General features: G+C 38.3%; 9 protein-coding genes, 1 non-coding gene and 2 pseudogenes across 33 annotated transcripts; 6 read left to right on the top strand and 6 right to left on the bottom strand.

Moving 5' to 3' along the window:
- Positions 1 to 16,312: 16,312 nt before the first annotated feature.
- On the top strand, positions 16,313 to 16,419 carry LOC132364262 (U6 spliceosomal RNA). The gene has a single exon (XR_009502801.1). It is a non-coding gene; the product is annotated as a U6 spliceosomal RNA (small nuclear RNA).
- A 30,261-nt stretch (positions 16,420 to 46,680) lies between these two features.
- Positions 46,681 to 55,879, top strand: GLRX (glutaredoxin). The gene is made up of 3 exons (XM_059916802.1): positions 46,681 to 46,985; positions 53,033 to 53,152; positions 54,756 to 55,879. The coding sequence occupies exons 1-2, from the start codon at positions 46,779 to 46,781 to the stop codon at positions 53,144 to 53,146; spliced, it is 321 nt and encodes a 106-aa protein (XP_059772785.1). The 5' UTR covers positions 46,681 to 46,778; the 3' UTR covers positions 53,147 to 53,152; positions 54,756 to 55,879.
- A 25,270-nt stretch (positions 55,880 to 81,149) lies between these two features.
- Positions 81,150 to 136,029, bottom strand: RHOBTB3 (Rho related BTB domain containing 3). The gene is made up of 12 exons (XM_059916797.1): positions 135,384 to 136,029; positions 134,978 to 135,203; positions 127,054 to 127,240; positions 117,835 to 117,989; positions 114,666 to 114,777; positions 111,805 to 112,170; positions 104,878 to 104,990; positions 101,706 to 101,826; positions 96,467 to 96,640; positions 93,400 to 93,566; positions 88,961 to 89,057; positions 81,150 to 84,091 (listed from the first exon to the last, which is right to left on the bottom strand). Coding segments are annotated over exons 1-12 (1,836 nt in total). The 5' UTR covers positions 135,386 to 136,029; the 3' UTR covers positions 81,150 to 83,975.
- On the top strand, positions 135,706 to 216,822 carry SPATA9 (spermatogenesis associated 9). 8 transcript variants are annotated; one of them, XR_009502353.1, is made up of 6 exons: positions 135,726 to 135,797; positions 136,008 to 136,136; positions 138,874 to 138,955; positions 161,774 to 161,918; positions 209,172 to 209,267; positions 214,333 to 214,412. XR_009502353.1 is itself a non-coding variant. In XM_059916800.1 (5 exons), exons 1-5 carry the CDS (start codon positions 179,691 to 179,693, stop codon positions 214,623 to 214,625), a joined length of 771 nt encoding a protein of 256 aa, XP_059772783.1. In that variant the 3' UTR covers positions 214,626 to 216,822. The 8 variants fall into 8 exon arrangements, 1 of the variants encoding a protein (XP_059772783.1); XR_009502355.1 differs by having other exon boundaries at positions 135,706 to 136,136; positions 161,783 to 161,918; XR_009502351.1 differs by having other exon boundaries at positions 135,706 to 136,136.
- On the bottom strand, positions 216,080 to 225,327 carry RFESD (Rieske Fe-S domain containing). Of its 2 annotated transcripts, XM_059916798.1 has the most exons (5): positions 225,217 to 225,327; positions 221,899 to 221,943; positions 219,399 to 219,574; positions 219,253 to 219,287; positions 216,080 to 217,166 (listed from the first exon to the last, which is right to left on the bottom strand). In XM_059916798.1, the coding sequence occupies exons 2-5, from the start codon at positions 221,913 to 221,915 to the stop codon at positions 216,903 to 216,905; spliced, it is 492 nt and encodes a 163-aa protein (XP_059772781.1). In that variant the 5' UTR covers positions 221,916 to 221,943; positions 225,217 to 225,327; the 3' UTR covers positions 216,080 to 216,902. The 2 variants fall into 2 exon arrangements, with proteins under 2 accessions (XP_059772781.1, XP_059772782.1); XM_059916799.1 differs by lacking the exon at positions 221,899 to 221,943.
- A 21,679-nt stretch (positions 225,328 to 247,006) lies between these two features.
- GPR150 (G protein-coupled receptor 150) lies at positions 247,007 to 248,305 on the bottom strand. The gene has a single exon (XM_059919392.1). The coding sequence runs from the start codon at positions 248,303 to 248,305 to the stop codon at positions 247,007 to 247,009; it is 1,299 nt and encodes a 432-aa protein (XP_059775375.1).
- A 9,645-nt stretch (positions 248,306 to 257,950) lies between these two features.
- ARSK (arylsulfatase family member K) lies at positions 257,951 to 302,111 on the bottom strand. 3 transcript variants are annotated; one of them, XM_059916794.1, is made up of 8 exons: positions 301,855 to 302,111; positions 294,728 to 294,857; positions 288,383 to 288,542; positions 274,243 to 274,525; positions 271,257 to 271,428; positions 269,592 to 269,816; positions 260,958 to 261,179; positions 257,951 to 258,545 (listed from the first exon to the last, which is right to left on the bottom strand). In XM_059916794.1, exons 1-8 carry the CDS (start codon positions 301,990 to 301,992, stop codon positions 258,256 to 258,258), a joined length of 1,620 nt encoding a protein of 539 aa, XP_059772777.1. In that variant the 5' UTR covers positions 301,993 to 302,111; the 3' UTR covers positions 257,951 to 258,255. The 3 variants fall into 3 exon arrangements, 2 of the variants coding, with proteins under 2 accessions (XP_059772777.1, XP_059772778.1); XM_059916795.1 differs by having other exon boundaries at positions 274,435 to 274,525; XR_009502350.1 differs by lacking the exon at positions 257,951 to 258,545 and adding an exon at positions 264,020 to 264,142 and having other exon boundaries at positions 261,099 to 261,179.
- A 153-nt stretch (positions 302,112 to 302,264) lies between these two features.
- Positions 302,265 to 387,335, top strand: SKIC3 (SKI3 subunit of superkiller complex). Of its 3 annotated transcripts, none has more exons than XM_059916791.1 (41): positions 302,265 to 302,316; positions 310,941 to 311,031; positions 314,978 to 315,121; positions 316,202 to 316,293; positions 316,702 to 316,777; positions 317,303 to 317,443; positions 321,250 to 321,348; positions 321,456 to 321,564; positions 327,897 to 328,037; positions 328,864 to 328,965; positions 329,818 to 329,957; positions 332,109 to 332,195; positions 332,285 to 332,388; positions 332,825 to 332,951; positions 333,584 to 333,763; positions 334,097 to 334,221; positions 335,147 to 335,400; positions 336,582 to 336,684; positions 338,873 to 339,049; positions 339,138 to 339,282; positions 339,450 to 339,528; positions 339,618 to 339,679; positions 339,793 to 339,849; positions 341,283 to 341,351; positions 343,399 to 343,473; positions 344,710 to 344,851; positions 346,978 to 347,071; positions 349,674 to 349,751; positions 351,873 to 351,997; positions 352,818 to 352,941; positions 362,981 to 363,202; positions 364,265 to 364,337; positions 365,211 to 365,264; positions 365,501 to 365,612; positions 368,669 to 368,797; positions 372,106 to 372,221; positions 374,044 to 374,202; positions 377,757 to 377,909; positions 382,779 to 382,909; positions 384,686 to 384,809; positions 386,534 to 387,335. In XM_059916791.1, the coding sequence occupies exons 1-41, from the start codon at positions 302,267 to 302,269 to the stop codon at positions 386,606 to 386,608; spliced, it is 4,740 nt and encodes a 1,579-aa protein (XP_059772774.1). In that variant the 5' UTR covers positions 302,265 to 302,266; the 3' UTR covers positions 386,609 to 387,335. The 3 variants fall into 3 exon arrangements, with proteins under 3 accessions (XP_059772774.1, XP_059772775.1, XP_059772776.1); XM_059916792.1 differs by having other exon boundaries at positions 302,304 to 302,351; XM_059916793.1 differs by lacking the exon at positions 302,265 to 302,316 and adding an exon at positions 302,550 to 302,671.
- A 12,611-nt stretch (positions 387,336 to 399,946) lies between these two features.
- On the bottom strand, positions 399,947 to 456,836 carry FAM81B (family with sequence similarity 81 member B). The gene is given in 11 exon segments (XM_059919391.1): positions 399,947 to 400,157; positions 401,864 to 402,059; positions 403,666 to 403,801; positions 411,772 to 411,878; positions 417,479 to 417,608; positions 427,190 to 427,308; positions 433,256 to 433,499; positions 445,714 to 445,778; positions 448,687 to 448,758; positions 448,760 to 448,797; positions 456,753 to 456,836. Coding segments are annotated over 11 exon segments (1,254 nt in total). The 5' UTR covers positions 456,766 to 456,836; the 3' UTR covers positions 399,947 to 400,023.
- Positions 456,837 to 507,231: 50,395 nt separating this feature from the next.
- On the bottom strand, positions 507,232 to 507,742 carry LOC132363353 (large ribosomal subunit protein uL13-like; annotated as a pseudogene).
- Positions 507,743 to 562,110: 54,368 nt separating this feature from the next.
- On the top strand, positions 562,111 to 1,119,736 carry MCTP1 (multiple C2 and transmembrane domain containing 1). Of its 12 annotated transcripts, none has more exons than XM_059916778.1 (24): positions 562,111 to 562,833; positions 812,905 to 813,019; positions 860,015 to 860,157; positions 868,160 to 868,239; positions 874,586 to 874,697; positions 879,926 to 879,973; positions 882,710 to 882,748; positions 891,465 to 891,524; positions 896,884 to 896,961; positions 901,608 to 901,778; positions 904,242 to 904,372; positions 925,446 to 925,632; positions 930,436 to 930,529; positions 954,001 to 954,103; positions 955,853 to 955,955; positions 956,287 to 956,388; positions 956,769 to 956,843; positions 959,071 to 959,190; positions 1,024,841 to 1,024,960; positions 1,044,091 to 1,044,144; positions 1,100,768 to 1,100,877; positions 1,104,845 to 1,104,954; positions 1,116,176 to 1,116,273; positions 1,117,751 to 1,119,736. In XM_059916778.1, the coding sequence occupies exons 1-24, from the start codon at positions 562,111 to 562,113 to the stop codon at positions 1,117,820 to 1,117,822; spliced, it is 3,048 nt and encodes a 1,015-aa protein (XP_059772761.1). In that variant the 3' UTR covers positions 1,117,823 to 1,119,736. The 12 variants fall into 12 exon arrangements, with proteins under 12 accessions (XP_059772761.1, XP_059772762.1, XP_059772763.1 ...); XM_059916789.1 differs by lacking the exon at positions 562,111 to 562,833 and adding an exon at positions 655,801 to 655,845; XM_059916788.1 differs by lacking the exon at positions 562,111 to 562,833 and adding an exon at positions 722,284 to 722,367.
- On the top strand, positions 624,201 to 665,370 carry LOC132362058 (E3 ubiquitin-protein ligase RNF19B-like; annotated as a pseudogene).
- Positions 1,119,737 to 1,129,517: the final 9,781 nt, after the last annotated feature.

Genomic DNA, 1,129,517 nt, shown 5'->3' with positions numbered 1-1,129,517 from the left:
TATCCGCATATCCCCTCCCTCTTGCATCTCCCACCCTCCCTATCCCACCCCTCTAGGTGGTCACAAAGCACCGAGCTGATCTCCCTGTGCTATGCAGCTGCTTCCCACTAGCTATCTATTTTACATTTGGTAGTGTATATATGTCAATGCCACTCTCTCACTTCGTCCCAGCTTACCCTTCCCCCTCCCTGTGTCCTCAAGTCCATTCTTTACGTCTGCGTCTTTATTCCTGTCCTGCCCCTAGGTTCTTCAGAACCATTTTTTTTTAGATTCCATATATATGTGCTCACATACGGTGTTTGTTTTTCTCTATCTGACTTACTTCACTCTGTATGACAGACTCTAGGTCCATCCACCTCACTACAGATAACTCAATTTCGTTTCTTTCTATGGCTGAGTAATATTCCATTGTATATATGTGCCACATCTTCTTTATCCATTCATCTGTCTATGGCCACTTAGGTTGCTTCCATGTCCTGGCTATTGTAAATAGAGCTGCAATGAACATTGCGGTCCATGACTCTTTTTGAATTATGGTTTTCTCAGGGTATATGCCCAGTAGTGGGATTGCTGGGTCCTATGGTAGTTCTATTTTTAGTTTTTTAAGGAACCTCCATACTGTTCTCCATAGAGGCTGTATTAATTTACATTCCCACCAACAGGGCAAGAGGGTTCCCTTTTCTCCACACCCTCTGCAGCATTTATTGTTTATAGATTTTTTGATGATGGCCATTCTGACCGGTGTGAAGTGATACCTCACTGTAGTTTTGATTTGCATTTCTCTAATGATTAGTGGTGTTGAGCATCCTTTCATGTGCTTGTTGGCAATCTGTATACCTTCTTTGGAGAAATGACATTTTTTATTTTAAGACCTAGGAGCTGTTATGTAACCAAGCCCTCCCTAACCTTGAAAACCAGTCTGCACACCAAGGTGGAAAAGCCCACCACCTCTGTGTCCATGAGAGTGAACTTGGATGGGCAGTGGCTGCTGTTCTTAAGTGATTTTCTGCTCGAGGCAACACCAAAGGGTGAAAAAAGTCTAGAGAAGATTCGGGGTTGATTTAGCAACTATTGGATATTGTAAAATACTGTGTGAGTGTTTGATTTTTTAAAAGCTTTGATATGTTGATGTATAAATCTGCACAAAAAGTAAACCAGGTGGAGAATGTACATCTTTCAGAGGACTCACAACAGCATTTCTTAAAAAAAACAAAAACACAAAAAAAAAACCTCAGTACATTGTCCAGAGCATTTAAAGTATAGTGTAGATTTTAAATTTTAATTTAAAAATAGTTTTGAAAAAATAAAACTATATGCAGAAGATCTAATGATTTGATTTGCAGTGAGAATTTTAAAATTACATTTTCAGAGCTCACACAACCAATCCATCCCCTGACCCCCAACACCTCACCTCTACCTATTCTTTCCCTTGTAACTTTATATTGGGCAGAAATGAAGGGACAGAAGTTGCAAGGTCTACTTGATATTATGTGCCTACTTCTTCTCCTCCTGCCCTGACAGGAAGAAATCATGAGGCTGGGATTTGGTAAACATGAGGTTCTTGCTCAGTGCCCTGGGGAAGGTAAACCCAAGCTCTGGCAGAGGGGAAAATGCCTCCCAGTTTCCAAAACTGCACAGTCAGGCCTAGTTTGATCCACGGGATCTGGCTGCACCAAAGTAAGCCTGGGTGGCCACACTGTGGCCACATCAAAGCAGAACACCAAGCAATTTGGGGACATTTACCCTGCAAGTTTTGGATGGAAAAGCGAATGGGAGGAGAGGCTGTGACGGCCCCAGCCTCTTACCCTGCAGGTCCCCGTCGTCTCAGGACCTCCAGGATAGACTGCTCCCCTCTGTGGTCTGGGATTCGCTTGTTGAGACAAAGAGTGTGTTCAGCCTCACACACGAATGAAGACCAGGTGAAGAAGTAAGCCTCCCTGACCACTGCTTCCCCAAGAGATCGCTCTCTCACGCCCCCCATGGAAAGCCTCCACAGAAAAATCAATCTTCTGGTCTTTCAATCTGCCTTCTGTCCTAGTCAGAGGTTGCCAAGCATTACGGGGGGCTCCTATCACAAAGCAAACAAGGCCTGAGCGGCTGGAAGGAGAGAGAGAGCTGCTCTTTAAAAGCTTGTAAATGCTGTTATATTTTTAAAACCACTTACTGAAGAGGTGAGTTATTTTCTCCTCCTCCTTCCCCAGAAGCACAGCCATTAAGGTTACCTGGAAACCTGTCCAGGAAGCATGTGGCAAACAGTAACCATGCAATAAAAACATCCGCATCTGTCATCTAATAGGAGATGGTATCGGCAAGGTCATATTTGGGTAGAGGAAGAAGAGGAAACCTAATTGGTTTGCAGGCCCTGGCTATTCGGAGGGACGGTTCACATGTGCATTTGGAAAGGGGGCTCTGTTCTTAGCTCGGCTGGGAGGGCACTAGATTTTGGTCTAAGTTGGAAACGAGAGAGATTTGAGATCAGATGCTCCTCATACTGAAGACTACCCTGTGGAACGAAGAAGCACAAGAAGAATAAAAAGGAGTTAGCAGACACTCTGCCTCCACTCTGGAAGAACTTGCAATCTGTTGGACATGTGATGGACACGGAGAAGGACCTGAGAACATTGGTTTTTAAGTTTCAAGAGCAAAATAATATAGTATAAAGGGGTATCTACTGGGGGGACAAGAAGATTTCATAGTGAAGGTGATTTTGAATAGTCTTGAGTGACAGTGAGGGCAGCAAAGAAGATGGGAGGAGAGACGGGGAGGGTGGCCGCCGTGGTATGTGAGCCAGGCACATGTGCTGAAGAGATGAGACAAAATCACCAGGAGATGTGTTGAGAGAATGGAAAATGTATAGTGTTGTGGATCTGGATGTTTTTGTTCCCATGATTGTAAGGGGTAAGAAGGGTTGATGACTCCTCTGTCTCTTGATAACCTTAGCTCCAGACTCTCAAAAAAAACCCTTCACGGGCTTCCCTGGTGGCGCAGTGGTTGAGAATCTGCCTGCCAATGCAGGGGACACGGGTTCGAGCCCTGGTCTGGGAAGATCCCACATGCCGCGGAGCGGCTGGGCCCGTGAGCCGCAATTACTGAGCCTGCGCGTCTGGAGCCTGTGCTCCGCAACAAGAGAGGCCGCGATAGTGAGAGGCCCGCGCACCGCGATGAAGAGAGGCCCCCGCTTGCCGCAACTAGAGAAAGCCCTCGCACAGAAACGAAGACCCAACACAGCCATAAATAAATAAATAAAATTAAAAAAAAAAAAAAAAAAAACCCTTCACGTTATGAATACCATGAAAGCTGTTTTCCTGGTTTTGTCTTTTTTTTTTTTTTTTTGCTGTTTCTAAAGAGCTTATTCCTAATGTGTATTTCATTTCCAACCAACACCCTTTCTATGTCAGATGAGGTGATAAAATTTGTAATTAGAGAGAAGCAGAAAAGTATGGCTCATTCATTTCCCCACGCGGCCTTGACCACACACGCAGGGCTTGGGGAACTACAGCTGGCATGAAAGAAGCAGCAGGGAGAGGAGACCACTGAAAAAATGGCGTGTGAATATTTGCTGCATCCATCCCCTTTGCTTTACCCCAGAATATATCCTTTTTCTGATTCAGCATGAAGAACGGTAGCTAATGAAAATCTGTAATTCTGGAAGGCAAGCTATCTGAAAACTTGTGAAAATCAGCTGAAACCAATAACGCGAGCTGTGGGACAATCCCCGGGCTTTCCAGTCAACAGTCATCAGTTCTATCAGGGGCATCTGTACGAGTCACTAAAACATGGCCACAGTTACTTGGAAATGAGAAACCATGGAGAATCAGACACTAAAAATATCACCAGGAAATCTCCACAATGCAAACAATCCTCAGGAAGAGAAGAGAGGTGCATGATAAAAGCCTGGCTGACATGCCACACTCCTCTCAAATTACAGAAAATCAATGCTGTCAACCTGAGAATATTGAGCAATAGTCCAACCAGCCTCTCGGCCTATGCGTTTCACAAATGCCAGATTCATCAGGCGCCATCGCCCAGAGAACACTCACCTGAGCGCTGGGGAACGCGGCGTGGTCTTGGCAAGCCTTCTCGAATTGTAGGGGGGCACCTGACCTCAGCTCCTCTGAAAATGGAATGAGGCACTTAGACCAGCACCTGGTTGTCCCAGCCACCTTGCAAAGGATAAGAGACAAAAGTTTAAAGGCATGAATTGGAAGACATAGTTGCACCTCTGACATACCATGGTCTCGGGAGATTCACTTAAGCCCCCTAGGAGTTTCAGTTTCTCCATTTCCAAAATGATATAGGATAGACAACGTGTGTGTGTGTGTGTGTGTGTGTGTGTGTGTGTGTGTCCTTACTGTTCTCTACTACCCTGATGCATTGGGATCAATCATAATCTATTACTTAGCCAAGTGTCAGTTTGCATTTTTCCCCTCTCAGATAAAATACATATGTACAAACACACACACACACTCATAAAGAATGAGAATTCTTTCATTTTCTTCAATCTCAATATGTTTCTCTGAGTGAAGAAGAAAAGGGTAGAATTCCTATTTCAAGCCAAGAATTGCTCATAAGGTTGCATACATTCATGAGAATATATTACCCATATAAGCATCACTCTTCCTGTGTGCCCTGAGGGTTGGGTTTGGGGGTGAGTTTATTTGGGTAAAGCTAAACTCTGCTGGACTTGGTTTTCAAAGTATTTGGGGTTATTTCTTTGTTTGCTCACTCAGCTGAGACGTCCATATCCTTGTGTCTGAAAGGTGCTCTGTGTGTGTACTCATGTCCCTCCCATCGGCTCCCACCCAATCCTACTAAAGCAAGAGGTCAGCAGGGCAGCTGGAGACACCACCGCCTCCCACCCACCCAAGAGGCCTGGAAGGAAAAGGGAGCTCAAGAAAGGCCACAGACTCTTTCCTACCTTCCCTGGTCTCCAAAGATCCTTTTTCTCAGTAAAAACATAAAAGGCCCCAAAAATAATAATAATAGTACATACCAAGAAAAGCACAAAAAATTCAACCAGGCATAGACATATCTGTAGGAGAACTTTTAGGAGACAATGAGATTTGAGGTTTCACGAGGTGAATAAGGGGATTGGATATCAATAGAAAAAATCCTGGGGGGAACGATTAGCTAAAACTAGGAACGAGGATACAGGGAACTTCTTGGGGATGTATTTCCCCCTAAATATGGCAGAGAAGAGTCAGGAGCAGCCTGTTGGAGAGGCGGGTAAGGGAACCACCTTTGCAAGGCCCAGGGACACTCCCTGATGTATGTACCTTCAAGTCCAGGCCAGCAGCTGTTCTCAACCCTCTCCTGCCGATGAAAAGCTTTCCCGTGCCCCCAGCTCCTCCCAAGTTAAACCTCTTCAGGTGCTTCACCTGATGTAAATCCAGGGTGCTTCACCTGATGTAAATTCAGGCTCCTTCTTGTTCACCTGCTCAAACCCTTTCGAACCCTCCCAGGTCTGTTGTTTCTCTCCACTTTTAACTCCATCTTGTCTCTTTCCCCCAGTATCAAAATTCGGCCATAACCCTAAGAACAGATCAACTCCAGCTGTCTACATTTTCTCCTAGGTGTTGGAAAAAAGCTCTGCGCCTGTCTCCTCACCTACGTGTCTTGCTCCCATGCCTGGGCCAGTCACCATTGTCCCCCTGAACAACCCCTCCTGGGCTTCCTGCCAGAAAATATTTTACAAGTTTCACTTGAATTTGTACATGGCATACTTCTGAACATGTAGATAATATATAAGGCCAACCTATTTTTGGAGCTAAGAGCGACAAAAATCTCAAAACTACAATCTGCCCTAAGCTGGTTTTGCCCTTAAAAAAAAAAAAAAAAAAAAAGTTCTTATGAAATACTCGAATTTCTTCAGTTAATACAAATACAGATGGTGACCTAAAAGTTCAAATAATGGCCCAAAGTGAGGGGAAGTGTAATGTTGATTCTGATTTACAGAAAGTGAATCTGACTCATGGCAAGGTCCTGCAATCTCACATGAACTCATTCTGCCTGTAAATGCGCCGGAATCAATGGTGAGCAAATGTCAACTCTGGCCAGGCAGGCAGAAGCACTTTGTTTTCCGTTGTGCGGAAACGCCAGATCCCCATGGTTTCTGACAAAGGCCCTCGTCAAGCCGGTGTGTCATCATTTGCGTTTGCCACGGCGGCAGCTCGACCTGCGCGAGGACCCACTTCCCAACTTCCCGGCATCTCTTTGGCTTCCTCGGAGCGAAGGCAGGCGGGCCAGGCCCACGCGGGAAGCAGCGCCACCTGCTGGAAGCCGAGTGACGGAGCAGCGGACTGGAGTTGATGGAGGAGACCAAAAAGTCCTGTCGGTGCCATTGGCTTTGAGGCAACAGCCACGGCCAGGCCTGACTGGAAAAAGAACAAAAACACTAGCAGAAATATGCACCCTTTATCCAAACCAACCCTTAAGGCCACACGCCATCCCTTCCTCACCATAGAATGCGGGTGGTGTGTGTGCACATGTGTGGAGCTATAGCGAGATTGCATATTCAGGGGTGTCTCTACTGACCTCCCAGAGGTAGGGAAAGTGATATCATGGTCATCCTCCTTGCTGGATTTGTAAGCAACTCCACAGCTGACAGAAACTTACATACAATATCCCAGTTAATCTCCCACTACTCTGTACAAGGAGATAAAAGTCTCAACCTAATGAGCTCCCTGGCTCTCCTAGTAGAATTACTCATAACTTAACCACGTTTGAGGATGACAGCTAACTAATGAGCTTTCCCCTTTTCAAAAGACTTTGCCCACATGGAAACAAAGGCTGTCACAATCCCCCAGCCAGACAGAACTGGCTGTCAGCGTGGAGGAGATCAAGGGCTGACTCCGAGATGAAGTAAACTGCAGCCAGCTGTGGGAAGGAGAAGTCTGCAATCAAACCTCAGCGGCTTCCAAGCGGCTGGTAGTGGGAAACTCACAGGAAACTCATGGCCTGTGCAGGTCTTTGCCAGCACCTCTTTGGCTCTTTAGAGATGTGCTCACTTATGTCACAATCTGAGGAAACTTTCCCGGCCTGAGAGTTTACTGACCTAAACCCATGAGCATCTGTGGAAGCAGGAGGCCTGAAAGACAAAGCAAAGGTGTGTTGGATGAAGGGTGCTGCTACTTCAGCAACGTGGAAGTGTTTGCTGACAGTGCTAGGGACACCAGTGACACAACACATTGATTCTTCGGGATTTTCCTGGCGACTGAATAAAAAGAACTACAGTCTCTTGAGAGCTTACTGAGGCCAGGCAGTAGGCTAAGTGCTTTACCTTTGTGGGGTTTGTTGTTGTTTGTTTTCATGTGATCCTCACAAATGCCGTATAAGAGATGCGCTATGATCAGCCCTGTTTTACAGATGAGGAAACTGAGGCCCAGAGAGGTTAAGAGGTCAGCCTAAGCTTACACAACACAGAGGAGTCAAAGCCAGACTCAAGCCCAGTTCTCTCTGGCCCAAAGACTGTGCTCCTATCGTTTACTGCCTCTCAGCTGTCAACGCCCTACTAGGCCCTGAACTAGAGTATATTTTACTGTTCGTTTCAGGGCCAAAATGATTCATCAGCCACATGACCACCCCACTCATTTTCACTGACCCCCTGAGCATGAAAGCAGGGCTTGAGGAAAGACCTTTCATCCACTTTGTTTTGAGCCAGGGCAACAGACTGGGAATGGTTGGAACAAATAGTTCTGGGTCAGAGGTCAGGGGACAGACTGGACTCTGGTGGCGAAAACAAACAAGGCCTCTCCCGGGGGCTCTTGGCGCCAGCGTGGGGCCTGCACAGGCATCTCTGGATGGGATGCACCCACCCGGGTCTGAGGGGCGGGCCTGGCCCATTCTTAAGTGTGGGGCGGGGGTGAGGGATGAGGAAAGCGCTGTCCCGGAGACAGCGTCCATTTCTGGCACATACGGGCTGTGGAACACGTGACAGACGCAAGGAACCACGGACGGCGGCGCCATCTCTGAGGACTTTAGGGATTCCGCGCTTGCCACCGCATTGTAGGAACGCGGCGCTGAGCTGTGGGCTAACGTGAGCGGTGAAGGAGGCCGTGCGGACGCGCTCCGGGGTCTGCAGATGCAGAGCGTCAGGGTTATATCACTTCCACCACCACCACAACAAAGCACTATTATGCTCCTTAATCCTGGCGCGCACTTTTACATGCCAGGGGGCAGAGGGACCTTGCCAGTCTTTTCGCCCTCCGGTGAAAACTTTCCGGACAGCGTTCCACAGTTTGAAGTTTCCGGGGAAGCAGCTTGACCCGGTCGGGTAATCCGACGGGCATGTCCCTTACAGCCGTCCCACACGGCCCGAGTTCACTTCCCCCAACGCCACTGCTCATCTCCCCACGAAGCCAACCAGTCCTAAAGGCGAAAGAAACTAGTGCCGGGTTTACATCTAAAGGCTCCGAGGGGCGCAGATGGATGGCAGTGAGCGGGGAGTGGTGCCGAGGCGCAGTCCTTCCCGCAGAAGCAAGGAAGCGGAGAGCCGGCCGAGCCCCTCCTCCCTGGCCTCCGGGGAAGGCCCACCCCCGCTGCGGGGTCCGGCAGCCACGCGGAACCTGGCGCTCAGCACGAGCCTCAGGCCCTCAGACGAAAGCCTGTTGTCTGGGAGGCGCTGGGGGACGCCACACAGCGCTGTTTCTTCCTAAACTTTGTTGTTGTTGTTTGTTCTTCCCTGAATGTTATGTAGATCGTGGAAAGCTATTTCCACGAACTGATTTTTAAAGATCCCATATGATGAGGGGAAAACCCGTGCGCAGTATTAATGCAGGGGAATGGTTACCTGTAGGCTGTTGCCTCCTATGGTGTTTTGAGTTTATCGACGTGCAGAGGCAGAGGGCAATACGGTAAAGGAAGGCTTGTTAGGCTCTGAGGTGAAAAATAGAGAACAGCTGCGTGCTGAACTGTATTCTGGTTGGATGTGACAATACAAAAGAGAAATGGGGAACCTAATCGGTGTGACTCAGTCACGGTGGATGCATGATCTTATGCATGGGTCAAAACCCATGGAACCGCACGGCACAGAGAGTGAACCCTAGTGTAAATGATGGACTTTAGTTAATGTGTTTCAAAATTGCTACATCAGTGGTAACAACTGTGCCGACTAATGCAGAATGTTAGTAATAGGACAGGAAAGGATAGATGGGAAATATTTTTACTATCTGCTCAATTTTTCTGTAAACCTAAAACTGCCCTTTAAAAAATGAAATGTTACTTTCAGTAAGTGAAAATGAATAAGTAAATAAATACCCAGAAGGAAATCAATCAAAATGTTAACAGTACTATTTTTTTTAGAACTTTTTTTTCTTAATAAATTTTATTTTATTTATTTATTTTTGGTTGCGTTGGGTCTTCGTTGCTTCGTGGGCTTTTCTCTAGCTGCGGCGAGCGGGGGCTACTCTTCCTTGAGGTGCACGGGCTTCTCATTGTGGTGGCTTCTCTTGTTGCAGAGCACGGGCTCTAGGCACGCAGGCTTCAGTAGTTGTGGCTGGCAGGCTCTAGAGCGCAGGCTCAGTAGTTGTGGCGCACGGGCTTAGTTGCTCTGCACATGTGGGATCTTCCCAGACCAGGGCTCGAACCCGTGTCCCCTGCGTTGGCAGGCGGATTCTTAACCACTGCGCCACCAGGGAAGCCCAATAGTACTATTTTGGGATGATGAGATTATGACTAACTTTTGTGTTTTTACTTTTCAAATTTCCTACGTTCTCATTTTGTCTATCTTTACATGTCACTTTATCAATCAGGTAAATGTACAGTTTTAAAATCTTGTCTGAGTGACTGTTCTCTGAGGCAGAAACTGTATTTGCACAAAGTGGTCTGTTGTCTAGTTCTCTTTACACAGTAGGAACTTAAATTTTGCACCTTTAGATATGTCTTCAACTCTTTCAACCTTGTAGCCTGAAAATTTGCTGTCTCGTGGCTCAGGAGATTAAAGCAATAATTACGAGAGGGAGGAATCCAAGCCTTCAAGGAATAACTGTGTGGGTGACTGTAAACTGAAAATCTCTTCTTAAGTAGCCTGTGTGGCTATCTTGAGAAGCATCTATTAAATAGCTTCGATGAGCAGAGACTGATGGGTGCTGATATAAAGCAAGATCCAAAGATGTTGCGTAATTAAACAAGAAGCATTGATTCTACCGTGTAGAAGTTGCAGCAGTAGAGTTGGCCTGAGAATTGGGGACAGTTATGCCAGGAAAACTCTTAGCTGAGTTCCTGATTCTTGGCAAACCGGTCAATAAATGATTTCGGATATTTGAGAGCGTTAGAAGAGTTTGTTATATCGTGGTTTTAGAGCCAATCCTTCATATTAGCATTGTTTTGCAATCTACAATGCATTTTCGCATTGATCTCATTTACTGCTTTCATTTGTTTGCTTTTCAGGTAACCTTATATGACTGAGCATCTTGAAGACAGGACCACGTCTTATTTATTTTTGTATGCCCTGCTCCTATATATGCCTGCCCCATAGTTGGTTCTTATTGTGGATTAAAGATGGGTGCAAATTCTTTGATGCTTCCTATCAAGAGACAGAGTCTATTTCTCCTCCTTTTGAATCTGGGCTAGCCTGAGACTGCTTTGACCAATTGAACACAGTGTTAAGTGACATTATGGCAGCTCCAAGTTCTTAAGGAGAACTTGGTCTCTTGGAGCCCTGAGCTTTCACATAAGAAGTCCAGCTATCTTGCTGGAGAGTCCACGCAGAGAGTCCACGTGGGGAGGGAGATGAGCCCAGCTGAGCCCAGCCTTCCAGCCATCTATCCCAAAGAGGCAGACAAATGGATGAAGCTATTTAGAATGCTCCAGGTCTGATCGGCCACCCTGTGAATGTCCCAAAGGACCCCAATTGACTCCACATGGAGCAAAGAATCTCTCGGATAATCTAAGCCCTTCCTAAATTCCCAACTCACAAAATCATAAGATACATTAAAATGGTTGTTTCAGCCAGTGAGCTTTGGGGTAGTTTGTTAGGAAACAATAGATAACTAAACAGCTCTCAAGAAACATTTGCTGACGGATGGATGGATGGATGACCTAGAAGGGCCATTGTCTTTCCTAGAGGAATGATGCTCAGAAATAAAGCAACTTGCAGAGCTACTGCAGTGGACATGTCATCCCTCTCCTCCCCCAGCATCTGAACCTCCTTCTCCTTTTGGAGAATTTCCAACCTCCTAAAATAGATCCATCTCACATTATAGAGGCTGAAAATGCCAAATACCCACTTTCTCAGTCTTCCTCAAAGCTAAAGTGCAGGCACGTGGTACAACGTCCTCCAACGGGACACTCTTGCCCCAGACTGTGACTCAGAAGCTGGAAGAGTGAAGAAGCAAGGACTTTGCAGGCTCCATCCTAGGTAGATGGGGCAGCGGCAGCAGGGACCTCAGCAAATGGACCCTCCAGAGGCCCCGTGGCCGCAGCTCCAGCAGCAGGGCCCTGTGTGCAGGCTCAGTGGTGGCAGTGGGGTGAACTGTGGTCCCTGTGCCCAGTCACAGCACTGTCTTCACGGTGTTGTTACGTGGGGCTGCTCCCTGCAAACCTGTCCTCTGTCCCTCCCAGGGGTGTGGCGACCCGCTCACTGTATTTGTAATAAACTCCTTTTCTGCTTACAGCCAGGAGCCCTGACTGATGGCCACACACTCAGGTTTCTCATTCTAGATCCTAGGCTTGATGTGAATACTGTTCAGATGGTGTCCTCAGAGCGCAGGGGGTTTGCAGGGGGAAAGCAGGAGGGCAAGAGAGCAGAGCTCAGAGCCCTCAGCGTCCCTCCCACCCCCTGCTTCAGCCAGAACAGAACTACTTTGGTGTTTTTAATACTGTGATCCTCTTTAAATTTTCTTTGGAAAAATTGTTCTGTTCCTACAAAGTAAGTCTGAAAACGACCACAGACACATATAAAATGACAATGCATGCAATGGATTGTTTGGTGAAGAAAAATTAACAAAAGGAATGGTCATTTGAATGTCCCAGTGAGCCCTTGAAACAGACCTTTGTTCCAGAGCAGATGTCTCTAGGCCTTCCTCCTGGTAAAGAAGTGTGAAACAGGACATGATGGAGGGGGTCACAAAGGCTGCCATCAGCATTCATCTAGATCTGGTTATGTGGAAGGTGTACAGATCGAGCCCCTGACCCCTTCCCTTTTGAGGTTCATTGTTATTTGAACACATCAGTGGGTCAAAGCAGCTGCCTAGGAGGCCAGCAGGCAAGCAGCAACATCAGGGAAATGCCCATGAGGGACAATGGAGTCTGGACTGGACCAGGCCCCAGGACAGGGCCTTCTCGGGGAGGGCCTGTGTGTCGGGGTTAGAACTAGTCTTCCTGAACTACGGGGATGCCTTGGGGGCAATGGCTGTGTGTGTGAATGTGTGTGTGTACGCCAAAGAGATGTTGACAAAAAGCTGTGACACCAGTAAAAGGCTGGGGAGGAGGACCTCCTCCCCCATCCGCACATCACTAACAACCACTGCTGGACTGGTCACGGGCCGCATGCAGGACAGTTTGCACCCCTGAACCTCAATCACCGCAGCACAGAGCAGGGCCTGGGTTCAACTCCTGGCACGACCCACAAGGCCCCAGATCAGCACTGATGGGGCTCAGTGGAAATCAACTGGACCAAGTGGCCTTTGGGGTTCCTTGGACTCATCGCAAGATGGAGAACTTCGAGGGGAGGAAAGGACCTTCTCTTGACAGTCATATGAGAGCTCAAGCCATTAACCTGAGGGAGAAGCACAATGCGGGAGGGTGGTTTGTTGTTAATGTTTAGAATCCATGTGTCCTTCCTGCTTCTATAGGTTCTTCAGTGTTGGTTTGGGGAAAGGAGCTGCAGCCGTGCCAGTTGGATAATTGGCAAAAGTAGAGATTCCAAGTGAATAATTCACTTCAACTAAAAGGACAGTGAGAAGGGGAGTAACTCACACGTGAAGCAGAGCCGGTTCCCAGCTTGTGATGGCCTGGACTGCTGGCTCTATCTGAGTGACCCTACTACCATCTTTGTCATGCAGTCCCCAGTGGTCTTTCACCTGACCTGCAGAGCAGGTGCTCTGACGGCAGGGCAGTGGCGTCTAGAGTCTTGACCTCAGGGTCCCTGTCCATTTCTGTGCTTAAAGTTTCTGCAGCACTTGGCAGCTGATTCAAAATTGCCCATGACCTTTTTCCTCATTGGCCAGTTCAAACATGTGCCACAACAGCCCAGGCAAGTAGGAAAGGCGGGTGGTGTTGGCTCTGGGCTGGCCTTCACCAGGAGAACCTGGACTCGCTGCTGCCACTGCAGCAGTAACTGGCCAGGTGGGCAGGGACAGGACCCGGAGCTTCCGGTTACACAGAACAGCAGGCCTAGGAAACAATAGGGCCTTATTCTGTACCACTTACTGGGAAGTGTCCTCAATATCTCTTTGCTCTGAGAAACAGAGCCATTTCCTTTGTAACAAGGGCCCACCCTTGTGTGCTGTGCTAGGAGTTTACAGGGCAAGGCCAAGGCTGTGTGCGTGTGGGCACATGTGGGCACATGCTGAGCTTTGGAAACAGGCCTTACAGATGCTCATATACCAACAAACTACCTTTTAACCCTGGTTTCTTAAAGAGTTCAGTTATAATTTTCAAAAGTCCATATGTTAGAATCACAATGAAGAGTCTTTCGAACGTCAGTGTCTGACACTGAGACCTGAATATGTCAGCCTCTTTCCCACTGAAGAGGCTTAAAATCTTCCCAGCCATCTTTCTAGATGCCAAATGAGGCATTTCTGAACACCACACGGTCACTTACAAACTTGGGTTAGAAACGTTCTATCAGCTGAAGTCAATGACTCATTCACGTATGCTTCCAGTAGAGACAGAATTAAAATATTCCAGTGACATGTTGTTCTTATAATATATACACAAGATACCAGTGAGTGAATAAGATAATAGCTATCACTTATCAGTGCTTTACATATTCTAATTTATTTATGCCTGTCAACAAATAAAACAAAGACCACCAGAGCTAATAAACAATAAGTGAAGAGATGGATGGACAATGGATGAAGGAACGGATAGATAAATAGATAAAAAGAAAAAGCTAAGTCTACTGACTTGCCAGACGAAGGAACACAAGCTAGTGAAGAAGCAGAAGTTCACTGAGAGGGAAAAAGAGTTTTTAAAGTGCTAGCCAGAAGCAGGTTTCATGTGGTTATTGCTAACTAAGGATTGAGATCCAGTACTCTGGATCTCTCTGGAGAGGACAGAATGAATCCACAGGTCTAAACACAGTTGGCTAAAGACATGGAAACAACCTAAATGTCCATTGACAGATGAATGGATAAAGATGTGGCACATATATACAATGGAATACTACTCAGCCATAAAAAAGAATGAAATAATGCCATTTGCAGCAACATGGATGCAACTAGAGATTATCATACTAAATGAAGTAAGTCAGACAGAGAAAGACAAATACCATATGATAGCACTTATATGTGGAATCTATATAAAATAGGACACAAATGAACCTATGTATGAAACAGAAACAGAATCATGGACATAGAGAACAAACCTGTGGTTGCCAAGGCAGGGGGGGTGGCTTGGGGAGGAATGGATTGGGAGTTTGGGGTTAGCAGATGCAAACTATTATACATAGAATGGATAAACAACAAGGTCCTACTGTATGGCACAGGGAACTATACTCAGTATCCTGTGATAAACCATAATATAAAAGAATATATATAAAAAAAGAATGTGTATATATATATATATGTATAACTGAATCACTTTGCCATACAGCAGTAATTAACACAATACTGTAAATCAACTATACTTCAATACAAAAAATAAAAATAAACAGTTGGCTAAAACAAACCTCACTGCTCACTGTTTAGGAAGAGTCTTCAGTTAGGACCATTGAGAGCCTGGTGTGCCAGGGTCTCTCCAAGTTCATGGTCCTTTATCAGCTTCAGCTGGTCAGAGCGAGCTATGAGAAACACATCTTCCATTGTTATCTCTCCTAGGCAAGTGCTGCTGTACCAGAAAACGTTCCTTCACATTCCTCACCATAGCCTCACCTTACCAACTCCATCACTTTAAAATTTCACACCAGGAATATTTTATAATTGGAAATTAAGTGTACCTGTTTGCCATCTAGCCCTTTCCTTGCATCTTCAGACCCTTAGAAGGCTGTCACCTTAACCCCTTCAAAAGTGAACTGTATCCTGCAGTTAGGGAGGAAGAGTGGCATACTGAAAAAGCTGTGACGATGCATAATCTCCTGGTTGCAGGTCATGGGGCATCTGATCTTCATCCAAAGATAAATTACTGTGCTAAGCTTCAGGAACAAACTTTATAATAATGTAACAGAGCAACAAGGAGCCATCTGAGCAGTGAGTCTTAGGCAATAAACACACACAGCAAAAAACCCTCAAAAACAATAACACTACTACTTAATGTCCACTGAAATATAATTTTCCCCCTCTAAAATTACCCTAATTTGTACCAAATATAGCCAAATTAAGACTGATTTATTTGCAAAATAAGTCTGGTTTCAATAAACTTGGCCTGGTCATTTACATAAATGTAATTGACCATACAGGCTCTTTTAAGTTGGCTCTGCTGGAACTTTTTATAAGAAATCTCAAACTGAACTTTTAAAAGGCCCCTCAAGTCCAGGAAAACCACACCAATCTGGCTTGCCATCAGATTCCGCTTGCGATATCTATAGATTTGGGTGGATTCCTCTCTTGAGTTCCCCAAAATATCAAGATTCCTGCACCTGCCAGGAGGCAGCCTTTCTTATTCACCTGATAACAAGCCTGCTGGGAACATAAGAGTTTCCAATTTCTGGAGGAATCAGGTAGAGAGAAAAGATAAATGTTTCAATTCTACTTACAAAGGTATAATTTACCATATTGCTGTAAGTCATAATTAGCTTGAGGAGAAAGGTTTCTTTATATCTGGAAAACACAGATTAAAACCAGTAATATTTCAGACAAAACCCAAAAATTATACCATATTCATCAGTTCACTCAGTCCTATGTGACTAATCCTTGATCTTAATCTTCTGTTAACAGTTTTATGAAGCTATCAGGTTTTCCATTAGAATTCTTTAATTTCTTACCCAGTTCAGCAGTATGATCTGAAAGTTATCAGAAACCTGTACTTGTCAAAAAGTCATTTCTCTGACTCTTCTTGAAGATGAAACATTTTTTGCAAAAGCATCAGAATAAAACAATAATGGTCCATAAATGACAAAACACTTTAAAAGGCACAGTTAAAGATCTGATTACAATGCAATTAACAAAGAAACTTGATTAATGCTGTGAATACAACATTTAAGATAATAACTAGAGTGCTCGCTTCAGCAGCACATATACTAAAATTGGAATGATACAGAGAAGATTAGCATGGTCCTTGTGCAAGGATGACACGCAAATTCATGAAGCATTCCATATTTTTGATATATGTATATGTATAGCTGATTCACTTTGTTATATAGCAGAAACTAACACAACATTGTAAAGCAATTATACTCCAGTAAAGATGTTAAAAAAAAAGATAATAACTAGAATCATAACTTATAACATTTTACCAAGACATATCAGATTTTTAGAAATTCCATATAATTTCTAGAATATCTTTTTAACAATATTTACCCATACAATATAACCTAAGAAGGTTTATCACCACTCATTTGACAATGCTTTCTATGTAATTTAACATAGCAAATAAGCCTAATTAGTTTATTATTCCTCTCTCTGAGATGCTTCAGGGGTCCTCTCTGAAGCATCCCAAAGTTAGCTAGAGGTCAAAAGAACTTCAATTAGAATTTGATATTTGGAAATTTTGTCAAAATATCAAAAAGGTTTCAAAACACCTGGTCAAATAGTATCATGGGTCACTGTAGAATAGTACTTATTCACTTAATCAAAGTGACAATAAAAGATTTCAAGAGAAAATTATAACAGATTACCAGTTAAAGAACTTATGGTTACCAGGGGGGAAGGGGGGAGGGATAAATTGGGAGATTGGGTTTAACATATACACACTACTATATATAAAACAGATAACTAATAAGGACCTACTGTATAGCCCAGGGAACTCTTCTCAATACTCTGTAATGCCCTATACGGGAAAAGAATCTAAAAAAGAGTGGATATATGTATATGTACAACAGATTCACTTTGCTGTATAGCAGAAACTAACACAACATTGTAAATCAACTATACTCCAATAAAAATTTTAATAAATAAAATCCTCCCCCCCAAAAAAAAGTCGATCGATATTTTAAGAAAACTTTGTCCTCTTAACAGAGAGAAAACCAAAGTCAGGTTTTGTACCACTTTAACATTAAAATTTACTTAATTAAATTTATTCTAACCTTAGCCCTGACTACACATAGTATTCCTTTCTAAAGATTCTTTCATTTCTCACAAACCTTCTACAACTTTCTATATCCATATTAATTTGTCCCTTATTTTCTTCCCCATTTAGAAATAACCAGCTTTAGGACAAAATTACTTTCTTTTCCCTTAACAAAAAAAATTTCCTTTCTTTACACCTTCTTTTTCCTTGGATACAAAGATATTTTACTTACTAATTTTTAGTAGTTTTAATTGCATATTTTAATTAGAATTCTTAACCTTAAAAAAACCTTAGTTTCTAGCGAAAACTAAGTAAGCAATTATGAACTGTCTGTCTTACCAGCACATTCTGGTTGGCAAACTTATAACATTTCTATAACCTAATATCTTTCCTCAGTGGGGTATAAGACATGTCCAATGAACCCAAACATCTTAGTTTTTCTCTAATAAGACAAAAGTAGGTAAACTTAGACTTGTTTAGCAATTAATTTTCCAGTATCTTATTTGGAAATGATCTGAGTATTCAATGAATTCCCATCATTTAACTTCATTTAGCAGCTTAAAGTTACCAAAAATCTAGAGAAAGTATTTTAAGTAGACAGTCCTAAAACATAATTATTCCTAAAGAGTTCACCTAAAAACTCTTATCTCAATTACATTCAATTTACTTAAAAGTTTCATCTTATCAAGTTATATTTCTTGCTGACAAATTTTAATAACAGGAATAATAAGATGTTATTTGATTTCTAGTAAACCTAGGTACAAGTATTACACTTAAATGATGATGACTCTATTGACCTTTCTCAATACTTAAAGGCCTTTTAAAATAAATAGGGGAGGTTTGGGGAGTGGTAGAAGGATTGGTAGGCTGTGGATTGTTTTTGGATTCACATTTCTAGTCCTGTAAAGACTAGATTTGTAAAACAAGGATAGCTGTTTTTAATTCCTCAAAGAATTGGGTGACCCCCTTAATGTTATCAAAGGAATGACATACCAATTCACCTGTGCTGGAATGTTTTTCTTTCCCTCATTTTAGCTCAGAGGAGAAGGTCAAAAAAAAAATTTTTTTTTTTTCTATCATCAGGCTCTGAATATCAGCTAAATTTAGGAGTTTAGTCAGACTGGTGGCCCCTTATCTTGGTAATCCATTTACAAAAACTTTTGAGGATCCTCCCTGGGTTTAAGAAATTCTTTAATTATGGCCCTCAGTTGGGCCTTTGATCTGAATAGTTTCACCTACAGCCTCTCGCCTACAGCCTCAGGTGGTCCCATTTCTAAAGTAACCATTTAATAGTCTCTTCGGAGTGGAAAGGCAATCCAGACAGAGGATTACTAGGATGAGTACTCAAATAAAGGAGGATAGAGGGAAGCAGTAGTTATGTCATCCTTAAACTTTGTTTGTTTTAGGTACCTTTTATATCATTAATCTTTCATTAGCCTTCTACAACAAATCTTTCAATGAGGCTATTTTGGAATTTTGAAGCCTTTGGGGGCTTCTGCATACCAATTAAAATAGGTAAAGTATTTTAAGATGAGCGCTCTCTAAAATTTTAACAATTTAGAAGACTCCAATTCAAATTGGAGCTAGCCCTGCAAATATTTTCTCTGGCTAATCTAATTTTAGAAAAGAGAAAAATTCTTACCATTCTTGCTTCCAGCAGACTCTGCAGGCAGGGAATCCAGGAGACTGACTGACATGATAAGAAATTGCTTTCTGCTGGCTTTCTCTGTGTGCACAAAATTTAGTTTTGGAGAGCCAAAAGAACCCCATCTTGGCCATTTCAGGGCAGGATTTCTTTCAATTCTCAATTAAGTACTTAAAAGCATACATAAAACCAGCTGGTATCCCCAGAGTTGGCTGTCTGTTCAGGAGCTGTTTGGCCTTTGAGGCACAATTTCCCATTATCAATTCAGTAGTCTAATTCGGATATGAGATTTGATCTGAACAGCTTTCTGAGGACAGTGTGGTGGAGCGGATGTGAGCTGCTTCTGAGTCTAGCTCCCCAGGGAGTTACCCTTGGGCCAATTAGACTCTTCTAATGTCTCAGTTTCTCCTTGTGACAGTTTAAAAACGCCATGGGCGCTTACAGCAATAAATGATCAGTCCTTATATTGTGTATCCCTGGAAGAGCAGTATTTACTTAATGGTTTTAGTGGGGTGCCCCTGTAGGACCACTACACATCACAAGGATTGATCCTCAGACACTAGTTAGGTTCTAAGTCACCTGAGAACACCTCGTGGCTGGAAGCAGCAAATGTCCCTTGTTCTTTGGAGCTGAATAATTCAGTCTCTCACTTTACTAACAAAAGTTTTGTTCAGACCAAATTTATATATTTTTTTCTAATGTGTTTCTCACATAAATTGTAGCATTCTCTTGATACTTTCTACATCCTACATCCTTCTTTTAATATCTCTTAGCCAGTTCTATATATAAACCTATTTCTCTTTAATGGTTACATGGTATATTATTTCTGGATGTACCAATTTTTTTTTTAATCTTAAAAAGTATTTATTGATATCTCTCTGTAAGTGAATCAAGTGGGTGTAAAGTGGCATAAACACAGCATTGGAAATCAGCTAAACCCCATTATAAAAATAAATTACAAAAAAAACAAAAAAACAAAGACAGTGAAAGAGAGAGAAATTCTTACAAAATTCGTTCAGGGGCTGAGATGAAACCTGGATTGACCACATCTAGACCCACAGCTGGATGAGACATAAGGCTGGACACTTTTGGGGCTGAGAGGATTGGTGAGGTTGGATGAGCAAATGCAGACCCTTTAAAGTAATACTGCGTGGTACCCATTCCATGGGTCCCAAATCTCCAGGTTCAGGGGAATCTTCCTACAGCGAAAACATGCATGGGAAACCCAGAGGATGTGGATGTAACAATTTTTTAAAAATAGAAACGTAAATGGGATGGAAAACTTACAGATTTTTCCCAATCTCCTACATTTAGAGAACTCTATAATAATAACTAGTATTCATTATGGTGACACAGACTTGTCTTTGGAATCATTTTTAAAAGAATAAAAATTATGTTCAGGATAATTTTGCTTTAAAGCATATTTTCAATGAAATTGTGGAGACCAAAGACCCCTGAATGCTCTTTATCTTACTATCCACCCTTTGGAAATATTCCTCATATTCATTCCTGACCAGCACTACTCTGTGCCGCCACTAGGTGACGTTCCAACCACAGTGTCTCTATGAGCCTCAGAAAACCTTCCTACACAGTCCTAGGTCAGGCCCCACGTTAGACAATGCTGTGTTGAATGAAATCACATTGCGTGAAGTATGTTTATAAGCCCAATAACGTTTACACAGAACCCCAGAGTGAGAATGACAATTGTAAAGCCCTCTATTCAGGAAAACAGTGGTAAGGAAATGACTAAGGCAGGTGGGGTACTAGTGATAGGCCCAGCCTTTTTTTCCTCCTGGGGATGCCGTCATCACTGGTTGGCCCAGTGATGCTGAAAGGCGAGGCCACGACCCAGATCACACAGGTATCTTCCAGGACCTTCCAACTACTACAGCCTGGCCAATGTGTGCACTAGGGTGAGAAGGTCTGGGAGGAGGAGGACCGATATGGGGGCCTTAGGTCTGCACTGGCTGTGCTCTGCCCTGGTGTGATGAGGCCAGACTTCCACAGTCTGTGAACAAAGCTTCTGTCCCCATTTCCTGGAGTTCTTTCCATTACATTCGGCTTCCCAAGTGAGTTTTGAGTCACTTCCCAAAAGAAAGACATGGACATGCCAGCTTCAAAGGAAGACAAATCTCCACACCTAGGTCAGTTTAAAAACATAGGCCAGAGTGTGTGATGTACTCACAAACGCGACAGTGCCGCAGAAAAAGAAGAAATCTGCGTGGGCCAGGGTACTAGAAAGGTTTCATGACAGAGGTGGCACTTCGAATGAGAGAGCTGCAATGTTTGGAGGGGGATAGGACCTTGGTGAACATGTGGGCATTTCACAAGGCCCCTCAGAGTCCTAGAGGCGTGGGGAGGCACCTCAGGAGCCACCCTGGAGGCCAAACAAGGCGGGGTCCCAGCCCAGCACTCCCACCTCAGCCCAAGCAGCTCCAGTTTGGTGGGCTTCTGTACAAGCTATGTCAAACCAAGCCCCCCACTGCTTTTTTCTTTTCTTTAAGTTGGAATCACTGATCCAGTCCAAAGTGTTTGTTTTACAGCTGAGAGCACTAAAGCACACTGGGGGCCATCCCAGAGTCACACACAGTGGGGAACATTTTGGACATGCCGAAGAGGGGAGAACAGGGTGTCCACGTAGACAAGAAAGAACCACATCTCATCTGACCCACAGCTTAGAAAAGCACGTTTGTCAAACCATGTAAAACTAAAGGCAGTTTGATTTGCCTGTCAGGTTCAATTAAGAGACATTTTCTCTTACCAGAGACAGACATGGAGCCTCAGATGCAAAACACATTTAATACCTACTAAACCCCAAACCACACCCTTAGAACCTGAAAAGTAATTGAATCATCATTTCCATTGTTCAGATGTTTTTTTTTTTCTTTCCCATCTTTTCACTTACTGTCTTAAAGCTATTAGTTACTCTTTGTCAGGATGCAGTAAGGGACTTCCCTGGTGATGCAGTGGTTGGGAGTCCGCCTGCCAATGCAGGGATCACGGGTCGGGAAGATCCCACATGCCGTGGAGCAGCTAAGCCCGTGCGCCACAACTACTGAGCCTGCGCTCTAGAGTCCGTGAGCCACAACTACTGAGCCCACAAGCCACAACTACTGAAGCCCACGTGCCTAGAGCCCATGCTCCGCAATGGGAGAAGCCACTGCAATGAGAAGCCCGCGCACCACAACGAAGAGTAGCCCCTGCTCACTGCAACTAGAGAAAGCCTGCGCACAGCAACAAAGACCCGATGCAGCCAAAAATTAATTAATTAAAGAAAAAAAAGATGCCATGAAGAAGGCAGCACTTCCTCCAGGGCTTAAATCTCTGGCTCTGAACCAGCCTTGGCAGAGGACACACTGGTAGACGTTTGACAAAAAAACAAAAAAAACCCAAAAAACTATCTTGTAAAATACTCTCTCACCAACTTCTGTTTCCCCTTATTTTAGAAAGTGTGGAATTAATTTTAGACTAGCTTCAAGAGCTTGAGTCAAGACATGAGTTGGGAAAACCAAGGGTCAGCATGAAGAGATTAACTCTTAAAAAGTTAAGAGAAGTCTATAATCCAGGTCTAAAGGAAAAGGACGATGTTGCTTCTGTACTCCACTGGTGAAAACAGAAGGTGCCCTCTCAGCTTCCTGCTGTATTTCAGTGAAAGAAACCCACCTCAAACCAACTTAAGCAAAAAAGGGAAATTACCAGCCCAGGCAATGGAAAAGTGCAGGGGCAGATCCGCACAATCAGAGGCAGGTGCTCAAATGGTGTCATCAGGCATTTATCTCTCCCTCTCTTATCTCCACTTTATTCTGATGGACTCCATCCTCACTTAGGCTCTCCTGGAGGGAAGGCAAAACTCCAAGAGTTGCAAGCAGACAAACTTAAAGCCCTCTAGGAAGAGAGCACCTGTATCCCAATGCGCCAGGTATCAGGAGTTGCATCTCATTGTCTTGGATTGTATCATGTGCCCCTCCTTGAACACACTGGCTTGGTTCTGATTGGTTAGCTCGTGTCACGTGACCACATTGGGCATTGGGATTTAAGAACTTACCAGAAGTCACATCCTGCTAGAACTGAGTCTTAAAGGATGGAACCCAAATCAAGAATAGGGGAGGGGTGATTCCCCAAAAGGAAAAGATAGATTCTTTGCTGGAAGAAGGGATGTTGCCCTGGCAGAAACCACAGCTGTGTAGTCTCTTCAACGGCCCAGCTCTGCTGCTCTCTGTGTTGATCAGATAATGCACACCTGATGCCTTTGGTGGGCTGGAGAGCAGTTAAATAACAGAAACTATTGGCTAAGCTAGCTTGCCCATTCACTTATATGTTCATTAAGTAAATGTTTATTTGTAGTAAGCCACAAACTTAGACCCAGCACAGGCAGGGAGTGTTCCTGGGTAAACTGGCTTCCAGGAGCCACTGTGTCAGGAAGCACCGCAGGCTTCCAGCTGGCCGAGCCCCCAGGGCCATATTTTGAGTCTTGTCTGCTTGTCAGCTACTTTTTCTGCCTTCCTGTGGGCCCCAGGATACCAGCCTTTTTTGTTTTTTTGTCTACTCTTTTTCCTGAGAGTTTCTCTACTCCTAACTTTGGCCTAGGACAGAGGACAGACTTGTCTTTCCAGCTACCTTTGACATTCTTGAAATCCAGGAAAAAGATTTTCTTCTTGATTAGAACTAGAGGTATACTGAGGAAGGGGAAAACTTCAAAGATTCAGAAGTCTTACAGTTTTCTTATGGTCTTTATTCCTGGTCATCACCCTTTTCAGGTTCCTAAACTTAGGGATTTCCTGAGCCTTCCTGACATTTCTGCCTTCTCTTTCTAGCATGAAATCAAACTCCCAGTATCCCTCTCCCGCCCCTGTGTATCAGCAGTACCAGCGACCACTTACCAGCAGAGCACGTGCTCTGGGCCAGGCACCGTGGGGAATACTTCAGGATAGCACCTCATGTAATCCTTGTCTCTCCTCTGAGAGAGGTTCCAACACCATCCAATCTAACACCGTCCACCAAAGAGGAAACTTGGGGCTGGAGAGATAAAGTCACTTGCCTGAATTCACATGGCCAGTCAGTGGCAGCCGAGGGAAAGTAGGTCTTCCTGACCCTGAAGCCCTGCTCTCAACTTCTACACACTGTCCCCCCGTGGACCTCTGCTTCAGGAAGTCCTTTCCCAGCACAAAGCCCAAAGGCACAGAATGACAAGAACAAACAAGGGTGTCCTGGAAGAATATGCTGGACCCCACAGAGACACAGGAAGGCCAATGGCACCTCCGATGACCACAGGGCTGAGTGATTTCAATCTTGATGTCTGACAACGCATGCTCTCCAGCCAACATACAGAGGGGAGGCTATAATAGGGGTTTTCTTCATGCATTACCCCAACTGGTACCTAGCCAGAATCACCTCTATCACCTATATTTTTAGTAGTTGAGTGTTTCTCAAATTTATTTCATCCATGTGCCCGTCAGAGAGGTGAAAAATTCTTACTACCGCTACCCCAAATTCTGGTTTGGTCCCCAGTGGTCTCTTCCCTCCCATTCTATCTTTTGCATTTTCCCATGTCACCAACCAAAGAATTTGCCAAACATCACTTCCTATAGTTTGAATTGCAAAAGAAATCCCCTTTTAAAATTTTCCATATATAAAATTATTGTGTAATATTGAATATGATTTTCAGAATATGCCCAGGCATATTTAAAATATTTAACATCTCAGATGGCATGGGCTCCAACCAATCAGAACCACTGCTGGTCCTTACAGCACACTGGCAAATTCTGGCAGAACATAATTGAAGCAGGTCCTGCTGTCTCTGCTAGTTTGCCACAGAACTCCACTAGGTGAGAAGAAAACAAAAATGGAGATTGCATAATTCTCTTTCACCTTTCTTTTATGTAAATCTTTCTTCCTAACCAATTTCTTCTTGCACAAGGGGTGGAATTATCAAAGATGAGTAACAATAGCCAGGTGTGTTACTGTGTCAGAACGAGGGCCTAAGGTCCATTAAGTTGCATCATCCATTAAGTCCATTAAGGTGGCATCGCCCTACTGCTTGTCTCAATGTTCAACAACTAGGAGACTCAGCATCTGTCTACACAACCACCCACTTATTCCTCCCAAGGGAATTTCCATTTGCTTTTTAGGTCATGAGAGAGTGAGGTACTGGGTTTCATAATCCTTGAACATTCAGCCAGTCCTGGAAGATGGAACCACACCCAAACTTGAACATTCCTACGTTTGCCTATGTTAGGAGCATGGTGGCATGTCAGGGATTTACAGGATCTGTGCAAGCAAGGCTCACAGCGCAGAGCTGTCAGGGTGATGTCGAAAGTATGGAACTTTCTGCTCAGCCCAGCAAAACAGCAGCAGGGCCCAAAAGAGATGGAGCCAGAGTCAGGAGGAAGGTAAAAAGTATCAGGGACGTCAAGCAGCCACTGAAAGGGCTTATTACTAAGTGCATGTGAAACACCCTCTGCTGCTCCCCAGAAATAAATGGAAGGTCTTTGCAAGGACTGCAGTTCTCCATTAGAAGATTCAGAGGAAGAAAACAACAGTGAAGCAGATGCTATACTTCTGTTCACAAGAAAAAAAGATTCAATTCAATCAGATTTTCTGGGGGGCCTGTAAGTGATGCAGGGACTGTAAAGGTGAGTCTTCCTTCTCAAGACCCTACTGCAGGCACATTAGGGTAGGTTAGTCAAGGGACTCCTGGGATTCAGAGGAGGGAGAAAATGAATGAACAGTCCTTGAGATCTCTTTAAGATCCCTCAAATCTCTAATTCTCAGGCTAGAAAAGCCCCAAAGTTTCCCAATATTAACATTCCCTGGCATTCTTTTTTTAATTTATTTTATTTATTTATTATTTTTGGCCACGTTGGGTCTTCGTTGCTGCACGTGGGCTTTCTCTAGTTGCGGCGAGCGGGGGCTACTTCTCGTTGCGGTGCGCGGGCTTCTCATTGCAGTGACTTCTCTTGTTGCGGAGCACGGGCTCTAGGCGCGCGGGCTTCAGTAGTTGTGGCTCGCAGGCTCTAGAGCGCAGGCTCGGTAGTTGTGGCGCACGGGCTTAGTTGCTCCGCGGCATGTGGGATCTTCCCGGACCAGGGCTCGAACCCGTGTCCCCTGCATTGGCAGGTGGATTCTTAACCACTGCGCCACCAAGGAAGCCCCATTCCCTGGCATTTAATCTCTCTTGGTCCTCTGACTTCAGGTTTCTGAGTCCCCTTTGGCTGTCTCTGCAACACCGTGGACTCTGGATTCCCCTCTGAGTGCCCTGAGTTCTCTGAAAGAATACACTCACAGGACAAGAAGAGTCATTGTAGCCGTCCTACTAGACTGAACCAACCCCAAACTCCAACCACAGGAAACTGGTTAAATGTATTAGAGTCCATTCATAAAATGGGATACTAAGTAGCATTATAAAGATGCTTTGGAGCTCCAGATACGCTAGATAAACTGTCATGTGACCAAAACAAAGGCAGAACAGTGAGCCAGTATGTTACTGCTTAAGAAAAAATACATAAACAACCATCTCCAGAAACAAGAAACAGGGAACTGTGGTTGCGTTTGGAGAGAGGAATTTGAGGCCAGGAATAAGAGGAAGTGTCTCTTTATATAATTTTTTGTAACAATGACCCAGAGTTACTTTAAAACATTTCTAAGAGGAAGGAGGGGGAAGAGAAGCCAGCCACCCAAAAGCATCGGGAACAAGTTTCAACTTCACTGTAGGTGTCCTGGAGGAGTCAGGGGAGGGCTTTGTAGCCACACCCACAGAAAACTGAAGGGATTTCTGGTCCCCACGTCCCTTTTTAACACCTGCTGCCAGGAGCTCCTCTGCAGGCCTCCCCCATCACACCTTTGGCTCTGCTGGGCCTGCTCACGCATTGTTCTTCTTTCTCCACACACCAAACTTCAATTCTACCAGCTTCTTTAAAGCATTGGATGAAACTCCCTTCCTCAATGATCTACCAACAAATCTGTGTGTGGTGGGAATCACTCCACTACCCTAGAGCATAAAAATTGCCATATTTCTTAATTCCTCTAAAGAAAACGAAATCTAGCTCAGCCCTAGCCACGCTGCCCCTGCCCCTCCTTTGGGATCGGCAAAGAACTCTAGGGTTCTAAAGTTTCCAGGATCCAGGAACACTGGACAGGGGCCTTGGGTGCATTATGGCCGCCAGCAAGCTGCCCAATGTCCAGCCCCTGGCTCCACCTGCAGGCTCCTCTGGTGGCCTCCACCCCCTCCAGGCCAGGCTCCCAAGTCCTGAGACTCAGTGCTCACTGCCAGGTGTCCACAGCCTCATTCGCTTGATTCAGCCCCGGTGTATCACAGCTTGGGGTGCTGGATGGCGAGAGGCACACAGGTGCCCGCTACTCAAGACCCACCACCCTCTTTCTACCATTGGAGCCAGGCCGTCCCCTTCCTCCCCTCAAAGCTCAGTCCCATACCCTCACTCCCTCCAGCTCCTCCTTACATTTCAAAACTAATTTTTGCATTCTAAAACACAGAAGAGCTGACACTGGCCCCTTCCCCATCCCAGACAAGGGAATCTGGGAACTCAGAACACAAAGCCCTGAGCATTTTTCCTGTTTAGGGGCAGGGGAATCTACCTGCACCAGAGAAAACTCCACATAGGAATTATCAACCCGCTACTCTATTATATTCTCCTCTCAATAAATCTTTGGGTTTTTTTTTTTAAGGACCTTGATATTATAATTATATTTTATTTGGTTTGGTTTCTCTGAAGCAAAATATGAAGGAAAAGTGGGTTACAAAATAAGCTAAAAAATATGGAACGCATATTTCCTTTCGTTTTGTTTCCTTGTATTCATTTGCAAATATTTTTCTCCCATTCTGAGGGTTGTTCTTTCATCTTGTTTATAGTTTCCTTTGCTGTGCAAAAACTTTTAAGTTTCACCAGGTCCCATTTGTTTATTTTTGTTTTTATTTCCATTACTCTAGGAGGTGGGTCAAAAAAGATCTTGCTGTGATTTATGTCAAAGAGTGTTCTGTGTATATTCTCCCCTGAGAGTTTTATAGTGTCCAGTCTTACATTTAGGTCTCTAATCCATTTTGAGTTTATTTTTGTGTTTGGTGTTAGGGAGTGTTCTAATTTCATTCTTTTACATGTAGCTGTACAGTTTTCCCAACACCACTTACTGAAGAGGCTGTCTTTTCTCCATTGTATATCCTTGCCTCCTTTGTCATAGATTAGTTGACCATAGGTGCATGGGTTTATCTCTGGGCTTTCTATCCTGTTCCATTGATCTATATTTCTGTTTTTGTGCCAGTACCATATTGTCTTGATTACTGTAGCTTTGTAGTATAGTCTGAAGTCAGGGAGTCTGATTCCTCCAGCTCTGTTTGTTGTTTCTTTTTCTCAACATTGCTTTGGCTAGTCAGGGTCTTTTGTGTCTCCATACAAATTTTAAGATTTTTTGTTCTAGTTCTGTGCAAAATGCCATTGGTAATTGATAGGGATTGCATTGAATCAGTAGATTGCTTTGGGTAGCATAGTCATTTTCACAATATTGATTCTTCCAGTCCAAGAACATGGTATATCTCTCCATCTGTTTGTGTCATCTTTGATTTCTTTCATCAGTGTCTTATAGTTTTCTGAGTACAGGTCTTTTACCTCTTTAGGTAGGTTTATTCCTAGGTATTTTATTCTTTTTGTTGCAATGGTGAATGGGATTGTTTCCTTAATTTCTCTTTCAGATTTTTCATCCTTAGTGTATAGGAATGCAAGAGATTTCTATGATTTAATTTTGTAAACTGCAACTTTACCAAATTCATTGATTACCTCTAGTAGTTTTCTGGTGGCATCTTTAGGATTTTCTATGTATAGTGTCATGTCATCTGCAAACAGTAACAGTTTTACTTCTTCTTTTCCAACTTTTTTTTCTATTCCTTTTATTTCTTTTTCTTCTCTGATTGCTGTGGCTAGGACTTACAAAACTATGTTGAATAATAGTGGCAAGAGTGGAATCCTTGTCTTGTTCCTGATCTTAGAGGAAACGCTTTCAGTTTTTCACCACTGAGAACGATGTTGGCTGTGGGTTTCTCGTATATGGCCTTTATTATGTTGAGGTAGGTTCCCTCTATGCCCATTTTCTGTAGAGTTTTTATCATACATGGGTGTTGAATTTTGTTGAAAGCTTTTTCTGCATCTATTGAGACGATCCTATGGTTTTTCTTCTTCAATTTGTTAATATGGTATATCACATTCTTTGATTTGCATATATTGAAGAATCCTTGCATCATTCCCACTTGATCAATCCCACTTGATCATGGTGTATGATCCTTTTAATGTGCTGTTGGATTCTGTTTGCTAGTATTTTGTTGAGGATTTTTGCATCTATATTCATCAGTGATATTGGTCTGTAATTTTCTTTTTTTGTAGTATCTTTGTCTGGTTTTGGTATCAGGATGATGGTGGCCTCGTAGAATGAGTTTGGGAGTGTTCCTTCCTCTGCAATATTTTGGTAGAGTTTGAGAAGGATAGGTGTTAGCTCTTCTCTAAATGTTTGATAGAATTCACCTGTGAAGCCACCTGGTCCTGGACTTTTGTTTGTTGAGAGATTTTTAATCACAGTTTCAATTTCATTACTTGTGATTGGTCTGTTCATATTTTCTATTTCTTCCTGGTTCAGTCTTGGAAGTTTATACCTTTCTAAGAATTTGTCCATTTCTTCCAGGTTGTCCATTTTATTGGCATATAGTTGCTTGTAATAGTCTCTTATGATGCTTTGTATTTCTGCAGTGTCTGTTGTAACTTCTCGTTTTTCATTTCTAATTTTAATGATTTGAGTCCTCTCCCTCTTTTTCTTGATGAATCTGGCTAAAGGTTTATAAATTTTGTTTATCTTCTCAAAGAACCAGCTTTTAGTTTTATTGATCTTTGCTACTGTTTTCATTGTTCCTATTTCATTTATTTCTGCTCTGATCTTTATGATTTCTTTCCTTCTACTAACTATGGGTTTTGTTTGTTCTTCTTTCTCTAGTTCCTGTAGGTGTAAGGTTAGATTGTTTGAGATTTTTCTTGTTTCTTGAGGTAGGCTTGTATTGCTATAAACTTCCCTCTTAGAACTTCTTTTGCTGCATCCCAAAGGTTTTTGATCAACGTGTTTTCGTTGTCATTTGTCTCTAGGTATTTTTTTATTGCCTCTTTGATTCCTTCAGTGATCTCTTGGTTATTTAGTAACTTATTGTTTAGCCTCCATGTGTTTGTGTTTTTATGGGTTTTTTTCCCTGTAATTGATTTCTAATCTCATAACGTTGTGGTTGGAAAAGATGCTTGATATGATTTCAATTTTCTTAAACTTACCAAGGCTTGATTTGTGACCCAAGATGTGATCTATCCTTGATTTGTGACCCAAGATGTGATCTATCCTGCATATTCCATGTGCACTTGAGAAGAAAGTGTAATCTACTGTTTTCAGATGGAATGTCCTATAAATGTCAATTAAATCTATCTGGTCTATTGTGTCATTTAAAGCTTGTGTTTCCTTATTTATTTTCATTTTGGATGATCTGTCCATTGGTGTGAGGTGTTAAAGTCCCCCACTATTATTGTGTTATTGTGGATTTCCTCTTTTATAGCTGTTAGCAGTTGCCTTATGTATTGATGTGCTCCTATGTTGGATGTATATATATTTATAATTGTTATATCTTCTTCTTTAATTGACCTCTTGATCATTATGGAGTGTCCTTCCTTGTCTCTTGTAACAGTCTTTATTTTAAAGTCTATTTTATCTGATATGAGTATTGCTACTCCAGCTTTCTTTTGATTTCCATTTGCATGCAATATCTTTTTGCACCCCCTCACTTGCAGTCTGTATGTGTCTCTAGGTCTGAAGTGGGTCTCTTGTAGACAGCATATATATGGGTCTTGTTTTTGTATCCATTCAGCAAGTCTGTGTCTTTTGGTTGGAGCATTTACTCCATTCACATTTAAGGTAATTATTGATATGTATGTTCCTATGACCATTTTCTTAATTGTTTTGGGTTTGTTTTTGTAGGTCCTTTTCTTCTCTTGTATTTCCCACTTAGAGAAGTTCCTTTAGCATTTGTTGTAGAGCTGGTTTGGCGGTGCTGCATTCTCATAACTTTTGCTTGTCTGTAAAGCTTTTGATTTCTCCATCAAATCTGAATGAGATCCTTGCTGGGTTGAGTAATCTTGGTTGCAGGTTCTTCCCTTTCATCACTTTAAATATATCGTGCCACTCCCTTCTGGCTTGCAGAGTTTCTGCTGAGAAATCAGCTCTTAACCTTATGGGAGTTCCCTTGTATGTTATTTGTCATTTTTCCCTTGTTGCTTTTAATAATTTTTCTTTGTCTTTAATTCTTGTCAATTTCATTACAATGTCTTGGCATGTTTCTCCTTGGGTTTATCCTTCCTGGGACTCTCTGTGATTGCTGGACTTGGGTGGCTATTTCCTTTCCCATGTTAGGGAAGTTTTTGACTATAATCTCTTCAAATATTGTCTTGGGTCCTTTCTCTCTCTCTTCTCCTTCTGGGACCCCTATAATGCGAATGTTGTTGTGTTTAATGTTGTCCCAGAGGTCTCTTAGGCTGTCTTCATTTCTTTTCATTCTTTTTTCTTTATACTGTTCCACAGCATGATTTTCACCATTCTGTCTTGCAGGTCACTTATCCATTCTTCTGACTCAGTTTTTCTGCTATTGATTCCTTCTAGTGTATTTTTTATTTCAGTTATTGTATTGTTCATCTCTGTTTGTTTGTTCTTTAATTCTTCTTGGTCTTTGTTAAATATTTCTTGCATCTCCTTGATCCTTGCCTCCATTCTTTTTCCGAGGTCCTGGATCATGTTCACTATCATTATTCTGAATTATTTTTCTGGAAGGTTGCTTATCTCCACTTCATTTAGTTATTTTTCTGGGGTTTTATCTTGTTCATTCATCTGGGACATAGTCTTCTGCTTTTTCATTTTGTCTATCTTTCTGTGATTGTGATTTTTGTTCCGCAGGCTGCAGGATTGTAGTTCTTCTTGCTTCTGCTGTCTGCCCTTTGGTGGATGAGGCTCTCTCGACAGTTTCATTATCAGAAAATACCCTCAGTTTCTGATCATCTGCTCTTTCTATCATATGCAGACTGGCCTTCACTGTCACCTGTCCCTACGTGTTGGCCCACATCACAGGGCCAGTGGGGCCGTCTCATGCCCCAGCACTCAGGCATCACCAGCCACATGGTGACAATCTGTCTTCTCCAAAAACAGTTGTGTTTTTAGTAATTCAGAGTCCAAAGGGGAAGCCCTACAATTACATCTTCTCCTGGAAAGTATAGAGAAATTACTCCTCAGCAACCTGGATAAGGCCTCTCCCCTCCCCGCTACCCCATAGCTGCTGAGGGGTCACAATGTTTTGAGATGAACTTTCAAGCTCAGTCTCCTCACAGCTCTCTGGTGGTCCCCAAATCCGTAGAAATGAGGGGCTTGGGCCTAGCATGCTACCAAACTCTGTTCCCTCTCTCTTTTATGACCCTCTGTTGGGCAGCTCCCTGCAAGGCAATGCTTAGTAAACCTGGGATGTGTCACCTCGTGTCTGTACCACCACACTCTGATTCTCTAATTTCCCAGTAAAGTATCAAGAGTTGATCACATAGTTTTAATTTTTGGTCTTTTTGCTTTTTTTTTTTTTCTTATCTGAGTAATACATGAATACATCTTTTTTTTTTTTTTTTTTTTTGGCTGTGTTGGGTCTTCGTTTCTGTGCGAGGGCTTTCTCTAGTTGCGGCAAGGGGGGGGGCCACTCTTCATCGCGGTGCGTGGGCCTCTCACTGTCGCGACCTCTCTTGTTGCGGAGCACAGGCTCCAGACGCGCAGGCTCAGTAGTTGTGGCTCACGGGTCTAGTTGCTCCGTGGCATGTGGGATCTTCCCAGACCAGGGCTCGAACCCATGTCCCCTGCATTGGCAGGCAGATTCTCAACCACTGCGCCACTAGGGAAGCCCATGAATACATCTTTATTGTACAAGTTTCAAACAATTTAGAAGTCTACGGAGCAAAGCTGAAAACTGGCACCATCCCTCCCACAGCCACTCTCCCCTCAGAGGCCACATGCCCACAGTTTGCTGTACAGCCTTCCAGCCCCCTTTCTGGACATATACATCATAAACAGTACATGGATCCATGCACATATATAATTTTTTAAGATATAGATATTATTTTGCAACTTTTAAAATTTGATATATTTTTCACTTGGAAATCTTTCATGTTAGGATATATAGATCTATCTCATTCATATACAAATATCTATAAATATAAATACACATACATATAAATAATCTCATACCCCACATTTTTATATTCATACAAAGGAGACTGTCCTATACACATGGTTCTGCACTTTGATTTTTAGACCCTAGAAACCTCAGCACATATAGATAGAGATAGAGAGATACCTTGTTATTATTAACAATTGCATCCTCTTCCATCATTTGGATGTGACCAAATTTATTAATCAGAAGCCCATTGAAGAACACTTGTCTATCTTTAATTGAACTCCATGCCTATGGAGGAATCATGAAACCTGAGAGTTGTTACATGGGGAAAGGATGCTGGGTAGAAAGAAACGAAAGGGAGGATTCCTGGGTGTGGAACAGCTAAGACACTGGTGTTTCCTCTTGATTCATCTCCTAACACTCTGGTAATGTTGTTCAATAGTTACTGGCAGCTCAGAACTTTATTTTCCAGTTTCAGCTTCATTTAAGTTTTACCTCAAGCACTTTGGACAAATCATTTCAAATGACAGCTCCATATACGTGTGCCCAGCAATTGTCTCTGGGTGGGACAAGCTGTCTTTTTCCATTAAAGATGCTCTGTTCCTAAGTGATTCATTTCCTTTAGCATCTCAGCTCACGTATAAGGAATTTTTCTCAGAACCAGTTGTGCATGAATGTAGCTTCTACTTCTGTAAGAGGCAGGTGCTGTACAGCTGGTAATCCGAAGAGATTAATTTAATGTGTTGATGAATTGGTAGCTAATTGGCCTCAGTAGTTTGCTTCCCTCTAGTGTTGCCTCCCTGGTCAAACAGACCGCGTTTAGTTGTGGGGCCATTTTAGCCAAAGGAAAGTTGTGTTTCCCAAGAAAGGCTTGAAACTGCTGTTTGAAAATCTTTCATAGTTTTGTTTCAACATTTCTGACATTGCTACTCATATTCAGTCATGCAGCCAAGCATCCACCGAGTGCTTGCTTATGAGCCTGAATTTCCTGTCACTGAGCATAACTTTTTAAAAAATTATTTTTTTAATTTCTGCCACTGAACCAGTTTTTCATCTTCATTTTGACGTCAACCCCTCCTCACTCTGTTCTTTCACCATCTTTTCCTGGCTTCACTTGCCTCCTCTCCAGCCTGGAGCCCACCGTTTGCTGTTTCAGCCATGTGTCAGTCTGGAGTCCCTTGGGCTTCTCACTGCCGCCACTTGGCTTGCCCATCCTCAGCCCCAGAACCACTCCTCCTGAGGCCCCCAATGCCAGCGTTCCCCTGAAGATGTGTCCCTCCTTCTGGCCAAGGTTAACCCCACTGCCTGGCCCTCTGTCCCCTACCCTCAGCTCTGTCTGTGACCTTGCTCTAGCAAGCATTCACTCTCTCACTATATTTTCCTCCCTCAACTGGTGGCTTCCTGTAAAAAAAAAAAAAAAAGTACACAACACTCCCTCATATTAAAGATACTTTTTTCTGTGCCCTGTTATTTTCTTAAGCTATTGCCCTATCACTTTCTCACTTCCCTTTCTCCTGCCAAAGCTCTTTAAAGGCTACACTATACTGCTTTTCTCCACTCCCTTACTGCCCAATCACTACTTTAAATAAATAAAAAATTAAACATAAAAGTGATACATGCATATGGTAAAGAGTCAATGAAGAAGGTATAACATGGAATAAAAAGCTCCTTCTTGGGAGGAAAAAATGAATAAGCAGAGCACAGAGGATTCCTAGGGCAATGAAACTACTCTGTAGGGTAGATACATGTCATTATACATTTGTCCAAACTTGTAAAATGTACAACATCAAGAGAGAACCCTAATGTAAACTATGGGCTTTGGGTGATTATGATGTGTCAATGTGGGTTCATCAGTTGTAACACATGGGGGTGGGTGTTGATAATGGGGGAGGCTATGTACGTGTAGAGGCAAGAGGAATATGGGAAACCTCTGTACCTTCCTCGCAAATTTTTTGGTAAACTTAAAACTGCTCTAAAAAAACAAAGTCTATTAAAAAAAAAAAACTAAAAAGGTCCCATAACTAAAGTAGGATTCATAGTCACCCTGGGGGCAAAGGGCACATAAAACAGGTCCCTTTTTTCCTTTATGGAAGGCTCCAGGGAACAACACTTATTCACATACCCGCATATTGTACACACACACACACGCCTCAAACTGCCTCACCCCTTCCCATATGTCAGCTCTGAAGACATTTAGGCTGCAGGCTGAACATACCCTGTGTTAGCAGAAGTCCTACTCCCACCTGCAAATGGTGCTGGAGTAGTTGACTATCAAGTCCCCTGTTGCATGTGGGGTGAGGCCCAGGGTGCCTAGGCCTTCATATCAGTTCTCCATCGCAGCACAACAAATTACCTCAAAACTTATCTGCCTAAAACAACAGGCATTTATTATTTCACACAGTGTTTGAGGGTCAACAGTCCAGGGCCAATTAGGTGGCTCAGGGTCTGTCACAAGGTTGCAGTCAAGCTGTTGGCTGAGGCTGCCGTCATCTGAAGCAGGGCTGGAGGACCCACTTCCAAGATGGCTCACTCAATGGCTCTTGACTGGAGGCCTCAGTTCTTTGCCGCATGGACCTCTACATGGGGCTGCTTGAGTGTCCTCACCCTGCGGCAGTTGTAAGACAGAGCAACGGATCCAAGAAAGAGCAAGGAAGAAGCCACAGTGTCTTTTATGTCCTAACTAACTCAAAAGTCATGCACATCATTTCACTCTATCCTGTTGGTACATACAGGTCAGCCCTATGCAGTGTGAGATGGAACTACACAGGACATGCATTCCAGGAGGCCAGGGTCACCGGGGGCCAGCTTGGATACCGCCCTTCCACAGCTTTACCACCGCACTTCTGCCCGGGGCCTAGTGTCCCACCAGTCCTTGCTGGTTCTTGGCTGGCATCCTACTTCTTCTGGCAGGGTCGGCCTCAAACTGCCACCTGCATAGCGATCATTGTGACTTCAAATACTTTTATATTGTTTGAAACTCTTACAGGGAAAATGTGTTTTATATTTTAAAATATTTTCAAAATAAAATACTACTGACTTGATCAAGTTACCCTACCCTCCTCTGATTGCTAGTCATTTTCCTAAAGATGACTGAAGAAATTAATTAATCAATTGATTGATTAATAGGGTCCTGAGTTGCTTTTCAGAAAAACAATATATATTGCTTTTATATACTGTACTGTGTGTATATATATACATATTATGCATTATATATATTATATATTTTATATACTCACATCTGCACATATATATACTTTAAAATTTTATGCAAGTGGAATTGCATGCTGTTCTGACCTTACTTTTTTAAAAAGTTCAGTAATATATCCTGGCACAAGTATTTGGGAACAGTGGCTGCTCCTGGTGAGAGGATCTAAGCAGCTGGGAGATGGGGGTGAAGGAGCAACTTTGCTTTCACTGTCTACTAATACCATCTTGTATTATTAGAATTTTGCAATATGTCCTCATATTGCCTATTTAGATCACTTAAAATTATATATCTTGAAGACCTTTCCATATTAGGACATACATATATAACTCATTTTTTAATGACTTCATAGTAGTCAGTTATATAGGTTACCATGATTTGTATAATTAATTCCTATTCATGAGTGTTTGGGTGGTTCTCAGGTTTTAGGGTTGTTGTTGTTATTACCAACAATGCCACAAGGAAAATCCTCATACATACAACTTGTAATGCTTTGTTGACATTTCCTCTCTTCCTGCTTCCAGACTTTTCCTCTTGCACAGTCTGTACATAGGTGTCGTGATGGCTCCTTTTTGATGTTGTGAGTTTTTCTACACAAGCACTTGCAGGACGGGCAGGTGGAGGGCTGTGTGCACCGCAGTCTCTCTTCCGTGCCCTGCCATTGGGACAGGCGGCTTCCAGCCCGTGGCTTGTATGTGAGCGTCCAGATTCTTGCTCATCTTCTGCTTCTCGGGAACAACCTGGGTGCAGAGTAGCCCCTACCATCCCCACACCCCGCTCCTGCTGGGGCAGAAAGGAATTTGGGTTTTACACCTCAGTGTGAGCCCATTCCCTTAAAGAGGTGAACTTGGCCAAGTTTTTCTGAGATCTAAGGGTCCTGTCTCCACTTCTTCCACCACTCCTGTTCTATCTCACTGCTTTTGGCATGCCTTCTGCCAATTTTGTGTCGTACACGTACATAGCAGCAAGCAAACAAAAAGCAACACAAAAGGTATGCAGGAAGTAGGTTTTCCTCTCATCCTTGGAATGCATTTGGTCCCCAAGTCACCCCCAAGAGTCAGTCTCTGTTCCCCATTTCTTGTGTGTCCCTCTAGAGATAGTCTATACATATTCAGATACATGAAGCTGCAAAAAACTAACCTGGAGTGTTTTTATTTTTCACTGATTGTGACTTATTACTGTGCTCTGTCCAATCTCCCTTCTCTGCCTGGTGGGCAGAAGATGAACAGATCCCATAGCTTTCTGTTTGCCTTTAGTTATTAGGAGTCTCATCTAATCTAGTTTAAAATTCCAATCTCATATCAGCTCAAACCCCACCCCCGTTGCTGGCTGGGGGACCTGCAGCAGGCATATACACTCCTTCACTCCTGACCCAGTCCAGCTCTTGGAGTGGACACGGGAGGGACATGATCGGCTCTATGAGATCTCTCCCCATCTTTTTTCAAGGCTGGGGACTGAGAGGGACAAGAGGGAAGGAAGGCAAATATCTCTAAGTGGCTTACATTGTGGTCCTCTCCCTGTGAATGGTCACAGCTCCCTGGCCAACACTAGCCCTTGGTGATGTTTTCTGAGTGGCTAGCATCCTAATGCAGGCTCTTTGGGGCTCACAGGTAAGTTCTTCATAGAGAGTTCCTCCCAGACAGCTCCCCCAGTGTGGGAGATCCAGCTGCAGGTTAACTTCTTCCAACCTCCTCAGGCTCCTGCTGCTACAACAAGATGGCTCAATGCTGTCCCCCTTCCTGGTGTCCATTCACCCCAGGGGAAACTCACACATCTTCTTCGAGCCAGACCCTGCCATCTCTCCCAAGGCTCTTCGTCCTCCTCGGTAGGCACCAAGGTACTGACAACCTGAGCAGCTGACCAACTGGCAAGTGAGGTACCAGTCTCCCTTGTTGCAGGTACATGCCAATCTTCAAGAATGCTTCTCTTGGAGCCCTTCTCACTTGGCTTGGAGGAGGAAAAGGAAAAACACCAACATCCTTTTCTAGGCCCCCAGGGTCGGGGGAGGTGGTGGGGAGAGCATGCTGATCACAGGGTCAGTTCCGTCATCCTTCAGCAAGCCCTGAAAAGGAAGTCTCACCAGCTGTTGGTGGCTTTCTATAGAAGATGCAGTATTTACCCTTCTTCATCCCCAGCTCTGGCCTCCCAATTCTAGTGCAAAAAGAAAGTCCCACTCAACATACCATTTCTTTGCACACAAGTGATGATAGCGTACTGCTGCCATCCTGCTGCATCTTAATAAGAGACTGTCCCAAACCAGTTCACATGTGTCTGCCTCTTCATGGGACACTCCCTGGCTGTCCAGTGATTGAGACTTCGCCTTCCAATGCAGGGGGTGCGGGTTCGATCCCTAGTCGGGGAGCTAAGATCCCACATGCCTCACAGCCGAAAAACCAAAACATAAAACAGAAGCAATGTTGTAACAAATTCTATAAAGACTTTAAAAATGGTCCACATCAAAAAAAAAATCGTAAAAAAAAATTTCACAGTCTTCTATCATATTCCTATAGTATGACTAAATTAGTGCCCACTGATGGGTATTCAAGTTGAGCACTCATCAATGTTTTCTTTTGTACTGACATCAAGGGAATTAGCAAGAAATAAAACTAGCTTGTAGACTGTTCAGGGGAGTGGATGTGTATCAACGAAAGGTATCCAGATAAAAGTTAGACTAGAACTTAGATGATAACAGGAATGTCTAATTTGCATTGTAGGGTGAGTTCACCATAGGTCCAGTTAAGCTTTCTGAGCTTTATCAGCTTTGTGGAATCAAGCTGAGCTTCAAGGAGCGAGTTGGCACTCAGGCCACCAGCTGCGGGAGACACATGGCTAAGAGACTTCAGTATGAAAGAAGAAATGTGCTCAGGTGTGTTTTCAGAAAAGCCCGGCAATGTGATTTCATCTTCACTCCCATTTGGAACCACTATGTCTTTTCTCACAAGCAAAGCTGTGATTGTCTCTCACATGATGGCTTTGCACACATTGTTCTGCCTTCTTCCTCGTCCTGGCCCTATAATCCGCATGAAAGTACACAATGTTCCCTTCTACTTGAAAGTTGTGTTTGGGTTGGGCGTGGGCATTTGGTTCACAGCCAGCAGCAGGCGCCACCCTCCGTGGGAGATGCCCAGCATTCCTTTCATTGATTCCAATCCCTGCCTGTTCCGCAGAGGGGCTCAAGGGCAGGCTGAACTAGCACGGCAGAAAAATGCCCTGGCGGGGACGCCAGCACGCAACAGGGCTAGTGTAGGTGGCCTTTGAGGCCCCTTCCAGACTGACGCTGGCCTCCCTCTAAGACCGGGGGCTTTGCTGGGCAGAGCAAAGCACAGAGCATCTGCTTTGGGCTCAGACACACCTGGGCTTGAATCCCAAGTCTATCGCTGGAGGGCCTTGGACAGCCTCCAAACCTGCCAGGGGCTGCTTTCCTACCTGCAAACAGCAGGCATACAGAGGGGATACTTACCAGATAAACATCATTTTGATAACCTGCCTTCGGAAAGGAGGAAGTGACAGATCTGAAACTGCTGAAAACATTTAGGCTTGGAAGGCATTGCATCAAAAAAGTGGATACAACCATCTATTCGACAGCAGAAGCTGTCATCCTTTATTTCAGTGTTTTCAGCTTCGTTTGACTAAACAAGATAAAGTCCCTGCTGGCGGCTCTCTGCTTCCAAGAAGTTTGTCCTGGGAGCTGGTGGTTGCCTCTCCCACGTCCATGTTCCCCTTCCTCCTCCCAGCTTTGCCCAGGAGTCCACTCCTCCCCAACACGGCCCCCTCCCTCAGGAGAGGCTAAACCGTCTCCGCTCCAGGCATGGGCCTACTCGCTCCAAAAGTGTGGTCATTCCATGCCTTGTGCTAATCTGTGTCAGGAATGAGCTTGTGAGGCAAAGTGGACCAACACCACCAGGTGAGCTTTGGGAAATCGTCAGAAGTGACCCTCTCTCACTTCCTCTGGACACTGTTGCTCACAGAGATGAGGGATTCCACCGCCAGGCTGAGGGTGAAGCCATCTCGTGGACAAGGGCAGGGGAATGGAGCTGAGGCCTCTCAACTGTGCCAGCCCCGAAGCTGCGCTACTTCAGACTTTTGTTTTTTTGAATATTATTATTTAGGCCAGTTTCAGTTGGGGTTTCTGTTCCTTACAGCCAGAGGCATCCTAGCACGTACAGGAGTGATGGACTAGTCCAGAAAATCCCTTCACCTCCGATGTAGCTACCTTGGGAAGGAGGCACCAGTGAAAAGCAGACCCCTGCTCTTGATGGTGAAAGGTGGGTGTTTGTCGATAAAATCAGAGTGCCACGTATGACAGAGAGTAAGGCGGGTCGATTATCCAACAGCTGTGCTGTCTCTTTGTGCTGGCCCAGAGAACTCAGGTATCAAGCACACATCAGTGGGCTTAGGGGAGAGAGCCCCTAACCTTGGGGAGGGTATGTGAACCAGTTCCAGCCCAGGAGGTATAAGGGAAGTGTGCTGAGGGGAAAGCATGGAGGAGGAATGTCCTACCTGTGTCACCCCCTGCCGGGGCTACCCTCTTCCTCCTACCTTTGAACACAGTTATGTGAGGACGGATGCTTGGACCAGCTGCAGCCAACCTGCAGCCATGAGGGGAGGACCACGAGAATCTCAGATACACCCACCCAGAGCCCTGGATCCCTGAGCCTCTGAGCCTGCCTCCTACCTCCAACTTCCTGATAGCCAAGAAAATCAACCCTCTAATGAAAACTGGTTTAAACTGGGTATTTTGTTTCTTTCTACCTAAAATATCCAAGCTGATAAACCCGGTTAGAGACTGGGGCTATAAAAGCGGGAGTTATCATATTTTGCTTGTTTATACAATGCTCTGAAGTCTAAATTTATGTGCTTTCTCTCAAAGTACCCTAGAACCCCTTAGAGGGAATCCAAGTCACAGCCCAAGGGGAATCCTTCACCTTTCATCTTTCCCCAGTCACAACCATCCCAAAGGAGACAGGCCAGATGCCCTGTGAAATATCCTACCTTGGCACCAAGAGTTGGGAAAAGAGAGAAACATAATGCCACTTCCTTCCTGCCGTCCCTAATAAAGAGATTCCTAATAAACGGCTCAGTTTGGTTTGCCTTACATGATTCGGTTAAGGAGAGGAGAGAAAGCCCTCCCATGAAGCCAATAGAAAGAGTAAGAGCTGCATGTGGTGAAACACTTGGAAAGGTAAAGGATACAGTCTTGAGCTCAAATGATAGCAAGAAACCTCAGTGGGACCCAGGGACTCTCAAGGCACCAGTATCAGTGGGTGACATGCTATCTCGAACTGAGCCTGGATCTTAGAAAAGGTGGCAACTTTTGGAGAGACTTCCCAAGTATATGGTGGAGCCTATTGGAAAGCAGCCTCTACTCCTGACCTTGGTTGAACTTCAAGTCAGGGACCCTCTCCTTATTCCTCTAGTCAGTTTGGGATCCAAAGTATCTACCTTTCAAAGTCGCTGTGAGGATTAGAGATGATGTATGTAAAGCTCCTAGCACTGAGCCTGGCACACAGTAGGCCCGTAGTAAATGGGAGCTGTAGTGTTTCTGAGTTCAGCACCAAGCAGCCCCCTTCAGAGGTAGAAGGTGAGGGACCACAGTTAGAGTCAGCGTCAGTGTCTTCTGAGGTCAAACTGGAGTTAGAGTCTACAGTGAGAGTCAGATTGGTGCTCTGTGGTCAAATCTAGAGAGAGAGCATCAAACAAGATAGACTCTGAAAACGGGCAAAGCCACACACCAGAATCTGCATGTGTCTGAGGCTGGAAAGGGTTGCTGGCCACGTGGTTCATTCACCGGAACTCCTGCAGCTGCATACAGACAGGGCCAAGGGCAGCCAGGATGAGTCTAGCAGTCTGGAGGGCAGCTCAGAACACCGGCAGCCCATCACCCACTGAGCTGCCCTTCTGCACACTCCAAGCCTTGTGGAAGCCAGGACCAGTCCCAGGGTGAGCCTCGAAGGACCCTAAATGTTTGCCTGCTTCAAAGCATCCCTACCACTCCTTCTGTGGTCAAATTGCATTTAGCCACTCATCGTGCTAAACGGAAGATGTCACAACATGCTGAATTCATCAAACATTGAACTGCAAATCTACTCATGCTTAAAATATATCTATTACTGCTCCTCACTGCCTATATGTAAAGTCCTTAGTCTTCAGCTTGGTAAAAGACACCCATGATCCGCCTGCTCTCCAGCTGTCTCTCTCCTCTCTCCGCACCTCGAACCCTTAATGCTCTATTCACACGTGACTACACTTAACACCAAGTGCCCTCTATGTCGTTCTTGCATTTCCTGTTCCCTCTGCCTGAAGTGCACTTCCCTACCTTGCAGACTCAAAAACATCTCCTCTCTCGAGGTTCAGCCTAGCTCATCTTTGTCTACCTTTCCCTAAGCACCCTCCAGGCGGGAATGACCACTCTCTTTTGGTCACCCTCATGCACATACATACTTCTATTATACCACCTAGAATACTTGATAACACTGGGTTCATTTTCCATGTCTGTATCGTCTCCCCTAGACTATAACGTCCTAAGGGCTGGGGCTGCATGTGATCTTTGTGTCTGGCCCAGAGGAGCTGATTAATGTTTGTAGGGTGGATGCATGGGTGGATGGATAAGGACCAGTGTGCATCTGGCCTCTGGTAATACAGGGATGAAAGCCCTTTCCCTGACTTCAGGGAGCTCACTGTAGATGACAGAAAAGGAGTAAAAAAGAACAATGAAATGGCATGAGTCAGAGTACAGCATGTTGTGTGAGCTCAGCTGAGGGGCACCCAACCCAGTGGGGAAAAGAGATCTGTGTTCAGGGGTACTTCCTAGAGGAGTCAAGACATGATCTGGGTCGTGTTGGACCAGCAGGAGTCCACCACACAGAAATGGGGGCCAGGGGCACCATGGACAGAGAGCGGAGCAGGTGCAATGGCTCAGACTCGATACAGCTGGGGTAAAGGAGAAATGTGGGGCAAAGGCAGCGACGTGGCTAAGGCAGGGAGGACCAATCACACAGGGCCACATTCCCACTAGGCAATCTGGAGTTTATCCTATAGAAAAATGGAAGTTTCCTAAGAAAAAGAGAGAACATGACAGGATGTACATACATAAAGATCATCCCAGCAGCCGTGTCAGGCCAGGCAATGAGGTCGAGGTGGAGGTTCTAACAAGATCTAGCAAAGAACTGATGAGGGCTGGACCAAGGCAGGGGCAGTCAGACTGGGGAGCTACTTAGGAGGCAAAATTGTTAGAGTTTGGTCACTCTGCATAAATAAAAAGCAGGGAGCTGGGGAAGAAGCAGCAGTCAAGATGCCTCCCAGATTTCTGCCCTGGCCGATGGATAGATGACAGGACTCCTGGGAGGATAAGCAGGTATGGAAGAGACAGGAGGCTGGCTTCCGTTTTGGTCACGCAGAGGCTGAGATGCCTGAGGAACCCCAAGTGGGTCTTCTCAGTAGGCAATGAACTATCAATTCCTGAGGCTTAGGAAAGAGTTCTGGATGAGAAAAATAAATGTGGAGCTCATCAACAAAAAGGTGATAGCTGGAGCCACGTGTGCAGACAAAATCTTTCAAGGAGGGTGTACACAGAGTGAGAAGAGGACCAAGCCCCAGGATATACCCCATGTGCAGGCAAAACTACTGAGGAAGAGGCTGAGACAGAATACCCAGAGATACAGGAAGGAGAAAGAGATCAAGCTGCAAATGACATGGGGAAGAAGAGAGCTGGGGGGTGGAGGGGAGATGGAGGGACAGTGGTCTACAGGGTCAAATCCTGCAAAGTGGGCAAGTAAGCAAAAGAGCCTGAAAAATGCTCATTTGTGGCCAGATTGTCCCAGCCCTCATCAGCCTGCGGTACAAATGAGATGGCATTAATAGTAATAGCCCGTATTTCATATTTCACATGGATCACTAGCTTGTTGCCAACTATCTGCAGAGCAGGACCTCCACTGCCTTGAAAAAAGTCCTTGCTCCCCAGTATTTCTGGGAGTGCCTGGGGGTGCACAAGCCCAAGAAGAGTCCTCATGTCTCTTCCACACACACCCCCTCTTGATGTGCACAACACTCCAGGACGGCAGCCCCCATGATGGCTGCCCGCCCTGAAATAGCCCCGAGACCCATGGGTTCCATCTCCTGATGTGCCAAAGCTATAAACTTTCATGATGGTAACGCAACAGAGTATTCTATGCTTTGAATTCTTCACTGAAGTCAAGCCACGGCATTTTCTGAAAAGTGGAGAAGACTCACCCTCTTTGCCATCTGTTTTTGTTCCAAGTCTCATGAAAAGGCCTTCTTCAGCTGTGTCCTGTGGCCATCTGTCCTAAGGCTTCAGACACCACTCCCTTGGCCTCAGCTGTAGGGCAGACAACAGAAGCCCTCTCCTCCTGCACCCTGATCTCTGCCCCAGGTACCCAACCCTCCAGGGACCCTATGCAAACAGATCCTTTGGGAGTTTCACTCCACCGGTTTACCAGAAACTCCACACCCACACTTCTGGGTTAGTCTCAGGCAGGACACCTGGCTGCAAGGTGATTTAGCAACGTGGCGGTCATGATTGACGTTGGCCAAAGGAGTTTCAGCAGAACGGCTGAGAAGGAGGTCAGACTGCACTGAGGTGAGGACAGGATGGGAGGTGGGTCAAGTTCAGATGGCAAACATAACAGCAAGTCCTATGAGACTTGGCTTTTAGGGAAGGGCAGGAAAGCAGGGTCAAGGAGATGGAAGGTGGTGGTGGTGGTTTGTAACAAGGCAGAGACTTGACCAGAGGCGCATGCTGAGGAAAAGGAGCCAGCGGAGCGGGAGAGGCTACGCCCAGACGCTGAGAAGAGAGCGGTTCTGAGGGACGTGCCAGGCGCGAGGCGTGCTGCGGACCCTTGCGCGGGAGGGAAGACGGCGGCCCTGAGGAGGCCCCGGGCTTCAGCGAGCGGCCCCGCCACAGGAGTCCGAGCGAAAGGACGAAACGAAGAGAGACGACAAGGACTCTGCCAGGAGCTTATTCAGGAGAGAATGAAGCTGTGGGTTGGGAAGTCCCAAGCCTGACGTGGACCAGTCACCTCAGGCCTCCCGCCCTAGCACATTCTTTCTGAGGCCAGAGATCTCATATCTTACTTAGTCCCTCTCTGTGACTCAGAATCTGGGTTTCTTGCTTTGCCGTTTAATTTTAGTAAAAATTAGAGCTGCTTCCGGGAGTCAATTTTCTTCCCTTCCCTCAGTCATGCTATGCTTGGGATTCTGACGTGACAATCAGTGAAGGTGTGCAGCTCCAGCTTGGGCCCTAGTCTCAGTGTGAAACCTCCTGGGGAAAAGGATAGTTCCCTTTTCAAGGAGGTGGTTTTCCTTTTTTCCTTGCTTTGTTTATTTAACTGACTGCACATGGAGGGGTCAGAACTGGCCCTAGAACAAAAGACTTCGCTCGCCCCACTCGGGAGGGTGGGCACCACAGGGAAGAGCATCAGGCCCTACAGCGTCTTACGACACTCAGGTGACTGTGAGAAGTGAGCTATTTCACCCCTTAGACTCACAACAGTGAAAACCACGGGTCACAAACAAAGGGTCAAACAGAGAAAAAGACCTTCATTGGACCTGCAGTTTGAAATTTGGGTTTGTGCTGGAATTCACTTCCATGCTAAAGTGCAGTTCAAGGGTCACAAACTCAAATGCTTAGGGACGAACAGCAGGGGTCTGGAAGGCGTGAGCCAGCCCGGCGAGGGGCGGGCAGTGGCCTACCTGAGCCGCTGTCTGCCCTACCCAAAGAACAACAACTCAGCCCCAGCTGCTGCCACAAATGAAGACGACCTGACCTTTCAGAGAGAGGTCGCGGGTCCAGGTTCTTTTGTGAAATCTCCAGATGTTTAAAAGTGGGGAGCTAATTCCACTAAACAGTGACAACGGCAAACAGTGCAGGCCAAGCAAGACGGGACACAAAGTCACCATCTGAATTTCACTTCTTCTAAAGAGATTTCAGCGCATTCTGTTTCTTGAATGATTCTGTCTGCCTATGTTTTTAGAAACTGTGTCTCAGAGACAACAAAGGTTTGACTGTCTGCTCCGCCCCCTCCCTGGGGCTGGTCTGCACGCTTTCTGCTTCCCCAGAGAGTGACTTGACTCTGTTCTCTTCCCAAGAGCAGGCGCTCCTGAAGGGGCTGAGGACAATGACAGCCTGGACATAGCTACTGATGATGACATACCAGCGGGCGTTCCTCCGAAGCTCTAGCTGCTGAATCACTCCAGACTGAAACGACTTCAGGACTGGCCCTTTAAAAATCGAGCGCGCTACCGGGCAAACTCCTCCTCCAGGGAGGTTCCTTTAAATGAGAGCCAGCTGGCCGGGCCCCGCTTTACTCCCAAGCAATACCTGCAATCGAGGTTTCCTCCCCAGGAGATAGCAGCCTGTGAGCATGGCTCAAGCGTTTGTGAACAGCAAAATCCAGCCTGGGAAGGTAGTTGTGTTCATCAAGCCCACCTGCCCCTACAGCAGAAGGGCCCAGGAGCTCCTCAGCCACTTGCCCTTCAAACAAGGGCTTTTGGAATTTGTCGATATCACAGCCCACGGTGACACCAACGAGATTCAAGACTATTTGCAACAGCTCACAGGAGCCAGAACGGTGAGCCTGGGGTTTCCTTCTAAAAGGCTGGGGAGAAGGCTCCCAGATTCCTTTTTCTTGTCGGGGCTGTGAACGTGGTACGCCTGTGCCTTTCTCTAGGACACCGCTAGGGCTCTGTCTGTCACTCCAGGCGGCTGGAGGGCTGTGCAGGTGGGGGAGGGCGCCTGAGAGAGGACACTGCTTCCTTGAATGGGCGGCTGGACTTCGGCCAACGGCGCTCTCACATCAGAGGAGGGAGCACAGCGGATTGTGTTGGGCGTCAGGGGCAGCGGGCCCAGCAGCTGCCCAGGAGTCACTGGGGAGCTATCTGGAGTCTTTGTTTTAAGCACTGACAGTCTGCGCTTGCAGGGCTGGGGTGGAAGGAGGGATGCAGGGGCCAAGTGTGATCGGTACATTTCTGTTGTTGTGCAAGAATCGCGTGCACTCTTTGCTCTGCGTTCACAGGGCCAAGTGGGATTTGCTGTCCTTCCATCTTTTCTCTAGGCTCTCTTTAACCTTCACCTAAATCGCTCATTCTTCCATATTTCATCCAACTCCTCCCACTGGAAAAATCTAACGGCTCCTTATTGCTCCTTAATCTAAATTATGGGATGTTTCCAGGCCTGTTAGGGAGTCCAGAGGCCAGAGTTCCGGATGGCTCTCGCAATGGTTTGCTGTGTGATCCTGGTAAGTCACCAGCTCCGTGACTCTCAGGGACCTCCTGGCTGCAGCACCAGACTGGAGGAGGTGACCTCTACATCCCTTTTTGCTATGAGTAGACAGTGGGACCCTAAGAACCGCTGTCCCCTATGTGAAAAGCCTTCCTCTTCCTCAGCACCCACGGCTTCCCGACGAGATAGCCAGCCAACCAGATCACCAGCATCAGCTCAGGTGCTGGGGCAGGGGCATGGTGGTGAGTCCCGTCCCACCAGCTCACCCAAACTCCCTTTCAGGACGCACATTCTAGGACACAGCGTTTGCAGAAGCACATATCCTAGCTCAGGTTTAGTTTGACTTACCGTGTTTTTTCCGGCTTCTCAGTGTAAAGCCTGGGAGGCTGTTCTCCCCACCTCTCCAGTCAGAAATCAGCCTTCTGGTGCAGAAAGAGGCAAAACACGCTATACCCCATTGCTTCCAGGGCCCCTGCTGTGAGCTGAGGACCCTCGTCTCTGGAAGGAGGGAAAGGGCAGTGTAAGTACGCCTGTGGCCCCCGCTGTGAGGCATTCCTCTGGGCCAGCGGTTCCCAAATGTTACTGCTCATCAGAATCACCTGAAGAGCTTTTAAAAAAAACCTTCCCAATGCCCTAGTCACACCGCATGCCAATTAAATCACAATATGGGAGGTGGCAGCCCGGCATCAGTAGTTTTAAAGACCCCTAGGACATGGATACAAACATTGGGTTATAAGATGAATAAGTTCTGGAGATGTAACGTCCAGCATGGTGACTATAGTTAGTAATACTGTATAGTTAGTAATACTGTATAATGTGCTTGCAATTTGCTACGAGATTAGATCTTAAGTGTTCTCACCACACACACATGCAAATGGTAGCTGTGAGGTTATGGGTATGTTAATTAACTTGATTGCGGTAATCATTTCTTAATGTAGTATATGTGTATCAAACCATGACATTGTACACCTTAAATACACACATATTTATTTGTCAGTTATACCTCAAAAAATCTGGAAGTGAAAACAGAGTTCATCTCCTGTCAAAAAAATAAAAAGGTAATTCTAATTTGCAACCAGGTTTGGGAGCTACATCTTTCAGCCCGGCAGCACCTATTCTCTAGCAGGAAAAACAAACCTCTTCAGGCATTCATTCAACAACTTTTTTTTCAATTCATTGTAAAGCAACACTTTTTCTTCTAGTGGTCTTTTATGTTTGTTTTTGAATTTTTCAAAATACTTTTCACAGGTTCTTGAGTCCTGAATGCCATTCCTCCAAGGAGAAGAACAAACCCTTTGAAGTTGTAAACTTCATGATCCCGAACAGTGAAGGGTTTCTATTAGAAGAGACTGGAAACCTTGAGAGCTGTCGCTATCTTGCTTATCCTGTGATGCCTGTGTGCTGTGCAAATAGTAGGAGCCCAGAGAGACTTGATTGATTACAGAAACATAGGCCTTCTATCAGGCCATGTACTTGGAGAAACTGGTTTTGGTTTCGCTATAGCCACAGCTCCTAGATCAGTGCCTTCACTTATTCCTTTCCCTAGTGTTCTTTCTTTATGTAAATCCAAGTTTCTGACCTCTATCATTTTCCTTCTCTCTGAAGAACGTCTTTTAACGTTCCTTACGAGGCAGATCTTTGGGCAACAAATTCCCTCATTTTTTGTTTGTGTGAGAAAATCTTTTTCTCCTTTGCTTTTGAAGGATAATTTTGCTAGATACAACAAATATTTTTAAGCACCTACTATACTAGGCACTTTTCTGGACATTGGAAATACTGCCATGAAGAGAACAAACAAAAATTCCTGCCTTTGTGGAACTTACATTCTAGTAAATGCAATTAATAAAATAGTATGTTGGAAGGTGGTAAGTGATGTGTGCTATGGAGAAAAAAACAGGCAGGAAAGGCAGGTAGGCTGTAGGCAGCAAGGTACAGTTTTAAATGGAGTCATCAGGGCCTCACTGATTTTAGTAGATCTCTAAAGGGAGTGAGGGATCAAGGCATGCAGAAATGTAGGGGTAGGGCATTTCATGCAGTGGGAACAGCAAGTGCTAAGGTCCTGGGGTAGAAGTATGCCTGGCAAGGAGGCCTGTATGGGTGGAACATTATGAGTTAGGAGGAGATGAGGTCCGAGAGATCACGCGGTACAGGTTGGCGAAGCCTTTCAAGCTATCACACGGAGTGTGCTTGTGACAGGAGATGAGATGCCACTGAAGGGTTTTGAGCAGAGGAATAACCCTATCTGACTTGATTTTGAAAGGGTCGCTCCAGTGGCTGTGGGGGAAGAGAAGACAGGAAGGCCAGGGTGAGGGTTGAAGCTGGGAGACCTCTGGAGGCTAGAGCAGTAATTCAGATAAGGAAAGATGGTGTCTTGTACCAGGGAGTAGCCAAGGAGGTGCTGCAGAGCGTCGGGAGCCTCTGTGTAACACCGGAGTGCAGGAGATGCCACCTGGCTGCAGCCGGGGCTGCGGAAAGCTCCAGGAGGGGAAGGGCCCCAGAATTCCCACGCTTGCTTTTATGGTGGCAGTTCTCTGCTTCTTGGCAGTAACAGACTCAAGTTCCTCCGAAGAGGCGGATGGGCCAGGAGGGGAGGGCACAGAGGACGAGTCTCCCTTCCTCAGCTGCATCAGCAGCTTCCTGTTTTGTCACCACAGCCTCCCACACTGTCCTGCTGCCAACTGATCACACTGACCACAGCCAACTGTTGCCTAGCCTAGAGGGTGGGTGTAAGGGCAACGGGGCCTTTCAGCCCTCAGGCAAGCCAGTTTGTAGCCAGATGGTCTGCACAGAACTCCGCCCTGATCATGTTTCAGGGCCTGCCTCAGGTGGCTGGGGGCTGCTGTAGAGCTGTGGGTTCCCAAAGCCTCAGTTACCGCAGGAGGAATGAACCACTATCAGTGCCAACCAGTGGTTTGCAGATGTGACCCCTGAGAGTCAGCATCACCTGGGAACTTGTCAAAATGCACATTCTTGAGCCCCAACCCGGATCTCCTGTATCAGAAATGTGCGGGGAAGGAGTAGAAACCTATGTTTTAACAAGCCCTCTGCAGTTCTGATGCAGGGTTCAAGTTTGAGAACAGCTATCTAAGGAGAAGACTCCTTACTCCTCAGGGCCTTCTCTCCAAATAACTGAACTCAAACCCCCTGGGCCAGCACCCTGGCCAAAGGTGGAGATGTGGCAAGTGGCAAGAGGAGTGACCATTGCTCAGTTCTTTCTGAAAATAACAGAAGTTCAAGAATGAATACATCTCATCCTTATTTAAAGCTCAGATGAGTTTTACTCCTTTAGGTAATGGCTTCAACAGAAGGAGCCCTGTATTAGAATTACATTAGAATTACATTAGGATTCTGTTTTATTTACCATTGCAACTGACCACAGCCAACTGTTCCTGGGGAGATAGAAGCCAAAAGGCCCCCAACAATTTGAGAGGTGCTTTATTTTCCCTAAAATAATGGCCAGATCCAGGGGGAAAGTTAGGTTTCTGACCTCATATTTCTGCATATTCTTTCAGCTAGTAAAAAAGCAATGTTGCCTTGATGGCGCTTCCATTTGCAAAGTCCCCACACAGGCGTGCAGTGCAGGTGGGACAGGCGTCACCTTCTGTGACTGAGGAGGACATTACCAGGCTTTCTTGCTGGAACACAGTCCTGTGTGCTCTTCCCCACTCTCGGGACATAGGAAATAGCCATGGCAATGGAGTGCAGGATCCTTTCAATTTGGGGCCTTAATTTTTAAAGCGTACTTCCACCCAGACCCTCTTCTTAATAAAAATAAGGTAAGGACTTACTGAAATAATCCGGCCCTTTTTCTCAACTCTCACACTTAAAAAAAAAAATTTCATCTGAACATGCACCCCAATGTTCATAGCAGCATTATTGACAGTTTCCAAGGTATGGAAGTCACCTAAGTGTCCATGAACAGATGAATGGATAAAGAAGATGGGGTATATATATATATATATATATATATATATAATGGAATATTACTCAGCCATAAAAAGAATGAAATAATGCCATTTGCAACAACATGGATGGACCTAGAGGGTATTATGCTAAGTGAAATAAGTCAGACAGAGAAGGACAAATACTGTATAATATCACTTACATGTGGAATCTAAAAAAATACAACAAACTAGTGAATATAACAAAAAAGAAGCAGACTCACAGATATAGAGAACAAATTAGAGGTTACCAGTGGAGAGAGGGAAGGGAAGAGGGGCAATACAGGGGTAGGAGATTAAGAGGTACAAACTATTATGTATAAAATAAGCTACAAGAATATGTTGTACAACACAGAGAATATAGCCAATATTTTATAATAAGTGGAATATAATTTATAAAAATTGTGAATTACTGTGTTGTACACCTGAAACTTGTACATCAACTATACCTCAATTTAAAAATGCATCTGAATTACTATGCCTTCTGAGGAAAGTCAAAAGCTTTGAAAATATTCTTGCTGCCTTCTGTCTTTCACCTGTCCTGCCCCTTCTGGTATGTTCCTAGTGTTCTGGGAGAGGACCTGCTTGCTCCTGACCACTCAGGGTACCCGCATTGTGCTTGTTTCTTCACTGCCAGTCAGCCTTTCTGTAACACCCCTGGCCTGGAATTTGCCTGAGCCACAGTGAAAAGACTTCCTCCTCTCTCCTCCTTCCAAGAGCCCTCTAGAATCCTGGAACACGCCTTACCTAGCAGCAGGGAGGGAGCCTGAGTTTGACTCAAGATGAACACGTTCAGCGGGTAGAATGACTGTGTCAGCCTGGCTGGCCCTGGGCCACCCACCCATGCCAGGTGTGAAACCAAAGCAGATGCATGTCCTTGCTCCCAGGGCTGCAGCACTTAAACATCTTATGATGGGCCAGGTATTAGAGAAGGAGATTCAGACACCACCACCCCTTCCCCAGCTGAGGACAGAGCTCACAGACGAGAGAGACGACTCTAATAAACTGTGAGTCTAAAATCAGGGACAGAGAACTGATGCAAATACTTTTCCAGCTGTACTTAGAGACAGACTCCTTCCTGGTTGCCATGACTCAGTTTAAGGGCTCAGGTGTGGTCCCAGCTGTAGAGAAACCAGAATTCAATCAGGGTGGTCCAGCTGCGGCCAACCAAAACTCTTTCCCTGAAACATAGAGTAAAATTTTTAAATCCCTTTGACAAGTTAGACAATCTCACACACACACAGAACATTCTATTTGAAAAGCATCTTGGCTTAAGAAGGTTCTTGAATGAATAATTTTATGCTTATAATAAAGTTCTGCCCTGAAAGAGTATACATGAGGAGGTTGTGAAGTGATCTGAAAAAGCTTTGGATCATGGGAAATATTTAGAGGAAGGATAAAATGTCTAATCTAATAATGATGTTCTCTAAATGTCCTGGCTTGTTTGCTTTTTTAGGTACCTCGGGTCTTCATCGGTCAAGAGTGCATAGGTGGATGCAATGAACTAGTAAATATGCATGCGAAAGGGGAGCTGTTGACACGGCTAAAGCAAATTGGAGCTCTACAATAATTATAGGTGAGTGACAGGTGGGACGCTGGGCCAGGAGCACTGGGAGATGGTGGAATTCTACTGCCACGTTTTATTACAATCTAGGAAGGCACTCTGGCTAGGGAAAGAATGATCTGGGGTGATTTGAGGAACTGTGACGTCATGTATGAGTTTCCTTTTACAAATGGATTCATTTCATCAATGGGAGGAAAGCTTTTCACTCAATCTTCATTTAACAAATATTTATTTAGCACTTACTATGTGCCAGACACTGTACGAGACACTGGGAATACAGAGATGAACAAAAAGATAACATGGAACTTATATTCTAGAGAGGTAGACGGATCAAAAACAAGTAAGTAGATAATTCCTGAAACAAATGAATAATTTGATAGAACATGGCAGGGGGATGGGGAGCAAATTAAGCTAATGTGGTAAGGGAAGGCCTTTTTCAGAGGGGCTGGTTGAGCTGAGACCTGATTGACAACAAGGAGACGGCCATGTACAGCTGAAGCAGAAGGGCTTTTCAGGCAGAAGGAATAATAGTGAGTACAAAGGCCCTGAGGTGACAAGTATGGAATATTCAAGGAACTGAAAGCAAGCAAGCGCAGACTGAGTGAAGCGCAGAAAGAAGGAAAAGTAGTAACAAATGTGGGCAGGGACCAGAGCACACAGGCCATGGTAAGCAACCTAGATTATTCTAAGTGCAATGTGAAATCAAGGTAATTTTTGCTTTACCTGTGTTCACCCTGCAAATCAATTCAATCTAATTGGCTTCCCAAATGACAAAACAGAGTTTTCTAAAATTGTAACCTAAAGGAGATCTTTGACTGAATGGAAAACCATAGGGTGATGAATTCTTCAGAAAGAAATCAAGATACCTTTGGGGTCTGATGGACTCCCCTCCCCCCAGCTCTTGTTAGTGCAAGCTAGCTTCTAAGCAGGCCAATTGCACTGACTCACAGGTGGAAAGACTCGTTTGTTTTAGCCAAAGGAGAAAGGGGTTCAAATTAAAATGTTCTTTGAGGAGTATTTATTGCCCACTAATTAATAATTAACCCTTGAGCAATGAGTACATATAATTTGTGGTGGTTACTCAGAATAGCAACATGAAGTGAAAAAACAAGGTCTGAAAAATGCAACTGAATCCCTTGAAATAAATTAGTCAATGTTATAAACTTTTCATCACAATTATACAACATCATCCCCTCAAATAAACACTGTGTCTGTTTGGGTTAGCTTTCTGGCCTCACCCCATGCAGGAGAGCACTCAAAACCCAATTAACTGCTGTGCCAAATGTTTGCTTTTCTGGAACACTCTTTAGCAATTTAGGCTTAGATGAGAATGAAAGAAAACTTACGACTTTCCTGGGAAGGTGGGAAACACCATTTCCCCAGCTGCCTCTATGCTGGCGTGGGCACTAGAGTCCGCCATATTCCCCAGGTCTCTTTATCTGCATTGCCCTTCAGCATATTATGCTCTCAGTATTCTACTGGCAACTTGCATCTCAAGGCCATCTGTAACCGATTATGCTTAAACAGCAAGAGTAAGTGTTCTGGTAATGAAAGGGAAATGAGAGGAATTGATCTTTTCCAAGAAAATCCAATTCTTTGTATTTTTTCCTAGCAGAACAGACCCCAGGCGGATATCCCCCTTGAGAGCTGGATGGCATTGCCGATAATGACAGCACTTCCTGGTGGATGGACCTGGGGCTACGTTTACCCAGCTACAGCAACTGTTTACTTAAAAGTTTGAAATATGTTAACGCAAATAAAGTGGGTGGGGGGCATTCTGGGGGCAAAAACAGCTTTTTCTTCTTTTGACTCAGTATTAAAAGGGGACCAACTTGCCCAAAACAACAGGTCTGAGAAGTTCGATGGATGTCTTGGGTTTCTTGTGGATTGGCCCTTTGGTTTCCAAAAAGACAAGATATGCTTAGGATTCACTCACTGACCCAAAAGATGTTCCTTGTCTTTGGCACGTGTTCCTTACTACGTGTTCTCCACGTGCTGGGGCTCCTCTACCTCAACACCAGTGTTTCTCAACCAAGTATATCCCAGACCTCCTGGGTCGAATCTAGAGTTGGTTTTCTGCTACTGTCCAAAGATTATTTTGTTGAGTTTGACTTTATAGAATTTGTATTATGAAATCAATAGATATTTTGAATCTGCTTTTTCAAAGGGTGTCTCCCTAGCCGCCATCCCCACCCCACCTCCTACCCCCTCCTACTGCGAGAATCACTGCCGTGAACCAGTGTTCTGAACCGTGACAACTCATAGATCTCATAGGAAATATTCAACAATTCCATGAAGGGTCTGAGCACGCAGTCTGAGAGACGCACTGAAAAGTTAAGCACGGTTGGTCTTCATTTTGGGCCACAGGGATCAGAGGTATAAATGCAGATGCTACGATCACGTGGCAACACTCTGTTACGTAAGATGGTTGTCCAGGGAATCCTGAACAAGTGTGTATTAATTTGTTTATAAACAAAAGTAAAACATAAAATTTTAAATGTTACATAGAAAACTTGTAACCCCACCTCCAAGAATATGTCTGTGAAAGTAGCCAAATTTGGGAAACTCTGTTCTAAATGATTTTCTCTCTCTCCTTTCTTTCCCCCTCACGCTATGAAAGCTTAAGAATTCCTTATTGTGAAGGTTGCTCTAGAATTGCAAGATTAAGTTAATTTCCCTCTGTAAGTCTGTAGTATGGATGGTTAATTTCTTCTCTAATAAAGAAGTACCCATGGATCACACAGTGATTTTTGTCCAATTCTTTTCTACGTTCTCAAGACCTTAAGGAATGTGATTATTGCAGAATATACCAACTTAAAGTTTTTTCAGGTTCATCCCCTGCAGGCACATGCCATTGTCCTTCATTAAGTATAAACGGTTGGTATAATTTTGTAAATTTCATAATTTGAATATGTCAACACTAGCCTACCGAATAATGTTTAGGACTCAATAATAGTCTTTTTCACATTCCATTTGCCTGTTTCTCTCCTAATACTCTCGTACTTTTGGCTTCCTCTCCCTTCCCTTATGCACCCTAACCACTCCCTTCAACCAGATGGCTGTGGATGATCGAGTAGGTTACACACTGCACAACACTATGAATGCCACCCCTGGAGGCTGTGCAGTGTGCAAACTGTACAGTCCCTGATCACCTCCAGACCACCTGCCTGCTCTTTCTTTCACATTTCTATGTCCTCGCTCATTGTGTTCCTTCCTCCTGAGATACCCTTTCTTATCCTTTGTTCTTCTTTCAAACCCTGCCTTCAAGGCCTGATTTACAGACTCTCCCCTCTGGACCTACCCTCTCCTCTCACTGCCTCTTGACTAAAAAAAGTCATTGCTCCTTCTTCTGTAATCTTAAAACATCAGGCTGTATTGCAGTTAATCATCTGTACTGGTCTCTTGCCATATTCAGAAATACTCAAAGGCAGTAGCCTCGACGTAAAAACCTTCATATGCCCAGTTTCTAGCACAGAGGTTCTATTTTATCAAAGCAATACATGCATGTGGTTTAAAATGTCAAACAACACTACTCCACCCCTCTCAAACCCCAGTCCTGGCCACACATTTATCAGTTTCATAGGTATTTAAGCTATTTAGAAATACTGTAAAATGTATTAGACATATATAAGAATATATAGAATGCATAGTTCTATTTAAATGAACACCCATGTATCTGCTTCCATAGTTAAGAAGTAAAGCACCCATATAACAGCGTGCTTCCAGAGTACTGATAAAGGACCTTAGAGGCCCAGGACTTCCCTGGTGGTCCAAGATCCCACATGCCAAAAGATAAAAAAAAAAAAAAAAAAACCGTACTGTAGAGGCCCATGTGCCCCCTCCCAATGTATCCCCTTCTTCCCTTCACAGAGATGATCTCTAGTTCATTTTGTTGTAATCATTCTGATCCTTTATAGTTTTACTTCCTACAATATCCCTCAGCAATACATTTTAGTTTTGAAAAGCAATAGCAAACACCAACCTAGCTGTGTAAGGAAAGGGCAGTATTCTCACCATCAGATGAAGGGCCTCAGGAGAAGATAAGCTGAACAGAGGCTCTGAGTCATAGATTAGCTTCTGTTTCCCTGGGAGTTTACCAAAGGGGTATTCCCAAATGAGTCTTTGGAAACACTGGGCAACCCATACTGGGGAGGTTATTGTATGAACAGGTACTGGGCATCCCCCAGAAATATGTCATGGAAATGGGCTGCTCTGCATTTTCGGCTTCCGTGGCCCCAGCCTCCAGCTTTCAGGAACAGGTCCAAGCACACCACGTCCATAGCAGTGTGGCAAGCCCGTACCCCCTCAACTAGCCAAGGTTGTGGCATGGAGAACAGAAATGTCATCAGCACAAGGCAAACTAAGTTCAGATAACGATCTGCTTCAGGCTCATTTAAGCATTCTCACCCCAAGTTAAAAAAAAAAAAAAAAAAAGACAACAGTTGAGCTCTCAACATGGGGCATTTCACTGCTCCAATCTGGACTGTTTGCTGTCCACGTCAGAGCACAGCTCTCTTCCTGGGATCTCCCTTCACTGTCATCCTGGGGATTCCATTGCTCTCCATCCTGAGTTGGATCTCCTGTTTCCCACACCCCATAAGTATTTGTTATAGCTAAAGTGCTGTAACAAAAACATAAAGACAGAAGCTTATTTCTCTTGTAAGAGTTCAGAGGCAAGCAGGTGGCTTTGCTCTCTGAAATCACAATCAACCCAGGGGTTGTGTGCACCACTTCTGCTCATATCCCATTGCCCAGAAGTTAGCTGTGGGTGACACTAGGCCGTGGTGTCCCTGCTGGGAAGCCCCTTGCCCAGCTAAAACTCAGGGAGGTGTACATTGAAAGAAAATTAGGAGTTTGGGAGTAACAGATACACCCTACTATACATAAAATACATAAACAAGGACCTACTGTATAGCAGAGGGAACTATACTCAGTATCTTATAATAACCTATAATGCAAAAGAATCTGAAAAAGAACATATATATATGTATATAAATGAATGATTTTGCTGTATACCTGAAACTAACACAACATTATAAATCAACTAAACTTCAATAAAAAGTTGTTTGGGGCTTCCCTGGTGGCGCAGTGCTTAAGAATCCGCCTGCCAATGCAGGGGACACGGTCTGGGAAGATCCCATGTGCCGTGGAGCAACTAGGCCCATGAGCCACAACTACTGAGCCTGTGCGTCTGGAGCCTGTGCTCCGCAACAAGAGAGGCCACGATAGTGAGAGGCCCGCACACCGCGATGAAGAGTGGCCTCTGCTTGCCGCAACTAGAGAAAGCCCTCGCACAGAAACTAAGACCCAACACAGCCATAAATAACTAAATTAATTAATTAAAAAAAAAACCCGAAAAAACCTTCCCAGAGCAAAGGTGCAGTCTAGGGCAGGAAAAACAACAACAACAACAAAAAAAACAGTTGTTTGTTTTGAATAAATAAATAAATGTTTTAAAAAAAGAAAGAAAGAAGGGGAGAATGGCTGTCAAAGGAAAATTAGCACATTGTATCTTTCTCTTTTTTAGTCTTGTTCATTTTGGAGGACCATATATCCTCCATAAGTTTTAAGGAAAAGAGAATGGGAAGTAAACCTTTTGAAACCTTGCTTGTCTGAAAATATTATTATTTGATTGATATTTGATTGATAGTTCACCTGGATAGAGCTTCTAGTTGGAAGTCATCTTCCTCTGGAAGTCTGAAGACACTGCTTATGGTCTTTGGCTTTCAGTGCTGCTGTTAAGAACTCTGAAGCCGTTCTGATTCTTGATGACCTGTTTGGTTTTCTTGTTTGTTTTATATTCTGGAAACTTAGAAAATCTTCCCTTTGAAATATCACAGTGATGTGCCTTGGGGAGGGTCTATTTTAGGGGCTACTTGGAGGTTTGAAAGGCCCATTGGAAATTTTATTGGATTATTTTATGGATACTTTCCTCCCCTCCATTTTCTTTGCGTCCTTTTTCTGGAGCTCCTAGCAATCCGATACTGGCTTTCCTGGACTTGTCCTCTAGTTTTTGCTATATTTTCTCTCCTGTTTTCTTTGTTTTATTCTGAGGGATTTACTCATTTTCCCCTCCTTGTTTTTCTATCAAGTTTTTAATTTCTGATAATGTTTTTAACTTTCAACAGCTCTTCAATATTATTTGAGTGTTTCTTTTTTTTCTAGAATTGTTTTTGCTTCATAAATGCAGTACCTTACCTTGCTGAGGTTATTGAGATTTTTAAAAACATTTTTACTGAGGTTTTTTTCCAACTGTGATTTTTTTCTTATTTCCAAGAATTTTTCCCTGTTCTCAGTTGTTTCCTTTTTAATATTTTTTTGTTCTTGTTTTATGGATGCAATCTTTTCTTTTCTCTCTCAAAGGATATTAATTATAGTTGGGGCTTTTTAAAAAGCTGTCTTCTGATTCCAGCATTCTCTCTGAGTTCCTATGTTCTGTTTCTGCTTAAATTTGAAGATCTTCCAATGTTCTGCATTGAACATTTGCAATCTGGCTGTGCGTAAATATTTAAGAATGAGGCACCAAAACCTGGTTGGAAGATTTGTGTGTGCATGAATTGGGCTTGTCAACTGGTGGGCTTCACCACAGAACCTTTGTTCAAATGTCACCTTCTCAGCAAGTCCTCCCACATCACCCTATTTAAAATTTCACTTGGCATTCTCTATCCCTCTTCCTTGTTTTTTCTCTATAGCATTTATCAGCTAATATGTTGTATAATTTGCTTATTTACTTTATTTACTATCTGTCTTCACTACTAACCCCTTGAGACCAGGAATTTGTGTCTGTTTATTTACTGCTGTATCTGCAGCCTCAAGAAGACTGCTTGCACATAGTAGGTACTTCATAAGTATCTGTTAGGTGTTTGAATGAATGAATGAGTGAATGAATGAATGATTAGCTGCCGACTACCCAGCTGTTAGCTCCTGGACGTTTTTCTTTTCAGCTGTTCAGTTTCTCCAGTTTCCCAGCGGGTTGGGGCGTGCCACCAGGTTCTGGCTGCCAAGTAGGGGAAAGGGATTTGGCAGCCCCCTCGTCAGTGTGCAGACTCTCATGTAATCTTCTGTTTTCTGTCTGTTCCTTGCTGAGTAATTCGGTGTGATATGCAGGGATAAAAAGGACTGTCATCCAAAGAGCACCAAGAAGTTGGCACACGGGGTTGGCAGAGGGAAGCAACAAGAATAACCAGGCAAAAACTTCATAGCCAAAGCTCTATTCCTTTGGTTTACTTTAAAAAGCAAGTGATTCAATCTCCTGCATGTATCTCATTTTAATAACTGCCTTCAGTCTGCCCCTTCCAGACTGGCCCCTGGAGTGGGACACCTGACAGCCATTCTTCCCAATTCAAGGTTGTCCAAAGATGGCCCTTAAGGGGAAACAACAGCCAGGGGTGATCAGGGTGGCCCAGATCACACTATTTATATCCCCAGTGGGTATCATTAGGCCATTACCTTGACATTTGGTTGTAAGAGAAAGCCATGCTCCCTCATTCACTGCGCCATAACAATTTTTAGTGGGTCCTGGGAAATATTTTAAAGAATTGGGCTGAGATATTTTAACTAAAATCCCTTTGCTATATTAATAGTGATCTTTTCTTATTAAGTACATTGGACATTTGAAGGGGAAGAATTTAATCTTACTAATTAGTGGAAGAGAATTCTGGCCTGGTCCCTTTAAGCATAAGTGATATTTAAACACGGGTCTATATTTACACATGATTTATGTTTCCTGTCCCCAGGTGACTTTTCTGGTGAGCTACGCAGAGCTGAAGAGGGGAGGGGGGATGGAGGGGTATCGCAGAGCCAGTGAAAGCGCAGAACTCTGCGTAACCTCTCGGGGGGCCTCGCCTAGTGCGCCTGGGATTTTACTCCTAGTGGCTCTTCCTGCTCGTTTGGGGTCCTCCGTCCCACCCAGCGGGGCTGGAGGCTCTGGAGGCCTGCAGCTGAGCTTTCTCAGGAGAGAGCAGAGCAGCTGCCTTCTTAGTTTTCTGTCGTGTGCCTTGTGAAACTTGGAATAGTCTGTACATAAAATCACAAGTTGTCTTTAAGGTGGGAAGGTGGGGATTTTGCACTGCCTTTCCTTATGATTCTTCCAAGTCATCCTGAGGGCTGAGGATGGATGACCTTTAACCTAATCTGCCCTGGGTTCTAACTCTGGTTAGACTACGGGGACCAGAGGACTCACTCTAGGAATGGAGGACTGACAGCTCCCCGGAAGACCAAATTAGCTCAGCTGGAACCTGTGGCCACCCAGGCTGCCCCCCAACAGTTAGAATGCAACCCCCCTCTGTGGCAAGAGTGGACGTGCAAAACTGACTCTGAGTGCCCTTAGCCCACTACTTGGATGATCCCAGTCACAAACACAGTCGCTGAATGTTTGGAGAGTGCCAGAGAGGGCAAGAGAGTGCAAGGGAAGGAAAGGATGGGTCTCAGGCTGCCTCCAGAAGGGAAGAATGTGGGTGGTCCCAGATAGATAAACCACAGGTTAACCAGAGAGGAGCCCTGGTTCTTCTCTCCATCCAGGAAGCCCGAGGCAGGTAGCACTAGTGAGGGTACAATGTGGCTTTAAGCCACTTTCCCTTTTTTTATAGTCTGATTCCATTTTTTTTTGACATATATTAATATTCTTTTTCATATTCTTTTCTGGTTTATCACAGGATATTGAATATAGTTCCCTTTGCTATACAGTAGGATCTTGTCATTTATCCACCCTATATATACAGTTTGCATCTGCTAATGCCAAGCTTCCAATCCTTCCCTCCCTCGCCCCTCCTCTTAGGCCACTTTTGAGGCCAATTTACCCCAAACTCTTTGCATTCAGGTGAGGTCCAATGGCTGCTGGACTGTCCTGAACCTAACTGAGAAATTCCCCCTGTCCAAATGAGGGATGGATCAATGGATGCAAAGTGTTCCCTTAAACACCCCTGAGCTGGCACAAGAAGGGACATCCCCCCTTCGTAAGATTTTGAGAAGTGAGGGATAAGTGTTTCTTACTAAAAGGATGGTCTTTAGTATGAGGACCCTTTCTCCACTGATTATTCTTTGACTACAGGAGAGTGAACCCTGTGACCTGCAGAACCTGGGGAGGGGTCTCAGGGTTACTGAGAGGGTCAGAGAATATACAGATACTCTGATTTTACACGGGTATATATAAAGAGGTGCCATCGCATGTATCTTTCACTGCATCTATAGCTTCTAATATTTTAATAAAGGTGAATAATTGATTTACCCAGTTAAAAGGTTTTCTTGGGGACTTCCCTGGCAGTCCAGTGGTTAAAACTCCACGCTTCCAAGGCAGGGGGCCCGGGTTCGATCCCTGGTCGGGGAACTAGGATCCCACATACCACATGGCACGGCCAAGAAAATAAAATAAAATAATAAAAATAAAAGGTTTTCTTGGTCTATTTCCTTACATGGCAGCAGCAGCAGGAAATAAAACATAAATTCATTTCAAGGATCACTGCGTGTACATATAATTATCTATTTAAAACATTTACTTTTTAAAAAAGCATCCTAACATTGATAATAGCTTTTGATTATTACTTTTGTTTCAGTCAATGGTTAAAGCGCAATGACTACATGTGGAGAGGCTGTGGCCTGTCCCATTTTTTAATATTGAAAAAAAGGAGGGGTGTCTACAAGTTTGGAAATATTGGAGACTAGTTCCCTGTACCAAAGAGAGGGCTAACACTGGTCCTCCTCCGTCTTCCTACTTATACAGATCAAAATCTAGAAAACAGCTGCAGTGTAAAGGTAGTATCAAATAATGGTTAACTCACACCAAAATCAAGGTATGGGTTTTACCCCATGTTTCCTAGGCATTTTAAAGAGGCTATATAGTGTCCCCCTTGGTTGAAACAGGTGAATGTGAGAGTCTGCAGGGTACACTGATGGAAGAAGCTTGGAAAGACCCAGCTGCACACACTGGGTGCCAAGCACTTTCTAAGTTTTGACCATGTTTTCACTCATGTGATCCTCACAGCAGCCCTATAAGCCAACTAACATTAGTCATTATCATTTCCATTCTACAGATGGCAAAACTAAGGCGCAGCGAGGTTAAGTTGCCCAGGAGCTCTCAGCAGAGCCAGGATTCGAGCCCAGCAGGGTTCCAGGAGCACACAGCACTGCTCTGCATTTAACCAGGGCTTTCATTGTAAAGGGGACTGTGTTTCCTGGTTTAATGGAATGACCAAAGGAGGGCCTCCCTGGGCCTCTGGGCTCTGAGCCACAACTTCAAGGAACAACTTGATACTTCTCCAGCATGCACTGTGCTCCAGCTCAGTGTTCCTCCGAGTAGGTTCTTCAGAAAACTGGTTCCATGGCATGTTGATAAATGGTACACGAGGAAAGGGGCTTCGCGGTCAAATGCGTTTGGGAAATGCCGGGCTACGTGATGTGCTGGCCTGCAGGACTTGCACTCATTTTGAGAGTCCGAGCCTTTTATCTGATAAACTTTTAAAATGTATGCTACTGAGGACTTCCAGTTTCCAATTCGGCATGTAAGAAGTTTTTGGAAGTTTCCACTCCATCCTAACAAAAAGTGAAAAGCTGAATAACTGAAAAATCAATAACTCTTCTTAAATCCATAAGAGAAGTGAGGTCATAGAGCAAACCAGTGCCCCCCAAATTGGGGAGACTGACAGGCAAATACCGAGAATCTCAACTTACATGAGAATTAGTGCTGGGGGAGGGGAACCTGAGCTGTGATCAAGGAATGGCTGGAGGCTCCATGAGGACCACGCTCAGAGCTAAAAACTCCAAGGGGACCCAGTCATCAGAGGGCCCATGCTTTTGTGAGTTTTACCATCTGGAGTTCTAATGAGGTTCTCACAGTGAATGCTGGAGGGAAAAACCCTCATGCTTTAAGCAGGGAGAGCAGAAAAGGAACCATTTGGAAATAAGCCAGAGCATTCTGTTTTTCTTAACAAGGTCTGTTCTCAAGAGTTAACTCTCTAACTACAGCCTAATGTGCTGGGGTTTTATCAGAGCCTAACTGACCTGGGGGAAGGGAAAACCCCAACTCCAGCTCCTTCTGGCCTTCCTTAAGGGAAGAGGGAAATACCCAACTCCATTCTAGCCACCCTACTCTACTTAGACAGGGCAACCCCCCCCCCCCAGGGTGTGGGCACCAAGAAGCACATGTGAAGCTCACAGGCTCCCTAAAAAGACTGAGACCTAATCAAAGGGATGTAACAGGCTCCCCTCCTTCCACACATCTTACCACCACATTACTAAATACCTACTTAACAGCAGTTACCCAGTTCATTGTCTCACGCTATCAAGAAAACATTACTAGTATATTAAAAGGCAAAAACCACAGTTGGAAGAGATAGAGAAGCATTAGGCAGGGCTGTTGGAATGATCAGACTGGGAATTTAAAACAGCTACGATGAACATGCTAAAGGCTATAGGATGCTATAGGATAAAGGATAAAGTAAACCGCATGAAAGAACAAACGGGCAATGTAAGCAAAGAGATGGAAATTCTAAGAAAGAGCCAAAAAGAACTGCTAGAGACCAAAAACACTGTGACAGAAATGAAGAATGCCTTTGATGGACTCATTAGTTCACTTGACATGTGCTATGATCTGAATGTTTGTGTCCTCCCCAAACTCATGTTAGAATCCTTATATCCAATGCAATGGTGTTAGAAGGTGGGGCCTTTGGGAGGCAATTAGGTCATGAGGGTGAATTAGTAAATTAGTGCTCTTATAAAAGAGATCCCACAACACTCCCTTCCACCATGTGAGGACACAGTGAGAAGCTGCAGGCTATGAACCGGGAAGAGGGCCAACACCTTGATCTTGGATTTTCCAGACTCCAGAACTGTGAGAAATAGAATTTCTGTTATTTATAAGCTACCCAGTCTGTGGTATTTTGTTATAGCAGCCCAAACTAAGACTGAAGAAAGAACCTCTAAGCTTGAGAATGTCTCAAAATAAACCTCCAAAACTTAAAAACAAAGAGAAAAAAATACTTGACGCAGGAAAGAGAGTGGGGCGCGAAAGGATGGTCACATCCCAGGTCATGTCTGAGTCCCTGGGACGGCTGCCAAGTGTGGGTTCTTGGCTTCGTGCAGGAAAGAATTTAAGAGCCAGCCACAGCAAAGTGAAAGAAACTTTATTCAGGGAGAAACACACTCCATAGACAGAGTGTGGGCCATCTCAGAAGGTGAGAGAGGCACCAGGGTATGGGGTTGTCAGTTTTTATAGGGGTGGGTTATTTCATAGGCTAATGAGTGGGGGTAGTATTCCGGCTATTTTGGGGAAGGCGTGGGGATTTCCAGGAATTGGGCCACCACCCACTTTTTGACCTTTATGGTCGGCCTTGTAACTGTCATGGCGCCTGTGTGTGTGTCGTTTAGCTTGCTGATGTGTTACAAAGAGCATATACTGAGGCTCAAGGTCTAGTGGAAGTCAACTTGTCCGCCATCTTGGACCTAGTTGATTCTAATCAGTTTATGTCGTGTCCTCTGGCTATGTCATTCTTGTAAATGTTGTGCCCTGCCCCCTTCCTGTCTCATACTGAAAAACCCAGAACAGGATATCGAATAACTATGGGACAACTACAAAAGGTGTAAGATATACATAATAGGAATACCAGAAGGAGAAGAAAGACAAAAAGGAACAGAAGAAATATTTAAAGTAATAATGACTGAGAATTTCCCCAGACACCAAACCACAGATCTAGAGAGCTCAGAGAACACCAAGCAGAAAAAAAATGACGAAAAAACCCACTACACCTAAACATATCATTTTCAAACTGCAGAAAATAAAAGATAAAGAAAATATCCTGACAGAAGCCAGAGGAAAAAACACCTTACTTATAGAAGAGCAAAGATAAAAATTACATCTGACTTCTCAGAAATCATGAAGGCAAGAAGAGAGTGGACTGAAATATTTAAAGTGTTGAGAGAAAAACCCCATCAAGCTAGAATTCTGTACACTGGGGAATTACTCTTCACAAGTGAAGCAGAAATAAGGACTTTCTTGGGCAAACAAAAATTGAAGGAATGTGTTGTCAGCATACCTACCTTGCAAGAAATGTTAACAGTTCTTCAGAGAGAAGAAAAATGACATAGATCAGAAATTTTGAACTACATAAAGAAAGGAAGAACACTGAAGAAGGAACAAGTGAAAAATACTTTATTTTTCTTATTCATAATTGATCTAACAGATAACAGTTTGTTCAAAATAATAATAACAACAATGTATTTGATTATGGATGCTTATGCATATATATGAGTTTATGTATGCTTATGTATGCATGAAATGAGTGACAGAAATGATACAAGGGACAGGAGGGAGGAATTACGATTATTTTGTTATTATAAGGTACTTGCACTACCTGTGGAGCAGTATATTGCTGTTTGAAAGTGGACTTGAACTAGTTGTAAATGTATATTGCAAACTCTTGGGCAACAGCTAAAATAGGGAAGAAAAAAAAAGTATAACTGATACACGCTGAAAGAGAAAAAACACAATCATATAAAATGCTCAATTAAAGCCACAAATGGCAGGGAAAAAAATGGAAGACAAAAATTGGAACAAAGAACATGGGCAACAAATAGAAGGCTTTAACAAATATGATAGATAATCCAAGTATATCAGTTATCACTTTGAATGTCAATGGTTTAAAAGCACCAATTAAAAGACAGAGGTTGTCAGAGTGGATCAAAAAACAAGACCCAGTAAGATGTTGTCTACAAGAACCCCACTTTAAATATAAAGACACATAGAGGTTAAAAGTAAATGAATGGAGAAAGACATACCATATTAACACTAATCAAAAGAAAGCAGAGCAGACTTCAAAGCAAGGAAAGTTACCAAGGATAAAGAAAGGCATTACATAAAGATAAACGGATAAACTCTCCAGAAGACATAACAATGCTTAACATGTATGTGCTTAACAAAAGAGCATCACAATACATGGGGCAAAAATTGACAGAACTGCAATGAACAACAGATGAATCCACCATTAAAGCTGAAGACTTCAACACTTCTCTGTCATAAATGGACAAATCCAGCTGGCAGAAAATTAGTAAGGACATAGTCGAACTCAACAACATGATCAATCAACTGGATATAATCAACATCTGTAGACTACATCCAACAACAGCAGAATACACATTCTTCTCAAGCTCACATGGAACATTCACTAAGGTAGACTACATTCTGGGCCATAAAACACACCTAACAAATTTAAAAGAACAGAAATCATACAATGTGTGCTCTTGACCACAATGGAATTAAACTAGAAATCAACACAGAAAGATACCTGGAAAATCCTAAAATACACAGGGGTTAAGCAACACACTTCTAAATAAGACATGGGTCCAAGAGTAAACCTCAAGAGAAATTTAAAATATTTTTGATCTCAATGAAAATGAAAAGACAACTTATCAAAATTTGTGGGGTGCAGCAAAAGCAGTCCTTAGAGGGAAAGTTACAGCATTAAATTCATATATTTTAAAAAAAGAAAGATCTAAAATCAGTCATCTAAGCTTCTACCTTAGGAAACTAAAAAAACAAAAGCAAATCAAACCCCAATTAAGTAGGAGAAAAAAATAATGAGAATGAGAGCAAAAATCGACATAATTTTTGAAAACAGGAAGTCAATAGAGAAAATCAACAAAGCCAAAAAATGATTCTTTGAAAAGATCAGTAAGATCAATAAGCTTTAGTTAGGTTACTTAAAAAAGAGAGGGCGAGAGGCAAAAAAGAGAGGGAGGGAGAAAGGGAGAGAGGGAGAGAGGGAAAGAGAGAGAGAAGAGACAAATTACAAATATAAGAAATGAAAGAAGGTACATCACTAAAGATCCTATAGACATTAAAAGGATAATAGGGACTTCCCTGGTGGCACAGTGGAAAAGACTCCACGCTCCCAATGCACGGGGCCTAGGTTCAATCCATGGTCAGGGAACTAGATCCCACATGCATGCCGCAACTAAGAGTTCGCATGCCACAACTAAGGAGCCCGCATGCCGCAACTAAGACCCAGTGCAACCAAATAAATTAATATATATATATATATATTTTTTTTTAAAAAGGATACTAAAGGAATACTATAAACAACTCTATGCCCACAAACCTAGATGAAATGGACCAATTCCTTGAAAGACACAACTTGCCAAAACTCACACAAGAAGAAATAGACAATCTGAATAGGACTCTATCTATTAAGGAAATTGAATCAATAATTAATAATCTTCCAATCACTGAATTGTAAAAAAAAAAAAAAATCTTCCAAAACAGAAAGCACCAGGTCCATATGGGTTTGCTGGTGAATTCTAATCAAGCATTTAAGGATGAAATTATACCAATTCTCTACAATATTTTTCAGAGAATAGAAGCAAAAGAATTCTTCCTAACTCATTATATGAGGCCAGCATTACCCTAATACCAAAACCAGACAAAAACACTACAAGAAAACTACAGACCTATATGTCTCATGAACATAGATGCAAAATTCTTCAACAAAATATTAGCAAATCAAATCCAACAAAGTATAAAAAAAATTATACACCTCAATCCAGCAGATTTATCCCAGGTATGCAAGACTGGCTCAATGTTTGAAAATCAATTAATGTAACCAATCACATTAACAGGCTAAACAACAGAAATTACATGATCATACCAAAAGATCTAGAAAAAGCATTCGACAAAAATCCAGCACCCATTCATGATAAAGACTCTCAGTAAACTAAGAATGGGGGGAACATCATCAATCTGATAAAGAAGATCTACAAGAAACCCACAGTTAACATCACATGTAATGGCAAGAAATTTAAAGCTTCACACTAAGATCAGGTACAAGGCAAGACTGTCCCCCTCCTTTTCAACATCATACTGGAAGTTCTTGCTGATTCAATAAGACAAGAAAAGGAAACAAAAGGTATACAGATTGTGAATAAAGAAATAAACAGTCATTATTCATAGATGACATGATTGTCTATGTAGAAAATCCAAAAGAATCGACAAAAGAACTCCTAGAACTAACAGGCAGTTACAGCAAGGTTTCAGGATACAAGGGTAATAATATGTGAAAGTCAATCACTTTCCTATTTAACATAAATGAACCTGAGGATTTTAAAAAAACTCAAAGGGAATTCCCTGATGGTCCAGTGGTTAGGACTCAGCGTTTTCACTTCCAGGGCCTGGGTTCAATCCCTGGTCAGGGAACTAAGATCCCACAAGCAGTGCAGCATGGCCAACAAAAAAAAGTCACAGAACTAAATAACTGGAGAGATATTTGACGTTCATGGATAGGAAGACTCAATATTATCAAGATGTCAGTTCTTCCCAACCTGATCTATAGATTCAATGCAATCCTAATCAAAATCCCACCAAGTTACTTTTGGATTTTACAAACTGATTCTAAAGTTTACACAGAAAGTCAAAAGACCCAGCATAGTCAACAGCAGAACAAAGTTGGAGGACTGACATTATGAGACATCAAGACTTACTATAAAGCTACAGTAATTAAGATGATGTGGTATTGACAAAAGAATAGACACATAGATCAATGAAACAGAATAGAGAGCCCAGAAATAGACCCACATACATACAGTCGACTGATCTTTGACAAAGAAGCAAATGCCATGCAACGGAGCAAAGAGAATCTTTTCAACATATGGCACTGGAACAACTGGGCATCCACATGCAAAACAATGAATCTAGACACAGATCTTACATCCCTCACAAAACTTAACTCAAAATGGATCAAAGACATAGATGTAAAACGCAAAACTATAAGACTCCTAGAAAATGACATAGTAGAAAATCTAAATGACCTTGGGTATAGTGATGTCTTGAGATATAACACCAAAGGCATGACCCATGAAAGGAAGAATTGATAAGCTAGACTTCACTGAACTTTTAAAAATTCTGCTCTGTGAAAGTGTTGGAAGGTGGAGATATTGAATAATACCCTCCAAACTGAGAAGGGACTTTGAGACCAAAAAACAAAGCAGGCAATTCCATAAAGTGTAACTATGAAGTTTATTGGGGGTAACTGACACAGACAGGATCAGGTGTTTGATGATCCAGAGGCATTAGCGGCTGTATGCCACACTGCCTAAAGGGGTACAGGGGAATTTAAAGGAGCCGAAGCTAAAAATAGAATCTGACTAATAGGGAAAATCACATCCTCACTGACAGGAACCAGGGGTCTCATTGCCATCTGGTTCAGCAAAAGGCATTCTTCCAGTTTTCATATCAGATGAAGGAAAGGGTAAAAGTTGATAGGGAACCTAGCTGGCTTGGGTGCATTCCTTGTGAGTAGACTAAAGCTCAGTCCTGCAGAGAGGAGGGCAATACAACTGTGGGCTTAAGGTGGAGCTGACAAAGTGGAGTCAGTGCAGTTCAGCCACACCCAAAACACTGTGAAGGGAATGAAAAAACAAGCCAGAGACTGAGAGAAAATATTTGCAAAAGACATATCTGATAAAAGACTGAAATGCAAATTAAAACAACAGTGAGATATCTCTACACACCTATTAGAATGGCCAAAATCCAGAACACTGACAGCAGCAAATGCTGACGAGGATATGGAACAACGGGAACGCATTCATTGCTGGTGGGAATGCAAAATGGCATACCCACTTTGGAAGACAGTTTGGTGGGTTCTTACAAAACTAAACATACTCTTACCATGTGACCCAGCAATGCACTCCTGGTAATCACGCAAAGGAGGTGAAAACTGATGTCCACACAAAAACCTGCACATGGATGTTTATTGCAGCTTCATTCATAATTACCAGAACTTAGAAGCAACCAAGATGTCCTTCAGTAGAAGGTACTGAAAATAAACTGTGGTACATCTAGACAATGGAATATTATTCAGTACTAAGAAGAAATGAGGTATTAAGCCCTGAAAAGACATGGAGGAACCTTCAAAGCATATTACTAAGTGAAAGAAGCCCATCTGAAAAGGCTACATACTGTATGATTCCAACTATATGACATTCCAGAAAAAGCAAAACACTATGGAGACAGTAAAGGTATCAGTGGTTGCCAGAGGTTGGGGGTAGGAGCGATGAACAGGCAGAGCACAGAGGATTTTTAGGGCAGTGAAACTATTCTGTATGATACATGTTGTTACACCTTTACCCAAACCCACAGAACGTACGGCACCAGGAGTGAACCCTAATGTAAACTACTGACTGTGGGTGACTATGATGCATCCATGAGGTTCATCAATCGTAACCAACGTATCACTCTGGGGGAGAGGATTTTGCTAATGGGGGAGGCTATGTACGTGTGGAGGCAGGAGGAATATGGGAAACCTCTGTACCTTCCTCTCAATTTTGCTGTGAAGCTAAAACTGCTCTAAAAAAAAAGTCTATTAAGGACTTCCCTGGTGGCGCAGTGGTTAAGAATCCGTCTGCCAGTGCAGGGGACACGGGTTCGAGCCCTGGTCCGGGAAGATCCCACATGCCACGAAGCAACTAAGCCCGCGCGCCACAACTACTGAGCCTGCGCTCTAGAGCACACGAGCCACAACTACTGAGCCCGCGCGCCTAGAGCCCGTGCTCCGCAACAAGAGAAGCCACCGCAATGAGAAGCCCGCACACAACAACGAAGAGTAGCCCCCGCTCACCGCAACTAGAGAAAGCCCACGTGCAGCAATGAAGACCCAACGCAGCCAAAAATAAATAAAATAAATAAATTTATTTTTAAAAAGTCTATTAAAACAACAACTATGCTCTTATTCTCACCAAACCCCTCACATATACACACTTTCATCTCCCTCCCTTTGCTGAGACATAGGAAGAGGACAACAAAGGATAGATGGCAGGGAAACAGCCCCCTGGAGGGGCACCTCCAGCTTGAAGGGATGATGTGGGAATGGGTCACAAAAGGTCATAAGCAGGTGAGCCTAACCAGGCCCTAAATCCAGTTGAACTCTTTAGCCCTTCCAGATGTACTAAATCAGCATCTGGGATGTGTTAGTAAACAACACAGTCCTAAGCATCAGCAACTGTATAAATGGCATCCTTAACACAAAACTCTTTCAGTCAGTCAGAGATCCTAGGACTCTGTGGATTGCAGCAAGCATGCCTTTACCAAAAGCAAACATACGCACAAAAAGGTGTTTATACTTGCTCTTCATGGAGAATTCAGTGTAGAATTCTCTTGTCCCAAGGCTGTACTGTGGGTGTGATATGCAGTGGGGAAGGGGGAAGGGAAAAGGCGGGGGAGATAAATTCGCAAGAAGTTCACAAGGGCATATGCAAAGCATTTACCCAGAAACAAAGTTTTCCAGTTTTTATCCAGTTCTGTGGGGCTTCACTGAACCCAGATCACTGGTTTACAGTAGTTATGAAACCAGTAAGAAAACATTTTTCTAGCTACTCATATTTTTCCTTCCTCCTTCCCTCCCTCCCTTCTTTTATTCCTTTTTCCCTTTCTCTTTCCTCCTTTCTTTTTAAAATAATTTTATTCAGGCATATTTTATAGCTTATGTAATTCATCCATTTCAGTTGTACTATTTAACAAGAGATTGTTCATGTTAAGCTGCACATTTCCTAGAGGAACTGGCCCCAGAACCCAAGATTGCTGCTCCAGGTATAGATCTTCCTGGTGTAGAAGCCACATGGACAGAATTCAAATCCTGGTTAGGCCATTTCCTAGCTGTGTGCCTGTGGCTAAGCAAATCTCTCCAGGCTTGGGTTCTTCCTATGAGAATTAAAAGTAACTAAGTTAACTAATGAAATTAAAATTGATTAAAAGGAAAGAGGACTAACAGAGAAACCTCATTCCCTGGCTGTTCATGCCCTGAAACCAGCTACCTTCCTCTCTGACGCTTCATACCAGGATATGCTGTTTGTTTTCCAGTCATCAGTCTCAGGTTACTTAACTTCAAATATTAACCACAGGGTGGTGTGTTAAACCATCATAACATTTGAAGAATCATGATCAGATTAGACCTTGGAATAGTGTCCTGGGAGGCGGGTGGGGATGAAGGTGGGAGAGGAGTGATGACCTGCATGACTCCTTGACCTCGGAGCCAGGACATGTCCAGACTCCATTTGTTTTCCCACATGGCACAAAGCCAGCAGTGTTACAACACCTTCAAAGGGAGCATCAATTCCCGCCTAAGCTGGATGATTTTACATTTTTCTTGGGATGCCTATGAAGGCTGTTTGCTAGTTGGTAGAGCACGTGGGCTTTGCAGTCAGGCATGAGTTCTGCCAGCTCTGCCACTTATTGACTACGTGGCCTTAGGCCGTCACTCACTGTGCTCATGCTAGAATGGAGATACTCAGAGCACCTTGCTCACATGATTGCTGGGACAATGTGATCATACTAATCCTTACAGAGCTCTAACTCTGCGCGAGACACTGGTTTCAGCCCTTTACACGTATGACCTCATTTACTCCTCCCAGTGAACCTACGCGTTTGCTACGTCCATTAGCTCCATTTTATAAATGAGCAAAGTCCAGAGAGAGCCTACCTCACCTATCTGAGGTCACACAGTAAGAGGTGGAGCCGGGATCTGAGTCAATCCGGGCAATCTGGTTTCGCCACTGGTGTTTAATCACCTCACCAGACGACTTTTCTGTGCTATATGTTATCTTTTTGAAGAGGAAATAACATATGCAAAATGCCTGGCACTTAGTAAAAGGGCAATAAATAGTAATGCTGAAATAATAAATAGTACTTCAATTTCCCCAAGCCTCCCTAGCTTATAAACAGTATAAACAGTAGTAACAGAAATTAATAATAACAGCTATAAACAGTAGTAACAGAAATTTCACTCAATTACATCTCTGCCTGTAGGACACGAGACCCAAAGTCTCCTGAAGTTATCCCTCGGGTGTCTCCTGTCCTCCCACACTCACCCCCCCTGAAGGCCCTGCCCTTGAAGTCCCTTGAGAGTGGGGCCTCACTCTGCTTCTGTTTTGAGTGACTTCTCTCCCCCTCCCTGGGGCCAAACCTCTGGTCAAGTTCCTTGGTTCCTAAGCAGAAATGGGGCCCCTGGGCCACAGCAGTCAACACTGTCAACTTGGAGGCCAGTAACTCTGTTGGGTTCTCCATCAACTGTGCCCCATTACATTCAACAGACATTTCTGAAGCAACTATTATGTTTTGGAAATGGTGATAAAAGACACATAAAAATGAAGTAAAATACAATCAGATGCCTACTAATACTAAGGTCCCATACAAGATCAGCCTTTCTTACCATATCCATGAAAAATAGTGAGGAATATAAAAGAGAAAGTGTTGTTTTTGTTGTTGTGGTGGTGGTGGGTACCTACTTTAAGTGATCATCTTTACGTTTGAATTCTTGCAAAGGAAATTATCCTAACTTCTTCTTTCTAAGTCAAGGAAAGCATGTGAACCGTACCTGGACATTGCAGCACTGTAATCTGCCTTTCTACCCTATTACCAGGGGTTTTACCCATAGCCTCTCAAGGACTTTGGTATGTAGTTACTCTAGACCAAAATGTCCTAATTTACTCTGAGGCAATTCATTCCTCAGAGAAAGTCACTATAAATTTAGAAAAACCACCCTACTGCTCTTCCAACAAAGGGGCCATAAGACCCAAGAACAGTGATGTGTCCAGTTACCCAGGTGACCCTGGGGAGAGAATTAGACAAGAGATTTCTAGGAAAAAATATAGTCTACATAAATTTTAATTTTATGAAAACTGCAACTGAGGAGTTTGTAGTTATTTTTCAATAGCCTTAAACTTACTAAAGTACAGGCAAAAGCAAGATACTTTCATTCAAGAGGAGGAAGAGAAAAGCACTCAGAAGTTGGAAGCAAGCCTGTGTGAGGGGACAGTGGTCACCTGCTGCCTATAAAAAGAATTCCCAGGGCTCACAAAACTGGTTTAACCAAACTTTGTCCTATGAGGCCCTCCAGAGTAAAAAACATTATTTATTTATGATTGTGCTCCAATATTGTTTCTAATTCTTACAGGGAAGGTGAATATATATTTTTTAAATTGGAAGATAATAAAAAGGTAGACAATTTTCAGGAAAAAAAGTAGATTCTGAGATAGTAGTAAAATCTGTCATTATAAACAGAAAAGATTGATGGACTCAGATTTCCTGTTTAAAAGTGCATATAGGGCTGTTTCTAAGTCCTTTCAGAATTTAATTTTACATTAATTCACTGAGAATTCCCAGCCCTGTATCATCTGTTGGACAACAGGGTAAAAGGCCCAGTACTCAGCATAAGCCTAAAGAAATCCCAAGCTCGACAGACGACTGGAAGGTCAACGGCAGTGCGAGGTGAGGCCTGCAGGCCTACTGTGTGATTCTGAGAGTGTCTGAGTCGAGACCCCACCTCCTGAAACCTCCCTCATCACTTCCCCAACCAGCAGAAATCATCCTGGGAAGCTCTGCTCTGCCTGACTGCTCCACAGGCCCAGGCCTCAGGGGGAAACTCTGGTCTTTTGGTCAAACTCTTATGAAGAAGAATTAGCAAAATGAAGGGAAGGTGAAAGAGCCAGAAGAACTATCAAGAAGACAGGGAGGGACATGGGTCTAGAAGTCAAGTTAAACTGATGGAGGAGGGAGCCCTGGAGTAGTTGGGTGCTTCAGACCCAAGAGACATGGAATTGTTTAGTGGGTTCTCAAGGCCCAACCAAGACTGACAAAATCAGAACTCTGGGGCTGGGGTCCAGGGTTCTGTTTTTATTTTATTTATTTAAACTTTTAAAAAAATGTGGACCGTCTTTATTGAATTTGTTACAATATTGCTTCTGTATTACGTCTTGGGTTCTTGGCCATGAGGCATGTGGGATCTTGGCTCCCCGACCAGGGATCGAACCCACACCCCCTCCACTGGAAGGCGAAGTCTTGACCACTGGACCGCCAGGGAAGTCCTAGGTTCTGTTTTTAAAAGCCCTTCAGGTGATTTGATGACGGCTACACTTTGAGAACAACCGGTTTCATGAATTACTAATGTTCAAGGTATTGAGACCCATCCAATCCTCCTTAAAGAGAACAAAGGATATAATTCATGTCATCTTTATATAAGAAAAGGGGTATATTTGTTTCCTTTTGCTGCTTTAACAAATGATCATAAACTTAATGGCTTTAAAACAATACAGATTGATTGTCTTATAGTTTTGGGGGTCAGAAGTTCAAAATCAGTCTGACTGGGCTAAAGTCAGGATGTCAGCAGGGTTCCTTCCTTCTGTAGGCTCTGAAGGGAGAATTCTGAAACCAGGCAGGACCGAATGGGGCTCCAGGGCATGAAAGTCTTTCTAGTCCCCTATTTCCTGTTTGTAGGAAATAGGCTTCATTCAGCCTCTATGACCTTTCCTGAGTTCTAAAGGGCAGCTTCAAACAGTTGCTAATCAGGGAAGTGAGAGAATGCAGAGACAAGGGAGGAGCAGTCAAGAAACAACACTGTTGCCTTGGGGCAGGGTCCTGGTTCCCCTCAAGGGATACACAGAACAGTACCTTTGAGCTCTTCTGCAGAACTAAAACCCCCACCCAACAAATGGAAGATGTTAACTACTCGATGAAGCATTCTTCATTCCAGAAAGAAGGTCACAGTTCAATATCCTGAGAACCACAGATCACGGGACCACCGGATGCCAGATGATCTCTAGATTGAAGGGATGCAGGCCCTGCACGCACCCTGATCGTTATCAGAAATCCCGCCCCTTGACTATAAGACTCCTCACAACCCTCACCCTCCCCACCCGCCCCCCCCCCCACCCCGCCCTGGGATGGGACACACTGTTTTGAGGGTATTAGCCCGCTGTGGCCCCCTTTGCCTGGCAAAGCAATAAAGCTATTCTCTTCTACTTCACCCAGAACTCTCTCTCCGAGATTCAATTTGGTGCCGGTGCACAGAGGCCAGGGTTTGGCATCAGTTCGTTGCCTTTTCCAGCTTTAGAGGCTGTCCTTCTCCCTTGACTCATGACCTCTTCCTCTATCTTCAAATGGTAGCGTCTTTAAATCTCTCATCCCCAGTTGCTTCCTCTCCTCTTGCTCTACTGCCTCCCTCTTTTAAGGGCCCTTGGGATCAAAATGGACCACTCAGGATAATCTTCCCTTATCCAGAGTCTTAACGAAATCATGCCTGCAAAATCCCTTTTGCCATGAAAGGTAACATTCACAGGTTTGGGGGATTAGGATGTGGATGTTGGAGGGAGGGCATTATTCTGTTGACCATAGGGAGAAAGATGAGACTATGCATTTTCCTTTGCCTGTACTCCCATAAATAAACACTGTAATGATGCATAAAAAACAAATGAAGGTGATCACCTATGGGAATGTGGGAAATGGGGTGATGGGGGACAGAGATTGGAGCAAGAACTCTCTTCCCAAAGTATACTTTTTATAGTATTTTGAGCCAGGTAAATATATTACCTATCACAAAATGACAACACTAAAATATAAAAAAAATGAGAAACCTTTTAAATAATGTTTGGCTGTTCTGCTTGAACATGACACATCAGAGACTAAACCACTGGGAACTCTGGAGTAACAGGAGTTATAAGTATTAAGAGAAAAGTGTTTTAGTGGTGATGCAGTTACTAGGGGAAGAAGAAACAAGATAAAAGGATGCACCATTTGGCTTGGATGTGAACAAAACAAGATAAGCACTAAGTCCTGGATGAAGGACTAAGCTCAGCCTTTAAGGAAAAGTTACTGGTTCAGTTTTGGTTAGTTTGTTTTGAGTTAAAGAGTTCTGCGGACTTACCAGTCCAAGTTGCCAACAGACCAAGAGGGGCTGAGATCCCATCTCCTTTTCACTTAATTTTTTAAAGTAAGTAATATATTGTGTCTACTAAATTGTATTTTCTTAAATAGGAGTAAATAAGAGAGCTCTTTGCTCTGAACATGTAAGAGAATCTCAGATACTCTCATAATAATCTGATCATTACTGAACATTAGGCTGTGACAGTAGAGCAGGACAATTAAGATTTTGAGAACACAGCCAGCGCATGCCAGGGAAATTATTTGTATGCAGTTAAACATTATGTGTAACTTTGGAGTTGTTTCCCCTTCGTTACGCACAACAGGAACTTTTCTGTCCCCCACAGCCCATCTCACTGCTAACTGTCGTGGTCTGAACGTGGGTTGGAAAAGAATTTCCAGACACAAGGCAGAATGTAAAGAAGATAGAATTTATTAGCGGGAAAGGTCACTGCCAGAACAGCAGGCCAACTTGCTAGTAGTCTGGGAGAGTCGAGCCCAAACATGTGCTATTGATCAGTTTTTATAGCCAGAAAACAAAAGAATGGTCTGAGGTGAAAATTTCGTTTACTGATTGGTCGAGGCACATATACCTTCCTTCTATGGGGTGGGAGTGGGACAGGCCAGATGCCTTTCCTTATTTGGGACAGGTCCCGTTGCCCAGGTGGGCTCAGGAATTTTGTAACCATCGCAACATGGTGGGGAGGGTGATTAAGAGTCCGGTATTGGGTGTAACACTGACAGTTTTTCAGGCAGGGTTGTCCTTTGTCCTTGAAGCATCATTGTCCTTGGAGCACCACACTAACCTCCAATGGAGACTCCCAGGCAGAAGTGTCCCCAAGATCATTTTGTACATGTTCTGCATCCCCTCAATGATCTACCACTCTTCCAGTCTATCTGTTCATCAACTCCCCATTCAGCCAACCATCTGGGTCACAAAGATAAATCAAGACATGATACCTGCCCTCAAGTTATTACCATGGAGAGCCCACCAATACGTAAATACCTAAAATGCAATAACTGCCATAAGAAAGGTACGAATAAAGAGCTAAGGAAAGACACATGCAGAAGCAACTAATTCTTCCTGGGAGAGTCATGGAAAGCAAAAGAGGTACAATAATATAAGTGGGACTCTACAGCATATGCTGGAGTTTGCAAAGTAGACAGGAAACGGCAACACAACCCAAGCCATGGGAAGAGCATGAAGTGTGCACATACACAGACATCTGGATGGACAGTTCTACTTGTCAAGGCAGAAAAGATGGGGCTAGGTTAGGAAAGGCCTTGCTGGCAGTGAGGACTGTGGAGGTTCCTTAATAAGCAATGGGAGTTTTCTAGAAGGGTACATTCCCAGGTCAGATTTGTGTTAGGAACGGAATTCCAATGGAACTGTGGAGGCCTTTATGGGTTTAGGAAACTTAACTGACAGTTTAGGAAACTTCTAGGGAGGAGTTGTTGTATTATATAGCACACATTCCATCCTCATGTTATGGCTGCCTGGTCTCTCTCCTCCTCCTACCTGGGCTCCTCCATCCTGGAAAGGTCTAATTTTTAAAAATTGAGATGTAATTGACATATAACATTATATTAGTTTCAGATATACAACATAATGATATTTGCATATACTGCAAAATAATCACCACAGAAAGTCTAGTTAACATCCACTGCCGGACTTGAGGACACGGGGAGGGGGAAGAGTAAGCTGGGACGAAGTGAGAGAGCAGCATGGACATATATACACTACCACATGTAAAATAGATAGCTAGTGGGAAGCAACCTCATAGCACAGGGAGATCAGCTCGGTGCTTTGTGACCACCTAGAGGGGTGGGATAGGGAGTGTGGGAGGGAGACACAAGAAGGAAGAGATATGGGGATATATGTATATCTATAGCTGATTCACTTTGTTATAAAGCAGAAACTAACACACCACTGTAAAGCAATTATACTCCAATAAAGATGTTAAAAAAAAATCCATTGCCATACATAGTTACAAATTTTTTTCCTTGTGATGAGAACTTTTAAAATCTATTCTCTTAGCTTCCAAATATACAGTATAGTAATATTAACTATAGTCACCATGCTGTACATTATATCCTCCTGACCAATTTTGTAAGTGGAAATTTGCATCTTTTGATCCCCTTCACCCATTTCACACTCCCCCCATCCCTTGCCTTAGAGAACCAATATGTTCTCTAAATCTATGAGCTTAGTTTTTTGGGGGGTTTTAGTTTGTTTAAGATTCCATATATATGTGAGATTATATGGTATGTGTCTTTCTCTGTCTTTTTCACTCAGCATAATGTCTTCAAGGTCCATCCATGTTGTCACAAATAGCAAGATTTTATACTTTATGGTCGAATAATATGCCATTGTGTGTATATATATAGCACATTTTCTTTATCCATTCATCCATTGATGGATACTTAGGTTGTTCCCATATCTTGGCTATTGTAAATAATGCTGCAATGAACACAGGAGTACAGATATCTTTTTGAGTTAGTATTTTCATCTTCTTCAGATAAACACCCAGAAGTGGAAATGCTGGATCATATGGTAGTTCTATTTTTAAGTTTTTGAGAAACCTCCAGACTGTTTTCCATAGTGGTTGCACCAATTTACCTCTCCACCTACAGTACACAATGGTTCCCTTTTCTCCACATCCTCGCTAACACCTGTTATTTCTTGTCTTTTTGATGATAGCCATTCTGACAGGTGGGAGGTGATACCTCATTGTGATTTTGATTTGCATTTCTCTGAAAATTAATGGTCTTGAGAATCTCTTCATGTACCTCTTGGCCATCTGTATGTCTTCTTTGGGAAAATGTCTATTCAGAACCTCTGCATATTTTTATTTGGATTATTTGGGTTTTTTGCTGTTGAGTTGTATGAGTTCTTTACATATTTTGGATACTAACACTTTACCAGACATATGACTTGGAAATACTTTCTCCCATTCAGTAGGTTGCGTTTTCATTTTTTTGGAAAGATCCAAATTCTCAACCCTCTATTATGTGAAGTTGCTTCTCCATTTCTCAAAAGTCTTGCCCCCAGCCAACACTAAAGCCTATAAGGGCTCATTTCTAGGCTACATAATTATCAAAGCATTTTTCTAAATAATTGCAGTTATTTTTGTTAAGAGAAATTCTGCTACCAGCTGTTAAAGGTAATATAAATTTCTTTATCTCATCACACACATCTACCATATCAACAGCATTCTAAATATTTTACGCATAGTGGTTTTCATGAAGCATAATTATGCTTGAGAAATACAAGGCAGAATTCCCAAAGTTAACTTCAGCAATTCAACAAGGTGAAAATAACTACATGACACTGTGTTGAACTTGTTTTAAAAAAAGGTTTATTTGTTACAAAAATGTTAAATACTAAAACTAAAAACATATAAATTCAGGTCAGGCTATATTAAAATACACACATATCCTTCTTTGCAAAATTATTAAAGATTGAATTAAACAGATGCCTTAAATTAAATAAAATACTTTTGAGGACGTTTTGTCTAATTAGCTATATCAGTGTACTGTAGTTTTTAAAACTACAGTTGAAAAGTTCAGCTGTCTTGGCAGTCAAATTTATCCAATTCTTCAGTTTTCTGCTTCTGCCCATATGAAGCCACCGTGCTGGCTTAGAAAGGGTGAATTTCAGCTATGTTACTGAACCTTCTATATTATAAGCCTACTCTCTACAATATGAACACAGAGTAGTCAGGAGTATACAAGGGTTATATAAGGTGAAAACCTGGCCCAGAAAGAAAAAGCCTTAGTTCTACCATACAGTATCTTCTCTAATTAAAATGATTGGTAAATATATTGAAGCAAGAGATCAGCACAAAGCATACATTCATCTAGAAATAATCTTTCAATTAGAAAAACTCAAAAAGAGCACTCATTTCTCCAAGATAGTCTGTAAGGTTTTTTCTAAAAAAAAATTCTTGTTATTTTAAATTGAGTTAATTCAAAGGTATTGAAGAGTCTAGTCTAATTTGATTACTGTTCTGACTAGCCCAGGAGAGCTGTGACATCGGGGTGTTTGAGTCACTCACAGGTGGCAAAGAACTTTCATAATAAAAACTACATGCACAGCACCAACAGAGCACCAGCTCCCAAACCCAACTTCCACTTTTGTCCAACAACCTAGAAACTATCTATGGTCTACTGAAATGCTAAATAGTATTTTCAAGAAAATATTTTGCTTTAGAACTTATATTTTTTAATTTCCTAGATTAAAAGTTAAGACTGACTTAGAATTTTAAGTGCTGTAATTAATGCAGGGGTAAGAAAATGCTTATGAAAAGCAAAAGGCTATCACTGCATTTTAAAAGGCCTTAAATGTGAATGAATTTCTAAAAATCTACTACAGTATCTATTCTTTCCAATGCTAATCTTTGTCAAGTGGAATTTGTCAACAGTTGATTAGCTCAAGTAAGTTAAATACAAAAAATAAAAAATGCATTCCAGTAATATTTATCAATACAATCCAATTAAAATCAGGTTTCTTGTAAGATATTTGTAGGGGATTTTTACTGTTTTACTCTGACAGTGTTGGTATACATCCAAGGACCAACTGTATAATACTGTGTCTATACTATGGTATAAAACTGTTTAATCAAACCTTTGAACAGTCGGAAAAACTATGTGTATTCTAAAGTCACTGGAAATTAAAAGAAAAATATATTCCAATACCGAATTACAGATGAAAATGATGCTAACAACAAAGTAATGTGGTTTTCCATCTCTCAGCTTGTGAGCTTCTGATATAATTGTTTCTGTTGACATGTGATACAAGAGAAACTAGAATTTTGTCCTCTATCTTAGTACCATTTTCTCTACATGTAACAAGTCTTGATTTATATCCTTTCTCTGAACTTACTAGATAATCTTGAAGGACAAGGTTCATGCTATTCCTCATCAAATACCCTTTCAGTCCTCAGAAAGAATTCACACACTTCAAGCCACTGATATCCTAATCTTAGTAAATACACTGAAAGAAGAAAAACTCTTGAGCCTTTGATTGCAAATTCTCTAGAAAGCGTCTTTTCCTACGAGCATTTTTATAAGTGCATATTAAAGTCACACTGATCAGTCACTTTTACCAACATCCTGGTCTTAGAGAATGATCAAGAAAGTATTCATCTGTGTAGTGCCAGAATTGTGAGTGTTACAAAGTGAAACCAACATGATGCATTTCTCACTTGCCAGCAGAGGTGGCAGAGGAGGGAGGCCATGGGTGGTACAGACCTTCCCATGGGGGAAACCCCATGTGATCTCTTCCCTCAGCAAGCTTCCTTCTCTTTCCTTGATATCAGTGCCTCTTTTCTGCTTTCAGAGATAATAACGTTTGAGCAAGAAAACATACCCTGCTAGGAGATATGCATAATCTGGGGGGCCCAGTACAGAGTGAAAATGCAGGGCCCTTCTTCAAACATTATTACAAATTTTAAGATGGCGATTGCAGGGCACTGAACCAAGCATGGGGCCCTTCTAAGCAGGGGGCCTTGTGTAAGCACACAGGTTACATGGCCACAAAGCCAGTCCTCCATAGATTTCTTGCCTAATCAGAATCCCAGGGGAGAGACAAGGTGGCTCAGCTGGATTGTTCAGATAAAAAACAGATTTTTTTTTCCATTATGGTTCAAACACTACCATTGATTTGGAATGAAATGGCATTTCGCTTTCAAAATCCTAGGCAAATTTCTATTCCTAAGATCTCAGCCTGATCAGTCTTCTAGATTTCTCACTATAGAAACAGTCATACTGGGTCTTTAAAAGGCCCTTATTTTAATAGAGCAATTATTCAGACATGATGAAATTTCTGTATTAATCCTACATGATTTTTTTAAAATTTAAACATTTCTTAAATGGAAGGGGTATTAATATCACTAAACCAATAGGGCATCTTAAAGGGAAAAATAGCTGTACACAGCCTTATATAGTCGGGTGAAGTCTTAATTTTAGCCTATGGTATATTTTGTTCCCTTTTAAGATCATAATAGTAGGTTTTTTCAATAAGAACTAATAAGCACATTAAGCTGTATAGTGATTTTTTTTTTTAACTCCCATATTGGTTGCAGTCACAGGAATTTTCCTAGAACCCAGAAGTACCCCATTCTTCATAATAACAAGAAAAAGTGTGTGTATATAAAAACTCCAGGGTTACATTACTAAGCAACGACATTTCCGGGAGTGAATATACTTCCTGTATTCCGCAAGCTGCTTCAAGTACATATTTGATGGCCATCTGTGCTTTTCAACAAAACTGCGTTCTTCCACTAAAAGTTTCAGAAAAAGAATATTAATTGAATATATTTTATTTGGGATCAAGTTTCGATATTAACTATTGGTTTCCTATGTAATAGGTGAGATCCAAGCTCTGCTGTATACTTCCTCCCCTCCCCTCAGTCATCAGTATTTATGTTATTCTGTGAGTCACAATTATATACTGTTTTAGTTTTCTTCCTTTAATTAGTTTTCTTTGTAGCTAACTCAACCTTCCAAACTCTTTGAAGTCCTCTCAATTCTGTTTTCCACGGGGCCACAGTTATCAGAGGATCTAGCCATTCCTATGGGGGTGGTGGTGGTGTTGCCCTGGAGACCCCTCTCTTCAGAGCCCTGTACCCTCTTGCCTTCTATGCCTGCTTCATGCTTTTGCATTGGATCCCTCCACTCCTGGACTCCAGATTCTTCGCTCTGTTTTCTCAAGTTTTGGTGAAGCACAACTTTTATTAGCTTCCTGAAGCGGAGTATACATAAGAAGTATTTTTGAGACCTTGCTTGTGATGAAACGTCTTTAACCTGTCCTTACACCCAATAGATCATTTGGTTTGGTATGGAATTCTAGGTTGAAAATTTTCCCTCAGTATGTTGAAGAGACAGTACTCCACTGCTTTCTAGTTTCCAAGGCTGTTAAGAACTCTACTACCATTCAGATTCATGGTCGCTGATAAGTGATCTGTGGGGTTTTTTATTCTGTAAACGTCTAGATTTTTCTATTTATAGTCGGTGTTCCTGCATGGCCCAGTGATAGACCTTGTTATTCATTAAGCTGAGCACTTAGCAGAGCCTTTTAATCTGTTGACTCAGTTCCTCAGTACTGGGATAACTTCTTGTATTATTTCTTTGACAGTTTCCTCCTCAGCATTGTTTTTCTTTTTTCTTCTTGTATTAACTTTTATTACTGAGATACTTCACCTCCTGCATTGAGCCTCCAACTTTTTTAAAAAACCTTTCTCTGTCTCTTCATCCTTTTTGTCCTACTTTCTAGATTTCCTTACCTTTATCTTTCTACTCTTTTATTTATTTAGTTGTTTGGTTTTTTTGTTATGGTTTCATTTTTGCTATCCTAATTTTCAAGAGCAACTTCTTGTTCTTTTATTGTTTTTTTAAAATTATGGTAAAATACACATAATATAAAATTTACCATCTTAACTATTTTTTTTTTGTTTTTCCATCTTAACTGTTTTTAAGTGTATAGTTCATTAGTGTTAAGTACATTCACATTGTTGTCAACCAATCTCCAGAACTCTTTTCATCCTGCAAAACTAAAACTCTATACCCATCAAACAACTCCGTTTCCCCTTCCCCCAAGTCCCAGCAACCACCATTCTATATACTCTGTCTCTATGAATATTGTTTCTTTTTTATAACATTCTATCCCTGTTCTATGAATGTATATCTCTTATTCTTTGAGGATATTAATTATAGGGTTTTTTTTAAGGTTTTCTTCTACTCTTTGTTCTTGTAAGTCCCTTCTCTTCTGTTTTTATTCATTTTGTTTTGTTTTTGGTATTCATCTTTCACATTGGACACTGCCTCAAATATCTGTTGACCCTCAGTTGGCCTCTTTATATTTAAGAGTGAGATGCTAGAAAACTGTTTGGAAATCTTTTGGGCATGGGCAGGACTTGCTGACTGGTGGAATACACTGTAGCACAACTGAACAGATATCCACTGGGTCAACTGAGAGAATTCTCAAATGACTGCACCTACAGCTTTTTATGTGAGGTCAGGGAAGGATGCTTCAATTTCATGCCCAGAGTATGAGTGTCAAAGTGGTAGTCAAGGTGGGAGTCAAATACCCGGCTGCCAGAATTCCAGAACCTGGATATGGGAAAAAGGCTGGAGGGTTACTATATAATGTGACACTTTCACATGATCTCTATGTTTTCAGTCCAGCTCCTTGCCCCAATCTCAGCTATACTCTGAGTTCATGATTCTATAACTTTTTTGGCTTAACTTATCCAGGAATAAACCTCCAAACTCCTGTGATGATGAGGGAGAAGCACTTGCCTGCCTGGGTGGGATGGAGTGTAGCAAAAGCATTCAACTAATCCTATGGCTTTCAGCCCCAAGCCTCATTCTGCTTTCTGAAATGCCAGGTACCTCAAATTTCTAAGGCTTTACAGTATTCTGCGGGGTGAATCAGTTTGTTTCTCATCAGTATTCCCTTCTGTGGGCACCTAGGTTTGCTTCTGCTAAGTCAGTTTCCACTTCTCCATCTACTGTTTGACCCCATCTATTATAATTTGTATTAACAAGGTCTTGATCCAGGCTGCAGGGCCTGGATAAGAAGAAACAACCTAGCTGCCCAGGGAAATTAGTTGTAGGTTTCATTAGGGAGCAAAGGTGACACAAGGCTGCTCCCTCAGTTAAGACTTAAAAAACAAAAGCAAAAAAACAGAGAAAACTTGTCAGAGATGAGCTCTGGTAGCCAGCAAAAATCAAAACGAGACAAAAAACTCCATAATATATAATATATAACATAATATTGAGATAAATTAAACTGTGAGAATAACGAATCCATAAATGCCAAGGGTAACATATTCCTGTGCATTGCTGTTTGTTTTCGTATAAGAGTCCAGTGTATAAAATATGCCTAGTATTTAATGAACTATTTCACTGAGTTCTGATGTATCGGTGCCAGCATTAACCTGAGATCTTTTCCAGTCCCACTTTTAAATTTCTAAACACCTCTAAAGAAGAAAAATTCCCAGTTAAGGGAAAACATTTCATAGAATTCCAATAATAATGTGATGATTTTTGAAGCTGAAAATGAGCAATTCTTTAAGGAAGCTGTAAAGAGACTGTGACAAGAACCCTTTTCAATCTCAAGTGACCATGTGAGGTAGGCCAAGAGTCAGGCAACAGGGAGGAGAGGAGACTATGGCACCATGGAGAGGACACGCGCCTTTAAATGAGTAGCCACTGCTCAGTTCCAGGTTGTTGCCATGTGGGAAGATGGGCCCAGAGAAGCCAGATCTTCCAACTTTGTCAAAAGAAGCCAGAAATTTGGATTTTCAAATGTGACATGTTACCATTTATAATATTGACACTAAAAAAATTATAATACCATGTGGTCCAAATAAAATCCCTTAGCAAGTTACATTCAACCCATAGACTGCCAGTTTATGACTGCTGATACAGATTATCAAATTCTCCCTTATCCACAGGGGCTTTCTTTTTCTCTGCCCAAAAGGACACATCACAGCAGGTCCTGGACATGAACAAGCACCGCTAAATCAGAGCACTCAGGATACTGTTTTAATTCCCATCAAAGGAACATAAGACAATCACTGACACAGCCTCATTTTCTTACCCTGCCTCTCAACTTACACCCTGGAGTCCTGCTTCTCACTGTGCCAGGTGGTCATAACATACTTCATAGGCAATTGTATAAGTATCAGTATAAAATAAAGATTAATAACTCAAAGGATTTAGAGAGCATCCTTCCCCCAAGGTTGTAATAGTACTCTATGTGTATCACATATCTACACAAAATAGTAAGTAGAAAATCATCTGACTCGTCTTTTACAAATGAAGGTGACCTCAGGTGGCATAATAAAGGCGGTCCTAAAATCAAAATGTTCATTTATTTCATTTTTAATTGCCTCCTTAAAGAATAACTGTGTAAGAATGCCCCTACTAACTAACAGCAAGGGGAAGTATGCCTTATGTTTATGAATGAACTTTGTTTCTTGCACAAAGTAAAGGGTTAATAAATATCTATTGTCCTGCTATGATTTATTATGTTACTCTTCTGCACTAATAGTTAAATTCTATGTAAACAGCCTCCCAATAGGCATACAATGTTTGTTGACTGGCTGAATCTGCCAAAAACTGACTGTCTGTTTCTTGGTTTCCTTAAATATGCAATGAACAGCTGAATGAAACCAGAGATGCTCACCTCTTCTAGCAGCAGATTCTCTTTTACAAGCAAAATTTTACATAGAATTCTAAGATCTCAGCAGAGCAAAGTGGAACCCCTCTGGATGAAGGTGGGAGGGAGGAGTCCAAGAACAGCAAGCGCTAGCCTCTCCTCCGCTCTCCCTCTTCTGCACCACCCACCCCGCTCTCTGCCCCCACCTCACAAGAACTGCGGGCATCATCGCCAAGGAGGTTTCTCCACTTAGAGTTTGAAACTACTTGACTAGGAGATCTTTAGTTTCCTTCTCCCTTTATCTTGATTATTCCTTGGGTCTATTCTAGGCAATAACATAAGCAAACCATTGTATCTAAACTGTCTACTTCGATGACTATTCTATTTTCATTTTCTTTCATCTTATGCAGCACTCAGAAGCTCACCCTTTGATTGGGTTTAATCTTTATAATTTACCTTAACAAATCACATTAAGTATACTCTCTGCTCAGTAAATTTTGCACCACTCTTTGATCAATAAAAAATTGTTATTGCCGAATGATATAATGGACTCCTGTAGAGACAGAAGATACCAGTACAACAGAACTATATACTAGAGGTAATTTTTTCTTTTTAAGAAGAAAATTTAAAAAGCTGTACTATTTAAATTTTGCTTCTGACTTAGGTGGTTAAAACCAAATCTCATTTATCACAACCAAATGTCATGTGAGGCCCCCTTCTCTCTCTACTTCAGAAAAAAATGCACTTAAAAATGGATGGGAGCTATGAAACAATCATTAGAAAACTTCTTGTGTAACACAGGTCAAGCTTCTTATGAAACACTGGTTACTATAAGTGTCCTCAATTACCACACTGCATACTTAAAAGGAATGTCTTACACTGACTTTTTATTTTTAAAAACTACTATTCCTACAAATTATGTCTCAAATCCAAGAACAAAGAACGTAAAGGTTTTTCATTCCAAAAACATTAATTAACAATCTACCTGAAAGATCCTGAAATTCAGGCTTCTGACTGAAGATGAGGTAGTTAGTGGCAATGAAATGAAGCAGCCAGGTTGAGAGGCAATCAGAGTGGTGAAACTGCAAGAAAAATGGAAAGTGAAACAATATTGTACATAATGACCATCAACATGATGATTAGATCGAGAGAATGGTCCAGGAGAACTCACGGAGGGCCCAATTCCACGTTTAATGTGTCTGTATATGATTCAGCCTTCAGTCTACTCTGACAGCAGAAAGGAAAAGGGAGCATTATTAACGAATAATAATAAAATCACATCAATGAAGAAACCAAATCAAATGAAGAACAAGCTATGGCTGCCATAGTGGCTGAATGTCTTTAAGCAGATTCATGGTTGCATCTGTGGGTAACAAAGACTACTAGAGGTTCTTGAGGACTTCCATCTAAGCTTTTCATCTAAGGTCATGGCCTTCACTAACTGCACTTATATCTGCGTAGCAGAGAGAAGATTATGGTTAGCAAAGGTATACATCTGGCAATATCTCAACAAATTCACCTGCAGAGAAAACCAAAGAATATTTTGAGGAGGAAATGTTATCAATCTAAGGGTATGGGTTTCCACATGTAATTATTTCTATGAGAAGGTTATGTCTGAATAACTGCTTTTAACTGGGATGTACTGTTACACTGAGCAGGATTTCCAGCACATTTATCATCCTGAATTCCAACAGCTAATGGAAGGGAAACTCAGAAACTTGGCCATGACATCATTACCCCGGTGCCAACCCAGTGACACTCAATAATCCATCTAACCACGCAATTCAGATTACAGTAGCATGCTGGCAGGCCACTTAGGAACATGAGTATAGTTCTTTTATTATTACTGTGGTAAAATATACATAACATAAAACTTACCATTTTAACCATCTTTACGTGTACAGTTAAACAATAACTCCCCTTTCCTCCTACTCCCAGGCTCTGGTAACCACTATTCTATTTTCTATGAATTTGGCTATTCCAGGTACCTCATATAAGTTATACAAGTTATACAAAATTATACAATGTTTGTCCTTTTTCTGACTGGTTTATTTTACTTAGCATAAGGTTCATTCATGCTGCAGCATGCATTAAAATTCCATTCCTTTTTAAGGCTGAGTAATATTCCATTGTATGTATATACCACATTTTGTTTATTCATTCATCTGTTGATGGACATTTAGGTTGTTTCCACCTTTAGGCTAAATATAGCTCTTTTAAGGACATTCAAAAATAGTATAGAAGCAATAAGTAATGCTAAATTGAAGACAGATTTGTAATCTCAAATCTTAAGAATGAAACTCAAGTATCACTCTTTTTAAAAGTTATAATGTGTGAATATTTTACATGTAAATTCACAGGTCCCTTTGATCTTAATTATACAAACTCAGAATTTTTGAATTGTAAGAGACGTCATGGTTCATCTAATACCACATCACATATTAACAATCTTTCTTCACTTTATGTTTTAGCAGATGAATATGAGTGATCTCAAGGGAACAGAGCAAGAATGTGGAGCTATTTTAACAGAAGCCACCAGCACTACTAGATGGTTAACCCAGAGGAGAAAACCTACCAACAGACGTTCAGAACACTGCCTAAGGGCTGTGACTTTGAAAGAGAGGGAGACCACAGAAATGAATAGCTGGCTATAAAAACATGGTTCAAATGCAGAATTTTATTTTTGAATAAGATTTAAGATTTCATAATTGTGGGCTCTTGGCAAGAGATGGAATGCATCCCACTGGAAAAACTACATTTTTGGAAGAATATGTGCTGACTTGAGAAGACAGTTTAAACTGAAATAAACAACAGAATTTTAAAAAGAAATTTTAAAAAATACCATAAACCAAATGCTACAGCATTTAACAGCCCTGTGAAGAATAATAATGGTGGAAAAAGTACCCCAAAACTCACAAGGAAAAGGTCAGAAACAAAACGGGTGGCCTGAAGAAGCCAAATATTAAATGCACAGATTATAAGCAAGAATTTGAGTTAAAACTTTAATATGAGAGTAAACAGGACTTCATAGGAATCACCAAAGTTTGCCAAGATAAGGTTTAAAGGGGAGGAGGAATAAGGAAATCTCTACCTCAATCCAAAGGAACTGATCTGATTAAGGGAAAAAAGCCTCTGTTGCGTGTTAAGATTTCAACGTGATGGAAACATATGAACCTGAAGGTAGAATCATGGTAAAGAACTGAGAGAGGTTAAAGGAGAGTTCCAGCTCATCAGTATCAAAACTGCTTATTTGTATCAAAAGTATGAATGATGCTTTCCTGATACACAATACAAAACTGGCAGAGATGATAGAGGGATTGGAAATTTCAATTATTCAGAGAGCTACTGGAAATCTAATTCTGCCAAAAGACAATTTCACCTCCTAGAAGTCAGAGAAGCAATGAGGGAAAGGTTAATTAAAGTTTGACCAACAGATGAACTGGCTGGCGAAGTTGAACCTCAAGCTAAGAACTTCAAACAGGAAGAAAATTATCCTGTTTCTGTGATTCATAATTGGCAAATTAGGGACCACCAGGAATAGACTAAAGGAAAACCGGTAAAGGTAGGCTTAATCTTAGCAAACAGAAAAGTCTTCAGAAACAAATAGTAAAATTCAAGAAAAGCTGGTATCTCAGACTTTTAAAATTCAAAGGGAGAAAGAAGGATAATCACATAGAAACCACGCATTCAGGGAATACAGGTCAGGAAGAATTTCTGACAATACAATCATAAATGACGCTAATGAGGAATTGTGTGCGCACGTGTGTGTTTGGGGGGGGGCACTTAAAGAAATCAGTGCAACCAAGTAGGAAGTTCTCTTATGCGGGAACTATGTAAAAGGATACTACAAGATAAGGAAAGAAAAGCTTGTGCCCATTTCTTAAAAGTATGACAGACTTGTTAGAATGTACAAAAATGACACATCAAAAATGCAGGAGGGACTTCCCTGGTGGTGCCGTGGTTAAGAATCCTCCTGCCAATGCAGGGGACACGGGTTCAATCCCTGATCCAGGAAGATCCCACATGCCATGGAGCAACTAAGCCCGTGCACCACAACTACTGAGCCTGCGCTCTAGAGCCCACGCGCCACAACTACTGAGCCCACGCGCCACAACTACTGAAGCCCGCATGCTGCAACTACTGAGCCCGTGTGCTGCAACTACTGAAGCCCACGCGCCTAGAGCCCGTGCTCCACAAGAGAAGCCTGTGTACTGCAACAAAGACCCAACACAGCCAAAAAAAAAAAAAAAAAAAAAAAAATGAATGAGGTTGTAAAAATGCGAGAAAAAATAAAAAGAATTTTTAAATCTAGAGAATAGCTATTAATCCCAAGCTCAATCTAATTATATTACAAAGAGAGATTAAGGTTACTCATTAAAAAAAATTTTTTTTTCCCTAACATTAAATACATATGATCTGAAGACTTGATTATGAGAGAAATGAACTCCAAAGTAGTTATGGAGATAATAAGAGAAGACCTAGGTGCTTTAAATGAATTCCTTTCCATTCTGAGCAATAGACATATTGATTAATAAATTCATCTCAGCGTGGAGGCAAGCTTTTAGCTGTCACAGAGTCAGTCCTTTGCCCCATTACGTGGCTCTATTTTAGCAACTAGGGTGAAGACAAATTTGTCATATTTTCCTAATTCTGGATGTCAAAGTTCATAGGGACAGTCAATGTGTTGTACACCAGATAATATTTTACAAAGTCCTGATCGTCTGTAACAATGGATCAAATATATTCCTATGAAAAAGACTTAGAAGGTTCAGCTTAATGCAAATTCAGTACCCATCACTGTGCCATGACTGCTGCAACCCTACAACTGTCTTAGGGCAGGCGATGGAATGGTAGGATAACTCCTCATACAATGAGACATTTCAACAAAAGGTGTTTGAAAGAATTGATGAAGTACACCAATACCTCCTACAAACAACCAGAACTGTAAAACATGCTCGTGAAGTGAATGAATGAACGAAGGGATGAACGAACGAACAAATAAATGAGTTCTGCGTAACCATCTCTATCAGTATGTATGGACCAATCCTGTCATTTTCCATTCAGGAACCCTAAGATGTGATCATCTGAGGGAAATTCAACGTAAATTCTGTTTTCTATAATGCCTATACAAAATAATACAGCACCACACTCAACTGACGCTAATAAGGGCCACCATTCAGTTGAAAAAAATTCTGTATTGGCAAATCCTACCTCCTTAGAAAGGGACTGCTCAAAAACACTATGCTTCAAAATTATCTAGCTGCAGAAATTGTTGTGAGGGCACATTTACTTCATTTAGCCAAATTTCCAAAGTAAGACAAGCACTAATATATCTCTTAATGAACAGAAAAAATGAGTGAAGTAATATAATTTTTGTAATATTTTTTTAAAAAATCAAACAACCAGATACATAGGGCCAATTACCTTGGCTTTTTTGAGCAGGTCGACTATATCGAGGTTCATAGATGCCAGTTCCCGGCTTGGCATGCTTTGCAGCTGTGTAATGATGAACAGCTCACAGATGTGCTGCAGCCTGGACACTTGGTACATCTCTGCACAGATCAGGAGACACATCGCCTGGAAAATGCCAGCTGATGCAAGAAGGGAAATAAGAGAAAATGGACCATAAAACCATTTCTTTTATGACCTAAAAACAAAACAACAACAAAAAAACAAAAACCAAAAAATGCTGACAATATCATCCAATGTAGAATAGAATGCCTAAAAAAGCCTTGAAGGGGTAAGTCAGCAATCTAAACTATTACTCCATTTTAAAAGGAATTTATCCAAGCCTTCACACACAGAAGTGAATCTGTTGTTGTTGTTTTTAATTCTCCAGAGAAAGAGATTCTACAATTGCCCTTAATAATCAACTCCAGGGCTACTGGGTAATTCTGTCTGCTAGCTATACTAAATCCTTGCAATTTTTCTTCTTCTGGCTTTAGTCCCCAGGTTTGTTTGTTTTGTTTTTATTGTGGTAAAATAAACATAACATAAAATTTACCATTAATCTTTTTTTTTTTTTTTAATTTATTTTTTGGCTGCATCGGGTCTTTGTTGCGGCATGCGGGATCTTTTGTTGTGGTGCGCAGGCTTCTCTCTAGTGGTAGTGTGTGGGTTCTCTCTCTCTAGTTGTGGCGCACAGGCTCCAGGCACGTGGGCCCTGTAGTTTGCAGCACGCAAGCTCTCTAGTTGAGGCGCGGGGTATAGTTGCCCCGCAGCACGTGGGATCTTAGTTCCCCGACCAGGGATCCAAGCTGCGTCCCCTGCATTGGAAGGTGGATTCTTTACCAGTGCACCACCAGGGAAGTCCCTAGCATTAATCAGTTTTAAGTGTAAAGTTTAGTAGCATTAAGTACATTCACGTTGTTGTGTAACCATCACGACTACCTTCTCCAAAACCTTTTTCTTCTTCCCCAACTGAAACTCTGCACTCATTAAGCACTAACTCCCCACTTCCCCTTTCCCTCAACCTCTGGCAGTCACCAAGGTTTTTTTGTTTGTTTTTTTAACACTTCTCTGTAATTCTTTCTTGTCCCTCTTTAAACTCCTTACATTCTTTGTAGCTAGGAACCAAGAAGAGCATGTATGATAACTATTTATCATAATGAATAGATTATTTTTCTTTCTGCAATTTTCCCAATGCAAATTTTCCAGTATCTAGCTTAATTTTTTGATTATTCATTTTGACTCATTTCCCTCCCACACACACACCTTCACCTTTTACCAATTTTTAAAGTGTTTTGTCTTATAGTTATTATTGCTTTTCTGAGCATTTTTTCTAATTAGTAAGATAAAACTTAAAATCCAAAGCTTCAATTACTCTAGTGAGAGGATGATTAAGAAACCAAATTTTCTTATTATTTCAAAACTGGTCAAATTTTTAAATTTAATATATAAATTTGCCAATACTGAAATAATAAAATACACAATAACACACGTTCTGATAAGAATCAATGATGTCTTTTTTTTTTTTTTGGCTGCGTTGGCTCTTCGTCGCTGTGTGCGGGTTTTCTCTAGTTGCGGTGAGCGGGGGCTACCCTTCATTGTGGTGCGTGGTCTTCTCATTGCGGCGGCTTCTCTTGTTGCAGAGCACAGGCTCTAGGCATGTGGGCTTCAGCAGTTGCAGCACGCGGGCTCAGTAGTTGTGGCACGTGGGTCCTAGAGCACGCAGACTTCAGTAGTTGTGGCTCGCGGGCTCTAGAGAGCAGGTTCAGTAGTTGTGGCGCACGGGCTTAGCTGCTCTGCGGCACGTGGGATCTTCCTGGACCAGGGCTCGAACCCGTGTCCCCTGCATTGGCAGGCGGATTCTTAACCACCACGCCACCAGGGAAGTCCAATGATTTCATTTTTATTAAACAGAAATGATAAGCCAGTCTTTAACACTGGTTTTGTAACTGGCTCCAAAATACTCTATAGAAAGCTGCAAGACCATAATTAATTCAATTAAAAGAATGTTCTGTTCTGGAACTTCTAAAACTTTTCACTAGAGGGCTCATGACTTGTTTAAAACTTAGGAGATTTCAATAACGAACATTGGAAGTCTTCCAAATCTAAAATTAAAGCAGTAAACCTGAAGAGAGGTATGGTCTGAAACGTGTAGTTTCTTGGCCAGGTTCTGTAACCAAGGTCTCAGGCTCCTGGACTAAGCCACCACGGGCTTATTCTAGTTGTGTTTGTGGTGGGAGCCATCTGGTGGCGAAAGGACAAAGACTAATTAAAATGGGCTTCCACGCCTGCATCCCAAGGCTCCAGGCCTGTTGAAAGGATTCTACAATTTCTCCAAAGTGCCTCCAGCTACAGGAAACCTGCAAGATCTGTTCCAACCTGAAGCTGCCATAGACAGTTCCTAGTTAATGGTGAGTAGGAAAATAAATCCTACAGTCCACTGGGCATTCTAAACCATTTAGGAAAAGTTTTTGGATAAGTCAGCTTTAGGAGTCTGACTCTAGGAGAAGTCAGGAAAAGTCAGACTTTTTAAGTTTTTTAATAAAAGTCAGAAAAAGCCCATCCTCTGGGCCAGAGAGATGACCAAAGGAGTCTCAGAATATTGAAATTCCTTAAAGTGCCTCAAACAGAAGTCAGAGCCATAACAGCAGCTGCCCAGCCCTTTTCTCCTCATGAAAGGACAGTGTTCTAAGGAGCTCTCTGATCCGGTGTGTAGAAGTGAAGCAGCCACTGGGTACCACAAGACACCTCCATTTCCAGGGTGCCTACAGCGATCAGCATGCTGTTGGTGCTGGCTGGGACATGTGAACTTATCCCAGGGTCTGAGCGCCCAGAAGAGGTACCCAGTCTCTGCTCTTCCATGAGAACTGACTGAAAGTTCACTGTTGTCCCCAAATCACCTCCACCTGCTTATTAGCACACTCCATGACATCAACTCTCATACACCTTAAACAAAAAGAGATTTCATAGAAAGCAATTTCTCAAAATGGGTATCAGGAAAGAAAGAGTTATGAGATTCTATCTAACATTCATAATGGCTCACCTGGGCAACAGGAGTCTGTGTATAGGTATTCTAAGAATGACAAGAAAGTCTCTTTGGAAACACCATAAACTGGAATCAGAACACTCTTTGCTTCCATGTAATTCCCATTAAACATGGCTGCCATCACTTCACACCGGGCCACCAGGACGGCCCTGTGGGCTGGCACCGTCGTACCTGTAAAGGTTAGACAGGGAAACAAAGCTAAGGGAGATAAACCTGCAGAGTTATTGTTCTAGCAATTTTCCTTCTAATTAGAATGGTATTGCAGTAGGCACGGCTAAGCTGATATTCAGAAACCAGATGTGGGTGTGATAACCTGTATTAAACTTTGGAGACTTTGTAGTTTTAAAATAAATTGAAAAATTAAGAGTTCAAAAGTTGACTTTGAAACCAACAATTTGCAAGTCAGGCAATTATTTGTTACTTAGTTTTTATTTCCTGAAGACAGAAACACTGAAATGCAATATTCTGCTTAATGTCTTTTTATCATGAAACATCTATTCTTTGCAATTGGCTTGAGACACCACCACCCTCCCCTGCCCATGTGTCTCAGAAGAAAACACAACCATTACTCACAGTACAGTCCTGGCTGGGCTTCCCTGAATCAGAAACAGTAAACCATCCTTAGCCTAAGTAGTCCATAGATCACAGCAGGAATGGCAAGGGAATCTCTTCTGGGGCCAAGGGGAGCATTTCAGACTTTATGGGTGACGTGGATGGGGACAACCTAGTCCCCTGCTTCCTCCCTGTCGTACGACCTCCACAGGGAAACTCTTTCCTAAACGAACAACGCCTGCCTGCTTGTGGGAGCGCCAGAGCGGCTTTCAGTTTTAAAGGCCCCTCAGTCTACACCCCTCACTGAAGCTCATTAAACTAAACTGACTCTCTCTCCAGTGAAAGCTTGCTAAGCTCTCCAGCTACTGCGCCACCGCACCAAGGCAGTGCCAGATGGGACGCATGCGGCCCAGGGCTCACAGGTGGAGAAGCAGTTCCTACCACTCCCACCACCTTAGGAAACCACGAACCCATAGTGAGCCCTCAGTTCAGTCTAGATCAGATCAACAGATCATCACCAAGCATCCACCATGTGCCAATCACCGTGTTTGGTACAAAGATGAGAAATACGGAGCTACCCTGCTTTGGAGTAGCCAAGCTTTTAGTTTGGTGGAAGACACCACCGCCAGTGTAAGTGACAAAACTGTGCCTTTCCAGAAAGTAACACTATGAGCCAGACCACTCTGCTCTGCCCAAGAGTCTTCACCTGGCAGCCCCTAAATCTCATACTTCTCAGGGACATATATTCTTCTCCAAAATATTTACAATTACTGTTCTTCATCCTCTTGAAATCCACGCAAAACATCTTCTGGCTCAGAAAAAGGAGAAAAAAGTTCCACGTAAACCCAGTGACTTTCTCCAAAACCAATAATCCCTCAGGATGCATACGCAACTCCGGACAGTGCCAGTTCTGAGCTCCCTGCTTGGTACTGTCACCCACACAGGCGCACCTCCCCCAGGAGGGCGCAGGGAGAAGCCAAAGGAGCTCTCTTCCCAGGTCCTCACCTACGAGCAGGCAGCCTCCCCTCTCAGCCCCTTCCCCTTCCTCTCTGCCTCTTTGCCTTTAGGTCACCTGCCCTCAAGGTTACAGTGCCCATCTCCGGGGGATAACCAGTTTCCATAACTAAAGCATGCTGGATATATTTGTACACGGCAATTGAAAAGGAATTCAAACAGGCGGTGTTATTTGACTTGTAACTTTAGTCTTAAAATCTTAAATAGGGAACCATGAAAAAAAGAAAAAGAAAATTCGAAGTATGGCTTAAACAAACTAGATAACCCATCATTTGGATTAAGCAGAGGGATTTAAGATTGGCAAGAAAATACCTAGTAGATAGTAGTAGATGGGAACGAAGCTTGATGGGTAACCTTGAAATTTTAACAGAAATTTTCCATTGATAATGTAGTTACAACAGAGTTACAAAACCAGCAACAAAACAGTCAGTACCTTAAAGCATTTTCAAAGCCCATTTCAAGCTTCGAATGTAGTTTGAAAAACCATCATACTTCCAAGAAAACATCCATTTCTGTTTCTCACCTTTTCAAACTACTGTTTTGGTGTTATAAATTGTTCTATTGTGAAACTGTAATACAATACCTCAGTATAGTCACATTTTTAAACATTGTACATAAACTGTATAAATGTATAAGCACTGTATAAAACATGCTGAATGAAAATAATGCAACGATTATTTATGCAACAGCAATAGGATAGAGCTGAAGAATTACTAGGGGGAAAAAGACATCAATTTTCAAGCTAAGAGATAAACATGTCCTTTCAAAATGTCAAGGCCTAAAGTAATTTTCCTTTGGAGTATTTAATTGTTATTGTTTTTGAAGAATTCTTTTTAAGGAAAAGAGTTTTAAGAGTGAAACAAAATTTAAAAGCCCAAGTTTCTAGTAACTTTGCACAGATTATCAAAGATCTTTGTTTTTTTATATACTAAAATAAAATACTACATTTGTCATACCTTCTTCACACTACTTGCCAAGTTTCAAAAATGAAATTTTTAGAATCATTTTTTGTTTTATTCTGAAAACAGGAAACCTGCCTAGCTCAAGAGAGATTTAGAATATGTACTAAGTAAACAAGACAGAATATAACTCTGTAAAAGTATTTTTCACAAGGCACAGATTCAAATGTCAAAAGGAAACATACCTTTCTACATCAGATCCAAAAGTTAACCATAACTAGTTTTAGGCTGCTTTTTTTTAAAGTATTTAATGGAAAAAGATACAAACTCAAACAACAAATTGTGGGTGGTAGTTTTATATATATATATACATACACACACACACACACACACACACATATATTTGTGTGTGTATATATATATATTTGTATATGTATATATTTGATGACTATTTACTTCAGGGATAGTAAATAGGTTTTATATCCCATGTCAACTCCAGCCAGTTGTCAGTGATGCCTGGAACATTTTTTTTTTTTTTTTTTTTTTAATTTTATTTTTGGCTGTGTTGGGTCTTCGTTTCTGTGCGAGGGCTTTCTCTAGTTGTGGCAAGCGGGGGCCACTCTTCATCGCCGGTGCGCGGGCCTCTCACTATCACCGCTTCTCTTGTTGCGGAGCACAGGCTCCAGACGCGCAGGCTCAGTAGTTGTGGCTCACGGGCCTAGTTGCTCCGCGGCATGTGGGATCTTCCCAGACCAGGGCTCGAACCCGTGTCCCCTGCATTAGCAGGCAGATTCTCAACCACTGTGCCACCAGGGAAGCCCTGGAACATTTTTTAAAAAGGATTTGCTGCAGCCCTCGGTTCAGCACACAAAAAAATCAGTGATCCACCAGTGTTGGATGCCATTGTAGGGGGAGCATAGTGGAGTCTGCCCATCAGGCCTCTAAACACACCTTTATATGCACCATCTCCATCTCCAAGACCACTCACCACTCTCCCAGGTAGAAACTAGTATCCCCATTTTATAGGTGAGGAAACAGAGGATCAGAAATGTAAAGTAACACAACAAAACCTATTATATAGTAAATATGCATCCAAGCAAGACCCTGACCTGGTCTGTTACTATCATCTCATCAAGCTTAACACTAAAAAGGACCTTTTAGAATCTACATGGTTCACTTTCTCCACTCTACAAATGAGAAGACTCAAGGCCAGACATATTAAGGACTTGCCCAAGGACACACACTGGTTGGAAGGCAAAGCCAAGGCTAGAGCTAGCACTCCAGACCCTCCTCCAGAGCAGACAACACTGCTGCTTCTACACTCTGGAAGCTGCCCTCCCCACACTCCTCAGAGCTCAGTTTGCCTCTCCTCCAGCTGATGGCAGAGAAGCTGTTGCTGGACCCTGCTTCCACCCATTCCTGCTTCTCTCTGCTCCTGACTCCCTCAGAGACCTTGGCTGTTGAGCTGAGGAGGCTACAAAGGGTACTAGAGCAGCTGCCATTCAGCATCAGCACAGGCATTACAAGGAACCCTTGCAGATCCAGCGTCTGCAAAGGTGGGGTGTGAGCAGGTGCCTGCAAAGGGTCAGTAGGTGGAATCATGGAAGAAAAGCAAAAGACTATGAGAAAGGATTCTCCACATCACTGCTGTTTCTTTTCTCTTAACACAACATATATTTTCATGCATTAAATATTCCCCATGAAAATCTTTTCAGTAGGTTACACTAACAATGTTTGGTGTCAGTGCTTCCTATGCAAATTATAAGCAAATTTAGTCCCTTGTTAGCTTTCTTTTTACCAAATCATTTTTTATATAATTTCAAGGTCACTCACTGTCCCATTCTCAGTGGCCCACGCTCACATTGCAGCTACTAACAGTAGCTTAGCCAAACGCACCTTGGAAAGTTTCCAATTCACTGTTTGTCTTGGCAAGTGAGCAGAGTTACAAGTAAAACGATCTTTCTGGGGAAAATTTTTAAAAAGTAAATTACTGTTAGCTGCCATACATTTCTACCATAAAATTAAATTATATCTTCCTTTTGGTAATAGCCCATCTGAAGTGCTACTTAAGTCATCTGAAACAACTCCTTCTAGTCTTCTTGCATAATTGAAGGTATTTCACAATTCATTTTTAATACTATGCTTTCAATCTACTAAAGTGACCAAAGTATCCAAGCGAATAATCAATAATGGGCATTAAAACAGCTCATGTTTATTAAAATTAGGTAGCATTACTTTGCTACAGAGATAAAAAGCAGCTCTCCGCTGCTCCGGTGGTAATTCTCAGTGCCATAAGGAGAAAATGTAGCAATATCTACGGATGCCTGATGTAAGCCAGGCACGACCCTCAACCAGACTAGTTCCTTTTGCTCAATTAAGAGAGCTGAAAAAATAAACTAGAGGTAATATAATGTTAAGGGGGCTGGTTTCAGATGATTCAAAAACTAGGATCTTAAAGAAACACACAAACAAAAATATACAAGGGGGCGATATTACAGATCACCCCGTCCCTTGCTGGTGCCTAAAAGTTAATGAAGCATTGGGTAAGGAAATAAAAATAAGGAAAAAAATATATACATTTCTTTTCTTATTTTAATAAAATATCTCATTTCCCTAGAAAATTTTTGTAGAAATTCAAGCCGTGTTAATCTACATCCTACAATAGAGAACAGTCATTCCTTCACCCAAAATATTCGAAGCTGAAATAGAAAGTTAGGTAAGAAAACAAGAAATAAAAATGAATAATGAACTTTGTAAAAATTGAACTATACCTTGTATTTCGAAGACAACATCAGCAAGCATTGGTTTATTAAGGAAAAACTTGAGGGAAGTGTTATAAAACCACAGAGGTTTTCTGGCTTGATAGGTTTTGCAGTTCCTCAGGCAATTAAACTATAAGGAAAAATAAAAATACAAGGGGAAATGTTATACAATATGCTTTGGTAATTTGCCTAGAGAATTTGGAAAACTGTGCTAAATGTCTAAAGAAGTAATGATTACCTCCTCTATGGCATCTCTGATCACAGCTTTCACGGAAACTTACCCTCAAGAACTACATCTGCTACCTGTCAATGAGCAACACTGCCCTATGCAGCACTCACAGCGGTGAAGGAATTGGCTAAGTGAAAACTCGACTCTACAGCTGAGAAGCTGTGGGGTCCTGAATCCCCACAGACTTTTGTTAGCTGGGAAACAGACAACAGTAGTGCAATCTCATATGAACACCTAGTACAATATGTTTGCATATACAACCTGCTTGTTTATTCACTAATTAAGAAAATATATACACAAAACTTAATTTGTAATTAAGAAAACATATTTTTCACCTATCACACCATGTCCTACTGCTCACTAGATCCAACATTAAAACACCTGAGAGTGATGGATTAATTCATCTCCGTCTTAATCTGCAAACTTATAATCCTGAATATCTTTCCTGCCCATAGCTGTCATTGCTGGAATCTTGATCATCAAAGGTTGACTGCATCTATGATCTGGAGCTCTGGAGAACCTGTCCCATGACCACACCTATCTGTCCTCTCACAACTGCTAACTGGCGGGCTCCAGTAACACCATCTCTGACCTGGGGGTTTCCAGCCTTCCTCTGCTCTCCACTCAGGATTTGGTGCTTTGTTTATCCTTTCTGTGATCCTTCAGACAATCCTTTCTGACAACCCCAGAAACTGAGGGCCAGCTCCTCTTCCCTCACCCATCACCCATTTCCCTGGCTGATGCTCAGAACCTCAGCCTGGGGTAGACTCTGACCCTCTGCTTGGCTAGGTAGGGAATTCAGAAAGCTTTATCCCTAAGAAATAATCAAGCATACAACTTTAGCAATAAGAATAAACGGCACCTACTCCCCACTCTGGGTTAATCTACTATGGTGGGAAGTTAAAATGTTTGGCGAGAAGGAAAAAATGTTATCCTTCCTCCCAAAGAACATACACTCCAGAATGACATCCATGAGCAAAACAGACAACCAAAACAGGATAATACAAATCCTGCTCCTATAGTCTCAGGTCCTACACACAATATACTTTAATACACATTGAAGGAACTCTTGGAGAGGGTTTGGGTGACTGCCACACATAAAGGAGAGGAACGGTGAAAAAGCATCACCAGAACCTGAGAGCTAGAAGGGGTTTTAGAAATCAGCCAGTTTATCCCTCATTTTATAAAAAGCCCTGAGAAGACTTACTCAAAGCCACAGGTAATTTGTGGCAGACTCACAATTTAAATGTTTATTTCCTGATTCCCAATACTCAATGAAGGAGAGAGACCCTTACCCCGGGAAAGCACAGGAAGAAAGCATAGAAGAAATCTTCTGTCCTCCTGTGCAAAGGAGGGAATTTAGTTCAATTTCATGGAATAATATAGTCCCCAGCTTTCCCTTCCCCCAGAAGAATTTGTTTTATTCTTGGTACTCAAAGGAATGACTGTGTTCAGAATCCAACCCAAGGAAAGGCTCAGGTTTAGAACAAAAGGCAACACTTCCATCCTAACCATTTATATAAAGCTTATGAATTTGTACATCATGAATATATGTAGATGTATTTCAGGTATGGATATATACAGATTATGAATCTGTTGTAACAGATTTCCTTGTCACCTATGCCTCGAATTTTTTTTTTTTTTTTTTGGCTGCACCATGAGGCTTGTTGGATCTCAGTTCCCCAACCAGGGATTGAACCCAGGCCATGGCAGTGAAAGCCCAAATCCTAACCACTGGGCCACCAGGGAACTCCCACCTACGTCTTGAATTTGAAAAAAATGGGAGGGCAGAAGTTTGCAGAGAATACAGATGTACATTTTCACTGGTCCATGAACAAGTTAATCTAGGGAACTTATGAAAAGCAGAATGCAAGTTTATGTGCACGTTTCTACAAAAGCATTATTTAGTTGAATTAGATTGTAAGAGAGCTGCCACCCTGCCATACACCTGTACAACTGGACAGCTTCTGTGTGCTTACTTCAATGTGTTATTAAAACAAGAAAAGAAAGGTCTTGCCCCTTAATTCCATGTTACTTTGTTAAAAAAAAAAAAAAAGAGAGAGAGAGATCATTTTCTCAATTAAAGAATAGTTGGGAGTCTTTATAAAAGTCGATGCAGTTTTAAAATATTAAATTGTTAATAAACTTAGGTTGTAGAATTGACAGTCGTCTGTATAAAAATCAAAGAAATAATCTTTTTTTTTACAGTTAATATAAACCTATATCCTGCTAAGCATTGCACACAACTTACCTTTTTTATCTACTGTAGCCAATTTGTTTATCACAGAATCTGAAATAAGAATACACTGGCTATACTGTATAATGTAGTCATCTTAAAATTTAACAAACTTACTTTTAAGGCCCTTATAGACTCTGCACAATCTGTTACTAGAGCTTTCATGTGTACAAGTTTATGACCATATACAAAGTCTACATTTTTATAATCTTTGAACCTAATGTATAATTTTAAATCTATACTAGGTGAGAAACAAATCCTTAACTGTCTACCTAGTAAAACAGATTTCTCGGAACTCTTGAAAAAGACACACACAGAAACTGCCTTGCGCCTGAAAGCTGTTTGGAGTGAAATCGTGAGCAGTGAGAAGGCATCCCCCCACAGCAAGCTTAACTGTAACTGGACAAATTCAACAGCCCTTCATTCTTGACATAGATTGCATATTCCCAGAGCCCTAGGGGAATGTCTCAGAGAATGGAATTCACAAACCAACATTTTAAAGACATGACTCACACATATTTGAATTCTCACATGAAATAAAATCAGAGATAGCAAGAAATCATGTGTTTATATTTAAAATATTTAAATGGAAAAAATATACTTAAGGAAAACTATATATTATTGACACTCCTCACGACTCAGTATATTCATCCATAGTATATCAGTTATAATTCAGAGAAAGTCAAAGTAAACTAACTTACAATAAACTAATTTACCTTTCCTGGTGTTTTTAAAATGCATTTAACTTTCTCAATTACATTTGAAACATCCCCAGAATCTTTCAACTTCTTCCTGATATCTTCTTCCAATTCTTCCCACTGGAAGGCGCCTGTGAACAAATTAATATACATTGGATTTTCTGTTAGAGCAGGAATAAAAATAAATCTTTTATTAGGTATCAATGTTCCTTTTTTTAGTATTTTCTTTTAATTTTTATTTATCAAATATATATCCGTGTAATTACACTAAAACATTTAAACAGCTCTCACATTAAAAAAAAAAAGTTTGCCTTCACCTAAATTATTTCTCAAAACCTGGAGTCCTTCTTCCTGAACAGCTACTATCTCTTTATAGTAGGTGATCAGCTAGTGATAACAGCAATGGCTAGTATATGAGTTCCCATCACAAGTGGTCCAAACCCAAATTATTTACTTGCCCTGAGTAAGAGGTAGTTGTGGTCCTTTCTAAGGTTGGATTAAATCATACTCATCATGGAGAGTAGTGACTACCATCAGGCAGAGGAGCAGAATGTATTCAGAAGGTCTCATGCATTGTCAGGGTCACAGTAGGATGTTCCATAGCCAAGTCTACAGAACCAACCTGAAGAAGGGAGCTCGATAATTTTCTGATGAGCTACACAACCATGACATTAGAAAAAAATCACCCCAACTGGTCCCTTCCTCCCTTGTTTTCACCCCAACCCACTTTCAAGCCATCTCTTTCTAGGCTCACTTCACTTCTGTCAGCTCCTTTTCCTCTGTGTCTTACAAAACACAGGGTCAGCAAAAGCTCCCCTTTTCCCCGAACACTCCTCTCACTTGGCCTACAGCAGCCTCCTACCCAGCCTCCCTGCTCCCGGGTGGCCTTTTCCCCATCAAATGTATCTTGTTATCAATGCTGATAAGTTTCCAAAAGTGTATTTTGAGATTACCCCTATCCATCCCATGGCTTACAGAAAGTCCTAACTCCTAAAAATATAACTCAAAAAGGTGTAGACACAACTGGGAGACCCAGTTTCTAGTTTTATCTCTGCCAGTAATGACTGGTGTTAATTTAGGCAAGTCGCTTCACCTCTCTGGGTAACTTGAGATCCTTTTCTATCTACTCTCAATCTAGCTCTTCTGATGTTTCCCTTCATGTACCCAGAACTTTGCCAGATGCCTTCTTGAATACCGGGGAGTGGAGAGGGCACAGAATAAATATTTATTGAACCAATGAGATCAGGCAATTGCAGCCAGGCTGTACCAAGGAGATCCAAAGCTCATCTGAAGAGTCACATTGACAGTCCAGTTGCTCTCAGGCCTCATTACAGCTGAGCCCCGCAGTACTTAGCATGTTTGCCTATCTTTAAACTTCTCCTTACCTGCCCTTGACAAGAATGCTGACAGAAGCGAAGTGTAGTAGTTTTCCTCTTCCTCAACTAATGATTTTCAACTTAAAGTCACGTACTCTTTTCACAATCTGATAAATTTTTGGCTCACCACTCCCGAAAATTTCCAATGCACATATAGACATTGCAGTCTGTATAGAAATGTTAGGAGTATAGCTGATTCACTTTGTTATAAAGCAGAAACTAACACACCATTGTAAAGCAATTATACTCCAATAAAGATGTTAAAAAAATTTTTTAATAATAAAAAAGGTAATTAAAAATATTTTTTAAAAATGTTAGGAGTAGAAGAACCCCTTAGAAGCCAAGGGACCCCAAATCAAGAAAATTCACTCTAAGCCAGTGATTCTCACCTCTAGCTGTGCATTACATTTACCTGGAGATCGTTTATAAAATACCATTGGAGGTTTTATCCCCAGACCAGTTAGATTAGAATTTCTGGGGCTGGGGCCTGGATATCAATTTTAAAAGCCTCCCAGGTGATTCTAATGTGTATTGAGAGCTGACAACTATTGCTCTTCCTTTAGACATTTCATCCACTATCAAAACCCAGGGTCAGTGGCATGCAACAAACAGTGTATGTATGTAGTTTTGACTGTCTACACTCATGCATGTTAAAGGACAGCACAGATATTGTTTCTTAAAAGTAAAGTTATATTAACTAAAGAACATCTACACAATACATCTCCGTTCAGAAGAGTACTTGAAAGAAAGCAAGCATCAAATCTAAATATATGAGATTAGTAGCAGGTAAATCTCTACAGTCCACCGATCTGTTTGAGAACAGACACAGAAAGATCCAATAACTGAAAAGGAAAGTAAGACTAGTTCATAAGGGCACTCTAATGATTGGGCTGTTTTCATAATTAGAAATGCTAATCAAACCATCTTTGACACTTAGGTCCTAATAAAGCAACAGTCAGACTAAGATTTTCTTTTCTTTCTTTTTTTTTGTGTGTGTGTGGTAATAACATTTAACATGCGATCTATCCTCCTAACATCATTTTAAGTACACAATACATTATGTTAACAATAGGCATAATGTTGTACATACAGCAGAGCTCTAGAACTTGTCTTGCATAACTGACTGCGATTTTCTTTAGTTAACTTCTCAGAGCACCTATTTACTTAGACCCTTAGAGATCATGGTCTACCACTGTGCATTCAGCTGTGTTTTCATTCAGTGCAGAATAATTTCAGGAGCTGGAAAATACTATGCTCATTTCCACAGATTCATTTACTTTGGCAGCATTTCATTAAGTGATGTGAAATTCTAAGGGCCATCTGTGGCAGGAAGAGCTCAAAACTAAATTCTTGAGCCTCTTACAAAGACTTCAATTCCTCACCATCTGAGATCCCTTGACTCAGGAATTTGCCAGCATAAAGACTGTGTAGTGTATTGTAAGAATGTTACAATTGTACACCATTTAAGGATTATTCCTCAAGACCAGGAAACTGCCGGCCTCACTTTTCAGATTATTCCTCCTTCAGTGTTAGCCATTGAGAACTCAGACATTACGCAGTGTTAACAGTTTCCAAGAGGAAATTAACATATGCAAAACATACACACTTTCACTGTATCTGTTTGCTCAGAAATTTGAATAGGAAAATAAACAGAAGCCTTTATTATATGGGTAAAGTTTTAACCAGAGGATTAAACAGGCCCTTCCTAAATACAGGACCCAAATGTCCATGGTGACACAATACCTACAAAATTTCAAATTCCTAAAGGTTAAAAAAAAAAGAAGCATGTTATTTAAAAAGAATTAAGACAGTCTTTGTAATTTGGTTCATTTTTTTTTTATAAAGCAGGAGATAGGTTTAATCGGGTTTTTCAGCCCATGTTTTTGCTCAGGGCAAATATTCCCAAGCACGCCCTGTCATGGAGTTCTGCCTCTGCATCCCAGCCCAACTGACGTGAGTACAACTGGCTCCTGTCCTCCGCAGTTCCCTCCAAAACCCGCGGACAGGCCTGGGCTGCTGCGAGGAAACCAGTGTGTAATTGGGTCTTAAGACTTGTGCTCTGTTCAAAAGTTTTTAAATGTTCAACAACAATAAGACAAACAAACAAACAAAACACACAAGCCTGGCCTCTTTATTGAAGTCTCTAAGAAAAAAAAATTAGGTTTAATATTTTAGTTTGCTTTGATTTAAAAAAAAAATTTTTTTTTTTAAAGTAACCGATTCAGAAAGACTAAAAGGGTAAAACAAAACATCAATAAACGTTTAGACATTTGAGAATGGGAATCTGGTTGATTTTTCTTAACAAATTTTCTGCATTTTTCAAAACTGTCTTTACTGTGCAAATATAGCTTTAATGTCTTTTAAACACAGCAAACAATATCATTTTTGCTTGAGTCTAAAGTTATACTTTGTAAATAACTGAAGAATAATTAACAGGTACCTGCTGAAGCATTTATTTTCCCATTTCCTCAACCCACATCCGGGTCTCCCTGTAGCCCCAGGTCAATGGCCTGTGGCCCTGCTCATACATGACACCACCTCTTGACCGGGTCACATACAAGCAGAGTTCAGAGCAGAAACGTAACAGCTCAGTATCAAGACTACGAAGCCTGTGCTCTGAACTGGTCACGGGCTTGTAGCTCAGCAACTCCTCCCTGCCATCATGCCCCTCTGCCCTCTAATCACTATTCCCAGGCTCACTTAGTTTCCACCCAACTGCTAAGCATTCACTTTCCCCAACTTCAGGCAGGGGCTACAAGAAGGCACAGACAGCCCCAGTTCCAGACAGCTCCGCATCAGTCAGCCTTGCAGCTGACTCCATTCTGACCCTGTGCCCTGAGACTAATAACTGGGTTCCTCTCCTGGGCCTCTGGGCTGAATTCCAGGCCCTTATCCGCTGTGGCTGGTCCCAGTTCTTCCAAGAGCAGGTGCTGCAGCTACTTGTGGGCCATGGCATCAGCACTGCCTGGAGACTGTTGGAAATGCAGAACCTCATGCCCCACCCAGGTCCCACTGAATCAAAATCTGTACATTAACAAGATCACCTGGTGACTTGTATGCACTTTAAGGTTTGAAAACCACCGGTCCAGATGATGGACAAGCCGCAAGACCAACCAACTACCTATTTTCAGAATGTTGGCCTTCCTAAGGCTGAGCTCCAGAATAACAGGGCCTTCTGACTGGACTCCTGTCTTGCCTGCTCTATTCCATCTTCCCACCATCACCAGAGATGATCTTTCTAAAGCCCAGTCTGATCATGCATAAAATTCTAGATCAGCTTCTAAGGACATTAGGAACAGTTCCCACTGGCCTTGCCAGCCTCAGCTCCTTCCAGCCATCACCTCCCACTCTATGCTCCAGCCATGGAAACTACCTGTGGTTCCCAGAAAACAGCAATCACCAAAAATTACATTTTCATTAATGTAAGTTTCTCAATATATTAATTTCTTTCAAAAAGCATTAGAGTGAACACATGAAAAAGTTATAATGGACTCCGGGGAAGGGGACTGGGGGATGAGGAGAACTTTTTCTTTTTTTTCCCCCTTTTTTCCATCTACAAGTATTAATTTTACAATTAAAAAAAAAATTACTCCCTAGGAGAAAGACAAGCAGGTTCTGTCACTGGAGGGACATCTAGCTATTTTATTGCTACCATACTAAACAGGATAAAACTGACCTCAAAGTGTTTGTGTGCCTTTGAAAGTATTTAATGGATACTGTGGGAAACTTGCTAAATAATTTATAATTTCAACAGCAAACTCATTGAAAAGAAAAGCCAAACACTTCCTTCATGGTTCTCTGACATATCATTAAAGACATTTTTTTCTTTTAACATGTAAACATTTTGGTTTTTCAAAATTAGTCTTAAATTCTGAACTGTGAGATTCTAAGTTTAAACATAAAAATCCGTAGTACTAAATGAAGTCTCTAACTTATCTGGTTTATTCATATGATGATTCACAGCTACTAGCGTCTACTCACTAGTTCAACCAACACTTACAGAGAAGCCTCCACGCTGAAGGCACTGTGCTGGCATGCTCTCTACGAGTGGTTATTTATGCCTTTTCCAAGCCAATAGTCACTGAACAATGGATTTAATACCTACCACCACATTCTACTCCAATACGTATATTTTTAATCCACTTAAATCTGCATGCTGCAACTGTGTTTCTCACAACCATTAATTTTTATTTTAACTTATAAAACTAAAAACAACCCAAATGAAAAAAAGGGAAATCTTAACATCAATCATTTCAACTGAAGGCTACCCAAATCTTTGACGCTAAATAACACTTTTTTCTTTATTTCCAAACTTTAATAAACTTGTCATCAATCTGCAATTCTGAAGTCTAAAAACAGATCATAAATGTTTCTCCAGACACATTCCAGAGAAGGATCGACCTCAACCTAATAATTCATCAGCATATGATTCCAAGTAGAAAAAGAAAACTAAAGAAGAGAGAAATCTGGGACTTCCCTGGTTGCGCCGTGGTTAAGAATCCACCTGCCAGTGCAGGGGACACGGGTTCAAGCCCTGGTCCGGGAAGATCCCACATGCCGTGGAGCAACTAAGCCCGTGCGCCACAACTACTGAGCCTGAGCTCTAGAGCCCGCGAGCCATAACTACTGAAGCCCGTGCGCCTAGAGCCCGTGCTCCGCAACAAGTGAAGCCCCCGCAATGAGAAGCCCGCGCACCGCAACGAAGAGTAGCCCCCGCTCACCACAACTAGAGAAAGCCCGCACGCAGCAACGAAGACCCAATGCAGCCATAAATAAATAAATAAATAATTTTAAAAAAAAGAGAAATCTTCAGAAAATGTATATTTAGATGCTTACTTTAAAAATCATTTTACATCCATTCTTTTCCATTCTTATATAGGACACTTAGATGTGAGACCTTCAGTTCATCTGCTAAAATAACTCATGAAGAGTCTAATCTTTAGAATATACATGCTACTCAGTTTTTAAAAGGACAAGAAGAAAAACAATTGATAAGCTGAATCTTACAAAGAGCACAGTAAATAAAAGAAGTAAAGTCTAAAATAATCATAGCCAAAGTTGATCAGATCTCAGCTTGAACTAACTTTAGACTAACATTAGCAACTGTTTCTAGTTGCTAAACTGAATGCAATGACCATGCTAACTTCTCTCCTCAATTCCCTCCAAAATCTGGGTCAAACAAACAAAAAAAAATGAATAAGTAGCTAAAGACACTTATTTTCATATATACATGAAGTATTTTATTTCTTTAAAGTTAAAATGGACAATAAATTCTTGTATTTTCACATTTTGGAGTTTTTTAAAAATAAAATACTAACATAGCTGCTCAATAGGAAAAGAGATTATTGTTTTTACAAGTAGATTTAAAACCAAGGCAAGGAAACTTGTAAAGAGACAGAAAGCTTGGACCAATTCCTATCGATAAAGCAAAATACTACTTCATGTATAATCGTCACCTCAGATGGTAGGAAGAAGAGAAATGTAAAACCAACCAGTATAGCCTGAGACCACAGGCTATACTTCATTTCAAAAGCTTATGAGAATGTGCCAGAACCATTTGACAAGATACCTGAATAAATGAAGCGCAGAATGTCCGATAAACAAGAACAGAAGAGGGCATCTTTAACAATGACTCGTAAGGGTGGGTTGCCTGGAGACTCCTGGCTAGCACCTGGAAACGCAGGATCTCTGTTTATAGCAAAGAGATCCTGGGTAGTTCGGATGATACTGGAATCCTGAATGTCAGCAGGACTCTTCACATTGAAAAGCAGCATGAAAACATGGCTGACGGCACAGAGAACGATCTTGTGGGCCTCAGCCACTTCCTTTAAATCTGGGTTGTAAAACACCACATCCACACACTGGCAGCAGAACAGCAAGTTATTCAGGTCAGCGTTATAATGTGATGCTTCAGCCTTCAAGACAGGCATTTTTTCTGTTTCAAAGAAGAAAAAAAATAAATAATAAATTATTCTTTAGGTCTATGGGCCCCCATCATTTCCGGTTTGTTTCAAACACAACAAAACAATATTTTTTAGTATTATTAGGTTGAACTATATGAAGTTGCCAATATTTGGCCATTTCTGACCTATAAAACAGCACTTTCTGTATAGCTTAATCTAATTATAAACACATATAAACTAATTACCCAGGGATTAAAACAGACACACAGAAATACTGTATTTACTTTGTGTAGTGCAAATGAAAAATGTACTAATGCCATGAAGAGCATTTCTCACTACGTGTGTCCCAAAGTAAAATTCTTCTCCAAATACTGAATTTTAGTATGTTGGTTGTCATCATCCTTTACTTTCACCAGATAAAAAAACTCAAAGAAATTACTGAATAAGTTCTGAAGAACCCAACCTCACATCTGAAGTTGTTTTCTTTCTGGGACTAGAAATGGAGGTGGAGGGATAAATTGTTAAAACTGCAGCCTTTCAAAGCTAGGGCTCAGAGTCTTAGACTCTATTGTTTGAAACCATCGTGAACATTTTATTCTGATGCTAAAATTTTTTTTTCCTCCTAGTAAAACACTATGCTTCCCGAGAACCAGCTCCTTCCCCTCAGCACACCTCAGGGAGATTGCTGTCTAGGCTCCCTGAGTTCCAAGAGGGGATGTTACCTTCCATTTCCTAGTGTGGTTGCTAACAAAATTAGATTAGCCTCCATCAAATGCAGGACCTCCACACAGAGGACCACACCCTAGGCCCTCATCATAGGTCCTAATTGTGAACTCTCTGCAACAGCTGCGCTGAGGACAGTGTGATCTGTGAAGGGTTGCTTGAAGGTTATGCAACCATCTAAACAAGTGCAATTCAAACTTCTTCAGGAATAAAAATTTTATTCTAAAGCAAAATTTTATTCTAAAGCAAAACTCCTGTCTACAAAATGGACAACAACAAGGTAGGTTGGGGGCCAGGCTCTTTCTGCACTGTACCCTACCCAGCCTCCTCTCCACTGCCAGAGGCACCTTACAGACCCTGAAAGTCTGAGAACAGTTTGAAAGCCACATGCCCCAGAGCCCAGGATCTGTCCTTAGAACAAGTCAGCACCAGAACAAACGTGTACCCAGACTGGGTTATGTTCAGTGTGAACCCAGACTGGACCCTGGGTTACAATCAGTGCAATTCCACAGCTCTCCCATTGGAAGGGGTACAAGAGACAGTCTTGTGGAAGCTGAGGCTGTACTGCTGACAGGACACTCCTGAAGGCCCTGCCCACTATCCCACCTAGCGTCCCCAGATGAAGACCCACAGGAGAAACTCCTTTTAGTGCTAAATGACATGAAATACTTTGCTTTCTCTGAGGAACTGGTATGTTTTCTCTTCTTGATTAACAAGAACTAAGAAATTATCTGTCAATATTATTTATTTGGCTATTCCCCACTCTTCTTCTCATCCAGACAGTACTTAAGGCTCCAGTGTTTGCTACATAACAGACCATGTCGCCCCTTTCACTGTGCACACCACTAAGTGCAAAGTCAATTTAATGGTCTATGTATCCACATTTTTTAAAACTTGGAATTGACTTCCTGTACAAATTTATACTTTCCTGGTTTGTTAACTTACATTCATTCATTCAACAAATATTTATCAAGTACCTTTTTAAAATAATATCCATAATTAATTGATCTGAATAGAGTACTAGTCTACCATTGCTATCACAAAATTATGCAATAAATTCTGATAACAGTTGATGTAATTTTATTTATTTTTAACTATTGTCTTCTAACCTTGTATTATGAACATTTTCAAACATTCAAAAAAGTTGAAAGAATGATACAATGAGCACACATATATCTTGCCCTTAAATTCTATAATTATTAATATTTTGTCATTTTTGGCTTTATCTCTAGATTTTCTCTCTCCCTCTCTCACTCATGAACCATTTAAAAGTAAGTTGTAATCATCAGGATAGTTCAGTTCTAAATACTTTCACATTTATCTCCTAAAAATAAGGACATTCTTCTATTAACCACAATACTATTATCGTACATAAAAAAATTAACAGTAATTCCATAATATCATCTAATTTCCTGTCCATATTGAAATTTTACCCAACTGTCCCAAGAACATCTTTTAGATGTTTTTATTGAACCAGGATCCACTCAAGTTTCATGCATTACATTTGGTTATTTCTCATTAGACTATAATCTAGAACAGCTCTCTACCACACACACTATTTTTAAGAATCCATAGGCTCAAGTTTTTAAGACAACAGTCCTCAAAATGTGGTCCAGGTACCACCTGCTTCTGAATCATCTGGGAAGCTTATTTAAAAATCAGATTCAGGCTCCATCCCAGATTTACTGAATCAAAATGCCAAATGAGTCCTGAACACACTCAAAATTGAGAACAACTGCTATGACTTGTGAAATGATCTACAATAAATATCAACTGAATGTCTAGACATTGGCTAATAATGCACCTGGTTGTTCAAGCTGAGGTGGTCTAATTCCGTGAAACGAGTTGCTCATTTTCCTTTTCTTCATTTTTTCACTTGTCTTCTGATTCAAGGCTTGAATCATAAAATACTCCAACTAAAACATGAATCAAATTTTAATTAAAGCTCCAATGAAATGATGTATCTGACATGATTATTTGTACCCCAAACCACATCTGCCAAGTGTTTTTAATGCCAGTACCAACTACATGTATGCTTTAGCAAACACTTTTAAACAATTTGTTTTATTAAAAAAAAAAAATCTTTCAAGCAGAACAGATTGTGCCTTGTCTAAACATAAATAAACTATCAATCAATCAGGAACTGTATTTTCTCTTGAATAATCAAGAAAGCCAAGCAGTACAACTGTGTGACTGCCAATAACCATCTCGTGGGCAACCACAGCAACTAATACTAGAGAAATTCAAGGCAAGAACAGATCTGGCCCTATGTCACATATACCCATATCAACTAGGAAAGTTCACACGCACTCTACTTCTTTTCCTGAATAAGTTACTTTGAAATACATCATTTATTTTATAAATTAAAAATCTTAACCACATGCACTTACATAGCTCCAGGCGTATGAGGCCTGGGGCAAAAGTACAAATGGAGGTCCACATACCACATACTTAAATATTTAAGCGTTGTAAATCAAGAAAATAAACTGTTATGTAAAATATATTCTGTCCTCCTGCTTTGACCAGTATGTCATCATTAAAGCCTGGAAGGCCAGGTTCAGATTTAAATTCTTAGAGTCCTCGGGAGTTTCATGCAGCACAGGGAGAGCTGGCCCCTAACTCCTGGGACCCAAGACCACCCCTCCTCTTCTCTCCCGCTCCTCCACCCCACACCTCCTCACCTGAGGAGGCTGGTGCATACAGGCGGACATCCACACCTATACAACCAAGCTCCATCCACTGTGCCCTCCCCCGCTCCCCATATGCAGTCACCCCTCAGCCATCACTCAGGACTAGGGGTGCAAACACCGGCTATGCAGTCCACCTTCAGGAGGACAGACGCAGGAAAGAGGCCTGTACAGACCTGGGAAACAGATTCAGAGCCAGCTGGTCAGAGAATTCTGGGGTCCTGGGTTTGGGAGCATGGTCGCAGCACTGTTCCACAGAGCTCTCTGCTCTGTTTTGATGGAAATGTCCTATAACATCTGTGCTAATCATCGGAACAGTAGCCACTAGCTACATGTAGCTATAGAGTACCTGAAATGTAGATAGTGCACCTGAGGAACCGAATTATTTTTTAATTAATTTAAATATAAACAGCCACGTGTGGCTAGTGGCTACCACATGGATGATGCAGGTCAGGAAGGGAGCTACTAGCTGTAGTGGGCACATCCCCATGGCTCCATCAACTCGTGCCCTATGGGAAGGGGTGCAACTGGAGGAGGACCAGATAAGGCTTTCTAGAGCTCCAGGGCACATGCCACCCTTGCCCAGGTCTGAGGATAACACTGCACAGCTCTTCCTCCCCGACTCTTAAACACAAGATAGTAAAATGCTCCTTTCACTCTGACATTATCACTCCATCCATATTCTTGCAAATACCATTGTTTCTTACACTCAAGATCCCAGTCGTACTTTACTATTCAAGAGTCTAAAACGAGATCTTTCTCATCTTATTTTCATATTCTCATTAAGTCTTGAGTTAGCGAAAAAAGAAACCGCCAAGTTTTTCTCCTAACTTTGACCACACCTTCAATTCTCATCATGCCTCCAACACTAGGTGTTAGGAACAAAGAGAAACAATGAGAGAAAAGAAGAGAAAGTGGGAGTTGGGAAATGGGAAGAGTGATCCTGAGAATTTCAGGGTCAGGAACCTGGAAAGGGGAACCAGGAGACCAAAGGCCCCCAAGAGCTCCATCTTCTCCAACAAATGAAACCAAACTATCTTCCCCGACACACACACAACTCCCTAGGAATTTCAGGGAAATGTAAAATTCTTAGAACAAACTAAGATTTTTTTAAGCCACTGCAATATAATCAGCTTGACAGAAAAATTACATTTCACCCCTCTTTACCTTTCTACCCACTGCTCATCACTAAACAAATAAGACAGAAGATTCTCACAGTCATTGATAACATTAATTGTGAGTGTATCTTCCTTAATGTTATATTATTGTTTCTTTACATTACTGAATGAATAATAGCCATTTATATTTGACAGAAATCAGAACTATTATATTGGGTTCTTATTTTATCTTTGGTTCTTATTTGGAGTTGAGTATCTCCAGAACAAATGAAATTTCTCAGGTCATCTGTAGACACCTCAACATTTCGACATGAATATATACAATGAAGAGTCTGGCATACTGGATAAAGTACTTGATGAAGAGCTAGGAACTGATGGAGAAGTCCAAAGTGCTCCTGCTTAATGTAGGGTTTACTTTGGTTTAAGCCTCTTGTCAATGTTTACTAGATTTGTCTGTTGAAAGGAGTCACTCCTTAGAGGGTTGAAAAGATAGTTCCAAAGTCAGTAGTACTTAAATGATACAACTCCACAGGTATTCTCCAAGGGCCACGCAGTCCTAGTGTCGTAGCGTAGGTGCTGTGGGCTAAGGTGGGCCTCAGAATGCCTGCAGGGCCCAATGGATGCCTCTGCAACAGAGCAGCAGACCCTGGCTCCCCCCCACCTGTCCAACAAGAAGCCACTTGTACGAGTAGTTCCTCTGGATATTTTGTGAGCTACAGCAAAATCAGGAGTATATGAAATCTTGCCGAAGCACACATAGTGAAGAAAAATCATCCTTCTCAAGTAGTAGACAGAAATGAAGGAGAACTTTCAGGCCCTGCTGGTTCAGGTTGCCAGGCTCATCAAGCTGTGTAAAGATTACTAAATCTTTTCACTAAAAGTGACAAAATGTCAGTTGCTGAACAGACATCACGGGTTTGTGTAAAGTGTCATCAAATGGAAAATTCAAAGTATCGTATTAGACAACAGAAAATGTTTCATTTGGAGAGAGAAGTAAAATTAGAGTTTTACTCTGACAAAACCTTTTTTGTATTTGCTCCCGTTTTATTTCACAAGGTTAAAAGTAATCCTGCTTTTAAAACTAAAGTTCTAATTGAGGCTCTGGAAAACAGCTAAAGAGCCAACCTGACAAATGACTCTAATTTATGTGACTGAAATTTCCACTTACCACTCCTCCAAAATATTTTCCTATGTAGAAGTCATCAAGGCTGTGCAGTTCCAGATAGGTGGCTCCTAGTTCTTTAGCAAGTTGGATCCCTTCCGTCGTACTGACACAGCTCCCTCTGTCTGAGGTACACAGTGGGCATGTGCAAGGTAACTCTTCTGAGAAAATGAATATGAGGAACAAAGACTTTTGAAATTAAACATGAAAAAATGTACCTAGACAACCTGGACATTAAACAGCAAATTAAGAGCTCATGCCAGAATCACAGTTCAGGGCCATTTAGTATATCCACTAGTCACTAGACTCTGAATAAGAAGTGTCAGTGATAACAGCAAGGTCCCTAAGATAAACAAGCTTTAAATGCAAGAAGAATGAATAGGATCTTAGAAAACGGAAGAATTTTTAAATAGGTGAATGAATATTACCAAGGCTATTATAGTAATTAGACCAATCAGCCCGTAATGCCAGGCCTGCTTCCTTTTATACAACCTTGACATCCTGAATATCAATACAAAATCAACAACCTGACTGCCCATAGAAACCATGGATTGGCGCTTTTTTTTTTTGTAATAAACTTTAAATATATTCACTAAGTTTGAATAGATCTTATACTTTTATTTTAATAGAATCCTCAACTTGACCTCAATCTCTAAGGCTGCAAAATTGCCAGTCTTTGTAAATTTCATATGAAGTACGTTCTTATTCATCCAAACGTTTCAATTATTGAACTCTAAAGCATTCAACTGCAGAGATCAAACCAGTCACTTTTTATCTTCTGCTTCAAAATTAAAAAATTAAAAACTGAAGGAATAAAAAGTAATTACTCAAAATGTGAACTGTCCCAAGACTCATGGCTGTACCATGTACAGACCTATGGCTGGGAAGGTTGTACATCAACCCATCTCTAAGGACACACCTTCATAACGCTAAAAGTGTATGTTCAACTCCATATTCATCAGCCAGCTTTGTTTGGTTTCATGCTACATCATCAGACATGTCATTGTTCAAAAGGCAGCCAAGTCAAAAGGGGGTAAATCCATTTCTAAAAGAGCATGTTGTTGTTGTAGGCTGGCTTCCCTGAGAAGCAGACTCTGAGATGGAGACTGGTGTGCTGGAGGTTTACTGGGGGGCGATCTTGGGAACGTCTCTTCTCAAGGGTGCAGGAAGCAGGACTGGGCAGAGGAAAAATTCGAACTGCAATGCTGTTGCAACAGAGACCTGAGCCATTCAACAGGGGCCTCTGGAGCTTAGATGGCCCTTTAGAGTGGTTCCCCATACAAAGCCGGGCCTTTGTATCCCTACATCAGCCAGTAATTAAAGGAGGGCTGCCCTGTGGAGGGAGCAAAACCTTGGGCAAGCGGCTTCTATCAGCACAGGGATAATGCCTGGAAAGGGACTCAGCTGTTCACCATCAGCGGCCTGAAGACCAGGTAACTGAGGGAGTAAGTACAGTGGTCCTGAAAGGGCATTTAGGCTACTCCCCGCCACAGCATACACAACAAATGTCCTACCAATGAACTGCACAGAGATGGAGCACATGTATGTACACATGGCGTGCACGCTAAGGATATTCAGTGCACGTGCATACTATACATGTAACATGCATATGTGCACATACACATACGACTTAGATAATTTAGCTTCACTGAAAGCATTTTGAGCTCAGAAACCATGTATTCACGTTCTCATTTTGCAGAGGAGGAAGCTGAAGCTCAGAGAGGTTAACTGACTTGTCCAAGTCTCCTTGTGTGTTAGAGATGGAGAAACAATAAAACTGTTACTTGCTCTACCTGATAAAGAGCCATCAAAAGATAAGATAAAAATTTAGTTTGAGTAAAAAAATTATTAATTCCAAAGATGTGGTGATTTAAAAATGAAGCTTGGTTTCTCCAAATTATACAACAAATCCTAATCTGAGTTCTTGCATTTACTTTTTCTAAGATCATTTTTGGTTCAGAACAAATAAAGTTACCAACACAATTTAGCCTATCTTGAAAAATAACACATTGGTATTTCACATTCTTTACAAAGCCTTCATAAACAGTGCCTTTGATTTTCTGAAGACAGAGGTCTTCTTATGACTACAAAGCTCTCCTTATGCTGATGGAATGGGGTGGGTAGGCAGATCATCTTATTAAACTTTATTTCTGGACAAAAATAAAGTCAGTAGTGTTTTGAGTGAAAAATTAAGAGAGCATAATGTAAAATAATGGCTAGGAAATAAACTTGGTTTCAGGGAAAATCCAGCTAGTGTCAGGTTTAACCCAGCTGAGCGGGATTTTCCATTGTGTGTAGCCACAAGCATCTTACCAACCTAGAAAGTGCCTCCTTATATCCAATCATTATATCTCCTCTATGTCACAGAAGACATTTTTTTTTGTTCACTTGCACCCAAAAGGAAAAATGCCTAGTCATTACATATTAGGTAAGAGAATCAATAAAACATTATGGATTAAATAAACCTACATTTAGCATTTCATCAGGAACAATGAGAAGACCCAATATAATCTTAAATTGTGGTGTCTTCTTCAGGACTCACTCTTATGAGCCTACCTCAGAGTCCTGGAACTTCAGAATCAGTGTTATTCTTCTAGTTAACACTGTAGTCTTTTATTTTTTTTTCTTATATATTATCTTTCAAGGTGTTATCACAAAATGTCTATTTTTTTTTAAAGCAAACACAATGTAACTCTGGAATTAAAATGAATGGCATCTCTTTCAAAGCAATGGATTTGAGAACTGATAGGGTGATTCTTACAATCTTGCCAGTGCTTGAGAGTCTTAGAAATCCTTTGAGGAATTCCAGCCTTGCAATGTACTAGGCTCTGTCAGAGCTCCAAAAAGAAAAGATAGGATGCCCGCTTTCAGGAACTTAAGGCTATGAATACACCTTTGTCAAGCCTGGAGAAAAATTTCTACTTTAAAGACAGATTCAGGGCTTCCCTGGTGGCGCAGTGGTTGAGAATCCGCCTGCCAATGCAGGGGACACGGGTTCGAGCCCTGGTCTGGGAAGATCCCACATGCCGCGGAGCAACTAGGCCCGTGAGCCACAACTACTGAGCCTGCGCGTCTGGAGCCTGTGCTCCACAAAAACAGAGGCCGTGATAGTGAGAGGCCCGCGCACCGCGATGAAGAGTGGCCCCCGCTCGCCGCAACTAGAGAAAGCCCTTGCACAGAAACGAAGACCCAACACAGCCAAAAAAAAAAAAAAAAAAGATACAACAAGAGGAAAAAAGCTTTAAAAAAAAAAAGATAGATTCAATATTTAGTAAAAGCCAAAAATTTATTCAGAGCCAAGTATTATGAAGACACACACACAGTCAAGCTTGTCAAAACACGTATAACAAAGGAAAGAGATGAGACTGATTGTGTTTGCCGAACTTGTTCTTAAAGGAGCTGGAGAGAGGAGTTACCAGAACACCTAGCACAGTTCCACAGACTGCAAGGGATTGGAGGAGGGAGAAGCAATACGTGTCCTTGAGTTGAAGAGACAGATTTAGCTTTGTAATTACTTTGTAATCACATCTTACAAGGTAAATTAATTTCAACCTGTTAGTGAAAATAATCTTTTCACTTCTGTATATCATTCATAAAGCCATTCATTCACTCACTGAACAAATGTTTTTTGAGCACCTACCACACCTCAAATAGCAGAGATATAAAGATACACAGATAAATGAAACTCATAGTCAACTGAGCCAAGACAGATACAACTGCAGACAATTATAAGTACTGGGGCTTGCTTGGTGGTGCAGTGGTTAAGAATCCACCTGCCAATGCAGGGGACATGGGTTCGAGCCCTGGTCCGGGAAGATCCTACAAGCCGCAGAGCAACTAAGCCCATGTGCCACAACTACTGAGCCTGTGCTCTAGAGCCCACGAGCCACAACTACTGAGCCCACATGCCACAACTACTGAAGCCCGTGCACCTAGAGCCCGAGCTCTGCAACAAGAGAAGCCACCGCAATGTGAAGTCCGAGCACCACAACGAAGTGTAGCCCCCGCTCGCCAAAATTAGAGCCCGCGTGCAGCAACGAAGACCCAACGCAGCCCAAAAAAAAAAAAAAAAAAAAAAGTACTAAAATAAAGGTGTACAAAATCACCATAGGAACAGAGGAGAAGAAATTAACTCTACCTGGGGGATTGTGGAAGGCTTCACAGAAGAGGGAACGATTTAAAGGGTAAGGATGAATTCGCTATGCAGATATGACAGGGGTTGTGCAGAGGGCCAGTCCACTCAGAGCATGACACAGTATAGCACATGCTGAGGCCTGAAGGTGAGAAAAAAGGGAAGACATCGCTTCCACTTTCAAGAGAGCAAGCTAAGCCCACACTGCAATCTCCTCTCCCTGCCAAATCACAGAAATGATGAAATAATGAGGGGGAGGGGGAAGAGGTGGGAAGGAGAAAGAAAGGAAGGAAGGAAGCAAGGGATGGGGGAGGGAGAAAGAGAGAGGAGGAAGGGAGGTGTGCACATGCAGCAGCCCTCAAACATTAGGAGAGACTCTCATCAGCCCAGAAACTAGAAAAACCTGAGGGGCTGCAGGCAGTACACACAGGACGACCAAAGAGGGATGCTGAGGCTTGGAGGACAGGTGGGACCTCATGCACTGCAGCAACATGTAAGTGCTCATTGCCTCGCAAAGGGGGTCGAGGAGGAGACCAAGGGCAACTGAGTGGAGGTTAGCTGGAGGACGCCAGCGGAAGTAGAGAGGCCCGTGGGTCCTAGAGCAGGCCAAGCCTAAGATGAGCCTGGAACATCTGTGCCAGAAAGCAAGGAAGGACTCAAATTAATTGGAGAGAGCGTGAAGAGGCTCCCCTAGGCAAATCTGGGGTAACTGGAGTATCAGAAAGAATAATGAGAAGAACAGATTATAAAATATTGAATTTAAAAAACAAACCCATGAATCATAGTGACTCTTAAAGAAAGACGTGGGAGCAGAGAAAAGGGAAAGCCTTATTTACAGAAGAATGCCAACTAATAAGTGTAGAAGGAATGATAGGAAATCACTATTTTGTAACCACAGTTATCACAACTGAAGGAATCATGCAAAATAATGGGCTTGGATTCTTTAAAAATGTCATGAAAGATACCCCACCCCCCAAAAAAAGGCTGGGTGATTGGGAACTGTTCTGAATTAAAAGAGACCAGGGAGACTTGACAACTAAATGCAATGCATAGTTCTTAATTTCATCCTGGATTAAAAAAACAAAAAATAAAACCAGCTTTGGAATACGTCGAAAAATGTGAATATGGGTTATATTTTAAATAATAGTATAATAGGTAATAGTATATTTCTTGAGTGATGATTGCATTATGGTTAATAGGAAAATGACTCTGTTCTTAGATGAGACATGTTTAATTAATCAGGATTGAAGAAATCCCATAATGTTTACAATTTACTCTTAAATGGTTCAAACAAAAAAAAGTGTGTGTGTGCTGTGTATGTGTGTGTGTTTGTATTTGTAATTTCTGGAGGTCACTGTTCTATTTTTATCAAGTTTCTTACATTTGAAATTTTGCAAATAAAAGTTAGAAAAAAAAAAAGAAGAAAGTTTCTAAAGATTTTAAAGAATTGAGTACCATGATCTGACATATTCTAGAATGATTATTCTGAGAGGATTCATTTCAGAAAGAAGCCAAGCAGGAAAAGGAGACCAGAGGCTGATTTACCAGGAAGCCTAAGTTTCAAGGCCCTTCCTTGTGGGTTGTTTCCAAAGCCTTGGGAGAAACCTAGGCATTAGATTCTTTCACATGATGTATGCTTTTGTAAAATCTGCAAAATAAGATATTCTGACTATGTCTGGTTAAGACATAAGTCTCTCTCCAGTCCAGCTCACTTCACCTTGCATCAGGCAGCTCTGGAGTAGCCACGGACATTTTTAGGATCCTGCTAAGGGGAATTTAAATTTAGGTTTAGCGAGATATTATTTGTGGTTTGTAGTCACTTCCTTGTAAGTGTTTGCGAGCTGTCTTGGTACATGAATGGCCTTCAGGAATGCTTCTTCCACCCACTGTGCAGACTAATTTGGCGTCATGACACAAAGAGGCAGAGCTGAAAGACAAACACAACAAAAACCGAAGTGCCCAGCATCACAAAGATGTGGAGAGTGAAGAAATATGCTGGAAGAAAAACTATCATTCTCTTCTCCCTATAGAAAATCTCAAAAAGTGGTTATCATGTGAAGAACTGCAAAGACTGTGAGCACAAAAAATATACAAAAAGTTAAAGAAGTGTCAGGGTTTTTTTGTTTTTTAAATTATTTTATTTACTTATTTATTTTTGGCTGCATTGGGTCTTCGTTGCTGCCCGCGGGCTTTCTCTAGTTGTGGCAAGCGGGGGCTACTCTTCATTGCGGTGCACAGGCTTCTCTTGTTGCACAGCACGGGCTCTAGGTGCGCAGGCTTCAGTAGTTGTGGTTTGTGGGCTCAGTAGCTGTGGCTCACGGGCTCTAGAGTGCAGGCTCAGTAGTTGTGGCGCACGGGCTTAGTTGCTCCGTGGTATGTGGGATTTTCCCAGACCAGGGCTCGAATCCGTGTCCCCTGCATTGGCAGGTGGATGCTTAACCACTGTGCCACCAGGGAAGCCCAGGTTTTTAAATAATAGAAACTTTTTTTAATGTCTGTCGTATTTGACAGCTTTTTCGGAGTTGTAATTTCTTGTGCTTTCTTTTCACACTCTAAATAAATATTCATTTGTATACATATATGTATCTGTAATTTTGTAGTTTTTTTTCTTACAAAGGACCTCTAAAATTGTGTAAGTTTCAGATCCTGCAAATCTGGAACTGCCTCTTTAGACCAAAATGAAGGTCATTATGAGAGATAATTAAATGACTAGGAACTAAAATCCAGTGAAGATGATGAGAAACAATGAATTTTTCTTTGAATTTTTGAATTTTATTTATTTTTTATACAGCAGGCTCTTATTAGTTATCTATTATATATATATTAGTGTTTATATGTCTAGGGTTATGATCCTTGGTTTGGGTCCAAGAAAGCAATGAATTTGAGGTTAATTTAAAATATAAAGTCAAAAGAGCTTCTTAGTCAACTGGATATGGGGAACAGGAACGAAAGTTGGGTTGGATGATTCTAGTTTGGGTGAATGGATAGGTTTGGCATCATTCACCAAGACAGGGAACTCAGTAGAAAGAGGAAGATGTCTGTGGAGACATGGGTCAGAAGAGAGACTGGAGCCAGAAAAACAGTCCGGGTAATCACCAGTGTCTATACAGGGGAAGCTAGGGCAACAGATTAGCAGGTCCATGGTCAGAGTAAACAGCAAGAAGAGGTGAAGCTAAAGGATGGGACCCTGGGCAACAACTACCGGATGTACTGATTTGGTATATGTGTGTAAGGGAGGATGAGGGCGCCAGGAAAGAAGAAAGAGAATTAGAACAAACAGGAAAGAAAGAGTAGCTTTATTAAGTGGAGGGAGAGGTGTATTTGAATAATTTCAAAGGAAGGATTGTTGTTAAAATGTAAATTAAGTTTGGCAATAGGCATATAACTGGCAGCCCTGAGTGAAAACAAACCCAGTGTAATTGTGAAAGTCAAAGTCAGACTGTAGTGGACTGAAGAATGAATGGGAAGTCAGGAAGTGCACTCAGGAAGTGTGGATGACTCGTTCAAGAATCATGACCAGCAATAAAAAGAAAGTTAGGGAAGTAGAGGGGACATACGGTCAAAGAAGGGTCAGGCCTGCTTTATTCATATCTACTAATACTAAAAACATACCTACCATATGACCCAACAATCCTACTCCTAGGAAACTACCTAAGCATCACTAAAAGGAGAATACAGAAATAAATCATGGGGGACTTCCCTGGTGGCACAGTGGTTAAGAATCCGCCTGCCAATGCAGAGGACACAGGTTCGAGCCCTGGTCCGGGAAGATCCCACATGCCGCGGAGCAACTAAGCCCGTGCACCACAACTACTGAGCCTGCGCTCTAGAGCTCACGAGCCACAAACTACTGAAACCCTCATGCCACAACTACTGAAGCCCATGCACCTAGAGCCTGTGCTCCACAACAAGAGAAGCCACCGCAATGAGAAGCCCGCGCACTGCAACCAAGAGTAGCCCCCACTCGCCACAACTAGAGAAAGCCCACGCACAGCAACAAAGACCAATGCAGCCAAAAATAAAAATAAATAAATAAATTTAAAAAAAAAAAGGAAAGAAAGAAATCATGGCGTATTCATACAATGGAATAATACACAGCAATAAAAAGAATGTATTACAGATAAGTTCAGCATGGATGAATCTCAAAAGTATCACGTTAACTGAAATTAGGCAGACACAAGACACTACATACTGTATAATTCCATCTGTATGAAGGTCAAGAATAGGTAAAACTAATCTATGTTGTTAGAAGTCAGAATAGCAATTATCTCTGGGGAGGGGTGTTATCAACTGGGAAGAGGCATGAGAGGCTTCTGGAGTGAGGCAAATGTTCTAGATCTTGAGATGTGTGATGGTTGCATAGCTGTATATATGTGCAAAAATGCATTAAACTGTGCTCTAAAATTACTGAAGTCTAATGTCCTTTATTTTGCTATACTTCAATAAAAATAAAAAATGAGTAAAAATGAAATTTTAAGACAGATTTACTGAGGAAATAACCACTAAGAACTATAAAATACCACCAATTCAAAGTGGATTCTGAGTTGACCCTGAGATATCTGCCAATAGTATGCACAGAAGCAGCTACTGGAATTGACTGAACCAAATTAATCCATCAGCTACGGAGTCAACAATCCTCTCTCTTAGGTGGTGTTGTCAGTGTACTCAGCTCACTCATTGCTACCTACCTAAAAACGCTGCTCCCAATCCCACATCCTTATGTGAACAATCTATCCTTCCCAACTGAATAGTCCCTTAGATTGTCAAAAAGAGTTTTCCAGGGCTCAGTGTCAGCCTAATACCTCTCCTATATCAAAAAGAACACAATTACTGACTTCCTTCACTTCTATAGAACAGCAGTTTAAAAGACAAACTTGTACCCATCAGAATCACAGCAGTAGTTGTGATACTTTCCTGTGATGTCCCATTATCATATCCAATGATGAAGAGATAACAGATGGCATTTAAACCCACAGTCATTTTGCTTTCAAAAAAAACACACAAAAAACTGCACTAATCATTAATAAGCTTAATGCTATTCAAAATTAATACGGTATCTGCACTCTCATATAAAAGAAAAATTAAATACTTACCATTTTGTCTTGTACCAACAGCAGCAATGATAACTGGAACTGAATTTAATGCTCTTTTTATCACTGGAATATAATTATCCTTCACTTCGTGAAATGAAAACTTGTCATTTACGTTGTACTTGATCACAATGATGTCAGCACCTCCAATTAGATTTCGAGAGGTGTACCAATCACTGTCAAAAATGTCCTAAACCAAAATGTAAAGAGCAATCTTTAGTCTGCTTATCTTCAAATCCATCATGAAATAAACTGTAACATATTAGTTTAACTTTTTTACTATATTTTAATTTTTGGAATTCATTTTTTAAATTTCTTTTTAAAAAAGTAACTATGTGAAATTTAAAACATTTGAAGTCTATCAAGTCTTTAAATTTTTTTATTTATTCATTTAGCCTGGACAACTATGTAATAGTAAAATAGAATCTAGAGAATTCCTGAGACTCTGATGGAATAAGCAACCTCTTTCAACACCTGTACTTAAAAATAAACACTTTGTTTTAAAATTATGCCACAAACCATTAGCCAGACTCATCAAGAAAAAAAGGGAGAAGACTCAAATCAATAGAATTAGAAATGAAAAAGTAACAACTGACACTGCAGAAATACAAAGGATCATGAAAGATTACTACAAGCAGCTATATGCCAATAAAATGGACAACCTGGAAGAAATGAACAAATTCTTAGAAAAGCACAACCTTCCAAGACTGAACCAGGAAGAAATAGAAAATATAAACAGGCCAATCACAAGCACTGAAATTGAAAGTGTGATTAAAAACCTTCCAACAAACAAAAGCCCAGGACCAGATGGCTTCACAGGTGAATTCTATCAAACATTTAGAGAAGAGCTAACACCTATCCTTCTCAAACTCTTCCAAAATATAGCAGAGGGAAGAACACTCCCAAACTCATTCTACGAGGCCACCATCACCCTGATGCCAAAACCAGACAAAGATGTCACAAAAAAAGAAAACTACAGGGCAATATCACTGATGAACATAGGTGCAAAAGTCCTCAACAAAATACTAGCAAACAGAATCCAACAGCACATTAAAAGGATCATACACCATGATCAAGTGGGGTTTATCCCAGGAATGCAAGGATTCTTCAATATATGCAAATCAATCAATGTGATAAACCATATTAACAAATTAAAGGATAAAAACCATATGATCATCTCAATAGATTCAGAAAAACCTTTCAACAAAATTCAACACCCATTTATGGTAAAAACCCTCCAGAAAGTAGGCATAGAGGGAACTTACCTCAACATAATACAGACCATATGTGACAAATCCACAGCCAACATCGTTCTCAGAGGTGAAAAACTGAAACCATTTCCTCTAAGATCAGGAACAAGACAAGGTTGTCCACTCTCACCACTATTATTCAACATAGTTTTGGAAGTTTTAGCCACAGCAATCAGAGAAGAAAAGAAATAAAAGGAATCCATATCAGAAAAGAAGTAAAGCTGTCACTGTTTGCAGATGACATGATACTATATGTAGAGAATCCCAAAGATGCTACCAGAAAACTACTAGAGCTAATCAATGAATTTGGTAAAGTAGCAGGATACAAAACTAATGCACAGAAATCTCTTGCATTCCTATACACTAAGGATGAAAAATCTGAAAGAGAAATTAAGGAAACACTCCCATTTACCATTGCAACAAAAAGAATAAAATACCTAGGAATAAACCTACCTAAAGAGACAAAAAACCTGTATGCAGAAAACTATAAGACACTGATGAAAGAAATTAAAGATGATACAAACAGATGGAGAGACATACCATGTTCTTGGATTGGAAGAATCAACATTGTGAAAATGACTCTACTACCCAAAGCAATCTACAGATTCAATGCAATCCCTATCAAACTACCAAAGGCATTTTTCACAGAACTAGAACAAAAAATTACACAATTGTATGGAAACACAAAAGACCCCAAATAGCCAAAGCAATCTTGAGAAAGAAAAATGGAGCTGGAGGAATCAGGCTTCTGGGCTTCAGACTACACTACAAAGCTACAGTAATCAAGACAGTGTGGTACTGGCACAAAAACAGAAATATAGATCAATGGAACAGGATAGAAAGCCCAGAGATAAGCCCATGCACATATGGTCACCTTATTTTTGATAAAGGAGGCAAGAATATACAATGGAGAAAAGACAGCCTCTTCAATAAGTGGTGCTGGGAAAACTGGACAGCTACATGTAAAAGAATGAAATTAGAACACTCCCTAACATCATACACAAAAATAAACTTAAAATGGATTAAAGACCAAAATGTAAGGCCAGATACTATAAAACTCTTAGAGGAAAACATAGGCAGAACACTCTATGACATAAATCACAGCAAGATCCTTTTTGACCCACCTCCTAGAGAAATGGAAATAAAAACAAAAATAAACAAATGGGACCTAATGAAACTTAAAAGCTTTTGCACAGCAAAGGAAAACATAAACAAGATGAAACCACAACCCTCAGAATGGGAGAAAATATTTTCAAATGAAGCAACTGACAAAGGATAAAAAAATCTCCAAAATTTACAAGCAGCTCATGCAGCTCAATATCAAAAAAACAAACAACCCAATCCAAAAATGGGAAGAAGACCTAAATAGACATTTCTCCAAAGAAGATATACAGATTGCCAACAAGCACATGAAAGAATGCTCAACATCACTAATCATTAGAGAAATGCAAATCAAAAATACAATGAGGTATCACCTCACACCAGTCAGAATGGCCATCATCAAAAAATCTACAAACAATAAATGCTGGAGAGGGTGTGGAGAAAAGGGAACCCTCTTGCACTGTTGGTGGGAATGTAAACTGATACAGCCACTATGGAGAACTGTATGGAGGTTCCTTAAAAAACTAAAAATAGAACTACCATACGACCCAGCGATCCCACTACTGGGCATATACCTGAGAAAACCATAATTCAAAAAGAGTCATGTATCACAATGTTCATTGCAGAGCTATTTACAACAGCCAGGACATGGAAGCAACCTAAGTGTCCATCGACAGATGAATGGATAAAGAAGATGTGGCACAGATATACAATGGAATATTACTCAGCCATAAAAGGAAACGAAATTGAAATATCTGTAGTGAGGTGGATGGACCTAGAGTCTGTCATACAGAGTGAAGAAAGTCAGAAAGAGAAAAACAAATACTGTATGCTAACACATACATATGGAATCTAAAAAAAAAAAAAGAAGAACCTAGGGGCAGGACAGGAATAAAGACACAGACGTAGAGAACGGACTTGACACGGGGAGGGGGAAGGGTAAGTTGGGACGAAGTGAGAGAGTGTCATGGACTTATATATACTACCAAATGTAATATAGATAGCTAATGGGAAGCAGCCGCATAGCACAGGGAGATCAGCTCGGTGCTTTGTGACCACCTAGAGGGGTGGGATAGGGAGGGTAGGAGGGAGACGCAAGAGGCAGGAGATACGGAGATATATGTATATGTATAGCTGATTCACTTTGTTATAAAGCAGAAACTAACACACCATTGTAAAGCAATTATACTCCAATAAAGACGTTAAAAAAAATAACAATCCACTAGGACTAAGTACAAAAAATCAGAATGCTAGATTTATGCACATGAAGTAAAACATAAATAAAATGCCATATACAAGAAAATAAAATAAAATTATGCCATAGCTTTATCACCTAATAGTTTCAAAAATTAACACTATTCATTAGATGCAAGAGCATCAATGTGAGTAAGGAAGCTTCAGAGGATTTTCTGTGACCCAGTTAGATAATGCAGGATTGTTCAGTGATTTAGATTGTATTGATAATACCCTGTGAATTCTGTGGAGTTCCATATATTTTATCCATATCTCAAAATTCATATATATTTTTCAACTTTACCCATTCTTTGGACAGTACTGCATATATATAGTGTGCATGTGAGGGGAACAAGGGGGGCGGAGGGGTATGCCTCCAAAAAAGATAGTGTGTCTTATAAGTTGATGTTAACATGGTAAGGAACATATGTGCAATTCATGTATTTTGTTCATATCAATTAAAAATTCAGGATAAAGCTTTTCAGTTTTGAAATGTTTACTTTTGGACTACAGTTAATAATATTTATATTTAGAATTAGGGCCAAAAGTAATTTATTATGGACCCTACTCCTTAAAACTTTGCGCCTTGATATTTTAAAAATAATTTTTCAAAGTTACTGTGTGAATAGTGGTATAAGAAAAATATCGTTATGTACCTTAATACCATTGCTAAATATGCATAAGTGGCTTCCTTCTCACATTCTGGTTAAGTATTAATCATTATTTGTCCTTTCATGTGGCCTTTGGTATGTATTCCTAGGATGTAATAAAGCTAGATTAAGAAAACAGACAGCTAGATATGGCTAACAAGTCCAAAAACTGTTGGGCTATGAAAGTCTGCACTTTGAAATATGAGTCCAAACCAGGGTTTGAATCAATCAGTTGTGACAGAGCTTTTATCCTGTTAGAAAATTCTGGAGAAGTGTCACAGCAATGCCCTTTTGCAGAGAGCTTCTTCTCACCAGTACACTGCCATGCCCCAGCAAAGCCTCTCCCAATTCCCTACACCCTCACAACCTGTGTATTTCCTACAAGTATATTCTGCGTAACAAGAATTGCAGAATTTTTAGATATGAATACTTTACTGAGAGTGGGATGGACAGAGCCTTTTTAGAGGAAGATTTAAAAACCAAAAAAAAAAAAAAAAAGGCAAACTATGGGGATATAAACAGCAAAGGCAAAATTCTTGAACTTAGTGGAGGATGTAAGAGGAGGGAGAAGTGAATTGGGACACAGATCAAGAAAATGTGAAAGCTTCCCAGCAGAGCTCTACGCTAATTTCCAAATCCCAAACCACAAAACCCATTCAGTTCCAGCTGTATCTGTTACAGTATTCAAGCTCAAAGTATATAAGTACAACAGGGTATATAAATACAATAAAGAAAGAGGACAAAGTCAGATGAATGGGATGAACAAACTAAACTTAAGTGGGACCAATATCAAGCAGCCATTTAACTCTGTGAGAACAAATCAAAAGTAACTGCTTTCTGCATTCCAAATAGTTCAAAATTCCAGAGTTACTGGAGACATGTAGAAAGAAAAAGGAGACATTTAAGGAAAAATGTCATGAGGAAATGGGTTTTGGCTTCATTAACTCTGTGGTACTGAGGATATAAATCTATAATTTTATTTTTAATACAAATCAGAGCTTCAAACCCTGCCCAAGAAAAGTGTGCATATATTATCTCATTGCTTTTTATGGAATATTTTTGGTAAACAGGAAAAGATCTAGAAATAAAATAATAATATAACAAAAAAGGGTGGGTTTGAGAGAGACATACTAAACAATAAGCTACATATAATGAAGTTGAAGCACATTTATTTAAAAAGTGCTAAGTATATATGGCAAAGATCCAGAGTGAGGCTGCGGATATACAGAAGAAAACTAGGGAGAGAAGCACAACTATCTCACTCTAACTCCAGGAAAACAATGCCACATTTCTTCTCAAACTGTCTCAAAGAGAAAATGCTCCACTGGTTTCTAGAAATATGAAGGAAATCAAATTCTCCCACCCCTTGTAAATCAGTTCCAGGATTTCCTCTAGGCCGTTATGCAACACGAGGCTTGGAGCCACATTTGGGGAATGGAACTCATCTTTTGAAAAATAATCTTAATTTTTACAGCAAAACAACAACTTTATTCTACTTGGTTGTGAGGCTGCAATATAGCATCTACTAAGTACTAACACGGCTGCCTCTATGTACTTTATTTGTGTGGAGATCTTGAATGATGTGTGGGAAAACTTTACTTTTGCTTCATTTAAGCAATACACGGCTATACTAAAGTTGTGATAAACACTTTATTATTATCGTAGCTACGGCTTATTGATTACTTACTACATGCCCGTCTGGATGCTAAGAACTTTACACATACTAACTCATTTATTCTTCAGCACAGCTCTGGGAGGCAGGGATTATTATGTTTATTTTACACACAGAGAAAATAACGCTAAGAGAGGATGAGTGACTTTACCCAGGAACACAGCCACTAACTCGCAAGGTGAGGATCTGAAATCAGATCCTTTTGATATCAAAACCTGTGCTCTATCTGCTCTGCTATGTTTAATATTCTGATTCAGTACATGTCAAATACCAGCTGATGAATACAATCAACTTTCATATCTCTGATGGGCTTTTACTTCCCACCAAGAGAAGAAAAGCACCTTATAAAGAGTAGCTCTACAAACGTATTCTACTATGTCTGAAGACCACTATAACCCAGAAAACTGTGCCTGGTTACAAACTCAATGTCTTAAAAAAGGCCAGAGTCTAACCAAACCAAAGGTGATTAGCATAATAAAACATAACAATAAACTTAAGACCAAAACAATCCAGACTGTGAAGGCTTATTTCAATCGATTTGGAAGATTTCATTTACTACAATCCATGGGATCACAAGTATTGCTTTTGCTAAGCTAACAACATAAAAAGGGAAGAGTTCACTGCTCAAAGAAAAAGCAGGAAAGGTTATCCTAACATCCTAATTCAGCTTATTTTATTTTCCCTACATTTATTTACTCTATTCACTCAACATTTGTTCAACTGAGTGTAGAACCAATTAGTTTTTAGACTGTAAGATTTTTCACAATGAAATGACCAAAGTAAAAGAAGGGTTTCATTTGCTTGCATGGACTCCAGCCAGTAAGTTCTCTACCAATGCTTCCTATGATCAGCATCATCACTGTCATAATTAGGAATTTAATAGCATCCCTGTTATTGAAAAAGCCCATTTTTCATTTATTTTAGCCTATCAAATTTACTTTAGCTGAAAATTTATTTGGGCAAGTGATCTTTTCTTTCAGTAATATGGAAATTTGCATAAGAAATGTTTTTATGTACATTCTATACATTTCTTTGGAAAGGTGTATTAGTTCCCTGTAGTTCCTAATTCGGTTTTCTTAAAGTGCAGTTTAAATGTAAACCTCACATAATGATATCTGTATTTTTTTAGACATTAAACTTTCTTCTGTTATAAAATATAATACTTAGCTGCAATATAACTTTTATACTAGTAAAGAATCAGAAACTTTCAAGTAAGATTACATGAAAACATTCAAAACATGATGCTATTGTGTACTGAAAACATTTATACATGTCAGAGAGTCGATTTCTTCTTTTATCACTCAAGAATTAGACTAGCATTTATCAACTTCATTACGATTTCTTTTAATTATAGCAAATTTTAAAGCTTTTTCAAGTCCCAAAACAGTATTAGCAATATTTCTGATTCACCGGTCACTAAAAAGAAATGGCTAAATATATCAAAAATATCTGCATTATTAAAATTAAAAACACTAATTAAATTTTTTCAAAGGTGGATCGTGCTATAAAAGAATCGTTTAAAATTAATTCTCAGTCCTTGTCTTTCCCGCCCCCTTTCCAGGGGTCCTATTTCTGAGCTGCCCCAGTGAAATGTATTTTTGCTGTGTTGAGCTTTCAGAGATCTTTATTTTTAGAACACTAATATTTTATATCACCCACAGGGTAGGCATGAAAAAACATTGCTGTCTGCTGGTGAAACTTAGTGACCTCGTCCCTTGGGGTTGGGACATTCAGTCAGCTGTCTACTAAGGGACAACCCAGAGTCGTGAAGTGTACCCGTTAAGTGCTTCACATTCCCACTGGGGCTTTTTCCCTTCTAAGAGTGTTCTCTGACTAGGCTGCCCCTGCCCAGTGAAACGAAGGACCAAAGATTTTCCCCCAAATGTTTAAAAACTCTCCCCAGGTGACCCGGACGTCCACGTTCCTGAAAGGGGAAAAGAGGGGAGGAGAAAAAAAAAAAAGAGAAAGAAAGAAAAAGAAAGCTCCATCAGCCTCTGCACAGAGCAGCTGCGGGCCCTTACCCAGACGGGACAGTCGTGGACCACTAGCTTGACATTCCCAAACGCGCTGGCCTGATACTCGGTGAACACGGGACGCGCGACCGTACTGGTCGCGTTCAGCAACAAGCTGCTTTCGTCCCCTGAGACCAGCGGGCTTCTCCCCAGGTAAGTGCGGATGAGCCCCGACGGCCGATTGTCCTGGTGAAACGCGTCCCCCTCGTTCCCCAGCGCCACGATGTGAATGGACCTACACGGCAGAGACGGGGGCGAGGGGGAGAAAAGGCGCGTGGTCAGCGCGAGGCTCCCTTTCATCCCAACAGGAAGTGCGGGGGGCAGCGCGCGGCGGGGATGGGCACGAGCCCCTCGCTCAGGGGCGCACGGCACGCGCTGGGGTAGAGACAATGGCAGGACCGCGACGCGTACATACATGATCTCAAATCCAAGGGCAGGGCGGCGACTCGGAGAAAAGCGGCTCCTCACGGCTTCTAGGAGCCCGACGGCGGCGTATCCACCCGCAATCAGCTCATGCCGGGCCGCGTCCCCCCTAGCGCGCCTCCCCCGCGGCGCGGCCGACGCAGAGCGGGCCCGCGCGAGCCAGCGAGCGAGCGAGCCACGGGGGCCGGGGGCGTGCGAGTCTGGCCGTGTGCGCGCGGCCAGCCAGTCAGGAAGTGCCAGGGAACATCCCGGCCGGCCGCGCCACTCCCGCCTCCCCGGCGGCCGCCGAGCGTTGCCGGGCGCCGTAGCCCCGCTCCGCCGCGCTCCCTCGGCCGGGCAGCAGTCGCCTCCTCCGGCTGCTGCTGCTGCTGCCGCCGCTGCTCCTCCTCCTTCTGGCCCAGAGAGGGTAGGAGAAAAGCCGGGCCTCCGCCCCCTCGGCGGGCCGGGCGTGCGGGCGGGCGGGAGCAGCACGTGCCGGCCTTGGGGGTCGGGAGGACGAGGGGGCCGCGCTCCCCGCTGAGGCCCCGGAGCCCCGGCGGCGGCGGCGGCCGGGTACAAAGGAGCGGCCCGCGCGCGGGGCGCCGCGGAATATAAATTAATAAATACGACGCCGCAGCCCGAGAGCTCCCGATCGCCAATCCGCCTGCAGCAAGTTTGTTCAACTCGACAGGCTGTAACCAGAGCCGGGGAAAGGGGAGGGTGGGTCGGTGAGGCCCCTGCTCCCTAAAGACTGGAAAAAAAAGAGGTGAGGGAAGCCAGCTTCCCTGGGAGTCCAGCTCGCTGGCCGCTCCAGCAGCCCCAATTTTTTTTTTTTTTTTTTCCCCTCTTGGCCTTGACCAAAAAGTGTTTTAGCAAGTCTGCCGCTTTGTCATTTGTCAACATGTAGTACAGCTGTTTTCTAGAATCATACTTGGGAGGAAAAAAATAAAGGCAACATTCATCCTGGTGCAGAAAGGGTTCTTTGTTCACGCAGCAATTAATTCGCTAATATCGCTTCAGAAGGATTATTTACTACTTCAAGCTATATTCGGCATCTTTTACCAAAAACTGCAGGGTTTTTTGCTTTTTTTTTTAAGTGTTGAGGTTCTTATTACGATAGTTTTAGACACCAGTTACGCGGGAGGTGTTTGTGTTTACATGCTCAATGCTAGTTTACGTGGAGATTTTTCTGTGCACATTATGACCACGTGTTTAATAATACCTCCTCAGACCAGCTGAAAAAATAACGATCATGCTAATGCAAGGATACTTTAGATTCTTTCATGATAACGCCCTGAAGTAAAGGCTATGAATGTCCCCAAAGGGCCTCAAACTGCCTCAATGCAAATGAACACTGGAATCCACTAATTCCAAGAAGGGCCAGAGTTTACTCTGGGGCTCTGCTTCTCCATAAACATGAAAATTCTTACAAGTGCTCTGTGTTGAAAGAGTTCTTGTTTATCCCTTTATTTATTTATTGCCCTACTTGAAAATGTTGCTGTTTCTTTTCTCAACCGAGCTATTTTGAGGGTATGAAACAGGAGGTGCTGAGTAGGACAGTGAAAAGCCTAGGGTAAGAGCCCTTTGGAATGTGAACAACTTTTTATTATGGGCCCTTGGTTGCTCAACTGAAAGTAGTTTCATAGTTTCTCATGCTCAAATAGGGTATAATGGGGGGCATTCTTTATGTTGTCACTGATTTTTTTTAAATCTAATTTCCTTTGCACTCAGTATAGTTTCTCTTTTAGTCTCTAGAACCTAAAACATCCTGAAATCTTTGAGAGTACAGGATCACCTTTTCTCTGGGGTCATCAATCCCCTCCAGTAACCACAAGTCAAAGACAAAGACACTAGAATGGGTGAATGAATAAAGAAAAATGTGGTATATACATACGATGAAATATTATTCGGCCTTAAAAGAGGGGGAAATCTTGTCATATGTTACAACATGAATGAATCTCCAGGGCAATAAACTAGTCATAGAAAGGCAAAGACTGCTTATTCCACTTACATGAGGTATCTAAGGCAGTCAAACTCTTAGAAACAGAAAGCAGAATGCTGGTTTTAAGGGGCTGAGGGTAGAGGAAAATGGGGAGCTCTGTGAGTATAAAGTTTCCGTTTTGTAAGATGAAAAAGTTAAAAGATCTGTTGCAAACAAGGTGCATATAGTAATGTATACTTTTAAACAGTGAAGATGGTAAATTATGTGTTTTATGTGTTTTACCACTATATATATATATATAGAGAGAGAGAGAGAGAGAGAGAGAGAGTTAGAGTTAGAGTTGCTGGGAAGTGGAAGGAAGGGAGACAGTGTTCATTTTTTCCTCAGTTATTGAGTATATAAGCCAGGTCTGTGCTGGTAGGCATGGGAGATACTAAGATATATAAGACTCTGTCCTCACCCTTGAGAAGCTAAATCTATTCAATATTATTAATGGTCACTGTGTTGTGAATATTAATGCATCCAATCCTTTTGAAAACATACTTGTTCCTTAAAAATTATAATACAGGCTTATGCATTCAGTAATAGAGGTAGGCACAAAGTACATGGATAAAGTTCAGTGAACATTAAGAAGAGATATGTGCCTTGTGTGTCATCAGAGAGACGTTCATGGAGGAAGTAACCATTGTGTTAGGTCTTAGAAGACGAAGAGAAGCTTGCTAGATTTGGAGGAATCAGTGGTTAGAAGTATTGGTGGAAAGAATGGACAGACGTCATATACAAATCACATGCAGAGGTAGAGATGTGGAAGATCGTGGCTGATTCAGGGAACAGCAAGAGCTAAAATTAGTGCTGGTGTTCTGATTCCTTTATTACAGCAGGCAGAAAAGAGAATGGTAGAGGCTTCCCAAGGGATTTCCAAAGTCAGACCTGGTGATACTCAAGTTATAGCTTTGGAATCCCTAGAGCAACCTCTGTTTATATGACAAAAGCCTGTCTAGATGCTCACCAAACCCATTTCCTCTTCCGGAACCCATAGATAAAGTACATTTCCCAAATGTTTTTGCATGTAGATAGGGCCATGTGATTAGTTCTCACTAGTGAAATATGATCCTTGCTGAGCAGTTAAGAGAAGGTGGACCTTCAACATTTTTTTTCATCCATCCATCTACCAACTGGATGAAGCCGGGTCAACCTTGAAGCCATGTGTTGATCTGCAGCTTAGAAGAAGCCTGAGTCTCTGAATGACTAGTTATAGCAGAGCCTCCTCACAGCATGCCTTGTACTGTGATATGAGTGAGAAAATAGATCTTTATTGAGTTAAGCCAGACATTTTGGGGTCAATTATTACAGCAGCTAGTATTACTTATCTTGGCTAATACAATGTCACAGATGGTCCATTTCCTGATATCTTAAAGGTTCTTTTCATAATTATCTTAAGACTACTTTTTAAGTAATTAATTCCCTTTTATGTACAATTTTTATTTGGTTTATATATTTGTAGTTTCCCTCATTAGTAGCATTAAGTGTTTGTTTGTCTGTTTGTTTGCACTTTTACCAGGGTGTAACAAATTGGATTATCATATGTCCTCCAACTTCAAGGTCACTGCAGAACACACAAGGAAGGTCCTCCAGCCCAAACGGTATGTTTTTCTATTTTCCTGGCTGGAATGCCACTGTTTCATATTCATTCTGATAGATGTTCTTATCCCCAGATAAAATGTAGCCACATAGGAGTGTAAGATACAGAAGTTGACCCCTGAAATTCCAGAAAAGATATTTGAACTTTTATCTTCAAACACATATATTTTTTCCCCCCAAAAAAAAGGGAAAGAAATTAAGCCCTACTAATATTTAATGTGAGGATTGGTAGTGGCACCCCAAACTTGATCCATTAAGTGGGCAGGCACTGAGGGTGTTCTGGGGAGAGGGTGGTAGCACAGCAGCTCACTGTGTGGGGAGGGGAGGACTCTCTCCTTTGTTCACTTTTAACATATTGCCACATGTTGCAGTTTCTGTATCTAACTAAATGGATTTATAGATCATATTTAAGTAAACTATTATAGCATGGATCAGTGGAAACAATGTTAATAATGCAAGAACAGGCAAACACAATGGGCTGAGCTGACATTTCTGTCACCCTTTTGGAGCCACACTGCAAGATGAAAAACTAATGACTAATTAGATCTGACAAGAAGTTGGCAATGATTGTTAAAATTATTTTTAAAACTGTTGTAAGTATGAATTTATATTTACTTTTACTAACATCTTCACCCAAATTATGTATTACAGATAATGATGTTCTGAACCGATCACAATTAGCTAACCACTTAAAAAGTAGACATCCAAACTCATAAAGCTCAACAATATTTCTAAAATATTTAAGGAGTGTACGATTCAAGCCAATACTTTAAAGAAAATTCACCAATTATAAATGATATGAAGCCTTTTCTGAGCTTCCTTAAAAATAAACAGTCAAAAAGCAACATACCATTGGGAAAATAGTTTTCTTCTTGTGAAGATAAAAATGTTTGAAATAACACATGGAACACAGATGGAAAAAAAACTGCATTCCTTTGACAGCAAATACCTTGAGAATATGCATATAAAACATTGCTAAAGACCTAATGACACAAGTATTGGAACATGTTACACAATGTGGGAAGTTTACTATAATGTTAAAGGGAAAGCACAGATGTTTTTAATATGTCTCACGTTATGGTATTGGATAGATTCTGTTTCAGTGCAGTATTTACTAGATTGTGTTTCAATAATGAGATACATTTTAAAGTGACAATTCTGTGAGCCGCCAAAGGAAAGCTATAGTAGAGAAGATATTTTTTCTCTAATACATCTTTCGATGGTATTTTCAACAATTGACTTAAAAAAATAAAAACTATGTTTTATGCAAAACTTGTGTAAGTGTAACCACCGATGGATGAGTTACTTAGACTAAAAAAAATTTTTTTAAAGGAAGGATTCCAAGCTAAGATTACAGGGAGAGCAACCACATGAAATTCATTTGAGGTATATCTCATAAGCAGTTATTCCAGCAAAGAAGCTGGAGCCAGAAGCTGAGGTTAATTTTGTGAAAAGAAAACTTGTATAACAGTTTTTAAAATTTTTCTTCACTGTGAAATATAATACATACAGAAAAGTGCATAATACCTATGCACATAGTTAATAAATAATTATAAAATAAACATTCCTAAGCAATCTCCTAGGCCAGAAGATAGAACATTATCACCACTAATGCAAGGGTGCACACACCCAAACACTGCCCCCCCACACACACACAGGTGCCCCTCCTCAGTTACAGTTTTCTTCTTTTTCTTAGAGATAATCATGAGCCTGACTTTTGTGATGATTATTTATTTATTTTTCCTTACAGTTTTGCTACCTATATGTGCATTCCTAAGCTAATATTTTGTTTTTTCCTCTCTTTGAACTTTATATAAGTGGCATCACACTCTACATACTCTTTTGCGTCTTGTTTCTTGTACTCATCATCATTTGTAAGATTCATTTATGTTGATGTAGCTGTGGTTTGTTCCTTTCATTCCTTTTTATTGCTGAATAGCATCCAGTGGATACATAAATTATCATTTTCTTATCCATCCCATTTTATTTTATTTATTTTAAAAAATATTTTATTTATTTATTTATTTGGTTGTGTCAGGTCTTAGCTGCGGCACGTGGACTTCTCTCTAGTTGTGGTGCATGGGCTCTCTAGTTGTGGCGCATGTGGGCTGTAGAGCACGCAGGCTTAGTTGCCCCTCGGCGTGTGGGATCTTAGTTCCCCGACAAGGGTTGGAACCCACTTCTCCTGCGTTGGAAGGTGAACTCTTAGCCAGTGGACCACCAGAGGAGTCCTTTTCCATCCCATTTTAGATGCACATGTGGATTATTTCTAGTTTTTGCCTATTACAAACAAAGCCACTAGGACCACTCTTGTTTTAAAATATAATATCTTGGTGGGTATGCTAGATCACAGGGCATGTGTATGTCCAACTTTGGTAGATAGTACCCAACTGATTTCAAAAGTGGTTTTAAGTATTACACTCCCAATAGCAGGGCATGAGAATTCTCCCTATATTTCTTAACATACTTAAATAATACTTAGTATATGCCAGATATCATATTAAGTGCTTTATAAATATTGACTTTTTAAATTCTCAAATAACCCTATTGAGTTGGTTCTATTACTATCCTAATTTACAGGAGAGAAAATTGTGGCACAGAGAGGCTAAGTAATTTGCCCACAGCTATACAAGTAGTGAGAATCCAGGAGCTGGGATTCTTAGACCATTGGCTCCAGGGTCTATGCCCTTACCCACTATGCTATGTTTGTTTGTTTGTTTTAAATTTATTTATTTATTTATTTATTTATTTATTTATGGCTGTGTTGGGTCTTCATTGCTGTGCGCGGGCTTTCTCTAGTTGTGGCGAGCGGGGGGCTACTCTTCATTGCAGTGTGCAGACTTCTCATTGTGGTGGCTTCTCTTTGTTGTGGAGCACGGGCTCTAGGCGCACGGGCTTCAGTAGTTGTGGTGCATGGGCTCAGTAGTTGTAGCTCATGGGCTTAGTTGCTCCACGGCATGTGGGATCTTCCCGGACCAGGGCTTGAACCCGTGTCCCCCATATTGGCAGGCAGATTCTTAACCACTGCGCCACCAGGGAAGTCCCCACTATGCTATGTTAATGTTTGAAAATTTTCCCTTTATATGTAATTTTTGCGATTGAAAATGCATGTAACCTATAAAAACTGTGATATCTTATAGGATTTTTTAATCCACTTGAGTAACATTAGGTAAGATGGAAATGCATCCATCAGATTTAACCAAAATCTTTGCATAATGAGTGATGAGACTGAAGAATAAGTATGATTTAGCAACCCAGCTAATGAATTAGTTCTTCCATTTAAATACCCATATCTTTGTGAATTCTTTTCAGAGAGCCTTTAAATAAACTGAACATAAAAGCAGACATCTGTGTTGCTGTATCACAAAATGTTGACCCAAGATTTGAAGAATAATGAGGCATATTCAACTATTGTTCTCCCTAAAAGGCTTTGTTAACAATAACATGCTAGAGAAAAGTGTATTTTGTATTATTAGTAATACATTTCGAAATTATTTAAAATATTATTTACTTCATCTTTATCTCATCTATTGAAAATTTTCTATTTCAGTATGTTTTATTGTATTCATAATATATTAACAGTAATACATGCATGTCATTTATAAAGATATTGGGGGTGTGCTCAAAATTCTTTCCCATAGGAGGCTCAGTCAGAAAAGTTTGGAGACTACTGGTCTGGTGTCTAAGGCTGTGTCTTAGAGAGCAGGCTTAGAAGGAAACCACAGTGGAGTCTTGGACTGCCAGGAAGCAGAACAGGGCATTGGGCTGGGGACTGCTGCAAGGGAAGCTGTGGGAGAGGAAGTAAAGGGAAGATAGGAGAAGGTAACACAGATAAACTGCACACCTACTTGCCTAGAAATCAGCCCAGTGAAAAATGTATTTGTATTGTATTAAGTAATCTAATGAGAGATAAAGTTGGCAAATTTACACAAAAATCACAAAATTCAAGATTAGCTTTTTTGTTTTTTAAACAACTATAGCTTGCAGTACTTCACATAGAGTAACCTAAGCAAAGTCATGTACCAGGCTCAGTAACCATACAGTCAGTCATAAGAAAAGTTGACGTTACTCATTTTATTACTTGGATAATTCTTCCCAGAGAAATAGCCAACAGCTTTCTTCTAAATTGTGGATTTCTTCTAAACCACAAGGCTGCAATGTCATTAATTCTGTCTGGAGAAGCTAAAGTGAGAATCCAGAATGGTATGTATGTGCAAAATCCAACTACCCTAAGCTCTTTCGGAAAAGGTCTAAAATGTTCGTTTGAACTTATATTATCCACCCACCTCTATTATTGTGCCAAATCATGTTTTTCAAACAATTGTTCTGTTTTTCAGTTAAAATGTTACTTTAAAATGCCAGAAAATATGTTCCTTGGAATCAGGATTGCCCATTTCTTACCAGCATTTTTCAAAGGTTTGAACTTCAAAGAAACCTGGTTGTTTGGCCTTTAATATGCCTGCTCTGTTATTCAGCCCTGGAAAAATATATATGCGAGTATCATAATCAAGCACTATTGATTGTGTCATTTATTTATGCATAATATTTTGTGAAATGTTCCATTTGTAGCCATACAGAAATATAGGATATTAGATTTAAATGGTATAATACTTTGCTGATAGACCTCCTTTTGGAAGAATTCGAATACATTAAAAAATAGATTGTTATCATCTGGCTCTAGTTTTAACTGTGATAAAAGTTATGCAATTTCCAATGGTAAATCCCTTTCAAGTCTTCCCCATCTCTTGTACTCCTTTTACTTGCCATGTTCAGGCACATGCATCTCTGCCATGGCCATCCATTGGGTATTACCCCAACTGGAGCATTTCACAAGCATGCTTTCAAATGTTCTCCTTTTTCATCCAACAGCTATCACTAGCTGCTTAATGTGACTTCTGCCCTCAGACAATACTGCTGATTCTATTTTTCTAGATTTGCTCTTTACTTTTCACTTCTGAGTCTTTAATCCTGTCTGCAGTTAAACTCTTTTTACAGTGAACAACAATTGACATTTTCTTAGCGATCTTTTTTTCTGAGGAAAGCCCTACTGATACCATTAAATATTAAGTTGGCAGCTTGTATCCTTGGGGAATAGTCCTTTTGGTGTTCTAACAGCTCATCTAGCTTATCTGAAGGATTTTTTTTTTTTTTTAATAAATTTATTTATTTATTTTTGGCTGTGTTGGGTCTTCGTTTCTGTGCGAGGGCTTTATCTAGTTGCGGCGAGCGGGGGCCACTCTTCATCGCGGTGCGCGGGCCTCTCACTATCGCGGCCTCTCTTGTTGCGGAGCACAGGCTCCAGACGCGCAGGCTCAGTAGTTGTGGCTCACGGGCCCAGTTGCTCCGCGGCATGTGGGATCTTCCCAGACCAGGGCTCGAACCCGTGTCCCCTGCATTGGCAGGCGGATTCGCAACCACTGCGCCACCAGGGAAGCCCCCAAGGAGGTTGTTTTGTCTTCCCTTTTTCCTGCTTCTCACTTTCTCTAGAGATCCCCTGGGGCACATTTTTACTGATATTGCCTTCTACACTCCTTTCTAGAGCCCATTCAATTTTAAAAATCTAAATCTGGGACTTGAGAACTATTTTTGGTGGGTACTGTCTCCTCTCACCTTCAAACTAAAACGTCTGGACTTGTGTGATTATTATCATCTCTCCAACGATATTACCAGTTTCTCCCTCCCCCCTGACCCCCACCCCCGCTGTAGCCAGATCCAACCCCTTTTCAACCAATAACTGCCCTACTCCTACAGGGCCAATACAGTTTCTGCTAATGAAGGGGCTTGTTCCATGTGCTTCCTCAAGATGTTCTAGTACTAGTTACAAGCTCCTTCCGGAGTTAGGACTAGGCTGAGACCAGGCAATTCAGTCTACGTTAAACGGCATTCAGACCTTCCTCCATGAAGCGATAAATAGGGAGAACTAAAAGCAAAGGCACTTCTGAACTAATCCCAGTGGCAAGCGCAGCCTCTCAAATTTTCCACTGAATATCCCCCAAATGAGAGGTACTTGAGCAAAGCCCCTAACATTCCCATCCCTAACCTGCCACCCAGGTGGCAGCATAAGTTCCCCACCGCAAGCCCAGATTTTTTTTTTTGTCTTCTCAAGTTTTGCCATTAAGTCATAGTATCATTGTTGATTTAATATAAAAATAATAGTTAAATTACTTGACACCAGGTAAAATTAAAGGATGGACCTTGTTTACATTATGACAAAGAGAATTTATGAAATCTTAAAGAGAATTTATGAAGTTCTGCAGGGCGAGAAAACTCTTTCCTTCTGGAAAGAAACGACATTTTGTTGAACTGGTTAGTTAGAAACTATCTTTTTGTGGGTGAACAGAAACAGAAGGATAATCAGTAATTGTTATTGGAATGTTTGCCATGTAGGAAAAAATCTTGTTTTTACGGGTCATTATGTCTAACTCTTCAGAATTCTGGGAAAGATCTATGATTCCATGAACAAAAAGAATGAAACTCAGAAATGTGCAACCCTGGCATAATGCAGGAAGCAGTGAAGTATAACATGATACAAAAAATACAAAACGGAGGAGAAAAGCAGAGTTTCCTTTGTTTTGTTTTGTTTTGTTTTGTTACAAGAGTTTTAGTACTCACTAGCTGTAGCCTTAAAATGGAACAGTCTGTTACTAGGTCGCTACCCATGAACAGTCACAAATTGTACACAATTAGTAACTCCCCACGCCAGGCTCTAGAATTAGGAGTCATTTTCAGCCAGTGTATTTTATTAACTCACTATGATTTCTAATAAATTAGTCAGTCCTCTTGTATTAATGATGATTACAACAGTGTTTTGCTAATGACTCCATCATGGTCTCAAAGATTTTTATTGCAGGAGGTCAAATTGATTTAAATAGAGTCACTGTTCTAAACAACCATGCTAGAAATGTCATAGGGAGAGGCCAGCTGGGCTGCTCAGGCTGGCCTCAGGATGACATTGCCTCAGTCAAGTCACATTTTCCAGGGCTCATTCCTTGGTTTTACAAGTCCAGAAGCTTTATTTTGTCAAGGTGTCCAGAGTTGATCATACTCAAGGGATGAAGCTTGTGCTAACCCAATGCACAAAGAGGCAGTGCATAAACTAGAATACCAATTTGTTCATTTATAATGACAAGGTTAACTATCAAAGGGCCTAGAAATCTAGGATACGTGACTACCTTCTTTTCCCTTTAGGAAAGTCTACATGGGAAGCCCTTTATTACCTTTTCAGTTCAACAAACATTTATTAAGTACCTAAGGTACAGGTCATTTTGATCCCAAAGATGTTTTGCATATATAAACACTTTAATTAGAGTTATGGCAGCAGTAAATTGTTATAGAGACATTATTTTCCAGAGCAAACTGCATTAAGTCAATTTATGCCTTGATCAATTTTCTCAAGTTTTCTCTTCTGATTGGCAGGTTCAGTCTTTTAGAAGAGGCTAATATCTGTCTGCATGATGGAATTAGCAACAAAGTTTACCCAATAGCCACATTCACAAATCCACCTTCTAAATAGGGTTCTTAACAAAGACTTCAAAGGAATCTGATAACCTGCTGAACAGGTATGCAAACAACTGTGTATAATGCACATGTGTGTTTTACTACTACATTCTCATAGCAAGGAGTGACCTAAAAACTTGGAGCCTTCCAGAGCCAACCTGGCATCTAGGCCACCAATACCACCCACTACTCAATATCAGGGCATTTCTAGGGCAAATTCTTCTTGAAAACTTTATAGCCAGTTTAACCTAACATGCTCCATTCCCCGATATCCTTATTACAGGCCCAACTATACCTTACCCTGATCATCTAGGTTTGCCCATGCTTTCCTTTCTGCCAAAACTTTCCAGTTTACCTTCTGGAATTCCAATCAGAGTAGAAAGGGAGAACCAGACCATTACTCCTCCATCCTCCTGAAGAACTTCTGTTCTCTGAGACCCAAGAGAAACTATACTCCCCTCTCTCTCTCCTGTTGCTGTCATTTAGCAAACTTCCAGTCAACCCCCCACCTCACCCCCTTACACGTAGACTGTTCACTGTTCGTCTCTCCACCCCAAGAAGTCCATGGTCCTCCATGATGTCAGTGTCCACATGAATTATCTTTTCAACATCTTAGCCTCTTCATCTTCAGTGACCTTCACTTCTATTCCACTTCAACCCACCTTTCCCGTGGTCAGATCCTAGGTGCTATCACTACCTGCAACTGCTTCACATCTAAACAATGCATTCCAGTATTCTACAGCCTGGACATACAACATTCTGTGATTCTTTTTCCATCACTCAGTTGTTCCCTGCCCATGCTCGCATAGAACCTCCAAACTGTTGACCCTTCCACTTTCTCCCTCCCTGCTAGCCCTCTTCTCTCTTCATTTCTTTCCCTATCCATTTGAGGTCTCGTGGTACATCTCCAGTCTTTATCCTCACATGCCTTGTTCTATTGTCCTTCAGTCCAAAACCCCAACAACCCTGGATCAATCCAGGTGTCTGATTTTTCTGTGCATATCTGGGTTGCTACATTTTACTGTAGAAAACCACAAAACTCTGCACATTAATGGTGCTACAAATTCATGGTCTCCATCTTCAATCAGGCATTCGGTACTGCCTGGCAAACCTAGTTAATGCTCTTGTTTTCCAAAGTGGTCCAAGCCTTCTCACTGGCTGCTATCTCTGACTTTGGCATCTTCTCCTTCCTTCACCTCCCTTATGTTTTCTGTCACAGAGGAAAAGGAAGCATCAGATGGGGAACTCTCCTCCACTTCCCACTGCTAAGCTGACAAATTGATATGCAGCCACATACATCCTTTTCTTTTTCCTTCAGTCACAGTGCAATAAATATCCTTCATCTTATTCAAGGCTAGTCCCTCTGGTGGTGCTATGTGTGCTTCCCCTTTTGGCATTGGAGGGACTGCGTTCCATCTATTTCCCCTTTCTTCTGTGCCTTCAACATTTACCCTCTCTACTGTTTTTTACTATCAGTGTTTAAACACATCCAAGTCTCCAGCTACTATTCTTTCTTCCCCCTCTGGCTGGAAGGAACTTTTTAAAAGTTTTGAGTTCTGAGTTATTTAGTTCTTTCACTTGTCAGGACTTGTATGCTTGCCTATGATACATTTTCTAGTGTTTTAGACAGACTTGTCTTAAGTGCTGCAAACTTGCTCACCTGGAAAATTATTATGACTTTTAGAACTCATATATTATATAAGTTCTTATTGTTGAATGTTGTTTTCTTCTTTAAACTTTTAGATTATGAAATACAGAAAAAGCACAAAACATAAATGTATAGTTTAATGAATAATTATAAGACAAACACTCATTGACCCACCATGCTGATCAAGGAAATACACCCAACCCATGGGTCCCTTCTGGATCATTACCTTCTCACCCCTCTGTAGGTGACCACCTTCCTGAATTTTATGGTAATAATTTCCAAGCTTTTCTTTATGAGTTTAACTCTTTCTTTGCCTGTCAAGGCCTGCTCTTCTCTCTTCACCCTGCTCTGTATACCAGGAAGCTAACTTGTATGAACTGTATCAACAGGCTTCTTTTCCTTTCTGGCTTTCAGTTACATTTAGTCAATGGGGAGGTCAGAGGGAGAAGAATGAGACAAGATATTTCCCTCCTCTGGCTGCTCTGCTACGGCATCTCTCCAAGGGCTAACTAGGCTGGTTTTATTCATCGGGGTTAGCCAGAGAAATAGAAAAAATAGGATATGTGTGTGTGTGTGTATATATATAAAACACTGTTTTATATATATATATATATATATATATATATATATGTATGAGAGAGAGAGATTTATTTTAAGGAATTGGATCATGTAATTGTGGATGCTTGGTAAATCCAAAATCTGCAAGTTAGGCCAGCAGGCTGGAGACCTGAGGAAGAGTACAGATCAAGTCTAAAGGCAGTCTGCCAGCAGACTTCCTTCTTAATTGGGGAAGTCAGTCTTTGTTCTATTAAGGCCTTCAACTCATTGGATGAGGCCCACCAATATTATGGAGGGTAATCTGTTTCACTTGAAACCCACTGATTTAAGTGTTAATTTCATATTTAGAAAAAAAAAAATCTTAACAGAAATCCAGAAAGAGTTTAACCAAATATCTGGGCACCGTGGCCCAACCAAGTTGACAAATAAAATTAACCATCACACCAACCAAAGGCCACAGTTCCTGTGAGGCTTACCTCTTCATGCAACTCTCTCCTTCTGGGTTCCCTCTGCTTACCCCTTCATGCCTAGGGATCGTTATGGCTCCTGCTGTTATGAGCCCTAGGACACTGCACTGTTTCCTATAGCTTCTCTTAAACCCTTCCCACACCTTTTATTAAACAATCCTCAATTACCTGGCTTGAGTATACCAAAACACTACCCAAGTGTGCAATCTTAGAGAATGTAGTTGCCTGCTTTTGAACTTAATATAAGTAGAGTCATGGTGTATGTATTCTGTTGTGTCATGCTTCCCTTGTCAGTGTTATTTACAGAAGTTTCATCCATACTGTTATATGTAACAACAGGTCATTCATTTTCATTGCTGTATATAATTCCGGTACATGAAGGTACCATGGCTCATATGTCGATTCTAGTATTGATGAATATGTGTGTTGATTCCAGTTTCTGGCTATCATAAATAATACTTATGAACATTTTTGTACATGCACCTATGTACACTATTTTTTATACAGCATATACATAGGACTGAGATTACTACATTATAAAATATGCATACATTTAATTTTATGAGATAATGCCAGACAATTTTCCAAAGTGGTAGCTCCATTTTACACTGTACTACATAAGTGAGTCTGTTACTCTATTTATTCACCAAAGTAACCATCTTGTTATTTTCAGACCTTTGAATTTTTGCCAGTTCTAGTGGGAAGTCATTGCAATTTTAACTGGCATTTCCCTGACAAATAATAAGGTTGATTTTATTGGCCATTTGGATTTATTCTTTTATGAGATATCTGTTGAAGTCTTTTGTCCATTTTTACATTGGGTGGTCTTTTTCCCCTTGATCTGAATTTCTGTATTCTAGATTATAGTCCTTTGTTGGCTATATCTGTTATAAATGTGTCTTCTCATTCTTATATCTTCTCACTTTCTTCATTTTTCTGAAGTTCTTCAACTTAATGAAGTCAATTTTATCAGTATTTCCTTTTTAGTTAGGACTTTTTCTGTCTTTTTAAAGAAACTTCTCCCTAACCTGAGATCATAGTTTTCTTTTCTGTATTATTTCAAAAGTTTTATATTTCACCTTTCACAGGTAGGTCTTTAATCTACCTTGGAAATGACTTTTGTATATGATGCAAAGTGGATGTACAATTTTCTTTTCCTCCATATGAATATCCAATTGTTCAAACATCATGTATTGAAAGAGTATCCTTTCCCTATTGCTCTGCAGTGCCACATATTTCCTATGTTGAGTCTATAAATGCATGGGTCTGTGCTTTACATTGGTCTTTTGGCTATCCTGCCAATACCATGCTGCCTTGATTACCATAGTGTTAGGACAGCTCTTCCATCCAATTCTACTTTTTCAAGTGTCCCTTGCTGTTTTGACCTTTTGCAATCCTATCTAATCTTTAGAATCAGATTGTCAAGTTCCATGAAAAAAGTCAGTTGAGATTTTAATTGGGATTGCATTAAGTCTGTAAGTCAATTTGAGATTTAGTCTTCCAATTTATGACAATAGTATATCTATCCATTTATGTAGGTCTTCTTTAACGTTTTTCAATTAGTTTTATAATTTTCTCCATGGAGGTATTACATGACTCTTTAAAGTTTATTCCTAGATACTTGATATCTTATACATTATTATAAAGGGAAACTTTTCCCAGTTTCATCTTTTACCTGTTTGTTGTTGGTATATAAAAATACAGTTGATTTTTTTATATTGATTTTTGCCTTCAGGAACTTTTGCTAAATCCCATTATTAATTCTAATAATTAAGCCAAACTTATTCAAAGAGTTGTTTACATATAAGTCTCTCTTGCTCATACGCTACTCATTTCTCAACTCACTAGTCTAGTTTTCATCCCCACCATTCCAGTCAAACTGCTGTTTCCAAGGTCGCCAATGGCCTCCATATTGTGCAATCCAGAAGACTCTCCTCAGGTTTCTCAAGACCTTGCAGATGTTTTCTGCCTTCTTGAAATGCCATCTTTTTTCCTTCTATTACAAAGCACTCTCCTTGTTTTTTCCTACCTCTCTGTGGTCACTCTCAGGGTTACCTTGTTCTGCCAATCTTTTACATACTGGCATTTCTTAGGGTTCTGTCCTAGACTTTCTTTCTTCTCATGCTCTACACTTTTCCTCCTGGAGCCCTTTCATCTGTTCTCATGGCTTCTACAATTGTCTATACATTGATGATTCTCAAGTTTCAAACTCTCAGACCCCATATTTCTCTCCTGAGCATCAGAACTGTATATACAATTGGCAAGGCATCTACACTTGGTAGTTCCTCAGGAAACTTACTCATAAAAGGAAAGCTTATAACTTTAACCACTTAAAAATAGATTTATGTAAACTCAGCTTGTATAAAACATAATTTACCTAAGACAAATAGAGAATAAAAATAAAATAGAAACATAAGAAATTGGAAAAAGGAATAAAATCATTTTCAGATGTTATGATTGTATGCCTGGAAATCCCAAGAGAATCAATAGGAAAATCATTAAAACAATAAGAAAATCAAGTTGGTTGGGAACAAATGAATGCATACAATCCATATATATGTAAACAACATCTAGTTAGAAAATATAAGAAAATATTCCACTTATAATAGCAACAAATAGGCTAAAATGTTTTGGAATGCAATTAACAAGAAATGTGTGAGATCCATATGAAGAAAACTAAACATTAGTAGGAAAAACAATAAAAGAACTGAACCAATGATAAGGCATTCCCTATTCCTCTAGTTACTATTTCTAGGATAACAAAATTATCCTGAAAATAGTGGCTTAAAACAGCCATATAATGCTCACCAATTCTGTGGATCAGAGATTCAGACAGGACACAGTAGGAATGGTTTGTCTCTGCTCCATGATGTCTGGGGCCTCAGGTGGGTAGACTGTAATGGCTTGCAGTGATGCATCTGCTTTGAGTGGTCCAATGACTTGGGGCTGGAATCATCTGGAGGCATCTTCACTTACATGTCTGGCAGTTGATGCTTGTAGTGACTGGGACTTCAGCTGGGGGACAACAGGATGGCCTACACATGCCCTTCCCTGGTGGCTTCCTCACAACCTAGAGACCTTACGATAGTTGGATTTCTTACATGGTGGTTCAGGAATACAGAAGTGAGTATCTCACTGAACAAGGAGGAAACTGCATCACCTTTCATAACCTAGTCTTAGAATCCACACAGTGTCACTTCAGCTGTATTACATTGCTTACAAATGTGTGACAAGTCTGCTCAGATTAAAGGGAAGAGGACATAGACCCCCATCTCTTGATGAGGGGAATGCTAAGGCCACATTGCAGTAGAGCATGTGGGTTGGGAGATATTGTTAGAGCATCTTTAGAAAATGTAATCTAGCACACACCACACACGTTCCTGGATAGAACAATTTAACATCATGTGAAAGTCAAGTCTTTATCAGTTAATGTGTAAACTTAATGTATAATGTCCCCACGCCACCCCAACTTAGGTGTAATTGGTGTCCAGTATTTTAGCTTGTGTTTTTTAACTGCTAAACTTAGTCCTTGTTATTATTATTTTAAAGGTTAATGTTTGTTTAGTTTTATCCATGTGTTAATAGATCTTTTATTAATATTTCTTCTCACATCCATCCTTCCTTCAGAATTTTCTTCTTTTAAAATTCTTCAGCTAAGCTATCATTCAAAAATAAAATGAACAGGCCCTCTCTGTGGTAAATCGTTCTGATTTTTGTCTGAAAAAAAGTTATTTCACTGTTATTGTTGAATGGTAATTTAGCTGACTACAAAATTCCGATACTCATTAATGTTTGTTTCTGATATTAATTATTTTTATTAAAAAACGCTTTTGTGTCAAAACACTCTCAGTTCAAAAACAGTAGGGTCAACATGGCAAGAACAAACCCTCTATTGCCCCATTATATTATACAAGTAATTTGATGAGGCTTGTTCTTATTAGCAAGGAGCTTGTTATCTCTTTAATATAAAGCAGAAGTATTAAGCAAAAAAAGAATAAAGATATACTTTACATACAAATTTTATATGATGTATAGTTTAAAATATAATATATATATCAAACAAAATAAATATTGTTTAAAGTTTGGATGATGTACTCAGAATTTCTGTTTAGATAAGATTGAGAAGGGGAGAAATTGCCCTCTTTTCTAGTTACTGAAAGAAATGTTAGAATTTAAGAATTTATGTAAATGATTAAAGGAGTGAGCAGGGAAGGAAACAATCTAATTTACCTTTCGGATGTCAAGCAGAGGATCTGCCTGAGATCTACCTGAGACTGAACTGTTGTGCAGTTCCTCTAGAAAGTAACTGAGTCCTCTCTTGATACCGATAGACTTCCTAGTCTCAAGGAATCAAATGAGTCATCAAAGGATTTGTTACTGGGACTTCCCTGGTGGTGTAGTGGCTAAGAATCCACCTGCCAATGCAGGGGACACAGATTCGAGCCCTGGTCCAGGAAGATCCCACACGCCGTGGGGCAACGAAGCCTGTGCGCCACAACTACTGAGCCTGTGCTCTAGAGCCCACGAGCCAGAACTATTGAAGCCCCCGTGCCTACAGCCCGTGCTCCGCAACAAGAGAAGCCACCGCAATGAGAAACCCATGCACCGCAAGAAAGAGTAGCCCCCGCTCGCCGCAACTAGAGAAAGTCTGCGCGCAGCAACAAAGACCCAACGCAGCCAATAAATAAATAAATAAATTTATAAAAATAAAATAAAATAAAAGAAGGTCTGGGGAATGTTTTTTTTTTTTCATTGAGGGTGGGAAGAGGTCAAATTGCTGTGCTTTGGGAATCAGTGACCCCCCCCACCCCAAACACTGTAGGAAACGTTTTGTCTTTCATCCCTTTCTCAGTCCGTGCCTCCCTTACTTTCCTTACAGAAGTACAAAAGTAAGGAGATAGATGACTCCCTCTGGAATATCAAAAAGGAAAATCTGGGAAAGTTTCTGAGTAATAGAAACCTTGGGAAACCATGGACAAACACTAGAAATATAGTACCCTTGAGATAGGTTTTGACTAACTCTTGTGTTGTTTGAGATTTCAGTTAATATTCGTGTGCTTCCTGACAGTTATTAGCTATAGAAAATCATTTAAAATGAAAAGGCTTCTAGATAAATAAAAAACAAAAAAATGAAAAGGCTTCCTACATGACATAAAAAATTGGGTAGCTATTAGAGTATAGTGAAATTCAATCTAGTCTATAGTCATTCAAATAAATGTATAGTGTTAGGTTTAAAGCAGATTCTCCACAAATACTCAGTTAATTTTCTTTTTACAAAATTGTATTAGGGCAACGTAATACTTCATAAACATTATTACCAGCTGACATTTATTGGACTTTTAAAGAAAATTTTAATCACTAGCTCTGTACATAATTGTAAAACTGAAGAAGTTGAGAATCAGAAAACTTTTCATTGTGACTAAATCATTAAGTGAAGAAATTACTATCTCCTATCAACTGTTCCATATTAATCTGTTTTGATTCCCCAAAGCCATTTGCCATTTCCTTAGACTAGCAGCTTCTATAGCCATGTATCTGTCAAATGTCCCAAGATAGTCTAATACCCAAAACAAATAGATGGAACAGACGATTTAGGCACAAAAACAAAAACCCAAAAGGGGGTCAATCAGAGAGCTATCGTTATGCATTTTATAATATGCAAGCATGAAAAATATTGCATTCAAGGGTTTCAAATGAAAAATAAAGAGAAATTTAGAGAATAATGAAAGCTATTTCCGAGATTAAAACCATCAGATCTCTGCCAACTCTTTCTCTTACACCAAAGTAAGTTTTCATGAGACTGTGTATCTCTGTGTGTGTTTCTGTGTGATGTGGTGTGGTGTGGTGTGGCGTGGTGTGGTGTGTATCTACTGTGTAGGAGACTGTCTTATATCCATGTATTTGTATCTCTGAGTGCATGTCTGTATGTCAGTGTTGGTGTATCTGTTGTGTCTTGGGGCAGGATCCAGGAAGTGGGATTTATAGCGGTATAAAAGAAAGAAAGGAGTCCATTTCTACTGGAATCCATCTTCCATTGGATAAGAAAAGAGAGGTATATATTTATTACCAAACCCCCCTCCCCCGGACATTAGGTGAAATAACTGAATAATTTTATGCCTATAAGTTTTATACTTTTTAATAAAAATTTATTACAAAAGAAATGCATGTTCATTATTTTGTTTCAAATAACACCCATTGATAACCACTATATATATGTCCTTCCAGATTTTTTATGTATATATACATTTTTGCAAGGTAGAATTATCCTAAATAAACCATTTTTTAGCAATATGGCATGAAGTCAATAAATACTCATTCTATCCCCAACACATAGCACAATGTAGGGTATATGGAAGGCATTCAGAAAATATCTGTTAAGTAAATGGAGGACTCCTTTGTGATTGTCTTTGCCAATATTTTTTCTTTTGGCACATTTATATATTTATTTATGAATTCGATATGAATTGAAGATTTTAGTCCTTTGTTATATATGTTACAAATGCTGTTTTCCCCTATTTATACTTAATTTTAATTTTCTTTTTCCAAAAAGTAGAAAATAACATTCAGTTTAATTGAATAAAAAAGTCATCTGATTTAATACAACTGGTGATTTATTGAGACTTTTAAGTAAATAAATAAATGCAATATACAGGAGCAAAATGCTGAATGCTCCCTAACAGAAATTCTGTTGCTTATGTAAGTAAAGATATGGGAATGATTTATAGATATTAGCATAGAATATGCGTGAAAGCAGTAAATGTTTGCGTCAGACAGACTTAGTCCTTATCTCATTTCTGCCCCTCAGCAGCTGTGTGGTAGGGGAAAATCACTTAAGGCCTCTGAGCATCTGTAAATTGGGAATATTCAGGCCTCCCTCCCTGAGTTAGTAGCATTCCTCCCTTGATGGGTATTTCCAAAATGGATACTTATTCTTTTTCTTTTTTCTTTTTTTAATTAATTAATTAATTTATTTATGGCTGTGTTGGGTCTTCGTTTCTGTGCGAGGGCTTTCTCTAGTTGTGGCCAGCGGGGGCCACTCTTCATCGCGGTGCGCGGGCCTCTCACTGGCGCGGCCTCTCTTGTTGCAGAGCACAGGCTCGAGACGCGCAGGCTCAGTAATTGTGGCTCACGGGCCCAGTTGCTCCGCGGCATGTGGGATCTTCCCAGACCAGAGCTCGAACCCGTGTCGCCTGCATTGGCAGGCAGACTCTCAACCACTGCGCCACCAGGGAAGCCCAAAATGGATACTTATTCTTAAATATGAGCGTAAACTAGATCTACAGCCCAAATTGGGTTCAGGTTCTCTGCCAAAAATTTATATGTGCAGTAAAAAAGTAAAACTTTACACTTATTGGAGAGAAGTTTTTTTTTTTCTCTACCAACTCTGTTGACTAAAAGCAAACACTTTGTGTTCGTAAGTTTTCCCTTGAGAGAATCTTGGTACCATGAAATTGGAACTACTAGTACAGTTTTAAATGGAACAAGCTACTGAACAAGTCTTTAAGAATTTAAATTACTCCATTAACTTTAGTTCAGTAAAAGTAACATCATGAAGTGCTTTACTTCACTGTTTTTTTCCTAGAACATTACTGAATTAGAAATCTAACTTGACTATTGCTGTGTTTTGCCATCAATACGTAAAACATAGGCAGTCTGTCATGCTTTCTAATGTGACCACTGTACAAAGTCTATATCTCACGGCAATTTTTACAAAGTGGTGTTTACCCAGCCTACAAATATTTACTTTAACCCTGAGCTTCCTTACATGGATCCTCTACTAACACTTTTGTCTAAGCACAAAATCTTTTACTATTTTTGTGAAATCAGTTACAGATGTTTTTGGGAGGGATAAAGGGGATCCAGTTTACAAATATTAATTTTCTTGTTAATACTACTGTCTTCCTAAACAGAGGAAGCTTCCCACTTGTTGGGCCCAGGTCAGAGTATCACAAATTTTGATGATGTTTTAGTTAAATTATTATTTAAAATAAGCAGGTAACAAATATTTTTATTAAAAAATATGTTTTTAGAACAATTATTAGTTTATTCTCCCATTACCTAATATATGCAAGTCCTTCTGAGGCAGCAGCCACATGTGGAAGCTATGTTAAAATCTTTCAAGCTAATAGGGTCTCATTTACAATAAGACAACGATGAACTGCCCCACTGGTCACCTGTCTGGTAAGGTATGAGACTGACCCTGACTCAAAAGAATTAATGCAGTAATCACAGGTTTCTGCTTTATGTCATGAGACCAAGTGATCTTAGAATTTTAAAACTGTAGAACTGCAGGGTTATAAAGGACTTCAGAAATCATAACTCGCATTTTACTGATAAAGAACTTGGGGAACAGTGAGTGACTGGCTAAAGGTCTCAGAAGAATCTGGCTCAATATATTCAACAGTGTAAAACATTTACAAGTTCCTTGCTAATTAAATGTTTTAAAAATCTTTATGATCTTTGCTATCCTTGGCTGTTTGAACATTAGGGAATATCAGTAAACTACCAAATAATGCTTTAAAAAAATTCCTGTGGTGTGGATTCTTCAAGTTACATAAGTAACTGGAATGAGGAAAAAGAAAAAAATTTTAACAATTGATGAAATACGACATGAATCCATACATGGTGTGATAACATGGCATAGAATTATACACATATAGACACACAAATGAGTGCATGTAAACCTGGTGAGATCTGAATAAAGTCAGTGGGTTATACTGACTCCACTTTACTGGTTTTCATATTGTACTATAGCTATGTAAGATGTAGTCATTAGGGGAAACTGGGTGAAGGGCAAATGGAACCTTTCTACTATTTTTGCAAATTCCTGTGAATCTATGATTATTCCAAGATAAAGAGTTAAAAAAATATGAACAGCTACTATAAAACTCCTTTTTTTTTGGTCATAATTAAATATTTATAAACTGTAGATGGTTAAAATTTAATATAAAAATAATTACAACATGTGATCCTGATTATTTCTCACCCATATGCCATTTCTTGTGTCTCCTTAACTGTGAATATACCCAGAAATTATCTCCTCTTGACACACTCCATTAGAAAATTTATTGCTACTCATGGTTTCAGGGAACAGCTTTATGATGAAGGCCCCCAAGTCTGTCTGTCTGGCCCAGATGTCCCATTTAAAGTCCAACTCTTTACCAGGTTTTTCTCACTAGAGCCTAGCATGGTGTCTGAATCTAAGTAGCCTCTCAAGACAGATGAATAAATAAATAAATGACTTTCCAAATATCTATAGGATATTTGCACTTGGAAGTCCCACTGTCACCTAAATTTGAAATGTAACAAAACAAATATTTTCTTCCCACCACTCTTACTCACCCAATTATGCTCATTCTGCCATGGCTCTATTTCTTCCATTTCTATTATTCTCCCATCTAACCAAGCTTTAAAAATTTAAGCTGCTTTTGACTCTTCCTTCTCCTTTATTTACCATATTATATCTAAGCAGGTACTTCTTACATTCATTTTCCTCTCAAATATTCCTTATATTTGTCTATTCACCTCTGTTTCATCCCTATGTTTACCACTCTAGCCTCATTTTATTATTCAATGTTCCTAATTTTTCTCCCGGATCCTAATCTTGACTCACTTTCAATCTATCTCACATGCTAATAGCTGGTAAATTTTTCTAAACTAATATTTTTGGTCACTACACTGACTAAGATCATGATGATCGATTCACTTTGTTATAAAGCAGAAACTAACACACCATTATAAAGCAATTATACTCTAATAAAGATGTTCAAAAAAATTTAGTGATAAAAGACTCTGGCTTCTGTGTTGCTTGCTCTAGTGGAAGCCAGCTGCCACATTGTGAGCTACCCTATGGAGAGGCCCACATGGCAAGGAACTGAGGGCCACCTTTGACCAACAGAGAGCAAAGAACTGAGGATCTCAATCCAACAGCCCATCAGGAACTGAAGTCTGCCACAAGAAGTGAGCTTGGAAGGAGATCCTTTCTCACTCAAGCTTTGAGCTGAAGCAGCCTAAGCTAACATCTTTATGTAATTGCATGAGGGACTGTGAGCCAGGGGACCCAGAGATGCCACCCCTAGATTCTTCACCCATAGACACTGTGATACTAAATGTTGTTGTTTAAAGCCACAAAGTTTGGGGGTAACTTGTTACACAGTAGTAGATCACTATACACATAGCCGAAAAGGGGGGAATTTTTTTGGCTCACTTAACTGAAAAGTCCAGGAGTAGAGTTTGTTTCAGGTCTGGCTGGATCCAAATGCTCAAAGGTCAACAGGAGATAGGGATTGACATATATACACTAATATGTATAAAATAGATAACTAATAAGAACCTGCTGTATAGCACAGGGAACTCTACTTCACTTTGCTGTACAGTAGAAACTAACACAACGTTGTAAAACAACTATACTCCAATTAAAAAAAAAAGATCATAATCGTTGCTACCATTTATTGAGCACTCACTATGTACCAGGCGCTGTGTTATGGCACCTATATTATCTCCTTCACTCTTCACCACAACCCTGTGAGGTAGGCATTACTTATTTTCATTTTAGAGATGAAGAAACTGGGAGTTCAAGAGATTAACAATGTCACATTTTTTAAGTAGCAGAGCTAGGATGTGAACTCCGGGTAGCCTGGTTCCTATCACTCTAAAAACACCATTCTCCTAAACATAAATACATCTTGGCCATTCATTGAAACATGGCCAGCAGAACCTCAGACTGCAAAAATAAGTGCTCAATAAATAGTTATTGTAACCACTTCGTTACAAGAGGTGAACTTAGTAGGGTGCAAGCTGAAAGCAACTCTCTTCTTGTCCACTGTCCTTCAGACTTGCACTGTCAATTTGTGCAGTTCACTGTGCTCCACCTCTACTCTCTTGAATTCTCAGGTAGATTTTTTTTTTTTAATTATTTATTTATTTATTTTTGGCTGTGTTGGGTCTTCGTTTCTGTGCGAGGGCTTTCTCCAGTTGCGGCGAGCGGGGGCCACTCTTCATCGCGGTGCGGCGGGCCTCTCATTATCGCTGCCTCTCTTGTTGCGGAGCACAGGCTCCAGACGTGCAGGCTCAGTGATTGTGGCTCACGGGCCCAGCTGCTCTGCAACATGTGGGATCTTCCCAGACCAGGGCTCGAACCCGTGTCCCCTGCATTGGCAGGCGGATTCTTAACCACTGCGCCACCAGGGAAGCCCTCAGGTAGATTTTTAGTTTTGTGTTTGCTCTCAGGTAATAATAGTTTCTTTTTAGTAATTAGAGTCCAGTCCAGGATAAGAATCCAAACTCTAATCTCATTCCATTTAAAACTTCTTCCCTTCCGTACCTGTTTTGTGCCAGGCTTGGAAGTCTACAGTGGAGAAAGGAGGCAGCTGTGGTAAGCTGCTCTTCCTCTTCTCAGTACCCCTTTTCTCTCATCGGTTGCTGTTTTTGGCCCTTTCAAAGATGCAAGAGGGAAGGAGAAAAGATAAGATGGGGAAAAGCTCTTATTTAACTGTATGGTTTTGACTAGCATTGGTGCCCTCAGGAGTGGGAAATAGAATAGTCAAAGGTGATCCTGTGTCTGATGGAAGCCTGCTGGGACCCTCCCGCTGCATTTCCCGGTAGATAACAATCCTGAGAAGCCCTTAGACTTCCGATAGTCCTCCTCTCACACTGCCCCTTCAGATGGGGTCTATTTTATGAGGCTCTCAGGCTGTTTCCCTTCACAGGTGCCTATATCAAGTCCACAGCTTGCTCCCCAATTAGCCTTCTTTCCCTTCGTTCTTGAACATAACATGCCCATCTCATTCCAGTCCCACTGTTTTTGTTTATTTTCCTCTCCCACCTTTCCTCCTCGCTGCCAGTCTTAAAGTAGCTCCCACCCAATGTCAATATACACCTTTTTCCTTGAAGCTTTTCTTGATTTACCTGCTCCTACAATGATTTTCCTAGTCAGAAGTTCTGAGTAGTCTAGTCTGTACCCCACCAAAAGTCAGTTTTACCTAAGATGAAGCAATAAAAATGATTAATTTCATTAAATATTTACCCTTGAGTATACATCATTTTAATATTTTGTGTGATTTAATAGGAAGTATGCATAAAGCTTTTCTGTGCATACTGAAATATATGATTACCCCAAGGAAAAGCAATAGTATACTTGCTGGAGTCGTGAGCTAAAGTTGCTCCTTTCTCACAGAAGATCATTTTCACTTGAAAGAATGACAGAAAAACGATGGTTATAGAGAGTTGAATGTTTGGCAAGGTATCTTCTCAAAGATGAAAGAAGCCTGTCATTTCGAGAAAAACAACTGACAGTGTTTGTTGCCGATGATAAGCTTGAGCTTTAAAGGAAAAATTATAATTTGGGAAGAACTTGCATCCGGCATCATGAGTTTGACAACTTGTGGTGGTTTTGTAGCTATGTCTCCACATTCTTTGATCCAGCTCCCCTCAAGAGGTGGAGCTTAGCTTCCCTCCCGTTGAGTTTGGCCTGGACCATTTCTAGTGAACAGAACATGGCTGAAGTGATGAGCTATCATATTGACATTAGTCTATGAAATGAGCGTGGCTTCTGTCTTGGGTTGGCTCTCTTATTCTCTTTCTCTCTCTCTCTCTCTGTGTGTGTGTGTGTGTGTGTGTGTGTGTGTGTCTCTCTTTTATCCCTGGGAAAGGGAAGCCAGCTGCCCTGTTATAAGGAGACTCAAGCAGCCCATGGAGAGGCCCACATGGCAAGGAACTGAAGCTTGCAAGCAACCATGTGAATGAACTTGGAAGTAGATCTTCTGAAGCCTGCCAAGCAGCATGTTGAATGAGTTTGTAAGTAGATTGTCTCTCAGTTGCGCTTTTAAATGACTGAAGCCCAGCTAACAGCTTGACTGCAACCTCTTGAAAGACTTGGAGCCAGAACTACCCAGCTATGCCACTCCTAGATTCCTGACCCACAGAAACTGTGAGATAATAAAAGTTTGTTGTTTTAAGTTGCTAACTTGGGATAATTTGCTATGCAATAGTAGATAACTAATACAACAAGTCCCCCAAACTTAAAGGCTTTTCTGGTAAGCATGGTGGTGATATTAACAAAGTGTTTTTTTTTTTTTTTAGAGGGAGGCAGGGAGGTTGTTGTATAATGAAACTAATGCAATGTATCAATGGAAGATTTGCATAACTCAGAGAACCAATATTACTCAAATGATCAATACATGATGTTACAAAGTCATGCATTAGTAAATGATTGATTCAAAGTGCAAGACAGACCAATAAATTTTAATGTAACAAGAGTATATGGTTTCTACATTGCAACTCACCTTTAAGAAATTATCACTTGCTGAATGCTGGTATAAGACTAAAGAAGAATATCCACAATTATCAGGAAAGACTATTAAAATACTCCCTCCACAAATACATGTCTGTGTAAGGCTGGGTTTTCTTCATGTATGTCAACCAAAACAATGTACTGCAACAGGTTAAATTCAGAAGCAGATATGAGAAATCAGATGTCTTCTATGAAACTAGACATTAGGGAGATTTGCAAACAATAAAAACAATACCACTCATTTCACTACATTCTTCTTTTTGGGAAATAGTTATTTTTCATAGAATATGTTATTATTGTTATTTTAAGATGAATTGTATTAGTTATATGTTGCTGTGTAACAAATTGCCCCCAAATTTAGCAGCTTAAAACAATAAATATTATCTCAGCATTTCTTGGGTCAGGAATCCAGGTGTGGTTTAGTTGGGTACCTCTGGCTCAGGGTCTCTCACAAAGCTATAATCAGGATGTCAGCAGGGCTGCAGTAATCTTAAGGCTTGACTGGGAGGGGGATCTTCTCAGCTTACCTATGTAGCTATTGACAGAACCCAGTTCCTCACTGCTGTTGGCCAGAGATATCAATTCCTTGCCACATGGATCTCTTCATAGGACAACTTACAACATGGCAGCTGGCTTCCCTCAGAGAGATTGAGAGAAAGAAAGAGAGAGAGAGAGAACAAGCAAGGCAGAAGCCACAGTCTTTTTGTAACCTAACCCTGGAAGTGACATCCCATCATTTCAGCTGTACTCTGTGTTTTGAAAGGAGTCAATAAATCCAGGCTGCAAATCGAGGGGAGGGGATTTCACAAGGGCATGACTTTTCACAAGGGCATGACTATCAGGAGGTAGGGATCATTGTGGGCCATCTTAGAGGCTGCCTACCATATGAATTAATAAATATTTTATGAATGTATCAGTATTCATTTCTAGTAAAGTATTATCGATAGGTACAACTCACATAAACAAAAGCTATTTGGGGGTCTTCAATAATTTGTAAGAGTGTAAACAGGTTTTTAATAATTTGTTAGAGTGTAAACAGGTTTGTGTTACTACTGTTCTAGTAGTACAAACATTGGCTTCCCACATGGTAAAGATTCAGGGCATTATTCAGGAGTTGATGATACATGTCTTATTTTTATTATTATGCATAGCTATAAACTCTTTTCCCCCAAACAATAGTATTTATAATAGCATTACAAGATACACAAATGCATATTGAAATATAGTAGCCTTTGTCACATGTATCTATACACTGGGTGTGATAACAAGACTAAAAAGTACTCAATATACTGTATATTAATCACATATCTGTGAATACTTCTTTGAAAATTTAATAATATTTATTCAATATATTAAGTGCTTAGATTGTCAGCATTCAATAATTGGTGATTTTATTATTATTTTGTTTGGTAGGTATTTTGAAAACTCTGAACAAAGAATAGTATCAGGGTTAGGGATTTGTGAAGTTTCTACCAAGAAATAATAATTTAAGCCAATGTTCAGATGTGATTGCCATGGAAAAGAGTTCAATGAAAAAAAGGATAAAGTAGGAGACTTTGGAGTGTGGAGAAGAAGGGAGAGGAAGAAGGGAGAGAAGACACAGAGAATATCCAGGTAAATAAAATAGGAAATTATCTTATGAAAAAAGGCTATCTTAAGAATTATGGCCGATCAATAGCATCAGCTACTATAAAGCTTGAAAAGGGTGAAGACTGAGAAAAGGCTTAGAGGTGGTGAGGAGACTTTAAAGAAAATCCCCCACAGGGCCAGAAGGCAAAAGATTAATCTAAAGAGGAAGTAAGAAAGCTGAGAAAGTAAAGGGAAGAGAAAACTTTGGCTGGTAACAAAAGAAAGTTGCAAGATCTAAGGAACAGGGAGATCGAAATATCTGTCTTCTTCCTGTTTGCTACTTTAAGCATTGAAGAATTTTAGCAACAGCCTGCTTTCTGTATACAAACCAAGAATGGCCAGTTTTGAAATGTATTCGTTTTTATATTTTTAAAACCATATGGTTTAATGAACTAAACTTTAGAGATTTCACTTTGACTGAGAATTGTTCTTTTTTTTTTTTTTTCTTGCCAATATTTTATAGGTACGTCCTGGTTTTTCCCTGCACTGTGCCCTAATTTTTGGTTTTCATTCTGGGGAAATTACAGCTGCAAAAACATGTAGTGATTATCTGTGATAACGTATCAGAGTTGCTAAGGTCAGACACTGTCAACAATTTGAAGATCTCTATTTCAGCTCCCTCACTTTACTGATTAATAAGTTTGAGCTGAGGGATTAAGTGACTGGTAGTTCCTACAGGTAGTCAGATCAAGCCTGACACTAATATCCCAGGGTCTCTTGACTTCTAATCCTGGGGTCCCTTATTCACATCACATCATACTACCTTATTTTTTTTTATGACTTTTCCAAAATTATTACTGGTGTAATTTAACAAAAACTTGATACTTTAGGTTGGGGAGTGGATTGAGGGTGAAGAAACCTCTGAACAATAAAGGTTACTGGGTTGACAAAAATTAAAGTGTTAGCTCCTGGGATTAAATTTTCTGCTGATACTATTCTTGGGCTTTCTCCCTAAAACTATCATCCATTTTCTTCAAAATGATGCATAGCAGGAGCCCTATCACTAGAGCCCGCGTTTTCATCACAAATGAATCAACCGCAGTCAGCACCATTTGCTCTTCTCCACAGGCAGTTCCAAAGCCCTGGGGCCTGAGTGTCTCTGATTTTAGGCAGAAGTGCAGTTCTCTGGGTTGGCATTTCAGTCTCCAAGGCCATGCAAAGTTGGGGGAGGGGTGAAGTGGAGGAGACGCCAAGACAACCGATCGGTGCCTGCGCCATAACCGGCCCTGGGGGTACGTTTGGACAGGCGCAGAGTACTGGAATACCAACGCCAGCGGTGCGCGAACCTCCGGGTCCCGGCGCCCGAAATCTATCCCAGGCTTCCTCACCCCACGCCCGGCTTTGCTACGCCCCGTGTGTGACGCGTTGACGTCACACGTCAGGGCACGTGCCGCGGGGCCTATGAGAACCAGCGCAAAGGTCTCCGTCACAGATAAGTGGTAGTAGTCGGGGGTTAGTGTGCCGATTTGCAGCTGGGTGAGAGAGGCTGGGGTGGAGGCGAAGGCTGAAGCCCCGAGGCCAGCGAGGGCCCCGGGGAGATGCAGCGGTAGTGGCTGAACGCCAGTGTGAGTTGGTGGCCTCCGCCTGCCGACCTGCCCACCTGCCCGTGCTTGAGGTGCATCGGTAGCGCAGCAGCCTCATCGGAACCTGCACTTACCGGAGAGCGGGCCAAGGTTAGGACAGCCCTCAGGGCAGTGAGTACCAGGCCGCTGCTGGGGCCAGCCTGGCTGAGGGCAGCCCTGTTAATTAAAAAGAAAGAGATTTTTCTTCTTTTTTATACTGGGGAAGGATGAAAATGGAATCAAGAGATTTTGAGTTATGGAGAAGTTATGCTATTAGTCTGAAGGTAAACTATGTAGAGTAAAGGTGCTGAGTTTTTACTTTATTTTATTAATTTATTTTTAAATTTTATTTATTTGTTTTTTGGCTGCGTTGGGTCTTCGTTGCTGCGCGCGGGCTTTCTCTAGTTGTGCCAGCGGGGGCTACCCTTCGTTGCAGTGAACGGGCTTGTCATTGCCGTGGCTTCTCTTGTTGCGGAGCATGGGCTCTAGGCACGCGGGCTTCAGTAGCTGTGGTGCACGGGCTCAGTAGTTGTGGCTTGCAGGTTCTAGAGTGCAGGCTAAATGGTTGTGGCGCACGGGCTTAGTCGTTCTGCAGCATGTGGGATCTTCCCGGACCCGGGCAAACTCGTGTCCCCTGAATTGCCAGGTGGATTCTTTTTTTTTTTGAATTCTCTCATTTGCTTTATTTATTTATTTATTTTTTAACATCTTATTGGAGTATAATTGCTTTACAATGGTGTGTTATTTGCTGCTGTATAACAAACTGAATCAGCTATACATATACATATATCCCCATATCTCCTCCCTCTTGCGTCTCCCTCCCACCCTCCCTAACCCACCCCTCTAGGTGGACACAAAGCACCGAGCTGATCTCCCTGTGCTATGTGGCTGCTTCCCACTAGCCATCCATTTTACATTTGGTAGTGTATGTATGTCCATGCCACTCTCTCACTTCGTCCCAGCTTACCCTTCCCCCTCCCTGTGTCCTCAAGTCCATTCTCTACGTCTGCATCTTTATTCTTGTCCTGCCCCTAGGTTCTTCAGAACCTTTTTTTTTTTTTTTAGATTCCATATAAATGTGTTAGCATATGGTATTTGTTCTTCTCTTTCTCACTTACTTCACTCTGTATGACAGTCTCTAAGTCTATCTACCTCACTTTAAAAACTCAATTTCATTTCTTTTTATGGTTGAGTAATATTCCATTGTATATATGTGCCACATCTTCTTTATCCATTCATCTGTTGATGGACACTTAGGTTGCTTCCATGTCCTGGCTATTGTAAATAGGGTTGCAGTGAACATTGTGGTACATGACTCTTTTTGAATTATGGTTTTCTTAGGGTATATGCCCAGTAATGGGATTGCTGGGTCCTATGGTAGTTCTATTTTTAGTTTTTTAAGGAACCTCCATACTGTTCTCCATAGTGGCTGTATCAATTTACATTCCCACCAACAGTGCAATAGGGTTCCCATTTCTCCACACCCTCTCCAGCATTTGTTGTTTGTAGATTTTCTGATGATGCCCATTCTAACTGGTGTGAGGTGATACCTCATTGTAGTTTTGATTTGCATTTCTCTAATAATTAGTGATGTTGAGCGGCTTTTCATGTGCTTCTTGGCCATCTGTATGTCTTCTTTGGAGAAATGTCTATTTAGGTCTTCTGCCCATTTTTGAATTGGGTTGTTTGTTTTTTTAATATTGAGCTGCATGAGCTGTTTATATATTGTGGAGATTAATCCTTTGTCTGTTGATTCGTTTGCAAATATTTTCTCCCTTTCTGAGGGTTGTCTTTTTGTCTTGTTTATGGTCTCCTTTGGTGTGCAAAAGCTTTTCATTAGGTCCCATTTGTTTATTTTTGTTTTTATTTCCATTTCTCTAGGAGGTGGATCGAAAAAGATCTTGCTGTGATTTATGTCAAAGAGTGTTCTTCCTATGTTTTCCTTTAAGAGTTTTATAGTGTCTGGTCTTACATTTAGGTCTCTAATCCATTTTGAGTTTATTTTTGTGTTTGGTGTTAGGGAGTGTTCTAATTTCATTCTTTTACATGTAGCTGTCCAGTTTTCCCAGCACCACTTATTGAAGAGACTGTCTTTTCTCCATTGTATATCCTTGGTTCCTTTGTCATAGATTAGTTGACCATAGGTGCATGGGTTTACCTCTGGGCTTTCTATCTTGTTGCATTGATCTATGTTTCTGTTTTTGTGCCAGTACCATATTGTCTTGATTACTGTAGCTTTATAGTATAGTCTGAAGTCAGGGAGTCTGATTCCTCCAGCTCCGTTTTTTTCCCTCAAGACTGCTTTGGCTATTCGGGGTCTTTTGTGTCTCCATACAAATTTTAAGATTTTTTTGTTCTCGTTGCGTAAAAAATGCCATTGGTAATTTGATAGGGATTGCATTGAATCTGTAGATTGCTTTGGGTAATACAGTCATTTTCACAATATTGATCCAATCCAAGAACATGGAATATCTCTCCATCTGTTGGTATCATCTTTAATTTCTTTCATCAGTCTTATAGTTTTCTGCATACAGGTCTTCTGTCTCCCTAGGTAGGTTAGTCCTAGGTATTTTATTCTTTTTGTTGCAGTGGTAAATGGGAGTGTTTCCATAATTTCTCTTTCAGATTTTTCATCATTATAGGAATGCAAGAGACTTCTGTGCATTAATTTTGTATCCTGCAGCTTTACCAAATTCATTGATTAGCTCTAGTAGTTTTCTGGTGGCTTCTTTAGGATTCTCTATGTATAGTATCATGTCATCTGCAAACAGTGACAGTTTTACTTCTTCTTTTCCAATTTGTATTCCTTTTATTTCTTTTTCTTCTCTGATTGCCATGGCTAGGACTTCCAAAACTATGTTGAATACTAGTGACGGAAGTGGACATCCTTGTCTTGTTCCTGATCTTAGAGGAAATGCTTTCAGTTTTTCACCATTGAGAATGATGTTTGCTATGGGTTTGTTGTATATGGCCTTTATTATGTTGAGGTAGGTTCCCTCTATGCCCATTTCTGGAGAGCTTTTGTCATAAATCAGTGTTGAATTTTCAAAAGCTTTTTCTGCATCTATTGAGATGATCATATGGTTTTTATTCTTCAGTTTGTTAATATGGTGTGTCACATCGATTGATTTGCATATATTGAAGATTCCTTGCATCCTTGGGATAAATACCACTTGATCATGGTGTATGATCCTTTTAATATGTTGTTGGATTCTGCTTGCTAGTAGTTTGCTGAGGATTTTTGCATCTATATTCACCAGTGATATTGATCTGTAATTTTCTTTTATTTGTAGTATCTTTGTCGGATTTTGGTATCAGGGTGATGGTGGCCTCATACAGTGAGTTTGGGAGTGATCCTTCCTCTGCAATTTTTTAGAAGAGTTTGAGAAGGATAGGTGTTAGCTCTTCTGTAAATGTTTGATAGAATTCATCTGTGAAGCCGTCTGGTCCTGGACTTTTGTTTGTTGAGAGATTTTTTAATCAGTTTCAATTTCATTACTTGTGATTGGTCTGTTCATATTTTCTGCTTCTTCCTGGTTCAGTATTGGAAGGTTATACCTTTCTAAGAATTTGTCCATTTCTTCAAGGTTGTCCATTTTATTGGCATACAGTTGCTTGTAGTAGTCTGTTAGGATGCTTTGTATTTCTGCGGTGTCTGTTGTAACTTCTCCTTTTTCATTTCTAATTTTATTGATTTGAGTCCTCTCCTCTTTTTCTTGATGAGTCTAGCTAATGGTTTATCAATTTTGTTTATCTTCTCAAAGAACCAGGTTTTAGTTTTATTGATCTTTGCTATTGTTTTCTTTGTTTCTATTTCATTTATTTCTGATCTGATCTTTATGATTTCTTTCCTTCTGCTAACTTTGGGGTTTGTTTGTTCTTCTTTCTCTAGTTCTTTTAGGTGTGAGGTTAGATTGTTTATTTGAGATGTTTCTTGTTTCTTGAGGTAGGCTTCTGTAGCTATAAACTTCCCTCTTAGAACTGCTTTTGCTGCATCCCATAGGTTTTGGGTCATCGTGTTTTCATTGTCATTTGTCTCTAGGTATTTTTTGATTTCCTCTTTGATTTCTTCAGTGATCCCTTGGTTATTTAGTAACGTATTGTTTAGCCTCCATGTGTTTGTGTTTTTTACGTTTTTTTCTCTGTAATTGATTTCTAATCTCATAGCGTTGTGGTCAGAAAAGATGCTTGATATGATTTCAATTTTCTTAAATTTACTGAGGCTTGATTTGTGACCCAAGATGTGATCTATCCTGGAGAATGTTCCGTGTGCACTTGAGAAGAAAGTGTAATCTGCTGTTTTTGGATGGAATGTCCTATAAATATCAATTAAATCTATGTGGTCTATTGTGGCATTTAAAGCTTGTGTCTCATTATTAATTTTCTGTTTGGATGATCTGTCCATTGGTGTAAGTGAGGTGTTAAAGTCCCCCACTATTATTGTGTTACTGTCGATTTCCTCTTTTATAGCTCTTAGCAGTTGCCTTATGTATTGAGGTGCTCCTATGTTGGGTGCATATATGTTTATAATTGGTATATCTTCTTCTCGAATTGATCCCTTGATCATTATGTAGTGTCCTTCCTTGTCTCTTGTAACATTCTTTATTTTAAAGTCTATTTTATCTGATATGAGTATTGCTACTCCAGCTTTCTTTTGATTTCCATTTGCATGGAATATCTTTTTGCATCCCCTCACTTCAGTCTGTATGTGTCCCTGGGTCTGAAGTGGGTCTCTTGTAGAGAGCATATATATGGGTCTTGTTTTTGTATCCATTCAGCAAGCCTGTGTCTTTTGGTTGGAGCATTTAATCCATTCACGTTTAAGGTAATTATCGATATGTATGTTCCTATGACCATTTTAATTGTTTTGGGTTTGTTTTTGTAGGTCCTTTTCTTCTCTTGTATTTCCCACTTAGAGAAGTTCCTTTAGCATTTGTTGTAGAGCTGGTTTGGTGGTGCTGAATTCTTTTAGCTTTTGCTTGTCTGTAAAGCTTTTGATTTCTCCATCGAGTCTGAATTAGATCCTTGCCGGGTGGAGTAATCTTGGTTTTAGGTTCTTCCCTTTCATCACTTTAAGTATATCATGCCACTCCTTTTGGCTTGTAGCATTTCTGCTGAGAAATCAGCTGTTAACCTTAAGGGAGTTCCCGTGTATGTTATTTGTCGTTTTTTCCTTGCTGCTTTCAATAATTTTTCTTTGTCTTTAATTTTTGCCAGCTTGATTACTATGTGTCTCGGCGTGTTTCTCCTTGGGTTTATCCTGTATGGGACTCTCTGCACTTCCTGAACTTGGGTGGTTAGTTCCTTTCCCGTTTTAGGAAAGTTTTTGACTATAATCTCCTCAAATATTTTCTTGGGTCCTTTCTCTCCCTCTTCTCCTTCTGGGACCCCTATGATGTGAATGTTGTTGCATTTAATGTTGTCCCAGAGGTCTCTTAGGCTGTCTTCATTTCTTTTCGTTCTTTTTTCTTTAGTCTGTTCCACAGCAGTGAATTCCACCATTCTGTCTTCCAGGTCACTTATCCGTTCTTCTGCCTCAGTTATTCTGCTATTGATTCCTTCTAGTGTAGTTTTTATTTCAGTTATTGTGTTGTTCATCTCTGTTTGTTTGTTCTTTAATTCTTCTAGGTCTTTGTTAAACATTTCTTTCATCTTCTCGATCTTTGCCTCCATTCTTTTTCCGAGGTCCTGGATCATCTTCACTATCATTATTCTGAATTCTTTTTCTAGAAGGTTGCCTATCTCCACTTCATTTAGTTGTTTTTCTGGGGTTTTATCTTGTTCCTTCATCTGGTACATAGCCCTGTGTCTTTTCATCTTGTCTATCTTTCTGTGAATGTGGTTTTTGTTCCACATGCTGCAGGACTGTAGTTCTTCTTGCTTCTGCTGTCTGCCCTCTGGTGGATGAGGCTATCTAAGCGGCTTGTGCAAGTTTCCTGATGGGAGGGACTGGTGGTGGGTAGAGCTGGCTGTTGCTCTGGTGGGCAGAGCTCAGTAAAACTCTAATCCACTTGACTGCTGATGGGTGTGGCTGGGTTCCTTCCCTGTTGGTTGTTTGGCCTGAGGCAACCCAACAATGGAGCCTACCTGAGCTCTTTGATGGGGCTAATGGCAGACTCTGGGAGGGCTCACACCAAGGAGTACTTCCCAGAACTTCTGCTACCAGTGTCCTTGTCCTCACAGTGAGACAGAGCCATTCTCCCACCTCTGCAGTAGATCCTCCTACACTAGCAGTTAGTTCTGGTTCAGTTTCCTATGGGGTCACTGCTCCTTCCCCTGGGTCCCGATGTGCACACTGCTCTGTGTGTGCCCTCCAAGAGTGGAGTCTCTGTTTCCCCCAGTCCTGTCAAAGTCCTGCAATCAAATCCCGCTAGCCTCCAAGGTCTGATTCTGTAGGAATTCCTCCTCCCGTTGCCAGATTCCCAGGTTTGGAAGCCTGACATGGGGCTCAGAACCTTCGCTCCAGTGGGTGGACTTCTGTGGTATAAGTGTTCTCCAGTTTGTGAGTCACCCACCCAGCAGTTATGGGATTTGATTTTATTGTGATTGCACCCCTCTTCCCGTCTCATAGTGGCTTCTCCTTTGTTGTTGGATGTGGGGTATCTTTTTTGGTGAGTTCCAGTGTCTTCCTGTCGATGATTGTTCAGCAGTTAGTTGTGATTCTGGTGTTCTCGCAAGAGGGAGTGAGAGCACGTCCTTCTACCAAAACCGTATGGGCAGGCAGATTCTTAACCACTGTGCCACCAGGGAAGTCCCAGTGCTGATTTTTTAAAAACTTAATGATTTTGCCCCAGAAGTTAAGTGATAACGATTAGAAGCGGCATACAACCCTGACTTCTCAGGTGTTTCTCGTTGTCTCAAGTGTTCTTCCTTGACATTCCAACTGAAAGTGGTGGCCCAGTTGTCTCTATATGTTGCTCAGTTTAATTTTCATTATGGCATTTATTACTACATGGGATGACCTCATTTATTTGCTGTCTGTTCTCCTACTGTAATGCAAACTCCATGAGAGCGGCAATACCATCTGTTTTATTTATCACTCTCCCCAGTTTCTTGCACAGTGTCTGACGTGTTTCTCAAATAAAATCTTTTCAGACTTTGGCCACCCAAAGTTGGCGCTCTTTCTCTTGCTTGTATAGAGCACTTTGTGTTACTGCTTTTATAATATTTTATTGTAATTTTCTTTGAAAGTGTTTGTTTTATATTGCCTGGTCCTTTATTTAGATCAAGGACTTTTTCTGTTCATTTTTGTGTCCCAGGTCCCTGGTATACAGTGGACACTCAGATTTTGATTGAGAAGGTGAAAGCCTTCCATAATAGAATTTTTGATCATCTGAACCTTTTTCTAAATTTCTTAGACCATTTTAGAATATTTCGCCTATTGTTATTCTCTCATTTTTCTTTCTGCTCTTGAAAGTCACTCGCTCCATCTAAGAGAGGCCATATGCTGGTGAGGAGAATTCAAAATTTTGAAAGGGAATCTAGACAAGAGTCCTTGCTCTGCCACTTCCTGGTTTGGTGATACTTTCTAAATTCCTCAGAGCCTGGTTCGTCATTTGTAGAGAGATAGTAATACTTATGTACAGTCCACAAAACCATCCTGTTTTCTTAACGTAAGTAGAATCTGAAAAAATAATCTGGCTTTACTACACCCTTTAAAAGAAAAACAAAGCTTGATTTCCCAGTCTTCTAATTGCCTAGATAACGCATATTAGACATGTTTAGTTTTGGGCTTTATCGACTTGTTCATGTGAAAATTGAATAATAACTACAAATTAGGCAGATGCAATGTGAATCATTGGCCAAGAGGACTTCATTTTAAAATAAAGGGCATTGTTATTATAATTGTATAATTTATCACCTTTTAACTTGTAAGAATATTTTTGTACAAATACCTCAGAAATACTTAAGAGGATTGGTTGGTACTGGCTGAACATAAATGTAGTCTCATGGTAAGTTTACATAAATATGCATATGGTGAATTATATCTTGTCTGGGCTCAGCTTTAAAGACGTGTCATCAACTTGCTGTCAAAGTGCTGGGTCAAAGAAAGAGTGGACTGCATCCTTCAGTGTTTTTCATTTTTAGCTCCTTTGAGTGAACATAACAATTTTCTATTTTATAATTATATAGAATTATATGGAATTCACCGGTTTTCTTTTTCATTATGTTTGAATATTATTGGTTTGACCAGGGAGAGCTGCTTAAGTATCTAGGCAATTAAGCTATACATTCTATGTCTATAAGGGAAGGGACCAAAATACAAAATCCATATTTTTAGTCATGCCTGGCAGAGGTTACAGCCTAAAGCAGATAAGTCTGAGACTCTAACCAAAGGCCATAAAAATATATGGACTATGGATACTTAAATGTGTTTAATATTGCTTTGCTTGAAAGGCTTCAATTTTAGATTGCCTGTTTCCAAAGTGGAGATGTCTATTAGAAGATACATAGCTGCTCAAAAACTCTTACTTCTGGTTATGACTACAGATTTGAAGAGGGAGATGTAAGAAAAGAAAGATTTTCATCTAAAACATAGATTTGTAACAAACTTTTCTAAGGCTAAAATAAGATCTTTTCAATCAGAAGAATATTTTATATCATATGTAGTTAGTTTTTTCACATGTTATATAGAATATAGTTGTGAAACATTCACCTCAAAATCTGAGCAAGTTACTAATGAAAGAAATGGCTTTTCTAGGTCCATAGAAAATAGCACATAGTTTGATTCTGTTCCACTGGATGTAAGTTCCAGTAGAGCAAGGGTTTTTGTCTATTTTTTAAATTAAATTAAATTTATTTATTTATTTATTTTTGGCTGTGTTGGGTCTTCGTTTCTGTGCATGGGCTTTCTCTAGTTGCGGCGAGCGGGGACCACTCTTCATTGCGGTGTGCAGGCCTCTCACCGTCGCGGCCTCCCTTGTTGCGGAGCACAAGCTCCAGATGCGCAGGCTGAGTAGTTGTGGCTCATGGGCCTAGTTGCTCCGTGGCGTGTGGGATCTTCCCAGACCAGGGCTCGAACCCGTGTCCCCTGCACTGGCAGGCAGATTCTCAACCACTACACCACCAGGGAAGCCCGGTTTTTGTCTATTTTATTCACTACCCTATTCCCAGTGCTGAACAGTGATGACACATAGTAGGTGCTCAGTAAGTATTGAATGAATGAAAAAAGTCCCTTTACCATTATTACTGGAATAGCTTTTAATGACTGTTTTTTACCAAAGTTGTTACAGCAATTTGTTCAACAGGTTATTTCCTTTCATTGTTTTTATTAAATATTGAGAAGATATATTTATATATCATTGTAAGGGATAAAGATTATAGTCCTTCGATACCCGTACACATGATTAAGTTTTAGAAAAATTACACTACCATTACCTTCAAAATCCTTATGTGGCCTTGTCCAACCCCATCTCTTCATTCTTCTCTCAGAAATAGTAACCACTATCCTGAATTTTATGTTTATGGTTCCCTTGGTTTTTTTCTCTCTTTTGCCACATATATGTGTACTCCTAATATATTGCTTAGTTTTGAGTGTTTTTGAACTTCATATAAATGAAATCATGCTCTGCTTTTTTTTCTGTATCTTGCTTTTTCTCATTCAAAATTATTATATTACTGAGATTTATTCACGATGTTGCATGTAGCTGTAATTCGTTCATGTTTACTGCTGTAGAGTAACCATTATGGGTATATTATAATAGATTTATTAATTCTGTAGTTGAAGAATGAATGTTTGGGTTGCTTATAATTTCTTGATATTACAATTAGTGCAGCAGTGAACATTCACATGGCCTGAGTCTTCCATTGTAAAGGAGGCCTTTGTAGCTCCTTCCAGCTGCCTTCTGTGTCCTCCTGATAGGACCCCATTAATCTTCAAAAAGCTTTCTTCCTTTCTGGCCTGAGATCTCCTTGCTTCATCTTGTACTTCTGCTGCTGCAGACTGATGTCAGCTATTTCTTCAAGGAGTCCTGGCTCATGGTAGGGGGGAATTATATTAAAGCCCAAAGGGACTTCCCTGGTGGTGCAGTGGTTAAGAATCCACATGCCAATGCAGGGGACATGGGTTCGAGCCCTGGTCCAGGAAGATCCCACATGCCGTGGAACAACTAAGCCCGTGTGCCACAACTACTGAGCCTGCGCTCTAGAGCCCACAACTACTGAAGCCCATGTGCCTAGAGCCCATGCTCCACAACAAGAGAAGCCACCGCAATGAGAAGCCTGCACACCACAACGAAGAGTAGCCCCTGCTCACCGCAACTAGAGAAAGCCTGCATGCAGCAATGAAGACCCAACACAGCCAAAAATAAATAAATAGATTAATTAATTAATTAATTAATTTAAAAAAAGAGGCCCAGAATCTGGGTGCTAGGGGTGCTCTTTTCTACTGTGTTGGCAGTGTTTCTAGTTATTTCATTCTGTATAGCTAGAAAAAATGTATTTTTAAAAATCATGAGTTTATGATGATATAGTCAATTCTGTTTAACATTACAGTGTTTTACTTTGTTCTTTGATTTTATAATTAGGTTTTTTTTTCTCTTATCCTGAAATTCTTGATTCCTAACATTATTAACCCCAAAATGTGTTTATACTGCATTATGAGGAAAAAAATTTCAAATAACAAAACCAATATCAATACTTCCAAGGAAATGACTGAATGAAATCTAAAATGGCTTTTCTAGTTCTTTTTGTCCTTGGAATGTTCTGAACTGTGTTCTAAAGTCACTCAAAAAACTTCTAATTCGATAAGATACATGCACCCCAATGTTCATAGCAGTACTATTTACAGTAGCCAAGACATGGAAACAACCTAAATGCCCATCGACAGATGACTAGATTAGGAAGATGTGGTATATACATACAATAGAATATTACTCAGCCATATGAACGAATGAGTATTGAGTAGAGTTCCCTGTGCCATACAGTAGGTCCTTATGAGTTATCTATTTTATATATAGTAGTGTGTATTACAGGTATATTCTTTTGATCTCTACTGCATCATATATTTTCATTTACTCATGTTTTTATCAGTACTAAATCCATGAACTTGCTACACTTTTATTTTCTATCCTCAAATATATAGAATAATAGGCTGCAATTAATCTACTCAGTATTATCTAGCTAAAAAAGTGTAAAGAAAAATCAAAGACATATGTTCCCAGTGTATCTATTTTCTAGTTCTTACTGTGCTCATCTTGAATTAATTCAGTTAATTATTTAGGTCATGTCACTGTCATGGGTAAAATAAATTAAAATGTGCTTTGTGTGTGGGGAAAAAAAGTTTTCTTCCCATAGTGTTTGATAAACATTATGTGTGTGTATGTATATGTAATGTGTCTTGTTTTGCATTTACATATCAGTTAATTGACTCCATGATGAATTTGTTAATGATAAAAATTTTCATCCTGCCTAAGACGTAAGTAACAAATATGATTATATTCTTCCAGGAAATATTTTTGTAAAATTGTAAAAGCATTATCTACTTATTGGGAATATAGCCTTGAGCCAACCAAAGACCCTGAGCTCATGAAGTTTATATTGTGATGCAGGAAACAGACAACAACAAATCTGCTTCCCAGCTTCCTACCATCTAATGAACCTCAGCAGTTCCCAAAGTTGGGTAGCAATACCAATGTTGCTAATTCTGTTCCCTGTGTGGCCTGTCATTTTACTGTAACTATTTGAGGACTTCCATTGGTCTTTCCATCCATTAATATGGTTGGGTACCATACTAATGGTACCCAACTGGAATTGTAGAATATAGTTATTAAATAATTTTTAAGGAGAAGCAAAATGTTATATCTATTTTGAAACATCTTTGAAAATCTGTATTTACAAGATACATAGCAGGTATTTATTTTTCGTGGGGAAAAGATGGTTATTTACCTTATAAAAGAATTTATCTAGGGTTAGTTACTTTTAAAGAATAAGTTCCCTTAGTACATTTCAAATGATTCAATTTTCAAACATCCTACATACAAACTGCCTCAGATTCTTATTAGAATTTATTTTATAAGTATGGAGCACTCAATTATGAGTTGTAAAGAATAACAACTAAAGATAACCATTGACATTATTTCAAATAACTTTATCTGTAATAATGTAAGATGTGTAAGGATATAGGTATAAGATATGATTAAATAAAAACCAAGACATTTTCAGATATGGTCACAAATGTTAAGCGTGGCAAGGTGGAATGTTTTTACTTACCACTCCCTGCCTTTTTCTACCACTCCCCCATCCTGAGAGAGGGTCATTAAGAAAGAAAAGACAAAAAGAATTTTGTTAGAATAATTAACAAAGAGTCAGTTAAGCTTGAAGTGTGGGAAATATTAACATGATATGTTTTTCTTGTAGATTTGTTAGTTTTATAGGCTGCCTAGGAGGGTGAGAATGGATGAAAAGAAAACTGAGTGAAACAACTGGGAGCTAGGACATTGAGGGTGGGCAGATGGAAAAAAGAATTAGGGAGTTGATGGGAGTGGAGAACATAGAAGTAGACCAGAGAGAGCAGGTCCTAACAGATGTTACTCTGGTAGACTCTGATAGCCAAGTTATCTTAATAGGACAAATAAAGTTTTCATTTTCTTATAGACTCCCAGTTTGTGTGTTCATCATTGTCTAGTAATTCTTTCTGGCAATAGATTTCACTTTCCAAATGTTAAGGGTATAATTTTCTTAAGCATTAGATTTATGATGGAGGAAAGCAGGTTCTGTTAAGGTTCAGAGAGGTGGTTGTGCTGTGATGGAGAGTATTCTCAGGCAGACAAGGACTAAGGACAAAGTGAAAGCTGGGGATCTGGCAGGCTTCACAATCTAGAGGAATCCTTTGATGAACATTTCTCTTTCCCGACATTTCCCCTAAATAGACCTCCAGCAGCCAGTTTTATGCTTGCCAAAGAAATCCATCTAGCTGCAGTTAAATATAAAGGCTTCAAATTAAAATGGGATTTTTGGGTGGCGCAGTGGTTAAGAATCTGCCTACCAATGCAGGGGACACGGGTTCGAGCCCTGGCCCGGGAAGATCCCACATGCCGCGGAGGCCCTAAGCCCATGTGCCACAACTACTGAGCCTGCGCTCTAGAGCCAGAGCAACTAAGCCCATGCGCCACAACTACTGAGCCTGCGCTCTAGAGCCCGCGAGCCACAACTACTGAGCCCGTGTGCCACAACTACTATAGCCCACGTGCCTAGAGCCTGTGCTCCCCAACAATAGAAGCCACCGTAACGAGAAGCCCGCGCACCACACTGAAGAATAGCCCCTGCTTGCCGCAACTAGAGAAAGCCGCACACAGCAACGAAGACCCAACGCAGCCAAAAATAAATAAAATAAATAAATTTATTTTTAAAAATTAATAAAAAAATAAATAAAATGGGATTTGAGTTAACCAACGCAGCTCATCCACACTAAAATATAACCAGGTAGTCAATCAAGTCTGCATAATATGCAGTTCTTCCCATGTTTGATAAGGGGAAAATAATGGTCATCTGAAGTGGGAGAGTACTAGAAGAGACAAAGATGAAGAAGAAAAAAAGGTTGAGATTTTAAAGAAGGCAAACCAAAGACTTCACGATTTTGCCTGGGTCTGATATAGTGATCCTCATTTGGGTGAAGGAAAAACAACCTGTTCAGAAGTCTTTCTGAGTTAACTGCTGGTGTTTCTCTTCCACGTGGCATCAAATGTGAAGCATTTCTTTTAAAGCGTATGCCAACTTTTTTCAAAGGGAGCTTTGTTCTCAGGTGATCCAATAATTGAAGTATCACTGCAGAAATTGGGACAAAATTCAATTCATATTGCAGAACTCCTTAGTGTGCTTCATTTTTCAATCCCATTTCTCCTCCCCTTGTGCCTCCAAACACACTCTTCCTCCTCACTGCCAGAGTGATTTCAGAGGATTCTGTAACAAGTTCTCAGAGGCCCATTGTGAAGTAACAGAGAATCCCTGCAGTGAGCTGCAGGTTCTGTCCTTGCCTGCGTTCCTGAGTGGAGGGCTGCCATCATCCCTCACTAATGGTAGAGTAGGACAAGCAGTGCCCAGGCCTGTAAGCTTGCCACGAACTAGGAACCCACGCAAGAACTCAACATGCCAGTCAAACCTGTTGGGTGGATATGTGGGCAGGTGTTGAAGAACTTTTCTGGAAGAAGTATGCACAGTCTTCTTGTAAAGGGGATATGGGTGTGGAAACTGGGAATTAAATCCCCAAGGTGGACCCAGTGTTCCATGATCTTTTAAATTATGTTTAGGGGATTTTTAGTTAAGCTTTTTTTTTTTAACCCCCTAACTTCTTTTTGTCTTAGTCGAGGGAATCCAGAAAGTAATCATGGGCCTTATAGATGAGTTTAAAGATGAATTCCCTACCATCCTAAGATTATCACAGTCTAATCAGGTAATGTGATTTTATAACTTTGAAAGGATTATAAAAAGTATATTGTATTTTTAGTACCAATTATTTAATTTGTGATTTTGAGATCAGTATTTGAAGCTTAGGAAAACATTACTTTCACCTCAGAAAAACACCATTTCAACTCTTACTCATTGCGAGGGGTCTACGGAAAGCAGAAAGACTGTGGACAAGGAAGTGAGGTAGAAAAATAAAGTTTAAGGACAGTCGCACTAAAATTAGATTGGAAATCCAGAACTTTCTCGTAGATACAATTGCAATGTAGTTTACTTAAGATTTGCTTAATATAAAATCAGAAAAATACCTAGATGTACTTTAAAATCTGTGGCAATTAAGTCAGTGAAAAAACATAACTGATATAAGTTATAACAATGGAAAGATAAATATGGCATGGATGTGTGTTTTAATGTGGAAAGAAAATAGTAATATCAATTTAAAGTACATATGCATATGTTTTAAACGTCTGTTGCAAAAAGGTTTTAGATATAATACTGGGAGTGGAAGGAGATAGGTAGAGAATCGTAAAGACATTTAGTTAGGAAAAAGTAACATCTTGTTTAGGGGACACATGTAACCTGATTTACTCAAAAGTACACAACTCGTTTTTAAAAAATATTTATTTATTTGGCTGCACCGGGTCTTAGTTGGGGCATGCGGGATCTTCATTGTGGCATGCAGGATCTTTGTTGTGGCATGTGAGATCTTTGTTGTGGCACGCGGGATCTTTAGTTGCAGCATGCGAACTCTTAGTTGTGGCATGTGGGGTCTGGTTTCCTGACCAGGGATCGAACCCCGGCCCCCTTGCCCCCTTGTGCTCTGGAAGCACAGAGTCTTAGCCACTGGACCACAATGGAAGTCCCAAAAGTACACAACTCTTAATGGAAAAGTGTTGTTTTAGTCATTTTGGCCACAGTTGGAATAGAGTATGTTGTAAAGTTATATGGTACAGTAACAACCTACTTATCCAGAAATCAGACTTTTGGCAATGTCAACATGAGGAACATAGCTAAAACCTGGAAGTAAACAAAAAAGCACTGTGAGTAACATAGTAATCACAAAGTCTGTATATTTCATTCCAAAGGAGAGGTATTAGAGCTACCTTTAACCATTCATCCAGATAACCAGGCATTAGACACTTAATAAATACTTTGCCTGGAACTGGGAAGAAGGAATACAGAGATTAAACAAGGCAGGGTTCCTTCAGTCAGTGAGCTTAATCTCACGGAGACAGAGTTATAAACAAGTAATTGCAATGGAATATGGTAAGAGGCATATACAATTTAGAGGAAGGAATGACTCTACATAGGGTAGTCAGAGAAGACTTCATGGAGGAAAGATGCTTAGACTGGGTCTCAGAGGATGAATTGGAATTCTCAAGGTGAAGAAAGGGATCAGGTAAGTGGGTAGGAACAGGGAAAAATATTCCAAAGGAAGCAGTGTCATGCCAAAAATGTATGAAACATCATAGCATGTTTCCAGAATGTTAAGTAAATTTGAATAAATGGCGTCAGTCTTGGGTCTAGACTTTAGGAAGGAGTGATACTGAAATGTCAGTATCTGGATGCACAGTGGTAAGGTGGCATCTAGGTGGTGGCTGGCTAAGTAGCAGAGGATAAGCCTTAAAAGCTCTAGAGGGCAAAATGGATTTTGTAATTCCATATCTTAATCTTGGTGTCTAGTTGCTTCCTCTTTTTGTATTCCCCTAGTCTTGGTATAAATTCTTTTGAAACATGAGAGACTTTTCTTGGCTATGCTCTGGAGTATTAAGGAAAGAGATGCTTGGTCTAGGATGTAAAATGGTTAAGGCCAGCACAGTAGTGTCAGTAATTATTGAGAAAACCTCAAGGTAAAGCCAAGGAAGCCTAGGCCTGGAAAGCCCTGTTGTCCTTCCAAGTTGTGATTCTCCCACCATTGCCAACATTAGAGAAACTGGGTTTTATTTAATCAAAGTTGCAACTTTCTTTCCAACTCCCTTCCTCTCTTCCTACCCTCTGTATAGCCTCATTATCACTAGAGCCATAAGTATGCTTTATGTGAAATAGATTGATATTCTGATCCCCAAAGAACTCTAAGTTCCTATTTCCAAATCCCTGAAGTCGTTCACTTATAAGAGCTATACCCAACCCAAGAGAAGAATATAAACATAAAGTTACTTTATTTCTCATTTTCAAAACACTTACATTGTTCTTTTTCCACCATTTACTTTGAAGAAAGTGTTGCTGAGAGTGGCAGGAAACCTGAGTAGTTAGGGGATATTATAACACATTGAAGTTATTTGCTCTTCAAAAATAAATTATCCAGAAAACAATGCTAATACTCTGTTCTTAACTAGATTATTTTTAAAGGTCAGATTATAAATGTTGCAGATTTTATTATTTCTAGTGTGGTCCATAGTTCCCAAACATACTGAAAAGAATGGTTTTAAGACTACTTAGAGGGCTTTATTAATTGGGTTGTATTTTAAATCTCTAAGTTTTGTGATTGGTATTTTTATTTATTTAGGAAAAAGCCATGTTGCTGGCCTGGAGTAAAAAAAAAAAAGATTTAGAGATTTGGTGGGAGTGATGGTGGTGGAATTTTTATAGAGAAATACACAGAGAATAATGGCTATTAAATAGTTCTTCATGGCTAAAGATTTTGAAGGACATTTTTTTTTCTGGGGCTGGGGAAAGTTAATTTTAGAATTTTGACTTGAGGTCCTGGCTTCTAAGTTCTTGTACTCTCCACTCCCTCCCTTCCAACCAGCCCAGACCCCAATACGCTCAGTATCCACATCTTTTAGTAAAAGTAACTTTTTAAGGTTTACACTTGCAAATTGCAAATGATTTCCATATGAGGACTTTAAAATATTAAACTTTTAAATTTGAACGAATGAAAAAATGCATGCTACAATTAGGGAATTAGAAATTTTTAATTCAGATAATCTTCACTTGAATGAGAGAAATCTTTTATGGGAAACAGGGTCAATTTTGTGTGTTTTAATTATGAAAGGTGGTTATGTATTTTCTGTAATTATCTTGCACTTAACTGTATACTACAAAATTGAGGATTGTAGACAGAGCATAATAGAATCCGTGCAAAATTTTGGCTTTTACATCTGTAGATACATTTTTCTGAATTCTCTATGCTTTCTTTTTTTTTTTTTTAAACATGTGGGACAAAAACTGCTGGTGTTACCAACCAAACTAGGTTTCTTTGCCCGATATGCAGAAAGCCTAATGCTGAGACGCTGAGGTTTGCAGCAGAGAAAGGGTTTATTCAAGAGGCAGCCAAGTGAGGAAACAGGAGAGCAAATCTCTGATCCACCTACCCAAAGGCAAGGGGCTTGGATTATTTGTGCATGACGAGTATAGGGTAGTCAGAGATGCTGGTGAAGGTGTTTGGAGGCAAGAAAAAGGTGAGGTAATGTCTGCTCTCTGCAGGCATATCTGAGTTACATGCTTCTTCACAGGATGTATGTTCAGAAAATGTGGGTGTTAGCATGATCTGAGGGTGGAACTTTCGGCCCTCAGATGTCAAAAGGTCACCCATTGCACACTTGAGCAGGCTCAGTTGAATGGTCAAGTGGTCTTGACCAGTTTGAACTGGGCAAGATTAGCTCCGTGTTTCTGAAGCAGCCATTACTGTAATGACCCATATGTCAGAGGTGTTATCTGTATGGGGTGGTTAAAGGAGTCTGGTGATATACAGTATTTGTCTAAGCTACGTGAAGCTTGGAAGGTACGCAATTTGCAGGAACAGTTAAGGCAAGCTTGATCAGTGAAGGCAGATTACAAGCATAGGGGTTTTTAACAAGACGCTCCCTTATCTGCTGTTCTGTAAGACAAGCTAAAGAATTGCTGTCAGTCACCAGTTTCTGTTAACCCTATGGGGCACAGTTTCAGAATGAGCTTTTTAACCTTGTGGGGCACGGTTTCACTGGGGATGCACCAGTGATGTCTGGAAATTACTTGTATTGGTATTGGGGTTTCTAAATATAATGAGAGTAGAATTGTAACTAGAGTGTTCGATAATTCAGTGGTATTTTTGTCTTTGGTGAGTTTTTTCTTGTGGGACACTATCATTGTGAAAATTTGCAGAGCACATTGTGCACTGAAATCTTTCTGGGTAGTTTCTAATTTAATATTTGTTATATTTTTCCAAATTTTTTCAATACTAACTTGTTATATTTTTCTGATATTTTTCATTTGTTCATTTAAATGAATATATTTGTAGAGCACCTACTATGTGCCAGACACTATTCTAGGCACTGGGGAAAGATCAGTGAGCCAGATGGATATAGAACACTGCTGCCATAAAACTTATGTCCTAAAAAAACCCGAAACTTATAACCTAGTCAAGTAGAAAACCAGTAAACAAGGAAAATAAACTACATATTATATTAATGGTAGGTCTTAAGGGAAAGAAAGCACATAGCAGAGAAAGGATATGAAGTAGGGGTAGGGATGGGGAGAACAATTGATGGGAAAGGTAGGGTGACCAAGAGGGTCTTAGTGAGAAAGTGATTCTTGAATTAAGACTTAAAGAAAGTATCTACCTCCTAGAGTAATGAAAATAAAAACAAAAATAAACAAATGGGATCTAATTAACAAATTATTGACCCAGGGGATTTTTGCAGAAACTAACGCCTGTGGCTGTAATACGTCTTCTGTCAAAAATGTGTTACACTTGACATTCACAGAAAGATAGACAAGATGAAAAGGCAGAGAGCTATGTACCAGATGAAGGAACAAGATAAAACCCCAGAAAAACAACTAAATGAAGTGGAGATAGGCAACCTTCCAGAAAAAGACTTCAGAATAATCATAGTGAAGATGATCCAGGACCTCGGAAAAAGAATGGAGGCAAAGATCGAGACAATGCAAGAAATGTTTAACAAAGACCTAGAAGAATTAAAAAACAAACAAACCGAGATGAACAATACAATAACTGAGATGAAAAATACACTAGAAGGAATCAATAGCAGAATAACTGAGGCAGAAGAATGGATAAGTGACCTGGAAGACAGAATGGTGGAATTCACTGCTGTGGAACAGAATAAAGAAAAAAGAACGAAAAGAAATGAAGACAGCCTAAGAGACCTCTGGGACAACATTAAACACAACAACATTCGCATTATAGGGGTCCCAGAAGGAGAAGAGAGAGAGAAAGGACCAGAGAAAATATTTGAATAGATTATAGTCGAACACTTCCCTAACATGGGACAGGAAATAGCCACCCAAGTCCAGGAAGCGCAGCGAGTCCCATACAGGATAAACCCAAGGAGAAACACGCCGAGACACATAGTAATCAAGCTGGCAAAAATTAAAGACAAAGAAAAATTATTGAAAGCAGCAAGGGAAAAGTGACAAATAACATACAAGGGAACTCCCATAAGGTTAACAGCTGATTTCTCAGCAGAAACTCTACAAGCCAGAAGGGAGTGGCATGATATACTTAAAGTGATGAAAGAGAAGAACCTACAACCAAGATTACTCTACCCAGCACGGATCTAATTCAGACTCGATGGAGAAATCAAAAGCTTTACAGACAAGCAAAAGCTAAAAGAATTCAGCACCACCAAACCAGCTCTACAACAAATGCTAAAGGAACTTCTCTACATGGGAAACACAAGAGAAGAAAAGGACCTACAAAAACAAACCCAAAACAATTAAGAAAATGGTCATAGGAACATACATATCAATAATTACCTTAAGCGTGAATGGATTAAATGCTCCAACCAAAAGACACAGGCTTGTTGAATGGATACAATAACAAGACCCATATATATGCTGTCTATAAGAGACCCACGTCAGACCTAGGGACACATACAGAGTGCAAGTGAGGGGATGCAAAAAGATATTCCATGCAAATGGAAATCAAAAGAAAGCTGGAGTAGCAATACTCATATCAGATAAAATAGACTTTAAAATAAAGAATGTTACAAGAGACAAGGAAGGACACTACATAATGATCAAGGGATCAATTCGAGAAGAAGATATACCAATTATAAACATATATGCACCCAACATAGGAGCACCTCAATACATAAGGCAACTGCTAAGAGCTATAAAAGAGGAAATCGACAGTAACACAATAATAGTGGGGGACTTTAACACCTCACTTACACCAATGGACAGATCATCCAAACAAAAAATTAATAACGAAACACAAGCTTTAAATGACACAATAGACCAGATAGATTTAATTGATATTTATAGGACATTCCATCCAAAAACAGCAGATTACACTTTCTTCTCAAGTGCGCACAGAACATTCTCCAGGATAGATCACATCTTGGGTCACAAATCAAGCCTCAGTAAATTTAAGAAAATTGAAATCATATCAAACATCTTTTCTGACCACAACGCTATGAGATTAGAAATGAATTATGGAAAAAAACGTAAAAAACACAAATACATGGAAGCTAAACAATACATTACTAATTAACCAAGAGATCACTGAAGAAATCAAAGAGGAAATCAAAAAATACCTAGAAACAAATGACAATGAAAGCACGATGATCCAAAACCTATGGGCTGTAGCAAAAGCAGTTCTAAGAGAGAGGTTTATAGCTATACAAGCCTAACTCAAGAAACAAGAAAAATCTCAAATAAACAATCTATCCTTACACCTAAAAGAACTTACACCTAAGAGAAAGAAGAACAAACAAAACCCAAAGTTAGCAGAAGAAAAGAAATCATAAAGATCAGATCAGCAATAAATGAAATAGAAACATAGAAAACAATAGCAAAGATCAATAAAACTAAAACCTGGTTCTTTGAGAAGATAAACAAAATTGATAAACCATTAGCCAGACTCATCAAGAAAAAGAGGGAGAGGACTCAAATCAATAAAATCAGAAATGAAAAAGGAGAAGTTACAACAGACACCGCAGAAATACAAAGCATCCTAAGAGACTACTACAAGCAACTCTATGCCAATAAAATAGACAACCTGGAAGAAATGGACAAATTCTTAGAAAGGTATAACCTTCCAAGACTGAACCAGGAAGAAGCAGAAAATATGAACAGACCAATCACAAGTAATGAAATCGAAACTGTGATTAAAAAATCTCTCAACAAACAAAAGTCCAGGACCAGATGGCTTCACAGGTGAATTCTATCAAACATTTACAGAAGAGCTAACACCCATCCTTCTCAAACTCTTCCAAAAAATTACAGAGGAAGGAACACTCCCAAACTCATTCTATGAGGTGACCGTCACCCTGATACCAAAACCAGACAAAGCTCCTACAAAACAAGAAAATTACAGACCAATACCACTGATGAACATAGATACAAAAATCCTCAACAAAATACTAGCAAACAGAATCCAACAACACATTAAAAAGATCATACACCAAGGAGCTGTTACAGTGGAGGATTACTGGGCTGAATTTCAATATTATGACGTAGTATGAGTGTGTTTCGTGTTTGGTAATTGCAATCATTGTTGCTTTTGTTGTGGTCATCCATTTACAATGCTTGGTGTCAGTTTGTTTATTTCTTGTAAAAATAAAATACAGTTTGTGTGTGTGAAAAAAAAAACTGTCAGAAAAAAAAAAGGATCATACACCAATATCAAGTGGGATTTATCCCAGGGATGCAAGGATTCTTCAATATATGCAAATGAATCAATGTGATACACCATATTAACAAATTGAATAATAAAAACCATATGATCATCTCAATAGATGCAGAAAAAGCTTTTCACAAAATTCAACACCCATTTATGATAAAAACTCTCCAGAAAGTGGGCATAGAGGGAACCTACCTCAACATAATAAAGGCCATATATGACAAACCCACAGGAAACATCATTCTCAATGGTGAAAATATGAAAGCATTTCCTCTAAGATCAGGAACAAGACAAGGATGTCCACTCTCATCACTATTATTCAACATAGTTTTGGAAGTCCTAGCCACGGCAATCAGAGAAGAAAAAGAAATAAAAGGAATACAAATTGGAAAAGAAGAAGTAAAACTCACTGTTTGCAGATGACATGATACCATACATAGAGAATCCTATAGATGCCACCAGAAAACTACTAGAGCTAATCAATGAATTTGGTAAAGTTGCAGGATACAAAATTAATGCACAGAAATCTCTTGCATTCCTATACACTAATGATGAAAAATCTGAAAGAGAAATTAAGGAAACACTCCCATTTACCATTGCAACAAAAAGAATAAAATACCTAGGAATAAACCTACCTAGGGAGACAAAAGACCTGTATGCAGAAAACTATAAGACACTGATGAAAGAAATTAAAGATGATACCAACAGATGGAGAGATATACCGTGTTCTTGGATTGGAAAAATCAATATTGTGAAAATGACTATACTACCCAAAGCAATCTGCAGATTCAATGCAATCCCTATCAAATTACCAACGGCATTTTTTACGCAACTAGAACAAAAAATCTTAAAATTTGGATGGAGATACAAAAGACCCCGAATAGCCAAAGCAGTCTTGAGGGAAAAAAACGGAGCTGGAGGAATCAGACTCCCTGACTTCAGACTATACTACAAAGCTACAGTAATCAAGACAATATGGTACTGGCACAGAAACAGAAACATAGATCAATGGAACAAGATAGAAAGCCCAGAGATAAACCCATGCACCTATGGTCAACTAATCTGTGACAAAGGAGGCAAGGATATACAATGGAAAAAAGACAGTCTCTTCAATGAGTGGTGCTGGGAAAACTGGACAGCTACATGTAAAAGAATAAAGTTAGAACACTCCCTAACACCAAACACAAAAATAAACTCAAAATGGATTAGAGACCTTAATGTAAGACCAGTCACTATAAAACTCTTAGAGGAAAACATAGGAAGAACACTCTTTGACCTAAATCACAGCAAGATCTTTTTTGATCCACCTCCTAGAGTAATGGAAATAAAAACAAAAGTAAACAAATGGGACCTAACGAAACTTCAAAGCTTTTGCACACCAAAGGAAACCATAAACAAGACGAAAAGACAACCCTCAGAATGGGAGAAAATATTTGCAAGCGAATCAATGGACAAAGGATTAATCTCCAAAATATATAAACAGCTCATGCAGTTCAATATTAAAGAAACAAACAACCCAATCCGAAAATGGGAAGAAGACCTAAATAGACGTCTCTCCAAAGAAGACATACAGATGGCCAAGAAGCACATGAAAAGCTGCTCAGCGTCACTAATTATTAGAGAAATGCAAATCAAAACTACTGTGAGGTACCACCTCACACCAGTTAGAATGGGCATCATCAGAAAATCTACAAACAACAAATGCTGGAGAGGGTGTGGAGAAAGGGGAACCCTCTTGCACTGTTGGTGGGAATGTAAATTGATACAGCCACTATGGAGAACAGTATGGAGGTTCCTTAAAAAACTAAAAATAGAATTACCATATGATCCAGCAATCCCACTACTGGACATATACCCAGAGAAAACTGTAATTCAGAAAGACACATGCACCCCAATGTTCATTGCAGCACTATTTACAATAGCCAGGTCATGGAAGCAACCTAAATGCCCATCGACAGACGAATGAATAAAGAAGTTGTGGTACATATATACAATGGAATATTAATCAGCCGTAAAAAGGAACGAAATTGGGTCATTTGTTAAGACGTGGATAGATCTAGAGACTGTCCTACAGAGTGAAGTAAGTCAGAAAGAGAAAAACAAATATCGTATATTAACACATGTATGTGGAACTAGAAAAATGGTACAGATGAACCGGTTTGCAGGGCAGAAGTTGAGACACAGATGTAGAGAACAAACGTATGGACACCAAGGGGGGAAAGCCGCGGTGGGGTGGGGATGGTGGTGTGGGCCTTTGGGGGCATGATCTAGATAAGAACATATGGCATAATTTATTATTTCGTCAACTCTAGTTATGTGGTAAAGCATTGTTTAACTGTCAATGAGAAAATCTCAGATTGCTCTCCTTGGAAAAGTGATTCTTTGGATAATGTTCAATTAAATTTAATAAAGGAACATTTTATTTTCTTTAAAAAAAAATGTGTTAAATCTAAAAGCTTTTGCACAGCAAAGGAAACCATTAACAAAACAAAACCCTTAGACTGGGAGAAAATATTTGCAAATGAAGCAACCGACAAGGGATTAATCTCCAAAATATACAAATAGCTCATGCAGCTCAATATCAAAAAAACAAATAACCCTATCAAAAATGGGGGGAAGATCTAAATAGACATTTCTCCAAAGATGACATACAGATGGCCAAGAAGCACATGGAAAGATGTTCAACATTGCTAATTATTAGAGAAACGCAAGTCAAAACTGCAATGAGGTATCACCTCACACCAGTCAAAAAAATCTACAAACAATAAATGCTGGAGGGGGTGTGGAGAAAAGGGAACCCTCCTGCAGTGTTGGTGGGAATGTAAATTGGTGCAGCCACTATGGAGAACAGTATGGAGGTTCCTTTAAAAACGTAAAATAGAACTACCATATGACCCAGAAATCCCACTCCTGGGCATATACCCGGAGAAAACCATAATACAAAAAGATACATGCACCCCAGTGTTCATTGCAGCACTATCTACAATAGCCAGGACATGAAAGCAACCTATGTCCATCAACAGAGGAATGGATAAAGAAGATGTGATACATACATACCACATGGAATATTACTTAGCAATAAAAAAAGAACAAAATAATGCCATCTGCGGCAACATGGATGGACCTAGAGATTGTCATACTGAGTGAAGTAAGTCAGACACAGAAAGACAAATATATGATATTGCTTATATGTGGGATCTAAAATAAAGGGGGGGTACAAATGAACTTACTTACAAAAATAGAAGTAGAGTCACGGATGTAGAAAACAAACTTGCAGTTACCAGGGGATAAGGGGGGGAGGAGGGATAAATTGTGAGATTGAGACTGACATATACACACTACTAAATATGAAATAGATAACTAATAAGAACCTACTGTATAGCACAGGGAACTCTATTCAATACTCTGTAATGACCTATATGGAAAAAGAATCTAAAAAAAAAAAAAGAGTGGATATATGTATATGTATAACTGATTCACTTTGTACACCTGAAACTAATACATTATAAATCAACTATATTCCAATAAAAATTAAAAAAAGAAAAAACTTGAAGGAAGTGAGGGAGCAAACCTTGGTGTCCTTGAGAATCAAATGGCATAGTTAGTTCAAAGTCCCTGAGATGGGAGTATACCTAACAAGTTCAATAAATAATGAAGGAGGAAAAGGGAGAGAAAAAGACTGTGAGGCCAAGGAGGTAAAGAAGAGGCAGTCTTTGTAGGACCTTGTAGACCATTGTATGTACTTTGGCTTTTACACTGAGTGCAACAGGAGGCCACTGAAGTGGTTGAGCAGAAAAGCAAGATCTGATGTGATCTAAGTTTTAATTGTGTCTCTTTGGCTGATGTGCTGAGGAACAGAATGAAAGGGAAGGGTGGAAGCAGGGAGGCCATTGAGGAGGCTAATTTTCAAGTCTGGAGACGAGATGACAGTGGTATATAAATAAAATGGACTGAGTGTTGGTACTGGGGCTAGTGAGGAGTGGTCAAATTCTGGGACTATTCAGACAAAGAACTGAATAAGATGTGCTGACAGGCTGGTTTTATAGATGTAGGGTAGTAAAAAGCTGATGTTACTAGAAATTGGAGTTCAGCATTAAAACTGCTGATGATAGAAGAATGGGCATGGCTCTGGAAAAAAGAAAAGTAATGGGGAAAGCAGGATATATATTCAAAGAATGGAGCTCAAATAGAGAAATATGGAGCAGGATTCTTGAATCAATCTGATTAAATGATGCTAAGTTTCTTTTGGTAAATGGTCTTTAAGTATCTTTGTTTATCTCTGAGGTGTTGGTGGTGGTTGGGAGTTGGACTTTCTTTTCTGACATTTGCTGATATGCTCAGATGATGAGCGTATGACAAAAAATATCATCTGAATTTGCACACTTTGCCACTGATTCCAGGATGCTTAGGCCAAGGGTCAAAAAATTAAAAAGGGAAAAGAAGGAAATGAGGACTTCTTAATTTCAGTTCAACATTTAGATTTACACATATGGTTTGGTAGGAAAATACATAGCATAGATAGTAGACAAAAAGGAAAAGCTGGTACCTCAGAGGGGAAAACCTTTTATTTAAAAATTTTCTGTTAGAGCTAATTTAAAAAATAACTCACTGAAAGTAAGAGTGAATTGGAACCATCATCATAAACTGGTGACTGTTTTTTTTAAGAAGAAGAACGTCTCCTTCTGCATCTTAAGGAATGTAAGTAGCTCTTCCATGCTGTCACCTTTGTATTCCCAGAGCCACGAAGAACCATTGACCATGCACCCCCGTGCCCAGATTTGGTTTCTAATATACTGTTCTTCTTAAAAGCAATAATGGTCTTCTTGGGAACAAATTGATTTCATGTTTTGGGGCAGGGAAAATAAAAGGGGTCAGAAGCATACTTTGTTGTTAGAAATAATTCTTTCAGTTATGTAGGAAAGTATCAAAAAAGGAAGGCATTTTAAAAGGGAAGTGCAGTCATATTGTAACCATTTAAGCATTAAAGGGAAACAAAGATGATATTAATTAGGAACAAGTTGAGTCTGTTGGAAAAAGCCATAAACTCAGGAGGAGACTAAAATGAGAAAGATAACACAAAATGCACTAAAGCATTATTATAATGCACTCGAATTTTTAAAAATATTGTCTATAATAAATGCTGTATTTTGGTGAACACAGATTATATGAACCTTACAGGAGAGTTTTGATTAATAGATTATTTATTACAAATAAGCTTATTTTTCTACAGAGATAAAAATTTAGAATTTGTAAAAGAGAGGAAAGTTGAATGGATCAATCTAGTATAATGTTTGGGGGAATGCATCAAGACTGGTTAATAGAAATACATGTGTAAAGTCAGTGAATCCAGGCCAACACGTACAGATTACTAAGATTTTGTAAAGGAACTCACAAAATAAGGAGAGGGAAACTACAGAATGTTGTTTTGCAACTGAAGAAATAAAGGGTCCCTAAAACACTGAATGAATGACCACATAGACAAGGTTTCACTAAAGGTGGAACTGCACATATCCAACTCCTGTTTGCCCTGGCAATATGGTCCTCACCTTCTGGTTACAAATTATAATGAGAGAAAACACAGTACTGTCGGCCCTTGGTATCCAGGGATTCAAGCAACCTCTGATTGAAAATATTCGGGGGGAAAAAAAAATTCCAGAAAGTTCCAAACAGCAAAACTTAAGTTTGTTGATTTACATAGCACTTACATTGTATGAGGGTTTATAAGTAATCTAGAGATGATTTAAAGTATAAAGGAGGATGTGCATAGGCTATACGCAAATACTATGCCATTTTATGTAAAGAACTTAAGCATCCACGATTTTGGTATCCTCAGGTGTTCTGGAACTAACTAATCCACATGGGATGCCTAGGGACAACTGTAAATTGTAATCAGAGGTAAAACCAAACTTATTCCAGCTGCTCCACCTTGAGGAGGAGTTGGAAGGAAGAGTCAGTGCAGCAAAGCATAACGTCACAAGAGAAATTGAATCTGTATGTGCAGGAACTTTGGTTACTGCAGACAATGTGGTTTCTCTTCAAGGTGTGCATGCAGCCAGCTTAGATAATATCAAGTGATTGCACCTGTGTGTTCTTTTCACTTGTTCTACCTACCATATAACTGCTTGTAAGAATTGCTGTGCTCTAAAGTGGCTTGGAATTATAGCAACTGTAGCAGCCCACAACTTAGCCCATCCTCTACTGTTCTACTGACGAGGAGGGTTGAGACCACAGGTGGGCTAATGGGACTTTTTTGCTAAAGTTAATAGATTAAGCCACAGTAGGACACCAGGTGTTGCAGAAATACATCTTCATTGACAGGCTAGAACAGCTTTTGGTTATCTCCAATGACAAATGCTGAAGAGTAAGAGAAGTACTGAATTTTGATGACAAAAACAGCACTAATAAAATTATGACTTCAGGATAGAAGTTGAGGCATTTAAAATAAATATACAGTATGTTAGCTCTTAAACAAATATATGATGCTTATTGTAGACCAAAAAATCTAAAAGATGTTTTGCACTTATATATTTGTACTCAATAATTAAATGAGATTCAAAGTTGCTTCTTTGTGTTATTAACCAACTCTTTCCCCCAAGTTATATACTGAAAAGCCAGAATAGCTCATAAAATTACTTAAATGAATAATGGAAATTATACTTGTCTGTTGCCTGGAATGCAGTCTAACCTGTGCTAGAACAGAGAAAGAACTACATGTCCTGTGTTTTAGAAATGCCAGAAATATTTTCTGTCAGAATGCTCATAGAAGATTTGAAGTTTTCAGAACTAAAAGTTTTGTAAGCTTGTGGATTAGTATATAAGGTTTTTGTTTCATTTTTCTTTAAACTGTACAATGTATTGTGTATGTATGCTATATTTTAACATTAAAAAATTTAAAGTAAATTGTACATTATGATTATGTATATATGCTATATTTTATATACAAGGATGTCCACTCTCACCACTTTTATTCAAAAGTAGTTTTCAAAAGTAGTTTTGGAAGTCCTAGCCACAGCTACCAGAGAAGGAAAAAAAAATCAAAGGAATCCAAATTGGAAAGGAAGAACTAAAACTGTCACTGTTTGCAGATGACATGATACTATACATAGAAAATCCTAAAGACACCACCAGAAAACTACTAGAGCTCATCAATAAATTTGGTAAAGTTTCAGGATACAAAAGTAATATTTAAAAATCTGTTGCATTTCTGTACACTAACAACAGACTATCAGAAAGAGAAGTTAAGGAAATAATCCCATTTATCATTGCATCAAAAAGAATAAAAAAAAAAAAAAAAGAATAAAATACCTAGGAATAAACCTACCTGTGGAGGTAAAAGACCTGTACTTGGAAAAGTATAAGACACTAATGAAAGAAATTGAAGACACAAAAACAGATGGAGAGATATACCATATTCTTGGATTGGAAGAATTAATATTGTTAAAATGACCATACCACCCAAGGCAATCTACAGATTCAGTGAAATCCATATCAAAATATCAATGGCATTTTTCACAGAACTAGAACAAATAATTTTAAAATTTATATGGAAACACAGAAGACCCCAAATAGCCAAAGCAATCTTGAGAAGGAAGAACAAACTGGAGAAATCAGGCTCCTGGACTTCAGATTATACTACAAAGCTATACTAATCAAAACAGTATGGTACTGGCACAAAAACAGACACATCGATCAATGGAATGGAATAGAGAGCCCAGACATAAACCCACACACTTATGGTTAATTAATCTATGACAAAGGAGGCAAGAATATACAATGGAGAAAAGACAGTCTCTTCAATAAGCTGTGCTGGGAAAACTGGACAGCTACTTGTAAAAGAATTAAATTAGAATGTTCTGTAGCACCACATACAAAAATAAACTCAGAATGGATTAAAGACCTAAATGTAAGACTGGATACTATAAAACTCCTGGAGGAAAACATAGGAAAAACACTCTTTGACATAAATAGCAGCAATATTTTTTTTTTGATCCATCTCCTAAAGCAAAGGAAACAAAAGCAAAAATAAACAAATGGGACCTAATTAAACTTAAAATCTTTTGCACAGCAAAGGAAACCATTGACTAAACAAAAAGACCACCTACTGAATGGGAGAAGATATTTGCAAATGATATGACTGGTAAGGGGTAATGTCCAACATATATAAACAGCTCATACAACTCAACATTTAAAAATCTAACAACCTGATTAAAAAATTGGCAGAAGAACTGAAAAGACATTTTTCTAAAGAGGAAATGCAGATTGCCAACAGGCACATGAAAAGATGCTCAGCGTTGCTAATCATCAGGGAAATGCAAATCAAAACCACAATGAGATATCTCCTCACACCTGTCAGAATGACTGTCATCAAAAAGAACACAAATAAATGTTGGTGAGGATGTGGAGAAAAAGGAACCCTCCTACACTGTTGCTGGGAATGTAAATTGGTGTAGCCACTATGGAAAACAGTATGGAGATTTCTCAAAAAACTAAAAATAGAACTGTCATATGACCCAGCAATTAGACTCCTGGGTATATATCCAAAAAATCAAAAACACTAATTCGAAAAGATACATGCACCCCAATGTTCATAGCAACATTATTTACAATTGCCAAGGTATGGAAGCAACCTAAGTGTCCATCAACAGATGAATGGATAAAGAAGATGTGGTGTATATATACAATGGAATATTAGCCATAAAAAAGAATGAAATTTTGCAGTTTGCAGCAAAATGGATGGACTTGGAGGGCATTAAAGTGAAATACGTCAGACAGAGAAAGACAAATACTGTATGTTATCACATATATGTGGAATCTAAAAAATACAACAAACTAGTGAATAAAACAAAAAAGAAGCAGACTCACAGATATAGAGAACGAACTAGTGGTTACCAGTGGGGAGAGGGAAGGGGGGGAACAACATAAGGTTAGGGGATTGGAAAAAAGGGGTTATTATGGGATTATATGAAATCATGTATGTTAAACTTTTGAAAATTGTAAAGCACTGTAGAATTTAAAGAACTTTTCATTCAATTAAAAAAACCCAGATATCTCAAGTTGATGAATTTAGCACTTTTCTGTATATGGAAAGATGCAAGAGTCTGGGATCATTAAAATCATTCCTTTGATATGCACCTTAACTAATAAAAAAATTTTAAAGTAAATTGTACATTATGTATTATATATATATGCTATATTTTATCATTTAAAAATTTTAAAGTAAGCTGGGAAAATATTCGTAACAGTTTTGAATAAGAATTATTATTTGAACAATTCAAACACTGAATGATATTTGAATACGAATTGTTTACTTTTGGGACTTCCCTGGTGGTGCAGTGGTTAAGACTCTGCGCTCCCAATGCAGGGGCCCGGGGTTTGATCCCTGGTCAGGGAACTAGATCCCACATTCATGCTGCAACTAAGAGTTCACATGCCACAACTAAGGAGCCCATGTGCCGCAACTAAGGAGCTGGAGAGCTGCAACTAAGGACCCTGTGAGCCACAACTAAGGAGCCTGCCTGCACAACTAAGATCCAGTGCAACCAAATAAATAAATACATATTAAAAAAAAAGATTGTTTACTTTTTTTTTTAAACATCTTTATTGGAGTATAATTGCTTTACAATGGTGTGTTAGTTTCTGCTTTATAACAAAGTGAATCAGTTATACATATACATATGTTCCCAAGATTGTTTACTTTTGAAAGAGCTCTTTTTTAAAAAATCAATGCAAAAAACAGATAAATCCAGAGAGAAAAATGAAAAAATTTATATTTTTAGGCTACTAACTTAATTCTGGATATTTATCCTAAGGAAAAAATCATATATTCATATAAAGATTTAAATACCTGGGGTGGGACCAATGAGTTGTAAGGAGGGTGGGAGATAATTATTGGACACTTAGTATCAGGCACAGTGTACAGTTATGTGGTACTTGTCTCTGCCTGAAGTAGATTTTAATAATGCACTGGAAACAAATGGGTGGTTGCTGGTAGGGTGAGGGGGGATGGAGGGAGGGAGCAGTGTGAGCAAAACAGGTGAAGGGGATTAAGAGGTACAAATCTCCAGTTCTATAATAAGTAATGGGAATACAATATACAGCATAAGGAAGATGATCAATAATATTGTAATAACTTTGTATGGGGACAGATGGTTACTAGGCTTGTGGTATTCATTTCATACTGTTTGCAAATGTCAAATTATATAGTATACCTGAGACTAACAATATTGTACATCAACTATATTTTAAATTAAAAATTTTTTAATAAATAAATACTGCACTGGAGAATCACACATCAGTCACTTTTCAAAGGCTTATTTTCCAGAAAAGAGAACCCGTGCAAAAAACATCCAAAATCAGAATGGCTGTAGCTTTAGCCAAGATCAACCGAGGAACATTAATTCAAGGATTGAACAGCATATCCAGATCCTCCAAATCAGTTGCCAAACTTCTGCAGCCTCAGCTTGCTTGCAGACTTTTAGAGTTAAGGGACATATCTCATCGTCTGCTCAAGGAAGTTAATACACCAAAGCAACCCCTATATAACCTGCAGGTAAATAAATACTGCATTTGCACAGGCTATGGATCTTTTTTTAGGAAGTATTTTGAAATTGTAAGATTTGGAAAATGAAAATGTAGCACATTTGGTTGTCCTAGATGTAAAACAAGAATAGTTGGATAAGAGAAATAAATAGATGGGCCTTTTTTCAGTATAGTATATTCTCTCGTTTAAATAAATGTGAAAAAGGAAGTAATGCAGACTTTTTTCTCCCTTGTTATTTGATTGAACTAAATGAAACTATCAATTTCAAATGGTTCAACCTAAATATAAGCATGCAAATTACCACTTATGTCAAATCTGAAAGAAATTCTACAACAAGCCTTAAAAATGATGTGCTTTGTGTCCTTTTCCCCATAACCTTGTTATGTTTCCAAGATAATCTTTGACATAACATATTGAGTATATTTAGCTATAAACTCATTTCGATAGACCTGTCAGTGTCCAGGTCTGTTTCAAATACGTGTTCTATGTTGTTTTATTGAGGCCCTATTATATTTTGTCAAAGTTTTTCAGGACCAGTTTCTTTTTTTCTGAACTTTATGGCACAAAACTCTGGGTTTTTCAATCTGGGCATTACTCAAAGCATCCCTTTGTTGAAGGGAGAGTTAAGCCAGAAAGGAGATGTATTAGTTCTTGTACTCAATCCAGAGTTGAGAAGGTTTCAGGCATAGCTGGATATAGGTACTCAAATGATACCTTCAGGATCCTGTTTCTCTCTTTTACTGATCTCTTGGCTCTGCTTTCTCTGTGTTGACTCCATTCATAGACTGACTTTCCCCTCGTGGTCACAAGATGATTTGCAACTGTTCCCAGGCTACATCCTTCCAGGTTCAACTACAGCAGAAAAGAATGAGTCCTTGACCCAGCATTCCTGGCCAAGTCCTGAGGTTCACTCTTAGAGAATGGCTTACCTCTTAACCAGGGAAATGGGGGTGCATTGATTGGCCTAGGACTTGATTACCTGCTTCATTTCTAGAGTAGGGGTTGGAGCCCCATCGAGACAACATGACTTAAGAATGGGGAAAGGATGAATCCTCAAACAAAAATCTGTGTTGTTTTAAGAAGATGAGAAAATAGATGATGGGTGGCTAAAATAAACAAAATATTCAGTATATAGGAATCTCTTTTTAATAAAAGATTTTGACATTTCCAGAAATCATCAGATATTTCAATTATGAATTGCCTGAGACAACATTTATAAAAGGCTCCTTTATAATACCTGATGTTTGAGAAAGTAAAAAATGGTTTCTGTTTGTTAACCATTGGATTTCTGAGCACTATAAGGCTTATTCCTGTATCTTTAGATCATCAAAAAGAAACATAGCTGAACTGTATTATTTTAAATTCCTAATGAAATGTCTTTCTGAATCTAATGTTTTGCCTTGCTGTTTCTTTCCTTGCATTGTTAGACCCATAGTTTTTATAGAGAGTTGATATAAGAAGTATCCTTTGAAGAATATTTCTGTATTTATTATGAAATTATGTTTAAAGACACTGTCCATTATTGTTATTTACAGTCTTTCTTTTTTCTCCTCTTTGCTAAGTTAAAACTGTGAAGGAGCTGAGATTTTACACTATTTATGAGCTAACAAGTTAGCCTGCCAGTTATAGAAATACATAGGCACACACACTGCCAGAAGAGACAAGCAAAAGCAGCAGCCAGAGCAGTATCTTGTGTCAGTTCCCACAGGGCAATGTGGTGACAGCCAGATGTTACCTATGCATGTAGTAAGTTACATTGCAGGAGAGGAACCTTGAAATCAGGAGACTCATCTTTTTATAGGAATCCTGGCACGTCTGCCCAGCATCTGAGAGAGAAGGGGGTGGGGGAGGGAGAGGGGGAGAGAGAGAGAGAGAAACAAATGTTTCTGGAGGGTAAGGAGAAGGTTTTATCTTTAGTGCCCTGTGACATATCTTGGGAAGTACATCTCTAGATCCCTCCAAAGGAATATACTTCCTCTAGCTTACAAAGCTGTTTGCTATTCAACCATATCCTTTGCTCAGAAGGCCCAATCTGCACGGCTGGGGGTCCCCAACCCAGTTAGGAACGGGGCTGCAGAGCAGGAGGGGAGCGGCGGGTGAGCAAGCGAAGCCTCATCCGTATTTGCAGCCCCTCCGCATCACTCGCATTACCGCCTGAGCTCTGCCTCCTGTCAGATCAGTGGCAGCATTAGATTCTCATAGGAGCGTGAACCCTACTGTGAACGGCGCATGCGAGGGATTTAACTTGCATGCTCCTTATGAGAATCTAATGCCTGATGATCTGAGGTGGAGCTGAGGCGGTGATGCTAGCGCTGGGGAGCGGCTGCAAATAACAGGTTATCATTAGCAGAGAGGTTTGACTGTGCAGAGACCATAATCAATTGCTTGTAGACTCATATCAAATCCTGTCAGTGGGGCTTCCCTGGTGGCGCAGTGGTTGAGAATCTGCCTGCCAATGCAGGGGCACAGGTTCGACCCCTGGTCCGGGAAGATCCCACATGCCGCGGAGCAACTAAGCCCGCGAGCCACAACTACGGAAGCCTGCGCACCGAAAGCCTGTGCTCCGCAACAAGAGAAGCCACCACAATGAGAAGCCTGCACACTGCAATGCAGAGTAGCCCCCGCTCACCACAACTAGAGAAAGCCCGAGCACAGCAATGAAGACCCAACACAGCCAAAAATAAAATAAATTAATTAAACAAACAACCCTATCAGTGAGTGGCAAGTGAAAACAAGCTCAGGGCTCCCACTGATTCTGCATTGTGGTGAGTAGTATAATTATTTCATTATATATTACAATGTAATAATAATAGAAATAAAGTACACAATAAATGTAATGTGCTTGAGTCATCCCGAAACCATCGGCCCCCACCCCTGGTCCGTGGAAAAATTGTCTTCCATGAAACTAGTTCCTGGTGCCAAAAAGGTTGGGGACTGCTGCTGTACAGGAATGAGAGATATCTATGGAGAATTGTCTCACAATACTCATGAAAATTCAGTGGCAGGAAAATAATCTCCCTTTTCAGTGGAATCTGTTTCCTTCTATCCAGTAATGAGAACTAAAAAACACAATGTGCTTGCCTTTTGCCTTGACTGACAGTGAGTTTCCACAGGTGAATTTAGAGCTCATTTGTGATAACTTATTCCAGGAAATGAGATGAAGGAACCAGGTTGAGGGACTAAGTGATTTGTCCAGGGTCCATATACTGTCTCTTTTGACATCAATACAGAATCAACACCTATGAAATATCTTCTCTTTTGCTCTTGTTCTAATTGTCTTAGGAGCTAGCTTTAATTTTTAAAATCTTATCAATAAAATATTTCAAAATATATAAAAAATAGTTTATCAGAAGTCCCACCCAAATTTAAACTGGTAGTAATATTTTGCCATATTGCCTTTAGATATCTGTTTTATAAAAAGAAATATAATTAACCATGCTCTGATCCCTTCCTTTTTTTTTTTCTACCAAAGGTAATCATTATCCTGAAGTTGATGTAAGCATTTCCATGCATATTTTATATTTTAACTACATTGGTATGCATCTATCATCCTATGCATATTTAAAATTTATATAAATGATATGATACTGTACTTACCCTTCTGAAACTTCCTTTTTCCACTCAACATTTTTGATATATATAGCTATGGTTCTATGGTTTATTACTTTAACTTCTTTGTGGTATTCCATTATAAGAAAAAATAATCCACAGTTTATCTGTTACTGAACAGATGGACAATTTAGTTTCCAAAATTTTTGTATTACAAACAGTGCTTCATTGAACACTCTTTTAAATGACTCCTCGTCCGTATGTATGAGACATTTCTCCAGGTATATATCTACAAGGGGGATTGCTGGGTCATGAGGGATACACATCTTCAATTTTATTAGCTGTTGTCAAAATGCTTTTTAGAATGGGTACATATTCTTGGGAGCCTTTGTGATTTTTGAATTTGAGGATAATTTCAATTCTGGAAAACTCTTAGCCATTATTTCTTCAAGTATTGCCTCTTTCTCATTTTATCTAATCTCATCTTCTGGAATGCCTACTAAACATACTTTGGACCTTCTCATTTTATTCTTTATGTCCACTTACCTTCTTCTTATTTTCCTTTTCTTTATCTCTTTTTGATACATCCTGAATAACTTCCTCTGACCTGTCTTCCAGTTAACCAGCTCTCTCCAGCTGTATCTAATATGCTCTTTTACTTATTAAATGTCTTTTAAATTTCAAACATTATATTATCTCTAGAAATTCTATTTGGTGTTTTCCCCCAAATTTCCACTTCTTTCAAAGTGTCCTTTTATAGGTTTATTTCTTTTTAAAAATCTATTTTAAAAATACTTATTTATGGTCTTTTGAAATATTATTCTTTGAGACTTTGGGGGGATGCTAATCTTTCTGACTATTGTGATCTATATTGTGTCTCCTCATTATTCCTTTGTTTTGTTTTAATTTAAAGTTTTTCTCCAATAAGGATTAAAAAAAAAATAAAGGGGCTTCCCTGGTCGTGCAGTGGTTGAGAATCTGCCTGCCAATGCAGGAGACACGGGTTCAAGCCCTGGTCTGGGAGGATCCCACATGCCGCGGAGCAGCTGGGCCCGTGAGCCACAGTTACTGGGCCTGCGCGTCTGGAGCCTGTGCTCTGCAACAAGAGAGGCCACAATAGTGAGAGGCCCGCGCACCGCGATGAAGAGTGGCCCCCACTTGCCGCAACTATAGAAAGCCCTTGCACAGAAACGAAGACCCAACACAGCCATAAATACATAAATAAGTAAATAAATAATTTTTAAAAAATGCTGGGTGATACCCATGCTTAAAAAAAAAAAAAGAAATCCCTTCTGGTCTTGGTGGTAGAACTGTTCCTCTAGAGGATTTTGCTTGTGCTCTGGAGGTATCAGTCCTTGGTGGAGACCAGCTTCCTCACCTTCTTTTTGGATTGGTGGGTGCAGTTTTTCTAGTCCCCCTTTCAATGAGATTGCAGCTCTGCAAAGACCTGATCCTCACCTCATACGCATCCAAGTCTCATCTCCAGGATCTTTATTAAAACTCAAGCCCCCAGCCATTATTTCAGGATCCAGTAGCAACCCCAGAGTTCCTGGGACATAATCTCACACACTTACTGCTTGGCTTTTAGTTCCCTCTTCTTTCCTGGCATAGGAGGACTTCTTCCTTCCTTCCTCTCCCCTCCCTCTCTCCCTTCCTTCTTTCTTTCCTTCCTTCCTTCCACTTTTTGTAAACTCAGTCTTGTATTAAATTTTTGGAGTTTGATTTTATATAGAATTTCTAGATTTTTTTGTGTGAGAGGTTCCCCACTAGCTAGTCTGCCACGTTACTGGAACTAGATGTCCTTCAGCTTTACTTCTTAATATCTTTTACAAGTTATAAGATGGTTAAATTTCTTTTTGGAAGTAAATGAGGTGTAATTCTACTTTTTCATTCACTTGGTAAACATTATTTTTATTGAAAACCTGACATATAAAATCAAGAGTTTAGGTACTAGGGATTCATAGATGTCCCATGGACTATAAGGATGATAGGCAAGTAAGCAATGTCAGTAGAGTGTACTGAGTGCATGATTAAAGTGTGCAAAGTGTACTATGGAAGCATCAACAAGGAGCATATAATTCCTAAGAGTGTAATCAGTGTAGGCTTTCTAGAAGATAATACTGGATCTGAGACTTGAAGGAAGGGAAATTAGCCCAGTGAAGAAGTAGGAGAATCATTCAAGGAAGCGAACAGTGTATATTAAGAAGCTGAGGCAAGAGAGAGCATGACTTATGTAGGAAATGTAAGTAGTTCCATATGGCTGAAGTGTGATAAGTGGGAACAGTCCCAAGTCAGAGCTTCTGGGGTCCTTGAGGGTTAGGAGTGAGGAAGAAGCTTTTCTTGGGTAATATGTATTAGCTAGGGTGGAGATTCAGGATTGCCACTGAATGGAACCTAAGTTGTAGCAAGGAAGAAAACAACATAGCTCAAATGTGGAAGCCTCAGTGAGGAAAGAAATAGAAGTATGAATAGTGAAGATAATGGCCTGGAGAATTAAAAGAACAACAGAGTAATATATGAGGTGTGGTGGCGGTCAGTGAATTGGTCTGTGAATGGAATGTATCCATGGTGCCAGAGTGTGCTGAGAGGTAAATGGCATAGCACAGAGTACAGCTTACCTGGAGTAGATTCCAGCACGAATTACTTCAAGAATTGTCAGGCTGGGGCTTCCCTGGTGGCGCAGTGGTTGAGAATCTGCCTGCCAATGCAGGGGACATGGGTTCAATCCCTGGTCCTGGAAGATCCCACATGCTGCGGAGCAACAAAGCCCGTGCGCCACAACTACTGAGCTTGCATGCCACAACTACTGAAGCCTGCGCATCTAGAGTCCGTGCTCTGCAACAAGAGAAGCCACCGTGATGAGAAGCCTGCGCACCGCAACGAAGAGTAGCCCCCGCTCACTGCAACTAGAGAAAGCCCGCGCACAGTAACAAAGACCCAGCACAGCCAAAAATAAATAAATAAAATTTAAAAATTAAAAAAAAAAAAATTGTCAGGCTGCCTGTATCAAGATGGAACTTTGTGGTGTGTAGAAATATAAGAAGTGAAATATGGAATTACTATGCCAGGGGATATGCTTTGTGGATGCATGGAGGGCATCACTTTAGAAAGGTAAGCGGCCTAGTTAACCTATCAGATGGTAAGTGTCAAAGATCCTCTTCATGTGCTCTGTCTCATCACTGATCTGAGGATGATGAATGATGGAAAGATGCATTTCTACCTTAAATGGTTCTACCAAAACTCTGCTGGCTATCATGTAGCTTGGAATGCCAGTCAGGCAGATTACTTCCCTCAAGAACTCGAAATAGAGGAGCGTTGTCATTAGGACACTGCCTATAACTAGGTAGTGTTTCAGCTTTTTGGTGTGGTCTGAGATGAAGCATATAGTGATGGTCTCGTCAAGATAATTAAGAGTATAGACGCTGTCACAGGAGCTCTCTTGACAATCTATCCAGGCCTTTTTGGTTGCATGTTCAGCTGTAGAGTGTGTGCTGTGTATCTTAGCATATTTAATGATATTGTGCCAAATATGAACTACCCAAAGACCCAGCCAATATAAGTGGCCTGAAGAGATTCCAGTGGCCTGTGACATGAGCACAGAGAGTTGGGGTCAGGGCTGTCCAACTGGCCATCTTGTTAAAAGAGACTTCCTTTGCACCTGGCTATATGGGTGCTGAGTCAGGTTGCTCCTCAAACCTTTCCCCATTCTGCAGGGCTGAGATTATAGTGGTATACCTGCTCCTTCTACAAGGGGCCTTAGAAACGGAAAACTGAGAAGTTCCTGGTGATTTTTAATATCCCCAGCAGCAGTACTTACAGAATGCTGCATCTGCTTAGCCTTGTAAGCTGCCTGGCTGAGTGAAGCTTGCAGCTTAGGCTTCAGTGACCTAGATAATTGGTTTGAATGCTGACTTCAGCCAAGACACGTCAGCTCCCAGACATAGTTGTTGACTTTGGCAGCCCAACGCAGGGCCACAGGACCAGGAGCTCTTTCTGTGATAGAATCTTCCTTATAGTGGCATTAGAGATGTCTATTTCTACTTTGTACAGACTCTGTGGAGTGGCATAGGCAAGAGATGGGCAAAGTAAAGAAAACTCTTAGCCTCAAAAGTGTGTGTGCCATAAGTGGATCCCAGTGAACTTGTGCTGCCTTCTTCAGGATGAAGGTCAGAGGCTTATCTAAGTAAAGTTTCTTCCTCACCCCCACCCTCCAAGGTAGACTCCAGTTTGGGGTTTAAACTGTAAACCTCACAAATATCAGGAACTTCTGTAGCTCCTTGATGGGCTTGCCATGAGGCTATCTTGGGTGGTATAATTCAAGACCTGGGAAAAAAAGACAATTCCTAGAAAGTAGAAGTCTTGGAATCTTGAAGACATACTTTTGCAGGTTGGCCAAGAGGTTGGGACATTTGAGCTTTTATAGGACCACCTGATTAAGAGCTCATTCAAGAACAATGCTCCACAGGATGTTAATACTGGGATAAATAAAGTCAGATAGCTTTCTTTTCTGTGGACTGCTAGGAGTCTTTCCTGTCTTCACAAGTATTGTGGGTTGCTAAGCAAAGACATGATCATGTAGCTTTCCCAAACCTATAGGAAACACTATTTTCTGAACCTATAAAACCAGTCAGTGCTTCTTCCAACACTTATTTGTGAATCACTGTTAGAGTTTTTTCCCCTATAACTCCCTTGATATCTCTCATCAAGATGGTTTTGGACAACATAAATTAAGTTGGACCTGGTAATTCTCCAACCTGCAGGTTATCTGTAAGTGGGTCTCTATTTTCTAAATAGCTTATAGTTTGCTTTTTTGTGATTTATCTCATTATTAGTGAAAATAAGATGAATATAGATATTTCTTTTATGAGACAAGGCAGTCAGAATTATGTGGGAGAAGTGGAGCATGAAATAATGTGGGAGAAATTTAGTTAAAGATTGAAATATCCATGTATCTTATATGTTAATATTAACAAATTCAAAAAAGAAATATATGGGTATAATATATATTTTTTTTATAATGAGAGCTTCTGGGAACTACAGTTTTGTCTTTTATTTTATTTTATTTATTTATTTATTATTTACGGCCGTGTTGGGTCTTCGTTTCTGTGCAAGGGCTTTCTCTAGTTGTGGCAAGTGGGGGCCACTCTTCATCGCGGTGCGCGGGCCTCTCATTATCGTGGCGCCTCTTGTTGCGGAGCACAGGCTCCAGACGCGCAGGCTCAGTAATTGTGGCTCACGGGCCTAGTTGCTCCGCGGCATGTGGGATCTTCCCAGACCAGGGCTCGAACCCGTGTCCCTGCATTGGCAGGCAGATTCTCAACCACTGCGCCACCAGGGAAGCCCTATGGGTATAATATTGATATCAAGATACTTCTAACTTAAAATGCAAATAAAATTCATGTAACAATGAGGTTAAGATAAAAATTTTTGAAATAGGCCAAGACAATCTATACGAAGCCTTCCATTTTCCAAATTTCTCCTGTTTATCTCAGTTTTTACCATACACTATTCCTGCTCATAGCAAACCAAAATGAAACAGTGTGGTTTATAATATGAAAAACATGTATTGCAAGTGAGTCATAAAATGGAAAAATGGCTACTTAGCCAGTAGCCACATAAATTTTGGAGGAAATGTATTTTCTACAGGGCTGATTTATTACAGGAATAGCAAGTATTTATTAAAGGCATTAAAATGGTGAAAAAGTGACCCTTAGGCAATATACAGATTCATCGTTGAGAAGCGTAACATATATAAAATACATATTTATTTTGAAACTAATCAATTTTAATTACTTTTAGGTGAAGGACAAAAATCTGAAAAAGAAAGATGCAGTGAAACGGAAACAGAGAGTAATTTTCCCTGCATGCAGACACCACTTTTATTTTTATTGTATGTGGCCTACCAATTATTGACTATGGACCTTCCACTTAAACATTCATATATTCACAAACTCATGAACCTTTTACTCTACTAGGAGGCATTCTGTTGGAGTATATCTGATTTCCTTCCTAACCTCTGCTTCCTACTTATATGTTTGTCTCCTTATAGCCCAATAGTGGGATTCAGTGTCATGCTATCATTTTGATTCTTTCAGCAAGAGGGAAAGAGCAGCAGCTGCTTCATTTCATGGAAACTCTTTCCAGAAGCCAGGAACTCTGGGAAATTTTCCAGACTGACTTATGGAGAGAGTGGGCTAAAACTGCCCCCACCTATGCCTATGTGTAGGAGTTGGTATGGCCTGAAAGGTAGAGAATAAAAGGGGAAACTCCCCTTCCCCCTCCCTCCTTACCCCACCATCTCTTAGCTACTAGACTAGATAGTATTCTTGGCTTCAGCATTCCATAAATCACTTGAGAGAAGAAGGGAAATTGTGATGGGCAGTTTTGTTGTTCATCAGTAGTGGCAGCAGTAAGCAAAAACTGAGTATAGTACAACAACAAGCACTTAGAACAGGACCTGGTACACAGTGCCATGTAAATGTCTGTTCAATAAAATATTATCACACGTTCTTCAGAAGCACCTTTTAAAAGCCTGCAATATACCGTTGGGTGGATATAGCATAATTTACTGAGCCATTCTGCTATCATTATTTCAGTTTTTCAATGTTATAAATAACTTTTTAATGAACACATACATACTCTTCTTTCTAATTGGTGTGCATTTTTACTGTGCATTTACATGATTTTAGGATACAGCCTGTACCTTTTGGGAGTTACTGAAGCCTCTGAGTGGCTTGGCTTTTACTTCAGAGGAGCATGGCTAACTGCCACTTCACTGCTGAATGGGAAGGGAATGTTTTTCCTAATGTCATCATTTCATATCCTTATAGCTCAAGGCAACAGAGGTAGCCTGTAAGAGAGTATGGGTCCCTTAATCTGAATATATTATACTGGTCCCTTAAACTGAATATATTATACTGTTATGTTGAGGCAGGGACACCTTCTAGAAGGTAGAAACATCTGAGAGACAAATTCTTTATTGGTGTAAACATCTACATTTCAAAAAGCATGCTGAATATGAGCACAGAGTATTTCCTGAAGCTTAATGATCATCTAAGGTTAATGCCTGGCCTTCAGCAGTCTCATGATTAAAATTTCCAAGCAGGTCATTAATCTCCAGGAAATGCTTGGTATTTTGATTGCTGTTTGCTTAATTGAAGAGGTGAAGAATTTAGTAAAGGATGACTACATTAATTTGGACAAAGACTGCTTTTCTAACAGGCACAGCGGCACCCCCTAGTGAGCACACTTGGTAAATGTAAGAAAGTTAAAGTAATTCAGATTTTGGAAATGCAAGAATTTTTATAGATTTGTCATAGATTTAAATTAGCAAAAGAAAGTATCTTTTTGTAAAGGAGAAAAACAATATATTTTCAGGATGTGAGAAAACTCAGATCTAAAGTAGATGACTTTATAAATATTTGAATTCTCATTTTACAATAACATTGTAAAATTTAACATTGTAACATTGAAAATTTTTTGTTTTAATAAGAAAACTCTTTCGTTTTTTCAGGTCAGAAAGGGATCTTTCTTTGAAATCATTTCTTTCCCAGCAAAGACTGCTTTAACTAGCATAATGTATGCTTCATATGCAGCACTCATTTATTTGGTAAGTTAAAAAGATTATTAGAATCTAGAAATAAATATACTTATTTTATGTAAAGATGTACTGTATAGTCCATTCATAAACCAAGGTATTTAAATTCTCTTGTTACACAGAATAATTTTACATTAAAAAATTACATTTCTAAGGAGCCAAGTCAATCCACCAAAAACTAAGTTGCTTAAATAACTAAAATTATTTTATTTTTATAAAACTTATTACTATTTGCTCAAAACATTTTGGTTTTGCTTTCATTTAGCTACAGTTGTTTTGTTTCAGCCATTGTGCCATGGTTGGTTAAAGTTCAGTATTCTGTCTTTTGAATTCCAGAAGTGTTCATTAAAAAGCATGACAAAGATAAAAAGAATTTTATAAATTATAAGGGTTATTTTCTTTTAATCCACTGCCATTTATACTTATCTTTAATTTTTTAAAAAATGTATAACATACAAAGAGAAAAGTACACACCTTGATGAATTATCAGAAAATTTATTAATCTATGTATCACACAGGTCAAGAAACACAACATTATACCATCATGTTAGAAGACTCTTTCTTGCCCCTCACAATCACTAACCTCTTTTTTTTTTTTAATTAATTAATTTTATTTATTTATTTTTGGCTGTGTTGGGTCTTTGTTGCTGCGTGCAGGCTTTCTCTAGTTGCGGTGAGCAGGGGCTACTCTTCGTTGTGGTGTGCAGGCTTCTCATTGTGGTGGCTTCTCTTGTTGTGGAGCACGGGCTCTAGGCACGCAGGCTTCAGTAGTTGCAGCACGCAGGCTCAGTAGTTGTGGCTCACGGGCTCTAGAGTGCAGGCTCAGTAGTTGTGGCGCACGGGCTTAGTTGCTCCATGGCATGTGGGATCTTCCCGGACCAGGGCTCAAACCCATGTCCCCTGCATTGGCAGGCGGATTTTCAACCACTGCACCACCAGGGAAGTCCCACTAACCTCTTCTGTAAAGGCAATCATTATTTTGACTTCTAATACCATAGTCAGTTTTGTTTGCGTTGTATATAAATGAAATCGTATACTATATGTTCTTTTGTATTTGTCTTGTTTTGCTTAACATTATCATTGTGAGATTTGTTGCCTATAACAGTAGTTTGTTGTCATTGCTGTGTAGTATTCCATTGATTGAATATATAGCTATTTATCCATTCTATTTTTGAATATTTAGGTTATTTACAACTTTGGCTATTGTGAATAAGGTTGCTATGAATATTCTTGTACATGTGTTTTGGTGAAATTGCTGGATTGTAGAATTTGCATATGTTCATCTCTAGTAGATATTGCCAAAGTTTTCCAAAATGGTTTTAACAATTCATCCTGGCAGATTATTAATCCTAGTTGCTCTGTATCATCACTGACACTTGGTATTGTCAATCTTTTCCAGTATAGCTGTACTTGCAGGTATGTAGTACTATCACCTTGTGGTTTTAATTTGCATTTTCTTGATTAATGAGATTGAATACTTTTATACATTAATTGGACATTTGGATATCCTCTTTTGTTAATTTCTGTTAGTCTCTTCTCATTTTCCTACTTGGAGTTGTCCATCGTTTTATTATCAAATTGTACTTTCAACTATATTACTAGAACAAGCCCTTTTTTGGTTGAATATGGGCAGATTTCTTTTATTTTGTGACTAGGCCTTTCACTTTCAGCAGTGTCTTTTAAAACAGAAGTTCTTAATTTTAATGTAGTCCAATTTATTAATCTTTACATTAAGTGCTTTTTATGTCTTAATTAGGGAATCTTGACGTACATCCTAGGTCCTGAAACTACTCCCTCTGATATATCCTAGGAGCTTTGTTATTTTGCCTTTCACTTTTAGATTACATCTGGAATTGGTATGAGGTAAGGGTAAAATTTTTCCTCCATTGGTATCCAGTTGATCCAACTCAATTTATTGGGTAAGAAAAAACCCTTTTCCTATTGCCCAGAACACCTCTTTTTTAATAAATCAAATGTTCTTAGGTATGTAGGTCTGTTTATATTCTCTCTGTTCTAGTCAGCTGATCTGTTTGTCTTCTTGCACCAATTCAACACTGTATTATTTACAGGAGCTTTACAATAAGTCTTGATAACTGGTAGAATTTCTCTTTCCAATCTATGAACATGGTATATTCCTCTGTTTATTTAGATCTTCTTTAATTTCTCTTAATAATTTTTATGGCTTTTTTTGTTAGAGGTCTTTTACATATTTGTTAATATTTTTTATCATATTGAAACACACAATAATAAAGGTTAAATTTTCCCCATAATCCATAGATTCAGTGCAGTCCCAATTAAAATCTGAGCAGGTGTATATGTGTACATTGACTAGTTTATTCTAAAATTTATAGGGAAATGCAAATGGTAAAGAATAGCCAAGACATCCTTGAAAAAAACGAAGTAAAAGAACTTTTTAAACATATTTACAGTTTCAAAAACTCTGAATTTATCAAATAAAAAATGTTGCAAGTCTTTTAAATTTTTGAGAAATGCTCAGTATCTTAAATGTGAATCTCATACAGAATTGATGCAAATACACTGCAGAAAATGGGTGGGATGAAACAGCTATGGTGAAACTAAAACAAACTAGATTAAAAACCAAAATTTCTCTAATTTTTCAAAGGCTTTTGAGATCATCCTACATGATTTGTCATGCTATAAACTTTCTAAGTAGGTAATAGAAACCGTTTTTTGGTGACCTCTGATAATTGGTCGTGTATGCATCCAAGACGTAGGAAAGGTCAGGGCTAGAATTACGGTTTTGAAGGCAAAAAACATATATGTTGGAAGTTAATGCCCCGTGAGTGGAACCATGCCAAGTGAAAAGAGTAGAAAGTCGACAGAAATGTGAAGAACAGCTTACATTTAAGGTGAGCTAAGAAGAAATCCATGGAGACAAAGGACCAATAATTAGAAAAGTAGGAAGTGAATCAGGAGAAACACTGGCAAGGAAATAGAGACTCAGGAAGTTGTGAGTGGTTAAGTGTCACGTACAAGCAGAAAAAGTCAGTAAAATGAAGATCTGAAAAGTGTCCATTAGATCTAGTAGTAAAGATGTTGGAATTAACCATCTTGAGAACTATTTCAGTGGTGTGATGGGATAAGGAAGACAGAAATAAGCAGGAAGAGTGAAGAGGAGATGATAAAATGGAAATCATGAATGTAGGCCCCGGTTTGATGAAGAAAAGAGTGTGTGTAGCAGTCAAGAGGGACACAGAGCCAGAGTGATTTTTAATTTTTAAATTTTAAGATAGAAGATATTTCAGCATGTTACAGGTTGCAGGGGAGGAGCTAGTCAAGAATGAGAGGTTGAAGAAGCAGGGAATAATTGATAGACAAAATGGTAGAGTATAGGTAAAAGCAAAGAGAGAGATGCTGACCTTGATCAAGACCCTTCATTTTCTGAGACTTGGACAGAATTGGTTAGAATGGGCACAGATAAAATGTTGTAAGTGAGGGAAGAAGAAATGTATCAAATAGGATAGGGCTTCCCCACCTTTTTTCACAGCATGGCATACATAGAAAATGATCATATTTGTGATAAATGGCTAAAGCTGTTTGCATCTGGAAGTGATGGACCTCAAGGTTTATAGCTCTAGATTTGGGTATACTCAGATACAAGTAACAAAAAATACCTGAGAATACCTTAATCAAGACAGACATTTAAATCTCTCTCTTAATTAGAAGTCTGGAGTTAGGCAGTTCCCGGGTTTGTACAGTGGATCTACAATGTCATCATGAACCCAGGGCCCTTCCATCTTTCTCTTTGGCTCTCCTGTTTGTTGTTTTTGGTCCTTAGGTTTGTTGCCTCATGCTCAGGCCTTACATCCATATCAGTGTCCAAAGCAAGAGGGAGGAGATAGTAGAGGCAAAAGACAGAGTCTTTTTTACATGAAAGGAGGAAAAACTCTTCCAAAAATCCTTCCTATCTTCCTCCACAGCAGACATTTTTTTTAGTTGGCCAGAACAGGGTCATATTGCCATACAGTAACACAGGGAAGTGAAGGAAAGCATCTGGTGTCTGCCCATTCTATAGTGGGAGACAGGCAAGAAAAGAGGAGGCAGGAGGTCAGGAGAAAAGAGGCTGTTCAAGCCAAGGCCCTGAATTCTTTCTCTGTTACCCTCTTCAGAAAAACCTTCTAAGCATTTATAGCCTATTATGTCACCTGGGAGGCATCTCTTTGGTAAAATAAGCTAGTTTAGGTGTTTTCATATTTTATAGATTTTATTATTCTTGTTGCTTGCCTTAAATACTTGGCATCATCATCTTCATCAGTAAACTTATAGGTTTAACAGACAGCTCTTAGTGACTCTCAATTTTTGAAGTTATTTTTCTCTATGTGCTTTGTTTTGACACACTAAGTACTGAATGGCATTTTTTGAGGGAAAGTGGATCACAAGTTTGCTTATAAATCACTGATCCATTAACTCACTAAATTCTTACCAAAATGTTTATGCCCTTCCAATTGCACACAATTGGTATAAGCAAAGTCTAGGGGAAAAAAAGTAAAAACAAAAACCTACTTTGAGATATTAACATGTTTGAGGACAAATTCCATCTCTCAGAAAATGTTTCAGAAATGTTTCATTTAATTAAATCAGAGAATAAAGATGTAAAACATCTAATGAATTGGGGAAAATATAAAGCATGTCTTTATTAAAGCATACTATGTTTTAATTTTCTTTCTAGATTATGGTATATTTATAATAAGGAATCAATCTCCTCATGTTTATCATGTGCCAGTGGTACCTGGAAGAAAGTGCTTAGTTTTTTTTTTTAATTTTTATTTATTTGGGTGTGCCAGGTTTTAGGTGCAGCATTCTGGATCTTCGTTGCATGTGGGATCTTTAGTTGCAGCATGCAGGATCTACTTCCTTGACTAGGAATGGAACCTGGGCCCCCTGCATTGGGAGCACAGAGTCTTAACCTCTGGACCACCAGGGAAGTCCCAAACGTGCTTCTTCCTTAGAATATACAGATTAATGACTTTATGTTAAATGTTTTATTAGATTTTTATCTGTAAGTTTAGTAGCTTAAAAAGAAACCTTACTTAACATTTTTTTTATTATTATACAGTCTGTGTTAATGCTGTGCTGGAGAAGGTAATGAAAATTTTCCAAGAAGAAGAATCCATAAGGCAAAACAGAGAGGAGAGTGAAAATCTTAGAAAAGCCTTAAAAGCCTTTTCTGAGCCTGTGCTTTCTGAGCCTCTGTTTCCTGAAGGTGACGTCAAAGCAAAACCTTACAGGTCATTACAGGAGAAGCTGGAGAATATTTCAGATCGCCCCAAACTTCCTGCTAATAAGTTGAGTAATAAGATCCAGGTTTTACATTCTGTGTTTGACCAGTCAACTGAAATGAATGAATGAGCAAATCTGAACTTAAATATCACTGAACAGAGCTTAAGAGTTATCTAATGACATTTCATCTGACAAAATTAGGAAACTAGTTTTCATATTCTGACTGCTCTGCTTTGAAAAAAAAAAACAGTCAGGGGACTACTGCTAAAACGTCATTCTCAAGTATTTATGTGGTAGAGAAAATAAAATGAATCGATGTAGTATATATGACTATGGATATTTTTTGATGAACCAGAAAATGTACCATTTGGTGTGTTAGACTCTATGCTATGGTTTATAATATGGGCACGTTTATAATACATTTATGTTTTTATTAAAGACTCATTTAGAGTATCTCTCCAATTACTTATCTGGGAGGGGAAAAAACCCTCCCTGTTAAAATGTTACATATCTTTTTCAGAGATAATAAAAGGATATATATATTTTCTATCTACAGGCTGTATAGTTGCAGTCTGCCTATTATCAGTTATTTTAAAACTCATCTGTAAAGTTATGAAGAACTTGTAATTCATAGATGTAAATTTATAAAACAAAATATTGTTTACAAATCTGATGAGGTCTGTATATGAGAGCAAGACATGACATGACATTTTTAATTTCCACAGCTAGAGGAACAAATTAAGAACCAGAAGCCAAGGCCATATTACTATTGTTGCCACTGGATCCTGAGAAAAAATGCTTCTGTGATTGGTCCTGCAAACCAGGGTCATGGATTTGCCTGCAGGAGGTACTTTGGTTTCCTCCATGCATTTTAAATTCTGGACACATGTTAAGTCACTGGAGGATTAGCACCTGATATAATAGGCTGGGATGTACCCATCCCAGAGATGGTACATTTCCTGTACCTGATGAGTAGCTGCTGCCAAAAATAGTATTTATAAAAAGCCCAGCCCTGGCTCATTAGTAGTCTAATGAATAGCAAGTGTTGGAATATGGGTAGCATGTAGCAATACATCAGAAAAAAAATGTAATAATATGTAGCAAAGGGCTCTGTAAGCACAGCCTTAATGATACATACTTTATTCACTTATTTTAACAATAACCAAAGGAAAGGATCCAGGTGGGCCCCTTAGAATATTAAGCCTTAATTCAGTCCTGTGTCACTAAGAAGATTACTGTGGTTTGAAACTAAGCTCCAATTTTGACAAACAGCTTTTCTCACTCTGAATTAATAATCTGTTCATCCTAGTTCTTTCTGGTCCCACCTACTCTTATATTCTACTATGTGATGCTGAGTTTTAGATGATCAGTACCCAGGGTTTTATAGTACAGTGTGGGCACGACGCAACCAGAACAGCGTTGGCCATAAATAACAGGCATAGAAAAAGCAGGGTGAACCAACTTAGTATCAACCCTGCCTATAAACTCAGAAGACTCTGAGAAACAACACCCTATATCTCTTCTCTCTATAACATTTACATGAAACACTTAGTTGTACATACATGCACACAATTCTATAAAAATAAAATTAAAAAAAACTTTATTTGAAAATTTCATATAGGCATTCAAAGTACCTTGGCTCGCTGAAACTTTCACATCTCGTATGGCTGGGGAGCAGCTGTATCTTCCTTACTTTGAAACTGCCTTGACTGGAGAGAAACGGAGCCAGAGTTTACTTGGTTTTGATGTCAGGCAAATTAAGTTTCTTGTTTTTAAATTCAGCATGTAAACTGATCCCATTTTGGGAGGTATTTTTTAAGTATAAATGGTCTGCTATATATTCGGAAAAACTGAACAGTTAAGATTTAAGCATTTCAGTGTGTTTAAATTTTACCTAAAAAAAATTATAACGATCAGTAGGGGAGGTGATGAATACATGCATCAATGAAACAAGAATGGAAGAAAGCTGGTAATTGTTGAAGGTGGGTGGTGGAGGTTTATTATTCTGTTTACTTTGTATACATTAAAATTTTTCCATGATAAAGTCTGCTATATCAAGTCGGGATTTTCCCCCTAAATTTTTCTTAGTAGATCTAATTTTTTTAACCTTTCTTCACTTTGGTTATTCTAAATTATTTTCATCCTTCTTAAAATGCATATTCTAAACCTATAACCTTCAGGTTCCAATCAATCCAGAGGATTGGCTGAAGTGTATTCTGTAGATCCTGATGATGATCCTGACATCACACTAAGTACATGTGCTTTTGAACCTTTCATTTATATGATTGTTAAAGATAATAAATGTGCCTCTTTTGGAAAAAGTTAATCATCTTTGGTATTGAAGCAAGGTTATTCTAAAAATACTTTCAAAACATACACAACATTTTTCATTGCCATAAAATTTTATCAGAAAGAACTCTGAATTACTTTGAAGACTCCAGTGGCATAAAAATCAGAGTCACACTTAAAAGGCTCATTAGAAAGAGTCACATAAATATTCCCATTGTCCACTGTCACTGTGTGAATCCTTTGCTTTATTCCTTTGGAGCACCACTTGGGTTTTGCTGATGGATCTTTAGGGTTTATAGACTGATACAGTCCTTCTCCTGTGGCCAAAGTAATTTTGTATTTATGCCAGGGGCAAACTATACATGGTCGTCCATCAAATTCCTGGGGAAAGAAATAATTGATTTTATAATATGACATTTCCAATGTTGACAATAAACCTCAGGCTCAGAACAGAATCTATTGCAGAAGAACCAGGTTAAAAAACAGGCTTCTCTTTTTTCCTGCCATTTACAAATTATTCAGCATAAGGCAGAATCTAATCTTAGCAGTCATCAAGTTCCTTTTGCAGTTGATAAGAAACCCAGTTTCTTAGAGCTCTATCAGAAGATAACTAGCTCAGGCAACTACACCATGTGACTGCAGTGTGTTGTTATCTGTTGGATATTAATGTCACTTTCTTGACAGAAATGGGGCAAGGGCTTCAAGTGCTTCTAAATGAATTTTCACTAGCTGGTGGAAGAATGGTAAGCTTCAGATATAATTTCAAGAGAGGTTACTAAAGGCATAAGTGCATATGTTAACTGAAGAGCAATTTATGACCCAAAGTAGTTAATTCCCAACTTTTAACTGTCTTAAAGCAGTGCTTCTAAAATTTTAAAAAGCATGGGAATCACCTGGATCTTGTTTAAAGGCAGCTCTTGTTTAAGTTCCGTAGTCCAAGAGCAGGGCACAATATTCTGCATTTTTAAGACACTCCCAGGTGTCACCAGTGTTGCTGGTCTATGGACCACACTTTGAGTAGCAAGGTCTTACAGCTGTCATTATGGTCTGAAACTGAGGGAAATTCTTCCACACTATCATCCAGATGCTTACATTTTATCTCTACACCAGAAGTGCAGAAATGCTGTTTTGTACCACCCTCCCCTGCCAGAACCGTCAGCAAACAACGGTTTCATAATTCATAAATTCATTCATAATTTAAATACACATGTTTTAACATAAGGACAGGTGTGGAACTAGGTAGATATGAAGTGTAGAGAGAGTGGAACACTAAATTTAAGCATGTACTTTGTACCAGTCAGAGAGATAGAGATAGTGAGGGGAGAGGGAGAAGGGGAGAGAGAGAAGTTTCATGAAGTAGAAAACAAGAAATTAGGCAGCTGGTTTGAGAATGCAAGGACGTGAAGACAATGTCCCCATTCCTTCCTCAGTTAAGCCTTCACAGTGTTACTTCTTTCTTAAAATATATATTTTTATATCTTTATTAAATTATAAAAGTAATATATACACATTGGAAAAATTCAAACTATGTAGAAGTGTATAAAGTAAAAAGTGAATGTTATTTTTTATTTTTAAAAAATGGGATCTCGGGGCTTCCCTGGTGGCGCAGTGGTTGAGAATCTGCCTGCCAATGCAGGGGACACGGGTTCGAGCCCTGGTCTGGGAAGATCCCACATGCCACAGAGCAACTGGGCCCGTGAGCCACAATTGCTGAGCCTGCGCGTCTGGAGCCTGTGCTCCACAGCAAGAGAGGCCGCGATGGTGAGAGGCCCGCGCACCGCGATGAAGAGTGGTCCCCACTTGCCGCAACTAGAGAAAGCCCTCACACAGAAACGAAGACTCGACACAGTCATAAATAAATAAATAAAAGAACGTGAATTTAAAAAAAAAAAAAAAAAAAAAAAAAAAAAAAAAAAATGGGATCTCATTAGACCTATTATTCTACGACTTGCTTTTTTCACTCAAAAATATATTGTTGACAATCCATGCCTCATTAATTTAATGGTTGTATACTATTCCATAGCATGGCTATTCATAATTTAAACTGTTTCCTATTGTTAAAACATTTAGATTTCCTTCAACTTTTCGCTACACTGAACCTCTCCTATATATGTGTGTGTGTGTGTGTATATATATATATACTTTAGTGTATATATATATATATACTTTAGTATATATATAGGTAAGTGTATATATAATTAAACATTTGTGCGATAATATGCAGGGTAGATCTCTTAGAGTATATTTGCTAGGTCAGAAGACAGGCATATTTTTCATATTTACCTGTAAAATGGTTTTCTTTACATTGTAGTGTTGTGAATTCCTAGAATATTGGTAATTGTACTCAAAGCATTAAAATATAGTTCAAACCCAAATATAAATTATTTTTGAATAGAGACTGTAAATATAGTAAGAATATAAATGGGAAACATTTGAGTTTGTTGAGAATAGATTTAATTTTACATACCTCTATTTCTCCTAAATGTAAAGGTCCTCCTGAGTCTGCAAAGGAATTGAATATTACATCTAGTCACTAAAAAAAAAAAATGAAATTTTGAAGTTTCGTGGATAGTAAACAAATACAAGGTTTACAAATGAAAAATAAAATCTTACGGTAACAGCGAATATCCATAGCATGATATTCTCCTCTGTGGTAGAAAATGACCACTTCTCTATCATGGACAACAGCTGTCATTCTTTCAGATTTTTTAATATCTTCTTCTCTGCCAACACAGACAGAAGAATATTTCTTCATTTCAGGATCTTGCTCAGAGCCGTCAGGATCCATGCTAGTTGAACAACAACAAACCACAAACAAAAAAAGAAAGAAAAAAAATGACAGGTGGTCTTCACTAGTTCCACTACACTTAACTCACAGAGATAATCATATCATAAGGGAAGACTTATTTCTCTGAGACTGATGGAGGTACTTTTTTTGTAGCTATATAAAATAAAAAAAAAATACTGGATAATAGTTAGTCATGATTGTCAGCTAGAGCTCTTAAAACTTGCCAAAATTAGGGAGGACTGCCTACTTTGAGGCTGGACTAGTACTTGATTCACTTCATTGCATTAGACAGGTATTTCAGAACTCCTAAGATACAGACACTAAAGTATCACTATCCTTTTATTCCCTCTCAAATTCAGTGGTAAACAACATCTGCCTATTATCCATGTTGTTTTCAGCTTCTGCTGAAGGTAGGGTTTTTCAATAGTCTGAATAGTCTTGGACCCCTTGGTTGACGTGGCTCACTTGGTTTTGCCTGGAGTGGGCAAGCCAGCTCTTATAGATCAACCAGATAACTGTATTCTAGTGGAAGGGGATAAGTGTGAATGGATGTCTTCCATTTTCTTAACTCACACAGAAAATGTCATTACTTTCTTCTGTCTTCTTTGGGCATTCAAAAATATGACTTTCTCCTCAATTAATTTATAGAAGTATATAAATTTTAGAGAATTTGTAGGTATTCTAAATATATTTTTTTCTTAGCACAGATATTCAGCCTATTTCTTTGAAAGCAACCCTTCAAAGAGACTTCTGTGTACTTTAAGAACACAGCCATAGTCTGTTAATTCCATAAGAAAGAAACATCAAGATATATCATTGTCAGGCATTTAAGGCCCCATGTAGAGGATTTTCCCAAGGGCCTCCCGTATGAGGGTATTTAAGGTTTTTTCCTATGATAGTTTCTAAATAAAACTATATATCATGTTTTGCCAAGAATTTCTATATTTGTTCTTTCTCCACTTCTAATTCTAAATCTGGCGTATTATTCCTATCCTCTTTTCATTAGGGTTGCTATCCCAAAGTTTCTGGAAACATTCCTGCTTTTTCTCCCTATCTCAGGAGAGAGATTGTAGTGGTCCATAACTTTCAAAAAGTGTAAAGAACCACGTATCTTAGGATTGACAAAGAGCTTTCTCCCCTAGGCAAGAGTATATTTTGAATCTTTGCATGTAATGCAATAAAAATCACAAAAATTGAGGCCACTCAAAGGGTTGTGCTTTTTCCTTTATCTCCGAATAACTGGAGCAAGGGTTAACAATGCAAACTTCAGTGTACAAATTTGACATCTCTGTTATTTCCTAAACCTGATTTGTGTAATGCTTTCCTTTATACATTGAATTCAAAGCCCCAGTAAGAAAACTGAGTGAGGCACAAGAGGCTGGGCTCATGAACTAGAGTGAAGGAGCAACAGAAAAGAAATAAAGGGTAGCTCCCAGGTTTTAGGTTTGTGCAACTACATGGTCTGTGACTGTGAATGGGAAGACTGAGAAAGGAATGATATTTTGCAGGAATGGAAAAATCAGGAACTAGTTACATACTGCACATAGTGAGTTTGAGGTACTTAAAAGACATCCAGGGAGGTATCAAGTCCAAAGTCAGATATATGAGACTAGCATTGAGAATCACTAAAGATATAAATTTGGGAGTTTTCAAATTACAGAATTCAACAGAATAACTTGGAGTGGGAGTGTCAATAGGGAATAAGATCTAATACAATTCTTGAAGTACATCCAACATTTCGATTTTCTGGGTTAGCCATGGCTGACCAGAGGCTGTATTACAACATCTCTAAATGGTTACCTGGTTTTACTTGAGTTTGGCAGGTACCCAAAGTACACAAATTACTCAGGTGGTAACATTTACTCCACACTGTTGGATGTGCAGCCTTTATCACATTTTGTGACAGAACAGACAGAGGGGCAACAATGATAAGAAAAATGGGAACAGACAGATGAAAAGAGGAGAGGGGGAAATTGGCTAAAGAAAAAGAAAAATATGGAATATGAAACACATATAACTGACAAAGGACTAAGATTCAGAATATATGAAGAACTCCTATAAACAAGAAAATAACAAATAGCCATTACAAAAATAGGCAAAAGAAAAAATATTTCACAGATGAGGAAATTTGAATGGCTAGTAATCACATGTAAAGATGCTCAACCTCATTTGTAGGAAAATGCAAAAGAAATGTAAAGCAAAGTCAAAATTGGATACTATTTTCTATCCAACAGACTGGCAAAAAAATATAACAAGTATTGGTGAGGATATGGAGCAACTGATACAGTGATGACATAAATTAGAGTTAAGACAGTCTGGCGTTACCTAGTAAAGCTGAACATATTCACGACCCAGTATATTCACGACCCACTTCAGGTATATTCCAGAGAAGTGTGCACAGGTACACCAGGAGACATGAACAAGAATGGTTATAACAGCAAAAGACAGGAAACAACTCAAAATCCATCAACAGTAGAATGGATAATTTTTATACTCATTCAATGCAATGCTGTTTAGCAGTGAAAAATATATGGCTACATTAAGTTGGATTAATTTCAAAAATGTAACTTTAAATGAAAAAAATTTTAAGAATTCAGAGTATGCTTCCATTTTTATCAAACGGAAAAAGGGGCAAAACTAAATATATTATTCATGGATAAATGTATATAGGGAAAATTTACAAAGAAAAGCAAGGGGATAATAAACACAAATTTTCTTAAATGTCTGTCAATATATTACATTTAGTCTTATATTTAAAATTACTTTTTTTCAATATTTAAGTTGTATCCTACTTTATATTTATGTAGCAAATGGTCCAAAATCCAAGAAAAGGGATAAAATGGTACTTTCTATCCTCAGAGAATGTGCCTGTACATAGATCATGAATGGACTATTTGAAAGTTTTGTACAGCTTATTTCAAGACTTGCCACTACAGGAGGAAATAAATGAATAGTTCTCTTACTTTTTTTTTTCCAGGCAAAAACTAGAAAAGAAATACTAGTATCAAGCAAGCAACAAAACACATGAGATGTGGAGTAGCCTCAGAAGTTAATTAAGTTCTACCCAACTCCCAAATACATGAGAACCAAACATTATCCTTCCTCGTTTAAGTCTCTTAGAACATAAAGTCTTTGCAGGGTTTTCCCGCAACTGAGGAAAACTGTAGGCAACTTTGCAGGGGCTGATAAGAAATGAGCAGAGAAAGCTGGGGCTAAACGATAAAGATTTCAGAGAAATATGATTAGTTTTGCATTTGCATTTTGCTTAGGAAAGTATTACCTCATCCTTCAAATAATTGTTCCCTCTAAGCATCATAAGTGGTTCTATTTATTTATGATATCTGGTGACTATTTATAATTAACACCCATATTATTCTTAATTAAATATTGTGAATATCACTGTCCATTCATACAACAACACAAGTCAGTGTGTTCACCTTAATTACTGTTAGTTTGATGCACTATTCATATGCTCCCACACATTTCCTCTGTTTTGAGTCAACTTTAAGATAGTAGAATCTTTTTTTTATTTTTATTTTTTATAAATTTATTTATTTATTTATTTATTTATGGCTGTGTTGGGTCTTTGTTGCTGCGCACAGGCATTCTCTAGTTGCGGCGAGCGGGGGCTACTCTTTGTTGTGGTGCACGGGCTTCTCATTGCGGTGGCTTCTCTTGTGTAGCACAGGCTCTAGGCGCGCGGGCTTCACTAGCTGTGGTGCGCGGGCTCAGTAGTTGCAGCTCTCAGGCTCTAGAGCGCAGGCTCAGTAGTTGTGGCACACGGGCTTAGTTGCTCCACGGCATGTGGGATGTTCCTGGACCAGGGCTCCAACCCGTGTCCCCTGCATTGGCAGGCGGATTCTTAACCACTGTGCTACCAGGGAAGTCCCCAAGATAGTAGAATCTTAACAGAATAAAAAGAAAGTGAAAAATTAAACGGCTTACCCAGTATGGGAGCCAGATGAAGAAAATTGCCTTCTGAAATGTTGAGCCATTTTATTCCACAGTTCTCTTCAAGAAATATTTTTTGGCCTGTGCCTAAAATTAGGTTTCTAAAGGTGCTAACACCACATAAAATTACAAATTAGCTAAATGGATCCTCTGTCTCTATTAGATACCATTCCAGCATAGGGAATCTATTCAGGTTGAATTTTTAAAAAGCATAACTTAAGTTTCTAGAAGGCAGTGGGTCAAAAGAAACATGAAATTAAAGGAATTTGTTATTCTTCTTGAGCACAAAAGCACAAAGTTGCTTTTACTGCTGGGGACTTGGCCTACACGTTATCAGAATGCATAGCTCCAGGGTGACACCCTTGCTTTTAGGTTCAGAGAAGAGAAATGCCTTAGTTTTATATTGCTTTGGATGGCAGAATAATAACAGATAAAACTAGCTATCCTTCAGTGAGTGCCAAGTGCTTGGACTCTTTGCATATACGAATTCATTAATTCTCAGAAAAATGCCTATCTTCCAGATGAGGAAACTAAGGGTAAAGGACCTTCTTTAACAAAAGCTTGCCCAAACTCACAAAACAGCAGTGAAGATTCAAACCGAGATATTATGAGTCTAAACTCTGTGTACACTGATATATAAATCTTAACATTTTATCTAAGTAGCATCCACAGATTTATAAAAATAGGTGGCCTGCGGGTAAACTATCTTGAAGGTACAAAACCTTTTAGTAAAGATATGTGTGTGTATACACCATATATATATCCGAAGATGATGGTCCTGAATTTTTTTAAATTTAGGATCGCCAATGTGCAAGAGTCATGTCAACAAATGTTTAAAACAGAATATTTCCCTAATAATTTAATCAAGTTGAGCAGCCGCCCTGGAGCTACCGTCGTCTGTGATATTAGAGATCTTTGAGCACCAGGTGCGCTCACCTGGGTTTAAATCCCAGCTCTGCGTGACTTGGGAGAAGTCGCCTAATTTCGCTGCGCTGCAGGTGCGCGGCTGTACGAAAGCCCTGCACATAGGGCGGTGGTGAGGGATAAATGCCTCTCCACAGTCGTGTCTAGAGTACGGCCGGAGCGTGGGAAACGCTGCGATCACGGTAGCGGCCATCTCTAAGGCCTGCCCTGTCTGACAGCTTATGAGCGAGGACTTCAAGCTGTGTTTAACGTTTGAGTAAAGACGGCCTGCAGTTTTCAGACCGACCGGCGCTCAAAAACCGCAGAGACAGCCCGAGCGTGGCTGTCCAGATGTGGCTGATCGTTCCGCCTGCAGACCTCAGGAGACGGATAACTAGGACGGCTGGTGCTGCAGGAACCCTGGAGCGGTTTTTAGGCGTGAGAGCGCACAAATGCCAGGAAAGCTTGTTGAAAAACGCCTACTGAGGCGGCAGGTCCGGGGTGCGGCCCAGACTCGACGGTGAACAAGCTCGGTGACCCTGCAGTGACCGGGAGGAAGCCTGCGCTGGGGGTTAACGGTTAAGGAACGCGGCATCGAGGCCGGCAGAGCTGCAGTGCTCAGAAGGGCCGGGAGCAAAAGCCACACAACACCCGCCCTCGCCTGCTCCCACTCGCCGCCGCCGCCGCCGGAAGCCCGAGCCCTGGCCCGCTGTCCGGCCGGAAGCAGCGAGCCTCGTGAGCCCCGCCCGGCGCCCGGCCGCCCAACCCCGCGGCAAGAACAGAATTTACCTGCCTCAAGGCCTCTGCTCGACCTCCGCGAGACCCGGCTGCAGCGCCCCCGCGTGAGGCTACTGAGCCAGCCAGGGCTCCGGCCACCGCGTGGAGCTCCGTGGGGCGGGGCGAAGCTGCCCACGTGACCCGAGTGCGCCTGACCCCGCCCCCGGGACGGCATCGGGCTCAGCTGGCTGACGACCCCACCTGACAGCGACCGCCGACCACCCGCGGTCCGCCGGGACCTCCGAACTGACAGTCTTAATCGTGTTTGACAAACGTAGGTGCCATCAGTTTATTTTTAAATGTTTGTTGAGCTCACCACGTTTATCCAGATTTTAAACTCACTCAGGGGTCTTATAGGAATTTAGCTCTATAAAAATATTTACCAAAGTTCGTCACGATGTATATAATCTCTGTATAAAGATGTTTATTGCAAGGAAAGAGTGACAGTAGCTCAAATGGGCATCAACAGGGAAGTGGTTAAATAAAATACAGTGTAGACATGTGAATTACTTTGTAGCCACATACTCAAGAGCACATTGGAATGTGCTTTCTTTGGTATAAATAAAAATTATTTCTCTAGGTACAAATATGTAGATATATACATAAGCTTTTAAAAAAATTAAGAGTGGTTACTTGGGAGAGATGGGTTTCACGTTCATTTTTTGAACTTTGCAACTTTTTTTCTGTTTATACTTCCCTGAGAAAAAAACAAAAACAAAACAAAACAAAACCCACACACCTCATACTTGTGTTCAAAGTTGGAAGCTAGATGAGTCTCGTAGGTTTTTTAAGTTTCCTTGGCTATCTCCTAATGCAGTGGTTTTTAACTTTGGTCACACTTTAGTCACCTGGGACTCGTGATGCCCAAACCAATGAAATAAATCTCCACGGGTCATGGGAGGAGGGGGAATCGACATATTTTTTCTAACCTCCCAAGTGATTCCAGTGTGACCTTAAGGTTGGAACCCACAATCTATATTTAATATGCTGACATACTGATCTCAGGTCCTTGAGAGGCCCAACGGGCCAGGGGCAGCTGAAGCCCCAGAGCCTTATTCATTTACCCCAGTATGCCATATAAATGCCATTTTTTTCTATGAGCCAAAACATGTAAAAGATTGAGAAGCTCAGAATAATGGATTTGTCTCCAGTGCTATTTCTCTTCCTTTCAGTATAGTTTCAGGGTGACAGTAATATTTTATGGGATAATTTCCTTTTTTGACCATTTGTTTCAATGAGCCAAGTACAAATTAACCATCTAGTTTTGTTGAATCACTTTACCAAAGTGATAATAAAATATGTTTGGATTTATTATAATTTACAGTATCTGTTAGCTGTCCCAAATTATTTTATTGGCACATGGAACGTGTTAGCAATCCTCGGCTTGTGTCGTTGAAGGACTAAATAAGTTTGCCATTTTTAATGAAAAGTACTCTTTTTTTCTTTGGCATAATTTGGGCATTAAAATAAGACACATCTTAGATCCACTGACCTTTAAATATGATTTTGAATCAGTTGGAGACCTCAGTAGATAAGCACTCTTAGGTACACAAGAAGAATGAGAGAGAAATGCAAAACTTTCTTTTATCTCTACCTAAAGTATTAATGTGGTTGGCCACATGAAAATATGAAATGCTTAGAAAGCTGTAGTGGGAGGCAGAATAAACTTATCTCTCTCCACTTCTGAGACTCACATACACAAAGGTATGTGCCTAGCCTAGCTGGCACAGGCATGTGAGTTAACAGCGGGAACCCATGAAGTCCATTTGAAAGTCATTACAGTTCAGAATAAAATTCATGATTCCTACTGTCATTTTCCTTTTCTTTCCTTTCCTCCCTCCCTCCTTTCCTTCCTTCCTTCCTTTCTCCCTCTCTCCCTCCCTCTCCCCTTCCCTCCCCCCCACCCCCTTCTTTCTTTTCTTGGCAGTAGAACAGTTCCAGCCAGTGTGAGCAACACTTCCACAAAGTTCTACCTGAGGACATTTGGGGGCAGTTTCTACTTCTCTCCTTGGAACCAATTTTTGTGTCAGTTCCTTCCATTAGTTCTTTGAAGCTTCCCTTTCCTACTAGTGACACCTAGTGGTAGCCCTGGCAGGAGTTCTGTTCCCAGTCACCAAAAACAGCTTTCCCTCTATGATGTTGCCCCTCAATATCTTTGTCTATAAATAGTTTCAGATGTCCCTTCCCACCTCTGTGAGCCCCCTACTCTGCTCTTAGCAGCAAGCTTTTTCTAGGCGAGCTTTTCTGAGACCAAACGTTTCCTTCAGAGAGGTTCAAAAACTGCCTTCAGTCCTAAGCCAAAGTCTGTCTTGTGAGCTAGTGAAAACCTTTGTATGTTGCTAGTTTCACTACAGGGAGTCTTGAAGAGTATCAGTTAATCTGGATTTCCTACTCCTTCAAACCAGAAAAGGGTGATAACATTGCCTGTATTCGGCCATTGGGATTATGATCATGGGAAAGTGATGGTGGCTTTATATACCACCTATCTGCTTACAACTCCAAAATGAAAGTCTGAACAACATTCATTTGTGTGGATGCCTACATAATATTCCCACCTGGATATTACAACAGAAACAGTGGTGTTCATCAAACATCCCATCTACTAGCCCACATTTCTCAGCCCCACCTATAGTCAGTTGAGGCTGTCACTCCCAGACTGAAGCAGAGAAGGACAGATATGAGACCTCATCAGTTGTGTCTTTCTCTGTCACAGTTGACTTTCTAGATGGTGGAGCCTCCATCAGCACCCCCAACTCACCAACCTCTGTCAAGCCATAAAAGACATGTAACTAATGTGAGAAATAAACTTTTGTGGTGTTAAGCCACTGAAATTTTAAGGTTGTTTACAATTGCAACCGCATAGTTTAACCTGATGTCTCATACACAGGTGTCTCCAATTTTATATGTTCAAAATTGAAATGCTAAATTTCTCCCATAAACCTGTTCTTCCTTTGTCTTCTCCACCTCCATAAGTGACAACACTGTCTATTCACATGCTTAAGGTAGAAACCTAAATGCCATATTTGAGATCTCCCTTTTCTTCACTCTCCCTATGCAGAACAGTTAACACATCTGACCCGAGACTACTGTCCTTAAAAAGCTCTGCTGGCAAGGTTGGCCCTTAGCTGGCATCTGGGAACTCGGTTGGTAAACGTTTCCTACACTGATATAAAAATTTCCCTGAGCAATAAGGGTGACTCACTGTGCCTAAACTGTACAAACAGTATGGTTTATGCTAACCACAACCTGCTTTCCTTCTGGGAGGTTGGAACTTTGGTATATGCTGGGCAGAGGTGCCTATGTGACCAGCCCCCAATAAGAACCTTGGGTGCTGAGTCTCTAATGGGCTTCCCTGGGCAGAAACATTGCATACATGTTTCTGCATTTTCATTGCTGAAGGAAGGGGGAGCTAGCTGTGTGTGACCCCTCATGAGAGGGAGCATGTATAAAGAAGCCTGCACATGGATCCTTCCATATTCCACCTGTGTTCTTTTTCCTTTGATCCAGCAGTGTATCCTTACAACATCATCGTAATTGTAATAATCTTAGCGTGAGAAGAACTATATCATGAGTCCCATGAGTCCTTTTAGTGAATCCCTGAACATGAGGTGGTTTTAGGGACACCCCTAAAACCACCTGTATCTAATCCAGCACTGAGTTCTGTCAGTTCTATTTCCTAAAATGTATTTCAAATGACTCTGCTTCTTTTATCTGCTGTCATCACTCTGGAAGGTGATTTTATTTGTGTTGGACTTTGAGAGGACCCAATAAATAGCACCTTTCTTTCCTGCCTGAGTTTGGAACCAACTGAGATACAGAAAGTGATCAAAGTGTAAGCTGTATTTATAATAAAAATCTAGATTGGAGTGGGTTAAATGTGCAAGCAAATGGACTTGCTAACAGTCTCCTGAATTAAACTGCTGCTTTCTGCCTTGGAGCTGTCCTCTTGAGAAGACAGGTGAGACTGTACTCCGCAGGCACACAGATCTGTAGAAACGAGAAGGAAGGGGCTGAGCTGAGCATACCAAAAAAGGAGTGAAGGTTGCAGATTTTAAGAAAAAATTAGAAGGCTTCTTGCTCACTCCTGATTTCTGTCTTCCAGGTGGAACTCCAAGTCTTGGGCATGAAGCAAATGAAACACAAGCTGGCCATAAGTGGGGGGTGGAGAAAGGAGTGTAGTCAGTGAACACCAGGGTAGTCTGCCCTGAGCCTCAAGCAAAACATGGGCCATTAGTACCAAGCCAGGCTTAGCAAATATGCACAGAGCTACGTGGGCCCAGCAAAGGCACAGCCCAGAGAGTCTTAGGTGATGTGGGCCTTAGGGTGCAGACTGCTGCTCCTTGACCTTGAACCATGTTCAGAACATATTTATTCTACCACACTGGGACTCAGCAGAGGTAGGGAGGCCACAAAGACCTCAGAAATCAGGCATAACTAAGGCAAGGACTATATTATAGGAAAAATGTCTTTTGCTACATTGGCCTTTCAGACAATACTGGGTAGAATAATATTTGCTGCAGTTAGAGGTAGTGAAGTTATGCCTCAGGTCCCCTCGCATTTGTGGGCCCTTTCCAAGGTCCTAAGGGACCCTAGTAATGTGTTCACATGGGCGTCCTTTATATCCTCTTAATGTAATTTGGAAACATACAAAATTACAGAAAAGTAATACAGGGAACTCTATCCCCCAAACAGCCATTTGAGAATATGTTGTCCATCTGATGCCCCATCAGCCCCTAATGCTTTAGTGTGTGTTTCCTCCAACAAAAAAAGGGTATTCTTCTACAGAACCACAATACAACCCTCAAAATCAGGAAGTTAACACTGACATATTTCCACTCTCTAATCCTCACATCTAGTTCAGAATCAAGTTGGCTTTAGTTGTCATATCTCTTTAGCGTCCTTGGCTGGGGCAGTTCCTCAGTCTCTCCTTAACATTCATGACACTGACATTTATTTTGTGGAATATCTCTCAATTGAGGTTCGTCTGACATTTCCTCATGATTAGATTCAGGTCATGCATTTTTGGCAGGAACATCACAGAGACTGGACTCTGCGCCCCTGTAGGGTTGCCACTCCACTCCCTTCTCGCTCAGCACAAGCTAGACTCACTCCACCACCATGTTGACATCTACCCCACTCGTGCTTTCACCCCACTCTGAGCCACTGTGCGTCACCCCACTCCCCCAGCCAGCCAGCATGGGTCTCTACTCTGTCCCACCTGCTGGCTTTAGGACTGAATTGTTCAGGAAGGAAAGAGAAGAGGGAAAAGAATAGTGGTCATATATTTCTGTAAAATGTACAGAAGTGAGATGATTTAAATGGATTAAGGCCTTTGTCTCTTTTCCTTCTGTCACTCAGGCATTTTAGGAATTTGGCTAAGAGGTAGTTGAGTTGGAAATACACGGGTTTAATAGGATCATTTATATGATTTGCATCCAATTCTGTGTATAGTTATGTTTTTGCTGGCTGTCCTAGTGTAGAAATGGCTTCCAAAGATACTCCCACTGTCCACTGTAATGACTCTCCTCATTTGCAGACATGGAGGTGAGGGCTAGGGTTCTATTAACATGTGAGTATGTGCTGTGATGTCTGGCTCAGAAAGTATGGGAGTGCTGGAGGAAAAACAGAGTTTGAAATGGTAGAGCCAGAAACTGCTCTATGGAAAATTCTGTCATGAGATTTTTTGTAAAATTGTAAGCGTAAGATTCTGTTCTCGTGGACATAGTACACATGGGATATGCTCAATAATACAGCATTTAAACTATAAATCCACCATACACCTTTCTTGATGGGAATCATATGAAACAGAATTTATCAGGATTCCTAAAAGCACACAAACCGGTACTAGGACTACATGCTGTTTTATCCTTCTTGTCAATTAAAAATGTTTAATGCAAATCAAACCCACAATGATATATCACCTCATACCTGTCAGAATGGTTATCATCAAAAAGTCTACAAATAGCAAATGTTGGAGAGGGTGTGGAGAAAAGGGAACCCTCTTGCACTGTTGGTGGGAATGTAAATTGGTGCAGCCACTACGGAGAACAGTATGGCGGTTCCTAAGGAAGCTAAAAATAGAATTACCATATGATCTAGCAATTCTACTCCTGGGTATATGTCTGAAGGAAACGAAAACACTAATTTGAAAAGATACATGCATCCCAATGTTCATAGCAGTGTTATTTACAATAGGCAAAATATGGAAGCAACCTAAGTGTCCATCGACAGATGAATGGATAAAGAAGATGGGATACATATATGCAATGGAATATTACTCAGCCATAAAAAAGAATGAAATTCTGCCATTTGCAACAACATGGATGGACCTAGAGAGTATTAGTGAAATAAAACAGAGGAAGACAAATACTGTTATCACTTATATGTGGAATCTAAAAAAATAAAACGAATGAATATAACAAAACAGAAACAGACTCACAAATGTAGAGAAAAAACTAGTGGTTACTAGTGGGGAGATGGAAGGGGAGAGAGCCAAGTTAGGGGTAGGGGATTAAAAAGCACAAACTACTATGTATAAAATAAATAAGCTACAAGAATATATTGTACAGCACAGGGAATACAGCCAATATTTTGTAATAACTTTAAATGGAATATAATCTATAAAAATTTTGAATCACTATGTTGTACACCTGAAACTTATATAATATTGTAAATCAAGTATACTTCAACTAAAAAAATTTTTTTAAAGATTATGCTGTAAGAAAGATTGAGTTATCTTTTTTTTTTTAATAGAAAATATTATCATAAAACGTGAAGCAGGACTTCTCTGGTGGCACAGTGGTTAAGAATCCACCTGCCAATGCAGGGGACACGGGTTCGAGCCCTGGTCCGGGAAGATCCCACATGCCGTGGAGCAACTAAACCCGTGCACCACAACTACTGAGCCTGCGCTCTAGAGCCCGCGAGCCACAACTACTGAAGCCTGTGCGCCTAGAGCCTGTGCTCTGCAACAAGAGAAGCCACCGCAGTGAGAAGCCCACGCACCGCAACGAAGGGTAGGCCCCACTGGCCGCAACTAGGGAAAGCCCCTGTGCAACGAAGACCCAACGCAGCCAAAAATAAATAATAAATAAATAAATGTATTTTAAAAAACACAAAAAAACCGTGAAACAACGGCTCAAGCGTAGGAAGACAAAAATTGTAGGAAAAAAGTATTATAGCGGTGTGTCTGAATTGATTAACAAATGTTTGCTATTATGTTCATTTTTTAATTTTATATTTTTTGTGATTATTTGCCCATTCTAAATAAATATTCACTTTCATACCTAATTTTTAATTTATTATTTTGTATTCTTTTTCTGAATGAGATCCTGCCCCACCTCCCAACCCCACCCAGTTGTGACCTGGATTTACCCTCAGCTGCATTTAATCTACAAGGCAGCTGGCCCTGCGCCTGCTGCAGAGCACCAATGAGTTTCTAACAGGAAATTGTCCATGACAGGCATGAGTAAGGTGCGCTGCTTGGGCCGCTCCAAATTCCATTTTGCATTCTGGTCCAGAGAGGGAAGCATAGAGGGATCCCTTGGATTCCTGTAGGATGTCACATGCTCAGTCACTCTGCACCATGCAGAGTCAAGATGGCTCTGGAGAAAGTATACCTAGAGGCAGATTGCTTAGCCAAAGTCACTGAAAACAGCCACTGAGGCACAGGACTGAAAACATGTGCTCCAAGAGAGCTCCATGACGTGATAGAGGCCCTGCTCGATCCAGTAGGAGGGCTCAGAGTGGAAAAGAGATTTTGAATTGGTAAGAGGAGGACTGAGGCCTCCACTTTTGTAAATTTGTAAACTTGCAAGAAGGCAGGAATGATTCAGTTGTCTCTGTCTCAGATAAATGCACAGATGGATCTTCCCCCACCCCAGATTTTTAAACATGATGCCAAATTAATCCCTTATGAAAAGATTTTTCCCAATTGAGTTTACCTTCACGGTTGGACCACCTGCATTGACCAACTGACAGCCAACCTTGGAAGCTGAGACCAAGCTCTTTCCTTCTTTCAGATCCTAAGTCTATACTAGAATCTTTGATGACACCAAGTGCAATACTTGGTTCTGGGAATACCGTTTTGTTTGGCTATTGTTCTCCAGGTGGGGAGTGAGTGGTTTGTTTCCTAACTTTGATAGGTAGGTTTAGGGCCATGCTGCAATAATATTCTGCTTCCTATTAACACTTCAAACTCTTTAAAAGAGTGGGACTCTTCATTTGTTCAAATGGGATTTGAACGAATAGAACCAAAGAGGTCCTAAAGAACTGACTTATTCCAGGGCGAGGGAGGCTGCAGCTGCCTCTGCTGAAGGACCCACAGCTCACGGGGCCTCAAGAACACCCCCAGCAGAGACTACACAGAATTGCCAGTCGAGGAGGTCTTTATTTTTTTTCAAACAAGGGCAGGAAATTTTGAAATTTGAACTTTAATTCTTTCGATTTTGTTACCTTTGGGCTTTACCTTGCAAGAGTGTTTAATCTCTGAACCTCGATTTCTCCCAAGATACTGGTTTAGAGCACAGATATGGAAAAGGTCTGTTTGTTTGTTTGTTGTTTGTTTTGTTTTTAATTGGACCCCTCTAACCCCAACAGGGGAGAGAGTCCAAGAGTGTTAGTCTAACTGAAATCCCTTCACATGAGACCCACAGGGTAGGGGCCTGGGGTTCCTGGCATGAATGGGGTCTGTATAGTTTCAAGGTCTCCACATCACTTGTGAGCAGCATTTTAAGTCTTGAACACAGTGGCTTTCACCCCCTCTTGTTAGGGAATGGATTGGGTTCAAGCCACTTGCTTACAGGATTGATACCCCAGTATTCCTCACCGTCACTCCACCTGGGGTATCACCTGTGCACATTTCTATTTTCTTTTCTCTTCTTTTTGGCCACACCACATGGCATGTGGGATCTTAGTTCCCTGACCAGGGATTGAACCTGTACCCCCTGCAGTGGAAGTGCAGAGTCTTAGTCACTGGACAGCTGGGGAAGTCCCTCACTTGTGCACATTTCTGACTCTGCTGTCAATGTTTCTGAATCTGGTTTCTTCAGGTTGTAGGGAGCGAGAATACTCCTGCCACATGCTTTTCAAGACACTGCCATTCCTCATGTCTGGAAAGTCCCAGGCTTTGCATATGGAACATACCTTCAGTGCTTCAGTCCCCTCTGCTGTGCCGTGTTCCTTCTGGGAACGCTTGGCTGAGCTTCTGACAGATTAACTTGCTTCTTATGTTGATCTCTTTCTTTCTCTGCCACATGCAGTGTGCCAAGCTGAGTGCCTTCCTTGCTTCCTTTTACTTTCTCCTGTTTTCTAGCCTAGACTATTTTTTTTTTGCTGGGTCTGCACAAATAATGCTCTGTGCAAAACCAAACTGTCCTTTAGTTGGCTGATCCCAACAGGAAATAACTTTCCATCAGATCAACATCTAAGCCAGACCTGTACTTGCTCTACTGTTGTCCAGCCTAGCTTTACTTTTGTTTGTGTTGTCTTGGCTGTGTCTTCTCTAGGGCTCTAACTCAACACATTTCTCTTACCTGTTCCCTTAAGGTGTGGGCATTACCAATATCTATAGCTACAATAACTGTATCACTGTCAAACTCACCCTTAATGCACTGAATATTTTATCCTAATTTTCCTAGTCTTCCCCTCCTTAAATCTGTCCAAATTTCTGTAACCAGTTGTCATATCTGCCTGAGTCTTCATGGAGATGGTTCTACTGGACTGGCCCTGAAGATGGGGTTACAAAGTCCATATATGACTGCTAGAGGCATGAGAGAGAGAGAGAGAGAGAGTGTGTGTGTGTGTGTGTTGGAGGTGGGGACAATTCCCAGAGAAAGGGATATTATGAAGAGGGCAGAGGCTTAGAAAAGGTGTCCACTAAGGGAGTCGTTTTACACATTAACATGCTGAAGACTCGGAGACGTACTGCTGTAAAGACACCTGGTTGAGAAGAGAAGAATAAGTTAGAAGATATTATGAGGACATACTCAGAAAAATTCAGATGTGGGATATCTTGCAAAGCAACTGGCTTGGTCTCCTCAGAAACACAGTATCTTTTAAGGTCGGTGAAGATGTTTTAGAATAAAAGAGATGAAAGAGACATAACATCAAATGTAATTAGATTTTGGTTCAAAAGAAAAGAATCTAGGACTTCCCTGGTGGTGCAGTGGTTAAGAATCCACCTGCCAATGCAGGGGACACAGGTTCGAGCCCTGGTCTGGCAAGATCCTACATGCCACGGAGCAACTAAGCCCGTGTGCCACAACTACTGAGCCTGTGCTCTAGAGCCCATGATCCACAACTACTGAGCCCACGTGCCACAACTACTGAAGCCCACGCACCTAGAGCCTGCAGTCTGCAACAAGAGAAGCCACCGCAATGAGAAGCCCGTGCACCGCTACAAAGAGTAGCCCCCACTCGCCGCAACTAGAGAAAGCCTGTGTGCAGCAACGAAGACCCAATGCAGCCAAAAATAAAATAAATAAAAATAAATAAAATTTTAAAAAATATATATAGTTATAAAAAATCTATTCAAGTATATTGAGGACAAGAGGGAATTTTTGAATCTGGGCTGGATATTAGTTGATATTAGGGAATTATTGTTAATTTTTTGATAATGCTTTTGTGGTTATGCAAGAATGTCTTAGGAGATGCACGTTCAAGTATTCAGAGGTGAGGTGTAATGATATCATGATGTCTGCAACTAATTTTCAAGTTATTCAAAATCAACAACAAAAAATATGGATGAAAGCAAAGATGGCAAAATGTTAGCAACTGTTGAATCTCAGTGGTGAATATGTGGGTGTTCTTTTGTATTATTCTTCAAGTTTTCTGTATATTTTATAATAAAAAGTAAAAAAAAAAAAAAAAAAGAGGGAAACCTATTTAACCTAGTGTTCCAAACATTTAACTATGAAACTCTTTTTTTCTTTAGAATATATTAATATGGAAGCATCTGCTGCTTCACAAAGTATACTTGGACATGCTGGCCTAGGGCAGGCTCTCAGTGGCTACCTTTTAAAAATATACTGTAATGATAAATGCTCAGTGAAGAGTAAAAATCTTAAAGAAAAATTCAAAATATACTTAAAAAATTTTATCCAGCTGGCTGAGGAAATGTTCACCATATCATTTACAATGGGACCATTCTAATGCTCTTAACAGTGGTGTGACTTTATTGGCCAGAGGAATGAAGGTCACAGCTTGCATTGTGATTCTTGAATGTCCAGTATGTGTTACCCAAATCCTTTCTCTTAGTATAACCTCATGGATGATGGTACAGGCTGAATTTTCAATCATCTATATCCTTCTGTGTTTAAAGAATTAGATGAAGTGATAGATCATTTAGAGCACTTTAAGGAAGAGAAACAAATTTGCAAGCATAATTGACGATTCTTACTAGGGACAAAGTTATGAGACCTCATAGTTTTGTGTGTGTGGGTGGGGGGGGGAATCTTCCCGGAACAGGGCTCGAACCCGTGTCCCTTGCATTGGCAGGTGGATTCTTAACCACTGAGCCACCAGGGAAGCCCCTATTATTTATTTATTTATTTTTGGCTGCGTTGGGTCTTCGTTGCTGTGTGCGGGCTTTCTCTAGTTGTGGCGAGCGGGGGCTACTCTTCGTTGCGGTGAGCGGGCTTCTCATTGCAGTGGCTTCTCTTGCAGAGCACAGGCTCTAGACATGCGGGCTTCAGTAGTTGTGGCATGTGGACTCAGTAGTTGTGGCTCACAGGCTTAGTTGCTCCACGGCATGTGGGATCTTCTTGGACCAGGGATTGAACCCATGTCCCCTGCACTGGCAGATGGATTCTTAACCACTGTGCCATGATGGAAGTCCCCTCATAGTTTCTTGTGACGGCTGATTTTATGTCAACTTGACTGGGCCATGGGCTGCCCAGATGTCTGGTTAAACATTATTCCTGCCTGTGCCTGTGTGGGTGTTTCTGGATGAGATTAGCATTTGAATTGGTAAATTGAGTAAAGCAGATTGTCTTCCCTAATGTGGGTGGGCATCATGCAATCCACTGAGGGCCTGAATAGAACAAAACAGTGGAGGAAGGGAGAATTCGGAGAATTCACTCTGTCTGCCTGAGTGCTCAGCTGGGACATCCGTCTTCTACTCTTGATCTTGAACTACACCACCAACTCTCCTGGGTCTCCAACCTGCAGACAGAAGATTGTAGGACTTCTCAGCTTCTGTAATCACTTGGGCCAGCCAGTTACTTATAATGAATCAATCTCCCTCTCTCTCTCTTTCTCTTTCTCTCTCTGTCTCTCTGTCTCTCTCTCTCTCTATATATATATGTACTGTTTCTCTGGAGAACCCGGAAGAATGCATTCCTTATATCCATTTGGATGCCTTTAGAGAAAACAGCAATTCAAACTGATAAAACAAAAAGGAAATTTATTATTTCACATAACAAGATCTGAGGTTGGATGGCTCAAACTTTGGTTAATTCAGGTGCTCAGCTACATCATCAAAGACTTGGGTTTTTTACCTTTCCACTATTCTAGGATTAAGGTATTGGCCTTCTCTTAGGGTTATCTTCCCTCTCTGGTTGCAAGATGGCTGTTAGAGCTTTAGGTCAAATCCATAAACTATGATATCCAGAGAAAGAGGAGGAATTGCCTCTACTGGTATCTACTATTTAAGGTTACAAAACCTTTTCCAGTAGCCTCCAGAAGGTCTTACCTCTAGTTTCATTGCCCCAAACCAGTCAACTAGCAGGAGGAATGGTATTACCATGGTTGTCTTAGATATATATCCCAGAGCGGGGGATAGGGTTATCTTCCTTGGTGGATGGAGTGGCAGTTTTAAAATATGACTGCAAATTCTTTGACACCTCTTCCCTTAGAGGGTAGGGTTTATGTGCTCTGCCTTTGAATCTGGACAGGTTTGGAACTGCTTCCACCAGTAGAAACAGAGGATATGCTTCTGTGAGACTTTTGAGGCAAGGCCATACAGAGCCATGTGGCTTGTTCACTAGAACACTTGCTCTTGGAAACTTGAGCTGCCTTAGGAGAAGTTTGACTACTCTATGGCCGTCATGCAGTGAGAAAGCCAAAGCCACATGGAGGGTGATATGTAGGCACTTTGGTTGATGCTCCTGTTGAGTCCAGCTTTGAATATCCCAGCCAAGGCATCAGACATATGAGTAAAGAAGAAGCTCCCAGGTGATTTCTAGCCCTCTGAACACAATCAGGATTCTTCTAGCAAGGCAAGAAAATAAGAAATGTTAATGTGGACAACCAGAGGGCCTGCCACAATTTGGATGCCTGCTTCTGTATTGATGTCCATGGACATGAGGTTTCTCTAACACACTCAACTTTTAGATTAAAATTTTTAAAAAAAGTATTTCCTGAGGTTAAGGACTTCCTTTGGGGACAATAAAAGATGTATCTCACAGGTATGATTTGGCTCAGACATCTTGGACCTCTGAGCAGTTTCATATTCTAGACTTGGCTCCACCTAAATTCACACCAAGCTCCCCTGGAAACACAGAGGGCCTTTGGAACTGATGAGCTCTTAGACCATCTCCTAGTCTAATTTAGTACAACCTCAAAATATTAGTCGAGGTAAAGACTAATCTACTGTAATAAACAGACTCCCGAAGTTCACGGCTTAAAGAAGACAGAAATTTATTTCTCTCACATAATCTTCTGAACAGTTTAGGCTGTCTGTGCTCCCACAAGATCCTGAAGGAACCTCTAGGATGTTGTCCTCATCTGCATGGCTGAACCTGATCATTGTCACATAATGTGACTGTCACATCATGTCTTCCAGCCAATAGGAAGGGGAAAGAGAGCTCGGAGGAGCCCAAGCCCTGTGTCTTAAGGCCCAAGTCTGGAAGTCACACATGTCACGTTTGCTCACATTCCATCGCTGAGAACAGGTCACATAGCTGTAATTAGCTGCAAGAGAGACTGGGAAATACAGTCTGTGGCAGGGCAGCTGCATAAGAAGGGGAGAATGAATTCTGGTGAACTGTCTCCTCCATTCCCAGCAAGTGAGTTCTTTATTTGGATCGTTTGGAGGCTGAAATGATGAAACTCTCTGACATAATTAGGTACTGTTTTTCTAAAATGCATTTCACCCTTCTGGTAGCCATTTTTATCCAACATCCCCCCTCTCCCACCCCTGTCCCCCACTTGTGTATGTCTAGGCTGTGTCTCTAACAGACACGTAAGTCTGTAAAGCAAGACCTGTATCTGAGGCTCAGCTAAACTTCTTGGCTATTACCTGTTCAGATGATGAAAAAAAACCTAAAACGAACAAACAAAAAACCCCACAGCTCTGTCACTTACGAGCTGTTTGATCCTGGGCAAGTTATCCGTAGACCCAATTTCCTTATCTATAAACTGAAGGTGGTTATGATATACTCCTTTTAGTCGTTATGAGGATTAAATGAATTAATGCTTGTAAAGTGCCAAACTTCATAGAAATTATTTAATAAATTTTAGCTGTTATTATTGTTGTGGTTCCCATTATTTATCTCATGGGTATTTTGTAAGGCAGATAATAGTACCTTGCTTAATGAAACGATACCCAGAACTGCCAGGGTTTGGCCATAGAAGGAGATTTCACTGTGTGGAAATGGGATTAGAGTTGGGGCTCTAACTCTATCCCCTGAGCTTGGGGTTCTCTCATTTCAAGTTAGCATGAGGCCTCATCACATTACATGGTAAGCAGTTAAATCTCCCAATTTGACATGTGGTTGGAGACTAGAACCCAGGTTTCTGATATCTGGGTCTTTTGACTCCCATTTTTAATGCATCCAACACCACTTCACTACTCCAGCCATGATTTAGTTATCTGTTGCTGCAAAACAAACCACCCTAACACTTAATGGCTATGGTTGTTATTCCTCACAAGTCTGTGGGTTAGCGTGGTAGTTCTTCCTTTGGTTTCCCCTGGGCTCACTCATGTGGGTGCATTTAGCTGGAGGGTCATCTGGGAACTGCGCCCAGATAGAATGGCTGAGTAGCTGGGCCTCTGCTTGGCTTTTTCATGGCATGGTCATCTCAGGGCAGCTTTTCTGAGAGGGCAGTTCCTATGCATAAATGCTTATCAAGACCCTGCTTGTGAGGGACTTCCCTGGTGGCACAGTGGTTAAGAATCCACCTGCCAATGCAGGGAAAATGGGTTCGATCCCTCGTCCAGGAAGATCCCACATGCCGCAGAGCAACTAAGCCCGTGTGCCACAACTACTGAGCCTGCGCTCTGGAGCCCACGAGCCACAAACTGATACTGATGCCCGAGCGCTCTAGGGCCCATGCTCCGCAACAAGAGAAGCCACTGCAATGAGAAGCCCGCGTACCGCAACGGAGAGTAGCCCCTGCTCGCCACAACTAGAGAAAGCCCGCGCGCAGCAACGAAGACCCAGCGCAGCCAAAAAAAAACCCCAAAAACCAAAAAACCCTGCTTGTGAAAGATCTGCTGATGTCCATTGCCAAAGCAAGTCACATGGCCAAACCCATACTCTGTGGGAAAAGATTACACAAGGGATGGATATCAAGAAGAGTGATTCACTGGGGGCCATCATATAGTAGTCTATCCCAGCACATTTTAGGGTTGTTACTTCCAGATCTGGCCATAGAAAATACAGTAATGGTTGGCCTAAGTTCCCACCCCAAAACCTAAACTTTAAATGTAATATATGTCTATGATAAGTGACATTGTACTTTGCACATGATAGATCTTTAATAAATAAATATTGAAATAAATGAATTAATAAGTCAATAATATTACCAATGGTAAGAATTTGCAAATAATGTCAAATAACAGTAATAATTACAGGTTGAAATTTCTCAACAAAGTCTTTACCACAAAAATTATAGTTCTTGATAGAGTATAAATTTTTAAAAATGAATAGTTACATCTTTGATTTTCTTCCATCTGCCCCACTAAGCCCAATACAGTCCCTCAATACCTATTGGCTGATGGACTAAATAAAATTACACTTGGATTGTTCCTATTTTTTTGATAAAGAACATGCAGTAAGCTAAAATGAGACACTTTTTCTTGCCAAACTTCTTCAATTAGAGGCTGTTTGCTGCTATAAGTAACAGAAAATCCAGTTTAACCGCCTTAAGCAGTGAGAAAATATATCAGCTTATTTAACAGGACATCCAGTAGGTCGGCCTCAGTGGTGTTTAATGTTACAGCTCAGTGAGGTCATTAAGGATCTTAGTTCTTTTCATCTCTCCAGTGTGCTGTATCCAGTGTTGGCTTCATCTTGTGGCTGGTGAGAGGTGGGCTGCCAGCAGCCAGCAGCACTACATGCTCCCTCATTTACCTTCGGTGGGAGAGAGATGGAGAGAGCATGCTGGCTCCCATGGCTCTCTCAGAAGAGTTAAGGACTTCCTTCCTAGATGCCCCAATAACCCTACCCCCAATCTCATTGGTTTTAACTGGATCACATGACCATTTCTGAGTGGGACATGGTGGTAAGGGGGGTGGAATTACTTTGATGTGCTTAGACTAATTAAAGCCCAGTCTTAGAGTGGGAGAGGGGTCAGCTTCCCTCTAAGCATTTGACTGTTCATAAGAGACATAGATAGCCTAATAATGAAACCATGTACAAGCCCCTGTGTCCTTGTCTTTTGGAGTAAAATGCTGACTCAAGAGTTAATGATTGTCGCCTGCCCATGCAGGGGACACAGGTTCGAGCCCTGGTCCAGGGAGATCCCACATGCCGTGGTACAGCTAAGCCCGTGTGCCACAACTACTGAGCCTACACTCTAGAGCCCGGGAATCACAACTACTGAGCCCAAGTGCCACAACTACTGAAGCCCATGCGCCTAGAGCCCATGCTCTGCAACAAGAGAAGCCACTGCAATGAGAAGCCCACACACTGCAACAAAGAGTAACCCCCACTCGCCACAACTAGAGAAAGCCCGCATGCAGCAACGAAGACCCAACGCAACCAAAATAAGTAAATAAATATATATATATTTTTTTAATTTAAAAAAGAGAGTTAATGATTGGGAAATGTGAAGATGTGGAAACAAAGAATAGCTGGTTGGGGAACTAGTAACAATTTAGACTATAATTCTGTCACATTGCAGAATCACCAAACTCCCAATTCCCTGAAAGATATAGCTAAAGGCCTGACACACATTCCTAAGTTGTTTTTACAGGCAGGAGATCCCCTCCAGATGAAAAGGGCTGACCACAAGAACATGGACCCTAGACTGGTTGAAACCAGAAGGTTGATGATGCTTAAAATTTCACCTTGATGCCAACCAATCCGAGAATTGTCCATGAGCTGATCATGCCCTGCTCCTTGAACACTATAAAACACCTCACTACCCTCTCCAGGGTGGGCACGGTCCTTGAGGTGCTAGCCTGCTGTGTTCCCTCTTTGCCTGGCAAAGAAATAAAGCTACTCCTTCTCTTTCCTCCAAACTCCGTCTCCATATTTCTATTCGACATCGGTGCACAGAGAGCCAAGATTTTGGCAGCAATAAGAACCTGAGAACTGCTAGAAAAGAGAAAGTGGATTCAAGGAGGGTAGTTGACAATTATTGTGAGCATTCTACCTTCTGTAAGGCCTAACTTCCCTATTACTATGTAGCACCATTGAATACATAAATCTTTCATAGATTCTCCAATATCCCTTCCTTCGTTTCATGTGATATTACTCAGCTGGATTTTATTCCTCATAGCCCAGTGTTAGAGAATAACAGTAGCTATCATATATTGAATACTAGGGTGAATCTGAAGAGACAAGCTGACAGGACCCCCCTCCCCAGCAATCAAGTATTTTACATACATGAATCCTATGAAGCCAAGGTAATAGAAACCTCATTTTATTGATGAGAAAACCAAGACTCAAAAAGATTCGGCAAACAGCGTAAAGTCACACAGCCACTAAGTTGTAGAGATGAAACAAGTCCAAGTCTTCAGGCTCCATAGACTCTGCTCTTTTCATTATATTACACTGCCTCTCAACTCAGCAAAACATGTTTAATTTAATTAGACTATTCATTTGTATTAGTATTTTATTAATGTTTTCCCTTTGATCGAGTCAGAACATTTCAGGAATGGGAGAGAAACTGCTCAAATTTTCTACTTCCTTTCGTGTTTCCTAGGAAGTGGCTTAGAAAAAAATATTTTAAATCTATCTCCTCTTCCACAAATGAGCTAGACTATTCTATTTTTAGTAAATGATTTATAGCTAGTTGTGGTTTAATTACACTCCTGGCTGTTTTCTACGTACCTTCTCCTTCAAATTATGTAATAGGTCATGTTTACTTATTTTAGCTGTATGTTACTGTGTGGCTAGTTCTTTTTTAAAAATACAGAATTATTTGAATTTAGTCTTTTAAGTTCTGGTGGTGACATTTGCATTGTTGTCTATGTGAATAGTGCTCTCTGGAGTCCTGAAGTCCAGACCTGTTTGCAGCAGCTTAGTTAAAATCTAACTCCAAGGGGAATGTACAGTGGGTGAGGGGATGTTATTTGCTTCCTCCCAAACTCCAAGTATGTGGTCTTGATGGTCCTCTAGTCATTTCCTGTTTGGGTGATACCTAGAAAAGAGATCAAGTTCAGGGTCACCCACTCATTTCCCTTTGCTGTGCAGTTTGAGTGGTATGTCCTACTCTAGGAAGAGTCTAAATTTAGAATAACCTTTGGGGGCTTCCTTGATTGGGACAGAGCTGAAATTCTGAGTTGTCTATAGCAATATAGATTCCTAGGATCAGTGGTCATGATTCTGAGGTGGTGCTTTAAGTTTCTTAACTTAGAAATGCCACCAGGGATGGGAATGAAGTCACCTAGATCTGTCTTCAAGTTTCAGATATAGTTAAAATTAGAGAAAGTTTCTTAGTTATAGAAGAGAAGCATTTTAGTATGAAGTGGGCTTAACCAAGTCTTCCACAAAATCTAGGGAAATGTAGTTTAATTGTATTTTCAATTAACTACTTGAATTGGAATTCTGTATTTTTGACCCAGGTGGAAATTTCTCATAATTTCTAGATGGCAATCAGCTGAAAATCTTTAATAGATTTAAAAAATCAATCTTTTTAACAATTTTGCAGTTGTGTAAAAGTTTAGTCTGGCCTCCCAATAAGCATTTCCCCTTCTTTCTTTCCTAAAAGAAAGAATGAGATTTTTCATCCCTTCTCTATGCAACTTATATCTTCAGTTCCAGGTCCAAGTCAGTCATGGTGGCCCCATTTCCCTTGCAATGATATGTCTGGATATGGACTGGCCAATGAACCGTGTGGGAAAGTCTATCCAGGACATCCAAGAAATGTTTCTTCATTCTTATAGAGAGTGAAAAGAAGAGAGAGTCTCCTTCTGCACATTGTCATGTTTGAATGTGATGCCTGGAACTGCAGCAGCCATTTTGTGACCTCAAGGGAAACTGGCTTTAACGTCAAGCCCACCAGCTCAGGATGGCAGAATAGAAAGACGAAAAGGATTTAGGTCCTTGGTTATGAAGTTATGAAGCTACTCAATTAACCAATCCTGGAGCAGCCCTACCACTGGACTTCTTGTTATGCGAGATAATAAATTTAAGCCAGCTGTATCTGTTTTTCTGTTAGTGTGTTCTCAACTGTGGAAAACAGAAAATCTGACTCAATTGGCTTAAATTACCTTGTTGAGAGCATTCTAAGTGATAAAACATTATAGGTCATATTTTAAGGTTCTGAGCTTCTTCCTTGATCCCTGCCTCTAGGTATTCCCCCCTTCCAATTAGTTGATCCTTCACACCATCATTGGAATGACTTTGCAGAATTCAAATCTGATCATATTGCAACTCTGGTTAAATCTTTCAAAGGCTATTTTTGGCTTTCTTGGTGTGGCAAACAGACTTTTCTTCACTGGGTCTGGGCTGGATCTCTGTGGCCGCATATCCCATCAGGTCAGACCCCACAGGCACCCTAATGCTAGATATTTCAACTACTGCCATTCCTTGACCATGCTATGTTCTCTCTCACTTATGCTTTACAAATGCTAGTCCCAACTGCATAGAATACCTTCTCCTATCTGATGGGTCACCCCCACCATCCCCCAGGCTCCCAAGGTTGTTAGATGTTCTTCTTCAGTGTCCTGACACCCCGACTGGAACCCCTGTTAAAGCACATCTGACTGTTTTTGTGCTGTACTTGTCAGATTGTCTCCTACATATGATTATAAGGTCTTTGAGGGAAAATGTGTCTTATTCATTTTAGCATCTCCAGTGCCTAGCACATTGCTTGGCACAAAATAAGCGAGTAATAAATGTTTATTAATGAATAAAAATAATGCTATAACCCAGATTTATGTTCATGAAGACAATTGTGTTCTTTTCTCTTTAGGTGGCTTATTCTTGGTATATTGCATGCTATACCTTCCTCAGCAGGGTAGGGAGGATGAAAGAGGAAGGAAAACCTCTAACTATGTAACATTTTTGGACAAGATTTTTGAGGAAGGTAAGCCAAGTTTAATGAAGATTTCTTTTTGTAAATCTTTTATCCATTCTATCTATGCCTGATGCATATGATGAATTAATCAACAAATGTGTGTTGTATGCCTACTGTGTATCAAACATTGTTTAAGAGTTTGGGATTCATCAATGAACAAAACAAGGAAGTCCTCAGAGAGCATTGGCTTCACAAGTGAACTTTACCAGTCATTTCCCCTTTCTGGATCTTAGTCCTGCGTTTGTGCATGAACAGGAAACACTGTAATGGAAAGCTTGCCGATTCTCAGATGAAACATTGGTAAACACATGGATATTTGTTCATAAGCGCCGCCACTTCTCTCTAGAACCAAGGACAGTTAGGAGGAGGAGGTCGCTGACTAAATCTGCTCCTTGACCTTGTTCTCAGCAATCCACACCAATAGGCATTGCCCTTGTTTGTAAAAAGAGAGTTTTATATATCCATGCAGCGTTGGGAGGTTGCAGCTTTCCTCCTAGCTGCGAATATCCCTAAGGCGCCACCTGGGACAGTGAGCCTCACCCCTATGCACCACCCAGGTGCTTCCCTTCTCCAGTCTGCTGGTGATTCTGTGCTTAGAGGCTCCACCTGTGCACAGCTTCGCAGCTGTAGAGGCTGCTCTGGGCACAGGAACAATTTCCTACAGAAACTGGGCATATTTGAAAGGTTGGAAGGGAAGCTTTTGTGTCTCCCTCCTACAATTCCAGCTTCTCCTTAAGTGGAAGCTAGACCAGAAATAAAGTCCACACTGATTTTCTTCTGAGAAAACACATTACCATGTTAAAAAAAAAAAAAGTCCTAATTGCTCTGGGGGAAATGTTTTTATTTTACAAATACTCTGTGGCTCTGAAGTGACAGCAAGATTACATTTCTGACAGTATCACTGGTACAATTTCCAGGCTCCTCAGGGAGAGCAATGTGAGGATATTCCTCCCGGAAAGAGAGGCACATTCTCTGGTCCCCCAGCTACAGTTAAACAACGACCCTAAATAAGTAAAAACAGATGATAACACAGCAAATAATGAAAGCTTGGCAATTTAACTAAAGCAAATGGTCTTAGCCAGAACGCTATGGGAGTGAAAAAGAACTACAAAAATAACTCTGTAACTTTGCTTTTACAAACAAATGGCTCACTCTCTGTCTCCAGATGGGGAAATGTGAGAACTGGAAAGGAGAAAAGAACCTGGAAGAGTGTAGAAAAATGTAAACATTAGAAAGAAATGTAATAGGGGAGTGGAGGACGGGGACAGCTTCAGTGTAGCGCTCTTGGAGACCGTCCTGACGGTTGTGATCTAGATAGAGCCCGGCCGGCCTCGTGTTCCGTGGAGGCGGTGCCGCAGCGACAGATGACCTGTCTCTGGCCATCGAACACCTAGAAGACGCTTTCGCAGGAACAGGGCAGCGACCGGGGACGCGGCGGGGGTGGGCGCAAGTAACCCTCCTCCGGCTGCTCCCGCCGAGCGTGGTGATAATGTGGGTGGGGCCAGCGGTGGCGGTGGAGCGCCTGGTGGCCCCGGGCGCCCTCGTCATCCTCCGCGACTCCCTCCCGCGGGCAGCACACTGCACCCAGGCGCCTCCGCCAGCGCCGCCGGAGTTGACAGTCGCCCGCCTGGAAGAACAGGTAGACGAAGGGATTGAGAGCGCTGTTGGCCACCCCCAGGAGGCGCAGCGCCACCGCTAGGTCCTCGGCCTCCCAGTCTCCCACCGTCCCAGACGACCACGTGGCCGCCAGCCGGGCAGCGAAGTAGGGCAGCTCGCACCCCACGAACAGCAGCGCCAGCACCAGGCTCATCTTCAGGCTCTGGACCTTGGCGCGGGGCAGCGCGTTGGGCGCGGGGGCTTGGCCGGGACTGGCCGACCTGGGCGCCGCGGCCGATGGGGCCTGGGGCGGGCGCTGCCGCCAGGCGCAGAGCAGGCGGCTGCCAGCGATGCCCATGACCGCGACCGGCGCCACGAAGCCCGCGACGGCCTCATAGAGCGCGTAGACCATCAGGTGCCAGCGCGGTAGCGGCGCGAAGATGTCGCGGCAGCGACGCTCCCCGGGCCAAGCGCGGGCGGCCGGAGGCGCGGCGGGCGGCTGCGAGGGGGCGCCCCCGCGCACCACGAAGGCCGGGGGCAGCGCCAGCAGCAGCGCCAGCAGCCAGCCCAGGGCGGCGAGGGCGCGCGCGGGCAGCGGCGGGCCCTGTGGACGGCGCACGGCGCGCTGGCGTTCGAGGGCAATGAGCGCCACGAGGTGGGCCGACGCGCTGTGGCCGGATGCCCGTAGCAGATGCACGAAGCGGCACGCCAGGTCGCTCGCGGCCCGGCGCGGCTCGCCCAGCAGCTCCCAGGCCAGCTGCGACAGCGCGGTGCCCCCGCACGCATACAGGTCGGCCAAGGCCAGCTGCACCAGCAGGAAGTCCATCTTGCGACGCTTGGGACCTGCCCAGGGCCCGCCGCCCCCGCACAGGCGGCACAGCACCGTAGCGTTGCCGGCCACCGTCACCACCAGGATGACCCCCAGGAAGACCAGGCGGACGCGGCGGCTGGGCGGCCCGGACGGCGGCGTTGGCGGCGGCCCCGGGACTGGGGCTCCCTGTCCGGAAGTCAGGTTGAGACCCCAGCCCAGCGAGATGGGTACGGAGAGGTTGGGCGCCGGCTCCGGAGTTGAGGGGCTGAAGGGATCCTCCATCCTTAGCCTGGAGGAAGAGGAGGTACCGAACAGGGCAGGCAGGGCGCGGGAAACCAAGGTGGAGGCGAGACTCCGCTGGGCGCGATGCCGGGTCTTACGAGTTCCCAAAGTTAGTTGAAAACGCACACGCACGGAGAGGGAGATGGATGCAGGTAGCTTTGCGCTTAGTTGTTTTTATAGGTTGGCCTCGTCATTTGTCACTCAAATGGGGGGTGTACGCTCGAGGAACACACATGATTCCTCTTCTCCACCTTCCTCTCCGCGTCTCCCCTCCCAGTCCTGGTAGATCCCCTTCCAGTCTCTGCCGCAGCCCCCATGCTGCCCTCGCGGGAGCCGCGAACCGCTGGGCTCTAGAAACCTCTCGCGTTGGGTGTTTACATACAGCACAGCCAGACAGAAGGCCGCTTTGCCTGGCCATCGTTAACCCGGGACCAGCACACTGGAGAGGAAAGTCCTGACTGAGACTATACCCCTCAAAATGGTTTCAGATTGCCAGTAGGAAAAAAAAAAAAAAAAAAAAGGGCACTAGTTTTAATTAAAAAACAAAAGAGAAAGATTTGAAATGCCATGGTTCTGCACTAGCTTGAGAAAAACAGGAACCCAAGAAACCTAACAGCGTTTTGAGCAAAGAGGAGCCCAACAGATAAATCTTCCTCTGGCCAACGAGAGTATTTTACTTGGAGAGAACTAACGTCAAAGGTGTTGCGTGGCAATTAGGAGCAGCAGTGGTTTGCAGATTGTTTCAAATACTCCTCATTACTAGAAACAGCAGATCACAGCTGCTCTCCGTCATGTAAAATTCATTTCATTAGTCTGAAGAGGGCATTAATAGGTTTTATGCAAATGGGTAGTACATTTATTGCTTTTCTCCTAATATTTTCACTCAGTGACAGATGTATCATCACGGCTCTTCCTTCTCTTGATTCTGTTTTCTAGCAGATGGGAGGTTGCTAGGAGGGACTACGCCTCCAATAAGCCTGGAGAAAAGGTGACTAAGAAGATGATAAGGCGGCCAAGTTTTAAAAAAGAAATCCAACTCACAGGAAATGGTTTCGATTAAATGCTATCTCTTTTATTTTAGCCCTATCTCCTCACAAACAAATTTTAGTTTTCCTGTTGGAAGCATCAATTTGGTTTTTTATGCACCCTCCACATTAATTATGGTGAAAGTAGAGTTCCTATGCTTCCTGGTCTGGGCGTCTGCTGGGGTTCACATTCCCAGGCTGAGGAAATATTTGGCACTTTAAGATGTGCGGGATAGGAGGGTTTGGTGGGTGCAGCGGACAGTCCTGCCAGGTGGAGTGGGAATCTCATTTCCCAAGCTGTTGCCCTTTGGCCAGAGAACTGTGTCATTTTTATTATATCCCCAGTGCCTATCACTGGACCTGACACATAGTAGGTATCAGTAAATTTGTTTTGAGTTGATGAATTAATGGATATGTGATGCATTTCAGATAATTTTGAGCAAATGTTTCTACCTTGATTATAAATCCATCAACCTAAGAGAAAAATGCCTGTTATACCTGTGCCAGTATCATCCAGAAGAGCTCAAGGAAGCTCTGGGGAGATGTAGGAATAGCCATTCTTGGTGGAACATTTAAGAGGTAGAGTGATAGCCTTGGGAAATCAAACTCCTGGTTTAATTTTTTTTTAACTTTTTTAAAAATTAATTTTATTTATTATTCTTGGCTGCATTGGGTCTTCGTTGCTGCACGCGGGCTTTCTCTAGTTGCGGCGAGCGGGGGCTACTCTTCGTCGCAGGCTTCTCGCTGCAGTGGCTTCTCTTGTTGCGGAGCACCGGCTCTAGGCGCATGGGCTTCAGTAGTTGTGGCACGTGGGCTCAGTAGTTGTGGCTCGCAGGCTCTAGAGCTCAGGCTCAGTAGTTGTGGCGCAGGGGCTTAGTTGCTCCGCAGCATGTGGGATCTTCCCGGATCAGGGCTTGAACCCGTGTCGCCTGCATTGGCAGGCAGATTCTTAACCACTGCGCTACCTGGGAAGTCCCTATGTGCGTTTTTCTTTGTATTCTGCTTGGGCTTCTCTAAACGTTTAGGTTGGTGATTTGTTGTCTTTCATTAATTTTGGAAAATTCTCAGCAATTGTCTTTTCAGATATTTCTTCTGACATTTTGCCTCTATTCTTCTAATATTTCAGTTGCATATATATTATACCTTTTCATATTGTCCCACAGTTCTTGTATGCTCTGCTCTTTTTTTCTCTACCTTTCACTTTTTCTTTTTTTCCTTCTTTTTTTCCCTATCCCATCTATCCTCAGAGGAAGTTGTTACCCTTTGAAATTCAGGATTTTATCTTGAAAAATTTCACTTGGCCTATATTCAAGTTCACTAATTCTTTTTCTCTCAAGTTCACTAATTTTTTGTGTGTGTCTAGTCTGCTGATAAGCCATTTGAAGGACTTCTTCATCCACGATAGCATGTTGTTTCTAGTGAATCAATTTTATTCCTTTTTAAAAAAATAGTTTCCATCTCTCTGCTGAAATTCCCAATCTGTTCATGCATGTTTACCACATTTCCCCCTAGATCCTTCCATAGATTAATCATGGTATTTTCAAGTCACTTTCTCATGGTTTCAACTTCTGGGCCATCTCTCAGTCTGGTTCTGTTTACTGCCTTCTTTCTTCAAAGTGGGTCTTTCTTGCTTCTTTGCCATGTAAGTTTGACCAAATGCCAGACATTATATGTAAGTGAAAAACAGTGACTGATGTAAATAGTATTTACTCCTGAAAATGGGCACGCTTCTTCATCTGTCAGGCTAGTAGGGTGGAGGGGTTGACTAAATGTAGGCAGTAGTTGAGCTAAGTTTGGGTTTTGATGTTGGTATAGTTATCATTATTCTACTACAGACTTCAGACTCCTGCATACTGCTGCTGTCTTGCTTTCGTGAGAGGCTTGGAACACTGGAGGGTTTTTCTCAGTGTTCCTGCTCCACCCCTACCTTTCGGCACACCTGGCCATGGGGAGTGCGGTGGGAGGTTTCTTTCTCCATGCTTCTTACCTTTCTCCCAGAAGTAGTGTGCTGTTGTTCATGGTGGGGGCAGGCTAATTTTTTTTTTTTTTTTTTAAAGAAACTCACTCCAGCTTCAGTCTTATGTAGGCCCTGGGGGCCTGAGCCTTAAGGGTGGCACTTTATCAACATTTGTCACTTTCCCCTATGGCAGCTGAACTTGGCCTTATAACTTGCAGAAGAGCAAGTTTCTTGTCTGTACCGCTGTTGCAAGAGATCTTTGCTTTCTCTCAGTGCAGGATTGTGAGCATGGCTGGGGTTCTGCCTCTCCTCAGCAGCAGAGAGCTTTTGCTATAATCTACCCCTTCCCAGTGATAGCTGACCTTTTGCTGAGGACTGGGGGTGAGAGGGTTTTCTGCTCCTGCCCGAGTGGCAGATGAGTTTCGCTTTGTATGAGAGAAGGTTCTGGGTTTTATGCTTCTCCTCCAGAGGCAGCCCCTCCCCATCTGTTCGTCTGTCCCACTGTAGAGGCTCTGTCAGGTCCCCTGCCCTGCTCCCCATCTTTCTCATGAGTGCTGGTTGAGGTCCATGAGAAAAAGCTCATTGCTGGAAGTGGTCTCCCTTGTGTGTGTGGCTCCTAGTTTCTGCTGCTTTTTTCACACACATTTGGCTTTTATGAATTTGTCAAAATATCAGTTGTTTTCTTATCTCCTCTTTTGGCTTCTAGTCTTTCTTCCCATGTACTGCCAAAGGTGGGACAGTTTGGGTGTCTCAGCTGTCCTCAGAAGGGGTTGCCACCCTTTTCAGTTCAGTTCACCTGTCCTATGAGAGGCTCAAAAAAGTTTTAATTTTGCAGATTATCTAGCTTTTTTTCTTTTCCTTTTGATTTCTTTTACTGTGGGAGCAATATTCCCTATCCTATGTGGAAGCAGAGCTCTCAAGACATTAAGGATACCAATCCTTTATCATCAATGTTACAACATTTATGATTATTTTGTTTTCTAACTTCTTGAACAGTTTATTTTTCATTCCCCTTAATAATAAAAAGCTTAAGGCTGAGTATAGCTTCGGTTGTGTCATATGTTCTTCTAAGTTCTCTCATTTTCATTATTTAAAAAATAGCCTATCCCTTTAATTTTTTGACCCAAGAATTTAAGATTCTGCTTTGTAACTTTAAGAGAAGAAAGGGGGCTAAAAATCTTATCTGAGAGTTTAGTATACATAATTGTAAACATCACACACACATACCCAGAATATCTGACCAGTGTAGAAGGGATCTAGATCTTTTCTGTTTTCCACATTGAGCTTCTTTCACCTAATTGGTGTTGAGATCTCTCCTTTTTGCCCATGGCCCCTCATCACCAAGTTCTAGTTTGATTCAGTGATTTACAGTATGCTTTAATAGCCAGTAAGAATTGTCCCACCTCAATATTCATTTTTCATAATTTTATTAGTTATTTCAGACATTGTTTTTTTTGAAAACTTTCAGATCATTTAGTCCAATTAAAAAAAAAAAAAACCCTTACTGGGGCTAAGATCAGGGTTGCATGAAATGTATGCATTAATTCTGGAGAAGTGGTATTTTAATATTAGAGCCTCCTATCCCAGAACATGCTGTCATTCCATGTTCATATCTTGTTTGTAAACTTAATAGAATTTTATAATTTTTTTCATCTAGGTTTGTGCTTCTTGTTAAACTTTAAACTATTTTTATAGAATGTCATACTGTGAGTGGAATATTTTTCCTAATTTCTATTTTTAATTAGTGATTATTCTTACAGATAGGTATTGATTTATGTATATGCAGCCATTTAACAAATTTCATCAATTATAATAGTTTTTACTAGGATCTCCTGGGTTTTATGAAATGGAAAACCACAAACAGTAGAAAGAATACAGAATCCACTTTTTTTTTCTTTCTACAAAGACAAATAAAAACATATAAAGCTTCCAGTTGATGTGGATGCTTCTGGTTCAAGGACCATAGTTTGAATAACAAGGTTCCAGACCCATGGTTCCCACATTTTGCTGCACATTAGAATCACCTGGGGAGTTTTAAAAAATCTTAATGCTTCGAGGTGGGAGCTAGGCATAATAGTTTTTAAACATCCTCAGGTGATTCCAGTTTGCAGCAAGTTTTGAACCATTGTTCTAGGCTAGCAGTTAGCAGTCTATGGCCCCCAGGTCAAATCCTGTGTTTTTGTAAACAAAGCTTCATTGGAACATAGCCACTCTCATTTGTTCACATAGTGTCTGTTGCTGCTTTCTTGCTACTACGGCAGGATTGAGCAGTTGTGAAAGAGACCATATGGCTCACAAAGCCTAAAATATTTAGTATCTGGCTTTTTCATAGAAAAAGAAAAAACAGAGGGATAGAGTCCCTTTATCAATTCTCCTGTGCAGGATTTTCTAGAATTCACTGTTTCTAGAAGGCTCTGTTTTATGAGAAGGCTACTCCTTTTCACCCCCTGCCCTGCCATGGACAAATGTGTTGGTTTTCCAATACAATGTGATATCTGAGAAACTCGAATTCCTTGCATATTAATTCAACAAATATTTACTGAGCTTCTACTATGTGTCAGGCCCTTGGGATACTTTAGGAAACAAAAAGGACAAAAGGCCATTCCTGTATGGGCTTCCATCCTACTGGGTAGGAGGGATGGGAGACAGTATCAACAAATTAAATATGTAAAACATACACTAAGTTGGACGGTAATGATTTATATGCAGAAAAATAAAGCAGGGAAGCCCTTGTGATTAGGTAACATTTGAGCAATGACCGGAAGGAGATAACAAAGAGAGCCATGTGGAAATCTGAGGGAAGAACCGCATTCCAGGCCAAGAGTTGATAAGCACAAAGGTCTTGAGGTGGTGCTTGCCTAGTGTGCCTGGAAAAGGATAGGGAGGCCAGTGTGGCTGGAGCAGAGTGAACCAAGTAGAATGCGGGAGATGTACAATATGCCGCCGGATCATTTAGAGCCCTGAAGGCCACTGTAATGATTTGGGCTTGTGACCAAGAATGTCACCTGCCATATCAATAAACAAAGGATCAAGCCATCAGTCACTGCAGCTACCCCTGTCTGTGCACTCTGAAGGGATTCAGGATGTAGAAAATAGGATACTGGCCCTAGATAGTTCAGGTGCACATCAAAGGAATGGTTTCATTGAGCCCAGCCTCTTGCATCTTCCCATACATAGAAAAGCGCTCAATTCATTAACTTGAGATGTCTGGTTTTCTTTAATTAACAGTAATCTTTTGATATTCCGACTACCTGGTTTTTGTTGCAAAAGCTATATATCCTGGATCCTCCCTTACCTCTTCAGAGCCGCCTCTCCCTCAGAGTTATCTGAGAGGCTGTCTGCTGGGCTTAAGTCCTCAGCAAGTTTGCAGAATAAAACACAATTCTCAACTTTTAGGTGGTGCTTTTTTTTTTTTTTCATTCGACAGGCTTTCACAGAGTAAGGTGAGAAACCAGTGGAGGGTTTGAGTATCCAGTGATGTGATCTGATCACTCTGACGGCTGTGTTGAGAAGAGACTGAGGAAAGCCAAGGGCAGACTCAGGGAGACCTCCTAGGAGGCTATTGCAAAATTCCAAACAACAGATTATGGTAGTTTGGAACAGGGTGGCAATGGTGGAGGTTGGGAAAGATGAAGCCCAAAGACTGTCCTCAATCCAGTTTATAATTAGTGTCAGTTCCTCTCCGATTCTGGCATTAGATAATTTGTCTTGTTTTCCAAGTTTTTCTTCTTTTTCTGTTTTCATGGTTGTTAGATACCATTTTGAATTAGATATTCTCCTAAAACCTCAATTTTACCTAATTATGATCCTATATTGAATATGCTTAAAACATTGCAGATGCTTGGTAAATTCTAACAATGAATGCATCTTAAAGAGTTTGAATAGAATGAGGTGGATTATATTTATCTTCACATGCTTATGTTTTCAAAACCACATTTCTATTATTACTGCTTTATTTTTCTCTATGTTTAGCATATACATCACACATTAGCTATTTTTTATTCCTTAGGTTTAATTAGGAGATGAGAGGTAGATTTGTATATTTTAATTTTAACCTCAATAGTTTAAATATTGAGATCTTTCTCTTAAGGGTTTTACTTCAGAATATATCTGAAGTGAAAATTATTTCTCAGAAATTCATACATAACTACAAAGATAAGCTCATACCAATTCACTGAAGAATAAAGAAAGTAAAGGTGATGAGGTGTCTAATGAAGAAAACTTCCAAGACAGTTTGAAAAAGGAAGTTAGGTTAAAAGGAAATTGGGTAAAATTATTATTTTCAGATAAACTTTTTACCAGAGAAATACAAGATACCAACTGGAAAACTATTAGTACCAAAAAAATTGTATTATTGGTACAAAGTAAATATATAGAAATAAAATTTGTGTATACAAATAACCAATTAGAAGATATAATGGAAGAAACATCCACTTCAAATAGCACAACACCAACAAATGATAGAACACCTGGGAATAAACTCACCTCTGGCTGCACATTAGGATCATCCACTGGAGGGCTTAACAAACAAAACAGCAATAAGAACAAAACTGCCCAGGTGCCATCCCTAGAATTCTAATTCCACTGGTGTGGGATGGGCCCTAGGTGGTATTTTTTAAAGGTCCCTACTTTCCAAAAATTTCTGAGAAGAAACTGATCTATATGAAGAAAACTTAGAATGCTACTGAGCAATATAAAGAAGGCTTGAAGAAAGGGAAAAGTGTACTATATTCTTTAGAATAACCAAATATCAGAAAGAATTCAATTTGCCCTAAATTAGGCTATAAATTTAATATATCATAAAAAGACTAACAAGATTTTTCATTTTTGGAACTACACAAACTTATTCTAAATTTGTATGGGAAAAATAAGTTAGCAAGAATAGCCAAGGACAATTCCGAAAAAGAAAACTGTTGCAAAGAAAATAGTATCACCAGATATTGCCTACCCTATTAATAAACAAAATAGAATGGTCCACTGCAAAGTAAAAAATGTTTTGAAAGGACCCAAATGTCAATATGACTTGTATATAATAAAAACGGCATTTCAGATCAATAGAGGAAAAGATAATTTGTTCAATAAAAGATGTTATAAAGTGGCATTTTCTAACTAATGGGACAAATATTAGCTTACTCAATAAAAGGTCAGTTGGGGTGGCCATCTTAAAACAAATGAAAGTTAGATCTCTAATATGTAATACATTCCCATGGGTCAAAGATCTAAGGGTAAAAAATAAAACTCTAAAAGAAGATAAGTGGGGAAGGCCATTCTAAATATGACACAAAATCCCCAAGCCACAAAAGCAAAGATTCATAAATTTGATTGCATAAAAATACCAATTTCCACATGTCAACAAACACCAGGGCAAAGTCAAAAGACAAATTATGAAAAGGAAAAAAAATTTGTAGCTTCTCTAACAGAGAGCTAATATCTAAAGTATGCCTGTAATAAAAAAGACAAACAACCAACAGAAAAATAGGCAAAGAACAGAAATAAGAAAGGTCATGTAAAGGAATTCCAGTGGCTATTAAATATATGAAAATATGATCTACCTTACTCATAGTAAGAAAAAGAAGAAAAACAATAATAAAGTATTTTTTATCTACCCAGTTGGCAACAAATGTGAGGCCATGCATTGCTGGTAAGAGTATAAATTGGTATAACTTCTTTAGGGGTAATTTGGTGGTATCTAGAGTAATTTTGCTAGATATAGTCTTGCCCCAGTAATTTCACTTCTAGGTGTCTTTTTTTTTTCATTTTTAAAGTTATTTATTTATTTATTTGTTTATTTATTTGGCTGTGCCACACGGCATGTGGGGATCTTAGTTCCTGGACCAGGGATCCGTGCCTGCCACAGTGGAAGTGCGGAGTCTTAACCACTGGGCCACCAGGGAAGTCCTAGGTGTCTTTGTTAAATGGAAAAAAAGAGAGCAAGCTGTAGAACATTTTTTATAGTATGCTACCATTTGTGTGTGTGTGTCAGGGGCGGGTGCTGGGGAAGGATATAAAGTTTGTAGAAGCCTATCTGTCTCTCAAAGGATACATAGGTGGTTACAGTAGTTGCCACGAGGAAGGGGTACTGTGTGGCTGGGGGACTGGGAAAGGAGAGAGACTTCATGCTCACTGTTAACCGTTTAGTACCTTTTTTTAAAAATAAATTTATTTATTTATTTATTTATTTATTTATTTATTTTTGGCTGTGTTGGGTCTGCGTTTCTGTGCGAGGGCTTTCTCTAGTTGCGGCAAGCGGGGGCCACTCTTCATCGTGGTGCGCGGGCCTCTCACTGTCGCGGCCTCTCCCGTTGAGGAGCACAGGCTCCAGACGCGCAGGCTCAGTAGTTGTGGCTCATGGGCCTAGTTGCTCCGCGGCATGTGGGATCTTCCCAGACCAGGGCTCGAACCCGTGTCCCCTGCATTGGCAGGCAGATTCTTAACTGCTGCGCCACCAGGGAAGCCCCGTTTAGTACCTTTTTGAAGCTTGTACCTTGTGCATGTATTACCTATTTTAAAAAATAATAATTTCTGCCATATCCATGGTCTGTGTACCATTAAATACTCCAAATACTCCCATCAAATACATCCAAATGATCTATATCCCATCAAATAAAAATAACTCATCAGACACCATCAAATACTCAAAAATAACTATTTTATGGGTCATAAGTAATAAAAATTGTTAAACTATTTTATATTCCATAATATTCAGAGGAACACAACTTTACATTATAGTATTTGATTCTACCCTTTTAATATTTCGGTTAAGTTGTCAGAAGTTTATAAGAATAAGGTCTTGATAGTAATGAGTTTGAAAATATGTAATTCTATAATGATTGGTATTTTATTTTAGAAGAGTACATTCTTTAACTGAAAATCAGTAATTATTAAAACTAATGTTTAAAATGCATAATTAATCATGATCTTTTAACATATTTCTATATAGCTCTACAACATTATTTTCTTATTTTTGTTCAAATATTTTCTGGATCAGAGTGGATTTTAAGCCACTGATCAATGGCATTTTCATACTTCCTTGGTTCTTTCAGCCAGTCCTGATGCCACCTAAGATTTGCTATGACATCTGAATAGTTTTGCCCTATACTTTGTTTCCACTTGATAAACTGCTCTTTATTGTATCGGTGGACAGAAGCAGAAACCTGAGGGTAGTTTATAATGGAACGAAGCTTCTGATCCAAAGAAGAAGTAACTTCTGGAAATTTTGTAGCAATATTTGTTAGTTCATCTGGATCTGAGGAAAGATCTGAAAAAAAAAATAAAATGGAATACCTCTCAAAATAGTTATGTAACCGAGCAGGACCCTGTGGGTACCTCTGTCAAGTTTATGATTAACCTCCTTATCTGAACCTTTAGTCCTTTTCTTGTTCAAAACTTGTTCTCCTCAAGATTGAGGAGTATCAAAGAAAAGGGTGGAGTTGTAACCGAGCAGGACCCTATGGGGCCTTCCTGGGACGCAAGTTCGTGTGCCTGACGCACAGTGGGACCAAACACACTGAAACGTCGCAGTTCGGAGCAGAGAAAGGTTTATTGGGTGGCTCGTGCCCTAAAAACCCCCTGAGCTCCCTGAAGAGTTTCCGCAAAGCATTTTTAAAAGCCAGGTTGAGGGAGGGGGCTCACAGGGTACGTGATGATGAGGGAACAGGGTGGTGTCACGGGGGTTAACTTTATCAGTCCTTAGGCCCCAGGAGGCCTGGGGCTGTGTGCTCCTGGTCATCAAGTAGTTATAACATCTTCCATTCGGTGGGGGGCTTTCACATCTGTAAAACAACTCAGGAAATGTGCATCAAATACTGTTATTTAAGTACTTCAGAGAGGAGCTAAAGCAGAGGATATGGGGGAAGGCCTGTCCCAGGAAGGCCCCATAGGGTCCTGCTCTGTTACAATTATCTGCTTAACAACCATTTTTTAGAATGTCATTACTCTGTGACGAATAACATATTAGAATTTATTTTTATTCTCAGTTCTTCTTAGTATAGTAAGCTAAAGGACAGCATAAGTGGAAAAATAATATACCGAAAGTTAAACACCTCTCTAAATGTATGTCCAAGTTATCTTCTTTCTTACCATCATCCTGCTATCCCTTTTTTTTTTCTTATCTATTCTTAGATGGCTTAGCCACAATTCTTCCTATTTGTGATGCCTTGCTTACTTTGACATGCAAAAAAAATATGTATTTATTTATATATATTTATATATATATTTTTATATATATATATATATATATATATATAGTAGTGCTTATATTGTCCCATTTCAACAGCCCCAGATGTTCCAGCTGTAAGAATTTTTTATATAGTGGAGTCAAGTTCTTGCAACTTCACTTACTCCTAGTTTTTTTTGTTTTTGTTTTTTTTTAAACATACGTTAGCATCCTACGCTTGAATTTTTGAAAATTACATTCATTGTGTCTATTTGAGCAAATAGCCATGGAAATAAAAACTCTCAATCACTATCATCAAGAAAATGATAAATATTTCAGATAACATAAACACCCCTTTTACCTACAATGTAGGAAGACAGAGGATATAACTAGGATGCCAGTCTAATTGGAAAAATGGCAAATCAAAGATCTTATGACAAGTTACTTAAGACAGTAAATGAACAATGCACAGTGAGGGAAAAACCCCTACAGGCCTATTTGAGTGCATTAGCCAGAAGATCCTGAAGACATTTATGGTTTTGCTAGGTGATTTCAGATGGCACCTCTTTGGGAAAGGGAAGTCAGTGAATAAACCCCAGAGAATACAGGAAAGGCAGGCTCCCCCACTGATTCTTTGACAGTCACACCTCCTTTTTGCAGAACGTAACCAATGAATGAACAAGAGATGCCCATTACTCAACAGAATGAAAATTTAAGGACTTTTTTTGAAGCCAAGAATCTCCTCCTTTTAGAGTTAAGGGGGGCAGTCAATCAGTTTGGCCTCTAAAGAATTATTTTGAGTTAATAATTTTGACATTTGTAACTGGGAAAAAAACTTAGGGAGAAAGGAATATTAAAAATAGCTTTAGCACATATTTTATATGCAAAAGGAGGGCAAAGGATAAGTAAAACCATAAATCTAATAATGCTGCTTAAAAACAAATTCAGAGTAGTGAATCTAGCAGGCTTTTGTAGGGTGGAAGGAGCATGGATTTTGGAGTCAAACCTGGGTTGAAATCCCAGTTCTGCCACTTCTGAGCTGTGAGACCTTGCGCAGGTGTCTGAACGCTAGTCTCTGAACTCTAGTCTTCTCTATAAAATAAAGATGATAGTACCATCTTGTAGGGATGGGGTGAACATTAAATAATAAATGTAGGATGTCAGGCTCCATAAGAGAGCAGTTAATTTTCCGGAACAACTGAATCCAAGGTACAAAAAGAGGGTGTTGACTACTGATTGGGAAATATAACCACGAGTATTAGAAGACACCTTGATCAGAGAAAACAATGGTGGCAATCTTGAGACCCAGATGAAAAGCCTTAGGGCACTTGCTTTGGAATTCACATGCTGATTTGCAAAGAAGCTGCTCCTCACAAGGGCAACCTTTTGTAAACTGGCCTAGCATGAGAAACTGCAGATATTTATTTAGATGATTACTGGCTCCCTTGAGCAAATGCTGTGTAGGTCAACTCATTACACATAATCTATACTTAAAAAATATATCAACAAATTTACCAAAGAGTTGAGGCAATACTGAAGCACCATCAGAGTAGGCTATATACTTCCATCGGTTAGTTCGAAGCATGTAGGCGGAAGCGTTTACATTGCATCCATGGAATTCACTCAGAATCCAGGGCGGATGTAGGTTATTGAATTTTTGTTCATTCTTAAACATTGATGATAATGGCAGCAGAGAGTATCCACTCAGGTTCTGAGGCAGAGGAATTCCAGCAATATCTAAATAACACAGTATTTTAAAATAACTCATTCTTTCATTAGTTGAACATTCATAAATGACATCATTAAAGGCCGCAGAGACTAGAGGCTGTATGTGAGTTTTTGTAAACAGACTGCCTAGATCCAAATGCTTATTACTCCACTAGCCTTGTGACCTTGGGCATGTTATTAACCATTCTGAACCTCAGTTTCGTCATCTGTAAAAGGGGAATAATAATAATGCCTGTATTTCATAGGTTTATTTTAGGTTTAAATATGAAAATTTATGTAAAATTCTGAGAACAGTGTCTGACACATAGGAAACCCTCAACAAATATTAGTTAATATCATAAGTACTTTATTTCCAAATGATGGAATGATCACAGGTGTTTTTCACATTGGTCCCACAGGATATTAACAAGACCTATACGAGAAAGGAGTCTAGTAGTTACATATGTTTGCAAACAGTGGTTAAAATTAAATAAATTTATTGCTGATGTGTATCATAAACCTTCAAGGGTGGTATGTAGTACGCCATCTGTCCCAAAGTTATTTGATGACAGAACATCTTTTTACCCCGAAGTAGCATCTTGAGGAACTAGTATTTTGCAGAACATATGTTGGGAAATTCTGGATTATACTGATTTAGAGAAAAATAATCTATTTTTTCCTTATGAAATATAGACATAGAAAACGATAGCATGAGAAATGTTTAACTTCAAAAAAAGGTTGTATTTTAAAAAATTGCTTTTAAGGTATTTGTTTGGAACTCAAACTATCTTTTTCCTATAGAAAAATTATCATTGGGAATTCCCTGGTGGTCCAGTGGTTAGGACTCTGTGCTTTCACTGCTATGGGCCCGGTTCAATCCCTGGTCAGGGAACTAAGATTCCGCAAGCTGCGAAAAAAAATTACCGTTAATTATGGCTGGGTCCTTGCGATAGTTCCAAAAGGAATCTGTAGTTGCCTCCCCTGCAGCTTTTCTGGTTTCAATGTTCCATGTTTTTAGAAACATTAATTTAGAAATAATTAAATATTTCCAATGAAAAATAGAATGTAATATATCTGCAATGCTAGAAATTAAAATTGAATAAGAAAATTAATTTAACTTGACTGTACATATTTGAGGGAAAACAAATGAATTAAAAGAGAATAAGGAAGTAGACAAAGACCTCTATAAATCTTCTGAAGGTACTTGTTTTGCATATAACTTAATTAAAAAATTTGTATCTTCCATTTCCTTGGAAGGGGCATATTACAAGTACTAATCTTCTGCCAACCAATCATCATCAGGGACTTTTTTGAGAAAGAGTGAAAGAACAAGTGAAGGAAGGAAAGAAAGAAAGAGAAATATTTCAGAGATAACTGGTTAAAAACAAAAGAAGAAGAAGGAGCAAAGATGTTAAAGAGGATGTGCACGAGAGAAAAAGATGGCCCAAGACGAAACTAATTGAGCTACAAGACAGTAGGCTACTTACTGTAAGGAGAGAAAGTAGCCAGGGAATAGGCTGGGTCGGGCTGATCTGTGTGTCAGCCGTCAGGGGGCACCACTGCGAGGCAGAGGAAGGGAGAGAAGAGGGCTTTGAAGATGGCTGGGAAGCAGGGACCAACTGGCAGATACCCATGACTGGGAAGTTCCTGTATTTAGCAGTTTAATCACCTTTAATACTTAGAAATACCTTATTTCAGATCTGTTCTTAGCCTAATTTTCCTAAAGAAGCTTCTTAGACTAAGAAAATTTAAATAATTCTGCTGTGTTTGTTTATATGAGAAGTCAGTATTAAACTAGGATGAGTCCATCTAAGTATTAATTTTTTTTTACTCAAAAAAAAAACAAACCCAGCATCTAACAAACTAGGTGCTGTTCCAGGTGTAGGGCAACAACAGTGAATGAAGCAGATGAGCTCTTTCAGACTCTTGGAGCTTACCTTCTAATGTGGGGAGACAGACAAATATGTCAGATGGTGATAAGTGCAGTGAAGAAAAATAAAGCAGGATCAGGGGAATAGAGAAGGATGGCAGGTATGTGTTTATGTGCTGTGTTATATAGGGTGGTCAGGGAAGGCCTCTCTGATGAGCTGACATAAACAGAGACCTGAGAAAGGGCTAGATGAGCTCAGTAGATATCTGGACATGGGGAGGAAGGGCATTCTCCCAGGAATAGCAAATGTAAACACCCTGAGGCAGGAAGCTGCTTCATTCCGTTCCCCAAACACAAAGGAGTCCAGCATGGCTGGAGCAGAGTAAGTGAGGGGTAAAATTCTACAAGATGTGTTGGATAAGGGAGGAGATCATGTTGGACTCCCAGGCCCAATTAGAGAGTCTCGATTTTACTCTTAAGTGATTTTGAGCAGAATTGTGACATGGTTTGACAGTAACTACTGTATGGTGAATTGACTAAAAGTGAGTAGGGGCAGAAGGAAAGAATTAGGAAGCTATTGCAGGAGTTCAGGCAAGTGATAATGTGACTTGTTTCCTGTCTAGGATCAGTAGAATAATGTACCTTTGTAAATTGATGTTGAAGAATAAAATCCTTGTCAAATATCCACAGTATTTAATAAATATGTATATAATATTTATTAAATTTTCTGTGCTTTGGGAAACTGTGTATTCATTTTTCATATGTTTATCAATTATTTCCTTAAAAGCACTTCAGCTTAAACTGCTTTTCAGAAAGCTCTTTGATCTTTGTTTAAAACCATTTTTCATGTTTTTTTCTTCTGGAAAATCTGTCGTTCGAATTCCATGTTAAGCAAGTTTCATCATTCTTGGCAGTAGAAGCAAATATTAGTAGTAACTGCATGATTCTTAATAAAGTGACTTAAATTTAAAACAGTAATCAAATGGGTAAAAATGCAGACCTGGATATTTGTGATGGTCTCCTGAAGAAAGATAAGCTTGTATTTCTTCCCGAGTGTATGGGTAGATAAGGGATTAGCCTGGTATGGCAATGATGCAAGCTATGTACATTTTTTAGGGCATACCTAAGAAGAATAAAAAATATTAATGATAATAATATCTAACATTTAATTGTTTACCATGTTCCAGTCATTGTTCTAAGCTATGGAATAGCCACTATTATTTCTATTTTATTGATAAGAAAACTGAAGACCAGAGATGTTAAGTTACTGGCCCAAGGGTATACAGTTGGTAAATACTGAAGGAGGGATTTGAATTTAGGCAGTCTTGACTCCAGGATATCTGTACTCTTCAATACTGCTCCACAAGTCTTGCTTTACTGTAGTTATTCAACTTCACAATATTTTTCAGCCAATAAAAACAAAATAGTCTATGTAGAATGACCCTCCCAACCCTCCACTAAGATCCTGTGATAAGGAGGGTTTTGCAATTTAAATCACTAGCAATGAAGCATTCTTTTAAACACAACTGCATTTTTATACAATTACATTTTCACAATTCAAAAAAATTCTGGATTTATCCTTTATGTGAAAAGAAGTTAGGTGTTTTACAAAAAAGGCCAACTATTAAATGAAAACAATTCACCTGAAAATAAGAAGTTTAAAAGAGAAAGTCCAAACAATTTTAATTTAAAAATGAGATTACCTTTATTTCTAACTGAGCTAAAGGATGTTGATACTAGATTATTAGAGAAGAAAATATTTTGGGGAGTAATTTCTTTAAAATTTATTTTATTGAAGTATAGTTGATTTATAGTGTTGTGCTAATTTCTGCTGTACGGCAAAGTGACTCATATATATATATATAATATATATATACACACACACATTCTTTTTATATTCTTTCCCATTATGGTTTATCACAGGTTGGGGAGCAATTTTTAAAGAATAATCTATGCAATAATGATATCAACTTTAATAGTATAAAGAATTCCTATTCATAAAATGGCACTCTTCTGCCAGTACTAGAAAATGATAATGTGATAGGACCTACAAAGATACATAGACTAAGAATACTCTTCCTACTTTATCATAAAATATCATTTTATAGAAAATAATCACTCTTCTAAAATACCTTTAAAAACTATTTGTAAATTCAGACCTTTTAATAAATGCATTGTACCATCTTAAATTTCAACAAGCTCTTTATAGTAAGGTAGGTTTATTAAAACAGGAATCCCAGTTGGTTTTTCCTATTTAATATCTTTCTATTTAAGGTTTTTTGAATCACCATCTTTTATACATTTCTAAGGTCCACAGAATGGAAGGGAAGAGGAAGTCTGGCTTGAGGCTTTGATCTGAGAAATTTAATCCCATACTCTTGTGTATAAATTGGATTCATACAAAACCATACAGCTGTGGCTAAGGTAATAAAGAAAGGACCTTTGGAATTCTAAGAATAGATTATATTTTATATCTATTTTAAGCTCCTAGTTGGTTAGAAGAATCACAAAATAAGAAGTCCTTCATAGATACTTTATCAAAATCTGTTTATTAAGCTTAGGAAAAATAGAATACACTGCCACACAGGTCAAATTTTAGAGTTATTAATCACTACTAAAAGTATTGATAGCTTTAAACCCTTCTAGCACTAAGTAATTTCATTTTACAAGGTTGAATTAAACATCAGATTTAGCATAGACCATCAGAATTATCTTTGCCTTATTGACTGGTAAGGCTGTTCAACAAGGCAACAAACTCAGTTTATGCTAATCCTGGTATAATTGTTTTTTTTTTTTTTTAAAGAAATATCTGGGAGTTTTTTGTTTAAGTTTATTTATTTATTTATTTATTTTTGGCCGCGTTGGGTCTTTGTTGCTACGCGCGGGCTACTCTTTGTTGCAGTGCGCATGCTTCTCATTGTGGTGGCTTCTCTTGCTGCGGAGCACGGGCTCTAGACGCACGGGCTTCAGTAGCTGTGGCACGCGGGCTCAGGAGTTGTGGCTCGAGGGCTTATTTGCTCCACGGCATGTGGGATCTTCCCAGACCAGGGCTCGAACCCGTGTCCCCTGCATTGGCAGGTGGATTCTTAACCCCTGAGCCACCAGGGAAGTCCCTGGTGTAATTGTTAATAGTATCCTTTTACTCTAAAAAATGTGCTGATCTGGACAATAAATTAGATAGATACCCTATCTCAATAAACAACAAACCAAACCAAGACAAAAAAATTTTATACGGTCTTAGAGCCTACATTTTCTTTTCAATAATACATGGGAGCCATTTCCATGTATCATTTGACTTTTTAAAACAAAATTGACTTTTACCCAGTTCACTACTAGATATTCATACTGTTTCTAATTCTTTAATATAACATAATAATACAATAATATCCATGGAGATAAATCTTTTTGTATATCTATAGGTTAATTTCTAAAATTGGAATTTTCTAGGTCAAAATGTATGCATATTTCTAAGTAATTTGGAATGTAATGCCACATTTGCCTCCAGGAAATCTGTGCCAGTTTATACTCCCAGCAACAGAATATGAGAAGGCCTATTTCCAATATAAGCTTTTCTGCTGTTTAAAAATCTTTGCAAACTCTATGTGTGAAAGAAAAATGGTATCTTCTTATTTTAATATTTTTCTGACTACTGAGTTTGAAGCTCTGAAAATATCTTGGCCATTTGTGTGTCTTCTGTTGTGAATTGCTTATTTATATATTTTGGTCAATTTGTTAATAGGGTATGTCTCTTTCTCTTATAGATTTGTGAGAGTTCTATTAATATTAACCCTTTATCACTTGTAAAAGGTTAATTTTAGATAAATAATGTTACAGTGCTGTTTCCTGGCTCCAGCATAAGGTTCTTGTTGAATCCCCCTTGCATCATTCTCTTTCTACCTTATCTCTGGTTAACATCTGGTTAATAGGATGTTTCAGTGTTTTATATAAAGATCCATGCATAGATATTCTCTTTACTCTCCTCCGCCAATCATATAAATGTAACTTTTCCCTTTTCATAATAAAAATGTTCGTTATGAAACACATTATGCCTTGAAATGTTAATTTCCAGTTTAGAACTGGAGAGACAATGATTTTTGGCTTTACTTACTTTAGTTGGGCAGGTCTAATCAACACATGATCAAAATGCTGTTAATAAAACACGTTCTGCTGGGAAATGTGACTCAGAAGGACTCTATTGCCAAACAGTCAAAGATAAAAACAAAACAAAAAAATCTATGTAGAACTATGAGTTTTTAAAAATTGTAATAATTGACAAATTATAGGAAAAAAATCTACAATTTCAGAGAACCTACATAATTTCCAGAAGAGTGGGGAAGGAATGCAAAGGGGTTTCTGGGAATGCTTTGTTTGGCTAAAGAAGTGCTAATTGTCAAGTAACATAAACTAGGCAGGGACAGGCAGGTGTCCCTCTATGTGGATAAATGAAAATTCCCTCATTCCAAACAACTTTATTTAGTATTTTCTTATATAATCTGTTAAGATATATACATTGTGAAATCTTCCAGTTTGCAGATGACTTTTAACTTTTATGATGTGTGAAATGGCAAGTAATGATAATGGTGTATCAAGACTGTAGAGAAGAAAATTTGCATTATAGGCAAATATAAAACAATATTCAAAGAAAAATGATTTAAACAGTGCATATTAATCAACTAACATATAAAGTGACAGAATGACTAGGAATAGACTAGAACTCACTGCAGACAGATACTGGACTATTTAGCTGCTAGAGTCAAAAAGACAAACAAAATGCCAAATATCACTATGAAATATATTGAGGGAAAACTGAGATCATCCCAACCTTTAATAATCTTTTGTAGTTCTGATCAGTGTACCTCAAGAAAGCAGAACAAGGATAAAAAGTTATGCAAATTTGGAAATGGGGTAGGGGAAGTTCTATATGAGGAAAAACTAAGGGAGGAAACTGTAAAGAAATGCCACTGTAAAAGAAGCATATACTGATAAAGCTACAAAGATGATAATAAGAGAGACACTTAAAGTATACATAATTGCACATACATTTCTTATAAAAACAGAAATGAGGTGAGGGGAGGGATAGTTAGGGAGTTTGGGATCAACACGTATACACTGCTATATTTAAAATGGATAACCAACAAGGACTTACTGTATAGCACAGGGAACTCTGCTCAATATTTATTCTATAATAACCTAAATGGGAAAAGAATTTGAAAAAGAATAGATACATGTATATCTATAACTGAATCACTTTGTTGTACACCGGAAACTAACACAACATTGTTAATCAACTATACTCCAATGTAAAATAAAAAGTTTAAAAAAAAAGAAAAAAAAAACCAGAAATGAGGAAAAGTAATAGGGATTGTCTGGAAATTGATAGAGCCAGAAAGTGGCAGAGACATGGCTGTGTGATAATTGCTTTGGGACAAAGGGGAACCAGCAAATGATGAGTAAGAAACTGAAGAGATTAAAAATATACATCAGGCAAAAGAACAACAAAGAAGTGTGCTCAAATATACAAGAGATGTGAAATAAAAGACAAATGGAGGGCATTGATTTTTTTTTTTGGCCGCGCAGCTTGTGGGATCTTAGTTCCCCAACCAGGGATTGAACCTAGGTCCTCGGCAGTGAGAGCTCGGAGTCCTAACCACTGGACTGCCGGGGAATTCCAGGCACTGATTTAAATTAACTGTAAAGAAATTTAAGACCCTGTAATAGTCTTTAGTTAAATGAAGGGAAAGACTTTGTAGCAGAAAAAAGGAGATAAAAGGACTTTCTTATTTCTTTAATTTCCAGATACATGTTTGTTTCGCATTTTGATATATACATATTAAACACATATGACTTATGCTGTGTTAGCTTTTTCTTTCACCAAAATCTATTTATAAATTGATGGTACTTTTTGCAATTTATGGTGCCTTAAAACAGAGTATTTAGATGTTATTGAATTTAAATGTTACTGAACTTAAAGTACTCTGCTAAATTAGATAGAAACAGTTCTATATAACTTCTGAATTTACGACGGCTTTATTCTTGTATCTTTAACAAAAACTGCTAACTACCCATGTCCAAATATTGCTGTTCTAGACCTATGGTTATGCTAATAGACATTAGAAGCTAGTAAAATAAATAGTATAGAACAATCTAAATATTCTGGGGAGAAATATGTTCATAGCATCAACATTAAGGGACATTTGTAACATTGTAAAAAAATTAGTAGTTTCAGAGTGGATGAAATAATCCAGAAGGGAAATGCTTACATTTTAGGTAGGTGGTGGTAGAGAATCAAATGATACAGAAATCATATCTATAAAGTTATAGACCTGAATATCATATGTGGCTTACTTTATTGTCATATCCTGGTTGTGAATCTTTTGAAGGAAAAATGACTAGAGTAAGTGAAGGCCAAAGGAACCTGAGAAATATTATCCTCATTTTTCAGATATGGATTTGACTCACAGTTAAATGAGCTGGTCAAGGTTTATGAACAAGTCAGCAGGGCCTCTGACTATTTTGCTTATTCATTTTCCAGCATTATTACAAATAAATATTTACAGAATTGCATTACTTACCAAGCATAGTAGGGTAAATATCCACAAGAGAAACCACATTTGATACTTGTAGGTTGGTCTTAATTCCCGGTCCCATGATCAAGAGTGGGACATGGGCGCTAGCTTCGTACATACTCATTTTATAAAACTGACGATGTTCCATGGCCAGCTCACCGTGGTCTGAGGTGTATATGACAATAGTTTTCTGAAGAAGATCTAACTGGTGAAGAGCCAAAATAATTTCACCTGTAATATAAATCAAGGTAAATCTTAATTAGCTTTTAGCTCATGTTTTATTCTATCACAATAAGTTCATAACAACTCTACCCTCTAAGAGTTTGTCAGGATGCTTCTTAACATCTGAATGTTATCTACTGTTCTTTTTTTTTTTTTTTTTAATAAATTTATGTATTTATTTAGGCTGTGTTGGGTCTTCGTTGCTGTGCGTGGGCTTTCTCAAGTTGCGGCGACTGGGGGCTACTCTTTGTTGCGGTGTGCGGGCTTCTTATTGTGGAGGCTTATCTTCTTGCAGAGCACTGGCTGTAGGTACGCAGGCTCAGTAGCTGTGGCTCGGGGCTCTAGAGCGCAGGCTCAGTAGGTGTGGTGCCCGAGCTTAGTTGCCCCACGGCATGTGGGATCTTCCTGGATCAGGGCTATTCTTGGGCAGTAAAATTTCTCTGACCACTTCCTCTCTCTAAGTGACCTGAAACTTCCTCCTCATTGCAATTAAGAGAACACAGTAAGGCACAGTCCAGAGAGAAGCATCTTCTCTACTTTGGCAGTTTCTGAATCTGGCCTACAGGAGTCTGTATTATTAAAAAAAAAAAACAAAAAAAACCCACAGGTGATTCTGAGGTCCAGTCAGATTTGAGACCCACAGCTCAGGAGTTATTTACGGAGTTCAGACCATCAGGGCATCAGGGTCTTTCAGCTGGACAACTGCAATTGCTTCCTAATTAGTTTTCTTGCCTCCACTCCTCTTTCCCCTTCATAATATCCCTTGTACCACTCTGGTGGCTATCTTTCTAAAATATCTGATCATGTCACACCCCAGCTTAAAACTTTCCCACAGCTTCCCATTGTCTAATTCTTGAGCAAGTTCAGCACCTTCAGCTACCCCCTAGACCTTTACCTTTCACAATCCTAACTCCCTAGTTCAATATAATTCTGGATCAATGTACACGGGGAAACTGATTTCAGCTTTAGTTAAGCCTTGCTCTAAATGGCCTACGGAGAATGGATTTGTTTTACACTTATTAAATGTCTGGTAGAAGTCACAAGGTTCTACATCTCATCTGTTTCATCTCCTAGAACCCAAGTTGCCTTATAATTAACTGTGTTTGGCTGAATACTGATTCCTGATTAAATCCAGCAAAACGTTTTGTTTCCAACAGATGATAGTTTTCTATGACCTTTTTTTATATATATATATGAACAAATCTAAGTATCTGTTAATTTATGAGTAATTAAGGTAGAAAAGACTTTTATTCTACTATTAATAATGCAAATTATCCAATTTTTATATGTGTCAGGAATCTTATAATTCTAAGTCTGAAGTATCTCAGCAACTGTTGGAAGAAATTTTCTGAGGATGTTTATACAAGTCACCAACCAGCATAATCACAGTTTGTTGGAAAAATATTATACTTTTTCCTCATGTGATTGCTTTTTAATTATACCACTTACCAAGCATAGCATCTGTCTCAGCACACATAGCGTAATAAAATGCTCTAATATCCTTAATTTCTTTTTCTGTAAACTTCCCAGTGCAGTTTTTGGTATAAGAAGAGTAATAATCTATAGGGTGCATTTCTGACAGAGGTGACCACTTTGGGATTTTGATGGCATCATAGGACACCTAAAAAGGAGAAAAACAAAGTTGTAATATTCCTCCGTTCCAACAAGAATATATGGTAAACTAGACAAAGTTTAATTACTTAGGCTAGTAGAAAAGCATGGTTGTGAATTATGTAAAGAAAATAGTAAATCAAATACATAAATTAGGAACAGATTGTTAGTATTCCCAGTAACAACAAAAGGTATATATCAATATCTGTATATATAGTAAGACAGTTGTGAAATTATTTTAAAGATTATATATGTCAATGAAAAGCATGAGCTATATTAGACAGTATTCTAATCCGTAAGTGTCTAAGCACTTTAATATAGTTGTGTGATCAATTCAAAACTTCAGAATCAATAACCTAAGAATCTAGACTCCTTTTTCCCAGTAGTTCACTAGTAAAAATGCCAATATCTAGTGAGATAGCCAAATGCTTGTTAAGAACAAATACAACTTTTTAATACATATAAATGCTTACAGTTTTGGTGAAAACCATTAAGACTAGACTTAAGTCATACATATCTTCTAGTCATGTAGCTTTAATAAACTCAAATATCTACTTAAATTATTCGACTCATTTCATTAGGCTAGTACTGACTCCTGACAAGTTTTTTAAGATAGAGTCAGTTGGAACTTTTAATTTAATTTATTTATATTTTAAAATTTTTATTGGAGTATAGTTGATTTACAATGTTGTTAGTTTCTGCTGTACAGCAAAGTGAATCAGTTATACATATACATATATACACTCTTTTTTTAGATTCTTTTTCCATATAGGCCATCACAGAGTATTGAGTAGAGTTCCCTATGCTATACAGTAGGTCCTTATTAGTTATCTATTTTATATACAGTAGTGTGTATATGTCAATCCCAATCTCCCAATTTATCCCTCCCCCACTTACCCCCGGTAACCATAAGTTTGTTTTCTATATCTGCGACTCTACTTCTGTTTTGTAAATAAGGAACTTTTTAAGAAGACATGAAGTATCTAAAACTTTGACATTGTTTCCTTTAAAATAGGGTGCACTACACAGTGTTTCTGGATAGAGGTTCTAAAGTAACTTAAATTTGATTTAAGGTGACACATTTCAAAACACAGGCAGTCCTCGCTTTGCATGGCTCAGGTATGCACGGATATCAGTTACCACAGCTTATTTAAATAGCACCAGTTCCCCAACAACAGGGTTCAAATTTTAATTACTGTTAACCAAAATTTCAGAAATGGAGACCTGATTGAAATAAAAATGTGTTTATATGGGGTTTGTTAGGACCGAAGCCCAAGAGACATGGATTCAAGAAGCACTTTGCAGTGTTCCATAGGACTACACGACGGGAGAGGCTTATAAAGGCAAAAAGCTGCAAGGCCACAGTTAGTTACATGAGTTGTTTATCAAGAATTATAATTGGAGTTGATGAGAAGTAAGGATGCTTAGGTTGTTTGGGGTCTGAAATGTTTGCATAGTTACAAGGGGAGACCTTGAGACCGTAAGGCTGCAGCTGGCAGGTGTTGTTCTGAATACAGCTGGTGGTGTCCCTGGGCCTGGTACAGTTCAACGAAAGTTCGGGTTTTCAGTGGTGCAGAGACGTGTCTGAGACCAGATCCTCAATGGCTGCTCGACTCCAGTTTGTATGCCTGACTCTGACTGCTCTATTATCATATAAATTTGTCATCATTACCCAGGTATATTAACTGTGAGTTATTGCATAAAGTACAAACTTTCACATTCATATGCTGCTAGTTCTTTAGTCTATATACATCACGATGTAGATTACATATGTGTATCACAGTGATTAATTATGTCATTTCTTTCAAAGTTTGTCTGTGTTTGATCACTGCACATCTTTTATTTAGTACATAAACAGACTGCAAAGTTTGTAGGTATGCTGCCTCCTTGTCTCCCAGTGATAAATCCATGTGATATAAAAATGGATACTCAAAAGAGGAAATTGATCAACAAAGATGAACATACAGTTAAGAAATAAAAAGCGATAACACTGGAAGTAAAATTTGAATGAAAAAATTTTTTAAGGATTTTTTTGATATGGACCATTTTAAAAATCTTTATTGAATTTGTTATTATATTGCTTCTGTTTTATGTTTTGGTTTCTTGGCCGCAAGGCATGTGGGATCTTAGCTCCCTGACAGCCAGGGATCAAACCCGCACGCCCTGCATTGGAATGCAAAGTCTTGACCATTGGACCGCCAGGGAAGTCCCTGAATCAAATGTTAACTGGAGTTATAGAAGAAATAAATAGCTGACCTGGGAATGCTGACACTGCCACCATTTGATACACTCAAGATATACAGCCAGAGGAACTTAGTGAAAACATTGATATAAGTTAAATAAACATTAGTTTTACTATTTTGTCATTTCCCTATACATTTATAACCCAAAAGAAGAGTTTTTAATGTTTTGACAAATGTTTTTAGAGTTCTAGAAAAACGGTCATTTTCCCAATTGATGATTAAGATCTCTTTATACAGTTTCAGCTTGCACAGTCATTTTTATGCTCCTGAAGCATGCAAAGTGAGGACTGCCTGGACTCCTAAGAGAGTATCTTTCAGTTTAGTTTTTTTTTTTAATAGACATATTATATGCAAATGTATTCAACTTAGAAGTAGGTTCTGAGTTTTAACACATTATATTTTTGTAAAATTGTCCCTTTAGTTTCTGTCATCAACCAGTTATTGGTCAAGTTTGATTTAATGTGACTATGCAATTTTCAAATTTTTCTTTAAAAATGATAATAAAAGAAACAGTGAGCAACCACCAATAATATACAGATAAAATGTTAGCTTTTACTTCTGAGCCCACACAGTACACCTACTTTTTTAAGCCAATAAAGAGATGTGTGAAATGTTGAAGATCCAAAATTTTCTCCTGAAGATGGTGAAGGATATGGGTGTGGCAAATTTAATCCCAAGTACAGAACAAATGGTTGAGTGTAATTAACTGCTTCCTTTCTTAACCAATTTACTGCTCTATCTGTATTCTTCCAGTCCCTTTCCATCACTCTTACTTTAGTCTTTTTAGGGACAAGGTTAACCATAGGCCGGCCTTCTTGTCTGAGTAAGAAAGCAACGTCTCTTGTCCAGGCTTCCACACGATTGCTGAGGGGGCAAAAAGACAGGTATACTGTAAGGTATTTAAAAAGTTTTAAAAACTGACTAAGCATAAATATAAGAGAGCAAAATGGAAAACAATTTTTAGACTCGGTCATGTAAATGTTCAGACTGACTATACTAGATCTCATTAAGGTACTGAGCATTGCAAATTCAAAAACCAAGAAAAAAAATAACAAGAATCAAATATTCACCTATGTGTTCTTTAAAACTAAGACAGATTATTTACAAAGATTACTTTTTTCTCATAATAAAATATTTAGTAAAATAAATATTTCAAATTCCTAGTATTTCTTTTGAATTTTTTTAGCATTTTGTCTTTTTTTCTGTCAGAATAAGAGAGACAGTATTTCTAACCAAAGCTACAATTATTTCCTCCTATCACTGTCCTTATATTTAGAAAAATCTTACCTCCTGTGTGTACCTTACGTGTTTCTGAAGTCTCAGGTTTTACATTGTTTCCAGCTATATCTTTTCTCATTATAAGAACAATTTTGACTATGATTTAAGCTAAGCTAATGGTGATGCAAATTTCTAGATATATTTTCTTTAGCTGGTAATTTAAAAGCTAAATGATTTGATCAATTAAATTTCTCTAAATATTTTATCTAACTGCTTCATAAGTATGTAGTAGTACTACTAGTTTTTCTCAATGAATGTATTTTTTTTTAACATCTTTATTGGAGTATAATTGCTTTACAATGTTGTGTTAGTTTCTGATGTATAACAAAGTGAATCAGCTATACATATACATATATCCCCATATTATGTAAGTATTTTCAGTTGGCATAATTGTTTAGGAAGAACCCTTGGACATTTCTAAGAAGCCTGTTTTTGTGTTTTGGTTGAGGCAAACACCTCTGAAGTGCCCTATCAATTAAGAAAAGAGCTTTAAAAGTTCAGATACCCACGTGAAAATAAAGACTATTTTATATTAAAACATAATACTCCATATAAGGGAAGTTTCAAACCACACAAAATGACTAATGGCTTATAGATGAACTAAGTAGAACTTTTATCTGCTTTTGAAAACAGGTAAATAAATTTAAGCAACCATAATAAAAATATAATTTTTCATAGTAGATATTCAATATATTTTGATAAAAACAATGTAAACTAGAATCTCAGCAGAATTGCATCTAACAGATTTTAATTAATTCTATCTAGCAAATAGAAAATCCTAAAATCGTAAGTTTTGTAAAATTTATCATACTACCAAACAATGTAAATTTTGCTTAAGTCACTGCTGAATGAGAGAACTACATGTGGCTATTATCGGAGCTACTGCAGAGGAGTGAGATGCTAGGGGTTTATCACACCAGCAGTACTTGCGGTAGAGCTCTAGGATTTTGTGATAAGCAGAAATAGAGATTCACACAGGATGTTTAGGAACCAAAATGCTTTCTTTTCAACAAAGAAGTGTTACGTGGGAAAATATGGCTGAGAAATTATTGCAGGAAGCAAGAAAATTACAAGAAAGCTTGCAGTACAACCTAACTAGTTGTCCGGTGTGATATTCTGATTTATAATAAAAAATATACATTTGGTCTTCTTCCCTGATTCTGGTCCTGAGTTCCTAAAATCCTCAGATTTTCTAAGTGAAAGACACAAAGGTGTCTTTTGTTATGTTAATGAGGTTACTTTTGGGCTGGTTGCCAGAACCAAAGGAGAGATTAGAGGGCTGAAACTTTTAGTCCTACCCCACTGGTCTCCGGGGAGGGAGGAGGCTGGATAGGGAATGGAAATTGAGTTCAATCACCAGTGGTCAATGATTTAATCAATTATGCCTGCGTAATGAAGCCTCTATAAAACCCAGAAAAGGAGCCGACTGGGGAGGGGTGGGAGAGTGGCACCACCTTAGGTGAGGGTGTGGAAGCATCATGCCCTTTCCCCATGCATCTCTTCCATTTGGCTGTTCCTGAGTTATAGCCTTTTATAATAAACTGGTAGTCTAGCAAGTGAAATGTTTCACTGAGTTCTATGAGCCACTCTAGCAAATTAATTGAACCCAAGGGAAGAGGTCATGGGACCCTCTGATTTTATAGCTGGTCGGTCAGAATCATAGGTGACAATCTGGACTTGTGATTTGCATCTGAAGTGGGGGAGTGAGGGCAGTCTTGTAGGACTGAGCCCTTAACCTGTGGAGTTGAGTTGAATTGTAGGACATCCAGTTGGTGTCCAGAGAGTTGGTAGTGTGTGGAAACCACCCCACACAATGGAATTGGGTGCAGAAACCCTAATTGGTGATCAGAGCCTTTACCAGGCTTTGGATTAACTCAGGTATAGACTATTGTTCTGACTGTGCTAACCAAACTACTCAGTTGACCTTACAATGCAGTCATGAATGAGTCTAGAACATCTCAAGGAAAGATCTTGCCTTGAAAGATGGCTCTGTTGAACCCAGATTACCATCTTTTGCCACAGCAATGAGTAAGTGTGATTTCATTTAATCTTTCTGGCAAGGTTATGCCCCTTTCCTTTTTTTTTTTTTTTTTTTTTTTTAATTCTTTGTTTCGGAGATTCTTTCAGCCCAGGTTGGTTCCCTTAAGGATAAAAAGGCTCAAATCAACTTAATTTTGGCCTGGTCTTACCATTATGGCTAATTTCAAACTTAGTTTCACTTTTGCCCTCTTACTAAATAACATGTGATTTACCCTTCTTTCTTAGTGGCATCTTCTTTTGTCTATTCCTGAGTGTGTGGGCTTTTGGCATGATTCCTATAACTGCTGGTAGTAAAGTAGAGTATAACAAATGCTTTCAGCATTACTAGGGCAGCAGAGACAGGATTATGGTTGAAGGTAAAGGTCCCTCTCATAATTTTCCCTTTTAACTCTTTCTGGCTATCCCAAGAATCTTGAGTTAGCTAGCTGATCAAGAGGGTAATACTTTGGTTAGCTGACCCATGTTCAAGCATTGTGCCTAAGTGTAAAATAACAATTTACTTCTTTATAACTTAAAAACATTTAGCACTTTTTAGATATTCAATACATATTAATAGTTATAATCAATGATGATTCTCTGTTCTACTCTCACTACTCCCTGGGCCAACCCAATCCTCCTGGGCTATTGTTAAGTGTACGCAGTATAAGCAGTAAGTGCTCCAGGAGCTGCAATTCTCGGCTCAAAGTCCCTTTTCCCAGCCCAAATTTCTCCTGGCCAGTAACACTAATGAGGAAAATAGGGAAAGAGAATGTGAATATGCAACCTCATAGTCAATGACAATTACTGTGACAGAAAGATAACTTAAAATTATAATTCTCTCTACTAAACAACCAATGTCTCCATCCCTTTTTAACCAGGTCAAACTGTTGCACCAGGAAACATTATCTTTTGACCATGTGCTTAGACCTACTTTGTATTACTATTCAGTGTTGTCTCCCCCTATCCCCTACCCACCATTACTTGCTATATAAACTCCTCCAAATATAAACTTTCTAATTAGTTGGTCACAGGAGTATTTTGAATAAATTTCTTTCCATTCCATTTCTACGTACTTTGCCTGAAATATTAAGAGTACGGTTTCAATCAGGACATTAAACAAGGGCTTGTATTAATGGGGAGGAACCAAAACTACCTGTGGTTTAGATACTTTGATTCATTGGCTCCTCTCATTATAAATTTACCCTGTTATTTGCAAATAGACACAAACATACACTGTATAGTTTCCTATACAGAAATGCCAGCATTTCTCAAAGTGTGGCTCAGGGATCTCTGGGAGGTCCCCTAGAGGCTTTCAGGAGGTCCACAAGGTCAAAACTATTGTCATAAAGATAGTAAGACATCATTTTTTGCCTTTTTCACTCTCATGCTCTCATGAGTGTACAGTGGCGGAGACCACTGTAACGAAGCCTCAGGTGGGAGCTTGGATGTGGAGTACACCTATCTCAAAGGAAATTGTTCTCTATAAACTTAGGATTCAATGTGTCATTTTGTGCATATATACTAAGTGCCCCTCCTAAGTGGTCCAAGGTTTACTTTACCTCTTTGTAGAAACGTAAGAGAGGCTTCTCTTCTCAAAGGGACACAGAAGTAACCACATGTTTCTGATAAAGGCATTCACAATTGGCTATACCTTGTCTTACCTCCCTCTGAGGTCCAGTTCCTTATATCTTTGCTATTTCAAGCAGCATTAGCATCACCTGAGAGCTTGTTAAATATGCATAATCTAGAGCCCCATCCCAGACCCACTGAATTGGAAAGGGCATTTAATAAGACGCCCAGGTGATCTGCATGCATATTACATTTTGAGATGCACCGCTCCACATAACAGTGTAAGAATTTTTATGCAAAAAAGCCTCAATTTTTAGAGAAGATCATTAAAATAGCTTCCACAGTAGCCCATGAAGAGGAGAATTATTCTACCTTGGATCGATTCCAGAAAACAAGGTGATGGCTAAATGCACTATCCAGCAATCAGCAATTTTATTCTTTTTAAAAGCAAAATCTCCTCCTAATATGAATGGCATATAAAACTAACATATTAGCAACTAATTATTGCATAAATTTGTATCTATGCCATTGCTGTGTGGGTTTTCGGTGCCAATGTGCCAAACTGCACTGCTGCAGTATTGGAGACAGTCAGCTTACAGGTAGCACCAGGTGAATTTACATAGGGACAATAACATTTGAAAAAGTATCATACATTAAAATTGATGAGAACATAACAGTTTTCTTTCAAAATGAATTAGGAGCCTCGACTTAAACCTTCAGCTTCCTAAGATTACTAAATAATTCAACTATCTCAGACTTTAAGAGTTATGTGCAGATGGATCCCCTTTCTCTCACACAAAGAATCATTGTTCTCAATGGGACTTTAACAGCTAATGTGTCTCAGATAAGTCTCTTGCATGGAAAAATTACAGTTCTGAATCATGCCCTTGCAAATTTCACTATCAGCCTGATAAATTCGGTAAGAGAAAATGGAATCCATATTCATTCCCATTAAATGTTCTTCTCTCAAAGCTGAGAAACACACTATTTTTTAAGGGACTCACAAGGCTGTCATCTATCTTTACATATATAATCACTCACAAAAAGTCTGTTTTAATTGAATGAATAACAATAGTTATTCATTCTGTGTCTTATATTTTATTATATATTTATTGTAAATATATTTATGCAATTATATATTATAAAATTATATAATAGTAAATAAATTTCAAACAAAAGGTTTGTTTTGCATGAGTGTGTGTGGGGGTACTCAGGGGTTTCATGGACTTCAGGTTATGAACTCCCACTTAGCCATTTCCTAGCCTGCTAGTGAATTCATCGCTGTTGGAACATCAATATTTAAAACTTTGAGTTCTAGGTGACAGTGACTGTAGCCCTTAACAGAGTATTTGCTGCAGTTTGGTTTTAAGTAAAGGCAGGCTTTTTGATTTAATTCAAGAGAGAGTTATTGAATGTCTACCATGAACAAGGCATTGTGCTAGGCTGAACTTGAGGTGACTCCCTTAGCTACCAAAATGATACTACCTCCTCATATGCACTCAGGCATAAACTCCTTCTACTACTATACTTTAAAAAATAAAGGCCCATTTGCTACCTTGCAGAAAAAGCAATTGTGATGAAATAGTTTGGTTATGATTATAACTCTAATGGTTTAGATCACATTGACTTCTTTTACATCACATAAGGGGAAGATTCTTCTTACACTTTTTTTGTTTTGTTTTGTTTTGTTTTTTTGTTTTTTTTTAAATTTATTAATTTATTAATTTATTTTTGGCTGTGTTGGGTCTTCGTTTCTGTGCAAGGGCTTTCTCTAGTTGCGGCAAGTGGGGGCCACTCTTCATCGCGGTGCGCGGGCCTCTCACTGTCGCGGCCTCTCTTGTTGCGAAGCACAGGCTCCAGACGCGCAGGCTCAGTAGTCGTGGCTCACGGGCCCAGTTGCTCTGCGGCATGTGGGATCTTCCCGGACCAGGGCTTGAACCCGTGTCCCCTGCATTGGCAGGCAGATTCTCAACCACTGCGCCACCAGGGAAGCCCCTTACACTTTTAAAGTAATTAATATATCAACTTAAGCAACTCTAACATTTAAAATTTTTTGTAAGCTTTTGCTTTTCAGTATTATACAGAAAATACAACCTGGACAACATGTCATTATATCTGAAAGATAAAGTGGGTGGATTATCCCCCAGTAAATCTTTCATTAGTAATTAACCAAATAGTCACTGCATTGAATATGTTACCATGTCCACAGCCCTTGCCGAAGAGGTGACCCAGATGACCACACTGTGTAGGATTTAACTCTTCTCCTATCCTGTCCACTGGCCAGGGGTGGGCACCCGACCTAAGGACCAGATCCTTGGGTCCTTAACCTGGTCAGTGATTATGATGGAGTCTGGGATGAAATATGTGTTGGGCCTATCATCCTTGTTTACAGAATTTGAATTTGGAAAGGAAAAACAGGTAACTGGCAATTACCTAGAATGCAGCTATGAGGTAGAGAAAGTCACTAAAAGAAGATGGAGCGTGAGTCAAAAAGCGTCATGCGGGTCAAAGTTCTAGTTGGAAATGATGTAGCTGAGAAAAGACCCAGAGAGGAGACAAACAAGTCATAAATTATGTTAATGACAGAGAACCAGGATAAAGTTCTCCTAACTCCTGCAAGTGAGGTCCTTAAAGTTGTATTAGAATCAGAATTATTGGGCTTCCCTGCTGGGGCAGTGGCTGGGAATCCACCTGCCAATGCAGGGGACATGGGTTCGAACCCTGGTCCGGGAAGATCCCACATGCCGCAGAGCAACTAGGTTCGCGAGCCACAACTACTGAGCCTGCGCTCTAGAGCCCGCGAGCCACAACTACTGAAGCCCGTGCTCCGCAACAAGAGAAGCCACTGCAGTGAGAGGCCCGTGCACCGCAACAAAGAGTAGCCCCCGCTCGCTGCAATTACAGAAAGCCCACGCACAGCAGCAAAGACCCAACACAGCCAAAAATAAATAAAATAATTAAAAAAATAAAAAAATAAAAGAATCAGAATTATTCCCAGTTCCATCTCCTGAGATTAGTATAAGTACAGCCTCTGTTCTTAGACGGATAATCCAAATTCCTTTTCACTGCATAATTAATCTTTTGATAAATCTGCAAATTGTTCCTTTACCTGCTAATAGATATTAAGTATTCAATGTATGTTCCTGAATGTATGACTTTACCAAGCCTAGGAAGATACATAGTGACTTTTGGGAAATATTTTATCTTAAACCTAATGCAGTGCCTAGTAGGTAGTAAGAGCCTAATAATGATAGATATCATTATTCTCTAGGTCACTTTGATCAAAGAAATTCATTTAAACTGGTTAACTTTCATGGTAATGGGGGTATGAATGACATGTGTGAATAATTTAAAATCTCTTAGGTAACTAAAACTTGGCAAGTTAGCTCAGTGAGTTACTGGACATGGTGCAACTAAGACAGCCAAGTTGTGGATATGACATGTTTTCCAAACCACTTACCCTTGGTGGGGGAAGCGGGGAGAGGAGGCAGAATTTCCCTTTGTGCCTTTTTTTTTTTTTTTAATCTTTATTGGAGTATAATTGCTTCACAATACTGTGTTAGTTTCTGTTGCACGACAAAGTGAAACAGCTATATGCATACACATGTCCCCATATCCCCTCCCTCTTGAGCCTCCCTCCCATCCTCCCTATCCCACCCCTCTAGGTCATCGCAAAGCACCAAGTGGATCTCCCTGTGCTATGCTGCTGCTTCCCACCAGCCAACTATTTTTACATTCGGTAGTGTATATATGTCGATGCTACTCTCACTCTGCCCCAGCTTCCCCCTCCCACCCCACATCCTCAAGTCCATTCTCTATGTCTACCTCTTTATTCCTGCTCTGCAACTAGGTTCATCAGTACTATTTTTTTTTTTTTTTTTAGATTCCATATATATGTGTTAGCATACGGTATTTGTTTTTCTCTTGCTGACTTACTTCACTCTGTATGACAGACTCTAGGTCCATCCACCTCACTACAAATAACTCAATTTCGTTTCTTTTTATGGCTGAGTAATATTCCATTGTATATATGTGCCAGATTTTCCTTATCCATTCATCTGTCGATGGACATTTAGGTTGGTTCCATGTCCTGGCTATTGTAAATAGTGCTGCAATGCTTTGTGTGGGTTTTAATGAGAGGGGAAATGCCATCGCCCACTACAGAAGCTGAAGCATGAGTGTTAAGCCCTCTCCCTATGACCTCAGGCAGCTGGGGAGTAGGCTACTGACCTAGGCTTGCCCATTTGATACTTAGGTCCTGGGATTCTGAATCTTGAGGGAATGACACAAAGACATAGGATCATCTGGAGATGAATGAGGCCGCAGTGCCACCAGCAGCAGTGTCCTGGCCAGCCTGTTTCTATAGCATAACTTTAGTGTGCTCTCAGACCTGGAGCCTTACTCCATTCCTGTTTTCTGAATGTAGGTCTCCAGCCTTGTTGACTCTATGAGTTATCTAAGGTGTTTTTGTTTTTGTGTTTTTCATTTCTTGCTCAGCACTCAGTAGAGTGTAACCCGGTAACCCAGGATCTTAGTGGGTAGTTTCTAACACTAATACTACCTTAGAAATCTTGTCATTTTGGTTAAAGGTATGGTAAAGTGTCGGCACAAAACTATCATTCAAAAAAGGCAAAAAAGTTCATAGTTTTATGCTTTTATGTGGATCAGTATCTTTATCTTTGCATCTACCAAAAAATATATCCAAAACTGCTAAAAAAAAAACCCAATTCATAGAAACAACAGTCAAGCTAAAAATAGAAATAGGTGCTAAACTTTGGGGGATCCAGCAACTTTGTGTAGATATTCTGAGACAGTTTTGCTGTCATAATCCTCCACTTCTTCTGATGCTTGATACCTACAGGTAACTTCACAACACTATCACAAAATAGGATCGACATTTTCTCTAGTGCAAAAGGTACTTTTAAGAGTCTGTAAGAGGTGTCAGGGGAAGGATTTGGACTTACAAAGGCATACTTTCAGAGCTTGAAAAGACTGGATTCTAACAGGAGCTTTCGTATACAAAAAAGAAAGTACTGGGTATAACAATGAGAATTCTGAGGAAAAAACATTTTAGTCAAATGAGGCTATAAATGATCTCAGACTAAAACATACATTACAGGAATTTCAGTTTGAAGATTGTTTTTGCAAGTAAAGAGTTTATCAAATCTAAAATGCTATTAATGTAAAATGTACTTTTTTGAAAAATATACACTATTAAGAAAAAATATTGCCAAGAAGACTATAACAGAATTTTGTGATTGTCAATTTTAAGAGGCATTACAATTACAGAGATGTTAAATTGTGAAAAAAAAATGTGCACCTTAGAATAGATAAAATATAGTACTTTACAGCCTTTTCTCCCACCCCTTGAAAAAAAAATCTGGATGTGTTTGCTTCCTCCTTTAAACAGAACTCACTATATTTTTCCCTATACTGTAATTTTTCTAGACTTTTTTTTTTTTTATTTTTGGCTGTGTTGGGTCTTCGTTTCTGTGCGAGGGCTTTCTCTAGTTGTGGCGAGCGGGGGCCACTCTTCTTCGCGGTGCGCGGGCCTCTCACTGTCGCGGCCACTCTTGTTGCGGAGCACAGGCTCCAGACGCGCAGGCTCAGCAATTGTGGCTCACGGGCCCAGTTGCTCCGCGGCATGTGGGATCCTCCCAGACCAGGGCTCGAACCCGTGTGCCCTGCATTGGCAGGCAGATTCTCAACCACTGCGCCACCAGGGAAGCCCTAGACTTTTTTTTAAACCTCCTCTTTTGAACCATAAGTCACTTTAGCTAGGTCACATCTGGCTAATGCTAATGTTAAATTAAATTAAAAAGTGAAATCTCCACATTATTAGATATCTTTAGGCTCTTCTCAAAGTATATTTGAATAAACTTCCACGAATGGCTAGCACTGGCAAGAGGAGGAGATACACTTCATTATGGGCAGCTAAACATAGTACCTTAAACTTTAGTAACTGAATGGAAAAAAAATCCAAGAATTGTAATGAGATTGTAGACTCAGAGCTATCACTGGCGTTTCAAGAAATTGATGTAGGAGTTATGGTAGACAGCATTCTGAAGATAGCCCCAGTGGCTGCTTCAGCCAAGAATTTGCTAATCATCAGAAACAAGGGTTCTGGAATAATAAAAATAAAACAAAAACAACAGCAGGCTTTTTCACTCTCAGAAGTCATTCTGAGAATGTACTCAGAATAATGCAAGCTGTTTTAGATACTGAATTTCATTAAAAATAATAAGGTATGTATGTGTGGGGTTCTAAAAAAGCTTCTAAAATGACCAAAGGAATGGATGTCTTTCTCCATTACAAGGAAAAGAATAAAATAAACTCCTCCTTAGTACGGAGAAAACTGATCCAAAGGCACGCATGGTCTTAGATTATAAAATAATAGTAGATATGGATGAGATAAACACAGACTTATTCATTAGGCTGCAGAACTGGAAGGGACCCCACGGTTGCTGTTCTAGCTCTGTTGCGCCCTCTTGGTCACTTTGGTTCTAGTTAGGAAGCCTGTGCTTCTGGTCTGGAGGCCAAGGGGACAAGAAGAGTGGTAAGAGCAGCCCATGACTTGCTGCCCTTTGCTGCTTGCCAAGAAGCTCAAGCTTAAGAGTTTGCCACAGCAATTCTCTCATTTTGGAAGCAGGCTTTTATTTTTCATTTCTTTCAGAGAATTAAATATTGCCTGTTGTGACGGGGCTTCAGAAAAACATTAAGCTACACGAATTGAGAACATTTATGACTATAATAGTAGTAAGATGAAATGACAGGGGATTTGATTTTAGGTTTTAAACTTTTATCTAGGAAAGATAAGACAGCAGCTTGCTAAAATTCGCTCCTGAGGTCATTAGAATGTAAGTTCCATGAGGCTAGAGATTTTTGTGTTTTGATCACTACTGTATTCCCATCATCTAAAAATAGTGTTTGGTACACTGTAGGTGGCTCAATAAGTATTTTCTGAATGGGTGTTCCATACATATGATTTTACCTTTGTAACTTTAGTAAGGATCATCTTGGTCTTAGTATTTTAAGGAATGTTACTTAATATTTATCTTCTTTAATGTCCTGACCTTAGAAATCTAGTTTTTAAAATGTCTATAAAAAATCAATTACCTCCTAATTCTACACACTTCCAAATTAACATTTTCTTTGATTTTGTTGATTCTAAAAACATTGACATACTAGTGTTAAGTGGATCTGATCCCTTAGAATATGGGAGAGTAAACTTAAGATTCAAAATGTCGGCAATGACTTTCAGTGTGACAGTCCTAGGACCATGCTGATGAGTATAAAGTTTTCAGCTTGAGATCATGGTGTCTCAACCTCTGCATTACTGACATTTTCAGCTTGATAATTCTTTGTTTGGGGAAGGGGGTGCTGTCCTGTGCATTGTGGATTGTTTAGCAGCAACCCTGGCCTCTACCGTCTAGATGGCAGCAGTATTCCCCCTGTGGTGTCAACCAAAAATGTCTCCAGACACTGTCAAAAGTCTTGTGGGGGTCAAAATTGCCCTTGATAGAGAACCACTGCTTGAGATATTGGAGATATGATGACAAAAGTTTTACCCCATAGGGAAAATGATCAAAACACCATATGGATTAAGTACACGTTTCCTTTCAATTGCTAAGAAGATACAGCAAATTTGAACCTAATCAGACCTATTATGAGCACAATACCTATAATGTGAGGGGGTAGATGAATATCAGGACTTTATAAACCACATAACTGTACTCCACTGAAGTCAGAGAACTGCAGAAAGGAAGAATCTTTAGAGTCATCTAGAGTAAGCTCATTTGATGAAACTGGGATCCTGAGTAGATAAATAACTTGCCCTGGTCTTATAGTTGTTAGTAAGTGGCATTTTTAAAAAAAATAAATTTATTTTTATTTATTTATTATTTTTGGCTGTGTTGGGTCTTCGTTGCTGTGCGCGGGCTTTCTCTAGTTGCAGCGAGTGGGGGCTACTCTTCGTTGTGGTGCGCAGGCTTATTGCGGTGGCTTCTCTTGTTGTGGAGCACAGGCTCTAAAGCGTGCGGGCTTCAGTAGATGTGGCACGTGGGCTCAATAGTTGTGGCTCGTGGGCTCTAGAGCACAGGCTCAGTAGTTGTGGCTCATGGGCTTAGTTGCTCCACAGCATGTGGGATCTTCCTGGATGAGGGCTTGAACCCATGTCCCCTGCATTGGCAGGCGGATTCTTAACCACTGCGCCACCAGGGAAGCCGGTAAGTGGCATCTTAATGAGTAGTACCACCAGCACTTGTTTAACAGTTGTCTGGAAGAAACAAGCATGTAGCCCTTAAAGTTCCCAGTCTGGTGTAGTATAGTATATATGGAAAGGGACACACAGCTGGACTAGTGTCCTTAAACTGGTAAAAGAAGAAAGCATCACTTGATGTTGAAAAAAATACAGATGGAGAATTGTAGTAGTAAACTAAAGGGACTTGTAATTCTGGCTGAAAATATAAACAGGTTCAAAAATGGCTAATTTCAGTGGTAAAGGTAGCTCAAAGTTATAAAAACGTGTTTTGAGAGTCAGTCTATCAAAAACATTGAATGCATCTATTTGATATTGAGAGACCTTTTTTTTTTCTGAGACCCATCTTTAAACTTGCACAGAAAAATCTGAAAGATAACGTGCTGTAATTCATATAACCTTTGCAGACATGCTATTAACAGCAGCCTTGACCTATCTGTCAGTCAAATGACTATGTGGGTACATATAGCACTAATACAAATAGTCTTGATAGCTTATTTAAGCTTCCTAAGCTCAGGTGAGACAGTAAGTAAAGTGAAAATATGCTACAGCAATTATTATACTGAAAACCATCTTTGATTTCTCAAATATCAATGTTTAAGTGGCTCTTTTCCTTTTAACCCAGGTGAGATAGAATATCAATGTTTATCAAATAATAAGTTATAACTTTTTATTCCATTCATTCATTCATTAAACAAATATTTAATTGTGTACCTACAATGTACAGGCACTACGTTGGAAGTGGGAATAAAGTAGTGAGAAAGAGAAACAGGGTCTGTGCCCTCCAAGAATTATTATCCCACTGAGGAATAAAACTCAGATCATATTTTAACCATCTCACACAGAGAGTGATAGTGATATGGAATACAAGGCATTCAACCTTAGATTCTTTTTATTATTGGACTGACTGAGAAAACAAAGAAAGAAAACAATTTCAAATAGGATAATATGAATAGTTGTATTTACTTTGGATTAGCCTTACTTTCCAAAAAAGTAGAAGGATTTTAAAGAGAAACTGGTGAAACTTTGTGAAATGAGCACATATTATTTCATTTAATGCTCACAACAAAGAAATTAAACTTCAGTTAGCTTAGATAATATTCCCAAGATTATACTTCAAGTTAGTAGTAAACAGAGAAACTAGGATTCAAAAGTAGGCAATCTGATTCTAGATCTCTACTCTTATCCCCTATGCTTAGTTGCCTAATTTTTGAGAACTGAGTAAAATGAAAGAAAAAAAAGTTACAATAGAATAAATTTGGGGAGAACTGAAAAAAGCAAGTAGCAAGAAGATTATGGTCTTCAGAACAAATTGTAAAGTGAGTAATAAAGTAGCCATTGTATAACTAAATCAAAATAAATCATGGACTAAACAATTTTATAGACCTTTAATGTTTAAGAAAAATAAAATTACTAGCATATAATTTCAATATTTTAAGAAGATTAAAGAAAGCTAAAGATTTAGCCAAATTAACACAATCTAGGGATTAAGAGATTTACATTCACCTTTGTGGAGAAATAAAAGAAGTCAAAAAGGGTACATGTATGTATTATAGCAGTGGGCTGCCTGTTAGAATCATTTTTATTTTATTTTTTACCTGATGGAGTGATGTCCTGAAGTATAGTCCAGTTTTCCAAATTTTTGTGTTCGGTAGCCATGCTTCTCCATGACATCCATCCATGTTGTATAATTTGGATCTAAGCCCTTGAAGTTATTCCAAGATTCTGTTAAGTGAGTGAAGAGGCCACTCCACATTGCTGGGGGAAAAAATGGGATCAGTGTAAATAAAGCTTAACAATTCGTTTTAATGATTAAGACAATTATACCAAGAGAAAAGAGACTGACTACTAGTTTAGAGCTTGTGCTCTGCAACAAGATATATCTGCATTAAGTGTTTTACCTAACATTTTTGATTGTTACCTCGTTTTATCAAGGGGAAAACTGAAATGAATTACTATTTCCATTTTACAGGTGAGTCTCTAAGGCTTGCAGCAGTGGTCCCCAACCTTTTTGGCACCAGGGACCAGTTTCGTGGAAGACAGTTTTTCCGCAGACTGGGGAGGGGGGATGGTTTCGGAATGATTCAAATGCATTACATTTATTGTGCACTTTATTTCTATTATTATTACATTGTAATATATAATGAAATAATTATACAACTCACCATAATGCAGAATCAGTGGGAACCCTGAGCTTGTTTTCACTTGCCATTCACTGATAGGGTTTTGATATGTCTTCAAGCAATTGATTTATTATGGTCTCTGTGCAGTCAAACCTCCCTGCTAATGATAATCTGCATTTGCAGCCGCTCCCCAGCACTAGCATCACCACCTCAGCTCCACCTCAGATCATCAGGCATTGGATTCTCATAAGGAGCACGCAACATAGATCCCTCTCATTCGCAGTTTATAGTAGGGTTTGTGCTCCTATGAGAATCTAATGCTGCCACTGATCTGACAGGAGGCGGAGCTCAGGTGGTAATGCGAGCGATGGGGAGTGGCTGTAAATACAGATGAAGCTTCGCTTGCTCGTCCGCCACTCACCTGCTGTGCAGCCCAATTCCTAACAGGCCACGGACCAGTACCGGTCCGTGGCCTGGGGGTTGCGGACCCCTGGCTTACAGATTAAGTTGTTTAAGGTAAATAAATGGAATTAAATATAAAGCTTGTCTGACTTGAGTCATAAAAATAATCAGTAAGTATTTGTTGGTTAATTTTCCAAGTTGGTCAAATGAAGTACAGATCTCATTTCCCAAAAATCCTCAAGGCTTTTCCCTATTTCTTGTCTATATACTGGCTTGCCACAAAAAACTTACGTGTACTATGTCTTCTCTCTCATTTTCTACAGCTATCATTGTTTAGTCAATAAATCTTTTTTTTTTCAAATATTAACAGACCTAAAGGTAAAAACAGATAGCAATACAATAATACTAGGGGACTTCAACAGCAGATAGATCTTCCAGACAGAAAACCAATAAGGAAACACTGGACTTAACCTACATGTTAGAACAGATGGAATTAAGATTTTTAGTACATTCCATCCAAAAGCAAAAGAAAGTACATTCTTCTCAAGTGCACATGGAACATTCTCCAGGAAGTTCATATGTTAGGACACAAAACAAGTCTTCATAAATTTAAAAAGACTGAAATCATATCAAGCATCTTTTCTGACCACAATGGTATGAAACTAGAATCAGTTATAAGAAGAAAACTGGAAAATTGACAAATATATGGAGTTTAAACAACATGCTCCTGAACAACCAATGGGCCAAAGAAGAAATCAAAAGAGAAGTCAAAAAATATCGAGACAAATGAAAATAGAAATACAACATAGCAAAACAAATGGCATGCAGAAAAAGCAGTTCTAAGAGGGAAGTTCACAACTTTAAGTGCCTACATTATAAAAAAGAAATAGCTCAAATAAACAACCTAACTTTATATCTCAAGGATCTAGGAAAAGAAGAACAAACTAAGCCCAAAGTTAGTAGAAGAAAGGAAATAACAAAGATCAGAGTGGAAATAAATAGAGACTAAAAAGACAATAGAAAAGATCAATAAAACTAAGAGTTGTTGGGGCTTCCCTTGTGGTAAAGAATCCGCCTTACGATGCAGGGGATGCGGTTTTGACCCCTGGTCAGGGAACTAAGATCCCACATGCTGCGGGGCAACTAAGCCCGTGCGCCACAACTACTGAGCTCGTGCACCTCAATGAGAGAGCCTGCATGCCGCAAACTATAGAGCCCATGCACCCTGGACCCTGCACGTCACAACCAGAGAGAGAAAATCCTGCACACCACAACTAGAGAGAAGCCCGTGTGCCACGACAAAGAGCTCGTGCCACAATGAAAGATCCCACACGCCTCCAATGAAGACACCACGTGCCACAACTAAGATGCAGCCAAACAAACAAACAAAAAAACTAAGAGTTGTTTTTTTCTTAAATAAAATGGACAAATCCTTAGCTAGACTTTCCAAGAAAAAAACAAGGGGACTCAAATAAAATTAGGAATTAAAGAGGAGACATTACAACTGATACCACAGAAAGACAAAGGATCATAAGAGACTAACTACCATGAACAATTATACCAACAAATTGGAAGAATTGGATACGTTCCTAGAAATGTAAAACCTACCAAGATTGAATCATGAAGAAATAGAAAAGCTGAACAGACCAATTATGAGTAAGGAGATTGAATCAGTAATCAAAAACCTCCCAATGAAGAAATGTCCAGGACCAGATGGCTTCACTGGTGCATTCTATCAAACATTTAAAGGAGAATTAAAACTAATCCTTCTGGGGCTTCCCTGGTGGTGCAGTGGTTAAGAATCCACCTGCCAATGCAGGGGATGCGGGTTCGATCTGGTCCGGGAAGATCCCACATGCCGCGGAGCAACTAAGCCTGTGCGCCACAACTACTGAGCCTGCGCTCTAGAGCCCACGAGCCACAACTACTGAAGTCTGCGTGCCTAGAGCCCGTGCTCTTCAACAAGAGAAGCCACCACAATGAGAAGCCTGTGCACCTCAATGAAGAGTAGCCCCCGCTGGACGCAACTAGAGAAAGCCCATGTGCAGCAATGAAGACCCAACACAGCCAAAAATAAATAAATTAAATAAATAAATTTTTTAAAAAAAGAATAAGCCAATGAGGTACATTTAAAATAAAAAACAAAAACAGAAAAACAATCCTTCTCAAACTCTTCCAGAAAAGAGAAGATGAGGAAACATTTCCAAACTCATGAGGCAATACCATGATAGCAAAACAAGACAAGGACACTACAAGAAAAGGAAATTATAGGACAAGATCTCTGATGAACATAGATGCAAAAATTCTCAACAGAATATTAACAAACCTAATTTAACAATACTTTGAAAGAATCATACATCATGATCAATTGGGATTTACTCCAGAAAGGCAAAGATGGTTCAACATCTGCAAATCAATCAATGTGATATACCACATTAGCAAAATGAGGAATAAAAAAAAAAAGATCATCTCAATAGATGCAGAAAAAGCCTTTGACAAATTTCAGCATTCATTCATGTGGGATGAATTGAGAGATTAGGATTGACATATATACACTACCATGTGTAAAATAGATACCTAGTGGGAACCTGCTGTGTAGCACAGGGAGCTCAGCTCAGTGCTCTGTGATGATGTAGATGGGTGGGATGGGGGAGGAGTGGGAGGGAGGTCCAAGAGGGAGGGGATATATGTATACATATAGCTGATTCACTTCCTTGTACAGCAGAAACTAACACAACATTGTAAAGCAACTATACTCCAATTTAGAAAAACCTCTTGACAAACTGGGTATAGAAGGAATATATAGAAGCCCACAGCTAACATCATATTCAATGGTAAAAAGCTAAAAGTTTTTCCTCTAAGATCAGGAATGAGACAAGGGTGCCCACTCTCAGCACTCTTATTCAACACAGTTCTAGAAATCCTAGCCTGAGCAGTTAAGCAAGAAAAAGAAATAAAAGGCATCCAAATCAGAAAAGAATAAGTAAAATTGTCCCTATTTGCAGAAACATGATATTATATATAGAAAACCATAAAGACTTTACCAAAAAACTGTTAGAACTAATCAATACGTTCAGTAAAGTTGCAGGATATAAAATCAATATGCAAAAATCAGTTGCATTTCTATATACTAATGATGAACTATCAGAAAAAAATTACCCAAAAAATCCATTTACAATTGTATAAAAAAGAATAAAATACTAATGAATAAATTTAACCAAGGAGATGAAAGATCTGTACACTAAAAACTTTAAGACACTGATGACAGAAACTGAAGAAGATACAAGTAAATGAAAAAATAGAAAGCAAAGATGAGGAGCTAGTCAGTAGCAAATGTGTGATTACTTATGTGTACTAACCTAGATTGCTGATTGAGACTAAATGAGATTTTTTAGTGAAGAGATGTCGCATCTTAGTGTATTTGCTGTGTCTTGTCTGATTTATCACCTTGTCTACCTGTGTGCCTTTATAATTCAGTATAAGCATCCCTTCAGTACTTTGGCCTCCTCTGCTTTGTGCAGATAGAGTGTGGAGTCTTTCTTTATGTTATCTCATTCCACTTGCTCAATAAAGAATAAAAAATTAACAGAACTTCATACCTGCTTTCATTAATTGTTATAATTATTTCCTTAAAAGTCTGTTTCAGATTCTGAAAACCTGGTGATCAGGCAGATAGCAGGTCCTTACTAATTGCGGGTTGACTATGGCATTTATCATGTGTTCAGCAGTTATGTTGCTGTTGGGGACAGAAGTGTTAATAAGGCCCCAGTGTTTGGAGCTTAGCTTTGGTAGTTACCTCATTGTTGGTTTTTTGGGAGGTAGCATTATGGCTGTATACTGGGGACAGATTGCCAGAAGTGTTATGTGGATGCACATAAGCCTAATCTGACTGGTTCAACTCATGGAAATGTTCTTATTTTCTCTAGAATATGGAGTATACCTTAAACTAATAAAGTGTTATATGTCAATTACATCTCAGTAAAACTGGAAAGAAATCCCTTTCCTTTTCCCTTTTCTGTGTACACACATGGCAGGGTTGAATCCTTTTCTCATCTAACAAAATGCTTTCTTTTTGAGTAGTGGAATGGGGCATTACCCAGCTTTGAATCTCAATGATGCTAGTTACTGAGTGACCTTTGATAAGTTATTTAACCTTTCAGTACTTTAGTTTTCATCTGCAAAATGGGGATAATAACAATATCTACTTTGTGAAAATGTGGGGAATTATATAAATTAAGGCATGTAAGGCAGTTATATTGCCAGGCACATAGTAAGAATGCAATAAATGTTAGTTTTTATCACTATTATTCCTTCTCTTTGTTCAAACTCTCCAAAATATACTTCTTCCAGGAAAAGCATCACCTAACATTTTTGTAGAGTTCATTGAGCACTTTTTAAAATCCGTTATCTCATTTGATGCTGGGAACAACCCTGTGAGGGACACAGCACATACAACGTTCTGTAGATAAAGAAACTGAGGGACTTGCTTGACGTGGTCCATTGAGGATTGGAATCCAGACATCACCCCACCCTGGTCCATTGCTCATTCCACTTGCTCAATAAAGAATAAAAAAATTAACAAACGTGTTTTTAATATACCTGGTCCTTCATCGTTGAAATATCATTTATAATAGAGTTTAGGTTTCCTTTAATCATTGGTGATTATATAGTTGATGGTGCTGAAAATGTAGGTGAAAGAACTTGTGACTCAAATCACAGAGAATATGATGTCAGGAACTTATGGACAAAAGAAAATTGTTGGGTGCTATTTATGAGTTCTAAAGCAAACAATCATAAATTAGAGGAGAAAGAAAACAACTCTATCAGACAATAGAATTTATAAAAATGTCAATTTTCCCCGATTTTTCAGTTAGTCATGGCTTAATATCACTGTTATTTTGCCATTAAAACTATGCTTATTTGTTAAATTACTATAATAAAAGTGAACAATTAGATTTGGTATACAAGTGAATTGAAACTGAAGAGAAAAAATATGTAATCTGAAATAATACAGAAAAATCCAGATATATCTGAAAAATTCTAACTACTTTGTGGTATACTTTGAAGTCTCCTCCCAACTCCCTATCTCTTACTAAAAAATTTCCTTGGAAATAGAACTTTTCAAGGAAATATGAGCATTTCCTAATTTGCCTGGATAGTCAAAAGATTTTTTGTCACCAATCCTAAGGGAAATGAAACAATAATACTTGAACTAAATACCAATTTAGGTGATAAAATTCCTATTCTTAAAAAACCCCAATACCCAATACATACCTTAAAACACACATCACATATATTAAAATTTTTTTATTAGATGCCAAATATGACTTACTATCCTATTTTGGGGTATAATTTTTTAAATTGTGAAAACATTTTCAGTGTGGGACCACTTCCAGTAATATTAAAGCATGCTCATACCTGCGCGCGATGGGCAGCAGATCGGAGAGTTTGTGTAGGCATTCAGAAAGGAAGTGCCATGTTCTTTCATGAAGTTGATAAAAGGAAGTTTCACTACCTGACTTCCTGGATAAAATGTTAGCCTTCCATCCTGGAATAAAGAAATTTAATTACCATTGATTACATCACAAAAGAAAATAATTTCCTTTAATTTTAACCATAAAATTCACAAGTAGCAAAAGACTTCAATATGATCCTAAGAATCCTCAAAAGATAAAAACAGGTAGAGAAACTGTTATCATTCTCTGGTTCATAATATTGAGAATTCAATGTGGTGTGACATTTGGATCCATTTGAATATAGTAAATAAATTAAAGGAACTTCCTGGAAAGTTTCTTTTTGGGGGATGATGGACTGAGTGAACCAATGTTTATTGAGTATTTAGTATGTGCCAGGCACTGTGAAAGATCTGCAGATAAAATGGTGAATAAAAACAGAGTCCCTGGCCTCATGAAGCTTATAGTCTAGTAGGGGAGGCAAAAAACATACTCGGAAATAAACTAAGAATAATTACAAGTTACTGTGATACATGCTTTGAGAAAAGCCTAAGATACAGAATAACAAGGGAGACCTACTTTGATACAGGGAAGGCTTCTCTGGGAAGTGAGACCTAAAGAATGAGAAGGATCAGCCATTCAAATAACTTAAGGGACATGTAAAGTTAGAGATACCTGCAGGACTTAAGTGGAGATAACAACTAAGCAGCTAGAGAAATGAGCCTGAAGATTGGAAGAGATGTTTGGGTTGGAGATACGCATTTTGGAATCGAATTGGGAATTGAAGAACTCTTCTTGATAAAGAGCAAAAAGAGAAAAAAGGATGTTCCAGTCCTGTAGTTATATCTATTGTATGTTTTCAATGTAATTGTAAATAAACAGGTTAAAAGTGAACCAAACCAGGGGCTTCCCTGGTGGTGCAGTGGTTAAGAATCCACCTGCCAATGCAGTGGACACGGGTTCGAGCCCTGGTCTGGGAATATCCCACATGCCGCGGGGCAACTGGGCCCGTGAGCCACAACTACTGAGCCTGTGCGTCTGGAGCCTGTGCTCCGCAACAAGAGAGGCCGCGACAGTGAGAGGCCCGCGCACCGCGATGAAGAGTGGCCCCCGCTTGCCGCAACTAGAGAAAGCCCTCGCACAGAAACGAAGACCCAACACAGCCAAAAATAAAAATAAAAATAAATAAATTAAAAAAAAAAAGATTACTGCCTAAAATATATAAGGCACTCCACAAATATTCAGTGAATTAAATGAAACGAGTCTTTAATTCAGAGCTGTTCAATTTACAAAAGGCAAATTTAATATGTTCAAAATTCAACAGTGTATTTTTGCAAAGCTTAATAAACCTGGATTAAGTACATCAGTGGAAAGATTTGTATTTGATTAGGTTCTTAGAAAATATTTAAATTATGCTACACACATTCTCAACGTCAAAAGCATACCAATACTCTAAACAAAGATCAAAATTACTATATTATTAGAGAAAATATTAAACATTTCTAGAAGTTTTGGTGTTTTTAACTTCATGTAGTTTTTACACACTAGCAAATACTTTAAAAAACAGACTAAAACTGGTACCACTGCTCATGGTATCAATGGGAGGTGGTCCACATAATAATTAATTCTGAACTGTAATGAATCTTAACATGGTTAGCTGATAAAAACACAGAGAAAGTTAAGTTTTCCATAGTGTGGTACTGTGGTTCACAATGGATAGTCAGTCATAGGTCAAACTATAGTTCTATCACATTTAGTTGGGAGAGAAAATCTTACAGAATGGCTTTCAGAATAACTTCCATAATTTAATAATAGCCCATTTCAATTTTCTCAAGGTCATTCCTACAGTTCAAACAAATACAGTACTCTAACAGTGGGCATTTAAAAAAGAAAAAGAGGCCCACTAATTGGCTTTCTGCATAAAAGTGACAAAAGTGATACCAATTGCCTTCATTTCTGAATTTTACTTTTATTCTGGACTCTCATGGGTCCAGGCATTTTCCCCCTTGGGATGGATGAGCTTTTTGTGTACATGTGATTTTGTGATCTGGATTGCTCCTTCTAGAACCATAACTTGGTTCTCAGTTCCTCATCATTCTGGGCCAGGGAAAACCAGTGAAGTTTAGATTTCAAAACATCATTCTAATGAAAGAATGTAACAGTAACTTTAACTGTCTAGATGTATTATCAAGCAAGACTGTTAAGAGCATTCTTTTCAGATCTGTTCACCAGACTGAATGAGATCCTCACTAGACTCTGGTATACAGTCCTGTGCCCACCTCCCACTCCTGAAACCTCACCCAAACTAAAAACAGTGCAGGTGCAGGGGTGGAAGGAGGGAGGCAGAGAGGATGCTTGTGCCCTTTAAGACCCAGGCAGAGGTGCTTATTTTCTCTTTTTAAAAAAAGGGTTTAAGATGTAATTCACACATCATAAAACCCATTTAATTTGTACAATTCAATGGTTTTTAGTCTATTCAGAGTTGTGCAACCATCACCACAATCGACTTTAGAACATTTCCATCATGTATTCCTTGTATCCCTTAGCCATCACCCGCTAATCCTCCCATTTTCCCAAACCCTAAGTAATTGCTGACCTGTCTCTACTTTCTGTCTCTGTAGATTTGCTTTCTCTGGACAAATGGAATCATACAATATGTGGCCCTTTGTGAGTAGCTTCTTTCTCTTAGTGTAACAATTTCTAGGTTCATCCACACTGCAGCATGTTATCAGTACTGCATTTATTTTTTTATTGTTGAATAATATTACTAAATTTTATTTATCCATTTACCAGCTGATGTATATTTGGGTTGTTTTCAATTTTTGGCAGTATTAACATTCATGTACAAGTTTTTGTGTGGACATATGTTTTTATTTCTCTTGGATATATACCTCAAAGTGGATTGCTGGATCATATGGTAACTCATGTTTAGCATTTTAGGAATTGCTAAACTGTTTTCCAAAGTGGCTGCACCATTTACATTCCCACTAGTAGCGTATGAGGGTTGCAATTCTCCCATATTCTCATGACTCTAGTTATTGTCTCCTTTTATTTTTCTTAATAAATTTATTTATTTTTGGCTGCGTTGGGTTTTCGTTGCTGAGCTTGGGCTTTCTCTAGTTGCAGCGAGTGGGGGCTACTCTTCGTTGTGGTGCGTGGGCTTCTCATTGTGGTGGCTTCTCTTGTTGCGGAGCATGGGCTCTAGGTGCACAGGCTTCGGTAGTTGTGGCTCATGGGCTCTAGAGCGCAGGCTCAGTAGTTGTGGCGCACAGGCTTAGTTGCTCTGGCCATGTGGGATCTTCCCAGACCAGGGCTCTAACCCATGTCCCCTGCATTGGCAGGTGGACTCTTAACCACTGCGCCACCAGGTAAGCCCTATTGTCTCTTTTTGATTATAGTCATCTTAGTGGGTGTGAATTGGTGTCTCATTGTGGTTTTGATTTGCATTTCCCTAATGACTAATGATGTTGACTATCTTTTCATGTGCTTATTGACCATTTGCATACCTTCTTTGGAGAACTGTCTTTTCAGATCCTTTGCCCATTTTTTAATTGCCTAATCCAAAGTCACAAAGATTTGCCCCTATGTTTTCTTCTAAGGGTTTTATGATTTTAGCTTTTATGTTTCATTCATCAATTCATTTTGAGTTACTTTTTGAAAATGGTGTGAAGCATTTTGCATGTGGATAGTCAGTTTTCCCAGCATTATCTGTTGAAAAGACTATTCTTTCCCCATTAAATGGTCTTTGCACCCTTACTGAAAAACCAACTGACTATAAACCTGAGAGTTTATTTCTCTACTTTCAATTCTATTCTATTGATTTATATGTCTATCTATTGTTATGCCAGTAACACACTATCTTGATTACTGTAGTTTATGGTAAGTTCTGAAAGTAGAAAGTTTAAGTCCTCCAATTTTGTTCTTGGGTATTCTGGGTCCCTTGAATATCCATATGAATTTTAAGATGGGTTTCTCTGTTTCTGCAAAAACGTCATAGGGATTTTTATAGAGATTGCATTGAGTCTGTAGATCAATTTGGTGATTATTACTATATTAACAATATTAAATCCGATTTCATAAACATAACATGTTTATATAGGTGTTCTTTTTTTTTTTTTTTTAATTTATTTATTTATTTTTGGCTGTGCTGGGTCTTCGCTTCTGTGCGAGGGCTCTCTCCAGCTGTGGCAAGCGGGGGCCACTCTTCATCGCGGTGCGCGGGCCTCTCACCATCGCGGCCTCTCTTGTTGCGGGGCACAGGCTCCAGATGCGCAGGCTCAGCAGCTGTGGCTCACGGGCCCAGTTGCTCCGCGGCATGTGGGATCCTCCCAGACCAGGGCTCGAACCCGTGTCCCCTGCATTAGCAGGCAGACTCTCAACCACTGCGCCACCAGGGAAGCCCAATATAGGTGTTCTTTAATTTCTTTCAACAATGTTTTGTAGTTTTTCAGAGTATAAGAATTGAACTTCTTTGGTTAGATTTAATCCTAAGTATTTCATTTTTTGGATGCTATTTTATTTTTACTTTTAAAAAATATTTATTTATTTATTTGGCTGCGCCAGGTCTTAGTTGCAGCATGTGGGATCCTTGTTGCCGCATGCAGGATCTTTAGTTGCAGCATGTGGGATCTAGTTCCCTGACCAGGGATTGAACCCGGGCCCCCTCCATTGGGAGCGCGGAGTCTTAGCCACTGGACCACCAGGTAAGTCCCTGGATGCTATTTTAAATAGAATTGTTTTCTTAATTTTACTTTCAGTTTGTTCATCAATCAAGTGTATAAAAATACAACTGATTTTTGTATACTGATCTTACATCCTACAGCCTTGCTAGACTATCTTATTAGTTCTAAAAGTTTTGTAGTAGATTCCCTAGGATTTTCTTTATACAAGATTATGTTAGGTGCAAATAGAGATACTTCTAATTTTTCCTTTCCAATCTAGATGACTTTTATTTCATTTTCTTGTCTAATTACCTGTCTAGAACCTCCAGCTTAATTGCAATAAACATAGTGAGAACAGATAGCCTTGTCTTGTTCCTGATCTTTGGAAGAAAACATTGTCTTTTATAGTTAAGTATAACATTAGCTGTGGATTTTTTGCAGATGTTCTTTTTTTAAAAAAATAAATTTTATTTATTTATTTATTTATGGCTGTGTTGGGTCTTTGTTGCTGCACACGGGCTTTCTCTAGTTGCGGTGAGCGGCGGCTACTCTTCATTGCAGTGTGCTGGCTTCTCACTGCAGTGGCGTCTCTTGTTGCAGAGCACAGACTCTAGGCGTATGGGCTTCAGTAGTTGCGGCACGCAGGCTCAGTAGTTGTGGCTCACGGGCTCTAGAGCGCAGGCTCAGTAGTTGTGGTGCACGGGCTTAGTTGCTCCGTGGCATGTGGGATCTTCCCGGACCAGGGCTCGAACGCATGTCTCCTGCATTGGCAGGCGGATTCTTAACCACTGCGCCACCAGGGAAGCCCTGTAGATGTTCTTAATCAGATTGAAAAAATTCTCTTCTATTTCTACTTGGTTGAGTGCTTTTATCATGAAGGGTTATTGAATTTTGTCAAATGCTGTTTCTGCATCTATTGATGTGATCACGTGTTTTTTGCCCTTCATTCAATTAACGTGGTCTACTACACTGACTGATTTTCAGATATTAAACCCATCTTACATTTCAGGGATAAATCACACTTAGTCATGGTGTATAACCCTTTCTATATATTGCTGAATTTGATTTGCTTGTTATTTTTTCAGGATCCTTTCTTTTATATTCATAAGGTATTAGTCTGCATACAATATTTATATACACAAATATATAAAAATCTATGTGCTTATACTATACTAAAAAATAAACCAAATATTTCAGTCATCTTCAGAAGTTTCTAGGATGTTTTGATGCACCACCCAGGTTCCCTTTTAGAGTGAAAGATTGCCTCTGCTGAAGAGAGTTGTCTTGCCCCAAATGGTGCCTCATTCTGGGAGCATTCCACAAGTAATGGCCATCCAACATGAGGGTACAAAGGCCTGGTCTCCTCACCACAAATGGAAACAGTTCTGAATCATCATACTAGTTTGAGAACTACCCATAAGATCAGCTGAGGCCACCAGTGAGACAGTGACAAAACTCAACTTCTCTCTGCACAATCCTGCTTTCTTCCTTTCCCTTTGATCTCATGAGTACTCCCTAATAAACCTCTTTCATGTTACTCTCCAGTATTGCCTGTTTCCTAAGTTTAGATAATCATAAAGATTACTTTAATATTCTCAGAAAACCCTATGGGTATATCCAGATTATGTAACTTTAATCATCACGGGTTAATCTATGAGGAAAGGCAATACAACATAATGATTAAAAGCACTCTTTGGTGCCAGACATGCTTAACACCAATAGTCTATGTGACCACAGTAACACCCAATCATAAAAAACTAATATTATAATTAGTAACCAAACATTTGTCCAAGCATTAGGTTTAATATCATGGATAATACTAAAAGTATCAGGTTATGTTGACAGTAGTATTCTTTTTAGTTGATGGCTTGGGAGAATTACAAAAACTGTTTAAGTTTGGGATTAAACAGCAACAACAACAACACACATACACACACATACACAATTAATCTGGAATATGGGCGAGTGTCAAATTATGTCAACTAATGAATATAAATCAGTACTAACAGGATTATCAGACACCTGAGTAATAAAAATAACGTTGACTGCTGGAAAGCTAACAGGCTTTTATGTTGAGATAGAATGTTATTTTTCCCCACAATTGAATCAAGCGGGGGTATGGATTGAAAGTTTATTAGTAGTGGTAAGATAATTTAGTGGGTCGAGGTCAGCAATTAAAAAAAATTTTGCAAAGATGCTAATTGGAGTGCATCTTACTAAAGTATGTTTTATTTGTTTTACATGCATATCTATGTGGTGCACGTATGTGTGTACGGGGCCTCAAGGTAAAATGCATTTCTTATTTTGCATCAGGGTAAAACACGTTTGAAAGTCTCAGATTCTGCTCTCCAAAGCCAGCAGCACAGGAAGGGCTGTGGGCCGGTCGCGGGTGTGTAGCGGGGCGCCCCCTCCCCTGCCTTTCCATACTTACGAAGGAGTCGCTCACGACTAGCACCACGTTAGGCGCATCTGGCCAAGCCTGAACTGCTCCCCGCCTCTGCCCACCTGCCCCAGGAGCTGGTGTTGCCAGCGCCGAGACTGCGACCACCGCCACCCACAGCAGCAGCATCACGAGGAGCTGTTCTGGGAGCCCGGCCTCTGGGCGCTGGCCCCTGCCCCTCCCCCTAGGAAGTTCCACACGAGTAGAGGAGGGCGGGGATCGCAGAGATCGCAGTTCGGTTTCCTTCACCCGTGGAACTACAACTCCCATCAGGCTCGGGGTGGGCACATGCGCAAAGGAGGAATTCCCCTTTCTCGACCCACGTTAAGACCTTTTAATCAAATACCGAGCGAACTAAAACCCAGCCATTTCCAGTCACGTGAGCGATGCCTGGGAAATGCGCATGCGCTCTGACTTCAGATTTGTCGTCTGTAGGAGAAGCATCTGTCCCAGGTTGGTCCCTGTCGCTTTTGCAGAAGTTGGAGCCGGTAGGCAGTTGAAATGTTACCTAGAGAGAGAAGGGATCAGAGGCCGAGGCTGCTTGTTTTGCGCCGAGCAAGCGTGGCTGAGTGTTAAGTGAGACCGTGAACTGGGAGATGATGAGGTGGCAGCGCGTCTGTCACTTAAGTTGGATTGGGCGGTTCTTTGTGGGGCCTCTGTCTGGACCGCCTAAGGTGCGATATGGATACCGGGTGGCCCCTCGAATACCTTCCTCCCAAGGATATTTCTAGCCTGCCTCATCCTATTCGCCGCTTTGCCGGTGCAGTCAGGATTTATTGTGCTCTGGTGGGGTGAGGAGCGGGACCTGGTAAGAAAAGTTTCATCTTCTAGGTGGGGATAAGCTTAGGTGGACTTTACCTTCAGAGTGCAAGGGAGAGAAGCTGGACGGGTTCTCAGAGGGAGAAATGTTGGGCTGTGTGACGTGTTCGATTAACTGACGTAGATTCAGAATACCATTGTTTTGTTGCAGTGGTTTTGAAAAATCACTGGTCCTCTTGACTGTTGAACTCCTTTGGAGAAATCTGGAAGAAGCAGGTTTCTGTCCCAGAGCCAGATTCCTGATTTCATTATTATAGTTTCAGGTATATAATTTGTGTATCACATTAGTCGTTTTAGTATTTTGACAGGAAAAGGAGGAGTTGTAGTATTTATTTACATAAAATCAACCTTTAATACTAATATTTGACAGTATTTTTTGCATACAGTAATTGTAAAAAGGACAGACCTTATTTATTTAACACTCATATGGTGCTTATTATGTGCTGGGTATTATACTACGCATTTATTGATCCCCTATTTTGTGCCAGGTACTTTTACATGGAGTATTTTCTGTAATCCTCACTTTCATCATTTTTCAGATAGGAAAGCTGAGACTTGGACAGGTTAAATGACTTGCCTAAGGTTACACAGGGAGCCAGTCTGAGTAGGACTTGAATTTGAGTAGTCTCTGCCCTAACTCATTGCCATGCTGTCTCTAATTAACTGCAAAATGTTATGCCATTCTAGTGAACTTAATCCCTGTTACTGAAGGAGCATTATTAATCAAGCAGCATGCTAAAGATCTATGGGAGCAGACAAATATATAAACAATAGTACCTGACCATAAGGAACTTACACTCTAGAGAAAAAAATAAAATAATAATACAGTATGAAAGGTAATACACATAGGCTCCCTCATTAACAGGATATGCTTCAAATATTTGTTTTGAGTTAATTTGGAATGTGGAACACATTTTGCCATAGAAACAATGTTGACTGACATTTAGGTTCATAAAAAATATATTCAACTTTATCTGTGGCATAGTATTGATTTTTGTAAACTATTTACTCTCTATGGCCTTGTTTTCACAGGACGTGTATTCTGAGTTCCCAGTCAGGATGACAGGAACACATCTTTTTCTTTCTCTCTCTCCCCTTGGCGGTGTCAGTGGGAGCAGGTGCTATACTGGGTTGGAGTGAGATAGATATTTTAGGGTCCCAGACATATAGCGCTGGAAAAATCTAAGAGACTTCTAGTCTTAGTCTCATCTCACATTCAATTTGTTGTACAATATTCCTCCCAAGTGGATTGTGCAGTCTGCCTTTTCATCTCCAGTGATGGGAAACACACTTCCTTCGAGGAGCCCGTGCCATATTTGTACAGGTTTAATTATTAAAAGTTCATATTTTGAGTTGCAGTCAGTCTCCCTCTACTTTTACCCATTCATTAGTCCATTTACCTTCACTTTTACATGAATAATCTCTCCCTTTCAACAGCCCTTTTCACCTTCCCCACCAATTTTTTTTCCCCAGGTCTCCCCCAGTTCCTTCGGGTAATTATCATGTAATTTCAGGTTTGTTTGTTATTTGATGACTCTTTTCTGGACATAAAGCATGTTTGCTTATCAGTAACTTACCCTGTCAGAAAAGGTACTTTTGAGTTGTTTGTGCACATCTTTCTGTGTGTACATGTGTGTATATAGTGTATTGTAGTGAGGGAGGGCTCCATTATGTGTATGTTTAGGTCATCAGTCTACGTTACAGGTTACTTGCTTTAGTGAAATACTTTGTGGTTCAGTGAAGTCTTCAGTTAAAAGTCTTGGTCTAGGTTTTGGTTCTTCATAGTTTTTTAACGTCCATAATACCAGCAGCACTGTATTCTGCTCTAAGAAAAGGAGACTAAGTGTGCAGTTAGTGACTATATGGAACAAATTCAGTATCATCTGCACCTCCTGTGATTCTATGACTATTTGTTGAATATCCACAATATACCAGACACTAGGAAATAAAAGAGAGTAATAGGAATAGTTTTTTTTCCTAATGAACCTCCAGTCTAGTTGTGGGAAACAAACACTCACAGACCTGTAAATTTAATAACAGTATAAAAGATAACAAAAAGTACAGTTAACTGCCAAACAAAAAACCCCAAACCAGAATATACCAAATGGTACTTTGAAGAATGCTAGTGTGCTTCACAATGTTAATTGCTGTTCATTGAAATAAATGTTCCGTAGTGGGGATTCCCTGGTGGTCCAGTGATTGGGACTCCACGCTTTCACTGCCAAGGTCGTGGGTTCAGTCTCTGGTTGTAGAACTAAGATCTCTCAAGTCATGCCACGCGGCCAAAAACAAAAAAAAGTTCCATAGTAATATAAGTTTCAGAGTTGCTGGGTTAAACTATATTTGGGTCTTTACTATAGGGTTTCTCAGAGCCTTTAAAATGCTAACATGCACTATGACTTTAAAAGAGTGATACATATAGTGTGTAGTATTCACAAAATTACGAGGTCATATTGTTAACACCTTTAAGCATGTTAATATTCCTTTGAATACATTTTTGGAAATGTTAGTAGAGACAGTAAGTGTTGTAAGTTCAGACTCTAGTGTAAGATTTATCTGAGATGGCTTTATGCTTGACACTTGAATTTGGCTTTGAATTACATGTAGCATTTGAGTAGACAGAAGCAAGTGTGGACAGGCTGAATGGGAGAAGTAAAGACGGAGATGTGGAAAGCATTAGGGAGTGGTGAAAAAAGTAATATGAGCTAATATTGAAAAGGGGATTCTTCCTTTCTCACTTCAGCAAATTGAGAATTACTGCTTTTTGACAGTGGGGAAACTAAATGTTTTTGAGTAGGCTTTGGAAGCTGGAGGTCATAGTGTTTGGTAGGTGTTGGATACGTAAGGAACTCCAAAAATATATCACCTTTATTTAGGGATTTTTTTGACCTGAGAGAGAATACATCTGTATAGAACATAAAGCATCTGTTAAGTTGCAGGCTTTAGTCTAGTATTTGTGTAATGACTAATTTGAAGGAGATACTTGCGTTTGATGATAGCCGTCTTTTGAAGAACATAGGCAAGAAGGTTGCTTCTTGAGAGATCAAGGAAGGAAGGATTGGGGATTTTAAATGTGTAGAGAAAGTATATAATAACCACTGTTGGTTAGGAATGGGAAAAAAGTGGTGAAGTTGATTGAGAGGGTGGTAGGAGATATGGACAACAGAACTAATAGCTATTGTGTTCAGGTACTCTGTCTATGTACATATCAGGTAATTGATCTCGTTCTCACTTTACCAATGAGGAAATAGGCTTGGAGGTGAAGTAAGGTGCCCAAGATCTGCGGAGACTTGAATCCAGATCCATCTTTCTTGACTTGGTGGGTGGATACGGCAGAATGAAGGGGCTGACAAAATCTGGGGAAGTTTGTAAGAACAGAGTTGAAACAACTGAGTAAATCAGTAAAATTAGGTTGAGTGAGGAGGGTAATCATTTGTAGCTGGATGGCGGCTTAAAGAAGTTAGTGAAATGGGGAGTCAGGCTTTAACTTTTATTTTACCTCCTCACCCCGTGTTTAACTTTTATTTTACTTTCCTAAACATTATTAGGATCACAGTACTTTCTCTTCTTGCCAGTAAGACCCTTTTCTGTGGAACTAACCCTTCTATTTAAGTACATATATCACTAGTACATGTTTTAGTAAACTCACTTTCTATTTCTTCTTCATCCTTACCAGGTTCACCTAAATTTTGTTCATTTCCTAGTTCTAAAGTAGCATTTTTTCCATTTTTACTTTATTCAGTTTTTCAGAACTACCTCCATGCTCTCCAGGAAGCATTCTAGATTAATTTTGTTTGACAGAATCCATTCCAGAGATACCATCAAAAGATACTTAGAATTTGTAGTCGTGTAAAGTTTGTGTTAGTATTTCAGATGGCTATTTAGATGGATTTTTAATATTTTTTTAAAAGTCTGCTCTATTTTATTAAATTACAAACTACTCTAGTTGCATAGACTAGTTGCCCTCATACGGACAACTTTTTTTCATGTTTATAATTCCTTATGTGGCTTAGAACAAGATTCACTTTAGTGTAGTCAGCTTGCAGATTGTGAGTAAATAGTGCCCTTAATTGTCCTAGATTCAAAGCAAAGTAGCATAGAAATAGGTGATAGTCTCTTCTGGCTCAGTTTTTTATGTTGAAGTCAGTGTATTTTGAGTTTCTGTAATTTTTTTCTGAGTCTTTCTGATTTTTTATGATGTTCCTTTTACACCTTGTGGCTATGGCAACACAGTTTAGACTGATTCAGAAATTTGGAGATTACAATTAGTGTCTCTTTGGGAAAGAAAAAAGGTGGAAAATTGTACATAATTATTTCTCATGTTTTAAATTCTGAATTATGAAAATTGAACCTGAATCCGATGTTTTAAAAAATTCAATATGTTTGAATTTTTTCTCCTCAATCTCATTGTCTTTTGGCATGGTTGTCACTTTCTTTTTTTTAGATATAGTTATTGCTCTTTATGCTTGATTTGTTGAATAAAAACCCTTTTAGGTTGGTAGTAAAAAAAAACCTTCACTGAGTGAAAATGTGCTACATGAACACTCTTATTTAAAAAAGTCATTGAGATTGAGGAGAAAAAATGGGAGGAGAGATATAAGGGAAAAATGTGTGGGGCTGTGGAAGAATATTAAAGACACTTGTAAGAGAGCCAGAGTTTTCTCTGAAGTGTTGGAAATGCTTGAAATAGAGGGAAGTATCCCAAATAGAGGAATATGAGGTTACGTAGAATCATTTTGGGTATTAGCTTTCCACTTTATGAAAGGAAGTGGGTTTGATGGTACCTAGTAGATGGTTAGTGTTCCGTAAAGCTTTGTCTAGAACATGAGTGGATGAGCCTCTTCCTTCTCCACACCACTTCCCAAAAAAGAGGAAGAAATTTGCAGGGCTAGAAAGCGGCAGATTATTTTGTCTTTAAAAAAAATAATCTGCTGAAACTAATATTTATGTATATATATGTATTTTAGGTGCAGAGAGAGGGCCTGAGTGCTAGCTTGTTATGCTAAATGCCAAATCAGATAAATAAGGAACAGGAGGAGAAGAATAGAGGATTCTACTGCAGTAAGTGTAGGTGTAATTATATGTGGAGACATACAGGGATGTAGAAGGGTACTGAACATTAGAACTGGTTACCAAGAGAAGAATGGAGTTTGTCTCATATGGTCTTTAGAAGTAACCTACTTAGAAGCATTTGACAGCTCCATGTTTGCTGCTCCATTTAAATCCAAATTTGTCTGTCTCATTTTCAAGGTCTTCTGTAATCTGGTGCTCTACTTTACCTACCCAGCCTAATTTTCCTGTTCTTCAGCAAGTCCCTTCTGTTCCATTCAGCCTGGTTTCCTTATTGTTTCCTCCACGTGCCATGCTCATTCCTGTCTCTCCAACTTTGCTCGTGCAATCAATGTCTCTGGCTGGAGTAATTTTCCTTCTTCCCTCCATTCTCAAATCCTTTCTCCATCTAGTTGCTGTTAATTACTTCACCCCACACTTTTCTTCTCTGAACTCCTATTGCACTTGCCCTCGTTATCCTTAATTTAGCATTTGATTCTTTAATGACTCATATGTCTTAGGTCTTTCTCTTGATTGAGATTGTATTCTTCAGAGCAGAGGCCTTCCTTTCTGTTTCTTTTGTGTCATATACAGCATATAGCTTGAGAGCTGCGTAGCTGCATGTTGTGTTAGTGCTAGTTGGTTCTACTTTGTTCAGATGTGCTTTTACTCGTATGTTGGGTGATAGAAAAGATGGTGATCTTTATCCTGGAAAAGTTGCATTCTTCTGTTTGTTTTTGCTTGGTCTTGTCTTAAAACTGCCTTTGTTCTTTTTTTTTTTATAACTTAAAATTTTTTTTATTTATTTATTTTTGGCTGCATTGGGTCTTTGTTGCCACGTGCGGGCTTTCTCTGGTTGTGGTGAGCGGGGGCTACTCTTCCTTGCGGTGCATGGGCTTCTCATTGCCGTGGCTTCTCTTGTTGCGGAGCACCGGCTCTAGGTGCACGGGCTTCAGTAGTTGTGGCTCATGGGCTCTAGAGCGCAGGCTCAGTAGTTGTGGTGCACAGGCTTAGTTGCTCTGCAACATGTGGGATCTTCCCGGACTAGGGCTTGAACCCGTGTCCCCTGCATTGGCAGGCAGATTCTCAACCACTGCGCCACCAGGGAAGTCCCTGTTTTTGTTCTTTTTTTTTTTTTAAATAACTTATTTTTGGCTGTGTTGGGTCTTCGTTTCTGTGCGAGGGCTTTCTCTAGTTGCAGCAAGCGGGGGCCACTCTTCATCGCGGTGCGCGGGCCTCTCACTATCGTGGCCTCTCTTGTTGCGGAGCACAGGCTCCAGACGCGCAGGCTCAGTAATTGTGGCTCATGGGCCCAGTTGCTCTGCGGCATGTGGGATCTTCCCAGACCAGGGCTCGAACCCGTGTCCCCTGCATTAGCAGGCAGATTCTCAACCACTGCGCCACCAGGGAAGCCCCTTGCTCTTTTTTAACTTAGACATCTCTTGATTTTTTTTTTTCCCTTGGATGCCTCTTTTTATCCCTTTCAGTTGGTCCAGATTAGTTGTCATCATCATTGATGTTCTCTGCTTTTTAGTCTGCAGGTTTATCTACCAAAGATAACTTTGGTGTGAGAAATTTAAAGTGAAGTCAGCATAGAAATTTGTTGCCTGCTCCAAACAGGATTTGTAGACTATAAAAAAAATCCTTCTGAAGTTTGCCTCTATAAATTTATGCGAAGATAATTTCAGGTAACAGAGCAATTTCTAAAATAAGAGCGTATGAAATATGTTGCTTTAATTATCTAATTATTGTAACTATGGAAAAAGTCACTTTTCTGCCTCTTTAGGGAATCTCGTTTTGGCAGTAGATAAATTGATATTATGATATCTTAATTTTTATATTATTTGAATCTAAAATTCCTTAAGTCAAAAGGATTGTTTTTTAAAAAAATTCCCTAGCTTCTTAAATTTCTTTGATCTTGTACTTCTGCCTCAGCCTCTTTGGACATAAAGGACTGTCTGTGTACCATGTCAGCAAGTCATCTTCTTGGTTCATTTTGCTGCCTTGAACATCAGTGGTCTATAATGACCTAATGTTTACCTAGCTTTGTTTTGCCTTCTTGAGATTAGAGTTCAGTGGAGTGGGCAAAAAAATGTTTCTTTTTTCAACATCAAGTTGTAGTTGAATTTGACTGGTTTATTGGTAAACCAGAATAAGCTGTGAAATCTTAAGATACATTAGTTTATTTAAAATTACATTAGTGTATCTTATATTTTAAGATTAAGTGAAGAAATACTTTGTCTACCAATTAAAATATCTATCTATTTATTTATTTATATTGGAGTTGAAATATCTTTTTATGGCTGAAATTAGTATATAGTCCTCTTGCATATTAATTGCCTTCATTTAAGTGTGAACATTACATTTATTTATCTTCAAAGAATACCATATTACAAAGAATACTATATTACTGTAACCCTAAAGTAGTTCTTACTGTGAAGAAAGTTAATATCCTGATTTATATTTTATAGAAACTAACATTAAAACAGAATGCTTTCTTAAACTCTTACATCATAGTTACTGAAATTTATTTGTGTTTGTGTTTTCACTCTGTGACTTGGACTGATTCTTCTTGCTTTGTGTAGAATTGGATTGAGCTTGGCATGTGTTTTCCATCCTGGCCCATAAGATCATCTGTGTTTTAACCTACTATATGGGGAGTGGTTATAATTCAAATAACAATTCAATTCAACAAATGTTTATTAATGTATACAATTTGTCAGATACTGGGTACTGAGGATGCAGCAGTTAAACAACAACACCCCAACAACAACAGATTAAAAATCCCTGCCTGCGTGGAACTTACATTTTGGTGGGGTTGGGGAACAGATAATAAATAAGATAAAGAAGTAAAATATATGCTGACGTATTAGATGGTGATAGGTGCTTTGAAGAAAAATAAATGCAGTGTTAAGGAGGAGATTAGGGACTGTTGAGTGGTTGGGAGTTGGGGGAAGGAAGTGTTGACATTTTAAATAGTGTGGCAAGGGAAGGTTTCATTGAGGAAGTGACATTTGAATAAAAATCTGAAGAGATGATCTGGTTTTATGTTTTTTAAACATAAGATATATTTATTTTAGGGGAAAGAATGTTCCATGTAGAAGGAATTACATGTGCCTTTTTCAGAGGTTAAGTCTGTTAAATTTGTTGGAACTGTTGCAGTTAGGCAGGTCTCACTGTAGATTCATTCAGGCTTTTTATTTTGACAGCATGTCCAGCAAGGAAGTAAAGACTGCTCTAAAAAGTGCTAGAGATGCAATCAGAAACAAAGACTACAAAGAAGCTTTGAAACATTGTAAGGTAACCAGTATTTTTTTCTTCCACAATAAAAATGTTACCCGATTATGAGCATCACTGATTTGTAATATGTGAATCCCTTACTGTCTAAATACAACAAAAGTAGTAAGGCTTTTTGAGTAGGACCGCCCCAGTGGCTGTGCCAGGACAAGCCGCTTCTGCCACTTAATTTCATCTCCCTCTGTTTTGGTAACTTACCAAAGCCAAGTTTTCAAAACCTGAATGTCTCTTAGGTGTCCTTTGCTGGGTTGTACTGCGGAACACTATTGTATCTTAAAGTTTTCGTTCTTTAATGGTCTGTGGACATTTCAATTCTGTTTGGTTTGTGGATGGGAGAATCAAGATTCCAAAGTTCCTTTCTAGGCTGATGGGGATGTTCCAGTCCAGAGGGAGAACTTGAAGGTGCAGGAGAGATGCAGAGTAGTGCTAGGAGTGAAGTCCCTGGGAAGGTGGGTGAAGATGGGATCCAGAGCGTGAGAGGAGGGCCTTTGATACTTCTTCCATCTTAATAGAAGGGAAGATTGATGTAGATCCATAGCTGCTGGGTTTGTAGATTTGGGAGTGGGAAGATAAATGTTCCCCCCGATGGCTTCTATTTTCTTAGTGAAGTGTAACCTGAGGATGGAGGAGGAGTTGTATAGGAGGTTTGAGACAAAAGAAGGTATGAAATAGTTGCCATTTATAGTGAGAAAAGAAACTTACTAGTAAGGATTAGAAAGCTTACCAGGCCCTAATGTCCATTTGAAATTTCATGTTATTAAAATGAAATCGGTAAATTCAGCTGTGTAGTTTCTTCCTTCGTGTTAAACTTCTCAGGCTTGGAGATGGGCACGATGGAATTCAACTGTGGGTAGTAAGAAAACTGAGGGGAAAGAGAGGCCAAGGAGCTGAGGATGTTTGCAAGGGAGTGATAACAGTGATTGGTCTTGGAGTCAAAGATGGGAAAGGAGAGGTAAGAATTGAGCAGTGGGGTGACAATGCAAAGGGGGTGAGGTAAAAAAAAATTGGACATAACAGAGGTTAAAGAATTGTTGCCGGGGGCTTCCCTGGTGGCGCAGTGGTTGAGAATCTGCCTGCCAGTGCAGGGGACACGGGTTCGAGCCCTGGTCTGGGAAGATCCCACATGCCGCGGGGCAACTGAGCCCGTGAGCCACAACTAGTGAGCCTGCGCATCTGAAACCTGTGCTCCGCAACAAGAGAGGTTGCGACAGTGAGAGGCCCGCGCACCGCGATGAAGAGTGGCCTCCGCTTGCCACAACTGGAGAAAGCCCTCGCACAGAAATGAAGACCCAACACAGCCATAAATAAATAAATAAATAAATAAAAATTAAAAAAAAAAAAGAAGAATTGTTGCCATTACAGTAATTGAACTGGGAGGATAGGAGAGGCGCATGCTGGAAACCCAGGTTTTGGATGGCTGAGTAATGCTGAGGATAAGTAACTGGGAGGCCATGGCATTCATTGGGTCGTCCGCATGAATGTTAGAATGATTACAGGAATTGAAGTGGAGAGGAAGAATACAGTATTTTCACTGAAGGAAAGGGGAGTTCCTAGGAGGCTGGTAGATGGTAGCAACAAGAAGGATATTTTTTGTAGTATAGCCAGATGGCTTGACCTTCAAAAGTACTGCGGTTTTTGAAGGAGGGAGGAGTAGAGGAAGAATGTAGGTATCAGTGTGAGCAAGGAGAACCCTTTCCTCACCTGTTGGTTGGTGGCATGTGGGATGTTCAAGAAAAGAAATCAGCTGCAGCGTGTAAGATCTGTAGGGGAATAGCCGAGTTTCGTTGAGGCAGAACTTGGTACAGTTAAAAGAGAGGTTGAAAATAGAGAGGGCCCTTGGCTGTCCAGATTGGGAGTTCCAGAGGTTACAATAAAGAGTTTAGACAGTGGGAGGGAGAGAACTGGGTAAGATTGGGGGAAATAAATACATAACAGTATAGGATGAGAGTCTTAAGGGGTGAAGGATGCCCTTGTGAGGTTAGGTTTCTAGTGGTGACTGAGCCCAGCAGGGATGGAGACCACGACAGGACTAATCCTGATATAGAAGAAGGTGGACAGTCTGTTTAAACTGGGGGAGAGAAGAAGGAGGTGTGGGAGGGGAGAGACTGTTTACTTCAGCACTAGGCTGATCTAACTAATGCACATATGAATCTGCTTCTTTTATTATATACAGCAGTGCCATAGCACTCTTCTTTCTGATTCAGATATGAATTCCTATAATTTATGCCAGAGAGACTCAAATGGAAAGCAAAGATGGGGAACTAGTCAGTGGCAAATGTATGATTACTTATGTGTAGTAACCAGAATGTTGATTGAGACTTAAGGAAATTTTTAGTGAAGAGATGTTGCACCTTAGTGTATTTGCTGTGTCTTGTCTGATTTATCACCTTGTCTGCCTGTGTGCCTCTATAACCCAGTATAAGCATCCCTTCAGGGGGCCTCCTCTGACTTGTGTGGATGGAGTTTGGAGTCAGATACTTTTTTCTTCACATTATTTCAGAACTCCATACTTGCTTTCACTACATTGTTATAATTATTTCCTTAAAAGTCTGTTTCAGATTCTGGAAACCTGGTCATCAGGCAGATAGCTGGTCCTTACTGATTGCAGGTTGACTATGGCATTTATCGTTTGCTCAGCAGTTATGTGCCAGTCATTGCTCTTGGTGTTGGGGACACAAATGTTAATAAGGCCCCAGTATTTGGAGCTTAACTTTGGTGGTTACCTCATTGTTGCTGGTTTTTTGGGAGGTAGTGTTATGGGATAGAATGGAGCTTGTGCTGCATATTGGTGACAGATTGCTAGAAGTGTTCTGTGGATGCACATAAGCCTAGTAATCTGCCTGCTTCAACTCCTGGAAATGTTCTTATTTTCTCTAGAATATGTAAAACCGTAAGAGCTAATTTCATTTTAGCTACTAGTTTTATTTTTCTTTCACTAGAACATCTTTGCTCTCTGTTTCAAACTATTTTACCTTAGCAAGTAGTTGTTACTTCTGAAAGCAGTAGCTCTGCATATAATTTTTATTCTAGTTGATAGGTGTTGTTTAAACATTCATTGCCACTATTTATTTATTTATTTATTTACTTATTTACTTTTGGCTGCTTTGGGTCTTTGTTGCTGCGCGCGGGCTTTCTCTAGTTGCGGCGAGCGGGGGCTACTCTTCGTTGCGGTGCGCGGGCTTCTCATTGCGGTGGCTTCTCTTGTTGCGGAGCACGGGCTCCAGGCGCACAAGCTTCAGTAGTTGTGGCACGTGGGCTCAGTAGTTGTGGCTCGCAGGCTCTAGAGCGCAGGCTCAGTAGTTGTGGCGCATGGGCTTAGCTGTTCTGCGGCACGTGGGATCTTCCGGGACCAGGGCTCGAAACCGTGTCCTCTGCATTGGCAGGCGGATTCTTAACCACTGTGCCACCAGGGAAGTCCCGCCACTATTTATTTTGAACATATTTGGTACAGTCACATTGGAGTCAACCTACTTTCCTAGCGTATAATTTCAATGAAAAAAATCTGTTAAATATGGGGAGATGTTATCATAGTGAAGGAAAATGTGGTAATTGGATGAGTTGAAATGATATGGAAAACAGTTTTGTGAGGGACTAGCAGCAGTGTGGCGTGGAGGCAGGCAGGATGGTTGGGTGGTAAGAATGGTCTTATTGTTCTTTTTATGCTCAGTATTCTCAAGGGACAGAGGGAGGCATTTGGTAGAGGCATCAGGAGAACTTGGGCAGCTTTTAAAAAATATACCTCATACTTCATACCCCTTACAGTCACCGATCCAGTCCAACTCCCTCTCCCTGAGGAAACTGAAAACCACAGGGGTTAAGTGATATTCTTAAGATCGTCCATTTAGTGGTAGATCCAGATTTCCTGACTCCTAAGTAGACTGTCTTTTGATTGTTGTTTGTCCATGAGCTTCCAAAATTTAATTACCTTCTCTTTTAATTTTTTAATCAGACAGTGTTAAAACAAGAGAAAAATAACTATAATGCCTGGGTTTTTATTGGTGTTGCTGCAGCCGAGCTAGAACAACCTGATCAGGCCCAGGGTGCCTATAAGAAAGCTGCTGAGCTAGAGCCAGACCAATTACTAGCTTGGCAGGTACGTAGACATTTTTATTTACTATGTTATAGGAAAGAACTTATTCCCATTTTTCAAAATACAGCTAATAGCTTTACAATTTATCATTTAAACCTCCATTTACTCAGTATAAGAAAAAAAATTAAATTTATTGAACTTCTAAACCTGAAAATTAGTTGAAAAAAGAAATGGTGCCAAGAATGCTGTTTACCACTATTTAATCTCCAATCCAATGGATTATTTCCAAATGTTAGGACAGAAATTGAAACATGATTATGTAAATCTCCAACTTAATTATATGTGCATATTAGAGACTTATGAAGAATATTCTTTATGCTTACCTGAGGGAAAAGAAATGTATATTATGTTTTTAAAATATGTTTTTAAAAATGAAATAATATAAAAAATTTGAAATTCTGTATCTCTGAGTACTAGTTAAATTCCTTTTTGTCATTTAATGGTCTTTGTGTTTTTTACTTGGCTTCTCCAGCTTTTTCATATTTAATAACTGTTTCATATCTCAGTCACATCTTGGAAACTATGATTAATAGGGGTAGTAGGCTCTGGAGAACGTGAACCTGTTTGTCTCAGGTTCACATGAACAACAACATGAGTAGGGTTATCTAGTAACATCTCCCTGATGCCAGCTTTTATTATGTACTGATTGGTTTAGGATATCTGATCTTTATTTGAAGCAAAAATGACAATTTCCAAAGACTACTTGGATTTTTCTGTTTGACCACGTGAAAGTAGTGTCACATGGTAACGTCTTAGGGGTTAAGACTGCATAATAATTATTAAAAGGTATTTTTTTTATTGTAAAACACTTCAAGTATATTTTCAAAAGTGAAGAGAATGGTAAAATAAACCCCTCTATGCCCACCATCCAGCTTCAGTAAAAACTCACTCATGGCCAGTATCTTTTCACCTACTCCCTCCTACCCCCAGTTATTTGGAGGCACATCCCAGACATTTTATTTCATCTGTAAATTATAATCTCTGTCATAAATAATCTTCATAGATTGTCAGTTTATTTAGCAAAATAAACATGAGCACACTAGATATCTTTGGAAGAATAATCTCTATTGTTTCCTCTTTTAGGGGTTAGCAAGCTTGTATGAGAAATGTAATCACATAAATGCTAAGGATGACTTACCTGGTGTTTACCAAAAGCTCCTGGATCTTTATGAAAGGTAATCAATATGTGAGGAAAGGCTAGTTTCTTTAATGGCTTGAATTAGAATAAACTGATTCAAAATTATATAGAAGTACTCCAGACATTTACTGGGAATTGTGAATCATTTTTCTTTCAAACTGTTGTTACAGAATCTCGATTGTGATTGAAACACTAATCGTAAGGGGATTGACTCATTTGAGAACTTTGATATTATTTTTAGTCAATATAATAGAAGATAATATTTCTTAAACCTTTTCTTTTTTATGAGATGCTCATTTTATAAAATTTTACTGTAGTGTGGTAGAGGATATGTTCTAATTTAAAATAGTGCCTAACATTATTTTGGGGATATTTTAATTTTTGTGTCTTAAGTCCTCAGTTGTTTTCATTAATCAGATTCAAAATCCTTTTCTTCTATTCTAAGTGTTGACAAACAGAAGTGGTGTGATGTCTGTAAGAAACTTGTGGATCTGTATTACCAAGAAAAGAAACACGTAGAGGTTGGTTAATGATTTGCTGGGGTAGTAGATTTCTTTTAATAAAACCATTATTAAAAGAAAGCTTTCCTTTAACTTAAGGAAAAATTTAGAAAATTAATTGTAGTGTGGTATCAAAACAAATCACAGTGCTTTGAAAACTGTAACTTGGAATTCAAATTTCAGGTGTCATTATTTCCAAACTTTTTTGATACTGGGCAGGGATAAATAAAATAAGTAAAAATATCATCTGTAGAATTTATTGTCCTGTTTGTGGTGTCCGACTGCTGATGCTGTAGGTTATGAAGATTGGGGCATGTAGTCATTATTCCTGTATGTACTCTGGTATCTCAGTCATACTTCTAATATAAGCACCATGTGGATTTGCCCAATCATCTTATTTTTTATGGAATTCATAATAGATGGAGTTCTGTGCTTTTGCTATTTTTATGTATTAGCAGATAAAAATATTTTTACGTATAGATTTAAAATTTTTTAATAGCATTTTAGTATTTTAGATAAAGTAACCATTTTAAATCTCCCTGATAGGTGGCCCGAACATGGCACAAATTGATAAAGACACGGCAGGAAGAAGGTGCAGACAAACAAGAACTTCATCAGCTATGGAAGAAATTGACTCAGTTGCTGGCTGAGAGTACTGAGGATCAGAATAATGAGACCCAGCAATTGGTACGACCCGTTTATTCCCCACAGTCTGTGTTGTGAAAGTTGATCATTTAGTTGAATTTAGAAAATGGGAACATAATGATATGATATAGAAAAATACTGTATGTCAGACTAGATATTTTATAAATGTTCAATTTTAAATTCATAGAGGCTCTTCCTGATAAAGTCAGAATTACAGGCCTACAGTTGCATACTAAGTCTGGACAGAGTGGAAATAATATTCAGGGTATCAGAATTTTACTTCTTTGTATTCATAAGAATTCACAATAAATAAGTTAATCACTGTAAAAAAAGATACTATGAAATTGGCTTTTGCAAAACTGCTATAATTTCTATAAAGTTCTACCTTAAAGGTGTGTTTCTTTGTATTTATAAACTAAGAGTACTAAATTACTTTCAGGTTTAACAGTTCAACTAGAGTATTTTATTTATTTATTTATTTAACTTTTTATTGGAGCATAGTTGATTTACAATGTTGTGTTAGTTTCAGGTGTACAGCAAAGTGAGTCAGTTATACATATACATATAGCCACTCTTTTTTTTTTTTTTTTTTAAATTATTTCCCTTTATTTTTTAATTAATTTATTTTAGTTTTGGCTGTGTTGGGTCTTCGTTTCTGTGCGAGGGCTTTCTCTAGTTGTGGCAAGTGGGGGCCACTCTTCATCGCGGTGCGCGGGCCTCTCACTATTGCGGCCTCTCTTCTTGCGGAGCACAGGCTCCAGACGCACGGGCTCAGCAGTTGTGGCTCACGGGCCTAGCTGCTCCGCGGCATGTGGGATCTTCCCAGACCAGGGCTCGAACCCGTGTCCCCCGCATTAGCAGGCAGACTCCCAACCACTGCGCCACCAGGGAAGCCCAGCCACTCTTTTTTAGATTCTTTTCCCATATAGTTCATTACAGAGTATTGAATAGAGTTCCCTGTGCTATACAGTAGGTCCTTATTAGTTATCTATTTTATATATAGTAGTGTGTATATGTCAATCCCAATCTCCCAATGTATCTCTCCCCTGCCCTTTCCCGCCTGGTAACCATAAATTTGTGACATACATCTGTGACTCTGTTTCTGTTTTGTAAACAAGTTCATTTGTACCATTTTTTTTAATTCCACATGTAAATGATATCATATGATATTTGTCTTTCTCTTTCTGACTTACTTCACTCAGTTTGACAGTCACTGGGTCCATCCATGTTGCTGCAAATGGCATTGTTTCATTCTTTTTTTATGGCTGAGTAATGTTCCATTGTATATATATATACCACATCTTCTTTATCCATTCCTCTGTTGATGGACATTTAGGTTGCTTCCATGTCTTGGCTATTGTAAATAGTGCTGCAATGAACATTGGGGTACATGTATCTTTTCGAGTTGTGGTTTTCTCTGAGTATATGCCCAGGAGTGGGATTGCTGGGTGATATGGTAGTTTTATTTTTAGTTTTTAAGGAACCTCCATACTGTTCTCCATAGTGGCTGCACCAATTTACATTCCCACCAACAGTGCAAGAGGGTTCCCTTTTCTCCATGCCCTCTCCAGCATTTATTGTTTGTAGATTTTTTGATGATGGCCATTCTGATCCCTGTGAGGTGATACCTCATTGTAGTTTTGATTTGCATTTCTCTAATAATTAGTGGTGTTTAGCATCTTTTCATGTGGTTTTTGGCCATCTGTATGTCTTCTTTGGAGAAATGTCTATTTAGGGCTTCTGCCCATTTTTGGATTGGGTTTTTTTTTTTTTTGATATCGAGTTGTATGAGCTGTTTGTATATTTTGGAGCTTAATCCCTTGTTGGTTGTAGAGTATTTTATTTAGAGTATTTATATTTAGTATTTAGAGTACTTATACCTAGAAATATTCCTTTTTAATGTACACATTTTCAAGTAATTGAAAGTCTTTTTAAAAGACTTAAAAAAACTATGGTTTTGAACCATAATTGGAAAATATTTTCATCATTCTATTTTTTATATTTGTAAGTTTAAAAGTAAATTTAATTTCATATTATAGTAAATAAACACTCAATGTACACTTGCTAAATTTAATAGAATTTTAAAATGTGAACAATTATAGACTCCATATAGGATTCGAAGCTCATTTCTTTATACGTTAGTTCATTTGTTCACTCATTAATTTGTTCCTTTAATTAGAAAATATTTATGGAGAACCTATTACTATATGTCAGGCAATGTCCTAAGTGGTAGGAATAAAAACGTGAGAATAAGATTTGCATTTGTTTGTGTATTGGTTTATCTGTGTATAGTATAGATTCAGTATAGATTTTTGTGGAAAAAATTAAATGTTGACAAAATTAAGTGATTTATTAACTTCTTTTAAACCATGTCTTCATATTATGACTTATTTCCTTAAAATAGTATCGGTTACCAGGATATCAAACACATGCCAAAATAAGTAAAATTATTTTGAATTATCTACACTGTACTCCTCCATGAAAGAGAACTAATTATACTTATCATTTTAAGAATTGATTTCTAATTGTTAAATAGGATAAAAGGATTTTTTTGGGGGGGAGGGTTATTTTCACCTTGAATGCTAGTGATACTCTGCCTTATTTAAGTCTGTTCAGAAAAAAATGTATGATATATTTACCGCGTGGATTAATTTCATTACTATTTTTTTAAACCTGTTGTGCTAGACTGTTTGTTAGGCTTCTTTTTTTCTTTTTTTTTTCTTTTTTTGCAAGATCATTAAACTTTATCAGCACAGTAAAATTTTACTTATTTATACAGACTTTATACCATACCTTAAAATGAAAATTTGAGGTGGTGAACTGTATTATGAATTTTTATTATAAAGTCATGGAAATTCATTTTGAAAAATGTAGAACTTATGTAACCAAATGAATGGTATTCTTTATTTTTATTATTATTATTTTTTAAATATTTATTTTTGGCTGCATTGGGTCTTCGTTGCTGTGCGCGGGCTTTCTCTAGTTGCGGTGAGCAGGGGCTACTCTTCGTTGCAGTGCACAGGCTTCTCATTGCGGTGGCTTCTCTTGTTACAGAGCACGGGCTCTAGGCATGTGGGCTTCAGTAGTTGTGGCTCACGGGCTCTAGAGCGAGGCTCAGTAGTTGTGGTGCACGGGCTTAGTTGCTCCGCGGCATGTGGGATCTTCCTGGACCAGGGCTCGAACAGCCCGTGTCCCCTGCATTGGCAGGCGGATTCTTAACCTCTGCACCACCAGGGAAGTCCCATGAATGGTATTCTTTAAAGTGCTTGCCTTGGATTCTGGTATTGCTGTCCTTGCTGAGGAAATATTTAGGAGGCTTCTTTTGGAATTTTCTTCAAAGTCAGTTAATAATACTATGTAGGAAGAATGATTTCATGATAGTTTAGTCATATCTCTGGTTTTTTACCAGAAGTATAACTTAATAAAAATTTTTTTTTGAGATTGAAGATTTGCTATCCTGAAGATGTTCCAAAGACTGTGCTGGTGATTTCAGAAGAGATGTTTTAAAAGTGATCTGAGCAGTAGCAGCTACACTGACATATGAGGCTGTACCTCTCAACTACTTAGTAGGGAGCAGCAAGCACTTACAAGAATGTTTTGTTAAATTAATGTCGCTAATTTATAGTTATTAGTTCAGTGCAGTCTGCTGGCCAGTTGGAGTTAGATGTATTCCAAACTTAATTATACATTTTTTTCCTCATTGAAATTGTAAGGCCAGACAATAAAACACATGTGCAGTTACTAGTTAAGGGTATGGTTTGTATAAGTAAGTCTTTAGTGTTCAACTATTTATTGTATTTGTCATTTAAGTATGCTACAGATAATAGCTTTTTGTCTCTTTGTTTCAGCTCTTAACTGCTTTCGAGAATGCACTGGACTTATCAGATAAGATTCCTAGTGAAGATCACCAGGTGCTTTATAGACATTTCATTCAGTGTTTATCCAAAGTAAGTTGATTTTTAAAATCTCTAACGTGACTTTCTATTCTAATTAGGAAAGTGCTCACAAGTATATTTTACTGCTACTCACTTTATTTTACTTTTATATTTTCAAGTTTCCTCATGAGACTGCTAGGTTGAAGAAGGCTTGTGAAGGAATGATAAACATCTATCCTACTGTACAGTATCCATTAGAAGTGCTTTGTTTGCATTTAATTGAAACAGGTAATTTATTCTTTGTTATATTGTGTGTCCCAGAGGTGTGAGAGTGATGTTGCTATGAATCAAAAATTGTTTTAGTGCCCGTTGTGTGTAAGGCATTGTTTCAGTATTTCTGGACATGAGAGGAAGTACAATATGTATTCTTTGTGCACATGAAAAGGCTAAGAAATACAGGAAAGTATAGTGACACAGAGGAATTATGAGCTACTGAGTTCATTGTTGATCAGTGAAGTATTTTTGAAGGTAGGAATTGAAGAAGGTCTTGAATTTTCCACAGAAATTAGATGAACAGGAGAAGGTGAAAGATATGCCACATGGCATGAGCAGAGGAATGGGACTAGGTGTGGTTTTGGGGAATAGTAAAATAGTTTTATTTGCTGTAGTAGAAAGAATAACTAAGGTATATTTTGATTAAGTAAGTTAGACTGTATTACACAGGGATATGAATGTCATGCAAAAGATTTTGTGAAAGATTAACATTCTCAGTGTTGATGTTACGTGGTATGTCAATGTCACAACAACATTGTTACAAATACTATAGTATGATAAAGTAATGAAGTTTGTGAATGATCTACTTTTTTAATTAAACAGCAGATTCAAGTCAGAGAGTGTGTCTTAGTGTATGCTTCATGCTGTTGCTTCTTTGTGTACTTTTGTTGGGGGGAGAGAGAAGTGATGGCAGCTAGCCTTCTGGGAGTTGCCAAAACTTGTAGCTGTGGATATCTTGTGCTTGTCAGTTCACAGGATGTTGACCATATTGGTTTTCACAACAGCTGCTGTCCGTTTTGCCAGTGTCTGTGCTGAATAGGTGTTTTAAAAAGAATTTGAATATCATTCCTGTCCATTCCTGTATTCACCTGATAGGAATATAGGTCATAGAAGTCAGTCATTGGAATGGAAATAACAGTACCAGCACCAGTGTGGTAGTGATTGTAAATTATTGCAGAGCTTTCCTAATCCATTTAAGTTTTTTCACTTTGTTGCTAAATGAGTATAGACGTGGGAATGCTTTGTATGTTAATGACCATCGCATGTTTCATAATTGAAAAATAGTTGAAAACTACTGCTTGAGATAAATGAGGGAAAATTCCTGTTACAAAAGTCTCATTGCACTTATCTTGGCTCTCCCCACTCTAACTTTCCCTTGTAAGTCCAACTTGTACTTTGTTTCCCCCTGGTGTCTGAATTAAAGTCCAGAACTCTTCAGTCTTGGATTTTTTTATGGTGAGAAGTAAGCAGACCCCCTTTTCCTTACTTTAACTGAGTCAAAGATAGGCGTGCAAGAGCAGTTTTCACTAACATGAGAAAAGAAAACATTAAAAGTGTTGTAGTGAGTAGATTTATGAAGTATAAAATCTTAAACTAATATGGTGTGCAGGATAGATTGTACAGAAGATAGACTAGATAGGGTAGAATAACTGATGCTAGGAATGAATGAACTATAGGAATGAATGAACTGGGAATATGATAGCAGCAATTGAAAGTAACAGGTGAAGGCAAAAATGGAAGAGATTTCTTAGAGGTGAAGGGAGGGAGAAATCAATTTTAACTTTCAACTCTCCTGAAAAGTTGCACTAATATGGAATGATGGTTTGTACGAAAGGTAAGTTGCTGAGAGGAGCTGTTAATGGGCATTCGGATGGAAATGCTCATCAGGGTTTGCCCATGAGAGATCAGCAAGGGTTAGAAGCCATTTGCGCGTAGGTGAAAGTGAATGGAGTGGATGACTTCAGAGGATGCCTGAGGGGCAGAAAGGTGAAAACTGTACCTTGGGCAGTGTTGGCTGCCTTGAAGGGAAAGGGAGGAAGAGGGGGAAGAGGGGATGGAGGACAGAGAAGCGAAGAGGGTCAGAGAGGAAGGTGGGGGACCCGATGCAAAGCAACATGGGAGGCAAGGAAAGAGCATTTCAGAAAGGAGGTCTGTCTTGAGAGATTGAGCAACTAATTTTATGATTAGGAGGCCTTTAGTAGGGCTGTCTTTTTCAATCAGTGATTGAATTGGAACTTAGAATACAGCAATGGGAAAAGAGTAGGAAGAAATGGTTAGCAGGTATAAAAAGAAGCAATCCGGGACGGACTGACTTCATTTAAGGGAGAAGAGGAGGAAGTGTGAGAAGGGGATAGTAGGCTTTTAGAGGAGAAGGAGAATTGCAGTAACTCTCCTGGCAGGAGAGTTTCAAGAAGAAAGGGCTAGTTAATGCTATGGATGTTGCCTTGAGGTCAAGGAGGAAGAGGCATGCTAAGAGACTTTCGGTACAGGAAGCGTGCTTATGATTTTTTTTGTGTGTGGTTTTTTTGTTTGTTTTCCTCCAATAGGAAGCATAGTTCTAAGTCACCCAGTTTCTTCAACTTTTGGCATGAGACCCAGTGTGTTCCCAAGATAAGTGGACTGATTTTCTTTATTGTGTGGCCTCTGGTACTCATCCCTGCACCCCTTTTTCTGCTATTGAGAAATTCATGGCTGTTCACCCTTTTCTCTCTGTTCCTGTTCAGCTATTCATGGTTTGTGCCATTCCCTCATTATTGACGTGCTTACATGTTAATTGGCACAAGAAGATACACTGACGTTTCTTTTTGAGGACTGATCAAATGCTTTCTTAATAGGCACATATAATCCTATAATGTAGATTTGTTGAGTAAATATGCCCTAGTATATCAAAAAGCCTACAAAATTATAGAAGAAATAGGATCAACAAATAGTCTGCAGAGTTTTGCCCATAAATTCAATACTTGACAAAATGTTTTAGTAAAGAGATAGCAAAGGGATTATCTGATTGATTAGAGAGAGTGTTGATTTTTGTGAAAAAAAAAATACCATTCTCAAAGAGGGTTTGGGGATGAGTATTTTGCAGAATTGAAAGAGAGATCTATATCCTGGCAAAGGGGAGTGGGTAGGTGGATATTTACGTGTATGGTACACCAAGGAAGACTTCTTTCCCTACTGAAATGTTGGTTGTAAGGATTTGTGGAATGGAGCAGTTCAGGCTTAGGTACATTCTGAGGTGAAGCATTATTTTGGGGTGGAAGTTTAATAGTTAATGTAGGAGAGTAGGAAGCTGTGCTTAATGATTTCTTTCTTTTTTTTTTTTTTTCTCTTCTTTTCATTGCTCCTTTAAGTCAGACTTTCTATGTATTAAAAACTTCTGAAAATCTGTGAGGTCTCTTAAAGGCTGATCTATCCTCCCCCAGAGTACTTTAGTGCCTGCAGAATTTGCTGCCTCACAGCAGTTAATCACTGGGTTCTTTTCCACTGGGGACAAATATATTTCATCCTCTTTTGTCCTCCTTTGCATGTTGAGGCTTGAAGACTCATTTGCAAAATGACTCAGTTTATAAAGCTTCACATAACAAGTAGTGAATAGCTTTCACAGTTGTCATCTGATGAAATGTTATTTCATGCTAAATGACCTTTTTGATTTATTTTATTTTGCTTTATTGCTGAAATGCGAGAGGATAAGAAAGCTTGTTTCTTCGAATCCAAACAGAAAAAAGTTTAAGATTTTCTGTTCCAGAAATATTACAAAATCCAGGTGGAAATAAAGAAATGAGTACATGTTGTTTTTCTCCCGCCAAGCTAGGTTAATTTAAAAGAAAAATTCTGCAGCACTGATGGATTTCTTTGGGATGTCAGAAATAAATTAGTTATTAAAAAAACCTCTTGCCTTTTTTTTTTGATAAACTTTTTAGGAAACAATTCTTATAGGTATTACTGAGCATCTACTCTGAACCTTTTCAGAACATCTTTTATCAGCTCCAAGTCTACCTTGCCTTATTGACAAATAAAAATAATATTGCCAAACTGTTTTAAAGTCGCTAAATCTGGAATCTTAGAATCTTTTAAATGTTAAAAAGAGCAGATAAGTTAAATAAACAATCTTCTATTCAAAAGCAATGAAGTCTATTTCCTTTCTGGTTTTATCCTCCACATTTATTTAGGTAGTATTTTCAACAAGAATTAGTATGGAGAAGAAGTGGATTGAGAGTTGAAGCTGGAATATTCCTGTCTCTTTACACAGGATCACTCATGTTGTTATTACTGTTGATGGTTTTTGTGAACACTGTAGAGAAATCCTCTAAGTGCCACTTGGTCATATGTAGAGAATATGTTATCCAGGGCTAGACGTGAATATAGTCTCCCCGAATCTCTTTTTGCTTTTATAATTGTGCTCCCAGATGTTAGCAAAGGGGACTATGTTAGGAAAATTTACCTTGTTTAAATGATTTTTGTGTGAATCCTAGACCTTCTGGAAACTATTTTCATCTGCCTATTCACACTTTGCTCACCTGTGTGCAGTTTTTAGTTAACCTAAATATGGATGATTTTTTAGGAAAGATGCATGATTGGCTTTTCTTCTTTTCATCCCAGGTGTGTTTTCTGTAATAAGGGCCGTTTTTATAGCCAAGATAGACTATCATGAATTGTGTTTCTGTGGAGTAAGAGAGAGTTTTGACTCAGTTGGATAGAAATCGAAGGTAAAAGTTTAGTAGCCATTTTATTTTCTTTTTTAGAGTGGTGAATGTCTTTAATTTTCCATAGTAATTCTCAGCCTTTACCTATTAATAGACTAAGCGTTTTGGGACATCAATTCATAACGGTATTTTTAAAGGGTCATTACAATATTTAATGAATGGCTACATGTACAAGATACTATACTAGTCCCTACCCTTCAGAAATTACTGTTTAGCTACAGAGGCAACAAAGGCAGGGTATATATGTTATAAAGCTAGTAATACAGTTGGTATACGGTATTGGTAAATACTGTAGACCGGTGATTCTTAAAGTATGATCTCTGGACCAGTAGCATCAGTATCGCCTGACAACTTGTTAGAAATGCAAATTCTCAGGTCTAATATCAGACCTACTGAATCAGAAACTTTGAGAGTAGGGTTCAGCATTTTTTGTTTTAACAAGTCCTCGAGGTTATTTTGATATCTAGTTTAGACAGTATTGCTGGATAAAAAAGGGGGGGGGGGAGGTAAGCCCCAGTGGTTTGCTTTTGGAGGATATAGGGTGTATGGAACTAGGCATGTCTATTTTTGGAATTCATATTTATGGAAGCGATAGTGAGAACATATTGATGGAAGGGAAATTCTTGTCTAGAAGCAGGCTTGTATCTTTTTTACTGGTTTATTAACCAAGATAGTATTTCTTCCAGTTTATTCTCATATTTCACCAAACAGTATTGAAGTTTTAATTCGTTAGCCATTATGAATTCTTTGAATTTTTGGTGCTAACTTGGACTTCTAAATTAATATATAAAATATTACTTAGGAATTATATACATTGTTGTATATCTGGTTTTGAAAATTTTGAAATATATAAGCTAAATGGTATCATGCAAAGAATTCACCTTTGACATCTGTTACTGAAACAGTGGTTCCATATGTGGTTTGGGGCTGTTTTATAGAGATATTAAAGCATCAGATCTCTTTTTCAGATAAATTATTTTTATCTGTTCCCCTTATTTATTGCTTCAAGTTGTAAATTACTGTCTCAATTACTTTTTAAGAATTTCCGTATGTGATTAAACAATTTATTAAAGTGGTGAATGGTAGTCCCAGTTTATTCTCAAAACAGAAATCATATTTTCCACCTGTTTTTGTGCTTTTCTGGGAACAGGAATTCTGAGAATGATTGAGGTTGGAGAAAATGGAAATATAATATACCAGAACCTACAATGTTTTCTAAACTAATTTTTTTTACCAAAATAAATTCAAAACGTAGGCATTGGATGATTACTACATAAGCCTAACTGTTAACTTATATAGGAAAAAAAAGTTTTGAATGTAAACTTAAGAAGAATGTGACTACGTCTTTGTACAGTTTCCTGCTGAGTGGCCTGTCTTTTGATCCTGGGCTGCTGGAAGGGTCCCCTGCATCTGGCATCTTGGCTGCCGCATCTCTAGCAGCACGTTGTTGTCCAGGGAGAGAGGCTGGCAAAGATACTGTCCTTTGACAGGGATTCCTTCATCTAACAACCAGAGTTCTTATTGCTGAATAGCAAAGGGAGACCCGGTGGCATGCAGCGGGCCGAGTCTTAGCCTCGTGGCAAGTAGCAGTAGGTTTCTTGCTTGAAACCCTTGAGTACGACAGCAAGTTCGGTTTACCCATACTGCTGTGTGTAAAGTGGTTTCTACTTCTGGCATTTAAGAAGAAGGAGCATCATTTTCTTTATGAAATGTTAATATTTTCTACATTTGTTGGTCTATTTAAGTTTCGAATTCCTGGAATCAAGATATGGAAGTGTTTGTGTAAGACAGCTCTTGGGGTTTAAGTGTACAGGTTTTGGCACATATTGGTATATGTATGCTAATATCTTTTTCTTTTAATTCCAGGAAGCCTTACTGATGAGGGAGAACAGTATTGTTGTAGATTAGTGGAAATGGATTCAAAAAGTGGTCCAGGTCTCATTGGTTTAGGCATTAAAGCATTACAAGACAAAAAGTACGAAGATGCTGTTAGGAACTTAACAGAAGGTGAGTGTTCAGTGTGCAACATACAACATGAGGTATAGTTGTTAGCAGGCATTTATCTTTGGGCCTTTCTTTAAGGAATATATATATTTAGGATAGAAGCAAAAAAATGTACTTACATACTCTGGAGTCTGCTTAAGTTTGAATTCCAACTCTGCCACTCACTAATTTCAAGACCTTACGAAAGTTAATTAAACTCTTTGTGTCTCAGTGTTTTCGTTTGTAAAATAAGGATACTATCTCCATGCTTAGGAGGCTTTAATTTAGTCTTATCAGGTATGACAATTCTGGATGAACTTTCTCTCATATTGAGGTCTGAATGACAAATACAAGCCTGGCAGTGGGAGGAGCATTTTAGGCCAAGAGTTGAAATAGCCTGAGGTGAGAGAAAAGCTAGTGTTCAGGGAACTGCTGATCGTTCAGCAAGATTTGAAAATAAAGTATGGGAGCAGGAGGGGACAAGAATTGAGGCTGGAAAGGGGCCTTGCAAACCTTGTTAAGAGGTTTGCATGTTATCCAAAGGGCAGCTGGGAACCAGCGGAAAGTCTTAAGTAGGGGAATTTCATAATCCCATTTGTATTTTTAGAAATATTCTGGCTACAGTATAGAGAATGAATTGGAGTAGATGGCAAGCACTTGCATTGATGTGGGATAGATGATGGAGGACTGAACTGAAGTGGTGGGGCATGGAATCAATGTGACTTTGTGACTGATTAGATATGGACTACAAGGGAGAGGGGAGGAGTCTGATTTGGGGAGTGGATTGTGGTGCCATTCATCTCAGTCGTAACGGAAACCTTGGATTTTGTGATTACTGTTATCCTTTTAGGGTTAAAGGAAAGCCCTCTCTGCACAGCTGGATGGTATCATCTGGCAGAAGCCCAAGTCAGAATGCATAAACCTAAGGAAGCTCTTCTTTCATGCAATCAAGGTATTCTTGACATCAGGGTGGCCACCAGGGTGGCCAACCCTGTTTCTTTTCATCTTAAAGGAGACTGATAATGGTGCTTTATTTTGTATTTTAAGTTACCAACTAATTTAAATTTCATTGAGGTGGTTAAAAAAAAAACACACCAAGTCTGTGTGCATGTCTACTACTATATTTTTAAACCAACAGTGAGTGTTTATCAAAGGTTTCCTACACTAGGAATTTTGACAAAGTCAGTTTAGGCTTGTGTGGTGATGCTCTGTCTTTGTAACAGGGAAGCTTCTTGTGTGACCTGCGACCTTCACTCTAATGTAGATTCTTGATTCCTTCAATGTAGGTAATAGACAAGGAAAGGTATCTTAGAGCCTATCTGCGTGTGCTCACGTAGGTCAGGTGTGGGGTAAGAAATCAGAGAAGTGATGCACTGCTCTTGGCCTGGCTGGTGACCTTGCCTCTGCAGTTGGGAAACAGTTTACCTTGGTTCATCCTAATTCAACATCTTTTCCCTTCCATTATCCTTAATGTGCTATTTTTGTGACAGATGCTTTGGCTAAGGGTTAACCTCTGTTATGTAGCAGATATAGACAGCCATTGTTGTGTTTCAGGATGTTCAGTTTTATTATATGTTACGTGAAGATGGAGGTTTTAAATTTAGATCTATTCTGTTTCAAATTCAGATATTTTCATAAAGAGTTCAGGGAAGAATTTATAGTTAGCTTTGAATTATTCTTCATGTACATTGTTTTGACAGTTTATTCTTACTATATCTACAATTTGTTATATGTTACCCTTAAAAAGAAAAAAAAAAGTGAAGTGATACGATTGTCTTCATTCAGATGTCCTTAATTTTGTCAGCTCTGAAGAACATAGATAATCTTGGTGTGTCTGGTGGCAGTCTTCATCAGAAGAATCTTTGTCTTCATTTGAAAGCAGAGGCTTTGATTAAACTCTCAGATTATGAATCTTCAGAGGAAGCAATTCGTACTCTTGATCAGGTAGTCTTATCATTGCATTTTTCCCTTCGCCTTATTTAGTTTTCGGTCAACCAGGCATCAACCACTCTCTCCTTACCACAAATATTTACTTAAAAAATTTTGTGTTAGAGGTATGAATTCACCACCTCTGCACTTTTTGGAAACTCCTAAAGTTATTTGTTTGCCTCTTGGTTAAGTACTTACAATGTTCTTCATATGATGCAATTTCTTTCTTTAGTTCTTGCTCTTATTCTCCTTTTCTCTTTTTGCCCTCTTGAGTTATCAATACTTGATTATTAATTTGGTATTCTAAATTTTTCCCTCTAGAAAATATTTCATAGATTATTGACAAGAATTATTAAGGACATTTGTAGCTTCATGGTAGAGAATTTTGCGTGTTTTATTCAACTTAAAAAACACTCTGAGGAAGATTGATATTTAAGAAGGAAACTGATTTCTTACTGTTTTTGATTCAAGCAGTTTGAAATTCCCTAGCAAAAACTAGTAAATTATGAATTATAACAACGTGGTGCCTTTAACAATATAAAGATATTTTTCAGATAAAGGCTATTTTTGGTATAAAATTAAAATTATATCACTCAGTATATTGCAGAGTTCTGAATTTTTATAAAAAAATCATTGTTTTTTATATCTCAAAAGGCTTTGCATTTCATAGTTTTTCTTTAAAATTAGAACAGTTGTCAGGATCCTTCAAGAACAAATATCTTATTTTCTTGTTTTCTCTCAATACTTACCTTCCACCAAATAGTGTGTTTTGGGTGAATGCTTTGGAGAGGTCTTTCCGTACTCTTTTTTTTTTTTTTTTTTAACAAAAACCAAAAACCAAATGAAAAGTTCCTTGAAGAACTGGTAGAATCCAAGTCTGAGACAGAAAATGTACAAGATGAGCCCAGGACATCTTATAATGCTAGAAACCAAAGAAACCATAAAAGGCTATTAGAATTATGTCAGAAGCGCTCAGGAACTAGCATGAATTGATTTTTACTGGCTAAAGAGGGGATGGTTTGAGCAGTAGTAACTGCAGTAGATTAAAACACATCATTTAAGTTTAAATCCATGTGTTAATGATGATACCAAAAAAAATCAACAAATCATCCTCAGTAAAGTGAATCTTTGAAGGATGCTAAGGAACCAATTGGAAAAAATCGAAGTATTTATCCTATGTTTTCTTTATGAACTGTTCCTCAGAATGATCAAATAGATAATGAGAGGAGGGGAAATTTCTCTTTGTTGAAGTATGCCATCGAATAAGGAAAGAAGGAATGATAGAATTAGAAAATCACCATTTTGCAGTCCATAATGAATTAATAGATCTAGGCATTGAGGATCAATGGCTGCTTAACATCACAAGAAAAAAAGACAACTAGACATAACCAGGTGCAAGAACACATGAGGTATTCTTGCCAGAACATCAAACCTGAATCAGATCAAAGTTCTAGACCTACTAATTTATGGAAGATACAGGGGACCAGGGAACATGTCAATACCATGACAATATGATCATCAAGAGCCAGACTCTGAGAAACTGTGAAAGTGGCCCATATTTTTCAACAGTTAAATTTTAAGGGAGAAAAAAAGAAATGGAAGGGAACCCTATAGATTAAGAGACTTAAGAGACATATCAGCCAGTTGAAATGTACGTACCTTATTTGGATTTTGATTAAAACAAATTCTTTAAATATTTTATGAGACAACTGATAAATTTGAACACTGGTTAATTATTTGATGATGTTAAGGATGTATTGTTGGTTTTGTTTATGTGTTTATAATGGTAGTATGATTATGTTATTAAAAATAAACATATTTTTTAGATACAGATACTAAACTATCAGATGAAAAGCTATGATTTCTGGGGTAATCTAAGCCAGAGTGTGGTGAACTAGGTGGAGGTATAGTTGAGAAAAGATTGGCTTTGAGCTAATAATTTTGAAACTAGATGATAAGTACATGTGGGTTCATTATGCTATTCTCTAATTTTTTAATGTATTTGAAATTTTCTTTAATAAAAAGATTGCAAAGAATGAAAGTGTTAATAGTGATAGAAATCAGGACCTCTAAGTCTTTATACCATGGTCATTCTTTAGTTAAAGCAAAACATTGCTGCATTGTGTTGTAGGAGATTTATAGCAATTCTTTGCAATTATTTTCTAGGTTTCTGATGAAAATAATATCCCAGGACTTTTGGTTCTCAAAGGCTTGGCCTATCTGAACAAAGGCTCATTAGATGAAGCTTCAAAGGTTGGTGTTTTCATTTAAACTGAGGTTTTTTTTTTAAGTTAAAAGTTATTTTTATCTGAATATGGAATTGATAGATATATACTTTATAGATTATGGAAGACCTTCTCTCTTCTTACCCTGACCTAGCTGAAGCTCATGCCCTGGAGGCTTTGATTCATTTTACCAAAAAGGACTATCTACAAGCAGAAAAATGGTAAGGATGTATTTAGGTTGCTCATAAACCTAGTCCTATCTTAATATTTCTTGAAAAATTCAAAATGAATGGGTTTGATAAAGATCTAGTGTTGCATAAATTTGATCTTTGTAAGCCTTAGTATTTTTAAGAAATGTATTTAGCATGTAGCACAGTAACTATAGAAAATTTCATGATGGGTTTGAAATCTCATTAGCTGATCATAATGTTCAGTAAGCACATATAATGTTTGGTTTTAAGTTTGGTTTCCTCTTCTAATCATTTTTTTTTTCTCATGATCTATATCCTAAAGTAATGACTTGCTTCTAATTTACCATCCTTGAATAAGTCAAACTTTGATTGTTCCAACTAGGTGTCTTCTATTTTTTTTTTAATCTATCTATCTATCTATCTGTCTATCTATCTGAATATTCCTTTCTTCCCTTTTGTGACTTAGTTTGCAGCTAGCTCTTGAGAAAGATGCTGAAGTTGCTGAATATCATTACCAACTTGGGTTAACATATTGGTCCATGGGTGAAGAAACAAGAAAAGATAAAACAAAGGCTCTTACCCATTTTCTAAAGGTAACATATGCTATTATTTAGTTCTTAGTTGAAATGGATTCATTATGAAATCAAATATAATAATCACATAAGTTAGGTACTTAAAATTACTCTTTACTGAATTTTTTTTTGTGTTTCATCTCTCACACATAAGGTTTTGTGAGAATGTTGTATGGGTTTTCAAGGAGAAAATTAAACCATAAAAATGTAAAAGTTACTAATTTAAGAAACACATATTATAGAAAATGAGACATAAGTACCTTTGGAAAACAATACTGTTTTTAGGTAATTTCCACTGTACTTTTATCGGCATGTGAGTCTTACATACTTCTACGTGTTTAGCTTCTTATATTTTAGATGTGTAACAACTAGAAGTTTTACATTCCTATCTTGACTCATAGAAGCAGATTGATGAAATAATAACTCTAATTTCGCATTTCTTTTAGCAGAGAAATAGTATTTTTATACTTGTTTGTTTTCTATAACCGGTGATGGCCAGTTTTCACGTCTGCTTTAAATCTTACGTTAAAGGATGTTTTGGCATATTTTTGTATATTTAATTTTTTTCTTTAATCTGTGTATCTTTTGTGTTTTTAAAGGGACCCCTCCAAACAAACTTTAATATTCTGTTATTATCAATTTTTATTTCACAGGCTGCCAAACTGGATACATACATGGGCAAAGTTTTCTGCTATTTAGGTCATTATTACAGGGATGTAGTAGGAGATAGAAACAGAGCCCGTGGATGTTACAGGAAAGCTTTTGAATTAGATGACACTGATGCTGAATCTGGAGCTGCAGCAGTTGACTTAAGTGTAGAGCTTGAAGAGATGGTATGTCTAATAATTTAAACACTTTTGTCTTTTTTTTTTTATCCTGAGTATAGAAATAGAAATATTTTTATATGTGTACTTGAAAGTTATTATTTTTTAATTTTAATTTGTAGAGGCTATAGAAATATTTCTGCCACTGCTTATAAATAGAGTAAATTTTCTTTTTATTGGCAGATATTAAATTACTTAATGTTGAAAGTGTGGTTCAGTATATACCAGTGTAAGTTTAAAAAATCAAAAGTGGTAAATGAAAATATATCTGTTTATTTACATAAGTGTTCAGTATTTTTATAATATTTAATATCTCTAATACTAGTCTTTTCTTTTTATTAGGAAACTGCCTTAGCTATCCTAACAACAGTCACTCAAAAGGCAAGTGCTGGAGCGGCAAAATGGGCCTGGCTTAGGCGAGGACTATACTATTTAAAATCTGGTCAACATTCTCAAGCAGTGGCTGAGTAAGGCACCTTTCTATATTTAACCTCTGATAGCCTAATGGTTCCTTAAATTAAACTCCATTTATATCCAAAATGAACTTATAAGTTGCCTCATACCAGGTTGTATTTTGAGGGAAGAAATAGCAAAATTTATTTATGGTTAATTGGTTCTTATTATCTGCAAGGCACTGGAATTACAAAATTGGATTAACTGATGTCCTTGTGTTAAGGAGAGAGCCATCCAGGGAAGTGAAGTCTTAATAGTATCATGTATATAACAGGTTCTCAATAGAAATTTAAGGAATGATAAAAAGCCAAGGTTAATATCTTTGTTGTTCTCCCACTGACAAGCATTGTTTTGGGGAAGGGGAGACACTGGCAGCTTGAAGGGCATTTGGAGCAGCTCATTTTTAGTAATTTGGTTTGAACCATGTAAAGAAAATACGTTTGAGTCAAAGTTGTTCTGATTTATGTTAATACCTAGAATACAGGCATTTAAAATTTTTTCATGGCTATGGAATCTGATCAGAAATTTAAAGCATGCCTGTTGTTCCTATTTTTCAACTCTCATATTTTTGTTTTGGTAGGAGGCTTGGTGGGGGCTTATAGACTGTGATGAGGCATATTGAGATATATACCTATTCTGGTAGGATAGGAAACTGGAGTTCTCCTACATAGTCCAGGGAAAGAAATTTTGGTGAGCATTTCTTCAAAACTTTATTTCGTTTTTATTCATTCTAAAATTACAATAAAACTTCTTAGTATTAAAAAACCCATGTCATAAAAGGAACAGGTATACTTGCTTTAAATAAATATGGTTTTCCACTTTTATCCATAGGAGGAACCATGGATATGTGTGATTCAGTTAAATTACTTTGTATTTTTCTTTCAGATATGGAAATAGTTCTATTACTTTTAGTTCTCTTACTCTTTCTTGAAATTTCAGTTTACAGGCAGCATTGAGGGCAGACCCAAAGGACTTCAATTGTTGGGAGTCATTAGGAGAGGCATATTTAAGCAGAGGTGGCTATACAACAGCCTTGAAATCCTTCACAAAAGCCAGTGAGCTGAACCCCGAATCCACGTACAGTGTGTTTAAGGTTGCAGCAATACAGCAAATCCTAGGCAAATATAAAGAGGCGGTAGCTCAATACCAGCTGATCATTAAAAAGAAAGAAGATTATGTGCCTGCTTTGAAAGGTAATTTCTCTTTAATAGCTCCTTTGTCTTTTGTGATACTGAAGTATAAAATCCTTGAATAAATTTCTAAATGTATCGAGTAACTTGAAAAGGACTTCTTTAGTCAACAGCAAGTGTCCGGTATGAACCGCTTATAGTATAGCTTGTTATATAGATTTGAATATAGAAAGATGAAATTTTGATTCATAACGGTTAATAAATAGTAATAAGATAGAGATTTAGCTTTTAGATAAATAGCATGATAGCTGTGGGATCTAAAAACGGATCTCTAAAACAAGAATTTCCCTGCTCTTATATTTTGATAATTAATTCACTATATTCTCAGAATATCTTAATACCTTTTAGTTACTTTGTAAATTATAGAATCTCATTTTTAAACTTTTTGAACTTTAGAGGCAACTTGCATTGTTTTGTAATTATCTAAATTAATTTTAGTTCCTTTATAGATACCTGTTCCTTCTTAACAAATTATTTTTGGTAATTTAAAGTAAAACACCACCATCCATATTTAATTAATTTTTTAATGATTACTTCTAACCATTAAAAAAAACCTGGAGGTCATTATATTTGCTTCCCTCCTTTTCCTTTTCCTTTTTAAAGAAGCAGTGGGGGGTTTAATTCAGAAATAGTGTATAGTTTAAGTGACATGTAACTTAGGCCTTGAAACCCTTTTTAAAAAATTTTTTAATAAAAATCCTTAACAGAAGGAGAACTCACATTTATTACATGTTTACTGGCCACTTTAGGAAATTGCTGTTTCATTTAATTTTGATAGTATAGTTTGCTACATAGTTTTGAATATAAAGAGGTCAAATCTTGTTTCACAACACCTAATAAATAGTAATATGATAGCAAGTAGCATCATATTAGATATTATTAGGTAATATCCCCATTTTCAAAGCTAAGATTTTAAGAGGTAAGTAATTTGCCCAAAATCAAGGAAATTCTTAGGTTCCATAGATAGTTTTTATCTTTTAGTACATGTTTACTCCAGCAGAACCCTGCCATTTGAATTCTTTAATAAATGCATCAAGGCCATGCTTAAAGATAACTTTTATAAAATACCATTAAGTTTTGTTTTCTGGAAAGTGGCTGTAATATAACACCAATGAATTTATTTGATGTTCATTCTCAGTGTTTCTTTTACATATTTTAACAACTACAAACTTCCCTGATTTTAGGTTTGGGTGAATGCCATCTCATGATGGCAAAAGCAGCTCTAGTCGATTATCTTGATGGGAAAGCTGTAGACTACATAGAGAAAGCACTGGAATATTTTACTCGGTTAGTATCATTATTTATGAGTTTATTTTCTTAGTATTATATAATAAAGCCAATTTTAGGAAATCATGCTTTGTTTATCCTGTTAGCTATAGCGATCGTTATTCAGAATCTCAAACATAAAAGAGTAACAGACTAGTCAGTTAATTCTGTAACATACGTATTGTATTAATTTTGCACTGGGGAACAGATACAATTTCTTGCTTTTAGCAGCTGACATGCTGGAAGCATAGAGAAGGATGGGAAGGAAGAAGCAGTCGGCTAGTGGAGCAACAGCTTGGGTACCACGTGTTATTGTTCTCTTTCAGGAGACCTAGAGATGCAAGTATCTCTAACTGGAACTGATTGGAAAATGGGGCTTCAGATGCACAATAGGCTTTACATTCAGTGATCAGGACCCGTTTTAGACTAATTGGTAGGGCTGAAGGTGAAGGGAGATGAGCAATCTGATTGCTCTCGGAGAGAATCTGTGAAGGAAAAGAAGTGATGTCTAATAACAAGAAATAAATCAGAAAAATTTCAGTAAATCTGGTTATTTTATAGAACTAAATTCGTTAGGTAGAAGTGTTATTTGTGATAGATGACTAAAAAGTACTCAAGTTAGACATAGAATTAAATTTTTTTGCTCTTAAACATCTTTCTTGTGCTTCACTTCCTTTCTTTCCCTACTTGCCCTCTCCTGTGTGTCGTGTTGATTTGCTTGCTCTAGAATTGCTTTGCTTTGAACATGAACCAAATCTGAAATGAAAACTTCATTCTTTTCTCCCACTGATTTTTATTGCTACTTTTCAAGTCTTATGTAATACATATGGCTCTTTCCAAAGAGGAAGGTATTGTGAAGAGGGGTGTAATTTGTTTGAACTAGTATTTAAGGGTAAATGTGAACCTTTGAGTGATGATACTTCAGCTACAAATACTGCCTTTCTGAGTCTGGGGAATTTTGTTCTGGATAACACTCACAACTAATTAGGAGGAGGTATACGAAACTTTTAAAGTGATATCCCCACATTTATATTTACTTCTAGACTTAAAGTTCACACTACCACAGTTCTTGTGTAAGGGTGGTAGAAGTTATTTCACTTTACAGATATTTTATTTTTTTATTGAACTTAAAAGGAGATAAGAGTTTAGGTTGCTAAAACTGCCAGTGTTTTCTTTTCTGTTTTCCCCTCTGTTTTCTTCTTTCATGCTGTCAAGTTTAGAAATTACACTAAGATATTTAGGCAAAAGAGCTACAAATAGTGTTGTCCTTCCTCCTGATCCTCACAGTGGGCTTTCAGTGATGACTGCAGTAATTAATCTTGTTTCTCAGGGAGACATTGAAAAATGATTTTTGGCTGGACTCCATGAGTAGAAAAGGCTATGAAAAATGTTCCATCTGCTTGCCCATCTGCCAGTAACATAGCTGTTTGTGATAGCTGATTATCGAGACTTGGCTTAATTGTGAAATTGCTGTGTTTTATTTGTAAGATTTTGAGAAGAGAAAAGTGAAGAGAAATGAATAACTGAGATATTCTCATTCTAAAAAGAAGTGCCCTTTATCACCATAATTAATATTTTTATTTACTTTTTGAGCTTGTCCACTGAGTCTTTCTTGCTTCAATAAATACGGTTTTTCACATTCTCTTATTTAGATTTTTTGGTATTCTTGATCTCAGAGAGTAAAAATCCTTTGGACTACCAAATATATTTTACATTTACTAGTCCTTTTTTTTTTTAATATCTGAGGGAAGATCTGCCAGCAAAACCTAAGTTTATAATAATCAACTATGAGACAGTTACCAACTTTACTGCTTTGGTTTTTGTTTAAATAGACAAACACAAAAAGCATAGTTTAAAAAATTCAGTATTAAAGGTAAATTGGTCCTGGAAAATTTATTGATTTATTTATGTGATTTCTGCTGCTTCTAAGAAAAATGATAAAGAGTACCAAAGAAATGTTTACAAAGTTTCTGTCACTTAAAACAGTCCATTCCTTCTCCTTCCCCTCTTCCTTTCTTCATAATAAGGAGGTGATAAGATATAAGATGGCTAGAAGGAATTCAGTAAAGCATTTACTGCATTTAACTAAGGAACTAAATCAAAATTGTATATATACTTTTTCTGTTTTAATTGTATGTAGTAGTGAGGGAGGTAAACGCCATACTTTTTGGGAATAATTTGTAAGAATCACACTGTTTCTTTTTTTTAGGGCTCTGCAGCATCGAGCTGATGTGTCTTGCCTTTGGAAGCTAGTTGGGGATGCTTGTACCAGTCTGTATGCTGTCTCACCATCTAAAGTGAATGTTAGTGTCTTAGGAGGCCTCCTAGGTCAGAAAGAAAGAAAACAAGTATTAAAGAAAAATGAGCTCCTCCATCTTGGAGGAAGGTAACTTACAAAGATTGCCAGTGGATGACATTCAAATCGAATTAGAACATCATAACACAATATAACATTCACTTTTATATTTCCATAGGTGTTATGGTCGTGCATTAAAACTGATGTCTACATCTAATACGTGGTGTGATCTTGGAATTAATTATTATCGCCAAGCACAACATCTAGCAGAAACAGGCAGCAACTCAAATGATCTTCAGGAGCTGTTGGAGAAATCTTTGCATGTATGGTTTTGAGAAATTTTTCATAATCTTTTTAAAAAACTAAGGGCTTTTCTGAAAGATGCTTTTGATAAAGTAAATTCTGTAGTGTTTTCACATAAAACCACATTTATCTTGATATAAATGCTGATATTCTGAGAAATAAAAATTTATCTACTTTTACTTTTCAGTGTCTGAAAAAGGCTGTGAGACTTGACAGTAATAATCATTTATACTGGAATGCTCTTGGTGTAGTTTCATGTTACAGTGGTAAGAATTGAGTAACACTTCAATATTTTTAGAAGATTGCCTGTTTTCAGGCAGTAAAGTTCAGTTTTATTGAAGTCTGTATTTTTCAGGTATTGGAAATTATGCCCTTGCTCAGCACTGTTTCATCAAATCAATCCAATCAGAACAAATTGTGAGTGTTACGTGTCTCTGTCTATGCAAAATAACTTCAAAATTTAGTGTTAATGATTTTCTGAGACTGCTATGTAGACAAGGAGCCTAATTTTGTATATGTGTGTTTTTTAGAATGCTGTTGCATGGACCAACTTGGGAGTGTTATACCTTGCAAATGAAAAGATTGAGGTACATATATTATCTGTTTTGTCCTATTAAAAGTAAAGAACATTTTCTATATATGTCCTCTTCATAATAGCTTAACTTCTTGTGGAGAAATACTTTGCACATTGTTATCTATCCAGCATGCTCTCTAATGTGCTAGACCATTGATAGCATTCACTTTATTATATTGAATAATGAATGTGTAAGATTTATTTCCCTTTCCATGTCACAAGAAATTTCTGGTTTTATAATTATGTTGTTTTTTTCATTTGGAGATTAAAATAATTCTGTTACGAATTATTTGGGTGTTTTTCTTTTTATCTTTTACACATTAGGAGGAGTCCCATGTAGGCTGTGTTGGGGGTGGGGTGATGAAGTAAGGGCGTTTATTAGTACTCTCTAGAAACTTAAATTTAACCTTTGCTTGGTAATTTAGATTTGGCTTTAGCAGGTATTAATCCCTTTACATGCCACGGTGTAAATTGTCATACTTGAAGAGTTGTACATAGAGAGTTGGAACTACAGTAATGGGGAGCATGTTTATAGGTCATGTTTAGAAGTTTCCACAAATCTATATATAATAGCACATCTGTACTGTTTTGTGTTTCAGCCAGTATATTGAATATCATCCTTTTAAAATAGCTTCAGTGGTATTCTCAGGGATACATGAAGTCACTGCAGAGATTGCTTTAGAAGATTGTAAATAGAATGAAGAAAAATATTAATTTGGATCTTAAAATATGTGAAAATATTTTTTAAAAATTTAAACAAAGCCAAGTCTTAGTTAATAAGCTACTAATGTGGTTTTATGGTAGTGTGGTGCAGTTGTTGCCCATGAGCTTACTTTCTTATGAGAAAAAAAGACTGTTTCCTGCCACACATAGATAATTGGTAGATAATTGGGAAAACAATATAAAGCAGCGTATAATAAGTTATTCTTTGTAGCAGAAAAAAAAGCATACGATTTAAAGTGTCCAAGTGGGGTAACTTGAAAGTTTCCTAATTGTTTAGCTCAGATTTATGTTGACCACTCCTTTCGCCCAGTAGCAGGTCTCAGACCTCACTGGTTGTTAGTTTTTATCTTCCCAGTTGAGCTCCAAGAGAGGGGAATAGATACAGCCTTCTCTAATTATTTCCACCGGACCTGTGGCTTAGCAAATAGATGGGTGATTGGTTCAAAGTTCTGCAGACTATGAGGTAGACACCTACAGTGCCCTTTCATTGAGGACCAGAATCCCTAAGCCTGCAGAGAAATCTGTTGAATCCGGGACTCTTTCAGGACTATATTTAAGACATAGTTTTAAGCATTGCCAATTGTGCTTAAACAGTGAAGTTTTAGGTACATTTGTATTTATGTTTACAAGTCTGACTTTTCTTATTCTCTTATGCTTTTTACATACAAGTGCTTTAATATAAAGTTAATTAAATGGCTTGTTATTTTTTGCCTTTTTTCCTAGCAAGCTCATGAAGCTTTCAAAATGGCTCAATCCCTTGATCCATCTTATTTAATGTGCTGGATTGGACAAGTAAGATATATAACATATAGTTATTAATAATCTGTTTTATAACTAACATGCTAATAGAAAGTGGTATAAATAACGTGTTAATATAAACAACACTGATAATAATGATAGCATTTGAGGGCTTACTTTGTGCCAGTTGCTGTGCTAGGCTCTTTGTGTGTGGAAATTGAAGCTAAGAGATCCTAAGTATCATGCCCAAGGTCATACAGCTTGTAATGATTAAGCTTTGATTTGAGGGGCTTTGAACACCATCATTCTGCCATTATTATTCTTAAAAAATAAACCTAGAACTCTGTTAACATACATTTATCAAAAAAATGAACATTTACAAAGATCATTTTGATTATGTTTTCTCATTTTCTGTAAAATCTTCATATTTGATTTGGTACTTGTTTATGAGTGCCCCCCCCCCACCGACAAAGTTTAGATTTTTGTACTGCCAAATAGGAATCAGGTTACTAGTCTGAGTCTGTCACTTACTAATTGTTTTACCTTAACATATCACTTCTGGATTTCATTTTTCTTACCTGAAAAAGAAGGGGATTGGCCTGAGTGGCCTCCAAGGTCTTGTCTAGTTGAGAAGTTGTAATAAGTTAGTAAGTGGTTGATTGTTTCAGTTCAGAGACTAGTGGGAGCATCATCCCTATTAGAAAATCATTAATCAGGGATTAGATATCTTCTATTGTACTTTGGCTCTTGGGTCTGATTCTAGTTAATCGGTGAAACAAGCAGAGTTAGAAAAGGCAGACTCCTGTTGCCATTAGCTGTGGTAGCATCTGGGAGCAGTGGCATTACTACACTAATCTCTATGTAAGGTTTTGGACCCAGGGAACCTGAGAATTTGCATTTCTAACTGCTCCCAACTGAGGACGATGCTGGTGGTCCAGGGCCTTCACTTTGAGTAACACTGCTGTAGGTCAATAGGTCTGAGATGCTCATCAGAGTCACTTAAGTATTTTTTTTTCTTATTTTTATTTATTTATTTTTTAAATTTTATTTATGTTTGGCTGCATTGGGTCTTCATTGCTGCACGTGGGCTTTCTCTAGTTGCGGCGAGTGGGGGCTACTCTTTGTTGCGGTGCGTGGGCTTCTTATTGCGGTGGCTTCTCTTGTTGCAGAGCGTGGGCTTCAGTAGTTGTGGCATGCGGGCTCAGTAGTTGTGGCTCGCGGGCTCTGGAGCGCAGGCTCAGTATTTGTGGTGCATGGGCTTAGTTGCTCCACGGCTTGTGGGATCTTCCCGGACCAGGGCTTGAACCCGTGTCCCCTGCATTGGCAGGCAGATTCTTAACCACTGTGCCACCAGGGAAGTCCCTTTTCTTATTTTTAAATTATTTCTGTTTTTAAAAAGAATTTATTTCAGGAGGTAATTAGTAGATTTAATTAAAATGGTAACAATAGAGTGAGGCTTAATATTAATTTCTTAATTAGTAATTATGATAACTAAAAAAAAAACCCTGCTTTCTTATAAAAGATAGATGAGCTTGAAAGTAATTTTAACTATCACATCATCTGTGAAGTCAGTGGCATAGATATAATATTTAAAATCCTGAGGCAGTTTTAAAAAATAAACATGTTGAGACTCTACCCAGATCTATGGAAGCTAGATTTCTAAGGGAGAGGATCTCCTTTTTAAAAAGCTTTCCAGTTGAATCTGAGGTGACCCTGTGATTAACAACTCTAATCCAGACAAATACCAGTATGAATAGATTGGGGGGAGGGAAGGGAGAAGGTAGCATAGCTTTATCAGTGTTCTGAGGAGTTTTATGTGGATTATTTCACTAACTCCCTGGTTGCAAATGGAGTTCTGCAAGCATCTGTCAGCTTAAGGGCTAATTTAACAAGTCATTCTGGTCCTCTGAGCCATGGGAATACGGTAGCCAAGATTGAAAAAGAAATTACCTTTGCTTTTAAGCACAGCTAGTAAACCTTTGGTTCCTCCAAAGAGTTTCATTTATTATTATTATTGTTAGTAGTAGTAGTAGTAGTAGTAGTAATAGTAGTAGTAGTAGTCCTTTTAAACACATTAAGAGCCTCCTTTTTCCTTTTATAGGCTCTAATTGCAGAGACAGTTGGAAGTTATGACACCATGGATCTCTTCAGGCACACTACGGAACTCAGTATGCATGTAAGAATTTGAGCATTCTTCAGGATTCATTAATGAATAAAGTACTGTCCTTCTTGAGAAAATGAATACATAGTTGTATCAGATGTTAATGACAGCAGTTGTCTCTACTCTTCATTCTTTCTTAAAAAACAGATTAAACTGTCATTAAAGAGCTGATGAAGAAATGACATTGGGATTCAATAGATGAAGTAGTCATGTAGAATAGAAACTGAGACTCTAAAAAGAAAACCACCATTGACAGATGAATGGATAAAGAAGTGGCACATATATACAATGGAATATTACTCAGCCATAAAAAGAAACAAAATTGAGTTATTTGTAGTGAGGTGGATGGACCTAGAGTCTGTCATACAGAGTGAAGTAAGTCAGAAAGAGAAAAACAAATACCATATGCCAATACATACATATGGAATCTAAAAAAAAAAAAAGGTTCTGAAGAACCTAGGGGCAAGACAGGAATAAAGACACAGACCACAGATGTAGAGAATGGACTTGAGGACATGGGGAGGGGGAATGGTAAGCTGAGACAAAGTGAGAAAGTAGCATTGACATATATACACTACCAAATGTAAAATAGATTGCTAGTGGGAAGCAGCCGCATAACACAGGGAGATCAGCTCTTGCTCTGTGACCACCTAGAGGGGTGGGATAGGGAGGGTGGGAGGGAGACGCAAGAAGGAGGGGATATGGGGATATATGTGTACTCATAGCTGATTCACTTTGTTATACAGCAGCAACTAACACAACAATGTAAAGCAATTATACTCCAATAAAGATGTTAAAAAGAAACCAAACTGGTACGTCCATACCTACGGAATGCTAAGCAATAAAAAGGAGTTAACTATTAATACAAAAAAAAAAATGAGATAAATACTAGACTTGGTTGACATTTCTAGATTATTTATGAAAGTGTTTTAGAATTCTTTTGATTGGTAACTATTTGTTTGACCTATGGAAATGATGCTGAGAAGAAGCAAACCAACCCATCAGGAGGGGCTCTGTTTTTTCCCCTTTATTTATCCTGCTTGATTCTTCTACTTAGGTTTGAAGCAAGTGATTTAAATATGTTCTTAGCTGTGTTGTATCATAGTGACCCTTTATTTAAAGGCACTTACCAGTTGTCTTAGAAGACTAAGATGTGATATTTACTGTATTGAAGTACATTGTTTCATTTCTTAATTTTTCTTGGCGGATTTATTACCCTGTGTCTACTTGTTAACTTTGGCTTTTTTACAGACGGAGGGAGCAATAGGTTACGCGTATTGGGTCTGTACAACATTGCAAGATAAAAGCAACAGAGACACGGAGCTGTACCAGTACAACATCCTCCAGATGAATGCAATTCCAGCAGCACAAGTGGTTTTGAGTAAATACACAGGTAAGGCACCTGTTATACAATGGCAAGATATATGAATAATTGTTGAGATAATTTAAAGAATTTAAATTAATTAAATTTAAAATTAATTCCAAATTAAATATTAGCTCCTTAAGACACGAATTTGCCCTTTCCCCCCCCCCACGGCCGAGTATTCTGCTTTTTAAACTTTACTAAAGATTTTTGAAGAGTTCTGAAAATTGTTATTACCTAATGAGTCAAGGTAGAAGTGATTTCCATGTTGTAGTAGGAAGCATCTTGGAGCCTAATGGTCCTGAGTTGCTGCTGTTCTAGCTCTGCTGTTTACTTTCTCTGCAGTCTTAGGCCAAGTATTTTACTTCCCTTAACTTCTGTTAATCTTGGGATGTAGAGATAATAATACTGAGGTTGCAGAGATGTGAGAATTCAGTGAGGTAATATGCTTTAAGTTCCAAACCCAGTGCCTTTAACCTCGCACTTTAACACCTGATCTTTCTTCAGCATACTGGAAAAATATGTTTAGGCTTAGGAAAAGGACAGAATGGTGAAATTTAATTAACCATCTATTGTAATAACTTTCTTCTTTAATAAAACTAACATTGGGTTTAGTCTCAGCTCCACCACTTAGTAGCCATGATGAAACCTTGGGCTTATTACCAAATTGAATTTTAGTTTTCCTACCTATAATACAAGAGTGAAAGTATCTATTGCTTAGGGTTTAATGAGATGATATATACAAAATGTTATGCAGAGTACCTGGCATATCCTAGATGCTCAAGAAATGTTAGTTTCACTAGCATCTTATTTATCCCTCGACAAAATTCTAATAAAGAAGCAAGGAGTTTAAGCAGTAATATTGACAGTTGAATAATATGAAGAATCAGATAAACTGAAAAGCAGAAGAGAAAATGCCTCATCATTGTAATATGCAGGATGGTAATACTCTTCCTGAATTGAGCCTGGGGCACTTGAGTAGAAGGCAGTTCATTTATAAGCATCAGCACTTCGAGACATTAAAATGTTATGCAGTGTGCCCAAATGAATGACTCTAATGAATACCTAGAGCCTCTGAGAAAGTGTATGATCAGAAATTTTATTGATAGGTTTCCTTACAGAATGGGAAACATTTGTGAAGGGTTTACATAAAGAGGTAAATTTTTAGCTTTCTGCAAAATTCAGATACCTAGAACAACAGTCTCTGACGGTTATAAATAGCTAGGCTTTTGAGTCTGCAGTGGAGCCGTATCATATATTCATTTAACAAATTCAATTATATGTGCCTGGCCAAAAAAATATTAATTTAGAAGCAGAAAAGAGAGAGGGGAGGACAAGAGAAAATGCAGATAAATCATTTGTCCTGCTGACCGTTGGCCTCAGGGTGAGAGTGGATGAAGGTTATGGGTCTCATCTTAATTTGACTCAGATTGGTGACCTTCTCCTTGTGTGATGACCTAAGAATTTTTCAAGAATCACTTTAACCGTGTGATTTTTACCTTATGCTTTGACAGTTAGAAACTAACCATCACATAAGATGTGATTATACTCTACTCTGTTAAACAGTTTAAGAGATTTGAAGGCTTGATTCCCAACACAACTTAAGTTGATCAGATGTGTTTCTTTCTCCTTTGTACATTAGTAGATATATGATGTTTTTTGACATTAGAATTCAAATTACTACACTGAAAGTGCCCAAATCATCTTCTGTTTCTAGAGTACAATACTGAATTTTTTTTAAAAATACATAGAAATTGGAACAGAACCACCAAGAGAAATTGTTGCTAAATTTAATCACAGGAAGGTTTAAGTGACTAGCCAAAGAACTGGATTTCCTTACAATTCAAATGACTAGTTTTAACATGAGCTATGATTTCAAATTGTTATACCTTTGGGAATAAAAAAGTGTTTAAACTTTAACACATAAGTAGAAGCCATATGTAACTATAGATGTTATTCAATAATTTAAAAGAGTTCTGAAATGATTACTGATATTTTATAGTCAGGATAAAATCAGACTACTATTCTTAGCAATGCCCATGACCTCAGGAAATAATCTAGTGTTTAAAATATTGAAAAAAATTGAAAATAAAACTCATATTTTACAAACACAACCATTATGCACATGCAAAGAAAAGATATTTTTGGATTTCCAGAAAGAATTCAGAATTATGCTCCAGCTTTCACAATGTTGGGTTACTTAAATGAACATCTACAACTGAAGAAGGAAGCAGCAGATGCATACCAAAGGTAAAGGCTCCCTTTAATTGAAATGTGGTCCTTATTTGTCAGTTGGCCTTTTTAAGATATAGTCTCATTTTCATGAAGAAGGTACTAATAAAATGTTCTGATTCTTTTCCTGATCTTTATTTATTATTACATTTTGTATATGAAAAGATACAGTTCTGAATTTTCAGCTATATTTTCGTTTCTATTGCTCAACCTGAGAGAAAGAGAGAAAGACAGAGACAGAGAGAGAAGAAAAAATAAAAACCAAACCAAAAAACCTCTCAGGTTTTAGAAAAATCTGTCCCTTTACAGTTTGTCTCACTTTATTATTAAAGACATGTATTTATTCAGAGAAGAAATGAGATTTAAGACATGAGAAAAAATTACATGTTATTTTGAATCACTTTAATGTCTACTATATCGTATTTATTCATTCAGTAAATATTTGTTAAACTGCTATGTGTCAAGCAGTGTCCTTGGCAGTAGAAATTTAGCAGTGAATTAAAACAAACACAGGCTCAGTTCTCATGGAGCTCATGTTCTGGTGGAGGGGAGGCGCATTGTAAGCTAATAAACATCTGTGACGTTAACAATTGCTAGGAAAGAAAATCAAAGTAGAGTAAAGGGCCGGACACTAGAGAGGCAAGCAGCAAATTTGAGATAGGTTTAAGAGGTAGGTTTCCTAAGGAGGCAATTAAGGCCTGACCTGAATGAAGCGAGGCCACAAGCCATTTGGTTATCAGGGAAAGAGCATTCCAGGCAGAAGGAACAGCAAGAACAAGTGCTCTGAAGCAGGAGTGGACTTGGTATGTTGAGGAAACAAGGACAGCGTGCTTGAGTGAAATGACCAGCTGGGAGAGTGAGAGGAAATGACATCAACTTGAAGTTTTATTCTCCACAAATTAATTGATGTGTGGGGCTTCCCTGGTGGCACAGTGGTGAAGAATCCACCTGCCAATGCAGGGAACACAGGTTCGAGCCCTGGTCCGGGAAGATCCCACATGCCGTAGAGCAGCTAAGCCCATCCGCCACAACTACTGAGCCTGCGCTCTAGAGCCCACGAGCCACAACTACTGAGCCCGCATGCCACAACTACAGAAGCCCATGCACCTAGAGCCTGTGCTCCGCAACAAGAGAAGCCACTGCAATGAGAAGCCCGTGCAACGCAACGAAGAGTAACCCCCGCTCGCCACAACTAGAGAAAGCCCGCATGCACCAACAAAGACCCAACGCAGCCAAAAAAGAAAAAAAAAAAAAAAAATTAATTGATCTGTGAATAAGAAAATCACTGTTGATCTCGTGAGTACTAGACGAAAAGTTAAAAGACCTGATTGCCTAACCTCTGAGGCACATCACTGCCCTAAATCTAAGTAAACACATGTTTAGAAGAAGCCTTGTCAGATAATAAATAATCGAGGTGTCCCAAATGCTTTGCCATCCTTGTATGGATCTCTCTGTAGTTAAAGAAGTAATCACTAGATGGTACTGGAGGCTGTATAATCAAGAAGTTATTTTGCCAGGTGTATGTGGAGAGAGGTTTATGAAAACCCACAATTCTATTTCTTTCAACGTTACAATAAAGTTACCAATAAAGAAACTGTGGAAATTTGACAGTATACAACAGTGAGCAGGATTTTTAAACAGAGAAAACTAGGCAGCTATAGAATGCTTGCTACTTTTTTTGGTATATATTATAATCACAAATATTGTGAGTCTAACACTGGTTATACCTTTGCTTAAAATGGCAACTCCATAGTCACTTGGATATACACCACTCTTTCTTGACTGATCACCACTGTTGTTTTCTCCTTAAACAAGTATTTGAGACTTGAAATTACAAATTAGGTATAAATCTAACCACAGGTACAGTCTTTAATATGATACTGTTTCTATAATACTGTCTTTTAGACTTCTCTGGCAAATTTTTGTTTTTCATGTAACATCAGGGGCATTAAAAGCTTTTCTTGGCTATTTCTCCCTGGCTAATCTTTAACAGAAAAAAAAAGAAGTCATTAAATATCCAACTCCTTTAGTTGTTGAGACATTTCCCTGCTTGCCCAAAGGGGACTGAGCATGAGAAGGTAAAAATATGGGCTGTCAGCATGTTGTTGTATTTATTCTAAGCCTCTTGGGACTCCTGATGACTCATTCCCATCTCTGAATTCATTATTGTCTAAATATCTTTCTGTATGTAGCAGGTAAAGGCACATGAAAGCACTCAATTTCCTGGCTTCCTACCTCAAACTTCTAGTATATAAATAATTTTAAGAGTGTACTATGCACTTCAAATTCTATATACTTCAAATATGTCAAAACTTTAAAACATCAACCCAGTTGTTCCCCATGTTTAGATTAAAATCTTTGGAATATTTAAAGCTCAAGTATGGTAAGTGATTTCTCTTATTAAGAGGTCACTTTTTATTATTTTCCTGACAATCTAAAATCTATTAAGTGCTTTTGCGGTACCAGTTTAATAAAATATAAATAAGCTGTTATGGAACTAGTTAAATAATTAGTAGAATTAAATGAAGAAAACAAAAATCCGTAGATTCAGTTAAGGAGGAAGAGTAAAAGAATGCTATTGCATGTAGATAATTTAAAATACCTTGTCCTTTTTTTAAAGGGCAATTTTGTTGTTACAGACTGCAGAAGACAGAGATGCTTATAATGTTACAATAAGGAATTATGGCAGATTGTTATGGTAAGCATATTTTTTCCCATTAATTCCATGAACCTAACAGGTTTTTCTGGTGAAAGCTATGGGGCTAGTGAGGTGATGACCAGTTTCCAGAGTAGTGGGTTGTGTATGAATGAGTACGATGATGACATTCCCCCAGGATACATCATTCCCACCGTACCAAGCTGTGTTAACAGTTTCCTGTCCCTGTAATGACCCCTAGCCCCAGTGTCCTTTGTGAGGACCAGGTGTAGAACTGATGGTTGTGAACTAGACAGGAGAGATAGTTACTGTTTCTAATAGTAGAAGCTTAGTTAATTGGAAGAGGATTAGATTTATTCTGATTTGACGTATATTCTTAAACTGGGGGTGGGATTAAGGGTCCAGAAACCCTTTTGAGATAGTACACAAAAATTTTTGTATGTGTGCATTTTGGGTGTGGGGAGGGAGCAATAACACTTTCTTCAGAGCCTCAAAGACTTCTGACTTCAAGAAAAAGATTGAAAAAAAAAATAGGTTGCAAACCAATTGTTTCAGAGGATAGAACTCGGTTCGGACAGGAAGAGTGTTAATGGGAGGAAGACTTTTGGCTCAAGTTAAGGAGGCATTCCTCAAATTGAGAGCTGCCCCAAAATTGAATGTTCCAGTTTGAAACACATTATTAGAACTATAGTTTGATATTTTGGGATTAGTACCTACATCTTTCAAGGAGCTACATAGTAGAAATTGGAGGTAGCCAGTTCGTTTCTTTTATAACCGTGTAACTGAATCATATAGACAGAAAATTGTCCCTGTTTTGATTGCTTCTCCTTTTAATTCTTTTAAACTGTTGTGTTTAGGAGTTGATAGAGCTCTGTTCCAAGATTTTGTTGTAAGAAACTGTATGGAGTAAAGTATCTGTTCTCTTTAGTTAGATGTTTCATATAGTGTAACTGTTTTAGAAGAAAATTTATACCTCCCATTGAAAATAGGTCATCTGATTTCTTTTTAATTTGTTTTTATTATAAAATATGTTAAACATGCAAAACACAGCAGTAGAGTATGGAGCATAATTTAATGAATAGTCACCATTCAGATATAACAGATCTTAAAATTCTGTTATAGGTTTCAGGTTTCTTTTTCAAAAAAAAAGTTAGAAATAAAGTTGAAGCCCCTTGTGCCCTTCTCTAGTTCAATTCTTTTTCTCTACAAAAGTTATCAAATGTTTGAAGATAGTGTTCATTAAAAAAATACTTTAAAAGTACATGTATGTATCCATAAACAATCTAAGGTAGTCCTCTTCCCTTCATTAAATATTTATCAAAATTTGAGTTAATGGATTTTTAAATTCTTTCACCTTCATAAAATTAATTTTAGAAGCAAATATTGCCTATATTTTTAGCTCCCACCCACACCTCCAAGATTAAAAAGATTTTATGAAAAGATTTCTAATAACACATTAAAAATAGAAGCAGTTTCTGATTATAGTGATAGATACCAGAAATCAGAGTCTCAAAGGTACAGTGAGTCTGTTCCAGGTGGTGGCAGCTTCTCTTCATTTTTAAGTAAACAAAACACGTTTTTTTATTTTGTTGTTATTAAAAAGCATTCTACTTTAGTATCATGTATAACAATTTTTACTTTTATTCCTATTAAATACAGAAAAGATAATGTGTAGTTTTGTCTGTGGGATTTTAGTGTATCTATATGCCCTCCAAAAAAAATGGATGTGCAGATAAACAGTTTACACAAAGGCTGGGTTTGGTTATGACTTGCTAAGCTTGTCAAAGATGCTCATAGGGTAATATTTAACTAACATATTAAGCTTAAAAAATTAGAGTTCTGTATCAAAGTCAACTTGAAATTATTTTTATAACAGTTTAATTCAAGTTTGTTAAAAAAAAAAAAGACTGTAATTCAGCAGAACTGTTCATTTTCACACATAATTTAAAAGAAAAGTGTGAAGTTAAATCCCCCTAGTGCATCCTGTTGGAAATAAGTGATATGCCTTCTATTTTAATAAAAGGCTTTTCTACAGCTTTAACACTGATAGATGAAGTAGGTTAAGTTGTTAAAAGAGCTTTAGTGTAATAATATTTCTGAATTTTCATGATATAAGCCAAAATGATTTTTGATATTAAAAGTAAGTTATGTTTTGCTTCTTAGCTCTATTGGTGAATATGATAAAGCTATCCAGGCTTTTAAGTCAACACCCCTTGAGGAGTTAGAAGACATCATAGGTTTTGGATTGGCTTTATTTATGAAGGGTCTGTATAAAGAGAGCAGCAAAGGTAAGTGCATTGCTTAAAGCTAAAGGATACTTTCTACTTTTCCAGAGCTGAGAAGAATTTAATCATGATGAGCTTACATACAGAAAGATGTAATATTAAGATGGGAGTAGGGGTTGTAGTGTTTATTAAAAATCTGACTAAAAGTCAGGAACGTTAAGAGGTACTTTTTATCTGTTCCTTCCTTTAGTACATTATTATGATGAATAGTCCTTTTAGCAGTGTTACGAACTGAATGTTATCTTTATTATTTAGATGAGGAAACAGACCCAAGATTACTTAGGGTACATGTATAAGGTAGCATTTGAAAGCAAGTATTTACTACTACACAGTGTTTCAGTGTATATTTCTGACAAATGAAGGCCTCAACCATTGTTAGTAATAATAAATTTTGGTTTCTCCAAAAATGCTTATTGAGTGCATTTTCACATATATGGCCCAGCCTATGTGTGTGCAGCTCATTTTAAGTACTGCTTAATGGAGTTGCTGGTCTGTACATGGGAATGTGGGTGATACCTCAATGACTGTAGACCTCCACTTCTTTTGAAGATACTGATTCAAACCTGCCTATAGATTCTAAAGAAGAAAATTGAGAAATATCACATAATAACCCGAATGATATTCCTAGAACCACCTTGGAACAGCTAAATCAAGTTAGATATTCTAAATTTTTATTCCATTCACTTGAGAGCAGGGGAACAATAAGATGTAATTTTAGTTAGACCCTTTTAAAAAATAGGGTTAGGAAAGGAAAAATCCCACCATTTGTCAGTCAGGATTGCTTTTATATTGTTTTGTTTTTGTTTCCAACTCTATGTAACAGCCTATGAGAGAGCCTTGTCTACTGTTGAATCAGAGCAAGACAAAGCTCATGTCTTGACAGCTCTGGCAATAGCAGAGTATAAACAAGGAAAAATGGACGTAGCCAAGACATTGTTATTTAAATGGTATGTATAGTTGACATCAACACTCGACATGACCAGATACTTAAATATTGGGTTAAAATTTGGAGGAACGTAAAATGAAGTTCTTAATGTTTCAGGAACATTTTTGTGAACAACAGGGATTGGACCCACCTGGTTCTGAACTGATAGTCACAGGTGGAGCTAGAGATCATGGCTTAATTCTTAATTCTGGATTCATCCAATCCTTCAAAACCATCCTGTACTCTGTGTGTATTATTTATTTTTTTAAAACAGTAATTGATCAGCTCATCTCTTAGGATCATAAAATTTTAATGAAGGCAGTCATTAACTGGCTTGTTTTTGGCCCTGTAAGTTCCCAAAGAGACTTTTTTTCCTCTTTCCTATTCAGGTTAACCTGATAAAGTTCATTTAAAGTTGAGTCTTTAAAAATGTGTATATACACCAATATAAATTGTAACTGTTTCTTTATTTTTGGGATAATTTAATAAAATAACAGTCTCTGATATCTGTGATTACTTATATGGTATTTTTTAAAACTAATTTATTTTATTTTATTTTTGGCTGTGTTGGGTCTTGGTTGTTGCGCGTGGGCTTTTCTCTGGTTGCAGTGAGCAGGGGGCTACTCTTCATTGCGGTGTGCAGGCTTCTTTTTCTTTTTTTTTTTAATTTTTGAATTTTATTGTATTTATTTTTTTATACAGCAGGTTCTTATTAGTCATCAGTTTTATACACATCAGTGTATACATGTCAATCCCAATTGCCTAATTCATCACACCACCATCCCCACACCCCCGCTGCTTTCCCCGCTTGCTGTCCATACGTTTGTTCTCTACATCTGTGTCTCAGTTTCTGCCCTGCAAACCGGTTCATCTGTACCATTTTTCTAGGTTCCACATATATGCGTTAATATACGTTATTTGGTTTTCTCTTTCTGACTGACTTCACTCTGTATGACAGTCTCTAGATCCATCCACGTCTCAACAAATGACCCAATTTCGTTCCTTTTTATGGCTGAGTACTATTCCATTGTATATATGTACCACATCTTCTTTATCCATTTGTCTGTCGCTGGACATTTAGGTTGCTTCCATGACCTGGCTATAAATAGTAAATAGTAAATAGTGCTGCAGTAAATAGTGCTGCAGTGAACATTGGGGTGCATGTGTCTTTTTGAATTATGGTTTTCTCTGGGTATATGCCCAGTAGTGGGATTGCTGGATCATATGGTAATTCTATTTTTAGTTTTTTAAGGAACCTCCATACTGCTCTCCATAGTGGTTGTATCAATTTACATTCCCACCAACAGTGCAAGAGGGTTCCCTTTTCTCCACACCGTCTCCAGCATTTGTTGTTTATAGATTTTCTGATGAAGCCCATTCTAACTGGTGTGAGGTGATACCTCATTGTAGTTTTGATTTGCATTTCTCTAATAATTAGTGGTGTTGAGCAGCTTTTCATGTGCTTCTTGGCCATCTGTATGTCCTCTTTGGGGAAATGTCTATTTAGATCTTCTGCCCATTTTTGGATTGGGTTGTTTGTTTTTTTAATATTGAGCTGCATGAGCTGTTCATATATTTTGAAGATTAATCCTTTGTCTGTTGATTCGTTTGCAAATATTTTCTCCCATTCTGAGGGTTGTCTTTTCGTCTTGTTTATGGTTTCCTTTGCTGTGCAAAAGCTTTTAAGTTTCATTAGGTCCCATTTGTTTATTTTTGTTTTTATTTCCATTACTCTAGGAGGTGGATCAAAAAAGATCTTGCTGTGATTTAGGTCAAAGAGTGTTCTTCCTCTGTTTTCCTCTAAGAGTTTTATAGTGTCCGGTCTTACATTTAGGTCTCTAATCCATTTTGAGTTTATTATTATTATTTTTTTAAATTTTATTTATTTACTTACTTATTTATTTATTTATTTTTTAAAATTTATGGCTGTGTTGGGTCTTCATTTCTGTGCGAGGGCTTTCTCTAGTTGTGGCAAGTGGGGGCCACTCTTCATCGCGGTGCGTGGGCCTCTCACTATCGCGGCCTCTCTTGTTGCGGAGCACAGGCTCCAGACGCGCAGGCTCAGTAATTGTGGCTCATGGGCCTAGTTGCTCCGTGGCATGTGGGATCTACCTATACCAGGGCTCGAACCCGTGTCCCCTGCATTGGCAGGCAGATTCTCAACCACTGCGCCACCAGGGAAGCCCGAGTTTATTTTTGTGTATGGTGTTAGGGAGTGTTCTAATTTTCATTCTTTTACATGTAGCTGTCCAGTTTTCCCAGCACGACTTATTGAAGAGACTGTCTTTTCTCCATTGTATATCCTTGGCTCCTTTGTCATAGATTATTTGACCATAGGTGCATGGGTTTATCTCTGGGCTTTCTATCTTGTTCCATTGATCTGTGTTTCTGTTTTTGTGCCAGTACCATATTGTCTTGATTACTGTAGATTTATAGTAAAGTCTGAAGTCAGGGAGTCTGATTCCTCCAGCTCCATTTTTTTCCCTCAAAACTGGCTATTCGGGGTCTTTTGTGTCTCCATACAAATTTTAAGATGATTAGTTCTAGTTCCGTAAAAAATGCCATTAGTAATTTGATAGGGATTGCGTTGAATCTGTAGATTGCTTTGGGTAGTATAGTCATTTTCACAATATTGAATCTTCCAATCCAAGAACATGGTATATCTCTCCATCTGTTGGTATCATCTTTAATTTCTTTCATCACTGTCTTATAGTTTTCTGCATACAGGTCTTCTGTCTCTCTAGGTAGGTTTATTCCTAAGTATTTTATTCTTCTTGTTGCAGTGGTAAATGGGAGTGTTTCCTTAATTTCTCTTTCAGATTTTTCATCCTTAGTGTATAGGAATGCAAGAGATTTCTGTGCATTAATTTTGTATCCTGCAATTTTACTAGATTCACTACTACTCTAGTAGTTTTCTGGTGGTATTTTTAGGATTCTCTATGTATAGTATCATGTCATCTGCAAACAGTGACAGTTTTACTTCTTCTTTTCCAATTTGTATTCCTTTTATCTCTTTTTCTTCTCTGATTTCCGTGGCTAGGACTTCCAAAACTATGTTGAATAATAGTGGCGAGAGTGGACATCCTTGTCTTGTTCCTGATCTTAGAGGAAATGCTTTCAGTTTTTCACCATTGAGAATGATGTTTGCTGTGGGTTTGTCATATATGGCCTTTATTATGTTGAGGTAGGTTCCCTCTGTGCCCACTTTCTGGAGAGTATTTATCATAAATGGGTGTTGAATTTTGTCAAAAGCTTTTTCTGCATCTATTGAGATGATCATATGGTTGTTTTTATTCTTCAGTTGTTAATATGGTGTATCACATTGATTGATTTGTGTATATTGAAGAATCCTTGCATCCCTGGAATAAATCCTACTGGATCGTGGTGTATGATCCTTTTAATGTGTTGTTGTATTCTGTTTGCTAGTATTTTGTTGAGGATTTTTGCATCTATATTCATCAGTGATATTGGTCTGTAATTTTCTTTTTTTTTAGCATCTTTGTCTGGTTTTGGTATCAGGATGATGGTGGCCTCATAGAATGAGTTTGGGAGTGTTCCTTCCTTTGCAATTTTTTGGAAGAGTTTGAGAAGGATGGATGTTAGCTCTTCTCTAAATGTTTGATAGAATTCACCTGTGAAGCCATCTGGTCCTGGACTTTTGTTTGTTGGAAGATCTTTAATCACAGTTTCAATTTCATTACTTGTGATTCGTCTGTTCATATTTTCTATTTCTTCTTGGTTCAGTCTTGGAAGGTTTTACCTTTCTAAGAATTTGTCCATTTCTTCCAGGTTGTCCATTTTATTGGCATAGAGTTGCTTGTAGTAGTCTCTTAGGATGCTTTGTATTTCTGTGGTGTCTGTTGTAACTTCTCCTTTTTCATTTCTAATTTTATTGATTTGAGCCCTCTCCCTCTTTTTCTTGATGGGCCTGGCTAATGGTTTATCAATTTTGTTTATCTTCTCAAAGAACCAGCTTTTAGTGTTATTGATCTTTGCTATTGTTTTCTTTGTTTCTATTTCATTTATTTCCGCTCTGATCTTTATGATTTCTTTCCTTCTGCTAACTTAGGGTTTTGTTTGTTCTTCTTTCTCTAGTTCCTTTAGGTGTAAGGTTAGATTGTTTATTTGAGATTTTTGTTTCTTGAGGTAGGCTTGTATAGCTATAAACTTCCCTCTTAGAACTGCTTTTGCTGCATCCCATAGGTTTTGGATCGTCGTGTTTTCATTGTCATTTGTCTCTAGGTATTTTTTGATTTCCTCTTTGATTTCTTCAGTGATCTCTTGCTTATTTAGTAACGTTTTGTTCAGCCTCCATGTGTTTGTGTTTTTTACGTTTTTTTCCCTGTAATTCATTTCTAATCTCATAGCATTGTGGTCAGAAAAGATGCTTGATATGGTTTCAATTTTCTTAAATTTACTGAGGCTTGATTTGTGACCCAAGGTGTGATCTGTCCTGGAAAATGTTCCGTGCGCACTTGAGAAGAAAGTGTAATCTGCTGTTTTTGGATAGACTATCCTATAAATATCAATTAAATCTATCTAGTCTATTGTGTCATTTAAAGCTTGTGTTTCCTTATTTATTTTCATTTTGGATGATTTGTCCATTGGTGTAAGTGCGTTGTTAAAATCCCCCACTACTATTGTGTTACTGTCGATTTCCTCTTTTATAGCTGTTAGCAGTTGCCTTATGTATTCAGGTGCTCCTATGTTGGGTGCATATATATTTATAATTGTTACTTCTTCTTCTTGGATTGATTCCTTGATCATTATGTAGTGTCCTTCCTTGTCTCTTGTAACATTTTTTATTTTAAAGTCTATTTTATCTGATATGAGTATTGCTACTCCGGCTTTCTTTCCATTTCCATTTGCATGGAATATCTTTTTCCATCCCCTCACTTTCAGTCTGAATGTGTCCCTAGGTCTGAAGTGGTTCTCTTGTAGACAGCATATATATGGGTCTTGTTTTTGTATCCATTCAGCAAGCCTGTATCTTTTGGTTGGAGCATTTAATCCATTCACATTTAAGGTAATTATCGATATGTATGTTCCTACGACCATTTTCTTAATGGTTTTGTGTTTGTTTTTGTAGGTCCTTTTCTTCTCTTGTGTTTCCCACTTAGAGAATTCCCTTTAGCATTTGTTGTAGAGTTGGTTTGGTGGTGCTGAATTCTCTTAGCTTTTGCTTGTCTGTAAAGCTTTTGATTTCTCCATCGAATCTGAATGAGATCCTTGCCAGGTAGAGTAATCTTGGTTGTGGGGTCTTCCCTTTCCTCACTTTAAGTACGTCATGCCACTCCCTTCTGGCTTGAAGAGTTTTTGCTGAGAAATCAGCTGTTAACATTATGGGAGTTCCCTTGTATGTTATTTGTCATTTTTCCCTTGCTGCTTTTAATAATTTTTCTTTGTCTTTAACTTTTGCCAATTTGATTACTATGTGTCTCGGCGTGTTTCTCCTTGGATTTATCCTGTATGGGACTCTCTGGGCTTCCTGGACTTGGGTGGCTATTTCCTTTCCCATGTTAGGGAAGTTTTTGACTATAATCTCTTCAAATATTTTCTCTGGTCCTTTTTCTGTCTCTTCTCCTTCTGGGGCCCATGTAATGCAAATGTTGTTGTGTTTAATGTTGTCCCAGAGGTCTCTTAGGCTGTCTTCATTTCTTTGCATTCTTTTTTCTTTATTTTGTTCTGCAGCAGTGAATTCCACCATTCTGTCTTCCAGGTCACTTATCCGTTCTTCTGCCTCAGTTATTCTGCTATTGATTCCTTCTAGTGTAGTTTTCATTTCAGTTATTGTATTGTTCATCTCTGTTTGTTTGTTCGTTAATTCTTCTAGGTCTTTGTTAAACATTTCTTTCATCTTCTCGATCTTTGCCTCCATTCTTTTTCCGAGGTCCTGGATCATCTTCACTATGATTATTCTGAATTCTTTTTCTGGAAGGTTGCCTATCTTCACTTCATTTAGTTGTTTTTCTGGGGTTTTATCTTGTTCCTTCATCTGGTACATAGCCCTGTGTCTTTTCATCTTGTCTATCTTTCTGTGAATGTGGTTTTTGTTCTACATGCTTCAGGATTGTAGTTCTTCTTGCTTCTGCTGTCTGCCCTCTGGTGGATGAGGCTATCTAAGCGGCTTGTGCAAGTTTCCTGATGGGAGGGACTGGTGGTGGGTAGAGCTGGCTGTTGCTCTGGTGGGCAGAGCTCAGTAAAACTCTAATCCACTTGACTGCTGATGGGTGTGGCTGGGTTCCTTCCCTGTTGGTTGTTTGGCCTGAGGCAACCCAACAATGGAGCCTACCTGAGCTCTTTGATGGGGCTAATGGCAGACTCTGGGAGGGCTCACACCAAGGAGTACTTCCCAGAACTTCTGCTACCAGTGTCCTTGTCCTCACAGTGAGACAGAGCCATTCTCCCACCTCTGCAGTAGATCCTCCTACACTAGCAGTTAGTTCTGGTTCAGTTTCCTATGGGGTCACTGCTCCTTCCCCTGGGTCCCGATGCTCACACTACTTTGTGTGTGTCCTCCGAGAGTGGAGTCTCTGTTTCCCCCAGTTCTTTCGAAGTCCTGCAATTAAAGCCTAGTAGCCTTCAAAGTCTGATTTTCTAGGAATTCTTCCTTCCGTTGCTGGACCCCCAGGTTGGGAAGCCTGACGTGGGGCTCCGAACCTTCACTCCAGTGGGTGGACTTCTGTGGTATAAGTGCTCTCCAGTCTCTGAGTCACACACCCAGCAGTTATGGGATTTGATTTTACTGTGATTGTGCCCCTCCTCCCGTCTCATTGTGGCTTCTCCTTTGTCTTTGGATGTGGGGTATCTTTTTTGGTGAGTTCCAGTGTCTTCCTGTCGATGATTGTCCAGCAGCTAGTTGTGATTCTGGTGTTCTCACAAGAGGGAGTGAGAGTACGTCCTTCTACTCCGCCATCTTTGTTCCAGTCTCTGCAGGCTTCTTATCGGAGTGGCTTCTCTAGTTGTGCAGCATGGGCTCTAGGCATGGGCTTCATAGTTGTGGCACACAGGCTCAGTAGTTGTGGCTCACGGGCTCTAGAGCACAGGCTCAGTTGTTGTGGCACACGGGCTTAGTTGCTCTGCAGCATGTGGGATCTTCCCGGACCAGGGCTCGAACCCATGACCCCTGCATTGGCAGGTAGATTCCTAACCACTGTGCCACCAGGGAGGCCATATATGGTATTTTTTGACTTTTCGAAACTTTTTGTGTGCGGGGAAAGTTGACCTTAATTCCTTAAAAAGGTGCAGATGATTAATGGATGCTATTGGACAGTGGTTATCAATGAGTGCTCTGTTGGCCTTTTCAGTGGTACTGATCTTCATAGTACAGAATTGTTTCCCCCATTGCAGGAAGATCTTATCCCTGTCCCCCGTCTGTTAGATGCTAACAGCACTCCTCAATCATTGTGAAAACCGAAGAAGTGCCTCCACATCTCCAAATTATGCTCCCGTGCCAAAGGTTAGGGGGATGGAGATGACTAGATGGTACTAGTTGAGAATGACTTCTATAGGATAAGCTTTGGTTTTGTTTATTCGTGGTGATACTTTTGTTCCATCCTGATTAAGGTAATTTTCTTGTATAATAAGCAGTTCTTTCTCCTCCTCTTACCTATTTTGAGAAAACCAATCAGAATTTTAAAAATCTTGTCACTTTACATGGATATACTCATGTAATGTGAATATATGTTCAGAAAATCCAAATTTGCAAATAGCTTGAGAATAAGAATCATAGATGCTAATATGTTGCTTCAGTAATCAAGAGCAAAAGTAACGCCAAATTAGTTATGATTAGATTAGTCGGGTTACTGTTTAAAACAGTAAATGAAACTGTTTTGAACATTAGTAGAAGTGGGGAAAAATAGTAGAATATTTTCTTATTCTTTTCTCCTCTTATGAGAGAAAACCTTTCCCTCCTTTTTTTGCATTGTTGGATCCAGGGCTAGGTATTTTATCTGATCTATGTTTTCTTCTTTGTTTTTGGTTCTCTGCATGTCATCTTTCAAACTGAACACTGCAAACTGCTCCCTTTCCTGCCCCTTTGCATTCTTTTCTTTGACTTCCTTTCTATGAATAATTCAGTTACCCGTTCTTTATTGATCTTGTTTGGCATTCTTATGTTGGGAACAAAGCAGTGTCCTCGGTGCTTAGAGGGAGTGTGAATAAGTTCAATACATAAGGGGAAAAAATCTGGTTACCAGCATCATAGAATTTATGATATAAATAGCTACATGTAAAATTCTGGCACATGGTACAGGACAACATGCAGGTACTGTGCATTCAGCATGTGTTAGCTTAATGGGATGTAGTCATTTCAGTAATAATTTAGATTTTGTATTTTATTTTTTTGGGGGGGCTGCATTGGGTCTTCGTTGCTGTGTGTGGGCTTTCTTTTCTCTAGTTGCGGTGAGCAGGGGCTATTCTTTGTTGCAGTGCGCGGGCTTCTCATTTGTGGTGACTTCTCTTATTGCAGAGCACAGGCTCTAGGTGTGTGGGCTTCAGTAGTTGCGGCATGCGGGCTCAGTAGTTGTGGCTCGTGGGCTCTAGAGCGCAGGCTCAGTAGTTGTGGTGCACGGGCTTAGTTGCTCTGTAGCATGTGGGATCTTCCTGGACCAGGGCTCGAACCCGTGTCCCCTGCATTGGCAGGCAGATTCTTAACCACTGTTCCACCAGGGAAGTCCCTAGATTTTGTATATTAATACATATTAGAGTATATAGGTTTGTTCTCTTTTGAACCAAGACACAAATTAGAATTTCTTCTTTTGTTGTTAGTATTGGAATTTATATTTTACTATTTCCTTTTTTTTTTTTTTAGTTACAACTTACGGTGTGGTTTATTTGTATTGATGGAAATGACTGTAACTAATTGATATTCTTCCATATTTGGATGCCTCCATCTATTAACCCTTATCGTAAAAAGAGTTACTATGGATGCTTTAAGTTTACTCCAGAGCTGCCCATGAAAATTCATGACTTTGTAGCTGTTTGTCAGAATCAAATTCTAAACAGCTTGTTGTCCCCTCCCCCCAAATAATAGAAAGACATAGTGGTAGGTATGTGATATTTTATAATGTTACAGCTGTTTATATTATATTTTAATGAACTTTGTTTAACAAAATTTTCAAAGTTCCTATGTTTTGTTACAGTACAACATTCATAATTATTATTAGAAGTAGTTAAGTTTATAAAGAGCTAAGGTTTTCTTCATTTTAATTAATAAGGATTCCTAAACATTATTGACTTTTACCTCCATAAGGCTAAATCAGATTTCACAGGTGAAGAAGGAAAAGAAAAAAGCTGGATGTTTACATACAAAATTTAAATTCTCCTTCAATTATAAACGTGCTCACTTGGAATATGGTGGATATAGATAGTTTTTGTAATTATTATATATTGCTCTTGTTTCAAATACCACAGAACAATAAGACAAAAGCTTTTTGGGAATGATAAAAATCAGATCTTAGGTTAAGGATTTTTCTTTATTATTCATACCTTTTAGGATTTTATTGAAACTAAAGATTTTAACAAAATTATTCTAATTATTTACCTAGAACTGTGGCCCAAAGAGACTGTGCTGTATATTTGTTTCTAAATGTAGATAAAATGACCAGAAAGGAAATTTGGCTATTGATGCTCTGCAAAGGCCATTGGTACTTTTAACTGCTTCAGAAATTCAGGGAAACGGGACTTCCCTGGTGGTCCAATGGTAAAGAATCCATCCTGCAATGCAGGTGACGTGGGTTTGATCCCTGGTTGGGGAACTAAGATCCCACGTGCCATGGGGCAACTAAGCCGCACGCCACAGCTACTGAGCCTGCGTGCCGCAAGCTACAGAGCCCGCGTGCCACAACTAAAGACCCAACACAGCCAAAAAAAAAAAAAGAAATTCCGGGAAATTACCGTTCCTAGAAACCATGGAACTTAGTTTTATAGTTATCTTAAAGCTGGACTGTAGTTTGGTGAATCTATAAGTAAATTGTTTTTTCTACCAACTGTTAAGTGTGTTTTAATAGTTACAGACTATTGTACTCATGGCTAATAGGCAATTAAAAATATATTTACAGCTCTATCTTAAAAGAACCAACCACGGAAAGCCTTCAAGCCCTTTGTGCTCTAGGATTGGCAATGAAGGATGCGACACTGTCAAAAGCTGCACTTAATGAGTTACTGAAGCACTGCAAACAGAAAGACAATGATTATCAGAGGTGCCTTCTTACTTCAGCGATCTATGTACTGCAAGGTCGCACTGTGGCAGTGCAGAGACAAGCATCTAAAGCTGTTCACAGGTAAATTCTGTACTTGTGAACTTGGGGTCTAGTTATACTTGATGAAGTTGTCTTTGATGTTTGGACCTTATTAAGACTATACAATGAGGTAAGCATATATATTTGGAAACCAAGTTGTGGTTTTATGAAACTGTACATAGGATCATGTAACTGACTACACGTTATTTCACCTCTAACAATTTAAATAAAAAATTCAGTTGGTAAAGAAAGAACAGAAAATCTTTCAGATTAAGGCCCAAATCTTGATGGGGTTTTTTTTGTAAGAACATGAAAAGTTTATTCACAAATGAAGGAATAAAAATGGTTAATATACAAGAAAATATCTGAAACTTCATTAATAATACAATAAATGCAAATTTTAAGGATAAAGATACAATTTTTGACAAATTGACAAAGATTTTTAAGCTTTTTAAAAAAATTAGACATACTGAGTAAAGGCAATTTATACAAGGACTCATACAGGACCTGTAACTGGCCACAAAACATCTTCCCCAAATTCTCCTGTACCAAACCTTGTTTTAATATGAAAGCCCTTACAAATTCTCAAGTTTGTGATGTTGTCAGTTTGTTTTCTGATACCGTCCAGTTTGATGGTTTTAGGAATTTTTTGGCCACTCAAACATTCATTAATATTCAAAATTTGGAAAATAGAAAGCTGTTATCACTAGCAACAGTGGTTATTTATTAGATTTATTTTTAGCAGTAAAGTGTTATATCTGTAGTTTATTTTCCTTCCACAGTTCTCATCTCTGTGTTTTCTTCGAACACAACGTATTAAATTTCCTTAACCTTTCTGAATTGGATCTCATGGCTCTGTAATCATCACACTGCTGATTTTTCTTTCTTATTTTAATAAAAACTGTAGGTGTATATAGGAGATATAAAGTATGTTTCTAAAAATTCAGTCACTTTTAACCACACGTAGAGAATTAATTTGAACTTGTTTTAGATGTCTAGAAGATGTTTAACTTAGATACTAAATAAAATGTTGATTTTGGGGGTACTTTTTGTGATTAAAGTAACCACCGTCTCTAAGCCCTCTGCTTTTGATGGTCACTGTAGTAACCCAGCTGATCCTGCTCTGTGGTCTTTGTTGTCCCGAGTGGTTGCTCAGTACACTCAACGAAATGCAAAGGTGAGTAATGTTCTAAATTCTGGCAAAAAGATAAAATAACTTATGATGTGGTATATAATATAATTTTAAAGTATCAATATTAACATTATCACTCTGGAAAATAATTAACTACTAGAGCAAGGGAGTTATGTTATTTAGTGAAGTTTTTCATTAGTCATTCAGCAAGTAGTACACAGAGTTTCTTCCATGTACTGTTGTACTGCTCTGGGTGTTATGGAAGATACAAAGAAGGAGGTGGACTTTTTTGAACATGTATAGATTGTTACGTTATTCTTATAATTCACTTTCTTTTCCAGGTAAAATGTCTAATTGAATTTTTAAAAATTAAGGATTTCAGATCGACTTTATGAAAACTATCGTGCTGCGTATATTTTCCTTACTTTTAGTACTGAGTTGAATATTAAGGTGGTGGTGGTGAGGTTCATGATGCTCTGAACTTTAGTTACTTATTTTACTGGGGACTGTGGACATTTTAAAAATACTAAATTTTCATGGAGTAAAAACTATGTTAGTTTATCTTAAAATAAGTTTTGTGGTCTCTCTTTTTTTTTCTTTCAGTCTTCGTTTCACAATCTTGTATATTGTTAGAAAATTGTATATTTGTTTGTTACTACTATAAAGTCATGTAACTTTTGGACCTTTAATGAATATTTTAAAAGAGCAGAGTTGAACTGATCATAGTAGAAAAGATTTTCTTTTATAAAAATATTAAACTGCTTTTTTAAAGTTGGTGCTTAAGGAGTTTAAAAGTTACAAATGTGATAAAGCTGAACCTTTCAAATGACTTAATGTAAAGATTTTATCAGTCTTAATTTTTACTTTTTTGTGAAAGTTTATGCATTTATATAAGTAATAATTTGTTTACCATTATAGGGAGGTGCGGTAGCAGGAAATGTGGCTCATATTCTGGACTCAAATCATGGAAAGGTTAGTTTGCCCCAATTCAAAGGAAATGTTAAATAATATTATTATTATTTACCACTGGAAATGTTAAATAATATTATTTACTGTTAAATAATTTTGTTAAATAATATTATTGATGAATAATTTTTCTTCTTAGGCTTAGGGATCACATCATATCCAATATAGTACTACTTTTAGTCACTTTGAAAGTCAGGGAGCTATAAAGAGAATTGGTTAACACCCTTCCTTTCTCGTTGTAGAAGGCATTACTATACACTGCAGTAAATCAGTTGGCTATGGGAAGCAGTTCAGCAGATGGTGAGAAAAATACTGCACTAAAGGCCATTCAGAAGGCAGCTCTCCTTTCTCCAGGTGAATATAATGTGATCCATTTCCTTATTTAGGATTCCGTCCATCTTGCATATGTGTTAAAGAAGCAAAGTTTGTATTTTTATGAAATAAGAAGGGAATTTTAAAATATTTTAAGATCTTGCATATTATCTGATTACTGCATTCAGCTACTGATGTTTAAGAGATAATCAGTTATTGAAGCAGGCTCAAAGGAATATCTGTTTAAAGATACTTCATTAACCATTATTGAAACTCTGAATTATATATTTTCAAAAAGTGGTTTTATTTCTGTTTTCCCTCAGTCTGGTTTAATGAGGTTTATTTATAGCTACTAAATTATTTAATAAACATGTTTAGTTATTTTTATGTGTAGTTAACTTCTTGAAGAGTGGAAATATGTCTTCTATGGTAACTGTTAGAACTGCCAAGGTGCTGGCCTCACCTGAACTAATTTCTTAGTTCTAACCAGAGTCGTATATATGCCATTGGTCACAAAAGGCACTGGGGAACTGCATATAACCTGCATCAGCATGCTTCCGTTACCACTGCTGGAGAAGTGCTGTAGAGGATTGGAATGTCTAACAAAGTAGGGTCATGGGATATATTTTTACATAATATTATTTTTAACATGAAATATAGCTTTAAACAGTATATTCCCCCAGAGCACTTCAAACATTTGCTGGATCAGAATGCTATTGCTTTTGGCCAGGGACTGTGGGGAAACATACAAAGAACAGGTTCAGTACTATCTTCACAATAAATGATAAGGATCCTAACTAAACTTCAGAGATTATTTTATAAAACAAGTAAACCAATGTCCTGTTGTTTATTCTTTCTTTCATTTTTGAAATAGAACAAAAAGAAATCCTAAACATTTGGTTTTATCTATGTTCTATGTTAGGTAAGTTTCTGATTTTTAAAGGTGTTCCCAAACAAGTATTAGATATCAAGAATTCTTACTCTGGATCTAGAATGATAGATGTTAACCTTTGATTGTGTACGTGGCATACACTTTAGAAAGGTGAGATTGCCCAGCTAAGATCTTCTTTAATCATTTTCTCTGATTTTCCCATATTATCTGGAGAAATTCATAAACAAGGAAGCAGAGTCATATAGGAAGCTTAAAACAGGGACTGACTGATGAAGCTGAGTGCTTATTTGAGACTTGTTTGGAGTCCAGTGAAAGTGAATGTAATTGTAGTTATGTGTAGTAGGTGTACATCTAACCTTTGTAGATCTTTAGTTAGACAAAGTACAGTTTTGATAGATGGTACTCCAAGGAATCTTTTCAGAAATTTAAATATTATCCCAGGAATTTAGAATTGAATGGAAAGAAATCCAATGTGTGTTAGATTAGTGCTTCTGTGATATTAAAAGGTATTTTTAGCAAACCATATTAAAAATTTTTTTAGGTTTCTAGTATATATGTATGTATAAATTATATATATGTGTACATACATATATATGTATAAATTATATATATATGTGTATATACCTATATATGTATAATATTTATATTATCACTTTGTTTCATAGGGAATTTGAGTTGCTGGTTATCTGTAGAAGGGTTCATGAAGACAGCAATTCTTTTGAATTGTGACAAAAGAAATTGCTGCCAGCTAATGTCCATCCCCCTCCCAAAATCTAAACTATAGAATACCCTAAGATCCTTAAATGAGTTGTTCACTTAATCTTAGAAACACAAAAATTGAGTCCACTTCAACTGCATTCAGTTGCATTCAGTTATAGGATTTTAGACCTGAGGGCACCTGAGCCATCATCTAATTTAGATGCCTTATTTTGTAGAAGTATGTGTTCCAAAGGAAGAGTGGCTGCACAGTTAATTAGTGGCATTGTTAGACCTAAAATCCAGATCTAAGATTCAGTCATCTGCCTTTCATTATATAGTATTCAGATCTCACCATAAGTTCTAGGAAATGGTCCCCATTTTCTTATTCTGGATTTGATTATGTCTTATGATATTTAAAATAAGGTAGGCATTATCTGGGCAGAAATTATTTTATAATATCAAGGTATGTATTTAATTTTTTACAAACATTTTGGGTCTACATAAGATTTCTAATGATTCTTGTACAATTAGCGGTAATACTGGCTGTCTATAAATGAAATACATGTATTTCAGCCATTTGATAGGAGATATATATTGGATGGGGCAGTTAGGTAAGAAAAAAATTAAAAACTAGAGCTAAGAAGTATGTTTAAATGACTGTATTATTAACTGGAACCCCTTGTAGGATTTAAAAATTATCCATTTGTGTTTTCAAGGGTAATAGGACTGAAAATATTAACCATGTAAATATTAACCTGCAAAATATGATTTGTGAAACAAAAGACTAAACAAATTAAAAAGCCTAAGTTCCAAATCCCAATCCAGCTTTCTGTTTTCACAATTAACTTTCTTGAAAAGAGGAGTCTATACTCATAATCTCTTTTATTACCTTCTCAACCCACTGCTATTGGGCTTTCCCTCTTCCCATGAAGCTACTATCAAGGCGTGAAGGAAGGAAGGAAAGATCAAATGGATGAAGGGATACATCAGTGTAATCATAATTGCTTCCTTGGAATGATAAAGTGACTTTTATGCTTGGCTGTTAAAACATAGGTAAAATGGCATTGTCTTGAGCTTTTCCTTTGTCTCAGACTTTTCTTAAGAGCTGAGAATTGTGTTATCTTGCTTTTCCTATGACTGAGCCTTTAATATAGGGACAGTGATGAACACAAGTGTCTCTGTGAGACTTGCCCTTGGTATTCAGTGAAAGTGAATATAATTGACCTTTCCACAACAGCGTAGTACTCTAGGCAACTCACGTAACCAGCCATGGAAGAAGAGTTAAATAGGATATTTCTTATCCTCTGATGTGTTTGGAAAAAATGGCAAATCTTAAAGGATGAATATAGTAATGTGCCTTATGAACTAGTTTTTCTTTAAGAAAATGGAATTTTTCTGGAGATAATATTTCATTTGTTGGTATTTGTAAACTCTTACTTTCATTTTTGGTAGTTTTTCAGCAACATGTTGATATTGACAGCCTCCTAACTGTATTTCCTGTGTTTAGGTGATCCTGCTGTCTGGGCTGGGCTAATGGCAGCTTGTCATGCTGATGATAAACTAGCCCTAGTGAAGAACACTCAGCCAAAGAGGATGGATTTACACTTGGCACTGTTATCTGCTGTTTCTGCTTCAAGTAAGTTTAAAAAAGCATTTCATACATGATATATTCCAGATAAAGTATTCAGAAGGATATTGCCAAAAGGTAGTAGGCAGAATTAGCCCTACATGAAAGGCTATTATATTCTCATCTAACAAAGCTTAAAAACAAGTCTTAACGAGTTTACCTGCATACAGAACAAAGCTCAAGAACATTACAGGAATACAGAAATATTCAGCAAGGTAAAATTCACAATGTCTGGTATCCAGTTAAAACTTAATAGGCATGCAAATAAGCAGGAAAATACCACCCATAATGAGGAGAAAAATCAATCCATAGAAACAGATCCACAAACGACACATGACAGAAATCTCTTTAACATGTAATTAACTGTTTAATGCACATATGACAATAGCACAGAGGCCAGGAGGGGAAAATGGGAGTATTTTGTTGTAAAGTTTTTATACTGTAAGTGAAGTGGTATAATATTACAGTCATCCGTAAGGATTTGTGGGGGATTTGTTTCATGACCCTCCTCAGATACCAAAATCCACCAATGCACAGCTCCTTTATATAAAATGATGTAGTAATAGTTGACTCTGCATATCCATGGGTTCCACATCCATAGATACAGAGGATCACCTGTACTTAAAGGTAGACTGTGACAGGTTAAAGATGAATACTCTAAACCTTAAAGTAGACACTAAAAAAATAGAGTTTAATTAATAAGCCACCAAAGTAGAAAAAATGGAATTATATAATACAAAAAGGAGGAAAAGGGAACATAGATAGAATAAAGAGAAAACAACACAATAGAGTTAAACCCAACCATATCAATAATCAAGTTAAGTATAGTGGTCTAAATACCCCAGTTAAAAGGCACAGATTGACAGATTGGAAAAAAAAGCAAGAGCTAACTATATACTGCTTAAAAGAAACATAAAACAAATATAAATCTACATTTGAAGACCAAAATAACCTCACAGTACTATATATAAAATAGAAGAACAGCAAGGACCTGCTTTATAGCCCAGGGAACTATATTCAATATCTTGTAATAACTTATAATGGAAAAGAATCTGAAAAAGAATATATATGTATATATTTATATATATATGTATAACTGAATCACTTTGCTGTACACCTGAAGCATTGTAAATCAGCTATACATCAATTTTAAAAAGATGCAAATAAAAAGACAAAAATGACCTAAAAAGTAAAAGAATGGAAAAAGATATACCATGCCAACACTAATCAAATGAAAGCTGGAGTGGCCACGTTAATTTCCTACAAATTAAGATTTCAGAGCAAATAATGTTTCCAGTGATAAGGAGGGTCATTTCACATTGGAGTCAGTTCATCAAGAGGGCAATTTAGGCACCCAGTAGCACAGCTTCAAAACACAAAATCTGTGCTGTATTTCCCAATAAAATAGGTAGAAAAAATGAAAAATTATGGAAAAATACATGAAACAAACTTATAGAACTGAAAGGAGAGATAGATAAATTCATAATTATAGAGATTCAACACTCTTCTTTTGATAATTGATAGAACAATTGGACAGAAAATTAGTGAGGATATAATTAAAAACTTGAAAAACACTATCAACTAACTTGACCTAGTTAGAACTTACAGTTCTCCTAACAACAACAGAATGCATATTTCTGTCAAGTGTACACAGACTATTTACCCATATATATCAAATTGTGAGCCATAAAACAGGTCTAAGTAAATTTAAAAGGATTCAAATCATACAAAGTATGTTACCTTAATACAATGGAATTAATTTAAAAATCAATAACCAAAAAATCTGGAAAATTCTCAAATATTTGAAACCTTAATAACATACTTCTGAATAATCCAGGTCAAAGAATAAGGCAGAAGGGAAATTAGAAAATATTTTGAACTGCATGAAAATGAAAAAACAACATATAAAATTCTATAATACTCCTAAAACACCTGCTTATATGAAAATATTAGCATTACATGTCCACATTAGAAAATAAGAAGGGCCTCAAATCGATGATCTCAGCTTCTGCCTTGAGAAATTAGAAAAAGGAAGGGGAAATTAAATCCAAAGTAAGCAGAAGAAAAGAAAATAGAGTAGAGATCAATGAAATAGAAAACAGAAAATCAACAAAAGCAAAATCTAGTTCTTTGAGAAGATCAATGAAATTGATAAACCTAGCCAGGCATCAGATAAGAAACAGAGAGTACCATTGTCAGGATTGAAAGAGGGTACAACACTGTAGCTATTAAAAGGCTCATAAGAGAATCTCATGAGCAACTTTATGCCATTAAATTTGGCGTTGTAGATAAAATGGATAAATTCCTTAAAAGATACAGAGCTCACTTAAGAAATAAACTGAATAGCTTTATATCTATTAAAGACACGGAATTTATAGTTAAAAATCTTCTTATAAAGAAAACTCCAGGACCAGATGGAGTCTACCAAACATTTAAGTAAGAAATAATACCAGTTCTATACAAACTCTTCCAGAAAATTGAAAAGGTGGTAACACTTCCTGACTTCTTCTATGAGATCAGCATTATGCAGATACCAAAACCAGACAAAGACATTACAAGAAAACTACAGAACTACAGATGTAGAAATTTATAACAAAACTTTAGCAATTCAAATCCAGTAACACAAAAAACATAATAATACTTAATGATCAAGTGAGGTTTATTGTAGAAATGCAAGGTTGCTTTAATATTTGAAAATGAATGTAATTTACCATGTTAACTGCTATGAAAGATGCCAAAGAGTTTATATTTTATGATTTCATTTATATGAAATTTTAGGTAATGCAAACTGATCTATTGTGAGTGAAAATGATTAGTGATTGGGGACAGAGGAAAGGAGGAGAGATGGGTTGGAGACAGAAGTGATTACAAAGTAGTAGGAGGAAACTTTTCATGATGATGGATATGTTTATTATCTTGATAGTAGTGATGGTTCACAGATGTATTTTTATGTCAAAAGTCATCAGATTTACAGCTTGAATATGTGCATATGTGCAGTTTATCATATGTCAATTATATTGCAATAAATCTTTACTTTTTTTCAATGAAGTATTTTCAGTTTTACTGAAGATAGTGATTTTTTTTAATGTAAGTCACAAGTATGTAAAGTCTTAAGTTATTCAGCTGTAAATATTCCTGCTATGAAACTTTGCAGAAACCTGTCTCATGTTGAGATAGTCTATGGTATTCCAGTGGTATGTGTAAAAGTTATATATGCATGGTAATTTAATTGTAATACTTCTTAACAACTGATTACTTCTCTGAGAACACATTATAAATTGCAGAAAAAAGTAACATTGACTTTTTTTTTAATAAAGACAAAGAATTCTTTGAAAATTACAACCAATCTCTTGAAAAGTGGTCTCTCTCCCAAGCTGTCACTGGTCTAATAGACACAAGAAGAATAGCTGAAGCTGAAGCCCTCTGCACAAAGGTATTGTTATGGAATTGAGATTCATGGATTCTTATCCTTCTTGGAAAGTAACTTCAAAAATAGAATGCACGTTATTTAAAGAGCATTTGGTGGTGGTGGTGGTGGTGATGATGATGATAATACCCAATATTAACTGAGTACTTACTGTAAGCTAGTTAATACATTTAGTACTTTGTATTTGACCTTCACAACAATCCTATGACATAGGTATTTATTATTATCCCCATTTTTACAACTGAGAAAACTAAGGCTTAAAGAGGGTAAGTAATTTGCACAGGAGTTCACAGGTAGAAATTGATGGAGTTGCTGTTTGAGCTCACATTTGTCTGACTCTTAAGACTCAAGGTTTTAATCTTTTTTTTTTTTGGTACCATTATGGAAGCAGTATTTTCCTTTGATTTCTAGTTACACTCTTCAGAATGCTATGTTTTCCAGTATCCCTACATTTTTCTGAAGTTCTGAACAATGTAGAATGACTGTGGGGATTGTTAAGTGGGTGACGGGAATTATTGAGTAGTCAGTTTTTACCTACCTGGATTGTAGGCTGTGTGAATAAATTCTTACACCTTGCCTAACCCATAGTAGGGTCTCAGTAAATATTTATTGAATGAACAAATCAGTTTCGTAAACCTACTCAAAAATAATTTAATGAATAAGGGGAGTTTTAAACATCATTTTTCCTGAAAACATCTGTTTTCATAAATGCTTACCAGGGAGAAGGTGTTGTCTTTCTAGAAATGTTTTTTGAAAGATCAATATAAATTTTACAGAGAGAGAAGAATGGATCTTTGAAGATCCCTTTGGTCCTTGAATTCTCTGAAAATCAGAATAATACATTTTCTCTTTTATTTAAGAAATTCCGTCTAGGTTCAGGACAGTTTAGTACAATACAGTGAATGTTTAGTAAGCATAAATTGACAGTTGCTTCGTGCTCTCTCTGACAGAATAAGGGATACTTTTATGAACCTTTCCTTGTCATTTTAATGTCCCAGTCTCTTACTTAGAAGAAAGCAATCTCATTTCAGAAATAAGGACATTTAGGACTATGACCTAATAATAGAAAATAAAGAATTATGTCATTGAGAGACAAGCAATAAAGAAAGAAATGTTTAAAACAATAGTGGAAGGACTTGTTTAGAGAATCTCCTTAACTTCTTCTTGTATGTGTATATTGTATGTATATATGTATATACATATATAATATATACACACACATATACACATATGCAACATACACATATTTTATATATATATACACACACACATATAATACATTTATATGTGTGTGTATGTGTTTTAAGGCATAAATAAATGGCCTGGGTAAATGGGTCATTTCTCTTACTCCCAGTGTGTAAGAAGTCTGTGCCTGGAGGAAGGACAATGAGTATCTTTGTTAAGAGGTTGAGAAAGGAAAAAATTTATAGCTCTTTCCCTCTTAAAAAGTTAAGTTTCTTCCAATAAGGATTAGTTTTAGCCTTCACTGTTAATTTTATATTTTCTTAGTTCAGCTGTTTATATGTAGTACCTAAATTTTTCAAGATATCACCTAAGAATAAACCAAGTCAAAGGGACATACTAAATCTAAGATTAACAACTTGTAAACTACAGTAATAGCATTATTGATTTTAGAGCTTATTTAAGTGTAAAGTTTGGTATTCCCAAGATGTTCAGTGTTCTGTTGACTTTTGCTGTTGTTTATTTTTTAATAAGAAAAGGTTAAAGTCAGGGGGTTTTTTTCAATATGGAGAATAGATTATTTGCCTTTTACATTTAACATTTAAGAACCTGTTTGATGTATTTCTGTTTGGGGTTTGATTTTTAGAATTTAAAAGGTAACCCTGATCAGCCAGCTGTTATCTTACTTTTGAGACAAGTTCAATGTAAACCACTCCTAGAGTCAAAAAAACCTCTCCCAGATGCTGTACTTGAAGAGCTGCAAAAAACAGTCATGTCCAACTCAACCTCTGTTCCAGCTTGGCAGGTAAATTCTCTCTTTTCTTATGTGAGTCCTGAATTAAAATGCTCTGTGATATTAAATGAGGTCAGGGGTATGCTCCATTTTTGTCTTGCCTTTAGATTCACTGTATATCTCTCATTTTCAGGGTTTAAAGGGTAGCGTGGTTAGAGAAACTAAAGAAGTTGAATATTCATTTAGGATCTGCCGCTGCACGGCTTCGAAGCTTTTAACATTGTTGATTGTAAATTTTCTCCATTTAAAATAGTGTTGAAAATACTGTCTTTTACATGAGATTGGTGTAAGAGAGCTAAGTGTTACAAACATTTTATAATAAAGTTACCATAATGGTGTTTAACTCTGTCTTTAGAGGGGATGTGTGTAGTTTTTCCTTAGCTACTTTACAGGTAACCTATATCCAAGATTTTAATGGGTTTTTAGTGCCTTTAGAAATAGTTCTTTTCAGGACTGATGCCTGAATCAATAGACTGTCTGCCCTTTTAGCTGGCTCTGCTTACCACAAGGACAAATACATAATGATCACTGTGTACTTTATTCTTATTGATAGCAAAATACAGAAAGCATATAATTACTTTACTCAATTTGTTATAGTTCTTTCTGTACCACAAGATAGTATCAAGGGACTTTTTAATATAGGTTTTACAGAAGCTTATTTTACTACAGTTTGTTCTTCATTTTGATCTTTTGTTATGTCAACAGTTTTGATGTCCTGCTTAAAAAGATTATCTAATGGTGTAAAATAGTTGGATTATGCAAGTTAAGCCACTTTGTTTACTCTAATCCTTGAAGAAATATGGTGCTTTTTTCCCTCTCAGAGTAAATTTGCCATATGAGAGTTAAGATACTTTAATTCTAAGGTCAACTGGATATTGATGATCTCATGTTCTTTATCAAGGGGAAAAACACCTTGTCAAACTAAAAGGGAAAAATTAAAGGATAAATTATACAGTAAGTAAAGTCTTAGAGATAGTATATGTGTTTTCTTTTATACTGTGATATAATTCACAAAGAATAGAGTGTAAAAATCTTGTACTCATTACATATGTATATACCTTTTTAACCACGACCTGTATCAAGATATAGAACATTTTCTGCAGCCTAGCTGCCTTCCCCATGCTCTCCCTTTGTGATCGCCCCCTACATCCAAAAGAAAAGGGGAAACACTATTCTGACTTCTATCACTTCTATCTAATTTTGCCTGTTTTTGAACTTGATATAAATGGAGTATCACTTTGTATCTGGTTTCACTCAACATCATGTCAGTGAAATTCATTTAGTTGTTTCATTTAGTTGAAATTCATGTAGCCATAGTTTTTTTTCATTTATTTTTATGAATATACTGTAAAATATCCCTTTTACTGTTTGGATTACAGTTGACCCTTGAACATAATGGGTTTGAACTGCACGACTGCACGGGTCAACTTATAAATGGATAGTTTTCAGTAGTCCATGGTTGGTTCAATCCTCGGAACCATGGATACGGAGGTTGACTATAAGTTACATCCGTGTTGTTCAAGGGTCAACTGTGTTTCCAGGTTTTGGCTATTATGATTAATGGTGCTGTGTCCATTCTGGGATATGCCTTTTGTTGGGTGATAGAGTTTGTGTATATTGACTTTAGTAGATCCTGTCAAATGGTTTTTTTAAATGGTTGTCCAGTTTATGTTCCCACCAGCAAATTATGAGCATTCCAATTGCTGATATTGCTAGATGGTGGTTATTGTTTTCCCTTTCCAAAGGATATGTAGGTAATTGTGTCTTGTGGTGGTTTTAACTTGAACTTACCTGATGACAAATGCTGTTGAGCCACTTTTCATATGCTTATCGGATCTTTGGATTTCCTCTTTTTAAAGTACCTTTTCTTTACTGTAGTTTTTCATATGCTGTTTTCTTACTGAATTGTTGGAATCATATTTTCTGGATACAGGCACATTTTTGTATATCTGTATTGCAAATATTTTCTCACATCTGCACCTTGGCTTAACATTTTCTTAATATTATTTTTTGATGAGTAGTTCTTAATGAAGTCTAATTTATCATTTTTAATGGCTAATGCATTATTGAGGTGTTCTACTCAAGAACTCTTACTCCAAGTTCATGAAGATATTTTTCTGTTTTCCTTTAGAAACTGTTGTTTTACCTTTCACATGTAGGTCTATGATCCATCCTGGATTAATTTTTGCGAGTGTTGCAGGGTCAAGGTTCATTTTTTTCCATATGGATGTGTAATTGTCCCAGTACCATCCTTTGAAAAGACCATTATGTCCCCACTAGATTGTAGTGATGCTTTTGTCATAAATCAGGTGCCTGGGTCTTTTAGGGCTCCCTATTCTTTTCCTTCTTTTTCATTGATCTATTTGTTTATTCTTGCTTATAGCTTTATAATTAGTTTTGATATGTGAAGGTAATATTAAGACCTCCAACTTTCTTGTTTTCCTTCAAGTGTGTCTCAATCACTTTAGATGTTTTGCATTTACATGTAAATTGTCAATTACCCTTACTCTCCCCGCCAAACAAAAGTCCTACAGAGATCTTAATTGGAATTACATGAATCTATAGTTTAATTTGGGGAGAATTGACAAAGTATTACTATTGAGTTTCTCTATCCATAAATGTGTTATATTCCTCCTTGTTTAAGCTCTGAATTTCTCTCAGCAGTGTTTTAAAAGTTTTGCAATAGAGGTCTTTTACATTTTTGTGTTAAATTTATTTCCGGGTAGTCGATTTTTTTTGTTGTTCCATTGCAAGTGGTATTTTTTTCTGTATGTTGGTGTCAAACATTTAGAAATACTGTTGATTTTTATATACTGACCTTCCAGAAACCTTGCTAAATTCACTTATTCTTTTGAAATGGTTTTGGGTTTTCTGTATACACAATTATATCCTTTGCAAATAATGAGTTTTACTTTTTCTTTCTAATATTTTTATGTTAAATTTTTTTCTTGCCTTATTGCACTATTTATAGAGCCTCGATTACAGTGTTAAGCAGAGTGGTGATAAGGGAACATTCTTGTCTTATTCTCTACCTCAGATAGAAAACATTTGTAATTTCATAATTATAATTTTTGCTTTAGGTTTTTGTAGGTATTTATCAGATTCTAAAATGGCTGTCCAATTTTTGTTTCAGATTAAGGAAATCCTCTTCTCTTCTGAGTTTGTCAAGAGAGATTTGTTTTTTATCATGAATGAGTGGATTTGGGGTGGGGGCCATCTATGAGAATGCTTCTTTTTCTTTATTCTGTTAATACGGTAGATTGCATTGATTTTCATATGTTAGATGTTACATCTGTAATGTATAAAAAATCATATTGCATTTTGATTTTGTTCCTGACTTGCCATCTTGGGAGACTTTTTAAGGCTTCAGACTGGATGTGGCTGTTCCTAATAGAATGGGCAAGATGGCTACCCCTTTTTTGACCTGTGATTTTTGTTTTGGAGGCACAAAATTTATCAATAATTAAATTAAAAATTTAGCTTCATCAAAGTTTATTGAATTTGTTGGAAGTAGACTGTGTACGAAACTAAAATCTTTTGGGTTCTTTTCTCTTCCTGTTCCTCAGTGGCTGGCACACATATATCAGTCCCAAGGAATGATGGGTGCTGCAGAGATGTGTTATAGGAAGAGTCTACAAGTAGCATCCCAACAGGGCAGCTGGAGTGGGAAACTCTCAAGCCTGTTGAGACTAGCACTGCTTGCATTAGAAGTCTGCATGGTAAGATCATGTTATAATTATGATGTGAAAAATTGATTCTTTTATTTTTCTTTAAGATAAAAGCTTTTTACATAGTGATATTCCATTGAGTTCCTATAGTTTCATCACCTTCTAGTGTGGTCTCCTCATAGACTTTGTATTTGGGCTTTTTGATGGACATAAGAGTAACATAACATAAACCTGTAGACTCTAGCAGGACACTGTCAGTGTTTAGGGGGAAAAAACAAAGATTGCAATTTTAAAAGTTGAATTATGGCAGAATATACATTTTTGTTTCTTGGTGATTTAGGTTAGAATTAACCCAGCTACTCATCAGTGACAAAGATACCAATAATTAACATTTTAGTCATTTCTTAGTTCAATTTGACATTCTGTAAGAGGGATTTCTAGTAATTTTTGACTTGATATGTTTTCTGATACCAAGGTAGGTATATTAATCTAGAAGTCTTATATACTAGTATGGAAAAGTTTTCAAGATAAATATTTAAGTGGATACATGGAGGAGCAAACTCCAGAACAGTGTGTATGATATGCTATTTGAGTGTATATATGTGTGGTATGTATTTTTAAGAATATTTATCTCTACATCGTGTGTGTGTGTGTGTGTGTGTGTGTACACATGTGTGCATGCTAATAGGCACATGGAAAAATACAAAAAGATACAAAGGAAATTTAATGGCAGTTATTTTGGAGGATAGTACTAGGGGTCTGTAAGGGATAGTGGAGGAGAATTTTTCATTTTATATCCTTTGATAGTGTTTGAATTTTTTATCATATGCATGTTATTTCTGTAATTAAAAGATAAAATGTCATTTTTTGTTTTGGAAGAAATTTCCTAGACAGGCCTGAATTAACTCATGCTTTTGCCATAGTAGTCCATTGCCAACGTTATTTACTTGCTTTAACTAGACATTTTGCCAAAGAAATATAAGAATTAGGAAATTTATTCCTCTTTGGTGCTATTACTGTGGAGCACGTTTCAGAGCTCCTTAGCTTGGGGCTATGTTTTGTTCATCTTTGCGTCTTTGCTTTACCACTCTGCCTTATATATAGGAGCTCCTCCACCAATGGTTTTTGAATGACTGGACTAATAGTAATGGTAGTCAAATTTGACGTGATTTGGCTGGAAAGAAATGGTGGTTAATGGTAATTCTAGATCACCAAACATTTTGTTTTGTTTGTCCCATATTTATATTTAACAAAAGTCTTTGTGACATTGGCAGTCGGTGGACTATGGAAGCCACATGTAGCACCTATAAATGCTCTTGAATATGTGAACTGGAGAAGTCAATACCCTTTTAGTCTAACTTATTATTTGTTAGTTAATAAATATTATTAGTGATGTGGTTTTTTGTTTGTTTGTTCTTCATGCTGGGAAATTAAATCTGCCCTGAAATAAAATAAAAATAGCAATAATAATAGCAAACATACAGAACACTTAGCCTGTGCTAGGTTCTGTTACAGTGCTTTATACATATTAACTTCATTAATATTCATAAGAACCCTATTTTACAGATGGGGAAATTAGCTTACAATTTAGTAATACCCACATATACCTGCCCCCATTGCCCCACCACTACTACCACCACAAGAGTGTTTTCTATAGGAGCCTTGGTTCTGGTTCTACCAGTTACAACCTGTGAAAACTTCAGCCAATTAAGCTGTCTAGAGCTCCCCCAATCTTTTTTGGTAATAGTGGAGGTAGTAATACCTACTTTGCCTAGGTATTAGGAATATCAAATGAAGTTAACATTTACAAATGCCTTTGTAAACTTTAAAGCACCATCCACATCTAATTTGCTTGCTATAAGATTTGATACCCAGCATAAGGAGATGTCATATTTCTCTGGTAAAGAGCTGGCAGTGTGCAGAGGATGGGTATATTAAAATTAGACTGTTTTAAGAGAAGCTATTGTATGTGTAATAATATATGAAAAGGCTATTAAACTGAAAGTTTCCCCTGAGATATTAAATATCAGATGCCGAAGAGAAATATCAGACCAAGATACAGATTTCTGAAGTGGGTAGAAGAGTAACCTATAAGGAAGCTATAAAAGGATTAGAAGAGCAGAGTTGGAGGATTGTGAAGAAATCTCTCTGGAGAAAGCTGTTGCCTCCCCCGTCATCCCCCTGGCACGTTTCCACACACAGGTGCCCACCAGACGAGGAAGGGAGTCTCGCTGCCAGAGAGAGCGAGGCTTTGATGTGTGACCTCTGAGGTCCTGGAGGCACACGTCTAGAAGCACATGGACAGGTATCTGACACATGCCTCGGAAGCTGTGGCTCTCCACCTGCTGGGAAGAGAGTTGCTCATGTTTTGGAAAGTGACTGCATGCTTCTGGGAGAGAGTGGTCAGCAGTGGGTGAATCCCAAAAGTGGGTAGGAATGTGTGCTTGGGTACCAGATGCCCTCCATCTTGTGAAGGAGAGTTGCTGCAGCGTGGGGTCAGCAGTGCTCCTAGAGCTTGTTAGGGCCAGGAATGAGTGATGCCAGCTGAGATAGTGGACTGCCATGGGAATTATCTTAGATCCTGACATGTAAAGCCACCTAGAGGAGTGATGGGATCTAGCAGAAAGGAAGCTAAAGGTTTCCAGATTGCCACAGCATGTGAGGGGAGTAAGTGGAATAGTTCATTCACCCAGGTTAGTGGGACTGCAGCTGAGCAGGACTGCTTCGTGGGTGTGCATCCTATCCTGTGCACCTGCATAGGCCTCCACACTGGGTTTAATGCTCTGCAGCCGCCATCTTGAAATTCTTAATCATTTTGTAACAAAGGGCCCTGCATGTTTTTGTTTTTGTTTTTGTTTTTTGGCATTGAGCCCCACAGATTTCATAGCTGGTCCTGCAGTAAGAGACTATGCATAAAGTTGAGAGTCTCTGATAAAGCTAGGAAAGTCTGGATGAGAAAAAGATCTTTAAATATCTGTCAGGCCTAAAGAGCATCATCTTATGATGGCACCAGTCAAACTTCTGATATTTCAGTTGGTTCCTGAAACTACAGTTAGTAAGAAAAGGTGGGAGTGTTGGGCGGAGAAACAAGCCATCTGCTCCTCCTGTAAGCATACCCTAGCTGGGAGCTGAGGAGATGGGAGTGGGGTGTAAATATTACCTTTGAATGAAGATTGAAGTATTGAAGAGAGAACATTCTAATTAAGGCCGTGTTTGTGAATGGATGTCAGAGTCATGGGACCTACTGTAATTTACATCCTTATTATATGAGGAAAATATAATATATTAAATTAAATAATAATTAATATATTAAATACAATAAATTTTAAAAACAATGGGAGACAAAAGTATATTTTGTATACACTTTTAAGTGTATTCTAATAAGTGTATTCTAATCACATTGTTTAGTATACCAGTTACATATAGAAACTATTATATCATAATATATGGGCTAACTTTACGGAATACTTTATATGAATTCTTGGAATTTAAAGAGTGCATTATAAAAGCAACCAGTGAGAGTTTTGTGTTATTGGTTTTTAAAAATATATTAGGAGTAATTTTATTAGTATGGGCTTTGCCTTACATTCTTTTCCAGATGTACCCAAGGTGCCATTGCTCCTGTCTTTATGGAGGATGCCTCATAATCTCTGATCTCTGTTTTCATATTCATTATCCCTATGGCTTCCTCTTCCTTGATTACACAAATTACTATTGCCTGTGCTGAACTCAGAGTTTATTGCTCTAACATTTAAAATAATAATTTAGTGTTTGAAAGGGACTGTGTATTCACTCATTATATTGACTTTATTAAAATGTGTATTCTAGATACCTGTAATTATGAATTCTTGGTTACAATTTGAGGTTTTCAATGAAAGATTTTAAATACATTTTTTTCCTTCTTATGTAATTCACTAGAGTGTTCACCATTTTATTTGCAGTTACTGTTTCTTTGGAACTACTTATCTATGTTATTTCTGAGTCAGTACATACTATAACAAACTAAAGTTTGCAACCTAAGTGATGTATAGATATCTTAACATTTTCCCCACAAAGTGAAATTCTTAAAAAGTTTTTCAGAATTGATGACTTTGATTTAATTTATCTCTGATCTGCTTTGCACCTTTTTTCCTGTATTGGGATTTTATTAACATATTTCATTTCAGTCTTTCTTCTCTCCTTAGATAATTTTTGAAATGTGGAACTTATACACTACCAGTTAAAGAATCATGTTAAATTGAGTTTTGTATATTTGGTAGACCAGAGGCTTAGTAATTGATAGATTTCATTCACCCATGTAATAGAATAGTGCATTTTCTTTTAGCAAATATTTTAGTGTTTTTAAAGTGATATCTCCTTTTTGAAACCTTCCTTAATCCCTGTCAGCCTTGTTTTGTAGTTCCATAAGGGCAGGAATCAGATTTTAATCATTTTGTAGAATTTTGCTCCCTGTAGCATTTACATGGCAACTTAGACAAGTAGGCACTCAACAAATAAGAGCTGATTACATTTTTTAAAGTAAACATGTCAGAACTTCCCTGGTGGCACAGTGGTTAAGAATCCACCTGCCAATGCAGGGGACATGGGTTCGATCCCTGCTCCGGAAAGATCCCACATGCTGAGGAGCAACTAAGCCTGTGTGCCACAACTGCTGAGCCTGCGAGCCACAACTGCTGAGTCTGTGTGCCACAACTACTGAAGCCCGTGCACCTAGAGCCTGTGCTCCGCAACAAGAGAAGCCACTGCAATGAGAAGCCCACACACTGCAACAAAGAGTAGCCCCCGCTCACTGCAACTAGAGAAAACCCGCTTGCAGCAATGAAGAACAAATGCGGCCAAAAATACATAAATAAATTTATTTAAAAAAAAATAAATGTGTCAAATGTTTAATGATTTAATATTTGTCTTTTATTTTTATAGGCTAATATTTCCAGTGATCACTGGCCATCCTTGGTTCAAGAAGCTACAACTGAGGCCTTGAAACTTTGCTTTTGTCCTCTGGCTGTCCTTATACAAGCTTTGTTACAATTCAAACGCAAAATGGGAGCAAGGTATGAAGAATCTTCGTTCATTTTTTTCTTCAAAGTGTTTCTTCACTTTTAATCCTTCTACGAAACAAAGGTTTAGAATTAGTTTAACAAACTTTGATGTTATTCATATATATGTTTCTACTTTGGAAAGGCTGGTTCTAGTAACCCAGTAAGGAAGAAAATAAAGTCTTACTTAAAAAAAGTAATTTGGTACCCAGATACAGAATATGAGAGATTTTCATGACAGCATTTTGAGTGAAGAAGGCCTTGGAATTTTTGCTCTTCGCTGTTTTAGGATGAGCCAACAATGTAAATGTGGATTCTAGAAACAAAACCCAAAAGGCTCAAGTTGAAGGCTAGATTGACATAAATTCCTGCAAGGCAATAAGCTATGAAAAAAAGTAATAAATATTAAAAAGGCAGAGATATTATAAATAATGTGGTTTTTATATCTAGAAAATCTAGACACTTCACAGATTTAAATATAAAAATTTAAAGTTATAAAATTTAAATTTAAATTTTAGCAGTCTTTTTATTGGAAGTGGAGATGAGGTCAGAAATAAATTTGAAGAAAATTACTTAAAGGTTATACGGATGAAAAAACAGGCAAGAATATTTTTAAATTCTGAGAATATTTAGCTCTAATGGATATCACATATAATACAAAGCATAAGTGAAACAATGGTTTAGGAGCATATATTACTGGAACAGAATAAGAATTGTAGACATAGAGCTTAACACATATAAATGTGTGGCAAAGGTCACATCAATACCACAAAATAGGAGTGAAGGAAGAGATAAGACCTATGACTAATTAGCAATTCCAGCATCATTTACTGATATTTATTTATTTTTGCCACTTCTTATGTGACTAATTTCACCAAGAAATGTTTTAGGCTATAATGTGAACTTCCTAATGAACTCTTTCTGCCGAAGCTCAGTATACATGACTTAGAGAGCGTTAACTCCCAATTGCCTATAATCTCTGTTAGCACCTCCCATAATTTTTATCACTACCCAAAATCAGCTCAAATAAACATGCCGCCTAAGAAAAAGCAGTGTGCTTTACTATGTGATTCCTATGTAAAAGCATCTTCAGGGCATGTTCTTCTTTAGCTCCTACTTCAAACCAGTTGCTACTTACAAAATCTTCCTATTCAGCAGTTCTGAAGTTACCACAATTTGTGTTGTTTCTACCCATACAGAAGTCTTTGGAGCCATAGATGTTAGTAAATTTGGAAAGAAAAAATTAGAACATAACTGTAAATCAGCCTATTATTACATAGGTTCATATATTGTACATGTTGTTAAAAATATATACTAAAAGCCTGATATTATACACTTAGCCTCTAGTGTAGATGTTAAATATTTCTTCTTGTTCCACTCTATATTATCTTTGCATTATTTATTTTCTGTCTACCTTCAAGAGGGATTAGAAGTAGAGCAGTCAGAAGTGCTCATGAAATAGGGGTTATTTTCCCATTCTATTTGGAAAGAGCCTTAATTTACTTATCTGCAAAATGAGAATAATAGCAGCAACCTACCTTATAAGGTTGTGAATGTTAAATGTGACCATATGAGTAAAACACTTGGCATACTACGTAGTACATAATAAATACTTAGTAAATGTTAACCATTATTACTACCTTTTTCATCACATGGATGAAAAAATTCATGAAGTAATCAGCACGTTGTCTGCAAAAGAATGAGAAAGATAATGTGTGTTTGAGACTAGTATATGAAATATCTTATATTAATTTATATGCTTTGGACTGAAAGTGAATATCTTTTTCCCAGAGAGACGCGGCGACTTTTAGAGAGAGTGGTGTATCAGCCTGGGTATCCCAAATCTATTGTTTCAACAGCACGTTGGTACCTTCTGAGACACTTACATGCCAAAAATGACTACGAGCTCATCGATGTAAGGCATTGATTTTATTAAAGATATTCATCTTGGACCTTTGTTGGATGAGGGCTGAGGGTTGCTATCCTGTGCATTGTAGGATGTCTAATAGCATCCCTAACCACTAACCACTAGATGCCAGTAGCATTGTCCTCCTCCCTCCACCCAGCTTATAACAACTGAAAATGTCTTCTAGACATTGCCAAATAATATCTGAGGTGTAATCACCCCTGGTTGAGAACCACCGATTTAACCTGTAGGAACTATATTCTCCTGATGTGCTATGTAGCTTAAGAAAAGATAGATGAAGGCTCTGGGTTCTGGTTGTAGTATTTCTTATGACCATTGCAGTGGAGGCAAATAGGTAGATAGGATAGGTTTAGAAGTAGCAGAAATTAATGGGATGTTCATATTATCTTTGGAAAATTTATTTTACTTCTTATTGTCTTTTCTGTAAAATTCATATGACAATTTCTACTCCACTTCTCATGGGATGGCTCTGGTTTCTAAATATATAAACATGTACAGTTGACTCTTGAAGAATGCAGGTTTAAATAAATGGTGTGGGTCCCCTTACACTTGGATTTTTTTTTATAGTAAATACTACAGTACTACACGATCTTTGATTAGTTGAATCCATGGATACCAAGGAACTGCCTATATGGGTGGCTGACTATAAGTTATATGTGGATTTTTGAGCATATAGAGGGTCTTCATCCCTAATCCACACGTTGTTCAAGGGTCAAATGTATGTGTGTGTGTGTGTGTATTCTTTTTAAAAAGGTAGAGTCTGTATGACATGTACTGGGTTAAAATTCTTATAACTTCAGCCAAGAGTTTTAAAAACACAATGAAAATTAATGAGAAGCCTTTTTTAAACACCCCCAGCCTTGGGAGATGGAAATAAGTGTCTCCCTCCAGAGCAAGGAATAGGCATGTTTAGTGACAATTATAAAAGATTCAAGTCTCCTAGGCGCCTAGGCTTAAATCTAAGATTCCCCTCTTGTCAACCAACTGTGTATGTGGGAAACTATATGCATCTATCCATGTCACCCCTTTGAGACTTAGATAGGAGGGGAACAGATGCAAATATGTTGATACTCATGTCGTTTGCTACACCATGAATGATAAAGACATTTGTCTCTGACCCAGGTGTCCAATCATGAAACTGTGACAGGCTAACTTGTTAGCTTGCAGATAGAGCAACATCTCAGACCCTTCACAGTGTTTGAAAATGAACAACCAAAAAATGTTTTAGTAATCAAATGATCAACTAGAATTAAAGCTTCTAGTTTGTGGAATTGATGAAAATTACAGAAAGGTTCTTAATAGAGCTTAGAACCCAAGCCTTGATCCTCAGCTCTGGTTTTAAAGGAGAACAATGTCATTTGAACAATTCTATGCATAAAGTGGTCTTTTGGGGTAAGGGTTTAGAGGTGACAGTATTGTAAACAAAGCCTCCAAACAAAACCTTTAACTTTATGCAGTGCTGGCAGTGGTAACAATCAAAATGTTGACATCCGTACTGTTGAGCATTTGAGTAAATTGTGCTTATCTCTGATGTTAGCTTTGTTTGAACAGTTTATTTCAGCAAAAATGACAGAAAGTTTGCACATAGTCACTTTTTCTTGTGTAGTTTGATATTGCCTGCTGCCCTTTGGCTTACTCGGCTTATATGACTCTAAATATAGGTATTGTTAGTAAAGAAAATACTAACATTTCCTGTATGTAATTTCCCACAGGTGCTGGTAAACAATGCCAAAACTCATGGAGATACAAGAGCACTGGAACTGAATCAGAAATTGTCCTCACAATAACAATGCTTTATTTTATAGTAAGCAAGCAAAGAAAAAGCTATTAGAATGAAACAAAGAATCAAGACTTTTCCCCAAAGCAACATTTAAAAAAACTATAGTTGTAATCATCCATTCCTTTTTTAAATCTAAAGACGTTTAAGTTCTTAAGCTAGAGGTATAATTTTCCATAAACTCTTAATATAACTTTAATTTGAAAAATGTCTTTGATTTTGAGAAGTCTATAATGAAAGGAAAAACCATGGTTCCCTTAGTTGTTCATTAGTTATTTGTAAATCATTATTTTCGCTATCTTGCATGGTTCACCATTGGACTGTTTTTTGGTAATCCCTTACAATAAAGCCTTAATAGCCATTTGCTAAATAATATGCAAAAGGAGATTAGCACAATGCAGAATTTTATTTATTAAACAACAAATTCAAAGATTTAATTCCTTCTGTGAATTCCTGAGTTCAGCAGACCAACTCATCTAAAATCCAGATAATCTTATATTCTGTTTTACTAGTGGTTCATCTTGGATTCTGTTGAAGAAGCATAATATAAATGTTAGGTGAGTCTTAGACTGCTAATGGATATGTTTATATAAATCAAAACACTCAGGTGTAAACCTGCATTTAAAACATTAATGAAAAATTTTGGAAAATAATGCTGACAATATTTAACTGATCATGCATTTCCTTCAATCATGATGAAAAGATGAACTTCCTTAAATAAAAAAAAAAGAAATGGCTGTCTTGTTTTCTTTATAGTATCGATATCAGATATAATTTCAGAATTTCAGATTTTAAGACATGAAAGCACATTTTCCTATTTTATTTTATTTTTTCAAAAAGCCCTTTATGGAGTGTTCTAATTTCATTCTTTTACATGTAGCTGTCCAGTTTTCCCAGCACCACTTATTGAAGAGGCTGTCTTTTCTCCACTGTATATTCTTGCCTTCTTTATCAAAGATAAGGTGACCATATGTGCATGGGTTTATCTCTGGGCTTTCTCTCCTGTTCCATTGATCTGTATTTCTGTTTTTGTGGCAGTACCATACTGTCTTGATTACTGTAGCTTTGTAGTATAGTCTGAAGTCAGGGAGCCTGATTCTTCCAGCTCCATTTTTCTTTCTCAAGATTGCTTTGTCTATTCGGGGTCTTTTGTGTTTCCATACAAATTGTGAAATTTTTTGTTCTAGTTCTGTGAAAAATGCCATTGGTAATTTGATAGGGATTGCACTGAATCTGTAGATTGCTTTGGGTAGTATAGTCATTTTCGCAATGTTGATTCTTCCAATCCAAGAATATGGTATATCTCTCCATCTATTTGTATCATCTTTAATTTCTTTCATCAGTGTCTTATAATTTTCTGCATACAGGTCTTTTGTCTCCCTAGGTAGGTTTATTCCTAGGTATTCTTTTTGTTGCAATGGTAAATGGGAGTGTTTTCTTAATTTTACTTTCAGATTTTTCATCATTAGTGTATAGGAATGCAAGGGATTTCTGTGCATTAATTTTGTATCCTGCTATTTTACCAAATTCACTGATTAGCTCTAGTAGTTTTCTGGTAGCATCTTTAGGATTCTCTACGTATAGTATCATGTCATCTGCAAACAGTGACAACTTTACTTCTTTTCCGATTTCGATTCCTTTTATTTCTTTTTCTTCTCTGACTGCTGTGGCTAAGACTTCCAAAACTATGTTTCATAATAGTGGTGAGAGTGGGCAACCTTGTCTTGTTCCTGATCTTAGTGGAAATGGTTTCAGTTTTTCACCATTGAGGACGATGTTGGCTGGGGGTTTGTCATATATGGCCTTTATCATGTTGAGGTAAGTTCCCTCTATGCCTACTTTCTGGAGGGTTTTTATCATAAATGGGTGTTGAATTTTGTCGAAAGCTTTCTCTGCATCTATTGAGATGATCATATGGTTTTTCTCCTTCAATTTGTTAATATGGTGTATCACATTGATTGATTTGCGTATATTGAAGAATCCTTGCATTCCTGGGATAAACCCCACTTAATCATGGTGTATGACCCTTTTAATGTGCTGTTAGATTCTGTTTGCTAGTATTTTGTTGAGGATTTTTGCATCTATGTTCATCAGTGATATTGGCCTGTAGTTTTCTTTCTTTGTGACATCTTGGTCTGGTTTTGGTATCAGGGTGATGGTGGCCTCATAGAATGAGTTTGTGCGTGTTCCTCCCTCTGCTATATTTTGGAAGAGTTTGAGAAGGATAGGTGTTAGCTTTTCTGTAAATGTTTGATAGAATTCGCCTGTGAAGCCATCTGGTCCTAGGCTTTTGTTTGTTGGAAGATTTTTAATCACAGTTTCAATTTCAGTGCTTGTGATTGGTCTGTTCATATTTTCTATTTCTTCCTGGTTCAGTCTCGGCAGGTTGTGCATTTCTAAGAATTTGTCCATTTCTTCCAGGTTGTCCATTTTATTGGCATATAGTTGCATGTAGTAATCTCTCATGATCCTTTGTATTTCTGCAGTGTCAGTTGTGTTACTTCTCCTTTTTCATTTCTAATTCTATTGATTTGAGTCTTCTCCCTTTTTTTCTGATGAGTCTGGCTAATGGTTTATCAATTTTGTTTATCTTCTCAAAGAACCAGCTTTTAGTTCTGTTGATTTTTGCTATTGTTTCCTTCATTTTTTTTTCATTTATTTCTGATCTGATCTTTATGATTTCTTTCCTTCTGCTAACTTTGGGGTTTTTTTGTTCTTCTTTCTCTAATTGCTTTAGGTGTAAGGTTAGGTTGTTTATTTGAGATGTTTCTTGTTTCTTAAGGTAGGATTGTATTACTATAAACTTCCCTCTTAGGACTGCTTTTGCTGCATCCCATAGGTTTTGGGTCGTCGTGTTTTCATTGTCATTTGTTTCTAGGTATTTTTTGATTTCCTCTTTGATTTCTTCAGTGATCTCTTGGTTATTAAGTAGTGTATTGTTTAGGCTCCATGTGTTTTTATTTTTTACAGATTTTTTCCTGTAATTGATATCTAGTCTCATAGCATTGTGGTCAGAAAAGATACTGGATACAATTTCAATTTTCTTAAATTTACCAAGGCTTTATTTGTGACCCAAGATATGATCTATCCTGGAGAATGTTCCATGAGCACTTGAGAAGAAAGTGTATTCTGTTGTTTTTGGATGCAATGTCCTATAAATATCAATTAAGTCCATCTTGTTTAATGTATCATTTAAAGCTTGTGTTTCCTTATTTATTTTCATTTTGGATGATCTGTCCAGTCCCTAACACCATACACAAAAAGAAACTCAAAATGGATTAAAGACCTAAATGTAAGGCCTGATACTATAAAACTCTTAGAGGAAAACATAGGCAGAACACTCTATGACATAAATCACAGCAAGATCCTTTTTGACCCAACTCCTAGAGAAATGGAAATAAAAACAAAAATAAATGGGACCTAATGAAACGTAAAAGCTTTTGCACAGCAAAGGAAACCATAAACAAGACGAAAAGACAACCCTCAGAATGGGAGAAAATATTTGCAAATGAAGCAACTGACAAAGGATTAATTTCCAAAATATACAAGCAGCTCATGCAGCTCAATATCAAAAAAACAAACAACCCAATCCAAAAATGGGCAGAAGACCTAAACAGTTCTCCAAAGAAGATATACAGATTGCCAACAAACACATGAAAGAATGCTCAACATCACTAATCATTAGAGAAATGCAAATCAAAACCGCAATGAGGTATCATCTCACACTGGTCAGAATGGCCATCATCAAAAAATCTACAAACAATAAATGCTGGAGATGGTGTGGAGAAAAGGGAACCCTCTTGCGCTGTTGGTGGGAATGTAAATTGATACAGCCACTATGGAGAACAGTATGGAAGTTCCTTAAAAAACTAAAAATAGAACTACCATACGACCCAGCAATCCCACTCCTGGGCATATACCTGAGAAAACCATAATTCAAAAAGAGTCATGTACCACAATGTTCACTGCAGCTCTATTTAGAATAGCCAGGACATGGAAGCAACCTAAGTGTCCATCGATAGATGAATGGATAAAGAAGATGTGGCACATATATACAATGGAATATTACTCAGCCATAAAAAGAAACAAAATTGAGTTATTTGTAGTGAGGTGGGTGGACCTAGAGTCTGTCATACAGAGTGAAGTAAGTCAGAAAGAAAAATACCGTATGCTAACACATATATATGGAATCTTAAAAAAAAGAAAATAATAGGTCATGAAGAACCTAGGGGCAGGACAGGAATAAAGAAGCAGATGTAGAGAATGGGCTTGAGGACACGGGGAGGGGGAAGGGTAAGCTGGGATGAAGTGAGAGAGTGGCATGGACTTATATATACTATCAAATGTAAAATAGCTAGTGGGAAGCAACCGCATAGCACAGGGAGATCAGCTCGGTGCTCTGTGACCACCTAGAGGGGTGGGATAGGGAGGGTGGGAGGGAGATGCAAGAGGAGGAGATATGGGGATATATGTATATGTATAACTGATTCACTGTTATAAGGCAGAAACTGACACACCATTGTAAAGCAATTATACTCCAATAAAGATGTAAAAAAAAAAAAAAAAACCCTTTATGTTAACTTGAGGAACCTATATGTCACTTACTTTGGATTTGTGTTTTTAAAATGTTTCAGACATTTGCATATTTATTGTATGAAAATGGGTGGTATAATTTATGTATGTAGTTTTTCTAAACCAGCAGCTTCACAGTGTTACTTTGTGAGATGATACAAATTGATAATATTCTGTAATTAAATTTTACTCCACAGGTTAATCTATTGAACTGTTATTGAACTAAATGTGGTGAATTGAATCCCACTTCACCACATTTGGCTGAATATTATCATTTGGCTGAATATTATCATCATTGAGACCTATTCAATCTGAATCTTTAAGGTTGGGGGCTAGGACTCTGCATTTTAAAGGCATGCCTGAGAAATTCTAATATTGGGCCATTCACGTTTGTGAACCACTGGATTAATCCAATGATGATTCTGCCCTTTACTTCTTTCTTTAATAAGATCAAGCACTTGCCATTCTCTGCCCATTTCTTGCTGTCCTCACAACTGTCAAACTGATTCAGTGCTTTTAACAGCCTAGTCCACAGACTTAGCAGAGCTGCCGTAAAAAGGCTGCCTGTGCAGTCCTGGGGCCCTTGCCCTCCTGCTTCCTCAAGAGGGCACATCAGCCTTTACCTCCAGAATGGGCTGCATCCGTCTGCTTACATGTTTAGGAGTCAGTTCTTGTTCCCCATTTGCTTTCTGGGCTGTCACCTTGCTTCACAAGGTCACTTTCACCTACAGTGTGGACTTGGCTAGCCTTTGCTCCAAGCCTATAATCAAGGAGTAACCTTTTGACTCCATTGCCTAGTTCTGGCCTCCAGGAACCTCAGATCCAGGTTTTCTAGAAAGGAAGATTGGAAAATACCTTAGTTAATACTATCTCAGGAACTTCTTTTTTGCATAGACGTACATACATCCTCTCTTTTGTTTGTTGCCTTCTCTTCAAATTGCTCCCTAATTACTGTGATCCTCAAATCATTCCTAACCATATAATTTATACAGAGCTGACTTTGTGCCTCTGACCTGTGCTAAGTGTTTTAAACATTGTCATTTAATTGCAGTTAGTAAAGAAGAGTGGTGCTAAACAGCATGCTTAAAGCAGAGAAAATTTGAGGTGAATCAGTGTTACCAGATTCTAAACTTTAAAAGAGGCTGGAATTTCTTTTCAGAGTTTATACATAAGTTTAATTAGAGAGATTACATTAAAAATTATTTCCTGACATACCAATATTTAGCATTCATATTAAGTATTTCATTATTTTCATTATTTCTTTGAGAATTATAGTGCATTTTCTGCCAATTTTTATTTACCTTTGCTATTATTATTATTAATTGATTATTTATTATTGATTAGATGTTTATAGGCTAGCTTGGCATCTGATGGTCATTTCCTATGGGAGAAATACATTTTAGCTTATGAGTAAACATTTGGAACGCAGTCTGTTTGGGATCACTTGTCATATTTCTTGAAGTGTCCCTTGCATTAATTTCTGGTCAGGATTAAAAAAATAACCTTAGTTTAAAGGCTATGCTCTTTTTTCACTTTACGAAATGAGTTGACAAACTTCTTTTAATTTGGGACTCTACACAAAGCAGGATTGGACAGAAATACTCAGCTTGTACATTAAGGGAATTAAAAGATGTGGTTATTTAAACCAGTATGAAACATTAGTTAGGTAAATGTTGAATGTTAAGTAATATATGAATATGAAAAGATACGTATTTGGTTGCTCCACAGAAAATTTGATATCTGCTTTGGGGAAATTTTATAGGAACACAAAAATGAAGCATATTTTTTGTACGAGTCAGTGTGTCTTGCAGATTCATTTCAATTTTTTGCATTAAAAAATGTGGAAACTTTGTTTTGGCCAAGTTGACCCTTGTCTCTGGACAGGTCTTCCTTTTTCCCACTTTAGTCTTCATAGATAGAAAACTTCTCAGGCTCCCATCCTGCTTGTTATAAGGCATAGCACTCATCTGCTGGTTATAAACTGACCTTCAATTTGCAGTAGAGGTTTTTTGTTTTGCCTTTGTTTTTTTTTTTACTTCAGAAAGACACATTTATGTATCAGATACAAATATAGTGATCTTTCCATGTATATGTGTATATATATTTATTTTAAGACTTTTTATACAGATAATGTAAAAAGTCAGAAATTTTACCTTGTTTAGAGTATATCATTTTTGGTTTAGAAAATATAGTCACTTAAGATCTATTGCACCTAAAGACCACTCACAGTGTCTAGCTGTCCCCGTACTATCTAATAAAGGGTTTTTCCTTTCTTTGGCTGAGTCGGAACTTTTTGAATAGCAGTATGTATTTTAAACTCTGATTTACCTAAACAAATACCTTACACAACTATAATTTTTTAAATAAATGCTAAATTATCTTTAGATCTCACAATGTTTTGAAGTAAGAAATTTAAGAATAGTATCTCTTTAACAGTGTTATGAAATATTTGAAATATTTTTTTCTTGTATTTTGAACTTAGAATTCAAATACCTATTTGTTTTAGTGAAGGGAAATGATGCCAGGAGAAGGATAATTAAAATTGGAGTATCCATTGAAAAAAGCATTGGGTTGCATATAACGTCACTGGACTGTTGAAATAATTGGTATGTCATGATCTTGCATGAGTTTGAATCAGTAAAAAAGTTCATTTGGGCTTCATGCTTTACCACATGCTTTCCCTGTATATAATACCTATGATAAAAACATATTTAAGTTATATTTATTCTGGAGAGAAGATGGGTATTGAAAAAATACTTATCTTGTTATTTCTGCTGTGGTAGGCAGAATAATTGTCCCCTAAGGTGTCCATGTTCCAACCCCTGGAATTTGTGAATACGTGGCAAAAGGGACTATGCAGATGTGATTTAGGGTTTGGACCTTGAGATGGGGAGATTATCCTGGATTATCTGGGTGAACCCAGTTTAATCACAAGAGTTCTTAAAAGTGGAGAGCCTGTCAGAGAGAGCGACATGACAGCGGGAGGTCGGAGAGATTCTACCTTGCTGGCTGTGAAGATGGAGGAAGGGGGCCACCAACCATGTTAATAAGAGCAGCCTCTAGAAATTGGAAAAAGCAAGAGACTTTCTCCTTTGGAGTTCCCAGAAAGGAATGCAGCCGGGTTGATGCTGTGATTGTAGCCTGGTGAGAATCATATTGGACCTCTGACTTACAGAACTGAGATAATAAATTTATGTTGTTTTTAAGCCACTAGGTTTGTGGTAATTTATTAGGGCAGCAGTAGAAAATTAGTACACTGCTCATTGTGTAAACTGTTAAAATGAATACACATACTTTGAATTTGAATTTCACCAGATAACTGGAATTGAGGATCATCATCTAAATTGTTGCCAAAAAAGGGGTCATCAGATAAAGATAATGAGTTATTAAAAATGGTTACTGTGACAATATAAGTGTCAAAAGTACTTGACTGTTAGGAATATGTGGCTGTTCATTCCTGTAATAGTATCTGAACTATTCTCACTCGACATTCTACTTAACAGCACAGTGTCACCAAATTAGCTGATTAAGTATTATAATTCTCTCTAATTCTCTTTAAAAGAAAATGCACTGGATTATACTCACAAAACCTAAGTGATGTATTTCAAACTGAGTTTCAATATTGAATGGGGATGTGACTGGATAAGTCTTATCTCTTGGCGTTTAGTTTTTAATGTGAATGTGTAAAATCAGGGCCTTGAGCTAGATTTCTAATGGATTTCTATTGCTCTAAGGCCACCAAAGTTTTCCAAGTCCAAAGTGAGCTAAAGCAAAACACTGAAATAAACTTGGTGCAGCACCTGCAAAACATCAACTCTGATTTTCAGTGAACAGCGGTGCACACCCCCTCCCCTCACCAGTGCTTATAAACCTGCTTAGGGTAGAAACCCTTTTCAAAGAGACATCACTGTAGAAAGGTGGGTAATCAGTTCTAGGTACTAAGACCTTGAGAAGGAAAATAGGCCTACGCTTTGAGAGTACACTTGATCTTAGCCAAAAGGCCGAGAAGCGATACGCTTTGAGAGTAATTTAATGGAATTAAATTCTGAATCATCCTATGAATGATTGAATGGAGTTACGTGTGCCTGCTACATGCGAAATAGGTTATACTTCATTCAGAAGGCCCACCCATGAAGTAGAATATGCATGCTGTTGGATTATCTGACTCCCAGATGGCTTAAATAACCTGAGTTTCTAAGACTCTGCCTTTTTAATGCCATTTCCTTCCCTTTGATAGTATAAAGTACGGTCATTGCTTAATCCCTGTGGAGAAAAAAATGCTGTAAAGTTTAGTATCAGGCGATCAGGAGTTATTTTGGAAAACCACCATATTCTGGTTTAAAAGTTCTAATCTTAATTGTTCTGTCCAATTTAATAGCTCAAGAAAGGGAAAATAGTGTACAAATAGTTTTTATGTAAAGAATATTTGCTGGCTTCAGAAGTTTGGAAATTAGCCTAGAAAGAAATCGGGTGGTGTGGAAACAAGACAACTGCAGGTTCTATCTTGGCTGACTGAGTTTTATGGGGGTCTTTTCGCCTATGTGTATTCCTGGCAGTGTTAATTTCTCTTATGTTTGAGACACAAGTGTCTTTGGGCATAAGAGAAAAGCCAAATGGAACACAAGTTTGTGTGGAAAGAAGGAGATTAGAGAGAAAAAGCACTGCTGAGAAGGCAAATTTATATTGTCATAAGCAGCTTCAGTAAGGTAGAAATAAACATATTTTGAAATTGCCTGAGGTCAGCCCTAGAGTGCCTCAGAACAAGTGCTCTGTATATTGTTGGATGGCTTTTCTGTCAAAGAACTAGGTTCAGAATAAATTATTAACTCACTAGACCCAAATTTAGACAGTGGTGAATACCTATGAACACTGGGAAATGTGTAGGCAGCAATAAGCTTTTGTGCACATCAAGTAGCATCTAAGAAAGCCCAAGTAAGATCTAGCATTGCAGGAGATCTGGTACTGTACCAACTGCTTCAGCAGAGGAGCTTCTTATGCTTATGAGGTAGTAGTCTCTACCGCCCAGGGCCTCAGCAGTCAGGGACTTACAGGCAGGAGTAGAGTGAATGCCTACTATGTGCCAAGCTCTTTACACTGTCACCTCATTTTATTCTCACATAATGTTTTACAGTAGATATTATCCTCGTTTTACAGAGAGAGAGCACAGGCGAACTCAGATTCACTCTTCTAAAATTGTCTATTTTCTTAGGCAAACAGTTTGGCCCCCAAGATAATTTTCAATATTATTGTCAAATTTTGTTAATTGCTGTCACCTCAAAGAAATGTAAATGAGTCAAGGTATGTGTCTTTGTGACTGACTCAGTTATCCTTCCAAGGTGTATTCTGATGCTACCATTTACCTGGTACCACTATCTTCCACAATTCTAGGAAGAACCTTAGGAGGAAGGGAACCTCTTCCAAAGGACTAACTGCAAATTTATTTTTTCTCCAGCTTTACATGCAAATTTAAACCTATCCAGTCATAAGGAATACTCCACTCTTGTTAGATTTTGAACTTCATAGAAATTGAGGCCCACAGTGAACTAATTGTTTCAATTAGTCTTTGATAACATCACAAGTGCCAGCTTTTGCTTTTCTTTGACTTTTCTAACCTCTCTTCCATCAACTTTCTTTTGGCCCTCCTATGTCTTAGGTACCTAGCACTTTCTTGGCTTTGAAAAACCTTGCTCTCCTTAGTTATCAACCAATCCTTGCAGAGGAGGCATCCATAAAATCTCATGGGTGTGTGTTTGTTCTTTTTAGGGTTTTTTGTTGCTGTTGTGAATATGTAAAACCCTTTAAGTGCTAAGCAATGGAATTTGAGCATAAAGACTATGTAGTTTCCTTGGTTTGGGAGTGGTTTTGGGTTGCAGGAGTAGGTTTATCCAGCATCATTCCCATGCTTCCATGTAGGCCCTGTGCACTTGAAGTCCATCCCTGAATGTTTCCCTTGTGAATGTAATACATAACTTTTTTTGGAGAAGCATCTGGTAGTTGGATACTAATGACTTTGACCTGACAGTTATAGCTCTTGGGTTTGCTTTTGATGGCCAGAACTTATGGAGGAGTTATGCTTCACTGCACATTGGCACCGGCACCTTGCCCGCCTCCAGTCAAAGTCCATAATGTTTATGTAGCTGTTAGCCTCCCTCCCCAGAGACAATAAGAAGTGCTTTTAAAGTAGAAGAACTGGCTTTTTTCTGAGGCAACCTTCAAGATGGCGGAGGAGTAAGACATGGAGACCACCTTCCTCCCCACAAATACATCAGAAATACATCTACATGTGGAACAACTCCTACAGAACACCTACTGAACGCTGGCAGAAGACCTCAGACCTCCCAAAAGGCAAGAAACTCCCCACGTACCTGGGGAGGGCAAAAGAAAAAAGAAAAAACAGAGACAAAAGAATAGGGACGGGACCTGCACCTCTGGGAGGGAGCTGTGAAGGAGGAAAGGTTTCCACACACTAGGAAGCCCCTTCGTGGGCGGAGACTGCGGGTGGCAGAGGGGGGGAGCTTCGGAGCCACGGAGGAGAGCGCAGCCACAGGGGTGCGGAGGGCAAAGCGGAGAGATTCCCGCACGGAGGCTCGGCGCCGAGCAGCACTCACCAGCCCGAGAGGCTTGTCTGCTCACCTGCCGGGGCGGGCGGGGGCTGGGAGCTGAGGCTCGGGCTTCGGTCGGATCGCAGGGAGAGGACTGGGGTTGGCGGTGTGAACACAGCCTGAAGGGGGCTAGTGCGCCACAGCTAGCCGGGAGGGAGTCCGGGAAAAAGGCTGGAGCTGCCGAAGAGGCAAGAGACTTTTTCTTGCCTCTTTGTTTCCTGGTGCGCGAGGGGAGGGGATTAAGAGCGCCGCTTAAACAAGCTCCAGAGACAGGCGCGAGCCGCGGCTATCAGCGCGGACCCCAGAGACAGGCATGAGACGCTAAGGCTGCTGCTGCCACCACCAAGAAGCCTGTGTGCGAGCACAGGTCACTGTCCGCACCTCCCCTCCCGGGAGCCTGTGCAACCCGCCACTGCCAGGGTCCCGTGATCCAGGGACAACTTCCCCGGGAGAACGCACGGCGCGCCTCAGGCTGCTGCAACGTCACGCTGACCTCTGCCACTGCCCATGACCAGATGGCTTCACAGCCGAATTCTATCAAACACTTACAGAAGAGCTAACACCTATCCTTCTCAAACTCTTACAAAATATAGCAGAGGGAGGAACACCCCCAAACTCATTCTATGAGGCCACCATCACCCTGATACCAAAACCAGACAAAGATGTCACAAAGAAAGAAAACTACAGGCCAATATCACTGATGAACATAGATGCAAAAATTCTCAGCAAAATACTAGCAAACAGAATCCAATAGCACATTAAAAGGATCATAGTATATTTGTTGTTGTGGTTGTTTTTTAAAACATATTTTTACTGGAAACATTTTATATTGTAATAATATAAAAGCATTAATAATTGCTTAATGTAGAAAACAAAATTCTTCATAATTCAGTCACTGCTAGTCTGTTGTAAAGTCTTACTTTTTTTTTTTTGCATACTGTAGTAAGTGTATTTTAACTTATTTTAAAATATTTTTGACACGGGTGGGATCACATCCATTTAGTTTTGCAGCTTGCTTTATTCACCTAACAGCATATCTTGGATATCTTTCTGTGTTCTTTTTAAGTGTTGGATAGCATTTTTTGTTGGTGATATCATTAATTTAGTCAATCAGTTCCTTTTAATTCAGCAGTTTTCAGTTTTTTTACTATAAGAAATGATGTTATAATGAGCATCCTTGTTCATATATCTTTCCACATTTTGGAATTTTCTTTCCCCCCTGCAATATATATTTCCAGCAGTAGAATTCCAGGGTCAAAGGTTATATACATTTTAAAATGTTAATAGATGTTTTCAAATTGCCCTTTAAATTATTGTACCAATTTGTAGACTCCCTAATAATGTAAAAGAGTACACATTTCTCTACAAAGTGCAAGACATGAATAGTTTGTTTTTATTTTTCGTGATTTTACCGCCCAATACCAGGCTCTCCATTTAACATTTATATCTACAAAAGTTAGAAATATTTTAATTTTATGGGAAACTAATTAGTGCTTTTGAAGTGCTTCTGAATTTAGCACCAAGATAAAATTATGTTGGATGTTTTTCATGGAAACTGTTGTATTCTTTTATTTCACATCGTTAACTCTTACTTGCTCATAATTCTGATACATATTGAGTACAATGAATTAATATTTTAAATGTGCATAAGTTAGACTTGCTATAAATATTGGGATTGTTAGAAAACTAAAACCTCTGGATCAGAAGTTGCAGTCTGACATTTCAGTTGACTGTATCTGCCCTACAGACATTCCCTCACAGTTTAAGAACTATTTTACACTAGTTGCTAATGCTTATAAATGGTTTCATATAAAATCAGATTTCTGGTTTCTTTTGAAAAATAAAATTTTTGGCAATAATGGATTTTATGCATGTAAATAATGGACTGGAACTCCATAGTTGCTATTATTTTTAGACAGGTAAGTGGTCTCCAATTTTCCACGGTTTCCGCCATTCTTTAATATATTATACTAGGCCTACTTCACTCGTTTATGTACAACATTCAGATTTGTGGGCAAATAAAAATATAAAATGCATGTATGGAAAGAAATTCCTTAATTTTTTCACTAATAAATTAATGAAGACATAATAAAGCTTCTTTGCTTTATTGGGTTTCCTGGTACATTCATCTCCTTAAAAAGGTGGTAAGAAATAGAAGCAGTAAACATCCCAGAGATATTAGCTTTCTTCTTCCCAACTTTTGCCAACAAACCACTCCACTGGCTGGTGAAAAGGAAGATGGCTGGAAAGTTTATACTTCCTGGAGTTCCACTATCTTACGCTGCAATTTCTTTAGGTCTTTCTGTACTTTATACTTCTCTAAATCCATCTTTGTTTTCTGTATTTGTTGGAGGGAGTTGAGAGAGTCATGAATCGATTTAAATCCTAGAAGAGGATATGAAAATAGGTATACTGAGACTAAACAATGCATTGGAACTTTTAAACGTTTTAACAAAAGTTGCTAATCAGCAGTCCTGCCATAACTGATCATTGTTTAATTCAAAGCATATTAAATTCCATTAAGACCAGTCTAAACATGTACAATAATTTATTTCTTGTATGTCATGAAGATGCATTAGCAACAGTGTTTCAACTTATATCTGGCTTCATTGTGAAAATTCAAGTCCTTCCCCTCCATCCCAATATATTGCATAATGAAATAATTCTATATTTCAAGAGAGAAATTTAAAATATCTTCTTTCTATACACTTTGAAAAGAAATTTGGATGATCTCTTTTTTTTATTCTTGTTACCAAATTGAAGGTAAAGGCCACAGATGAGATTTTAAACCTTCTCTGAAAGCAACCTGTTTGAAGGACCTAAGGAATGGTCCCTCACTGACTGCTCCCCTGCCCCTGGCCCCAGCACTTTCTATCTCTCTTATGCAAGTCTAGCCACTCATGACCACAGCCTACCAGACCTCAAATTTCATAGGGTACAGCCCATATCTTATTCACTGGAGGCTTTCACATAGTCATTTCTCAACACATTTTTATTAAAGGCATAAAAGAGCAAACCATTAGTTGGGAGTCCTCATTTGCTAAACTCACACTTAGTAAAACGCAGAAACATGTAGATTGCTAATTGATCTTCAGTTCATCCTGGGGTTGTACTAGAATGAGTAAATTCAACTTCTGGTAGCTAAGTAGCAAGCAGGGCCCTGAAAGAATGGCCTGTTAAGTTTGGGGCAGGATTCCTGGCCAGATAATTCATTCTTTTGATTTGGTGGTGGAAGTTGGTGGGGAAGGGTGGTGAGGGTCTGATTTCTAGGCAGGAAATGTTCCTTATATGCTTGGAACATCTGGCAGATTGAGACCATATCTTTCTAAGACACCTCCAAGGCATCTCCATACAGGACCATTTCCATGAATTTTTCTGAGATCTAGAGGACAGGGAATGAGGTGGGGCTGTGTCTCATAAAGGAACCTTCTGACTCCTGGTAATTCTCTCAGAACTGTGGCTCGGGACAGATGGTTGCTCCACAGCACCTGTCCCCCCACCCTCTCCAACCCCCGTCCTTCCCTTTGACAAATTACATGAGCCTTTCAAATTAATCCTCTTTGATGTTAGCTCAGCTTGACACTGCTGCCATTAGCCTCTTTAAGAAGAAAAGCAGTCATTATACTGGCCTTTGTTCATTCATCTCTCTTTCTTACTTCTAAAGGTCAGGTCTCCAGTTTGACAACTATCCAGGCTCATTACCTGCAGTTCAATGAGGGACATTTGATTTAGGCTCCTAATTTCATGATATACCCACAAATCAGGTCTTGATGATCTCCAAGGACTTTCCAAGTCTAACAGTTTTATGATTCTATGATCTTGGTTAAAAAAAAAAAAAAAAGAAATCTCACAGCAATAGCAAGCCTGTGACACTGCCAAGTGTGAATGAGAAAGGGAATCTACATATTTACCCACCTTCTGGTGGTATGCTGACATTCTATGGGATATTTAGGAAAGCTGGATTAAATACAAAGGATGTCACTTCGCTAATGACAAGATTGCTCTCTGGCCATTAGCTCAAAGTAGAAAACCCTGAGGGACTGGATAGGAAAGGACTGATGTTCTTTACTTAATCAAAGGTATCTGCTCACCTGATTGATATTCATTCTGCATTTTCTTTAATTCTCCCCAGACGTGCTTTTCCAGTTGGTTCATCTTTTTGGACAGTTTATTTTCTATATGCTTTACTTTGTTTAGATCTGCTTCCTGTTTCTGCATGTTAATGAAATTCTCTAATTTGCTTGAAAGCTTCAGTAATTTTTCTTCCATTATTTTTTCAGACATATCCTACAAAAGATATCATGTGATAAAGCTTCAGAACACCTTTGTGGATTTGACTTTCAGCTTAGAGAATGCTTTTTAACAAGTTTGCATTTCTGTGCTAAACGTGAGAATTCAAACCAAGTTCCCTTGTATCTAAAGCTATTCACAAGCGTAAGTTTGGCCTTCGTTTGGCCTTGTTCATTTGTAGTTTCTGGAATTCTACATGCTATGGGAGAAAAGAAAGGGCTGTGGTCTTTATGAAATGCCTGAGGATTGGGAATTTTAGCGTTTAAAGAAGTGTAGCCAAGGAAGGCGTTTTAGATACTGCTTGACCAGAGCTCCTTGGACATGCTTGTGTGTTAGACGTCCTTTTTCCCTCAAGCTGCCTATCTCTACGTGGACAGGCTTCAGGTAGAAGTGCTTCTCTTAACGCTGCTGTCTATTAGAATCACCTGGCCCATAACTCCCCTACCAGCACCTCCCCACCTCCACAATTCTGATTTAATTCGTCTGTGATGGAGCCCGGGAATTGATGGCATTTAAAAGCTCCCCAGGTGATTCTAATGGGCAGCAGGTTGGGGGCTGCAGAGGCAGCCTGAAGCTAATTAGCTTCTTTGTTCCTCCCGGCTCCTGTGCAGGCAATTTACCAGCAGGGCCCGAGACTGACTTGGCCCCTTTCATCCTCTTTGGTCCCACCTGCCTGAAGAACGGTGGATTCCAGTCTCTCTCTTCCTTGTGATGGGCGGCTTCTGCCTGCAGATGACCCCGTGGTCACCCAGGGCTGCCTAGACCTGGTGGAGGACTCTGCCCAAATCCGGAGCAGGCCCAGCAGGCCCACTTGGCCGCAGATGTGACCACACATGCTTCAACAGCCTGTCAGTGAGAAAGCTGTAACGTTTACCTCCCTCTCTTGGACTCCTGCTTCTATCAGTTTTAACAAACTCAGGTGGGGTAACTGGAGCGTCGTTTACTGGCTGCCTAAAGCCCCTCCACTGAAGTTCCAGAAACATCTTATCTGAATCATCTGCAAGACAGGCAGCCACTGGTGACACTCACGGCCCTGTGCTGCCCCCAGGGCTCAGTAGCGTGCTGGCTGGCGTGGGAGAAGGGAGCCTGCGATAGGTTTCCTATGTGTCCTGGTCACCTCACCCCAAAGCTTGGGGGTGTCTCTACAAGGTCTGACCTGGAAAAGGAGTTTTGATAAACTTCTGATCTACCAACGGATCTCCGGAGAGGTAAAACGACTTGTTTAAGGCAGTTTTCAGGCTTTATTGTATCTAAGCATCACCCAGGGAGCTTGTCTGGGGGCGCAGGTTCCCAGGGAAGGCCCTGGAGGGTCTGATGCTTCAGCTCTGGGTTGGGACCAGGAACCTGTACTTTTAAAAACTCTCTTTGGGTTATTCTGGTACAGGTAGAGCCCGTTCTGAGAAGTGTGGGTTCACAGAGCTGGGGAGTAGCAAACAGGACCAGAAGGCAGGCCTCTGCATTCTATTCCAGTGCTAAGAAATCAGCGAGTGGCACAGGGAGGGTCACTGTGAATTTGTAAGTGTGGCTTTCGAGACTGACTCGTGGCTCCCATCTAGACAGTGGCTGTGCGGCTGTTAACTTCATAAGCAACACAACCCCTTACCAGTTTCTCCTGCAGGAGCTTCAGATGCTGATTTACATGGCCGAGGTGGTCTTGTTCACATCTGATGGACCGGTTTTCTGTCCATTTTTGATGGTTCTCCATTTCCTCATATAGCCTCGTTGAAAGGGAATTAAATCTAGGGGGAAAAGTAGTTTGCTCTATTTTAATAAGTAAATTTAAACCTAAAACCAAAATTTATTGAACAGTCTGCAGTTTTTTCGGATGATGAGGGTCCATGTGCCCAGCAAGCACTTATGGGGTGATGGGGGGGGGCGGTGAGGGAGCACATACTGGGTCCCTGCCCCAAGCTGGCGTTCAGCCCACCTGCTGATGACACCCATCTGCACAGCCTGAAATGCAAGTCTACACAGTGGCAGGAGCACGCGGGTGCAGAAAGGCCCGTGTCATCCACGCAGGCTTCCTCTCGGGGCCCAGGGCGCAGTGAGTGTGTGCGGAAAAATTACTTCGACAAGTCACTTGGCGTGGTGTCACCCTATGGTAGAGGTTAGCACGCTTTTTCTGTAAGGGTTAGATAGTAAATAGCTCGGGCTTTTCAGGCCATGTGGTCTCTTTTGCAACCCCTCCACTGCCAGTGCCGCGGGAAAGCAGCCACAGGTGACACAAATTAGCCTGGCTTGTTTATAAAGAAACAATGAGCATGGCTGTGGTCTAATCAAACTTTATGTACACTGAAATTTAAATTTCATATAATGTTCACATGTGATGAGTATAATTCTCTTTTCTTTAAAAAGTGATTAGAAAGTGTAAAAACCACTCTTAGCTACGGGCAGACTGGCTAAGGGCGGTAGTTTGCCGAATCTTTGCTCTATAAGGGCCACTATGAGGCTGGGGTGGAGCTGGGCCAGAGAGGACTTGCATTGTCTACTAAAGGAGAGAACAGTCAGAGGGAGAAGCGGGGAGGGGAGAAAGAAGAGAGCCCCAAAAGGAATTTGGGGAAGCAGAGTGTCCAAGGGAGACACTTCTTGGCTGTCATCACTGCTTTAGGCAAAATCTTCAGTAAAGTCCCCATGGTCACCAATGGATCTCTGTGAGTGGATTCTTTTGGGGGTGTTGGGGGGACTTAAAGAGATGCTGAATTACTCATGTGGGGCAAAATCAGAAATAACAAGGTGTGCAGGAAGGGATCGCTGGCATCAAGTTGATGCACCCTAGGAGTGTTAAATAACAGAGAATGAAGGATTTTCAACAACAGAGGTAGATTACAGAGATTAAAATGATTGGAATCATGTACCAGCAATTTGAAAATTCACTGTGGAGTGGTTGAGAGTTTGAGAGGGGAACCCTCATCTGAAATGACTGAGAAATACGGGACTGAGAAGAGGTGGGATGGGGACTGGCAAGTAGTTTCTGTATATGTTTTCTGCTTGTGACTTGCTCTTGGTAAGAAGTTAATTTCAGACTCCCTTTTAGACTAGGCTAAATATTAGATTGGCACGAACAATGCATGTTGTTTGTTGTTGAAAATATTCAGGACTCCCTTACAATGTGGGGTGATTTGAAATAATTTACTCTAATGATCAGGAAAAGTTACATGCAGCTAATTTAGCCTGTGATATTTATCACTGGAAATTGCCTAAGGCATGCTGGACATATACTGCATGTACATGTATTCGTTTCTTTAGCTCTCCTGAAAGAGTGTTTGGACTAATAGTTGGAAAAGACAAGTTATGTGAGGCCACTTCCATTTTTATTTAGACTCTGGCTCACTCTGCAATGTCTGCAGACATTTTTGGTTGTCACAGATAGGAGGTGCTACTGACCTGTGGTGGGTAGAGGCCAGGATGCTGCTAAACATCCTACAGGGCACAGGGCAGCTCCACAGCTAAGAGTTATCCAGCCGAAATGCTAATAGTGCCAAGGTTGAGAAACTCGGATTTGGATGGTGAAATCAAGGAATGGAAAGGTAGTTACTTTTCCAATACTTATATTTGTTGTAGTATGATAGTTAAATTCCGATCTTCATTTTTCACCTAGAAAGCGTACCTGATGCAGATGAGTATCTCAACATTGAAGAAGGTGAAGTTGGTTACTCTTCCTGTTCTTAGTCTAATCATGATTTTTAGACACTTGTGCTGCTGGCTAACAACAGGTGTTGGTCCTCAGACAAATAAGTCCCCAGCTGATAGGTGGACAACCTCTTTTTAGCCAACTGTTACCTCTATCTGGAACATTCTTCTTTAGAATATATAATGGCTCCTGCCCTAATTTCATTCAGATTTATATTCAAGCACCACCTTATCACAGAAGCTTTTCTTGTTTTTGACAACATTAAAAAAAAAAAACTTTGTCCAACCTGACACTCCCTATTCCTTTACCCTTCTTTATTTTTCTCCAAAATGCTCATCATCATGTGATATATATATATATATATATATATATATATATATCTTCTCCACTAGCACATGAAAGCAAGGATTTTGCTTTGTTCATGGCTGTGACTAATGCCTGGAATATAGAAAGTGCTCAATTAAGTAGAGGTTGAATAAATGATTTATTAGTTTTCATTGAATACCTTTCATTAGGGCCGTTCACAAATAACAAATCATAGACTTGTCAAGCTATTTAGAGACCTAATCTTTGATTTTCATCTTGCCTGGTCTCTGGTGGAAGAATTAATTAATAGTGATGGTTAAGGGGGACAGTAAATCTCCAGATAACTAAGAGGTGGCTTTACAATCAAGAATCCGTCCTTCAGTGCTCACCTTCACTGTGTAAATAAATGAGAGCATTTACTCTCATCACTGATAAAATATTAAAATCCTTCTGAAAATCAAGGAAGCATTAAATGTACCCAGGTAATGTCTCTAGAAGGACATGGCAGTAATTGAAACTCTGAAATTAAAATAAACCATAAAGACTGAATTACTTCTTATGATCCTCTTATTACAAGGTTTTGCCTGCAATTGGAGACTCACCTTCCTGATAACAATCAGAAGTCAGATTCTGTCTGCTGGTAGTTTATTAAAATATGAAAGCATTATTTAAAAAGCATTCTCCTTGAAAGGTATAAAGGATAAACATAGAGGTTTATGTAAATCTTTGTCTCTCTTTAGACTTTTTCCTAACATAGTGGACATGATTTGCCATGTAAGAATTATTTTTCTGTTAATTATAACATACAGTTATTATGTCAACTGCATGTTAATTTTAACATACAGTTAAAATCTCATTAGGATGAATTTATCTAGTATGACGCTCACATTTTAGTTCCCAAATCTCCTATACCAGTGGTTATGGGAGCACTTCAGTCAGATATAGTTAGATACAGATAGGTAGCTAGGTAGATAGATGGATAGATAGATAGATTGATAGATAGCTTTTTCTTTCCTTTTTCCTCAAAACACAAGTCAGACTTTTAAATTATAACCAGCGACCTCGCTAGGATAAATGTGAGATAAAGGCTGGTTTTTAAAAAAATTTTTCATACTAATGGAATCAGGTTAAAATGTACACCAAGTTCAATTATAAGGGAGAAAGTTACAGAAAACTAATAGAAAATTTAACGGGGCTCTATAGACATAACCGGAGCCCAGGGTAGAGAGCTGTGGCGAGAGTGAATGGTGACGGCAGAGTATGGGGCTTGGAACAAATATCCCAGTGACCTCCCTGGTTCTGGATGACATACATAAGTGAGGACATAGCTCCATTCTGGGCTAGTTTTACCAGTTCACTTATGTCTCAAACCCAGTTATCTTGCATTCAACAATCTGTTGCATGAACTTTTTTAGAAGATGTGAACATTTTGAATTCTTGGAAACTGTTACTATTACCAGGCTCTCAAGAATTCAGATGGTGGCTCTAACCAAATGGGAATATAAAAAGATTTAGTGCTCTTTGATGGGCTGTAAACACAGAAGATGTTTTCATTTTTTGTAATCATATCTGAATAAGGGCTTTAGACTTGGTACTATTGCTTCTTTAGAGATTGAGTCTAAGAATCTTAGTTTCATGTCAGAAGCAAGAAATAAATTTCAAGAAACTTTTTTTTTCTACTAAGTTTATACCAATATATCTTAAATTAATTTCTTCTCAATGTTCTGTGATTTCTAATTAGTGAGACTAATTAAAAAGCAATTCCGACTCCACTCTGATACGAAGACTTTTGTTAATTGTTCATTGTAAATTGTACTTGAGTTTAAATATCAGTACCTTTATAGCCTCATACCATCATAGTTTTGAGCACATGTGATTTTTCCCTTCCCTAAATTTCTGTGGCACAGTTAGTTTACTACAGTAGGTGGAGTTATGAGATGGAGACATCACAAACTGACAAAAATAACCTGAGATTTAGAGTCAGAGACTTTCTAGCTGTGTGACTTTGGGTAAATTGTTTAATTTCCATGACTATATGTTTCCTTGTTTTTAAAGATAAGACCCAGACTGCAGAGCTGGGTGTACCTGCACATCTTGAGCACTTAGGGATTGGTAGGCATTTAAAAACGGCAATGAATATTTATTATTTCTGCCTACTGATATATCTCATTTAACACCCTCTCAACTTTTACTTTACCTGCTATGAACTTGTCACTTATTTATGTGTTTTCTCCCCCACTGTATATGGCCATGATTATGTCTTTGGATATTCCAAAACACAACTTACATATTATAGGTGCTCAAAACATACATTCATTCACTGGCTTCTATTTGTGTCTGAATGTGCTGGGTGTGGAGGATACAAAGATAAATGAGACAGGTCCTTGCTCTGGTCCACTTTCTACTGTGGTAGCATTTTCAAAGCTGTGTGGTAAGGTTTGACTCTGTGCATTTGCTTCATTGACCAAATGCTTTTTCTTATAAATCACTATCAACTGAACAGCATCAGCAGCAAGAGCTATCCAGGGAGTGGCTGCTAAGTGCTGCCCTGCCCACCCCTTGCTGAAAGACAGCCATAGTTCATGATGGCTGAGACTCTTGCTCTATAAGCACTCAGTTGTCAGCTTAGGACATTACTTAGCTGAACATCTGACTAAGGCCCTTCTGGAAAGAGAAGGCTCAGTGCAGGGGTCCAGATGCACAGCCTGTGCGTTTCCTTTGTCAGGTCTAGTGATCAGTGCCAAAGTCCCAAAGATTCACTAGAAAACCCCAAGACAGTATTGTGGCTTTTAAGTTCAATATAAAATGTGTTCAGTTGACCATTAAACTTGAATTTGTTAAAGTTTCTAAATGGGAAAATTGCTCAGTTAAACTTACACTTTAATGTTATTAAAAGCTTTCAATCCCTTTGTTCAGAAACAGTTGTTTCTTAAAAAAGTAAAGCAGGGCTTCCCTGGTGGCGCAGTGGTTGAGAATCTGCCTGCCAATGCAGGGGACGCGGGTTCGAGCCCTGGTCTGGGAAGATCCCACATGCCATGAAGCAACTCGGCCCGTGAGCCACAATTACTGAGCCTGCGCGTCTGGAGCCTGTGCTCGGCAACGAGAGGCCGCGATAGTGAGAGGCCTGCGCACCGCGATGAAGAGTGGCCCCCGCTTGCCACAACTAGAGAAAGCCCTCGCACAGAAACGAAGACCCAACACAGCCATACCATACATACATACATACATAAATAAAAAGAATGTAAGCAGACAAGAATAGCATTAAAAAATAAAAAATAATTTAAAAAAAAAAAAAGTAAAGCAAATTCTATACCCCATCCACTTTGCTTTGAGAAGTGCTCTGATTGAAAAGAAGAAAACAAACAAACAAAAAGAGCCCTACCTGCCTTACTTTCTCTTTGAGCAAAATACTTTGCAATACATAGCTCAGTCAAAGGGTTAATATCCCTAATGTGAAGGAATCCTACCAATTGATAAGAAAGTGATGAAGATAAATGGTAAGAATGGGCAATTCACAGAAAAGGAAATTCAAAGGGTGAAGGGAATGCAAATGAAAACAAGAGATGCTATTTTTTATCCTTTAATTGGCAAATATTAAGAAGAATATCCATTGTGGATGAGAATGTCCAGAAAGGTCTTCTCATGCGTTGCTGGTGTGAGTAAGTTGCTACAACATTTTTAGAAAGAAATTTATAAAAATTAATAAAAACATAAACTCTGACCTAAGAATCTTGCCTGTAGAAATAAAAGCACCTATATCTAAGGAAATTTAAGGATATGCACACAATAATTTTTGTTTGTGGTAGCTATAAACTGGAAAGAATCTATTCATCAATAAGATAAATGGGTGAATTAATTATGACGTATCTGTAAGTTAAAATATTATGCAGCTGTGAAAAATAATGCTAGAAAAATATTCACTGATCTAGAGAGAGATATCCAAGATGTCCTGGAAGAAAACAAATTATTGAGTAATGTGTATAGGATTTATTTTAAACACCCATGCTCTCTCTTTGTATATAATGTATGTTATATATATTATATATGTATATACATAAAATCTCCCTTTTCTGTTACATATTTATATTAATGAGCGGGAAAGTGAGGAAGGATACACCCCTGGTGTTAGCACTGATTACATTACGAAGCTTGAATGGTGACCTCTATTTTCATCTTTGCCTTATTTTATTTGTTACGATGAATGCATATTACTTTTTAATTTAAAAAATCGGTGGAGAACTTTTAAATAAAAAAAGAGTCAATTGTGTAATTGAATTACTGGAGCTTATAAGTATTTGCCTGGGGGAAAAAATCTCGTTTATAAATTCACTATTACCTACTGTAATACTAATGAAATTTTAAGACTTCATTATTTCAAGTGAGAGAACGATTCCAGTTTATACTGTTACAAAAGTGTCCAGATTCAGATTTAACTATTTAGATGATTCATCTATAAGCCGATTTCCCACAGGACTGCAGGTGGAAAAAGTATGCAGCACCTGCAGTGAAGCAGTCAGCCCTAGATCTCAAACATTTCCTTTTCCCCTCTTTTCTATTTGTTAATATTCTTGATCCCTTTAAGCCAGTCTTCCACTCCAGATTATAAGTCCCTTTCCTCTCCCAATAAAATCCCTTCTTAAATTGTACTTCTAGAAACAGTTTACTTTTCTATTTCTCCTTTGGACACTTTTCTCTATCTTAATTCTAAGCTAAAGGGATTAGATCAATCATGACACAGATATATACTGAGCACCCTCATTGTGCTAGAATTTAAGAACCTAGGCCTGCTTTTTTAGCGTATGAAGAAAGTAGGTATTTTCTGTTTACCCAAGACACCTACTTCTCTGAGTTTTAGTGATGACTACTGTTGTTCATCAATTTCTAAGACACACGTTTTTCCTAACTTAACATCTCTGAAATTGGGAGGTGTCATAAAATGATAGCATGCTACGGTTTAATTGTTAGCTTCATGTCTTAGAGGTACAAGAGTGTAATGGTATATCTTATAGTCAATGGCACTTAGATTTAATGAAATATGGTAGAGATGGGGAAAAATGGAGAAAGAGTGTACTCAGAATACGATTTGACCAAGGCATTAAACTCAAGTGGTGTGGGACAGAGAGGAGAAAGAACAAGAATAGAAGGGGCAGTAAAGGTGGTATCATCTAAGTGCCTAGAATTTCCCTTTGCCTGAACCATGGTGTCAGGAAACGGTGGTCATTTAAATAAGAAAGGAGGATTTGAGGATAAGGAGGCCAGTAATCTGAATGTTTGTGGCATCTTGTCTCCTTTGTTGCTCTCTCCATTGTACAGGGGAAAACTCAGTGTAATGTGGGATATAGACCAGTATTAAAATAGGGATACTGTAAAGAACCAAGGAGAGGATCTTAAAAGAAATCATAAAAGAAAAGCTTGTGAATCAAAGTTTTTAAAAAATTGTTTGATAATCTTGTGGAATCAGTGTATGTTCAATAGTGCTTTACATTGAGGCATTTTAATGTACAATTGATAAGTTAAAATTATACTCTATCAGAAAGTATCATTTTAGTTCAGATATTATACAAAAAAAGAATGACAAATTAATATATATATTTTAAAATTAAGGATATTGTATAAATTACTTTAGTGTAAAATATTCTCTGCATCAGTTTGTTTCTTTAATTCTTGGACAGGTTCAAATTCCTGGGATAGGATTTTATTTAATGCCAATGCTTTCATTAAGCAAAACCCTTTGGAATGCATTAAACAATTAAAAATCTTCCATTCACTTACTTGAACTCCAAAATGTTCATCTCTTGGTGATAATCCCCCTGGACCATCTTTAAATTTGAGATTTGCTCAGAACTGGAAGCCTCTATCTTTCCTAAGAGCTGCATTACCTAATGAAAGTACAAAAGGGAGTTTTTGTGTGTGTGAACAAAACCACTAGCACTTACGTTAATTATACTTTATTCCTAAAGGAGCCCAGAATAAAAGCCCAGCTTTGAGCCTAAAGCATGTCTGCATTTGAAAATGATTTTTTTCAAAGGAATGATTCAACAATTATAGCACTATCTTCAGGGAAAGAACAATAGGGGAGTGTTCCATTCTGCTGTCTATAATATTCTTTCTGATAATAGACTACCTGATGATGTGACAAAAACATGCTATTGACATTAGTTTATCAATTTGTTAATTTGATTATTTCTTTACTTTCTGTCTCCCCAGTTACAATGTAAGCCACTCTATCCTGTATCACCACTGTATCCTCAGTGCGCGTTAGATGACCAATGGTAGATGCTCACCAAATGCTATTGAATAAATGCTTAAATGCACAATTGGGCTCTGCAGAGAAAACACCTGAGTGGCCTAGGATCAGGCCTCAGGAATTTCCAGGTAGGATTCTGACACGAGCACAAGTAAATCCCAAGTGAAATGACTTAACGGCATTTTAAACATAGGAAAAAAACAAGCTCATGTTTGGAAGTTAGGGTAAAAGCGCCTTCCACATTGCTGGAAGCATTGAAGAAGTTCTTTAGGTAAAAGGACTGGATTGGGAAATAGATGCAGAATTGCAGCCCATAATCATGTCAAAACTAATAGCTGTCAAGGGGAATGAAACTACATGATTGCTTTTGGCCAAACTCAACTGCTGAAAGAGATGGTCATGTGGAGGTGAGTGGGTACTTAAAATCCAAGTTCTCTTAGAAAAGAATGAGGTGAATAATGGAAGGATTTGAATAGGTAAATGTTGGGTGGGCAACCAATAGCACATGATTGGTTATTTATATGAGATACATGTAAAACAGGCTACTTATAGAAAGTACACTCAAAAGCAGAATTGTGAACAATGAAGCATGGGCAAATTAAGCATGGCCAAAGCAAAGGAAAAGAAAGCAGGCAGAGCAACATCATTAGATAAAATGTTATTAAAGGCAAAATACGTAAAAGGGAACAAAGATGATCATTTTATAGGTAAAAATCATTCTTTTTAAAATACACAGTGAAAAATAGCTTTGAAACTTTACCTTATATACTGAGCAGTTGTAGAATTACAAGGATAAACTAACAGAGACAATATATTAGAGATTTTAAATGACTTCTCTTGACTTACTGGTCAAATAAGTGAAATATAAATAAGTATATAAAAAGATAGGACAAATATAGTTTATTTATAGATTTACATGCCAAACAATCAAACTTGCAAACAGAAAACACTCATTCTTTCCCAGTGCCCACTGAGCATTTACAACTAAGTACACATGTGACTACAAAGAAACTCTCAAATTATTCCAAAAAGTAGGAAAAGCAACTAACTATACTGCATTTAAACTAGAAATTAATAGGAAAAGTATAAAGAAACAAGAATCTAACCATTTGAGTAAAAAAAACTTTTAAAATTATATTGTTTAACTCCCCAGTGTTTCACATGAAAATGTGCCTCTCAGGTCACCTACAATAAAGAGCATACTATGGCCAAAGGCCTTGACTGCTGTGCTCAAAACCCATCACCATCCCTTTCCCACCAAATCATCAGGCCCTGACACTTTCAGAAGTAAAACTACCAAATCCTTAATGAATAGATAATTATAATGCTATTTAAACTGTTACAGAGCATAGAAAAAGGAGAGAAATTTCCAAATTATCTTAAATCAGTGCAACATTGATTCCAAAATCTGAAAAAGATTGCCCAAAAAATGCCCCTGGAGACTAATCTCATTTGTAAATATTGATGCAAAATTCTTAAATAATATATCAGCAAATAGTGTCCAGCAGCCCAATAGAAAAACACATCATAATCAAGTGCAACTGATTCTTTTTTTAAAGTAAGGATGGATTGATAATAGGAAATTTATTAATACAAATAATTATGCTAGTATAGGAGAAAACTGACATTATTTGCACAAATGCTAAAAAGTTATTTAACATAATTCATAATTACTTTTTAAAATTGAGATATGATTGACATTTAACATTGTGTTAGCTTTAGTTGTAGAGCATGATTTGATATATGTATATACTATAAAATGAACACCGCAATAACTCAACCTCCATCACCTTACAATTTTTTTCTTGTGATGAGAACTTTGAAGATCCACTCTCTCAGCAACTTTCAAATGCACAATACAGTATTGTTAACTATAGTCATTATGCTGTACATTATATCTACAGGACTAATTTATTTTTATAATCTTTCTTGATTTTCAAAACCTTAGTAAAATAGGAACAATTGCGTATTAAACAGACTTATTGAGAAAACTTACTTCCTCCATCATAGGAGAGACACTGGGAACGTTTCTGTTAAAGTCAGGAACAAGACCAGGATGCCCACTATCGCTGCATTACTATTTAATATTGCACCAGAGTTATTATTCAAAACAATTAGAAAAAAGAGAAATTATGTGTATAAAATGGAAAAAGATGAGGTCAAATTATTATTGTTTAAAAAATAATATGATTGTTTGCCTGGAAAAACCAAAACCAACTGAAAAATTATTATAATCAAGAGAATTCACTGAAGTATAAAATTAATACAGCCTTTATAACACACAACTAACAACTAGTTAGAAGATATAATGAAACCCCCATTACAGTAAACTAAAAAAAAAGATGACGAAATCTCAAAATACATTTAAGGTGTTGCCTAACCTACATGAGGAGAATTTGAAACAACTCCTGAAGGATATAAAGTGAACCTGAAGAAACATGAAGTATGCTGTGTTCTTGGATAAAACACTCAGCATTATGACTATATCAGTTCTAAAATTAATTAAAAATTAAGGCAGAGTTATTTGTCGATTTATTTGCTGGAACTAGACAGGCTGATTTTAAAATCATATGCAAAAACAAATAAACAATTATCACCAGGAAAAGGGAAAAAGGAAGCAGTGGAAGGGACTAGCCCTACCGGATAGTAAAAATACTACAAGGTCTCAATAATTAAAATAATAATTAAGACACATCCTATTCTAGGGAAAACTCCAAATGGATCAAGAATTTAAATATAAACAATAAGGCCATGAAAGTGCTTGAAGAAAATATGAGCAATTCTTTCAAGCCTTTGTGTGGGGAAGCTCTGTCTAAATGTGACTTAAAATTCCAGAAGCCACATACACAAAAAAAGACTGATAAATTTGGCTACAAATAGAGAACATATGCATATCAAAAGTCAAAAGACAACACACTGGAAAAAGGTATTTGCAGCTCATATCATCTCCCTAACATATAAAGAGCTCCTAGAAATTGAAAAGAAAAATAACCCAATAGAGAAATGGATAAAAGGTATGAACAGACAGCTCACTGGAAAAGAAATACAATTAGTTCTTGAATATATGAAAAGATGTAATAAGAAAGGCTAATTAAAATACAGAGATGCTATCTTTTTCCTTTAAAAAAAGGCAAAATTCAAAAGTCAAACACTCATTGGTGAGGCAATGGTGATATAGGACATTTTATACATTGTTGGTGGGTAAGCAATATGGTAAAAGCCCTGCAGAGAGCAAGATCTTTCAAAATAACAAACACAGGTACCTTTGGCCCAGCTATCCCACTTCTGGGTATTTATTCTACAAACATACCTACAGACACACTAAATAACATAAGTGCAAGATTATACATTGCAGCAATGTTTGAAAGAGCAAATTAGTGAAAAGAATCCAAATGTTTGTCTATGAGAGACTGGTTAAATGAGCCATTATACACAGAGGAAGAGTACACAGTTGTGAAAAAGAATGAGGAAACTATGTATTGATAGGGTGGATCTGTAGGGTATGTTTGTTTAGTTAAAAAAAAAACAGGTGCATAGTAATACACATATGTTTTGTGTAAAAAGGAAAAAAATATATATTTGTATTTGCTTCTATCTTTTTAAAGGCATACTGAAAGTATTCACAACAGACTGATAAAAATTGTTACCTGTGAGGGGCATGAATGGTTGTGATAACTGGTGACAGAAGTGGGAGTGAAAATTCTTGGGCTGTATTTTCTCGTATAGTTTTGATTTTGATCATATGTATGTATTATCTTAAAAAAACTAAGGAGAGAGAAACTAGAGTCTAATATCACCTTTGAAGTTAGACGCAAAATTAAATACTGAATTATTACAAAGACTGTATAGCTTTCATTATAGAAATTCCAGAATGTTTCAGCATTGGGAAATGCTTTGACATAGCACATTAGAAGGCCAAAGAAATAAATAAGCTAACAAACAGAAACCCAAATCAAAACACAACCATGCTGAGTTAGGCATTTGTTAACGTCCAAAAGGCGTTTTATGAAATTAAATGTTCAGTTCTAATAAAAGCTAAGTAAAGTAGGATTGATGGATACTTCCTTAATTGATGGATACTTACTCAGTACTTCCTTAATAAGTCTGATAAAAATATATCAAACCAATAGCCAACAGCAAACAACAAAGACATTGCCAGTGTAATCAGGAACAAGATAAGCTGCCTTCTTTGACCTCTTTTATGCAACAGTGCTCCGGAAGTTCTGGTCAAGGCCTTAAGAAAAAAGTCATGACGTTTTACCAGAAAACTAGAGATAAAACTGTTATGATTTGTTGTTGATATGATTATCTTGAAAAACTGAGAGAATCAACCCAAAAACTATTAGGACTAATGAGATGGGTTTGTAGGAAGATGGACAAGCCTGGTGGGACTGGAGTAAACTGTGTGCCCCTGGGCACCTTCCACTCTTGATAAATTGGCTCCATGAACAAATAAACAGCAAGATTTCATCTCCCCCAATTCCCAAAGGATTTCCACTTTGTTCAGCCCAAATGACTTCAGAGGAGATGTGTTTGTCTCACATAAAGTACGTGACAAAGTGGGGCATGGAAGAGTTGGCATTGGCTCCTTTCGATAAACCATTGCCTGGGAAGGTGAAAAAGGGGGAGAGACATTTCAGGCAAAAAGAGCACAGAGAACATCGATGCAGTGCAGTATCGTGGAGTGAGGGGGACCTACCTACAGGTCGCCCAATGTCACCGGGTCTAAAGGGTGAGCCAGGAAGCATGCGGGTGAGCTGTAGAGAAAAGCAGGGGCCAGTGTAGAGATGGCCTTTAAAATCCAGGCCGAAGGACTTGTGTATTATTTTGTAAGAGACACAACCCATTGCAGGGATGTAACGTGATCAACTGACATTAATGCTGAACCTTTAATACTATTATAATAGCTTCCATGGGAAATTCCTTTGCTTATTCTCTCTAGTTACACAGCCTTTGAGAAGGACCCAGAGAGTAAGGAAATAATGGCAACAGTAGAATCAAGTAGCATATGCTTACAAGGGGCGGCTGTTTTGGAACATCGGAGGCACTCATTAAATATTTGTTGATTACCCTGGCAGTACTCATGGTGTATATACATGAGCTGTTGTATTTAAACCTTTTGGAGGAAAAGAGTTCTTTTGAACAATTAACCGCTTGACTGAGCATTTTGATAAGCTATAATGATCTTACTTCCGGCAGTAACACGTAAGAGTTCCAAATATTTTCAGTTACCTTCATATCCAAGTTTTTAGAAACAGTTTCTAGGGCGGACATGAGGTCTTGAATTGTTTTTTCAAGTTGCCGGTGCTCGTGCCTGATGAAGTGAATGTCTCCAGAAAGCTTCATGATGCTGGAATCACATCTAGTGGCAAGATGAAAATTGGTTGTGAGGTTGATAGGCTTATACCATTTTTAATACTATAGTAGAATCCGTGCATTCATTTGATGGCAAAAGTTCTAAAGTTCTTTGAATAGTGAGTTGGCAGATGTAGGAGCATATACAGAAATCTCCCTCATCTTCCTCTTTTTTTCCTGAGGGAGAGTAACCAGGTTGGATAATGATACATTGGCCCAAATCAAAGCACTGAGTTGGAGTAGATGAAGACTTTGGGGGAAATTGGGTAAAATTTTAGATTTTTGGCCGGATATGTTAATTCAGTCATAGGAGTTCCAACAGATTTTGATGTTTTGGGCATACTCCCTGCTGCCTATGGTTAGGCAAAATTGAAACTTTTTCCTCTTCTACATTGTGTTCTGAATCCTCTTTCCTCCCTTTAGCCTCTTTCCTTGGCTCCCAGACTGTCAATTCTCCTTTGGCTAAAAGAAATGTCCCAACGCACCAAAGTCTTCCATCCCATCTTCAAAGGACAACGTCCTTTCTCTTAGCCCCAGTGAAAACTCCCGCTCCTTGAGTGGTGTCAATCAAGTGTCGTCTTAGGTTAGGACAAAAATAATCCACACTAACATGTGTATTGAGCTTTGGCCCATTAGGTGGCATTTGGTATTTCCAGGAAGGAACCCTAGTGAAATGGGGTTGGAGTTCAGATTAACAATCTTCCCAGCATGTCAGGGAACCCGACCCACTATCCCAACTCACGGCCTCCCTTGGGAGAGAGCAGGTTACATACTGTATTACCAGTTTCAATACACTAATATTTGCATGAAGGATAGGGCGGAGAGTGCTGTAGTCTTGTGTCTTTTGTATATGAGTCACCAGAGATCACTTTGAAGTTTGTCATTCTATAAATTAACTGTTTTGACTGTCATCGAGGAATATTTATTAGGAACTATATTTTCATATTGTCATGCTAAGTGCTATAAATATTGTTTTATGACTGTCAACATTTTTTAGGCTCTAGAAGTGAACTTCTTAAGATTTTTGGTGCCAAAGTTGAGCCAAAGGTGAGCTAAGGATGGTAATTTTCCTGAGAAACCTCTTGAAAGGGATACCAGATAACTGGTGAGGGGTGGGGAGACTGCAGGGAGGAAAAATTAGGAATTATTCTGATAAAAAATGGGAGCACCAAAGTCATGGGCAAAAGCCATTTTACACGTTTGTATATATAAACTGTTACTGTCAGAACAACCTCTACTGTTGGTCAGAATATTCTCACGTGAGTTCACATTAAGACACCCAAAGGCTACACGGGAGTAGTTGCTGTTGCCCCCCTCCCTGCCGCCTCTCACCCAGCACCACCTGCTCCCACCCTCAGGGATCGCTGGTCTGGGCGTTGTAGGCTAGTGGTTGAGGATTTAGTCAGATAGATGTGTCTTTGAGTCTGGCTTCTACTACTTCCTAGGTTTGTGATCTGGGACAATTTTCTTAACATCTGTAAGTTTCAGTTTTCCTTATCTGAGAAAAGGGGGGTAACGATGCTGAGGTCACTGCATGTAGCTGCACAATTTGTCCCCTGCACAACTCCAGGGCGTGCCAGACATATGGTGAGGGGGACAATGTGAACAATGTCCCCTGGAGTGCTGTGTGCTCAGCCTTCCAAACCATAAGCGGCTGTCTTGAAGAGTGGACCTGCCTAGGGTTATTGAAGGATGAAGGAGGTAATGAATGCAAAATGTTTAGCCAGTGCCTGGCACAGAGGAAGCACCCACACAGGATCAGCAGCTACTGTTTATTTCCTCAAATAAATAAACAGTTGAGAGTTGCCACCTTTTCATTTTCACCCCACCTCACCAGCTGAACCCCACACGCTGAAGTCAAGGATTAGTGGTTTTTCAAAGCTGCACTCCATATTTCAAAAGGAAGTTTCTCTTTCTCTCCTTTGAAGTGATTTTATTGTTTTAAAATAACGCATGCTCCTTATAAAAAAATTACACATAATACAAAAAGAAAAGAACAAAGAAGAGAGCTAACATCATCCCAAATTCCACTTTTCAGAAATAGTCATTGCTAATATTTGGTTATTATTTCATTCACCATTATACTAAATACACATATTATGTAGATATGATGTGTGGTTATATGTATATATATTACATATGGAGAGAGGAAGAAAGAAATATAATAAATTAATTTTAGAATATTAGGATTATAGGTACCAGTTTTAGTTAAAAACCTTACATTGAATTTTAATTTAACCTAAGAAAAAGAAACTGTAGTGAAAAATGAAGAAATTGCTGAACTTTGAATATATATATATATATCTCCTCACTACAAGAGATATTTCTAAAAAATGAAGTTATAAAAAGCTATCATAGGTTGGAATCATTATACTTTTTACAACTACAATTTCAACTTTAGACATTATCTATTTGGCCATATGCCAAAAAGTGAGCAACTAAATGTTTATATCCTTGCTCTTTCAACAGTTTTTGTTAATATTTTTCTATTTTAAAAATATCAGTTTTTTGGACATTTACAGTGCATTCTGCAACTAAATTTCCCACTCTTATTGAATCTTCATTCTATATTTAGATTCTATGTTCAATGACAGTCTTTTAAAACTATGATTTCTTATCTGAAATCCTTATTTTGATTTTTTTTTTTTGGCTGCGTTGGTTCTTTGTTGCTGCCTGCGGGCTTTCTCTAGTTGCAGAGAGTGGGGGCTACTCTTCCTTGAGGTGCTCAGGCTTCTCATTGCAGTGGCTTCTCTTGTTGTGGAGCATGGGCTCTAGGTGCATGGGCTTCAGTAGTTGTGGCACGTGAGCTCAGTAGTTGTGGCACACAGGCTCAGTAGTTGTAGCGCAGGGGCTTAGTTGCTCCACAGCATGTGGGATCTTCCCAGACCAGGGCTCGAACCCGTGTCCCGTGCATTGGCAGGCAGATTCTCAACCACTGCGCCACCAGGGAAGTCCCCCCTTATTTTGATTTATTCCTTGGTTGGCCAGATTTTGTCATCCAGATTTCAAAAGGAGCCAGGAAGCATTGGAATCTTTACATTCTTGAATGCTTGAGAATGTCTGTCTGTTCTCTTATACTTGAAAGGTAATTTGGTTAAGAAGACATTATTGGGTCACTTTTTCTTTTGTTCAGAACATGATAGACATTGCTCCATTCTTATCTGGCATGGTTTGAGGTGGAGAAGTCTGAGATGACTGTTTTTTCATTCTTTTATGTAATCTGTTTTGTCTACCTGGATGTCTAATGATTCTTTTTTGTTTTTCTTTTTTCTTCTATTGATTCTTTATCCTTGATATTCAGTAACTTCAACCAGGATATCTTGGTTTAATTGTTCTTATGTAAATTTTTCTGGGGTTGCAGTTTTCCTTTTGATCTACAGATTCAAATCCCTTGTTTCAAGAAAGCTTTCTCTCTTATATCCATAAATTTTTTTTCTTCTGAAGTATTTGTTCTTTTTCTTCTTTAGGAGCTCCTCTTATGTCTCTGTTGAATGAGGTCTATGTTGTCTTCCCTATACGTCATTTCTCTAACCATTTTTATATGGAAAGGCATTTTCTTTTTGTTTTGTACAGTTTGCTCATGCTTTTTTTAAAAAAATAACTTATTTTCACTTGTATGTAATCTCTTTTGGAGACTTCTAAAGTAGATTGAATCCCTGTAATATTTTAATGTTTTCTTTCACCTACCCCGGAGCAATTCCAGTTTATCTATCTCCTTTTGTTATTTGATAATCTCTTTTGGGGTGGGAAACCCTTTTATCTCTTATTTTTATCAAAGTAAAACATGTTTATAGTTTAAAAGTCAATAATAACAAGAAGGCTAATAACACACTGCAGTGGTTCTTGGCTCTGCCTCTCCCTACTTCTCTCAGTTCCTCTCCCAGGAGGCAAGAGCCCACCTTCACCCACACTCTCAGAGGTGCCTGGCCCAGCCCTCCTAAGCCTGTGAGAGTTCTGTGGTGTAAAACCAGGTCATTCTCAGCTTATTCCACAGCTTTAAAACTGGTCTCATTACATCTGCTCAGTCAGTTTCCACATGTCTATCTGTCTTCTAGGTTCCAGCGTTTCTAGGCTGATATCCCCTGTCTTTGTGGGTTTATGTTTTAAAGAGAAAACTCTTTTTACTGTAGACTTAGTGGGGCTTTTGGAAGGAGCAAAATGACATGCAACAGTTAATCAGCAATCTTCTTTTATCTCTTTCGTTTGCTCTTAATTTCTTTGAAACCAGGAGAACTTTGATTTGAACTCTTCCTCTGTTTTTCTGGGTAATTCCTGTCATGAGATATATTCATCAGTCTTACACTTTTATCTACCTACCTACCTATCTATCGATCTATCGATCAATCAACGGTGGTGGTGGTTTTCACGCACAGGCCAGATTCTTCCTAAGTCCCACTTTCACATCTTCCTGTGATTCTGGCCACCGGCCTATGAGTGAGCGTATATATATATTTTTAAAATAATTTTTATTGGAGTAGGGTTGATTTACACTGTTGTGTTAGTTTCAGGTGTACAGCAAAGTGAGTCAGTTATACATATACATATCTCCACTCTTTTATAGATTCTTTTTCCATAAAGGTCATTACAGAGTATTGATTAGAGTTCCCTGTGCTATACTGTAGGTCCTTATTAGTTATCTATTTTATATACAGTAGTGTGTATATGTCAGTCCCAATCTCCCAGTTTATCCCTCCCTGCCCCCCTTACCACCAGGTAACCATGAGTTTGTTTTCTACATCTGTAACTCTATTTCTGTTTTGTAGATAAGTTCATTTGTAACCTTTTTTTAGATTCCACATATAAGCAATATCATATGATATTTGTTTTTCTCTGTCTGACTTACTTCACTCAACATGACAATCCCTAGGTCCATCCATGTTGCTGCAGATGACCTTGTTTCATTCCTTTTTTATGGCCGAATAATATTCCATTGTATATGAGTTAGTGTGTGTTTGGTGGAGAGTAGATCACTTCCTCTACTCAGCCTTATCATTATCAAATCTGTTGTTTCTTTAGGCCCAGGGAAGAGGGCACATCTCCCCATTTTCTCCTCAAAAACCAGATTGTTGTATCTCACAGCAAATCATCATGATAGATTCTTTCATGTGATGTTATCACCTCCTCTCCTTCCTCAGCCTGTTGCACCCCAGTGGTTTCTCTCAGGCATGAAGTGGCAAGAAGGAAGGCCCCAGATGATAAATAACACGATTGCATCTTCAGCTCTACCCCCTCTGCTCTTCTGTGCTGCTGACCTGAATCTCTCAAGGGACGTTTCCTATCTCTCCTGTGACTCACCCCATCCCCTAGGTAATATTGCTATATTCAAAGTATTTGGTCTATGCCTTTCTGAATTATGCCTCTTGATTTGGAGGAAATCATTATGTTTAAGGTCTAAGGAGAACACTATCAATCCAAACATCTCAGTATTTGCTAAGTGTGCTCTGTTTGTGGTTAGTGGTTATGGCAACTTCTATGTTCTAGTAAAGATGAAGTTTTTTGTTTTCTTCCTTTTATTTTTACTGGCATTAAGATGTCTCATGTGAGAGGAGTGGAGTAAAAATATCTTTAACGAGAAGTCCCCACTCTTTTCAAAAGTTGACAGTATCCAAATAATATCATTACTGTTTCTTTAAAGGACATGACTTATGCTTTTAATCCCACATCAACACAACTTTTTTTTTCATCTGCAGATCTGCCTTGGGGTCCCAAATAGTCAAGTGTGGATAGAGGGTTGGCCTCCTCTGGCTGCTTCTACAGACTGTAAGCCGTCTGTATGGCTGCCTTTTACATACCTGCATTTTTCTTTTTTGCACATGAGACTAATCTATCAAATACAGTACAGAGTGTCAAAAGCAGGCCAGACAACTTCGAGAACCTCATCTCATTGGAAGTATTTGCTTTTAAACTGACACTATATTGGAGTGGAAAATAAGATATAAAATTCAAAGCACATTGTTGTTATCAAATATTGAGTTTGATTTGTGAAGCAGTAAAAGGTTTGCTAGGAATTATGTTAAAATAATCAACTTAGTTTCACTTATGCCAAAATGCTAACTGGAATTAAGGTCAATATATGTGGGAGAAAAGTAATTAATCTGCCTCAGCTGGTCCATGGGTTGCTTGCCTGCAAAAATATGGAAAAGAAAAAGTGGAAGTGTGAATTTAAATCTCATAGCTTTTAGCCGGAATCTGTCTCAAATCACTAGAGTTAAGAAAGTTTCATAAAAGGGAGACATTTCAAGGAAAAATAAGACCTTGTCCTAAAATCACTGCTTCATATTAAAGGGGAAGGTAAGTAAGCAGTCAGAGAGCAAGTTGGAGGAATAGGGGGCTCTTGATTTTTCCCTCCTCCCTCAGGTGCACCAAATAAGCAGCAAAATGTGGATCAAGTCCCTCTGAGAAAAATTCAGAAACTGGTTTAGAGACTTCTACACATCAGGCAACTAATACCCATATCAAACTGGGTGGAAAAAGTTGAGACACACACATGCCATAAGCCCCATCCCTGGTGCAACACCTTACTGTTGGGAGGGAACCTCCAAATCCCAGATTCTCCATGGGGAGCAAAGGCTGTGGACCATACATCTAGCTGCCACCCAAGAGACTGGTTCCCAAATCACCTAGCTCTGAGACCCGATGGGGCTCATCTGTGAGTCCCTTGGGACCACAGAAAACAAAGAGGGGGTTTTAAATGGTCACATGATTTTAAAAGATGGGCAAAAACCTGAACAGATATTTGTCCAAAGATGACGTACAAATGGCCAACAGGTACATGAAAAAGAGCTCTATATTACTAATCATCAGGGAAATGCAAATCAAAACCATATCACCTCATACCTGTTAAGACGAAAATTATCAAAAAAATAAAAGATAACAAGTATTGGTGCAGATGTGGAGAAAAGGGAATCCTTCTACACTGTTAACAGGAATGTAAATTGGTATAGCCATTATACAAAACAGTATGGAGGTTCTTTTAAAAATTAAAAATAGAACTGTCATATCATCCAGAAATCCCCCCTCTGGATACATATCCAAAGGAAATGAGATGAATACCTGGAAGAAAAATGTACTTTCATGTTCATTGCAGCAATATTCATAATAACCAGGATATGGACACAACCTAAGTGTCTTTGGATGAATAGATAAAGAAATTGTGATACACACACACACACGCACTCTGAAATTTTCAGCCTCAGGAAAGGAGACATTGCCCTTTGCAACGACATGGATGAACCTGGAGGACATTATGCTCAGTGAAAATAGCCAGACACAGCAGGAAAAAACTGCATCATCTCATTTATATGTGGAATCTAAAAAAGTCAAATACATAGAAGCAGAGAGGAGAACGGTGGTTATTAGGGGTGAGGAGGTGGGGGAAATGGGGAGACGTCAGTCAAGGGCACAAAGTGGCCGTTCTGTAGGCTGCATAAGTCTAGAGACCTAATGCACCGTGTGATGACTACAGTGAATAATGCTGTATTGGAGAATGGAAATATGCTAAGAGAGTAGATTTCAGGTGCTCTCATCACCCACACAAAAATTAACTCTGTGAGGAGAAGATATGCTAATTAGCTTGACTATAGTAATCATTTTAGTATGTATATGTATATCAAATCATCGTGTACACCTTAAATATATACAACATTTTTTAAAAAGGAAACAAAAAAACTGGAGCAGAACAAAAATAGTTGCACATCTTTTCCTTGATATTATTCCATTCATCTCTTGGCTTCATTTAAATCTGTTTGTTACTTTGTCTTGTACGTAAGAGAGGATTTACAAGAATGAAATAGTAGGGTCTTAAGTGGCTTGCAGAAAAAAAAATAAATGGTTGAAGTGTCATCAGCACCAAATTGAACCAAATTCCAAATTTCATTCAAGAGAGTTTTGGTGTTTATCTTCTTTGTAAAAATCATGGCACATCTAAGTAGGGTGATGGGTTTGCTGGGGTTTGTTTTATTATCTTGCTTCATAACTTACCCAAATATTATAAAAATTCTTTTCCATGTATCAAATATTATAGAATAAAGTATACAATTTTATATATTTTAAAATATGTATACATATAATATATAATTATATATGTATATATATATGTATGTATGTTTATGTTTGTGTATGCACACATACACACAGACATATGTACTAATCCTGTAGATTCTGTTTTCTGAATGTCTGTTACCTGCTCTGGACTTGCATGGCCAGTGCTTTAGTTTAGGGCCCTGACATTTCTCACCTTGATTGCTGCAATAGCTTCCTTTCATCTTCATGCCTTCTTTCTGTACCCCACCAATTTGGCTACTACTAGAAGGTCACTAAATGTCATCCCCTTAGTTAAAATCTTCCCATGGCTATTTATAACTTTCTACATAAAGTTTAAACTTTTTACCTTGGCCAAAGATCCTCATCACCCAACCCTGGACCATTTCTCTAGCTTCATCTCCCAATCTCCCATCTCTCCCTAAGTGCAAATCCAAAATAACATAACTAAAATACTCTTCTCACAGGTAGCCCCTGAACATGTCACAGTAATTTACCCCTCAGTTCTTTTGCACATATCTTGCCTCCTATGTGAAGTGCCTTGCCTTTCCTTCCCTGTCTAGTTAACTGCTACAAACCTTTCAAAATTCATGCCAAGTGTCACCTCCTCCAGGAAACCATCTTTATGCCCCCATCTGATTTGGATATTCCCATAGCACCCCAGGCTTTCATTATAGTGCTCACCTCATTGCTTTATGTTTTCCCAGGTAGACTGTGAATTTACAGGAAAGGGACCATGTTGATGAATCTCTGAATACTAGCACACTGCCTGGCATATAGAAGTGTTTAATACATTTTTTTGTCATTGTTGTTGAATTGAATGGATGGATACCCTAGAAGAGGTTTGTCTTAGGTGTTAATAACCTAATTATTATCGGTCAATAATAATAATTATTGGTCATTAACACTTCAGAGCAGATTAATGAGATGAAGATGGGGGTATTTCAGGAGAGAGGAGAGAGGTGCTGGCAGAAGATGTAAAGATGGAAAGGTGTCCACGCTCAGCCACTCACAAGTCATCTTTCATGTGTCAACCAGAGCGGTCCTGCCATTGTCAATGCCTACAAATTTTTGCTGAACTGTACACCATGAATTCTTCCAACTTACAAGTCTCATACAAAAGATATTATTCAAAATTTTATTCACTTGACCATTAAATCCCTTTTGCTAGGCTTCTATATGTAATTATTGTATATTTTAAATGTTTTAATCATTAGATTTGATACATCTGGGGATTTTGTGTGTGGTTTCAAGGGTATGTCTTTGTATAGATGTTGGCATTTGGGCAGCTGAGGGCTGTAAAGACAAGACTTGTCATTTGCATATGAAACCAAACTGGGCATCCTGTATGAGAGGTCCTTTATAGAACCCTTGGATCTCACAGGGAGCATGAGGTTTTCAAATTTCATGATACACTCTCTCAGTTACTGTCTCATCATTTAGCTTAAAGGCAGTATCTTGTTTTCTGCAATATGGAACTTGTTTAGGGATGAGAACTCAGTGGCCAGCAACTGACCGCGAAGCATTAGTTAACACGCTTCTTCTCACCTGGCTACTCTTCCTCGAAGATCTCCAACTCCTTGAAGGTGTTTGGTGTTTAGGTCCTGTACTGCAAAATTAGTTCCTGTGGCTGCCACGTCTCGAGCTTTTATTTGTTCTTCCAACATCTGCAATATTTGAGTTAAAATTTCCATTAATTTCCCATCAGACATGATAAGAAAATATCATTTAGAGTAGAGGTTACAAAATCGGGTGCATTTCCTAGTTAGGCTGATAGTGTAAGTGAGTGAGAGGGTTCTGTATCAGAGAAAAGCCATCTTTGCTTTATTCGAGGGAGACAGTGATGGCGTGAGTCCTGCCGATTGTTGCCAAGTGGGCATGATGGTTCAACGATGTTTCAACAGAAGCTGGAAATCCAGGTTTTATGTTAAATTTCTCTATTTTAAAATATTGACATCTTATTCAAATTCTTTTATAAACACCATATGGGCCAAACAAAACATATTTACTGTGTTATTATGGCCATGGCCATCATCGACGTAAAAGCTTTTCACAAAAACCTCTTTCAGAATTGGTGGTAAAGTTTAGAAAAAGGAACCTTTCATATGGTATCAAGCAAGGCCCTTTACAGATTGAATCAGAACCACAATGAAGTTAGTACAATTAACACAAGCAAATCTGAATCAAACTGTTTCACATACATGGAGTGAAAAACGTTTATTGTTTTAGATTTTTTAGAGAACATGAGAAATTTATGGCTTGAGAGTGTTCAGAGTTTGCCGAGTATCCTTTGTCATGCCTTCATTATGTCTTGGTGTTCTGAAATGAAGCTGACTGTCCTATACCACCAGGTTGGTGGTCCCCCAAACAGTGGGTTTTAATTTTTGGCATTCATACATAAAAACTAAAATATTTTGCTTGTCCATAGAAAAAATTTATATCTTGCTTGACATTCAAACAAATTCCAAAGTAAAGACACAAAATAATTTATGTTTACTCAGAAAAGCATTTAGAGGATAGGAAAACACAAACAACTTTGTGATTTGGGGAAACATTAAAGGTTAATTGCTATATTTTACCAAGGCCTGAACCATGTTAAATTTGTGATTATGAATTTTTGGAGGAAAAGAAGGAATTTTATAGGAAATGAATTATAGAAATTTCCAAGACTATATACAGCATCTTGCCCATTTGTAAACTGGCAGATTGAGACAATCCAAGAGCAAATATAGCTTTAACTGGAGACATAAAAGTGTCAAGAACACAGCTAGAGGTTTTTTTTGCTTTTTGTTTTGGCTTGTTTGTTTGCTTTTGCATGCCTCTAGGTGTTTTAGTTCATTCGGGCCACTGTGACAAAATACCACAGACTGAGCGGCTTATAAACAACAGAGATTTATTTCTCACTATTCTGGAGGCTGGAAGTGCAAGATCGGGGTGCCCACGTGGTTGGGTTCCGGGGAGAGCCCTCTTCTGGGGTGCAGACTGCTCACGTCTTGCTGCATCTTCACATAGTGGAAGGAGCCAGGGACCTCTGTGAGACCTCTTTTATGAAGGCACTAATCCCATTCATGAGGACTCCACTCTCATGACCCAAGTACCTCCCAGAGCCCTCCTGATACTATCACATTGGGCAGTAGGATTTCACATATGAATTTTGATGGGGACACAATCGTTCAGACCATAACAGTAGGTGTGGTTTGCTTGCCCTATTAAATAGTAAAGCATTTTGTAAAAACAAGGATAAGTAAATGAGGGTAGCTAAATAGCTGTGTGTAGCTAAATAGCTGTGTATAGCTAAATCGATCACTGTAATTTAATGAAGATCTTGGTAAATGTAAGAAAGAAATATGCTATATATGAGACTCAAAATCACTGGGGAAGGAATTTCACAAATGCTGTTGAGATTTTTGGTTACTTAATCAGAAAACAATCAGTTTAGATCCTTACCTTACACCATACATGAATATAGATTTTAGAAAAAAATAGATTTAGAATATTAAAAAAGTTAAGCCATAAAACTAACAGATAATAGAGGAGATTATTTCATCTTTGAAATTTCTAAAGGAAATTTCTATTCTTGAAAGTAATGAGGGAAGTCACAAACCAAAATACTGGAACATTTAATTTTATCTAAAACTTGTAAAAAAGAATATAAATATAATTAAGATATAAACAACCAACTGGAAAAACATTTATAACAAATGTTACTGCCAAGGGTCTCAATGGGGTGTTGCAATCAGTATACACCTGTTCTTGGGAGCCGATTGTGCATATATATCTCTTCCCATCTTTGTGTTTAGTAACATCAGTTGGTTTTCTAAATCAATCATAGTGAGAGTATTTACACCATGGAAATAGGCAAACACTATAAACCAGGTATTTTATCCCTCAGAAAAAAACTGATTGCTGATTGTTAAACATTTACCAAAGCATCACTGCTTATTATTCTTTTTTAAAAATAAATTTATTTATTTATTTGTTTATTTATTTTTGGCTGTATTGGGTCTTTGTTGCTGCCCGCGGGCTTCCTGTAGTTGTGGCGAGCGGGGGCTACTCTTCGTTGCGGTGCGTGGGCTTCTCATTGCGGTGGCTTCTCTTGTTGCAGAGCAAGGGCTCTAGAGCGCAGGCTCAGTAGTTGTGGTGCACGGGCCCAGTTGCTCTGCGGCATGTGGGATCTTCCCAGACCAGGGCTTGATCCCATGTCCCCTGCATTGGCAGGCGGATTCTTAACTGTGCCACCAGGGAAGTCCCACTGCTTATTTTTCTTAATAAAAAAACTCATAGGACTTCCCTGGTGGCGCAGTGGTTGAGAATCTGCCTGCCAATGCAGGGGACACGGGTTCGAGCCCTGGTCTAGGAAGATCCCACATGCCGGGGAGCAACTAGGCCCGTGAGCCACAACTGCTGAGCCTGCGCGTCTGGAGCCTGTGCTCCGCAACGAGAGGCCACGACGGTGAGAGGCCCGCGCACCGCGATGAAGAGTGGCCCCCGCTCGCCGCAACTAGAGAAAGCCCTCGCACAGAAAAGAAGACCCAACACAGCCAAAAATAAATAAATAAATAAATTAAAAAAAAAAACAAAACTCATAAATAAAAACCAAAAAGCACTAAAATCCAAAAAAACAAATTGGCAAAAGACATTAACAGATTATTGACAGAGAAAATGTAAGTTGTTATAGTCACTTTTAAAAAGTGAAAAAAAGGGAAAGATCTCATTTCTATCCCATCAAATTAGCAATAATTAAAACAATAAATCTCAATGCTGGGATAGGCTCAGTGAAAAAAACACTCTCATGTAAGGCTAATGGAAGTGTAAATAGACCAATTTGGCAATATGTGTAAAGAGATTTTATAGTGTTCTTACCCTGGTAATTCCATTTCCAAGAACGTATACAATATGTATACATATACAATAGGAATAATCCAAATGTGGACACAAAGATATATTTATGTACAAAGATATTTCAATATTAGGAAAATAATTAAGCAAACCATGATGTACTCACCATGCAAAGAGCTTTTAATGACATACAAAAGAATTTATGATATAACTTTGTATTAAAAATTGTGCTTACAAATGTAGTCTCAGCTTCCTAAAGGGAATGCCTGGAAAGTCCAGAGGGAGATGCATCTAGGTATTTGTAGAGATGGCCGTTTGGTGGTGAAATTGTGAGAAATTTTTCCTAGGTTTTAAAATTGTTTCCCAAACTTCCAAATAATTACAGTGAACAAGTATTGCTTTTATAAGTTGGAGGAAAAAAATGCAATAAAGCAATTTTGTACATGAAATGCTCTTTTCCTGAATTAAAAATAAATTAATTTTCAAACTTTAATTAGCTGCCAGCTTAAAAAAGAAATATTTTTATTCAAAAAGGAACAAGCAACTTAACACAACATTGTAAAGCAACTATACTCCAATAAAAATTAATTAAAAGAAATAATAATAAAAAATAAAAAGGAACAAGAAACTTAACTGCTACAATTATTGTTGAATAAACAAAAAAAAATTTTTTTCATTTCTTTAAAAACCCAAGTCAAGCTTCTGCTCATACTTGGATCTAACTTGCTGGCCAATTTGCAAATGAGCTGATCTGATTAAAGAGTTTAGGTTTTTAAAAAATACTTGGATAGCATCCATTTATCTCTAAATGCTTATTACTTTATAGTCTTAGTTATTTACTAATGGTAGTTTAATACTTCTTCATAATGTTTTAACTTCATATCTATAGTCTTTAAATACTTCCTAATTCAGTTTTCTGCACAATCAGACCAGTCCTTGTCATTTTCCCTATATATGCCAAACCCTTAACAGGATTGCAAATATTTTGAGATTTTTATGGTATTTGGAAAATGTTTTGGCTTTGTCTTTTTTCAGAGCTAATCTAAGGTAATTATTATAGGAAAAGAAGCTCTTAGCAAGATTTCAGATATCTGGAAACTATTTTCCCCTTAAAGCTAATAGTATTTTATTGGGGTATAATTAATATGTATTAAAATATATAAATCAAAATATATCTCTGGATGGATTTTGACAAATATAATCAACTATGTAACAAACACTGAAATCAAAATATAGAACATTCTAGAAGCATTTTGATATTTCTGAGAATGCTGTTCTCTTTTCAATTACCAAGAAGTTTTGACTCCTAAATTAGGATCTTATTTTAGTCCTGGTGCTGTACTTGATTTTCTCATCATCTCAGAGGTACTGAGCCATGTGTCTCTTGTTACTTTCATGACAGTTCATTATGCCTGGAAACACCTTTGACCACTTTGAGAAGTAACATTGACTCTTTCGGTCCTGCTCTCAATTCAATATGTGCTAAATACCAATAAAGTGACTTTTAAAAGCTCACCAAGATTTTTTAACTTTCCACAGTCCCTCAAATGCAGTATGGCATTATGGGGTCTACAGATAGAAAATAAATTAACAAATATCCTTAGCCTTAAATATATAGTCATGAGTAAGTCATTGCTGGGTCAATCTCATGGTTTTTGTTTGTTTTTTGTCTAATCCACTATTCTATCTGATAGGAGAAAAGGACATTATTGTGTGAGGGCATTGTTGTCAATTCTCACAATTCCACACGTTTTGGGCCAGATTTTTAAACTGTATTCTCTGGAACTTTTGCCTGAAAGTTGCTACCCCAGATTCATAATGCTCATGAGCACTTTAAAAACTCTGAAAGACCTGTAATAAGAATCTACTTGTCTTGGTTTAACCCAAGCATTTCATTTTTTCATCAGAAACTCTATTTTTTCCTTTAGCACCTTAAACATCATTCATTCATTCATTTATTTGTTCAAGAAATATTTACAGGTTGCTGACTGCCTCCCATACACTGTCATCAGTTTGATGTGGGATTTAGCAGTGAACAAAATGAAGTCCCTGTCCTCACAGAGATTATATTTTAGAAGGGAAACACAATAAACAAAGACCATGGTCGTTTGCGATAAGTGCTATAGATAAAAATAATGTAGGGTTTAAGGGAGGTTGTGACTATTGGGGTGAGGAGGGGGTATTTTATGGCATGTCAAGGAACTGCCCTCTGATATGATGATTTTTGAGCAGGGACCTGAGGGAAATGAAGAATACTTTATAGAAGTATCTAGGGGAAGATAATCCACCAAAAATACACAGCAAGTGCAAAGGCCCTGAAGCCTGAGCATGTTTGGGGTGTTCTAGGAAGAGCTGGGAGCCCAGTGTGGCCAGAGTGAAGGAGAAAGGGGTAGGAGATGGTGTCAGAGTGTGATGGGCCTATGAACTAGCATTCCCACTGCCTAATGAAGACCTCTGTTTGAAATGATTATATTAATAGAATCTTGGAGATTAAGATGAAAATAAGTACCTTAGCACAATGTCTGACATTTAATGTTAGACAGTTGTCTCTTCTGTCACAGAAACATTCAACAAACATTTTCTGAAGGTAGAATTTCCTTCTACTTTTTGGCATAAATGAGAAGTTGAAATATTGACTATTTCCCTTGGAAGCAACTAAACTGAAATCATTTAAACTTAAGTAATAGTGACTCATTTCTCTAGCTGAAAAATGACACTGGTGCTTGATAATCTGTGTCAAGCAATGATGCCAACATATGAGAAATAAAGAACTACCTCAATGTTCTGGCTGAGTTTTTTGACGATGCTGGTGATGGTCTGGATGTGGTTTTCCAGAAGCTTCCTGGCAAGTGACTCCTCCTTTTGAAAGCCATGCGTCCCCTGAAGACAGGCAGAGATATCCTCCTTGATGCGGAAAGCTTGTTCAAGGAGGAAAGCTATGGTGCGACCCTGGTTGTTCAGTCTGTCTTCTAGCTGACTTCTCTGGATGTTTGGAATGGCAGGAAGAAAAGAATGACCCCTGGTCCGGAAAAGGAAACAACACCGCGGGTGTTACAAGGATGAGCTGGACAAGCCAGAACCAGAACTTGCATCCGCACTCCTACTCCTGTATTTTCTCCCCTGTGAGAAGTCTGTTAGGACTTTAAACCCTGCGTAGTTAGAATCTCGATTTATGTCTCATCTGAGAACTGGATCTGACTTATGCCCTGATCTTGTTTCATGTATTTTTCCTGTTTCCCAAGCAGGAACTGTTCTACATTTTACCCGCTATTCTAACAAGCCAAGTTGGAGCCACATAAATTTCATGCCTGATGGTTCTGTACTGAGGAGTGAGCTGCTTTCTAATTGCTGGAAGAAATAATAGCTCAAAGGCAAAGATTAACAAAAGAGTCAGAAGGTCAACAAAAAGTAAAAAAAAATAAATTAGAAAAGGAAAATACAAAGACTAGGGCTATTTAGTATTAGGGCAAAGAAACATGTAAAATCCCGATAGCTCCTATTGGCATTAGCAAATTACTCCTTCCCTTTACAGATGAACTTCTTGGAGAACAAGTTACTTTTGTTGTGTCTTTTTCTTTATTTAATTTACTTTGCTTATTTTTGTGACCTAGTCTCGAAGTCATACCCCATAACTTTCGCTTTAGTCCTTTCCCTAGAAGCGAGTCACTGAGTTGTGCCTATATTCAAAGCGAGGGGAGTTAGGCTCCACTTCTTGAAAAATGGAGTGTCAGAGAATTCGTGGTCATTTAAAAACCACCACACTGTCACCGTCATCTAACTGGCTTCTCAGGAATATCAAAATGCTTCTAGAATGTTCTATATTTTGATTTGGGTGGTTGTTAATAATTGATTATATTTGTCAAAATCCATCCAGATACATACTTTGTATATTTTAGGACATATTAATTATACCCCAATAAAATACTCTTAGTATTAAGAGGAAAAATGTTTCTGGATCTCTAGAAATCTTGCTAAGAGCTTCTTTTCCTATAATAATTGATTATCCTAGATTGGCTCTGAAAAAAGACAAAGCCAAAACATTTTCCAAATGCTATAAAATCTCACCACATCCACATGTCCCAGGGGTGGGAAAGCAACTGCTCTTCTAGTGTTGCTTCTTACCGAGGAGCAAAAGGTGAAGACCTGACAGGAGAAGTTATTCTGTAGGATGGGGAGTGGCTGACTACGGTTTTACTGTGTCTGGGGCTTATCCACACCCCACCTCCTGAGCTCATTGGAGCTGACAAAACTTCATTGGCGACCAGGCTCTGACTGAAATCTTCAGGGAAAGATGAAATCACAGGCCAAAATATCAGGACATTTGAGGAGCACAGTCTTTTTAAAAACCAATTTGCCAACAGACAATCTATTGGATTATAGATTCCTACAAAAGAGAATTACTGAAATATATGCAATGAGAAATTTTTTAAAAAACGAATAAAGGTATTAAAAGGGAAGATATGGGAAGATATTAGCAAAATGAAAACAACTAGAAAACATAAACAAGTAGAAATATTAGGCGTGAAAAATATAATAGTTGAAATAAAGAAACATAAAAGATGGGAGAGCTATGACACAAGAAAGAGCTGAAGAATGAATTAGTGATTTAGGAGAGAAGATTGAGAAAATTTACCAGACAGAAGAAGGAGCAGTCACACAACTTGGAGATGCCAAGAGTCAGAATTCAAAACTCACGTCTGTCTGACTCCAAAATCAAATGTTAACCTTTACTCCCATATATTCCTGTCATTCTATGAGATAGTAAGCAGAAGCAGAAGACACACTTTGATTAATGCTACTGATGTGGCCTAATAGAGTGGCAGCAGAAATGACAAACAGAAGTGTCCTCAGGCTTCAAAGCTCCTCTTTCCATAGTTCCTTCTTCTTTTCTCGGTCCTGGCCACCATTATCCCCTCCACTTTCGCCTCCTAACAAAGAGTGCATCTTCCACACAACAGCTAGGGTGATCTTTCTAAAAGTGTGAGGATAGAACTTGCCTACTGAAAACCCTCTGACGGCTCATCCATTCTCTGCAAATAAAATCCTGGCTCTCCTTTCCAGCCTCGTCTCCTCCCACTCTTCCCTCCATTCACTCTCATTCAACTACACAGACCATCTTTCTGCTCCTCAAAGATGCCAAGCAGTTCCTAGCTCAGAGCCTTGGTACTTGCTGTTCCTTCTGCCTGGGGTGCTCTTCCCCACAGTCTCTTCATGGCTGCCTGCTTCCCATTCTTTAAGTATCAGCTTCAATATCCCCTCCTCGGGCAAACCTTCCACTCAGTCACTTTCTATCATAATACCCCATTTCATCTTCTCCGTAACATTTGTCATTACCTAAAATCATCATGTTTACTTGTTTGTGTTTATTTTCTGCCCTTCATCACTAGAATGAAAGTTCCCTGCAGGCAGGCACTTTATCTAACTTGTTCTCCACAGTTTCCCCAACACTGAGAAGAGCGCCTGACACATAGTAGGTGGTCAATAAATATTTGTTGACTGACTGATTGCTCTAGCTGGACTGTTTCCTTAAGTCTCAGTTGTTAGCAAATTGGAGGAAAAAATGGTTCCACAAAGCTCCAAGTTGTTAGAGCCTCAAAGTTTTCAGTTTCCTTTCTCGAGCAGTACAAAATAGCTTCAGCCTGGGTGAGATTCATCTTTCCTATCACCTGCACATGTGAGGAACAGAGATGGCTTAGCTAAGTGTTTCGGTAGTAAGATTCCATCCACCACTCGTTTGGCTCAAAAATGTTCTTCTGGAAAACTACCAAATGGAGCCTTATATATATAAAATCCATTCTTCTCAAACCCCAGCATGCTGACAGTGCTACCCTGGATGGGGTGTATGAGTCACAGGCAGAAGGCAAGAGGATGTCAGGCCCTGCTGATGGTGACACATAGCCTAGCAGTGGATCGCAGATTTACTCATTGTTTTACTTGAGCTGGTGCTTCTTTCTGGTCTCCAGACAATCTGCAGCCTGGATTTGCTGGTGAAAGAGTATTTGATCTCCATTTGTTCTGTACAGACCCTTGTGAATCATGCTGCATTCCTCTCAAAGTTTAGAATTTGTTCTCTCTTAGGTGTTCTCATTGTGGCAGACACGGTTGGTTAACTTCTTAATAGCCATCCCTGCTTCTGCCTGACTTGGTACGTCCTCCTGTCCCCCATGTCCTTCAGGGTGGGGTGGGGCGCAAGCTAACCATGGTGGTCCCATTCTTCTGGGCTGAGATGCAGTTGGTTTAGGTAGGAGCACGTGAAGCAATACTGGCCAATGAGATGCAAGGGGAAACCTACTGTGGGGCTTCTGGGTAAGGTTGCTTTGCCTTTAAGAAGACACACCCAAGAAGAAACCTCTCTCTTTTTTGCTGGTTGTAGTCATGTCTGTGTGTGATGCCTGGAACTGCTGAAGCTACCTGTGATCATGAGGGGAAAGAGGATGGCTGGGAAGAAGGATAGAAAACACCTGGGTGCTTGATGATGTTGTTAAGCCTCCAAATTAACCAAATTCTAGATTTTTAATGTGAAATAATGAACGTCCTTACATTTAAGCCATTTTGGTTGGAGTTTTTATGGGTAGCTGAAAGCACTGTATCTGTATCTAGTAACTTACCAATAAATATGTCAGTTGAAATAGAAATGTATCAGTAAATATTTACTAAATGTCTACTCTAGTCCATGTACAATATATAAAGGTCCTGTCCCTCCAGGAACTTAATCTGATTCAGTGTTTCTTGTGAAGAAACTTGCATTAGTATCATGGGGGTGGAGAAGGGAGGGAAGTTGCTAAAATGCAGATTCCGTGGCACCACTATAGACTTACTAAATCATAATTTTGGGGGTGAGGGGAAGAACAAGAATATGTATTTTAAATAAGCACTTAGATGAATCTAATATATTCTTAAGACTGAACATCACTGATTTATTTAAGACTGGTCATATGAGTCATGACCAGTCTTGAAGGCCTAAAGGTAAAGAACATATAATGAAGTGCTGAAGTGTGAAATGTGGACTATGAGATTTCAAATCATGCAGATACTCGGAGGCAGCTTGGCAAGTTGGAAGGCAAGGTAGACCGAGGGTAGAATACAGGCTCCACCACTTACCGACCAAATATTTCTGTTCATTCATTTTAGACAGAGGTAACGGGGCCACTTTGCCATATGGCTGTTAAGTTCTGAGATCACATGTAGAAGCAGGTGGTAGGGAGCAGTGAGACCAGTGATTACAACTGCACTGCCGTCCAGGCTCACAAGGGGCCTATGTGCACTCAGTCTTTGGGTGTGTTGTTGGCTGGTATCAGGATTGTATCCAGAAAGAGCATTGTATTCAGAAAGGTCTGAGGAAACAGACCTAAGCCAGTAGAGGGGCCAGTGGAACAGGGCTGCCATCTCTGCTCAGATGCCAGCCTGTGGTCCTGCCTTCAGAGCTGGCCTCAGTGTTGTTGCTCTTTGCACATGGGAGGAAGCCTTGCAGGGTAGCACCTGGTGCTGTGTGAATGTATTTGCCTGCAACCATGGGACATGAAGTGGCACATAAATGATGGACTGTAGTTACTTATTTTCTTTTAGTTCTTAACATTTATTTTTAAAAGTTATTTTATATTTAAGTGGAGAATGTTCCTTTTTGAAATGTCTTTTCATGTCTGAGATTTACTATTGGAGTATTATTATTGTTGTTTATTAATGATGCTTAATGAAGCACCAAATCATGCTCTGTTTAGTTCTATTTGCATGATTCCTACAGGATGAAGATAGAGCTTATATATATGTTTCCTATTTTTTGCTGTAAGGAAAGAGAATATTATTTTCCAATTCACTTTTCTAAATCAATGACTGGAGTAACATTCAACACACGAACATTCTCAGTCTTCTAAGAGAGATTCCTAGTAATACTGTTGTTCAAAACATCAGATCATCCACAAGTTTAAAAACTGAGGCTTTTCATTAGTAGCAAGATGTGGCTACCCTGAATTTAAAAAATTCACTGCTTTATTAGTATATCATAGCAGTGGGACTTATATATCTAAATTTAATTGTGAAAGAAAGATATAACGAATATTCCAGACTCGTGCAGGTGGAGTTACTAACCACAGGAGGAAGTATTCCTAGGGGGCCTTTTCAGAGGGATATTTGGACTTTATATAAATCATTGATTATGTAGCTGACAACTGAATCTGAACAGATTTTCCACAAACTCTGAGTTCTATTTCTCTGCAACTCAATGTGACTTACACCAGCTGTGCTGTTGCTGGCAGATGCATTGGTACATAGTAACTCTCACTTCTCTGCCCGTTCTGTTCTTGCGACTAGAGCACTAAATTTACTTAGGAGATTTTAATAACCATTTCGGCAACCTGGAATATTCAAGAGACAAAGATTTGAAAATTTAAACTCCTTTCTAGAACACAAAAGGGCATAACTGACGAGAATTTTCATTTCCGTGAGATTTATTCTATGACTAGTTACATTCTCAGTGCATAGAGTTTTGCAAAAAAAAAAAAAAAAAAAAAAGAACAAAGTGGCATTTCAGAGAATATTTTGCTGCCTCACAAAAATAATCCGTGAGTGTGTGCGTAGAGTAATGGAACTGAAAATGTCTTTTCTATGGTTTCTCCATTGCTTGTGCCTAACCATCACCCTGGCAGATGGTTTTGGTGGCTCTAGAAGCCTCCATTGCTGAGTTTTACACAGGGCTGAATGCTGTAGGTGGGTGAGGGAGGCATCTCCTGTTTTAAATAACACATAACAGGAAGAAGCAGCCCAGTGGGGCTGGGTCAGCATGGGGTCTGCGTGGAGGAGCTAGGAAAGGAAAGGACTCCAAATAGTTACCTGGCTGAGAAGAGACTGGAGAAAGAGACTGGCTGTGGATCTTTTCCAGAGGCAAGTTATGTAATATATGAGGCAAACTCCCCGTGTTCAGTAACATTTTCAATAAAATTACAGAATTAGTAATGTACCTGTTGTGATTGGCTTTCTGGTAGAGGCATTCAGGTTGGCAGGTGTTCCTGAGTCCCTGTGTGAATGGGGGCTCAGTGGACATCCGGGTGACACAGGGGCAACATGTAAATGGCAGCAGCAAGTTGTTTTGAGGGTGTTTGGAGTTCTTACAGCGTTTTCTAGGGCTCTTGAGATGCTTACCCATGTTACCTTGCTAATGTTGGGCTCTGAGAGTTATTTATGTGAGTCTCCAGGGGAAAGAACACTCTACTTGGAGTTGGAAGACTGGGAGCTCGAGTTCTGCCTCTGCCACTTAATACCCTTAAGCCCTATTAAGCTGTCCAGAAGAGAGCTCCTTATTTGTCCTGTGGAGATGACTCCTGCCCTACTTATTTGGCTGAAGTTTTTCAATTTATGTAATGTATCTGAAGTGCTTTGTAATGTCTACAAGGGTCATATACGTGTGTTCTTGTTATAATTATTAGTAATGATTAGATGGTGCTATGGGCTGAATTGTGTCCCCACAAAAAGATATGTTGAAGTCCTAACCGCCCCCCACCCCAGTACCACAGAATGTGACCTTAGAGGTCACTGCGGATGTGATTAGTCATACCTACTGAGGTCTTACGGGGTTGGTGGGCCCCTAATCCAGTATGACTGATATCCTTGTGAGAAGATGGTTGTGTGATGGCAGAGACACAAGGAGGAGACCACGTGAAGGTGGAGGCAGAGACTGGAGCGAGGCAGTTACAAGTCAAGGAACACCAGGACTGCTGGCTGTCACCAGAAACTAAGAGAGACCAATGTGACATGTTCTCCCCAGAGCCCTCAGAAGGAATCAACCAGCAGACACCTTGATTTCAGACTTCTAACCTCCAGGATTGTGAGATAATAAACGTCTACTGTTTGAAGCCACCCAGTTTGACGTACTGTATTGTGGCAGCCCTAGGAAACTAATACAAATGGTATATTATTTGAGGGGAGTTTCTAGCCCAAGAGAAATGTAAGGAATCTATTATTATTGCTGTTTTATTTCTCCATAATGCTTATAGTCAACATAGCACTTTCATAAACATGATTTCATTTCATCCCCACAACTTGTCCTTGGCATAAGTAAAATTTTTCTCAATTTAGGTGGAAACTAAAGCTTAAAGATGATCAGTAATCCAGCTGGGAAACATTTCAACCTGCCCCCTTGACTCTTTTTCCCTGCACCACAGCACATTTGTTTAGACCAGTTAGTAGTTCTGCCTGTTATATTTGAATTTTTCTCAGAGAGATAAGGTTATATTGATTCCTCTGCATATATTTATATAAATATATATATTCAAGGTATATATATTTATAGGTATAAAGTTATATGCATATAACTGGCATATATATTTACACGTGTATATTCCTCTGTGTATATAAATATGTATTCAAGATACATATGTTTATATATAATGTTATATATAACTTGTATATATAAATATACTCCTCTGCATTTATATATATATATATATATATATACATATATATAAAAAACTTGCTTCCAACATCATGCAATTTTTCACCCCAGTTACCTTTCCTTTGCTTGGCTCACATCTCTGCGTGGAGCCCTAAGGGTCCTCTTTGTGGCCCAGAGGTTGGAGGGGCTCCCTCTCTGCTCTAGTGAACTGAGACTATCCTTGGCCTGACCTCAGCACAGTTCTCACACTTGAGCAGAAACTCTCAGGTGTGGCAAGAATTCAGTCCCTCCTGGGGTGGGAGGAACTGAGCTTTGTGGGCAGCTCCTGCCTGGACTGATATGGGAGTGCTGTGGGTGATGTCCAGTTCCTGTAGCTGTGTCCACCCCCAGCACAGTGAGATGATGCCAGAGAGAGAGTAAAAGACTGCACTGTGGCTGACGGTAGTGCCTCCCAGGCTGCCTACATCCCACGGAGGGAACCCATGGAAGAAGAGCAGATATGGCTGCCTTCACATCTTCCATGCTGCAAGGGATGGATGGGCTGGAGGTGACGATGTCCCAGGCTATATGTGTGTGTGTGTTGAGAAGATAGCTGGCAGGGGGTGTGGATAGCGAGTGGTTAGGAAAATAGGCTTTGGAATAACGTAGACACAGATTTCTGTGTTAGAATCTTGGTCTAATCTTGGTCTAGAATCTTCTGTTAGAATCTTGGTCTAATCTTGGTCTAGAATCTTCTGTGTGACCTTGGGCAAGTATTTGACTTCTCTGTGAACCCCACTGACTTCATCTTTGAAATAGCGACACTCTCCACCTCTTAGGGTTATTGTGAGGATTAAATGAGATGATTAACATGGAGTAGGAGCTGGAAACGTTAACGCTGAATGCGGTCAGTGGGGCTAGAGAACTGTGCAGGGTGAGAGGGGGTCTGCCAGGTAATAAGCAACTTGCTAACAACCCAGAGTGCCCCATGTATCTTTTTTTTATAAGCTATGCAGACTATTTTGAGCTTTCTCACCTGGGAGCTAGCTGTCCTTGAAGATGGATATGATACTGCAAAATAAAACCCAAGAGATCTCCAACCTAACATGACCTATCCCATAAAAAGCTCAACCAACAGTGTTTTGTCTTCCTTTCCTGTGTACTCTAATGTGAAATATCTGTCTTCATGTAGCAACAAAAGCAATGCATCACAGTATAATAAAATGGCTGCCACGGTCCTAAGAAAAAAACCTTGAAAATGAATACTTCCCAGACCCTGAATGCCCTATTCTACTTACAAGTAGAGATCATTAATAATTTATTATTTTGCCCATTTGACTCACTGATGGTTTTATATATCCAAATTTTACATACCATTCTTTGGCTGTCAGCCAGACCCCCATCTTCCCAAAATGTACTCCTGAAGAGAATTCCTGAGATGTATATTGGCTATAGCCCAGCCTGGACAACTCTTCAGTACAAAACAATTTCATTTTCTTGGCCCAGATAGCATTACAGTTCGGGTTTATACTTCCCTCCTTTTTATTCCAGCCCTCTTTGCCCCTGTGCTGTTTCTGCCTCACCACAGGAGTGTTCCTGCCTCAGAAACTTAGCTTTCCCCTGTATGTCCCCATGGCCCAATTTCTCATCTCCTGGTTTTTGCTCCGATGCTAACTTCTCAATGAACTCTACCCTGGCCAGACCACCTAACAATGTGTATCTCTTCCTCTTACTAGCACAAAAGCTCCATGAGGACGGGGTCTTTGTTTTGTTCACTGAAAACCCTCCAAGTGCCTAGCATAGTGCCTGGCATATAGTAGATTGTCAATAAATATTTGTTAAGTGAATAAATGGTTATAACCAGTTTTTGAAGACCAAAGAATCTAAGGGAGGGAAAAGACCTTAGAAATTATTTGATTCGGTGGTGAGAAACTTTTTTTTTTCAGGAGAGTCAACTGAAGGAAAACAAAAAGTAATTTATGGGCAGTATTTGTTTTCTACACCATATGAAATCCTGTGGGGGAATAACATATGTTCTTAAATCTTAACCACTTACTTTATTACATAAAAGAGTGTTTATGAGTTTAAACTGTGGGCAGAGTTGAGAAATAGAAAGTAGTGGTGGCTCAGATCTGCATTCTGGAAATGAATTCTGGATCTTACCTCGAATAGAGACAGCCCTTGGGACTCAGGCACCTAAAACCCCACCCCATTTTATAGAGGAGGCAGAGATTGCCTGGAGAAGCAAAGACATTTTAGTTTTCTCAAGGTCACATAGCTGATTACAGGCAGGTTCAAGGGTAGACCTAGGTGCCTAGCCTCCATGCCATGCTCCTTCTACCAACAGAAGAAAAAGAAGAAAAAGAAAAAGCCTCTGGTGCTTTTCTGCTTAATTAAGCTTAAGTGAGCATTGACTACACCATCATGAACTCAGTGGACATCTGTTCATTGTGAATCTATAAACACATGTGGAAATCAGAATTATTTACTGCCTTTAATATAATATCACCATAATTGTCCTAGAAATGATTGCAAGCATTCCGCCTGCCCCTGCTGCATGGATTATTAATAAGATCTAACATTTAGCAAGTGTGGGTGTTGCTCCAGCTGCCTGAGGCTGAGAAGGGCCCTGTACATGCTCAGTCCGCCTTTCTTTTTAATGTGCTCATCTCTAGCCAAACCTTGTTCACAGACTAGGCATCATCTCTTTTGTTGCTGAATTTTTACTCTTTTCCATTGTTTTTATTATTTGTTTTTAGTATTGCCTGTAAATATGCCCACATAGATTTATGAGGCAGAACCTCTGAGAATATGTAACATATATTCAGGCTGCTTAATGAATCGATAATGACTTTTACTTGTGTGAGTACTCTGCTTGCATATCAATACATTTGTTGCCACTCAATGCATACTATGACTGTGAGGAAGAAGTTATTTTAAAAATTATTGTTTTTGATGTTTATTTTGTTGGATTCGATATGTCAGTTCAAAATATCTGCACTGATGATTGAAATGCCCAAATGCTATTTTGCTTTTCCAGTTAATCAGCTACCCAGGAGTCTGCTGCTCTAAGCAGAGCCCTAAAGATTCAATTGCTCCCCCATTATTCTCCATTAAATCTGTCAACTACAGTTCCTTAGGAATTGATATTCAATGCATCATGATAGGCTACTGTAGGGGTATCAGAAAGCACTAAGGCCAGAGAGTCCCTGCCTTTAGGGAGTTTGCAGCCTGCTCTGGGAGATTAGAGGAGTGAGACCAAAAGAAAACCAGTCATCTTAGGCAGTACATAGAAAGTTCTTAGATATATGACTTGGACAAAAAGAGAAGGGATGTGGGAGGGATCACAGCAGAAATGAATGTTGGGGTCATCATGCTTTTGCTCTGAATTATAGAACACTTCTTTCCCTTTGTCTTAATTTTAGTTTCTGGAATCCAAGAAATGGCAAAAATTTCCTTGGATTTCGTTTTAAGTTTGTTGCAATCTTCCAGGAATTTTCTCTCATTTCCTATGATGTAAGTCACCAGCCTGAGCTAAATAAATCCACTTGGGCTCATACTGGAATTTGACAGATCAGAAGAACCATTTCTATTTTGTTTGTCATGTGGAGAGTCAGGTGGGCATAGGTCTTTGTGTTCTCCTTGGATGGCAAGGTTAGCCAATATATCTTTACAATTATTATTTTTGTGCATACCACATTCATTGTCCTTAACTAAGAAAAAATGCCATCTATCCAAATGTCTCATTTCTAAACATTAAAAAAACCTTTCCCCTTGTTTGTTTCCATTCGCTAAATTACAGCCTCATAGTCACATAAGCAAATACAAATCATGGGTAGCATGAAAAGAGGGGCTGAAATACTGTGGTTGAAATTTTTGGAATGGCTTAAATTCAGCTAGCTAAGGAACAGGGAAATTCTTAGCTGTGAACATACTGTAATATTAGTGATTTTTAAAATTTTATCATCTTCATTGTTAAAAGTAAATAAAAAAATGAAAATCCAGTATTTAGATTTTTCTTTTCATGTTGAATCATTTTATTTGTTTGGTCATTTTTTTTCCCTGTGGTCATGATGTATATTTTAGAATCAGAATTATTTTAAAGATACAGTGAGTGGGTCTTAGAGAATTTCTAGTTCAGCCTCTTCATCTGGCAAATGAGAGAACAAGCCCAGAGACATATGGGACTGCGTGAAGTCATGCAGAAAATTACTGGAAAGCCTGAGACTAAATCCCAAGTGCCCTGAGAACATTAATGTGCACATCAGACCAAATCCCCCTCTGACATACTCAAATAGAAACTCAAACTAATATGCCTTGCCCTGTATCCTTTCTTTACAAATTGGAATTCTAGGATCTTTTGGACAACGTGCATGTTATCAATTGTATGCTATATTTCCAAGTCCCTGGAGTTGTCCCTCTTTTGTAGACCTTCCCTGGATGAGCTCCAGGTGTGACACTGTAAATAGTAGAAACAAAAACATTCTGATGATTAGTTTAATATATTTCAAAATTTCCTGAGTTTTTATCATGAAATGTTAACATATTTATTTGGTTTATTTTGAAAGTCACAGTTAACTATATCTGATCTTGTCATATGTCATTCATTGCCTATGTTGTGTTATTTTATTCATAAATCTATAGGAACCTATGGAGGTTATTTAAAGAGGAAACAGTAAAATTGGCTTGTTCTGTTAATCAGAGAGGAATAAGAGAGAGAGGTTCGTCTTCTTGAGATGGTTTAATGCAGTCCTTCTGAAAGCAGAGAACTAGTTTAGATGAACTCAAAGATCTCGTTCAGGCACTTTAATTTCTAACGTAATCATCAAGTATAGTAAATAGTTAAAACTGTTGTAATTCACATACTTACTTGTCAACATATTCAACTAGATCTGTAGAATTCTTGGTTGACATTTTGGCTGGAGATAATCTTACCTGAAACAAATGTCACGGGTTTAAAATGTATCATTAGCTACTTTACAGGGAAATCTTATCCATCTTATAATGTTTTAACTGAAAACAAAATATGTGCTATAGATCATAGATCACCAGCCCAGTTAATCTTGCACATGCCCCCATTTGTACTGCTCAAGACTAAAATCAAAATCAAGTTCTGGGAAGATTCTAGAGTGTTGCATTTCATAGATTTGGTATCATAGTTAAGAAAAACTTTCAGGGAAAGTCAAAGCCATAGATTATTCGTGGAAAATTTTTTAAATGAAATAACAAATGATTATTGGCTGAGTTACTAAAGATGTCCTCATAGAGTGAATTATTCCTGACATGGTGAATTCTGAGGGGAATCAGCTAATTTTCAAAAACAAAGCCAAAACCTAGAAAACTAGTCTATTCAAATAATTTTGTTTTCTGAGAAATTTGGATGTCAGATTCTTATAGTCAATGAGAAATAAAAGTACAGAGCACAGTTACATACATAACTTCTAGTGTTAAACATAGTTGGCCGTATGAACACAACTAATTCAATAAAATGGTACTAGAAAGTTCTACTTGCATGAAAATTCATAATTTTGTAGCATTTCTAGGAGGAAAGAGGTTACCAAATGTACTCACTATTTTGCTTATGCTGAAAATGTTTTAAACTCTAATGTTCTCTTATTTTTTAAGTTTAAAAAACAAGACAGATTTACCTTCATTTTAATAGCCTCTCACTGAATTCGATTCAGTAGGGAGAGTACGAGTTGTATTCCACCTCAGTTAAAAACTTAAGCAAAATATGTTTCTAGGATATTTTTTCTTGGTTTATGTTATTATATACTAGAATGATGAGCAGAATATGTTAAGACTCACTACAGAAATCATTCCTTTTGCAAATGCCTTAGGAACGACCACATTTTACTTCTTAATTTAGGGCCAAAGAAACTTAATTGGAACCCCTCGCCTCCAATAAAAGTTAAAGAAAAAAAGTAACGCAAGTTTGTTATCAAAGAAGCTAATATAGGACACCTGACAATAATCAGGCTCTCCTGACCAGCCCACTCGGTGGTGGGAATCAGAAAAAGCTTGAGGTTGCTCAGATGGAGCCAGTGGGCCGCTGTAACTGTGCTTTAGATCCTCCCTCCCCAACGCTGAGTGGGGTTTGCAATGGGTCTGATGCTCCGAAGCCAGGTCTTCCCTTAGAGAATGGATTTACTAATACACTGGGCTCCCAGGTGTCCACGTTATGGAAACCATCCTAACTCCCTAGAGAATGGGATGGGTCTTCTGCCCTGGTTCCTGTTTTCACTCTGGATTCTGGCTGGAACAGTACTGTGCCCTGGGCTCCTCACCTACTTAATGCCAGCCCTTTCCTTCTCATCTCTCCGCTGCTACAGCCTGGCCTGTGGGAGATTGTTTGTGGGCTGGTCCCTGGCCTTGTATGTTTGGCACCTAGTAGTCCTTTGTGAGTACTTGTGGAATGAAAGAGTGTGATGAATACTGTGTCCAAGGGCACTACGTTACTGGGCTATTGTCTTCCTTTCTCCTTCTGAGGTGAAGCAATTGGATATATCTGTTTTATTTATTTATTTATTTATTCATCTGTTTTATTTTTATTTTGTTCATTTTTAAGTCTTATTTGGAAGACTATAAATAGCATCCTCTTAAAAGCACACCTACAACTCACATACGTGTAAAGTAACAAATGTGAAACCTGACAATGCAGGGAAATTTGGAAAAATATAGAAAAAGGAAAAGGTACAGAAGAAAAAATTCTCTTTTAATTCTAGAGCAAAAGCTGTTAACATTATGGCATATTTATTTACTCTTTGTGCAATTTTTTGATGTATCTAAGACTAAATTTTTATATTTTTGCTGACTGAATATGTCAGCTCTTCCATCCCTATTCCTACAGACTAAGCATAATTATATCAAATTTGTTTCACAAACAACTTTGTGATTATTATGGAACATTTTACATGTATTTTCATCTGTTTCATAATAATGCTTTATGGCTTAACGGACTATAAAATACTTTCGCATATATGATGTGATTTCATTCTTGAAACAGCCCTTTAAGGTGGGAATCATTGCCTTTAACTTATGGATAACAATAGTTACCTTAAGTAACTGAAATCTTTATTACAGAAAGAATTTAAGATAATTATTTTTATAGGTGAGGAATCTGAGGATCAGAGAAGGAACTTGCTCAAGATCATATAGACGATGATAATAATCAGACTATGTCCTTCCTACCTGCTAAGTCCTTTATCTTAGTGGCTCATTCAAACTCCACATCTTTATCTGATAGGCCTAATTAGCCCATTTCACCGAAGGAAACAAGAGAGTTTAAGTAATTGTCCAAGTCACATAGCCAATATGTGGTACAGCCAATAGATACCAAAAATCAGTCCTTGACATTGTGCTAGCTTTCCAGTCCTCTTCCCATCACAAGAGGCTGCATCCGCTGGTCAGGTGTTTGAGAATTACAATGCGAAGTCTAAAAACCCTGCTTATTTGAATGTTCTTTTTCATTCATGGGGAAGATATGACTAGTCCATACCAATAAAAATTCTATTTAGCTATTCTCTGTTTTATGTTAGAGGTAATGTCTCCACTTTGAGTTTATCATCTTTCCTTTTAAATCTTCACAAAAATAATTGTCAAATTTTTGTTAATTTTTATCTCCACATATTAAAAGTCAGTGCAATGAATGTATCGACAAATTTTTCTTTGCAGCTTGTGCTGGCATCAGTCACTTTTTCAAAGCAGGACAAACAGGAGATGTGGGAGAGTGAAAAGAAAAGCAACTCTTCCAGGACTCCTTAGATCTCTCTAAGCAACATTAAGCTTTAAAGAAGCTGAGCAAAATATTCTATTTTGAATATGAATATCTAAAAGTACTTGCTTTCTTTTCTTGGTCACTGGCTGAGCCAAGAAGGGGGCCATCAGGTTCATCTGGCTCTTCCGCGGCAGGCAGTCGTGGCGGTAGGGGAGGAACTTTCGTGTACATCCGTATCTAGGCAACCAGAATGCTGAGTCAGATTAGGAACTATGGCAAGTGAATTTTTGCAGTGGTGGCAATTTTCTACTTTTTAAAATTGAGGGCAGTTTCTATACATACAGTGAAATTTAAAGGGAGGCTTCCAATTTCTTTTACACTTCTTCCCTTCCCTCCTCCCCACCCCAGTTCTCTCCCAGGTCCCCATCACACCTACAGAAAGCGCTTATCACCTCAGGTACTGCCATGAGACACTCAGGAAACTGTTAAGATGCACTCATTTAGATCAAGCTCTTCTAAAACAATAGGAAATGATTCCTCACCCTATTGTGCCAAAGCCATCTGAGGATCTTCTTTGGGATTTGCTACCTTGTTTGTATGTAAGAAGAAATACAAGTTACATAGCAAAGTACGAGAAATTAAGAGTCCTTGAGTAATCCATGAGATAAATACCTGAACTCATGATGCCTGATTTCCTGACTTTACTTTTTGTTGATTGGATTTTTTTTGAAAGGGCACAGAGATTTTTAATTTTCTCTCTCAGAAAGCCAAAGTACTAAGGAATCTTGATCGCATCCAGACTAAAGTCTTCATGTTTCTGGGGCATCTTCCTGGGGTGGCCCAGCAACATTGTGACCGCAGGAAGGATCTGTGATGTCAGCGGGGTTGGTTCTCACTCTTTAAGTCGTTGAGTCCCTGGATTTAGGAGCTTCAAGTGTTTTCCTTAACGCTCATTGTTGTAAAATTCACTGGGTCCTTCAACACCTCTTTGTCTCAATGGATGGGAAGTGGTTATTTTTAAACTGATATTTCACACCCTTCCCCTGATCTCACCTTCACAGTTTGGTAAGAGTCCAGTTTCCATCAAATTAAACAAAGAAAATGAGATGCTGCCATACTCTGGAATCTTCCTCCAAGTATACTAGTTAAGGCAGCTAACTTTTCTGGGCCACTAGGGAGAGTATCACAAAGAATGCAGCAGTGACAGGTGGGTGGGTGAACTTGGGCTTTGTAGACAAAATTTTGTTCAGTTATTTGGCTTGTTTCAAAAAGATGTGGATTGTTTTAGCTCTGAAATATTTTCGTGAGTTTTAAAATTAGAATTTGCGTACTTTGCTAATGCCACTTGGCCCTCACATACAGAAATGATGTTATTGGCTGAGTTACTTTTCAAATGATGGTGCTGAGTGTGCTTTGCTCCGAGGACATGCAGGAGATTCAGGATGCTGCATGACAAATTTTGATCCCACAGATAAAAGAACGCATGATTTTTGGCTTCAATGGTGTGTCTTCAAGTGTTAAGCTAAGTCCTTAAAACTTAGAGATATAATATTTCATGGTCTGCAAACAGTCTAAAACGCTCATGACACCACTCTAATTGTCATTTTATAGAGTGCCAAGTGAGACGGACACACCAGTGACTGAGAGCAGGTGGATATGGGTGCTAAGGGAGTTGGTTAGAACCCTGACTTCTCAGCCTACTGGCTATTTACTTTGGTCAAAATTACCTCCCTTCTTCAAGCCTCAGTTTTCTCATCTGTTAGGGGGAGCTAATAATATCGATCTCATAATGTGGTTGAGAGGATTCAATGCAATGATACACTTAAAGTACTCAGCTGAGTGCCAGGCTAGGTATCCACTAAAAGGTAGCTATTATCAGTGATTATATCACAAGGTGGCAATCATCCAAGAAATGCATAGAGCCTGTGTGAGAAAGGAAAACTGGATTTGACCTTGCTAAACAACTTCTTATGATTCTTTCTTTCCTTAACTTGAGCTTCTAATCCATAGGATTTGGCTAGAAAAATGGGCCCCAGTGAAATGAGGGTCTAACTTGTTTGTTCTCTAAATGGCTGCTTGGCTTTTTTTTTTTTTAATGTATTTATTTTTATTTATTTTATCTTTGGCTGTGTTGGGTCCTCGTTGCTGTGTGTGGGCTTTCTCTAGTTGTGGCGAGCGGGGGCTACTCTTCGTTGCGGTGCGCAGGCTTCTCATTGCAGTGGCTTCTCTTGTTGCTGAGCACGGACTCTAGGCGTGCAGGCTTCAGTAGTTGCAGCACATGGGCTCAGTAGTTGTGGTGCATGGACTTAGTTGCTTCACAGCATGTGGGATCTTCCCGGGCCAGGGCTCGAACCTGTGTCCCCTGCATTTATTGGCAGGCGGATCCTTAACCACTGCGCCACCAGGGAAACCCCGGCTGCTTGGCCTTAAATAGGACAGTGCACGTAAAATATATGTACCATTGAATTCCCACCTGCCGAATGTGTATGAAAATCCTTCCTGGAAGTCAATGGTCTTCAAAGAGCCCTCCTAATCCAGGGCTACCAAGAGTGTAGCCTAAAGCAAAGAAGCCAGTAATGTTCAATTTCCACCTTAAAAACTTAAAATGACATTATATTCTGATATTATTTTAAATACAGGCATAAAGGAATAATCTTGAGATGGTGGTCACTGAAAGGGGTTTGTTAGTGCTGAGGGTCAGCGGAGACAGAATTGCTGTGTGCTGTTGTGCACTACACAACCCTAGGGGGCGCCATGCACACAATAACAGTGCAGATTTTCATGTTTGTTAGGCCTAACAAAATTTTCAATTTGTTGCCTGAAAAATTTTCAAGTGTAGGTCAAGAAAATATTCTAATAAGGTAAGTATACTCGGCCAGTTTTCTCACAAGTGGAAGAAAAGGAAGGGTCTTGAGAAAGGGGTGCCTATTTCTAACTCACACAAGAGTGTCAATGGGACAGTGGCAGCCCTGACTCTGGGTGTCTGCTGAATGCTGTGTCCTCAGCTAAACTATCCGCACCAGCGCTGGGCCACAGTAGCCAGTACTCATTGGTAATGTCCTCCTCGACTTCCTTTTCTTTTTATGTCATCTCTCACCTGTTGTCCTAAGTGCCCTAAGGACATCCTTCCTGGAAAGACCTCATTTGAACCTGAGGACCCCTTAGCGCCCTTCACCTTTCCTTGGGCTATTCTAATTTTACCCAGTCTAGTCCTCTAGTAATCTCTGAAGTGTTTAGCACTTGACATTTTAGAAGATATCCTTCATGTTCCATCTCATGGTTCTTATGAGGAAGCCAGTGCAGGTGTGAATATCCTGATTTCACAGGCAAAAATACAAGGAGGTTCAGACAGGTTAAGTGACTTACATTAAGTGAATGATGAAACTGATTGACCAGACCCCAAGTCTTCTGACCATTCCTTGGGCACCATCCATCCTGGGACGCATTATACTAAATTATGCTAAGGTGTGAGTGTTTACTTCTAGTCTAAAGGGGAGCTCAGTGCTAAGTGGATCCTTAATGCTCCCTGGCAATTATATTTCATTTCCTTAGTCCATCACTCTCCCATTCTCCTAGATTACTCTCATATTTTTTCCTCTGACCTCAAACTGCCATAAGCTCCTGTCTCATCCTCACTCTCAGCTGATGACCTTTTTCTTCTATTTCACCATGAATATAGAAGTAAATAGGAGGGAATTTTGGTAAGCCCACCCAATGCATTTATAGACCTGTGTGCATTTGGGTCCATAAATTCTGACTCCACTCCTCGTTCAATGGATGAACAATCTGTGCCCTCATTCAGGTCCATCCCCCAATTGTCCTGAGTCCCACTTTCTCTCACCTATTCAAGGACCCTTCTTCCCTCTACTAGATCACTCCCATTGGCATTAAACATACCTTTTTTTTTTTTTTTTTTGGTCTTCCACCCACCTAAAAACACCTAACCTTCATTTGATTCTATATACTCTTCTAGCTACCATTCACTTTTTCCCTTTTCTGCACAGGAAAAGATCCTGAAACGTTGTTTTGCTCTTTCCAATTTCTTTCTTTGCTGTGGTCTGAATTGTGTCCTCCCCCACTCCCCGCCAAATTCATATGTTGAAGCCCTAACCCCAAATGTGACTGTATTTGGAGATAGTGTCTTTAGGATGTAACTAAGGTTAAATGAAGTCATGGGTTGGGGTCCTAATCTGATAGGATTGGTGGCCTTGTAAGAAGAGAAAGTGATCTCAATCTTTTTCTTTCCCTTTCTCTCTCTCTCTCTCTCTGCACACACACACACAATGATGAAAGTGTGAGGACACAGTGAGAATGCAGCTTTCTGCAAGCCAGCAAGAGGGTTCTCACCAGGAACCAAATCTCTTGGCGCCTTGATCTTGGACTTCCCAGCCTCCAGAACTGTGAGAAAGAAACTTCTGTTGTTTAAGCCACACAGCCTATGGTATTCTGTTACAGCAGCGTGAACAGACAAAGACACTCTTGAATCACTAAAATCAGGCTTTCTGTCCCTTGCACCTTCCATTAAAATTGCTCTTGTCAAGGTCCCTGGTGACCTCTCTGTGGCTAAATCCAGGAGTCAATTCTCAGTCCTCATCTCGCCCCATCAGCAGCATTCGACAGAGTTGAGAGCTATCTTCTACTTGAAGCTCACTCTTTACTTGGCTCTCAGGGCTATGAGTCTCCCATGGCTCTGCTATTCCTTTTCAGGGGTTTCCCATTCATCTCTCTGACTCTGAGCAGGTGATCAACCATCTCAGTTTGCTTAGAGCTTTCCTGAAAGTCCCGTGTCCTGGGAGCCCTCAGCCCTGGGCAAAGCAGAACAGTCGGTCACCCTACCTCTGAGGGTTGAAGTGTCCCAGAGCTCAGTCCTTGTACCTCTAGACTCACTACCTTCATGATCTCACCCAACCTCATGGCTATAAGCTGATGATTCCCCCAAATCCCTGTTTCCCCAAACGTGCCCCCTCCGCATCCACGCTTCCCCATTGCAGTAAATGGCAATAGGCTTTCTCCAGTTGCTCAGGCCCCCAAACTTGGAATTCTCCTTCACTCCTCTCTTTCTCTCTTACCCTACCTGTTCATCCCACCTTCAAAATATATCCAGAATGGGTCACTTCTCCCCACCTCCTCTGCTGCCACATTGGTCTAAACTATCACTGTTTCTTCTTGTATTATTGCAGTGGCTTCCTAAAACCAGTATCCTTTCCGCCAAACTTCCCCCACCTCCCCAACCAATTATTCTCAACAAAATAGCCAGTGACGATGTTGAATTTAAGACTGACCATGGAACTTATCTGCTCAAAATCCTTCAATAGTTTTCCATCTTATAAAGGGCAAAACCTTTCTAATAGCTACAAAACCTTTCTGAGGTCTATAAGATGGGGTCCTTCCATAGCCATCTGACCTCATCTCCTATATCTCTTTCCCTTGTTTACTCTCCTCCAGCCACAAAGGCCACCTTGGTACCCCTTGAACAAGCTCTTGCCTCAGGGCCTTTGATCTTGCTGTTGCTTCTGCTTAAATGCACTTTGCTGGAGAGACCCTCTACTCACTCCCTTGCTTTTTTCTGGTCTTAATTCAAATATCACTTTCTCGAAGAAGTCTTCCCTATCTAAAACTTATAATTTCCTCTTATGTACACACACTTCCTGTTACTCTTTCCTGCTGTACTCCCCCCCTTAGCATTTATCTATCTAATATGCATTTACTTTTCTTACTAATTGTTTCCCTTGCTAGAATCTAAGTTCCATGGGGCAGAAATATTTATCTCCTTTGTTCATTGCTCTGCCCCGGTGTCTAGAATAGAGTCTGGCACATGGTAAGTGCACAATAAGTATATGTTAAATAAATGAATAAATGAACTCCGTAAAGATGTGTAGACAAAATTCTACAGGGGAGCTCAGAAATACGGGTGACAGTGGGTGAATGTGATGTGAGTTGTGGAGGAGCTGGCATTTCACCTGAGCTTTGCAAAATGCACAGACTGGCGGTCCCTAAAGTCTGAGTGGCAACCACAGGAGTTTGACTCTTCTCTTGCCCCCCTAACAGGCCTAGAGACACTTCCAGGAGCTCTTACTGCCTAGGACTCTCCTGACACTTGGAGAGAGGAAAGGCCTCTCTCTCTATCATCGAACGTTTCTTGTCCTATTCTCTACCTGTGTTTCAGCCAGTTATCTATCAGAAAGGATCTAATAAATTCAGCATGGCCTTCACACCCAACAAGGGACAATACCTTAGTCCAGGCATTTTAAACATTAGTGTGTGTAGAACTCACCTGGAGAGCCTCTTAAACTGTAGACTTCTGGGACCCACCTGCACAAGTTTCAAACAGCTGGTTTTGATCCAGAGATCCAAGGACCACACGCTGAACAACTCAAAGAACGGAATTTCTAATGGTGACATCCCTGCAAACCTACAGGGAACATACTTTTCGTTGGGGGGGCCCCTTGGTGTTCCTAAAATTGCTACTATATTCCTGTAAGCAATCAGCTGTCTGTCTACCCTCCTGTCAGTCTGCCTATGCATCCATCAGCATCTTAGATTCTGTGTCTATGTGGATTTTCCTATACTGTAGTGGTACTGGAGGAGATTTTCCCTTGCAAAACAACTTCCTCGGGTCGTAATTACCATCTGCACCTCCCCCCAAGGCTGAACCACATCCTACCGGGAAGTCTGCCCTCAGGTGCCAATGAGCAATTTGCTGTCATCCCTACCTTGTGTTTATACCTTGCTACTCCTCCTTCCAACTGTCAGCAAGGCTCTCTTTTTCCATTCCTGGTTCCCTGTTACCACTTCTGTCTCCCCCACCTCTGAACAAACAGCTTCTCCCCAGATACCTAATCGTAGCCAAGCTGCTATAGTGAATTTCCACCTCCTTCTGCTGTGTTTCCTGCCTCCGGACTCCTACAGCCCTTTACCGGGCTTCGGCTAATATCAGCCAAATTAATTGACTCACCACATTAAGAAGGGCGACACATTAAAATATAGTAACTTTGGACCTCCCTGGTGGCACAGTGGTTAAGAATCCGCCTGCCAATGCAGGGGACACGGGTTCGAGCCTTGGTCCGGGAAGATCCCACGTGCCGCAGGCAACAAAGCCCGTGCGCTGCAACTACTGAGCCTATGCTCTGGAGCCCGCGAGCCACAACTATTGAGCTCACGTGCCTAGAGCCCGTGCTCCGCAACAAGAGAAGCCACAGCAGTGAAAAGCCGGTGCTCTGCAACGAGGAGTAGCCCTTGCTCGCTGCAGCTAGAGAAAGCCCGCACCCAGCAACGAAGACCCAGTGCAACCAAAAATAAATAAATAAAAAATAGTTAAAATATAGTAAATTTGATCATTTACAATGAAATAAAATGCCAAAGGAAAAAATACGCCCTGGAGACATGAATTCATCTTTGTATACAGTCTGCCACACATACTCACATGTGCAGAGTCCAGGACAAACAAAACACAGCAACTAAAAAAAAAAAACTGCCATGGCTGATAATGACAAAGGTAGGTAAACTAATAATTCAAAGACAATAACAATTCGAGTGGCTAGTTATTATGTTGCCATCCGTTACAGAAACCATGAGTTTTTGTGGAGGCAATAAAAGCTCGTGCTCATTGTTAAGTTAGTTTACAGAATCTCTATGAGACTGGGAACGGGAATATTTATTCTAGCTGCTCTAGCCCCATGACTTATTTCCCTCATTTCTCTGCAAAAATCTCTTCCGCTGCCAGGAAGTTTCTTGCTCTGCAAGGTGAGTGAGCCTCGTGCCTTCAGCAGCCTGCTCGAAGAGACCTCAGTTCCACATCCCTGAGGGTGTCAGCTCTCCAGGCACAGGTGCTGGTGAGCAGCCATCCCGCTTGCTGCTCTGATGATCTCCAAGAGCCTGTTTTTGCTGTGTAATAAGCCCAGTGTCCCCAGCCATCCAGCCTCACACAAGCACCAGCGCTTCAAGGTGAACGGAAATATCTTTTTGAAAAGCATGTAAATAGATTCTAATCCCCAAATCAATGAATGTATTTTTGGCCCTCGACATCCACATGTTTAGCCAAATGGCCCTAGGACAGAATTTAATATTGTATCTGTTTGTCTCATCAGTAGAAAGGGTAATGAAATCCATAAGCGGAAGTTTTTCCTTGCTCTGGGAATACCTTTATGTCCCACCATTAAAATAGACGAGATTCTGTTCTGTACAAAACTTACCTCTGGGGCTCATTCCTTCAGTATGTACTACAGACCCACATCCTCTTACGGCCAGGATGCGTAACCTTGTAAGTGTTTGGGCATCTTCCCTTTGCCCTTATTCTAGCTTGGCTAGCTTTTAAAATGAAAGTGAAAATAATTTTGTCCAGCACATTCTTTTCCCTAGAAATTTGTAATCGGCTTTTCATAGTTATAGACATAACTAGACCAAACTGTAACCTAAGAGGATGGGAAAACATTTACTGAGTGCCTACTATGTGCAGGGCACAGGGTAGGTGTATTTATATATTTATAGTTCAGTTAATTCTCACAACAACTAAATGAGTATAGTATCCCATTTTACAGGTACAAGTTGAGGAACTTTCTCAAAGTCATATTGCAGTGTGGCTGACTAAAGCCTATGCTCTCTCCACATTGCCAAGCTGCTTATCTCTGACGTCTCTATATATCTTCATCCTTTTCTGCCCCCTTCTTCTTTATGGCATCTCTTCTGCCTCTTTCTGTTGAATTCATTCAATCATCAATCACTCATTTATTCTCTCAGTCAGTCACATAAGCATTCAAACGTTTATTGGGTAATTTCTAAGTTCTCTCCTAGACATACAGCAGTGAGTGAAACAGAAAAAAGTTTTCTCTGATGTTATTCTAAAAGGCAGTGTACAATAAGTACACAGGCATTTAAGATGAAGTATGGTGAGTGTAATTATAGAGGAAAGCAGAGGTGCTGGACAGCCCAGCAGAACTCTTGTATAGTTATCCCCTCTGAAATTATTATTGAAATAATCATTACACACTTTGGTGTGTTTTTAGCCTTTCTTCTATGAACATATACATATATATGTATGTGTGTATATATACGTGTGTGTGTGTATGTGTACTAAACATGTTATATATATAATTTTATATTGTGACTTTTCCATTTAGTCTTAATGATATGCTATATTTTGACATTTTACCTGTTATTTTTGAAAATAGGATTTCAATAATTTGCTAATCATAATTCTATTTAACTGCTTTTTTATTTTTGGATCTTTAGATTGTGGCCAACTTGTTTTGGTAATAGTAATAATACTGTGATAATATTTTACACAGAATCATTTCATATACCCTCTGATCGTTCTCTAAGGAAATGATGGATCAAAGGGTAGGAATATTTGTGAGAATCTTGATACACATTGCCAAACTGCCCTGAAAAAAATTATAATTTTGCAAGGCAAATTGAAAATATGTAACAAGAGACATAAAATTTCTATACCCAAATGTAGAATTTGTACATCTTAAAATATATTCCAGGGAACTATCCCAAAATACAGAAAAAGACATACAAACACATTCACCATAGTGTTAAAATAAGTAAAAATTGGTGTTTGTCTTAATTGTCCAAGACTAGGGAAATACTAAGAGTAATATTCTGTAGGGCTTAATTATGACAACCATTAAAAAATAGTGTTTATTAATGATTACTTATATGTAAAATGTATATATTACAATGGTAAGTAGAAAACTGAGATACAAAATGTTATATACAGTTTGATTTCAACTACGTTAAGAAAAATTCCGAAAGGAATTTTATCAAAGCTTTAATGGGTTTGGGGAGGTAGGATTATGAATAATTTGTTTTCCTTCTTTCTAGTTTACTGTATTTTTATTAATATGAATTGCTTCTATATTTTAAAAACGACTAAGACAACTCTTCCTTTGTTGTGCAATTATGTTTTTTTCCCCCAGATTTCCTTACCAATGTCAGTATGGGGACAAAATTTCAGCCATATTTTCATTTTCTAATGGCGTGCACCAGTTTTAACGTTTTGTTAAGAAGTCATACTAGAAATCACAAGTTTCCTGGCTGCAGGCTGCTTTGAAGTGAGCAGGCTGAAAATGCCTGCTAATTCCAGATGCTTTCACAGATTCCACCCGACAGAGATGGGGATGGGGTGTAAGATGAGGAATTCTGGTTGCGTTCCTGACTTGCTCAATTCCCGCATCTCTTAGAAAGCAGCAGCAGCAGCAGGGAAGGTTCCTGTCTGATCTGCTATTGATCCTGACGGAAGCAGGCAGGGAAGCACTTTGAGAGCAGAATATTCAGCTTCAGGCTGAGAAAGCACTTTTCACTCCAGATCTCAGACTCGATTTCCATCAGTCAATAATTGTTTTAGACTTTAGTTTGTGTTTATTTTTTAAGATGGAAGAGAGCATTATTTGATCTGACATAAGATAAGAAATGTCTTGAAGAGGATTCACTAGGAGACATTTAACATTTTTCTAAGAATTGAGGTGTCTCTGTGGTTATTTCTTATATTTTAAATTCAATATCCATACATATACATATACACTTTTACAACATAAATGCATATACCCGACATGTTTTTCAAGTGAAGTCTTTTTTTCTTTCTATTTTTACTTCCTCCTTCCCTCAACCCTCTCACCCATGTTAACTACCTACCATGTGGCCTTTGTAGGAGATCTTTGTATCTTCAGAATATGTCAAGTAGATTAAAACATCTCTTTCTTACTCAGATTTTTGGGGGAATGTTAAACTTCAAATGTTAGCCAGGTTTGAGAGCTCTGTGACTCTCATTAGTAGCTAGTCTGTGCTAAAACTATACTTAGAGAAGTGTTATCTGATTTTATGTTAAGAATCGAAGATTTGAATGTTGTTTTTGGCAAGTGAACAGATTCTTTTTTATGCTACCTCAACTTTAAAATGTTCAAATAAATGTTCTATGACTTAAGAAATAAAAAAATACTTCCAGTGGGCATTTACAGGGAAGGGCACCAGGGAAATTTCTGGAATGATAGAAATCGTCTATGTCTTGACTGTGTTGATTACCTAGGTGTATAGCATCCATCCAACTGTACTGAATTATATGCTTAAAATGGGTGCATTTTTTATTAAGCTATACTTGACATACATTATTAGTTTCAAGTACGCAATATAGTGATTCTATATTTTTATACATTATGAAATAGTCACCAGAGTAAGTCCAGTTACCACCTGCCACCATACAAAGTTGTTACAATATTATTGACTATATTCTAAAATGGATGCACTTTATAGTAGGTGAACTATATACAAATAATGTTTATAAGACAAAAGCACTTCTGTTTATCTAAACTCTGAGTTTTTAAAATTTGCCACGAAGACATTGTTGCTTACCACTACAGGCCTCACCCCTCTCCCACCTGTGATGATATGTGGATTTCAGATGATTTATTCTATGGGGCCATTTATGGACTGGGAAGTGATGGAGAGGCAAAAGTGGCTCTGCAGGTGACAGGTGTCACTCAAGGAAATGTCACCAGAGCTGTTTGCAGAAGCTGAGATAGGCTTAGTTCTTTCATGAGCATCTCCCGGGTGGTGGTGAAAGATGTAGAAGGAGGCATCTTGACTTGATGTCATGGAGACAGAGTCCAATTCTCTGTCCATATTTATCTCTCTCTGCTCCCTTTCTCCTTACTGTATCAAGCAGAGGTCAGGCAGAACGATAGGTACCAGTTAATAAAACAAACATCATTATTTCTGAACCAGGCAACTCTCCCACTGCTTGTTATGGTCTCTCTAAAGGCAATTTTGGGCTAAACTTTATTGTGGCTTTATTCTATTGTTTAATTATGGTGGTGACTAAAATATTTTTTAAAGAAACAGCTTCATAATGCATCTAACTCTAAACTGCTCTTGGTTAGAAACAGTGAAATTGAGACTATGAAATGGCCAACGTAGATAATTTCCTTTCCTTATTCCCTAACATTTGGCCTTTTTTTGTAAACGCTTTTTAAAAAGCTCAAGTCTCAATAATAATGTTAATGGTATAAATAAAATTGAAGAAGGATATTGAAGATACTTATGAGTAAAGACTTCAACTACTCTGAAGAAAGAGGAATGGATTTATCTGTGCAGGTCTAGTATGTATTTACTTATTTATTTTAAATTTTCTTCAACAAAATCTTTGGGAATTTCACTGGATAATTCTTTGTTTGCCTAGTATGTTTTAGTAATAAATAAACTGTATGTTTAAGTAATAAAACTATCCAATAATGCAATTTTTCAATTTATCCAAATTGAGAGAGAACAAGCTATTTACCTGATAACACTGAAAATGTATAATCCTGTCACTGACCAAGTGATGAAGACTGTAGAAAGTCATCCAAACATCCAATTGGAATTTACTTTTTACCATCTCCCCGGGCAGTACGTCGCAGTGGATGGGCCAGGCATGCTGCCACACCTGGTGGAAGGGGTGGGGATGGCGTTGCCCCTCTCTAGCCTCAGTTCCTGCAGGGGTCCTTCCCCTGCCAGACTGGGTGTGGTGAGTATATCTCAAGATGGAGCCAACCGCTTATTAAAGGAAAATGCCTCCATTATCCACTGGGGAGCGTGTCCACTAGTGCCCTGGCTTCAGGGAGGAGGGGGAAAGCTGCTCTGCAGGAAGCCAGTGAGGACATTTGCTCCTGGAGGGAAGAGAATTGCTGCGATGTGTGTGGGAGAGTGAGGAGACAGCATCACTTAAAGAGTGTGGACCATTTAGGGCTTGAGGTGACCCCTCCTTAGACTGCAAATCTTCAGCTGTTTCTAGATGCATTGAACGCTTAGGAAGAATAGTATATATATTTTTTCTTTTTATTATTTTTTTTAACATCTCTATTGGAGTAAGAATAGTATTTTTGTTTGTTTGTTTTTTTTTAGAAACCAGTGAACAGGCAGAGTTTTGTGACTGGTTTACACTTGTGGAACAGAGATCCGAGCACAGATGTAGGAGCTGGACCCAAGGGAGTATCAGGAAGTAAGCCCTGAGGATTTCACACAACCCAGTTTGAGACAAAAACCAAACCCCTTTCGGGGGTAATGGTTCCAGTCTTAGGATGAAGCAAAACCATGAAAGGCAGAGCAGACGATGAAAACAATATGAGATCCTGGGTGACTTCCTTGAACACTAAGTCAAACATCTTTTGCAAACGTCCCTATTAGACTTTCAAGTTTTATGAAATAATACAATTCCTTTTTGAATAAATCAGTTGGAAGAGGATTGTATATTACTTGCAGTAGAAACAACCTAATTGATAAAAGTAATATAAAAGAGTATTATTACCATATATGTAAATCATACTCTTTAGAGTTTAGATGTACAAATAAGTAAATGATATTTTAATTTTAAAAAGCTTTGAACAAGCAAGTCAAAGATGTTAAACAGCCCACTGACTTAGCAGTATGTGAAATGGATATTAAATCACTTGATGTGGAATAGTTTTTAATGTTTTAAATATCTTTTATGGAAGGTTAGTTGAACACTAAAAAGCATAAAAAATTTACAACATCTTGGCAAGGTGTTTAGGTCTCAACTCCAAGTTTATGTTTATATTTTCATAGTTTTTTTATATACAGATAAAGGATGATAAATCTAGTCTGCGATAAACTTAAATTAACTCTCTCTCTCTACAAAAGCAAATTTATTTCATATTATTCATAGTTGCTCACGGACCTGTGGTGTTTAAGAGATGTGGAACAATTTCCCCAAAGTGTGAACTTAATCATTTTTTCCTGTACCTTTTGTAATAATTCAGGTTTTTAAAGCTTCAGGAATGAAAATGTTCCAAGTAACAAAAGAGTTCTTAAGGTGAGAACATAGATCAAATCTTATCATGTCAAGTAGAGCAATTTAATTATAGACCATTTGAACAAAGCTTGAAATATTAATATAGATGGGTGAAGGTACAGATTCCAGTCCTCATGAAAAAGTTTCAGAATACCACTTCTTTTCATGTAAACCCGTCTTTCTTGTCCCTTCGATATTTTCACCTCCAAACAGGAGGAGCAGTCCTGGGAACATGAACCCAGATCCATTTTCCCTGCAGCAACTTTCTTTAACCTTTAAGACTCTTTTTCTTCGTTGACTGAAGAACCGTGACTTGTCCTATTGGAATCGTGCTCTTGCAGCGCGTCTCTGTTACTGTTCCTAGTCCGAGAGACTTGCTGTAAGGGACAAAGAAATGGAGAGGGAGAAGTTGACATATATGCGCATTCAGTTTTCTCTATCCCGTATGCACTCTTTGAAAGAACATGGATATGTATTTCTCTGTGTAAACGGGGAAGGGTGGATTCAGCAAGCTGTGAGTCACCCAGACAATTCTAGAAGGACTGTACCAGACCAGGAAGGTTTATTAACCCAACTGGTCACAACTAACAACCAGGTAGAAAAAGCACTGGTGTTCCTGCCCGGAGATGGATGTGCCAGCCGTCCCCAGGGGGCATCTGACTCTGCCGGTTCTGTTCAGACTCAAGGGAGATAAAGTATCTAGGTGACTCTCCTAATTAGAATGAGCTGCCAATAAGGCATGATAAAGGAAATAATAAACTAAAGTGGGGCATTCTGTGACCAAGACTTGAAGGACATAGGGATAGAAAGAGGAGGCTTGGGGGGTGGGGGAGCTGGAGGTGTTGAAGGGGAGGAGAGAGGGAGAGAGGAGCGAGATTCTGCACTGGGTCATTATCCTGGCCTGGCTGCAGCTGGTTGCTAGCTGCCCAAAGGCGAGAGCGTTCAAGTGAGAATCTCATGAAAGGCGGTTCTGTAACCCTGAGCCTGTGCTCCTCCTACTAGGAAAGACTGCTGTCCAGGTGGTTTCTTTGAGAACGGTGTGACCAGTGTCAGTCTGCCCAGAACTTTGCTGCCTTTTGCACTGAAAGTCCTGCGCTGGTTGGTCACCCTGGGGTCCTGGGAAATTCGATGCAGGCTGGTGGGTAGGACCTTGCAGGCAGTGGTGCCCTCTTGGACACAGTATTACTATCCAGGGCAGGTCAAAGGAGCGATGGAAGCAAACCTGAAAAGCATGGTTCACGTAGGAAATTTACTTTTCCCTCATTTTAATTTGGATTCCAGGATCCCTTGATTCAGAGAAAGAAGCACAAAGCTGTTACTACTGAGGTTCTAGATAACGCTCGGGTATCAGGAGGCCAACAAACCTGGTTCAGGGGACAGAAATAAAGAGATTAGAACTATGAGGTACAGGGGGTGGTAGTAGAGGTCTGGCTATGGAGTAGGTTTCTTTTACCCTCCACCTCTACCATGGCAAGAAGCTGGCTGTTCATTTAACTTTACCATAGTTCCTATTGGAAGAAGCCCTCACTATATGAAAATAACCATGGGAGAGGCAATTAAATTACATAGAAAAAAAATTCCACTGATTTCAATTCAAAATATGTGTACACCATAGCAAAAACCCCTGGAGGAAATGTATAAGGAGGTTAAAATAGTGCCATGGAACGTGTTAGCTACCTGTCCTTTTGCAGGAATTAGAAAACAAAACAATTATATTACGTTCTATTGAAAAGGCTTTCCAACACGTGGGCTGAGTACCCGTTGATGTTAATCCATGAAGGACACAGAGCTGAAGAGGTAAAAGAATCTGGAGAATTGTCAGCAAGAAGCTGTGCAGGTCTGTGGTGACCTAAATGGGAAGGAAATCCAAAAAAGAGGGGATATATGTGTACGTATAGCTGATTCACTTTGCTGTACAGCAGAAACTAACACAACATTGTAAAGCAACTATACTCCAATAAAAATTAATAATAATAAAAAAAATTAGCTGTGCAGGTAACAATGGGGCAGGACATAGAGAAAGAGATGATTTACCTTTGAAGCTACCTCAGTGGCTTCAAATTCTTCACTGAGACATTTCATCATTTTTCCTTGAAAGGAGAGTTCATGGTCAAGTAACTTTGGGAAACTGTTTCCCTTTGCTCCCTCTTCAGCATGTACTTCAGCAGGTCGAACTGCTTAACTTTGTTTAGGTATAGTATTTCCCAAAGTTATAGAACCAGGTAATCTTATTTTATTTTCAATTGAGAAACAATTACTATCATCCTAGGGAAATAGTGAACCACAGGACATACTTCAGAAAAACTGCTTCAGAAAGTCTGTTCCTGAGAATAATCCCAGTGACATTCTTTTCAAGGTCAATGGCATCTTCAGTTGGAATACGTGGCCTTTCTGAAAAGAAGCATTGTCTTAATTAATTGGAGCTCTGCATGATTGTATCTTTGTGAATCTTCTCTTTGAAACATCTAAAATCCCAAATCTAAAACGAGACCAGTCTTTTAGAAATGCTGTAAACAAGAAAAGAGTTAAAAAGGCAAATATGAAAATTAAAGTGGCCATTTGAAGATCAGAATGATATTTCAATTAGAATCATTCAAAACAGGTGTTGAAATTCTTGCTAAAATTTGGATGGAATTAAACGTAAAAATTAACGAGTAAGGGCCCATTGGGAAAAGATTCCTGTTTACTTGAAAATGGCTGAACTAGAAAAAATACAAATGTAGTTCCTACCCAAACACTACCCTTTCAATTGCAAACCTGTTGAAAGTGCAAAACACAGGAAAATTACTTTATAAATATTTTATAACTAGAGGACATTTTAGCTGAGCAGCCTAAACATAGCCTTTTAGGTTAGAAGCAATATACTTTCGTTTTAATATGATATAAATAGGTCATCCATCTTTATCGGAGAACATTGTTTTGCACTGAGTCAAAAAAAAAGGTAGGCTTTATTTAGATGTGAGGAAACAACAGGCATTCATTAAGAATATTTAGAAAAAGAGGGTGGGAGGAGGGATAAATTAGGAGTATGGGATTACCAGATACACCCTATTATATATAAAATAGATAAGCAACAAGGATTTACTGTAGAGCACAGGGAACTATATTCAGTACCTTGTAATAACCTATAATGGAAAATAATCTGAAAAAAATATAACTGAATCACTTTGCTGTATACCTGAAACTAAAACAATATTGTAAAACAACTATATTTCAATTCAAGAAAAGAAAAAGGGTGTATTATCTTTCAAGAAGTCTCTGAAGATTTGTCTTGATTGAATTGTCCTTTCCAAAATAAATGAAGCACTAAAGAGGTTTGTTATCACTTGACTGAAGTCGTCTAGAAAAGTAGTTTCTCTCTATGAGTTATGCGACACAGGGAGGTGAGTAGATGTCTTGGCCTTGGATGAAACTATGTACTCTTTCTGGAGTTGCCACATCCATACACAGGACCATGCCCAGGAAGATTTGTGAGCAGTCAGTTTTCCTTGGGGATTTCCACATGCCCAAGAATATTCCTCCACCCCATCTCAGTATCTCCATCAGCGTCCAGCGTTCCAGGTCTCCAGCTGCCAAGAGTCCCTTCTTTGGTACTCCATGCTGGCCTGCTTACGCAATGCATCTTTCCTGTATCTTATTGAAACTTCAAATCTTTTCCTCCTTCCTATTTGCAAGAGCAAAACACTGGAAACAACTTATATGTGAAACAGTAAAAAAAATTTAAGAAATGGATTCTGATGAAATACAAATCAATCACTAAAATGATGATTTTGTTCACCAGAGAAATGTTAAGTGAAAAAAAACCAAGATATAAATTCTATGTATTATATAATCCATATATATAAATTCTATCTATGCATTCTTTCTCTATACATGCATGTATACATATTCTATGTAAGTACTCTCTATACACACATACTTACACATACATGCAGCACTAAAATGTTAATAGCACTTATGGTATAATTACAGTTGATTTTTGTCTTCTTTACCCATTTTATTCATTCCAAATTCCTCACAATAGTTGTGTATTACTTTTCCATTAAGAAAAAACATTGTTTAGAAATAATAGAACTATTTTCACTATGATCCATTCCAGTCTTTGAATCCCTGGTTTTTGCTACAGGAACTGGACTTATTCGTGCAATTATGTTAATATATGTGGCACAGACCTTGAATTTTGTGTCAAGAGGTCTGGAGACTAGACTTGTCCTCTGCTGATCGGCTCTGTGACCATCCTTGGACAAGTGACCTGGCCTCTCGGTCCGGGCATCGCAGCGCGGCGGAGTCAAGAGAGAGGAGTAGGCGTGCGAGCCCCGCCCCTGGCGCCTTGTGGATGACTGTGGTGGGGCCTTTGCCATGCGCACCGTAGGTGGTGGTATCTTTCAAGCCCTTGAAGGTTTTCGCAGTTCTCCAGTGGGAGGAAACCACAAACTAGGAGGGAGTTTGACAGATCTTAAAACCAGGGCTCCGCAGTTGGGAGGTAGATTTGCAGTCTGGGGAGGTCTGTTTTCCATGACTGACCGCAGTATGGTTCAAGTCAAAGGGAAAGAAGATCCCTGGAATTCCATCACAAGTGGTGCCTGAAAAGGAGCCATTCTGACAGCAAGAAAGAGGCCAGTGGTTATGGTTGGGTCAGCCGTGATGGCTGGCATTTTTCGAGCTCTAACTGAAGGAGCTGGTATCTTGTTGGCAAGATTTGCCCCTGCACAATTCCCCAACAGTCCTCCGTTTGCTGAAGACCTCTCCCAGTTGCCTTCAACCCACTTACCATACTCACCTTTCAGAGACTATGGACAAAACCAATAAGACTTCTTTCCCAGGATTTCTTTAATGGAATGAGCTGTAGTTCAAGGAAGGATTTCAGAAAATCAAGTTACAGCCTGTTTTTAAAGCCATAGGTGGGACAACTATGGCCAGATAGGCTATGAAGAGACATTTGGCACCTTTTTCTATTTAAAGGAAGATGGTGGGAGGGGGGTTCTTAAAATATAATACATTTATTTATTCATACTTGGCTTGCATTTGTGATCCAAATAAATGTCTAAAATCTTTAAAAGGAAATACAGTAAGTCCTTAGAAGATGCAGGACCAAACGCCAAACAGCAATGAAGCACAAGCATCATTTCCTTGGGGACTTCTCTGCCTGGTTTTGTTGTTAGTCAAACAATAAAAAACACCTGGAGATTGCTCTTTATTTAAAAAGAAAAAGGAAGAGGTGTGGATGAGACAGATGACCCTTGAGGCACCTCTCTGGTGAGTCTATGGCCCTGACCCCCGCAAGTAAGGTATGGTCACTTTAACGGGCTTGTGCATCCATCCCAAGAAGTACATTTAAATGATAAACATTTTTGTTTGTAACAAACTGGCAGTCCTGTATGAGAATATTTGTGGGTTTGTGGGCTTTTCCAGGCCTTACTTATGTCTCTAGGACAATGGTTCTCAAACTTGAGCCGGCATCAGAATCACCTGGAACCTTGTTAGAACAGAGACAGCTGGGCCCCAGCCCAGGATTCCTGATTCAGCGGGTCAGGGTGGGGCTGGAGAAATTAACGTTTGGAACAAGTTCCGGGTGATGCTGGTGATCTGGAAGAACCCGCCTGAAGAAAATAACCTGGTTGGGGGAAGGCATTTCTCATGTCTGTAAGTATCTTGGATTTCTGTTTTTTCCCCTTTCCAAAATTCTTAGAGAAGTGTTCTGAAGATTATGCAAGGATATCTTCAAGACAATTTTATTTTAAAATTTCCTACAAAAGCAATGAAAACATTATTCCTCTGGATGCTCTAAGTAGGAGCAAATGAAGAGATTAATGAGAGGCTTGGGTCTGAGGGTGGTCTGAGGAAGAGATGGTGTGTTGTTTAGGTTGACTAGAGTCTCCTGCACCTAGAAGGCACACAGTTTCTTTGATGAATTCGACAAGAAAGTGAGATGGTTTTCTCTGTGGAGCATGTTTAACCTAAATACCAAGATGGGCTCAGGATGTCACAGTTACTTGATTGGTACCTGGATAAGCCCTCACAGACATTTCCCCTGTCTTGTTACTCAACTTACAGAATCAGTAACAACTATGGGCGTAAATATCAGAGTCGGCAAACCCAGGCAAGGACGCTGACAAGGCAGCCTCTTCTGCCTGTGGAACTAGTTCCCATTCCAGGAATAAATCATGTATTGTCACTTCCCATATCTTTTGCACACACACCACCCCATCTACCTATAGTGCCTCAGACTAAGCTACTTGTTTGCTGTTGTTGTCCTACTAGCCCTCTGTGAGTGACTTGTCACAGCTTACTGTCATTGTTCAATGATGTGCTGCTTCTTCCATGGAACTGGAAGTATCTTGAGTACACAGCTGGTCTTGGATTCATCTCTGTATCTCCAGAACCTAGTAGGGCATTGGACAAATGTTTTCTGTTGAAAATAGGGCCATGAGTATTCACAGGCAAAATTTTATCTTTAATATGAGTAAAATGATCAATAAAACAAGACCACAACTCAAAAGTAGGCAAACGGAGTGTGAAAGATCAAATCTCTTTGTACTTTCTCCATGTTCAAACTAACAAACCAACAAACTTCCCCTAGTTTCCAACCACTCTCGGCTCTCAGCCTCTCCTGGTCTCTGTCTGCTCCAGGATCTGCCAGGGCTCTTCTGGAAATTTCAGAAATCCACCTTGGATTTCTCATCTGACTTCTCCCCTGCACTCTCTGAAGGAGGTCACTGCTTGTTTTTTTTCCTTAAAGACAAATCAGAGCCCTGATATTTCCACAAATAAATAAAATGGAGGCTAAAGTACTTGGTGCTTAGAAAGAAGCTTGGAGGTATTTGATGCTACATTAGATTTTATTCTTGCTTTTAAAAGAAAGAAGTTGATATTTCTCTCTATTTTTCTATCTAGCTATTCAGTATTTAAACCAGCTATATTTATACTTGTTTGTATGTATAGAAAAGTGTTTGAAATTATGTTTACCTACTGGTAATTATGGATAATATATACAGTGGAATTCAAGTGGCTTTTAAAACACTGTTCTTTATCCTGGTCAGTATTGATTCTTAAAAAAAAAAAGCATGATTTTTATAATTGCTATTCCAAAATAATTGCTTCCATAAATATTTAGAAGATCCCATGCCTCATATAATGTCAAACCATAGATTCATCTGTTCTGTTTCTTAAAAGACACAAATGTCAAGATGCATAGACTCAAGTTACCAAAGCCAAGAGCAGAAAGGCGAGTTGTTTTTGTGTATAAATAATTCTGCAGAACTGACCTTTTGTGACTTTTCAACCTGCAGTACATGGAGAATTCTTTGGGGGAAGGAATCTGACACTATTACAGGTAGATCAAGGAGGGAGTTATTTCAGGCAGCCAAGGTTGTTCTGTCTTTAGAGTGAGTCAAGGTAATGCTGTTTGGCAAGTTTTCCCCAAAAAGACATGTAACCTCAGAGATGCGAAATAGAGCACAAGGTGATCATGACCTGACTGTTCTCCTGGTAAGACATGATGAAGGGTTGTTCTAAATGTGCTTGGTAAAGAATCTTCTAATTTTTTGTCTGGATGACTTTATGGGGTTTTGGTGTTGCTACAGGCTAGCTATATGTCCTTGCTGGGACAGGAAATTAAAATGGAAGTTTTGGCTGAATTCTCTGGTGATAGATTGCAGATAACAATGTGAGCTGTGAGACAGAGCATCCTATAGGAATTTCCAAGTTAATATCCCAAAATCAGTTACATGATTTTAACACATCTCAGCCACCTCAAGGATAAAAAAGGGTCCAGTTGTTGGGGATCAAAGAGAATTTGTGAGAAGGATTTCCTTGGAGATCAAAGCTTCAAGGGGACAAGGTTTATACGTGTGTGTGAGGGCACTTCTCTTGCAGGAAGTGGGGAGATCCCTGGTGGCCTAGTGGTGAGGATTCTGGGCTTTCATTGTCATGGCCCGGGTTCAATCTCTGGTCGGGGAACTGAGATCCCACAAGCTGTGTGGCACAGCCAACACAAACAAACAAACAGACAAACAAACAAAGAGAAAGGGGCTTCAGGGCTTCCATGGGATCACGTGGAGAACTTGATATGTGACACAGTCCGACCGCTACCTAGGAAATGTTCAGGGTGAGAGATGGGCTGACTGCTGGCTGTGGTCTGATTGAGTCTATGGGGTGGGATAAAAGCACTGGTCAGGATGGGAGGGAATAAAGACGTCCTGGAGGTAGGGCTCCCATTGGGTTAGTGGCAGAACATCCTCCCTCAGGAAGTGGAATCCCACAAGGACAATAGCCACTCCAGTACTAGGATCCAATGCAAGCAATGGCCTGCTCCAAACCAGGGATGACAGGCCAAAGGCAGGATATGAAAGCAGGTCAATCAAGTCATGAGTTTTTAAGGTATGTTAAGATATAGTTAGCGTAAGTCAGAATTATGGCACCAGTTACTTCAAGTGTCCACGTGTGACCTCTTGCATAATGACTGAAGCATGAATTGGTCCCACTCCTGCTGAAGAAAGCACCGCCCTCAAGTGGAAATTAAAACAACCTCAACAGTGAACCAAGCAACCAAAAAACAAAAACTGCTTGCTGGCAGTTCACACAGTCATTTTGAATTGAATTTTCTATAAATTACAACAAAGAGACTAGATACATGTATGTGTATAACTGAATCACTTTGCTGTACACCTGAAACTAACACAACACTGTTAATCAACTGTACCCAAATGTAAGATAAAAATTAAAATATAAAAAATTTTCTTATAAAAAAATTACGACAAAGAGAATTCTGAATAATAGACAAGTGGTGAGGCCCATATGAGTCAAGGAAATCCTCTGGGTCTCAATCAAATGTTGAACAATTAGAAGTGGGGGGAAGGCAGATGATTAGCCTGACCTGGGACACCGGCATGTCACAGTTTAGCCCTGTGCCTGGGACTCTTGACTCATATGGTTTGGTCCTAAGGTCACCGTTCCACTCTGTGGAGTCGTCCCTAAAACCTATCCCACATCCTGCTTGCCTCACAGAGAAAACACAAGATTAACGCATTTTAAGTACAGACTTGTAAGATTGGAAAATTATAAGCCCTATTTTATTTAAATCAATGTTGGTTAGAAAGTATAACTGAATTTGATGGATTTCCAGTTCCCACTAGAAATTGTTTATGAAGAACCAGGGAAGAATGAGAGTCTGTTGACACATCAGATTTGAAAAGACAAGACTCAAATCAGCCTTTACACCTTGAATAAAGTGAAAGTGACCAATATTTTCAGAACAGTTACTATAAAATTTAAGTTAAATATAAACTTATTCTATATCTTATCATAAAAATGAATATTTCTATCTGTTTATTATGAAGGACCTTCAGTTTTCCTAGTATATTGAGATGCTGACTTGAGTAGTTTCAAGGATTGTTATAAGTTCCAGAATAGACTATGATACACACAGAAATCCAATTTATTTGAATGTTTGTTGCAGAAAACTGTGTTCTTTTCTAAAGTTGAAAGCTGTTTTTCCTGGGAGGTTCATTTACCATGGGAGGTTAAGTGTTAGATAACAGACAGTATTGTTGATCTAGCGCAAATTAACTCAATTAGAAAAAAAGGATTGTAGATTGTCTTAAAATTAGGAACATAATTAAAGGCATACTTCTTCTTTGAGATATTTGTTTACAACTAAAATAGTCTAACACATTTACTTTGAAACACTATGAGAATCTCAAATTCTTTTCCATAGCTTATAGTAACCTTTACCCCTATTGATTCAACAAGTCTACCCCAAGTGTAGGGGCAGAATCAGATCTGACCCTGAGACCCAGAGGATTTCCTTAACTCATATGGGCCTCACCACTTGTCTATTACTCAGAATTCTCTTTGTTGTCATTTTTTTTATAAGAAATCTTTTTTTATATTTTAATTTTTATTTTATATTGGGGTATAGTTGATTAACAATGCTGTATTAGTTTCAGGTGTACAGCAAAGTGATTCAGTTATGCATATACATGTATCTATTCTTTTTGTTGTAACTTATAGAAAATTCAACTCAAAATGACTCAAGCAAAAAAAATGATTCGCTCCCACAACTGTAAATTCTAGGTAATATGTGAGGCAAGATCCAGCGGTCATAGGATGCCATTAGGACGGGCTCACTCAATCCTGGTTCTGCTTCCTCTGTGTTGACAGCTTCTGCCCTCATATGGTCAGATGACTACCAGCAGGTTTGGGTTTTCATTTGATCAGTTTAGCAATCGCAGTGAAAAGAGAGCTTATCTGACGAATATTGGTTCTGATTGGCCCAGTTTGGTCCACCCCAAACCAATCACTATTTTAGAGGGACGCAGGCTCCAACTGGCAAGGCCTGGGGTACATCTCCCCTCCCTGCCAACAAGAGGGGAGTCAGATAGACCTAGAGTGTGTGCATGCAGGGTTGGGGTCAGTGGGAATGTTTCGAGTAAGGAGAAAATTTCCCTCATCTATGTCCAGCCCTCTTTCATTCTTTTCCTCCTGGGTGGAGTTTTTCAGGGTGCCCACTTCACATTCTATGGCTGGCCCTCTACCTTCTCCGTCTCTTCCTCATACCGAAGCCCGCTAGCCTCATAATCATAGCCCCACTTTAGAAGCTACACAGGGCACTTTAACTTTGAAAAGTACTGGTGTCCAGGCCCCATCCCTTGAGATTCTAGCTCAGTTGGTCTAAGGTAGAGCCCTTTCGGTTGTGTCTTGTAAAAGCTTTGTAGGTGATTTCAGTGTGCAGGCAGGGTTGAGAACTGCTGCTGCCAGTTGAACTTGATGCTGGGATGCACCTGCCCATCCTCCACACAGAACAAGATGAAGTTTGAGTGCTTATCCTCCCCGGGTGTTGCATTTAACCATATCCAGCCCTGCCACTAAGGGAATGAAGCAATAATGATGACGTGTCAATCAGTTACTAAGACAGAGAAAGCAGTTGGAGAAGCATCAGGGCCTTTTCATCACTCCTGCAATAATATGAGAAGGATCCCTCAGTTTGCCCTCACATATGGTTTACCCAGTTTATAACTAATCTGACTGAGATGAGCTACCAAAGGGATGTTGTTTATTGATTTTTAGAATAAGAGATGCTTTAAAGTGCAGGGGTGTGTGTGTATGTTTCCTTCATAAAAAAAAAAAAAAGATTCTCGTAAAGAGAAATTAATTTTCTGTCTGTACCACTGGGTTTTTCTACAGATCCTTTTTGCATTTTCTCTGCCACAGGATTGAATTGTCATTGCTTGGCTCTCAAGAAACAAGTTGTATATTTTCTGCTGCATGAATCATTATAAACAACAGCTTTGGGAAGGCATTCTAGGGCCAGTAATTATACTGATGAAACAGAAAGACTGTATTCCAAGTGAGGTTAATTTTAGCAGAAGTCAGATAAAAATGTTGTTGACTAACAGCAAACATGCTGGCAATAGAGCCCAAATCACTGGTGCCAGTGACTTCTGGGCAGGCTTAAGTTGCTTAAAAGTTTGAAGTAGACATATTGAGCTGATTACATAATAACTGAGAAATCACAAGTAAAAAGTAATCCTAAATTAGAAATGTGATTGAGAATATAGAATGCTAACAATTTAAAGTCTCTGTGTGTGTGGTGTGTGTGTGTGTGTGTGTGCGCATGCACGCGTGCGTGCGAGAGTGAGTGTCGGGGTGGAGAGAGGCTCATAACCTATGTAGCTGATAACTGACACAAACATGTTTATTTCTCCACAGAGTAAGCTATTCGGTGAAGGAAATTTCCAAATGGAGAAAAAAATATATTGCATCTTATTATGAAAGCAATTTAGATGTCTTTAACAAAATCTATGTTTAAATTTTGTTCAGAATTCTGTTTTCTACAAAGAACACAGTTCTTTTAGGAAATCAGTTAGGCTCCTTGTAGCCAGCATCTCAACTCATGCTTAACAAAATCCATGTTTAACAAAACAAAATCCATGTTTAAATTTTGTTCAGAATTCTGTTTTCTACAAAGAACACAGTTCTTTTAGGAAATCAGTTAGGCTCCTTGTAGCCAGCATCTCAACTCAGTTTGCAGAAATGAGTGTTACCAGATGATTCAACAAATGAGTCCTTCTAGAAAAAAAAAATTAAGGCTGAAAACACAAAGGTAATTGGTAGAGAAGTCTGCAACTAAAGAGAACTTTGGCGTAAGGCGGAAAAATGCAGTTATATTCTCATTGGAAACATGCCACATGTAGCTTTTCTCTTCCTTTTTTCTCATGTGGAGGAAAGAAGCAGAAACTCTGACCACAAAAAGCTTGAGTACAAAAGAATGTTTTCCCTACGGTTAGTTTGAATCAGTTAGGCCAGGGTGGTATACTGACTTGGCAGCTGGTCTAGAGATTAGAGATCAGTCGACAGAAAAACAATTTATTAGTAAGAAAAAAATTGCAAATTAATCAAAAAGAGAAGGAATGAACCATGGTACTGAGCTGTTTGTGGGTGGAAACGCTATTTCAGAATCTACTGGATAAGGAACCTTTAAGGATATCACTAGGGGTCTGGCCCTCCCCATCCTCTCCCACACACCCATTCATTCCTTGCTTCTGATTTTTCCAGACTGACTTGAATCTGCTTCAGTCTCTTTCCATGTGTCAGGCAAGATGGCCATGTCTTAGATAAACAACACTGGTAGAAAGAGATTAAATTTCTCAACATCCACATATCAACCTTAGACAATTCTTTAATTGTCTCTTATTGGGCTATATGCTCATTCTTGAAAAAGCTTTGTGGCCAGGGCTATTGGTACTTGGACTGGCCCAGTGTAGTAGGCTGAACCGCTGGGCTCTGTGAATATGTTGCCATAAAATGCAAAAGGGACTATGCAGATGTGATTAAGTTAAGGATTTTGAGATGGGGAGAGTATCCTGGGTTATTTTGATGGCCCAATTTAGTCACAAGATTCCTTATAAGGAGGAAGGCAGAAGGATCAGAGTGAGAGAGAAGGCGATGTAACAATGGAAATCAAGGTCAGAGAGAAAGAGAGTCTGGAAGAGACTATGCTTCTGGCTTTGAAGATGGAGGATGTGGCCATGGGCCAGTGAGTTCAAGGCAGACTCTAGAAGCTAGAACAAGCAAGGAAATGAATTCTCCCTGCAACCTCCAGAAGGGTCGCAGTCTTGTGACAACTTGATTTGAATATTTCTGACCTCCAGCACTGTACGAGAATAATTTGTATTGTTTGGGCCACTAAATTTGTGGTAATTTGTTGCAGCAGCAATGGGAAACTAACGCACCCAGTCTGTGCCCGAACTACTAGGGGAACCAGGGCACAGTGAATGGTAGCCCAACTAGGAACCCATGAAGGATGCGGGAGAGGTGATTTTTCCAGAGGGACACTGGAAAACAAAAACAACATATGTATCATATTAATCAAGAAAATTTGATGCTGAGCAATCCGAAAGTTGGGGAGAAAACTTTAGAAGTGCAATTGGAAGAAAGGAACCAGGACTCTTACAAATGGAATTAATGGAATCCATTTGTAAAGCCCTTCAGAGCTCGTTTTCTCCGGACTTTGCCCATCTTTTGCTCGTGTCTTCCCCTGGGAGGGAGGATCTTTTGGAATGGTTTGCATTATTTTGGTGAACATATTAGGAGGAATCAGTGATACTTATCCTTGCAAGGAAGAATCAGTCACACTTGTCCTTGTAAGGCATATCACTATGAACTAACATGTTTAAATTAATAGCTGTTCCTAAAGTGTTCATTTCTTATGTTTGGCTATATGGCTTGGAGAAATGAATCATGATAGGCAGATATGTTTATTCAATGTAGTTTGAAGATGCTAGCTGGCTTAAAGCTAGGGCTCAAGATGAAAAATTAATTTATATTTTGAATAAAGCCAAAAAAAGGAGTATCTCTCCCACTTATCTATATTCCCTACCATCATTTTAAAAAAATTCAGTTTCTTCAAACTACAGTTATTTGTGAAAGCTATCAATGATTTTTGCCACATTTAAACACTACCTTTTCTCTTGTTAATGCCTATTTATTTATTTTTATTGAGGTATAGTTGATTTTCAATATTATATTAGTTTCAGGTGTACAACATAGTGATTCAAAATTTTTATAGATTATACTCCATTTAAAGTTATTATAAAATATTGGCTATATTCCCTGTCCTGTACATTATATCCTTGTAGCTTATTTATTTTATCCATAGTAGTGTGTACCTTTTAATCCCATACCCCTGTCTTGCCCCTCCCCACTGGTAACCACTAGTTTATTCTCTATATCTGTGAACCTGTTTCTGTTTTCCTATATTCATTTGTTTGTTTTATTTTTCAGATTCTGCATATCAGTGATAACATACATTATTTGTCTTCCTCTGCCTGACTTATTTCACTAAGATTAATACCCTCCAGGTCCATCCATGTTGTTGCAAACAGCAAAATTTCCTTCTTTTTTATGGCTGACTAGTATTCCACTGAAAAAAAAAATATATCTCACTTCTTTGTCTATTCATCTGTTGATGGACACTTAGGTTGCTTCCATATCTTGGCTATTGTAAATAGTGCTGCTATTAACATTGAGTTGCATGTATCTTTTCAAATTAGTATTTTCATTTTCTTCAAATATATACCCAGGAGTGGAATTGCTGGATCATGTAGTATTGGGTTGGCCAAAAGGTTTGTTCAGGTTTTTCCGTAACATCTTGAAAAACCCGAATGAACTTTTTGGCCAACCCAATAGTTCTATTTTTAATTTTTCGAGAAACCTCCATACTATTTTCCACAGTGGCTGTACCAATTTACATTCCCACTAACAGTGTACAAGGGTTCCGTTTTCTCCACATGCTCACTAACATTTGCTATTTGTGGTCTTTTTGATGATAGCTATTTTGACAGGTGTTAGGTGATATCTCACTATGGTTTTGATTTGCATTTCTCTTATGATTAGCATCTTTTCATGTTCCTATTGGACATCTGTATGTTTTCTTTGGAAAAATGTCTATTCAGGCGTACTGCCTATTATTTAATTGGGTTGTTTGCTTTTTTGATATTGAGTTGTATGAGCTGTTTATGTATTTTGGATATTAATCCCTTATTGGTCATATCATTTACAAATATTTTCTTCCTATTTAGAAGGTTGTCTTTTCATTTTGTTGATGATTTCCTTTGCTGTGCAAAATTTTTAAGTTTAAGTAGGTTCAATTTGTTTATTTTTGCTTTTGTTTCCTTTGCCTTAGGAGACAGGTTAAAAAAAATATTGCTACATCAAAAAGTGTTCTGCTTATATTTTCTTCTAGGAGTTTTATGGTTTCTGGTTTCTGGTTATGGTTTCTGGTCTTACATTTAGGTCTTTAAGCCACTTTGAGAAAATGTTCTAATTTCATTCTTTTACATGTAACTGTCAGTTTTCCCAGCATCACTTATTGAAGAGACCGTGTTTTCTCCATTGTATATTCTTACCTTCTTTGTCACAGATTAATTGACCACAAGCACATAGGTTTATTTCTGGGCTCTCTATTGTATTCCATTGATCTATGTGTCTGTTTTTTTGCCAGTACCATACAGTTTTGATTACTGTGGCTTTATACTATAGCCTGAAGTCTGAGAGCATGATACTTCCAGCTCTGTTTTGCTTTCTCAAGATTGTCTTGGCTATTTGGGGTCTTTTGTGTCTCTATACAAAATTGAAAATGATTTGTTCTAGTTCTGTGAAAAATGCCCTTGGCATTTTGTAAAGGATTGCAAAAATTGAATCTGTAGATTGCCTTGGGTAGTATGGTTATTTTGACAATAGTAATTCTTTCAGTCCATGAACATGGTATATCTTTCCATCTGTTTGTGTTGTCTTCAATTTCTTTCATCAGTGTCTTACGGTTTTATGAGTAGAGGTCTTTTACCTCCTTAGTTGGATTTATTCCTAGGTTTTTTTTTTAATGTGATTGTAAATGGGATTGTTTCTTTAATTTCTCTTTTTGATAGCTCGTTTCATTAATATTTTTCTTTAAATAACTCATTTTTAACTTTCCACAAAGAAAAGGAAATTTAAAAAATTAATATATAACTGTTAAAATTAAAAAGTTAATTTGTCACCTAAAATCATTTCATATACCACTAGTTTTTCAGATTTAAAACTTTTGAATACTCTTTTTGTTCACAGAGAGAATAGCGTTAGTTAACTTTCACCCTAACTATGCTAGTAATCTAAAAGCATAGACATCAGCCTTTGGCTTCTAATAAAGGCAGAGTAACATTCCCATGAGGAATGGGACTAACATTCCCATTAAGAACAACGAAAACTTTGGGAGAAAATGTGAAAATAATCTTTTTGAAGGCATCATAGAGCTACCAAGTCTGCAAAGAATTGTAGGACTAAGATTCAGGACAGGTAAACCCAGAAAGATAAGCTCAGAATTTGGGGCTGCTTTTCCCACCGTGATACTTGCCAAATCCAGAAATGTTGGTTGAGAACCTGTAAAGCTGAGCAGATGTTTCAAAAGACTCATGTGGCCAGGGGGAAGACTGGAAGGAAGGAGGTCTCTGATAAACTTCTAGGTGTTGGGTTGGTATCTCATAGATCCATCCACTACCCAAGTAAGGGTATATAGAAATTAGGCCAGTGCTCTCAGGTGCTGAAGCCCAGCTTCAGAAAATTTTAATCCCTTGTTTTATTAAGCAAATCCAGAATTGCAGTGTTCATGGTCCCTACCAGAAGTAAAGGTAAATTCTCTTCGGAGAAAGATAACATCATCGTGGGGCTCAAGTTACATCTGTTATTTTCAATTGACAGTATCTGGCACTCAGTAAGAAAAGGCATATGAGGAAACTAGACAGTATAACTAAAAACTATAAACAGAAATAGATTCACAGGGGAGCTACATAATAGAATTCAAAACTATATGCATAATTTGATTGAGGAAGTAAAAGAGAGGATCTAGATCTTTTGCAAAGAACTGGAAATAAAATGAAAAGAAATGAGAAATATAATATCTAAAACTAATGGCTCAAAGTTTGCACTTAACAGAAGATCAGATACCACTGAATGGAGAATTAATAAGCAGAGCAATAGATCAGAAGAAGATATCTAGAATGAAGCACAAAGGAACAAAACATTGGAAATACTGAAAAAAATGAAAGACACAAAGGAGATATAGAAAAAAGTAATATATATATTGTTAAAGTTACAGAAGCAGGAGAAAAAGGACAGAAGAAATATTTGAAGAGATAATGGCTAAAGATTTTTCCAAAGCTGATGAAAGACATGAAGCATTTGTTTGAGAAGCATTACAAACAAACCTCAAACAAGGTAAATACAAAGAAAATCACACCTAGAGGCATCATGGTAAAACTGCTGAAAAGAAATGATCAAGATTAAAAAAATTTTTATAAGTAGTCAAAGTAAAAAGGTAAAAATTAGAAAACAATGGACTTCAGAAGACAGTGAATAGTATTTTCCAAATCACTGAAAGAAAATAATTTCCAACCTAGAGAAAATGAAGATAAGATAAAGGCTTTTCCAGACAAATAGAAACTGACAGAATTCATCACCAGAAGATCTGCACTAAAGGAAATAGTAGAATTCTTCAGGTAGAAAAAGATCTCAGATGAAAGCTCAGAGATGCAGGAAGAAATAATGAGCACTGAAAGGGGTAAATCTCAATGAATACTGACAGTATGAAAAAATAATACTATATAAACATATAAATAAAATGCATATACTTTTAAATTATATAAGATGATTTAAGTTGAGAGAAGGGCTGAATGAAATCAAATTGTTGTAAGGTCCTTGCATTATCTGGAAGGCGATGAAATACTTTTTTATATTAGGCTTTGCTAAGTCAAAAACAATTGTTATGACCTCTAGTAACCACTGAAAGGACATTAAAATACTGTTAAAACTATGAAATTCATAAAGGTGGGAGTTAAAATTTTAAAAAATCAGTCCAAAATAAGAATGGAAATACTAAAAAAGGAACATAAAATTGTTCTACAACCAACCCAACAGCAATGAATACTTTTAGTTCTCAGATTGTGATGTCTAAGTACCATTTCCCTTTGAAGGAACAAGAGCATCGTGCAGAAATATCTGGTTCAAGGAAACATTCAAGACTAGCCTTGTTACAGCAAACAACAAGAAAGCTATCAAAGGCTACTGAGGTTGTGTCAAATGAACTCAAGAGCCAACCTGAACTGATCTTCACCGGTTTAAGTTGGAAAAATTGATAATAAATAAGAATAGTAAAATCAAATATATTAAAATCCATCAGTTCAAAACAGTATTTTTAAAAAGTCTCTGATAAACTAAGAGATTACCTTTCCAGGACACAAGGGCACCAACTCATTCTAAATAATGATAAATACAGGGAAAGAATCAAGCATTTATTGTATTTTTCCTACAAGGACCATACCTCAGTGTAACCAAGTGTTTGATAAAGAGAAATTACTCCTTATAAAAATATATTAACTAATCAAGAAGGAATGATAAACAGAATTAGCAAACCATATTTTACAACCCTTAATGAATTAATGGACCTGTGAACCAACTATCAATGGTTCCTAGCATTACATGAAAAAAGGCAACCAGATATCATGTTCCTTCTAATGGAAGCACACAGCAACTCTGATGAAGTTGTCTTGCAAAACCAAACAAACAAACAACCCCCCCCCCCAAAAAAACCCAACCTGAATGAGATTAGGCTTCTAGATATTACTATCAATTTGTAGGAAAAAAAGAGACAAGAACATGTTAAAAAGACACCTTGAGGATACAAATGGCTGAAGGCAGACTGGGAAACTCCATAAGACAAACAACCTGGTTTCTTCAGCAATAAAATTTCAAGGAAAAAGTAATTAGATATAGTCGGAAGCTGTAAATTATTACAGATGTAAAAGTCATATTAACTAATTGTAATTATGTTCTTTGGATCCAAATACTGACAAAAGAAACTTAAAAAAATAATATTTATATGCCAATTGTGGAAATATGAACACAGAATGAATATTTGATGATATTACGGAATTACTGTTAATTTTTTAGGTCTTATGAAGGAATTGCAGCTATATTTTAAAAGGAAGGTGTGTTTTGGAGCTATGTAGTAAACTATTTACAAACAAAATGGTCTGATGCTTAGGGTTTACCTCAAAATAATCTGAAAGTAGGGAAGTAGGAAGAAGTTTAGAAGAAACAAAAAATTACATGATAATTTTTGAAGCTCTTGATGATGTGTACCTGGGAGATCATGGCACAGTCTGTCTATTTTATATGTGTAAGGAGGCATCTGATTCCATATTTTGATGTTTGACCATTGACAGCTTTTAAGCCTCGCCCTTCCCTCTTCCCATTGTACTCCAGTTCGGGACAAGCTGGTAAGAAAGACTGGCATTCCCTCCTTTGGCACTCAAGGAAGATTCAAACCACACAAGCCCTTTCCCAAGCATACGCGCCATCACCACGCCCCCAACCCCCAACCACGATAAGAACCTAGGTCAGTCTACCTTTTTTTCTGCTCTCAAGCCACTTCCAACCTGTTGGAGGCCTGTCCTCTTTTCCCCAGAGAACCCAAATCTGTAGCCAGTTGGTCAGAAAGGCGGGGGGTGGCCTGGGAACTCCACTTGCCTCTGGCGTCTCAGGTGCAGGTAGTCTTGTTGGGGACGATACCCTTGCATCTGTGCTGACTCTGTGTGGTTAGTGTCAGCGTTGTGTTGTAGTGCACAGCACACCAGTTGGTGTCAGGATAACTCCTCCTTCATTCTCCCATAGAGACATCACGACACCCATCTTCTTCTTTTCTAAATATACTTCACAGACTGACTAGGAGGTTTCCTCTATACAAAAAAAAAAAAAAAAAAAAAAAAAAAAGGAAAAGAAAGTTTGGGTAGATCAGAAATCATAAACATAATTAAATGAGTCTAGAAAGCAAGTCCTATCTGGGGAAAGAAGAGGAAATATGGAGAGAACAGCACTGCAGTGACTCAGCTCCAGCCTAGATTATTCTCCTAGGTTCCTGCTTTCTCTCTGACACAGCTAAAGTTATTTTTTATGCACTGACGATTTCAGTGTTAAAAGTAACTTCAGGCCGAAAACAGAGTATAAAGTAAACCATCCAGGTAGCATGTTTTATTGGGTGTCTACATAAGCCAGACACAGTTCTAGGCACTGAGCATCCAACTGTGGCCAAGGCTAGACTTTGTCTCTGCCCTTATGGGGCTTACAGTTTAAAAAGCCGCTTGTTGTCGGGTGGGGTGGGACAGATCCAAAAATGTTAGCTAACTAATGAATTAACATCTGCAATTGTGATATGCGCTACAAAGAAAATAAGCAAGGAACTGGAAGAGAGTAACTAGGAATGAGGACCTCGATGGTGGTGATGAGGCGTGGAAGAAGAAGCAGGGCCAGCCTTTGTGGGTGTGCTCAGCACCCCGTGCTTAGCAGGGTCCCAAGCTTGGTGGAAAGCACTGCTGTCTCCATCTTCAAAGTCTCAGTAAGTTTTGAACAAGAGCCCCTGCCTGCATTTAAATTTTGCCCTGGGCCCTGCAAAGTATGGAACTGGTTCTGGGGAAAAGCATTCCAATTAGAAAGAACAGCCTGTGCTCAGACTTGAGGCGGGGAAGAGCAGGTTGCATGAGAAGAAAAGACAGGAAGGCTGAGGGGAAGGAGGAAGGAGCAGGGTAGCGGGAGGTGAGGTTAGAGGCAGGCAGAAGCTCTGGCAGCTGTGGGAGTGGACTCTCTGCCATTGCCATAAACTCAAGTGTTTCCAGTGGCTCAGGGACACTCCCTTGAGAAGTTCTCCTGGGGACGCCTTTGCAGAGAACCCATCACTAAACTGGGGCTGAAGTCCTGGGATGCGGGCCAACAGTAGATAGCGGTTGGAAGACAGCCAGTGACTGGAGACTTCCTGTTGATGTTCTCATCTCCAGGCAGAGGCAGCTAGGTCCCGAGGCAGAGCCCACTGTGGCCAGTGCCGGGATCCAGCCTTTGGAGGCCCATCATCAGGGGTCCAGGAAGCTGTGAGCACCAAGTAGAAGGATCTTCAAAATGCTTAGGAATTATTTTTCTCCATGTTCTTGCTTTAAAGTAACGTTTCAAGTCCTGGGTTCGTTCTTGGTAAGAAATCTGACATTTTAATTGAGTCTGTTTTGATTTGAAGAAACTTTTTTTTATAAAGCTGGTTGGCTGTTACTGTTACCTTTTGAATAGCAAATAGCGCCATCAAGTGATGAGTATCTGAAATCATTTGCAAGTTTCAAGTGTTTTTCACTGTACCCAGGACAGGACATTCTAGACCTTTTTATCATGTGAAAAGCAGCTACTGTATTTTTTATCTCTTTCAAGCTGTGAGATTGCCAGATACCCAGGAGACAGGGTTTTAACAGAGCTATCTTAGAATTGGTGGGGGAAGGGAAGTTGCTATCAACTGCTTTTTCTTCCCCTTGGGAATCCAGGAGACCGTTGGAGAGAAGGCACAGGGCAGTAAGAAGGTCGTGCTGCAATCATCCTGCAAGGTATTTCTCTAACATGTCTAAATCTGAGACCCCTCAGCATTGGGAGCCCCAGTCCCATGGTTCTACTGAGGTCCCTCGCCTTAGATAAAGGGGACAGGGTAGCAACTGAGCTGGTACAAGATGGCCTTGGTAGGTTGGTGGACTTATATACCCTCAACCCCTGCCATATCTCTATGGAAATGGGGAATTGCTTGGGGGGGGAGCTCCTCTACTCACCTGAAAAATGAAGTTTATTATTAAGACTAATGAAAATGATACCTGCTATTGTTGAACAACTAGTATGTGCCACACACTTTAAACACAGTCTTGTACTTAATTCTCACAACAAGTCAAATAAGTAGTTATTACCATTTTCTACAGTTGCTAAAAGCAAAGCTTGGAGAGGTTAGGTAAGTTACGTAGGGACTGAGGTCTTAATGCCAGGCAGTGGCAGCCTAGAATTTGTACTCAAGTCTTCCTCATGTCAAAGTCCATCCTCTCTTTAGTTACCCCATTCCTTGCCAAGGAAGCCTCTTTTCCCAGTTGCCACAGAGCTGGAGCAGAGCTGGGGCAGCACTCAGCATTTTGTCCTCTTTAGATCTGCTGAGTCCTAATTGGCTCAGTGCTTACAGGAAACAGATGGAAGAGACAGTAGGATCCTGCTGAGCTCAAAAGAGACAATCAAGCCCTGCTCCTTCCGTCCTTTTCACATGACATTTTGTTAGGCAGTTTGAAATGTTATTAAAACCTGGTCACTAAAAGGCAAAGATTAGGACAGCCTAGTTCAATGGATGTATGCATTTAAAACCTAGATTGGTTGCATTATGTTTAAAAATACTGACCAGTTCTGCACAATAGGTTTTGTTTTAAATACCAGATGGCTACCAATACCCAGCCAGATTCTCTCAGAGTATACAGGATTTCTTGGCAGTAAACTGGACGTTTTGGGAGGTGTGTTAACTCTTTCTGACCACTGGAGTGGTAGCTGATGCTTTCAATACATTCACTCTCAAAAGGCTTCTCCAGTGTTGAAGACAGACTCATTCAGAAAATCCAAAACTACTTAACTGTATAAGAAAAACAAGTCATTACTAAAGTTAAGGAAGAAGTTATGTTCCAGGAAATTAAAATGATGCATTAGACACAAGAAATAATGTCTCTAAATTGGGTTTAATGGGGATCAATAAGGTGAGTGAAAATAACGATCCAGCTAGACTGGCCTCCTTCCTATGCCCTGGCCTTGGTGAACCCTTACCAGCCTCTAGACTTGTGCATATGTGTTCCCTCTGCCTGGAGGGTTGTCCCCCTACACCTCCACGGTGTGGTTGTCTTTTACTCTTCCCCTTGGCCTCACTGCACTTGCTATGTCCTCAGAGAGGACTTCGGTGAGTGTTCTGGTCACTGGCTACTCCTTTACCTGGTTTGTTTCTCACAACATGACTTTCTGTTGTTGCCCATGTGTTTATTTCCTGCCTCCTCCTCTGGAACAGGACGTCCGTGAGGGCAGGATCTAGCGTTTGGTTTAGTGCTGTGTCCTCATCTCCTAGACAGTAACGACTGGCACATTCAGGGGATCAATAAATATTTGTTAAAAGAATGAATGGTTGACTATGTCTCGATAGTTGATGGTACTTTAAAATCATGATGTCTCTTTAGAAAAAACTCAATTTTATCTTTACATTTGATCTTCATCTTAATAATTGTGAATGCTTTATTTCCAAAACAGAAGTTGACCCACGCATTATGATACATTAGAGATAGCAAGCGGATGTGTGGGACTATAGATTTTTTTCTCTTTTTGAGGAAAAAAAATGAAAGTACAGTGTAACATGGTGATTCAGGGCAGAAATAGCCTTGAAGCAATAAAGACAGGAATCAGCCTTCACATTTGCCTGAGAGAGAAAAGTGAGGACAGAAAGAACAGAAACCAATCTATTACTATGTTGAGAATTCATATTGAAGGGCTCTTGACTGAATTAATGATAGCAGAGATGAAATGTAGTCTGAAAAACACTGGGGAATGGAGAATAATATTGTGATTTTTACGTGAACTAGGTTTGAAAATTCTTCAGGGTCCAGTTATTTCTGGAAGATATATGCTGGGTTGCATTTTATGAGACTAGGCTAGATTATTGGAAATAGAAAAATAAGTTCAGCATCCTGGTGTAATTAGAATAAGAGAAACCAAAATGATGACACAGGTCTTTCAAAAGATTTGGAGAGACACAGAATTCTGTAGGACTTGGATTGAAAGCCTGAAACTTTGTACTAATCTAGGTAAAGTAAAAGCATATTGAATTATACTAAGAATCACCAAGTTAAAAAAGGAGGGCAATACATTTCAGAAGAAAAAATTATGTGACCTTGATAATACTAAGTGCTGGATGTCTTTATTTTGAATCTTCTGTCACGGATGGATTGACACCAATAGCATATAAAAAAATTATGATAGATGGGGAAACTGAGTTGTTTTTTTTTTAAATTTTTATTTATTATTTATTTTTGGCTGTGTTGGGTCCTCGTTTCTGTGCGAGGGCTCTCTCCAGTTGCGGCAAGCGGGGGCCACTCTTCATCGCGGTGCGCGGGCCTCTCACTATCGCGGCCTCTCTTGTTGCGGAGCACAGGCTCCAGACGCGCAGGCTCAGTAGTTGTGGCTCACGGGCCCAGCTGCTCCGTGGCATGTGGGATCTTCCCAGACCAGGGCTCGAACCCGTGTCCCCTGCATTGGCAGGCAGATTCTCAACCACTGCGCCACCAGGGAAGCCCCTGAGTTTTTAATTATCCCAAATTTATCTCATTTTTAAATAATTAATTAATTAATTAATTATTGGCTGCATTGGGTCTTTGTTGCTCCACAGAGGTTTTTCTCTAGTTGCCACGAGCGTGGGCTACTCTTTGTTGCTGTGCACAGGCTTCTCATTGCTGTGGCTTCTCTTGTTGCGGAGCACGGGCTCTAGGCGCTCGGGTTTCAGTAGTTGTGGCATGAGGGCTCACTAGTTGTGGCTTGCGGGCTCCAGAGTGCAAGCTCAGTAGTTGTGGTGCACAGACTAAGTTGCTCTGCGGTATGTGGGATCTTCCTGGACCAGGGCTCGAACCCATGTCCCCTGCATTGGCAGGCGGATTCTTAACCACTGTGCCACCAGGGAAGTCCCTCTCATTTGTTCTTATATTCTTATTAAAAAACAGTTTACATTTTAAATTAATAAGCTTGCCTTAGCCCAAGAATTTGGCATCTGGATCTATCTTGGTATGGATAAGAACACATTTTATTTGAAATATGTTGCCTGCTTGATTATTTTTTATTTTCCCTTGATCTTCAAAGTGCTTCATTGAAAACCAATTCCTCTCCCATGTTTTGTTTTAAATCCCACTGAAAATCTGGGCAGAGTTCTTGCTTAAGGTCTTCTGCAGCATTTTGGCACCCAAGTGTGAGGAATACCATAGGCTATGATGATATTCTCTAAGCTTCTTCATGGCAGATTGCCCCAGTCACAAATAGGATTTCAGAGCTGGAGAGGCATTGGAAGTTGAAGTAGGTATCTGTCGTTTTGACCACATGAAGCTCATCCTCCTATCTTTGGGTAACAGAACATGCACATTTTCCTTGAGGAACCGGCCCTTGATGTGACCCATGCCTGGCCACACCCACACATCCTGTCTTCCTGGCTGCAGTGTTTGGTTCGGGTGGGCACATGACCCAAGCTGATCCAATCAGGACTGATCCTGAGACTTTTCAAGCTGCAACAGGCTTTTATTCTTACTGGACCTGGAGCTATGCTCATGACAGCCTGGAGAAATGAAGCCCACATGAGAACTGAGCCTGCTGGAAATGAAGCAACACAGAGATGGAGACAGGCTGCTTCCTGACAACTTTATTTGAGCAAGTGAATTCAGCCTGCTACTTGAGTTCTCTTTGAATGGAGAGTCATCTGTCCTAGAGCTTCAGGGTTGGTTCATGGATCAATGCCTATCAATAATGAAGTTTTCACTCATTCATGGTGAAATGAGAAAAATCAGGTTTAAGGCAATGAGTTTTTCAGAGAGCTACCTTTCCAATCTGAAGGACTGATCCTGTTTCTAAGGTTGTATGCTTCCTACAATTTTGATGTTAAAATGTCCTTTCTTTGTGATAGTAGATGATTTTTTAAAATATCCTTACCTGGTATATGAGCTGCTGTAATTCCCGAATATCAATGGATTAACCCAATACATTTCATGTCTTCCTCAAGTAAAATCTGAATATAGGAAGAATTACTCATGTTCACTCAGGGATCCAGGCTGCTTCCTTCTGTGGCTCTGCTCTCACCTAGATCCCCAAAGTGTTCTCCATCCAGCTGGAAATGTAGAAAGAGAAGGAAGACTTCAGGAGGGAGGTTTTTATTGGCCATGCCTGGAACTGCAGCACATCACTTCTATTCCATTTCATTGGCCAGAACTCACCATGTGGCCAAACTTAACAGCAAATGTTGCTGAGAAATATAGGTTAGCTATGTGCTCAGGAGGAAGAAGAAGCAGGATTAGTGACAAATTAGCCAATCCCTGCCCCATTTGGCAAAATTAGGTTTCAAGCCTTGTCATGTCTCCTTTTGTTCTTTGAAAATTTAGTACTGCATAAAGTCTAGAAAACTTGGTAGCCACGGATCTAGTTCAATTTCTTCGTGTTATAAATAAGAAAACAAGTTATAGAAGGTTAAATGACTTGCCAAGATAACACAGCTAAAGAATAGCACATCTGTACTTAAATGAACCGAAGCCAGGATGGATAGTTCTCATTGAGCCAGTGCTACCCAAACTTCAGTCATTTAAGTCATTCCTTTGTTATTGCATGAATTGTGCCTCCCCCTTCAAAAGATGTGTTTAAGTCTCCCAATACCTCAGAATGTGACCTTATGTGGAAATAAGGTCTTTACAAGGGTGATCCAGTTAAAATGAGGTTATTAAGGTGGGCCCTAATCCAATATGACTGGTGTCCTTATAAAAAGGGGATATTTGCACACAGAGACAGACATGAGTAGGGGGTAAAGACACAGGGAGAATGCCATCTACAAGCCAAGGCATGCCTGAGGCTATCAGAAGCTAGGAGAGAGGCATGGAACAGATCTCCTTCACAATCCTCAGAAGAAATCAACCTTGCTGTCAACCTGATTTTTGAAATTCTAGCTTCCAGAACTGAGAGGCAATAAATTTCTGTTGTTAAGCCACTCAGTTTGTGGTACTTTGTTATGGCTGCTCTAGACAACTAATATAACCGTCGTGATTTTTGCCACGTGAACTTCTTGCAATTATAAATTAATACTTATAGTTTTTTCCCAAGATGACTCACTTTTAAAATTGAAATAAATTTAGTACCCTTAGTCCCTTGGCATATAGCTGGGGCCTGTCTGCATCTTCATGGGCCCATGTCTTCAGCGTGGGTGACAGCCCACAACTGACCTCCTTCCCTCACAGAGCGGGGTAGGGGGAAGAAGGGGGTTGCCTCAGTAATGGGGGGAAATTAAGTACAATGGCTGACTGCAGAAGGCAGGCACGGTGCAGGGGATGCCTTACCCCTGCTTGTTTCAGCTAAGTCTGGCATCTCCTTACATGTGTGGTTTTTAACTGTTAAAATGTAAAATTAGTTTCCTTGTATCAACTAAAATCATATAGTGCCTCTGCTGTTACATGGTCCACACTTTGGAAATATTGCTTCAAGCCAACAGCTCCTGGCCAAATGTGGTTTAGATTTTCTATTCTCTATACGTTTGCTCACACTGTTGCTTCCACCTGCAATGTCCTCACCTCTTCACTACATTATCCAAATCCTTGAGTGCTCAACGGTGCCTCTTCCTTCAGGAAGCCTTCCCAGACCTGGAGGACCACAGTAGCGTCCTCCTGTTCTGGGCCACAGCACCTACTGTTCTCCCCATTCATTGACTCTTATGGTGGGACTGTACTGCTTCACCTTGAGCACCCTGCTCTTGGGTTATTATTTACTTTTTCATTGCCCCATGTCATACACATCTCTATATCTTTATGCCCATTTTTATGATTAAACATTTATTGAACTGCAAGGGCATGAGAGATGTGGTAAATGAAAGCAAGAGAAAAAAAGCAGTGACATCTCTATCTTTTTTTTTTTTTTTTTTTTTTTTAAAAGAACCAGCACTCATAAAGATGGAAAGATACTTAGGAGGCAGGTCATCTGAGAATTGAAGTAGAAAATACCAGATGGGTTCAAACCTATTCCAGTATCTTAAGACTCCAAAAGGATTCTAAAAATGGTCCGGGAGATGGAGAGGTGAAGGACGGTAAGTCGTATGTAAAGGGAGATGGCTTTACTCATAAAGAAAAATTGGAATAATAATTGGAAATATAATAAAATCAAATGACTCTGTCCATCCTCCCAACCTCTTGGATTATTGGATTTGTAGCTTTGTTGGCCTCATCTCTTTGCTGGAATGTTTCCTTGCTTGTTGGCACTTCAATCAGGGAATTTCTTTTTGCAGCTTAAAAATGGCTATAAAGGTCAGGTGAGAGAGGAGGCTGCATTCATACAATGGTGTGACTTGGGCTCTGCAGGAAGAGAGTTCACCTTGTTCCCTTTTGGGAGGTACAGAGGTTTCTCGAGCCCGTTTTCTCATTTCTAGTGTCCTTGAGTTCACTTCAAGTTTGAAATGGGTCTTTTTTTTTTTTTTTAAAGAATCAGAATCTGCTGAGAGATACAGTATTGTATTTCATTTCCTGCAACTGATGCCACAGGGAAATATATATATAATTTTTAACTGGCAGATTTACTGTTTATTTTAACTAGGAATTTGAATATTTGAAATTATTGAGGAAATTAGTAAAGGGTTAAAATTTATACATTTAGTTTTAAAATGATTTAGGTGGGGGGGGGCTTGGATAAAGAGTGAAGAATGAAAGCTAAGAGTTTTTCAACACTTAGTTTATGCCAGATATTGTGATTCATCCATCCATCCATGTATCCATCTATCCATCCATTCTTTATCAAATAGGCAATACGTTTGATGGTTTAAAATGTGAAAAGTACGGAAGGGTACACAGGGAGTTTCCCTCCCACCTCTGTCCTCCAGACTCCCAATTTCCCTGCTCAGAGGTAACTAAAGTGATATGATCCTTGTGTGTCCTTACAGAAATATTTTCTGCATATTAAAACTAATATTTTTCTTAAAAAAAACACACAGATGGTGGTATGTTACATACTTTCTGTACGTTGGTTTTTCACTGAACAAGTTATTGTGGAGATCATTCTATATAAGTACTCAAAAACTTCCTCATTTTTCTTTTTCAAAAAAAATTTTTTTATTATTGATTGATTTATTTTTGGGTGTGTTGGGTCTTCGTTTCTGTGCGAGGGCTTTCTCCAGTTGCGGCGAGCGGGGGCCACTCTTCATCACGGTGCGCGGCCTCTCACTATCGTGGCCTCTCTTGTTGAGGAGCACAGGCTCCAGACGCGCAGGCTCAGTAGTTGTGGCTCACGGGCCTAGTCGCTCCGCGGCACGAGGGATCTTCCCAGACCAGAGCTCGAACCCGTGTCCCCTGCATTGGCAGGCAGATTCTCAACCACTGCGCCACCAGGGAAGCCTCCTCATTTTTCTTATAGCTCTGTAATTTTCTTTTGTATGGATGTGAATTTTTGAGCCAGTGCCTGATTTTTGTGTGATTTGGTTATTTCTAAACCTCTGTACTATCCTGTAATGAACAACCATGCGTGTGATGTCATTTCCTAATTTTGTGAAGCTGTGTGATACATTTCTTGAAGTGGAATTGCTTGTTCAAAGGCTATGTCCACTTTATGAGATAGATGTTGCCACGTGTCTCTCCTCAGATGCTGTACCAGTTTCTATTCCCACCAGCAGAGTAGTAGGATTTATTATCATAGTTTATTTATTTATTTAATTTTATTTTGGGCTGCATCAGGTCTTAGTTGCAGCATGTGGGATCTTTTGTTGCAGCGCACGGGCTTGTCTCTAGTTGTGGTGTGTGGGTTTTTCTCTCTCTATTTGTGGCACACAGGCTCCAGGGCCCAAGCGCTCTGTAGTTGTGGCGCACGGGTTCCAGAGCTAGTGGGCTCTGTAGTTTGTGCCACGTGGGCTCCAGTTGAGGTGCTCGAGCTCGGTAGTTGTGGCGCGAGGGCTTAGTTGCCCCACGGCATGTGGGATCTTAGTTCCCTGACCAGGGATGGAACCCGAGTCCCCTGCCTTGTAAGGCGGATTCTTTACCACTGGACCACCAGGGAAGTCCCTACTATCATATTTTACTTATTTATTTATTTTTTTTAATCAGTCGTATCTTCATAAACTTTATTAGCATTTTAAATAAGACTCTGTGAGAGTGCTTATTTATATTGAAAAGAACTTGAGAAACAATGGATATAATTTATCTGGAAACAATATTACCTCTTCATAGATGTTCACGTAGAATAATCTGCCATTAGTTATATGTCATCATGACCACATAACTTTAGTTTGAATATGGAAGGGTTAAGTGATGGTGGTGGGATTTACATTTAGTGAATTTACATTTAAATTTGAATAATTTACCTCTTAAAGATGTTTTCACTCTTATTTTCAACACCTTAGGAATTTGGGGTTTTCTAAAGACACCTGTGATAGGGTTCTTGGAACAATTACTCACCTCCCAGCTTGTCTCTAGATGCAAATATGTGTACGCTGAAAATAGCATCGGGTGAGAGCTCTGACACAGGTCATGTCTGATTTGTCCCCGCCCTCACTCCAACTGCAGGAGCGGCTCATCTCGCAAATTAAGGTGGTTACAAGAGTGATGTTTCTGTGTATTCCTCTCCCCCTGTTCTGGGCCTTGTTTGATCAGCAGGTAATATGAAACTTTGTTTCTGTACATCTTCATTAACCAAACATTCTTTGGGCGTTACTGCATAGCAAGCTGTACTTACTTAGTATTTAGTTCCTGAAAATGTTCTCTTCCAGTTCCTTTTTTATATTTTATTTATTTGGTAACTGTTAGATCACCTTGGGTTTCTTTCTTTCTTTTCTTTTTTTAAAATTATCTAGATGGTTCTATCCACATTTCTGTGACAAAACAATGAAGAAAATTAGGTGGGGTCAAGGAAAGGAGCCTTGGGAAAGACAAGTATCCAGGACTCCTGCCAGTCAAAGTGAGAATACAGAGCTTTTCTACTGATACTGATACTGATACAGCATGTAAAAGATGTATTGTCTTTTATGGGATCCACAGAATATTTAGACTGAGAGGGACTTGATATCTTCCACACTGAAATGGGATTCTTGGGCTAGAAGCACCATCCAAAAATGTGAAATGCCTGCCAAAGTCATTCTTATCAGAGCAGGAACTAGAACACATCATTGACTTGTCACCCTGCTCTTTCTCCCACAGTTGGAAGATGCGTGCCTAGGAATTTTCTAAATAGGGCTAGAAAACCCAATGCATGATGCTCAGTAGCCAAAGTAATAAGCTATCCTTTCTTTTAGAAACTGGGGTTTAAGAAGAAATTTACACACATGTATGGTTTTATTGTGCAGGAAGGATTATTAAAAGGGTAAACCATCTCTTGGAAGAAACTGAGTATAGACATTAATCTCCTTATTTGTAAGTATGGAATTTAGACCAACATCTTAAGAACAAGTTTTGCATGTTGGGCGGGAACTGGTTATTAGAATCAGGCTTGCACTGGAAATGCACTGAACACCTTTTATCTGTGTGACTTGGTGTAATCCTTTAACCCTTCTGAAAGGGTAATAACCCAGGACAAGGCTGTGAGGATCAAAAGAGAGAATGTATAGTAAGTAATCAGTGACTGGCTTATATTAAGAACTCAGCCGGTGGCATATTTCCTGACTTTCTATGATGTTCTCCTAGTAGAGATGATAGATGATGTTGAAAAATTCACATATCCAGTTCTCCATGGAATATATAACATATACTTGTACAGTCCTGCATCATCTTTTACTACAAAATAGGTTGAATATAACTAGGCTGCCCAGGTTTAAATCCATCATTCTCTTGATGGAATTACATTTTAGGACAACCTAGGCTGTCAACAATAGGCTCTTTTTTTTTTTTTTATATAGTCATCATAATTTTTATTCTAGAATAAAATAACAGAAATATTTTTGGAAAATGATATAAATTAGTTTCATCAAAAAGTAAGTTAGGTTGAGTTATTTTTCCTGTTTTCATAGAAGTAGAATGTAAGAGACTAAGAAACCATATTGTCTTAGAGGAAGGAAGAAAAAAATGCTCTTCATCAACTACTATGAAGCAAAGACTTACATTTGTCCTGTAATTTTTCCAACAGCTTTATGAATAGGCATTATCTCCAATGTACATGTAAGGTAACAAGCTCACAGAGGTTAAGTAATGGTTCCAAGGTAATGGTTCCAAGTGAGGAACTGGTATTCCACTGAAGAGAAATTTGTGAAAGAAAGGAAAATATTAGTGACCTCACAGTTTCGTGCAGGTCTGGCTGTTCTACATGACTTTTTTGTTTTTTTCACACACACACACACTGTATTTTATTTTTACAAGAGATAAACTGACACCAAGGATTGTAAATGGATGGCCACAACAAAAACAACAATGATTGCAATTACCAAACATGAAACACACTCATACTATGTCATAATATTGACATTCAGTCCAGTATTCCTCCACTGTAACAGCTCCTTTACTTTGCAGTGAAAATTAATTTGTATATTTTTTGCCTCTGAGTCCTTGTGGGATTTTTTTTTTTATTCAAACAGAAAGTCACAAAAATTATAATCATCCTCATCAGTTCACTCAGTCCCATGTAATTAATTTTTTTTTATCTTGATCTTTTGTTAGCACTTTTATGAATTCATCAGTTTTCCATTAGAGTTCTGAAAATGCTTATTCATTCAGTTCAGCAGTATAGTCAGTTACCAGAAACCTGTACTTGTCAGAGCCTTTTCCTTGAATTCCTTGAAGATGAAACCCTGTTATAGGAACATACTTGCAAAAGCATCAGAGTACACCCAGAACTGTCTGTAAATGACAAAAGACTTTAAAATGACCACAGTTAAAGATTTGATGAAAGTTCATAATAATGCAATTGACAAGGAAATTTAGTTATTTCTGAGATGTATATTTTAAAGTAATAACTAGAATTATGACTTATAACATTATACCAGAACATATAAGATTTTTAGAAATTTCATGTAATGTCTGAAACATTTATATTAACATATTTCCATACAAATAACCCAAAGAATGTTTAGTATTAGTTGTTTTGTTTGTTTGTTTGTTTATACTGCAGGTTCTTATTAGTCATCAATTTTATACACATCAGTGTATACATGTCAATCCCAATCACCCAATTCAGCACACCACCATCCCCACCCCACCGCAGTTTTCCCCCCTTGGTGTCCATACGTTTGTTCTCTATATCTGTGTCTCAACTTCTGCCCTGCAAACCGGTTCATCTGTACCATTTTTCTAGGTTCCACATACGTGCGTTAATATACAATATTTGTTTTTATCTTTCTGACTTACTTCACTCTGTATGACAGTCTCTAGATCCATCCACGTTTCAACAAATGATTCAATTTCGTTCCTTTTTATGGCTGAGTAATAGTCCATTGTATATATATACCACAACTTCTTTATCCATTCGTCTGTCGAGGGGCATTTAGGTTGCTTCCATGACCTGGCTATTGAAAATAGTGCTGCAATGAACATTGGGGTGCATGTGTCTTTTTTTTTTTTTTTTTTAATTTTTATTTATTTTATTTTATTTATTTATTTATGGCTGTGTTGGGTCTTCGTTGCTGTGCGAGGGCTTTCTCTAGTTGCGGCAAGGGGGGCCACTCTTCATCGCGGTGCGCGGGCCTCTCACCATCGCGGCCTCTCTTCTTACGGAGCACAGGCTCCAGACACGCAGGCTCAGCAATTGTGGCTCACGGGCCCAGCTGCTCCGCGGCATGTGGGATCCTCCCAGACCAGGGCTCGAACTCGTGTGCCCTGCATTGGCAGGCAGATTCTCAACCACTGCGCCACCAGGGAAGCCCGCATGTGTCTTTTTGAATGATGGTTTTCTCTGGGTATATGCCCAGTAGTGGGATTGCTGGATCATATGGTAATTCTATTTTTAGTTTTTAAGGAACCTCCATACTGTTCTCCATAGTGGCTGTATCAATTTATATTCCCACCAACAGTGCAAGAGGGTTCCCTTTTCTCCACACCCTCTCCAGTATTTGATGTTTGTAGATTTTCTGATGATGTCCATTCTAACTGGTGTGAGGTGATACCTCATTGTAGTTTTGATTTGCATTTCTCTAATAATTAGTGATGGTGAGCAGCTTTTCATGTGCTTCTTCGCCATCTGTATGTCTCCTTTGGAGAAATGTCTATTTAGGTCTTCTGCCCATTTTTGGATTGGGTTGTTTGTTTGTTTAATATTGAGCTGCATGAGCTGTTTATATATTTTGGAGATTAATCCTTTGTCCACTGATTCGTTTGAAAATATTTTCTCCCATTCTGAGGGTTGTCTTTTCGTCTTGTTTATGGTTTCCTTTGCTGTGCAAAAGCTTTGAAGTTTCATTAGGTCCCATTTGTTTATTTTTGTTTTTATTTCCATTACTCTAGGAGGTGGGTCAAAAAAGCTCTTGCTGTGATTTATGTCAATGAGTGTTCTTCCTATGTTTTCCTCTAAGAGTTTTATAGTGTCCGGTCTTATATTTAGGTCTCTAATCCATTTTGAGTTTATTTTTGTGTATGGTGTTAGGGAGTGTTCTAATTTCATTCTTTTACATGTAGCTGTCCAGTTTTCCCAGCACCACTTATTGAAGAGACTGTCTTTTCTCCAGTGTATATCTTTGCCTCCTTTGTCATAGATTAGTTGACCATAGGTCCGTGGGTTTATCTCTGGGCTTCCTATCTTGTTCCATTGATCTATGCTTCTGTTTTTGTGCCAGTACCATATTGTCTTGATTACTGTAGCTTTGTAGTATAGTCTGAAGTCAGGGAGTCTGATTCCTCCAGCTCCGTTTTTTTCCCTCAAGACTGCTTTGGCTATTCAGGGTCTTTTGTGTCTCCATACAAATTTTAAGATGATTAGTTCTAGTTCCATAAGAAATGCCATTGGTAATTTGATAGGGATTGCATTGAATCTGAAACCCAAAGATTGCTTTGGGTAGTATAGTCATTTTCACAATATTGATTCTTCCAATCCAAGAACATGGTATGTCTCTCCATGTGTTGGTATCATCTTTAATTTCTTTCATCAGTGTCTTATAGTTTTCTGCATACAGGTCTTTTGTCTCCCTAGGTAGGTTAATTCCTAGGTATTTTATTCTTTATGTTGCAGTGGTAAATGGGAGTGTTTCCTTAATTTCTCTTTCAGATTTTTCATCATTAGTGTATAGGAATGGAAGAGATTTCTGTGCATTAATTTTGTGTCCTGCAACATTACCAAATTCATTGATTAGCTCTAGTAGTTTTCTGGTGGCATTTTTAGGATTCTCCATGTATAGTATCATGTCATCTGCAAACAGTGACAGTTTTACTTCTTCTTTTCCAATTTGTGTTCCTTTTATTTCTTTTTCTTCTCTGATTGCCGTGGCTAGGACTTCCAAAACTATGTTGAATAATAGTGGTGAGAGTGGACATCCTTGTCTCGTTTCTTATCTTAAAGGAAATGCTTTCAGTTTTTCACCATTGAGAATGATGTTTGCTGTGGGTTTGTCATATATGGCCTTTATTATGTTGAGGTAGGTTCCCTCTATGCCCACTTCCTGGAGAGTTTTTATCATAAATGGGTGTTGAATTTTGTCAAAAGCTTTTTCTGCATCTACTGAGATGATCATGTGGTTTTTATTCTTCAATTTGTTAATATGGTGTATCACATGGATTGATTTGCATATATTGAAGAATCCTTGCATCCCTGGGATAAATCCCACTTGATCGTGGTGTATGATCCTTTTAATGTGTTGTTGGATTCTGTTTGCTAGTATTTTGTTGAGGACTTTTGTATCTATATTCATCAGTGATATTGGTCTGTAATTTTCTTTTTTTGTAGTATCTTTGTCTGGTTTTGGTATCAGGATGATGATGGCCTCATAGAATGAGTTTGGGAGTGTTCCTGCCTCTGCAATTTTTTGGAAGGGTTTGAGAAGGATGGGTGTTAGCTCTTCTCTAAATGTTTGATAGAATTCACCTGTGAAGCCACCTGGTCCTGGACTTTTGTTTGTTGGAAGATTTTTAATCACAGTTTCAATTTCATTACTTGTGATTGGTGTGTTCATATTTTCTGTTTCTTCCTGGTTCAGTCTTGGAAGGTTATACCTTTCTAAGAATTTGTCCATTTCTTCCAGGTTGTCCATTTTATTGGCATAGAGTTGCTTGTAGTAGTCTCTTAGGATGCTTTGTATTTCTGTGGTGTCTGTTGTAACTTCTCCTTTTTCATTTCTAATTTTATTGGTTTGAGTCCTCTCCCTCTTTTTCTTAATGAGTCTGGCTAATGATTTATCAATTTTGTTTATCTTCTCAAAGAACCAGCTTTTAGTTTTATTGATCTTTGCTATTGTTTTCTTTGTTTCTATTTCAATTATTTCTGCTCTGATCTTTATGATTTCTTTCCTTCTGCTAACTTTGGGTTTTGTTTGTTCTTCTTTCTCTAGTTCCTTTAGGTGTAAGGTTAGATTGTTTACTTGAGATTTTTCTTGTTTCTTTAGGTAGGCTTGTATAGCTATAAACTTCCCTCTTAGAAATGCTTTTGCTGCATCCCATAGGTTTTGGATCATTGTGTTTTCATTGTCATTTGTCTCTAGGTATTTTGTGATTTCCTCTTTGATTTCTTCAGTGATCTCTTGGTTATTTAGTAATGTATTGTTTAGCCTCTATGTGTTTGTGTTTTTTACGTTTTTTTCCCTGTAATTGATTTCTAATCTCATAGTGTTGTGGTCAGATAAGATGCTTGATATGATTTCAATTTTCTTAAATTTACTGAGGCTTGATTTGTGACCCAAGATGTGATCTATCCTGCAGAATGTTCCGTGCGCACTTGAGAAGAAAGTGTAATCTGCTGTTTTTGGATGGAATGTCCTATAAATATCAATGAAATCTATCTGGTCTATTGTGTCATTTAAAGCTTGTTTTTTTTTTTTAATATTTATTTATTTATTTGGTTGTGCTGGGTCTTAGTTGCTGCATGTGGGCTCCTTAGTTGGGGCATGTGAACTCTTAGTTGCAGCATGCATGTGGGATCTAGTTCCCTGGCCAGAGATTGAACCCCAGCTCCCTGCATTGGGAGCACAGAGTCTTAGCCACTATGCCACCAGGGAAGTCCCTAAAGCTTGTGTTTCCTTATTTATTTTCATTTTGGATGATCTGTCCATTGGTGTAAGTGAGGTGTTAAAGTCTCCCACTATTATTGTGTTACCATCGATTTCCTCTTTCATAGCTGTTAGCAGTTGCCTTATGTATTGGGGTGCTTCTGTGTTGGGTGCATATATATTTATAATTGATATATCTTCTTCTTGGATTGATCCCTTGATCATTATGTAGTGTCCTTCCTTGTCTCTTGTAACATTCTTTATTTTGATGTCTATTTTATCTGATATGAGTATTGCTACTCCAGCCTTCTTTTGATTTCCATTTGCATGGAATATCTTTTTTGCATCCCCTCACTTGCAGTCTGTATGTGTCCCTAGGTCTGAAGTGGGTCTCTTGTAGACAGCATATATATGGGTCTTGTTTTTGTATCCATTCAGCAAGCCTGTGTCTTTTGGTTGGAGCATTTAATCCATTCACGTTTAAGGTAATTATTGATATGTATGTTCCTATGACCATTGTCTTAATTGTTTTGGGTTTGTTTTTGTAGGTCCTTTTCTTCTCTTGTGTTTCCCACTTAGAGAAGTTCCTTTAGCATTTGTTGTAGAGCTGGTTTGGTGGTGCTGAATTCTCTTAGCTTTTGCTTGTCTGTAAAGCTTTTGATTTCTCCATCAAATCTGAATGAGATCCTTGCCGGGTAGAGTAATCTTGGTTGTAGGTTCTTCCCTTTCATCACTTTAAGTATATCATGCCATCCTCTTCTGGCTTGTAGAGTTTCTGCTGAGAAATCAGCTGTTAACCTTATGGGAGTTCCCTTGTATGTCATTTGTCATTTTTCCCTTGCTGCTTTCAATAATTTTTCTTTGTCTTTAATTTTTGCCAATTTGATTTCTCTGTCTTGGCGTGTTTCTCCTTGGGTTATCCTGTATGGGACTCTCCGCACTTCTTGAACCTGGGTGGCTATTTCCTTTCCCATGTTAGGGAAGTTTTCGACTATAATCTCTTCAAATATTTTCTCTGGTCCTTCCTCTCTCTCTTCTCCTTCTGGGACCCCTATAATGCGAATGTTGTTGCGTTTAATGTTGTCCCAGAGGTCTCTTAGGCTGTGTTCATTTCTTTTCATTCTTTTTTCTTTAGTCTGTTCCACAGCAGTGAATTCAACCATTCTGTCTTCCAGGTCACTTATCCGTTCTTCTGCCTCAGTTATTCTGCTATTGATTCCTTCTAGTGTAGTTTTCATTTCAGTTATTGTATTGTTCATCTCTGTTTGTTTGTTCTTTAATTCTTCTAGGTCTTTGTTAAACATTTCTTGCATCTTCTCAATCTTTGCCTCCATTCTTTTTCTGAGGTCCTGGATCATCTTCACTATCATTGTTCTGAATTCTTTTTCTGGAAGGTTGCCTATCTCCACTTCATTTAGTTGTTTTTCTGGGGTTTTATCTTGTTCTTTCATCTGGTATATAGCCCTCTGCCTTTTCATCTTGTCTATCTTTCTTTGAATGTGCTTTTTGTTCCACAGGTGCAGGATTGTAGTTCTTCTTGCTTTTGCTGTCTGCCTTCTGGTGGATGAGGCTATCTAAGAGGCTTGATGGGAGGGACTGGTGGTGGGTAGAGCTGACTGTCGCTCTGGTGGACAGAGCTCAGTAAAACTTTAATCCACTTGACTGTTGATGGGTGGGGCTGGGTTCCCTCCCTGTTGGTTGTTTGGCCTGAGGCAACCCTACACTGGAGCCTACCTGGGCTCTTTGGTGGTGCTAATGGTGGACTCTGGGAGGGCTCATGCCAAGGAGTACTTCCCAGAACTTCTGCTGCCAGTGTCCTTGTCCCCATGGTGAAACAGAGCCACCCCCTGCCTCTGCAGGAGACCCTCCAACACTAGCAGGTAAGTCTAGTTCAGTCTCCCCTGGGGCCACTGCTCCTTCCCCCGGGTCCTGATGCACACACTACTTTGTGTATGCCCTCTAAGAGTGGAGTCTCTGTTTCCCCCAGTCATGTCAAAGTCCTGCAATCAATTCCCACTAGGCTTCAAAATCTGATTCTCTAGGAATTCCTCCTCCCATTGCCGGACCCCCAGGTTGGGAAGCCTGACATGGGGCTCAGAACCTTCACTCCAGTGGGTGGACGTCTGTGGTATAAGTGTTCGCCAGTCTGTGAGTCACCCACCCACCAGTTATGAGATTTGATTTTACTGTGATTGCACCCCTCCTACCATCTCACTGTGGCTTCTTCTTTGTCTTTGGATGTGGGTATCTTTTTTGGTGAGTGCCAGTGTCTTCCTGTCGATGATTGTCCAGCAGCTAGTTGTGATTCTGGTGCTCTTGCAAGAGGGAGTGAGAGCATGTCCTTCTACTCAGCCATCTTGGTCCCTCCAAAAACCCTTCTATCATATTTTAATTAACCTTTCCAACAGTCCTATGAGGCTAGTATTATTATCCCATTTTACAGGTGAAGAAACAGAGGTTCGAAAGAATGACGTTACTTGACAGAGATGACACAGACAATAACAAACAGAGCCAAAGTTTGAACCCAAGCTTGTCTGGCTACAAATCTACCTTTTTTCTGCCACACTATGCTCTTGCATCTTATTATTTGTATTGAATTATAAGCACAAACTCCTTTAGAAATGTTTATTAAATTCACATGCTTGTAATAAGAATACTCATCATAGTAGTTTTTTTTATTGGAGTATAATTGCTTTACAATGTTGTGTTAGTTTCTGTACAGTGAAGTACAGTGAAGTGAATCTGCTGTATGTATACCTATATCCCCTCCCTCTTGGACCTCCCTCCCACCCCCACCCCTCCTTCCACCCATCTAGGTCATCACAGAGCACAAAGCTGAGCTTCCTGTGCTTTATAGCAGGTTCCCACTAGCTATCTGTTTTACGCATGGTAGTGTGTATATGTCAATTCTAATCTCCCAGTTCATCCCACCCTCCCCTTCCCCCACTGTGTCCACATGTCCGTTCTCTATGTCTACATCTCTGTTCCTGCCCTGCAAATAGGTTCGTCTGTACCAATTTTCTAGATTCCACATATATATTAAAAAACCCCACAGAATATTTGGTTACTTGCATAAGATCACACAACGAGCTAGTGCTAGAAATGGGTCTAGAAACGCTTTTCGACTATTCAGCCCTGTGTTAGACATGAGGTGTGCCAGGGGCTGACCCTGCCTTGAGCTCCAGCAGCAGGGAACAAGCAGGCAAAAACCAAGTGCAGCCATTGCTCTTCTCATTAGGTGGCAATGATCCTTGAACCTCTGAATTCAGGATAGACAATCACTTGTGAGTTCATAATGCTCTTTAATTAAGAATTTTAAAAAAATTTAAGTGCATACAGTTTGATTTTTTCCATAAAAAGGGGTGACAGACTTCTAAGCATGGAGGAGTGAGAGGCTGTGGTTACAGTGCAAGATATAAGAAATAGTTAAGTGACCACACAAGGCTACAAGCTCCTTAAAGCAGACATTAGTTGTTTCTTTTTAAAATAAATATTTGATACACCAAAAGAACGTAAGTAGAGTATATGCATGTCATAAACATAATAATAGAACAAACACCTGAGGACCTACCATCCATACCTTTGGGATTACCTGCATAGTCCTTGCGCATCCCATCTCTGCCTCTCCCAGAGGTGACACTATTCTAAATTTTGTGTGTTTTAAAAATCAATTTAGGGCTTCCCTGGTGGCACAGTGGTTGAGAATCTGCCTGCCAATGCAGGGGACATGGGTTCGAGCCCTGGTCTGGGAAAATCCCACATGCCACGGAGCAACTAGGCCCGTGAGCCACAACTACTGAGCCTGGGCGTCTGAAGCTTGTGCTCCGCTACAAGAGAGGGCGCGACAGTGAGGCCCGCGCACCGCGATGAAGAGTGGCCCCCGCTTGCCGCAACTAGAGAAAGCCCTCGCACAGAAACGAAGACCCAACACAGCCAAAAATAATTTTAAAAAAATAAAAAAATAAAAGACTTAAAAAAAAATCAATTTAATCACATGTATATATGTTCCTAAACAATATGTGATTTAACTTTTGAGGGAGATTCATAATTCCTGGAACATTGCATGAGCTTAACAAACATTTGTTGAAAGAATGAATAAATGAATGGCTGAATGGCAAGCCAGAAAGCTCAATCCATTCTCTTTCACCTACCATTGAAATTAACAAAGATGTAGTGCATGACTAAAACCTCTTTTCTAAACAATGCTCTGTGGTATTTTTTTTATGTATATTGCTGTCAATCATAATAAAAGAGCTTCCTGTTATTAATCACCATTAAGAGTATAAGGGTGGGACTCTTCAGACTAATGCAAAACCAGCTCTTTTTTATGCTTTGTATGCATGAAGATGGATTTTGTTTAGGGTTGTGATCTCTTAGGGGATTTCAGAACTTATTAAAAATAAAAGGATTTTATGTTTTATGTACCTAACAAAATTTTTCTCTTTTGAAAATGTAAATTAAGTTAATCAAATACTGAAAACACGTTACATTTCTCAAATAAAAGGGCTAGATGTACTGTAAACACACCAAATATATCAAACACAGTATACTTCATAAAGAATTAAAAGTTCAGAAACTGCCAAAATCTGTAATGAGAATCAGGTCATTGGCAAGTGTGGTTAATTTTATCCCATTGTCATGGTGCACCCTTAGGCTGACAAGCTAATCAGAGAATGCACTTTCACTCAGTTGTATCAAGAACTGAAATGATTGTGTTTATTTCAGGGTCTTGGCTTAAAATGCAAGCTCATCAACCAGCAGCATTATAATTAAGTCCTCAAGAAGTAAGAAAGTACTTTTAAAATATGGTGTTAGCACAGCTTGTTCTAGCACGTTAGAAACGAGCAAGATGAGTTAGATGTTCACAGCTGAAAACAACATCCTAAGAAGGTACTCCAGTCAATTCAGGATCTTAAAGCTGTTAAACATTTAGTAGGCATTTTTCCTGTGCTATTTAAATGGATGTAGGAAAACATTATTTGAAGTATGGTTCTCAGGTGAAATCTCATGATAAAAATCAAAGAGGAAGGTAAATACAAAACAACAATAGCAATATTTAACATTTCTTGAGCATTTACTACGTATCTGGCATTATTCTAAATGGTATATGTATTATCTCATTTAATCCTCAAGTAAATAGTATCGTTAGTCTCATTTTACAGATAAATAAACAGGAATAGAAAAATTAGTTAACATTCTGTAAGTCCCACCAGTGATAAATGATAGTCAGGATTTGAACAGTGTAGTCAGTATTAGTTTTCTCCAGCTGCCATAACAAACTGCCACAAATTTAGCAGGTTGAACAATACATATTCATTATATTCCTATAGGTCACGAGTCTGACAAAGGTCTCACTGGACTAGAATCAAGGTGTCAGCAGGGCTGCATTCCTTTTTGGAGGCTCCAGGGGAGAATTCGTTTCCTTGCCTTTTCCAGCTTCTAGATGCTGCCTGCATTCCTTGGCTCCTGGCCCCTTTCCTCCAACTTCAAAGCCAGCAAAGGCAAGTTGAGTCCTTCTCACATTGCATCACTCTCACCTCCTCCCTTTCTTTCCTCGTATGCTTTTAAGGGCCCTTATGATAACATTGCCTACCTGTATAATCCAGGATAATACCCCTATTTTAAGGTCAGCTGATTAGCAATCTTAATTCTATCTGCAACTTTAATTTCCCTTTGCCACATAAGATAACACCTTTAGTTTCCAGCATTAAGATGTGGAGTTTTGTTTCTGGGTTGAGGAACTTGACTGCATACCACACAGTCTTATTCCAAAGAACATGCTCTTACCAATTTCACCCTACTAGTGGAAGGCACAAATGTTAGCATTTATTATTTTGGGAAACCTGATTTGCAGATTTTGGGTTATGTATTGCACAAAGTGAATATGCCTTAAGAGAAAAAGCATAGTAATTAACTTGGTAATGTTACCTCAATGTTATTTTTTTAAAAAAATTATTTATTTATGGCTGTGCTGGGTCTTTGTTTCTGTGCGAGGGCTTTCTCTAGTTGCGGCAAGCGGGGGCCACTCTTCATCGCGGTGCACGGGCCTCTCACCACCGCGGCCTCTCTTGCGGCGGAGCACAGGCTCCAGACGCGCAGGCTCAGCAATTGTGGGTCATGGGCCTAGCTGGTCCACGGCATGTGGGATCTTCTGGGACCAGAGCTCGAACCCGTGTCCCCTGCATTGGCAGGCAGACTCTCAACCACTGCGCCACCAGGGAAGCCCACCTCAATGTTATTTTATTAAGAAATGTTGATTTGTTGTAGGCATGCAAGCCTTAACTGTTTTCTGAGTGTAGTCCATTAAGTAGAGGGATGGGGCTCTCACTACTGATTAGAAAGCCTGGGGAAGCCAAGTTCTGCTGTGAGAGAGTAGCCTGTCTGTCTACTGAACAAGAGCAATCATGCACAACCGAGTTATAGAGGATTCAACTCTGCACCTCCTTGCTGGGTTAGTTGGACTGAATCCCCTCTCTATGGCTTCCCTGGGACTTTGACTCAACCTGTACAGTACATTTATCCCTACAGATTTGTCCTCTCCCTGATGCTTCTCCAACTTCTTGGCATGTACCCATTTCACTGATTGGTGTTGGCAACTGGATCCTGTTTAAATAATGGACCTCCCTCCCCAATACTCCCTGCCCCACTCCCACATGCCTCTGGTCCACCCTTATCATGTCCTTTAGGTGGTTTAACCCACTACCTGGCTGAGCATTAAATGTGGACATGACATGTGTAGAGTATTCTCAAAAGGTGTGAACTAAAAAAGGAAAGAAATAGGGCAATAACTTGAAGAGTTATTTTAAGAAAAGGGTTTGGGGGCTTCCCTGGTGGTGCAGTGGTTGAGGGTCTGCCTGCCAATGCGGGGGACACGGGTTCGAGCAGTGGTCTGGGAGGGTCCCACATGCCGCAGAGCAACTGGGCCCTTGAGCCACAACTACTGAGCCTGCGCATCTGGAGCCTGTGCTCTGCAACAGGAGAGGCCACGATAGTGAGGGGCCCACGCACTGCGATGAAGAGTGGCCCCCGCTTGCCGCAACTGGAGAAAGCCCTCGTACAGAAACTGAGACCCAATGCAGCCAAAAATAAATAAATAAATAAATAAATTTATTAAAAAAAGAAAAGGGTTTGGGTTCAACCTGGGGGTGTCTGTAGACTAAAGAAAGGAGCCCGTGAAGAATAACAGTAACTGAGCATACAGAAAGATTAAATTTTGAAAGAGGCAGAAAGGGATTAGATCGCTAAGGGTAAATCTGAGAAATTCTAAGAAAAGTCACTGTAGCTATGCATATGGTAGGGGAATTTAGGGTTGAAGCCAATGGAAGATACGTGGGAGGAGCCAGAACATCTCTGAAGTCGGGGCAAAGATCAGCTGCAGAGAGAGCTAGGTAAAGGAATGGGAGAAGTTACTAGTGGCACGTAGAAAGTATTATTGTTTCAGTTACTTATTGGCTGGTGACAAACCACCCACAACGGTGGCTTAAAAGAACAGCCACCACAATTTCTGAGAGCTTGGAGACTCATCTGAAGTTAGAAACTATTAGTTTCCTACTGCCACTGTAACAAATTACTACAAACTTGATGGGCTTAAAACAAAACTGATTTATTTATTTATTTACTTACTTCCTTTTACTTTATTCACCTCTGGTCGCAAAATACCGGGAAGCAACAAGGGCCATGCCTCGAAGCTCTTGGTTGCACGTCTTTCCCGTCTCCATCTGTAAGTAGCTCTGTGCGACACTGGGCTCATGCTGTCCCATGGCGTCTCTCACACTCTAACAGCTGCAGAGGATAACATATGACCATGTAAGAAGTTGAAAGAGATGCCTCATTCACAATTCAGTGTTCTCCTCCAATTAGTTTTCCAGCTCACTTGTGCAAATATTGGAGCTAAAGTTGTTCCTACTGTTGGTTTTTAAAAACTCTGTCATGAACTAGTGGATTGTAGGCAAATTTTGTCTGCACAACCGTTAGCGCTGTGTAAAGTAAATTTTTAAAAGAAAGGCCTTTCTTAAACGGTAACAGTGACTAAGGTCCCTTCTGTGCCCCCAGCTTCCTAAGTCCCAGACTGTCTTGTCCCCTGGATGACTGCCCCTGGATCCCCGCATCCAGGGCAGTGATGAAGGAAAGGCAGGCCAGGCCAAGCAAGAGGAATAACCAGTCTTTACTGGGCTCAGCCCAGGAGTCCATGGTTCTTGATCACCTCTGTGTATTCATTGATTTTCTTTACATGTTCTTTTCATCCTGTTTCCATAGCCTCATGAGCTGTTTTCTCTTTCAGTAATGGACCTTGGCCTTTTCCTTTCTCTTCTCCTTCAGAGTGGCTGTCACTGCCTGGTACTTCCAGCCAATCACATGGCACCCCAGGTAGGCAAATATTCATATAGACTTCAGATGCATAACCTAGAGGGCAGCAGGAACCATCATCCACTTTTTCTTATCATAGGGCAGCAGGATCCCATCAAACACCTTGTGGTGGTCCAGGGACCCTAGTCTCGCTTGGTCTTGTGGGGCAGCATGCCTCGAATGGTCTGCCCTTTTTTCTGTAGAAATTGCTGGAAATGCTGATGCACTCACAGCATACAAACACCACCTTCTGGCCCAGCAGTACCTCCTTGGTCATGATGCCCCTGGTTGGCCAGGAGATGGCATCAGCCATCGAGCTCCATCTGCCCCTCTGCCATCTTCGGCAGCCACCTGGGAAAGACACATACTTATTATCTTACAGTTCTGGGCCTCAGAAGTCTGAAATGAGTCTTATGGGACTAGAATTAAGGTGTCTGCAGGGTTCTGCTGCTTCTGGAAGATCGAGGGGAGAATTTGTATCCTTGCCTTTTCCAGCTTCTAGAGGACACCTGCATCGTTTGGCTCATGGCCCTTTCCTCCACCTTCAAAGCACATAGCTCCCTCTCTGCTTCTATTGTCCCACCTTTTCTGTTGATTGACCCTTGGGCCTACTTGGATAATCCAGGATAATCTCCTAATTTCAAGACCCTTAACTTAATCACACCTGCAAAGTTCCTTTTGCCATATAAGGTCACCTATTCCTAGATTCTGGGGGTTGGCACGTGACATCCTTGTGGGGGGCGTTATTCCGTCTACAGAAGCTTGTCATATGTAATACTGCCAGCAGATGAAGTTGTGAGATTTCTCCAGTAGTACTCAGCTTTGTAGCAGTAATGGTAGAGAAAGTAAACTGTTGGATTGATCCAAGTTTAGAGATCGATAGGGTAGGATTAAGGTATAAGGACCTTGAGGTAAGAGAATTAGGGAAGCTGGTACAGGTGATTGAGTTGACTGATCAAGGGGCCTGCTAGGGAGGGAAGGAAACCCAGGGGGAGTTCGATAGATTGGGAGAAGAGTGAGCTTCTTCCTTCAACTTCTTAACTCTGTTTCCTCTTTGATACGGCTTTTGCACATCATTAGCCTCCCCCTTGAGGGGGTTTCTCAGTGGCTGCAGTGAAAGGCCTTTATCTGATTCCCATTACCGAATCTTTCCCCTGTGTTAGTAACACCCAACATTACTGTATTCACGTAGTGGCAACCAGTGTTTGAATTCATGGGTAATTTCTGTGGGAGATCACATAGGATGAGAGATTACATACTCTACTCAGGGTGGATTTCACCGTGTCCCAAGAAGACCAACGGACATCAGACAGGGGAACATAAATTCTATTGCGGAACATGAGGTTAACTCTCCTTACAGATTTTTCCTGAATAAATAAAACTAAGGGTTTTTATTCCTCTTAGGAGGAAATCTAGTGAAACGACAACACTTTGACAGAGGTTTTGTGAATTGTAAAAAATGGCAGTTTGCTTGATCAGGGTCTTGATCGAGGTGGCCTTAAAGTTCCCTTTAGCTTTAGGCAGGCTTCCGATTGATTTGGGGCCCCTGACCTACCTTTTCCTAGAGCATTTACTTCAGAAAACTTGTCATTATGAGTCCTTTCTCGGCCCCTTGAGAAATAAATCTTTTCAAAAGCCTCTTGCCTGTTTTACAGCCCAGGAATGTCTTTCTCAAGGACCTGGGAGCCTTCACTTTGAAATGTAATCATTGAAGGAGATAGAGCCCCTCTCTCGTGGTCTCAGTGGGAGGGTAGGAGCCTACCCTCAGGCTCCTTGATCCAAGTTATAAAAACTATTTCTTGTCATGAAGATCAGAGGAAGTTTACTTTTCCTTTGGGTAAGGCCAATTAGCAAACACAGGTGGCCTATGATCCTCCCATCCCAACTCTCCAGCCCTTTGTTTCTACAGAGCCAGGCATCTAGACATGGTCTGTGCTCTCTCTCCTGTTGCTGGCAATAGTACCAGAAAAAAATAAACTCTCTGTAAGATTTTTTCTTTAACAATCTTCCAACAGTGTCAATTCAACAACCACAAGGGAAGAAGGTATGAAGAGAATGAGGGATTGGATTTTTTAAAAAAAATTTACCTGTTATTACTATTACTTTATTTTATTATTTTATTTTTTTATTGGAGTATGGTTGCTTTACAATGTGGTGTGACTGGTCGGATTGAGTTGTAAGTAACAAGCAGGTAACAAAGAGCTATGATTTCTAATTCAAGTCACAAGACGACTGCACTTTGATTTACTTCACCTATTACAAGGGCAGGTGGAATATTATACAACTTAATGAGTATGGGCTTTGCTAGGGAAGGAGTAGCTAAGGAATACATGTATATATATATATATATATTTTTTTTTTTTTTTCTTTTTTTTGGTTCGGATTTTTGGGAAGAGTAGATTTGTATAGAAGAGTGATATCTTAGATATATCACAACCTTAGTTGCAAATGACAGAAACCTGACTCCAAATGGCTTACCCATAAAAGGAAATTTATTGGTCCATATACTTGAAAAGCCGGGGGATAATGCTGTATCTGGGGCTCAGACGATATGTTCTACGAATATTTACCAAGTGCCTCCTACGTGTGAGATATAGTTACAGGCACATGCGATACAAATTGTTGTCAATAAAGCGGGTAACATTCTGTGCCGTCATGGAGCTTAGAGTCTAGTGTTCACGTCATTGGGACTTTGTCCCTCTCCCTGTCATCAGGGCCTCTTCATTCTCCATTTGCTGGGTGGGTTCTGTGTTGCCTTCTGCTGGTTCGTGAGAGGACCAGGAGCCCTAGCTTCTTAAGCAGACTTTCAGGCTGCATTTCTGTTGCTGGTCCCCTTCGTCCATTCCAGAGGTGCCTCGTGCTGTTAATTCCTGAATCTTTGGGAGAATCTGTGATGTAAATCCAGTTCCTTTTTGGCTTTCCCTGGTACCTATTTAGAATTCAGCTTTCTCAAGTCTGTGAAGTCTGTTATCAATGATCCATGTGCTTTCCAGCTTCCAAAAGTTTGTGGCTATTGCTGCTTCCCCTTTTGCCCTTTGTTCTTGTAGTTTTATGCCTTAAAACATTCCCTTTACTGTCATTTTAGTGGGGTTTCAGGAGGGAATGAAATACATGCATTTGTTAAATTTGTTATAGTAATCAAAATGACCAATTTGTTTTCATAAAATAAAATTTATTTTGTATTTTATTATGATGAGATCAATAGATGCTTATTGTAGGTAATGCAGAACTGGATGAAGAAAAGGAAATCTTTTTAAATTCCAGAAATACCATAGTTATATGACTACTCAGTGACTGAACATTTAGGTTATTTCCAATTTTCTGATATTGCAAATAGCATGTGTTGAAAATCTTTACAGCTAAATCTTGATGAACATCTACAAATATTCCTTTGGAATCGATTTCTATAAAAGAACTTCAGGGGCAAAGAGACTGCATAATTTTATTGCTTTCGAGAAAGACTCTACCATGCATTAATGTCTAATGGTAGAAGTTTCAAACCAATAGTGGATGGAGAGCAACAGCAAATAACACATGAGATCAATGAGTTTTTATTTTTGAACTTTACTTTTTGTAAATTTTTTTATGCGGTGGTATATTTAAAAATTATTCTGAATAAGAAGAAATTTCAAATGATTATTATTAACTGAAAGAAAGGAAGCTATATTTTTTAGTAGAAGCAGTTAGAATAAAATAGAAACATAGATGAATATTTCAACTTTTGTGTTTTAATTCCTCATTAATTACTAGCCACAAGGTAAACTTCACCCCACTTTTCCTCTAGTAAGTTACCTTTGTTTATTTGAGGAGCAGAACTTCTCAGCCAGGAGTGAGGACAGGATGAGTGACTTCGGTGCCCTTAGTGGAATGTGAATGTCTTAATAGATTGTCCTTTCTGTTAGTCAGGGGCTGTGTGGCTGCCGTGTTCATCAGTACCGTTATCATTATCATCACCGCTATTTTCAACATGACCCCTTACAATTTACTTTCACAATCACTATCTCATTTTATTTTATTTTATTCTATTTATATCTTTATTAGAGTATAATTGCTTTACAATGTTGTGTTAGTTTCTGCTGTATAACAAAGTGAATCAGCTATACACCTATATATATCCCCATATCCCCTCCCTCTTGCATCTCCCTCCCACCCTCCCTATCCTACCCCTCTAGGTCTTCACAAAGCACTGAGCTGATCTCCCTGTGCTATACAGAAGCTTCCCACTAGCCATCCATTTTACATTTGGTAGTGTATATATGTCAGTGCTACTCTCTCACTTCATCCCAGCTTCCCCATCCCCCTCTGTGTCCTCAAGTCCGTTCTCTACGTCTGCGTCTTTTCCCCTCCCCTACCACTAGGTTCATCAGTACCGTTTTTTTAGATTCCATATACATGCGTTAGCATACGGTATTTGTTTTTCTCTTTCTGACTTACTTCACTCTGTATGACAGACTCTAGGTCCATCCACCTCATTACAAATAGTTTCGTTCCTTTCTGTCACCATCTCATTTTAATCTTCAGAGCAATCTCGTGAAGTATGTAGGACAGATTCTTTTATCCTTCCTGTTTTACAAATGGGGATCATGAAGCACTAGGTTTAAGGGACTTGTTTCCCCAGCTAGTAAGAAGCAGAGGAAGGATTTTTTTTTAATTTTAAAATTTTATTTAATTTATTTTTTTATATAGCAGGTTCTTATTAGTTATCCATTTATACATATTAGTGTATATATATCAATCCCAATCTCCCAATTCATCCCACCACCAACACCAACCCCCCCCGCTACTTTCCCCCCTTGGTGTCCATACATTTGTTCTCTACATCTGTGTCTCTATGTCTCTATTTCTGCCCTGCAGACCGGTTCATCTGTACCATTTTTCTAGGTTCCACAGATATGCGTTAATATACGATATTTGTTTTTCTCTTTCTGACTTACTTCACTCTGTAGGACAGTCTCTAGCTCCATCCATGTCTCTACAAATGACCCAATTTCGTTCCTTTTTATGGCTGAGTAATATTCCATTGCATATATGTACCACATCTTCTTTATCCATTTGTCTGTTGATGGGCATTTAGGTTGCTTCCATGACCTGGCTATTGTAAATAGTGCTGCAATGAACATTGGGGTGCATGTGTCTTTTTGAATTATGGTTTTCTCTGGGTATATGCCCAGTAGTGGGATTGCTGGGTCATATGGTAATTCTATTTTTAGTTTTTTAAGGAACCTCCATACTGTTCTCCATAGTGGCTGTATCAATTTATATTCCCACCAACAGTGCAAGAGGGTTCCCTTTTCTCCACACCCTCTCCAGCATTTGTTGTTTGTAGATTTTCTGATGATGGCCATTCTGACTGGTGTGAGGTGATATCTCGTAGTTTTGATTTGCATTTCTCTAATGATTAATGATGTTGCGCATACTTTCATGTGTTTGTTGACCATCTGTATGTCTTCTTTGGAGAAATGTCTATTTAGGTCTTCTGCCCATTTTTGGATTGGGTTGTTTGTTTTTTTAATATTGAGCTGCATGAGCTGTTTAATATATTTTGGATATTACTCCTTTGTCCATTGATTCATTTGCATTTCTCCCGTTCTGAGGGTTGGTTTTTTGTCTTGTTTGTAGTTTCCTTTGCTTTGCAAAAGCTTTTAAGTTTCATTAGGTCCCATTTGTTTATTTTTGTTTTTATTTCCATTACTCTAGGAGGTGGATCAAAAAAGATCTTGCCGTGATTTATGTCAAACAGTGTTCTTCCTTTTCCTCTAAGAGTTTTATAGTGTCAGGTCTTACATTTAGGTCTCTAATCCATTTTGAGTTTATTTTTGTGTATGGTGTTAGGGAGTGTTCTAATTTCATTCTTTTACATGTAGTTGTCCAGTTTTCCCAGCACCACTTATTGAAGAGGCTGTCTTTTCTCCATTGTATATCCTTGCCTCCTTTGTCATAGATTAGTTGATCATAGGTGCATTGGTTTATCTCTGGGCTTTCTATCCTGTTCCATTGATCTGTAGCTCTGTTTTTTGTAGCTCAGTACCATATTGTGGTGATTACTGTAGCTTTGTAGTATAGTCTGAAGTCAGGGATTCTGATTCCTCCAGCTCTGTTTTTTTCCCTCAAGACTGCTGTGGCTATTTGGGGTCTTTTGTGTCTTCATACAATTTTTAAGATTCTTTTGTTCTAGTTCTGTAAAAAATACCATTGGTAATTTGATAAGGATTGCATTGAATCTGTAGATTGCTTTGGGTAGTATAGTCATTTTCACAATATTGAATCTTCCAATCCAAGAACATGGTATATCTCTCCATCTGTTGGTATCATCTTTAATTTCTTTCATCAGTGTCTTATAGTTTTCTGCATACAGGTCTTTTGTCCCCTTAGGTAGGTTTATTTCTAGGTATTTTATTCTTTTTGTTGCAGTGGTAAATGGGAGTGTTTCCTTAATTTCTCTTTCAGATATTTCATCATTAGTGTATAGGAATGCAAGAGATTTCTGTGCATTAATTTTGTATCCGGCAGCTTTACCAAATTCATTGATTAGCTCTAGTAGTTTTCTGGTGGCATCTTTAGGATTCTCTATGTATAGTATCATGTCATCTGCAAACAGTGACAGTTTTACTTCTTCTTTTCCAATTTGTATTTTTTTTCTTCTCCGATTGCTGTGGCTAGGCCTTCCAAAACTATGTTAAATATTAGTGGCTAGAGTGGACATCCTTGTCTTGTTCCTGATCTTAGAGGAAATGCTTTCAGTTGTTCACCATTGAGAATGATGTTTGCTGTGGGTTTGTCGTATATGACCTTTATTATGTTGAGGTAGGTTCCCTCTATGCCCACTTCCTGGAGAGTTTTTATCATAAATGGGTGTTGAATTTTGTCAAAAGCTTTTTCTGCATCTATTGAGATGATAATATGGTTTTTCTTCTTCAATTTGTTAATATGGTGTATCACATTGATTGATTTGCGTATATTGAAGAATCCTTGCACCCTAGGATAAATCCCACTTGATCATGGTGTAGGATCCTTTTAGTGTGTTGTTGGATTCTGTTTGCTGGTATTTTGTTGAGAATTTTTGCATCTATATTCATCAGTGATATTGGTCTGTAATTTTCTTTTTTTGTAGTATCTTTGTCTGGTTTTGGTATCAGGGTGATGATGGCCTCATAGAATGAGTTTGGGAGTGTTCCTTCCTCTGCAATTTTTTGGAAGAGTTTGAGAAGGATGGGTGTTAGCTCTTCTCTAAATGTTTGATAGAATTCACCTGTGAAGCCACCTGGTCCTGGACTTTTGTTTGTTGGAAGATTTTTAATCACAGTTTCAATTTCATTACTTGTGATTGGTCTGTTCATATTTTCTATTTCTTCCTGGTTCAGTCTTAGAAGGTTATACCTTTCTAAGAATTTGTCCATTTCTTCCAGGTTGTCCATTTTATTGGCATAGAGTTGCTTGTAGTAGTCTCTTTGGATGCTTTGTATTTCTGCGGTGTCTGTTGTAACTTCTCCTTTTTCATTTCTAATTTTATTGATTTGAGTCCTCTCCCTCTTTTTCTTGATGAGTCTGGTTAATGGCTTATCAATTTTGTTTATCTTCTCAAAGAACCAGCTTTTAGTTTTATTGATCTTTGCTATTGTTTTCTTGTTTCTATTTCATTTATTTCTGCTCTGATCTTTATGATTTCTTTCCTTCTGCTAACTTTGGGTTTTGTTTGTTCTTCTTTCTCTAGTTGCTTTAGGTGTAAAGTTAGATTGTTTACTTGAGATTTTTCTTGTTTCTTGAGGTAGGCTTGTATAGCTATAAACTTCCCTCTTAGAACTGCTTTTGCTGCATCCCATAGGTTTTGGATCCTCGTGTTTTCATTGTCATTTGTCTCTAGGTATTTTGTGATTTCCTCTTTGATTTCTTCAGTGATCTCTTGGTTATTTAGTAATGTATTGTTTGGCCTCCATGTGTTTGTGTTTTTTACGTTTTTTTCCCTGTAATTGATTTCTAATCTCATAGCGTTGTGGTCAGAAAAGATGCCTGACATGATTTCAATTTTCTTAAATTTACTGAGATTTGATTTGTGACCCAAGATGTGATCTATCCTGGAGAATGTTCCATGTGCACTTGAGAAGAAAGTGTAACCTGCTGGTTTTGGATGGAATGTCCTATAAATATCAATTAAATCTATCTAGTCTACTGTGTCATTTAAAGATTGTGTTTCCTTATTGATTTTCTGTTTGGATTATCTGTCCATTGGTGTAAGTGAGGTGTTAATATCCCCCACCATTACTGTGTTACTGTTGATTTCCTCTTTGATAGCTGTTAGCGGTTGCCTTGTGTATTGAGGTGCTCCTATGTTGGGTGCATATATATTTATAATTGTTATATCTTCTTCCTAGATTGATCTGTTGATCATTATGTAGTGTCCTTCCTTCTCTCTTGTAACATTCTGTATTTTAAAGTCTATTTTATCTGGTATGAGTATTGCTATTCCAGCTTTCTTTTGATTTCCATTTGCCTGGAATATCTTTTTCCATCCCCTCACTTTCAGTCTGTATGTGTCCCTAGGTCTGAAGTGGGTCTCTTGTAGACAGCATATATATGATGTTGTATCCATTGTTTTTGTATCCATTCAGCGAGCCTGTGTCTTTTGGTTGGAGCATTTAATCCATTCACATTTAAGGTAATTATTTATATGTATGTTCCTATTACCATTTTCTTAATTGTTATGGGTTCGTTTTTGTAGGTCCTTTTTTCAGAGGAAGGATTTTAATCTGAATCTTCTGGCTTCAAAAGCCACTGCTATTTTTTCCATGCAATGTATGCTCTGTCCTGTCCAGCACCAGAGCTTCAGATAATAATATTTGAGTGAATAATTTTGAAAGGTCCTGGAGTCAGAACTGGTGTTCAAAAAGCAATAACCATCAGAAAAAAAAGTGAAACAGTGCCACACATTAAATTGTACAGTGTTTTTTCTGGCATCTCTGTTCCAACTGACTGTAATGACTCCAGGAATAATATCATATTTCCTAGCAAATGGCTGAAACCAAAATTACTGCAAATTTTATGCAGAGCATTGCCCTGAATGGTAGGAGAAATGCATATTTTCTCATTTGATTTTGTTTGTTCATTTAAGTTGTCTGGAAGGAGAATCCATTTTTACAGAAACTTACTGTTGTACTGAATTTGCTGTGCTGAACAATTTTTCTGGCTGGTTACCAGTTCCTAAAAAGTGAGAATTTACCAAGGCTGTCCTTCTCTTTGGATTTGCCTAGACTGCAAAGTGTTTTTCATTCTTTACCACTGATTAATAGGTAATTGGTAGCAGTGGATGAATGTCTGAAATGTAACTATTATTGGGGGGATTGGGCCCCAGATTCATAGTCAGAGAGCTTCTCAGGAATATAGATATAAAACTTAAAAAACCCTTTGAATATTTCTCATGGATGATTGATTATTTATTGATTTGACTTGAATCTAGTTCACCTTGACTGATTTGATAAATTTCTCAAAATATTAATACTACCAATCACAGCTGCATACCACGTCAGTCATTATGCCTGGAGTTTTAATAACAAAAACAAAGGGACCCAGTTCCTTCACGTTGACACTGATTTTTGTTTTTGTCAATTCCAAATAAATAATCATTACATTAAGCTTGGGATCCATTCCTCCTCAAGGCAAGCATCCTTGGATAAATGAGTTAGTGAATAAATAGAGCAGTTTTTATCAGTCATTTCTATAAACTTTTAAATGTTTTATTGTGATAAAAATTATAAAATTTATCATTTAAACCATTTTAAAGTGTAAAATTCAGTGCCACTTAGTACATTTACAGTGTTGTGCGAGCATCAACACTGTCTAGTTCCCATCACCCCAAACGGAAACTCTGTCCTCAGTAAGCAATCACACTCCATACCCCTCATCCTAGTCCTTGGCAACCACTAAACTGCTCTCTAGGTCTACTGATCTGCCTATTCTGGATATTTCATATAAGTGAAATCATAAAATATGTGGCTTTTTGTGTCTGGCTTAGTTCAATAAGCATAATCTTTTCAAAGTCCATGCACGGTGTAGCATATATCAAAGTTTCATTCCTTCTTATGGCTGAACAATATTCCATTGTATGTCTATACCATGTTTTGTTTAGCTGTTCTTCTACTGATGGACATTTGGTTTGTCTCCACCTTTTGGCTATTGTGAATAGTGCTGCTATGAACATTGGCATACAGATATCTGTTCCAGTCCTTCCTTTCAATTCTTTTGTATATATGCTTAGGAGTGGAATTGCTGAGTCATATGGTAGTTGTATGTTTAACTCTTTGAGAAACTACAGTGGCTCTACCATTTTACGTTCCCACTAGCAATGCATGAAGGTTCTGATTTCTCTATATCTTGCCATCACTTGTTATTTTCCACTTTTTTGATTATAGCAATCCTAGTAGGTGTGAAGTGGTATCTCACTACGGTAAATTTCTGTTGCTTTTTTTTGTTTGTCTGGCCACACCATGTGGCATGTGGGATCTTAGTTCTCTGACTAGGGATCGAACCCATGACCCTGCATTGGGAGCATAGAGTCTTAACCACTGGGCCACCAGAGAAGTCCCTGTTGCTTTTTATTGCAGAGAAATTTACTCTCACTTCAATCCCGAACTAGGACATTTTATTTTATTTTTATTTTTAAAATAAATTTATTATTTATTTATTTTTGGTTGCGTTGGGTCTTTGCTGCTGAGCGTGGGCTTTCTCTAGTTGCAGTGAGCCAGGGCTACTCTTCGTTGCGGCGCTCAGGCTTCTCATTGCGGTGGCTTCTCTTGTTGCAGAGCAAAGACTCTAGGCGTGTGGGCTTCAGGAGTTGTGGCACGTGAGCTCAGTAGTTGTGGCATGTGGGCTCTAGAGTGTAGGCTCAGTAGTTGTGGTGCATGGGCTTAGTTGCTCCGTGGCATGTGGGATCTTCCTGGACCAGGGATCGAACCCGTGTCCCCTGCATTGGCAGGCAGATTCTTAACCACTGGGCCACCAGGGAAGTCCCTAGGACATTTTAAATTGTAGAATAAAGGCTCAGGGCATGTGAGGTTCGTCTTGAGTGGTTTTGCTTGACTGGGAGTCCATCTAGGTGTGAGGACCGGTGGAAGATGAAACTGAAACATTACACTGGGGCCAAATTGTACAGGAACTTGAAAGCTAAGCAGAGGCACTTCAGAGGGTAAAAGATCTGTTTTAAGAAAACAAATGCCATAATGAGAGTTGGCCATTAGAACAATAAAGGGCACCATGATGTAAGCTGAACTGGAAAGAACAAGGGTTGGGAATGATTACTCCATTGTTGAGGTGGTGCCTAGGGCTCAAAATATATGAATTGCTCATGTTTTACTGGATAACACCTTATAATTTATCGAATTAGCCAAAAATTGTGGACTATTCCTGCATTCCACAGGAATGCCACACTATCCCCAGTTTGGTAGAGATAAATATATTTGGAAGTATTTTAGACAGTGAGCAGTTCCACACTAAGAATTCTAGAGTTCTTTGAGTCTAGGTAGAAATCTTTTTTGAGCTAATGGTTGATGGTCTCATACATGGTGAATTTTGTGGTGAAAAACATGAGACTTGACATCTGACAGACCCGGATTTGAATCCTGTTTATTCACTTACTGATTGTGTGGCCATGTTCAAGTACCTTTCCTTCTCTGAGTATCAGCCTTCTGTTTTAAAGCAGGTATAATATCTATCTCATTGTGTTGCTGAGAAAATAATTGAGATTATGCATGTGAAGCATGTAGCAGAGAGCCTGGCACATAGCTGGTGCACAGTACATGTACCACCAAGCCAGAAGTACTGAGGCCACCTCCTTTGTAAGTGGGCACTTGGGTTATGGTTCAGGGGAAGGTCTGTGAGAGTAGGAATCATCTTGGAACTTGTAAAAAGTGTATGAGAGAGAGATTTTTGCCCAGAAAAAGCCTTGAGTCACTTTGATGTGAGGATAACCTGGGAACAACGATTAGGCTAATAGGACCTAATTCAAGCCTACCCCCTGATATTTGCCTTAAATTTGACTTTTTCATTGACATTAATTCAGTTCATTGACATTAACTGACATTAACTCATCTGTTGACCAAAATGATTTGCAGATTATCTACAGACCAACTTTTGTTTCACTGGGAAATTAAAATCCTTGTAAAACTGTACTGCAGTCTGTTCTCAGAGCAGATACATGGTGGCAGGCAATGGATCGCACAAGTGTGTAGCACATAGCTGGGCCTCTGTCCAGCTCTGTGCTCCTCTCTGAGAGAAAGACATAAACAACATAAGCAAGCTAGAATACCATCCCTTGCTATTGGGAGATGGTAGTGATATTTTTAGCTCTTGGATGAGATGATTTGCCTAATATTTCTAACTATGTATTTTCTTGAAAACATGGTGCCCAGGGGATCAGGATACCAGAGTGTGGTATCTCAGCTTCAGTCTGGCACGTCAGCTACTGGCCGTGAGTGTTGGCAAATACTACTCAAGTGGTACTGTTATTAATTACCCTTTCCGATGGAAATTTATGATGCTTAATAATATCAGTAGCTACCATTTGGCAAGTGTTATGCTGGGCTTTTACATTTCATCTTCATAACAACCAAATGAGTAGGTGACTAAACTGAGGCTCAGCTGAATTAATTGGCTTGTACACATTCGTGTGGCTACTGTCATGTAAAGGAAAAATATGCTATTTAAAAGGATGACTATGGTTGTTGCATTAAAATTCCAGGATAGCAATATAATTAATTTCAGGGGTGGAAAGCTTGTTTTTGGATATTTAAAGGACCCAACAACCAGTCTAAGATGGAGTTTGAGAAACCAAATGGCTCTGCATAATCAAGTAACTGAAATGCCTAGATTGCACACTAGTGACTTGAGAGGAGGACAGGATTTCTGGAAGACATAGGAATGAAGAGAATGGAGAGAGTGCTTGGAGACCGAGTATGGCCAGGCACCCAGTAGCAAGTCAGCACCTGAAGAAGAAAGACCATCTGAATGAAAATGGTCAAAGCATTTTTAGGGACAGTGAGATATGCATTGAATTCAAAGCTCTTAAAAAAAAAAAAAAAAAAAAAAGCGCTCTTTTTTGCACCATGTTGGATTATTCTTGGTTGCAGTCAAAACTTAGTAAAAGCTTGTTACACTTAAGAGTCTTGCATTGAAAGTGTTTTGGTTGTGTGGCCCATGTTTAGGGTGAAGTGAGGAAGAGGGAGGAGAGTGGTTACAGGAGAGAAGATATGAGTGGGGATGGAGAATTGAATTTGGAGTAAGAATTTAGAGCAAGAAAGAGTGGGATCGTGAATGTCTCTCCTCCTAAAATCCTCAGAAATATTGGGAAGGTGCTGAACTGTGAGTCATTTTGTTTAGATCGTAAAAGAAAGGATAATTCTAGGAAGTGAGAGTCTTGGGGCTTTTTATCACATAAGTGGGTGACAGAGAAGAATCTTGAGGCCAGGTTTGCCTGACCCTACAGCCCAGTTCCTTCCTAGTTGCTCACTGCCCTGCACTGCGCTGACAGCATTCACACTGGATGAAGGGCAGGAGATTCAACTGGATAGTCTCATAATCTGTCTTGATGTCCTAGACCGGAAAGGACCTAACACTGAGGAGTCTCTTTTCCTCAGAGCTTGTGAGAGTTCTTGTTCTTTTACACATCACTCCCACATCAGTTTTCATTAGAGCAACTTCCTGGTGTCAAGGAATTTCTATTGCGGGGCAGTGAAAAACTAAAGAAATAATTATAGCTCAACAGCCACAAAGTTCTCAGATTAGCTAAAAGTAGATTTATTGGCTAAAAGTGGATTTGCTGTCTCTGAGACTACTTTAAAGCTGAGTTTGTTCTATTCTATTTCTAGCAGAATCCCTATGTCTCAGTTAAATATGAACTGACACTATGTAATATGCAGTGGATGGACTAAGAAGCATGGTGGTGACTTGATGACAGTATTGTGTGAATAACAATAATTTCACAAGAGTGGGGTTGATGACAAATATGGGTTGGACATTATGAGTTATTGTCATATCTTTGTAAAGACTTTACCAAGAAAATCTTTGTAAAAAATGAATGTCGTTCTCTCTGTAAACTGAGGTTACATAGCAATATCTCTGTAGCAATATCATCTAACCATTGTTAAAATTTAATAGATAGCTTTTAAGTTACATGCCCTCTAAATGACTATTACAGTTATCCCTCACTTATTCCACATTTATGCGGAAAAAAAATACTTCTTTGAAGCTCAGCTAGGAGTCAGAAAATAAAGCAAGCAAGGTATGTGAGTAGCCAAAATAGATGCAGCTCAGGCCTTTTCTCTGAGTGATAGCCTGGAGAAAACTCGAATACATGTTGGTTGAATGAAGAAATGAATAAATAAGCCTATTTATGCACTTATTTTAAAGAGGGTTCTAATAAACTTGCATGTTTATCTTCTGAATCAATAGGAAATTAGAAGAAACACCTTAGAAAGAATAAAAGGAATTAGAAGACTAAGCTTGTTAGGGACAGGTATACTGATAGCTGACAGCTGAGACCAGATGCTGACGGACTACAAAATGCAGGCATAAGAACGAAGAAAGAAAGGGACAGCTGTCTGAGATCACTGAGTACAGTGTGTGCTTCTCAAAGTGTGATGCCTGGACCAGCAGCATCAAGATCACTTGTAAATTTAGAAATACGAATGCTCAGGCCCAACCCCAGACTGACTGAATCAGAAACTCTGAGGGTGGAGCTCAGCAATCAAACAAGCCCTCTGGTGATTCTGTTGCCGACTAGGGTGTGAGGTCCAGTGGTATAGAAGTACAGAATACGCTAAATCCAGAGGACATCATTGCATTTCAACAGAGTGAAATGAGTGTTCATGACTTGGATCATAGTGGAAAAGTTACTTTATATAGAATACCCCATCCAAGAACATAGGAGAGTTACTGTGGGTAACCATACATCTGGTTTTCCTGGGATAGTCCTGGTTTACACAAGCCCTGGCACTGTTAAAAATAGCATTCCCTTTCATTCTTGAAAGTGTCCCCATTGGTTTGGTAAATTATATGCTCACCCCACTAATAGGCTTAGAAAGATTATAGTCAAAATAGTTAAAATCAAGAGATGTTTTGGAGTTTAGATGAGGGTTGAGTTATTTGGTAAATTTCCACCCCTCACCCTGTGATAATGATAGATAATAAGATTTTAGCTTCTCAGTACTTTTCTTGCCCAGACTTATTACCAACTTTATTTGGTTACAGGTGGATTCTCACCATTCTCTAAGCCAGGTTTTAGGCTGTTCTTATCCTTTGCAGAACAGTACTTAGATCTCTTGCGAACCATGGCACCTATGCAGATCTGTTGTGAACTAAAAATCTGGGTTTAGGGCCAGTTTCTTTTGCCTTCTACCCTCTTGGTTACCCACTTTTTAACCCCTGATGGTGAAGTAATCTCTTCTCTTTTCTCATCAAAATGTTATCTGAGGAAAGGGTCTATAAACTCATGTACACTGAGGAAAAACTGAATACACTCTCACCTTGGGATGTTTGCACTTGCACAGCAGAGACTGTATTGAGTTACTGAAATAAACTGTAGGTATTGCTCACTGAGTGGAATAGTTGTGAGTCTCAGGAAGCGATGCAGTAGCAGGGGGCATAAGACTGAAGCTTTGTGCCTAATCTCCTAACTTTACTTAAGGTATCATGGGGCCAGCGATGGGATCTGACCTCAGAGAGTGTCCCAGCACTCAAACCTACTGTCAGTGTAGAGAAGGACCAACAATCACTGCATCTTGCCCATCTCAATTTGTTCCAAATCCCAAATATAAATTTACTTTCTTGCAAGTAAATGCAGTCACTGAATTCTTCTTTTCTCTTAAGTCTCCAATCTCCTACTTCCTCCCCACAGCCTGATCAGACAAAGTCTTCCTAATGTCAAGGCAGGGACTGACTTGACTGAGTCTGTAAATGAAGTTGTTTCAGTGAATTTGCTGTTAAAAATTATTTATTTTAGTGTCGTGGATTTTTATAGCTAGAGGGATGGCGTTCAAAATGAGGGAAGTCCAGTTCCCTCATTTTGCAGATATGGAAACTGAGGCCCAGAGAGGTTAATGACCACACAGGTGGTTGTTTCAAGAGTTGAGGTAAAGACCCAGGTTTCTTGACACAATTTCCTTACTTCTTGTTCTTTTTTGGATACCCAAGGTTGAGGGTGGGGGAAATTTCATGGTTACCTCAATTCTGGTTTAGATCTTGAAATGAGGAATAAAATGTTGAAAGTGGAGACTTTGGGATTGATTTTGTGGGTGATGATATGAGAATACTTTTCTGAAGCCTCTTTTGGAGATGATAAAAGTGGAAACATCATTAAGTAGAGTCTCATTTAAAAAAATCCCCGCTGCTGTTTAAACACAGCACACTGTGTAGTCCAGGTGACTTTCATGTTCAAGTGAAACAATAAAAAAGTTTATTCATGCACATTTTTACATCTTGCTTTATAATAACAGGAATCCTATTTTAGTCAAATGCTTTTTTCAAACTTATGAGCAACTTCCTCCCATTTCCAGTAGAAAAGGGGACTGCCAATTTCACAGTCAATGCTGAGAGAATGGGGTGGTTTGGTACCCCATTTGTACTTTCAGTTCCCCCCACCTCCTTCTGGGTCTAGGAGGAAGGACAACTGTTCCTGGAGAGAGCTGTCACTCTGGGCACTTTTCTTCCTCATAGGTAGTAAGAGACAGTGCAAGGACATCACACTGCATGATAGAGAAGAAAGACTCAGGAGCAGGGATGATGACAAAAACATGTTCAAGGTGCAGAGCTTTGAATAACAAAATTTTCTTTTTTTTTTTTTTTTAAAGTTGAGATAACTGGTATTTTTTTTTTTTAAGGTTTGCATTTTTAAAAAAATTTATTTATTTATGGTTGTGTTGGGTCTTCATTTCTGTGCGAGGGCTTTCTCTAGTTGCGGCAAGCGGGGGCCTCTCTTCATCGCGGTGCGCGGTCCTTCTCACTATCGCGCCCTCTCCCGTTGTGGAGCACAGCAGGCTCAGCAATTGTGGCTCACGGGCTAGTCGCTCCGCGGCATGTGGGATCTTCCCAGACCAGGGCTCGAACCCGTGTCCCCTGCATTGGCAGGCAGACTCTCAACCACTGCGCCACCAGGGAAGCCCCAAAATTTTCTATTTTGCTTTATGAGAAAATACAGATATTGGATTGCAATTTATTATAAAATTTGAACACTTATTAATGGATAAAAAGTGTTATTATTGAAGTGCTCATTCTTCATTAAGTTTTAAAACATCATCAATCTAACAAAGTATATTGAAATAATCAACTAATATAGAGGGAGAGAAATGGTTTTTTCAAAGAAGTACATTTCTCAAGTTGACTTTCATTTCAACAGAAATATCACTGGTTAAAGTATATTTTGTTGTATTACTCTATGCCATTTCTTATAACTTCTTATAAGAGACACAGCAATATAAATTGTTGTATTTTTTAGCATATGTTCAACTGAAGACAAGTTTCATCCTTTCAGGGAAACTTAGAGTTTATTTCTTCAACACTTTATTACAAAGAAAAAAAAACACCCAGAAGCAAAAAACCAAGGCCAGGGAGGTTGAGTGCCCAACACTGGAGAACAAAAGAGAACTGGGATCCATCCTGGGACTGTGGTGCCCAAACAAGACTCAACTAGACTTTACTGTAGGGTGAATTGTTAGAGTTCCTTTTGTTCTTATCATTTTTATTTCCAAAAGGTTAAACATGGTAATTGATTTAATTTTAATTTCTGTATTTAAAATACGATATAGAGGAGAATATAAAAACAAAAGAGTAATAACAGGAAAGATAGTGAAAGGAAAGGAGAACCAAGAATGCCTCAGCATCTAGTTTATTGGCAATGATATAAACAAATGTGTTATTCCCCTCATGAATATCCTTTGATTTTATCAAATGTAGAGAAACATAGTAAAGATTCATTCTTGTTGCTACAAATATTGAAGCAACTCAGAAAATATTTTTAAAATATCCGTAAATAGTCAAAAAGAGACAAGGATGATGTGAGCACTAGGACAAGGAAACCAGCCACTATGACCAACTCTAGTGAGGAAAGAGTCAGGGCATGAGGAACTGCCTCTCCAAGACATCCGCTTACAACCTACAGGATAGTTCCTCATAGAAGTGAACTGACAAATTTTTTAAAAAGTAAAAGACGGAGACCTTCAAGATGGCGGAGGAGTAAGATGTGGAGATCACCTTCTTCCCCACAAATACATCAAAAATACATCTACATGTGGAACAACTCCTACAGAGCACCTATTGAATGCTGGCAGAAGACTTCAGACTTCCCAAAAGGCGAGAAAATAACCACGTACCTGGGTAGGGCGAAAGAAAAAAGAAAAAGCAGAGACAAAAGTATAGGGATGGGACCTGCACCTCTGGGAGGGAGCTGTGAAGGAGGAAAAGTTTCCACACACTAGGAAGCCCTTTCACTGGCGGGGACAGGGGTGGGCCAGAGGGAAGCTTCAGACCCATGGAGGAGAGTGCAGCAACAGGGGTGCAGAGAGCAAAACGGAGAGATTCCCACACAGAGGATTGGTGCTGACCGGCACTCACCAACTTGAGACGCTTGTCTGCTCACCCACCGAGGCGGGTGGGGGCTGGAAGCTGAGGCTCAGGCTTTGGAGGTCAGACCCCAGGGAGAGGGCTGCAGTTGGCTGCATGAAGACAGCCTGAAAAGGGCTAGTGTGCCACAGCTAGCCAGGAGGGAGTCTGGGAAAAAGCCTGGACCTGCCGAAGAGTCAAGAGACCATTGTTTTGGGGTGCGCGAGGAGAGGGGATTCCTGCTCCATGTACCCACAGAAGGCGGAACACTGCCTAAACGAGCTCCAGAGACGGGCATGAGCCATGGCTATCAGCTTGGACCCCAGAGACAGGCATGAAACACTAATGCTGCTGCCACTTCTACCAAGAATCTGTGTGCAAGCACAGGTCACTACCCACAACCCCCTCAGAAGCCTGTGCAGCCCACCACTGCCAGAGTCCCGAGAATCAGGGACAACTTCCCCAGGAGAACATGTGGCACACCTCAGGTTGTTGCAATGTGACACCAGCCTCTGATGCCACAGGCTTGCCCCACATTCCAGTTATGACTACTGTACCCCTCCCTCTCCCTGGCCTGAGTGAGCAAGAGAGCCCTAATCAGCTGCTGTTTTAACCCCCTCCTGTCTGGGCAGGGAACATGGCTGAGGCAGCCTACATGCAGAGGCAGGGCCAAAACCAAAGCTGAACCCTAGGAGCTGTACGAACAAAGAAGAGAAAGGGAAATTTCTCTGTGCAGCCTCAGGAGCAGCAGATTAAATTCCCACAATCAACTTGATGAACCTTACATCTGTGGAATACCTGAATAGACAACAAATGTTCCCAAAATTGAGGCGGTGGACTTTGGGAGCAACTGTAGACTTGGGATTTGCTTTCTGTGTCTGATTTGTTTCTGGTTTTTATGTTTATCTTAGTTTAGTTTTTAGTGCTTATTATCATTGGTGGATTTTTTTTATTGGTTTGGTTGCTCTCTTTTTAAAATTTTTTTATTTTATTTTTTTAAAATTTTATCTTTTAAATTCAAAAATTCTTTTGCTTTTTTTCCTCTTTGTGTGAGTGTATATGTGTGTGTTTCTTTGTGTGATTTTGTCTGTTTAGGTTTGCTTTTACCATTTTTCCTAGGGTTTTGACTGCTCGTTTTTGTTTTATTTTGTTTTGTTTGTTTTCTTTTTATGAGTGTGTGTTTGTATGTTTCTTTGTGTGACTTTGTCTGTTTAGTTTTGCTTTTACCATTTGGTTTGGGGTTCTATCTGCTTCTTTTTTCCTTCCTTTTCTTCTGAGCCATGTGGCTGTCAGTGTCTCGGTGCTCTGGCCGGGTGTCAGACCTGAGCCTCCGAGGTGGGAGAGCTGAGTCCAGGATGTTGGACGACCAGAGACCTCCCGGCCCCACGTAATATCAATCGGCAAGAGCTCTCCCAGAGATCTCTGTTTCAACAAAAAGACCAGCTCCACCCAATGGCCAGCAAGCTCCAGTGCTGGATACCCCATGCCAAACAACTAGCAAGATGGGAACACACCCCCACCCATTAGCAGAGAGGCTACCTAAAGTCACACTAAGTTAACAGACACCCCAAAATGCACCACTGGACGTGGCCCTGCCCACCAGAAGGACAAGATCCAGCCCCACCCACCAGAACACAGGCACCAGTCCCCTCCACCTGGAAGCCTACACAAGCCACTGAACCAACCTCACCCACTGGGGACAGACACCAAAGACAATGGGAACTACGAACCTGCAGCCTGTGAAAAGGAGACCCCAAACACTGTAAGTTAAACAAAATGAGAAGACAGAGAAATATGCAGCAGATGAAAGAGCAAGGTAAAAACCCACCAGAACAAACAAATGAAGAGGAAATATGCAGTCTACCTGAAAAAGAATTCACAGTAATGATAGTAAAGATGGTCGAAACTCTTGGAAATAGAATGAAGAAAATACAAGAAACATTTAACAAGGACCTAGAAGAACTAAAGAGCAAACAAACAATGATGAACAACACAATAAATGAAATTAAAAATTCTCTAGAAGGAATCAATAGCAGAATAACTGAGGCAGAAGAATGGATAAGTGACCTGGAAGATAAAGTAGTGGAAATAACTACCACAGAGCAGAATAAAGAAGAAAGAATGAAAAGAATTGAGGACAGTCTCAGAGACCTCTGGGACAACATTAAACACCCCAACATTCAAATAATAGGGGTCCCAGAAGAAGAAGAGAAAAAGAAAGGGTCTGAGAAAATATTTGAAGAGATTATAGTTGAAAACTTCCCTAACATGGGAAAGGAAATTGTCAGTCAAGTCCAGGAAGCACAGAGAGTCCCATACAGGATAAATGCAAGGAGAAACACGCCAAGACACATATTAATCAAACTATCAAAAATTAAATACGAAGAAAAAATATTAAAAGCAGCAAGGGAAAAGCAACAAATAACATAGAAGGGAATCCGCATAAGGTTAACAGCTGATCTTTCAGCAGAAACTCTGCAAGCCAGAAGGGAGTGGCAGGAAATATATAAAGTGATGAAAGGGAAAAACCTACAACCAAGATTACTCTACCCAGCAAGGATCTCATTCAGATTCGATGGAGAAATTAAAACCTTTACAGACAAGGAAAAGTTAAGAGAATTCAGCACCACCAAACCAGCTATACAACAAATGCTAAAGGACCTTCTCTAGGCAGGAAACACAAGAGAAGGAAAAGACCTACAAACACTAACCCAAAACAATTAAGAAAATGGTAATAGGAATATACATATCGATAATTACCTTAAATGTAAATGGATTAAATGCCCCAACCAAAAAAGACACAGACTGGCTGAAGGGATATAAAAACAAGACCTGTATATATGCTGTCTACAGGAGACCCACTTCAGACCTAGGGACACATACAGACTGAAAGTGAGGGGATGGAAAAAGATATTCCATGCAAATGAAAATCAAAAGAAAGCTGGAGTAGCAATACTCATATCAGACAAGATAGACTTTAAAATAAAGACTATCACAAGAGACAGAGAAGCACAGTACATAATGATCAATGGATCAATCCGAGAGGAAGATAAAACAATTATAAATATTTATGCACCCAACACAGGAGCACCTCAATACATAAGGCAAATGGTAACAGCCATAAAAGGGGAAATTGACAGTAACACAATCATAGTAGGGGACTTTAACACCCCACTTTCACCAATGGACAGTTCATCCAAAATGAAAATAAACAAGAAAACACAAGCTTTAAATGATACATTAAACAAGATGGAATTAATTGATATTTATAGGACATTCCCTCCAAAAACAACAGAATACACATTTTTCTCAAGTGTTCATGGAGCATTCTTCAGGGTAGATCATATCTTGGCTCACAAATCAAGCCTTGGTAAATTTAAGAAAATTGAAGTCATATCAAGTATTTTTTCTGACCACAGTGCTATGAGCTAGATATCAATTACAGGAAAAAAACTGTAAAAAATACAAACACATGGAGGCTAAACAATATGCTACTAAATAACCAAGAGATCACTGAAGAAATCAAAGAGGAAATCAAAAAATACCTAGAGACAAATGACAATGAAAACACAACGACCCAAATGCAGCAAAAGCTGTTCTAAGAGGGAAGTTTATAGCAATACAATCCTACCTCAAGAAACAAGAAAAATCTCAAACAACCTAACCTTACACCTAAAGCAATCAGAGGAAGAAGAAAAAAAACCCTCAAGTTTAGCAGAATGAAAGGAATCATAAAGATCAGATAAGAAATAAATGAAAAAGAAATGAAGGAAACAGTAGCAAAGATCAATAAAACTAAAAGCTGGTTCTTTGAGAAGATAAACAAAATTGATAAACCATTAGCCAGACTCATCAAGAAAAAAAGGGAGAAGACTCAAATCAATAGAATTAGAAATGAAAAAGGAGAAGTAACAACTGACACTGCAGAAATACAAAGGATCATGAGAGATTACTATAAGCAACTATATGCCAATAAAATGGACAACTGGGAAGAAATGGACAAATTCTTAGAAAAGTACAACCTTCTAAGACTGAACCAGGAAGAAATGGGAAATATGAACAGACCAATCACAAGCACTGAAATTGAAACTGTGATTAAAAATCTTCCAACAAACAAAACCCCAGGACCAGATGGCTTCACAGGCAAGTTCTATCAAACATTTAGAGAACAGCTAACACCTATCCTCCTCAAGCTCTTGCAAAATATAGCAGAGGAAGGAACACTTCCAAACTCATGCTACGAGGCCACCATCACCCTGATACCAAAATCAGACAAAGATGTCACAAAAAAGAAAACTACAGGCCAGTATCACTGATGAAAATAGATGCAAAATCCTCAACAAAATACTAGCAAACAGAATCCAACAGCACATTAAAAGGATCATACACCATGATCAAGTGGAGTTTATCCCAGGAATGCAAGGATTCTTCAGTATATGCAAATCAGTCAATGTGATACACCATATTAACAAATTGAAGGACAAAAACCATATGGTAATCTCAAAAGATGCAGAAAAAGCTTTCGACAAAATTCAACACCCATTTATGATAAAAACCTTCCAGAAAGTAGGCACAGAGGGAATCTACCTCAACATAATAAAGGCCATATATGACAAACCCACAGCCAACATTGTTCTCAATGGTGAAAAACTGAAACCCTTTCCTCTAAGATCAGGAACAAGACAAGGTTGCCCACTCTTACCACTATCATTCAACATAGTTTTGGAAGTTTTAGCCACAGTAATCAGAGAAGAAAAAGAAATAAAAGAAATCCAAATCGGAAAAGATGAAGTAAAACTGTCACTGTTTGCAGATGACATGATACTATACATAGAGAATCCTAAAGATGCTACCAGAAAACTAGAGCTAATCAATGAATTCGGTGAAGTATCAGGATACAAAATTAATGCACAGAAATCTCTTGCATTCCTGTACACTAATGACAAAAAATCTGAAAGAGAAATTAAGGAAACACTCCCATTTACCATTGCAACAAAAAGAATAAAATACCTAGGAATAAACCTACCTAAGGAGACAAGAGACCTGTATGCAGAAAACTATAAGACTGATGAAAGAAATTAAAGATGATACAAATAGATGGAGAGTTACACCGTGTTCTTGGATTGGAAGAATCAACATTGTGAAAATGACTATGCTACCCAAAGCAATCTACAGATTCAATGCAATCCCTATCAAATTACCAATGGCATTTTTTACACAACTAGAACAAAAAATCTTAAAATTTGTATGGGAACACTAAAGACCCTGAATAGCCAAAGCAATCTTGAGAAAGAAAAACGGAGCAGGGGAATCAGGCTCTCTGACTTCAGACTATACTACAAAAGTACAGTAATCAAGACAGTATGGTTGTGGCACAAAAACAGAAATATAGGTCAATGGAAAAGATAGAAAGCCCAGAGATAAACCCATGCACAAATGGTCACCTTATCTTTGATAAAGGAGGCAAGAGTATACAATGGAGAAAAGACATCCTCTTCAATAAGTGGTGCTGGGAAAACTGGACAGTTACATGTAAAAGAATGAAATTAGAAAACTTCCTAAAACCGTACACAAAAATAAAATGGATTAAAGACCTAAATGTAAGGCCAGACACTATAAAACTCTTAGAGAAAAACATAGGCAGAACACTCCATGACATAAATCCCAGCAAGATCCTTTTTGACCCACCTCCTAGAGAAATGTAAATAAAAACTAAACAAACGGGACCTAATGAAACTTAAAAGCTTTTACACAGCAAAGGAAACCATAAACAAGACAAAAAGACAACCCTCAGAATGGGAGAAAATATTTGCAAATGAAGCAACGGACAAAGGATTAATCTCCAAAATATATAAGCAGCTCATGCAGCTCAATATCAAAAAAACAAACAACCCAATCCAAAAATGGGTGGGAGACCTAAATAGACATTTCTCCAAAAAGACATGCAGGTTTGCAACAAACACATGAAAGGATGCTCAACATCACTAATCATTAGAGAAATGCAAATCACAACCACAATGAAGCAATTATACTCCAATAAAGATGTTAAGAAAAACAAACAAACCACAATGAGGTACCACCTCACACCAGTCAGAATGGCCATCATCAAAAAATCTACAAACAACAAATGCTGGAGACGGTGTGGAGAAAAGGGAACCCACTTGCACTGTTGGTGGGAATGTAAATTGATACAGCCACTATGGAGAACAGTATGCATGTTCCTTAAGAAACTAAAAATAGAATTACCATATGACCCAGCAATCCCACTAATGGGCATATACCCTAAGAAAACCATAATTCAAAAAGAGTCATGTACCACAATGTTCATTGCAGCTCTACTTACAATAGCCAGGACATGGAAGCAACCTAAGTGTCCATCAACAGATGAATGGATAAAGAAGATGTGGCACATATATACAACGGAATATTAGTCATAAAAGGAAACGAAATTGAGTTATTTGTAGTGAGGTAGATGGACCTAGAGTCTGTCATACAGAGTGACCTAAGTCAGAAAGAGGAAACCAAATACCGTATGCTAACGCACATATATGGAATCTAAAAAAATGGTTCTGATGAACCTAGGGGCAGGACAGGAATAAAGACGCAGATGTAGAGAATGGACTTGAGGACACGGGGAGGGGGAAGGGTGAGCTGGGACATAGTGAGAGGGTGGCATTGACATATATACACTACCAAATGTAAAATAGATAGCTCGTTGGAAGCAGCTGCATAGCACAGGGAGATCAGCTCGGTGCTTTGTGACCACCTAGAGGGGTGGGATAGGGAGGGTGGGAGGGAGACTCAAGAGGGAGGGGATATGGGGATATATGTATACATATAGCTGATTCACTTTGTTACACAGCAGAAACTAATACAACATTGTAAAGCAAGTATACTCCAATAAAGATGTTAAAAAAAAAGTAAAATAAAAGAAACCCCTAAGATATAATATTTATGGCTTAAAAATATACCAAAATGTGAATTCAATTTTATTCAAAAGGAGAAAGACAGTTTTCTTAGATGCAATACTTAAAATAGTCCCAAAGAAATAGAAAATTACTCTAAGAACTCATGAATCAGCACCATGAGTGTAAACTTTATCTTCCTGACACATCATGCTTTATGAAGCCATAAAAGATGGTAAAACAGTAACCAGAAAAGAGTAGCTCATGGCAGTGTTTCATATTCTTCACTTTAATGAAGATAAATGAAAAGACGATTGTACTATATGTACCAAACCCCAATACGATCGGTCTTAGAAATGTAATACATCAATTAGCATGCTTTGAGGTATATTTGCAATATCCACCTAGTTTATTTGCAACAAAGAAGATCAAATAGCCTGATTCAAACCCTTTTAAATACTTGGTTAATAGCCAACATATAATGAGTTTTATTATATTTATTGAACATTCATTATATATTTGTCACAAGCATTATGATAAATGCTTTGCATGGATTATCTCATTCAGTCCTTCCAAAAGTTCTTTGAGATAGACACTAATATCATCATTATCCCAATTTTGTTAGGAAACTGATCCCCAGAGAGCTTCCAAAGATCACACAGCTCATAGTGGGAAACACAGAATTAGAACCAGCTAGCCTGTCTCCATAATCTATACGTTGAGCCATTATTCTATCAACACACTGCTAAGTGATGCCTATGATACGGTGAACAACATGGACATGGTCCTGGCCTTCCTGGAGCTTAAAGTCTAACAGATTTTTTTTTTAACTGTAAAGTTTAGAGCAATAATAGTGAATTAGACCTGCCCTTTAAGACAGGCTAGAAATGAAACCATGGATCTCTTACAAGCATTTTTCATATTAAGTATAGTAAAGATCATATATTTCAAATTTCATGGAAAGGATTGGTGTTAATCCTGATGTTCGAGGAAAAACCAAAACACCCAAAAGACAAGGAAATAAAGAAAAAGAAACAAGGGATATTCTACTTTTTCCCTGAAAAAGTCCAGGGAACTCAAGTAGATATAAATGGTCAACATGCTGGTGTTCAGGGAGATACCTGAGACTGGTATCAATGGATTAATTCTCCTATGGTGTTTGTATGATCCAAAGATGAACTACAGTGGACACTTGCTGGAGATTATGTCATCAGGCAGATTGGGCTGCCTTATGTGAGGCCAGATGACCTCTGGCTGAACTGGGCCATACCTGTTCTTTCTCTCTCTGAAGTCCTTGTTTTGACTCCCCACCCCTGCTGCTCTCCTTTCTTTGTTGCTTGCCTGGCATCAGAAAGACTTATTTGGAAGATGCTGAACTTACTTACAGGCCTTCAATCTCTCCTCAGGCCTCCCAGAGGCCAAACTGGTTTTTTTAAAGGAAAATGATGTTAATTTATTAAAGGCAAGAAACAAACCTAAGGCGACTTTGACAGTTAAATATATTAGAAGCTTTGAGTCATTTTCTTCTCATACTTAATTTGACTAAAAGGCAATTAGTATGGAATAAATGCTAAGACTGTGATGATATATATCTTAGTCTCACTTCTCTGGAACCTTTTCATTGGGTTAAAATAGTTTGCTGAGGTATTGAGAAGCTTAGTTCTTAAGACTTAGAAACATTTATTTCCTGTTAGTTGTTTTAGATTATTCAGATAAATTTCGCCCTTAATGTGATTTGCTCAGGCAATTATAATTTACCTCTAAATGTTCTGTACTTTGTTGGAATTAGGAAAAACTTGTTTTAGCAAAGGGGGAATAAATATCCCCAAAGTGTGAAGCAGACACTAATCATTACTAGGGCATTTTTTTTCTTTTTTCTTTTTCTTTCTTTCTTTCTTTCTTTTTTTTTGTAGAAGGGAGATGGGAACAGTATCTTATATATAATAGGTTGTCATATTTGTTAATTTAGATTAATGGAATTTACACTCAAAAAGAAGATACCACTATCCAAAGAATTACACTTACACCAATGCCCTTAGTCTTCTGATGTTCAAATAATATACTCCAGAAGCTAGTCTTATGAGCTCAGAACACATCTTCTCTTTCAGAGAGACAGCTTCCTTCATGAAGTTATTTTGGGCATTTTCCATGAACTATAGCTGAAAATATTTATTATACACTTGACTTCACAGAAAAAACAACTCATGGAACATAAAACGTTATACTTCTCTAAATTAACTTCTGAACTTCACCAGCTTAGATATATGTGTTTTACACAGTTGTACTTTATTTTATTTTACTTTTAAAATTTCTTCTAATTTATACTTCTTCCAGTTTTATTGAAGTATAATTGACATATATCACTGTATAGGTTTAAGATGTACAGCATAATGTTTTGACTTACATATATTGTGAAATGATTTCCACAGTAAGTTTAATTAGCATCTATTATCTCATATAGATAAAATAGAAAGAAAAAGCAAAAAAAGAGAAAACAATATTTCCTTGTGATGAGAACTCTTAGGATTTATTTCATATATATTATATAGCAGTGTTAACTATAGTCATTGTTATACATTACATCCCTAGTACTTATTTATCTTATAACTGCAAGTTAATTTATATTATCTCTTATGCGTTATATATTCTTCAAAGTGACCAATTTTTTTTCTGGCAAAAGCAGAGTTTAAGTAAATAAACTGTAATAATTTTAAATAGCATGTACATTATATTTTGCAGTTACTTTAAAAATGAGCACCATTTTGTATACATATTTCCATTTAAACTATTAGTATATTTTACATACTTGTAATTTGAATGAAAATGCTGTATTTCACTGGTTGATATATCATTATTTGTTTAACTGTCTTCCTCCATCCCATGGTAAAGCGTCCCATGGTGTTACACAGATTTGGTGAAAAGAATGATCAACACTATTAAAAATATCTTGTCATATTTAATCTTGAATTATGTACTTGAACATTTTTTCATGATGACCTAAAAAATAGAGCCACTATGTATAGATCTTCAGCAAGGGAAAATCAAATGCTTGTATGTGCTCCTTTAGATAGAAAATGTCCTGTTTCAAATTATAAAATATGGACACGAACTGAACTGGTATAATAGTATTGCAGGAAAAAAAAAACTTGAAGGATAAAAGTACAATTTCATTTTCTGGGCCTATTTGTCAAGGAGAAACTATCACACACTTATAAAATTGAACTGGGGGACTTGAAAGTCTTGGAGTGAAGATTTGTGGAATGTATGTGCTCATGACAGAAAGGCTATTTATCCTCCCTGTAATGCATTTTAAATTTCTTGGTGATTTATGGTAAGTAAATGCAGGAAAGATTTCAAAGGAGATGAAAATTATTTGACAAATTTTACCATTGAGAAATAGAATACTTCAGTGCAAGGGAGTATGGACATAATTTTTAACTCCACATGGGTTTGTTTCATTAATTGTTTTTATTTTGGCAACCATCAACACTGTCTTTCTGTTGCTATGTACAACTATAACATGGTTCCAGACTAATTACGGAAAAGGTACTGTCCATAAAAGCATGTTATAGCCTAATGGCAGAAAGGAGATTTTTGCAGGTGAAAACAGCAATTACTGCCAGGTCAAATCTCAGCTGTGTGAAATCAGTCACTGAAGGACAAGGATAGTTAGCTCCTTTTGAGCTGAGGTGTTGGTCGTCCTGTGAAGCAAAAGACTGAGATGTAGCCAGAAAGGTTACCCTTGTACCCCGCAGGGAAGAATTATGTGCTTGTTTCCATACTGATCATCTGTTTTCATACCTAGTAATTTTGTCATCAAGGACTGGGAGAGGCTAACATTTTGGTATAAAACTGTTCCATGTCCCGTTATACTAATTTGTTCATCAATGTTCAAGTATCAGTTATAAAATGATTATTGGTATTAGTTTTCCATGTTCTGACCGAATTCTTACAGTTAGAAAAAGAGCTGCCAGAGCTTTCTTGGCTGTTTGGAGGAAAGACCATTCCTCCCCAGGAGGGGTCAAGACTGACCCAGGGATTCAGAATATGCCCACCCCTTCCCATACCTCCAGACCTCCATCAGCAGGAATGACCAAGGGGCCCCACTTTCTTTCTACCTCTCTTTCTTATGCCTCCTCAGCACTCCCAGTCTTACCTTGCTCTGCCTTATGACATGTAGACTGTGGGCAACAAAATCACGTCGGGGGCTTGTTCCAAATGTAGAGTCCTAGGCCCCTCTCAGCATCACTGACAGGGAATTTCTGGAGAGAGGTCCCTGGAATCTGCAATTTCACCAAGTGTCCCAGATGATTTTTATGCACATAGAAGTCTGAAGCACTGCTAGAGTCTTAAACACAGAGAATCTCCATATATATATATTTTACAAATGTAAAGTACTTTAAAGTGTGCAAAGCACTTTTATACACCATCTCATTAGATCCCTAGAAGAATCAAATGAGATAAACAAGGCAGGTATTGACATTTTATTTTATAACTGAGACAATGGGTATCTGTAATATCCAATGTCATGGCCAAGCCGTAGCTGAGCTGAAGAACTAGCTTCTCTTAGCACAGCATGCTGCCTGCAGATTATATTGGCCCTGGAACGGACAGATGTATAGTTTACTCCTCCTCTTATGCTGTCTCCTCTACTCTCCCCAATAATCCTGTGAGGTAGATTAGGCAACGATTATTAAATCTATTTGACAGACGAGAAAACTAAGACTAGAGAGTCGAAGTGCCCAAAGTCATAAACAACGAAGTGGCAGGATCTGGACTCAAACTCAGGTTTTTCAAGTCTAAGTGCTACCTCCTGTCTACCTTTCACTATGAAGAAGTTGCAATGAAGTGTAAATATTTTAATATTTTAGATTGCTTAGTATTTAATAAATACTGCTTATGTCATAAAATGTTTCTTATGTATGTTTGGCTTTCTCACTAGTGTGGCAAATAAAATCTTTTCTTGATTCCACTGCACTGTTTTGATAACTTAGCATCATAAAACTTTTTTATGAGATAATTGCTTTAATAACTGTTCTTTTTAAGGTCATAGTAACTTTCAAAATGTAGTCAACATATCCCATTACCATTTCTTGGTTTTTATCCACCTGTATCTTCACAGCACTTGACCCTGTTGATCATCCCCTTTCTTCCTGAAAAATTCTGTCTGTGAAGTGGCATACTCATGATTCTGAGCTCTCCATCGGTCCTTTTCTGGCTTCTTTTTTTCCTACTCCACCCAAGATGTGTCTGTAGCTGCCTTCCTTTTGCTTTCATCGATTTCCCCTGGTAATACATACATTTCCGCAATTTCAGCTATTAGAATCATTCTGATGACTCTCAAATATATCTCTTTTTTCCTGAGCTCCAGATCTACTCAGAATATTGAACAGACTAAATACTCAATATATCTCATTTAAATTTCTATCTGTTTGCTAAACATCTCATTTATTTGATGGATATTTATTGAGTACCTACTAGGTGGCAGGCAATGTTCTACGTGCTTGGGATACATCAGTGAAGAAAACAAAGTTACCTGCCCTCACGGATCTTAGTTTTTAGTGGCAGAAGACAGACAAGAAACCATAAACATGAAAAATACAAAAATTAGATTTTATGTGAGAGGCAGTATGAAAAAGGAGAGAGAAGGGTAGAACATGATAGAGGGAATCCAGAGTGCAGCTAGAGGATGAGAGTGCTGGTTGCACTTTTCTGTAAGGTGGTCAGGGTTGGCCTTGCTGAGAAGAAACATTTGAGAAGATCTTAAAGGATGTGAGGGAGTTAGCTCTGGGGGAAATGCATTTTGGGCAGAGGGATAGCCATTGCAAAGACCTTAAGGCACAAGTGAGACTGGCATATTCAAGAAATAGTTTTAGGCGAGAAGGTCAGAGAGGAAATAACAAGTCAGATTGTGTAGGGTCTTGCCAGCCCTTATAAAGGCTTTGGCTTTTATCCTTTGTGAAATGCGGAGCTACTGGAGAGTTTTAAGCAGAGAATGACAAGATGTATTTTATGTGTTTAAAGGATCATTCTGGCTACTGTGCTGAGAATAGGCTATATGGTAGTAAGGGTAGCATTGACAAGCCAATCGTGAAGCTACTGTAGTACTCTGGGCAAAGCTTGGACCAGAATGATAGGAGTGGAGTGGAGTGGAGTGGGCAGGTTGTGGATATATTTTGAAGATGGAGCCCTTAGAATTTCCTGATGTAGTAGATATGTTTAGCATGAACAACTAGAAGGCTGGAGCTGTCATCAGTTGGGATTGGGAAGGCTGCAGCTAAAGGAGGAAGGTCAGGAGATCAGTTTTACACATGTTATATTTGAGGCATCTATTTGATGTTCAGGTGAAGATGTTGGGTAGGATGTTAGATTACATCTAACATGAACTCTGAGTGAGAAATAGGGTGACAGAAATTAGATACAATGAATATTCACAAAACTTTTGAATTGATTCAAACTCAAAGTGTCTAAAGCTTTGACCATCATTTCCCACCTAAATTAATTCTTTCTCTAGGACATTTTATTTTTATTGGTGGCACCTCCATCCTCTCAGTAACTCATGGCCAAAGCCACAGAGTCATCTTTCACTCCTTTCTCTTTCTTGTTCCCCCACATTAATCCACTAGTAAGTCTTGTCCATTTTACTCAAGAAGGCAGAAAGGTACATTAGAAAGAATATGCACTTTCAAATCAGACACATCTAGTTAGCAAGTTATTTAATCTATCTTAGCCTCAGTTAAGGAGGATAATATTCCTTACCTCCTAGGATTCTTGTGAGGATTACAAATGCTCAAATATAAAGCATTGAGAACAAAATAAGATCTCAATATGTGTTAGTTTCCCTCCTATGTGCCACTTGTCCCAGGTTTCAAGATCTCTTTTTAACCCAAGGCTCCAAGGCCCTTGTGACTTACCCTTTTGCCAGTGTAATCCAAAACTGTCTTCCCAGCTTCCAGTTTTGCCCTTGTCCAGTACACTCTCAGAGGAACCTCTCTAAATCACAGCTCTAACCATTTCATTTCTATGCTAAAAATTTTTTTTAGTGACTCTCCATTACTAGAATAAAGTCCAACATACTATATAAATAAAGTACAGTAATATCCTGCTCCTACTTAATACAGAGCACCACCTCCCCAATACTATTCAATATTATAATACTATTCAATATTATCTATGAAGAAATTCAGCCTCAGAGAAACAAAGTGTTTTCCCATTATTTATTTTTAATAAATTTATTTATTTATTCATTTATTTATTTATTTTTGGCTGTGTTGCGTCTCTGTTGCTGCACGCGGGCTTTCTCTAGCTGTGGCGAGTGGGGGCTACTCTTCGCTGAGGTGCGCGGGCTTCTCATTGCAGTGGCTTCTCTTGTTGCGGAGCATGGGCTCTAGGCGTGCGGACTTCACTAGTTGTGGCACGCGGGCTCAGTAGTTGTGGCTCAAGGGCTCTAGAGTGCAGGTTCAGTAGTTGTGGCCGCATGGGCTTAGTTGCTCCATGGCATGTGGGATCTTCCCGGACCAGGGCTCAAACCCGTGTCCCTGAACTGGCAGGTGGATTCTTAACCAATGCGCCACCAGGGAAGTCCTATTTTCCCATTATTGCATAGATTCTTTTTTTTTTTTTAACATCTTTATTGGAGTATAATTGCTTTACAATGGTGTGTTTGTTTCTGCTTTATAACAAAGTGAATCAGTTATACATATACATATGTCCCCATATCTCTTCCCTCTTGCGTCTCCCTCCCTCCCACCCTCCCTATCCCACCCCTCTAGGTGGTCACAAAGCACCGAGATGATCTCCCTGTGCTATGCGGCTGCTTCCCACTAGCTGTCTATTTTATATTTGGTAGTGTATATATGTCCATGCCACTCTCTCACTTTGTCCCAGTTTACCCTTCTCCCTCCCGGTATCCTCAGGTCCATTCTCTAGTAGGTCTGTGTCTTTATTCCCGTCTTGCCCCTAGGTTCTTCATGACCATTTTTTTTTTTTTTTAAGATTCCATATATATGTGTTAGCATATGGTATTTGTTTTTCTCTTTCTGACTTACTTCACTCTGTATGACAGACTCTAGGTCCATCCACCTCACTACAAATAACTCAATTTCGTTTCTTTTTATGGCTGAGTAATATTCCATTGTCTATATGTGCAACATCTTCTTTATCCATTCATCTGTTGATGGCCACTTAGGTTGCTTCCATGTCCTGGCTATTGTAGATAGAGCTTATTGCATAGATTCTTAAGCAGATTGTTACATAGATACGTAAAATAATGCCTACATGAGCTATTGCCAATTCAAATTTAGGGAGAACATTTTAGAGAAAAAGAAATGATTATATATATCATTATATATGTATAATCATTATACATATCGAGCTTCCCTGGTGCCACAACTAGTGAAGCTCACGTGCCGAAACTACTGAAGCCCGCACACCTGAAGCCCATGCTCCACAACAAGAGCGGCCACCGCAATGAGAAGCCTGTGCACCACAATGAAGAGTAGCCCCGCTCACCACAACTAGAGAAAGCCCACACACAGCAACAATGACCCAATGCAGCCAAAAATAAATAAATAGAAAAAATATATATCATACACTGTGGCTAGATATTTACTGTTTACTTATGGAGTGTGTTATGAAATGACTTTCAACATCAGAGACTTAACCAGCTCAATGCCAGCATCCCTTTTTTTTTTTTTTTTTTTTTAAGGGTGGGTGACATTTCAGATGCAGGGAGTGTACATTTTTTTTTTTTTTTAAGGAACTCCTTTTATTTATTTATTTATTTATTTATTTATTTATGGCTGTGTTGGGTCTTCGTTTCTGTGCAAGGGCTTTCTCTAGTTGTGGCAAGCGGGGGCCACTCTTCATCGCGGTGCGCGGGCCTCTCACTGTCGCGGCCTCTCTTGTTGCAGAGCACAGGCTCCAGACGCGCAGGCTCAGTAGCTGTGGCTCATGGGCCTAGTTGCTCCGCGGCACGTGGGATCTTCCCAGACCAGGGCTCGAACCTGTGTCCCCTGCATTGGCAGGCAGATTCTCAACCATTGTGCCACCAGGGAAGCCCCCAGCATCCCTTTGGAATGGAAGAGTCTATCATCTCTGATGTTTGCATAAGGATTTTGATTTTGGAATCTATCTTGACTGAGTAGAAGAAATTATCATATGAAAAGCTTGTCTTCCAGACATTTTTGCCCCATATAGAAGTAGTAAAGGGAGGCACCAGGGTGACAGCATTCTGTAAGAGGGAAGACAAGATAGTCAACTATATATGGCATGACTAGAAAACTCCTTCTTGAGGAATTTGGTGTGTCGATAGTGATTTGGGACTCTTTAAGGGCTTATCACTTGGAATATTGGCAAGAGTTCAAGTCAGAGGAGAGTCAACAGTCCTAAGATTATACCTATGAGGTCCTAGAAACAGACCAGTATTCTAATACTGTTTGCTTTTTCTTTTTTCTTACATCTTTATTGGAGTATAATTGCTTTACAATGTTGTGTTAGTTTCTGCTCTATAGTAAAGTGAATCAGCTATATGTATACATATATCCCCATATCCCCTCCCTCTTGCGCCTCCCTCCCACCTTCCCTATCCCACCCCTATGGGTGGTCACAAAGCACCGAGCTGATCTCCCTGTGCTATGCAGCTGCTTCCCACTATCTATTTTATATTTGGTAGTGTATATATGTGAATGCCACTCTCTCACTTCATCCCAGCTTAACTTTCCCCTCCCTGTGTCCTCAAGTCCATTCTCTACATCTGCGTCTTTATTCCTGTCCTGCCCCTAGGTTCATCAGAACCTTTTTTTTTTAGATTCCATATATATGTGTTAGCATACAGTATTTGTTTTTCTCTTTCTGACTTAGGTCACTCTGTATGACAGACTCTAGGTCCATCTACCTCCCTACAGATAACTCAATTTCATTTCTTTTTATGGCTGGGTAATATTCCATTGTATATACGTGCCACATCTTCTTTATCCATTCATCTGTCATGCCATCTGTCGATGGACACATCTGTCCTGGCTATTGTAAACAGTGCTGCAATGAACATTGTGGTACATGTCTCTTTTTGAATTATGGTTTTCTTAGGGTATATGCCCAGTAACGGGATTACTGGGTAGTTCTATTTTTAGAACTGGTAGTTCTATTTAGTTCTATTTTTAGTTTTTTAAGGAACCTCCATACTGTTCTCCATAGTGGCTGTATCAATTTACATTCCCACCAACAGTGCAAGAGGGTTCCCTTTTCTCCACACCCTCTCCAGCATTTATTGTTTGTAGATTTTTTGATGATGGCCATTCTGACCAGTGTGAGGTGATACCTCATTGTAGTTTTGATTTGCATTCCTCTAATGATTAGTGATGTTGAGCAGCTTTTCATGTGCTTCTTGGCCATCTGTATATCTTCTTTGGAGAAATGTCTATTTAGGTCTTCTGCCCATTTTTGGATTGCGTTGTTTGTTTTTGTGATATTGAGCTGCATGAGCTGCTTGTATATTTTGGAGATTAATCCTTTGTCCATTGCTTCATTTACAAATATTTTCTCCCATTCTGAGGGTTGTCTTTTCGTGTTGTTTATGGTTTCCTTTGCTGTGCAAAAGCTTTTAAGTTTCATTAGATCCCATTTGTTTAGTTTTGTTTTTATTTCCATTACTCTAGGAGGTGGGTCCAAATGGATCTTGCTGTGACTTATGTCATGGAGTGTTCTGCCTATGTTTTCCTCGAAGAGTTTTATAGTGTCTGGCCTTATATTTAAGTCTTTAATCCATTTTGAGTTTATTTTTGTGTATTGCATTAGGAGTGTTTCCTTAATTTCTCTTTCAGATTTTTCGTTGTTAGTGTATAGGAATGCAAGAGATTTCTGTGCATTAATTTTGTATCCTGCTACTTTACCAAATTCATTCTTTTACATGTAGCTGTCCAGTTTTCCCAGCACCACTTATTGAAGAGGCTGTCTTTTCTCCATTTTATATTCTTGCCTACTTTGTCAAAGATAAGGTGACCATTTGTGTGTGGGTTTACCTCTGGGCTTTCTATCCTGTTCCATTGATCTATATTTCTGTTTTTGTGCCAGTACCATCCTGTCTTGATTACTGTAGCTTTGTAGTATTGTCTGAAGTCAGGGAGCCTGATTCTTCCAGCTCCGTTTTTCTTTCTCAAGATTGCTTTGGCTATTCGGGGTCTTTTGTGTTTCCATAAAAATGGTAAATTTTTTTGTTCTAGTTCTGTGAAAAATGCCCTTGGTAGTTTGATAGGGATTGCATTGAATCTGTAGATTGCTTTGGGTAGCATAGTCATTTTCACAATATTGATTCTTCCAATCCAAGAACATGGTATATCTCTCCATCTGTTGGTATCATCTTTAATTTCTTTCATCAGTGTCTTATAGTTTTCTGCATACAGGTCTTTTGTCTCCTTAGGTAGGTTTATTCCTAGGTATTTTATTCTTTTTGTTGCAGTGGTAAATGGGAGTGTTTCCTTAATTTCTCTTTCAGATTTTTTGTCATTAGTGTATAGGAATGCAAGAGATTTCTGTGCATTAATTTTGTATCCTGCTATTTTACCAAATTCATTGATTAGCTCTAGTAGTTTTTCTCTATGTATAGTATCAGGTCATCTGCACACAGTGACAATTTTACTTCTTCTTTTCCAATTTGGATTCCTTTTATTTCTTTTTCTTCTCTGATTGCCATGGCTAAAAATTCCAAACCTATGTTGAATAATAGTGGTGAGAGTGGGCACCCTTGTCTTGTTCCTAATCTTAGAGGAAATGGTTTCAGTTTTTCCCCTCTGAGAATGATGTTTGCTGTAGGTTTGTCATATATGGCCTTTATTATGTTGAGGTAGGTTCCTCTATGCCCACTTTCTGGAGAGTTTTTATCATAAATGGGTGTTGAATTTTGTCAAAAGCTTTTTCTGCATCTGCAGAGATGATCGTGTGGTTTTTTTTCTTTTTCTTTTTTGGCTGCATTGGGTCTTTGTTGCTGTGTGCAGGCTTTCTCTAGTTGCAGTGAACAGGGGCTACTCTTTGTTGCAGTGCTCAGGCTTCTCATTGTGGTGGGTTCTCTTGTTGTGGAGCATAGGCTCTAAGCGCGTGAGCTTTGGTAGTTGTGGCACATGGGCTCAGTAGTTGTGGCTCACGGGCTCTAGAGCGCAGGCTCAGAAGTTGTGGCACATGGGCTTAGTTGCTCCGTGGCATGTGGGATCTTCCTGGACCAGGGATCAAACCCGTGTCCCCTGCATTGGCAGGCGGATTCTTAACCACTGCGCCACAGGGAGGTCCTGATCATAGGGTTTTTATCCTTCAGTTTGTTAATATGGTTTATCACATTGATTGATTTGCGTATATTGAAGAATTCTTGCATTCTTGGGATAAACCCCACTTGATCATGGTGTATGATCCTTTTAATGTGCTGTTGGATTCTGTTTGCTAGTATTTTGTTGAGGATTTTTGCATCTATGTTCATTAGTGATATTGGCCTGTAGTTTTCTTTTTTGTGTGTGACATCTTTGTCTCGTTTTGGTATCAGGGTGATGGTGGCCTCGTAGAACGAGTTTGGGAGTGTTCCTCCCTCTGCTATAATTTGGAAGAGTTTGAGAAGGATGGGTGTTAGCTCTTCTCTAAATGTTTGATAGAATTCACCTGTGAAGCCATCTGGTCCTGGGCTTTTGTTTGTTGGAAGATTTTTAATCACAGTTTCAATTTCAGTGCTTGTGATTGGTCTGTTCATATTTTCTATTTCTTTCTGGTTCAGTCTTGGAAGGTTGTACTTTTCTAAGGATTTGTCCATTTCTTCCAGGTTGTCCATTTTATTGGCATCGATCTTACTTTCTACCATTGTGTTTTTACTTATGCTCTTCCCTCCCTTTGGTGTTCCTTCTCCTTATCTCCTCCTGTCAGACAAAATCTTATTCATTTTTCAAGGCTTAGCTCAAATGTCACATTGGTCACAGAAACTTCCTGACCCATATCACCTCCCCCATCTGCCAGCCACAAAGTTTCTCTCTCCTCTACTCCTAAAACATCTTTTATTTCTTTTAAAGGACATAAATCATTCTTTATTATTTAATCATTATTTGTGCATGTGTCATGGCTCCCTCTCTAGAATATATGCTCTGCCAAGGCAAAGATCAGGCACGATTCATCTTTGTGTCCACTTAGCACCTAGGACAGTTCTCTTTGCTTTGGGAGTGCTCGTAATGTGTTTGCTGAATTGATTATTGGGTTCTTTTATTACATTTTTGACTTTAAAATTGAAGTTATTGTTTTAAAAGTTACTCTTGTCCCTCGATTTTCTTAGTTTTTCCATTTACTATCAGAGAGAATAAATCACAGAATAATCCAAAAACACCAAAAAAAAAAAAAAAATGCCTAGCCTGAGATAAGCGTGATCACTCTTCACCATGTCTACTATAGTAAAATAGCAGAGTCACTTCTAATTCAAGTTGACCAAGTGATTTCCAAACTGAAATGCCTTTCAACCTTTATATATGAGTAATATGGGTAGAAAAGTAATTATCTTTAATGTTATCAATGGGTTTAACACAAGTATGATCTATTCTTCTCTTTTACCTCCTTCTTATTGATTTTATCCTTTTTTCACTTCAGCTTAATTTAGTTGAGTAAACCAATGAAAAATAGTTGCTTGCACAGTATCATAATAACAATCTTTAAGAAAGATTGTTAAAATACTTTTAAAATAAATATTTTAAAAGCAAAGTAGGTTAGTCAATATTTGAATGAAATTATGCAATACCAATTCTGTCATCTTTCATTTACAGATTCAAGCTGGGAATCCTAGGATGTGAGCCTAGCAATAATTAGCAAACCTAAACACATACCAAGAGCTTTTTTTGTGATGACATATGCCAGTTTGACATATCAAAACTGTCATTTGTTCACAGGATTGCTGACAATTTCACTCAAATAAGATAATATTTCTATCTTGGTTGATGCTTAGGAGGGAGTAATATCCTCTCATGCAATGAATGAATGTATTGGTATCTGTTATGGACTGAATGTGTCCTTCCCCAATTTACATGTTGAAACCCTTACCCACCCTGTGATGGTGTTTGGGGGTGGGCCTTTGGGAGGTAATTAGGTTCAGGTGAGGTCTTGAGGGTGAGGTCATCATGATCAGATTAGTGTCTTTATAAGAAGAGGAAGAGAGACCAGAACTCTCTCTCTGCCATGTGAAGACACAGCAAGAAGGTGGCCACTTGCAAACCAGGAAGAGAGCTCTTTTCAGGTACACAGTCTACCAGCACCTTGATTCTGGACTTCCCAGCCTCCAGAACTATGAGGAAAAAATGTCTGTTTAACTCATCCAGTCTATGGTGTTTTTTTATAGCAGTCTGGGGTGAGTAAGACACTGTCTATCATTTATTTTCCAAACAAAGGTACTTTCTATTTCCACTAAAACCCCAGGCTAGTGAAGTCAGATGTGAATGCATGCACTTTATATTCAGCAAATATTTCCTGAGTGCTTATTATGTTCCAGGCACTAGCTAAATACTTTCACATGCGTTAACCCTTTTAATTTTTACAATAATTTAGGAGGTGGGCACTGTTATTCCCATTTTACAGATGGGGATACTAAAGACCAGATAGGTTAAATGATATAACTAGAAAATGGGATTGTTGACTCCATAAGGGAAAGGTCTGTTCTGTCTCATTAATCACTAGAATTCTGGTAGTTAGCACAGAAGCTCTAGTATCTCAGTGAATATGGGTTTGATAAATTATTGAGAGTAAGTAACAGATAAAGCTGAATTCAAACACAGGTTTTCTAATGCCAAGCCTTCTAATGCCCATTATATTATGTCCCATGTTAATATATAGTTAGTATTAAGTTGATATTAACTGACTAATATTAATATATTATGTGTTGTATATTAAATTCATTCTTTATTGTTAGAAATATTAAGCCTCCTCCATATTGTTTTAAAATTTTAACCAGTTTTTTTAAAGGTTGTTATTATAAAGCTAACAAATGACTGTAAAGATCTGACAGCTCAAAATTGGGTGATGTGAGAAATCCTCTGTGCTTCATACCAGAAGTAACCACTATTAAGAGTTAGGTGTGTTTCCTTCCAGATGCCCTAAGTGCACACATGGGCTGTATATACACCTGCATACACACTTTTCTTTAAATGCCAAAAATGGCATTCTCATGTTATTTCGTGATTTTCTTTGAAATTTAAATATGTATTATAGTTATTTTTCATATTTTGCAGATTTACTTTATTTTAATGGCTGTGTGGAATTCTCTTGTTTTCATACATTTCTATTTAACTAGACCCCTACCGATAAATATTTAGATTGTTTCCAGATTTTACTATTATAAACATGCTGAAATAAATATACATCTTTGAACATTTGTGACAGTATATCTGTGGACAAGTTCTCAGAAAGACTTACTGTTGGAGGAAGTCATGGAGAGAACATGAAGGCTCCTTGACCCGAGGGGGGCAGGTCCCTGTCCTTAGAACGTATGTCATGCCTACTACCCACTTACTAGCAGCCCTTTCAAGGATGCAGCCTTGAGAGAGTAAGGTGTTGTTTAGACCAGCTGGACTGAATCCATGACTGAAGCTACTTAAAGCCTCTATATAAACTTTTAAGATTCTGGTGGGGGTGGTGTACAGAGATCTATTCGCCTGTAGCTGCTCAAGAAAAGCCTCCTTTGTAAGTTCCCTTGTTTATTAAACCTCTTTAAGGGGCCAGTTGCAAATTTCACCCAGGGAACTCCTGAAGTTGCAAACCAACAATTACTCGATCGAATGGTAAGCATTCTTAGCATTTTGATCTATATTGCCAAATTACCTTACAAAGGTGTTCCAGTTTATATTTCTACTAATAGTGCACGAGAGTTCCTCTTTTAAAAAAAGTGACACATGTGAACACTGGGTATGGCCCACTTATCTTTTCCAATATTATAGGTTAGAAAATGCGGCATTAAAATTTTTGGATTTACTTAATTATTGATGAAGTTACTATTGATCATCTGTACTCATTTATCTCTGAGTAGTGTATTCTCTATTCATGAATTTCTGCTCATTTTTTCTGTTGAGTTGTTGGTGCTTTAGTATTGATTAGGAAATTCTTTTTGAAAGTTAAAAAGGTTTGTCTTCTGTCTCTCAAAGACAAATGTTTCTAGATGAGAATTTTTATTGAGCGAACAAGTTTAATTTTCATCTGACCAGGCTTATCACCCTTTTTCACCCCCCAGTGGTTTCTGGATTTCCTATTATAATGAGAAAGATCTTCCTAATTCAAAGATTTAAAAAGAATCATTCCTGTTTTCTTCTTTAGTTTTATATCTATTAATTTTTTTGGTTCCTGCATTTATCAAACAAATGCTCACTGTAACACCTACTCTGTGTCAGGCATCGTATGTTAGTGAACAAAACAGACAAAAATGTGTGTGTCCATGGAATGATTGATCCACTGGGGTTATTCTTGTAATATGTTCAACTTGATTTGCTATGATATTGTCAATTATTTTAGCATTAGATTAACAGTTGAGTTATATGAAATTTACTTTGGTAAAAGGAATGAGGTAGGAATCCATTTTTGTTTTTCCTCCATAAGATTAGCTATTTATCTCAATAAATATTTAATCTTTCACTATTGAATTTGGAGTAGCTCCCTTATGAAAAACTAAATACCTGTAGGTACTTGGGTTTATTTCTAGACTCCATTCTGAACATTGATCCGTTGTGGCTGTTCCTTAACCAGTGTTGTAATTTTAAAATTACTGTAGCTTTATAATAATTTTGATTTCCAAAGTGACCCATTTCCCCTTAAAACTCTTCTTTTACAGATTTATTTTTCTTGACTCTTATATCGTGTTTAGTCTTCCAAATGAACTTTATAACTGTTTAGTCATGTTTTAAAAATTCTCAGTATTGTGATTGAGATCACATTGGTTTTTATGGATTCACTTAAGTAGGAATAATTGCTAATCAATAGTGAATCTCCACACCCAGGTGTTTTTCACTTATTCAAGTCTTCTTTTTCATCCCACAGTAAAGTTTTCTTCTTATAGCTCTTGGGTTTATCTTATTTTGTTCACTTGGTTTTTATTTTGTGGCTATTATATATATTTATTTCGTTTTGCTTTGCATTGTTAAGTTCATTGCATGCCTTTCACAGTTTGCAGTGTTTTCAGGCTATTATTTTTAACAAGATTAATTTTGTCACTTACTCCTTCACTGGCTTTTCTTATTTTTTTTTTTTTTTTTAATGTTGAGTTTCTTTAGGAGTTTTTGTTTAAATTCCTCTACTTTTTTTTTTTTTTTAAATTTATGGCTGTGTTAGGTCTTCGTTTCTGTGAGAGGGCTTTCTCTAGTTGCGGCAAGTGGGGGCTACTCTTCATCGCGGTGCGCGGGCCTCTCATTATCGCGGCCTCTCTTGTTGCGGAGCACAGGCTCCAGACGCACAGGCTCAGTAATTGTGGCTCACGGGCCTAGTTGCTCCGTGGCATATGGGATCTTCCCAGACCAGGGCTCGAACCCGTGTCCCCTGCATTGGCAGGCAGATTCTTAACCACTGCGCCACCAGGGAAGCCCTCTTATTGTTTTTATGGGTTTTTTTTTGAGTTTTTCAAATACACAATGATATCATCTATAAGTAATGAAAAATTTGCCTCATACTTTCCAATATTTACACATCTTATTTCATTTTTTAATTTAAATGCACTGGCTCACTCTTGCAAAACACTTTTAAGTAGCCATGCCCTTGTTTGGAATCCTTGCCTTATTCTTGACTTACACAGGATTGCCTCTGTTATTGCTTTGCTATGGAATATATTGCTGGCTTTGGGGTTTATGTACTGATATATATTATTATATCACATTAAAAATTATCCATCTCTTTTTCTTTTACTAAGATTTTTATATTAAGAAAGAATGTTGAATTTTGTTACATAATTTCTAAGTATTATTTGATCTCATTTGACCAATTAATAGGGCATACTATTTTAATAAGTTATTATCAAACTGTTTCCTATTATCAAACTATTTTTCCACTGTGAAGATGAATCTAAACATGTTGTGGTATATTATTTTTTAAATACTACTGATTTCTACTTGTGAATTTATTTATTAATGTAAATATGCTATCATAACATAAATATCAATTTACAACTTGCTTTTTTTGACTCAGCAGTGCTTTGGTGATCTTTCGTATGTAAACATATTGATCTACCCCTTTCTTTTTGTCTTTTGTCTGTTACATAGAATTTCACAGTGTGGATGAATCACAATTTATATAATCATTACTGTGTTGAAGGGCATTCAAATTTTTCCTTTTTAATTTTATTTTTGCAAATACTAACCATTATTGATTGCTATTTCTAACAATGCTGCAATACGATTCTTATACATACCTCCCAGTCTATGTGCAGAGTTTGGGGGGTGGGGAAGATGCCTAGAAATGGAATTTGGGAGTCATCAATTATGTGCGTTTAAATAATGCACACGAATTGACCTCTGAAGTGGCTGTAACATTTCACACTGCCGTTAGTAATGACTGTGATATTCATTTCCCACACACATACCAAAGCTGACACACTCAAGCAATTTTATATTTTACTCATCTCTGTAATAAATAAAAAAAACTGTATCTTAGTGGGAAGATAAGTTTGCACTTTTTCTTTTTGCTATTAATATTTTTCTTTTGTGAATTTCCTGTTCATGTCTTTTGCCTATTTTTCTATTGAGTTGTTTGTCTTTTTCTTACCAGCTTAAGGAATTCTTTATAATTTCTGCATTTTGATCTCTTGCCTGTTAGATATTTTACAAATGTTTCCCCCTATTTGTTTTTTTACCTTTTACTTTGTTTATTATGTCCTTTGTTTGTAAATATTACATGTTATGTAGCCTCTGGGAAACCCCACTGGACACTTGTGAGAGACTGAGAGTGAAAAAGGCACAAGACATCTTAGAATTATTGGGAAATAGCTTTGGCCTGAAAGGATCTCAGGTCTCCTGACCACATTCTGAGAGCTACTGCTCTAAACCTTGCCACGCATTTGAAAATAATTAAATTTATTAAGTTTATATTAAAATTTCCTTATTTGAGGGTGCCATCTATTTCCTACTGTAACCCTGACGGATAAGCCTATCCTGTCTGGGTACCAAAGGCCAGTCCAAGGGGATGGAGGAAGGCAGGGGAGATAGAGAGACAGAGAGAGAGAGAGAGGGAGGGAGAGACAAGAGCAAGAGTTCCAACTATTTACTCCCAGAGGACAGAGCTGTTGCAAACCAATTTAGGGTGCAGCAACATTAACAAAAACTAGACGGCGCTCTGTAGCTGGCAGGAGGAGGCCCTGACATTCAGCTTTTCTGAGACTGCCTTATTTTTTAATGTTGTGGGTACTGAGTTGAGAGCCAGTGGGCCTAGATGTACTCCCAGCAAAGGCTTAGTATGGATAGTTGGGTCCAGGCTGGATAAGGGATGTACAGATAGATGTCAGGGGCCCCAGCCAGTGAGAGCCAAGGGCAGGTTGCGTCATCTGGGAGCTTCTCTGGGCTCTGATTCTGGTGGGAGAGACCAGATCGTGTAAGCACAGACTTGCTTAGGATTGTTAGCAGGCAAACCCGGTGGACAAGAGGTATCACCCCCAGAGCAGAAAAGGCAGATGACACCGCCTTCAAACGCTGACTCTTTCCTGCTTTCACGAAGATGTGGAAAATCACAGCCTTTCTGCATCTACCAAAGATACCTTCTTAGGAAGAGTTGGCAGAGAAGGCTCCCTTGAGAGACAAACATTTTGTCCCAAGAAGACTGTGGGCATTTTCTAAAGGGATTATCAAAAGGATTCAATCTTGATGATTGTTAAAATTGGGTTGAATATTTTGTTATTTTTTTCTCCATTAACCTCTGGTTGAGTGGCATTACTCTAAAGGAAAACCAGACTCATTACAGAAAACATAAAGGAGACTATATTTTTCTTCTTATCTGCACAAAAGTTAGCAGGACTGATTTTTGATCCCAGTGCACTGCTGTTTGCAATGAGAAACTGTCCCTATAGGTCCCTAGCCCTCTTGCCATATATCAAACCTCATCACTGCTCAGAGGTCCTATTTATAGATGACAGCCCCAGTAAATGGTGAATACCATTTTGTTTATTTTTGGCAGCAATAGTTCCACCTCAAATTAGTTTCTTAACCCGATGCTCGGGGAAAAGCACAAAGTTCCCAGGCACTGCTGTCCAGCCTGAGCCAAGTCTGTGCAAGGCCAGACCTGATGTCTTTGGAGTTCAGGCTATTGTCTGATATATCCTGACAGAGACAAGCAATTCTCGATCTTGGAGTGGTTACATTGCGGTGAGATCCAATCTGCTAAATTGTAGAATTGAATGAGAAATAGATCCACAAATACTGGGGGTGGTGGGGAGTAAGGATGGATTATACCTAAGGTCCCCTAAAAGATGTTGCTACCTGTAATGACCTCACTGGTTCCACCACTGACTTTACATGAGGCCTGGGCTAAGTCCCCTCATATCTTGATTTCACAGGTGTTCAATTGAAGGGGGAAAACATACCTGTACTTTCTATGTAACTACATGACCAGAATTTAGAGGTTTAACTGTGGATGATGGCAGAAGTCAAGATTAAGAACAAACACAGGGGATGGATTTACAGGCTACAAATCAGGGTCTGAGAAACATATTTTAGCCAATTGAGTTTCATTTAAGGTAATTTTCTTCATAAAAGACATTGTACTTGATTTAATTTTTCCAAGGATATTTATAGACATTTAGTAACTCCATTTTTCCTTCCATTTTCCTACTTACCCTATGTGATTCAGAGGGAAGGTCAGCTCAGAATACAACCATACAAAAGGGCTTCTCTGGTGGCGCAGTGATTAAGAATCCTCCTGCCAATGCAGGGGACACGGGTTCGATCCCTGATCCGGGAAGATCCCACATGCCTCAGAGCAACCAAGCCCATGTGCCACAACTACTGAACCTGCGCTCTAGAGCCCGCAAGCCAAGCCACAACTACTGAGCCCACGTGCTGCAACTACTGAAGCGTGCGCTCCTAGAGCCCGTACTCTGCAACAAGAGAAGCCACTGCGATGAGAAGCCCACGCACACCGCAATGAAGAGTAGCCCCCGCTCGCCACAACTAGAGAAAGCTCGTGCGCAGCAACGAAGACCCAACACAGCCAAAGATAGATAGATAGATAAATAAATAAAAAGAAAACCCTACTTTATTAAAAAAAATACAAAAATTTCATCTACTTAGTTCTTGCCTGTGCATTTTCTAGGCAGACATTTTTAAATAGGGCTTGCCAGAAAGGCAGTTAAATTTTCAGGCACCGGTTTGAAATCAATAATGTATATTTCTTAAATAACCATTTTATCTCACTTAGGGGAAAATGTGTGAGTTAGGGGATTGGATTCGAAATAAACTAAAAACTGGTTGCAACCTGGAAAGCATTATGTTAGAAGAAAATAGGGGAGAAGTATGAGTCTAATTAGCAAAAGGGCCAGATTCAAAATAACACAGCAAAGAGGAAAGGTCTGCCCTGTTTAGCCAGTCTCTTAGTGTTCTTATCATTGATGAATGTCAGTCTTCATTCTACTACTTTGTAAATCTGAGCCAGTTCCTCTGGGTTCAATACCCCACTGTGAATGAGGCAATCTGGGGAGAGGTAACCTTTTTTCTGGTCTACAATGAGGATGTGTCAATCAGGATGCTTTGGGCTCTAGGAAACTGGTGGTAAGCAGGATTTTAAAGACATCCCCTCAAGATTCCTGTCCCTAGTTACTCAGTCAAATGCTAGTATAGGTACAGGTGGGGAAGGACTTTGTAGATGAAATTAAGTTTTCTAATCAACTGACCTTAATATAGGGACATTATCCTGGGTTACCCAGGTGGGCCTAATGTGATCACATGAGCCTTTAAAACTAGAAGACAGCAGAGGAGTCAGTAAGAGAGATGAAGCAGAGGGTGGGGTCTGAGAGATTGGAAGTGTGAGAAGGACTCAATTTGTCCTTGTTGGCTTTGAAGACAGGGAAGAGGGCCAGGAGTCAAGGATGCGGGCAGTCTCTAGAAGCTTAGTATGACCCCCGCCCCTCGTTCCTGTGGAAAACCAGCAAGGAAACAGTGACCTCAGATCTGCAAGTCTGTAGAACTTAATTCAGCCAACAATCTGAATGAGCTTAGAAGCAGATTCTTCTCCGGAGCCTCCAGAAAGTAGTGCATTCCTGCCAACACCTTGATTTCGGCCTTGGGAGATCTGAAGCTGAGGGACCAGCTGAGCCATCCCATGCCCAGACTTCTGACCCACAGACACTGTGAGGTAACAAGTGGGTGTTGTTTTAAGCAGCTAAATTTATGGTAATTCGTTGTGACAACAATAAGAAACTAATATAAAATTCAGCTAAAACTGGCTAAAAACCTAGATAAATTAACTTTCTAATTAATAATAAATAGATAACTACATAATAATAGTATCAGGGTTAAGGAAGGCCTTAGGTTGACTGATTCTGTAGCTCAATGACATCCTCAAGCGTCGAGGTTGTTTTCCATCTCTCTTCTCTGTAACTTGGGTGTTCGCTTCACCCTCAGTTTCATAACAAAATGGCTGTGGCAGTTCCAGCCATCGCACCAAACACCAAAACGTGTAGATAAGGAGATCATTTCTTGTGTGCTTCTTCCTTGTGAGTGAAGAAGCCCCTCAAATGACTGCTCCTCTGTGTCAGAGTCTGCTTGTTGTCCCCCCATATTCACCTTCCCCTTTTTCCCCAGTAACAAAATCCAGATTTTTAGCTGGGCACACAACTGCCCAGAATAAAGATTTTATGGCTAGGCATGGCCATGTGCTGAAGTTCTAACCCTTGGGATATTAGAAGAGTTGGGACGTAACTTTAAAGCAAGAGGCATATTCTTCTTCACCCTTTCCTCCTGTTTGCTGGCTGGAAGGTGACTATCGTGGCAGAAGCTCCATTGACAATCTTGGAATTTGCAGTGACTTGGGGAATGGTAGGCATGTGTGGTGGAGCAACAAGATAGAAGGAATGCCATACTAGGTCTGGATGATGACCTTCAGGCTTATTGAACATACTTAAGGTTTATGTGTTACTCACAGTTGAATCCAGTCCCAAGTAATACACTCTTATAGTTTCCAGGAATGGTTACAGGTCTGAGAAAAGGGATAGAATGATCATGATCAGTTGAGAATAATTTTCCAGTGCATAATAGATACTTAGGAGTCTACTCTATTGTCTACTCTAGGAGGTCAGTGGACCATATCAAGGAGGTAAATCATAGATGAATACTCTGGTCTCACTTTCAGAGGATAGACTATAGGCTCTGGGATAACTTATGTCTTTATAGTCTTTATAAGAGAATTGTATGATCCAAAGGAATCTTGCTGGAGGACATTACTTTTATTCTCATAGAGTGCTCAAATTGGGAACCTTATTAGCTAGAGTTTCAAATGTCTCTATAATGTGCCTTACTTTGGGTCCCCCCAGAAGCTGATTTAGCAAGAAGGATTCAAATGCAAGCAGTTTATTGATGAGGCATAGGGACCAGCGGTAGGGTAGGGGGCATGTGAGACAGGAACAAAAGGAAGCTGAGAAGGGGCATGTTATCAAGCCAACCAGTACAGAGGGCACTGGAACTGGGAGCAGTATAGAGTCCCTGCCTCTGAGTTATTGAAACACCTGCACATCAATGCCAGCACTCATTGGTTGAGGGCTGTTCCAGGCACTTGGAGGGAGAAGGGATGTGATTTGGAAAACAGCCTTCAGGTGGAGAGATCAGATACCTTCACTGAAGTGCTGAGGCCTTGAGGGATAGGAGTAGGGCCCTAACAGCTTCTGCAGCAGGGTATATATTCAAAGGTATTTTTTTTTTTAATTGAAGTATAGTTGATTTACAATGTTGTGTTAGTTTCTGGTTTACAGCAAAGTGATTCAGATATACATATACATATATATGTATATTCAGATATATATATAATTTTTCATATTCTCTTCCATTATGGTTTATTACAGGATATTGAATATAGTTCCCTGTGCTATACAATAGGACCTTGATGTTTATTCATTCTATATATAATAGTTTGCATCTGTCAAAGGGGGTTATTTACATGCCCATCCAGTAGTACCTGTCTTTGTATCACCACTGAAAGTAGGAAATCAGACCAGGCATGAGTAGATAGATTGTGTTCTACACTGGAGATTTGTTTCAGAAGCTTACATCATCTTTAAGCTGAAAGGGACCTTAGAGGGAAACTAGTCCTATTTTTTTTTTTTTTTTTACTAGTGAAAAACTGAGGCTCCAAGGGCTGCCTGTGGTGACAGAGCCCTCAGATGCAGCACCAGGCCAATGTCCATGTCTTCTGACATTGTGCAGCACAGAACCGGCATTGAGAGGTGGGCAGGGGCTTTGGCTCCCTCCAAATCTCCAATAACCCCTTCTTCTCTTCTTTTATATGGACAAGTGAGTTTTTAAAAATTATGCAAACATAGCTTCAATTCCCCCCTCTCTAATTTAAGCTGCATAGACAACCCTATGTCCTTCCCACACAGAAATTCCAGAGCATCTCTTGGTCTAGGACTCTAGAATCGTTTACCACCCTGGTTAAGACGAAAATAGGAAGCGGCTGACGTTAAACAGAGTAAACAGAAACAGCACCTCTGAAGTTACCTAACATTGAACTGCTTTTGAGAACTTTGAGAAAACTTTCAAGGAAGAAATGGAAACTTGTTTACGCCCGCACAGGAATTTATTCTGTTGACTGTATAGTCCGCAGCCATCTCAACATGTGGAATTGTGACAACGGGGTTCTTGGTTTTGAAGGGTTCAAAGTGCTTCTTTCCACACAGGCAAGGATTTTCCATGTGAGGGGGAACAAGTCCGTCTGGTAGCTTTTCTTGGCTTTGGTTACAAGGTGGTGATAACTTGTCTCTCGTGGACAGGCTTTCCTCTTCAGAAATGCTGCCTCCATTTGGCTTTTAATTGGGTCCTTGTGAGGTGGGTCAGCCCAATAGATATTATTGTCCCCATTTCAGAGACTGAGAGAGAAAATGAGGGCCTGAAGGCATCTGGCCCAGTGCCAGGAGCTGGGACTGCAGCCAAGGCTCCGCTGATGAGAGGGCTCCGTAAGTGCCGTTTACTCGGCCTTTAACTCAATTAGTCCCAGAAACGTTGTTTTTTGGGCCTGCACTTATGTCCTTGATCTCATCAAGTGGAAGTTGTGGTTCTGCCCAAGATGGTCTTGTTGCTCACCCAAGGTAAGGACATGGATCAGTGCCTCTTTTGAGGTCTCTTTCAATTATTTTATTCTATTTATTTATGCATACGTTTAAAATTAAATAAGTTCTGTGGCTTTGGAACCTTGTAGACTTGGGATCTGCTGATTACTCAGTGAGTGACTTTGTAAGATCACTAAACATGCCTCATACTTGGTTCCTTCATCTATAAAATGGGGTTGCAGTGAAGATTACATATGGTAAAGGACGCAAACCATTTAGCATTATGCTTGAGCACCCCACATCCAAACTATGGCTCGTTGTCTCACTTCTATCTTCAAAACATTGTGTATCTAGAATTTCACCACTTTAACCCCTTCTCACCTACCACCTCTGTCAAAGCCACCATTGTCCCTTACGTATATATTTATAGTGATGGCCCTACCTAAGGTCTGTTCCCACCCATTCCCTTCCTGCACTTTATTGTCAACCTAGGGGCCAGAGTGAGTCTTTTAAAATGAAAGTTGATCACAGAGAATCTCTACTCAAGCTCCCCAGTGACTTCCCCTCCCAACCAAGCCCAAAGTCCTCACTGTTGACCACAGAGTCCTCTGTGATCTGGCCCTTAACCGTCTCTGCAACAGCTTCTCCTCCCACTCCCCTCTTGCTCTCTGTTCCAGCTATTTTGTCTTTCTTGCTCTTCCTCAAGCTGAGCATGTCCCTGTCTCAGCCTCTTTGCATTTAATGCTCCCTTTTCCTGGAAAAATTTGCCCTTAGATTCACTACTTGGTACCCTCCCTCACTTCGTTGAGCTCCTACTCAAATATGACCTTATCTATCACCTTCCCAGCCTCTTGTATATCAATGTGTGATGCATATATTAATTTCATATTCATTCAAGCAATAGATGCTCTATAAATATTTAAGATGCTTAGTAAATTGTAATGAAGGAATAGCTAACATTTACTGAAGTCTTGCTACGTGCCCTGAATTTTGCTTTCCTTTGCAGGTGGCAATCTATCTTCTTGGTGTACTCTGTCACCTGTTAGAGATCTTAGCTCAGATGATGTCTCCAACAAATCTTCCTTGATCAGTCAAGCCAGAAGTGATTCTTCACTCTTCTGTATTCCCTTAGTGATCACTTAGTACCAGTCACTGTCCCCTGGTGTTGTAGAGTTTTTTTATAAGTATCTTATTTTAAATATAACAAGACATTTGATGGCAAGGAGCATATCTAGTGCAATTTTATGTAATGCACAATTTGTAGGGCAGCCTCTCAATTTATAATCCACTTCAGATATTTAGGAAAAGTTACATATGCTCTTACCAGTTCTATAAATGAATTCACATTGATGGATAAGTGTTATTTGGGATTGTAGATTTCAGAATCCGAAATCTCAGAGTTAGTATGTCCAAGGCAAAATTAGGTAGAAGAGAAAAATGAAAACATAAACCTACAAAAGTCCATTAAATGTATCATTAAAGACTATATGAACATAAGGTTGAATTGTGTAGAGTTATCTCCATGGGTCCATGGCTCCTTGTCAATAAATTTGACAAATGACATATTTATAAAGAGCTTTGGTAAGAAGCAATGATCATTTCTTCTCAATTTGCTATAGTAATCATTTATTTTTTTACTTATCTTCTCTATGCTTTCATTTATGACATCCTAGAAAAACTAGTAACAAAATATTTTTCCTATGCTTCAGAGAAGACTTCTGGATGTAACAGTTTCTTTTCTGGGCTATCAGAGTAGCTCTATATTGAGGTAATTTTTAATGGTTGTGGTATTTTCAGTGTGACTCTCTAGTGTGGAAAAGCCTCGGGCACTGAGTGAAGTCCTTTTTCACTTAATCCTTAAAACAGCCCTGTGAGGTAGGTATTAGTGAGTCATATCACATGACCCTCATGCTTAAAAACCCTCCAAATGGCTCCCCATTTCACTTACAGGAGAACCAAGCTCTTACTATGGCTATAGGAGCCACCCCAGCAGGACCCTGCTCACTTCTTCCCTTCCATCTCTTTCCAACTCTACCCACCTTTCTCCACATTATTTGGAGTGGTTCCGTCTGTCCTTGAACATGCCCAGCCAAGCTGCTTCCTGCCTTGGGGTCTTTGTACCTGCTGTTCCTTCTGCCTGGAATGCTGTAATCAGATCCTTCAATGGCTATTTTGTCCTCATTGTCTCAACTTAAATTTTAGCTTCTCAGAGAGACTCTCCCATACACATAACGTGAAAAAAAAAAAAAAACCCAAAAAACCTTCTGTATGGGGTTGTCAGATTTAGCAAATAAAAATACAAAACACTCAGTAAAATTTGAATTTCAGATAAACAACAAAGAGTATTTTGGTACGTCTTGTGCAATGTTTGGGACATACATATACTCAAACATTATTCATTCCTTGTTTAATTGAAACTCAAATTTAATTGGCTGTCCTGCAATCTATCTGGCAACCCCACCTCCACAGCCACTCTGTGTGATCTCCTGTTTTATTTTCTCCGTGGGACATTTCACCATTAGAAATTCTGTTTGATTCTTCCACTGGAACATGGGCTCCATGAGGGTGGGGCCCTCTCCGCCTTGCTCACAGCTGCATCCTCAGAGCCTATCATATGGCCTGACACATAGTAGGTGCTCAATAAATATTTGTTAAGTATTTGTTATAAAGGAAAAATAGAAAAATAAAAAGCTTAAAGAGGTTGGTAACACATCCAGGGCATACCGCCAGCTGGATGAGATTGGAATTAGACAATACGGTGCCAAAGCTCTTCTGAGTTTTCCACATTTTGGGGTGTGGAAGGCAGTGGAGTTGAGAAGGGGCATTGTGTCACCTGCCATTCAAGAGGCTCTCAGTAGAATCAGAAGACCCTGGGAGCAGTAGATTTCGGGAGAAACAAAGTCTGAATGAGCCTTTCCCATTTGCTTTGCACGTAACCAAAGGAAAATGCACTTGAGTGAAAAGAACAAGGTACTCTGCGTTTGGAACGGGTTCAGAGGCAGTGCGCACCCTCCACGTCTTCGGACACGGTCAACTCCCTGCAACTCGAGGGCTGGCTTTATTGTCAGACTCCGGAAACCTCTAGACCCGCATCACAAGAGAAACTAACGGCACAAGGAAAGAGCGGGGAGGGGCGGATCGGGATGAAGTCAAGACAGAAGAAATCGAACTCTGGTCTTGGGCCCAGGCCGGGGAGCGGGGCGGGGGCAGCGGCGTTCAGCCTCAGAACTCGGTCAGCTTCACCTCTTGGTGTGGACACCGGGCGCTTCACAGGACCCACTGAAGGCGCATAATCTTCACTCGAGCTCACTTCGTCGGACCTAGGATGACTGCCGGAGGGCGAGTCTAGCGGCCGGCCCGGAGCTAGCTGCGTGGGTAACTGTGGCCGGATCCTGGGGAGCAGCCTGGCTCTGGTCCCTAACCAGCTCCACCCGGCTCTCGCCTGCGCGTCCTCCCACCCAGGAGCTGGAGGACGGTCCCGGGGCGCGCCGAGGGTCTTCAGCCCGATCCTCCCTGTTGTGTGAGTCGCACGCGCGTCCAGTTCGGAGGCAGCCGCCCCCGCCGCCGCTGACAGGTGCTGCCCGGAGGGCGTCGGGTGCGGTCCCAGGCGCAGCTGGAAACGCACGCCCGGTGCGTGTAGCGTCCCGAGCCCGGAGCCAGAGAGGAGAGGGGGCCGGGGCGCGGCCTGGGGGACTCCAGTGGACTGGAGCCGCGGAGCGCGGAGCTAGAAACTTTGCGGCGGCCGAGATTTGGCTACAGCGCCAGCCCACCCCCGCAGGTGCGGGAGGAAGAGGCCGCGCCGGAGTTCCGCGGCCGGAGAGCCTCGGCGGCGGCGGCGGCGGCGTCTTTCCCCCGCGCTGGCCTGAAGCCGCCGGTCACTCCCGGCTTCTGCTGCTGCGTCTGCCGTCGTCGCCGCCAGCGCGGGGCTCCAGCAGGAGGCGCGGCCGGAGCGGGCGGAGAAGAAGGAGGAGGAGGAGGGGAGCGGAGGAGCAGGGGGTGGAGGATGGAGCCCCGGGCTGCCGCGGCGGGCTCGCCCGAGCCTGCGGCGGCGTCCTCTTCCTTCCAGGCCCGGCTCTGGAAGAACCTGCAGCTGGGGGTGGGCAAGAACAAGGGCGGCGGGGGCGGGCGCGCGGGGGTCCCCGAGCGCCGCACTGCGGCCACCCCGTCGCCCTCCCCGCCACCCCCGGGGGGTAGGCGGGACGCACTGGCCGGCTCGGGTGGCGCGGGCAGCAGGTGGAGCGGCTTCAAGAAACGGAAGCAAGTGCTGGACCGCGTCTTCTCCTCCTCCCAGCCCAACCTGTGCTGCTCCTCGCCGGAGCCTGTCGAGCCCGGGGGTGCCGGCAGAGCGGAGCAGGGGTCCACGCTGCGCCGCCGGATCCGCGAGCATTTGCTTCCCGCGGGAAGGGGGCCGCTGGCAGCCGCCGGAGCAGCCGGAGTGACGCCTCCTGGCGGACGCTCCCCGGACTCAGCTCGCTCTTCGTCCTCTGCCTCATCCTCCCTGTCCTCCTCACCCCAGCCGCCCCCGAGGGGGGACCGCGCCCGAGATGAGGGTGCACGGCGTCGGGGCACCGCGGCGCACTTGTGCCATCAGAAGAGTTCCTCCCTGCCGGGCACCGCCTGCTTGGAGCAGCTGCTGGAGCCGCCGCCGCCGCCTCGAGCTGAGCCAGCACGGAGCCCAGCAGAGCCGCGAACCGCGGAGAAGGGCGAGGAGCGCGGCAGCAGCCGGGTGAGTGACAGGTGGGCGCGGCCGGAGCCTGGGTGCGCGGGGCCACGCCTCCAGCTGTGGGCGATCGAGACCCCGGGAGTTGCTGGCGGGGTAGGGGTGCTACCAAGTTCAAGCAGTGGAAAGAAAACGTCCCGCTCCTGCTTAGTAGAGTTCTGACTTGCGCTCTGACTTGACTTTTGACAGAAATCATACCTACTGCTAGAAGCTGTTTGAGTAGCTTTCTCAGTTGCCGATGAAAGTGGAAGTATTAATTGTAGCCAAATAGGAGAGGAATAAAGTTAGACATAAAATGGGTACTTTTTGGAGATCTCCTAAAGGGACTGTCTAGCTAAGTCTCATCTTGTCAAAAGAAAAACAAGCAAACCCAACAACTTGCAGGGAAAATTAGAAATGCGAGGAGGTGAATTAATGGCAAACGTGAGGTCATGTCTTGGGGAAACCCTTTAAGCAGAAGTCTGTTCATCTTCCCGCCCTCCCTTCTCAAAACTTTCTGCTGCGAGTGGATCGCTGCCTAACAAGTAGACAGCGTGAGTGTCGCTTCCGAGTTAAACAGATGTTCCTATGGCCTTTTTAGTTTTGATAGTCATCTGAAGTAGTTGCGTTTAAATTATTCTGCTGTAGACGTGATGTTGACTCTCTGGTCAGGCAAGAATCAAGTAAAAATGTATCCGTAAGATCTGTAAAGCGTTCCACTGAGTGGCAGCTTTTACTCCCTCGGTTTTGCAGAGGCGATGTTCTCCTTTTGTAAATTTTTATCAAATCGTGTCAATGCTAGCAAATATTTTGAAAGTTCCATTCTGCCAGGGACCTAAAGAACTCTTTTCTGCCAATACATCTTACTTTGTTTAAATTCTAATTATTTTGACTCTGATTAATTGTTAGGTTAATGACATATACATTAAAACTTTAATTAGATTAAAAGTTGGGTCACAAAAACCATGAGGCCATGCGTTGAAGGGTAAGATATGGGAATAGATGGGATTTCAGTTGAAAATGTTTATAGTTTATTGGCTAATTTATTAGTGTAATTTCAGAAAGTAAACCAGAATACTAGTATGTTTTGTTGCCTAATAAACACAATTGCTTGCAGTAACCTGATGTTACTAATGCTCTAGAAAACACCTGATGGTTTAGAAAAAGGTTACAGTTATTCTCAGAAGAGTAGGCAGAAATAATACTGACAAAAAGTCTAAATAAACCTATTTTTCCTTTTATCTTGAAAGAGAATTGACTAGAACTCCTGTTTCTGGTTCCAAAATGAGGTAAACAGTGGTTTTAAAAAGATTCTTTAAATTCAGTGTAGATGAATACTATATATTTTAAAAATATTTATATTTGAGTGTGTACATAATCCTAATGTATAAGAATTTTAGAGCTGAGGTACTTGTTTACATTTGTTTTTATTAACTTTTATGATCAAGAATGATAAAAAATAAGAATTGAATTATTTTGGAAGGCAGAGATCATATTGCTGCAAATGTTAACTTACTAAATAACTTTGCAGTTCACTGAACCAAGATATTTTCACAGTAAAAGCAAGAGAATTCAGAATTAATCTTTATATTCATTTTTACCCAAACGTTTTCAGACACTATCAATCTTTATTTTAAAAACTGCTATGTAAATATAAATTTTGTATACAAAAGACCGAAAAACCTTTTTTGAGAGGATACTAAACAAACATTATTGTGTGTGCCTTCACTATATGTTGGGCACTTCCATGATTTAATCGTCATAGCTGCCCTACATGATAGAAGTTCTTGTTGCTATTTTATGCATTAGGAAATGAATGCTCAGAGAAATTAATTAATCCTTCCAAGGTCACATGGTTAATATATGACAGAGTTTTTGTCATTCTCCACAGTGTTTTTCCATCGCTACAGCTACGTTTGACAACTTTTAGAACTTTTTATGTCTCTGAGATAACTTCAGTCCTATTGATTAATACTTGCAAGTTTACATACATTCTGGATCCCTAGAATCAGTTCTGTGATGGATTAGCTGAATTAATTTGTTCTTTGTTCTCTGTAATGCATTGTTGCATATCTTTTATATCACATTTACAAATGACATTGTTGATCATACCATCTGTAGTTCTAAAGAAGCTTTTCATTATAAAGAACCAAATTTCAGTGAAGTCATAGGAGGAATACAAAAGCTAAAATATCTTTCCCAGAGTAGGTGAAAAGTGGAGTGTAGGCAGGAAAATAAGCCCTGAGGCTTTATTGTTGATTCCCTGCATCTGCTGCTCAGGAAGCCTTGTGCCCTGAGAAGTGGACAGTTTTCTCCGTTACGAGTCACAAATCCAGTTTTCAGCAGCACTCTGTCACTAATGCACAACAGAGGATTCCTCAGTCCTCTAAATGCCTCTTTGCCCAACTCAAGGAGTCTGGCTCACGTCTCTGAATGGAGAGAAGAAAGAAATGGAGTTGGAAGCTGGAACTGGAAGAGGACACTCTAAGGTGTCCAGGAGTAGGTGTAACTCGGCAGCACCCTTCCGAGCTTCCGGCACGTCTCAGAGATCTTTCCTTGCTCTCCTAACACCTCATTGCTGAAGATACTTGGGCATGGGGAGGAAGCTCGTAGCACATGCAGATTTCAGTTTTATTCACAGTTCATAAGCACAGATGGGAACGCATAAAAAGAAAAGATGCTAAAAACATTAAATCCATCTTCAGATTGCCTAGATAAAAAACACTTTCTCTCAAGGAAGAAAGAAAATTCGTTGCAAAATAAGGCAAATTGCTCACATTTTCTCTTGTTCTCTGCTTGATCCTGGCATCAGCCATGTTCTCCAACACACTCCCCGCCTCTCCACTGCCCAGCCGAGCACGAGGACACAACAACATATGTACATATGTGCACGTACACTGACACTGAGTGGAGATATTAAGCAAAAACAAAAAAATCATTTTGGACTGCTAGGGAAAGAGATTTGGAAGCCACTGATGTATAATAATTACAACTAAACAAACCATTCTACCTCCTATGCCCTTGTCAGCCCTCTTGCTATTATGTTTTCTTTAGCCAAATATACCTTTGAACGACAGTTTAACAGACTTAATAATGCCTTGCTGTTGGGGCATGTGCATTATTTAAAATGTTCTGCTTTGAAAAAAAAAAGAAACCCCTTTCTTCCCACTGATTCTAGTTCACGTGCTGGGCCATACTGTCATACCAGATGCATTTCATTTTCTGCAACGCAGTTGGGAGAGATGCGTTCTCAATTTGTGTGCATATCAAAAATGTGCCAATTTTATGTATTCTGTCTTGATGAGTTACTAAAATTATACTTTGCTAGAATCAGAAATTCCGTTAAGATAAAGAGTTAGGAATGAATATGTTGCGTTTTTTAAGTGTTTTAACAAAAGTGTGTAGTGTTTATGAATGTTAAACTTTTGTTGTTTTTTTTTTCAAATTCATTTTGTTAAAATTGCTGTCATCGAGGAGCAAAAATTATTTTGAAAAAAAGTGGATAAAATATTCAGGGTGTGATAGGAATATCCATTCACTGGGATAAAATTCCTAAAACACATATGAAAGCCCCAACAAAAAGTGGAAGATATTTTCTAAGATTAAGTCTAGACATGAAGTAAATATTGCTTTATTAATTATCTGATCTTTTAAAGAAAGCCTGTATTTTCAAAAACTATTAAAAATGTGATTTGGGTAATTTTTGCTATTTATTTTTCAGGTGTCTTTAATCTTACTTCAAAGAACCTAACTTAGTCTTGGGGAAAGCACAAGTTTTAAAAAAATTCCTAATGTAAATAATTAAAACCACTAAAAATCCCCCAGTAATCTCAAAAATAAGCTCCTAAAAGGAGTGTTAGTAGCTTTTCCAAAGCTTTTGCAAGTGAGAGAGTGAGGGTGAGATCTTAGAACATTTTGGAGCAGCATGTCAAGTTTGATGTGTGATTGCATTCTTGAGAAATTTTGGGACATCTGGTTGTTCCAGAGAAAGGGCATAAACAAGAGTGATAGGTTTACTTTGGAGTGGAATTGTTTCCTGTAACCTTTAATTACTGTCAGGTGTATCTGGTGGATCTGAGTAGAGCTATGGATCTTGTATAAATGCAACTGTTATGAGGTAGATGTTTGAAATTGGCTTGAAACCTGTCTCAGTAGGCACTAGCAATTGTGTGCTGTTATTATTTTTGAAAGGTATATTAAAGTTTTGCCAATGCCACCATTACAAGTAAGTGGGTGTTGAAAACAATTAACAGGGGCTTTGCTGGTCCTTTTCATTGAAGATGTAAATTATTTTCCTTGCAGTGGTGGCAAAAGTAGCCTAAAATTAACCCAGGCAGTACTGGTGACATCACAGCTTCACACAGTAATGAAAAAATCTTACATAACTTTTGGAAAATATGTGCACATTATCATGAAAATGTGAATACATACTTGGAGGAATAAAATAAAATTAACAGATTCATAAAGAAAATAGGACAAATATTCCCCCTTTTTTTCCGTTGCCCCATTGTTCGGAAATATGGGATGATTTCATAAAATTAAAGGTTAATAATATGTCTTTGGCACCACAAGGAAACATGTAGTATGATTTCTTTGCTCATAAGGATTATCAAAACGTTTGCCAACTCTAGATTGATGAAGAGTAAAAAGTATGCGTAGATAACATTATAAGCATTGACAAAATCTGCAGATTCAGAAGTTAGGGTAATGCATTTTTTAAATTAAATCATAGTTACTTACAGTATCATAGCAGACATCTATTTTAGATAAGCAGAAATTAATTTTTTGAAATCTGAAACTTTTTTGCTTTGAATTTTTTATTTTGCTGGAAAACTTACTAAAAACTATATATTTCCCTGCCTCAACAAACCAAGCATCCTAAATAAAACCTTTTCTTGATATCTGAGGGCCATTTTTGTGAATAGTGGCTTTTTGGGGGGGTTGTTTTATGTGAATGAAACAGATATTGTCTTAACTTTCTTTAGGTAAGCTTGCTTGTTTTCATAAAATTACAGTATAACATACCTATTTATGATAAGCTTATCTTCCTATAAAGTTAATTATTCAAAGGTGTGAGGCACTCTTCCTCAAGTCCTTTTTTTCCACTTGCCAGATAATCTTTACTGTCTTTATTTGTGAATTTTGATTTGTCGCTACCATTGAAAATATCATTTTTTTTCCCTGCATGGTGAACTTTATGTGCTATCTTGATTTCTTTGTCATTGTCAACCTTTTCTTCTAATTTACATTGCTTTTTATAAATCACGTGTGGACAGTGATTACTATACCTCAACAATTCAAGACTGTATGCAAATATATTTCCCCCTCCAATGTATACCGGTTTCTTATCATTAGAAAGTTTTTTCAGCAGAATAGTAGGCCACAATTTCCCCAGTGTCCCAAGTACTCCTATTTAATATTAGTCTGAGTGCAAGCAACATGAAAACTGCATTTTAAATATAATGAGATTTTAAAGTCCTGCATACTACCTTCTTGAGAGAACAATTTTCCTATGAAATCTATTTGAGATATTTTATATCAGCCTTATTTCCCATTCTCTTGGGCCCTAGCCAATCTGGAAAATTATGACACATGATAGGCAAATGGGACTCTGGACGTTTTAGGATGAATGCATCCTCTTAATCCCATGGGTTTTATTTAGAGAGGCTCCTTCAGTGTTAGCAATCTCACTGTATTTTGCACTGCTAGAGTAGAATTTGGCAAGCCTTAGTACAATGGACCTATTTAATCAGCATTGTAAAATGGATCGGGGAAGACTACTCAATAAATGGTTGCTGAATGAACGAAGGGATGAATGGATGGGCTGGAGTTGTTCAGAGATAAGTTCTCTTGGAAAAGTTTCAAACTCACTTTATGGTTGTGTAATGATGTTCTTGCCTTCTTGTTTCCAAGTCCTTTTACGCCTGGCAAATGTATTTGACATTCCGCTCTTCTCCCAGTTGCTGGCATGGCTCTCCTGTAATTCTGGTTCATGTCTGAGGGCATAAAGGGAGGATATGACCACCATATTGTGCTCACGTGGGGGATGGAGGAGTGATTTCTGCTTCCGAGGTCTCTGGCTCAAGGATGCATTTCTTGTTGCTGGTCTCCGATTCCAGGTATCTGTTTTGCACCCACGTTTCCTTGTCTGGCCTATGAGATCACACCCCGACACCTGAATCACCAACACCTGTTGACATATCCTCTCTCATGATCTCTGAGTCTTGAACTCTCCTTGGATCTTAGCTCAAGATACTTTCCTGCCTGCTTCCTTGCACTTCTCCTCAAACCCATTTACTTTAACTAGATTAAAATCCCAATCTCGATCAAGAATCCTGCCCTTACTAGCCTGACTCATTCTGTTGCCAAGTGTGTGAACTGGGGTTCAGACCGTTGGTCAGTTGCTTCTCATAATGACTACCTGTCTAATGCTGAGCCTATTTTTAGAACACCAAAGACTCCTCCAGAGAATCTGCATTGCCTGTCAACTGCATTTGCCTATACAGGGCGTTTCTTCCCTTGGAGGACTGGCCCAGAGCTGTTCATTGTCTCTGTGTCCCTACTTCCTCTTCTCCTGTTTTCAAACTCTCACCATGCCTCCTCTTGGACATCATCACCCTTTTCCTTAGTCCTGCTTGCTTTCTCTTTCTCCTTAATATTTTCTCTCTTTCTGATTGCAAGACGATTTTTGTAACTAACCATTAAGCATCTGGAGCTGTGCTGTCCCATATGGCAGAGCCACTCGGCTACTGAGCACTGGAAGAGTGGCTAGTTCAAGTTGAGACGGGTGGAAAGCATAAAGCGCACACCACATTTTGAAGCCTTAGCTCAAAGAAAAGGAAGTATAATATCTTATTACTAATTTTTTATGTTGCTTGTGTGTTGAAATAGTATTGTGGATATATCGGATTAAGTAAAATATATTATTAAAGTTAATTTCACCCACTCCTTTTCATTTAAAAATGTGGCTGCTAGAAAATTTTAAATTATGTATGTGACACATTTTTATTTCTATTGGCCAGCACTGATCTAGAGCAGGTGTTCGAACTCTGTTACCCACAGAGGCCATCAAAATAAAGAAAATGAGCAAAGGTTTGATGGGGCCTGTGGTGAGTGAGGAAGCCGGTGCCCCATTCGAGGGGCAGCTGCTTCTCACCTCCAGTTGATTATTATCATGCAGTGAAAGCAGTGCTGCCAGAGTTTCTAGATTCTTTAATAGAAGCCAAAAAAATCCAGATTTTTGCGTGACGTCTCCAGAATCTTGAATTTTCAACAAATAATTGATTTTTAGAAAAACACAACACAGACCAAATAAAATATATCTGTGGGCTGACTTTAGTTGTCAGCTTGAACTTCTGACTCAGAGAGCTCATGTTTGATTTCTCCTCTCCCCTCCCAGTGCTAGATGAATGTTATCTGGACGTAGTAGGTGTCAATACATTTCACAAAATAACAGCACCAGGAGTGGTGGGATGGAAGATAGAATGCAGCTGGTTGGAGGGTGCGTGGAAAGATGAGGTGGGGACAGAGAGAGTGGCCAAGCGGTTTGGCTCTCCACAAGGGATAAAAGAAAGTGGTGATGAGAACACGAGAACCATGCTGGGATGGGATCATGGGCAGGTTTTTGGTTTTTTGGGGTTTTTTTAACATCTTTATTGGAGTATAATTGCTTTACAATGGCGTGTTAGTTTCTGCTGTATCATACCATATGCTGACACATATATATGGAATTTGGTTTTGTTTTTAATGGATATCACCTGAGTGGGTTGATGAGTCAGCGCCTGTGGAGAGGGCGAGGTTGAAGTTAAAGGAGAACGGGGGTTAATTGATGGCTGAAGGCCTTAAGGACTCAGGTGGGGGTGGGTCCCAGAGAGCAGGGGAATGGTAGCGTCAGTGGAAGAAGGACCCTCTCCCTTGCAGATGGAGGAGACGGCGCGGGTGTGGGTGCAGGTAAGGAGTAGGCTGGGGGGCAGCAGTTTGAGGGTGTTGCCACCTGATGGCCTCTGCCTTGTTTTGAAGGTGTGCTTAGGATTCGGACACAGGGAGATGGAGGAAAGAATATTGCCATTGGCGCAGAGACGAACAAGTGCCCTGTGTATTCAGAAATGGGGCGTCAGTAGTGGGACTGAAGCCTAGGGTGTGGGATGGGGTAGAGGGAAATGAAGGTGCAGATGAAGGTCTGGGGACTCTGGGGGCTGAGGAGCATATCTAGGGAGGCAGAGGGACCCCTGGAGGCATTTGAGCAGGGGAGACAGGGAAAGTGAGCCTTGGAAGGGTGAAGTTGGCAGCAGGGGCAGGCGACCACTTGGAGGTCAAGGCAGTCCCCTGAGAGCCTGATGTTGGGCAGGTGACTGACCCTGGGGATGGGGAGATGGAAAGATTTATAAGACCAGGCATGTGGCTGAACCTTCAGGAAAAGGGAGAGTGACAGGAATAAATCAGAGCACATGTCCCCCTTTACTTATGTTTTTGATTTTTCCTGGTTCTGTTCACAAATGCTTGTATTGAAAAGTATTTTCCTTTGGGAGGGAGAGGGAAGGTTAAGTTTTGAATTTGCATTTGTGTAAAGTGGTTGAGGGTGCCAGGCTCTTGAGTGCCAGATTGTCACCTATTTACTGTAATAGCTCAGATTATTTTTAAAAAACTTATTTTATTGAAGTAGAGTTGATTTACAATGTTGTGTTAATTTCTGCTGTATAGCAAACTGATGCAGTTATACATATATATCCTTTTTCATATTCTTTTCCATTATGGTTTATCACAGGATACTGAGTATAGTTCCCTGTGCCATACAGTAGAACCTTGTTGTTTATCCATTCTATGTATAATAGTTTGCATCTGCTAATCCCAAACTCCCAATCCATTCCTCCCCAAGCCACGCCCCCTGCCTTGGCAACCACAGATCTGTTCTCTGTGTCTATGAGTCTGTTTCTGTTTCGTAGATAAGTTCATTTGTGTCATATTTTAGATTCCACATATAAGTGATACCATATGGTATTTGTCTTTCTCTTTCTGACTTACTTCACTTAGTATTGTAATCTCTGGGTCCATCCATGTTACTGCAAATGGCATTATTTCATTCTTTTTTATGTAAGAGCTCATATTCTTTATATTATAGTTATTTTGGATTCTTCCATGAGTAAAATAGTTCTTTTCCCTGCAGTATTAGGCACTGAAAGTAGTGAGTGTTAACGGAGCAAAAGAAAGGGCAAAACATATGTTTGTCAGTTAAAAAAAAAACAGGTAAAACAAGAAAACCTCCTACACATTTCTGTTACATAGATTTTTATGGTGTCTGATGTCAGAGACTAAATATTTGGGGAAATAGTTACAATGAAAAGGTTTGGAATTGAAGGACTCTGTTGGCAATTTTCGATCTTAAGGCATTGCGGCTCAAATGTGTTGAAATATGCATTCTCTCTCAGATTCAGGGTTGACCCATGCATGACACATGATCAATTTCTGAAAATTACAAATAGATATTCTCTCAAAATAGAAACAATATTCTATCTGGACCCTTAAGCCATATTTGACCCCTGTTCTTTTATTGAAATGTAAAATAGCTTTTGATAAGAGAGAAATTCAGCATTTCTAGAGTTGCCTTTGAATAATATTTTCACCACACCAGACTAGAAGTCTGAGTGTTTTCCAAAATCTCTTTTGCGATTGGAATAGGTTTTGGAGACAAGTTCTGTGTCACTACAGAGCTGTTGCCAAACCGCAAGCTCCCTGGCGGTTGGAACACTCTCCTTCAGCGTGGCCGCTGTCTCCTGGCTGAGAGCAGTCACAGACTGCGCCTCCCTTTTCTTTCTTTGCCTCCCTGGACTTTCAAAAGGAAGCTGGAGTAGGGGGCAGGGGCGGGGTCCAGCTGAGATTGGGATCTCACCTGGTTCTCTGTGGCCTTGCACACGTGCCCTTTCAACTCAGCGGTTTTAAGCAAAAAAACCACATTGACTTAACCAGTTTGGTTATCGTCCCAGTCCCACTCTGCTCCCTTCGGCCTGCTAGGTGGCATTCGTTTACTCCAGACTCAGGTTGCTGCTTCTGTGACTTCCTGACCTGCTGTTCGGGAGGGAGTCGGGTAAGTGAGATTTCGGGGAACCGGCAGAGATGGGAGGGAGAACGACCTTTCGCAGTTAGTTTCTCAGGCCCCAAGCCCTCTGCCTCTTTTCAAGGAAGATGGAGCTTTGTAAAGTGTTCTTAATCTGTTCCTCTCTACCTGACATTTTCACTGTCCCCAGTGCCAACGTTTTTCTTCCTGGGTATATGCCAGGGTATGAGGAAGAACTTTACGGACCTTGCCACGAGAGGGTCTTTGTGTATTTTGAATGACCAACCATGGTTAGTCTGTGTACCTCTGTCACAGGACTATCCAGGTGGTATATTCTTTGGGTCTTGGCTCTTCATTCTCTGCCCTCCTGCTATTTGCCTTTCAGCTATGTCATTTCTCTTTCTTTCTGGAAACAAGAGCAGAGAAAATAAAAAAGAAAAGTCAGGAATTTTTTTTTTTTTTATTAGGGGCTTTCATAATTTTTTCCCACAGTGAAGTTTAAATAATTGGCTCCTATAACATTTTGACATTTTGTGTTGCTCTGACATAGGCTGTACACACACACACACACACAATTATGCCTTCACCTAGTATGGTTTATACACATACATACCTGTTTTTTCACATACATCGTATTTCCCACTGGAGTCAAAGATAACCAGAAGAACTCCAGAATTCTTCCACCTGAATTTAATCTGATAATACTAAATTTCAGCAATAACATAGTCCTTACAAATGGTCTAGGTTCATTTAGTATGAGAAGGTGTACAATAACCAGCTCAACCAAAGAGAAAAAAAAAATTAGAAGACAGTTTTTATCGTTTACTGTGGGGTGTGTTCTACAAAGGGAATGAGTAATCTTCCTTTGAATTTAAACTAATGTATAAGGAATACCTTTTCTTCAGTAACAATAATCATTCTTCTGTAACTGTTCATCTTATTTACAGCCACCATGGAAGACAGGTCACTGAATTATTTCCTTAATCTTTTGAAACCCAGATGTCACAGTAACTAAGATCTTCATTAGTATTTACGGCTTGGCCTGGCTTTAGTCTCACAAAGTGATCCTCACATAAAAAATGGGGAAACATTTTGGAGAGTTTCTTTGTTGATACAGTTCACCTTTTAATTAGAGAAAAAGTCATCCCTTTATTTTTATTTTTTTTAAATTGGGGTATAGTTGTTTTACAATGTTGTGTTAGTTTCTGCTGTATAGCAAAGTGGAGTTCCCTGTGCTATACAGCAGGTTCTTATTACTTATCTATTTTATACATATTAGTGTATACATGTCAATCCCAGTCTCCCAGTTCCTCCCACCACTGCCACCTCCCCGCCGCTTTACCCCCTTGGTGTCCATACGTTTGTTCTCTACATCTGTGTCTCTATTTCTGCCTTGCAAACTGGTTCATCAGTACCATTTTTCTAGATTCCACGTATATGCGTTAATATACGATATTTGTTTTTCTCTTTCTTCACTTACTTCACTCTGTATGACAGTCTCAACCCTAAAAAGTGATACCTTTAGGGTTGTAAAGATGTATTCTCACAATCACAGAAAGCTCATTTTTTGAAATCACCTGAAAAAGAGAGTTGGAGAATAACTGAATTAGGACCAAATGGATCTGGGACAGCAGAGCTTTTGTTTGTGTTGGCTGCTTAAAGGATGTTCTATTTTCTGTTAGTGTTGCTAATGATTCTCAATGGCTCTTTTTATAACATAATCCTCTTAATTATATATGGATGGCATTTTGAATGGTGTATTTGTAAGTACCCATTTCCTGTTTCAAAATCTATTTTTTTCTTTCTAGGAGTGTAAGTCAAATGTGAGCTTCAAGCAGCTACACAAATTTTGTTTGTATTTGGAGCTAGAGCTTCGTACTAGGTTTGTGTTGACTTGTTTTGCATAAGTGTCCATGACCATCTTTGTAGTGTTATCTGCTGTGGTAGGGCTTGGCCTTCACTCCCCTGCCTTTGAACTAATATTTGTTAAATCACAGTGCACATTCCGTCTTCTGAAGTTTCATTATGTGAGGTAGGATGTGCTGATGATGGTCCTCCTCTGGCCACCCCGGGCTGTGCTCTCTTTGCTCAATTGTATCATGTTACCTTTGACATGAGGCCAACTAACTATGGGTCCTCTCACCCCCATTTTATTTTATTTATTTTTCTTCTAGTTTAATTGAGATATAATTGACGTTAACACTGTATAAGTTTAAGGTGTACAGCGTAATTATTTAGATACATCATGAAGTGATCATCATAGTAAGTTTAATGGACATCCATCATCTCATATAGATATAACATTAAAGAAATTAAAAAAATTTTTTTTCTTATGAGGGGAACTCTTTTTTTTTAAATCAATTTAATCATTGTTCTCCCTGTAGTTTTTATTAATTAATTAATTTATTTATTTTTGGCTGTGTTGGGTCTTCGTTTCTGTGCGAGGGCTTTCTCCAGTTGCGGCGAGCGGGGGCCCCTCTTCATCGTGGTGCGCGGGCCTCTCACTATTGCGGCCTCTCTTGTTGCGGAGCACAGGCTCCAGACGCGCAGGCTCAGTAGTTGTGGCTCACGGGCCCAGTTGCTCTGCGGCATGTGGGATCTTCCCAGACCAGGGCTTGAACCCGTGTCCCCTGCATTAGCAGGCAGATTCTCAACCACTGCACCACCAGGGAAGCCCATGAGGAGAACTCTTAAGGTTTAATGTTACAACAACTTTCATGTGTAACATACTGCAGTGTTAATTATATTTGTCATGTTGTACATTACATCCCTAGTACTTATTTATCTTAAACTAGAAGTTTGTACCTTTTGACTGTCTTCATCCAATTCCCGCTCCTACCCATCCTCTCTGGTAACCACAAATCTGATCTCTTTTTCCTTGAGTTTGTTTGTTTGACACTTTATAACTAGTATTAATAACAACTAAACATACAGAGCATTTATTATGTATTGGCACTATTCTAAGTGCTTTTTATGTATTAACTTATTTATTTACTACAGTACTTTTTGAAGTAGGTTTATTATCATTTCCATTTTCCAGATGAATAAAGTGAGCTACAGGAGACTAAGTGACTTGTCTGAAGTCACACATCATATAATTTGGATCCAGTTCACTTGGCCCTTAAGCTCTACAAAGGAAGGCTGTTTGTAGTAGGTTGTGCCTGAGAAGCCCAGCTTAGGAAAACAACTCCAAGTGGAGTTGTTTTTTCTCCTCATCTCAGTATTGACATTATAGCTCTTCTTTGCCCCTGACATTTCCTTCCTATCTTTCTGATCTCTGAAGTTTGTCTCATAACAAGTAAATTTAATGAAAACAGATTTAGTATAACAGAAGATTTTGGTGTCAGGCATAAACCTGGCTCTACCACTTCCTTCTTACTGGTGGGAAGCCCTCTGAGATCTCTTTGACTGCTAGATAAAAGTATAGCTAGCAACTTAAATGTCAGTCCTGCTTAAAAAAACTCTTCCTCACCAAGTGCCCCACTATACATCATTGTTATTTCTGTTATTGATATTATCCTGAGGAACATGTTATAATTTACAAGACCCTTATAATTATGTATTTTCTATATTCTATAGCCTCATCTCATCTCTGTCATTAATCCTCTCTTGTTCCATGAACAGCATGGTAGTAGTGGAAGGAAACAAAGTAGATCTATCTGCTAGGCATTTTTTACACAGTATCTCAAATAGATGTTATAAAATATGTACATTATTTCACTTTAAGTCTCACAGCAATTTTGACGAAGAGATATTGTTATATATGCATTTATTTATAACACATAGGTATATGCTATAGTTGTATTTTATATATGGGAAATTCTTAGAGGCCATGTAAGTAATTTGTCTGCAGTCCTGATTCTGTCTACAGTTAGTAAGTGGCAGAGTTTGGGTAACAGACAGCTGATTTCTGCCAGGGCTATAGATTCCAGGGTACCCACTGCTCCACCAGTAGTGAGGGCACATCAGTGCACCAGTGCCAGGTACATGACATGCCCAAACCAGTGATTCGTGGTTGAGTCTGGTATTCCTTCAACACCAGCCCTGTCAATGAGTTTGAGTCTTACCATTGTTTTGGAGGGATAGCTGGAGGAATGTGCCATTATTAGTTGGAGAAAAGTATCTAAAAAAATATAGTGAGGGGCTTCCCTGGTGGCGCAGTGGTTAAGAATCCGCCTGCCAATGCAGGGGACACGGGTTCGAGCCCTGGTCCGGGAAGATCCCACATGCCACGGAGCAACTAAGCCCGTGTGCCACAACTACTGAGCCTGCGCTCTAGAGCCCGCGAGCCACAACTACTGAGCCTGCATGCCACAACTATAGAAGCCCATGCGCCTAGAGCCCATGCTCCGCAACAAGAAAAGCCACCACAATGAGAAGCCTGCGTACTGCAACGAAGGGTAGCCCCCGCTCGCAGCAACTAGAGAAAGCCCACGTGCACCAACGAAGACCCAACACAGCCAAAAAAAAAAATATCTATATCTATATCTATATATCTATATAGTGAGTGGGAGTGTGTTAGTTTATTTATTTGTGGGCTCAATTCCAAGAGCTTATAAGTGAATATTTCTCACATCATTCTTCTCATGCATTCTGTACATGTGTTTTGACTTCCAGTGATGTTGTTAAACTCCTGTAAAAGTAAAGCTGTACATTCTGCAGTTAGTCTAGGTGTTAGGATCTCTGGACAGGAAAACAAATTGTTCTCAGAGCATCTAGTTGTTTGTGAATATGCCCAAGTGGGGTATATTCCTTAAATAAGGAAAAGGCAAGATAGTTCTTGCCTTATGGTACAACCAGTGGAATTGGTACAACTTCTAATGTTTCTTGGTAATAACAATAATAGCACTAAAATCTTAGTCTTGTGCCAGTGTTTCACAGGCATTACTTCATAATCTTTGTGACAATAAGGAGCAGGAATTCGTAGTCTTCATTTTGTAGATGGATCACTGGAGGCTCAGAAGGTGTGAGGACTTGCTCGAGGTGATGCAGCTGTAAGTGGTAGAGCTGGGATTTCGTACCTAAGTGACTGGCTCCAAACCTCATGACTCTAGTTGCGATGTTCCATGGCTTTCCTCAACACTGAAGAGCTGCTACATCTCCTGAGTATTGTCATATAGCTCTTTTCCAGGTGTCTTGGAATAGGGGAAAAATTTGGTTAGAATGTTCTCTGTTGTGAACCAGCCCCAAGTATATATATGTTGCTGGAAGATCCCATTCCAATCCAACACCAATGATTTCGGTAACTCATCTCTCCTCTTTTCTCTCTCCGGTCCTCACATGTTTATTAAATATTTACCCTGTGGTAGACTTGGTATCTTTTTAATACCATGATAAAGAAGACAGACCAATTCCTGTTCCCATAGACCTTATGATGTAGTAGAAGAAGCTTTCATTAAATTAAAAAAATACACAAATAATTATCAATTACAGTTGTGATAACTCATTCAGAGGTATATAGAGATAAATTGAACTACAGGAATGAATTGCAAGAGGTCCCAACCTAATCATGCAGGAAGGGGAGGGACAGGGAAGATTTTCCTGAAGAAGTGACATGTAGGATGAACTGCAAAGAATGAATAAAAGTTGGCCAGATTTCCTGAGGAGAGGAAATGAGGGATGTGGCGGATGGTTATGGGCAGAGAAAACCACAGCAGAAGGTACTTAGAGAAAGATTGTGTGGGCAGCTGGAATTTGGTTAATAAGAGGGAAAGTGAGGGGGGATGGGTCTGGAATGGTTGGCAGGGGCCAGATTATACAGGGTCTTTTGGGCCATGGGGAGATTTTGGACTCTAAGTACTGAAGCAGTCTTGAGAGCCTAGATGCTTCTGAAGAGCAGAACCACCTTCAGGAAAGTTCTTGACTTTCCTGGGAATAGCTTTCCTTCACTGCTATGTATGGAATCACATTGCACTCATAGGGTTGTTTTGTAAAGAGGTAGAGAAGTATGTTGGGGCCACCTTTCTCTGCTAAGATAATGGTATTTTTAAAATGTCTATAATAAATAGAAATACCAAGTGGATGAAAATATTATTCCCCCTGGAAAAACATGTCATTTCACTTTTCCTCTTGCTTTTTTATTGAGCACTGCTGGAAGGTAAATGAAGGTAGGAAATGCAGTCTAATCTCCTCCTGTCAATACTCAGGGGAGAGATTCTCTTTGACAGCACTTTTCAGAGCCTAGGTAGGGATGAAAATGAGATAAAGCCTGGTGATCCAGGTGTTACAGCTGTAAATTATGGAGAACATATTTTTTATGAGCTTCCAATTTCTTCCCTGAAGTCAGAGTGGGGAAAAAAATGAAGAACTCTGGAAAGGAGTTGTGTAAGAAGGTGTACATTTAAAAGTCTGTATTTGTTAACATAATCGTGGGTTGATTAGGAAGACTGCTTATTGAACATGGTGGAGCAGATTTGATTTAAATTTTATATTTTCCTATATATATATATTTTTTATAATAAATTTATTTATTTATTTATTTATTTATGGCTGTGTTGGGTCTTCGTTTCTGTGCGAGGGCTTTCTCTAGTTGTGGCAAGCGGGGGCCACTCTTCATCGCGGTGCACGGGCCTCTCACTGTCGCGGCCTAACTCTTGTTGAGGAGCACAGGCTCCAGACGCGCAGGCTCAGTAGTTGTGGCTCACGGGCCCAGTTGCTCCGCGGCATGTGTGATCTTCCCAGACCAGGGCTCGAACCCATGTCCCCTGCATTGGCAAGCAGATTCTAAACCACTGTGCCACCAGGGAAGCCGCTCCTATATATTTTTTAAGGTATAAAAATCTAAGTTTTATATTTTCACGTATAGCCAATATTCACATTTGCGAAACAGATAATGCAGTAGTGCCTAAGCAGGAAGGAAAGCTTAAAGTATGTAAAAGTTCCCCATTACACTTATTGTACAATGTTATAGTAGGAAAAGAAAAGAAACGTAAAAATTCCTCATCAAGACTGTAGTCTGTCAAAGTTGAATCAAACCTGACATGGGAGCATAAGGCAGCCTACCTGCCACTCTGAAAGAAGCTTAGGGTATGGATTCTAGCATGTCCAGCAAGTGTGAGTGCTCAGAAATTGTACCAAGCCCCGCCCAAGTCAGGCCTGCCAATCTGTGCTTTGACCTCCCCAGCCAACTACTGTCAACGACCAACACCCAGGCAACATGGGCTGCCCTGAGCATCCAAGCATCACTGCCATCTGGTATAAGAAATAGCATCTAGTAAGAACTTTCAATGATATAAGCCATGCCCAACTCAAAAGAGTATCAAGAACCTACGTATTCTTTATCTGCGTAACGTGGTTTCTTTTTTTGTTGTTGTTCTTTATGTAACATTTTACTGGAGTCATAACCAAGTAAACACTATGCTATTAAAAGAGCAAAGGAATTGAGCATTAATTCTCATTCCATTTGGGGATCATAAAACCTTTCCAGAAACTAATGAAAGTTGTGGCATTCTCTTCATAAAGAAATACAGTTGTACACAAAACTAATATTGTGCATTCACCTTCAAGCAAGGAAGTCCATGATTTCCAATCCGTGGTCTCCAAAACCCGCAGTTACTCCCCTTGGGATAAAAGGAAGACTCAGTGATAATTCTCATGAAATAAGATGGCCTTAATAGCACTACAAAAAAATAGAAACTTGAGTCTCTGAATTTTCAGCCATGACCTTGTTTATTTATTTATTTCAGAACCTTGCAGGGTACGTGGATTTATTCTTAAAAGGAAAGAGCTATAGACAGCCTTCTAGGGAGAAGTGCAGACATGCCCAGAAATAAGAAGTCAGTCGTGCCCTGCAGCATTTGCTGAAGAGACCAGCATACAGTTAGAGCCCTAATTTGGTCATGATTGGCATTTTTTGTTAATATTGGGTTCTGTTTTCTGGAAGTTGATTTCTATTCCCTTGTATGGAGACTCTCCTTTGGGACCGAACCACTGAGAAGCAAGATTCTATTACGAGAGAATGTGATATCGAATAAAAGCTTCCTCTGATTATCCTCCTTAGTGGACAACATTTGCTGACTATTGGCTACCCTCACAGGGCTTTGTTCTAGATTCTGGGGACTCAAGGCTCCTGCCCTCTGGAGATTTTTCCTCATAGTTGGGGAGATAGTAAATATACGTAAAAGATAAATGTCACTACCAGGTAGCATAAATATCCGTCTTTAGGAGGATAAAACCATGGGAATTCACTTTCTCAGGAGATAAATACAGCGGCTTAATTATCGCATTGTAACAGCTATTGGGACAATTGGTCTGGTTTGCACCAGCAGTAGTGTACATAGACTTTTGTCCTGTCAGCTCTCTCTACTCATTTTCTCTCAATGATTCCACAGCTATCTAATGGGCTAAAAAATGTAGAGGCCTGCAGCCTGGAGGCCTCTTCCTTTTTTTGAAGAAAGAGCTTTGTTCAAGTTAGAGGGCAGTTCTCAACCCTAAGATGTGGATGATTCAGAGGGATGTGGATCTCTGCTGTGTGTGCTGGGCCTTGACAAATTGAAGCACAGTTATTCCCTTTAAAATCAACCAACCAACCACGGGTCCAACTCAGAGCTCCTTATCTGGAAGCCTAATTGTCCACTTGGGGCGGTGACCTTTGAGAGGGAAGGTGGGTGGAGCTGGGGGTGGAATGTGAGTGCCTGTTGGAGAACTGTTGCTTGGTGCTTGGTGGACCAGGAACCAGGAAACTGAGCTGCTGCTCGCTGGCTCCTTGGGTCCTGCCAGGTGGACCAGGCTCGGGCACTGAACCACACCATGGTTCCTGTCATCATAATTTGAGGAGAGATGGGTAGGAATGGAGATGTCTAATGAGACAGTTGGAGCGCGGGCATCAGGGATGTCTTATTAAGGACTCCTGCCTTGTGACAGGAGCTCAACTCTTCTTGGATATGGCTTCAAAGGAGAGTGTATCTGCTCACACCTGGCAAAGCCCCAGGGCAGCCTGGATCTAGAGCCTCAAACAGTGCCATCAAGTCTCTGTCTCTGCCCCTCCATCCTTGTTTCTTCTCTTCCCTCAGAATTGCTTGGCCTTGGGCATCTTCTCTCTCAGGTAGGTGGCCTCCAGCAGCTCTTGGCATCCATCCTCCCCACGGTTCTTGGGAGTGAGTCCCATTGGGATGATTTGGAGCGTCACTGTGCCTCCTGTGGCCAGGTCACGTGTGTACCCTTGGAGCCCAGGAGTGAGGGGCATCCAGCTTAAATAATGTGGACTGAGAGGGGGAGGGAGGTGGGTCCTTAAAGGCAAATCAGATTGCTTGGAGCAGGCAGAAATTTTCAGTGTCCGCATGGGTTCAGTCAGTAATCAGCAGTAGGAAAGGTGAGTGATCAGCCATCCAGAAAATCTGTCTGTGGGCTGCTGGACCCAGCTCCTGGCTTGGAACACAGGGTCCACTCCAGTTCTGCAGAGGGAGACTGTTTTTTTTCTGTGTTTTTAATGTAAAATGAGCATAGAGTATGGCAAGTAGGTTCTTTTTTTTATGCCTTTCTTCTTGAATGGGTTATACTATGTAAAGCCATAGTAATGAGATGATTAATTTTAAAGTCAGCTGTTCTACAAGCGATAGCACCTGAATTAACCTAAAGGGTAGCTGATTTATTGAGTCCTAGAATGTTGGAAAATGACCTGTAAAACAGACTTTACATAGGTAGATACTGATACTTGGGAGATGAATATACTGAAGAAGTTAAGATAATGTCCTCTTCTCCCTTTCTCAGAGCCTAGAATATAAGCAGTTCCTGATCCACACCCCACTGAAGAAGTTTCATTTATACAAACATGCTTGAGTAGGATTCAGCCAGTGCTGCCTCAGTTTCTCCTACCATCCCTGCCATCACACAGTGGAAAAAAAACTTTGCTTTTAGGGGATCTGTGGTTTCAGTACAAAGGAAGAGAGAAAATAGTGCAAAAGAAGAATGGCTTAGGTGAACTGCCTGCCCCTGGGTTGGGGACCAGACTGGTTGACTTTGCCAAGGCAGAGAGAAGACCAGGTGACTGTCTTCCAGAGCTCAGTAAGACACAGAACCTCTCCAGACCCCCCATTTCTCTTCTGTAAAACTGGGGGAATAACATATCTCCCCACTGGTGTTGTTAAGAGGATCCAGTGAAGCCGTGTTAGTTCCTGGCATCATAAGTGCTCAATATATACTCATTATTCTCCCATGACCCTCCCCCCCCATCACTGCTATTAGCCTGTTATTCTCCACATTTGGCTTAACAAGTCTTTTCTTTAAAAGCTACACCAGTGTCTTTGGAGCCTTAAGGAATGAGTATTTACATGTTAGCATGAATTAATTCAGTTAGATTCTTCCCTCCTGGATAGAAACCTGTAAAATTTGAATAAGGGGTGGAGTTGGTGGGGTGGGAGTGAATTAGCTTGATCTGTAGAATTTGTGGCAGTAACCTGGGTCTGGGTGAGTGCTACAGGACTTAAGTCTTGGGAACTAAGAGGCTAGAAAATAGTGCAGTGTTGAGTGGAGGTGCATGGGAAGGGAGAATGCTAACTAAAGAGTTTCTTTGATCCAGGACTTGGCTACAGAATGGCTCTGGATCTGGCAAGGGCATGGGAAACTACGGTGTTCTCCTCCCGTCCCTCATGGCTTCTTGCTCCCAGAACTTGGGGTGGACCTGCTAGTGCTGCATTAGGAGGGCTCATTTGGAAACCAGCCCCCATTTATGACATTGCTTCTCTGGGCAAATAAAGGCAGTAAACAGCTTTCTAATGACCTTCGGGAACCTCACCAGTTCAGGAAGCCAGAGGGTGCTTGCACTTTACAGATAATATTTTCAAAATGATTAGCCTTCCTACACTTGTGAATTTCCCTTCACCACATCTTAAGTGGAGTGTCTCAGATAAGGTCACTTTTAGTTACTTCCTTTGCTTAATATTTGCCTTACACGTAGTAGATACTCCACAAATGTGAACTCAAATTGGATAATTAATATATGATTTTTCTATTAAGTGAAGAAAAACCTTTAATTTTTAGAGTACTAGGAGAATGATCAGGGACAGATTACATGGTATGACATAAATGAACTTTACTTCTAAATTTTCTGACATTTATTGAGAGTTTTGGTCATTCATTTTATTAAAAGACTATCTCAAGGAGCTGATTAGCCATAAGTTTTTAAAAAAATTCAACATATCTCTATTTATTTCCTAATATCTGTATGATAGTGAACTTTTTCAAATAAAACATTTCATAAATCTAAAATTCTGTTCGGAAAGAAAGGATTTAGTCAACATGTTTGAAATTTTCAGACTCACATAAAATCTGAAACAATCCAAATAAACCCAACCTAGGAAAGTTGAATGCAAACTTTCGTTTGTAAAATCATAAGCTTTTCTGTTAAGCTACTTTTTATTCTCTTGGGAATATCCCACAACATGTTTACAGGGATTTTTTTTTAAGGTTAAATAGACTGAGATAATCAGTTTCTCAAATATAGATGTTCTAATGGGATTCCCAATCTTTCTAAGCACATAGCTATTCACATAGATGTCTCTGAGATTTTTGTGCTGAGAACTGATACAGGCATCTTTATCTCATTTTTGGTCTTTTTATATGATTTGTATTTTTATTTTTAAGTGTAATTTCCTTTCACTTCCTAAAAATTAGTGTAATGTGTAAAAATAGTGATGCTTTTGGTATCTTTTAAAGGTGTTTACAGAGTGCCTCCCTAGGAGTGCCTAAGTTCCTCAGCCCTTTCACATCTGAAATGAACTGTGCGTGCTCAGAAGTCTCCTTGATTAAAAAATGTGTCTAAGGATTATAGATTCCATTTTTAAGAGCTTAATCCTTTGAAGATTAACTGGTGAGAGTAAATGAGCAGGCAGAGACTTAATGAGGACAGATCCATGGTGGAAACTTTGATGCTCCTCTCTCATCCCTTCCTTTGGTGATGTGTCCATCCCTGGGCAGCTAAGGCAATAGACCATGATGGCCTCGCGGCTGTGTCCCTCACCGGGCCTTGCCCTCGACCACAGGAAATTACCTCTTCCAAGGTTGTCCCCCTCCAACCGGGCACTTGGAACCAGTGACTGCTTGATGAGGGGATTTAAAGGCCCAACCCTCTTGCCCCAATTTGGGACATCTCTGCAGTCCCAGCTCCAGGACTCCCTGTAGTCTTGTGGCAGCCTCCACTGAAACCACATCGTGGGTCACCTTCACTCTCTGCTCGATCCTGCCCCCTCACTTCCTTACACGTGTATCTCCCCGGGCATCCCCATCTTCTAATAAACCATTTGCAGGCATCTCTCCGTTGCAGAGAACATTTCCAGGGAACTCAGTCTGATAGACACCATTGTTGAATTTCCTAGTGATCTCTAAGTTTTAGGAAGAAACAATTAGATGACATGGAAGCAATGGCAAATTTTGGAGGCAATCAAGGGAAGTTTTGTTGGTGGGCTTACACCGAGGCTTAAAATAACATTTATGGGAGGATGAGGAAGCACAGAAGTGCCAGAGGAGATGGCACTATAGGGCAGTAAAGTTAAACGGAGACTGAAAATACTACAAGAAATCATTTATTATAGATTAAACATTTTAAGTTTTTTTTTAAACGTCTTTATTGGAGTATAATTGCTTTACAATGCTGCGTTAGTTTTTGTTTTATAACAAAGTGAATCAGCTATACACATACACATATCCCCATATCTCCTCCCTCTTGCGTCTCCCTCCCACCCTCCCTATCCCACCCCTCTAGGTGGTCACAAAGCACCGAGCTGATCTCCCTGTGCTATGCAGCCGCTTCCCACTAGCTATCTGTTTTACATTTGGTAGTGTATATATGTCAGTGCCACTCTCTCACTTCTTCCCAGCTTACCTTTCCCCCTCCCTGTGTCCTCAAGTCCATTCTCTACATCTGCATCTTTATTCCTGTCCTGCCCCTAGGTTCCGCAGAACCATTTTTTTTTTAAGATTCCATATATATGTGTTCGAATGTGGTATTTATTTTTCTCTTTCTGACTTACTTCACTCGGTATGACAGACTCTAGGTCCATCCACCTCACTACAAATAACTCAATTTTGTTTCTTTTTATGGCTGGGTAATATTCCATTGTATATATGTGCCACATCTTCTTTATCCATTCATCTGTCGATGGACACTTAGGTTGCTTCCATGTCCTGCCTATTGTAAATAGAGTTTCAATGAACATTGTGGTACATGTCTCTTTTTGAATTATGGTTTTCTCAGGGTATATGCCCAAGAGTGGGATTGCTGGGTCATATGGTAGTTCTATTTTTAGTTTTTTAAGGAACCTCCATACTGTTCTCCATAGTGGCTGTATCAATTTACATTCCCACCAACAGTGCAAGAGGGTTGCCTTTTCTCCACACCCTCTCCAGCACTTATTGTTTGTAGATATTTTGATGATGGCCATTCTGACTGGTGTGAGGTGGTACCTCATTGTAGTTTTGATTTGCGTTTCTCAAATGATTAGTGATGTTGAGCACCCTTTCATGTGTTTGTTAGCAATCTGTATATATTCTTTGGAGAAATGTCGATTTAGGTCTTCCACCCATTTTTGGATTGAGTTGTTTATTGTTTTGATATTGAGCTGCATGAGCTGCTTGTAAATTTTTGAGATTAATCCTTTGTCAATTGCTTCATTTGCAAACATTTTCTCCCATTCTGAGGGTTGTCTTTTTGTCTTGTTTATGGTTTCCTTTGCTGTGCAAAAGCTTTTAAGTTTCGTTAGGTCCCATTTGTTTATTTTTGTTTATATTTCCATTTTTCTAGGAGGTGGGTCAAAAAGGATCTTGCTGTGATTTATGTCATAGAGTGTTCTGCCTATGTTTTCCTCTAAGAGTTTTATAGTGTCTGGCCTTACATTTCAGTCTCTAATCCATTTTGAGTTTATTTTTGTGTATGGTGTTAGGGAGTGTTCTAATTTCATTCTTTTATATGTAGCTGTCCAGTTTTCCCAGCACCACTTATTGAAGAGGCGGTCTTTTCTCCATTGAATATTCTTGCCTCCTTTGTCAAAGATAAGGTGACCATTTGTGCATGGGTTTATCTCTGGGCTTTCTATCTTGTTCCATTGATCTATATTTCTGTTTTTGTGCCAGTACCATCCTGTCTTGATTACTGTAGCTTTGTAGTATCGTCTGAAGTCCGGGAGCCTGATTCCTTCAGCTCTGTTTTTCTTTCTCAAGATTGCTTTGGCTATTCGGGTTCTTTTGTGTTTCCATACAAATTGTGAAATGTTTTGTTCTAGTTCTGTGAAAAATGCCAGTGGTAGTTTGATAGGGATTGCATTGAATCTGTAGATTGCTTTGGGTAGTAGAGTCATTTTCACAATGTTGATTCTTCCAATCCAAGAACATGGTATATCTTTCCATCTGTTTGTATCATCTTTAATTTCTTTCATCAGTGTCTTATAGTTTTCTGCATACAGGTCTCTTGTCTCCTTAGGTAGGTTTATTCCTAGGTATTTTATTCTTTTTGTTGCAATGGTAAATGGGAGTATTTCCTTAATTTCTCTTTCAGATGTTTGTCATTACTGTATAGGAATGCAAGAGATTTCTCTCTCAGGAAATAGCATAAAATTTTGTATCCTGCTACTTTACCAAATTCTTTGATTAGCTCTAGAAGTTTTCTGGTAGCATCTTTAGGATTCTCTATGTATGCTATCATGTCATCTGCAAAGTGACAGCTTTACTTCTTCTTTTCCGCTTTGGATTCCTTTTATTTATTTTTCTTCTCTGATAGCTGTGGCTAAAACTTCCAAAACTATGTTGAATAATAGTGATGAGAGTGGACAACCTTGTCTTGTTCCTGATCTTAGAGGAAATGCTTTCAGTTTTTCACCATTGAGAACAGTGTTGGCTGTGGGTTTGTCATATATGGCTTTTATTATGTTGAGGTAAGTGTCCTCTATGCCTACGTTCTGGAGGGTTTTTTATCATAAATAGGTGTTGAATTTTGTCAGAAGCTTTTTCTGCATCTATTGAGATGATCATATGGTTTTTCTCCTTCAGTTTGTTAATATGGTTTATCACATTGATTGATTTGCATAAAGTGAAGAAACCTTGCCTTCCTTGGATAGACCCCACTTGATCATGGTGTATGATCCTTTTAATGTGCTGTTGGATTCTGTTTGCTAGTATTTTGTTGAGGATTTTTGCATCTATGTTCATCAGTGATATTAGCCTGTAGTTTTCTTTCTTTGTGACATCTTTGTCTGGTTTTGGTATCAGGGTGATGGTGGCCTCATAGAATGAGTTTGGGAGTGTTCCCCCCTCTGCTATATTTTGGAAGAGTTTGAGAAGGATAGGTGTTAGCTCATCTCTAAATGTTTGATAGAATTCACCTGTGAAGCCATCTGGTCCTGGGCTTTGGTTTGTTGGAAGGTTTTTAATCACAGTTTCAATTTCAGTGCTAGTGATTGGTCTGTTTATATTTTCTGTTTCTTCCTAGTTCAGTCTCGGAAGGTTGTGGTTTTCTAAGAATTTGTCCATTTCTTCCAGGTTGTCCAGTTTATTGACATATAGTTGCTTGTTGTAATCTCTCATGATCCTTTGTATATCTGCAGTGTCAGTTGTTACTTCTCAGTTTTCATTTCGAATTCTGTTGATTTGAGTCTTCTCCCTTTTTTTCTTGATGAGTCTCGCTAATGGTTTATCAGTTTTGTTTATATTCTCAAATAACCAGCTTTTAGTTTTATTTATCTTTGCTATTGTTTCCTTCATTTCTTTTTCATTTATTTCTGATCTGATCTTTGATTTCTTACCTCCTGCTAACTTTGGGGTTTTTTGTTCTTCATTCTCTAATTGCTTTAGGTGTAAGGTTAGGTTGCTTATTTGAGTTGTTTCTTGTTTCTTGAGGTAGGATTGTATTACTATAAATTTCCCTCTTAGAACTGCTATTGCTGCATCCCTTAGGTTTTGGGTCGTTATGTTTTCATTGTCATTTGTCTCTAGGTATTTTTTTAAGTTCCCCTTTGATTTCTTCAGTGATCTCTTGGTTATTAGGTAGTGTATTGTTTAGCCTCCATGTGTTCGTAGTTTTTACACATTTTTTCCTGTAATTGATATCTAGTCTCATAGCATTGTGGTCGGAAAAGATACTTGATACGATTTCAATTTTCTTAAATTTACCAAGGCGTGATTTGTGACAAAAGATATCTATCCTGGAGAATGTTCCATGAGCACTTGAGAAGAAAGTGTATTCTGTTGTTTTTGGATGGAATGTCCTATAAATATCAATTAAGTCCATCTTCTTCTTCTTTTTTTTTTTTTTTAAGTCCATCTTCTTTAATGTATCATTTAAACCTTGTGTTTTCTTATTTATTTTCATTTTGGATGATCTGTCCATTGGTGAAAGTGGGGTGTTAAAGTCCCCTACTATGATAGTGTTACTGTCAGTTTCCCCTTTTATGGCTGTTAGCATTTGTCTTATGTATTGAGGTGATTCTATGTTGGGTGCATAAATATTTACAATTGTTATATCTTCTTCTTGGATTGATCCCTTGATCATTATGTAGTGTCCGTCTTTGTCTTTTGTAATAGTCTTTATTTTAAAGTCCATTTTGTCTGATATGAGAATTGCTACTCCAGCTTTCTTTTGATTTCCATTTGCATGGAATATCTTTTTCCATCCCCTCACTTTCAGTCTGTATGTGTCCCTAGGTCTGAAATGGGTCTCTTGTAGACAGCATATATACAGGTCTCGTTTTTGTATCCATTCAGCCAGTCTATTTCCTTTGGTTGGAGCATTTAATCCATTTACGTTTACGGTAGTTATCAATATGTGTGTTCCTATTACCATTTTCTTAATTGTTTTGGGTTTGTTATCGTAGGTCTTTTCCTTCTCTCGTGTTTCCTGCCTAGAGAAGTTCCTTTAGCATTTGTTGTAAAGCTGGTTTGGTGGTGCTGAATTCTCTTAGCTTTTGCTTGTCTGTAAAGGTTTTAATTTCTCCATTGAATCTGAATGAGATCCTTGCTGGGTAGAGTAATCTTGGTTGTAGGTTTTTCCCTTTCATCACTTTAAATATGTCCTGCCACTCCCTTCTGGCTTGCAGAGTTTCTGCTGAAAGATCAGCTGTTAACCTTATTGGGATTCCCTTGTGTGTTATTTGTTGTTTTTCCCTTGCTGCTTTTAATATTTTTTCTTTGTATTTAATTTTTGATAGTTTGATTAATATGTGTCTTGGCATGTTTCTCCTTGGATGTATCCTGTATGGGACTCTCTGTGCTTCCTGGACTTGATTCTCTATTTCCTTTACCAAATTAGGGAAGTTTTCAAATATAATCTCTTCAAATATTTTCTCAGTCACTTTCTTTTTCTCTTCTTCTTCTGGGACCCCTATAATTCGAATATTGGTGCGTTTAATGTTGTCCCAGAGATCTCTGAGACTGTCCTCAATTCTTTTCATTCTTTTTTCTTTATTCTGCTCTGCAGTATTTATTTCCACTATTTTATCTTCTAGGTCACTTATCCTTTCTTCTGCCTCAGTTATTCTGCTATTGATTCCTTGTATAGAATTTTTAATTTCATTTATTGTGTTGTTCCACATTGGTTTTTTGCTCTTTAGTTCTTCTAGGTCTTTGTTAAACATTTCTTGTATTTTCCCCATTCTATTTCCAAGATTTTGGATCATCTTTACTATCATTACCCTGAATTGTTTTTCAGGTAGACTGCCTATTTCCTCTTCATTTGTTTGGTCTGGTGGGTTTTTACCTTGCTCCTTCATCTGCTGTGTGTTTCTCTGTCTTCTCATTTTGCTTAACTTACTGTGTTTGGGTCTCCTTTTCGCAGGCTTCTGGTTTGTAGTTCCTGTTGTTTTTGGTGTCTTCCCCGAATGGCTAAGGTTGGTTCAGTGGGTTGTGTAAGCTTCCTGGTGGAGGGGACTAGTGCCTGTGTTCTGGTGGATGAGGCTGGATCTTGTCTTTCTGGTGGGCAGGACCGCATCCGGTGGTGTGTTTTGGCATGTCTGTGACCTTATTATGATCTTAGGGAGCCTCTCTGATAATGGGTGGGGTTGTGTTCCTGTCTTGCTATTTGTTTGGCATAGGGTGTCCAGCACTGTAGCTTGCTGGTTGTTGAGTGGAGCTGGGTCTTAGCATTGAGATAGAGATCTCTGGGAGAGATTTTGCTGTTTGATATTACATGGAGCTGGGAGGTCTCTGGTGGACCAATGTCCTGAACTTGGCTCTCCCACCTCAGAGGTAAAGGCCTGACACCCGGCTGGAGCACAAAGATACAGCCACATGGCTCAGAAGAAAAGGGAGAAATAAAGAAAGAAAGAATAAAATAAAATAAAAAGAAAGTTATTAAAATAAAACATTAAAAAATTATTAAAAATGAAAAAATTAAAAAGTAATTAAAAAAAAGAAGAAAGAAAGAAAGGAGAAAGTAACCAAACCAAAAAACAAATCCACCAATGATAACAAGTGCTAAAAACTATACTAAAAAAACCCCCAAAATACAGACAGACAGAACCGTAGGAGAAATGGTAAAAGCAAAGCTATACAGACAAAATCACACATAGAAGCATACACATACACACTCAGAAAAAGAGAAAAAGGAAAAAAAAAAAATCTATATATAAAAAAATAAATGGAAGAGAGCAACCAAATCAATAAACAAATCTACCAATGATAATGAACTCTAAATACTAAACTAAGATAAACATAAAACCAGAAACCAGTCAGTTGCATACAGCAAACCCAAGTCTACAGTTGCTCCCAAAGTCCACCATCTCAATTTTGGGATGTTTTGTTGTCTATTCAGGTATTCCACAGATTCAGGGTTGCTCCCAAAGTCCACCACCTCAATTTTGGGATGATTTGTTGTCTATTCAGGTATTCCACAGATTCAGGGTGCATCAAGTTGATTGTGGAGATTTAATCCTCTGCTCCTGAGGCTGCTGGGAGAAATTTCCCTTTCTCTTCTTTGTTCGCACAGCTCCTGGGGTTCAGCTTTGTATTTGGACCCGCCTCTGCGTGTAGGTCGACTGAGGGCATCTGTTCTTCACTTAGACAGGATGGGGTTAAAGGAGCAGCTGATTACAGGGCTCTGGCTCACTAAGGCCGGCCGTGGGGAGGGAGGGGTATGGAATGTGGAGCGAGCCTGCGGTGGCAGAGGCCGGTGTGACATTGCAACAGCCTGATGCGCGCCGTGCATTCTCCCGGGGAAGTTGTCCCTGGGTCACGGGACCCTGGCAGTGGCAGGCTGCACAGGCTCCTGGGAGGGGAGGTGTGGATAGTGACCTGTGCTTGCATGCAGGCTTCTTGGTGGCTGCAGCAGCAGACTTAGCATCTCATGCCCATCTGTGGTGTCCGCGCTGGTAGCCGTGGCTCGCATCCATCTCTGGAGCTCGTTTAGGCAGTGCTCTGAATCCCCTCTCCTTGCGTACCCCAAAACAATGGTCTCTTTCCTCTTAGGCAGGTCCAGACTTTTTCCGAGACTCCCTCCCGGCTAGCTGTGGCGCACTAGCCCCCTTCAGGCTGTGTTCATGCCGCCAACCCCAGTCCTCTCCCTGGGATCCGACCGAAGCCTAAGCCTCAGCTCCCAGCCCCCGCCCACCCCGGCGGGTGAGCAGACAAGCCTCTCGGGCTGGTGAGTGCTGGTCGGCACCGATCCTCTGTGCGGGAATCTCTCCGCTTTGCCCTGTGCACCCCTGTTGCTGCACTCTCATCCATGGCTCCAAAGCTTCCAGCACTTCCACCCGTGTCTCCACCAGTGAAGGGGCTTCCTAATGTGTGGAAACTTTTCCTCCTTCACAGCTCCCTCCCAGAGGTGCAGGTCCCGCCCCTATTCTTTTGTCTCTGTTTTTTCTTTTTTCTTTTGCCCTACCCAGGTACTTGGGGAGTTTCTTGCCTTTTGGGAAATCTGAGGTCTTCTTCCAACGTTCAATAAGTGTTCTGTAGGAGTTGTTCCACATGTAGATGTATTTCTGATGTATTTGTGGGGAGGAAGGTGATCTCCGCGTCTTACTCCTCCGCCATCTTGAAGGTCTCTAAAAAGTTTACGTTTTTAAATAAGTATTTTAAAAAAATCACCAAATGCTAACGTGGGAGGAGTCTTTTGTAGCTGCAGAATCACATTATGTCCTGGGGGTTCAAGTGCTGCAAAAAATTAGTATAAAAGCACTTACTACTTGCTATTCATGTAGTATCTAATTGTAAAGATTAGGAAACGGTCTTTAGCTGTCAAATGTAAGAATTTGGTGAATTAGGTTTTCCTTTATTATGGGTCAGAATATAAGGTCTTAAGGTGGTTGAATGTCTTCCCTAATAGTACATTTGCCTGGTGCATGAATCAGTGAATAAGGCTGGGTGTTGAATGAAAATTCTGGATGTTTTCCTTACTCTTTAGAGGAATGGAACTAACTTCAGAGAAGTTGCACAGTCTAATGAAACTTCTGAGGCTTTTGATTATTATTGTGGTTAAAGCCACTGTAGGTAAATGTGTTATTTTGACTTAAAAAAAAAAAAGTAGAATGAACTTCTAGGAATCTACTGTTAGGACGTAATAAAAAGTATGAACCAAATATATATGTAGAATTGTTCATCACTCTTTTACTTTTAACAGGGACAACTAGCAATGGTTCAAATTTTCAACAATAGGGAAATGCTTAAATAATAATAAACTCTCTGGGACATTATGTAGTTATTTAAAGTATTTTCAAAACATTTTTTGGTATGCATTAAAAATCAACTTTATTTTTAGAACAGTTGTAGATTTATAGAAAAGTTGCAAATGTAGTACAGACAGTTCCCATATACTCAGCACCCTGCTTCCCCTATTATTAACAGCTTACATTACTGTGGTACATTTGTTACAATTAATGAACTGACACAAATATATTATTACTAACTTAAAGTCCATACTTAATTCAGATCTCCTTAGTTTTTACCTAAAGTCATTTTTTTGTTTCAGGATCCCATCCAGGACACCATCTTGCACTTAGTCTTGTCTCCTTAAACTCCTATTGGCTGTGACAGTTTCTCAGATTTTCCTTAGTTTTGATGACCTTGATAAACTTGAGGAGTACTGGTCAATGTTTTGTAAAATGTTTCTCAGTTGGAGTTTGTCTGACGTTTTCCTGAGTAGTGGGTTTGTTATAGGCATTGGGGAGAAGGACCACTGAGGTAAAGTGCCATTTTCCACATCTTGGTAAGTGTACATTTTATCAGCATGACTGACCACAGTTAATATGAACCTTGGTCACTAGGCTGAGGTGGTGTTTGGTAGGCTTCTCCTGTTTCAAGTTATCCGTGCTCCCCCACCCCCCCTTCCCATGCTGTACTCTTTAGAAGGAAGTCACTATGCACAGCTTATGCTGAAGGAGTGGGATGTTATGTTCCACTTCTTTGAGGGTGGAGCATTTACGTAAATTATTTGAAATTCAGTGCAGGAGATTTGTCTAGTCTCCCCCATTATTTATTTATTCAATCATTTATTTCTATCAATACAGATTCATGTATATTCCTATTATACTTTGTATTATAACTCAATACTGCTTTCTTTACATTTTTACTCATTGTTTCTGCTTTGGCAATTGGGAGCTTTTTCAGTTGGCCCCTGTGTCCCTTTGACGTGCTCCAGTCATTTTGTGTTGTTTGTTTTCTTGAGTACTTCTTTACTTCCTTTCTATAAGATGCTCCAGGCTCATCTTGTATGTTTCCTGCCCTAGTCCTAGGAATTGCCATTTCTCCAAGAATTCCTTGTTCCTTTTATTGGAGAATAGTATTAGAAACCAAGATCCGGGCACTAGGTGTGCTCATTGCTATTGGGAAGCATTTTTTAATGGCATAGAACAGTGTTTATTGTAATCTGAAATTTTAAAAACATATAAAATTGGATATGTGAGATGAATTGTGTGTGTATACAAGCTATAAATATAAGTCCATAGAAAAATAAAGGGAAAATACCAAATGTCAGCAGTTCATTTATCAAAGTATTGTAAGGTTTTTGTTTTTTTATACCTTTCTTTTTTCTCCCTAAGTTCTGGATCATGAATCATATACCTTGCAATTCGAAAAAAAAAAAAAGGTAGCTAGTGTTTTCTTAACATTAAATTATTTAAAAAAGATAAAATGAGGCAGATCTTGTTAATGTTACCTGTCTCGCCAGACTTTACTTGTAGTAATCATTAAGCTGTTATGTCCTACAAGTTCTCATTATATACACCAGGAATTGAACCAGAAGCTGTTATCAACATCTGTTTTGAGGAGAATTTGAGGACGATTAATATAATGATGGAAATTTCACAGCGAACAACAAGATTGTGAAATGTCCTTACCAGTATTGAAATGATTCAAGAAGGTTATTAACTTCTGATGTCAGGGTTTCTTAAACTTCAGGAATTCATAGTTACTGTCATATCTACCTACCACCTGTACAATATTTATTTAATAGTTGTCTCTAAATTGATTTTTTTAAACTTTAGATACATTTAAGAAAAACTTTTTCACAACCCTAAGTAAAAATCTCATGTCATGAATGGAATGTAAACATAAAACAGAATACAATGGAACAGTAGAACAAAACAATGTTATTAAAGTTAAAAAATAAAGTGAAGGTTGCCCTGATGTAAAATCAACACGTACATATGGCTAAAATGTCCTGCATGATCTTGGACCCTATTTTACCTCCTCATCTTGGGTCTTCTTGCTCCCTCCCATTGAGCCATGCTATTCTTACTTTAGAGCTTTTTAGTCATAACCTTCCCTGCCTTGTTGTTTTTCTTGTGTGGGTAATGTTTAGATAATGCCTGCTCACTTGTCAGCTATGAGCTCATCCTCAGAGAAGCCAATCCTGGTCTTCCTGACTCACTCAAATCCCCAGGGATAGTTCTCTCCTTTACGTACTCTGCTTTGTTGCACTGTTCCCAACTGCAGTGTTGTAGTAGTGAGGTTATTTAATTGCCCATCTCTCTATTTTTCCTCAGTGAGGGTGTGGATCTGTACCCACTGTTGTTTTCCCAGAATGTTGGCTAGTGCCTGGCCTGCAACAGGAACTTACTAAATAGTGAAATAAATGAATAAGTGAATCCAACAGTCCCAGGGTTTTGACATTTAAATTAGTGAATTCCAAACATTCCCTGTGAGTATGATTTTTTTCTCTGCACCCAACTTGTTTCTCTCCCAGGTAATGTTAAATTTGACTAAGCAATAATGAAGGGTAGGGAATAACAGCCAATGAGTTTTTGTACCCCTCAGAAGGATTTTGAGGTTCAGACCTTTGACTCCTCCTTAGCTAATGCCATTCCAGCTATTTCCCAAATCGGTGGCCTACCTTTCACATAAAGTACCTGTAATATGACAAAGCTGTAGCTTCAGCACATTAAAATATATGCATAACTATTAAATTAGGGAAAAGGAGATTATCTATGTATTGGGTTGGCCAAAAAGTGCCTTCGGTATTTAACTAAAAATAAAAGATACATTTTTCATTTTCACCAAGAATTTTATTGAACAACATATTCAACCTTTTGTTCCACTACTGTCTGCCATTTTTCAGGCAACTTCATAATTCCACCTTTCGAAAACTTTTTATCTGTTTGAGCAAAGAATTGTTCCAGGTGCCATTTATAGTCTTCTAGGGAATTGAAATTTTTTCCATTAAGAGAATTTTGTAAAGACCGAAATAAATGGAAATCCAAAGGTGCAATGTCTGGTGAATATGGTGGATGAATCAAAACTTCCCAGCCAAGCTGTAATAGTTTTTGCCTGGTCATCAAAGAAACATATGGTCTTGCGTTATCCTGATGGAAGATTATGTGTTTTCTGTTGACTGATTCTGGATGCTTTTCGTCAAGTGCTGCTTTCATTTGGTCTAACTGGATGCAATACTTGTTGGAATTAATCATTTGGTTTTCCGTAAGGAGCTCATAATAGAGGACTCCCTTCCAATCCCACCATATACACAACATCTCCTTCTTTGGATGAAAACTGGCCTTTGGTGTGGTTGGTGGTGGTTCACTTCGCTTGCCCCACGATCTCTTCCATTCCACATTGCTGTATAGTATCCACTTTTCATTGCCCATCATAATTTGTTTTAAAAATGGAGCATTTTCTTTACGTTTCAGTAGAGAATAGCGTGCGGAAATATGGTCAAGGGTGTCTTTTTCGCTTATCTTACATGGAACCCAAACATCAAAGCGATTAACATAACCAAGCTGGTGCAATGATTTTCATCGCTTGATTTGCATATTTTGAGTATGTCGGCTATCTCCCGCGTGGTATAACATTGATTGTTCTCAATGTCTCGATTTGATCGCTATCAACTTCAACTGGTCTACCCGACCGTGGAGCATAGTCCAGCGTGAAATCTCCAGCATGAAACTTCTCAAATCACTTTTGACATGTTCAATCAGTCACAGCACCTTCTCCATACACTGCACAAATCGTTTTTTGCGTTTCAGTTGTGTTTTTACCTTTCTTGAAATAATAAAGCATAATATGCCAAAAATGTTGCTTTTTTCTTCCATCTTCAATATTAAAATGGCTATGCAAAAATTCACCAATTTTGGTAAGTCTTTTTTAAAATGCACGCCAATATGACAGCTGTCACATACAGTCCAACAAAATTGTTTTGAATGAAGTTAAAGACAACTAAGTGCTGCTAGAGCCATCTTATGGAAAAAAACTGAACGAACCTTTTGGCCAACCCAGTATCTCCTAAAATCATTTTGCATATCCACAATGGTATGCATATCAGGCTGTGATCCACACTGACTTTAGTGATTTGCATAGTAAAAGAAGGGTGAAGTTATTAAATTATGCATTTTTAAAGAAGTTATTTAGTTATGCATTGTATTTTATTAAGAAATCACATTATTTTTTTTAATTGAAGCATAGTTGATTTACAGTATTGTGTTAGTTTCAGGTGTACAGCAAAGTGATTCAGTTATACATATATATGTATATTTCTATATTCTTTTTTTGATTCTTTTCCATTATAGTTTATTAGAAGATATTGAAAAGAGTCCCCTGTGCCTGTGCTATACAGTAAATCCTTGTTGTTTATTTTATATATGGTAGTGTACATCTGATAATCCCATACTCCCAGTTTATCCTTCTCTCTCTTCTCCTTTGGTAACTATAAGTTTGTTTTCTTTTTAAAAAAAATAAATTTATTTGTTTATTTATTTTTAGCTGCGTTGGGTCTTCATTGCTGTGCATGGGCTTCCTCTAGTTGAGGTGAGCAGGGGTTACTCTTCGTTGCGGTGTGCAAGCTTCTCCTTGCCATGGCTTCTCTTGTTGTGGAGCATGGGCTGTAGGCGCGCGGGCTTCAGTAGTTGTGGCTCACGGGCTCTAAAGCGCAGGCTCAGTAGTTGTGGCACATGGGCTTGGTTGTTCCACGGCATGTGGGATCTTCCTGGACCAGGGCCCGAACCCGTGTCCCCTGCATTGGCAGGCGGATTCTTAACCACTGCATCAGCAGGGAAGTCCCTATAAGTTTGTTTTCTATGTCTGTGACTCTGTTTCTGTTTTGTAAATAAGTTCATTTGTACTATTTTTTACATCCCACATATAAGTGATATCATATAATATTTGTCTTTCTCTGTCTGACTTACTTCACTTAGTATGATAATCTCTAGGTCCTGAAATCACGTTATTACAATCATAGTTATAGAGGGGTTTTTTTTCTCCTTCTCTTTTTAGTCCTATTTCTGAAGAGTTATATTAGTCAAGGTCTGATAAGGAAAGCACAAACCACTCTTGAGTATTTGAAGCAGAGGGAATATAATGTGGGGAATTGGCTTCACAGGTGGTAGAAAAGCTGAGAAGTTAAACAGGAGACCACTGGGCCAGCCGGAATTTGGCAAGAGTAAGCAGTCAGGACAAAGGGAGGAGGTGATTGGAGCCTTGTGGTTGGGGTCAACCAGTGAAGCAGGTGCCACACTGCAGCCATGGGAGACACATAAGTCTGCCTAGTGCCTCCTCCAGAGGCACAGAAGTAGGAGGAGAGATACTCAAGTTTCTCCCTCCAGTTCCCCCCCTATTGGCTGAACCCAGTAGGACATCAGCTGTCATACAGCCCGCAAGAGTCTGAAGTGAGTAAGAGGAGGGCAAGGAATGGACCTGCTGGCACATGGGCCCTGGACCAGCACGATATTGTGCCATGCCCTTCTGCTAGATGGAGGGGATAAAATTTTTTATTTTCTCCCAACACCTGGGAGAAATACATATTATATCCCTGTGACTCATTTATTTTATAACTGGTAGTTTGTAACCTCTTAATCTTCTCCTATTTTGCCCATTCCCCATCCCCTCCTGTCTGGTAACCACTAGCTTGTTCTCTGTATCTGTGAGTCTATTTCTGTTTTGTTATATTTGTTTGTTTTGTTTTGTAGATTCTATATATAAGTGAAAACCTACAGTAGTTGTCTTCTCTGTCTGACTTATTTTACTTAGAGTAATACCTTCCAGGTTCATCCATGTTGTCACAAATGGCAAGACTTCATTCTCTTTTATGGCTGAATAATATTCCATTGTGTGTGTGTGGACACACACACACAACACCTTTACCTTTTCATCTGTTGATGGACGCTTAGGTTGCTTCCATTTCTTGGCTATTGTAAATAATGCTGAAATAAACATTTGGGTGCATATATCTTTTTGAATTAGTGTTTCATTTTCTTTGGATAAATACCCAAGAATGGAATTGCTGGATTGTATGGGAGTTTTCTTTTCTCCACATCCTCACCAACACTTGTAATTTCTTGTCTTTTTGGTGATAGCCATTCTGACAGATGTGAGGTTATATCTCATTGTGATTTAGATTTGTATTTCCTTTGTGATTAGTGATGTTGAGTATCTTTTTGTGTGACTGTTGGCCATCTGTATGCCTTCCTTGGGAAAGTGCCTATTCAGGTCTTTTGCCCATTTTAAAAATCAGATTGTTTGTTTTTGGGTGTTGAGTTTAATAAATTCTTTATATAGTTTGTATATTAACCCTTTATCAGATGTTTCATTTGCAAATATCTTCTCCCGTTCAGTAGGTTGCCTTTTTGTTTTGTTGTTGGTTTCCTTTGCTGTGCAAAACCTTTTTAGTTTGATGTGGTCCCATTTATTTATTTTTGCTTTTGTTGACTTTGAGGAGACAGATCTAAAAAAAATATTGCTAAGACTGATTTCAAAGTGTGTACTGCTTATGTTTTCTTCTAGGAGTTTTATGGTTTTAGGTCTTACATTTAAATCTTTAATCCATTTTGAGTTTTTTAAATATGGTGAGAAAAATGGTCGTTTCATTATTTTACATGTAGCTATCCAGTTCTCCCAACACCACTTACTGAAGAAACTGTCATTCCCCATTATATTTTCTTGCCTCCTTTGTCATAGATTAATTGACCATTAACGTGCATGGGTTTATTTCTGAGCTGTCTATTCTGTTCCATTGATCTTTGTCTTTTTTTTTGGTGTGCCAGTACCATACTGTTTTGATTACTATAGCTTTGTAGTATAGTCTGAATTTGGGGCGCATGGTACTTCCAGCTTTGTTCTTTTTTTCTCAAGATTGCTTTGGCTATTTGGGGTCTTTGGTGTTTCCATAAAATTTGGGGATTATTCTAGTTCTGTGAAAAATGTCTTTAGAATTTTGATAGAGATTGCATTGAATCTATAATTGCTTTGGGTAGTATGGACATTTTAATAATATTAATTCTTCCAATCTAGGTACACAGAATGTCTTTCCATTTATTTGTGTTATCTTTAATGTCTTTTATCAGGGTCTTATAGTTTTTAGAGTACAGGTCTTTCACCTTTTTGGTCAAATTTCTTCCTAGATATTTTATTCTTTCTGATACAGTTGTAAATGGGATTTTTTTCTCTCTCTGATAGTTCATTATTAGGGTATAGATATGCAACAGATTTCTGTATATTGATTTTGTATCCTGCAGCTTTCCTGAATTCATTTGTTTGTTCTAATAGTTTTTTGTTGGAGTCTTTAAGATTTTCTCTATATAGTATCATGTCATTTGCAAACAGTGACAGTTTTATTACTTCCTTCCCAATTTGGATACCTTTTATCTCTTTCTCTTGTCTGATTGCTATAGTGAGGACTTCCAATACTAGTTTGAATAAAAGTGGTGAGAGCAGGCATTCTTGTCTTGTTGCTGATTTTAGAGGAAAAGCTTTCAGCTTTTCACTGTTGAGTATGATGTTAGCTCTGGGTTTGTCATAAATGGCCCTTATTATATTGAGGTTTGTTCCCTCTGCACCCACTTTGTTGAGAATTTTTATCATGAATGAATGTTGAATTTTGTCAAAAGCTTTTTTTGCATCTATTGAGATGGTCACATAATTTTTATCCTTCATTTTGTTAATGTGGAGTATCACATTGACTTATTTGTGGATATCTAACCATCCTTGCATCCCTGGAATAAATCCCACATGATCTTGATGTGTGATCCTTTTAATATGCTGTTGAATTCAGTTTGGTAATATTTTGTTGAGGATTTTTGCATCTATGTTCATTGGAGAGATTGGCCTGTAATTGTCTTTTATTTTGATGCCTTTGCCTGGTTTCGGACCAGGGTAATGCTGGCCTCATAGAATGAGTTTAGAAGGGTTTCATCCTCTTCAATTTTTTGGAAGCATTTGAGAAGAATAGGTATTAACTCTTCTTTAAATGTTTGGTAGAATTCTCCTGTGATGCCATCAGGTCCTGGACTCCTTTTTTGTTGGGAGTTTTTGATTAATGATTCAGTTTCATTCCTAGTAATGGGTTTGTTCAGATTTTCTATATCTTCATGATTCAGTCTTGGGAGATTGTATGTTTATAAGAATTTATCTATTTCTTGTAAGTTGTCCAATTCATTAGCATATAATTGTTGATAATATTCTTTTATGATTATATTTCTGTGGTATTGGTTGGAACTTCATTTTTATTTCTAATTTTATTTATTTGGTCCCTTTCTCTGTTTTTCTTGATGAGCCTGGCTAAAGTTTTGTCATTTTTCCTTTTTTTTTTTTAAGTAAATTTATTTATTTACTTATTGGCTGCATTGGGTTTCTGTTGCTGAGTGGTCTTTCTCTAGTTGCAGCGAGTGGGGGCTACTCTTTATTGTGGTGCATGGGCTTCTCATTGTGGTGGCTTCTCTTGTTTTGGAGCACAGGCTCTAGGTGCACGGGCTTCAGTAGTTGTGGCACGTTGGCTCAGTAGTTGTGGCGCATGGGCTTAGCTGCTCTGTGGCATGTGGGATCTCCCCAGACCAGAGCTCGAACCCGTGACCCCTGCATTGGCATGGAGATTCTTAACCACTGTACCACCAGGGAAGTCCCCATTTTTCTTTATCTTTTCAAAACATCAAGTCTTAGTTTCATTGATCTTTTCCTTTTTTTTCTATTTCATTTATTTCTGGTCTGATCTTTATTATTCCTTCCTTCTATTAACTTTGGACTTTGTTCTTCTCTTTCTAGATCCTTTAGGTATAAAGTTAGGTTGTTAATTTGAAATTTTTCTTGTTTCTTGAGGTAGGCCTGTGTTGGTATAAAATTCCCTCTTACAACTGTTTCTTCTGTATCCCATAAATTTTGGAAAGTTATGTTTCTATTTTCATTTCATTCAGGATATTTTCTGATCTCCTCTTTGATTTCTTTATTGACCCATTGGTTTTTTAGTAGTGTGTTTTTTAGTCTCCATGTGTTTGTGTTTTTCCAGTTTTCTTTCCATAATTGGTTTCTAATTTCATACTGTTGTGGTTGTAAAAGATGATTGATATGATTTCAGTCTTCTTAAATTTATTGAGACTTGTTTTGAGGCCTAGCACCTGATCTATCCTGGTGAATGTTCCATGTGCAATTGAAAAGAACACATATTCTGATGAAATGCTTTGTAGCTATCTTAAGTCCATCTGGTGTAATGTGTTATTTAAGTCCAATGTTTCCTTACTGTTTTTCAGTATGGATGATCTATTGAGGTTAGTGGGATATTAAAGTCCCCTACTATTATTGTATTACTGTCAACTTCTTCCTTTATATCTGTTAATATTTGCTTTTTTATGTTTAGATTCTCCTTTGTTAGATGCCTATAGTGTACAAATGTTATATCCTCTTACTGGATTGACCCCTTTATCATTATAACAAAAGACAAAGAAGGACATTACATAGTCTTTGTCTTAAAGTCTGTCTCACTTAAGTATTGCTATCCCAGCTCTATGTTTCAATTTGCATGAAATATCTTTTTTCCATCCCTTCACTTTCAGTCTGTGTGTGTTTTTAGCTGAAGTGAGTCTCTTGTAGGCAGCATATAAATGGGTCTTTGTTTTTTTTATCCATTCAGCCACCCTGTGCCTTCTGATTGAGGCTTTTAGTCCATTTACATTTTTAAAAAATTTTATTTATTTTATTTATTTATTTTTGGCTGTGTTGGGTCTTTGTTGCTGTGTGTGGGCTTTCTCTAGTTGTGGTGAGCGGGGGCTACTCTTCATTGCTCTCATTGCGGTGGCTTCCCTTGTTGCAGAGCACGGGCTCTAGGCGAGTGGGTTTTAGTAGTTGTGGTGCATGGGCTCAGTAGTTGTGGCTTGTGGGCTCTAGAGTGCAGGCTCAGCAGTTGTGGTACATGGGCTTAGTTGCTCCGTGGCATGTGGGATCTTCCTGGACCAGGGTTTGAACCTGTGTCCCCTGCATTGGCAGGCGGATTCCACCAGGGAAGTCCCTAGTCCTTTTACATTTAAAGTGATTATTGATAGGTATGTACTCATTGCCATTTTGTTACTTGTTTCCTGGTTGTTTTTGTAGTTTTCTTTTCTTTTTCTTTTAGTCCCTTCCTTTGTGGTTTGATGATTTCCGTTAGTGTTATGTTTGGGTTTCTTTCTCTTTGTTTTTTGTGTTTCTATTGTAGGTTTTTGGTTTCTAGTTACCGTGAGATAGATATATCTATATGTATCTACCTCTCTATATAGATATATCTATATATATCTATTTTTCACTGATAGTTAAATTCAAATACATTCTAAACGCTGTACATTTTTAAATTCCCCGCTACATTTTATGTTTTTATGTTGTGTTTTACATCTTTTTGTGTATCCCTTAACTACTTATTGTAGTTTTTGTTGATTTTACAACTTCTGTCTTTTAACCTTTTTTACTAGCTTTTTAAGTGGTTGATCCACTGCCTTAACTGTATGTTTGCCTTTACCAGTGAGATTTTTTCCATCATGTATTTTCTTACTTCTTGTTATGACTTTTTATTTTCTCTTGAAGAAGACCCTTTAACATTTCTTGTACAGCCAGTTTAATGGTAATGAACTCTTTTAGTTTTTGCTTACAGGGAAACTATCTCTCCTTCAATTCTGAATGATAACTTTGCTAGGTAGAGTATCCTTGGTTGTAGGTTTTTCCCTTTCAGCATTTTAAGTATATCATACCACTCCCTTCTGGCCTGCAATGTTTTTGCTGAAAATTCAGTTTATAGCCTTATGGGGTTTCCCTTGTATGTGACTTTGTTTTTCTTTTGTTGCCTTTAACATTCTCTCTCTTTAACTTTTGCCATTTTAATTATGGTATATCTTGTGTGGATCTGTTTGCATTCATCTTGTTTGGGACTCTGTGTTTCCTGGACCTGAATATTTCTTTCCTTCCCCAGGTTAGGGAAGTTTTCATCCATTATTTTATCAAAAATATTTTCTCCCCTTGTCTATTTATCTTCTCTTTCTGGGACCCCTATAATGTGAATGTTAGTATGCTTGATGTTGTTCCAAAAGTCCCTTGGAATATCCTCATTTTAAAAAAATTCTTCTTTCTTTTTGCAGTTCTGATTGGCTCATTTCCACTATTCTGTCTTCCAAGTTGCTTATACAGTCTTCTGCATTGCTAAATTTGCTATTGGTTCCCTCTAGTGTATTTTTCATTTCAGTTATTATTTTCTTCAGCTCTGATTCATTCTTTTTATGTTTTCTATATTTTTGTTGAAGTTCGCACTGTATTCCTCTATTCTTTGCCTGAGTTAGTATTTTTATGACTCTTGCTTTGAACTCTTTATGAGGTAAAATCCTTATCTTCATTTGATTAGGGTTTTTTTCTGGGGTTTTATCTTGTTCTTTCATTTAGAGCATATTCCTGTCTTCTAATCTTGTTTAATCTTCTGTGTTTGTCTTTATGAATTAGGCAAAACAGTTACCTCTCCTGGTCTTGAAGGTGTATCCTTGTGTAGGAGTGTCCCTGTGCAGACTGTGTGTGCCCAGTGGCTTTAGAGGGAGGGCTGGAGCAGAAGTGAACATGGCTTGGGGCTTCTTCTGGGGTCAAAAGCTGCCACCTTGGCACGGTTGCAAGGCCTGGAGCCAGAGCCCAGCATAGGCTGGAGCTTCTCCCAAGGTGCATCAGAAGCTGCTGCCTTGCGGGGGTTGGGTGGAGAGTTGCCCAATGTGAGGCTTATACCTCTCTTCTTTGAGGGAGGACCTCTGAGTTTGTGATATCCCTTTCCTCTTTTGGATCACCCACTGGGAGTGTGGGTCATGACTAGATTGCTTCTCTTTTCCTCCTACGTGTCTTTGTGTGGTTTTTTCTTTATATCCTTAATTGTAGAAGAGCTGTTCTGCTAATCTTCAGGTTGTTTTCAGAGAGAGTTGTTCTATACGGAGTTGTAGTTTTGGTTTTGCTGTGGGAGGAGATGAGTTCAGGGTCTTCCTACTCTGCCATCTTGATCCTGCCTTCACACCCAGTGCTTCTGATTAGGCATCAGTGCCCTGAGCTACAGATAAATCACCTTCCCTTGTACTGGTTTATGGCTGAAGTTCTTCCTGGTTCAGTACTGGGATGCACAGACTGCTTAGGGAATGCGGTGACTCACTGATTTCTTTGGAAGAATCATTGTATAGTCTGGCACCCAGTCCTTAAAGGCAGGTTGCATTAAGATGCTAAGGGAATTAACCTGAGTTTTTAATTCCTGGTTCTCTGACCTTCTGCTTTTTAGGTAATGTCTAACCTTTGTTCTCTCTACTCCTGTTTAAAATAGGAAACATGAATCACAACTCTCTGATTTTATCTTTTCTAAGAAAAGGGTTAACATTGGTTCTTTTCAGTGTCTTCAGTGCATTTTTCTAGCCTCAAGCTCCAGGACCTATAATCTTCCCATTATTCACAAGGCTGGGGGTGGAATCAGTGAACTGGGGGGACCATCATGGCTTAGCAGTGTCATTCACTTTATTCCCTCCCTCCTCTGAATTGAAGGCTTTTGTTCTGTGTCCTTCCCATTCCTAGCATGTGGTCAGGAAATGAAAGAATGAATTCTAAGACTGCCCATACTCTTTAAAAAAAATTATCCAAATACTATCAATTCTTTAAAATCGAGGTAAATTCTAAGTTCCTAAAATTTCCCTGGCTGTGTCCATCTATCCATTGAGCTCTCCATCATTGAAAACTGGCTCTGTGTCAGGCACTGTGCTAGCGCTGAGAGTACAAATATTATTTAGTAAGACAAGGTTGCCATTCTTGGAGTTCACAGTGTAGAGAAAGCTATTTCTTCACCTTTCAAAAGATCTTTATAGGAACAAGAACTTCTAACGTATATAATCTCCTGCAAACCCTATCAATTTAGATTATAACTATGGCTTTCAAACTTTCATGACCATGCCCATATTATGAAATACGTTTTACATCTGTAAAATTCCACATACACACCCAAATACATACATATGCTTTAAAATCCAAGAAACTTACTAGAACAACTTCTGATATTTTTCATTATGTCCCATTTCATTTTTTATGAAGTTGCTGGTTTTGACCCATTTTATTGATTTCATGATCCACTAATGGATTGTAATGCATGATTTGAAAGAATCTCATATCAATATAATTTGGAATTGTTATACAAATTGATATAACGTTGCTCCCAGAAACTAATTTACTTGGCTAAATCACAGGGCTGGTGAGTGAGGTGTCAGAACTAGAGCCTGTATCCTGGAGTTCTCTCTCCTGCCTCTAAATTTCTAGAGCATATATATAGATAATTAACTAGACAATTAATATATGCAGTGGTTTTTGAAATGTATTTTTTTACTGTCTTAAACTCTAATTATTTTACTATTTCTTCATCTTTTCTCACTTTATTTTAAGCATCCTGGCATAGTATCCATGTCTACATTTCATTAGAGCCCCAAATGACCCAGCATAATAACTTATATAGAAGAGTCAGTGTTAATTTTATTTGAGATTAAATACTGAAAGGTATCACTTGTAGATAATCAGAATGGACAAAATGCTTTATTAGCAGTTAAACTTGTAGTTAAGATGTGGCCTCTGGAGCCTGTCTTCATGGGTATGAATTCTGGCTCCATCACTTACTAGCTGTGTGAACTTAGATAAGTAATTTAATCACTCTGTTCTTCATTTTCTCATCTAGAAATTGGGATAATTTCACTAATTATCTCATAGGGTTGCACTGAGGATTAAATTCATGTAAAGCACTTAGGACAGTGCTTGGCACAGAGTAAGCCCTCAACAAACATTAGCTGCTATAATTATCATTGTCAGTGTTATCATTTCTGGTTGACTTTATAGGTGATCATAGAGCAATATGATGAGTGGGAAATTTAGGATCTTGAATATAAAGTTGATTTTTAAGAATTCAACAGGGAAGGGAATTATTTAAAGCTGTGTTGGTCTATTATGAATGAAATGCTTCAGTAGTTTGTGTTTTGAAAGACTAAGTTACTGACATTTTTACTGACTGGTTTTGTAGCAAGAGTAGTAAAATTGTATTACTTGAGTTAATAAAAACTAGGAATTTATTGCTGGTTCAATAAAAGTTAATATTATAATAGGTTTTTTGTGGCTTAGACTACAAGTATATTTATCAATCATGAAAGTTATAAACTGAACAATAGACTGACTGCTATTAAGATGCTGGATTATGCTTTCAAAATAGCAAATTTACAATTCCTGGTGTCCCCAGCACAATGTTTCATATGCAAAGAAATGAGATGTTTTCTTTTCAGAACATTTAATTGTCTTGTCTTTGTATTTTAGTTTGGATTTAGATGTTTATTATTTTCATATTACTTATACCTTTATTTTATTCTAATGATGCGTTCTGTAGTTATAATAGGATATATGTCAATTTGGTTCTTTGATTAGTAAGTCTTTTCATGCATTTTTCATTCAGAAAGAGCAAAGACAAAGATTCTCTGTGGAAGGTTAATATAAGGAGATACTTAATACAACTGTGTTTGCAGTACATTGTTCAGTTGTTCTCTTGGTTACTTTTCTATTATATTTAAACTAGTGCATGTCATACATTATCCCTTTTTCTTCTTTTGTAAGAGTTATTAAACTTATTGTGGTTAGAAGGAACTCTTCAAATTACACCAGGCAAGAGGTTATCCTCTCTCATGACAATATTCTGGTACAGTATGCAGATAAAAGTTTTAGGAGAGTATATGTATGAAAATAAATATTTTACAAATAAAAATTTTATTTCTAAGAAAGGCAGTAATTTTCAGCAGAGACAGGGCCCAATTTTCAGACTCTTCCCTACATTCTCTGCACTCCAGTTGCATCTTTCTTTGGGGACCTCTAACATGCAGTTCCCCCTTTCACTTTAAGTAGTGTTAGAGGTCTTGTGTTCTCTCTACAACGTCTCCCTTCACTGTCCACCTCCCTGGTGATTGTAAGCCACATTTCCTGTAGCCTTTATGTGTGCAAGTGTGTAAAATAAAACATGTATGTGGAGAAACATACAAAATTTAAAAAAACACTTCATGTTTCCCTTCTTTCCAGGACCAGAGATGTATGCCATCTATTTTTCTGGGTTTGAAAACGGTGGCCTCTTAAATTTTTCCTGTTTTATAGTTGTTCCTTCCTTTTTCTGTTTTAAGCCATTCTCATCTTTTCTTATCATTGGGGATTTTCTGTGAATTTGATTTATCCATTACTTTTACAGTCCCTCATTGCTACATCATCAAGAGGTAAATGTCTAATAAAGCCAAATTTCCCTTGTTCTCATAATTTATGGCCACACTGTGTCCCATTTTCTCCTACCCATTTTGATGTGGGCCTTCTTTCATTCATCTGATGTATAGGAGATGCTCAGCCAGTTTTTAGTTTTTTGTTTTTTTTTTTTTCCAGAGGAAGTTGTTCCATACATAGCTATAGATTCAGTGCATTTGTGGGAGGTGAGTTCAGGATCCTCTTCTGTCTCCATCTTGAACCAGAGCCCCTGGAAGTTCTAATTTTGACAGGAACTTCAGTGACTTTTTTGTGGGAGTGGCATTTTATGAGCAGATAGTATTTTAAAAAATAGCTTTATTGCAGCATTGTCATATAATAAATTTCACTCATCAAAAGTGTACAATTTGAGTTTCGAATATGTAAAATCTTCCTTATAATCAAATAAAAAACATTTTTGTGGATCCAGAAAGTTTCCTTGCGCCACTTTTTAATCCCTCTTCGCCTCCCTCCATCCCCTTCGCTAGGTTACCACTGATCTGATTTATGTCATGGTAGATTTAGTTTGCATTTTTCAGGAGTGTTATATATGAGATCATATAGGAGATATTTTTTTTTGGCGGGGGGAGCTATATTTTTTCACTCAGTATAATTATTTTGAGATTTATTCATGTTATTTCAGGTATTAATAGTTCACTCCTTGAGTAGCATTGACGTATATACACTACCAAATGTAAATGGGTGGCTAGTGGGAAGCAGCTGCATAGCACAGGGAGCTCAGCTCAGTGCTTTATGACCATCTAGAGGGGTGGGATAGGGAGGGTGAGAGGGAGACACAAAAGGGAGGGGATATGGGGATATACGTATACATATAGCTGATTCACTTTGTTATACAGCAGAAACTAACACAGCATTGTAAAGCAATTATACTCCAAAAAAAATGTTAAAAAAAAATAGTTCACTCCTTTTTATTGCTGAGTAGTGTTCCATTGTATGGTTGTATTTCAATTTGTTCATGCATTTATCTGTTGGTGGACATTTGGGTTATTTCCACTCTTGTGCTATTACTTATAAGGCCAGAATTGGAAAATTTATTATTGCTTCAGTAGAATATTCTCTTACTGCTTCTCATGACTCAGTAATTTAAGGACGCTTGTTAAAAAAACTGGCTTTTAAAAGATTCCAGCCATTAGGAAATTTTCAGAATCCCAATTAAATCTCCAAATGACTGAGTTTGCATAGTACTTCTCTTGTTTGCTTTTCTTTTCTTTTTCTTTTTTTTTCATTAATGCCTCACCAGAAATAAGTGGAAAACAAAAAAGGGAGAAAAAGTGAAGAATGATGTTACAAATTAGAAAAATCTAGTTTTCATTCGTTAGAGATGAATCTCTTCATTTCTTAGTTGAAAATTGCCACAGAGTTGTGTTTTAAATGATTAAGGGCTGCTTCATTTAGTGTACTATTATAGGCATTTTTCTGAGGACTTTTTTTTCACACTAAGCTTTTTTGCCTAGGCGTTTTGATTCATAAAGGTGCTGATGTTCATTAAACCTTGCACTCAATTTATACTTTTATTTTCTCTGCCTATTTTCACTCAGTGAGAGACTATGGTTCAGTGTTTCCTTTTTGGGTAAGTATGTAACTTTCTAGCTCTTCAGACTATTTTGCCTTGCAGAGCTGTGTTTTAAATCTCCCCCAGAAGAGGAAATGACTCATTTCTATACAGTAGCATGTAGGTGTTGGATGAATGTTGCTGCCAGGGAGAAATAGACTGTAATGCCAGTGTAAATGAAGTTTTACAGCTGCTAAAATCTGAAGGATTTAAATTTTCCTAGGAATTTAAGTTGGGGAAAAAAATAACTTCAGAAGTTGGTAAGTCTCTGTGTTCTGAGGGAGAACTTTGGGCATATTAAAGTGGTATGAATGTTACGAAATTGTTGATGGCCTAATGCAAGAATGGTGTGTTCTTGGAGATGCTTTTATTTCTCCGTAAACTCTTGGCTTGGGACTGTGCAAGCTGGAGCAGGATGACGCCCAGGTGTAGCGTAGGCCTGATGTGTCACATCACCCAGGTCACTTTTTTTTTTTTTTAATAGTTATTTTTTCTTTTCTCTATTTTCTATTCTGCTCTCCCACTTTTTAAAAAAATTTTTTAAAAATGTATTTATTTATTTATTTATGGCTGCGTTGGGTCTTCGTTTCTGTGCAAGAGCTTTCTCTAGTTGTGGCAAGTGGGGGCCACTGTTCATCGCGGTGCGTGGGCCTCTCACTATCGTGGCCTCTCTTGTTGTGGAGCACAGGCTCCAGACACACAGGCTCAGTAGTTGTGGCTCACGGGCCCAGCTGCTCCACGGCATGTGGGATCTTCCCAGACCAGGACTCGAACCCGTGTCCCCTGCACTGGCAGGCAGATTCTCAACCACTGCGCCACCAGGGAAGCCCCTGGGTCACTTTCTAAGACTTCTGACTATTGTGAATTCACAGAAATCTCCAAATTTATCTGTTCTTCAGACTGCTGTGCAATAGGAGACATGAGGAAGTGGGTTCTACAGTTATCTTCCTCTGCAGACCTCTAAATGTTCTAAAAATAATGGCATTGTCCTTATTTTGGAGACCAAGAGAAACTGAGTTGTACATAGCACATTGTCCTGCAACGCAGGTGTCATCCTGAGACATGAGAACGATCTTTACCTGCATAAAGAAAGGCTGATGTCAGTGTTTTGGGCACAGCTCTCATGTGGACAGGGTGTATTAAATATGAAGGAGGGTAATATGTAGTAGATATCTGGCTAATTCATTTTTTTCTTAATTTATGGCAGTGTCCAGAGCAGCACCTTATATATGATATGTACTTAATAAAGTTTCATAAAAAATGGTTAATTAAAGCTCAAAGATGGTGCAGTAAAATTTAAAATTCTTTCTTGAGGTGGATTGTGAAACTGTGTTTTAAACTTTGCAGTTCATGGAAATGTAACCATTTTGATCTTTCAAACTGCTACACTTTTATCATTTATTTTGATCATTTAAAAAATGTACAATATTATATTATAGCACCTCCTTGGATTTGTGAAACCTGATCAAGAATCTGTAAATAAGAACAAAATGCCAAAAAAAAAAAAAAGAAAAGAAAGAAATATCTGGTTGGTTTCAAGTAAAATACAGTAAATAATATTTATAGAATAAAATATCCTACTAAGGTGTTTTCTAATATGTGCTCCTTAACATGAAGAAAGGAGTGTGTGTGTGTGTGTGCGTGTGCATGTGTGTTTGAGTGTGTGTTAGTAGACAACAAGGAAATATTAGGATTTAACTGGTCAGAATATAAGCTCTAAGTATGAAAAGAAATGTGGATAATAAAAGAATGATGAGAGAGTCTAAAGGTAGAGCGTTGTTTTGATTAAATGTAAAATGGTGTGCTGCTAAGAATTCAGTGTGTACGACCAGGTTTGAATCTGCCTAGGTACATGCAGCTAACAAAGATCTTACAAAAATAAGCCTGCACTGATTTGATGGGTCAGTTTATTGAATATTCAAAAACTTTTCTGAATATTCACTATTTGTCAGACACTATCCTAGGTGGCTAATGTAGAGCATCCGCCCTCAAAGGGTCCATGGTGTGGTGGGGGAAACAGAGAAGGAGACCAAAAATTACAGTCTAGAGTGTAGGGATGCATCGAAATTCAGCCTTGGTCTTGATACTCAGCCTGAACCTGTTGTCAGGTGTGAGCCTTTGGAGAGCTCAGGAGGAAGTGCTCACTTTAACATTGTTTTTGTCATCCCTGAGCTTGTGTGTGAGCACCAGGTTAGCATCATGTCTACTCTATGCAGCATTTCTTACGTACACAAGGTATGACATTAACTTAAGGCTAATTAACTTAAGGTTAATGTCTGAATGTTGACTTTTAATTACAGTGATTGTTGCTCGTGAGGTTGGGGAGGAACTGGGTCATGGAGGATTTCTCTGCCAGGCTTAATAGTTTAGACTTTTTCTTCTGAAGATTTTTGAGGAGAGGAGTGAGTAGCTCAAAACTGTATCATTCTGTGGTGGCCTGAATGGCAATAATATAGATATTGGGCTTGACAGAGTCTTGGATGCTCCTGGGCTAATGAAGGGACAAGAGGAGAAGAACCAGACTGAGACATTGGTAGAGTTGAGAAATGTTTCAGAAGTAGAATCAGTAAATCTGATGCTGATTGGATTTGAGATGCCAGGGGGTTGTTCTAAGAAGCCGCAAAGCTTAGTAGTGGAGTAAGCACCTGAGCTCTGCTGTGGTTAGAGATGTGAATGCAGGAGGAGCTGAAGCGTGTGGTAAAGGAAGGTGTGACGTTGAGCTTTGGTGCCAGTGACTTATCGAGTGGCTGGGCTAGCAGGGATCTGGGTATGTGTGCCTAAGGCTCTCTGGAGTGGTCAGGCACACCCTGAGGGAGCTCTAGTTTTGAGATCCACCCACATGTGGGTGGTGGATGAAATGATGGGAGTAGATGGGATCACTTGAGGAGAGCAGCAGAATGTTGGGAGGTGATAAGTGCCGTGGTGAAAAGAAAAATAGAACATGGTAAGGGCATGAAGAGAGCTGGAGTTTAGGGAAAGGGTTTTAATTTTTAAATTGGGTGGACAGGGTAGGCTTCATTGAAAAGGCAAATTGGAACAAAGATGTGAAGGGTGTGAGGGAGTCAGCCATGCGGATATCCAGAGGAAGAGTATTGCAGGCCAGAGGGAACAGCGGGAGCAAAGGCCCTGACGTGGGAGAGTGTCTGGGGTGTGCTGGGGACATGGAGGAGCCAGGGTGGCTGGATGGGTGAGTGTGTGTGGGGTGGCAGGAGGGGAGGTCATGGGGACTAGATCATGGAGGGCTTTGTAGCTCTTTGTGAGCACTTTTGGCTTTTCCACTGTATGAAATGTGAAGCATTAGAGGGACTTAGGCAAAGCAATGACATGACCTGACTTAGATTTTAAAGGAATCATTATGTCTGCTGGGTTGAGAAGAGGCTAGGGATACAGACAGTAGTGTAAACAAAGACCTAGGGAGGCTGATGATGCAGCAATCCAGGGAGTTTCCAGCTTTGTCTTCTGCTGAACCCTGGACTCATGGCATTTGTGCCCCTCTCCCACCTCAGGGCCTTTGCACATGCTCATCTTTTATGAAATACCCTTCTCCTTGTTATTCATCTTTGCCTAATAACTCCTCCTGCTCTTTCCTATCTCGTTTAAATACTACTTTCTCAAAAAGAGGTCCGCCCTGACTGTCTCTCAGACTATATTAGGTTCTCACTGTTATATATTTTTGTCTCTTAGTGATTTTCCTTCTTGTAGCTTGTTTGTAAATATATGATTAAATAGGTCTACATTCCTTGGAGTCTTCACTCCATGAAGAGTCTATACTTCATGAAGACAGAAACTTATGGCACCCAATAAATTTGCTGGATGAGTTGTGAATGGGTAAGTGTGTAATTGAATGGATGAAATAATAAGATGGAGACAAGACTCTAAGCCTGTGATCAAAATATTGAATTCCTTGGGCTCCCGGCTTGGTGACTGCAGTGAGGAGGGAGATAGGGTGGTACGGTCAAATGTCAGGAGCCTCACAGGAGAAGAGGTTCATCTGTCTTGACCAGCCATCAAAAGCATGTGGCCTTTGCCTCTTTCTATCCCTTTAGTTTTTTTAGAAATTAGAAAAGCAAAGAAGAGAGTTGTAAACATGTACCCAAGAATCTATGTAACTCAGTGCAGAGAAATGCCAATGGCAAGGGATAATAATTAGCAAATTCATTGAACATCTTTAGCCCAAGCCAGATAGTCTCCGAATTGAAATATTTGTCTTTGATTACAGACCTCTAGGAATGACTACTGTTTGCATTTTTTTTTGAACATCTTTATTAGAGTATAATTGCTTTACAATGGTGTGTCAGTTTCTGCTTTATAACAAAGTGAATCAGTTATACATATACATATGTCCCCATATCTCTTCCCTCTTGCATCTCCCTCCCTCCCACCCTCCCTATCCCACCCCTCTAGGTGGTCACAAAGCACCGAGCTGACCTCCCTGTGCTATACTGTTTGCATTTTATGTTTGATTTTCCCAAGTCTTATAATTCAAACCGGGACCTAGACTCACCAGATACGTCTGTGAAAACACCTTTAGTTAAACCCTTCGTTAAAACCTACAGCTGTGAAAATAAATAAACCTTAAAGCACAGTAAATAAATTTGTGAGGACTTTTCTATTATGGGCATGTCCTGGAAGAGATTTTTCCTGAAAGTGGAATGCTTGGACGACGGTCACCATCATTCACTGGACTGACTGTGCTTACAGAAAGTCCGCGAACTTGAAAACCCCAGGCTCCTGAACTGACTTAACTTTGTCTATTCTATTTCCACCTGTCTTCAGGAGGTTCCTCCAGGGTGCTTAGATATGCATCATAACATTTTCATAATTTTGCCACTGGAGGGCTCAGTGGGCTTTTTAATGTTCCTTTTAGGAGATCAAATCTTATGTTTGTATAACAGTGACACTTTGAGACAAAATTTTTTCCCTTTTTTTGAGAAAGCCTGTTTTTTCTGGGCAGGTAGGGGAGGTACGTTTAGGTGCCCAAGTGCATGTGTCTTTATAGCCAAAAAGCTTTCATTATGCACTCAGAGATAGAAGGTCTTGTCATTGTTGCATGTAAACTGAAATCAAATAGGGTTACACTAATTTCTCTCCCAGAGAAAAGGGAATTGAGGTTATACTGAGCAAGACTTCGAGCATGTGCACGTGCGTCCGCAGTGTACTTGCCTGTATGTGCTGGCGGCAGCGTGGAGGGCAGGTGGAGTTGGGAGGGCTGAGAGCTCTGCAATAGTCCAGGAATTAAATGACTAAGGTAGTTGGGTGGGAGTGGGAATATTTTTCAGGACTAACTGAAAGGACATAGGGGTGAGTGTCAGGGGAACGGTGGTCATGGACGGTTCCAGGGTTCCTTGTTGCGTGTTCTATTGTAAAGATTGTGATTGGAGTTGTTCTCCTGTGTGTGTTATATGCATGTGTGGTCCAACTTCTCTGAGGCTGATGCTGGAGCATGGATTAAGCAAAGGCATTCCGCTGTAAGTGCCCCATCAATTTGGCATGTGCATGTTTTTTTATGTGATATTTAAGAGGCATCCAGGGGATAACAATGAGGTGTTAGGCAAAGAACTTGGAGACAGGCTTGGCCCCCAAGTGAAAGTATAAAATCAATATAAAGCAGAGAGATGGAAATATCAGAATGGCTCTTCCAGATTTGGTAAGACTTAACTATAAACGAATTGAAGAATTAACGTATTTAAAGTTTAATAATTTGCAATCAGAAGGGAGACGATTGCTCAAACTGAAACTTACATAGCGGGTAGGGGAGAATCTGAGAAAGAAACTTTGGAGGCACTGCCTAAGAACTGCTCAAGAAGGCTGGCATGGATACTTCAATTCTTGTGACTTTCCCATCCATGTGATAGATGCTTGTGCCTCTAAAATTTTGAATCATCAATGAACTCTCTTTGTTCGGATTTCATGCCTATGCAATTATGTTTGGTTTATTATTTGGCCTTTCGTAGATGTGCCTATCACAGGGAACGTACTGGTTGTATGAAGGTGTATATTCAGATCTGTGTGTCAGTTGTGCTGTTCACATCAGCTCACCATCTGTAGGTGTGGTGTGTGGAAAGAATCCAGTTCTGAGCAGGCAGAGTCGAGAACAAGGCTCTGGATCACGGCAAGTTCACCAAGGTAAATGCCGCTTTCTTAGGCTATTTGCAGTTTGCCATTGGGCCTGTCATAGTGATGCCCGTCAGGTCCACCTTCCTTCCAGTCTCTACAAATCCCACTAAATGTTTCATAGAGTAAATCAGAAAGAGAGGCTGAGACCAGGAAAACAGTAATTTTTTTTTAACATCTTTATTACAGTATAATTGCTTTACAATGGTGTGTTAGTTTCTGCTTTATAACAAAGTGAATCAGTTATACGTATACATATATCCCCATATTTCTTCCCTCTTGCGTCTCTCTCCCTCCCACCCTCCCTATCCCACCCCTCTAGGTGGTCACAAAGCACCCAGCTGATCTCCCTGTGCTATGCGGCTGCTTCCCACTAGCTATCTATTTTACATTTGATAGTGTATATATGTCCATGCCACTCTCACTTTGTCCCAGTTTACCCTTCCCCCTCCCCGTATCCTCAAGTCCATTCCCTAGTAGGTCTGCGTCTTTATTCCCGTCTTGCCCCTAGGTTCTTCATGACCATTTTTTTTGTTTGTTTTTTAGATTCCATATATATGTGTTAGCATACGGTATTTGTTATTCTCTTTCTGACTTACTTCACTCTGTATGACAGACTCGAGGTCCATCCACCTCACTACAAATGACTCAATTTCGTTTCTTTTTATGGCTGAGTAATATTCCATTGTATATATGTGCCCCATCTTCTTTATCCGTTCATCTCTTGATGGACACTTAGGTTGCTTCCATGTCCTGGCTATTGTAAATAGAGCTGCAGTGAACATTTTGGTACATGACTCTTTTTGAATTATGGTTTTCTCAGGGTATATGCCCAGTAGTGGGATTGCTGGGTCATATGGTAGTTCTATTTTTAGTTTTTTAAGGAACCTCCATACTGTTCTCCATAGTGGCTGCATCAATTTACATTCCCACCAACAGTGCAAGAGGGTTCCCTTTTCTCCACACCCTCTCCAGCATTGATTGTTTGTAGATTTTTTGATGATGGCCATTCTGACCAGTGTGAGATGATATCTCATTGTAGTTTTGATTTGCATTTCTCTAATGATTAGTGATGTTGAGCATTCTTTCATGTGTTTGTTGGCAATCTGTATATCTTCTTTGGAGGAATGTCTATTTAGGTCTTCTGCCCATTTTTGGATTGGGTTGTTTGTTTTTTGATATTGAGCTGCATGAGCTGCTTGTATATTTTGGAGATTAATCCTTTGTCAGTTGCTTCATTTGCAAATATTTTCTCCCATTCTGAGGGTTGTCTTTTCATCTTGTTTATGGTTTCTGTTGCTGTGCAAAAGCTTTTAAGTTTCATTAGGTGCCATTTGTTTATTTTTGTTTTTATTTCCATTTCTCTAAGAGGTGGGTCAAAATGGATCTTGCTGTGATTTATGTCATAGAGTATTCTGCCTATGTTTTCCTCTAAGAGTTTGAAATTGTCTGGCCTTACATTTAAGTCTTTAATCCATTTTGGGTTTATTTTTGTGTATGGTGTTAGGGAGTGTTCTAATTTCATTCTTTTACATGTAGCTGTCCAGTTTTCCCAGCACCACTTATTGAAGAGGCTGTCTTTGCTCCACTGTATATGCTTGCCTCCTTTATCAAAGATAAGGTGATATGTGCGTGGGTTTATCTCTGGGCTTTCTATCTTGTTCCATTGATCTATATTTCTGTTTTTGTGCCAGTACCACACTGTCTTGATTACTGTAGCTTTGTAGTATAGTCTGAAGTCCGGGAGCCTGATTCCTCCAGCTCCATTTTTCTTTCTCAAGATTGCTTTGGCTATTTGGGGTCTTCTGTGTTTCCACACAAGTTGTGAAATTTTTTGTTCTAGTTCTGTGAAAAATGCCAGTGGTAGTTTGATAGGGATTGCCTTGAATCTGTAGATTGCTTTGGGTAGTATAGTCATTTTCACAATGTTGATTCTTCCAATCCAAGAACATGGTATATCTCTCTATCTGTTTGTATCATCTTTAATTTGTTTCATCAGTGTCATAATTTTCTGCATACAGGTCTTTTGTCTACTTAGGTAGGTTTATCCTAGATATTTTATTCTTTTTGTTTCAATGATAAAATGGAGTGTTTTCTTAATTTCACTTTCAGATTTTTCATCATTAGTGTATAGGAATACAAGAGATTTCTGTGCATTAATTTTGTATCCTGCTACTTTACCAAATTCATTGATTAGCTCTAGGAGTTTTCTGGTAGCATGTTTAGGATTCTCTGTGTATAGTATCATGTCATCTGCGAACAGTGACAGCTTTACTTCTTCTTTTCCGATCTGGATTCCTTTTATTTCTTTTTCTTCTCTGATAGCTGTGGCTAAAACTTCCAAAACTATGTTGAATAATGGTGAGAGTGGGCAACCTTGTCTTGTTCCTGATCTTAGTGGAAATGGTTTCAGTTTTTCACCATTGAGAATGATGTTGGCTGTGGGTTTGTCATATATGGCCTTTATTATGTTGAGGTGAGTTCCCTCTATGCCTACTTTCTGGAGGGTTTTTATCATAAATCGGTGTTGAATTTTGTCAAAAGCTTTCTCTGCATCTATTGAGATGATCGTATGGTTTTTCTCCTTCAACTTGTTAGTATGGTGTATCACATTGATTGCTTTGCGTATATTGAAGAATCCTAGCATTCCTGGGATAAACCCCACTTGATCATGGTGTATGATCCTTTCAAAGTGCTGTTGGATTCTGTTTGCGAGTATTTTGTTGAGGATTTTTGCATCTATGTTCATCAGTGATATTGGCCTGTAGTTTTCTTTCTTTGTGACATCTTTGTCTGGTTTTGGTATCAGGGTGATGGTGGCCTCGTAGAATGAGTTTGGGAGTGTTCCTCCCTCTGCTATCTTTTGGAAGAGATTGAGAAGGATTGGTGTTTGCTCTTCTCTAAATGTTTGATAGAATTCACCTGTGAAGCCATCTGGTCCTGGGCTTTGGTTTGTTGGAAGATTTTTAATCACAGTTTCAATTTCAGTGCTTGTGAGTGGTCTGTTCATATTTTCTATTTCTTCCTGGTTCAGTCTCGGAAGGTTGTGCATTTCTAAGAATTTGTCCATTTCTTCCATGTTGTCGATTTTGTTGGCATATAGTTGCTTGTATAATCTCTCATGATCCTTTGTATTTCTGCAGGGTCAGTTGTTACTTCTTCTTTTTCATTTCTAATTCTATTGATTTGAGTCTTCTCCCTTTTTTTCTTAATGAGTCTGGCTAATGGTTTATCAATTTTGTTTATCTTCTCAAAGAACCAGCTTTTAGTTTTATTGATCTTTGCTATCGTTTTCTTCATTTCTTTTTCATTTATTTCTGACCTGATCTTTATGGTTTCTTTCCTTCTGCTAACTTTGGGGTTTTTTTGTTCTTCTTTCTCTAATTGCTTTAGGTGTAAGGTTAGGTTGTTTATATGAGTTGTTTCTTGTTTCTTAAGGTAGGATTGTATTGCTATAAATGTCCCTCTTAGAACTGCTTTTGCTGCATCCTATCGGTTTTGGGTCATTGTGTTTTCATTGTCATTTGTTTCTAGGTATTTTTTGATTTCCTCCTTGATTTCTTCAGTTATGGTGATTAAGTAGTGTATTGTTTAGCCTCCATGTATTTGTAGTTTTTCCAGATTTTTTTTCCAGTAATTGATGTCTAGTCTCAGAGCACTGAGGTCGGAAAAGATACCTGATGCGATTTTAATTTTCTTAAATTTACTGTGGCTTGATTTGTGATACAAGATATGATCTATCCTGGAGAATGTTCCATGAGCACTTGAGAAGAAAGTGTATTCTGTTGTTTTTGGATGGAACATCCTATAAATATCAATTAAGTTCATCTTCTTTAATGTATCATATAAAGCTTGTGTTTCCTTATTTATTTTCATTTTGGATGATCTGTCCATTGGTGAAAGTGGGGTGTTAAAGTCCCTTACTATGATTGTGTACTGTCGATTTCCCCTTTTATGTCTGTTAGTATTTGCCTTATGTATTGAGGTGCTCCTATGTTGGGTGCATAAATATTTACAATTGTTTTATCTTCTTCTTGGATTGATCCCTTGATCATTATGTAGTTTCCTTCTTTGTGTCTTTTAATAGTCTTTGTTTTAAAGTCTATTTTGTCTGATATGAGAATTGCTACTCCAGCTTTCTTTTGATTTCCATTTGCATGGAATATCTTTTTCCATCCCCTCACTTTCTGCCTGTATGTGTCCCTAGGTCTGAGGTGGATCTCTTGTAGACAACATATATACGCGTATTATTTTTGTATCCATTCAGCCAGTCTGTGTTTTCTGGTTGGAGCATTTAATCCATTTACATTTAAGGTAATTATCGATATGTATGTTCCTATTCCCATTTTCTTAATTGTTTTGGGTTTGTTATTGCAGGTCTTTTCCTTCTCTTGTGTTTCTTGCCTAGAGAAGTTCCTTTAGCATTTGTTGTAAAGCTGGTTTGGTGGTGCTGAATTCTCTTAGCTTTTGCTTGTCTGTAAAGGTTTTAATTTCTCCGTGAAATCTGAATGAGATCCTTGCTGGGTAGAGTAATCTTGGTTGTAGGTTTTTCTCCTTCATCACTTTAAGTATATCCTGCCACTCCCTTCTGGCTTGCAGAGTTTCTGCTGAAAGATCAGCTGTTAACCTTATGGGGATTCCCTTGTGTGTTATTTGTTGTTTTTCCGTTGCTGCTTTTAATATTTTCTTTGTATTTAATTTTTGATAGTTTGTTTAATATGTGTCTTGGCTTGTTTCTCCTTGGGTTTATCCTGTATGGGACTCTCTGTGCTTCCTAGACTTGATTAACTGTTTCCATTCCCATATTAGGGAATTTTTCAACTATAATCTCTTCAAATATTTTCTCAGTCCCTTTCTTTCTCTCTTCTTCTTCTGAGACCCCTATAATTCAAATGTTGTTGTGTTTAATGTTGTCCCAGAGGTCTCTGAGACTGTCCTCAATTCTTTTCATTCTTTTTTGTTTATTCTGCTCTACGGTAGTTATTTCCACTATTTTGTTTTCCAGGTCACTTATCCGTTCTTCTGCCTCAGTTATTCTGCTATTGATCCCTTCTAGAGAATTTTTAATTTCATTTATTGTGTTGTCCATCACTGTTTGTTTGCTCTTTAGTTTTTCTAGGTCCTTGTTAAGCGTTTCTTGTATTTTCTCCATTCTATTTCCAAGATTTTGGATCATCTTTACTATCATTATTCTGAATTCTTTTTCTGGTAGACTGCCTATTTCCTCTTCATTTGTTAGGTCTGGTGGGTTTTTACCTTGCTCCTTCATCTGCTGTGTGTTTCTCTGTCTTCTCATTTTGCTTAACTTACTGTGTTCGGGGGTCTCCTTTTTGCAGGCTGCAGGTTCGTAGTTCCCTTTGTTTTTGGTGTCTTCCCCCAGTGGCTAAGGTTGGTTCTGTGGGTTGTGTAGGCTTCCTGGTGGAGGGGACTAGTGCCTGTGTTCTGGTGGATGAGGCTGGATTTTGTGTTTCTGGTGGGCAGGTCCACGTCTGGTGGTGTGTTTTGGGGCGTCTGTGGCCTTATGATTTTAGGCAGCCTCTCTGCTAATGGATGGGGTTGTGTTCCTGTCTTGCTAGTTGTTTGGTATATGGTGTCCTGCACTGTAGCTTGCTGGTCGTTGACTGGAGCTGGGTCTTGGCATTGAGATGGAGATCTCTGGGAGATTTTCGCCGTTTGATATTATGTGGAGCTGGGAGGTCTCTTGTGGACCAATGTCCTGAACTTGGCTCTCCCACTTCTGAGGCACAGCCCTGATGCCTGGCTGGAGCACCAAGAGCCTGTCATCCACACGGCTCAGAATAAAAGGGAGAAAAAAAAGAAAGAAAAAGGAAGATAAAATAAAATAAAATAAAGTTATTAAAATAAAAAAAATTATTAAAAAAATTTTTTAAAAAGTGAAAAAAAAAAGTAAAGAAAGAAGGAAGAGAGCAACCAAACCAAAAAACAAATCCACCAATGATAACAAGCATAAAAACTATACTAAAAAAAAAAAAAAACAGACAGAACCCTAGGACAAATGGTAAAAGCAAAGCTATACAGACAAAATCACACACAGAAGCATACACATACACACTCACACAAAGAGAAAAAGGGGGAAAGTATATATATATCGTTCCTCCCAAAGTCCACCTCTTCAATTTGGGATGATTTGTTGTCTGTTCAGGTATTCCACAGATGCAGGGTACATCAAGTTGATTGTGGAGATTTAATCCGCTGCTCCTGAGGCTGCTGGGAGAGATTTCCCTTTTCTTTGTTCGCACAGCTCCTGTGTTTCAGCTTTGGATTTGGCCCCACCTCTGCGTGTAGGTCGCCTGAGGGCGTGTGTTTTTCGCTCAGACAGGACGGGGTTAAAGGAGCAGCTGATTCGGGGGCTCTGGCTCACTCGGGCGGGGGGAGGGAGGGGTATGGATGCGGGACGAGCCTGCGGCGGCAGAAGCCGGCGTGACGTTGCACCAGCCTGAGGAGCGCCATGCATTCTTCCGGGTAAGTTGTCCCTGGATCACGGGAGCCTGGCCGTGGCGGGCTGCACAGTCTCCCGGGAGGGAGGGGAGGTGTGGAGAGTGACCTATGTTGGCTCACAGGCTTCTTGGTGGCTGCAGCAGCAGCCTTAGCGTCTCATGCCTGTCCCTGGGGTCTGCGCTGATAGCCGCGGCTTGCGCCCGTCTCTGGGGCTCCTTTAAGCGGCGCTCTTAATCCCCTCTCCTCGCGCACCAGGAAACAAAGAGGCAAGAAAAAGTCTCTTGCCTCTTCGGCAGTTCCAGACCTTTTCCCGGACTCCCTCCCGTCTAGCTGTGGTGCGCTAACCCCCTTCAGGCTGTGTTCACGCAGCCAACCCCAGTCCTCTCCCTGCGATCCGACCAAAGCCCGAGCCTCAGCTCGCAGCCCCGCCCGCCCCGGCGGGTGAGCAGACAAGCCTCTCGGGCTGGTGAGTGCTGCTTGGCGCCGAGCCTCTGTGCGGGTGTCTCTCCGCTTTGCCCTCCGCACCCCTGTGGCTGTGCTCTCCTCCGTGGCTCCGAAGCTCCCCCCTCCACCACCCGCAGTCTCCGCCCACGAAGAGGCTTCCTAGTGTGTGGAAACCTTTCCTCCTTCACAGCTCCCTCCCAGAGGTGCAGGTCCCGTCCCTATTCTTTTGTCTGTTTGTTCTTTTGCCCTCCCCAGGTACGTGGGGAGTTTCTTGCCTTTTGGGAGGTCTGAGGTCTTCTGCCAGCGTTCAGTAGGTGTTCTGTAGGAGTTGTTCCACATGTAGGTGTATTTTTGATGTATTTGTGGGGAGGAAGGTGATCCCCACGTCTTACTGTTCCGCCATCTTGAAGCCATCTGGAAAACAGTAATTTTTGAAAGGAAATACCAAGTACTTTATTTACAAAGTTTTCTTGTCACATTTTATTCATGAATCAAAGCAAGAGTTAGTATTTACTACATGCTTAACATGTTGTGTTTTCCACTCTTGTGTTCACTGAAGTTTGTTTGCCAAAAAATAAAGTGGAATATTTCTCTTCCTTGGAAGCCTGGTTTTCCTGCTGTGAAACATCTTCTGGCAACATCTCCTGGGGTCGGCAGGGAACAGTCAACAGGGGGCTTGGCTGTCAGGCTCCCTACCTTGGTCACGCCTAGAGGAACTCAAGCAGTTCCTTTACTCACTGGGCTGGAGTCCATCCTACCAGAATTATTCTCTTCTGGGTGGAGTCCAAGTTTGTTCCAATTTGCCGTGTCCCTGATGGCCTATTTTGGAGCAACCTTCAGAAAGTGTTTCTGGGGAATTCGAGTCTGAGCTCAGCAATGGTGCCTGCTGGTTCTGGGAAAATTTTAAGAGGCAGTAAGGTGGCAGCCACTGCCTCCTCTACTGCCGAATTCTGGCATCTTAGCTGGCAGTGTGCCATCGTGCTGACCCTTAGAGGATATTTGGGATTTCTGGTTCAAGGAACAGGCCAGAAAGAGGGACCAGAGGTAACTACTACACATCAAGCATTCCTATCAGCTTTCTGGGGATATTAATTGATACGAAAGTGGCTTAGACTACACTGATTATAAGGAAGCGTCAAAATACCCAACTAAAAGTGGCTTCAATAAGAAGGCAATGTTAAGTCTCATTTAATGGGGGTATTTTGAGGTTCCAGGGTCAGTTTGGCAGTTCAACAGAGTCTTCAAGGACTAAGGTGCTCGTCATATTTCCCATCTGGACTATAAGGACATCAGGGAAGTCTATTCTCATAGTTACAGCATGGCTCCAGCAGTACCAATTATCTTGTGTTTCTGGATGTGTTATATGCAGAATTATATGCAGTTATACTACATATGGTCCAGCCTCTCTGAGGCACATGCGGAGCAAAGATTGGGGAAAGGAATTCTGACATGAGTGCCACATGGATTTGGCATCTGCGTAAATTTTTTGTGATTTTTAGTAGGGAATAAGTTGTGAATGTTTTCGTGCCTTTTCTACTAAGGAGGAAAATCCTTCCCACGATCATTCAGGAGGCCTCATTCTGGGTCTTTTTGGTCAGAACTGGATTGCATGCCCACCTTTTATGCAATTATCACAGAGACTCTATGTAGCCTCAATCTAGACCAGTCACAATTGACCTGCTAGGAATGGACACATTGCTACTCAACAGTCCTTTTAGGAAATAAAGGATTTAATATAAAAGGACCAGGACCAGCTGTTAACTATCTTTTCCAATATCTGGAAAGAGAAAATTGACTTTAATGACATTAAAGAGAATTTAGAGTGCCTCTAAAGGAAGAATGTGCAGACAGGAAAGTGATATTATGCACTGGATCATATTATTGAGAGTGAGTCTATTTATTTACTAAAGATCTTCTGAAAATAGAATGAATGGATTTTGACTAGAATATAATTTAACCTTGCTTGGAGGCTGGAAGCTGGATTAAATGACCTTAAGAGTTTTCTTCATCATGTCGATAAGGAGAAAGGTCATAAACAAGGAATTAACTAAGAACTGTATTCAAATTTTAAATGGGTTTGCCCTGTCAAGCTTTGAGAGGCAAGTTCAGAAGCATAATCTGTTTCATTTCTGTGATCATGTTTTTCTAGTTCAATTGGTCTTATACTTTACTGTGCATAAAAACGAATTGGGAGCTTGTTAAATATTATAAATTCTTATGCACCACTTTCCAGAGATGTTGATTCAGAAGGTGTATTCGTTTTCTCTTGCTGCATAACAAATTATCAAACTTAGCAGCGTAAAACAATACCTTTTTATTATTTCACAGTTCTGTAGTCAGAAGTAGTTTCGGTGGCTTCAACTGGGTTCTCAAGTTAGGGTCTTGCAAAGTTGAAATCGAGGTGTCAGCTCGGCTGGGCTCTTAGCTGAAGGCTCCAGGGAACAATCTGCTTCCAAGCTCCCTCCAGTTGTTGGTAGAATTGACTCCTTCATGGTTGCTGGACTGAAGTCCCTTTGTCTTGTTGTTGACCAATGACTGTTCTCAGCTCCTAAAGCCTGCTCTTAGGCCATTGCCACATGGCCCCCTTCATCTCAGTGGCAGAGAACCTCTCTTATACCCATATCTCCATGATTTCCCTTCTGCAACTAGCCAGAGGAACTCTGTTTTTAAATGGCTCATGTGTTTAGGTTAAGCTCTCCTGGATAATCTCTCTGTCTTAAAGTTAACTGAGTAGTAACGATTACGTGGGCAATATTCCTTTTGTCAAGTAATATAACATAATTATGGGAGTAACACCAGATGGATATCAGGGGGGACATCTTAAAATTCTGCGTACTACAGAATGTCTGCACAGGACCCATGCAACTCAACATTTAACAAACTCCACGTAAAATTCTGATGCAGCTCACAAATTGAGTAAAGAGGTCTTGCTGACATGACCACAGCTGTTCTGTGGATTAAATCAAACCTCTTGAAATTAGAAGTCTTAGAAAGGGAGGCAAAAAGTGTATATAAACAAAAAGTTAGTGTTGATCCAAATCTGAGTCAAATTGCTATTGCAGTATAAGTGATAAATGATCATTTGCATTTCCAGGGTCTGGAGAATGTACAAGTGTGTCAGTCAAGTAGTAAGAACTATCAGTACCTCTTTAACTCTGGGTTAGACCCCGAACTGCTTTACAGTTATGAGGAATCATGTTCTGCTTTTACTTTCTTTTTCCCCAAGGATGGAAGGTGTTGTTAGAAAACTGACCAGCTTATTTGGCATATTTATATAAAATAAGGGTGTGTGGTAGAAGTGTTTGAATTTATAGTAAATGATCTAGAATGTTACCTAGTAGTTGTTTTCCCCCTTCTTGGTTTTTTTTTAAATTAATTTTTATTGCAGTATAGTTGATTTACAATGTTGTGTTAGTTTCTGCTGTACAGCAAAGCGAATCAGTTATACATACACATATAACCATTCTTTTTAGATTCTATTTCCATATAGGTCATTACAGAGTATTGAGTAGAGTTCCCTGTGTTAAACAGTAAGTTCTTATTAGTTATCTATTTTATTTTATTTTATTTTTTAACATCTTTATTGGAGTATAATTGCTTTACAATGGTGTGTTTTTTTCTGCTTTATAAAAAAGTGAATCAGCTATACATATACATGTATCCCCCTTCTTGGTTTTTAAGAAGATACTTTTTCTTTTTTTCTTTTTCTTTTTGGCTTTTCTTGTTCTGGCTTCTTTTCACCCAGCATGATTATTTGAGATTCTTCCATGTTGTAGGTATCATTCATTTATTTCTTTTTTATTGCAAATAGTATTCTATTGTATAGATATACAATAACTTGTTAATTCACTTGTTGATAGACATTTGGGTTGTGTCCAGATTTTGGCTATTATAAATGAAGCTCCTGTGGACATTCAGATACACATGTTTGAATAGACATAAACTTTTACTTCTCTTGGCTAAATACCTGGGAGTGAAATGGCTGGGTCATACGTTAAGTGTGTGTTTAACTTTTAAGAAATTGTCAAACTTTTCCAAAGTGACTTTAACATTTTACACTCCCACCAGCAATGCATGAGAGTTCCAGCTCTTCCACATCCTCATCTACAGTTGTTATGGTCAGTCATAAATTTTAGCAACTCTAATAGGTGTGTAGTGGTATCTTGTGGTTTTAATTTGCATTTCTCTGAAGACTAATGATGTTGAGCATCTTGACCTATGCTTATGTACCATCCATATATCTTTTTTGGTGAAGTGTCTGTTCAAATCTTTTGCCCACTTAAAAAAAATCAGATTAAAAAATTATCACTGAGTTTTGAGGATTCTTTATTTGTTCTGGATTTAAGTCCTCTATCAGATATATGAATTGCAAATATTTTCCTCCAGTATGTAGTTTTTTTTCATTCTTTTAACATTGTTTTTTAAAGAGTGGAGGTTTTAATTTTGATAAAGTCCAATTTATCAATTTAAAAACATTTTACATATCATGTCTTTGTTGTTGTATCTAAGAAGTCTTTGCCCAACTCAAGTTCACAACGATGTTATCCTATATTTTCTTCTGGAAGTTTTATAGTTTTAGGTTCTACATTTAGGCCTATGACTCATTTATAGTTAATTTTTGGATATTGTACAAGGCATGAATTGAAGTTCGTTGTTTTACATAAGGATATCCAGTTGTTGCAGCACCGCTTATTGAAAGATTATGCTTTCTTCACTGAATTACCTTTCCTCTTTGCATATTAGTTTTCCTTGTGTGGGTTTATTTCTGGACTTTCTGTTTTATTCCACTGATCTATCACTCTATTTTTACACCAATGCTATGGTGTCTTGAATATTGTAAATTTATGGTAAGTCTTGAAATCAGACAGTGTTAGTCCTTTAACTTTTTTCTTCTTTTCCCAAGTTATTTTGACTATTCTAGGTCCTTTGCATTTCAATGTGAATTTTCGATTTATTTTGTCAATTTCTACCAAAAATTTCTGCTGGGATTTTGATTGGGTTGTGTTGAATTTCTAGACCAATTTAGGGAGAATTGACTTCTTAACAACAGTGAGTCTTCCAACACATGAATTCAGTATATCTCTCTATTAGTTCAGAGTTTTAATTTCTCTCAGCATTGCTTTACAACTTTAAGTATTGAGATTTTGCTCATCTTTTATCAGATTTATATCAAATATTTCATATTTTTTGAGGCTATTATAGTATTTTTCCCTTTAAATTTCAGTTTCCTTTGTTTGTTGCAAATATATGAAGATCACAATAGATTTTTGTATATTGATGTTGCCTCCTAAAACCTTGCTAAATTTATATGTTACATCTGGTAGCTTTTTTGTAGATTCATTGGATTTTCTATGTGGTCAATTATGTCATCTGTGAATAAAGACAGTTTTACTTACTCCTTTCTACTCTAGATGCCTTTTCTTTCCTTATAACACTGACTTTAATTTCCAGCAAAATACTACATAAAAGTGATGAGTGAACATCTTTGTCTTATTCCTAATCTTAGGGGGAAAGCATTTAGTCTTTCATCATTATGATGTTAGCTATAATTTCCTCCCTCCCTCCCTCCCTCCCTTCCGACCTTCCTTCCTTCCTTCCTTCAATGCTCTTTATTAAGTTGAGGGAATTTCTTTTTATCTTTTTTATTGGGAATGAATGTTGGATTTTTGTCAAATGGTTTTTTGGGCAGCCATTGAAATTATCGTATGGGTTTTCCTTTTGAGTTTGCTAATATAATGAATTACATTGTTTGCTTTTTAAAAATGTTAAACCAACTTTGCATTCCTGGGAAAACCACACTTGATATATTGATTTTTTTATGTTGTTGGATTTGATATGCTAAAATTTTGTTTTAAACTTTTGCATTCATGCTCATGAGACATATTGATCTGTAGTTTTATTTTCTTGTAATGTCTTTGTCTGGTTTGATATCAGGAAAATGCTGGCCTTTAGAATTAGTTGGGAAGTATTTCCTCCTCCTCAATTTTTTGTGTAGAATTCATATTATTTCTCCTTTAATGTTTGCTTGAATTTGCCAGTGAAGTCATCTGGGCTGTGAGTTTTCTTTGTGGGAAGGTTTTTGGCAAATTCAGTTTACTTACTAGCTATAGAGCTATTCTGGTTATCTATTTCTTCTTGAAAGCTTTAGGAGTTTGTGTCTCATTTTCTCCATTTTGCTTTTTTGTTTCTGAATTCTGGAAGCTGTTAAAGTTCTGAGCTTTGTTCTGGTTTCCATCTAGAAAGAGGTGGTGAGTGAATCTCTCAATGCTCATAGAAAAATGCTTTAAGCCTTCTGTATATACCTAAGTAGAACATCTATACACATAACACACTTTTCTTTTACTAATATTAACCGTTATTCAGAGCATAATTTTAAGAGGTAATTATGTAAAAAGAAAGCCATTGTCTCTACTCTGTTTTACCTATTAGAGCTTGGGAGTGAGGAGGAAAGAAAAGAGCTGAGGAGAAAGGAAAATTTAGTGGTGCCACAATAAAATAGTAGGCTAGCCATATGAAACATGGGCAGACTCAATAGCTGAGCTTGAATTTACCAGTTTCACCAGAATTTGAGCAATCAGTTTCTTTGTTTTCTTCTAAAACTGAAGAAATTCATCAAGTCCTGTCCTGTGGCCTCTGATGCTTAGTGGACCTGACTGAGTCTATTTGTTCAAGAGGCAGAAAAAGACTAGACGGGATCTTGGAGACCTTTAATCCAGAACCTCTTTCTTTACAGTAATCTAATCTCTGATTTTTTGAATAGCCTAAAGTTCCATTGTATTTTGTAGTCCAGCTTCTGTCCAGACTTGCCTAGTCATTTTGTCAAGTGACTCAGAGAATGAAGTGTTCTTTCTTGATGACCTCATGGAAAATTACCTCAAATTAATTTCTTTCTTTGCTTCAAATCATCTTTAAATCAGCATAGTTTAAAATGCAATTGCTGGGCTTCCCTGGTGGTGCAGTGGTTAAGAATCCGCCTGCCAATGAAGGGGACATGGGTTTGAGCCCTGATCCGGGAAGATCCCACATGCTGTGGAGCAACTAAGCCCGTGTGCCACAACTACTGAGCTTGCGCTCTAGAGCCTGCGAGCCACAACTACTGAGCCCGTGTGCCACAACTACTGAAGCTCACACGCCCTAGAGCCCATGCTCTGCAGCAAGAGAAGCCACTGCAATGAGAAGCCCTCACACCACAATGAAGAGTAGCCCCTGCTCACCACAACTAGAGAAAGCCCGCGTGCAGCAATGAAGACCCAATGCAGCCAAAAATAAATAAATAAATTTATTTAAAAAAAAATGCCATTGCTATCTAAAAGCAAGTTATTAGATTTTGGATATTTGGAATTTGGGGGGGGAGTTACATTTTTCTTCACAATAATTATTTACACAATTCACAAATTAAAAAAAAAATCCCAAATCTATAAAACTTAACAAAATCCTCATGGAAAAATAGAGTAAGGAGCGCTCAATAGTTGTTGGGTTGAAAGAAGTGTTTTTGAGGGTGTGGTACGTGGTGAGGGAGAGATTAATTAATAGGAAGAGTAACTACAGAAAACATTTACTGTGGACATACAGACCACTGGCTGAAATTCACTCCAAGAAAGAAAAATCCTGCAGGTGTTATGCAGAGATTCTCCATGCTGTTTGTGCTAATGTGACAGCCTACAGAATATTCTTTGGTGTTGCTTTGGTGGAAGGGAATATTTGCTCAAAAGAGGAGGAGAGATTTTCTTTCAGTTAAATAACTTTAAAAAAAATGACACAGCTGTGATATTCCACTCGAATATACATTACACACTTTCCTAAAGACAAAAATAAGAGCAAACGCATTAACAGTAAGTATGCCTCAGGTCCAGATTATGGCTACGGAGAAGGGGTGGAGAAGAGAGGGAGGGCAGAAAGCAGAGGGAGAGTGGAGGAGCGGGTGCTGGACTGAGGAGAAGAGGATGGAGAGGGAAGTACCCACAGACACCAAGAAAAATGAAACAAAACCCCAGGAACAGAGCAAGGCACAGATTTAGAGAAGAGAAGAGAACAGAAGGCAGTAGCAAGCACTGTGGACTCTCACTGGACTCGAAAGTGGATGAAGTGTTGTTCTCACTTGAACTTGGACCTAATTAACAGTATTGGACAATTGTGTATATGTATGAGTGTGTGTGTGTATGTTTATGTGCCTGTATCAGGTAGAGAATATATTATCTTTTAACTGCCATGTTTTTATAAGGATCTTTTAAACTAGTAGCAAATAAATAGGCTGTCAGTTTTTATTAATAGTAGGCTCAATCTATAGAGAATGCAGAGGAAACATTATCATATGAGGGATGCATGAGTCCACTGATAAGAGATGCATAAGTCCACTTGTATGAGATGCCTCCAATCTATGAACCTAGGGGCAGCACAGGAATAAAGATGCAGACGTAGAGAATGGACTTGAGGACACGGGGAGGGGGAAGGGTAAGCTGAGACGAAGTGAGAGAGTGGCATGGACATATATACACTACCAAATATGAAATAGATAGCTAGTTGGAAGCAGCTGCATAGCACAGGGAGATCAGCTTGGTGCTTTGTGACCACCTAGAGGGGTGGGATAGGGAGGGTGGGCGGGAGACACAAGAGGGAGGAGATATGGGGATATATGTATATGTATAGCTGATTCACTTTGTTATAAAGCAGAAACTAACACACCATTGTAAAGCAATTATACTCCAATAAAGATGTTAAAAAAAAAAGAAAATGCCTTTTTTTCACAACAAACAATTTGTAATGACATTGAATATGTTAAATTTTATAGCTTCAAAATTAATATTATGTTCGCACTTTATTACAAAGGAGAAAGAAGAGAAAAGCAATCTACAGCAAAATTACACATGCGTGCACCCACACACACACCCCTATGTGCTTTATCACAACTATCCTATGTGACCTCCAAATGCACCCTAGGGGTTGTGCTACCCTCCTTGGATTTGGAACCATTGTAATAAAGTAGCATTTCACACAACTCTGCCTTGCTAGTTTGCCTTTGGTATTTTTCTTCTCATTTTTATCAATGTATTTCCTTGTGATCCCTGACAAATGAGTACTGTATAGGAATAGGAAGGACTGGATTTATGCCACCTACTTCTTTAGGGTGATTTTAGCCAGGGGATTTTGGACATAGATGACTTACCTGACATATGCACACGTGGGTATGCCGTTTATACCTAAGTCCTGCACTTCTGTATCATAACATTGTCAGTTTCTTCTGAGGCGACATAAAATGATATCAGTCCAAAGGTTTATAATGATGACATAGGATATTTGTGGTGTATCTAGATTCTTTACTTCATGGTATTTTATTACCAATACATTTTCAGAAAAAAAAGTTATATTCTTTCTGCTAAGATGTCACTGATTAACAGAATAAAAAAATCTCCTCTAAGATACCTTTGAGACAAGGCAATATCAGTATGACATTTATTGAAGTGAAATCTTCTGACCCTTAATGTCAGGTATTGCCTATAGTATATATGATGTTACAAAATTTTATTGGGAAATTAAATTGTGTATTTAATTTTAATAAATTAAAAATCAAGATTAAGTAGCTTTAGTCATTTGATCTAGAAGGAAATTAAGGAGCAGATATGTGCCTCGAAAACGAAAATTAAAAGTCAGTTTGGAAAATTGGGGGCATACAGTTAAAAGAAGTCATACTCATGGGCATGTAATTAATTTTAGGATGCAAGGTTGTAAAGATGTCATATTAAAATAAATTAAAATTATAGTTTAAATATTCCTGTTCATAAATTGTTCTCATCTGTGAAATACTACCAGTCCTGTGGAAAATTGTTAAATAGTATCTGTTTTTCATCCTATGGCCAAGTTGGTGTAACTTCTCTACCTAAGAGGCTGTATGGCATGGAGATTAAAAGTGTGCACTCTGAAGGTTTGAATTTCAGCTCTGCCACTCATTAGCTGTGTAAACTTGGGCAAGTCACCTAACCTCTTTGGTCTAATAATAGATATAATAACAATATCCACTTCTAATGAAGTCGTTGTGGGATTAAATGGGTTAATGTGTATAAAACACTGATAGCTGTGCCTGGCACAGAGTAAATGCAGGTATGGGTCAGTTATGGGTCTTACCACATGTGAGTGAGGACAGCCGATCTCTCAGTTCTCTCTCCCTGGATTGTTCATATCTGTCCCTAGATAGTTATCATCATGCCCTTGAGTGAATGGGCACAGCCCCCCTGTTTTAGCCCAGAGGTGTCCCAGGATGGGTGCCTATTTTAGCTTGGGTTCCCGAGAAGCTGATCTTGAGAGGATTCATTCCTATGAATGTGACTTATTAGGAAGTTTGCTCAGGAAAGCTCGTAGGAGATTGGGAAAGCAGGACCAGAAAGGAAGCAAGCCCAGCAAGGACATGATATTAAACAAAATCTCAGGAGGGCAGCTGACTCAGTCTTGCAGGCGGGCCCTGGAGACACCACAGGCCACACCCTGGAGGTGTCCAGACCAGGGCAGGGGAGCTGGTATGACCATAATCCCTCATCCCTTGGGCACTGGGTTAAGGGCTGCTCCTGGGGAGACAGAAATTTCCAGGCACTTTTATCTCTGCTATGGGGCTTGAACAGGAACAATATTTGTCCGGATTGTTAAAGATACTGCTGTTCAGGGCTGTACAAAGTATTAGGTTTCTTTATCCATAGTGAGTGAGTTGACAACTTTGATTTTGCTTCGTAAGTGTTGGTCACTTCTGAAATGCCTGTGTGGTTTGCTTTTCAAATAGATTTCGGAAAAAAAAGAGCAGATGATATGATTTAGTAGTTTAACTTCAACACTCTGTTTAATTCGGTTGCTTGGTTTCTCCCTAAGTGTTCAAAGAAATGCTCACCCCAGAGTTTACAATGGTGCCGAGAATCTTGCTTCACACATGAACAGTGGAAAGAAACTTGTATCATTGAAGTCATATTATGTGCTAGATACTGTGTGATAGGCTCCTGAAGATACTGCATTTAGTCCTTAACTCACATGCATGTGAGTTAGGCGTTATCCTAATTTTAAGGCTAGGGGAATGGAAGTTCAGAGAGGTTAAGCTTTATGCCCAAAGTTGCACAGAACTAGAATTAAAACTGAAGTCAAAGACTGCACTCTTTGCTAGTTCCTATTACGTAGGAAGTAGGGAAAAGCTTTATATCCTGATTTTAGGTTGGCATCTGGAGACACAGAATTTTCTGTCTTTGAACAATTACAGCTTTTCAGTGTCACTGAACTGTGCAGGAGGAGGGAGTTTTGGGTGTGTGTGTGTGTGTGTGCACACACGTGCACATACATCTGTGAGAGAAAGAGAAAGAGAATTAGCATAAGTGACGTAAGTTGTTAATAAATTTTATTCCTGTGAGCACTGAAAAGCACAATGAAAAGTTGTGGAGCACTGTTTGGAAGTTGCCCACCTTTTAAACAGTCATTGCTTTTCAATGTAAAGGGGCACACTCTTTGGACACTAGAAACAGTAACTCTGGGTAAAGGATTAAGAAAAAAATGCATTTAACTCATTCTTCTGCTTTCTCAGAAGCAGAGTAAGGCTCATGCCTTCATTTAGGTCAATCTGCGTGCACCTAAAATTGTGTTGATTCAGGGTCCTTGACTCCTTGGTTGGAATTGGTTTTAGACAGTTGTTCAAATGCAGAGAAATTGGACTGTAGACTGATTCTTTGGATGCCTCAGAGTACTATGCATTATTTGCTTAATAGCTGGATCTAAATAGTCCCATAGAGCTTGACAAGTCGAGAAAGAATCTTGAAAGTTCTTTTGGTTTTATCAGGAAGATGTCTGCAAGACTAATTCCCATCTCTCAGGGGTGTGAGTAGCTGCTGCGTAACATAGAAACCTCACCCCAGGCAGGAGTGGCTCACCTCCCTACAGCCCAGAAGTTACATGGTTTTTCTGGGGTCCTCTGTGATTGGAGGGAAGTTCCATAACGTGCTTTCTGGTAGCTGATGCTTACTTACTTCACCAGCGCCATTACATTTCTCATGTTGTTAAAGACCAGATGTTCCTCTATTTGTATTGTATTTCTTGAAGTTTACACATGATTTCCTTCAATTTAGATATATTTTTAAGAAATATTTTCAATTAGCCTCATTGTTTACTATGAAAAAAACCTAGAAAAACAAAAATGTTTCTATTCAAGTGGATCATAAATGTTTGATAGGATCTTTAAAAATTCACAACTACATTGTTTTTAGGAAAAGTAAAGGGAATGGCTTAGAGACTTTAGAAGTGAACCTTACAGTTAGGATCAACTTAATTTTTAGGAGGAACTGCAATTTTCTGCTGTTAAACCTGAAGAAAATTCCTTCTGAGTATCGCAGTGTTTGACATTCCTTTCACTTAAGTCTGCTAGTTATTTTTTTCTGAGTTTAGACTTTCTATTATTGCAATATTTTTTCAGCTTCTAGAAATACGAAAGAGAGACTTGTGTAATCATCAACAATTAAATAGTAACTAATACAATTGTTATTGTCCCTGGTTAACAATTATAACTAACAATGAGCCACTTGCTAGTTAAAAAGTAGCTGGTTCACTTCCTCTTAAAGAAGGGTTAAATGAATAGTTGGTCATATGATGTGATGGGATGTATTAAAAAAACACACCGAATGTTTATTAATTACATACTTTTAAAATATGAAGAGGGGTACATAAAACTGTTTGCTGTGACAAAAATATTTAAAATGGGCTTTACTAAAGTGATTATTTTTGCTAGTCCTAAAATTCTACCTTTAAGAAAAAGTAAAGGCCTTAGTAGAAAAAGGGAAAGCTTCAAGTTTACCTTTTATCATCTCATAAACACTTTTCATTTCCCCTTGCATCTTATAATAATAGAAACAAAGAAATCCCTGCGATACAACACTCTGTAAAACTGAATTCTTTAAAAGTTGAGAAAAAATAGGAAATTTTATTCAGGTACCAAGCTCAAAGAAACTGTGTTGAATAGAGTCAAGAATTAATATTTATTTTGTTAACCAAAGACTAATATTAAAAGAATCTTTAAAATGACGAAGTTTTGAATGTTACAATACGATTCTTTTTTTTCCATTTTGTTATTTTATTTTGAAAATGGAGTCCACAGTTCTATAAAGTGACCTTCATATTGTAATGCTTTCCATCTCTCATCTCACGGGTGTGTTTCAGAGTAAATTAAAGTAGGATCCAAAGGAACCTTGAGCCACCTAGAGGGGCCTAGTGGCCTCTATGGGCTAGGGGTCCAGAGACAAGCTGAAAGTCTTCTGCACTGATGTTTTTCTAGTTTTCTATCTATCATAGTCATTATCACTGCTGGCATTATTTGTTGTATCATCATCATTAAACAGCAGGCTCTGGTTATTCAAAAAGGGCCCTTTGGTTCTATAGCACCTCTAATCTTCCTGAATATTATTGAAGGCTTTTTTTTTTTAAACTTTCTTCCTTTGTTCATTGATCTATGAAAAGGGAAACTGTTGCTTTAAGATGACAACACCTGCACATTTAAAGAAATGATGTCACTCTATCAGCCAGTTGTATAAAAACACACCTTCAGCCAAAGACATTTCTTACAAGTTAGATTATAAAATACGATTCTTAATTTAAACTAGTCATCCTTCAGAATCTATTCTCTCTTTCTTATTCAGTAATAGACATACTAGAACTTCTAATTTTTACCTGGCATGGGCATGTCTGGAGTAAAGACCTTATTTTCCAGTCAGCTTTCAAGAAGACATGGCCATACGACTAACTCTTGGTCCGTGGGCTGCAGGTTGGACAGTTAGAATCAAGCAACCATCTTGACCTGTGAGGTAGAAACTGCCTGCTGAAGATGGCAAAGCAACAAAGTGGATGGAAGCTGGGTGCCTGACATCGTGGGATGCCATACTAGACCTGGCTTGATGACCTCTCGTCTTTTTCTTTTTTTTGATGGAGAGAAATAAACTATTGTGTTTAATCACCGTATTTTCAGTGACTGGATTTAGATCCCCTTTTAGGGTCCAGGGATACTGAAGTTAACCTTGACAGAGACCTCAAATTATTTTTCTTTTTGATCACTTGTAAGATGATTTTCTGTGTAAATAAATTCCTCAGGATAATAAAGTTCAATGTAACGTACTCAGATCAACAACAGCATTGAAAGCCGGTCTTACAATAAGACCTCATGTGTCAGACTCAGTGATCAGAGAACTCAGTTGGGTAGAAAAGGTGGATGGACCTGACTCCTGAAAAAGAAAAAAAAAAAAAAAGAGAGCCTATACTGAGTTCATCAAGACTTTATATTCAGCAACTGTTGTCTAACACCTGAGCAAATCAAACAACCAACAGGTGTATTGGGAGCCAAGGGGAGATAAATATATTTTGATATTAAAGTGTTTTTGATATTAAAAGTGGGTCTAAATTTTCCAAAAGGCACAGTTTGGAGCATAGAAGATGGAAGCGTGGTGTTGGTGTCTACTTTATTCTGTCACCACGATTGCAGATGGTATTTCTAACCACATGTTTCAGATGTACCCCATTAGTCACCATGGGAAGTAGAGGACAAACTCGAAGCCACCTGCAACCCCGAGCACAGCCCTCCTAAGACCCATTATTTCTGTTTTGGTCCGTATCCAAAAATCTTCCCAGACAGATGGCTCTGCCTAAATGGGAGACAAATTTAGGCTTATAAAAATGCTGAGGATGAAACACATTTACTTGGGATAAGCTTCCTAAATGGAACTTTGTATTCTTTCAAAGTTATAAACATAAAAACCTGAACTTCTCATTGGCAGTTTCTAATGAAATCATAGGTATTCACCCCTGTCTATTGTAAGCTTTATGTTTATGTGACTGCCAGCCCCCCTTCAAAGCAGGTTGTCATGTTAGTTGATTTCGAAGAATTGAGAATGATTCTGGCTTGCATGTTTTTAAGTGCTGGTTGTAACATCTATGCTGGACAGCGTATCTTGAGCACACTAAAAGATGTTATTTTCTTTTCCCCATAAAGTTAAAAATGTTTTGCTTGTATTTAAATGTTAGGTCTTTTTTGCATAATTTTTCCTGCATTTACTGATGTTTGCAACACTTCTCAATTTAGTACCATCTGCGAATCCATCAGCTTGCTATTTACTGCCTCTTCTAGATCATTAAGGGAGATGTTATGGCAATAATGCTTTATTTACACGTCACTTTTCCAGGAAACTCAAAGTATATTTATAAAGTTATTGTATTAAACAATGGCACCCCTGTGAGGTAAAGAATTTTACAGTTAGAAAGCATTTCAACATTAGTATCACATTTTAGGTAAAAGGGAATATTTCAGTGGTTCTAGAGTTTACGCATGTCTGTTATTAGATGTTCTTGTTGTTCTGAGCCATTAAGGAAGTTGTTGCAGTAGTGCCTCATGGTTGTATAATGACCTGAGAGGTGGGAGTGATTGGGTTAGACTGATGAATGCATTTTACTTTTCTTCCAGTTCCCTCTTGGTCCCAATGTCTAAGTCTTAATTACTGCGAAGTGGCAAAAAGCCAATAAAATTAGAGGAAGACAGAGACACAAAAGAATCAGGTAAAATGAATTATTAAGGATGATAAAGAATTATTAAGGATGATAAATTCTCCATATTGTCTCTCTTCCTTTTAAATTATGGTAGTGTCAATGTTTATGCATGCTTCTAGAGGCCTGCAGACCAAGGAATCCTTTGTAAAAATGGGGAGAATGAGAATCCATCTTGTTTACTGAATGTGTGGATTTTATTTTATTATTTCACTTTTTAATAGTGTTGTTCTGTGGCAGTCTGGTTGTGCTTGGTTAAACACAGAAAACAATGAATCTCTTCTGTAGTTAATCAGTATTTTTATTGACTATCCAGTGGTATAACTATTAGCAAATGCATAAGGAACCTCAGCTCTGGTTTAGCCCCTTTTTATCCATAGTTTTGAATGGCAGAAGTTAAATGTCGTCGGTTAGCAACTCATACCATCTTTGCAAGTTAGTTTGAGAACTTTGGTCTCCCAGTTTAGATAATGCAGGCTGTTGCTGAATTTAGTTTGAGATCTATCAGTTATTTATTATGGAAGTAAAGTTATAATCATCCAAAAGAGTTTCTGGTGTTTAACAGGATTTCTAGCTGACATTTGACTTCTAAATTTGTATTTTCTCTCATTTCTTAAACTCATTAATTGATTAACTTAGGATTTATTTATAAATTAGCTTAATGGTAGAGAGTCCAATAAATATGAAGGGACAGTTACAGGCATCTCTCTCAATAAGAATATAACCTTTATGGCATGTTTTGGGTAGTGGAGTTTTGTAATATTTGCATTTAAGTTGCTCACCAGGAGACTGAAGAATACATGTGGATTTGTTTGATGGGCTTTTGTCTCAGGTCTGCTGGGCAAGGCAGTGGCTTCTAGACCTATATAGCTCATCCAGTGCATTGAGAGAATGGCTTCTAGACCCGTGGCTCAGCTGGGAGGGCCATCCAAAGTTGACATTAAGTCTCCGTTGTTAGAACAGCAATGAGATCTAAGGCCCACATGAAACCCAAGGCGATTAGAACAGAGCCTCCCAAATTTAACTCATTTGAGTATCATCCTCTCATTTTTGCCTTATATACCCACAACCTTCATTATTTATCTAATGTTTTGCTTTTAAATCAATGCAATTTAGGGACTTAAATAAATTATTTTAAAACAGAATATTATATTACTACCACAAATCAGAAAAAATCCTCTTCTAAAATAGATGGTAACTATAAAATTTAATAGGATGAAAAATCAAAAAAGTATACAGTTCTAGTTAGATGATGTTACCTGGAGGCTCAGTGCCTGAGAACATCTTTGTTCTGTTAAAACAACAATAGAGAGATGTTAAAGACCTACTAGCACTAAACTGAGATTTTTCTCCTTGTTATTAGAAAATCAAAAAGGGAAAACTTCATCAATCTCTGAGTTAGGGTTTGTAATGTACTGTTACCACCTACAATGATATCCTGGACCATGCTTTGGGAAATAATGGATTAAAAAATCAAATAAAGAAAATGGATCCAATAGCCTAACCAACTCTTTCACTTATTCATTCATTTGACTTACTATGTGCCCCCAAACTGGGTATGCAATATTGAACAAAACACGCAAATCCCTGCCCCTGTGGACTTACCATCAAGTATGGATCTTTCCTTCCAGCCTCTCCTACCATGCATGCAGTCCTACTTCCTCTTTTTTTCCTCTCAATTCTTCTCTCATTGCCACCCCAGTCCAGTGTAACTTATTGTGGGGAATAGAAACTCCAAAGGGTCCTTGTTCTCTTCTGACACCATTTGGGTCTCCTTGTCTAAGGTTCAGCCTTGGAATGCACCATGATCTTGCCCACAGGCAGAACTTCTCCAGACCTCTAGCAAATTTAAATAGTATTTCAAGTGTCTTACGCAGTTTCCACAGTTCCTGCACAATCAGAGGAGTAAGAACGCCAGGAGGCACATCTAATATTAGGAGGCCCAGGGTCCTGGATATTCTTTGCATTTGTGTTCCTGTTTGGTAGTAAGCTTGGTTTTAATCCCAAAATGTGCTCTGAGGCCTTGAATATACAAGCAGGTCACATCAATTATCTAAATACTGCCTGGTAAAACCACTTCACTAAATGTGGTTAATACAAAAGATATTTATTTTACTCATATTATTTAGTATACTAGTAAGTGCTTTTCTAGGTTTCCATGTAAAACCTCGCCTCTGGTGTTATTACCAAGCCTCAGAACTTCTTCAGGGTCAATACCTATGAACTCCTCAGTTAACTCTTCCTTATCCCCATAGAAATTAATCACAGTGCAGATTATCTGACATCATGAGAGTTTAATAACAAAGATTATGGTCTCATGTTCCATTTGCCAGAGGAAAGCAGTTGTGGCCAAGACCAGCTGTGCTAATAAGGCCCCCCTTTATCTTATCGGAAGAAATATAAGGAGTTGTCTATTGTTAGAGTGTGGAACCTCCAAATTCCATCTGTTGTTCTGACCTAACCTCAATGTGATTATATAAAATGCTTTGAGGAGGGGGTATACCTGTTCCACTATCCTTCTAAATTTAGCTGTGATAAATTTTGACATCCTCTAGGGGAAGAAAAATCTTGAAAACTCTGATGAAAGCAAATTTACAAACAAATTAAAAAAGTAATGCCAATGGCAAATTCCAGGAATAAAAAGCTATTTACAGAATATGCTAGGAATATTTGGAAACAATACCGGGAAATATGAATGTGCTAGAATGGATGAGTAATAAGTGTTTTTTAAAGTTTGCGATGGCATCAGTGAGCCTATGTCTGTGGTCTTATTTGAAAGTGAATTTATCTTGTTGCTTCTTGAAATCTTTACTGTGCGTACCTTCAGTTGTGGGTTCCACTAAGGCTGTCTAATAACCTGTGCATCTGCTAGTCATGTACCCCTCGGGTAGTCAGTAAAAATGCTAACTGAAAAGAGTTGAATTGCTCCCTTTTTTTGCTGACTTTTTTTTTTTTTTTATATTTATTTTTGGCTGTGTTGGGTCTTCATCTCTGTTCAAGGGCTCTCTCCAGTTGCGGCGAGTGGGGGCCACTCTTCATCGCGGTGCGCGGGCCTCTCACTATTGCGGCCTCTCTTGTTGCGGAGCACAGGCTCCAGACGCGGAGGCTCAGCGGTTGTGGCTCCCGGGCCCAGTTGCTCCGCGGCATGTGGGATCCTCCCAGACCAGGGCTCGAACCCGTGTCCCCTGCATTGGCAGGCGGACTCTCAACCACTGCGCCACCAGGGAAGCCCTTGCTGACTTTTTTTTTTCCAGAGAAAGCTTCAGGAGAGGTGATACTGGCTGCCCTCTTGTACTTTACTAATGATACTAATTTGGAAATGAAGTCTTTGAAAAGCTTGGCATGCAAGACAGGAGAGAACAGTTATACAGCTTAGATTGAAAAGACAATAAGTATATGTTTGTTTGCTGCTAGATTATCCATCAGCTTAATACAACTCTGCAATTCCTCACTTTGGTATGACAGTGTATTTATAATAAGAAATTATAATTTGCCATCTCACTCCCCAGTGTGTGTAACCTGTGTCTTTTGTAAGTGGCTACTTTTGAGGGTGCTGTGATGTTGGTGGGATTTTGACATCTGGTGGATTTTCCTCTAAATGCTTTAGGAGAAACTCTTGTAGACATTTCTGTGGGGTCGTACCAGCAAGTACTTGTCAGGATTGGGAGCCTTACTCTCCTCTGAGCTGGAGAAGTGCCAGTAGAACACAGTATATCAGGAATAATGCCAAGAAAATATTATCATTATGGATAGCTGTGGAAAAAGCACGGCCGACAGGATGGGGTAGTTTCTTAGGAATTTTCTGGAAAGGGAGGGAATGACTTTCCCAACTCTAGTTTCTTGGACCAAAGCCCAGACTTCCTATAGACATATCATAGCAAGAATTCCTGGCAACCTAGCAGTATCTCCAGTTGTGCTGGCACAACCTTACGGAGACATCTATGAATAGGAAGGACATTGACACAAGGGTATTGACAAAGTCACAGCTCTTTTATTTAGATAACATTTAGTATATATAATTTTAATTGGAAAAGGAATCTCTGTCATAGGCTCCCTTAGAGTAACGTGAAAAAAAATGTTTACAACAAATGCCAGAGATCAGAGAGTTAATTTATTGGTGATTTGTTTCCATTTAAATCAAAGAAGGTAAACTCTTGTTTTGTCAAATTGAGAAATGTATTAATTACATTAAATTAATATAATATTAATCTATTAAATTAAATACATTAATTTAAAATTTATTTGAAATAGTAAATTTCAAAGACATCAAGAAAGTATTGAATTGTTTCACAAATTTTATCCCTTCAGGTTGTATAAAGGTTTTTGTTTGTGGTTTTTTTTGTTTTGATTTTTGATTCTTTAGATTTTAAAAATGCAAACAGGCTAATAGTAGTCAAGGTGTTGAGGAATTCTCAGTGTATGACCTCCTTTATTTACAAATAAATGTTGTGAGCATATAAAAGTTAAAATTTGGGGTGTTAGAGATGGTCGTTGTTGATTGGATGCAGTTGGGACTAAAGTGCCCTGAAGGTGCTGCCGGGTTGGACTCCAGGAGAGGCCTTGGCTGCAAACGAACAGGGGATTATCCCTGTCACTTGCCTCAAACATTTTTCAAAGAATCCTTCAGTTGTCCTTGAAAAATCACCAGTGAGGGAACTGGTTGAAGAATAAGAGAAATAAGTGAAATCTGAGGCAATTTTAATTTTTATTATGAGCCAAAGACTCTGTTCCATTGCCTTGGACTTGAAGCCTTGCTTTCCATTTTTCTTTATGATATCTGATATCCCTGGAAGGGTATATAAGACCACTCCTGAGCTTTGACTTTGAATTCTGAGGTAGAAACCCTATTTAAGCGCAAGTCTGATGGTGGAGAAATTAACTAGCATCCGAGTTGCCCTTTCTCAACTCTCTAATAAAATAACTCTGAAAATAAATAATAGAAAGAACATTCAAATAGCTCCACTAACTTAGGGAAAGATCCAGGTAGTTTGTGCTTACTTAGGCCTACTCTATTCCATCAGGGATATAAATAAGAAGGGCTTTCTCCATATAACAGAAACTGTCCCCTCTTCCCCCACCCCCCAAATATAACAGTGGCTTAAACATTTAAAAAATTTAATGTGGAGGTAGGTGGTTTTGCCAGCTCAAGGATTTCAGAGTCTATGTCCTGAATCTTTTGCCTTTTTCTTTGTGGTCTTCTTGTGGTTACAAGATAGCTGCTCCATCTTCAACATCACATCCATATTCTAGGCAGAAAAAAAGGGAGGGCAAAAACTAAGGCAACATGAGTTTACTCCATTTTTGATGAACTGCTCAATCAACTTATATCTCATTGCCCAGAACTGTATTTCATAGTATCTTGTCTCTACCAGAGAAGCTGGTTATTGTTTTCTATATGAGAACATTACTGTCCTGCACTCCCCAAATTGCTATTCTCTTAGGAAGGAAGATGGAAAGGGTAGGAAGTTAGTCTGTTACAAATATTCATCATTAATGTTACCTCATGTAATTCTCAGATCTATTCATTTTTCTGTATTTCCATTTACACGATATTTAACAAATGAGAACTAAGATATCAGTTAATTGGATTGATCAGGGAGGGTCTCGTGGAGGAGGTGAGACTTAAAGATGAGTCTTGCAGTTTAACTATAATTTGGAGAAGAGCATGGAAATTCTAAGCAGAAGGAAAGAAGGGATAAAAGCCCCAAGATGGAAATGATTATAATACATATGAGTGTGATTATGGTTATGGGCAAAGAAACTATTAGGAAATTAGACATGCTTGAGCTGAGGTATTTGGAAAATCTTATAGCTATTTCTTTAAAAAGTAGAATGGATGGGGAGAACTAAGTCAGATACTCAGATCTGATTGTTGTATAGCATTATGGAGAAGCATGAAGCAATCCAAATTATAGTCCAAGGGAAGCTCTAATCCTTAAGATCTGAAAAAGAAACTCCTATCTAAGTGTAGTCTCTGTCAATAGCTATTTAATATGCATTCTTCATTTCTATAGACCACCTTCTTTGCGGCTACTTTGAATTTTCTAAGTTTTTAGGGTTATTTACATTTCATCGCCTTCCTAGAACATAGGAAGTACTCATATGTTTGCAGAATCAAATTACATTGAATTATGCCCTACTCACCAACACTCCTGGGAATGGCCCATAGCTCCTGCTGGTGGGTCAGGCCTAAGCTGCCATGTTGGTTCCTCCAGACATGTCTTTTTTCATAGAGTCAGAGGAAGCTCATTCACAGCAGATGATTTGAGCCAAATATATTTGCTCTTGTGGAAATGGGGTCACTGACAACCAGATCTAAGTGATGAAGGGGAGGGGAGGCCATAATCCCAGAATAATCAGAGGAAGCTATTTTGCATGGTGAAAAGTACAGGGTAAGGCATCATCATTCCAAAGACATCAAATTTTCCATTTCTCAGGTTTGGCTTGACTTCACCTTTCCTTCCATAATACCTACAGTGTCCCTTCAGTAAATTTTCTTAGACTGGTATGTATAGATTTCTCTTTCTTGTTATCAGTTATGTCTAACAAGGACAAGGACAGAAATATATTTGAATAATATTCCTATATATCCCTATTGGAGGGATGAGATTACATTAAAAAGGGAGGCACTCTTAATACATTATATCTTTTTAAATGACAGCGTAAGAATTGGTGCAACCACATTCCAACCATCTTATTCTTGCATGGTGAGCATCATTACTCATTTCTGAAAATTGTAGGGTTGATAGTGAAGTCTTTTTAAAAATGAAAGTCCGTGTCATCTCTGAAGTTAATGCAGATTGTCTTAATCTACTATTATTTATGTATTAGTCCAGTTAATTATCACAATTCATTCAGTGATGGAACTTCTAATAACATAGGATAGGAAGGATATAAGTGGATTTTCCACATTTTTATTGGGAAAATCAGAAGGTTCTACAGGGGCCATTCAGCAGTGTGATTAGTAAAAAGACCACAAATCCATGGTCCCTATTGTGACACTTCCGGTCTTACCACAGACATTACATTCACCTCCTTGATCTGTTGGATGAGAATTACCTAATGGGCCAAACTTGACCTTAAGTGGTTCATCAAAGTGAATCCAGGGATGCTGCAAAGCAAGCACTGATTACAGGCAAAGGTATAGCTACCACCGCTCAGTTTAAGCAGCTGCCTGAGACGAAGAATGAAGGTTGGCAGACCATAGCAAGTGTCAGAAGCATCAGTCATATAATTTTATTTGGTGTGTTTTCATCTTATGGAAGTCCTCTCTAATAGGAATAAAGATGTTTAGAAGGAAAGGACTTGTTTTGAATTCTGATTAATTTAGAAGATATTCCTTTGGAGGGCTTGTATATTGTCTATGCTAACCTGTACCTGTGTCTGACTCAGAGGCCTTGGAAAGGTGAGGTTATAAAGAGTAGGGTGAATGGATGCAAGCCTCCAGTGTTTTACCCCTTAACATATTAGTGGAGCTTTATTTTGGGGGGAGAAAAAAAGAAATGAGGCAGGATAAGGAAAGGACTCAGGGCTACCCAGGTCCTTTGGACTGGGCAAAGAGCATCTGGAGGCCACAGCTCAGGGAGATGGGGAATGTGTGAGGGCATGAGAAGTATTGAGTAGATGGGAATTCAAGAAACAGGAAGAAATCCTCTTTACTCACAAAACCCTTTTATTTCCCCTCCCCCAACTGTCCTCTGCTTGTTTTGCTAATGAGGGATGATGAATCATTGAGCAGCTGCTACAAACCAGGCTTTGCTTCAGGCACTTCATGTCCAACCTCTGCCCAATCCACCAATTATCCTGGGAAAACTCTGCATAGTGAAGTGGTCCATGGTAGTGTGATTAGTGTAAACTGTCAACTTCTCAGTGAAAATTCACTCAGGTGACTGTGGAATCAGAAAAGGAATATCCATTAGAAGGACTTAGAAATAGCATGTAGAGAAGTTATTTCCCGTGTCTGGGTACATTTATTTTTGATTGTTTATACTGAATTTATTTTTTGTTTTCCAAGTATTTTTTTTCAAAAGAGAGGCAGAGAGAGGATGAATGTCTGGAAAGCTGACTACTTGAAAATTATTTTGCTAGCGAACACTAGCAAGCATCAGATTTGGTGGCTTTACAAGAATCATCAATTTTATATTACAAGTGGTTCTCAGGTTGTAGTTCCAGTGTTTTATACATGAATCCAGTCTGTTTTCTGCAACCTAGAGGGATGAACTGTTGATAATTAGTTTTATGCCATAGGGGTTCTAACTTTGTATTAAAAGATATGTGTGATGTCCCTTTGCATGTAATGTGAATGAGTTATTTGATTATAGGAATTAGTTGTTTAGTCTGTTTGCTTTGAGAACAGGGGACAGTTATCTCATCTGGGGAGAGATCAGCTTTCATCTTTAATCTATATTATTATAAGTCTTTTTTCTTAGAGATAACAGATAAATCGCATTACTCATTTGTATTAAGTTATGCTTTTAAAACTTGAAAGAACTTTATTGGAGAGTTTCAGGTATTTTATTAAAATTTATTGTAATTTACTAGACATAAATTATTGTGTGATAATTATCTCCCTTAGGAGTAATATATGAAATAAAATTTTACCAATGTTAGCTCATTATTTTCACTCTATTTTATCATTTTTATTTTCTTTAGTTTTAAGTGTTCTGAAATAACCCTAAAAAAAAATTAATGTGTTTTGTTGAGAGAATTAATTATGCACCCAAGAAAATCTATTTTTTTATTAGAGAGCAGATATTCTAGCTATTTGCTTTGCATTGAGAGAAATTTATAAAAGATAAAGATGGGTATTTAGATTTATTTTTAATAGGAAAGTGATGTTGGTTTTCCATGTGAAGATTAAAAATTATTACACATGAGAAAATTACTATATAGCAATGCAGTTTGTTATATGTTTATGTTATACGTTATTTGGAAAGTGGACAAATAGATGAATAATATATTATTTCTCTGACAAAAGCTCTAAAGGTAATCCCAAGCCAATGAACTCCATGTAATTCAAAGAAAACTCTGCTGTGAAATGTACAATAGATAATCTAGTGTAAATTACTTCCTTGGAGAGTTAATTTTTCTCTGGTGGCGAGTTATTAGTAGAGATAATTGAGGTGGTCATTGATTCAAAGGAAATTTGTGGAATTAATGCCAGTGATATCTCAGAAATCCATAAATTTGATTACTTAATGAGAAGAGTAACACAAAGAGTTTTTTCACTTTTTATATGGTAATACTTTGTAATATCATTTGATATAACAGAGGGTTTTGATTCTCCAAGTGGCCTCAAACTGATGGCAGTTAGTCCTTCCTCTCTCCAAACTGGTATAAACTGAATTTATTTACATTGGAGAGTCAAGCATTTACAGGACAGGATGTTCCTGTTTGATATTTTATGCTCTCTCATTTTCATCCACTGTGAATATATTTTCTTGAGCTCTTTTGGCAAAGGGAGAAATTAGCTTAGCACAACTATTTTTTTCTGACCTCATTTTATTCTTTGGAAAAATCCTTAGTATTTTGCAGCATCAAAGTGGCAAAAATAGAAGAATTTAAACTCACGTATATAGGGTCTGTGGCAGGACTAGAAAGTAGCCCTCAGTACACAGAAGTTGCAAGTCACTGAGGGAAACTGAGCAGCCGGAGTCAAGCTTCTAAGTCATACTGCTGATCAGAGCTGAGGGTCATGGTTAGGAACTTTAAATAGAAACATCATACTGGTTTTCTTTTACCCCCTCAAGCTACTCCCTCACCCTTGTGTACTCCTTATAGACTTCATTCTGATTATATGAGGATCTAAATATAGAACAAAGATGGCTACATCTTTTTGTGTATGTGTGTGCTGTAATAAAAAAAGAAAGAGATAAAACTATTTTATTGTTTGTTTTATTAACTGTAATATAACCTTAAGAATTTCTATTAAATATGTTTACTTCCTTATAACTTGTACTACACTAGGCATTGTATCTGGCAAGAAAGGTAAAAAGTACACTTTTTTTTTTTTTTTCCAGAGTCAATTTTATGTTGTATAATATTATATACTACCTATCAGTATAATATTTTTTATTTTTTAAGTTAAATGTGGTGATGCGACAATTCAATAAACACTTGTGCAGCATTTATATGCTAAGAGCTGTGTGTAATAAAAAAAAATGGGAGATTGTAATTTAGCAGGGTAAATGCCTATATTTGTTGACTATCAATAATATGAGTAAGTATGTATAAAATGGATAAGAGAGGTAAAATGAAATAGAACTATTAAGAAAGATAGCATTAATTTTGACTGAGGCTTTGGAGTAGAGATGATATTAAAAAGAGGTTCCTAGAGGGAATAATGTTTAAACAAGGCCTTGAAAGATAATTAGGACGGGGGTGGGAACATTCCAGGGTTGGCAGTGAGGTGGCCTAGCATGAGTTAAAGCGTAGCCATTGATCAGTCTTAGGTATGTTTGGAAATATCAAATAATCCATTTTTTAGGTGGAGCCTTAAAGAGTAAATTTAGACCAGACAATGGAAGGGGTTGAAGGCTGTGCTGAGGAATCTGGACTTCATTCTGTGAATTATGGGGATTCTCTGAAGGCTTTTGTGTAGAAGAGTTATCTTTAAGGACAGTAACTGATGACAGTAGGAAGGATGTAGGTGAGAAGGAGACAGAGGGAGGGAAGGAGGGGCCTGGCACATGGAGATATTTCTTGGCAGGCTACCGGTAGTTCAGAGACAATGGGCAACAATGAGAAGATCACAGTGAGAATGGATTTCTGAATAATATGGCTGGGGTTTGATGGCTGATTGACCTGGGAAGGGGAAAAGGGAGAAAGAAAGGAGTCAAAAATTTTCCCCTCAATATTTTGACTTAGTAACTTGGAAAATGGTGACGCTATTAGCTAAAGTTGGGAATATTGGAAGACAATGGGGAAAATAAAAAATTCCACTTTGGTCATATTATACATGAGAATTAGTGGGATGTCCTTGTGGGGCAATCAAGCTCATGAGCTATGGTAAAAGTAATATTGATAAACCGATTTCTGAAATCACATATATATCAACATTTAATACATGAAATAATTAAATTTTAAGTGTAGATACTCTTCAAGTTCTGTGATCTAATACAAAACTCTCCAGTTGTCTTTTTAAAAAAATCTATAAAACAAAAGCTGTAAATGTCCTTTTATCTCTGAAATTCCATGATTCTGAGTGGTTAGGGATTCTTTAAAATTGTTTTTTTCTTAAAACAGCTTCATTGAGATATAATTCACATACGATAAAATTCACTCATTTTCAATGTATAATTCAATGGTTTTAGTATACGCATAGAGTTGTCCAGCTGTCATCACAATTTGGGAACATTTTCATCACCCCCCCCCCCACAAATAAATTCCATATCCCTTACCACTAAGTCTCCATTTCCTTCCAATCTCCTGAGTCCTAGGCAACCACTAATCCACATTCTGTCAGTATAGATTTTCCTGTTCTGAACATTTCGTACAAATGGAATGATACAATATGTAGTGTTTTGTTTCTAGCTTCTTTCACTTAGCATAACACTTTCAAGGTTCATCCATGTTTCAGCATGTATCAGTACCTTATTTTTATTGCAAAATAATATTCCCATATATGGATATAACACATTTTATTTATTGATTTATTAATTAATGGAGTTTTCACTTTTTGGCTCTTATGAATAATGATTCTGTCAACATTTGTGTTTATTTGTACTTATGTTTTCATTTCTCTTGGGTGTATAACTAGAAGTGGAATTGCTGGGTCATATGGTAACTCTGTGTTTAAACTTTCAAGGAGTTCCCAGACTGTTATCCAAAGTTGATGCACTATTTTGCATTCCCACCGGTAATGTATGGATTCCAATTTCTCACATCATTGCCAACACTTGGTATCATCTGTCTTCTTGATTATAGCCATCTTGGTGGTGTGAAATGGTATTTACTTGTGGCTTTGATTTGCATTTCCCTGTTGGATATGATGTTGAGCATCTTTTCATGTGCTTATTGGCCATTTGTATATCTTCTTTAGAGAAATGTCTGTTCAGATCCTTTACCTATTTTTAATTGGCACACTTGTCTTTTTATTATTTAGTTTTTATTATTGAATTGTAAGAGTTTTTTTAATGTATTCTAGACACAAGTTCCATATCAAACATATGATTTGTGAATGTTTTTCCTGTTCTGTGGGTTATCTTTTCACTTTCTCGATGGTATCTTTTGAAACACAAATGATTTAAAATTTGATGAAGTACAATTATTTTTTCTTTTGTTGCTTATGCTTTTGATGTTCTATCTAAGAAACTATTCCTAATATGAGATCATGAAGATTTACACCTATGTTTTCTTCTAAGAGTTTTATGGTTTACCTCTTGCATTTAGGAATTTGATCCACTTCAACTTAATTTTTGTATCATTTTGTGAGATAAGGGTAAAATTTCATTCTTCTGTATGTGGATATCTAGTTGTCCCAGCACCACTTACTGAACAGACTATTTTTTCTCCTTTAAATTTTCTTGGCACCCTTGTCAAAAATTAACTGACCATAATTGTGAGGGTTTATTTCTAGACTCTCAACTCTATTCCATTCATCTTTATTTCTACCCTCATAATAGTATCACACTGTCTTGATTACTGTGTCTTTGTAGAAAAGTTTTGAAATTAGGAAGTGTGAGTGCTACAAGTTTCCTCTTTTTTCAAAATTGTTTTGGATATTCTGATTTCTTTGGATTTCCATATTAATTTTAGGATTAGCTTACCAAATGTTGCAAAGATGCTAACTGGGACTCTGATAGAAATGGTATTGAATCTATAGATAAATTTGGGGAGTATTGCCATTTTAACAATATTAAGCCTTCTGATCCATGAATAATATCTTTTCATTTATTTAGGTCTTTTTAATTTCTTTTGAGAATGTTGTATAGTTTTCAGAATATAATTTTGCACTTATTTTGTAATTTTATTCCTAAGTTTTAAAATTCTTTTTGATGCTATTGTAAATGGAATTGTTTTATTAATTTCATTTTCAGTTTGTTCATTGCTACTCTATACACAATTGATTTTTTTATGTATTAATTTTGTATCCTGGAACCTTGCTAAACTTATTTTTCCTAATAGTTTTGTAGTGAGTTCCTTAGGATTTTGTATGTTTAAGATCATGTCATCTGCAAATTGAGATTGTTTTACTTCTTCCTTTCCAATCTGGATGCTTTTTATTTTCTTGTTAATTGTTCTGGAAAGAATCTCCAGTGCAATGTTGAATAGAAGTGAAGAAGACATTCTTGCTTGTTCCTAATCTTAGGGGAAAGTATTCAAACTTTCACCATTAAGTATGATGCTGGCTGTGGGTTTTTCATAGATGCCCTTTATCATGGTGAAGATGTTTTAATCCTAGTTAGCTGAGGGTTTCTTTGCTTCCTCTGCCTGGAGTGCCCTTTCTTTTCTCTCGTATCTGGTGAATACCCTCATATCCTCTAAGACCAGCTTAAATGTCTCCAGTCAACAAAGCTGATCCTTTCCCTCTTTCCACTTCTGTCTTTAGGGTTATAAGTCATAAAGGAATGGAAGAAATTGACTTACTGAGTCACTTTTAAAAAGGTTTTTTCAATTTGGAAAATATCCAATTATTAATTCAAGGCACTAAGATCAGAGCCCTCACAGATCATTCCATTTAACCTGCTGTGGGACTGATTTTAAGGCACAAAACTTGCACAGTGAATTTGCATAATACATTTTCAAAGTACATTTTCAAAGTACAAACTGATGCACATCTGTCTGCATAGTTAGTAATCATTTTCAAAGTACAAACTGATGCACATCTGTCTGCATAGTTAGTAATCCATGCGTTTGCAAAAATCTAATAAAAATGTGTCCTGAACATACAAGATCTAAAATGATAAATATTGAATATTCTGCAATAGAAAAGACATTGTGAGCTATCTGATCCAGTGAAATGAATTTTTCATTAAAATGGCATATTAATTGAAAACTGAAGATTAATGATTTTTACTTACCTGTATATTAAGTCACAATTCACTTCTTCCACTTTTCAAATAGTGAAAGCATTGAGTTTTGCCTTCACTTGAGCAGGTTAGCTTTTAACTTATTTTGCTGGCTTTCTTTCACTCACTCATTTACTTACTAACTCACCAATTACTTTATACAATTAATTTTAAAATGCTCATTTATAATTTCTATAGGAAAAGTAAATAAAAACAGAAATCCCTATTCTGCAGGAATTTATTTAATTAGAGAAATTAAAAGAATATAATGTGAAGTAGTTGATACAGACTTCTAGTTCAAGATAGCAGCCTCAGTACATGTGTCCGCTTCCCTTTGCCCTAACATATATGCACATGTCAGACATGCATGCACACAAAGGGTAGGCAAGCTGGGAAAACAGACTTATAAAACCATAGAAGAAATGTAAGCCTATTATTTATACCAACAAGTATAGTCTGTGATTCATAAACATAAATGGATGCAAAATATTACCAGATACTTGAGAAAACCCAGCAAAATGAAAGATGAACCAGGAGAGAGAATTCTAGACCAAAAAAAGAACAAAATAGAAATTAAAGTTTTTAAATTAATATCTTCAGGAAGATTCTAAATTTTTTGCATCCATAAATTAATATAAAAATGATATGAGAAAATGAGCAATCAAAATTAAGAAAATAATCTGCGAAGTTAAATATATAATAATAAATTGCAATAAAGTTTGAGTTGACTAAATCATGAGATGCTTGTAGTTGAAAATAAAGTAAGAATCTGGAAGATAAAGTGAAGGAAACTGTGTTAATTTCTTAGGACTGCCTTAACAAATTACCACAAACTTGGTGCTAAAATAACAGGATTTATATTCTCACAGTTCTGGAGGCCGGAAGTACGAAATCAAGGTATCAGCAGGGCTGGTTTCTTCTGGAGGCTCTGAGGGAGAATCTGTTCCATGTTTCTCTCTTAGCTTCTGGTGACTGCTGGCAGTCCTTGGTGTTCCCTGACTTGTAGATCCATCATTCCAATCTCTGTCTCCATCTTCACATGGCCTTCTCTTGTGTGCCAGTGTATCTATTTCTCTCCTCTTCTAAGGATTTGCCATTGAATTTAGGGCTCACCCTAATCCAGGTTGGTCCCATCTAGAGATCCTTACTTTAATTACATCTTCAAAGACCCTTTTGCCAAATAAGGTTATATTCTGAGGTTTGAGATGGACATATCTTTTGGGGTCCACAATTCAATCCATTACAGGAACATACCACAGAACTGGAAAATATGAGAGTGAAAGTCTTTAAGGTCCCCAGGAATAAATCTAGTTGGAGGTACCATTCAAGATATTTAACCACTGATACGGCATAGGCATAGACTGATCAAATGGAGGCTATCCAGTCAGAATTGATGCTAACTGAATATTAGCTCTGGATTCCAAAGCAGAGAAAGGGGGCAGTGAAACACAGGAAATAATCAAAGACATAGTAGAAGAAAATTTCTTCAGGCTTAAGAAAGGTTATTTCTTAATATTGAAAAAGTCTGGTAAGTATGTCAAGTAAGATAAATGAAAAAAAAAATCCTAGGAGAAAATAATTTGAATACTTTCTAGGGGAAATCCCATCCCTCCATAAGAGAAAATCTGAAAAGTTTCCAGTGAAAACAAATGGGTTACCTACAAAGCAATGTTAGAAATATGAATCAGATTTTTCATCCTAATTCCAGGTGCTAGAACACAAAATAGCAATATCTTCAACTAACTATTAGAAAAATTAGGAAAAAACAGTAATAAAGAAACTTTGTGTTCACAGTTTCTGGGCATTGAAACTGGAGTAGGTGGTGGGGAGAAACACTCTTCATTTTCATTTTATGCCCTTTTGTACTTTTGTTTTTAAGAACAGTTTTAGGTTCACAGCAAATTTGAGTGGAAGGTACAGAGATTTTCCATCAGGTTTCCCCCACTATCTGGAAGTAGAGTGTTCCCATAAAACCCTTTCTAAACTGAAATGTCCTAAAGCCAAGAAGCAGTTACCTTAAGACACATCTTTTTGGATGGATGCACAAAATAAATCAAAATAAAACACAGATGCTCACAGACACAGTTCAAAGCTATGGTGGCTTGACGTTGAGATGCTGAGTAGTTCCCAGGGAAGGAGCTTGGAGGTACCACTTTCGCTGCTCAGGGTGCAAGCTGCCTTTGTAACACCTCACTGCAGAACAAAGGCTGAGTGCTAATTTTGCTTTTTGCCTTTTTTGGTAAAAGCAAAAATCCTCTTTGGGTTTCTTTCAGTTAATGAAAACGGGTACTAATGTAGGTCTCTCATAAAAGCCATAAAGTGGACTTCGGAAAAGCGGGGCATACCTGTATTCCCTACCCCACCTATGGAAAGCCTCCTCCATCATCAACATCCCCCACCAGCGTGGTTACATTTGTTAAGCTTGACAAACCTATACTGACACATCATAATCTCTCAAAGTCCATAGTTTATGGTAGGATTCATGCTTGGTGGTGTACGTTCTATGGATTTGGACATATGCATAATGACATACATCCACCATTATAATATACAGAGTATTTTCATGGCCCTAAAAATCCTCTGTGCTCCACGTATTCATCCCTCCCAACCCCTGGCAACCACTTTCTATCTCCATAGTTTTGCCTCTTCTGGAATATCGGATAGTTGGAATCATACAATATGTAGCCTTTTCAGATTGACTTCTTTCAGTTAGTAACATGCATTTAAAGTTCTTCCATGTCTTTTCATGGCTTGATAGCTCATATAATTTTATCACTAAATAATATTTTAATGAAATAACATTCCATTGTCTTCCAGCCTCTACCCATCCATTGTCTGGATGTGCCACAGTTTATTTATCAGTTCATCTACTGAAGGGCATCTTGGTTGCTTCAATGTTCTGGCTGTTATGAATAAAGCTGCTGTAAACATCTGTGTACAAGTTTTTGTGTGGACTTAAGTTGTCACCTCTTTGGGTAAGTATCAAGGATCATGATTGCTGGATCGTATGGTAGGAGTGTTTGGTTTTGTAAGAAACTGCCAAACTGTCTTCCAAAGTGGCTGTATTGTTTTTGCATTCCTACCAGCAATGTATGAAAATTTCTGTTACTCTATATCCTTGCCAGAACTTGGTATTGTCAGTGTTCCAGATTTTGGTCATTCTAATAGATGTATCTGGTATCTGATTGTTGTTTTAATTTGCATTTCCTTTATTTGCTTATTTTCCATCTGTATATCTTCTTTGGTGAGGAGTCTGTTAAGGTCTTTGGCCCATTTAAAAATATTGTGTGCTTTATTGTTGAGTTTTAAGAGTTCTTTATATATTTTGGATAATAGTCTTTATCAGATGTCTTTTTTGCAAATATTTTCTCCCAGTCTGTGGCTTGTCTTCTTATTGTCTTGACATTGTTTTTTAAAGAGCAGAATTTTAAAATTTTAATGAAAGCCAGCTTATCAATTATTTCTTTCATGAATTGTATCTTTGATGTTTTACCTAAAAAGTCATCACCATACCCAAGGTTATCCAGGTTTTTTCCTTTGTTATCTTCCAGGAGTTTTAGAGTTTTGCATTTTACATTTAGGTCTATAACCCATTTTGAGTTAATTTTTATGAAGGATGTAAAGTCTATGTCTAGATTAATTTTTTTTTGCATGTGGATGTCCAGTTGTTCCAGCATCATTTGTTGAAAAGACTATCTTTGTCCATGTTTTGCTGAAAGACTTACTTTCAGATTCAGGTTCAGAGATTCACCAGCAAAATAACCACTCCACACTTTAATGAGCAAGAAATAAGGAAATTTATTATATAAGTAGTAAGTTACAATATAAGGACAAGTAATATGTATATATACAGAGAGAGAGAAATAAATGTACATACATCACCAATTTTGGGAGAACTAACAACGTCACCAAATTGGGAAAACAAGCAACATCACCAACCTGGGAGAATTTGCATCACCAAGTTGGGAGAACAAGCAATATAAATATATAGATAGATAGGTAGATAGATATAGATAAAAGCGCATACATCACCAATTGGGGAAACACCTACATCCAGATACAAGCAATGCTGGGAAGTCCCTGGAACAGCAATCTGGAATCCCAATTGGAAGGTCCCGGACAGTGTGTCCACCCCACGGGTGAGACTTCAGAGTGTCGCCCAAAGGAGTCCTGTTTTTAACGCCAAGCTGCGAGCTCATAATCATCAGCTTACGTGCAAATATGCAGCTCTGGCTATTATCATAAATGCTTTGATACTTTAGTCATAAGTCTCAAGGTGTTCACTGATCCCGGGAACTGGCCAGATTCCCAAGGCCCAGGAAGTTCCGTGACTTACTCCCTTCCTTATCTGTTGGTTCCCAAGACTTGCTAGCACCATTTTGGCTGACCTGCACGTAGTCCAGCAGTTCAGTATGTAGCTTCTTTCAGGGTCTTTGTTTAGTCAAAGGCCTATTGTTGCCTCTGAAGCCTGAACAAGACTATTAATTTTCCCAACAGTCCATTATATTGCCTTTGCTCCTTTGTCAAAGATCAGTTGACTGTATATGTGGTTCTATTTCTGCGTTCTCTATTCTGTTCCATTGATCTATTTGTCTATTCTTTCACCAACATCACACTATACTGATTACTGTAGCTTTATAGTAAGTCTTGAAGTTGAGTAGCATCAGTCTTCCAACTTTGTTCTTTTCCTTCAATATTGTGTTGGCTATTCCCAGGTCTCTTGCCTCTCCATATAAACTTCAGAATCAGTTTGTTAATATCCACAAAATAACTTGCTGGGACTGTGATTGGGACTGCATTGAATTTATAGCTGAAGTTGGGAAGAACTGACATTTTGATACTATTGAGTCTTCCTATCCATGAACATGGAATATTTCTCCATTTATTTAGTTCTTCTTTGATTTTATTCATCAGAGTTTTGTAGTTTTCCTCATATAGATCTTACACCTACTTTGCGAGATTTATACCTTAGTATTTTATTTTGGAGGGTGTTAATATAAATGGTACTGTTTTTAATTGCAAATTACACTTATTCATCGTTAGTAAATAGGAAAGCAGTTGACATTTGTATATTAATCTTGTATCCTGCAACCTTGCTGTAATTGCTTATTAGTTCCAGGAATTTTTAAAAAATTGATTCTTTTGGCTTTTTCTGCATAGATAATCATGTCATTTGCAAAACAGATAGTTTTATTTCTTCCTTCCCAATCTGCATACCTTTTATCTCCTTGTCTCACTGCATTAGTAAGGACTTCCAGCACGCTGTTGAAAAGGAGTGGTAAGAGGGCGCATCCTTGCCTTGTACCTGATCTTAGTGGGAAAGCTTTGAGTTTCTCACCATTAAGTAGGATATTAGCTGTAAGTTTTTATAGGCTTTTTATAATCAAGTTGGGAAACTTCCCCTCTATTTCTGGTTTACTGAGGATTTTTATCATGATTATTGTTGGATTTTGTCAAATGCTTTTTCTGTGTCTATTGATATGATCATGTGATTTTAAAAAATTCTGTTGATATGAAGGATTATATTAATCGATTTTTGAATGCTGAACCAAATTTGTATACCTTGGCTGTTGTCTTAGTTTGTTCAGGCTGCCATATGAAATATCACACACTGGGAAGCTTATAAACAGTAGAAATTTATTTCTCACAGTTCTGGAGGCTGGAAGTTTGACATTGGGGTGCCATGGTCAGGTGAGGGCCCTCTTTTGGGTTGCAGACTTCACATTGTATCTTAACATGGTGAAGGAGCTAGGGAGCTCTGTGGGATCTCTTTTACGAGAACAATAATCCCATTCACGAGGGCTCCACCCTCATGACCTAAGCACCCAAAGGTCCCACCTCCTACCAGCATCACATTGGGCATTAGGATTCCAACATGTGAATTTTGAGGCGGTGTAAACATTTAGACCATAGCAGTCATGGTGTATAATTCTTTTTTAAAATATGTTGTTTAATTCTATTTCTAATATTTTTGTTGAGGACTTTTGTGGCTATGTTCATGAGAGATATTGGTCTGTAGTTTTCTTGTATTGTCTTTGTCTGCTTTTGGTTGTAGGGTCCTTTAATACTTTTAAAAACATATACATGTGTTATCTCTATAATTTAAAAAGTTAATTTCAATAATAACAAAACAGTAGTATATGGCAGTGCTTCTCCAACTTTAATGTGTATATGAACCACTGAAGAATCTTATTAAAAACAGATTTTGATTCAGTAGGTCTTGGGTGATATCTGAGATTGTCTGTTGCTAAAGAACTTTCATGATAAGCTGATGTTGCTAGTCCTAGAACCATACTTTGAGTAGCAAAAGGTATACAGTAAGTCCAATGAAGGGCGTAATAGTTTTTTTAAACCAAAATAATTAAATTGAAACAGTGGTTGAATTAAAAAATTTATTTATACTTAATGGCTAATGAGGGTTTAGAAGCTATCCCTAAAAAGTCATTTTATGATAATTAAGTACTACTTGGATTAAAAAAAAAACCTGACAGGAAAATTAACGACTTAATGTCCAGGGCTGGAGAGGTATGAAAGTCTGTGACATGAGTCGTAATTTGCTTCTGGAGATCAATACTTAGCATCATTAACAAGATCAATATAGCAGTGTAGCTTAGAATAAAAGAGATTTTAGTTTTTTCTTGAATATTCTGTAATTCCTCTCTGAAAATTGCCGGATTTTCAATCCTGACCAATGCTGGGAAACCATGAGTATAATATTTACTGATGTTGTCATTTATCCATTGGTTGGTTCATTCCTTTGTTCTTTTATATTTATTAGACACCCATTTTGTGGTGCTGAGTAAAGGAAGAGAGCATGGAGCATGTGCTGCTCCCTGAGTTCCCAACCATGCCTGGACACCCATAAAACTGAATTTCTGTCAGGACATGAGCCTGGGACATACAAGTCTGCAAAATGCAAAAGTTTGATCTGTTTTTTTTTTAAGAGAGGGAAAATCTCTAAGAATTACAGGCTATTTAACTTTAATAAGTTGGTTAAAAATGGAATGCAGTAGATTAATTTATGATAAATTGAAAGTATATTTTGTTTTTAATTTATTAAAAAAATTTTTAAACTTTCTATTTTATTTTTAACTCTACAAGTAACATAGATATTGTTTTTATAGCAATTAAGTAAGTAAATGGGGACAGATAAAGTCTCTTGAATACGTCCCTCAACCCCAGTCACTATGCATTAAATATATATGTATATATGTATGCATGTGTATGTATAAATGTACATTACAGATAGATTGAGAAAGAGATAGGTCGCTACATAAATACATACATGAGTGGGTGTGAGTGTGTGATGTGTCTACATAATTAGTGTCTTACTGTACATATTCCACAACTTGATTTTTTTCATTAACATGTCTTAGAGATCTTACTGTGTTAGTCCATAAAGATTTACCTCGTTGTTTCTAACTGCTACCCAGAATCCCTATTTAACTGTTGCCTGGTGGATGATCATTTATGTTGCATCCGGCTTTTGCTCTTACCACTATGTACACTGCATTGAACCTCCCTGTGTGTGCCTCATTGTGCCCACCTGTGTGGGCATTTCTATCAGGTAAACACTGAGTAGTTAGACTGCTCTGTTTTAGGTTATACACCTTTTATGTTTTGTTAGATACTTCTAAATTGCTAAGTTAATTTGTGTAGATCTAATCTTATTGATATTACAAAGTATTAAATATTAAAAGTGGTCTTTGAAAAACAACTTGTTCCTGCTCACTTTAATTTCCTCAGTAACAAACCATAGCCCTGGAGATAAGGAGCGGGAGAAAGAAAAGCAATATATTTGAAGTGAAGCTTTGGATTTGAATTAATAATTTTCTTACTAGTGAAATTTAGAAAACTGCTTTGAAATATACAGTGGTCAGACACCCAGTTAGCTGGACTGCCCAAACCTAAAGCCAGTAATCAATAAAGTAGCATCAATCTGAGGGTCGTTATTGAAGTTCCTCTGGTTTTACTCTTAATTAAAAAAATTGAACAGAATAAAAAGCAAGCTTAATAAAACTGAACATAGCTTAAGAATAATGGGGGTGTTGGGCTGTTTTGAAAAAGTGACCATTAAAAGTAGAATCTTCCTCATTGGTGATTCCATCCAGTGATTCATTTCATTTATGTTTAGACTGAATTCAATCAGCAGGTAACTGGCTCTCCTTCTGGCTGGATACTTTCCACCCTCAGCTCTTCCCAACCCTTCTCCACCTGGCTCCCCATTCTGTGGTCCAGTGCAGACATACCTGCCTTCACTGTTCATACTCAGGCTATTAGTGCTAAGTCTGTGTTTCTTACAGAACTCCTTCATACTCTTATGGATTGTATCTGTTCTTTTCCCCCTCTCTCTTCACTAGTCATTGGACTCCTTGAGGACTGAACCATGAATTATCCATCACTGTAGTCCCAGCTGGCAGCACTGAGCTTAGGAGCCTAGTGGTTAAGGATGTGAACTTCAGACAGATCTGTGTGCAAACTTCAGCTCTGCCACTTTCCAGCTCTGTGTATTATTGGGGAAATTGCTTGAGACAGTGATGCTTCAGTTTGCTTATCTGTAAATTGGGGCTGTCTACCTTAAGAGATTGTTTGACCAGGATTAATTTTAATATCTGAGTGCTTGGCGCAGTATAAACAATGAAGTGATAACTGCTGTTATTATTATTGTCATTGTTGAAATATAGTTTAAGAAGAACTAAGTAAGAAAAACTTAGTTCTGTAAAAGAGGGCTAATGTATTATAAAAATGTAAAAGAGGGCTAATGTATTATAAAAATGTAACCCCAATTTCCCAGTCTCTTTTATTTTCTAATATAAGGAATAGATATGAGTTACCTTCGTTTTCATCTAGAATAAGCTGTATCTCTCTGCATTTATTTAACACAGACTTAGGGATCTCAATGCAAAATATATTTAGGTTTCCACGATGTATGTTTTATCAGGCACTTCAAAATTTGACACTTACTCTTAATAATGATGAAAATATTCAGGAATGAACAAGCACCCTGAGTACCTCAGTGGTCTCCTATTTGGCCCAAGGTAGCAATTTCAAAAAGGTGAGGGATCACATCTAAAGAAGACAAATGAACATTTTTAGAATGCGATCTCCTAGCTGGCATACTCATCTTCCCAGATCTTTAATTATCCTTTGGGGGTTAACTCACATATCTCTCTAGTTTCTGTAGGTATAAAGTAGTCTTTGCACCAAGAGCTATACTGCTACCATTGAAATCTGGGTCTAGGAATTATGATTTACCTCTTAGCTTAGTCATTTTTTGCCTACTCTTCCCAATGTTTATTTCAGACAGCCCCTGTGCTCTTTTAACAGGGCATCTGGATTCAAACCTATACCTTTTATAGTGTCTGCCTGTCAAATTGGTACTGCTTCTGAAACCCTTTCTCCTCCCTCCTTTCCTTCTCTGATTTTATGTGCATGCTTTAATTCTCTCTTTCCTTCTAGAAAAATGCAGGTCACCAGCAGAACCCCTTTCTAAAAGCAGGGGAGCTGCTTTTAGAAAGCAGGGAGCTCCCAGGGAGCTGCCCAGGGAGCTCCATTTCCTGTGCTCCCCACCATTGCCGAATATCTCCTGCTTTCTATTTTCTCTTGTCTTCTGTCACAATAGTCTCTCTCTCTCTTTTTATTCTTTTAGAAATAGATATGAAATATTATCTCTTTTAGAAGAGTGAATTTTTATTTTCACATCCCCTCTGAGCTCCTGTGGGTAGTGGTAACAGGAAAGCAGATATTGTATATCGAAATTGTCATCTCCAGTCAAGTTGTCTCTGTGATAAAACTTGAGATTCTGTGAGGCTGCTATGTCCTGGAAATGTCATAAGCAAGAACTTCTCTGCCGTTGATCATTCCGAATCCCTGGACTGTATTATTCTAGGGTGTGCTGTGAATAAGGACACTCTTGGTGCCACTCCCTGCACTTTGATTGCCTGCCGTCTCAGTCTTGAGATTCAAGGTCTCGAAGGCCTGGCCAGACTCCACCTTATACTTCTGCTGCTGACAAATTAACCAACCTGCCTTTCTATTTTGAACCGTCTCTGAAAGCTTTCCAACAGTTTCTTATTGCCAAGGTCTCTGCCCCCAATTTGAAAGCCTTAGAAGTCTTGCCTTTTCCCTTCCATCCATCTGGCCTCATTTGATCAATGGCCACCCTCATGGCTAGGTCTCAGTTTCTTTGAGTGCTATTTTGTGTGTTCAGAAAGTTCCTTTCCATGCCATTCACCTCCTGCCCTGATCCGAGGCCCAAATGTGGAGCGGGCTATTTTGGTTGCTTTTTCCTCTTGGAGGGTTCCGGTTTAGGCATGACCCTGAACGTGGAATTTTATTTTCTTTCATGTAGGTGCCATAAGAGTCATTGTTATCTCCAAGATATTGGTTAAAAACTAAGGTGTTGGATAGTGATTGTACATATTCCTGAATACCTACATAAAATAGGAGATTTTTGAAAACAGATCCTAAGAAGGAAGCTCCTAATGATGGAAAGCCAGTGAAGTGAGTATTTTAAAGGGTGTCTTGTTTTTCCCTCAAATCATGCCTATGGCTACCACCTAGTCATAATATAAGCCCCTGCCCTCCCCTTTCCTTCATACAGCTTCAAGTTCCCGTTCACAGTAACAGATAACTTCTCAAGGCAGTGGAGTGGGTGAGGCAAGTTGTAGGGAGTCAGACTGCCTGGGTTTGAATCTCACCTTGGCTACTTATTAGGTGTGTGATTTCAAGTGACATTTTTTAATCTGTTTTGTAATTTCTCCATGAATAAAATGGGCATGATAATATTACCTACCTCAGAGGGTTCTTAGGTAGATTTTATATAAGTTAAAATCTACCTTATTATTGTCTTGAACTAAAATAAGAAAATGCACTCCTAAGTATCTGGGCTGTAGCTGATAAAAGACTAAAATTTTTTCTTAAGTTATGTACATTTATCACATCTTTTATTCTCTGCCTGTATGCTCCTTGTATGTTTGTCCATGTTAACAGCTCATAGTTTATCTTAGAGAACATTGGATGGCGAACATGTTCCATATAAATATTACTTCATAAAGGCTTTTCAGTGATCTTGGTGATAAAGTGCACGTTGTCTTGGGTTTGCAAGGCTCTCAAAATATTTAAATCCTATAGTCTTAATCAGGCTGATTTAACTCTGTATATTTGGTCTATTTGTTAACTTCATCCAATGCTTTTAATGTAAATATAATCTGTTCTCCCAGAATGGTGAGGCTTGAGCGAGGTCATCTATGAGTGAAAATCCTTTGTAAACAGAAACATGCTATGCAAATATAAAATATATTAATAATAGCCTTATGAACTCACAAAATAGTTATCTTCAGGTGAAAATAAGGCAGGTGTGGTTAGATTCATATAGTCATGAAAGCCTTGAAGATGATAAAAAGCGCATGAAGTTTGCCTCTAATTTGTTGATCAATGACTATGATTACTTATTTGCTTGTAAATATCTTCAGCTATTTAACTTTAACCATGCTTGACGTGATTTTTAAAATATATCAAGTTTAGGAGAGCATAATTTTGTTGCCCTCTAACATTTATTAGGGTAGAGCTCATTTTAAAGTTTTGAGGAGAGTGACTACTCTCCTTCGAAAACTCAAGGTAAATCCACTTAAATGACAGGTGAAATGTTACCTGCTTTACATTTGATAATACTTTATTCTCAAGATTCTAGTTTCTCAAGAAACTAGAGCCCTCAAGAATCCCAACATTGGGGAAAGTAGCCTTGAAGGTCTAACTCGCATGTTGAGCACCAGTGGAAGCCCTACAGATGGACTCAGTGTTACGCAGGGTCCATACAGCAAAACAACCAGCTTTGCAGCCCTCTCAGGGGGCACACTGAGTGGTGGCATTCTTTCCAGTGGCAAGGGAAAATACAGCGGGTTAGAAGTCCAAGCCGATGTCCTAAAGGAAATTTTCCCCATAGACACAGCCAGTCTTGGTGCAATTAGTGACAACGCAAGCACTCGTGCTCTGGCCGGTTCCATAATCAGTTCCCACAGCCCACAGGACAGAGAATGCAACAATATGGAAATCCAAGTGGACAGTGAAGCCAAACCAAGCCCCTGTCAGCTGGTGAGTGGAAGCAGCACGGAGGACGCACTCCATGTTCATGCGCACATGGCGGAGAATGAAGAAGAAGGCGGTGGTGGCGGTGATGGTGGCGGCGGTGGCAGCAATGAAGAGGAGCCCCTTCTGCAAACACCAAAGCTGTGCACAGAAAGACTGCCAGGCCAGCAGACCTTGGGGCACCAGCCTGGCCCAGCCCAGAGCATCCGCAGTGACCTGGAGAGCTCCGATACGCAGTCCGATGATGCGCCCGACATCACCTCCGATGAGCGTGTCTCCCCCGGCTGCCAAGCCGCAGCCCCTCAACACCCAGAGCCCCAGGTGCGCCGAGCCCAAGTGCGCCTGTGAACCTCTCTGCCCCAGCTCGGGGGGCAACTGTCTTGAAGCCGGAAGATGCAGAAGCCAGGGTGTGAAGTGGAATGAATGCTTCTGTTCTGAGAAGCACACTTGTAACTGCATCTTTTGGAATCTTTTTGGGGGGGGGCAGGGATTTCCGCATTTTATTTCAGAGATTCTCTGGTCACAGGCTTTCCCCAGGGGAATTCTGAGAAATTTGCAATTTCTTACCAGATGAAACATGGAAGCTTTGCCCTTAGTTCCACCCCGCATCCCCTTTGCTCCCCCACCCTTATTTAGTTTTAATTTATTGGTTAAACTGATGGTGGCAATCCGTGAGCTGTGTCGAAAAGTGTACAGATGTATGTGTGTATATTGTATGTATGCTAAGATATTACTGAAGGACACATTTTAATAAAGATTTCTGTCGTAAAAAAAAAACCACAAAAAAACCTTACCTGCCCATGTTCTCCGCTTCCATTCCCTGCTGCCCCTTGCGCGCGCAGGTACTCCCGCCCGGCAAGCGAGCGACTTTTTTTTTTTTTTTGAATAAATTTATTTATTTATTTATTTTTGGCTGCCTTGTGTCTTAGTTGCTGCTTCTGGCCTTCTCATTGCAGTAGCTTCTCTTGTTGTGGAGCCCGGGCTATAGGCACACGGGCTTCAGTAGTTGTGGCTCGTGGCACTCGGGCTTAGCTATTCGGCAGAATGTGGGATCTTACCAGACCAGGGATCGAACCTGTGTCCCCTGCATTGGGGGGCGGATTCTTAACCACTGAGCCACCAGTGAAGTCCTAACTTATTCACTAGCCTGTTCACTATCAGAAGATCTCACCAGCAAATAGCAGTGCATTCCCTCAAGATGTCTCTGCTGATATGGAAAAATAGGAAGGAGATATCACTGGAACCATAATAGGCCTTTATAAACTTTGGCTTCACTGTTGACACAAACAGCCATTGTGTTCTTAAATCCTCCAACACCCTTTAAGTATCCTAAGAAGCCTGATAATGGCAAACATGTAAGCTAAAATAAAATCTGCTTTATTTTATGGTATATGGTTTTAAATGCTTTTTCAAGATGTATAAAAGCATTTGTCAACTTCTGTTAATTTTTATTAAAAGCAAAACTTACCCCCTTGGTTGTAACATCTTTACATACACATATACAGATATATGTATACATATTTACACTTTCATTGTACTGTATACATATTTACACTTTCGTTGTATCCTACCAGTTCCCTAAAAGAGATTTGAAGAAGGTTAAGATAAATAACATATGCATAATAAAACTCATGAATTTGTACTAGACAATACTCTAGAACTTGGAAAAGAAAAGGAAATAGATTTGCTCAAAAAGAGACTAATATAGTTATGTCATGACCAGCTGATTTATTTGACCCTTAGCTTCTTGGAAGCCAGGAAAAAAATGGAAGTAGTCTGAATTATATATTCTCAGTATCATAAAGGAAAAAAAATGTCAGATTCTTAGTGTATTATATTTAAATGTGGTTTTATATACATGATTTATCAAACATTGGAAAAGACTAACACAAAACGTGTCTGTTTTACTAAACTTATATTTGTAATTACTTTGCTTAGGGTAATGTGAAAAGTTTTTTCATTCCCTGGGCATACTCTCTCTGTGCACACAATTTTGGGTAGCAGAAGGGTATGGGTGATAGGGAAAATTTTGCCATAGAGAAAAGAGTGAAAATTTTGAGTGTATCTAATTTTTAGAATATTGGCCGTATAGATAGGATTCTGACTTTCATAGTAACTAGCTGTCGCAACAATTGGGAAGTAAGGTTGAATGAAAAGAAATTGATTTTAAAGTTTGGAATTTGTCTAGAGAATGAAGACCTGTATCTTTAACATAGCTATTTGGAATTTGATTCCCAAAGGCTCTGGTCTCTCTAAAATCTTAGCCTAGGAAATTCTTCTTTATTCAATAGGTGGGGAAGACAAATGGATTACTCACTATACTAATGCACTTGTAACATATTTGAAAAAATTAAAGGAAAGCAACTCATAGAGACTCATAACTGAGAGGCATGGGATGAATAAGAAGGTGTAGTGGTAGAAAAGAAAAACGGATTTCTTCTTTGGGTGAAACGATGAAGACTCTGGCAGATGGCTTTCTAGATTAATAGCCTCCTTTACAGATTCATATGTCATAGAAGGTAATGTAAATATAGATTGGCTTATACTCTTGTATTTTCATTAGCGTTATTAAACCTTCTGTTTGAAACCTAAGGGCACATAAAAGTTTCTTTAAAAAAAGCTTTATTCTGTGTAAATTAACTTTTAGTCTAAAGACAAGTATTTTTAATGTGAACCCTGGCATATTTTAATATATCATGATGAATAGATTTTATGTTTTCATTATGACGAGTAAAATGAAAAGAATAGAGAACATGAACTTAACAATTTGTATTTATTTCTATTAGGTACTTTGTTCTTCAGAATCAAATAACTTGTAATAAAGTTGTAAGAATTCATAACTAGCTGTACGTTGTTTAACTGTACAAGACTTTCTCTTATATTTGACTCATGCTGGTTCACACCATTATCATCCTCCATAAAACCAAATATATAAGTTAATTTTCAATTTCTCTTGGAGTTTTGCAGGTTTCAGAATTGTAGTCTCACAGAGGAGTTTTATTTATTTTTGGTTGCTTATGTTGTCAAAACAAGAGTTAATTCTCAAACTTTATCAATTATCCATGTAGTAAATCAATCTCTTCTGTCAAATTTCTTCTCAAATATACATCAAATAGCATTTGTATAGTACTTAAGACATGAAACATGCTTTGTGTCTTAGGTGTGTTCATTCGTTTATTGATTCTCCAAATGGTCTTGATAGGGAAGGAATTATTTTTATCCCTGTTTTTCCAGTAAGGAAACTGAGAAGCAGGCAGCTAGTAAGTGACATGTATTTCAGGTTTCAACAGCTCAACTCTTTTCTGGGTTTCATATCAAAAGTTAACACTTAAGTCGATTTGCTCCCAATTTTGCACAGGAGGAGATTAAAAAATCAACGTCTATGGAATATGTGTCTAAAAAGAAGAGGTTTAGCAGGAAAAAAAATACATAAATATATAATCAATACATAGTTGATTAACCATGTTGTGTTAGTTTCAAGTGTACAACAAAGTGATCAGTTATACATATACGTGTATCTATTCTTTTTCAAATTCTTTCCCCATTTAGGATGTTACATAATATTGAGCAGAATTCCCTGTGTTATACAGTAGGTCCTTGTTGGTTATCCATTGTAAATATAGCAGTGTGTACATGTCAATCCCAAACTCCCTAACGATTCCTCCCCCCCACCCTTCCCCCCTGGTAACCATTAGTTCGTTCTCTAAGTCTGTGAGTCTGTTTCTGTTTGTAAATAAGTTCATTTGTATCATTTTTTTTTAGACCCCACATATAAGCCATATCATATGATATTTGTTTTTCTCTGTCTGACTTACTTCACTTAGTATGATAATCTCCATGTCCATCCATGTTGCTGCAAATGGCATTATTTTGTTCTTTTTAATGGCTGAGTAATATTCCATTGTATAGATGTACCACATCTTTATCCATTTATCTGTCAATGGACATTTAGGTTGCTTCCATGTATTGGCTATTGTAAACAGTGATGCAATGAACATTGGGGTACGTGTCTCCTTTCGAACCATGTTTTTCTCCGGATATATGCACAGGAGTGGGATTGCTGGATCATATGGTAGCTCTAGTTTTAGTTTCTTAAGGAACCTCCAGACTGTTCTCCATAGTGGTTGTACCAGTTTTGGTGTATTGTTTTTGATAGTGCAGAACTGGTTCTCTCAATTAGATAACTGACTCCAGAATAATTGAGTTCTGTCATTATATTCAGCACCTCAGACATCTTTTCTCATGTCTTAATTTTTTTTTTAATTAAGATAATGACGTGATTTCTTAGGAGTGACTTCTCTGTAGGCTAATTGGAGATTCTAAATGTCTGGGCATCAAAATTCAGTGGCAATTCCAGAAGACATAAATGGTGGAGAGCTGATTGTATCCTTTCCAGATATCCCTTCCAGGCTGTAGTGTGCCACTGGCATGCTTGTGTTAGAATCACACTCTGCTTTAAAACACAGCAAAATTGAGGCAGTTGAAGGCCATTAATAAAAGGCTGATAGCTTCATCTTCTAAGCTTACTTTTCTCTGGAATATACTTCAGTCTCTTTGTGTATTATGTCTCTCCTGCCAAGCATGGATATTAAAGCCACTAATCAATATTTTCCATATCATTTAATCTCCCAGTCTATTTGTTGATTCTCTGGAAGTGCACAGTCAGGAGGACATGATAAGTTAGGTATTTTCTGAACCAACAAGTTTAGTTTATTTAAACCTTAAACACTGATTACACATATGTGGAAAAATGCAAATTATAGCCTGTGCAAATTACATCATCATCAACAGTATTTCACCGAAGTGTAAGCTTTAGGGTTCCTATTCCCCACACACCCTATGGTGTGGAGAGATGTTGTAACAGAAAAGGGGTTTTATCTCTCAGTGATTTCAAGCCTTTCTTGTTTTTCCCCAGCTTTATTGAGATATGATTGACATGTAACATTGTGTAATTTTAAGGTTTACAGTGTGCTGATTTGATACACACATTTATATTGCAAAATGGGTACCACAATAAGGTTAGTTAACATAGCCTTACCTCACATAATTACCATTTTGTTGTTGTTGTTATGGTGATAACATTAAAGCTCTACTCTTACAGAATTTTTCAAGCATACCAGTATTGTTAACTATAGTCACCACGCTGTAATTGGATCCCCAGAACAAATCTTATAACTGAAAGTTTGTACCCTTTGACCTACATCTCCCCATTTGAGAGATTTGAGGGGTTGCCTCAGCCCCTGGCAACCACCATTCTATTTTCTGTTTCTATGAGTTTGAAGTTTTTAGAGTCCACATATAAGTTAGATCATACAGTATTTGTCTTTCTCTGTCTGACTTATTTCACTTAGCATAATGCCTCCAGGATCCATCCATGTTGTTACAAAAGGCAGGGTTTCTTTTATTTTTCATGCCTGAATAATATTCCTTTGTGTGTGTGTGTGTATGTGTGTGTGTGTGTGTGTGCATGCAACATTTTCTTTATCTGTTCATCCATTGATGGACACCTACGTTGTTTCCATGTCTTGGCTTATTGTAAATAATGCACATTCTGTATTTCCTTGGCTGGTGTACCCTGCCCTTCAAGGCCATCAGACCAGCATATAAGATGCCTGCACAGTATCTCCACAGACATTTCCTTGCCTCCATTCTCAATATCATGGCTTCCTTTTCTTTCTGCCCTACAACCATGCAGACATTAAAAAAATAACTTACTGAGGTATACTTTACATACAATAAAAAGCACAGATTTCAAGAGTACAGTTTGATGGGGTATTTTTTTTTAAATTAATTAATTTATTTATGGCTGTGTTGGGTCTTTGTTTCTGTGCGAGGGCTTTCTCCAGTTATGGCAAGTGGGGGCCACTCTTCATCTTCATCGCGGTGCTCAGGCCTCTCACTATCGCGGCCTCTCCTGCTGCGGAGCACAAGCTCCAGACGCGCAGGCTCAGTAATTGTGGCTCACGGGCCCAGTTGCTCCGCGGCATGTGGGATCTTCCCAGACCAGGGCTCGAACCCGTGTCCCCTGCATTGGCAGGCAGACTCTCAACCACTGCGCCACCTGGGAAGCCCAGTTTGATGGGTTTTGACAAATGTGTACACCGTGTATTTCCGGCATCCTAGAAAGTCCCATCATGTCCCTTTGCAATCACTCCACTCCTATCACTCAGGGAGCCACTGATCTAATTTTTGTCACCATAGATTAGTTTTGTTTGTTATAGAATTTCCTATAAATGAAATATTGACTTCTTTCATTCAAAATGTCTGTGAGATTATCTGTGGTGTTGCATGTATAGGCAGTTCATCCATTCTTATTTCTGAGTAGGATTTCATTGTGTCACTATACTACAAGTTGTTTCTTCATTCACCTGCTGATGGACATTTGGGTTATTTCTAGTCTGAGACTCATATAAACAATGCTATATGAGACTGTATGTATGAGACTGTGTTTTAGTAAAACTTTTTATTTTGAGATAATTATAGATTTCACATGCAGTTTTAAGAAGTAATATGGAGAGATTCCATGTACCTTGTATTCAGTTTTCTCCAGTGGTAACATCTTGTAAAATTATAGTACATTATCGCTACTAGGAAATCGATACTGATACAGTCCACTGATCTTATTCAGATTTTTCAGTTTTACTCATTTCTGTGTGTGTGTGTGTGTGTGTGTATTTAATTTTAGGCATTTTTATCCCATGTGTAGCTTTGTATATCCACCACCATAGTCAGATTCAGAACAGTTCTATTACCACAGAGATCTCTCATGTTGTCCTTATATAACCACAAGCATCTCTCCCATTCCTTACCCCTGGAAACCATTAGTGTGTTCTCCATCTCTATAATTTTAGCATTTCAAGAATGTTATAAAAATGGAATCATGCAGTGTGTAACTATTGAGATTGGAATTTTTTTACTCAAAATAATTCCCTTGAAATTTACCTAAATTTTACATCTACCAATGGTTCCTTCCCATTGAATGTTGTTTCAGTTTTTGGATATGATATATAAAGCTGTCACAAATATCAGCTTACAAGTTTTTGTGTGAACATACATTTTCATTTCTCTGGTATAAATTGCCCAAGAGCACAGTTGCTGGGTCATATGGTAACAGTATGTTTAAAGAAACTGCCCAACTGTTTTCCAGAGTGTCTGTACCATTTACATTTTCAGCATCAGTGTATGAGTGACCCAACTTCTCTACATCCTCATCAGCCTTTGATGTTGTCACTATTTTTTACTTTAGCTGTTCTTAAAGGTTTGTAGTGGTATCTCATTGTGGTTTTAATTTGTTTCCTTAATGGCTAAAGATGCTGAACATCTTTTCATGTGCTTATTTGCCATCTGCTTATCTTTTTTGATAAAATATCTCTTCATGTACTTTGTCCATTTTCTGTTTGGATTGTCTGTTTCTTTCCTGTTCAGTTTTGAGAATTCTTCATATTTTCTAGATACTAGAACTTTATTAGATAGGAAGTTTGCAAATATGTTCTCCTGTCTACAGCTTGTCTTTTCATCCTCTTATACAGGTCTTTCACAGAGCAAAAGTTTTTAATTTTGCATAAGTCCATTTTATCAATTTTTCCTTTTACTCATCTTGGTTTTGGTGTCATCTGAGAACTGTTTGCTTAGCCTTAGATTTCAAAGATTTTTTCCAGTGTTTGTTTCTAAAATATGTTTTTTCTAAAGGCTTTATGTTTTTACATTTTATATTTAATCTGTGATCCGTTTTGAATAAATTTTTGTATTAGGTGTTTAAGCCTTAGATCGAGGTTCATTTTTTTTCTTTTTTGACTAAAAATGGCCTATTGATCTAGCACTGTTTTTGATTTTGAAGTGGCTATCCTATTGAATTTCATTTGCATCTTTGTTAAAAATCAGTTAGTGTATTTTGTGGGTCTATTTCTGGGTTCTCTGTTCTCTGACATTGATCTGTTTTCTATTCCTCCACCAATAGTACGCTGACTTGATTATTGTATCTACATAGTAAACCTTATTATCAGTTAGAGTGATTTTTCTCTCCACTTTATTCTTATTACCGTTGTTTTAGCTATCCTAGGGCCTGTGCCTTTCCATATAAATTTTAGAGTAAGCTTGTCTATGTCTACAGAGATGGGATTTTGATGGGAATTTTGATAGGAATAAACCTATATATCAATTTGGGGAGAATAACATTTTACTATGTTTAGTTTTCCAATCCATGAGCAAGGTGTGTCTCTCCATTTATTTGTCTTTGTTTTGGTTCATCAGCATTTCGCAATTTTTAACATAAGATCCCATACATGATTTGTTATTTTTATACTTAAATATTTAATTTTTTGAAGTGATTCCAATTAGTATTATGGTTTAACTTCAGTTTCTGCAGATTCATTGTTAGAAATGTGATGGATTTCTGTGAGTGATCTTGTATCCTTGCAACCTTGCAAGCATTAGAAACGTTCAGAATTAAAGTGTTTTATTTCCTGAAAAAATGTGTCAGGAGTATTTTGAACAGTGCTTGCCACTTTCTTCTCATTGTATAACCTGTGATACAGAGTGAGCAGCTTCTTTATCTTGACAAATTGTCATACTCTTTTCTAAGTTTGGATCAGCTTCCAATGTTTTATCCTTTGTGCCTTCAGTGTCATAAGATACATCTGAGAGTGACTTCAAGGGGAAGTTTGTGGCAAGTGTGACTTCTGTAATATCTTCACCTTTCCATCACAACCACTTTTCTCATTTATGTCAATAGCTGTACTTCACTAAGTTCCTTTAGCTGCCTGTCTAGAGTTTCTCCAATGGTGGCAGTGTCAACATTTCCACAGTCAGCTATTTCTTCTATAATCTCATTTATATTTGATTCAAATTTCACTTCCAGTGATGCTGTTGTTTGTTTCTTTAATACCTTTTCATCTTTGTTGGCCAATTCTCTCTTCCACTTACTCATTTTTGTAAGATGTCACATGAGTTTACCAGTGGGACACAAGGAGGCATCAAAAGTACATTCTTTGCTATCTGTGAATGAACTGAAGAGCAGATACACAGTGACCAGTTGCTAACAGACATAAAAAGAAGTGATATGATTAGTTACTGATCATGATGCACATGTTTTTTTACACTGATTTGTGAACTGAGGGCCTGGCAGCAAAATTTGTGCTTTATACAATTACTTACACTTAATCTATCATGGTAACTGAAGTGTGAACTATGTTATTGAGGAACTGCTGTTTTTAACTAAACCATGATCACTGAACCCCATGAATGTTGGAACTGTGCAAAGTGAGGACTGCCTCTGTGTGTGTGTGTGTGTCTATAATACAATGTCAAGATGTGTGATAATTGCTGTGAAGTAAAACGAAGAGGGAATGGGGATATTAAATGTGAGTGGGGAGTGCTGTTTTATATCATTACGGAAGTCCTCTTCATGAGCTAACTTTTGAGCAAAGAGACCTGAGTGAAGTGATTAAATAAACTAACACATCATTGTAAAGCAGTTATACTCCAATAAAGATGTTAAAAATAAATAAATAAATAAAACATTGCTAAGGTCAGGGAGAGGAAAATATGTGGAAGGAATAGCAAATGCACAGTCCCAGAGGTAGGAATGAAGTCGGAGTTTTAAAAGAACAGAATGTAGGCCAGAGGAGAGATCATATAAGGCCTTACAGTCTATGATAGGGAGTTTGGAGTTTACACTTTGTATAATGGAGAGCCACCAGAAGGTTTTAAGCAGAGGTGTTATATAATTTTATCTGCATTCTTAGGTCATTCTGGCAGCTGAAGTAAAAACTGATTGCAGGGCAGCTATAGTGGAAGCAAGGAGACCCATTGAGAGGCTTTTGCGAGAGAAACTTATGGTTTGGATCAGGGTCTTGGCAATGGATATGGGAGAAGAGGCCAGCTCCAGGATATATCCTGAAGACAGACTGAGCAGACTTGTTACTGGATTGGGTGTCAGCTATGAGGAAAGATCATTCCTAAGTTTTTGGCTAGGACAAGTGAGGGTATGATAGCATCACATGCACAGATGGGGAAGGTGAGGAGGCAATAGATAGGAATAGAGGATATAAAGTTCTCTTTCAGATATAAGTTGAAATGCCTATTACCACCTATTTAGAACTCAAGGAGGAGATGGGGGCTAGAGATACAAACTTGGGATTCATCGATATATAGATGTTATCTAAAAGCCCAAACTGGATGAGATCATATAAGTAGTGACTGGAGAACAAGAGATGGTTATGGACTGTACCTTGTGAAATAGAGGGGAGAAATCCAGCAAGAGGTTACAGAAAGGCAGCCAGTGAGGCAGTGGGGAAACCAAAAAGGCATAGTGCTCAGAAACCAAATTTTGATAGTGTTTCAAGAAAGAGGAAGTTGCCAGTTTTGTCAAAATGCTCCTAAATGGTCAGGGAATGTGGACTAGTTAACCGCTGAATTTGTAGTATTAACCGGGGTTGTCTTGTGGTATTAATAGAGCCTAGAGGCCACCCGGAATGTCTGAGGACAGACAGGGTGGTGGGGAAATGGAGGCAACAGTATAAACCACCTCTTCAATGAGATTTGTTCTAAAAGGGAGAAAAGAAAAATGGAGTGCTATTTGTTAGGTCTACGGAGAGGTTATATATGTATATATATTTTTTCCATTTCAGAATATTATATTTGTATGCATGAGTTTAGTTACCACACGTTAGTGAAATAACACCAGACCCTCAACAACATGGTTCACATTTCCGTTGCCACAGTATATGACCTGAGATGAAAGTACAGACTTCGCAGCTACCCTTCCGGTCCACAGTTCATGACAGCTTTTGCAACTCTTCCCTTAAGTCTTCAGTGTGCTAGTCTACCTCATCAGATTTTGGACTTGCTAAGCCTTCACAATCACATGAGCCAATTCCTTGAAGTGAATGAATCTCTCTCTCTCTCTCTTTATAATACACACACACACACACACACACACACACTACACACACACACAGACATCTTATTGGCTCTATTTCTCTGGCTAATACGGGTACTATATATGTATTATGTACAAGTATTATATGTGTATGTTTTGTTTTTTTTTTTTTTTTAATGAAAGCTCAGTGGAGACAAGGGCTTTTCATTACTCATTGTTATGTGCCCCAAACCTAGAACAGTGCTGGGCATGCTCAACAAATATTTGTGAAAAATACAAATTTTATTAATTGACATAAAAAAGTTTCTGAGTCCTTTCACATCAACTAGCTCACTTGATTTTTCAAGGGTACAATAAAGTGTGTAAATAAGAGTCACCACTACTTTACAGAGAAGAAATGTAGACCAGCACCATCCCATCAGGTAGGAGTGGGTGGGGCCTCTGAGGCTGTCCTGAGGACACTGTGTTTATGTAGAGGAAATGTGGCCTCAAAAAGGCATTTCCCCTTACCCTTAAAATGCAATTGTACTGAAAGTCTGGACTTAGCCAGAATCTATTTCAAGTAGTCTTTACCAAAAGTCGTCCTTGAGAATTCTTTGGAATTTGATTTGAAAGTAGATTTTTCTACGATATGGGAGTCAGGGGATTTTTGGTATGGTAGAAAGAGGATATTGCTTTGGAGATTCTTCTAGTTTCTTCCATGGGCCACCAATTTGAAATCTTCTATTTTCTCCTCAACTAAAACTATAGCTTCATGAAAGAATAAAATTGAGAGGGACCAGTATTTGTTAAACACAGGTACTAAACAGCCACACTAAATGAAAAACTGAGTCTAAGAACAGGAGGTTGGTTTAAAGCTTCTTGTGCCATTTCCTTCATGTTTTCTCTGCTGAAAGGCAGTGAGTGTTCAAAGCTATCCCTCTTAGTTTAAAACTCACCTGGCAATAATGAATCGTGTCAGCTGAGGAAGGTGTTAAGAGCTGGAGAGGTACCAAGTGCTTGTCTTCAACATTGAGGAATGAATTACAATCTCACGGGAAAATTTTTCACTCAGAATTTTAATTTAAAAAAATAGTTTAAAAGCACAACATGAGTTTAATTCTATATTTTTCCCACTATGTCTGAAGAGCAAATGTTTTCTTGCATTATTTTCTGCAGTGGTATGAAAATTCTTCACTAAAGCATGGATCTTATGCCCTTTTCTCCTCACTTACCAAAACTTAACAGTTATCCCAATATGATAATAAATGTTGAAGTAAGGAAGACAGGGAGACAACATAGGAAAAAATAAAGGAGAATGCAAAGTATGGCTAATGCTATGGGAGTAGAAAAATCCAGATGGCTTTCTAATAACTGAATAAAATGTGTACGTGAACTTAGTCAATATCCTGTTGGTTTGTAGAAGCTTTTTCTTTTTTTTGTATTTTAGAATAATTAAAAAATGGTAACTGCCAATTTATTGAGTGCTTACTTTATGCTGACTCTATTCTCAGTACTTTCCATGAAATAACTCACAGAATCTACACAACAACCTTGTGAAGCAGGAACCAAAACTGTCCACATTTTTGTATGAACTGAATATGAACTGAATGAGGTGAGGTCACTTATCCTCGGGCCACATCCACTTGCTGGTTAAGTGGTGAGACCAAGATTCAAAGGCAGGCAGCAGGGCTCCAAACGGAACATTGTTAAGCACGGTACTAGGCCCAACTTTGACATGGTTTGTGCTGTTGTTGCTTATCACACTGGTACTTTTTCGGATGGCTATATGTGGGAACAAACAGCTATTTTGAAATTGTTCTGCTAAGCCATTTCTGACTAAATTTAGTAAACTTTCTAATTTCTAAATCCAATGGATACCAAATTCAACAGTTAAATATGATTTTAAAAAATGAGTTGCCAGTCTGTTAATTGCATTATAGCACTTAAAGAAAAGTATGTTAGCTTTAAACATTATGATAAAAGTAATCCATTTTTGTAGATTAAAAGGTCAAGCAATGATAGATAGCTTAGAATAAAAAATTGTAGATCTCTCTCTCTTTCCTAGCTTACTCCACAGTGTCCTTCCTTTCTCTAGCCCTAAAATGAGGATTTTAGCTCTCTTGTTTCTTCTGTATATCCCCCCAATATACTTTGGTTAAATTTTCATTAAATGCATTGTCAATGTTTTTAGTTTTATGACTGTGTAAATACATTTCACAGCTGAGCCATGATGAATTTCCTTTCATGTATAACTTGTTCTCCTGTGATTAAAAAAAAAAAATTATTGGTTTTCTTTGAATCTATGCTAGGTATTTCCACATTCTCCAATAACTCTATAATTTTCCACATGGTCAAACTTGTCAGATCTACTGCTCCTGTTTTTTTTTTTTTTTTCCTGGAGACATTCCTGCTGGAACTCTCCATCCCCTGGCTTCCATCTGGTCTAATTGCTCTTTAGGTTTGCTGATCCCTTGTCATTTAGGGACTTCTTTTGCTGTCATCCTGGAATTCCTATTGCATCTCTCTTGTATTGAATCCCATTTCATAGAGTCCATGTGAATCTCTTGCTTGGTTTACTCGTTTCTTTGGTGGAACATATCCTCCAGTAGTTTCCTGAGAAAAAAATATTTGAGACAGAAATTTTCTGTTACTTTTAAATACAAAAATGTCTTCACCCTACCATTTAATTGATAGTTCTGGGCTAAGAAATGATTTTCTCTTCATATTTGAAGGCATTATACTTTTGACTTCTGGCTTCTAATATTTCTTTGAGAAGTTCAAGCCATTTTGATTTCTAATTCTTTGTAATTGACCTGATTTTGCTATTGGATTTAGGATCTTTACTTTATCCCTGATTCTGAAATTTCGTGATACTGAACATTGGTGTGAGATTTTTTTAATAGTTGTGCTGGACACTTGGTGACCATTTCATATGCATGTTCTTCATTTTCGGGAATATTCTGTTTTCTTTTGTTTCCATCACTAGCTCTCTGTTCTTTTGGGGACATTCATTTACTCATTCAACAAATATAATTATTAAGTACCCTCTCTATGCCATGTATTGTGATTTTGTGCTAGAGATTATAGCAGTGAAACACTGCCCTCATTGAGCTGATTAGTCCGATACTGGGCCTTCTTGATTCAGCCTTTAATTTGCTTAATTTATTTTTCCTGTAGTCCATCTAGTCATCTACTTTGTTCTACTTATTGAAAAATTTCCATGGCTTTATCCTTCAAATCTTTTACTACTTTATTTTTAATTTCGGTTGTTTTGTTTTTCATTTCCAGTTGCTCCTTCTTATTCTCTGATTATTCCTTTATAATAGTATCCTGCTTTTGTTTCTTATCTTTCTCTGAGGAAATTAACTAAATGGGTGTTTTCTTTTTTTTTCTTTTTTCTTTTTTTTTAGTATTCTGTTCTCTGCATGATCTCTATTTACTCTGAACTCCTTTCATGGTCTTGCTGTTTGGGTCTGTTCATGTTGGTGGCTTTCTTTAAATATGTGATGAGCCTTGTGGATGTGTTAGTATTTAAGAGTTAAGCACTAAGATGCCGATTCGATGTTCTGCCTGCGCCTGTGAGTTTACACTCTGTTAAACTTGCTCTGTGGGTCAGTTATGTGGCCAGAAGGCAAAAGAGGAGAAAGTGAAACTGAGACTGGACATAATTGCTGGGGTCAGAGTGTAGTCTGTGTTGAGTACCTAGATAAACAATTTAAGTTTTATCCTGTGAACAATGAGAATCTAGGTGATGGTCATACTTGAGGCAGGTCTTTTGCAGTGACTCCCTTTAGTCCTAGGATGCAAATTTCCTGTCTTTGTTCCATTTTCTCATAAACATTTTCCTCTGGCTACAATATTTTAATCTTAGAGATTAAACATTAATTTATTGCTTCCAATGGACATATCCATAGCAATGTAATTTAATTCTTGCATTTTGAATACAAGTATCAGGTAACAACTCTACTCAGTTATTCTCTTGCTGTCCAGGGAATAGCTGAGATCTAATTGATTGAAATCACTCATAACCTCATTGATCCCAACATCAGTCATTCAAAAATGTATATTTTAAGGGTACATGATATAGGAACTACTTAAAGTAACATTGTGAGTCTTTGTTTTCCATAGTACATAATAACTTTTATCTGTTGTAGGCAATTCCAAGTAAATAAACTACAATGTTCAGTTCAACAAATTATACAAACAAAACACCTCAAAAACCAATTTCCTTTCATAAAGAAATGGCTGAAGTCTTTTTTATTATTTGGTTTATAATTTGTACAAATTACCGTGTGTGAATGAAGTGGGAACATGTTCAATGAATATATATACTTTTTTATTGTTAGGCTCTGAGAGTGTTTACTGTGGTCTGTCAGTCCTTTGTACCCATGAGCTCTTGGAGATTTGCCCTGTGGTAATTAATACTGCCCCTACCCATGAACAAAAGGTCATTGGCCTTAAAGCATGAAAATGGCACACAACAGCACAAGAGATCCCATACTTCGATTTACTCATTCAGCAAATATGTCCATATGCAAATATTGTCCATCTATTATGAATGTGGCACCACTAACAAAAAGCAAATTTTACGTCTTGGTAACTGTGCAGCACCTCATGTAGTAGCAGATATCATACAGGCACCAAATAAATGTTTGATGATGAAGGATGTGGTAATTCATCTATGCCTGTGAAGAAGATCAGGGAAGGCTTTCTACCACTCTGGCGGTTAAGTAGAGCGGAATCCTCAATGAAGCTTCCCATATAGGAAGAGTCTTACAAGTGACATGAATTATGAGCTGCTTTTTACAAGAGAGGTAAGAATCTAGCTAAGGGACATTGGAATGTTTAAGAATCTAGCTCCTAAGGGTTTTCATGAAAAATGCACTTACCTGCATTTTGATTACATTGCCATCGGGGAGGAACGTTTTGACGTGAAGAGCTAATAAATGCTTATAGATCAGGCTCATCTGTTTGGAGCATTTAAAGCTTTTAGGAAAGAAGAAAAATGAGAGAGAAATTCCTTTGAGTGGCATAGAAAAAAATAAACACACTGATTCCACTTTCTCCTTGCGGGGGAAAAGGTGTGGAAAGCCAGGTCTCAAGCAGTCTGAGCAATTTTCACTTCCATATAGGACTGGAGCTCATTGTTAGTGTATGAAAAGCAAGAAGTAGCCTTGTGTCATTTCAGATATGTCAGGAGAATTCTTTCATAAAGACTTAATTCAGGGGATACCGCTTACCAATAGTGACCACAGATTTAATATCAGTACGCACAGGAACTGAAGCCAGCAAGTAAAATGGTAGCAGTGGGGTTACAGAAACTTTGGCCAGGAGCCCAGTTACAAGAAAAGGGGTGTTACTGTGGTCATTACAAGTTCTGAAAACGAGGTAGACCTAACAGCAGGTCAAATGCAGAATTCTGGACCAATTGGGGAGGTCAGAGAGAATGGATAGAGATTCAAGATGGACAAAGTCACAGGAAGCAGCCGGACAGAATCAGAAAGTACAAAACTATAAGTCTTCGTTTCCTTTCAGACCAGGCATGAACAAGCAAGTAAGGAACTGAGGGCCTTTCAGTGTTGGAGAAATGGAGACTCACAGATCAGGACACATAAGTCTTGGTTAATTTTTGTGGTTGAGTGTCAAGCAGTTTTCAGGGCTAATGGTTAAGTGTAACATGCGAGAGTTAAGGAGAATTTGCTTGTGATCTTTGCAGCAGACAGCTAGATCCTCTGAGAGGTCCCCAGCAACATGTGTTTTGATTTGATCTGTGAATGGCATTTGAATTCCTCTAAGCAATTCATATCTGTTATCTTGTTGATCCTTACGATAGATCCTTGACATACATTGATATAGATACATATCACAATTTTTCAGTATCAGGACAAACAATTCCACACAAAACCACCAACTAGGTCAACTTCATGTCTACTGTTCACTAAATATCACAGGTTGTGTACCACTAATACAAAAAGGGAGGGCCCCAAGTGTCTTCAGTGTTTTTTCTTTCCAAAGTACAAAGTAAAATGACATAAGGTCATTTGTTCTAAGCTAAGGCACAAATGACTAACTTTTCACCAAAATGTCATCTCTCTTTTTCGTTCTGTAGAATTGACTGGCAAGGCACTACCCACAAGGGGTTAAATATCTCAGCCTGTGATTAATCTAGATGGGGCCATATGACTACTTCTCACCAATAATTTGTGAGTGGAAACTATGTCACTTCTGGGTCAAGGCAGTTAAGTGAGTGTGCCTTAGCTATCCTTCTTGCTCCTTCTGTTAGTGGATGCAGGGACTCCCTCTAAGTCCTTGGAATGGCAGAACCACAATATGAGAGGAGCTTGGGTCCCTAAATGACCATTTAGAGAAAAGCCACCTGCCAACTAGGAACATTCACATTAGAAAGTAAGAAACAGACTTCTGTTGGGTTAGGCCACTTGGAGTTTATGTTCAGCAGCTATGATCACCCTAATTCCTTTTACAAATAAGAATTAAGAAGGGTTGCCAGTAAAGCAATTATACTCCAATAAAGATGTTAAAAAAAAAAAGAAGGGTTGCCAGATTTAGCAGATAAAAAGATAAGATATCCAGTTAAATTTGGATTTTAGATAAATAGCAAATAATTTTTAATATATTAATCATTTAGTATAAGAATGAATTTCAGCATAAGTATGTTCCAAATATTGCATGCATAGTTATACTAAAACTTATTCACTGTTCATCTGAAATCCAAATTTAACTAGGCATCTTGTATTTTATCTGATAACCCTAGAATTATGAGTAAGCAAATTAGAGTAGGTGACATAATTATGTTTAATAATTAATTTGTTGTATGAAGCATTTTATTTTGGAAGAGATTTGTTTCTGAGCAAATGTTTTATTTAATTTCTCCTTCTATGATGAATTGCAGAGTTTGAAATCCCAAGACATATACTGTTACAGACAGTCTAAGGTGAGAATTTGCTAAGATGCTGCTTGTAAACCTGTCCTAAAAATGAGTAAGACTGGAAAGTGGTTAAAAGAAGAAAAGAAGGAAGGAAGGAAGGGTTAAATGTTTTACATAAAGGGATAATATTTTGAATGGAGACAAATAATTCTAACACTTTAATTTCATACTCTTTTGATGGAGAGAAAGGAAAAAAGCTCAGTGTATTTTCAAAGAAAATTATGCAGAGCTCAGGAATACCATCACTGTATACAAGGGCTGGTTCCTTTTCTGCCTGCCTGTGAAGTCATAGAATATATGAACTCAGATGCAGAAGTAATAAATCATAGGTACAAAGAATTTCAAACAGTTCCCAATTAGAGAATATATAGTTGATTGACATTACAGTGTTTTAATTTAAAACCCCTTCACATAAACTAGAAAAGCTGTAAGAAAAATGCCTTTCCAAAATAAAAGCATGACATAATTAATGTGACATTTAAATTAAGAGAATCAGTGATTCTGTACTACCTTTTTTTTTTTTTAAACATCTTTATTGGAGTATAATTGCTTTACAATGGTGTGTTAGTTTCTGCTGTATAACAAAGTGAATCAGTTATACATATACATATGTTCCCATATCTCTTCCCTCTTGTGTCTCCCTCCCTCCCCCCTCTTTTTTAACAGAGAACTGAGGCCCAGAAAAGTTACGAATATGCCCCCAAGACAGCACAGCTAATTAGGTCTACAAATCCCAGACATACGTACTTTCTATGTTATCTCTTTCTCCTACAGAGAATTTCCTATAATGGAAGCAAATTTGGAGAATAAAAAGACCAAATTCTGTTTCATCATTAAGAGGACAATACTTCATTTAACTGCTTGAAGAACAAAAGTAGAACTTCTGTGATATGACTCATCTCTCAAGAGTAGCAAATCAAAAAAATTTTAAGACATTTATGTGGTTTATACACTAATGAATATACAGCATTTTTCAACACTTGTACTATAGAGAGCAGTACTGCTACTCTCTATATAATGATAATGTCTTATCACTCAATGTTTTATTTTTTCCTTTCGTTTGAAACAGTGCAGGGATTTTCTCAGCGGAAATGAACCAGAAGAACATTTAGAATACCTTCATAATAAAGGATGAATTTTTAATATTAAGTTAATGCCAACCAGGAAACATCAATACAGGGCATATATATATATATATATGGGCTACAGCACAGTTAACAAACATTATCTATCTAACCCAAAGGTCACAGTTTATCTAACACCTTGGCAACTGAGGCCGTCTTCATTCAGTAGTTATTGATCCTAGACCTGGTGACAGGAACGGGGCCAGGCCCTGGCACAAACTTGGGCTTTTCTGATTCTTTCTACTTCACTATAGTAAATCTTTAACTCTTTAAAAATAAATACAAAGTTAAGATATTTTGGGTAAAAGTAATTATAAGAATGTACTTTAGATAGTTCATATATAAAGAAAACAAATTTTGATGTATAAATTTTAAAAATTCTTAAATATATTTTAATGGTCAATAAAATTAAACTTCTGAAGGTCTGGATCACATGGACTTGTTCAAGAGTAAGAATGATATTCCTAATACTGCTTTCCAGTTTAGACCATCTTTAAGGTGTGACTTAGTATTTAATCCTCATTCCTGCCAATATTGTGCCTTTGCTGAGTAGAGCCAGAAAATGGTGCCAAATGATGCTGTCAGGCTTATATGTAAATCCTCAGGGAAAAGCACGAGGTTAAGTAATGTTCATACTTGACAGATTAATGGTGATCGTGACATGGAATCTCATTGTTACAGAATGAAGTAGGCTGTTATCGAAGCTGGGAGAAATGAAAGTAATCCAGAATTTTCCTTACCACTAAAATGATGTGTGTGCAGCTTTCACAGTTTCACATTAGATCACGGCATTCCATTAATATTTTAGCTGAAATGTCTCAGAGCAGTATCATGAGTCTTATTGGAATAACCCTTTAAAAAATCGTTTGATAAAATTTTACTGATATAAGATAGCTATAGATTTAGCCACATGTGTGGTAGCTTGACTGTTTCCCTCACAGCCCATAAATAATCTGAAAGAGGAAGTCATATTGCTTTGTTTTCATTTAACAGTGTTCCCTGCCCCCATAACTTTCCTCTCCTGTAATTTTAAGCCAAAAGAGAAGTGTTGAAAAATGCTGTCAAGTAATTGTTTCATTTCTTTTTCAAAAATATAATTTTTAGTATCTTCTGATAAATGAAGAAGAAGCCTTCTCTCAAAGAAATGAAGTTCTGTTTGTAATGGAATACATAAATAGATAAGTAGATTGAAATCTACAGATATCTAGATATAACATTACATTGTAAATGTTATGTTTGTCTCCCTCTAAAATATTATTAATGCTTTTCGTAGGCTACTTCTCTTCTCACTTCACATGTTTTTCCTGGGTATCTCCTTTACACCAGTAGTGTCAAACTGTCTACATACTTAATGACTTCCAGTTCTAAATGCCTGGAGACTACTGCTCTACTGACTTCCAGATCCACACTCTCAACTGCCCACATGACATCTCAAGTCTCCCACATGGACCACAGTGTCTTTCCTACAAACCCAACTCTAATTCCTGAATTCCCCTATGCTTCTTCATATTATTTATATTTAGGAGTATAGCAGAGCAATCAAGAGCATAGGCCGTGAGACCAGCCTGCCTGGGTTCAAATCCTGACTTTGTCACTTTCTAGTTGGTGATCTTGGGCAAGGAAGTCATCCTTTCTGTGCCTCAGTTTCCTGATCTTTAAAACTGGCATAACATCTGTCTCTTGGTGGTAAATGAGAATTGAATGGACAAAGGTCTCAGGACAGTCCTAGAACATGGCACATGTTCTATAAATCTTAACTGTTATTACTGTTTCCAGTATGTGCACAATCTAGTCAGTCTCTCAAATTAGAAACTGCTAATTTTCCTCCTTCTCACAACTTCATTTTATCTCCTAGACATAGCATTACTACTTTCTAAAAGTCTATTTTATTTTTCCTTTCTTTTTCCCCCTGACACCACTATTTTAGTTCAGGTCCTCATCATTTCTCACCCAGGATAGTGTTTCTCCCTGCTTCCATCTAATTCTCCCTTACTAGTTGCAATTTGTCTAATAATATCACTTACTTGATTATAAAGCTTGAGTAACTCCTTATGGCCCACAAGATAGAATCAAAATTTTTGTTAGTACATACACAGTCCTTCATGGCCTGACCTCTCCTGCTTACCTTTCCAAATTCTTCTCCTGGGGTTTTCCCATGCATGCCCTCCCTCCATACCTAGCTATTTGCAATTCCCCAAACATACTGTGCTGTTCTCATGACTTCGTTTCTTTCCGCATGGATTACCTCTTGCACATGAGTTATGTTTATCTGTTTATCTGCTTGGTGAATTTCTCATTTGTTATGACTCAACTTGAAGGCTGTCTCTTCAGAGAGCTCTTTCTGATCTCTTCAGGTAGAACTTGATGCTTCTTTCCTGGCATAGCCATTTTATGCATGGCACTTTCCTTATCTATGTGCTATACAGTGCATCTTCCAGACAAATGACTCTCAAACTTCAATGTGCCTAATAAGCAAGAGTTGAACTTACAAAAATTCAAAGTTATGGGTCCTACCATCAGAAATCCTGATCCACTGGATCAAGATGGAGCCTAGCTTCTGCATATTTTGAAATCCCCAGGTATATCTGCTGCACGTCCATATTTTACACCATTGTCCTGTTTAGTTATCTCTTGATTCTTAGAACCTAGCACAGTGCATAAAGTATATATTATGTGCCCTTAGCAAACTCTTGTTGGAAGTAAAATATGGCATTCTGTTTCTGTTGAGCTATCATACATGGTGATAGAACAGCTAATGTACCTGGCATGTAGTAGGTCATCAGAAAGTTTGTGATGTTTGGACATATAAATGAGTGATTAAATGAATGAATGAATAAACAAATGAAAAGAGCTCAAAGAAGCTAGAGGAAACTATTAACATGGTCCCTTGAACCTCTCAAATACTGCAGAGTTCAGATATGTTATCTGAACTTTGGGTATTTGAATTTTAAAGTCAGTGGATGAGCTCTCTGAAGGCATATTTGGAGACAAGATATTATGGTTTGGATTTTTTTATACTAGATGAACAGATACGTCCTTTTATAAAGTTGACAGCCTTTCATAAAAATCAGGTACCCTGACTTGAATTTTTCTCTAGACATGATGTCATTCTACTTCCACATTGTCATAGACTGGGATGGTTGCTTACATAAAACATGTTTTCAAAAAATAATCTTCTCAAGAATATGGTTAAATACTAATTAGAAACTCAAAAATTCTGTACCATAAAGAAAGAAGATATATTTGAGTTTTAACCATTTGCTTTTGAGTTTACTTATCTAAAATTACATATGCCATTTAAATTACATGCCTTTTGGAAAATTCTAGGAACAGGCTTGCTTTAACTTGGCTATTTTTTTTTCTGGATCTCTTAAAATAGTGTCCTTAAAATATACTAGATTTAATATTTATTGCAAAAACATATCCTATAATTTCAAAAGCTATGGTGGCCTTTTTCTTTTCATTTACACTCTATTTTCCATCTCAGCCAGGTTCTAGAATTAGTTTGTACACAGAGGGTTATAAAATTTTTCTGCAGCATTGTATTACACAAGGGTCTACAAGAGAAGTGAAATGCATCAAAAAATGTTTTCTGACTAAAAAAATGAGATTTTGCAATAAATGAATGATCTGTAATGACCAAAAATACCAAGGGAACTTGTTTGCCATTTTACGAATGCTCACAAAAAAGAGCAAGATGTCATCACAATTCATGTTGTACGGATCTGTTCATCAACAGCCAGGCTCAATATATATAGTATTTTGGTCATGTACGTTTATTGCCAATTCCACTTATTTACTTAACCAAGGACTTTCTTTAAATAGGGTCATATATAATTTCTTCTAGGTGTTGTAGATATACTAATATAAACTTAGACTAAATACTGAGTTTTGATGAACTAGAAACGGGTTGGCAAATGTTTTCTCTAAAGAATCAAATAGCAAATTTTTTAGGCTTTGCAGGCCATGCAGTTTCTGTCATGACTGTTCAATGTTGTCATTGTAGCAGGGAAGCAGCCTTAAACAATACATAAAGGAAAGGGTGTGGCTATGTTTCAATAAAATTTTATTCACACAACCCATAGCTGGCTGAATTGGTCATGAGCAGTAGTTGGCTGATCCCTGATCTACATAATCATATTTTTGATTCCAAAAACGAGAAGCTAGAATAGGCCATAATTGCACGTGACTTTGTGCACTGTCTTCTTGTTTATAACTAGACATCTTAAATCTTTTTCCTAGTATTTTCAGTGATATGTTTAGTTGTTATTCCTTGATTTGAAAAATAAATTAAATGCAAATCTCTTGCCTGCTGTAGCCCCATCTATACAGCTGACCATGGGCAAGTTGCTAAAGTTTTCTATTCTCCAGTTTTCTATATGGGCAGTTGAATTTCTCTGCTAGAATAATATAAACTAGAAAATTAACTTTCAATATCATGTCTATATCTAGAGTCGGTGCAAGTAAATTCATGAAGTATTCAGCTTCTCTGTAGGGCACCCTAGGGTCCAGTGCCTTTATCCTGTCTCTTAGCTCTCCAGGGCCTTTTATGGCAGCATCTTCTATCAAAAGAGAAAAGCTAGCCAATTAGTTAGTATATGCTAATACGTAATGCTTTTTAATGTATTTGGATTTCCATAGGCTTTCTTAAGATAATTTTAACCCTCCAAGGTGAAACTCTCATTTATATATGTGTGTGTGTTTATATATATATATATTCTTACTTTTTAAAAAAAAAAATTTTATTTTTGGCCGTGTTGGGTCTTCGTTGCTGCGCACAGGCTTTCTCTAGTTGCAGCGAGCAGGAGCTACTCTTCCTTGCGGTGCACAGGCTTCTCATTGCGGTGGCTTCTCTTGTCGCGGAGCATGGGCTCTAGGTGCGTGGGCTTCAGTAGTTGTGGCACATGGGCTCAGGAGTTGTGGCTCACGGGCTCTAGAGCACAGGCTCAGTAGTTGTGGCACACGGGCTTTGTTGCTCCGTGGCATGTGGGATCTTCCCGGACCAGGGCTCGAACCCGTGTCCCCTGCATTGGCAGGCGGATTCTTAACCACTGTGCCACCAGGGAAGTCCCTATTTCTTCTTAGTTATTTAGAATTTTCTCATACATCCCGTGAAAAAAGTATTTGGGGCACAGAGTAAATCTTAATGATAACAATATTGGGTACCTTATTAAGGTGATGTGAGAGCTTTGGGGTGAAGCTTTTAGTTACTCCTCAAATCATACTTCACAGTGACCTTGGCTGCTCTGTCTACTCAAAGGGCCAGCCATGTATGCAGGATAAAATATGAATTAGTAAAGTTTCACCTGTATATCAGATACTGGAGAAATTATGTTTTATTGCCAAATCAGTGTGCTGAAATATTTAGTTTTAAAATTGGTTTGTCGCTTTAGTTGACCAGTGACTTGGATATGAAAACCTCCATATTTTTGTACAAATATTTCCAGTTAATTACAGAAAGAGGCAAAGACATTTTACAGTAAATATACAGATATTGATATAAGCCCAGATTGCTCGTGTTGGAATCTCAATCGGTATGTGTTCTTTAGTGAGTCATTTAGTCTACTTTTCTTTGTTCATTATGTTTAGAATCATTATCAGTGTATCTGTGAAGAAAGCAGATGAGAGTTTTTAAAAAACCATAGAATATCACATGCTGGGGAAGTAGTGTTTGTGAACAAGACTGGTTTGAGATAAGGTAGATAGAGAAAGGGATTACTGCATAAATTAAAACTTATCCACACTACTGTGTAACGTATATATAGTATAAGTAAAAACCACAAAAGAGGTTTCCAAAGTGGTTTGGGCATTTGATTCAGAATAACTCTAATTCACCCTGCAGTTCAGATCATCACTTATGAGGTGTGTTTGTTGACCCTGAAATGTATCATGGACAGCCAAGTTGGTCATTAGTTTTCTCTTGCTGTGTAGTAAATTATCATCAATTTAGTAACTTAAAACAACACAAATTTATTATCTCACAGTTTCCATGGGACTGGAATCAGGCTGCCTTTTCTCTGGGTCCTCTGCTCAGAATCTCACCAACTGTATCAAGATGTGGGCCGCACTGTGGTTCTCCTCTGAAGCTCGGGCTGCTCTGCCAGGTCCAGTGAGGTTACTGGCAGAATTCACTTCCGTGTGGCTGTAGAACTGGGGGCCCTTTTGTCTTTCTGGCTGTCAGCCAGGGGTTGCCCTCAGCTCCCAAAGGACAATTCAGGGCCTAGCCATATGGCAGTCTCACGATATAGCAGTTTAGGTCTTCAAAGTTAGCTGGAGAAAGCTCTCTCCAGTCTGCTGCTGGGAGGTCTCTGTAATGTGAACAAGGGAGTGGCGATTCCATTAGGTTTGTCAGAGGGTGGAACCTAAGCGAGGGAAAGCCTATCCTATCATATTCACAGGTCTCCCCACACTGAAGGGAAAGGGATTTTACAGGCTGTGAACACCAGGGGGCAGGAATTTGGGGGCCATCTTAGAATTCTGACTTCTACAGTTAATGTGCAGTTTAGGTCTCCTTACATGGCTTTGAGGGCTGTGCAGTTTAATGGGTTCCGGCCATCTTGTTTGTAGGTTGCTCTCTTGGAATATGATTAAAATCCTAAACTTGAGTGCCAGTCTTTACTTTTTGTCTTTGTTACAGGCTCCATTTGGGGGTCTTAGGTTTAAACATTTCTAAAGATTAGGGTGTCAGGATGCAAAAAAACTTACTTATTTCCACCTTCGTTTCCCTCTTTTATTAGCTATTAGAAAGCAAAACAATTATACACATGCTGATTAGTTTTGAAAGTTTATGTATACTTGAAGGAATTTTATACTCAAAGGGATTAAGTAAACAAGAGTTCAACAATCTTGCCAAAACCTTTCTTAGAATATAAGAATGTGCCAAAGCCCCATTTTCCACTAATTATATGTTCACGATTTCCTGCTTTTCCCTTCTTATAACATGTCCCTCTACAATATGCCTTTAATGTCAGCTCAACATCTCCTCACCTGTGTCTTTATATTCTAATAAGGCAATTCTTTCTTACTTTTCTAATCATTCTTCTTTCTATGTACACTGCATGATATGAGTAGAATGCTAATTAGCTAATATTTTTCTTTACAGCAAAGGACTAGAAGGAAATTTTTATTTCGCCAATAATTATTGCTGTGTTTATATTCCTAATGCCATCTGTTTTGTTTCTGTTCATATTCATTGGGTATGTTAACTATAAAATTATGCAAACTTGTACTTTCTATTTATAAAACATAGATACCCAGCATAATACCTAAATTTTGATAATCCCCGTCTTCTCTATAAGTCATAAAACTCATCGTATTCTCCCTGTAATCAACTCTAATAAACCATGGAAAGAACAAAGTTATCACAAAATTTATTTACTGTGGTCACACTTTTCACTCTTATAAAAACAATTCTGATATTTACTATTATGAAAGGTACATCATACTAAAAGTTAATATTTCCAGTATTCTAGGTGATCTAGTTTTCATTAGCTTTCTTTATTGTTTCACTCATTTAAAAACTTCCTCTATGCAGGAATTTGGGGAAGTATTACAAAATTTTAGTTACAGGATTGAATAAGTTGTTTGCCATAATTATGTAGAGCCCCGGTCCTGGTTTTTCAGTTAGGATCCTGCATCATTTCATTTTGAGGAAGTTAATTTATGTAAGCTAAAAAATTCTTGATTAGTATGTAAATGTGGTGGCACCTGTCTTGTTCATTATGTTGGATGTTAGAATTTTATAGCTGCAATGGGACTTACAGTTCATCTAATTCTATTCCTTTATTTCACAAATGAGGAAGCAAATACCAAGGGCTGCTCAGCCAGGGGTTGCCCTCAGCTCCTAAAGGACAATTCAGGGCCTAGCCATATGGCAATCTCACGATATAGCGGTTTAGGTCTTCAAAGTTAGCTGGAGAAAGCTCTCTCCAGTCTACTAGTGTCTACTAGTTAACACCTAGTAGAAATGTGTTCAGAAGCTGGGAGTGGTTCCCTGGCCTCCAGCAGGTTTTATGCCCACAGGTTTCCGTTGGCATAAAAGCTTCATTTTGCTGCATGAGTGTGCTGTACTCTTTGATTGCATTACCCTAAACCCGGCAAGCTTCTTTCTATTATGAAAGGGATACATCATAGTTAAAATTAATTTTTTCCAGTATTCTAGGTGTTCTAATTTTCTGTAGCTCTAATTTTTATTAGCTGCTCTAATTCTTTCATTTCATAGAAAGAAGCTCGCTTAATAGCTGTTAGTATGAAACAACTGGGCCCTGGGCATGCACCTAATTCACCTTTGAGGGAGGACACCGTGTGTCAGATATCTGTTGGTGGCTGAGTGACCCAGTGTGACCAGATGAGCACAAACACATGACCAGTACAGCAAGACAACAGCTCCACGGTCACCAACAACCCAAAGGTCTGTTGGCAGCATCATTGTTATATCAGATTCTAAGAGCGTTAAAATGTATTTTATCAGAAAGGAATATTTCTTTCAGCATTAAAAATTATTTAGCAGTTTTTTCAAGCATGATTTTCAGGTTCGAGAGATAAAAATATAGTTCCTTAACTTTTTAGAAGTACAATAAAAAAGTCTTTGATTTTAGAAAGACGAGCACGGGTAATTCAAAGGCCTCTAATTACTCATTCTCTTTGGAGAGAAAAAAAAACCAAAACACCTAATAAACAAGGACTGTTCCCAATGAGGCTTCAGAATCCTGCAGCCCTTCCTGGTAACTGAGAGCGCTCCGTATCCTCTTTATGGGAAAGCATCTTGCCTCACTACCTCTTGATCACTCCTCAGAGACAGAACCACAGAGCAGATTCAGGGACATATTTTTTATTACTTTAAAACTTTGTCTATCTGTGGTCATTACACTGAGCTTTCAAACTTCAGTGGAGACTTTAATGCTTACAAGCATTTTCTCTGATTTCATTCTGTACCTTTGTCACTGCACACAGATCTCTGAGGGTCAGAGGGAGAAATGTAGGTACCACAGAGCCTGAGCCTGCTGTCCTGGGCATAGTTGATTGTGTGTGTGGACTGCTGAGCTGGTTAGTCAAACTGGCCAGGATTCAGTTTAGGTTCATCGATCTTTTTGTATGTATACAATGATTACCATAATGTTTGTTGTTGGTTAAGGGGTGCGGTTATGTTTTCTTTTGTTTTCCCTCAATGGACATGGTGGATTTAGAAGACCACATGCCTGTATCCCCAGGGATGTGTGTCTGTCTTCCCTTTATCAGATGACTGGTTGGGACTAGGGAGGTGTGTATTCTGCTGGAAATGAAAGGTTATTTGGGATCAAGTTCATATCTTTGGTATCCTGAACAGGTATTATTAGGCAGCTGAGCCAACTACCACAAAGCCTATGTGGACACGTGTTCCTGTATCTAATCTATCGAATCAGTTAACGTGAGATTTTTTTCCCTTTGGCAAACTTCACACAAACATAGGAATATAAATAAAGCATGAAGCCAAAAGTTATCTCTCCCCTGGTACCCTGCCCTGCAGGAATATTTGCCAAAAGAACAAAACAAAGGAATAGAATTTAACTACAATCCTCGTTAGAGAAGCTAAATTGACATAGATTCACTTCCTGGATCCAACCATATCCATTTTCTTTTTTTTTTTTTTTTCAACCATATCCATTTTCTAGAGCTAGTATTTTTCTCCATATCTGGTAACATTCCCTAGTTTTTAAATAGAGAATTATTATAGATATTATTCATATATTTTCTGATGAAATTCCAAAAAGAAGAGCTGAGAGTTAATGCTCAGCATATAAGAGGAGTCTTGTGCCCTACACATAGAATGCATTTCTCTGGCTTTTGGTTTTCAGTCTGCTGTGCCTGAGGCTTCCTGCCTAAGCTCAATTTCATTGCACGCCTAATTTGAAGATGCAAAAATAGTGGAATAGAATTTGGAATGATCCTGGTGTTTTGATTGGATTTAAGTTAGGAATAAATCCAAATTATCTCTCATTTTTGAATTCCCATTTGCCTCTTATTTGAGTGGTGGAGAACAAGTGACATTATTTTTAGGCTTTAGTTCAGTTTTTCTTTAGTTACTGTTTTGACTATATTAAATGACTTTTAGATTTTAAAAACTTGTGTTAATTGCATTCATAATCTAAAGCTCTCTTTTCCATACTGTTTAACTAGTTTAAAGGAAAGATAAATGGCAAAGTATTATCTTTGGCTATAGCCTAGAATATTCATCAGTAAAGACCTAGAATATTCATCAGGAAAGACCTAAACAAGTGTTGGTATTTGCAGCTGCTGGTTGTCTAGGGAGGAAGCCCTAGGATGCTCTGTGTGTGTGTGTGTGTGTGTGTGTGTAAAAGACAGTAGTCAGGGGCTATTCCAGGAGTGCTGGCCTCCCTGGTCAGAGGCATTGAGTCAAAGGATGGAGCAGAGAGGAAATGCCAGGTAAGAGACTACTGTTGGCCTGTGAAAAGAAGGATTTTGCCTGAAAGTTAAAATAAGTGGCAAATGGTAGGATCTCCTAATCCTAATAGCCAAGTCAGAGAGGAAGGTAGGCAAGTGGGGAGATGGGATGACATGGTGATATAGCATTACTGAGAGTCCAAGATGGTGTCAGTAATGGGCTGTATTTATCTATTAGGTCCTTCTCTTTTGTAGAACTGTAAAATAATGGCCCTTGCAGATGTTATCACCTGATAATAATAAGCTTAATGCAATAATATTATATTTAAAAATATGTATTCTTCCCATGGTATCATTTTTAGATGTTATAGCCTTTAGACACATGAAACAGAAAGTCAGTTGAACTTGAGTATTCTTTTTACTTCCTGAGAATAAATGCTAAATAAGTCTAATCCTTATATTTTTGTGGTATTAGAAAATGATATAATAACCGTATTTCCTAGTAGCAAGAGATTCAATTTATTCATAAATTAGATTTTGTTGTTGTTGTTAACTTTGCCTTTATTTTGATCCAAAAATAGTTGGATAAGACTGCTAATGAGGGAACCTCTCTGCTAAAGTCTAAGTTTTTACTGTTAGACCTCACATATAATTCATTGATTCTTACTTAGGATTCCATAGTACAAAATTTAATTAGCTGATCAGAAACAGCAGTTAAGAAGGACAGTTGTTCTGCTAGAGGGTAGCTCCATGACAGCATGAGTTTCAGTCCAATGTCAAGAGCAAAGGGAAAGAAGTTAGAAAGCAGAGACATAATTGCTGCATTAACTCATAAAATAAAAATGCTTATAACATTCCAGCCATCAACAAAAGCTTGAATTATCATTATTAGGTTATATACTTAAATCAAATGTGGAGAATGGATACTATCTTTCATCAAAAATTGTTAAAATATAAAACCATTACTTTCATTATCTGGGGAGTTGAGCTTCTGTTTTCTAGAAATTTATTTGTATAGAAGAGTTCACTCTACAACTTCGTAGCAAAATGTGTTGTTTGTAGAGAAGTGGGCCAATTTGGGACATATAAAGTGGGGGAAACTTTTTGTTAAAACCTATGAGCCCATTGGTGAGGATGGAGCCTGTGAGATTTCCCATGAATAATTTGATAAAGAGCCCAGAGCTGCATCCTGTTCCTCTGTGTCCTTCTGCCAGGCATGAGACAGCATCATGGTGGGTGGGTATCCTGTGGAAGCAGAGACTGCCTGTGAGACAGAGTGAAGAGGATGCTTCTTAGTAACCCATAGTTTTTGTTATTTTTTGGCATTTCTGTCTTTCCTTTTAGAGTTTTAATTTTCTTGTCATTAGGAAATGTAATACCTTTTATTTCCACAGTAGTGTTTATATTTCTCTTTCATGTCTATCATCACTTATAGCCCTTCACTTATAGCCTTTTCTTCACTGGCTTGAGTCACTCCATGACTTTAAGCAGGATAGTTGCTATTTCTTACCATGCCACTGGCTCTTCTCCCTTTTAAATGTTATTTTATGTTAATAGGTAATCAAGGTGTACACACTGGGCCCAAGGTGAAAGGTCCAGAGCAATCACTGGTTAGAGCCCAATGAGCTCTTTTCATTCCTATTGGTTCTATGCAAATAGACTCTGAATTTTGACTTGGAAACAGGCTTTTGTTAAGTTTTTTCATTAAACAGAAGTTAAATTTACAACTTTTCATGACTGTGTCCTTGGTTCACAACCCCTGCTTATATTATATTTATGTTTTTCTTTACCCACAATGACTGTAATAATGGAAAAAACAATTATAATTTTCGGTTTTCTGGGAACTGAAGACTTTGATTACATATGTCTGCAAGGAAATGTGACACAGGGCCTAAACTGGAATGAAATTTCCAAGCATACTGAGGAATTGCTCCTTGTGTAGAAATATCATGTTAGATTCCTAATTATAATAAGCACACGTTCTATCTTTAAAAGTTATTATTTTTCCTGTTCGCTTTATTTCTTGGCAGGCAGTTCAAATTAGTACTAACAATAGAGATAAGCCATGATTCTTGTTAACTGGAGACTTGGCAATAAGAAGAATCACATGGTGTCTTTCTGTAGACAATGACCAAGCTAAAGTGTGTGTGTTAAACTTCCTAATAACTGAAGTTAACTATGTGTATGGACTTCATGAGACCTACATTAGAAATTTTAGACACTTATAAAAGAAATGATAGGAAAGATTCTAATGTCAAATCAATCTGAGTCAATAATGAAAAAAGAAATTTTGAATATATTTCAAAAGGAATCAAGTTTTACTTCCTTTAATTCATAGTAGCTCATCTACTGAGACATTTTATAAGCATGTGATAAATGACTATGATGTTTTGTTAAAAAAGGAAACTAGCATTAAGTAAAGTCTTATTGTGCTGTTCAGGTAGTTTTTCTTAATGTCTTCACCAATAATTTTTCTAAAGAAAAACATTTTGGCAGGCATGTTACTGCCTAATATAGATGTATGACTTGCTCTAATCAACATTCTTATTTAAATAAAGGTAAAAGTTATATTTTTATATGAAAACTAGCACTAGTACACCAAAAAAAAAAAAAAAAAAAAAGAGAAGGAAGGAAGGGAGGGAGGGAAGATGAGAGAGAGTTTGAGAGAGGAAAAAGAAAAGAAGAGAAATCAAGAAGACAATGCGGATGACCAGAAGCAAGGACTACCTGATACTGGTATGTGATGCCACTCTCTTTTGACAATTTGGTATCAGATGGCAAAAAGGAGTAAAACCCAATCAAGACATATGGGCCTTTGCTTTCCAAAAAATGGCCAAACTCTCAGGTCCTTGCGTATTAACAGCAGCGTTCTCAGCTGAGCCAGGATCTGAGCGCCCCCCAACCACGTGAATAAGTGCTAGACTGTGAGGGTGTTAAGACTAAGACAGATACCCTTGATGTAGTTCCCACAGTGACTGTAGGTAAGTAGTGGGTTTCTAAACTTTCTTTAAAAAGATTGTTTTCTTGAGTAACCAGCATATTCCCGTTGCAATCTTTATACACTTTTTGTTTAGTCAAATCCTCTTAAATGTCCATAACAAAGGCAAAGGTTAACTTTCTGATAATAAATTCTACATTTATAGGAAAGAAACAGATTTTATTAAAACATTGGAATGTATGTATCATAGTTAGCAAGCCTGAGTAAATTGCAACAAAAAAAGTTTCAACTCGGTACAATCCCATTTTTAAGGTCTTTAGGAAAGAGAAAGCATGGGTAAACCACTCTGCCCTGTGTGAAGGGCAGTGGATATTGTTCTTGATGAGGAAAGACACACCAAGTCTCTTGGGTTTATTTTGTGCCTCCTCTGTTGGAAAACACCTCCATTCTGAAACTGCTGATCATGGAAGGGATCCATAGTCTTTTCTAGTACATTCTCGTTAAATTGTTCTTAAAGCAAAATAATAGTCCAAACATTTATTGTGACAACTGGTTTTCAGAGTAATGAAAAAAAGAAAGTGTTTTTACCCTTTGAAGATTTCAAATCTTTAAAATACTAGTCTGTTTTGAAAGTTTCTACATAGAATAATTTTGTGTATGATGAAAGATTCCTTTTGTCCTCTCAAGGTTTCTTTTGGAGTATAGAGAAGGAATAGAAGAATCAATTGTGTTCATTTATTCTTTTCATGTTACTGATGGGCCCAGAACACCTTCCATATCGTGTGACAAAGTTCGAGGTTGCAGATGGACATGAATGATAGCTGGCACTTTGGGACTGAAGTCAGTGGAACAGGTTGGGACTTCCCTGGTGGTCCAGTGGTTAAGAATCCACCTTCCAATGCAGGGGACATGGGTTCCATCCCTGGTCGGGGAACTAAGATCCCACATGCCACGGGGCAACTAAGCCCGCATGCCACGACTACTGAGCCCGAGGGCCTCAAATAGAGAGCCCGCGTGCTGCAAACTACAGAGCCCACATGCTCTGCAGCCCTCGCGCCACAACTAGAGAGCCCACTTGGCACAGGTAGAGAGAATCCTCTACGCCGCAATGAAGAGCAAGCCTGTGTGCCGCAACTAAGAACCGACACAGTACCGCCCCACCAAAAAAAAAAAAGGAACAGGTTACCCAAAACACAATTTTTGCAAATATCAGTTTTTTTGAAGGAGTGTATGATTACTCTCCTGAAGGCAAAAGCCTATCTATCCTCTCTAGAAATGAGACATTTTCTCCAAATCCAAGTCATAGCTGCATCTGCGAGCATGAGGGTCAGAGGAAGACAGGAGGTCAGGCTGAAGTGAAAGCTGATTTAGCTCTTGATGAAGAGATTGCATTGAAGAGGAGCCGGGACAGGATGACAGTTAAGTTCCCTTTAAACATTAAATTGTCATTTAAAAAATTTGCCCATCCTTCTCTGGATCATCTTATTTTTAAGTGGAGCTTAAACTTTGGAAGTTGACTACTATTCCCTTATGCATTTATTATTCAACCATTTTTTTACATTATATTAGTATCAGGTGTACAACATAATAATTTATTAAGCCCTACTAGGTGTCAGGTTACATGCTCGATATTAAAACAGAAATTAATGACGATTTTCACTTTTAAGAAGCTCAGAGTTTAGTGGGGAGCAGGGTTAATAGCACTTAATGTTGCCCATAGGGAGACAGCTTCTGCAGATCAGTAGTTATTTAGCTTTAGGCCCTTGTTCCTGCATAAGTAGCTACAAGTAGAAACATTTGGTCTAGAAACTGATCTTTCTGTGAGTAGCAAGATTTTTTCTTATCTAGTATCAGGCTCAAAATACTATTTTAAATTAACTTTTTAATATTTTAATAAGGTTGATTTTAAGACTCCTTTTAAAATTCCTTTGACTAAAATAGTTTTGGGAAAAAAGAGATAAATGTAAAAAGAAGCTCTCTTGTTCCAAGAGTGAGAGGCAAAGATATTGCAATAGGCAAATCTTGCTCTCACCTGTACTCATTTTCATTTGACATGCTGCAATTTTTGGATCTTTTAATTTCCTTAAGAAATTTTCATTTGCCGAAAGTATATCATGCAAATATCTATAAATCTCTAATCCTGTTTCCTCTTGTTGGGTGTATTCTCATAAAGCTTCCTAGATTACAAAGACATTTGGAATGGTATAATTTAGTTCTATTTTCTTTGTTTTGAGTAGCAAATGTTTCTGGCTATTAGCATGCATGCATTAATTCTTCTATTCTTGGCATTTATATTTCAGGCTTTGACATGAAGATCTAACTTTTTTGGTGGGTGTATTAAATCATTTATATTTCTTAATTGATGTTAAACTAATGTGAGTATTGAAAGAAAAAATTCTAAAGGTTCTGAACAAATTCTGGTTTTCTTGAAAATTTAAACTAATTTCAATATCACACTATAAACAACTCTTAAAATACATATATATATAAACATGTAAGAGTAGATATAAATGAAAACTCTGACCAATTCAACAATTCAGAAAAGAATCCAATGAAAATAACTGATAATGGGATTGTCTAGATACATTATATTATTTTGTATATAAAACATAATGTAATATACATTACTTTGTCCAGATACATGACAGATACTAGTTAAAAATTACCAGTCCAGCTAATGGGCAAGGTCTACTTTTTATATTCTAGAGGCAGTACCAGTCCAAAAAAAGAAGTGAACATAAAGATAATTGTACATTGTGATAAGGACTCCAAAGGGTGATAGGATAAGGAACAGCTGGTAGGGGGTGGGCAGCAGGAGGGACAGTTGCTTGTATGGATTGTCAGAGAAGGTCTCTATGAAGAGGTGACACTTGTTTCGTGAGCTGAGAGGTGAGAAGTCTGACTATTCCTTTTGTTAGCAGACCTTTTCCTAAACTTTTCAGAGGCTCTGCCAGACCAATACATGAGTTCCTGGAATTTCAATTTAAATAGTTTGTTGTTTATATAATAAGACATATTAGAAAGCAAACGAAATGAAAGAACAGATGATTCTTTCTGTGTATATGTAACTAATATAGTGTTCTGTCATTATGATTCTTGCTCTTCTAGGAAGTTACAGGTGAGTATAGTAAGATCCTGGATGAGGCTTGAGAAATCTGTGTTCTTGTTCAACTCTGCTGTCACTGTCTTCATAGCATATAATCCCTCTGGACCTTATTTTCTCTCCTGAAAAATGACTGGCTTTAATGCTCTCTGCATTCCTAACCAGATCCAAAAACATTATCATTCTAATAGGGCTATAACAGGAAAGTCTGTGAATGCATTTTGGTATACTATAATCACGGCCTGTTCACTCGCAGACATAACACAACTCTTCTCCTGGGAGAATGAGAAAGGGATATTAATTGAAATTATTATGAAAGATGACCAAAAATGGGGAAAAACACTTCTAGTTAAAAAATGAACTTGAGGTAATATTTAAACTAGCATGATTGTTATCTCGAACTAGAATTTTAATGGTTTTGGTAGGACTTTCATTAAGTATCATATTCCCTATAATTCAGTATTCATGTATTAATTCAGTGAGCATTTTTAAAAAAACGTGTTGCATACCAATCATCAAATTGAATTTGGGGGGAACCAACACTTTCCTGACTTGAAGGGAGTAGTCTTTCCTGGGGGTTAGCAGACATAAACAGAATTATTTATTCATTTGTTGTTTTTGCTTTATTCCACAAATATTTGAAGCAGCTTACAATAATGAATATGCCAGTACAAACAAACAATCAGGAAGAAGGAAAATATAGATGGAATGGAAAGCAGTGTTACACAGGAGATCAGCAAACAACAGAATTCCACAAAGCTGCTAAAGTTGAGGTGAAATTTTGGCTATGATCTTAGTAACGGCCAAAAAAAAGTTCAGTGTTCGTAAAAACAAAAGTGTGTCAACTCTTCTGGAGAGGTAAAGCCTTTCCTAGAATGAACGTCTTAAAGAAATTGCATGAAACTTTTGTATTGGGGGATACTGTTTGATGATGACATTTATTGAGCACGTTCTATGTACTAGATGTGTTCCTAAGTGTTTTGCAAGCATTTTCTCATATAATCTTCACAACAGCTCTAGGAGCTAGGGAATATCATGTTTTTTTTTAATTGAAGCGTATTTGATTTATAATATTAGCTTCAAGTGTGTAGCATAGTGATTCAGTATTTTTTACAGATTATGCTCCATTAAAAGTTATTTCAAGATAATGCTGTAATTCCCTGTGTTATACAGTATATCCTTATTGCTTATCTATTTTGAGTAGTTTGTATTGCTAATCCCATATGCCTAATTTGCCCTCTTCTCTTCCTTTTCCCCACTGCAACCACTGGTTTGTTTTCTGTATCTGTGAGTCTGTTTCTGTTTTGCTCTATACATTCGTTTGTATTACTTTTTAGATTACACATATAAGTGATACCATATAGTACTGGTTGGCCAAAAAGTTCCTTTGGGTTTTCCTGTAAGATGTTATAGAAACACCCGAATGAACTTTTTGGCCAGCCCACTTGTCTTTCTGTGATTTATTTCACTAAGCATAATATTCTCTGGGTCCATCCACATTGTTGCAAATGGCAGAATTTCATTGTTTTTTAATGGCTGAGTAACATTCCATTGTATATATATATACCACAATTTCTTCATCCATTTGTCTGTTGATGGACACTTGGGCTGCTTCCATATCTTGGCTATTGTAAAAAGTGCTATACCCACTTTGCTGAGAGTTTTTGTCATGAATGGATGTTGAATTTTGTTAAATGCTTTTTCTGTGTCTATTGAGATGATCATGGGATTTTTGTCCTTCCTTTTGTTAATGTAGTGTATCACATTGATTGATTTGTGAACATTGAACCATCCTTGTGTCCCTGGAATCAATCCAATTTGATCATGGTGTACGATTCTTTTTGAATATTGTTGGATTCAATTTGCTTATATTTTGTTGAAGATTTTTGCATCTATTTTCCTCAAAGATATTGGCATGTAACTTACTTTTTTTTGTAGTGTCTTTGTCTGGTTTTGGTATAGGGTAATGGTAGCCTCATAGAATGAGTTTGTTCTATTCAACTTTTTGGAATAGTTTGAGAAAGACCAGGTATTAGTTCTTTATATGTTTGGTAGAATTCCCCTGTGACACCATCCAATTCTGGACTTTTGTTTGCTGGAAGTTTTTTTGTTTTTTTGTTTTAATTACAAAATCAATTTCAGTACTAGTGATTAGTCCGTTCAAATTGTTTCCTCTTGATTCAATCTTGGCAGGATGTATGTTTCTAGAAATTTTTCCATTTCTTTTAGGTTGTCCAGTTTGTTGACACATAACTGTTCATAGTATTCTTTTATGATTTATTGATTTTCTGTGATATTGGTTGTTATTTTTCATTTCTTATTTTGTTTATTTGAGTCCTCTCTTTTCTTCTTGGTGAGCCTGGCTAAAGGTTTATTGATTTTGTTTATCTTTTCAGAAAACAAGCTCTTGGTTTCATTGATCCTACTGTTTTGGTTTTTTACCTCTGTTTTATTTATTTCCTCTATCATCTTTATTATTTCCTTCCTTCTCCTGACTTTGGGTTTTATTCTTTTTTTTTTTGTTTTCCTAATTCTTTTAGGTTAGGTTGTTTATTTGAGATTTTTCATTTCTTAGGAAGGCCCGTATCACTATAAACTTCCCTCTTAGAACTGCTTTTGCTGCATCCCATAGATTTTGGAGTGCTGTGTTTTCATTTTCCTTTGTCTCAAGGTATTTTCTGATTTCCTCTTCAATTTCTTCATTGACCCATTTTTAATTTTTTTTGAGCAAGTTGTTTATTCTCTACATGTTTGTTCTTTTCCCATTTTTCTTTCTGTAATTGATTTCTAGTTTCATACTGTTGTGGTTGGAAAAAATGCTTGATATAATTTCTATCCTCTTAAATTTGTTGAGACTTGTTTTGTGGCCTAGCATGTGTGTATCCTGGATAATGTTCCATTATCACTTGAAAAGAATGTGTATTCTGCAGTTTTTGGATGTAATGTCTTGTACATATCTAATAAGACACTGGTCTGTTGTGTCATTTGAGACCACTGTTGCTTATTGATTTTCTCTCTGGATGATCTTTCCATTGCTATAAATGGGGGTTAAACTTCCCTACTATTATTGTATCATTGTCAATTTCTCCTTTTATATCTGTTGTATTGGCTTTGTATATTTAGGTACTCCTGTATTGGGTGCATATATGTTAATGAGTGTAATCTCCTCTTCTTGTATTGATCCCTTTGTCATTAAAAATGCCCTTCTTTGTCTTTTGTTATTAGTTTTGTTTTAAAGTCTGTTTTGTCTGATATGAGTATTGCTAATCTCGCTTTCTTGTCATTTCTGTTTTCATGAAATATCTCTGTCTTCTCACTTACAGTCTGTGTGCCTTTAGTTCTGGTCAGTCTTTCGTAGGCAGCATATAGAAGGGTCTTATTTTTTTAATCTAATCGGCTACCCTTTATTTTTTATTGGAGCATTTAGTCCTTTGACATTTAAAGTAATTCTTGATAGATATGTACTTATTGCCATTTTATTACTTCTTTTCTGGTTGTTTTTATAGTTCTTCTGTGTTCATTTCTTCTTTCTGTTTCTTCCCTTGTAGTTTGATGTTTTCTTTAGTAGTATCCTTGTGATCCTTTCTTGTTATTTTTTGTGTAGCTATTTTAGGTTTTTGATTTGTGGTTACCATTGGGTTCCTGTATTTTGACCTATAACTGTATCTACTTGGCTTTAACCTGGTAGTCATTTTGTTCAAACACATTCTAAAAGATCTACATTTTTGACTCCCCTCCCCTGCATTTTGTGTTTTTGATGTCATATGTTACATCTTCATGTTTATCCTATAATTGTTTATTGTGGTTATAGTTGCTTTTATAATTCTTTGTCTTTTAATCTTCATACTGGCTTATTTAAGTGGTTGATGCTCAGTCCTTCCTATATATTTGTCTTTCCTATAGACTTTTATTCTTTTTCACTTGGAGAAGGCCCTTCAACATTTCTTTTAGGGTAAGTTTAGTATTGATGAACTCTTTTAGTTCTTGCTTGTCTGGGAAGTTCTTTATCTCTCCTTCTATTCGAAATGATAATCTTGCTGGGTAGAGTATCCCAGGTTGCAGGTTTTTCCCTTTCATTACTTTGAATATAGCATGCCGCTCCCTCTGGCCTACAGAGTTTCCTCAGAGAAATCAGCTGATAGCCTTATGGGGATTCCCTTGTATACAACTCTGTTTTTTACTTGCTGCCTTTAGAGTTCTGTCTTTATCTTTAACTATTGCCATTTTAATTATACGTCTTGGTGTAGGTCTGTTTGGGTTCATCTTGTTTGGAACCCTCTGTGCTTCCTGTACCTAGAAATCTGTTTCCTTCTTCAGATTTGGGAAGTTTTCAGCCATAATTACCTCAAATACATTATTGATCTCCTTTTCTCTTTCTTCTCCTTCTGTGACCCCTATAATGTGAATGTTGGTATGCTTAATGTTACTCCAGAGATATCTTAAATTGCTTTCAGTTTTTTAATTTTGTTTTTCCTTTTGCTGTTCTGATTGGGTGATTTCCATTATTCTATCTTCCAGATCACTTTATGCTTTCTTCTATACCACTTAGTCTGCTATTCATTCCTCTAGTATATTTTTTACTTCAGCTATTGAATTAATCATTTTGGATTGGGTCTTTTTTATATTTTCCAGTTCCTCATTAAAGTGTTTACATCAGTTCTTTTCCCTAATTCAGTTAACATTTTTATTACCAATGTTTTGAACTAGTCAGTTCTTTTATTTCTGTTTTGTTATTTTTTCAGAGGTTTTCTCTTGCTCTAGCAATCAAGAGTAGTTCCTCTGCCTTTTCATTTTGTTTAACTTTTTCTGCCTATTTGAATTTAGGTGAAACAGTTACCTATTGCGGTCTTGAAGGGGTGTTCTTATGTTTGAACATCCCTATACAGGCTGCATGTTCCCAGTGCCTTTGGTGGGAGAGCTGGATTTAACATAGGCTCAAATCACATCTTTCTTCAGGATATGCTGGTGGCTATCACCTCAGAAGGGGGTGGGGCTGGAGGTGGAGAGGCTAGAGCTGGCACCGGGTGTGAGGCAGGTCTTCCTTTCTGCTCTCTGGCTGTCACCACCCTTTTGGGGGCAGAGTCTGATCCCAAGTTGCTGGAGAAGAAGCCTTGAGGATCAGGACAAGCTGGCTCTGTTTTAAGTGTGTTTTTCTCCCTCTCCCCACACTGGGACCCTTGCAGCAGAGCTGGGGGAGTGCTGAAGCAGGGGAGGCCCATGCACAGACAGAGGTCTGATGCGCTGCCTGTGCAGGTTCCTGCTGCTCCACTCTCATGTAGCCTCAGTTGCAAGTCCCCTTTGTCCCTCACAGCCAATCACTGCTCCAACTTCTGCCATCTCTACCCTGTTTTAGAAATGCTCCACAGGGTGGTAGGCCCCATGTGGACTCTTGGTGTGTATCGGGAGGTGAGCCGTGGTAGAGTGGCTGAGGTCAGAGATCTGGGCTACTTCTGGATTGCTGCTTGAACAAGCGTCCACAATGGCCACTGCTGCCCCACCCAGGCTTCACTCCAGGAATGGATTGCTTCTCTCTCCCAAGGTCGAGTCTTTTCCCCAGTAGTGGTTGCCCCAGATCCAGTGCTGCACTGTGGAGTGAGTGTATGAGAGCATTTGGTTGGCTTGTGCTAGGGTATCTGGCAAGGCAGTTGCAGGAAACCTGGCAACTGCTAAAGCAGACCTCTCTCTGCCCTGCCTCGGGGGCAAGCCAGTGAGCTTGTGCTCCTTGTGAACAGAGTTTAGGCTTCACACAGCCCTTCTGTTTGTTCCAGTAGCCTTCCAGTCAGCTAAGGGGGCTTGTCTCTCCCATGTAGGACCCTAGGACTTAGATGTCCAGTCTGTGGCTAAAGCTGCTCACTCCCCAGGGCAGGTGTCCACCTGTGCAATCTCCCTTTTCCTCTGAGTCCCTTCCTAGGGGGACAGGTCCCAACCCAATTGCTTTTCTTCCCTTCCTACCCAGTTATTTATGTATCTTTCTTACAGCTATGGTTGTACAGGAGTCCTTCTACCAGTTTCCAGTTAATTTTCAGTGAGGAATGTTCCACATGTAGATGTATTTTTGATGTGTTTGTGGGGGAAGTGAGCACTATGTCCTCGCATTCCACCATCTTGATCCCTCCTCTCATTCAGGATTATCATGTTGTTGATGACAAAACTAGGCTTAAAGAGTCTAATAAACTTTACATGTCACATAGTGACAGTTGAGGCAGGGCTTGCACAACTGCAGTCTGTCCTTTTCATAACTAGTTATACCTCCTCTCTGCAGTGCTCCCTGCCTTCTCTTGCAGGGAGCAAGTTCTTAAACAACTTGCCAGCAACAAATACAGCATTAGATTTCATAGGGCTGTTGCTTATAACGTCTCTGAAGGTAAGCTGGGGCATTGTACTGAAGGAATTCAGGAGAAGAATATCTGCTACAAACTGAGAATAAGTAAGTTAAATACTTAGCTTAGTAATTGCTTTTGTTGACTGAGTTTTAGAATCTAGACTATTTGGGTGAATAGAAGGAAATAATCTTTGCAAAATATAATTTTTTCACAAATAATCTTTGCAAAATATAATTTTTCCACCTGTGGTTTTGATGAAATTGATCAGGGGACAGTTCCAGGCACGAGGCTAGATTTAAGGGCACATCAACATGAATCAGGAAGGCTTAGTGGCTATTGCTCTGGCTTGAGGTTGTCTAGACCTTTATTAATTCTCTTGCCCTGCCTTTTCCTAATTGTGAGGTTCTGGATGAGGTACTGAACATCTGTATGCCTCAGTTCCTTCATCCGTAAAAATAGGGGTAATAATAGTATTTACCTTATAAGACTACTGTAAACATTAAAAAAGATAATGTATGTAAAACCTCGAGCAGGGCGCATCGTAAGCTCTCCAGGAGCTGGTACTGCTACTTACCCTCACTTCTCCCTCTTCTCCTCCCTGACTTCTTCTTCCCAGTCTTCCTTCCCCACTTCACCCCTCCTTGATTTTCTTCCTCCCTAACTTCCTTCTCTCTCATCAACTTCTCATTTTCCATCTTCTATCTGTTCTCTCCACCATCCCAATTCATCCTCCTGTCTTCAGTTGAACAGATAGCTTGAGCTGGTACCTTGTCATGAATCTGAGTTATGTAACCCAGGCTCTTCCTGAGTGGACAGGGCAAACCCCCAGGAAACAGCTCACAGGGTAACAAAAACTGTCCAGGAAGACAAAGTACCTCCAGCACTGTGGGAGCACAGAAGTGAGTGGGCAGTTATCTCTGCTTGGGGACATTCCCACAGAAGGTGCCATTTCTCTGGATCATCAGAAAGGAAAAGAATAGATGGAATTGAAAAGAGAGGGAATGAATGTCAAGGCATAGAATCATCATTATTAGGACCTGTACATGTGAAAGGATCAAGTGTTTTAATGTTCCTGGAGGGTAGGAGGTTTGTGCAATGTAGAAGAGGAGGGTAATAAAGTAGTTCAGGGACAGATTTTTGAAACCTACTCCAGTGACATTGAAGTCTATTCCAATTGCAAAATTAGAGTCTGACTCTTAATAAGTTTGTTATTTTCTGAAATAGAAAATGTTTAATGACCTGGTTTGAACCAGTAAACCAGGCTATAATTTTTCTCAGTGTATTGATCCAGAATACTTTAATATTCACTGAACCCAATAAGATTTCATTTGACTTAGGACCTTGTTTATTTCACAGGACTTTTAAAATTCAGTCGTAATTGTCATCAGTATCCTCAGTTTACCATCATTATATGTATATTTTTCCTTTCTTTCTTTCTTCTTTTGTGATCTTTTGGTACTTCTGCTCCCTGACTGAAAAGTTGAGAATATGTATTATTATTCACTATATTTTTCCAAAGTTATAAAAACTGCTTCCATATTTGTTCTGAAAACATAAAGTTTTTCTTCAGTTTTATGTCTCTGCCCTGGTACTGGAGCTGTGGTGATCTAATGAAATATTGATTTTCACATGCCTCAGTGTCTGAGTCTGACCTTTTTTCTAATTTGGAAAAAAGAGGATATTTCTTTTGCCATCAGACAAAAGTGAATCAAGCCTCTAGGAAAGCAATGTAACATAGAGGTTATAATAAACCACAATTGCTATCCAGAGATTGCATATTATTTAGTCAAAGATAGTAACTGCACTGGTATTTTGAAAACTGAGAAGAAAGATAATTTTAATTAATCTATTATATTCTATAGCAAGTTGTTACTATGATAGCCTCCAATTAATCACTCCTCCCTATATCTGTGTTCCCTCTGACGTTGAGCTCGACCATGTGATTTGCTTTGACCATTAGGATATTAGCAAAGTGTTGCAAACAGAGGCTGGAAAAGCAGTTGAGCTCTTGCTGTTTTTGGAATCCACATGCTATGTGCAGAAGCCCTGGCTAGCCAGCTGGAGAATTGTGGCCCTGCCAACAGCAAGCACCAGCATATGTGGGTGAGGCCATCTTGGACTATCCAGTCCCAGCTGCAGAGCTATCTGATTGCAGCTGCATGAGTGAGTGCAGCAAAAGAACTGCCTAGCTGAACCCAGCCCCAATTGCCAACCCACTGAATTTTGAGCTAGTAAGGTGATTGTTGTTTTAAACTACTAAGTTGGAGAGGCTTGTTACACAATAATACTGATGTATACTGTATGCCATTCTTTTATATGTAATCTCACCTGTAACATACGAGAGTATACAGATATGAGAATTGAGGCTAGGTTAAATATTCAAAGGCTTTTAGTGGAATAATATTTAATAACTCAAGAGACAAATAGTTTAAAAAGCATAAACTTAAAATACTTAAAAAACTTGACTTTGGAAAAATAGTTTTCTAATATTTAGTTATTATTTATAATTTCACTTATTTACAGAATAGCCTTGAAGCATTTTATAGTATGAAAACATGCAGACTCAAGGTAATTAAGAAAGGTAGAATAATCAATCAGAAAGATAAGATGAAAAGTAAATGCAGAGTGCACTAATCCCTGTTATCAGGAGCTCAGCCTCAGTCTGACTTTCTTGTTAGCCAAGAAAAAGTGAAACATTTTGGCTTTAAACAGTTCTTATTCTAGTAGGGAGCACACAAGTTCAGCCAAAGAACAAACCTTTTTTTCTTTTTCCCATAGGAGAAATTTACTACATGGACCTTAGTTGCAGACAATAAATTTTTGACTCTTGTTTTGCAAAAGTTACCAAAATATTATTCTAATGGACATTTCTTATATTGTCTCTTATTAAAAGCTTAGTACATATGATCAATTCTTACGTCAGCTCAGGACTTCCCGAGAGGGACCAGGTAATTAGATGTGATGGTTTTCATATGAGTCCGAGGGCTTGGTCAGTATTCATAAACAGTCATCTCCAGTTTTCCCAGTACCTCCTCTGGTTTCTGTCAGGTGTTCATCACCCAAGCGATGTGTGCAGGATTGATGAATGCATTTCTTGAGCACCTGTTTGTGCTGGGCTCAGCAGGAAGCACTGGAGGGACTGTGGGGGGTGAAATAGCCGTGGCCCCTGCCCTCGTGTTTGTTAGGTAACTGTGTATACAGATAGGAATCAGTCACCGTATGTATAACCTTCTGTTGCAGTCAGTGCTACAGAGCCACAGTGCAAGGGACAAGAGCCTCCCCTGAGGAAGCAGTGTTAGAGCTGGGGTCTGTTGGGTGAGATGGTGCCACCAGATAAAGGGAGGGGCCGTGGGAGACAGCAAACCTGGCAGAGGAGGAGCCATTGGCAGCAGGACCCTGGCGTGAGTGGCCGGGGATCTGCAGGAAGGCTGGCGTGCCTGGAGCACAGAGAGCAAGAGAGTGGGGCCTGAGATAAAGCCGTGGCCATCAGGCCACCCTCACGCTCATTTCCTGCACACTTTTCTGTTTTGTTATGCGTCTTTCAAGTTTTCTCCATCGAGCACAGGATACTTTTGTATTGGGGGGAAAAAAAGTTGTTTGCAAAAAAAGGTAGTCCCTTGGAAAATCTTATAAAGAAGTATCAGTTTGCTAATCTTTTATGGCTTTCTTCTTGTGGTACTTAATGTCCTACCCAGCTCAGAGTATTTAATTTTCACAATTTAATTAAATGAGCGAGGGATGGTGAAACACACAGGTATAAAAGAACAAACACATTGTCAAAGGCGATTATCTAAATGCCTCTGAGAAGGAGAGTTATGCATTCAGCCCAAATTGTAATATGCAGTCTGTACTGATATTAACAACATTATAGGATGTTACTAGGGTGCTCTTTGTTCAATTCTGGTGATTGTGTAGTGAGAGATGTTTGTTGTTAATTCTCTATGAGATTGTCACAAGTCTTTGTTCTTTCAGATTGAATTTGACTTGGGGTAAGAACTAAATTCATTTGGAACAAAGTTTGATAAAGAAAATAGATGATCACAATGAAAAATGATAGTTATATTGAAAAATAAATACAACTCTAAGGCAACAGACTAATATTTTATGTGGCTCATAACCAAAGCTTAAGAAACTCTCAAAAATTTTTTGAGTAATGGCATAACTGGAATAAGGCTAGAGCCCCTTAGGGTGGCTATTTCAAGAGACAACACACTGATGTAACTATGCATTCTGGAATGCACATTTATAAATATCATTTTACTTCATTTATTAAAACTCATATACTCATTCATTTCTTTACTCAGTCAGTGTTTATTGAACATCTGCTATAGGACCAGCTTTATTCTAGGTGCTTGGAATACATCAATGAATAAAATAGGCAGAGACCTCTGCCCTCAAAGATTTTACATTTTAGTGTAGTGTAGCAGATAATAAAAAGTAAATGAAATTAAGTAAGTAAATTATCGTATGTTGCAAGTGATAACTACTCTGACAAAAAAAAAAAAAAAAAGTAGAGCAGAGTAAGGGGATTGGGAATGTACCCAGACCAATGTGCCTAACATTGTAAAACCAAAAATGAGACCTAAACCATAGTAAATAATGAGGTTTACTCTTTAAATTTCTCTTTATTATTAAAAAGCTTGATCCTGTTTGAAGTCCTTACCCTAAGTTCCACTTCATAATCACAACCTTGGCCACTAATTAGTCTAACTCTGGGGTTATACTAGCAGCTCTCAAAATTTCATGATCCAGTGAGTAAGGGAAAAGTTCTTGGCATCAAAACCTAGCCTCGTGAATAGAAACAGGTCTGTTGACTCAAATCCAGTCCCTTAAGTCCTGTTTCCTGGAGCTCAGCCTGGCTGCGTTAATGATCCTGTCTCTCACGTGCTCGGCCTTGCCCTTTCTCTCTTGCTCCTGTTTACAGCATCTTAGGTCTGAGAGTTATGCAGAAGTAGTGTGAGAAAGGTGGGGTTTCCTTCCTTGTTTCCAGAGGCAACTCTTTGACAACATCAGGATCTGGAAAAGCAGCTCTAGTTGTTCCTCTCCTATCCCTGAAGAGCATGAGAGCATTTCAGTAGGGCAAAGGGAAATAATTGATACAAATTTTGGCCACCAGCCATTTGCCAGACTGCGTTGAATATAGAATGTGAAGACTCCGGTTTCTGAGCATTGGAAGAATAGTTTCAATTAAAACAAAACATAACAACAAAATGAACCTGGGATTTTCCTCAAACAAATTTAAAGAGAATATTATAATTCATTGAGTGACTGATTTGTACCCTCTAATTCTACTTCCTTGTACTTGGCCAAAAAGTCTCTTCCCAGTGGAAACGAAGCACCTGTTCTCTGCTTATGGCCTTACTATCAGCAGCCCATCGCTCCTCAGTTACCTCCTAGTTTCTGGAGGGAAAAAAAAGACTCTTTCCTCACGGAAAGATTGAAGACCCCTGTATGCTTTGTGCCCTTATTTTATAGATGAGGCTGCTGTTCCCGGTGGAGGTTAGGTGAAGACCAGTTGTGGTGCGTCTTCCAGGACAACACATTTCAGTCAGATAGTTTGTTGAGTTACATTGATCTGATGCACTTGGTGAAAGCTCTGAAACTTGCATCAGATAAAGAAGATGCTGCAAGTTATGAGCTGAAAAATACCAGGCAAATAACTTGCTCTTTTCTTTTCCTGTGCTGTACCTCTCTTGTAAAAGGTTCCTGAGCTAGTGTTTATTTTAATTCTGCATGGCTTAGTAAAGAGTCCTTGATGTTTTGAGGAAACTGGACACTTTGTTTTCCTGATAGTGCTTCATAAGTATGGTTATAATCTCATATTCCCAACAAAATAAACTTGAGTCATCATTTTTTTTTAGGTCTCTTTCACTCCTTTAACTTTCAATTCTGAAATGTTTCTGATCTTTTTTTCTGTCTCTTTGGGGGGTTTTCCTTATTACTCCACCTGGTACTTACATGTTGGTGTTCCCCTGGTGGCCACTATAGGACCACTTTACAGTGTTTTTGCTGCTGTTGGAGGGACTCGTACTCTCTTCCTTTTCAAATAGCTTTATTGAGATATAATTCCCATACTGTACAATTCACCCAATTTAAAGTATACAATTCAGTGGCTTTAAATATATTCACAGAGTTGTACATCCATCACATGATCAATTTTAGAACATTTTCATTAACCCAAAAAGAAATCCTGTGCCCCTTAATTATCACCCCCCGAATCTCTCCATCCTTTCTCTTCTACCCCACCCTGCCCAGTCCTAGGCAACCACTAATCTACTTTCTGTCTCTGTAGATTTTCCTACTCTGGATATTTCATATAAATGGAATTCTATAATATGTGGTCCTTTATGACTGGCTTATTTTCACTTAGCATAATGTTTTCAAGGTTCAGCCGTGTTGTAACATCTATTAGTACCTTATTTCTTTTGTTTGCTCAGTGATATTTCATTGTGTTGATATACCACATTTTATCCATTCACCAGTTGAATAATGCTGCTGTGGACCTTTATGTATCAGTTTTTGGGTGGACACCTATTTCCCTTTCTCTTGAGGGGAATTCCTAAGAAGGCCATTGCTGGTCATATAGTAACTCTACATATAACCATTGAGAAATGGTTTGAGGAACTGCCAGAATATTTTCCAAAGTTCTCATCTACTCTTCTAGTTTGAACAGCCATAACTAGCTGTGGTGATGGTCCTGGAGCTTCAGACAAGTGCAAGGTACTCACTGCCGACCACACTTCTTATCTGGCCTCCCAGCCTTCAGCCTTTTCCTCTTCAAACCAAACCGTGCATAGAGACCAGAGTGAACTGTCTCAAAGGCATATCTAATCGCATCATTTTCCTGCTTAAAACCGTCCCATGTTTGTCCATCATCACCTGGATGAGTGCAAGTGCTCGGTGACAAGGTGTCTGAGTCCCCAGCATCTGCCCGCCACCCTTCTCTGTAGCCTCATCTTGCTCCACTCCCTGCCTCCCACTTTAGGTCCCAGCAGCACCTTGTAGCTCTGGTTCCCCTCAAACATCATGCTCAATCTTTGAACTTCAATCATATACATCTACTGCTTCGAGGCCCAGTCTGGGTTATTTCTATCCTGGGGTTTGGGATGTTAAGTGTGACTTCAAAGGTAAAGAATTGAAGGAGACATGGTTTGGAGTAATCTGGAGTTGGGTGCAGGAGATTTTGTTGAATAATTAGACATTTGGTATGCATAGATTAGATCAATGCAAAATGGGGGAATTGAAACAGATTTTCCAGACCTGATAAGTTGTGAACATTAATTTCAGGGCAAGTATAGCTTATGTATATTGTTTTGTTTACTTATTTATTCACTGAGTATTTATTGAGCACCTACTATGCGTCAAGCGCTATTCTAACCCTAGGGATACACCAGTCAGTAGCACAGAATCCCTGTCCTCATGGGGTTTATATTTTATTAAGAAAAACACAATAAAGAAACAAGTGAAAAGCATTCAGGTAGTAATGAGTGTTAGGAGTAACACAGGACAGTCTGATTTTATGGTGTCCTTGCATGGTGTTGCGGAAAACTTAGATGGCCAGAGAAAGCCTCGCTGAGTTGGCAATGTTTGAGCTGATATCTAAAAGACAAGGAGCCAACCAGTTGAAGATCCAGGGCTATAAATTCCAAATGAAGGGGTCATCAGGGGCAAAGGTGCTGAGACTCAGGTGGCAGCTGAGGTTAATTATCTAATAGTAGAGAGAGAGCTTGTGATCATATTATTGCTCTATCCTCTATGTAACAGTATATATTTAAAACTGTTCCATCAAAACTCAAACTAGGCAATTGACATACCTGGAAGTAAACAAATATATACTTGTATTAGTCTTCTTGGACTGCCATAACATAATACCACAGACTGGGTGGCTTAAACAACAGAAATTTATTTTCTCATCATTATGGAGGCTAGAAGTTCAAGGTCAGGGTGCCAGCACATTTGGTTTCTGGTGCAAGCTTTCTTCCTGGGTTGCAGATAGTCACCTTCTCGCTGTGTATTCACATGGTTTTTCTTCTGTGCACGCGCAGAGAAAGAGAGAGCTCTCTGGTGTCTCTTCCTCCTCTTATAAGGATACCAATCCCCTCAAATTAGGGCACCACCCTTATTATTACATTTGACTCTAATTACCTACCTGAAGACCCCATTTTCAAATGCCATCAAGTTGGAGGTTAGGGCTTGAACATGTGATTTTGGGAGGACACAATTCTGTCCAAAACAATACTACAAGACCCGTTTTGCAAATAAGGACACTAGAAGGTTAAATAACTTGACAAAAGTTGGTAGGTGGTAGAGCCAGTATTTGAACCTGGGCGGTCTGGTTCAGAATTTCTTCTCTAAACACTACACTGTTCTTTATCAGTACCCTGTTTCCAATCTCACCAGCACTTGACACGGTTGACAGTATCCCCCTACATGAGCCACTTCATCTCTAGGCCTCTGTGAACTATAAAGAGTTTTAAATTTTATTTTATTTAATTAATTTTAATTTCTTGCTTTCTTGGCTATTCTTTTTCTGTCTTACTTGCTGGTTTTCTTCCTCCATCAGCAAGGGTACAGATCCCTAGAGCTCTGTCCTCAGCCCCCTTTTCACACACGCCCTGGGCTCATGGCTTAAAATATCATCTCTGCACTGCTGACTCTCAAATGTACATCTCTGTGCTGGTCTTCTCCCATGAGCTCCAGACTTACAGAGTCAGTGGCCTACCTTGCATCTCCATTTTGATTTCTGATAGGATCTCAAACTTAACATTGGCCAAGACAAAACTATTGATTCCTCCCTCTACCCAACCCTGCAAAAAATCCCCTTCCTAAAAGCTTTTCATGCTTCAATTAATGACAGGAAGGCCATGGAAGGTGCATAACTATACTCAGTGCAAATTGAACCAGATTCTCTTTGGAGTGCTATTTTGGATTCCTGTGGTCAGTTTTTGGATAGGTGGTGAAAGTCTATGGAAGTGTTCTAGTAAGAGAGCTGGTGCCCATAACACAGGACCTGACTTTCTGTTGTACATGTTCCAGCCAGTTACACGCTGCAGATACTATGAAAAATAGGTTCTTGGCCACAGCATCACAGCAAAATGTTAGAAGAGGATTGGGAATCAAAAGCTGAGAGTAGCTTTTAAGATGATAAGAGTGTTTTATTTTTTCATTTATTTTGTAATTGGGGTATAGTTGTTTTACTGTGTTGTGTTAGTTTCTACTGTACAGTGAAGTGGAGTTCCCTGTGCTATACAGCAGGTTCTCATTAGCTCTCTATTTTATACATATTAGTGTATATATGTCAGTCCCAATCTCCCAATTCATCCCACCCCCCCCTTCCCCCTCCTTGGTGTCCATACGTTTGTTCTCTACGTCTGTGTCTCTATTTCTGCCTTGCAAACAAGTTCATCTGTACCATTTTTCTAGATTGGAATCTAGATAAGAATGTTTTAAAGCATCATTTTGAGTCCTTTGTTTAATCCATACATCGTTGAATCAGACTTTCCCATTTTGTAAAGTGCCTTTTCCCATTTTATAAAGATAGTCTGACAGGTAGTATGTGCTTTCCCACACAGATCTGTCAGTTCACTCATTTTTATCCACCACCTCCACCTATGGTTCAAATTTGAAAACTTTCTGAAGCAGCGAATGCCAGTCAGCTAGAGGCAGTTCGATGAAAAGTCAAAAGTAAAAATTTGTCTTAAACCGTTATTTAAGTGGGATCCTAAGCTCCACCACAGTAGGTAACTGTTGGATGGATAAAGGCTGGGGCTTTTGTGGCATCCCTGAGGCCCCAGGTTGGGTACACAAACAGGATAGTGCTATTAAATTCATATATATGACCCTTAGAAACCTTTTCTTCTTTATGCATTTAGACATCCAAGAATGTCTCAGAAACTCTTATTTGTAAATTGCTCCATGACTTTATCCGAAAAAATCAGATCTTGTTACAATCCAAATGCTTTCTTGGAAACCAAAAGTATAATCTCCTTCTGAATGGTAAATTCTGCTTCTACTGAAGAAGCCCAATGATGTCTTCAATGAAAGGGGGCGACAAATATTTCTCATGAAAGGAGGTGGGTGTTTTTTCTTGCAAACCTCAGGATGGATGTCATCTCTTAAAGGAAAAGTATTTTCCCTTCTGAAATATACATTATGGATCCTCAGTGGCATGTAACTTTGGTGAAGCCTGCAGTGAGTCTAAGCTTGTGAATCTTGTTTACAGTTTTTTCCCTAAACCAGTGGATTAGAAAAATCAAACTCTTTACATATTATGTTCTATTCTCCCAATTTTTTAAAAAAGGCTTTATTTCACCTTCATGTTTTTTAAAAAAATTTATTTATTTATTTATTTATTTTGGCTGCGTTGGGTCTTCGTTGCTGCGCGCAGGCTTTCTCTAGTTGCGGCGAGCGGGGGCTACTCTTCGTTGCGGTGCGCGGGCTTCTCATTGCAGTGGCTTCTCTTGTTGCGGAGCACAGGCTCTAGGCACGCGGGCTTCGGTAGTTGCAGCACATGGGCTCAGTAGTTGCGGTGCTTGGGCTCAGTAGTTGTGGCTCACGGGCTCTAGAGCACAGGCTCAGCAGTTCTGGTGCACGGGCTTAGTTGCTCCGCAGCATGTGGGATCTTCCCAGACCAGGGATTGAACCCATGTCCCCTGCATTGGCAGGCAATGTGCCACCAGAGAAATCCCTATTCTCCCAATTTTTTAAAGAGAGTATTTTAATAATTTTGTTTTTTAATTTGTATAGTTGATACATGCACGGGGCCCTTTGTTCAAAAGGTACTAAATGACCCAGTGAAAATTCTCTTTCTCATACTGTGTTCTGTTACTTAGTTCTTCCAGGGGGGAACCAGGGTTACTAATTTCTGGACACATACAATACTGTACTCTTTTGACCACTGAGTTTATATTAACTTGAAAGTCAGTGTAAATCACTTAAATTTTGAATATAGTTTTAAAATTTTATACTATAATTATGTAAGTAAATGATATTAGCTGAGGACAACAAATAGACTCACAAGAAAAGTTTCAGTTCTAATAAGTATTTCTTTCATTCTTGTATTATATTTCCATAATATTTTTATTACATCTTACATGTTCTTTGCTAAGTATCTCATTTCATTGATTCTGAGGTGAACTTTTATTTCACATTTTAACATTTCGGAAACGAAATTGTTTCTTGTAATTGTTGGCATCTGACATTTAGTTGGCAATTTTTTATTAATTGCTCAATAAATAATGGTACGACACAAAATAATTGTGTCTTAGATTAGATTAGATGATTCTTCTCTGATTTTTTTTCTTGAAACAGATGACAAATTGGAATTATAGTGGATAAAAAAAATGAGAAGGTTGCTAGATTTCTTTTTAGACCTCCAAATAAAAATTTAAAACATTTTAAAGTTTATTCCCAATCATAATTGCTTTTAGACTTTTAGGCTATGGCGGGATGAATATAACTAGCATTTAAAAAATACAATATGCTGACTTTCATATGTCACTTGATATTGTAGATGAAGAAGTACTGTGGGAGATTTTAAGCACAATGTTTAATAAGGTGATTAAATCTATATGTTTTTAAAATGCTAGTGTTAAGGCATTTATTCTAGGTGCAACCCCACTGAAATTAACTAGAGAACTGTCCTCTGGCATTATTCAGAGAAGAGTTTAGTTATTGGGAAAATGTCCAGCAGCACCTTCACTATAGCTGCTTTGTATGCAAGGTACAGAAAAGGTATCCTCATCCGTATTGACATGTGGATATGAGCTTTTTTCTCATAAGACATTACAGACAGCGGTCCAGTGGATAGAGTGCTATAGTGTGTGTGCTGCTTTTAAAATATTTGTTGTGTTCTTTCTACCCGCCTGGCGCTGTATTAGGTACTGAAGTGCAGGAAAGACCAAGATAAATCAGAAGTGGATGATTCCTCAGAGCTTGGGTCTATTAGAATATGTAAGTAGTGTGCAAATAGCTAGAAAGACAAATTAGAGAGTAATCAGTGCCATAAAAGGTACATAGATAGAGAAACATTTCATCTACCAGAGGACGATAAGGAGAGCTTCATAGAGAAAGTACTCCTACAAAATTGACTGAAAATTAACAACCCAGGAAGTTCATTAGTTATTTGGGTTAGTTATTGGAAAAAATAATTCCACTGACTTCTTATGTTCAACTCAATTGAAATAGACCCTTTTCCAAGATAAAAGCAGTATTTTTTTATATGTATGGTTTTCAGTAAAAAGTTTGTATACATCAAAATTCTTTCTGGATAGTCTCCCCTTGTTATTTGATGAGTGTAGCACAAAGTTAAAACAGGTGAAATTGCTTAAAGGATTGAGAGTGTGAGCTATGTGAGCAAAACACCTCAGATTAACCAACCGTAAAGGCAGCTGGCTTGGTGTGAAGGAGAAGATCGCAGACTTGGTCATGCTGTCTGCCCCAAGCTGTGATAGAAACTTTGTGGGACTCAGCACTTCCCATTTATTTCAAGCCTTTGTTCTTCAGGATGCCACAAAAGGGAACAAATCTTCCTGGGTCCATTTCCCTAATCTAGATCAGTATCAAGTAACTCATCTACTTTTTTTTAAGGAGGCACCATTGTCACTAGTTACTATAAAAACAGATGCAAAATAGACGACAGACATTTCCAATAGAATTTAAGTCATCATTTGAACAAAAATGGATTGGCAGTTGGAGATTTATACCTTGTGTATTTTTTTGATTAAAAAGGAGGCGCAACTTTAATTTTAGTCAGAACCTTGGACATCTGAGCATGTTTTAGGACCTTATTTATTGTAGATTGTAAAGTATCTCCAAAGGAATCTTTTACATTAGCACCAGGAGTTGATGCTTTCTTTTTCCTCTTAAAAATAATAAGCCCCCTCATATGGCACCTACTCCTGAGGAAGAGGGGTTGTTTTGTTGAGCTCTTAAGATAAAGAGTCCCAAGGAAGTATCCTTGGACTTCAGAAACTTACAGAGAGATGTAATTGACAGCAGAAATCTGTAGTCAGGTACTACTGCAATAAATTTTTTCACCTACTGTTTTAGTATAATGAAGAGTCCTTTTAAATGCTCAGATCGACCATAGAAATTCTGATTTTGGCTGAACTTAAGCCTCACCAGTGACTGTGATCTTGGGAGCAGGCCAGTCAGAGGAGAAGTTTAATAATAAAATTACTAATATTCTATGCCACATATTTATGGCATACAATATATGTAGCTACTACCATCTGAATATCTACTTTGCCTATGGATGTATCTAGTAAGGTCAATGTGTCACTTAGGGCTTTGCTAGTGACTACAAAAAATAAAGTCAAGCATTTCGGTGGCTTAACACAGTAGATTTTTTCTCACATAACTTTCAGTATGTGTGTTTTTGAAGTTTTTCTGGAATCCAGGGTCCTTCCATATGGGGCTGTGCTATTTACTAGGGGTCTTAAAGTCCTCTGTGTTCAGGCAGAAAGATAACATAAAGAAGAGAGAAGAGCAAACACAGCCTTCTCTCATCCACCTTGGCTAGTAAGTGACACACTTCTCTTGCATTTATGACATTCCTCTGATGTGAACCAGTCTTATGGACCCATCTAGATGCAACAGTAGCTGGGAAATGTCACTAGCTGGGCAGCTGCTTTCTAGGAAAACACACCAAAAAAGAGTGGGTAAGTTTGCTGGATCCACAGGATCTGTCTTACAGCAGGGAGTATACAAATTTTGTTAGAGAGTAAGCTGTCTCTGCACAGTTAGAGTTGATCACACCAGATTAGAGAAGATGCTGTGAAACGTCCAGTTGTAATTTGTTTTGAAAAGCTGTGTTGCTTTGAGGAAAATATTTCATGCTCACCAGTTGAGTGTAAGAATTTCTTGAAACAGATAACCAGGATATGATGATAATAAACACTCACAAGTCAACCAGACACAGATTAGTGGTTTACTTATTATAAGCATAGTCTATTAATGTTTTGTTGTACGATTCTGAGAATCTAGTAAACCCACTTACTCTTTTTTTTTTTTAATTTTGCATATCCCTTTTAAAAGGAAATGGGAATTTATGCAAAAGTACTTTTGGCTTGGTTTGCTTGTCTGCAAACATTTGAGCTGGTGAAGTATGGATATAAAGAAATTGTCTTCTGACAAAGGTATTAACCTACAGCAGAATGTCATGACTAGGAACTGTTGTACTCAGAGACATAAGGTAGGTGTGTAAGAAATAGCACCCTTATTAAAGTCAGTATGTTTTTCTTCTGATCTTATTTTCTGCTTCTGTGTGACCCTAGGCAAGTCCTCACTATTTTCAACTGTAAAATTAGACTTGAACCTGATTTAGTGCCTGACTCTTTCTGGCACTAAAAATTTTTATCAATCTAGAGTTAGAAGACTCTGGAATTTAAAGGAATAGAAGTCATATTCTAAAGAGTTCATTAAATATTGAATAGCCTGAAGAGTTCAGAGTAAAGAGAATATTGCTAGCATATCAAGCACTTCATTGGTGAGCAACAAAGTAGCCATCTTTTGAGTATTTATATTCAGAGAAAAACATATTTAAAATCTAAATAAATCTAATAATGATTTTGTAGAATTTTGTTGTTCCTCTCAGCATTGTAAATTCACTCTGGTTTGTTTCATTCTTATTTTTCCATTGGTACTCTGCCTTGCTTTTGCTTTAAGAGTGCATCCTCCTATATTGGAAAATGTAGGTCTTTTTTTGGTATTAGGGGAAAACCTAAGTGGTCAAGACTGAGTGTGTTGAACGTGAACATCCCTGAATCCTGGATGGTCTGTGAGAGCAGCCACACTTTCTGAAGAAAAATGTCACTGACCTCAGGCTGTGTGTTGACTAGTTCAGACTATTGGTAAACTTGTATATACACTGAAGCTGCCCTTATTAGATAACCTTCAAGTGCCAGGCATTGACTAGTTTTTCAATGAAAACAATTTTACCTCGATTTAATACCACTTTTCTTTTGTGATTTATTTGAATGACATAGTATTATTTTCACTTAAAAAAAAAAAGGAGCATCCATCATATACTAGATACTTGAGCAATAGATAGCTACCTATTAATTCTACCTCTTAATATTTTCCCTGGATTTTCATCCTTTCAAGACTGTGCTGATTCTTCTAGATTTCTTTTAACCAGTGCTAAGAAACCTTGACAAATATTTATTAGCATCCTCTAGGCGTGAGGGACCTTATTACATGTGTTGGTGGACATTATGGTACATAAGAAACAGTATCAGAAGGTGCAAAATGGAAAGGTTTCTGGATATGAGTGATTTATCAATTGTTAGCAAAGCCAATTTTCCTTTATGATAGGGGGATCAATGTTATGAAATTGATTTGATTTGAGGGCTGCTGGGATGCCTTAATGGTCTAAAAACTTTGTAAGCTGCCTAGGTCTTTGAGATTCCATTGTTGTATTCCATCCCCTCTGCTTTGCTCTTTTAAAATGTATTACTGGCTTGTGTTTGAGCCATAACACATTAAGCTTGTTATTAATCATTAACACCTTGCTGTGAATAATTTTGTGAGGTTGCTCTATGCCAGTTAATAAGGTGTGTCAAGGCCTGGGACTTGGCAGGAGGCAGCTGCTCTGACTTTTAGCAAAGGTTCTTAGTTTCCATCTGGTTCTCCTCGTGGGATCCAGAGTCGGGCTGGCTGCTCTCATAACTGTACCTGGAATGAAGAGCACTTGAAGGGAGTATGGAAAAATCCCTTTCCTCTAGGACAGCTCAGGTGAGGCTCAGTCTTTAAAGAAACTGTTACTGGAGACTGTGAGGAAAAAAAGATAAAACCTGTTGTATGGAAATAAAGAGGAATGCAGAGCACAGATATGTTATCTTTCCTAACTATAGTACACACCCAGATTGGTTTGGCAGATACCTTTACCTTGACTTAACCATGTTATTGGAAAGTGATCCCCCAAATTCCCTTTTGGTATAATCGTGTCATATGGCCTCTGAATGGTGAAACTAAATAGACTGAATATTGACTGATATTTCCCTGGCTCTGTTGCACCTGAAGAAAATTGCTTTTCATGCTGTATATTAGCATATCATTCTTCCCTGCTTGAGAATTGTGAATGATCAGTACTGGGACAAAAGAAGAGAAATACCTTTAGAATTTGAGGAACTTTCTAGATACATGGAGGTGAGGGGCACATGGCCCCTGAAGAATGGAGTAACTAAACTAAGAGCTCAGAAAAGTGAGAGCTAAAGCCAAACTTCATAGTTACTTCTTAGTTTTACTTAAGGTTTGCTGTATATGACAACCTTTGTATTCCTACCAGATTTATTTCTGTAAAAGTTATATGCTAATTCTATTTTATCTTTTTATTATGACCTACTAAAAATACTTTCGTAATAAAATGTTACTGTTATTTATAAATAGTGAATGATACTAATATGAGAACTTTGGGAAAGGTCTTTTTCTTGACTCAGCTTAAAGTTCTCATCTAGTTTTATATTCTTATGGGAAGTGCTACTCTTCACTTATTAAAAGAAAATGCCCTGAAGCATTTCAATGCCGTGTCCTCCAGAGTACCTGATTCATAGGATGAACTAAGTAGATGTTGACTTGGAAACATAATCTCCCTCTTCATGTATTTTTAGATTGAAAATGAGTATTGATTAATGGTATCAAAGTAAACTACTTTAAATACAGAACTCTCTAAATGAACTCCTAGCTTATAACGTACCCATGTTTCATGCTCTCTCTGGGTTCATTTGTTTTATCTCTATCATAATTAACACTCAACTAAAGTTAGTATGAGTTTTTTCTGCATTGTTATTTTTGGTACAGTAAACTTTGAATAAAGTATTTACTCTTGTGTTGTAGAATACTGTTTTTACATGATAAATATTCTGCTGCTCATAGAATAGCTTCTCAAGTATAATTTTATTCTTTGATTATTAGTCTGTAAAAATGTACTGCCAATTTTGTTTTTTAAAGCATGCTTACCACTTGGGTGGTATTCCCTTTCCTTGCCCTTCAAAATGACTGTTCTGGTCCAGTGAGATAGGGTCAATACAGATATTCGTGGTCTGTGCTTTCAAAACAGCATGTGGCCTGATAAGCTATATGGAACCTTTAAATCTTAGGTTTACTGCCAAGCACAGAATTCCCAGGAGTTCGGCAACTATGTTTAATTCATTTTTGTGGCCCCAGCACCTAGAACAGGGCCTGGCCATCAGAAGGTCCTCAATCAATGTTTGTTGAAGTGAATAGAAATACAGGCAAGTAAGTCAGGATTCTCTAGTTTTCAAGTGATTAAAAAAAAAAAAAAAAGCCAGCTCAAACCAGCAAGAACAAAATAGGAATTTATTGGCTCAGGTATCTGAGATGTCCAGGGCTTCAGACTTGCCAGGATCCAAGGTCTCCCCAGTGTTAACAGAACACTGTGCTTCTCCCTTTCTCTCTCTGTGCAGGACTCTGCTGTCCTCTATGTTGGCAGGTTCCCTGCGTTTGGAAGCAAAGGGGACGTCCAGCAGCTTCAGACTTACATTGCCTTGACAGCTGGCCTTCTCAGGAAGAGAAGTGTCTCTGTAGATAGCTTCAGCCCAAGTCCCAGGTCTGACCTCTGAGTCTCAGTGGTCTGACTTCGGTGGCCTCACCGTCCCTGAAACCATCCGTTTGCATAGGGGGAACAGTGTATTCTGGCCAGACCTGGGTCAAGGACAGCCCCCCTGCGGTCAGCTCCCTGCAGATGATCACCACCTCAGGGAAATGTTATTAAAAAAAAAAGAATGGTAGCAGTTGACAACAGATCGCGAATGCAAAATACACTGTAAATTTGACTAGGTTAATCTCCTTCCAATGAGCTATATGCTTCTGGTAGTCTTGGTGATTTTAGGGACTCAGTAAAAGATTTAAACCTCCACGTAGAGTCTTTGGGCCTCTAATCTTGTAAGATGTGGTGGGAAAAAATGTATTCCCTCTCCTAAGTGTGAGAATGTTAAAAGCTTAACCATCGTTTTTGCCCTGGGTGTTATGCCCATTGAGGACTGAATTATTTTTCTCTTAAAGATGCATCATGCTGGAATGGGCCTCCTAGGCCAAGTTCTGTTTAGCCTAACATTCGTTCCTGCTGCTGCTCGTGGTGACTCTGTTAAGGGACAATTCCTGGACTTTCCTCTAAGCCATGCTCCCAGGGCTCCATCCTGGTGGCAGAAGCTCTCCAAGACAAGATAGACAAACGAGGCCCTAATAATGACCCCAAGTTCCCTGAGAAAGTCCATTTCTGAGTTAACACAGTACCTTGACCCTGAGTTAAAGTACTGTCTTATGTTCATGAGGTCAGGAGAAGTTAAGAGTCATATCAAAAACTCTAAACCCTAACAGTAAACTGTCTTCTTTCTCCCCTTGGTTTGCAAATACAAGATGTACTTGCCCGTTGTCTGGGGCCCTCTATTACTCCTGAGATAGTAATTCCTGCAGACTTTGACTTGTATTGTCATTTCGTGACTGTCTGGAGAAATTGTAGTAATTAAAAGTATTGGAAAGTAAGGTTTTAGCAGAATATAATAAAATTTCAATGAATATTCAAATAAACTTGTTTTCATTATACTGAGATGTTGAGTAAATTCATATATCAGTATGCTACTCTTATTTCATGTTATGGATATTTTTAAATTTATGGGAAAAGATTAATCTTTAAAGAATTTCCTATCAATTATTACTTGAATATAAATAAGCTTTCACTAACTGTGGTGGAATACACAGTTATAACCAAATAATACTGTTTTATTTATACTGTTATCTAAAGATTAATTTTCTAAATATTCAAGTCCAAATTAAAGTTGTTAAACTTTGGAAAAATTTTCTTTTAGCAAATTAATTCCAATGCTAGGCAAGCAGCTTCTATTTTGTACAGAACCTTTCCTATAAAATATAAATGGTGAGTCTTCGTATTATTTAAATTCATACATGGGTGCATCAAGACCCACCTGAGGATATGATTGCTAAATGTGTAGTGCTGTGTTTGCTTTCTAAGAAATAAGGGATTCTCACCATTCCTTAATAGTCAGCTTTATTATTTTTGTTGTTGTTTTGTTGTTATTTCCTGGAAGATATCTTAGAAGGTTACTTGAGCCTCCACAAACTTTCATCTTAATATTTAGCATGATATTCTTCTTTTATTTCTTTGTGGAAGATCTGATTCAGTACTATCACTTCTGTACAATTTTTACACTCATCATGGGTCAGATCTGTTCATCAAAACAAAATAAATGGTTATAGTAGACCAAAGAAAACACATAGCAGAAATACAGCCATATATCAATATCTTTTACTTTCTTTTAATTTCTTAATTTAGTTGTAATATTGTAATTCTCTTTCTCCTTTGATTAGTTTTTTCATTCATAGCATTGATTTTTAAAAATTATTACAGATGTATATGTATTATATACCACAGATGTATAAATCTATCACAGATATATGCACATTTAAGTATATATTTCACGTGTGTGTGTGTGTGTGTGTGTGTGTATATACATATGTATATAATCAAGTGAAACAATAAAAATAATAACTAACACATACTAAGTACTTCCTATGTTGTTAGGAATATCAACCTCAACTTCAGTGGTAGTGAGACATATAACATGGTGGTTAAGAGCATAGTCTTGGACACAGAAAGTCAAATACCATATGATATCGCTTATATGTGGAATCTAAAAAAAGGGTATAAATGAACTTAGTTACAAAACAGAAGTAGAGTCACAGATGTAGAAAACAAACTTATGGTTACCAGGGGATAAGGGGCAGGGGGAAGGGATAAATTGGGAGATTGGGATTGACATCACACCACTATGTATAAAATAGATAGCTAATAAGGACCTACAGTATAGCACAGGGAGCTCTACTCAATACTCTGTAATGGCCTATATGGGAAAAGAATCTAAGAAAAAAGAGTGGATATATATATACGTATAACTGATTTACTTTGCTGTACACCTGAAACTAACACAACATTGTAAATCAACTATATTCCAATAAAAATTAAATTTAAAAAAAAAGAGCTTAGTCTTGGAGCTGGAGTGGCTGAGTTCGAATCCTAGTTCTATAATTTATTGCTGGCCAAGGGCTGCTAAAGCAGCTTTCATTCATGGAGAGTACCTTAAGTATGAGAATTACACAGAATATATACAGCATACTGGAATAGATTGTTACAGTTCTGTTTTAAAGAAATGTTTTTGCTACCACTTGAAATATCTTTCAATGGCACACATGAATATGTACAAATAAATTTTTTCATAATAGATAATGGTAAAGGAGGAGCTTAGAGGATTTCAGTCATCCAAAAGAACATATTTTATATTAATCTCATTGACGATCCTGCCTATTTAAGTGTGCATTTGATGACAGAAGTTTTACAAAAGCAAAGAAGGGTCACTAGATGTTGAAGATGATGGTTTAACTTTCCCAACCTAGTCAGATATTTGAAAACTACTTAGAAGTTTTCCTTGTGTTTATAAGAAAAACCATAGTATCTATTCTTTAGTACACACTTATTCTTGTAGTAGATTTTGGTATAGTAACTAAATTAAAATAGTCAACGTAATAAAAGTACACATTGTGGTGTAGATGAACAGAAACTGAACACAATATAAAACTTGAAAATATGGATCCGTAGGTGAGGGTCCCTGGTAAGAAGGGTCCCTGTGTGCCACCATCTATGGCAGATGCTTATATCTCGGGATTGGAGACGTGGCCAGTAAGGTTGCTCTTACTAAACTGACTATAGTAACCCACATAATAACAAAAGCTATTCAAAGTTTTTCATGTTGACTTCTGCTTTTTAAAAGTTTTTACTGTGGCTTTCTGTTTTACCAAACATTCACATTTTATGGGATAAATCATAATATGGCTTTTAATGTATGATCTGACATTGAACGAAATTGAGAGCCATGGGGTTCGAAGTTGGATTTTTGCTGAATTGTGTGGTTGGTTAACTGAGTTTAGAGAACTATTATGAGTTTGAGTCTCATTAAAAAAGGGAAAAAGTTGCAAAATTTTACTTCTGGGACTTGGGAATTAGGTAAATCTAAATATACAGTGTTTATGATTTAATTCTGTTGGGCCCAGGTTATATAATGTAAATAATTGTATTATTCCTTTTATAATTGGTGCCTAAGGCAGTCACTTTGGCAATCATAGGCAGTAGATGGAGAAACAGAAATAGTACTCTGATATGATGGAGAGGATTATAGGAAGGAGTGGTCTGTAGAGAAGTTGGAGATCACAGAAATGGACAGGGCTGAGGTCAGATTTCATTCAATGCACCATTCAAATCTTTGTCCTTAACATCCCTGCCCATCCCCATCCCCCAGAATTAGTACTTCCAACCTATTATACTCATAGAAATTGATCCATTTTCGTATTACAACATAACATATTGAATTGTAGCAATTTGCTCCCAAGGCTGTCTGACCTACTAGTCTGGAAGTCCTCTGAGAGCAGGACCTGGATCTTATTACTTGTCATCACCTATGTTGGAGAAGTACTGATCTATGGAAGACACTCAGAAATTGTTGTTGAATAAAGCTCAATGAATGAAATGCTGTCATCTCACCCCTACTTAAACAGAAAGTGTATCTTTTGATTGTTTTCTCAGAAGTCTGCCCCCCATGTTAATTCCTAATAAGAAGTAGAAATGGCTCCCCATTGCCTTTGGAGTAAACTCTAAACTCTGCTTTATATATGAGGTCCATCATGACCTGGCTCTTGCTATTTTCTCTGCCTCATCTATCAGAACCCTGTCCCTGGCACATTATATTTTGGTTACATTTGGCTTTTGCCATCCCACATACGTGCCAAATAGTTTTCACACTGCTCTATTTTATACTTGCTGTTCCTTCTGCCTGGAAAACCTTTTCTCCACTTTTATTAATTTGGACTTATTACAGAAACACAGAATATAAAAATTCAGGTAAAAAATTTGCTTCTTTCCAAGATTTACATATAATTTGTAGTGTTCAGTGATGTCTTTAGTTAGGATATTTTTTATACTTTGTTGAAATACTTTTAAATTCAAAGAAATATGTGCTTATGGTAACAAGAAAATAAAAACAATAATAATAGACGGCCTTTAAGTATTGATATATATTACATGCTGGTACTATGCTAGCACTTTACATAGTTTATTATTTTTTTAATTGAAGTATAGTTGATTTGCAATGTTGTTAGTTTCAGGTGTACAGCAAAGTGATACAGTTTTATATATATAAATATATATATATATATTTTTTATTTCAGATTCTTTTCCATTATAGGTTATTACCAGATATTGAATGTAGTTCCCTGTGCTACACAATAGGTCCTTGTTGTTTATCTTTTTTATATATAGTAGTGTGTACCTAGATATTATACTAAGGGAAGTAAGAGAAACAGATATCATATGATGTCATGCATATGTGGAATCTGAAAAAATGATACAAATGTACTTTTTCACAAAACAGAAACAGACTCACAGAGGTAGATAACTAATTTATGGTTACCAAAGGAGGAAGGAGGGGAGGAGTGATAAATTAGAAATTTGGGATTAACAGATACGTAGATTATTTTATGTATTGCTCAGAACAACTCTGTGTGCCAAGTACAATTCATGTCCTAATTTGCTGATGAGAAAATACTTAGCTGTGGTGATTTTCTGAGATCCCCATAGCTGGTAACAGAGCAACACTAAAAATTAATCATCTTTACCTCTCATACTCCAGTCCCATTTTCCTGAGCAGTTTAGTTTGTAGCTTTCCACACTTTTCTCTCCCTTTGTATAGTATACACATACCTGCACAACCTCCACTACTTCATCTAGCCACTTGTGCTCATTTTCTTATCACTCAGCTAATGAATCACCTCCTCAAGGAGCTTCCTCTGACCCCTACTCCTAATCTGGGTCCTGGGCATCTCCCACATTTTCCTGAATGTACTACTATCATGGATTGTGACAATACCTTGTATAAATACCATTGAATTGTCTCTTCTACTTGCCTGAAAGCTCCTTGATGACGGAGACCATGTGTGTTCTCTCTGTATCCTCATACTTAGCACAGCACTGGCCCACCATGGGCATTACGTTAGGTGAATTAATTTATTCAACAGCATATTTATCCATCTTGTGATGTGTGCTTTCTAAATGCCTGATACTATGGTTGTGACTAAGTATAATATTAGCTTTTGCTGCATGAATAACCACCTGTAAACTTTGTGGCTTAATACAGCAGCCATTTATTTTGTATATAGTTCTGTAAGGTGTCGTTTTGGCTGCACTGAGCTGGGCTGAGCTGGGCTTTCATTCTGGTGTTGACTTGGCTTACTTATGCATGTGCAGGTAGCTTTTGGGTCAGCTGAGGCTGGCTAGGCTAGAATGGCCTCAGCTGCCTGTCTCTGGTTCAGGTGGTCTCATCCCTCAGCCAGCCAGCCTGGGCTTGTTCACACATGCAAGTTTGCAAGAGTGTGAAAGGCCTCTTGAGGCCTATGCTTGGAACTAACACAGCATTACTTCTGATGCGTCCTGTCGTTCAAAGCAAGTCACAAGGCTAGTCTCCATTAAAAAGTAGAGAAAGTAAATTCTACCTCTTAACAGGAGGAGCTGCAAAGTTACATTGCCTCCTATGTGAATACAAAGAGAAGTAAAAAATTGTGACCATGTTAGCAGTTGACTACATGTGGTGAGAAAAGGAAAAAAAAACACAACACTGTCCCTGTCCTAAAAACCATGATCTAGTGGATGAAATACTGTACTATTTGTGAGGTCACAAAGAACAGCTATCTACCAGTCACCTGAAATTAGAAACTATTGAAGGCGTTTACTTAGTCTTTGATGGGGGTTCCTTAGTTTAATTAACTCTTTAGCCCGTTCATGTAAACTCACGTTCTCCATTTTCATCCTCTCCATTGATACCCATGCAGCAGAAGGCATTTCCCGTAGGAAACCTGGGAACTGCAGGAAGAATGGGATCACCTCCTGCTGCAGCTTCAATCTGACTCTACAGATTGAATCTGATTTTCTCTCTGCGGGGGGGGGGGACTTCTGCCTCTACTGCACCCTGCCCTGGGCACACACACTGCCTGCCACCCATAGTCAGGATCAACCTGATAGATGGACTGCACTCTTCATAGGGGCAGCAGTGAATCACTCACATCCCTGGTTCTGGCTCAGAACCCCTATTGCTTTGTTGTACTGACCACAAAACATAAATACAGGAAAATTGTTACTTTGATTAAGAGTGGACTTTGTATGTGTCACGTATATTGCTCTTTCCCTGATTGAACCAAAAAGAAGTAAGATGTTTTTTTCCCTTGTATATGCTATTTTGCACCTTGACAGGAAAAGCTATCCATTTTGAAATAAGAGGGTTTTGTTTCAGGATATAGAACTTTTTAAAACAAATATATCAGATATGGACTTTTTATTATTCTTTTAAAGAATTCTAATTCTCTCATTCCTTCTGTTTTTTCACCATTTATCTTGTTAGGTGCTGTCTGAGCTTCCTGGATCTGTGGTTTGGTGTCTGACATTAATTTGGGGGAAATTCTCAGTCATTATTGCTTCAAATATTTCTTCTGTTCCTTTTTCTCTTCTCCTTCTGGTATTCCAATTACATTACAGGTAGGTATACTTTGTAGTTGTCCCACAGTTCTTGGATATTCTGTTCTACTTTTTTTCAATCTTTTTCTCTCTTTGCTTTTCAGTTTTGGAGTTTCTGTTGACATAGCCTCAAGCTCAGAGATTCTTTCTTCAGCCTTGTCCAGTCTACTAATGAGCACATCAAAGGCTTTCATTTCTGTCACAGTGTTTTTGATCTCTGGCATTTCTGTTTTTTTCTTTTTTAGAATTTCTATCTCTTTGCTTACATTACCCATCTGTTCTTCATGTTGTCTACTTTTCCCATTAGATCCCATAGCATATCAATCATATTGTTTTAAATTCTTTGTCTGGTAGTTCCAACATCCCTGCCATATCTGAGTCCCCTCCCCACCCCCTACATTTAAAAACAGGCAAAAATAGGATTTTGCTTGTATCGGTCTATGTTCTGCAGTCTTCTCCTGGGTCTTGCCACATCTGCTTCCTTCTCATCAGTTAGCTTTCTGCTCAAGGGTTACCTTTTCGAAGTGACCAACCCTTCTCGGCCACCTCAAGCTCTGCCCTCTCCTACCTGTCAGTCACTCACTATCACATTAGCCTGTATTATTTTCTTCATACTTTTTAGTATTTAATATTATTTATTTGTTTATAGGTTCATTTTCTGTCTCTTCTCACAAGTATGGAAATTCTGCTGTATTCTAAGACAGGACTGGCACAAAGGAGGTGCTCAATAAATATTTGTTAAGGACATAAATATGTTAACATTAGTTATTCGTGAGAGTTGGTATTATAGGCAATTTTTAATCTATATTTTTCAGAATTTTCCTAATATGTAAAAATAAACATTGATTACCACTGTAATCAGGGAAAAATATTGAAAAGAATAAGCCCTTAAGTCCTGTTACATATATGTGTTTGATCAATTATAATGCATAGTGCATTAAAACACTATGAAAAAGCCAAAACATGATGGAATCACACAAAATTGTTAGCAGGGGCTCCCAGTAGAGCCACTTAGAACAATATCGTATATAATATATATTTTTGACTGATATATTCATTGATGGGTTGAGAGCTATTTTGAAAATTCAGCTGATTCTTTCTCTCTTTCTCCCCATTTAATATTCATGAAAAGACTTTACAATTAAAATCTTGCCCTTTATAAGAAAAGGTATTTCAGGCCTTTTATGGTATTTAGCTTTTGTTCCTGAAGTTCTGCTCCCATTTATTTCATGTAGCTCCGAAAGATGCTAAAAGCTTTTGTGCTTTAGCATGCTGCAAGAATGAGAGCTTCTTCCTTTTATGGAAACTCTTAAAGCAGACACATTTTCTCAAGGAAATTTTGAAACAACTCTTTGCTTTTCCCCTTCTCACTTTTCTTTCTTGCTTCACATGCACTCTGTGTCTTTCCTCCTTTTCATTCTCTACTTCTAAGGCTCTCAGCAAGGCAGAAGCTGAGTAGCCTGTAATGACTCCTCTTGGAAGTTTCTCTGTTGTTACCAACTGAAGCTATGCTGGTTGTAAGAGGTTTATTCCTTTTGTAAATGTATAACTGTATCCAGCTGAATAAGCATTTAAGAGTCTCCATTTAGCCTGCTTGAGAATGAAAAAGTTCTTTGGTGTTTTGTCCACCAGCTGTAATGGGGTCATCAGTTCCCTCTTAAAGAAGCTGTTGAAATACTTTGCTTTTTTTCATCCTATCAAAAATTTCTCTCAAGAAGTCACAATATCCACAATGGAAATATTGAATACTCTTGTGTGGCACAGATGGAACACTGGCATGTGCTCTTCTAGTTTTGTTTAGCTGAAGATGTGGCATTTTTAAACGTGTCCTTGTCCGTATGTCTTCACTGTCCTTAAGTCAGCTTAGTTCTAACTCTTAGTCCCCGTTCAGAGTGTCTGAGGCCCTCACTTCTGTAAGTGTCACAGTCTTCCCCTTGGAGGTCTTGTCAACCTTCAGGGCAGGAAACCCATAGCACTCTGTGCCTCCCCTTATTTCAAACCCAGTCACCACTCCCCCACCACCCCACTAACGTGGTATATCAATTCATTTCTTCAATGAGTTTAAATATAGGGAAAGTCAAGTAGAGTCGCTGACTTCAGGCTGCCCAAATCCTTGCCCAAATCCAGCATAAGGTACAAAGAGCAGGGATGACACCTCAATTTCTAATCAGTTATCTTGACACAAATATGAGACTGGCAGAAGCAAAGTAAAGATGTGAGATCAGGACACCTTCTTTTCCCAGGGGTAGCACTATAAAGTTGAAAGTGGGTTGGACGCAGTTATTTTCACAATTCCCTGAGTTCTCACTGCTCTGCAAATAAACCACCTCTGCTTCACTTCTGACCTTGTTACTCTGTCCCTTGTTCTGTGATCTTTTCCTCCTAATTTTGTTGTTCTTTGCTATTGCAATGCCTGGAAGATGTTCATTAAAACAAACAAACAAAAACAAAAACACCTCTGTATGCCAAACATCTTAAACTTCTTGGAGGAAATGTATAAAAATCTAACATAGATAATAAAAGGAAAGTAGTCTGCCTTGGGAAGAACTAATCAGTAAGAGGCAAAGAAAAAAAGAAGCTCACATACCAAGAATTTTTTTACAGAGGTAATTTGGGAGTGGTTGTATATTACAGAAAGAATAAAGGAATATTTAGAAAAAATATATACAGTATATAGTGTTAACAGAAAATTTAGAAATTCTCAGAAATGGTAATAGCAAATGTTATGCTTAAGACTTTGAGAATTGCTTGTAATTCCATACATTATGTGATAAAGCAGAACTATGTTTGTATTTATAGTTCAGAACTTACCAAAATCAGATTATTAAGGTTTAGGCAAAACAGTGTATGATCTGCTTATGAAGAAATGTTAGTGATTTTCATAAAATTTCATATTTTCTTAGTCACAAGTTATTTTCATCAGGGATGTCTCTCAGTTTATATGTACAAACTATTTTAACATTTGAAAGTGGATTAATTCTTTAAATTTTTTCATTCGATTCATTAAAGGGATATCAGTATTATTAATTTGGTAATTCAATTTTGCGTAATTTGCATGTTATCAGTCAGGACTCCATTATAGATCCTATTAAAGATCCAGGAACAAAATATTTTGATAATTGATTTATTCAGTAAATGTTTAATGTTTCTATAAAGTTAAGAAATCATTCATGATCTTGAGGTGATTACAGTTTAGTGGCAGAGATCCAAATGGGAAAAAAGAGAAAGGTCTGGGACATAACTTGATCAGCTTTATCTTCTAGAAAATTTATGTGGAATGAGGAGAAATAGAAGACAGCAAGCAGGGAAAACAGAGGGTACTCCAGTTGTACTTTGCTGCATAACACACTACCCCAAAACTTAGTGGTTTAAGACAGCATCAACCATTTATTTTGTTCATCGACATGTAATTTGAGCAGGGCTTGGTAAGAGCAGATTGTCTCTGCTCCATGCAGTATCACTCAGCTGGGGGCTAGAGGATCCACTTTCAAGATGGTTTATGCAAACACCTGGAAAGTTGGTGCTGGCCATTGGCAGGGAGCTCAGCTGAGGCTATAGGCCTAGCATTTCTCCATATGGGCCTCTGCATAGGGTACTTGACCTTCCTGTGGTATGGTGACTGGGTTCTGAGAGCAAGCCCACGAGAGAACCAGATGGACTGTGTACCAGCTTTTATGACCTACCCTCAGAAGTCATATAGCATCACTTCTGCTGTAGTCACAATCCTGCTCAAGGTCAAGAAATCTCTTATCATCTCTTGATGGGAGGAGTGTCAGTTCCATTGCGAGAAGAGCATGTGCAACGGGAGAGATTTTTTTGTGCCTCTTTAGAAAATACAGTCTTCCATAATCTACCATGCAGCTACAGCTCACATCCTCTTCACATGCCAAATGTACTCATCTTCTCCCCCACGACCCTCAACTCTAAACATCCACTAGTTTTTTTATCATTTAAGGTCCCGGTGAAGATTAGACTCCTTCAGTGTAGTTCTTTAAGCACAGCTCTTAAATCTGAGGAACTGTGAACATAAGAGACAAGTTATCTGCCCCACCATGCCCAACTTTTTTCTTTTCTTTTTTAGCTTTAGTGATGTATAATTGACAAGTAGAAATTATATGTATTTAATGGTGTACAATATGATGTTTTATATATGTATACATTGTAAAGTGATATCACAATCAAACTAATTAACGTATCAATTGCCTCACATAGTTATTTCTTTCATGTGTGGTGAAAACATTTAAGATGTACTCTTTTAGCAAATTTCAAGTATACAATATAGTATTATTAACTATAGTCACCATGCTGTACACTAGATTCCCAGAGCTTATTCATTGTGTATAAATGAAACTTAGTACACTTTGACCAACATTTCCCCATTTCCCCCATTCCTCACAACACCCAACTTTCAGTGGCAGGACAGGCATAGGTAAAGTGCTGTAGACACACCCAAAGAGGGGAAAGCAAGAGGCACATAGCAATCACTGGCACATAGCAATTAAGAAATTTAGCCAGGCTCATGCTGCCAGTTTCTTCATTAATGCATAGTCCTTCTGCTGGGAATTGTATTTTCCAGCTCTTTTTTTGTGTGTGTGTGTGTGTGGTATGTTTGTCTGGTTTTGGTATCTGAGTAATGCTGGCCTTGTAGAATGAGGTAATGCTGGCCTTATAGAAGTAGTCTTTCCTCTTCAATTTTTTGCAATAGTTTGAGAAGGCTAGGTGTTAACTTTTAAAAAATGTTTGGTAGAACTCACCTGTGAATCCATCTGGTCCTGGATTCTTTTTGTTGGGAGTTCTTTTTTTTACTGATTCAGTTTCATTACTGGCAGTTAATCTCTTCGTATTTCCTCTTTCTTTCTGATTCAGTACACTCTTGGGAGAGTGTACGTTTCTAGGAATTTATTCATTTCTTCTATATTGTCCACTGTGTTGGTGGGTAATTGTTCATAGTAATCTCTTATGATCCCTCTGTTTCTGTGGTTGGTTGTAACTTTTCTTCTTCATTTCTGATTTTATTTATTGGGGTCCTCTCTCTTTTTTTCTGGATGAATCTGGCTTAAGATATACCAATTTTGCTTATCTTTTCAAAGAATGAACTCTTAGTTTCATTGATCTTTTTTTTTTAAAATCTCTATTTTATTTAGTTCTTTATGATTTCTTTCCTTCTACTAGCTTTGGCTTTTGTTCTTCTTTTTTCTAGTTTCTTTAGGTGTAAGTTTAGATTGTTTATTTAACATTTTTCTTTTTTCCTGAGGTAGGGTTGTATCACTGTAAACTTCCCTCTTAGAACTGCTCTTGCTACATCCCATAGATTTTGGACCATTGCGTTTTTATTTTCATTTGTCTCCAGATATTTTTTTATTTCCTCTTTGATTTGTTCCCTGACCCATTGGTCATTTAATAGCATATTGGTTAGCCTTCAGCTGTTTGTGTTATTTGTAGTTGGTTTCTAGCCTCATACCTCTGCTTGTAAAAGATGCTTGATATGATTTCAGTCTTCTTAAATTATTGAGACTTGTTTCATGTCCTAGCATGTGATCTATCCTAGAGAATTTTCCATGTGCATTTGAAAAGAGTGTGTATTCTGCTGCCTTTGCATGAAATATAAATATATATTTATTAAATCCATCTGATCTAATGTGTTGTTTAAGGTCAGTGTTTCCTGGTTGATTTTCTGTCTGGATGGTCTGTCCATTGATACAAGTGAGGTGTTAAAATCCCCTACTATTATTGTGTTACTGTCAATTTCTTCCTTTATGTCTGTTAATATTTACTTTATGTATTTAGGTGCTCCTATGTTGGGTGCATATATATTTACAGTTGTTATATCTTCTTCTTGGATTGGTCCCTTGATCATTATGTAATGTCCTTCTTTGCCTCTTGTTACAGTGTTTTTTTTTTGTTGTTTTGTTTTAATATTTACTCATTTTTATTTATGGCTGTGTTGGGTCTTTGTTTCTGTGTGAGGGCTTTCTCTAATTGTGGCAAGTGGGGACCACTCTTCATCACAGTGCACGGGCCTCTCACTTTCGCGGCCTCTCTTGTTGCGGAGCACAGGCTCCAGACACGCAGGCTCAGTAATTGTGGCTCACGGGCCCAGCTGCTCTGCGGCATGTGGGATCTTCCCAGACCAGGGCTTGAACCCGTGTCCCCTGCACTGGCAGGCAGATTCTCAACCACTGCGCCACCAGGGAAGCCCACAGTGTTTGTTTTAAAGTCTGTTTTGTCTGATATTGGTATTAATACCCCAGATTTCCTTTCATTTCCATTTACATGGAAGACACTTTTCCATCTCCTCACTGTCAGTCTGTGTGTCTTTAGATTGGAAGTGAGTCTCTTGTAAGCAGCATATATATGGGTCTTGGATTTTTACCCATTCAGCCACTTTATGTCTTTTGAATGGAGCATTTAGTCTACTTACATTTAAAGTAATTATTGATAGGTATGTACTTGTTGCCATTTTATTAATTGTATTCTGGGTGTTCTGTAGTTCTTTTTTGTTCCTTTGTTCTTCTTTTGCTCTCTTCACTTGTGATTTAATAACCATCTTTAGTGTTATGTTTGGATTCCTTTCTCTTTTTTGTGTGTATCTATTCTAGATTTTTAGGTTGTGGTTACCATTAAGTTCATATATAACACCTCTATATATAAGTGATTATTTTAAGTTGATGATCTCTTAAGTTCAAACACATTCTAACAATCTGTATTTTTACCTCATCACCCCCATATTTAATGTTTTTGACATCATGTTTTACATCTCTTTGTTTTGTGTATTCCTTAACAACTTATTGTGGATATGGATGACTTTACTATTTTTGTCTTTTAACCAGTTGATCAACTACCTTTACTGCATGTTTGCCTTTACCAATGAGATTTTTCCTTTTGTAATTTTTATATTTCTAGTTGTGATGTTTTCTTTTCTCCATAGAGAAGTCCCCTTAACATTTCTTGTATACCTGATTTAGTGGTGCTGAACTCTTTTAACTTTTGCTTATCTATAAAACTCTTTATCTCTCCTTCAAATCTGAATGATAACCTTGCCAGGTGGTGTATTCTTAGTTGTAGATTTTTTTCCTTTCATCACTTTGATATATTGTGCCACTTGCTTCTGGCCTGCAAAGTTTCTGCTGAAAAGTCAGTTGATTGTCTTATGGAAATTCTCTTGTACATAACTAGTTGCTTTCCTTTTCCTGTTTTTAAGATTCTCTCTTTATCTTTAATTTTTGCCATTTAAATTATAATGTGTTTTGGCGTGAACTTCCTTGGGTTCATCTTGTTTGGGACTCTGTGTGCTTCCTAGATGTCTGTTTTCCTTTCCCCGGTTAGGGAGGTTTTCAGCTATTATTCAATAAGTTCTCTGTATGTATAGCTGATTCACTTTGTTATAAAGCAGAAACTAACACACCATTGTAAAGCAATTATACTCCAATAAAGACGTTTAAAAAAAACGTTCTCTGCTCCTTTCTCTCTCTCTACTCCTTCTGGGAGTATAATGCAAATCTTGTATGTATGTATCTTGTATGTATGCAACACTTTATGTTGTCCCAGTGGTCTTGCAAACTATCCTCATTAAAAAAAAATTTTTTTTTTCTGTTCAGCTTGGATGATTTTCACTACTCAGTCTTCCAGTTCACTGATCCATTCCTTTCTATCATCTAATCTACTGTTGATTCTTTCTAGTGTATTTTTTATTTAAGTTATTGTACTCTTCAGCTCTGTTTGGATCTTCTTTATATTTTCTAACTTTTTGTTAAACTTCTCACTGTGTTCATCTCTTCTCTTGAAATATTCTCTTTGTTGAGAATATTTTTGATCATTACCTGGAACTCTTTATAAAACAGGTGGCTTACCTCCACCTCATTTTGGTTTTTTTTTTTTTTTTTTCTGAGGTTTTGTCTTGGTACTTCATTTGGAACATATTGCTCTGTCTCCATTTTGCCTGATTCTCTGCTTTATCCTCTGCCTTGTCTCTATGTATTAGGTAGGTCATTTACATTTCCTCATCTTGGAGAAGTGGCCTTATGTAGGAGATGTCCTGTGGGGTCCAGTTGCACATTCCCCTCTGGTCACCAGATCTGTATGCTTTAGGGGTACCACCCATGTGGGCTGTGTGGGCCTTTCTGTTGTGTCAGGGCCGACTGCTGTAGTGTGCTGGTAGGCAGGGCTGGCCCCCAGCCTGGTTGGCTGCTAGGACTGCCTTATGCAGTGGCTGCTGACCTGCTGGTGGGCAGGGCCAAATCCCAGTGCATCTGTCTCCACAGCCCTGGGGGTGGTCTTGGGGCTGTTGCTGACCTGCTGGTGGGAAGGGCTGAGTTGCCAGGTGGCTGGCTGTGGAGGCCGGGGAGTTCCAAGACTGGTGCTGCCCTGATAAAGTAGTCAGATTTTTAAAACCTACTCTTTTAACAACCATGGAATATTGCCTCAAAAATGACTTTAAAATTCCTAAAATGGTTTTATAAAATGGAGACAATGCAAGGAAGAATGGAAGTAGCAAGAGAATGAGAAGAAAAATATGAAGGGGCCCCAGGAGAGGGGCCTGAGTGTGGGCTGTGTTGAGAATTCTCAGGTATAAAACTAGGGAAGCAGTACTGCTAGGGGAGTAAGCTATGTTTTGATGACCAGACTACATGAATTGTGTAAGCAAAGATGGTTGGACTGTTTCAGAGAAGAGAGAACTGAAAGAAAGAAAGCATTATAGGTATTGTCTCTTTTTGTTGAGTGCCACTTTATGAGCTGGTTCAGAAGCATGCTGTATCTCCCAAGATGACAGTTTCTGGAAAGAGTTTATAAACTTAAACACCAGAGACGGTAGGGGAATGCAACATATCCCACACTTAAACAGATCTTCTGAATTCAGGATTGAGTTAACTTTGTAGACCCTGTCTGAGAGGGTCTAATTTGGATTGTTTAAGTGGTATAGCAACCAATGAAAGTCTTTTCTCACTATTTAAATAGAAAACTTTCCTTCACATTTACTACATGAGTCAGAAGGTGTTATTTTTTACCAAATCTATTCCAAAGTATTATTTTTAATAAAAGTTGGCAATTTATGGATCTGAAAGTTCCATTTTCAGTTTAAGAGAAAGTGTGATTTAAAGTTGGATGTATCCATATCAATTTCTTTATGTTCAATGCACTTTTATTCTGAAATTAAGCTTCCTCAATTTCTAAGAGAAAATGACCTTTAAATTAAATTCTGGAATATTTGATTCATCTTAGATCTCTCAAAAGTATTCCAATCTTTACTTCCCAGAACTTATAAATGCAGAAATAAAAAGTATTCCTTTAATTTCCTCTGCAATAGTGAGGGAAAAAAGGTATAGAATTAAATTTGTCACCCTCCTTGGATATATCTCCTAAGAATAATTGTATCTAGGCCTGTAGTATTTTATGGTGGTTACTTGCTTCATAATTCTCAAATATAGAAGAATTGCAGTTTTTCTAATTGGTGTATAATAAAGAGAAATGATATGGCATAAATTTTTCCCCTTGTGTTTCTATCTATCCTCCTGAAAAATTGCACTTACAATAGTATAGAAATTAACATTTGAAATTTGAATCTTCATCATTTCTTCCAAGGAAACATTGTAAGAGTAGCACAAGACTGAAAGCGTAGACTTTGGAGACAGACTGCCTATGTTTGAATCCTGGTTATGCCACTTACGGGCTGTATAATCTTGGGCAAGTTACTTAACTTCTCTTTGCCTCAGTTTCCTTATCAGAATAAGGATATTTTAGTGCCCACTTCATAAGGTTATCATGAGGAAGAAATTAGTTAATATTGGTAAAGTACTTAGAACGGTGCCTGGCATATAATAAGTACACAGTGCATGTTTGGTGTGAAAAACAGTGAAGTGAAATAAAGTATACAGACAACAAGAGCGCAGTGTTTAAAGGTGTGGATTCTAATCCCAACTCCGCTACTTGTTAGCTGTGTATATGTGGTCAGGTTACTTAACCTCCTTAAGCCTCCATTTCCTCCTTTGTAAAATAATTGCCAAAAGTACTACTAGCTTCACAGAGTTTCTGAGGATTACATGGGATGGTCTTTAGCAAGCACATAGCACGATATCTGCTTCCTAGCGCTGATGATTGCAGATATGTATTTTCATTTCTGTGGGCATTCTGTCCATGTTCATTGGGTTTTCTCTTTGATTCTTCACTTCACACTTCTAGGTCACTTCTGGATCTTCATAGAATCAGATAGGAATCCTTTGAAAGGTATGGCCATGGGGGCAGAGTGAGGGTAAATGAGGTTGTAAGATAAATTACTTAAGCTCCCAGGAGGGCTTGCAGGGTGGACTTGTGTTAGGGCATTTGCCACTGTCCATGGTCTGGCACAAAGCCTTGTGGGCCCAGAAACCACGCTCATCAGCAGTTCCAGAGCCCATTTGTCCCCCAGAGCTGGGCTCATATTAACAAAGCTCATATGACTAATGTACAGAATCAGAATGCCAATGTTTCCATTTACAATGAGAAGTGAAACTGCTGGGGTCTGGTGGCTCATGTTCCCACCCAGCCCTTTTTGTGCCTGTAGGCAGGCCACTACTAACCAGGTTGCCAACTTATTAATTTATAATGGGAGACATAGCTGCTGAGTTGCTCCTTTTTTTTAGAGGTTTTCTGGCTTTATTTATTTATTTATTTATTTTTGGCTGTGTTGGGTCTTCGTTTCTATGCGAGGGCTTTCTCTAGTTGCGGCAAGTGGGGGCCACTCTTCATCACGGTGTGCGGGCCTCTCACTATCGCGGCCTCTCTTGTTGCGGAACATGGGCTCCAGACGCACAGGCTCAGTAGTTGTGGCTCATGGGCCTAGTTGCTCCGCGGCATGTGGGATCTTCCCAGACCAGGGCTCGAACCCGTGTCCCCTGCATTGGCAGGCAGATTCTCAACCACTGCGCCACCAGAGAAACCTGCTCCTTAAGTTCCTCAAATTTCCAGCAAGTTCTCCCTAAAGTCATGTAAACAGGGTACCAAATTCTGATCAAAAAGTAGTTTGGTGAGCATGGAGTCAGAAGACAGTTCGTTCTCAGACTGATGGGTTTGATGGAATTAGACGCAGATTTATAATAATAAGGGACATGCCACCAGCCCAGAGCACCCTCGCCCAGCATTTGAATGGCCATGGCCTATGCTTGCTTCTGAGATTGCTTTGCACCTATTCCCTTGTCTGGACCATGTCTTTCTACTGGCAGAATCAGTATGTTTAATAGATTATTGTCATGTCTGAGGGTCCAACACTGGCTGCTCCATGGGCACATCTGACCTTCAGAAGCTTTAGTTTGTCTCATACTATATAGAGGCTAAGATTTAAAAAGCAGGAGTATTCACATAACCAGAAAAATTGGAAAAAATATTTGAAAAATCCAGAGATCTAGCCTTCCTGGGCCCTTCCCACATGGAGTCAACTCTCTGGAGCTGAGTACAGACTGTCCCCTGTAGATGAGGCTGGAGTACTGCCCTTCAGTGCATTCACACAGGTCCCCACCAGGTCCACGACATTGATGCATTACCTACTGGTAATGCACACGCCTTCAGGCGTTTGATTTTATATCATTCTGACAATTAAACTTGCCTTTATTTATCTATGTGCTCTGACCTACTGTAGTTTTATTTCAAAGGTTAATTCTCAAATGGCAGTCTTATTTTCTCTTTTCCAGATTCATTTTACTGTCACCCCCAAGTGACAAATTGCAAACACATTTGAGTTTGTAAGTCCTAGAGGGTTCCAGTGATAGAAGACTGAAATGTAAAGCTGATAGCTTCAAGGAAGTGGGATACCCTTAATCTTTGCAGAGGAAATATGTGATGCTGCTGGCCACCTTTCTCTATTTCTAGCTCGAGTCCTTTCTTCCTCCTGAGTGAAGAATATTAAGCACTCTCATATTCTATACTTTTTAAAATGCTCTAGATACTACCTACACTGAAAGAAACATAATATGAACATTGTATTTACAAAAGTGGTAAATATGGATGTTTTGTTTATAGAGGTATTTACCATGGAATTTCTTTAAGGAATAAGAGCTTATTTTTAACTTCAGTATTACAAATTATAAATAATCAGATACAGGAAGATTTGCCATTTGTTATGATTCCTAAGAACTGCTGGCTTTTTTTTTTTTTTAACATTGATGAATGGAGAAAATGTCATTATGTAATTGGATTACTGATCGTAAAAAGGAATTAGCTTCCCAAGGAAGCATTTTTTTCCAGGGAATAACCTGCCCCTTAATTCCTATTAATCTTCTAAATAAATTAGGATTAATTTATGAGTGACCTATTTGGGAAAATGGATTTGCTTGAGAAAAGAGAAATGTCAGTTGTAGATCTTCCTATATCTCACAGGTCTCTTTTACCTAAAATTTGACTACTTGATATAATCTTTGGGGTGCAAGGTAATAACATATTCTCTTCTCTCTGCCTCATAGCATCTTGTATATATCTCTTACAATAACATTTACTCCATCTTACTTAAACCAGTCCTAAATTAAATAATGAATTAGCACAATCTCTGGCACATAGTTATTTCTCCATTCCACCATCTTCATCATCTGCTCCTAAGTTTTCTTTCCTCAATTAGACTGCATATTTCTTGATGATACGGATTGCTTCATGTGTGTGCACAGTGTGGGGCACATAGCAGGTACTCAGTAATTGATGAACTGAACTCATTGGAAATAGGAGTTCTTCTCAGATCCTCTTTAGATATGCAGTCTGCCATTATTTTTGGAAATACTTCAGGAATCATGACTGAGGAACACTTAATTTTCACCATAATTTTTTTTTAAACATCTTTATTGAAGTATAATTGCCTTACAATGGTGTGTTAGCTTCTGCTTTATAACAAAGTGAATCAGTTATACATATACAATATGTTCCCATTTCTCTTCCCTCTTGCATCTCCCTCCCTCCCACCCTCCCCATCCCACCCCTCTAGGTGGTCACAAAGCACCGAGCTGATCTCCCTGTGCTATGCGGCTGCTTCCCACTAGCTATCTATTTTACATTTGGTAGTGTATATATGTCCATGACACTCTCTTACCCTGTCACATCTCACCCCACCCCCTCCCCATATCCTTAAGTCCATTCTCTAGTAGGTCTGTGTCTTTATTCCCGTCTTGCCACTAGGTTCTTCATGGCCTTTTTTTTTTTTTTTCCTTAGATTCCGTATATATGTGTTAGCATACTGTATTTGTTTTTCTCTTTCTGACTTACTTCACTCTGTATGACAAACTCTAATTCCATCCACCTCATTACAGATACCTCCATTTCATTTCTTTTTATGGCTGAGTAATATTCCATTGTATATATGTGCCACATCTTCTTTATCCATTCATCTGTCGATGGACATTTAGGTTGCTTCCATGTCCTGGCTATTGTAAATAGAGCTGCAATGAACATTCTGGTACATGACTCTTTTTGACCTATGGTTTTCTCAGGGTATATGCCCAGTAGTGGGATTGCTGGGTCGTATGGTAGTTCTATTTGTAGTTTTTTAAGGAACCTCCATACCGTTCTCCATAGTGGCTGTATCAATTTATATTCCCACCAACAGTGCAAGAGTGTTCCCTTTCCTCCACACCCTCTCCAGCATTTATTGTTTCTAGATTTTTTGATGATGGCCATTCTGACCGGTGCGAGATGACATCTCATTGTAGTTTTGATTTGCATTTCTCTAATGATTAATGATGTTGAGCATTCTTTCATGTGTCTGTAGGCCATCTGTATATCTTCTTTGGAGAAATGTCTATTTAGGTCTTCTGCCCATTTTTGGATTGGGTTGTTCGTTTTTTTGTTATTGAGCTGCATGAGCTGCTTGTAAATCTTAGAGATTAATCCTTTGTCAGTTGCTTCATTTGCAAATATTTTCTCCCATTCTGATGGTTGTCTTTTGGTCTTGTTTATGGTTTCCTTTGCTGTGCAAAAGCTTTTAAGTTTCATTAGGTCCCATTTGTTTATTTGTGTTCTTATTTCCATTTCTCTGGGAGCTGGGTCAAAAAGAATCTTGCTGTGATGTATGTCATAGAGTGTTCTGCCTATGTTTTCCTCTAAGAGTTTGATAGTGTCTGGCCTTACACTTAGGTCTTTAATCCATTTTGAGTTTATTTTTGTGCATGGTGTCAGGGAGTGTTCTAATTTCATACTTTTACATGTACCTGTCCAATTTTCCCAGCACCACTTATTGAAGAGGCTGTCTTTTCTCCACTGTATATGCTTGCCTCCTTTATCAAAGATAAGGTGACCATATATGTGTGGGTTTATCTCTGGGCTTTCTATCCTGTTCCATTGATCTATATTTCTGTTTTTGTGCCAGTACCAAACTGTCTTGATTACTGAAGCTTTGTAATATAGTCTGAAGTCAGGGAGCCTGATTCCCCCAGCTCCATTTTTCGTTCTCAAGATTGCTTTGGCTATTCGGGGTCTTTTGTGTTTCCATACAAATTGTGAAATTTTTTGTTCTAGTTCTGTGAAAAATGCCAGTGGTAGTTTGATAGGGATTGCATTGAATCTGTAGTTTGCTTTGGGTAGTAGAGTCATTTTCACCATGTTGATTCTTCCAATCCAAGAACATGGTATATCTCTCCATCTATTTGTATCATCTTTAATTTCTTTCATCAGTGTCTTATAATTTTCTGCATACAGGTCTTTTGTCTCCTTAGGTAGGTTTATTCCTAGATATTTTATTCTTTTTGTTGCAATGGTAAACGGGAGTGTTTTCTTAATTTCACTTTCAGATTTTTCATCATTACTGTATAGAAATGCAAGAGATTTCTGTGCATTAATTTTGTATCCTGCTACTTTACCAAATTCATTGATTAGCTCTAGGAGTTTTCTGGTAGCATCTTTAGGATTCTCTATGTATAGTATCATGTCATCTGCAAATAGTGACATCTTTACTTCTTCTTTTCCGATTTGGATTCCTTTTATTTCTTTGTCTTCTCTGATTGCTGTGGCTAACACTTCCAAAACTATGTTGAATAATAGTGGTGAGAGTGGGCAACCTTGTCTTGTTCCTGATCTTAGTGGAAATGGTTTCAGTTTTTCACCATTGAGGACAATGTTGGCTGTGGGTTTGTCATATATGGCCTTTATTATGTTGAGGGAAGTTCCCTCTATGCCTACTTTCTGCAGGGCTTTTATCATAAATGGGTGTTGAATTTTGTCGAAAGCTTTCTCTGCATCTATTGAGATGATCATATGGTTTTTCTCCTTCAATTTGTTAATATGGTGTATCACGTTGATTGATTTGCGTATATTGAAGAATCCTTGCATTCCTGGGATAAACCCCACTTGATCATGGTGTATGATCCTTTTAATGTGCTGTTGGATTCTGTTTGCTAGTATTTTGTTGAGGATTTTTGCATCTATGTTCATCAGTGATATTGGCCTGTAGTTTTCTTTCTTTGTGACATCTTTGTCTGGTTTTGGTATCAGGGTGATGGTGGCCTCGTAGAATGAGTTTGGGAGTGTTCCTGCCTCTGCAATATTTTGGAAGAGTTTGAGAAGGATAGGTGTTAGCTCTTCTCTAAATGTTTGATAGAATTCACCTGTGAAGCCATCTGGTCCTGGGCTTTTGTTTGTTGGAAGGTTTTTAATCACAGTTTCAATTTCAGTGCTTGTGATTGGTCTGTTCATATTTTCTATTTCTTCCTGGTTCAGTCTCGGCAATTTGTGCATTTCTAAGAATCTGTCCATTTCTTCCAGGTTGTCCATTTTATTGGCATAGAGTTGCTTGTAGTAATCTCTCATTATCTTTTGTATTTCTGCAGTGTCAGTGGTTACTTCTCCTTTTTCATTTCTAATTCTATTGATTTGAGTCTTCTCCCTTTTTCTCTTGATGAGTCTGGCTAATGGTTTATCAATTTTGTTTATCTTCTCAAAGAACCAGCTTTTAGTTTCACTGATTTTTGCTATTGTTTCCTTCATTTCTTTTTCATTTATTTCTGACCTGATCTTTATAATTTCTTTCCTTCTGCTAGCTTTGGGGTTTTTTTGTTCTTCTTTCTCTAATTGCTTTAGGTGCAAGGTTAGGTTGTTTATTCGAGATGTTTCCTGTTTCTTGAGGTAGGCTTGTATTGCTATAAACTTCCCTCTTAGCACTGCTTTTGCTGCGTCCCATAGGTTTTGGGTCGTCGTATCTCCATTGTCATTTGTTTCTAGGTATTTTTTGATTTCCCCTTTGATTTCTTCAGTGATCACTTCGTTATTAAGTAGTGTATTGTGTAGCCTCCATGTGTTTGTATTTTTTACAGATCTTTTCCTGTAATTGATATCTAGTCTCATAGCGTTGTGGTCGGAAAAGATACTTGATACTATTTCAATTTTCTTAAATTTACCAAGGCTTGATTTGTGACCCAAGATATGATCTATCCTGGAGAATGTTCCATGAGCACTTGAGAAAAATGTGTATTCTGTTGTTTTTGGGTGGAATGTCCTATCAATATCAATTAAGTCCATCTTGTTTAATGTATCATTTAAAGCTTGTGTTTCCTTATTTATTTTCATTTTGGATGATCTGTCCATTGGTGAAAGTGGGGTGTTAAAGTCCCCTACTATGATTGTGTTGCTGTCGATTTCCCCTTTTATGGCTGTTAGTATTTGCCTTATGTATTGAGGTGCTCCTATGTTGGGTGCATAAATATTTACAATTGTTATACCTTCCTCTTGGATCGATCCCTTGATCATTATATAGTGTCCTTCTTTGTCTCTTGTAATAGTCTTTATTTTAAAGTCTATTTTGTCTGATATGAGAATTGCTACTCCAGCTTTCTTTTGATTTCCATTTGCATGGACTATCTTTTTCCATCCCCTCACTTTCAGTCTGTATGTGTCTCTAGGTCTGAAGTGGGTCTCTTGTAGACAGCATATATATGGGTCTTGTTTTTGTATCCATTCAGCCAGTCTGTGTCTTTTGGTGGGAGCATTTAATCCATTTACATTCAAGGTAATTATCAATATGTATGTTCCTATTCCCATTTTCTTAAATGTTTTGGGTTTGTTATTGTAGGTGTTTTCCTTCTCTTGTGATTCCTGCCTAGAGAAGTTCCTTTAGCATTTGTTGTAAAGCTGGTTTGGTGGTGCTGAACTCTCTCAGCTTTTGCTTGTCTGTAAAGGTTTTAATTTCTCCATCACATCTGAATGAGATCCTTGCTGGGTAGAGTAATCTTGGTTGTAGGTTTTTCTCCTTCATCACTTTAAGTATATCCTGCCACTCCCTTCTGGCTTGCAGAGTTTCTGCTGAAAGATCAGCTGTTAACCTTATGGGGATTCCCTTGTGTGTTATCTGTTGTTTTTCCCTTGCTGCTTTTAATATGTTTTCCTTATATTTAATTTTTGACAGTTTGATTAATATGTGTCTTGGCGTGTTTCTCCTTGGGTTTATCCTGTATGGGATCTCTGTGCTTCCAGGACTTGATTAACTATTTCCTTTCCCATATTAGGGAAGTTTTCAGCTATAATCTCTTCAAATATTTTCTCAGTCCCTTTCTTTTTCTCTTCTTCTTCTGGGACCCCTATAATTCGAATGTTGGTGCGTTTAATGTTGTCCCAGAGGTCTCTGAGACTGTCCTCAGTTCTTTTCATTCTTTTTTCTTTATCCTGCTCTGCAGTAGTTATTTCCACCATTTTATCTTCCAGGTCACTTATCCTTTCTTCTGCCTCAGTTATTCTGCTATTGATCCCATCTAGAGTATTTTTAATTTCATTTATTGTGTTTTTCATCATTGCTTGGTTCCTCTTTAGTTCTTCTACGTCCTTGTTAAATGTTTCTTGCATTTTGTCTATTCTATTTCCAAGATTTTGGATCATCCTTACTATCATTATTCTGAATTCTTTTTCAGGTAGACTACCTATTTCCTCTTCATTTGTTAAGTCTAGTGTGTTTTGACCCTGCTCCTTCATCTGCTGTGTGTTTTTCTGTCGTCTCATTTTGCTTATCTTACTGTGTTTGGGGTCTCCTTATCACAGGTTGCAGGTTCGTAGTTCCCGTTTTTTTTGGTATCTGTCCCCAGTGGGTAAGGTTGGTTCAGTGGGTTGTGTAGGCTTCCTGGTGGAGGGAACTAGTGCCTGAGCTCTGGTGGATGAGGCTGGATCTTGTCTTTCTGGTGGGCACGTCCACGTCTGGTGGTGTATTTTGGGGTATCTGTGGCCTTATTATGATTTTAGGCAGCCTCTCTGCTAATGGATGCGGCTGTGTTCCTGTCTTGCTAGTTGTTTGGCATAGGGTGTTCAGCACTGTAGCTTGCTGGTCACTGAGTGATGCTGGGTCTTGATGTTGAGATGGAGATCTCTGAGAGATGTTTGCCGTTTGGTATTACGTGGAGCTGGGAGGTTTCTTGTGGACCAGTGTCCTGAAGTTGGCTCTCCCACCTCCGAGGTACGGCCCTGATGCCTGGCTGAAGCACCAGGAGCCTTTCGTCCACACAGCTCAGAGTAAAAGGGAGAAAAAATAGAAAGAAAGAAAGAAAGAAAGAGGCTATAATATAGTGAAGTAAAATAAAGCTATTATAAAGCAAAGCTATACAGACAAAATCTCCCCCAGAAGCATATACATATACACTCACAAAAAAAAAGGAAAAGGGGAAAAATTAATATATCCTGCTCCCAAAGTCCACCTCCTGAATTTGGGATGATTCGTTGTCTATTCAGGTATTCAACAGATGCAGGCACATCAAGTTGTTTGTGGAGTTTCAATCCGCTGCTTCTGAGGCTGCTGGGAGAGATTTCCCCTCCTCGTCTCTGTTCGCACAGCTCCTGGGGATCAGCTTTGGATTTGGACCCGCCTCTGCGTGTAGGTCGCCTGAGGGTGTCTGTTCCCCGCCCAGACAGGACGGGGTGAAAGGAGCAGCTGCTTCGGGGACTCTGGCTCACCCAGGCCGCGGGGAGGGAGGGGTACGGAGGAGGCGGGGCGAGCCTGCGGCGTCAGAGGCCGGAGTGACGTTGCACCAGCCTGAGGTGCGCAGTGCGTTCTCCCGGGGAAGTTGTCCCTGGATCCCGGGACCCTGGCAGTGGCGGGCTGCACAGGCTCCCGGGAGGGGCGGTGTGGAGAGTGACCTGTGCTCGCACACAGGCTTTTTGGAGGCGGCAGCACCAGCCCCAGCGTCTCACGCCCGTCTCTGGGGTCTGTGCTGATAGCCGCGGCTCGCGCCGGTCTCTGGAGTTCGTTTAGGCGGTGCTCTGAATCCCCTCTCCTTGCGTGCCGCGAAACAAAGAGGCAAGAAAAAGTCTCTTGCCTCTTCGGCAGCTGCAGACTTTTTCCCGGTCTCCCTCCCAGCCAGCTGTGGTGCGCTAACCCCTTCAGGCTGTGTTCAGGCCGCCAACCCCAGTCCTCTCCCTGCGATCCGACCGAAGCCGAGCCTCAGCTCCCAGCCCCGCCCGCCCCGGCGGGGGAGCAGACAAGCCTCTCGGGCTGGTGAGTGCCGGTCGGCACCGATCCTCTGTGCGGGAATCTCTCCGCTTTGCCCTCCGCACCCCTGTGGCTGCGCTCTCCTCCGCGGCTCCGAAGCTCCCCGCCTCTGCCACCCACAGTCTCTGCCCGCGAAGGGGCTCCTAGTGCGTGGAAATCTTTCCTCCTTCACAGCTCCCTCCCACTGGTGCAGGTGCCGTCCCTATTCTTTTGTCTCTGTTATTTCTTTTTTCTTTTGCCCTACCCAAGTACGGGGGGAGTTTCTTGCCTTTTGGGAGGTCTGACGTTTTCTGCCAGCGTTCAGTGGGTGTTCTGTAGGAGCAGTTCCACGTGTAGATGTATTTCTACTGTATCTGTGGGAAGGAAGGTGATCTCCGCGTCTTACTCTTCCGCCATCTTCTCTCCTCTCCTTCACCATAATTTTGACTCAAGAAATATAGACAAATAACTGGAAAAAATAAAGTTTTAAATTAAAAAACCATAACATTTAAAAACAATAAACCACAAAAGATATTGTAAACAATGATAAAACAAACCACACACTGAAGGGTGATATCTATAGCTCATATAATTGACAAAGGAGCTGAACTGTAATATAGAAAGACCTTCCCAAAAATAAGTAAAAGAAAGACAAACAACCCAATAGGGAAAAGGCCAATAATAATTAGATAAGATGCTCAACTTCAGTAGTAATCAGGGAAACCATAATTAAAACACTGAGATACTATACCAGTCACAAACAAATGTCAAAAATGTCAGAGTCTGGAATATCAGTACTGTGGATATTGTTTCTAGGAATCTAGTGCAAGGAAGACTCTCATACACTGCTGGTTGAATTGTAAATTAGTCTAATTATGTTGGGATGCAGTTTGGCAATTTCCAGTAAAGGTGCAGCTGTGTATATCCTTTAATCCTACAATTCTATCCCGTTATTCAACTTTAGAGAAATTCTTGCACATGTACAAGAATTACAGTAGTTTAATAATAACAATAAATTAAAGACAACCTAAGTTTACCAACAGGGGAATGGATGCTTGGATTGGGATGCTATATAGCAGTTAAAAAGAATAAACTATGTAGAACTACATGAAACCTCAAGGTAATGCTATGCAAAAAAAAAAAAAAAAAAAAAAAAAAAAAAAACCCAAAGCATCTATATACCATGATACCATTTTATGAAGCTTAAAACATGCAAATCAGTATCTTGTTTATGGATAAACACATATTTAATAAAATATAAAAAGATGTATGTGGATGATGAAAGATAATCCTATAGAGTGTTTACCTTAGGAGGGAATGGAAGGAGATAGAATAGGCAGGGGCATATGGTGGCTTCCATTGTATCTGTAATGTTTTATTTCTTCCAGGAAATCTGAAGCAAATTTGGCATAATGTTAAGATTTTCATTGGAGGCAAGGATAATGGAAGGAGAAAGTCAACAGACTCTGTAGGAGGTTTAAGTTACCAGGATAAGTGGGCTTTGAGAATAAAATAGAGCAGTACTCACTGTTAACAAACACATCAGTGTGTCAGCACTGTGTAAATTCCAATTCTGCTTGGCTTTACTGAGCATCAAAAGGGCCCTGACTCCTGTCTCACACTCTGAGCATCTTTAGCTGTGTGATTTTTAAGGAGGGAATACTGTGGAAATCTAGGGAATACAAAAGCAGGAGGTGGTACCTAAGATAATGTGAAGATTTCTGAGGACTAGATCAAGCCAAAAAAACAAGAAAGGTTTAGATTTTATGTTAATTAGGAAAGCAGTTGTGCCCAATTCAGAGACCAGAAGCCTTTCAGGGAGCTGATAATAGGCCAGTTTATTTACTGTGATCCAAGACTATCTAAATTAATATAAAGATTATTATTATAAATATTTGGCTGTTGGTATGTTGACAGTTGAATAAATCCAAGCTGTATTTTTATGAAGTCAATAAAAGTGCTTTCAGGAGGCCAAGAGAAAAAAAAATCAAAGACCTTAGCCAATCTTAGAAGGTGCACTGGAGATTCTCTTGTAGCTTGCTGTCTGTTCCTATCTCTCTCTGTCCTGTCTTTGTCTCTCTCAACATATCTTTTAGACAGACTGAAAAAGTAGACAATACATAAATTTGGGCTGGTAAAGAATGGAAAGAGTGGGGTAGAGAAGAGCACTTTCATTTCTGTTACATTGTTTTAAAGAAATAACAAGAGTAGTCCACTCAGAGTGAGAATGATGTAGTACAATGAGAAATATAAAATATCAAGTTGTTATTTTATTTTAAAGAGTAACATGTTCTTTTCAGATTACCTAAGGAATACACGAATTCGTTTTCATTTTGTGAGATTTATGCTATAGGTAATAAACGAAGCAAAATGATTGACTCTCTCCTTGTCCCCCATCACCCTCTTATTTCGAATCTCTTTCCCAGACATAACCACTTGTCCACAATTGGTGTGCACTAATCCAGGTCCTGTTCTATGACTTTGTATATAAAAATTCATGTACCCAGAACTGGGATAATGTATTTTTCTGCAACATGTTATTTCCATGTAATGTCTTTTAGGGAGCTTTGCTGTCAGTGCATCTAGATAACCTGTTTTTTTATTAGCTACATAATATTCCTTAGTATAGATAGCTCATTATTTATTTAACCCTTCCATTGTGCATGGCCCATTGCAAAGTTCCAGTTTTTTACTATTATAAAAAATTCTGCAGTGAATATTCTAGTACATCCATCATTACAGCAGAGGGCAGATGTGACTTAATGAATGGCCAGATCTAGGAACTACAGTAGTGTTATCCAGAATCTGCCTTTCTCATCTTCAACTTTGGTTTTTTCTTGGTTGGCCTCATTTTCAGACAACCTCACTTCATGTGGTAGCAAATATGTCAAACAGCAGTTCCAGACTTACATTCTACAAACGTTACAACCTCTCTCCCAATGTCAGCAAAAGTGTAAGGGTTGCCTCTCACTGGACCAGCTTGGGTCATGTGCCCATCCTTGACCCTATCACTGCAGCTCTGTGGATAGTTTACACTGGTCGGTCAGGCCTGGGTCACATGCCCACTTCTCGGGCTATGTCAGCATGATATAAACCACATGGATTGAGAGGGAGGGAGGAATAGGTGATTTGCTAGATAAAAATCAGGATTATGATACTAGTAGAAGGAGGAGGCACGTTGCTGCTCAGGCAAATATATAATTGTCTCTACAAACGTCTTATAGATAATATTTTATGTTTTTGTGAGTAGCAGATAAATAGATTTACTAATGGTATCTAGATTTATGTCATAAGGACCAAAGGATTCTTATAAGTATCTTTTAGAATCTTTGCTAGAGTAATGAAACAAGTATATTGTTTCTATATAATATTGTGTGTGAAAAGAAAGCATGTTATAGATTGAGGATCATTAACATTATGAAAAAGAGATAGTTTTTCAATTTAGAAAAGTGTTACCCAATATATTTGCTAAATATTCAGTGACAATGATAGATTGTATCAACGACATGATAGATACTTGGTCTTAAATCACATTTCTTAATATTCTACTATTCGCCAATCCATAATACAAATTCTGTATTTTATTTATTCATTTATTAAACAATGTTTATTAAATTTTGCTATGGACTGATCACCATGCCAGGGGCTGGGGATGAAATACTGACTACAACAAGATCCCTGCCCTCGGGTTTCTTACATTCTTGTTAGGGCCCACAGACTATAAATAAGTAAACAAACAAATAAAGAAGAAAATTCCAGGCTGTGAAGGAAATATAAAGGATCATGAGATGCAAAGTAATTGGGGAAGGTTGTTTCAGGTAAGGTGGTAAGGGAAGCTTTCTCTGAAGAGAGAGCATTTGCACTGCAACTGAGGACTAAGAATGAACCCAAAACTCTAGACCTATGCTGAAGCAATATGGTAGCCACTAGCCATGTATTGGCCATTGAGTACTCAAATGTAGCTAGTTCAAATTAAAATGTACTCTAAATGTAAAATACACATTAGCTTTCCAAGGCTAGTACAAAAATTATAAAATATTTAATTAATTTTATATTGATTATAGGTTGAAATGATAATATTTTAGATATATTAGGATAAACATTATTAAAATTAAGTTTACATGTTTCTCTTCCCTTTTTTAATATGACGACTAAAATGTTTAAAATTACATATGTGGCTTACCTTATATTTCTACTGAACAGTCTTGGTCTAGATGGTTTCAGTGTATTTGCTATTATTAACATGTGTGTTTTCATTTTTTTGTCCTTGCTTTTGGTGATGGCAACTGAATTTATGTGGTAGATTTTTCTCCAAGGATCTATGTCTATAATGTTTATTGACTGAGTTGTCCAAACATAATAATTCAATGTGTGATTAAGCTTAGTACAGCTCAGAGTTAAGAGGTATTGGGAGGTGGGTAAAGCACAGAAAATTGCCGCACTTACTAGAGGAGTTGTGTCATTAGTCATGTTCCTTTAGAAATGTTCACGAAACAGATAAAGGAAGGCTCTGAGTTGGAGAGGTAGGTAGAGCTGGCATCACACGGTAATGACAGCGTAGGACTGGATTTCTGTGGGAATCAGCGACAGCAAACCACAAAGATCTATTTCCATTCTCTACTTAGTGAAGAAGATTCTATTGTGTTTTGTGGAATTGCTACTTCTTGCATGTTAAAATAAAGTTTTATCCTACACTGTGTTTGCACTGATGGAACATTAGTGACTTTATTGTGCCTCTTTTTGTATCTCTGTCAGAGGGATGTTGGCAAGTTCACACACATTTAATAACATTATACTAATTCACTGTGGAGAGCAAGCAGGGTAGTTTTTCTTTGTGCCATGCTATTATTCTAATTTCCATTTGCGGTTTGTGCCACGGGGAAGAAGTTGACTAAAAATGCACGTCGGATTTAGCAAGTTGACAAAAAATGCACGTCTGATTCAGTTTTAGTTTGTAAACATTTGAGGCCCCCAAATGTGATGTTTGTTACGCAATCTAAGTTTTATGAGGGGAAACTGTGTCCCTACTGGTTTGAGAGAGAGTTGAGTCATATCCTGTGAATGTGAAGCAACGGTGTTTAAACATCACGGGTTCCTCTTACTTTCATTCTAATTCGCTGCCATTCAGAGCAGCAAGTGCTATCTGCGAAGCGGCTGCTACTAGCCCTTGGAGGAGAGCAGCCTCTCTTGCTGGGATTCAGTAAAGAAAGCCAAGTCTGAAGATGCAGTTCTGTCACTGGAGTGAAAGATGTTTTGTTTGTTTCTAATCAACTATGCTATATAGCTGCAAGCTGAAAAGTGCCTGTAATTTGCCAGTTATTTATAATAAGGTAAGTGTTATATTTTGGTTCACTCATTGTATTGTGGCAGCCTTGAATTAATGTGGCAGTTGTAGTATGTGATCATGCCTCAGAAAATGCCTTCTCACAGGGTCTTGACGGTGGCTTTGAGATTCTCATGCAAATAATTTTAAATTTATGGTACAATCCATTTGTGAGATACTTATTAGATTGATATTGCTTGTATGATAGTTTTTAATGAAAAATATAGTGCCTGAGATGTGGAAAGATTATAGTAGCTTTGTGTTGTTTTAGTTGGTTTTTTCTTAAGGATTAAGTTGTACCAGAATTATTTTTTTCTTTTTGCTACTCTATTGTCTTGGTTAAAGGTGAAACATGAATGCATAAAATTCATACGATTATACTTGGATTTTTATTCTAAATAATCATAGCTCAACAACTATGTTTCTCCATTACAAAAAAAGTCTTAGTAATTTTTAGAAAAAGTTGAAAGTTGAAAAGTAACACCTCTTGCTTAGGCTTTTTATTTTAAGTGAAAAGCCATCATATTTTTAAACTTTGGCTCTGTTTGTTTCAAAATGTGTATGAGTTTGTCACAAGTCCATTTCCTCAGTTGTTGTTGGAGACACATATACGTTGTATGGATGGAGAAATCTGTGGATAGAGAAGTGAACAAGAGGTTTGCTTTTCAAATTCTTGAAGCTTGCTGCGGAAAGGTTGGGGTGGAAGACAGGAATGTTGTCTTGGTTTTTTATTGATTAAAGAAATGACATCAAATCAGAGCTAAAGGTGTGTCTGGTGTCACATCACTTTGGACAATCTTATTTAAGTCCTTTGAATTCTTTTGAGGTAGAAAAGGTTAATTTGATTGTGAGAGCTATAGCTGTGAATGTGTGAGACGTTGCTGAATTGACGGGGTTTTGTATGTTTAAGGACAGTTGGCATTAGAATACTTTTTTTTAATTGACCCACTATCATGTTTAGAGATCGTTTCATTTCTATTCAAAATTATGCCCACTACAAAATTGCTAGATTCTAACTACAGCTTGGAGATTATTTTCCATTAGATACATACTCAATAACTCAAGTTTTACAAAGGTTGAAGGGAAGGCATGTAGTTTTCCTCTTCTGTGAAGGGGAAATTAAAATTAGTTCAACTTCCAAACATATTTGAAGGCAGTATTCTGAATTAGAAGAGAAAAACTTTAAAGAAAATGACTTAGCACTTTGAGAGCCTTTGGGACCTTGCATAGTGAAAAGGCACATATCCCAAAAGATGAGAATCAAGATGTTATGAATAGAATATCCTGATGCTTGATATGTATAAAACTCTGCTTTTTTGCCAGGGCAGGGACGGGGCGATTCTGGTGAGTTAAGTATTCTGCCTGAGACTTTTTTCTTATGCTATATGCGAATTATTAAATGTCAATAAAAAGATGGAATGTAATACATCTACATCAAGACAAAAGCATATCTTATTGCAATTTGCACCGTTTCAGATTCTTAAATATGGATTATAATGGCCATCCAAACTGTTGTTATATATGAAAACTCAGACCGATAAAATGTTGTAAAATCAAGATTTGATAATATGCTCTGTTTCAATTGTAGACTTAATTTTTTATGACATTGTACAGCCAACTGGTAGCTACCTGATTAGATTATTGTTTATTCTCCTTTCTTTCTGTTTTCCCCCATCCTTTGGCTGTTTTCCTGCTTCTTTGCACTTCCAGGAGGAGTGTGGGTAATGGGCAGGGAGAGAGAAGGAAAGTGAGCAGACCAAATAGTGTACTGCTTTTATTTCTCACCTCTCATGATGGTTTTGATGAGAAATGAGGTCAGGAAGAGGTTAGATATAATGACAAAAATGAGTCTTTTAGATGACCTTTTAGATTTCAGTTATTCAAGAAATTCCTTGACCTCTGAGATGAAGAATAATTGGGAGCTTGGTTGGGACAAGCTTATCTACCTTACAGAATTGTTGCAAAGATGAAATATCACATCTGTTGTAGTATTTTATTAACTGTAAAGTTTTATACATATTTTTGAGGAATTGTTTTTTGTGTCTTCTTGAAGTAAAGGTACTGACAAGACATCAGAGATACTCAGAATTCCACTCTGGATTCAGAATACTTATTTTTAGTAGTAAGGGTCTCCTTTTTCTCTCTTTTTGTAAACTATTTTACCTGTTAATTTCCAACCTATATAAAAATAGTAGGCAAAGGTAAGCTGCAAAAAGAAAAATAAAAACCCAATTTTACCTAAGCCTCAAGTGCTGTTTAAAAATTTCAGATAGCTGGAGGAAGCTCATCCTCACTCAAAAGATATTTATCAAGTGGCGATTACATTTTATCTTCAACCTAAAATCAACACGCAATTAGGGGCAGCATCAGCAGAAGCACGTAACAAGACTTTTTTTTCCTTTTTAAATATTTTTCTTTTAAGTAAGGCTTTATTTGAAGGGTTCACGATGAGGAACTACAGAGTAGGAAGAAATTATTTTATAAAGTACTCTTTCTGACTCCTGGAAACTAAATCTTTCTGGATTATGCTTTAGATCTAGGGTCCCTAGTGAATCCTACTGAATATCAAAAGCAGCACACTCACTGGGTAAAATACACAGTGATCACTCCCCTACCTACTTCTGAAAATCAGTTATGAGGATCACACAAGACTGTTGTGTGACAGTGCTTGTGAACTCCACAGAGCTTATAAATATCACTATCACCAAGTAAGATATACAGAATTATATATTTGGAAGGGAACTTAGATGTCATCTCATATCTTCTTATTTCACAAGGAAGAGAATTAAGGTCCAGAACGCTTAAGGAAGGTGCTTAACTTCACTCAGCTAGTATCTAAACCTGGATTTTTTTTTTTCCTCCCAGGTTAGCTAGAAATTGATCAGAAGATTAGCTGTTTCTTACTGTAAAGAGTTTTTTAAAAGATAAATACTATTTTTAGTATTGATTAACATCCTTATAGGAAACTATATCCCCAGAGAATGTTTCAAAACCTGTCTACAGGTTTTGTGGGCTGAGAATTCTCATTGAATCTAGTTTAATGGAGCATGGATTTGTGGAGCGATTATCAAATTATAGCATATGACTCTTGCAGTCTCTTAGCTATTGCCACAGTAGAAGTGTCCAAGCCCTTACTCTGCAGAGTTGTATCATAAGAGTAAACGTGCATAATGAATGGGGGTAGATTTTGTAGCTTTTAAAATTATAGTTAGCGTGGTAGATTGTTTTGATGCTTGTTGAAAGTAGTTAGAAAAAAGAGATTCCCCAAAAGCTTACCCTTAAAAAGAGATTAGGAAAATTTACAAAAACAAATGAACTTACAGCCATTTCTGTTAGAATTGATCTGGCTATTTTATTTTTATGGAACACTATTTTTCAGAGAGATGAGATGGGAGAGCCATGACCTTTAATAATTATAAAAGTTAATGACATATATCCTACTATACTAATGAACAAATTAGATTCATAAAGAAAATTTTTCTTTAAAGCCTCTTAACACTAAAATTAGAAGGCAGGTTAATTAAAAGTTTTTCTTGTGTGTTGGTGGTATTAATAAGGGTTATATCTTACTCCTAAGAATTCAAAATATGGTTACCATTTCCTTTAATAAAAAATGTAACTCTTGTGAAAGGTATATACCGTTATCTTCATTTGCCGTGCTCCAATTTATAGCTTCAATAAATAAGTGGAATTTAACATCATCCTATCTCATGAATAAAGTCTAGCCCTGCTTTGTAATAAAATTCATGTTAACTTTGATTCCAAGGACTACATGAATCTGCTTTATAACTATTAGGAGATAAAGGAAAACAGATGAGATAAATAGTTTAAAAACTTTGCTAAATGTAAGTGTGGTGAGATTGTGTGTGGTCTGAGGGACAGAGATCTGGGCTATAGGATGGGTGGTGGGAGAAGCAGTATTTCTTTGTACTCTTGACCCCTCCTGTGGTTTTGGAGCTGACAGGGAAGCCCATGTCTTCTTTTGATTTTGTTTTCCAATCTACAAAGTTGAGAAGACAACTTTCATGCTAGACGACCATCCCACACATCCTGCAGGTACTTCGTAAATATTGGTTAATAACCCTATGAACATCAAGGTGGGTGAAGCACTTTCAACTCAGTTGCAGAGTCCATAGATGTGCCATTGGTATAAGTGCCAAGGCTGGTAATGAATACCCCCTTGAGAGAAACCCAAGTAGGAAAGTTTTGGAAATGGTTTGTTGGGTTTTAATTCCATCTTAATTTAGTAGAGGTACTCAAATTAGTCACTTGGTCTCCCTTTACTTGAGTCATTTCACTAATGGGATGGATTAGTAATAGTTATTCATGGCAATTTACAGCATACCCAAATATAACAAATCAGGTTCCAAATCGCTCACTCCATGAGTGTTTCTCTCCAAGATGAAAATAATAATAATGGCTAACATGTAAATCAGGCTGTATAATACTGTATCTTTTAATGAACTGTCTAATTTATTTCTTAAAACTACCTTATGAAATTTGGGCACTATTATTATTATTCCCTTTTCACAGATGAGGAAACTGAAGTGTAAATTAAGTGACTTGTCCCAACATCACACAAATGGTAGTAGAATGATCAGAGTTGACCCTAGGTAGTCAGGCTTCAGAGCCAAGATTCTGAACTACATTCTGTGCTGCCCCCAGTTTGAATCCCTTGATCCCAGTAATATGAAGTGACTCCTGTAAAGTGCTACAGAGAGGAAGAGAAATATTTTAAATGTTACTACATTTAATCATTTTCAGGACTCGAACATTCTCATTTGTAGTGAAACCCATTATGAGCCAGAAATAAACTAAAGTTATTTGAGAATTCATGTAGAATGAGGCTAGTAATAATGCAAAATGCATCTGGAATGAGCAGACATAACTGAGTTCTCCTAGGTGATCGTAGTCTTTGGTGATGTGAAAAGATTTCCTTTTTTTGAGAGAGAGAGAAACAGCTCTTGATGTACACATAGTCAACAGTCCTAGGAAAACTTGTGGGAATTTGTATGTTTTGAGGGAGGATTAATGTCATGTCTCCTTTTCTTTGTACACTCCCTAAACATTTCCTGATGAAAGTCATTTGGGGGAAGGAGCACACTGAATGAATGGTAGAAGGATTTTAGGTCTGTTGTGCGACTAGATCCATTTTGATCTGCCTTCTCCAGAGTCCACAAATTATGCTTGAAGTTCTTGGGTAATTTTCAAACTTTCTTGTTTCCTTAGGTCTCACAAACAAGAACTTGCTTCACGATGTTTTATACCCTCAGTGCTAGCACAGTGCCTAACATATAGTAGAGCCTCAGTAAGGCTTTCTGGCAAGATGGCTGGATGGACGCATGGATGGATGATAGGGATAAACTGGGGCATATCCAGATCTGCTTCAAGTCATGACTCATGTACCTGAGACTGGATTGGGACCAGACTGTTACTCAGCTTGTGGGCACAAGGGAATGAAGTATGAGATGTAAAAGGATTTACCTCAGTTCATCTCATACTTCATCATCTGATGGTTTTCAGTGTGAAACTGACATGCCTATAAGTCATTTTTTGCCACAAACCTTTCCCACTGTATCATGTTAGAGATTCTTTAATCACACTTAGGAACCATAATTGCTTTACTCCCTTGATTCAAAAGCTAAATTAAAGCAGATATATACATATATAATTAATATACATTATACATATGCAGAGAGAGAAATTAAGTAATAAAATTAAAAGGTCAAAATAAATGTGAATACCTAAATTAATGGGAATTGTCAAAGTTTGACTATTTTAAAATTTATTGTGGGAAACAATAAAAATTCAGAAGAACAATTGAAGCAGCATATCAAAGAAAAGAAAGGTATTTTAAAAAATCATTTAAAAATGCTTATTTACAAAAGTATAGACTTCTTTCCATCTTGGAACAGAAGCTTTGTTTTTCCACAAAATTTCGTTAGAGAGCTCAGATAAGAGGTCTGAGAACCAAAGTTTATTTGGCATAATCAGTCAGTTGTAAAGGATGGTTTCCGAAATGAGGATGGTGACTAAGGGCTTGGGTTAGGAAATGCTGCAGATTTTGAGAGAGGGTATTAAGGTGGTTATTGTTTCAAGTTTTCCAGTGGGGGAAAACACAGAGAAAACTGCTGTACAAACATTTGATCAAAAATAAAATATATACAAGTTTTAGACAGTGGGAGCAATCTATTGTGAAATTTACGCATTTGTCCTTGACCCAAAGCAGGCATTAAAAACAAAACAAAAGAAGAAAAGAAAAAAATTCCAATCATCAAAAAATTTTTGGATGGATTTTCTTTTCCCTGGTCCTAAACACAGTAGCATATGTTCACTGTTCAAGGGTGTTCTATTTTTTGGTGTACAGGTGCCTTGTGTTATTTGAAATGCATTTGATTCTTGTGGCTGTTTTCTGGAGGTGATTTTCCTACCTTAGAAATAGCATGTTCCAAGTCAGCAATCAGTGGAAAGTGTTAACCTGGCCAACAGTAGACCTGCATTCTACATCATAGAGTCTGGCCCTCAGTTTCAACATCCCTCAAATGAAGGATTCATCCTGTAGCGCCTCTCACATTTTCCAAAGACTAGGAATTATTATAGGATAGGATTCTTGTATTATTTTAATTTTTCTTTCCATTTTCAATTCAGTGGTTGCTGTGAATATTAAAATCAATTTTGAAACTTCCAAGGTTATCTAGCCAAAGTGGCTAGAGAGCTTTTGCTAAGCCCATGCCTGGAGTTTGATAAATGCTTATGCTATAGAGAGAGACAGAGAGACAGACAGACACACACCACCCCCCCCCACACACACACAGTGAGGTTAGTCAGATAGATAATTAGTTAAATGGATGATGGATGGATGAATGAATATCCCATGGCAAATGTGTATTCTAAATGTGTAAATAGCTACAAAGAATCATGCATACACCAGACATAAGAAGACTATGTAGCATTATTACCTGTTTTAAATCATTGATAAATTACATGGTATATTAATGTTCAAGAGTTTTTGAAAACTATATTGCAGTTCCAAAGATGTCTAGATTACTACCAGGAAGCCACTGATATCAACAGGAATACGACTTCTTAGGTTGCTTTCAAGAGACAGTATTAAGGTGGTTATTGTTTCAAGTTTTCCAAGGGAGTAAAAACCAGAAAATTTTCCGGTAAAAATATTTGATCAAACACAACTAAATAGGGTCAAAAATATATGCAAGTTTGAGACAACAGAAACAAATCTATTGGAAAAATAGTTTTGTTCTTGGGTCCTACATGGCAGGTGCAAAGAGCAGAGGTCCCATTTGGGTGATATTTATATAACAGGCACTAATATAATATTTTTAGAAATCAGCTAAGGTCTGAAAACTATATTTGCTGCATTGAAATACTTTTTTCATTGTACCCGGACCTCTTCCTCATTTTCTATTATTTTTTGTAAGGTTTCATGAAAGATTGCTATTACATTTTCTATTTTAATTGAAGCTTTTAAACAAAAATTCAGGAAAAAGTTAACTAAAAACTAAACATCAGTTTTATCTAAAAAGTACGGTGTTATTTTATCTAATAAGTCAAATTAGTTCAACATGCTGTACCACCTGTAAAGTTTCCGTGATTCCTTCCCTTACCTGAGCAGCATGTAATTCATATTCACAGACTTTTGGAATTAGGAGGTACCTTGAAATAAACTAGCTCAATTCCTTTAATTTGCAAATGAAAAATATTCTGGCACAAGCAAATTAAATGATTTTTCCAAGGTTATATGCACCTAGCTCCCAACAGAGCCAAGCTGGACCTGGAGTTCGAACATGCAACGCTGTAGTCTTTTTACTGCATCAGTGAGAGCATCACTGTCTGAATTTAGTATTCAAGTGGTGCATTGGATTTTCACTTCGTATTAAAATTTTAATTGTGCACAGCATAAATCAACTTAAGTTTGTCCTAATTTCCTTCTGGCCACTAAACAGTTTTTATCATATTTTTTTGGAAGGGCATTTTTTTACCCACAGATTCTCCATAGACACTTTTCCTAACACCTGATAGTTTACCTTGATTCTATTCACTTGGCAATGCAAATGCATTTGTAATTACAGAGACAGGTCCACATTTAACCACTCGTGCACATCTAAAACTGGTTATATTTTCCACGCCCTCCAACTTTCCAGATCCTCAAAATAAATGCATTACATCAAACTGACAAAAAACTCCATAAATGCAAATTATTGTATTGGGAACGACATACACATCAATTCAAATCATTTAACCAAACAAATGGAAACAATTACTGAACAATGCTCTGTACTAATAACTGTACTTTTGTCATCAAAGTAGTGATGTGCTGCAAGTTCCCTGCCCCATTGCCTTGCTCCATGGCTCCTTCAGAAGCTGGGTGGCCACACCCAGGCAGCAGCACTCAAGGTGCAGGGTTCTCTACCTCTCCAGGTGGAAGGTCCCCTTAGGAGATGGCCCAGGTACAGATGGCACCAGGTAATCTGGTCCACTCTCTTTCTTTTAGATAAGAACCAGCAAAGATTGTGCCTGATTTGGCTTCTTATTTGCAACTGCAGTGGCAAGTGAGGAAGGGAGATTTTTTCCAGTGTGTTCTTTAGAATACTAGTTCTATGAAATCAGCATCCTATAATCAAATAACTTTGGGAAACATGGCATATTGTATTCTGTTTTGAATATTCACACTGGAGGCAAAAGGCAAACACTTCACAAGCTTGAAGTGGGAATAGTTTAATATTCTTTAACCCGGTATTTCCCAAATAAATCCGTTTTCAAAATATGACCTATTCAGATTGTGGAGCACACTTGGAAACACAAATTAGACATTTTCCTCACTGACTGTATGTCCTGGAAAGAGGGTGGTTTGGGAAATGTGAATTTGATGTTCCCTTGGGGTCTCTGTCCCTACAAGCCTCTCATAAAATGAGCTCAGTACTGAGTGTAAGGATAATTTTGACTTTGAGATTTTTCACCTCATTCAATAATACTGTTCAGTAGCACCCAAGATGCTGTTTTTCTGAGCTGGTTGGATCACAAAAGAAGAGCAGCTCAGGGCAGGGAGTGATAAACCTCTGAAGTGGGAGATGGGGAAAATTTCACAGAAATGCTCCTTAAGCTGCATCTGGAGGGACGTATTGGCATTTTCCCGGTGGATAAGAGCACATGCACAGAGGCTTCCCTCAATGTAAGAGTTCAGGAAACTGGTTAAAAAAAAAAGTGTCTTTGGAGTCTGAGGTGGAAACGGGCATGGCTGATGAAGCAAGTCAACCCGGGTCAGCTCGTGCATGAAGTTCTTTCACTGCTATGCTGAGAAGCTTGGCCTTCACCTTGTAGGGCAGTGATTCTTCAACCGGATGGTGCATCAGATTCACCAGGAATCTTTTCCAAACTCTGTACCCTATGCCCAAGAGATTCTGGTTCATCAGGTTATGGGTAGAGCTCAAGAACGTAAATTTTGGGAAAAGTACCCAGGTGATTCTAATGTACACTCTAAGTTGAAGAAATTTGGGGCATCAAGAAATGGCGTTAAGGAGAGGGATGTTGTAATTGGAATTTTGAAGACTTTGAGGAGGAAGGGTTGAGAGGAATGTCCCCAAAGGCAGGGAAACCATTTGGAGGCTGTTACACCAATTTGAGCAAAAAACAACTAGGAAAACAAAAAGGCAGTGATGTGGGAAGCGGATAGGGGACCACAGGTCTGGTCCAGATCTGATCCATAGTATTTGGTGGCTGACCAAATGACAGGTGTAAAAAGGAGTGTCTGGGTCCTTGGCTTGATGATGCTGACAGCCAGGGCAGGAAACACTGAAGGGGATGCACCTGAGCTCCTGTTCATTCCTCGCTCTTCTTCTTCCACCTACAGCTTTGCTACCGTGTGGCACGTCTAGCTTGCCTCCACCTCATAGGGCTGTCATCTTCTTCCATAACTTTTCAACCATTAGACCTTCTGTGCAACTGAGCACCTCCTTGTTGAAAAGATACCAGAGAAGCCCTGATCTGTTGGGAGAGCTGTCCTAGGACCAAGAGGGCACTGGAGGAAACATTTTGAGCATGGGAGTAACCATGTGGGAAGACGTGCGTGAATGGCGGATCTTTGTAGGAGAACTCACAGAGCACCCTGTACTGTGAACCTAGTTGGGGCTGTGACCAGCCACTTCCCCACTCCATACTCAGTGAGGCTGAGGAAGCAGGGTTGGGTAAATGTGTAGAATAGTCACAAAATGCTTAATAAATAGGTACCCTCCGTCCTAAGTCAAAGGCTCCCAACCAAGCCTCAGCAGCAGAGAGGAGTTAAGCCATGAGTCTGGATGAAGAGAAAACTAATGAAGTGAGGAAGCTGAGATTCTGTTGAACAATCAAAGAATAGCTTTGGCAAGTGCCACGATGTGGGCTTTGACCCCACCTCTGCCCAAGGCTAAAAAGAATTAAGGGGCTCCTGGCGTGGGGCTTGGTGAACTTCCTGAGAAGCTCAGCTGTACAGTATAGCTGGGCCAGTGAAAAAGGTCCTGTGAGCTGTGATGTGAATGCAGGGTATTATGATGAGCTATAACAAGGAGCAGAAAAGGCCAGGTGGCACCAGGCTTGAGAGAGGCTCTCAATACATCCCATGAAAACAGGTGGTAAGTGGAGTCCAGACTTGGAGCTAGAAGACCTGGGTTCAAATCCAGACCCCACTATATACAGAGTATGTGATTTTGAGAACATTATTTGACATCTCTGGGCTTCAGTTTCCAACTTCAAAAATGAGAATAAAAATACCTTCTTTGGAACTAGCTAGTGGAGGTTAGATATAGAGTGTAATGTGGGCCCCCCCGCGCTGTCAGTATTCCCGCCTGATCAATGCCCAAGCCTTTTCGCAGTATCATAATTCAAGCATACACTGGTCTAGTGGTCTGTGGAGCAATCAATTCATGTGAGACAGTCTTGGGCAAAAATTGAAAAAGCCTGTACTCTGCAAGGTGAATTTGACAGGCGAGTGATTGATTAGAATCTTGTTTACAAGCTCTTGTTTATATTTCCTCAGCCTTATGTAATTTGTTTTGTTCAGGATTTAACGGAACTAGGGTTAGAAGGATAGGACTTAATGTACTGCAGAACTGACAGGATGCTTCTTAATACTGATTTTACTGGAACATAAGAGCAACTAGTCAAACTATGTTTCTAGATGAGGTGAGGGGAATGGGGTCCATTGGTGCCTCCAGAACCAAAGTCAAAATATGCTTAGCATCAGTATGCCAACCGATCCCCAAACACAACACAACACACACATGGCTGGGAGAGGTGGGAGAGACAGAGAGAGACAGAAAGAGAGAGAAGGAAAATTGTAATGAATAGTCTCATATTAGAGTCTCTGAGAAATCCAGTTGTTAAGAAACCTGTATATCAGTTAAACTTGTTTACGCTAAAGGAAGACTTGTTTTTCTCATGGACCTATTAAAATTTCTCTAGCAGTTTTTCTGTATAAATATACTGGAAAAGAGTACAAATAGATGAACTTTCAGAAGTGTGTATTTCTACCCATCCTGATTTCTCAGAAGTTCAGCAGAGAAGCAAAATATAAAATTCACCTTTCATATGATTGCCAGATTTTAATAAAAATCTAGTAAATATTTTATTTAAGACAGTCTCATTTATGTGATCATGGATGTCTTTCTGATTTTTAGATGCATTGGTCTGTGCAGTGGCCAGAATCCCATGGGGTGAAACTTCAAACCTAAAAGGGCCTGTGTAGTCACATGCGATTCACTGGTTGTTTCAGTGCATTCCTCTCCATGCATTCAAGGGTGCAAAAATATTTTTTGAGAGCCTTTGTGTCAGATGCTGTGGGGACACATTTAACAGATAAAATGAACACAATGTATGCCAACAAGAGGCTTTAATCACTCTCACGCGTATCAAATTATAAGCTGTCCTGAGTGACATTAGATAAAATAGATGATGATAGAGTATAATAGGGGAAGTTAATTTAGATTATGGGCTCAGGGAAGTTGACTCTGAGAAAATGACTTTTAAGCTGAGACTAGAGATGTGTAGAATTAATTTTGGTTTCCCATGAGCTTTAAAATTTTTTATTTTATACTGGAGTATAGTTGATTAACAATGTTGTGTTAATTTCAGGTGTACAGCAAAGAGATTCAGTTAGACATATACATGTATCTATTCTTTTTCAAATTCTTTTCCCTTTTAGGTTATTACAGAATATCTAGCAGAGTTCCCTGGGCTATACAGTAGGTCTTTGTTGGTTATCTATTTTGTATAAAGTAGTGTGTATATGTCAATCCCAAACTCCCAATTTATCCCTTCCCGCCACCTTTCCCCTTTGGTAACCATAAGTTTTTTTCCCAAGTCTGTGAGTCTGTTTCTGGTTTGTAAATAAGTTCATTTTTGTCATTTTTTAAAGATTCCGCATATAAGTGATAGCATGTGATATTTGTCTTTCTCTGTCTGCCTTACTTCACTTAGTATGATCATCTCCAGGTCCAACCATGTTACTGTAAATGGCATTATTTCATTCTTTTTAATGGTTAATATTCCATTGTATATATGTACCACATCTCCTTTATCCATTCATCTGTCGATGGACGGTTAGGTTGCTTCCATGTCTTGACTATTGTAAACAGCGCTGCAATGAACATTGGGGTGCAGGTATCCTTTTGAACCATGATTTTCTCCGGGTATGTGCCCGGGAATGGGATTGCAGGATCATATGATAGCTCTAGTTTTAGTTTTTTAAGGAACCTCCATACTGTTCTCCATAGTGGCTGTATCAATTTACATTCCCAGCAACAGTGCAAGAGGGTTCCCTTTTCTCCACACCCTCTCCAGCATTTATTATTTGTAGACTTTTTGATGATGGCCATTCTGACTGGTGTGAGTTTTTAAGTGTGTGAGGATAAGAGAAAACTATGTTAGGTACCCAGCCCAGTATTTGGTACAAAAGATTTCTGGGAGATTCAGATCCACTCTGTCTCCTAATCAATGAATATCAAGCCAGACTCTAGAGACCAGCTGGTGGGCTGCACGTGCTGCCATCAGTTCTGGATTTGGGGAGTAAGTCCCAGGTTATCTGTGGACCCACTTGGCTCCACAGCCTTTCTGATTAGCCTTCACTGAGCATATCCTCTGCGCGAATTTCTGCACAAATCTTCTTTACTCCACATTTCTCTGCAAAGATGAGCACCCTGTTTCTCCCTTCCCCTGCATTCCAGTTCATCCAGTTTGGCTGTGGTTCTCTGTCTCCTCTCCTTGAGAATACGTTCATCTCCTGGAACCCCAGCCCCACGGAACTTCCCTTGAGCCAAGACATTGCCATGTTCCCAATGAGGATTGTCAGCCTGTTGCCCCTCCACCCCCCAGACCACCTTAACCAGGTCATACCCTTCCAATGCAGTCCATAGTTGCATAGTTAAAATCAGAATGAGCTTTATCTGCCCCCTAGGCTTTGTGGTTCCTGCTACTGCATTGACCCCTGGGGGGATGGGACTAATGCTGCATGAGTTCACCAAGCCACAGCCCAGGCCTGCCTTTCCTCTCACCCACAGCCAGCCTTCCCTTGATGATCCTGCCTCGAACACAGCCCAAACCCTGTGCGTAACTGGTGAGATCTCAGAGTTGCTCTGCTCCCTGGGCGCAGCAGTACAGGACAACTCCCAAGGCAGAGGGGATGGTAGCAGTGCTTCTATTGGGATCAGACCACAGTGGGCTTGCCTGAGGAGCATGATACCATCCTCTGGAGTGGGCTTGAAGTGGTCTGGGTTTGAATTCATTGTCAGAGGGTCCAAGAGTAATTATGAAGTAACCAGAGTTACTGTGGAGGCTGGGAGGTTTGGAGCTCCCTGAAGGTATTCCCCAATCTGCACTGCAGGACTGGAGTCCGCCTAACAGAGGAGAGAGGAACTAGAGGCTGGAGCAGGCCTTGCTGCCCAGAGTCATCAAAGGGCCGGGCACTGCAGCAGCAGAGAGAGCAGGCGCGCTTCCAGAAGCATTGCTCCAGCACCTGTTCTCTCCTCGGGCGAGATGCACAGCTGGGTTTCAGAATATCGCCAGAGCAGCTGGCTTGTGACCATAGACCCTAGTGGGCCTTTCATGGATGAGGTGTTGGCAGATGTGTAAGAAGACAACTTAGATGCTGATCGGAGAGTGCTCTGATGTGGGTGTGAAAATGACAGGCTCCACCACAGAGAACAGGAAGACAGTTCTGCCTCTCTTTGTGGTTTCTGAGGTTTGCGGTTTTAAGGCTACTGGGACCACTTACAGGAAACGTTGTTCTTTTGTTTTTCTGTCTGAAACACCTGCAACAGTGAGGAGCCAAAAGGCAGGGGGTTCCAGGAAGAGCACACTTTCAGAAAGGATGCCTTTGCTGCTCTTACACGTGTTTCCTATTTCCAGATACAGCCATAGACACGCATATCAGATTCTACCCTTGCAGGTAAGGCACCTGGCTGTGTCATCAAAATGTAGCGTATTTCCATATATTTTATTCTGTTAAAAAAAAAAAAGCCTATGCTTTCAAGCCTGGATTGACTAAAGGAAGGTCCTTATTAACAGTTCCTTTATTGTTTAATGTGATCAGCTTGATTTCTGCATGGAAGACCCCACAAAGCCAGTGAAAACTGTGATCTGCAAAGTTAGGAATGCATAACAATGCTTATGCTATGTGGACTTTTAAATGATTTTATGCTCAGTTTCTGCTATATCTGTTTCTATTCAGTGACCTACCAAAAATATGGCAGAGCTCTTGCTATTGCATTAATACATTCTCTGTCACACCACCCCTTTCTTTCTGAGCAATCATAGTGGGCGATGAGAAAAATAGGACACGTTTGAGAGAAAATGGGTGGCTATACAAAAGACAAGTACATTTCTTTGGCTGTCAAAATTAGCTATGAAAATTAAGATTGAGAACATCTGTCTTAATTATGTATGTAGCACAGACTGTTCTGTTGTTTCACAGTCTCTCTCAGAAAAAAAAAAGAAAAGTTACCTGCTAGTCTCTCATGATCTTCTGCTAAGTCTAATTTTCTTTTGGCTATAAAATGCTACTATTGATATTAAATAATGTTCTTATGTGCAAATATGTAAAATTTTTGCAATTCCTTTTGCAGACCCTGTATTGTAAGATTGGAAAGGACAGACTAAATACAGTAATCATAAATTTTCAAAATAGATATGACTACCAAAGTGTGTTAGCTCGGTGTTTCATTAGGCATAGAAGCTTTATTTTTTGAGCCAGTTGTGAAAACCATACTAATGCAAACTGATATCAAGAAGGCTGCTGGGAATAGCAAAGGAAATGGAAGTGAACTAAGTAGAAAACAGATCCTGACCCACCAGGCAGTTGAAGACTTGATATATTTACCATTCACTAAATGTCCTTAAGAGTACTAGACACCACAGAAAACTAACCCATAAACTGCTAGGGCCTGTGCACCTGCCACCTGCCACTGAGGCTGTTGACATATTAAACTACAACCCTCCTGTTTTTGCGTTTCCTTTATTTTCCTTTTTAAGAATGATTGTGGCCAAATTCCTATATTTACTGTCCCTTAGAATTAGATGTTTATTTTCCTCTTCTGTCAACATTCCTTCTCTCTCTCTCTCTCCCCTCTCCCTTGCCTTTCCCTGTCCGCTTGCTGTGAATTAAATCTATTTTCTCTGGTTGGGTATTTCTCAGGGGAAAACCTACCCAAGACATTATCTCTGTCTTTGAGAAACTTACAGTCAAATGTGGCTCAGTTCACTTTCTAGTCTTGCTGAATGTATTTTTCATTTTAACTTGATTTGAATATAATAATAATAAATTTAATAGAATAGAATAATTACCTCTTTTTTCCATATCAAAAAAGAAAGATCTTATTGAAAGAGCGAATTAATTTAATGATTTATGTTTTAAATTGAGGTTAAGAAATAGATTGTTTAGTTTATTATAACAATATCTATTTAAAATACTTAAAAATATATGTAAATATATTTCATAGGTTAATAATAAATATCCCTTAGCTTATATTTGCATAACAATTTTATTTTTCAGCAAGTTATTAATTTATATATTATTTGTAGATCCTTTTGAATTTTCTATAGAGGAAATCTATGAATAATGTCACTTTTATTTCTTCCTTTCCAAATCGTATATTTTGTATTTTGTTTTCATCTTCACTGCTGTGGTCAGGACTTTGGTAAAACATTGAGCTGAAGTGATGGTAGTGGGTATCCTGCCTTTCTTGCAATCTGAAAGGGAAAGATTTAATTTTTACCGTAAATAACAATGATATGTGTTAATTACTTTTATCAGATTAAGAGATTTGCTGGCTTGCTAGGATTTTTTAAATTATTAGACATTAAATTTTATCAAATGTTTTTCCTATATCTTTTGAGATGATCATATGAATTTTGCCTTTAATTTCCTAATTGGTGAATTATATTAATTGATTCTGTGATAGTAACCCACTTTGGAATTCATAGAATAAGCCCATCTTGGTCATAATGTTTTATCCTTAATATACATTTCTGGATTTAGTTTACTAATATTTTGTTTGGAATTTTTGCATATACATTTGTGAGTGAAATTGGCCGTATTTTTTTCTTTCTTGCAATTGCCTTGTCAAATTTTGGCATTAAGTTATTGGCCTCAAAGAGTAGATAATTTTTTTTATACTCTGGTATAATCTGTATAACACTGAAATGATTTTTTAGATATAGGAAGATTTTAATTATGGATAACATTTGTTAAATAGTTTTAGTTATGTTCAAGTTTTCTAGCTCTTGAATTAGTTTTAATAGATGATATTTTTAGACATAAGTCCATTTCATGTAAACTTCAATATAATTGACAAAATGTACGTATTGTCTTATTTTGTGGGAAATGCAGAAGCAGTAAAGATTTTTAAGCAGAAAAATGGCACAGTATTCAGAGATGTTATGCAAGATGAGCTGGATCAGGATTGAAAAACTGTAGCTGTTTACTGGCAAGAAATTTAAATGGCAGCTGTTAAAGTCATGTTTGAAATAGTCATACTCAGCTTCATCAACATCTCAACCATTAACAAAATGATTGAATCTGTTGCTCATTTGTTAAATAATTAATTAATTAATTAATTTTTATTTTTGGCCGTGTTGGGTCTTCGTTTCTGTGCGAGGGCTTTCTCTAGTTGCGGCAAGCAGGGGCCCCTCTTCATCGCGGTGCGCGGGCCTCTCACTATCGCGGCCTCTCTTGTTGCGGAGCACAGGCTCCAGATGCTTAGGCTCAGTAGTTGTGGCTCACGGGCCCAGTTGCTTTGCGGCATGTGGGATCTTCCCAGACCAGGGCTTGAACCCATGTCCCCTGCATTGGCAGGAGGATTCTTAACCACTGCACCACCAGGGAAGCCCCTGTTGTTCACTTTTAACTCTGTAAGATTTCCTATAAGATGGTTGTCTGTTGGTTTATTAAATGTCCAGTCATACTTTAAAGGAAAGTTCTGTGGGTAGTTCTATATTCCATTCTTATATGTCATACCAGTGTACCTATGGGCCTTTGTATATGGCTCTAACTCAAAGTTTCTCTGAGTTCATTGAACCCCTGGTGGGCCTCAAACATTCTCCACATGGACTGAGAACTCATCCAAAATGCCAAATTATTGTATTTGTTCTTAGGGTCAAATGACATTCATTCTTATGTACACATATAGGGTATTTACTAGTACCCCACTGAGTGATTTATTGATTACTAAAATTTGGTATTTGTTAATAAATGTAACATTATACAGATTCTAGGGATACAAAATCGGTAGAATCCGAGGAAGTCCAGTTGTCACACCACAACTGGCAGCATTGTGTAGCTCCTATTGCGTACACACATAAAGAGTCAGAATCTTCACAGATTTCTGGATTAAGGGTTGTTAACAGTGTATCATTAGTGCCATTTTTAGGTGATTGTGTCTCTCAGTTGCAGCGATTTTTATGTAAACTATCATCAGTTTTGCTTCACTATAAATTCCATTTGCTGTGGATTATCTGGTTAACCTTATAGTATGTAGATTATACATATATATGTGTGTATATATATATATAAACAGTTGTTTGGGAGCCACTAATTCCAATGGTCAGACCTTAAGGCACGTGTTGTAGTTTGAATATGAACAATTCGTACATTTAGTACTAAAGCAGATATTTACACAGTTGGATTAGTTGTGATGTTTCATTGTTATCACAGTCTTTCTTACACCTCCGTCTCCCTGTCTCCCACTGGAAAATGGAAATTGGTGGGGTAGGGTGGCTGTGGGGTTATTTACTTGTTGTAATTGGGCTGAGATAACAACCTTTTGTGGATTACTCATTAGAGGAGTAATCATTCTATGATAAAACATGAAGAAGTCATGAGTGAACATCCTGCATCGAAAATTCTTTTCTATTGTCTCTTAAGAAATACAGACTAAATGAACATTTCCTTGTTTCCTATTTCCAGAAGTGAGGCTTCTTCTGGAATTAACTTCTCTGCTAATGTATAATCTTTTGCTTTTGGCAGAGAAGGTGAGACTCTTGCAGCTTAGTATTTCTTTAAAAGAATGAATAGCCACATCAACACCACTGATGAGTTTGCTGTGATAGAAACAGTTCACAGAAGGGAGAGCACAGTGAAAGGGAAATAGAAACAAAAATGAAAATCGGAAGATCCCTGAGCTCTGGTGTTTGAAGGTCGGAAGTCAGCCTTCCCGCAGTGCTCTTCTACAGGGTCACCCACACGCATGTCCTCTTTATTCATCTGTGAATGTTGAATCCATCATTTCTCTATGGACATTGGGGAAACTTGTTTTGAAAATTATGCAAGGAAAGTTCCTTTTCAAAGATCAATTCCTAGACTCAGAAATAATAAGAAAACATTGTCCTGATAATCACCATCATTGCAGTGCATATTAGGATATATTTCTGCATACCTATTTGAATGTGCTTGGATTTTTCTGGTTTAGAGAGAATTTGTAATTACTGAAATTAAATAATGCAGTTGCCAGAAGGATCTGTGGGGACTGTTCAGTTTTTTTTGACCTGTCTTATGCTGAAGGGACTCTCAGATGTGTTCAAAATACCAGCCTCTCATTCATTTTCTTGCTGCTTATCTGATTTCCACATCTATAAAGTAAGCTGGATCTTAGCATGGGGAGGGAACTTTGAAGCTCTTTTCTTGTATCTTAAACTGGAGTGCATGCTACTCTGAACCTAGAGGTAGAGATACCACCAACCAAGAGTTGAAAGTCAGAATAAGTTTTGGACCCAAATAAACTACAGTACATCAAGGCATTAACTGTGATGGGTTTTCCCAGCATCTTTTTTTTTTTTTAATCAAAATATATACTCTTCAATAAAAAAACATAAAGGTCACTCATGGATTCTCTAAAATCTTGCTTGAGTAAAATTTTTAATACTATAAACACATCAGAGGCTGAAAAAAATCAGTTATTGTAAAAAATAAATAGTACTTAGTAAATGCTGTGACCAAACCCCATTCATTGATCACATTGGTGGAAACGGTCATTCTTGAATCCAGATCTCATGTCTGTTGATTGCTTTGCTTCCCATTTTAACTATGAACTTGCTAACTACTAGCTGGGGCAAGTAACATAAACTCTCTTAACCTCAGGTTCCTTATTAGAAAACAGGATGAGTATAGTGAGGAAGACCACAGGCTCTGGAGTTCACCTGCAATTGTAGCCCAGTCTCCTGCCCCTCAATTGCAGCTGCTTAATCCGAGGAACATTGGCCTCTGTATGACTCAGTGTCCTCGTGTGTCAAACGTTGATCGCCATAAAACAGCCTCCTGTGAGTTTCAAATGGGACAGTGAATGCCAAGCACTTAACACAGTGCCTTCCACAAAGAAAGCATTCAATAAATATTCGTTATTAAAAACAACCTTGAAGAGGATTTGTGGAAATACATTGGGCATGCATTGGAAGCAAAAAGGCCATGTATAAAGACAGACCAAGGGAATCTTTTACCATTATGACTTTGAAAACCTACTTCCATTTGTAAGAATTCTCTAATTTTTTCCCCTGATTTATCTGTTTCATCAATAGTTGTTCCGCCTTTGATTCATCAGCCCACACTTTTTTAGTCTTTTCTTTTTCTGTATTTGGCATAAAAGGGGAAAAGAAAGATGTCAGAGAGTCATTGTGGCTGTATTTATATCAGCCCAACTTCCATGACTGGCATGTTCCCATCATTTCCCAATGGAGCTGCCAGATGATCAAAGACTTTACTGACCTTTCGCTGGGAATTAAGAGTACAGAAACAAGCATAGGTTAAGGATAGAGTCTTCTTTAAACTCTGTTGTAATATATCATCTGGAATTCTGCAGAACAAAGTCATTCTGGATAGACCCAGAAACTGCCAACAGAGGACAATGACTTTGATATACCTGCAGATGTGGCAGTGTTTTTTTTTTACTTTTTTCATCCGTCTGAGTTTAGCAGTTAATTATGCTCTGCAAGGCTCTTTATTAGAAGGTAGGGTGCATTTTCCAACAAATAATTTTACGACTAATGAAAAACTTGCTAGAAGTTGGAAGCTCACAAGTCTGCTTAACCCATCGCTTGTTAAAAGTATGCTGGTGAGGGTCTCACAGCTCTGCAGAAGCTGGTCACCCAGAATGCCAGAGGCGCCCTGCTGCATGGGATGGGTTCTTCCCTCCTTCGCTTCCATTTGGTAGCAGGCAGATTAGGTGCCCCTCCGGCTTCAGGAACCTGGAATAGATGTTCCAAAGAGACAGAGATGAGAGAGGGGAGAGGAGTGTGCCTGATGGCTCTAGAAACCAAGGAGCGAGAGAACGGGTCAAGCATAAGCAGAGAAGAGCCAGGGGCTGAGGACCCGTGGCCTGCAAAGCATACTTCTTGTTTCCAAACTAGCCCCTTGAAGGTCTCTTTTCTGTTCCAACAAAGATCCTAGGGTTGAGCTACATACTTCCTATTCCACTGCCCTCAATTTGTTGCTCTTGACTATGATTTCTGTACATCTTGGGTTCGCACAATAGAATAGTCTGTCTCTCAATTTCCCTTCTCCTTTGCCTTTTGAGGAAGTGTGAGGAATTTTAGTCCAAGTGATAAAAGAAAGCTGACTAGAAATAAAGTGTTCTTATTATGCTTAGCCTTCCCGCACCCCATGCCATGACTACTATCACCACCCTCCACATCTACTCTTTCTCACCTCTCCTCTCCTTTTCACTTCGACCTGCTGGAGACAAGTTTCCAATAATAAAACTTAGGGCAGACAATGGACTCAACTGAGATTTCTGCAACTTTTCATAGGATAATCTTAACGCAGCTCTTTCATGCATATGGTGACAAGCATGTTTCTGAGCCCCTGGATCCCAGTGAAGATGGTGGCCCTAGACCCGAGGGCCTAAGATAGGAGCTGGAGATGTTGTTGAGTGGACCAGACTCAGGTCAAAGAACTATGCATTTTTTAAGAAAAGAGCATCAAAGAGACTAGAGCGTATTGCTCTCCTGATTCCCTGAAAACTTTGTTTGGAGTCATCCCTGGGGTGAAGTAAAAGGAGGAATAAATTGTCCCTGGTGGCAGGAAGCTTTGCCACAACAAGAGGCATGAGGAGAGAAGGGAACATTCCCACAATCTTCTCTACATGGAAGTCTTTTATCCCCACCCTTGCATTTATTTATATTTACATCTACGTTGCAGTAGTGTATTTTAAGTTTGCATAAGGCTTAATAGTTTCCAAAGTACTTTCCCAAGCAGTATTTCATTTGAACCTCATAATAGTTGTAAGGTGGGCAAAGGAGGTCTCAAGAGCCCTATTTTATTGAAGAAAAAAAAGGTCCAGAAAGATTGAGTTACAAAAGGTCATGTACAGAGTGTGCAGTACAGATCTGGGCCTGAAATTCAATTATTCATTCACTGTTTTCCCTTCACATTAGAATTCTTCCTCATAGTACTGATCTTGACTCATGGGATTAGCAAAAATACAGTAATATGAAAATACAGTAAATTTAAATGTTTTGCATTTCATGAAAATCTTTAAAAGTAAAATCTGAACAATGCAACAGATTATACTAAAGCAGGAATGTGTTTCCTTCAGTAATTCTTCTTTAACATTGTAATATTATATTAAATTCTATTGTTTTCTAAGAATCAACCATAAATAATTTATGTATTTGAATTATTCAGAAGAGATTTAACAGAATAAGAGGAAAAAGCTGAAGCTAATTCATTCTATTAGAATACAAACGGCAAACGAAAGGCTGTAAAAATTGCTGGGTTGAAAATGATTTCACTCTGAGCGCTGATTTATCTCGAGAAGCCTGGTTTTACTCTGTAATTTAAACAAACACAGTTAGTAGAAATCAAGTTACTCTTTTATTATAAACAAGCCTGTAGTCATTGGAATAAATCCCATGAAATAGAGTGGACAATAAATGTTGTTCAGGGATGATTATCTAGTTTATTATAGTTGATTTACAATGTTGCATTAGTTTCAGGTATACAGCAGAGTGATTCAGAGATAGACAGATATCTATATATATCTATACCTATCTATATATCTATATCTTTTTTGGATTATTTTCCCCTATAGGTTATTATATAATATTGAGTATAGTTCCCTGTGCTATACAGTAGGTCCTTGTTGGTTATCTCTTTTATATATAGATATATATACTTTTATATATAGAAGTATGTGTATATGTTAATCCTAAACTCCTGATTTATCCCTCCTTGCTTTCCCCTTTGGTAACCATAAGTTTGTTTTCTATGTCTGTGGTTCTGTTTCTGTTTCGTAAATAAGTTCATTTGTATCTTTTTTTTTTTTAGATTCCACATATAAGTGATATCATATCATACTCGTCTTTCTCTGTCTGCCTTACTTCACTTAGTATGATAATCCCTAGGTCCATTCATGTTGCTGCAAATGGCATTATTTCACTCCTTTTTTATGGCTGAGTAATATTCCGTTGTCTGTATGTATCACATATTCTTTATCCATTCACCTGTTGATGGACACTTAGGTTACTTCCATGTCTTGCCTATTGTAAATAGTGCTGCTATGAATGTTGGGGTGCATGTATCTTTTCAAATTAGAGTTTTCTCCGTATAAATGCCCCGGAGTGGGATTGTAGGGTCTATGATAGCTCTATTTTTAGTTTTTTAAGGAACCTCCATACTGTTGTCCATAGTGGCTGTACCAATTTACATTCCCACCAACAGTGTAGGAGAGTTCCTTTTTCTCCACACCCTCTCCAGCATTTATTATTTATAGACTTGTGGATGATGGCCATTCTGACTGGAGTGATCACCCCACTCACCATTAAGGAATAAATAGACTAAATGCTATGAAAAAATTATACCCACAGTATGAATAAATCCTTGATAATTCACTTAAGTAGGAAAATTACATCCATTTTTGATATTTTAAAATGTTATTTTGATAACACACATTTTACCTAGATTATATACTTCAGAACCTTAGGTAAGAAACCCTGAAATATAGCTACAAAATCACTGGTGGTTTACCTACCATGATCTGATTTTCCCAAGCACCTTTTTCTTAAATATGTTTCTATCTGCACTTCTGTAAAATTTCATGTTAAAAAGACATGACTGCAATGAGAGAATTTGAAAATGCATTAAGGAGATTTTAAGTATAAGCATTCTTCAAGTGTATGTATTAAGAACTAATAATTCCCTTCAGCTGGAACATTGAATATGTGAAAACTCAAGTTAACAAAGAAATTAATATATTCACAATTTCATGTAATATTCCAAGTCATGTCTTCTGCACATTTTTTGATTGGTTTTTTTTTTGATATTGAGCTGTATGAGCTCTTTGAATATTTTAGATACTAATCCTTGTTGGTTCCATCGTTTGCAGATTATTTTCTTGCATTCTGTAGGCTGTCTTTTTGTTTTGTTTATGGTTTCCTTTGCTGCGCAAAAGCTTTTAAGTTTAATTAGATCCCGTTTGTTTGTTTTTTCTTTTATTTCCATTACTCTAGAAGATGGATCCAAAAGAATATTGCTGCGATTTATGTCAGAGAGTGTTCTGCCTATGTTTTCCTTTAAGAATTTTATACTATCCAGCCTTACACTTAGGTCTTTAATCCATTTTGAGTTTATTTTTGTATATCATGTTAGAGAATGTTCTAATTTCATTCTTTTATATGTAGCTGTCCAGTTTTCTCAGCACCACTTATTGAAGAGACTGTCTTTTCTCCACCACATTCTTGCCTCCTTTGTCATAGATAATTGACCGTAGGTGTGTGGGTTTATTACTGGACTCTCTATCCTGTTCCATTGATCTCTATTTCTGTTTTTGTGCCAGTACCATAGTGTCTTGATTACTGTAGCTTTGTAGTATAGTCTGAAGTCCAGGAGTCTGATTCCTCCAGCTCCATTCTTCACAAGGATCTCTTGTGTTTTCATACAAATTTTAAAGTTTTTTGTTCTAGTTCTGTGGAAAATGCCATTGGTACTTTGATAGGGATTGTAGATTGTGTTGGGTAATATGGTCATTTTAACAATATTGATACTTCTAATCCAAGTACAGGGTAGGGTATATCTTTCCATCTGCTTGTGTTGACTTCAGTTTCTTTCATCAGCATCTTACAGTCTTCAGAGTACAGGTCTTCTACCTCCTTAGGTAGGCTTATTCCTAGGTATTTTATTCTTTTTGTTGTGATTGTAAACGGGATTGTTTCCTTAATTTCTCTATCTTATATTTTCTTGTTAATGTATAGAAATGCAACAGGTTTCTATACATTAATTTTGCACCCTGCAACTTTACTGAATTCATTCATGAGCTCTAGTTTTCTGGTAGTGTCTTTAGGGTTTCAATGTATAGTATCATGTCATCTGAAAACAGTGACAGTTTTACTTCTTCCTTTCTGATTTAAATTCCTTTTATTTATTTTCTTCTCTGATTGCTATGGCTCGGACTTCCCAAACTGGGTTGAATAAAAGTGATGAGAGTGGTCATCATTGTCTTGTTCCTGATCTGAGAGGGAATGCTTTCAGCTTTTCACCATTGAGTATGATGTTAGCTGTGGGTTTGTCATATATGGCTTTTATTATGTTGAGATATGTTCCCTCTGTGCCCACTTTCTGATGATTAAAGGAACGCTGGCCGAGAAATCCTGAGCTAGGCAATGGGTGGTCATCTCAGCAGGTGGGTAGACTCACTGTCACAGAATTGGGTGACTGCTGGGGATCTACCCTGCATATTTGGACTCATGTGCTAGGCTATAGTTGCTAAGTAACTGGGGATTCTACAGCATCTCAGTCTTTGAGAATCTGGGGTACTGAGAAGGTACTGGGATCCTCACGCCTGGGATGGGATTGGATAAGATGAGGGTACAAGGCATGCTTTGTCTGAAGCAATTAGCCCAGAGTCCAGTTCCTGTTACCATAGTTTAAAAAAAAGACAATGGAATGCTGATTTGATGTATGTTTATGTTTCTTAGAGCCGCTGTAGCACAAAATAAATGGTTTAAGCAATAGAAATTTATCATCTCACAGGTCAGAGACTTGGAAGTCTGAGATCAAGGTGTCAGCAGAGGCATACTCCTTCTCAAATCACTAGGGAAGGCTCTGTTTAGGCCTCTCTCCTAGATTCTGATAGTTCCTTGGTTTGTGTCAGCATAACTCCAACCTTCACATGGTGTTCTTGTGTGTGTCTCTGTGTCTGAATTCCCCCCCTTTTATAAGGACACTCCAGGAAATGTGGTTGCCAGATAAAATACAAGAATCCCAGCTAAATTAGAATTTCAGATAAACAACAAATATCCCTTTTTAGTATAAGTATTTCCCAAATATTGCACAGGAAATGCTTATACCAGAATATTATTTATTTATCTGAATTATTTATTTGAAATTCCAGTTTAGCTGGGCATCCCATTTTTTTCCCTAAATCTGGCACCTGCCTAAATATCATATCGCTTGTGTCTTTTTCAGCTGTAAATGAGAATTTAACCCTAATGCTATGGGACAGCACGTCTCTCAGATGTTTCTTTGGTGGCATAAGGACTGCCACATCATCTAGGTGGCTGCCAAAGAGTTCTTGGGGGACAGGGTCACCTGGAGCTGTGCTTACTCTCCATCTCCCTGAGGGCCTAAAGAGGAAACACTGAAGATGTTTTTCAAATGTTTATTTTGAACTTGAATATTCTTTCTTTATACTGTATTTAATCAGATTTTTGATCCATGTGACTTAGGGGAGAAGATAGGGTGACAAGGGAGCTTCTTTAACATGCCAGCCATGGCTAAGCTACTTTGTCCATTTTCAGGTGGGATTAGGTGAAGGGAGGTTTATTCTTTTTGGTTCTTTTGTTCTGCTTCGTCCTAGAGCTGGTGTTGATTTGATGATTTTGAAAATAGCATCTTTGTGCATTATGATAAAGGACATCATCATTAGATAATGATTAATGAATTGTTGAAAATCAGATAGAAGATTGATAAGTGAGGTAATAAATTTCTTTTTACCAGGAGAATTATTTAAATAAAGAAGAGATTACCACCCTCCTCGGAGTCCAGTCTTTTCATAACCACTATTCTGCATTTTAGCCTTTTTAGTTTTTGTGCCCCTGGGTGCAATTTTATCCTTCTTTCTCTTTCTCATGTGGTATTATTTCATTTATTTAAATGACTTTAGTGTAAGTTTTTAGCCTTTATGATATTCCAAATTTTTATTTGTTCATCTGAGGTCTCTGCTTCAACAAACTTTGCTCTTATTAGTGGGTAGTGATACAAACCTCAAAAGCGTTTTGGCACCAACTCTGAGGTTGTTTTCCTTGAATGAGAGGCAAATGTTATGAAACTTAATGGGAAGTGCTAACTCCAGAAGTGTCTTGCTGACATTTATTTATTTTGCCCAGAAATGAGCTAATGTTGAGACTCAGCGTTATGAGCTCCTCACGCTTGAGCTTGGTGAAGAAGGTAAGACTCTGAGGATTCAGTTGCATCATTCTTTAATTAAAGATGATGCTATTAAAGAAATTAGAGGTGTGAGAGCAAAACAGCTAATGCCCAAACTTGGGAAGCTTTGCCACCATTGCCTTTTAGAATTCAGTATGTCCAGATACACACAAAGATTTTCCATTAGTGCCGCTTCCTGGCTATACACATTTCTCTTCCAATGCCTAGGATAAAGTTCGTTGGAAGTAGATGCAAGCAACCACCCATTAAGCGCTCTTTGCTCTAAAATTTGACTTCCTCTTTTCTGCAAGGAGGAAGATGATAGCATTGATCCTTTATCACTCTTCCTCCCTCCAAATCTCCTGCCCTTTGCTGATGGTGAAACAAATTGCAGAACTCTCTTAGCGGTTGTAACTTGTTATAACAAATACTCTCCTCAACTGAGGAAACTCTGAATTGGGCCCTTCAGGCATTCAGCAAGCAGCCATGCAAACCCATGAGCTTTGCCTTCAGACCAGCAAATCTAGTACGTGGTCATCTTCTTCCCAACTATTTCTTTGGCGTTACCTTAGCTGCTTAGTAAGTGGGGAATTAATATGTTGTTGGGCAGTGGTGAACTCTTACTTCTGACGATGATTTATCGAAGCTTCTTATCTTCCCTCAAGGGAGGTAAGTGACATTTTGACTAGATTCCGTAACAATATTTATCATGATTATTTGGTAGTCTCTGCACGACAACAGTGGGCATAAATTCTTTATGAAATTAACCCTAGTGACAAAGGATTTATTTTATAATGATCTGTGTCTTTTCTTCCATGGGATGTAAATTCTAGTAAATATTAAAGCCGTCAAAATAATATTTTTCTTCTAAAAATTTTCCTATAAACCATATGTTACACTTTTTCTTTGCCATCTTTAATTTACGGCAACAATTACAACTAATGGCTGACAAAGGTTAAGAGCACATCAGTAAATTACTCACATTCTGGCTCCTAAATAATCTATTTTTCTCAAAGCACCAAATTCTCTTCCTTTGTCTGATGTTCTGGAAAGAGAGGAGAGGCGATTATGCTGCAGTTATGTTCGTTGGTTTGTGTTATTCAAGCACAAAGATGATAAGCTCCCTGTACTTAACATATTTTAAATGCAGTCATTATCAAAAAACTTCTTTTGAATATATTATTGATTTAATAACTTTTCTGCTTAATATCTCTTTATGTTACATGCAATACCAAATTTATGAGTTTCCTAATGGTTTGGGAGCCATGTCTTAATCCATATTTGTGTATCTATTCCCTAATGGATGGGTGGATGGATGGAAGAGAGAGGTAGGGGACGGGATAAAGAAGAATAGAAGATGAGCAGGATTTTTGGTAATCAGAATTCGTATTCCTCAGAAATAATGACATGAATTTCTTGACTCGGTGTCAGACGACAAAAATGCCACCATTGTTCATTTTGTAGGAGGTACAGTGTTTTCATGGGAGGAAGGGAGAACGCAATGATGATGGCCTTTTATTTTCTTTATTCTTTAAAACCTACGTTAAATTATTATTGAGTCAAAAAGAACTATACTAGTTTTTATTAAAAGGGCAATATTACTAAAGTTTCTCAGTTTATTAATGCATTTGACATAATGTTTTAGTAGTGGTCACGCAGTCATGACACACCACATGCTACCAGTTAAGAGCTTATGGAACCAAAACCTCCTCCCAGACCTTGACTTTCAAAGGATAAATTGGCCATGCCAAGGAGAAGCATTCACTGCTCCCGGGGAGCCATTTGAGTCTGTCCCATGGTGTCTGTGTGGTACCCCACGGATCATTTAACAAGGCTTGTGTGAAGCACTAGGAAGAACAGATGTCACAGCGGCCATGGTGGCACAGGCTCAGGGGTCACTTTGCAGCCATACTAGGTATCTTTTATGAAGAATGAAATTATCTCTCTAGTTGGTGCCAATTGATTTTGATTTTTAATGTTCTCTTTACTTCAGTAAATTTAAAAGTAAAAATGTTGACGAGATCGCCAACAAAAGGGACATGGTGCACAAATTGGTTTACTTTCAGCAAGCAGATCCTGAGTTTTCAGCGAGGAGAACTTCATGCCCCCTGTGCCACCTATACAACTGCAAAGAGTGTCACGGAGACCTGGTTCCAGGCTGGTACTTAAGGATTTTTAAGGCCTAGGAATCCAATCCAATCTTTGGAGCTGTAAATAAACCAAACACTGTTTCAGTTAAGCCTCAACAAGAGTATTAAATGAAACATTTGGTAAATTTGAATTCTCATAGCCTTTGCACATCTCAGGGTTTGTGTTCACAGGTGATGTACAAAGTGAAATGGAGGCTAGTACATGGGAAAGACAAATGGTCTCATCATCTACTTCCGTATAGTTGTTGCAACCTCTGGTTAATTCTCAGGCCTGTTCTGATACAGGAACCATAAGTAGCATTTAGGCTATAGGTATCTCCTCTTTTCACTCTTTTAATATTTATTGAGTGCCCCCACGTCAGACACTGTTCTAGATACATACTGGAGTGGATCACATAGATCCAAATCACTGCTCTCAAAGAGCTTATCTTCCAGCAGGAATACTATTTGAAAGACTGCATTAGTGTCGAATATTAAACATGAATGTTGTCTTTCAAGAACTTCAGATCAATTTGATAAACCCTCATCAGGGTACCTGCAAAGATGAGTCAGTCCTGCGTCTGGTATCTAGGAATTCACAGTCCAATAGGGTAAATAGGAATGTGTAGTCAAGGGTTAAATACAGTGAGACAGTAACCGAGGTGTGACATAGCACAGGTGGGTATTGACATAGCACAGAGTAGAGGGTAACTGGTTGCAGGGAGAGGAGGTAGTGGGAGAGAGATGCTAATGGTGGGGATGGTGGGGATGGCTTCTCCTAGGATGTGACCCTGTCTGGTGAACTCCTAATTATCCCTTAGAACACTCATAATTGACATTTTAAGTTGAAAGTGGTGAGATAGTATTTATACTGCTGCTCATATTCATTTATTCTTTAGTCCTTGAATATTTTAACATTTCTTCCTGAGGCTTGAGAAAAATGAAGAATAGAGTTGATCAATAGGGAGCCTATTAGCATAATGAAGTAACAACCAAGATAAAAGTTAATAGGAACATTTATTTCTAAGAGCTCTATCTCTAGAGGTATGGAAGGGCGGTCAAATCATGAAATTAGCTGTCAGAGCTGATAGAGATTTCACATTCGTTTAGTTGACCACAGCTTTGTTCAAGGTGTCTGTGCATCTTCGAAAGAATTGCATGCATGGCTAATTAGCCTTTCAAACAAATTCTTTTCAAAGTAATAACAGCATATAAAATTACAGCACCTCTATGTGTACACATTTTCATGAATTGCCTCGTGTGGTTGGATCCATGGAATACTGTATTGCTGGGAGACATGTTTTCAGAGTCCATCCTCTCCAAATACAACCTTTGCTGCTATTTCTAGAAATAGAACACTAAAAGCTAACATTTGCATAGTGCTTACTATGTCCCTGACACAACTATAAGCACTGTACAATTTTTAGCTCATCAAAATCTCACACCTGATGAGGCATGACCTCCATTTCACAGAAAGGAAAACTGAGGTACAAAGAGGTTAAGCCACTTGCTCAGGGTTCCACAGCTAGAAAATGTCAGAGCCAGGATTCATCCTCAAGCAGTCAGGTCACAGAGTTGTATTCTTAACCACTATAGTATACTGTTTCTAAAATACAGAATGAGCACTCTTATCATGGGATTATTTTGAAAACTTTAAGTACCAAAAATTACCATGTAACCATATTTTAGATGTTAGGTATATGTTTGCATATTAGATACAAATTCCATATTCAATGATGAGGTCACCTTTGAATCTCTTTGGCTCACAAACAACCACTGTCCACAAACCCCTTTCACTGATGATGCTGGTTGACACATGACTCTAGCCTCACTTCACTAACTCCTGAGATACTTCACCAAATGCCAAGGCCTCGGTTGCCTCCTAAAACTGTATTCTGCTCTTCCTGAGGGCTAGCCCTGTAACTTTCACTGAGTGTACGAACTATTCTTCATGCATTCAAACAGCAACTGTTTATTGAGTGCCTTTGTGCCAAGTGCTATGCTAAAAGCAGGAGTTACGAGGGTATACCACACAGACAGAAAATCCACCAAAATCAGGTCACCTCACAAAATATTTCCAAGTTATGGTGTTATATTTAAAAAACAAAAACAAAACAGGTTACTGTGTTAAAGAATAACAGATGGAGAACTTCTTCAATGAGTGGTCAAGGAAGGCTTCTCTGAGGAGGTGACATGAGCTAACACCTCCAGGACGAGAAGGAGCATTTCATGCAAATAATTAGCCTGGGGAAGAAGGTTCCAAGCAAAAGTGACAGCTTGTGTATCACCCTTAGTGGCCGAGAGCTTAGCACACTCAAGAAAGGCACACAGGGCCAGCGTGGCTAACATGTGGTGAAGGGGGGAATAGTAGTGGCTGGAGATGAAATTAGAGAGGTTGGTGGTGAAGATCACAGGCCTTGTAAGCCACGATGAGTCAGTCCTCAGTGCGTGGGAGTCCACTGAAAAGTTTAAGGCAGAAGAGTGACATGATCATGTTTATGTTTGATGATCACTTTGATGATGAGAGGCATGAGTGGAAAGAGGAACATCAGTAGAAGGCCGCTGGGCTACTTGCGGTTAGAGATGGTGGGGAGTGCACTAGGGGAGTGGTGATGGGTTTGGAAAAAAGAGGACAGAATTCAGGCAGGTCTTGGAAGTGTACTTAACAGACGGGTCTGATGAGAAGGTTGAAGAGAAAAGAGAGCAAAGGATGATTCCGAGCAACCAAATGGATGGTGAACGCATTGCCTGAGTTGACGGATGGGGCCAAAGTGGGACAGTCAAGAGATGAGATTTGGAGATGTTAAGTTGAACTGCCTGTGAGGCATACAAGTGGAGATGTCAAGTAAGTGGTTGGCTGCGTGGGCCTGAAACTCAGGAGAGTCTGAGCCCCAGGGCATGGGTGTTACCTAAAGCTTTGGAAATTGGTGTATTCACCCAGGGACAGAGTGTGACATAAACGTGAAGAAGGCTGAATACGCCCAGGATGGGGCACACCAGCATTTAAAGAGTGCTCTCTGTTCTCCCAAGCAGAGCTGTTCTTCCTCTCCTACCAGCTGGAAAGGCAGCACTAGCCAGGCCATGTATCCTGACTTTTTCCTGTGGCGGCACAGAGGAGAAGGTCAGCGGGATTCTACAAGTGGAAAGAAATTCATGTCATTGCTTTTATTCTTCTCACCCTAGAGTCCCTTTCTCTCTCCCCTGGACTTAGTTCTGAGCCTCCCTCTGGGCAGAACCTCTCTCTGTGATATGGCCCCCCACCATTGATAAAAGAGTCCTCGGACAGGTACTGGCCTCCCTCTGGGACACAGACACATCCCACACACATGCAGAGAAGGATAGGAAATCCATGCTCCTCCATTACATTTTTCTCCCTAGGAATGCTAAATTCCATTGTATTGCCCAGGGAGAATCTAGCAAATAGCTTCTGGCAAAAAGACATTCTGTTGGAAGCCCTTGAGTGTCCAGTGTTTAGCAGGCAGAGCTAGAATGGGTGAGAGTTACCCTGAAGGTGTGCTCCCTGCTTCCTGGCTCCATCCACCCAAGCCATGTCCTTTAAAAGGCAGCTCTTACTAATCTCCTTAATTTACAAAGAGTACATACTAACCAATTGAAAAGAGCTCAATGTGAAATAAAAATGAGTCTAGGATATTCACAGGCAGGTCATAAAAAATACAAATGGCTAATAGACATGAAAGGCAGTCTCCCTAGTAATTAAAGGTGTGAAAACAAAACAAGGAGGTGCCTGTTTTAATCTGAGTGGTAAATGTTTTAAAATTTGTATGACAGTCAGACAATGTGGAAGGTATGAGCATTCATGATTCCCCACCAAGAATCTGCAACAATTTTGTGCTTAACTTGTCCCTCTTCTCCACAACTGCAGAAGAAAAATGAAGGAAAAGGACTTGGTGGGAATGGTTTAATCATGGAATTGGGAGTCAGGGTAGAGATGGGAAAGGGGACACATGGGCCTCAAGAACGCGGGGACCTTGCTGGCTGGGCTGGAGGAGAGCAGTGTGATTAGTGAGAAGTACTGCTTAGTAGGGGCTGACTTGTGAGTGGATCTAGGGGGGCAGATCCGTGCACAGGATTTTTGGAGGAGGGAAGAAGGCAATATTGAGAAGTGCATCCTTTGTATGGGGCATACCTGACACAGTGAGTTAATGCATTTATTGGCTCAGTAAACAGGCTTAATACCTCTTTGATTTGGTTGTATAAACAAACTCTTCCTGAATGGCATTGGAACAACAGGCCACCGCCTGTGAAAATATGTGTGGCTATTGTAATTATTGATAACTAGGAACTTCTCAAAGTATTGCACTGAACCAACAAATAGCTGGTCTAATATCTTAGTTGATGAGGCAGTGAGATTCAGAACCCAAGGTAAGCGCTTCAGTCTTCAGACTTTGGCAACTGGAACGAGAACTTCTGTAGAAAGTGAGACACTGAGCTCACAGGTGGAGAGTTCTGTCTTTTCAACTAACAGCTAGAAACAGGGGACACATTTAGCCAAAGGTGTGAAGATGTAAAAGAGCTTAAAAAAACGAACAGCATTTTTCTGTAAAATGAAGGGGTGCATTTTAATCATTAAAATCAAAAAATAATTTTATAATTTAAATTATATATTCTACTTCCTTAGGAAAGATTTTTTTCTGTACTTCTGGATGGAGAAAGTTATATATTATTTCTTTACTACATGAACTAATATAAAGGCAGTATGTATGATTGTGTTCCATTTCCTAGTTATAAACTTATGATTTTTATATACATTGAATAAGGCTTTTATCCCCAAATAGTATCCAACTACTTAGTTTAGTTAATGACACCAAAGAGACTTAGAAACCAAAAAAAAAAAAAAAAGCCCTACAAATTACTTAAAGTAAACATTGATAATAGAAGGGAGAGAAAAATATCTTTTCCATGAGAAGGATTCTGAATCTGTGATTTAGAAATCCTTGCTATTAGAAATTTAAATTACTTCTTCCTTAACCATGACCAACCCTTTCCTTTTGGTGTGAACTTTTAGCTAAGGAAAATTATGTAATTAGGGGTCCGAGAAGTTAAAACTGACTTGGAGTTTCAGATGTCTAGTTCACTTTCTGATTTTTTTTTTTTTTTTTTAAATCTGGGAGTAAAGCGTTAGTGTTGTGGTTAAGAGTGTGGACTCTTGGCACTGGACAGAACAGTTTGAATCTACTTCTACTTTTTCCTAGCTGAAGCAAGTCATTCAGCCTCTCTAATCCTTAGTTTCTACATTTGTGTTACTAGGATTAAAAGAGTAATTATTTCTTAGGTTTTTGTGCAAAATAAATGAGACAATGTTTGTACTCCATCATTGTTAGCTGTTTCATCAGTTGTGATGCTCTTTGGTGCACTTAAAAAACACAGCTCAAAATCTGGAAAATCTAGAGGTTAACTTCGTGGTTCAATCAAGAATCTAGTGTATTTCTGTCTCTCCATCCAGCCTTCCCCATTATTAGCTTTATCCCAGTTTAATTCCCCTCATGAACCCAAGATGGCTGCCAGTGCTCCCACAGCTGGCTATATGTTTCCTCATTCTCATCCAGGAGGAATAATTGAGCCTATTTGTTCCAGCGTTCTTACCCAAGACCAAAGATTTACCCTGATTGGAAGAGCTAGGTCACATTCCCAACCCTGAGCCAGTCACTGTAGTCACGGGGTTGGACTGGCCTAACCTTTGAGATGTCTCCACCCCTGAGCTGAGGAGCAAGTCAGCTTCCCACAACCACACTGATTATTAAGAGGAAATTGAGGGCCATTAGGAAGGAGAGAGGTAGAAATACCTACCTGAAAGGTGATCAATACCTGTCACCACTGTGATCACTGTTATCCAGGCACCACGGAAAGGGCTGTCACTGCCCAGGCAAGAAGTTATCTGTGTCCCTGGGTGGGCACAGGGAACACTTAAACCCCCCAAACTTGCTAAAATTGCTATTAGAAGCAGTGTAATTTCAGGAAAACAAAACAAAGCAAAAAACACATAACTCTCTTGCCAAGATAAATAGTATACGGTTCTATAATAAGTCAAAGCTTCCCAACATTGAATGCCCATTACTTAGAAGCATTTGGCCATTTTAGATTATTGGTTTAATGCTAAGCTATGAGGAAGTTTTTAAAAATTAGAAATGACACCTAATGACTATTATTATCTACTCATATGATAGAGCTCAAATTTTGGCAGTTTATTGCTTTTTTGCAAGTAGTACTGAGAAAACTTAAGCTGTTGCATGCTTTGCTCTAGCAATTGGAACACTTGAAGAATATCAGTTAATTGAATAATTTAAGCTAATAATTTAAGTTAATTGAATAATAATTTATTAATAATTTAATAAATACAATGAATTTATTTTCATTGTATTTACTTAGCTATTCTAGTCACCTCGTGATGATTTCTAGGATCTACAATTTATCCATAGCAGATCCTGCTCTAACATTTATTAATCCAATAGATTTTATTTATCTATGGAAAACTCTTCTTTATGACAGACTTGTGTACTGAGTAAATTAACACTCCTTCTGTGGTGCGACACTTTAGAATTTTAAACCTCATGAACAAGTTTAAAAGCATACTACAAAAGGAAAGAGAAGTGTGTTTTTGATTTCTTGTCTTTTTTTATTATCCATGCCTCAGCCCACAGCCCTCTCACCAACTGTAGGTAAGAATAATTGAGAATGACATACTGTCCTCAAAAAATCATACTCAAGCAAGAACATTCCAATTCATGGGCAAAGGGTTCTGAAGATCTGTGAAAATAGAGAAACCTCAATATTTATCCTTGACACACGACTTCCTACAACTGCTCAGACTTTTCTCCTTTAAAGCCCTTCCTTTGTGAGTGTGTTTTAAAGCCTCAACTAGATACGAATCTATCTTTCATACCACCTAGTTTATGTTCTTATCTGTAATTAGACTGTCATTTTAAGCCTACAAAGGCAGGATTCAAATATTACGTGTTCACCATAGGATCCTAAGTTTATTTAAATAATCTTGACAACAACTCTATCAGGTAGGAACCATTTTTATCCCTATTTTTTTTTAATGTTTCTTTAATTAATTAATTTATTTATATTTATTTTTGGCTGTGTTGGGTCTTCGTTTCTGTGCGAGGGCTCTCTCTAGTTGCGGCAAGCGGGGACCACTCTTCATCGCGGTGCGCGGGCCTCTCACTATCGCGGCTTCTCTTGTTGCGGAGCACAGGCTCCAGACGCGCAGGCTCAGTAGTCGTGGCGCATGGGCTTAGTTGCTTCGCGGCATGTGGGATCTTCCCAGACCAGGGCTCGAACCCGTGTCCCCTGCATTGGCAGGCAGATTCTTAACCACTGCGCCACCAGGGAAGCCCCCTATTTTTTAAGGTGAGAATCTAAGCTATTGAGTGATGGAGCCAAAATTTAAAAAAAAAAAAAAAAATCTGACTGGAATCTGCTCTGTTTTATTTTGAAAGCAAGAAGGAAATTTGGAAGTAATATAGATCAGCCTCCTCTTTCTACAGATGAGGAATTGAGGGTCAAAGAGAATAAGTTATTTGCCAGAGATAATGAAGTTACTTTTATGGATGAGTAGGATATAAAACCAAAGTCTTATGACTTAGAGCCTAATGTGTGGTCACTGGGCTCATCCTTCTCAGTTACCTGCAGTTAAAATGTTTACAGTAGCTGTACTAGAAAATTATTTTTATTAAGCATAATTATTGTGTAACTGTATCCCTTAAATACGTCACCCTCATTTTTCTCATCTGTGAAATGAGAGAAGGGTAAGGGGATGGTGAGATGGGTTAGGTTAATCAATCACTAACATGCCTTCTATGAAGTGTATCATTATACTTATTGAGCAAAGACCAAATTAGAACGGTTGCCCCTACCAAACACTAGGGTATCTACACAAAAGAATTAGCCCTACAGAACTTTTAAAAATTAAGCTCATTATTTTAGAGTATTTTTAGGTTTACAAAAAAGTTATAAAGATAGAAAGAATTTTCATATACCTCACGCTCAATTTCCCCTATTGTTAACATCTTACATTCCTATGGTACATTTGTCACAACTAATGAACCAATATCGATACATTAATATTAACTAAAGTCCATCCTTTATTCAAATCTTTAGTTCTCACTCAAGACCCTTTTTTTGTTCCAGGCTCGCATCCGGGATACCACATTTTATTTAGCTTTCATGTCTCCTAAGGCTCCTCAAGGCTGTGACAGTTTTTCAGTCTTTCCTCGTTGTTGATGACCTTCACAGTTTTGAGTAGTATGGGTCAGATATTTTATAGAGGTCCTTCAATTTGAGTTTTTCTGATGTTTTTCTCATGGCTAGACAGAGGTTATGTGTTTTGGAAGGAAGGCCACAGAGGTAAAGTACCTTTCTCATCACAAACCATCAAGGGAGCATACTATCAATATGACTTATCAGCACTGATTTTAACCTTGATCACCTGGTTGATGTAGTGTTGGCCAGGTTTCGCCACACTGTACTCTTTGGAAGGAGGTCACTATGTGTGGCCCACACTTAAGAGTTGGTGACCGACATCCTTGAGCAGCAGTATCTATGTGAATTATTTTGAATTCTTCTGCACTGTAGACTTAGCTCTTCCTTCCCATTTATTTATCTATTTATTTATTCAAATCATTTACTTATATCAGTATGGAATCATGGTTATTTATTTTATACTTTGAGTATAATCCAATACTATGTTATTTATTTTGTTGCTTGAAAACTCTTCTTCTGCCAGGGTTTTCAAATACAGTAAATAATTAAATAAAAGCACAACTTTCACTGAAGGCTACTTTGTGCCAGGCTCCGTGGAAGTTCCATGTTTGTGCTTCGGTTATACCTGTGAGGAATCACTTGATATTTGCACAACTGAGTGTATGAGATCCTGCTTCAACCACAGCTGTGCACCTGTGGCCATGAGATTGTTTAAAGGGATAAAATATGCATGAGTTTCACATTAAGCTCATATGTCAATGAGAGTGGTACATTGATATGCTTTGCCCAGTGTGAAGGCGTTTATTAAATCAAAACAAATTTATAAAACTCCATTCCATAGAATCCTTAACACTGTTATCAAAGAGTAGAAGCAGCAGAGAATAGTATTTTTTTATTTTCAAGTCTTGAAATTATTAGAACAATATATACTATACATGTGTAGAAAATTTGAAAACTTCTGAAAAATAAGAGGAAAAAAAATTACCTTTAATCTCATTGTCCATAGAATAACCCCTGTTTACGTGTTGTTATATTTCCTTCCTTTTTTTTCCAATGCATAGATATATTTAACCTAGTTAATTTCATTCTGTATGCAGTTTTGCATTATACTTTTCACCTCACTGTTTTTTCCTAAGCATTTGCCCATGTGATTAAAAATGATCCTCCATTTTAAGTGACTCAGTGAACAGAAGAGGTCAGAGCCTGAGAGCAGGCAGGAGGTTATGGCAGTTGACATGCAGAAGATAATTATGGTGTAGACTGGAGTGGTAGAAAAAGCTGACCAAAGAAACATGTTCAAAATTTAATTGCTAGAACTTCACCATTGCACACTTGGGTTCAGGTATAGTTGGTGCTAAGTTTCTAGCTTAGGTGGATGGGCATTCCATAATGATGCCTCAAACCCACATCCAGAGCAAAGAGGAGAAGCAGCAGGTTGGAGAAAGAGAGAACCTCTCATTTACTGCCATGAAACACCTCTTGTCTAGTTTTTCCATGTTGGCGTTTAAACTTTACGTGCAAAACTGTCTCCATGATAGTCTTTGAAGGAAAAGAATGTGTTCAAACATCTTTCTTTTTTCTCCATAACATTGATTCTGTGCTGGGCATCCAGTAGGGGACTGAAAAATAGTAACTGAGTGAGTGAATGAGTGACATGCTGAATGAAGATGAGGTGAACTTTGGGTGTTTGGGGTACTGTGTTGGGGGTGGAGATTAATTAGTAAAATTTGCTAATTGCTTTTTCAGAAAAACTACTATCACCATGGTTTCCTCCCAAGAAAACCAAGTGTTAGAATAAAAGTAGTAGTAGAGGTCATGTTATCTAGAGCTGTTTCATGTTCTTTTTAAAGATACCTGTATAATTTTACTGGAAGGAGTGATAGGACATTCACACAAACTTGATATCTGATAGAAACACTAAAATCTTACTTTGATTCTTTGGTTTTTTCCTGGCTTTCCTTTGAAATAAATAATAGAGTTGTGAAAAAGAAACCCAAATGAAAAGTACTTGTATTCACAGAAAAAAGAAAAATTATAGAATTATTCCAAAAAAAGTAGATATATGCATTTAAGTCTAATAAGAAGGTTTCTTTGTTCATCACAAAAGCTGGTGAGGCTTTGGATCTGTGTGAATGCATAAAAACACTAGAAGTATTTTTCAGCAAAATCCCAAATGTTTAGCATCAATCTAACATCTGTTACACAAGATTCTCTCTGAGATTGTTAGAATCTCAAAAATTCAAATCCTCGGAAAGGAAATGTTTTCCTCTGCACAGGATCCCCAGTTTTGGAAGTAATAGAACTAGCTTAATCTGTTTAAACATTCATTGGTAGAAGTATTCATGGCAAGGAGGATAACATCAATAAACAAGTTAGTATATTACGCCTTTTTCTGACAAGTCTTTTTTTCTCGAGGTTGGGTTTTTTGCGGGTAGCTCTGCACTTTTTAATGCAGTTTGGTTTTCTTTGGGCAAGAAAGCATGCTGGGGAACTCACCAAAAGACAAAAGGTCAGAAGAGTTAATACAAATAAAATCTATCATGCTCTCAGGTCTCACAAATATTATTCTGGTGAAATGGTAAAGATAATAATCACTAAGTAATATAATAGTACTGAAAGCAGAAGAGTCAACCCAAGCATGATCTACTTTCTAATCTCTAATTAACCATTAATAAACACTAGCAGTAGTAATACATACATAATATATATTATTATTTGAAAAAATCAGGAAGAAGCTACTTTGCATTTGTAAATCACTGAACTCTTTACAAAGCACTTTAAATTACATGATTTCTTTTAATTTTCACAAGTCTTTTTTTTTTTTTTTAAGAAGAAGAAAATTAGGCTCATAGAGCTCAGAGCAACTTAATAATATAACTAGGTCTTGTATACAGGTCTTTGTGTTTTGACTCCTGTAATCTTTCCTCTATTTTATAATAGCTCTTCTCATCACCCACCCCCAAATAACTACTTATATTTAAATAATTTCTTACATTTACAAAACATTTTTACATATTTCATCTCATAATCAAAACAGTCCTTTGTAAGGTATTTTATCGCATTTTAAAAATGAGAAAAGAAAGGTGCAGAGGGGATAAGTATTTTTGGCTGAAATTAAATAGTTGATATCAAGCCTGCCCTTTCATCATCAGAATTTGCTTTTTGTAACACAAGGCTTGGTTATAGCGTCTAATTACAAAAGGGAGTGGTCCATGTACAAAAGGGTTGGGAAAAGAGAATTTTTAATTTGCTTTCCTTTGGCTCAGGTTATTTTATATACCGTATGTGTAGGTGGCAAGGCTCTCAGTGATAATGAAGTGATGCTGCAGAGAAACAATTTAGCGGACAAGCCCAGGGTGAGTAATCAGTGTTGTGGGAATCCCAGAAAAGATATTTGGGGAGTGCTGAATTTCATACTTTTTCAGCAGCAGTTAAACATTGCCATTTAGTGGGCCCTGAGAATTTATAGATCCATTTCGTTTGGGCTATTGCAAAATCAAAGTCCCAGAATTAAACCCAGGGTTGCAGTTCAGTTCAAAAACAAACTGTAGTAAAGCTTTGATATGACCAGAGGATCAGCCTTTTCTGCTTAGTTTATCTTTCTGGTTGCCTGAACGCTAACATATTAAGTACATGTATAACACTCACATATAACCACGTATAGCAGTTTACCTGGGACAGTTTTGTTTATGCCTCTTTACACCGTATAATTGTCAATAGCACTCCCTTTCAGTCTCTAAAGTCTCCCAGTTGGAATGATAAATTATATGGTTACCTTAACCTAAGCCTTTTCCCCAGTTCTTGTTGAAAATATTCATAAAAGCACAAAGTTTTCCTCACTTAGTAACTGAGGAGCAATGGCCTGCAGTTGGCCCTCTGTCTGGGTGGTGAGCTGGCACTGCAGGGGCATCTGTGTGTGAACATCATGACCACTGCACAGTACTGGGGAGGAAGAAGTTGAAGGCATGGGACCATTTCTGCCTGTCTGCATCCTTTCTCCGCGGCTCACTTTCTCCAGTAGCGCTGTTCTCTGGCAGTTCATGGCCATCCACTGTCATCCGGCTGCTTTCTTGTTTCTGTGCTTCTTTTGCTCATTCTTGTTGCTCTTTTTTCTCACTCGATTCTGTAGTCAGAGCCAAAGACTCACTTCACCTGTCTTTCACCAAAGGAGGTGAGAAGGTGATGGGGGGTCAGATAGAGCTCCAAGAGCACAGAGCCCGGAGCAGCCTGCCCTCTGTTCCCAGCTGCTCCGGGCCTTCAGCAGTGGGAGTTCACAGATCTTTACTCTCCTGCCCAGCTGTTTATCAGACTCTGCTTTGGTCAGTTGATCTGTCTATATGTCCTACTACAAAGTTATACTCTACCCTCTACTATATGTATATATATACCCCCCCATACTTAATTATAATTGTAGCAGCTGTTTTCCGATTTGGGGTTATCTGTGGGCCATTATGGCCTCTCCAGTCTGTCTATTATTACCCTTTGGCTTTAAAAGGCACTTTCAACTTCTTCTCTCTGAACTTGGTCCAAACAACCTTTGCCTAATAACAGTTTTGCTGACTAACAACTTATCACTGACCAGCCTATTCATCATCTGCCTCTAGTTCAGGTACCCAGCTGTGGAATAATCAGCTGTGAACAAGGGGCAAGGAAGTTAAGTTTACGTAGACTCAAGCATAAGCTGTCCTTTCCGATGGGGCTGTGGATTAGACAGGCACTATGGCCAGCATATTTAGTGGGGGATGCCCATTGGTCACCATAGATTTTCCTCATTTTGTGTGGTTTCAGTTTTTGAAGTCATTTACTCGGTTGACCTCTAACTAATTATAATGTTCCCTTGACAGGTGAATCCTTGAGCTTCATTGAACTTTGAATATCCCAGTGACTTTTGAGTTCTGTTTTTTGAAAATTGAGTTTTAAAAACCTTTTATTTCTACTTGATGGCAGTTTCACTGTGCAAATATTTCTAATGTCATGGAAACTAGGAGAGATGACTAAGTACCGTTGAACAAAGTTCATCACATCAGAGATGCAAAGAAATAAAGGCCTTACTTGGGGTCTTAGAATTGTAATTTGGGAGACACAGATTCGAGTAGGAGTCAAAAATGTGTTCCAAGGAGGAGAGAAAAGGCAGGGTTTTATAAAGGCAAACTTCAGGTTTGCGAAAATTGCAAAGGTTGCAAAAGTTGTTTCAAAAGAATTATGATTGGTTGCTGGCAAACTGAAGCTATTCTTATGTATACATATTTGGTTGCTAAAGGCTATCACTAGAGAAAGGTGGAAGTCTGGTACTGTGACAAGTTGCAGGTTTTCTTGCAGTGTCCTTAGAATATTTGTGGTTTGGCCCAGTTCAAAAGTTTATGGTTCTAACCAGTGAGGACGTGCACAATCTTGCTTCCTTGATGGTCTCGAGGCTCCATTTTAAATAGCTCTCTTAGCAATACCAACTCCATTTTCAAGTCCCTTTTTCCACAGTAGAAAGTGGTAATAACTAAGTAGGAATCCTTAAGGATACCTCTTGATATCCCTGACGAGGTTGTTAAATTTTAAAAGTTAGAAACTTCAAACCTTTCATGAAGCTTTCCACTTTCATGAAGTGGATTTTGTTGATAGACTTAGAGCTGCACTGAGCGTGGCCTGAGCATGTGAAACAACTTAACCAGTCTACCATCCACTGGGCGCGGCAATACTAGGAACACCCAAGAAAACCTCCTCGAATGCAGACTTAGTTCTCCTTTTCTGTACACTGCTACAATAGCTACTTCCTATTGATAACCACCCCAGCTAACCCAGTAACCCCTTTTTTCCTGTAATGAAAATCTTAAAGAGGCCAGGCCAACCTTGAATTCATCATCACCGTTATATCTTCTGGTGGAAGCTTTCTTCACTTAGGTAAAAAAGCCTCTTAAGCAGCAGAACTCAAAGTCACAGGGACCATCATATTGATTCCCATAGATATTCCCCAGGTGTTTCATGATATAAATTTTTAAAGTCTGGAAATTCTTTGTGTATAAACTTTCTCAAAGATGTGCTTTTATAATTGGCACAATGGGTCAAGCTAGTGTGCATATTGAAATCATCTGAGGATTTGTTAGAAAAAAATACTAATACCTAGGTCTGACCGCCAAAGTTCCTGGGTGCCTAGCCAAAGACCTCAAGGTTGAGGACCACTAGGCTATATAAAATGAGGGAAAGAAGGGTTTAGTATGAGGAAATTTGACATCACATGCATGGTAACTGTCCTAGTTCAAGCAAGCCAGGAACATTAGAAGAAGGGTTTCTGTAAAAATGGTGGCTTATTGGAGTAGAAGATGTGGGTGCTCTGGTCATTATAATCCTTCTGAATGCTTCCTTTCACATTCTCATGGTCCCTCTCTTCCACAGTCTTGTTCTGACTTTCCTACAAGTGACCTGATAAGGCTGCAAATTTCACTTATGTTATAATTTTCAGTTTCAAATATTGCATCTGCTTTTTGGCTTCGGCAGTCCCAAAACTTAATTGAGCGTTGTCATAGAAACCTCTAACTGTGCCTAGAACTCCGAATTTAAAAATTTGAGCTTCTTTCTTTTACATTCCCACCAAAAGTATACAGGGATTCCCTGGTCTCTCTGTCCTCACCAGCATTTGTTATTTTTTATTATTTTCATAGTAGCCATTCTAACAGGCACGGTTTTGGTTTTCAGTTCCCTGTTGATTAGTGATGTTGAACACCTTTTCATGTTCCTATTGGCCATTCATATTTCTTCTTTGGAGAAATGTCTATTCAGGTCCTTTGCCCATTTTTTAATCAGTTTGTTTTTTTTGCTATTGAATTGTATGAGTTCCTTATATTTTACGTATTAACCCCTTACCAGGTACATGGTTTACAAATATTTTCTCTCATTCCATAGGTTGTCTTTTCATTTTGTTGATTGTTTTCTTTGCTAGGCAGAATCTTTTTAATTTGATGTAGTCCCACTTGTCTATTCCTGCTTTTATTGCCTGTGCTTTTGGTGTCATATCCAAAAATTTATTACCAAGACCACTGTCAAGGAGCATTTTTCCTATGTTTTCTTCTTGAAGATTTACAACTTCAGGTCTTGCATTTAAATCCTTAATCCATTTTGAGTTGATTTTTGTATATGATGTAAAATAGGGTTTAATTTCATTCTTCTGTATGTGGATATATATATTTACCAATACCATTTATTAAAGATGCTGTCTTTTCCCTACTTTATATTCTTGATGCCCTTATAGAAGATTAGTTGACTGTATATGTGTGGGTTTATTTCTGGGCTTTTTATTCTGTTCCATTGATCTATTTGTCTGTTTTTATGCCAGTATCATACTGCTTCAATCACTATAGCTTTGTAGTATAGTATGAAATCAGAAAGTGTGATGTCTCCAGCTCTGTTTTTCTTAAGATTGCTTTGGCTATTCAGGGTCTTTTATGGTTCTATGTGATTCGACAATCCCTCTCCTAGGTACTTATACAAAGGAATTTAAATCAGGATCTCAAAGAGATACCTGCACTCCCATGTTTATTGCAGTATTATTCACAATATCCAAGATATGAAAACAACGTAAATGTCCATTGGCAGATGAATGGATAAAGAAAATTTGGTATATACATACAATGGAATATTATTCAACCTTAAGAGAGAAGGAAAATCTGCCATTTGCAACAACATGAATGGACCTGGAGACCATTATGCCAAGTGAAATAAGCCAGTCACAGAAAGACAAATGCTGTATGATTTCACTTACATATAGAATCTAAAATAGTAAAACTCATAGAAGCAGAGAGTAGAATGGTGGTTTCCAGGGGCTGTGAGGAGAGGAGAAAATGGGGAGGTAATGGTCAAAGTGTACAAAATTTCAGTTACACAGGATGAATAAGTTCTGAGATCCACTATATAGCATAGTGCCTATAGCTAACAATACTGTATTGCATACTTAAAATTTACTAAGAGGGTAGATCTCATGTTAAGTGTTCTCACCACATGCGCGTGTGTGCGTGCAGACACACACACACACACACACACACAAATGATAATAATATAAAGGGCGTGGGAAGAAACTTTGGAAGGGGTTGGATGCATTTGTGGCCTTGATGGTGGTGATGGTTTCACAGGTGTATACTTATTCCCAAACTCATGGAGTTGTATAAATTACGTACATACAGCTTTTTACATATCAATCACACCTCAATAAAGTGGTTAAAAAAATAGCACCCATCTAAATGTGGGACATGGCAGTTTAGCAAGGGGAAGAGTATTTGAATTTCCTATAATAGTCACTAAATAAATGTTAAATCTGAGAAAACATAAAAAATATTTTAAATGACAAAGTTTGTTTTAGAGCTGTGTGAGTGCCTGGTACTTCAGACACATCTTTCCTAATACATCCTTACATTTGAGAACTTAATAAACATTTGAAAAAGATACTTTATACCCATAAAAATTATATTTCTAGTATCCCTCCATAATCCAATTTTCTTCTTGGAACCATTTCACTGAGCCTGAGGGGAGATGTATCTCTAGATCTGTTTAAGTTCTTGACTTTCTTTTTTGCTAGAGTTGGGGGTATCCTTGGATGTTGACACAGGGGTGGCCTGGAACTTGCTCTTCCTCTCTTTTCTGCTCTCTGCTGCTGACGTTACCAATCTCCCAGGAGCTCAGCTCAAACTTCTGTGTGACTCATCCATCCCTTTCCCGTATCCCCTACATCTTGTCAGTTGACAATTCAGTTGATTGACTCTCCTCAATGTCTCAAATTCATCTTTTATTTCCATTTCCGCTGACCAGATCAGGCCCTTGTGACTTAAACTGGACTGTCGTAAAACCTTTTAAATAATTCCTGTATCCACAGGATTTCTCTACTCTCATCCATCCTACAGAGAGAAAAGGCCGAGTTTCCTCCTCTCTGAAATCTAATCACTTAGTCCAGAACAGGAAACATGAAAGGTAGGCGATAAATGAGTCCTGTGGGATATCTGCACTCCCACATTTATTACAGCATTATTCACAATAGCCAAGATATGGAAATAACCTAAATGCCTGTCATAGAGGAATGGATAAAGAAAATGTGATCTATAAATACACACACACACACACACACATACACACACACACACACATACATATACACAAAATGGAATATTATTCAGGCTTTAAAAAGCCAATAAATGTAAGTCCAATTGTTAAATGAGTCCTGGCTATACTGCTTCTCTCTTCAAGAGCCCGTGATGGTTTCCTGTTGCCCACAGGTTGAAACTCTTCTCAGGCTGGCATGACTGAACATCAGTCTTCCTTTCCACCTTATTTCTCACACAATCCAATGACACAGCCTCTTGTGACTACTCACCGTAGGGCTTGTGTTGATTTTCTCATCCTCCCTTCTTCCAAATCTTTACTTGTCAAAGTCCTACTCCTGTTTTCAGACTGCTCTATTGTCATCTCTGTGAAGCTACCTCAGATTCTTTTCCCACAATAATTGGTCTTCTTTCATGAATGACTTAATAACTCCATTATATCACAGTCTGTCTTTAAGGATAGCTCTTGAGTGGACAGGGTATCATTTTAAGTGCAATTTTGATCAATTGTTAATGTTGGCCTAAAGCACTGTATTGAGAAGGTTTCTTTTGATAGAAGGTGCCAAAACAGATTAGATGCCATACACGGGCACAGGAGAGGAGAGAGAAAAAAGTGCCCATGGAGTAGCCAACTTTGTTATAGATCCCCGTGTGTGTGTCTACTCAGCTAGATCACATGCCCGTAAAGACATTTTCTATCCTCATAGTCTCCATCACATTTTGTGTTCAATTGGATGCTTAAACACCCTATTCCCTGTTGTTAAAAGTTTACAATCTAAACTGGAAAATATGACATTTTGAGATATAATGTGATAATGGACAAGAAATATAAAGTGCTAATGAAATGGTCCTTGAAGCCTGGATAGGAATACATAGCGAACAAGATGGGGAAGGTGCTGTACATCCAAAAGAAATGAAATCAGTTTCTTGGAGAGATATCTGCACTCCCACATTTATTACAGCATTATTCACAATAGCCAAGATATGGAAATAACCTAAATGCCTGTCATAGAGGAATGGATAAAGAAAATGTGATCTATAAATAAACACACACACACACACACACACACACACACATACATAAAATGGAATATTATTCAGGCTTTAAAAAGCCAATAAATGTAAGTCCAGTGAAGTCATCTCTTAACTAGGTGTTGAATTCTCAAACAGCAAAAGTGGAAAATCTGGTATAATTAAAATTACCTTTGGAAATTCCTTAATTTGCTCATGTAGTATACATTTTAAAATGTTAAACCAGATACTCTGTAAATTATTTGCTCTAAACTTCAAGAAGCACTGAATAGAGCAGTGAAAGCTACAAAAAAATAAAGATATCTGAGCATTCAAACTTTTCTGACTTTAAGGTACCTGTCAAAACACTAGAAGAGGATGCAAGGTCAGTAGAAAATTTCTACTTTCCTATAGATTTTATTCCATTTTTTAGAAAGTAATAAATCTGCATTTAATATTTGTTAGTGGATTTGTTTATTTTGAAACAATGTATATATATATAATAGAGCCTCAAGAAAGGCTTAGAACATACTAGGAGCTTAACAAATGTTTGCTGGATTTTAATTTAAATCTTGCTTATTTGTTAAACCCAAATACAAACTGTTCTTTGAAAAGGCATTCAGAAGACGTTGGTTGGCTTCCTCTTTCCAAGTGGGAATCATCTGTGTGGTCCAGTGAAGAGCTATCACTCTCTTACCATTTATGCTAGTTTGAAGACACCTTACCATAGTGCTGGAAATGTGTTTTGAAGAAAGATAATATTTTTGCCCATGAAACTTGAAAATTAGTAACATCCTGTGCTGACTAGGATATGGGAAATAGACACTTGCACACTTTCAATAGGAGTGTGAACTACTTAAAACTTTTTGGAAAAATTCATCCTATAAGAGAAATAAAAACACAAGTTCTTTCAGTGGCAAATACTGAAGCCAACTCATATGTTCATTATTAGGAAAATAATTGAAGAAATTATGACAGTCCCAACACTGTGGAATATCATGTACCTCAAAAAAAAAAATAGATCTATGTGTATTGATTAGAAAAGTGCCCATGATATTTTTCTTAAGTTAAATAAATTGTGAAATAATAAGCAAAATGTAATACTTTGCTCAAACAAAAACTGGAAACTCAACCAGAGAAAAATTAACCTGTATGTATGTGTATTTGTATAAGACGTTCAAAATGTAGAAGGATATACCCTAAATTGTCAAAATTGGTAACCCCAAGGAGGTGGGGCAATTGGATGTTTGAGGAAAGTGAAAGAAAATCATTTTACCTTTTACTTCTCTCTTGTTTGAAGGCCTGATCCAAATTCTTGGTTAAAGGAATTAAAAGAAAAGAAAGAAAAAAAGGAATTAAAAGAAAAAGACAACGAGAGATGTAACATGGAAATGAAGTGGATGGGATTTGGCAACTATTTGGATGTGGGAAGAGGGAAATGCTTGTAGATTTCTAGCCTGAGTGGCTGGGGGAATGGTGCTATCATTCATAGAAACAGGGATATCATGAAAAAAAGTGAATTCTTTTTTATTGCTACCAGAGGAGAGATGATAAGTTTAGGTTATCAGTCAAAGTTGTGCTGCTTCTTATTTTAAATGACAACTGCTCTCATAGGAAATCTCCTCATCTTGGTCTTGAAACATTAAAAAAAAAACTGCTTTCTAGCTGTATTTCATGTAAACTATAGAATTAAAGAGCTGGAATGGTATCTACTATTTTACCTTATCCATGCATATTATTCCAAAACAAAAGTATATTTCTTTTTGAATTGGAAAAAAACTATAAGGATTTAAAATCACCTCAAACATGTGAAGAAAAGTAAGTTTTCCTGCTGTATTCAATGTGGCAGAAAGTATAAAATGTGACCTGTAAAATTTTTACTCTATGTTTCTCTTATGTTTTTTTTTTAAACATCTTTATTGAAGTATAATTGCTTTACAATGGTGTGTTAGTTTCTGCTTTATAACAAAGTGAATCAGTTATACATATTCATATGTTCCCATATCTCTTCCCTCTTGCATCTCCCTCCTTCCCACCCTCCCCATCCCACCCCTCTAGGTGGTCACAAAGCACCGAGCTGATCTTCTTGTGCTATGTGGCTGCTTCACACAAGCTATTGGTTTTACATTTGGTAGTGTATATATGTCCATGACACTCTCTCACCCTGTCACATCTCACCCCTCCCCCTCCCCATATCCTCAAGTCCATTCTCTAGTAGGTCTGTGTCTTTATTCCCATCTTGCCACTAGGTTCTTCATGGCTTTTTTTTTTTTTCCTTAGATTCCATATATATGTGTTAGCATACTGTATTTGTTTTTCTCTTTCTGACGTACTTCACTCTGTATGACAGACTCTAACTCCATCCACCTCATTACAAATACCTCCATTTCATTTCTTTTTATGGCTGAGTAATATTCCATTGTATATATGTGCCACATCTTCTTTATCCATTCATTCGATGATGGACACTTAGGTTGATTCCATGTCCTGGATATTGTAAATAGACCTGCAATGAACATTTTGGTACATGACTCTTTTTGAACTATGGTTTTCTCAGGGTGTTGCCCAGTAGTGGGATTGCTGGGTCGTATGGTAGTTCTATTTGTAGTTTTTTAAGGAACCTCCATACTGTTCTCCATAGGGGCTGTATCAATTTACATTCCCACCAACAGTGCAAGAGTGTTCCCTTTCCTCCACACCCTCTCCAGCATTTATTGTTTCTAGATTTTTTGATGATGGCCATTCTGACCGGTGTGAGATGATATCTCATTGTAGTTTTGATTTGCATTTCTCTAATGATTAATGATATTGGGCATTCTTTCATGTGTCTGTTGGCCATCTGTATATCTTCTTTGGAGAAATGTCTATTTAGGTCTTCTGCCCATTTTTGGATTGGGTTGTTCGTTTTTTTGTTATTGAGCTGCATGAGCTGCTTGTAAATCTTGGAGATTAATCCTTTGTCAGTTGCTTCATTTGCAAATATTTTCTCCCATTCTGATGGTTGTCTTTTGGTCCTGTTTATGGTTTCCTTTGCTGTGCAAAAGCTTTTAAGTTTCATTAGGTCCCATTTGTTTATTTGTGTTCTTCTTTCCGTTTCTCTAGGAGCTGGGTCAAAAAGAATCTTGCTGTGATGTATGTCATAGAGTGTTCTGCCTATGTTTTCCTCTAAGAGTTTGATAGTGTCTGGCCTTACACTTAGGTCTTTAATCCATTTTGAGTTTATTTTTGTGCATGGTGTCAGGGAGTGTTCTAATTTCATACTTTTACATGTAGCTGTCCAATTTTCCCAGCACCACTTATTGAAGAGGCTGTCTTTTCTCCACTGTATATGCTTGCCTCCTTTATCAAAGATAAGGTGACCATATGTGCGTGGGTTTATCTCTGGGCTTTCTATCCTGTTCCATTGATCTATATTTCTGTTTTTGTGCCAGTACCAAACTGTCTTGATTACTGTAGCTTTGTAATATAGTCTGAAGTCAGGGAGCCTGATTCCCCCAGCTCCATTTTTCGTTCTCAAGACTGCTTTGGCTATTCGGGGTCTTTTGTGTTTCCATACAAATTGTGAAATTTTTTGTTCTAGTTCTGTGAAAAATGCCAGTGGTAGTTTGATAGGGATTGCATTGAATCTGTAGGTTGCTTTGGGTAGTAGAGTCATTTTCACAATGTTGATTCTTCCAATCCAGGAACATGTTATATCTCTCCATCTATTTGTATCATCTTTAATTTCTTTCATCAGTGTCTTATAATTTTCTGCATACAGGTCTTTTGTCTCCTTAGGTAGGTTTATTCCTAGATATTTTATTCTTTTTGTTGCAATGGTAAACGGGAGTGTTTTCTTAATTTCACTTTCAGATTTTTCGTCATTAGTGTATAGAAATGCAAGAGATTTCTGTGCATTAATTTTGTATCCTGCTACTTTACCAAATTCATTGATTAGCTCTAGGAGTTTTCTGGTAGCATCTTTAGGATTCTCTATGTATAGTATCATGTCATCTGCAAATAGTGACAGCTTTACTTCTTCTTTTCCGATTTGGATTCCTTTTATTTCTTTGTCTTCTCTGATTGCTGTGGCTAACACTTCCAAAACTATGTTGAATAATAGTGGTGAGAGTGGGCAACCTTGTCTTGTTCCTGATCTTAGAGGAAATGGTTTCAGTTTTTCACAATTGAGGACAATGTTGGCTGTGGGTTTGTCATATATGGCCTTTATTATGTTGAGGAAAGTTCCCTCTATGCCTACTTTCTGCAGGGCTTTTATCATAAATGGGTGTTGAATTTTGTCGAAAGCTTTCTCTGCATCTATTGAGATGATCATATGGTTTTTCTCCTTCAATTTGTTAATATGGTGTATCACGTTGATTGATTTGCGTATATTGAAGAATCCTTGCATTCCTGGGATAAACCCCACTTGATCATGGTGTATGATCCTTTTAATGTGCTGTTGGATTCTGTTTGCTAGTATTTTGTTGAGGATTTTTGCATCTATGTTCATCAGTGATATTGGCCTGTAGTTTTCTTTCTTTGTGACATCTGTCTGGTTTTGGTATCAGGGTGATGGTGGCCTCGTAGAATGAGTTTGGGAGTGTTCCTGCCTCTGCAATATTTTGGAAGAGTTTGAGAAGGATAGGTGTTAGCTCTTCTCTAAATGTTTGATAGAATTCACCTGTGAAGCCATCTGGTCCTGGGCTTTTGTTTGTTGGAAGGTTTTTAATCACAGTTTCAATTTCAGTGCTTGTGATTGGTCTGTTCATATTTTCTATTTCTTCCTGGTTCAGTCTCGGCAGTTTGTGCATTTCTAAGAAGTTGTCCATTTCTTCCAGGTTGTCCATTTTATTGGCATAGGCTTGCTTGTAGTAATCTCTCATGATCTTTTGTATTTCTGCAGTGTCAGTGGTTACTTCTCCTTTTTCATTTCTAATTCTATTGACTTGAGTCTTCTCCCTTTTTCTCTTGATGAGTCTGGCTAATGGTTTATCAATTTTGTTTATCTTCTCAAAGAACCAGCTTTTAGTTTCACTGATTTTTGCTATTGTTTCCTTCATTTCTTTTTCATTTATTTCTGATCTGATCTTTATGATTTCTTTCCTTCTGTTAGCTTTGGGGTTTTTTTGTTCTTCTTTCTCTAATTGCTTCAGGTGCAAGGTTAGGTTGTTTATTCGAGATGTTTCCTGTTTCTTGAGGTAGGCTTGTATTGCTATAAACTTCCCTCTTAGCACTGCTTTTGCTGCGTCCCATAGGTTTTGGGTCGTCGTGTCTCCATTGTCATTTGTTTCTAGGTATTTTTTGATTTCCCCTTTGATTTCTTCAGTGATCACTTCGTTATTAAGTAGTGTATTGTGTAGCCTCCATGTGTTTGTATTTTTTACAGATCTTTTCCTGTAATTGATATCTAGTCTCATAGCGTTGTGGTCAGAAAAGATACTTGATACGATTTCAATTTTCTTAAATATACCAAGGCTTGATTTGTGACCCAAGATATGATCTATCCTGGAGAATGTTCCATGAGCACTTGAGAAAAATGTGTATTCTGTTGTTTTTGGGTGGAATGTTCTATAAATATCAATTAAATCCATCTTGTTTAATGTATCATTTAAAGCTTGTGTTCCCTTATTTATTTTCATTTTGGATGATCTGTCCATTGGTGAAAGTGGGGTGTTAAACTCCCCTACTATGATTGTGTTGCTGTTGATTTCCCCTTTTATGGCTGTTAGCATTTGCCTTATGTATCGCGGTGCTCCTATGTTGGGTGCATAAATATTTACAATTGTTATACCTTCCTCTTGGATCGATCCCTTGATCATTATATAGTGTCCTTCTTTGTCTCTTGTAATAGTCTTTATTTTAAAGTCTATTTTGTCTGATATGAGAATTGCTACTCCAGCTTTCTTTTGATTTCCATTTGCATGGACTATCTTTTTCCATCCCCTCACTTTCAGTCTGTATGTGTCTCTAGGTCTGAAGTGGGTCTCTTGTAGACAGCATATATATGGGTCTTGTTTTTGTATCCATTCAGCCAGCCTGTGTCTTTTGGTGGGAGCATTTAATCCATTTACATTCAAGGTAATTATCGATATGTATGTTCCTATTCCCATTTTCTTAAATGTTTTGGGTTTGTTATTGTAGGTGTTTTCCTTCTCTTGTGATTCCTGCCTAGAGAAGTTCCTTTAGCATTTGTTGTAAAGCTGGTTTGGTGGTGCTGAACTCTCTCAGCTTTTGCTTGTCTGTAAAGGTTTTAATTTCTCCATCACATCTGAATGAGATCCTTGCTGGGTAGAGTAATCTTGGTTGTAGGTTTTTCTCCTTCATCACTTTAAGTATATCCTGCCACTCCCTTCTGGCTTGCAGAGTTTCTGCTGAAAGATCAGCTGTTAACCTTATGGGGATTCCCTTGTGTGTTATCTGTTGTTTTTCCCTTGCTGCTTTTAATATGTTTTCCTTATATTTAATTTTTGACAGTTTGATTAATATGTGTCTTGGCGTGTTTCTCCTTGGGTTTATCCTGTATGGGATCTCTGTGCTTCCAGGACTTGATTAACTATTTCCTTTCCCATATTAGGGAAGTTTTCAGCTATAATCTCTTCAAATATTTTCTCAGTCCCTTTCTTTTTCTCTTCTTCTTCTGGGACCCCTATAATTCGAATGTTGGTGCGTTTAATGTTGTCCCAGAGGTCTCTGAGACTGTCCTCAGTTCTTTTCATTCTTTTTTCTTTATCCTGCTCTGCAGTAGTTATTTCCACCATTTTATCTTCCAGGTCACTTATCCTTTCTTCTGCCTCAGTTATTCTGCTATTGATCCCATCTAGAGTATTTTTAATTTCATTTATTGTGTTTTTCATCATTGCTTGGTTCCTCTTTAGTTCTTCTACGTCCTTGTTAAATGTTTCTTGCATTTTGTCTATTCTATTTCCAAGATTTTGGATCATCCTTACTATCATTATTCTGAATTCTTTTTCAGGTAGACTACCTATTTCCTCTTCATTAGTTAGGTCTGGTGTGTTTTGACCCTGCTCCTTCGTCTGCTGTGCGTTTTTCTGTCGTCTCATTTTTCTTATCTTACTGTGTTTGGGGTCTCCTTTTCACAGGCTGCAGGTTCGTAGTTCCCGTTGTTTTTGGTATCTGTCCCCAGTGGCTAAGGTTGGTTCAGTGGATTGTGTAGGCTTCCTGGTGGAGGGAACTAGTGCCTGAGTTCTGGTGGGTGAGGCTGGAACTTGTCTTTCTGGTGGGCACGTCCACGTCTGGTGGTGTATTTTGGGGTATCTGTGGCCTTATTATGATCTTAGGCAGCCTCTCTGCTAATGGATGGGGCTGTGTTCCTGTCTTGCTAGTTGTTTGGCATAGGGTTTCCAGCACTGTAGCTTGCTGGTCGTTGAGTGAAGCTGGGTCTTGATGTTGAGATGGAGATCTCTGAGAGATGTTTGCCGTTTGGTATTACGTGGAGCTGGGAGGCCTCTTGTGGACCAGTGTCCTGAAGTTGGCTTTCCCACCTCAGAGGCACGGCCCTGATGCCTGGCTGGAGCACCAAGAGCCTTTCATCCACACGGCTCAGAGTAAAAGGGAGAAAAAATAGAAAGAAAGAAAGAAAGAGGATATAATATAGTGAAGTAAAATAAAGCTATTATAAAGCAAAGCTATACATACAAAATCTCACCCAGAAGCATATACATATACACTCACAAAAAAAGGAAAAGGGGAAAAATTAATATATCCTGCTCCCAAAGTCCACCTCCTGAATTTGGGATGATTCGTTGTCTATTCAGGTATTCAACAGATGCAGGCACATCAAGTTGATTGTGGAGTTTTAATCCGCTGCTCCTGAGGCTGCTAGGGGAGATTTCCCTTTGTCTTCTTTGTTCGCACAGCTCCCGGGGTTCAGCTTTGGATTTGGACCCGCCTCTGCGTGTAGGTCACCTGAGGGCGTCTGTTCCCCGCCCAGACAGAATGGGGTTAAAAGAGCAGCTGCTTCGGGGGCTCTGGGTCACTCAGGCCGGGGGGAGGGAGGGGTACGGATGCGGGTCGAGCCTGCGGCGTCAGAGGCCGGCGTGACGTTGCACCAGCCTGAGGTGCGCAGTGCGTTCTCCTGGGGAAGTTGTCCCCGGATCACTGGAGCCTGGCCGTGGCGGGCTGCACAGGCTCCCGGGAGGGGTGGTGTGGAGAGTGACCTGTGCCCGCACACAGGCTTTTTGGTGGCGGCAGCAGCAGCCCCAGCGTCTCACACCCATCTCTGGGGTCCGCGCTGATCGCCGCAGCTCGCGCCCGTCTCTGGAGTTCGTTTAGGCGGTGCTCTAAATCCCCTCTCCTTGCGCGCCGTGAAACAAAGAGGGAAGAAAAAGTCTCTTGCCTCTTCGGCAGCTGCAGACTTTTTCCCGGACTCCCTCCCGGTTAGCTGTGGCGCACTAGCCCCTTCAGGCTGTGTTCACGCCGCCAACCCCAGTCCTCTCCCTGGGATCCGACCGAAGCCCGAGCCTCAGCTCCCAGCCCCGCCTGCCCTGGCGGGTGAGCAGACAAGCCTCTCGGGCTGGTGAGTGCTCGGCGCCGAGCCTCTGTGCGGGAATCTCTCTGCTTTGCCCTCCGCACCCCTGTGGCTGTGCTCTCCTCCGTGGCTCCGAAGCTTCCCCCCTCTGCCACCCGCAGTCTCCTCCCGCGAAGGGGCTTCCTAGTGTGTGGAAACCTTTCCTCCTTCACAGCTCCCTCCCACTGGTGCAGGTGCCGTCTCTATTCTTTTGTCTCTGTTATTTCTTTTTTCTTTTGCCCTACCCAGGTACGTGGGGAGTTTCTTGCCTTTTGGGAGGTCTGACGTCTTCTGCCAGCGTTCAGTGGGCGTTCTGTAGGAGCAGTTCCACGTGTAGATGTATTTCTACTGTATCTGTGGGAAGGAAGGTGATCTCCGCATCTTACTCTTCCGCCATCTTCTCCAAGAATCTGATGTTGTTTTAATAATAGTTATTCCTTTTGCTCGTGCATTTATAACTCAATGCCTAGTATATTGTCGCTAAAGATATTCTATAGAGGTAGGCTTGCAAAGATTTTTAGTTCTAGAGATAGCTTGTGCACCTTTAGTCCATAGAAAGCAACATTAGGAATTTAGCCCTACTGAGAATTTATTTCTTGCAAGTACTGTCAAAATGCTGGTTGAATTTATTTCTGTATAATTGCATCATATTTTATGTTGGGGCTAAAATAGACATGGGTAATCCATCAGTATGAGCCCCTTTTCATGGATAAATTAATCAACAAAATCATCTTAATAAATCATTTTACTTTTCAACTCAGTTACCCATACCTTTATTCTCCATTCATCACTGATTGTGTTTTTACTTCAGACACTATTTCTTTGTTAGTCTTTCTTAGTTGAATTATGTGGGACTTTCCATGGGAAATGTTTTTGATATTTTATGTGTTATTCTAATCTGAGTTAAAACATGAATTCCTATAACTACTGTGTCTTTATTTTGAGTCTAAAGAATTTCATGAATTTCAAAACCTTCAGAGAACTGGGTGATTATGATGCTGTGTGAATTCATAAGATGATTTATTATATTGACTAATTCTTGGAGTTTGCATTTAGCTACACATGGTCCCCCATTGGAGGAAATAAAATAGAGATAATAAATTTAATATTTTGTATATTTTTCTTGGTTTTCAGAAAATAAATACTGCTGGAACCAGTAATGCAGATGTCCCCTTGGCTGATCCCGGAATGTACCAATTGGACATTACATTAAGAAGGGGTCAGAGTTTAGCTGCCCGAGATCGAGGAGGTAAGAACATAAGAAAAATGTCACCTGGAAGCTTATTCTCTGTGTTTTTGACAAACTTTGTTTTCCTTGTGGTTGCTTAAGTTAAAAAAAAATCAACTATAATATCAGTTTTAGAAGTTTCGGTTCAATGATGTGGCTTGAAATATCGTCTGACTCCTGTGACCGTAGAGGAAGAGATTATGATGCAAGTTCGAAAACTCTGAATTGTTCCAACCCAGACAGCAAGGTCCCTACCAAACTGCTGACAAATTAGACTCTACATTATATATAAGTAGTGACATAATCAGTTAACTAGATGAAGCACATTTTTGAAGCCATACCAGAATTCACCTTTTCACAGACCTGAAATTCTTTCTGCTGCATAGATTTGCTCCATTGAATCCCCTGAAACTGCAGAATCTTGGACTAACATCTCACCAAAACTTTGGAGATTCCCAGCAAGTGATTTTCTGAGGCTTGGTTGGACCTGGCAATAATCTCATGGTGGATTAAACAGGTGTCTGTAGTCCATGATGAAGGAAAAGACAAGGCAAATACTCTTTAGTTCCTGGATTCCATATCACAAGGCAATCTCCTGATGAACTTACCTGGGGTACGTTAATTATTCCTTGAACCCTGGTTAGGGGCAGGACAAAAGATAGACCCTAACCAGACTGTATAGCATCTTTTGCACGTTTTGAAATAACACCGCTTCGGGATGTGGAGATCTGAGGGCCTACATTCCTAAAGGAAGCTGAATTTGGGTGTAATTCCTCCCACTAAGAAGGAGGAGAGCCCCTGAGCTTCTAACTCATTGTCAGACGACCTGCAGAGTGCTCCTGGCATCACAGGATCTTGTTTTTCTCCTCCCACTCTTTTTGACATCCATACTTAGTCAGTGAAAGGAACCAAATAAGGCCATAATTTGTAATTTTTATCTCCTGTCTCTACAAAAATAAACTAGAGAAAATGAGTAACATAACAGTGGGTTTTGTAAGATTAGAGATGATACAAATAATAGATTTAATGTTTAAGTACAAACTAGTAAATATCAGAATATTCTTAATGAATGAAGGTATGATTAGAAATGTTAGAATTTAAACACAGGGGGAATTTGCAAAATTAACCATCGGGTTTAGTAGCTGAGGACAAATGTTTATGGAATTGAACTGCTGGTCTCAAAAGAAGTTACAATTAGCTTGGAGGACAAAAATAATGCTATTAACATAGTATTATTTCACTGTATTTATAAAACATTTTTTAGTCTTCAGAGCAATCTTAATTACATTACATTACAACATTTGATCTAAAACGGAATTGAACCAGGCATCAGGAGATCAAAATTTTAGTCCTAGATACGTCCTCCCAACAATATTAAATACATATACACACAATTATTTATTGCAGAATTTTTTGTAATTATAAAATGCCCATAAATAGAAGAGGTGGTGAAATAAGCCATGGTACACCCACATGATGAAGTAATATGCAACTGTAAAATAAATAAGGAAAATCTTTAGGAATTGATATGGAAAGTGTTACAGGATATATTATTAAGTGAAAAAACAAAGTGCAAAGGGTATCAACATTATGAAATGTTTTAGGTAAGAAAGAAGGGAGTATAAGGGATTATGCATTATCTGTTCATTTCTCCAAAAAGAAATATCAGAAGTAAAATCCAGAAATGAATGAGATCGATAACATAACATAATATCGGTAAGAACAGGTGTCCAGAATGTGGGATAGGAATGGAGTAAAAGGGGTAAGGAGGAAGTTCTATATGCGTTGTTGACAAGAATGTCAACAATATACTTGTTACTATACAAGTAAACTTTCTTGTATAGTTCTAACTCTTTAACCATGGCAATATTACAGAAAGAAATGAATGAGTGGATGGATGGATGGATGGATAGATAGATAGATAGGTTCCTGCATCCTGTTGATATCTATAACCACACCTCAGGGGAATGAGAATAAAACAACTAATCTAAGTGATTAAGTAAAACATATTTGGGTTATACACTATAAAACTGAAGACCAAAAGATCGATATATAAATAATGTACTTCAGAGAATGATTTTCAATTCTGAAACTACTTACTGCATATGCTAGGAATGAGCAACTAAGTAAGTACATTGTAGATAAGAAGAGTCAGATTTCTTACTGCTGGAGAAAGAGGTCAAAGACATGGAATGGGGGGAAGCTAGAATGCACCTTGTTGTGTTAGAAAGGTATCAGTATGAACTGATGGTTTCTAATATATTTATAGATAGATAGCAATTAAGATGGATAGAGATGTGTGTGTGATCTCTCTGCTGAGAGGGCCGAGAAGCCATCACAAAGGTGTAATGACAAAGTAGAAATCCACATACTTTTGGCTCAGATCTTGGTTTCTAAATACAATTTCTCCAATAAAAGTAAGCAGGGCTCCCGGAGAAATGGTTGATTGCAGATCTGGGGCAGGGACAGTACAAGATGAGCCTGGAACATTTCGCAATGCCAGAAAATAAGGAAGTACTGCAAAATTGATGTCAGAATGTCAAAATGAAATAGGAGCCAACTTAAAGGAGCTCCTAATGATCAAAACTGGGACGATTTCAGCAACAAAATAAATAGTGGTAATAATGGATTATAACCCATAGAATAATATAAATATCTATGATTTCATACTGGTAAATACATAATTAAATAAATAAATAGGTGTGAGATAAGGTAAAGCTTTTCCTTATGGTAGAATTCTAATGAACAAATGTAGACAGGAAAATAGAAATCACCTTTTAACAAACACCACCATAATAATTATTACAGGCAAAAATCATCAATTGAGGCTAAAACTATATGTGCAAAATTATGATGAGAAACAGGATATTTGCATCACTTCAAAGTATTTCCCCACACGATACATATAAATTACAAAGGGGAAAAAAGGTAACTTTACAGTAGAGAAACTTGGAAGACATCCTTTTAACCAAGTGCGAAGTTAACATCAGCAGTAATGAGACAGACAGATGTAATGACCCTGCTGATATGATGCGCTGAGAAAGGGACATCCTGGGTGACATTCTTGTCAACAATGCATAAAGTCAATGTCATCATGAGAAAACATCAGGCAAACTCTGGCAACATATGATGCCAGTTATCTGAGCTAAGGAGCATCTGCCCTCTGGGCAGATGCATGCACAGTCTTGTTCCACTGTTCCGTGTCTCCACAATTGTGAGTCTGGATGGCATTGCGTATGCACCACTGTCTTTCTTGTAGTAGCACATTATTCTCTCCAGATGCCTCTGCCCAAAATAGGAATTTTTTAAAGATAAAATGAGAGGGCCGTGTTCCTAAGAAAAATGGGAGAGAAAATATTACTTTGTAGAAGTGAAGAATATCCCAAAGTGTTTAAAATGCAAACTCTAATCCAGCTTCCCTATCTGACTCACTTGCCTGGCATTTATGAAGTTTTTAGTTGGTAGTTATGAGAGGAGATATATAAACAGAGGAAACAACCTGAGTTAAGTTTGGGATTGATTAAAATTTATCATAGACCCACCTGTAAATAACAGATGGTGTTAAGCATATGATTGGATAGATAGCACTGGGTCCCTTCAGATTTGTGAATTTTATATATCTACAGATATAGATATATAGATATATAATTTTGAGGGCCTGAATGGGGATTATGGTTGTGGAACTGGAGAAGGAAAGGAAAACGGGAGAGATGGTTTGGAGAATGTCCAGTAGCATCTGAGATCAATTGGGTGAGGGGGGTTCAAAAACCTATTGAGATTTTAAGGCTGCTGATGACTAGGAGCCGTGTGGACTTTGGAAAAAGGTGCATGTAAGCAAAAATTTTGTATGACTATTAGAATTAGCAGAAATTACAGTCTCTTGTCATTTATTACATTGATACCCTCACCTACTGTCCAGCAAAACCAAAATGCCTATGCCTTCCATGTCCCATCTCACCCTTGCAGAAAATAATGGAAGGGAAAACTCATTTCCACCATCGCCAGAAGGGAAAACTCATTTCCACCATCCCCACCATCACCAGAAGGTTGTTTGAACTTTGCATCTTCAGAATCTTTATATGTAATAGGCACTGAGGTGGGCTCAACAGGCAAAACTGGCCATCATTCTTCCACTTTTATAACCTGTTTTACAGAACAACCAAGTAGCTTTTTGGAATGCTACTGCCTTTTTCTAAGTTTTATTATACCTGCTTTAAGCAGCCTGATATACTAGAAAGTACATGACTTTCTAGGGAGTCTGACCACATAATTTCAAAGCCAATCTCAACATTTTATTAGCTGTGTGACTTTGAGTGAGCTGTGCAGTCTCTCTGCTGCAATTGTAGGGTTCCAGATTTAGCAAATAAAAAATGCACAATGCCTAGTTAAATTTGAATTTCAGATAACCCATTATCTTTTAATATAAGTACATCTCATGAATCTAATCCACAGTATAATGAATATAGATGATAATATTATACTGTAATTATGTAATGTGGTAAATATCACTACATTGGCAAACATATTACAGTATATAAATCCATCAAAGTAACATGCTGTACACCTTAAACTTACACAATGTTACATGTCAAATTTATTCAATAAAAAATAAATAATATAAATACATACATACCTCTCATGGGCTATTTGGAGTACTCCTATACTAAAAAATTATTTGTTGTTTATCTGAAGTTCCAGTTTAACTGAGTTCCTTGTTTTATCTAGCAGCCCTTTGACAACTGTCATATGTAGTTCTCTTTTAAACTGCCATTTTTATTTTAATTGGGTTGGGCTTTTCAGGACTATATTATCATCTGTCACGTTTCGAAAGTCATGTTTTGACAAGATTATTTGTATTGTTAGAAAAAAAAGAGCAATCCGTGTAGGTATGTCTGGTGATAGCAATTCCCTACAACTTAATTCCTTGAAATTTGTATCGTGGAGGATGTATGAATTTCCTAGGGTTGCCTTAACATATTACCACAAACCTGGAGGCTTAAAACAACAGAAACTTAGTATCTCAGTTCTGGAGTCCAGGAGTCAGAAAAGTCAAGTTGTGGTAGGCAACCCTCCTTCCAAAAGCTCTTGGGAAGAATCCTTCCTCGCCTCTTCCAGCTTCTGGTGACTCCGGGCATTCCTTGGCTTGCGGCAGCATGACCCCAGTCTTTGCTTCCATCTTCCCGCTCTGTGTCTCCAAGCCTCAAACCTCCTTCTTCTTTCTCTCATAAGGACAGTAGTCATTGGATTTAGGGCCTGCCTTAAGTCCAGTATGATCTCATCTCAAGATTCTTAAATTAATTTTATCTGCAAAAAGACTATTTCTAAATAAGGTTACATTCACAGGTACCGGGGGTTAGGACTTATAATGTATATATACATTATATATAATGTATATATGTACATTATATATATTAGATAATGTATATCTACTATATATCATATATACTTATATTATATGCTTCTACAGAACATATACGTTCTGTTGTGTTTTTCCTGTCCTATTTTCATAGATGAAAAAAAAAAAAATCACTCATTGACACACAAAGATTTCCTTGTTTCATGTTAATATAACTAGAGCCAGACAATTACTAAATCTTGAGAATGAACTTCTATCTTGAGATTTTGTAATTGACTCCAAGACTACACATTTTTCCTAGAAAGCTTTTTATACTAGTCTTAACACTTCCTTTATTTTGAGGCAGAAGCAAAGGGTCTGGTGGCTCTTCTCCAAAGAGGTGCCATCCTTTACCAAATGTAAATCTGGAACTCCTTAAGACATAGAGCAAGTACTATACAAATTTTCTGAAGAAACTCTGAAGATGATGTTTCCACATATGAAATGCAGTCATATCACACATAACAAAGTTAGGTTCACTTTTTTTTTTTTTTTAAACATCTTTATTGAAGTATAATTGCCTTACAATGGTGTGTTACCTTCTGCTTTATAACAAAGTGAATCAGTTATACACATACAATATGTTCCCATTTCTCTTCCCTCTTGCATCTCCCTCCCTCCCACCCTCCCCATCCCACCCCTCTAGGTGGTCACAAAGCACCGAGCTGATCTCCCTGTGCTATGCGGCTGCTTCCCACTAGCTATCTATTTTACATTTGGTAGTGTATATATGTCCATGACACTCTCTCACCCTGTCACATCTCACCCCTCCCCCTCCCCGTATCCTCAAGTCCATTCTCTAGTAGGTCTGTGTCTTTATTCCCGTCTTGCCACTAGGTTCTTCATGGCCTTTTTTTTTTTTTTTTTTCCTTAGATTCCGTATATATGTGTTAGCATACTGTATTTGTTTTTCTCTTTCTGACGTACTTCACTCTGTATGACAGACTCTAACTCCATCCACCTCATTACAAATACCTCCATTTCATTTCTTTTTATGGCTGAGTAATATTCCATTGTATATATGTGCCACATCTTCTTTATCCATTCATCTGTCGATGGACATTTAGGTTGCTTCCATGTCCTGGCTATTGTAAATAGAGCTGCAATGAACATTTTGCTACATGACTCTTTTTGAACTATGGTTTTCTCAGGGTGTATGCCCAGTAGTGGGATTGCTGGGTCGTATGGTAGTTCTATTTGTACTTTTTTAAGGAACCTCCATACCGTTCTCCATAGTGGCTGTATCAATTTACATTCCCACCAACAGTGCAAGAGTGTTCCCTTTCCTCCACACCCTCTCCAGCATTTATTGTTTCTAGATTTTTTGATGATGGCCATTCTGATCGGTGTGAGATGATATCTCATTGTAGTTTTGATTTGCATTTCTCTAGTGATTAATGATGTTGAGCATTCTTTCATGTGTCTGTTGGCCATCTGTATATCTTCTTTGGAGAAATGTCTATTTAGGTCTTCTGCCCATTTTTGGATTGGGTTGTTCGTTTTTTTGTTATTGAGCTGCATGAGCTGCTTGTAGATCTTGGAGATTAATCCTTTGTCAGTTGCTTCATTTGCAAATATTTTCTCCCATTCTGAGGGTTGTCTTTTGGTCTTGTTTATGGTTTCCTTTGCTGTGCAAAAGCTTTTAAGTTTCATTAGGTCCCATTTGTTTATTTGTGTTCTTATTTCCATTTCTCTGGGAGCTGGGTCAAAAAGAATCTTGCTGTGATGTATGTCATAGAGTGTTCTGCCTATGTTTTCCTCTAAGAGTTTGATAGTGTCTGGCCTTACACTTAGGTCTTTAATCCATTTTGAGTTTACTTTTGTGCATGGTGTCAGGGAGTGTTCTAATTTCATACTTTTACATATATCTGTCCAATTTTCCCAGCACCACTTATTGAAGAGGCTGTCTTTTCTCCACTGTATATGCTTGCCTCCTTTATCAAAGATAAGGTGACCCTATGTGCGTGGGTTTATCTCTGGGCTTTCTATCCTGTTCCATTGATCTATATTTCTGTTTTTGTGCCAGTACCAAACTGTCTTGATTACTGTAGCTTTGTAATATAGTCTGAAGTCAGGGAGCCTGATTCCCCCAGCTCCATTTTTCGTTCTCAAGATTGCTTTGGCTATTCGGGGTCTTTTGTGTTTCCATACAAATTGTGAAATTTTTTGTTCTAGTTCTGTGAAAAATGCCAGTGGTAGTTTGATAGGGATTGCATTGAATCTGTAGGTTGCTTTGGGTAGTAGAGTCATTTTCACAATGTTGATTCTTCCAATCCAGGAACATGTTATATCTCTCCATCTATTTGTATCATCTTTAATTTCTTTCATCAGTGTCTTATAATTTTCTGCATACAGGTCTTTTGTCTCCTTAGGTAGGTTTATTCCTAGATATTTTATTCTTTTTGTTGCAATGGTAAACGGGAGTGTTTTCTTAATTTCACTTTCAGATTTTTCGTCATTAGTGTATAGAAATGCAAGAGATTTCTGTGCATTAATTTTGTATCCTGCTACTTTACCAAATTCATTGATTAGCTCTAGGAGTTTTCTGGTAGCATCTTTAGGATTCTCTATGTATAGTATCATGTCATCTGCAAATAGTGACAGCTTTACTTCTTCTTTTCCGATTTGGATTCCTTTTATTTCTTTGTCTTCTCTGATTGCTGTGGCTAACACTTCCAAAACTATGTTGAATAATAGTGGTGAGAGTGGGCAACCTTGTCTTGTTCCTGATCTTAGAGGAAATGGTTTCAGTTTTTCACAATTGAGGACAATGTTGGCTGTGGGTTTGTCATATATGGCCTTTATTATGTTGAGGAAAGTTCCCTCTATGCCTACTTTCTGCAGGGCTTTTATCATAAATGGGTGTTGAATTTTGTCGAAAGCTTTCTCTGCATCTATTGAGATGATCATATGGTTTTTCTCCTTCAATTTGTTAATATGGTGTATCACGTTGATTGATTTGCGTATATTGAAGAATCCTTGCATTCCTGGGATAAACCCCACTTGATCATGGTGTATGATCCTTTTAATGTGCTGTTGGATTCTGTTTGCTAGTATTTTGTTGAGGATTTTTGCATCTATGTTCATCAGTGATATTGGCCTGTAGTTTTCTTTCTTTGTGACATCTGTCTGGTTTTGGTATCAGGGTGATGGTGGCCTCGTAGAATGAGTTTGGGAGTGTTCCTGCCTCTGCAATATTTTGGAAGAGTTTGAGAAGGATAGGTGTTAGCTCTTCTCTAAATGTTTGATAGAATTCACCTGTGAAGCCATCTGGTCCTGGGCTTTTGTTTGTTGGAAGGTTTTTAATCACAGTTTCAATTTCAGTGCTTGTGATTGGTCTGTTCATATTTTCTATTTCTTCCTGGTTCAGTCTCGGCAGTTTGTGCATTTCTAAGAAGTTGTCCATTTCTTCCAGGTTGTCCATTTTATTGGCATAGGCTTGCTTGTAGTAATCTCTCATGATCTTTTGTATTTCTGCAGTGTCAGTGGTTACTTCTCCTTTTTCATTTCTAATTCTATTGACTTGAGTCTTCTCCCTTTTTTTCTTGATGAGTCTGGCTAATGGTTTATCAATTTTGTTTATCTTCTCAAAGAACCAGCTTTTAGTTTCATTGATTTTTGCTATTGTTTCCTTCATTTCTTTTTCATTTATTTCTGACCTGATCTTTATAATTTCTTTCCTTCTGCTGGCTTTGCGGTTTTTTTGTTCTTCTTTCTCTAATTGCTTTAGGTGCAAGGTTAGGTTGTTTATTCGAGATGTTTCCTGTTTCTTGAGGTAGGCTTGTATTGCTATAAACTTCCCTCTTAGCACTGCTTTTGCTGCGTCCCATAGGTTTTGGGTCGTCGTATCTCCATTGTCATTTGTTTCTAGGTATTTTTTGATTTCCCCTTTGATTTCTTCAGTAATCACTTCGTTATTAAGTAGTGTATTGTGTAGCCTCCATGTGTTTGTATTTTTTACAGAGTTTTTCCTGTAATTGATATCTAGTCTCATAGCGTTGTGGTCGGAAAAGATACTTGATACTATTTCAATTTTCTTAAATTTACCAAGGCTTGATTTGTGACCCAAGATATGATCTATCCTGGAGAATGTTCCATGAGCACTTGAGAAAAATGTGTATTCTGTTGTTTTTGGGTGGAATGTCCTATAAATATCAATTAAATCCATCTTGTTTAATGTATCATTTAAAGCTTGTGTTTCCTTACTTATTTTCATTTTGGATGATCTGTCCATTGGTGAAAGTGGGGTGTTAAAGTCCCCTACTATGATTGTGTTGCTGTCGATTTCCCCTTTTATGGCTGTTAGTATTTGCCTTATGTATTGAGGTGCTCCTATGTTGGGTGCATAAATATTTACAATTGTTATACCTTCCTCTTGGATCGATCCCTTGATCATTATATAGTGTCCTTCTTTGTCTCTTGTAATAGTCTTTATTTTAAAGTCTATTTTGTCTGATATGAGAATTGCTACTCCAGCTTTCTTTTGATTTCCATTTGCATGGAATATCTTTTTCCATCCCCTCACTTTCAGTCTGTATGTGTCTCTAGGTCTGAAGTGGGTCTCTTGCAGACAGCATATATATGGGTCTTGTTTTTGTATCCATTCAGCCAGCCTGTGTCTTTTGGTGGGAGCATTTAATCCATTTACATTCAAGGTAATTATCGATATGTATGTTCCTATTCCCATTTTCTTAAATGTTTTGGGTTTGTTATTGTAGGTGTTTTCCTTCTCTTGTGTTTCTTGCCTAGAGAAGTTCCTTTAGCATTTGTTGTAAAGCTGGTTTGGTGGTGCTGAACTCTCTCAGCTTTTGCTTGTCTGTAAAGGTTTTAATTTCTCCATCGAATCTGAATGAGATCCTTGCTGGGTAGAGTAATCTTGGTTGTAGGTTTTTCTCCTTCATCACTTTTTTCTTTTCTTTTTTTTTTTTTAAACATCTTTATTGAAGTATAATTGCCTTACAATAGTGTGTTAGCTTCTGCTTTATAACAAATCTCCTTCATCACTTTAAGTATATCCTGCCACTCCCTTCTGGCTTGCAGAGTTTCTGCTGAAAGATCAGATGTTAACCTTATGGGGATTCCCTTGTGTGTTATTTGTTGTTTTTCCCTTGCTGCCTTTAATATGTTTTCCTTATATTTAATTTTTGACAGTTTGATTAATATGTGTCTTGGCGTGTTTCTCCTTGGGTTTATCCTGTATGGGACTCTCTGTGCTTCCAGGACTTGATTAAGTATTTCCTTTCCCATATTAGGGAAGTTTTCAACTATAATCTCTTCAAATATTTTCTCAGTCCCTTTCTTTTTCTCTTCTTCTTCTGGGACCCCTATAATTCGAATGTTGGTGCGTTTAATGTTGTCCCAGAGGTCTCTGAGACTGTCCTCAGTTCTTTTCATTCTTTTTTCTTTATCCTGCTCTGCAGTAGTTATTTCCACCATTTTATCTTCCAGGTCACTTATCCTTTCTTCTGCCTCAGTTATTCTGCTATTGATCCCATCTAGAGTATTTTTAATTTCATTTATTGTGTTTTTCATCATTGCTTGGTTCCTCTTTAGTTCTTCTACGTCCTTGTTAAATGTTTCTTGCATTTTGTCTATTCTATTTCCAAGATTTTGGATCATCCTTACTATCATTATTCTGAATTCTTTTTCAGGTAGACTACCTATTTCCTCTTCATTTGTTAAGTCTGGTGTGTTTTGACCCTGCTCCTTCATCTGCTGTGTGTTTTTCTGTCATCTCATTTTGCTTATCTTACTGTGTTTGGGGTCTCCTTTTCACATGCTGCAGGTTCGTAGTTCCCGTTGTTTTTGGTATCTGTCCCCAGTGGCTAAGGTTGGTTCAGTGGATTGTGTAGGCTTCCTGGTGGAGGGGACTAGTGCCTGAGTTCTGGTGGATGAGACTGGATCTTGTCTTTCTGGTGGGCACGTCCACGTCTGGTGGTGTATTTTGGGGTGTCTGTGGCCTTATTATGATTTTAGGCAGCCTCTCTGCTAATGGATGGGGCTGTGTTCCTGTCTTGCTAGTTGTTTGGCATAGGGTGTCCAGCACTGTAGCTTGCTGGTCGTTGAGTGAAGCTGGGTCTTGATGTTGAGATGGAGATCTCTGAGAGATTTTTGCTGTTTGGTATTACGTGGAGCTGGGAGGTCTCTTGTGGACCAGTGTCCTGAAGTTGGCTCTCCCACCTCAGAGGCACGGCCCTGATGCCTGGCTGGAGCACCAAGAGCCTTTCATCCACACGGCTCAGAGTAAAAGGGAGAAAAAATAGAAAGAAAGAAAGAAAGAAAGAGGCTATAATATAGTGAAGTAAAATAAAGCTATTATAAAGCAAAGCTATACAGACAAAATCTCACCCAGAAGCATATACATATACACTCACAAAAAAAAGGAAAAGGGGAAAAATTAATATATCCTGCTCCCAAAGTCCACCTCCTGAATTTGGGATGATTCGTTGTCTATTCAGGTATTCAACAGATGCAGGCACATCAAGTTGTTTGTGGAGTTTTAATCCGCTGCTTCTGAGGCTGCTGGGAGAGATTTCCCCTTCTCTTCCCTGTTCGCACAGCTCCTGGGGTTCAGCTTTGGATTTGGACCCGCCTCTGCGTGTAGGTCGCCTGAGGGCATCTATTCCCCCCCCAGACAGGACGGGGTTAAAGGAGCAGCTGCTTCGGGGGCTCTGGCTCACCCAGGCCGGGGGGAGGGAGGGGTACAGAGGAGGCGGGGCGAGCCTGCGGCGGCAGAGGCCAGCGTAACGTTGCAGCAGCCTGAGGCGCGCCGTGCGTTCTCCCGGGGAAGTTGTCCCCCGATCACGGGACCCTGGCAGTGGCGGGCTGCACAGGCTCCCGGGAGGGGCGGTGTGGAGAGTGACCTGTGCTCGCACACAGGCTTTTTGGAGGCGGCAGCAGCAGCCCCAGCGTCTCACGCACGTCTCTGGGGTCCGCGCTGATGGCCGCGGCTCGCGCCCTTCTCTGGAGTTCGTTTAGGTGGCGCTCTGAATCCCCTCTCCTCGCGCACCAGGAAACAAAGAGGGAAGAAAAAGTCTCTTGCCTCTTCGGCAGCTGCAGACCTTTTCCCGGACTCCCTCCCGGCTAGCTGTGGTGCACTAACCCCTTCAGGCTGTGTTCACGCTGCCAACCCCAGTCCTCTCCCTGCGATCCGACCGAAGCCTCAGCTCCCAGCCCTGCCTGCCCTGGCGGGTGAGCAGACAAGCCTCTCGGGCTGGTGAGTGCTCGGCGCCGAGCCTCTGTGCGGGAATCTCTCTGCTTTGCCCTCCGCACCCCTGTGGCTGTGCTCTCCTCCGTGGCTCCGAAGCTTCCCCCCTCTGCCACCCGCAGTCTCCTCCCGCGAAGGGGCTTCCTAGTGTGTGGAAACCTTTCCTCCTTCACAGCTCCCTCCCACTGGTGCAGGTCCCGTCTCTATTCTTTTGTCTCTGTTATTTCTTTTTTCTTTTGCCCTACCCAAGTACGGGGGGAGTTTCTTGCCTTTTTGGAGGTCGGACGTTTTCTGCCAGCGTTCAGTGGGTGTTCTGTAGGAGCAGTTCCACGTGTAGATGTATTTCTACTGTATCTGTGGGAAGGAAGGTGATCTCCGCGTCTTACTCTTCCGCCATCTTCTCTCCTCCCCCCTAGGTTCACTTTTAAACATGCTATCTCTTCTGCTATTATGGTTACAAATTTGCTTTGCTTAATTATATTTAGGTTGGAAGAGGGACCAATTTTTATTTAACCTTTACAAAAAAAATACACTGCCATGAAAAGTAAAAAGGCCCAGGAAAGGCACTGTGTATAATACCTGACACTGTTCTCAGGAGTTGATAGACAAGGCCAATCAATATGTATCATATTTTCTTCAGAATCTGCATCGACTTTGGCAATGGTGGGGTTTTTTTTAAAATATGATTTGATTATTTATAGATGAGTTTGATTTAAAATAAGTATAATTTAATTCAGCCTCTGTTAATAAAGGATGATTTTAAGCTTAACTCATTTTAAAAGTGCATCTCTGAGTTCCATTTATTAGAGACATCGTCCTTAAATTCACTTGAGGTTAATTAGCTTGCTTTCCATAGTTTTCCATATTTAGATTTCTCAAAGGATATGCTCCTTCTTGGTGTAAGGATAAAGGAAATTTTATGTGTTCATGGGTTTTAGTGCATTGTGCCTATAGGGAGAAATATTCTCAGGAATTTAGTTACACATTCTCTGAAATTAGATCATATAAAGTATACAAAATTACCCTTTCCATAAATTTTGAAAGGTCAGTTGGCACAGTTGTACCAAAAATGTAAACCCATTCCTAATTGGTAAACTGTTTAATATAGTCAAACCTATATAAGGTTATGTATGGCCCATTAATTAAGATTATTTTAAGAGAGAGCCTTCATTCTAATTAGCACTAAATTAGTCTTCTAAATTTGGGATTAGAGAGAAAGTGAAAAGGTCTATGGGACTTTATTAGTGCTTATCATAAAATAAACCATTAAAAATAATAGCAACAATATTCTAAAGCAAATAACTACAATTAGATATGTCTCTTTGCTTTTACAAGGTGCTATTTCTTTATCTGCTGATCTTGGGTTCGCAGTCTACTTTCACAAAGTCATCTGTCTTTGGGTCAAAATAGTCCTGGAAATCCTGACTTTCAAGTCCACTGGCTCAGTTGGTCAGGTATTTACTCTTGGTGGCAATCTCAGCTTACATTTGGAAACCTCAGCCATGGGTTTATTCTTAGCAGTCTCAACAATCTTCTCCACCAACTTCTGAGACTTACTTTCTAATTTTAACGAAAGACACAATGTCTGATCTTTAGCTTACAGTGGGAACCTTTAGGCAAGCAGGAGGGGAAAAAAAGAGGCCACGCATTGGTGGTAGACGGAATGCTTCTGGTTAATTTATTACAGAAACCAATCATACCAGAATGAAAGAGAGTAGAATCTCCTATTGGAAGTGATCACATAAGCATCGGGCAATAGGGTCATCAGGTGATGATTACCCTGAGGGGAAAAATATGTTAGGGACAATGAAGACATTGGCAAATCTTCAAAACCTTGCAATCAATACTATAGAGCATGCACCAAAAGCATCTCCAATTGATAAAAAGTGTTTTAAAACTACAAATAAAATTCTTCCCAGAAGTAAATTTATTGACAGCCATTGTGTCATCCCTTGTGCATAAGTATGAACATGCTTCCACTCCCAGACCCCAATGGGGCCTGTAATTGCATATCAAAAAGTAATACTTTATTGATATAAAACTGACCTTGGGTAGACTGAGCTTTTCTTTTTGTTTTGAAAACTTTTCCCTATTCCCAAAAAGAATATTCCATGCCCATTTTGACCCCCTAGATTCAAGTAAACATCAGACCCACAAGACTATCCACAAGACTATCCAAGGCCACACTTGACACCTCTTCAGGAGGATATAGGGCGGGAACCACAGTTCAGCAGCAAGACAGCCTCAGCTGTCCCTTGCTGCAGCCCATGCAGCAGCCCCTGTAGCCATCCAGGAGATATCTTCCTTAGCTACCAGGTAACCCAGTGCAGATGGAAAAAGACAAGATCGCACTGAGCAGGTGTGGGAGCCTCTATGGTGTAAAAGCCTCCTTTCTCACAGGAGCTAGTATCTCTTGTAACTACTTCATAGTTTCCAGGAACATGCCCAGTTACAAGAATCATTACATTCAGGAAGTCCAAAGATACGGCTTCCTAACAGGTGTTTCTACGTCTCCCAGTCTAGATGAAATTTACCAACCAGGGCATCATTTTTACCTTGTGTTGCTTAACAACATAGTTAACATACTATCTGTTGAGGGTTATAAGGGAAATACAGAGTTAACCAAAGGTCGTATTCTCATGAAGAGGAAGCAAATGGTTTCCTCATACTGGGGCAAGCATTGAGAACAGTAAGAAAATATAGGGCATTCCAGTTGTGCCGAATTGTATCAGTCGGCCCCTCCTTGCTCAAGTGCCACAGGAAGGGTTTCAAGGTGAGGTGATTTCAAGCCTTTGGTGCTACCTAGCAGCTGTTGAAGAAACATCAGAGTTGGTTTGGATGTAGAATACCCTGTCAGATGTGTTAGTCCAAATTGAGGGGCTGACCTTGGAGAAGAGCAAAATCAAAGAGAATTTTCAGACAAACACACAAATGCTCAAGGATGAGAAATAGCTACAACCTTGTCTGTGTTATTAGTCAAAGTAACAACACTTTATAGCACCCATAACAAGGGAAAAACAACAAACAGTTTAGTGATTTTAGGTTTTGTAGACATAACAGACCCTTATTATTCTTTCTGTTTGCTTTTTTTTTTTAAATAAATGACCATGGGCATAAAATACACAACATCACAGTAAAAGCAGACTCTTTTGAAAGTATGTATTCAGTTGGGGCAAGGCAAAACCTTTCTTCTATGCAGAAAGCAATAAATTTTTTACTACCTTGTATTGAGAACAGTCTCGGTACTCAATGACCATTTTTCTTTCTAAGCTACCAGTTCTCTGTTATACATAAACTTCTTCTAAAAAATGATTTTATTTAAAATATTTTCATCTTAAATTTATTGGGGTATAATTTACATAGAGGAAAACTTACAGTTTGATGAGTTTGACAGAAAAATACAGTCATAACTACCATCAAAATCAAAATATAGAACATTTCTCATCACCTTACAAAGTTCCCTCATGATCCTTTATGGTTAATTCTCTCCTTACACTCCTAGCCCCTGGCAACAACTGATTTGATATCTGTAAAAATCATTTTAAATTACCTCAATATGTATATATTTTAAATATGGGCAGATGTATATGAAATAATGATAGATAATAAATTTTAGAGATTGAATATAATTAATTTTATAAAGCATGATACTTTTTTACAGCAGTAATTTTATCCTTGTAATTTGATGCTATTTACATTGCAAATATACTTACATATTGAAAGAATACGTAAATAAAATCTATTCAGGGAGCCCCAATGTAAACTATGGATTTTGAGTGATGATGATGTGTCAATGTAGGTTCATTGGAGCAAAGTACCACTCTGGTTGGGGATGGTGGTAGTCGGGGAGGCTGTGCTCGTGTAGGGGGAGGGGTACGTGGAACTCTCTACTTTCCACTCAGTTTTGCTATGAGCCTAATACTGCTCTAAAATATAAAGTCTATTAAAAAAAAAAAAAAAAACCGCTGCTCTGTGGTGATCAGGTACCTTTGCTCTGTCTCTATTTTAATTTAGTTTAAGTACCCAAAATAATAGAACTACAGTTGACGTTAAAAACTTATCACAATCCTAAAATTTTACTCAAGGAATCCGAATGAAATAGCATGCAGCACTGTCTGAAGTTTCAAACAACCATGTTTTTAAAAATAAAGTTACTACTTATTTTAATTCAGTTTAGTTACATGCATACTTCTATCCATGCAATCTTAAATTTAGTGTAATTAATGATCACTCATCTGTTCTGTAAGACAAGTATGCAAATTTTCCAGTTCTCTGTTACAAAATCAATCTGATTGACATGAACTAAATGTTATGTTATATATCTCTTTCTGATTTAGGCAAAGAGAACACATTTAGTTGTCTTTTTAGCCAAATTTAATAAAACAATTTAAGTTATTCAAGTATTTTCTGTGATCAGGAATATTGAGTACTTAATTAACTTGATTCAACTTGAAGAATTTTTTTATAATTACCTAATATTTCTTTACCAAGTAATACTAACTGTCTTTAACTCTTGCTTTAAAGTCTGAAGATAAAAAGTTTTTTGAAGGGTGGGCTATTAGCATTTCTTTTGTTCTTCACCTTATTTTAGCAACAAGACACCCAATAACTAAACCTACCATTCCCTTTGAGCACTTTTTTCGTCCATTTATGTGGGGACAGGCCATTTGCGACTCCTTGTTCTAAATTTATGTGCATCTATTAATCTCTAAACCAATCAAAATTTGTGCTCTATTAAATTTGAGAGACTGTCCAGTTTTGATTTCCCTCTGGAGGCAGGTAAAGGCACATTGTCAAAAGGAAAATTTCTGCATTAACATTGTTTAGGAAATAGCTCTTTTACCCCTGGGAAGAAAGTTAACTTGCTCAATTGTTTGTTTTAAAAGTCGAGCTATTTATTTAGTTCATATTCTGCAAGAAAGTATCCCTTTCTTTTTCAAGTTCTTGTGAAATTAGCGATCAGATTTTTTTTTTGTTATTTTTATAGTAGACTTACTCATTTAACTTGATGTTCTTATAATGTACACAGTCATCCTTAATTTTTTAGAAATACTCTTTAAAAACTGGGCAGATGTAGATATAGAGCAGTGATTGTCAAAGTTGAGTCCCTAGACCAGCAGCACCAGAATCACTTTGGAACTTTGGAATCTTTGGGCACCACCCCAGGTCTACTGAATCGTAAACTCTAGGTGTGCGGCCCATCCATCTGTGTTTTAAGAAAACTTCTAGGTGATAGTGATGCATGCTTAAGTTTGAAAACCAATGATGTAAATGTCCTAAGAATCTACCCACATGGAACTCTTCAAATACAACTCAGAGACCACAGAATTTCTCGTATCTAACCATTCTCTAGAAACCCGTGAAACCATTTTGGGCTCCCCTTCCCGGATCCCCTGATGTCCGCTAGATACTTAACTCTCTCTCCAGTCTCACTCAGGCCTTCAGGCCCATCTCACTTCTCTCAGGTCTAATGTTAGATGGCAAGATGCCATAAAACCACAGCACAGGAGCCTTTTCAAATGGCCCTTAGACTGTACAGCAAGGAGCTCTGAATGTGAGCTGGAATGGCCACACTTTTGAAAAGCCTAGTAGTTTGTTGGTCATAGCTGCTCTTAAAGAGGAAGGTCAGGGAAACACAAGGAATCTAGAGTGTTCTTGTGTTGTTCCTTGATTTAGAAGCTGATGTCTGCTTGACTTTGATGTTCCTATGAAGCAGGCTCTGTGGGTCCTCCAAGAATTGTGGCTAGAACTGACTGACAATTTCAGTCAGTTGAGTTATGAGAGTGTATCAGAAACTTATTACAAACTTTTCTGCAAGTAAAAACGCCCCTGGTAGGCCAATTTAAAGATTCACTCCTAAGAACATTTTATTGATAAGTCTTTAATAGCTATATTTATTTTATTGATGAAAAATTAGTCGATCTAAGAAAGAAATAGAAAATGTTATTCGAGCCAAATTGAGGATTATAACCCAGGAACAGCCTCTCAAAAAGCTCCAAGAACTGTTCTGCCCGTTAGAGGTCAAAGCACAGTTATATAAGTTTTTGAGACTTAGGGCTGTACGTTAAGTGACGTATCATTGACAGTCTATACAATCTAATGGAGAGTGGATTATGGGTCATCATGGCCCCTCACAAGATCTTTTTAAGGAGTTGTCTTGGTACTAAGAGAATGCTGTTCTTTGTGGTTGAGCACCTATTTCTGCCGATGGGGAGGTCTGGTCAATGTATAATGCAGATGCACAATGCATAGTAGAGGGGAGAGGAGAGGCCAAAGGGCAGAGAAAATTTTTTAATGTTTAAATTTTTCTTGCCTTGCCATAAAATATCGATTTTATTTCACATTTTTTTCGTAAAAGGAAACAAGCTTTCTAGATCAAAGATCAGACGTTATAATTTATAGGATTTGTTCCCCATGCTCCACTCTCTCCCTTTGGGGAGACGCAATGAGAGCAAATGTCAGCTGCAAACACAAGGGGTCTGTACTGTGGGAGAAAAACCCCCAAATTATGCGATTTGGAGTTTCTATAAGAACTGCTGCACAGCAACCCCTCTTGAGAGAGAAAAAAAACACATCTTCCTAACGTAAACATATCCTCTCTTAGGAACAGAGAAGATTTCTTAGATCTTTACAACCATTTAAAATGTAAACTCATAGCTCTAAGCCTATCATATGGTCAGGCCACTCAAGATGACTATTCTCTTGCTCTCTGTGCATCCCCTGCTCGACCAGTCTCTGCTTCACCTACCCCTACTCACCTGACTGACCTTCCTTCTTAATCATAGAGCTTAATGAGTAACTGCCTACCTGCTTGCCCACCACCCGCCACCCGCCTCCCCCAGCCGCAGCTTGTGATTGTGCTAATCTCTGAATCAGAAGGGCTCCATTATGATCATTTATCAAAGGGCCAGTGAGGGGTGTGCCCCTCTGCTAGTTTCCCTGGTAACCGATGAGTCAACTTAACATCACACCCCCCCTTTAACTGGTAGCCTCCCTCTTCCTCCTACCCCACCAGCAAAGACTGTACACGGTGTGGTACTGCTCCAGGACCTTGCTTCAGGCATGTGAGATGCCCTATCCACTAAACCACTGATGTCTCACTCTCTGACTCCTGGCTCTTTCTTCGTTCTCAAGGCTGGGCAGCTACAGGGCTTGTAGGCCTTCGGGCTGCAGCCCAACACCTATCAACCGTAGAATATAAAAAGAAAATGGTTCTGGGGAAATGGAAACACTCTATCTTTATAGCATATAGTTCATCATTTATTATGCCCTAGTTATTTGTTTTACCTTTCTGTTAAGCATGGATGTTGTCCACCATGAATATGTGTAGATGTTTTACAATTATGGTCTAAAGTGAAATTTTCTTCATTGTTAAAGAATGACCGATTTGTCATTCACAAACATCTTTCAAATGTAGACTAATGGGTTCTTTCAAATTTTGAAAGATTACAGTTTTATAACAAAAGGTACTGAGAGACAATGACTACAAAATTGTTATAATTATGCTTTTCTAAATTTTCTAGAGTTTTGAGAATACATTATCTCTTGAAAAAATTATTGAAGAACAATTCCTCATTAAATTTAGAAAAGAGTGAACAAAGCTTTGTTCTTTATTAAAGAAAAATCTGAGTGTAAATTATAAGAATAAATAAAATAAATTGCTTTTCCAAAAAGTACGTTCAAGTTTAAAAATTCTCAGACTTCAGTCAATTTACTTTAATATCTTATTAGCGGTCTGTAATAGAAGAAAAGACCTCGTGTTGTATGTTGTGTACTTCAGAAGCAGAGCCTGAGACAGGGATTTGTGCTTCTCTGTGGAATAATCCCAGAAAGCAGCAGTAAGGGCAAGGATGAGACAGGGAAGGAAGGAGGCCAGTACAGGATTAAGAAGAAGCAGGTTATCTTGAGGACCTCTGGGATGTGGTGTGAAATGCCCCCAGCAGGTTCCAGTGAGGAACCAAGAAGATGGGCTATTTATTTAACAATTCCCACTTGCCATTTGCTAAGGCCTGCTCCCAAGGGTGTGGCACCTGTGGCCTGGTGCATGCACAGGCCAAACACTCTTCTATAACACCATAAGTGCTTGAGGAAGGGGTGGAGGTAGAATGCTTTTGGTGTTTAGGAAAACTAGGAGTGCAGACCGGAGATGGCTGGACAAAAGTAGCATCTGCTAGAGCATAGGTTGGGCGTCAGAGAGGCCAGAAGTAAGTTGCTGAAAAACTAACCTTCATACATAAAACGGGGATAACAAGAGCATCTGCCTCCTAGGCTTGTTCTCAAAGTTAACTGCTATTCTACACATTTTAGAGAGGGCACAAGTAAGCCCTCTAATCATCGCCTTTCAATCTCATCAACATCAACAGTATTATTAGCATGATATTAACTAAGATGATGTTGATGAAATATGTGAATATTTCTAAATGAGAGCTGCAAGGACTTTTCTCTTTTCCATTATTTTTATTGAATATTATATATTCTAATGTGTTCTGGCATTCAGCTTTAGAGTTTTTGTCTTTTAAGAATTTCTCTGGTTGCATGCTACAGTAACACACCATAGTTTTTGCCCTAACAGTTAACTGATGTTGTTGGCAGCCAACTCACTGTATGTCTTTGTACTACTTGTTCCAGTGCCACAGCGCATCTGCCTCACAGGGAAAGATAAGTAGGATTCCTATTGAGAATTGAAAAAAGCAATTGTTTTTGTGCTGTTGAGGATATTTCTCATCCTTTTGTTTCTAAACCTTAAAAACACAAAGCTTGTATTTTCTCCTAAAATATCATATTCATAGTTCCTTAATCATTTCAGAATTGCACTCTGAGATCATCAAAATACAATTATGGAAAGGAATCATTGTCAGTTTTCAAGATGGCAAGAAAAATAAAGCTAGAAAAAAGCAATTAATATCTCAGAGTATTTAAAATTGCTTGAAGTTTATTTTTATTGATTTCAGTTTCACTATTCTGATTCAGTAAGGTTGAGAAACCAAACTGTTCTTTACTGTTTTGAATAATAGGTGTCATAGAGGAAGTCAATAGTTTTTCTTTTTACTCCATCACATATACCAAGCCACTGATAGAGCGAAAGGACAGCACACCTCAAATGGCTGATTATCACTTTTGAAATACATTAATGTAGAGTATCAGTAATGGAGAAGACTGAACAAGATTACATTTTAACTTTTCCCAAGAAAATAAATTGTCCTTAAAATTTTATTAGCAAAGACAAGAACATTTTAGGTTTACTATTGCTTAATGGTACACATACTATCACTTTACAGATCTCAAATTTATAGGATAATTATGAGGCTGTTTCTTCCTATGCTTTGATCTATTATTAGGTATTGTGCTTCTGGGTGGATAGGAGGATCTAGTTTATAGCCTTGTGAAGACAAAGCATTGCATATACTACTTTGTAGGAGAAATGGTAGGAAAAGGAATATGGGAAGTCTGTGGGGAGACAGACCTAGCCATGCCAAGGAGGGCCTCAGAGTTGATAATTCTGTGATTTATCTGTGTCTTGGCCTCTAGCTGGAGAGCTTGTGGTGAGGTCTGAAAAAGAAGAGATAAGAAACTGGTTTAATAAAATTGGATTTAGGACCTATGGAATAGACAGAATTCTAAATCAACCCTTAGTGATACATGTCTTTGTATTAGTCCCTTCCCCTTTAGTATGGGTGGAATCTGTGAATATGGTGCAATATCACTTCTGTGATTATGCTATATTATGTTATATAGCAAAAGTAAAAAGATGTTTGCAAATGTAGTAAATGTCCCTAATCCACTGACTTTGAATTAATCAAAAGGGAAATGATCTTTGATGGGCCTTACATAATTAGATGAGTTTTAAAGAAGGAACCAGAGCCCTGCTTGAGATAGAGAGATCCTCTTGCTGGCCTTGAAGAAGCAAACAGCCATCAGGTCTTACAGCCAGGCTGGGGGCCAGTCCTGCCCACCATGCACTATTGATACAATAGCCATAGCCAGGTCCTGCAGCTGGGCCCTGGGCCAGTCCTACCCAAACATGTGCTGCAGAAGCAGCCTTGGCCCTGCCAGTACAATAGGGCATAAGCGTCCACATAGGGGGCTCCCTTGAGCTTCTGGCTCTGGTGTTCAGGTGGGATTGTGCTTCTGAACCCTACATGATATCTCCTACATGAGGCCATTCCTTCAAGACTGGGAGAGGTAGATGATTTACCTAATACACAGAAACAAATACAGAGAATCAGGCAAAATGGGGAGACAGAGTAACATGTTTCAATCAAAAGAACAATACAAAATCTCAGAAAAAGAACTACCTGATAAAGAGTTCAAAGTAATTGTCATTAAGATGCTCACTGAACTTGGGAGAAGAATGGATGAACCCAGTCAGAACTTCAACAAAGAGATAGAAAATATAAGAAAATACCAAACAGAAGTTATAATGGAACTGGAAGATACGCTAGAGGGGTACAACAACAGACTGGAATCAGTGAGCTGGAAGGCAAAGCAATGAAACACTCAGAGTAGCAAAATTTTTAAAGTATTTAAAAAAATAATGATACCTTTGGATTATAGTGGTCCCAGAAGGAGAAGAGAGAAAGAAAGGGCCAGAAAATATATTTGAAGAAATAGTTGCTGAAAACTTCCCTAATCTAAGGAAGAAAAGAGGCATCCAGTCCAGGAATCCCAGAGAGTTTCAAATAAGATGAACCCAAAGACACACATAGACACCAAGACTCATTATATTTAAGATGGTAAAAGTTAAGGATAAAGAGATAATCCTAAAAGCAGCAAGAGAAAAACAGCTTGCTACATGCAGGGGAAACCCTAAAAGCTATCAGTACATTTTTCAGCAGAAACTTTTCAGGCCAGAAGGAAGTATCATGACATATTCAACATGCTGAAAGGAAAAAACTTTCAACCATGAATTCTCTACTTAACAAGGTTATCATTCAGAATTCAAGGCAAGATTAAGAGCTTCCCAGATAAGCAAAAGCTAAAGGAGTTCATGATCACCAAACCAGCCCTATAAGAAATGTTGAAGGAACTTCTTTAAGCTGAAAAGAAATGGCAAAATTAATATTAAAAATCTCATTGGAAAAGGTAAATGTATAATAAAGGTAGTGGATCAGGCACTTATAAAGCAAGCATAAAGGTTAAAACTCAAAAATAGTAACATTAAATAAATTACAATGATTAGTTAAGGGATAAAATAAAAGACGTGAAATGTGCCATCCAAAGTATAAAGCTGAGGGGGCAGTAAGAAGATAAACGTTTAGAATGTGTTTAAATTTAAGTTGCTACCAACCTAAAACAGACTACTATTTCTAGGATGTTATATATGAACGTTATGGTAACCACAAGAAAAAAACTTATATAAATACACAAAAGAAAATGAGACAGAAATCTAAACATAACACTGAAGAAAACCACCAAAACACAAGGGAAGAGAGAAAGAGAAGAGGAAAGGAACAGAGAGGAACTACAAAAACAGCCAGAAAACAATTAACAAAATGTCAATAAGTACATACCTATCAATAATAACTTTAAATGTAAATGGACTAAATTTGCCTATCAAATACACAGAGTGGCTGAATGAATCAAAAAACAAGACCCACCTATAGGCTGCCTGCAAGTGACCTGCTTTAGAAGTAAGGACACACACAGAAAGAAAGTGAAGGAATGGACAAAGATATGCTATGCAAATGGAAATGAAGAGAGCTAGAGCAGCCATACTCATATCAGACAAAATAGACTTTAAAACAAAGACTGCACTAAAAGATAAAGAAGGGCATTACATAATGGTAAAGTGGCCATCGATAGATGTATGGAGAAAGATGTGGTATATATATATTTACACACATACACATGCACACACACACAGGAGTACTACTCAGCCATGAAAAAGAATGAAATTCTGCCATTTGCAACAACATGAATGGACCTTGAGGGTATTATGCTAAGTTAAATAAATCAGATGGAGAAAGACAAATATAAAATGATTTCACTCATATGTGGAATCTAAAAAAACAAAACAAACAGAACAAACTTGTAGATATAGAGAAAAGATTAGTGTTTACCAGAGAGGAAGGGAGTGGGGAGAAATGGATGAAATGGGTGAAGGGGATCAACTGTATGGTGATGGATGGTAACTAGACTTGTGGTGGTGATCACTTTGTAGTGTATACAGGTGTCAAATTATAAGGCTGTACACCTGAAACTTACATAATAAAAAAAGCAGCAGCAGCAAAAGTCCATGTTGTGAACTGAGTATGGAGAGGAATGACCTCTGGGAGCTAAGAGCTTCAGTCTTATAGCTGCAAGGGACTAAATTCTGCCAACGACCTGAATGAGCTTGGAAGAAGATCCCGTGGGCCAGATGGGAACTCAGCCAAACTGACACTTGATTGCAGCCTAGTGAGACCCTTACCCCGAGCTCCCTGTTACGTCAAGCCTGACCTACAGAAACCTGGAGATGGTAAATGTGTGTTGTTTTAAGCCACTATGTTTACGGTAATTTGTTACACTGTAATAGAAGACTAATACAGAGTCTAAGCTAAGGAGAGAGACAGAAGGTACCTTCTTTGTCTTTGCTTCCGTATTGTCCAGCCTGTTTCAATCCTTCTGGAAAATACTCTTTAAAAAAAAGTCTTTGAGCCATTGGACTTAACCAAATCTTAAAAAGTTTCCCTTAATGAGGGTAGAGGTAGAGAACCAAATAAATTAACGTATGGAATTATCAGATGCCAAGTTTTTTCAAAAACCCACTTCCAAAAAATTATTTCTGCGGCATCCAATGAACAGAATTGCTAAAGAGCACTTTCATTTCACTAAAACATTAACATTTAGAAAATATATTCATTAATTCTTGAGGTAGCAACCACTTGAATACAATAGAACTCAGTTGTCACATTCTAAATGGAAATGGGGATGTTAGGGAAGATTGAAATGACTCAGAAAAAATGCACTGCTATTCTGTGAAGACTTACAAATCAGCCCAGAAAAAAAAAAGGCCTCAATATCCATTAACATAGAGGTATTTTTAAAAGATATATCTCTGTCTCAAGAATAAATATTAATATAAACCTTCAGTGTTTTTAGTATCCATGAAAAGTAGATTTGCCTTAGCTTGGAAGAAACTAGTTTAATAAATTTATAGTGAAACAACTTGAAAGAAAATTAGTAAATGGAAATATAAAAATAAACATCACTAGCCTAGGAGAACAGTTTTGTCACACTGTACAGGATTAATGTGTCTGACAGTAGCAAAAAGGAAATTAGTTATTTGGACTTTATAATTTTTACAGACTTGTGTAGTGAGAATATAATTAAATGTGAAAGGCTAAAGCAAACAGAGTAAGCCCATAAAACTCCCTGTGTAAAACCGCCCTAAGCATGAGGAAGCTCTCCAAGTGATCTTCCATGTAACACTGAAAGCTCTGGGGCTTTCCTGGAATCATACATTTGACTTATCAAAAATACTGTGTTACCTCCTAAACACCAGTGACAGAGTGTACTACTGTTTTCTAGTCATACTCATTGTGTGTTCAGGTTATGCAGATGCTGGTGGTGATTATCTCGAGGAGGCCCAAGGTGTAGCCCACACTACTCCATCATTAAAAGACCTCTATTGTGTTGTTTTTGCCCCTGAAAGTTATTCCCCGTGCCAATCTAAGGCAGATTCTACTTTCAGTTTGTACTCCCTTTGAAAACTCTATAAATATTGCCTTTTTGAGAGTTGATCTTCAACATAGGTCAGAGGAACTTCTTAGAACACCAGAGATATGAAAAGGAACACAGAAAAGCACAAAGTGTAAAAATGTTAGAAAATCAAATCCCATGAACATTTGCTGAGCACCTAGTCTGTGCAATGACTGGCACGCTGCCAGTTCAAGGAAGCACCCTTCACACCTGGAGTTCTGTAACACAGCAGCCCTGCAAAGTCCTGTGTTGGGAGTGACACAAGTGACAATGGTGTTAATAATAATTGTAACTATCAATTAGAGAAGATATAGTATAAAATAATAAAACAATATAGTGAGAAATCATTTTGAAGTTTCGGTAGGTTGAAATATGTAAAGTGACAAGAGTCATGCCTGGCATATAGTAAGCAGGGTAATAGGTGTTAACTATATTAATAAAAATAACAACTACATATGGACCTAAGCACAGTGCTAAGGTGTTTTGAAGTTTGAACTACTGGTTGTCAGGGAAGAAAAAACAACCACCCTGTATTACATCCTTAGTAAAACAGATGATGATCAAAGAACCGAAGTTTGGCAGAGGCCCATGATAACACACGCCAAAGTGGATGCTTTGCTACAAAACATGGAAAACAAGAGAGAAGTAGGGAGGTAAAGGTTGAGGAAGTAAATAAGAGCAGACTATTTATCTACATGTGCAGGGAAAAAATAATAAAAACAATGATAGTCACATTCTGCATTTCTAAAATTTTTATTTTTCATACTTTTAAAATTTCATTCTGGCTACAGAGCCAGAAAAAGCCGGACCACTCAGCACATGATTTGAGAGTTCAGTAAACAGAATTTATGAAATAACTATCACAAATCAATGAAAAATTAGAGAGTAGGACATGGGTTTGGAATTCATTTTTTTAGATAAAAAGCTCCAGAACTGGGAGAATTTGTAAAAATCTGTGATACATTGATGATGGTAGCATTGTTGCCAGTCCTTAGGGCAAGACCATTGATCTCTATACTGCACTTCCAATTAGGGATGGTAGATGTGAAAATTTTAAGAGCAGAAAAAATAAAAAATAGATCTTATTTATAACAAAATGAAATTTGAAAATGTTAATGACTGGGGCTTCAAATCATTTGTCCCATTTAAGGTGGTGTTGAGATTCAACTATCAACATATTTGCTTATCAATTATTATATTCAATTATCAATTATCAATTTAATGTCAATATTCTATATTAACAATGTATGTCAATCATATATTGACATTAAATAGTCTGTTTAACTGGCCTGTGTTATTAAGGAAAGAGGAGCTATTGTTCATTCACTAAAGAAGGTACTTGGTTACATTTGCCACTCATGCACTTTTTTTCCCCCAATTTTTGGTTGTTTGATCAAATTAGTTTATTGGATTTGCCTTTTAAGATCACTAAGATTTGCTCGTTTTCCATAAAATATTATTTTTTCCCAGCTTCATTGAAGTATAATTGATGAAAATTTTATATAATGTATATAATATGATTTGTTTTTTAAATTTAATTTAAGTTTTTAAAATTTTGTTGAAGTATAGTTGAAACAATGTGATCTTTTGACATATGTATATATTGTGAAATGGTTACCCCAGTCAAGCTAATTAGCATATCCATCACCTCATATAGTTACCCTTTTATTTTGTGGTGAGAACATTTGAGACCTACTCTCTTAGCAAATTTCAAGTGTATAATACATAATTTTTAATGTATTACTATATTATGTATATATCATACATAGTATAATGTATTAACTTATTATCATTAATGTGTCGTAATCATCATGCTGTACATTAGGTCTCTAGAACTTATTCATCTTATAACTGAAAGTTTATATCCTTTAACTAACATCTCTCCATTTGCCCCACCCCCAATGCCTGTTAACAAACATTCTACTCTCTGTTACTGAGTTTGACATTTTTAGATTCCACATATGAGTGAGATCATGCAGGATTTGTAGTTCTGTGTCTAGCTTAGTTCACTTAGCTTAATGACTTCCAGATTCATCCATTGGTTCACAAATGGCATGATATCCTTCTCTTTTAAGGCTGAATAATATTCCATCGTATGTATATGTATATATACATACTTGTCCTCTTGGCCAACTCAAGTTTCTAGCCAAGAGCCTTTCCCTGAGGACTGTGTTCTTTGCTGAAGGCCATATTTTAATGGATTTCTTGACAAGCAAAAATGAGTCCAGAGCATTTAAGATAGTGAGGGATGGTAACTAAGGAAGAATAGGAGAGGGATCAGAGGGTAGTAAGTCTGGAAACGTATGGAGGATGCTGACAACCTGATTCCAATATTTGGAAGACTGTTACTTAAAAGAGGGATTATTTATTTTTTGCTTTAAATCTGGAATCTAGAAAATAGATTTAGGTCTAATTGGGGAGAGTCTTGATGAAGTAGATATCTGACTCATTTCCACGGAAGAAATTCCTAACAATTTGAGTAACTCTCTATTTATAATGCAGCACCGAGCTCATCAGTTGCATTGTGGCAGAGACTGCTTATTGTCCACCAGTATTCTTTTCCTCCAACTTGCGTCACAGAGCTCCCATGTTTTAGGTAGGCATAAGTTTTATCAGCTAAAGCTGGCATTTACCAACCTCCCTTGCAGCTAAGTTCTAAGGTCTGGCCAATGAGATGTAAGCAGAAGCCGTATGTGCTACTTTGGGTAGTGCAACTTCTGGATCATACCCCTAAGACAAATACACAAGTGTTTCTCTAGCCTTCTTCTATCTTCCTTCCAGTTGGGAGATGAAGAGAACAAGAGTTGTCTTGAATGCTGTATGATCTCACTTATACGTGGAACCTAAAAAACAGAACTTAGAAAATAAAGACTAGATTGGTAGTTGCCAGGGGCTGAGGGATTGAAGAAACGGGCGATGGTGATCAAAGGATACAAACTTCCAGTTATAAGATTAGTAAGTACTGGGGGTCTAATGTACAGCATGGTGACTGTAGTTAACAATATTGTATCGTATACTTGAAAGTTTCTAAGAGAACAGATCTTAAATGTCCTCACCACACACATACACACACACAAAAGGTAACTATGTGAAGTGATAGATGTGTTAACTAACCTTATTGTGAATGTGGCTGGCAAATCTCCTCTGATGTTATTATACTAATATCAAGATAAGATAATATTGATATCAACAGGAGTCATAACAGATTCTAAAAATAATTTCTATTTGATCATATTGTTATGTGTAGTTTATAAATCTAAATTTTAAAGGATGTACTGTAGATATAAAGATGAATGTAAGAATTCACATTCATTGTACATGCATTATTAACCTGTAGGTTGACATTGTCAACATATTTCAGACCAGTTAGTCTTTAGAAATTGTTTTGAGTAGTTTTTGAAAACAATATACTTGCCCTTTTATAATTGGCCCTTTGAGTACATCCTGTTTTATTTTGGTATATTCGCTAATAAAAGACTGATCACTTGACATTACATGAGGCAATCTTAAAATATTTTTATCCATTGATTTATTTGCTCTTCTCTTTTAACTCACTTGAAGAAAAATCCCACGTCCTTACCAAGGATCTGTAGAGTCTCACATAATCTGTTGTCCCTCCAAGCTCTGATTTCATCTCCCACCACTCTCTTTCCAGGTCACTCACTTTATCCACACTAGAATTCTTCAGGGCCACTGCACTTGCTGCTTCCTCTGCCTGAAATAGTCCCTTATTGGTTCAGGTCCCTTTTCAAATGTGTGCTCATAGGTGAACCTTCTCCTCCACATCCTATCTAAAATAGCAGGCCCCTCTTACTACCATCCCTTCACCTGTGGCTTCATGTTCCTTCCCACATCTATCATTACATGACATGTTACCTCTTCATTGGCTGTTTGCCTGATTCCCTCCACTGCAACCAAAGATCCGTGGGAGTGGGGACGTTATGATCTGCTGGATCCCCGGGACCTAGCAGGACCTATTTACATAATAGACATCCAGTAAATATTGTTAAATGCATCAACGTATTTCAGAAAAGGAAAAGTATACCAGCTGGAGAATTCCTTTACTCTGCAAACTAGCACAAGTCTTGTATTAAGAAAGAGCCCTGTCTTCTTTTAAAAACTAACAGAACATTAATGGAAATGGGAAGAGTAGCAAGTCTGGCAGAAAGGCAGAAGGCAAGAAAGAGCGGGTCATTGAGAAATGCAGTGCCTAGGTTGGTTCTCCAGTTTTTATTAAACTTACCAACTCAGACCATGGACTTTTTCCACACCCTGTCAGAGAGTTGAAGGGAATGCTGTGTTGAAGACAGAAACAAGGATTCACAACACCTACTACTCTCCTGTATCTGCTGTCTTTGCTTCTATCGGTGACGACATGCTTTAGCAGGATAATTGCAAGTTTTGAAGTCACTTGTCACATTAAAAACTTATTAACCGTTTTTAGCATAAGGGATGAAGATTTTATTCATTGTTTCTCAAGTATTTTAGTTACATTGTAGGTGTTAACATTTTGCTTTGCTTATCTTTTTTACTTGCTTATAAAACTTATATAACCATTGACTACATCAAATAATAAGATAATTGAAGAAAAGGCTTTAATTAATAATCTGGAGACATGGATTTTAAACTTGTATTTTGAAAAGAAAAACATCTTTTACTTGTGGAAGCATATCCTTTAAAATTTCTCTCATTGACAAACAGTTGACAAGAAATCAGCTATTGCATCTTTGTTTTGATGACCTCAGATATATCATTGTGCCAATGACTGTATATATTAAGGACTCTACATGCTTGAAAGGAGTGTCTGTGAAACAGGGACTAGCTATGTTCTTATAGCTCTAGAGATCTGGAGGAGGCATCTTAGCTCTATAACATATGCTTTATAACAGACCTGTCCAAAATAAAATACTATATCACATAATGTATGTGTTCAATAAATACTGAATTTAATTTTAAAGTGCTGAGTTGAAAGTATTCAAACTGTCTACATTCTGTCCACATGGGCATCTGTCATCTGTTACTTTTATAGTTGTGAACCTTGTATTCAGTGAAGGACTAGAGGTCTCTTCCAATTCTAAGACCTTATGTTTCTATAAGACTATTCAGTCATCACTGAGTCTTGAAGGGAAAACATTGCTGAATGAGAAGATGAACATCCATAATATGACTTTTTAAATTTTATCACTGTTATTAATTAAAATAGGTAAAACAACTAAAACAATAGAAATGATCTATCTAAAATATATCTGTGAATACTGTTTTAAATGTGACTAAATTCTATGAAAATGATAAGGTAGGATATAACTATTATAACTCCTTAGAATTTTATTTTTTAATATTAACTCTGTAAAGAATCATTATTTGAATAAACTATTGATCCCTTGCGGAGATATTTTACAAATTGGATTTTAAAAGGATTTTCAAAAACTAAGTATCAGTGAAGTTCTTTTTTTAAGGGCCTTAAATCATGCATTTAAAAAGATTATTTGTACCAAACAGTGTAATCATAGTGTGATTTGGCTTAATTTTTGTTTTTGTTAAGGTAAATAATTCTAAACAGATAAGCCCCATATATCAGTCATTTAACGTAATACAGTCTTGTATCTTGATCTGATCACAGTCTAGTAGGGGTCAGTGATGGAGGGTGGGTCCTGACTCTGCTCCACACAGTCATTACGGGAACCAGCTTTTTTCCCATCTAGGGTTACTACCTCCCTTCGGTCCTCAAAGTCTTTTCTCTTCAGGCTGTGGATGGGAAAATAGAATAAGACTCACACATGGGAGGTTTTTCATGGGCCAGGCTTAGAATTGGTGCATATCATCTTCTGAGCTTACTTTCAGTTGACCGGAATGCAGCCACTTGGCTGCTCCTAATTTTATAGGAGGCTGGGAGCTACTGGCCAGCCGTGTGCCCAGGAAGAAGAAAACATGGATATTGCCAAGCAATCTCAGGCTTGGCTACAATCCACCTTTCTGGTCACCAAATATCTGGTTCACTCTTGTTCCTGAACGTAGAAGATGTTCACCCTTCTTCAAGGCAAACAGCCCAGGGTCCCATATGGTCCCTGTATCCAGCTCCAAATCAAGGATATCTGAATAGAGGGAAATCCTTTATCACGTCCAAATGTGGTTCCTTGTAGCCCCGTGGACTGTGAATCTGCCTAACACTTCCCCATACACGCCCAGTATATAACAACCAAAAGGAAAGCATGGGAGACTCATAGCAGTTACCTGTCCATAGCATTTCTGAAATCCCCATCGACAGGCTTTATGAAGGTCACTTACCTGGAGAATAGGGAGATTCCTTGACTAGAACGCTACAATTTGCGGAGAATCCCCTTGTCTATTGTTCTCTGTAGCAACTAGCTCCACCATCTGGGAAGTTCTTTACCCTCTATTATCCTCTGTAGCATATCTGAAATGGGCATGGAGGAGCCTGCCCCCTTGGGAACTGCACTGCATCCAAATCCTGCTTCCTGCTGGTGCAAGATCAGGGATCTCAACCAGGTGAGTTCTTTCTCTCAAAAACTGAGTAGGCTTCGTGCACCAGCAGCCACACCCAGTATTCTTTCTCCTCAAACATGACTTATTCCTTCGCTCCTCCCTTTCAGTGTAATGGCAGCTACCTTAAGGCCACTGTGCTTGGGTGGGAGGGCCAATCTGACCTTGGCCTCTAGACATTTTTAATGAGCTTTTGTTGTTCAAAGTCGTTTTTAAATTCTTTACTCCCTTTCATTTCTACTTGTGGATCAGCCTATTTTCTCCTGAATTCATCTCTTATGATTACTTACTGAAAGCAACCAATTTCAGAAAATACACACCTTCATTCTGGCTCTTCCCAACCATGTCCCCTCAAGCTCAAGTTCAATGGCAGGCAGCCTGCCTTTCGGGTTACCATAGGAACAGTTTTACCACATGTCTACCATGGCCTAATGAGACTCTACAGCCTTCCTTGCTACCCACCACCCATCCACTAAGTCAATGTCACATATTTTAGGGATTCTTTTTTTTAATGTCAGCACTCATTCTTAGAATCAATTTTTGTATCAGTTGAGATAAGTAGTGTTAGGACCTGCAAAAGATAAACACCCAAATCTCAGTGGTTTAACAAAATCAAAATTTATTTATTTTTATCACTTCGTTGTTCGCTGTAAGTGATAGTAGGGCTTCTGTTTCATTTGGAAACACCAGGCTCTTTCTGTTGTGTGGCCCTGCCCTCATCTAGGTTCTCAATGTTGGGGGAAAAGAGAGAGAATTGCATATAGGAATATGTCATGGGCTGGTTGGGCCTAGGAGTGGCATTCAACTTCTGCTCATAGGCCATTGGCCAGAACCCACTCCTCAATAACAATAGCCACACCTAAATAAAAGGACTCGAAATGAAGTTTAGCTTCTTGCCTGTGAAGGAGAGGAAAACACAGATGTCAGTGAAGGGTAGCAGTTTCAGCCATAATTTCTCTGTACACATAAAAATAACCTTCCTTCTAAACATTTTGCATAAAAATATGACAGCTTTTACTATATGTTTATTATATCTATTTATTGGACATATGACATAAAATGTTAGGAGAGATATGTCATAAGCATATTCATTGACCTTTATTCTGGTATGGTTTCTAGTTGATTGTTCTGAATAAATATAAATCAATCAATCAATCATATAAATAAACACTATAAGCAAATTGCTACTACAATGAGACTGTCTAAAAGCACTTTGTAAAACTAGAACAGATTGACCATTTTGAGGAATCACAATGAATGTCAATTACCGTAGTTTGGGAAAGTGGCAATGGCAAAATGTGTACTGTTGCAGAAATGATGGCACAGTGCTTTTGTGATATTAAGCTTTACATATTTCAGATTCAGTATTTGAGAATAAAATTCAATGAGATTCCTAGAATCACAGTGAATAAGAGTGGGAAGAAAAACCCTAAGAAATAAAGGGTGTGCAATGTAAGTACTGGTTACCTCATTAGTTTCTGTTATTTTTTTGAGATAGTACAGATATTCGTTCATTCAGTTATACAGGAGTGTTTTCAGTCAACCAACATTTCTTGATCACACACGATAACCCAGGGGTTGTATCAAACATCAGGGATCAGAAATTAAACCAGGCCTCAATGTGACAAGTATTATTTGCGGAGGATGTTAGGGAGCACGTGGGAATGGCCTAATAATGTCCATGGGATGGCTCAGAGAAGATGTCCAAGCAGCGGTGAGGCTTGAACTTAGTACTGAAAGAGAACTAGGGATGATGGAAAAGGTCATTCAGGGCAAGGGAAAGAGATGAAGAGGGGCACGGACACTGGAGAGAAGCTGTGGGTTTGAGGTGCTGCAAGATGTTCTGTAGATTAGAGGTCTGGTGAAAGATGAGTCTGGAGAAATTAGCAAAGAAATACTTGTATGTCATGCTAGAGAGTTTGAACTTTATTCTGAAATCAATGAGAACAATGAAGAGTTTTAAAGCAAGGGAGTAACATCAGATTTTTGTTTCAGAAAAATTTCTAGCTGTAAGATTTTGGAGAAAGAGTTGAAGTGGGGAAGACTAGAGCAAGGAGATAAAGAGGAGACCATTGACTTTTCTTTTTTCTCACATTGCATTTGTGAATATGCTAAGGAATGGGTTATTCAAGTACCATGCATTTGTGATGCATTTTAGTCATACTGTAATATAACTGTCTTGAAATTGGTTCAGGTAATGACAGTAATCAATCAAGGAGTCATAAAACTGTTTTGATTGTTATTACTTACAGTTTTGATTGATGAAGAGGATTTCGTTTTCTTTATAGAGTAGTAGTGACTTTTATTTAGTGGATATGTTCTATGGGCTCCAGTCATTTTAATGTCGTATTTTATGGTACTTCCTTATACATAGGCTTATTTATATAATCTTTATTATTATTTATAGGCTACTTTTTCTTGATTTAACAAATCCAGTAGAATTGCTATCTCTACATAACTAGGAGGAAGAAGTACCTTGAAAATAAGCATTACTTTTCTGCTATATATTCATGTATTCTTAAATGGTTAAGCAAAGTAGCTAAATAATAATTGTTACCTCAATTTCAGTTGAGGTAACAGAGAACCCCAGTTTTAGGCGTCTGAATAAGTGCCCAGCTTAGCAAATATGTTAATAGTAATGTATGTATGTAATATTAATGTTTGTATTCATACAGTCAACGAATATTTATTGATAAGTTGAGTACCTGCTCTGTGGTAGGTTCTGGGATGCACAAGAGGTCTCTGCCCTCATGAGATTTCTGTCTCATGGAGATAAAAGGCCCTAAATAAATCATCTCCCCAATCAGATTCAGTCATGCTTGTCTAACTGCTACTCTGATGTGATAACGGTTCAGAATTAATGTTTGCCAAGTTTAGTGAGATCCATAGCTTCCTAGTATGGAATCCAGTTTCTGATGGGGGCACCTTACGGGACGGCTAAGCTCAGAAATGATCGTTTTTAGATACGTGGGACAGGTGGGTTGATTGGTTAGACTTAATGGTGTAGTAAACTTGGAATCTAGAATCAAATAGATCTTGCACTGAATTCTGGAGCTGTCACTTACTAGCCTTATGACTAGGGCAAGCAGCCTCATCTTTCTGAACCAGTTTACTCATCTATAAATTACTAAGAATATTAATTTATTCATCGATTGAACAAACATTTATTGGATGCCTCTGCTGTACTGGTTTAACCTACCTCACAGGACTACAGTTGTAACTAAATGAAATATTATATGAAAAGCCCCAGGCACATGCTAAGTCAAGAAAATTAGTTTCCTCCCACCTCAACCCATTTTTTTTCTTTACTGGATATTATCTTCCATTTTGTGAGAAACCCCTGTGCCCAGGAATGGCCACTTTGTAAGAAGAGGTGGTTCATACCACCTAGTCTTATGAAACTGAATTGAATAGAATTCAACCAAGACTGATTGTACAAAATCAAATAAATCATTCCAATAAGAAAAACACTTTTCTAGAAGGAAGGTCTATTTGGAAAGTCCAGGACCAGATGGCTTCACAGGTGAATTCTACCAAACATTCAGAGAAGAGTTAACATGTATCCTCCTCAAACTATTCCAAAAAATTGCAGAGGAAGGAACACTTCCGAACTCATTCTGTGAGGCCACACCCTGATACCAAAACCAGACAAAGATATAACAAAAAAAGAAAATTACAGGCCAATATCACTGATAAACATAGATGCAAAAATCCTAAACAAAATACTAGCAAACAGAATCCAAGAGTACATTAAAAGGATCATACACCGTGATCACGTGGGATTTACCCCAGGGATGCAAAGATTTTTCAATATCTGCAAATCAATCAGTGATACACCACATTGACAGATTGAAGAATAAAAACCATATGATTATCTCAATAGATGGAGAAAAAGCTTTTGATAAAATTCAACATCCATTTGTGATAAAAAAAACTCTTCAGAAAGTGAACATGGAGGGAACATACATCACCATAATAAAGGCCGTATATGACAAACCCACAGCTAACATCGTACTCAACAGTGGAAAGCTGAAAGCTTTTTCATTCAACTTAATATCAAACAAACAAACAAACAACCCAATCGAAATATGGGCAGAAGACCTAAATAGGCACTTCTCCAAAGAAGACATACAGATGGCCATCAGGCACATGAAAAGATGCTCAACATCCCTAATTATTAGAGAAATGCAAATGAAAACTACAATGAGGTATCACCTCACACATGTCAGAATGGCCATCATCAAAAAAAAAAAGACCACAAATAATAAATGCTGGAGAAGGTGTGGAGAAAAGGGAACCCTCCTACACTGTTGGTGGGAATGTAAATTGGTGCAGCCACTATGGAGAACAGTATGGAGGTTCCTTAAAAAACTGAAAATAGAGTTATCATATAATCCTGCAATCCCACTCCTTGGCATTTGTCTGGAGAAAACTCTAATTTGAAAAGATACATGCAACCCAGCGTTCATAGCAGCATTATTTACAAAAGCCAAGACACGGAAGCAAACTAAAAGTCCGTCTACAGATGAATGGATGAAGAAGATGTTAGAGATATATATATATATATATATATATATATATATACACATACATATATATATGTATGTATATATATATATATATTTGAATATTACTCAGCCATAAAAAGAATGAACTAATGCCATTTGCAGCAACATAGATGGACCTAGAGATGATCATACTAAGTGAAGTAAGGCAGACAGAGAAAGAAAAATGTCATGTGATGTGACTTATATGTGGAATCTTAAAAAATGATAAAAATGAACTCATTTACAAAACAGAAATAGACTCACAGACATAGATAACAAACTTATTGTTACCAAAGGGGATAGCAGGGTGTGAGTTCACGATTAACATGTACACACTACTATATATAAAATAGGTAAACAACAAGGACCTACCGTATAGCACAGGGAGCTATACTCAATATCTTGTAATAACCTATAATGGAAAAGAATCTGAAAAAGAATGTATATATATGTGTGTATGTGTATATATATATATATATATATATATATATATATATATATATATATGTATAACTGAATCACTTTGCTGTATACCTGAAACTAATACATTATAAATTAACTATACTTCAATTTTTAAAAATGGTTAAAAAACTAAAAACAAAAAAAAAAACCACTACAGGAAGCATATACTCTATCAGCCAACTTACCAAAAAAAACCCACAAAAACAAACAAAAAAGGATCTGGAAGTTGCATATGTCACTTTATACATCTTGCGACTCGGCCACATGGCCATACCCGTTGCTTGGAAAATAAGGAATTCTCTAATGGAATAATCACATGTCTTGCTAAACTCACAGAGACTCTATTACTAAAATGAAAAAGAGGAGAAATGGATGTAGGGGTTCAGTCTGCCACAGAAGCCAAATTAGGATCAGAAGGCTCCGCGGTAAGAGTACGAGATAATAAAAATACACAAACACATGTGCAAAATCTCCTGGACAAGGAGAGGCTTTGAATCCTGACCCTGAACCAGAGTTCTGGAGCCTGGGTTACCCACAGCATTGCTTGTGGGTGCAGAAGATGGAGTGAAATGTAGTCCAAGAAGAATCAAGTGCCTGATTTGTACTTGACAGAGAGAACTCTGGCAGTGTTCAGAGGATAGATTAGAAGGGAGAAGGGAAACCAAGCAGAAGTCTCTTAGAATCATCTAGATAAGGAATGATGAGACAGTGGTGGCAGAGATGATTTCAAGAGATATTTTAAGAATTAGAGGGCTTCGGAACATTTATCGGGTGAAATAGGCTAAACTGTGGTTGCAAGTGGAATTTTAATTAGAATTCCCAAGGCTTAGGAATCTTTATCCGTTAGGATAGGCTGAACTGCTATTATAAATACACCCCCAAATTATTTAATGGCTCAAACGTAATAGGAGTTTATTTCTCACCCATGTGATAGTCCAAGGCACGTGCTTCCCGTTGGCAGATAGCTCTCCTCCACACGGTGTTTCGGGAAATTAGGCTTCTTACACCTCAAATCACTTTTAATTTGTTATATTTTAAGAAACACATTTTGTTCACTGGCATATATAGCAATAGAAATAATACTGTTGTTGAGTTTATAACTCTAAATTGAAAGAAATGAAACAAAATAAGAATAAACAGATTATAGAAGTATCCATGGGGGAGACTCTCTGTGATAAAAGGAGTATCTCCTGGTTTTTAGCAGCATTCCATTGGGAGTTTCAGAAAATGAAATATTGCTACTTGAGTTTCACTGGTTTTCCACAGAAGATTTAACTTTGCTTTCCTAGAACCTTGATGATAATTTCCCAGATACATATAATCAGCAAATGATGCTCTGCCCCATTTTTAAAAATTGTATTCATTATTTACCCAAAAAGAAAAATATAATTTAGAAATATTTCCTTCAAACTTATTAATAAAAATGGTCTTGGTGTTTGACACAGTAATTTTTAGTTTCCTGAAAAATACACTTATGTGGAATGGCTCATTCTCTGTCAAGGGCATGGAAGTGAAATCTTATCATAGATCCTTGACTTTCCTCAGAGAAAGTTGAGAAATCCCCTCACTTTAAAGGTTGAAAAACTATAGACAAGAGCAGTTAAATGACTTTTCTAAGACCACACTGCTTATAAGAAGCAAAAGTGACTTTGGTCAGTATTCTTTCCAGCACAGGACTTACTGAGAGCAGTGTCACAGAATCCACAAAGAAGAAAATTTCAGGGTCAGTGGAGTTAATAACACTCACTGTGACCCACAGTTGGAAGGGGCTACAGTCTAAGAAAAAGCCATTGAAAGCGGTGATTAAAAGTTACTAGTGACTAATACATTCTTGTTGTATAAAATGATACAGTACAACATATATGGAAGCCAAAAAAAGTTACTAGTGACACTCAAGGCAACAGTTGCAGAAAAGTATTGAGATAGCCAGAAGAAAAAGGATTGAGGAGAGTATAGATATTTAGGGTATAAAATTTTAATATTCTGATATTTTTTACATAGGAAAGTTCAATGCTTAACATTTTTTTTAAAAAATTATATTTGATCTTGTTTGGTTAGGATGGCTGCAAAAACATGGTAACATATTCTAGAAGAATTCCAGAGAAAATTGTTTCTCCTTAGGTAAAAATCATGCTTAAAGGATGAGGAGTATATTTATACCTCCAAAGTCTGTGCACTGATCACTGGTCACAGAGGGAGCTCCCAGGGGTGGGAGAAGCAGAGCCCTTTGGAAAGAATGACTCTGACATCCAGAGCACTCTTCTCTATTGCAGTTGCTCTTATGCCATAGATTAATATACAATTAATTAATATTCACAATGAAAGCAGTATTTGTCTAAATCTGTGTGAAAAAAAATGTAAGTAACCACCCCCCTTCCATGTTTTAGTTTACCAAAACTTCCAGAAGTTACCAGGAAATTGCTTGTAGATACCACCTATATAATTTATGCCGTGTGTGAAGGGGAACTTGAGTGAGCTGTATTTGCCCCAAATACATGTATTATTTTTTCTTACATATTCAGAACTCTGCATTTACAAGAGAAAAATAAGCCAAAAAAATTATTCATAAAAATCAACAGTATGTTCCTGTCATTTACACCTTCTCTATACGGTGTGTCTGGAAGTGTCTTCTACTCCTCAAAGAAAGAAATTTATTTAGTTCAGTCCTATACTACATTTTATCACAGTATTAGTTTTTATTCATCTCTGTGCTGTATCATGGTAACTTCATTAACCAGCAATTTAAAAATCACTGGAATATTCATATTCCTCATTATGGAAAAAGGTTTTAGTTTCCTTTTATTTTATAACATTAAACCATATGTGATAATAAGCTTTTTGCATTTTAATTTTAATATAGTTATTTAGCCCTATGTAATGTTTCCACTGTAGGGCATTACAAATCTCAAAAAAAAAACAAAAAATGAAGAAGGAATGAGACAGTTTAAGGAATAATTTTAATGTATAAATAAGGTACCTGTTTTGAAGATTTTTAAATCATTAATAAAAATAAATGTATATAAAGATATAATCTATTGCTCTGAGTATGCTTTGAACTTCTCTATTTTTACAGGCCTCTTTCAAGTGTGAAGGACCTTGTTATAGAACAGATATTTTCTCTGTTGTATTTGGTCAACAAAAGTAGCTAGCTTTAAATGTTTGTAGAAGGATTGAATACCTTCAGGAAGATCCACCCTAAATTTGAATTCTTTTTAACTGTTCACACTTAATATTTATATTCACTTATCTTTTTCTCTGTTGTCTTTTTTCTTCTTTCTTTTCATCTTCCTCCTTCTCCTTCTCTTTCTCTGTAAGACTGAGTTTCGATTTCGCATTGTTTTTGATTAGGAGTTAGCGTTATTGAATAAGTATAAGCCCCTGAAACAGGAATAGCTGTTTCTGTTTCATTATATACTAGGTTTGGGATAAGACTGATTTAAACTTGTTAACCAGGAGGTTCATTTATTCTGAAAATGAAAAACAGGACACTCATTACTATACGGCTATTTACATTTTAAAGAGCTTTCATACTATTTTAAGGAAAGGAAGACTGCCATCTTGTGTGTGCTGTGTTTATTGCTGCACAAAAGGGGACCCATTCAGACAAAGTTTAGTTCTATGTTGGACTTAAATTACATTAAAGGCTAAACAGTCACACAAAGTGTTGAAATGCTCAGATGTCCTGACTCAAATAAACAAACACAAACCATAGCTTGGGGACATGTTTTTCTTTACTACATGAAGAAACGTTATACAAACCATCTAATTCCTCTTTTTCAAACAATTTGATCCTAGGGTTCAGATATATACAATGAAAATTCCCTAGATCTAAAATACTCTAGAATTTTTAAAGCACAGAATTTATAAGATAAAATAATAATGTTTTAAAATAAATTCTGAAGTTAATGCTATCTGATAAAATGAATGTGTGAAAGGTTGCTCTCGAATATGATATTAATAAAATCTGAATTTTATTTTAGGGCTAACACTTCCTAGTTTCTTCTTCTGTATTTATTTGCCCTGTTTACATTTTATTATCACCATAAAAAAGATTGCAATGAGGGTCACAGTCCAGCCAATAACAACAAAGCACAGGTTGCTAGAAAATGCCTGAGAACTGCCAAGGGTGCAGTAGAGATGCCTTAACTTTGAAGAGCCGAACCACAGGCCTCAAAATAGTAATTTGATAAGTGTTTGTGCCATCTTGTGGTTGAATGCAATATTGCAACAAAACAGCACTGGCACTTGAATTTAATTTTTGAGTTTTTTGAACCAACAAACTAAATCTCTTTTGTGTGTGTGTGTGTGATTGTTAAAGGCTAACCACAAGTTAGTGGCTTGGATTTACCTGGAGTTTTATTATAATAAAATGACTTGAGTTCACTGGAAAATCTATTACAATAAAAGAACCTCCAAAACATGTGAAACTTCCTCATCTATGAAATATAATAAGGTAGCATTTCCCAAAGAGAGATCAGGGATTATTAGTCCTGAAAGATACACTCAAGATAAATAGGCTCTATGGTCAAAGACCTGCCATACCCCCTTGGAGAGTAAAAGTGCACATTGTCTTATTTAAAAGCTATAGAAAATTAATGTTTAATTTTGTATTAAACCAGCATTTTCCAAATATGCTTGACCACAGAATTCCTTTTTAAAAAACAAATAATACCTATTAATATTACCAGGTAATAAAGTGGCTACCTTTCAACATAAAAGATTAGAGCATTAGGTACAAATCTTTTACTGAAACTAAATTAAAAGAATGATGTCTCCGGTTCTCTGTGTTGTAATCACAAGCTGAAGGTCTTGAACTTTAAATTAAGGACTCTCAGTCAACAAAGGTCCCTCAGTTACAGTAATAAGTAAACAATTAGAAATTCCTTAAAGAGTTTTGACTACTAAAAAAGTTATTAAAATTTAATAATAGCACCCAGAGCCTCTGAATGATAGTTGGAAAGGGAGAAATGTAGCAGATTTTATTCTGTGGAGTCAAAACACAGCGGGAAAAGTCAGATGACTGATTCACCATGTGTGTGCATCTGGAGCTGTTTTCCTGTACTTATGACTGTGAAATTTGCTGACGTATGTGCCATCTCCAATCCAGGTTATCCTGTGGCCAAAGCCACACATTCACAATATATTTCACCTTCATAATATCTTTTCAAAGTCCCTTAAAACAGCCTTTCTCTCTTTTTTATACCAATCCCTGAGATCTTAGTGCCTATCAGAGTCAAAAATCTGTCCCTAAACCTTAACTTAACCCTTAGACCGACTCTTGTTAGCTGGATTGTTATTTCTTCAGGCCATTGGATATTTACTGCCTCAAGCGGCATCAAGGATACGATACCAAGCGTGAAAAATGTTGTTTGGAGGTGGCCTAATGTAATATTTAATTTAAAGTTCCAGCATCCTAGCTGTGTGACTTTGGGGAATTTACTTACCTGTTCCACACTATATATTTGTATGTAATACCACTTGAGGGTATTCAATAAATGCCAACAGAACAAATGAAACATGGTTTCCTCAACTGTAACCTAGATAACACTACAACTCACCTCACAGGCTCGTTGGGTGGTATGTTATATTTGACAAAGTACGTGTTCAGTAAATGTTAACGAGAGTGATCTAGATTCCTTTTTGTAATTTAAGTTCTTCCATCAAGACCTAGTGGATCACCCAGCAGGATTCTAGGAACGAGTTGTCCCTAATTCTAAGGGGATTTTGACAGTTAGCATAGACAGTGGTTGAGGAAAATGTTTCTGGTAAGGAGCAAGAAACAGATTGCTTCTGAAAAAGATTTACATTTGAGTGTATAGGCTTCTGTGCTAAATCATAAGTTATGTCAGTTGTTTGCATAATAGCTAAATTAAATAGTGTGAGATACTGATATCAATAACTGTTAAGAAACACAGTCCAACTTTCTTGAAGTCACTTTTCTTGTAAAAGGCTTATTCATACCTTTTTTGGACCAAAGAGATACAAGATTGTTATACCTTGAAGGGGGTGAACGGTTTATGATGATGTGCCAGAGAGAGAATTGACTAGGCTCCAGATTTGAGTTCTAGTCTGACCTGGAGCAAACCACTTGACCTTTCCTACTTGTGTCATCTGTAAAACGGAGGCAGTAGTTAGACTCACAGAAGCCTTAGGGTGATTAAGACAGATAATAAGTGCGAGAGTTTTCTAAGCGAGAATAAGTTACTTGTCAATATTGGCATTATTTGTAGTGTCTAAATGATTGTTCAACATCTTTACATAATAATTCTGTGATGGTGTTTTAGAGTTAAAAAAGGAAAATATGGATGTCCATGTTTCCTAGAAAGCTGAGTAGAAGGAACCCTGGACTTGGCGTCTGAAGTGTAAATTTGCCTTTCATCCTGTTACTTGTTAGCTTCTTATGTGATTTGGTGCAAGTCACACTGAATCTCAGGTTGTTTCTCACCTGCAATATAGGTTGATAATATATGCTTTCACCAACTTCACAGAGTCACTTTGAGGATGTATTTAATAGTACTGTCTCCACTGTGAACTCTAAGGTCATTCATTTACTCATCCATTGAACAAATGCTTACTGAATACAGGCTCTGCCCCAGACGCTGTGCCATGTGCTGGGACAGAGTCCTGCCCTCACGGGGGTTATAGCCAGCGGGAAAATTCCTACAGTAAACTGGTAGACATACAAATTAACCTATAAGTAGCATAATGATGAGTGCTACTAAGCAGAAGAGCAAATGTCAGGAGAAAGTGACAAAGAGACCTAATTCAGATTGGGATGGTTGAGGAAAGCATTCCTGAGCAAATTGTATTTAAATTAAGACCTGGAAGATAAGAAGTGTCAGCCAGGCAAAAGGGGAAGAGAATGGGAAGGAGGGACTTTTCAAGCAGAGAGCCTGGCTGGAATATGTGAAGCCTGGAAGCAGAGGAGAACTTCTAGTAACAGGGAAGCTGGAACAGAGTAGGGGCCAAAAATGAAGGTGGAGAAACAGCAAGTTCTGTATACCATGTTAGAGATTTTGGATTTTATTATAGGTGTAGTTGAAAGGTGTTGAGATGTGTTAAGCAAAGAAGGGGGAAGATTAAATTTGCAGGTTTAAAAGGTCAGTCTGGCCGCCATATAGAGAAATAATGGGAGAGGACACGGAGGCGTGGAGAGCCCAGTTAGGAGGCTATTATTATAGTTGCACAGCACAGAAATCACGGTAGCTGAACTAGAGTGGAGGAGAGTTAATCGGACTTGGTGGTGTCCTGGATGGAGAAGGAGGTATGGAAAGTAATTTCCCTGCGTCTTGCTTGAGGAACTGTCAAATAATGGAGCATTTAACGACCTGACATGTTAACACTGGAATGTCTATTATGTATCCAAGTGGAGGTGACAAAAGTCAGCAAGAAGGGAGGTCTACCACCCACATCATTAAGTCATTAAGTCATTAATTCATTCAATTATTCACCAAACGTTTATTGAGGAACAATATGTCTAATTCTGTACTAAGTGCTGGAGGTTTAAAAAACAGTGATACAAATGGCTCTGATCTCATGGAGCATATTGTATTTTAACAGCTGGTAGTAGTTGCATAGATGATTTTAAAAAATCAAAGACAAAACTGCATGACTGAGGAAATTCAGATGGGTGCATGATGTTAATATCCCTCAAATTACATGCTATAACACTTCCACTCCCCGGGTGCTCAGCCTGTAGCTAGGGATCACGGCCTTAAAAAATAGTCATTTTAACTGTTAAACATTTCAGTTCCGTTGACTCCCTTAAAGAATGCATTGTAACCGTTTAGTATTAAGCTTACATTTACATTTATAAACACTTTTTAAAGTTTGTCTTGTTATAAAATCAAGCTGTCAAAATGGGAGTTTCACAAAATGGGAAGTCGTTATTTTATTAGACCTGGGTCTAGTCATACAAAAACAAGGTCTTCAATTTACTAGGGGAATGTGGAGAGTTTTGAGAGAACCCCCAAATGATTAAATAAGAAAATCCATATCCTATAAGGCAATCCTTATATTTAGCATAGATATTTATGTGTCATGGAGGTGAGTGGAGTATTGAGGAGGAATATAGGTAGTGAGTTTAAGTATATCAGCCTCATAATTTTAATACCTAACATTTGTATGGTGCTTTACAATTTTCTGAGCCCCACTCATATTTTTCTTTAAATCGTGTAGACCATAGTTATCAACTATAGTTTCAGGTTGGACAAAACAGAAAGAATTAAAATTTTATTCTAAGGGAGTCAGGTCATGTATAAAGAATTATTTTCTGAGGATGAAGATTGTCACACACTGGAATGATTTCCTTGGAGATGTTCCTGATTCACCTTTTCTAGGAATCCTTAATAACAGCATAGAGTTATGAGACCAAGATTGATGTTATTCATCGGTCAAAATGCGAAATGGTATAATATAAATGAGTGTATATAGAGGCCCTTCCCTCTTGAAGTTGCAGGGGAAAAAAAAGCACAGGCGTTAGAGCCACACAGCCTTGGATAGAATCTTCACTCCGTCTCTTGCTAGCTGTGTACCCAAGAGCAACTTATTTGATGGCTCTTATTTCCTTTATCTTCATAGGGAGCTTGGGAGGTATTAATGGATAATATGAAGTATCCAGGTTATTCAACAATCATCTGTCCGCTTCCTCTTGATGCCTTCCTCTGAGGCATCCTTCCCTAGCATTCTAAAATCGAAACCTGTGAACAAAATACGGGACCAAGGATAAAATTGATACCTGTGAAGAAAATATGGGACCAAGGATAAAACTGAAGCTCAATTTAAGACTCACCTTTTCCGAAACCCATTAAACTAGTGTAAATTTTTAGCAGCATATCTAAGTCTAAAACTTGTTAAATCAGCCAAGATCATGGATCATCTTTTTTATAGTTGACCAGATGAAACGTCAGATTAATCTCTATCATTTACAACATGAATTAAATTTATAAATGCAGCATGCAGTAGAGTTTTAAAATACCAGAACAGGGTTACAGTATTAAGATCAGAAGATATAATAATAATAATTATTATTATTATTATTATTTACTGTCACTTCAATATTTAAGGGAAAATTTAGGAAAAGGCACTTAATCCTTATTTTTCTCATGTGATACGGTTTACTTAAATTTTATTCCTTTAAATACTTTCCAATGTTTAGATGAGCTATTCTCTTGCTTCTGTAGAAAAGCATGATTAACATACATCAATTTGTATCTCTTTAACAGGGACAAGTGATCCATACGTGAAGTTTAAAATTGGAGGAAAAGAAGTTTTTAGAAGTAAAATAATACACAAGAACCTCAATCCTGTGTGGGAGGAGAAAGCTTGCCTTCTTGTTGATCATCTTAAGGAGCCATTGTATATAAAGGTGAACCATTTATTTGTTTTCCCCTAATGTAATCTGATATAGAAATCCCCGTTTAATGGTTTTTTATAATGTCTGTCTGTCTGATGAGATTTTTCACCAGAGATATATTCTGCTATGCGCAATTCTAATCTGTTGGTGATGTGATAGAAATGAGCTATAGGGGAGGGGGAGCTGGTGGGAGTATTTTTCTTCTGGACAGTTCTATTACCAGTTATATTTAGGAGAATTATGAAGTCCATCTCCTCCTGCTTGGTGCAGTTAACTGATTTAGTGCACTTTGGGAACGTATAAAAACAAGACTCCATATAATCTAGCACGAAGAGCTTACACAGAACACACCCTTTCTGTTTAAAAATTATATCAGGGGAGACTACCCTGGTGGCACAGCGGTTAAGAATCCACCTGCCAATGCAGGGGACACGGGTTTGAGCCCTGGTCCAGGAAGATCCCACACGCCGTGGAGCAACTAAGCCCGTGCGCCACAGCTACTGAGCCTGTGCTCTAGAGCCCGCGAGCCACAACTACTGAGCCTGCGTGCCACAACTACTGAAGCCCATGAGCCTAGAGCTTGTGCTCCGCAACAAGAGAAACCACCACAATGAGAAGCCCGCGCACCGCAGCGAAGAGTAGCCCCTGCTCGCTGCAACTAGAGAAAGCCCGCGCACAGCAAGGAAGACCCAATGCAGCATAATTAATTAATTAATTAATTAATTAATTAATTAATTAATTTTTTAGAAAGAATTATATCAGGGATCTACCATTCCTGGTTGCAAACAAAATGCTTTACTTGGAAGGTGAGGAGGGTAAACATAATAGAGGGAGAAAAACTCCTGTCTCTATTACATTACCAGACATGGGGGGAAAAAAAAGTATTTCCTTTCATTTGATATAGTTAGGAAAAAAAAAAAAGAAGAAGAAGAATTTATAGAGTTAACCTTAATTCCTTATTTTACTTTCAAAGCTGACTTCCCTTTAATTCATATCTCTAGGTACTTATATTCTTTTTGACTCTTACGTTCTGACTATCCATGCAGTGACCAAACCGTTTTCTGCTTTTACCACATCACATGCCCCATCCTTTTCTCTAAATTGTCACAACTGGCACGTGAGCCCCAAAGGTCACTTGATCACTCTTTCAGCAATCTCTGGGCATCCTTCTTCCCCTCAAATCTTCATTTGCATTGCTTCCAGTTGTTTCTCTTTTCCACAGAAAGGAAAAAGTAATCAAGATGTTACTAAAATCATAGCAGGACCATTTATCAAATCGATGAAAAAGAGAACTCCATGTATGTAGTTGATAAGTTTCTAGAAGTCATTTTGGGGAGCATAGACCTGTATTTGCTTAAGAAATTGTCTCAAATGGACAATGGCTAAAGGAAATCAGTTAAATAGAATTAGTGAGCTATCTTTCAGTGTTCAAAAATCATGACCCAAGGATTATTAATGTGAGAGTCTTCACGGCCAACCCTCCTCCCACCAAAGGGAAGACCTCCATGGTCAGAGATGTTTCTCCCCTACTCCTCATCTCTAGAGAGAAAGAAATGTCTACATGAGAAAAAAGGAAATACCTTCATAATAAAGAACTGAGATAAGAGGAAAAAAGGAATTTAAAAAAAGACAAGTAGGATTAAGGAAGCTTATTCCTAGGGAGGTTTAGAAGAAATAAGTTAGAACAGCTGCAACCATGAAGGAAATGGATAGGAAAGGAAAGCAGGGTTAATAAGGATAGCACTGGACCATTGGGATCTCCTATAATGTCCCTTAAGAGAAAAATTATGGAAGAAAAGGATTAATTTCTAATTGCTTTTGCTGTGGATCTGTTTCTTTAATGGGATATTACTCTATGACAGAAGCACTTGGATCTCCAGTCTTTAAAGTGGTTACAAATGAATGTTCCAGTATTACATTAGGTAATGGTTGGGTTCCTCTGCTATTCTTTTGTGTTCAAGAATGAAATTCATCTGTGCAGAAATCCAGATGTCAAATGTGTATTTCAAAAGGAATATCATAATAGGCTCAAAAGCAAACAGAAATCTGAAGTACACAGAAAAAAATGGTGGCAAAAATTTTTGTTTTGGTTTAAGAGAGCAAGAATAGATACACATACATGCTGAAAATAAGAGACTGTAACACTGCCTATAGACCAAAGGCCTGGTTAATGACACACTGGGAACAAAGAAGTTAGGAGAGAAAACCCAAGGGTGGTTTTTGTTTTTGTTTTTTACCACTTTGAGTTTCCAAAGTGCAACATTATGTAGCCACAGCCTAACTTCCACCTTATAGAAGAAGATACATAGTGAATTGTAAAAGATTTGACACTTTTTTTTACATTTCTACATAAGAAAAAATAAGTTAAACAGAAATCACACCGGCCTCTCAAATACTAGTACAAACATAAAATAACAAGACTTTATTTTTATGTAATGCTTTATACTTTTTATTATGCTTTGATATTTTTCATTTGATTTTCATTTTCTGGACCATGCATAGGGCTTCTTTTGAAAAAAAATTTCTAACTTTCACCTTTACTTTTCCCATGTTTTGTGTTATCTACTTTTTGCCTAATGTGGGACACACAAAGACCTAAGTAATATACATTGGTGGAAATGATATTTTAAGTTACTAGAATTTCGTGAAGATTGCATTATTGTCATTGTCTCTACATAGCTCTGTGTGATTGACTTTTATAAGATGCCCACATCCTCTGTGATAGGAAATTAATCTTGCCTGAAAGATTTCTTAGGGACTAATTGATTCTGTAGTGACAGGTAATATGAAAATGCATCCATGAACTAGATGATTAGAAAATGTTGTCTTCAACCCTCCTCTCTATGGTTCAAGGAAAAAGAAGTCCACGTGCACACTGTAATCTGATTTCTATCAGTGTAAAGATTACCAAGGGAGGGCTTCCCTGGTGGCGCAGTGGTTAAGAATCTGCCTGCCAATGCAGGGGACATGGGTTCGTGCCCCGGTCCGGGAAGATCCCACATGCCGCGGAGCGGCTAGGCCCGTGAGCCACAACTACTGAACCTGCGCATCTGGAGCCTGTGCTCCGCAACGGGAGAGGCCGCGACAGTGAGAGGCCCGCGCACCGCGATGAAGAGTGGCCCCCGCTCGCCGCAACTGGAGAAAGCCCTCGCACAGAAACGAAGACCCAACACAGCCAAAAATAAATAAATAAATTAAAAAAAAAAAAAGATTCAAAAAGGGAAACAAAATTCAGTTCTAAGTTAAGGTTATAAAATCACACTGAAGTTACAGTACTTGTAACATTTCTAGTAAAAACAAATTTTAAAACATCTTGGTACTGTCGTTTTTAAATACTATACAAAATAAATAAATACACTTTCCAATTGGTTAGAATTCATATAGCTTTTAATTTTAATAAAAAGAGAATATTCCTTCAGTTATGAATGACTTCATAGTAAGGGCAGGTAAAAACAAGGCTGCAGGGACGGGCTTGAAACATATTTATCGTAGGGTAGCAGGAGAATCTGGGAGTTAAATGCAGTGCTTCTAATTGAGATAAGAGCCACTGAAGCCTGCTCTGTATCCACGGAGATGCTCCAGCACACATCTTAAATAATAGAGTAAATTCAGCATCCCTTTTAGTTGAATTAAATTCAGATTCTCCATTGTAATTTCACGGACACTATTATTCCAGGTACACGATGAGCACCCAGAATTACAGCGGGAAGAGGTAGAAGTAATCTAAAAGGAGAAATGTAAATTGTTGCCTGTTTGACCTAATCATCAGCTAGAAGAGCTAAATTGAAGGTGCTCTTCTAAATAATAGAAAGATTTTGATAACTAGAAAAACTGTTCTGTTTGGAGCCATAGTACTGATTCTAAGATCGTCACTTTAACAAACTTGATAGTTCCTTAAATAACTCACATCTATCCAAGCTTAAGATTTAAAATTGAAAAGGTACTTAAAGCATGGGTCAAGCTAAGGGCCATATAACTGTCTTGTCCAAAATTATTTCTCAGTAGGTTCTAAGGGTCCTAAAAAGAATGTCATATACCAACGACCCTCAACCCTGACTGTACATCAGTTTAAATATGCTCTGTGTCTGAAATCCATTACAAGATTTGAATCTGACCTCTTCTTAGCCCGTGCATTTAGGGGCAAGTAACATAAATGTTTTAAGCTTTGGATTCCTTATCTGACAAATGGAAACAATACTTTGTTCACTGAGTTGTATAAGAATGAAATTTAAAAATCTATATGATGTGTTTAACACAGTGCCTTATATATGGTAAATGTTGAATAAACATTAATTGTCATTAACTGTGCTTCTTATTGCAGTGGGAGTGCCTTTCCTATTTCATCACTCTTCTATGTTCTATATTTTCTGACACTTCACCTAGAGCAATGCTCCCTCTGACAAATAGTTTATAGAGCTTGGAACCAAATTGCATAGCAAACAATTTCATTAAGGAATGGATTCTGGTATCTCCATTCTTCCCTGTGTTTATGCCTTTGCTGAGTAATAGGAATTGAGAACTAATGTAAACCGCTGGCATTAGGATGGTAGAAAAGACTCTCCCCATGAGAATAAACAGAGTTTGAATGTTGACTCACCCATTTGGGCTGTCTATACTGATCAATTCACTGGATTCACAGCTTTCCACTTCATATGTGTAGGTGAATCCTAGGTGTTCTCATGGATTATATGTCACTGTAGTCTCCCCAAGATTTTAATCCTTAGGCTGATACAAATCAGAAGAGATTGCACAAGAGAAATTTCTCTAATTTTGGTGTAAATTTTATGTTGTAAAATACACTACTGCAGCCACTTGCAAATACCAAGGTGTCAGTTGTATAAGATATGCCACTGACCAGATGACTAAAGCTCAGAAGTGTAATTGATCAAGGAGAATATTTACTGCGGGGGTGCTGTGCTTTCTACAACAAATGTACTCCTGAAAGGTTGTCAGTAAATCAAATGACTATAAATTGAATAATTTAAAAGGCATTAGAGGAGCGTATAACTTAAATAAATCCCTTGTGACTCTTCTAATTTAAGAATCCCTTTGTAAAGCAAAGGATTTATTTTTTTTTTAATATCAACTTTTTACATATTAAGTTTGTTTAAATTGCAGTACACCTGTCCTAGAGAAAAGAAAACAGTACCTGATGCAGGGCTTCGGTACATCCTACTCCCTCAGCTTGGAGCTTTTTAACTGTTGTGTCAAGGATTGGGCAGAGGGATGCTGAGCTACAGGTTCTCTCAGCCCAGTGCATTCTCACCTCCTGGAGAGTCCAGTGGTCTGGGTCATCCTTTCAAGAGCAGACTTACCTGTTTATGCTTATTTACTCCAGTGAGCAATACAATGATTTTCTATTTGAAAAGGTCAGAAACACAGCTCTAAATCTCATCTATAACCTTTTTTTCAATCTTAAAAGCTTTCCCTGATCTCCAGTGTACCCTGTTCTTTTCTTTACAACAGTCATCAAAGTTTGTAATTCTATCACCTGTGCATTTCCTTGTTTAACATCTGCCTCCCTCACTAAACTATAAGCGCTGACAATGTGAGATTTCCTCACCACAGTTTACTCAATGCCTAGCACATTGTCTGGCACATAATAAGCATTTAATCAATGTTGACCAAGGAAATAAATGAGTAAGAAAATGTTTAAATGGATGGAAATTAGCCAACTCCCGTTCACTTAGAGTTCTTTGGAAATGGTCCCATCTGATCTAGCTCTGAGCTCTCTCTCCAACTTCCTTCCACTCTCCATCTTTCTCAGTCTGCTTCAGCCACACTGGCTGCTGGCTGATCCTTGAACATGCTAATCACTTGCTGTTTCCTCCACCTGGTGCGCTCTTCCCATTCTAGTTTCACTCTAATGGCTTAATCTTTCTCATGATTGTAGTCTCTACACAATCACACTTCCTCTGAGAGGCCTTCCTGGACTCCCAATCTAAAATATCAGCTCCAAATATATATTCTCATTGAGTGCTTATATCACTCAGCATCATGGTTTTTTTCTTACTTTTTTAAATTAATTTTTATTGGAGTAGAGTTGCTTTACAATGTTGTGTTAGTTTCTGCTGTGCAGCAAAGTGAATCAATTATATGTATACGTATATCCACTTTTTTTTAGATTTCTTTCCCATTTAGGTCACCACAGAGCATTGAGTAGAGTTCCCTGTGCTATACAGTAGGGTCTCACTAGTTATCTATTTTATACATTGTAGTGCATATATGTCAATCCCAATCTCCCATTCATCACCCCCGCCTTTTCCCCCCTTGGTAACCAGTAGTTTGTTATATGAAATTATAGAAAAACAAAGCAAATCTATGCAACAGAAAGCAGATTGGTGTTTGCCAAGGGCAGAGCAGGTGAGGAAGAAGAATGTCGAACAGGATCATGAGGGAACTTTGGGAGTTATGGAAATGTCTTCCACCTTGACTGTGTCAGTGGTTGCATAGCCATAGACATTTGTCAAAACTTATTGAACTGTACCCTTAAAATGGATGTATGTCCACTCCTGGATATATATCCAAAGAAAATGAAAGCACTAATTAGAAAAGACACATATACCCCAATGTTCATGGCAGCATTATTTATAATTGCCAAGGTATGGAAGCAACCTAAGTGTCCATCAGGAGATGGTTGGATAAAGAAGATATGGTGTGTGTGTGTGTGTGTGTGTGTATAATGGAATACTACTCAGCCATAAAAAGGAATGAATTTTTACCATTTGCAACAACACAGATGGACTTAGAGGGTATTATGCTAAGTGAAATAAGTCAGACAGAGAAAGACAAATTCTGTATGATGTCACTTATATGTGGAATCTAAAAAATACAACAAACTAATAAATATAACAAGAAAGAAACAGACTCATAGATATAGAGAACAAACTAGTGATTACCAATGGGGAAAGGGAAGGGGGGAGGGGCAAGATAGGAGTAGGGGATTAAGAGGTACAAACTACTATGTATAAAATAAATCAGCTACAGGATATATTGTACAGCACAGGGAATATAACCAATTTTTATAATAACTATAAATGGAATATAACCTTTAAAAATTGTGAACACTGTGTTGTACACCTAAAACTTATGTACTATTGTACATCAACTATACCTGAATCAAAAATTTTTTTAATTAATTAAAAAAATAATAAAATATCAGCTCCCAACACATTCCCTTACACTTTTATCTCCATGGTGCTCCTCACTGAACTGTATATATCTATTTGGGTTTCTATGGACTCTCCCAGCTGTTCAGTGTAGGGTCCAGAAGGTCAAGCACATTGCCTGTCTTTTTCATCATAGTATGAATACAAACCATGAAGGGCACAAAGAAGATAAATAGTTTTGACAAAAGAAAGAAATACATTCTTTTCTTTTCCTTTTTCTTTCTGTTTTGTTGTTGTTAGTCACATTAATATTATGCCCTAATCATTGCTTGTGATAATAAAAATTTAATTTAAACTTAGAATAACTTTATGAAGTACTTTAATCATAATATCTTAATGTTTACTTATTTGTATGTTTAAAATGGCATTGTCCTATAATATCAGAGAATATATGTTTGATGACCTGAAAAATACAAGAAATTGGAGTCATATCTTCATCACCTACAGCCCAGTATGGAAGACATATTTATTGAATTTCATACCAACTCACTTTGCCTTTCAGTAATGCTAATAGACCATCTATAATGAGAGGAAAATATTCTAAGCCTGTGGTTCCCACATTTTTGATGATTCACTGTAATTTATTTGATTTTGTTATCACCTTCTTTGACGTTCTACTTTATACAAATCAGTAATTTTAATTATAAAATTAAATGTAATTTCCTTTGAATGTTTTGTGAGACCTTAGTATTTCAAAACACAAAAACAAAATTTTAAAAGTAAATCTTAGGAAATTTTATTGATTTTGGTGATATAGACAACCAGTATTTTATAATGAAGATGTTTTTCACTTAAAGCTTATATTGGAATTGTTTATAATAATGTCTGTGTCTTTGGCTTCATAGGTATTTGACTATGACTTTGGTCTACAGGATGACTTTATGGGCTCAGCCTTTCTGGATCTCACACAATTGGAGTTAAACAGGTAACTTTTGAACTGTTGTAATATCACTACACCTTTTTATGAAACTGGGCCTGTGTAACAGAAAATGTCAACAGATCTGGGTTCTAGTCTCTGTTCTGTCATTTATGGTTGTGAGTCTTTGTGCTAGCCAGACTTTCTCAAGTATGTCTTTCTCACTTACCTGGTGGAAATAATACTTAGCATCTTCCCTCACTATCTCATTCGACAGCAACTATTCAGCAGAAAATTTCTTTTTTTTTTTTTTGGCCACGCCATACAGAATGAGGGATTTTAGTTCCCCAAACAGGAATGGGACCCGTGCCCCCTGCAGTGGAAGCACGGAGTCCTAACCACTGGAGCTGGACTGCCAGGGAAGTCCCCAGCAGAAAAATTCTTAAGACACTTTCTTTGTCCCCCAGACTGTGCTGAGCACCAGGAATCTAGATTAAGACACATTCCTTGCTCTCACATTGATGGTGTGATCATAGTGGGGCATAAAGAAGATGATACATGTTAATCAAAATTATTAATTTAAGAATGAGGCCACCACATAGGAAATAAGATGAGTACACTATGCATCGAAAATAGCAACACTCTTATCACTTAAGCCGAAGTAGAATCTAATTTTGCCATCATCAGTAATCCTAGGTTACTGAGGAGTAGCCCGAAAGTGGAGGCAGATTGGTTGTATTTACTCAGTTACATTAACTTATCATTGCTTGACTAGTTGTAAAGTAATGATTAGTTATAACTAAATTAATATTATAAATATTAACCATTCCTTGCACCGAATTATGGGCTTTTATTTTTTTAATGTATTTCAACATAGGAGATAAGACTTGATTAATACTACAGAAGAAAAAATAGGTTTTAAAAGGTCCAGCAGTGCTGGAATGGATTACAAAGGAGGCTGCCAAATCATCTTTGGTGGTTTTAAAGAGATGGTTTAGATCAGGGGTCCCCAACCCCTGTTAGGAATGGGGCTGCAGAGCAGGAGGGGAGCGGCAGGCGAGCGAGCGAAGCTTCATCTGTATTTACAGCCGCTCCCCGTCACTCGCATTACCGCCTGAGCTCCGCCTCCTGTCAGATCAGCAGCATTAGATTCTCATAGGAGCGCGAACCCTACTGTGAACCGCACATGCGTGGGATCTAGGTTGCGCGGTTGCGTGCTCCTTATGAGAATCTAATGCCTGATGATCTGAGGTGGAGCTGAGGCAGTGATGCTAGCGCTGGGGAGCGGCTGCAAATACAGATTATCATTAGCAGAGAGGTTTGACTGCACAGAGAGCATAATAAATCCATTGCTTGCAGACTCATGAAGCTGCTGTATAGCACAGGGAGATCAGCTCGGTGCTTTTTTTTTTTTTTTTTAATAAATTTATTTATTTATTTATTTGTTTATTTTTGGCTGCATTGGGTCTTCATTGCTGTGCGTGGGCTTTCTCTAGTTGTGGCGAGCGGGGTCTACTCTTTGTGGCGGTGCTCAGGCTTCTCATCGCGGTGGCTTCTCTTGTTGTGGAGCACAGGCTCTAGGTGCACAGGCTTCAGTAGTTGTGGCTCACGGGCTCTAGAGCGCAGGCTCAGTAGTTGTGGTGCACGGGCTTAGTTGCTCCGCGGCATGTGGGGTCTTCCTGGACCAGGGCTCAAACCTGTGTCCCCTGCATTGGCAGGCAGATTCTTAACAAGTACGCCACCAGGGAAGCCCCCCAGCTCAGTGCTTTGTGACAACCTAGAGGGGTGGGATGGGGAGGGAGAGAGGGAGGCTCATGAGGGAGGGGATGTAGGTGTACATACAGCTGATTCACTTTGTTGTACAACAGAAACTAACACAACATTGTAAAGCAATTATAATCCAATAAAGATGTAAAAAAAAAAAACCTATCAGTGAGTGGCAAGTGAAAACAAGCTCAGGGCTCCCACCGATTCTGCATTATGGTGAGTTGTATAATTATTTCATTATATATTACAATGTAGTAATGATAGAAATAAAGTGCACAATAAATGTAATGTGCTTGAATCGTCCTGAAACCATCCCCCACCCCCCAACCCCCCGTCTGTGTAAAAATTGTCTTCCATGAAACTGGTCCCTGGTGCCAAAAACGTTGGGGGCCGCTGGTTTAGATGATCATGTTATATCATGTGGCAGGAATAGTGGAAAGCAGAGTAATGGGTCAGATCACAACTTTATATTTTAAATGTAGATGAAATATAAATAGTAGAACTCCTTATATGTTGTAGTCTGAGCACAATGGCAGCTTATTGGTGGTCTTCCAATGGTTATCTATGCCTCAAACTGGACAAAGGAGTGGCCTTTTCTATACTTCCTATGTGTCCTTCATTCCAACCCAGAGCCTAGCAGGCCTGACCTCGGGGTGATTGTTTGCTCCCCGCTTCACCACGGCTGAAGGAAGTCCTAGGTGGTGTTGTATGTGGTCTGTTATCATGAAACTGAGCTCCAGCTAGACTGGGCTGTGCTGTTCTTCTGTAAAGGCCACGGTTATTTTCTCTGTAAATTCTGCATAAGGGTATGCAAATTACTAGGTTTAATCACAGAGCATAAGTTTCTCTTTTTCTCTATTAAAGATAGATTACCGGTGAAAAATAATTTTAAATGGAAAAACATATGAGATGGGTAAAAAAACAAAAGATTATGTATAAGCATTTGGTATTTATTTTACCACATTACTTATTTTATGTATTTAGCTAACTAGACTCTCCCCTCAAAACCACATAAACATCAAATTACCACTTTTAAAAATCAAATATTTGTGTATACCATTACATTCTATGTATAGAAATCAATATGGGAATTCCCTGGCAGTCCAGTGGTTAGGACTCCGTACTTTCACTGCTAAGGGCCTGGGTTCTGGGTTCAATCCCTGGTCGGAGAACTAAGATCCCATAAACCACGCAGTGGGGCCGGAAAAAAAAAAAAAAAAGAAATCAGTACTCTCTGGATGTAGACAGATGGATAATAATAGTAGTCGTATAAATACTTATGCTACTATATAATGCATTAAGGTATTGCTTTTGAAAAAAATAATAAATAAGCATCATAAAGAATTACAAATGTTCTTAAATCTTTATCATGTAATCATTATAAAAATGTAATGAAGTTTTGGCTATTAATTTTTATATGTAATCATTTTTACAGGAAAATGAACCAAATCAAATTGTAACCCCATATAAATACATATGTGTGTATGTGTGTATATATATGCATATGTGTGTATGTACATATATATATATATATATACTATAATGCCTAATATGCATTTGTTAAAATAAAAGGAACAAGTTGTTATCATCAAACCACAATGATTAGTTACAACTAAATTAATATTGGAGCAATTTGCATCACAACTATTGTAATTTATGTATATTATCAGTTTGATAGGTTACTTATGTTTCAATTAAAACCCCTGACATCAAAAAACTGTTCATATTTTTCATCACACCATTTCTTGAATTGGTAAATTAAGCATCATTTGAAAGAGTGTCCTAGTATTGTAAAATCTTAGCACTGAAAGGTACCTGTGGTTCCCCCAAATTATTTGGGGACCTTTATAAATGTATAGATTTCCAGACACCACCCCCAGTCTACAGAACCAGAATCATTATGGATAGAGTTCAGGATTATGCACTTTTTAAAAGCTTCCCAGTTGATTCTGAGGTGCAGCCAGGATTGAAAGTTTTTATTTGGACCACTTTCCCCATCAAGCCCTCTCCCCAGTACTAGAATCCAACAGTATCATTTACTAAATGTTAAGCTCCATGAAGACAAGTATCTTATTTTTGGTCTTGACTACTGGTTTTTACCCAGAACCTAGTATCACATATGTTCAATTCATGTTTTGTGAATTAAATGAATAAATGATTGAACAAGCAAGGGAACATTCCTAGTTTGCCAACATTTCAGGATTCAAGTGTGGTGCTGAATGTTCCACAGTCCCTTAGGCTTATGGAGGGCATGAACCCCTATTTGTTCAATATTAATTGAAATATGTAAACAAGATATTACCTACACATTATCAGTTGAATGTGTATTTTACATTATTTTCTAAAAGTTACTGTGGGTAATATTGAGCAATTCATAATCTCTTCCTCAGAGATACTTATCTAATTCTGAAGCCTTCTAAGTATTGATCACCTCTTCCAAGTGCTGGTTTCCTTGCATTTCTGAATCTAAAAATTTAGGCATAGGTTTAAATAGCCAAAAATAGAAGCATTATTTTAAATAGTAGAAGTTCTTCAAATAACTCTACGTTGTTTTTAAAGTATATTTATAATGTATATCAGGCAATTTATATTTTATATTTTCCTCTTCTCCCACTTGTTTGTTTACTCTAAATCATACTTCTGATTAAGAAAAAAAAATCTTAAAGAACTAAAAGGAAGGTAGTGGTCAGTAAAAGACCGTCATTGAGTTGTTGGACTCAAATTTATAGAAAATAGCCTCTATTGCTCTCTGTGTATTTAGAGATCACAGAGAAGGGCCTTACAGTTTTCTTAATACTGCTGTATTTCCTTAGCCTTTCCAGCAGCCCCACGGCCTTTCTAGAACGCCATGAAGAGCTGAAACTTAGGCAGTGAATCCAAGTATACCCAATTGGCCCATGATTTACTGGATAACTTAATACATTGATGTTATTTTAATAACAACAAAAATTGTACCAGGAAATTAAAGGAAGACAAAATTGCTTTTCTTCTTAAAAATATATAGTATATATAAGTCCATGCACTCTCTCACTTCGTCCCAGCTTACCCTTCCCCCTCCCTGTGTCCTCAAGTCCATTCTCTACGTCTGCATCTTTATTCCTGTCCTGCTCCTAGGTTCTTCATAACCATTTTTTTTTTTTTTTTTTAGATTCCATATATATGTGTTAGCATACGGTATTTATTTTTCTCTTTCTGACTTACTTCACTCTGTATGACAGACTCTAGGTCTATTCACCTCACTACAAATAACTCAATTTCCGTGCTTTGTGACCACCTAGAGGGGTGGGATAGGAAGGGTGGGAGGGAGATGCAAGAGGGAGGGGATATGGGGATGTATGTATATGTATAGCTGATTCACTTTGTTATAAAGCAGAAACTAACACACCATTGTAAAGCAATTATACTCCAATAAAGATGTTAAAAAATATATAGTATAAAATATATATATATATATATAGTATATATTTTGGCTTATTTAATGACAGTTCAAAATCTTTTTTTATATTTTATATATTTATTTTTTATTGAAGCGTAGTTGACATACAGTATTGGTCTCAGGTATACAACATTGTGGCTCTGACAATTATAGACATTACAAAATGATCTCAATAAGTCTAGTAACCATCTGTCACCATACAAAGTTATTACAACATTGTTGACTATATTCTCTATGCTGTACGTTATATCCCTGTGTATTTATTTTATGACTGGAAGTTTATGCCTCTTAATTCCCTTCACCTATTTAGTCCATTCCCCCACCCCCTCCCTTCTGGCAACAGTTTGTTCTGTGTATCCATGAGTCTGTTTCTGCTTTGTTTAGTTTTTTCATTTGTTTTGTTTTTTAGATTTGACATATAAGTGAAATCATATGCTATCTGTCTTGGCCTGGCTTATTTCACTTAGCATGCTCCCTTCCAGGTCCATCCATATTGTTGCAAATGGCAAGATTTCACTCTTTTTTTATGGCTGAGTAATATTCCTGTGTGTGTGTGTGTGTGTGTATACATATATAGATATATATACACATAAATGCCACATCTTTTTTATCCATTCATCTATCAATGGATACTTTGGTTGTTTCCATATCTTGGCTATTGTAAATAATGCTGCAATAAACATAGGGGTGCATGTATCTCTTCCAATTGCTGTTTTTGTTTTCTTTAGATAGATACCCAGGAGTAGAATTGCTAGATCGTATGATAGTTCTATTTTTAATTTTTTGAGGCACCTCCGTATCATTTTCCATAGTGGCTGCATCAATTTAAATTCCCACTAACAGTGTACAGGTGTTCCTTTTTCTCCACAACCTCACGAACACTTATTATTTGTTGCTTTTTTGATAATCACCATTCTGACAGGTGTGAGGTGACATATTGTGGTTTTGGATTGCATTTCCCTGATAATTAGTGATTTTGAGCATCTTTTTATGTGTCTGTTGGCCATCTGCATGTCTTTCTTGGAAACATGTTTATCCATTTTTATATCAAATTGCTTGTTTTTTTGATATTGAGTTGTGTGAGTTCTTTATATATTTTGGGTATTAAACCCTTATTGGATATATCATTTGCAACTATCTTTTCTCATTCAGTAGTTTGCCTTTTGTCGATGGTTTCCTTCATGCTCAAAATCTTAATATTTTATATCATAGGCCCACGGATGTGACCGTAACACTGAAAGATCCCCATTATCCTGACCATGATCTTGGAATGATTTTGCTCTCAGTCGTCCTTACCCCTAAAGAAGGAGAACACAGGGATGTGGTAAGTTCCCCCTCAGCCTAGTTGTAGCTTTCTTGCTCTCACTTGTTTGAATGTCGTGAGCCTTCTCTGACCCAGAGGTAATATTAAAGAGAAACAGCATAAGATCTGGCCTGTTCTTTGTTTCTGTGAGTATCCTGGGTACCAGTAGTCTAGTTGTATTGTACTTTTTGAATTCAAATTTCCTATTTTATTCTCCAGATCAGAACCTCTTATAAATAAGGGAAACATTTGCATCTTTTATCATTATTTTATTTTCCAATTTCAGACTGTTATTTGTAGCAAATGGTGGTATTTATTCAGAGATTACATTTTTCCACATTGAGGTGTCCAGACCTTACTATTTTGATTATATTGTCAGATGTACCATAACAAAGAAAATGAGGTGAAATTACAATAGAGTTTCTGCTTTCTGGTACTTGTTTGATGAATGATTAGTGAGTACTTTTCATCTTCTTGATGGGCTTCCATACCGGTGTTACCCATTTTCTAGCCCTGGCTGTCTGCACTTCCTTGCACACCGTGCTGCTATGAGAAACTGACAAGGGATACAGAGGAGCTAATTACTCCAGCACTGTTGAAGTGACGTTAAAAAATATCAGGTTTGACCTGCATCGGTATGCTTGCCAGTGCACTTTCTGCCACAATTTACCAGAATTTATTTATTAGACTCAGGGTACTTTCACATACTGGTAGCTATTCTCACTAGTTCTGATTGCAACACATTTTAGGAGTAGACGTAATTTTTTAGGCAAGTTTAAATATTCTATTTCAGCAATGTGTGTATTGCTGGTTTAAAATAATGCGTGATTAAAGTTGGTATATGTTTTCTGCTGGAAAGGTATTATTGGCATTTTTCCCTAGATTGTAAATAAAAATAGTGAATTACAACTCCAAATTTGGAAGTGTTTTAAACTCATTGAAAAATTCACCCTTTTCAAAGTATTTTTCTCTATCCTTTAAAAAAATTAAACAATGAGCACATATGTAATATTTGCAAAGAATGATTTAAGTATCTATATTTCATTCAGTGAGGAAGAAAATTTTCTTTTTGAACAAGTACTATCAAATAATACCTACTGTGAGAACTTAGCACTGTGAAAGAATGTATGTATGTGCACAGGCATGGGCCCATGTGCGCAGATGGAAGGGTGTGTGAGGACATTTTTTCACAGAGAACATTTAGAAATAAAAGCCCATCATTTTGAAAGTCACCAATTCAGAATGTATTATTTCACCCAGTGCAAGCCAAGGAGTATATGCTAGCTGGCTAATCCATACACAGGAATAAAGTATAAGTGTTCATTTATTCAAATAATCCTGGTATTCACCAGGAACCTACTATAAGCCAAATCCTGTGCTAGACCCTTTGGATACAGTAGAACTGAAATCCAGTGGAGAGCTCAGAAATCAAATAATCATGGAAGGAAATGTAAAATGACAACTGTTTTAAGTGCCATAAAAGGGAGGTGCATGCTGCTGTAGAGCAAATATAGGAGAATTTGTTCTAGTCGGGAACAGGGATTCTCCAAGTAAGTCAAATGGGAGAAGAGGTCTGAAGTGTGAATAGAAGTTGATAAAGGCAAAAACACAGGAAGAGAGGATATATTTCAAGCAGAGGAAATAGCACATGCAAAGGCCCTGTGGCTAGAGAAACCAAGCTGCACTCCAAGAATTGAAAAAGTACTGGAGCTTAGAGAAGGTGGAAGCAAACAGAGTGTGAAAGATCCTGGTGCATGATGACAGTGAAAGGGGGACACCCAGACTGCATAGGGACTGTTGGCCATGTTAAGGTTTGTGGTCTTTCCCCAAAGAGGCAATGGGAAGCCTTTGAAAAGTCTGTAAATAGGAAGTGGCATCATTTTATTTGCCTTTTGTGGTGTAGCTGCATTGTAGAAAACAGATGAAAGTGTAAGAATGAATGCTTGGAGACCAACTAGGAGCTATTTTGAAAATCCTGGTGGAAGATGATGGAGATTTGGGTTAGAATTGTCAGAGGCAGAGATGGAAAGAAATGAAGAAGTTTATCTATAGGAGGTAAAATCAACAAAACTTGGTGATAGAATATTTTGGTGGGGGGGATCCTTTGTTATTTTAATGAAGGACAACACCATAAATGAAAATACCTAAGTGCCTGAGGTCTTAGGACATGTCTCCAAACCATCCAAACTGCCAGTATTACTGGGGATTCAAATGACATGGCAGCTGTTTTAGTTATTTGGGTGATTTGATGATGGAGGGTCTGCTAATTTTTTACATTAAAAGAATATTTATTAAATACTCTAACATCAAACTGAGGGTTTGAGGGATTAAGTTAGTATCAAGAGACTTTATGACGAAGCTGCTGAGTTCTAAATTACACAGAACTATATGTCAGCACAGGCAAAGTAGTTCCTGACATGCGTTTTTCTTCAACCATTCTCGCAAAAACCCTTCAATCTCCACTGCCGTTCAAACTTATTTAGGCACACTGTCTTTCTAATTAGAAAAGATCATTTTAAAATACTATAGTGCCTGGTTACTGATCATCAGTGATTTATCAAACACGAATAGGAATGAAAACAGGTTACATGAAATAGTTACACATCAAAAATCTGGTATTATTAATCTTCTTTTCTTCCTTTTTCTTTCTCCTTATCGTACCTCTCCAGCCACATTCACCCTTAACACAAAGAGTTCTTCCCGAAATCTTCATGCCATTTTCTTGGTTCAGATTTCTTTGGCTACCCCAGCTTTTTGGAAAAAATATCTTTTACTGCTGAGTATTTTTCATTTGCTTGCCTTACTTCATGCCTCCCCCTTCACAGTCCCAAATAGCACTGGATTGATTCTGCTGCAGCAACTGAAAACCGGTGTCTTCTTCCTTCCCATGTTGGACTCTCACCTGGCTTCTCTCTTCTTCACCAGAGAAGCAAGTGGCTTATCAGGGGCCAGTGCCTCAGAAAAGGTACAGCAGTTCGCCTCTGGCTGGCGAGCTCTCTTGACCTCAGCCACAACTGAGAAGCAGTGAGAAGAGTGACCAGTGTGGCTATACTGGCTCCTCCTTGTGGATGTGATCAATAACCAGGGAGCCTGGGGTTGGTTGTTGACAAGCAGCTGGGGCAGGGACAGGGGAGGAAGCATGAAAGGTCCCCTACAGGAAATTCTGTTGGGACCCCCAGTATCCTGGCTAATCGGATTCCTAGATTTGGATTGGGGCTTCTAAGCATATGCTTTACATGATGAAAATTTCTAACAAAGACATAAAGTTGTGCTTTTTCCCCTTTGTTTATTTCGGTCTATATAGCAGTTCTAGAGCTGTTTATTAATTAAGATCTCTAAAACTGGCAAGCGACACTAGTTAGGAGATTTTGACACTCTGAATAAGAGATGCCATTTGTAGGCATCTATTGAAAAAAACCACTTATTTAGCATCTATAAGCATTGTACCAAGTTCTATAACTGCCTCTTTATTCTCCTTCTAAGTGTTCAGTGACCTGTGGTTATTTCTCTAATGAAATGGAAACTCCTGATGAAGGGCTTTAAGACTCTCCAATGAGCGACATGTGTTCCCTCACTTGTAACCTTTATCCAGCCATACAGACTCCTACACAGCTCACCTCCTCTCAAGTCCAAGCTTTCTCCAATGTGACCTTTCCTGCCTAAAATATACCTGTATTGTACCTCACCTCACTTCCATCCTATAGCCCATCACTTCTGGTTAAAAATAATAATAATTCATAAATATTTATATATAAATTATTGCTTCTGATTACCTTTCTTATGATGACTCCTCTCAAAACCTAGTCCAGCTTTCTGTACCTAGTGGTTATTCAGTAGGCTGTGGATGAATCTCTAAGAGGATTCTTAGAGAATGCTTGATGGGATGCTTCAAAGGTCCAGGGAAAGGTATTTTAAGTTTCCTTCTTACTTCCGTATTCAAATCCCTGAGGTTGTCACAAACAATATTGGAGATAATGATTTAATTTTCCTTTTGAATTCTTAAAAATATTCTATTAATGATAATCTGATTAAAATCAGTCTATATTGCTCTTCTCAAGATTTCTAATGATGACAATGAATTAGAAGCACATCGCTGTATTTTTTTCTTTTGGTAACATGTCTAGTATTGGCTAAATATATTTCCCTGGAATACATTTGAAATTTCTTGGTTAAAAACAGTCAATTATCCAATGTATCTTCAAATTAAATTTTTATATGCCTGAAATATATAACATATTGCTGCAGTGAAAATGACATGCTGAACTTCCACAAATTATCCAAGAACAAATCTTATTTAGAGAAATTCAGACTCATAATGCAGCAAACCAGAAATCAGTTACTAAATGCTTCACAAGTCCATTTAATATTCAAAATGATGTATAGAGAAGGAATAGAGGATGATTTTGCATTGACCTTCACACAGCAAAATTATGAGTTCTGTTCTCGTTGATTATTAGCTCAGAAATAACCTATTTTAAGCTTTTGGAACTTAAGACTTTAGTTCAGAAAAGCACATGTTTATTCTTATGCCTGTGTTTATAAGACTTTGCTAAATATTTTTTATGGATTAACATGGAGAATGGATGATATGAATTTCAAGAGCCATTGACAAATAAATCCTAACCATCAAGTAGGAAATAGAACATTAATGTTAAGAAATGCTATCAAAAGTGGGAAGAAATGAGTAACTGGAAATACAGAGGGCTTAGCATCACAAAGTGCTAAGAGTTCTAAATCAGTTATCTTGTGAGTGTTTGAAACACTGTTAATACTGACAATGTGTTCCATGAATCATGTGGTTGGGATGATTTCTTCTTGTGTGGATTGCCAGTTCTGGAACTCAGTAAAAATGAACAAGTTGAAAACCCTATCAGCCTACTGTATCTACTAAAGCCCCTCAAACATGGAACATCTAATTATAGCTAATTAAGAAGTAAATATGAGTCATAGCAAAAGTATTTCATAGTTGCTTATATTAAAATATTCTCCATTGAGTCATGATTGAGTCTTTTTTAAAAGATTCCAGATGTGAACAGATATATATATTTTTTAATTTTCAGTGTTGTATGTATGAGAAACCAAAATCTTCTTGGGGGGCATGTTGATGACTTGCATGACACAACTGTCATTTCTGTTTTGAATGCATGTCCTGTTTGATCCTGCAAAAGTGTGTAGTGCATACATGTGTGTCCTATATATGGTATTTTGGTCTGATAGTGTGTTTGAGTTCTTTCTGGCTCTTTTTCTAGCAGAGTTCAATCCACAGCTTTCTTCATTGGAGGATTTATGAAATAAAAGTGAGTTAATTTGTGTTACACACTCTCTTAGATAACCTAGACCTAACAAATTGCTTGGCTAAAGCTAAAAAGTAAAAAATTTTAAGAAACATATGAATTAACCTTAGTTGATCTTTAGTGAATTCAAAAAATATATTTTTCTCTATGGTTTATTTTTGAAAAATTTCTGAATTATTCCATAAGCTAACATTTGAAAAAATATCCACCTATAAACAGTTAATATATATGTTTTATAGTATGTATGTACCATAATATCTAGCCATTCTGTGATTTTTTTTTTATATCTATAGTAGTCATGTAATTGCCTAAAAAAAAAAAAATCACTGCAACAAAAGGGAAAAGCAAAAAATGGATTGAGATTGTGGAATCTTTTAAAAACATAATCAGTTCTGCAGCTCTCTCATAGGCCATATTTCTATGCTACTTATTCCATTTATTGGGCTTCAAAGAAAGTTGAGTTGCTAATAAAGAATTTGAAGGTACTATAATATTAGATAATGACACTTTCAAAAACAAATTCATATGTTTCTCAGCTGAAGTTAAGATCAAAGAGCAAAAAATAAATCTTATTTTTCTATAATTTGCTTCATCTCCTATGTTTAACATTCCCCAATCTTTCTTCTATAATATGTCCCACAGTTAGTAAAGGTAACAATGTTAATAGTATGTCTGTAAAATTCACTTTTTAGAAAACGTTTCTACTGATTCCAGTTTTACTGAATCTACTTTAACGCTAGAAACCCAGTTTCCTAGAAACTGAACCAGGAAAATAATGAATTGGTCCTTGTAACTGCCAAATCTTTCATACTTATACTTAGGGAAATTACTGACCTTTTGTTTGTATCAGTGTCCCAATCTGAAAAATAATACCATGCAGCTTGTCTGTAAAACTGATTTTGAGAGACAGGAAAATACCAACCCTATAGTTTGCTTCACATGTAGAAGGTTAATCGCGTGCAGTGGTTCTGAGTCGGGGGATGTGGCTTTGACCAGCAGTAGTGAATCTGTGTAATATTGAATAGTGTTGCCCTGAGATTCAACTCTTCCTCATGTTCTTAGCCCCTTTTTCATAGTAGCATTTCTTACCAAATGGAACTTTGTAAGATTCTTTGATACTAGTTGATGATGATAAATGGCCATGAGTTAAGAGATTTTCCTTTTTGATTTACTTGTGTTAATTGTTCTCACCTGATTTGACTCAGAACATTGTCCCTAGGAATTATCATTCTTTGTACACTGAAACTCTGCTTTCTGAGAAAGTTGAACATTTATTGTCTGACTCCTCACGGGGCAGTTTTTATGAACATGGAATACCACAAAAGTATTTCGTGTCCAATTGCCTTTTAGTGACGAGAAAGTGGTGGTGGTGGTGGTGATGACGACGACTAACTCATTTAACATCAACAACGAACATCTACTAAACGTCCATCTCCATAGCCCGATGGTGGGTTTTGCTTCAGAATAAATTGGACGTTAGTACTTAGAAAAAATATAAAATAATACTTTGCAGTTCCTGACTCCATTTGAAAAAAATTGGGAACTATTGTAACCTTAGGAAGTGTATTTCTCTTCCATATTTTGGTCAATATCTAACACAGAGTGTATATAGAGAAAATGTAACCTATAAAACCACTATCTGTAGAAAAGAGGAATGTATCCTTACCTTGACAATTTTATGATATTTCTCATTTCCCCTTCTAGAACATCTACATAATTCCTTTGTCTTGGTTTAGGCCAAAGGTTGCCTACTAAATGACTTACTCTTATATTAAAATCTTTCCTTTTTTGTATTTTTGTAATTTATGAGTGGTTTCTGAAATGGTCTTGCTTGATAGTGAATTTTGCTGAAGGAGATAGAGTTCTTAAAGGCACGAGTGTACTTCCTTGATATATAAATATGGCAAGCATTTCTATAAGCTGTATTCTTTGCTCCAAATATTCCCTCATCTGCCTTAAAAGTAATGGTAAAGCTAAGAGAGGGTAAAGAGGTTATCAGGAAGTTAATACCTCAGTGTTCATTGAGAATTTTTTTAAAACTGGAGAGGAAATTAAAAGTCATTGGATTTTTATGAGTTACTTTATACAAGAGACCAGTGATCTTGGGCACTCATCACAAATCTCCATCAACCTTATTAAAACTTGAAGTCATAAATATCTCTTACTATGACACGAAAAGACTAGTTTAAAGGATATATCATGGCTAAACATTTAGCAGGAAGATCCACTAATAGCCATCACGATATGCAGCACTTTTTCTCAGTCGAAAGCGTTTGTAAACCCTGATGTAATTAAAGATTAACTGGAAGCAGAGACAATTCTAAGATGCTGCCAGTGCAACAGACTTTGAATGAGTTTGAAGAGAAAAATTATTATACACCTGGTAAAGTCATGGTACGTCATCAGCCTCCACCACCAAAAGGAACAATTGCTAATTGGGAGACTTAGTGTGTTTTTTTTCTATCAATAAGATATTTCAAATTTTCCATTCTATTTAAAATACACTGTCCCATCTCTTTGTACAAAAGAATAAAGGAAATGAACTCTCACCAGAAAGACTGCTTGAATGTTAAAGGTGCTTCTTCTAGCTGCGTGTACATGAAAAACAATTTTTGTCTTGTATAATTGTTGCTGGAAACTGTTTGCTGTTTAAATGTCAAGCTTCCTCCAGAAAACAATTGGCTGCCCTGTCCTGTACTTGAGTGATAAGATAATGAAAATGCTTTATTTCATTTACAGACAATGCTAATGAGGAAGAGTTGGAAAAGATCAAGTAAGGTAATGCTTAGCATGTGATCTTTCAGCTTTTCTTGTTGAGAAGAACTATCAGCTGCTTTCCCAATCTCTCTCATACCTCTTTAAACTATACCTCAGGATTTCATCACTCTTCAATTGTTTTTTTTTCCCCATAAACTTTAAGCAAACCATGTGATGCTTTTTAAGTAAATAGAAATCACTCTGATCAATCACATCCAAATCATCCTCTTGCTAATCTCTGGTCACTTCTCAGCATCATTCGCAACATCTGGTTTCTGTTCTCTGTACCACAGGGTCTAGAAAATGCCTTTGCTCCAGATCAGGTATAAAATAATGGCACTAGGGTAGGGACAACTCCAGAGAGAAGGAAGATCCATGTAATTTACTGTTTTTGTTCACTGAAAACTGAGTCTAAGATTTACTAAACTCAAAAATCCCTTTATTGCTACATCTTTGGAGTGTATCATGAGAACAATTTTCCATCATTGCCTCTTCTCACTTCAAGAAATAAATAGCTCTTGGGAGTGAGAGGAGTTTATGGATCCTATAACTTACCAAGCTCTGGCTCTTCTTATAACTTGTAAAATATATAAGATATAAACTAAGCTTCTAATTTGTTCAGTGGTGGTACCACTCTTGGACACAAATAAATATCAAGATGAAACTGACTTTTGTATGACTACTCCTTGGAATAAATCAAAGGGATTTTATTTGTAAAAATCTTTTTTGCTCAAATTTCTATTTTTAAAAGTTGGTATCCCTTTTGAATAGTGATTCATTTTCTTAGACCCTGGAACATGACAATCTTTTTTCTTCCATTCTGATTGAATCATGCTTAAAAATTTATTGAAATGTATTACTTAAATTTTTCTTTGATTTTGTCACTTTCATTATTGTGAATTAAGAAAATACTTATATCAAAATGATTTTTTATTTATGGTAATGTCTTAATTGCTTTAACAAGTATTTCTTACTGTAAAAACTTTCTTCCCAGTTATTATAGAATTAATGACCAAAAGATAATTTGGATCATAAAAAGGTCAGGTCCACATTAAAAATCACCTTTATCATTTTAATAAAATGAAAAATATTTATTAAGGAAAACTGCTGAATATTTCTGACTTAGTGTTCACTATGTTTTCTACAGGCCAAAATAAAATTTCAACAATCTTAAAGAAATGTTTACACTGTTCATATTTGTAATACACTTTTTTCTTTGTAATTGTACTTCAGAATTAGTGTTATATTAAAAGTATATATGTTTAAAAATTCAGGTAATTTGGCTTTCTTCATTCTGTGTCTATCTTATACTATATCTATGTAAAAACATTGTAATCCATTAATATGTAGCAATATCTCTCTTCCAGTTGTAGTTAAGATGTAATGCTAGAACAGGATATTATATAGTTTTTAGTATTAATTAGTGGGAATAATCTATTTTATTGTAAGATAAAAGAACAAACAAAGATTCTTCTTTAAATAGTTCATTTAATTTATATTTAAATTTAATCTTAAGGATCAGTTAAGTCAACACAAATCCATGTCTTTTCCTTTGATCTACAAAAAAAATAAAAATAAATAATAAACATCTACTCTTTACTATTTTTATATCTAAACTTCTTAGAGTTTTTAATTACTAATAATCCAATTGTACATTCAAACTGGTGAATTTCCTAGCTGGCCGTTGATGACACAGAATTCCCTGTGTCTAACTGCACTCATTGGGAGATTATTTTTAGTGTACATGGTAATATGGCTTTTGGGTTTTTAGCCTAAGGGATTTTCAGTTTTATAAAATTTAATGGGGATATTGAATGCTGTGTAGAAGAAAATCATTTGTTTTTTTTTTCCATTGAGAACATACTGAATACCTAATAATTCATTCAGTTTGTCACTGTCCCCTAAAGCATGTGCCATATTCATCCATATTAGTGTTACAAGAGCAGAGTGTTAAATTCAAAATCCAGGGAAAGTTTGAAATTTCAATTACCACCTAGTCCGCCATCCTTCACACACAATGAGACGGCTTCCCCAATTCTTCCTCCAGGGATTGAAGGAGGCAGGACAATGTTCAAGTAAATTGTGCCTCCTGAGAAACTAAGGGATAAATGACTGTACCGTGTAGTTGCGTGTGTCACTATGTTACTGTGTTGTGGAAATGCATCCCTTTTCTAATGATTTCAGCCTTCCCCTTAAAGATTCTTGTGTGAGTAAAGATTTTTCCTCTTTTATTTTTGGAAAGAGGATATAATTTATTTGCATGACACTTAAATACAAGTATTTTACATTTGATAGAACTATGCTCAAAGTCAAAGGTGAAGTTTTCATATAAATAGGTCATTTTCTTTTTTGGAATCTTGGTTTCTGGGAATGAGGTCTGCTTTTTTATAGCAGGGCTTCTGTATGCTGCCTGTCTGTGAGCACCCATGGTGAAGGTGAGATCTGAGAATTATACACTTTGTGGCAAAGACTTCAATAGAGTCAGGTAGTGTTGTTAGATATTCTCTCCAGTATGGAGTTTTTCTTTGCTTTCTTGTTTTTTTCAGAAGTGATATAACCATGGAGCGGGGAAGTGCTAAATTGACATTGTTAGCTTTTAATATGCACATCTCCCCTGTATACAAGTTCATCAGCTCATGGAATTTCCCAATACTTAAATATCTGCTTTTCATTTTCATTGTCTTGCCCATAGCAGATTTTTTCTGCTATGGAAATCTAATCTGTGGCAATCACATAATGTGGGGTTGTATTTACTAATGAAAACAAGAGAGGTGAAGAGACGACTTGAGGAGTAATTGCTGTTCAGGACAGACTTAGATATTATTTGGAGTAAATGTGTCACCACCTAATAATGAGTAGGAAAAAAATACACTTAACTTACCCCTGAAAAGGAAGAATGTATAAAGTACATGATATATTTAAATGATATGTTGGCCAGTAAATAATTATGAATTCCGTAGCGTTTCCTCTTCTGGGGATAGTAGCATCCTTTAAAACATTCATTCTGGTTTTCCACAAGCACACTTTCCATTGTGCACATTTCTAATTCTGCCCACACTCAGCTGTTGTAGAAAAATGTTATTTTAAGAAGAAAGGGATTGATGTCTCCATAAACTTGAGCAACTGGATAATTATCCTGGTCAAAGTATTATACTTAGGTGACAAAATGCATTTTGGCAGAGAAATGGTGATGCTTTGAGTTATTGTAATATTTTATTCTTTAGAAGAAGCTTATCATTGATAATTTATTATAAGGCTAAATTATTCAACAAGAAAGTTTCATGAGCTTAGAAGAGAAGGTGTATATGAATTTTGTGAATAAATTCTGTGGGGGGGTCAAACAAAAAATGGAAAATAAATAATGAAATAACTGCCTCTATCAGATGGCAAGCAGAAAGGATTTTATACTACACTGTGTGTGTTTTAACATAGAAGAATGTGTTTATCAGTGGGTATGATAATAAATTTATGTGCTTTCAATAAATCACTTTAATTCTATGAGAAGTAACCATTGTAATAATATAAAGACATACACATTGCAATTTCTGTTCTCAACAATAACAGTTGAAAACTGTTTTAAAGAGAGTTCATCCTTTGAATAATATAATATGACTATGTGATGACGTCTCATTAGCATATCTTCTGTTACTTGATGGCTTATTTTTTTAGTAATGTATCTTTTTTATAAAGATTTTATTTTAATCACTTAGCATAATTTTAATGAACTATAAAACACTTTATTCACTGGTTGAATGAGGCAATTTATAATAAGACTTTTGGCAAGGATATTGTTAATTTAAACTAGAGCACACTCTCAACACTGTAAGTCTGCAGGGCGTAGTTAAACCTGACACCTTGGATGACACATTAAAAATGCATCAGTGAAAACCTCTAAGTGCTTTAATTTAAGGAACGGTAGAGAAACAGATTAACACATTTTTAAGTGTCTCACACAGTCAGACATAGTGGGGAAAAAAGTCATTATTTAACAATTATCATGTCCTTCCTACAAAGACCTCATATCCTGATAATACATAGATGATGATCTTTAAAAAATTGCAAAAAATGAAAACTTTATTGGTCATTGACTTTCTCAACTGTGAATGACCAAAATGGCTTTTCTTTGATGTCTCATTTCAAATGATTATGCCTATGTATTTGAAAAAATTAGTTGCTTACATGTTTTTGAAGGAAATATAAAATTCTTTTTAAAATTCTTACTATTAATTTTGTCCTCCCAAATTTCTGTTATTTGGAAATGCTATAAAGTCAACCTCATAATTAAGGCTTCTAAGAGTCCACAATGCTGCAGTAAACAAAGGGCTAATAGCATGAGCATTTGCATTATAAAGGACTGTATTTTTACCTCAATTAATTACACTCCTAAAATTTGTAGTAAGTTTATTTAAAATAGAGATAGCTTAATGTCAGTAAATATTTGATTATCCCCTCAAAATACATGGAGCCATAATTAAATTTTATATTGAGATGATTTTTTCTTGCTGTTTTGACAGGGTTTTCCCATAGGTATAAGATATCATACATTTTTATGTATTGTAATTCATAACTACAGGGATTTCTGTAACAATGGCATTACATTTATTTGACCACTCATGTTGAATTTTTAAAATGTTGTGGGTCCTTTGGGGAGAGAATCTGGATGAGTTGGCACAAAGTGAACGGACAAAATGTAATCTCAAGCAGAAGATGGATTCCATAATGCCTGCGTGCTAGCTCTAAGATGTTTAATTGTGGGGTCATAGACTGGCCTTCACATTGCTAACGTGTGCTACCAAGTCAGCTGATGGTTTCCCAAGACCCTTTCTGGGCTGATCAAAGGGAAGGGAACTAATATAACTTGACTCCAGGATGATGGAGCTAAGGGTTTGTTCACAGATTACATGGCCTTTTAATTCAAAGGTATATATGTATATACATACAATGTATATCAGATATATTTAACACATATATGTATATATGTTAGATATACATATATATACACATATGTATGTGTATATATATGTTAAATTGAGTGTGACCGGGAGGAGATTTATTGGTTTTAAAGCCCCCTAAATGTTTACAATGAAATTAAATCATAATTTTGTAAGGACTGGTTGACAAGCCCTGGTTGACAGCAATATATACATACATATGCATGTATTTATATATACATATCTACAAACATACACACACATATGAAACACTTAAGGTAAAATTTCCAAAAAAAAAATAAAAGACAAAGCAAGGCCAGGCTTCAGCTACAGGGTGGGTCCTCTGGGGAGCTGACCTTGCCTCTCTCCCTTCAACAATATTTAAAAGGACAGTGGGAGTTGCAGGGGGATTATATTTATGTTTAATGAGTATAAATGATATGAACATCTATTTGAGGAACCAGAAAATTGTGTTTCGGTGTGCAGTTCTACTTACTTCACGTCCCTGTTTTCAATGACACATCGATAGGCTTAGTCAACTTGACGGAGGCATCCGAGAGCCACAGCTTTGATAGCTAGATTGCAGTCTGACCAGGAAAGTCTATGAAAATTATTTACTTAAGAATTTATTCATTTTTTACCTCTTAAATGCCCAAAGAGGTATTGATAAAAGGAAATTACGCACCTATAAAAACAGGCTGTGTAATAATACTACTACCTGGCTTGACTTTGACATTGGAATCTCAGGCTTCACAATTTCCAATCTATTGTGAATGTCTTGAGTGTCATAGAACTGCTGAATTAAAATAACACACAATGGGTTTAAAGGCCTGTACATATTAAGGCTAACAAAAGATACCACCTTCAGTAAAAGTTCAGTGGCTATCCTTGTTTGTCTGATGGCAAAGACATTGAAGATTCTGCGATTTATTTTACATAGAAGGGTGAAAAATAGCATCATATTCATTTGTTATGGGAAAAAATGAACTGTCCTTTAGTTTTATTTCTCTGAGAAAAAGAATACATGTTCTAGATTTTTTAATTTAAAATCTCATTAACTCTTAGATTCACAGTAGGATTTTTGATCTTTGAGGAGAAATTTTCTTAGTATGTGTTGGTTTTTTGAGGTAAAAAATAGATTTAAAAACAATATTACCAATGGATCTTGCTACTTAATAAATTCAAAACCTCAGCAGAAATAGTTGAACAATTCATCATTCAGAATAACTGCAATTATTTTCCTTCATCAACTTGATACCTCTGGCTTTTGTTCTGTTTCCATTTGTTGTTACTTTATAATTTTAGCACTTTTAAAATGGCACTTTCCCTCACTTACCAACCTCTTGTCTTGATGGAGACTGAAATGTAACTAAATATCTATAATTATAGTTTAGGACAAGTCTTCCCTGGGATTCTTGAAGAGTTTATTCTGCTTTTCTTGCCCTCCATATTAAAATCACCACTTTTGTTTAGAACTCATTATCGTAATTCCAGGTGTTTCATTATTATTGTTTTCTGTTATTGTTATTATTAGAAACTCTAGTGCAAAGAAGGCCTTGGCTAGTTTGCTGTGAATTTTATATTTATCAGAGCTATAAATGCCATAAGGGTCCACAGGAAAATTAACTTCTTTCATTTGAAATAAAGACCTAAATTTACATGACAATGTGGGTTGTAAAATGAAATATAAATTTTAGTTAATAATGACAGAAGTAGTTAAACATGGCATGAAAAGCACAGCCTGGGGACTTCAGTGGATCCAAATGTGACTGGTATTTTTGTTTCTCAAATTTTAACAGAGAAATGTAAGTTCTAAATCTTGATCATTAAAATCTCCCCTCCCCGCCACCAATTCATCAGTCTCATTTTGCTCTTTGCATACTAATCACATAATTAGATCATTGCCCTCGGTGTTCATCTGAGGAAGAATGGAAAGTATGGAGTTGGTGCAATTTCAGTATTAGATCACCTTAGACCACCTAAACTTTAAATGAAGTAACAATATTTTTAAATGCTAAATGGTTGTCTTAGTTGTTGTAACTGTCAAGTCTAGAGCCAAGACTTTCACATTGATTTAATACATTTTGCAATCGAGAAACATTGAGAAAAAACTCAATGTTAGCTAAATAACTTGTGTTATTGACTCTGGGGAAATTATTTGTGTAAGGAGCTTCGAGAAATAATTTCTTTCATATGATACTTTAAAATTTATCCACATTTTGCTAAGCATGCTGCTTAATTAAAAGAGAACTGGGAATCAAGGTAAGAAGAGAATTGGCAGTAGAATAGGAAAAGCTGCATCTTTTCCAAAAACTAGAATAAGGTTTCTTTGAGTTAAACAGTAGCATAACATCAAAAAAACTGCAATCATTCCATCTAAGATTTGTGCCCTCACGTCCAAATGTAAGTGTATTTTTTTAGAATTTTCTTTTCAGAAACTGATACAACAGTGTGCTAAGTGTGGCAGATGAGAACCATACCTGTAAGGGTAAATGAATTATAACTCTGTAGTGATGGTAAAACCATGTCTTAAACTCAAGACTTTTTCCTGATGACCCTGACATTAGTATGCTACCTGACCGAACTGTATACAAGTAACTTAGGAAAATGTAATTAGTTTCATTAAGAAATAGATTTCATGTAAAAAGCACAGGTAGATTGCATAGATGATCTCTGATATAATTCTAGCTAAACTTAAATTACTCAAATTGCTGCACACGCTAAAGTACTTTGGTTCGTTATTATTTTCTGATATGATTTTTGGAAGGATCACTTTGAAAGAAATATATATCCTTAAGCAAATGAAATTCCATGTGACTAACAGTCAATCAAATATTTATTGAGCACCTACTATGCATAATTAGGTATCATGAGAGGTGCTGGACCATCTTAGATGGTTGTGTTAGCAACCATCTTAGTTGCTAACACAAAATCATGGAATAATCAAATAAATTACAAAACGGCTTCCTCTACATCACAGTGTCAAAGGCTGATGCTTTCTCATAACTGTCATCAGTTTCCCATAATTTTACCATAACTAACACCCAGAGACAGGATGCAAAACATGAAAGTTTAAAGGATGCATGTAATTTAAATGTTCTCTTTAAAAGTGAGTAACTGTGCTTTTGATTTCCTAAAGGCAAACTGGTTTCACTTTATAAAAGTCTGAGGATTAAGTAATAAAATGTCCAATATGAATCCATTGCTTTGTTTCCAACTAAATAGCCACCTTTTCTTAGTATTCGTTTATTTTTAAAATTATTTTGGGGGAGCTTCAGTTAACTAAGTAATTTATATCATATATATTAAATGTTATATCATAAAACTAGGAAGTTTTTAGTAAGGAATTAAGCCAAATTTGACTAGGTACATGTTTATAAATAAGATTTCTGCTATCTTTGAAAATGCTCTGAAGGTCTGTGGTATTAAATTTTTTTGTTAAAAGGAATGGATATTATCTGGTTTATTTCAGAATTTTAAAATATGTTTAAACAGTTCTACTTTTTAAAACAAAATGTTAGACTCAGATATATTAATCAACAACTAATAAAGAGGTAAGTATATTCTTTTAAAATTACAGAAATAATCCTCTCTAAACTTTACTACCATTGTATCAGATATGAATAAGACAAACTTTAATTGAAATAAAAAAACTTTATTCAAAAGAAAAAAACTTACAGTTTATAAACATCCAAAGTGTCTTTAGCATATATAATTTTAGGGTTTTTACTTGTCTTAATTTTGCTGAGCCAATCAAGTATTCTCAGAACACCTCAAAATTTAGCTAAATATTTGTTTATTTTTAGGAACTCTCAGAAAACGAAGTGGTTGGATCTTATTTCTCTGTGAAGTCTTTCTTTTGGAGGGTAATGTCTAAATCCTTTATATTAATGTTCTTGACTTTTGGTTCTGAATAGTTATTTTGAGAGTTAAATGTGAATTAAGAAATTCCCTTTTTAAAATAGGTTCTCAGAGAGATGTATTCATTTGTCTTCTTTATTAACTCTGAATTTAGGTGACTCATTCTTCATTTGTAAAAACTAAGAACTTCATATATTTAACATATTGCTTTGAAGTCAGTTCCTTGTGGGCCCAAATTTATCCCAGATTCTTAACAATTAGAGGCCCACAGATCTTTCAGGAATATGATGGCACTGTCTAGAGGGTCCATAAAGGTTCTTTTTCCCTTCTTGTAAAATCTGTTCCATCTATCTGGGAAAAATTTACTTCTATTACGGTGATCTTGTACTATATACATACTAGATAGTGTTTTTTCTTTGAAAAAAAAATCCTATGAATTAGAAAACAGCGACTCTGCTTTTGCTTTGAATAAAAAAAAAAAAGAAAGAAAATTCCACAGAGAACTTGTTTTCAATGCCATTGCAATTTAATGTTATTTACGCTTTCATGACTTAAACAAAATGAGCTCTGTCATCCTTTTCCTCTGCTTTAATTCTGCATTGTGCGAGGTGTGACTTATTACTAATGCACTCACTGCTTTGCCTTCAAAAGTTTCCCTCTTTCTTTGAATGTTCACACTTGGCACATGATTACCTAGCAATAGATACTGCAATGAAAATGCTACACTCATAGAACTTTGCCATTTTTTTTTCTTGGCTCTTAAGCTGCTCATGACTGAAAACTACATTTCTCCTTTTAGAATTTTAAGATTGTTGCAGCATCTCATAAGCAGACGGGCAGGTACTAGATTAAGTCATGCATCGACTTGACCAGTGAGCAAGTAAACCCACATCTCTTTATCTTCTGCCTCCTCCACACACATTTTTTTTTTTTTTTTGCAGTCTTGTGTTTGTGTGAGCTCATTTTAATTATTATAGCCTCTTCATTTCCTTTCAGTCTACTGATGGCTGCCATCACTGATGTTGTTCTGTATTGTTGATAAAATAGTATTTCCTCTTATATGTTCATGCATTATCCATGAACACACAGAGTGACTGCTTTAGAATTGTTCCATTACTTTAAATGGAAAATGGCTTTTGGGAAAATTTTTTCTCTGTTTTCTTAAGACCCACAATTACGGTGAATTCATATGCCAACAAAGTAGAATTCAGGGGTGTTCTGTGTTGTGTTTGTTCTGCATGCAACAAATATGCAGCATGATCATTTTGAAGACTTGCCACCAGGACCAACTCCATAAACACTACTGTTCAAGGATTTTCCTTTCAAATGATTTTTTCAGCCTCTTCTTTTCACTTTCTACTTCCAAATTAGTCTTCCACTTATCAGTACTTCCCATTTGGTTGTATCCATCCTTAAATATTCTTTACTAACCTTTCTCAATCTCTTAAACTGTCTTATTTTAGAATATCAAATACGCACATTTAAAAGATAGCTTTTTTTGTATCTGAAATACAGTGATCTATTGTCTTTCTTCTGAGCATATATTGAGTGACAAACAAATGGAGTCATAAAAGCAGAACCTTTCGGGGTCATTTATTTTAACAATGAGGAAACTAAGGCCCAGAGAAGTGATGCCATTGCCCTGGAGTAGCTAAATGGTATGATCAGGACCAATATTTCTCTTTCTGAATGTCATAGAAATAAATGTTTTGGTGAAGACTTAAGGCACTCGAGTTCCTTTTGGGGTTGATGAATAGAGATGCGATATATAAGTAGAGCTGCCCCTTAGTTAGTCTTCATTGACAGCCTTTCAAATTCTTATTGCGTTATGTGACCCTCTCCTCTGCAGCTCCTTAAGCCATCAATGAGTGGATATGTTTCAGGGCTGTGATGGTGCTGTATTTTAGGTTCCATTTTACAAAATCAGAAAATCAGTGACCAAGTCTGCTTTAGATCAGTGTGATCTTTCATATTCACATTCAAAGGTCACTCTGATAACCAGCCTCATTGACCTTTGCCCCAGCAATGTTTGTATTCTGATGAACTTTTAGAGGAGATGTATATGAAAAGAGGTTTCCCATAACATTTTCAGATATGCAGAAAACCTAACAGCTCAGATAAAATCTTACATGAAGAGAGTATGTGCACTTCGTGAATTAAACAGAACGTGATTTGAAAGAAAAATTTAACAGCTTATTTATAAGGATTAATACATGTGTCCAGGAGACAGTAGCTGAGTTACACTGAGTGAAACTAAACCTGGTGAGAACTTGCTCAGCGAATGTCAGTGCTACTTGCTGTATCTTAATTTTCTTGAGAGCAGAATAAAGGAAAGAAAAGTGATAAAGGGATATTCTAATCTTTCCAAAAGCATGCCATTTATAATTTATCAAAACATGGTATCTTAGGACACAAAACATTAAGCAGTCATTATGGCAATTATCATGTTTCTCATGAGAGTAATAAAAATATGTGAAGCCAATTGGATTACTCTAAGTCAGAATTTCATTAAAGACTTTTAACTTCCCATTAAAGGATGGTAATTCAGTGCAGTTCTTTCAAATATTTAGTACATTTAAGTTTCTTCTCAGTTATCTCCATTGACTAGACATTTAGATTCTGATGACTGAGAGCTAATTGAACAATCCATCTTATGAGAGCATTGTAGTGAATTAAAGAGAGATTTTAATATTGTTTAAATGGAGAAGGCTGGGCTATGCCAAGATACCTCATACAAAAAAAATGGAGAATGGATCGTAATATGAAATGGGTGAAAAGGAGTGCATAGAATACAGAACAATCCAGAGTTATGTGAGAGCACTACCTTATGGTAGGATCAAACAGAAGTGTGGTTAAAGGAAGACCCTGCAGACCAAGGAGAAGAGATATTGCCTTTGTAAAACAAGAATGTGATCCTGTGCGGAAGTGCTTACATTCTGAACAACTCAACTGTATATGACATACACCCAAGAAAAGTTCAGGTATTATTTCTATCAATAGGTATGAAAGTAAGACCCTCAGGAAAAAAAATTAACTTTTAATTTAAAGTCTCGAAAAATGGCTCTGTAAGTGAAACACAGGACTCATTGTTTCTTTACCATACCATTGGTAGAAACCTATAGATTACTTCAGCAAACCAACAAGGTTACAAGTTATATGGTGCTTTTCTATTAGTATATATTTTGAGCAAATATAGTAAAAGCTTAAGAGCTTTTGTTTGGCCACAGTTAAGTTTAGAGACGGTAGTTAGAACATCTGAAGTAAACATAAATACCTTCCTGACAATGTAAATTGTATCAAGAAGCAGTAGAAATAGGAAAGAAAGTTTACAGATAAAAACCTGGAGAATTTCTCTAAGGATTATAGCGCCAGTGAATCATCTTCTAAGAAAAAAAGGGATCGAAGCTTTATTATTAGATGAGACACTTCAAACTAGGCTGGACAAAGCACTGGGAGGGTTTTCTGTAAAGGCAATCCTGCTTTGAGCGGATGGATGGGCTGTAGAACAAATCTACTTGTTGGACTTATCATCCAGGTGCAATTCACTGGAATAAACTCAGCAGGAAAAGGGAAAGATAGAACATGCCTGTGCCTGGGATTGAGCTAATAATTGCTCCACGCTCCAAGCTTTGCAGCACAAAACAGTCATTCCAGGCTGTCATTATCTCTTCTTTGTAGTGTCTGTGGATCATTTGATTAAATAAAAGCATGTGCACCTCTGTGCTGAAGATAGAGGAAAGGGCTGCCTCCACACACAGCCATTGTAAAGACACAAGCAATGTCTTTCACTCCAGTTTCATAGTGTCTAGGTCTCATTTGGAAGGATTAGGTTGTACACAGGTTAAAAAAAAAAAAAATCCAAGATAACAAAAGCCAAGGATTATTTGCACACAACAGGGAGAAGATTGGTATGACTGAGTGTTCCTTTAGCCACACGTTAAGTCTAAACAGACTTTTTTGGTTTTGTTCTCTGTTTTAATCAGGATCTAGAATAATAGGAATTTATCATTAGTGATCCAGTTTTTAAGAAATGCAATTAGTAAACTTTATTAACGAGAACTGGAACGCAGAAGTGTTCTTAATTTGTATGAAAGATTCTACAACTTCACCTTTTTAATGAGACTACAGTTTGTTATGAAGTACAGTTAACTCTCATATGTTTTGCTTAACAATGTATGCTAGAGTTACTACCACTCGAAAACTTTTTCTTCCTTTAAGCCCTTGATTAGCCTTTCTTAATAATCTATACCCAGGGATATATTTCATCTAAACCTAAATCAAAGTATTTCAACAAATCCTGTACAAATTAAATGCATTTTTGGGATTGAACTTCTTAGGCTCTGTCCACAAATTGAGATGTAGTGGGGAAAATCATCAGTTAGTTATCAGCAATTCCAGATTAAAATCTCAGACTTGCCAATCTCTAGCCATTTGGTGTTAAGTAGGGTATTTATCTTCTCTGTGCCTCAGTTTCTGTACCTTAAAAATACTTGTCATGAAAAACACTAGATTATGAAAACTCCAGCACATAATAGCTGCTCAATACATGTTTACTTCTTTGTGTGATCTAACCCATTTTTCAGACTGGCCTAATTCAGTCCTCCTTGTTGATATTAGTAAAGCTGATGACTCTCATAATTCTGTTGTTTGGAAACTTTGTCTAGCTGCTCTAGAAGTGTTTTAATACAGACTTTTAGCTCCACCATGATAATTTCCTTGCATTGTTTCCTGTTCATCTGTATCTTTTTTATCCATCTCTTGCTGCTCTTAGTCTTAGTAGTGAAGGGAACTTAGGGTTGTTTTTTTAGTAGCAAAGGCAACAAAGATAAGTATTGTGTGGGGCAAAATTTCTCTGTTACTTTAGAAATATCTCTTTAAAAGTTACAAAAGATTCACATGTGGGATGCAGTTAACATGATTATAGTTATTGCCTGTCCATGCAACATTTATTCTTCTGGAGCCTTATCACTTTTTTGACATTGGAAACAGTCTCCAAAAATTTTGGAGCAACAGACATGGGAAAATGATTCTTTCCATGATTTCTCTTGCTCTGTTTCTTTTCTCTGCTACACCTACTAATAAAAACCTGAAACCACTCAAACAGGATCCATCACCATATAATCTCTGTACTTTATTTTCTTGACCACTGCAGCATTATGTTACTAAAGAAGAGGGTGGAAACTATCATGGCATTGGCATTTGTCTTCATTGTGCTAGGAGACATTTTCTGACAGTGACTTGAGAAGCAAATACATATTTTTTTCAAATATTTTTTAAAGAGTGATGCTAAACTCTGATTGACATGAGGTGTTGATAGTTGCCCAAAGATTTCCCATACAGCTCTGATCATGCATTTCCATCCAGAGATGCGGCAGGACTGCTTTTCCTGTCCTGGGCTTCTGCAGAGCAGAGCTTCAGAATGCTCATTACCAAAATGCACAAGTAAGTTCAACCAGTTTGCTTATGTTTTCTGAGCTTGCATGAGCTGTGAACTCTCATGGCTGACTTACTCTTCTGAAAACCATTCCCTATCCTAACGTCTTTTATGTATATGAAAAGGGATTGAAATCTTGAATTCGTTTTCAAGGAATAATGTACATAAACTAATATTCTGTTTAAAATGCCAGCTCACTAATTCTAAAATCTTACTAAAGATACATGTCTTTGACTAATTACCTGAGACTTTGAAATTTATATTATTACCTGGTATCTTGATATTCTTTATTAAATCTGAACTTGGATGAATATTCCTTATGAGAGTGGATCTCAAACTTCAGTGTGCATGAGAACCACATGGGGCACATGTTGGAGAAACACGTGCATCTCTGCCCACAAGAACTGAATCATATCCTGGAGGATCAGGCCTGGCGATTTCAACAAATTGCCCATTAAAACTGGGGAATTCCTGCTTTAAAAGTTCAAAGAGTACTTCTTCCTTTTGTGGAGTTGGCTCTTTGCTTCGAAGCTGGGTTGCTTTTCCTTTTTATTCTTCCCTTCTTTTTTCTTTCCCTCCTGTTTCAACAAGGACATAGTTGAAAACATTACCTTAGATGACTAAGTACCAACTGTAATATGTTAATTTTATTGAGGGATTTCTTGGATGTATTTAACACTCCTTGCCCTTTAGGTGCTCAATAAGTAATTTTTGGTTGACCGATTATCAATTATTCAGTTAATTGTTTAGATACATCCTATTAGAAAAATCATTAACAAAGGAAATAATAAATTAAACAAACCACATAATTTTTCAATGGCCTCCTATTTCTCTCTTTAAATGTTCCAAATATCCAGACCAATGTGCTTTCCTCATCAGTAAATTAGGAAGCAGAACTAAAGAAGGACTTTAATTAGCATATATAGTATCCATGCCAGAGAGTGGATGATGTCTACAATTATAGTAATTAATACTAGTTATTAGAACATAGGAGAAGACCAGTGTGCATGCACCTTAGAACTTTTAAAGCAGGGGCGGGGGCTGGTGGTCTCATACTTGAGTGCGCATCAGAGCCCTCTCCAGGGAGGGCTGGTTAAACCAGAGCAGTGGGCCCCGCATCCAGAGCTGATGATTCCGTTGGTCTGGGATGGGGCTAAAGAATCTGAATTTCTAACAAGTTCCTTGGGTGACACTGACGCCACTGCTCTGTGGACCGTACTTGGAGAACTTTGCTATACAGAGGAAGGACACTTTAACCAGAACAGCAAGTTACTCAGAAGCTATGTTGGGGAGCATTAACGCTAGTGCTTTTCAAAGTTTGTTTGTTTTAGTTGTGGAATTCTACTTGTTCCCCAATGAGTTCCCCAAAACTTTGATTTAAAAAGTAAGTTTAGTAATAGCTATCTTAAGTGGATTAAATCTTCTTTGTTTATGGTATATACTTTTTTTCCATTCAGACCCCCAACACACCCCCCTGACCAACCCCCTCACACACACTCAGAGCAGTGCTCTTAGTACATGGGGGCCTGGTGTACTGTCTGGAAATTGTAGATAAGAAAACTGAGGTCCAGAGAGGGAGCAGTGTGCCCAAGTCACATAGTCAGAAATTGCTAGAAAGATGCAAGGAGACATTTATGCTAAGCCCTTGTCTTTTCTCCTGTTGGTAGCCTAAGTTTTATATCTTCCCCCTTTACCTTATAATTTTATTTCAAGTTCCTATTCTTCACACTCAGACTAAATATTTTTCTGTTTCATGACTATGTAGCTGGTCAAATCACAGCTGAATTATGAAGTCTCTTTTTAGAAGAGTACCATTTTAACAAAAATAGATTGAAAAAACATCACTTTAAAAAATGATATTTGGTTGGTACATTTTTAGAACCCAACCTTTGTTTTCCTTTTAGCCTTTTATACAGGTCACCTTAATTTCCACAGTCACTAGCCCTGTTTTTGTTAAGAAATATTCTCCCCTCCTCCACCCCCCACCTCTTAGCTTCCCAAGTCGCTTTGGGAATGTTCCTCCAGGTTATAGAAAAGCATTTGGTAACAACTAGTGGCACTAGGTAAAGCCTCCATTAAGTTCATTCTGTTTCTGTGAAAGCACGAAGGATCCCATGGAAAGCATTCCTTCTCATCTTAAAAGTAAAATTCTTGTTCTCATGTGAAAAATGGGAGGAGGAGTGAACAAGTAAGGGTTTCAGACATGGGACCATTCAAGTACCTAACTCGGCATTGCTAACCGAAGTTGCTGTGAAACCTAGATTGTACCCAACTGTTATTTGATGAGTGTAGTGTATGACTGGTGCTGCTAGAGTGTGTAGGAAATGTCATTAAGTATATCCATCTACAAGCTGGAATGTTGTAAGTATGAATATATGTGCTCATATGACAGAGAAGTAGAAGGTGATGTCATGTATTAGCTATGTAGGAAAATGTAGACCGGAATGTCATTTCAAATATAAGCAACTCACCTAACTGAAGAGTACCCTTTAGCAATATTATACTTAAATCATGACTACTTTGAAACCTCGGGGAGAGTCTCTGCCCTAAAGACCAATATTGGAAGAAGCTCAGGAATAAAGGTCAGAAATACTGGGTTCTGGTCCCGTATCCATCATCTATTAGCCCAGCCACTTGGAGCCTCAAATTCCTCATCAGTAAAATGGAAATAGCAGGACTTGCCTTCCTACTTCATAGGGTTTTAGTGGAAACCAAATTCTGTAATGTATATACAGGCACTTTCAAAGTCTAAAGCTCTATATAAATGGGTAGTTTTTAACTCCTTAGTCTTCCCTAAGATAATTATTTCTTCTTACTTGCCAAAAATTTGTTTTCCTTCTTTGCCACTCATACCCCTTAACAAAAGTTTCAGACGCATAATTGAGAACCTGATTCTCTAGAGTCTGCTGTTGTAGTCTCAAGAGCAGCAGTTGTCAGATAGATAGATAGGCACTGAAATTGATTGCTGCATTATATAAAGTAAGTAGCATGAAATCTTAGAACCAAAAAAAAAAAAAACTTGAAAATTATTTGATGCAATGAATTCTAAACAATTATTTTAATCTGAGAAATCCTTGGCTCAAACAAAATCAATGTGGAAACCCAAAGTATTGATATAAAACAGATGGGAGCAGAGGGGCTTCACTGAAGTGGGGTATGGAGTCCTGTGGAAGTTACAGGTGTTCCCTGTAACCTTGGCTTCTCTTCAGAACACAGGTGACACTGCTCTTGGGCTCACAGAGGTGAGGGATGTGTAGGCAAAGTCCTGCATTGATATTAATAAGGCAGAGCCACCAAGAAGTGGTGTTTAAAATTTACTGACCACCAAGGCAGGGAAATATGCAATGCGATTTAGAAGGATTTCCATGGACATGTTCAAATATTAAAAGTATTATCTTTTGAAGAATATAGTTTTCATTTTCCTGAGAAGCATCCTGAAATGCATGACTTTTGATGATAGGTAAAAAATGACTATGCCATATTATGGTATGGGGAAAAAGTAAGAATTCAAAGTGGGAGGGGGAGTTATACAAAATAGACTATCACTTTAGTGTGGAAAGAATTAGGCCAAAAGTAGAGCTAATCCATAATTTAGAAGTGGAGTACTCTGAGGTTGAGAGAAACATTGAATTTCTTCATGAAATCACTATAAGTGAAGAAAACGTGCTTGACAACATAAAAAAAAAAACAAACAGCAATTTTTATAATACTCCTTGGTTCTGAATCCAGATTGAAAAGATCTTTAACATTTTAGCTACTTTCTCTGGCTTGTTTTATATGCTATTTAGTTCAAGAGATTATATGGCAATTTTAGACTTGCTGATTTTTAAAAATTCTGAGTTTGTTCACTGGCTTGAGTACTGTGGCTTAGAATTGAGCAATTAAAAGTTCTAAAAGAAAATGTTCAGATACTAGAGAACTAAATCCAGAAACATACCTGCCAATATAAATCACATATGTAATTTTTAAAATTTGTGATGCAAGTTTCAGGCATAAGCAAGCTATCTCGGGAGGGCATATTGACTTTTCTCTGTTCTATGGTACCTTAAGTAGTTTTTTAGAGAGCTGAAACTCAGTTATCTCTTACTGTGGCAATAAAGAAGTTTTTTAATTGTCTGAATAGAACTTAAAACTAATCTTAGAACTAAAAACCGCCTGTAAAATCCACTTGTAACACGAAAAAAGATTTTCAAAAACTGTTACTGACAAATGCTAGATGTGTTTATTATGATTTTTCATAATAAAAACTTTGAAGCAGCAGAAAAACTGTTACTAATTAAAAATTACATATCACAGTGTGGATGAGGCCTTTTACATTTATATTTATTTATGCATATTTAGACAGGCATATTTGACACATATGCAAATATTCTGTAATCTTAAAATATCTACAAGTAATTTTAAGAGTTGAAAAAGTAGACTTTATTTTGAGCACACACCTCTTTTACACAACAACCTTAAATTTATGAGATAATTTCATATTTATCAATAATTGTATAATAACTAATAATCTATTAATTGTTTTTATTTTTTAAAATTGTAACTGCCTATTTTTTATTTTTGAAAAACTATAACAACAGAGGAAAGGGTAATGCCAAATGTGGTATTTTGGTTTAAAACACAGTAAGCTAATTCTGTTTTCCTTTGCCACAAGTTTCAGACCCAAAGTTTACGTCTGTCAGACGTGCACAGAAAACCACATCTTTGGAGAGGAATAGTCAGCATCACATTGATTGAGGGGCGAGACCTCAAGGCGATGGATTCAAATGGGTTGAGTGACCCCTATGTGAAGTTCCGGCTTGGGCATCAGAAGTACAAGAGCAAGGTGACCTATCTCTTTTGTGTTCCCATCAGTGCTTGGAAGGCAGTGGTTGGTTAATAGCCGTGCTCTGAGACGTGAAAACACTAGACACTTTTTTAATGCTTTACAGAACTACTTTTCAACATCATGTCAGGCAACAGTACTAACAATTGTATTGCATTTCTTACTTTATGTACTGTGTGACCTTTGGTAAACTATTTCTCTATGTCTCAGTTTCTTCACCTATCACACGGAGTAATACTAGGAACTATCTCTTTAAAAAAAAAAAAAGCCATAGCAAACCTAAGTCAATGCCGGGCACATAACGTGCTCAGAGAATGTTGGCTACTATTATTACTGCATCTAGTACTAGTACAAGTACTACAAATAGCACTATTTGACATGTATGAAAAATATTTGTGCATTACTCTGAACCCTTTTTTCAAACTGACTTGCACCAGTGCAGATTGCAAGGTTTTAAAAATTTATTTAGAAAACAGAGGGCCAAGGTCCTGCTGCCACTACAGCAGTGTGCCATGGCACAAGTTACTTTGCCTCTCCATACCCCCATTTCCCCGTCTGTGAGGATGAGAATTAAAATAATGCCTACCTAATAAAGTTACTGAGAAGATTGAATACTATATGTCATGCATGTAAAGGGCTTAGAATATTGCTTTGCCCATAATAAATACTCAATAAACGGTAGTAGCGGAAGGAAGAGGAAGAGTAGCAGCAGTAGTAAATATATTATGTAATAACACTTGTATTATTAGTAATAACATATTATATTAAATATTCATGTCACTATCATATTATTAACAAAAATAATAATAATTAGTAAAGGTCATAGTAGTCATGGTTATATAGTGATAGTTACATTTATCTGTGTTGTATCCAAATACAGCCTCTTTCATGGTCAGCTTCTATAGCTGGTATCCATTGACAGCTTGGGACAACTGATTACACCCATCTTGTATTAGAAATATCACAGAGGTGATTTCTTAGCAGGCTGATTGGTTACCTTCTTAAGTGCCCACATCAAAGGGGAAGGCATCACTTCTGACCTATAGGAAATCATATAGGGAAGACAATCCTAAAAAAAGAAAACTGAAAGCTTAAGTTCTTTTTTGGCCAAATAAGTAAGACAGACCACTCCCCAAAATACTGAAGGAGTTCATCTGAACCCAATTATGAGACATTTGAATTGTCATACCATCCATCCAGTGTCGTCTTTTTTTTCTGCCATGGGCTTAATAATAGCATTTTAAAGAAACTACTGATTCCAAAAATAGGTACCTGTGACCACTTCTATCTTGTCTTTTATCAATTAACATTATTTCCATGTTCTGGTAGGCTTAAAACATTACTTATTTTTATAGTTCTGCTCTTTAGGTATGAAATATGAAACCCAGCTATGGACATGTGTCTCTCTTTGCTCTTTCTTTCCATGATCTATTGCTGATTAATTTCAGATTATGAACTTTAAAAATTGTGATTCATTTGCGTTACCTTTGCACATAACATACTTCATTGCTTTCAAAGTCTTTACATCTGAAGATCTGCCTCTCATACATTAAAAAGAGAAAAGGCCGCTACATGCCCTCCTGCTAAAAAGAAAGAGTAGGGAAACAAATATGAATGTGGTCTAACTCAATGGTGAATGAAATTTTAAAACACATCAGTATGAGTCACTTGATTCATTGTTTCCACCAGGTGTCTTATCTGAATACTTGAAGTTACAAAATTGCATGTCAGATATCTTTCTTATATATGCGACGTGGAGATTATACACACACATATTCATATTAGTTCACAAACATTTTTGGCATAGTGCTTTGGGGAAAGAGATCTGAAGCTCTAATAAAAGACTTGAGTTAGAGTCTAGCTACTAAATCCTAATGACTGTAGGTGGGTCACTTAAACCTCAGGTCTCAGTTTCTCCATGTATAAAATTGGGATGATACATCAGTGCTATAATTTTAAGGTAAAAGTTTGCCTGACCACCCCAAAATTACTTTTTTTTCTTCTTGCTCCCACAGAACTTCATTGTCTGTTTTCTTCATTATTCAGCTCGCAGTTCTTATGTGTGTGGGAAGTGAGGGAAAAAAACTCTGGGAATCCTCATCTTTCTTTATTATAAGATGACAGACTACGAGTTATATCTTTGTGTATTAACTGGTTATGTAAAATAAATGCTAGTATCTGAGTGAGCTATTTCACTTACAGACTCTTTGCCTTTTCTATGTAATTCATATCTGTTATCTGTTACTCAAAATAATGCGAGGGTGCCTGTTGGTTTTCAGGACACATTCTTTTGGGTTCTCTCATACAATATGTAGTAAAGATGCTGAGACCTAATGACTTATTTCCGTCATTTCTAGAAGCTCACATGCTTTTCTAGATAGTACATAAAGTTTGATTTATGTCTCAAGTTAAATTTTTTAAGGCTGATATTGAGGAGACAGTAATGACTTTTTGGTTTTCCAGATTATGCCAAAAACTTTGAATCCTCAGTGGAGGGAACAATTTGATTTTCATCTCTATGAAGAAAGAGGCGGAATCATTGATATTACTGCATGGGACAAAGACGCTGGGAAAAGGGATGACTTTATTGGCAGGTTTGTGCAATTTGGTATTTTTGGATCACCCTAGGCAGGATGAGCTTTGTTGTAAGTCTGGTATTCTAATTGATCTTTACTGTTTTGAAGCAAGGGATCTTATCATGGTAAGGCAATGCTTGGGTGAACTGAAAAATAGATCTGAAGACTGACCAGTAGGTGGCAGTTTTGACCAGTTGATGGTCAGGCTATCTGAATTTGATATCCAGAAATTTTCTCCAGATGTCAGGAACATTGTGCATAAAAGTTACGGGAGTTGAGAAAGAGGAATCTCATTTGATATAAGATACTTAAAAGGAACAAAGAACATATTCATAGTCTGCAAAGTGATCTGAGATAATATTACTTTTCATAAAGCATATTGTGACCGCAAAATGCATTGTTTCATACAACTACCTGCAAGGTAGAGAATCTTGATAATCTCCTAGGAGTTCATAAATCTCCCAGGAGTTCAAGTTTCAGTGAAGGAAGTGTGTAAGTGAGGCAGATGCAGGTTAATCTGATAATGTGGTGAAGAAAAAGAGTATTCTGAAGCTTACATGACATCTCTGCACAAAGACAAGGTAATTTTGAATGATTGCTTGAATTATATGAATTTTTTTCTTACTTTAAAGCCTATTTTTATATTTTCAATAGTTACATATGTGTCTTTATAGCAAAACACATTGAAACCTGCCAATACTGAAATAAAACATGGTGTACAGAAGAATTTGTTAGTTTAGAAAATTCTTTCTTCATCATAGTTGACATGATTTCCAAGTCTCTAAACATACAGCCTGAAGAAATGCATACATACTAATAATAATAAAGGGAATTTTACACTAAAAAAGCAAAAATAGGAATCCAACCCAACATATTTGTCTCTTTGGCTTTTGTTATTCTAAGAAATATGTCTTAAACAATGGTTTTCTTCATAGTATTATAAAGTGAGAGGTCAAAGATCAGCTTCAGTTAACCTTTAATATTTTACTTATAAAATGAAATGAGAAAAACACCACTGCAGGCTAATGCTGTATTACATTTCAATCCTTTTTAGAGGAAAAGCTTTCACTGCATATTTTTTCCCTCAAGTAAAATACTATTTTCAGTGTTTTCTTAAAGTTCTACCTTGCTCTCTTTGGGATATACCACCAGTTTAAGTATCAGTATAGATCTGTTAATACACTGAATACATTTTATTATATATATATGTCTGTTTCCGTCTTCCTCAATAAGCTATGAGCTCTTTCAAGTAGATGCTTTCTAGCTATTCCTTGAATAATTAATTCATTTTCATAATTTATAGCAACATTAGCTGTATTTGGTGACCACAAGGAAATCAGGATGGCTGTCATATGTAACTTGCTACCTCAATCTCATTACTTTGTATTCAAACTTGCTTATCATAGTATAATAACAAAGTAATTGATGAAATGTACTAGCTTCTTGTACTTCTGGGTCCACATTACATGAAGTCCTTCTTATCCTTTTTTCCGTTTTTTTCCATAATGACAGATACCCTTTTACGTATTTTTCTTTCTTTGAAAAGCATCTCCAAATTTGGAAATTATGAAAATTTCTCAGCCCATTTTGTACTGACCTTTCCCTTTTCCTCACTTGATAATATTACAAATTCTTCAAGGGCATGCCTAATTATTTTAAGAAATGTTTGGCAGAGAGGTGGACCTGTTTATCTTACTTCATCTCGTTTCTATGGGTTTTCCCATATTTGGCAAATTTTGAGAGAACAGTGATAAATGGCTGGTGTGAAGATCATAGTGATTGTTCTAGACAGCTGGGGGAGCTGAGAAGGTCTTGAAGTTTGGAAAAAGACAAGAAATCCATTTTTGGAGCTTCTGCATTGGTGAACACGTGCAGGTGCTGGGGGAGTGCTGTGCCCTGAGAGCGCATGGAAGCTCCACACCCCTTACACATGCCTTACCCTGTGCATTTCTTCCATCCAGCCATTCCTGGGTGATATCCCTTCATAATAAACTAGTCCTCTAGTTGGAAGTGTATCCTCCCTTCTTACTTTTTTAGCTGTTGGAGGTGTTTACCACCTGCATGTAGTTTCTGGCTTGGGCTTTGCCTGTGTTTTTGGATGAGTTCTTTATGCCCGCGGCTATTACACAGGACAATCTTGCAAGCAGGATCAAGAAGCCCTGGGCTCCAGCACCCTCAGTGCTTTGATGGGCAAATCTGTGTGCTCTGCTTCCCAGTATCTTGGTTGGATTAAAACTGGCTTGGATGGTGAGTCCAAATACTACCATTAAAGAATTATAGGGATTTCTAAACCTCTCATTTATTTTGAATGCCTTACTTTTATTTCCAGTTACTTTTTTTCTAAATATAATAAAAAACGTATCTGGGGGCTTCCCTGGTGGCACAGTCGTTGAGAATCTGCCTGCCAATGCAGGGGACACGGGTTCGAGCCCTGGTCTGGGAAGATCCCACATGCCACGGAGCAACTAGGCCCGTGAGCCACAACTACTGAGCCTGCGCGTCTGGAGCCTGTGCCCCGCAACAAGAGAGGCCGCAATAGTGAAAGGCCCGCGCACCGCGATGAAGAGTGGCCCCCGCTTGCCGCAACTAGAGAAAGTCCTCACACAAAACGAAGACCCAACACAGCCAAAAATAAATAAATAAATAAATAAATAAATAAATAATCCTTCCCTCTACTTTAAAACAAAACAAAACAAAAAAAACTTATCTGGCATCAGCCTCACTAAAAAACATTTGCATTTGGTCATATGCCAAATATAATTGCCTACGAAAGCAATTTGAGCCAAAAAGTTTTAGAGTAAACAAGAGCACAGGTAGACAAGAAGACTCCTAGGACAGCTTTTGAGTATCAGTTTAAACCATTTTACACAGTAAAGGAATTTATTGTTGAATTTTGAGATAAGCAAAGTGGACAATACAAAATTGTTGTACACTCTGCTAATTTAACAAAGATGCCTGTTGCAGAAAAAGGAAATGACCCTGGCAAATATCATCATTTCCAATCTACTTGATGGCCAGATAGCAGCAGAAACTCTTGGTATCTGACTTTATACTTACTAAATTGTACTTTACACACATCCTGCCACTGAAAAACAATATATTATTAGATCTAAGTGGTGGGCAAGAGAGCTGTATGTGTTTATGTCAAGGTTGTGTGGTAACAGTAGAAATAATGCAGATTATAATAGAATCCCTTGGTCCTAGAACAGTTTAGAAGAGAATAGTTACCTTCTAATTAAATTTGAGTTCTAAGATTAAAGTAACAGGAGTAAAACTGTCATCAGGGTCTTCTGTATTCTCTTTTTTTTTTTTCAATTTTTGAATTTTATTTATTTTTTTATACAGCAGGTTCTTATTAGTCATCAATTTTATACACATCAGTGTGTACATGTCAATCCCAATCGCCCAATTCATCACACCATCATCCCCACGCCCCCACCGCTTTACCCCCTTGGTGTCCATACGTTTGTTCTCTACATCTGTGTCTCTATTTCTGCCCTGCAAACTGGTTCATCTGTACCATTTTTCTAGGTTCCACGTATATGTGTTAATATGCGATATTTGTTTTTCTCTTTCTGACTTACTTCACTCTGTATGACAGCCTGCAGATCCATCCACGTCTCTACAAATGACCCAATTTTGTTCCTTTTTATGGCTGAGTAATATTCCATTGTATATATGTACCACAACTTCTTTATCCATTCATCTGTCGATGGACATTTAGGTTGCTTCCATGTCCTGGCTATTGTAAATAGTGCTGCAATGAACATTGTGGTACATGATTCTTTGAATTATGGTTTTCTCAGGGTATGTGCCCAGTAGTGGGATTGCTCGGTTGTATGGTAGTTCTATTTTTAGTTTTTTAAGGAACCTCCATACTGTTCTCCATAGTGGCTGTATCAATTTACATTCCCACCAACAGTGCAAGAGGGTTGTCTTTTCTCCACACCCTCTCCAGCATTTATTGTTTGTAGATTTTTTGATGATGACCATTCTGACTGGTGTGAGGTGATACTTCATTGTAGTTTTGATTTGCATTTCTCCAATGATTAGTGATGTTGAGCACTCTTTCATGTGTTTGTTGGCAATCTGTATATCTTCTTTGGAGAAATGTCTATTTAGGTGTTCTGCCCATTTTTGGATTGGGTTGTTTGTTTTTTTGATATTGAGCTGCATGAGCTGCTTGTAAATTTTGGAGATTAATCCTTTGTCAGTTGCTTCATTTGAAAATATTTTCTCCCATTCTGAGGGTTGTCTTTTCATCTTGTTTATGGTTTCCTTTGCTGTGCAAAAGCTTTTAAGTTTCATTTGGTCCTATTTGTTTATTTTTGTTTTTATTTCCATTTCTCTAGGAGGTGGGTCAGAAAGGATCTTGCTGTGATTTATGTCAGAGTGTTCTGCTTATGTTTTCCTCTAAGGGTTTTATAGTGTCTGTCCTTACATTTAGGTCTTTAATCCATTTTATTTTTGTGTATGGTGTTAGAAAGTATTCCAATTTCATTCTTTTACATGTAGCTGTCCTGTTTTCCCAGCACTACTTATTGAAGAGACTGTCTTTTCTCCATTGTATATTCTTGCCTCCTTTATCAAACATAAGGTGACCATATGTGTGTGGGTTTATCTCTGGGCTTTCTATCCTGTTCCATTGATCTATATTTCTGTTTTTGTGCCAGAACCATACTGTCTTGATTACTGTAGCTTTGTAGTAGAGTCTGAAGTCAGGGAACCTGATTCCTCCAGCTCCGTTTTTCTTTCTCAAGATTGCTTTGGCTATTCGGGGTCTTTCGTGTTTCCATACAAATTGTGAAACTTTTTTGTTCTCGTTCTGTGAAAAATGCAATTGGTAGTTTCATAAGGATTGCATTGAATCTGTAGATTGCTTTGGGTGGTATAGTCATTTTCACAATGTTGATCCTTCCAATCCAAGAACATGGTATATCTCTCCATCTGTTTGTATCATCTTTAATTTCTTTCATCAGTGTCTTATAGTTTTCTGCCTACAGGTCTTTTGTCTCCTTAGGTAGGTTTATTCCTAGGTATTTTATTCTTTTTGTTGCAGTGGTAAATGGGAGTGTTTCCTTAATTTCTCTTTCAGATTTTTCATCATTAGTGTATAGGAATGAAAGAGATTTCTGGGCATTAATTTTGTATCCTGCTACTCTACCAAATTCATTGATTAGCTCTAGTAGTTTTCTGGTAGAGTCTTTAAGGATTCACTATGTATAGTATCATGTCATCTGCAAACAGTGACAGCTTTACTTCTTCTTTTCTGATTTGGATTCCTTTTATTTCTTTTTCTTCTCTGATTGCTGTGGCTAATACTTCCAAAACTATGTTGAATAATGGTGGTGAGAGTGGACAACCTTGTCTTATTCCTGATCTTAGAGGAAATGGTTTCAGTTTTTTACCATTGAGAATGATGTTGGCTGTGGGTTTGTCATATATGGCCTTTATTATGTTGAGGTAAGTTACCTCTGTGCCTACTTTCTGGAGGGTTTTTAATCATAAATGGGTGTTGAATTTTGTTGAAAGCTTTTTCTGCATCTATTGAGATGATCATATAGTTTTTCTCCTTCAATTTGTTAATATGGTTTATCACGTTGATTGATTTGTGTATACTGAAGAATCCTTGCATTCCTGGGATTAAACCCCCCTTGATCATGGTGCATGATCCTTTTAACGTGCTGTTGGATTCTGTTTGCTAGTATTTTGTTGAGGATTTTTGCATTTATGTTCATCAGTGATATTGGCCTGTAGTTTTCTTTCTTTGTGACATCTTTGTCTGGTTTTGGTATCAGGGTGATGGTGGCCTCGTAGAATGAGTTTGGGAGTGTTCCTCCCTCTGCTATATTTTGGAAGAGTTTGAGAAGGATAGGTGTTAGCTCTTCGCTAAAGGTGTTTGATAGATTTCACCTGTGAAGCCATCTGGTGCTGGGTTTTTGCTTGTTGGAAGATTTTTAATCACCGTCTCAATTTCAGTGCTTGTGATTGGTGTGTTTATATTTTCTATTTCTTCCTGGTTCAGTCTCGAAGGTTGTGCTTTTCTAAGAAGTTGTCCATTTCTTCCAGGTTGTCCATTTTATTGGCATAGAGTTGCTTGTAGTAATCTCTCATGATCCTTTGTATTTCTGTAGTGTCAGTTGTTACTTCTCCTTTATCATTTCTAATTCTATTGATTTGAGTCTTCTCCCTTTTTTTCTTGACGAGTCTGGCTAATGGTTTATCAATTTTGTTTATCTTCTCAAAGAACTAGCTTTTAGTTTTATTGATCTTTGCTATCGTTTCCTTCATTTCTTTTTCATTTATTTCTGATCTGATCTTAATGATTTCTTTTCTTCTGCTAACTTTGGGGTTTTTGTGTTCTTCTTTCTCTAATTGCTTTAGGTGTAAGGTTAGGTTGTTTATTTGAGATGTTTCTTGTTTCTTGAGGTAGGATTGTATTGCTATAAACTTCCCTCTTAGAACTGCTTTTGCTGCATCCCATAGGTTTGGGGTGGTCGTGTTTTCATTGTCATTTGTTACTAGGAATTTTTAAATTTCCTCTTTGATTTCTTCAGTGACCTCTTGGTTATTTAGTAGTGTATTGTTTAGCCTCCATTTTAAAAATTTTTTACAGATTTTTTTCCTGTAATTGATATCTAGTCTCATAGCGTTGTGGTCGGAAAAGATACTTGATATGATTTCAATTTTCTTAAATTTACCAAGGCTTGATTTGTGACTTAAGATCTGATCTATCCTGAAGAATATTCCATGAGCACTTGAGAAGAAAGTGTATTCTGTTGTTTTTGGATGGAATGTCCTAAAAATATCAATGAAATCCATCTTGTTTAATGTATCATTTAAAGCTTGTGTTCCCTTATTTATTTTCATTTTGGATGATCTGTCCATTGGTGAAAGTGGGGTGTTAAACTCCCCTACTATGATTGTGTTGCTGTTGATTTCCCCTTTTATGGCTGTTAGCATTTGCCTTATGTATCGCGGTGCTCCTATGTTGGGTGCATAAATATTTATAATTGTTATATCTTCTTCTTGGATTGATCCCTTGATCATTATATAGTGTCCTTCTTTGTCTCTTGTAATATTCTTTATTTTAAAGTCTATTTTGTCTGACATGAGAATTCCTACTCCAGCTTTCTTTTGATTTCCATTTGCCTGGAATATCTTTTTCCATCCCCTCACTTTCAATCTGTATGTGTCCCTAGATCTGAAGTGGGTCTCTTGTAGACAGCATATGTACAGGTCTTATTTTTGTATCCATTCAGCCTGTCTGTGTCTTTTCGTTGGAGCATTTAATCCATTTACATTTACGGTAGTTATCGATATGTATGCTCCTATGACCATTTTCTTAATTGTTTTGGGTTTGTTATTGTAGGTCTTTTCCTTCTCTGTGTTTCCTGCCTAGGGAATTTCCTTTAGCATTTGTTGTAAAGCTGGTTTGGTGGTGCTGAATTCTCTTAGCTTTTCCTTGTCTGTGAAGGTTTTTATTTCTCCGTTGAATCTGAATGAGATCCTTGCTGGGTAGAGTATTCTTGGTCGTAGGTTTTTCCCTTTCATCACTTTAAATATGTCCTGCCACTCCCTTCTGGCTTGCAGAGTTTCTGCTGAAAGATCAGCTGTTAACCTTATCGGAGTTCCCTTGTATGTTATTTGTTGTTTTTCCCTTGCTGCTTTTAATATTTTTTCTTTGTATTTAATTTTTGATATTTTGATTAATGTGTGTCTTGGCGTGTTTCTCCTTGGATTTATCCTGTATGGGACTCTCTGTGCTTCCTGGACTTGAATAACTATTTCCTTTCCCATATTAGGGAAGTTTTCAACTATAATCTCTTCAAAGATATTCTCAGTCCCTTTGTTTTTTTCTTCTTCTTCTGGGACCCCTATAATTCAAATGTTGGTGCGTTTAGTGTCCCAGAGGTCTCTGAGACTGTCCTCAATTCTTTTCATCCTTTTTTCTTTATTCTGCTCTGTGGTAGTTATTTCCACTATTTTATCTTCCAGCTCACTTATCCGTTCTTCTGCCTCAAGTTATTCTGCTATTGATTCCTTCTAGAGAATTTTTAATTTCATGTATTGTGTTGTGCATCATTGTTTGCTCTTTAGTTCTTCTATGTCCTTGTTAAATGTTTCTTGTATTTTCTCCATTCTATTTCCAAGATTTTTGGATCATCTTTACTATCATTACTCTGAATTCTTTTTCAGGTAGACTGCCTATTTCCTCTTCATTTGTTTGGTCTGGTGGGTTTTTACCTTGCTCCTTCATCTGCTGCGTATTTCTCTGTCTTCTCATTTTGCTCAACTTACTGCGTTTGGGGTCTCCATTTCGTAGGCTGTAGGTTCGTAGTTCCCACTGTTTTTGGTGTCTGCCCCCAGTGGGTAAGGTTGGTTCAGTGGGTTGTGTAGGCTTCCTGGTGGAGGGGACTGGTGCCTGTGTTCTGGTGGATGAGGCTGGATCTGTCTTTCTGGTTGGCAGGACTGCATCCGGTGGTGTGTTTTGGGGTGTCTGTGACCTTATTATGATTTTAGGCAGCCTCTCTGCTAATGGGTGGTGTTGTGTTCCTGTCTTGCTAGTTGTTTGTCATAGGGTATCCAGCACTGTAGCTTGCTGGTCGTTGAGTGGAGCTGGGTCTTAGCATTGAGATGGAGATCTCAGGGAGAGCTTTTGCTGTTTGATATTACATGGAGCCGGGAGGTCTCTGGTGGACCAATGTCCTGAACTTTGCTCTCCCACCTCAGAGGCACAGGCCTGACACCCGGCCAGAGCACCAAGACCCTGTCAGACACACGGCTCAGAAGAAAAGGGAGAAAAAAAGAAAGAAAGAAAGAAAATAAATAAATAAAGTCATTAAAAAATAAAAAATATTATTAAAAATAAAAAATTACAAAGTAATTTTGAAAAAAGAAAGAAAGAGGAGAACAACCAAACTAAAAAACAAATCCACCAATGAAAACAAGTGCTAAAAACTATACTTAAAAAAAAAAAAAAACGGGGAGACAGAACCCTAGGACAAATGGTAAAAGTAAAGCTATACAGACAAAATCACACAAAGTCCACTGCCTCAATTTTGGGATGATTCATTGTCTATTCAGGTATTCCAGAGGTGCAGGGTACATCAAGTTGATTGTGGAGATTTAATCCGCTGCTCCTGAGGCTGCTGGGAGAAATTTCCCTTTCTCTTCTTTGTTCGCACAGCTCCAGGGTTTTAGCTTTGGATTTGGACCCGCCTCTGCATGTAGGTCGCCTGAGGGTGTCTGTTCTTCGCTCAGACATGCTGGGGTTAAAGGAGCAGCTGATTAGGGGGCTCTGGCTCACTCAGGCTGGGGGGAGGGAGGGGTACGGAGGCGGGGCGCGCCTGCAGCGGCAGAGGCCGGCGTGACGTTGCACCAGCCTGAGGTGCGCCGTGTGTTCTTCCGGGTAAGTTGTCCCTGGATCACGGGACCCTGGCAGTGGCGGGCTGCACAGGCTCCCGGGAGGGGCGGTGTGGAGAGTGACCTGTGCTCGCACACAGGCTTCTTGGTGGCGGCAGCAGCAGCCTTAGCGTCTCATGCCCGTGTCTGGTGCCCGCGCTGATAGCCGCAGCTCGCGCCCGTCTCTGGAGCTCGTTTAAGCAGCGCTCTTAGTCCCCTCTCCTCGCACACCAGGAAACAAAGAGGCAAGAAAAAGTCTCTTGCCTCTTCGGCAGTTCCAGACCTTTTCCTGGACTCCCTCCAGGCTAGCTGTGGCGCACTAGCCCCCTTCAGGCTGTGTTCACGCCGCCAACCCCAGTCCTCTCCCTGGGATCCTCAGCCCGAGCCTCAGCTCCCAGCCCCGCCCGCCCCGGCGGGTGAGCAGACAAGCCTCTCGGCCTGGTGAGTGCTGGTTGGCACGGATCCTCTGTGCGGGAATCTCTCCGCTTTGCCCTCCGCACCCCTGTGGCTGTGCTCTCCTCCGTGGCTCCGAAGCTCCCCCCCTCCGCCACCCGCAGTCTCCGCCCACGAAGGGGCTTCCTAGTGTGTGGAAACCTTTCCTCCTTCACAGCTCCCTCCCACTGGTGCAGGTCCCGTCCCTATTCTTTTGTCTCTGTTTTTTCTTTTTTCTTTTGCCCTACCCAGGTAGTTGGGGAGTTTCTTGCCTTTTGGGAAGTCTGAGATCTTCTGCCAGTGTTCAGTAGGTGTTCTGTAGGAGTTGTTCCACACATCGATGTATTTTTGATGTATTTGTGGGGAGGAAGGTCATCTCCACGTCTTACTCCTCCGCCATCTTGAAGGTCTCCCACATATAATGATTTTTGAAATGTGTTTTTGTATGTGTATACTCTATAACAGGGCTTTGTTTGTTTGTTTATTACAAAGATAAGACTGGCTACAAATGAAAGAGCCACTTGCAAATCTGTAGTGCCGACACAGTGAAAACTATTTTTACACTGAAAAGTACCCACACCCATTCTTACTTGATCCCACGTAGTCAGGCTTTTGCCCCCAACAATTCACCCAGACTGCCCTTGTCAAGGTCACCTGTGACCACCAAGTTGCTAAATTCAATGGCCAGTGTTTAACCTACATCTTACCTGATCCAGCAGCCGCGCTGGACTTGGCTGATAGCTTCCTCCTTAAAACAGGTGTTTTCAGTTGGCTTCCAGAACAGAGGGCTCTGTTTTCCTCTTACCTCATCACATGTTCTTTCTTCATCTCCCCCGCAGATTTTTGCTCGTTTGCCTCCTGATTTCATTCCGGAGACCCTCAGAGCTCACTCCCTGGGCATCTTCTCAGTCTATACCTGCCCCCGTGGTGCCTTCATCCACTCTTGTGCTTTCCATACCACCTAAGATTGACAATGACAGACATACAGATCCACTCCTTAACTCCACGTCCACCTGCCTGCTTGAAATCTCCATTTGGACGTCTAATAGGCTTCTCCAATTTAGCAGGTCCAAAGCCAAACTTCTCACCCGCAGTGCCCCAAATCTGCTCCTCCATCAGTATTCTCTCTCATTCATTGCTAACACCAAAAATCTTGGAGTCATTTTTTATTCTTTTCTTTCATTCTCATCAAGTCCATTCAGCAACTTGCAAACTTCTCCTTCAGAATATAGTCAGAAATCACCCTTATCCTCTCAATCATTCTGTTTCCTGTTGAAGCCACCGTCAGTTTCATGTGGGCAGCGGCAAGAGCCTCCTGTTCTTCTTCCTTCCACATAACATCAATAAAAGAATTTAACTCCTCTGCTCGAAGCCCTGTAGTTGTTTCCCATCTCAGTCTGTGTGCAACCAGTGTCCTCACAGAGCCCTCTGATGCTCCTGGTGATCTGGCCCTGTGACCCCTCTGCCCTGAACTTCTGCTACTTTGCCCCTCCCTCCCTCTGCTCTGTCCCAGCCTCTTTGCTGTTCCTCAGGTGCACCATATACCTTCCCACCTCAGGATCTTTTCCTCCATCTGTGACACTCTTTCTTCAGGCGTCCACCTGCCTTGCTTCTTTACCTTCTTTAGGTCTATGCACAAATGTCACATCAGGGAGACAGCCATACCACCCCTATTTAAAATCGAAACTTCTTTTCCTTGACATTACGTTTCTTCTATCCTGCTTTGTTTTCTCCATTGAAGTAATCACCATTTGACATACTATGCATTTCACTTACTTATTTTATCGTGTATTTTCCATCACTTGAATGTGAGCTTCATGAAGGCAGGGATTTTTGAGTGCTTTGTTCATTGTGGCATCCTCAATACCTATTAAAGTATGTGGCAAGTAATAGGTGCTTAATAAATATTTGCTGGATTTAAATTTAAATACCTGAAGTTTGACTGAATACTGGAAATAATGGCTCTTCCTTCTCTAAATAAATATAGCATTTGACACCTGATGTTAATGCAAAGGCAATTAGAACAGCATTCCTTAGTGGAAAGTACAAAGTTTCAGTATAATTAAGAAAGATATTTGTATATAATTCAAAAGGGAGAATTAATGGGTTAAAGTTTCTAGGTGTCTGAGTAATCTTTGTACTTAAAAAATACTGAATGGTTGCATTTGAATAAAAAGTAGCCTATGCATTTACCAAGATACTTATAACTTTTTCACCATTATAATATCAAGTGAGTTAATGCCATCTGGTTGTTAAATTTTACACAAAAGTAAATTTACCATGAATGGAAAGAAACAATAATAATAGTGATTTACACTGTATAGGGCACTATTATTATTACATACATTAGTTCAATATTAGGGGGTAACAAGGATGCTTCATATTGTACCAATTTTGCCGGTGCAAAAAGTGAGGCAGGTTTAGAGGTATAGCAAAAAAGGAGGTTTAGAGATTGTTCAGCTAGTGTGAATTTGGGGCGATTGATCTGAGACTCAAATCCAGGACTCCTGATCTTAAAGTCCGTGCCCCTTTCACCTCGGTCTGGTATTCAGTATGTTCTGAAGCCATTAAGGGCTCGATAAAGTGCCAAGAAGTCAATAAACCCACTTGGGTGGTGTGCACCGTACTGCAAGTTTGAACAACAAATTTTACCTGTCGCTGAACTACAGATTTCAAATGAAGGTGAAATAATGTTAATCTGCGTGTAATTATTTAACTTTCTGATCACCTGCATTTTGGCAGGCAAGACGGACTGCCACCTTTACGATAATCAGCTAATAAATCCTCATGATTGTTACACTTTTATGCAGAGCAGTAATCTGAACAAATTGTCTGCTGACAGCTGTGGTAAATTGCCAAGAATGAGTGCTGTCAGAGAACAAGTTGTTTTTATGAACGTGCAGAGTAAGTAAATCCCATGTCAAGCAATTTCATTCAATCGGAGTTATTTGCAATCCAATATAGCAAGATTTATAGCATTATTTATTAGTGTGCAAAATGCTTCTTTATCTTTAAAGTGGCATTGATTTGGGGCACATATATTTTAGGTTAGTGGATTACTACTAACTTTATTTGTTGCATTGTGATCAGGGCCAAGGCATTGGTACTGCCCATGACAATAAAGTGCTATAGATGTAAACTTCAGTAGAGAGTTCTATTTCAACACAATTTTTATTAATAATATAGAAGAAAAGGTTATCCCAAATGGGCAAGTTCCGGGTAAAGAACAAATGCTTTCAACCATAAAATAAATCTATGACTCTATATTTAATGTTAAAGGAAAGAGAATGTGGAATGAGTACCTACTATGTACTATACATAGTACATGTATGTCTGTCCAGGTATAGTGTGGAAAATGAGGAAAACAGCCTTTGACTTTGCATGTTAACCAAATTAGTGTTTTCTTAAAGTTGAAGGTCATTGCGTTTGAGCATTTGACACTGTATAGATTCTGATTTGCAGTGTTTATTATTTGTGATATAAATACTACGATGATTGTTCTACTTCCTATGTAAATAAGAGTAGGAGCAATCCTGCCTCATTATTAATTTGAAAGCACAAAGATAACTAGTCAGAAAATTCTAAACTGAAGAGAATTTTTAATGAAATCTTTCTGTTTCACCATTTTTCTTACTAAGGATTGAGTGAAGTATTTTATTTGGGAGAGAGACAGTATTTCAGTAAAGAATGTCATTGATTCTTGTCTTGGTTTTTTTCCTAAACTCAACCTAAGCCAAACATATTAAGATTTTAATCCATTTTCTTTCATGGCTTACTATTTTTTCTTCTGAAGATTTTCTCAGAAAGTTTGTACTCACTGCAGTATTTTGTCTACGATAGGCATTTCCAAAGACAGTTTCCATGCACCATGCAGTTTCCAAAGACAGTGTGTATATTAAATAGCTTACCTTCGAGGCAATGAATGGGGAAGCTCCCAAGTTTGTAGAAGTATGCTCTGATAAAGCCACCTCCTCAAAGACAGTTGGACAGTGAAAACTGCTGACAACAGAAAGGCAATAACTGCATTAGCATTTAGTAATGTCAGAGGTGGCGTGCACACTGCATAATCGTGAAACTTGAAAACACATTAGTGGTTACCTATTGAATTCTTTAAAATGCAAAGATTCTAAAGAATTACGTATCATATTGATTTGTAATATAAGACCTTATACTATGTGTTTGTTTCACTAACGTAAAGTAGCTCTCATGCAGTAAATCTCAAAAAGCTTCCTAATTTTATCGTTAAATTTGGTCCAAATTAGTAAAATGTGTTTTTAGAAATGACCCCCCCCACCACCAAAGAAATTCTATAGAGGCTTGTCTTCCTGTCCTGAAGGCTTCATTTTTAATTGTCCTCTTATCATGATGGCTTCGTAATATCATGAGCTAGTACTTCAGGGCATAACACACACTTAGAAGTTCCTTGTTAGAGGAGATGTAAATTTTTGTTGCAGGTATTCTTCCTGATAATTTTAAGTTGGATTTTGTTTGAATTCTTGCTAGATCTGATTATGCCACACTATTGGTTTGTAAATCAGAATCAGAGTGTAGCTGACAGACAGATGGGCTAGGAGTAAACGTGTCAACTCTGTGTGTTCTCGTTTATCATTCTGTTCACTTACGCTTGTTCAATTAGTATTATACTCAATCCACAGTTTCTTTACTGGGATCTTTTATTTTTTTAATTTTTATTTTACATTGGAGTATAGTTGATTTACAATGTTGTGTTAGTTTCAGGCGTACAGCAAAATGATTTAGTTATACATATACATATATCTATTCTTTTTCAGATTCTTTTCCCATATAGGTTATTACAGAGTACTGAGTAGTGTTCCCTGAGCTATACAGTAGGTCCTTGTTGATTACCTATTTTATACATAGTAGTGTGTGTATGTTAATCCCAACCTCCTAATTTACTGGGATTTTTTAAAGCCACTGTCCATTTTGTGAGGATTAAAACTAGATGATATAATCTGTAAATCCACCTAACCGAGCATATATGGACTGCAGTTCACTGAAAGCCAGTCAGCAAGTTCAGGGGCCACTGTCAACCCCTCCATGTCATGCAGCTTCTGCTCGTCCCTTAAAATACTTGCAGGTCACATGTGACATATCTGATGTATGGGCTACCAGTGTTAATGCATGTATAAAATATTTATGAAGTTTGAATCCTGTCCTATTTTAAATTAAAAAATACATCCAAATAGGCCTAACATTTACTTCCTGTACCCCGTGTGTACATCAATGGTGCTAATCACAAAACTGTTTCATCTGGGTAAAACTGTCATTGGTTACTGGTTTAGGCATGGCAGAAGGAAAGGTGGGGAGAAAAAGGTGACAAGAATACTGAAATTTTTCTCCTTGAACTTAGGGGAAAGCATCACCAAATAAATGTGATATATTCCTTTCATGTGGCTAAGTAATGCATATAGTTTTTAAAAGGTGCAAAGAATTTCAAGCTTTGCTATGGAAGTCAGTAAATGTGAGGTCTTGCCATCACTTAATTCCTCTGAGCCTCAGTTTCCCCATTTGTGGAATGAAAGAAAATAGCTCTCCAATCTCAGTTTTGAGTCTCTTTTGATTCTTCTATTGATGATTGATTGACTGATGAGTTCGGAACAGACAGTACATTTTAAAATTGTACAATATCAAACTAAGGCATATGAGATAATAAACTTCGTATTATAGTTCCATAGTACTTTCATCTTTTCAAAGTAGTTTTTCATCTGTTATTCCTGTGTTTTTACAGTTCTATGCAAAGAGAAGGCATAAACGAGGAAGGAAAATGATGCACAAAAAGTTTGTAACTTGCTTGATATCACAATACTAATGAATAATTCACCTTTGTTAAAACTTTGGTGTTCTGAACCCCTGATGTGAACTCTGAAGCCAAATAACTTCACTAAAAGCAACGCACTAGGTCTGCGGTAGTTCTGGAAATAAGGATGTGAGAAACCAGAAGGCTTAGAAAGGGCTGAATCCCCCAAATTTAACAGAGGCCTGACACACAGTGCACTTAATAAATAGTTAATGAATGACTGAATGAATTAGTGTTGGAAAGAAATCAACCCACTTTCTGGGAAGACAATATGGAAATGGTAGCATGAGCACATCACATGCTAATCCTGACTCTGCCACTGTCGCCGTGGGTAAAATATTGGCCTCTCTGAACCTCTGTCTCCTCATCCATAAGTACTTTAATACTTGCAGAGCACCAACTATATTCCAGCTCTGTGCTAGGTGCCTGCCCTTGAGGTGTATCAGGAGATTGACAGGAAAAGACATTTCAATGAGAATTAGTTAAAAATTAGCCAAGCAAACATAGGTAGATACATCATCTCAGGCAGAGGGGTTGCTTCATACAAACACAAAGAAAGAGGTGAGCCCTAGCATGGATGATGGGAGAATTACAAGCTGTCAGGAATTACTTAAGTAGTAAGTGTAAGTCAACAAATGACACCCAAGCTGATGGTAGGTTGTGGAGTGCCCCATTGCCTTACTAAGGATACTTTATAGGTGGTGGGGAGCCAGGAGTGGGACATGGTCAGGTTTGGGTTTTGGATATCTGTAACTGTGGGGATTGAATTGTATCAATAATTTTTGCCTTCGACCAGGTTCCCTAGGAAACAGAGCTTGAGGCAGGGATTAGGTGCTGATACTTAATTGGGAGGTACAATCCCAGGTCCTGAGAGTGAGAGAAAGAACATGAGGCAGGGAAGACTAGGAAGTAACGCACGGTGATAGGTTACTAGGCTGGCCATGTTCCCTGTGTTTCAGAGACACAGTGGTTGCCCAGCAGGTGTGCCCACTTGGACACATGTGGATAGGTAATATGGAGAATCCTGCTTTGGAATGGTTTGTGAGAGGGTGGAAGGCATGGGGAGTTATCTTCCCATCACCTATGCCATTGATCTAAGTTCACCCCATAAGGAGAAAACTTCTGCATTGTTTCATCTGGTTTCTTTGGCAGTTGATCAGGAAGCCAGATCCCATACTCCACAGTGTGGCTTTTTATCCAAGTGCAGAAGTGGCCTTAGAAGCCAGAAATTTGGGGCATGTGGCAGTTGGGCCTAGATACACAGTGGCAGCCAATCGGAGTGCTCAGCCCATTTGGGCAAGTGAAAGTTAGGACGGTCCGAGGCCAGCCCTAGGTGGAAGACCTATGAGGACTCAAGCCCAGCCGATTGGTCACAGTGGTGGGATGAGGAGCAGCCCCTTGGAAAGACCCAGCCAAAGTCGAGGCTGAGGCAAAGCAGGCAGCTGAGGACCCAGGAGTTCCTTGTGGAACCCAGATACAAAACAGATGTAAGGGGAGCTGTTCTTTGAACAAAAGAGGAGAATCCACACTTTCTTTTTCACTCCATACATGGTGACCTGTATGCACCCCCCCTCCCAGTTCTCCTTAGAAGACAATTTGATATTAAGTTAGATTGTCTGCCTTCTGGCACCAACATTCAGACTTTTTTCAGCAGGGTAGAGGCGTAATACCTCTGAGGAATAATATTTCATTGCCTGTAAGATGAATTTGTTCTCTTACCATTTTTTTGGTTTGTGGAATTGCAAAGAAAGGAAGATGTAAACAAGTGTAAACATGGATAGAGTTATAATAAATTGTGGAATTTGAGGTTTTTGAGAATTTGAAGTTCATCTAGTTCAATTCCCTCATATCACAGATGAGAAACCTGGAATTCCAGGGGCTAAGAGTTGTCTTGGAAAAGGTCATCCAACTAATTAGTGACAGATGGAGGGCTAGAACCAAGGGAATCTGATGCCCAGTCATGGGCTCTTTCCCCTGTGAATGTGTCTGTGTATATATTTTTGGAGTTCATGAATTTGCTTCAATACTTTTAAAAATTTGCCTTTTCATTTTCATAACAATATAAAACCATCAATTTTTGCTTATTCTGAACCATCTGAATGATCACCTAGTATTTCTGTAACCAAACTACAGTGAATCCTTCCTTTGTTGAGAACATAATAGTACAGGCAAGCCAAGTACAGGTGAATCTGCCTGTTGGACTGCTATAACCGAACACCATAGACTGGGTGGATGGAATTCAACAGAAATTTATTTTTCACAGTTCTAGGGGTTGAGAAGTCCAAGATCAAGACACAAGCAGATTTGGTGTCTGGTTTCATGGTTCATAAACTGCTGTTTTCCTCTGTGTCCTCACATGACAGAAGGGATGAGGGATCTCTCTGGTGCCTTTTTTATAAGGGCACTAATCCCATTCACGAGGGCTCCACTCTCATGACCTAATCACTTCCCAACCACCCCACCTCTTAATATCATCACGTTGGGCACTAGGTTTCAACATATGAATTTTGGATAACACACAAACATTCAAACCATAGCACTGGCCCATAGTAATTAGTCCTGAATTCACTTTGCAATACACTATGTTGCAGGAGTTCCATCTTTGTACATATTTATTCAATAACAACAAAGGAATAGCAAAAGCTTTTGCTCCACCAAATTCCAGCAATGATTCGATACTCATTTAATGCAGATATCAGTGATGCTGTAATGCTAACTTTATCCTGAAGTTAACAGGACAATTTTGCTTGGTTATCAGGTGACATTTTGCTTTAAATGGCATCTGAGGATTACTCCTGAGCAGAGTTTTTAGATGAATAGGAGATCTGAGTAACCTCAACTAGCAAAAAGCATCTTGAATTCATTAATGCTCTCTTTTCAAAATATTTGTATACACAGGCATTTTCTATATTAGAATGATTAAAGTCAACATTCTGAACCGTTAAATATAGGACAGAACCGGGGACTATTTCTACGAGTGTACACAATATTAAAAATTTAGTTGCAGCAGAAAGGTATAATCCTTCCTATAGATGTGCAATGGTAATTTAAATTTTATTAGTTCCATAGCTTTTAAAATTCAATTTGTAATTTTTTCTTAGTTTATCGTCTTCTAAGAGCAATTACTTACAGCATTCTTCCTAGTTCATACATATTTTTAAAGCATAAAAATAACACACTTCTATACTTGAAACCTGAGTTAATGTGTCCTGTTCAAAACAAGTCTGGATATCACCCTGTTTAAGAACTGCCTCACATAGCACATTCCTCCAGGATGCACAGTTACAGCAATGACAGACTGGATGTGGAAAAAGCCTAGATCTTAGATTCCAGAGTGCTAGGTTCAGGTCTGGCTCTGCTAATAACTAACTGTGTATCTCCGTTGATTCATGTGACTTCTCTGGCCCTCAGTTTCCTCATTGGTAAATTAAGGAGATTTTGAGGATCACAAATCCTTATGCCTCTTGGCACTGGGTACAGAATTAAGTGAAATAGTCCAGCTGTAAGTTAGACAGTATTGGGGACAATAACTCAGAGGACATTTGCTCTTTCTTTAAAGTTATTTAAATTCAAAACTTTTTTAGCACAATAAAAACAACAAATCTATGGACCAGCTTTGATCTGAGAGTGGCCAGTTTGCAGTTCCTGGACTGCATCTTTAGAACACCTTCCCCAACTCTAAAGAATTAAATGCAATGACTCTAATATAAAAGAGGAGGAGGCCAACCAGCACTTAATGGTAATAGGCAATAGGGCATGAGCAGGACTGGAAATGCATGATCAGAGTGAGTGAAAGACCCTTCTTGGTCCCAACTTAACCAACCAAAAGTACTATCTGAACTGTCATCCCTGTTCAATTCTCCAGTGTCATACTCTCAGTCTAGTCCAAAGATTCATTCACATTCAACAAATTATAGGTTAGGCACTGTGCCAGATGCTGGAAAGATCTGTAGAAAATCATATTCATGTTTCTCCTTTTTATTAGAGAATGCATTTGATTAGCTGTTCTTCACCATTGCATTTTTTAACCCTCAATTTGTTCCAGGTATTATTAAGAACTAATTCCAATTAAAATTTGAATATTAAATAAGGCATTTGATATGTTTCTTCATCGTTTAGAATCTAAGGGGACAGCATGAGAGTATTTTGAAATGGATATTGTGTTTGCAGAAACAGTGAGGTTACTTGATATACATCCTAACTTTAGGAAGATGTTTTCCTGACTTGGTACAGACCCTAATTTCCTGCTGTCTCGATAGTTAGCATTTAGTGCATGCAGATTTTCTATCACTGACCAGGACGTTTCTATTCTTCTTCATTTCTTGCATCTATATTCCTCTTTCTCCCAATTGTTTCTAGTCTGGCTATCTTTCATGTCATTTTTGATAGGCAAAAATAAAACATAAATGTCAAACTTTGATTCAGTTTCTAAAATCACTCTCACTAAAGATGTTTGAACTCAACCATAAGCTTTGAGGCCCTATTCACAGATGTTTAACTTAAAAGCAAAATAATAAACAATAAATAGAGTGAAGAATAAGAAGGGGCAAAAATTTAATCTGTCCCTAATAGCTGACCACCCCTTGTTTATGACAATACCACATCTATTCTTTTTTTTTTTTTTTCTTTTTCTTTTTTTTTTTTCACATCTATTCTTATAATTGGCTATTTCCTGTTTCAAATGTCTTTTATTCATGTCTGCCCCCTTTCTCTCTGTTTATTGCCCTTGTGGTTTTGGTCACCACAGTATCTTTCTCTTCCAAATCAATTGACATTTTTATGAAAAGAGTCTGCAAAGTGTTCAGCTCTGAGGAGGTGATATATCGAGCATGGGTTGCCATACTATTGCAAGGTCTCTCTTCAGGCAACTCTCGTACGTAACACTTCAGCTATAATGTTTTCAGAGGATTTGTTTGTTTGTTAACTTAGATTTATGCAGTGTTCTATGAATAAATTGGCATGGTTTTAAAAATGTAAAACGTATGACATCATCATAGTAAATGGTCTATTCTCTGCTTAATAACATTTCAGAACAAGGGCAAAACACCTATTGTTTTAGAGTGGCACAAAAATTCACTCTTGGTCGTTTGCCTCTTTAGATAGCTCACGTTAGTCTCTCTGTAAGCAAAGCCCCACTGATCTGGGCCATCCTAGGGACTGAAAGCCCCTGCTGATTTATAAATATGGTGACAGTGGGTAGTAATCAAATCAGATAAGCACATTTTTTTGCATCTTACAAGAAATAAGCAATTAGATACTAAAATAATCAGAGTCTGAATTTTGTGAAGTCAGCTGACACGAAATACATATGCTTCCAGTGGTCCAAATGGTATTTCCATTGATTTATTTTTCACATAGCTCTGAGCAGCCTGCACCTCCACTGTTTGATGTGGCCAAAAAAAAAGCCTTTTGCTAATTCAAAACATTTCTTTTTAGGTGCCAGATCGACCTGTCAGCTCTCAGTAGGGAACAGACACACAAGTTGGAGCTGCAGCTGGAGGAAGGGGAGGGGCACCTGGTGTTGCTGGTCACCCTGACAGCTTCGGCCACAGTCAGCATCTCTGACCTCTCCATCAACTCCCTGGAGGATCCGAAAGAACGTGAGGAAATATTAAAGAGATATGTACGTATGTAAGCCTCCTCCTTCAGGGTCATGGGTGACTAGAAGAGGTTGTAAATAATTTACATGGAGTGACAGAAGTACATCTGCAAAGCTGTCTGACAGATGAATCAGCAGAAGCAGAAGCCTGGGCAGATGCAAATACCATGCATATCTTTGCAGAAGCACTTGGGGTACCCATGGATATCTAGACACCTGGTCTTCTCTCAACTCTCTTCCAGAGCAAGTTCTAGATTCTGAGATTCTCCTCAGTAATTTTATCACACCACAAAATTATCATGCAGGGAAACTTCCTGTAATGGAAAGTCAAGTTTATATAATACTTTAAAATGAGTTCATTGATTATTTGTCACTGGAATTAAGATTTCTTTGTCTTTACAAATTTGAAATGGAGTTAACTGCACTTACTTTTTAATTAGTAGGTTGGTTACTGGAGGATATTCACAGAAATAATTTTTCCTTTCCACTGCTTAGAAAAGCCTCGCTTCATTCCTTTATTTTTTAAAATCGAATGTGAAATATAATTAAAAGGAGGCTTTCTTACCTTTTGATCAGATGTAGAGTGATAGGGTGGCATAGTGAGTCACTAAAATAAGTACCCTTCTCAAATTTTATCAAACCCAAACATTCACAACCAAATCTACCTATTTCCCAGCATCCTCACGGTCTGCATTTCCCACCATGTAGTTTTCTTGAATCAACAGAGAGGGGAGCTCTTACTCCATTGTTCTCTCTTAGTGAAGCCTCGAGAAAGTGAATGTCTCAGTACCCGTGAAGCTGGAAGAAAAAAGAAAAGCTTTTCCACTTAAAATTACAAAGCTTGTATTGTACAATGCTGCCAGGTGTTTAGAAGGTTCCTCTAGACACTCAGTCATGAAACCAAGCTCTGACTAACAAAGAACCGCTTAATTTTTTTCTTTTTTTTAGATTTTAAAATATTCCTATTTGCTGACTGACATCCTTCCAATAACTGAATTTAATAAAGATGTACCTTATCAGGCTGTGCAGATAACATGAAGTGCTGGTACTAATGCTCTACAATATTCTTCAAACAGATTAGCAGGATGTGCGCTTCAGCAAATTTATTCTGGCTATCTTCACTGAATCAGCTGTCTGCTAATGCTTGTACAACTCATCCACCAATGGTGTTATCATAAACAATTTAATAGAGGTGACTTAGCAAGGCTAAATAGTATATATTTTTAAACCACCTAAGAGCCCAAGGTATTGTGTGGCATCTTCTAATATATAATTGCAGTTGTGAAAATTATTTCACATTTTGGTACCCACCAAGACATATTCTCCTGTTCCCAGAAGTGAGACTCATGAATTAAAACAATTTTAAAGAAATTAATTCATATATTAATATAAAAATGATTCTAGGTATTATAATATTATATTTGATGGATTAATATTTGATACTATCCCGTATATTAGAATGATACTACGGGCTAGGTAATTAGAAATGATCCAATTACTTTTTTTTTTTTTCTCTTTGCTGTAAGGGATTCCTTAAATCAGCCATTTCCATTTAGAATTTGAGTATTTGTTTCTATACCTACTTTCAAATATTAGTTATTATTTCAGTAAAATGTAAAATGTTATGTGGATGTCCCGGCTAATTCTCAGATTATATTCTGCTCAATATACTAAAAAGTGAACCAAGTTTAAATATACTTTTCTTTAGCCCTGAATTTCAAGCATAGGCCTGTATCTCCCTTTAGAATCATATTTGCTAAGAAGCCAGTGTATGCAATATAGCACATGTATTATGATTACTCATAGCAACGCAAGGACAAAGATCTATATTTTAGGGTTTCAGAGTGTTTCCTTTTTATTCTGTAGATTATAAAATGAATGAATACTGCATGATGTTTGAAATATCACTTGTTTTGGAGAAACATATAATATAAAAGAGTTTATTTGGAGAATTATACATATGTTTTCCTGTGAGAACTTGTGTATTTATTTTTTTTTAAGTTTAGGTTCAACCTAAGAATTTGATTTGGCTCTGGTTGTGGTGAGGAAAGTAAGTGGATTGCCCCACTCTCATATGAAACAGCCCTGAAAAGGTTCTCCCTTGCTGTCATTCAGCTGTTCATTGCAAAGCATTGAAGCCCCACAAATTAAACAGACGTTACTGTGTGTGCCATTATTTGATCACCCCATTCTGAAAAGATGGCTAATTCCATTTTTCTTTTTTTTTCTTCTTTTTGCGGGGCGGGTGGTGGGGAAGCAGGGAAGGTCAACAGGGGGCGGGTAGTAATGGGTAGTAGACCAAGAGCGATTGTATGACCTTTTCAGAACGGGGATGCTGAACCCTTGCTCCCCTTGTCACAGTTTAAAAACCAGAGGAGCTAGTTTAGAGAAGAAGTTGTTAGCATTCCATTTTTATTATGACATTTCACAGTCATCTGATTTAATGTCCCTTGACCGGATTGTCCACCGTGAGACGATAGGCTTGAAATGTTATTTAGAGCATTGATAAAAGGTGAGCGGTTCTAAGATGACAGCGAGTCATAAGGCTGGTGGTGTGACATTAATTTTCTCCATAACAGAGATGGAATAAGACGTCACGGTGACAAGCTGTCAATCAGTTCTGGCCCCTCAGAGCATCTCGATGCCATAGGACGGGGTATTGCCTCTCCCGTAATAGAGCTGAACTGAGATGCTCTCCCTGACAGCTGCTGCAGCCATAGAGAAAATATATTATACAGGCTTTCATTAAAAAAATAAAGAGGACTCCTCTCCAGAGCATTTCAATCTTTTCCCATCTATTGAGGGCTGAAAGGATGCACAGCAAATCATAGATTCCTCTGCTATGGAAATTTCTGGCTTCAGAAGCCATCCAGGTTTTGAGGCCTTCTAAAATAACCGTAAATAACAAGGCAGGAATACCTCTTGATGAAGCATTCCTTAAAGTTATATTTTTAAACTGATATATTTACATTTTTGGCTTTTTTGTTTTTTTGATGTTCTTATTATAATCCATGTGTTACTGGCCTAAGCAGTTGAAGTTTGCAATAAATTACTGAGCGTCAGCTGACTCGAGGAAATGAAACCTTCAAATAATAATTACCCCTCCAAACGCAAAGCAGAACTTCGGAGCTGAAGCACCAGAAGCAGTGTGACTCTGCAATGAGGTTACCACTATGAAAACGATTCTCTGACTGAAGATATTTGTTCTAGTCACAGTGAAACTTAGTTTAAATTGCTCCTGAAAATTAAAGGACAGGAACCTTTTGCTAAAACTCTTCTCCATCGTTAGATTAGGAGACTTACCTGGTCTGTAACACTCAGTAAGCTCTGAGATAAGGAGCAGCTTCCCACACCTGATCATTACGACCTTAGGAAGACAACATGCCTACAAATCTCTGAATTATAATACTGCGGTCTAAAGTTTCCACTTCTAAACCCTTAATTTACAGGAATGTAAATGGAGAGAGAAGTGCGTTTTTATTGAACCCTGTCACCCTCGTAGTTTCAACACAGTTTGGGTGATAAACAACTGTTTAAAAACAATAAAAGATTAAGAGCTAATCCTTGTGCTAAACACTTTTTTAAAAGTCAGGCTCTGAGATTACACGTCTATCTGCGTTTCCTCCTCTCAATGTGCCAAGGTCAGAGCATCAGTGTAAACAATGACTAGTCACACAGGGTTGATAAAGTTAATATCGCGGTAAGCTTGTGCTTGTCAGGCTTCTCACATTCTCAATGCAAAGATGGGAATGTTCCGTAGTAACATTTTAATAGATAACTTTATTAGGTAAAACTATGTTATGCTCCCGGTTTTAAAGCATTTTAACGATTATGATAAAGAAGCACCTTTGATTTACTGAATAAAAGTGCTGATCTTGTCATGAGAAAGATGCAATGAAGTATAAATAAACAAATGCATATCACGTTCTATAGGTTGATTTTACTCTCTATTTGTGTCCGTTAATTAGAGTTCTGAATTATTTTCTTGCTATCCCTCTTTTAATTCCTTCTGGTATTACGCTTATTCAAACTCTACCATTATTAATTCATGAAATTAAATAGGTTTCAGCATTTGGATCTGATTCTTCTATCAAAATTTGTATACTTCTATACGTACTACAATGACAAACAAAATTACAAATTTAGGAAAAATTACTCATCACTTTTGAATTTATTTTTTAATCAACTTGATTTATTTTCAAAGACAAAAATAAAACAAATAAATTTTAAAAACACCTAAAAGGTGTGTGGTAGAAATACGTCTTTTGAATCAAATATTAGAAAATAGTCTTAAATAATTTAACCCTTATCTAGCACCTACCATTTGCAAAGCTGCCCAAGAAGAAAAGAGTAGAAAAATAATTAATTTAATGTTGTCTTTCTTATTCCCAAAGTCTGAAGTGTGTTACTTAACCAACAACTTAAGATTCAGTATTAAGAATCAATAGTCTTCAAATCATCATGCCCATAGATAAAAGATTTCTTGGAGCGCTTTGGTAAAGGAGACTGATGGAAGAATGCAGACATGTCGTATTTTATAATTTATTGTTCATCATCTACTGCTAATTACTTACCAGGGAGAAATGTTGTGGTATTTTTTACTCTTTCAAAAAATCTACTTATATAGCAACAATTATCTACATAAATGTGTGTGTGTATATACATTCTTGATGGTGGAAAGGTCATCTGTACTGAAGAAACACAAATATCCCTTTGATCACTTAAGCAGCATCCTGAGATCAACTGTAACACTTAATGTTTCCTCAGTGCACTCTTTGAGACCCTTTATGACCTTTCTTTTCTAATACTGATGTTGGGTTCTTTCAGAGCCCATTGCGGATATTTCACAACCTGAAAGATGTGGGATTCCTCCAGGTGAAAGTGATCAGAGCAGAAGGGTTAATGGCCGCTGATGTCACAGGTAAGAGCCGATGCAGTTTTCCTTTTGCCTGTATATCAAGCAGCATGCAAGGTGTACACCATTTGATGACTGAACTTTTCATTTCACCTGACTCGATCATCAGAGTAAATAATACAAAGTTTGTTGATCTTACAAAGATTTGCTATCCACCTGATTTTTGTACCGTCTCTGCTTTTTAAAAGAAGGGTAACATGTTAAAAAAGTAAACAATAAAAAAGGAAACAACTTTTGAATTGTTGCCTTCTCCAAGGTTTAGTCAACATAGTGGTTATATTTCTACCAGGTTTCATCATTTTGGCATCTTGGGGTAGTAATGCTGTATCTTCTTCTCTTAGACAGTATCAGCTTCCCTCAGATGATATTGTAGCATCAACACTGATAATTCAAACATGCATGAAATCTGTTGCATAGTTCACTGAAAAGTTTAGATACATAATATTCAATTCCTTGGTATGAACTGTTGGTATTTGGGTTGCTGATACAATTCCTTAGTTGTCCAAATTCCCTAGCACATCCCAGAGATCATTCTGGATCTAAACTAAACATCTGCGTTGTTCTAAATTTTTTTTAACCAAGAAGCAGGCCTGTAAAAATGCCAAACTCAGTATGATGTCTTAAAGCTTCCTGATTTGGATATTGCTGTTTCTGTGGCATGTTAATTAATGAATTATTTCATCAATTTCCAGAATTAAATTATTGTTTTGAATTTGCAACAATGTGAGCATTCACTTACTCTTTAATTTCATAGGCTTTGGGGGGTATTTATACAATTCCTTAAATTGTCCATCTCAAGGTGGATAATAAATAGGACTGACTTGACCAATTTTGTGCAGAGTTCCCTGTTCCTGAAAGAAAGTGTCCACTTATTATTTGTGGAAATATGCTTACCACTGTGAATGGCCAGCAAGTTGACCCTTAAAGGGTAGCTAACTTATTTGAAGGGGAGAAATGTACTTTTCCTACCATATAAGGGCTTGCAAACCCATTATATGATCACTGCTGCCCTTAATTCATGGAACAGAATCAAAACCTAATTAAAAGATCACATGCCTTAGAACTAAAATAGCAGATGTCTGTTCAAAAATGGCAATATTTAAAATTTTTTAATATTTGCATAGTATTGAATGACTGTTTACTGTATGATAAAAGTAAAAATGTTGAGAGTTTACAGTTTCTTTAAAGAGGATTTTATCAACTCATTTGTAACCAAGAAGATAATAACAACTGTCAGATATTATTTCAAAATAGGCATACCTGAAAATAGTGGGAGAGAGGATTGTTTGTAATCTTTTTGCAAATATACTGACTTGGCTCCTTGTACTAAACAATTAGTGAATGCTGAGTTTATTCACTTTGTATTTTATTTCTGGTGTGGTTAAAATCAAATTAATCTGGACACAATGATTTTTAAATTATTATGCTGCTTTCATTATTAGAATCAACAGTCAACAGTGAATGGTTGACTAACTGCTTTTTTTTTTGTTCACTTTGGACATTAACTTAAAGACCAGAACAGGAACTCAGGGCTGCTTTTACACTACAGAGGTTCTGGCCAGCCTTTGATTCCCAGCAGCAGGTAGATTCAGGAATTCATGGCCGAGATGTTCACCATCATAGGAAATATCTTCACTTTTCTTCAGGATTTTCTGCGGGGGAGGGGAGCACCCAGTGTTGGGCTAAAAACATCTGAAGATAGGGAGAAAAGCCTAAAATAAAAAGTATCTCAGAGGGCACCTAAGTGTTAAGAACTATCACTGGGTATTTATAGTGGGCACAATAATTTCTTATAGAAAAATTCAAGTCCCCTCTACTTCAAAAGTTTAGATACCTGCCCATTACACAAGTTAAATGCAATTATATGTTTGTCTCTCTTGGAGAGAAGCTGTCATTGCTTTTGAAACTTCATGAATATGCAAACTGCATTAACCCAGTTGGCCTATATGCCACTAAGCAAGTTAAAGTACATGTTCTCTTGAAGCTGGAAAAAATAGATATATTTCTTTCGTAATGGTTCTAGGTAAATTAATGTGAATAAGAATCACCTTTTCCCTAGGGATTCAGTGAGACATAATTTTGATCTGATAAAATGAACTTTAATTTGGGGAATACTAAATAACAGATTCTCCATTTTTTCCTTCTAGTTTTAGGGACATAATGATTCCTCATTCCTCACTGACCTTATACTCTAATGTGCTCTGAATTGAATAAGAGAGATGTTGAACTATTCAGGGGCAAGAGGATAATTCAGTCTTTGACCTTGCTCACTCTTGGACCTTTTGTGGTCTTTATGACATTTGTGATGGTGGCAGAAACCGAGGACCATGTATTTAAGACAGAAATGTCTGAATAGTCTACCAATTTTTTAAAAAAATCTTTACTTCTGAAAAGGGTAAATATTTATATGTATACTGATCCTTCCTGGTCTTTATCATGAAATTTGGGTATCATGAAATTTGAGCTTATCACAAATAAGCTCTTTGCATACTTTATCTCCTACTTGCTCAAAGAAGAACTTTAAAAATATGTTTTATATCTCAGTGGATAATCATAGTCAGGCTCTACAAGATATTCAGCAACAGTTTGAGGGAAAGGAGTAGAGTCAATGGTGCATCTTCAGATGCTCAAATTAGCATCCATTTAGGATTGTTGTGGATGGAGAGGGGATATTTTAAATCACTGATAGCAAAGAATATTTTTTGACCTGATATAAATGAGGCTATAGCTATAAGATACCTAGTTGGTTTCTGAACACTTGCCCAGACAAGTCCAACAACACAAACTCATATTTGCCCAACTTCACCCTGTATTTAAAATATTTTTAATGATTAAAACATAAAGTTAAACTTCCATAGTTTAAGCAAAAAAATTTAAATTACAATATTCCATCATTTAGCATGAGCACAAGAAAAAGAGATTCTATAATCTTTTAAGTAGCCATCAATCTTGCTGCAGTTACAAAGAGTTTTTTCCTTTCAAAATGTAAAATTTTTCTTTTGTTACAACACATTCATTGAGAAACATTGTGATACTGTATTAACTCTGTGTGAATAAAGAGCAATTGAGACTCTCTTTGAATGAGTGAGTATAAAGCACAAATTACTTTTTAATGAAACCCTCAATTCTTTCCCTTTCCACAAAAAGCCTATAGCCTCGTTCAGCTGAAGTCTACTACAGTAGGTCACTTCAGTTAAGCCCCTAATAAACTGTTGATAGTCGAGGGTAGTTTTTTCTTCCATCTCAATAGCCCAGTGTTGGACAGTGCACTTCAAATCATTAAGGTTAATACAGATTTTAAAAAGAGATTAACTCTGGTGGTTAAGGCCTCAATTTACAACTCCCACACATACACATGCATTGAGCGAGGCACAAGAGTGGATTGAAATTTCAGTCAAATTGTGGGCAGCCTTTCACAGCCTGAGAAAGTGGCACTCCGGTTTTCAAAGTTGGTCAGCTAAATTCTTCGTGAGGGAAAAAGTTTGATTAACTGAAAAATACTGCATGGTGCAACTTACTTACCTTTCACGTAACCAGTGAAAAGGTTAATGTCTCTCTGGATCATCAAAGCAAAACCTGCAGATCGTCTGGCCCTGTGTTCACTGGGGGAAGATTCTACCACTAAATCAAGTGCTCCCTGAAACTGGACAGATTGTGAGGAGAGAGAGACCAATGGTGGACATTTTTTTTTTTTTTTTGGTGGTGGTGATGGGAAACAGTTCATGTATGTTGGAATTTGTCTTTTCTAGTTTCTAATTATTCTTCCTTGGACGGGGCCTAATTTTTGCTTTCAGCCGAACTTTTAAAGTCTTCTGTATTGAGTGAGGCTTTCTTTGCAGCGTATTTAGACCTGGCCTATTGGTTCTTTCAAGTTCTTAGAGAAGAAAAAGAAAAAGGTTCTTCTCCTCAGCCCCTCCCCTTCATTTTCCCCTGGGTTTTCTTTGAGCTCCTGAGGAAGAGGTCACAGCCTCCCTAGGGATACCAGCCACTCAGTTTCAGAAACACTGATATGGGAGAACTGTGAAACCCTTTCAAAAGATGCCCTACCTTTTCACTCTATTAAAAGGTACACTAATATAAAACTTCTTCACTCCAGGTGAATTGATCTCTCAAATTAATGCACCATCTCTTTTAGGAAACAATAGAGGGAGAGAGAGAAAAAAAAGGAAGAGAGGGAGAGAATTTTACAGTTAACATAAGCTGTCATTGAAATAGTCCCATTAAATGAGCATATCTTTTTCTAGAACAACACTACACATAAAGATTTGTAACTCACCAGCTCCATAGTCTGGAAATCTACTAGTTTTTAAGAGAGCCGTTGACTACCCCTTTATTTGCATAGACTTTTCCCATGTTTTTCTTTAGGAAAACTGTCTTCATTGTTGGAAAATATTTCAGTAACAAAACAGCAGAAAAAGACATGCTACGGTTTTTTTATCAGCTTCCGTGAGAGTCTTATTATCTTAAGAAATAACAGTTAGCAGCTCAGATTCATTAGCAGAGCTAAATTTAAGCCCCATTTGACAGGCTGCCTAGAAAACATTTTGTTTTGCTGTCTGTGGGCTTTAATTAAGATGTGTTCAATTTCAATCCTCTTCAGTCTAGCCTCCACACCCCACCCCAACTTGCTGTGTCACAGACCGGCGATCAGACACTTTCAGATGGTCCGGCCCATGACTTTGACCTTCTGTGCAGTCCAGCGTTCCCTGGGGAACCGTTCAACTCATGAGGTCTGATTTCACACTTCCAGGATGCCTCAGCTCTCTTAACAATGACAGGGAGACAAAGCCCTTTAGAGCAGGCCGCATGGGGACTTGTTTAAATTGGAAACCAGAGAGGAGTCAAGGAACAAGGTTATGGGCTACAGAATAGTGCTTTTAATAAAGAGCTCACAGCTCCGGCTCAGCTCAAAGAAGTCTACCTCTGTACAATTAATTGAGCCATTTATCTGGAGCATCTTAGGCCTCTACTTTCTCACAGATTGTGTGGTAAATATCAGCTAGGAAGCAAATGAGATATGCATGAAATGAATTTTAACACTTTGATTACTGTGCCTCCAGTCTTCATTAAAAGTAAATTTATTTGTATTTCTGACCTCATTATCAGTAGGCTGCCTGCATTTTATTGGTTCCTGTGATTTCCAGCTTGAGTGTGTCATGAAGGTATATTTTCTACAGAGATTTGGATTTATTATTCTTGATATTTTCTCTGAACATTATAGGTCTATTAAGAGAAAGAAAATGAAAAGGTAGCTGTACAGAGAAAGGCGAGCCTCTTCTTTGAAAGTTTTATATACTGAATGCTAAGCACATATACATCCAAGCTATTATCCTTTTAAAAAATTAACTCTTGTGGGTTACTCAAGCAAATTGCATAAGATATGAGCAATTGTCACTTGAGTGGCCCTCAGAATATGATAGCTGTACTGGTAGAAGTAGCTATGCTGTTTCTTTTATAGAATTGTAGCAGTTTGAATTTTTATTTTATTTTATTTTATTTATTTATTTTTGGCTGCGTTGGGTCTTCGTTGTTGCGTGCAGGCTTTCTCTAGTCGTGGGGAACAGGGGCTACTCTTTGCTGCGGTGTGCAGGCTTCTCATTGCAGTGGCTTCTCTTGTTGCGGAGCATGGGCTCTAGGTGCACAGGCTTCAGTAGTTGTGGCATGTGGGCTCAGTAGTTGTGGCTTGCGGGCTCTAGAGTGCAGGCTCAGTAGTTGTGGCACACGGGCTTACTGGCTCCGCGGCATGTGGGATCTTCCCGGACCAGGGCTCGAACCCGTGTCCCTTGCACTGGCAGGCGGACTCTCAACCACTGTGCCACCAGGAAAGCCCAGCAGTTTGGATTTTTAATAGCATATGACTTTCATTGCCATGATCACATTTAATAACATTGGCGATATCTGATAAATGCAGCCTTAGAGTTTATGATCATTATTTAAAACCTATGTTAGAAGAAAAGAAAATGGATATCCTTTAAACTCTGCATAGTCCCATTGAAAGTATTGTATATCTAATGCAGTAGAATTCCTTCCTATTTGTGAATTATCAAGGGTAAAATAATTTACCCAAAAAGGGGGTTATTTGTGGATGTAATTCTTAATTTGTAAACTTTCACTATCTTAAAATTTTAAAACTATATTTCTTGAAACATAACCAAAGTTTTACACAAAATGTATTTTAAATTTCCCAAGTATGCTTTATTTCCTTTATATAAACTAATGTTTCTATTTGCTTTTTAATAATTAAGCTTGTAGAAGACTATTAAGCAGATAGTATACTTTGAGAAGAAATTTCATGCAATTTAGAATGCATGAAAAACATCCAACACCTGACATTTTTATCATTATAATATACCTAGTTTAGAAAACAGTATGACGCACATACATGTTAAATGTCTTAACACTATATAAATCTCTCTGTAAGAATGAGACTAGACAAAGGCATCACAAGGAAAGAAAGCAAATCATTGCTCTTTATTCTTTTATGCTACCATATTGCATATAGAAATAAAAGTTGCTTCCTTTTAGTAATTTTATTTTTAAAAAGCTAAATCATATTCTAATTATAGAAATGCAAAAGTATCCTTCTAAAACCAAACAGTTGATAAATTTGTAAGAGGAATTAAAATGATGATTTAACATAAAGGCTGGTGAGGCCTGAGTCTGAACTAGTGCTTTACAGGGAATTACAGAAATCATGTGTGATTCATATGCAGGTCACATGGTTAGAAGATACTGCTCTGGAAGAATAGGTGGGATGACAAAAGAGATTAATAATTGGGTTTGATATGCTCTAGAGGTGAAGGACTATGGGCTGAGAAAGTGGTGGTCCCACTATCAATGGGAAATGAGGAAAAGAGAAATACTATAAAATAATTAATTGAGTTCTGTGGAACTAAGATTACAAAATGATCCTTTGAGTAAAGAAATAGAGAATTGCTGATTTGGCTTGGAGGGCTAGCTCCAGGGTTTCACTCAGTGCTGGAAGAAATGCTTTCAGATGTTAGAATTAGTGCTTAAAATTAAACTATTATATATATTTTGTTACATTATGATATTGGTGTGTAAATAAGAAATGCATTTTCTAGAACGGTGGATTAGGGAAATGCTGCAGACAGGATCTGGATTTAACTAGGCTATTGAAATAAAATCTTACTACAGGGATGTTTGGATGATATGATAGTGTAGTTAGACTCATAAACGACTAAACCTTCAAGCCCAAAGGGTGATTATATTAAAGGATTGATGGCCAAATGGAGGAATGCAGGGCTCTATCCTTGGTCTAACCTGTTCAATGTATTTACTAATGACTTTGAGGAGATAATTGGCTGCTTCCTTATCAAACTTGCTAGGAGGCATAGTTAATTCATTTTACATGAGACCAAGGTATGTATGCTATATATATATATATATATATATATATATATATATGTACAATATACAATTTATATATATAATCAACAGACTGAAATTATAGGCTTAGTTCCGCAAGATGAACATTAAAAAGTATAAATCAAAAATCTTACCTCTGTACAAAACAGTGATGTCTTGCTTTAACAGTAGAAAATACAGAAAAGACTTTGAGTTTGACTTGAGTTTAATCTCCATGAGAGTGAATTATACATACATCAGTTTTGTTACATTGAATAAAAGGAGAATGTTGAGAATGATACTCTCTTTTGGGCTCATCAGACATCCTGGGGTATGAATTCAGTTTTTTTTGTTTGTTTGTTTGTTTTTTTAATTTTATTTATTTATTTTATTTATGGCTGTGTTGGGTCTTCGTTTCTGTGCGAGGGCTTTCTCTAGTTGTGGCAAGCGGGGACCACTCTTCATGGCGGTGCGCGGGCCTCTCACCGTCGTGGCCTCTCGTTGCGGAGCACAGGCTCCAGACGCGCAGGCTCAGTAGTTGTGGCTCACGGGCCTAGTTGCTCCGCGGCATGTGGGATCTTCCCGGACCAGGGCTCGAACCCGTGTCCCCTGCATTGGTAGGCAGATTCTCAACCACTGCGCCACCAGGTAAGCCCATGAATTCAGTTTTAAAAGCTACACTTTAAAGAAGGACATTGACAAACTCACCAGAAAATATCCTTGGTTGGTATATCTGGCGTTTTAAAATCAAGGCCATTGAAAATAGCTCAGTGAAAGTGATAGTGACAATAATAGTGGCAACGAATATTTATTGAGCCCTTATCACATGTCAGACACTACCCTAAGCTTGGTACAAGGATTATCACAGTTAATCTCACAACAATCTAATTAGGTATTGTCGTTATCTCCACTTTACAAATTAGAAAACTGAGGTGTGGAGAGGTTAAGTAACTTGTCTAGATCAACAGACACACACACACACCCCAGCCTGTACATGGCAAGGCAGGGATGCCAATCCACATCTATTCAGTGAAGCCATGAACTTGAACCAGAGAAAGGAAGATGTGGAATTGGATATGATTTCTTTTGTCAATTATCCAAAGCCTGTCATGGGGAGGGTGTTGATAGGAGTTGGCAGGGGTAGTAATGGCCAAGGTTCAATCCAAAGAGCAAACTTCCTTCTAGCACATTTAATCAGAAAGGGATTTGTTATAGAGTTTTCAATGGATCACAGAATCTTTGGAGGCAGGAAGGGTCTAAGAAAACAAGCTCTAAGCTCACTTTCCAGAAGTTAATACTAAAGCTACATGAAAGACCCAAGGAGTTTCAGCGCCTGCCACATGGGTATGTTGGGAAGACATTGTGTCACCTGCTTTCACTACTCCTGCTTGCTGTGTGAGTAGCAGCAAAATGGACTCCACACCCTCTCAGATAACTGAGTTCTAAAGTCAAATCTTAGGCAAGTACCTCTGATTGGTGCAACCTAAATCACATCTGCAACCCCAGCTGCAAGGGAGGCCCTTGTGGCCTCTCTAGGTCAGGAAGAGACATACTAGAAATAGTTAGAATAGATGCTCAGCAAGCCATCCACACTATCCAGTGCAGGAGAGCAGGTAACAAACATGAATCAGATACTCTCAGTGACAGATGTTGTGCCCCTCCTTTACACCCGTTATTTCATTTAAACTTCAAAAATTACTACAGAGGGCAAATCATAGAATAGACAATAGCTAGAGAGACATAAAATGTAAAGAAGCATTTCCCCCAAATTATGATTGCCAAAAAATAGATCAGAATATTCCTGTGGATGTAGTGATTCCGCATCGCTGGAACCTTTGAAGCCAAGCCTGTATGACCACCTGGTTGCAGAGGGGATTCAAGTCCTATATGAGCTTTTGAACTTGACCTCTAAGGCTTCTCTCCCAGTCCTAAGAATCTGAGATCCTGCAAAGGGTGCCAAGATGAATAACAGATACCTGAATGAGTAGATATTATGTAGAAGAGAAATAAGAAGACAAAGATATCATTCTAAAGACAAAGGCTTGACAGATGGCAATTTTCAGTTTTATTGCCTAAAAATATAAAAAGGTTTAATCACCTAATACAGTTCTTAATTGTTTAAGTCTAAAGAATTTTATTCCATTGCAAAAGACCTCTCCAGCTAGTTAATTTACTTATAGGAAAGATTATCTGAAACCTCATGCTTCTCTGTGGAGAATCTAATTGAATATATATTTACATAGGTCCTAAAGTATCTTCAAGGGCTTGTAAAAACAAAGGAGCTTATGATATATTTTTATACATATTTGAGGCCAAACAACTTTTGTGTTTCTAATCTGGTAACGTCACTTGTACGTAGTTCCTTATTAAATATTAATTGAAAATAAAGCCTTTAAATGTTTTTTTACCATAATTTATCTAAACTCTTAAAGGCTTAGACATAACTTCTCTATTGCCTCTCCTCATTTTCTAAATCCCATAGTCTCCTTTTTCTTTATTTTCCAGTTTCTTGTCTGTCTTGTTTTATTGCCCATTCGTCTGTCATAAATTTTGAGCTTCCCAGCTAATACCAAGAAGGTTTACTTCTAGGACTCAAGAATGCATCTAGTTAAACACAATGCTATAAATATTCTTTTGCATATAGTTCTATATACCAAGGGAAATAAACTCATGTATACATTAAGCTTTATTTCCGTTGCTCTTAGTCATGGTTCTCAAAGTGTGGCTTGGGAACCTCTGGAGATCCCCAAGACCCATTTAGGAATTTGTGAATTCAAAACTTTTTTCATAATAATACTGAGATGTTATTTGCTATTTTCACTGTCATTCTCCCATGAGTGTACAATGGAGTTTTTCAAAAGCTACATAATATTTGATCACTCTGATGTTAACATGTCATGGATTTATTATTGTTATTTCTTAATGAATGATAGGTTACATCTCTCATTTTTTTAAATTGAAGTATAGTTGATGTACAATATTATGTAAGTTACAGGTGTACAATATAGTGAGTCACAATTTTTAAAGGTTATTCTCCATTTATAGTTATTATAAAATATTGGCTATATTCCCTGTGTTGTACAATGTATCCTTGTAGCTTATTTTATACCTAATAGTTTGTACCTCTTAAACCCATACTCCTATATTGCCCCTGCCCCCTTCCATCCCGCCACTGGTAACCACTAATTTATTCTCTATATCTGTGAGTCTGTTTCCTTTTTGTTATATTCACTAGTTTGTTGTATTTTTTAGATTCTACATATAATTGATATCAGACAGTATTTGTCTTCCTCTGTCTGATTTATTTCACTTAGCATAATACCCTCCAAGTCCATCCATGTTTTTGCAAATGGGAAAATTTCCTTCTTTTTTATGGCTGAATAGTATTCCATTGTAGATATATACCACATCTTCTTTATCCATTCATGGACACTTAGGTTGCTTCCATATCTTGGCAATTGTACATAATGCTGCTATGAACATTGGGGTGCCTGTATCTTTTCAAATTAGTGTTTTTGTTTTTTTCAGATATGTACCCTGGAGTGGAATTGCTGGGTCATATGGCAGTTCTATTGTCAGTTTTTTGAGTAACTTCCATACTGTTTCCAGAATGGCTGCACCAATTTAAATTCCCACCAACAGTGTACAAGGGTTCCTTTTTCTCCTCATGCTCACCAACATTTGTTGCTTGTGTTCTTTTTGATTATAGCCATTCTGACAGGTGTGAAGTGATATCTCATTGTGGTTTTGGTTTGCATTTCCCTCATGATTAGTGATATTGACCATCTTTTCATGTGCCTATTGGCCATCTGTATTTCTTCTTTGGAAAAATGTCTATTCAGGTCTTCTGCCCATTTTTTAATCACGTTGTTTGTTTTTTTGATGTTGAGTTGTATGAACTGTTTATATATTTTGGATATTAACTCCTTATCAGTCATATCATTTGCAAATATTTTCTCCCATTCAGCAGGTTGTCTTTTCATTTTGTTGATGGCTTCCTTTGCTGTGCAAAGGAAATAAAGTTTAATTAGGTCCCATTTGTTTATTTTTGCTTATATTTCCATGCTTTAGGAGACAGATCCAAAAAATATTGCTGTGATTTATGTTAAAGAGTGTTCTGCCTATGTTATCCTCTAGGACAGGGGTCCTCAACCCCCAGACCACAGCCTGGTATTGGTCTGTGGCCTGTTAGGAACCAGGCCACACAGCAGGAGGTGAGCAGCAGTGAGTGAGCAAAGCTTCATCTGTATTTACAGCCGCTCCCCATCTCTCGCGTTACTGCCTGAGCTCCGCCTCCTGTCAGATCAGCAGTGGCATTAGATTCCCATAGGAGCGCAAACCCTACTGTGAACTGCCCATGTGAGGGGTCTAGGTTGCACGCTCCTTATGAGAATCTAATGCCTGATGATCTGAGGTGGAGCTGAGGCAGTGATGTTAGTGCCGGGGAGCGGCTGCAAATACAGATTATCATTAGCAGAGAGGTTTGACCACAGAGACCATAATAAATCAGTTGCTTGCAGACTCATGTCAAAACCCTATCAGTGAGTGGCAAGTGACAATTAAGCTGCATCTGGTGGCAGGCTTTATAGTGGCAAGTGAGTTGATGTACTTCAGTTGTACAGCTGCATGTGGTGGCAGGCTTTAAGTCAGAATCCGACACTTATTTTAGTCTGTGCATGGCCAACCCATTATTTTATTTACCACTTTCATCCACACCTCTTTCCTGCACTGTGCTCTTGTCTCAGTCACAGTTTTGGTAAGCCCACAAGCTAACCCGAGCCAAAATGAGTAAAAAACAAACATCGCTAGAGAGCTTCTTTGAAAAGGGGGAAGACCCTATGATGAGACACCAGAAGTAAGACTGCCAACAAAAAGAAAGCTGCATTTAAAAGAAAATACCAAGAGTCCTACTTAAATTACAGGTTCATTGCAACAGGTGATTCACATTCTCCAAGCCCACTTTGTATAACATGTGGCAACTGGCTATCCAACAAAGCCATGAAACCTTCAAAACTGCTTCGCCACATGGAGACCAAGCACCCTGCATTAAAAGACAAGCCTTTGGAGTTTTTCAAAGGAAAAAACGTGAACACGAAGAACAGAAGCAATTATTGAAGGCCACCACTTCATCAAATGTGTCTGCACTGATTCTTAGTGGCTAACCTCATTGCTAAAGCTAAGAAGCATCATTCTTAGTGGCTAACTTCATTGCTAAAGCTAAGAAGCCCTTTACTGTTGGTAAAGAGTTGATCCTGCCTGCTGCTAAGGACATTTGTCATGAACTTTTAGGAAAGGCTGCAGTTCAAAAGGTGGCACATGTTCCTCTTTTGGCTAGCACCATAACTAGATGAACTGATGAAATAGCAGAGGATATTGAGGCACAATTGCTAGAGAGGATTAATGAGTCACCATGGTATGCAATCCAGGTTGACAAGTCTACCGATGTTGACAACAAGGCAACAATGCTTGTTTTTGTGCGATTTATTTTTCAGGAGGATGTGCATGAGGATATGTTATGTGCACTTTTGTTGCCAACCAACACCACAGCTGCAGAACTATTCAAGTCTTTGAACAATTACATATCAGGAAAACTGAATTGGTCATTTTGTGTCAGTATATGCACGGACAGAGCAGCTGCCATGACTGATGGCTTTCTGGTTTCACTACTCCAGTCAAAGAGGTTGCTTCTGAATGTGAGTCTATGCACTGTGTCATCCATAGAGAAATGCTGGCCAGGTGAAAAATGTCACCTGAACTTAACAACATTTTGCAGGATGTGATTAAAATTATCAACCACATTAAAGTACATGCCCTTAATTCACGTCTGTTCTCACAGCTCTGTGAGAAGGTGGACGCAGAGCACACACGTCTTCTCTTATACATAGAAGTGAGATGGCTTTCTAAAGGTAGATCACAGGCCAGAGTTTTTGAGTTACGAGAGCCGCTCCAGAGATTTCTTTTAGAAAAACAGTCACCACTGACAGCACATTTCAGTGACACAGAATGGGTCGCAAAACTTGCTTACTTGTGTGACATATTCAACCTGCTCAGTGAACTCAATCTGTCACTTCAGGGGAGAATGACAACTGTGTTCAAGTCGGCAGATAAAGTGGCTGCATTCAAAGCCAAACTGGATTATGGGGTCGATGAGTGAACATTGGGATTTTTGACATGTTTCAAATATTAGCAGAGATTTTGAAAGAGTCTGAGCCAGGGCCTTCTTTCTTCCAGCTGGTGCATGATCACCTATCTCAGAACTTTCTGAGAGTTTGAGCATTACTTTCAAAAGAGTTTGAGCATTACTTCCCAACCACGAAAAACCCCTGACCTGGGAAGGAATGGACCCTCGACCCATTTGTGAATAAGTCAGATGAATCGACTTTGTCCATGCTAGAAGAGGATCAACTACTTGAGGTCGCAAATGATGGTGCCCTTAAAAGTATGTTTGAGACAACTTCAGATCTCCATACGTTCTGGATTAAAGTCAAGGCGGAATATCCTGAGACTGCCACAAAAGCGCTGAAAAGCCTGCTTCCATTTCCAACATCCTATCTTTGTGAAGTAGGGTTTTCTGCAGTAACAGCCACCAAAATGAGATTATGGAGTAGACTGGACATAAGCAACACACTTCAGGTGTCACTGTCTCCCATCACCCCCAGATGGGACCATCTAGTTGCAGGAAAACAAGCTCATTGCTCCCACTGATTCTGCATTGTGGTGAGTTGTATAATTATTTCATTATATGTTACAATGTAATAATAATAGAAATAAAGTGCACAATAAATATAATGTGCTTGAATCTTCCCAAAACCATCCACCCCACCATCCCATCCGTGGAAAAATTGTCTTTCACGAAACCAGTCCCTGGTGCCAAAAAGGTTGGGGACCACTGCTGTAGGAGTTTTATGATTTTCAGTCTTACATTTAGGTCTTTAATCCACTTTGAGTTTATTATTGGATATGGTGAGAGGAAATGTTCTAATCTCATTGTTTTACATGTAGCTGCCAGTTTTCCCAGTACTCTTCAAGACTGTTTTTTCTCCATTGTATATCCTTGCCACCTTTTTTCATAGATTAATTGACCATAAGTAGGTGGGTTTATTTCTGGGCTGTCTATTCTGTTCCATTGATCTGTGTCTGTTTTTGTGCCAGTACCATACTGTTTTGATTACTGTAGCTTTGTAGTATAGACTGAAGTCAGGGAGCATAATTCCTCCAGCTCTTTTCTTCTTTCTCAAGAGTGTTTTGTCTATTCAGAGTCTTTTGTCTTTCAATTCAAATTTTAAAATTATTTATTCTGGTTCTGTGAAAAATATCTTTAGTATTTTGGCAGGGATTGCATTGAATCTGTAGATTGCCTTAGGTAGTATGGCCATTTTAACAATATTAATTCTTCCAACCCAAGAACACAGTGTATCTTTACATGCTCTCATTTTATTTATTTATTTATTTATTTGTTTGTTTATTTATTTATTTATTTATTTATTTATGGCTGTGTTGGGTCTTCATTTCTGTGCGAGGGCTTTCTCTAGTTGCAGCAAGTGGGGGCCACTCTTCATCGCAGTGCGTAGGCCTCTCACTATCGTGGCCTCTCTTGTTGTGGAGCACAGGCTCCAGACGTGCAGGCTCAGTAATTGTGGCTCACGGGGCTAGTTGCTCCATGGCATGTGGGATCTTCCCAGACCAGGGCTCGAACCCGTGTCCCCTACATTGGCAGGCAGATTCTCAACCACTGCGCCACCAGGGAAGCCCCACGCTCTCATTTTTAATTTCTAAAATGATAAATTTTGATAGATATAACCCCCACACAAAAAAACTCTTTGAGATCCTCAGCAATTTTTAAGAGTTCCTGAAACCAAAATGTTTAAGAACTGTTGCTGTAGGGAAATGATTCTCAATTGGGAGAGGACAGTATTGCCCCCTTGGGTGCTTTAGAAATCTGTGGGGGAATTAAGTTGCCACAATGGTTGGGGAATACTATTTATGTTGGGAGTTGAGGGGCGGGGATACTAATTGTCTTAAAAAGCATTACACAATCATAAAGAGTGAAAACTGTCCCATTTCCTGCATGACTAAATATAGGCACTAATATAGCTTTAAGATCTGTTTCATGATTATGAGTCTAGATTACATCCTGAAATACATATTATTTACTCAAGTCTTGTTGATGGCTGCCACTTTACACAGTAACCACCAAAGACCTTAGGATTGCCTCCAAGGCACTTCATGACCTGGTTCCCTGTTACTTCTCTGACATGTTCTATTCTTCCCGTTGCTCCCTGTGTCCTATTATCAGGTTCCTGGAGCACACCAGGCTTTTGCTGTAGCTCCTCCCTCTACCTGGAGCACTTTTCTCCCAATATCCACTTAACTACTCCTTCACTTCATTCAGTTCTTTGCTCAGACCTCCCTTCACAATGAGTCTACTCCAACCACCCTAATTAATTGTATAAACTGTGCCCCTCCCCCTTATCCTGCTGTAGTTTTTCTGTTTTCCATTAACATATATCACTCTCTAACATACAATATAATCTGCTTATTAATTATGTTCAATACTTATTCTCTTTCCTCCCTCCCCACTGCAAGCAAACTCCATGAGAGCAGAGACCTTTCCTTTTATTTTATTTGTTTGTTCATATGGCCTAACACATAGTACGTACTCAATAAATATTTGTTGAATAAATCAACATATGACTTTATTGTACATACCCAACTTTCTATTTATTCCTCTGTATAATAGCATTAAAGCATTATATTAAATACTGAAATCACTTATGGGTTGGTTTTATTGTATTTCAGAATAGTGAGGAGGGCATTACAAAATCTACAATATGAGGAAAATGTTTTATACCTAGTGGGCTGAGAGCCACAACTCTAGAGGGTCCATTTTTATGCCACAATGAAACCTGCTTCATGACTTAGTGAGAAAAGAGACGCCCTATTATTACTTAGTCCCAGAGCTAGACCCAGTGGGAACTTAGTGAAGAGTGTCAGTTAATGTAATTCTACTAATCAGATGTTTAAAATATGTTGAGGTCAGTCGATGAAAAAGGCTAAGGTCAAAGCCTCATCTCCAGTGATAAGGGGAGGATTGGAAGATGTCTCCAATGTAGGTTGCTCTTTATTTTGGTGGACCCCTATGGGATGCCCTCAACTATAACATTATGTTTTATGACTGAAATTCCAGTTTGTAGAAAGATGGCAACCTTGATTATAATTTTTTTAGAGATTAAATTATAACCATTTCAAACTGTGGCAACTGAAGAAATTAAACCAAAGAGCTTAATTTGTGCAAGGTAGCCCCAAAGTAAAAGGCCCCTGTGGGTATGAATTGCCTTCAGTGCTACTGAAAGCCTCTGTGTTTTCAGAGACGTGGCAACAAAGAGGTGGTCACTGGGTCCCCACACACGCACCCATTTTTATAACACATCACAACCAGCAAAGTATGCTACTTGTCAGCAGCAAAATGACCTTGGACAAAGCCCACCACTGATGGATCAGAGTTAACTTTCTATTTGGGGAGCAAGAATATCATTCAGTATCTCTTGAGTGACTTTAATGCTCAAACCAGTAGTTTGCACAAACTGAAGTTATCCACTTGCCCACAATACAGGTAGCAAGTGAGCAGGGGTGGTGCTGACTTTCCCACAGTTCTTTGTAAATATGTCAGTGTGGTGACCTCAGAGAACAAGGGCTAAGAGTGAGAGAGAATTAGCCAGTCAGGGCACCCTGTTTAATCCTCACTGCGATTTGAAGTTTGCCATTAGACATGCCCATTGGAGACATTTCTGATGTTTATTTTCACTGTTATAGGAAAGTCTTTTCACCGCAAGGAGAACTGAAGTAATAGAGTAGATGCTTTAAGATCTGTTATAGGTTTATTTTTATGAGTTAAGGTAAAAGAGTCTCTTCCTAATTTTAATTCCCTTGGGAGATTTTTTCCCTATAAAAATCCACAGAAAAAAAGATAGCTCTTAGTATTTAACTAGATTATGGATAAATGCATCAGTCCTAACATAATATTTGTAAGTATCTATTTTATAATTGTTATATAACATAGATCTAGGTTTTGTGTTACAGAGACCCTATTAAAGGGATAAACAAATAGATGTAAGCTAAATAGTCCTTATCACAAATTCTTAAAGTCCTTCCCTTCTAAAATTGCTGGTGATAGAGATGTGTAATTAGCATAGATCACCAGCGTCATCTCTACTGGAAAAAAGTCTTCACTTTCTTTTCCTCTTCCTGTTCTAGATTTAGAGAATGATATGCTTCCTTTCATTGCTCCCATTGCACTCTTTACTTACCTTTATTACAGCGCTTACAACCCTGCATTATAATTGTGTATTTACATGTCTATCCTGCCCACTAAATTGTGTGTGCCTTGAGAGCTGGACTAAATCTTATCATAATTATAACTCTGGGGTGAGACAAGCAGACACTCAATAAGTAATGAATGCTTCAAAATGTATTCCTATTTCTCTCTAGAAATTATCGACATGGAAAGTGGCCATGTTCTCAAGGAAAGCTAAGATTCTCTTCTAGCTGTCATGGCAGGTAACACAATCAACCCCCCTGCCTCCATCCTCACCCAGCACTGCTTCAATTTCTATCTTGCATCCAAACCAAAATCTCCAGTTTCTTGCCCTGGAAAGGAGAGGGATAGGCACTTTTTAGCCAAAATGGCAAACGTTAAGGAAGAGTGCTTTAGTCTTCTGACAAGAATGAGTAAGAGGGAAACAGAGATTATATAATCTTTGTTCCCATGCATTTATGCTCTTTATTTTAGATAGACAAAAATGATCAGAAACAAAATACACTTCGACTTTGGATGCTGCCTTCATTCCTTGCACTTCTAGCCTGACAGTACTGAATAAAATGATAACGGGCCGGCTTTGCATCACTCTCTAGAACTTTGCAGAGCACAGTGCACTTTATAGACATCAACACTGCATCCTGTAGTCAACTCCACCCCTCCAATACTCTCAGCAAGCAAAGCAGCATATCACAGGGTCTAACTGGAATGATAAAAGGATGAAAAGAAGGAATAATTAAGGAGATAATTAATGGTTAGGTCCATCATTGGTATTTCTGTGATTGTTTTTGTTTGTTTAGGTGGCACATAATCAAGACTGCAAAACTTAGGAACTGAAAAGCCAGTCATTTAAACTGTCATTTAGCAAACCAGATAAGCACATTAACTATGTGTAGCCACTTCTTTAAAATAAAACTCTAGTGTGTGCTTTCTAGTAGTAAGTTTATAGTATTTGATATTGTATGTTTACTGTTATTTTGGTTGAAATTGCTGTTAATTTTTAATTGCCCTTTAATGCCTTTAATGCCTTTAATAGCAGGAGGATTCTTTTTAAATTAGTCAAAAATAACATAGTGTGTAAAGACCTAGTGTTGGCATCAACACTGATAACTGTAAAAACATAACTTTTTAGAAGGAAAAGATGAAAATGGAAGTTAAAAATAAAATTGCCTTTCTCTCCTTACCTAAATTTTCCTCTGCTGGATTCTAGAAATATCTAGTCAGAGCACTTTGTTGAATGCTTCTTTACCTTGCAAAGAAAGACTGACTTGGCTAAGCTCGGTAAATTGTTTTCCATTCCCAAATAATAATATCAGGCACAATAGATTGTTCAATAATCTGCAAAATCTGCAAATAATCTGTTCAATTCATCTGCAAATTCCGTTGGTTCTACCTTCAAAATATATCCAGAATCGAACCACTCTACGTCACCTGGGTTATTGTAATATCCTCCTAACTCTTCTCCCTGTCTCCTCCATTGCCCTCTCTCTACCTTATTCTCCAAATAGCAGCCATCAGATCCTGTCACACCTCAACCCAAATCCCTCCAAAAACTTGCCCTAGCACTTCGAGTGAAAGCTAAATCCTACAGAGGCTTGCCACCCTCCCTGTACCTCTCTAACTATGTCATCTAATACTCACACCCCCACCCCCAATCCATTCCTCCAGACACGCTAACTTTCTGGATATTCCTAGAAACACCAGGCACAGTCACTTCTCTGACTAACAGTCACTCCCTTGCCTCTTTCGTTTCTTTGCCCATATGTCGCTTTCTCACTGAGACCTTCTCTGGCAGCCCTTTTAAAAATTACTCATATATACCAGCACTCCTCACTGACCTTCCCAACTTAATTTTTCTCCATAGTACTTATCACCTTCTAAAATACTATAAAATGTTCTTATTCATTGTCTTTCTTCTTCCTCAATGCAAACTCCATAAGTTCAGGGGTTTTTTTAATTGTTTTATGTCTGTCTCCTCAGCACATAGAATGTGCCTGGTACATGGTAAGCAATAAATATTTGTTGAATGAATGGCTCTATAGACAAGACATTACCCAGCTCTTCCCTTGGGTGTGGCCCACTAAATACTGAGGTATGGCACAGTTATTGGGAAAGGTCTTGCCTAGTGGCTTACATTTAAACATTATTTAATTAAAGGGAGCATGGACCACAGAGGTAGAGCAAGGGCTCTGAAGGTCAGATAGACCTGGGTTTGAATAATAGCTTCACTACAACCTGTGTGACCTGGTGAGTTATATAATCTGCCAGCCTCAGTTTCCTCTCCGTAAAATAGAAATAGTAAAAGCATCTTTCTCATAGAGTAGTCATAAAATTTTTTGAAAACATAATGTTGGGCTTATAATAAAAACTCAGAAAATATTTGCAATTATGACAATAATAAGTATTGTAATTGCCCTTATTATTGCTACTATTATTGCCATTATTTATTGAGGCCCTTGCTGGTGTGCCAGACATTCTGCTACTTGTATTCTAACTATTATATCTGCAAGGGACCATTACGGTCACTGTTGAATGTGTGAGGAAACAGGCCCAGGGTCCTAGAGTGAGTATCAACCCCAGATTGCTCAGCCTCCAAGGTTAAGGCCCTTTTTCCCAGACCACTGGGCTTTCACTTTGAACTTTAATGCCTTGCCCAGAACTCTGGAAGTACATGGAATATTTGAGGAATCAAAAGGTGTGATACAGCTCAAGTAAGGGACTTTAAGGACCTTGAGATTGGAGATGAAAGACTATATTCTATACCATATGATGTGGATTTTAACCTATGGGCTCTGAGAAGACATCAAAGATGTGTTAAACTTGAGAAGAAGATGTGTTAAACTTGAGAAGAAGTTTTCAGAAAAATGAAAATGACAGCATTTACATGGATTGGGTCATGTCACTGACCACAGTCAGTCTTTTATATGACTGTAAGCAGGTTAAGAATAATAGATTTCAGATTGGGGAAAATCAGCTTGAATTAAAGCCATGTTAAATAGCAGTTTGGTCTACCTCAGGCAAAAGGCTCTTTTTTTTAACGTAAGCACCATTATATTCTGCATAATGTCTAACATGGTCTCTTAAAAATTATACTGGTTACCCATTCCAAGTTATAATATAGGTTCTCATAGGAGAATATCTTTGCCAGTGATGGTATGCCACTGGAATTTAGAATAGCAAAATGACTGAGAAGTGGCTTTAGAAGGCTCTACACTGTTTTTGGTGTGGAAATGTCTCTAGTTCTTTAACATCTTTCTTCTAGTAGAGGAGAGTAACTGAGAGATTAAGTAATGTGATAGATGGCTGATACTGGTTTTCCCTAGGAATGGTCTTCAGAAATAATCAATTAAATAGTAAGAAAATATGGATTGCTACTACCTCATGGGCATAGAGTTTGATAAATGTATCAGTTTCTTAACAAGATAGGAAAAATGTTAAACATTAAGCACAGATTTTGTTTCTTTCTGATCCTTTAGCCAACCACTGACTCTAGATCTTCTACTGTCAGTAAATTAAAAATACAGCAACAAAGAAGGTGATGATTTGGGAGACTTTCCATGGGGTTGGTTGAAAGAACTGTATTCAGTCTTACACAACTGAATATACTTCCTGTGGGGAAAAAAGTCAAGTAAAGATTTTCATCCTCTGTTCGTAGAAGTTTAAAGTAAATTTTTTCACCATAGATTTCAGTCTTTGGAGTTTGTTCTTGTGTTTTGTTATTGAAGCAGTGGTACAATTTTGACTGAATCTGTTACACATTGTTGGTCATTTGAAGGCAAGTAAAACCAAGTCTGTTGATATAGAATAGTAATTGAAGTAAAGCAAGTGAAAATGAGGGAACAAAAATACTGAAAAGTGCTATCTTTTTGTAGTTACTTTTTACTGATTAACGTGAATGTACATGTATATAAGAAAAGTTAAAACGAGGTCCAAGGAAGAGTATGAGAGTTACACTTGTCTTTTAAGTACATGTTTCCAAAGCTTATCATTTCATCTAAAGTGAAAGTAAAATACTCTTTTGACATGGATTCTAGCATAAATGTGGCTTTAATCTTCCCTATGTTTGTTATATGTAGATATATTTTATCTCTCCAAACCTTTTATAAACTATTTGAGGTTGGAGTTTATGTGCTCTGTTCTTTTGTTTATACCATAGTACCCAACACAAAGCTAAGTGTGGAGAGAAGATGCTTAATATGAGCCTTAAGAATAACTAAGTTTTTGAAAACTAATCTATTTTTCATGGTTGTGCCTGAATTCTTTGGGAGAAAATAAAGTTGTTGATGTGGCAAATAAAACCTATTATACCGTGTTTTAATGAACAAAAATTTTTTTGAATACCATCTTTCATGGCATGTGTGAGTTGTAAATGAGAATGGTAACAGGTAGGGCAAGAGGACTGAAGAAGGTGGGGAAAAATACAGATCCTAAACCAGAGGTAAAATTTTCACCTGACCTTAAAGAGCTTCAGTTCTCTATTCTTTATTGAAAATTATTCCCAAGACCAAAAACTGAAAAGACTGCCATAATTTTAAATTACGCAATTATCCTGGGCTATAGGAGGCCACTGAACTAACACACACATATTAAATCTCTTTTTTAATGTAAAATTAATAAATTAAATTAAAGGTGAGTCACAGTTTGTACAGCTCATTTTCAAAATTACAATATGGAAAGTAAATACACTGCTGTGTGGGAATACATAGCTTATCTGTCACTGATAGCTAATGAATTCTTTCCTATTAAAATTTAATTGAAAATCTTCAGTGATATTTAAGCTTTCACAGAAGTGTAAACTACTGTGACTACAATTCACAATGCATTTAAAACAATTATTCTTTATCATTAAAGTTAATAATATGCACATTAACCTCTTATGTAGTCTAAATCAATATTGTAGTTTAAAAGATATGACCTCTGGACAGCTTTCTCTAAATATTGATTTCATTGTCATTTGTATAAGGTATCAAACAAATTACATGCTGCACTAATATCATTAATGCTGCCCCCATAGAGCCAATGACTTTATGGGTTCTTACAATACAGGACATGACATTACAAAAATATTGAGGACATCACAAGATATAATTACCGAATGGATGAGGTTTGACTATGGCTGAGTAGAGTGGCTCTGAATATATGATAACTTCCAAATCCTTCACTCTCCGTGGACAGAAAAAATACTGCTCTTTAACATGTAGATTGGTTACTGAGGTTAAGTTTCAAATGGCAGAATTTTTTTCTGCCTCAGAGGGTCTAATTTACCTTTTTGTGATGCCATAGATATTTCAGAAGAGAATCTAAAGTCAGATTAAAATGTTGTAATTCTGCAATAGAACAGTTTTCCCAAAATAAACTTGTTTAGGAATTTCTATTACCAGTTCCTAGTGAGTCAGATGAGTTGGAAAATACATGCATTAAAGTAAAGGGGCTGAACCTTTCAAAGGTCGTTGAATTAAATAAAATCTGATTTAGGGATGGATATGTATCACGTTTCCCCTCATAACCAGCAGTTATAGTAATAGTTTTGTAAAAAAAAATTGCAAATTAAAATAGCAGCCATGTAATTTGCTCTCTTTTACTTTTTTCAAGTTCTAAATTGCTCTGAATCACAATTGTTAGCAACACCCAGTTACATCTAACTCTATTTTGATGTTATTTTTTAGTTTTTAAAATTTTACTTTACTTTTTGTTTTCTATAAAACTTTTTAGAAAAGAGATGTGGTCACGGTCACGACACTGTGAACTGTGGGTGCTATTTGTACTAAAAATGTTCCCTCCATATCTCTTGTAGGTAAAAGTGACCCATTTTGTGTGGTTGAACTGAACAATGATAGGCTGCTAACACATACGGTCTACAAAAATCTCAATCCAGAGTGGAACAAAGTCTTCACATTGTGAGTAGTCATTACTTTGAGCTCATTTCAAAACTGCTGCTAAATGATATTTATTTTTGAGATTTTTGTGCGTTTATTCTTAACTGATTAACAACTCAATGAATCTGGCCTGCCTTTGCCAGCAACAATGAATTGCATAATTGCATTACCTTCCTGATAGTGAAACCTGGGGAAAGGGTATGCCATTTTCCTTTGTTTTCACAGATATTTTTTTTAAACTGTGCATTTTATATATGATTTGATGAAGGATTTTGCTCCCATTAACTGAATTGCCGTACTGCTTCTTCCTTTTATACTTTCTATTGAAATTCTCCCCAATTGCACTGACACCAAGGAGGACAAAGCTCTATTTGTTCCATTGCTCAAATCAGCAAACAATCCAGTCTCGGATTCGGCAGATGTTTTAGTTTTGGTTTGTTGCATTTTAGCACAATAAGAATATTAAGTACTGTCCTACGTACCAGAAAACACTTTGAGTTAATTTTCTTTTTTTTTTTTAAAAGTTTGTAAATCTTTTCGATCATGCACGGTAAAAGCTGCCGATGCTACACTATAGTTATCTCCTAAGTCCGTGGTTTTTTTGTTTTTTGTTTTTTTTAAGCTGTGCTTTAGAAATGAACTCTGAACAAAGGAAAACTCTCCAAACAGAAGTACTTCTTAAAAGTTTTCTAACATAGTTTTATTTTATTTTCGTATATGAGAAACTGCTAAATTCCTCATTAATTTCTTATAATGTCCTTGCTTAAGAGCCAGTAACTAATTAGATTTAATTATCTGACCAATTTATCTTTAAGGAATTTCACATTTTTATAAGAGATGAAAGCCTGGTCAGGAGACTTGCACTCCTAAGAAGGTTGTGGAGAGTGTTTTTCTCTGGAATGCATAATTGAATGAATAGGTTTGATAATTATCAAAGCCATTAATTGATTGTGCTCTGATAAAGCCTTTTCTCACATGTGGTTGCAGTCTTTCGGTAATGAATATATTCATTTTTTGTTTTCTCTTAATTCATGTTTTCTTGGTAAACAGTTTGATCAAAGAATAAATGCTGTCAACAATTGGGGCTTATTTTTCTAGAAACAAAATATGAAGAGCTTGCATACTTGTTTATTACATATGTTGTCTTTGGAACATAATGGAACACTACTTAATTTCTAAATCCTAGGGTGGTACAATAGCTATCAACGTTACATTGTCCTCATTCTGTACTCTGTGTTGGTTAATTTTTACTATAAACCTAATAGAAATAAGTCAGAGTTTTGGTGACAGCTATAAAGATAAAGAGATGTTCTATTACGATAAAAAAGAAAAATTATATAAACTATACTGTGACCCTTGCTGAAATCAAACCTGGTGGTGCTTTATGTGGGAGTAACAAGAAGATGGGAATTATTGTAATAATGAGAATAGGACAAGTCTAAAAAAAAATAAGTGCCACTTATTGATTTTTTGTTTTTTACAATAACTTATTCTTTGCCCATCCAGATAGAAATTATATTTTATTGAAAAATTATAACTTAAAGTTACAGTTGTATTCAAAGTTCCAGATAATAGAACCATCATGTCTACTAAGGTGCATTGTGGGAAATTCTGTCAGATACCAAGCTACCTTATGTATGTGTATGCAAATGGTATACATAAAACACATATATACCAAATCAGCTAGAGCTATCTAAATTTTCAAAAGCATTTGTGTTCTTGTTCCCCACTGATGAAGTCTTTTTTTCCTTACCTATATTTATTATGCAGCAACATTAAAGATATCCATTCAGTTCTTGAAGTGACAGTTTATGATGAAGATCGGGATCGAAGTGCTGACTTTCTGGGCAAAGTTGCTATACCATTGCTGTCCGTAAGTTTCATTCACCTGACACACTGCTCTGTGTTGCTTTTGCTCAAGGAAAAAAAAAAAAACCCTCAGCTCTATATCTGTCATTTCTCAACCAAGGTCTGTAATAAGAACACTAAAAATTTTAACATACTCAATGCACGGCCATGTTGAATCCCATGATAGTTAATTTTTCCTGACAGACTTGATCCTGGTAATGAACAGGTACTTGTCAGAATTGCCACAGTTGTTTTGGGTTCTCTGTCAGTTTCAGCAGCTGGGGGTCAAAGGTCACTGAGGGAGTGTATTCAGTGGAGACCGCGAGACAGACGGCTGTCATGTCCTTTTCCCGCAGATTCAAAATGGTGAACAGAAAGCCTACGTCTTGAAAAACAAGCAGCTGACAGGGCCAACAAAGGGGGTCATCTATCTTGAAATAGATGTGATTTTTAATGCTGTAAGTCTTAACTTTGGCTTTTTTGTACTGCTAAAGAGTTCAGTTTCATGAAAGCTTTTGTTCCTGATTTGTAGAGAATTTCTGTCATTCCGCATTTTCTCTAAACCTTGATGTATCCTGGAGAATACGCTTCTGCCACTGCTTGGCACACCCACACTTTCTGCTATAGCTGGCGGCTGCCGCTGTGGCTGTGCTCTGGCCGCTGCCTGCCGGCGTCAGAAATGGAAGCGCATGCATGTGCAACTGTATACATTTATGTTTTATGAGCACAGCAGCCAGGACTTTGAAACTTTCGAAATTATCGCAAATTGAACTGCGTGAAAAACTTGTAAACATTTGTACTATATTAATCCATAACAGACACATATGTTGATGTATAGGTGAAAGCCAGCTTACGAACATTAATACCCAAAGAACAGAAGTACATTGAAGAGGAAAACAGACTCTCTAAACAGGTAAAAAGCAAGGAAAGATTAATCCCTCTGGGAAGACTTGATTATATCTGTAAAACATCTACGTAAATTCAAATAAACTTTGGAGGTATGGAGGGGGGAAGACTATGGAATTTTTGATCATCTACTGATGTGAAATGGCTCTTTCTTTTATTCTTTCTTTTTCTCGTTTTCCCTTCCTTTCCTTAAAAGATCAAACAAGGACAATACCAAACTAGTAAGTTGGATGGGGGTGGTCAGAAAGGAAAGGGGATACTGTAGGCTCTGCATAGAATGGATATGTATTCATGCGTTAGCAGAAGAATGATCATTTTGAACATAAAATACAGTTTGATTGCCATGGAATGTGTAAATGAGAACACCAAAAGCTGAGGTTCAAATATATGTCCAGACCACCCACAGGTATGATGCAGGTGTCTGTAAAGTGAGCCCAGTATAAAGCTCTTCCCTCTAATCCATGAGAGAGGGGGCTCTATCTTTTAAGGGAAGCCTTCCTCTTAATTAGATTTTAACTATGATCTTTTAGAAGTGAACTTTTATTGGCATTTTTAGCTAAGAAAATAGAAAATCAGGAACTCTGATTTTTATATCATGAAGAAATTTAAAATTATGCTTGATATCTCGTAATTAGACTTGTAGTTTTAAATTCGATTTGATAGCAAGTTAAGAAAAGAGTACTAAGCTACCCCTTTTCAAAATTGTTTACTTCCAATTAACACAGCTAAAATCAAATGTATTTGAGGTTATAAAGTTTACAGAACTCATTTGTGCGTGTTAAAATCTTTAATAATTTCCTGTGCTATTAGAAGGCCAAAAATATTTTGTTTTTAATCCAATCACTTCACCATAAACAGTGCAATCTTTAGTTGTTTAAAGACAATGCGTGAGTTACAAATGTAATACCTGTCTGAACAGAAATACAGATTACATATTTCCACAGTTATAGTTAAAAGTTATAAAAGTAGCACTTAAAGTAAGGTGATCAGGGGCCAAGAAGGAAACAAATAGGGACACTTTTTACTTTGCCTGAAAGAAATTTTAACTTGTTTAAACTGGTATGCACGTATGCGCATCTGTATGTACACATATATATATTATTTTTTCTATATGACCCCAGTTAACTTTACATATCTACTTTAAAATACCAGATCGGCCTTGAAGTGTACTTGGAAGTAGCAAAACATTAACCTGCAGACATATTACTCTAATTATTAACATAGCTGTATATAATTTTTTGAACCTATATCTAGCGTACGGGCTGTTTTTCTTACAGCTGCAGTCATGCCTTAATTTTAAATTTTTAATTTAAATTATATCAATTCTCATGTACTTTTTTCTTCTTGTTCAATATCTGTAGCTTTTCTATCTCTTTTTTTTTATTGAGGTGTAGTTGATGTACAGTATTATATGTTACAAGTGTACACTATAGTGATTCCCAATTTTTAAAGGTTTGTTCCATTTGTCGTTATTATAAAATATTGACTATATTCCTCGTGTAGTACGATATATCTTTGTAGCTTATTTTATATATAATAGTTTGTCATATACCTTTTTTAGTAACAGATTTTATAAAGTACTTGCCATACATTTTTCCCTAAATCTAATATTATGAAAAAGTAATGAGAAAATGTGGGTGAAATTTATTGTGGGAAGGAGAGAGAGAGAGAGAGGAAGAGGGAAAAGAGAGAGAGAGAATGAGACTATGATAGTAAGAAAGGGAGAATCCTACTGAAATGGTGAAAAAAATGTTAGTTTTCTATAATAAAGCAATACTTGACAGGTTTTTCCCTAAGGCCCTAAATAAAACCATCCCTATTTATCCATTTCACTTTGAAATATCTTGAAATTAAAGCATTTAAAGCATTTTAAAAGCACAGGACTTCAGAATTCTTGAATATATTTAAGGTTCCCAGTATTCTAAGTGGCAAAAAAATGTTTTTGATCTGTTGGAGATTTTTTTTTCTTTTGAACAGAGGTAGCCCAACTTGCATGATAGTATTATTTATGCAAATATATTTAACGAAGAAATTGCACTTATAATTTAGTTCTTTTCACCTTCTCTAGAGATACTTCTTTTCTTCTAACTTGTGAGTCAAATTGCTTGGTATATTCTTACAACTTTATTAACTTTCTGAATCCATTTTAAATCACACTAATCTTGAAGAATTTTGTAGCATATCTGATGGGTTTTAGTCTTGCAAATTCTAATAATACTTTCATCTTCCTATAGCTGCTACTAAGAAACTTTATCAGAACGAAGCATTGTGTCATGGTGCTTGTAAATGCTGCATACTACATTAATAGTTGCTTTGACTGGGATTCACCCGCAAGGAGCCTCGCTGCGTTTGTGGTATGATCATACTGTATTACTTACATTATTATTCATTAAATTCAGTAATCATAGCTGCATGTTTCTGTGGCAATAGTTACAGTTATGTTGATGTGGCCATTTTAAACTTCTATTTTGAGACTTGACTGGGCAGATTTGCCGTGGGCAGGAACCTGATGGATTGTTCAGGGTCTGAGTCCAAGAATACATCCCCGCCTCAGATTTCCGGAATATAAGACATCTCAGCCAATGTATAATTTTCTCTGTGACAGTTAAAATGTAAAATTTTACATATTGCATAATTCCAAATCCCAATAGCAGAGCCAAGAAAAGTCCTTAGCATTAAAAAATAATAATAATCTTGACCATCTTCATTTTAATTTTATTTGTCCTGTAGATATTTTTTCAAAATATGAAAATCTTTGGCAGTAGAATGCTAGTTGGTAGTAATTTAATATGTGAATCAGTTGGAAGTGGATGTGACCTATTTAAGGCACATTTTATTATTTCTGAGATTTCCAGCTTTTAAAAAGGCATGAGTGAGAGTTTGATAGATCCAAATAGTCCTCTGACAATGTTCATCTTGTAGCCTTTTACTTTGGTTATTTAAAAACTGCTGATGAGACCAACTTGCAAAGCTAGAAAATCTGAAAGAATACTTTCCTCTGAGCTTCAGCTGGGATTTTCCGCTCTCACATTATTTTTGCTTATTCAGGGTTTCGGTTTGAAGTTTAAGTGGAGTCGTTCTTTTGAAATCTTTTATTTTATTGTCATATTTGTTAGAATATGAGTACCTCATGCTTCCTTACAGTTGCCGGTTTCTCAGAATATGACTTTATTATAAGGGGCTTACAAGAAGAGTTTTAATTATAGTAACAAATCAACATTTTAGTATTACCATTCAAATGAGTGTATGCACATCTGTTTAGTACTTTGAGCTCTGTCCTCCTCTCAGGCCTTGTATGGGACTTTCATTAATGTCTGAGCACATGGAACAAAGAGTGTATATGTCCCTTTGTGTTGTAAGTTACCAGAAAGTTAGGCAGCCTGCTTCCCATAGACATGTTGTTGTCTCCTTAAAGAAAGTGACTGTCATCATCATTAAGTTTTAGAAAAGAAAATCTGCCTCTTTCAATATTCTTGCATTTAGCCCTTTCACATAATAAATACATTAGAGTACTGTTAAACACACTTTATTATTATTTTTCAGCATCATAGAGGCACTTTGATGTTAATGAGGAAAAAATGATATTGAGTTTCTGTGTGTATTTTATGCCATTACTTCCAGGTTCAAGGGGCCTTATAGGAGACACAGTAATATTCTACTGAAAATGTCATGCTGCCATCTTTGATTCACTCCTTCCAAAGTCATTCCTCACAGCTATGTGTGAAATTTGAAAAGAGAGAAACCTATATAATTATATCATTTGTTCAGGAACCTTCATTTTGAGCAATTTAGCATTACAGTGTGTGTGTAAGTTTTCATAAACTTCATCTGGCTTCTAGAGGTCACTCATGTAAAATGAATTCAAGATGGCAGACTTTTTTTCCACAATTTCTTTCTGATTGAAAAAAAAAATCAGGCAGTGAAACTCTGAGAAACTTAGCTACATGTACATGATGGTACTTGAGTAATTTCACTGAAAGGGAGTCAAAATTCACTGGGGAAGAAATGTACTAGTCTCTCTCTTAGCTGGTGGTCAGTTCCTAACAGACCGGGTCCTACAAAACACAAGCTGAATGCAAGATGCTTTCAGAATAAGGGGGGCGGGGGAGGCCACAATAAAGGTAGGAAAAGGGACTCCTGACACTGATGGTGAAAAAAGAGAGACCAAAAACTACAATGTGAATGCACATTAACAGTACTTTTGAGAAGAAACAACAATGTTAATGGTTTTATTGAAAAAAAAAAGAAGCACTGAATTACATTCCACTGAATGTTATTAAAACAATGAAAACAAAAGCCAGCTTCATTTATCTGAACCTGAACTAAGAGTCCAGGAGAATGGGGACCCTGCCTTTTTCACCTGGGACTTTAGCATCACCTGAAGAGTATCTAGCGTTAGTAGGCTCCCAATGAAAATGACTATCTAAATCAACAGACCAACCAATGATCCAGTCAGTCAGTCATTCTGAAATTTTTTTCTTATGTGGAGAAACTTTCTCCAATGATACCATATAAATAAGGGTTTGCTCTAATAAAGCTAGCTATTAAATGATGATAGACATAGCTTAATGCTTTGTAGCAATTTTTCCTAGACCTTCCATTTGAATTCTAAACTATTTCATAATCCTCTCTCAGTCATCTATTTTAGCCTCAGATTAAATTCTGATTCAAAAAGATCCTTATATAATAATAACAACAACTAGTATTTATTACAAGTCTATGTGCCAAAGAACTGTTTTACAGGCACTAAAACATGAAAGTGCTTTTCATGCATTAATAAATTTAATATTCCCAACAACCTTATTCTGAGGTAGATACTATTATTTTCCTGATATACAGAGGGAGAAGCTGAGGCACAGGCAAGTTAAGTACCTTGCCCCAAGCCACGTGGATATTATTTCCTTTTTAAAAGAGCTTTTAAAATATGTACCTTGTAATCTTAATATCATAACGATTTGGGAAAAAATAACTGTTGTAGGATTTTTATTCATCTTGTAGATATTAAATGATGTATTTAAAAATGAAATGTTTCAAAGATCTTATTATTGCATAACCAGAGCCTTTTTTAGGCCAGTTTTTTGAAAAGAACTGCTTTCCATTAGGAGAAGCTATGAGCAGCACCCCATTGTTATAAACATATTGTTCCCATCATTCCCTGTTGATGGATCACGGGTCTATTATTATAATATTGGTTCCACTTGGCCCACTTTTTCATAAATGCAGCTGCCTCACATGGAGCACATGCATTTGTACCATTATGCCGCTTGGTTTTAGGCCCAGATCAGTAAACTTTATGTTTAAGTGCCTTTTTTCTATTCCATTTTATTTTTCTTTTCTAATTTACTATCCAAAAATAAATGTAGAATAATGAAATTAAAATGGAAAAACAATAATTTTTGTCCCTATGTCAGTTAAAGTGGAGAGTATGTGAAATGCAGGGGGAGAGCTGCCCTGGCTTCTTTATGTGCTACCTCTGTGCTCTATGGAAGGTTCAAAGCTGGCTTACAGTATTAGAAGTGGAAATCGGCCTGGAAGGTGATGGATGAAATATAAGCAAACACGTTCCTGGGAATGAATGTCCTTGTTGTTGTGTGCTATGAATTAGGTTTCTAAATTTTACTATGAATATTGTCTGCTTAAGAGCAAACACAGACGTATGTGATGTGGAAGGCACAACCGCTTGTCTTTGGGAATCATCTATTGTAGACGTGGAAATGTCTCATAAATTGGGCCTAATTTTCATCAGGCTCTTGACCAGACATTTGTGTTCTTGTGGATGTCAGTGGGTGCAACATGGAAAAAAAAAAAAGTGTACATTCTCTCTTTCTTTTCAGTACTGTCATTTCTCACTTTAATGAGCACAAAAATAATTGGACAACCGGGCTATCAGTAAAAAGGACACACTTCAGTGTGCGTCAAAGAATTATTTTACAGGACAAACTTTAATCTTTAAATGGGATTGTAGATAATTTGTGGTACCATCTGTCCATTTGGAATTGTTTTAGCCTTTTCTGTCGTTATACAGTAAGTGCCGCTGTGTTTAACATTAACATTTGATATTTTACACATTTAATTTCTGTTCTGCTGTGTGGTCCTTAGGGAATGGAGCGCTAGTGCTACATGAGAGAGACAAAGTATTGATCAGTTAACATTTCAGCTACATTTATGTATGTCGCAAAATTAATGAAAATGCCAGACAAAAATGTCAGAGTGCACAAAAAGGTAGAATTTAAATTTGGTAGTTTAATGAAAAGTTTAAGATGTGCATTATCAAAAATGTCCTCTTGCCTTTAAAGTACAATTCCTAACAGAATAACTAAAGGGAGACACATATTTTACTTAGAGGAACAATGAACATGAATTACGAAGGGATGTCAACTCCTCAAAGTACCTTGTGTTCCAAAACAGCATGTTTGAATACTTAACTGTTACTCATAAAATACATGTGTTTCTGTTCCTATCTGGAGAGCTACTGGCTTCAGCCCTCCGGGCTGACCAGCCGATGAGGCAGGCTTCCTACCGAGATTCTCCCCCTAGGTTTTCCTTGGTATCCAGGCATTCCTTTTGTGTCAAAACTGAGAATTCCCTCTACAGCAATTCATTGAGGCCACTCTGGTTCATTACTCGTTCCTTTCTGGGTCATTTTCAAATGCCTGGTTTCCCTTTGCTCCTAGATAATTTGAGCTCCACCTTCATTCAATCCCCATTTTAGTAAAGGATCACACTCTGGACAACAGCGACTCTCAGAAAAGCTGGGCCATTATGCAGGCAAAGAGAAAAAACAGTGATGATGTATGCAAAGAATGACATGAGACAGCTCTGTGTAGCCAAATGATTTAAAAAAAAAAAAAAATGGAGGAAGCACAAGCAAAGGAGGAACTGAACTTGCAGAGGTGATGGGAATATAGTACAATGATCTGAAGACAATAGGCTCCCGAGGAAACCTTATCAAGTACTTCCTGTGTAGAAAGCCTGCTGCTATTAAACAACATATGGATTTTTCTAAAAGTTATTACAAACAATAAGGACATTTTAAGTGACCTTCATGTTCAAGGACTAAAAAGGGAGCATCGCTTAAGAAGAAATGTTAATGTGAAAACAAAGACATGTCTATATCACCTGTAGTTTAGATTCAAGTCTTACTAGCCTTCATATCACTGAACAAAAGAGGGTGATTGTACCGGACATATGGAAGGTAATTTTAAATTTCAACAGAAATTTCTATTTTAAAGAGTGTGAGACATCAGTAATACCACACCAACAAGATTATGCTTCAGGTTTCTAGCAATTTTCAAATGATTTTTATAGAAGCTTTTATTGTTGTTGCTACCATTTTTTTTTTTAGTGCCAGCAGAAAAAATTGGAAATGTTCCAGATGTAACTTTTGTTAACTTTCCCCACAACAGCAAAACAGAAGGACCCCTGAAAACCAAAGAAACAAGTACTAAAGCAGAATGATCTATAACTGATGGTCCTATCCTTGTATTCTTGAATTTTCCTGGAATTATGTAAATCTAAACTTCCAAGACCTTTTGCCCACCCTTCTTTATAGATGCTTTCCTCTGACATAAGGACTTACTAAGTTTATAAACAATACTTCCAATTTAATTTACACAAATTTTAAAGGTACGTTAAACATTTCCTTCACAAGTGTGTAAGTGAGAAAAAAAAGAAAGCCTATACAGAGTTTCATTGATTTAGAAGATTGTATACCTCCAAAGTTGCCTAAAATGCCTTTTACAAAGTCAAAGAGTATTGACACTTAGAAGATTCTAGTACTATATTTTTCTTTTCAGTAAATAGATTGTGTGCCCAGTTCATATGAACGTGCTGGCACTTTAAGTTGATGTATACATTTTTTCCAAATTTATCTGAATTCCATGGAAGGAAAATTTTTTTCAAGCATTGGCCTATGAAAAAATAGTTTTTTTTTTAAGTGGTACCTTCTGAAAAGCATTGCATATAATTTCTTGCAACTGTGTAAAAGCCCCCCCAGAGACCACAATTTAGAAGTGAGTTGAGTTTTAGGATTGATCACAATTAGCTAAAATCAGATATTAATGAAACAAAACATTTTGACTAGATTTCTCCAGTCCTTGAGGAGTGATGCTCTAGTTCAGTTTGCAGGTCTATTTAAATGTATAATCTTTTTGTTTTATTTTTGTGGCTGTTAACATATACCAATGCAGCACTTCCTCAAATCAGCGCTTAGCTTTCTTTAAATGGTGCCAATACCCTTTTTTGTTTATTTTAATCGATGTCAGCAAAAGGGGCTCCTGCTCTTTGGAGGGAGATGATAACATAAGGCACAGAGTCTACTACTCTCTGAAAAGCTTACTCCTCTTAAATTTTATTTTATATTTTCAACAAGAAGAATTTAATTCTTACAACACATCGCACACATTTTCTATTATTTCTACTCTCCCTCCTTTGTTCTCTAAAGCAGGAAGTAGTAAGATGCTATAATCTGGGGACGTTTTCTTCTGTGGGTGATTTGAGGAAAATCGAGTTATTTCACTTTTTCTCAAGTACAGTACTGTTGTGCTATATTATAATCAAACATAAACTGCAGATATCATCAGCATAACAATGATACCATATTGAATCTAGGAATTAGCCTTCTCATGAACCTTAATGGTATGTGCAATGAAAGTTGGGGTGACACCAGTGCCTCATTGTGGTCTCCTTCTGGCTGTATGGCTGCTGTGCCATTTCCCCAGGCAGCCTCCTTGTATTATGCATCAGGTAGTTACAGCCTCAAAACCTTTATGAGACCCTTAAAAAATATGTTGCATCCAGATTTTACAACTAAGTTGACTAAGGATCAAAACTTATAAAATAATGAAATCAGAGGTGTCTCACTATCTGTCCTCAGATTCCTAAACCAATGTTCTTGTCCTCTGAAAAATTTTCCACCCCCTAGCTTCAATCTAAATTGTTAGGCACATGCATTTTAAGCAAAATAGCAAGCCATATTCCATTGCAAAATATTTTTCTGTAAAGTGTTTTTCAAAGGAGAAAATTTAAATGAATGAGATAATTGTATAATTTATTTTAGTAAAATTCTGTAAAGTAAGAGTAATAACTCTTCTGAAAGATTGTAAATTACAACAGCAATGCAGTCATTAATATACTTTAGACAGTGACTTCACTCTCCACATGTTTTCATGCCCCTTTGCATTGGGTAAATATTAAGAAATAAGGAGTAGAATGCTTTCTATTGTCTGATTTTTCTATTTTGACCAATTATGAAGATATACCTTAGAATTGTGGTGTATTAGAGTTAATGTACCAAGTGAGAAACTAACCTGAAATGCTGTTAAGGAAGATTTTCATTGCCTCCTTTCTTGCCATCATTTTACCACGATTTAACATTACATTCAGAATCGACTATAGATGCAGTAGTCACTCCTGCCATAGTAAGTGTGTGAGTTATGACACTGTGTTGCGTCCTCTATTTTGCTGTGATGACAGAGATCCAATACTCAGCAAGTGGTAACATTAGAGATCAGTAACAGAGGGAAGATGAAAGAGTGACCATTTCTCGTGTTTGCACCAGTCATCAGCCACTGGCTCAAAGGGAAGTAATGAAGAGAAAATCAGAGAAAAGCTAAGAAGCAAGGAAAGATAGAAATCACATCAAAGTGTAAACAGATATTTAGATAAAAATGAAAGGCAACCCTGATTTTAAGGATGGGAAAAAAGATTTTAGAGACAAAGCTTGGCTTTTATTTTGTTTTAAATCAGTGTTTCTCTGTTTTTCTCATATTCACCTCTCTAAGGGGAAGCTTTTCATTTACTTTAATGAGAGAAATGAAATACTAAGGAATAAGATTTTCTCAGGGAGTGTTGAGCTTTGAAGGGCCACAGATCATTGTGATACCTAAGATTCTTTTTGCTCTCCCCCAAGAACCAATTTTTACCCCCTTGGGTGCCATCTCAACCCTGTTGAGAATTCATGCTCTAGATGAAGTTTAATGTGAGTTTAACTATGTTTACTTTCATGCTCTTGGTGGTAAAGTCTAGTTTAGATTTTTGGTAGTTTGCATACAATGCAAATTATTCCCATAGGTAATCAGTCTGGAGAAAGAATTAGTGATCTCTATACAGAATTACGGACTGCATTGGAGTCCAGTGAAAGGAAAGATTTTGTTTGGCTTCATAGAGATTGAAGAATTGAATCTTCCCCTTATGAAAACCCATATGAGAATTTTCTTCTCTACACCAATTCCAAGGGTGCATTGTTGTGCTTCACTGAAATGGAGAAGTGGGGTGAATATTAATTCTGGCCTAAGTAATATAACCTCTATCATTATGAAGGTTAGATGGGTTTTGTCCATACATTGTACTATAGTTATGACTAATAGATAGTCTTTATATTCCTAAATGAGTATCATTATGTTAGAGATATAAAAGCATGCTTTATTAGGCTTGATTACCTATTAGATTTTCATTGGAAGGGAAGGAAAAAGGGTTGTGGAATAGGAAAGTCATTTAAAACAGGGAAGATACACGTTCTACTGGCTATTCTGTATGGCTGGTTACTCAGTTCCCCATAGGAATCAAAAAACTTTTACTGTTGTAATTTATCAATAATAAGTAAATATATGATGTTTTATATTCCACTTAGCTATATACAAATAATTCAGCTGCATTTTCCATAGTTAGCATCTTTACAGTTTCTGCCAAGAAGACTTCAGGCAATACTTACATGTTTGAAACAAGAATATATCATCCAATTTTGTCATAAAATGTTGGTGAATTAAATACTATTTTCCTTAGAGAAATCTTTTGGATTTCATTTAATATAAGAGATTGCCAAGGCTACAAGTAGTCCATTAATTATCCACAAATTATTATGCTGAGGTTGCATATAAGAGGTGTTATATTTTGAAGTGATATTAGTAAAGTAATGGCTGCTACTCAGAGAAAATTAATTCATAAATATAGAAATTCAGGTAGCTGAGGTCCCTTTTTCTAGTTAGGCAGCAATATTGAAAACTTATCTGGTTTTGTTTAAATTATTTTAAATCGAGTTTGGTTTTTCCATTGCAAGAGACTATTGCATGCCTCAACCAGGAGGCTGGTATTTTTAAGAGAGACCTTTAACCAAGGTTCTACTAGTTTGGGTGTGCACTGTTTCCTTTATTTTTTAAATTCTCAGAATATGAGCCTCCTACCACAGTTTTTTTTCTAAGTCCTAAATCTTGGTTGATATGTAGTTAAAACTACATATTTTTTTTTTATACTTTTTTTTTTAACTTTGGGTTTATTTATTTATTTTATTTATTTATTTATGGCTGTGTTGGGTCTTCATTTCTGTGTGAGGGCTTTCTCTAGTTGTGGCAAGTGGGGGCCACTCTTCATCGCGGTGCGCGGGCCTCTCATTATCGCGGCCTCTCTTGTTGCGGAGCACAGGCTCCAGACGCACAGGCTCAGTAATTGTGGCTCACGGGCCTAGTTGCTCCGTGGCATGTGGGATCTTCCCAGACCAGGGCTCGAACCCGTGTCCCCTGCATTGGCAGGCAGATTCTCAACCACTGCGCCACCAGGGAAGCCCAAAACTACATATTTTTTCATATAGACTCACAACCTCCAAACAAGATGTAAAAGTCTGTTTTGTAAGATAGCTGCTTAAACCTTGGAATGCATTTCCCCACAGTGGCAGTATCATAAATACTGACATAGAACCATTCACAAAGCCTATCAGTCCCTTCATAGAGTACTAGCTGTAGAATGGAAATATCACATGTAGGAAGTAGATTCAATGCAATCATGGCTTGGTGCTCAGGATGCCAGGAACACACCTACCCCAATCCTACCTCAGGATGGAGCACCTTCCTCATGGCAAAGGCAAGGGGTCTACAAAGGTGGAGATTGTATAGGCTTTTAAGGGTGCAGATGAATTCATAGAATGTTACAGTTGGAAGGCATCTTAGACATCATTTTACAGTAGAGGAAATTAAAGTGCCATAAGGGAGAGGAACTTACTGAGGCACTAACTCTTCTTCTCCCCCAGTTGTTGGTAATGAACGCTTAGAAGACAGCAGCATTGAGAAGAGAAGAAGAGGGGGAGAGAGGGAGAGAGAGGGAGAGAATCTCTGTCCCGGAGTTTATAAGTCAAGTTGTCCTTAATTAAGGAAAACCAAGTGACATTGTCCTGTAGAGTTCTAAGCGTGTAAAATTAGGCTCCCAGTTCTTGGTATTCCCTATTCAGGAATGTGTTGATCGAAAGGGCTGGAACTGCCTATTCAAAATAGTAAATCTGTGCTCACTTTGCTTAGTATTATTCCTGCAGTTCAAGTAATAAGTGCATATCTTATCTTCTGATGAACTTCTCTATTAGTTGCGATCACATCACATTACAGCTCCCCCAAACACTGCAGAGATGTGTATATAGTAATAAAGGACACAAAAAGTTCACTGTGTATTTAAGTGAGGTACATTTTAGACAAGCAAAGAAATGTCATTTGGCCTCTAAGTAGTATAAATTACTTATTCCCGAAAGTAAATGTAGACTCATTAAGAATATATTTCCCAGGTTTCAAACACATACTTTCATGAGTTGCTTAAACAGTTTAAACCATCTATATTGATCCATATTGATTTAATGGTAGCTGAGATGAACCTGTCCATGGCCTAAATTTCCATTAGACTGAATAAATGCCAGGAAAAAAGTGTATGTATTGTGAATTACCTAGGAAAACTGGTGATCCAGTTTCATTGTTTTGCTTTAATCCTAAATTTCCTTTAAAATTACAGAGATCAAAACTTTTCTAGCATATAATTAAGCAAAAAAATGGAAGCGTATATTCCTTTACAAAGTGGTGGAAGTACTGAATTAATAATAATTTGGGCATATGTTAAGATAACTATTAGAATTTGTAGGGTGTTTCCCACTTTGTTATATAAATTATGTGAGGTATAGTTTGCTATAAATTTGGTGCACCAATTTATTGCTATTGGAGTTACTGGAGTGAAGAAAGCTAAATGAAATCATCTATATGAAATGCTTTGAAGTCCTTAAGTATGAGGGCCCTTGGATCATTTAGGCTTGAATAATACATAAGACCACAACAACACAGGTTTTTGTTTCTGAGAGCTGTTGTAACCTTTCAAAATTTGTATCAATCTTGAGAAAATGATTTAACTTAAAATTATTATTTGGAAATATCCTACACTGGACCTAAGAAAGGGAAGTAAATCACAAGGAAAAATTTCTCATCAGTGTTTGCTAAAAATGCATGAGTCTTCCTCCAAAAATATGCGGGAGACGTAATACTACCTGGGTTCTATTTCTAATTGACTAGAATGTTTAACCTAAGTTTAAGGAACTAGGAAAAAAATAGATTGCAAACTGAAAAATGCCATTTTTCAGTATTTTTAATCCATTATTACAACCAGTAACAGGAGATAAGTTCAGGCTGTTCTACTTGAGATGCATTTCAGTTCCATTAACAGATCTTCCCCGTTTTCATGCACACTCAATAAAGCTGTGTTGAATGACTGACTCAGATGACTTCAGCGGCAAAACTGGAAGTTAAAGCTGTAATATTGTAACAGAAACCCCCAACAGTAGTATCAGATGAAGCTGAGAATAAATGTAGTATATCAGGCATCATAAAAGGGTGAATGTGGGATACATTTATGCCCTCCTCTATCTACTGTGAGATTCATACATAAGATTCACACTCATTATTTTCGTCATCTTAATGAGATCAGTGTGGGAACATTTCTCTACTCTCCCTCTTGACTGTCAGAAATGGGGCACTCCATTATTTCTCCTTCTTCTCTCTACTTTTAAGGGACAAGCTATATTTTCTTGGAAGGCCAGAAATGTTAACTGATTACATCAGGCAGCCTCAGAGCATAACACAGAAAGGCTAAAGGACTCTAGGTGGAGACTACAGCGTTGCTCTCTCTCTCTCTCTCTCTCTCTCGCTCTCGCTCTCGTTCTCTTTGTCTTTCCTATGCGTACTTTCTTTTCTTTCAGACTTTTATTGTCTGCCCTACTTCCCAAGGGGTTTCCTTGGAAAAGAAGGGAAATTTCTCCATGTGGAGGAAAATAGGGTACCTGAGTATTATCTCTAATTGCTACCCTCCTTCTCTTTGGATCTATTTCCCTGATTAGTTTTGCACAGTCTTCCTGAACCAGCTCTGAACATAATCCGTTCATGTGTTCAAGCCAGACATGTGTCCGGTCTTGAACTAAAAGAAGTAGAATGGGCAAGGCACCCATTCTAATGCATCTTATCCTCAAATAAATTTTCAGATCTGTCAAGTAACAGTCACTGTTTATAATTAAAGTTGCTAGGAGAGATTTTTATCATGTTTTGAGATCATGAATTCCCTTCATCCTTAAGGACAAGACACCAGAAACTTACAAAAATATTATTCAAGCCATCTAGGCTATTGATTATTAATTTATATTGTAACCACACTGGTTTTGGTACTGTTTTCCTTGAGAGGAACTCAGATTCCCTTTAACATGATTGAAGAATTTTAAAGTAGACATTTTTAATATTTGCTGCCCTCTTATTTATAACTTCTTTAATGCACCACTGTTAGCACAGGAAATATGAGTTAATAAAAATGTCATAGTATTAGTGAATGAAACACTATGTAATTGTCCCCAAGTAATAATTAACAGCATAAGGCTATATTAACAATAGTCTTAGTGTACAGTCCCTAAATGTATTTGATTCTCATCTTTTAAAAAGTAATTTTATACTGAAACTCAGTAATGAAATATTTGAGGGATTTAGTTAAGCTAGTTAATGTAAACTTCTTAGGTGCACGAATCTTTTCAAGTGATTTGTATTATATTGGTATGTAAAACATCATTCTATTTTAAAATCAATCTGAAAGTTTGAAATGTTAGCTTAATGATCGCCAGAGCAACCTTACTGAGATTCATTAAAGGCTTATTTATCTCATCACAATATTTGTTAAAACAGTTGAAAAATAAAATTAATAAGCCATGAGGTCATTATTACGTAATGTTTTTGCTCACATAGATAAATGGGTTTCTTTTTCTCTCTTTCTTTTTAAATAATGTCTCACTGGCTTTGTTCTGTGGCTGCAGCAGGCTGTTAGTATGTATCTTTATACCATCAGAATGAATGAGATATATCTGTATAAATTATTGATTCACTTGAGCCTACCTCTGTAATTCAGAGCTGAAAACTCTGGCAGCTTATCTAATAGAATGATATAACTAGGAGAATGAAGTTACCTACCACAGCAACAATTGCCAGTTGGGGGGTCAAATGCCCTTTTACCTTTATACCTGAACACCTGCAAATTGAGCTGTATCCCATTCAGAATTTTAAGAACAGGTCCATTGTCGCAGGAAGTAGGAGTTTGTTTCTTGGAGAAAATTATGCCAGTTCTAGTTCTGAATGAAAGACAAGGCTTTTATTACTCAAGGGATATTAGGGCTGACTGCTTTTTTGAGAAAACAAATTTGCTGTAACTTTATCTGTAATTTAGTCCTGAATGGGTGCAAATAGACTGCACATTGTATGGTGCAGAAAGAAGAAAATAGGGGTTTGTTAAAGCCATACAAGGGCTATGTAACCATTATATTTCCGAGGGAAGTCTTATCGGAGTTGCAGGCTATAAGGGGGAATATTTTGGTTACAGCCTTAGGATCAAACACCTGTTTTGAATTTTAGTTTAGAATGACATTGGAAAAGAAAGTTTTTGTCTAAAATTATGGATGATGAAATACCCATCTCCTGAAAGTTGCTGTACAGGCTGTCTTTGACTTCGAGACTGGCCCTCTCCAGAAACTTCAGAAATCATTATAATCACTCCTGAGGTTGAACGCTAGACTCAGACCTAGGTGGACTGTGTGTTGACTTGTTTCACTTCTATAAGCAGATTAAATTTATAGCTTTATATACCCTTTCTGATTAAAAAATAAATACTATGCTCTATTCTTCACGTAAGAGTCTGATTTAAGCTTTGCCAAGGCTGAGAGCAAGACGGATGTTTTGAGTAAGGGACAAGAAAAAACACACTTCGGCTGGTGAGCCTCCAGGTCACACAGTGTGGGACTAATGGAAGGTACATGATTTGGAGAAACTCATCCCTCAAGTTGGTCACCCACACCTTAGTCAGCAAGCTCAGTAGTTGTCATAGAAACCCTTATTTTTACAGTGTTATAGTTGATCACTGACATGGAACCAGACTAGGTAATCAAACATCTTAGCCATATGCCTGTTCTGAGTTCCAACATAGTCAATTAGCACATTTTCTATTAAAAACTTAGTTGTAATAGGTCTTCATTAGCTAGCAGTTGCCATAATTGAATAGTTACTCAATTATGTCCATTCCCCCCAGCCTCATTTTCACTTCTTCTCTGAGTCCAAGTAGGAATATATCCAAGAGCATTCGTGAGCCCTGCTTTAAGCAAAATTCATGACCCCCACCTCAAACAAGCCAGGGCTGTTAGGGGTTGAGCCAGGGTTTAATACTTAATTTTCTTACTATGTTTTAGCATATATAACTAGGCCCTTGAGCTCTCCCTTTTTCTATTTATTTCAGAATTTCTAGTGTTTCTTCACTGAGTAAGGAGAGGAGAACTCTATGGTAAAGGCCCATTGTGCAATAATGTCTCTAGGATGTGATGACCTTTCTACCCTTAAACCCATCCCTTCTTTCACCATTTTCCATTCTCCCCATCAGATACCCATCTGGGCACATTATTATCCTGGGATTACTCCCCATTATCTGCATTATGGTCCCTGCTACCCTCTGTCTGTGTCTGCCGTTATGATGTCACTGAAACTCACCTGTGCCCTGTATCATCTGATGATCAAATCTGTTGTCTAGGAGTGGGAATGCACCACCTCCAGATAACATATGCACATTTTATCACTGGCCTTGTGGACAAAGTATTTCTGATTTTCTTAGACATCCAAGCCCTTACTTACAAGCGGGTGTAAATGGTTGTAACTGGGATATCCGAGAGCAGGTAGAGCATTCAAGTGGCCCTTGAATAACACCATATAGGACATTTCTGGCCCCAGTAACGCACACAGATGCTCTTCTTGGTTGGTGAGAATTGTACCTCTTGACCTTCATTATAAAACTATGAATGTGAAACAGTCTGGAAGAGAATTGGTCATGAAGGGTTTCTAAGCTTGGTAGCCTCATTGTGCTTTCCTCTGTGTAATACAAAATAAGCAAAAGCAGGTACCTTCATAAGAAGTGTAACAAACCACAGTTAGCTTAAGAAACACAGAGTTTAAACTTCCCTGCATAATGAAGCATCATAGCTGCAAATTTTCAGCCAGTGGAATGGCACATGAAAAGGAAGGATAGAGTCAAAGTCTGCTAACCTTCCTGCTTCTGTCCATTTTCTGGAACACAGTAGGGTTCTTTCTAATGCATCCATCCTCGCTGACCAGGTCTTTGCGATTGAGATTTGTAGGCTGGACTCAATGTAAGAATATAAATTGTTTCAAGGATGACAGATTACACATCTGGTTTCTTCTCCCCGCAAGCCCCCACTTTCACCTTTATAACAATTTTCTTTTCAAAAAGTAATGTGGTTTAAAAATCATTTTAAGTTGCCCAACATAAATGATAAAATCAAATATTGGATTCACAAACAATAGCCTTTATTGGTTTGTGACAAGTGATCCATCTTTTTGCATTAGTGCAGCTTTCTGAACCAGATTATTTTTCATAATTGATAATTTGTGAGTCATATATTTGTTATCTGTTCTTTTATGGCTTTGAAAATAGTGAACGATGCCAAAGATCACTGTGCTTTTATAAAGAAAACTATTTTAGTGTAGTTTGTTGGCTGGCATTTTCTGAAAGTATGTTACCAATAAGTTTTGCAGAGAATGTAACAAAGGTAAAAGTAACATTCCTTGCTAGAAGGAGATCTGATGGGCCTAGAATTCATATTGATAATGTGCATTTAGTTTTAGAATTTATTCATGTTTAGCATGAGAATAATGAAAATACACAAATAAGAAAAAATGTCAAAATTCTGCAAGCTGAGAGAAAATAGTTTTGTTGCATATATGAGCAATTTTCCCAATGCAAAATCCACATTAAAACGATGCACAAACACAGTAAAAAGTCTATCTTGCTATGAGCATTACAATTATACCAGCAGAATAATGACACTCTTTCTTGTGATCAATAATTATAGTTGATTTTGATAGATAGCCTTAGGAAAAGTATCTACCGTAATACAATTTTTATTATTCAGCTTTATATTTTGTTCCTAAAGCCTTCATAAATGCAATGGAAAATTCTTACCCTTTATTATGGTTAATAATTATGTTATGGTAGAATTAGGGCTCTACATATGAATTTGTTTGCCCCAGGTAAATAATAATAGGGCCTTTGAAAGCCATTTTGCCTAAGAGGGCAATATTAAAAACTTTTCTTACCCTTAATTAATAATTCTCTCACATAACCTGAACATATTCACTAATTCTATTCACAATTATACTGACTGACAAAGTATAAATCCGTTGGAAAAGTAGCAACCCAATTTACTGAGAACTAATATTGTTAGATGAATTAAATATTAATTTCACAGAAAGCTTGTTATGAATCTGCTTTTAGAAATTACACGGTTTGTCCTCAATCATTACTAAAATTTCTCCTGAACAATTTAATTATAGAAAACTATTTCTAATAAAAAGATTATCTACTTAATTAAAAGAAAATCGAGATCATTTAATCATTACGTAATTATGATTATATACAATTAAACACCATGTATATAACATTTACTCTTCAGGAGACCCTAATAGTAGGGGGAAAAAAACACCTGTAGGTTAATGTCTTCATCACTTCCACTTTTAAAGTCATGGATTCTATTACACACATTTATTACATCCCCTAATTGCTTAAAATTCATACTTCAGTTGGGGGAAAATGCTGACCAATGTACACTTGGCTATAAATCAGAATAAACAAGCATATTTATTACTAGTACAATGCCTTTTCTTTGATGATTTTGTTATATTTGAACTCTTTAATTAATTGAATTTCACCTAAGTTTATTATTTCTAAATATTTCAAAGACATATTATAACTAAAACTTTATTATTCAAAACCAAAATCCAATCATGAAGAATAGTATTCTTTCCTTCTTCAACCTGAATATGTTCTAAATCATGTTTAAAATTAAGGATATGTGGAACATCTTCATCAGATGGGCAAGCAGAATGTTTGAACTATATAAATAACAGTGTTAAGAATGATAACTTTCCTTTATGCATCTCTCAGAAAAGGCTGACAGTGTTATTTAGCGTCTGTAACAGTATGACGAAGAATTCACTCTACCTTTTCAGATGTTTCATTGGCTTCATTTATGGCATGTGCAGTGATAGTGAGATATGTTTATTTATACATATGGTGTGCCAGATTGTTGATGTGTTTTAACCATAATATATTATTCAGTTTTGAAAACTACTCTCTTTAGAGTTGGAATTTCTCTACAGTTGAAGGGAAAATGCATTTCTAATAACTTGTCTTATAGTTTTGAAGATATACATTTTAAAAATCACTCTCCATATTTCAGAAAATGTGAGCGGCTATATAAATTACTGAAATTCAGTATTAATTGGATATTTTTCCAGTGAAAAATCAGATTCCTTTATGTTAGATAGACTGTACTATCTGCGCTTAATTAAAACCCAAAGTATTTGATATTTTCTTAAAGAAGAAATACAGTTTAAAATCTTTAAATCCCTCTAAATATTGAAAGTAGGTAGTTTTGAACAAATGAATTTTGAAAGCTGTGTAGAGTCAGGGGGTAAGTAGTATTAACTGTCGCCTCCCCACCACCACTGCCTCCTCATGAGATTTGTTCAAATCATGGAAACTAATTCCAAATTTTGTGACTGATCACTCTACCAAAAACAAACTTATCAATATAGATTCTCTATAGAATTCTATAGAATATAGAGATTCAATATACATTCAGAGGTATTAGAATACATTATTGAAACAGAACTTTTTTCCCAGCAGAAAAGTAAATTACATTTTTCAGAAGATTAAAGATACCTCCAAAAGAAAAAAGTAGGAAATAATGGAGAACTCTAAAACTGGATTGTAGATTTAGAAGAAAAACTGTCAATACATATCCCAATGTGTGTTATACAATCTTTACATGCTTCTGCGCTCATCTACTTGTCAGTAAATAACCTACATGCCTTATAAAACATGGTTTATCTCTTTTTCCCCTCCACCCCAATTGTCTTTTATGTCATTCTGCAGTTTGGCCTGTAGGGAGCAATCTTGCACCATTAAACCTCTCCATTACTCGTTTATTTAGGCTGGAAAAGCTTACAGCCTTACAGATCTGTTCAATGTAAGCAGAATTATTTGCATAAATTCCAGACTTTGATGATGGTCTGTGGCCTACAGATTATTTATGCAGTTGTTTGGCCTTGAAGTTCACAAATTTGCTCAGAGGTGACTTTACTTTCAATTGTGACCCCGTGTAGGTGGGAGATGGCCAAATGGTTGGGTGAATAACCTGGAATCTTGAAAACCATGAGGTCTCTTGTCTGAAACATAATGCTTTGTTCCTCATACAGCCTTTCAGATAAAAAGGAAATCCACAAGTCATCTAAAATATAGAATAATATTTTAGTACTTAAGTAGCAAAGATTACAATGAGGCAATTGCTGTTAGCATCTCAGAACATTTACCAGTTTAGACCTATTTAATCTTATTTCAATTAAGAATAGTTAAAAACCAAAAGGGCTGGCATTATTATTGTGACTTGTTATTTTTACACAAATACTACAAAGTGCCATTATGTGTATATTTTTTAAATGGCAAAGAAGATCATTTCCTTCCTTTCTTCTCTGCTGTTTTTTGGAATAATTGACAGCAGTATACTAATTCAAACAGTTGCAGAGCATGTGTTCCATACCAAAATGTACCTTTACTTCTAATTCATGTGTTGAAAATAGTACATGATGTTCTTAGAAGTAATAACTTTTTATTTATTCTGGAAAGATAATTCTCTTTTGTTAACAGGTATCTGTGCCCAATTTTGAACTACTTTCATTCCTTCATCCTTCCTTCCTTGCGTTGGCTGAGCGCCCACTGAGTGTCTCGGCTCTGTTCCACGCTGGGATTCCAAGTTGGTTAGGACCTCACTTTGAAAACATTTATATTTTATTAAAGTCATGCTTCACTGAGGAGAGGAATGGATTTTAATTGCACTAAAATCACATTAATATAGTTTACATTTAGGTAATGTGTCACACCTGTGATTGTCTAATTCCATGATGTTTTTGTGGAGTTAAAAAAAAATTGATAAACCCTCATTTCTATGTATATTCCTTTGCTACCAAGGAACTCATTGGGTTTTAGAGAGTGGAGCTTGGTTTATTTCAGGGATCCTTTGAACAAATTGTTTCTGAATGATTGTATTTCTTAATATAGAAAATCGTATTTAGGTGAGAGAGAAACCAACCTTTGATTGTCACTACTATATCAACATATTTTAAATTCAGCATTTTAAGTTTCAGCTGTTGACCAAATTGGCAATACAGTGCATCTTATTTTGCAAAAATTTCCCCATAGTCCTAGAAATTGTATGTACTCAGTTATCACCTTTGTTCATAAAACTTCAACTACTTAACTTTTCTGAAGTTTGAAATTAATCCAGTTGTAAGAAACTTATGGCTACACTTGCGTTTTGGACCTGTCACACTTACTTTTTATAATACTTGCAAAGGTTACAGAGTGTGCTTTCAGGAACAAGAAGAGTGTATTGTTTGTGAGAATTAGCCTTTGATTCCAGGAATCCGTGGTTATTAGAGCTGCAGCTGGTTCACACCAAATATTCACATCTTAAGTGGTTAAATAGAGAAGTCATTTTCTCACAGGGTTAGCCCAGGGGCTGCGTGGTGGTGGAAAAGCTCAGAAAGAAATAATTTGAGTGACTAAGAAGTTTTGAACAGACTGGTGAAACTGGGACAAGAAAACTAACTTTAGTGTGGTAGGGAGACTTCTTCATTTCTTAGCGCTTCACATTTGATTTTGAATCCTTTATTTTTCTAAGACTTTCTTACTATAAGATGGGATTAGCAGATGCAAACTATTATATATAGAATAGATAAACCACAAGGTCCTACTGAATAGCACAGGGAACTATATTCCATATCCTGTAATAAACCATAATGGAAAAGAATATATGTGTAACTGAATCACTTTGCTGTACACCAGAAACTAGCTTTGTAAATCAACTATACTTCAATAAAAAATAATTAAAAAAAAAAGACACAATGATAGATTCCTTTATTAAGTGTAGTTGATTTGCATGTTGGTTTTAATCAGATTCAAGCATAGTATTAAATCATTATTTTTTAGTATGCTGTTTTGAACTCTGAAAACGTTCTGTTACCTACAAATGTAGATCATCTGACAGCCCTTCTCCCCATCTGCTCACTACCCCTCCCAAACTAAGGCTTAGGCTACGATATCAAATAGATAAAGGACCTGCAGTTTCAAGGGATCAGTTCTTATCTGAGCTAAATGAGGCTGAAGATGCAGATGAAAATAGAAGAGTAGAAAAACAGGTGCTTGAACAGGTGGGTTTGTGATCTTTTGCCATTACACTGGTTCTCATAGTTTTAGAATAATCACAGGAAGCAACAGAGCTCCCTCTGTTGTAGAGAAATCTGGGGCATCCTCACACCAGGGCTTGAACCTAAGGGGTGATGAACTTGACTTGGTGGGGATGACATTTCCCTCTCTAATTTACCCACCCCAGTATATACACATACACACATTGCTGCCTCTTAATATGGTCAATAAAGATTTTTGTTACACCCAGAGATTCCTTCCTGTGTGTGAGAGAAGACACAAAGCAAAGATTCCATCTTTGTTCTTTGTCACACCTCAGAGTTCCTATTTCCAGAGGAATAAAGTGGATACATCTCAGAATTGAGGAACACATCAGGAATTTTGACCTTTTTTTTTTCTTTTGAGGGGAAAAGCAACAAGTTACGTACAAAGGAATTTGGACCTTTTATTTCTTCATTTTCTCAGGAGATGTGAAAATACCCTTAGAACAGAAACAGCGGTGTAGAAAAGGCTTAGACGTGGCACCACATAGGAAAAACAGCTTTGTTTGTATTTTAATAGCTAAAGAATAAATGCGTTCCATTTTGAGAAATGAATAATTATTACATTTTCAAATAAGATCATAACAGTCAACTGTGTGGCAAAGGGCATGGAGCTTTGAGTAAGTTCTCGGAACAGTGCTTCTCAGCCTCTGCCCTACATACACGTCACTGGGGATCTTGTTAAAAACCTCAGTAGGTCAAGGGTAGAGCTCTTGGGTGATCCTGATGCTTCTGGATCAGGATCTAGCACAGAGGCTTTCAAATTTTAACATGTTTCAGAATCACCTAGAAGAATCTTAAAAACGCAGAAGTCTGGGCCCTGATTCCAAGTTTCTGATGTACTGGGGTGAAGGTAAGGCTCAGAGATTTGCATTTTTAACAAGTTTACAGGTGATGCTGACGATGCTGGTCTGGGGACCACACCTTGAGCACACCTGGTCTACTGTAATCCACTCTATTGGATGTTCATTAGAATCCCTAAGGGTACATTAGAAGAACATACATGCACACGCCCATGCACACACACTGCTGTTTCTGCCCTTGAATGATTCTGATGTAACTGGTCTTGGATAGGGGCCAGGTCTGATGAGTAAAATCCAACTATCCTGAGGTTATTCTAATGTGAAGTCAGCCTAGAAAACCCAGCTGGGTTCCTTCTACAAAAGGATACATAATCAAGTGGAAAAGGAAGAACTAAATTCAAGAGAGGAAAGGAGATAGAGTTTCAAAAGACCAAGGAAAGAAACCAGAAATTGCTGGAGGAGGATGGGAAAATGGTAACTATTGTTTTTAAAAATCATCAATGTAAAGTAAAACTTGTGAGTGAAGGAGGTTCCGAAAATGTTTCTACAACTGGCAGTTGAGGAGCTGCCGGCATGTCAGTGAGACTGACGTTCTGATACTCTTCATTCCATCTTTCCATGCCTCGGGCACGCCTCTCTGCCTCCGTAGACCCAGAAGACAAAGTAGGCTCTTAAACTGGCATCCATAAAGTTTTAGTGCTCTTGGAGTAGATGAGTTTAGCTATAGAAGTAAATTAATGAAATGAATACAAATATGTCCACACATTTGTTGAAATATTTTTCAGCTTTCCTTCTCTCTCCTACTTCTTTTAAAGAATGAAGAATGAAAGGCTTGTCAGTTCGTGACATCACTTGATGACAGTGCTAATGGGGGAACATCCAAGAAGCAGAATGAGGGGAAATATAGGTGGAGGGCGACCTTTCATAGTCCTCTTTGGTACATGATATCTGTTCTATCTAGAGAGTAGAATGAGAAGCTGCTTCCAGCTAGCCTTTTTTAGTTAATATTTGGAGACATAGCAAAAAAAAAAATCTTAATTTTGCAAGAACACAACCTTTCTCTCTACCTAATAATCAGCCTGTTTGCCTCATTCAGATATGCTGGTCCCACACTGCAAATTCTGAGAACCCCTGACTTCTTCTCTACTATTGTGTCCAGTTCAAAGCAATCTCTCATTTTGTATTTATGACACTTGTAAACTTTTGTACCTTCAGTTTTAATATTGAATACTTTGTTCATGCTTTTATTTTCTACATCAACCACTCTGAAATTCATATAAGGAGGCACAATTAATGGCTCCAAAACCCTGGCTATCAATTGGTTATTTTTTGAAAGATAGTGAAAATAAAACCTCACTAACCATTCAAACCTTATTTCTTACATATAATCTAACCCCATCCTTATATTCCATCTTCTAGGCCAGAGTTGGCAGAGACATTGCCTATGTTCTACACTGCTAATGCCCTCTCTCAACAGGCATTATAAATTGATCACAGCACAAGCACGAGCACCCCTGTCGTATCTCAACAAAACACTCCAGGTAGCTAAATAGCTCCAGTTATTTTGAGTTGATTCTCAATATGAACCTATTTGCCATTCCCCAGTTCTTTGTGAATGTGTCTGTCTTCCCTCCTGGGTTGAACCTCTAAAGGATGGAGAAGAGATTGAGTGTGTTTCTCTATTCTACCGAGGATGTGGTAGAGGACTTTGAATATAGCAGATACTCAATGTCAGTGTGTTTTTGTTGAATTTTATTTTCTAGGCTAGTCTAGACCTATGGAAAAATATATTTTACAGAATTTTTCATGTAGGCTTTATTATTCTTAATAAGCAGTATCTCGACTAACAGAAAGCAAAACATAGCCAAATAGAACTACCCTGAATCAAAAATGATTTCTAGCGATATCAGATACAAATGGTATAGCTAAAATAAAAAGTAGACTCTCAAATCCAAAGTACACATTCTCTCCCCTGAAATCCTTATTATGTCATTATAATTTTCTTTGGTAAACCCTTTTACCAGGGCAAAAAATCAATTGCAACTCTCTCAATTTTCACAAAGCCTGACTTAATGGGATTTACACTAATGGTCTTTTTAATATTACTTCCGTGATGTTGCAGTAATAAAAAGCAGGTTGCTGAAACCTCTATTTACTCAGTTGTGATATTTCAGTGTCATGATTATCAGAGATATTGTTTATTCATAGATAGCATCCATGACATTCACTTTGAGGAAGAACATTTTAAAGTAGTTAGACTTGTTCTGTCCTTATCATATCACAAAGATAGTTTAGTAAGAAGGAATTGTTTGTGGCCTTTTATTCCTTGATGATTTTTCCTAAGACATGTTACCAATTAATAATTTTGCTGAAAATCTACATATTTCAGAAGGGTAAAATAAAGTGAGAAGTAGACATGGAGATAAAAGATTGTTGTGTTTTTAGATGACACAATCCATATGTTAGCATCTAACAAAGAGCTTGTCTGCTTATGAAGTAAAACATGCCCTTTTTCATGGCCACAATCTATAGACTCTGCATTGAGAGAGAGAGAGAGAGAGAGAGAGAGTGTGTGTGTGTGTGTGTGTGTGTGTGTGTGTGTGTGTGTAATTTTGATGTGGAAGGAAACATAAAATCAAGTAAAAAGCTTTCTTTACTGGAATACTAATAGTTTCTCAATAAGTTTCCCTAATGTCTTCAGGGGGAGAAAAAGACCTTAACACCTTTTAATTCTGCAGCTGTTTATACACTTTTATTTCCTCCTCTTTCCTCCCACATTTACACAAAAACCTTCTCAAGTCTCTTTTAAGCACTGCAGCAACTAAATCAATCCTAAGTGGCAACCACTTCTAACAGCTCTGTGTATGACTGGTGTTAATTAGCTCCAGTAGATTATCCCCCGGTGTGCAGCGGGGTGTTGGTGGGGACTTCTCAATGTGCAGAGAGTGCTGAGGATTTCATGTTTATTTTCATGTATTGAAGCAAATTCTCAGTATGTCTTCAAATTATCTCCTTAGGGGTGTTTTTCCTGAGCTAATCCTGACAGAATCTTTCTGTCAGATATGCCCATCATCAAGAACAGGAGAACGGTGCACATACAGGAACCTCTGAGCTCGGGGCTGTATGCAAATTCAATGCCCAGCACATTTCTGTTTCTCTTACGTGGATGACAGACATTTTAACAATGTGTTCCACATTTCCCTCTGGGAATCCATTTGGATTCCTATATGTATATGAATGCATATATACATCCATTTGGAATGTGTCTTTGAATACAGTATTGGGAACATATATGCATACAAATGTGTTTATATATGTACATAGAAGCACATTTATTATAAGTAATGTGGATATTGGGATGCATGTGTGAGGATGGGAAAGAGTCAAGCAGCTCTTGATCAGAGATGTGTCTACCTCCCAGGGAGACTAATCAGCTGCTGAAAAATAGATAGGGTAGAAGAACTGATAAACAAATCTATACTGAATATAATTCCACAACATTTGGGGTGGGAGTTGTGCCACTATGAAATGAGGAGTAGCAACGGCATAGAAAATCAGCTTTGTTTTTCAGCTGTTTTTAATGGGGAAAAGTTACATCCTAAGAGCGTTTCCATTCTAAGTGCCAGTCTTCATTATTGACCATGGATTTGTGATTTAAGTTCCCTTTTGCCACCATTGTGTCTGAGGTTGCCAACCTCTTAAGTACTTCCTTTGCAATGCCATTATTTTATTTTCAGTGGCACCTTTCCACCTCAGGGGTGTGTCCTTGAATCCCTGTCTCCATTTCCTGGTGAATTGGGCTGGCAACCTTAGAGGGACAAGGGAAGAACCCATCTACATCTCTCCTTTAAGCCTAGGATGCATGCCACATAGCCAGCTCTATGCTCTCCGGTCTCCTGTGGCATTCCACTGTTAAAGATGCATCCCATATTAAATGCTTACTCTGCCAAGTACGTAGATGTTTTATCTGAAATGGCCAAACCTAAGGGTAGAACTAACTCTTCATCAGCAACCCCTGCCACACACATACAAATCCACCTCAAATGAACGCAGATGCTTTGTCAAAATAGCTTGTTTAATATTCAAGTGCAACTTCAAAACAAATTTAGCTATCTTTCAGATAAGCAATACTGCCTTTCTAGAAATTAGGAGGAATTGCTATCTAGATTATTTTGCAATTTTTATGCTATTTTGTTCTAACAAGGGTACTTGAGTCTTGTGATAGTACTCCTAGTTCAGAAATGGAAAGTCCACTGAGTTTAATCACGTGCTCATAGCACATGGCTAGTAAGCCCTGATCAATCCAAGTGTTTCCCTCTCCCAACCCAAAATAAGGAATAAAGAGGAAGCAAAGGGGTTACATGGAAAGGATGAGGGCCTTAAGAAATCTAGAGCAGCCCAGGGAATGAAAAGCCCCGATCAGATGGTCCTAGCAGGGTCAAAATCTCTTCTTGCCTTATAAGCTCTTCTCTTGGAAGATCTAAGCACAGCTTTTCTCTCACACTCACCTTCTCAGGCCCCTAATGTTGCAACTAAGGAGTAAGAAAGGAGAGAAGAAGTGGATGCTATTTGTCACCTTTATGTTCCTCTGTATATCTCAGGATTCCTAATTTTGTTGTGTTTTCCTATAATATCATTGTATTATTAGAGGATATTCTCTCTTCATTGTTTCTTCCACTCTTGAACTTATTTAGATGGCTCCAAGAATCCCCCTGAGAGTTGAGAAATGGGGGATTTTCCCTAGCTACATTATTTGCATTTAAGATGGGTATCACTTTGAACCCAGCCCAGTTTTAGCATATGGGATTCATTTATGGTGATTCAAGGTTGATTCAAAGGACTTGACTTTGTATCCCCTCTGGTGGTCAGATGCAGCCATATTTCTAGTGCTTAGCCTGAGGTCATTATTCTAGATCTCTAATTATTACCAGAGGACATAATTAAATACTGAATCGAGGTATAGAAAGTACTAGAATGTGATGTGTGAATTAGTTTCTTTCAATTAAAGAGGATGAATATTTATCGAGCATATATGATATGCCTGGCGGTGTACAAATGTCATCATGTGATCTTTATAATCATCTTTTAAGGAAGGTGCTGTTATTTTAGCATTTCATGGAAGAGGAAATCTAAGCTCTGAAAGAGAAATTTGTCTGATATCACAGAGTTAGAAAGTGCTAGAGCCAGACTTCAAACCCAGTGTTGGGTTTGTGTCTCATTGCTTCCCAGATACCCTGTCATCAGTCATCAGTAGAGCAGAGTGAACGCCCATCACAAGGAGGCCTGGGTTGCCCAGCCTGAAAGGGACCATGGTGGACAAGAAATTGTTTTGAAGCCTCACATGATTTTTAAATAAATATGACAGCCATTCTATTATGAAACATTTTCAAGCTTATTTTACATCTTCTTAAAATTCCCAGCAATAAAAAAATTGTTTAGCCTTACCTCTGCCTGCCATCAGCAAACTGCTATATAAACCCTGGTATTTTTTAGTATTCCAGTGTAAAAACTCGGCTGCAGGGGAAATAATACATATTAGCTTAATGTCTTTCTATTCTGGGTAAGCAGGTAAAGCAGAATCTGGCAGTAATGGGATGTTGACCCAAAGGCATGGTTACAGTTGATTATAAAACTTTCTGGATATGCAGATGTGATGACTTCAACTTGGAGATGATAGCCAAGCACCTGTATGGGGCAAAATGTTTTAAAAAATTGAATTTTGAGCTCTTGCATTTCACTGTGAGCTTATTGACTGCAGGATGGCACCTGAGAAAAGTATTCATCTCTGGATCCTAGCACCTAGCCCATGGCTTGGTTAGTCAGTTCATTGATTGTTTAGTTGGTTGATGAGCAGGCAAGCATAGATCTTCACAGTATTCCAGCCTAGATAGTTCCAAAGACATTCAACACCACAGGACTAATTCTAGGCCAAATCAAGCTGGAATTTTGTCTTGAGTCACACCATACTACTTAGAGAATTCACCACTAACAACTCTCAGGATCCCTTTCATCCCACCGGTCCACACACCTGCCTGTGCCAACACTGTATCATTTCCCTCGTCCAGCATCATCTTATTGCCTTTGCTCTGCCTAAATCCATCACATTTACTCCAGACATATACTGTAAAACTCTCTGGTTGTTACAGCAGGCTAATTATGCATTTAATACGTTTATTTGTCCACCAGCATTTGTTTATTGAGTACCTCCTATATATCTCGCAAGGCGCTGGATGCTAAGAAACAGATCTGTTCATCTGCTAGAGAATTTCAAGTTCAGATGGGTGAAGATTTAAGATGATGCACTGAGATGTCCTCACTGCCCAGACGTTTCCAATGCATTTTACAGGAGTTTCTGGAAATGACTTCCTGGCCATTGTTCTCTGACTCTACTGCAGTGAGTCTAATAATTTAGTTGAGTCCTCTCAGAGACCCAAGAAAAAGGTCTTGGTCCTACATGCCTGCCACCCATTTTCCATATCATAAGAGGTCACAGTTGAGACATTATCAGTTATAAGAACACCATCATGAAACTATTATGGACTTTGAGAAGTTCTCATGTAGCAATCCACCATGGAATGGAGCTAAACCGAAACACAGCAGTGACTGTCCTTTTGGAATTAGGGTTAACACCTCTATCTTAATGCAACTTTTATAACTTACATAATATTCTGGCAGGAAAGATGCTGGGTAAGTGTAAAGCATGATGATGGCTGCTGCTGTTACTTCTGTGACATTTGGACAACTTAAACCATATGGCCTAAATGTAACTCTAGAAAAGTGTATAATTTTAGGTTGATTTTGTTTCAGAGCACTTGGAGGTCTGTTTGAATTAGGAGCCAAATCAAATCCCAGAAACAGGTGTATTTCCAAAAAAAGGAAGGGATATGTGTTACAGATGACCCAGTTAACAAATCACTGCCTTAAATCAAATAGCGGTATGTGAAGGAATGTCTAAATATCATTTGCCAAAAGTCCTGTCCAAGAGCTGTGCCTCAGGATGTCTGCCTTTCTGACTCTTTGCAAGCATAAGCGAATGTTAAATATACCGATGAATACTTTACTGTTCTGTGAGCATGAAGAGTCGTCTGATTTGGGGGCCCTTATTGAGACTCATTCTACTTTAAGAGGTGGCTGATAGGTTAACCAGTCCCCCCTTCCCTACCCTCAAACCCAAGGGCTTCAGATTTCAGATATTTACTTGTTCTGCCCTCTAACCAGAGAGCTGCTTAAAGAAAACTAGCTCGGGACTTCCCTGGTGGTCCAGTGGTTAAGACTCCACGCTCCCAATGCAGGGGGCCAGGGTTCGATCCCTGCAGGGAACTAGATCCTGCATGCCCCAGTGAAGATCCTGCATGCCGCAACTAAGACCTGGCACAGCCAAATAAATAAATAAATAGGTAAATATTTTTTAAAGAGAAAACTAGCTCTAGAAATGTTTAAGCAAGCTCAGCTCTTACTCATTTAACCTACACTTAAAGTTGTGCTTACCATGTGCCAGGCTTTGTTCTAAGGACTTTATAAATAGGAACTCATTTAATCATCATAACAATCTCATAAGGTAGTTACTCCTATTATCCTTAATTTACATACAGCTGAAGAGACTGAGGAACAGAGGGGTGAAGTAACTTACCCAGAGACCCGTGGCTGCTAAGTAGTAGTGTCGTACCCAAACAGACTAGCTCTGTTCTTAACCACGTGCTTGGCTTACCCCTCCAGGGACAGTGTGACTCAGTTTCGCTTCTGTCAAAACCATAGAATCTTCCTGGAAAGAGATGAAAAGTCAGGTTTTCCACAAGAAGCTTTGCTTTTAGGGTAAAAAGCACTATACTGAGAGTCCTATATACAGCAGAGTGTATTTCCAGTCAAAACCTCTTTGCTTCCTGGGATGCAAATGGCCCTCATTTATAAGTCCATGATTTTTGTTTTGTTTTGTTTTTTATTTATTTATTTATTTATTTATTTATTTTTCACTGTGTTGGGTCTTCGTTTCTGTGCGAGGGCTTTCTCTAGTTGCGGCGAGAGGGGGCCACTCTTCATCGCGGTGCGCAGGCCTCTCACTATCGCGGCCTCTCTTGTTGCGGAGCACAGGCTCCAGACGCGCAGGCTCAGTAGTTGTGGCTCACGGGCCCCGTTGCTCCGCGGAATGTGGGATCCTCCCAGACCAGGGCTCGAACCCGTGTCCCCTGCATCGGCAGGCAGACTCTCAACCACTGTGCCACCAGGGAAGCCCTATAAGTCCATGATTTTTAAACCATACAGCAGGATCCAATAATACCTTGTCTTTTTGTCTAAGAGAAGCAAAGATGTAATAAATGGGAAATTGCACATTTTATCAGCTCCAGTTTATATAATAAGCAACTAAGGTTGCCACTTTGGACAAAACCATGAGCAATCGGGTGGGTCTTTTAAATCTGTTCCAAAGACAAAGGCTCAGACTGTGAAATCTTAAAATCACCAGGGAAAGGGAATTTCATAGTATAAATCTTCCAGCAATAAGTCTCAACCCTGAGTGTCTTTATAAAGAATCTGAGTTGATTCCAGCTTCCATGGTAACCAGAAAAATCACAGGAGACTGGAGAAGGTGAAGAAATAGAGTAATGAAAACCCCTCAACTCCTCAAGTGCTTTCTGTCTTTACTCTTCATTGTGCTGCTTCACAACACAATATCATGTTTTCTGTATTAAATCGGTCCTATGTGTATATCTTCTCTCCCCAGCTGGATAGTAAGCCCTTGAGGACCAGTTAGGACTTGTATACCTTTGGCTATACGAGTACCTCTCAATGACACAATGCAGACATACAGATGGGTTTATTCTTTCCTTCATTCTTCCTATAATCCAGTTTGAAGAACTATATTGAGGAAAGGGCAAGAGCTTTAAAGAAAGACAGGCTGGATGCAAATTAGAATCTAAGTGTGGTAATCGTGATGCCGTGGTGGTGCAAAGTCCTGAGGATCACAGCCCTGGCAGAGGCGACCTTTTTAGTGGGCACATATGATGGGTCAGGCACCCATCAAATTGGTGTACATAGAGAGCATCCCTGCTCTTGATGGACGATAACCCCACAGATGAGGACAAAGAAGCTCAGAGATGTGATGTCTCTTGCCCATTGCTACAGAGCTACTAGGACAGAGCCAGGCTTCAGACCCAGGCCATTATGACTCCTTTCTGTTATATTTTCTGCATTGGACAAGTTAGCTAACCTTTCGGACCTTCAGTTAGCTCCTTTGTCAGAAATGGGGAAACTCATACCTACCTTGCAGGGTTCTCTTCAAATAAAGGAAGAAAACGTACGAAAGAGATCTATTTACTGAGCCACTCCTATAAGAGACACTCAGTAAAAATCAGTTTACTTCCCTTTCAAAAATCCCCTCCTCAGACCTATGCATTCTTAACTGCTAACTAAGCTAAGAAAGGTAATGTATAATAACAGTACACTATTGCCTAATCCAGTCACTAGGTCTCCCAACGAAGAGTTGTTTTGGGAAGGGTTATTTTGGGTTAGATTGTTTCCGGAGAAACTGCAGAACTGCTGAAAGAGTTAGACAGACGAATATGTTTCCTGACTGAAGGAACTGTCAGGCCAGTCAGAAATGAAGATTGAGTGAAGCCATGTGGATGATGTGGGAAGGGACCCCTTTCACTGGCTCCGCCCTGCACACGCTGTACAGGTGGCCACCTGTGCAGCCTGAAATCTCCAACTCTAGAACCAGCTGCTTCTGGCTTGCCATGGGTGTCTCTTCCTCATGATGACCCTTCACTATTGTTCCCCAGTTACTGACTCCTAGTCTGAAAATTAATTCATTGCAGCTTTGAGATTTTGTGAACAAAACTTCCTAAAATCTTCATGTCCTGAAGCCTTATAAACCTCATAAATAAGGCTTACAGCCATAAAAAGCAGTACTAGTTTATGCCTGGAGAAACAGATGTCTAGTGGTCAGTAGCTTTCTGCATGTTGTAAAAAAAAGTATGTCTTGAAAAAATTCTAGAATATGCTTAAAATTCAAAACAGCTAGTTCTGGGGAGTGTTACATGGGTGATACCAAATGTCTCTCTTTCCCCCGACTGAAAAAAAAAAAAAAAACAGTTACCTACCTATTTATCTGCAATTGTTCTGTGTGGTTCTTTAATGGGGATTGGAAAGACCAGATAATACACAGTCAGGAGAGCTTCCTCTGTTTTACAGTGGTGAAATTTCACTGCCATAAAGTCTACATTTCTTACTTTTATAAACTTGTCACAAACTTTTCACCATAATGTCCAAGTCTCCCCTGAAGATTGTGCAAAGCGAAAATCAAAAATCTTGCACAGCTTTAATGATGACATCAGTGGTGAGAAAAAGATTATGCACGCACATACACAAATCCAGCTGGCACATGAGCATAAATAACAGTTTGGTGACAGCAGAAAAGTATTGATGCCTTTCAAATTTGATGTCTTTCCCTGAAGAAATTTGCTGATTTGCTGTGTTGAATTTAGGATAGTTCTCTCTTTTCTTGATAAATCTATTTTTTTCTCACTTTCTTAAGTTATTATGCATTCATAAACTGCATCTTGAAAGATCATAGTTGTCATCACCCACCCCAATTTTTCTTCAGTAGATAATCTCGGGAACTTTTTTAACCTTTATTTTGGCACTTGATGAACAGCAAGATATTAATACATTTAACAGAAATGGGAAAAATAACTTGAATAGCCAACAGCAGAGCTCCAGAAAGAAAAGTTCTGATAGCACGAACAAAGTAATAGTCCTGGTAATAATTTAGGAGCATGCATATATTAGTATGCCTCTAATTTGAGAGCTAATTATCTTTGTTTTCATTCTTAAAAACAAATTTGTTTTTTCCATTAAATATAAAAATGGTTCCACCTTCTAGCAACCCCTTCATTAAAACTATACGAATAATTAAAACAAAGAAATTATCACATAATTGGACCATGTTACACATAATTTATTATGCCTTTTTAGTCTTTAGATAATAGTTTATTTGTATAAATAATTTTTATAGTACTTTTGTGTTGTGTAGGGAGGATACAGTGTCTAGGATGAAAGAAGCAGTGTGATTAGTTGATGAGGTGTTGACATTGCCTTTATATTATTATAGCTACACAGGTTGATTAGCATCATAACATTAGAATAAATCTGCATACAATTAAAAGAAAACATATTGCCAAAAAAGGCACACAGAACTTATCGGCCTGATTCAGTAAGTTCTGGTATAGATGAAATTTTGCTTTAAAAATATTGCTCACAACTCTTCTTTTGCTTACATTTTTCAGGTGTGTTTTCTTTGACTATTTTTCTTTACCTTCTGAAAGATATTTATAACTCTCCAGGGTGCACCATCCTACTGAGATAACTGTGTTCTTAGATGCTTGAAGACAAAGATGAACAACTCACTTGTGGTGTGTGGTTATCTCATTATCTCTACCCACCCTGTTGTAGGGTATTGCTGGAGCTGCAGTGAACTATTTGCCCTGCTGGCAAACAAGCCCCTTGCAGCTCATGACACGTGTTTTAACTGTTATTTAGGCTTGCTCTTCACAGTGAGCCTGAATATGCCCTTAGGCTCCCAATGAAAAGGGAGCTTAATGATGTGTCAAAAATTGCACTACAAGGGCCCACAATAAATTCAGATGTTGTAAATACAGGAGCCAACAGGGCAGCTGAAATTTAAGGTACTGCTCCGACTCAGACCACTTGTCATGAAGTCATTCGAAGGAGAGTGTGTGTGTGTGTGTGTTCAGATAACCCAAATCAAGAGAAAAGAACCTATGTCTGAATGACTGAGGGAAGAAGTCAAAGGATAAAGCATGGAATATGAGTCAAAAAAGGCCAAATGTACTTTTTCAAAGCAATTTCTAGAGGAAGATCTAAATGTTTAAGTTGTCCATCAAAGCAATCACTGGCATATGTCCCCAACAAAAATAACCTTAGGTAGAAAGGAAGTTTTGAAAGCTGGGGAAGAAATGGCTCTATTCTATCATATGACCCAGCAATCCCACTACTGGGCATATACCCTGAGAAAACCATAATTCGAAAAGAGTTATGTACCACAATGTTCATTGCAGCACTATTTACAATAGCCAGGACATGGAACCAACCTAAATGTCCATCAACAGATGAATGGATAAAGAAGATGTGGCACATATATACAATGGAATATTACTCAGCTATAAAAGGAAACAAAATTGAGCTATTTGTAGTGAGGTGGATGGATCTAGAGTCTGTCATACAGAGTGAAGTAAGTCAGAAAGAGAAAAACAAATACCTTATGCTAACACATATATATGGAATCTAAAAAAAAAAAAATGGTTCTGACAAACCTAGGGGCAGGACAGGAATAAAGATGCAGATGTAGAGAATGGACTTGAGGACAGGGAGAGGGGGAAGGGTAAGCTGGGACGAAGTGAGAGAGTGGCATGAACATATATACACTGCCAAATGTAAAATAGATAGCTAGTGGGAAGCAGCTGCATAGCACAGGGAGATCAGCTCGGTGCTTTGTGACCACCTAGAGGGGTGGGATAGGGAGGGTGGGAGGGAGACGCAAAAGGGAGGATATATGGGGATGTTTGTATACATGTAGCTGATTCACTTTGTGATACAGCAGAAACTAACACAACAATGTAAAGCAATTATACTCCAATAAAGATGTTAAAAAAATAAAATAAAAAAATAAAATAAAATAAAAGGATGAGGAAAATACATTACAGCTCTTAAAGAAATTGGCTAAATCTGCCAAGAAATGGCTCTGTTCTTGGTAAGGGCATGGTGATTACTTGCAGACTTTCTTCCCTACACTAAGAAAGTCAAGGCAGAACTGGATAACTTCTCTCACTCCTTTGGCAATATAAGTAGCTTCTCACTGTATCTTCTCTTAATCTCGTTTAGAAGAAATAGCTTATGCAAGGAGGGACTGCATGATAAAATAACTCCCAAACATTTGTCTAAAGAGAGGCAGACCTTTTATTTTCCTGAAGCAGTTGTTAAATAATGAACTCAAAGTAGAATTAATTAAGGATATCACAGAAACTGCAGAACCCTTGGGATTGCCCCATTTTTAAAGAAATCTTTTAATACCCTAATCAAACATCAGTAGGTTCATTAAAGAAATTGTCCTAGGCTGCTACTTGATCAGTAAAAGATTCCATAGAAGTGTTTCTTCCTTAGAACTTTCCTTCTTCCCTTCTCTCTAGCCTGAATATTATTGGCATTAACACATTTCTTCTCATCCATTTTATTATTTGAAAGAATTGAATACCTGAATATTTGCCACCAGAAAATGTGTATATCCTTCCCATGAAATCATCGTGGACATTTGCCCTCTGAAACATCTTAACTTGAGTTCAATTTGTAAAGAGCATTTAAAAGAAAACTCATTAAAGCTTAGGTTAACCACAGTACACAAAGGATCCTTATTTAAGCATCTTTGACTCGTAAAAATGGATCCTGTAGACAAGATGGAACACCACGCTTAATGGCTAAAATGTCAGGTGTCTTTCGGCTGTGAGAAGAAAATATTCGGTGTATCTTTAAAGGACATTCAAAGATTATTTCTAGCATTAAATTTAGTAGTTTAAAAAGTAAACAAGAGTGTTATAAAAAGTCTTTGTTAACACATTTTTATTTGCATATGGTTACGAAAGACAAAATAAATGCTTTATAATTTGTTGTAAGTTGGAAGCTTACAGCAGTGGTTTGGAGGCTCTTGTTGGATACCTAGTGGTGAAAAATTGAAGGAACTGGGATATAATATGAAGGTCCATTTTGCCTTGTCAGGAGTATCCTTGACTTAGTGTCATCAACTCTGAACTACATTAACCTGTAATCCAATAGTAGTTAGAATTTTTCTTGGCATTCCCACTTATCAACTTAATTCTCGATCTTCGGTTCACTGGCCATGTTCACTGTCTCCCTAACACTGGTGTCGAGTTCTTAATATGACCCTGCATTTCAGTAGCCGACACTTTTTTTTTTTTTTTTTTTTTTTTTTTTTTTATCTCCAAATCATTTACTATTGATCATTCATGCATTTGTTCATTCTTCTGTTCATTCAACAATTATTTTTTGAGTGCCTGCTGTCTGCCAGGTCTATTACAGGGATTACAGATACACCAAGAAAGGAGACAAATTCCTTTCCTTCATAAAGTTTACAGGCATGGAGGAGACTTTAATATGTAAATAAATAGGTAAATGAAATGATTTCAGATTGTTGTGCAATGAAGAAACTAACCAGGAGAATGAACCATAGAGTAATTAGGAAGGGTGAGATACAAAGGAGTATTTCTGTCAGGTAGATCAGAAAAGACTTTTAAAAAAATAATAATTTTATTGAAAGAAAAGACTTTTTTGAGGAGGGGATAGTTGGTATAAATGAGAAAGAGAAAATCAGCCCAGAAAAGGCCATTTCAAGCAGAGGGAGCTGGAAGGACTTGTATTTGAGTCAAGAAAAGTCTTGGGGAGTCCAAAGAACAGAAAAATGGACAGTATAAGCAAAAGATGCTTAGCAAATGGAGAATGAGTGGAAGGCAGGGACCAGATCATGGAGCACTTTGGAGGCCAGAGGCTTGCTTAGTTCTAATTATAATAGCCGACACTTTTAAGAAGACATGTATGGCGCCATGTGTTCTGGCATAAATCTCACATCACTCAATAAATGTTAACTAATCGGCAGCAGCAGAATGAAAATCCAGGGTCTTTCCTTTATTTATATCTAGATATGGACTAGAATCTGGATATAATTATCTTTAATTTATTAATGTTTTACCATCTACAAAGCATATTCACATGCATTATCTTCAAAACAATCTTTCATGATTGGTTGGGCCATGGTTTGCCCAGAGTGGCCCACTTCATGGGTGGTGGATTTGGGGCTAAACCTGGGGCCAAATCCAGTGCTTGCTTCACTATCCTGTAGTTCCTCTCATTTTGTTAATGAGTCAGTGCAATTTACAAATGACCCAACTTGTCTGGGTTTAGAAATCTCTTCCATGGAGATAAGACTAAGGAGAGATGCCAAGAATGTGACGGTGAGGTAGGGTTTCCAAGTAGAAACACGAGGAATGTGCACCCCACCTTACATATTTCTTCCACAAGGAACCAACTTAACAAAACCTAGATTTGATCTAAAAAATTAAGAACTCAAGGAAGTTCTCGTTGTTTTCGGAATGTCGAATCCAAATAGGACCTACAGAATTCGGCAGCTACATAGGCTAACTCTCTCAAAGACTATCAGTATGACAGATATTAATCTCGAAGGTATTTCCAACGGTACATTCACAGACACCTAGGTGGTTCCAATGTGAACTTTTAAAATCCATATCATTCCTTAATCTATAGCAGATCCATTAAAATTTCATGGGAAAAGAAACCTTCATTTTAAAAATAAATCTTACATTTGAAAGTAAAAACAAGGAAGCCATTTTCTAATATAGCAAGGTCTACTTTTAAAGTGTTTTGGAGGGTTCATTATTAATTCATATTCCAGGGATAACTTATTCTGATGTATACAACCCCATGTAAATCGCTGTACTTTTCAAGAGTGATTTTTTTTTCCACATTCACCTTTTATATCCCTGGCTGTGGAAGGACACTAAAAAGTGATGTTTTCTTGGTCTGGGGTCAGAAAAACAAAGGAGTTTGATTTGGGGTTTGTTTTTTATGTGTGTGTGCTTAAATCTTTTATGTGTATCGATGGCAACAGACAAGAATTTATTTGGAGTGAAAAAAAATACCAGGCTCTTTCCTGGAAATGAACATTATGAAACATCATGAATGCTGCCTCTGCTAGGTCAGTGCCGTAGAGAGTATGGCCCCATTCTCCACCAAGTGATAGAATCTACTTGGGTTGAGAGCCGAAACACAAAATGGGATAAATAACAATAGACGATAGCATATACGTGGGCAAAGGAGTGTTTCAGACAAGAAGAGATACAGAAGTTTATAGTGAAGTTTACATATAGACGTTTATAGTGAAGAGTTGGTACTTGTGTGTTGGTAATACTTGTGGCTGAAATGTCAGAAAAAGTCATTCTGACAGTTCACACGATTATACACTTTGGAGGCCCAGTTGTGAACACATTCCATCTCTGTCCCATGCTCTTCCTCTTCTCTATTAACTTTCATTCCTTTTCTCTACCTGACTTTTCATCTATTTTTACTTGCTCCTTTTCTTCTCTTTAGGGCATCTTTTTCCCGTCTTTTCTTTTTCCTTTCTCTTATGTATCCTTTTATTCCCATTCTACTGTGTTCATCTATTCTTATTAACTGACCATGATATGGAGCTGAAGAGGTACAGCATAGTGGTTAGTAGTTCAGATTCTGGAGTCAGCCAGAAATCTGGCTCTGCTGTATGACTTTGGACATTTTACTTAACCTCTCTGAACCTCATTTTCTTCGTCTGTAAAATGGGGCTAATAATATAATCTAGTTCACAATTACTATAAAGATTAAAAAAGAAAATATTCCAGTTAGCACGGGTCCTGAGACTAAATGCTTAATAGGTACAGACTTCTTATTTGGGTTTGATTATATTCTGTCTCATTCCAGGAAAACAATGGAAGTGAATTACAAAAATACATTCAGTATAGCAAGTTAATGTGTAAGTAAAGGAATCACACTGATGACTGGAGAGTCGGGAGATAAGTAAGATGATGCTAATGGCGAAGGTAGCACATAAAATTTATAGCTCAAGTACTAGATAGAGGAAGGTCAAAACTTGGAATCTGGGCTTCCCAGAAAGCAGATTAAGGGGAAAACTACTAGTTACATGATTCCCAATCTTCTTAATATTTTATATGAAGCCTATTAGTTACTCAGTGAAAGTCCAACTATTTCCAGTACTGAGACCTTAGAAATTCTTATTCAAGAGCCTCCATCAAGTTGACAATGTATAACGTGAACAAAATCTCCAGAGTTAAGTACAATGCTGTGCTTCATAGAATTCCGTCTTATACTTGCCCTCAATAGGGGCTGCTGCAGCACCAAAATGCAATTCAGTAAAACAACGGCAGCTCTGTATACAGGGCATGAAATTTGGAGCCAGACAGACTTTGGTTTGAATTGTGATTCTGCTGTTTACTTGCTGGGTGGTCTTGAACAAGCGGTTTGATGGTGCCAGGATTGTTTCCTCCTCCTCTGGAAAGCAGATATTCACCCTTGTTTTGCACAATTATTTTAAAGATTATTCCAAGTGCATGAAAAACACCTAGTTCAGTGCTAGGCACATAACCACAAATGATAACTGTTATTTTGAAGTGGCGTAGCCATGGGGTTTAAGTATGTTACTCTCAAATGGTTTGGCTAAATCCAAAAATAAAATGTAGAATATCTAAAAGGGAATATATGTCCTTCAGGCAACCTTCCATAAATACGATTTCCTATGACTGATTTTTGATAGGCACTGGGCAGCAAGCATTCAGTGTTATCCTCTTTTGACAAGTACTTGGAGTGCAAATATTCTGTTGCCAATTAGGGACAGACCATGCTTTAAGCCTCAGCTGAGATGGGAATACAGTTGACAACTCTTTTAAAAGTTGAGAAGCCTAACCAAAACATACGTCTGTGAAATGCCACCTCGCCTCCACATGGACATGGGCTGAGAATGGGACAAGATTTTTCTCACAAACCTCAAAATTCTATGCCAAAGAGCATGACTGTGATTATTTTAGCCTGCAAAAATGTTAAAGAGAGTGTTAATGAAACTCCCAGCGCCATAGACATCAGGAAGTTCCATTAGAGCACTCATAGAAGAGCTTACCTTTTAACTTCCTATGAGTCCTCAACCAAAACTTGCTACCCTCAGATGATGGAATCCTGTTCAGAGGGGTTAGCTGTAAGTGAGCTAAGTGTCACAGAGTATCTGCCAAAAGTAATTATTTGGGTTTTAAGATGATTAATCTTAACACCATTTTTTCAATACTAAGTAAATGGTAGGCTATTTGTTTTTTAAGCTCACACCTATTTTGTGACAATAACACCATGGCATCAATACTTTAGGAGATGCTTTTTCTCTCTTCTCTTCACACTCTGCATCTAGCTCAGTCAAGAGATAACAAGTCATTAAGGTACAAGTTAAAAAGAAGAAAGTGTGGGCCACTGTGAAAGAGGGTAGAACACATCTTGTTTCATCTCACTGGAAATTCCTTTCCATCAAGACAACTTGCCCATAAAACCCAACTCAAGGTAACACAAAGGGACAGGTTCTATAGGATCACTAATTTTTGGAGACCCAGAGGACCTCATGCAGCTTGTTCACAGTGAATTCCTGTCCATTTTGAAAAATATTAGCATGAGCTTTCTGAAAGCACATGGTTTGTGGTCACTTTCCTAAAAGGTACAGTTGTCAGTGGTAGAATGCTGTGCCTAGAATCTGCCTGCTAATTAGACAAAATTTTGGCCTGAGAAGGTAGACTTGCAAATTTTTATGGGGAAAACTAGCCCAGAATGTCCAATGATATAAAAAGGTCGATAAGTTTGAAAATAATGATATAAAAAGGTCCCTCTTTTTATTGGGATGGCCATACTGGGCCTATTGCCTACCCTTAGAGCTGACATAGATGAACAAACCTGCAGGAACTGGAACCCCTGTTAAGTAGATCTGAAGGCAGGAAATCTTCTCAGAAGAGTTTGTTAATCTCAACCTTTCTAAACAACTGCACTGTGAGAACAGTATTATTGGAAGCAAGTTAGAAACATGGGAGGGTAAATTTGGAGTAATTTCTCTTGCTTTATACAATGCGGGAAAAGAAACCCAGCCAGTCGAGTGAGATCTCACTCCAAACCTCATGAGACTATGTCCCCCAAATAATCCCTTGCCCTGAGTTCTAAGATCTAACAGACAAACTTAGTTCCTTCCATTCAGGCCACCTGAATTTTCTAAGACAATGAGAAAAATGGAATTTGGGTACCCACTTTCAAGTTATATTTTATCTGGTTATCCTACTTTTCTCACCAGTCATAGTCAAACAGATCAGGAGAGTAAGCCCCACATATTCTAGAATACACATGGATTAGAGACTGCTTTATCAGGAACCTGTTGAGAAGAAGGAAGAGAAGAGACTTCATTTCATTAAAGTCTCTCCCACATAACTGCAGTCTGTTCTCTTGACTGGAGGAGAAAAGGGGTGGTGGCATGACAGCTACCAGGAAGAAAATTACCATGGCCCTCAGCCTACTCTGTCTATTTTGTAGTCTGTTCTCTGGGAAGCCTCTGGGGCATTAGGTGAACTTCATGTGGCCCGTTGATGGTGTTGGAACAGGAGTGAGAAGCGTTCATGAATGCCCATAGTAGTTCCCTAAATTAGCTGATCACCAGAAACACTGAGGGAATAATGAAAAATATAGATTCTAGGGCCCTCCTGCCAGAGAGTCTAGTTAGGTCAGTCTGGTGGGGGCCAGGGGTTGTGGGTGAATTCTAAATTTTTCAAAAGCTGTAAGAATTTCATCAAAATGTCTGAATTGTCCTTTCTATCTTCTTTTGTATGTGGATGTGTATGTGTGAGAGGCCAAATTATGCTTCCAGACATGTCTGGATCTGGGGGCTTCAATGATTCAATCAGAACTCAGTTTCTGGCCATTTCTTGGCTTAGTTTTCACTGTGTTAGCATTGATCTTAGGCAAGATTTCTCTTAAGTGGCAATCAACACCCCCCAGGTCTACATTCTTCTAGCTTTTGGTAAGGAAAAAAAGACTCTCTTTTTCAATAGGCCCGAAGACCCAGAGTTGAGTCTCACTTGTTCTGATTGGCCCATACTTGAACCAATCGCTATGACCAGGAGCAGGTACTGCTCTCATGACCAGGTTTGAGTCAAATGTCCATCCTTCTGCAGCCAGAGGTGGAGTCAAAAACCATCAACTGAGAGTGGTAGAGGGTTTGCACAAGGAAGTTCAGGGCACTGAGTAAAGAAACAAGAGGTGTCAACTATAGAGCAGTGTTGGATGGCCCAATGGGTCCTAAAGAAGGCAGTAATTAACATATATTTAAACCAACAGTTATAGGACTAGGAACTACTACATATAAATAATAAACTGATTAACCGATTTTGGGTGGGGCATGATGCCTTCCCACACTCCCTCCCCACACTAACTTTCTTGTATTGCAGATCAAGTCAGACTCATATGACTAAAATTTACCTATAATTGAGGCTGAAGTAAAACAGAAGAAACGACAACAAAAGCAACAACCAAAACCAAAAAGAAAAACCAAAAACCAACACTACTTTTTTTAGGTCACCAGTGTATCAGGGGACTAGGACTCGTGTAATTGTCAAAAAGGCAGTGGAATTGAAAGGTTATGATGTAGCAGGTTTCAACTGCTTCTGTGTGATAGGCCAGGCATATTTTATTTTATTTATTTAAAAAAAATTTTTTTTCTTTAATTTAATTTTATTTTTGGCTGCGTTGGGTCTTCGTTGCCACACACAGTCTTTTTCTAGTTGCGGCGAGCAGGAACTACTTTTCATTGCAGTGTGCGGACTTCTCATTGAGGGCTTCTCTTGTTGCGGAGCACAGACTCTAGGTGCGCGGGCTTCAGTAGTTGTGGCACATGGGCTTAGTTGCTCCATGGCATGTGGGATCTTCCCAGACCTAGGATTGAACCCGTGTCCCCTGCAACGGCAGGAGGATTCTTAACCACTGCACCACCAGGGAAGTCCCCAGGCATATTTTAGCTGTGCTGAAGCACTGGGTGAGTCTTGAAGATGTGAGAAGATAAGAGGTTTTCAGCAAGGTATAGGATTTCTCTGTTACAGGTTTCCAGTACTGATTATCATTTTCTTATCTTTGACACCTTTATCTTTAACACAGTCTTTTAAATGGATCTTAAAATGGGAAGGGAGAAGTTCTAAAAACAGATTAATAAAATGATGACTTTAAATCACATAATATAAAAATATTCTTTTACATTTAATAAGCTTTAAAAATATATCTTTAGGATCTTTTCATGTGATCTTGAAGAGAGGCTATGAAAATTGTTTAAAATCCTTCCAATTTTACCACCTTATTTCTGGAAATAAGATAGTAAAATAGATGTTAAAAAATTATGGCTAATACACATGGTAATAATTTTATTTAATTATAATTATTTAAAGCAGGCTTCATTTTCAATTCCAGTTGAGGTTTCAAAATAATAAAGTTCCTTAATATATTAACAGTACTATATCAATATATATCCCGTGTAAAATTATTTCCTTAGAAGTGAGATAAACTATATCATTAATGGCATTTAATGAACTTTCATGTTATAATTGAATTGATATTTCTATTCTACAGTTGAGGGATAGAGTCCCATAAATAATCACTTAATATTTAAGTTACACACTTCCCATGGGATGGATGAATAAAAGTATCGATAGATATAGATACAGTATAGATATAAATTTATATACACACATCTTATGTTATATCCATATACACAAACGTTTCATGTTGTATTATAGCTTGGTAAATGTATTCATACATAACCTCTTTTACCCTGAACACTAAAATGTTTTAGCTGATTTGGGGCTCTCATTATCTATAAAGTTTCACAATAGAAAAAGAAAACAGGCTTAATTGTTTTATGGGAGAAATCTTAGAAGACATTTTTTAGCCCTTTTTATTTTACCTTTTCACAATGTTCCTTTTTAGGCTCTGCTTCTCTAGCTGTATGCCAGTTACGCTTTATTTTGCATAGGTCAGTCATAAGAGAGAAAGAAACAAAGCCATATAGACAATCCAGAAATTCCATGATAGATACCATGATCTGTGTTTTGTTTCTAGGGAGTATATTGCCCTCTCTTTGACACCAACCCCAATCCATTTACTTTTGCTGTAATTTGCAATGAGGTGCTCTTTTCTAGTTGATATTTAGAAGCTGTACACCTCTCCCTGCCTCCTCAAGATTGAGCTAATACTTCCTTGGGGCGCAGTGCTTAAGAATCCGCCAGCCAGTGCAGGGGGCACGGGTTCGATCCCTGGTCCGGGAAGATCCCACATGACGCAGAGCAACTAAGCCCATGTGCCACAACTACTGAGCCTGCGCTCTAGATCCCGCGAGCCACAACTGCTGAGCCTGCGTGCCACAACTACTGAAGCCCGCGTGCCTAGAGCCTGTGCTTCACAACAAGAGAAGCCACCGCAGTGAGAAGCCCACGCACCACAACAAAGAGTAGCCCCCGCTCGCCGCAACTAGAGAAAGCCCGTGTGCAGCAACAAAGACCAAAGCGGCCAATAAATAAATAAATGTTCCTTTAAAAAAAAAAAAGGTCGAGCCAGAGCTAGAGAAGAGGAAACATGTCACTCTCGCTTATTACACCAGTAAACACTGAACCCAGAGCTGCTACTAAGTCGATGTCTTTATTAGAGCGAGAAAGGTGATGAACACTTCTGCACAGTGTGGTCAAACATGTCTGAAAGGCAACCACGTCAATGAAAGAAGTGTGATGTTGCCACAACAGTGAACTTGTGAAAGGTGAGCTGCTTTCTGCCCAGTGTCATGCACTTAGAGGACAAAGCCACACCTGTCGCCCTGGGAGATACAATAGCTCTGCGGCACTGACAGCAGGACAGGGAGCCAGTGTAGATTGCAGCAATTGATAGAGAAAACGGCTGGGAAAACAATGGGAAATCTGCCAGGGCTCACCCGCTTCTCCATGCTTGCTATAATTCAGTTAACTTACAAACACACGTATTAAGCTTTATCGTGAAAAAAAATCTAGGAAATGTACACAGCGGTATAGGAAAATACAGGATTAGCCCAGAGTTTTCGAAGTGCTGAAATAAAAACAGTGGGAAGCAGTTTTCAGATTTATTTCACTCTTCCTGCTGTGTTCAGCAGTTTTCCTTTCTATTTTCTTGATGTAATATACCGAGAAAAACAAACCCAACCAACCAAAGGGAGCTGCTGACTGTTGCTGACCAGAAAAATAAAATGAATCCCTCCGAATGTTTTCCTGCTATTTTTGTGGATGGAAGTGGGGGTGAAAAGTTTTATTTCCTGATAGGTGGTACTATGGGTAACTTGGTAATAGACATCACTGAGGAATTCAAATGAAAACCGAAGTGTCTCGGTCCAAATTAAAAGAGCTCCCCAGCACGATTACAGAGTAAGAAAACATTGTCATATTTATGCGGTAGTGCTTTCTTCTGGGCAGGGAAGATGACCTTGTATGCTCTATCCTCATTTTCCTGTACTAAGATTTGCTTCTGTTTTGCTTTATCTGATTTTTTTTCTTTCAGCCTGTTCCTGTAAGCTGTCCTTCCTTCCTTCCTTCCTTTTTTCCCCTACCTTCTCTGACCGAGTTTTCCTCAGCGTTTTTTGGTCATCCTTTGAGCCATTTCTTATTCACAGGGTAGGGAATTCAACATTTTCTTTTCAAAATGGGTCATATTGTTCATGGGAATTTAAAACTCATTGCGTAATAGTCTCACCTTAGGGTTGGAAGCGTTTTATGACCATTTTTCATCACCTGCCTCTAGGACCTTGGTTTTCCAATTATAATTAGCAATCATTGATGCTGATGTTAGCTTTAGCTATTCCTTAATAGCCTTTGTGGAACTTCTCTGAACTCAAAGGAGCAGCAACTGTTAGAAGAACCATCATGTAGATGGTGTCATCAACTAGCATTTTAAATATTTTGAGAGTGTTGGCAAGCTACATCCAAGAGCTATGATCATTCATTGCCTTGGCCTAGTTTCTCTCAGTTCTTTGGATTGGAATTTACCTCCACAGAAATTATCACTTTTTATTTTAAACAACTTTACTGAAGTATAATATATATGCCATGAAATTTACCCATTTTAAGTGTATAATTCACTGATTTTTAGTAAATTTACAGAGCTGTATGACCCCTCATGCCAACTACAGACACTCCCACCATCAGCCCCTAGCAACCACTAGTCTGTTTTCTATCTCTAGTGACTTGCCTTTCTGGACATTTCACATAAATGGAATCATACAAATGTAGTCCTTTACTTACTTCTTTCTGACTTCTTCCATTTAGCACAGTGATTCTGAATCCATGACAGATTGTGTCAGGAGTGCCTTCTTTTTATTGTTGAGGTATTCCACTGTATGGATATAGTACATTTTGATTATCCATTCACCAGTTGATTAACAATTGGGTTGTTTGTATTTGGGGGTATCATGAATAATGCTACTGTAAATGAGCATTCATATACAAGACTTTATGTGGCATATGTCTTCATTTCTCTTGGGTAGATAACTAGGAGTTGAATTGTTGGTTCATATGTTAAGTTTATGTGTGTTTACCTTTTTAAGAAACTACCAAACCATTTTCCAAAGTGATTGTACCATTGTACATTCTCACCAGCAATGTATGAGAGTTCCAGTTTCTCTATACCTTCACAATTTAGTACTTTCTGCCTTGATTATAACCAATCTAGCAGATGTGAAGCAGCATCTCATTGTGGTTTAATTTACATTTCTCTAGTGACTAATGATGTTGAGCCTCTCTTCATGGGCTTATTAGACATTCATGTGTTTTCACTGGTAAAATGTCTATTCAAATCCTTTGTCCACTTTTTAATCACTTTTTTTTAGATTTAATTTTAAATGTTCTTCATATACTCTGGATACAAGTCCTTTATCAGCTTAATGATTTGCCATTTTTTCTCCCAGTATGTGAGTTGTCTTCTCATTTTCTTAATGATGTCTTTTGAAGTACAAAAGTTTTTAACTTTAATGAAGTCTAATTTTTAAATACACATTTAGGTCATGTTTTTAGCATTGTATGTATGAGTTCTTTGCCTAGCCCACGGCCACAACTCTTTTCTCCTATGTTTTCTTCTAGACGTTTTATAGTTTTAGCTCTGTGATTAATTTTGTATCAACTTTTGTATGTGGTAATTTCATTACTTTTAAAGACAGATTAATTTATACCATCCTGCTCATTCCCACAAGTTTACCTGAAGATATCTTTGAGAAAGTTCTGAAGGCAAGTAGAAGGGGATAGTTCTTTTTTGTTTTGTTTTGTTTTGTTTTATCTGACCCGATCTCAAACTACACCACCTTTTGGTTAGTATTTAAATTTCCTTTTTGAAATATCTTGTTAATAGCTCATATTTTTCTTTGAGAGGACATTAAATTCCAGAGAGCTCCAGAACCTAACTGAAGTTTGCGAATAACTTAAAGACTGAGCAAAATAATCTTTTGTGTTACTGTCCTAACAATGAATATTCTAGTAAATTGTCAACAAGAAACTGATGACCATCACATGAGAGTTTAACATCAAAGTTATCCCATCTGAACCCATTGTTATGCCCCCTTAATGTCCTCTTTTGTTTAGACAAAATATAACATTTAGTTATTCAGGAAAACATGATAACACACTGATAGAAAAAGTTCAAAAAATCTTAATTTAAAAAATACAAGAAGTATGTGTTTGTTGAGAATCATACATCAGTGCTTTGTGGCTCAACAAAATGTGTCCACTTACGACAGGTCGTTTTTAGAAATGAAGTTTAAAATCTCATCAAATACAACAACAGCATCTCAGCATCTCCGTGTCAATGAAATGAAAGCTTTTCTGAAAACGAAATGGCCTTCTTTTAGAACTCTGGAATCCTAAACTACCAGACATTTCAGGAACTATTTTGGCTGAAAATGATAGGAGAGATTTTTCTTTTTCATAATTTCTATTACAGTGGAAATGGTTTTTGTATTTCTAACAGTTTGACAAGAGCTAATTACAATGCGCTCATCTGTTTTGTGGACTAATTTGAGCCATCGGGCATCAACACCATAGACATGCAGCAGCATTGCAAATGATACGCATGCTTCCCTTGCTCCAAGAATTTGTACTTGCTATAAAAGAAAACAGATTTGGACAGCCCTGAAAAAGTTGAGTTTGGTTTGAAGACAACATTTCAGAATTACATTAGAGCTGGCCTACAAGTGAACTAAAAATACCTGCTCATCTCAGTGGTCTTGGCCCAGGGCCTTTCCTTTTACTGTAAAAGTCAGGCTGTTTGAACAGTTGGAGTGCGGCTTGCTTGCTGTCTAAACTAGTGTTCTCTGATAACTTCTGTTACCATTGAAACACAAGCCCTGTTGCATTGAAGAGAATGTTTAGAGGTGTGGAAAATAGCCAAGAGAAATGTATACTTAGTGTTCAAACCTCTAGGCTTCCCGTGCGGTAACTAGACCACTTAGATCTGTTAAGAAAGACATTCATCAGTAAACATTACACAGCAAGGGTAAAAGATGGAATGGAGTAAAGGAGGCTGTTAAAATCAGCCTAAGATGATTATTTGAATTGCAAAGAGAAATGTTCAGACATAGCTAGAGCTGCTAAACATAACTCTTGAAGTTTTTCCAGAACAGAGGGATTGGGGAGAATGAGACCAGTGAAGGAGAAAATTAGAAAATTATAAGACAGAATGGGAGATGAAGTTTCAGAAACTGGTAAGATCACTGAAATATATGATATTATTAGGTCTTAAATCTATTTATGAGGGTGAAAATTTAAAAATGCACTTTCTGACTTTGGCTCTGTGATCTTAAGATTGAAATGAAGAAATTAAATCTGGATAAAGAATAACCTGCAGTAACAGCTAGGTTATGTCAGGAGGGATTAAAAAGAAAGATCAGAAATCAGTAGCCCAGGAAAGATAATCACGTAAGTTGGATAAGTCTGGGGGAGATAATTTGAGTGGAAATGAGTCAGAATATGGTACCAAACATCCCCAAACTTGGCAGAGTACAGCCCTCTGCATACCAGCTACTCGATGATTATTGATCTGTTTCTGTTCAGTGAGATAGAAGGAGGAGTATAGAGACCACAGGATTAATTCTTAGAGTAACTTGGATCGCAGACTTCACTAACATGTGTTTGGCTTGTTAGATAGCTGGGTATCCTATTTTCTGGCATGTAATATGGAACAGAGGGAATTTCCCCCCCATGAGCAACTGGAGTGCCAGCTGTTGCCCTAAATATTGTACCTGTTCATGATGGAGATAGCTTTAAAGCCAGATTTCAAGCTTAGGGAAAATTTTATATTTTGTACATCAGCAAACATTGGTATCAGATTTGTGTTTCTAGATACAGCATTTACACACACAAAGAGGGAAGTTGATCGAGATCCTACTTCATAAATAGTAATGATAGGGAATCCCTGGCAGTCCAGTGGTTAAGACTTCACTTTCCAATGCAGGGGGTGCGGGTTCGATCCCTGGTCAGGGAGCTAAGATCCCACATGCCTCGTGACCAAAAAAACAAAACATAAAGCATAAGCAATATTGTAACAAATTCAATAAAGACTTTAAAAATGGTCCACATCAAAAACAAATCTTAAAAAAAAAAAATGATAATAGATTAATTTCTTTAAAAATTTAAAAGATAACTATCTTTAATAAGCTTTAACAAACATTTACAGAACTTCCAAAGCCCTAGAAAATACATAAAAATGGCACACTTGTGTGACAATATCCCTAAATAAAATATCACAGTTAATCCAACAGTTTTATTAAATAATAGTTTAAAAACTTGAAAAACAGGAAGGGATATCGGAACATTCTATAATGACTTGAATATCATGGAGAAATATGCCTTTTTCATTGACACTGGAGAATAAACAAAAGCAAAACAAACAAATTGAGAACCAACATTAAAATGCCTTTTTTTTTTTTAACTTAGAAAATAATTCAAGTATGAAATGTTCTTTACCTAGACTAGTAAGATAGTCATGGGTCCCTCCAAAACCAGCTGGATTTTGGAGAAATGGGATTCTAGGAAAAGACAAGCTTCAGTGAGTTTAACAACCTTATTCACTCTTACATGTTTTTTGATGTAGTCCTTAAGTATTTTTTAAGAGCAATTGTTACTTCGGACCAGCAACCTCCTCATGGACCAAATAATACCAGTTCACCAATTCCTCATAATTGTTGGTATTTGGTCACTTAAAACAATAAATATGTGTTGATCTGTAACCTGCAAGAAGGACTTTGTGTGCAGCCTTTTTTGAATAAGCAGAACTTCTGTGAATGATGAAACTATTAAAATTAAAAACATAACTGTGCTTGGTTCCATGGTAGGCATTACAAACTACTAGGTAAAGTACTAATTTCTAATGAAAGGGGCCTCAGAGAATCAGCATTCTCTGGGCATCTATAAGCATTTGTCACTTTCATTCTACATCCAAACTTTTACTAACAAGAAACTCACAACATTGCAGGGATTGCTTATCAGTTATTCATGTGTGGTTGATGTGATGCTGTAGTTGGACACACTCTGGGCTTTACATTTTGGAGTTGTCAGTGTTCTCAAAGCAAAGCCAGAGCCTTTCATCTCTGACTTTGATAAAAATGACACCAAATAGTGGTACAACTTGTAAGCTGAAAATGAAAAAAAATCTAAATAAATAAATAATTTCCCAAGCCTTCTGGCTTGAAGGTTCTATTGATATAATGTCTCCATCAAGGAGAGTAGGGTGCATTATGCTATGATTAGTTGATAGCACCATCTTTGAGGTTGTTTTGGTCCATTTTGTTGTGGAGATTCTTCAGTAGGTATTTCTGTGAGTCATTTGTAAGACAGCGTCAAATGAGTCCTATCTAGTTGTCATGCTTGCTTCTTTAATAGATGAAGTCAAGCTATGCTTTTCAAAAAGGCCTGGATGTTCTAAGATGGTAGACTTTAAGGTTCAGGTAGCAATTTCAAAAACCCTGCGTACGGTTTCACAAAGTAAAGAATCAGAACTTCCTGGTGTGTATTTATAAGTGGTCTACGTAAATCTGAACAAACAATGATTTTTTTAACACCTTCAGTAAATATATGAACTAAGTTATAGTATATGCATTCAGTTCAAAGCTTTGCCAATAAATCAACCAATTTATCATTTTTTTTCTACTCCTAACCATATACCTCATTCTGTCACCAGAACAACAGAGATAGATGTTTCTCTTAACATATTTTGCATTTTGCCTAATCAATATAAGTGATCATTTGGTAGAGAGTGCACTTTGACTTTTTTGCTCTAAACACATAAAACACACACACACACAGCACAAGTCTCTTCAGTCTGGTATTTGGTTGTAACTACTCAAAAAGAAAGCAATAGAGGGAATCATCTCAGTTCTCATTCTGATTGAAAGAGGGAGAAAAGCCACTGTATATATGCATGCATATAAGCATGATAAAGTTCTCTGGGTCATTTCAGCAAGACCATAGGAAACAGCTAAACAAGGTGGAGCAATCCAGCAGGTCTAAGGTTGTGACCAATTCCTTACCACTGTTTATTTTAGAGAATTGTCCAAACAAAGCAAAGCCTCTCTTCAAGAGAGTAACGTGTCATACTTTAAAACCACCTTAAAAAGGCTATTGTTAGGCTGGGAATTAATCAGGTTCACATTGCCTATCTTCTCTCTCCTGTTCACGTAGGTGGTACCAAAAGCTCTAGTGGAATCAACCAGAAATAAAGACCTTAGAACAGGTGGTGACACCATCTGGCTATTTAAATCAAGGCAAAACCACCCCCTTCCCAGAAGATGAAGTTCTGAAGTCCCTGATGATGCATGGAGCCTAACTTAATCCAAGGGAGAGTAAGTGGGCAGAATGGGTTCACCTCCAGCTCTTCTTTAGACATATATTTAAGAAATATTGAGTGTTAATGGGGAGAAAGAATCTAGTGCAAATACATATGAGTGAGTGCAATTTTTTTTCTCTGCTACTCTCATGCCATCATCTAGGAAATATATCTAGCCTTCTGTGCACATTTGTATATGTATGTACCTACTGTTTCTTCTTTTCTAAGTTAGTTGTGGAATATCCTAGTGTCTATGTGAGAATTGACAATGTTTCTCAAAGAGGAGTACTGTTAGCATGTGGGACAGGGAGATTTTTCACTGGGTGGAACTGTTCCGCATATTTCAGGGTGTTTCACACCCATGCTCCACCCAATAAATGCTGGTATCACCCCTTTCCCACTTGAGTCATTGTGATAACTAAAAACATCCCCACATGTTTCCAGATGCACCCTCGGGGAGGGAAGTGGCAGCACAGCACCCAGATGTTTGAAAGTTGACCCTTTTCCCTTACTCCCCTTCTTTCTTTCCTTGTGCCAAAGAGGATCTAAGGAGGCAGTTGATGGGACTGATTTGCAAACAGTGCTTTCATTTGCTTCTTACTGTTCTCTCCAATCATGTTTTTAATTCAGGAATTTTTTAACCTGGATGATGGCTTTTTCAAAAAAAGAAAAGACATATATTTTAGGTTCCACTAGCTTTCTTCTTTAGGGCCAGTCTTTTTTTTTTAATTTATTTATTTATGGCTGTGTTGGGTCTTCGTTTCTGTGCGAGGGCTTTCTCCAGTTGCGGCGAGCGGGGGCCACTCTTCATCGCGGTGCGCGGGCCTCTCATTATCGCGGCCTCTCTTGTTGCGGAGCACAGGCTCCAGACGCGCAGGCTCAGTAATTGTGGCTCACGGGCCTAGTTGCTCCGCGGCCTGTGGGATCTTCCCAGACCAGGGCTCGAACCCGCGTCCCCTGCATTGGCAGGCAGATTCTCAACCACTGCGCCACAAGGGAAGCCCTAGGGCCAGTCTTAATGGTAGAGGTAAAATAGTTTCCTTTTAGGGATTAATTACCATAACCAGTTTTTATATGTTGCTAGGCCCCTTAAAAGTTGTTTTTTTTTAAAGCATTGCTTAATTCCTCAAAAGGCAAACACTATGTATTTATTATCTTTCTAATTTGAGGCCTCTCTCACATCAGTGAATATTCTCACATCAAATGCTGTTAGCATAAGCATGTACTTACTTTTGTTATGTTTCCTCATTTTATTTCATCTGATATAGACATTTTTGAATGATGAAACAAACAGGTAAACAGAGGGTGAAGGTTGGGTGAAAAATGGGTTAATACTGTGAAGGCTGTGAATGTGTTAAGTTTAAGAAAAAAAAATGAATTGAAATTAGGGAGGAAAGGGATTTTCTAAAAGAGCCGTGAAATAATTAATTGTTTTGTAGGAGATGGCCTTTCCATGTAGGCAGAGAATTTTTTCTTCACTTCTTTCTGAAGAGACAGTCAAGTAGAGAATCTCATCTCTTAATTAGAAAGAAAAATACTCATCAAACACATCTCATCACTGGAGAGCTAATGATTCACAGCTGTTAGTCTGAAAGGGCAGGCTTTTTTCCTGAACAGTAGGAAGTGTTAATCATTTTGGATGAGATTTCTTTTTTAAAATATACTGTAGTTTGCAAAAGAATAGGATATTTCAATATTCCAACTTAAATGATTTTTCTGACGTGCGCTCCCCCAGGGATACTGTCATGTGTCACACTGAATGATCATTGAATGCAGGCATCTTCCACTGCACTTCAATGAGAGCATCAATTGATGGGATGATCTGGATGGCCCAGTCCCTGCCTGGGACTCTTAAAACCCCAGGCTCAAAGAAAGAAAATTCAGGTACATCTTGCACCTCCTTAGAAATGGTATGGCTATAAAATCTTAATATTTTGAATCATTCACTCTACTTTATATAATTTGCCGTGTTTAAATGGAAGTGAAGAGCCCAAGCCCACCTTTATTAGCTTCTGAGTAGAAAAGGTCTTTTTGTTTGTTTAATCTTCATGTGAAAAAGTAAGGCTTCTTTTGCTTGTAAAATGTAATTGGCTCAATTATTTTCCAGTCTTTGCCTTTACAGCCACCTTGCTAACCTCTTCTAAACATTTTGGACAGAAGAAAACCCCATTTCATAGAAACCTTGTGAATAGCTAACTTTGATTATTCAGAGCCATGCAAGAGAGTGAGGAAAAGGAAGAATGAAATTGTCTCTACAAACCTCATTTTGACCATTAGTGTTTTACCTCTTTGACATGCCAGACCTTTACCAGAGCACCTAAAAAGTGGTATTCCATTTAGTGGTTATCCCAGAGCAAGAGGAAGGAGAAGAAGTAGAGATAGAAAAAAATCTACAAATTGAATAATCAGTCCCTAAATAATTGAGACCTTCAGAGCATCAACATTCACTATAAAATCCTTTACCTTAGAGACAGTGGAGCATTGTGGGAAAAGCACACTGGATTGGGAGTTAGCTGACTTTGCCACTCAGTAGAGGATGTCCTTAGACAAGTTTAACCTCCTGAGCCTCAGTTTCCTCATTCATAAAATGAAGATAGTCTCAGCCTTCCCAGCCTTCCTTGCAGGACTTTCCCCCTAAAGTTCATTTTATGCAATGTGATATAAGATACTTATTAGGAAAAATTATGTCATTTACCTTTCAGTAAATTATAGATTTTCAAAATAACCATTCTGAATACTTATGATTAAAATGTAGGTTGCTCTTCTTTTGACAAAATTCAACACCCATTTATGATAAAAACCCTCCAGAAAGTAGGCATAGAGGGAACTTACCTCAACATAATAAAGGCCATATATGACAAACCCACAGCCAACATCATTCTCAATGGTAAAAAACTGAAACCATTTCCACTAAGATCAGGACCAACACAAGGTTGCCCACTCTCACCACTGTTATTCAACATGGTTTTGGAAGTTTTAGCCACAACAATCAGAGAAGGAAAAGAAATAAAAGGAATCCAAATCGGAAAAGAAGAAGTAAAGCTGTCACTGTTTGCAGATGACATGATACTATACATAGAGAATCCTAAAGATGCTACCAGAAAACTACTAGAGCTAATCAATGAATTTGGTAAAGTAGCAGGATACAAAATTAATGCCCAGAAATCTCTTTCATTCCTATACACTAATGATGAAAAATCTGAAAGAGTAAGGAAACACTCCAATTTACCATGGCAAACAAAAAGAATAAAATACCTAGGAATAAACCTACCTAGGGAGACAAAAGACCTGTATGCAGAAAACTATAAGACACTGATGAAAGAAATTAAAGATGATACAAACAGATGGAGAGATATACCATGTTCCTGGATTGGAAGAATCAACATTATGAAAATGACTATACTACCCAAAGCAATCTACAGATTCAATGCAATCCCTATCAAATTACCAATCGCACTTTTCACAGAACTAGAACAAAAAATTTCACAATTTATATGGAAACACAAAAGACCCCAAATAGCCAAAGCAATCTTGAGAAAGAAAAACGGAGCTGGAGGAATCAGGCTCCTGGACTTCAGACTATACTACAAAGCTACAGTAATCAGGACAGTATGGTACTGGCACAAAAATAGAAATATAAATCAATGAAACAGGGTAGAAAGCCCAGAGATAAACCCACGCACATATGGTCACCTTATCTTTGATAAGGGAGGCAAGAACACACAATGGAGAAAAGACAGCCTCTTCAATAAGTGGTGCTGGAAAAACTGGACAGCTACATGTAAAAGAATGAAATTAGAACACTCCCGAACACCATACACAAAAATAAACTCAAAATGGATTAAAGACCTAAGTGTAAGGCCAGACACTATCAAACTCTTAGAGGAAAACATAGGCAGAACACTCTATGACATATATCACAGCAAGATCCTTTTGACCCACCTCCTAGAGAAATGGAAATAAAAACAAAAATAAACAAATGGGACCTAATGAAACTTCAAAGCTTTTGCGCAGCAAAGGAAACCATAAACAAGACGAAAAGACAGCCCTCGAATGGGAGAAAATATTTGCAAATGAAGCAACTGACAAAGGATTAATCTCCAAAATGTACAGGCAGCTCATGCAGCTCAATATCAAAAAAACAAACAACTCAATCCAAAAATGGGCAGAAGACCTAAATAGACATTTCTCCAAAGAAGATATACAGATTGCCAACAAACACATGGAAGGATGTGCAACATCACTAATCATTAGAGAAATGCAAATCAAAACTACAATAAGGTATCACCTCACACCAGTCAGAATGGCCATCATCAAAATATCTACAAACGATAAGTGCTGGAGAGGGTGTGGAGAAAAGGCAACCCTCTTGCACTGTTGGTGGGAATGTAAATTGATACAGCCACTATGGAGAACTGTATGGAGGTTCCTTAAAAAACTAAAAATAGAACTACCATATGACCCAGCAATCCCACTACTGGGCATACACCCTGAGAAAACCATAATTCAAAAAGAGTCATGTACCACAATGTTCATTGCAGCTCTATTTACAATAGCCAGGACATGGAAGCAACCTAAGTGTCCATGGACAGATGAATGGATAAAGAAGATGTGACACATATATACAATGGAATATTACTCAGCCATAAAAAGAAATGAAACTGAGTTATTTGTAGTGAGGTGGATGGACCTAGAGTCTGTCATACAGAGTGAAGTAAGTCAGAAAGAGAAAAACAAATACCGTATGCTAACACATATATATGGAATCTAAAAAAAAAAAAAAAAAAGGTTCTGAAGAACCTAGGGGCAGGACAGGAATAAAGACGCAGACATAGAGGATGGACTTGAGGACACGGGGAGGGGGAAGGGAAAGCTGGGACGAAGTGAGAGAGTGGTATGGACATATATACACTACCAAATGTAAAGTAGATAGCTAGTGGGAAGCAGCCGCATAGCACAGGGATATCAGCTCGGTGCTTTGTGACCACCTAGAGGGGTGGGATAGGGAGGGTAGGAGGGAGATGCAAGAGGGAAGGGAAATGGGGATATATGTATACGCATAGCTGATTCACTTTGTGATACAGCAGAAACTAACACACCATTGTAAAGCAATTATACTCCAATAAAGATGTTAAAAAAAAAATGCAGGTTGGTTTTAAAGCCTGGCACAAATAGATACTGAAGGATTGTGTTTTGTGATGTTAGTGATAAAATCATATGCAAGATAACACTGATTTAGATAGAAGGTATTTGGATTTAAAAGTGAAAAAAATGTATGGACAGGAATTGACATTCTTAAAGCTGGTAGTTCAGAACAAGATACTTTTATATCTAGGGGTATGAGAATGTTAAAAACTGTTAACATTTAAAAACCTAATTTTTTCAACTCCAGACTTCACAAAATCTACAATGTATGCTAATGTCATTTACTAGCAATAATGAGTTTCTCTAAAGATCTGGATTTTTCTTGCTCTGATTATTAGTAAAACATTTCACTGCAACCCCTCATAAGTTTAATATTGGGTTGGCCAAAAAGTGCCTTCAGTTTTTAAGTAAAAATAAAAGACACATTTTTCATTTTCACCAAGAACTTTATTGAACAACGTATTCACCCTTTTGTTCCACTGCCTTCTGCCATTTTTCAGGCAACTTCGTAATTCCATCTTCCCAAAACTTTTTATCTTTTTGAGCAAAGAACTGTTCCAGGTGCCTTTTACAGTCTTCCAGGGAATTGCAATTTTTCCATTAAGAGAATTTTGTAAAGACTGAAATAAATGGAAATCCAAAGATGCAATGTCTGGTGAATACAGCAGTGAATCAGAACTTCCCAGCCAAGCTGTAACAGTTTTTGCCTGGTCATCAAAGAAACATACGGTCTTGCATTATCCTGATGGAAGATTATGTGTTTTCTGTTGACTGATTCTGGATGCTTTTCGTCAAGTGCTGCTTTCAGTTGGTCTAATTGGATGCAGTACTTGTTGGAATTAATGGTTTGGTTTTCCTTAAGGAGCTCATAATAGAGGACTCCCTTCCAATCCCACCATGTACACAACATCACCTTCTTTGGATGAAGACCTGCCTTTGGTGTGATTGGTGGTGGTTCATTTCACTTCCCCCACAATCTCTTCCATTCCACATTATTGTACAGTATCCACTTTTCATTACCCGTCACAATTTGTTTTAAAAACAGAACGTTTTCATTGCATTTCAGTAGTGAACCGCATGCAGAAATATGGTCAGGAAGGTTTTTTTCTCTTAACTTATGTGGAACCCAAACATCAAAGCGATGAACATAACCAAGCTGGTGCAAATGATTTTCAATGCTCTGGATATTTTGATTATGTCAGCTATCTCCCGTGTGGTATAACGTTGATTGTTCTCAATTAATTTCTCTATTTGATTGCTATCAACTTCAACTGGTCTACCCGACCATGGAGCACTGTCCAGCGAGAAATCTCTAGCACAAAACTTTGCAGACCACTTTTGACATGCTTGATCAGTCACAGCACCTTCTCCATACACTGCACAAATCTTTTTTTGTGTTTCAGTTGCCTTTTTACCTTTCTTGAAAAAATAAAGCATAATATGCCAAAAATGTTGCTTTTTTTCTTCCATCTTCAATAATAAAATGGCTACACAAAAATTCACCAGTTTTGATAAGCTTTTTTTTAAGTGCACGCTGGTATGACAGCTGTCACATACAATCTAACAAAATTGTTTTGAATGAAGTTAAAGACAACTAAGTGCTACTAGAGCCATCTTACGGAAAAAAACCGAACGAACCTTTTGGCCAACCCAGTACTTATGACTTCCTTCCAGCAAACCCCTTCCTCCCAGACCACACAGAAATCCCTCTAAGGAACACCATCCATCTTTTATAACTGCTCGAAGAACAATTATCATATTGACTTATCTTGGAGTATTATTTTATAAAGTCTCTGTTATTTTTCAGAAACAATTTTAAATATGAAAAGCATAAAATTGACATTACTTACATTGGTATAGTACTTTCTGATAAAGCATTTTCACGTATATTACATAATTTGTTTCCCACAGCCTACTTGTGAAATAGACAGGTATTACCATTTCCATTTTATAGATAATAGACTAAAATAAAAGAGAATAACTGACCTTCCCAAGGTCCTATGATGATCAGATAGCAGAAATGGAACTAAAAGCACTTCTTCAGGCTCCTGGTCCAGACCATATTTTACTCTACCATACTGTCTCCTTGGAGAGAAAATATGTATCAGTTAGCATTTGCTGTATAACAAACCACTGCATTAGTAGCACAAAGCAACTACCATTTATTTAGTGATGATTCTGTAGGTGAACAAGTTGGATCAGGCTCAGCTGGGTATTTCTTTTGTTCTCAGCTGGGCTCACTTATGCATCTTTGGTCAGCTTCTGGCCAGTTAGGCAACTTTGCTTCTGGATACTGTCTGGCTTCCAGCTGAGGCAATGGAGACAACTGTATCACATGTTTCTTATCATTCAGCAGACTAGCCTGTGCTTGTTGACATGGGCTCAGGGTTTGAAGAGTGCAGAGGAAAAAAACCCAATGAGCAAATGCTTTTTAAGCCTCTTTGTTCAGTATTTTTACAACTCTTCCCTCAGCCAAAACAAGTCCTATGTCTAATCTCAGTGTCACCATGGGAGAGTATTTCAAAAGGCCTGGATACATGGAGATATGAACAAATTGGGGTCATTACTGCATGTAATCACTATAAGCTAAATATAAAAATACTGAAAATGGCACTCGCTTTATCAGCTCTTCCTATTGTAGTTGATGTAGCTTTTTAAACGTAGCTCTAATGCTTGAATCCACCCTATGGATTCTAGAGTGGAATAGGGAAAGTGATGAGCTACAAGAAGGGCCAAAAAAATTACATATAGTATGAGCCAATATATTCCTGCTTGTAATAATACCTAATGCTTATTGAGCATCTTACAGGTGCCAAACACTAGGCTAATTCCATCTCAAATCTGTAAATAGTATAGTTTTAACTTTCAGATTATAAAATTAAGAGTAATCTAGTAATACATCACATAGATAGTGACTAGTAAGCTTGGATAAAAACATGGGCCTGATTCAAACTCCCATGCTCTTTCTAGTGCATTACACTGAAGCAGCTTTTTTAGGGATCCCATGGTTGTGGCTAACAGTCCAAGGCAGATTGACAAAGAGCTTCTACCATCCAGGATAATGTGTAAAACTCACAATATCCTTTTTCTAATGAAGAAGGTTGTGTGTACTTCTAATGTCCCATGAAGATGTTCTGATACAGAGTTTTAGTAGTAAATCACAACCATCTAGTAATTTGCAAAAAGGAAACCACCAAATTCTTGGAATAATTTTAGTTTCTAATGAGCAAGGCTAACTAATGTAGAGCTAGATGTTTTGTTTGGAATGGGGTCATGGATTTTATGAAAGTAAAATATAGATAGTCCAAGTTTCCGTATTAAAAGTGTTGGGGGGAGTGGGGGAAAAGGCAAGGAGAATGTGACAGAGAGAGAGAGAGAGAGAGGAAAAATAAGGAAAGGATGTCATAGTGATGAAGTCAAAGGAAATTAAACACTGTACAAATGTGCAGGAGTCCTTATTACCTAGTTTAACCTGGAGAAATTCTAGAATCATCAGATGCTTTCTCCATGTCCCATGCAGGCAAAAAGGTTTCTGGATATATGGGTCGCAAAAAATCCTAGGCATTTTTGGGTTTATATTTTTTTTTAATTGCTTTTTTGGTCCCATTTTAGCCCATTATGTCTCTTTTTTTCAAACCCCAAACTTATGAAAAGTGTGGTCAGGACCAAGGACAGATCCTGCATTGTCTTAGCCTTCCTGGAGTTTTTCTGAGCTTCCTTCTTTCTCCTTCTGCCCTGGTGAAACACTGAAGACCCATCCAGGTGTGTTTTGGTATTTTGTAGGGAAAAGGAAAGGATCCCATCTTCATGCAAGTGGGCTCCAGGGAGAAAAGAAGCTTCAGTGTGGAGAGAATAAGCTAAAAGGCCCCTTTCTTCCTCTGAGAGCTCTTTGTTAGAGGATCATCGCTATTGACAAGTATTAGAATCATCACTAGTACTATAGAGAATAATTGCTTTTTTCTTAGTGATTCTTAGCAATATGAGTCCAGAGACCATGTCTTATCCTAATTTTGAGCACCCAGTATTGCATAGCACATAGGTGTTTAATAAATACCTTTTATTGTTAATCTGTGTCCATGCTCTTTTTCTTTTTTTAAATTGAGGTAAAATTGACATATAACACTATATTAGTATCAGGTGTTCAACATAATGACTCAATATTTGTATACATTGTGAAGTGATCACCTGCAATAAATCTAATTACCACCCCTCACCATACATAGTTACAAGTATTTTTTTTCTTATGATGAGGACTTTTAAGATTTATTCCTTTAGCAACTTTCAAATATGCAGTACAGTATTATTGACTATAGTCAATATGCTGTACACAATATTCCTATGACTTGTTATTTTATAATTGGAAGTTTGTACCTTTTGACCCCCTTAGCCCATTTCACCCACCTCCCTCACCTCTGGCAACCACTAATCTGTTTTTTTAATTATTTGTTTGTTTCATTTGTTTGTTTCATTTTTAGATGCCACATATATGTGAGATCATATGGTGTCTTTCTCTGACTTATTTCACTTAGCATAATTCACTTAACATAATGCCCTCTATGTCCATCTTGGTTATTGCAAATGGCAAGATTCCATTCTTTTTATGGCTGAATAGTATTCCACTGTATATATATCATAACTTCTTTACCCATTCATCCATTGAGGGACACTTAGGTTGTTCCCATATCTTGGCTATTGTAAATAATGCTGCAATGAACATGAGGGTGCATATATCTTTTTGAATTAGTATTTTCATTTTCTTCAGATAAATACACAGAAGTGAATTGCTAGATCATATGGTAGATCTGTTTTTAATTTCTTGAGGAACCTCCATACCGTTTTCCATAGTGGCGGTACCAATCTGCATTCCCACTAAGAGTGCACGAGGGATCCCTTTTTTCCACATTCTCACCAACACTTGCTATTTCTTGACTTTTTGATAATAGCCATTCTAACAGGTGTGAGGTGATATCTCAGTGTGGTTTGATTTGCATTTCCCTGGTGATTAAATGATTAGCATCTTTTCATGTGCCTGTTGGCCATCTTCTTTGGAAAAAATGTGCCTTCAGATCCTCTGCCCATTTTAAAATCAGTTTGCTTGGTTTTCGGCTATTGAATTGTATGAGTTTTTATATATTTTGGATATTAACCCCTTATCAGATGTATAATTTGCAAATATTTTCTCCCATTCAGTAGATTGGCTTTTCATTTTGTCAATGATTTCCTTTGCTGCGAATAAGCTTTTTAGTTTGTTGTAGTCCTACTTGTTTATTTTGGCTTTTATTGCCTTTATTTTGGGAGTCAGATCCAAAAAATCATAGCCAAGATCGATGTCAAGGAGCTTATTGCCTATGTTTTCTTCTAGGAGTTTTGTGGTTATAGATCTTATATTCAAGTCTTTAATCCATTTTGAGTTAATTTTTGTGTATGGTGTAAGACAGCCTAGTTTTATTCTTTTGCATGTGGCTGTCCAGTTTTCCCAACACCGTTTATTGAAGAAACTTCCCTTTTCCGCAAGAAGAGAAAATTACAGGCCAGTATCCCTGATGAACACAGATGAAAGAATTCTCAACAAAATATTAGCAAACTGAATTCAACAATACATTAAGAGGATCGTATACTATCATTAAGTGGGATTTATTCCAGGGATGCAAGGATGCTTCAATATCCACAAATCAATCAACAGGATATACAACATTAATAAAATGAAGGATAAAAATCATATGATCATCTCAATAAATGCAGAAAAAGCATTTGACAAAATTCAACATCCATTTATGATTAAAAAAACTCTCAACAAAGTGAGTATAGATGCAACATACCTCAGCATAACCAGGGCCATATATGATAAGTACATAGCTAACATCATACTCAATAGTGAAAAGCTGAAAGCTTTTCCTCTAAGGTCAGGAACAAGACAAGGATGTCCACTTTGCGACTTTTATTTTACATAGTGTTGCAAGTCCTAGTCAGAGTAATTAAGCAAGAAAAAGAAAAGTCATCCAAATTGGAAAGGAAAAAGTAAAACTGTCACTATTTGTGGATGACATGATTTTGCATATAGAAAACCCTAAAAACTCCACCAAAAAACTATTAGAACTAATAAATGAATTCAGTAAAGTTGCAGGATACAAAGTCAATATACAAAAATCTATTGCATTTCTATACACTAACAATGTACTATCAGAAAAAGAAATTAAGAAAACAATCCCATTTACAGTTGCATCAAAAAGAATAAAATACTTAGTAATAAATTTAACCAAGAAAGTGAAATACCTATACACTAAAAACTACACGACAGTGATGAAAGAAATTGAAGACAAAAGTAAATGGAAACGTATTCCTTGCTCACAGATTGAAAGAATTAGTATTATTAAAATGTCCATATTACCCACAGCCATGTACAGATTCAATGTAATCCCTATCAAAATTCCAACAATATTTTTCACAGCAATAAGCAATCCTAAAATTTGTATGAAACCACAAAAGACACCAATAGCCAAAGCAATCTTGAGAAAGAAGAGCAAAGCTGGAGGCATCATGCTCCCTGATTTCAAACTAAACTACAAAGCTATAGTAACCAAAACAGTATGGTATTGGCATAAAAACAGACACCTAGATCAATGGAACAGATTAGAGAGCCCATAAATAGGCTCCTGCACATATGGTCAATTAATTTACAACAAAGTAGGCAAGAATATATCATGCTGTTTCTTTTTTTGACCTTTTGAAATCTTCAATTAAATTTTGAGAAAAAAATGCTTTTGTATTTATAGTTTATTCAAAGCCCTCTTGTTTGTTTGTTTTTTAAAGATATTTTCAAGAGCAAGGGCTCTTTACTTAGTTATCCAAATATTAGATTCTTAAAGAGCACATAATGGGGAAGGAGACTATTTTTCCACTACGAGAATTCATAAAGCTAATGCAATTTCTTTCTTTGTCTCTCTCTTCTATATCTTTTCCCATCCTGTGTCCTGGTGTTCATGTTGTTAGGGCATATTAAGACCGTATGTATTCATAAGAAGTGTTCTGTCACTTCTGAGTGCTATATTTTAAGAAAGCTATTGATATATTGATTTGGATGTGGTGAGAGGATGTCCACAATGGAGAAGTGTCCAGAAACCATGCCTTGTAAGTGGTACTTTAAGCAACTAGTGATGTTGAACCTCGAGAAGAAAAAGACATGCTAGGTGGTTTGGTAACTTGCAGAATTATCATATGAAAAGTTTATTTGGTGCAATACCTGGCCTACAACTAACACTAATACATAAAGGAACAAGAAATTCACTCTGGGTAACACCAGGACTCTAACACCAATGAGTGGCCATTACAAGGAGGAATATATTTGCTCAATAGGTTAAAAATCATTACAATTGGTGATATTTAGCAATGGAATAATCTGAGTCCCATCCATGAGACCAGAATACACTGAGTCAAGTGAATGTACTTGGAAAAGGCAACTATATAGGAAGGTCTAAGAGGAAAGACGGTTCATGACTGCATAGCCAGAATGGAAAGACAATTTTTCTAGAAGTACTAAGGTACTTCTTCGACCTTATGTGCCTCAGGGAGAAATTCATTAGTGCTATCACAGGTTGTAATTCTGAATACATTTTCCAGATGTCACTTGGTTTTAAATAGTGGCTCTATAGGACTTTTACTAATGCAAATAATTAAGTAGACTTATGTTAAATGACTTGGGAACCCAGTATCCATTTATTCATTAATTCAGCAAATATATATTTATTGAGCACCTACTATGCCCCAAGCCCCATTCTATGCTCTGGGGATAGAACAGTGAGCAAAAAGAAAAAAAATCCCTTCCTTTAAAGAGCTTATATTTTAGTGATTGTCTAAATTTTACAAATAAATATGTAAAGAATTAATATGGATTCTAGCAAAAAATTATTTTCTCTTTTATATATGTTGATGTCTATCAACTTTGCCTTAAATCACTTCCTGAATAAAAAATTATATTTTTAAAATATACTTTAATAGAATAATCATAGCCATCAGTTATAATTTGTATCATCTTTAAATATATTGTATATATTTCAAAAATTAAATAGAAATATTTTCCTTTTCTAGAAATCTTTATACTTTTCTGGTGAAAGAGAATATATGGCTCATGTTCCACGCATTAACATATTTGAGATTTTTCTTATTCAGGAACTTGAATCTATGGTTACCATGTAATTGTGTACAAAATTCATTTCTTGGGTTACGAAACCATTATTTATGCTTTTTGGTGTCCATGTGGGTTATGAATATCAAAGGATTCAGTAAAATATACAGTCTTCAAAATTTAATATCACATTAAAAAAATCCCTGATGGTACAGTAACATCATGAAGTCATTTTAAATATTAGAGAAAGGATGTTAGAGGGGACCAGATCTACAGACCTATGTTGAGAAATGAAAACACTGAGGGAGAGTGATTTTCTAAGGCCCAGAGCCAGTCTTCTGGCCCGTGGGCCAGGGGTCCCTCTACCACTCCATACAGGTTCATTTTCTCTGCAATTTGAATAGGCTGTGGGCTTGGCTGAGGTTTGTTAAGAAGGCTGCGAACAGCCCATGCTGCTGTGCCTGATGTGAGTGTTCTTAGGGCACTGCTCCTAACCTTTCTGATCCGTCAAAGGCGGGATGTTTGCATGACCCCAACCAGCTGGCTCAAATTCCCAATTATACTTTGGTTCAGCTAAAGCTTAGCAGGCAGATGACTTTCTAGTTTTCAGTATTAGAATATGTACTACCTGAGGACCTTAGTTAATAAATAGTTGACTTTCTCAATTTTGTAAGGTATTGATATCATTTACACAATACTTTTTTTGAGCACTTACTGCATACCAAGCAGTGTGTTAAATCCTTAACACATTTCAACTATTTAATTGTCACAGCCTCTCAGGTGGATACTCTTATCATCCCCATTTTACAGAAGAAGAAACTAAAGGGAGGATATATACCATGCCAGAGGTTATAGGACTAGTTAGCACCAAGGGTGGAATCTGGCTCTTAACTACCATCTGACTTAAATTACCTTAATTTGGCAGCAGGGGCCACAGACCCAGAGAATTTAGATGATCTGTGCAGGGTTATAAGAGTCTGGTGGGGAATGGGGGTGAGTCACACTTTATAACCATTGCTGGTTATTTTATGATGCAGATGCTCTTAAAATGGTTCCTTCTGCCAGCCTAGGTGAGTTCTTAAACTTACATTCCTCATACAATTTTAAAACTCATTTACATACCTAGAGAAGTAGGTAGTTTTAAAAGATAATAAAGGTAGACATTTAAAATTTTCCTTTGACAAAGTTTCTCCATTTTTTTAATAGCTGTTTGATTTCTATGGCAAGGCTGAATTTTTTATACTTGTTGGTAGCAGTGCTATTATTCATAATGTGAAATCTTGGGAGCTCTCTGGTGTAGACTTGGTATTTTCATCTGCCTATTATGCTTGTTACATTGTATTATCCAAGTGAGAGTTAAAAAAAGTTTCTGATATTAAATGGTGATTCATCCTTTATCATCAAGGCAGATAGACCAGTTATTTCTGACAATGTAGTGAAGCTCATTTTGCTGCCTTTCTTTTTTAAAACTTTATTTTGTCCGACCTAACAATAATTTCACTGGAGGAGAAAAATTAAAATTGCCTCATTGACAATGTAGTGATATCAGTTTTTCCTTCATAGAAATTAAACCAAGTAAAAATCTTAGTGACTTTCCAGGGGTCGGTTGTGCATTTAGAAAAATGCCTAACAAGTTCTCAAGTTTTTGTTTTCAAGACAAATCTTTCTGTTCTGAAGCATTTAATTGTGTGCTTTTTTGAAGTGCAGTATGGATAAGAGAGGCCATTTAATGAAATTCAGAGTTAACTCATCTTTTTCTTCTTCCTTCTCCCTCCTCCAGCTCTTTCTCTTTGTTGTCTGGAACTTTGAGCTCTACATGATACCAATGGTTTTGTTGTTACTATTGACATGGAACTACTTCTTGATAATATCAGGGAAAGATAACAGGCAACGCGATACAGTAAGTCTCTACTTTCTTATTTGCATGTGTTTTTGTTCTTATTCCTAATCTCTCCAGCAAGATCAACATTGAATTCGGTTTTGCAAACCAGAAATTCTGTCTGTAAATACTCAAGTTTGGAGGAAAGTTTTATCAGTTCAAAACTAACAACTCTTTGGTCCTAACACAATAGAAAGTATTCACCTATTTCTAGCATTACTCATTTTGGTAGGAACTAAAATTGAGAGCACACCAAAGAATGAGTTATGATTTTTAGGTATAAATCGGTTATTCCAAATGATTATTTCTTTTATGCCCCTTACTTGTTTTTATGTCTTAATGAATCCTGAGTTAAGACATAATATCACAAAATTATCTATGGTCAGACCAAACGAATGTATTTTATCTAAGACAGTTCTCTGTGGTCTGTCATTGGAGGGAAGGAAGACTTGATGGTTGTTGTCCTAGAAAAGTGCATAAGGTACCTTAATTCAGTGTTCATTCACTGAACAACAACAAATACCCTTCTCTGTGTCAGGGGTGTATTAGGATGCTGGCTCATGGATCAAGACCTTTCACTTAACCTAAGGAAAGTTATATTGCACTCACTTGCCCTCTCCGGCATTTTTGAAAGTTTTTAGAATGTGTGAGACAACCTTTTCTCTCTCAAAGAGTTTTAGACTGAGAAGCAGAAGTTAGCCGCATTATAATCACATTTGTTATTCTCCCACCAGTCTTCATTCCCCTTAGGCTATCTCAGTCACTACACCCCTAGCAAACATACAGCTTGAAAAACTTTCCCATATGTAAATAAATGGGAGGGGAATGTCTTATCCACATAGAACATTTGCAATTTTATAATTCTGTAGACAGCTGTTGAGAATAATTTAAGGGTTTGTCAAACATAAGGATCTATTTGGTAACTATTTGTCCACATCAGATTACACTGATTTTTTTATTTTTTTTTTGCCGTTAAGGGCCTCCGTTTGATTGATAATCAGGACTTTTGCCAACTATTGTGCCCATAATGACGCAGGAAACAGAGTTATTTGATCATAAGTTTAGCAGTATTATATAATACTTTGTTATAATAGCATCATAATGATTGCACAGACATACCTATGACATAAAAGAATTTTCTTTTTAAATAACTCAAGCAAAATATACTTTAAATGGTTACACAAGCAAAATAGACTTCTTCAAAATAATTTTCTTTATCATCAAAATAAAAGAAAAATCCAGATGCACAACCACCAAGTACCAAGGCAAGGTTGCCAACAACACACCGTGTTTATTTCCCTATGTTATTTGATATATTTCTGTCTCTCTCATGAGATTATAAATTTGAGGTAGGGAACTGTTCATCTTTGTACTTGCCACCGTCTCTAGCACGTGTTTTGCAAATCAGAGGTGTTCAAACATTTTTTTGTAAAGTTTATCAAACCAAACATGAGATCGCTATTAGAGATTTTAATCGTTAGGCAGCATCAACAGACAAGACGTTGTTATTATTGGCAAGGATTTATGGATATATATTTAACTTGCACGCTGAGAGACAAGCCCCAAATGCCATAAGCCTTGGTGTCATGGGGACTAATAGGTACTTTTGTCAATTAATCCAGGATGTTTTCTTTAAGAAGATAGGACTCTCTGACACAAGTCCTTTTTGTACCATTTATTTCCAGGAGGTTGTCGAGAGAGAAGAAAATCTACTTTTTTTTTAAAATTTAACTTTATTTATTTATTTTTTATACAGCAGGTTCTTATTAGTTATCTATTTTATACATATTAGTGTATATGTGTCAATCCCAATCTCCCAATTCATCCCATGAAAATCTACTTTTCATTCGGTTGCCTTGAGACAAATCTGCAAATAAGAATGTTTGCAAAAAAGTGGTAATTTAGTTTCAGCTTCTTAATCCTATGAGGGTGCTTATCTTCAATATTTAGTCATTGGTTTGAGTATTCTTAGTAAAAAATTCTGAAACTATAGACTTTGCTTGTTATTTTCTTCAGAATATACCTGCCTTGGCTGGAAAGGTCCACTTTTAGAGGGAAAGTAATAATATATAATGTATCCCCTTGTACTTAAGATTCTCTGAGAATTTTTATAAGCCTATTGAAAAGTTAACATATTATGTAAATTTTTCTACTGCCCTTTTCCCCCCAAAATATAACTCTGATATAGTACTTACAAATCCTTCCTTGTGGGCATATCTCTGACTGAATCCCCCTTTTAGCCATGGACGATATTTTATTCCCCAACACAGGCCACTGTGAAACATGCTACAGTCTAACTTTCATGGAATGCCAACTACACTCCATAACTCCCCGTGATTGCCTTTTATTTGCCCAAAACACACATATCCACATATTCTGTTCTTTCCAGGCACCAGAGCAGCAATCACAACGCTTCATTCAGCTTCTCATTCACTGGCTCAGCTGAGACCTTACGTAACTCTTAAATCCAATTTGTCTAATTATGTGTTTTCTGCCATACCCAGCTGTGCATTTGAACTGGTTGCTCCTTTTGAAAAGAAACCTGGGTTATACTTTGCTGGTTGCAGATTGCACACACACACACACACACACACACACACACATATTCACAAGCACATATATGTAAATTAAGCGAAAGTGTTTGTAGGGGTTGCTATGCTGTGCCTGACTACTTATCTACTGCATAGTGGATAGCCCTGGAAGAATGGTACTTTGCCCTAAGTCCTTATTGGTATCCCCAAAACAATGCAGAATTTTTCAGCATGTGTGAAAACTTTAGGGAATCTCTGAAGTGCATTAATCACACCATTGGCTGATTCCAAATCAGGAAACTTTCTGTTTCAGGAAAAGCAGGGGGCGGGGGAGGGCGGTGGATATTCTGTCACACACAAAAAATCATCTGTACATTATTCAGCTGAGAAAATTCAATTAGGATGAAAATTATAAAAGAAAAACAAATCAAAATAAACTTCAGGTTTGTGTAGCAAAAGAGAAAAGAAAATAATATTTCCATGACATAAGAAGTTGTAAGAGAAAGGGAAAAAAATACTGTAAAAGATAAAAAGTACATAGTTGGGTAAAAATTCTGTCTTCAAAATATTGGTGGATAGTTGAGATTAATACTAAAATAGGAAAGGATTTCTTTGTCTGTTTATTGTTTATTAAGGAGACCATTTCCTTTTTGGAGACTTAAAGATCACAGGAACTGAAACCCCCTACCTTTTCCCCACCATGGTGCCTGTTCTAGTTTAATGAAAAAAATGAGATGTAATCCTTGCCAAGTAAGTTTTGCTGCATATCATGAGCTGAACCCGTTGAGGACAGAATAAGGAAACAGCCGTTCCTGAGTCTAATGCTGTAGACTTAGAGATGCACATGAGAAAGAGGTGTGGTTAGCAATGGTATTTCACCTCTGCTGTTTCTCAGTCAGACTTGTTAAAAATAAGCAATTCTAGATCTAAATCTATCTCTACTTGGACCATGACATTAAAATTTATAGCATAAGAATTGTTAGACTTTTCCAGAGAAAACTGTTTAATACAAACTTCATTCAGAAATGTCTGTGGCATGAATGTCATACTTCTCTTGGTTTAAGCCATCACTCCAGAACCAGGGGAAAATCACCCCTGCACTGCCCATTGGGCTTGTACCAACTATCCACATTACAGTTACTATAAACTGAGATTTTGTAAGAGTAGATGCCAGGAAGTGATCTTTACTTTGGAGTTAAAAATTTTCGAATCCTCATTACACCCTGGGCACTGTGTTAAGCACTTTCTTTTATCATGTCATTTAGTTTTCCCCCAGGAGAGAGAAGATGATTGTGTCAGCCCAGCCCATGTGTTGGGGCCTCCTAAATCAGGTGACCGCCTATTCTCTTCTCTGTGACAAGGAAGGGAACATACGTGGAAGAAGCATGGCTACAAGAGCCCTTCCTTGAGAGAGGGGAAATCAAATCTCAGAGGACGAAAGAAACAGGTTGGCCAAAGAAACCAGAGCTCTATTATACTCTCACTGAGACAGGTATCATCATTCCTACTTCACATACAGGGAAACAGGGTAGAGAGGTTAAATAGTTCCAAAGGCACACAGTTAGTTAGAACGTGGCAGAGTGGGTGTTAGGATCTGTCAGTCTTTCTGAAATTTGCACTCCTTATCACACCTCGCAACTACATTTCCTCTTGAGGCTATATTTTGGCCCATCCCAGGTCTCCCTGGGTACCTTTTGAGCACATTTCTCCTTTAAGCTTCAGAATGGTCAGTAGTACTAACTCTATCTTTAAGCAAACAGATTGTTGGAAAACCCTCATTTTCCCCACTCCACCCCCATGTCCTCCTCACCTCTCATTCAGGAAAATGGAGCAGCTTGAATGTATCAGGTATCCTGCTAAGCCTTTTAGAGACATGGTCTCCTTTAATTCTTCATAATAATTTTTTTAAAATTATTATCATTATTTTTAACATCTTTATTGGAGTATAATTGCTTTACAATGGTGTGTTAGTTTCTGCTTTACTTCATAATAATTATATCAAGTAAATGATTCTAAATGGTTTTATCCTCATTTTACAAAAGAGGAAATTCAGAATCAAAGAGAATGATGAATAACAAACTCCACAGAGTAAGTGGGGCGCAAAGCCAGCTCTGCCCTGTTCTGAAGCCTCAGGGTATTTCTGTGGTACACGTTTGGGCATGCCTTTACCAAGGGGTCCACTTTCTAAGTGTTTGGAGCCTTACCTGGAATCCCAGGTATCCCCAGATTCCTTCCTGTGAGGTACCTGGTGACCTCTCAAGAATGGGTACTGATCACCTGTTTGATCCCAGGTGACCCCGTTCATTTCAAAAAACATTCATGACTGGGAGGACTACCTTCCATCCACCCAGGTGAGCATGGAAGAGGAAATTAAAGCTAAAAATCCTTCACATTAGTGAAGAAAATCTTTGAATATCTTTGACATTCAAAAATTCTTCAAGCAGTGCTTTTTAATTACATTTTAAAAGAGCATTCATTTTTACTGTCATGATATGCCTCCCACTTAACAATCTTAGTTGCCTAATCAATGGAGTCATTAAAAGACTGAAGAGTAGGCTAGATCAATGAAATCATTCTCTGACTCATGATCTCACTGTGATACAAATTGAGCCCAAATCTGTCTGCTAAAATATTTTAGGAAATACTGAAATGTTTTGTTAGTTCCCTCACATGGCAAAGCCCTCCATGCTTCTTTTCCCCTTTAGAATAGCACTGACTATATTTGTTGTTGTTGGGACTATTCCACTTAGGCCCAGAACATTGATGGCTAGAAATAAAGCTTGTAAGGAGAGAATTTCCTTTGCCACCATAAATGCTGTTGATTGGACAATTTAGGATCATCTGCCAAAGAAACATCTGTTTGTTTGACCTGATTTCCTGTAAATCAAACTCATTTATTATTTTCTCAGCCAGTACTCTCAGTTCCAAAGAAGTCCTCCTGGTGGAATATTTGAATAAGTAGACTATTGAATAAGTGAAATATTCCTAACAGGATCTGAAAAGACTGGCCAAAGCTGAGCTGAGAGGGGCGGACTCCACACGAAAAGCACTTTTGGTGCGTGGTCAGACTCTTGGCACTTCAATAAGGGCTTTATCATTCACAGAAAGTAGCATAGATCAGAGCCTCCTGAGTTTGCATCTCAGTACCAGAAAAGACCACGTACTTGCTCTTAACAGAAGCAGCACTGAGTCATACAGCCTGTAAACACGTCTAAAAATTGATGATCACTCTTTTCTTTTTCCTGCTTATTTCAACAAATTTTCTCAAATTTTTAAGAAGGTCACCAGCTTGCAAAAATGTGAGGAGGACCATGAAAAGAACCAGACCTTTATTTTTTCAACACAATCACAAGCATAAAGAGGTAGAAACCAACAGCCAATCAGATGTCAGTAGAAAATTTCATCCCTTGTGACCCTCTCAAATCTGTTCAACCACTTAGATGTGCCAGATTATCACTCAGTCTGCAGACTGGTGCCCTGTACACTGATGACCATCACCTCATCAGGCTCTGGACATACCCCAACAGGATTTCCACATTTTTTCCACTCTTCTCAAATGCCCCACTCCCACCACCATGCTACATTCCCTCTCTCTCAGGTGACCAAGGCCTTCTGCGTTGCAAATTTTCCTTGAGCTCCAACCCCTGAAGCCCTCTGAATTTGTTCCCAGTTTAGGGTTGCCAGATTTAGCAAGGAAAAATACAGATGCCCAGTTAAATTGGGATTTCAGATAAACAACAGGAGATATTTATATAAAAATAATATTCAGTATTTATCTAAATTCCAATTTAACTGGATGTCTTGTATTTTTCTGGCAACTTTCCCCAAAATCACAGCTTGTATTCTTACCTCAAGACTTGTAGGAAGGTGATAGTTCTGAAACAAAATGCTGATTTTTTTCCCTCTGCTACTTTTGTCTTTCCATAATATCTTTGAGCATGGCATAGAAGATTCCTCATGTGTATGCCCCGCCCAAACCATATAGCTTCAGCTTTATCTCCCCTGTATTCCAGCAGGATTGTTTGTTTGTGTGTTTTTTGGTTTTGAGAATGGAATGTTTAATGAGCAAAAGGTGGAGATAGTGGGCAGAAGGGAGGAGGCACAGAAATGAAGCAGACAGTGCCCCATTCTCTTTTGTCATCTCTTTCACCCAGAAAGCAATCATTCACCACTTGGGAGAGCAGGAAAACAAAGCTCAGAGAGCTTATGCCACTTACAAAGGCTCACACAGCATGGTGGGACCGGAACCCACTTCCAACTGGTTCCCAGGCCTGTGTTCTCTGCCTCTCCTCCAATGCACCCATTCCACAGGCCCAGGGTGGGCAAAGACTTGGTCCACATAACACAACAGAAAGCAAAGGAAGGAAGGAATGATGCTTCTCTCTTTGTATAGTTGGGGAAACTGAGGTCTAGGATAAGGCAGTAACCTCTGCACTGGCAGTGAGTTTGTGTGGGTGGTACTGTGTGGGACAGACGTGGTGGCCCAGGGAAGGGCAGTGCAGGCCCGGTCTTGAACTTAGTGGAGGTGCTCGTGCTGCGCCTGGAAGCCGCATGGGCACCAGAACAGCTGTGCAGCGGGCCATCCGGCACGATGTGTGGCACTGTGCCAGGACAGGTGGCTGGAGCGCTTGAAGTCCTTGCTGCAGGAGCCAAACATCGAAGGGGTTGAGCTCAGAAGGCCCGCCCACAAAGAGGTGGGCACACTCCCTTGCGAGGGCCTGGCTCTCCTGGGGCACCTTGCTCTGGGATGAGCCCCAGGGCTCCTCCTCCAGCTGCACCGTGAACTTGGAGGAGACCCTGTGGGTGTTGATGAGCAGATGGGAGCCTAGGCGTGCGCAGGTCAAGGCCCCGCAATGGAGGAGGAGGTCAAGTAGTGGTCTTCTGCCATGGGGGAAGGGGAGCTTTGAGGGATGGGGTCTTGACATGGTCTTGAGAGAGGAGGACCCAGGGTGACTGGGACAGCTATGGCGGCAGCAGCAGCATCTGGAGCCGAGTGTGTTTGTAGTTTCCCAAATAGTCAATACACTCTCTCTATAGCTTCTACTCGTTTCTTAAAAAAATATATGTTTGCGAATGTAAGGTGTAGTTCTTGCTTGTCATATATATTTTATTTTTTACGAAAATTGGATCACATTAAAGGCACTGTTAGCATACCTACTTTGAGTTTCCCTCAAATTACTGGAAAACAACATGATTTTTAATGACTGAATAATTTTCACCATATGAATACTTTATTTTTTCTCAATTAAACACTCATTTTAGAAATGTTTGTTTCCAGTGTTTATGCCATCTCAAAGAATGCTGCAAAGAAACCTCCTAAACAAATCTCTGAGCAGGTCGCCGGTAATGTCTTTTGACAAAGTCCTTGAAGGAGAATTTCTGGGTCAGAGTATATGCATTTTGAATATTTTTGGTAGTTAATACTGACTTGCCACCCATTAACGTTTTAATATTTTATATATATATATGCCTGGGTAACCACCAATTATCTTCATCATTTCCCCTGGCGAGCCATCTCTGACTTCCTGCCCATTCTCACCCACCCCTACCCCTACCAACCCATCTCTACCATCATATACTCCAAGAGCTTAAGTGAACCCTCCCCTCTCAGTTCCCATATCCCCCTAGCTGTGTTATAATAAAAAGCTCACCGGGGGTCTTCTTCACCTGCCCCAGACTGTTCTAACTGTATCTTCCATCTGTGTATCTAATCCCAGCACAGAACAAGATGTCTCAGATATAGCAGCACAGTAGTTGCTCAAAGAAATGTTTAATGAATGAATACTAAGTGTGTTAATCTGCTTTTTTTTCCACATCAAAAATTGTCTAATTTTCATTCAACAAAAATGTATTGAACATTTGCAGGCACTGTGCTAGCTGTTGTCCAAAGATGATTAAGACCCGGTCCCAGTAAATCTATTATACTTCAATAAAAATAAAAGAAAGAGGGAGAGATGGAAAAGAAGGAGAGAAAAAAGGACCTGGTCCTTGCCCATGACAGTTTGTGGTCTAGTGAGGGAAACAAACAACTAAGTGGAATACGTGGGTACAATAGGTGCAGTGATCGAGGTCTATATATGAAATGCAGAGCGTGCAGCCAAAAAACATTTAGATCATCCCAGATACGTGTGCGTGTGCTGCATATATAAAGAAAGAGGGTCTACCTATCTGTGGCCACAGCTCTTATTCCAACCTTCCGTCTGTCCCTTCACTCAGTAACTCCATGTTTGCCTTTAATACTTCAGTGCATTGTCTATCTTTTTACTCTATTCTCAAACTGCAGCTCAACTTCAGATTGGAAGATGAGTGTTACCTGTACGTGACATGTCAGTTCACATAGAGAAAGATATAAAGGAAAACAGTTCTATTTTTAAAAGTCAATATACTAAAGATCCTCCTGTCTAGAAGGCAGACTTCTTTTGCTTTGGATCTATTAGGACTCAAGAGAGATATTTAGAATTTAAAGTTAGTGGTAGTTGCCGCAGAGGACGCTTATAGTTACTCTCATACTGCAGCCCTCACCATCTTCCTGAATCGCTCCCACCTTGCTCAGATTCCCCAGAGATACATATGAGAATGTAACAAGGTAAAGAGATACTCTTCATTCCTATAGAGATTTCTGCCCTGAAACCCAGCTCTTTTTCCACCAAATGAATTGTCTTGGCAGCCTTGAAGGAAACCTGAAGATCTTGCCCCCATAAATTTCTCTGAATTTCTGAATTTCTCTTATTTGAACCCCAGTTGACTCCTGGATCCCCAGGAACTCATTGGAAAACCAACTTCCTAAACTCTCCTCAAAGTCTCCCATGGATCCAAAGAATTCACCATCTCAATGGTTTTCCAAAGTGTCCAACCCAAGCATCTACCCATTTGTCAACCAAATGGTTTTATTATTTCTGTTCTCTTTCCAAAAGGTCTGCCTCCACAATTTTGTCATTTCTGTCGTTGAAGAGTGGGACTTAGGAGAGGAGAAGAAAGGATATCCACGGTTTGGGTCTCAATTCTCAGGGTGGCTGTGTTTTCCCACCTATTTCTAGTGATGTTCTGTTGGTTCTTTCTAAATGATTTTACACCCTCCTCTTGGTAGATAGGCAAAACTCCTTACACATTATGGTGAGGGAGATAGCATGTAGGACCAACAGAAGCACCTTCTGGCCGACTCATGATCCCAGGACTAGTTTGCATCATGCCCCGTGTGGTGGGGTGGTGTTAGCTGAAGGTTTCACACAATATTTGTGGAGACTTACTGTCCCTAGTCCAGAAAGGGGACAAGAAATGGCAAGACTTCAATTAACAAACTAAAAATAGAAACAAAGTGATATGTCTTTATCTGCTTGTGGAAAAAGTTTATAAATCAGAACCATTGTTGGGAGTCCAATAAACCTGAGAGTTTTGTATTCTTTGTTTTTAGCGTTCCATGAGATAAATTTATTAAGAGCATGTAATTTTAAAGCCTTTCTGTACATAGAACTGGAGTAGTATGTGCAGGTAACCAAACTAAAATATGCCTTCAAGGGCATTTTCTGTCATGTGTTATTGAATTTACTTCATCATTCAAGAAAAAAGACAATAGTCATGATACCATATCACTTATTTTTTAAACAATAACAATATTCTGGTAACATGCTTAAATGAGAGACAGTTCACCTAAACAAAGTTTCCAGATATGTTACACTACCATGGGCAACAGCAGAAACATCTTAAAAATGAGTGTTGCCACTACCACTTTACAGTTGGTAGAGGTTAAGAGTCCAAACTTTGAAATTACAAAGACCTGGCATTACATTTCAGACCTTCCACTTGTTAGCTGTATGAATTTATTCATTTCCCTAAGCCTCAGTTTCCTCACCAGTAAAATGGGGATAATACCTACTTTTGTTGAGGTCTTATGAGGATTAAAGAGACAGCACACTGTGTTAAGCATATAGTGAGTGCTCAATAAATGATAATTAGGCACCTGATTATGTATAAAACAGGGCAAACCAGTGGGGGTAAAATGGGTGTTTAAACATAGTAGAAGTAACCACATCTCTTAAACAGTTCACTTGTAAGAACTATTGAAGAGAATGGTTTTCCATGGCCGTTAGTCCTTCTTGGTTTTGAACTTGTGGACAAAGATAGTAAAATTGCCACAGAAAGATTTCCTGTGTCTATAATACCCCTACTATATATATGGAAGTCCCACAAAGTGAAAACTACATTTTTATCAACAAAAAAAGCTGACAAAGAAATTTGAACAATCCTCTACAGATTAAAGCTTCTTGAAAACAGAAATTTATAGAAATACCAAAAATATATGCCATTTTACAGATCATATCCATAGATATTTGGAAGAAACATTTTTCTTGATTATAGTAATACAAATCTCCACCATGCACAGGGCATAAAGACAAAGGCCAGCAACACCATGAGCAGAGAACAGGGCATTTCCTTCCCTGAAACCATCACTGAGTCCATAGCAAAATACTCTTTCCTAACAGCTTCACTCTAGATGTTGACTAAGAGAAGGAGAAAGGTAAACCTACTAGCATACCAGGCCTGGGCACAGGGACTAATTTTAATAAATCAGAATAGAACATGAAAATGTCAACTTAATCAAGCATTTAAATTTTATTAATCAAGCCTAATTTTTATGAGTGCAAATAATCACTGAAGCTGGACAAATTTGTTCTCGATTGCATCAGAAACATAATTTTAATATTTAATGGACTGATGAATTTAAATGGAGAATTATCTTTATGAAACATGTTCCTCATAATTTGCCATTAAATGAGAAATTTTTAAAAACTCAACATAAATCTTACATAAACGTTATTTAACTAAATGTTGGTACTATAAATATTATAAATACATTATGCACTAATTTAGCAATCACACAGTACACTACATAAAGCTGAAATGATAAGTGGACCAGGCAAGCTTTTCCTAGATTATAGAGCTCTGGGAAGCTCATGATAAAATGGATACAGAGGTTTTGTGTGAGGTTTCCTGAACATCCTTTTCATGCAGGCTTTTGTGCTACAATTCACCATTCACCATACACATTCTTTCCAGTTCCAATGTAGAGACCTACATAGGCTGTCTTTTGGGAGGTGATTATTCTTTACAAAAAAGGTAAAAATATTTTATCATTATTATTTATAGAAAAGAAATACAAGGAAAAAACTGAAGTTTTCTATGATTTTTTGACATTCAAAATCTGCTCCATTTTTAAAGTTAGACTTTCTGACATAATGTTCTCAGGCCTCAAAATATTCTAGGCACAAGGGAAAAAAAAGAAGAAGAAAAATCAAATTAGCATCAGAATATTTTTCTCTTCAAATGTCCACCTATTCTTCTCACCCCCTCTACTACTCCCAATTACATTGCTTAAAATAGGCAGTAGCAGTGAATTTTTGTAAAAAGTAAATCAAACCTAACAGAGCAATATGGCTCAAAAGTTTGCTCATGTTAATCTCCAAGATTAATGGTTTTTTGTTTTCAAATTCTATTGTTTAAAGGTACCTAATCTTCCCGAAGTGTAGCATTTACCTTTATTATATCTGCTAAACTATACATTTACCTGAAAAGAACTTCTCGCCTATTGCAACTCTAATGCTCCCAAACATATCTGATGGGGTTAGAGTGAAGAACATTTCTGAGAAGACTGGAAAAGACTGGAGATCATAGCAGCTCCCTCCCCCTGCTTTGCAGAAAATGTTTTAAATAGATAATGTGTATTAGACACTTTAAAAAAAATCCTAAGGTTGTTTTTAAAACCTGAGACATTTAAAATTGTGCCCTTTTTTGTTACAAATTTGTGCTTCTGGAATGGAAACTTGGTTTTATAGAGAGAGGCTAAAGCATATAATTTTCTTTTTTATTTGAAATCTGTTTATTATTAATGAACAAAAATGTTTTGCTTTGAAAATAGTAAATTTTATAAAATAGATTAGTGGTAAGTCTAGTTATCTTTTAATTTCATTTGCAAAGCACATTAAACAATTCAATTTTTTGGCCTTTTGTATAATTTTTAACCTGAAAAATAACATTGCTTCAAGAAAGCATTAGTATTTAAAAAGCACATTGCAGGTTAATAGTTGACCTGTTTTTTCCCTGCTCAATCAAATTAACATGCAATATTGTAAAGACGCCAAGATTAGAATTTTCCCTACAAGCGAAAATACAATACATTGTGAAGCCTTTAGATGGAGACATAGTTCAAATAAACACTAGAATTCTGTTCTCAGTGCTTTGTGTAAGTATAAAAATGAACATTTAAGGATACTGAGAAGGAAATATGAAAAGAAATTCATTTAAGATGCTTATACTGATTATAGAATTTATATTGTATTTAGCCTTTCTTAATGGAAGGGTTTTTCTGCATATTAAGCTGGCAAAGACTAAAAGGTTACATACTCTTGGCCAGTAAAGTAAATTTACTGTCCTTGCACCTTACAGCAAAGCATATTATACTGCAAATAAGAATGCTATTGTTGATGATGCAGAATTCAGGCCGTATGTAATCAGTGGCATGCATCAAAAGTCATCTGATAGCCACATTAAAGCCACATTTCCTATTAAGAATCAGAATAAATTATAACGTGGCACTTCCCAGAATGAGCCAAGGAAACGCATTCTGCAAGAAGAAATAATTGTATTTGAGTGTCTCTGTAAAAATCCGGAAGTCTTTTAGCAGTAAGTAATAATGCTTTTCTTTTTAGTCTGCCTTCTTTTGTATTGCAATATATTCAGCTTCACTGGCAAGCCTATCACACTAATTATTATTACATCTAGTGGTTCAGTTATCTTGATGACTACTGTAGCTGAAATACTCCAAGGTCAAATTCTTAATAACGTGAATCAAACTAAGCAGCCATCATACATGCAGTTGCTTTTGAGATAGACTAAACAGTGTATTCCAGACCTGTTTATGGGTTTTATTATTCTTTCAGATGTGGAGTAAATTATACGTACAGGTTAACTACACCATTCATTTCGCAAAAGTTCCTTATCAAAAATCTTGAGAGGTGCAGGTGTCCTGTGGTGAAAATGACAGCTCAGGCGCACCTATAATGATCTTATTGACCACAAAAGTCTTCAGCCCAACCTCCAGTGCTTTTAAGTGATCTGAAATAATCTGAGTGGTTGGTTATATACATCTTCTCAATTCATAGACTTTCAATAATTTCATATGATACTTGCACGTGTAATACTTCCATTGGCACACAAATGCCTGTTCTGCTTGGTTTATGTACACACAAAATGGTATAAATGAACTCCAGACCATGTTGAAGCAAACTGTTCTACCCAAATTCCTCCATATCTCTAGAGTGGAAATAAGCATTTAGTTTGTAATGTATCCAAATATAAGCATCTGTACACATTTGGATGTTCTATGAATATAAAATTAAATATGAAACTTCTTTCTTTTGTGACAGTTTTCTTTCTTTAATTTTTTAACATCACAGTTGCACATCTGGACAGCAGTGATTTCTTCTTTAATTTAAATGTGTTGCTTTTTTATAGACCGTTTTGAGTAAAGCAATTTGAATTGTGCAACTATTCATTCTGAACATAGAAAAACATCCATTTAATTCAAAGATTATTTCTGAGGGAAAAAGTAAACATATAAAAGAAACTGGTTTGTGTCAGCTTTGGCTTTCCAGGGTTTTTGGCTTTGTGGTACTCAATACTTACCTTACAAAGGTAACATAACCAAGATTTTTCCTTTTTTGTTTAAAGAGATATAAATAAGTGGAAGACTTTAGCCCTGGGAAAATCATAATACAAAGTGTTTTAAGAATTATTCATGGAACTTTTAACCCCCTTTTGTCATTTTAGCTTTCAAACGTGCACCCTAGATTAGTATTAAAAAGCAGGACTTAGTATCCACAGTCCCATGATGATTTTAATAGTGAAGTTTACCCGAATCTACTTTTCCTCATCCTTTTACTGTTTTGGTCTGCCTTTTCTGCATCCTGCTGGTCCCCTCCCTTATACATCTTTGTCTAGTGGAGTAATTCTAAACATATTGTCATATTTTTGTTCAGATTACCAGCATCATTTTTAACATTTTCAGCCAACTAAAATTTTATTTCCTTGCAAATCATAAAGCATTTAGTTGTATCAAATTATAATTAAAAGTCATATTAATAGACCTCCTATACAACTGTATAAAACATACAGATTCTTCAGATGCAGTTTTGCTCCATTTTGAAAATGGATTTTTAAAATATACAGCTACGTATTATATTTTATATGATAATGACAAATGTTCAGCAAATGTGGACTATGAAAGAAGAAATATTATGGTTTTAAAAATAGTGTTACCTGCTTATTCTTTGGCTGTAATGTAGCTGGAACGCTGCATTAGGCGCTGTCTACGTGTGTTTTTTTAAATGTCATCTTTATTAGTATTACATTCAAGGAATAGTACCAAGAATCAGTTTCTTTCAAGACCTTCCTCCAGTGTGTGGCATATAAGTCTGTGACGGGCGACATTACAGAAGGTCATGTCACTTTTAACTGCTTGCATTACATCTTTCTGATTTCCCTAGTGCCCTTCCTTTGTTTGATTAATACTACTTGCTTTCAAGCAAGGTATCAGAAAGCATAATTTGGAAAAAGAATTCTAGGGCCAATCTGAGATATTCCCCCTTATGAAAAGAGGAAAAAACCCAACTTTGTAAAAATTTATCTTTTCTAACACATGCATTTTTGTCACTCTTCGTTTTTTTTTTTTCCTCAAGGAAATCCTACAGATGTGTTGTTATTAAATTATTGCTGACAAATGTTTGGGCAACTGGACTTTGTATACTTGAAAACAAAACTATGTAGCACTTATTTGGTTTTATTTGAAGAGGAAAGAGCTGGAATTTGAGACTGGGACTCCTTTATTTTATTTGTTTCCTTAGTTAAGTGTTAAACTCCAGCACTTTCTTTCTAAACAGTAGGTGTTACTTGAGTTCTCTGGGAAAGGTTGCAATTTTGTGCAATCATTAAATGCACTTCAGTGATATATACAGTTTGTTTTTAAAAGCTCAGTTTGCAGTTTCTGTATTCATTGCATTTGGCCAGGGCTTATGTCTTAGAGCACAGCCCAGCTTCTGAGACACTGTTGCCTTTAAAGCCATCCATTTCATTGCACCCTTAAAGCCTGAAAATTAGTTGTAAAACCATTATTTTAATTGGGAATCTTTATCCATGACTCTACCTGTGCCCCTTTATATGTTCCTTAGTGTCAATGAAACATGAACCAGAATTGTGTATGTCATTCAGAACCCTGAATATTTTGCCCAGGAAAAAAAATATATATCATTTAATTTCCAAAAATTAATGTTTAAATATTATTAAATTGATGTTATTTCTACTTTTATTAGTAGCTCACATTTTTTAGTACTTCGGTACAGGAACTGTGCTGAATACTTTAAATACATTGTCTCATTGGACCCCTAATCAACACTGTGGGGAAGGTGCTATTACCATCTCCATTTTCCAAGGCACCTTAAGCTTCATCTGAGCAAACCATAATAGTGGGATACATTCTGAAGCAGCTTAAAGGCATCACTAGGAAACCATTATAAATCCTCACTTGTAGATGTTTATGTTGTAACATTAAAAAGTCACTGGAGGAGGGGAGAAACCCTCACTCGGGTGCTACAACACAACACAAAGGCTCTCGCTAACACAACACTTTTCTGCCAAATGTAAAAGCAAATAGTTGTGTTTGGGTGATTCTGGCTGCGCATTTGTGGGGCAGTTGTGCGTAGCCAATTACCCACTTGTGCAGGGTGGGAACAGTTCGGGTTTTGCAAATGAAGAGCCTGATTCTGTACACCTTTTGAGTCCTTCTTGAACATAAGATCTGCAACTGATCTGTGAAATGCATAAATTAACTTCTTGGTTTTTTTATGGTTCAATAATATTTTGAATCTTTGAAAATCAACTTAAAGATAGTGGAGATCTCCAAATCTTAAAGTAACAGTTAAATATCCATGCTTTCTATTGCCAGGCAAATCTTTGAAAACAGTTTGAATATTTGCTTTTATTAATCTGCATCATTGATTAGGTATAAGTCTTTGCAGGTGAGCTAGTTGAGTTCTGTGAGATAAATGATAGGCCCTCTACCAAAATGCATGTTCAAAGATATGAAACATAGATGAGGTTTTCTTCTGTTCAGTCTATCAACAAATATTTCTTGAATACTTACTATGAACTGCTAGGCACAGTCTGACACCATTCTGCCTTCCTTGCACTGTAGTACGACGGTAAGTACTGAAGAGGAGAGATACATAATACATTCTTAACAATAACCACCTAAAATATTGTTTGATTTTTATGTATAAGAATAAAAGTATAATATTCATTTCATTTTCCATATTTGATATATGACTCTACATGAGTAATTTTAGGAAAAAAATTACTTAATCTAATATATATCAAATAATCATATTGTATACCTGAAATATATATAATTTTTATTTTTTAAAAATAGATAATGACCAACCTTAAAATATTACTTAATATAAATCTAAAATTTATAACACCATTTTATAAGAGATACAAAAGTATAATCATTAAAAGAATCATGTGAGAAGTCAATCGTTTTTTTGTTTTTCTTTTCCTTTTTTCCCTTTTTTATTTTTTATTTTTGGGTTTTAGAACTGGGCAGGGTTTCAGAGCTGGCTCTGCTATCCCACAATCTGGGTTTGAGTCCTAGTTTAGCTACTTGCTGTGTTAGGTGAATTCTTTTGATGCAACACAATGTACTGAAATATTGTGACTGCCTCTCCTGTTTCAACCTCCATCACAAAGGTCCCAGTTTGGAATAGCCTGGCATACAGCACCTCAATTATACACTGTCACTATTGTTGTCTATATATTTATGATATGCATGCTTCAAATTTTCAGGAAGTTAAAAGTCAACATGAAAGGCTATCTGATGGCCCCCATTTAAATTCTATTGGATTATCAGCCTCTTGTGGGCTGACATGACTATAGATGAAGTATATGTGTGTTATTCATCTTTCTATTCCCACAGTCCCTAGTACTGTGTGCCTTGGACAAGGGCATTTGTAATAAATGCTTATGGAGTGGCTGAGTATAGCTAGAATGTCAAGAGTCCTTCTTTCTTGCTGAGGCTGAACTACTTTATATGCCCCCAAAATCAGTGTAAACTCTAACCCGATACTGGAAACAGAACATTGTGCTACTCTGAGTCTTTTGAAATGCTGAGTGTCCAAATGAAAGACCACCAGATTCTACCACTTAATAGAAGATTTAAAGTATGACATTAAATTAAGAACAATTTCCCAGTGTCAGATGCTTTTAGTTATATATCAGTTCGTGAGAACTAGAAGTTTGTGTTTGGGCTCTTCTTTTAAATCCGTTAATGCTTTTAGAAACTTTGAGAAAAATTATTAGGATAACTGAGGGTCCTGACGTATTATCTCAGTTTATGTAACTCTTTGTTTAGTAAGTCTTAGTTACTGAAGTTTTCATTCATAGCATATTCCTGTCTCTATCCTAAAGCCACATGAAAGAAGAGCTAGCTATCTCTGTCTTCTAAAGTTAGGAGCTCTGGGAGAAAGGTTTTAAAATATTTGATAACCATGATTCTGTCGAGTTTATTCAGAGATAAAGATACTGGATAAAAAAATAGAAGCACCACAAGAAATTATATCAAATGGCATAAATACAGTTATAAGTTAGCACTTACCTGAATAAGAGCTCCCCCCAGAGTTTTAAAATTTTTGGATTCCATGGAATGTGTGTGTATAAAAGCATGATAAAACACCTGAAATGGGGTGAAGTCTCATTTGTAATGCCTGTAGTTATATATTGATCCAGGCAAGGGGAAATTGTTTGGCAAATCCAAAATGACTATACCATTCTGCTGAAGTAGGTAAACCAGGAGCCATTAAAAAATGCATGCGTGCGTATCTATCTACATGGGTTATATATACATAATATACACATTTGATTATTGAACACATCTCTTATTTTCTTTCGGTAGTAATGTTCATTCTCATAGCGTAATCCATGTGTAAAATCACAGAGAATTAAAATTAGAGTTTCAGGTAATCCACAAAATGAACAAGTAATTCAGAGATGGTCAAGAGTTGACACTTACATGTCAGAATTAAAATTGGAGCCATGAAAGATATTGTTAGCTTTATGCCATAGCTCACCAGCATGAATCAATGAACAGGCATAGATTTTTATCTTAAGGTTTGGTGACAAGTAAATTAGAAATAGCAGAGCTGTTTTCTGCTTAGTTATCTAGCTCCAAATTTAAAGTGCCTAATTAATATAGACAATGGAGTAGGTAAAAAAAGAAATCTCCTGATTTAAAGCATCCTTCAAATTAGTGTTAGTTTACCTTATGCATATTTCCAATTCTTTAAATTGTCACAGAACATTTCACACAAATAGGGTTCCCCTGACTGTCATTCAGTTCCCTGATGTTCATCAGTTAAAGGCATAGCATTTTCCTAATCTCTATCTCTAGATCAGATATTCCCTCTCAGTGCGTCTGTTTCAAATGTTAATAAAGTTTTCACTTCTAAAAGGTTCAAAATGACAGAACAAAATTCTCTCCTTTAAGAGCATGAAAACGACTTCTGTTTCTGTCTGCAGGTAGTGGAGGACATGCTAGAGGACGAGGAAGAAGAAGATGACAAAGATGACAAGGTAATTATCTTTCCCAGCACTTGGGTACCTGGGGATGGGGAAATGTAGACATGACACTGTTTTCACAGACAGTTAAAAAGGAGTTGAAGTGTTTGAGTCCAGAAAATTGGACAGTGCTGTTTATCATCCTAACAATGCCACTGCATGTTGCAAAGAGGGAGAGAGGGCTATAAATCGTCTTCGCTTTTGTCCAGAGCTGGGTCAAATATTTTTCTGCCAGGAACAAAAAAAAAAATAATTCAGCTTGTCTGGAACTTGATAGCTCTCACGAAGATAACGGCAGTGACAACTGTTTTTGAAGGGCAAAAATTTGTCCTATCTTGAGTATTACAAATCAGGCTACACTTGGGGGGAAGAGAGCAGTGAAAAAAATAGCAGCCTGCATGTGTCAAACATGGATATTGTCATCTGTAATTTTCCAAGAATTGCTCAGCAAAAGAACACGTGCGCGGAGGGCTCCAGAGGGCATTTAAATAAACCCGGTGCTCACTGCCCTGGCTTAGACTTGGAATGGCCCGCGGCTCCTTGGTCAGGAAAGTCTGTTCAGAGAGGCTCGTATTTTGATTGCTGGTTGGCTTGGGGTTGATGACCACAGTAGATAACAGCTAGTTTCTGGGACCGCTTGGATTGGTTGTCCCCTGGGGAGAGGGGACAACTGGAAGGAGGGATCAGAATGGCCTTGCACCACCGCAGCAGTGGCTGAGGTCGGAAGAACAGCTTTCTATGGCAAGGAGGCTAGGGATGCTGGTTTATCATCATCTTTGGGCACTTCTAGATCGAAAATGTAAGAAGTCTTAGGGTGCGATTGGGGGGCGGGGAGTGACTGAGGGGAGAGTGAGAATATCATTCATTATTTCCACATTGTTCAGCCTATAACACCAGATTTTGACCTTCATGGAATCTATCTGACTTCTGTTACAGTAAAGCACTGAAATTTTTTAAAGAAAGGAGAAAAACAGTGTATCTTAATTTACGCCCTTGACCTTTGATTCCAGTAGAGATGTACACTTGTATCCCAGTATAAGAATTTGAGTGCTGGAAGCAAGCATTGGAAATGTCAAAAAAATTCACAGTGATTAGTTAACTTCCCAAATGATTTTTTTCCTGACATATTCAATGCTGGAAGGAAAACAGAAACATACACACACACACACACTTTCTCCCTTCTACTGCTATTTGAAACATTTTTAAATTCATAGAGTTTTTATGTGAGATTTTTCTTCTGGACATCACTTAGTCATTAGCAACATCATCAAACATAAAGTAACAAAATTTCCTTTCTGCAAAAACACATATGTGCTTGTTTTTAATGTTGAATAACATGAGCATACACTTCTGGCAATAAATGATATGATTTATTGTTAAGGTCAGTTGTAGAGCTGTAGAGAGCTTGTATTTAAACTCAACATGCCAGCTCTGAATCATCATTTCTCTGCTGATAAACACTGATCTGCCATCCATTTATGGCCATTTTCCCTTGCTTGTTGCTGCTTTATTATTAAAGCCACCTTAAAGGTCCATTCTGGTAGCAGGCGTTCCCCGAGAAATGTTAGTAAGTGGAAACCCTTGGTGAAGCCTAGTACTTCAGTGCCCCTGCTTGAAGTCAACCTATATTTTTTTAGCCAGTTTGTTGATATTCTATACCACTAATCTCCCTTTTTGGTCATCTTTTAATAGAGAGGATGTTAGGAGTGGCACACTTAGATGTTAGCACACCTGGTTAACCAGTTCACCAAAACATAGATGTCAAGTAGAACATGCCAGGGTAGAAAAAACCCCAGATCTCTGGAGTGGCATCTGTTGTTATCCAGTGTTTGGTTGTCTGAGATTGACACCCTGGTTCTAACATATTTTCAGGTCTCGTTACCAAAGTTGATTAAAAGCGAGCGCTTAAATGACTGTGTGAATTTAACTGTATTCTTCTGTACAGGATGCAGACAAACGGTGTGTTTTCCGTATGAAAGGATTGTGAGCAGATTTTCATAAATCCAACCCTTTATTTGAGTGATATATAAGATTTTGCTTTTTTTCACTCATAACACAATTGATAGTATAAAAATCATATCTGAACAAAAAGAAGATTTCAAATATAATAATTCACAATAGACTTTTAGAGACTTGCATCATAGAGGGAAGAATCTTAGAGTGGAAAGCTTATATTCTGGAAATACAAAGTTTTTAATATAAGAAATGAAAACATGAAAGGATCCTTCAAGTTTCTATTTACCAGTTTCCGTCTCTCGACTGGCTCTCGCAGTGGTAAATGTAAGTCTTGGCTATCAGATGTGTCTGAGTGGGAGAAGGGTAATTTCCTACTTTAAAAAATTCATTGGTTCCTCTATTTAAAGTTTGTGTATAGAGTCATGCGTAATGGAGTTTCATGAGAAAACAAGTGTGTTTTTTGCCATACGAGCAGGTACTGACCTCTAGCTCTCATTATTTCTCTGTTTTCTCATATGGTATAATAGTGGGGTCAGGTCAGCGGGTCCTCTTATAGGATAAAAGTAAAAAAGATTAATAAATGTGCCAAAGCCTCACTTTAATTGAACCTGAAGCATATGTTGCAAGTATGTAAAATATGTCCCAGATGTTTCACCAGGGCTAGTGTCTTGGCTTTCCCTGATTACCACAAGGCAGCTATTAGTCCTGTAACCTTTGGACTTGGGGGTAAATGGGGTATTACGTGGCACAGAATGAGAGCACCTGTTTTCCATTCAGCAAAGACCCCTGGCAGGCTTTGCCTAAGCCCATTCATATGTTTTCACTTAGCAGATTGTTGGGCGATTATGAAAAGTGTCTTTCTTTAGAGCCAGCATTGATATTAGTCACTCACAATGAAAGGACAAGTCATTGGCTACTTGACAAGGTCCGTGTGAGCAGAAACTGAAGTTGTTCACTTCTTTTGAGCTTGGAGTGTTTTCCCTCATCATAATTACATAGATGGCATATATAGACACAGGTATAAGAAGTTGAAGCAAAGATGATAATTACTTAACAGAATAGTTTTGTAATAGCTTTTCTTTAGTACTGACTTTAGCACCTGGGAAGACTTTGGTTAAAGTTGGTAAAAACAAAGTCATGATTTACCTGGATTCCCAGATCTTGAAGTTTTTCCACATTATGGGCTATGAGTATTTTTTCGTAAGTTCTTCCTTTTTACTAAAACAGCTAATCATTAATCAGGTGAGGGTTTGTGATGCTCAGACTTATCCTTTATTTAAGAATCCATTGTCCACATTTGCTTAAATCTAAAATTAGGTGGCTTCTCTCTTAATCCAATTCCATGGTTTTCACAAAGGCAGAGAATATGGGTTTTAAATGGTGAGTCTTAGTTATAAATCATTGACTTGTTAATATTTTCACTTATATCTGCATTATGTCGTAGCTCTAGGTTAAGCTGTGCTGGAGATGAAATTTTTCTTGAATTAAATGTTAGAAAGACATCATATTGCATTCTCATTTGCCTTTGTTGTAAAGCATTCTTTCAGCCATCAACCACAAAGTCACAGTTTGATCTGATTTTTTTACCTGACACCAAATTCTGCCTTTGTGGTTAATACAATATCTTTATAAATAAGGCTTAGATAAATTACCTACGTGGAACTATCAACAAACCATATAAGAGTGTTTTTCACCATGTTACATGTAATAATACAGTGGTCAATCTGCATAATCTAGACATCTAATTAATGAAGATTAGCTTTTGTTTTGTAGCTTTAAAAGTTTAGGCATGCTTCCCATGTTGTGTCCTACCCTTATAATAGGATCCAGCTGCAGTATCAGGAAGCAGAAGATAGAATGCAGGTTTTCCTCAGGAAAAACATGGATCCAAATACGTGGCATTCTAGTAATGTTTATCGAAAAAAGATATTAAAATGTTCAGACATTTATGCTTACATTGCTTCTCTTTTTTCTTCAACCATTATGTCAAGGTTACTGTGTTTCAAAATAAGTAAGCTACAATGAATGAAATATATCTGAGTTACGTCAGAACACAGATTATTTGCCTTAATTCTCAAGATCTGTATTTTCTGGTTTGATCCTCCAGCCCTAAACATGTATATAATATACCCAAGATGCATACATCTCTGCATCTCAAATCAACTGTGAGGGGGGGAAGAAAGAGATAACTCTAATAAGTAAGTGGTATGAGAGGAGCTTTTAATCTGACAAAACGGTATTTTCTAGTTATAGTAGATGAAATAACTACATGGTGGGGAAATGGATTAAAGCTTTGGAGAAAGGCAGGAAAAGAGGAGACAAAAAAAAAAAATCCTAACTTATCTTTAAGTGGAATACCATTGTATTAGCTTATTAGTATTTTATTTTGTATTTATTTATTTTTATTATTTATTTTATTTTTATTTATTATTTATTTTAAAATTTTGTGGTTAGTATTTTATTAGTAGTATTATTGGTGTTATTGCTGCATAACAAATTATCACAAACTTAGAGGCATTTTTTATTTTAAAATATTTATTTGCTAGGACTAGCAATAGTTCATTGTAAAATATTAAAATAGGATTTCTGTTTCTTTTTTTCATATTTTAATTTTATTGGAGTATAGTTGATTTACAATGTTGTGTTAGTTTCAGGTGGACAGCAAAGTGATTCAGTTATACATATACATATATTCATTCTTTTTTAGATTCTTTTCTCATATAGGTTATCACAGAATATTGAGTAGACTTCCCTATGCTATACAGTAGGTCCTTGTTGGTTAAATCTACCTTATATATAGTAGTGTGTGTATGTTCGTCCCAAGCTCCTGATTTATCCCTCCCCACCTCGTTTCCCCTTTGGTAACTGTAAGTTTGTTTTTGGTATCTGTAAATCTATTTCTGTTGTGTAAATATGTTCATTTATATCTTTTTAAATTAGATTCCACATATGAGTGATATCATATGATATTTGTCTTTCTCTGTCTGACTTTCTTCACTTAGTATGATAATGTCTAGTTCCATCCATGTTGCTGCAAATAGCATTATTTCATTCTGTTTTATGGCTGAGTAATAATATTCCATCGTATATCTGTACCACATCTTCTTTATCCATTCCTCTGTTGATGGACATTTAGGTTGCTTCCATGTCTTGGCTATTGTAAATAGCGCTGCAGTGAGCATTGGTGTGTGTGTATCCTTTCGGATTATGGTTTTATCTGGATATATGCCCAGGAGTTGGATTGCTGGATCATATCATAGTTCTATTTTAAGTTTTTTAAGGAACCTCCACACTGTTCTCCATAGTGGTTGCAACAGTTTACATTCCCACCAACAGTGTAGGAGGATTCCCTTTTCTCCACACCCTCTCCAGCATTTGTTATTTGTAGACTTTTTGATGATGGTCATTCCGACTGGTATGAGGTGATACTTCATTGTAGTTTTGATTTGCGTTTCTCTGATAATTAGTGATGTTGAGCATCTTTTCATGTGTTTTTTGGCCATCTGTATGTCTTCTTTGGAAAAATGTCTATTTAGATCTTCTGCCCATTTTTTGATTGGATTGTTTGTTTTTTTGACATAGAGCTGCATGAGCTGCTTGTATGTTTTGGAAATTAATCCCTTGTCAGTTGCTTCATTCGCAAATATTTTCTCACATTTTGTGGGTTGTCTTTTCAGTTTGTTGATGGTTTCCTTTGCTCTGCAGAAGCTTTTAAGTTTAATTAGGTCCCATTTGTTTATTTTTGTTTTCATTTTCATTATTCTAGGAGGTGGATCAAAAAAGATATTATAGCGATTTATGTCAAAGAGTGTTCTGCCTATATTTTCCTCTAAGAGTTTTATAGTGTCTGACCTTACATTTAGGTCTTTGATCCATTTTGAGTTTATTTTTGCATATGGTGTTTGGGAGTGTTCTCATTTCATGCTTTTACATGTAGCTGTCCAGTTTTTCCTGTACCACTCATTGAAGAGACTGTCTTTTCTTCATTGTATATTCTTGTCTCCCTTGTCATAGAATAATTGACCATAGTGTGTGAGTTTATTTCTGGTTTAAAACCATACACATTTATTAGCTCTCAGTTCAGTAGATCAGAAGTCCAGGTGTGGCTCAACTGGGTTCTCTGCTCAGTCTCACACTCAAGGTATCAGTCAAGATGAGTTCCTGTCTAGAGGCTCTGCAGAAAAATCCACTTTCAAGCTCATTTAGTTTGTTGGTAGAATGAAGTTCCTTGTAGTTGGAGGACTGAAGCCCTTGCTTTCTTGTTGGCTTTCTGCTCTTTGTCTCCACTTTCCATGGCCCCATCCATCTTTATATCCATCAGTGGAGAATCACCCCTGTCTCAAATCTCTTTCATACTTCAAATCTGTTTCTTCAGGAAGAGCCCAGTTGTTTTAAGGGCTCACCTGATTAGGTCAGGCCCACCAAAGATAATCTCCCTTTTTAAAGTGAACTGTGCCGTGTAACATAACCTAATCATAGGAATAACTATCCCATCATATTCCAAAATCCCCCTCACACACAAAGGCAGGGGATTATTTAGGACATATACACCAAGAGGTAGGAATCTTGGCAGCCATCTTAGAATTCTGCCTGATACTACCATCTAGTCCCACCCATGCTCTAGAACAAAAATGGAACAGTCTTTCCATTTCTTGTTTTGCTAGACCCTGATATAACTATCCTACAGTACAGAAATTAGAAAAGCCTGCCTGCCTAGACATGTCCTTTCAAACATTATAGGAAACATGTCATACCAGAGGTATAAACTGAGATATATTTTATAGTCATAGTACAATATGTTCCACTTGCTTATTATCTAATTCACCTCTGCACTGAGGGCGGTTGGGCATGCAGAAAGCCCAATGGGCTCTTTACCCTTGTTGCTTCCTTCTGGGGAGAAGAGCAAATAAGAATAAAATTGGCAAAAAGTGGGAAAGGGTCTATTCCTCCTATTGGGAACCTGTTGATGCCTGGACCCACTGAGCAGATAGCCTGCTGACCTAAAGTCAATAGAAACAGTCTCTACTTCAACTAGAATCATAGCAAAATTAAAACTGGTGGATACCCAGGATAGGCAAAAGAAGGCTGCCTTGCTGCCACATGGCCTTCTGTCTCCTGGAAGGCAGGAGGCCTTCTGCCTGCACACACGCAGTTCACTCCCCCATTTGGCCTCCTCAGGAGCTGCCTCTGCACAGCCCTTGGGCCAGAGCCCATCCAGCACACATGGCTGGCCCCTGGAGCCAGGCTCCGTAACACTGTGACCCTGACTGGGGCATCAGGGGATGTGTCCACAATGACTGAGGTTTGTTTGATAGGTGGCATGGGCCAGAGTCCTTAGCAGGAGTCTAGGATTAGGGGCCTCTGGCACCAGGGGCACCAGTTGTTTCTCATCCCAGGACCCCCTTATGGGCCAGTGGAACTTCTGCAATTCCATGATTCCTTTCTTTGAGCCCCTGACACTCAACAGGTCCCAGTGCATCCTCTCCCTGCCCCTTCTAGACCTCATTGTAAAATGAGGAAACCATAGTTCATACAACTTAAGTGAATTGCCAAAGGTGATATAGACAATAAGTGGCAGAGCCAGGGCTAAAACTCAGGTTTCCAAATATGGCATCTTTACCCTTCCTTAAGGTTTTCCACTAAAAAAAAAAAAAAAAAAATGTAGATGCAAATTATCTCAGAGATGATCTTTAGTAGCACAATCAGAGAACATACTATCCAACCCAGCTAGGGGCTGTTTACATCTAGGTTTCCACTTCTTCTCACTGTTCTCTTATGCTTTCAGCTCTTTCCCATCATACCAGCTAAGGGGCTATGTGATAGGAAGAATAATAGCCCCTCAGAGAGGTCCCTCTCCTAATCCCTAGAACCTGAGAATATGTTACACTACATGGCAAAGAGGCATTAGGTAGCAGATGGGATGAAGGTTGCTAAACAGCTCACTTTGCAATAGGGCGATTATCCTGGATTATCTGAGTGGGCCCAATATTACAAGTGTCCTTAAAAGTGGAAGAGACCATCAGAGTGTGCAGCAATGGCCAAAACCAATGCTCAGAACCTTCCCAGCAAGAAAGTAGAGCTGCTGAAACATCTGGACCACCTGAAGGTGGAGCTCTCCCAGGTGCACATCGCCCAAGTGACAGGCGGCATATGGTCCAAGCTCCCGGAGACCTGAGCTGTCTGCCAGTCTGTCACCCTTGTTCTCACCATCATTAACCAGATTCAGAAGGAGAACCTCAGAAAGTTCATAAGCCCCAGGATCTGCTGCCCAAAACAGCATGTGCCCTGCACCACAGGCTCAACAAGTACAAGTACAAGGAGAACCTGAAGATCAAGAAACAGCAGCTGAAGGAGCAGCCATAGAGGACCCACCGTGGGAACACACAGTCAGGGCCAGAGCATTGGCATTAATAAAACACACACTGACTGGGGGCGGAGCAGGGAGGTGAGCGGCTGTACTGGCTTTGAAGGAAGAGGAAAGGCGCCATAAGCCAAGGAATGTGGGCAGCCTCTAGAAACTGGAAAGGCCCCTAGAGTCTCCAGAAAGAAATGCAGTCTTGTCCACATCTTGACTTTAGGCCAGTGAGATCCATTTTCAACTTCTGAACTGCCGAATTGTAAGATAATAAGTTTGTGTTGTTTAAGCCTAGGTTTATGATAATTTGTTACAGCAGCAATAGGAACTAATACAGGCACCTTCCAACTGCATTTTCTATACTTCTCAAAAAAAACGCTGCATTTCAAAGCACTAGATCTGAGTTCCTAATTTTTCCTTATTATCTTAGTCCTACTCTTCTGTAAAAATATGGCTCTACAGTTCTTCATTTAATATGGAAACCAAAAACAGAATCTAACAAAACAAATATTTTTCTCCAAATTGCCTTAGTTTTTATTTCAGAAAAGTTTGTCCAAAAGGAGAGTGGGTTAGAGCCCATCTCTAGTGCAGTTGGTTACTCTCCTATTGAGGAACCTCTGTTATTCATTGGTGAGTGGAGCACCAAGGCGTGGTAAACAACTTCATTTTTCAACAGAAGTTCACTTCCTCACAACATTCATTCCATTCCTTAAAATGTTTCACTCTGCAAAGAACCAGGGCAGACGGTACTAGCCTTATTTAGGTCACAGACCCTTTCAGAATCTAAAGGCAGCTGTAGACTTTCTCCCCAGAAGAAAACATATAAACACATATACAAATAACTTTTTCGTGCCATTTTTTTGCAATGGGAATTGAATTATTTTACAGAGACTATAACGTATCTTCCTACAGTCTTATCTCTGTTGTTCTCACCACATTTCTCTTGACATTAATGCCTATTTTCCTCAAACACCTGAGATAAATGCAAATTTTTCAAGTAAAAATAAAGTTGAATTCAGCTCAAAAGTAAGCTTCTACAAGAAGGCTGATGTTTGGCTTTGATATTAAAATTACGGAGTGTTTTTTTTGACACAGCAATAGGCTTGTTATTTTTGACATCTGTTTGACTATGACTTTTCAGTTTCACAGCAATAAGTGCTTAAAATACTGATTTGGCAAAAGAAAACAGTAACAAACAAAATGGGAGCTGCTGTGGCTTTATTAAATGAGGGTTAGGCATAGTGAGATTCCTAGAGTTCTCCAAAATCCTTGTTGAGATCATGCTTTGAGAAGTCTGCATCATTAATGCTTTGTCATTTTTTTTTAAAGGATCAAGTATTCATGGTTGCATGTTAAGGTCATCAGAGGCAGGATTAGCTTTCAAAGGGTTATCTAAGGATTCCAGCTGTCTGTGGGTTTCTACCTGTAAACAAATTGGGAAGCTTTGTCGCTCCTTGTTCCAGTTTGCAGAAGCCCTTCTCCAGCCTTGGAATGTTTAGGTAGCTGTCTGCCCCCCACATGCCCGTCCAGAGTGGCTGTTGAGCTAAAAGAATTTAAATGAAAAGATTGATTACCTAGGTAATTTGGCAAGAATATCCATCAAGTAAAGCTAACTATGATTGGACTATTTCCTTTTGGGTTATTCTAATAGTTGGATTTCCTTTGCCTCAAAAAAGAGGAACTTTCATTTGAAGGTCAACCAAACATTTGAAGACAGGTCCTCTGGAAAGCTAGTTAACTTCTGTATTGCAGAAATGAATTGACTCTTCTACTCCCATTTCTTGACAAAACTTCTTGAAATAGAAGTGTGTCAGCCCTGGCTCTCAGGAGGTTGACAACGTTCATAGAAATAGAGACAAGTTTTTCATGATCGCTGGCAGAGTCGTTGACACTGGCTGACACAACTGCATGTTGAGATGAGGAGCATGATTCTTCACCAAAGCAGCAGAACCAGATGTGTTGCCAAGCGTCACAGATGCTCCATCTGAGCGCAGAGTGCCAAGATTTTTATTCTGCCTGAAAGTTTGTTTGGCAAAGAAATTCTTCACCATGTTAAAGACGTTGACTCTGCAGGTTCTAAAAGGAGTTCACGAAGTAGGAATTCTTCCTTGATTGTGATAACTTGCCAACAGGAGTTGGCTATGCAAATGGAGGTATCTATTTTCTCTAAGTTACATGCAAAAAAAGGAAATATTAAAGAAAGGTCAGAAGCTCTGTAGTGATGACATCATTTGATGAGAACACAACTTCAAGAAATGTGTGGCTTCACCAAAATATGTCAGTGGCCTCTGGGTTATTTCTCTTGGTGATATGTTGAACTCAAAAAATGTTTTAATACAAATCTTTTTTCTTGGGGAAAATCCAAAGCCAGGTAAAGTTCCAGTCTGTAAAAATCAAGATATTTTTATATAAAGAAAAAGATCCACAATGTCTAATAGATTTTTAGAGTACGCAGCCTTCAATTTTATTGGTTCCATGCTTCCATGGGCCAGAATCTTGTCACACAAGAAATACTGCACTTTTTGTGTTTCATCACACTCCATAATTAGTATAGAATTAATAGATATAAAAACTTCATGGTACTTTTTTCCCTCTTTGAAATTTTCCAACTTTAGCTAGACTCAAAGTAAACAAAGATATATGGCTATAATCATGTTAGCAGGGTGTGTTTTCTTAGATTCCTATCAACAGGAAACTATTCTAGAGGTCTTAACATGGTAGTGACAATGTCACCTGTCTCTTTACCTTCTTTCTGTAGCATCTATGGCAGATTGCCTTCTGTTCAAAATGTACTTTCCTGCCTACTGATCTCAGACTTGGCCACGTAACTCACTTTGGCTGACCCATGCCACTTCCCAACATGAAGGCTCAAGAGCCATCCTTGGCTCTGCCATTTCTCTTTTTTTCCCCCTGAAACACAGCTGGAACTGTCCATGTAGGAGGTCTTCCGTCAGCCTGAGTTCTGGAATAAAGATGACGTGGAGCCAACCCATATGGACAGGTAACGTGAGTAAAAAATAAGCCTTTGTTTTTATAGGCCTCTATGATTTTGAGGTCTTTTTTTCACTGCAACATAATTTAGGCTAGGCTGATAGATACAGCATTCTATGCCATATCCTCTGCGTGAATCAATGTCCTGATATAATTTGACAAACGTTTTTTTTTAAAAGCAGTCAAAGTCTCAGATAGGAAGTTTTAAAATGTTATTTTCTTCCTAAATTCACAAACATATTCCCACCCCTTGAAGCCCAATCTCAGGTATAGGTTGGACTATTTTGCCACTGTGTCCTTCTTATTGAAAACGGATACTTTTTTTTTTTTAACATAAACATATATTGAAGGACAAGTCACTGGGTAAACAAAGAGAAATATGACACAATATGGGCCTTTCAGGAGTCACTGTCTGATGGGACCCTTGGTGATGTAAACTAATACTTGTAATACAGTGAGAAAAATGCTATAATAAAGTTGTGAACAGAATCTGGGTGAGAAAAACAGGAGGGTGACCATCTTCATAGGACTGTCTGCAAATGTTGCACGGAGAAAATGGCATTTGGTTTAGGTCTTGAAGGATGAATGAGGATGTATGAGGAAGTGTGGTGTGTAAAGTCAAGGAGTATGTGGGGTAGTAGGAGCAGAAGTGGAGGAAAATGACACCGGACGGGGAAATTTAGGATTGTGAAGGCTTTAGCATCATCTGAGGAATTTGAATTCTCTTCTCCAAGCAGTGAGGAATAAAAGGCAGTTCTAAAGTAGAGATTTGTAGAAACTTGTACTTTACAAAGGAAACTTTGGCAATGGGGCAGAGGATGGCATGAAAAGAGATGAGACTTGAAGTGGGGAAATCGGTTAGAAGTTTCCACAGTTGCTCCGGCCGTCAATAATGGCATCTTACACCTAAATGGTAATAATGACAATAGAAAGAAACAAATTTGAGAGATATTTTTAATAGTGACTGTAAGAAGATTATTGAAAAATTTTATGTTGGATAGAGTAAGGGGAAATTGAGAGTTTTGGATGACTGGGAGATGCCTAGCTGAGGCATCCTTATATGTATGTAGCACTTCAGTGTTTCAAAGTGCTTTCCCTTCCTTACCTCATTTAATGTTCTCGATGACTCTGTATATTGGCTTATCAAGTATCCTTCCCATGCTTCAGTATCAGGAAGATTAACTTGGCTAGTGAGGAAGCAGCTAAGATTAGAAACCAGATAATGTGACTAAATTAGAGAAGTAGTTGAGCCTAGAAACCAGTTAACTTACCTAATAGAGAAGAAGCTAAGACTAGGAATTAAGTAACTTGTCTGACGATGAAGAAACTGAGATCGGAAAAGAAATCCTCTCATTAATTTTCCTTCCCAGCAAAGCCTGTTGACCCACCTAGAGATGACAACTAGGCCACTTGGAATGCAATTCTGCAGAGCCAGAGCCTGTTCTGTCCAGTATAGACAGAGAAAGTGTCCTATATGCCTGCCCTAGTCCTCTTTTCCCTGCATTCTAGGTCTTGAGAGAGTGTTTGGAAAAATGATGGCAACAGGTCTATTAATAGTGCCTTTTTCCCATTCACCCATTCAGTGTGCTTCCAATAAGTAAACACAGATCCAATGTGGAAGCAAGAAGTATGAATGTAAAAGGAGGCCAAATATTTTTGATGCCTCAAAAGTTGGTTCAGGGGACTTCCCTGGTGGTCCAGTGGTAAAGAATCTGCCTTCCAATGCAAGGGACACGGGTTCAATCCCTGGTCAGGGAACTAAGGTCCCACATGCCGCAGGGCAACTAAGCCCTCGCGCCACAACTCGTGAGCCGGCACACCACAACGAAAGATTCCGCCTGCTGCAACTAAGACCAGACACAGCCAAGAATAAAATAAATAAATAAATATTAAAAAAAAAAAAATTTGGTTCAGAGCAGAACATATATAGTAACCGTGCTTATTCTGGCCTTGATCTAAGAGTCATTAGGAAAATATGATGCTGGAGGAATATGGGTCAGTTGAGAAGCAGCTACTATTGTCACTATTTTTCTGATGAAGACAGAAACCTCTGAGGCATAAAGTAACTCACTAAAAGTCACAAAAGAAGTAAAACAACCAAACTTCAAACTCTAGTCTGTTGCCTCCAAAGCCTACCATATTTTGTATAACAGCCTTACCCAACCCCCAAAAAACAAAACTTAGTGACCTAAAGCAATAATTTTCCATTTCTCAACTATGCAGTGCGTTGACTGGGCTCACCTGGGCAGTTCTTGCCTGAATCTCTCGTGTGGTTCCAGCCAGATGTCTGGGGCTATGGTCATCTAAAGGCTGGACATTCAAGGTGGCTCAGTCAGATGACTAGAGGTTTTTGCTGGTTTCTCCTAACATGGCAGCTGGGTCCTGAGAGGGAGAATTCAAAATCGAGTGTTTCAAGAGGTCCAGGTGGAAGCTGCAAGGCTGCTTATGACCTAGCCTTGGAAGGTTCCAGAATGTCACTTCTGTCATATTCTATTAGTCAAGCAAGTCCCTAAAAGCAGGCCAGATTCAAGGAGAGGGTGAATTCGATTCTCCCTCTTCATCAGGAGTGTCAAGGTCATATTGCATAAGAACCTAAAGGATAAGAGATGTTGTGTGGCCATCTTTCAAAAATAAAATCAGCCACAATTTCCAAAGAGCAAAAACTTCTAATAGATGTCCTGTAGCCTTCAGGAACATGGAACCTATTACCAGGAGACTCTCTCTTTGTCTAAGGTTTATCTGCACATAGTGCTGGATTAGGTTATCTCAAAAATTAAACAAACATAGCACTTTCAAATTGCCAGGTATATCCAAGTTTTATCATGCTATTTCTTTTTATTTCACTTTTGTTTTTGATTTATGAAAGGAGAAGCAACAAAGGATTGACTAAATTGTCATTCTCAACTTCTCCACTGAAAACTCAAAGGGCTCCCTATATCTCTCCTCTTTTGCTTTGCCCATAGATAAAGATGTAGCCCTCAAATTTCACCTTCTACCTAAGCTCTCCCTTGAAACTAATTGGGGGGTGGGGGTAGGAAGGAGTTGTAAAGAATCCTTTTTAAATTCCTATTTAAGTTGTAATGGACATTCATTGTCCTCCACCGATGGAGGATGAAATGCTAGTCCTGTGTTCTGGAAGTACTTATTTACTCTGCCTGGCTGCCAGAAATAAGAAGCCAAGTGAGGAAAAGAGGTGGTACAACATTTCCGTCTTAAAACATAAGAGTTTCTACTTTTTAGAAAATGTACTTGGAATTGCCAAGAGTTCACATCTGGTATTTTATTAATTTGTTCAAGGACATTTCTCATAGGATTTCAAAGATCACTTATATCTCTAAAAATTGTGCTGTAAGAACTCTGAGTAACTCGGTCAAGCCTCGTTTCCAGGATCTTTGAAGCTAATGTTTCTCTGCTGTAGTGAGGTGACATTACGTGGACGTTAAAATCAACATTCAGCACGTTATGCACATGAATTCTGTTTCTTGGTTCTGATTTCTTAGCCGAGTCTTCTGATCAGCAATGATTTGGGAATGGGGACAGTATCTGTATTCTTTGTGATTCCACACCTGAATATTTTGGAGACACACACGGCAATATGATAAACGACTATACAGCTGTTGCAGTCTGATAATGTAAGATTTTATTGATTATCCAACAGAGTAACTACCCTGGGTATTAGATTTGCTTGTCTCAACCTTCAGTGCCTGGGGTACTTGAACAAGTTCTTTTGCATTGAGTTGACCTCAAAGTCACATAGTTTCTGAATCAAGGTCCTCGGATTTCATACTTTGGCAATTTCTTTCCTTTCTAATGGGGTATATTAGAGAAAATGTGTCACCTTTTGCACCATGTAATACCAAATCAGATCAGAATTCATGCACAATTATGTCAGTGGAAATCTAATAGTACAGGCTGGCTTATCTCTAGATAACACATGGAAAAATAAACTTCCACAACTGACAGATTTACTTGATTTTTTTTTTCAGATAAGTTATTTGTAAGTAATCGAGCTAAAGAATGTAACTGGATTATTTTTCATACTATAAAAAAAAAAAAAAAAGGACCCTCAATGGTAAAATGGTTGCTAAGTATTCAAGCTCTGTCACTCTGCCTTTTTCTCCCCTCTTTCTCTTTGAAAAAGTTCCTGGATAATGAATGCAAGGAAAGAACCAAAGAAGAAAAAAAAAAGAGAGAGACATTTTGCATTAGCTATATTTATTAAGAGAACTAACAACTTTAGGCAAACAAAATTTACATAAAACACTTATGTGAAAATAACATTCGTTGATAGTTAATGGCATTTAAGTAACACAGGTTACGTCGTAGTCTACCTGGGAATGATATTAGGCTGACTAAAAAGCATTCATCTGTGTTTCTCTTTTATAATCAGGAAAAGTCAAAGCCCATTACTAATCTGAAGTCTTCTTGAAATAAATTAAAATAATTTAGGATAAGTTGTACTGCAAATGTGCTTTTTAAGTGTTTTAGACTTAGGATGTCTTAGGGATGTTGTAAACCCTTTTAATGTTACTATTTATATATAACTACCATGTGTATAGTATTACACCTTTAATGCACTATATTAGCTGTCACTTGAAATTAAGTGCAGGCGTGTTCTTTTTTGGCCTTCAGTTTCTCCTGCATTAAACGTTTAAATAATGATACTAGTAGTAAAAGGGTAGGTAGCATTCCCAGCGGAAACTCGCTTCTGCATCTGGTTGGGTTGTGTTCAGGTTTCTATATGAAAGATACCGTAATATCAGAATCTCTCAGTGTTTACACACCTGGTATCCAGAACTCTACCTGATGTCTTTTCTCGGGAAATTAATGGAATCAAAGCTTATGGTAGGCACATTTGATAGATATGCCTTGTCTGTAGAGATCTGGTGATAATTCCATGAAAATTTGTCCCCAGCTGGTCATATATTTATGCATTTTTGTATCCTTGTGGTTTTCTTCACCAACTCTGCTTGTATCAGTGCCTTCATTAGAAGGTCAGGTTTTGAGGATTTAGTAATTCACCTTGAAACTGTACTAGAAGTTGAATGTATCAAGCATGAGTTTTCTCCACTCAGCATGCATTCCATAGCATTAAAAAAGGCAAACCCATAGCTAAAATATTTTATTGATACCTGTTTTTCACTTAGATGGGGAGAAGTAAATAGATGCTTATTGATTTCAGGTGTTTTTCTGTTTCTGTAAGTCATGTTTGCTTTTTATGGTATAAAGACATGATGCAGACTTTTCTCCATGATGATAAAATTGTGCATTTTCCAAACATGCAGAACAATTAGCTTTAATAAAAGAAACTATCCAGATGAGAGCCACTTGGAGGGGCTATATCTTATACTAAAACAACTGATAAGAAAATTAAAATTCCTTATATTTATTCATAAATATTCCCCTCCCACAGTCTAATGCAAAGTGATACAACTTTCTGGGTGGGTCTTTTCCCATAACAGCAGGTAAAAAGAGTAATATATTAGAAAGAGATAAGTGTTTATCTTACAGGTTTTGACCAACTTTGTCACCTATGAGTACATTTGTATCTATTTAGATACCCACAGCACAGAAATGAAGGTGAAATATTTCTGATTAAGAAAAAGAAATCGAGAGATAGTATTTTTTCATATTCAGTATGAATGATATTCAATGATATTCAATATGAGTGATTTCATATTCAATTCATTCATTCTTTCACATATTCATTATGAGTGCACTTAATTATTGGCACACCTATGACAAATGTTTATTCTGTGCAACACATACTGACACATTTTAAGAAAAAAGTGCAGTGAGGGGCAGTGAGGTTTCTTCCCCTTCATTCACCATCACCATCTGTTGCCTCCATTTACTCCCCGCTTTTGTTCAACCTTAATTCTTTCCTTTGTGGCTTCCATCTATAACATTTGACTAAACTTGCTCCCTGAAGACATCAATAACCTCTCTTGGTCTTCCAATTTTTTAGTGCATTTATTCCAATGCCCCCTTGACCACCATTTAATATCGCCTTCTATCCCTATCTCCCTGTGCATTCATGTTTTTTTACACTAACGCTTCAATTTTTGTCTTTTGTCTCCAATATTGAGATAGTCCCAATTTTGTTCTTCCTTAGACAACTGATCTGTGCCCACAATTTTAACTATCCCCAAGGAAGATAACAACAAAATGTTTACTTTCATTCGTTTATTCATTTATTCATTCATCCATGCAACAAGTGTTAATGTACTTGGAATATTCAAAGCACCATGGTAGGCGCTCTGAGGGATACAAAGAGAAATGAGACCTAACTAATTCTTCTTCTCAAGGAGCTGAAAAATCTCTGGCTTTGCCTTTTGTCCCAAGTCTGTTGTCTCTTTCTATCCTCTGGACATTGAAAGTTGTCCCATCATAACCCCAAACTCAGTGTATTTCAACCTGAACTTGTGTTCTTCCTCTAAAAATAGCTTCCTTTCATAGCCGATGGATTTCTACCAGTAGCACAGTTATTTTACTGGTGAAGCCTCAAAAACTCAAATCATCTTTGGTGGTTCTCTCTCTGTCTAATCCGTAATATAAGTTCTGTAGATTTTGTGTTTGTACTACTCTTTATTTTGTACCTTCCTCTTAGATTCTCTTGATATGCTCTGCCTTGCTATCTACATGAAATGCCCTTTCTGCTTATTCAAGACCTGTCCATCCTTTAAGACTCAGCTGGAATCTGCTCCTCCCACCCCAGCCAGTTAACTCTGTAGCCAATATTGAGCTCCACTTCAGAACTTATAATAATGCATTTGTTTTCCTCAGTTGACACTCATCTTTTTTCCCCTTCCTTTGTGTGTGTGTGTGTGTGTGGTGTGTAATTATGTGCCAGGCACCATGCTGAGCATTATCTTCACATACATCCTCTCATTTCTTCCTCGTGGAAACTCCATTTAGTAAGTTCTATCATCTACATTTTACAGATGAGGAAAATGAACTCTGTTCGGCTAAGTGATTTATCCAAGGTCACAAAGAAAGACTGAAATTAGGACCCAATTCTGTCTAGACTTTAAAGCCCATGATTTAAACCACTATGCCACATTGCTTTATGACATTTACATAGTATTTATTAACTCATGAACTTATTCAATTTTAATGTGTCATACCTCCACAAAAATATTATAAATTCTAGTGACCAGAACTAAGTAGTATAATACATATTATGCACACTGGTATACTAATAGTAAGCATTTGGTTAAATACTCAATGAATAGAAAGATTATGTATGAATAGAAAACAGCAAATCAGACATCAGAGTCCCATAACCACTCAAAGTAGCTATGTTGTATGCTGTATATTATTTAGTAAAAGAAAAGTGACTGTCAAATCATCTTCATTTTGCCAGTATCTTTCTGATCTTCTCTCTAACATCTATACTTCCCATAAGGAATCAGAATTGCTTCTACCTTTGCCAGTATGGTAGAAAAAGGAATTTTCTGCTCCCTATGTGTATGATTCACTCCTATCCTCATTCACAGGTTTCTGAGACCCAGCCACTACCCATGGTGCTATAGGTGACTCAGAGTTGAGTGCGGTTCCTGTCATTAAATATCCCCATGTGTTCCCATCAGTCATTCTCCTTTCCATTCCCATGACCACCACCCAATTTCAACTCCTTCATACCTCAAATGAGCCACTTTCCAGCCACTCTCAGCTATAACACATCTTAAGAATGCTGCCAACAATCACTGAAGATTTCTCGGGGCAAGATAGTATAGTGGTTAAGAGTATTGGCTCTGGAACTAGGCTGTTGTGTGACTATCCCTCAGTTTCCTCATCTGTAAAATGGGGTTAACAATATAGGGTTGTCATGAGGATTAAATGAATAAATATGTGGAAAGCTTAGAACAATGTCTGTGATACAGTAAGGATTTCCTAGGTGTAATATTATTAGTAGTGTTATCATTATTGTTTGCAGCAGGAGCAGCTTTACTGGTCAGGGGTGCCTGGGAAGATTATCAAGTCATTAAATGGAACAAAGGATCTGAGTTAAGGATAGATTTTAGAGGGGAGGGAAACTACTTCTGTTTCTCATATGTTGTGTTTGAAATGTCACCAGGCCATCAGACTGAGTATTCTGGCAGACACAGGCATACCTCAGAGATATTGTGGGTTCTGTTCCAGACCACTGCAATAAAGTGAATATCACAATACAATGAATCACAAAAATTTTTTGGTTTCCAAGTGAATATAAAAGTTATGTTTACACTGTATGCAGTGTATTGAGTGCACAATAGCATTTTTAGGTCTTAAAAAACAATGTACATACCTTAATTAAAAAATACTTATTGTTAAAAAAATGCTAACCATTATCTGAGCCTTCAACAAGTCATAGTAGTAACATCAGAGATCACTGATCACAATCACCATAACAAATATAATAATAATAAAAGGTTTGAAATATTAGGAGAATTACCAAAAAGTGACACAGTGACACGAAGTGAGCAAATGCTGTTGGAAATATGGTGCCGATAGACTTGCTTGATGCAGGCTTGCCACAAACCTTCAATGTGTAAAAAATGCAATATCTGCAAAGCACAATAAAATAAGGTATGCCTGCACTAGAAATAGAAAACTGTAAATCTAAGAAGAGGTTAAGGCCAGAGACCTAAATGTGAGCAGTCCTCATTAGAGATCAAAGTAATTACTGAACCAGAGGCTGCTGAGAGTAAAGAGAAGAGGGCCAAGGACAGTTCTGTGGAGAATGCCTGTATTTACGGGGCCAGGGAAGAGGAGGAACAGAGCATATGGCTGACAAGGAATCGTCGGAGTGGTAGGAGGGGAGTCAGAGGGTCCCTGTCATGGAAACTAAGAGTTTTGAGAAATATGTCACTCGAATTAAATATGACAAATTCTCGTGGAAGATGAGAACTGAGAAAGAAGTCATGAACATTGGTGATTATGTTAGTCATCACCTTGGTGCTCATAGTGTCCCTAGAGTGATGGGAGCAGAAAGCCAAGGGCATGTTGGAGGCAGCTTGTATGAACTGCCCTGCAGAATAGTTTGACTCTGAAAGGGTAAGAGAAGGAAGGACAAGAACTTAACGAAGTTGGCAAGAACTTGGGGTTTGCCTTAGTGATGGAGAGCTCACACTGTTTTAGAAGGAACCAGTGGGGAAGGTGGAATTCCAGAGCTAGAAGAGAAGGAGGATCAAGGTCTCAGAAGAGATAGACGTGGATGGAAGGAAAAGCACAGGAGAAGGGATGAAGTTCCATGGGGAGCTTCTGGTGAAAGAGTGAGTATTGAGAAAGCACATGTGACCTCAGTTCTCTCAGGAAAGTGGGAGAAATAGTAGAAAGTTGGGGTGGAAGACTCTGGAAAAAGGAAGAGGATTGAAAGAATACTTGGGAGGAATGTGATAGCCAGTCAACACAAGATGAATGAACAGATCGTCAAGTAACTGCAAAGGCTCACCTGGGGCTACATGACAGCACAAGAGTCTATAGTAGCCAAAGCAGAACAGTGCATAGCTCAACAGCACAGAACAATTTGTACAGAAACAGGATAATACAGAAAGGACATAAGGGCAGGTACACTAAAGTCCATATAGGTTGCAGGGGAAGGAGACAAGTGAAGCTAAAATTGAGTGGATGGGCTGGGAGAGCGGTGAGGCGTTAGAAGGAGGAAGTCTCTTAATTAGCAGGATAGAGAAGGCTTCCCCGCCAAACAAAGGTATAAATGACAGAACAAGATAATTATTTTACTCTAGATGCTGAAAATTCTCTCCCTCTCTCCCTCTCCCTCCCTCTCCCTCTCTCTGTTGTTTATAATTTTAAAAAAAAACAAAAAAACTCTTTCTGGAAAATAAAAGAGGATATATTTTAAAGTTAAATATACTTTGACACTCCTGAAAGCATCAGTCAGTTTAGTAAGGAAAGCTGAATTTTGTTCTCCATCTTCTTTAACTCTTCACCTATGGCTTTAGATGAAGTCTGCTTTAAAAGAAGAAGGAGAAGAAAAAGATGTCAAAGAGAGTTGTAAATTATAGAATGACATCTACCGTACAGTTCTTCTGTCACTCTCACTAATATTGCTTAGCATTCTGAGTTTTAAAAATAACGCAGTTATTGAGATTTAAAAGTCTGTGGATGCAGAACACATTTTTTAAAATAAGACTTTTTACTATGCATAGCCAATTATAGTCCACTGAGAAAATGATGTATATTTCCAATACATTTTTATTATGTACTTAACTGACGCACCATCCCAGCTTCTTCATAGACATTCCACTCTATCAGCCGCTGTACATAATATACTTCTTAGAAATCTACTTAAATTTGTATTTACCTGTGAGGCTAGATTGGCTCCAGAGGACACAGTCCTTTTTGCCTTGAGTAAATTATACATATTTTAGAAAACTATCTAAAAACATATTTACCTCATATGGAATTCTGATCTCAAGGGTAATTAAGACCAGTTTTTGAAAAGCATAGCCAATACATTTTAACTCTCTCAGGTAAATAAGATATATTTTATAATCATCTAAGAACGAGTTCTCTCTTCCTTTCCTTCCCTTTCCCTTCTCCTGTAACTATCACCATGCCTCTTTAATACACATATTTAGTAATTATTTCAATGTTTCCTCAGATACTGCTCTTCTCTTGGGGTCAGCAGGCCAATTATGCTTCCCTTCCGTTACAGGCACAGGCAACTGTACACGGAAGAGGCATGGTCTACCCTACGTATACTTTCTAGAAGAAAAGTTACTTTGTGAAGATTCAGATTCTTCTGCATATATATTTTCTTTGGTCTTCACATTTTAAGAAGGGGGTTCCAACATTAGGGCTAAGAGTAGAGTTCTGTATTGAATGAATACAATATTTTGAGTTTATTTTTAAAATGGAAGTAATATCTGAAAGTAAATAGGCAATTTTTACTTTCATTGTATTTATTTGCAAATCCATTGTAATTATTTGCAAAAGCAACTATATACCACAATCATTATTAAAACCAAGGAAATAAATGAAATTTCCTAGAAAAACATGCTTTCTCATTTAGCTATTTTGTACTTCTAAAACAACCTTTATACACTGATTTCTTTGTATACACTGAATAATGAAAATGCACAACCCATTCTTCCTTTGTCTTACAATAATATTGCAATCGTTCACCCAGGAAGAAAGCAGTAGGAAATCCATGTGACAATAATTGTTAGGTGGTTTGTGCGGACTGTATGAGAATAGAACTAAAAACTTAGGGAAAAGATGCTTCCTAAAAACTGTAAGATGAGTATAGAAGAACGCCTGGTTTGTTTTCCCTCTTCTCTGCCTTTGAGGACCAATCCTTTACATGTCATGAGACTGCTGAAGTTGCTGTGGGTAAATGTCACTACTGTGCTCATTCTTCCACTGGCATGTCACGGTTTCTACTGGTCTCTTCCTAGGCAGGGTAATTGGGACCTAAGAATTCATCCTGCTCTGCCCAAACCAGTGTGAGCCTCTGAACCAGATCCTCTGGCTTTAGGACCTTCTTAAAATATTTGCCGTGATTGCTAAGCTTCAAGACTTGGATGCAGGCTTCTGTTGGGTTAGTGCCCTAAATCTTAATCAACCCTCCTGCCCAGGTTAGTCTTAGAACTCAGGTAAGCAAGGGTCCTCGTTTGCCTAGCAGAGTCCCAGTTTATGCCTGTTATCCTACTGTAATTATTAATAGTGCTCAATTTCACCTTCAGAATTGTCTTGGTTTGGATGATAGAGGATATGATTTTTCACTTATATCAGTTCTTTGGATTGAGTTTTGTTTTCTTAGATATGTTTGTGTTTGTGCTTTTTATGTTTATGAAGGGTTATATTTTCTTTTTTCTACTCAAGTAAATTTGAGACAATTTAAAAAAAGACTCTAGTTTTTATCGAAGTAATCTAGGAACCATGTTAAAACAGATTCCTTAACCCCACTTCAAGAGATTCTAATTCAGTAAGGATAAGGTAGGATGTAGGAATTTTTTTTATTAGGTGATTCTTAGGCATCCTAGAGTTTGAGAACTTTAGTTTCACACACCTGCAGACTCAGCCTAGTTATTTGACCCCTAAACTCTAAACTCAGATACATGCAAAGGGATATAACTACTCCAAGATCCTCCAGTGAACGTTCGGTCAAGCTGATAAGCTGCAGCCTGGCTGGGTGATACTGACAGGCTTGAACAACTAATATTTCTCAAGCTAGCCCCAAGGACTTGTGCTCACTACCTTGTCATGGCTGGAACTCAGGTGATCATTTTGGATGAAGTTCAATCAGAATTCATCCCCGATTCTCTGGCCAAATACACAAACACAGCTTCAGCCAGGTGAATTAATCTACATACCTGAGGCAGCTATTTTGAATATTTTGCAAGTTGAGTGGTGAGTACGGATTGAATAGTGGTTTATTTCCAGAAGGTTAATCCTAGAACAAAAGACAAATCATTGAGCGATTCGGCCGCCACCCTCCATTCCTTCACGAGGCTTTGTGTAGAGCCCGATCAAGGACACACGCCATTCAACGGCAGCTGGCTTTGCTGACACTCTCGGAGTCATTCTTCCCTTTCACAGCTGTCAGGGCTCTGCACACTTTATGCGTTCCTTCTGGGCACTTGACCCTCACATTCCACCAGGCAGGAGAAGCTGGCACCTGAACAAAAGGAAGCCAGGGCCCCTGGCCTCCCAAAGATCAGGGCTATGGGCCTCGCACATATTAATGAAGTGTCGTTTACATTCTCCAGGGCACTTTTATTAGTCTTGCAAGGGCACCTGCATTTGAGGGGTCTTAAGCAACTTTTTCTCACTCTCATCTTCGCCCTCTCCCTCCACCCCGCCTTGCCCCTTCTCCCATACACTATCTCGCATGCCTGGGCTCTGCAGAAGGAAATTAAACTGTGATTTGGTATGCTAAATTACCTGAACTAAAAACTATAATTTGCAATATTATTAAGTCATCACTGTCATGGATTTCAATTTCTTTCTGTTTAAACCCCTAACTCACAGCATCGCTCTTTTCGATGATTACTGAAAAGGAGAAAAGGAGAGAGAAAAGCCCTTGGTTAGTCTACTGTCTGTCAGGAAAGTTAAAATAGTATGCTTCCGAGTGGTTGCTTCAGCCTGGCCAGTTTTTAGTTAAAAACTCCGCACTGCTTTCACGGTGTGCTTGTTCAAGTCCAAGGGCATTTGGGAAAGATAGGGGGCCTCTTTGGTGCTCCTGGCAGTTTGAATCAATTGTAGAAATTGGAAATTTCACATTTCTACTTCCAGAGAAATCTTGACCACGTTCAGTCCTGGATCATGAAGACTCTTTCTTTCTGTACTGCTGTCTTTAGTCCTTTTGGAAATGCCTGGATATTTCCTGTTAGCTGGCAGCACTGATGGCCTTCACTACAGCCAGAAGCCCAGTCCCCTTCTTCTGCCCTATTCACTATGTTGCTGCTTTAGATTAGGCATCAGTATTTTCTGCAAGAGCAGACCAGTCAGGATAGGATAGGTTTTGCTGCAATAATGACTTCAAGTCTTGATGGATAATTTCTTGCTTATAATGCTTTATTTCTTCCATATAAAATGTATCCATCAGGGGTGGCGGGGTGCTTTGCTCCACACTTTTCACTGTTGTCCTCACCTTGGACAGCCACTATCTGGAATATTGCCAGTTACTAAGTGTAAAGGATAAAGATGGCAAAGCATGCACTGGGTCTTAAAGCTTCCTCCTGGAAGCAGCAGAGACCACTTCTGTACACCTTTCACTGGCCAAAGCAAGTAACTTCCAGAGGCTGGAGAAGTGCAATCCTAAAAGAAAAGAGCCAGAATGTTTGTGCATGGCCTTAATGATTACTACAAAGTTCTAGTAGGTTCCTAAAATAATGAAGGGAGAGAATGACTATAAAAATCAAGTTTTTTCTACCCCCAAAATATGTACCTTGAACCATTAAGAACTTATTGCTTCCCCCTGCACTTCAATAACATTACAAAAGCAAGGTACAGACTTTAGTAACTGTTGGGAGATAGTAATGTTAAGGTCTGATCACGGGTTTCTGTGGTTGGTATTCTCTTTGTGACTGCCCAGGGCACATATTGTGGACAGTAGCACAAGGTGGGATTTGCTCTGTAATATGTAAGCAGTGATCTGGGGAAAAATGAGACTAAAATATACCATCTCTCATTCATCAGATCTCTTTGTCTCTCATTCAGCAATTCTCTACTGAAGGATATAGATTTTACTAGGTGATTATACACATTAGAGTAAAGGTGCATTCAGGTTCTGGATGGTGTCAGACTTCCTCAATTTAGATCCCATCTCCATCATTTACTACTGTGTGACCTTGGGTAAATTGCTTAACCTCTCTGTAGCCTCAGTTTCCTCTTCTGTATAATGGATGTAATAATAGTATTTACTTCATAGCATTGATAAGATGTATTCATACTTCTTGGCCCCAGGCTCCATAAATGTTATCCCTAGCAGAAGATCACTTACAGTTTTCTTATTTACTTTGATACAATACTTATAGATTCTGAAATTGGGGGAAACTAGCTGTTTTTCCACTGCTTTGATAATATGTTTTAAATATTTTCCATTCTTCAGAAGCTAGTGTCAGGGCACAAGGCTGCATATATCTTAAGTGCTAGGAGGTGCCAACTAGTAAGACACTACTGCAGGTGTCTTTGGCTTGGTCATCCACAGCAAATACTTCTGTCTATTCAAAGAATTTTTTTTTTTCCTTTAGTCTCCTTAATGATAGATTGGGCAAGCAAAAATTATATAGGCTGATGAGAATTCTGAACTTCTTCCAAGGTTGATCTAAGTTTTTAAATATGATGCGCATAACCTAATAAGACGTGGACACTCAGAATCAAAATATAACCCCTGGTCATGGCATAAGTCACGGACAAGAATGCTGTGGAGCCATAATTAGAGCAGAGGCATGAAGGATAACTGTATTTCTTGACCTTCTAGAGTCAGCTCATCTTCCAGCCTCTGGTTGTGTTGAGTGCTCCTGAAGAGGCTGGCCAGTCTTCCAATGGTTAGTCTGCTGCGAACAGTTAAGGTAACAGCATCTTGTCTTTACTTAGGAGAGTAAAGTATATTAGATACAGTTTACTTCTCCTCTCATTTTCTGATTGGCTTGTGCTCCCAACAGAGATCTTGAAATACAGTGTTACCATACTTCTGGCTCCAAGAAATTCTTGAAAACTCTTTGTATCATCAAGGAGTCCTGAGACAAAGATTGAAAAACTGCTGCAAACAGTGCTCAAGAAGTAGATGTGCAAGAGACTGTTAAATATATTTTCCATGACGTTCCAAGGCTATTAATAGAAGGAACAAAGGTCACAGAATAACAGAAATTTTATTTCCTGTCAAAGATTTGAATCAACAATGCAGAACTAAATTTTTTAGAGCCAGCATGGGGCTAAGGAGGTCAAGCAATCATGGGTTTTGTCTTAGAGCCACAAAGGGTGTTCCTACCCCTTCTAACCATGTCAGAACGTCCCCTGGTAAAATAGGAGGCCAAGTTAAAAAGTTGGCAGGAAGCCATGTGTATTCAGAGCCACTCCAAGGAATCTTGTCAAGGGACTACTGTCCTGACAATGTTTCCATAGTTCCAAAACCACCAGATCCTGCTTTTTAACAAGCACTGAGTCTTAACTATACGTGGAATTGTGGCCTGTATTTGTCTCGTGTGGGAAATGCTTTCCTCTGCATGATAAACAAGGAAACTAAATTTAAAAGTCCATTTACCTTTGGAAGATCCAGAAGACAGAATAAAATCCACCTCAAGTTACCTGAATCTAATAATCTAGGTCAAAATTATCTAATTTGTTGGTAGTTTCAGATCTGCCTTATGGTTTCACAAGCTCAATTTATTATAGAATAATTATCCCAGCTCAGTTAGTACGAAAGACCACAACAAGTCGGAAGACCTGGATTCTAGGTCTGCCTCTGGTGCAGTCTGGAGCAAGTGGCTTATAAAATGGGTTATTTGAACTAGAGCAGAGAGGTCAGCAAACAAAAGTCCGTGGACCAAATCTAGCCCGTTGCCTGTTTTTGTAAAGAAAGACTTATTGGAACACGACCACATCCGTTTGTTTACTTAATGTCAACGACTGCCTTCATATGACAACGGCAGAGTTGAGTAGTTGCAACAGAGACTGTATGGCTATAAAAGCAAAAATACTTACTATTGAGCCCTTTACAGAAAACATTTATTGACTCTTGGATTAGAAGCTATTTATTTCCTCTGTTTCCTCATCAGCAAAATGGGAGTAAAAATAGTACCATATAAGATTATAAGGATCAAATGATAATTCTTAATACAGTTCCTATTTAGGAAATGTTAGCTAATATATAATTATCTACTTGCTAATTGAATGATCAGCCTAATCACTATCAGAATTCTAGCAATCAGTTTCCCATTACGGAAGAAATCATTGCTGTTGCAGTGCTCTGCTGAGTAGGATGTTGCATGAAAGGAAAGGATGGCAGTTTCTGCAGGTGCCTCTTGGAAAACTGGAGTAACAAAACCCAACATAGAAGATATTCCATAGGCAAACTGTATTTCCAGCCTGAAAAATGCTAGTAACTCACATTATCTAAATGTCAACTTGATACTTGAGCCAACCTTCATAGGCTAAGTCAGATTCAGACAAGCCAAGAGAGGATTTGAAGGTATTCAAAGTCAAGGGAAGTAGAATGCCCAAGAGCCATTGAGGGGCGTGAGTAGAAAAATTCGGCTGGAGCAAAATATTCTGACACAAGAGTTATGAGTGACAGAGCTATGAGGGTGGGTTGAGGCCAGGTTAGAGCATTTTGAACACTGGAGCAAGGAGTGTGGAAAGATTTTTCTGTGCATTGAGATCCACTGAAGATTTCTGAACCTGAAAGGAATAGTATTTCTAGAATAATTTATCTATCTTTATGGTTCAGAATGCATTAGAGGATAAATAAACAGGAAATTAACTTCATTTTTTAGAGGTGAATTTCAGTTTTGTCTGCATTGTTACAATTATAAGAATGTTTTATATTTGTTGTTTATATTTGTTCTTATATCTCTTTCTGAAACTTCACTTAAGCCTACTTTACTTAGTGTGTTTAAAATGGAATAGTAGCTAATGCACAAATGTGAAATGAATTCATGTTTTTTTATAGCTACTTAAAAAGCATCATTTTACATGTACTCCAAAAAACATTTATAATATTTTCAATTTATTCCACAAAACTTACTGAGGGCCCACTGTGCAAAAGATAGGGGAGAATGAGTGAAATGTGTGTTCTGCCTTCAATCTGAAGAGAAAATAAGTGACATCAATAAATTAATACAAGGTCATAAGTAATTTGAGTATTCAGAAGGATTTGGGTGTGGAAGGGCTCTAGAAGTGTGGCAGACACTGTTAATTGTCTACTCAATGTCCATTTCCCCCTTTTCCCTTGCTAATAGAAGACTGAGTTTATATACGATAGCAAAGAATATGGCTAAATACTCATTTTCTAAGGTTATATTAAAACTGTGATTGTCCATCTAATATAGGTCAGACCAAAGAGCTAGAAGAGGATGTTTTCTGGGGGTTCCTAGAAAAGCTTTTTTACTTTCTTGATAAAAGAGGACATATTGCTGGCTCCATAATGTGGATGTAATGCCTAGGACTGGGGCAACCACCCTACCACCATGAGGCAATAAATAAGAGGATGATGGAAGGGAAAGATTAAATGTTCTTGGGCCCCCAATGATATCTTTGAACATCTAATACAACAGCAGTGACTGGTGACTTCTGAGCTTGCTTTTATGTGAGGAAAATTAATTCTATCACCTAAACTACTGTTAGTTGAATACTCTGTTGCATGCAGCTGAATGCTAGAAAATTCATTGAGTAAAGTTGGTTCTAAACTAAAGTTGGTAAAGTGTTTATTCACTTCTATAAAGAGACACTTATTCTTTTCTACAAATACTTATTACTTCAACACTTTTATTTCTTCATCAACACATTTATTTCTTCATCAACCTACTGTGTGTCAGGCACTGTGTTAGATGCTGGAATTATAAGTATAATAATGATTCTGCACTTAATTTCACTCAGCAAGAATACCTGATAATTTTGCTGAAGCTGGAGAACAATAGAATACCTCTTTTCTCTCCACCTCTGTCTTTCATATCACTCTAATTGCCCTGTGTTCCTACCCCCTGAAAAGAAACAAAGCAAAGGGATTTCCTCGGTGGTCCAGTGGTTAAGACTCTGCACTTCCAGTGCAGGAGGCGTGGGTTTGATCCCTGGTCAGGGAACTAAGATCCCACATGCCGTGCAGTGTGGCCAAAGAAAAAGAAACAAAACGAGACACAGTGAAAATGTGGCCAAGGGGATCCAATTTATTTTTATATATGTTACACATGCCTCCTCCCCATTTCTTCAGAAGAAATGGTCACTCTATAAGAAAAGAATAAGAAATCCAGTGCAACTCCTTTATTCCACCTTGAATCTTTCTGAGCACCGGTGTAGCTATGGAACCTTCATCTAGAATGTAATAATAAACTTATTTGTGAAAAAGGTTAATTCACTTGTGGGTATATTGCTCCCAAACAGAAAGGTGGTCATTAAGTGAGTCCTCAAGCCCAAGCCCCTAAACTCCCTCTTGGACCTTACTGTACTCAGGCTGCTGCAGAAAGAAACCCACAAGAATGAGACACAGCTGGAGAGCATTTCTATTCTATGTGGGTGGGAGTTTATCATAGGAATGCTCTGGAGTCTCTGCTTATTTTTCACCACCTTAAAAGCAAATGGTTATCTGACAGGAAATGCTTTGTGTTCAGGCTCTGCCTTTGATACTGTATTTTGGGAAATGAACTGAACATAGGTTTAGTCTTGGTATCAAACCTCTGGATGTAATCCAATTAAAAAGTACCTTTTGGTAAGAAAACCCAGCGGCTTCAGAAATGATCACTTGAGCAAGATGCTGCATTGGAGCCAGTAACAGACCAGTCTGCTATTTATCAAAACTTTACTAGGATAGAGTCAACGCATAATTCTTGTCAGCAAACTGGTATCTCCTCTCACCTTCTTCGTTTCTGCTGATGCCATCATAACTGCCCTGCCACGCCAGCTCAAAACCCTGAGTCCTACCAACCACTTACATTGCTTCTCTCTCCTTACCATCTCTTGACTCATCTCCTCCATCATCTCCTAGCAATGCCTTAAATCAGGCCCTCATTACCTCTCGTTGGAGCTCGCAATGGCCCGCCAACTAGTCCCCAGACTCCTACAGTCTAACCCCCATCTGCTTCCTATCACCTCTAGCATTTAAGTGCCATGGAGCAGTGATCTTGTTTGTTTGCCTTATTCATCACTGCATCCTCAGGACTGAATAGAATTCCTGGCACATAGTAAGCCCTCAGTAAATCCGGGTCGAGTGGACACATCGTATGGAGCAACCCTGATCTGATTTGGATCCCTTGCTCGAAGACCTTATTGTCTCCTCATTTCCCCTGACATAAAGTCCAGCCCTCCCTAGGATGACATTCAAGGAGCTCCAGAGCCTGGGTCACAGTCTGACATTCTGGAGTTCATTCTCTCTACCCTCCGTCATGTATTCTGTTCCAGCCAAACTAGGTGACATTGCTTTTTTGCCTCCTTCCAGCATCCAAATATTTGCTCCCTTTCCCTAGAATGGTTGGAAAGCCCTCCAGGCCATCTTTGCCAGTCCAAATCCTAAATTCTACCTATCCCTTAAGAACCAGCTCTCACCTTTCTTCCTTCATGAAGGCGTTTCTGAAGATAATAATAAACCTGTCATTTGGGGGGACCTTTACTATATGCTAGCTCACATTTTTCCTCTCACAAAACCCCTGTGAGGCAGATCTGCTTATCCCCAGTTTTAAAGAGAGTGAAACCAAAACTCAGAGCCATTTTAGAATTTGACCAAGTTTGCACAGCACTGGCAGGGTGGGATTTGAATCCAGCGCTGAAACCCCTGCCCTCTGTTATCTCTTTATCCACCATAATTGCTCCTGGTGCGGTTTGGAGGCACAGAGGCTCCAAACTGGCAGCCAGGGTGTTGAATTCAGTTGTGGACAGCATTTTAAAGCAATCTTCAAAAATCCAGAGATCTCACAGAAAGAATGTGGATCTGAGCTTTTCTTGAAAAATAGGAAGTTCTGGCAACAGCAGGTCTGCATTCCCACCTGGCCATGATCCAGGGGAACTGGGTTGTGGGTGCCCCTCTCCGTGGGGCCTGTACTCTCACCCTGCCAGGTCTGTGAAGCATTTGAGTTTGTGTCCCTGAGAGCAACTTGTTGGCACCTGTCATAAAGCATTTTTCAAATTCTGCCTTATCTCATTTCACCTTCTCGAGGCTGCAAGCTTTCTACTTTATTTCTGCCTTCTCTGCTGTGTTTTCTCTCTCCCTAGCATGAAATCAGTGCTTGGCATATTATAGGCCCTCAATTGTCTTGTTATTGAATTGAATATAAAAGTAAGTTTGCAGGTTTGCTAATAAGCCCAACACTTAATATTTCTCCAAATGGAGCTTTGGGGTTAATTTTAGTATAGTCAATTCTTAGTCCTATTTGTTAAAAAATTAGAAGTGACAAAGCAGTGAATAATCCCTCAGATTTTTTTTTTTTAAACATTGGATTACATTGATGTTTTCATTAGCTGTTTGTGGCTGATTGTTCTCAATGGTAGATGATAAAATCATTTTGCTTTCTCTGTGAAGTCTTCCCTGCTTCCACTGGTTAGCCGTCTCCCTGCCTCTCTGTGCTTCTGGTATAGAATTGATCAGAGAGGTTCCAAAGACTTGTTTACTAGCCTGTTCTCTTATGGGCAGGGACTAAATATTATTCATCTTTGTATAGCTCACACTCAGCATACAGCCTGGTGGATAATAGGTGTTCAATACGGTTTCAGTGACCGAATTATTGCCTGAAGCACATGCACAATAGATACAAAGATGATCCAAATTGAAGTTTCTTTAGTCTGACATGAAGGGACATAGCCACTACTTCCTCAAGGTTAATCAGTGGTATTGATAGTTTAATATAGCATTTTTCTTGATATTTCCTTGCAGTTAAGAAGTTAACATTAAATTCAACACCAAAGGGGATAGATATCTTGTTGTTGCGTTTTGGGCAAAACCAAGAAGCTTCAGAAGTTCCTTATTCTTTCTTCCTTTGAAGCGGTTTTAAGAGGCAGTAATTGGGTTCATTAGCCTGTGCATCTCTCTGCCTCTGGAGACCAACAGGAGACCCCGTGCAGGGCTGGCGTGTTTGATCTGTCAGTAGCCACAGTTCTGGGCTCAACTCTGACTGCATTGACCGAAACAAACGACAGCCATGGTACCCCATTTTCTTAGTATCACCAAACCCAAGAAATTAAAAACCAGTAGAAAGACTTAAAATTAATAATAATAAAAAAGACCTGTCCTTTCTTGTATTTTCTGTTGTTGGGCGATAGTAAAAGTGTGACATAGTCATTTCTTCTTAGTTTTCCACTTTCCAGGAGTTGTACTCTAGTATTTTATTGCCTTAATAACACTCAAGATTTTGTCTTAAACTATGCAGCTTACGTGATGCATTTAAAAAATTCTGGGAGTAAAATAAGTGCTAACATCTAACATTTATGGAATATTGCTGTGGGCCAAGCAGTGGGATAAGCATTTTAACCAGATTATTACATGCGATCCTTACAGCAACCCTAAGAAATGGGTATTGCTATTAACCCAGATTTTACATATGAGGAAACTGAGGTTTAGAGAGGTTAAGAAACTCATGCAGAGTCACAACTAGTAAATCACAGAGTGGAATTCTAACTCAAGGCATGCAAGCATTTGCCCCTCTGCTATCTCAGCATTCTGCTCTCATAGGCTTTGTAGAATTTCCCCATCCCCATGCCCATCCCCATGCCCATGCCCATGCCCATGCCCATCCCCTTGCCCATCCCCATCCCCATCCCCATAGTGGCATCAGCAGAGCCTCTCAAAGTAGCTGTCCAGATCTGAGTCCTGAGCTTGCATTATTTCCCTTTTATCAGCATTGTTTTCATATCGGACACCATCTTGACTTTAACACCATAATTATTAGTACAAGAAGAGAAGTAAAGTCACTTTTTTTTTTTTTTACTAAAAGCAGATACAAATATCTGAATGTTTGAAACCAGAGTGTCTGTTAGTGTTTTCTTTCATACTTTGGTTTAGGAAGCAAAGTACAGTTAGAAGTGCATAAACCAGGGTTCTATCTTGTATTTCTATTGTGAGGGATCATTAATTCTTTTTTTAATTTAAGATTTTCATTTACAAGGGTCACTTGTGTGAGTATATGCAGAAGCCGAGTATTTTCTGTGAAATACCTGAAATTATAAGTTTTGACAACAGAATTATAAATAAGACTCTAATTAATTTGTTTCTCAGGGTTCTGTCACTTTACGTGTAGACTGAAGATGAATAGTGAATATTTCACGCTTCAGGGAGGAAAGAGATGGTACCAGGATGGCCGAACAGGAGCCCTTGGTTATTGAAGCTCTGGGCAGCTTCCCACCAGCTTCTTGTAACCTCAGTGCTCCTTGATGTAGATTCTTGGCTTAATCCATCACATCGTCTCATCCTCATACAGTAACTTGTGTATTTCTGTATCCTATGTCCTCACCTTCTCTACGAAGTCTTCTTTGATTAATCCCACCTATCCGATAATCACTCCCCCCCCCCCAGAATTAGTGGATTTAGGATTTTCAAGTATTTGAAGGCATTTTCATGTAGGGACTCTTCAGCTCCTCAAGGGTACAAAAGTCCAGTGTATCTTCACATGCCTGACTCACGACATTGCATACAATTGGTACTCAGGAAATATGGACTGACTCACTAGAGCTCAGGCCTCTCTCAGAATGAAGCCCTTTGTACTTTGATAGGAATTGCTAAGGCTTCAGGAATAATGTCTCCATTTGTATTAAAATTATGAAATCTAACAGACAGATCTTCTACCACTTAAAACCACACCAGATATAATCCCAAGGGGCAGCTAGTTCACTGGGAAAACCTGACTCAGCCCGTTTAAGTTATTTCTTTTGAATCACTTAACTTCTGAATTTTCTCATTCAGTGGCTTAAACTCGACTTTAAGATTGCATGCACTCAAAACATTTGCATCTAATTGCAGCAGTAGTATGTTTCCCTGTTGCCATCTGAAACATATTCATTATCAGTGTCAGGCTTACATTGAGAGGGTTTGGTTATTTATATCTAAAAAATCAAATTCAGAAAGATAACTGAAGGCATGTAAGTCGATTTTTCTACTTTTTTATTGTCAGAATATGCAGGCTGTAGATACACAAATTCAAATCCTTGGCAAATCGTATTTGCAATGACTGTTTGTCTAGAGATAAATGGATATGAGTAGAGAAAGTTATTTTAGGAATGATAAGTCAACATGAATTTTATTTTTGTAATGTATATATATATATATATATATATATATATATATTCAATATGTGTATGATTCAAGAAAATATTGTGTCTGGCAAGTAATTGCTGTAGCAATCCATGTAATGAAGAGATTTGAGCCTTATAAAAATGTATTTAAAACTGTGTTAAACCTTATTCCAAATTAAACATTAAGGTCTTGGTGTACGCTTATAACTACAGGGTTAAAACGGAGGTTTGAGTGGGCTGGGTGTGCTCTCCCTGGTTTATCCATTTTATTAAGACCAACACATCTTCCTATTAGAATGCCATGCCCTTGAGGGCACATGTGGCAAAGTTCCATACCTTTTGTTATTCCAGGATATAGTTAGATTAATTTAAGAACAAAGTGTTCCTGTAGATCCATCAGGTGTTGTTGCAGTAGTTTTAATCAGAACCAGAAACGTGCCGGCTGCCTCAGGTGATGTCACGGGAATAAATGTTGATTTCACGAATCCTATGCCCTGTGTGATCCACCACATTCTTGTCTAACATGTTTGTGAAACAGTAAGTTTCTTTCCTCAAAGCGGAAGGTTGCTGCTGAAGATTGATGTATTTTAAGGATGGATAGTGACCTTTGAAAGGTTTTCATAAATCACTTACAACTGACCCGCAAATACAAAGTGAAATGGATAGATGAGACAAATCCTTGCCAATATTAACCCTAACTTTCACCTTAAATGCCCAGGTAATCCAAGAAGAACTGTTCTCTTGGCCTAAATTACTAGGAAACATCATGCCAGTTCTCTTCCTACATGAATATGCAGATGTATTGACATGAAGCTCCCGCTGCTGCTGAAAAGATCATATGTGTTTAACTAGAGAAAGGTGACAGGGTGGTCAGAAGCCACACCTGGGAGTCACCTGCAGGCTCAAAGATCAGAATAATGAAATACTATTAAGGATTGGTGGACACAACCCTCCAGTATTTACTGAGCCTCAATTCTTCATTGAACTGTGTCCAGTGGAGAGGGAATATTTTAAAACACACGCGAACAATTGCTGCCTACAAGGTGTTTCCCTCAGAAACGGTCTGCTGGTCCACAGACATACTGGACACTAATGAGAGGGCAGAAAAAAATAAGTCCAGGGTGAATCTTGGGCTACAGACCATCATCATTCTTAAAATTCATCACTGGGAGAGATGAATGGACTGCAGTCGTCAAGGAAGTCTTCTGGCAGGCAGTGGGCTTTGAGCTGAGTCTTGAGGAGCGGGTAGCAATTCTCCAGGTGGAGGGGAGGTGGGGAGTTCAATACGGGGACAGGCTAGGAAGCGTGATGCATGTTCAGAATGGTCACAGTTGAACCTCTCGCTTCTATAGAATTCAGCTTGCTGAGCAAATTCAGAAACAGGCACTTTGTAACAGCTCCAGGTGCTTCTACTGTATGTGTTGCAAAAAAAAAATTATTTCGTATTTCTTACGTGGAGGAATGATACAAATGGCAGTGTTTGAGAGGAACTGGACAATCCAGTCTGGAGGCTAGTACCCCAGTGCCAGGAGAGGTGTGGTTTAGTCTAGACAGTGCAGTGGGACTTGAGGAGGAACAAAAAGAGAGGTTATTCTGCTGAATTGCTAGGGGCTAAAACAAGAGAAATTGTCTGGAAAATAGGAGTCATCTATAAAGCTTCTGATGTTATCCATGAGTTAAATTAGCAGAATATACTGTTTTAAGTGTAACGTACCTGCTATTTGCTAAAAGTGCCGCTAGGTGGTGAACGTGCATTATTCGTGGCTTTAGATTAGCCGTTTGCTTCTCTTCTGGTGAAAGGGATTTAACTCATTTTGAAGATTCCAGTTCTTATTAAATCACATTAGATTTTCAATTAGTGAAATATCACTTAATAACTTATGGAAATAGTTATTAATAGTTATAGGAAACTGAAATATTACTCAGTGGTAGTTATTTCAAACACATAAGAACCTATGTACAAAATTAGAGCTATCTGAATAAAACTCCTATAGGATTCTCTATTTTAGTTTAATTTTTCCTATTCAGTACCCACTCAGGAAACTTCCTTATTTAGTATTCAAGTAGTGACAAGTATCTGTGGTAATAAATGACATCAAACTGTTTGGGTGCTTAGAGATTTGGAGATCGTGCTACATTCTAATATTGGAACTGACTGTTCTGGGTGAGAGCCTATTTCTTCTACTTAGCTGTTTGCAGTAATGTGTTAGATAATACTCTTATCTGGCAGCGCTTCTGCTAGCACCAGGAAGCTCACTGAAAGCGTATCTTACTTGCACTGTCTCCCTCATGGTGTCTTACCTGACTGTAAGCAACAGGAAGGCAAGGCCTGTGTCTGTTGGGCTTAGCATTCTACTCCAGTGCCTGGTACGGTGCCAAACAGAGTAGATCCTCAGTGAGTTAATGAACTTTTTCTGCTAGTCAAAAAAATAATGTACTGTCCTTTACACCTGATTTCAGTAAATCAGGTACAACTGTATAGTATATTTTTACCTTCTGAGAATGACTCAGAAGAAGTTCATGCAAAATTTTCATGTATTCTTTGTTTCTTGGAATCTTTCATTTAAAATATTTGCATGCACATGTGTGTGTGTGTGTGTGTGTGTGTGTGTATGTGTGTGTGTAAGAGGCCTGGCACTCTGGTGTTAATCTTTCTAGATTAACTCAGGAAGATTATGATTTGGGTTATGCTAAATTCTCAGGGTTAGCCTATTTTTATATTGCTTATATTTATCTATATGAACATGGGAACACATCTTACAATAGGATAGAATATTTGGATTTGGGACAGTGCTTCCATAGCAATATTGTAAGTGTAGTGGTAGTGGTTGCTATTTTATTGAGTAATTAGTATTTGTCATTTAATATTTCCAATAATCAAGTATCGTCAATAATATTGTATAGGTAAAGAAGTTGAAGCCTAGATGGGATAAGTTAGGGTACACAAGGACAAATAGTTACCAAACTATGGTCCAAACCTGGGACTGTTTGGGGGCATAGCCTGGTACTTCACCTGATGCTATACTGCCTATCTCTACTACTATGTTGAATTTTTCTGCTTAAAAACCCATCCAAAGCAGTAAAAGAGAAACACTTATCTAAACATATTTATGGGGTTAGATACCTTGGATATAATGTATAAATAATATTAAAATCTCTTTCAGAGTAGCCATTTTGGAGGAAATTGCCATTTAACAAGAAAAAATCTACTTAATCTAATAGTAGTTTGGAAATTATTCACGACCCTTCTATATTGTAAGATCCTCTACTGGTCTGACCATTTCTATAGCCAGAGGAAAACCATCCTCTTGTCTAATATATATTACATACTCAATAGTCCTATAAATCACAATTATTATTACTTACTACAAATACAAACATAAGTTTAAGTATTACTTCATACTTAATACAAAACATAATGTAGACAAATACTTGATTAAAAGTGTAAAAACTGACACTATGGAGCTGCCACAGCAACTAGTCTAGGTCTCCAAATATTCTTGAAAACACAAGGGAGAGAAGAGGCACGTCTCTGATACAGCCTGGCAAGGAATCAGGCACCTCCGTGTCTTCCTGGTGAGAGTGGGAAGGGTACAATCTTGAAAACACAAGGGAGAGAAGAGGCACGTCTCTGATACAGCCTGGCAAGGAATCAGGCACCTCCGTGTCTTCCTGGTGAGAGTGGGAAGGGTACAATCTCTTTTGGAAGGCGATTTGGCAGTGGGCATCAACATTACAAAAACACAAATCCTCTGGCCAAAACAATTCCACTTCCAGAAGTTTATCCTACAGATGTACTTACACATGTGTGAAATTATCATATACACAAGGTATTCTTTGCTTCTACTTTTTTGTAGTAGCAAAATGTTGGTAAAGAACCTAAATATCCACTAAGGGAAAGCTGATTTAAAAAATTATAGTTGTCAGTACAATGGACTATTATGCAGTTGTAAGAATGAGGAAGTTTTTTAGCACTGATATGAAACAATCATATCAATATAGATAGATATAGGTATAATCCATAGTTAAGTAAGAAAGAAGGGCATGGCAATATTTATAATATGGCACTATTCGTGCCTTAAGAAAAGAAGAAAGGAAAGAATAGACACACACACAAACACACACATACTCTCGTGACTACATATATTTGCTTGACTATGCATAGAATAATCTCTGGGAGAATATGTAAGAAATTGATGACATTAGTTCCTTCCAGAAAGGGAAGCAAATTGGCCGGGAGCCAGGGAGCAAAAGGGAGGCTTTTCCATACATCTAAACATATATTATCTATTTTTTTAAAAAAACTTATTTTTTAGTTTAAAAAACATATAGATACATGTATATCCTTCAATCCTGCATTTCAAGTTCTAGGACTTTAGCTTGAGGGTGTCATAAAAGACGTACCAAAGATTTATGCACAAAGATGTTCGTTGTATCATTATTTATAATGATAAAATAGGAGGATCAATGAAATGTTCAGCATTTAGCCATTAAAGGCATGAAATATGTGCATAAGTGTGCACACTACACATCTCCTTTGTAAAATGCAACAAACTTATATGTTAAATATCAGGGATTCGGATCAAGACTGTCTTGTTCATTGAATCCTTAGCATCTGACACATAATAAACACATGATTAATAATCATAGAAAGATTAATAAACAGAAAAGAGACTGGAAGAATATTTTCTAAAATGTTTATGTTTACCATAGGTGTTTACTTTCTTCTGTGCTTGTTTTTATTTTCCAAATTTTACACAATAAACATGTACTCTTTCTATGATTGAAAAGAGGGACATTAAGTGTTGTAAGACTGCATCCTAAAAAAAATTCGTGTTTTTCATGCCATGCTTATCTATAGAAGAATGAATAGCTATTTTAATGAGTACTAGTGAGTGTTTACATTTGATCAGCAGTGCTTACAGAAATTCTGGAAAGGATGGTGGTGGTGTGTAAGTGGCAGCTGGTACATTTAGTGAGTATTGGAGGTACATGAGGGGATAATTTGAATGCTAATTACAGTACCACTCTTCACTTAGGAGGGATCACAGAACAAAGATTAGAGTTATTTAATTGAATGGAGTTATAGTTACATTGAGATCTTTTCTGTAACATTAGACCTGATTCTTGTTTTTTCCTTGTTTTTGACTACAGACAGATCTAGGTTCAGGTCCCCATGCAGCAACTTACATATTCTGTGATCTTTCTAAGATTATATTTTCTCCATCTGCAAAATGAGGCTAATAGTATGATCTTTGCAGGGTTGTTCGTAGAGTATATTTCTAATGCAAGTGAAGAGTTTAGCCCGGGACCTGGCATATAGAAGACTCTCAGGATGCCTCCCTCCCCCTTCTGCTTCTCCCACGTCCATCGCTGTGTCCTGGGTGTGAATGAAGAACTAAAAGTTGGTTTAGAAATAGAGAAGGGACTAATTTTTTAGACCAACATTTTACTTAATCCTACTAATGATCCCTTAAAGATATAGATCATCCCATTTTATTAATATGGGGAGGGAGTGCTGCCTGAGGAGCTGTGACCATCCAAAAACCACAATGATTAGCACCTACGTCGTGCTGATACAAAGTATACACAGACCCTCTCTGTGACCTCTAGAATTTTGTTCCAAGGGAAGAAGATGGAAATCCTCTATCGATTGTATTGCTGTGCCTGAGGACACTGCAGAACTTATTACATTAGTATGGGTTTTGGATGTTTGCCTAAAGCCACAAACCTTTTGATGTCCACCTTCTGGCCCTGAGAAATTTCTCATCACTCATATAATTCCTGCAAATAAGACAAAGCAGGACTTTTAATGAAAAATTATCTGATCCTCCTTGCTCTCTGACTTCAATTGCATTAAAAAATTTTTTTTAAATACTAATTTCACAAAATAATTTTCTAATGTGTGTTCCAATGGTATGGATGGAAGATAAGAAAAGGTCGCTGTCCCCTAGAGTGTGAACTGTAACATCGGTGCCCCTGTCTGTCTACTCTTGTAACCCCCGTGTCTGGCATGGAGCCGGGTCCACATAATAATAAATGTTTGCTGAACGAAAAAAAAAAAAAAAAAATCTTTAACATTCTAAACACAATGAGCTTGTTTAAATAATAAAGTAGATGAGAATGATCAAATTTGTCATATTTGGAATAGATAAAATTACTCTATAAGTAATTGTGCAAAATTAAGCTTTAAATTTTGAAGGTATAAGACTTTAATTTATAAAAACATTTTTGTAAATGAATGATATGACTACGTGACTAAAATATTAATTTCTCAATTAAGCTAATAGGGTACTAAGGTGAAATATACAAACCATTTAGATAGATGAATATTTTATCCTGGCCAAAAAAAAATTCATAGCAATCAGCAATATTAAAAAAAATATTTCTTAAACCATGTTTCTTAAATGCAGTCGCTGAGGACTAACTTCTCCCCCATGCTGATGAAACTCACAGGATGTGTGCCACTAGGTGTCTCTTCCACAAAAGGATCTTACGTTGATACCTGGCATCAATGTTTTACATTTTCAGTTGATATTGCCCATTATCTCTGCTAAGCTAGAGGAAATAAGTAAATGCCCATTTCCTAAAGAAAAGTATTTAAATGATCCTCAGAAATAGAAAAACAAGAATGCAAAAATTAGAAGGAAAACTTTGGCATTGGGACTAATAAAGTGAATAATAAAAATTCTTTTTTTAAAATGTCAATTTATAACGTGGTCTTTGTTTCCCCCAGCTAAGTATCTGTCTGGAGAATGATAATTCTATTTGTATTTATGCGTAGTAGCAGTTTGGCTCAGATAAAATATCTAATTCATAATACTGGTAGATGTGCCAAAAAGCCACACAAACCAGAAGGTTAAAAATAATTTCTATCAACTCCGCACAGGGTGTTTGAGGAAGAGCAGATTGTTGTAATTTTATGCTTGCAATCAGGCCGCTTTCATAAACAGAGACATTTAAACATTTGCATATACCTGATATCATAGAAACACCAAAAATTGGGTAGGGGAAGTCGACATTTATTGTAATCTATCTTTGAACCCTCAATGATAGTAACAAAAATAATAGCGATAATATTTAAATGGCAATAAGTAACATTTTTGAGAACTTACTATATACCGAGAGAAGGCAAAATGCTTTACAAATTCAGGGTTAATTTACCATATTAGACTCAAAATGATCTTAAATCCCTCTAAGTATGTAGTGATTTATTCATCTCTGAGAGGAAGCATACCTAAAATAGTTTTCCTTGTCCTCCTGGAAAGTGTACTCGAAGAAAAGTACTAGAAGTAAATCACACCCTCTTGCAGCAGCACTATTTCCCAACTCCTTGCTATTGGAGGTTTTCTTCATATGTTTTCAAAACAGGTACTTGATGTTATGCTGGTCAGATTCTCATGCAATTTGTGTGTGTGTGTGTGTTTGGCTCGAGTTGCTAACATTAACTGTGATTCAGAACTCAAAGTGTTTATGATTTTACTGTAGAGGTTTCAAATGGTAATAAATATCTATTTCTAATTCCCTTCTGAAACACATGGGAATAGGGGGTTTAGCGGGGAAGAATGGGGTTCACAGGATGAGAGGCATGTAACTTACAGATGGCAGGTAGGGGGACCTTTGTGAGATGCCCAATGAGATCCTCCTTCTACCTGGTATGGCTCTGAAACTTGCCTCTGGGTTACTACCTGTGTGCAGGGCCTTCTCCGTCACCAGTTCTTTCAGCTTCCATGGAACACAATTCCTCATTCTTATTTGATGCTGGCATCTCCGGCACAAACAGGACTGGGGGTAGAAGGTCCTGTCAGAATATAGACTTGAGGGATGTTTATTTCAAGAGCCGGACCGAGTATAACACACTTTACTAAAACTAGAACAGCTTGTGGTGGGACAGTAGTAACCTTTTTGTTTTTCTTCTTTACTGTGACCAGTGGATGCAAATGCACCTGGAGGTCAACAAAGATCCTTTTCTCCTTCTTGGGAGCAGCATGTAACTAACTCCCTGTCAGACAATATAAATCTGATGGGGCCGTTGACACACTTTAGAGACTGATTTCTGCCGTCGTGCCAGCATAATGAAACAAACCTACACTACCTGCGACCTGGCCAAATTCTAGACTGTTTATTCAGTTACTTAGCCAAGAGCTGTCTTTAGTGCCCTTAGAGCTCAAAAGAGCCAGGAATAAGCAGGAATTGGTGAGAAAGGAAGGTAAAGAGAGCCATATCTTCTTGTTCTTTGGCACCAGGTTTTGGCTCAAGTTCAGGCTGGATCGCCACTTCTGCTGGGGACTCTTGATGCAAAAGAAGGGTCTGTTTTTCTCTTTAGAGGAGCAAATCGTGGCTATTAAACAAAATTCGGGTTGAGACATTTTCACAGTACGGTACGTGACATCATTTTAAACTTCATAAAAGGGGGTTTAAAAAAAAACGACTGGCTAAGCAAGATTGATAAAATTCTTAATTTTATTAAGGCAGTGAAAGAGACTGAAATGCAAAATCAATAGCAAGGAGGACAGTGCGGAGCTCATATAAATCACCCGACAAGGCCTGTGAACAGACCTGAGAAAGACAGCGTATTTCCCAGTGAAAAGACAGTTTCACGCCCGCTGCCTCTCCACCAGCTTCTACCAGCCGCTGCCCCAGCTCGCTCTCAGCGAATGATTTTGCCGCCTGCATCACTGAGAAAGCAGAAGCAGTTAGGAACCGCCCCCCCCCCCCCGCATGTTCACATCTTTCTTCCGCCAAATCTCAGACCTACTTCACGTGCACCGCACTCTTACCTTCCCTTTCCTCCCGTCACAGGGAGGAGGTATCCCTGCCTCTCCCTCCACTGGGCTCTGTCCCATCCCTTCCCACACGCGTCGCCCCTGCAGTTAGTGCCCCTTCCCTGCAGCATCCCTTTCCCCTCTATACTAGATCATTCCAAGAGCAGGTGACACACAGTAGCAGAGCACTTCTCAAACTTTAACGTGTGTAGGAATCACCCGCGGATATTGTTAAAATGCACATCAGAATTGGAGTAAGGCTGCATTTCTCATCTTCAAAAAAAAAAAAAAAATCTCCTCTTTGACCCCATACATACATACTCTCCACTTTCTGAGACAGGTGTTTACAGTGTGTCTGCTTTTCACTCACATTCGCTGCTCAGTCTGTCCTAAGCTTCTGTCCCCCCACCACTGAACCAAAATTGCTTTTGTCAATAAACTCCATTTGCCGAATCCGTTGGCAGGCACTTCTTGACCTTGCTGCAGCGGAGTTTCAGAGAGATTACCCCTCCCTCCTTGAAACACTTTCTCTTGACTTCTGAGATGCGTCTTCCTAATTTTTCTTCTACTTCAGGCTTTTTCAGTCTCCTTTGCTGTCTCCTCCTGATCTGCCCAACAGCTAAGCTTTGTTGTGCCTTGGGGCTCCGTCCTTTTCCTGTCGCTGGGTAACTCCTTCTATTCCCATGACTCTGTGCGCCTTCTAACTGCCAAGGACTTTCAAATCTGTGTCTCTGGCCCTGACTCATATATCCATCCACCTACTGATATCACCTCCTGAATAGCCAACAGGCATGCTTTTTCATCGCCCAAGCGTGGCTTTTCATCTCCTTTTCTGCTAAGGATGCTCTCCCTCTCCTCTTCTCTAGCTCAATAAAACCAGCCTCATTTACTCAGTCCCTCAACCAAGAATGTAGGCAGTTCTTTGATTTCTCTTTTTCTCACCTCGCACATCCAATCCAGTAACATGTCTATGGCGACTTTACTTGCGACACATCCTGAATAGGCCTACCTTGGCTTAGAGCAAGTAGGCATATCCCCTTGTGGACTACAATAATAACCTCCTATCTTGTTTTTCCTCTACATTATGCCTAAATGATCTTTTAAAAATGTAAATTAGCTCATGTTATTTCCCTGGTTGAAACACTCTGATGGCTTCCCATCACGCTTAGAATAAAATCTCCACGGCTTACTTGGGTTTACGAGGCCTTCTGTAGCATCGCCTGTTTCTCTGATATCTTCCCATTCCACTCACCGCTTCACCTGGCTACCATGTCTGTGCATCCTTTGTTTCCTAAAACAAGTTCAGTTTGTTTCTCCCTTAGTGCATTTGTATCGCCTGTACTGGTTCCCCTGATCTTTTCCTGGTGAGTTCCCTCCTTGTTCTGCTTACCACCTCTTTCCTTCCACATTGGTCCCCACCCACCCTTCTCCCTCACACCACATTTTCCAGCTCCCTTGACAATAGCTTTTGGGGGACTTGGCCAATGGGAGATGCTGGAAGGAGGGAAGAAGGAAAAAAACAGGAGAATTTCCTTCTCTCTCTCTGTGTCTTTCCTCTTCCCCCACCACTTCTGGAGGCATTTTCCAGAGACAGCCTCTCCTCCACCATCCCAAGTACTGCCAAGCAGCGCCATCCATGGCTCCAGTTCTCGTCATGGTTCGTCCACATGGTCTAGCATCTGGGCCCCAGCAACATCCCCTCCCTTGGGTAGGCTTCCTGCATTGCCGATGTCTATCACACTCTTATTCTCACTTCTTCCATCAGCAGGGTAACCACTTCTCTGTGTGAAATTCTGGTTGTTTGAAATACCTAAAGTAGTTTCTATTTTCCCAACCAAAACAGGTCTCAACTGTGAAGTTCGTCCTCAGAGCAGCCCTCCCTGACCTCTGGGTCACTGTGCAGCACATGCACCCAGTTCAAGTCTCTCCATTGCATTTTTCACTTTCTGCTATTTTCCTTCTTCATTTACTTATACGTTTGTTTGGTGCTGTCTTGTTTATCACTGTATGCCCAGAGCTTTGAATAGTGTCTTATACGTAGCTGCAATTCAGTAGGTCTTTATTGAATAAATGAATAAAGGAGATGGACTGAGATTTGGCTAAACAATGCTGCTCAAATGGGGAGGTAATGTGAATGAAGCTCGTGATCATCAGGCTTCTAAATGCAGACTTCAAAAAGAAAGAAAGAAAGAGAGACAGAGAGAAGGAGGGAGGGAGGGAGGAAGGAAGGAAAAGAGAGAAAGAGAGGAAGAAAGGAAGGGAGGGAGGAAGGGAGGGAAATAAGAGAGAGAGGGAGAAACTAGGCAAAAATAGAAAGTGTTACTCCTTGGGAAGAAAGACAATTAGTGGGGAGAAGAAAACTAATCATTATTTAATATCTACTAATGTGCCAGTTGCTTTATGTACATGATTTCTTTCTGTTCCCGTATCAACACTCAGGTAGACATTATCTCCATCTTACTGATGGAGAAACTGAGTACCTGAGAGGTTAAGTAACTTATATAAGGTCACACAGCTGTAAAATGCACAACAGGATTCAAGCCCACAACAGCCATCTGCCTGATTAGGATAAGTACAACATAGCCTGGATCCATGTCCATCCTACTTTCATTTTAAATACAGAACATTTAAATACAGATACATACACTACCATTTGTAGAGGACTTATTTTATCCTATTAAATAAATGGTCCTCTCTAGTGGAAGAATTTGAGACACTTTTGCAAATTGATTCTCGTGTTTTTCTTGCCCTTTCCCACTTCCTTCTCCCCCTCCGCAAATAAACTGAAAGACCGACCGTGATCCACACAACTAAGTAAACAACATATCGCCATCAGTGCAGTAAAGTGGGCCTTTGCTGTTTTCTTCCAGGTTGACCTCAGGATGAACCTGTCTTTGTGATTTAGTCTGCAGTAAGGAAGAGGTTTAGGAGGTAGGCCCACCCCTTGTATCAGCAGCATCCCATAGAGCACAAAGTTGTTTTTCAGGTATGTGCTACATAGAGCATCAATAGAGAAAGATGGTCTAGTTCCCTCCAAATTCACCAGGCCCTTTATTTGTACTGACATCACCTCTGTTTTGTTGAATTTCATTGAGGAGACCAATTATCCTCTTAAAGGGGACAACTGAGTTCTCAATCTTGTCCTTGATTTGCTACATTAGGCCCAGGTCTGAAAATGGTAGATGATATTAGATTATTCAGTTTATAGGGAAGCTGAGGGAGAAAAGCCCCAAATGGTAGAACAAATTGTTTTTTCCTAATGCTAATCTCCCTTGTTGGGTGGATTCAAGTCAGGCCATGAACACAACTTTGACATTGCTTTTTCCCTGATTTGTTCTTAAGACGTTTCCCTAGTCTCAAACATCATGCACTCAGAACACTGAAAACTTACAGCAAACAAACAAATCACAGAAATTAAATAGCAATAAAACTGTTGTTGGCTTCATGTAAAAAAATATATATATTATCCAGTATTTAAATGGCGATTATTTCCAGAAACTTGGCAATTGTAACCGTACAAATGATGAAATTGATTCCAGTCACAGCCCATCTCTGTTTGGAAAGGAAATACCAGTAGTGTTTGAAAAATGGATTATTAAAGACCTTGGTTTGCTGAAGGTGGCTCATATGTTCTATTTGCTAACACAGCATCTTGTTGGGGGAAAAAAAATAATAAGTGCTGCTTTTCCCTACCCCAGATTATTTTCACTACTGATCTTTAGAGCAGGAAATAAAAAACAGCTAATGGTTCACGGGGCATGTGGAATTAGTTTAAGCAAAGCCAAGTCCTGGTCCTGCTGACCGCCTCCTCTTTCCTGTGCTGTTTTGTCTATGCCGGCCTTAGAATATGTCAACAAATCTCTTTTAAGCTCAGATGGGAAGAAAGGATGGTGATTCTCTCTCTTTCTGTAAGGGAGTAATTTACAACAGATGTGCTTCTTCGGAAAGGTACAAGTTCGTCTTGTAAAATATTTGTAAAGAAAAATAGCCTCCGGATTTCACAGAGCAATCCTCACTCAGGCTTCGAGATGTCACAAAGAGCATTGCTTTTATAATACTAACATGATTCTTTGCTCAGACCATTTGATTAAACTCAAGATTAGTTGTTGGGAAGAGCCAAGTTTAAATATCTAAAACAATGTAGTGAAGAAATACCATATGTGACTTGATGGCTTTCTGACAGTGACCTGAAAGGAGCCCTGTTTCAGTTATGAGACCTGGGTTAAAGTCCCAGGAACTCTTTCTAACTAGAGTCATGAGATCCTAACTTCTCCAAACCTCACTTTCCTTATCCATAAAATGGGGAAACCACCTGACCCTGCCATCCAAGTGGGAAGATAAGTTAAAAATGCTTTATAAAGTCCTCTACAAGGTGAATGATTTTCATAACAAATTTATTGAAGAAAACATCTTCGAAGGTTCCACACCTTCGTGTACATGCTTTTTTGTATATGGAGTAAAAGGAATTTTTTTTTTTTTAACTACTTTAGTAAGTAGATTAGCAACAAAGCTCGTGCTGTTTAAGATAAAATAATAAATTCTGGCCTTGATTCAGCCATGAGCCTTGTTGAAGAACAAGTCACTGATTCTAATGGGAAGTGTTACCTGCATAAGCGCTGACAGAAAAATCACGGGAGAAAAAGGTGTGTGCTTTGCATGAGTATGACTAGCTTTGGCCTTAGAGAGTGTGCAACTTTCAGGACGCAGGGCATACTGTAAACAGGTGAATTTACTCCTCATTTTTCAAATCCCATTTCTCAGATGACAACAGATATGGCTGGAGGCACCAAAGGAGAGTGAGCATAGATTGGGGTAGAAGTTTGAGTTGGGATGAGAGGCATCTGGTCTTTGGTTTGCTCATTAGGGAATGAGAATAATAATGCCCTTTACCCTTGTGTGACCATTGCAACGATTGTGTAAAATGATACGTGTGAGATAATCTGATTGTATTAGATGACAAAGAAATTATATAAACATACTATTCCTTAGATATATCATAAATAATAAGGTAAAAAACTCTGTCATCTTTATAGAGATTTAATAAATTTAGCATTTAAAAGTTTTTTTTGTACTTCCTTTTCAGTCTCTTCAAATTGTTGATAACGTTAATGTCTAATACGTACTGAGCACTTCCTATGTTCTAGACATTTGGGGTAAATGCTTTAAATGGATTAAACTCATTTAATTTTATAACCATCACTGAGGTAGGTTCCATTATTACCCCCATTTTACAGATGAAGATAAGTAAATTGCTCAAAACCACACAGTTAAGGCAATAATGGAGGTGGGATCTGAACCAGGCTTAGCCACAGAGCCAGTTAGTCAGAAATCTAGTCATCCTCTAAGACTGTGGTCGTCCAGAAGGCTCACAGCCTTCTCTAAACTCAGTTGCCCTCTCAGCTGTGCGTTTGAACTCTAACCAGATTTAAAAACACATTTGGAAACGAAACAAATGATTTCAAAAGAGGGTTTTAAAAACACACACACGTACACCCAGCTTTTTCATTAGAAATTGGGATAAAGAATAGCTCTCCTGGTGTTGCTGTTTGGATTCAGAAACAAGCCAGTGCTTCTGTTACCTATTGTCACTCAGGCTTACAGTACTGACCCCATAGAAAGGGCAGGAGAAATTCCATCCACCAGCAAGTCCTCAAATAAGCTTTCAAAGGGCTACCAGCGGCAGAGGCTGTTCCACACCCTTGTTATCTTCTCTGTAAACCTGCTAATTTGTCAGCAGAAGGGAGTTTAGGACATACCTTATTTAACCTTTTTTTTTTTTTTTTTTTTTTTTTTTTCAGATGGGGTCTAAGGACAAGCAGTAACTTGTCCTAGGCCACCATAATCCTGAGTGTGCTTTCACATTTTCTAAACCTTTCCACAATGTGTTCATTTTGACTTTACAGAATTTTTATCTCAACACTTGTATTGTACTGTCCTGGGTGAAAGTATACTTTGTCACTTATTTTCCTGTCTGGTCACTTGGGAACAGCAGCCTCACAGCTTCTGGTGTGGCTTCGATCAAGGTTAGCCCGGAGCCAGGCCTTCTGGCCCTTGCACTTGAGAGGCCATCTGAAAGCAGAGTTTCTCCTGGGACAGAAAGCCTTGAGAGGGGATCATCTGTAGAACAGCTCTCTGGAAAGCGGACTTCCTGCCTGCTGGCAAGGAGATTAAGTCAAAGGTTTTGATACTGATATATAGTCCTAATCTTGCAAGAGCTTTCAAGAACTATCAGGGCAGTTATACAGAGTTTTCTTAAATCATTAGGAAGAGGGAGATAGGCAAGTCCCTTAGGGTCTACATGATGAGGGCTTTGTCAAGCAAGAAATTTAGCTCCAGGGAGCTCTCCCTCTTGACAACAGGTACATCTGCATCCCCTTGGTGCTTTCTGTAAGGTTTTTCTACATTTATATTTAATGGAAATTTAACATTTTATGTATAGCCTTTTACAAATAATTATTTTTGCTTAATTAGAACTTAACATGAGCAGTCAACAAGTTTTATTTTTGCCTTGGCTGCAAGTCATTTTCGTTTCTGATAGAAGATGTGTTCCTTCCCTTCCTCATATTCACCTCCCGGACTCTCTCCATCTCCTCCCCCTCCTCCTTCCATCCCATGGGGTGTCTCCTCTTCAAGTTTTCCTCTCCCCCTTCCACTTTCTCTTTCCCTCAGTTTCCTCCTCTCTCTTTGTGCTCTTTCTTCCTTTTATCTCCTTCCTTCCTTCCTCCCTTCCCTTCCTTCCCTTCTTTCTTTCTTTTCCTTCCCCTTCCTCCCTCCCTTCCTCTTCCTTTCCCTTTCTTTTTCTTTCTTTCTTACTTACTTTCTTTCTCTCTCTCTCCCTCCCTCCCTCCCTCCCTCCCTCTCTCTCTCTCTCTCTCTCTCTCTCCCTCTCTCTCTCTCTCCCCCCCTCCCTCCCTTCCTTCCTTCCTTCTTTCCTCCCTTTCTTTTCCCTTCCTTTCCTTCCATTCTTTCTTTCCTGGCTTTCATCATAACCTTAAGAGTGCCAGCTGCCATTTTTAAATGCCTGTTGTTTACATTGCCTAGCCCAGGGGATATCTCTTTCCAAATTTTTGTTATTTTACAATCACCTTTAAAGTTACATGCAAAAAGCATAACATTAAATTAATGGGGCAAGGCACAACTAAATGTGATTAAAAATTGTACTGTAGAAAATGAGTACTGACAAGCTTAGTACCTTGAACAGAGGAGGCAAAAAATTAAGATGAGGTAAATACTCATTCTGGATAAAAAATTGTGTAGAGTCAGCAGAAGGGGAAAAAAAGTCTTCTCAATGTAACATTATAAAGAATCTAATATCATTTTCTAAAATGGAAACTGACAAGTTAACGCTAAGTCATCTGGGGCAAAACTAAACATGCCTAAAAGGTTTCATATATTTAGGAATTCTCTCTAATATTTCAAAATTTTGTTTTTAATATGAGCAAAAATAGATAAAAATAATTTGAATTCTCTTAATAAGGAATTGTATACATAGTTTTATTACTACTACTGCTACTTACAATAATAGTTATTTGTACCAGGCATTATACTAAGAGCTCTACATGGCTTATCTTATTTAACTTAGTCCTCTTTATAACCCTGAAATGTAAATGTTTTTGAGAACTGTTTTATTTTTTAAGAGAAAATATACTGTCTTAAATGGTCTCCATCTGTCTTCTTAACCTTAACCATATCTCAGAATCCTTTAATGTTTCAATGGAGGGTTCCTATTTTCAAGGTTAATATCAGGAAAAGAGCCAAGGCACCCAGTAACCTGGGTAAGATTTGATATCATAAAAACTGTGTAAGACACTGAGATAAGATTCAGTAGTCAAGAGTCTCTGTGAGTTGTTAGGTTGCTCTCTGGGACAATATCAGTGCTCTAGATTTCAGGCTGAAGGGTAGTTTTCTATATCTGAAAAAGAAGGAATATTGGCACAGAGAAAACATTTCACCACTTTGTGTGCCTTTATTCAATCTATACTTCATGTCTACTATTTCCATAGGTTAGAAGCATAGATCTGAGAGGAAGTCTGTTTTGCAGGGCATTTTACTGAGTGAAGTAAGAAAGCTGTGCACCAAAACCATCTTTAGCATAAAAAATAAATCACGTGAACCCTAAACATATTCCAAACACAATGTACACTTTGTGCTCTGTGAGGTTCAGTTTGCTCACAGAAGAGCTGTAGTCAACAGTAAACTAGAACAGTTATGTCTCATAGCAGATATCAGTCTTACTGCTCCCCTTTGCCAGAGGTTACACAGCAAGACTTTAAAGGAAAAGCAGAGTTATGATCCAGATTAGCTCTTTGGGGTGCAAATTTGCATGCTTCTTCTGTGAAATCCTCAGTAAGGTGAACATATGCTCTGGTTTCCTGGGACAGTTCCGTTTTATGCTCACCCTGATGTAAGACTTAATAGCTCTCTCCCTTAACTCTCTTAAGACATTCTCAACCTAGAAAGAAAGTGAAATAACATTAATTTTGTAACATCAATATTTTGAGCAAACATGTTCTGTATACCTGCTGTGATCGATACAGCACAGGTGTCCAAGAGATTCATTTTCTATGATGTCAGCAGGGCTGACAGTGACCTCTTTGGCATCAGTGACTGTGGCAGGATGCAGCTGGGTGCACGAAGACCCCAACCCCACAGTACACATACCCTGACACCTATCACTTTGGCTTCTTGTTCCCATTTGGAACCGAATCAGTGAATGGGAGTATTTGTCATTTTGGTTTGAAAGTCAATGAACAGGATTTTCCAAATATGTAAGGAGTGTATATTGATCCTTCACATCTTTAAGAGTTTCCTAAATATCTCACAGCTAGGAAGTAGATATTTCTTTGGAAAAATCTAGTTAACTTTCTGTTGTGATACAGGATAGTAAAATAGGTGATATGAAAGAATCACTATATTTCAAGTGTGCAGTTATTGATATTTTGTGGACTATTTAAAATAACAAGATTTTAAGAAATTATATGGAATTATTAGAAAAACTTGTACAATATAGATCTCACATTTTCAGATTTATAGTTATAGTTCTTTTTTATGGGTAATTTTCTTTTTAAATCTTCAAAAGAAACCTTCATAATGCATTTTAAAAAACACTGTCACTACCAAGCCTTTGGATGATTAACTACCCTGTGATATTTCTTTCATCCAAGCTGGTTTATAAAGGAAAGCAAAAACAACAATAAAAGAAATGTACCAACTTATTCTCTACTAATAAAGTATTGAACATTAGTGAAAAAAGTGTGAAATATTGGAATGCAACACAGAGCAATTCCACTACCCATTGCAGTTTTGGGTCATATACTGTATATAAAGAGTAATTACTTCATTGGTTGGAGACCACAGTGGAGGAATATAGAATCTGATGAAAGAGATTTTAAGATAAAAATTTTATCCCAAAGCACTTGAAAACTTTGCCAACACTCCAGACTGTTTTATTTTGGACTGTGGTGGCCAGGGGTGAGGGGAGTGGGCGCAGGGTGGGAGTGCAGAAGAAAGAAAGAAAATTAAAAGTGAGCAGATTTTTAAAATCTCTTTAGCCAATAATCAACATCAGTACTTGGATTTAAAGAATCTACTACAAATAGTCTCTGTAGATGCCTGAAATGACACGTTACTAATGAAGATCCCATATTTAATATTTGCACATGGCATTATTAACATTAAATCTGGTGGTTTCTAACACATCTTCCACTTCCCATTTTTGAATCAACTTTCCGGATTTCATTTTCTTGCTGATCATGGTGTTTACGATAATAAATTTCTAAATGTTAGCAAGTCTTTTCTTCTTGTTTATCTCACAGGGATCCTGGGTAGGAACTGAAATCTTCCTGGGTAGAGTGGGAAGGTCACATGGTATATTGTGCAGAGAACAGACTCTGGAGTTGGCTGGTTGTAATCCTAATCCAAGCTCTGTCACTTTTCCATGAGCCTCAGTTTTCTCTCCTGTAAAGTGGAGAAAAATATCTGTGTTGTAGGGTGGTTGTGAGGATTGAATGAGCTGTGTGAAAAGCACTTTATGGTGCTTAATGAGTATCTATTTACATTCTACTTCTTTCTAAAAATAATTTAGAATACAAAAAAATACATTAAGAAAAAATAGATAAACCATGTAAAATCATGCCCAGTGAATACTGATTCATTTATGTCTTCTATCCATGTTACTTTAATAATGATATTGGAGAAAATCAGGGGATTATTCTGATTATAATAGTAAAATATATTAATTGCAAAGAATTTGAATATTACAGGAAGGTATGAGGAAGGTAAACATCCATTACCTTTAATATTTTGACACATTCCCTTCATCTATTTCCATCCTACTCATTTCAAAAATAAGTTAGAATTATACTCCATATCACATTTACTTCCCATTCTTTTCAGTTTCTATTAGATCATAAGCATTTTCACTGTCTTTAAGCAATATTTTGTGATTTCCTAATAGTCTGTCATTTGTATGTAACATAATTAATTCTACCCAACATGTTAGTGATTTTTCTTTTTGTTATTATAAACAAAACTGCAATGAAAATTGTTTCAGATGTTCATTGACTATGTTGGTAATCCCATCCCTTCATTTGTCATATTTGTTGCAATTTTTTTCCCACTTAGCCTTTTAAATTTATGATAACTTTTAAGTTTTTAATGTTATGTAACTTTTGCTACCAGTTATTTGTGATTTTCTTTACTGTTTGTATGTTCAGAAAGTTCTTTCCTATTCCAAGGTCAGTAAATAAATTACCTATCTTTTTCTGTTTTTATAAAATTCATTTTTAGCTTTTTGCTTTTAAATTAATACAGTACATATTTGGGGTACCACAATTTGAGGTAGATGCTGGGGTAGATTCGAGCTATCACAAATAGGTCTGAGAATTTATTAAGGCAGAATTTAATATAATTTTCCCCAAATAGTTAAAACAATTACCCAGTAACATAATACTTCCTTCTTTATGATAGATTTATGATGGTGCTTTATCATACAATGATCTCTCTTTCAATGGTCATCTTTCATATTTTAACTACTTAAATATCTGGTACAATAAATGCTTTCTCATTATTTCTCTTTTGCAAACATTACTTGGCTATAGGTATTCATTTATTCTTCCAAATAAATTTTAAAAACACTTGATCAAATTCTCACCATTTCACTCCACTCCAAACACATTAGGATTTGCTTGACATTGCATTAAACCTTTGTGTTCAACTGAAAAAAAAAAGAATACATTCTTTTAATATTCAGTATTCCAATGCAGAAACATAGTATCTCTAATTTCTTAATATAGATTCTGTACATTTCTTGTTAAGGTATGGCTAAGTGTTTTATATATTTTATTGCTATTGTGAAAGAAATATTTTTCACCTCATAATTTCAAACTGGTAAGATATTATTCTCAGTGAACTTTCATTGTATAATCTGCATGCTTTGTCTCCAACTTGATTTATTCTGCATGTAGAAAAATATTTTGTAATAGCACTTTACTTCATAGACAAAATGAACTTAGCCGGTGCTTGAGAGAGAACATTGAAGGCCATGGAGGTTGTTAGAGCAGCCCAATTTTGTAATTATGAAAGGAACTAGAAGGAGCCACTGGTTATCCATTTTATTATGAAATGTACAATTACATAGGTGAAATGAGTGCATTTTATTTTATTACTGGGGAGGGAAAAAAGACAAGAAATTGATGCACCCATGTCTGTAATGACAAGTGAAGGGCAACTTTTGAAGACAGTGGGGACTCCGAGGGTGTGTAATTGTCCTCTGTACTCTGAGCCTTATGCATTTCATCTACCTCATTGCCTGACAGTCCGTTTTGGTATAAGTGAGATGAATAATGTAGACAACATCTCCCATGGGAATTACATTTAAAATGAGGGCTCTAAGTAACTGGTATTGAAAGATCATGTTATAAAACTGGCATCCATGTCCTCAGTCCCACTGTACCCTGTTGTCCTTGGAGGCTGCCCACACACCTGTCATTCATTTGCCCTCAGTTTCTAAGGTGGCAGGATGCCAGCCCCAGCCAAGTGTTCACAGTGCAAAGTGCTTTAGACTCTTCTAAAATGAAAGTCAGTATGTAAATGTGCAACATGACGACATTATTATTCTAGCTTCCTGGCTGCTTTCAGCAAGCACTGACTGCCACATGAGGTCTCAAGTGTTCTGGCACAGTGTGCAAGTGTTCAAAAGAAGTTAAAGTAATGAAATTGGATCTACATTTCCATAGAGATTCAAGCTGGCATGGAGGAATGGAGTCATGGGTTGGATGGTCTCCACCAAACAGCCTAGGCAAGTGCCTGTGATGCCAGGCTACTAAGCAGAATTTTCTATCGTGAAAGGGCACCACTGTTTCTTCCTCTGGGTCTAAAATTACAAAATGTGCCCATTTCTCCCAGGCTCACACCACTCTCTGGGCGCTTTATCCTCAGTCCTCACCCATCCATTCCCTGGAGCACACACCAGCTTTGCTTAAATCTAGCACAAGTTTTAAAATGAAGAATTAAGTACAAGGTGTGGGGGGGAAATGTTTAGTTAGAACCCTAATAGAGCATGAAGTATGTGACTATTATTCATAAGAGGCGGGGCCAGGCTAACTACGTATCTGATCTACCTAAGGTGCTGTCTAGAAGTGGCCACTTACTGGATTTCAGTTGACCTTGTTATTTTTTTATTTAAAAAATTTTTTTTGCAGTTTTCATTGCTCACAGGTCTTCTCATTTGCATCCAGCATTCCCTTCTATTAAAATATCTGGAGCCAAGACCAAACTTAGGTATATGGGTGCTGGGGCCAAGAAACTGGGTTTGCTAAGTATCGCATCATGGTAGGTCCAGGGTCAGCACAGATTCCGCATTTGGTCATTCTGAGACCTGATCTCTTTATACCTCCCCTCCCCCTGGCTGAAATGTTTCTGTTCAGCAGGGCAAGAGCAACGGAATCTGAGTCTTGTGCTTTGCGGCCACCTTTATACTAGCACAGGTCCATAATGCTGAATACTCTTCCTCCTCCACCTCCTGTCATATCCTAAAAATTTCATGGGCTTCACGTATCCATTTATATATATGCAAAAATGAAGTTCATTTAAGTTTAAAAATGTAAGAGTGGGACAATTAAAAGAATTCAAGCCCTCAAGGATACCTTTACTCATATAGAATCTCTCTCTCTTTTTTATTGTATTTTAGGACAGCGAAAAAAAGGGATTTATAAATAAAATCTATGCCATCCAGGAAGTATGTATCAGTGTCCAGAACATCCTAGATGAAGTTGCTTCCTTTGGCGAAAGGATAAAGAAGTGAGTGATGCTGACATGTGAGCCCTGGTCTTCTGTGGGACAGTGTCCATTTGTTTCTCAGAGGGTGAAATGCCACATTCTTTCTGGCAGGGGACACTCCTGGGTGATCTATTGCTCAGTTTTATCATTATTTACTTTCCTTCTGCCAGTCTTTGGTTTTATGAAAGTTCTGTCAATTTCCTCCTTGAAATTTAGAACATATTGGTTGGAAAGAAGTCATACTTGTAGCTTTGAAGAAATAACACCGTCCTAAATTTTAGCACATTTTCACAGTGAGACTTTGTTCTTACACAGAATATGAAATTGTGATAGAAAAAAAATAAACCAAGTTAAATGAGGATTTCAGGTAATCAAGACACACCTGCATTTTATTATTGGTCGAGTTATAATTTCATCAATAAAGTTAAATTTTAAAAAATCATACTATATATAGCACCCTGCAAAAATATGCTTTCAATTTTGTATATTTAAATAGCTGAGATCATAATTATAGATGAAATAAACTAATGCTTTGTCATTTAGAAAATATACATAATTTTTATAATTTAAAAAACAATTTTTTAAACAAGGAAATAGAGCTTCATTGAGAGCTGATGTAAAATTAAGAAACATGTTACTTGCATTTTACTTCAAATAGTTTTATTTATTAATACATTTTTTAAAACAACTGTTTAATTATAAAAATGGTAAGGTGGATTTATAATTAGTTATTAGTAAAAAATATACTAAGGCCCCGTACCTACTAAACTATGTGAAAATTGGCCCACATAATGATTTCTAAATGATCTATTCAAGAAGGGGTGCTGTATATCTGGATAAGCCTACATTTTCCTAGTTTTGTATATCTATTCATTGTTTATTATTCATAACCAAAAGTGTTCTGCAGATTTGGATCCTTGGGCATACATAGAAATTGAAAGGAGTAAATTATTTAAACTAAAGGTGTGAGTCATTCATCTGGTGCCTTTCATGTTTCAAGGCATAATGCATTTTATTTTGTATAATTTTTTGTTTAACACATTTCCACATATGCATAGGTGCTGAGTTTCCACTTTCTCGTATCATATTAGACAGGACAGCCTCCCTCTCACTCCCAAATGTGCCTCTAAGCAACATTCAGTATCAGACTTCTAAAGACTGATTTCCACATCTTTTCTCTTTTCTTCTTCTTCTCCATGTTATTTACATCTCTAAGAATGTTTCCTTGTTCTCCACAACGTATCTGCAGAAGCAGAGTGTGAAGTCCTAAATGGGGCATTTCCCTCTTGAGTATTGTCCTTTCTCTGAGGTACACTGTGTACTGATTACCTGACAGAAACATCTCATTTATATCCGAAGACCCTGGGTCAACTCTAAGGTCAGGATTGTGAATGCCTGAAGGGGAGAGGCTTCTTTGTAACTCTGGGTGTTAGGAGACTCAGACAGGTGCTTGGCTGGAAAAGACCATGGCCAGTTGAAGGAAATGACCAGATCCTGGATGTGGACCAGCCTTGGGGAAAACTGGATTTCGTGAACTTTCCAAGGTATAGACAGAGGTGCAGGTATAGGCTGAGGTACAGGAACACCGCACAGGATCTAGTGAGTCTTGTAGGAGCTATCTTTTCGGCGCAGTAATCTTTCGAATACTATAAGAGAGGAGCTCCCCTGGGGTCACGCGGGATAAAATGGATCTATCCAGAAAGCAGATACAGAAGCAATCTTTAAGTACAAAATGAAAGCCTCCATAATTACATCTTGTTACTAAATCATTCCAGAACTTTCTTGAATTGCATCTCTTTGGGGGGGGGGGTTAAGATCATATTCTAGATATAGATTCCATAATGCACTGTGGAAAAAGAAAAGGGCAGTCTTTTTTCCCCCTGACATTAGCTGCACTGGTATTCCTTGTCACTTTTCCTTCCAAGAGGAGTAAGAACACAGGGAGCGCTTCAGTGAGGCTGCCCAGAAGGAGGGTTTTCTGCGTGAAGAGCCAGTGCCCTCACACATGGAGTGGTGTGATGGATGGCTCTGAGCTGAGCCACAGGAGAGCAAACAGACCCTCCGCCTTCTGTTCTCTCCACCAGCGGGCAGAAGCAAGGGGACTACAGGTGTCAGTGAAGGAGGGAAGGCATGATTCTTTGCCTGGTGACAGTTATAGGACTCACTCTGGCCATAGGAGATAAAAAAACACGACAGCAAAGCCAGACCCCAAGAGTTAACTAAAAACAAGACAACCAGATTGATCCAACTTTGGCTTTTTTACTAGAAAAAAAAACATTTTTAGGAATTTGACCTAGAGAAAGACAAAAAGCAAGCCATATGCTACAAAGCTAAGGAATAACTCTTAAGTGTTAGGCTGAAGGGCAGTACATGAGAAAATCTCTTGAGAAACATCCTTTATTGGATCAAAAACTTCCCTGGAAAAACCCAGCCCAAGTGAGTATAGCATCCATTACCGGGAAATTAGAAGAAATAAAAAACACTGACATTTATCCATATCATGTACAATTTCATATTTTCTTGAAGTGTCTTGGGGCCCTTCTCACTGCTTGCTAAGAAGAAACGCCATACTTTAGACTCCTAGAGTTGAATGGCTCTAATAACTTCACCTTGATTCACATAAACATGTTGCCATCACTACCAGTCTTCCTGGATACAATAAAAGCTGTCCCCATTTTATAACCGGGAAGGTTGATGCTTAGAGAGGTTGACCACCTAAAGTCACATAGCAGAATCTAGGCTTTGAACACAGATTTGCTACCTTCTTTGGTTTTTTTTCATTAAATTATGCTAAAGAGTCACTCAGCAAGATGTGTTAGTTCCTCTTTGGAGGCTGAACCTCAAGGCAATGGTATGCTTATAAATGGAGATATGGTTATATACCCAACCTTGAGGGCTCCACGGAATGGTTCTGTTTACTTTATAATTTTGCCACTCTCTCTTAGAAACTACCAGACTCACAATAGATGTTCTACACAAAAAGCCTAAAAATATCCCCGTCTTTCCACGTTCCATTTGCCTTCTGTCTTGATCTTTCGTTCTTTTTGTCTCATTAAAGTCCTTCCCATCTTAGTACTGTCTGTTTTGTAACTTCCTCTCCTTCTGTTCATTGATCCCATTTTTGTTCTTTGTTCTGATGTTATATCATTGTCAGTATTCCGTCTTGCTTCCTTCCCTGACCCTCTACATTATTAGTCACCAGCAGTGTGGGAACACTGCAGAGCCATCAGCCAGGCCCCGTTATAACCCACTCTTTTCCAGCTTATACTCCCTTTTTGGTCTTCCCAACAAATCTATCATGTGCCATGTTCTCCTTCCCTATCAACAAGGTAGGGAGAATAGTAGGTAATGTTGACTTTATTTCTTAATTATCTATGTATTTCTGGGAAGAGGGCTATGATGGCAGGTGAATTTTTACAAAATTCCCCCTTCCTGACTTCTAATTCCATTTGAAACATAACTGAAGTGGGAAGTGAGTATTCCTCTAAGGATTTCTAAAGTTCTGAGGATTTACACAACCGTGTAAGATTTAGATCTATGGACAATCGTTGGCAACATTTTATTTCCAGTGTGGTTAATCCTGTGTGAGAGTTCATAGAAGAAAGAATGGTAGGCCCAGGGGCATTCTCCTCTATGAAAATTTGGAGAAAACAAGATTCAGTACTAGTTTTAGAAGTAGAAAAAGATTTTTAAACCACGGGGAGTCACCCAAGTAGTGTGACGACTTTAGACCCTTAAGTCACCTGGGACAATCTGGAGAGGTTGGTGTCAACACCCTTTACCTGGGCCCTATGTTCATGAAGTTGAGCAGATTATGACTAACTTGTATCTTCTGATAGCCTATTACAATTGATATCTATTCCAGAGAGAAATACAGTCTTTACTAGATCCTTAGTCCAGATTTTGAATCAGAATCACATTTATTTTCATCTTTGTTTGAAAAAAGTATGAAGTGCTCAGATTGCTTATGTATTAATTTCTCATTCAGTACTTTCAACTGGACCGTCCCATTCTTAAGCTGGCTGGCCATTGTAGCCCTCTGCGCGTTCACAGTCATCCTGTACTTCATTCCGCTGAGATACATTGTCCTTGTCTGGGGTAAGTAAAGCCTTTTTTTTTGTTTGTTTGTTTTAAACTGTCATAGCTGCTAAGAACAAACTATTTTTAAGGGATGAGTTATACTGTCAGTAGTTCCCTATATTTATGGTCATGAAGCTACTCCATGATGAAAAGAGACAGGTCAGTTAAAAATCACAAGAGTGTAAAGATTTAGGTCTATCTGCAAAATGCATTTTTCTTATCTGGCACCATAGGCTCCATCATACTATAAACATGTAGTTGTGCAGATTCTTCATATATCAAAGTGTAGCTTTGTCTAGATATCACTCTGATTTATTTCCACCATTTATACATAAACAGAGGCACTTTGATCCATATGGTGCATTTAGGACAATATGCTTTTGTGCTGTGGTACTTTGTCTTATGGAAATGTCCGTAAACATGGTACTATATATGGCTGCCTGTTTAAGAGGTCACCTTTAAGGAAGCAGGAAAAGGGTCCTTGGCATTGGCAGGCTGCTTGGGAACAAAAAAACCAGCTTTATGTGTACTAAACAAGAATGCTTCTGTAAAAACCCACTTTAAAGGTGATATTTGGGGGTCCTAATTTCTAATGCAATTATGCTTCATGCTAACAGTTCCTATGTACCTAGACTCTACTTAGGTGGTACTTTCAGCATTCTTCATAGTCTGGGTTTTTTTGGTTTTTTTTCCCTTTCTTTCTCTTATCTGACACAATTCTTTGTTTGGAAAACTCAATTTTCAGTCTCCAAGATGAACTAACATATAAAACTACATTAATGATATATAAACAAGACTGGGTAGGAGTAAAATTCTCTACTTGCCCCTGGCCTGCATACACCCGAGACTGCTAAACTTATACAAAATGCAAAGAACCAAAATGGGTTTTCAGAACACATGTGCTTACACTGAAAGCAAAAAGATGAAAAGGAATGTTTTGTTTTCTTTTTAAGGCTTTTAAAGAAATATGCTGGAATAAAATGAAAAAGGGTCTGATGTCTCCAAGCCCTCCAGTTTAAAAATCCTTACCTCGCTATTCTTTTTGGCATATCTTGTCATATTCTGAGCAAGCCTTCTTGCCCCTTATCATCACTATCATTACCTTTACATCTTGGGTAGGGAGTGGAGGGTGAAGGGAAGGGTGATTATGTTTTCCTGCCTTAATTTCTATAATTTAAAGAAACAGTTTCAACTAAGTGCTTTCACTATACAAGGGAAGAGGCATTTCCACCATGTTCTTGTGTCGCTATTGTATGTTCTTTCATTCCTTCCTCTGATATTTAAAACAGGTGCTGTTTTATTGAAGGAATTAAGGTAGGGCGTTAGGTGTGGCAGTTTATTACCTCTAACCTACTTAGGGTCAGACCTGCCATCTCAGTTGTGATAGGTGGGGAACTTCGGGTTTCCTTTCCCCAGGTTCTCAGAAACTGGAGCCCACGGCAGACATCTGGCTGTGTAATCTGGGTTGGCCTCACTGGCAAGCTGTCTTAAACGTAATTTGCAGAGAATGTGTTTGGGTCTCTTGTTTCGTCAAATAAAATAAAACAAAGAACAGTATTCCTTTAGTGGTAGGTGATTGCTGAAATATTAAATAGAAATTTAAGACATGAGTCTCACATGGGGAGACAGGGACCAAATCATAATTGCATTAGTTTATTCTGCTGAACTCCCTGAAGAAGAGCCAAGATGCTCCAGTTTGTGACCCAGTTTTTACCACTCTGATATCATAAAAAGCTGTTTATTTATGTATTTTTATGTGAATATGCTTGGTAATTTATTAAGTGCAATATAAATGTAAAACAGTAGACTTATCCAATTGAAATTCTACATTATTCCATAGAATATGTAGAATAGGTACTTCTAGGTTTATACATTATTTTGACATTTCTACCTCATTAAATTTGGGGGTTTTGTTTTGTTTTTTGTATAATAGCTCCAAATTCATCTGTATTTGCCCCTCATCCACATTTGCTCTTCAGGTAGCACAGAGGATTCACTGTTGAATAATTTAGCATGGGTAGGTATGGCTCATTTTTAATGGTTCTTGGCCACTTTAATCCAAGAAGTGATCCAAGTAAGTCAATCACAGTAGCATCTTTTGCAAGCCTTAAATTTAAATTTCTTATAATTTAAAAGGAAAATTGGTTTCTAAAAATCTCAATGCCAGAAATGTAGAAATGGAAACATATTTTCTTGCTTGTGATGAGAACTTTCAAGATCTACTCTTTTAGCCACTTTCAAATGTGCAATACAGTATTATTAACTATAGTCACCATGCTGTACGTTATATCCCCATGACATTTTATTGCTGGAAATTTGTACCTTTTGCCTCCTTCACCCACCTCCCATTCCTCCGCCTCTGGTAACCACCAGGCTGTTCTCTGTATCTATGAGCTTGATTTTTGTTTTTGTTTTTTTTAAGGATTCCACATATAAGTGAAATCATATACAGTATGTGTCTTTCTCTGTCTGACGTATTTCACTTAGTATAACGAATGCCCTTGAGGTCAGTGCATGTTATCACAAATGGGAAGATTTCAAACTTTTTTATGGCTGAATAATATTCCATTGTGCATATATATACCACAACTTCTTTACCCATTCATCCGTCAATGGACACTTTGGTTGTTTCCATGTCTTTGCTATTATAAATAATGCTGAATGAACATGGGGGTGCACATGTATTTTTGAATTAGTGTTTTTGTTTTCTTCAGATAAATACCCAGAAGTGAAATTACAGGATCATGGTGGTAGTTTTATTTTTAATTTTTTGAGGAACCTCCGTACCTTTTTCCGTAGTGGTTGCACCGATTTAAATTCCCACCAGCAGTGCACAAGGGGTCCCTTTTCTCCACACCCTCCCCAACATGTTATTTATAGACTTTTTGATGATACAGCCATTCTGACAGGTGTGAGGTGACATCTCATTGTGGTTTGGATTTGCATTTCCCTGATGATTAGTGATATTGAGCATCTTTTCATGTATCCGTTGGCCATCTGTCTTCTTTGGAAAAATGTCTATTCAGATCCTCTGCCCATTTTTTAATTGTTGTTCTTGACAATTGAGTTGTATAAGTTTTTAATATATTTTGGATATTAGCCCCTTATCAGATATGATTTGTGAATATTTTCTCCAATTCTGTAGGTTGCCTTTTCATTTTGTTGATGGTTTTCTTTGCTGTGCAGAAGCTTTTTAGCTGGACGCAGTCCCACTTATTTTTACTTTTGTTATCACCCATAGTTTCTTCTAGGAGTTTTGTGGTTTCAGGTCTTACATTCAAGTTTTAGTCCGTTTTGAGTAATAATTTTTGTAAGTGATATAAGATAGTGGTCCAGCTTCATTCTTTTGCTTGTGCCAGTCCAATTTTCCCAACATCATTTAATGAGGAGACTGTCCTTTCCCCATTGTATATGCTTGGCTCCTTTGTTGTAAGTTAATTGACCAGGGACTTCCCTGGTGGTGCAGTGGTTAAGAATCCGCCTGCCAATGCAGGGGACACAGGTTTGAGCCCTGGTCCGGAAAGATCCCACATGCTGCGGAGCAACTAAGCCCGTGCGCCACAACTACTGAGCCTGTGCTCTAGAGCCCGTGCACCTAGAACCTGTGCTCCACAACAAGAAAAGCCACTGCAATGAGAAGCCCACACACTGTAATAAGAGTAGCCCCCGCTCACCACAAATTGAGAAAGCCCATGCACAGCAACGAGGACCCAATGCAGCCAAAAATAAATTTATAAAAAAAAATTAATTGACCATATATACATGGGTTTATTTCTGGGCTCTCTATCCTATTCCATTGATCTATGTCATCTGTTTTTATGCCAATACCATACTATTTTAATTACTATAGGTTTGTAATATAGTTTGAAATCAGGGAGCATGATGGCTCCAGGTTTGTTCTTCTGTTTTAGTATTGCTTTGCAATTCAGGGTCTTTTGTGGTTCCATACAAATTTTGGGATTGTTTCTATTTCTGTTAAAAATGCCATTGGAATTTTGAAAGGGATTGTATTGAAACTGAAGATGGCTGTGGGTAGTATGAACATTTTAACAATATTAATTCTTTTAATCCTTGAGCAGGGAATACCTTTCCATTTATTTGTGTCTTCCTCAATTTCTTTCCTCAGTGTCTTACAGTTTTCAGTGTACAGGTCTTTCATCTTCAGTTAAATTTGTTACTAAGTATTTTATTCTTTTTGATGCAATTGTAAATGGGATTGTTTTAATTTCTCTTTCTGATAGTACACTGTTAGTGTATAGAAATGCAACAGATTTTTGTATATTGATTTTGTATCCTGCAACTTTACTGAATTCATTTATTAGTTCTAACAGTTTTTTGGTGGAGTCTTTAGAATTTTCTATATATAAAAAACCATGTCATCTGCAAATAGTGAGTTTTACTTCTTCCTTTCCAATTTGCACTGTTTTAAAATCTATTTGTCTTATATAAGTATAGCTTCCCCTGCATTCTTTCGGTTCCATTTGCATGGAATTTCTTTTTCTATCCCTTCATGTTTAGTCTGTGTGTGTCCTTACATCTGACTTAATCTCTCATAGGCAGCAATATAGAAGGGTCTTGTTTTTTTTTTTTTTAATCCATTCAGCCACTTTATGTATTTTGACTGGAAAATTTAGTTAATTTACATTAAAGTAATTATTAATAGGTATGTACTTACTGCCATTTTGTTAATTGTTTTCTGGCTGTTTTGTAGTTCCTCTGTTCTTTTCTTCTTCTCTTGCTTTCTTATTTTGTGGTTACCACGAGGCTTATGTACAAGAACTTAATTTAAAAAAAACAATTTTTTTTTTAGCTGTGTTGGGTCTTAGTTGCTGCACGTGTGCTTTCTCTCTAGTTGTGGTGAGTGGGGGCTACTCTTCGTTGCAGTGCGTGGGCTTCTCACTGTGGTGGCTTCTCCTTGTTGTGGAGCATGGGCCCTAGGCACACAGGCTTAGTTGCTCTGTGGCATATGGGATCTTCCCAGACCAGGGCTTGAACCTGTGTCCCCTGCATTGGCAGGCAGATTCTTAACCACTGCGCCACAAGGGAAGTCCCAAGAACTTAAGTTTGAACGCATTTGAAAGTTCTAAATGTTTACTCTATTCCCCCGTTTTATATGTTACATTTTACACCTTTTTATTGTTGTGTATCCCTTAACTAATTATTGTAGTTATAGTTATTTTTACTATATTTGTTGTATAATCTCCATACTAGCTTTATAAATGATTAATCCACTACGTTTAGTATGTATTTACCTTTACTAGTGACATTTGTACTTGCATGTGTTTTCTTTCTACTTATAGCACACTTTCTTTTGGCTTAAAGAAGTCCCTTTAACATTTGTCATAAGGCAGTTTCGTAATGATAAACTCTTTTAGCTTTTGCTTGTCTAGAAAACTCTCTTTTTCAGTTCTTAAGGATAACTTAGCTGAGTAGAGTATTCTTGCTTGGAAGTCTTTTTTCTTTCAGCACTTTGAATATATTATGCCATTCCTTTCTAGTCTGCAAAGTTTCTCCTCAAAAATCTGCTTATAGTCTTTTGGGGGTTCTCTTGTACATAACAAGTTGTTAATCTCTTGATGCTTTTATGACTCTTGTCCTTAACTTTTCACGTTTTAATTATATGTCTGTCTTGATGTGGGTTTCTTTGGGTTTCTCTTATTTGGAACTCCCTGGGCTTCCTGGATCTGTATGTCTGTTTTCTTCCCCAGATTAGGGAAGTTTTCAGCCATTATTTCTTAAAATACATTTTCTGCCCCTTTCTCTCTCTTCCCCTGCTGGGACTCCCTATAATGCAAATGTTAGTACGCTTGATGTTGTCCCCATGAGTCCCTTAAGCCATCTCCACTTTTTGTCATTTTTTCTTTTTGCTGTTCTGATTTTCAACAATCCTTTCTTCTTCTTCATCTAGTCTGCTGTTGAATTCCTCTAGTGTATTTTTCAGTTCAATTATTTTATTCTTCAGCTCTGTGACTTCTATTTGGTACTTATATGTTCTATCTCTTGGTTGAACTTCTCACTTTGTTCATCCATACCCTCCTGAGTTTGGTGAGCATATTTATGAGCATGACTTTGAACTCCTTATCAGGTAAATAACATCTCCATTTTATTAAGGTTTTTTTCCCTGAGGTTTATCTTGTTCTTTCATTTGAAACATTTTCCTCATTTTGCTTGAATCTCTATGTTGGTTTCTATGCATTATATGAAAGAGCCACCTCTCCCAGTCTTGAAGTAGTGGTCTTGCGTAGGAGATGAACCTTATCATTCAACCTTGCCTTAGCTCTTAGTTGTCTCCCAAACCTTTGTAATTGTCCAAGCAGCCTATTCTATTCTATTCTATTTATTTATTTATTTATTTTCGACTGTGTTGGGTTTTTGTTGCTGCGTGCAGGCTTTCTCTAGTTGCGGAGAGCAGTGGCTTCTCTTGTTGCGGAGCATGGGCTCTAGGGCGTGCGGGCTTCAGCAGTTGTGGCACACGGGCTCAATAGTTGTGGCTTGCGGGCTCTAGAGTGCAGGATCAGTAGTTGTGGCGCACGGGCTTAGTTGCTCTGTGGCATATAGGATCTTCCCGGACTAGGGCTCGAACCCATGTCCCCTGCATTGGCAGGCGGATTCTTAACCACTGTGCCACCAGGGAAGTCCAAGCCTATTTTATTTTTAATAGCCCTCAGTAGTTGAGGATGTGTGAAGACCTGTCAGTGTCTCAAACAGGAGGCTCTCAGGCAGCACCTAGATTCAGGCTAATTGAAAGTCATTCCCTTAGGCAGCAGCTTTTAAATTATGCAGATATATACAGTGGGATTGCAAGTGTAAGCCCAGCTGGCCACCAGAGACAGATGATCTGGAGGTGTCCCCTGGGTGACAGTCATAAAAATCAGGGCTTTGGATGAGTTTATAAGCTCCTTTCTGGGAGATACTGATGAGCTGTGGTGAAGCAGAGGGAGAGTGCAAAGATAGCATCCCCTGGCCTGTGGCCCCTGAGAGCACCTGCACAGGCCCCTAGATGTGTGCCAAACCTGAAAGCTGCCCCTCAGGCCAAAGCTCCAGGACAAGCAAATAGGCCTCTTTCATAGAAAGACTGGGGTGTGTTTCAGTCTCCTGTTTGTGCAGTGCCCTGGTGGTGGTACCTTACAGAGAACTATCTCTTGATTGTTACATTCCTGTGAGACTCAGGAACACCAGCTCCCCTGACCACCAGAGTCAGGCAGTCAAGGGGCATCCCCTGGGTGGCAGCTGCAAAAACTGGGGCACCAGACATGTGTAAGAGCTCCCCTCTGAGGTGTCTGGAAGGGTTTACAGTCAGCCCTTAGATGTGTGTTTAATTAGAAGCCAGCCATGATAAAATTATAGGCCCGTTTCACAGAGAGATTGAGTTCCTTGGTCTGTTACTTCTTGCTGTGCCCTGAGGGTGGTAGCTGTTTAAGACCTCTTTCTCTATTGGTTACAGTCCTTTGGGACCTGCAAACATAAGCCCTTCTGGCCACCAGAACTAGGCAATGTAGAGGTGTCTCCTGAGAGCAGTTGCAAAAATTGGGGCACCAGCCAAGGTTCTGGGAGATACTGGCAAGCTAGGGCAAGGCAGAGAGAGAATGCAAAGATTGCATCCACCAGCCTCTGTTGGCCTCTGTTCCCTGAGAACACTTCCATAGGCTCCTAGAAGTGTGCCAGAGCAGATTCCTGCCCCTCAGGCCAAAGCTCCTGGACAAGCAAATAGGGCTCTTTCTTGGAAAGACTGGGGTGTGTTTCAGTCTGCTGTCTGTCCAGTGCCCTGGGGGTGGTAGCCTGCCAAGAACTGTCTCTTGAATGTTATAGCTCCAGGGGACCCCCCAGGAGCACCAGTCCCCTGGCCTCCAGAGCCAAGCAATCAAGGGGTACCCCCTGGTGGCAGCCACAAAACCCAGAACACGAGACGTGGGTAAAAGCTTCCCTCCAGGAGATACTGGTGCTCTGAAGTGCAGTAGAAGGAGAGCTCAAAAATGGGGCCCACCAGCTTCTGTCCCCAGAGAGTATCCCAGCAGGCCCCTGCCTCTCCGGCCAACTCTTTAAGATTAGGAAATGAATTTTCTTCACAGAAAACCTGGGCACCTTTCAAACAGCTGCCTCTGTGCTGGGCCCTGGGGTGAGTGAGTGCTCACGAGCTCTTTAAGAGCCATTCTCCTTTCACTATAGCACTTTGGGTCTCATGGATGCAAGCCCATTGATTTTCAAAGCCAGATGCCTTGGGGGCTCAACTCTCAGGTGCAGGTCTTAAAAGTTGAGGTGCCTTATGTGGTGTACAAACTCTTGGCTACTCAGGGAGAAGCTCCGGGTTTGTGAGTTTCCTCCTGATGGTGGGTAGCTGCACTGGGGGTGGGGTTTATGGCGAGATTGTTTCTCAGCATCTCCTGTCCACTTGAATGTAGCCTTTTTCTCATTTGCCCCACATGAAGGAGGTGCTCAGCTAGTTTTCGGGGGGGGGTTTGTTGTTGTTGTTTTTTTACCGGAAATTGTTCCATATGTAGCTGTAGAGTCGGTGTGTCTGTGGGAAGAGGTGAGTTCACGATCGTCCTAGGTCACCATCTCGAACTGCCTCATAGATGTAAAATCTCAGGCACCAGATGTGTGTGAAAGCTCCCTTCGGGGAGATACTGGTGCTCTGGAACATGGCAGAGGGAGAGCATGAAGATGGTACCAAATGGCTGGACTGAGGCAGTTGGGGAGAGATGGTTCCTGCCAGGAAAGAAAAAAAAGATGGTGGCTGCCAGTCTCTGTCCCTGAAGAGTACCCAGGGAGGCCCCTGATTATGTTTCGCATCAGATGCCTTCCCCTCATGACAAGCAAGTGATCCTTCCCCACACAAAATCTGGTTGCCCCTGGATCAGCTGCTTCCATGCTGGGCCCTGGGGAGGGTGAGTCTGAACACACAAGTTGGTTTTTGAAGCTAGATGTTTTGAGACAGACTAATAGAACAGAATTGAGAGCCCAGATATAAACCCAAGCATATATGGTAAATTAATATTTGACAAGGGAGCCGAGAATACTCAATGAGAAAAGATAGTCTTTTCAGTAAATGGTGCTAGGAAAACTGGATAGTCACATGTAAAAGAAAGAATGAAACTTGATCCCTATGTTACACCAATCACAAAAAATAACTTGAAATGGACTGTAAGACCTGAAACCATGAAAGTTCTAGAAGAAAACATTTTTTAAAAAGTTCTTTGACATGGGTCTTGGTAATGATTTTTTGAAAATCACACCTAAAACACAACCAACAAAATTAAAAATAAACAAGTGGGACTGTATCAAGCCAAAAAGCTTCTGCATAGCAAAAAAAAAAACCATTAACAAAGTGAAAAGACAATCTACAGAATGGGAAAAAATATTTGCAAACCATATATCTGATAAGGGGCTAATATCCAACATATATAAAGAACTCATACAATCTAATAACAACAACAACAAAAAATTAAAAATGGGCAAGGGACCTGAATTGACATTTGTCCAAAGAAGATATATGAATGGCCAACAGATCCGTGAAAAGATGCTCAATAACCCTAGTCACTGGGGAAATGCAAATTAAAACCACAATGAGATAGCACCTCATGCTTGTTAGAGTGGCCATCATCAAAAAGACAACAGATAACAAATGCTGGTATGGATGCAGAGAAAAGGGAACCCTTGTACACTGTTGGTGGGAATGTAAATTGGTACAGCCACTATGGAGAACAGTATGGAGACGCCTTAAAAATATAAATATAGAACTACCATATGATCCAGCAATTACACTTCTGGGAATTTATCCAAGGGAAACAAAAAGACTAACTCCAAAAGATATCTGCACCCCCATGTTCATAGCGGCATTATTTACAATAACCAAGACATGGAAACAATCTAAGTGTCCACTGATGGATGAATGAATGGATAAAGAAGTGGTATACAATGAAATATTATTCAGCCATAAAAAAAACAAGGAAATCCTGCCATTTGCAACAACATGAATGGCCCTTGAAGGTGTTATGTTAGTGAAATAAGTCAGAGAAAAACAAACACTGTATGATTTCACTTATTTGTGGAATTGGAAAAAACAAAACAAAAATAAAACCCCTCAAAAGCCCAAACATCAAACTCACAGAAAAAGAGAAAAAATTTTTTTCTTTTATCTATACGAGATGATAGCTATTAGCTAAACCTACTGTGGTAATCATTTCACTATATGTGTACATCAAACCATCACGCTGTATACCTTAAACTTGTATGTCAATTATTTCTCAAAACTAGAAAAAGAAAATAAATCTTGATGTTTTGGGGGCTCACCTCTCCAGGTGCAATTCTTAAAAGTTGGGGAAGCCTGATTTGGGGTTCAAACCCTCACTCCTCAGAGAGAAGTCCCTCCTGATTGTGGGTTCTCAGGCTAGGGGTGGGGTTTATGGTGTGGTTGTGTCCCTGCCTCTCCTACCTGCTTCGACGCGGGCCTTCTCACGATTGCCAGTGTGTAGACTCACTCAGCCAATTTTTAGGTTATTTTCAGAGGTAGCTGTTCCGTATGTAGCTGTAGATCCAGCATGTTGGTGGGAAGAGATGTGTTTGGGATCCTTATATGTCGCCATCTTCAAAGCTTTTTATTTTTTTAAAGCTGGTGGTAAACCCTTCCTAATTCCAGGTCATTTTGAAATTAAAACAAAAAAAGCAAAAACCCAGGTTAGTTTGCATAATAACAACACCTCCCCACCACTGAAAAAAACAAGTGTATCTTTTGAAAAGGGGGAACCAGTAAGTCAGATTTCTTGCCTTAAAAACAATTCCAATCCAAAATGCCGGGAGACAAGTTTCATCATAGATGAAACATTAAAGCTAAGCTTCTAAGTACTGTAACACTGAGGGGAAAGGCAAGATAGGTCATTGATCATTCTTGCCAGGTGCCTTTTGTTTCCCAAATAGAAAGCCTTTCCTGCTGGGAAGAAGCCACTGAAGTACAAAGAGAAAAACAGAGCAGCCATGGAGTTGGGAAGGTGGAAAGAAGGAGGGAAAGAGAGAGGGAGGGAGAAAGGAAGGAAGGAAGGAAGGAGGAAGGCAGGAAGGCAGGAAGGCAGGCAGGCAGAAGGAAGGGAGGGAGAAAACTGGGTTTACTGGTTCATTCAGTCAAGGCTGAAATAAAGGCAGCTTAATCTAGATCTTCAAATCACCACAAAACTTTTGCCAGAAATGTGTATTTGAACTCGAAACTTTATAGATTTCAATAATGTTTGATCTATCACTTTTTCAGGCATCAATAAATTTACAAAAAAGCTGCGGAGTCCATATGCAATTGATAATAATGAACTACTTGACTTCCTTTCCAGAGTCCCTTCAGATGTGCAAGTGGTATGTAGGTTTCATTATTATAACTACAGGCATAGCTCATTTTATCGTGCTTCACTGATATTTCTTTTTCTTTTTTTTTTTTTTTTACACGTTGAAGGTTTGTGGCAACCCCGCATTGAGCAAGACTATTGGAACAATTTTTCCAACAGCATTTGCTCACTCTGGGTCTCTGTGTCACATTTTGGTAATTCTTGAAACGTTTTGAACTTTTTCATTATTATTATATTTGTTATGGTGGCCTATGATCATTGATCATTCATGTTACTATTGTAAAAAAATTAATACTTGCTGAAAGCTCAGATGATGGTTAGCATTTTTTAGCAATAAAGCACTTTTAAATTAAGGTATTGCTGTTTTAGATATAATGCTATTGCACACTTAATAGACTTCAGTATACCATAAACAGAACTTTCATATGCACTGGGAAACCAAAATATTCATGTGACTTGCTTTATTGCAATATTTGCTTTACTGCGGTGGCCTGGAAACAAACATGCAATATCTCTAAGGTATGCCTGTATCATTTTAATGTAGTGTGGCATTGGGTTTTAACTTTTATATCCATTTAATTTTGAAGGTTTTAGAAGAGCTAAGTAAAGCTAATAAAGCCTGTAGAAGATTTTGCCATTCAGGAATTAGCCCAGTTGGGGTGTTATCCAAGAAGAACTTATAGAGAAGATTGGGGAATGAGAGGGCATTGCATAGAGAACCTACCAGGATGTCAGGGGGACAATCCTCCCCCAAGGTTCAGCTGGAGTTTGTGAGGGGAAGTCACCATCACCTGAAGGAGGAATTAGGAATATTAGATGATGAAAGCAAAGTATGCCAGCAGACATTGAGAAAAACACTTCCTTAAATAAATTGCATGAATTAAGTGAGTTTTAAAGATGTCTGTTTTAGAGATCAGTGAAGGGGGAAAGAGTAACTGAGTTTTGAGAACTGGGGCATATCTCAATCCTTTGAAAGCCTTGGAGGTTAATTAATGCCCATTGATCAATAAATATTTTCAGAGTAAAATGAGAAATGTTTTTATCAAACTATTGAAGCTGGGTTGCAGCAATACCTTTTTCCTTTGTTTCAGCAGAGTTTTTGATTTGGTATCAGACATGAGAGTGGGCTGGATGGAGATGAAGCTTATATTAAACAAGCACACAATAAATTATAGAGAACCATTATTCGGCCCTTCAAAATAGATGGAGATGGTTCTGCTTTTAATGTTACTTGGGTATGGGCAATAGAGACCTCAGCCTGTTACCAAAGTTCACATCAGGGCTCTCATGTACATTATGGCAAGATTTCCCTTGACTCTTTGCTCTATCATTCTGTTGTTTTCTGCATCCCAGCTGTAGATTGCATACAGCTTCCAAGGCGAGCACTTTCTTTTCCCCCAAGCATAGTCTCTGAATTCCTTTGCTTTTCCTTCCTTTGCCAGAAAGTGGCCACCTGACCAGCCTTTCTCTGAACTCTGTTTAAACAGGTGCAATACCAAGAACTGAAACCAGATCCTTCTCATAGCCCATGTAAAAGGAAGAAAAACAATCTTGGCTAGCCAGCTCCCAGCACTGAGGAGACCAGCATCTGTTTGGGAAGATAAAAGGAAAAGCCTTCAGCCTGAGCCGCATTTCCTTTCTTTCTGTTTTTTATTTATTTTGCCATTTTACCATGATTGAGAGAATTTGTAAATAGTGTACAAAGGCATATGTCTTTGAAAATATACTTCCATTGTACAGAATCAATTTGATAAAGGTTTAGCTATTGCTGCGTGAAAACCTTGTTAGCTGTGCATAATAATATAACACATTGGAACAACAAATGTAAGAATGGTAACATTGGGAGATACACATTTCTCTAATTACAAGTGTAAGAACTAGAATATTAAATGCTCAGCTGTGCTCTGATTAAATCTACATAAAATGTAAATGTCAATTTGATTTTAAAGTTTTTTTTTAATGTGACTATTTTTTATCTGAAAAATAATCCATTACAGTTTTCTATGTTTTATACATTTCAAAAGGGAGGAGGGATCCCAGAGCCTAAATAATGGAACAGATGCATTTCAACTTAACATAGATTCGGATCCTGATATTCATTCCTGTGCAAATTATTTAGATATGACTAGGCTGACTTCTTTAAGCTAAAGAGTGAAGGTATATTCACCTCCTCAAGAGAATCTTCCACACACTGAAATCCTACAAAGAAAATTTCCAAATCTTCTATCATTCCATCTAAAACCTTAAAATCTCTACAGGACTACACAAAAAATACTGCCAGGTTTATAAATGATGATTGCCTATAACGATTTTTATACCAATCACTATTAATTTGTGCCAAGTTAGCAAATTAGCAACCCAGTTCAGTCGTCAAAAATCTAGCAAATTAAATCCACATTGCCTTTGGTGTCAGATTATGCCTCTGTGCATCTAAAAATATTTAATACTCAAGTGTTCTCACAGAAAAAAAAAATGTATCTACTTTGTTATTAGGTTACTGAACTGCTTTAATATGCATATTATGATTTTTGTTATTAGTGTGAATTTTAACGTAGAGGAGAATGCAGTGTGCTAAGTGATATGCCAGTGTTTCATTACCATTCATTTATAGAAAAAAAAAATCATTCTTTAAAATATGAATGCATGAAAACCTATTTTGTAAAATAAACTGCTTATGGGGAGGGGGAGTTCGCCTTTGAAAATGTTTCACTACTTTACTTACCACAGAATCTATACTTAAAAATTGCATTCCCGACTCTCATGTAGTTTTTGTACCTAACTTCCTGGTATATCAAGGGAGTATACCTCTAGAGAGACAGAATTTGGTGAGAATGTCTTACTTCCCTGACTTGGTAGGGGATTAAGCTTGGTTGAAATTGCTGCAGTGTTTTGCACTACTTTATTAACAATGGACTGGGATAGGGTGAAGGTGGGGGGTCATGCTGGAAAAATGTAGAAAAGCCAGAAGCGAGAAATATATATTTCACTCTATAAGAAGATTCTTTAAAAATAAATTTAATCTCATCAAAGTTGATTTTTAAAGTATTTTTATTTTAAAGCTATGTTGTTAAATACTGTTTCTTATGATAAAACTATTTTGATCTGTTTATACACTATGCTTGAAAGAATGTCAATTAAATTCCCTTTCTACAGAAAGGCTTTGACCTCAATATGCTCTATTTAGCGCATCATGTTTATAATGACATGCTTACATCCACATACCATCATCGTTTGTTGTTAAGACAGATGTAATACTTCATGAAGTTGATGTTGCTACAGGAAGTTTACTGATGGAATAATTTGTTTGAAATAACTTTTGATTATACTCTGTGTGAGATTTGTGTTCCGTGCTGACATTGTCTACTCAAATGTCTACAAGCCTGATATTCTAACACCTCAGATGTACCCAGTGGATAGCAACCATTAACAGATGACTAATTTCTGTTTCATGCTATCAAATTTCAGATGTTTAGTTCAATGGTAAGGTTGACTATTCACTGCATTAAATAAAAAAAATAATCTTTTCTAAAAATAATCAGTACTTTTTTTTTTGGTCTCATATAAATAATATTTTACTTAAAGAAACACAGGTTTGGTTTGGAAGAAAAAAGGCTTTCCATGAAACCTTGCGTGCTGTATAAAACGCAGCACCTTGCAGGGGTGAGTATCCAGTGACACTGCTAGAGGAGTAAGAACTGAGGCATGAAAGTGATAATCAGGGGAATCTTCATTGCTTTTACAAACTACTGCACTCACAGACTGAAAACAAGAGACTGTGAATAACAGAACTTTAACCAGTTCTTTCTCCTTCTCACGGAGGCACAATTTTGCCTTTTGAAAGCTGCTTAACTTGATTTGGTTTTGAGAGGTTTGTAAACACATAAATATTTTAAGATATCTTAAGAGACTGGATGTCACTCTAACACCTATTTGGACTGCTATATACAGTAGTCATATGAACTATGAAATATATTCCTCAATATCCTTTTGTGAGTAAATTCATTAAAGGTCATTCATCATCCAAACTACTATTATTGCCACTAACTGTGGTAATTTATAAGAAATGCATATTTAAAACTTTTTCCATTTATAAGAAGAACACGGTACTTGTTTATTTTGGTACTGTTCCGCAGACTCAAATTGATAGGTGCTGTCAGGATTCCAAATTAATTTTGAATCATTCTATACACTAGGATAATCTGAATTGAAAGATTCTTTAAGTGACTTTGCTCTGTGATATATTTAATGAGTACCAACTATACGACTTGCCCTGTCATAGGCAATGGTCAAACCAATGATAGCATATTAAAATCAAATCTGGAGTTAAAGTATAGTAAGAGCAAATTTTAATTGATATGTTTCTGAAAGTATCTTTTATAGAATTTTATTGTGTTATTTAAAAGTGAAGAAAAATTTAGTAGTAAGTTCTCTTATCCAGGGACCATATTCCCATTTTGATCTCAATATCCAAATGTCTCTAATGCTGAAAGTAGTCTACTTCTGTATTAACAGGTCTTATTCAAAGGCTTTAATTTCAGTTTATACACTAGTTAAATATACCTAAATGTTTATTTTTGAGTTTTGTACTCAGCATTCAAAACAAATCAAAATATAAAAGGCAGTTGCTATTCCAGAAATACAAGTAAAGAGAGCCACCATTATACTTCTTGCAAAAGCCTCAGTTTATTATTAAATTAATGTTTAAATTCTGGGGCTTTAAATGTCCAGCGTGAGTGTGTGTGTGTATTTGTGTACAGATGCCTATTCATTTGTTTGATTAGTGTGTCTAGAATCAGCCTTTTCTAATTGCTTGGTCAAGTATGAATTAAAACCACATAAAAAATAGTGAAAAGAATACTTACAATAGTGTCATTCCTTTGGATTATAATTCTCCTTCCCAGGATGACTGGTGTAACTCACTGAAAGAAAAAAATATAAAATATCCTTTTTTTCTGGTGAAACTGTTACCTCTTCTGCCTCAGTTTCTACATTTGTACAGTGGCAGTCACATCGTAAGACTTATTCCAGCTGAATCGCTGAGATTTAAGAAATACCAAGGAAAATTTCTCATCGTGTAAGAATACTATGCAGATAAAAACCATTAAATGTCCAAAATGGTCATATGCTATAGAAACTAACAACACTCTGAAAGGTTTGCTAGAATTTAATGTTTCTATCTGTGCTTTTCCAAAGGGATCTGGGGTTAAGAATCAAAAAACAAAAAAGGTCGGGGGAGATGAATCAAATAATTCAAACTGGTTTCAAATGAGTTTCCATTTATTGGGCTATCCCTTAGCATTCTGAACTGGTAACAACAAAAAAAGTGTTCTGTTGCATGCACAAGCAGTATTTTTGTAGACAGGTTTTTTTTTTTTTTTTAATGTATATGATGGTTGTGTCTCCAAATGTCACTGAAAAATTATATGACTCCATTTTAAAAAAAGGTAACAAAATGGCACTGCTCTTCTGCTCTACTCAATTAATGGTGTTACTAAATTAAGCTGAAAGCTCTATTTGTATTAAGAAAAACTGAAATAGGTAAGTAGCTGTGCCAAAGTTTTTTCAGTTTGTAGCAAAAATAAAATTGCAATGTAATTCTCCCCTGCTGTAGATTCTTCAGTGGTCTTTCAAAAGAGAAAAGGAATGACCAACCTGAGAGTCAATGAGCGAACCTACAAACCACCTCTCATTTTCTCAGGAATAAATAAATGCATCTGAGGAGACCTGGCTGAGTGAGGTTGTTACTGCTACTAGTCAGGCAAGATGGTAATATAGGCTTAGTTCCCCATTTTGGTCAAAGACAAGCTTCAAAATGACACGAGTCAACTTGAGGCATTTTATTTTGCCAGAGTTCAAATGTTAAGTTAGGAAATGCTAACTGCATAGAGAAAGGTGCGCCCCTGGCCCCAACCACTTTTAATTGTCTCTTGATGACTGAAGACACATCTGAGACAACAGTCAAGAGTAATTACAGGGCTTCCCTGGTGGCGCAGTGGTTGAGAATCTGCCTGCCGATGCGGGGGACACGGGTTCGAGCCCTGGTCTGGGAGGATCCCGCATGCCGCGGAGCAGCTGGGCCCGTGAGCCACAACTGCTGAGCCTGCGCGTCTGGAGCCTGCGCGTCTGGAGCCTGTGCTCCGCAACAAGAGAGGCCGCGATAATGAGAGGCCTGCGCACCGCGATGAGGAGTGGTCCCCACTTGCCGCAGCTGGAGGAAGCCCTCGCGCAGAGGCGAGGACCCAACACAGCCATAAATAAATAAATAAATTAATTAATTAAAAAAAAAAAACTGACTTTCTTGACCTCCCTTTAAAAAAAAAAAAAAAGAGTAATTACAAAGACAGCTGGACAATAGCAGAGAGGTGAGGGGGAAGGAAATGCCAAGATCTGTCCCAAGTTCAGAGATCTTCTTTTAATAAAGCTACTCAGAATACTGGAAACCTTAAAACTAAACTCTACATTATTTCCACAAAACATTCTTCCTACAGTACTGATTATGACAATTACAAGTCAATATCTGTGTATAACTTGTAATATTGAAACCATGGAAAACAATTTATTGATGTCAAGAACTAATAAACTCTGGAACCTTACACAGTGGTATACCTACCCCTTCCCTTTGTCCTGGAACTCTTACAAAGTTCAGATTTCACTAACACAGAGACCTAGCAAACCATAGGAAGGTCTCTGAAGCACATGGTAACCCACCCAGAAAAGTAAAATACTATGTATGTTTTTAGAAGTAGTTTTAAAATAGATCAATGTGGTATTCGGTCTTACTTGCTTGAAGTTGCTGAACATTACCTTTTAAATTTCCCTGTAGGATGAAAAAAAGCATTTTCAGATATAATAGAGAAAAATTTTTGGGGGGATATCACGAAACATCCAGCATTTGATAATTTAACCAAGAATCAGGCATACGAACTCTTACAGGGAGGGTTGCCAGGTACACACCATCCATTCTTCTGGCACTATGATGCTGATACAAAGAACACACATGTACTTGGATTTCTCAGTGACTGTGACAACAACACTGACAAGCAAGTGAGAAATCTACCCAAAAAGACACAGTGATGTGATACTCACCAGTGTACTATAGTTATGATGTAGGTATCCAATGTATTTATATAAAACAATTGTTAAAATATTGTATTTTGAATTGTACTACTTAAAACAGTAACTTACAAGAAGCCATTTTCCTCACCTTCACAGAAGAGGTGCAAAATAATATGCTCTGGACAACAGTGGCAAGACACTTTTGCTCAGAATTCTCTCAGTAGACGACTGACTGCTTACATCTGAATTAATGCTGTAAATAGTAATATTTAGAAGGGAATTTTTTCTAGGCGTATTATAATAAAAGAAAACAATTCTCAATTTAATCACACAGTAGTGAACTCCCTTTAAAGGAATTTAAGATACAGCCTTTGATAAATGTAGTCATCATTTAATCTTACAGTTTCTCCCTGATTTTTGGTGTTGAATCTGGGAAAAAAAAAAAAAATCAGAACAAGTAATTCTTCAGGTTCCATGAAAGCTTCTAAAATCAGAAAAGGCTAACAGTGAAGATATGGTATCATGACTCCACAAGGTGTCTACGTGAAGTTTAAACTTTAGCAATTTAGGAATCCTAATAAACAGTAATGACCCCGCCCAACATGGTAAGGCACTACTTTGAAGAGGCTTAAACAGAAGACAGAAGCAGCATATCAGTAAAATAAGCCAGATTTACTTTCAAAGGAAGGGCATATAGTCCAAGAGTATTATTTGAAATCTGCATTAGACGATACTAGGCTTAATTACATCCTTACCTTGAAGAAAAAAGGCATATTTTTAAAATGCACTTTATATTTAAAAAAATCCAGTAGAGGGGTTCCCTGGTGGCGCAGCGGTTGAGAGTCTGCCTGCCGGTGCGGGGGGGGCGCGGGTTCGGGCCCTGGTCTGGGAGGATCCCACGTGCCGCGGAGCGGCTGGGCCCGTGAGCCACAATTGCTGAGCCTGCGCGTCTGGAGCCTGTGCTCCGCAACGGGAGAGGCCGCGATGGTGAGAGGCCCGCGCACCGCGATGAAGAGAGGCCCCCGCTTGCCGCAACTGGAGAAAGCCCTCGCACGGAAACGAAGACCCAACACAGCCAAAAATAAATAAATAAATAAATAAATTAATTAAAAAAAAAAAAAAAATCCAGTAGATGCCAGTTTAAATAAGACAACTTTAGAAAAATTTCAAAACTGATTCTTATTTATATTAGGAGCATTACTTTAAAAAATAAATTGGCTACTGGTGTTATACACAAATATAAATCATGTTGCAGAGAAACTTGAGAAGTGAAAAACAAATATTCAAAATTCTATCAGAAATACACCACTATTAGCAATGGATTTGCTTACAGTCTTTTCCCCTCTGTAATTTTACTTAGATAAACTAATTTTTAATTACATTTAAATAATTTCTATTTTTTAAAAAGGACTAAAATTAATCCAGGAAAAAGGAATTAAGGGAACCAGTTCAACCATTTTTTATAAATGGCTTTCAACCTCTCTTTAAGTCTATTTCCTCCAATAACATGACTGAGTATGAACTTAAAAGTATTTTGAAAAAAAAAGAGTAAAATGACTAAAATCATGGGAAAACAAGAAATGAGAAATCTAGATTTGCATAACTTTTAAGAAAGGACTGAATATTACTAGTCGAAATAGCCTATTTCTGATGATACCATTAAAATTGGTATTTTTATTCTTTATTTTGAGTGAATTTTAACTAAAAGAATCTTCCACCAAACACTTATCTTGACCCTTGGTTAATAAACATTGTTCAAAATTTTCAAAGACAGTTTGTTCCTGAGATGAGATCTGTCTGCCTTTTTTCTGATGTTATACCTTCACTACCTCCTCAGTATATTAAACAGCATCTAGAAATCTTTACCCTCTTTAAACCACAATGATTCCTAACCATTTTCCCTCATCCCTTTGCCAAGTTTTCATCTTTACAATTCTGCTTTTAAGTTTTCATGGAAAGCTCTTTAAAATGCATATTTTAACACCACATTTTACTTACTGCTCTATAATTTTGTCTCTATGTTATAAAATAGAAACAATGCAAAGTAGAAAAAAATGCATCTTTAGGATGAAGTCAGATAACCAAGATATATATTCCTTAAAACCAAAACAAAAAGCTATTACAAATCAAACCATTCTGGTCATTAGAAAAATTTATCAGTGTCATGACATAAACCATGGCTGACCTAACCTTTAAGTTGAGAAGTACTGACAACAAACTAAATTCTTTTTATCCGTCACCACTTTAAGATTAATGATTTTTTCAACATGACTATTTCATCTGAGGACAGAAGAATGGAAAATCATTGGAAATTTTAGTTCATCTGTTATTAAGATAAATGATAGTATAATAGGTGTAAATTCAAAGCTGGATTCCAGACTTTCAGTTCAGTGCAGTTTACCTGCTGGAAGCGCTAAGCACATTTTAAAAAAATTCCACTCTTTGGTAGAAATAAATCATACGTTCCAACGTAGTCATTCTCTATTAATGTTTAACACCCATTATGCATTAATGTTAACTTGATCTAATTTAGATACTTTTGAAAGGAAGAGGATTAGATTTACCAAATCTGGGTTCAACTGTCTGAAAAGATTTGGGGACCACAGTAAAAAGACAAAAATTTGGAGAAAATGTTTCATCTTTAACTGGAGACAGCTCTTTATAGATGCTTGAATAAGGAACTTAATTTTTTTGGTCTATGTTAAGGGTAATATTACATATTACAAATTAAATATATAAAAATAACATTATATACTTTTATTAGGAATATTATTTTTATATAACTGATCACTGGTTACACTTTATTTAATACTGTTGGATCTTAATTCAGCAAGTAGTTTTTAAACACACAGAATAATTCACTATATTTGTTTTAAAAAAGAAAAAATATATATATATTCAACAGTACAAATATAGTATTATAAAAAAAAATCAATCACTTGTGTCTAGTGCTAAGGGTTATATTTCAAGATTAAAAAAATATATAGTGTAAGTGTATTTGAACTATATGCCTACACCAAAAAACAAACAAAACCCAAACCATATGGTAATGAATTCAAATACATAAAATATTAGAAAATATTTTGTACATCAAATATAAATACAAAATGTAATTTTGCTTATTAACACAAAAGTACTAATTAGCAAATTCCTCTGTGATAAAAAGCTAATCACTTGGATTTGTGATTGGAAAATGTCCTTTTTAAAATAATTTAATAGAATGTTTTCCCCCCCTAGCAATTCACGTAAATTCATGTGTCTAAGAAAGAAAGTTGCTTGGTACTTTCATAAACTGGGAAGCATGAATTAAAATATAACATTTTGGATGTTCTCAAAGATTAGCATTTACTTGAGAGGAAACTTTTTTGAATGCCTAACAATCAATAATGTTAAAACTATCTTGTTTCCTCTGAAAAGGTCTTCTTTTAGTGCGATTTGCAGTACTCTAAAAGATGTATGCTTAAAACCTAAAAAAACAATACCACAACCTTTTCTAATTAATTTATAGTCTAAAAATCTCTGGTTCTGTATCAGAGCAAATAACCACCAAAGTACATCATCCTACCATAATTCATCTTAACCTACAAGGTGAATTTTTTGATAACATAATTTGATTTATAAGAAATAGTTAACTATTCCATGTCTTCAGTTTTGACATCACCAGGCACAGCGTAATTCCAATAATGCCATCACTGACCTTTCTAACTCAATCCACATTTGTTATAAAAACAATTATCATTCTGAATTTTGCAAGCTCCACGTCAGCAAGAGGTGCGACTGGTATGGAAGCTATGTGATAAACGCCTGAGGGAAAGAGTGCCTCATGTCACTCAAAAATGACCCCTTTCTACTGATTAAGGGGCAACAGTGACAGGCTCTCATCAAGTTCATCACTTAACTGGAAAGGTGTGTAAATGCATATGGATTGCACATTCCACCAAAAATGTTTTCCTGTGAAGGTATTAATTTAACTTTCTACAACAGAATAAACAAAAATGGCAAACATTTCCTAGTGTTTATATAAAGGATCCTAGCATTAATGCATTTGTGTTTATCTAGGAATGAGTACTGGGGTTCACTAAGATTGCAAAAGCACACACCACATTCTATTCACTCTAAAACTGCTAATCACACTGATCAAAGGATTAAACTATCAGACCCTTCACATTTAAAACGAAACGAGAACACCAATTATTACTGTAAATTTAAGAAACACCCAAACTGAAATTTTCTTCAACAGCCTATACAGAAGACAATAAAACTAGACTTACCTTCCTAGAATGTAAGCTTTTCCTCTTTTACTGTAGTCAGCCCGTCAATCATACCACCTGGTACATAATAGGTGTTCAAGAAACGATGAATTCAAAACACTGATTAATTTAGCATTTGATTTATATGAGGACAAATGTTTTTCTGGTTATCTTGGACTTAATGAAATTACAAAAATTGTATATACTTGGACCACTTTATTATGTGTAGGGAAATTAAGAACTAGTAAGCTCGAAAACTTCATAGAGACCATTCCTAAAAAGCTGCCAGGAAACATTCTAAAATCTTTTATATTCCAAATATTTGTGGGGATTACACATGGAGAAAGCTGAATCTCAACAGCTCAGAAATCTCCTTCCAAGCTTTATTTTCTATTGTAATAAGGGCTTTCATAGGCCTTTTTTTTTCTTTTCTTTTTTTTTTAAAAAAAACAACTCCATTGAACTATGATATGAAATCTGGCAGAGCACAATGATAAATAGCATTACCCAGCCTTCTCTTCTCTTCAGTGGCTGCAACTTTGAGATGCCTACAGCTAAAATGCCAGGGGTCAGAAAGTCTATGAATTTTATCTATTAAAATTTCCACTTTCTCTATATCTAAAATAAATTTGAGGCAATTATTATATTTTCTAAAATAAAACATAAAAAGTAATATGGGAAATAAAGTTTCTTATTGCAGGTTTAAATTCATATACATTTATTGGTATTTTTAACTAGGCCACAAAGCAGTAATCTGTTTGCCAAGTTATACTTTTGAAGAAGTACAAACTGCAATGACACCTTCTTGAGGTAGAGACTTCAATGGCATTTGAGTGTTTAATATTTCATGTCAGCATGGCTTGTAGAAATTGGCAGACAGAACAGTTATGAAATATTAATACTAATTGCAACTAAATGAATATTTCTTGCGAACATTTAATTTAGAAAACTACTTTTTCTTAGCAGTTAATTATCTACTTTTTCTTAGCAGTTAATTATCTCATTAACTTAGAATTATTAGCAACTTAAGAAATTACTATCTAAATGATTCGTTATAACTAAAAAGAGGAGTTAAGAATGCAAAAGGAAGTCACGTTTATTAAGTGCCATATAAGGTGAACGGCTAATAACTTAATTCTATCATGACCAAGATACCTGGTGTTATTTCCACTTGACAGGTAAGAAAACGAAAGCACAGAAAGGAACTTGCTTTGTAATTCAGTTAGTAAGAAATTACACAAGGATTTGAAACTATGTCTGTCTGATGTCGAAGTCTATGTTTTTATTAGTTTACCAAGCAAATGTTATTCCACATGCCTTCACAAGTGACGTAAAGTGGCTACTCTTTGGAATAAAAATGTTCTTACACATCATCTGGGGAAGCGCTTTACTCTCTATGAGCATTATAATGTTCCTTATTCATGTTTTCTCTGATATTTTGGCAAGTATCAATAAATATCAAAAGAGAGTTGTATGATGTCACATTTGAAGGCTAACTAGAAACGACTAATACTTAACAGTATGTGTAAAAAATTACTGATTTAAAAATGTAGGAAAAAAACTTGGCTTTTATTCAGAGCTGATAAACTAATGTAGCAATTTTTAGTTTAGACTGTAAACCCAGTAATAAGACTCTCAGCATTTGTATCCTGCTAAAAGATCTATTTCCAAAATAAAACTAAAGTGTGCTTCTTTGGCAGATTAATTGCTGTGAGATCATCACTTTAGCAACATAAAATCGAAATGGAAGTTCTAATGTTTCTTTTCCAGCTGTATCACAATGTAACTTATTCCCACTAGTAAAGCAACTCCAGTTTCAAAAGTAATTATTATCCATATCCTTTCTTTAAGTTTTACTACAAATTACTATTAGGAAAAACTGCAAATTGAAATGTTACTACTCTGTAAATTCATACTGTACATTAAGATTTTAGATAATCTCAAATCC

Source organism: Balaenoptera ricei, chromosome 3, assembly GCF_028023285.1.
Source record: "Balaenoptera ricei isolate mBalRic1 chromosome 3, mBalRic1.hap2, whole genome shotgun sequence".
In the NCBI taxonomy this organism is placed as follows: Eukaryota; Metazoa; Chordata; class Mammalia; order Artiodactyla; family Balaenopteridae; genus Balaenoptera; species Balaenoptera ricei.
The sequence above is the reverse complement of the archived record's forward strand: the minus strand, read 5'-3'. Positions and strand labels throughout refer to the sequence as shown.

What these genes read in the sequence shown, in the direction of transcription:
- RHOBTB3 (XM_059916797.1), bottom strand. An exon ending in TCTGCGCTTCATTTATTCAG is followed by an intron (nt 104,991 to 111,804) that starts GTATCTTGTCAA and finishes ATTTGTTCACAG; the next exon opens with GCGCCTTCCAGTGGGAAGAA. An exon ending in ACCTGCTCAAAAAAGCCAAG is followed by an intron (nt 89,058 to 93,399) that starts GTAATTGGCCCT and finishes TTTTTCTTGCAG; the next exon opens with TTTCACCACTCTGATTGCCT.
- ARSK (XM_059916794.1), bottom strand. Translation starts at nt 301,992, where the DNA reads ATGCTGCTGCTGTGGGTGGCGGTGGTCGCAGTCTCGGCGCTGGCAACA. An exon ending in CTCTTTATTGGCTTAAAAAA is followed by an intron (nt 271,429 to 274,242) that starts GTAGGTGTACTG and finishes TCTCCTTTTTAG; the next exon opens with GTGTCCTATGATGCCATCAA. An exon ending in AGTATTGCCTCAACTCTTTG is followed by an intron (nt 258,546 to 260,957) that starts GTAAATTTGTTG and finishes TTTTTTTTTCAG; the next exon opens with ATCTTTCCTCAGATCCAGAT.
- GPR150 (XM_059919392.1), bottom strand. Translation starts at nt 248,305, where the DNA reads ATGGAGGATCCCTTCAGCCCCTCAACTCCGGAGCCGGCGCCCAACCTC.
- MCTP1 (XM_059916778.1), top strand. Translation starts at nt 562,111, where the DNA reads ATGGAGCCCCGGGCTGCCGCGGCGGGCTCGCCCGAGCCTGCGGCGGCG. An exon ending in TGAAGTCTTTCTTTTGGAGG is followed by an intron (nt 891,525 to 896,883) that starts GTAATGTCTAAA and finishes ATTTCCATCCAG; the next exon opens with AGATGCGGCAGGACTGCTTT. An exon ending in AGGGATGACTTTATTGGCAG is followed by an intron (nt 904,373 to 925,445) that starts GTTTGTGCAATT and finishes ATTTCTTTTTAG; the next exon opens with GTGCCAGATCGACCTGTCAG.
- GLRX (XM_059916802.1), top strand. Translation starts at nt 46,779, where the DNA reads ATGGCTCAAGCGTTTGTGAACAGCAAAATCCAGCCTGGGAAGGTAGTT. An exon ending in AGCTCACAGGAGCCAGAACG is followed by an intron (nt 46,986 to 53,032) that starts GTGAGCCTGGGG and finishes TTGCTTTTTTAG; the next exon opens with GTACCTCGGGTCTTCATCGG.
- RFESD (XM_059916798.1), bottom strand. An exon ending in TATGGATATTCGCTGTTACC is followed by an intron (nt 219,288 to 219,398) that starts GTAAGATTTTAT and finishes ATTCCTTTGCAG; the next exon opens with ACTCAGGAGGACCTTTACAT. An exon ending in TACATTTAGGAGAAATAGAG is followed by an intron (nt 217,167 to 219,252) that starts GTATGTAAAATT and finishes TTCTTTCCCCAG; the next exon opens with GAATTTGATGGACGACCATG.
- SKIC3 (XM_059916791.1), top strand. Translation starts at nt 302,267, where the DNA reads ATGCGCTCTGACTTCAGATTTGTCGTCTGTAGGAGAAGCATCTGTCCC. An exon ending in ACCAATTACTAGCTTGGCAG is followed by an intron (nt 315,122 to 316,201) that starts GTACGTAGACAT and finishes TTCCTCTTTTAG; the next exon opens with GGGTTAGCAAGCTTGTATGA. An exon ending in TTGCAAATGAAAAGATTGAG is followed by an intron (nt 339,850 to 341,282) that starts GTACATATATTA and finishes CTTTTTTCCTAG; the next exon opens with CAAGCTCATGAAGCTTTCAA.
- SPATA9 (XM_059916800.1), top strand. Translation starts at nt 179,691, where the DNA reads ATGCCAGTCAAACCTGTTGGGTGGATATGTGGGCAGGTGTTGAAGAAC. An exon ending in GATTATCACAGTCTAATCAG is followed by an intron (nt 179,995 to 197,890) that starts GTAATGTGATTT and finishes CTTATTTTCCAG; the next exon opens with AAAAGAGAACCCGTGCAAAA. An exon ending in AGCACTCATTTATTTGGTAA is followed by an intron (nt 209,272 to 214,332) that starts GTTAAAAAGATT and finishes ATTATTATACAG; the next exon opens with TCTGTGTTAATGCTGTGCTG.